Here is a 1,153,433-nt window from a genome sequence, read left to right as displayed (position 1 = left end):
CTGAAGACAAGACTGAATGGCCTGGTTAAATTATTATAGTAACCAGCAACATCAGGATGAAGAGAAGAAATAACCTTTCGTGAGGTTTGATACAGAACTACTTCTCAGGGTTACCCCAGGGGCATGAGCACCGTGACATAGCCAGCCTTCCGACTCACCCTGTAAAGCACACAGACTCTAAATGTTTTTTTAATGTCACATTTTTTCATACTCTGCACGTTCTGCATATACAAAATTAACCTCCTAAAGGTTGAACTTCACTTTTAGATTTTAGAGCTTTGCCTGCCCTGCGGACTGGATAAGTAGGTTAGCAGGTCAGCTCTTCAGTGTTGCATTAATTAAAAATGTGGAGCTAATTAAATGTAAAGGATAGCACCATGCCTCTTATTCCTAGGGTCTCTTGCACATGACTGCTGTGTCAGGTGACAGGTGAAGGAGCAAAAACCTCTGGGGCATTTGTTTATTCAGGAAGCATCAAGATGGTGTGGGTGTAAAACCACGTTGACAGCATTGGTTTTTTCTGAGTTTAGTGTTTGATCATAAGAAAGACAATACCAAATAGGCTTGTCTGAAGAGACTGGCCCCTTGGCTGAGGCTGAATCCTAGTTTCCTGGGAGTAAGACACAGGCACAAGGCCATGGACAGAGAGTGGACAGGGCATGTGAAGCCAGGCCTTTTAGGATATGGCACGAAGGGAGTAAGACTACGAAGAAAAGCAAGGAAATCATTAAAACTGAGGATCAAAGTGAACACCCGGGTGGGTCAGGGGGATATGGCCACATCCGGGGCCAATGGTTTGCCCCCCTGAGTTACAGACTCAGGCTTAGGCACACACAGAAGATGCCTGAACATGATGGTGTGTCTACTTCATCCACTGAGACATAGTAGTACACTGGCCCTACTTCCTAGTGCTCTTTATGCCCTGCCTTTATAACCTCTCATACACATAACGTGACATTTATTTTTTTAAGGTGCAAAACATGTTTACATACAAAAACTTGAATCCCCACAAAATCTATGCAAGCCTAAGACGCAGCCCTGACTCTCCCTGACACAAATGTCCTGCGCAAATCTGGTCTAGGAAAAACTCACCTTTAAGATGAGATGAGGAAAAGAATCTAGCAAAGGATCACTTTGGAGATCACTACATGAGAAAAGTCAAGGCAACACAAATGGTTGAGGAAGGACTGTTGCCACGAGGCCCATGAAAAGCATGACCAAACATCTTGTGTCAAGTGACACCAGATGATAGAGTCTCCTCTACAAACAGGAGACACATGTGGAGACACAGAGATAAGGGGAAGAGGGCAGGACCTCAGAGATGAACCGTGACCTGACAGAGCTCAGGGATGGAAAAGCCCTGCTCGGAAGTGATTTCCTCTGGGAGCAGGCGGTGGGGAAAAGAGGAGGGAGTCGCTACAAAGAGCCTCTTTCTCACCCTACTCAGTGTCTGAGCCCTCTGGACCGATTCCCTTGCAGGAGTGCTCAGGAGTCTGCTCACACATCTCCAGCGGCTGGAAGGCCTGTTCTAGGACTGCTCTACGATGGAGAAGGCCTTCCTTAGGACAAGCTGTTCTCTTTCCCACCTTGACTCCCCACTAGCTGGTCCTAGATCTCTTCTTTTTAGGGCTTCATGAACCTCTGGGCTCCCTCTCATGGGTCTCCCACCCATGTTCCCAAGTCTAAGCTCCTTAAATCCCAAATCCTTGATCTCTCAGATACTACAGCCTTGATCCATAGGCTCATGGTCCCTGACCTCAGAGCCCTCTGCCTCCTGTCAAAAGTACCCTGGCCACCCCTTCTCCAGGACCCTTGAAACCCCACTTCTTTGTGTTCTGCCTCATTGCATCTGGACATCTGAGCATTGAATTAGGGATGGGGTGTGGGGACCTGGAAGTGATGCAGAAACAAGAGTTTAGTGTTGTATGTCATCACCATGGAAACACCTGGTCCTGTGATCTGGGTGCAGCTTCAGGGAGGTGGGACCAGAGACAGACCAGCAGGGGCACCAGTCTCCACTCCACAAGTGATTCTGAGTGGCTGTTCTCCTGCTAGGCCTCTTCTCTCCCCTGATCTCCTCAGAGCATTGGGTCCTTGGGAAGCATCAGGTTCCTGGGGCTCATTGAGGAACTGGGGAGCTCCAGGATTGAGGGGCTGCTCCACTGAAGGCTCAATGTGTGGTGGACACAGAACAAGTATCAGATAAGGAGCCCATCACAGGTCACCCACAACTGACAAGGGCAGAATAAATGCCAGCTGAAGGAGACCATCAGGGGACCCTCAGAATTAAAGACAGGAGTGAGTGAGCTGAGGCCGTTCACTACTCATCAGAGAGGACCAGAGAGTGGAGAAGCAAGTCTTAGAATAGAAATGCAAGAAGAGGGCTGGGCATACCAGAAGACCCACGTGGCCTGAGAACTCAGCACCTCTGACTCTGGCTTAGAAGAGGCCTAAGGCTTCCAGCTGTGGCGAAGGCGGGGCTTTTAATGAAGTAACATCTGTTAAGAAGGACTGGGCGACTTAAAGGCTGTACTGCCTGAGATCCATGGCCTGGGCCAGTTTCTTGATGTGCGCAGGCAGCCAGTGCTTACTACCTTTTTTTATTTTCGGTACGCGGGCCTCTCACTTTTGCGGCCTCTCCCGTTGCGGAGCACAAGCTCTGGACGTGCAGGCTCTGCGGCCATGGCTCATGGGCCCAACCGCTCCGTGGCATGTGGGATCTTCCTGGACTGGGGCACGAACCCATGTCCCCTGCATCGGCAGGTGGACTCTCAACCACTGCGCCACCAGGGAAGCCCCTTACTACCATTTTATTCTTGGATCTCCACTCTCCTTAAGACACTGAGTGAATCAACAACGAACTGAGACAAAGTTTAAAAATATCCGTACAGAAATGCAACAAGTGCTGGGACTTCCCTGGTGGTCCAGTGACTAAGGCTTTGTGCTCCCAATGCAGGGGGCCCAGTTTCCATCCCTGGTCAGGGAACTAGATCCCACATGCCGCAACTAGAAGATCCTACCTGCCGCAACTAAGACCCAGTGCAGCCAAATAAATAAATAAATATTAAAAAGAAAAGAAATGCAACAGGTGTTTAGAAAATGGCCAGATTGTAAAGAGAGGGCCAGAGCAACAGAGTTGCCTTTTTTTTTTTTAAAATAAATGTATTTATTTATTTATTTTTGGCTGCATTGGGTCTTCATTGCTGTCCGCAGGCTTTCTCTAGTTGCGGCGAGCAGGGGCTACTCTTTGTTGCGGTGCGAAGGCTTCTCATTGTTGTGGCGCGCAGGCTTCTCATTGTTGTGGCTTCTCTTTGTTAAAGAGTATGGGCTCTAGGCGTGTGGGCTTCCGTAGTTGAGGCTCACGGGCTCTAGAGCTCAGGCTCAGTAGTTGTGGCTCACGGGCTTAGTTGCTCCGAAGCATGTGGGATCTTCCCGGACCAGGGCTCAAACCCGTGTCCCCTGCATTGGCAGGCGGATTCATAACCGCTGTGCCACCAGGGAAGCCCCAGAGTTGCCTTTTTAAAAACCCACAAGACATCCAAAAGCCAACTCCTGGAAGATATTCATAAAAATCTTTCCAGAAAAATCACATCTGAGTCAAGAAGGCTCTTTTGGCCCGCCTCCTGGAATTGGAGAGGTCCTTCACAACCTATCAGTGGTGTACCAAACTGGTTCTCTAGTTTCTGAATGTGCCGAGAACGGGCCTTTGCCTCAGCTAGGGAATCACCCACGAGGCCTCAAATGAAGTCAAGCCACGTGCAGAAGGCACAAGGCTGCACTCGCTGGGCCTGCAGAGGCGCACGGGGTAGGGGCAGCGGGAAGCATTGTGCTGGGATGTGCAGCAGCCAAGGCCTGAGATATGCAGAAAGGAAGAGGGAAATGAAAGGCATGAGAAAGTGCAGAGATAGAAAGGAACAAGCAAAAGCCATCTGAGCAGGTAAAAACATACAAGGAGAGCAGTCAAGAACTGCAGGAAAAATGACAGAAAACCATGGACCCACCTAGAACACAGGTAGGCGTCCTTGGTACCCAAGAGCCCCTGAACGCCTCACTTCCGCCCCCTAGTGGCTGCAGGGTAAGCTCTGGTCAAGGACAAGACCTAAATGCCAACTCCAGGTGACTTTGCACAGAAGCACATCTTAAACTGAAGAGTTTCAAAGACCAAGCAGTTTAAAATCATTTCCAGGTAGACCTGGGCAGTGGGGTCTCAAGGCAACACCTCCTCTTTTTTTCATGGAATAGAATTTGGGCTCAAAGAGGGGCTTCTCCCAGGCCTCCACTTAGGGATTGAGAACTTTAGTGTAAATGTAATTATTTTCAAGCAATTTTTTTCTAGAATTTATTATGAAGTGAAAGATTTTATGAATCTCTGCCAAATATATCTTATTTTTAAGGTTCTTCCTATTTGTGTATCTGTGGCTTCGTGCGAAAGAAAATTTTCAAAATTAAGGTTCATTAAAAAGTAAGAATAGGGAATTCCCTGGAGGTCTAGTGGTCAGGACTCTGTGCTTCCACTGCAGGAGGCACGATTTTGATTCCTGGTTGGGGAACTAAGATCCTGAAAGCTGCATGGCAAGGCTAAATAAATAAATGGCTGTTGTTAAAAAAAAAGAAGAATACTTTTGTTTTTTATTTATTTTTTAATTAACGTATAGTTGATTTACAATGTTGTGTTAGTTTCTGGTGTACAGCGGAATGATTCAGTTATATATATATGTATTACTTCACTTAATATGTATATATATGTATTCTTTTTCATGTTCTTTTCCATTATGGTTTATTATAGGGTATTGAATATAGTTCCCTGTGCTATACAGTAGGACTTTGTTGTTTATCTATTTTATACATAGTAGTTTGTATCTGCTAATCCCAAACTCCTAATTTACCCCTCCCCAACCCCTTTCCCCTTTGGTAACCTTAATGAGTTTGTTTTCTATGTTTGTGAGCCCGTTTCTGTTTTGTAAATAAGTTCATCTGTGTCATACTTTATTTTATTTGGCCTCACCTGGCAGCTTGTGGGATCTTATTTCCCCGACCAGGGATCAAACTCTTGCCCCCTGCAGTGGAAGCTCAACCACTGGACTGCCAGGGAAGTCCCTCAGTAAACACTTATAGTCAACACGCTGCCCGTAAACTTGTGGTGTCCTGTAGTAGAATTCAGTTAGCAATGTTCTCAGAGTGTGTGGGAAGAAAGGTGAGTGGAAGCTGATTCCATCAAGCTGAGTGGAGAAGCATGGGGCGGGGGTGAAAGGCTTGAGACCTGATTGCCCTCCCCAGGCAGCGGCCGGGGGTCACTTCCCCAGCGCCTTCCTCCGGTGCATGACCAGAAGCCTGTGGCGGCTGCCTAGACTCAGCCACCCAAGCCAGGTCCCATGTGCCACGGTGGTGCCCGATATCACCACCAGAGGGCAAGCGGGATTCAGCATTGTTTGGCCATGCTCTCTGGACAACAGAACAACCAACCTGGCTTCTGTTTCAGGACACCAATCTGTTTAGCTGAGCTGATTGCCGTGCGGGTGAACCCCCATTTACTAGAGTTTGGTTTTTAAGAAAATTCCCTCTGCTCTTCAGGGATATAATAAGGGGGTATTTCATCCCGGTGTGACTTTGCAGTGTGTGTTTGTGAGGAGGGCATGTGACCTCTCCCTGTACACCCCCCCTCACCCCAGCTTCCTGACCCTGAGCCTCTCTGGCACTCCTGATAGTGTAAGTGCAAGACCTGCACACTGACAACCACGATGCTGCCAAGGGAAACCGGCAAGGACCTGAGCAAATGGAGAGAGAGTTCATGTTCATGGGCTGGAAGATGCAATATGATTAAGATGGTAATTCTCTCCGAAGTATCTATAGAGTCACTGCAGTCTTCTCAAAAAATCCCAGAAGCTTTTTACAGAAATTGGCAAGCTTATCCCCGAGGGCAAAAACAGCCAGAAGAATTTTGAAAAAGAACAAAGTTGGAGGATTTATGTTTCCCGACTTCAAAACTTACTATAAAGCTTCAGTAAAAAACAAACAAACAAAAAACAGTATGGTGCTGGCATATGGATAGGCATATATATCAGTGGCACAGACTAGAGAGTCTGTTGCAGCAAAAATAGAAATGAGGTTTTCCCTTTCCTGAGAACAAGGAAAATAAAGGGAACAGTGCACAGGCTAGAGAAGAAACATAACCTGGCCTGAAAGAGTTAATCACTCCTAGTTTTTTTGGTTGTTGTTTTTTTTAACTGTTACTAATCTGTAGTGTTTGTAACTAGATTTTACTTCACAAACCTAACCTATTTAACACTATGTGAATTACATCCTGCCCTCCCTTGTAGCAAATCACCCCTTGTAGCGTTTGCATTTCAGAAAAGAGGTCGCAGGCCGATAACCCAGAGACAAACGGACCCAGTTACGGGGCTGCCTGATGCCAGCTGTGACTGTTTTGAAATAATGCAGGAAGAAGAAGAATGCAAGACCTTCACTACTTTATCATATACCCGGGACTGCGAGCCCCACATACAACATCTCCGATTCCCGAAGTGGGGGTGGGCGCAGTTCTTGAGGCGCTAGCCTGCTGTGTCTTTCCTTTTGCCTGGCAGAAAAATAAAGCCATCTCTCTCTTCCTCCAAAATCTCTGTCTCTGTATTTCTGTTCGGCCTCGGTGCACAGGGAAGCCGAGATTTCGGCAACAAAATGGGGGCTCGTCCGGGATCTGCTTGCGGGCAGGCGGCTCCGCAGGGCCCTTGGGCTTGATCGGAAGCTCGGGGATCTCTCTCCACGCCAGCCTCCTTCGGGAGAGCGGAGGGTTGGAGGATATCTCTGAGTCCAGGTCGCCAGGGACTCCCTGACGCAGAGCTGTGCCCGGATCGCACCCGGCCCGGCGACTCGGCTGCGGAACTCCGAGGCTGCGGCGGAGAACGGGGGAGAGGCTGACCTAGCAGCTGCCGAGGCTCCTTTTGCCTTGAGGACACCTTCTCTTCTCTTGCCCCAGCCAGCCTGGACTTCCACTCCGAGGAAACACTGAATATTGGAGGACCAGAAAGAGGGCGTAGGGAAGTCGCGACACACCCGTCAGCACCTACGTGAGTCTCCCCGAGTGCACTCCGTGACCTTTGACCGTCCGCATACGGGAACCTCAGTTCCAATTTGGGGACTTCCCTGCAAAGGGAAATCCTGATGTGGAATTCTCCCTGCAAAGGGAGATTCTCATGTAAGGCGCCGCTTTGGGGCAATGGTCCAGGTCGAGTGGGACTCGGAAGTCACGTTTGGGCAGGTTTCCGCCGTATGTTTCTCTTTCTTCTTTTTGAGCATCCCTTTGCTGTTTCCTTTTACGGTTTATGTTTTATGTGTGACATCCAGCTGATGAGGTGAAGGTTCATGTTTTGATTTGAGCGCGAACATCGAACGTCTGTTACTAACTGCAGGAGCCAAAATGGGAAGCGCTTTCTCTAAGGTTCCACCCGCACCTGGGAATCCTTAGGGAAAATTTTAAACGACTGGTCGACCTATAGCTATGATCCAGTGACAAAGAAAAATGGCCTCAAAATGGGTCTCCTACAATTAGATCTTTATTGCCACAGGATGGGAAGAATGGACTGAGGTTCCCTTATGTTCCGGACTTCATGCTCCTTTTATTATAACCCTGCTCTAGGTGGCTCCATAATCGTAAGCCTGAGGAATCAGAAAAATAAACAAACAGCTCTCCAGACATTCTAAATGATCCTCTTCTAACTTCTCCCAACTCTGGAGGCGTGGAGGGGGGGCGGGAACCAAGCTTCCTCCACTCCTGCAAGTTCTCTTACACCTTCAGATTCTTCTGGTCAAACTAAGACCCCACCTCCCCAGAGGGACAATCCCTGCTGGGACAACATTTTATCAGCCAGTCTGCCCCTGTTATCAGAGCCAATTTGAGCACTATCTGGTTTAAATTTTAGCTATGAAACCATTACCATAGAAAGAGAAAGATGATTTTTGACAGTATGGCCACAATATTCTTTAGACTCCGGAGAAAATTGGTTAAAATAAAACTTTTCTTAAAATTGCAAAACGAGTTCTTTTTGCATGTGCAATTAGAAAAAGCTAGCTTATTAAAATAGTTTTCTTCAAAATTCTGCCCCTGAGAGAACAAAAATATGCCTAGGACAAAGCCTGAAGTTAAGTCTTATCATGTCCTTGAGCTACAAACACAGCTCACCTTGCCTGAGACTTCAGCGTTGGGTTAATTAGTAGAACTTCAAACTAAGAGAAAAAAAAAAAAAAGAGGCAAAGAGACATTTTAAATCTCAAGTGGAAACTATGAGATCTCTGTCTGTCTGAGTATATGTGTATGTCTCAGTATGTGTTTTTGTCTTTGGATAATATTGCTGAGGTTAATTTGTAGATGAGCTCTATTTAATTGGCTTAAAAGAAAAGCAAGTGCTTACAAATCAAACAATTCTAAACCCAAGAAAAATTTAGCTAAATAAATTTCAGGTTCATGTGAACTGGGAAATATTCAATATTAACTTAATACCTGGTATTAATGTTTAAGTTTGTTGATCTAATTAATATAGACATGTCTTTAGACTCATCAGCATTAAGTATAATACTTCTATTGTGCCTAGGTTTAATATAAACTAAATAAGATCTTATATCTATTACAAATTTGTCAGCAATGAAAATAACTTGATGTGAAGAAACTTTTAAGAAAAAAAAATTGCAAATGAGATAAGAGCTTTGAGTGAACTTTTAAGAATAATTATGTTGGGCTTCCCTGGTGGCGCAGTGGTTGAGAGTCCGCCTCTCGATGCTAGGGGACGAGGGTTCGTGCCCCGGTCCGGGAGGATCCCACATTCCGCGGAGCAGCTAGGCCCGTGAGCCATGGCCGCTGAGCCTGCGTGTCGGGAGCCTGTGCTCCGGAACAGGAGAGGCCACAGCAGTGAGAGGCCCGCGTACCGAAAAAAAAAAAAAAAAAAAAAAGAATAATTATGTTTTAGGAATATTTACTTAAGAATGATCTCTCCAGATATTCAACAACTCGAAAATTTGGAGTTGTGCTAAATTAAGTTAAAGGTTAGAAGTTTATTAAATAACTAGGCCATTTCCAAATAAAATAAGATACTGAAACATTAATTACTGAACAGTGGCTTCCTTTTACAGAGAAACAAACGGTTTAGAACTATTAAAAAATGTGTTTGGTGCCACACTGAGATATTTTCTATAAGAAAGCACATTCTAGGGAGGGTGGGAAGGAGGCTCAAGAGGGAGGGGATATGGGGATATATGTATACATATAGCTGACTCACTTTGTTATACAGCAAAAACTAACACACCATTGTAAAGCAATTATACTCCAATAAAGATGTTAAAAAAAAAAAGCAAGCACATTCTTCAAAAATTATTATTTGGATGTATGTTTACTAATCTACAGAATGCTGATATAAAGGACAGTTCATGGTTGCTTAAGGAAAGTAGGATGTGTGTTTTTAGTAAAGAAACTATGAGGAATGGAATTGCATTTTATTAAGGGAAAAGGAAGTAGGTCTGACTTACAGGTGGCTGTTTCTGAATGGGAAAATAAAGTGATGGATACAGAAAGTGATAAAAAAAGGTTTGTGGAAAGTGGACCCTGAGGAAAAGAGGTTTATTATGCATGGTACAAGGTTTCTTAAGATGTTGAACTGCCTTGGATGACAGATTTTAAGCTTCTTTACCTTTTAAGTGATCAGTTCGATATTTGCCTTTAAAATCTTTTATTGTTACTTCGCTTAAGTGAATAACTATTGTTTCACAGTGACATATGATCTTATCTGAGTGTTCTAAACCTTTTTGATTTTTTTTTTTTAAAGAAAAGCTTGTCTGTATTGGCTAACATTTTTAGAGGATGTTTTTTTTTCTTTTTCTTTTTTTTTAAAGAAGATGTTGTGGGTAGGCGTTTATTAATTTACTTATTTATTTTTGCTGTGTTGGGTCTTCGTTTCTGTGCGAGGGCTTTCTCTAGTTGTGGCAAGTGGGGGCCACTCTTCATCGCGGTGCGTGGGCCTCTCACTATCGTGGCCTCTCTTGTTGCGGAGCACAGGCCCCAGACGCACAGGCTCAGTAGTTGTGACTTACGGGCCTAGTTGCTCCATGGCATGTGGGATCCTCCCAGACCAGGGCTCGAACCCGTGTCCCTGCATTAGCAGGCAGATCCTCAACCACTGAGCCACCAGGGAAGCCCCCCTTTTGATATTTTTGATCAAACTTCCCAAATCAAATTGTAATGAAGTTTCTTTGACCTCTAGCTAACTTTGGGGTGCTTCAAAGGGGCCCTGAAACAGCCCAAAGAGAGATATTACACTAATTAGGTTCATTTGGTATGTTAAAAGTACATGGGAAGTATTTTCAAATGTGTAATAAATCTTCTTAGGTTATATTGTATGGTAATTGTTACTAATATAGATATTCTAGAAATTATACGGAGTTTCAAAAAATTCTGATATGTTCTGGTAAAATGTTATCAGTCGTATTTCTAGTTATTATCTTAAGTGTTGTATGTCACAACAGTAAGTTACCTTGTTAATTACATTGTAATCAGACTTTAAACTTGCCGTAAGTCTTTTGTCATTATAGACACTTACAGTTTCACTCTGATGCCTTTGCAAAAATGCTTCCTCTTACAGATTTATAAAAAGGACTTTTGGATAAATACAAGTTTCTGACTTTCAGACCATAATGCTAAACTGGATATAAAGAAGCTCTTCTCCTCAAGCTACTTAGGGTTTACAACAATTTGGTAATTTACACCTATGGGTAAAATTAAACCATTTATCTTTTCTATCTGCTCCCTCCAGAGATTGGAAGCTCTTAGGTCCCCAGCAGCTTTATCAGGTAAATTAGGAAGGCTACCTCACTAACAAGTACAGAAATCTCAAGGTATTTTGGGGACCTTGAAAAGGAGGAATTCACCTAGATCTGGTAAGCGAAATTTGTGACAAGCCCTTGGTGTGACTTTCCTGAGAGGTCTTTTAAAAGTTTAGTGTGAGACTCCATATAAAATTTCAGCAAGCAAAAAGCCTAATATGATCAATTACCGTTATATAAATCATCAGGCCAAGTTTATCGAGACCAGACTGAAATTTGGTTCTCTCTCTCTGTTAAGAGAACAAAGTTTTCTTGGAATGCTGCTTTTTTAATAAAATTAATTAATGGCTGCGTTGGGTCTTCCTTGCTGCACGCGGGCTTTATTTAGTTGCGGTGAGCAGAGCTACTCTTCATTGCGGTGCAACGGGCTTCTCATTGCAGTGGCTTCTCTTATTGCGGAGCATGGGCTCTAGGCGCATGGGCTTCAGTCATTGTGGCGTGCCGGCTCAGTAGTTGTGGCTTGTGGGCTCTAAAGCGCAGGCTCAGTAGTTGTGGTGCACAGGCTTAGTTGCTCCGCAGCATGTGGGATCTTCCCGGGCCAGAGCTCGAACCTGTAACCCCTGCATGGGTGGGCGGATTCTTAACCACTGCGCCACCAGGGAAGCCCTGGAATGCTGCTTCAATAACTGACTATGTAGATTTCTTTGCCTTTAAGTTATTTACATTTGCTTTTAAAATCTTTTGTTACTTTGGTAAAATAAATATTATTTCACAATGATGTATGAAGATGAAGGCACGTGTAGATAAAGCTCATTCTGTTTCTACAAAAATTAACCCCTCAGTGTCAGACTTTTGTCATCCTGATGTCCTTAAAACATGACAACAGTCTACTCCTAAAACAGGAAATTTAAAATGGGTAAACAATAGCTGTCAATCAAACAGTAAGGGCTATGGGAAATCCAAGACGGCTTCTTGGCTTTTTCTGGCTCCCTGACAAACCTCATTTTTTATTTGATGGGCTTTATAGCCTTCCCTGGCTGCAGGGTTAATGCCCTCACAATGAAGGAAAAAAAATATGTTTTACTGAAAATTAAATTCTAGTTTTGTTAATTAATGTCTGTGTTTACCAAGACTCACTTCCCAGATAGTTCCTTGCTGTTATGTTATATAGCTAAAAAGTTTAATTGAATTATTATAGGACACTCTAAGTTTGTTTCTAAAGTTTATCTCAGTAATCTATTTTTGGATGAAGATCAGATGCCCCATGACCTACAACCAAGGGATTATACATACGTAAAAGACATAATTTGAAGGACTATCTCCAAACTGGATGGAAGGACCCTTATCAGGTTCTCTTAACTAGCTCATACAGTAAAACTAAAGGGAATTAACTCTTGGGTTAATTTCCACTCACAAAGGGCTCCTGCACTGGTCTGGCCTATAGAGAGGACGGCTGACCTCAAAATTACCTTAAAACAACGCTGAAACAGAGGAGAAACTACACTCACGCCAGGATGAGAAAAAGACATCAAAAGTAGACAGCTTACCCAACCAAGATCCTGGACCTGACTCATATGCTCATTTATAATGTTTTCTTGACTTCTTGGACTTTTGCATATGAATCAAATGTTTTTCTTTCATAGGCACGATCCTATGCTAGTTTTAAAAATCAATCCAGTTGTTGGGTTTGTGGCCAATTACCTATGTCTAGTACTTCTGGGTTACCTGAGTGGATTTCTCCTCTCCAAGGCTGTAATTGGTTGACTCTTAGGAAATTTATCTTAAAAGGAAAATTATAGTCATGTTCAGGCCACTATTGATATTACTAGATGAGATCCCCTCACCTGACCAATTAATAATACGTGCTCTGACCCTGACCATAAATATGAATTTTCCTCTATTACTCAAAGTTCAGTCAGAGCAACAAGCAAAATTTCAGCCAAGGAATAAAACCTCCACAATTATGGGATGGATTTATGTAATTAACACCAGGCTATGGTAATTTTAGGTTAAAGGTTCCTGTATGCTGGGAACAATTAAATCATACTAAGGATAATAAGTCTAGTAACACTAGGAAACTGGGCTGAGTACTTTATGGACAATGCCAGTATATAATTTCCCTGAAGAATAGGGACTGGTACAGAACAGGCGACCTGGGATATACTGGGCTGCACCTAATGGAAGTTCTTGGCTTAATTCTTACTTATGTCTTTATTAATACTGCCAGCTATGTTATTTGTATTTTGCCTATTTCAAAAAAAATTATTGTTTCTTACAATACCAAATGTGTGACTGAGCTTCTGATAAAAAGGTGATATATAGTTCCAAATGAGATCAGTGATTGCAATAGTCTAACTAGATATGAGAAGAAGCAAGAGGGAATATTTTCCTGGACCATAAGAGACTAGGAAGACAGGTGGTTCAGAGACTTTTGGATACTAGTAAAGGCTAGTCCAGTAATAGCACATGGAGTGGCCTATCAGCAAAATCTTTGCCAGACCTGGGAATGAGCATTCCTAGCACCGTGGGACAAAATGGTCACGAAGTGCCCCAAACCATGGTTGAAATTATGACCATAAAGGGGCCCTGCCGACTGAAAACTGACACTTGCCATCTACTTCTACAAGGATTAAATCATGAGCTGCTGCTGTAGTTGGTGACCTTCAACACCCCATACAAGGAGTTCAGGGTGGCAATCTGAAATGAGACCCTCTATGCTCTGGGAAAAACTGACAGGACAGGCCTTCAGATAGTTATATACTTTCAGGAGATTTTATGAGCCCCAATTCTTACATCTTCTCATACCTAGAGAAACACTAATATCATTAATGGTGACACTATGGTGTGATTTTAGGCAAGTCCTTTTATTGCTAAGAACTTGAGGTTTCTGAGCTGTGTTAGATTTGGGATGCCACCAGCCATTCTCAAAACAATGTCTGCTGGCAGCTGGTAACTGCAGCCTTACTTCTTAAAGGTCTCCCCTTGTAATTACTACACTTTTAGATGATAAAATTGCTTTAGATTATATGTTAACAAAAAGAGAAGACATGTAGTGACCAATAGCTCCTGTTATTTATATGTTAATACCACATCAAAGGTTAAAACCTACTTACATGAAACTAGATAACCGGCTTCCTGGCTACAAGTCTCCTCAAAGTGCCAGGTCTAGAATGGGTTTCAGGCTTACTGTCCTAAAAAGAAATGAGATCTATTTTGTCTATTAACGTTTAGGTTGTCACTCCTCCACATACTTCTAACAGGGTCTGTTACACGTACATCAATCACACTGGGCTAATAAAATTATATATATGACCACACCAAATGGCTCCATTCCTTTAGACAGGGTAACCCAAGCGCTGACTCTTATCTGGACCAGGATCAAAATTGCTACCAAACGTAACATGGCTCTTAATCCTGCTTGGGCCTCCGGCTAATGGCTCTTAATCCTGCTTGGGCCTCTGGCTACAATAATTCTTTTACTAATCCTTGGCCTCTGTTTTTTTAAACTACTTCTTAAGTTCTGTCTCTTCCAGATTACAATAGGTTCACATCAAGATAATGATGATGCAAAGATTCCAGCCATTTCTCAGAACAGATCCTGCCAAAACAATAACAGAAGTCACCCTGGGGCCCTTAATAAGACAGGGCGAGAGCTCCATGACCCCAACTAGGTAGGGTCTATGAATCCCTTGCCAGCCTGAAGAAGCTACAGAAGACAGACCGTCATCCCTCATCCTCCCAATGAAGATTTCTTGGGGTTCACGCCTTGAAGGGGGCATTTGAAATAAGAGATAGATGGGCCCCTGGGCTGGACAGCTGGTGTTTGTCAAGTGGAGCAAAACTGAAGTTTTGTCCTCAAGGAGACAAGGACTACGCCCATTTCCCTTCCTCCATTGATATGGAGGGAATGAATTAGCAGTGGGGAATTTGTTGCAGCAAAAATAGAAAAGAAGTTTTCCCTCTCCTGAGAACAAGGAAAATAAAGGGAACAGGCTAGAGAAGAGACATAACCTGGCCTGAAAGAGTTAATCACCCCTAGTTTTTTTTTTTTTTTTTTAACTGTTACTAATCTGTAGTGTCTGTAACTAGATTTTACTTCACAAAACTAATCTATTACTCTTTAACACTATGCAAATTACATCCTGCACTCCTTGTAGCATTTGCATTTCAGAAAAAAATTGCAGGCTGATAACCCAGAGACAAACCGACCCAATAACAGGGCTGCCTGACGCCAGCACTGAGTGTTTTGAAATAATGCAGGAAGAAGAAGAATGCAGGACCTTCACTACTTTGATCCTTATCATATACCCTGGACTGCGGGCCCCACATATAAAATCTTCTCCCATTCCCGAAGGGGGGGTGGGTACAGTTCTTGAGGCGCTAGCCTGCTGTGTCTTTCCTTTTGCCTGGCAGAAAAATAAAGGCATCTATCTCTTCCTCCAAAATCTCTGTCTCCGTATTTCTGTCCGGCATCGGTGCACAGGGAAGCCAATATTTCGGCAACAAGTCTAGAAATAAACCCTTACATTTATGGTTCATTGACTTTCAACAGAAATGTCAGTGCAATTCAATGGAGTGAAAGGATAGTCATTTCAGCAAATGGTGCTGGGACAAAGGAATTAATGGTTGCCTGGGGGTGGGGTAGGAATGGGGAAAGACTGCCCATGGGGTGATAGAAATGCCCTAAAACTGAATTGTGGTGATAGTTGCTCAACAAAACAAATTAACTAAAAATCATTGAATTTACACCTGAAATGGGTAAATTCTAGGGGGGAGGGAGAGGTAGACACCTCAGCCTGGAAGCAGGTCAGGCACTGGTGTGGTGAGGTGGGAGGGTCTGCAGTGGACTGGCTGGGTCTCCACCTTCTTCCCCAGCCCCTTGCTGAGCCTCCCGGAGCCTCTGCCCCTTCATTTTCGTAAACTAGGATAAAGACACTTGCAGGCGGGTGGAGAGGGTGGAAGGAAGGCACCATGTAAGGCCCTTGGCATAGGGCCAGCTGTGCCCTCCCTGGTGGGGTCCCACTCAGCTCCCAGAGCTGGGGGCAGCAATCCCTGACCGGGAGCCTCCCACTCTGGCTTCAGAGCACGCAGGGGCTGGGAGGGTCTGGCCAGCACCGTCCTGAAGGAGTAGCATGCTGCCCCCATGTACACTTTTCTAGCGGCTGCATTTAAAAAGTAAAAAGAAACAGGTGCAATTCATTTAAATAGTACATCTTATTTAACCTAATTCACCCTACATATTATCACTCTGACATGTGATCATTTTATTAATTATCAATAATACATTTTACATTCTGTTTTTCTTACAAAGTCTTCCAAATGTGATGTGTATTTTTCACTCATAGCGCATTTCAGTTTGGACCAGATGTCCAGATAGCCTCCGCTCATTTTTTGATTGGGTTAGTTTTTTTGTGGTTGTTGTTGAGTTGTATGAGCTGTTTGTATATTATGGAAATTAAGCCCTTGTCGGTTGCATCATTTGCAAGTATTTTCTCCCAAACAATTAGCACAGGTGCTAAGAACACCGGATACCCACATGCAAAAGAATGAAGTTGGATTCTTACCTCACCCCATATACAAAATTAACTCAAAATGGATCAAAGGCCTACATATAAGAACCAAGATTATAAAACCTGGAGAAGAAAACATGAAAGTAAACCTTCATGATCTTGGATTTGGCAAAGATTTCTTAGATCTGATACCAAAAGCACAAGCAAGAAAAGACAAAAGAGATGAATTGGACTTCCTTACAACGAAAAACTGTTGTGCATAAAAGGAGAAAAGGAAAAAGATAATCCACCCTCCAAAATGGCACAAGATGTTTGCAAATCATGTATCTGATAAAGGTCTGTAGCCTAGCAGCCAAGCCTCCTGCTGCCTAGTAGAATGTTTGTGTGACCACTCCTGTCCCAGGTAATAAGGGGAATTCAGGCCCAACAGCACTGGAGGGGTGGACACCGGTCATCCTCAGCATCCTCGAGGAGTGAGTGCTGGATTATTTTGAGCCCAGATTCCTTCCCAGTACTGCACTCAAAGGCCGGGGGCTTCAGCATGCCTCCGGAAGAACACACAGTATTTGCAAGTCTTTGAGAACCAAGAGAACAGTCTTCACTTTTCTGAAAAGTGCATCTCATTATTTCATAGCAGTCACCGTTTTTTCCAACTGGCTCCCAGGGGTGTGCCCCCACTCTTCTTTATTTCTCTGCAAGTGGAGTTGCCATGAGGGTTGGCTGTCCTCCATCCCCACACCAGTGACAAGGCCAGTGGTGCCACCTCTGGGTGGTCCTTACCTTCGCTGGAGATGAACCCAGACTCTCAGCCTGAGACTGAATGTGATGCCCCTACTATTCCCCCTCACCACTTCTCATCTCCCTCCCCGTCTCTTTTCCTCCAGCTTTTCAGTCTCAGAGGTACCTGACTGTCACCAGTCGAAGTCCCTGCAGAGCCCAGAGATTTCTCCTTGGAGGAGAGGTTCTGGAGAAATCAGAGGGATAAAGAGTGCAGCCAATTCTTGCCTTGTGCTGATGCCCAAGAGGGTGAAGAGAGTGAGTGTTTTCTCCTTAGAATTGTAAAATCCTCCAAGTAATAGATCATTCGGGAGCATCCTGTGTCTTCCAGCTCATTCTAATAACATGTCATTCCTGAATTTTAATGGGGGAATTTCTTTATCTGGTAAATATGCTGAGTGGGAGATCCATTTAAAAATGTTATCGAGGTAACTCCAAGGGTTGCAAAGAATGAGGATGCAGCGCTCTGTGTTCAGACACTGGCTGAGAGTTTCCCACCTGGAGCCTGGGCCCCTTGGAGGGCAGGGCGGCCACGACCCTCCTCCCGCAGGTGGGCCTCATCAGGCGCATCCCGCACTCGGACCCACCTCATGGCAGAATCCTAGATCGGCCAATGTCAGGCAGCTGGCTAGAGATGCAGACAAGAGAAAAACCACTCAGCATCCAGGGACCACCAGGCACGTGGCCTCAGGAACCTGGTCCAATCCAACTGAATTGAGCCACATGCTGCACCAGGAGCTCTTCTGGTCTGGGACATGGCAGGCAACCTTGTGAGCTGAAAGGAGAGGTGTTGGCTGGGGGAAACTTTCCACTGATCTGCTCCCACCCTTGCCACCGGCTTGGTGTTTGGTCTCCAACAAGCCCCTGCCCTCCCTCCTTGGCCTGGGTTTCCTCACCTATGGAGAAATGAGTTGGATGCTGGCTTCTTGAGTTTCCTCTGAGTTTGAGGTGCCTCTGCGAGACTCCAGCCCCATGGGCCCCTCCCTCCCCCTCGGGCACCTAGTGGTTTGGGCTCCTAAGTTCATGCGCTTTTAATAGGTTTCCATCATTTCCAGAGGGAAAAATGGGGAGGAGGGTCGTTTGTGGCAGAGACGGACCTCACTGCATCTGGGCTGGCAGGACACTCATTTCCCTGTTACTTCAGCTGATAACCCTCCACTTGCATCAGCAGGTGAGTGAGTGTGGCTTATTCTTCCCAATAATGGTGCAAAATATACAATTTCTCCTAATGAAATGTGATTTTAATAAGTGACTAGAGCACAGGAGAGAGTAATTATTTAGATGGTATGCACGTGCTGGGTTAATTAATTAATTAATTTGGGGAGCTGCATTGGGTGTTCGTTGCTGTGAGTGGGCTTTCTCTAGTTGCGGTGAGCGGGGGCTACTCTTCACTGCGGTGCACAGGCTTCTCATTGTGGTGGCTTCTCTTGTGCAGCACGGGCTCTAGGTATGAGGGCTTCAGTAGTTGTGGCATGCAGGCTCAGTAGTTGTGGCTGGTGAGCTACAACTTTTTTGATTGGGTTGGTTTTTTTGTGGTTGTTGTTTATTGAGTTGTATGAGCTGTTTATATATTACGGAAATTAAACCCTTGTTGGTCACATCATTTTCAAATATTTTCTCCCAAACAATTAGCACAGGTGCTAAGACCACCGGATACCCACATGCAAAAGAATGAAGTTGGGGCTTCCCTGGTGGCGCAGTGGTTGAGAGTCCGCCTGCCGATGCAGGGGACGTGGGTTCATGCCCCGGTCCAGGAGGATCCCACGTGACGCGGAGCGTCACGTGGGATCCCCGTGGCCGCTGAGCCTGCGCGTCCGGAGCCTGTGCTCCTCAATGGGAGAGGCCACAACAGTGAGAGGCCCACGTACCGGAAAAAAAAAAAATCCAGTTGGGAAAACTGATTGGCTTTTACTTATAAACTTAATACTTTATTGGGAGTTCCCTGGTGGTCCAGCACTTAGGACTCGGCGCTTTCACTGCCAAGGGCACGGGTTCAGTCCCCCGTCAGGGAACTAAGATCCTGCAAACCAGGCAGCGTGGCCAACAAACAAACAAAAACCTTTATCTACGCTATTAGAAAAAAGAGTAAAAGTAAATACAAAACAATGAAAACTCTCTGAAGTTCTTTTTCTTAAGTTTTTTTTAAAAATTATTATTTTTTTAATATTTATTTATTTGGCTGAGCCAGGTTTTAGTTATGGCACGCAGGATCTTTAGTTGCGGCCTGCAAACTCTTGGTTGTGGCATGTGGGATCTAGTTCCCTGACCATGGATCAAACCCGGGCCCCCTACATTGGGAGCACAGAGTCTTAGCTACTGGACCACCAGGGAAGTCTCTCTCTGAAGTTCTAAGACACTCTTACTTTCTGTATTCCTCCAGCCATCTATAATCAGCTTCTATTTTGTGCAAAGTTTTAAAAAAAAAATCAAGAGTAGGGAAACAGAGACAAAGTTGAGTCCCAGTATCTATATCCTCATGGTTATTATGGGACTCCTAATGCCAAAATCCCAGGGTATTATGAAGATTAACTCCAATAATATCCATGAGATTTCCAAAACAGTGCCCTGTAACCTACTTGTAAACACATAATAGATGTGTTATGTTCAGTAACACATGTTCAGTGATTGTTGCACTAATGACTATAAATATGTTGTTTTCCAAATAGAGACATACTCAGATGTTACAGCCTTTATTAGCCTTCTGTAAACTTTGACGTGCCAGCCAAACATGTGATCCTTCAAGATTGTGATGGTGGTCTTTAATAGTTGTTTTGAGATAAAGTGGTTGATGTCAGGGGCTGAGGTGTAGTGTGCCTACTTTCTCTAGTGCTACTAATAACGGGTCTGGGGGAGCAGCATCGGCACAAGGAAGAAAGTTGTTAAAGATGCCAGTTCATGGGCCCTGTTCCAAACCTGCAGAATCGCAATTTCTTCCATGGGTGCTGGAATGCTTTGTGTGCATATTAAAGTTTGAGAGGCAAGATTTACATAAGTGCTTACAATAAAGTTGACATGGCTAGTTTTAATAACTACTATCACCTATGACCTTCTTTGCAGATTCTGCCTGAGAGCACATTTTAATTTTTTTTTTTTTGGCTGTGCTGCACAGCATGTGGGATCTTCATTCCCCGACTAGGTTCCCCGACGCAGGTTCGACAACCTGCGTCTCACATATCGAAGGCTGATTCTTAACCACTAGACCACCAGGGAAGTCCCACATTTTAAAAAATATGAAATGTAGTTAACTTCAATATTATATTTGATTCAAGTGTACAACATAGTTTCAGGTGAGCAACATAATTTATATAGATGACAAATAAATTTGCTTTAATTATGTTCTCCAGGCAATTCCAGGGAGAAACCAGGGTTATGCAACAGGCCTCGCACGTATTTTTGTGGTGTGAGAGTTGAGTCCAGCCTTTGGTTCAAGGAAAGGTAATAATAGAGTCTGTGTGAGTGGGTCCGGTCAGTGCATTCCACATTCCCCATTCCTGTAGCACCATTAGTAGCTGAGTGTGAGACAGAAGGGCCTATGTAAACAGGGAAGGAGAATATCACGTTTTGGTCTCCGTGTAGGAGCTCATTTTCTTCTGAATCTGTCACGTGACAAAGGATAGGGGAGCGTGGCCTTTCTGCATTTGAAGGGCCTTCTGCCTGAGTGTGTGGGTAGCAGGTGAAAGTGCTGTGCCAATGTCTTCAAGGATGTACAGGTGTGATTTCTTTACACAATATCGCCTGCGAAAGAAACCTGGAAATGGAAGAGGAAGAGGAAGAAATGGCAGGTTCTCAGGTAAAATTTGTGATCCAGATCAGCAGCCGTGTCACCTTTTCTTGCTGAAACCCCATGTATTTAGAACTTGCAAACATTTACTTCTGTACCTCTGGTAGTCCTGCCTAAAAAATTTGTTTTCAGTACTTTTCTTTTTTCCCTAATGATAGCCAAGGTTAGATCTCTAGGCTATTCCTCTCTTATATCCCATTGCCTTCTCTCCATTTTCTCCATCCAGGTTCCTTTTACAGCATAAAGAATTTCTGCCATGAATTACTGATGTGCAAATGTTGAAAATGTTCCCTTTTTGTCATATCAACTTGAGGAGGTGTTGATATACAGGATTCTCACTGAATATGAGGTTGGGTCCTGGGATATCAGTGAAGACAGAGAATATGTAATATTTAGGTCCTGTCTAGATGCAGGATCAGTCTACATAGACAAGGATAATGAAAATGTACCAATTAAGCTGATTGCTATAGGGCCTAGAATAACCCAGAGTTCTGAAAAAGAGAGCTCTCAATTGCCTCAAGAAAAGACTTCCTATTTAAAATACACAAGAGTACAAGACATGAGAGTTATATGTGGTTTTAAATGTGCTTAACAATGTTCTCATGATTAGATTAATGTTTTTTGGTTTGCTTTTTTCTTTGCTTGCTTGCAAAACTGTTCCAGCAATGATGAGGCCTGTGTGCATGGGTCAGCTGATATCAATTTGTCCCATTACAGCTGATGGTAATTTTGTTCACTTGATTCAGGGGCTATCTGCCAGATTCCTCAACTGAAAAGCTAGTAATTTTCCAATTATTGTTAATAGGGTCTTGGAGGGATTTACTAAGAGATGTGTATGAACCATCACATTTCATGTGGCTACTACCTGTCTTCTTCATTTCTCTTTACTTGTAGATTGCTTTGGAAAATGAAGGCTCTCACCTTTGTTCAGGTTTTGTTAGTAAGAGTTCTGTAAATGTTCTTTTTAATTCCATTGTCATTTCAGTTATTCTCTTGTTTATTACTTTTTGTATCTCCAGGAAAAGAAAACAAGAGTCCTATAGTATATGTTCAAGTATCTTAAAATGCTATAATATAATCAGCACAAATGAGAAATGAAATAATTTCATGGAAATAGGGATTTGTTGATGCAAAGAAAATCTTCACGATATTTCATCTTGTTCTACTCATTTCTTGAGTTGATCTGCATCTTTCACTCTAGATCAGCGATAATTCTAGATATTTATAAAATGAAATAAGATATTGTTGCTCACATCTTAAAATCAGATATCCATCCTTATTTTTTTTTTTGGCCACACAGCACGGCTTGTGGAATCTTAGTTGCCCCACCAGGGATCAAACCTGTGCCTTTGGCAATGAAAGCATGGAGTCTTAACTAGGGAATTCCCTCCATTCCTTTTTTTTTTTTTTTTTCGGTACGCGGGCCTCTCACTGTTGAGGCCTCTCCCGTTGCGGAGCACAGGCTCTGGACATGCAGGCTCAGCGGCCATGGCTCACGGGACCAGCCGCTCCGCGGCATGTGGGATCTTCCTGGACCGGGGCACGAACCCATGTCCCCTGCATCAGCAGGCGGACTCTCAACCACTGCGCCACCAGGGAAGCCCCCGTTCCTTATTTTTGATTGAGTAGTACTTGGAAGTAGAGTTATGGATCTGCAAATTAGAAATACTTCCTAAGTGTTTTAAAGGGTCTGTGAGGAAGTACTATTTGGTAAAGTAATTTTCTATAACTTACAGTATCCTCTCTTCTCGACTGAACATAGTACTGGATTGGAAATTATAGAATCCCCAGGATGAGTCACCTCCCTTTGTTTAAATAAACAGGTCTTTCTGTCTCTAAGCTGAACCTGTCACCCTTTTAGAGCAAAGGAAGGAACCCTGGGATGTGAAGAAAAGGAGACAACAGTCATACACCCAGACAGGTGGGAATGAATAAAGCAGATAGCACAGGTGCGATGTCCAAAGGTGAAGGGGGAAGCTAGGCTTTAAAATGTTGTTTGGGAAGCTCTGCTTCAATGGAAATTATGTTGAGAAGCCTAGGTTTGTCTCTTGCTCTCACAGAGACACATGTCCTGCTCCACTCATATCATGCTCCTAAATTCTCTAAGGATTTTCCTTTTGCTCCAGTGATCTTCCCTGGCAATCAGAGTGAGAGCCAAAGTCTTCCCAATGGCCAGTGGGGGTCTGTATGTTCTGACTCTTCTTCCATTGCTTATGGGGGCCTGGGAAAATCTGTGCACATACAGAGTTCTTTCATGGAGTTTATGTGAGTTTCTCCTCCCTTATCTTTGGGGGCACTTGTCTCCTAGAGACACCTACACATTCCACTACAACACTGGGAACGTGAGATAGACTGACTGTCCCCCATTCCAGTGTACATAGAGCATGCTTCCCCATGAACCAGACCCTGTACTGGGTCCTCAGAAATGAACCTGGGAGCCTCACAGTGTTTACCCTGGCCTCACGATAGAATAACCTGGGCCACTTCGTTAAGATATCATTGATCCTGGGCCCTGCCAAAGACTAACTGACAGAATCTTTCGGGGTGGGATACAGGGGATGGTTGTTCTGAAAGACACACAAATGATCCCAATGGGGAGTCAAGGCTGAAAATGACTTTGGTGAATGTTGCTCATCAGAATTTCATGGCTATACAAATCACTTATGGATCCCTTTAAAAACAGATACTGGGGCCCCATACTCTGATGTTATGACTCTCCAAGTCTGGGATGAAGGTCATTAATCTGTACTTTGAGCAACCACTGCTTCCCCCAGACCTCATTTCCAGCAGCATTAATCTAGAGAAATCAAGAACAGCACCTGAGTGCCTTACATACAACCACCCTATCTGAACACAAATACTGCTTATTCCCAGGGAAGACCACTAACAACTTCTGAAAAGATGACATTCTCTGCTCACCACTTTCAAATTGAGTGGGGACGAGAGAAAGCAGTGGGGTCTGAGCAAGACTGTTATGGAGAAACAACATTTATTCATTCATGAAAGGAATGTTTCATGAGGATCTACAGCATGCTCACAGGTATGTGAGGATGCACTATGGTTAAGACACTGTGCTAAGAGCCTCACATTATGAGAGTTAATTATCGTAATCTGCTGGGAACTGGGTATTCTATGTTCATCTTTCCCAAGAGGATTTAGATGTTGGGCTTACCTTCCTGAGAGTAGAGATTATCTTTGTCTCTTTCATTATCTCTGATGATAGAAATAAAACCCATCCACCAAATTTCAAGTCCTTTGCTCTCCTTTATCTGAGTCTGAGCATCAAAAATTGTGAATGCCAGGTCCATTCACAAAGGTGACAGAGTTTCCAGAAACTCTGGTCTTTGAGCTGCTCAGAAAAGGGTGACCAAGGAATGGGGGCAGAGCCATGGCAGGACATTTTTTTTTTGGTTGTTTAAGTGGTCATTTTAAATAGAATCTGACCTGATGTTCACTTTTAAGCTCTGCAAGTCTGATTTTGGAAGAGAGGCTATATTCTGGGTGGAAATTCTGGAGCAGCAGAGCTGTGCCCGCAATGTTAAGCCTGAAGTATGAAACAGGAATCTGTGGCATTAGATGGGCTGCCCTAGAGGTGGGACTGATGGGTGCCTTATGTGTTTATATTACTCAGGGTAATTCTGGGTGGCCAGTCCCTGATTCTGATCTCGGGGAGAGAGCAGTGAATGGTGACTTGAAGCGGGATCTTAGTTCCCTGCCCAGGAATTGAACCTGAGTAGCCTGGGTGCAAAAACCAGGAATCCTAACGGCTAGGGGCTAGAGGCTAGAGGCAAAGTTGCCCTGGCTCTTGCCCTGTTTGATAAATGAATTTCTCAAGGAGGCAAAAACAGGTATTAAGTTTATTATCAGAGACACAGCACAACATGTGGGAGAGCACACAGAGAAACAGTTTAAGACAGAAGCAAATATTTATAAATAAATAAATTAATTAATTAATTTAAAAAAAAGGTGGTTAGGAGCACTTTATCTGCAGGAAATAGGGGAGAGGTTTTTCTAGAGAAGACACCAAATCAAAGCAAGGATAATATTTGATTTTATCTTAGCCAGTCACCTTGATTTTGGAAAGCCTAGTTGGCTGTGTATGATTGGTTTTTTTTTTAATAGTTAACTTTTATAAATTTATTTATTTATTTTTGGCTGCGTTGGGTCTTTGTTGCTGCGCGCGGACTTTTCTCTAGTTGTGGCAAGCAGGGGCTACTCTTCGTTGCAGTGCGCGGGATTCTCATTGCGGTGGCTTCTCTTGCTGCGGAGCACGGGCTCTAGGTGCATGGGCTTCAGTCGTTGTGGCTCGTGGGCTCAAGAGTACAGGCTCAGTAGTTGTGGCGCACGGGCTTAGTTGCTCCGTGGCATGTGGGATCTTCCTTGACCAGGGCCTGAACCCATGTCCCCTCCATTGGCAGGCGGATTCTCAACCACTGCGCCAACATGGAAGCCCCTGATTGGTTGTTCTTAATTTATTTTCTTAGATTAAGGTGCCTTGACTCTGTATTAAATTTTGTTTGCTTAAATAGGCTACCAAAGCATTAGAGTCACCTCAGCCTAATGGCCTCCTTGTTTAATTTCTTTAACACTGGATATGCAGTAGGTGAGAAATTATACTTTTCATCCATTTGCAAGGTAATTTAGCAATTGTCTACCTAATGTAGGAATGCACAGTCATGTTGGTGCAACAATTTCATGTCCCAGAACCACCCAGATAAGCCACATGTGTAGAAATCGAAGATCCACATTCTGTGATAACAGGAGAAAAACACATGCAGCTATGTAAATGCGTAATTAGGGGAGTGTTTTAGTAAAGTCATTTTATTCATAATTACCATGGAATAGGATGTTGTGTCTCTGGGAATGCAGGAAATCCATTTCTACTGGTGTGAAAATATCACCTTCATATATGATTGAAAGCAATTTGATTGACAGAAAGTTTGATTTGACAATATCTATGTAAATATTGAACTATGTGCATAATATTTTAGCATTTGTCTATGTGTGGATGTATATTATACATATTCAAATGTAGTTTGTTACACATGGAAATTGTATATTAAGGAGGATATACTTGGAACTGATGATATTACCTCTGGAGATAAAACTCATTGCTTCTGGGGGTGCTTAATTATTGGGCATTTTTACTTGATTTTATTGTTTAAAGATTTTATAATTTCATATTTTATAATGTTTATTATTTTATAATTAAATTTGTCCCTGTGCGAAGTAGTTTTCTATCACTGCCATAACATATGACCACACATTTAGCAGTTTAAAAAACATTCTATAGGGACTTCCCTGGTGGTCCAGTGGTTAAGACTCTGCGCTCCCAATGCGGGGGGCCCAGTTTCCATCCCTCGTCAGGTAACTAGATCCCGCATGCTGCAACTAAGATCCCGCATGCTGCAACTAAGATCCTGCATGCTGCAACTAAGACCCGGTGCAGCCAAATAAATAAATAAATAAATATTTAAAAAAATAAAAAAAATAGAAAACATCCTACAGTGCATAAGTTAGAAATCCAGTAGTCTTAGCTGGGCTTTCTGTTTAGGGTCTTACAAGGTCAGAAATCAGGGTTTCATGAGGCATACGTTCTTATCTGCAGCTTCCAGGGCAGAATCCACTTTCAGGACCATTCAGGTGCTAGGCGGAATCCATTTCATTCTGGTAGTTTCCATAGTCATACTTTGTATCTGGTGTCCCTAAAGGAGAGAAGAAGTAATGTGTTATTGTTTACTTATTTTTTTCTCTAATCCTTTACTGTGTATTCAGTTGAAGGACGCATCACAAATATTTTATGTAAGTAAGGTTATTACCGCAAGGTCCCAAATTAGAAACTATTCACGATTAGGTTATGATTTGAATGCAAATCATGGAATTAGTGAATAGGAGAAAAAATTAGTGACCCTCAATCCACCCGCTGCAACTACCATCAGCCCACCTCCATCCCTCTACTCCATCATTCTCTATTCCTCACTGTGACCTCAGTCTCTCCACCTCTGTGACCTTTAGATATCTCTAGAACTAATTCTTTGCCTTCTAGGCTTCTTTATTTCTCTCCCATGTCCATCCTGTGCATTTTAGACCTCCATCCCCATGAAACCTCTATTCCCCAGATTCCAGAGCTCTCAGCCCAACTCTCCTCCCCTTCTGTTGTTCCCAAGCCTTTTATCCTTTGTATCCTCCTTCTCCCTTGCCCTTTATGCTCCCCTCATTCCAATGACTTCAGCCCATTTCTCGTGTCCTGTATGTCTAATGCCCTCAAATGTTCCAGTCATCAGTTATCAAGTATCCTTAATGTCCTCATGACCCTGCACCCATTTTCCCCAACCCTGTAATTCCTGACTCTGCAATTTTTTTGGAATAGTTTGAGAAGAATAGGTGTTAACTCTTCTCTGAAGTTTGGTAGAATTCACTTGTGAAGCCATTTGCTCCTGGACTTTCAGTGGTTGGAAGTTTTTGTTTTTGTTTTATAACTGATTCAATTTCACTACTGGTAATTTGTCTGATTATATATTCTATTTCTTCCTCATTCAGTCTTGAGAGTTTGTACATTTCTAAGAATTTGTCCATTTCTTCTAGGTTGTCCATTTTATTAGCATATTATTGTTCATAGTAGTCTCAGGCTCTTTGGTATTTCTGTGGTGTCAGTTGTACCTTCCCCTTTTTCATATCTGATTTTGTTGACTTGGGCCTTCCCTCTCTCTTTTTTTTTTCTTTATGAGTCTTTTCAAAGAACCAGCTGTTAGTTTCACTGATCTTTTCTATTGATTTTTAGTCTCTATTTCTTCTCTAATCTTTATGATTTTTTTTTATTTTACTAACTTTGAGCTTTGTTCTGTTTCTAGCTCCTTTGGGTGTAAGGTTAGGTTGTTCATTTGAGATTTTTCTTGTTTCCTATGGTAAGCTTGTATCACTGTAAACTTCCCTTTTAGAACTGCTTTTGCTGTGTCCGATAGATTTGGATTGTTGTGTTTTCATTTTCATTTGTCTCTAGGTGTTTTTAAATTTCCTCTTTGATTTCTTCAGTGATCCATTGGTTGTTTAGCAGCATATTGTTTAGCCTCCACGTGTTTGTGTTTTTTGCAGTTATTTTCTTGTAGTTGATTTGTAGTCTTCTAGCATTGTGTATAGATACTTGATATGATTTCAATTTACTTAAATTTACTGAGGGTTGTTTTGAGGCCTAGCATGTGATCTATCCTGGAGAAATTTCCATGTGCACTTGAAAAGGAAGTGTATGGGTGTATTCTGTTGCTTTTGGATGGAATGTGCCATATATATATTTATATATATATATATATATATATATAATCTCCATCTAGTCTAATGTGTTACTTAAGGCCAGTCTGGATGACCTGTCCATTGTTATAAGTGGGTTTTTAAAATTCCCTACTTTTATTGTGTTACTGTCAATTTCTCCCTTTATGTCAATTAACATTTGCTTTATGTATTTAGGTGCTCCTATGTTAAGTGCATAAATACTTACAATTGTTATAACTTCTTCTTGGATTGATCCCTTAATCATTATGTAGTGTCCTTCTTTGTTTCTTTTAACAATCTTTATTTTAAAGGATAATTTGTCTGATATAAGTATTGCTACTGTGGCTTTCTTTTGATTTCCATTTGTATGGAATATCTTTTTCATCCCTCCACTTTCAGTCAGTGTTATGTCTTTAGATCTGAAGTGTCTCTTGCAGCCAGCATATACACAGGTATTGTTTTTGTATCCATTCAGCCACTCTATGTCTTTTGATTGGAACATTTAGTCCATCAATGGACTATGTATGTTCTTATTGCCATTTTGTTAATTGTTTGGTGATTGTTTTCTAGGTCTTTTTTGTTCCTTCTTTTTGTTCTCTTCTCTTGTGATTTAATGGCTATCTTTAGTGTTATGTTTGGATTCCTTTTACTTTTTTGTGTGTGTGTTAATCTATTATAGATTTTTGGTTTGTGGTTATCATCAGGCTTATATATAGCAATCTATGTATCTATGATTATTTTACATTGCTGATCTCGTAATTTCAAATGCATTTTCACAAGCCTGCATTTGTACAAGCCTCCCCTCATGATTACTGTCTTGATACTACATTTTACATCTAATTGTTTGTTGTATCCCTTAACTGTTTATTGTCAATATAGATGATTTTACTACATTTGTAAATGTAACTTTCCTACTAGATTTGTGCATGGATGATTTTCTACCTTTACTATATGTTTTCCTTTAACAATGAGCTTTTTTCTTTTCATAATTTTCATGTTTCTAGTTGTGGCCTTTTCTTTTTTGCTTAGAGAATTTCCTTTAACATTTCTTATAAAGGAAGTTTGGTGGTTCTGAACTTTTTTAGTTTCTGCTTGTCTGTGAAGCTTTTGATCTATCAATTTGATCAAGAACCTTGCTGGTTAAAGTATACTTGGTTGTAGTTCTTTTTTTCCCCTTTCATCACTTTGAATATGTTGTGCCACTCCCTTCTTTTTTTTTTCCTTTTCTTTTTATTTATTTATTTATTTTTGGCTGCGCTGGGTCTTCATTGCTGCATGAGGGCTTTCTCTAGTGTGACGAGCAGGGGCTACTCTTCATTGCAGTGCATGGGCTTCTCATTGCTGTGGCTTCTCTTGTTGCAGAGCACAGGCTCTAGGCACATCTTCAGTAGTTGTGCACATGTGCTTCAGTAGTTGTGGCTCGTGGGCTCTAGAGCACAGGCTCAGTAGTTGTGGTGCACAGGCTTAGTTGCTCCTCGGCATGTGGGATCTTCCCGGACCAGGGCTTGAACCCGTGTCCCCTGCACTGGCAGGCGGATTCTTAATCACTGTGCCACCAGGGAAGCCCATGCCACTCCCTTCTGACCTGCAGAGTTTATGCTGAAAAGTCAGCTATTAGCCTTAATGGGAGTTCCCTTGTAAGTACTGTGTTACTTTTCCCTTGCTACTTTTAACATTCTCTCTTTAATTTTTGCCATTTTTATATACAATGTGGGGACTTCCCTGGTGGTCCAGTGGTTAAGAATCCACCTTCCAATGCAAGGGACGGGGGTTTGATCCCTGGTCGGTGAACTAAGATCCCACATGCCACAGGGCAACTAAGCCTGCGCATCACAACTACTGAGCCTGTGCGCTCTGGAGCCTGTGTGCCACAACTAGAGAGAAGCCCACGCACTGCAATGAAGACCCTGTGGGCCTCAACTAAGACCTGATGCAGCCAAATAAATAAATATTAAAAAATAATAATATACAATGTGTCTTCATGTCTTCCTCTGTGGGTAATCCTGTATGGGACATTCTGCGCTTCCTGAACTTGGATGTCTGTTTCCTATCCCAGGTTAGGGAAGTCTTCATGTATTATGTCTTCAGTTATGTTCTCAGCCTCCTTTTCTCTCTCTTCTTCTGGGTCCCCTATAATGCAAATATTAGTGTGCTTGATGTTCTTACAGAGGTCTCTTAAATGTTCTCATTTCTTTTCCTTCCTTTTTTCTTTTCAGTGTGAGTGGTTTCAACTACTCTGTCTTTCAGCTCACTGATACATTCCTTTGTATCATTTAGTCTACAGTTGATTCCTTCTAGGGTGTTTTTCATTTCAGTTATCTTATTCTTCACCTCTGATTGTTCTTTATATTTTCTAAATTTTTGTTAAAAATTTCTGACTCATCTCTGCATCCATTCCTCCCCTGAGTTCTTTGGTCATCTTTATCATCACTACCCTGAACTCTTTCTTGGGTAGATTACCTATTTCCACTTTACTTAGTTCTCCTTTTGGGGTTTTATTTTGTTCCTTTGTTTGGAACAGGTTCCTCTGTCACCTCATTTTGCCTAATTTGCTGTTTATATTTTTATGTATCTTATAGATTGGTTATGTTTGTTTCCTAACATTGGAGAAGTGGCCTTTTGCAGGAGACATCCCATGTGTCCCAGTAGTGCACTCCCCTCTCATCACCAGAGCTTTATGCTCTAGAGGATTCCCCTGTGAGGGCTGCGTGGGTCTTCCTGTCATGGTAGGCTCATTATATGGGTGGTCTGGTAGGCTTGGTTTGCCCCTGAACTTGTTGGTTGCTGGGTCCTGCCTTGTGCAGAGGCTTCTGGCTAGCTATGGGTTGTTAACTGTGTCAGGCGGTGGCTTACTGCAGAAACCCGGGGTGGGGGGACTAGTGCTGCATTACTTGTGGGTGGAGTCAGCATCCAGGAAATCTCAGGGCTGTTGCCCAACCACTGTGGGTGAAGCCAGGTCCTGGAGTCTGGTTGCAGGTCCCAGGGGTCCCAGAACTTGTGTTTTATCATTGGTGGGTGAGGCTGCTTTCTCACACAGTTGGCTGCAGGGCCCAGGGTGTCCTGAATCTTCTGTTGGACTGCTGATGGTTGGGGCCAGGGCCCAGCTGGTCTCCAGGGAAGGATCTGGCCTGCTAGTGGGTGGGCTGTGTCTGTAGGCTATGGGGCTATAGTTTTCTTGCGGCTGGTGTCTGCCCACTGGTGGGTGAAGCTGGGCCTGAGGCTACAGCAGGCTTGCTGGTGGCTGGCGCTGGGGCCCAGCCAATCCCAGGGCATGATCTGGCCTCCTGGTGGGTGGGCCAGATCCACAGACTGCAGGGCTGTGGTTTTCTTATGGCTGGTGTCTACCCACTAGGGAAGCTGGTCCTGAGGCTAGAGCAGGTTCCCTAGAGGGTGTGGCTCAAGCCCATGGGATTCTGGGGATGGTGCCTGCCCACTGTTGGTTGGAGCTGGATCCCAGGTTCTCTGGCTAGAGGGCCCCGAGGGTCTCGGGTTGGATTTAGTGCCTGTGCACTGGAGCATGGGGCCGGGTCCTGGGCCTTCTGTTGGACAGGATCATGTCCAGGGGTGGTTGTGGACTCCCAGGGTCATAAGCAGTCTTCCTGCCAGTGCATGAGGCTGTGTTCATGCCGTGTTAGTTGCTTGTCCTGAGGTATCCCAGCACTGGCACCTATATGCTGTTTGGTCTGGGCAAGGCTGGGTATTGGGGCTATAAGCTAGAAGGAGGATTCCAAAATGGCATTTGTCAGCACCAGTGTCCATGTGGTAGAACAAGCTCCCCAAAATTGCTGCAGTTAGTGTCTGTGTCCCCAGGGTGAGCTGTAGTTGCCTCCTGCCTCTCTGGGAGACTCTCCAAGATCAGCAAGTAGGTCTGACCCAGGCTCCTATCATATTACTGCTTCTTCCCTCCATCCCAGAGCCTGTGAGATTTTTGTGTGTGCCCATTTAGAGGGAAGTCTATTTCCCCCAACCCTCTGGGACTCCTGAAATTAAGCCTTGCTGGCCTTCAAAGCCAAATTCTCTGGGAGCTCATTTTCTGGGTTGTCACCCCTTTTTCCACAAGTCTGTGAAATGGACATTGACAGTGGGGAATTGTAACAGGGAAGAGCCAAATCGGACTACATGTTGGATCTGTTTCTTTTACTTTAACCTTTGCTTTGCCGCTGCTTTTGTTCACTAAAAGGATACTGTCTACACATAATGGCCTGCCTTGGGGAACCCTGCCCCTCTGCCTGAATGTTAAACCAAAGTACCTTTGTTCAGGGAAACATCCCGACCCTGTTCCACCTGTGGCTGGCTGCAAGGAACAAGAAATTAACACATCACCTCCCCCAGGCTGGCCATTCCAGGTGATATTTGCAAAACTTATGGCCTTTTTACTTTACTTTCTCATCTCCTCCGCCTCTCTGTGCTATAAAAGAAACTGGCATCCAAACCCGGAGAAGATGGTTATTTTGAGACTTTAGTCTGTCATCTAGTAGGCCTGCTGGCTTTCCGAATAAAGTCTTCGATTTATTGGCCTGATTTATTGGCCTGTCATGTGGCGAGCAGGGGAGCTTGGACTCGGTAACAGTTACAAAATGATGACACTCTGACTTATCATTTAGCCTTCATTTATGAGCTGAAATATTTCCATAAAGGGAGTATTTAGTTATATTACAGTTCATATAGGTAATGTAGACTAAATGCTGGATTTTTGCCTTCATTTACTGGTATTCAAAATAATGTGTTGTTAGTTACCTAGCATCTTCCAAAGTTAAACATTTCTTTTTTTTTTCAGTGAACTCATAGAATTAAATATCCTTGATGTATTTTAAGTCATTACAGGAAATTCTGATTGATGTTAATTAAAATCATCCTTCTTTGGCCCTGGGGGTTTTGGAACAGCCTTCTGTCTCCAGTAGTTTATTTGTTTCTGATGTGACAATATGTTCCAGGCTCCTCTTATCCCTTTCCAGCCCTGGAATCAACCATTTCTCCAGGAACCTAGTTTTCTCTTAAAGGAAAATGGTATAGAGTGATGACAATCTGGTGGCAGAGGTTGGTCCTTGTTTGGGGACTTTTTCAGTGGACAGAGCTAGGACCTATATCTGTATTTTTAAAAGATAATGTCGTCAAGTGTTTATAGTGATACTTCTAATTCAAATGCAGAACTATATAGGATTTTAATTCAACCTCATCAGTCTTAGATCTGCTTCTTTTCACACACTGAAATTTTCAGGGTCCAAAACAGCAAGATAATTACTTACCTGCATCATCCCACATGTGTAGAACATTTCAATAACAGAGCATGCAGTGTCTAATTTTATCTGAAAGGTCAGGGTGAAAAGAACAGTTGTTGACAAGATGAGGATGCATATTCCGGTTAGAGCAAAGAGCATGTACAAAGATCCAGAGGCTGGAGAGCACATAATTCATTTAGGAAGGAGCAGGTCCTGTTCTACGGGAGGGGTGAGGGGTTCCAGAGTCGGGAAAGCACTGCAACACAATGGGCCTCACATTCAATGCTGTGGATGTTAGAGCATCCACCAGATCTTGTGTTTGTTTTTAATAAACAATATGACTTTTCTACTTTGTCTATATAAGCAGAACTTCGGTGTGAGAAAACGGTAGGGGTTACTTGAAGAGTTACTGTCCTTAACTGTTCTACAGCAGTTCAGGGAAAACACCAGTGAAAGTGTAGCTCACTTATTTTCTGACATTTGAAGATGCAGTTGCATACTAATGACCCATCGTCACGGCATTTTTCTCCCCACAGAGGACAAAGTATGGACCATCGTGTCTCACAATTTGCAGACACAGACGGCGGTGGTGCGCTACAACCCAGAAGAATACTCAGCTCATTTTCAGCACCTCCATGTGGGCAGGATGTCAGCTGTTTCTGCAAGATGTGGAGGTTGTGGAACCCCCCAGGTAGGCTGAGCACAGGAGGGTTACTGTTCATTGCTATCTCAGCTGGTGGTTGGAATGACGGAAACAATCCAGCAGGTGTGGCTTATTCTCTTAATAGGCCAGTCTTCAAAGTGCCGGTAGCTGTGAAAGTGAAATACAACCCCTTGGTCTGTTTTCTGGGGAAGGAAGCTAAGAATGTACCATTTGAAAAAAAAAATTTTCCATTGCTTTTATAGATTTTTTTCAATTTTCTATGCATATATGTGTGTGTGAGTGCTTCTGGTGTTTAATTATCAGTAGTAGCTTTGGGCAAAAGTTTATCAGAGCTCCTTGTGAGCTTTCAAGTAATTCCCTTTGAGTTCTTCAGTTGTCTTCAATGTAAAGATGAAAGAATTCCAAAGTCTGTCCCCCGGTAAATAGCATATAGAATAGCGATGGAATTTAGAGCTCTTTGTTGTCTGTAGTCATTTAACAGTATCTGTTGGTCAAGAAGTCCTCCCCCAATTTTTTTTCATGATGGCTTACTTTTAGCAGTGCTTCAGGATGTGTGTTTGTGTGTGTGTACGCTACGGATGTAGAAAATAGAGAGTTTACAAAGGGTATCCTGGAATTATCTTTAATGCAAGACCTATACCCTCTGGGGTTCTTGGAATTAAATTCAACACAATGACAGAAAACTAAATCTCTCTGTCTTTAGTATAACACAGTGGAAATAACGCATATGCTCTGAGTCAGAGAAACATAGGTTCACATTTTTCAGCCTTACTGCTCCTTGGGTATGTGACTTTGGGGGAGTTTCTTGAACTCTCTGCCTCAGTTTCCAGTGTCTTTTTCAGTCAAATAAGGATCATAATGCCTATTTCAGGGTGATTGTGAGAATTGAATGAGGTAATGTACTAAGTGCTTATTATAGGGCTTGATGCACTTAAGGACTTAATAAATAGCAAATAATATATTGATTACCTTTTAATATTAAGCAACTTTGGAAGTAGCATTATGTCAGAGACCAATGGGCTGTTTGATGCCCCAAATCAGTGTTGTATTGGAGCCAGTGTTGTAGGGAGTCGCTTACAGAGAAGAGTTGTAAGCAGGACAGTCTATAATATTTTGAAGATTTAAGTACTTTTTTTTTTTTTTTGCGGTACGCGGGCCTCTCACTGTTGCGGCCTCTTCCGTTGCGGAGCACAGGCTCCGGACGCACAGGCTCAGCGGCCATGGCTTACGGGCCCAGCCACTGCGCGGCATGTGGGATCCTCCCGGACCGGGGCACGAACCCGTGTCCCCTGCATCGGCAGGCGGACTCTCAACCGCTGTGACACCAGGGAAGCCCTTAAGTACTTTTTATGTGCAAAGCCTTGTGCTAAAATTACAAACAAGTGTAACCTATGTACTCTAAGAAAGTAAAATCTGTAAAATAGGAAAATGATTGGTTCAGACAAGTAGTGCTTATGCTGTCTGGAGAAAGAAGACATGATGGTGGTTGGGATGTTAAAGAGATGCTTCATTAAGGAGGTCGAAAGACAATTCAAGGTCATGGAAAGATAGGAAACAAAAGTCTGAAAGGCAGAATACGAATGATCCTTCGGGCCACAGTGAGAAGGATTTTAACAGAAGCGGAGTTCATGTCAAAGAGCAGTAAGAAATAAGGTTGGAAAGTAACAATGGGAAAAACTGTGGAGGAAACTAAATGAGATGCTGGGAATTTTCCCTGAAGGCCCGTGCTTCTCAGGCTTTAGTGTGCATGCGAATAACCTGGAGAGATTAATAAGACACAAATTGCAGGGCTCCATTTCCTGAATTTCTGATTCAGTAGGTCTGAGGCAGGGCTCCAGAGTTTTCATGTTACAAATGCTATGGACTGAATTCTGGCCCCACAATTCATACGTTGAAGTTCTCATCCCCAATGTGACCCTATTTGAAATAGGGCTTTTAGGAGCTAATGAAGGTTAAATGAGGTCATAAGGCTGGATTCCTAATCTGATTGGATGGGTGGCTTATAAAAAGAGGAAGAGCCAGGAAGAGAGCTCTCACCAGAAACCAAACTGGCCAGCACCTTGATCTTGGACTTCCAGCCTCCAGCTCTGTAAGGAAACAAACATGTTGTTTTATCCACCTAACCAGTGGTCTTTTGTAATAGCTGCCAGAGCAGACTAGTACAATGAGTCCCCAGGTAGTGATGAAATAGCTGGTCTAGAGACCACTCTGAGAACCATGGCTATGGGCAATGGACATCCGTTAAGGTCCCTGCAACCATTTTTCTGTCCACCTTCACTTATCACAATTTTTTTAAATTGGATCCTGTTTTCACTGCCAGGAAAAGTCAAACAAGGATTATAGAAAATCTAGGCATAATTAATGAATCCCATCAGCTTGTCTGCACTCAGTTTCATGAGTGAGTGCTTCCTGTCCAAGTTCACTCTAAAGATTTCAGTCAGTCAGTCTCCACTCCTGGAGGGGATGGGGTGAGGAAAAATTGCTGACCAGAAAAATAACTTGGCACCATCAGCTTTATTTTCTTCCATTCTCCTATTAAACTTCAAAATCAACTTTTACTGTTTGAATTTTGCTCTGGTGGTTAAAAAAATACATTGCAACTTCCAAATATTGATAAGTTGAACTCACGGTTCAAGCACCAGGAGAGTTAGGTTGGAGGTAAGAGAAACCGTTTGCCTTTAGTGCTTCTGGTCTTGCAGTTCATTGTTTCCCTTCCCTCACTGGTACCCTCTGTCTCTTCCCCCAGCCACCAAGAAACCTCACACACTTATTACCCTCCTCTTGAAAACACAGGATGTCCAAACCCTGAGAAAACATAGGGTAAATTTGTTTTTAACCAATACTGCAGTTACATTTTCTAATAATAAGCTAAACACACTTCTCTTCAACCTCCAGACACCTTTTCAGAGGATGAACTACTAGACTGAAATCAAGAGTGAACTGTTAGGGCTTCCCTGGTGGCACAGTCATTAAGAATCCTCCTGCCAATGCAGGGGACACTGGTTCGAGCCCTGGTCCGGGAAGATCCCACATGCCACGGAGCAACTAAGCCCACGCGCCACAACTACTGAGCCTGCGCTCTAGAGCCCGCAAGCCACAACTACTGAGCCCGCGAGCCACAATTACTGAGCCCATGTGCCACAACTACTGAGCCCGCGAGCCACAATTACTGAGCCCATGTTCCACAACTACAGAAGCCCGTGCGCCTAGAGCCCGTGCTCCACAACAAGAGAAGCCACTGCAATGAGAAGCCCGCGCACCTCAATGAAGAGTAGCCCCCGCTCGCCGCAACTGTAGAAAGACGGCACGCAGCAACCAAGACCCCACACAGCCAAAAATAAATAAATAAAATAAATTTAAAAAAGAAAAGAGTGAACTGTTAACCTGCACAATAAGCACACTTTTTTGTGTTTCCAGACATTTGCAGATTATCATTGTACTTAATAAACTGTACCTTGAAAATAAGTTTATCATATGCTTCTTGCCTTTTGGAACACCCTCCATGTATCAAATTTTCACTCACCCAGGATCCTTACTTAATAAATGTTTGCTGACTGAAATGAAGTGAAAAATATATAGCTTTAAATATTACCTCATCCAAACTTCAGGCAGTTGTTGTTTTTAATTTATTTATTTGGCTGCACCGGGTCTTAGTTGCAACACACAAGATCTTTGTTGCGGCATGCAGGATCTAGTTCCCTGACCAAGATGGAACCCAGGCCCCCTGCATTGGGAGTGTGGAGTCTTAACCACTGGATTACCAGGCAAGTCCCAGGCAGTTTTTTTTTTTTTTTTTTTTTTTTTGCGGTATGTGGGCCTCTCATTGTTGTGGCCTCTCCCGTTGCGAAGCACAGGCTCCGGACGCGCAGGCTCAGCAGCCATGGCTCACGGGCCCAGCCGCTCTGCGGCATGTGGGATCTTCCCAGACCGGGGCACGAACCCGTGTCCCCTGCATCGGCAGGCGGACTCTCAACCACTGCGCCACCAGGGAAGCCCCCAGGCAGTTGTTTTTAAACAAGTGTGTATGTCAGAATTTTCAGGTTGCTCATCACAATGCTGATTCCCGTGATTTTGACTTGGTAGAACTTGGTTGAGGCACAGAAATGTTTGCTTTTTTTTTTTTTTTTGCGATGCTGCGTAGCTTGTGGGATCTTATTTCTCCAACCAGGGATTGAACCCGGGCCCTCGGCAGTGAGAGTGCAGAGTCCTAACCACTGGACCTCCAGGGAATTCCCAGGAATGTTTGCTTTTAACAAACATCCAGGTGTCATTCTGTGACCCATACATTGAAAAATACCATCTTGAATTTATGGCATGAGGTCTCTCATGTTGGATTTTCAGGTGTCAGTCCTCCATGTGGGAGATGATTAAAACATTAGAACTTGTCTGACCAATTGCCATAAAATGGCATATATAACCACCTGTTCCTTCAGCTAAACTATATTGGCGTGGTGGTATTTTAAAAATCCTTTTCATAGACTAAATATTGTAAAGTGAATTTCAGCCTCCCCTTCTGAGTCATTTTTCGCATCCCAATTTCTATTTTCTAGGCTAATTAATCAGTAGAACAGCTGAGGCAAGGAAAAGGAGTGGTTGATATAGCAAGTTTTCCTATATTATTGTATTCTGTACATGTCCGAGTGAGAAAACATGATTTAATATAAATCTTTAATTTGCTGTTTCAAGGAGCTGATGTTTGCTCTAATTAGTTTTTTCCCTCCTTCCTGGTAAAATTAATTTTTTTCTTTTCTTTTCTTTTTATTTTTAAATTTTTGGTCGTGTTGGGTCTTTCTTGCTGCGCGTGGGCTTTTCTCTGCTTGCGGCGAATGGGGGTTATTCCTCGCTGCAGCACGCAGGCTTCTCATTGCGGTGGCCTCTCCCATTGCGGAGCACTGGCTCCAGGCACATGGGCTTCAGTAGTGGTGGCTCGTGGGCTCCAGAGCACAGGCCCAGCAGTTGTGGTGCATGGACCTAGCTGCTCTGCAGCATGTGGGATTCCCCCAGACCAGGGATCAAACCCGTGTCCCCTACATTGGCACGTGGACTCCCAACCACTGCGCCACCAGGGAAGCCCTGCAATCTTAATACTCGCTCTTAACTAAGGCTGAATTATATTGGAACTGCTGTAGTAGAACTTGAGACATCAGTTTGAATACAGAGCATATTCATTAGCGTCATGGCAATTAAAATGAGTACCAAATGGGTTTGTAATAGCTATGCACTTAAAATGTTTTAAGAGCCTTACTACCCTCAAGAGTTCATGTGGGGCTCTATATTTTCTAGTGATACTTATGATAAAGAGTTGATTTTGTATGTATATGGACCTCATTTTTATTTTGATAAGTGGTTGTACCATACCATTAGCTAATAAATGTAGAATTACTCATTCATGGTTTCTCACAACTTTTACAAGGATAGTAATACATGACTTGCAACGTTATCTCTTCTTTTTTATCACTACAAAATTCTTAAAAAGAATTTAATTTTAATTTTATTATTATTTTAATAAATTTATTTATTTATTTTTGGCTGCATTGTGTCTTCGCTGCTTCGCACAGGATTTCTCTAGTTGCAGCGAGCAGGGGCTACTCTTTGTTGCGGTGCGCGGGCTTCTCATTGCGGTGACTTCTCTTGTCGCAGAGCACAGGCTCTAGGCACGCGGGCTTCAGTAGTTGTGGCATGTGGACTCAGTAGTTGTGGCTCATGGGCTCTAGAACGCAGGCTCAGTAGTTGTGGCGCACAGGCTTAGTTGCTCTGCGGCATGTGGGATCTTCCTGGAATGGGGCTCGAACCCGTGTCCCCTGCATTGGCAGGTGGATGCTTAACCACTGTGCCATCAGCGAAGTCCAAAAGAATCAATTTTAAAGTAATGCTTTTGCCGTTCTTTATGGTCATATATATTCTTACAATTTAACTATTAATTCAATTGTCCTTAATCAACTTTATAAAAGACATAGAAACAAGACAGTTATTTGATTTCATGCCAAGTTGAAAATAAACAAATTAATTCTACCCAAACAGAAAAAACATTAATAGCTATCCAAAACCACAGGGATGTCAACGTGTTTTATATTTATATCCCTGAGACTGCAAGTAGACTGATATCTGAAGTTAATGAAGGGCAGAAATCTTTGAAGTAGAATGAAATCTACTTCTGAAATAAATACCTTAAGAACTTGAATTTGATAAACTAGACACCAGGAGAAAGTTTCACTTAGATCCCACTTGAGTCAAGTCTTAGGCAACAATCCTAATGCTTTTAGATGTCAAAAATATTTCTCTATATTTGGACAAGACTTACTAGCCTGATTTAAAATGCTTATTTGTGTATCTAAGATGAACCATCATCACGTATTTATTTTACAAAACATTGTGCTTTCTAATTAAGAATTTTCTGCTGAAGTGTTTATTCCCTACTATATAAATATTTATTTAATTATAGAGGTATAAAGTTGATATTTTTTAAAATTTTTCTGACTATATTTAGTGTTGTTTTCATTGGTTCCCAGTGTTTCATTTCTTTTAATTTCTCAATGTAGTCTTGTTCTCATAAGTCATAGTTTTATTGTTTCTTTTGTTGAAAGAAGTAATATAAATTATCCATCCTTTTGGGTAGTTTACTATTAGATTTTGTATCCATTGAAAAGGAGTTAAGTTCACAATTTTTGCCTGTAAAGTAAGTTGTGTAAAATTCAATATACCTTTTTTTTTAAGCATCTTTATTGGAGTATAATTGCTTTACAATGGTGTGTTAGTTTCTGCTTTATAACAAAGTGAATCAGCTATACATAAACCTATATCCCCACATCTCCTCCCTCTTGCGTCTCCCTCCCACCCTCCCTATTCCACCCCCCTAGGTGGTCACAAAGCACCGAGCTGATCTCCCTGTGCTATGCGGCTGCTTCCCACTAGCTGTCTATTTTACATTTGGTAGTGTATATATGTCCATGCCACTCTCTCACTTCGTCCCACAGTTTAATGACACTAAACTGTGATTTGGTCGCATCCAGAAGACAAGAAAACATCACTCTGATGTTGTAACTTATAACCTACTTTTAGCAAAAAATTCGAAACTTTGGTGAAGCTATCAAGAAAGTGAATTTTCCAAGTTTGTGATATGCATTATAAGAAACTATGATGTTTAACTATTGAAACAATATCTTGATAAAACACTGCTCAACTGCAACTAAAGATTGGCATTTTCAGTAAATGAGAACTATGGTGATTAGTCAGTATATTAATCAAAAGATTAATGATTTATCTTATTAATTATTGTGTTAAATAATTGTGCTGAAATCAGAGGATACAATTAAATGGGACAAGAAAGGAAGAGAGTAATAACTAAAAGGTAAAATTAGAAAATTAAATCTAGTAACGTTCCACACCCAGGCAACTAGCATCTTCATAGAGGACACTGTAGTTAAAAGGTACAGAGTGGTACAGAGGAGAGTAGAGGCTATTTCAGCAATGTGGATAGGAGCTGATGAAAGTCTCAGCTGGAATAATGGATGAGAGAATCAATACATAAATATTTATTGTTTTTTGTATGATGTCTAGGCTGAGATGTGAAGGATTCATGCAATTCAACTAAGAAAAAAATGGCAGGGACACTTCTAGGTCTGAGATGTCAGAATGGGTAGTATTCTGAGATGCAGGTCAAGGAACACAGAACTTTGAAGGAAATGAGAGAGGTTAGAGTGGCTGCAGCAGAGAACTTGAGTGTGAGAGAGAGGAAAGCAGACTGAGGGGATCAGTCCAGAGTCTCTGCGTGATATTAAGGATTTCACTCGAAGGGCAAAAGGAATGGTTTTAAGTATGGGAATTCTGGCTGTGATGTGGAGAATAGAATCCAGGAAGGGCACAGTTTATATAAAGAGACCATCTGGCACAGTGTCACAGGAGTACAGATGAGACAAGATGACTGGGACGTTCACTGGGAAGTCAAAGGAAAAAAATTTTTTTAGGTTTAAATAGTAGAATATACAGGATGTGTGATTGCTTCTATGTGGAGTAACTTTAAGGGCAGTGAAAATGCAATCCTCCCATGTACCCAGGGGTAAGGATAAAATGAATGACTACGAACAGTTGTACAGCCTTCATAAGATGACGCAAAAAGGTCACGGGAGGAGCAAGAAAAGAACAGGGCCTCCCTGGTGGCGCAGTGGTTGAGAGTTCGCCTGCCGATGCAGGGGACACGGGTTCGTGTCCCGGTCCGGGAAGATCCCACATGCCACGGAGTGGCTGGGCCCGTGAGCCATGACCGCTGAGCCTGTGCGTCCAGAGCCTGTGCTCTGCAACGGGAGAGGCCACAGCAGTGAGAGGCCTACATACCGCAAAAAAAAAAAAGAAAAAAAGAAAAGAACAGAAGGAAGAAGGGACTTCTCTGGTTGTCTAGTGGCTAAGACTCCATGCTCTCAACGCAGGGGGCCCAGGTTCTATCCCTGGTCAGGGAACTAGGTCCCACATGCTGCAACTAAGAATTCCCATGCCGCAACTGATCCCGTGTGCTGCAACTGAGACCCGGCGCCACCAAATAAATAAATATTAAAAAAAAAAGAGAGAGAAGCAAGAAAACACTAGTTTGAAAAAAATGATTTAAGGAGAGGATACTGCTTATTAAAGGGACTCAAAAGTAATGATCAGGGCTTCCCAGGATACTGCTTATTAAAGGGACTCAAAAGTAATGATCAGGGCTTCCCTGGTGGTGCAGTGGTTAAGAATCCGCCTGCCAATGCCGGGGACACGGGTTCGAGCCCTGGTCCAGGAAGATCCCACATGCTGCTGAGCAACTAAGCCCGTGTGCCACAACTACTGAGCCCACGCGCCTAGAGCCTGTGCTCCGCAACTAGAGAAGCCACTGCAATGAGAAGCCCACGCAGTGCAACGAAGAGTAACCCCTGTTTGCAGCAACTAGAGAAAAGCCCATGCGCAGCAACGAAGACCCAAGGCAGCCATAAATAAATAAATAAATAAATTTATTAAAAACAAAAAAGGAATGATTAGAGCAGCAGGAGAATCAAATTAGATTTGATGCCTTACGGTGGGGAAGCTAAGGAAAATGAGTGTTTAACAATCAACAAGTAAAAAATACACAAAATCAGGAAAACTGAGATGTAGTCATTCTCAATACTTCAAAGAAGGAAGCCAGCCCCTGGCTTTGGGTGTTGGGAGGACACTGGAGTTTCTTGTCCGTGGAGTCTGGTGGGTAGAGTCACTGAAGAATGAATGGGAAAAGGAAACAACAAGTAAAGTTTTTCAAAACGTTCCATGAAAAAGGGATGGCTAAATACAGAATTGCTGCTTAATCAGAAGGGAGAGCCAAAGCAAGGGTTTTGGATTTTTAAAATAATTCATAAAAATTTAAAATAATTAATAAAAATTTTAAATAATGATATTTAAACATCAAATCAAATATTAATTTATAAATATTAATTAATAAATATTATTTAATATTATCTGTTAAATATGAAATTAAATATCAAATATATAAATATTAAATATATAAATATTAATATTTATTGAAATGGAATATTTGGGGTTTTTTTTTGCGGTACGCGGGCCTCTCACTGTTGTGGCCTCTCCCGTTGTGGAGCACAGGATCCGGATGCGCAGGCTCAGCGGCCATTGCTCACGGGCCTAGCCGTTCCGCTGCATGTGGGATCTTCCCGGACCGGGGCACGAACCCACCCGTGTGCCCTGCATCGGCAGGCGGACTCTCACCACTGCGCCACCAGGGAAGCCCGAAATTGAAATATAAAATATTAATTTATTAGATATTAATCAATTAATTAATATTATTTCTTAAATATCAAATTTAAATAAATATTAAATATTAAATAAATTATTTAATATTAAATAATATTTCAAAATAATATTTTAAAATAATAATAAAATTAAAAAACTTTTTAAGGATGAGAGAATTATGAGTAAGTTTATAAATGTAGATGATTGTGCAAGTGATGAGGCTAAAGATATTTCTACAGCTTTTAACCTTTAGGTCTCTGTGGATGTTGGCATCTGGAAAACGCGGTTGGTCTTCCTGAACCTGGAGTCTGTAAAAGCCTGGATATTTGCTGGGCGGGCTTTGCTCATCCCTGTGCCCTTTCTTTCTCTGGAGACTTCTCCCCAAACGTTTTTCTTCCCTTTCTATCTGATCCTGTTCCTTCTGTTTCCACAACCCTGCCTTGGGAAAACTGACCTAAAGCCAGGTCACCTGAATTAAAAGGGAGGTGATTGAGTTCAAGCCCGGTACATCAGTGACCTTAGGGGGCTATTTATTTATTTATTCTTTTTTGGCCACACCGTGTGGCATGTAGGATCTTAGTTCCATGACCAGGGATGAAACTCGTGCCACCTGCAGTGGAAGCGGCGAGTCTAGCCACTTGACCTCCTGGGAAGTCCCGGGCTATTTAATTTAAAGTAGTGTGGTGCGGTAGGGTGGGATAGGACCCTGGGAAACTTGGAGAGAGAAAATATCCCCATCGGTAGGGCACTTCATTGTGCTAAGAGGGAGAGGGGGAAGGAAATCAGGCTGGCAGGAGCCCAAGGCCAGTGCAGCCCCCGGGGCTCCACAGGGAAGGGCTGAGAGTTGTCATTAGAGCCGACGGCCACAAGAGGGCGCAGGAGCACCAGCGGTACCCCCGTGTGCATCCCTGGGCAAACCTCCAGGTTCGGAGATGGGGTTTGCAGAACCTCAAGGACGTGCCCAGAGGAAAGGGGTTGTTACTGGGCACCTCTGATTCACTTGCTCAAATTGCCTCCTCTTACAGAGCGGGCTGAATTCAGCCTTCATCTTGCCATGGGGCACTTTAAGCCAGGTCGGGTGGCCCAGTGATCCGACAGCAAGAGAGGCTGTCTGCAGACTGACTGCCCATTGTTTCTCCAGAGTCAGGACTCCGGACCCAGAAACACCTGGCTTGATTCGGGCTTCCAGCTTTTAAGCTGCTGGTGTCTGTGTGTGTTGGCATCTGGAAAACGGGGCTGTCGTCCTGAACCTGGAGCCTGTAAAAGCCCTGTTGTTTGCTGGGCGGGCTGCGCTCATCCCTGTGCCTTTTCTTTTTCTCGAGAGTTCTCTCCAAAAGTTTGTCTTCCCTTTCTATCTGATCCTCTTCTTTCTGTTTCCACAACTCTGCCTGGGGTAACCTGACCTAAAGCCAGGTCACCTGAAGTATGTAGGAGATTATTGATTTAAAGCCAGCTACATCAGTAAATGCAGTGGGCCTATTTATTTATTTATTTATTCATATTTGACCATGCCGCGTGGCATGTAGGATCTTAGTTCCCCGACCAAGGATCAAACCCATGCGCCCTGCAGTGGAAGAAGGGAGTCTAAACCACTGGAGGCCCAGGCAAGTTCTGGGCTGATTAATTTAAAGTAGTAGGATGTGGTCAGGAGGGATGAGTACCCTGGGAGACTTGGAGAGAGAAAATATCGCCATCTCTAGCGCACTTCATTGTGCTAAGAGGGAGAGGGGGAAGGAAGTCAGGCGGGCAGGCGCCCTGGGCCAGTGCAGCCCCCAGAACTGGCAAGGGAGGCAGGAGGAAGGGCTATAAGTTGCTATTAGAGAGGACGGCCACAAGAGGGCGACGGAGCACCAGCAGAGCCCACCTGTGGATCCCTGGCCAAAATTCCAGGTTTTGAGATGGGGTTGGAGATGGGATTTTCAGAACCTCAAGGACGTGCCCAGAGGAAAGGGGTTGGTTACGGGCCCCTCTGATTCACCGGCTCAAATTGCCACACCTCACAGCGGGGCAGTGGTCTGCCTTCAGCTTCAGATGGGGTCACTTCCAGCCAAGTTGTGGCCCAGTGGTCGGACGGCCAGACAGGTTGCCTGTAGACTGACTGCTCTTTGTTTCTCCAGAGTCAGGACTCTGGACCCAGAAATACCTGCCTTGACTCGGGATTGCACCTTTTTAAGCTGTAGGCCTCTGTGGGTGTTGGCATCTGGAAAACAGGGCTGGTTTTCCTGAAGCTGGAGCCTGTAAAAGCCTGGATATTTGCTGGGCGGGCTGTGCTCATCCGTGTGCCCTTTCATTCTCTGGAGACTTCTCCCCAAACGTTTGTCTTCCCTTTCTATCTGATCCTCTTCTTTCTGTTTCCACAACCCTGTCTGGGGAAAAGTGACCTAAAGCCAGGTCACCTGAATTAAAAGGGAGGTGATTGAGTTCAAGCCCGGTACATCAGTGACTTTTGGCGGCTACTTATTTATTTATTCTTTTTTGGCCACACCGTGTGGCATGTAGGATCTTAATTCTATGACCAGGGATGAAACCCGTGCCACCTGCAGTGGAAGCGGGGAGTCTTAACCGCTCGACGTCCTGGGAAGTCCCGGGCTTATTTAATTTTAAGCAGCGGGGTGGTGTACGGAAGGATGAGTATCCTGGGAGTGTTGGAGAGAGAAAATATCCCCATTCTTAGGACAGTTTATTGTGCTTAGAGGGAGAGGGGGAAGGAAATTAGGCTTGCAGTTGGCTTTGGTCTTTGCAGCCCATTGAGCTGGCGAGGGAGGCCGGAGGAAAGGCTATGAGTTGCTATTAGAGCCGACGACCACAAGAGTGCGCCGGAGCACCAGCATAGCCCACGTGTGGATCTCTGGCCAAACCTCCAGGCTGTGAGATGGGGTTGGAGTTGGGGTTGGCAGAATCTCAAGGACGTGCCCAGAGCAAAGGGGTTGGTTACGGGCCCCTCTGATTCAGTCACTCAAATGCCTCGCCTCACAGAGGGGGACAGAGGTCTGCCTTCAGCTTGCGATGGGGGCATTTCCAGCCTGGTTGGGTTTCCCAGTGGCTGGTCGGCCAAACAGGCTCTCTGCAGAGTACTGTCCTTTGTTTCTTCAGAGGCAGGAACCTGGACCCGGAAATACCTGGCTTGACTCGGGATTGAAGCTTTTAAGCTGTAGGCCTCTCTGTGTGTGTTAGCACCTGGAAAACGGGGCTAGTTGTCCTGAACCGGGAGCCTGTAAAAGCCCTGGTATTGTTGGGTGAGCTGTGCTCATCCCTGTCCCCTTTGTTTCTCTTGAGCTCTCCCCAAACTTCCTTCTTCCCTTTCCACCTGATCCACTTCCTCCTGTCCCCCCACGTTTGCCTGGATGTCCTGACTTCAATGCAGGTGAAGTCAGTTATGGGTGTTGTTTGATTTAAAGCCACCTGACCTGATGTTGATGGCCGGGCCGCTGGCTGATTTAAAGTAGTGGGGTGGGGTAGGGAGGTGAGAGTGCCCTGGGAGACTTTGAGAGAGAAATACCCTCCTCTGTAGAGCACTTCATGGCCCTTAGAGGGAGAGAAGGAAGGCAATCATGATGGCACGTTTCCAAGCCAGTGCAGCCTCTGGAGCTGCGGCTGGAAGCAGCAGGAAGTGTCGAGAGTTGGCATTACAGCAGACGGCCTCTAGGGGGCTTCGGAGCACCCGTGCAGCCCGCCTGAGACTCCCCAGCTGGACCTCTAGGTTTGGAATTGGGGTTGGCTCTGGCGTTGACAGAACCCCAAGGATGTGCCAGTTTGGTTTTCACAGCAGCTGTACCATTTTACATTCCTGTCAATAGTTCATAAGGATTCCGATTTCTCCACATTCTCACCAACACTTGTTATTTTCCATTTTTAAAAATTATAGCCCTTGTAGTAGGTGTGATGTGGTATCTCATTTTGGTTTTTATTTGCATTTCTCATGATTAATGATGTTGAGCATCTTTTATGTGCTTCTTGACCATTTGTGATTTTCTTTGGAGAAATGTCTTTTCAATTTCTTTGCCCATTTTTAATTGAGTTATTTGTCTTTTGTTCTTGAGTTGTAGGAATTATTCTCCTGCAATTAAGGAGAAGAAAATTCTGATTTGTAGGAAAACAAAGACTGTCACATGTAGGGATAACTGGGCTTCACATCAGCATAGTGAGTATCTGTAAGAACCCAACTCAAATCCCACTAGTGAGCAAATATAGATAGCCCTGATAATGACATGCAAAAATAATAATGATGCAGTTGTTCAAAGAAGAGTACCACCCTAGAGAACCATAGCAAATTCTTTCAGCAATACTTATTGAACACCTCCTATATCCAGGCACTATTCTAGACGCGTGGAAGACAGCAGTGAACCAAATAAAAAATCCCTGCCCTGGTAGCACCTACATTCTGGTGTGTGTGTGTGTGTGTGTGTGTGTGTGTGTGTGTCGATGCAATAAATAAAATGGTAAATGTACACATACATTTAAAAAAAGGATTATGGGGGCTTCCCTGGTGGTGCAGTGGTTAAGAATCCTCCTGCCAATGCAGGGGACATGGGTTTGAGCCCTGGTCCAGGAAGGTCCCACATGCCGTGGAGCAACTAAGCCCGAGCACCACAACTACTGAGCCTGCATGCCACAACTACTAAAGCCCACGTGCCTAGAGCCCGTGCTCTGCAACAAGAGAAGTCACCGCAATGAGAAGCCCATGCACTGCAATGAAGAGAAGCCTCTGCTCGCCGCAACTAGAGAAAGCCTGCGCACAGCAATGAAGACCCAACACAGCCAAAAAAAAAAAAAGAAGCTGGTCCAAGAAGTCTTCACTTAGAGCTGACACCTGGGCTTCCCTGGTGGCGCAGTGGTTGAGAGTCTGCCTGCTAGTGCAGGGGACACAGGTTCGAGCCCTGGTCTGGGAGGATCCCACATGCCGTGGAGCAACTAGGCCTGTGTGCCACAACTACTGAGCCTGCGCGTCTGGAGACTGTGCTCCACAACAAGAGAGGCCGCGATAGTGAGAGGCCCATGCACTGCGATGAAGAGTGGCCCCCGCTTGCCACAACTAGAGAAAGCCCTCGCACAGAAACGAAGACCCAACACAGCCAAAAATAAATAAATAAACAAATGTGGCGTTTAAAAAAAAATGAAAAAAAGAGCTGACACCTGAGCAAGGTTTTTTTTTTTTTAGTAAATTTATTTATTTATTTGTTTTTATTTTTGGCTGCGTTGGGTCTTTGTTGCTGTGTGAGGGCCTCCTCTAGCCGCAGCGAGCGGGGGCCACTCTTCGTTGTGGTGCGCGGGCTTCTCATTGTCGTGGCCTCTCCTGTTGCGGAGCACGGGCTCCAGGCATGCGGGTTCAGTAGTTGTGGCTCGCGGGCTCCGGAGCGCAGGCCCAGCAGTTGTGGCGCACGGACCCAGTTGCTCCGTGGTATGTGGGATCTTCCTGGACCAGGGCTCGAACCTGTGTCCCCTGCATTGGCAGGCAGACTTTTAAACACTGCGCCACCAGGGAAGCCCATGAGCACAGTTTTAAAGCAAGTGTGGGACAAGCCATTGTGACACCTGGGGGAAAGATGTTCCAGATGGAGAGCACACATGCACCCCAAGGTGGGATCACAGCTGCAGTGTTTGAGGAACAGCTGGGAGGCCATGCGGATGGTGCAAAGTGAGCTTGGGGCAGGAGAGGCCTGGGGTCAGAGGGCCATCGCATGGGTGTGGCAAGCACTCCTAGTGAGGTAGGGCCCAGCTGACCTTTTAGTAGGGTCACTCTAATGCTTTTTGAAGCATAGATGGTAGAACTCCAGAAGGCAGACCAGAGACACCCTGTAGGAGTCTGCTCTAATAATCCTTTGATAGATGCTGGGGGTTTGGACCAGGGTGGTGGCCATGGAGGGGAGGCAGCGTATATTTGCACAGTCAAGCCAAAAGGATTTGCTGATGCACTGGGAGTTGGGTTTGAGAAAAATAGAACAGTCCAGGTTAACTCCACAATTTTTGGCCAAAGGATCCAGAAGGATGGTGTGGCCTTTAATTGAGCAACTGAGGAGGAGCACTTTGGGGGGAGAAGATCAGAAATTTGGATGTGAGCTTGTAAAGTTTGAGATGTCTCTTAGACTTCATGTAAAGTGATCAAGCAGGCTGTTAGCCATAGGAGGCTGGGATTCTGATTCCAGATAGCAATGCCCAGGCTGGACAGGTGGGTTCGAGACCTGTCAGCACCCATGTGGTGTTTGTAATGCCAGAAGAGAGAGGAGAGATTGGAGCCCAGGCACTGAGCCACGGGCTTATCAGTGCAGAAGTTGGAGGGATGAGAGGGGACCAGAAAAGGAGGCTGAGGAGAAGGGGAAACCAGGGGGTATGTCCTGGGACAGGTGAAGCAGGCGGGTCCAGAAGGAGGGCAACAGCCCATGCAAATGCCAATGACAGTTTAACTCCTCTGGGAACTAAGGGTTAGTCCTTGGATCTGGCCATTGGGGGACAGGCACAGTCACTGAGACCTTACAAGACCAGTTTTTCTGGATGAAACTAATTGGAATGGGTTCAAGAGTGATAGGATGGGAGTGAGTATAGAATGTGAACATAGACGCACTTCTGAGAATGTTTTGCTAAAAATGGGAGCAAAAAAGAGACACGAGAAATAATAGAGTCAAGAGAGGTTTTTTTTTTTTTTGCAGTACACGGGCCTCTCACTGTTGTGGCCTCTCCCATTGTGGAGCACAGGCTCTGCAGCCATGGCTCACGGGCCCAGCTGCTCTGTGGCATGTGTGATCTTCCTGGACCGGGGCACGAACCCATGTCGCCTGCGTTGGCAGGAGGACTCTCAACCACTGCGCCACCAGGGAAGCCCAAGAGAGTATTTTTTTTAAGGGTATGGTTAATAAAAATGTGTTTGAGGTAGATATTAATGATCCATTTGAGATGGAAAGTGATGCTGTAGGGGTGAGAAGGCATCCTTGCTGAAGCAGTGGCCCCGAGGCAGTGGGCTTACCCATTGTGTCAGAGGGGCAAAGTAGCGCAGTATCATTGCAGACAGGTAGGGGGGTGCAGTGCCAAACCCAGTGGCCCAGGGGTCCCACTGAGTCTGGGACTTTTCAGACAGCAGCACTAGTGGGCAGAGCATAGCAGGACATGAAGAGCTGCACCATCCACACCCCCTTTTCCTGCTTCCAGGCCACCACTTCCACTGAGAGCATGAGAACACACAACAATGTTTATATGGCTCACAAAGCTGCAATTTGGGCAGGTTTGGTGGAGACTTCTCATCTCTCTCCACTCTGCATCAGCTGGGGTAGCTTAAAGGCCAAGGCTGGACTCACCTGCTGGTTTCATCCCTCCCTCACATCTATGTCTGGCAGTTGATGGTGGGGAGAGGCAAACAGCCGGGGGTTGCGACACTGGGCATTCTCGGGCATCTCTGTCTCATGATGGCTTCTCCATGTGGCCTCCCCAGCATGGGGGACAAGACTTCTCACCTGTCAGCTCAGATATCCAAGGCTCATGTCCCAAGAGAGGTCCAGGACAAGGCTGTGTTCATGTGTATGACTGAGCTTGGAAATCACATGCTTTTGGTTGAGGCAGTTATTGAGGTCTACCCAGGTTCAGGGGAGGGGACTCGAGCCCCATCTTTTGATAGAGGCAAGTCCATGTAACACTGTAAAAAGAGCATATGTGGCCACCTTTGGAAAATACTGCTGCAAGAGTTCCCACATTAATGTGCAACCTAGATCACAATCCATTAAAAATATGTAGTCCATCCTGTTGATAAGTTCCTCCTGTATCTTTCTAAAATGGCTTTTCTCTAACACCACTCCTGTGTCTATCGTGACCATTGAGAAGAGGCTGAATGGTCCATACCCACCGAAGGCAGATTGAAACCTTTTGGGTCCCAGAGATCTGAGTTCCAGTTCTGCCACCTACGAGCCTTGTGGGTTTGGGCAAGTCTCTTAATCTCCTCAGCCTCCGTTATGTTATTTTTATTTATTTATTTATTTTTGGCTGGTTGGGCCTTCATTGCTGCGCAGGGTCTTTCTCTAGTTGTGGCGAGCGGGGGCTACTCTTCATTGCGGTGCATGGGCTTCTCATTGCAGTGGCTTCTCTTGTTGTGGAGCTTGGGCTCTAGGCACGTGAGCTTCAGTAGTTGTGGCACATGGGCTCAGTAGTTGTGGCTCACAGGCTCAGCAGTTGTGGTGCACGGGCTTAGTTGCTCCGCGGCATGTGGGATCTTCCCAGACCAGGGATCGAACCTGTGTCCCCTGCACTGGCAGGCGGATTCTTAACCACTGTGCCACCAGGGAAGTCCCCGTTATGTTATTTTAAAGATGTGGATGATAATGATATCCCTTTTTAAAAAACCAAATATTTATTGAGCTCCTACTATGTGCCAGACCTGCTTTAGATGATTGGATGCAGTGATAAAACAAGCCCCATGGGGCTCATACTCCAATGGCCATGCTGCGTTGTGAGCTGTTGAGAAAATTCAAAGAAACGATGCATGGGACACAGGCACGCAGCCCAGCCTGGCCATAAGAACTGCTTGGGAATGCAGGTCCTCATCGTCTTCATCCTCCTCCTCCTCTCTTCAGTGTTCTTCCTCCTATGAGAGGCAAAATAAATATGTTCCCACAAACAATGGTGCCCAGGAAACCTTATGACAATGAATTTGCGCTTCAAATCGAGAGTCTGAATCTTTTTGGGACAAAGAGAGAGAACTGGCTGGGAAAAAAAAAGTAAAAGCATTTCAAGCCCATCATCACCAGCGCTATAATCGCTTAAGAACAGTTAAGTCAACCATGAAATTAACAAGGAGCAGAAATCTGTGCTCCTTCCACTGAGATCTCTGTGGCTGGGCTTCTTATTTACCGAGATAAACGTCTCCCGCGATCATCCCGCGCCTCCAAGGAGAGCGACCCTTCTTGGAGATAGTATTCTCATTAATGCTAGACAAACAGAAGCAGGCTTTGGCAGCAGTCCCAGTCCTGACAATCTCTGACCATGTGACAGTCTCCCTCGTGCGGAGAGCCCTGGGCTGCGGACAAGGACAGAGGTCGTCTACATATGGCTCTGCCCTATATCCAGGCGACCCCACGCACCCCAACCAGTGCACCCGCGCTCTGCCTCCAGTCTCTGATCTCCTGGGTCTCTGCCATCCCGCCTACGCTACCTGGCCCGGAGACCTGCCTTAAGCCTTCGGCCTGTGCTAACACCCTGGGACACCTGGCTTGGCTTCTACCCAAATATCTAAAACGGATATGTGACACCCTATCCCAAATAAGGCACTCACGAAATTTCATTATTACTGAAAGACTTGGAAGATAAGTAATAATACTATTTTTGGCATTGAGCCACAGCAAAGGTTGCAACATCACCTGGTCCCTCTAGGTCTTCAACCCATAACATACAAGGGCCTCCACCTGCCCATCCCCTTCCCCTACTCCATCACGCCTAGCAGGGCCACTCCCAGCCACTGTCCTTACCCCCCTGCTATGCCTCTGAAACTTGGAGCATTGTTCTTCCTAATTCATTATACTAAGCATGATGGATGCCTCATCCTTAAAGGGGAGATGGTAAGGAACCAACCTATACCACTGGTCCTCTCTGCTTATATCAGTCAGCGTGGGCTAAGAGGTGTTGGTGAAACAAATGATCCCAAATCTCAGTGCTGTCTGACAGCAAATGATTATTTCTTGCCCACCTCTATAGTCCAATGGAAGCTGGCCTCAGCTCTGCTCAGTTAGGGCCTCAGGATTCAGAAGCAGCCGGTACCTGGGACCTACTAGTCTCCCAGACGAGAGAAAAGAGCAATGGGAGAACAACACGGTGGCCCCTTATGTTCCGTTTGGAAGAGGCACATGGTACTTCCGCTCAGATTTCTTGGGCCAAAACATGTCAGTTGCCAAGCCTGCCAGTCAATGGATGGGAAGCGTGATCTTAACAGGGAGGGGCTGTACGAGGGACATCAGACATTTAGAACAAATCATGCTAAACACAACGGACCCACCCACTGGGCCGATGCTTCACTGATGATAACGCCTTTAGTTCCCTCCATGGAACCCTGTGAAGAAGGTAGAAGTGACTTGTTTTACAGATAGAAATGGAGGCTCTGGGGCCAGGTGAGCAGCGACTCAGGGGAGGTCTGGAATTCTCTGTGGTGAGCCCTGGGGTGCTGTGTTCCAGCACCAGTTTGGAGCCAGAGTGACCTGGGGAATTCCATAGGGAATCCCAACTCTAACCCAGGTGGGTGGAGGGACACACAGTATTTAGGGAGAGGCAGGTGGAGTTCTCTTAGAGTCCAGTCAGACTGGTCGGGAGGGGGCAGGGTTGCCCTTAGGAGTTGGGCAGGACTGCCTCTAGGTGGGAATGGGTGGGGACTGGGGTGCCCCACAGGTAGATCAGCCTCGCCCGCTGGGAGCAGCCCCTCTGCTCAGCAGAATTCCATCCGAATTTCCCTTCTGTGACTTTCTCCAGAATCAAGGGAGGACTTGCCGGTCCTGGTTGACAAGGACCCTGCTTTCCCCATTCCTAGTTTTTCCCTCCATGATCCTGGGCTCTCAGAAGTTTGGCTTAGCAATCTATGGCCAAAGGCTTTTGCTCACAGGTATTCCCTGGACCCAGAGGACTGTGGAACCCCTTTCCCTGATAGGCGGAGTCCAGTTCAATAAACTTGGGCAACGCAGTCTTTCACTGCCCACCAAGTCTGAGTCCTCGGGCAGGACGAGGCCCAGAGTCCTTGGTCCAGATGCTACCGCTAGGCTCCTTGAGCCCATCTGCAAAGAAAAGAGGCTTCACAGTCTCACAGTTTTCTTTCTGGAGATCACCCAGTTGTAGAGCTCCAGAGCTAGGAGGGCTTTCGGAGACCCTAGAGTCCAACATGTTCTTTCCAGAACTCTCACCCAAGGAGAGGAAGGTCAAGAGCAAGGTCACCAGCTGTTCAGTGCTGAAACAGAAACCAAGCATATCATGGCCAACCCCCTCCTGGCGCCAACAGTGTCTCGTCCTATGAACAACGAGAGCCGTGCTGGACCTCCTCAGGTGTTCACAGGGGCCAGAACATGCTGCATGGTCAAGGACCAGCCCCAAACCAAGCCCCCTCCTCCAGAAGGCTCCCGTGGACATGTAGCAGAATAGAGTAAGCAGTGGATTCAGAGCCACAGGCAATGAGTTCAAGTCCTGACTGCCATTTATTGACTATGTGACCCCGAAGAATTGACTTAAACTCTCTGAGCATCTGTGAACTTGGACTGGAGCTGCATCGACCTTATCTGATGGGTGTTGGACGACAAGAAGACTGCCCTGCCCTTTCCCGCCTCCCCTAGATTTCCTACAGACTAATGACTTCACTGGGTGTATGGAGTTGATGGGAGCGAAATAGTGCATTTAATCAGTTCAGAAATGTATACTTGTACACCTCAACTTTTCAGAAATCAGGTCATATCTCTCCATCAAGAGTTTTAACCTTCTGTTAACTAGGTGGCAGCCCTGAGCTTAATATCACTTCCTGCACATGTCCCTCCTGGTAGCTTGACTGGATGACCTCACCCCCTCAATGTTTCTGTCAACAAATCATTGAAGCACCCTTGGGTGGAAGGAACGAGAGTCCTGGATGGTGTCTGAAATGTTCTGCTGATGCCTTCTGGTAAGATCTAGAAAGTGCCAGCACCAAACCTTGTAAAATAGTGATCAGTGGCGTATCCAGAAAATGCTAATGGGGTGTTGTGTTCAGAAATGCACATGATGCAGGCTCCTGCTGGCACAGAGGACAGCATCGTGTGGAAAAACCTGGACATTGATGTCGCAGAGTCAGAACGTGACCATCAACAGCTCTCTCTCTCACACACACACTCACTCATCCTCTACCTCGGGGACAAGGTATCTCCCACGACTGGGCAGAGACTTGAGTTCTTTTCTCTTCTTTCTGCTCCCGGGAGGCTTTGTGACTGGGAAAGCAGCCCAGGAGTCCCTGTTATGCCTCACCAAGACCTGGCAGGTGCTTTCACATGTTCTTTGCCTCCAACCAAAACAAATCTTTTATGTTTATATTTCATTATATTCTAGTTGCACAAATAATACATGTACATGTTATGTTATTTAGAAAAATGAAACTTACAGATGCATCAGAAATCCTCCCACATGGCCACCTGCTCCCTGCCACCATGCCAAAGGCCCTCCCCAAAGATGACATCATAACTGTTGTAGGGACTTCCCCGCCTGTCCAGTGCTTAAGACTCTGCGCTTCCACTGCAAGGGGCATGGGTTAGATCCCTGGTTGGGGGAACTAGGATCACGCATGCTGCGCGGCACGGCCAAAAAAAAAAAATTAATTTGCTTAATCTGCTTTTGCATAATTTGGGTTTCATCAGTGAGTTAATACAAATAGTTAACATAAACGATATTCCATGTATTCATGCTTTTTCAGCATGCTGTCTCCACTTACCAAGAAATCTTGTGAGAACTTCCCATATTAAATGAATATAGGGTGACCTCATCTATAAACTGCTGAATAGTGATAATTTATTTACCCTTTTCCATGTTGATAGACATTTGGTTGTTTATTTTATATATTTGTGTTGCTGCTATAAACAAGGCTAAACAAACATCCTTGTTTAGCCAGCTTATGCATATGTGTAGGAAGTGAAATTGTTTTGGTCTAAGGGATTGCACCCTTTAATTTTAGTAGATGTGGTTAAATTGTCCCCAAAAATGCTGTTCCTATTTACACTCCCATCAGTTCTAAATAGTATCCAGTTTTCCAAACTGTTGAGTGAAAAATGTATCTCGTATCTTGAGGTTGCACAGTATACTATTATTAATGTAAATTTATTTTATAGATATTGTAATTTGTGTCTTAAGAATGACTTTCCTAACTCAATATATATTCTTTCATATTTTCTTCACTTATAAATATATTTTAAAATATTTTCTTCAAATGATTTTTATAATTTTGTTGGGATAAATCATCTGTATTTGTTTTAGTATTGTGAGGTAGCTGTCTACCTTCATTATATTATAAATGTATAGTTAGTCAATCCAGTACCATTTTTTGAATAATCTACTATTCAAAATCTATATTTTACACTCTTCTAGTTTATATAGTAAATTCCTCAACGTGTAGGCCAGTTTCAGGAAACTATCCTCATTCAAAGTGAATATCTGATATTCTATATGTTTATTCTTACATATTCCTTCAATTATAATGGTTTATTATATATTTTTATGTGTCACAGAGAATTTCTACTTCACTACTTTCCTTTTTCCTAACAGTCTTGACTATTCTTACACATTTTCTCCAGTTTATCTCTTTATTCATGCAAATTTTAATTTAAAAATTATAGACATGACACTTTATCATTTTCTCATATGGGTCCTGCACGTTTTTTTTTTTTTTGGTTTACCCCTGGCTGTGTTGTAACAGTGTTGCTATTATGAACGACATTTTTCTTTATATGTTATAATTCATTGCTGGTAGATAGGGGGACTTGGTGTAGACAGGCAGTTCTCGCCATCTAATGGAATTTGTCCTAATTATTCTTATAGTTTGTTAGCTCAGTTTTCTAGGTAGAAAATCACATTGTCTGAAAAAAATGACACTGCAATTTAGGGTAAACCTTGTACTTTTTTGTCCATTTCTTCCCTTGCAGTTATTAGTTTATTAGCATGTTCGCACCCATTGTGATGATTCATATTTCCTGTAAATTTCTCCATGATGTCTCTGATTTCAAACCCTTTATCGTAGATATTGGCCTACTATGATTTATTTAATTTCCTTGATCTTCCTTCTTTTTTCCTGATCTTGTCTGTGTTTTCTACTCGTCGGTGTCATCAGGTTGCAGTACCCATGTTGTAAACATGCACGTGACGGCACTGAGCCTCCCAGCATTTGTGCAAATTCAGCATTGCTAATTCTGAGAGCCCGCTTTGGGTTTTATGGATTAACAGTGTGAATTTTTTCCTACTGTAGGTTTGATTTCTATTTTATTATCTTCATCTTCTTTATCAATCACAATTCAACTTTCTTGGGTTTGTTTTAATGCTGGCATTCCTGCTTTTGAACTAAGATAGTAGTTCCTTTATTTATAATCTTCCTTTTCTCTAATTAATGCATTTAAGGTTCTAAATTTTCTCAGGATACTGCTTTGAAAAATATTCACAAGTTTAAAAAGTGGAGTATTCCGTCATCCATTTCTTGGTTGTCATCAATTTCTGTTGTGATGTTGGGAATTTCTGTCATGGTGTTCTTTTAAATCCAAGAGTAACTTTAAGTGTGTTATGTAATTTGGGGGAATCACTAGTTTCTAACCTAATTACTTTGAAGTCAGTGAATATGGCTATATGAATTATACTTTTTAGACTCAATTTAGAGCTACTTAGGAGTTTACATCTCAGGAAAATTTTGTCCCTTTTTAAAGATTAATTCTCTTTTTTTTTAATTAAAAAATTTTTTTTTACAATTTTAATTTTGGCTGCATTGGGTCTTCGTTGCTGCGCGCGGGCTTTTTATCTGGTTGTGGAGAGTGAGGGCCACTCTTCATTGCAGTGCGCAAGCTTCTCATTGCGGTGGCTTCTCTTGTTGTGGAGCATGGGCTCTAGGCACGCGGGCTTCAGTAGGTGTGGCATGTGGGCTCAGTAGTTGTGGCTCATGGGGTCTAGAGCGCAGGCTCAGTAGTTGTGGTGCACTGGCTTAGTTGCTCCGCGGCATGTGGGATCTTCCCAGACCAGGGCTCAAACCCATGTCCCCTCCATTGGCAGGTGGATTCCCAACCACTGCACCACCAGGGAAGCCCCAATTCTATTGTTGATAGAAGGATTTTAATGAAATTGTAAAAATTGATCTATCATTTTCCATTTTATTTATTTACTTCTTACTTTATTTCTTAGGAGATATATGTATATCTCCTACTATAAGAGAGCTATTTTAATACCTTCTGATGTTTCCATCAGTTAAAAAAAATAGCTTTATTGGGAGTTGCCTGGCCGTCCAGTGCTTAGGACTTGGTGCTTTCACTGCCATGGCCCAGGTTCAGTCCTTGGTTGGGGAACTAAGATCCTGCAAGCCATGTGGGGATGCCAAAAAATAATAATAATAAAAATTTAAATTAAAATAAATTAAAAATAAAAAATAGCTTTATTGAGATATAATTCACATTCCACAGAGTTCACACATTTAAAGTGTACAATTCACTGGTTTTTAATCTATTACATTATGAATTTTTTAAAAACTGTGGTAAAAATATATAACAAAATTTGCCATTTTAACCATTTTAAAGTATACAGTTCAGTGGCATTAATGGCATTCACAATGCTGTACAACATTCACCACTATCTATTCCCAAGATATTTTCATCAACCCAAACAGAAACTCTGTATCTGTTAAACAGAAACTCCCCATCTTCTCCCCAGCCCCTGGTAATCTTTAATCTATTTTCAGTCTCTAAGAATTTGCTTATTCTGGACACCTCATATGGTGGAATCATACAATATTTGCACTTTTGTGTCTCATTTATTTCACCTTATTTTCAAGGTTCATCCATGTTGCAGTATGTATCAGAACTTCATTTCTTTGTATGAATGCTATTTCATGTATGTATGTAATACACTTTGTTTATCCATTCATTTAGTGGATGCTTGGGTTATTTTCACCTCTTGGCTACTGTGAATAATGCTATGAACACTGGGATATAAATATCTGTTCCCGTCCTTGCTTTTCAGTTCCTTTGGGGTATATAACTAGGAGTAGAAGTGTTGAGTCATAGTAATTCCATATTTAGCTTTTTGAGGAACTGCCAAACTGTTTTCCACAGCAGCTGCACCATTTTAACATTCCCACCAGCAATCTATGAGCGTTCCAATATCTGTGCTTTTGGTGTCTAATCTAAAAAATAATTGCCAAATCCAATGCAATGAAGATTTCACTTATGTTTTCTTCTAAGAGTTTTATAGTTTCAGCTCTTATTTTTGGGTCTCTGATCCACGTTGAGTTATTTTTTTTTAATATGGCTTAGGGAAACTCCAACTTTATTTGTTAACATGTAAATATCCAGTTTTTCTAGCACCTTTTGTTGAAAAGATTATCCTCTCCCCATTGAATGATCTTGGCACCTTGTCAAAAATCATTTGATCATATGTGAGGGTTTATTTCTAGGCTCTCTATTCTATTACATTTGTCTAAATGTCTGTCTTTAGGCCAACACTGTACTGTTTTGATCACTGTAGCTTTGTAATATATCTTGAAATCAGAAACTGTGAGACCTCTAGCTTTATTCTTCTTTTTCAAGATTGTTCTGGGGTCCCTTGATATTCCATATAAATTTTAGGATTTTTTTTTCTGTAAAAAATACCATTGGGATTTGATAGAGATTGCACTCATCTGTAGATTGTTTTGGATATTATTGTCATCTTAACAATATTAAGTCTTCCGATCAATGAGCATGTGTTACCTTTTCATTTATTTATGTCTTCTTTATTTCAGCAATGTTTTGCAGTTTTTAGTGTATAAATCTTTAGGCTCCTTGGTTAAAATTATTCCAACGAGGACCTACTGTAGAGCACAGGGAACTATACTCAATATTTTGTAAAAACCCATAAGGGAAAAGAATCTGACAAAAAAATTATAGCTGAATCACTGTGCTGTACACTGAAACTAACATGACATTGTATCAGTAAATCAATTACACTTCAATAAAATAAAATAATAAATAAAAATTATTCCTAAGAATTTTACTCTTTTTGATGCTATCACAAATCAATTAAATTTTATCTTTCAGTGTGTTTATTGTGAACATACAGAAATAGAACTGATTTTTGTGTACTGATTTTATATCCTATAACTTTGCTGAATCATTTATTTTCTCTAACAATTTGTGTGTGTGTGTGTGTGTGTGGTTAAGAGCTTTACTGAGTTATAATTTATGTACCATAAAATTCACTCATTTTGTGTGAATGATTTTTTAGTAAATTTACAGAGTTGTATAGCTATTATGACAATCCAATTCTGAACATTTCCATCACCCCAAGAAGATCCTTTATATCCATCTGCAGTAAATCCCTATTTCTACTCCCAGCCCTAGGCAATCACTGATATACTTTCTGTCTATAGATTTGCCTTTTCTGAGCATTTAATACGAACTGAGTCATACAATATGTGGTCTTTTTCTTTTGGTTTCTTTCACTTAGCATAATGTTTTCAAGCTTCATCTTTGTTGTAGCTTGTATCTGTACTTCATTACTTTTTATTGCCAAATAGTATTTCTTTGTATGGATACACTAGTTTTGTTTACCAGTTCACCAGTTGATGGACGTTTTGGCTCTTATGAATAATGCTACTATAAACATGTGCATACACATCTTTGTGTGGAGATAAATTTTCATTTATCTTAGGTGCATACATAGGAGTGGAATTGCTTGGATCATATGGTAAATTTATGTTTACCTTTTTTAGAAAATAAGTGTTTTTCCAAAGTAGTTGTATCATTTACGTTTCATTAGCAATGATGTATAAGTGTTCCAGTTTCCCCACATTCTCACCAAAAGCTTGTAAGGACGGTCTTTTTTATTATTGCTATGCTGGTGGCTGGCAAATGATGTCTCATTGTGGTTTTGATTTGCATACCCCTAAATGACTAATGATGTCAAACATCTTTTCATTCACTTACTAACGATTCCTACACATTCTTTGGTGAAGTATGTCTTCAGATCCTTCGCCTATTTAAAAATTAGTTAAAAAAATTTTTTTTGCTACTTTGTATGAGATCTTTACGTATTCTGGATACAAGTCTTTTAACAGATATTTACACTACAAATATTTTCTCCCAGTTTCTGGCTTGACTTTTAATTTTCTTAATCATGTCTTTTGAAATATAAAAGTTTTTAATGTTGACAGAGTCTAATTTATCTATTTATCTTTGGTTGCTTGTGCTTTAGGTGTCATATCTAAGAAACCATTGTTTAATCCAAAGTCATGATGATTTATACCCGTTTGCTTCTAAGAGCTATATAAATATCGCTCTTACATTGAAGTTTTAGATCTATTTTCAGTTAATTTTGATACATGGTGTGAGGTAGGGTCTAACTCCATTCTCTTGCATGTAAATGTTCAGTTGTCCCAATACCATTTGTTGAAAAGATGATTCTTTCCTCCATTGAATTGTCTTGGCAACCTTTTCAAAATCAATTGCTCATAAATGTGAAAGTTTAGTTTTGGGCTCTCAATTCTATTTCGTTGATCTCTCTGCATATATCCTTATGCTAGTAACACAGTCTTGTTTATAGTAGCTTGGTGGTAAGTTTTGAAACCAGGAAGTGTAAGTCCTCCAACTCTTGTTCTTTTTTAAGGTTGTTTTAGCTATGCTGGTTTCCTTGAATTTGCATGTGAATTTTGGGGTCAGCTTGTGAATTTCTTCACAGAATACACCTGGGATTTTGGTAAGGATTGCTTTGAATCTGTAGATTTATTTGGGGAGTATTGCCATCTTAACAATATTATGTCTTCCCATCATGAACATGGGATGCCTTTCCATTTATTTGTCTTCTTTAATTTCTTCCAATTATGTTTATAATTTTCAGTATATAAGTCTTTGTTAAATTTATTCATAAATATTTTTTTTGATGCAATTGTAAATGGAATTTGTTATGGGTTGAATTATATCCCTTCAAAATCCATATGTTGAAGGTCTAACCCCCCAGTAGCTCAGAATGTGACCTTATTTGGAATTAGGGTATTTACAGAGGTAATCAAGTTAAACTGAAGTCTTTAGGGTGGGCCCCTAATCCAGTATGTCTGTGTCCTTATAAGAAGGGGAAATTCGGACATAGACATGCACATAGAGAGGATGCCATGTAAAGACTGGAGCTATGCTGTGACAAGCCGAGAAACTACCAGAAGCTAGGAGAGAGGCCTGGAAGAGACCCTTCCCTCACAGCCCTCAAAAGAAACCAAACTTGCCAACACCTTTGTCTTAGACTTCTAGCCTCCAGAACTGTGAGACAAAAATATTTCCATTTAAGCCACCTATTTTGTGGCATGTTGTTATGGCAGCTCTAGCAAACTAACACAAAATTGTTTTGTTTTGTTTTTTTAAATAAATTTATTTATTTTTGGCCGTATTGGGTCCTCATTGCTGCACGTGGGCCTTCTCTATTTGCACCGGGTGGGGGCTATTCTACGTTGTGGTATGCAGGCTTCTCACTGCAGTGGCTTCTCTTGTTGTGGAGCATGGGCTCTAGGCTTGTGGGCTTCAGTAGTTGTGGCACATGGGCTCAGTAGTTGTGGCTCACGGGCTTAGTCACTCCACGGCATGTGGGATCTTCCCAGAACAGGGGTTGAACCCGTGTCCTCTGCATTGGCAGGCGGATTCTTAACCACTACACCACCAGGGAAGCCCCAAGAATTGTTTCCTTAATTCTATCTTCTGATTGTTCACTGCTGTTATATAAAGATACGAGTGATTGTTTACTGATCTTGTATACCCTGCAACCTTGCTGAACTCATTTATTAGCCCTAACAGCTGTGTGCATGTGTGTTCGTGTGTGTGTGTGTAAGTGTGTATTCCTTCAAAGTTTTCTACATCCTAGAGTGTGTTATCTGCAAATAGAAATAGTTTTACTTCTTCCTTTCCAATCTGGATGCCTTCAAATTTGTCACTGAATATTTTTCTGGCTTCCTATTCAGTCATATCTCTCTGTGGATATTAATTATACTTTTTCTAAAGTCTTCTCTCTTTACTCAATTAACTCTAAGTCCTTGAATGTTGATTTCCACGGGATGCATTGGTTTCCTCTTTTTTTTTTAATTCAAAAATTAAAAAAATATTTTTGGTTTCGTTGGGTCTTTGTTGCTGTGCGTGGGCTTTCTCTAGTTGCGGAGAACGGGGGCTACTCTTCATTGTGGTGTGTGGGCTTCTCGGTGCATTAGCTTCTCTTGCTGCAGAGCACAGGCTCTAGGTGCACAGGCTTCAGTAGTTGTTGCACTCAGGCTCAGTAGTTGTGGCTTGCGGGCTCCAGAGCACAGCCTCAGTAGCTGTGGCACACGGGCTTAGTTGCTCTGCGGCATGTGGGATCTTCCTGGGCCAGGGGATGAACCCGTGTCCTCTGCATTGGCAGGTGGATTCTTAACCACTGCGCCACCAGGGAAGTCCCTGGTTTCCTCTTTTGTGGTGTTTGTTTTCCTTTGGTGTGTGTTAAATCACAGGAACATATGACTGCACATCCTTGCCTTGCTATTTCCTTTTTACCCCTGTATGAATGTTCTAGTTCTTCCTACAGCCTCTTGCCCAAGGAACACGAGTGGAAGGGACAAGCCTTGTGGTCAGTCATGAGTCCCAGTGATGGAGGTTTCTAGACTGGGGCTACTTGTCCTCCTGGGAGTTGCCCCAAGCTCTGTCTGTCCTCTGAAGCCCAAGTGCCCACACCTACTGGCCCTGTCCTGGAGCAAGTGAAAGAGGACACCTCACCCCCTACTTACTGCCCCCAGTGTCCCAAATCTTCACCCTTCAGGAGCCCAGGCCCCCTCTGCTCTGTGTCTCTTTCCTCTCAGAACCTCCAACACAACCCGCCTTTCACAGTGGTCCTCTCCTGATGTGTTTTTTAAAAATTTTTTATTGGGGTATAGTTGATTTACAATGTTGTGTTAGTTTCAGGTGTACAGCAAAGTGAATCAGTTATACATGTACATATATCCACTCTTTTTAGAGTCTTTACCCATATAGGCCATTTCAGAGTACTGAGTAGAGTCCCCTGTGCTATACAGTAGGTCCTTATTAGTTATCTATTTTATATATAGTAGTGTGTATATGTCAATCCCAATCTTCTAATTTATCCCCCCCTTACCACCCCCCATAACCATAAGTTTATTTTCTACATCTGTAACTCTGTTTCTGTTTTGTAGATAAGTTCATTTGTAGCCTTTTTTTAGATTCCACATATAAGTGATATCATATGATATTTGTCTTTGTCTGACTTACTTCATTCAGTATGACGGTCTCTAGGTCCATCCACTGATGTGGTTTTTTAACAAAGATTTTTTTTATTCCATAAATTTGTGGCCACAAGGGACTAAAAGACTGACCTCATAGGTTTCATCCTCTCACCTGTAAAATTGGTATACTATTCCTTTCTCAAAATGTCAACATGGAAATGAACATGGGGCAAATTACAGACAGCACCTGTGCATTAAAGTGCATTTAGATGTCCAAGACTGTCCCCATTGCCTCACTGCAAGCAAGTTTGGAAAGTGCCTGTACCACACTGGCTTGTCTGTAGCCCCCAGACCCTGACAAGTGGGTGGCTGGAGTCTATGGGAACTCAGGGGAGCAGAAAAGGCCAAGCAGCATCCCACCCTGGCTCCAACCCCTCGAAATTTCTAGAGATTTCAACAAGCTTCACTGCCTTACTGGCAGTGCCCACGTGATGGATGCCCAAGCCCATGATGGCGGCCATTTGACTGATGCTCCCCTGCAGCGGCAAGGCTTAGGGCTGCATCTGTGAATGTGCACTATTCCCACACATGCCCCCTACCCCTGGCTCTTGTGTGTGCACCAGCAGACACGCACGCACACCACACATGGACACACACATGCTCACACACACAGGCACATGCTGTCCTCTTCAGGAGTCAGTTTTATTCTTTCTTTCCCCATGTTTATAGCTGTTTATTCTTTTTTTTTTTCCTTTTCAGCCGTGCTGCGAGGAGTGTGGGATCTTAGTTCCCCAACCAGGGATCGAACCTGTGCCCCTTGCAATGGAAGCGCAGGGTCCCAACCACTGGACCACCAGGGAAGTCCCCTATCTCTGTTTGTTCTCTATCTTTTCCTGTCCCTTTCCCTCTCGTTCTCAAGGAATCATCTCTTCCTCCATCTGTCTGTCTCCCTTTCTGTTCTCTCTGCCTCAGTTTTGGTTTTCTGTGTTTTGTTTTTACCAGCCATCAGCTGTGCTGCATGCAGAGCAGGAGTGGTCAATTCAACGCCAGTCACAATGGCCCCCGAGCATAGGAGGCAAGGCTGAAGCTGCCCCACTGCCCTGACTGAGGAGGGCTGGTCGCGGTGTGAAAATCAGGACCAGGGACCCGCTGCAGTGAGTCCATGGAGCGCAGACCCTGCTGCCCTGGGATGAGGCCCAGGGCGTCTCCCAGAATACCTCATCTCTCAGCCCTCATCTGCTGGGCAGGGGTTCGTGGGCCACCCCTACAGGGACAGCTGTGGGTCCAGTCCTGAGGTCACCAGAGGAGGCCCTGCTGGTCCAACCTGGAAGAATGGCTGGGGGTCTGGCTGTGAGCAACTCAAGCCCAGGTAAGCGGCTGCGTGAGGGGCGGGGGTGGGCCTGTTGCTGGGGGGTCTGGGCTGTGCCCAGTCCCTCCCATTTTCTCGGAGCAAGCCCCCCAGCCCCTCAGCCCCTCCGCTCAGTCTCCTCTTCTGTAAGACAGCTGCCTGTTTTCCCTGTGGGATGTGAGCATTAGGGGACCTGAGTGGCCATCTTACCCAGCTAAGAAAACACAAATTCTTTCCTGAATTTCCCACTTCTGCGCCTGTTTTCTCCATCCATTCATTCACTCATTCATTCATTCAGCCTGCCATGTGCTGGACATGGCTCAGTGCTTTGGGGGTGCAGAGACATGATGAAGCCCTGGCCCTTTGAAAACCCTCTGTTTCCTCTTTCACGTAGCCCCCCTCTGCTTCTCTTCTTTAGCTTATGGGCCCCCCAACCTGGAGCCCATTGTCTGCTTCCTTGAAGCTGGCATGTAAAAGCAGATAAATCAGAAGAATGGAGAAAATTTTCTAACCGGTTAAGATCTGTTTAGATTAAAGACAAATACTGTTCACAGAAACACCCATGTAGGAACTTTTAATCTAAATTAGAGCTTTTTATCCAAATGAGAAATGAGTCATTTAATCTGTGAGGAGGGGAGAAGTTGGATTTTGACAAACACATCAACCTTCAGAAAGACAAGAGTACTCAACTCTCTCTCCCTCAGTTAGCAGAACACAACACTTCCGTGTGTGGCTCTCCGTTTTCTAGTGGAGAGCGGAGTGGGGAAGGGGGAAGGGGGAAGAGGAAGGGGCATCCACAGACCACCAGTGTCCTGACTGGTGCCAGGTCAGGAGGCTGGCAGGTGAGGGAAGTAGAGGTGCGGCCCACAGGCTCCATGTGTTTCCTCTTCAAGGACCAGCCACACACTCTCCCAGGGGGCACCCAACACACCACTGGGGCAGGGCACCAACTACACTTCCTGAGAAATACTGTTGGCCTCCAGGCATTTATCACTCTCAAAATGTTTTCATTATTCAAAACCCAGTCTTGGGGCCTCCCTGGTGGCGCAGTGGTTGAGAGTCCGCCTGCCGATGCAGGGGATACGGGTTCGTGCCCCGGTCTGGGAGGATCCCATATGCCGCGGAGCGTCTGGGCCCGTGAGCCATGGCCGCTGGGCCTGCGCGTCCGGAGCCTGTGCTCCGCAACGGGAGAGGCCACAGCAGTGAGAGGCCCGCATACCGCAAAAAGAAAAAAAAAAAAAAAAAAAAAAAAAAAAAAAAACCCAGTCTTGGAGAGCTTGCCCCGAATGACTAGTTAAGCAGGCTTTGGGAGGGGTGTGTGTGTGTGTGTGTGTGCGCACACTGTCAACCTCTGTTGATCAGTGCCACTGTGGGGAACTGTTCTGGTGTCTTCCACATGTTACCTCTTCTTTTATCTGGAGAGGGAGCTTCAGTTTACTTACTTGACTGATGTAGAAACTGCTGCTTGCGGGTACCAAGTCCAAACAGCCAGTACATGGCAGAGCTGGAACAGAAATCAGCTGTGACGACCCTCAAGCCCTCTGGGGCCACAGCTCTCTCCATGTCTAGTGCAGGTGCACCTAGTGGGTTCCCTCACCTGTAAGTTTGGGACACAGCCCCTCCCTCCAAACTCCCATGCTCTGCGGGTTCAAGCAATCTCCTTTCTGAGAAGCACCTTGGCTTCCAAAGAAGATAATTATGTGGCCAGGGAGGCCCCCATGCTGACCTTCAGCAGCATAAGAGTGAAGGAAAGGGAAGTGACCAGGAAGTGGTCACAGAGAAGATCCCAGCCTCCACCCCCAGGACAGCAGATCCACCATGATGCAGGGGCTGCTCAACCTTCACGACCCCTGGCGGGAGACCTGCTGTCAGTGACTCAGTGTCCAGGAGGAACAGGCTCAGTTCACAGGTCCCCCACGTGCAGCTCAGAAGGAAGTCATGTCTATTGAACCTGTACCCTGGACCAGACACCTTTTAGTGCAATTTCTTCCTGGGCAGTGTGTGAGAGAGACATGATTGTCATGTCTCTCATTGAACAGGCAAATAGTGGAGGCTGGGAGGTTAACACTGTATGACTATTTGTGCATTAAGGCTGGCCTTCCTGTTGGACTCTTGGCTTCAGAAGCAGAGACCTTGTAAGCCCAGCACAGAGCAATGCCATTTGTTGTCTGACCCCCAAATCTAAATGGCTTCTGACTACCTAGAGAAGGAAGGTTATAGGGCTTGGCTGTGGTGTGTCCTTTACCCCAGAATACTTGCCCCAGCAGTCCTCTGCCCTTGGAGTCATACACTACAGAGCAGGGACACTGGTTGGAGGCAGATCTGAGTGACAGTTCTGGCTACAGTTACTGGCTATGATTTAGCCTCTCTGAGTCTCAGTTTCTTGTCTGCAGAATGGGAGAAGCAGCAATACCCACCCACAGCATTGCTGTGATGATCAGAAGAGAGGACATAGGTAAAGAGATTAGTGTTTGCAGGACATAGGAAGTAGTCAGTAGAAGGTAGCTCCTTGGAAGGCAAAGAAGGAACAGTGTTGTACCGCTCAGTGATCTGGGAACGGAGCTCCGCCCCAACCCAGCAGCCACGTTGGAACCTGCATCAGGAACGTGGGGCAGCCTCATCCCGTTGAGACCTTCTCCCGCATGCAGGGGTTCCTACTGCTCCCAGGATTTCTCCAAGTAACAGTGGATCTATAAATGCATATCCTTTCCCACGTCGAGGGCCTTTGGAAAGCTCAGCATCCCAGGTCAACAGCATGAGCACTAGAGAGAAAGTGTGCTCTGAGCCAGGAGGGAGCCATGAGGCCAGTCTGTGTTGGTCAGGCAAAGCTTGACATTTTGGGGGACACATCGCATACCTCTCTCCAAGGAAGTTGTCCAGCCCCCAGTCTTCTCGTGGCATCCACTTGCGCCAAATGTTTGGCCTCCCAGCCCCTGAGTCAGCGACCCCTACTTTAGAAGGTGTAACTAGATGACTGGCTGTGATGACAAGAAGGGGAATGTCAACTGCTTGTGGCATTTGCAGGGCACCTGAGCACACCCCTACCCTCAGTCTGACCCTTCCTGGTATCTGTAAGGAGGGCCTTCTTTCCCAGACTCGACAGCCAGTAATTCTATTAAGCGCTGTCCTTGGTGCTGACCAACATCACACCTCCTTATGGCCAGATTCCAAGGATCCCTACCACAGCGAGTGGGCTTTTAAATTAAAAAAAAAAAAAATTATTTACTTATTTTTGGCTGTGTTGGGTCTTCGTTGTTGCACGCGGGCTTTCTCTAGTTGTGGCGAGTGGGGGCTACTCTTAGTAGCGGTGCGCAGGCTTGTCCTTGCGGTGGCTGGCTTCTCTTGTTGCGGAGCACAGGCTCTAGGCATGCAGGTTCAGTAGTTGTGGCTCATGGGCTTAGTTGCTCCGCGGCATGTGGGATCTTCCCGGACCAGGGCTCGAACCTGTGTCCCCTGCATCGGCAGGCGGACTCTCAACCACTGCACCACCAGGGAAGCCCCTGTTCTAATTTTTAAATTACTTTTCTTCTGCTTACTTTGGATTTAACTTGTGCTTCTTTTTCTAGTTTCCCAAGGGGGAAGCTTAGATGGTTAGTTTTAGGTCTTTCTTCTTTTCAAATATAGGTATTCAATGCTATAAAATTCCTTTTAAGCATTGCTTTTGTTGCATTTCACAAATTTTGATAAGTTGTATTTTCATTTCATTTACTTAAAAATACTTCTTAATTTATTTTGAGATTTCTTCTTTGAACCATGTCTCACTTAGAAGTGTGTTGTTTAATCTCCAAGTATTTTGGGATTTCCTAGCTATTTGTCTATTATTTATTTCTAGTTTATTTATTTATTTATTTATTTATTTATTTACTTATTTATTTTGCAGTACGTGGGCCTCTCACTGTTGTGGCCTCTCCCATTGTGGAGCACAGGCTCCGGACGCGCAGGCTCAGCAGCCATGGCTCACAGGCCTAGCCGCTTCGCGGCATGTGGGATCTTCCCAGACCGGGGCACGAACCCGTGTCCCCTGCATCGGCAGGTGGACTCTCAACCACTGTGCCACCAGGGAAGCCCTATTTCTAGTTTAATTCCATTGTGATCTGAGAGCAGATATTGTTTTTTATATTTTTAAAAATTTGTTAATATGTGTTTTATGGCCCAGAATGTGGTCTATCTTGGTAAATGTTCCACATGAGTTTAAGAATGTATATTTTGCTGTTGTTGAATGAAGTAGTTGATATATGTCAATTATACCCAGTTGATTGATGGTGCTGTTGAGTTTGCTATATCCTTACTGATTTTCTGTCTGCTGGGTTTGTCCATTTCTGACAGAGGAGAGTTTATGTCTCCAATTATAATAGTGGATTCATCTATTTCTCCTTACAATTTTATCAATTTTTGTGTCATGTACTTTGATGCTCTGTTGTTAGGTCCATACATGTTAATGTTTATTATGTGTTCCTGGAGAACTGACCCTTTTATCATCATGTAATCCCTCTCTTTATCACTGATACTTTTCCTTGCTCTGAAGTTGGTTCTGTCTGAAATTAATACAGCTACCCTGCTTTCTTTTGACAAGTGTTAGCACAGTATATCTTTCTTCATCCTATTACTTTTAATTTATATAGGTCTCTATTTAAAGTGGGTTTATGTAGACAACATATAGTTGGGGTCTTGTTTTTTGATCCACACTGACAACCTCTATTTTTAAATTGGTATATTTAGATAATTGACATTTAAAGTGATTATTGATATAATTGGATTAATATCTACCATATTTGTTACTCTTTTCTATTTGTTGCCCTTGTTTATTGTTTCTATTTTTCTTTTTACATTTTCTTCTGCCTTTTGTAGTTTTTTTTAAAGGTTTTAAATTTTTTATTTTTATACACTTTTAAAAGGTTACATTCTATTTACAGTTATTGCAAATATTGGCTATATTCTCCATGTTGTACAGTACATCCTTAAGACTATCTTATACCCAATAGTTTGTACCTCCCACTCCCCAATCCCTATATTGCCCCTCCCCCTCCCCTCCCTCTCCCCTCCCCCTCCCCTCCCCCCTCCCCTCCCCCTCCTCTCCCCCCACTGGTAACCACTAGTTTGTTCTTTATATCTGTGAGTCTGTTTCTTTTTTGTTATCTTCACTAGTTTGATGTATTTTTTAGATTCCACAGATAAGTGATATCCTACAGTATTTGTCTTCCTCTGTGTTACTTATTTCACTTAGCATAAAGGCCTCAAAGTCCATACATGTTGCTGCAAATGGCAAAATTTCATCCTTTTTTATGGCTGAGTAATATTCAATTGTGTGTGTATGTATATATATATATATATACCACAACTTCATTTATCTGTTGATGGACACTTAGGTTGTTTCCATGTCTTGACAATTGTAAATAATGCTGCTGTGAACATTGAGGTGCATGTATCTTTTTTTTTAAAACATCTTTATTGGAGTATAATTGCTTTACAGTATTGTGTTACTTTTTGCTGTATAACAAACTGAATCAGCTATATGCATACATATATACCCATATCCCCATATTTGCTCCCTTTTGCATCTCCCTCCCACCCACCTCTAGGTGGTCGCAAAGCACTGAACTGATCTCCCTGTGCTATGCAGCTGCTTCCCACTAGCTATCTATTTTACATTTGGTAGTGTATGTGTGTCAATGCTACTCTCTCACTTCGTCCCAGCTTACCCTTCCCCCTCCCCACGTCCTCAAGTCCATTCTCTACATCTGCATCTTTATTCCTGTCCTGCCCCTAGGTTCATGAGAACGATTTTTTTTTTAGGTTCCATATATATGTGTTAGCATATAGTATTTGTTTTTCTCTTTCTGACTTACTTCACTCTGTATGACAGACTCTAGGTCCATCCACCTCACTACAAATAACTCAATTTCGTTTCTTTTTATGGTTGAGTAATATTCCATTGTATATATGTGCCACATCTTTATCCATTCATCTGTTGAGGGACACTTAGGTTACTTCCATGTCCTGGCTATTGTAAATAGAGCTGCAGTGAACATTTTGGTACATGACTCCTTTTGAATTATGGTTTTCTCAGGGTATATGCCCAGTAGTGGGATTGCTGGGTTGTTGGTAATTCTATTTTTAGTTTTTTAAGGAACCTCCCCTCATTGTAGTTTTGATTTGCATTTCTCTAATGATTAGTGATGTTGAGTATCTTTTCATGTGTTTGTTAGCAATCTGTATATCTTCTTTGGGGAAATGTCTATTTAGGTCTTCTGCCCATTTTTGGATTGGGTTTTTTTGGGGGTGTTTTTTTTTTTGCAGTACATGGGCCTCTCACTGCTGTGGCCTCTCCTGCTGCAGGGCACAGGCTCCGGATGCGCAGACCCAGTAGCCATGGCTCATGGGCCCAGCCGCTCCGCGGCATGCAGGATCCTCCCGGACCAGGGCACGAACCCGTGTCCCCTGCATCGGCAGGCAGACTCCCAACCACTGTGCCACCAGGGAAGCCCAGGTTGTTTGTTTTTTGATACTGAGCTGCATGAGCTGCTTGTATATTTTGGAGATTAATCCTTTGTCAGTTGTTTCGTTTGCAAATATTTTCTCCCATTCTGAGGTATGTCTTTTTGTCTTTTTATGGTTTCCTTTGCTGTGCAAAAGCTTTTAAGTTTCATTAGGTCCCATTTATTTATTTTTGTTTTTATTTCCATTTCTCTAGGAGATGGGTCAAAAAGGATCTTACTGTGATTTAGGTCATAAAGTGTTCTGCCTATGTTTTCCTCTGAGAGTTTTATAGTTTTATCTGGCCTTACATTTAGGTCTTTAATCCATTTTGAGTTTATTTTTGTGTATGGTGTTAGGAAGTGTTCTAATTTCATTCTTTTACATGTAGCTGTCCACTTTTCCCTGCACCACTTATTGAAGAGGCTGTCTTTTCTCCATTGTATATTGTAGTTTTAATTGAGCATTTTATGATTCCATTTTCTCTCCTTGTTTAGCATATTTGTTGTACTATTTTTAAACTTTTTTTTTGTACTAGAATTTTTACTATACATTTACAACTAATCCAAAATCACTTTCAAGTAACACTATGGAGCTTCCCTGGTGGAGCAGTGTTTAAGAGCCCGCCTGCCAATGCAAGGGACACAGGTTCGAGCCCTGGTCTGGGAAGATCCCACATACTGTGGATCAACTAAGCCTGTGAGCCACAACTACTGAGCCTGTGCTCTAGAGCCCATGAGCCACAACTACTGAGCTCCAGGGCCACAACTACTGAAGCCTGAGCACCTAGAGCCCGTGCTCTACAACAAGAGAAACCACCGCAATGAGAAGCCCGTGCACCGCAATGAAGAGAAGCCCCCACTCGCCACAACTAGAGAAAGCCCGTGCACAGTAACAAAGACCCAAAAATAAAAAAAATAAATAAAATTAATAAATTTAAAAAAAGTAACACTATGGATTCATGAGTAGTGAAAGTACCTTATAATAATAAAATATTTCTAATTCCTCCCTCCCATCCATTGTATCATCACTGTCATTAATTTCACTTACATATAAGTATATATATACTTATATATGTAATTATTTTGAACAGTTATCTGTTAGATCAATTAAGAATAAGAAACTAAAAGTTTTTATTTTACCTTCACTTATTCATTTTCCAGTGTTTTTCCTTTCTTTATAGATCAGACTTTCTGACCTATATCATTTTCCTTCTCTCTGAAGAATTTCTTTTAACATTTCTTGCAAGCCCAGCCTACTGGAAAAAAATTCTCTCAGTTTTTGTTTGTCTGAGAAAGTCTTTTTCCTCCTTCTCTTTTGAAGGAGATTTTCACAGGGTACAGAGTCTAGATTAGTTCTAGACACTTTAAATATTTCCCTCCATTCTCATCTTGCTTGCATGGTTTCTGAGGAGAAGTCAAATGTTGGTCTTATGTTTGCTTCTCTATAGGTAAGTTTTTTTTTTTTTCCTTCTGGCTTCTCTCAAGATTTTTTCTTCATCTTTAATTTTCTGAAGTTTGAACATGATATGCCTAATTATAGGTTGTTATTATTGTTGTTTTGGTGTTTATCTTCCTTTGTATTCTCTGAGCTTCCCAGATCTGTGGTTTAGTGTCTGACATTAATTTGGGGGAAATTATCAGTCATTATTCCTTCAAATATTGCTTCTGTTTTTTTTTCTCTCTTCTTCTGGTAATCTCATTATACATATGTTACACTTTTTGTAGTTGTCCCACAGTTTTTGGATGTTCTGTTCTGTGTTTTTTTTTTTTTCTCTCTTTGATTTTCAGTTTTGGAAGTTTCTATTGTCATATTGTCAAGCTCAGAGATTTTTTTCCTCAGTCATGTTCTGTTGACTAATGAGCCCATAAAAGGCACTCTTCATTTTTGTTATAGTGTTTGTGATCTTGTGATCTCTAGCATTTCTTTTTGATTCTTTCTTAGAATTTCTATCTATCTGCTTCCATTACTGATGTGTTCTTGCATGTTGTCTACTTTTTCCATTAGACCACGCACTTAGCACATTAATTATACTTGTTTTAAATTTCCAGTCTGATAATTCCAACATCCCTGCCATATCTGACTCTTATTCTCATACTTTTTCAGTCTCTTCAAACCATGTCTTTTGCCTTTTAGTATGCCTTGTAATTTTTTGTTGAAATCTGCAGATGATGTACTGAGTGAAAGGAACTCTGGTAAATAGGCCTTTAGTAATGTGGTGGTAAGGTGTGGGGGAAGGGGAAGCATTCTATAATCCTACGATTAGACCTCAGCCTTTTGATGAATGTGTACCTTGGTCCTTGGTCTGTGAACTTCACCAGTACTTCTCAGTTGTTTTCCCCCCTTAGGTGGGACAGGATGGCTAGAAGGGACTGGAGTTGAGTATTTTCCTTTCCCTGGGTAGGTTAGGCTCTGATAAAATCCCAGTAGGTTTTGGTAAAACAGTTTTTCATGAAGGCAGGCATTGTCAAGAAGAACAGAATGCGTTGGTATATTTCAAAATGGCTCCTTTCCCCCTTTCTCTGCCAGAAGCTTGAGGGGATTTTTCTCTGATATTCACTGTGAGGACTTGGTAGAGCTCTTAGAAGTAAAACCCAAAAGGTGTGGGGTCCCCCTGATGACTAGGTCCCCCGGGATAATGGGCCTCCAGAAATTAATCAGTTACAGTTTACGTTGCCCTGGCACTGGTTCCTGTGGAGGTTTCTGCTCCATTGACTTGTGATTCTCCACATCTGCCTATCTCTCTGATTTGGGGAATAGCAGTTTGTCCTGTGATTTCACTTCTCTGAAGAATCTAAGAAGTGGTGGTGATTTTTCAGCTTGTTCAGTTTTTTACTTGTTAGGACAGAGTGGCAACTTCTAAACTCCTTACATGTTGGACTAGAATACCAAATAGTTGAATCTTAATGTGCTCTATGAGGAGACAGAGAACAACCATGAAAGTCCTCTGTATCATAGAGAGGTGTGCTGGTTACCACATGCAAATCACTAAAAGGAGTTACTAGAATTTATGATGTTACACATTTTTCTTAGACAAAAATACAAGTGTTCTAAATTGTTAACATTAATGACTCTGTCCTAAATGTGATGGAAAATGAGCGTTACCTCTGAAGGAAGGGAGAGACCTGGTCAGATTTGAGTGTTTGAAAGATCACTCTGGCTGCATCAGGCAAAATAGGTCTCAGGCAACTTCAGCAAGAATGTTTTTTTAAAAAAAGACTCAGTCCCTTAAGACTGCCCTCACTTCAGACACCAGTCACAAATGTCAGGTTCCCAGGTTACCCACACTACTGTCTAACTTGGATTCCCATGACCCTCCCAAGTTTCAGTTCACAGAACTCAGGAAAACAGTTTACTTACACTTACTGGTTTATTATAGAGGCTATAGCTCAGGAACACCCAAATGGAAGAGACATGTAGGGCATGAAAGGAGGGCATGACTTCTCCAGGCTCACCATCCTCCCAGTACCTCAATGTGTTCACCAACCTGGAAAACTCTCTGAACTACATTGTGTAGGGGTTTTTATGGAGGTTTAATCATGTCAGCATGATCGATTATTAAATCAATCTTCAGTCCCTCCATCTTCTGGAGCTTGGGGAATGGGGCTGAAAGTTCCAGGATTCTAATCAAGGTTTTGTCTTTCTGGTAACTAGCCCCCATCCTGAAGCTAGGGCATTTGCCAAGAGTCATCTTATTAGAAGAGAAGACACTCCTCTCACACAGGAAATTCCAAGACATTTAGGAGCTCCATGTCAGGAACTGGGAACAAAGACCAAATAGGTATTTCTTTTTTTTTTTTTAATTTTTTAAATTAGTTTCTGCTTTATAACAAAGTGAATCAGTCATACATATACATCTGTTCCCACATCCCTTCCCTCATGCATCTCCCTCCCTCCCACCCTCCCCATCCCACCCCTCCAGGCGGTCACAGAGCACCGAGCTGATCTCCCTGTGCTCTGTGGCTGCTTCCCACTATCTATCTACCTTACGTTTGGTAGTGTATATATGTCCATGCCTCTCTTTCGCTTTGTCACAGCTTACCCTTCCCCCTCCCCATATCCTCAAGTCCATTCTCAAGTAGGTCTGTGTCTTTATTCCCGTTTTGCCCCTAGGTCCTTCATGACTTTTTTTTTTTTTAAATACCGTATATATGTGTTAGCATACGGTATTTGTCTTTCTCTTTCTGACTTACTTCACTCTGTATGACAGACTCTAGGTCTATCCACCTCATTACAAATAGCTCAGTTTCGTTTCTTTTTATGGCTGAGTAATATTCCATTGTATATATGTGCCACATCTTCTTTATCCATTCATCCGATGATGGACACTTAGGTTGTTTCCAGCTCCGGGCTATTGTGAATAGAGCTGCAATGAACATTTTGGTACATGTCTCTTTTGGAATTATGGTTTTCTCAGGGTATATGCCTAGTAGTGGGATTGCTGGGTCATATGGTAGTTCTATTTGTAGTTTTTTAAGGAACCTCCATACTGTTCTCCATAGTGGCTGTACCAATTCACATTCCCACCAGCAGTGCAAGAGTGTTCCCTTTTTTCCACACCCTCTCCAGCATTTATTGTTTCTAGATTTCTTGATGATGGCCATTCTGACTGGTGTGAGATGATATCTCATTGTAGTTTTGATTTGCATTTCTCTAATGATTAATGATGTTGAGCATTCTTTCATGTGTTTGTTGGCAGTCTGTATATCTTCTTTGGAGAAATGCCTATTTAAGTCTTCTGCCCATTTTTGGATTGGGTTGTCTGTTTTTTTGCTATTGAGCTGCATGAGCTGTTTATAAATTTTGGAGATTAATCCTTTGTCAGTTGCTTCATTTGCAAATATTTTCTCCCACTCTGAGGGTTGTCTTTTGGTCTTCTTTATGGTTTCCTTTGCTGTGCAAAAGCTTTGAAGTTTCATTAGGTCCCATTTGTTTATCTTTGTTTTTATTTCCATTTCTCTAGGAGGTGGGTCCAAAAGGATCTTGCTGTGATTTATGTCATAGAGTGTTCTACCTATGTTTTCCTCTAAGAGTTTGATAGTTTCTGGCCTTACATTTAAGTCTTTAATCCATTTTGAGCTTATTTTTGTGTATGGTGTTAGGGAATGATCTAATCTCAAACTTTTACATGTCCCTGTCCAGTTTTCCCAGCACCACTTATTGAAGAGGCTGTCTTTTCTCCACTGTACATTCCTGCCTCCTTTATCAAAGATAAGTTGGCCATATGTGCGTGGGTTTATCTCTGGGCTTTCTATCCTGATCCACTGATCTATCTTTCTGTTTTTATGCCAGTACCACACTGTCTTGATTACTGTAGCTTTGTAGTATAGTCTGAAGTCAGGGAGCCTGATTCCTCCAGCTCCGTTTTTCGTTCTCAAGATTGCTTTGGCTATTCGGGGTCTTTTGTTTTTCCAAACAAATTTTGAAATTTTTTGTTCTAGTTCTGTGAAAAATGCCAGTGGTAGTTTGATAGGGATTGCATTGAATCTGTAGATTGCTTTGGGTAGTAGAGTCATTTTCACAATATTGATTCTTCCAATCCAGGAGCATGGTATATCTCTCCATCTATTTGTATCATCTTTAATTTCTTTCATCAGTGTCTTATAATTTTCTGCATACAGGTCTTTTGTCTCCTTAGGTAGGTTTATTCCTAGATATTTTATTCTTTTTGTTGCAATGGTAAATGGGAGTGTTTTCTTGACTTCATTTTCAAATTTTTCATCATTAGTGTACAGGAATGCCAGAGATTTCTGTACATTAATTTTGTATCCTGCTACTTTACCAAATTCATTGATTAGTTCTAGTAGTTTTTCGGTAGCATCTTTAGGATTCTCTATGTATAGTATCATGTCATCTGCAAACAGTGACAACTTTACTTCTTCTTTTCCAATTTGGATTCCTTTTATTTCCTTTTCTTCTCTGATTGCTGTGGCTAAAACTTCCAAAACTATGTTGAATAAGAGTGGTGAGAGTGGGCATCCTTGTCTTGTTCCTGATCTTAGTGGAAATGGTTTCAGTTTTTCAGCATTGAGGACAATGTTGGCTGTGGGTTTGTCATATATGGCCTTTATGATGTTGAGGAAAGTTCCCTCTATGCCTACTTTCTGCAGGGTTTTTATCATAAATGGGTGTTGAATTTTGTCGAAAGCCTTCTCTGCATCTATTGAGATGATCATATGGTTTTTCTCCTTCAACTTGTTAATATGGTGTATCACATTGATTGATTTGCGTATATTGAAGAATCCTTGCATTCCTGGAATAAACCCCACTTGATCATGGTTTATGATGGTTTTAATGTGCTGTTGGATTCTGTTTGCTAGGATTTTGTTGAGGATTTTTGCATCTATGTTCATCAGTGATATTGGCCTGTAGTTTTCTTTCTTTGTGACATCCTTGCCTGGTTTTGGTATCAAGGTGATGGTGGCCTCGTAGAATGAGTTTGGGAGTGTTCCTTCCTCTGATATTGTTTGGAAGAGTTTGAGAAGGATGGGTGTTAGCTCTTCTCTAAATGTTTGATAGAATTCGCCTGTGAAGCCATCTGGTCCTGGGCTTTTGTTTGATGGAAGATTTTTAATCACAGTTTCAATTTCAGTGCTTGTGATTGGTCTATTCATATTTTCTATTTCTTCCTGAGTCAGTCTTGGCAGGTTGTGCATTTCTAAGAATTTGTCCATCTCTTCCAGGTTGTCCATTTTATGGGCATAGAGTTGCTTGTAGTAATCTCTCATGATCTTTTGTATTTCTGCAGTGTCAGTTGTTACTTCTCCTTTTTCATTTCTAATTCTATTGATTTGAGTCTTCTCCCTTCTTTTCTTGATGAGTCTGGCTAATGGTTTATCAATTTTGTTTATCCTCTCAAAGAAGCAGCTTTTAGTTTTATTGATCTTTGCTATCGTTTCCTTCATTTCTTTTTCATTTATTTCTGATCTGATTTTTATGAATTCTTTCCTTCTGCTAACTTTGGGGTGTTTTTGTTCTTCTTTCTCTAATTGCTTTAGGTGCAAGGTTAGGTTGTTTATTCGAGATGTTTCCTGTTTCTTAAGGTGGGATTGTATTGCTATAAACTTCCCTCTTAGAACTGCTTTTGCTGCATCCCATAGGTTTTGGGTCGTCGTGTCTCCATTGTCATTTGTTTCTAGGTATTTTTTAATTTCCTCTTTGATTTCTTCAGTGATCACTTCGTTATTAAGTAGTGTATTGTTTAGCCTCCATGTGTTTGTATTTTTTACAGCTCTTTTCCTGTAATTGATATCTAGTCTCATAGCATTGTGGTCAGAAAAGACACTTGATACAATTTCAGTTTTCTTAAATTTACCAAGGCTTGATTTGTGACCCAAGATATGATCTATCCTGGAGAATGTTCCATGAGCACTTGAGAAAAATGTGTATTCTGTTGTTTTTGGATGGAATGTCCTATAAATATCAATTAAGTGCATCTTGTTTAATGTATCATTTAAAGCTTGTGTTTCCTTATTTATTTTCATTTTGGAAGATCTGTCCATTGGTGAAAGTGGGGTGTTAAAGTCCCCTACTATGATTGTGTTACTGTCAATTTCTCCTTTTATGGCTGTTAGTATTTGCCTTATGTATTGAGGTGCTCCTATGTTGGGTGCATAAATATTTACAATTGTTATATCTTCTTCTTGGATCGATCCCTTGATCATTATGTAGTGTCCTTCTTTGTCTCTTCTAGTAGTCTTTATTTTAAAGTCTATTTTGTCTGATATGAGAATTGCTACTCCAGCTTTCTTTTGGTTTCCATTTGCATGGAATATCTTTTTCCATCCCCTTACTTTCAGTCTGTATGTGTCTCTAGGTCTGAAGTGGGTCTCTTGTAGACAGCATATATATGGGTCTTGTTTTTGTATCCATTCAGCCAATCTGTGTCTTTTGGTGGGAGCATTTAGTCCATTTACATTTAAGGTAATTATCGATATGTATGTTCCTGTTCCCATTTTCTTAATTGTTTTGGGTTCGTTATTGTAGGTCTTTTCCTTCTGTTGTGTTTCTTGCCTAGAGAAGTTCCTTTAGCATTTGTTGTAAAGCTCGTTTGGTGGTGCTGAACTCTCTCAGCTTTTGCTTGTCTGTAAACGTTTTAATTTCTCCATCAAATCTGAATGAGATCCTTGCTGGGTAGAGTAATCTTGGTTGCAGGTTTTTCTCCTTCATCACTTTAATTATGTCCTTCCACTCCCTTCTGGCTTGTAGAGTTTCTGCTGATAGATCAGCTGTTATCCTGATGGGGATTCCCTTGTGTGTTATTTGTTGTTTTTGCCTTGCTGCTTTTAATATGATTTCTTTGTGTTTAATTTTTGACAGTTTGATTAATATGTGTCTTGGCGTATTTCTCCTTGGATTTATTCTGTATGGGACTCTCTGTGCTTCCTGGACTTGATTAACTATTTCCTTTCCCATATTAGGGAAGTTTTCAACTATAATCTCTTCAAATATTTTCTCAGTCCCTTTCTTTTTCTCTTCTTCTTCTGGAACCCCTATAATTCGAATGTTGGTGCGTTTAATGTTGTCCCAGAGGTCTCTGAGACTGTCCTCTGTTCTTTTCATTCTTTTTTCTTTATTTTGCTCTGCAGCAGTTATTTCCACTATTTTATCTTCCACCTCACTTATCCGTTCTTCTGCCTCAGTTATTCTGCTATTGATCCCATCTAGAGTATTTTTTATTTCATGTATTGTGTTTTTAATCGATGCTTGATTCATCTTTAGTTCTTCTAGGTCCTTGTTAACTGTTTCTTGCATTTTGTCTATTCTATTTCCAAGATTTTGGATCTGGGAAATAGAATCTTGGATCATCTTTACCATCATTATTCTAAATTCTTTTTCAGGTAGACTGCCTATTACGTCTTCATTTGTTAGGTCTGGTGGGTTTTTATCTTGTTCCTTCTGCTGCTGTGTGTTTTTCTGTCTTCTCATTTTGCTTATGTTACTGTGTTTGGGGTCTCCTTTTTGCAGGCTGCAGGTTCGTAGTTCCCGTTGTTTTTGGTGTCTGTCCCCAGTGGCTAAGGTTGGTTTAGTGGGTTGTGTAGGCTTCCTGGTGGAAGGTACTAGTACCTGTGTTCTGGTGAATGAGGCTGGATCTTGTCTTTCTGGTGGGCAGGTCCACGTCTGGTGGTGTGTTTTGGGGTGTCTGCAGACTTTTTATGATTTTAGGCCACCTCTCTGCTAATGGGTGGCGTTGTGTTCCTGTCTTGCTAGTTGTTTGGCATAGGGTGTCCAGCACTGTAGCTTGCTGGTCGTTGAGTGAAGCTGGGTGCTGGTGTTGAGATGGAGATCTCTGGAAGATTTTTGCCGTTTGATATTATGTGGAGCTGGGAGGTCTCTTGTGGACCAGTGTCCTGAAGTTGGCTCTCCCACCTCAGAGGCACAGCACTGACTCCTGGCTCCTCAATTTGGGATGATTTGTTGTCTATTCATGTATTCCACAGATGCAGGGTACATCAAGTTGATTGTGGAGCTTTTATCCGCTGCTTCTGAGGCTGCTGGGAGAGGTTTCCCTTTCTCTTCTTTGTTCTCACAGCTCCTGGGTCTCAGCTTTGGATTTGGCCCCGCCTCTGCGTGTAGGTCGCCGGAGGGCGTCTGTTCTTCGCTCAGACAGGACAGGGTTAAAGGAGCAGCCTCTTCGGGGACTCTGGCTCACTCAGGCCGGGCGGGAGGGAGGGGCACGGAGTGCGGGGCGAGCCTGCAGCGGCAGAGTTCGGCGTGACGTTGCACCAGCCCGAGGCGCGCCGTGCGTTCTCCCAGGGAAGCCGCCCCTGGATCCCGGGACCCCGGCAGTGGCGGGCTGCACAGGCTCCCGGAAGGGCGGTGTGGACAGTGACCTGCGCTCGCACACAGGCTTCTTGGCGGCGGCAGCAGCAGCCTCAGCGTCCCACGCCCGTCACTGGGCTCCGCGCTTTCAGTCATGACTCGCGCCCGTCTGTGGAGCCCCTTTAAGCAGCGCTCTTAATCCCCTCTCCTGGCGCACCAGGAAACCAAGCGGGAAGAAAAAGTCTCTTGCCTCTTCGGCAGCTCCAGAGTTTTCCCGGACTCCCTGCCGGCTAGCTGTGGCACATTAGCCCCCTTCAGGCTGAGTTCTCGCCGCCAGCCCCAGTCCTTTCCCTGCGCTCTGACCGAAGCCCGAGCCTCAGCTTCCAGCGCCGCCCGCCCTGGCGGGCGAGCAGACAAGCCTCTCGGGCGGGTGAGTGCCGCTCGGCACCGATCCTCTGTGCGGGAATCTCTCCGCTTTGCCCTACCCAGGTATGTGGGGAGTTTCTTGCCTTTTGGGAGGTCTGGGGTCTTCTGCCAGCATTCAGTAGGTGTTCTGTAGGAGTTGTTCCACGTGTAGCTGTATTTCTGGTGTATCCGTGGGGAGGAAGGTGATCTCTGCGTCTTCCCAAATAGGTATTTCTTATGCCACAGAGGTTCAGGCAGATTGGAGGGAGACCATTAATTCTTTTAAGAAGCATGGCTCTGGGGCTTCCCTGGTGGCGCAGTGGTTGAGAGTCCGCCTGCCGATGCAGGGGTCACGGGTTCGTGCCCCCGTATGGGAAGATCCCACATGCCGCGGAGCGGCTGGGCCCGTGAGCCATGGCCGCTGAGCCTGCGCGTCTGGAGCCTGTGCTCCGCAACGGGAGAGGCCACAACAGTGAGAAGCCCGCGTACCGAAAAAAAAAAAAAAAAAAGAAGAAGCATGGCTTTGAATGGGAAAAGAAGGCAGGATGGAATCTACAAGGCTTGGGTGTTCCAGGTAGTTTTTGAAAATGAGAAAGGTTAGATGTTTAAATGGAAGACATTAAAGAGAGAGAAGAGAGAGGGTATATTTAAATGCACAATATTGAAGAGGAGGTATGTGGAATGGCATCCAGGGCAGAGGAGGAGAGAATGACCTGTGAGAGAAAACGGATGGTGTCCTCCATTATGACAGGAGGGAAGGATGCAGACAAATGTGTAAGTTTGGGGGTAAGAGTTGAGACAGTTCCTGATGATGGTTTTGAATTTCCCTATGAGGTAAAAGAGGGAGGGTCACCATCTGACAGGGGGAGAAAGAGAGGGCAGCTTGGGGTTTGGTAAAGGCCCAGAGGATTTGAAATTCTTGGGAATGTTTGGGGAATTTAGAGAGGAGTACAGTGAAAAACTCAAACCATGAAAAAAGAAAGCCATACAAGGATATACAATGGAGAAAAGACAGTCTCTTCAATAAGTGGTGCTGGGAAAACTGGACAGCTACATGTAAAAGAATGAAATTAGAACACTCCCTAACACCATACACAAAAATAAACTCAAAATGGGTTAGAGACCTAAATGTAAGACCAGACACTGTAAAACTCTTAGAGGAAAACATTGGAAGAACACTCTTTGACATAAATCATAGCAAGATCTTTTTTGATCCACCTCCTAGAGTAATGGAAATAAAAACAAAAATAAACAAATGGGACCTAATTAAACTTAAAAGCTTTTGCAAAGCAAAGGAAACTACAAACAAGACAAAAAGACAACCCTCAGAATGGGAGAAAATATTTGCAAACGAATCAACCGACAAAAGATTAATCTCCAAAATATATAAACAGCTCATGCAGCTCAATATTAAAAAAAAAAAACCCAATCCAAAAATGGGCAGAAGACCTAAATAGACATTTCTCCAAAGAAGACATACAGATGGCCAAGAAACAAATGAAAATCTGCTCAACATCACTAATTATTAGAGAAATGCAAATCAAAACTACAATGAGGTATTACCTCACACCAGTTAGAATGGGCATCATCAGAAAATCTAGAAACAACAAATGCTGGAGAGGGTGTGGAGAAAAGGGAACCCTCTTGCACTGTTGGTGGGAATGTAAATTGACACAGCCACTATGGAGAACAGTATGGAGATTCCTTAAAAATCTAAAAATAGAATTACCATATGATCCAGCAATCCCACTTCTGGGCATATACCCAGAGAAAACCATAATTCAAAGAGACACATGCACCCCAATGTTCACTGCAGCACTATTTACAATAGCCAGGTCATGGAAGCAACCTAAATGCCCATCGACAGACGAATGGATAAAGATGTGTACATATATAAAATGGAATATTACTCAGCCATAAAAAGGAATGAAATTGAGTCATTTGTAGAGATGTGGATGGATCTAGAGACTGTCATACAGAGTGAAGTAAGTCAGAAAGAGAAAAACAAATATTGTATGTTAACGCATGTATGTGGAACCTAGAAAAATGGTACAGTTGAACCGGTTTGCAGGGCAGAAATTGAGACACAGAGGTACAGAACAAATATATGGACACCAAGGGGGGAAAGTGGCAGGGGTGGTGGTGGTGGTGTGATGAATTGGGAGATTGGGATTGAAATGTATACACTAATATGTACAAAATGGATAACTAATAAGAACCTGCTGTGTAAAAAGAAAAGTATAATTCAAAAAAAAAAGAAAAAAGAAAGCCATAAATGGAACTCTGTTATACAGATTAAAACATTGTCTCCATCAAAAGATAACACAGGGACTTCCCTGGTGGCACAGTGGTTAAGAATCTGCCTGCCAATGCAGGGGACACGGGTTCGAGCCCTCACCCAGGAAGATTCCACATGCCCCCGAGCAACTAAGCCCATGCGCCACAACTACTGAGCCTGCGCTCCACAACTACTGAAGCCTTCGTGCCTAGAGCCCATGCTCTGCAACAAGAGAAGCCACCGCAATGAGAAACCCATGCACCGCAACAAAGAGTAGCCCCCTCTCGCCGCAACTAGACAAAGCCCACATGCAGCAACAAAGACCCAATGCAGCCAAAAATAAATTTATATTAAAAAAAAACACAAAGGGGGTGATAATACAAGCTATGACAATCTTGGGAGAAGATTGTCCAAACAATTGGACATTTACCAATTTGTAACACATTTAACTCTCATTGCACCAATTTCTAGAGTATACAGAAAGCTTCTATATCAATAAGAAAAAAGAATAATCAATAGAAAACTGAGCAAAAATGTTGAACAGGCATTTTACTAAAGAGTAAACTCAAATGACAAATAGATGAAAAGATATTTGATATTATTCGTCATCAGGAAAATAACAATTAAATCTACAATGAGACGATACTGTACCACAAACAGATTGGCAAAAATTGAGAAATCAACACTTAGAAAATATTGGCAAGGATTACATATTAGTTTCCGAATGCTGCTGGAATAAATTACCACAATCTCAGTGGCTTAAAACAACACAGTTTCTGGAGGTCATTCTCATTGGGATAAATTCAAGATGTTGGCAAGACTAGTTCCTTCTGGAGGCTGTAGGAGAGAATCTGTTTTCCAGACTTTTACAGCTTCTACAAGCTATCTATCAGTACTTTCCTTGGCTTGTAGTCCTGAAACTGTACACCTCAGGTTGGGACTTGAACCCACAACCTGGGACACGAACCCAGCCAAAACCCAGATTGGAACTTGAACTCATGGTCTTTTAATCAGAATCATTCACCTGGTGCCAGGACTTACTGAGGCTCAGGTTCTTTGTGTCTCAGCATAGAAGGAATTCAGCGAGAAGCAAAGCAATAGGCAAGAAGTAGATTTATTAATATACTTGTGAGGGAGACAAATGGGCAGGCAAGGGGGCTCTGCCCTGAGAATTAAGTGGGCTACATTTTTTTATACAGCAGGTTCTTATTAGTCATCCATTTTATACATTATTAGTGTATATATGTCAATCCCAATCTCCCAATTCATCCCACCACCATCACCCCTCACCTGCTACATTTTTATAATCAAAAGAAAGTGGGGAGGAGGAAAAGACCGCCTTCTTCCTCATTCTTTGAGTAGACATCAGGCTTACATCACTAGCTTCTCCTTCACATTGGGCAGGAGAGTGTTTGACACTATAAGGTCAGACTAGGACTGTCGTGGTGCTTATTCAAATCAGCAGAAGGGTGGTAACATATACTAGAAAAAAATTTTTTTAGAGTGGCTTTTTATTTATTTATTTTTTGGCCACTCTGCATGGCTTGCCGGATCTTAGTTCCCTGACCAGGGACTGAACCCGCACCCTCGGCAGTGAAAGTGCTGAGTCCTAACCACTGGACCGCCAGGGAATTCCTTATACTAAAACATTTTAAATCATCTCAGGTTTCAGTATAATGAGGGTCTCCTGCTTTGGAATGTCACCTTTCCCTTATATTCCTGTCCTTGGTTCTAAGGATCATTATCTTGCTGGACTTGACCAGCAGGATGAAGGTCTCATTTTTTCATTTAATGGCCTGGGGCATATCTCCTGCTTTTTCTGATGGCTTTATAGTTAAGCAAGCCTGCTTTGTTCCATGATGTTCCGATAGCTTTCTCGAGCGATCGTTAACTTACAGTGGTCTCCCCAAATTCCCTAAGTTTCCCTCTCTATCTGTAATCCCCTAGTGGGATTTCTAAAACTACTTGTGTAACTATCCTACTGTGTCCCTATCAGTCCCTTCTTCCATCTTCAAAGCCAGTAATGTAGCATCTTCAAATCTCTCTCACTCCTTCTGACCTCTGCTTTTCTCATCATGAAACAGGAGGGAAGGGGGCAGGGCACAACCTTTAAAAGAATGACATAGCCATAGGACATGACAAAAACTGGTTAGAACCGACTAGGTCCAAGATGACAGAATATTTGACTTCCAGTGGACCTTGAGCGCAATCATATGCCCATTGTAATACATTAGCATAAGCTAAGTGACACGCCTGCCAGCGCCATGACAGTCCTGAGGCTAACCATAAAAGGCCAAAGAGTGGGTGGTGGCCCAAGTCCTGGAAATATCCGCCCCTTCCCCGAAATAACTGGAATAATCCTCCCACTCATTAGCCTATGAAATTACCCAGCTCATAAAAACTAACCACGCCATATTTTGGAGCTTCTAGCCTTCTGAGATGGCCCACACTCTGTCTGTGGAGTGTGTTTCTCTCTAAATAAATCCACTTCTTACCTATCACTTTGTCTCTCACTGAATTCTTCTGTGATGAGGCAAGAACCTTAAATTCATCAGGAACAATCACATCTCCTTCTGTGACTCTGAACCTTAGCCTCCCTCTTATGTGTCCTTGTGATTACAGTGCCCACGCTCTCAATCTCCCCAAGTCAAGATACTTAACTAATCACATCTGCAAAGTTTTTTTATAATGTAAGGAAAGGAAACATATTAACAGCTTCTGGGGATTAGGACATGGACTTCTTGGGGGCCATTACTCTGCCTACCACAGACTGAAACAATGGGAACGCCATACGCTGCTGGTAAGCGTGTATATTGGTATAACTGTTTTAGAAAACAATTGGATATTTCCCAACAGAGTTGAACACATCCATTTCCTATGACCCAGAAGTTACACTTCCAGTCTACACTTGAGAAAACCCTTCCACCCAGGCACAAGGAAACAGGCACTAGAATAACCGAAGGGATTCCTAGTATCTCTCTGATCTCATCTCCTTTTTCTTTTTTTAAATTTATTTATTTTTGGCTGTGTTGGGTCTTTGTTGCTGTGCGTGGGCTTTCTCTAGTTGTGGCGAGGGGGGCTACTCTTTGTTGCAGTGCGCAGACTTCTCACTGTGGTGGCTTCTTTTGTTGTGGAGCACAGGCTCTAGCTGCGTGGGCTTCAGTAGTTGTGGCTCGCAGGCTCAGTAATTGTGGCTCGCAGGCTCAGTAGTTGTGGCGCATGGGCTTATTTGCTCCGTGGCATGTGGGATCTTTCCGGACCAGGGATTGAAGCTGCATCCCCTGCATTGGCAGGTGGATTCTTAACCACTGCACCACCAGGGAAGTCCTTCATCTCCTTTTATTTTTGGCCATGCTTACTCTTCTCCAGACACATGGGATGTTGTATGATGAAACTGGCTGGACTTTGTCCCCTGCTTCCTGGGAGGGAGCTCCTAAATCCTTGGAATTTCCTGAGTGAGAGAAACGTCTTTGTTGTTCCTGGTGGGCCCTTAGACCACACCTGAGTTTATGCTAATGAGGTGACTCAGGATGGGGGTTGGTCATGCCTGAAAGACCATGTGATAAGAGGGGTGGGGCTTTGAGTCATGTGACATCAGCCCATCTTCTGGGGGAAGGGGAAGGGGCTAGAGATTGAACTACATGGGCAATGGATGATTTAATCATGCCTACATAATGAAACCCTAGACACAGAAATAAAACTCTGGACACAAAAGCTCAGGGTAACTTCCCTGGTTAACAATTCTCTATGCCAGGAGGGTGATGCATCCTGACTGTGGGGAAGAGACATGGAAGCTTTGTGTTCGGGATCCTCCCAAATCTTGCCCTATGAGACTCTTTTTCCTGATTTGAATCCTTTTTGTTATGGTAAGATTGTAACCCTAAGTACAGTGCTTACCTGAGTTCTGTGAGTTCTTTTAGAGAATTCTGGAACTTGAGGAAGTAGGGGGAGCCTCCATACGTGTAACCAGTTGGTCAGAAGCGTGGGTGGCCTGGGGACCCCTGAGCTTGGTGTGGGTGTCTGAAGTGAGGGCAGTCTTGTGGGGCATATGCCCTTAACTTGTGAAGTTTGGCCTAACTCAAGGCAGTTAGTGACAGAGCTGCATTGCACAGACCCTCCTGGATGGTCCTGCCTTGAGACCGCTGTGCTGCCCCTCCCTCTGCTGGAACACCTCACCTTAGATGGCCACGTGTCTTGGCTTAGATGTCAACTCAGTGGCGAATACCGTACAAGCTCCATTGCAACCTCCCACCCTGGTACTTTCCATCTCTTTCCCTGCTTTTGTTCCTAATTAGGACCTCTCAGCTTTTAACATACAACATAACTTACCTATGTTTTTCTATTTATTGTAGTTTTCCACGCCTAGAGTACCCACGGGGGAAGGGATTTTATCAGTTTTGATCACTGTTCTATCCCAATGCCTAAAGTAGTACCCGGCACATAGTAGGTGCTCAAGAAATATTTGTCCAGTGAACGAGTGAATAATAGCAAAAATGTCAGCTCCCCAAATATCTACTAATAGTAGACCACATAAGTATAACAGAATACCAAACAACAGTAAACATGAATAAACTATACTCATCAACATGGGTGAATCTCCCAAACATAATAATGATGATACAAGCAAGTAACAGTAGAAAATATACAGTATGATTCCATTCACAAAAGTTCAAAGACAGGCATACATATCTAGGGGTGAAAGTTTAAATGAAGGCATGGGAATAAATATCAGGATAACAGTTACCTCTGGGAGGGAGGTGGTAGGGAGAGGGGATGAGGGAAAACTGGGGAGGACACAAAGGCGACGGCTTCTCATGTATGGGCAATGTCCTATTTCTTAGCCTAAGTCCTGATTCCATGGGTATTCTTTTTTTTTTTTTTTTTTTAAGAAGGACTTGCAACAGATTAAGAGAAGCAATCAGAAAAGTAGGCAGAACAGCAGTCAGGTGTGGTGTCGTAGAAGCTCAGAAGTGTTTGAAAGAAGATATAGTGATTGATTGCCAAATGCTGATAGATCAAGTGATTCACGGACTGAAATACGACTATAGGAATGTGGTGGTCACTTATGACCTTGTGTCTTAGTGGAATTATGAGGGTTAATCGGAATGGGTTTAAGAGAGAATGAGAGAAATGAGAGATAGCACATATACACAACTCTTCTTTTATTTATCTATCTATTTACTTATTTTTGTACTTTTGTATTTTGGCTGCACTGCGTGGCATGCAGGATGGTTCCCCAACCAGTTATTGAACCGGGGCCTCTGCAGTGAAATTGCCGAATCCTAACCACTAGGCCACCAGGGAACTCTACCCTGTGGGTTTTCTCATTGTGATTATTCTCGAAACTATACATTTACATTTCATACTCTCTTCTGTATGTCTGACATATTTCACAGTTAAGAAGAGGAGAAAAAGTACCATAGGAGGATGACTGAGTCGTCTTGAGTCCTCAGTTCCACTGATGAACTTATTGTGAATTTAGAGTGATAGCAGGGCTGTATGATTGCGTCTGGCAGCACTTAGATACTTGAGGGTACATCTGGAGAAGGCAGATTTGGATTCATCTCTCAACGGAGTTTTGCCAGGTGGGAGACATGAAGGTAAAACGAGCAAGGAAATCTATCATTTTGGCAAGGGAACAATTGAAAACCTGTTCTATGGAAACGAGGCTGAAACGGGAGGCAAGTGAAGTCAGGAGGGAGAGAGCGGAAATCCTGGGAAGATCTGGTTTGGGTGGGGAATGACAGATCCAGGGCACCCCGTGTAGTCAATGAACTGGACTCCATGGAAGTAAAAAGCTGTAAGCCAGTGCAGTCATGGCGATGAGAGGTATTAAAGGGCACGTTTGAGGCAAGACCATGTCTGGGTGCAACAGTGGCTGAATTGTCATAGACATATATCTTTTAGTTCCCACAACCTGCAGAAATCCCTCTATCCCAAAGCCAGCCCAAATAAAGCAACATTCAAAGCACTACCAGTGTCCCGCTATGCAGAGGCACCTCAGTACATGCTCCCCAGCATGGGCAAGGGGCGCAGCAGGAGTGACTGGGGCAAAAGGATATCTGGCTCCTCCCTTTTCTCCGACCCAGGCACTTTGGGCTCCATCTGCAGTACATGTCCAGTTGCAAACGCTTAGCACTGTTAGCTCTATTAGCTTCATTAGACTCTCCTGGTCTGTCCATCATCCATCATCTAACTATTGCAACAGCCTTTTAACCTCTCCCTCTACTTCTCCTGTGCATCCTGCAGACTTCATCTTTGTGGCAACAGTGGCAATGCTATGTTCAGTAATGGATCATCCTGATTCCCCCCATAATAATGGATATAGCAAAAAGGAAGGGAAAATCAGAAACTTGTGGACAACACCGCAACAAAAAGAGATGACAAGGTAGTCACAGAAGCCTGTAATTATATTGGAGATTGAAAATTATTTTTAAATTTACATATAGTAAAATTCACTCTTTTTGGTGTGCAGTTACTTTAAGTCTTGACAAATGCATAGAATCATGTGATCACCACCACAAATCAAGATACAGGTACACTTCATGGCTCCTAAAATTTTCCCCATGCTGTAGTCAACCCTCCCCTCCCCTCCACCCCACCAACCCCTGGGGACCACTGATCTGTTCTCCATCTCTGCAGTTTTGCCTTTTCTAGAATGTCATATAAATGTCATATACATGGAATCATGCAGTTTGGATCCCTTTGAGCATGTTGTTGCTGAGTAGTATCCCACTACATGGACGTATCACAGTTTATCTGTTCACTCACTGAAGAACTTTTGGGTTGTCTCCAGTTTGCCTCAGGAACTGACAGAATACAAGATACAATTCAGTAGCAATATAGATTTGGACTTGACTAACCAACCTGACCTAACTGATACATACAGAATTTTCATTCTTTTCAAGGGCATATGGGACATTTACCAAAACAGAACATATTCTGGGTCATAAGGAATGTATAGCAGATTTTACATAATTGAAATAATTCAGAGTATATCCTTTTGTGTAATTAAATTGGAACTCAGTAACAGGAAGATAACTAGAACATCCCCTAATATTTGGAAGTAACACCTTCTACATAACTTATGGGCCAAAAGTTAAATCAAAATGGAAATTTAAATATCGTGAGCTAAATGATAATTAAAAAAACACTAAAAACTTGTGAGAGACGGTAAAGCAGTGCTTAAAAGGAAATTTATAGCTTTAAATGAATATAGTCAAAAATCAATAAGCCTAGCTTCCAACTTAAGAAACAAACGAAAGGGACAATAAATATCCCTCCAAAAGTAGAAATATAGACACAATAAAACTAAGAACAGAGATCAATGAAATACAGGGCACAATAGAGAAAACTCAACAAAGCTGAAAGTTGCTTCTTTGGAAAAAATTTATAAAATTGACAAAACTCCAGCAAGACTGATCAAGGGAAGAGAAAACACAAAGAGCCCCAATATCAGAATGAAAAGTGGGACATCACTACAGATTCTACAGACATCTGAGGGATAATATGAGGATGTTATGAATAACATGTCAATAAATCTGAAAATTTAGACAAAATGGAAAAATATTTCAAAAACACAATTTACCAAAGTGACATAGGAAGAAGTGGATAATCTGCATGGTCCTCTATCTATTAAAGAAAATGATTCTGTAATTTAAAACCTTCCCACAATAAAAATCAAGGTACAGATGGTTATTAGTATTCTCATTGAAAATCTATCAAGCACAAATTTATGATTTGTGTACTATCATCTATGTATAAATATATGTGTTATATAAAAAGCTGTCAGTGTTCACTTAAATTATATAGGGAGTGGTGGGTGAGGGTACAGGTGCAACAAAGTTGGCCATGTATTGATAATTGTTGAAGCCCAACATTGGGTTTATTATACCTTCTTAGGGCCTACTTTTGTAAATATTTGCAATTTTCCATAATGAAATGTTTTTGTAAAAATAAGAAGTCAGACCATAACATTACTGTGCAAAAGCCTCCACAAGCTTTTGTTGCTCCCTTTTTTTTTTTTTTTTTTTTTTTTTTTTTGCGGTAGGCGGGCCTCTCACTGTTGTGGCCTCTCCCCTTGCAGAGCACAGGCTCCGGATGCGCAGGCTCAGCAGCCATGGCTCACAGGCCTAGCCGCTCTGCGGCATGTGGGATCTTCCCAGACCGGGGCACGAACCCGTGTCCCCTGCATCGGCAGGCGGACTCTCAACCACTGCGCCACCAGGGAAGCCCTGTTGCTCCCTTTGAGTCAGAGTCACAGTGGGCCGATGGCCAACCCGGCTCTTCCTGATCTGGTCGCCCTGGCACCCCCTGGAATCTCACTCTCCACCACACTCTCACTCATTTTCATACCACTCTGACCTCCTTCTTATTGCTTGCCCATGACCAAGGCATACTCCCATTTCAGGGCCTTTGCGCTCCCTGTTCCCTTTGCATCAAATGTTCACCTTTCAGATTCAGCACGGCTTGCGTCAGGTCTTTGCTCAAATGTCACCCTTTCACGGAAGACTTCCCTGACCAAAGTCAAAATAAAAAACTCCATAAATTGCACTCTTGTGCCCTCTCCCTGCCATGCTTTTCTCCAGAGCATCTGCATCATCTGACATATGAAATATTTACTTGTGTTTTTTTTTTTTTTGCGGTACGCGGGCCTCTCACTGTTGTGGCCTCTCCCGTTGCGGAGCACAGGCTCCGGACGCGCAGGCTCAGCGGCCATGGCTCACGGGCCCAGCCGCTCTGCGGCATGTGGGATCTTCCTGGACCGGGGCACAAACCCGTGTCCCTGCATCGGCAGGCGGACTCTCAACCACTGCGCCACCAGGGAAGCCCTTGTGTTTTTATTTACTGCCTGCTTCCCTCAAAAATGCAAACTTCAGGGGACTTCCCTGGTGGTCCAGTGGGTAAAACTCTGTGCTCCCCATGCAGGGGGCCCGGGTTCTATCCCTGGTCAGGGAACTAGATCCTGCATGCATGCCACAACTAAGAGCCTGCATGCCGCAACGAAGATCCCCCGTGCCCCAACTAAGACCTGGAAAAGACAAAATAAATAAATAAATATTAAAAAAAAACACCCGCCAACCCTGCCCCCATGTTTTGACTGCATGAACATGTACCCCCCAAAAATGCAAATTTCAACCAGACACGGACATTCACACCTGTACCCCAGTGCCCAGAATGGCACAGTAGGTGCTCAATAAACAGGTACTGAATGAATGAATACAAAAGGTCCTCAGCTTCTCCACGCTGTGTTAAGGGGCACATTCCCGTTCCTTCACCCAGACCCCTCCACCCCTTCCTGGCCCCAGATCTCTTCCATATTCACCTGAGTCTGAGTCCCTCCTGACCCCCCTCCTCCCCCACACCCTGGTTGTTGCCAGAGAACAGGGATATCCCTTCAGAGAGACAGGAGGCTTCTCAGGGAGCCAGAAGACCTGGATCATCATCCTCTCAGTGGTTTTGGAAAAATGGGGACTATGGAATCTCTCAAGATGGTTTTGGACTCTTGCTCTGCCACTTACCATCTCTTGAGATCCTGCAGGGTCACTTCGCTTCCCTGACCATGTATATGTTTACTCATCTGCCCAGTGGCGACAAAACCAACACCAACCATATATCGTGGTTGTGACAGTTGAAGGGAATAGCCGAAGAGACCAGGTTTGCCCACGGAAGCGCTTTCACTGTCAGATGCGGATGATAAAAATTTGGGCAGCTCTCTGAGAATCCCCAAACGGTCTTTCACACAGGAGGCCACGTAACCTTTTGGGGTGTTTGTTGCCTTATCCTTTTTAAAATGAAAGGCTGGCCCCGTCTCTCCCCGCGTCCTCCCTCTTCGCCCCCAACCCCTGCCCCCGCCCGGCGCCCTGCGCCCTGGACACGCGTTCTACCTGTCCTTGCACCTTGGTCCTGCACTTTCGCTCTCCACGAGCCCGCCCTGCGCCTTTCCTCACCCCGCGTCCTCCCTCTCCCGGCGCCCGCCCCGCACCCTCGCCCCGCGCCCGCCCGCTCCACGCGCTCTCGCGCCCGCCCGCTTCGTGCCCGATCCGTGCCCGTTCCGTGCTCGCTCCGCGTTCGCTCGCTCGCGCTCCCCGGCGCCGGCTGCGGAGGGAGCCGCTCTGCCCGCAGCTGGCGCAGCGCGGGGGCGGCCGCGGGTGGGCGGGTGCCGCGAGCCCGGGTGCAGAGCATGAGCCGCCGCCGGCGCCGGCCGCGCGCTGCTGTGGGCCAGACTGCGGCGCGAGGGCTGCGCGGGAGCTACGCTGGCCCGGACCGAGGTAGGCAGTGGCCGCCGGTCCTCAGTCCCTCTGCCCGTCCCTCCCTCCCTCTTGCGGGCCGTCCCCTCCGCTCGCCGGCGCGGGCAGGGCGGGGCGTACGCGGGCCCAGGGTCCCGCCTGGCGCGGCCGTCGTGGGGCCGGGGCGCGGGCTCCCGGCGCGGGTCGCGGGGCGCGCGTGTAAGAGGGCGTGTGGGAGCCCAGTGCGGAGTTGTCCAGAACTCCGCCTCGGGCTGGACAGTGTCAGGACCTTCCAGTCCCCAGGCCCTGCGGGGCAGCGGGTGGTCTCAGCCTAGGCGTGGCGGGAGCGCACTTGGCAGGCTGGCGTGGACACCCGCCGGCGGGTCTCCTGCCCCGGGTCTGGTGTGGAGGAGGGGGGCTGGGAAATCTGAGGCGCTAGGGCTGCGCAGTTGGAAGTTTCCGTTTGCTTGTCTGCATTCTGGGCCCCGCGGTCGCATCTCACGCCCTTGCTGTGTGGCGAGGAATTGGGGCGTGAGCTCAGCATTTGAGGGGAGCCGGCCAGGGCCAGGGCGAGATGCCCCTGTCTGCACCGTGGGCAAGGGTCATTTGAAGGACCGTGCTCTCTCTGCCCAGGGCCTTCCCTGCTGGAAACAGAGCCTGGGGCAGGTGTAGCTAGTTCTGGTCTGCGCATGTGAGGGGGGAGACAGACGAGCAGCAGGCCCTTTGCGCCCTGCATCTCTAGCTGCTTCTGAGCGCTGGAACTGGTGGATATTTACAGGGAGGCCGCCTGCCTCTTGGGAGCCGCCTGGGGCTGAGATGTGGTAGTGGACGGAGCACCCTTCTTCCCTGCTTTGAAACGGGAGCCCCGTCAGGTTCACCCTCCCCACTGCTGTCATGCTTCTCCCACCCTCCTGAGCAATGGAAGGGCCCAGATGGCCACCTGCCCTGGGAGCCCAGGACGTGCAGAGTCCGGCTGGCATGCAGGGGTAACTCGCAGAGGCAGTGGTCTGGTCTGCCCCTCAGGGGTCTCCCACCTCCCTCTGAACACAGCCTGGCCCAGCCCAACCTAGCCTGGGTCCAGGCCCTTCCCTGCCCAGATAGGAGGGCAGAGAGCAAAGCAACAGCTCCTGTTGTGAGCAGAAAACTAGGGAGTAGGGAGGCTACAGGTCTTGACTTTTGAGCTGTGGGCAGGCTGCAGGCTCCTCCGAGACTCGGTTTCCCTATCTGTAGAATGACACCATGGTTTCAGTGACTTACGAGGGCATTTCTGCTGACATCCAGGGACACTTTGCAATGGAACCTCAGGACCCCAACCCAGAATAGGAGGAGGGGATTCAGAGTGGGGGGAAATGGAGGGCTTGGCTTGGGGCACAGGGGTAGGTTTTCTGCCCCTCCAGCCTTTCTTTGTTCTTAAGGACATGTGTCAGAGTGACCAGCAGCCCTCTGGGGTCATGGACCTAGGTGGCATTAGCAGCAGAATCTGCAAGCCCTACCCCTGAGAAGCGCGAGCAGTGTGGGCCCATATGCTGACACCCTCCCAGGGCGGCTGTGTGCTCCAGTACATGGCTCCCATGTTTGGGAGCACAGCAGGTGTCCCTGTCCCCAGGTATGCCATGGGGGCCAGAGAGCCAGCCAACAAGTTTGTTTTTCTCTGGGAGGCATCCTTGAACTGCCAGCCTGATGGCTTCCTTCCACCTGGCAAAACGTGGAAATGGAACAGTTCACACAGAGCAGAGGGGTTTTTTGGTGTAACTTAGCAACCGCAGGGGGAGGAGGAGGGGGGAGGGGAGGGGGAGGAGGGAGAAATACCGGCACCACCAGCGTTTGTGCTGGGTCGACCCGAGTGAGGCCAGGGGCTGGTGGGCCCAGGCTGAGGGGGAAGGGCATCCCCAGCACAAGTGGCCCCCCTGCAGCTGGCCAGACGAGGGACAGAGCCATTAGTCCGTCTCCTGGGTCCTCCAGAGGAGAGCAGTTAGAGGCTGGGATGCTCAGGTGTAGCCTGAGGGCCCCTGAGCCCACCTGTTTCCTAATCTGTGAATAATGGGCCAAACGGGCAGGATGGCAATAGCTTTAGTTGATAATTGGTTTTTAACCACAGAACCCTGTTCTCAAGCCGCATGTTTCAAAGCCAGATTTGTCAAATAGGCCAAGTGAAGGTGCAGGGCTAGAAGCGGGGGCTGTGGGGTCCACAGGCTGCCGTCAGGAGCTGGGGCTGGGGCTGGGGTAGGTGGGTGTCGGCTGCACCTTGCTGCATGGCCCTACCCCAGAAGAGGGCCCCCCGGGCGTCCCCACAGGACCTGCTGGGGGTGGGTGCCGGGGCCACAGTGGAGGAGAGGGACAGAGGTGCCGGGCAGGGCCTGTCCAGGTGGTCTTGACTCAGTGCCAGCCGGCCCTCCTACTGCCCCCTGCTGGGACGTCTCCTCCCTCCCTCTTCCCTCCCAAGGCCACCTGCTTCAGCCCTGGTCCGCTCTGGCTGTTTTTACTCTCAGAGCTTCCAAATACTGAGCAGAGATCTGCTTCCTGTAGCTCCCACCCACTGCAGGCTGCCTCTCGTCCCTTTGCCCTCGCCTGCCCACCTCCCTCCTGAGATGAGTGTTTACTTAGCAACACGTCTTCCAGGCGGAATCTGAGGAGGGAAGCAGGGAGGACGGGAGGGAGGCCTGGCATCACAGGGTGGCATCGGTGGGGAAGCTGCCAGGCCCTTGGCCGTGGGAGACGAGGTGGACCTCTGACACCCACTGGCCACATGTCAGGGCACCCTGATCTGTTGGGGTCTGGGGAGGACACTCTGCCCTCTTTTAAGACTATGTGCCTTTCTCACCTCTTTCTGGGCACAGAGCCTGGGGCTGTGTGTGTGTGAGAGAGAGAGTGAACACAAGGGTGCCCTGGGCTGGCACAGAGTGAGCTGGCTGCTACTGATCCATTCAGAATGTCCCTGCAGTGGGGACACCGGGAAGTCCCGGTCTAACAACTCAGGAGTGGGGTTTGGGAAAGTCAGCAGACATCAGCATGGTTGTGGCATGGCGGGAACCGTGGAAGGGAAACTTGAAAGCCTCGCCGTGTCCAGGCCTGTGCCGAGTATGGGAGGGACAGAGGCCAGGTGCTGGAGGCAGGGAGGGCCTTGGGGATTCGCCTTTTGGGACGGGTCTCAGGCCCTGGAAGGAGGCTGGTGAGAGGTGTCTGGTCAAGAGTATGAAATCATCAGGGTCCACACCGATGCCTACCAGGGCCGGGGAGGGGCAGGGGTGTGGGTGCTGCCTGTCGCTGACCCTGCCTTAGGGTGGACAGTCAGATGGCTTCAGGTGTCTGAATGCTTTTGTTTGCAAAAGCATGTCCTTAGAGCCCCACAGGTGCCTTGAGTAGGATTCAGGGCAACACCCAGTGGTCCTGCCCTGGAAGCTTCTCCCATCTCACTTATGTAACAGGGAAGCTCTTCAGGGTCAGTGCACTGGTGCCGGGATGAGGACATAGCACGGGAGAGAAGAGCCTCTTGTCCCTGTGGCCACCACGAGTCCCTGCACTGGGTGGGGAGGGTTGGGGGCAGGCTGCGGCCCGTGCCACCCAGGGTAGTGGCAGGAGCTCGGGCCATGCCGTGGTCCTTCTGAGCGGGCTCTGGGGTCCTCCGTGGAGGGGGGTGAGTTTGGGGAGCGATGGGCGAGCACCAGCTCAGGAAGGAGGGGCCTGGGCCTTGGTGAGGGTCCCAGCTCTTCAGAGGAGAGCACCCCATTTCTCCTGGGGGACACACGCGCTGAGCCCCCAGGCAGGGAGTCTGTGCCGTAGGTGCAGCGTCGAGAACTCAGGGCCTCGTTCCCACTCCTCCAGCCCCTCCCAGGTGCGGTGCTGCCACCCTAGTTGACAGCTGATGGCCTCAGAGGTGAAGTCACTTGCCTGCAGCTTCTCCCAGCTCGAACACAACAACAGACCTTCCTCAGCTGTCTCCCCCTCCAGCTCTTTTGCACCCTGCTCTCCTCCCCTGCGCGGGCTGACTGTGAAGGGTGTTCTCTGCTTGCCCACTGCATACCAGCACTTCCCACTCAGCCCAGCCCACTCCCATCTGTACGCCCCTCACTCCAGGCAAACAGGCTTCAGAGGCCCTCGGGTGTCTCTGGCACTGCTCCCCGGCCGTGGTCCCCCGGGCTCTGCGGGCCACCCCTGTGCCTCCGTGTCCTCCGGCCCCCCCCTGCAGACCTTGCTGCGGGCGCCCCCTCCTCTCCTGGGGCACTCAGTGTTCCCCTTCCTTTCCTTAAGACCTGGGCCTCCATCCTCTCCTCCCCAGACGTGGCTGCCGTTCCCTCCTTGGTGCTGATTCCACCCCAATGTCCCAGCAGCATTTGAGCCCAGGCCTGCTGGCTGCCTCCCAGGTGACCACGGGCAGCCTGTCCACTGTCATCGAACCCCTGAGCCTCTGCCGCCCAGCACCCCCCTGAGCAGGTGGGCCAGCCAGGGCCTTCTTCGTACCTCTGCCAGGTCAGCCCTTGATTGATTGAGCCTTCGGCTGGTCTGACCCCACCCCCCTGCCCACTACCACCTCTGCAGGCCGGGCTGCCCTCCCCTGGCCTGGACGCCGCAGCGGCCTGCTTCCCCTGCAGTGCCTGCCCCACAGCGCAGCCCAGTGACCTTTAACCTTCTCTTTGTAAAAATGCTCGGAGCCTCCTGCTCCCAAGCAGGACGGCCTCTCCCCTCCTGGTCGGCTCCCAGCCTTCCTTAGGGTGCCTTCCTGCACAGGTGTGCTCTGCGGGTGCCCTGGGCATACTGTGTAATTGTCTGTCTGTGATCCCTCGGGGTCAGGTCTATACCTGGCCTGTCGACCCCAGATGGACTGCCAGCTCTGCGATGCCGGCTGTGCTGGGGGACTCAGCAACGTTCGTGGGATGTGTGTGAAAGTCTGTGTGCAGCGGGCGGAGAGCACAGGTCTGTGTCTGGGAACCTGCGTGTGAGTGGGTGGGAGGCTCCTGGCCTCAGCCACGTTGCTGTCCCCTTTCGGGGAGAGGAGAGGGGAGCAGACACACAAGCTCTGGGACAGGCAAGGTGGGGTGGGGCCAGGAGGACAGGCCCTTGCCTGTTGTCACCACCATTTCCGTTTCTCCAAGTGTCACCCTCAGACTCTACCTTGAAGAGAGAGTTCTCCCTGGATCTGGTTGTCATGGCAACACTGTTAACAAAGAGTAGCTTTCGTGGAGGAGGCTGGCTCACCCAGAAACCGAGGGGGCTGGGCGAGGGCGTGCGCTCTGACGGGTTTATGAGCAGAGCCTGTTTCCACACCAGCACCGAGGCTGCCCAGGTTGAGTGGACCCCTCTGCCCCCGGGGCTCTCTGGGCCTCCGGTACCCAGACCCTCACCATGTGAGTGTCATGGAGCCTCGATTCCATCTGCGTGTGGCCTGGATCCCAGCCGCAGCTGGCTCACGGGGGTGTGCCCAGCCCTGGCACCAGGCCCTTCCCAGGGTGAGGAGCCCCGTTTTGTCACTGCGGAAATCCCGGCTCAGAGGCCCAGGCTTCTCTTGCCTAGGACTTCCCCGGAGACTGGTTCGGTGCCCAAGCCCGTTTCGGTTGTGGACTCTGAACAAGCCCTGTCTGGGTTCCGTTCCTCCTCTGAGGTTAGGGCTTCGATTAAATGTGGTAATGACACGCAGCCCAGGCCGTGACGACTGGGGACCGGCGGTTGGCCCTGGGATCCAGGTCTCTGCCCTCAGAGCTGGGGGAGAGTGAAGGAGGGCGAGAGCTGGCCGTGTGCACCAGCTCGGGGATGAGGCTGGAGGGATTAGGGTTGGATGGGGTTAGAGCCTCATAGAGAAGGAGCTGGTGGACTTCTGAGGGGAGCCTCTGCAGCTTTCCTGAGTCGATCACTTGGAACAGGCAGGAGGCTGCGTCAGTTATTGGTTTTATTGTGGTTATTAGCGGTGGATGGCCCCTGCTGGGTGGATGAGGCCAGGAACAGGAGAGCATCAAGGCTGCCCCTGGAAGAGCCCACGTCCTGTCCACACCGCCCATGGCAGGCCAGGGCCCTTCTTGCTCAGCCGTACCGTGGGAAGAGTCCTCCATGCCCTGTGCCCCTCCGTCCTCGGGACTGGGAGGGTAGCCCACCCCCACCAGCGTGAGCAGTCTGCTAGTCTCTGGGGTGACCTGTGAGCCCCTGGGCCCTGGTCCCTCGCTGCTGGGTCAGGGGGCTCTCCAGGACTACGGAGGGAGGCTTGATGGTGAGCAGGGCTCCGAGCTATTCCTCTGGGAAAGGCCAGAGTCGCTTCCAAGAGTGGGTGTCTCACGTGGGGCAGAGCCTCCCGTGGTACCTGGTCCGCCCCAGGATGGAGGGCTCGTGAGCTCCAGGGTGCTTAAAGAACCATGCCGTTAATGATGGGAACATTCATGAAAATTGCCTGCAAACTGGCCGTCAAAACGCCTCAAGGAATATCAAAGGCACCGTGTGATTCAGACCGTGTTTTCTGCCTACAACGCAGTTCTGACAGAAATTAATAACAAAACATAACTCTAAAAATTCCAGTATTTGGAAAATCTAAAACACGTGTATAAATACTTAGTGAATCCAACAAGAAATCATAATGGAAATGAGATGATACTGAAATGAAATGATAGAAACATAATGAGGGACACTTGTGGGACACAGCCTTCGTGCGCACAGCACCGCAGATGTGTCACCAGCTGACCTTGTCTGGATATTCCACATTCTTTGAGGCGTCCGTGTCCAGGTACCACCTCCTCGGCCCCAGCTGGTGGGAAAGGGGCCAGGCAGTGGGTGCCTTGGAAGGGGGTTAGAGGCAGGGAGCAGTGGCCAGGCCTCCCGTGACTGCAGGGGTGCCTGGGGGAGATGCAGGATCCCCTGGCTTTTCCTTGCAGTCAGGCCAGGCTGGGTCTGGGGGAGCTGCCCTGCCCCCAGTGCAGAGACCAGGACTGTTTTTTTTTTTTTTGGTATAAATCTAATTAATTTATTTATTTTTGGTTGCGTTGGGTCTTCGTTGCTGCGCGCGGCCTTTCTCTAGTTGCAGCAAGCGGGGGGTTCTCTTGGTTGTGGTGCGTGGGCTTCTCATTGCGGTGGCTTCTCTTGCTGCAGAGCATGGGCTCTAGGCACGCAGGCTCAGTAGTTGTGGCTTGTGGGCTGTAGAGCGCAAGCTCAGTAATTGTGGCGCACGGGCTCAGTTGCTCCGTGGCATGTGGGGTCTTCAGGGATCAGGGCCTGAATCCATGTCCCCTGCATTGGCAGGCGGATTCTTAACCACTGCGCCACCGGGGAAGTCCTGAGACCAGGACTTTTAAAGCACACTCTCTGGTCACAGCCACCATTCACAGGTGATAGCCATTCCCAGCCCTGGAGGGGAGGACACCAGGGGTGTCTGAGTTTGGGCTGAGACTTTGAAGAGCTGTTGTTCTATGAGGTTATTGGGGTGCTGTTAGGGGAAAAAAAGGAAGGGCCAGAGCAGGGAAAGGCCCAAGGTTGCAGAGCGGAGAGAGGATGGAACAGCGGGCAGCGTGGCGGAGGCCAGAGCCCTGGACCACCCTGTCCATGCTCAGGATCTTGGCACGCTGCGTGTGCATGTGGACTCCGTATGTGTGTGTGTGTGTGTGTGCACGCGCACATTCACATGCAGGCACCAGGGAGGGAGCCCTGAGCAGCCCTCTGTCCCAAGGACTCTGCCGTGCCTTTCACTAACACCTGACTTAATTTAACGCCGTAAACTTTTTTTTTGTTTTTGGATGCTGGCATCATTATACCCATTTTGCTCATGAGCCTCTTGGGTCTGGAGAGAGAGGCGAAGGCAGAACTTGAACCCAGGTCTTTCCTCTGTGCCAAGGAGCACTTTGGAGAGAAGGTGACGTGCTGCTTTTGTGCCTCCCTTCATCTTCCCGTGCCCTTCCTGCTGCCCTCTCCCTGTGTGCAGCCCTGAGCTGGCTCTCGCTCCCTTTCCTGACTTTGACTGTGACCTCCCCTCATCCCCTGTGCTTCCCTGATCTCACACTCACACCTCAGGTCTCAGCTTGGACAGGGCTCCCAGCAGGAGCTTCTCCACCTCCTGGGCGGTTGAGATGCCTCTTCCTCTGGGCTGTAGAACTCCAGGGACTTGTAGTGGGCGTAACGAGCTCCCCGTGTGCCAGCCGCTCTTCTAAGTACTTTGCTCAAGTCCACTCATCTCACATACACTTAAAAAAATATATATATATATTTATTTAGGCTGTGCCGGGTCTTAGTTGCGGCACTCGGGATCTTCGTTGCAGCGTGTGGGATCTAGTTCCCCAACCTGGGATCGAACCCAGGCCCCCGGCATTGGGAGCATGGAGCCTTACCCACTGGACCACCAGGGAAGTCCCTCACACACACTTTTTTTTGGTTAATAGATCTTTACTGGAGTATAATTGCTTCACAATACCGTGTTAGTTTCTGTTGCACAGCAAAGCGAATCAGCCATATGCGTACACATGTCCCCACATCCTCTCCCTCTTGAGCCTTCATCCCATCCTCCCTATCCCACCCCTCTAGGTCATCGCACACATGCTTTTGAAAGACGTGGCTTAGGTCAGGTTCCCCAAATGCAGAGCCTGATGCATGGGATTCTGATGCATGGGGTGTCGAGGATGTGCTCTCAGGAGTGTAAGGAGGTGAACAAGCAGGTAGGAAAGGGGAGAGGCAGTTTCACCACAGTGCAGTTTCTTTTTTTTTATTTTAATTTTTAAAAATTATTATTTTTTATATTTTAATTTTATTGGAGTACAGTTGATTTACAATGTTGTGTTAGTTTCAGGTGTACAGCAAAGTGATTCAGTTATACATGTACATATATTCATTCTTTTTTAGATTCTTTTCTCATGTAGGTTATTAGAGAGTATCGAGTAGAGTTCCCTGTGCTATACAGTAGGTCCTTGTTGGTTATCTATCTTATATATAGTGGTGTGTATATGTTCATCCCAAGCTCCTGATTTATCCCTCCCTGCCACGTTTCCCCTTTGGTAACCACAAGTTTGTTTTCGATATCTGTAAGTCTGTTTCTGTTTTGTAAATAAGTTCATTTGTATTTTTAAAAAATTAGATTCCACATATGTGTGATATCATAGGATATTTGTCTTTGACTTACTTCACTTAGTATGGTAATCTCTAGGTCCATCCATGTTGCTGCAAATGGCATTATTTTTTTTTATGCCTGAGTAATATTCTATTGTATATATGTACCACATCTTCTTTATCCATTCATCTGTCGATGGACACTTAGGTTGCTTCCATGTCTTGGCTCTTGTAAATAGTGCTGCAATGAACAGTGGGGTGCGTGTATCTTTTTGAATTATGATTTTCTCCACATATATGCTGGATCACATGGTAGTTTTATTTTCAGTTTTTTTAAGGAAGCTCCATACTGTTCTCCATAGTGGCTGTACCAGTTTACATTCCCACCAGCAGTGCAAGAGGGTTCCCTTTTCTCCACACCCTCTCCAGCATTTATTGTTTGTAGACTTTTTGATGATGGCCGTTCTGACCAGTATGACAGAAGTGTAATTTCAAGCAGTCTCACCTCAGCCTAACCACATGGGGGACTCTGGAGTGTAGACTGCACCACAGGCTTGTCTCACTGGGAGGCAGGGAGTGGGCTCTGCCCTTGACCCCTCCAGTGCCCTGGAGAAGGATGCAGGTGTGAACGGCCCAGTGCTGGCCGCCCTAGGGGAAGGTGCCCCAGGCTGGTAGGAGGTCCTAGCAGTCTGGGTGGGCCCAGCAGCAGCCCCCTCCTCAGTGCCACTGTTGCTTCCCACAGGCAAGAAGCTGCCTGCTTCTCCCAGGCTCTCCCAGTAGTCCTTGGGAGGCTTGGGATACAGCCTCAGGTCCAGCCTGCTTCTGCCCACACGTCCTGTGGCCTGGCTCACGGATCACTGGCCTCCTTGCCGCGGTGCCTCATCTTCCTGGGGTGCATCTGCCTGCGTCCGAGTCTGCTGCCCTGTGCTGCTCACCGCGGGGCCCAGGACTGAGGGCTGTGCTGGCGCGTGGAGGGTCTCTGTCAGCTTGTCCAGAGAAGAACTGAGAATCATGGTTGTCAGCCTGGGCTCAATGGCAGGACGCTGGGCAGGCCAGGGGTGGGAGAACCCTAGACCGAGGGCTGTCCAGAGCCCACCAGCCTCGAGACAGGGTCCTGGTGCCAGGCCAGTGGGGGCAGTGTGGGGTGAAGAGCCCTGGCCTGGGGTCTGGGGCCTGCGCTCCAGCCCCATCCATTGTCTCATCACCTACCCGCAGCTGTCCACCCCGGGCTGGTTGGCTCCCTGGGGTCTGCCCTCGGGTATGGCCTGCAGCAGGAGGGCCCATGAGCTCCTCCTGGCTTCCTACAGCCCAGCTCAGGGTTGGCAGCACACGGGACTGACCTGAGGAAGCGAGAGACGCTGAGCCGAGTGGGCACACGTGAGGGTCGAGTGGGGGTGTGGCTGGCACACAGATGGGCTGTGGGCCTGGCCTCTGCCTGGTAGCCCGCCCACCCCTGCTGGGCCCCTCCGTGGCTCCCTGCCGCCTGCCCCGCTGGCCTGCCCAAACCGTGCCGTCCTCCTCTTCCCTGAACTTTTCTGAACTTTCCTTCCCGTGTGCTCCGAACGGTGCTCCTTGCTCTCAGGAATGGCCCAGGGAGGGCCCTAAACCCCCTCAGGGGCTGCCTGCCTCGGTTTGCTTGGCTGCAGTAAACCATGCATCTAACAGTGCCCCAGCACTGGGCCGGGAACAGCCTTGGGGAAGGCCCTCCTGGCAGCACCCAGCCACCTGGCCTGGGAGGGTGGGACGCCTGAGCACAGCCTGACGGTGAGTGGACCTGGGTGCGCTAACTAGGCTCCAAAGCACTCCCCGTGATGCCTGGAAAGGCCGCTCCAGTTTTCACAGACTGGCAGCGTCAGCAGCATTTTGCATAGAAGGGTCCAGGGCGTGTGATGCCACGTCAGTCTCCAAGGTTCTAGATGGTGGAGGAGCCAGGACCCCCTCTGAGGGCAGTGGGCAGGGCCGGGAGGACAGAGACGGATCCATTGGGGGTGACAGACAGGGTCACTTCTTTTTTATTCAAGGTCACTGGCTAAGAGGTTGCAGATGGAGATTTGGAGCCCAGGCCTGTCTAGAGCCCAGGCCCAAGGCTCTGCCTCTCAACACAGCACATAATTAGATCGAGGGCGGGGGCTCCGAGCCCCTTCCCACCGAAGCATCTGTGGCCCCGTGAGGTGGAGGCGGAGCGGGGTTGCAGGGACGTGGTGGCGGTGGCCCGCGTGCCCAAAGTGGCCCGTGCTCACTCCCCCGGCCGCCTTCTCCAGCCTGGACTCAGCCCAGGCCTCTGCAGCCTGCCTCTGGCACCTGGTGTGGCCAGAGCCTCGCCCCAGGACATGCACACGCACCTGTGGCATCAGACACGGTGTGGCAGGTGGCATCCTGGGTGGGCTGTCCCCCCATGGAGCTGAGGGTAACGGTCACCAGGCTGGCCGTGAGTATGAGGGCAGGGCGAGGGCAGGGAGAGCCCCGACTGAGCCTGACCTCAGCCCTCAGGCTGCCCTGGCAGGAGGGTGTCCTTTTTTTAAAATTAATTTTTACTGGAGTCGAGTTGATTTACAATGTTGTGTTAGTTTCTGCTGTACAGCAAAGTGAGTCACTTACACATATACATATATCCACTCTTTTTAGATTCCTTTTCCATAGAGGTCATTACAGAGTATTGAGCAGAGTTCCCTGTGCTATACAGTAGGTCCTTATTAGTTATCTATTTTATACATAGTAGTGTGTACATGTCAATCCCAGTCTCCCAATCTATGCCTCCCCGCCATGTCCCCCTTGTTAACCGTAAGTTTCTTCTCTACATCTGTGACTCGATTTCTGTTTTGTAAATAGGTTCACTTGTACCATTTTTTAGATTCCACATATAAGCGATATCATATGATATTTGTCTCTGACTTACTTCGCTCAGTATGACAGTCTCTAGGTCCATCCATGTTGCTGCAGGTGGCATGATTTCGTCCTTTTTAGGAGGGAGTCTCTACCTGCCCCTGCCCTTCACCTCGGGCCTCCTGACAGGGCAGGCTCGTTTGGCAGTGCCAGCAGTGGGCACCTCCCCCCATGAGTCGCCCCCTCAGAGTTAGACACCACCACCTACTCAGATGATCCTGAGTTGAACTGAGCTAAACTGCTGCTCTGTTTCCCCATCTTTCAGTAACGGGTTGACTGGAGCAGGGTGTCCAGAACTCAGGTCCCTAGGTGGCTCAGGGACAGACAGGCCTCTGTGCGCCAGGCCTGGCCCAGGTTTGGGGAGTGCAGAAAAATCTGAAAATAGATAGAGAAAGGCAGAACAGGGAATTAGAGGTCGACTGGGGGAGGCGGAAGAAGCGCCGGGGTCTTCCATTCAGAGTAGAGTGACTAGGGCAGCCTAACCGGGAAGGCCCCGAAGGGAGGAGGGAGGAGGAAGCCGCGTGGACGTCTGGAGGCCGGGGGCTCCCTGCAGAGGGAACAGCTAGTCCCAGACCCTGAGATGGACACGCACCAGCATGCCCGGGAATGCCAAGAAAGCAGGGGGTTCGGGGGGCACAGTCCAGGGCAGACAGTGACTGTGGGCCACTGATGACATGTCACCCTGGGGTGAGCCAGGGGACTTGTGGCTTTGACTGGGGCCTCATGCCACCTCCGTGGCTCACGCGTGTCCACATGTGGATGGCTCCGGCAGAGGGGCAGCTGACCCGCCACACCAGCCGTGTCCCAGCCCCAGTGTGACAGCCCTGTGCCACCTCCAGGAGAGAGCCTGGCTTGGGGGCTTGCTGGGGGCGCCTGCCTGGGGGAAGGAGCTGAGATCGGTGGCGTCCTGTTGAGTGTGGATGCTCTGGGAAGCCAAGAGAGGCATGGCCTGTGCGTGGCCATGTCGGTGGGGACTCTCCCGGCTCTTCTTTCCCTAGGATTCCCTTCTCCCTTCTCAATTTACAAATGCTGGTATTGTAATAGCGTTCAAAAAGTAAAACCGTTGGGGGAGGGATTGGGGTGGGTGTGTGGGTGTGTAGGGGGGACTTCCCTGGCCGCCCAGTGGTTAGGACTCTGCGCTTCCCCTGCAGGGGGCGCGGCTTCGATCCCTGCTCAGGGAACTAAGATCCCGCATGTCTCACGGCAAAAAAAAAAAAAAAAGGAAAAAGGGTCCATGTGGAGCGTGTCTCCTCCCAACCCTGGCCAGCTCTTGGCTGCTCCCAGCTGAGGTCCTGTTGTTATCTGTTTCCTCAGTATCCGCCCACATTTCTGGTCCCTACACACCAGCAGTGCATTAGTTCTTGTCATACACTTGGCAGCCACGGGCCTGTGCCTAGCTTGGCTTCTCTTCCCGGTGCATCTTGGAGCTCCTGTCTCAGTGTGTGTAGAGTGACCTTGCTGCTTTTAATGCCTGTGCGGTCTTCCCACAATGGATGTGTGTATGATAACTCATTCATCCAGGTACTGCAAGGTGGCCGTTCAGATTGTGTCCACTCTCCTTTTCTACGCAGTGTTGCTGTGAGGACCCTCTCACACATATCCTTTTGCTCAAGTGTGAGCATATTTGTAAGATAAATCTCTAGAAATAAAATAGGGTGAAATGGAGGTACATTTATAATTTTGATAGATTTTGCCAAACTGTCCTCCACAGCCATACCTATTTATACTTCTGTTGGCAATGTATGTGAGCACCTGTTTTTTCACCCCCTTAACTTTGCCGATCTGATAGGTGAGAAATGGTATCTCGTTGCAATTTTAGTTAGCATTTCTCTTACTATGAATGAGATTGAGCATATTTTCGTATATATAAGAGCCACCTGTATTCTCTTTTTTGGCGAACTGGTGTTTGAATTATTAACATAGTATATCTGTTGGGTTGATGGCATTTTTCTTACTGATTCATAGAAGTTATATATTGAGGAGACTGTTACTTTGGAGTATGAGTTGCAAATCTTTTCCCCAATTTATTGTGTTTTCATTTTGTTTGTTACGATTTTGCCATGCAAAATTTAAAAAATGTATGCAGTCAGAGCCATCATTTAAAAAATGGTTTTGGGGTTTTGTAACATACATGAAATTATGTGAAATTACTATTTCTGTAGGCAAAAATGGTTGCCTACTGGTATTTTCATGAGATTCAAAGTAAAAGAAAGGCCTTCTCTTCTGTGAAAGTATAAAGAAATTCTCATATGTTCTCATAGGCTTACGGTTTCATTTTTTTCAAATGTGAATATTTGATCCATCTGCTGGACTCCAACTTAATTTTTTTCCAGATGGCCACCCATTTGTCCAAAGCCACTTATAATTACCTTTTTTTCACTGATTTGAAATATCACCTTTATCATATACTGAGTTGCCATATGTGTTTGGGGTTATTTCTAGACTTTCTTGTTGGCTTCATTGCTCTGACTGTATATTCATGTGATGATACCATGTTTTAAATTTAACTGTTATTATGCAAATTTTCAAACGCACTAGAAGGTAAAGAGAATAGAATCATGAACCCCCGTATTCTCATTACCCAGATTCGGCAGTTAAGATTTTACCAGCTTGCTTCACTTACTCATTTTTCTTTCTTCCTCCCTCCCTCCCTCTTTCTTTTCTTTTCTTTTTTTTCCTGTTATTCTTTTTCCTTTTGACTGAAGTATTTACATCAAATCCCTGACCTCAGTAATTTGCTCCTATGTACTCCAGTATGGATTTCTAAAACAAACATGGCCATTTTCAAACAAAACCATATGGTTATTAGCACACTTAACAAGATAACAGCAATTCCTTGCTATCATTTAACACCCAGTACACATGTCGTTTTCCTTAATTGCCTTGAAAATGCCTTTTTGCAGTTGGTTTGTAAAATTAGTAACCAAATTAAATCCACATGTGGCATTTAGTTTGCATTGTTCTTAAAGCCTCTTTAATCTAAAGCAGAGCCTCTTCCCCACCCCCACCTTTTTAAAAAGCCATTGGCTTGTTGCAGAATCTTGGTGAGCTGTCTGTAGAATGCCTTATTTTCAAGACTTGCCTGTTTGCTTCCTCTTGGTGTCATTTAACTAGTTCCTCAACTCCTAGTATTTCCTCTAAACTGGAATTTAGCTCAGACAACTTCATGGGAGTTCATGTTACCTGGGCAAGAATGCTACATGGTGTTGCCCTTTGCATGGCATTGTGGCAGGAGTCTATCATGTCAAGTCTCGTTGCAGTGGGCATGAATGTGGGGGAGATAGACTCTCATGCCCTGGCATCCATTTGTCCATCCTTCTGACCATTTGAACCATTGATGACCACTGTCTGAATCAAGTATGACATCCAGAGTTGTAACATGGTACCTTTCTAATTGTTCCTTCTGAATGCATTTGTGGAATTCTTCGATAAAAAACGTTCCCTCACCAACCAGGGCCATTTGGGTACCCTGAAATCATTTCATTAAAAAAAAAGGCAGAGGGCTTCCCTGGTGGCACAGTGGTTGAGAGTCCGCCTGCCAATGCAGGGGACACGGGTTCGTGCCCCGGTCCGGGAAGATCCCACATGCCGTGGAGTGGCTGGGCCTGTGAGCCATGGCCGCTGAGCCTGTGTGTCCGGAGCCTGTGCTCTGCAATGGGAGAGGCCACAACAGTGAGAGGCCCGCGTACCGCAAAAAAAAAAAAAAAGGCAGATAAGTACTAAATTCTTTCTTTGCCCACACACGGTTCCTCTGATCTTTGCAGTTTGCTCTGGTTTCCAAAACTCAGCAGCTTCACCTGACCACATTCCTTTTCAAGCTGCCTTTACCTTTTTTTTTTGCAGGTATAGCCCTATGTTTACTCCAGTATTCCTTTATCTGGTAGGACTTAGCCTTGTTACCTGTGCTGGCATTTACCCTGGTTGTCACTGTGACTGACTGTTCCCTGGTGTGACATCAGACCCATGGGGTGTTTGGCCCGACCTGGTTCTCCCATCAGTCCTGATATGTTGAGGGGCAGTCTTACAGCAGGTGAGGTTTGTTTGTTTGTTTTTTTCTCCCTGAATGTTAGATCTCGTTGGAGCAGAAATGCTTGCACATGTGGGAGGCTGGTGAAGAGGATGCGTGGAGGGAGACCTGCCTGGGATGTGGGGAGAAATGCATCCCAGCTGTCTTGTCTTCTCTCGGTCTGTGGATGTGAGCCATCTATGCATTAGGAAAGAGGGTGGGAGGGGGAAGCTGAAGGCCCCAGCGGGCCCAGCATCTATCGAAACCAAAGAGCCTCCTTTGCATGGTAGAGAACACTAGGGAACGTCAGACAGTGGCAGCCTCATGACATGGCAGGGTTCCCAGCTGGGAGAACCTGGAGCACTGGGGGAGGTGGGGCACACAGGTGGTACCTACAGAAATGCGGTTTTCCCAGTGAAGGGCTTAAGGAGGTGGGGACCTGTGATGAGGAAGGGCCCCTGGAGGCACAGACCTGGGTCTTATGGGAAGGCAGGGTCTGCGGGGGCAGGGCCTGTGGGAGGGGCCCACACAGTGGGTCCCTGGGTTCCAGACCCCAGCTCAATGCCCTGCTCCACCCATGCTGACTTGTGGGGATCTGAGCTCTGCCTTTGTCCTGCTATGCCTGAGCTCTGCTGGGGCCCCATATGGATGGGTTGATGCTGGTGTGGATCATGGGCAGTGAGCAGGGGGTCTCTGACATCATTGGTCAGAAGAACCCACCAGGAGCAGAATCCACACCTAGGAGCCCTCTTATTTCTTTCTTGCCAGGAGGCCTTTCACAGCCTGGCCTTGCTCCAGCACCTGCCTGGCTCGGAGTGCGGACTCCGACAGTGAGGGTTCATGGTGCCTGAACAAAGGGTCTCGAGGGTTTAGGCGGCCTCCTCTCCCCTCCCTGCCCAACCCCCCAGGCACCCAGCCCCCGATGTCTGTTGAATGAGTGAACAGGCAGAAGCTGCCTCCCCGCCAACGCAGTGCTGGGGCCACAAGGGCAGCCACACCTGTGGGCCACCTGGCCTGCTATACATCGGGTTCTACACTGTGTTGGGGCATCCAGGGGTGTGTGACCAATCACAGGGCTCTGCTTGGTTGGGGTTCAAGAGCCTCCCCCGAGGTGAAGTGTTGAGGGGGGTTGGTGGGCAATGGACAAGGGCCCAGAGGCAGGAACAAGCACAATGGGAGGAAGCAGGTTTCTTGAAGCTCCCAGGACCACCTGTCCGGTGAGGGGGGTGGGCAGTGCTGGGCAAGGGTGCTGAAGCCCGGGGCTTCTTTCCTCACAGGCTGGGGTGTTCTTCCCACCCGGTGTGGCCTTCATCTCGAGCCACCTGTGTCCTAGCCCTGCCCAGCCTGGCCTGGGCCCCCGCTGACCCAAGGCTGCCTCTGGCCGGGCTCTGAGCACAGTGCCTCCTTCCTTCTGCTTCCCAGGCCCTCTCCCAACTATGATTTTAGATCAGCAGTTCTCAAAGAGGGATCCCAGCAACCTCAGCCTCCCCTGGGACCATGTTAGAACTGCAGATTCTCAGGCCAGTCCCCAGACCTCCTGAATCATACTCTGGGGGAAGGGGCTGCCCTCCAGGGGATTCTGACACCTTCTAAAGTCTGAGAACCACTTCTCAAGGGCAAACAGACCAGCCCAGGGGTTCAGGCCTGGACAAGAGTAAGGCTCTTCCTCTTGGTTCTGGAATCTTCCCATACCACAGTCTGCAGTTCTGAGCCCACCAGACCCTACTGAGTGCCAAGCCTGCTCCCAGATGCTGAACCACCAGGGTCAGCCCAGAATGTCAAGTTGAGTTGGGACCTGGATGCCTACCACACTGCGGGGGCTAAAGGCCTCAGGGCAGGGAACTTTGAGTTCACAGAAAACGGGGAACTTTCCTTTCCATTGTATTTGCTTTGGTCTCTGGCGAGCTGCCCAGTGGCATTCGGCCAACTCTTGGCATCAGTCACAGAATCATGGGGCAGATCAGGTTGACTGCACCCTTGGGAGGGCCCTCAGGGGCTGTGGTCCATGCCTTTACCTAAAACCTCTGGGAGAGGTTAGTGGCTGGCCCAGGCCAGGACGCGGGGGCACTCACTTCCCAGGCCACCCCTGCCTGTCACTCCCCAACACACTCAACTCAGACAATCACTCGGGTGTCACTGGACCCAGCTACGCAGAGCACAGATGAATCAGACTTCCCGTAATTGGCATTCAGAAGCTTGGAAGGGTTTCCGGGACACTCAGGGGCCTGATGTCTCTTGTTGGCATTTCTCTCCCTGCCTGGGGCAAAACAACATCTGGGTCAAGGAGCCGCTGCATTAGTGGGAGATTGTGCCTGGCAGAGACCTTCTCTAAGTCGACCATTTGACAAAGGATCCCTGACTTTGAGTAAGGGAGGGGGTGGGACGAGAGGAAGGGGGCTCTTGGGCTCTTTCAGGTGAGATCTTTTCATTCTCACAGATCCCCTAGGATAGCGGCCTTCTCCAGTCCCACAGAAGCACAAAGTAGGCTCAGAGAGGCTGGGAAACCCAGTAAAAGTCACTCAGCAGTATGGGTCCGAACCGGGACTCAGACCCTGTCTGGCTGTCCCCAGAGACCCAGACCCTCTCATCAGGCAAAAGACAAGCCTCAGCCTCTAGGAGCAAGTGCATAACCTGGGGGTTCCTCCCCTCCCCCAGAAATATGGGGAGGACTATTTAGTCGTTAAATGACAAGTTAAATTGACGTCTTTATCATGGGATTTGCTGGGGCCATAGTGTCTACATTTGGGAACAGAGTAAAGAGAATCTCCACAGGCTCTGGGGAGGAGGGACTGGTGGCCCCAGACCCTGGGTGAGGGGCCCGTGGGCTGGGAGGCTGCACAGGCAGCTGTGGCCCGAGGCCCTGAGCGCCCTGTCAGCGAGGCTGCAGCCGCACCCGAAGCATGTCCTCCTGGTCTGACTGCCGGCCAGGCAGCCCAGGGCACGTGGTGCTGGATGTGCATCGGTGAGAAAGGCAGGTTCCACGGTGTGGCCACGCAGACCTCAGCCTGGCTGTCCACCTTCCGCCAGGCGGCAGGCCAAGGCTGGGGCAGACCTGGCGGGTGGGCGGGTCTTTGTCGGGAGTAGGCAGAGAGACTGCACATCCGGAGCCTCTGTCCACCCAGGGGGCCCAGGCTGCAGCCCCTGCCCTTCCAGCTCCAGGCCTGGGGAGAGCAGGGGGCCCTTCATTAAGTACAAGGGGCAAGTGAGTGGAAGAAATGTCCCCAGGACAGGCGTTCCCTGAGAGCTCAGAGGTGGATCTCACCCGCCTGGTGGGTCTTCCAAGCTCTCATCCTCCCCAGGTCCTGGGCAGATGTGGGCAGAGACTCAGCCCAGGGAGAGTGGGGGACAGGAGCCCCTGACCCTTCATGGCCCAGGGGAAGCCCCAGGTCGGGGAGGTACATCTGATGCTGTGAGACCGCACTTCGTTCACTCACCCCCTGTGGCTGTGCTCACTGTCCAGGGAGCCCCCCGCCGCCTGCCCACCAAGACTTTCCTCTTCACCCCTCCCTCCTGTCACCCACGGTGCCCCCTCCAGGAGTTTCTACTTCACCAAGGATGCTGTCCCCCCTCCCTGCCCCGCCCCCAGCGAGACCACCGCCCTCACCCGGCCCTCTGTTCCGCTCCCCAGGCCTGATCCCTGGGAGCCTGTGGACCGCTTCAGGTCCCACAGGAGCTGAAGTCTGGAGCTGAAGTCCTGGTCAGGCCCCATGGCCCTGGGCGGAGGCCTACTTGGATCCTTTTTTTTTTTTAATTTTTTTTAACATCTTTTAAAAATTAATTTTTATTGGAGTATAGTTGCTTTACAATGTGTGAGTTTCTGCTGTACAGCAAAGTGAATCAGTTATACGTATACATATATCCCCTCCTTTTTGGATTTCCTTCCCATGTAGTCACCACAGAACACTGAGTAGAGTTCCCAGTGCCCTGCAGTGGGCTCTCATTTCTTATTTATTTTATACATAGTAGTGTATATGTGCCAATCCCAATCTCCCAGTTCATCCCACCCCTGCCCGGCTCTTAATGAGCCCTGGCTCAGGCTGTGTCCTAAGACCAGTCCCTGTCCCTGCACTGCCTGCCGCCCACCACCAGTCCCCACGTCCAGCCGGTTACCACATCCTGGACTGCACCCCTCCTGACTTCCACCTTCCTCCCCGCAGCCAAGCTCCCTGCCCCTACTGAGGGGGAGCCGGATGCCACAGAGCTGAAATCTGAGGAAGCCCGACCCCAGACCAGTGACCTCTGGAGCCTTTTCCATGGAAAAGAAGTGTCTGTCCACAGGGCCCCTGCAGCCCTCCTCCTTCCCTCAGCCCTGTCTGTGGCGCGGGGACCTCAGAGACAAGCCTGCCTCTCCGCTCCAGAGGTGCAGACCTGGGCTGTGGGCACGGGGGCCTCAGTGCCAGAGCACCGGGTATGCTCCGTGGGGTCCTGGTGTGGGCGTGTGGGCAGAGGACGTTACAGTGATGATGCCTGTGTTGACGTGGGATGCTTTGTGCACATCTCACACGTGATAACTCATCTAGTCCTAAGACACAGGGCTGTTCCCATGCCCATCTTATAGGTGAGGGAACTAAGAGGTTAAGGACTGGCCAGGAGGTGCAGGCTGGTTCCAGGCTGCGCTGTTGACCACAGAGGAGAAAGGGATGCTGCAGGGGTACCGCTGGCAAAGGCCTGGGCTCTGTGGGAACCCTGCTGGGGCTCAGAGGCCCCACAGCTACGCACCTGGAAGGTCTGGCTTCTGAGTTTGCCTGCAGCACCCTGATAGAGCTGGCCCATGAAGCAGTACCCTAGGCAGTTTCTCTGGCTGCCTTTGCTGGGCAGGGTAAGGTGGCCAGACTCGCCTTCCCTCTTGTTGCTCCCCAACAAAATGCAGTGGGAGCCATGCTCTGTGCCACCAGGGTCAGCCCAGAACCAAGGCCCATCACCTGGCCGGGCCCAGGATAAGCAGTGTGGCACACTAGCCTCAGTTTCCCCATGTGTGAGGCAGACAGCCAGGCCGAGGCTGCCCCAGTGCTCCCCAGGGTCAGCACACACTGGCCTGTTGGCCCCGTACCCCAGTCCCCCAGGCCAGTTGATGGGCCTACTCTCCTTGCTGTGCTTCTCATGTGAGGCCAGGTGGCATCCATCACCCCCTTGCGAGGCCTGAGTCCCTGTCGCCTCTTGCTGACAAGGGGCCCTCCGCAGGGCAGGAGTGGTGGGAAGTGCCAGGGATGCCAGGTGGGGGCACTGGTCATCAGAGATGCCCCAAAGTGTCACGCCTGGGGCTGCCGGACTGAAGCTCTGGTCCCTGCTTCACGTCTCCCCCAGAGGCCTGCAACCCTAGACCCTGACTCCCCGGCACTGAGTGCTTGCTCAGGCCTGGGCCTCTTCCCTCTCCCTTATGTCGGAAGCCGGCGGGGGGAGCACGTTCCCACATGACCCCCTCCAGCAGAGAGCCTAGAAGGCACACGGCTGCCAGGGTGCAGCCCTGCGTGGGAAGGCGGCTCTGCCCCCTCCTGCCTGGCACAAGTGGCTGCCCCCTCTGGGTTTCAGACGCCTCTTCTGTAGAAGGAGGTGATCTGTGAGCTGTGCTCCGGCGCGATGTGGCTGCACATCCCTGGGGCCCTGGGCCGGCTCTGCCCCGCCCCCTCCCCAGCTCTCCCACCTGACACAGGGCTCCCAGCGTTCCCGGCCCCAGGCCCACGTGGGCTCCACCCAGCTCGGTCCGGTCTCTCAGGGCCCAGGTCCCGACCCTGCTGGGTGAGCCCTGGCCCACCCGGCTGAGCACTGGAGAGGCTGCACAGCAGGCGCAGCTCGGTGTGACCTGGGTGTCAGCGGGCGCGGGCTCCCTGCGGTCAGGTCGGGGGGGCCTTTTCCCCCAGAGGCTTCCCCAAGGCAGGGGACACAGTGCACAGCCTCTCCTGTAAACAGTCTGACTGAGGTGGCAGGGGGTGAGGAAGGGGAGGGGTGGGGAAGGCTGGAAGCGCCTTCCGAATTCACACGCATGCTGTAGCTTTTAGTGTCGCTTGGCAACCAGAAGAGCAAGGAGGGTGTCCGAGAGGAGTACTGATGCCTCAGCCCCACGCTGGGTAAGCATCCTTGGGGAGGGGGTGTCAGTGGGCAGACAGAGCTAGGAACCAGTTCCCTGGTGGCCTCAGGCTCTCTCTCCAGAGCTGTCTTCCCAGAGGAGCCAAGGGTGATGGGGCTCCCAGGAATGGCCACACACCTACCACCTGGTGGTCCTGAGGCTGAGCGCCCCCCTCTGCCCTCCAGCACCAGCATCCAGGGTGCCCCTGATATGGAGTCTGGGCTTTGGTTTAGACTTTGAACCTGACCAGTACCCTGTGTCCTTGGACGGAGTGCTTCACATCTCTGACCTCAGTTTGCACTCCTGTAAAGTGGGCCAGTAGCACTCCTCGGAGGAGTTACTGTGAGGCGTAAATGACAAAGCTGTGATGTTTCAATCCTGGGGCCAGTCCGTCCTCAAGGGCACGCTGAGCACCTACAAGTGAGGCTGTGGGACACAGGAGGCTTCGTGAGGAGTGGCCCCTGCCCTCAGGAGTTGACAGTCTAAGAGAAGATGAGGGTGACAGACTGTCCAGGGCCTCTGGACAGACTGGTCGAAGGCCCAGCCCTGAGGCTGGATCAGGACTGGGGTCAACTCTGTACACCCCCGCCTGCATGACTGTCCAGGTCATCCCTGGAGGGGTCCAGACTCAGAGTGGTGAGTGAGGCAAGGGTGGTGGCAGTGGGTGGAGCCGGAAGGAGTGACACTGAGCAGGTGACCAGAGAGGGAGTGAGGATGGCACCGTCAGCCAAAGCTGGGGGTGGGGAGGGTGCCTGGGTGTTGGCTCCTGGGAGGGCCTGTCGCAGGACAGTGACAATTGGGAGGGTTTTCCTGTGTCCCCACGTGGCATTTCCACCTCAGCCAACCAGAGGGCCTGGACTCTGCCGGGCAGTGACCAGGTGATGGCTGAGGGGGCTTCCCAGGAGGGTGCTGGAAACCCCAGTGCTGCCCGTTTTCCTCTCCAAGTTCCTGGGAATGCCGTGGCCTCTGTCCAGGAGGAAAGTCCCCAACTTTCCCTGCTGTGCACTGTGGCCAGGGCTGCGGTCCAGGAGCTTCCAGTGGGTGTGGCTACCAGCCATACCAGGGGCACCTGTGTGGTCAGACCCACCATGGGGACATACAAACCAAGTGTCACTCTTGTCGTCGCTCACATGCCATGCAGAGGCTGCCTCCTTTGACTTTTTTTGGGGGGGGCCACACCTTGAGTCATGTGAGATCTTAGTTCTGTGACTAGGGGTCAAACCCGCACCCCCTGCACTGGAACATTAGAAGCACGGAGTCTTAACTACTGACCACCAGGGAAGTTCTGAGGCTGCCTCCTTTGTTCCCTCCCTTTAGCTACAGTTTCGGGGACTCCAGGGAGAACTCCTGCTTGAAGCTCATCCTGCAGTGACCTTGAGCCAGAGCCATGGTTCCAGTCTTGGTTTAGCAGTAGACAGTCTGCTCAGGAAACACAGCCTTAAGGAGGGCACCACCTGAGTGACCGCCGAGCGGCGTGCCCTACCATCCCCTCAGCCCTTCCTGCAGCACAGGGCCCGGGAGGCCTGGTGTTGCAGGGCTGTGACCTGGGTGTGATGGTGTCAGTTCCAGGCCCTCCAAGAAGCAGACACGGGTGGGATTAGACTAGAAGTACGAGAGAGGGCGGGAGCTGGAGGGGGCGGCCGGCAGTGCCTCTGTGAGGCCCGAATGGAGAGATTAGGGTAGGAAAGACCAGGCAGGAAGAGCTGCAGACCACAAAGCACGGCCCGGTCTGGGTCAGGCCGAGGGAGCCTGCAGGAAACGTGCCCGTCAGTGGAGGCCTGCCCTGAGCAGAAGTGGTTTGGGGGTAGGGACAGCCCCAGTGCCCCGTGGTGGCAGCAGCCCGGGGAAGTGTGGCCTCAGTGGGCACCAGGACAGATGCGAAGAGGCTATCCTGGGGCTGTCAGAATGCGGGGGTGGCAGTCGACGGCCCCTCATAGCTATCTCTGTGCCACTGTCGCAGTGCAGGTGCCTGAGGGGGCCCTGAGGGCCACCCACCTGCCCTCTTTGCATCCCCTGGGACTCCTGGGCTTCCCACCTTGGGTATTTTTGTCCAGCTCACTTCTTCCTTGGACAGCTGGGCTCACGGGACGCATTTCTGGAGGCACTAGCTCCGGGTACCGATGCCGACACGTGCTCGGGCCTGGCACGCGGGTCCTGCTCAGCGCTCACGGCAGCCTTGCGGGGTGCGGAGGCTGCTGGTTGTGGGCGGCCTCCGGAGCCCACGTCCACATGGCCTTGTGCCACGGAGCCCAGGAGGGGTGTGAGGCCCCTTTCCTGGTGCCCACGAGGCCACACCCTGGTGCCTCGAAGCAGAGCTTGTTGCCATGGCCCCGGGGATGTGCACAGGGTGGCTGCCCGAACTGCCACAAAATGATCAATAACACACTCTTATCACTTTATGGTGCTGGGTCTCAGAGGCCAGCGAAGTCTCAGTGGGCTAAGACCAAGGTGTCGGCTGGCCTTCCTCTCTGCAGGTTCTGGGGTAGAGTCTTTTCCTGCTCATCCAGGTGTTCATTCCATGTGCTGTGGGACTGAGATCCCCATTCTCTGCTGGCTGTAGGCTGGGACCCCTCACCCCCCAGGCCTCTCGCATGGCTCCCTACCCCTCAGAGCCTGCAGCAGGGGCCCAGATCCATCTCTCTGACCCTGTCATCACATCTCTTTCTCTGGTCACATTCACAGTCATTGGATCAGGGTTTGGGCATCTCTGGGGCCCATACCCGCTGCTGAGAGTCTAGTCCCTTCTCTGGGGCATCAGAGGGGCCTCTGTCAGAGGGCCTTGGGCAATCACAGCCCAGGGCAGGCCAGATTGGGGCTCCCCTACAGCCTAGCCTCCCTGGTATGGGGGTGCCTCACACCCTAGCATTTTCGCTGTGCCACACCATCCACTGTGGGGGTCTGTGGGAGCAGCCACGCCCCACAATGGGCCTTTCCAGGGCTGGGTGTGCAGCCCCCCTGTTTGGAGGATGGACACCAGAGGGGACACGGTGGTCTCTCCATGACCTGGCTCCCTGTGAGCTCGGCTGGTCCTGCAGGGAGGGGGCAAGCACGTGCTCTGAGAGGAGAGTTTGGGGAAAGGGAGGGGCGTTTGCGGCACGTGGAGTTCTGGTGGGGCCGGGGCACAGGGGGAGCATCTGCGCAGAGCAGGGAGCCTGTGACGGGGGCGTGGAGGGTCCCCAGGGCTGCTCTCAGGATGCTGGCAGCCAGAGAACCCCAACCCCGTCCCGCCCGCCGCGGGGCAGGAAGGGCGGAGTTCCTGCCTCCGCTGTCGTGGCCAGCCCTTCCTGCAGGAGGTTTTCCGTCCGTGCAGCAAACACACTGCATAGTTGCTCGCTCAGCTATCTGCTCCAGTCAGGCAGTGCTTGTAGCCCAGGCCCAGAATGCACCTCCTCTAGGGCTGCCAAAAGGCCTGAAGTTTGGTGTCGGAGAGGGGAGTACGGAGGGCTGTGGACGCTTAGCGTGTGCCGTGTGGGATCTGCGTTCAGCACCGTACCCAGGTCAAGCCACTGTATCTGACACAGGATTTGAAACCCTGCCAGGGGGTCTGACCACGGCCTCCCTCCATCCGTTCGTCCACCTGTCCCTCCATCCTCGTGCACACATGGATGTGCTATCGAGCCCAGCGTCCCCGCCTGGCGGCCCTCTAGCCACAGCGCACATACCTCTCTCTCCCTCCCCTCCTAGAAAGGGCTGCCGGATGTTGAGCCTTGGCCCGTCTTGAGACCACCCACTCTCCACTCCACTCCACCCCATGCCACCGTCAGAGCCCTCAGCTCATGGCTCATGGATCAGATCCCTCTGCCTTCGCCAGGCTGGGCCTGGGGAGAGTTGCGTCTGCTCCGCCTGCTGACAGCTTTTGACCCGGAGGCGTGTCCCCTGACGTGCAGAGTGTGTGTATTTGGTTGGGACACCAAACACGCATGGGAGAGATGCCCTGTTCAGCCCACCAGGGCCTCCAAGCCCCGTCTGCTTCTGGGGGCCTGACCTGGGCAAGTCTCCATCCTGGGTCCCTCCAGCATCACTGGGGACAGGTAACCCCCATGTCCTCATCCAGAATCTGACACCACGCATCAGGGCCAGGGCCGGGCAGGAGCTTGATGACACCCCCATGCGTCCTTGTGGTTGCCGCCACCACCCAGCCAGGGACTCCTAACCCCCGCCGCCTGTTCCCACGTTGTCAGCGATCAGGCTGTCCTGGGGACCCGGGGGGTACCTTCACCCATTTTCCTCTGAACCCAAGGAGAACAAGAGGAAACTGATACTCCTGGGGGTTGGGGGGCCAGTGCAGGCCACCCGCAGGCCACCCCACTGGAGGCAGAGCTGGGCCGGAGCACGGCTTCTGTCCTTGTCGGGCAGCACCCATCCCCCCTCGTGGTCCAGGCCTGGAGGAACAGGCTGTGGTCAGGGGCAGAAGCACAGGTGCCCGTCAGCGGAGCCGGGAGTGCAGAGGCAACGACCCAGATTTCTGACAGTCCTGATGGGCCTGAGGCTCTGCAGCCACCGCATCGAGGGCATTTCACAGTGCTGCGGGTTCGCACAGTGAACGGGACTGTGCTGCGCGTCCCCGGCCGCATCTGGAGGTGAGGGGACGCGGCTGGGGGCTCGGGGCTGACATCTCAATTTTCACAGCTGCCTGCGCCTGTCACACACCCGGACGCCTCCTGCCCCGCTGCACATGAGGAACAGCAAATCAATCTGTGTGGCTTTTTGTTTTCTTTCCAGTACGTGTGTGCGTGCATTCCTGCTCCTGGGTTTGTGCCTCCTGGGGAGCGCTGGATAAAGCCGCAAATCTCAGGATGGAGAGGGGGCGGCCCACCCCGGGCAGACAGGGGGACCTGCTGCCGAGCCCACAGGGACACTGCTCTTCAGGGCTCCAGGTGGCTGCCACCGGCTCATCAGCACCGCATGCCAGGACTGGGGCGGGAAGGGAAACCGAGTCTCGGAAGTGGGGTCACAGTGCAACTGGAGCCAGGCCCCAACCTCAGAGCTGCCTCTTCCCACAGCCTTTCCTGTTGGATTTCTGGTGCCTCCCTAGGTTTCCCTCATGGCCTGGCTCCATCAGAGGGACGACCGGTGCCTTCCATGCCCTCCAGCTATGGAGGTGCCCCCAGAATGCCTGGGTTGGCAGTGCAGTTTGCACTGCCCTGTGTGACGCCCGGGCCGCACTGACTCTTAGTTTGCTCCTTGGGGCAGAGGCCCCTGCTGACACCCATCCTTCTAGACATTCAGCGGGCTGCAGGAGCCTCTGCCTGGCCCGGGGCAGGTCCTGCCTGCAGGGCCCCCCGTAGTGGTCGAGCCTTGTCTCTTGAGGACTGCCCAGCCCAGCCACTGGCCCTCTTTCTCCCTTGCCCTACGGGAAGCTGCCCTTGGCCAGGTGGCAGGTGGGGAAACAGCTGAGCCATGATGCCCCTCGGGTACCTTTGACGTTTTTTAGCCTGACCTTGGGGCTGGGTAAGGGGCTCCACCTGGGGTACCTGGCCCACCTTCCCCTGCTGCGTGCATACCCCACACCCAGGGGCTATCAGGCCTGACTGCGCATTAGAAGTCCCCTCAAGCTGGTGGGAAGTGTAAATTCCCGAGCCACATCTCCGGAGACTCTGGTTTAATTGGTCTGGGGGGTGGAGCCCAGAAATCTATTTTTAGCACCTTGTTGGGTTGGGGGAACAGTTTCTGAGAGTGAATTATGCCAGACAGCAGGCAGAAGCTGGACTGTCCTCCATCCGCCGGGACGGCTGTCTCCCTATGGGTGGTGGCAGGTGCTCGCCGAACTGGGAGCTCGTCTCAGCGTCACCCCAGCTGGGGATCGTCAAAGCTGCCCAGCGCATCCCGCGGTGGGAACGCCCTCCCACCTTCCCTCCCTCCAGGGTCACTCTCCTAGGCCTGAGGCCTCAGCCTCATCTTTGGGGGGCAATGCTGGGAGGAGGTGAGCTGCCTCACCCTTCTGGGTGTACGTGACACGCTGTGTTTTCTAGAAGAGGAAACTGAGGTTCAGAGAGGTCAAAGGCTTGTGCCAACTCCCTCAGGGGGACGCAGAGGTGGCGACCTCGCCAGGCTGCCGTGCACTGCTGCTTGCACAGTGCTGCCTTACTCAGGGGGCTTTACCTGAAGAGGACGTGGAACAGTCCTGCTTTAAAAAGAAACTGTAAACACCTGAATTGGAACACATGCCGGAGTATTTTCTCTGAATAAGGAACTGTCAGAGCCTGGAGCCAGATGCCTCAGCACCACCTGACTCAGACAAGGCCCCCCGCCGTCTCGGAACGTGGTCTCCGGCCCCGAAAACCTCCACCCCAAGACCCTGGCCTCAGACCCTTGGGGCAGCGGTGCTCACTGAGCCCTGATTCCTGAGCGTGAATTGTTAACGTGCCTTCTGTCTCATTCTAAAGAAGGGTCCTCCCAGAGTTCTGGGAGTGTCTGAAGGAAGGCTGAGTCCGTCCTAAGAGCCTGATGGCAGAGAAGATAGAGCTCCATGCACCTCTGTGACCTCTTCTCAGGTCCCGGGTCTCCTTCCCCATCCCCCTGCTCAGCAAGACAGCAAGACACCGAGAATGGGACTCAGGCCAGACTGCAAGGGGCACAGCACGCAAGCCTGGTACCCCGAGTGCCTCTTCCAAATCGGAGGCAACATGGTGTGTGGCAGGCGTTCTCAAACTTTCTGTAGCAGTGAAGGGAAAGAAACCCAGGGCAACACGAAATTCATGAAAGGGAATCAGCTCGGTTTGAAAGGAGGGGGAGAAGGCGGCTGAGAGTCTTGTAGGGGAGACAGACAGTCACAGGATGATCCCGGGAATAGCGCGGCTGCGATGCGGGAAGCGCTGTAGAGAAGGCTCCTGGTCCCCGGCAGGGAGGTGAGGCCAGGGGAGGTCGGGCAGGAAGAGCATTCTGAGCAGAGGGAACAGCCCGTGCACGGCCCAATGTGGGTGCAGGAGCAGAGCCACCTGACAGCAATGGGTGTGGGGTCAAGGTGAGTCTGGGCCTAGCCAGCCAGGTCACCAGGTTTTGTCCTCTTTGGGGCTGGGGGAGGGGCAGGTGCTGTTGAAGTGTTTTAAGTTGGGGCACGCAGAAGCCACACACATGAGCCCATCTGTAGAGGGAATAGCAGGTGGGGACGGGCTGGGATGGGACGGTAGTGAAGCAGCCGCTGGGAGGTCAGTGCCGTTCCGAGGGGGAGGGAGATGACTGCCTGGACTAGGGTGTGCCAGTGGCGTGGACGGACACATGCGGTCAGATGTGAGAAATACAGAGCAGGCAAACTGCCAGCATCGGGCGATGCGTTGCCCACGGGACAGGGGCCAGGGAGAGATCTGAGCCGTTCTTGGTCCTCGCTGTCGCGTCCTACTCACTATAGGGATGCAGCTTCTCAAGTCTTTCTCTCTTTTGCAATTGTTTCTTCCGTTAAGATTTCTTTTGTTGCTTAAAGTATCTGTTTTCTCTGGGGTCAGTTCTTCCCTTGGCCATTTGGCCTTTTGCTTTCATGCCGTCCATTCTTCTCTCCTACCTCCTGAACTTGGGGGCCGTCTGCCCATTTTGAGGAGGGGGTCTGGGGATCGGCTGAGCGCTCCCCCTCTGTTGTATTGGGGTCTGCCTACCCCACAGCATCTTTCCCCTGCGTGGAGTTCCCAGGCAGACACGGTGAGGTGAGGTGGCATGTGCCAGCTCTCAGAGGGCTTCCCACTGGGCTCCTGGCTCCACACTGGAAGCCCGCTTAGGTGACAGCTCTCCACGTGGGGTCTGCCCCTGCCTGCCAGCTCGGTAATGACCTGTGTCCTGTGTCTGGAGGGCGGGAGTGACGCTCCCCCGCCCCTGGGCAGCCCTCTGCCTGGTCTTTGTCTGTGTGCCCACCTGGAAGGTGGGGTTTCCTGCTTGGGCTCCTCTGTGGCTTCTTCCTTCCACCCGCCCCTTCTGCCTTCCGTTTTCCAGAAGCATGAGTCACTCTTGTCCACCAGCGACCCACCCTCTTCCATCACTGTTCCTCTGTTCTCTTTTATCTCATGGAGGTTGGGAAGGGTGTAAAGCAAACGCATGTGCTCGGTTGTCCATCTTGAGCCAGAAGTCGGAAGTGCTACATAAAGTGCTCTTACAAATCCATAGATTCTGTTACCTCTTCTCAGGCTTAAAGCTACAGTGGCAGCCTTGATTTCTCTTTCTCTCAAAACCTACATCTGATCAGTGAGCAAATCCTATGACTCTGCAATAAAGTCCATTGCTCACTCCCTGCGCACCCTCCTGAGAAGGTAGATTTTTTTTTTTTTTTTTTTTTTTTTGCGGTACGCGGGCCTCTCACCGCTGCGGCCTCTCCCACTGCGGAGCACAGGCTCCGGACGCACAGGCCCAGCGGCCATGGCTCACGGGCCCAGCCGCTCCGCGGCACGCGGGATCCTCCCAGACCGGGGCACGAACCCGCGTCCCCTGCATCGGCAGGCGGACTCCCAACCACTGCGCCACCAGGGAAGCCCGAGAACGTAGATTTTTGCAGGAGCTTCTAACTGGTCTCCTGCTTCGACTTTGCCTCCTGTGGTTTTGGCTCCATAAATGAGCCAGAGTGGTTTAAATTTGACTGTGTCAAACTCTACTCAAACCCTCCAGTAGGAAGTAGAGAGAGTGTGTGGAGGCGTGAAAGAGGCAGGGAACACCACACACAGACGTAGACTCCGAGGATCTGAAGAGGAGCCCTGTACTGGGGTGAGTGGTGTCTCCCCAAATTTATGTCCACTTGGAAACAGTGATGTGACCTTATTTGGAAATAGGGTCTTTGTAATCAAGTGAAAATGAGGCCATACTGGATTGAGGTGGTCCTTAAATCCAATGACTGGTGTCCTTATTAGGACAGGGAATGTAGAGACCTGGAGGGAGGAAGACCACGTGACCATGAAGGCAGACATTGAAGCAACACATGTACAAGCTGAGGAGTGCTGAGCATTGCTCGCAGCCCCTGGAAGCTGGCAAGAGGCAAGGAAGGACTCTTCCCTAGGACTTCAGAGGGAACATGGCCCTGCTGACACCTTGATTCCAGACTTCTAACTCCCCAAACTCTGAGAGAATACATTTCTGTTGTTTCAAGACACCTGTTTTGTGGTAATTTGTAGAGCAACCCTAAGAAACAAGCCCTTATCTGGGTCTACAAGGCCTAGCAGGGTCTGTTCTCACCTCTTTCCACCCTCACTTTGCCTCAGCACTACTGGCCTTGAGCAGGCCTGTTCTTTGGACAGGCCACGTATGCTCCTGCCCCAGGACCTTTGCACTTGCTTTTCCCTCAGATCCACATGGATTACTTTATTCAGGGCTTGCTAGGTCACCTCATCAGAAGGGCCTTCCCTGACTGCCTGATTTAAATGACAAAGCCCCCGCCTCCCCTATCCATTCCTGGTCGACCCTGCCTGCTTTGGTACTCTGCACAGCACTTCCTGACAGCTGGGATCCATTCACCTGTGTAGTATTTGTGTCTTCCCTCTACCACATGAGCCTCATGGGGGCCTGGACTTTGTTGATTGTATTTATGGTCGTATCGCTAGTGCCTGGAGCAGTGCAAGTCACATGCTCAGTATGTGATCACTGAATGAATGAATAAGAAAAATCCACAAGCCAGTTGAATATAGGGGGAAAACCCCAAAGCAGGCAATTCCAGGGGAAAAAATGCCTTTTTTACCTCAGTCTCACTATTAGATTGTAGTGAATGTGAGGGGAATTGGGTCCTGTCCTGGGAGTATAACGTGGGCTATCTCTTTTTTAAAAAAAAAAAAAATTGGAATGTATAATTCATATAATATAAAATCTACCTTTTTAAAGTGACTAATTCAGTTGTTTGTAGTATATTCATGGGGTTGTTAAAGCATCATCACTGTCTAATTCCAGTACATTTTCATTACCCCAAAAAGAAACCCCCATACCCATTAATACCCACTTCCCCTTCCCCCACTCACCAGCCCTGGCAACCACTATCTATTTCGTGACTCTATGGATTTGCCTATTCTGGACATTTTATGTAAAGGAGTCATACAATATGCAACCTTTTGTGTCTGGTGTCTTTCACTTGGCATGATATTCTCAAGGTTCATCCATGTTGTAGTATGTGCTTCATTCCTTTTTATTGCCATGTAATATTCCATTGTATGGATATCCCACATTTTGTTTATCCATTTATCAGTTGATAAATATTGGGGTATTTCCACTTTGTGGCTAAAATGAATAATGCTGCTATGAACATTTGTGTACAATTTTTATGTGAGTATAAGCTCCCAAATATCTTGACTATGTTCCTAGGACTGTAAATGTTGGTAACTCTATGTTTAAAACCTTAAGGAACTGACAGACTGTTGTCCAAAGTGACTGAACAATCTCTCTCTCTCTTTTTTTTTTTTGGCAATGACTTCTTTATTACTGAAGTATAGTTGATTTACAGTGTTGTGTTAGTTTCTGGTGTATAGCAAAGTGCATCAGTTATATATATGTGTGTGTGTGTGTGTGTGTGTGTGTATACATTCTTTTTCATATTCTTCTCCATTATGGTTTATTACAGGATATTGAATATAGTTCCCTGTGCTATACAGTAGGACCTTGTTGTTTATCTGTTTTATTTATAGTGTTTTTTATTTGCTAATCCCAAACTCCTAATTTATCCCTCCCCACCCGCTTTCCCCTTTGGCAACCATAAGTTTGTTTTCTATGTCTGTGAGTCTGTTTCTGTTTTGTAAATAAGTTCATTTGTGTAATATTTTAGATTCCACATATAAGTGATATCATATGGTATTTGTCTTTCTCTTTCTGACTTATTTCACTTATTTCCTGGCTATTGTAATTAGTGCTGCAGTGAACATTGGGGTGCATGTATCTTTTCGAATTATGGTTTTTTCTGGGTATATGCCCAGGAGTGGGATTGCTGGATCATATGGTAGTTCTATTTTTAGCTTTTTAAGGAACCTCCATACTGTTCTCCATAATGGCTGTATCAATTTACAGTCCCACCAATAGTGTAGGAGGGTTCCCTTTTCTCCACACCCTTTACAGCATTTATTGTTCGTAGATTTTTTTTTTCAGCTTCCTATCTGACTATTCGTGAAAGGGAACCTTACTTCGGGAATAAGGACTGAGCTTTCATTTTTGTCTTAAGCTGAATTTTCCAGGATCCAATTCCATTGTCAGTGACCAAATGACCTATTATGTCTAGAGCCAGAGTCATCCAAGGTGTGACATTTATAGAGAAGTCATACTATTTTCTCAAATTTTAGGGTCTGCCTGGCTTCCCATCCCAGTCTCACCTAATGTACTGAAGCATGGGTACTCACACCTACCTGTGCTTTCTGTCCTTATTTTATTTCATATTTAACATCTTTATTGCAGTATTTACAATGGTGTGTATTTACAAGCTTTTATTTACAAGTATTTACAAGCTTTATTGGAGCTTTACAATGGTGTGTTAGTTTCTGCTTTATAACAAAGTGAATCAGTTATACATATACATATGTCCCCATATCCCACCCCTCTTGCATCTCCCTCCCTCCCACCCTCCCTATCCCACCGCTCTACGTGGTCACAAAGCACAGAGCTCTTCCATTCATCTTTATTTCTGTTTTTATGCCAGTACCATACTGTCTTGATTACTGTAGCTTTGTAGTATAGTCTGAAGTCAGGGAGCCTGATTCCTCCAGCTCCGTTTCTCGTTCTCAAGATTTCTTTGCCTATTCGGGGTCTTTTGTGTTTCCATACAAATTGTGAAATTTTTTGTTCTAGTTCTGTGAAAAATGCCAGTGGTAGTTTGATAGGGATTGCATTGAATCTGTGCTTTGGGTAGTTGAGTCATTTTCACAATGTTGATTCTTCCAATCCAAGAACATGGTATACCTCTCCATCTATTTGTATCATCTTTAATTTCTTTCATCAGTGTCTTATAATTTTCTGCATACAGGTCTTTTGTCTCCTTAGGTAGGTTTATTCCGAGCTATTTTATTCTTTTTGTTGCAGCGGTAAATGGGAGTGTTTTCTTAATTTTACTTTCAGGTTTTTCATCATTAGTGTATAGGAATGCAAGAGATTTCTGTGCATTAATTTTGTATCCTGCTACTTTACCAGATTCATTGATTAGCTCTAGTAGTTTTCTGGTAGTATCTTTAGGATTCTCTATGTATAGTATCATGTCATCTGCAAACAGTGACAGCTTTACTTCTTCTTTTCCAATTTGGATTCCTTTTATTTCTTTTTCTTCTCTGCTTGCTGTGACTATAACTTCCAAAACTATGTGGAATAATAGTGGTGAGAGTGGGCAACCTTGTCTTGTTCCTGATCTTAGTGGAAATGGTTTCAGTTTTTCAGCACTGAGGACGATGTTGGCTGTGGGTTTGTCATATATGGCCTTTATTATGTTGAGGAAAGTACCCTCTATGCCTACTTTCTGGAGGGTTTTTATCATAAAGGGGTGTTGAATTTTGTCGAAAGCTTTCTTTGCATCTACTGAGATAATCATATGGTTTTTATCCTTCAATTTGTTAATATGGTGTATCACGTTGATTGATTTGCCTATATTGAAGAATCCTTGCATTCCTGGGATAAATCCCACTTGATCATGGTGTATGATCCTTTTAATGTGCTGTTGGCTTCTGTTTGCTAGTATTTTGTTGAGGATTTCTGCATCTATGTTCATCAGAGATATTGGCCTGTAGTTTTCTTTCTTTGTGACATCTTTGTCGGGTTTTGGTATCAGAGTGATGGTGGCCTTGTAGAATGAATTTGGGAGTGTTCCTCCCTCTGTTATATTTTGGAAGAGTTTGAGAAGGGTAGGTGTTAGCTCTTCTATAAATGTTTGAGAGAATTCGCCTGTGAAGCCATCTGGTCCTGGGCTTTTGTTTGTTGGAAGATTTTTAATCACAGTTTCAATTTCATTGCTTGTGATTGGTCTGTTCATATTTTCTATTTCTCCATGGTTCAGTCTTGGAAGATTGTGCATTTCTAAGAATTTGTCCATTTCTTCCAGGTTGTCCATTTTATTGGCATAGAGTTGCTTGTAGTAATCTCTCATGATCCTTTGTATTTCTGCAGGGTCAGTTGTTACTTCTCCTTTTTCATTTCTAATTCTATTGATTTGAGTCTTCTCCCTTTTTTTCTTGATAAGTCTGGTTAATTGTTTGTCAATTTTGTTTATCTTCTCAAAGAAGCAGCTTTTAGTTTTATTGATCTTTGTTATCATTTCCTTCATTTCTTTTTCATTTATTTCTGATCTGATCTTTATGATTTCTTTCCTTCTGCTAACTTTGGAGTTTTTTGTTCTTCTTTCTCTAATTGCTTTAGGTATAAGGTTAGGTTGTTTATTTGAGATGTTTCTTGTGTCTTAAGGTAGGATTGTATTGCCATAAACTTCCCTCTTAGAACTGCTTTTGCTGCATCCCATAGGTTTTGGGTTGTTGCGTTTTCATTGTCATTTGTTTCTAGGTATTTTTTGATTTTCTCTTTGATTTCTTCAGTGATCTCTTGGTTATTAAGTCGTGCGTTGTTTAGCCTCCATGTGTTTGTATTTCTTACAGATTTTTCCTGTAATTGATATCTAGTCTCATCGTGTTGTGGTCAGAAAAGATACTTGATATGATTTCAATTTTCTTAAATTTACCAAGGCTTGATTTGTGATGTAAGATATGATCTATCCTGGAGAATGTGCCATGAACACTTGAGAAGAATGTGTATTCTGTTGTTTTTGGATGGAATGTCCTATAAATATCAGTTAAGTCCGTCTTGTTTAATGTATCATTTAAAGCTTGTGTTTCCTTATTTATTTTCATTTTGGATGATCTGTCCATTGGTGAAAGTGGGGTGTTAAAGTCCCCTACTATGATGTGTTACTGTAGATTTCCCCTTTTATGGCTGTTAGTATTTGCCTTATGTATTGTGGTGCTGCTATGTTGGGTGCATAAATATTTACAATTGTTATATCTTCTTCTTGGATTGATCCCTTGATTATTATGTAGTGTCCTTCTTTGTCTCTTGTAATAGTCTTTATTTTAAAGTCTAATTTGTCTGTTACGAGAATTGCTACTCCAGCTTTCTTTTGATTTCCATTTGCATGGAATATCTTTTTCCATCCCCTCACTTTCAGTCTGTATGTGTCCCTAGGTCTGAAGTGGGTCTCTTGTAGACAGCATATATACGGGTCTTGTTTTTGTATCCATTCAGCCAGTCTGTGTCTTTTGGTTGGAGCATTTAATCCATTTACATTTAAGGTAATTATGGATATGTATGTTCCTATTACCATTTTCTTAATTGTTTTGGGTTTATTATTGTAGGTCTTTTCCTTCTCTGGTGTTTCCTGCCTAGAGAAGTTCCTTTAGCATTTGTTGTAAAGCTGGATTGGTGGTGCTGAATTCTCTTAGCTTTTGCTTGTCTGTAAAGCTTTTAATTTCTCCATCAAATCTGAATGAGATCCTTGCTGGGTAGAGTAATCTTGGTTGTAGGTTTTTCTCCTTCATCACTTAATATGTCCTGCCACTCCCTTCTGGCTTGCAGAGTTTCTGCTGAAAGATCAGCTGTTAACCTTATGGGGATTCCCGTATGTGTTATTTGTTGTTTTTTACCTTGCTGCTTTTAATATTTGTTCTTTGTATTTAATTTTTGATAGTTTGATTAGTATGTGTTTTGGCATGTTTCTCCTTGGATTTATCCTGTATGGGGCTCTCTGTGCTTCCTGGCATTGATTAACTATTTCCTTTCCCATATTAGGGAAGCTTTTAACTATAATCTCTTCAAATATTTTCTCAGTCCCTTTCTTTTTCTCTTCTCCTTCTGGGACCCCTATAATTCGAATGTTGGTGCATTTAATGTTGTCCCAGATGTCTCTGAGACTGTCCTCAATTCTTTTCATTCTTTTTTCTTTATTCTGCTCTGCAGTAGTTCGTAGATTTTTTTGATAATGGCCATTCCAACTGGTGTGAGGTGATACCTCATTGTAGTTTTGATTTGCATTTCTCTAATAATTAGTGATGCTGAGCATCTTTTCATGTGCTTTTTGCCCATCTGTATGTCTTCTTTGGAGAAATGTCTATTTAGATCTTCTGCCCATTTTTTGATTGGGTTGTTTGTCTTTTTGTTATTGAGCTGCATGAGCTCTTTGTATATTTATTTATTAGTTCTAATTGTGTGTGTTTGTGTGTGTGTGTGTGTGTGTGTGTGTATTTTTTAGGATTTTCCATATACAAGATCATGTCACCTGCACGAGATTGTTTTACCTCTTCCTTCCAGTATGGATGTCTTTTATGGCTTATATCTTTCCTAATTGTCCTGGTTAGGACCTCTAGTACAATATCGAATAGAAGTTGAGATCTTTGTTCTTTTTAAATACATACGTTTACATCTATAAATTTCATTCTAAGCACTGTTTTAGCTGCATTCCATAAGTTTTGGTATGTTGTATTTTTATTTCCATTTATCTCAAGTCATTTTAAAATTTCCCTTGTAATTTCTTCTTTTCCTTGTGGTTATTTAGGAGTGGGTTGTATAATTTCCACATATTTGTGAATTTCCTAGATTTCTTTCTGTTGTTGATTTCTGCTATTCCTTTGTGGCCACAGAACACACTTTGTATGATGTTAGTTCTTTTAAATTTATTAAAATGTGTTTTATGGCCTAACTCATGTATCTTGGAGAATGTTACATGTGCACTAGAGGAGAATATGTATTCTGTTATTGTTAAGTGTTCTATACATGTCTGTTAGGTCTAGTTGGTTTATTGTATTGTTCAAGTCTTCTATTTCCTTACTGATCTACTCTCTAGTCGTTTTATCCATTATTGAGAGTAGGGTATTGAAGTCTCAAACTATTTCTGTTGAATTGTCTATTTCACCCCTCAATTCTATCAGTTCTTGCTCTTAAACTTGGGGGCTCTGTTGTTAGGTGCCTATGTTTATAATTGTTTTATCCTCTTGGTGGATTGACTCTTTTATCATTGTAAAATGTCCTTCTTTGTCTCTAGTACCGTTTTTTTCTGAAAGTCTTTTTTGTCTGATAAAGTCTATGTCATCTGATATTAACGTCTGTTTTGACTGATCTAGCCATTCTAGCTCTTTTTTGGTTACTGTTTACATGCGATATATTTTCCATCCTTTCACTTTCAACCTATTTGTCTTTGAATCTAAAGTGTGTCTCTTGTAGAAAGCATATAGTTGGATCATGTTTTTTCTTTTCTTAAAATTTATTTTATTTATTTTTGGCTGTGTTGTTGCTGCATGCGGACTTTCTCTAGTTGCGGCGAGTGGGGGCTACTCTTCATCGTGGTGCACAGGCTTCTCATTGCAGTGGCTTCTCTTGTTGTGGAACACAGGCTCTAGACATGCAAGCTTCAGTAGTTGTGGCGTGCGGACTCAGTAGTTGTGGCTCGCAGGCTCAGTAGTTGTGGTGCACAGGCTTAGTTGCTCCGCAGCATGTGGGATCTTCCCAGACCAGGGCTTGAACCCATATCCCCTGCATTGCCAGGTGGATTCTTAACCACTGTGCCACCAGGGAAGCCCTGGATCATGTTTTTAAATTCATTTTGCCAATCTCTGACTTTTAATTGGAGTGTTTAATTTATTTACATTTAATGCAGTTATTGGTAAGATAGGGCTTGCTATTTGTTTTTCAATTGTTATGTCATTTTTGTTCCTCTATTCCTCCATTATTGCCTTCTTTTGTGTTGAATAGATATTTGGTAGTACCATTTTAATTTCCTTGTAATTTCTTTTACTATATATTTTTAAGTTATTTCCTTAGTTTTTGCTTGTCAGATTAACATTAACATCTTAATTTATAACAATATAGTTCAGATTAATACCAACTTAATTTCAGTAGTGTACAAAAACTTTGCTCCTCTGTTGTTCTGTTACCTCCCCTCTCCTTTGTGCTTTTATTGTCATAAAATATTCATTTTTATACATTGTGTACTCATCAACACACACTTATAATTATTGCTTTATGCAGTTGTCTTTTAATTCAGATAGGAGAAAAAAAGAGTTACAAGCATAAAATACATTTGTACTGTCTCTTGTAGTTACCTATATCGTTACTTTTACTGATAATTTTTATTTTTTCATCTGGATTTGAGGTCCTGGCTTATGTCCTTTTTATTTATTTGTTTGTTTGTTTGTTTGTTTTTGGCCTTGCCATGCAGCTTGCAGGATTTCAGTTCCTTGAGCAGGGATTGAACCTGGGCCACAGCAGTGAAAGCCCGGAATCCATACCACTAGACCACCAGGGAACACCCTGGCTAATGTCCTTTAATTTCAGCCTGAAGGACTCTATTTAGTAGTTATTGTAGGGTAAATCTCCTAATGATGAGTTCTGTTTTTATTTGCTGGGAAATTTCTCCTTCATTTTTGAAGGACAGTTTTGCTGCATAAAGAATTGTTTGTTGACATCTTTTTTCTTTCAGTACTTTGTATATGTTATCCCACTGCTTTCTGCCCTTCCCTTCTCTGGTTTCTGATGGGGAATCTACTTGGAGTTTGTTGATCTTTTTGGATGTGTAGATGAATGTTTTTCATCAAATTTGGGACATTTCAGCCATTACTGCTTCCAATATTCTTGTTGCTCCTTTCTCTCTTTTCTTTCTGGGACTTCCATTATAAATATGTTGGTATGCATGGTAGTACCTGAGGCTCTGTTTATTTTCCTTCATTCTTTTTAGTTTCTATTCCTCAGACTGGATGACAGTAATTGACCTCCCTTCAAGTTTACTGATTCTTTTTTTCTGCCTGTGCAAATCTGCTGTTGAGTCCCTCCAGTTAAATTTTCATTGCAGTTATTGTAGTTTTCAACACTGGAATTTCTATTTTTTCAAATAATTTATACCCCTTTATTGCTACTCTTTATTTTGTGAAACATTGTTTCCATGCTTTAATTGTTCTGATGTAGTTTCCTTAATTTCTTTTTCTTTAATTCTTTTTTTCCAGTTTTATTGATATATAATTCATATATAACATTGTGTAAGTTTAAGGTATAAAACATAATGGTTTGATATACGTATATTTTGCAAAATGATTAGCACAATAAGTTTAGTTAACATCCATCAACCCACATAGTTACAAATTTAGTTTCTTTATGATGATAACTGAAGATTTACTCTCTTAGCCACTCTTAAACATACTGTATGTATTGTTAACTATAGTTATCATGCTGTACATTACATTCTCAGAACTTATTTATCTTTCTGTGAGTTTTTACCTTTTGAGCACTTTCACCTTATTCCCTCACCTCCACCTCCTACCTCTGGCAACCCCAAATCTTATCTCTGTTTCTATGAGTTTGGTTTTTTGAGATTCCCCATATAAGTGAGATCATATAGTATTTGTCTTTCTTTGCCTGACTTATTTCACTTAGCATAACACCCTCAGGATCCATCCATGTTGTCACAAATGGTAGGATTTCCTTCTTCATGGCTGAATAGTATTGTGTGTGTGTGTGTGTGTGTGTGTGTGTGTGTGACATTGTCTGCACTCATTCATCCCATGATGGATATTTAAGTTGTTTCCATGTCTTGGCTATTGTAAATAATGCTGCAGTGAACATGGGAGTGCAGATATCGCTTTGGGATAGTGATTTTGTATTTTGTTGGAATACATGTCCAGAAGTGGGATTGCTAGATCACATAATAGTTCTATTTTTAATTTCTTGAGGAGCCTCCATACTGTTTTCCATAGTGGCTGCACCAGTTTACATTCTCACCTTTTCTCCACATCCTTGCCAGTGTTTGTTATCTGTTGTCTTTTTGATGACAGCAATTAGAACAGGTGTGAGGTAATGTCTCATTGTGGATTTGATTTGCATTTCCCTGATGATTAGAGATGTTGAGTTACTTTTCATATACCTGTTGGCCATTTGAATATCTTCTTTGGAAAAATGTCTATTCAGGTCCTTTGCTCATTAAAAAATGGGATTGTTTGGGTTTTTATTTTTGCTCTTGAGTTGTGTGAGTTCCTTATATATTTTGGACATTAACCCCTTATCAGATGTGTGCTTTGCAAATATTTTCACCCAACCTGTAAGTTACCTTACTTATTTTCTTTTAATATATTTAAAATAACTGATTTAAAATTTTTGTTTAAAACAAAGTCAAATGTCTGGACTTCCTCAGGGACAGGTGGTGATTGCTTTTTTGCTTGTGGAACATATATATTTTTTCCCTGCATGTCTTGTAATTTTTTTGTTGAAAACTGGACATTTTAAATAATTTAATGTGACAGCTCTGGAAGTCAGATGCTCACTCCTCTTCAGGGTTTGTTGCTGTTGCTGTTTGTTGAAGTCACTGTGATTTGTTTGTTTAGTGACTTTTCTGAGTTAATGCTGCAAAGTCTATTCTTTCGTTGTGTATGGCCACTGTACTTTCTGTTTGGTTATCTTAGTTGCCATTTAATGATTGGACAGAGGTTTCCTTAAGTGCCTGGAACCAGTCTCCAAGTCTCGGCCCACGGGCTCTGTATACATGTTGGGGCGCATCTTCAACTCTCAGCCAGGCAGTTAACAACTCTGCCTTAGCCTTCACTTCCTGTTTGCACAGAGCTTCAAAGTCAGCCAGAGTGAGAGCTGAGGGCCTTCCCAAGGCTTACCTAAGCATGTGCACATGCCTGGGCATGCATGTGGCCTTCTGGATTCCCAGGAATACACTGCAACTTTTAAAAGCCCCTATGGACATCTCATTGCTGAGCTTTGTCTTTTTAAGCTTTTTGGTTCGTCAGATGTTTGCTCCAAATGTTATCCACTGCCTCAGGCAGCTGTGAAGTTAAATGCCTGTAATTATCTCTGACAATCAACCCTCGGGAATAGGCTTTTTGTACGGGGTGAGCTCTGAGTCAGAGAGACATCCTTGCAAATGGGTCTTCCGGGAAACCACCAGACAGGCTGAACAATGACAATTTTCTGGAAATGAGCCCTTGAAAGAGTTTCAGCCCTGTTCGGCTTCCCCCCAGTGGCTCCCAGGCTACTGGTTTCCATGGCAAGGGTCTTGTTTTTCAAGGCACTGGGGATGAGACTGAGGCAAGTTAGCACACCACAAAGCTTACAGTTCTTAGTTGTACTCAGCTGCTTTTTGTGAATAAATGCTCCCTGCTTTGCTCCACATCTCTGATTAATTTTCGAAGCTCTAAAAAAGTTGATTCTAATCATTTTTGCCAGTTTTCTTGTTGCTTTTATGAGGAAAGGCTTTTCAGAGGTCCTTACTATACCATTTTGCTGACATCTGTCCATCCTCTTTTGAGAGCGGGCCTGTGATGTCTCTTTAAACTTATAATGCATATAATCTTTGATCTAACACATCTAATTTTAGAAGTTTATTCTTCATATCTGGTCACACATTTGAGTAAAGACACTTGGTCAAGATGGTCATTGAGGTATGTTTGTGGTCACCACATCATGCCACACCTGAGTGCCTTGTGCTAGGGGGCAGCCCAGCCACCCAGCAGAATGCCCTGCAGCGGGTACAGAGAACATGAGGAGTTGCCCAGAGAAAAGAGCAAGTTGAAAATAATGTGTGAAGTGTGAGCCCTTTAGTTCAGAAAAAGAACCCCGCATGCACATGTAAATCATCTCATGAACACAGAAAGTTCTGGGTGGTTGCACACAAGATTAATTAATTGTGGGTGTCTTTGTGGAGGGGCTGGGGCCTAGGACAGCAAGGCATTTACGTTTTCTTGTATGATCTTTTGTACTGTTGAGCGTTTTCTCATGAGCATATATTGCATTTTCAATTTTAAATTGGGTAAAATAAACAAGCAGACTAGGCAAACAAACATGTGACTGCACGGGAAGGCCCTGTCCAGGTAAGCTCTGATCTCCTCCCCTCCCCCGGGGCCCTGGTTCTGGCTGGGAGGCTGGGAGAATGAAGAATACTGCTCTGCAGGCCGTGCCTACAACTCTCCCTCCTACAGGGTCCAGGACAGGGCTGGGACCCTGAAGGGGAAGGGCACATGCTCTGCTCTCAGCTCTGTGCCTTTACTGTGTGTCCTCAGGACAGCCGCAGCTCTCTGGGGTGAGAGGAGAGGGTACGGTGGTGGCATCCCTCAAGAGCCCGTGATTCTGGGACTGATTGTGAAAGACCCCTCCTGGGAACATTTGTGTCTGCTCTAGGGACAGGCATGTACACAGAAGCACACACAGGTCACCTCGTGTCCATTTGGCATCAGGTCCCTTCCTACCAGCCTGGAGCATCGTTCTCTCTGGCTCAAGACAGGCTGGGGCTGAGCGGATTCTCATGGGCAGGCAGCTGCAGTCCATCCTCAGGAAGGAGGGCAGAACTCCCAGGGGGCCACCACCTGCTCACTCCCCAGTCAGCCCCACCAGCCTCCCCTCTGGATGCTTGTCACGGTCCCCCAGTGCCCCTCCCCTGCTCAGATGCCTCTCTGTCCACCACAGACAGCCTCTTCCTGCCACAGGAGAGAGGGCTGGGGGAGAGCCCAGGGACCCTCGCAATGGCCCTGGTGCCTTGTCCGGGTTGCAGGATCTCGGCAGGACTATATGTGGGTATGAGAATGGGACAATGATCAAGGAAATCGGAGGAGGAACCCAAACTCTCCTTCAAAATATAAGTAAACTGTCAAAAAGTGTAATGTGACTCTCCAAAATATTGAAGTCAGCCAAGCAAATAGAGAAGCTCAAGTGTAGGAGACCATATGTTCTGCTCCGGTTAAAACCTTTTCCCGAAGGTGGAATTCAAACATACTTGTGTCAGGCCCGGCATATCTCCACCTGCACAGCTGGCCGCCGCTCCCCCGCCGGGGTCAGGGCCTCACGGGACCTAGGTCGCTGTCCAAGGTGTGCAAGGGGTGGGTCCCCTGCTGCCAGTGCCCAAGAGATCGCAGGACAAGCTTCTGCTCTCAACCATGAAGAGGGAGGCTTGTGGTGGTCCCGGGACATTTGTCTTGGTGGCTGTGGGCCTGGCTGTGCGTGTGAGCGGGTCCCTGGGGACTCCTGCCGGCCGGTGGGGCTGGGCCCCGCGGAGGAGCAGCTCAGGAGGAGGGAAGCCCAGGCCAGCCCAGCATCCTGCATGGAGCCCCTGTGGACCTCCCTGGCATCGGGTGCCTGGGCTTGGCACCAGGCTGAGGCTCGGCTGTGAGCAGTTATGTCTCGTTGAAATCCAGGGCCTGGGTCAGCCAGGTGCCCCAGGATTGGTCAGGCAGCCACAGGGAGGGAAGAGGCGGGAAGACTGTTCCAGAAGCCAAGGAAGGGGAGGAGGCCTGGGCTGGGGAGTGTGCGTGGAACCAGGAGAAATAAAAGTGGCAGATGCCGTCTGCTTTTTCTAGAAATGTGGATGAAAGAAGAAATTGGAAGGCAGCTAAAAGGGGTGGGAGGTCAGGGAGACTGTGGGTCTGGAGAAGTGCAGAGCTGAGATGAAGGGGAGGCAGAGAGACAGGCTGAAGGGGAGAAGGGGGTGGTAGGGAGGACAGGCCCCCGGGGGGCTCCAAGGACTGGCCCACCTGCTGGCTGGGGCTCCATCCCAAGGGGAGGATGAAGTGGGAGAGCAGACGGGGAGCCCCCAGGGACCGGGCAGGGGGAGGGGCAGAAGAAGCTCCAGAAGCATGAGGGGGGTTGGGAGGGAGTTTGGGAGCTGGGCACGGGTAAGGGGAACCCAGTGAGACAGAAGAAGTCCCTCCCCTCACTTTCTGGCAGCTCCAAATTCCAACACCCTTGCTCCACCAAACCAGGCTGGTACTGACTCTCTGCCCCCGTTCCCTACCCGCAGCAGCAGGCCCAAAGCATCCATCCCCGCCTCCCAACACACACATGCTCAACAGGGGGCCTCAGGTGTGAGTCCTCTGGCAGAGTCTCCTCTGAGAACTGAAGCCAGATGACCCTGTGGGTGGTGGTCACTGACCCAGCCCCACCACACCTTCTCTGAGCATCCCTAGGAGCTCGCTGCTGGGTCAGCCCCCAAGGGCTTAAAGCTGGTGCCCAAATGCGCTGGGACTGCTCAGGGCCTCGAGAGGGGTGTCAAACCCTGCACCTTCTGTTTCACACCTTCTGCTGGGGAAATCCTCCCAGGTAGCTTGGGTCTCTCTTCCTCCCTGCCCCCTCCCAACTTGGCCACTCAGTTGAGCTTCTGGAGAATTCCCAGGACAGCTATAGTGTCCAGGTGTCTCTCACTACAGGTCCCCACATTGGTCTTTCTGTGCCTTGAATGCACCAAGCTCCTTCCATTCTTGGGGACCTTTGCACTTACTGTGCCCTCTGCCTGGCACACCTTTCCTGGTACCTTTACCAGGACACTCCCACCCAGCAGCCCAGCCTCCGCTCCAGGCTCACCTCCCCAGGGAGGCGGCCTCTGACCCACAGACGCTGGGCCATCGCCCTTCTCATCACCAGCTGTATTGTGTTTACCATCCTCCCCTCCCACAGCCCTGAGAGTAAACCCTGAGAGCAGGGACTGTGTCTCTGAGAACTTAGCACGTAGTAAATGTTCATTAACTTTTAAAAAACGAATAAGTGAATAGTCTAGTTAGGAATGCAAAATGCCACCCAGTGGTTGAGGAGCCCACCAATGAGGAGCTGGAGGAGGGATGCAGATCCAAGGCCCTGGTACCCTCTTCCTCCATGGCCTCACCTGAGGCAGACATCACTAATACAACACAGCACATTGGATTTATGGAGCCCAGACAGGATCTCTGATCCTCGGGGAGCCCTCTAAGGAGCCACTAGCTCTCCTTAAGAGGTGGCGGGAAGAAGACTAGGGTATAAGGTGCACCTCGTGAATGGGCTGGTAGTCCAAGGGCAAGGCCCTCAAGCATGTTCTAAGAGTCAGGAAGGCTTCCTGGAGGAGGGGACAGGGTGGACCTGAAAGGCATTGGGACAGAGGGGGAAGGAGAAGGACAGTGTGGAGTGTGGGTGATAACATAAGTCTTGGAGGTAAGAATCAAGTGGACACATCCCCGAGACGGTGAAAACCAGCCTGTGTGGAGAGGAGGGCGCCTGTCAGGCTGACTCCCACAGCTTGCCCTGCCCAGTACCAAGCAGAGCCTTCTGGCCTGCCAGCTGGAGGGAGAAGCTAGCGGGACGTAAGGAGAGAAGCGATGAGCGCTGCTGAGCACACGCACCAGATCATGCTCTCGGTGGGTGAGACGGAACAGGGCCCCGTCCCTTGTCTGGAGGGTGCTGCTCCCATGCAGCCATGCTGCCTGATGCAGCCTTTCCTGACACCCAACCATCAGGGTCCTCAGGCTCCGCTGACTCTCCATACCACCTGTCTGCCCTGGGCACCCTTCCTCCCTTGGTTATACCCCGGCTGGCGGGAACGGGTCTCCCTTCTCTAGGAGCCGGTGAGGGTGCTCAAGGGCCGGCCCCCCCACCCTGTGGGCTACTGCCAAACCAGCCCCGCCTCCCGCCCGGCATCCTCCAGAGGAGCGCTGTAGCCTCATGTCCTGGTTTTAGCGAAAGAACATGCACTGCGTTATGCCAGTGACAGCCCTTCACGTTCATTGGAGAAAACTTGGAAAGCATTCAGTGAGGACAAATGGAGAGAAGGGAGCAAAAGAGGCCATCGGAGAGATGGCCAAGACGGGCAGGCACCCCGATTAACCTTCCAGAGGGTGTAGGCTGGTCTGTGTTATAGGCACATACACACATGTGCACATGGAGAGCACAGGCACGTGCATGCACACACACACACGTACTCGCACCATACACATGCACATTCACACACAAAGCACACACGTGCAAACACATGCACACACATATACGTGCACATGCACCAGATCACATGTGTGTGCATGGACAAGTTATGCTTTCAGCCAGGTCTGCTGCCAAGGAGGGGCTGTTCTCCCGTGAGGTGCCTTGAGGGAACCCATCTCGGCAACCCATTTCTCCCCTTTTTCCCACCAGTGACCCTGACACTTGCACAAACACCCTGTGTTACGTTTAAAGTTATTTTTGCAGATTGCACAGGTGAAAATTGATGACTCGGGCTTTTGGTTGCCATGAAGCAGCTTGCTCCTTGTGGATGGGCCTTTCCTGCTTCTTCATTTGCATGCCCTCCGCCTCTTTCTGGCTCTGAGGTTGAAGCTCTGCAGGGTTCCACAAGGAAATTCATACCTTTTTCCTGTCCCACTTGCTGGCCTGTTCCCCAGGAAGTCCTCCGCTTGGGTGGGAGCTTTGTGCGGGGAAGGGTCTCCCTCCGTCTTCCCCTTTATATCTCCTGCCTTCACTGCCGCTGCAGATACTCTCATCAGGCTCTTTATGGGCGCCTGGCTTACATCGTGACCTGCTTCATCTCAAGTAGTGAGTCCTGGTTTTGGGTGGGGGACTGAGGCTCACAGAAGCTGTGACCTCGTCCAGGACTGTCTGCTGATGACATCACAGTTCAGGGGGCAGCTCGCTGAGAGTCCCGTGTGTGTCCTAGTTCACCGCCACCCAGAGACCAACCACTGTCCTGGACAGAGTGGCCTGAGGGGCTCCAAGGCCACAGGGCTGCCCAGCCTGAGGTCATGGGCCTTCCAAAGAACCCAGCCTCAGGATCTTCGTCCTCCCAGCTTTGGGACCCTGCAAGACCCAGAAGTCTCACCTCAGCCCTGACCTCCATGTGACCCCTCCAGGGTCCGCTTCCCTGCGGCAGGGCCTCCAAATGGGGAGGTCATGTCCTCTTGGCAAGAGGAATGTTCTCTGACGATGACCAGCACTGGAAAGGACCAGGCCCTTCAATGTCAGGGTTGTCTATCGGCCAAACGTTGGAGTCAGAGGAATGGAAACTTTCGGGGTGCAGTGGCAGGCGGGGCCTTGCCACTCCAGTCCAGGGGGAATCTGCCCAGGTGAGCAGGCAGCTTCCTCTGCAGCTCCCACCGCTGGCACCGTCCAGGGAGGCAGGTCTGGGCTTCCTTGGGGGAAGGAGGGGTTTCCTCTTCCCACCTTTCCCCGGGAGAACATTCTCTCCCCTCCTCTGCTCTCAGGAGATAAATGCTGGTGGCTGGTCCCACACACAGACAAGAAAACAGCTTCACTCCGGAAGCTGGACTGGCTAGGGGGTGTCGCCTGAAAGGAAACCTTGCTTAGGAGAAATTAATTTATTTCTCTGAGAGCAGGAACCTGAGTGTGGCCTCTCTGAGGCCTCGGGGTGGGCTGTGGAAAGGGCTGCAGTGTGGCCTTGGGCAGCCCTCCTGGTGCTGGCACGTCCCCGCCCCCCATCCTGGCCCACTCCCCACATAGGCACCAGGGCACCAGCCCAGGGGCTCCTGCAGGCTGCCCTGGGCAGGTCGCTCCACCTCTGCCTGGTGATCTCCGTGCAGTGGGCTCGGGTCCGTGCTCTTCCCACCACTGCCAGCCGGGATCGGTGGGCACTCAGTGTGAAGGGTCAGTGGGACTCGGGAGTGTGGTCAGGGAGGGGCGCTGCTAGGAACTGCCCCCTTCACTGGGCGGACAGGACCCAGACGTGCTCATTCCCAGGCCCCCCACTTCCCTCCCTCCGTCCACCGAGGGACCCCACCTGCCTGAGGGAAGACCCTCCTCCCACCTGTGTTTCCTCCTCCTCTGGAAGCGGAGGTCAGGCCTCTGGCACCCAGTAGGGAGGGACTACTCTCCCGATGCGCCCAATTCCCCTTCCAAAGGGCTGCTTCTCTAACATCCGGCACCTCCCGGCGCCCTCTGTGGGAGCACGGCCCTCCCCTGCCCCCGCACCAAATCTCTGCATCCTCCCAGCCCTGTTCGCCAGGGCCACCCAGGCCCTTCCCTAGCCCCCAGGACCCTCTGGGTCTGGCCAGGCCCCTGGGGAACTGTCCCCGCCCAGCCCACCTGGCTCCGCGGTACCCCTACCTCACCCACTGGTCCCTGCGCCTGGTGGGGGAGGCGTGAGAGCTGGGACAGTGGAGAGGGCTGTGCTGCAGGGACCACACAGCCCTGTGGCCAGCTGAAGTCCCATCTCCACCTGCTCCTTTCCCAGCTTGTTGACGGGAGAGTGATGACAGGGCCCGGGTGCAGCAAGTGGCCGCTGGCCCAAGCAGTCCGTGCTGTTAGTCACGGTTAGCTACACGCCCGGTTACACGCATGCAGCAAGTGACACACCCGGGGTGAGCGGGCAGTTCTACCTACAGTGGGGGACAAGCAGAGGCTATGGGGAGAGGCTCGTGGAGGATGCTGCCCTGCTGGGGGCTGTTTCTTAAGGCAGAGCAGTAACCTCTGTGGTAGGAGAGGTGCATCAGAACGGTCAGCTGTCCCCCCATTTGCCCTCCTCCATATCTTGTGCTTCAGTGGTACCTAAAACCGTAATGATTTGTTTGCTTCCAACATTATTCTCCAAAAGGGAGTATTAATCAGACAGGGTTAGGGAAATGCAGAGACCTGTTTGTGTTCCTCAACTGCTCCAGGTCACCCGGGGACAGGGTCAGCAGCTGAGTAGAATGGGCACTTCGCCCTTCCCCAGGGTGTCGGCCATGCGTGCCCTGAAGCTCATGGGTTTGCACGGGTGTGATTGCCGCAGGGCGACCCTGACCACCCAGAGTGCTGACTGGCCCTCAGGCCACACCGTGTCCCAGCCGGGTCCTGTTGAGCACTCTTGGTGGGGCGTGGAGGCAACAGGAGAGGGCCTCTCAGTGGACAGTTGCTGAGTGCAGGTGGCCCAGGCTGTTTCTCAGGGCAGGCGTAGAGCCTCTGGACAGCTCAAGCCCTTGGAACTAGAAACTGAGAAGTCTCTAGGGCTCACCAAGTGCTTGATTCATTTGGCTTCATGTTTTGCCAGCCATCCTGTGAGTTGGGTGTCATGAACCCTGCTTTATACCCAGGAAATGATAACTCAGAGAGGCGCCCACCTCATCCATCGCACTCAGAGTTGGAGCCGAAGCTCTGCCTGCACGGCTGCCCTAGGTGATAAGTGGCTGGTGGGGTTGGAGAAGGGTGGACCCAGCTGGGCAGCGTGGGGAGGGGAGTCCGTGCAGGAAGCAGAGGCTGCATGTAACCTGCTCCCTCGCCCTTGGTGCTCACCCCTGCGTGGTCCCGCAGATACCATCAAACTTTCACCTGCGCCTTCTGGCAGCCTGCCCCCCACCCCCCCGCCCTGGAACCCTAGCTTCCGAGGTTTTAGCCTCTGCAGGGTCTTCGTCGTGATGCTGTTGTGGGCGCCACCTGTGTGGGCACTTGGGTTCCTGCTTCCTCTGTTCTTCAAAGTTGGTCACCCCACATTAGGCCACCTTCCATCTTCCAAAACTAAAACCTTGCAGGCTGTACCTTTTTAAAGGAAGGAGCTGGCGTTTTTTTTTTTTTTTTTTTTTTTTTTTAATTTTACCAGAGGGGCCTTTGGTCTTGAGGGGAATGAGGAGAGGGAGGCAGAGACCACCAGTGTCATTTAGATGCTCCTTCCCGCAGTTTGGCTTCTCTGAGTTGTGGCTCACAGCAGACTTGGAAGGGCCTTGGGGCTCAGACAGCTTTGCCTGCTCTGCTTGGGAAGTTATTTCTTTTTTTAAAACATAAACTGTTTTGAAGTGCAATGTACATACAGCTAAGTGCATGAGTCATAAATATTGCAGCTCAGTGACTTTTCACGGGGTGAGCACGTGGGTGACCAGCACCCAGCCACATCCCCAGCAGCCCCGTAGGATCCTGATTAGATGTTCTTTTGCGCCTGGTTTCTTTCTTTTTTTTTTTTTTTTTTTTTTGCGGTACGCGGGCCTCTCACTGTTGCGGCCTCTCCCGTTGCGGAGCACAGGCTCCGGATGCGCAGGCTCAGCGGCCATGGCTCACAGGCCTAGCTGCTCTGCGGCATGTGGGATCTTCCCAGAACGGGGCACGAACCCGTGTCTTCTGCATCGGCAGGCGGACTCTCAACCACTGCGCCACCAGGGAAGCCCACACCTGATTTCTTTGGCTCCACATGATGGTGGTGGAGACTGCTCCTTGTGTGTGGCTGTCTTCGTTCATTCTCATTGCTGTGGGGTGCTCCCTGAGTGACTACACCTCCTGGCTGTGGAGGGCAGCTGGGTGGTTCCCAGTTTAGAACCATTGTGAAGAGTGCTGCTATAAACACTCGTGGATGGGTCTTTGGGTGTGAGTATGTAAGCATTTCTGGTGGGTCTACACCCAGGGAGGAGTTTCTGGGCCTGTATATGCTCGACTTTTGTAGGCACTATCGGTCCATCTTCTCACGTGGCTTTACCAGTTCAGCTCCCACCACCAGCGGCTGGGAGTTTCTGTTGTGCCACATCCTTGTCAGCACTTGGATATTTCTGCCTTTTCATTTTAGCCATCCTGGTGGGTGTACAGTGGTATCACACTGTGGTGTTAATTTTCCTCCTGCTGATGACTAATGAATGCTTTTTCTTATGTGTATCACCCTTTTGGATATCCTTTTTGGTAAAGTACCTCTTCAAGTCTTTCACCTATTTTAAAAAAGTTGGGTCTCCTGACTTCTTTGATTTTTATGAGTTCTTTATATATTCTGGATATGAAGCCTATACTAGATACATACACCTATATCTATATCTGCACAGTTATACACAGACATACATACACACATATTCATTCAACAGATAGGTGTCAAGTGCCGCCGTATGCAAACATGTCACAGTCACTGGGGCACAGCAGTGAACAAAACAGACAAAGGCCCTGCACTCATGGAGCTCGAATTCTCTGTAGAGGAGACTAACAAATAAGGAAGTAGAAAGAATATGTCAGACTGAAGTAGCCATGAGAAGGAAAGTTCAGTGGGAGAGGAAGTGTGGGAGTGGAGGTTAACACTGTAAATATGTCACCGAGAAGGTGACACATCAGTAAAGACCCAAGCAGGAGAGCCATGCAGACATGCAGGGCCGGTGGGGGCAGGGGTGAGTGGAAGGTGGGAGGTTTCAAATGGGGGCAGGCCAATGGGGCCTGCAGGGCCACTGGGACCCTGGCTTTCATTTCACTGAGGGTCTGGGCAGAGGAGGGGCAGGACCTGACTCAGGTTTTAACAGGGCCAGTCCAGCTGCCGTGTTGAGGCAGGACAGGTGGAAGCAAGGACACTAATTAGGAGCTTGTAGCAGTGAGTCCAGCCTCCTGTCCCAGTTTCCCGTCTGTCCCAGGTGTCCGTACTTGTGAGGATGTCCAGGGTCACTGTCATTCTGGAACCAGGCTTCCTTGCTCTATGCTCAGAACACCCTTTCATGGTCATGGGATGGATGCACTGTTCCTGGCCTCATGGCCAGCCCACATCATCTGGGTGCCTCATCTTTCCAGAAGCCCCCAGCACATGTCTGCTGGCCGCACCACAGCTGGTTCCTTCTCCACTTTCTAAAGCCAGCTCTGGCAAGGTCATTGTGTTCCTGTGCCGGTCCCCACAAGTCCTCCCTGCAGCACCTTGCTCTCTACGCCCAGCCCCACCCACAGGTTCAAGCAGGGGAGCACCCTGGCAGGGGACAGCCCTGGCACGCCCATCTCCCTGCTGCCTTGGGATGCGGATGTAGTCCATGTACACACATGAATGCTGAGGTCACACCTGTGAGCAAAGGCGAGAGAGCACCACCTGTGTCTGCGAGGACATTCCCATTGCAGAGACCACTGGCAGAGGGTGCTCCTTCCTCCTGGGGAAGCATCTACCTTATCAAGGTTCTTAGAGATGCTTGTGAATCTGTGAGTGGGCATGTACAGAAAGGTGCAGTGGTGCTGCATATTGGCCTAGCCACCTCCTCTGGGACATAACATGTAGAGAAGCAGAGGGGAGGGCTTGCTCGGGGTGCAGAGGGTGTTAACTGCTCACATGGACTTCCTGAGGAAATACTGTGGCTGCCTGAGGGCCCAGATGTCCTGCAGGGCTGTGGGGTAGGGCTGAGGACCGCAGGGGTAGGTGCCTGGCAGGCTCCCTCAGGGCAAAACCCCTCACCCCTCTTGGCACTGTGGAGCTGTCTGAAGGCGTAGAGTGGCCAGGCGGGCTCAGGACCAAGGGCCCAGGCTGGTCCTGGTCCCACAAGTCCCCTGCAGAGGCCAGTGTTAGCTTTGCATCCTCTGACTGGCCTGAAATGAGATGCAGAAGCAGCAGGGGGAGAAGGACAGTGTGAAAGCTTGGGGGGCTGATGTACCAGCAGCCTGCAGCCCTGGCCATTTCTGCTGATGTTGCCCCCCTCTTCCCGACTGCCCACCCACAGGAGCAGGTGCTGGAGCAGTGAGACCTGGGTTCCAGTCTTAGTAGAGAAAGTGGGGTGGGGCACACCTCCAAGAGAAGGACAGCTGTCTCCAAACTCCTGCATTCTCTTGGAGGAGGCTGGGGAATGGACTCAGCACAGCCCCTAATTCCTCAAGACGGAAATAGCTGTCCAGCAGGACTCAGCCTCAGGGCCAGTCTTGCTACTGGTGAGAAAACAGGCAGAGGAGAACGGGTAGCTGGGAAGAGAGATGGCTGTCTCACGGGCTGCAGGGGGCCGGCGTCCTGGGACTTGCCTGGACACTGACAACATCACCTCTCCCCATCCTAGCCCCAGGGCTTGTTCCTGAGCTCTCCCAGATCCCACCCGGCTCCCTCTCCCTACTCAGCCTCTAGGCCCTCCGGTTCTAGATCTCCCAGAGAGGGCGCTCTTCCCTCAGTCCACCTTTTCCTTTCAGATTCTCAGAGCCCGGGTTGGGGGCAACGCAGGAACGCGCGGGAGGGAAAGATCCGTCACCGGACAGGATTCTTTCTGAGCGCTGGGGCTTCTGGGGGCGGGAGGACGCCTCGCTGTGCCATGTGCCAGGTCCGACCCACGCCGTGTCTTAGAGTAGTCCTCCCACAAAAGCAGCTGCCGTGTCCCCTGTGTTCACTCAAGGAAACGTAAGGACAGAGAGTTCCGTGGGACGCTCGAGGCCAGGGCTGTGTGGAGTGAGAGCCCCGTGAGGGGAGGCATTCAAGCCAGACGCTGGCCAAGCACCTGCCGTAGCTCTGTAGTGGACCTCTACGATGAGGTGAGGTCGGGGAGGGGGAAGAGAGGCTCGAGGGAGGATAGGGGGACGCAGGGGGCTCTCCGTTAGCTGGATCTCACCAGCACGATCGCTCCTACCGCGCGCTAAGCACCGACCCACACGGCGCCCCTTCGCAAGCCCACCCGACGCACCCAGCACCGATACCCTGCCATGGCCTCCGTCCTGACGCCACGGCCCGCTCCGCCTGCACTCCCAGCGCCCCCAAATCCAGCTCCAGGCCTGTGCGCCCTGCCCACGCCGCGCCCCTCCCGGCGCCCCAACCCCTGCACCTTCGCCACCGCCCTCCAAGCAGCGCCCCGCCCCTCCGGTCCTTGTCACGCCCCCTCGAACTCCACGATACCCCGGCCCCGCCCCTGGCCCTGCCTCCAGGTACCTCGGCTCCACCCAGTCCCTCGCTACCCCTGGGCCCCTCACCTCCGCCCCATCCAGAACCCTAGCGTTCCCGGCCCTGGCCCGGCCCCGCCTCCCGGGAGGAGGCGGGCATGGGGTAGTCCGCGGGCGGGGCGGAGGGTTGGAGCTGCCGTGGCGCGCGGGGAGAGAAGCGGCCGCACGCGGGACGCCCGGGGTGCCGTGAGACAGCGCTGGGAGCAGGCAGCCAGGATGTTTCTGGACCCCCAGGTAGGGCTGTGGCGTGTGGCAGGTGCGGGGCGGCGGGTCGCGGAGGCGGTGACGTAGACGAGCTCGCCGGGCAACCCCTTGGTTGCAGTCGGACTGCGGGGTCAGGGGTTCCTGCGCCGCCGAGTTCGGGAAGCGGTCCTGACCTCCGGACAAGGAGTGTGGCCATCCCCAGAACATCTTTGGCCAGGCCCGGAGGAAGCCTGCTCTGTGGGTCCCCACTGGGGCACCAGCTGTCAGGTGGGCTGCGCCCAGGGCTCAGAACGGATGGGCAGCCCAGGCTGCCACTGCCTTTCCTGGCACGGCCTGCGGACGCCGGTGATAGTCTATGGCCGCGCGGCACCTGCACACCTGGTGGAGGGACCCATGTGGGGTGGACAGGGCCGGAGAGGCAGGAGACAGCAGCCCCAGTGACAGGGTCGGCAGGAGGGTGGCTGCCCTGGGACTGGCACAGGCAGGCTTTTAAGCGCCAAGACAACAGTGGATCCTTTTCTGGACTTGAACACAGAACCACCTGTTTGCCCTGGAGGAGGTGTGGAGAGAGGAGGTCTGTGATGAGGTGGGCACGTGGGAGGTGTGTATGTGCGATGTGTGGGCGAGAGTGAGAGTATGTGAAAATGTGGGCATGTTTATATATGGAGTGTGTGTGAGAGAGAGAGGGAGAGGCAGGGCGGGCAGGAATGTGCCTGTGTGGGCCCACAGACACCTGTGTATTTAAGGAGAGTGAGGCCCAGCCTGGGGCTTCCAAGGGTGTGGACCCCAAGGTGAGGGGCAGCTTCCTTTCTACAGGAAGGGAGGCTGAGGACCTGTCCTGGAATTAATCCCGAGCATGAGGCAGTGTCGCATTTCCATGGCTCAAACCCTTCCTTTGAGGCAATCAGGCAATGTGATTCAGGTGCCACTGTTCTAAGGCCTCAGCCTGGAGCTGACCGGCGTAGACCCGAGACCTCAGGCTCAGTGCAGGTGGGGCACAGAAGGGGGCCACACCTGGGCTGACTGGGCCTGGCTGTGCCCAAGAAGCAGGACTCATTTATTCCTTCGCTCTTTCGCTTATTCAGTGCACATTTACTGAGCACTTGCTGTGTGCAGGCACCATGGATTCAGCAGGGAACCAGACACACCCCAGTCCCTGTCCTCATGGCTCACCTTTTAGCAAGAGAGACAGGGAAAAGAAAAGCACAATCAAGAAATGGAATATGGAATGTTACGTGGTGATAAGTGCTAAAGAGAAAAAGTAAAGCAGGAAAGAGGAATAGAACATATCAAGGGTGCATATCAAGGGCAGGGTAGTTTAGGTTATCAGCAGTAACCAAACAACCCCCAAAGCCAGGAGCTTATAACAACACGTTGTAATTTTCACTTATCGGCAAGTTCTTCATGGTTTGGCGGGGCCCTGCTCCAAGCCTTCCTCACTCAAGGACCTGGGCTGACAGGTCCCGTGGCAGAGGGGGAGAGAGGCCCTTGCACTAACCTTTCAGTGCCCCAGTTCAGAGTGCCACACGTCACTTCTACTCACTGCTCTTGAGCCAGATGAGTCACAGGGCCCCACTCAATCTCACTGGGACCAGTAATGACAATTCTGCTCAGCCTGGCGAGCAGGGGTCCAACACGTTTGGTGCCCAGCGCACTGACCACCAGTGTGGGGCAGCTGTTTGTGCCTTGGGTGGGGCAGTCAGGGGAAGCCTCAGCCTGAGGACCTGCTGGAGGAGGGAGGGAGATACGTGACAGCGGGAGCACAGGAGCACAGCAGGAAGAGGGCAGGCGAGGCTTCGGAGGGGACCAGGCCGGAGGCCGGTGTCAGGAGCAGAGCTGGTGAGCGTGGGCGCAGGGGCCCAGGGGCTCAGCCCAGGGAGGTAGCAGCGGAGGAGAAGGGCCGATTTACTCTGAAGGTAAAGCAGGTGGCCTTGCTGACGGTGGAGCCTTGCTGTGGTGTAGAGATGGAGAGGAGACAGCCGACTCCAGGAAGGAGAGACGAGAAAGGATGCAGGTGGAGCAGGGGGGGTTGGGGAGGAGGTGGGACAGGTTGACACCCCGGGGCACTGTCACCTGGCACTGGCTGGGCATATGGACTTAGGGGAGGATCTGGCCTGGGGTGCTAATTTGGAGCCCCAGCTTGCTCCATCCTGCAAGCCCTTGCTGCCTCCTGGCCACGCCGCCTACACCTGTACCTGCTGGCGCGGGACCGTCTGGTCCAGGCACCACGCCCTCATCTTGCTGGGCCTGCCTGCTGCTGGGGTTGGAGGAGCTTCGTGTGAGCTCCACCGGGGGAGGCAAGGTGAGGTGGGGGGCCACAGCATCTTGTGTCGATCTGGCTGCCGTCCCCCTCCGAGGTTCAGGAGCACTGGGGGCAGTACCACTTGTAGGTCACGCACCCACCAAGCACAGGGACCACAGTGGTGCAGGGGCTTTGCGGGCAAGGCCATCTGGGAAAGCTGCTTGGGGGTGGGGAGTCACACACTGGCTTTGGGATGGGTAGGGTTTGACTTGAGAGACGGAGCTGAGGTACCCGTGGAAGCTGCCTGCACCCTCCACAGCGCTGGGCTCCTTGGCCCTCACCCTCTGGGGAGCTGCTGTTGAGTGACCAGAAGAGGGCTGGTCTGTCAGGACTCTGGTGTCACAGTCCTGACAAACAGTCCTGATAAGAACAGGTCAGCCAGGAGACCTGTTTTATCTCCCTGCTCTTCCTTCTCCTAACCCACTGGAAACCCCCTGCTCATCCTTGGAAGCCCACCTCCAAATCACCTCCTCCAGGATGCCCTCCTTGACTTCTCCCTACAGCGATAGTCCCTCCACCCTATGCCCCCTCAACACCCAGCCAGCACAGACCTCTAATCCCGAGCCTCTCATACTGCACTGCGGTGTTACTTCTACCCCTAGTGGCTCACACTGAGCTCCATGGGTTCTTCCATTTCCAAGTGTGCAGCACAGATCAGTAGGACCTCAGGGATGTTTGTTGACTGAATAAGTGAGGGAAGGAAGAAACAGACACGAGGGCTGGAATGGCCCACGGAGACTGCCTAGTTCTGCTTCCATGGGTTACACGTGGGGAAGCTGAGGCCCACAGGTGCTGCGGCTTGCCTGAGTTCAGCCAGGGTGTCAGGGGTCACAGCTGGCCCCTTGCCCAGGATGTCCACTATGCCAGGTTCTGGGCTGGCTGGAGCCCTGTGGGTTCCAGGACAAGGGGAGCCCAGAGGCAGACAGATTGGAGGGCCCTAGGTTATCAGTCAGGTGGGAGCATGTGGACAGTGGCCCCGGGGTCTCCAGAGGAAAGCAGCCAGGGACTTCCACCGTGGTTCTTCGCTTCTCACTCCCTGGAGACCTGCAGCCCCCCCCCCCCAAGAGCTCTGGCCCTGTGGCCTCATGGTCGCTGGCCAGCTGGTGGGGTTTCTCTGGCAAACCCACTGCCCTGTGTCTCAGCCTCCAGTGGAAGAACCCCACCCTCACTGTCCCGCTCACACCGGCCTGCCTGGCTGGGGCCAAGCCCACGGCATTTCCCAAAGGTCAGTGTGGCTGCTGCACGAGCCGCCCCCTGCCTGTGGCGAGTGTGAGTCAGAGGACTTGGAGCCAGCTCTCGCGTCTCCTTTAACCCTCACGAGGTCGCTGCTCCAGTGACACGAGAGGAAGCTGAGGCTCTGAGGTGTAAGGCAGCCCCATAAGCAGAGCAGGAAGAGGCGACATTCATTCTGGGGCTGGCCGACCCCAGAGCCTGGCCACCCTGCACACAGCAGGGCCCCGTGCAACATCCTTAGAAGAGGGGTGGCAGGCCCCTAGAGGTGCCCCGCCCAGAGGGCGGAAAGCTGTGGTGTCAAGGGTGTGTGGCCAGTAAGGGGGCTGTGGGCCGGGTGGCTGACCTGGGTGGCAGGCAGAGCAGGCCCAGTGGGAGCAACATGTCCCTGCCCAGAGGCTGGGAGACCTGCAGAGCTGGGAGGCCCCAGGGCACGCACGCACGCACGCACACAGGCACTGGCTCACACACACCCTCCTCCCTTCTGCCGCTGGGGTGAAAGCACATGCTCCACATGGACTGAGTCGGGATGTCTTTGGGGATGGGAATACCTGTCTCCAGGCGAGGTTGATAGGTAAGACAGAGATCTTTAAAAAATGTATGTTAGGTAATTGGTAATTAAACTCTCAGTATTTTGAACAGATTTTTCAGTTGGGCTCCCTGGAAAATCCAGAAATGAATTTAATTCATTTCTAATGTATCTTGTTAACATTTTCTTATCTTAGTGTGTTTTCTGAAAGGTACAAAGCAACTTTATTTTTTTAATTTATTTTTTAACATCTTTTTTGGAGTATAATTGCTTTACAATGGTGTGTTAGTTCCTGCTTTACACCAAATTCAATCAGCTATACATATACATGTATCCCCATATCTCTAGCAGTTGTCCTTGGCTTGATCTTCATTTTAATGAGGAGGCCTCTACATTAAGTCTGAAATTGGCCCTAAATTTCAAATACATAATCTTCATCATGAAGTACATTTCATTCCTACATTAATTGCCGAGAGTGTACACCAAGAATGGATATCATATGAGGCTTTCCTGTATATAGCAGAGTCATCAAATTCCTTTCCTCCTTGGACCTATTAATGTGTTGACTTATTAGCTTTTCTGAGCTGAATCATCCTGTTTCTGGAATAAATCCCACTGGGTCAGGCTCGATTGTGCTTTGAAATGCTGCTTGGTTCATTCTGCCGATATGTTGCTTGGGGTATTTTTCATCTATATTCATAGGTAAGAATTTATACCTACTTCTCTATTAGGGGAGATATTTGTCACATTTATAAATCATGGTTATGTTAGCTTCATAAAATGAATAGGAAAGGTTTTCAATATGAATTGTGTAGTTGAAATAGTTTAAATATCATATAAAATTATCTTATTCTTCAGGGGTTGAAATAATTCATTTTGGAAACTGGCTCAGCCGGGGCTTGCTTTTATTTCTCTCTGAGGTTTAGTTGGCTGTCAGCTTACTTAATTTGTACTATGGTTATTGGTCTTCTTGCGTTCTAAACATTTTTAGTCTATTTCGGTTATTCATATTTTCTAGGTAATATCCTAGTTCAAAATGCTTTCAGACCTTTTAGCACAGATTTACATCATCTATTCTTTTAAAGTTTCTTCTCCACATCTGTGGTTAGAGTCTCTTTTTCATTCCTCTGTTTTTGCATTTCTCCCTCTCTTCATTCCTTCCCTTCCTCTTTCCCTCTCTGCCAGCTTCCTTCCTTTCTTCCATCCTTTTGATGATTAGAATTGCCAGAGGTTTATCTTTTTAATTTGTGTTTCCAAAAGAAAATCAGCTCTTGAATGTAATCAGCAAGTTCTACTGTCTTTCTTTCCTTAAATCCACTAATTTACCTTTTAGTAATTCCTTCCTCTAGTTTGCTTTGCTGTATGTCTGTTTTGTTTAGAAGCTCTTTTTAGCCTTTTAAGTCAAGTGCTTAGTTTGTTTTCATTGCCTCCTGTTTATTTAAAATATATTGAAGTCCATGAATCTTTCTCTGAGTACAGCTTTGGCCATGTCGAACTTCATGAGATTTCTTATAAGGGTTATTTTTCCGATGTGTCTGTAATTGGAGTTTTGATTGCTACTTGAACACAAACATGATTTAGGGAAGTTTTTTTAATCAAATGGGTGAATTTTTTTGGTTCATCGTTTGTTTATTAATATCCAGACACATCATTCTGTCACCTGTACATTTCTGTTTGGGTACTCCATCAGGGTTTCATTGGTGATATGATGTATGAACAATGTGGATGAGTACTCTCGGAAAGAAGAATATGCCGTGCTGTCGTTAGGCCGTGGGATTTCATGCATTTTTCTCTTTATGTTTCCATTCCCACATTTTGAGAGAATGCCCTGCAGTATTTTCATTCCTTTCTACCACTCGTCTCTTTGGGTCTGAACCACGTGTCAGGAATTGTAGAAAGTTCTAGTTGTCATCCTGCCTGTCTCTGGTCCACGAAGAGGAGCTCCCTGCTCTGTGCTTGGGCACCGGCCCCATTTCCTGGGCACAGCGGGGCAGGCGTATTCTTGGCAGTTTGCCTTTCACTTTCAACTCTTGGCAGAAAGAACCAGCCTGCAGGCAGGAGCCGTGGACCGTTCCTGGCTCTGCCCAGCCAGACAGTGTGGCCTTAGGCTGTCCTTTGCCTCCTGGGCTGCACCTCATCTGGACAATGGTCAATAATGCCTTGGAGGGCACTGTGGAGATGTGTAGGACAGCCCAGTAGGTGGAAACCCCCTGTGAGTGTCACTCATTGGCAGTGAGGCTGCTGAGCTGTTTCAGGGGAGGGTTTGGATCGGGCTGTCCAGCAAGGGGCCCCGTGCGGGCACGTGCACAGCTGGCCTTTGGACCCTGCCCTGCTCCCCACAATGCTGTTCTCACTGGCCTCACCTTGCACGCTGCAAGCAGGTGGCTCCTTCTGGGCCAGGCCTTGCCCATCTCGTGGGGACCCTGGCCGGCTCCACCTGCCTTCGCCTCGCACCTTCCCTTCCTTCTCCTGAGCCTGCGCTGATGGTCCTGGGTTTCCTATCAGATCGTGGTGGTTACACACACCAGGGTTCAAATCTCAGCTCCCCGACTTTGGAGCTGTAAGGCCTAAGGCTAATGACTTAAACCCTTGGGGCTTTGTTCCTTGTCTGGAAAATGGGGTGACAGCTGCCTTGCCGGCAGTGTGTGCAGGGCGGTGTGCGGGGAAGTGCACTGCCCTGGGGAGGGATGCAGGCAGCTGTGCTGCTGGCATTCCTGGGGGCTGGGCTAGACACTTGGTTACCAGCCCCCAGGGCCAGGGGACATAGGGCATGTGGCAGGAAAGCTGCTTGTGTACAGAGAACATGCACAGGGAGCGGGACATGTTTCTGCTGGAGGGTCAAGACGCACGTCCTGGTCCTGTTTCTGAGAGGCTGTGGCCGCCAGACAGGCTGTGACTGTCCAGGCCCAGCAGGGAGCTGGGCGCCTGCTGCTCTCCACCCGCAGGTTAGCGTACAGAAGTCTCCAGCTCCTGCAGTGCAGCGGGATCCCAGAGTGGGCTGCCACTCTGGGTGTCTGCCAGGAGGATGACAATTCAAGCGAAGGAAATTGATTTTTATTTGTTTTTAAACACAAAGGAAAATCGTTGCTCAGCCTAATTAGATGTCATTTAAAAATAAAAGGACCATACGTTCTTTTTTCTGTACCCTGGCAGCCCCTCGACACAGCCTGGCGGGTGGAGTAGAGGCTGCTACTCACTCCTGGAAAAGCTTGAGCGTGGCTCGGACCCCGCCCCCCTCCCTCCCTAGGAGCCCAGCCTCCCTGCCTCCGAAGGACCCTGAGCTCTGACACGGTCCCCTGTTATCCTGCTCATTCACAGCCACGCCCTGCTGCTCCTTGGGGTCCTGCCTGGCTCCTGTGGCCGGAGCAGGGGGAACCTGGGTCAGATGCTCCTGCCTGGAACCTGGGGTTCTGGTGGGTGGGAGCTCTGGCTGCCCCAGATTCTGCTTAGCACACTTATGAGCAGCAGCCTTAAGTGGATGCCCCATACAGGAAGGGGATCCCAGAGGTGCAGTTCCAGTTGAGGTGGGGGTCTGCGCCCTGCCTTCCAGCCCGCCCTCCTCCGTGGCATCTTGCCGGAACCCCCAGAAATGACAGGAGTGCTTTCCAAGGTTATGTCAGTTTCCACACGGAGTCTGAGCGTCACCCGTCCACATGCAGGAGCGCAGGGTGACCCCTGTGGAATCTGAGGCCAGGGGGGAAGGGGAGGCCCCGGGCACCCTCCCCCTGCCCTGAGGGCCCTGAGTGGGAGGCCGGCTTGCCAGCAGCCCGCCCTGTGGGGAGAGGGCAGGGATTCTCTGAAATCCTACCTGCTCCTCCCCGGGCCTCTCAAGGCTTAATAATGGGATGGTTATTGGCGGACAATGACATTTTGTCCCTTGAGCAGCCACCAGAAGAAGCTGACTGGACAGAAAGGCAGAACAGAGGGAGGAGAAAACCCCGACGCGGCAGAATCTGTATTTAGGAGTGTGAAGAGGGGATGGCAAGATTCCTGTAGTCAATTCAAATAGGATTTGGTAATAGGAGGGAATTCAGAAGGAAAAAAGAAAATGAATCATGCATCTGTAACAAAGCTTTAATTGTCGGCATCTCTTGGAGGCCGGGCCTTTGTGGAGAAGGCGCCAAAGTGCTGCGTGGCTCTGGCTCCCATGCCAGCCACCTCCTGGCTGGAGTCCGGCCTGTAGCCCTCCACCGGGCCCGGGCCTGCCCTGGCCGGCCCCGAGGGTACAAGAAGGTAAATGCTCTTCCTCTCGGCATGTGCGAGTACGATTTCTTGAAGCTTGGTTTATGTGAAAAACGTCACCCCTCGCCCCTCCTGCCCCCGAGGCCCATCAGGCTGGGAGGATGGCAGCTGCAGGGTGCTCCCGCGGCCCCGCCTGCAAGGATGGGGCCGGCCGTGCCCTCCGTAGGACTTCTTCCCTGCTGGCAAGGCCACAGGAGCACAGGGGTGAGGACTAAAGAGGGCATGTCACCCCTACCACTCCCCACCCCGGGCAGAGCAGCCACCTCTAAGGCAGAGCCAGTTTTTCTATTTAAAAAAATTTTTTAGAAAACTTTTGGCCACGCTGCAAGGCTTGCGGCATCTTAGTTCCCCAGCCAGGGATCGAACCTGCGCCCTCAGCAGTGAAAGCGGAGTCCTAACCACCGGACTGCCAGGGAAGTCCCCAGAGCCAGTTCTGAGCGCCACCTGCCAGGACAGGGCAGTGCAGCCAGGCCAGTGGATCTGTATGCCTGGACAGAGGAGGCAGCTTCTCCCCACTTTCTTCCTGGCCGCACCAGGGCCCCGTGGCTGCCCGGGCTGTGGAGAGGGGAGAGGGCCTCAGAGGCGGGATCAGGAGAGGGGCAGCACCAGCTGCCATAACTGTGTCTAGGAAGGCGGTGGGTAACCTGGAGGACAGGTATCCCAAGCGCCTGTCAGTGTCCTGCAGTTCTGACTCCACCGAAACCAGCAGGTACTAAGCATGTCTGGAGCATGGTGGCCTCCGGCCGTGCTCACTACTGCCTGTGAAGTTGCTGCCGCAGGTGCCATTTTACAGAGAGGGCTCTGGCTCCCAGCTCATGGGGTGGCCGGGCCTCCCCCAAGCCCGTGTACAGCCAGATCTGCAGCATGTGGTCCCAGCAGATAGGACCAGGGCTTCTGGAGCTTAAGAGACACACATTTCAGCTCAAAGTTAGGAAGCTCTGAAAGCTGGAGTTTGGGGAGGGGAAGAAGAGCCCCCAGGAGGGAGCTTTCCGCCTTAGGAGTGTCTGAGTTCAGGCTGGCAGCTGCTCTCCTGACCCCCTTCTCCTCTTCTTCTTCCCGAGCACTGCTCTCCTTCTAACCCCTAATATCACATCCTCATCTGTGTGGTCATCATGCGTGACAGCCACAGCCGGCTCCGGGGGTCTCAGTGGGGACAGAGACCCTGTTTCCTTCACTGGTAGGTCTCCAGTGTGTAGGCAGGTCCTTGGTGCCATTTGTGAATGAATGAAGGAATGATTGGTTAGTCTGTCGGTCAAAGAGTAAGGGCCCCACCTCCTACCCCACCCCAGTGCAAATGACATCAGAGAACCAGACAGTCAGCCCTAGAAGGGTGGTTAGGTCCATTGTGCAGACGGGGCAGGAGGCCTGGCCTCAGCTGCCCAAGGTCCCCAGCCGAGCTGGGTTCCAGTGTTACTGGCCCTGGTTCAAGCAGCCAGCATGGGTCTCTCCCTAACTGTGGCCTCTGAGTGCTGATGGAGCTCCTGCCTGGCTCCTACCCGCTCTAGATTTTTCTGGAACTGGGATGAAACCAGAGACAGCCCCCTGAACGCACTCATTCTGAAATCTCGGCCAAAGGCTGCCCTCCTGGTTAAGTGGCCCACCAGGGTATGGGCCAGAGATGGCACCCAGCTCACCCCAGGAGCACTTTCTCTCTCTCTCCTCCAGCCAACAGAGGGGAGACTGGCAAGATGTGTAATTTTCAGTTGCTAATTGTGATGCCCTGCAGCTTGCTGAGCTAAAAATAGTCTCCATTTTGTTGAGTAGGTTAAAAAATAGAAGTCCATGTGCTGCCTCCGAAAGAAGCACCACTTGCAAAGGCTGGCAGAGGCAGGGGGGCTGATTCGTGCCCTTCCTCCACCTCCCAGAAGATCCCTGGGGGCTCATGCAAGATGGGCCCTCAGGGCCATTTTTGTCCCAGTTTTCCAGAAAGCTGGGTTGCTTAACTTGACATCCATGGATGAGCTTCTGGGAGCCCGTCAATCCCTAAAATCATATGCAGAATGCCGTGGGAATGTGCACTAATCCATGTGCCCAGGGCGAGGGCCTCAGCCTTCATCTGATGCTCCGAAGGTTATACCCCGGCCAGGCACAATGATGAGGAGAAATGACAGTCCCCAGAAGGAGCAGGGCAGTGGGGCAGGCAGGCCTGGACAGACCTACTCACCACTGCCTGCCTAAGCAACCTAGTGCAAGTCGTGGGCGCTTGGCATCCTCATCTAAGAAATGGGCATCTCCACACCGCCCCCCGTGGGTTGGAGGGATTGCGTTGAGATGAGAGATGTAAAGCCCAGCACACGGCTGGGCTCCCAACTCCTGATGATAAACATTGAGAGTACAAAGGTTAGTCAAAGAAAGCTTCTCCCTGCTTCTCCATTTCTTAGAAATTTCCGGAATTGCAGACTCCAGGATTGGAAGGGGTCCTGAATTCTGACTGTGCCCTGGGAACCTGCCCCAGACAGCTCCTCCCTTTCAGAGTTGAGTGAGGGCCTGACACTGCTCCCGTCCAGCTGTGCAGCAGGCTGTCCCCTCCCTGGGCTGCTGTCCCCATTCTCAGCTGGGGCAGAGCTGGCTGTGTCTGAGGCTGCCCCGGGGGGTGGGGCACAGTGAATGCTTGTTGAGCACTGCCACCCCTTTCCCAGGATGTGCCCCGAGGGCAGAGGTAGTGTTGGGAGCAGGTAGCTGAGCATCAGAGGCCAGGATGCCTGTGGACCCCGGAGAGCCCACGGGTGGGGAGCCTCCCAAGTGGCTCCTGAAGGATGAGGTCCCTGCCCCACCTGTAGCCCCAAGTCCCTTCCTGCCGTCCCCTCCCAGCCCACCTTCCTGCCCAGAGCTGGGGCATTGAACCGGAGGCTCCTGGGCCCTGCTCCTGGGCAGAGACCCTCCCCTTCAAGGGCCAGGAGGCAAGAGATGAGGCAGGAGCAGCCCCGGGCATGCGAACATCTCCAGGAAGCTGTGCAGTGCTGCCCCGGACAGTTGTGAGCACGGACAACCCTGCACGCGGATGCTGCAGTAATTGGATGTTTGTCTAGAGTCAGTGTCACATGCATTCCTTACCCAAGTATGTTTAAGTAAACTGTTTGTGACAGCGTCAGCTGTGGGAACCTTTTACGAGACCATTGGGCAGTGTCAGGCCTCCCCAGGCCTTGTTGAGCCTCTCAGTACAGGAAGCAGAAAAAGCACTTGGGAAAGGCCTGTACCCAGGCCTGGATGAGTGTGTGAGTGGAGGACATGAAGATACATGACGGTGTAGCCATGGATGCATCCGGGTGCACACGGTGGGCTCTGGCTGTCGTAGTGAGGCCAGCAGCCCTTGCTCAGCACCATCTGGACCACTGTCATAGCTGTGGCTCCCAGGGGTCCAGGGGGCTCCTGTGTGATGGGAGTGGAGTGCAGGGTCTCTGAAGGCCGTCTTGGGCACAGCTGGAGTTTGTGAGCCGAAGGACTGTGCCCCAGGTCACAAAAGCCATACACACATGCCTGTGTGGCCGCCCCTCCCGGCGGGTGTCCAGCTTTTGCACGCGTGTGGCCAGGAACAGATACTCTCCTCCCGATTTTGCTGCCTGCAGGCTCCCCTTCGCTAGGGCCACATTAGAAAGCACTGCAGCAGTGAGCGGCACCCAGATCTCTAGCCAAAGTCTCTTGAAGAGGGACTTCCCTGGCGGTCTAGTGATTAAGGCTCCGCGCTTCCACTGCAGGGGGGTGCGGGTTCGATCCCTGATGGGGAACTAAGATCCCACAAGCTGTGTGGCGTGGCAGAGTCTCTTGAAGAGACTGCAGAAGGGAATTTCATTCATAATCTTCTGTGTGTGAAAACCCTCTTTTCCCATCTTTGCCGGCATCTCTCACAGCAGTGGGGCTGCCTAAGATCTCCTCTTACTTCCCCACTGTGCTTCCCTCTCCTCCTGGGCCCTCAGTCCAGCAGCTTCCATGTCCTTGATGCTTTGGAGCAGTGTGTTCCTTAGAAGGTGTGCACTGTGTGTGCAGGGCAGCTGCACGTACTTAGAAGCTAAAGGTTTTCACCGAGTGCCTCAACGGGGCCTCCAGCCTGAGTTGTGTGGACGCAGAGCTCTGGGCTGTACCCGCAGGAAGGAATCCCATGTTCATGCAGGCCTTGGCCGGGCTGAGCGGAACCCAGAGGACGCTGTTTACTTTCTGAACTACGACACGCCAGGTGTGTGAGCACTTGTTTTGGGCTGAAGCCACCCTCCTTGCCTTCTCCCCTCCTGTATCCCCACACCCAGGCTGGGAAGTCTGGGGACCAGTGTCTTGTCTGACAAACAGCTGGGGCTCACACGGATGGAGTAACTTGCCCCAAACCAACAGCTGGAGAGGGCCTGGGCCCGGGACTGGGAGTGTGGGCTCCTAAGCTCTGGCGCTCGGGGCGCTTGGGAGCCTTCAGCTGTGCCTCATCGCGACATGGGAGGGGCTGTGGAAGCAAGAAGAATGGCTGCCCTTCTCTGAGCCCAGCCTCCCTAGAGATCGAGGCAAAGCTAACGTGCCACCACTTTACGGGGGAGCTGGTCCTGGGGAAGCAGGAGGGAGGGAGGGAGAGCAAATAGATAGTGGGGATGGGAAGCTTTTGTGCCTCATTGACCCGAGTTTACCCCAGGGTATTACCCGACCTCCCCGCCCCCGCCACGCCTGGGTTGTACGCATGCGCACGCACGCACGCACGGGCTGGGGTGGAGCCACAGGGTCTCGCACCTGAGCAGAACCCACAGCCCGCACAGCAGGACGGTGGCCTGCGGATGGCTGTGAGGCCCGAGGTCAGAGGCCGTGCTGGGCCACTAGGGTGCCATCGAGGCAAGGCACAGAGGCGGGTGGCCCAGAACAGCGCTGCTCCCTCTCCCAGGGGCATGTTTTCTCGTCGAACCCTCATCGCAACCCTGCGAGGGAGGAGGGGCAAGAACCTCTACGCCCACTTTACAGCGGAGAAAATGGAGGCTCAGAGCAGCTCAGAGGCTTCCCCATTGTCGTCGAGACAGTGTCTCCTGACTCCAGCCTGGACTCTGTCGCCAGGTCCCAGACCCAGGCCTGAAACCACCAGAAAGGACTCGGCAGGTGTGCACGTGAGGGTCATGGGCGAGGGTGCAGACAGGGAGCGCTGAAGGAATGGTGTTTCAGGAGCCTGGGGGCTGGGCTGGACCGTGGTGTAGGGGTAGCTGCAGCCGTGTCACGCTCAGGGCGGCAGCAGGAGTTAGTCGGATGGAGCGCCTCGGCCGAGCCTGGGGGTGCCGGGACAGCCTGTGTCATGCAGAGTGGTAGCGGAGCCCCGGGAGGGGCGGCAAGAGGGAGAGGGCGACAGTGCAGCCACAGGAAACTCGTACGCCTCCTTGCTTCGCCCACCTGGCCCGCCTGACCCACGGCCAGCCCGCTGGACACCGCTGGTGGCGGCTCATCCAGACAGGCAGCAAAGGGTCCCTCGGGCTCAGCTTTTGCCCGGCCAGTCTTCCCTGCCCACCCCCTGCCGCCACCGTGCCACTCCGCCTGTGCAGGGGCAGTGGCTGTAGCCTTCTCACCTGGCACCCCGGCACCCTTCGAGGCTTGGCCATGGGGACCCTGGGCCCAGATGCAGGGAGGACCCTCTTCCTCCATGGTGCCCCCAGAAAGCCAAGTAAACCCAGGGAAGAGACGGGCAAGCGCTGACACTGAATTCAGAGCTAGCTCTCTCCCGAGCTGGCAGGAGCGCCCCTTTCCCCCCTGCGCCTGGGATGCCCTCACGCCCACCAGGGCCTGCGCGTGAGGTGGGAAAGGTGGGAAACTCGCAGGGCCTGGCTTCTAGGAGCCGGTGAATCACTTTCACCCGCCTGGCTGTGAGTCAATTTCATCTATAATTATAAGGTGCTGGCCTTCCTCCTGTGGGAACAGAGGCGCAGCTGTAAGAAATCAGAGGGGGCAGGCTGGGTGCAAGTCCGCCCCCCACCGCCCCCAAAAGGGCTGCTGCCTTGTCCAGGCCAGCGCCAGCTGACCTCGGACAGTGGTGTGGGTCCTTGGGGGCTCCATCCTCGGGCTCACCCCAGCCGCATCTTACCCCTCCCTCGGGCTGGCTTCTGGAGGCTTCCAGAGCTCTCCACCGATGTCTGAAACTCCCCAGGTGATTCTGTTGTGCAGCCACAGCCAGAGGCACTGACCTAGGTGAAGCTGCTCTCGTCACCTGGAGGATGAAACTCTCCAAGGGATAAGCACGTCCAGGAAAGGTGAGGACGTGACCCAGCAGGCCTGGGCTCGGACTCGAGGTCCTGCGTTTCAGTGATCGACCAGGTGATGGCACTGCTGGTTGGGCCACAGAGGGGCCAGCGAAGCTCTATATAGGAGAGGGTCTGAAACTCCAGAGCAGGCTGAGTTCTGACTCAGGGGAAGGTGCGCTGGCGCTGCCGACAAGTTCCTGGTGATGCTGATGCTGCGGCTCCAGCACTGCATTTGCTTTAGGGCGTCCCCGCAGGGTCTGACTCCCTAGGAACCTTGGGGACCTGTGTGTCTGGAATGGCCTGTGTGGGGCTCTGAGCAGGCACACCTGTGAGAGTCAGCACCTCAGTTGGGAGGTGCTACCATGTCTAGTGTGCAGTGCTTTACCCAAGTGAGTGCATTCATTCCTGCCAGCAAACCTCTGAATTAGTGCTCCCTGTGCCCATTTTACAGATGAGGAAATTATGGCTCCAAGAGGTTGAGGATCCTGATAAAGCCACAAGTGGCTGAGCCAGGGTCGAACTCAGGCCTGCCTGACTGCCTTTGTTTCCGTCCTGGCCCTGCTGCAATCTCCGCGATCTTGAACTTTCTTCTGTGTCTTCTTCCAGCGTCTCTAAGCCTTCATCGTCACCTACTGAAGGTTTATCGTAAAACTTGTCAGTGGCAGCTCTGAAGCCCTCATTGCATCCCCTTCCTCTGATGATCTGCTTTGTGACCTGGGGCAGTTACTTGGCCTCTCTGTGCCTTGTCATCATCTGCAGCATGCAGAGAGTAAGGGTTTCTCTCGTGGGGTTATTGTGAGGATTAATGAGATGATTCAGCTCTAGCATTACTGTCACTGCTGGCACGTGAAGTACTTAGAGTCTTAGCTCCTGTATTTCATTTTTTAAAACAATTTTTATTGGAGTATAGTTGATTTACCATGTTGTGTTAGTTTCAGGTGCACAACAAAGTGAATCAGTTATACATATATGCACTCTTTTTTAGATTGTTTTCACATATAGGTCATTACAGAGTAGTGATAGAGTTCCCTGTGCCATACAGTAAGTCCTTACTAGTTATCTATTTTATATATAGCAGTCTGTATGTGTCAATCCCAGTCTCCCAGTTTATCCCTCCCCCGTCCCCCACCGATAACCATAAGTTTGTTTTCTACATCTGAGACTCAATTTCTGTTTTGTAAGTAAGTTCATTTGTACCATTTTTTAAGATTCCACATGTTAGCAATATATTTGTCTTTCTCTGTCTGACTTACTTTACTCAGTATGCCAATCTCTAGGTCCATCCATGTTGCTGCAAATGGCATTATTTTGTTCTTTTTTATGGCTGAGTAATATTCCATTGTGTATATGTACCACATCTTCTTTATCCACTCCTCTGTTGATGGACTTCCATGTCTTGGCTCTTGTAAGTAGTGCTGCAATGAACATTGGGGTACATGTATCTTTTTGAATTATGGTTTTCTCCAGATATATGCCCAGGAGTGGGATTGCTAGATTATATGGCAGTTCTACATTTAGTTTTGTTTTGTTTTTTTTTTTTTTTTGCGGTATGTGGGCCTCTCACTGTTGTGGCCTCTCCCATTGCGGAGCACAGGCTCCAGACACGCAGGCCCAGCAGCCATGGCTCACAGGCCCAGCCACTCCGCAGCATGTGGGATCCTCCCAGACCGGGGCACGAACCCGTGTCCCCTGCATCGGCAGGCGGACTCTCAACCACTGCGCCACCAGGGAAGCCCTACATTTAGTTTTTTAAGGAACCTCCATACTGTTCTCCATAGTGGCTGTACCAATTTACATTCCCACCAACAGTGCAGGAGGGTTCCCTTTTCTCCACACCCTATCAAGCATTTATTGTTTGTAGATTTTTTGATGATGGCCATTCTGACCAGTAAGAAGCAATACTTCATTGTTGATTTCTATTTCTCTAATAATTAGTGATATTGAGCATCTTTTCATGTGCTTTTTGGCCATCTGTGTGTCTTCTTTGGAGAAATGTCTATTTAGATCTTCCGCCCATTTTTTGATTGGGTTGTTTGATATTGAGCTGCATGAGCTGTTTGTATACTTTGGAGATTAATCCCTTGTTGGTTGCTTTGTTTGCAGATATTTTCTCCCGTTCTGTGGGTTGTCTTTTCATTTTGTTTATGGTTTCCTTTGCTGTGCAAAAGCTTTTAAGTTTAATTAGGTCCCATTATTTATTTTTGTTTTTATTTTCATTACTCTAGGAGGTAGATCCAAAAAGGTCTTGCTGCGATTTATGTCAGAGAGTCTTACATTTTAGGTGTTTGATCCATTTTGAGTTTGTTTTTGTGTTTTGTGTTAGAGAATGTTATAATTTCATTTGTTTACACGTACTATACAGTTCTCCCAGCACCACTTACTGAAGAGACTGTCTTTTCTCCATTGTATATTCTTGCTTCCTTTGTCATAGATTAGTTGACCATAGGTGTGTGGGTTTATCTCTGGACTTTCTATCCTGTTCCATTGATCTGTATTTCTGTTTTTGTTTTGATTACTGTAGCTTTGTAGTATAGTTGGAAGTCAGGGAGCCTAATTCGTCCAGCTCCATTTTTCTTTCTCAGGATTGCTTTGGCTATTCGGGGTCTTTTGTGTTTTCATACAAATTGTGAAATTTTTTGTTCTAATTCTGTGAAAAATGCCATTGGTAATTTGATAGGGATGGCATTGCATCTGTAAATTGCTTTGGGTAGTATAGTCATTTTCACAATATTGATTCTTCCAATCCAAGAACATGGTATATCTCTCCATCTGTTTGTGTCATCTTTGATTTCTTTCATCAGCGTCTTATAGTTTTCTGAGTACAAGTCTTTTGCCTCCTTAGGTAGGTTTATTCCTAGATATTTTATTCTTTTTGATGTGATGGTAAATGGGATTGTTTCCTTAATATCTCTTTCTGATCTTTCATTGTTAGTGTATAGGAATTCAAGAGATTTCTGTGTATTAATTTTGTATCTTGCAACTTTACCAAATTCATTAATGAGCTCTAGTAGTTTTCTGGTAGCGTCTTTAGGATTTTCTATGTATAGTATCATGTCATCTGCAAACAGTGACAGCTTTACTTCTTTTCCAATTTGGATTCCTTTTATTTCTTTTTTTTCTCTGATTGCCATAGCTAGAACTTCCAAAACTATGTTGAATAAAAGTGCTGGGAGTGGACATCCTTGTCTTGTTCCTGATCTTAGAGGAGATGCTTTCAGTTTTTCACTGTTGAGAATGATGTTGGCTGTGGGTTTGTCATATATGGCATTTATTATGTTGAGGTAGGTTCCCTCTGTGCCCACTTTCTGGAGAGCTTTTATGATAAGTGGGGGTTGAATTTTGTCAAAAGCTTTCTCTGCATCTATTGAGATGATCAGATGGTTTTTATCCTTCAATTTGTTAATATGGTGTATCACATTGATTGATTTGCATATATTGAAGAATCCTTGCGTTCCTGGGATAAATCCCACTTGATCATGGTGTATCATCCTTTTAATGTGCTGTTGGATTCTGTTTGCTAGTATTTTGTTGAGGATTTTTGCGTCTATGTTCATCAGTGATACTGGCCTGTAATTTTCTTTTCTTGTCCTATCTTTGTCTGGTTTTGGTATCAGGGTGATAGTAGCCTCGTAGAATGAGCATGGGAGTGTTCCTTCCTCTGCAGTTTTTTGGAAGAGTTTCAGAAGGATAGGTGTTAACTCTTCTGTAAATGTTTGATAGAATTCACCTTTGAAGCCATCTGGTCCTGGGCTTTGATGGAAGTTTTTAAATCACTTTTTCAATTTTAGTACTTGTGATTGGTCTGTTCATATTTTCTGTTTCTTCCTGGTTCAGTCTTGGAAGGTTGTACCTTTCTAAAAATTTGTCCATATTTTCTAGGTTGTCCATTTTATTGGTGTAGAGTTGCTCATAGTAGTCTCTTATGATCCTTTGTATTTCTGTCGTGTCCATTGTAACTTCTCTTTTTCATTTCTAATTTTATTGATTTGATCCCTCTCCCTTCTTTTCTTGATGAGTCTGGATAAAGGTTTATCCATTTGTTTACCTTTTCACAGAACCAGCTTTTAGTTTCATTGATATTTTCTGTTGTATTCTTCGTCTCTGTTTCATTTATTTCTGCTCAGATCTTTATGATTTCTTTCCTTCTACTAACTTTGGGTTTTGTTTGTTCTTCTTTCTCTAGTTGCTTTAGGTATAAGTTTAGGTTGTTTATTTGAGATTTTTCTTATTTCCTGAGGTAAGATTGTATTGCTATAAACTTCCCTCTTAGAACTGCTTTTGGCGTGTCCCATAGGTTTTGGATCGTTGTGTTTTTGTTGTCATTTGTCTCTAGGTATTATTTGATTTCCTCTTTGATTTCTTCAGTGATCCATTGGTTGTTCAGTAACATATTATTTAGCCTCCATGTGTTTGTTTTTTCCCTGTAATTTATTTCTAATCTCATAGTGTTGTGGTCAGAAAATATACTTGATATGATTTTAGTTTTCTTAGATTTACCAAGGCTTGATTTGTGGCCCAAGATGTAATCTATCCTGGAGGATGTTCCATGTACACTTGAGAAGAAAGTTTATTCTGCTGCTTTTGGATGGAATGCCCTATAAATATCAGTTAAATCCATCTGGTCTAATATGTCATTTAAGGCTTATATTTCCTTATCATTTTCTGTTTGGATGATCTGTCAGTTGGTGTAAGCAGGGTGTGAACGTCCCTCACTATTACTGTGTTACTGTTGATTTCCCCTTTTATGGCTGTTAGCATTTGCCTTATGTATTGAGGTGCTCCTGTGTTGGGTGCATATATATTTACAGTTGTTATATCATCTTCTTGGATTGATCCCTTGATCAATGTGTAGTGTCCTTCCTTGTCTCTTGTAACAGTCTTTATTTTAAAGTCTATTTTGTCTGATAATGTGTATTTTTACTCCAGCTTTCTTTTGACTTCCAGTTGCATGGAATATCTTTTTCCATCCCCTCACTTTCAGTCTGTTATGTGTCCCTAGGTCTGAAGTGGGTCTCTTGTAGACAGCATATATATGGGTCTTGTTTTTGTATCCATTCACCCAGTGGGTTTTTTTTTTTTTTTTTTTTTGCAGTATGTGGGCCTCTCACTGTTGTGGCCCCTCTCGTTGTGGTGCACAGTCTCCGGACGTGCAGGCTCAGTGGCCATGGCTCACTGGCCTAGCCGCTCCGCGGCATGTGGGATCTTCCTGGACCGGGGCACGAACTCGTGTCCCCTACATCGGCAGGCGGACTCTCAACCACTGCACCACCAGGGAAGCCCCACCCAGTGTTTTTTGATTGGAGCATTTAATCCATTTACATTTAGGTGATTATTGATATGTATGTTCCTATTGCCATTTTCTTGTTTTGGATTTGTTTTTGTAGGTCTTTTTTCTACCCTTCCTCTTTTTTTCTCTTCTCTTGTGATTTGATGACTATCTTTAGTGTTGTGTTTGGTTGCTTTTTCTTTTTTGTGTGTGTATCTATTGTAGTTTTTTGGTTTGCATTTCCTGCCTAGAGAACTTCCTTTACCGTTTGTTGTAAAGCTGTTTGGTGGCACCGAATTCTCTTAGATTTTGCTTGTCTGTAAAGCTTTTTATTTCTCTGTCACATCTGAATGAGAGCCCTCCTGGATAGAGTATTCTTGGTTGTAGGTTTTTCCCCTTTCATCACTTTAAATATATCGTGCCATTCCCTCTGGCCTGCAGAGTTTCTGCTGAAAAATCAGCTGATAACCTTATGGGGATTCCCTTGTATGTTGTTTGTTGCTTTTCCCTTGTTGCTTTTAATATTTTTTCTTTGTATTTAATTTTTGTCAGTTTGATTAATATGTGTTTCGGCCTCCTCTTTGATTGTATCCTGGATGGGACTCTCTGAACCTCCTGGGCTTGGGTGACTTCTTTCCTTTCCCATGTTAGGGAAGTTTTGGGGTATAATCTCTTCAAATAGAAGAGATTTCTATTTGAAATCTTCTCAGGCCCTTTCTCTTTCTCTTCTTCTTCTGGGATCCATCTAATGCAAATGTTGGTGTGCTTAATGTTGTCCCAGAGGTCTCTGAGACTGTTCTCATTTCTTTTTTCTTTTTTTAATATTCATTTATTTATTTGGCTGCACCAGGTCTTAGTTGTGGCATGTGGGGTTTTTTAGTTGTGTCATGTGGGATCTTTAGTTGTGGCATGTGAGATCTTTTTTTTTAAAATGAGTTAATTATTTATTTGGCTGTGTTGGGTCTTCGTTGCTGTACACGGGCTTTCTCTAGTTTCAGCGAGCAGGGGTTACTCTTCGTTGCGGTACGTGGGCTCTCATTGTGGTGGCTTCTCTAGTTGCAGAGCACGGGCTCTACGCGCATGGGCTTCAGTAGTTGTGGCACACAGCCTCAGTAGTTGTGGCTCATGGGCTATAGAGCACAGCCTCAGTAGTTGTGGCACACGGGCTTAGTTGTTCTGCAGCATGTGGGGTCTTCCTGGACGAGGGCTCGAACCCGTGTCCCCTGCATTGGCAGGTGGATTCTTAACCACTGTGCCACCAGGGAAGTCCTGCATGTGGGGTCTTCAGTTGCGGCATTTGGGATCTTTAGTTGCAGCATGCGGTATCTTTTTTAGTTGCGGCATGTGAGATCTTTATTTTTTTTTATTTTTATTTTTTGCTATACGCGGGCCTCTCACTGCTGTGGCCTCTCCCATTGCGGAGCACAGGCTCTGGACGCGCAGGCCCAGCGGCCATGGCTCACGGGCCTAGCCGCTCCGTGGCATGTGGGATCTTCCTGGACCGGGGCACGAACCCGTGTCCCCTGCATCGGCAGGCAGACTCTCAGCCACTGCACCACCAGGGGAGCCCGTGAGGTCTTTAGTTGCAGCATGTGGGCTCTTAGTTGTGGCATGCATGTGGGATCTAGTTCCCTGACTAGGGATTGAACCCAGGCCCCCACATTGGGAGCGTGGAGTCTTAACCACTGGACCACGAGGGAAGTCCCTGACTGTCCTGATTTCTTTTCCTTCTTTTTTCTTTTCCATGGCAGTGATTTCCACCACTCTGTCTTCCAACTCACTTATCCATTCTTCTGCCTCTGTTATTCTGCTATTGATTCCTTCTTGTGTATTTTTCACTTCAGTTATTGTGGTGTTTATCTCTCTCTTTTTTAAATTGTTGTTCTTTTTTTTTTTTTTTTTTTTTTGCGGTATGCGGGCCCCTCACTGCTATGGTCTCTCCCGTTGCAGAGCACAGGCTCCGGACATGCAGGATCAGCGTCTATGGCTCACGGGCCCAGCCGCTCCGCGGCATGTGGGATCTTCCCAGACTGGGGCATGAACCCGTGTCCCTTGCATCGGCAGGCGGACTCTCAACCACTGCACCACCAGGGAGCCCTATTGTTGTTCTTTAAATCTTCTCTTTGTTAAACATTTCTTGTATCTTCTCGGTTTGTGCCTCCATTCTTTTTCCAAGGTTTTGGATCATTTTTACTATTATTATTTTGAATTATTTTTCAGGTAGATTGCCTGTCTCCTCTTCATTTAGTTGTCCTTGTGGGTTTTCTGTCTTGTTCCTTCATCTGCATCATATTTCTCTGTTGTCTCATTTTGTCTAACTTTCTGTGTTTGTGGTCTCCTTTCCACAGGCTGCAGGATCACAGTTCCTCTTGCTTCTGGTGTCTGCACCCTGGTGGGTGAGGTTGGTCCAGGGGCTTATGCAGGCTTCCTGGTGGGAGGGACTGGTGCCTACCCTCTGGTGGGTGGAGCTGGGTCTTGTCCCTCTGGTGGGCAGGGCTGTGCCAAGTGGTGTGTTTTGAGGTGGCTGTGAGCTCAGTAGGACTTTAGGCAGCCTGTCTGCTGATGGGTGGGGTGTGTTCCTATGTGCTGGTTGTTTGGCCTGAGGCTTCCCAGCACTGGATCCTGCAGGCTGTTGGGTGGGGCCGGGTCTTGGTGCCAAAAGGGGGGCCTCCAGGAGAGCCCACGCTGATCAGTATTCCTTGGGGAATATTGATCCTTCCCCCCACAAGTGTCCTTGTCCCCCACAGTGATCTACAGCCAACCCCTGCCTCCCCAGGAGACCCTCCAAGATCCCTAGGTAGGTCTAGCCCAGGTTCCTGTGGAGGTACTGTTTTGTGCTGGGTCCCAGTGCACTCTTGTATGCAAACACTCCAAGAGTGTTTCCCCCAGCCCTATGGAGCTCCTGCTCTCAAGCCCCGCTGACCTTCAGGGCTGAGAGCTCTGGGGGTTCTTCCTCCCAATGCCAGACCCTCAGACTGTCTTGGAGGGCTATTTTTATGTCCCTATATAGCCTGTGTGATTTTAATATTTTTTAGTGCAAGGGCTGTTTTCAGTATGGGTGTCTGCCACCTCTTTCCTCAGTGTATGCTGGCCGTTATCCCCTTTATAGGAGGTTTGACTGGTGTTGTGACCAGAGCCTGCACTGGGTATTGAGCGGGGCCTCCCCTTTGGTCTGTGGTTGTCACCGCCATGTCAGGGGCGGAGTCTGCTCCCTGGTTGTTGTTGTAGAGGCCCCCAGATCTGTTTCTTAGCTGTGTTTCTGATCTGCAGTGCAAGGTAGGCAGGATTGGAGCACTCCCACTGGGAGAGAAGCCACTGAGTATTCCTTCTCTGGAGATGTTCACCTGTGAGTGTGCTCTGTTGTGTCACCTTTCACCTGTTGTGCGGGCTCACAAATTACACTGTTGTTGGTACTGCTTTCAGCCCCACGTTAACCGTGGATATTCCTGCAGTTGGCCCTGGTGTCTCTCAGGTACTGTTTTCACCAGGCCACCAGCGTAGATCCACTGAAGACATGTCCCAGGACTGCAGTAATCATGCATCTGACCCCTCTGTGGGCGCTATGGGGGCAGCTCAGACTCTGGCCTGGCCCAACCCCTGTGTGTATGTGCCCACAAAGTCCACAGCTGCTAAAACTAGACCCATCTCAGCGGTGGGAGCACTCACTGTTTGGATGTTCTGCAGCTCTGAGTTTACAAAGCCGGTCACAGGGGTATAAATCTGTGCTTCACACAGCCGCGAGGAGAGATTTCAGCTCTTCTTCCTTCGTTGCATGGCCCCTGGGGCTCAGCTGTGACTTCAGCCCCACCTCTGCGTGTGGGTCACCCACCAGTGTCTGCTTCTGAGGCTGCCCCGGAGCACAGGTGCCCGCCCAGGCGGGAGGGGGCAGAGGCGGTGAGTGACCGGGACACACGGGCCTGCTCTAGCGGAAGCCCCTCCTAGTAGCTACTGCACTTCTGACTCTGATTGCTCTGGCCATGTGCTCCCTCCCAGGACAGGAGCCCGGATTTCCTGGGTCCTCTGCTCTGAGTGGCCCTTCCTTGAGAAAGGGTCCAGCTGGGGGTGATGGACACACAGGTGTGTGGCCAGAAGCCTCAGTCCCTGCTCTTGCTGGGACAGGAGAGGAGGACCCCACGTGCAAGAGCAGAAGGGACCACAGAGTGGGGTGGGGTGGCCAGCAGAGACGCCAAGCAGAGGTCTTAATGGGTAGTCCTGCCATCATCCCCACTTGACCGCTGAGGAAATCGAGGTTGGTTGGACTTGTCTAGGAACAAGGAGTTGGCCCGTTGCAGGGCTGGGATTCGAACCCAAGGGGGCTCTAAATTCCTGTCCAGGAAGACCCACCTGGGGAACCTGTCTCCTACCACTTGGCACTGAGCCTGGAAACCCTCCCCAAGGTGCTCATGGCCTGGTGGGGGTGGGCTCTGCTAGGGACTGGGTGGGAAGGGAAGGGCCTCTGTGGGGGGGGGGTCCCTAGGATCCACAGGGCTCAGTGTACAGAGGAGCAGGGAGAGACGTGGTCAGAGAGACCTGGCCCCAGGCAGAGTCCCAGGGTAGGGGAGAGGCTGGGTGGTTCTGCACAGCCCCTGGGGACTCCGTCCATTCCCCGAGGGGGTTTTGGGCCTCCGCCTCAAAGCCCAGCCTCACGTTACGACCCGCTAGGTGGTGGCCATACCTCTGTGTGCAGACCCAGCTCTGGGGTTGCAGCCTCTTTATTACGCCTTTATAAAAAGAGCTGATTTCAAAACTCAGCTTCTTTGCACTAAAAAACAAAGTTATTTAGAATATGACAAAACAGATCCGCCGTTTAGAAAAGTTACCAAATAGCTGACAAATGTGTAGAACGGAAAGCGAAAGTCTCTTCCCGCCTCTGCTTCCTTGCAGTAAAGTCTGTAATGAGTGTGGCCACGGGTGGCCAGATGTTTTCTGTGCCTTTATTTACATGTCATGTACACATCTGTTTATGTCATTTAAAAGTGACTGGTGCGGGATCTTGTGCAGCTGGGGAGTCCAGGGGTGGGGTCCTTGGCCCAGCTGCTGGTAGAGGGGTCACTGCCCCAAGCTGAAAGGATGGGCCTCACGTGGCTGCCCCTTCCTTCCCGTGGCCTCCTGGGTGGTGCACGGGCATGGTGTAGGCGGGACGCAGTCTCTGGAGGACCGAGACCCCCCACGAGTGGGGAGCCCTGGGGGAGGAGCAGCGTGATGAGGGACGTGCCGCCCAGTGGCTGTGCAGGACACATGGACTGGGGCCCCACCCCCGGGGTAGGTGACTACCCTGAGCGCACGCCCCTCCCCTGTCGAGGGGGACAGTGAGTGCCGTCTGAGGCTCCCTAGGGAGCTGTGGGCCGGTGCCCAGTGTAGAGCTCAGCCCCCTGGCTTCCTGCTAGGCTCACCTGTTCCCCCACAGGGGGCTGCAGAGCTGGGGGGCTGAGTCCCCAGGCTGGCTCCCCACTGGCTAGCCCTGGGGCAGGTGTCCCTGCAGGCGGCCTTGCCCTGTGGAGGATCTGGTAGGGGCTCTGTGAGTTAGTGGGGGGTCAGTGTGCTCCCCCCGTAGCACCCTCCAACCAGAGCAGCCCGCTCTCTCCACGGGGGGAGAGGCCAGAGGCTCTGAAAATGCCATTTCTGATGACCAAGAAGCTTGGGGTCAGGATGTCCAACTGGCCAAGGTTACCACTCTTGGGTCACCTTTTGAACCCAGAACTGTGTGATCTCAGGAAAGTCGCCCCACAGCGCATGGCCCTCAGCTGAAGTGCTGGGGGTCGGGTCCCCTCGGGTCCCAGTGATGTCACAGTAGAGCAGCTGCCAGTGCTGAGGTGCCCAGGGAGCCCACCTTCCTTATTTCCTCCCACAAAAGGCTACTGAGCACGGCCATGGGGCGGGTTCCAGCCAGACAGGAAGACGTGAAGGCAGGTAATCAGCCACTTCTGGCCTCGTGGGTTAGCAGTCTAGCGATTAACCCAGGGGGCTTCCTAGGGGTGGTGACACCCGGGCTGGACTTGGAAATCCTAGGATTTCCTCGGTTGAGTTCCTTCTTGCTGAGTCTGTTGCACTATGTGAAAAGTGAAGGGTTTGCTCAAGTCAGTGGTTCTTTGACTTGAGCGACAAAGAGGACCCACCCCAGGGTTCTGACACGGTGGGGCCTGAGACTGTGCATTCTAACGTGGGTTGAGGGGAGTGTTCTGTGAGTCTGAACCCAACTTGACACGAGGGCAGCACAGAGCCTGGGGGCCACAGATGTTGCAATCCAGGCCTGTCCCCGGGGACTTCCCTTGAGCGCTTGCTCTCCTTGCAGAGGATTTTCTGAGAATCCAAAGGTGACCTCCAGGCGTTTGGCAGAGAAACCAGTGTCTTGGGCCGGGCCCCTTTTGCCCTGGTGTGAGGCTCAGCTGATGTGCTGGGGTGGGAGTTGGCTCTCCTTGTAAAGCCCTTGGAGGGGCCCCTCATGGCAGTAAAATGCTCATGGCTGCTGTTTGCTCCGCCCAGTGGGGATACTGAGGCCAGAAGGGCTCAGAGGCCAACACTGGTCCGGGCAAGAGAGCAGGCCAGGGCTGGTTGGAGGTGTCATCAATGGCAAGCTCAGAGCTGGGGGCTCTTTCTGCCCCCTGAGGCGTGGGGAGCAGCCCCGGCCCGGAGAGGGAGGCCAGCGCGGCGGCCTGGGGAGCTAGGGGTGGGGCAGCGGCGCCTGCCTGCCAGCGACCAGAGAGGGTGACACCTGGCCACGGTCCCCACCAAGGCAGGAAGGGCCAGCTCCTCCCCCCGGACTTCAGCCTCCCTGCCCTCCAAGGGTGGGACTAGCCCAGCAGGTGGTGCAGGCCACCCCTGGCCAGCAGGAGGGGCAGTGCGCCCACAGTACTAGCTTCCGAGGCCTCGGGCTGGCAGGTGTGCGTCAAGCTGATGCCACAGAGCCTTCTCCAGACGCGGCCAGCTGCCCCAGGCAGTGAGGAAACTGAGGCCCAGAGGGCTGCAGACCCTCCCGGGCCTCATGAGAGCCTGCAGCAAAGCCTGGCTGCAGTGTGAGGTGGGGACCCTCAGCCCCCGTCACACTGAGCCCCCAGACTGCTGCCCAGCATCTGTGTCTAATAGGCATTTCAAATCCACGTGTGCAAAAGCAAGTTCCAGGTCTTTCCCCAAACCCCACCCTCAAAGCCCTTCCCTGTGCTGGTCAGTCGCTCAGGCGGAAGACTGTTCTCCACAGCGTCCAGAGTTGACCCTCCTCCCCTCCTCTGCCATCACCTGACCTGAGCAATGTCTCCCAGGGTTTTGTCATGGCAAAACCCACTGATTGGTTTTTAGATCTCTCCCTTGCTGGGTCTCCACACGGCGGCCACGGTGACCTTCACCCTGAGTCAGGTCACTCCTTTGTCCGGCACCCTGGGCCCCCAGGTGTGCATGGTCTGGCCAGACCACTCCCCTGCTGATCACCTTCCCCTACACTGGCCTCAGGACCTTGGCACCTGCTGTCCTTTTTGCCTCAAACCTCCCTCTCTTATCCCGGGAAGCTGCACAGCTAACAGCATCAGTCTGTCTCAGGGCCCCTCCCTGAGGCCGCCTTGATCACCCCCCGCACACTCAGTATTCTCCTGGTGCTGTTTTTCTCCATAGTTTCTCTTTTCCCACTGGGATGGAACCCCAGGAGGCAGGGCCTTCTGTGTCCAGATGCCTGGAATGAGGCCTGGTATGCACAGAGCAGGTGCTGAAGAAACATTTATCAGACACATTGATCAGCGGCTTCGGGGCCACTGAGGAGCCTGCCCGCCCACCTGTGCTGACATCTAATGACCCCCCTCCCGGCCCTGCCGGGGCTCAGGCTCTGCACCCGCACGCAGGCTGCAGGCGGCTTGGGAGGAGGGCCTGGTGGAGGTGCCTTTGATGCCTCACGGCCTCATTCTTTTCTCCCAGGAAACTATGCCCCAGACGTCCGTGGTCTTCTCCAGCATCCTCGGGCCCAGCTGTAGTGGACAGGTGCAGCCCGGCATGGGGGAGCGAGGAGGTGGGGCCGGCAGCTCCGGGGACCTTGTCTTCCAAGACGGACGTCTCATCTCCGGGTCCCTGGAGGCCCTGATGGAGCACTTGGTCCCCACAGTGGACTATTACCCCGATGTGAGTGCCTGGTGACTGGTGGGATCGACCTGGGTTCCCAGGGAGGCTGCTGCTGGGATGGAGAGGGAGGTCCCCCATTAGTCAGAGCTGGACGGAGCAGCAGGGGAGGCGCAGGGCAGCAGGGAGCCCCGGCCCTACCTCCTGTGCTTTCCTGCTCCCTCCCACCCTGGCCCCCAGCCTAGGAGAGGGGAACCGGCAGTGACGTCCCTGCTGTCCCCAGGCAGGTAGGAGGTGGCCCTGGAGGAGCAAGAGGGGTCTAAGGGGCAAGGCCAGGGCTTCAGAGTCCTGGTGACGGTCCACCCATCAGTGTCCCGTCTCTGAGCTGGGAAGTTTGTTTTGTGCATGAACTGCAGTGGCTCAGAATGAAGAAGGTCGGCCCCTCCGCGCCCTCCTGGGCACATGCGTGTGCGGGCAGGACGGGCCTTTGCCAACCTGAATCCTGCCTCTTCATCTCAAGGTGACATTGGCGCGTTCTCGGAAGAGTGAGAAAGAGTTCCCTTGTCACGTGTGTCTTCCCTTCCGCCTCCAGTAGATGACGTCTCGTAGTGGCAGTGGGGCTGTTACCTGCTCCCTTTCGAGAGCCAAGCTGCCCCTCTGGGTGCCCCCTCCCTCCTGAGGGCAGGGCCCTGCGCATGGCCTCTGGGCGACAGACAGGGCTGCAAGGGAGGGTGGGGAGGAATTGCCCCCTCTGCCCTCCAGCTGGGTTTCCGGGGCTCCAGGCTGCCCCCCCGACATGTCAGGCCTCCTCCCTCCCTCCTGGGGCTCTGTCCACTCCCCTGTCTGTCCTTCCGTCCACCCCGGAAGTCCTCTCAGGGCCTGGCTGGGGCTGGTGGTGCCGATGTGGCAGCCAAGGGCCAGGCGGCAGAGCCGGGGAGAGGGGACCCCAGGCCCTGAAGATGTCCGGAGCAGGGCCGCGGCCCCCCAGGGGCTGGGACCTCCAACCCCAGTGCTGGTCTGTGCAACAGTGGCCTTGTGTGGCGGGGGGAGGGGCCTCCCCTCCTTCAGGCCTGTCCCCGGGGAGCCTCAGCCAGCTCACCCAGTGTTGTCCCCAGAATACTGTGCCCTGGGGTCCCAGCCTGCTTCCCAGGAGAGAGCCAAGGGGTGGCGGAGGTCGAACGGGGGTCCAGCTAGGCATCAGCCTGGCTGCCGAGCACCCGGGCTCCCCGCCTTTCCCTCACGGCCCGTGCCCTGCAGACGTGGGTGGCTGGGGACACGGCGCTCCGTCTGTCTCCCTGCTCCTCCCGGGAGCCGCACAGCTCCTGCCTTGGGCTCTCCTCTGCCCCTGGCTGAGAGCTCCGAGGTGTAATAGCTGCGGCCTTCCTTCACGCTCTGAGCCTTCTGCTCAGGAGGGGCCCTGGAGGTCCCACCACTGACAGGCCGGGCCCCTGGAGCACCCGTGCTGCACAGCCCAGGGACACCCTGCTGCTCCAGGGAGAGCCTCCCCAGCGGCCTCTGAGGGCTGCATCGGGGCAGGGAGGGCCTGAGGGCCGAGTCCCGATCTGGGAGGCTGCGTTAGGCTGGAGCACGGAAGACCTGCTCCTTTGGACCTGGAGTGGAGGCCGAGGGTCCGAGGGTCCTGGGCCCCCTGCCTGCAGCAAGCCGTGTGGCAGTAGATCACTGAGTTGAGTCCCCGGGAGACCCCAAGCAGCCTCCCCACCCCAAAGTCCGCCCTGTCTGCAGGCAGGGGCCTGCTAAACCCCATGTCAGCCAAAAGCTTCCGAGAGCCCTGGGCTCTGCTCCCTGCCGCCGTTCAGCCCGGACCAGGTGCACCCCTCAGCCTGCACCGCCACCGGGGGACGAGGACATGCGGCCTTGGGACTGGGGGGCCCTGGTGTGGCAGGTGGGGACGGGGCCCACAGCTGGCTGGTGACCGCACAGCGGCCTGCAGCAGCTTCTGATGTGGGGTCCTGGGGCCAAGGAGGCCCCCACCGCCCCCAGCCAGGCCCTGCCCCACTGAGCAGTGAGGATCTGGCACAGAGCAGGCTGGGCGCCTGGCCAGGGGAGCACCGTGGGCCAGGCCACAGGCCCACACAGGCCCGGAGATACCGCCAACATCCAGGTCCGGGTTTAGCTCCCGGCGTGGGGTAGGGGAGCATCCCAGCCGAGTAAGACCACTGGAACCGAGCTTGTCAGGGACGCCTCTGAGGGCTGCTGCGAAGTGAGGTTTGATCTGTGCCTTGCACGGTGGGCAGGATTTGGGAGCAGCGAGAGTGGAGGAAGGGCATTCGAGGTGAGGTAAACCACGCAGGAGGTGACGCTGGGCCCGGGAGGCAGGGACCAGGTGGAGGCGCAGGCCGCGGCTATACCTGGGGGCCACGCCGGGCCCGACTCACTCTTCACCCTCTGTCTCTTCCCCTCAGAGGACGTATATCTTCACGTTTCTCCTGAGCTCCCGGGTCTTCATCCCCCCTCATGACCTGCTGGCCCGCGTGGGGCAGATCTGCCTGGAGCAGAGGCAGCAGCTGGAGGCCGGATCTGATAAGGTAAAGACGAGCCCCCGGGCTGCTGCCCGTCTCTGTGCCCCTGGCTTCCCCGCTCGCTCACGCTTGGGAGAGAATGCTGCTCAGGACAGGGCCCGGCCGAGCCCGGCCTGGGCCCCTCCCTGCTGGGGGCAGGTCTGCTTGTCTGGCCTCCTGACGTTCCTGAAGCAGGCCTCCCGGGGGGGTCTGCAGGGGCGCCCACCTCCCAGGGCGCTGGATGGAACTGCCGCTGGCGGGTGCTCACACCCACTCCCGGGGAAGGGCCACAGCAGACAGCCCTGCCGGCTCTCGTGCTCAGGGCCAGGGACTCCGGAAGGGAGAGTCCGGCTCCAGCTGGTGGAGACGCAGTCTGGGTCACTGCTCCCTCCAAAGGGGGGTGGTGGGCAGCACCCTCAGGCTAGAGTTTTCAGAGACTCAGATAGGGCTGTTTTTCACTGTCATGTCTTCTGATTGAGTCAGGCTTCGGGCAGTCAAGATGGGTAAGAAACCCCAGCTCATCCCTGAGGCCCTGGGGCAGGCCTGGGGTCTGGTGTGGAAGCAGGGGTGGTGGGCGTGCTGTCAAGGTACTGGCAGGGCCTGTTCCTGATGACCTTCCCCTCTACCAGGCTGGGCCTCCTGTCTCTGCAGCAAAGGCCTGTGACACCTGTGCCCTCTTCAGTATCCTCTCCAGAGGGGCGTGTCCCCGGGTGTGCTGGGCAGGGACAGAGACAGGCACCCATTGCAGCCCGGGGATCAGGAAAGGCTCCTGAAGGTGTGGGTGGGGAAAAGCCAGAACAGGGTGAGTGGGAGATGAAATTCTCGGCTGAGGGTCAGCAGGGGACAGTAGAAGCCTGAGAGGAGCCTGGGGTGAGCCCTCCCGCCTTCGTCTGTGATGACAGGCAGGGCGGGGCCTCTGAGAAGGGAATGCAGGGCTGTAGTTCCTGCCGAGTGCGGGGTGCAGCGGGCACCTGGGGGGAATGTCAGCTGGGTGGAGGCAGCGGAGCAGAGGTGGGTGGAGGGGGGCAGGTAGGTGTAGGTGTGGGGAGTTGGGTCATGAAGGAGCTGGGCCCTGAGGGCAGTCAGGGCCGGAATGGTCCAGGGTGGCCAGGTGGGCACGGGGAGCTGGTCAGGGCCAGGCAGGAGCCAAGGCGGGCATAGGAATGGTTTAGCGTACGTGAGCCAGTGCGGGGCTGGGCACAGAGGACTGGCTGGGAGAGCACGGCTGGGCATCCCACACCCCCTCCTTGGGCTGTATGTGCGTGTGGACCTGGGCCAGTGGGAACTGGGGAGACGATGCCTGGTGTGTCTGCGGCCCTTCCCAGCACTTGCCGACCTGCTTTTTACTGAGAGAAGGTGGCTAGGGTCTCTTGCTTAACGTTAATGATTTTGCTTGGTTTTCATCGTGTCCTTTTTTATGGGTAACTTCTAATGACAGCAAATGAAACTAATTTTCTGTGTCATGGTAGCGATAGGACAGGTTCTTTGAAAATGAATTTAAGTGAAAAAGAGAGCTGGCTTAAGGGGAATGTGAAGCAAAGCAGGAATGACAAAACCGCAGGTGGACAGGGTGGAGGATGTCCCTACCCAGCAGCCCTCCCCCCAGCGTCGGGGCAGGGGACACAGGTCCCGTGGGGGAACGGGTCAGAGGGTGTTGCAGAACTGGGGCTGCTTGTATCGCTTGTCATCTTGTCGCCCACTCTGGAGGGTCAGACCTTGCTTTATCCCCCGACCCCCGCCCCCTGCCCCAGGCCAGGCTGAAGTCCTTCTCAGCCAAGATCGTGCAGCTACTGAAGGAGTGGACAGAGGCCTTCCCCTACGACTTCCAGGATGAGAAGGCCATGGCCGAACTGAAAGCCATCACCCACCGGGTCACACAGTGTGACGAGGTGAGTTCCTCCTCGGAGCCTGGCAGAGTTCCTTGTCTGAGGGAGGGGTGGGTCTTCAGGGACAGCTCTGTATGTGGTCCCCTTTGCTGTCACTCTCCGAAGAGGACTGCTGGGTGGCTCCATTTGCCCCTCAGCCCCGTGAGGGCCGCTCAGCTGGCCAGCAACTGGCCAGACTTGCCCTCGGCATCCTGCGCATGCGGGAGACCCTGTGGCCCGAGTGGGGTGATCCCAGGCCCCAGCTTCTCCCTCTCTTTGGGTGGGTGGAGTGGGGGCCTAGCGAGGGCCTTGTCCGCCTTTCCCAGCTCCCGCTTGGTCTGCAGCGTTGAGACGGGCCCTCCAGACAACTTGGTCCTGCCGGCGGCCCCCATCGTGGGAGCCTGGGCTCCGTGTGCTCAGCGCCTCTGCCTTCCTGAGGGCCCAAAGCCCAGGGAGAGTGGGGCAGGGCCAGGGCTGCTCCCACCCAGGGAAGGAAGGCTCCTAGCCCTGGAGGAAGCCCTTCTGGAGTCCCTTGTCCCTACCGTGGGCCCGTCCTACGGTGGAAAGGCCATGAGAAGTAGCTCAGCCGGCCGCCACCCAGAAAGCCATGCTTTTCAGACCCAGAAGCCTAGCCCTGGCCTTCAGCTCCCTTCTCCTCGGGACGGCTGTGGACTCACCCTCCCCTGCAGCCCTCAGCGGAGCCCACACTGTGCCCCACCCTGCTGTCAGAGGCCCAAGTGCTCATGGCAGGTCTGGCTAGGGGACGTGGGCTCAAAGTTAGACACACCCCTGGAGACGAGATGGGTTCCTCCGGCGTGGTGCAGGTCTTGCTGCCAGCCCAGGCCAGCACCTTCTCTGCCCCCGCCCCTCCCAGGAGAATGGCACGGTGAAGAAGGCCATCGCCCAAATGACGCAGAGCCTGCTGCTGTCCCTGGCTGCCCGGAGCCAGCTTCAGGAGCTGCGTGAGAAGCTCCGCTCACCGGCCATGGACAAAGGGCCCATCCTCAAGGCCAAGCCGCCAGCCGCGCAGAAGGACATCCTGGGCGTGTGCTGTGACCCCCTGGTGTTGGCCCAGCAGCTGACTCACATCGAGCTGGTCAGTGCTGCAGTGCGCCCTTCCCAGGACGGGCTGGGGTGTGTTCACTGACGCTTACGCCGGCACCTTCCCAACATGGCGCCACAGGGCCTTCCCCTGCCCGTCGGACCGGGGTGTTAGGGGAAGCCTGCTTGGTAGCCCCAAGCGCTGCCTCTGGCGGCTGTGTGTCCACCTGAGCAGAGGGTTTCTTGGTACCTGGGTCCCCAGGATCACGGCAGCCCCATGTTAACGGGAGGGGCTGGGGTGATGGGGACTGCAGTGGCCTCAGGATGGAGGAGTGGCTCGGGAAGAGGTGAAGGGTTTCAAGGGGGGACGGCTCTCCCTGCTCCGTCCCCTCATCCTGCCTGTGCCCAGGCTGGGCAGGGGCCCTGCACATAGCAGCTACTGCTGAGGCTGTCGCCTCCCAGGGGAGGGCCTTCCAGACACTGGGGTACACCTGGGGGGCCTGCCCACTGTCTGGGTGCTCTGATCGAGGAACCCATGGCTGAGGAGCATGCCTGCAGGGAGGTCGTGACTGCTGCTCTCGACACGCCCTCCACGCTGCGTGTGGGGCCTGCCTGAGGGTGGCAGGCTTGTCACTCCTCCTCGGCTGTCTCCCCGTTCCACCCAGGAGAGGGTCAGCAGCATCCACCCTGAGGACCTGATGCAGATTGTCAGCCACATGGACTCTCGGGACAAGCATAGGGTGAGGGGCTGCGGCGTGCTCCAGGGTGGCTGGGGGAGGGTGTGGGGGCCTCGCCCAGACGCCTGAGCGCCTCCGGAGTGTCGGGCCTCACAACCTGACGTACGTAGGTCTGGCCTCCCAGCGCCTGCCCCAGGCCTCGGTGGACAGCCACGCAGGGTGCTGCATGCTGCTGGGGAGCCCTGCAGGGCCGGGTGGGGGCATCCTGGGAGACCCGGGCGGGCCCAGGGGGCCAGTCCAGCAGCTGTCCCCCCTCCTCCTCTGGCCACAGCTCCTTCTGAGGGTTCTGAGGGTGGGGCTGGGGCGGCAGCCACGGGCAGGGTCCTCGGGCTCCCTGTGACCTGCTGTGTCCCCACAGTGCCGAGGGGACCTGATTAAGACCTACAGCCTGGAGGCCTACGACAACTGGTTCAACTGCCTCAGCATGCTGGTGGCCACCGAGGTGTGCCGGGTAAGTGCCGTGCAGCGCACACAGCAGCAGGGCCGGCCCTGCCTCCTCCCGACCCCACCGTGCCGCCTGGGGCTCTGACCCCCGTACCCCGCAGGGGACGGGACGTTGCAGGTGGAGACAGGAAGCTTTTATTGCCAGGGCCTTGGAAGCGCCAACCCCCAACAGTGATGCCTTAAATTAAAACAGAGACCCATCCGGGGAGGCATCCTGTGCCCAGCATGGCCTGCCAGCTCATCTGGGTCTCCCTTGGTCCTCTCAGCCTGCTCTCCCGCCCCTCTGCCCAGCATCGAAAATGCCACGGCTGCATTTCCTGCCTCTGCAGCCTGCGAGAATCCCTCCACCCCCGGCCTGACAGCTCTGAGGGCCCAGGGCAGCTCACTGCTGGGGAGGCCCCTCCCTGGGCCCAGGGCAATGCCCTTTGGGGGCTGGTGCGGGAAGGGGATGACCTCCAGTGGGGGCCGCGCTGAGCAGTCTGGCCGCCCTCCAGGTGGTGAAGAAGAAGCATCGGACTCGCATGCTGGAGTTCTTCATCGACGTGGCCCGAGAGTGCTTCAACATCGGGAACTTCAACTCCATGATGGCCATCATCTGTGAGTGTGCGGGGCTCCCCCTCCAGCACGGTGTGGCCCACCTGCCCCCGTCCTGACCCTAGCTGTCGCCCCCTGCAGCTGGCATGAACCTCAGTCCTGTGGCGAGGCTGAAGAAAACCTGGTCCAAAGTCAAGACGGCCAAGTTCGACGTCTTAGAGGTAGGCGCCCCGTCTTGTCCCGAGTCGGCCCGGGGAGGGCTGGGCGTCCCACCACGCTCTGGCCCCTTGCTGAGGACCTGCCGCCTCGAGTGCTGTCTGATGTTGGGCGTGCTCGCTGACCTGGCCGCGGTGCCCCCAGAAGGCAGGTAGCCTATGCTCTCCTCGGCCCTTGGGACCTGAGTCACAACTGGCATCGCCTAAAGCAAAGCTCGGGGGAAAGATCAGCAAGGAGTTTGTTGGCAAAAGCAGGCCGACAGCCCCAGGTTGGGCAGTGCCGACCAAGCAGAGACTGGCTTTTTCCTCGTTCGACTTCCATGGTCCCGGACCGTCTGGGGGGGCCCAGGGGCTGACAGGCGAGTCTACAGCCTTGACTAGATGTGTTTGATCAGAGAATCCGGTTTTTGCAAGTGTGTGTCTTGTGGAGCTGGTTAGGTTTGGGAGGTGTCCATGAAAGCACAAGGGCAAAGGAAGGTTTTGAAAGGAAGGTGAGACCCAGACTTAGCAGGGCAGGGAGGTGTGTGTGAGCTTCAAGATTTCTGAACAGCTTTCCCCGTGACGCCTGGACCCAAACCCAGAAAGCCCCAGCCCAGTGCTCAGATACGTGCCTCTGGGCTTCCTTCCCCTGTGCTCACTCCTGGAGAGGAGGCCTCTTCTGGTGACGGTACAGGGCCACCCCGAGCTGTTTCCTGCAAAGGGGCCTCCTGAGCAGCTCTGAGGGGGAGCAGTGCCCACCACATCCTCCTGTCTGCCCACAGCACCACATGGACCCATCCAGCAACTTCTGCAACTACCGCACAGCCCTGCAGGGGGCCACACAGAGATCCCAGATGGCCAACAGCAGCCGGGAGAAGATCGTCATCCCTGTGTTCAACCTCTTCGTTAAGGACATCTACTTCCTGCACAAAATCCACACCAACCACCTGCCCAATGGACACATTAACTTCAAGGTCAGCTCAGCCCCCTTGTGGTCTGAGGTGAGGGGGCCAGGCTGTCCCAGCACAGGGTAGGGCAGACTTCCTGGCCTTGCTCTAGGACAGGCAGAATCCATCTGTGCCATGAGAGCTGCCAGGCTGTAGCCCTGTGGCAGAAGGGCCTTTTAGGACTGAAGGCTCCAGGGTGGGTCATGGGTGCCCTGTGACCTCAAGGTGTGAGGGTGGCCCCAGTTCTGGGTGGATGATCTGGTTACAGTGCTAGGAGCCACAGGGCCCCAGAGTGAGATCCTGGGGTGTTCTGGTTGGTGGTGCTGTGCTGGGTGTGGCTGGGACACCTGCCTCAGCCTAGAGTCACAAATGAGGGGCTTCTTGGGGTTCCTGCACAGCAGAAGCACAGGCCTGGCTGCAGCCCGATGGCTGAGGTGGAGGGCAGGACTGAATGGCCTTGGAGACACCGGCTGGCTCTGTTGTTGTACAGAGTGCTTCCATGGCTACGAAGTCAGCTTTGTAGGGCTACCGTCCACTCTCTCTGGGACCAGGGAAATGATGAGCCGACCAAAGCCAGAGCCTACATCCCCTGTCCTAACCAGGGTTTCCAAGCTTCAGGTGACAAATGAACATCCAGTTGGTCTTCTGCCCCTTCAGAAATTTTGGGACATCTCCAGACAGATCCATGAGTTCATGACATGGACACAGGTGGAGTGTCCCTTCGAGAAGGACAAGAAGATTCAGAGTTACCTGCTGACGGCTCCCATCTACAGCGAGGAAGGTGAGGTCCACCTCTGCAAACTGTAGGGGTCACCCTGACTCGTGCAGGGTGCCCTCCCAGGGTTGTTATTCCCATGCTACACTGGGGAAGCTCAGCTCGCAGGGGTGAGTGCATGAGGGTGGGCCGTGGGTGGATGGCAGGTCAAGGATAAGGACAAGAAAAGATCAGGCTCCCGAGGCCACTTGAGAGAGCCAGTACGTGGTCGGGCCAGCATTGCAGAACCAGGAAACGTCTCAGAGTCCCCAGGCAGGTTGCCAGGAACCCCACGCAGCAGAGGCCTGTGGACCAGCCGAGGCCCAAAGTCGCTGCCCCCTTGGTTTAGGAGTTCGTTCCCGGGCCTCGCTCCACCCTGGGAGGGAGAGTTTGAGAAGGGATAACTGAGGTGGGAGGCAGACTGACCGGGTGTGGACATGGCTTCTGCGGGGCTTCTCGTCTCTCAGCTCTCTTCATCGCCTCCTTCGAAAGTGAAGGTCCTGAGAACCACATGGAAAAGGACAGCTGGAAGACCCTCAGGTAGGAGAACTCCAGCAGCAGTCCGGTGAGCCCCCAAGACCAGCCCCATACCAGAGTCTACAGGGAACGGAAAGGACGGGGTGGGGGGAGGCATGATGTGTCTGCTCTTTTGAAAGGCGGCCGAGGGCACCTCTCTACAGACCCGGGAGAGGAAGGCATCCCCAGTGCAGGCTGAGGGCTTGGGGTTTGAACGTCCCTGACCCCTCCCTCAATGGGCGGTTCTAGGCAGCTGGGCCTTCCCCTAGTAGCACAAGCCTGCCCTCTGCTTGCTCAGGGGAAGGGCCTGTGGCCGCCTGACCACTTCCTCGTTCCCTGCTCACCTTTAGGACCACTCTCCTTAACAGAGCCTGAAGGCACGGATGCAGCCTGCAGACGCTGGGATTAAGCACACCTACGTACCGAGTTTTAATCTTGAGTGATAATGGGTTGAGATGAGGCCTCACTGGTTGGGGTCCATTTTGTACATAACTTTTATGAAAAAAAAAAAAGAAGTAATTATTTCATGCATCAACCTTTGGCACTTAAAGCTTTTTGTTTATGACAGGGCAGGGCCCTGCTTTGGGGAGGGGTGGGGAAAGAGTATCATGGGAGATGGCATCCATGATAACATCTTATTCTAATGAAATGTAGATTTTTATTTTCTACTTTTGATTATTAACAAACATCTTACAAAAAAATATTTTAAAAAACCCAACCAAAACCAACGTGAGCCCTGCCTCCTTTCCAGCCAGTGTCTCTGATGTCGGGGTGAGTGCCTTAGAGGGTACTGGCGGGCCCGTTCTCACCTGCAGCCAGTGCCGCTGGAGGCGCCGGGGAAGCTCTGCCCTCAAAGCGCAGGCACACAAGGTTCTGGCAAGAAGGGCTCGGGTGGCCCGGAGGTCTCATTTGCGTACTTCCAGAAGTGAACCTTGAATACGGGCTTTCCGAAGTTTACATTTTCATTTTCCTTTATCAGGGATTTATGGGGGTTGGGGGGAGGGCAGGGGGACACCTGGCAGCATATTTTCTGTTGGAAGATGTCTGGCAAATTGTTCTTCACCTACATTTTAGGAAAAGAGAAAATCTAAAATAACATAAGGAGGGAGTCATGGAATTGTCCGTTTTCCAGCCTGTAACTTTGACACACTTAGCTGTAATGAAGCGAATACAAAGTACAATTAAGGATGGGGACGTATAAAGCCATCTTGAAACCCAAGTACAAAGTCAAAAGAAGCAACTTACAAATCAGTATCCTCCTTCCCTCTGGGTGGGGGATTGGGCTCCCCTAATGGAATGTGAAACATGGAAGGTTAGCCAGGCCAGTACCTGCTGGGGCCCACTCACGTAAAGCTGCCCAACATTTGGAGGTATTTTCCACACCCGAACTCGAGGAGTACTCTCCATTTTCCGACGTCCCAGCCGTGGGACAGTGACAGCCCTGCTCCCTCCAAGGCCAGAAATGGGCAATTCATGCTGACTGTATTGTATATCCCTCATGGCAGGGCTGTCATTCCACCCAAGCAGATTTGGAACTGCTCACCCTGTTTCTCTCCACATGGCTGGCTTCCGCCGGAGCCTCCAGCTGGCAGGCCTGGGTAAGGACAGTTAGTTGCTAATTCCCCAAACTCCTAGGAGAGCCTGGAGATGTGAAGGCGAGGCCTCAGGGGGAGGTGGTTCCATGATCCGATGCTGATGTCGCCCTCAGCCCAGGGTGGAGCAAGGATGTTTACACTGTATTGTCACAGTGTTTTTGCACTTTTCAGACGTTCTAGATACAGTACATATTGTATATTGACAGTACATACTGCTTTGTTTATGTATCTGAGAGAAAGGTTTAAAACCTGGGAATATATATTTGGATACAATGTTAGAACCTTTTCTGTCCGTGTAGTAAGGAGCTTTCACATCAGTGTGCGCTTCACTTGGTCATCAGTTCTAGTACCGACCTGACACAGTGCTGCATTGGCTACTTTATTTTCCCAGTTTGATACATACCCTATGATGTTTTGGTATTTTGAGATGAACTCTGCGTATAAAGCTGTACTTTATAATAATAAAGGATGTCAACTGTTGGTGTGACTGGACGTACTTGCATCAATAAAAGAACATGTTGCTCCCCTCGTGTGCCTGTTCTCTATGCGCGGTTCTGTGTTGGCAGGAGGCATGGGGATGCCCAGGCCAGGGGGGAGGACGAGACTGCCAGGGCCTTTCAGAGATGGAGCAAGCAGCTCTCACCTCCACGTTCTGAAAGAGGGCTTTTCAAATATTGCAAAACAAAACAAAGCTGTACAAGAGGCATGTTCTATGCTGCTTTCCTCAAAGAAAGATCCAGAAGGATATCACTAGCAGCTTGAATTACATGGTCATGTCAGTTCAGGAACCCTACCTTAAACGACTGTCAAGGTTCCTTTACTGCAGGACTAACAAGAACCTTCAGTGTCCATGGGTGCTGTGGGTCTCTCTGGGGGTTGGGGACATTGGGGAGTGCCTGCCGACGTCTTTCTGCTGCGCGGTTCTCCTTCTGTTTCAATGGGTCACGCTCGGGAGCACTAAATACAAGGGATTTGTTGAGGGGCACACGAGAGCTTGTGGCACTGAAGGAAAAGAACTGAGACACTGCTCTTCTCTGGCCTGTCTCCCACTGCCACCCTGTCAGCAGTGCCCAGGCTGGATGAGGTCTGCCCGCGACAGCTCGCCAGACCTGACCCTGCTCCTTCAGGGCCAACTCAGCCCGTTCGAGCAGCAGCGCCCAGCAGAACACTTCCTGTGCTGAGGGGGTATTCTGTACTGCATCACCCAGTACAGTGCTGCTAGATAAACAGAGGGACTGAGCCCTGAAATGTGGCCAGTACGACTGAAGAACAGAACTTCTAACCTTACGTACGTTTAAATAGCTAGTGGACGGAAGGTGAGGCCAGCGGGGCCTCATCACCTGCTGCCGCTCCACGTGCCTCGCGGAGTAACAGCACACAGTAGGTGCTCAGGTGTTTGTGGAGCAAACGAGGACCCCTGTGAGGATGCCTAAGTGACTTTTGGGTAAGTGACAACACTTTTTAGGTCCTTCCATTTAAGGGCATCCTTACTTTCTTGGTAAAGTTACTTTTGGAAGTTTCTACCTACCTCAGCTGAAGAAGGAGCAGCACATCTAGCCTGCATCTTGGATACGGAGCTGGGAGCAGGACGCGAGCTGGCTTGGCTCGGCACGGCCCTGTCCTTCACCCATGGGTGGTCCCTCCAGGCAGTGCTGCTCAAGGTGTGGGTCCCAGCCTGGCAGCAGCAGCAACACTGGGAACTTGTCTGAGATGTTCTCAGGGCCCCTGCGCAGACCTGCTGAATGGGAAACATGGGAGCGGGGAGCCCAGGCAAGTTGGAGAAGCTCTCCTGGTGGGCAGGGTTCTGCGGGACCTGGCTCCTGCCCACCTCTCCCAGGGGCACGCTGCTGCTCGGGCACTAGACTCACATGCTGTGCACGTGCACCTCTCCAGTACACTTGCCACCCCGTTCTCCCACACACGTTCTCTGAGCCTCCTTACGTCTTCCTGGTGAGTAGCGCTCGTGCTCCTCCGGCCTTGCCCCACCATCCACACCACACTGTTGGCATCCGTCTCATGCACTAGAGCCTCAGCTCTTTCTGTGTAGAAGCCTCTTGGCGTGTAGCTGTGTGGCCAGCGACCAGCGCAGTGTGCAGCTCCTAACTCCATGGGATGACCGAGGGTTACCACCTTTCACTTTACACACACGTTTCAGGGACAAACCTGTTAACAGCATCAGATGTGACAGGAAGATAAGCCAAGAATCTCTACTAAGGCCACAGAGACTTCTGTGACAAAACTAAGATTTTTATACACCTATCACACCTACACATTTGTAAAACGTGGGTCATGTTCCTCAGGGAGGCAAGACAGGGTAAGTGGAAGAGCAAGGAATCGAGATCGAAACTCTTTGGATTTGAGTCCTAGTTTCCAGTTCCCAGCTGGGTACCCTTGGACAAGTTGTCTGCCTTTTTAAGCCTCCATTTCCCCATGATTAAAGTGGAATTACAATACTCTTGATCTCATGGGTTGTTGTAATGTTATATGGCAGAAAGTGCAATGCCTGCTGCATTAGAAGTGGTCAGTGTTAGCTGTGTACCAGCAGTGGCACCCCTGATGAAACTGAATGCCACTTCTCCCACAGAGAGAGGAATCTTCTGGGAAAAGTGAAGCAAAGGATTATTAAGTGCCCTTCTCAAAGGAACAACTCAAGTCCTGGTCAATACAAATATATTCTAACATTACCAAAGAATCACTTAAGTGTCAAATATAACCAAGATATAAACATATATGAGAAGAGGGCTTCCCTGGTGGCACAGTGGTTGAGAATCTGCCTGCCAATGCAGGGGACATGGATTCAAGGCCTGGTCCAGGAAGATCCCACATGCCGCAGAGCAACTAAGCCCGTTATGCCACAACTATTGAGCCTGAGCTCTAGAGCCTGCAAGCCCCAACTACTGAGCCTCCGTGCCACAGCTACTGAAGCCCGCGCACCTAGAGCCCGTGCTCCACAACAAGAGAAGCCACCGCAATGAGAAGCCCGTGCACCGCAACAAAGAGTAGCCCCTGCTCACCACAACTAGAGAGAAAGCCCGTGCACAGCAGTGAAGACCCAACACAGCCAAAAATAAAAATAAATAAATTAAAAAAAAAACAAAACTAAAAATCTTAAAAAAAAATAGGAGAAGAAATGCATGCGAAGTTGGGATTCAAAACTACTTTCTAAATGAAAAACTTACTATCCACCTATAGGCTGGTAACTTTAGATCATGCCAACATAATTTCTATCTTTAGTCTCAAAAAGGCATTCATGATACTAGGAGGAAGGTGAAGGGTTGCTGCCCAAACCCCACACGCTTCTATCTCAGCATACCCAGGACTCTCAGATATGGATCTTCAGCAACAATGTTAAGGGAACAGTGTTGTCAAGAATATAAGAACGTTTAAGTTAAGCACCTGTTCATTTCTGGCAGCATGAAAGACTAAGTGCTTGCCTACTGAAACTGACTAATAAACTTATGCAAAACTTTAACATCCAAGTGAAGGCAGAAACCCAGAGCTTCATTCTCCAATCCACAAGGGGGATAGAGAAGGAAGTCCTGAGCTTGCTCAAGAAGAAGGGTCAAATAGGAGACCCTAGCCCATAAAGCTGACATCCCAAAGAGACACCCCTCAGTGTAACAGTGAACTTGAAATAAAGCACTCCTACTCCAACCCCACCAAGGGGGGTTAAGGAAGATTGCCTGTTTTGAACCTTGGCACTGAATGGAGATGGGGAAAATTTGCCCCTGATAATTTATAACCACAAGTCAGTGAGTTTTACAAAGTTTTGCAGCACAAATCACACTGGTCAAAAAACCTTAAAGCTGAGAATTTAGTTTAACATGGCCCTGAACTGGTACTGTCCCTAAGTTACTCAGCAGAAGCAAACATTCTAACCTATATTCTAGTTTTAAAAGCCTCTCCTTAGCTGTGTCTAATATTCTGTTAAACCCACCTATTGGATTTCAAAAATTCATTTTCATTTCTAGATGCTCTATTTGGTTCTTTTCCAAATCCATCTGGACAAAATTCTGTATAAATTACCAGAATGTAACACAGAGAGACAAAGATTGGAAAATATGAAACAGGTTTAACGTATGTTATCAGAGTTACAGAAGGAAAGAGAGAAGAAGGCAGAGACAATGAAAATGAAATAGCTGAGAATCTTCCAGAATTGACAAAAGACAATCCAAGAAGCCCAAAGATTCTCAAGCAGGATAAAAAACAAAAAACAAAAACAAAATCTGCACACAGACATATCATGGTGATACAGAACAGAGATAAAGAAGAGATTTTAAAGACAGCTGGAGAAAAAGAAGGTTGATTACCTTCAAAGGCATATCAACTGTTAAGCTGAGAGCTTACTTCACAACAGAAATAACTGAAGGCAGAAGACAGTGGAATAATAACATCGATGTGCTGTGGAATTAAAGAAACCTCAGCTAGAGTTAGAGTTGGACAGGCCTGGAGGGGGAGTTCTCATACCTAGCTACACATCACCAATTACTCCAAACAGGAAGAGAGAGAGCAAACATCTCCATCACAGAAAAGTGTTGCCCGCTTTACCACCAACCAGGAAGAAAAAAACTTCTCTCCCCTGAGCACAGGCCAGCCAGTCAGAGACTACAGAAGCCCACCAATGAGAAGCCTCCATACTGTGAACTCCCAGCTTCCTCCAATGGACCCTTGGGTTAATACAGTCCCTCCCAATTCCCCCTTTTACCTTAGAGAACGAAGTTTCCTTTCCTTGCTCTCTGATTTGCCTATGGTCCACCGTAGTTCACATGCCCAGAATTGCAATTCCTCTGGCTATTCCCGAATAAACTCGCTTTTCCTGGTAAAATAACTGATTGTATTATTAAAGTTGACAGTGCTAAAAGATTTCTCAACCTAGAATTCTCAACACTTCAAAAAATATTTCTTAAATGAGATAAAGATATTTATACACTAAAATGGAGTTTGCTATCAGACCTTCACTAAAAGAAATGCTAAAGGATGAATCTTGACTCCTACTGCATACTATATAAAAATTATTTCCATATGAATCATAGATCTAAATACGAAAGGCAATACAATAAAGCATTTAAAAGAAAACATGAATGTTTCTTCTTTACTTTGGAGTAGGCAAAGGTTTTTAAAACTGGACACCAAAACCACTAGCCATAAAAGAAAGAAAACAGATCAACTGGACTTTATTAAAACTAAGAACTTTTGCTTATTAACAGATAACATTAAGAGAATGAAGAACAGTCCCCTGCCTGGGAGAAGATATTTGTAATATATAAATCTGACAAAAGACTCATATCCAGAATATATAAGTAACTCCTACACATCAATTTTAAAAAAAAAGCCAATTAAAGAAAAAGGGCAAAAAATGGAATAGGCATTTCACAAACAAGATATCCAAATGGCCTTGATAAGCATATGAAAAGATACTCAACATTATTTCCCTGATGATAAACTACACTAAACTCAAAAGGAGATAACTGTACACACCCAACAGAAATTAAAGAGTCTGAATTAAAAACACTGAAAATACTGTGCTGGGGAGGATGTGAAGCAACTGAGTCTCTCATATGTGGCTGGCAGGGGGTCAGTTATTTGGAAGGACTGAGAAAAATTTGCCAACACCTGGCAAGACTATTCAAGAAAAAAGAAAAGCACAAACAAACAGTATCAGGAATGAGAAACAAGCTATCACTATAGATCGCATACATATTACACAGGTAACAAGAGGAAATGGCAAACAACTTTGTACATTTCATCTAAAATTTCAAATGTATCAGGATAAATTCCTAGGAAACAGCACCTTACCTAAAACAACTCAATCGAAAATGACTCTAGAAGAAACAGAAAATCTGAACAGTTCTACAATCATTAAATAAACTGAACCAGTGATCAGCGATCTTACTATCTAGAAAAGTTCACGCCCAGGTGGCTTTCAGGAAGTTTTGTCAAATATTCAAGGAAGAAATAATTACAGTCTTACAAAACTTTTCTAGAAACAGAGTACAAAGGAACACCTGTAACTTATTTTATAAGCTAGTAAAACCTTAATAGAAAAGCCCAAGGGTGAGAAAGGAAGTATAATATATACAGGCAATCTTACTCATGAACACAGATGAAAAACACCTGAAAAAGTACATATATAATATACACACCCATACACACACAAATATATACAAATATGTAAATAAATATGTGTTTGTGTATGCATTCAAACCGAATCCAGCAATGTATAAGGATAATATAAGACATCATGACAGCTTGGCATTGACCCCAGGAATGCAAGGGTACTTCAGACAATTAACCTAATTCATCAATTTAACATATTAAAGATGGGAAAAAATCATATAATTATCTCAAAAGATATAGTAAAAATATTTGATAAATGCTCTCAAGCATGATAAAAACTTGCCAAGTAATAATAGAAAGTAACTTTATTAACTTAATAAAGGGTATTTATAAAAACACCTAGAGCAAATACCATACTTACTGATGAAACACTGAGAATGTCTCCCTTGAAATAAGAAATATGGGCAGGAAGTTCTCTACTATCACTCCAGTCAACACTGCACAACAAATCCTAACAAGCACAGTAAGACAAGAAAAATAAAGATATAAAAATTGATAAGAAACAAAACTTCTACTACTCATAGATAACAGAAAAATGTGAAAGAAACTAGAAATACATTATTAGAATTGTGCTCAGCAAGGCTACTGAACACAAAAATTAACACACAAAAACCAGTCTGATTTCTAAATACCAGCAATAGACAATAAAAATAAATAAAAGATAGTTACAATGGCATAAAAAATGCAAACTACCTAGGAAAAAAAATCTAAAAAAATAATACACGAAAATCCACTGTGTGAAAAAGTATAAAACTTAATTGAAAGACAATAAAGACCAAAACAGATAATGTCATGTTCAAGGATCAGAGGGCTCTGTATGATAAAGATGTACATTTTCCCCAAAGTGACCTTATAGATTCAATGAGATTCTAATAAAAATTCACAAGTTTTCATTAAACTTAACAAGCTTATTCTAAAACTTATATGAAAGTACAAAGGCTGCAAACAGCCATGACAATCTTTAAGAACAAGGTGAGCCGATTAATTCTCAGAAATTATCAACTCCTATAATGTTACAGTAATATTAGACTGTGATGTGATGTCGTGGTGAGAGACAGCCTAATCTGCTGAACAGATGAGAGCTCAGGAGCAGACCTGTGTGTGTATGACATCTGATGGATGAGAGTGGTTTTGCAGATCTGTGGGTAAAATATGGACTTCATAGTAAGGCAACGCTGGAAAAAAGTGAAATGCAATTCTTACGTCACATAATACACAAAACTTCTTCCACTTTTATGACTGGGATAAAGCAAAGCTATGTATGAGGTATTCAGAAGATAATACAGGACAATAGCTTTAAGATACCCTTCTCTATTATGAGGTCATAAATCAGTAATAAAAAGAAAACATAAAGGAAAAAGATTAATTGAACACATTAAAGTTAATTTTTATTCATCAAAAAGTACCATCAAGAATGGGAAAGACAAGCCACATCCTGGGAGAAGTTACTTGTAAACATTTAACCAACAAGAATTGGTACCCAGAATATGTGAAGAATTCCTATAAACTTATAATAATGGGCAAAAAGACTGGAAATGAAAATTATAATTACAATTCATGCCTAAAGCCCACTAGATTAGCAAGAATTAATAAGCCTGACAAAATTAAGTATTGCCACGGATGCAAAGTGAATCTCTTACAGTGCTGGAGGCGGTCCACTTTGGAAAGTAAGTTGAGCGTACACACAACCGATGACTTAGCATCATTACTCCCAGAGAAAGTCTCGCACACTCCTAAGAGACACGCACAGCAGTATTCATGACAACATTGTTTGTGATAGCAAAAGCAAATAAGTAAACAAAAAAAAACTATGAATGATCCAAATATCTATAAACAGTAGAATACTACTACAGTCTTTTCATTCAGTGGAATACTAATCAGTAATGAAAATGAATTAATTTTGAGATTAACATGAGTTAACCTTCAAAACAAAATACTGAAAGTTAGAGTATAATGAAATAATATGCATACAAATTCAAAACAGGCAAAATAGTCATTGGGTAGAGATACATACATAGTTGGGAAAACTGTGAAGAAAAATGAGTGAAAAACTATCACAAAAATCAGGATAGTGACTACTATGGAGAGAGTGAGGGTATGTAATCGAGAAAGGGCACACAGAGGCCTTCCACTGGTAATGTTCTATATCCTAAGCTGAATAGCTGGTGCACTAGCGTTGGCTTTATTATTCTTTAAAGTACACATTTACATGTCATACACTTTTCTGTATTTATGACATTTTACAACAGAAAGAAATTAACTTATCACATTTTCATTTAACTTTCAGTAATAAAATACTTTATTGGTACCTTTTACTGTCAAAAACAGAGTAATGTTTCCATTGCTTAGCTTCCATCTTTATATGAAAAGCTTTTTTTTAAAAAAAAAAAAGGAGAAAAAAAATCATTTGATTCTGTTAAAAAACCAGCTACAACTCACTTTTGCAAATAATTAGGTTCTCTCACTTTACATACTTTAATTCACTGGTCTTCACAATAAATAACTGTATATAATAGGAGACAATGGCCTGAGCAATTTTGCAGAGAACATTTTACACATCTTAAAAAACTAAGCCTAAATGCTACCCCAACTAAAAACTTGTAAGAATATTTAGTAAGAGTTATTATAAAATTGAATTCATGTAGCACCAAGAAATTTGGGATTTATAATATTTCAGATGATATGATTTACTGAGCAAAAAGAGTAATGATTTGTCTTCTATGAATTTTCAGGGGTTTCTATACAAATAAAAAGAATTCAATATAGGTCCCTTTTAAAAGCCAAGGGTTCAAAAATCTATGCATGCCTTTCACCATATCTCCAATTTGTGGGTCTAGCAATTGACCATATGGTAAAAGATCCATGTGTGATAAATAACATAGTACAGTCATATCTGAATATAATTTCTTATTCATCTTGTCTCCTTAATATAATTTACACCTCAATTAAAACATCATTCTATCTGCAAGTTATATATTTTTCTAAAATATTCTGTAATTCAGATTTCCATTTAGACAACCTTCCCCTCCTCCCCTTTTCTCGAATCAGTATGATCTTATGGTATACCTCATTAAATTGTTTGGTTTTTCTTCCTTCAGTGAAACTCCTCCTCAACTCAAAGTATTATAATAACACAGATGTAGCTTAATTAACATATTAGAAAAAAAGGATAATACACACATATGGATCCATGCTAAATAAGACAATACAAAGCAAAAAACACATGACACCATGTTATGTCCATCTATTCTGAACCACCACAAGAAGGTCCTGGCTCATGTAAACTGACGTCCCAGACACCCCTAGTGTCCTATACTCCAGCATAATTAACTGTTCTGTTAAAGACGTTTCCATGTTTATTTCTGTTTGTTCAAAACAGTCTACAGCAACTTTGACTCCTAATCCTGAACATGATGCTAAATTAGAAATACATTATATTTTTAATCAAGCCACAGATTATAACCTTAGTATTTTCTACTATTACCCATTTGTTTAAAAACAGACATTGAGGGGGCTAGGCAACAACACAAAGTTGAGGGATTTTTGCCTCTGCCTTCTCTTGATTAGTTGGGGATTTTAGATGTGTCATTTAATTATTCTCTGCTTCAGTGAAAAAGGATCCTTTAAGCAACTGCCCAAAGATCTTAATTTAAAACCAAGTAGGGTGACTCAGTGGTCGGTAGGTGAAGAGCCCTTATCCACACACTCCATCCATAACACTCCGTCCTCTCTTTGGGAACAGGATGCTCCCGACCCACCTTCAGCACAACACATTCCATCCCTCAGCCCAGACGCAACCAGGATACACATCAGAACATGAAGCTGGGTAAAATTAACTCAAAGCTACTCTTAGAACAAATACCAGATTTTGATTTGTCAATGATTCCATAGTGAAGTATACTCATAAAACAGAGACTTTGCATTGCAAAACTTGCTTTTTCTTCTCACACTAAGTTAAATTGCTAAAGTAATGTCAGCAAGAACACAAAAGATAAGCACGTCTTCTCTGAAAGAGGCACTGCATCTGGAATTGGAATTAAGGCTAAATAAATAGTGCTGGTTTGTGGTTCAGACTAACGTGTCACTGATTACATTAACCAACAGATTCACTATTTGTCCTGTATGCCTGTTTGTGAAGATGCGTCTCTATCTCCTCCCTGAAGACCAGCATTCCCAGGTGTGAGTGAGAGGCCTCGTTCATGGCTTTGGACTGGATGCACATGCGGTACTGCTCAGGGGTCAACTCATCAGCACAGCGTTTCTCGTGCCAGAGGTGGAAAAGACCAGGAACCGGAGTCCGAATCACAATCAGGTCACCATGTAAGTATTTTCGATAAAGATGAACATCTTCTCCACCCCAACCTTTTACTTCCATATCAAATCCACCTGCAGGATCAAAACTCACACTGTTAAATAATTGCCTGGCAGCCGGAGCACAGTCAAACCTGATAAACATTTAAACATTCTGCTTCAAATGAGATGGCACGGTATAATCCAAAGACACCTGAAGTAGAGGACTGACTTCCTGGTTTAGAAATCCAGTTACCAGCTGATGTCTAGAAGCTCACAATCTGTTGTTGAGAGTATCAAAATGAGATTAAACATTTGAGAATACTTTGTAAGCTTCAGAGTTCTACAGAAAACCTCTAGAAAGTCAAAGAAAGGAGAAGGAAATATAAATCACCCACAATATCACCACTATTAATATTTTATTATGTTTTCTTTCTATCCTTTGAGATCCAAGTTATTCTGGGTCACAGAAAACTTTCCAGAGGGGAAAACAGAAGACATGGCCAAGGTGGACACATAAAGTTCAGAATGGGCACACAGATGATTTAAAGCCATGGAAGTGGGTGAAATTACTAGAGTTTACAGGGAAAACAGGGCCCAGGTCTAAATGCTAAGAAATGTCAATATCTAGAGGGTAAACAGGCAGAGAAAGACAAGTCAGCAAAAGAGACTGAGAGGCGGCCCCAGAAGAAGGAGAAAATACTGGAGAATGTGCTATCATAGTAGTGAAGTGAGGAAAGCATCTTGAGAAAGGAATGGTCAAGTGTGTGCTGCTCAATTAAGAACTTAAAGAGAATCAAGTAGACCTGGCAATGTAAATGTCACTTAGAGCCTTACTTAGAGCAAGGGAGATAGAGTTCACACTATTTTCAAATTGGTTTAAGCTGAACTAACTTTAAAGAAGCATGGAGAATACAAACTATTTTGAGTTTTTTGAAAAGCTAGAAAAGATTCTTAAAAATGGAGAAAAAAATTAATTCTTTAATTAAAAGCTAGGTTTCCAAATTATGTGTTTTGTCAAATAATTCTATGTCACTTAATTTCACTCTCATAGGATGACAATAATCCTGAGATCTCTGAAAAATATTACTTTAAATAGTCACAGCTTTACTAAATGCTATGTCTGATTATATCTTGGCTTTTCTTCCTTGTAGATACGAATAAGCTCCTCAAATATTGGAGACGGTATAGATAGTGAAAATAAACAGAGGACTTCCGGTTTCTGGTCCAGCATGTACAGACCTTAGAAGTCATCACTCCATCCCGATAACAAGTAAAAAGTTGAACAAACTGAAAACTCAACAACTCTTTTCAGATCCCTCGGAGAAATAAAGTCACAAGGCAAACTGTGAAGAGACAGATAGGTGGGTAAGACAGAGTCACAACTATTAGGGAAGAAATGGACTAGTAGAAATCTCCAGGGGAACCAGTACTGGGGTAGGAAAATCTGAACTGTAATTGATGAATTGCTAGAGGCTCAGTGGAAAAGTCTAAGAGTTGAAAATTCCAGAGAGGGCTGCACACTTTTGTGAGTTTTACCTCTAGGTCTACCAGGTTCTCACAGTGAAGACTGGAGAAAAATCCCCTAGTGCTTTCATAAGGAGGGGGAAAGTAACCATTCTGAAATATGCCAGGGCATTTTGTTCTTCTTAATAAGGCCTGTGCTCAGGAAAAACTATTTTACCAGAGTCTAACCTATCTGGGGGAAGGGATATACCCAACTCCAGCCCACTCTAGCCATCCTGTCCCACCTAAGATTGGGGGCTGTGTCTGTGAAACAATTGTGAAGTTCATGGTCCAGCCTCACAGGCTCACTAAAGATGGACTGAGACCTTACCATAGGACTATAGAATTCTTCCTCTTCTCCCACACCTTACCATCACTAAAGGCCTATTTACTGCAGTTTCCTTTACCCAGTACATCATGTTCAGCTATGAAGAAAAAAATTAGGCAAACTAAAAGTCAAAAAACAGTTTGAAGTGAGACAGGCTGGGACCCGGGACCCTTTGCTGCAGTGCTGCAGTGCTGCAGGGCTTACACCTGGACACACCTCTCCTCGAGCAACAAAATACAAAGAAACCATATGGGACGAAAAATAACTGCATGAATGCGCAGTTGGGGCAAATTATGGATAGAAAGATACAAAAAGATCAAAAAACCCAACTGCCACTTCTAAAGAGCCTGGAGCAAAAACTGGGTGTCAGGAGCAAAAGCAGGGAACTGCACACGCCCCCTGCACTCAACCCCACCAATGGGTGGGCAGACCACCTAAGCCACCCCTCTGGCCCGACCCCTGGACACACGCCTACCCCCACCCCGTATAAGGAACAAGCTCGCTCTGCCACAGCGAATGAGCAAGCAAGGGAACTTGTCGTTTGTTCTCACTCCCCGGCTGCTGCAGCAGGGGCCCCAATAAAGCCTTTCATGAATTTCTTGTCTGGCCTCTAGTCAATTTCTATTGATTGGGGAAGGCTAAGAACCCTGGTCAGTATCAGAAGAGAAAGAGCAAACATCAGAACCAGACTCAGATATGGCAGGGATGTTGGAACTAAAGGACTGTGAATTTAAAACGATTATAATTAATATGCTAAGTGCTCTAATGGAAAAAGCAGACAACATGCAAGAACAGGTGGTTAATGTAAGCAGAGAAATAGAGATCCTAGGAAAGAATCACAAAGAAATGCTAAAGATAAAAAGCAATGTAACAGAAATGAAGAATACCTTTGAGGGGCTCACTAGTAGATTGGACTTGGCTGAGGAAAGAATCTCTGAACTTGAGAACAGGTGAATAGAGACTTCCAAGACCGAAAAGCAAAGAGAAAGAAGACTGGGGGCGGGGGGTGGGGAGGGGAAGAAAAGAAAAAACAGAACAGAATATCCAAGAACTATGGGACAACTACAAAAGGTGTAACATATGTATAATGGGAATACCAGGAGGACAGGAAAGAGGGACAAGAACAGAGGCTCCAAATGAAAGAGGCTAAACTGCAAACAAGTGCTGCTGAGAGGGCAGGGGCTCCCTTTCTCACCCAGCCCACAGTCATAGGGTAGAGGCTCTCTAAGAGGGAGGAGGCCCTTCTGCTCCCACCTAATGTCCTGCTCATAAAGCAGGGGTGTCCCTCTGAAAGAAGTGTGCCACTATCTCCACCCCCAGGTCTGGAGCAGAGGCTCAGAGCCTTTTCTCAGGAGAAGCAGCAGTCCATGAGAACAAATGCTCCAGAGCTTTTCCCAAAGGAACTGACTTTATTTAAAAGAGAATGTGTAGAAATTCAGGCCTAAGGGGGCTCTTGAAAATACTGGAGATTTGGTGGTAAACAATTAAGAGGAGGCTGGTAGACCCATTAGAACAAGCTAAAATGTAGGCCAGCCAGTTTACCAGAGCAAGGCAGGCAAAGAGACGGTTAAGATGAGCCCTCCTGGGGTCCAAGCAAACCTCAAAAACTTGCCTCAAAAACTACCCTGCAAAAGGGTTCGATTTAATTGGTTCAGACTATGGAGCAATTTATGTCCCAGAGCACTGTCAAATCAGCAAGCAAATTAGTGCAGCCTAACAGCCTAATAGGTAGGAGTGACATCAACAGGCATGGAAAGAGACAGTCAAAGAAAGCCCCGCTAAATCCAACGTCATCCCAGGATGGCTGTGCACATGCCCTGATGAGTGACATGAGAAGCTTCATATTGTTGGGAGGCAGAGGGTAGGGAGACAGAATTCACTAAAATAGTAAAGCCAAGTCAATTAATAAATGAATAAGCAAAGTCAAAACAAAATACAAGCCCTGGAGGCAGGGGGAGTCAATATCCAGAATCAACACAAAATATTACCTAAAATGTCCAGTTTTCAAAAAAGTATTGAAAGAATACTGAAAAGTGTGACCCATATACCAAAAGAAAAGCAAGCAACAGAAACTGCCTGTGAGAGCGCCCAGATGTCAGTTTTAGCAGATTTCAAAATAACCATTATAAATATGTTCAAAGAATTAAAAGAAATCATGCTTAAAGAAGTAACAAAGTAAGATGACAATGTCTCATCAAGAAGGGAATATTAATAAAGAGATAGAAATGAGATTCTGGAGTTAAAAAGCACAATAACTCAAATGAAAAATTCACTAGAGCAGCTCAACAGTAGATCTGAACTAACAAAAGGAGAATCAGTGAACCTGAAGATAGATCAGTTGAGATTATGCAATACAAAGAAAAGAGGAAAAGAATGAAGAAAAATGAACAGTCTCAGAGAAATGTGGGACACCATTAACTGCCCCAACATGTATCTAATAGAAATACAAGGAAAAAACAATGAGAAAGGAGCAGTGAGAAATAACAGAGGTCAGAAGGCAGTGATGTATCCTTACTATTTTATTAAGCAAGAAATCAGGGAAAAAGGCATTAGTTTCATGTAATAGTCTTTTTTATTACTATTTGCTGATTTTCCATCATTTGTTACAGAGATAAAAAGACAAGGTGGAGGACTTCCCTGCTGGCACAGTGGTTAAGAATCCGCCTGCCAATGCAGGGGACATGGGTTCGAGCCCTGGTCAAGATCCCACATGCCGCGGAGCAACTAAACCCGTGTGCCACAACTACTGAGCCTGTGTGCTGCAAATACTGAAGCCTGCGCGTCTAGGGCCCGTGCTCTGCAACAAGAGAAGCCACCACAATGAGAAGCCTGCGCACCGCAACGAAGAGCAGCCCCTCCTCGCTGCAACTAGAGAAAGCCCGTGAACAGCAACGAGGACCCAACGTGGCCAAAAAAAAAAAAAAAAAAGACAAGGTGTAGGAATCTCCAAAACAAATGGCTGATTATAAAAATGAAGGTAAGATGGACCTAAAAATACACAAAATATATTCTATTAAAAATATATATATACCATATATTCTAATATGCTGTGGAAAGGTAGCCCCTGAACGAATCAGGAGACATGGAATGAATGAATCAGGTTTCAGCCTGCTTCCTTAAATTAGGCTCTGATACTTTAATTTTTGCTGGTTGAGACTAAAGGTACAGTGGGGCAGGTAGCTTAGATGAGATTCTTCATGGTTAGCTTTGGTTTAGGGGAGTGGATGACTAAGCCAGTGATTCCAAGCTCCCCACTCCAACTTCAACCAGAGCTAGAAAGAGTAGGCATTTTTCCATTTGTTTTAAATACTGGGATTTTGCATTATGTTCAAGAAAACGGTGGTTTCCTCTCCAAGTAAAAAATATGGAAGCCCTTGGACTAGATAACCCAACATTATTTCTAGCTGTAACAATTCATGAGTACACCACCAAAGCTAGGTACAGATCTTTTGTAAGAGCACTCGAAACAACTGCAAATATGGGTATTTTATTTTATCATTATGACCTCATTTTTCTATTCAAAGACACTAATTATAAGCTCACTTTGCCTTTCATATTTCCAGACTCTCCAGTCAATCTCAGACATTCAAAATTTAATAGGAAAACATTTAGATCTGAGACCTTTTAGAAAAATGCCATATTACAGTATATACCTAATGTCCTATCCTTAAATGTAAGGTATACTTACCAATGGTCAGGAAATCTGATCGATACTGACAAGTCATTCCAAAGCCAAAATCTCGCCAAAAGCCAGAATCCTTTTTGTGAACCTTAAGTTTAAAAAACAAAATTCAATTTAATCCCTCAAAAACTAGAAGTAGTTTCAATCAACAATGAAACAAATTAAAATATTTTCCAAATAATACTTTCTCCTGTCATTTATGTGATTGATAATGGATCAGATGCCTTTATATTATTAAATCCTTACAAAACCAACAAAAATACAGTAATCCCCATGAGCATAGGATTCTTGCTACTTCTTTTTTGTTGTTTTGTTTTGTTTTATGAATTTTGTTTTATTTTACTTTTTTTATACAGCAGGTTCTTATTAGTTATCTATTTTATACAAATTAGTATGTGTATGTCAATCCTAATCTCCCAATTTATCCCACCACCACTGCCCCACCCCCTACCCCGCTGTCCCCCCTTGGTGTCCATACTTTTGTTCTCTACTTTCAATTTAATTTGTTCAAGCCTTGTACAAGGTGCAAGCTGAGGTTACTAATAATCAAAGAATTTGATGCCTGACCTCAGGGGGCTTACATTCTGTTTAAGGAGGAGACCAGTTGCACAAGCACATACACTGATCACTTCTACACAGTAGACCTTATTTGGTGCCTGGCCAGCATCCATTCCCCTACTGCTTTCCTAACTGTGTACAGTTTTGCTCTGGTAATTACCTGGCCCCATGCAGCCCGTGAGCTTCAGGGACGCTCCTTCCACCGGCAGCGTCAGACTGGGCCGTGAGCACGCTACACCAGTGAGACGGTCTCACCCTACTCACTTAGGAACTGATTAGGCATTAGACAAAGTTCAGGTCAACATGCTAAAACAGGAGGGCTACTGGGAACTCTGGAAAACAAAGCCCCCTCATTCTTTTGAGAGCTACTAGAAAAGACACTTGCTCTCTTTGGATGGTGTAAGGCAGGAGTAAGCAACTACCACCTGGCTTTGTAAATAACTGTATTGGAACAAAGCCACACTCATTTGTTTACAAATTGTCTATGGGTATTTTTGTGGTACAATGGCAGAGTTATTAAATAGTTGGAACAGGGACTGTATGGTCTGCAAAACCTAAAATATTTTCTATGTGGCTCTTTACAGAATAAGTTTGTCAACCCCTGGTGTAGGGTATAGATGTGAAGTTTGGAACTGCTGCAGTCCTTTCCCACCATGAGGGAAACCAGCTTTAAAATGGAGCAGTCACCACTGAATTCCAAGCAGAGAAAGAAAAAGAAAACCAGGGCTTTGATGACACTGAGCCTGCAGAATGAAGTAAAAGTTGAAGCTTGATAAACCTCCTTTTAAAATTCATACATTCAACAAGTGTTTAATCTGTTGGACTTGGTTTTGGGAGCTGGGACCCAGCAGGGAACAGAGGTGACAAAACCCCTGCTACCACAGAGCCTCCGTTTTGATGGGAAAATAACCAATAAATAAATATAGGTCTCAGGTGTTGACATGCTAGAAAGAAAGATGCCATAGGCTAAACAGAGATCAAGACAGAAAGCCTATTTTAGATATAATGGCCACAAAAGGCCTCTATGATGAGGTAACGTTTGAGCAGAGACCCTACTGAAATCAGGGAGTGGGCTATGGAAATATGTGGAGATCATTCCAGAAGCATGTACAATGGCTCTGAGGGGGGAGCTCACTTGGAGTGTTTGACAAACAGTAAAGAAACAACTGTGGCAAGAGCTCAGAAAACAAGGGCAAGAAGAATGAGGCCCCAGGTCAAGAAACAGCTATTACATTTTCCAAACATAAGTGGTATTACAGTATTTTGGTAGGCTTATGGCAATGATCTAGAAGAGGCAAAATGTTAGGATAGGAGAGAGTGAAGAACGGCTGAGGGGCGCCCTTGTTTAGGCATGAGGGATGAACCCCACGCAGTTCACTACAAAAGGACGAGCTGACTTTGTGAAGGAATGTGGCAGTTCCTCCACTGGGACTGGAGAGGCTGAGAATGTGATACAGAGCCAGTGAGGCCGATGGATCTCATGACAGGAGAATAAGGAAGTGAACATCCAACTGCTTCTCTTTTCTAAATGAAACAGATACGTGGAGAGTGAGGAGTGGTGAGGGTTGCTGGGAGGCGTGAGAAGGATAGTGTGGTGGGCTTGGAGGACAAAGAGTGGGTGGACTAGGGTAAGGCACAGGATTTCAGGGAAGTCTGGGACTCCTGAGGCCTGTGGTCATGTTTAAAGCTATGCAGTGTAGTGGGACTGTGTGTCTCTCACTCTCCACATTCTGCTGCTCTGGGGCCTGGTTGACAGAGTTGCCCTTAACCAGGTTAGGGTTCTAAGAGAAAACACTGGAAGGAGTGAGGGATGAAGGAGGTGAGTGTATGGCAAAAAAGAGGCTGTGGGTAACAGCTGACCATGGAGTCTGAGTTGGGTAAGGAGGGAAATGAGGATATGGATGTGAGGAGGGTGACAGAGAGGAGAGAGACAGGCACCTCACCCAAGCTGCAGCATTCTGAGACAGCTTCCTTCAAGAAATGAAGTTAGAGCTGGGATCTGAGAGATAAGTAGGAGTTAGTCAAGTGAAAGATGTGCTGGGAGAAAGCTCCAGGCAAAGGAACAGTTTACGCAAAGGCCTGTGATGGAAGAGAGCACTGTGGGTGAAAGATGGTGGGACTAAACACTGGGGTCAGAAGTAGAGGTGCCCACAAATATGAAGCAGGGCTCAGGAAACTTTTATAGAGAACTGAACAGTAAATATTTTAGGCTCTGCAGAACATAGAATCTCCGTCTCAACTACTCAACTCTGTCACTGTAGTGTGAAAGCAGTCCTTAACAATTAAATAATCAAATGAACGCGTTGTGTTCCAAAAAACTTTAAGGCCACTGAAATTTGAATTTCATATAATTTTCATGTGCCATGAAATATTATCCTTTTAAAAATATTTTTCAACCATTCTTAACTCATGGGCCATTCAAAACTAGGCAGCAGGCCGGATCTCGCCTGCAGGCCACAGACTGCTGACCCCTGGCCTAGAGGGATCAGCAGGGCCACATCAGAGAGAACTACGTGTGCCTCGTCACATGGTTTGGGCTTTATCCTAATGGTAATGGGGGTTCTCTGAAGAGTAGGAGCGAAAGGAGTAATGTGATCAGATGATGTTTTTGGAAGGTCATTCTGGATGATAAGGGAGAAGAGATAAGGGGAGAGAAGAGGTAAGAAGGCAAGAATGGAGGCAGTGAGTCTGGTTAAGAGGCAACAGTTATAATCTGGGGATAAGAGGCTGGTGGTATAGACTGTCGTGGTTATGTACAGAAAGAAAAAAATTTGATGGATGTAGAAAAGATTTAGGACACAGAATTGACAGAAGTCAGCAAGTGACTCAATGGGCAGGAGCAGGGGATGAGACAGAAGGATCGTCCAAGGATGACAGCAGACTGTTGTCCTGACAATGGGTATATGACGGTACCTCCCCCACAAGAGCAGGAGCACGGGGCTGGGGGCGGGGAGGACCAGCCCAGAGATGGATGATGTGGAGCTAGGTTCTGCACACAATGAATTTCAGTGATCTGTAGGGCAACCACAGACTGGAAATTCTTGCAGATAGCAGGAATATAGGAATATACAGGTCTGTAGAGGAGGCAGCTTTTGAGAAGAGTGGGACAGTCTGAAAAAGCTGCTGTGCAGAATGGGAGAACCACTCCGGACAACAGAATGAACCAGGCAGTACTGAGGACTTGGTTCGAGTAGGAGCTAATAAATGAAATACAAATTTTCCTTTAACATTTGGTAGGGGGTGGAAGGCTTCTTCCTGAGGGCAGGACTTTTTGTTAATTTTGCTCGCTATTAATTTTGCTCACTGCTATATCCCTAGTACCTAGAACAATGCAAGGCACAGGATAGGCTTTCAATAAATACTTGTTAAATGAATAAATAAATTTATAGAGGCATAAGTTTTGTGGCAAAACCAAGACTGGGCTCTAATATTCTTATCTCCTTTGTCAAAAAATATATAATATATATAATCCTGGTGCAAAGTATTAAAACATCCACTCTGACATTTCCACCCCAGGCCAATTCTGATTTTATAAATATTATGACTTCATTTATAACTTTAGTTTCTTTAAAAATTCTTCAAATATTATCAGACTTGGGGAAAAGAGTCATTGGTTTTGATTTTTAAATCAGCACATTTTCACTGAGGAAAGTAGAAGAAAACTCATATTGTCTACAATCCCTGATTGTTGATATTTTATTGCATTTTACTCTTTCTCCTAAGCATGTGGGAGATGCAGCCATCCACACATAACCTACACCTCCAGCCCTCAGCTGCTCACAGACGGCAGGTTCACAAATTCCCTTGGCAACTTGGCACTTTCCCTTGGACGTCTGATAACCCACACACACCTACCATGCTCAAACTGAAGTCCTGATCTCTCCTCTTGCCACTCCTGTTTTTCCCTCACTCCCCACATCGAATCAATCTACCAGCAAGCTCTGTCAGTTCTGTCTCTAAATCATAGCCAAACCTTTCTCCACAATCACCATCCTCACCCAAGCCACAGCACCGCCCCTGGTCTACTGCAAAAGCCTAACTGGCTACTTGCAGCTAGAGCCACACACAATCCATTCTCCAAAGAACCAAAACTCCCAAGGCTTTCTATCACACTTACATAAAATTCAAACCCCTTACAGGGGTATAGCAAGCTCTACATGACCTGGCCCAGCTCTGTGCCCGCTCGCCCCCTGTGCTCCAGCCACCTTAGGAAATCCACTAGCTGTCTTTCTGCCTGGCACTGCCTTCCCCAGTCACTGTGTAGCAGGTTCCTTCCTTTCATTTGGAAGCCCCTCCAACAGCCCCATCTCAGAGAGGCCTTTCTGACCCAATGCAACACAGATACCACCTAATCACTCTTCACAACGCAGTCTGTTTTAATGATCTGCATGGTACTTGTTAATTGATTTTATTTTCTGTCTTTTCCTACCAGACTAAAGATTCTTGTGAACAACAATCGCGTCTGTACGGTTCTATGTGCTGGGGTTACAGCGGTGAATAATGGCTGGCATAGAATGGACGCTCACTATTTGATGAATTAATATAACAGAGTGGAGACTATGGAGCCACACTGCCCAGGCTCCTGGCCCCATCCTGGCCAGCTGTGCATTAGGGGAGGGGGCACTCATCCACGCACAGCTGTCTCCTCATCTGTAAAATAGGGGTAATAATAGCATCCACCTCAGAGGTTGTTACAGGATTAAATGAGTTAACGTGTATAAAAAGCAGCACAGTACCTTGCACAAACAAAAGGGTACATAAAAACACTAGCTATTATAGCATTAAAATATCTAAAATATATATACACCATTTACCATTTCTTAACTTCACATTTACCTCTACGTTTACGCTGTTGTATTTATTTCCATTTCATGAACATTTTCCTCTTGACACACAACATTCACCACAGTATATACTATAATTCAATTTATCATTTTATTATTAGAGTTTTGCTTGTTTTCAATCTTGTCAATATTATGTATATTGCTACTCTACACCTCTGATTATTTCCTCAGGAGAGACTCCTGGGAGCGGAAATTATTGGATCAGAGGGATGAACCTGTTTGAAAACTCCTGACCCAGAAAGCTCACCTGCATTCCCACACCACTGGCAGGGACGGAGGAGCCCCTACAGCACCAGCCTCACTCACGTGGCTGTTTTTAAAAACAGCGATTTCACAGCAGAAGAAAAGTACCGCACCGCTGTTTTAATGCATTCTTAGTAAGAATGACTATTTAAATATGTTTACTGTGAATTATTATCAAATGCCTTTTAACTATTTTTTTTCCTATTTGGTGTATTTCCTATTTACTTCTAATACAACTTTAAACATTATGGAGAGCAAACTTTTGTCTTACGCTTTTTAAGTGAGAAGAATGAAGCTTAGAAAGGTTAAATAACTTGCAATGGTTACAAACTGGTGAAACTACAATTTGAAATGGAAGTAGTTAAACTTATTTTTCTATACAACATCTTAGAATGAATCCACTTTCAAATCATTCTTCGCCCACATCCTCCCAAACCAGACAAGAATATTAACTCTTCACCCTCATAGGTTGAGTCCATTTTGCACTTCTTCTGGTTTGTTTTTCCAAGTAAAATTTTTTATAAATAAACTTTTAATTTTGAAATAATTTCAGATTTACAGAAAAGTTGCCACATAGTAAAGAGTTCCCATATATTTCTCTTGTAGCTTTAGCTTCCCCTAAATGTTATTATCTTACACCGTTTGGTACATTTGTCAAAACTAAGAAACCAACAATGGTATATTACTATTAACTAACTGCAGATTTTATTTGGATTCCACCAGTTTTTCCTTTAATGGCCTTTTTTCTGTTCTAGGATCCAGTCCAGGTGACCACATTGCATTTGGTGTTATGTCTCCTTAGTCTCCTGAGAAACTGTGACATTTTCTCAGTCTTGTTTTTGATGATCTTGACAGTTTTGAGGAGTAATGGTCAGGTATTTTATAGAATGTCCCTCAATTTGGGTTTGTCTGAAGTTTTTCTCATAATTAGGCTGGGGTTATAGGTTTTTGGAAGAAAGACCACAGGGGTGGAGTGCCTTTCTTGTTACATCATATGAGGGGGTACATGACAACACTAGTAACGTTAACCTTCATTACTTGGTTTAAGGTGGTGTCTGCCAGGTTTCTCTGTTGAAACCTACTAGTTTTTCTTTTTTCATACTTGTTTCTTTGGAAGTGAGTCACCTAGCTCCACCTTATGGAAAAGGGAGTATATACAAGTTATTTAGAATTCGGTAGGGAAGATCTGTCTCTTTTCCCCCTATCTAATCTAATCAACCTATCAATCTATCCAGTTCATTCATTATTATTACTTATTTACTCACTCACAAATTTATTTATATCAGTATGGACTCATGGATATTTATTTTATGCTGGTGTTATAATCCAGTACTAGGTTATTTATTTTGTTGCTCAAATTGTTCCAGCTTTGCCACTGAGAGCCCTTTCAGGCTCTTGTGTCCCTCTGACATACCCTCATCCTTTTGTTGTTTGAATATTTCCTTACTTTCTAGAGCTACAAGATGCTCCAGGCTCCTCTATTTCCTGTCCCAGCACTAAGATCTGGGAGCTGGGTATGCCTTTTACTCTAAAGATGTCACTGCTTCTGGGTCTCTTGGGACAGAGTTAGGTCATATATGTATGTATACCATTTATATACCCTTTGATTTTTAATCCTAAATTGCTATTAACTTTTTTTATTATGTGTTTCATCAACAACTATTTAAAGAAACTAAAGTTTTACTAGGTTCTTGCTGTTGTTGACCACTTTTTAAAAATAATTTATTTTATTTTAAATAAAAATTTTTTTGGCTGCGTTTAAATAAAATTTTTTGGCTGCACTGGGTCTTTGTGGCTGCGCAGAGGCTTTTCTCTAGTTGTGGCAAGCAGGGGCTACCCTTCGTTGTGGTGCGCAGGCTTCTCCATTGCAGTGGCTTCTCTTGTTGGGGAGCATGGGCTCTAGGCGCACGGGCTTCAGTAGTTGTGGCACTCGGGCTCAGTAGTTGTGGCTCACAGGCTCTAGAGCACAGGCTCAGTAGTTGTGGCACAGGGGCTTGCTCTGCGGCATGTGGGATCTTCTTGGACCAGGGCTCGAACCCGTGTCCTCTGCATTGGCAGGTGAATTCTTAACCACTGCGCCACCAGGGAAGCCCCTGACCACTGTTTTATTCTCAGGTCTTCCTCTTTCAATGTGCTCATTCTCATTCTGCTGAATTGGAAAAGGTCTGTGAGAAATAAACTCTGAGTTCTTCAGTGTTCAAAAATGTCTATTTTAGACTTTAAAATAAAGACTATTAGAAGAGACAAAGAAGGACACTACATAATGATCAAGGGATCGATCCAAGAGAAAGATATAACAATTGTAAATATTTATGCACCCAACATAGGAGCACCTCAATACATAAGGCAAATACTAATAGCCATAAAAGGGGAAATCGACAGTAACACCCTCATAGTAGGGGACTTCAACACTCCACTTTCACCAATGGACAGATCATCCAAAATGAAAATAAATAAGGAAACACAAGCTTTAAATGATACATTAAACAAGATGGACTTAATTGATATTTATAAGACATTCCATCCAAAAACAACAGAATACACATTTTTCTCAAGTGCTCATGGAACATTCTCCAGGATAGATCATATCTTGGGTCACAAATCAAGCCTTGGTAAATTTAAGAAAACTGAAATTGTATCAAGTATCTTTACCGACCACAATGCTATGAGACTAGATATCAATTACAGGAAAAGATCTGTAAAAAATACAAACACATGGAGGCTAAACAATACACTACTTAATAACGAAGTGATCACTGAAGAAATCAAAGAGGAAATAAAAAAATACCTAGAAACAAATGACAATGGAGACACGACGACCCAAAACCTATGGGATGCAGCAAAAGCAGTTCTAAGGGGGAAGTTTATAGCAATACAATCCAACCTTAAGAAACAGGAAACATCTCGAATAAACAACCTGACCCTGCACCTAAAGCAATTAGAGAAAGAAGAACAAAAACCCCCCAAAGTTAGCAGAAGGAAAGAAATCATAAAGATCAGATCAGAAATAAATGAAAAAGAAATGAAGGAAACGATAGCAAAGATCAATAAAACTAAAAGCTGGTTCTTTGAGAAGATAAACAAAATTGATAAACTATTAGCCAGACTCATCAAGAAAAAAAGGGAGAAGACTCAAATCAATAGAATTAGAAATGAAAAAGGAGACATAACAACTGACACTGCAGAAATACAAAAGATCATGAGAGATTACTACAAGCAACTCTATGCCAATAAAATGGAAAACCTGGAAGAAATGGATAAATTCTTAGAAATGCACAACCTGCCAAGACTGAATCAGGAAGAAATAGAAAATATGAACAGACCAATCACAAGCAATGAAATTGAAACTGTGATTAAAAATCTTCCAACAAACAAAAGCCCAGGACCAGATGGCTTCACAGGTGAATTCTATCAAACATTTAGAGAAGAGCTAACACCTATCCTTCTCAAACTCTTCCAAAATATAGCAGAGGGAGGAACACTCCCAAACTCATTCTATGAGGCCACCATCACCTTGATACCAAAACCAGACAAGGATGTCACAAAGAAACAAAACTACAGGCCAATATCACTGATGAACATAGATGCAAAAATCCTCAACAAAATACTAGCAAACAGAATCCAACAGCACATTAAAAGGATCATACACCATGATCAAGTGGGGTTTATTCCAGGAATGCAAGGATTCTTCAATATATGCAAATCAATCAACGTGATACACCATATTAACAAATTGAAGGAGAAAAACCATATGATCATCTCAATAGATGCAGAGAAAGCTTTCGACAAAATTCAACACCCATTTATGATAAAAACCCTCCAGAAAGTAGGCATAGAGGGAACTTTCCTCAACATAATAAAGGCCATATATGACAAACCCACAGCCAACATCGTCCTCAATGCTGAAAAACTGAAACCATTTCCACTAAGATCAGGAACAAGACAAGGCTGCCCACTCTTACCACTCTTATTCAACCTAGTTTTGGAAGTTTTAGCCACAGCAATCAGAGAAGAAAAGGAAATAAAAGGAATCCAAATTGGAAAAGAAGAAGTAAAGCTGTCACTGTTTGCAGATGACATACTATACACAGAGAATCCTAAAGATGCTACCAGAAAACTACTAGAGCTAATCAATGAATCTGGTAAAGTAGCAGGATACAAAATTAATTCACAGAAATCTCTGGCATTCCTGTACACTAATGATGAAAAATCTGAAAGTGAAATCAAGAAAACACTCCCATTTACCATTGCAACAGAAAGAATAAAGTATCTAGGAATAAACCTACCTAAGGAGACAAAAGACCTGTATGCAGAAAATTATAAGACACTGATGAAAGAAATTAAAGATGATACAAATAGATGGAGAGATATACCATGTTCCTGGATTGGAAGAATCAATATTGTGAAAATGACTCTACTACCCAAAGCAATCTACAGATTCAATGCAATCCCTATCAAACTACCACTGGCATTTTTCACAGAACTAGAACAAAAAATTTCAAAATTTGTTTGGAAAAACAAAAGACCCCGAATAGCCAAAGCAATCTTGAGAACGAAAAACGCAGCTGGAGGAATCAGGCTCCCTGACTTCAGACTATACTACAAAGCTACAGTCATCAAGACAGTATGGTACTGGCACAAAAACAGAAAGATAGATCAATGGAACAGGATGGAAAGCCCAGAGATAAACCTACGCACATATGGTCACCTTATCTTTGATAAAGGAGGCAGGAATGTACAGTGGAGAAAGGACAGCCTCTTCAATAAGTGGTGCTGGGAAAACTGGACAGGGACATGTAAAAACATGAGATTAGATCACTCCCTAACACCATACACAAAAATAAGCTCAAAATGGATTAAAGACCTAAATGTAAGGCCAGAAACTATCAAACCCTTAGCGGAAAACATAGGCAGAACATTCTATGACATAAATCACAGCAAGATCCTTTTGGACCCACCTCCTAGAGAAATGGAAATCAAAACAAAAATAAACAAATGAGACCTAATGAAACTTAAAAGCTTTTGCACAGCAAAGGAAACCATAAACAAGACCAAAAGACAACCCTCAGAATGGGAGAAGATATTTGCAAATGAAGCAACTGACAAAGGATTAATCTCCAAAATTTATAAGCAGCTCATGCAGCTCAATAGTAAAAAAACAAACAACCCAATCCAAAAATGGGCAGAAAACCTAAATAGACATTTCTCCAAAGAAGATATACAGACTGCCAACAAACACATGAAAGAATGCTCAACATCATTAATCATTAGAGAAATGCAAATCAAAACTACAATGAGAAATCATCTCACACCGGTCAGAATGGCCATCATCAAAAAATCTAGAAACAATAAATGCTGGAGAGGGTGCGGAGAAAAGGGAACACTCTTGCACTGCTGGTGGGAATGTGAATTGGTACAGCCACTATGGAGAACAGTATGGAGGTTCCTTAAAAAACTACAAATAGAACTACCATATGACCCAGCAATCCCACTACTGGGCATATACCCTGAGAAAACCATAATTCAAAAACAGTCATGTACCAAAATGTTCACTGCAGCTCTATTTACAATAGCCCAGAGATGGAAACAACCTAAATGTCCATCATCCGATGAATGGATAAAGAAGAGGTGGCACATATATACAATGGAATATTACTCAGCCATAAAAAGAAACGAAATTGAGCTATTTGTAATGAGGTGGATAGACCTAGAGTCTGTCATACAGAGTGAAGTAAGTCAGAAAGAGAAAGACAAATACCGTATGCTAACACATATATATATGGAATTTAAGGAAAAAAATGTCATGAGGAACCTAGGGGTGGGGCAGGAATGGAGACACAGACCTACTTGGGAGTGGACTTGAGGATATGGGGAGGGGGAAGGGTGGGCTGTGACAAAGCAAGAGAGAGGCATGGACATATGTACACTACCAAGCGTAAGGTAGATAGCTGGTGGGAAGCAGCCGCATAGCACAGGGAGATCAGCTCGGTGCTTTGTGACCGCCTGGAGGGGTGGGACAGGGAGGGTGGGAGGGAGGGAGATGCAAGAGGGAAGGGATATGGGAAGAGATGTATATGTATAACTGATTCACTTTGTTATAAAGCAGAAACTAATAAAAAATGTCTATTTTGCCCTCAAGTAAGTCAAATATGGATTCTATAATCAAAGTTATTTTTCTTCAGAATTTTCAAGGTGTCATTTTATTATCTTCTAATACCAATATTATCACGAAGGCCACGAGTGCCAACCTATTATTCCTTTGTAGACAAGCTAGGTTTTGCTATTTTTGGCGTTTCTGGAAACTATTAGGATTGTCCCTTAACTTCTGTTCTCAAATGCCTGAAGACTTATCTTTTCTTAGTTCTTTGAAGTTTTCTTCTATTTCCTCCCCTCTCTATTCTCTTTTCTTTCCCTTCTGGAACTCCTATTAAACAATCTGGGAGCTTCTGAATTGATTTTCCACATCTCAATATTTCTCTCACATTGTCTCTTGGCCTGTCTGCCAGTTTATAAACTATTTCAACTGTGACCATCTGCTATTCAGCCCATTTACTGAGTTTTATATTTTCACAATTTCCAAGTTCTGACTGTATTTTTAGGAACAAATAGTTTTACGAAATTAACATTTTCTCTAATTTCCTTAAAGATATATTTAAAGTTGTTTTCTACCTGTATTCATATTCTCATGTGTTAATTTTTCTATTTATTAAAATTTGATGCCTCTTTCATTGTGTTAGCTTCCCTCAAATGTTTGGCTAGCTGTGGTTAGCTGCTACTCATTTTTGTTTCAAAAATCACTGTTCAAAAACCCCCGGTTGTTAGCTATGATTACAGGGCTCTATCTCCAGCAATAGTGAAGGAGGGGCTAAACGTGGTCTTGGGCAAAATGTGCCAACAACAGCTCACCTCTGGAGTCTGGGGCTCCCTATCCACCCTACAACTCAGTATTCCTAGGACCCTACCCTGCCTTTCTAGCTCCAGGGACCACACACACTGCCTCAGCCTGTAGGTCAGTGCCTGTGATGCCTGCTGTTCAGCACACCTCCCAGAGAAGCACAGATACTCTACCACTCCCTGTCTTCTATGAGCTCAGAGGATGCAAGGCAGCCCCATCTTCGGTGTTGTCCTGAATATGTTCCAGACTGTTCTCTCCTCCATTAATCAATCCTATGACAACTATTGTCATCTTACAGAAATTTCTCAAAATTTAGATCTCCTAATGGCACTTCTCTCACTCTCCAGTACGAATATGCCTTTTTATTTTTAATAATTCACTTCTACAAAGGATTTAGGGTGTCAGATAAGGCAGATGTAGATGCTCAGTTTGCCACTTTGACCCCATTTGTATCTATATTCCTAAGTAATACTGGCCTACAGATAAGGTAGAAGTGTGTGTGTGTGTGTGTGTGTGTGTGTGTGTGTGTGTGTTTATGTATACATGCTTTGCCAGGGGTTGGTATGAAGATAATGCTGGCCTCTTAAAATATATTAAGTAGATCATATGGCACTAATATTACCTGTTCTTTGAAAGTTTGGAAAAACTCACCAGTGAAACATATCTACATATCTGCAAGTTAAATGTTTGATAATTATTCTAATATTTTAAATTGCTCTTCGTCTCTTCAGAGCTTCCATCTCTTTTATTTATAAAATACTAACATGAGCTTTTATAAAATATTAACATGAGGGACTTCCCTGGTGGCCCAGTGGTTAAGACTCCATGCTTCCAATGGAGGGGGCGTGGGTTTAATCCCTGGTCAGGGAACTAAGATCCCGCATGCTGTGCGGTGCAGCCAAAAATAAAATAAAATAAAAGTACAAAAAACAATTTTACATGAATTTAGTTCATGCTAATATTTTATAAACTCTAAAATCTTTCCTTTTATTTAGAATTTTTTAAACTTACTATATGAAATAGATTTAATGTTTTCTTATTCTAATTTCGTATGTTGTTGTTTTCTATTTTACCCTGAATCTGCCCACTTTATGATTACATTTTTTCTGCACATAAAGAATAAGCTCCTATATTTGTCAATCTATTATTTTTGGTTCATTAATTTCCACCTTTATCTTTCTTTCTCTCCTGGAGTTACTTTTCACTTTTTAAACATGTTAAATTGTCTTCTTAGTTCATTTGTTTCCTTTTTGTTCTTAATGTTAACAATAAAAGATTAGGCTAAATGCAATATAGTATCCTGGACTGGATCCTGGAACAGAAGGAGGAGGTGTAGTAGAAAAACTGGTGAAATCCTAATAAAATCTACAGTGTAGTTAGCAGTAACTTACCAATGTTAATTTCTTAATTTTGACAAATGAACCATGGCTATGTAAGATGTAAACAACAGGGAAAACTGGGTGAAGTACAGGAACTCTCTATACTATCTTTCCAACTTTTCTGTAAATCTAAATTATTTCACATAAGTTTATTTAAATTTTTTTCAAAAGTTTTATAACTTTGTCAATAACTGTAAGTTCTGATATATGGCATTCTCATTCCAAGACTTTCTAAGTAATTTCCCATAGTATATTATTCCTTCTTATTTATTTAGTAGTTTTAATTTCCAGTTAGTAAGGTTTCTAAAATTAAAATTTATTTTTAGTATTACTAAATATAAGTTGGTAGGAATGACCGTACAATTTTCACAATCTAGAACCTGAATTTTTCTCTGTAGCCTAAACTTTTCTGCCCACCCCCCAACCCCCTGCCAGAATCACACTTTATGGAGGGGGTACACTATGAAAATGTGTTCACAGTAACTACAGTTTTTAATTGAAACTATGTTTTCTGTTTGTGAAACAAACATAAAGGAACCAGGCAAAGATCTCTGAGACTTTTCATAACCAATAGTAAGAGTCTTACCAGCTGCTGTTCCACAGGCGGGGGCACATCCAGATTGGCATAAACAATGGCAGGGTTGTAAAGGCTAAACACCACAGGGTAAAACACCTTCTTACCTATAAATTAAAATATGTTTACATCACAAAAAGAAGTAATAAAATAAAGCATTGATCTTTATTGCAATATCTACTACGACTTTGTTAAAGTGTTTCTTTGTTACATATGATGATTTTATTTGATTAATATTGTATTTTATCAGTGTTCAGGTTACTGAAACCTCATGTTGATGAACATGATGATGATTTTAAAACATATCAGTAAGTTTGGCTATGAAACTATAACCTTGCAAAAGAACAGAAAAAAAGACTAAAGGGTGCTTTATTCCCTTTTGACATGTTTATTCCTGTTGACTCTGGGGCGATGCACGAAAGCATTCTCTCAGCTGTTCCTGAGGTGAACCATTTATTAATCATTGTTTCATCGAGTTAGCAGTAACAGATGTAGGTTAATCTCTGACAGTCACCAAGAAACTTAGAAACTTCTGTTAAACTCACCCTTCAAAATGAATCATAGAAACAGTGAATCCAAAGGATATTGTATAATGGATACATAAAGAATAATTAGAATATAGAACTGTAGACAGACCTAAACAAGATTTGGAAAACTTGGGAAGATTGAGTTAAAAATACCTGATGTAATAGCCCCCTCAAAAGGCCTTGTCATTAGCATTCAAATTGTTAGCACTGAAGGGACCCTTTAAGGCTAACTAACTAGCCCATCTCCTCTCAATAGAGAACCCCTTGCTGAGACTGGCCTCAATCAGACGTGATAATATGTAGCACTCAGAAATTGTCAAGGACCCTGTAAGTAATGTGGCAGCCTTTTTATTACAAGATCCCCAGCAGATGTTCATCTCATCTTCATTAAAACCCACTCAGGGAAGGGGAGCTCAATTTCCCACAGGCAAATCTATTTCTTTTACATTAAAGAAATAATATAAAAATATATAAAATATATATTTTTGCCTGGTGCAAAAAAGGTAAATCTAACCCTCATTTACCCACTTGACTCTCAGAGAGTTCCTGACAACCATCCCTAACCAAATTGATTAATAAGAAGATAATAATTTGTACAATATGAGTAGTTCTATATAAAAAAAATTTACTATGAGATTTAATATAGAAAACTTCCTTTTCACATTTAAAATAATATTTGATATATAAAAATGTCATTTGCTCTTAACATTTTCAAAAAATATGTACAACATAAAACAAAGTATAGTAATCATCCCAAAATGCAGTCTGGAGACCAAGCACCATCTGTATCTAGACCTCTGCCTGAGTGCATGCCTGCATGTGTGTTGGCACCACCTGCCTGAGGTAGAGTGCTTCTGAATCTCACACATCACACTATCGCTTTGCTCTTTTTTGATGGGTGCTACTTCCTCCTTGTCAATTTCAAGACTTTTTATTTCTTTGCATTTGTTTATTATTATTTTTTTTTTGTGGTATGCAGGCCTCTCACTGTTGTGGCCTCTCCCGTTGCGGAGTACAGGCTCTGGACGCACAGGCTCAGTGGCCATGGCTCACGGGCCCAGCCGCTCTGCGGCATGTGGGATCTTCCCGGACCGGGGCACGAACCCCTGTCTCCTGCATCGGCAGGCAGACTCTCAACCACTGCACCACCAGGGAAGCCCTGCATTTGTTTATTTGAATCCAAATGTATACATTGGAATCTGGCCATAAAAGAACAAGGGGTATGAACTTCAGAGGGGCAAATTTTCACTTTCCTACTTAATATTCCAGCTAAATTACACCAAATATAACCTTTAAAAAACATAATTACCTTGATTCAAAATATGGGATGTGCCGACATTGTTCTAAATTCTACACTCAACTCACCTACTAACATCTTACCCACCTGGCTCAGCATTTAACCGGCAGCTGTTTAGGAATTCGGCTGAGAAATATATATCAACATCGCAGAAAAACATCAAGACCTCTCCCTTGTCCCAAGCTCGGGCACCCACATTTAGTCCTCGTCCACGATTAAATTCTTCATTCAATGAGACCAAGGTGTAATTGTGAAAATTAGACTCACTATAAGGAAAGCACATACAACAAATGGTAAGTTCCACTTAAAGCTGACTCTCTTAACACAACTTACAAAATATATTTTACCTTCAGGTATTTATTATGTTGGGTCTACATTCATATAAGGAAAGGCAATGATCAGTTTCATGTGTATGATCATCATCAGGGACAGAGAGTCAACTAAATGCCCACATTTGAGGCAACATGCTAGTGGTGTGAAGTTAGTAAGTGTTGAGGAGCCACTACCCTTCAGGATCTTAAAAACCCATTGGGGAGGTAAGAAATATACACATGGAAAAGTAGCATAATATTTGGTAATAAATAATGCAATCCACATGAATGATACATACAAAGAGTGCTCTTCTCTCTAGTTCTTCAGATCTTTGCTCAAATGTCCCCTTATCAGAGGGATCCCCTCAGGCTACATGTGAAGTAGCCCTGACCTCCCTTTTCTTTAATCTCTATCCCCTTGCCCAGCTTTGTTTTCCTCAGTACCACCAGACATGTTTGTTTGAGTGTCTCCCACTAGAATGTAAGCTCCATGAGAGCAGGGATTTTGTTTTGTTCATTACTATGGACACAACGCCCCTCAAAGGGTAGGAGTTCAATAAATATTTTCTGAATGAATGAATGAACAGCAGTTCTGAGGAAAAAAGATTGCTTTTGTCTGAAGTAGTTAGAGAAGATGTTAGAAACAGAATTTAAGTTATGCCTTAGTTAAAATCCTGAATTCAGTGGTGAGTGTAAAGGTCATTCCAATTAATTATTCTCAAAGGCAAGGAGGTAAGAAAGTAGAAAGTTTTTTTAAAGAACAGGAATAAGACAACACAGGGATTCTAAAATGGAACAATGAGAGAAGACCAGCAAAGGGTCAGACTAAGGAGTACCTTCCACGAGAAGCTGAAGAACTTGGTCAGTGTTCTAAAGTCAAGGAGGAGTCAGGGTCTTTCCACCAGGGCAGTGGTTTTTCACAGCCAAGTCCATGCACCCACAGCATCAGAATTCCCCGGGAACAGGTCAGAAATACATATTCTCAGGCCCCACCCCAGGCCCCTGAATCAGATACTAGGGGAGGAGCTAAGCATCTGCGTCTCTCCTGGGACAAGTCACTCCAGGTTACTGATGTTAAAGTTGGAGAACTGCTGCACTAGGGGACAGCTGGATCAAAAAAGGAACATTTTTAAAAGATTACTCTTAAAATAGTATAGAATGGGAAATGGAGAGACGGAAGCAAAGACTCAAACAGTGCATGGAGTGGACTCCAAGTGCTAAGAGTGCCCATGCCTCCCCCGCCCCCTTTATAGGTTGTAAATCTCTCCCTTCTTTTGGGGAAAGTGCTGATCACCACCTCACACTCCCAGCACCAAGTGGAGGAACTAATCACAGAATACCCCAACCACAGTAATTTCCTAGGGGTGAGGACCAGACTCAAGCTGGGCTAATCAAAATACCCCCACCCCACCTGGCCATAGTGACTGGCTCAAGAGTGGGCAAAAGTCCTTCCCTGGGATTGTCTCAACTGGATCTGGGAGAAAGCTCTTTCCTCTCTGATGGCAAAGCTGAGAAGATGTGAGCCCAGAGCCGCCAACAGCCATATACCTCACATGTGGAAGAAGCCAATCTGCAACAGGAGAATGAAGTCAACATGCAAAGAAAAACAGACAAGAAGACAAGAGAATTCTGATGGTATTCAAGTCTCTGGTCCGAGTCCCTAAGATACCAAAGCTGTTTTGGTTTTCTTCTCATTAAATTTGGTTATAATAACCCCTTTAGTTTTGGGAGTTATCCAAGATTCTTCAATAATGCTCCCATTTTCCTCAACCAAATTCAAGATAAGTTTCTGTCGTTTGCCACAGAGGAGTCTTGATTAGTGCAGGGACAACTTCAGTAATACCAACATGAGTCACTGGTACTTAGTAGGTGATCTGAAAATGGTGAGGGAAGAGACAAAGGGAAGAAATGGAGGGAGGGGAGCGTGAGTTAGAGCGGTGGCAGCAGCAAGGAAAGGACAGAACAGAGGTCCTGTGCGGTAAGCAGCAACCGATTAATCAGAGGTCGAGAATGAGTGAAAGACGCTGGCCCTCAGACATTAAGCCCAGGGAATCATGAGAACCTTCATCTGAACTGAAAGAGGGCCAGCAGGAGGAGGAGCCAGTGAAGGCGGAGGGGAAGACAGTGTTTGTTTTTCCTACTCCAATGCTGTGAGAGTCCCTTTGGGGTAGGGACTGCAACTCCCTCCTCTGTGCCCAGTCCTATCCCAACCACCCCAGTTAGACTCCCGAGCAGTGTACCTGGAACATAGTCGGTGGGACTCAATGAATGTTAGTTGAACGATTCAAGAAGAATGGCCGGCCAAAGCTGGACTCTTAGGGAATGGCCACAACTAGCAGAAAGGTAAAGAAGCAAGTAAAGGATACAGAGTTGATGTGGTCAGAAAAGTCAATCAACCTATATCTTACATTACAACATATCTACATTTACAAAATATTTACATTTTACAAACATCAGAGGAGAGGTTCAAGAAGGTACTGGTTAGGTATCAAATGTAAGAAAGCAAAGAGGATGACAGAGAAAAGGCTGAATTTGGCAGTTAGGTCATAACTCTGGGCCCATAACTTAGAGATGAAAAGGCTGAGAAGCTACAGAATTAATAATGGAGTATTAAGGAATTACTAATTCATTCATTCAAACCTCTGAGTACCTACTGTGTGCCAGGTACTATATGAGTTGCTTGGTTAGATAGCTACTGTTTTGTGAGGTTCAGATGTTAAAGGACAGAAACCTAATAGCAGTTACTGGGTACTGTAGAGTCAGGTGGGGGTCTCTTAAGGATAGGGGAGACCTAAGCATCATTTGCAGGGTGAGAAGGAACTTAGGAAAATGGAAGGAAAGAAAAGTGGCAAGCAAGAGAGACAAGCTCAGGAGATGATACCAAAGCGAAGGGATTAAATTTAGAAAAAGGGAAAGAGTTCAAAAAGAAGGAAATGGAAGAATAAATGGAGGCAAATATATACAAGGTGAGTGGGCCGCAGAGTGAGAGCACCCTAATCATGCCACACTGTCTAAGAGGTTAAGGGAAGATGAGTCATTTAGAGTGAACTTAGGGGTGAAATGAGGAACTTACTAGCACCACCACTCACATGCTCAGCCAACTTTTAACAGCAGTTATTCAAAATTATTCATTCATTAAGTATCTGAAATTCTCATTCTTCTATTATTATATATAAAGGACTTCAATGTGGACATGGCTCACCAACCTTGTGACAGATTCTAGGATAGACTTGACTTTAGATAGTCCTTCTTTACCAAAATACACCACTGTGAGATGAATTCTCTTGTCCTGATGAATACATACATCCCTAACAGAATTGAAAAATAAAGTTCATTCAGGAAAATATATGAGGCACTACTCATTCAGAAAGCAATCACATGAAGCTTTAACAAGAAAACAAATGAAGCATTACTCATTTAGAATGAAATCACACAAAGGTTTAAGTAAATATAAAACTGGCAATATTGCTGAATTTTGCCATATTTCAAAACATTTTTGGAACTTTTGCTTTGCTATTGCCTTCAGAAGCAAATTATAAGCTACTCAAGGAAATAAGTTCAGTCAGTTCAAAACCAAATAAATAAATAACTCAAGTTTGGGGTCAAGAGTTACTTTGTCTTCAGATTGGCTAATTAGAGAAATTATACTTATCGTCAAGGAGTAAATATTTGTCATGATTGAGATCAGTAACTGTAAAGAATAATGTAGCATCTGAAGGTAATTCCAAGAAAGGCAATTAAAAAATGCTTTAGGAAATCAGATCTCAAGCGAGCAATTTCAAAAACGTAAAACTCATTCGGAAGCATGACTTCTAGATATTCTGCAACAGAACTGTGTTAACTAACTTTTACATCAACAACTTCAATGAGAACAAAGATTGGGACTACAAAGAATTAAAACTATCATATTAAAGTATTAAAAAATGACAATTGTTCAATTAAAACAAAAAAGTAAAACTTTCCTCAAATCATTACCCTAATATGTAGTTGTTAATTTTTTAACACTTCAGCATTTAAAAATATCCAAATTTAATGATTAAAAAAAAGAAAAAAATTCTTTTAAAAACTGCTACAGTCTCTGCTTCCCAAGACGGAATAACATTCTCCCACGTTTACTTGAATATTTGTATTTCTAAAATTTCTTTCAATTTTGAAATTCAAATTGTTCTCGAGGAATTTTCTGGGGAGATAGTAATGCTTTATATCTTAACTGGAGAGGCAGTTACATGGGTGTATACATTTGTCAAAAGTCATGAAACCTCTATCTTTGGAATATGTCGATTTTATTGTATGTAAGTTACATGTCAGTAACTTTATTTTTAAAAATTCAACTTGTCCTAAAATGAATTCAAACACAATTATAAAGGTAATCAAATTTAGTTTCTAATAGTTGTCACCCTCAATTTACTTCACAGTTCAAGTTGTCAGTAACGCAATATACTATACATGCCTTAAGAAAAAAGGGAATATCAAAACATAAAGTTCCCTAAAGCCTAAAAAATTGTTCTGTAATCCTAAGTAATCATACTCAGTGAAGGTAAATTAAATAAAATGGCATGAAATGTGCTTTTTTTTTTTTTTTAGGAGAGCTCAGTCAAATCACTAAGCCCCGGGAGTTACCTGAAGTTCTGCATAAACTGTGCAAATGCTTCAGTTCTTTCAGCAAGCGGCACAACGATATTAATAATTGATCTAGTAATGTCAATCATCTCGCTCTTCACTTTCATAAGAGGTCCAAAAGGGCGGAAGAGAGTCACATGTCTATATTCCGTAAGGTCTGCTTTCTTAAAAAAGAGTTCATACAGTGTGCCCTTATCTCTCTCAGTGCGATAATAACCTAAAGGAAAGAGTTAGGAACAAAGATGTCTCCATGTCAAAGTTTACAAGTTCAATATGACTATTGATTTTACTCAAAGATCAAAAGTGTGATACCAGGGCTTCCCTGGTGGCACAGTGGTTGAGAGTCCGCCTGCCGATGCAGGGGACACGGGTTCGTGCCCCAGTCTGGGAGGATCCCGCATGCCGCGGAGCGGCTGGGCCCGTGAGCCATGGCCGCTGAGCCTGTGCGTCCGGAGCCTGTGCTCCACAACGGAAGAGGCCACAGCAGTGAGAGGCCTGCGTACCGCAAAAAAAAAAAAAAAAAAAAAAAAAGTGTGATACCAGACTTGTAGGGGTTTATATATTTGTGAAAATTTTATCCCCACAGTATAGTCAACAACAACTGTTTCTTTAAAAGGAGAGGTTAAAAAAATGTTCACCACTCTGCTATATTATTCAACCCATAAAATATGCTCCAAATGACAATGATTCCTTTTCATATATGACTTTAATAGCAGAGCCTATCAACACAGAAACCAAATGACGAAAATAAAGAAATTACTTCTAGCAATATTAAATTCTAGACCTGAGAGTCAAATCATCTACTACTTGGTTCAGCTTAACAAAAATGAATTGAGTGCATTTGTGTCAGGCACTGATGGTATAAAGAAGGCTATATGGTCCCAGTTTTTTGGAAGGGTCAGTCTAGTGAGAAAGACAGAAAAATAAAGAAATAACAATATAGTGATATACACATGCAAACACACAAGACTCTGGATAGAATGAAGTCAGACAAAGAAAAATCAGTATAAATTTAAACATGGTGATATGAGACACCTTTGGGAATAAAGTATGGAAGTCTATTGGGCAATCTGGTTTTTAAGTGTGACACTCAGGAGAGAGGTTAGACCTACAGATGTGTGAGTCAGTCAATATCTGGAAATAAAATGGTGAACAAGATTGACTGGTCCCACTCCTCCTGAGGCTTACAGTGTATCAGGAACTACAAATCAGGAAATGGGAAATGCCATATACTATGACAAGTGCTATGAGATGGGACACAGGGAAGAAGTTAAGAAGTACTGCTATCTTAAACTTGCAGGTTGGAGATCACCTCCCAGAAGAAGTGACATCAAAGCTGAAGTCTGGTAGAGAAACAGGAGTTACTAAATCATTGTCAGTAATTATTTTTTTTTTGATGAGGGAAGCAGCACAATGGAGGAAAAGCAAGGGACAAAATGTGTTCCATGCAGAGAAAAATCCTGTAAGTGACAGAATCCGAGGAGAGTTATAAGAAAAGCAGAAGCTGCAGAATATAAAACTGGCATAGGTTCCTTCCTTTTTAGGCAGACATGAAGACATTTTACATATCTTAGTTATCTTATTTCCTCTGCAGCTTTCAATTCTGCCATAAGCTACAAACATATACAGTGAAAAGACAAAAAGCTGAGCTTCCAGAAAAATTACAAGCGTTTCGAAAGAAACAACCCATCAAACATTGCAGGAAGTGACAGGGGAAAAAAGAGGTAGCTATAGGGAGAAGACAGCTAAAATGCCACAGAAAAGCACAAGCCCCTCCCTGATGGCCTCCAAAGGCTCAAGGTATTATATTATATTATAGCAAGTGATACCCATGATGATTTAGGGTCAAAAAAAAAAAAAACTACACGTGGTATACTGTTTACAGAATCGAGCAAAGAGAACTTTCAAGACATATTTGTATCCAAGACGGTTTTAAGTCTACAATTAAATACCTAGCAGGGGGTATTAAGATGGAGATGGGTTGGGATTTATAATTATTCTTGTTTATATTAATCAACAAATATCTTAAATTTATACAAATGTTCCTCAACTTCTGAGTCACGTCCCATTTTGACATATAAAAATCCTATGCCCTTTCTGCAGTCTGTATTAGGAAAATAGGTTTATTTCTTTACTTTTCCAAATGCCAAATATGCTTTTCAAAACTATGTATGCCTCTTGATGTTCTGACATGTGTTTCTCCTCCACTCAAAATACAGAACAATCACTAATCTAAATTAGGTTCTTTTTCTTTCCTTTAGCAAATGGTTTTCAAATCTTGAGCCTTAGTTCATATATTTTAAAAAATATAAAAAACGGACATCAAGACCAGTTAAGAGATGAATGCAAATACATATACGTGCAAATACATATACAACCCTAAGAGCCCTTCGACCTGGGGAGTATTTTGCTATATAAACTTAGATTTATTCTATTTCCCTGGTCCTTATTTTCTATTTTATCATGATAACATTATAATTTTTTCTAAAAAGCCACTTTAAATTCTTGGTGGAATTTAGTGGGTAAAAATTTAAATGTTTTAATACTGTGGATAATGACTGACATAATACTAGCATACAATAACAGAATTTTGTCATACTAACGTAACTATGGACCAACGCTGTTTTCACATTACCTTCTATGAAGTCATTTTCATTAAATACCAGTTTTTCTCCAAGGGGACCATCCTCATCTTCCTGTTCATCGTCTTCATCAGGATTATTAATGACCTCCAAGCCAGCTTCAATAACTTCTACCAATTCATCTCGCTTATCTTTTCTAACTGGTTTTTCCTCAGGATGGCGAGTGAGACCCATTTCCAACTGGAATACTTTCATTAAGGTAAAACTTTCAAAGGGAATGACTCCATACTCACTAGGTAGTTTGGCTCCTATGCTAACTTCAGCTTTGTCAATTTGTGAATGAAGAAACTCTAAAAGATCACTAGGTGCTTGCTCTTTGTTGCCTTGATAGCCTATGCCATTAGCCCCTACATTCTTTTTCTCTTGCAGTGATCTCATCTTTTCACTCATTTCTTGCAATTCTTGTTTTAATTGGGCAATTTGGCGTTTCAGACTGGTTGCTCTGGTTTGATAATGTTCTTCTTGCTCCTGTAGGAGGGCTTGATAATACTCTTTACCATAATTTTCCCCAACGATACCGGGAAGAGATGCATTTCCGTCAGTCTGGGGGGCACATTCCAGAAGGTACAAAAATAATATTAAACTGCAGAGTAAAGCGAGACCCAACAGTAGCCAGTGGGTCCGGGTCTGAAGAATCAATCCTCTTCTAGGCATTCTTATTAATGTGGACTTGCCTAATGAGATGTGCTCTTTGCTTGTTCATACCTTTTGCGAAAGGTTATAAAAGAGTAAAAACAAAATCAGGATTTCCATAAAAGGTACCAAAATGAATTTGGCTGTAGCTTAAAAAATTTCTTCCTTCAGCAGTGAATTCTACTTGAAGAAATGAGAAATAATGCATATTTCCTATATTGTTACCATGATATCCAGAATAAGGAAATCTGATCTACACCATCAGATAAAATCCATGACATGGGTGGTGATTTTTCTGTAAGAAACAGATCAGAATCAATCAGAATTTTGTTTCTTTAAGTATATCACAGTGTTGACAGCTTCAGTAAACTTAGCTATGTGACTACCATAGGCAGAGCACCAGGAGAGGCACTAATATAGAATATTCAGTAAATGCTGGGAGAAGGTATTAAGAAAAATACCTTATGAAACACTAAAATATCACATGTAATACTTTCAACCAGAATGTCTACACATCCATAACCTGAATAAATCAAAGAAACATTAAACTTATGTTTAGCATAGCTTGTGTTACAATAGATAGATTCTATTGGTCCCTAACTATTTGAAAATTACATCACGTATAACTCTTTATTGACATAATATTTCAATTAACTCGCCATTTCCCACCTATAACATATCACCATTTGGGAGGTGAGTTTCTATAAAATGTTTTTGTTATGTTGATAATGGCTTTCTAGAGAGAGAGATTTTCTTCCAGTTTATTCAGTTCAAGCATTCCACTTCATTAATTTCTATAGCTCAACTCAGTCAATATAAGAGCCTTAAAATTAAGTTGGGAGGAAAAACAATTTCAAAAGGTCACAGACATCTGGAAAACACATTAAGAAACAGTTTTATATCCAAAGTCCTCCAGTAGATTATTTGAGCATTAGATCACATAATTCTTTCCACTGTATTACACAGCAACAGATTTCCTACAACTCTGGAAAGTTTGGAGTCTATATAAAGAAAAACAGGAACATATTTATCTACAGGGAAAGAAAATCCAAGAACCGTTTATAAATTTACAAAATTACATGCTATCCCTCATACCACAACCAGCTATGTGAGCTCTTCCATGTTTCTTTCTAAACTAAGGATCCTTAATTCTAGAAATAGAGACGGCTAAACCTAGGAGATAGGAAGCAGGGAAGGCCTCCACTGCAGAGAGAACTTATATTCTAATGAAGGGTTTGTCAAGAAGAACATGTGATACTACACCCTGCTTTTAACAGAGTTGGTTTCTACCAGTGCAGCAGAACCTATGGAGGAAGGTCACTAGAGAACATCAGCCCTCGTCAGTTTCTTGTTGATTAGGAAAGCCTGGATGCCTTCTGTGAAAAATGCTGCAATGTGTGTTTTTTGTGGCACATATTTATACAAAATGTAGGATAGATTCAAACTTCTTTTGGCTAGTGGATCACAAACAATGGACTTAACTACCCTTAGCCATTTATTACTTTAGTTAACCAAAAGATAACCAAGTATCCTTAAAATTTTAATTCACAAGTTTTACTATGATGGCATCTGTTTTACTGCTTATAAATCTTATTTAAGTGATATAGAAAAAATTGGAAAAAAATTGGTACTGTATCAAGAAAACTAAGTAAAAAACAAAGCCAGTATTAGTTCTAGGACTTTAACATGTCTCAGAACTGTAATTCTTAGCATAAGAAACCACTTAAATTTCATTGTTTAAAAGTTAAAACTCAGAGGTATCTCTTAACTATAAGTTATTACTAGCCCGTTTATAGGGAAAAGAAAGATTAAAACTAAAAATGTGGGAACATAATCTTGAATAAGTTAATAAAGTTATATATATTTAACTATACTATATTCGAACTTGATAACTAACAGCATATAAGCTAAGCATGTCAACCTTATATTAATATGGTACCTCATAGTTTTTTTCTTTGTATAGACAATGTATTTTAAACTGTGAGATATCACCCATTAATGGGTCACTACCAAAGGTTTACTTTTCAGTGAAATAGAACAGGAAATACTGGTGCATATCACATATAGTAGTAAATTTTGTGTTGCAAATACACACACATACATATGCATGAGCTACCCACATAAAATGTATTTATAAGTGGGTTGTGATCCAAAAATCTTGAAAAATACTGACTTATAAGGTATTTTTATACATTTCCCATGTCATCCTTTCAGAATAGTGTTGCTAGTATTTCTTTTGTATAGGAAAAATAGGTTCAGAAATGAAAAGATTTAAATAAGGTTATATAACTATTAAGTGGCAACATTAAAGCCAAGGTCTTCTTTCTCCCTCCTTTAAGCAAAATACAGGTCTGAGATATCTTACATGCTTATCTTACAGCTGAATATCTTATGGTTAAATATTATCCACTGAAATGAAAGAAAAGTTGCTGTAATTAAAGATATTTTTGATGTGGACCATTTTTAAACTCTTTATTGAATTTGTTACAGTATTGCTTCTGTTTTATGTTTTTTGGTTTTTTGGCCATGAGGCATGTGGGATCTTAGCTTCCCGACCAGGGATCAAACCCGCACCCCCTGCATTGGAAGGTGAAGTTTTAACCACTGGACCTCCAGGGAAGTCCCTGTAATTATTTTAGACTATAAATGTTAGTTGCATAGCTCTGTGGTTGTTAAACATAAAAGATTCCAATTAAAGTCATATTTGCCTTTATGTTCCCTGAAGGGAACTCTTTAACAACATCCTAAAAAACTAGATTATGACAACTCTAAATATGTTAAGAATAATATTAGAGAACACACCCATCTTCTGCTGTTACACCTTGACTGCCATCATTCTATGTAGTCTGTTTGTATGATAAACCAAGTTCATTCATAACCCAGAGTTAATCCCAAGCAACCTTCCAAGCACCAACAGCAGATAGTTAAGTGTTCTGAGGAGAGAATGGGATACTGTGGAAATGGAAAACTGAGCTGTCAAAGATATGTAAAACAAAATCAAAGAGCTCAGAGTAGAAAGAAATGTGAGGAGCCATCAATTCTTACACTCTAAAACAGACTAAAGAGACTTCCTCTTATAGCCAAGATCAAGTAACATGGACCAGATTTACTCTCACACTGGAAACAACTAAAAACAAACAAAATCAATTTTTAAAAAAACTCAATATATGAAACAATGATTTTCAAGATACTGAACATTAGGTAATAAAGTACACTGATCCTTGGAGAAACAAAAAACAAGTGGCTGCACAGCTTTCTGCCGTAGTTTCCAGGCCATAGCACAGGGAGTCCCCTCCTAAGTAGAGCCCAGGTAACTCCCTGAGTTGATGAGGTGGAGCTGACAGTCTGAGGAGACCAAGGTAGCTAGGTTCAAAGGATATAGTACCAGAGGAGAGAGCTGGACAGGGAGAGAACTCCAGAGATCTCAAGAGGACACCCTTTGGGTGTGCAGCAGAGCACTAATAAGGGCAGGCATATGAAGAAACTAACTGAGGCTAAGGACAGAAGCACACAAAAAATTAGAAGACACAGAACTCAGCATTCAAACAGGGCCAAGAATAGTGACTGTTCCCACCAGACAAACTGGAAAACCTCAAAATTCATGGGGCATTGGGTAGAGTACTCAAAAAGGTCTTGCCTCAGTAGTGGGAAATAATTAGCTCTAGACTAAACACGGGCCTGATCCTGCCAACAAACCTTAAAAGCAAGACCTGAAAGGATCAAATTGTTTCCATATAACTGTACAACAAGCCTCACAAATATTTATAGGAATATAAAAATATCCAGCATCCAGTAAAATAAAATTCAAAATGTTTGCCCTCCAAACAAAAATGATCAGGCATACAAAGAAAAAGAAAAACACAACCCATAATGAAAAAATTAATGATTGAAACTGACCTAGAAATGACAGAGGTGCTGGAATTCACAGAAAAGGACATTAAAACAGTTATTATAACTGTATTTAAAAAGATATTCATGTTCAAAAAAATAGGGAGACACACAGATGACATTAAAAAAAGATCCAAATTGAACTAAGGAGATGAAAACATCAATTTCTGAGATGAAAAATATACTGAATGGGATTAACAGCAGATATTTCAGAACAAAATATTAATGAATTGAACACATAGCAACAGAAATTATTCAAAATATAGAAGGAAAAAATAATGAAAAACATGAATAGAGCACCTGATAAGCTGCGTGACAACTTCAAGCAGCCTAATATATATGTAACTAGAGTCTCCAAACGAGGGGGAGGGGGCTACGGGAAATATTTAAAGAAATAAGGCTGAAATTTTTCCAAATTTGATGAACTATCAACACATATATCCAAGAAGCTCAACGAATACCAAATACAAAAGCCACAAAGAAAACTAAAGCAAAGCTCATGATAATCAAACTGCACAAATCCTACGATAAACAGAAAATCTTAAAAGTGGCCAAAGGAAAAAAACACATCATACAAAAACAAAAAACAAAGAGAATGGAGCAATGTCTTTAAAGAACTGAAAGGAAAAATACATCTACCTAGAATTCTACATTCAGAAAAAGTATTCAAGAACAAAGACAAAAACCTTTTTTTTAGATATTAAAAAGCTAAAAGAATTCATCACCATCAGACCTTCACTACAAGTCCTTTAGGCAGAAGGAAAATGTTAGCAGATGGAAATATGGATCTACACAAAGCAATGAAGAAACCAGAAATGTTAACTACATGGATAATTACAAGATGTCTTTCTTTTTTTTTTGGCGACACTGCGCAGCTTGTGGGATGTTAGTTCCCGGACCAGGGATTGAACCCGGGCCACAGCAGTGAAAGTGCTGAGTCCTAACCACTGGACCGCCAGGGAATTCCCCAAGATTTCTGTTATTACTTAAATTGCTTTCAAATATAACTGAATGAAATGGACAAATTCCTAGAAAGAGACAAACTACTGTAACTGACTCAAGGAGAAATAGTAAATACGAATAGACTTATAATGAGATTCAATTAGTAATCAAAAAGCTACCCACAAAGAAAAGTCCAGAATCAGATGGTTTTACCAGTGAACTCAACCAAGAATTAATAAGAATTATTACCAATGCTTCACAAACTCTTCCAAAAAACAGAGGAATACCTCCCAACTCATTCTATAAGGCCAGTATTGCTGTGCTACTAAAACCAGATAAAGATATCAAAAGAAAACTACAGATCAATATTCCTTATGAATATAGACACAAAAATCCTTAACAAAACGTTAGCACACTAAATCTATCAACACAAAACACCATGACCAAGTGTGATTTATCCCAAAAATGCAAGGTGAATTTACCATCTGAAAATCAATTGATGCAATACACCACATCAATAGAATAAAGGAAAAAACCCGTATGATTCTATCAATAGACACAGAAAAAACATTTCACAAAATCCAGCACCACTTCATGATAAAACCACCCAACAAACAAGGAATAGAAGGCAACTTCCTCAACCTGATAAAGGGCATATATAAAAAACCCACAGCTAACTTCATATTTAACGGTGAAAGACTGCATGCTTTCCCCCTAAGATCATGAATAAGAAAAGGATGTCTGCTCTCATCACTTCTATTAAACATTGTATTGAAGGATGTTCTAGTCAGGGCAATTAGGCAAGAAAACAAAATAAAAGACATCTGAATTGAAAAAAAAGAGGACTATCTCTATTTGCAGATGATGTGATCTTGCATAAAGAAAATCCTAAGAAATTAGGAACTCAGGATACAAGATCAATAAACAAAAATCAACTGCATTTCTATATACCAGCAATGAACAATCTGAAAATAAAATTATGAGAACAATTTGTTTACACCAAAAAAAATAAAAGTGCTTAGGAATAATTTTAACAAAAGATTGGGGCTTCCCTGGTGGTGCAGTGGTTGAGAGTCCACCTGCCGATGCAGGGGACACGGGTTCGTGCCCCGGTCCGGGAAGATCCCACATGCCACAGAGCGGCTGGGCCCATGAGCCATGGCCGCTGGGCCTGCGTGTCTGGAGCCTGTGCTCCACAACGTGAGAGGCTACAACAGTGAGAGGCCCGCGTACCGCAAAAAAAAAAAAAAGAAGTACAAAGATAGGCTCAAGATGGCGGAGGAGTAGGATGTGGAGCTCACCTCCTCCCACAAATACATCAAAAATACATCTACATGTGGAACAATTCACACAGAACATCTACTGAACACTGACAGAAGACCTCAAACTTCCAAAAGGGCAAGAAAATCTCCACATAACTGTGTGGGACATAAGAAAAAAGAAAAAAAAAGAGAGAGAAAGGAATCAGGATGGGACCTGTGCCCCTGGGAGGGAGCTGTGAAAGAGGAAAAGTTTCTGCACACTGCAAAGTCCCCTTACTGGTGGGGAAATCATCCGGCACAGAGGGGGAGCTTCAGAGCCTGGGAGGAGAGCGTAGCAAACTGTTTGCAGAAGGCAAAGTGGAGAGAGACCTGCAGAGATGGTCGGGGCCACCGCCAAGCACTCCCCAGGCTGAGAGGCTTGTCATTCGTCCGCTGGGGTGGGTGGGTGCTGGGTGCTGAGGCTTGGGCTTTGGAGGTCAGACCTGGGGAGAATACTGGGGCTGGCTGCATGGAGACAGCCTGAAGGGGCTAGGGTGTTGTGTGCCACAACTCAAAGAGTAAGGGAAGAAGCCTGGTCCTGCCAGAGAGGCAAGGTGCCATTGTTGGGGCGCACGAGGAGGGGGTGCCATGGCCGTAGGAGCTTCTTTCTCCACACGTGCTCTCTATTGGCAGGGCACCTCCTACACGAGCTCCAGGGCTGGGCATGAGCCACCGCTGCCATCTCTGACTCCAGAAGTGGGAGCAGACCATTGCCACTGGCAAGGGTCCTGCAAGTGGACGCTGGTTACTGCCCCCACCTCCCTGGGAGCATGTGCGGGCTATGCACCTGCACACCCCCTATCAAGGGGATAATGGGCAGCACATGCTAAGCAAAGAGACAGCAAGCACCCAAACCAAAAACAGCCCTCAAGCCAAAAAAATATTAAACACAAGCTACACAGGGACACACCTGCATATAAAGAGCCCTCCAAGACTACAGTAGATAATTGTTTCACAGCGTAAGAAAAATATAAGCAAAATGAAGAAGCAGAGGAATAGCTCCCAGTTAAAAGACCCAGAGAATTCCCCTGAAGGAACAAACAATGAAACAGACCTCTTTAGTCTAACAGACACCAAGTTCAAAAAGGAGGTAATGAAAGTACTGAAGAAATTAAGAAAGGGTATCAACAGAAATGAAGATTATTGTAAAAAGGAACTAGAAACTATAAGGAGGAGCCAAGAAAAATTGGAAAATTCATTTGCTGAGATGAAAGTTGAGCTAAAGGCAACAAACAGCAGAATGAATAATGCAGAAGAAAGAATATGTGATCTGGAAGATAGAATAATGGAAATAACCCAATCAAAACAACAGACAGAAAGCCAAATGAAAAAAAAATGAAAGTAATATAAGAGACCTGTGGAATAATACAAAGTGTGCCAATCTACACATAGTAGGGATTCCAGAAGGAGAACAAAGAAAAAAGGGAATTGAAAATGTATTTGAAGAAATTATGGCTGAAAACTTCCCAAACCTAAAGAAGGAAACAGATATGCAGATACAGGAAGCACAGAGGCTCCCAAACAAGGTGAACCTGAACAGACCTACACCAAGACATATTATAATAAAAATGGCAAAAGTTAAAGATAAAAAGGATTCTAAAGGCAGCAAGAGAAAAACAGAGTTAATTACAAGGGAACCCCCATAAGGCTATCAGCTGATTTCTCTAAAGAAACAGTGCAGCCAGAAGGGAGTGGCAAAATACATTCAAAGTCTTGAAAGGGAAAAATCTGCAACCTAGAATACTCTACCCAGCAAGGTCATCATTTAGAATAGAGTAGAAATAAAGAATTTCTCAAATAAGCAAAAACTAAAAGAATACAACAATACTAAACCTATCCTAAAAGAAATATTGAAAGGTCTTCTCTAAACAGAAAAGCAGCAGGAAGATACAGGAGGGAGGAAATCACAACTGGAAAGTAAATCACTTAAATTAGCTGGTATACAGAGCAAAAAGGAAAAAAAAAGAGAAAAAACCTATTTGTGAAAGCAATGATAAACACAAGGAACAGCAAAAGGATGGGAAGGAGAGTAAGAAAATGTAGATTCTTTTTTTTGAGTGTGTTAGAGGCTATATGACTATGAATCTAAAGCAAGCAGATATAGGAAGGGGTTAACATACTTGAAAAACAGGGCAACCACAAATCAAAAACATACAACAGATTCACAAAAACCAAAAAGAACACAAGCATAAAATAAAAGGAAATCATCAAACCACAAAAAGAAAAAGGAACAAAGAAAAAACAGAATCAACTGGAAAACAAGGTTTAAAATGGCAATAAATATATATGTATCAATAATTCCTTAAATGTCAATGGACTGAATGCTCCAATCAAAAGACAGAGTGGCAAACTGGGTAAAAAAACAAAAGCCTACAATATGCTGCTGCCTACAAGAGACCCATCTTAGGGAAAAGGACACACACAGACTGAAAGTGACAAGATGGAAAAAGATATTTCATGCAAATGGAAATGACAAGAAAGCCACAGTTGCAATACTCGTATCAGACAAAATACTTCAAAACAAGGCCATAAAGAAAGATAAAGAAGGAAACTATATAATGATAAAAGGATCAATACAAGAAGATGATTTTACACTGGTCAACATATATGCACCTAATATAAGAGCATCCAAATACATAAAACAAACACTAACAGACATAAAGGGAGAAACTGATGGGAATACAATAATATTAGGAGACTTTAACACCCCACTCACATCAATGACGGATCTTCTAAACAGAAAATCAGCAAGGCAACAGAGATCCTAAATGATACAACAGAACAGTTAGACTTAATTGATATTTTCAGGACATTACATCCGAAAAAAAAACCCAGAACACATTCTTTCCAAGTGCACATGGAACATTCTCTAGGACTGACCACATACTAGGGCACAAAACTAACCTCAACAAATTTAAGAGTACAGAAATTATTTCAAGCTTCCTCTCTGACCACAACAGCATGAAACTAGAAATCAAACACAAGAAAATAAATGAGGAAAAAAATGATTACATGGAGACTAAGCAACATGCTACTAAAAAACCAATGGGTCAACAAAGAAATCAGAAAGGAAATTAGAAAATGCCTTGAGACAAACAACAATAAAAACACAACCATACAAAATCTATGGGATGCAGGAAAAGCAGTTCTTAGAGGGAAGTGACAGTGATTCAGGCCTTCCTCAAAAAACAAGAAAAATCTCAAGTAAACAACCTAACCTACCACCTAAAAGAATTAGAAAAAGAACAACAAATGAAACCTGAAGTCAGCAGAAGGAAGGAAATAATAAAGTTCAGGGAGGAAATAAATAAAATAGAGATTAAAAAAAAAGAAAGGGCTTCCCTGGTGGCGCAGTGGTTGAGAGTCCGCCTGTCGATGCAGGGGAAACGGGTTTGTGCCCCGGTCTGGGAAGATCCCACATGCCGCGGAGCAGCTGGGCCCGTGAGCCATGGCTGCTGGGCCTGTGCGTCCAGAGCCTGTGCTCCGCAACGGGAGAGGCCACAACAGTGAGAGGCCCACATACCGCAAAAAAAAAAAAAAAAAAAAAAAAAAAAAAGAAAATATCACTAAAACCAAGAGCTGGTTCTTTGAAAGGATAAATAAAATTGACAAACCTCTGGCCAGGACCACCAAGAAGAAAAGAGGGAGAACCCAAATAAACAAAATAAGAAATGAAAAAGGAGAAATCTCAACCAACACCACAGAAATATAAAAAGCCATAAGAAAATACTATGAACAATTATATGTCAACAAATTTGACAGCCTACAAGAAATGGACAACTTTCTAGAAACATACAGCCCACCAAAACTGAATCAAGAAGAAACAGATAATTTGAACGGTCCAATCACTAGCAGTGAAATAGAATCTGTAATAGTAATTTTAAAAAAAACCTCCCTACAAACAAAAGTCCAGGAACAGATGGCTTCACAGGTGAATTACACCAAACATACAAAGAACATATATCGATCCTTCTCAAACTCTTCCACAAGACTGAAGAGGAGGGAACACTCCCAAAGACATTCTATGAAGCCACCATCACCCTGATATCAAAACCAGACAAAGATACCACCAAAAAAGAAAGTTACAAGCCAATATCTTTGATAAATATAGATGCAAAAATTCTCAACAAAATATTAGCAAACTGAATCCAACAACACATAAAAAAGATCATATACCACCACCAAGTGGGATTCATCCCAAGTTCACAAGAATGGGTCAACACACGCAAATCAATCAATGTAATACACCACATTACAAAAGAAAAGTCAAAAACCACATAATCATCTCAACAGATGCAGAAAAAGCATTTGACAAAATTCAATATCCATTCACAATAAATCTCTTACCAAAGCGGGTACAGAGGGAACATATCTCCACATAATAAAAGCCATTTATGACAAACCCACAGCCAATATAATACTTAATGTTGAAATGCTGAAGGTCTTCCCACTAAAATCTGGGAACAAGACAAGGATGCCCACTCTCACCACTTCTATTCAACATAGTATTGGCAGGCCTATCCACAGCAATCAGACAAGAAAAAGAAATACAGTAAGTCCACTATATACGAAAGAGTTCCATTATGAGAGCATGCTCATAAGTCCAACTTGTTCATAAGTCCAACAAAGTTAGCCTAGGTACCCAACTAACACAATCATCTATATAGTACTGTACTGTAATTGGTTTATAATACTTTTCACACAAATAATACATAACAAACACAAAAAATAAAACATTTTTAATCTTACAGTACAGTACCTGGAAAAGTACAGTAGTACAACAGCTGGCATATAGGGGTTGGCATCAAGTGAACAGGCAAGAAGAGTTACTGACTGGAGGAGGGAGAGGAGGTGGGAGATGGTAGAGCTGAAGGATCATCAGCAATAGGAGATGGAGGGCAAGCTGCAATTTCACTCATGCCTGACGTTGGTGGCACAGGTTCTGGTTCCTTGCTGGATTCAATTCTATCTAACCTCTTGAAAAAATGATCCAGTGATATCTGGGTAGTAGCTCTTTTTTTCTTGTCATAGAAGACACAGTAGTACTGGATTGTATTCTGAATGGCTGCTGCAACCTTTGTGTACCGTTCTACGTCCAGGTCCTCTGCCTCTAAAACTAACAGTTAGTTCTCCTCAAACAGAACTAACTTACGTGATTAGACATGTGAACGCACATTCGAATCTTTGGAAGCTCACAACTTGAAGGTTCGTATGTAGGGTACTTACTGTAAAAGGTACCCACATTGGAAGGGAAGAGGCAAAATTGTCACTATATGCAGATAACATGATACTATATATAGAAAGCCCTAAGGACTCCACACAAAAATTACTATATCTAATAAATGAATTCAGCAAAGTACCAGGATACAAAATTAACATTCAGAAATCGGTTGCATTTCTTTACACTAACAATGAGATACCAGAAAGGGAATGTAAAAAAAAACAAAAAAACAAAAAACTTTTAAAATCACACCAAAAAAAAAAAATACCTAGGAATAAACCTGATCAAGGAGGTGAAAAACTTATACTCTGAGAAGTATAAAACATTAGTAAAGGAAATTAAAGATGATTCAAAGAAATGGAAAAATTTCCCATGATCAAAAATTTATATGGAACCATAAAAGAAAATTTCCCATGCTCAAAAATTTATATGGAACCATAAAAGACCCAGAATTGCCAAAGCAATCCTGAGGAAAAAAACAAAGCAGGAGGCATAACTCTCCCAGACTTCAGACATTACTACAAAGCTACAATAATCAAAACAGTGTGGTATTCGTACAAAAACACAACATATGGAGCAATGGAACAGAAAAGAGAGTCCAGAAATAAACCCACACACCTACAGTCAATTAATCTTCAACAAAGGTGGCAAGAACATAAAATGGGAAAAAGTCTCTTCAGCAAGTGGTACTAGGAAAGTTGGACAGCTGCATGTAAACCAATGAAGTTAAAACACACCCTCATACCATGCACAAAAATAAACTCAAAATGGCTTAAAGACATAAACATAAGACATTACACCATAAAACTCCTAGAAGAGAGCACGGGCAAAACATTCTCTGACATAAATCGTACCAATGTTTTCTTAAGTCAGTCTCCCAAGGCAATGGAAATAAAAACAAAAACAAACAAACAGGACCTAATTAAACTTACAAGCTTTTGCACAGCAAAGGAAACCATAAAAAAAAAAAAGACAACCTACAGAGGACTGGGAGAGAATATTTGCAAATGATGCGACTGACAAGGGCTTAATCTCCAAAATATACAAATAGCTCATACAATTCAACAACAAAAAAACAAACAACCCAATTGAAAAATGGGCAGAAGACCTTAGCAGACATTTCTCCAAAGGAGATATACAAATGGCCAGTAGGCACATGAAAAGATGCTCAACATCGCTAATTATTAGAGAAACGTAAATCAAAACTACAATGAGGTACCACCTCACACCAGTCAGAATGGCCATCGTTAAAAAGTCTACGAATAACAAATGTTGGAGAGGGTGTGGAGAAAAGGGAACTCTCCTACACTGTTGGTGGGAATGTAAGTTGGTGCAGCCACTGTGGAAAACAGTATGGAGGTTCCTCAGAAAACTAAAAACAGAATTACCATATGACCCAGCAATCACACTCCTGGGCATACAGCCAGATAAAACTACAATTCAAAAAGATACATGCACCCCTATGTTCATAGCAGCACTATTCACAATAGCCAAGACATGGAAACAACCTCAATGTCCATCGACAGATGAATGGATAAAGTAGATGTGGTACATATATACAATGGAATACTACTACTCAGCCATAAGAAAGAATGAAATAATGTCATTTGCAGCAACATGAATGCAACTAGAGATTATCATACTAAGTGAAGTCAAAAAGAGACAAATACCATAGGATATCACTTATATGTGGAATCTAAAACACGGCACAACTGAACCTACCTACAAAACAGAAAGAGACTCACAGACATAGAGAACAGACTTGTGGTTGCCACGGGAGAGGGGGGAGGGAGAGGGATGAACTGGGATTTTGAGGTTAGTAGATGAAAACTATTACATGTAGAATGGATAAACAACAAGGTCCTATTGAATAACACAGGGAACTATATCCAATCTCCTGGGATAAACCACAATGGAAAAGAATATAAAAAAAGAATGTATATGTTTGTATAACTGAGTCACTTTGTTGTACAGCAGAAATTAGCACAACATTGTAAACCCACTATACTTCAACTAAAAAAAAAAGAAGTACAAGGCTTGTATTCTGAAAACTACAATACACTGTTAAAAGAAATTAAAGATTTAAATAAGTGGAAAGATACCGATGCTCATTGACTGGAAGACTTGATATTATTAAGATGGCAATACTCTCAAAATTGATTTACAGATTCAACACAATCCTCTTCAGATTCCCAGCTTTACGGAAATTGACAAGCTTATCCTAAATTCATGGAAATTCAAGGAACCCAGAAGAGCCAAAACAGTACTGAGAAAGAACAAAATTGGAGGACTCAACTTTCCCATTTCAAAACTTACTTCAAAGCTACAGTAATCAAGATAGCATGGAACTAGCATAAGACTAGACATATGGATCAATGGGATAGAATTTAGGATCCAGAAATAAAACTTCACATTAAGTCAAGTGATTTTCAACAAGGGTGGCAAGGTAACTCAATGGGAAAAGAACAGTCTTTTCAATAAATGGTGCTAGGATACCTAGATACTCACAAGCAAAAGAACGAAACTGAATCTCTACCTCACCCTATAGTCAAAAGTTAACTCAAAATGGGTCAAACATCTAAATGTAAGAGTTAAAACTATAAAGCTATACACTTATAAACAAAACATAAATGTAAATCTTTGTGACCTTGGATTAGGCAATGGTTTCTTAGATCTATGACATCAAAATACCAAAGACCAAATACATAAATTAGACTTCATTAAAATTAAAAAGTTTTGTGCTGTAAAGGGTATCATCAAGAAAGTGAAAAGGATGGGAGAAAATATTTGTAAACCATATATCTACTAGGAAATATAATAGAATATATAAATATATATATCTAGAATATATAAGATGCATCTAGAATATATAAAGAACTCTTACAACTCAATATTAAAAAAATAAATAACCCAATGAACAAAAGGTATGAATAGACATTTTTCTAAAGATTAAGCCGATAAGCATATGAAAATATGGTCAACATCATAAACCAATAGGGAAATGCAAATGAAAACTACAATGAGATACCGCTTCATATGCACTAGGATATAATTTAAAATGAATTACAGGGGAGAAGGGCATAATAGGGGAAGGGGGTTAAGAGGTACGAACTACTAGGTTTAAAGTAAATAAGATACAAGGATGTAATGCACAGCACAGGGAACTTAGTTAATATTTTATAACTTTAAATGGAGTATAACCTATAAAAGTATTGAATCATTATGTCATACACCTGAAACTAATACTTTAAGTCAACTGTACTTCAATTTTAAAAAAATCACAAAATGAATCACAGATTTAAATGAAAACCTTAAAATATAAAACTAGAAGCATAAGAGAAAATCTCTGTGACCTTGAATTAGGCAAAGATTTCTTTGATATGACACTAACAGCATAACTGATAAACTGGACTTCAACAAAATTTGTGCTCTTTGAAGAACACTATAAAGGGAATGGAAAAACAAGTGACAGGCCGGGAGAAAATATGGGCAAAGCAATATATATGATAAAAGACATGTATTCAGAATCTATTTTTAAAAGTATCAAAATGCAATAACAAAACAAACACAATAAAAAATTGGCAAAAGATTTGAAGAAACACTTCAAATAAGCACATGAAAAAAAAATACTCAACACTGTTAGCCATCAGGGAAATGCAAATTCAAACCAAAATGAGACACCACAATGGCTAATCTTAGACTGGCTAAAATTAAAAAGATTGATATGTTGGTGACAATGTGGAGGAACTAGAACTTTAATACACTGCTGGTGGTAATGTGAGATGGTTTCACAGTTTCTTAACAAGTTAAATATAAGCCTATCGCTTGATTGAGCCATTCCATTCCTAGATATTTAACCAAGAGAAATGAAAGCATATGTCCATACAAAGACTTGTACACACATGTTCATAACAGCTTTATATGAAACAGCCAAAAACTAGAAATAACTCAAATGTCCATTAACAAGTGAATGGATAAACAAACTAATACAGCCATACAATGGAACACAGCTCAGCAATAAAAAGGAATAAACTACTGATACATGTTTCAATATGGGTGAATCTCAATAATAGAAGCCCAACAAGAAAGGAGTACAATGAAAGAGTATGATTCCATTTATATAAATTCTAGAAAACGTAAGGTAATTTGTAGTGGCAGAAAGCAGAGGAGTCAGTGGTTGCCTGGGATGGGGCGAGGGTAGGGAAGGTCGTACCAGGAAGGAATTATAAAAGGGCACAAAGAAACTTTTGGGAGTGATGGATTTGTCCATCATTTTGATTGTGGTGATGATTTCAGGTATATACAGTATATTCAAATTATCAAATTTTATACTTTAAACATGTGTAGTTTATTGTAAGTCAATTATACCTCAATGAAGCTGTTTAGTAGTGCCAAAGAGGCATTTGTAAGTAAACTCCATTTTGTTCATTAAGACAAATATGAAGATTTGTTGACTACAAATCTGGATTTAAAAAGACAAAACGAAGCATACACCAGGTCCCGGCCCCCACAAAAGTAGTAGTTAGATTACTCTGAAAGTCTTGTTACATCTTTTCTATTTGCCTTGTGCTTCTGAGAAAACAAGAGAGTATTAAAGATAGTTCATTCTACAGTAATGATCCCTAAATAATATGACCTTTAACCAGTTTCTACTCAAACATTTGATTCTATAATTTTATGAAACTACCAATAAACATTTCATAATCACTTCCAGGATGCTTACACTGCAATGTGCCAAACTAACTTCTGCAATAAGAGTAGCCTACTGCTTTCTGCAAAATACAAGCAACCCATTTGAATCTGAATCTATTTATTTTCAACGTTCTAGTCTGTATAATCTTCCTAAATTTTCTGAACAATTTCTAAAGTTTTCAAATACTAAATGTATAATTTTGAGTTCATTCTTTAAACAACAAAAAGTCACAAAAATTATTAGGAAAACAAAACCTCTGTCAGCAGACTAAACTAAAACATTATGAAGTACAAACACATGTAAGGGAGAGGATTAGAACTTTTTACTTCTTGAGCAACTGATGAGTATTACAATGATACATGGATTCTGTAAGGTCATTGGACAAATACTTTGTAAATATTCAGAAATAGCAATCACCAAAAGGCAGCGTGCATTCAACAAATATTTGAGTACCTACTGTATGTCAGGCACTGCAATGAATGGAATATTCCCCCCCTCACCGACAAATTCATATGTTGAAATCCTAACCCCCAATATGGCAGTATTAGGAGTAGGGCCTTTGGGAGATAATCAGTTCATGAGGGTGGAGCCCTCCTGAATGGGATTAGTGTCCTTATGAGAGAAACCCCAGAGAATTAAGTAGCCCTCTTTCTGCCTTGTGAAGATACAAGAAGTTGACTGTCTACAACCTGGAAGAGGATCCTCACCAGAACCCAACTATGCTGGCACCCTGATCTCAGACTTGAGAAATATATTTGCTGTTTATAAGCCACTCAGTCTATGGTACTTTGTTATAACTGCCCAAACTGACTAAGACAGCCACTGTGTTGGATGCCAAGAACAAGTAACATCAGATGGATCATTTTGACAAGTGTTTCCAGGGAAAATTAAATTTATGGTACGTGGATTTCAGCAAAACAAATGGGAGTAATACACATATCTTTATAAATAAAGCAGAAAATTGTGCCAAAGGCAGCCTGTGGCACAGTAAAAACTGAGTCAAGTGTCATAGCTACTTAATAGTTATGTGATCTTGAGCATAATACTTAACCTTTCTGGGCTTCCTCTGTAAAAAGAAATCACTTGCTTGGATGGCCAAGGTTCTTTCCAAGGTGTTACAATTCCTTTGATGAACGATAAACTAAAAATACACACACACACACACACACATTCTTATTTTTTGGAGGACAAATCTGATTTAAATGCACATGCCCTTTAGTGCAACAATTTGCAATTCCACTTTTAAGATTCTAAACTACAGAAATATTCATACTAGTATATAAAGTCACATGCATAAGATGTTTACTAGTGTTATATGTAACAGCTAAATAAAAATAAAAGCAACTTTATCCATCAGTAGGGGAAAGGTTCAGTAAACTGCAGACATTTATACAATAGAATGTCTATCTAAAAGGAATGAGGTAGATCCAGATGTGCTGACATAGATAGTATCTATACAATGGTGTTAACAAATTACAAATAATTCTTTCAGTTTTTGTCTGTATAAAAGTCTTGGGAGCCAGATAGCCTAAGTTCACATATCTGCTCGACCACTTTCTAACTCATCAACACAGACAAGTTCCTTAATCTCTATAAGTTTCAGTTTTCTCACCCGTTAAGTGGGTACAGTTATAGCATCTACCTTGGAGTATTATTGTAACAATTAACCAAGTAAAACATGACAAGCATTAAGTGTTCAGTAAGTTTTAGGTATTATTCCCCATTACTCAAAGTTTTGTTTTGTTGTTGTTAATGGTTAAACCTATCAAGCTTTTCCTGTATTACTTCTCAATTTTGGCTTCCCTACCAGAAATAATCCTACTATAAAATGTATTTCCTCAAATAGATAGTCAATTCTTACCACTTATTAAACAATCCATGCTCTTGACACTAATTTGAAATGCCACTTTAATCATAAGCAAAATTCCTATATATATGGAAGTCTATTTCTGGCCTCTAAATCGGGGGTTAGCAAACATTTTAGGTAAAGAGTCAAGTAGCAAAGATCACAACCAATTAACTCTGCCTTGTAGCACAAAATGCGTAAATGAATGGCACAGGTCTGTTCCAATGGACACTGAAATTTGAACTTCATATAATTTTCATGTTACAAACTATTATTTTTTTTCCCAAGCACTTAAAAATATAAAAGCCACTCTTAGGTCACAGATCATACTAAAACAGGTGGTCAGCCAGATTTGGCAATCCATGCTCTAAACGCTTACAATTTTTACACTCCTAAAAATTTCTTATATTTATAAAATTCCACAAAATAAATACACGTGATAAAAAGGTTAAACACTATATAAGGGCATAGAGTGACATCTCTCCCTTCTATCCCAGAGGCCCAGTTCCCCTCTCCAGTTTTTCTGTATCCTTTTATTTATTTATTATTATTATTTTTTTTGGCGGTGTTGGATCTTCGTTGCTGCGGCGGGCTTTCTCTAGGTGCGGTGAGTGGGGGTTACTCTTTGTTGCAGTGCACAGGCTTCTCATTGCGGTGGCTTCTCTTGTTGCGGTGCACGGGCTTCAGTAGTTTTGGCATGTGGGCTCAGTAGTTGTGGCTCCCAGGCTCTAGAGCGCAGGCTCAGTAGTTGTGGCGCACGGGCTTAGTTGCTCCACGGCATGTGGGATCTTCCGGGACCAGGGATTGAAGTCACATCCCCTGCACTGGCAGGCGGATTCTTAACCACTGCGCCACCAGGGAAGTCCCTTGTGTATCCTTTTAAATCTACTGGCACTATTAACATCTCAGCAGACATAGTCTTATATGTATATACATGACTTTCCACATGTTAATTCATCTATAGAATAAATCCCTGTTAATGGAATTGCTGGGACAAATTTCCTTAAAGCATTCATTCCAACATGTAACTGGTCAGTATCTATAGCGTAGATACTCAGGATAAGCCTTCCAACATGCCTTTACTTATTACCCACCTTCCCAATCAACTTTAAAATCACGTTAAATATTTCTTCCAGATTACAGACTTGAAAACTACCTACTCTGGTTTATGAATCCTTCCTTTGCATTGCATTACATTTCTTAGCTATAGTTATCAATGCCTTGGAGTAAAGAAATAAGTTTTACTGTTTTCTTTGACCACTGTTTCTTGAATTCCACATCTATTTTTCTTGGATTACTTTTTCATTTGATATAGTACATCCTGAGGTATTCCTAGTGGTTCTGGGTGAAAATGACCTTATTTTGCCCCCACTTTGAATGACAGTTCGGTTAGGGATAAGATTTTGAATTCGAAATATGTCCAATGGAAAAAAAAATGTCCAACAAGCACTTTTAAAACTCTGCTCCACTGTCATCCAGCATTCCATGTCTCAGATTAGAAGTCTAATCAAGTTGCCCAAGATTCTGCCTGGATACTCCTACCTTCATGATCTGTTACCTCTGTGGTTATTTCTCCTCTTCTAATTTCTATTCCCTCCTGGAATTCCTATTAGATGTACACTGGCCCTCTCCTGGATCCATTTTCCACGTTAGCTATTTTTCCCTACTTTCTATGTTTTAATATTCAAGAACTGATTGTGTGTTTTCAGGGCAGCCTGTATATGTTCAGTAGGCATGATACCCTCCAAAATCTATGCATATTAACATTTACCTTAAAGTTTTCTTCTTTTTCTTACATGAACTACATTGCTTCAGGTCCAGTCCTTGTATCTGTTCAGTCTGGGCCATCTCTTACATGCTACTAATTTCCCACAAATGTTTAGTGATTTTTGTTGTCTGTTCCCATTATAAACATATCAGTATCTCAGTACAGGTGGAAATCACTGTACTCCTATAGTAAATTCACAGTTGTAACTAACCTTATAATTCAATTTTACATTTATCCTAGGACTTTGTGCAGTATGACAACAACAATGTAAGTTTTTTGACTTGCAATCCTATGATTCTTCAATCCATTTTTAGGCACATCCTTTTGGTGTTTCATTTCCCCTAGCAACCACTAACTTGAGTAACACAGTTCTTACCTAAGTGTTATACAACAAGCTTCAGGGACAGAATATCACCAGCTCTATCTAACAGACTTGTCTAACAGACAGTTAAACAAATAATGACAGTCTGGTAGAAGACTGTCATAGATGTGCAATCCAAGGAGTAAATAATAATAATATGGTAATGAATCACTTAAGTCTTGAAATCATAATAGTTATGCTTTTTACCAATCTTTAATGTTATAGAAGCTAAAATAACAAATTGTATTTTTTAAAAAGGAAGACTCAGGCTTCCCTGGTGGCGCAGTGGTTGAGAGTCCGCCTGCCAATACAGGGGACACGGGGTCGTGCCCCAGTTCGGGAAGATCCCACATGCCGCGGAGTGGCTGGGCCCATGAGCCATGGCCGCTGAGCCTGCGCGTCCAGAGCCTGTGCTCCGCAACGGGAGAGGCCACAACAGTGAGAGGCCCGCGTACCGCAAAAAAAAAAAAAAAAAAAAAAAAGGAAGACTCCATGATATTTAAAACGTAATTTTCCACCTACCTTATGATTTAGCCATTCCACAGCTGACAGAAATGCACAGATGTTCACCAAGACATTTATAAGAATGTTCATAGCATTCTTCAAAATACATAATATACAAAAACTGGAAACATAAATATCCACCAACAGAGGAGTGTCATATAATGATGCAATGGATTACTACACAGCAATAAAAAAGAATTAACTACTGATACATGAAACATTATGGATGAATCTCATAATCAATATGCTGAGTATACTGTAGGTTTCCATTAATATCAAGCCCCAAATAGACAAAACTAAGAGATGATGAAATCAGAATACTGATGGGGGGTGGGCAGGGGTGTAACTGACTTGGAAGAAGCAGGGGGAAACTCCTGGAATGATGGAAATGTTCTACAGGTATAATATGAAAGCTGGTGGTTGCACAAGTTAATAAAAACATAAAAATTCACTGAGGTGTACAACTAAGATTTATGCGCTTGATGACTTCATAGATATTTTATATCTCAATCAAAAAGTTAAGGAAGAAAAAATGTAATTTCCAAACTGAGGGAACTAAAACTGTGTTTACTTATCTCAAAATTCTCTGAGCCATAAATACTGGATATCCAACATCCTTTTTACATTAAGTAATAAGACAACTTTAGACAAATGGTATCAGAATAATAATACAAAATGAACGTTAACATCCTCAGTCATAAAATACTACTTGGATTCCTACTTCCACGTTCGAAGTCCTGTTTTAATACAACATTAACTCCAGCAAAAATCAAGGCCCAGCTCCTGAGAACCTTCAATGATAGTTAAATGTCCAGACATCGCATATACATCTCAAAAGTAGTCTGACGGATAAAAGCTTCAGGTTTATAATCAAATTTTCATTCTTTCATTCTGCCAATAACATCATAAATAAAAGCTTCACTATGGCGTTTACAAATTATTCCTCGGCAAGTTGCTCAGGAATAGTGTAATTTTCAAGAAGTCTAAAAATGCAAGAGGCTTCCCGTCCTGTGGTCTCCTCGGGGCCACTAATTCTTACACAAATATGCATCTTTTAAAGGTGCCTAGCGTCTGGCAGGCATAGAAAGGCTGCCGCCAGAGAATACTAATTTAACGCAATAAAGCGGTAACAGCTGACTACAAAGTTTACCCACTGAGGGGAGCAGAGATGGCGGTGAGTTGGTTTAAAAAAAAAAAAAGTGATAAAAATAAAACACACGCAAACCAACGGTCTCCGGCAGCACAGTTCTGAAAAGCCAAGTCAAACGGCTCCGAAAAACCGCGGCTTTTCCTGACACCGGAGCAGACTCCGGAGGGCTTGCGGCGAACCCACGGGGACACGACCCCCAGGAGAGCTCGTCCGTGAGGTGACCCGACAGCGACGGGAACCCACAGTCCAGGGCCCGCACCCCAGAGCCCGCACGGGCCGGGCCCGAGCCCTGGGAGCCGCGGGCAAGCGAGGCCGGGTGGCCCGGATACTCACCGACTTCACCCGCCTGCGCACGGCGACCGCCGCCCCTCCGCCACCTCCCCAGCCGCGGGCACACCTGGGCGGCGCCCGACACGCCGGGGCCGCCACCAACTCCACGCCCACCCTCCGGGCGCGCCGCCGCGCCGACAACCTCCACTTCCGGCGCGCGTGAGGAAATGAGGCCGCCGCCGCGGCGCGCGCCCGCCCCGGCCCCGCCCACGCCCGTCCCGCGCCCAGTGCTTGGCATAGAAAAGCTCAGTAATTGGCGTCGAGTACTGATTAACCCTGTATCTGTTACAAATGTGTCTAACCCTGTATCTGTTACAAATGTGTCTGTATGTGTGTGCGCGCGCGTGTAGCCCAAAAAACGATTTGTGGAGGTTAGGAGAGTGAGGGAGGAAGGAAACCGCTCTTGCCCGAGCTAGCGTCTGCAGGGATGGGAGTACCAGCTCCGGCCGGACGGCTGGCTTTGCAGGAGGGAGGGACTCAGCGGGGGATGGCAGCGCTTTCCTGCCCGGGAGCCTTTGCCCTGGGAGCTGGAGGGGGCGATGAGTGCCTGCGTGGGCACTTAGCTAAGGACTGACAGGTCGCCAAAAGTGCCCGAGCATCCTCAGGAGGGCTGGGCTGCGCGTGAGGCCCCAGCGAGGAAACCTTGGGCTGCCAGTCACTCCATTTCTTTGGATCTGAATTTCCGTATATGTGAAAGGAGGGGGTTGAGGTAGACTTTCTGGAAAATGGCTTCGAGGTCTCACACTGTATGACTTTAGTGGGTGGCCCTGACATCCCCTACACTCAGATGCTTATTCCAGGGACATCCCCAAGGCACTCTGTCCGGCCCTGAGCTGAGCAGGTGAGGGGATACCGGGCAGCACCAGACCCTGCCTGTGTCTGGGCAGGACATGGCTGTGCTAAGAGGGGATCTGCCTTCCATCTGGGCTCTGCTCTCCTTAGCGGGTTACCTTGGCAGGCTATGTGGGCTTAAGCCCACAGGCTCTAAGCCTCAGTTTCCTCAGCTGTGTTATGGGGACAATAATAGTACGTGCTTCCTAAGATTGTTGTGAGGATTAAACGCAATTTTGCATTTGAAGTGGTTGGCACTGTGCTTGGTAGGTAGGTGGCAGGCAGTCAGAGCTCATTGTTATCATTAAGTGCATTAGTTAGAGCAGAAGTCTGGGGCGACTGTGGTGGTACATCCTGTAGGAGTGGCAGCATTGCAGGGGGAATCTGTTCCTAATCACAGCTGTCTTCATTGGATGATGGTTGTAGGGATATCTTTAACTTGGATGGTCTCCTTGGATATGTCCTGTGGGGAATTCCATGGGTAGGAGAGTCTGGACAGCCTACTTCTAAACCAGGCTTGCTGAATGTCCAGTCTCTACCCAACTTCAGGATCTCACTCCTCACTCATGTCACTTCTGAGCAAATGAAAACATTTATGGTTCTAACACCCCTTCCTCCTCAACCTGGCCCAAGAGTAAAGAATTCATCTAGTCATAGACTCCATGGGTCTGTAAGCTCCTGAAAGTAAGGACCATGTCTTTTTCATCTCCCAGTACTTTGCACATAGTAAGTGTTCAACAAATATGAATTGAATTGGTTAAAATAAGAACATGCAACAATCCCTCTCTTGTTCAGAATCTCTACCACTTGACCAGCTCCTCGAGCAGACGGCATGCCTGATTACATTTTCTGCCTGCCGTAATTAAGGTTTTGGTCTGGTTGGCTGGTTATGTTCTAGCATGAGTTTCCTGACATCCCTGTGGAGTAGGTTATGGTCCTTAGTTTACAATGGAGAAAATGGAAACTCAGAGAGGAAACTGCATAAGCTCTCCCAGGACAGGACCTGGCATGAACTCATAGCATAGGGTCATTTCTTTAAAACTGTTCTTTGAATCCTCCATTAGAATTGTTTTTAAAGTAACTGAGGTTCTGCCATCAATGGATTTAAATTGTAAGCTTATTATTAACTGCCAAGTCAAATACTAAATGTATGTAATTTGAATTTGGAGAGAAGATAATGCTTAATTCAAATTCTATGGCAGATAATGGATAATATACTGGGGCTTATAAAATAAGTAGTTCACTTGGGAGAAATACTAAAGCACAACTGTGGTATGATTAGTATCAGAAGAATGTAGTTTTAAAAAAAAATTTCCCACCAATCTCTAATCTGAGGCTTTTTTTTTAAACTATGAGGCTTTCCCATTCCCCTAGCCTGCCTTTGAGTCTCTGCCAAAAGTAAGTGACGGGTCTCATGCCCTGGCTACCACAAGCTCTGAATAAATAGCCTTTGCCTGTTTCATGTGGGCAATCTTCATTTGCTTCCAGTTTTCCTGGTAGCCCTGCCAAGATATGGTCTGCATCATAGTCTGCTTGTTACCTCAGACTACAGCCTTCAATCAGGTGTGGCAGCCACAGTGGCCTACTTGTGCCTTGCAGTTCTTGGTTTTGGGTCTTACCTCTGCTCTCTTTGTGTTGAGTTCCTTGGCTATTTATTCTCAGTTTGGTACTCAGCTTTTGTTATTGGTTTGGCATCTTTGATAGAATCAGTTCATTCTTTTGCATCCTTTTTGCTGTCTTTTGTGTTACTGTTTTGTGTTGTACTGTCTAAAAGTGTTGTCATAAGAAGGAGAATCATGGTGTAGAACACAGGCATAGTAGGCCCTACAACCTGTTGCTCCAGCCAGCCTCACTGACCTGTGAGTTTGGGGTTCTCACCAGACTGGCATCCACTAGGACCAACGTTATTGCAGTTGCCAGTAAAACTGGATGGGGTTCTTCGATCTCGATTTTGTGTCCAGAGAGACATGAGGTGCACAAGCATTACATTCCTACCCACTGTTGCCAGCTCTCATGGTGTTGCCTAAGTTTAAATCCTCTCCTCCTCCAGGAAAACTCTGCTTCTTTTATGTGGTCTCTTTGCAATCCCAGTTCTTGGGTCTATCTCTCTAAACGGCAAAACTTCACCAAGGATGCTTTGGGCCTTCAGTGGCCACTCTGAACATTCCATGTGAACAAGTTTGTTCGTTTGAGAGATGCATTAGAAAAGAAAGGGAACAAGATTTCTCAGGCCCAGTGGTAGCATTTTTTGATTGGTACTCAGAGGTCACCAAATAGAATCCTGATTCAAAAATTGTTTCCCTAAACGATTCTTTGGCCAAAGCTAATGAGAAATTTGACAAATTTAAGCAACAACGAACTAGACTCATTTTCCTAGAAAAACCTTCCTCTGCTTGTCCCCCAGTTGCCTTCCTGCATACACTCTCCCTCCTTCCCCCCATCCTTCTGATCTCTCTAACTACCAGCCTCCATCCACTCCTTCTTCTTTCCCTTGTCCAGACCCCCTTCCCTCTCCCCAACAACTCTCCTAAGACCCCCCAATTCCATTTGCCTCTGAAGGTCCATTCCTCTCATGAACTAGGTATGAAGCCAGCAACTGTAGAATTTAAACTTTGGATCCAAGCTGAATTAAGAGCTATAATTAAGGACTTTCTCAAATCCAGACAAGACCAGCAACTACTCATAGAATAATTTAGAATATTTGGGGGAGTATGTGATCCAAGGTTACCTGACCTCTATCAACTTGTACACGTGTTGCTCAGAACATCAGGTGCTAAATCCTGAATGGAAAAGCTGAGTGGACTCACCTGGAAAGGAGTCTACAGGCTCCTTCTTTCCATAATAAACCTGAGAATCCACAGAAAGACTCAAAAGGTAGGGTGAAGTCTCCTAAAATCCCTACCTAAAACATTTCCAATAAAAACAGATTGAGCCATAATTCCATCATGCAAACAGAAAAGATGAATCTATAAGAGATCTTTGGGATAGGCTAGAAAACACATTGTAGCAACATTGGGAGTTTAAAAAGTTGCCCTTTCATCATTCATTCTGTTAATGTAGTTAAACCTGAAATTGGAGACCCAGTTCAAAAACAGAAATTAAAATGGGAAATAGCCTCTTGACCTGAACAACAATACCCAGCAAATATTTCTAAAGGACTTTAGAACAAAAACAAGACAGGACCCCAGATAAACTTGTGGCCCTGCAGATCAGTCAGGTAGCTTACTCCTCAACCAACCACCTATTGACAAGGACTCTTGCAGATATCATAAACAGAAAAGACACTGGGAAGAAGATTGTCTCATCTTATGAGAGAAACACCAAGACCAAGAACAATCTCTCAGTTCAGGTTAACGACCATGCTCCAAGGAAGGAAAAGCACACAATACCTACTGTACCCTTAAACACTCAGGTGAATTAACTATAAATATAGAAAGTGTGTTGGCTTCCCAGGGCTGTTGTAACAAATTACCACAAACTGGGTAGAATAAAACTACAGAAATGTATTCTCTCACAATTCTGGAAGCTAGAAGTCCAAAATCAAGGTGTCGGCAGGGCCATGCTCCCTCCAGAGTCTCCAGGGGAGGATCCTTCCTTGCCTCTTCTAGCTTCTCGTGGTTGCCAGCAACCCTTGGCTTGTAGCTGCATCACTCCAATATCTGCCTCCATCTTCACATGGTATTCTCCCCGTGTCTTCTCTGTGTCCCAATTACCCTCCAATCATTGAATTAGGGCCCACTCTAATCCAGTATGCCCGCATCTCAATTTGCATCTACAAAGGCCCTATTTTCAAATAAGGTCAAATGTACAGGTTCTGGAGGTGAAGATGTATCTTGTGGGGAACACAGTGCCACTATAGATGGTAACCTCATCAGTTTCGGGTAGCTACTGGTGCTAATCTTTCTACATTAAACCTTGCCACCTTTGCTCAAACTGTGCCTGGCAGTAAACAAACATACGTCATAGGTGGTAAGCATTTCAGATAATCCACAGCTGTTCTCTATCTCCCGGCCCTTAACTGTAAGCCTTGAGCCCTTGATTGCAAACATTCCTTGCTGCTCTGTGATACCACCTCTGCAAATTTAATAGGGAGAGACTTACTTTGCAATATTAAATATACACCAGAGTATTTGGGACTATTTGTGAGACTCCAGAGGACTCCTCTACTCATAAGCAAGTTGATTCTGTTTTGGATATACCTTTGCCTTCTCCCTTATATTTAGTGCATACCCCAGACAAGTATTGAAACAGAACCTGACACTCTATGGGCTCAAAGTTCCACTGATACGGAAAAATAATTGGAGCAGAACCTACTAAAGTTCATATAGATCTTACCAAACCACTACCTAAGCTTCCCCAATACCCCTTGAAGCCATAAGCATAGTAAGGGATCAAACAGATAGTTGAAAGCCTTAGCTCCAAAGGTTTTCTCAAACCCCACCCTTGTAACGCCCATCCTGGCAGTAAAGAAACCAGTGGACAGGTTTAAGACCGCAGGCCCATCAACGAAATTGTTATTCCTCATTTCCTAACTCAAATACCATCCTGCAAGCCACTTGCTGTAGTGAATCTTTGCTCAGCTTTTTCAGTGTGCTTCTAGAACAAGGCAATCAATAGTTTTCTTTGTGTGTGTATGGTAAAATACACATAATATAAGATTTACAACTTTATTCATTTTTAAGTATACAGTTCAGTGGCATTAAGTACATTCCCATCGTTACACAACCATCACCACTATCTCTGGAACTTTCTCATCACCCCAAACTGAAACTCTGTACCAATTAAACATTAAATTCCCACTTTCCCTTCCCCCAGCACCTGGCAACGACCATTTGACTTTCTGTCTCTATGAATTTGACTTTTCTAAGTACTTCATATAAGTGGAATAATCTAGTGCTTATCTCTTTGTGTCTGTCTTATGTCACTTAGCATGATGTTTTCAAGCTTCATCCATGTCCAGCACATGTCAGAATTTCATTCCTTTTTAAGGCTGAATAATGACAGTCAATACCTTTTTGCCTTCACCTGGGGAGGGAATATGTTACAGCAGTGAAACTTCAGGGCGTCAATCCTTGGGTTCACCTTTCACAACTAGGAAGCAATCTGGAATTCCACACAATTGGAGGGCTATTCCAATAGGGGACCTCAAACTGAGGATTCTGAGACCCTCTAAAAGCAGCTGATCTTCAGAACCAGAGAGCTGACTCAAGACCTTTAGAACAACAGATGACCTAGGACAGTGGACAACTTCTGCCCAAGATGTCGGATCAAGACCCTAATTCTTGTTTTTTTTTTAATTTGCTTGCTTATTCTTCTTGTCATTTTCTATAGATCCCTGGTTGTCATTCACCAATAATGGACCTTTTCCTCTCTTGTTTTTTCTCTTTATTACAATGGTTAGGTCAGAGCATACTAATTCTAAATGCCATTGTTAGATTATCCCAAGCAGTAACCACTGCCCTAGATCTTAAACTGACTGCTGAATCTACTCTCCATCCCCAGAACCCCATGATGAAAACCACAAAGAAGTTATCATCTCATCAAGGGAGGCAATAAGGAATTACAGCTGTTGGCAGCTCCATTTGCAGCAACATGGAAAACAACCTTAAACAAGTTAACCTGTGACTTTTCTGCTTTCCCAGAAAAAGAACCAATTATTACAACCTATCGACCAGACCTTAGGTAATTCTAAATTGGAATTCAATAACTTTCATAGGGTGATGAGTCAAATATTTGCCACCTGTAAGAGACCAACAGAGATCTAAACATGTAACACAACTCATGTAAGCCCTGGTTCCAGCCTTCTGTCACGAACAACTTCTTTCCTAGATCTCCACGTATCCCTACCAGATATTACATCTTTTGTGGTCAGGATGCCTGGTCCTGTTTGCTTCAGACTAACATCTCATGCACGTTAAGAATAATATTCCAAGACTTGTCTGTACAAGTCTTGTCTGTATAAGTCTGTAAATTACCAAGGCTGAAAATTCCAAGCTCCAAAACAGTCACCCTTGATTATTTAGCACTCTACCTGGGGGAATTACTTACTATTTATGTGAACAATTAGAGCAGTGTTCCCATCGGTAGGAACCATGCATATAGGATTGTAAGAAACTTATCACTAACTCTGGCAGAAGTCATTAGCAGTACCACTTCTTCCCTAGATGTAACACAGATCAGTCCCATCTTGTTGGCACAAGTAGGGATGGACAGGTGCATTGCTCTAGATTTCTTGTTGGTTAGTTATGATCTGTGCCATTCCTAATACCACACTTGGATCAATGAAACAGGGAAGCTGAGACAGACTATACAATGCCTTAAGGCAAAGCTACTTGGGCTCTCTAAATTTGATCCTCATGGTCTATATGGGATTTGTTCTTGGCTTGGATTGGGGTTCTTGGTTCAAAGCATCTTACAGGGGTTATTAACTGTTCTTGTTTTTGTCCTAGTGGTCATAATGCTGATCCACTGCATTCTATCCAGGTCTCAAATGCTTCTGCACAGCCACTTTCTCGTCAGATGATCACCATGATGATACAACAACAGAAAGGTCAAGAATACCTCACAGTACAGTTAACCACAGAGATGACTGAACAATCAGTCTCTAAGTGGTGAAGATCTGGACTTCTAAACTTACCTGAATTCATCAACCTTCAAGCAAGAAAATTAGCGAAAGGGGGGAACTGAGGACTGAATATGCGAACAGACAATGGCCAGACCACATATAGCCGAAGATCTCTGACCCAAGAACTCTGACCCACACCCTCTGCAGTAACTAGCCCAGAACGGTCAGAGTTTAGTCAATGACTGCCAGATTCCCTATTTTTTTGGCCCCAATTTCCAACTTGAAACCAACTAGAGAAAACCAAATATATTCTCCAAGTGATCACAAGACGCTCTGTTCCTAGTTACTGCCTCCAGTCTCCCTATGTAAACAGCCTCCAATCACAGTACACTGGAAGCCTCCCCACTATTTTTTTTTCCTGTAAAGCTTTCCCACTCCCCTGCCTGCCTTTGAGTCTCTGCCAAAAGCAAGTGATGGTGGCCTCTTCCCTTGCTATAGTTAAGTTCAAAATAAATAGCCCCTGCTCCTTCTCCTTTAGGTGGTCTTACTTATTTCTGCAAAGCTAAAGATTATTAGGTAATTTACCTCTCTTAAAAAATACAACTTTTGGGGACTTCCCCGGCAGGCCAGGGCTTAGGACTCCAAGCTTACACCGCAGGGGGCACAGGTTCGATCCCTGGTTGGGGAACCAACATCCCACAAGCTGCAGCGGTGCAGCCAAACAAAACAAAAGAATTTTCTGCCACAACACTTCTTTTAACTTCTTCCAATGACTGTCCTGTGAGGCACCGGAATCCTTCCTGCTTCTGTGTCCTTCCGGTCCTTACACATTGTTTCCTATTATCTTACCTTTTCTTTCTATATATTCATGAAGTCCCTCAACCCCTTCACCCTGGAGTTTTGAGCAATCCAAGAGCTATGGCCACTCAAGCCCTGTGGCCACAGAGCCTCAAGGAAGATTTTCAAGTTCTTTAAAACTCCCAGAAAAAAGGTAGAAAATATGGAGCAAGGCACATGCTCTTGTTGAGAGGAAACTCCGAGGACAGAGGCTGTGACACAGGCATGTGTGGGCTACCTGCAGTCCTCCGAACAAAGTTCCCTGCCTCAGGTAGCAAAAGGCAGCCTTACGTTCTTCTTTCTTCCCAACCCACAGGAATGACTTTCCTCTGTGGAGAAATGACAAGTGCAGAAAAGGACTGGACTACAGGTGAGAAACAAGTGCAGCCAAAAAGAGTACCGTTGACAAAACTGACATCAATAAATAGGGACACAAAAAATGAACTTCGAACTTTTATTCAAGAAACTGACAGTCTGCGTGGTAAATACGGTCTGTGTATGAAATATCAAAATGGTTTCTTTCTCGAAAAATGATTTTTTTCCCCTTAGTTTTAGAATGTACTTTCCTTACCTTGCCTGCCTATACCAATTTTGAACTTGAGTTGCTCAGTGTCATCTGAGAGGATGCAGGATTATGGTGTCTCCCGATGTGGAACCCAAGTCCTGAAGTCACAGTGATTGGCGTGGTCTCTGGTCATGGCTCCCTCCACACTGCCTAGCCCAGTTCCCTGTGACACTGATGTCCCTGAAGCTGCCACAGCAAGACGGCCTCCCTGTCACAGCTCCCATGAGAGATCTCCGTTGGCCAGGCCCTGTGATTTAGCACATACCAGAAACATCTGCAAAAATATCTTGCCATTTGACACAGCAATAAAAGCCTGAGTTGCACAGATTAATCAGGATTTCTTTCAAGTGTTCACACACGTGCCTCTAACTCTGGGTGTGAAGCTTATGCTCCCAGCTGTCACCCAGCCACCCATCCAGCCTCAGCTACAGGAACAGCAATGTGCCCCACATTGAAAAACTTTCTACATACAGGTTCTGGTTTTTCATGATCTCAGCCAAGAATCGTTCATGTGAATCCCAATTCCCTAAAGAGGTGGGAGACTCTACAAAGTTCTTTTTTTGGCTGCGCGGCACGGCGCGGCGTGTTGGATCTTAAGTCCCCAACCAGGGATCAAATCCGTGCCCCTTGCAGTGGAAGCGCCACGTTCTAACCACTGGACAGCCAGGGAAGTCCCTACAATGTTCGGAATGAGGCTACCAAGGTTGCTGCCATGGAGAAGGGGCGGGGTGGGGCAGGCAGCATCAGTGGACGGCGTTTTCTGGATGTACAGGCCCACCCAGAGGGTAAGCACCACGTGCAAGTTCACGCTAAAGGGAAGGTGTGCCCTAACCGCTGCATGTGCCCTTCGGGCCCACTCTTACTACATCTTTTCCAGGGCCACGGAGATAAGGATTTCTTAGGCACTTTCTAGAACCACCCTAAATACCACCATCCAAATATCCTACATGTTAACATGCTCGAAGGAGGAGAGGAAACCATTTGCTCCTCTGCCTGGGAAAATGCTCTATTTATAGTGGGGGAAATTATGCTTTCCTTTTGAATTTTCTCTTATATGTTAAGTATTTGTCCAAGACCTGTTCTCAGACATTATATTCAAACTACATTTCCACCCAAATAAGCCGGCCTCATGCCATCCTTTGTGGAGGTTGGTGGAGAATGTGCTTTTTCAGAAAAATAAACCACACACACACACTCACTCACTCTCTCTCTCTCTCTCTCTCTCTCTCTCTCTCTCTCTCTCTCCCTCCCCGCTAATGGAAGTTCTCTGCTCTTGAAAAAGGGGTTTTTAGTATTTTAGTATAAGCTTTTCTCAGCATGGGTTTCTAAACATTCAGAGGCAAAGGCTGTAGCAAATAACTGACCCCAGAAATTACGTTTATTTCCTGTCCCTGTGGTCCAGATTGAAGGAGGAAGCTGAGAACAGATGCAGGTGTTGAGGGCAGGAGCTGTGGCACCGTGGGCCTGGGGCAGCCCCTGGGTGATGTGGGCACGTGACTGTGTGTGCACACGTGCACCCAGGACAGGACACAGGCCCTCAGCATCCAATGCACAAGGCAACCACAAATCAGATTCATGTTGGTAACAACTCCCATTTCCCTATTGACCCACCTGCTCCTTGCCAGGTTTTTGAGGAGGAGCTCATACCATTCCTACACAGCCCGACAGGAAGACATAAACAGAAGCATTTAGTATTTTAAGTTTCATAGTGGTTCGGGTCAAAATTTTTCCTCTAATGGACCTTCAGTCATGTCTATGCATTTTACATTCTCTCCCACAACTGTCCAACTCCAGCTTCAAGAAATAAGCAGTCAGCAAATTGCTGGAGAATACCTGAACTCAACACTGGCTGCTGCTCTATTTTAGGGAAGGAAACCTAAAGGAAGGAATTCCTTGAATGGCAGGATGAGCTGAGTTTTAACAATGACTATAAATGTGGCTGTTCGTGTACATATTATGCAAGACAAGTCAATAGTATCACCAAGAGCCTCCTAGTCCTTCAGTCAGTTTCACTTCCCCGGTGGTCACCACAACAGATTCCCTTGTGCCATGTTACTCCTTACATTGAAACTTCAAAATCAGAAACCTGATGTTTCCAACCAGGAAGTTAAAAAGCGAAAAGAAGTTTACACATTTTAAGATACACGATTTTATTTACATAACTGAGATTATTTTCTTAGTCACCTTGATTACAAAAGCTAATTAACATGGTATGGTTTAATAACCTTTCATAAATAGATTTAACAAATTTTAATAACGGACAGATTGCTACTTAATACTCAGTAATGCTTAATAGTTAGTCATTTCTGCATATATGCATATGAAAACTCTGTCTGATAGGGCTAATAAGTATGAGTACCTTTATAATTTAGGAATAGACAATTAGATGATGAGTCAAGGGTTAATTCCCCATCACTGGGTCAACCAGTTAGACCTGGAGTTCTCACCCTGCCGAGGACAAACCTGCTGCATCCACTCATACTGAGTAGGCATTCTCAATAACTTGAGGAAGTTTATCCCCACTTCTGCATTTAACAAGGTTATCATTAAGCACATCTGAAACCCAAAAGTTTACCACAACTAGATATTTGTAAAAGAACGTATCACACAGCGTGTCTGAACAATGGCCCAAACTAAAGCCACAATGCATCTGCAGTAAGTGTTTCTCCAGCGCTCTTCCTGGGTGTGTGTGCACACACATGGGCATGCACGCACGTGCACACACACCACACACACACACACGGCTCCTCCACATACTCATCCAAGCCTTCTTGGCCACAAAAATGCCATAATTTTACTGCTTTTGTGAAATGGTTATAAACTCCAGTATTTTAATGAGAAGACATTAAGTCCTTTCACAGTGGTTTAAGTATGAAGCCCAGGCAGTGTTTTGGTAACTGACCCTCTCCTGCAAAGTGACAGCGCTGGGACAGAAAGAAGAGCCGCCAGGACTTCCCGAAAGCCACCCCGGCAGGATGGGAGGAGTGCTGAGTGTCTGTGACCACAAACAAGCAGTGAAGAATGACAAGAAACTTATGAGTCATGGTCAGAACCTAAAAAACAAAAATGTCTTGCCATAGCAGCATTACGTTACAAACACAGGAAGAGTGTACCTTTTCACACAAGCTCTATAAGAGCCAAAACACTGTGTTTTCCATCAGAATCGTAATCAGAGGTGTCACTGTCGATGCAACTTCTAACCTAACTAGCTGAACTGTCCCTTTGAAACTGAGCACAAGTCCCACCCCACTAATGTGCGAGATGAGCCTCCACAACCTTTCAGCGCTGGACGGCGGGACGCTGAAGGCTGTGGGGTGCAGGGATTCACAGCAGCCAAGTCTCTGCGGTCAGCAGTCCTTGGACACGAGGGCACTCCACTCAACGGCCCCACTCCTCCACACGCTTCTCGTCAGGGGGTTAGTGATTACTCAGTGATGGGAACAACCGTGTCCTGGGAGCCCTCTCCCCTCACACCACCTACCTACACAGCAAATGCAGCATCATGTCTCTCCACTGTGCTAAATCTAAGAATCATTTTAATCATGATAAAAATCAAATGTCTCCCTAAGAAAAAGTTACATGATTTAAAACAAAACAAAACAAAACAAAACAAAACATTCTCAGGATCTCGAAGGCTGAGCTGAGGCCTGTCCCGAGGTCCCCTCTCCCTCTCCAGCCCTGGCTGGGCTTTGACAACCCTATGAGGCCTGGCCGGGCTCTCGTTCTGAACAAGGACAGGTTGTCTGGGCCAGTTTTTTTTTTTTCCTGCTGCCTTTTTGGTGTGTGTGCTTCATGTTTAAATCGTGTGGCCTCGTTTGGCGGCAGCCGGAAAAATCAAACAGTTCGGATAGTGCGTGAGGGACCCACACGTGTGAGCACGGAGTATGTGGTGCTCACTGCTGAACCCAGACCAGCGCTGGGTGCTGCCGTGGACTGAAGAGGAAGGGACACCTACATGCTGGACTCAGAACGCTCGTCCAGAGCGCTACGTCTGCTGGGAGGGAAAATCACCAGCCAGTGTGAAATGTGCAAGGAGGGGCCAGCAGACTTTCTGTTCTCGGTATGTTTCTTCCCCTGTGAGTCCATTACCTTTCACAAAGAACTGTTAACTATCAAACGTGTCCATTAATTGTGCCGCGGAGGGTGAAACCATCCAGTTAGCATATACACTATCATTTGCATATCTCGGACACCCAGTGTTGGTGCCATCGGCTCTCGTGAGTGGTACAGGACTCTCTTCAGGCCAGTTCGGGTCTGACATGCCTAAAAATGAAAACAGATCATTTGTTCTGCACTGAAGAACCCAAACTTCATGTGCAGACAGTAAGGCCTTGGCAAAACTCCCTTTGAGGTTCAAACCAAACTTCTGGCTTCTGGGCCAACTGCCTGCAGAGTTTCGTGCTCCAGGTTTCCAAAACATGGGTACCATTTGGGGGGAAACATCACGTGCTCTCTGGTAACTGCAGCTTACCAGAAACTACCAATTTGGACTTGTATAAGCTTCAGACTCTCAAATTTGATAAATACTTGTTGACCTGTTTAACTCTTTTTCGAAGGCAGCATAAAGCATCAGCACCTTGCTGTACTACATGGCTTACTGCAGCAGGAGACTTTCTATAAAAAGTTCTCTAACGTAAAGGAGGCTATTTGTCTTCCATCCCAGCCTACCACGGAGGAGAGGATCTTCCAAACCAAGGGTGCACGCAGGCGAGCCCCACAGCGTCGACGGGACAAATGGCAGGTAGCACTAGCCAGTAAGGAATCAGTGACCCAGGAGGCATGCAAAAGGAACAATCTCGGCAGAAAAATGCTTGAAACTCCAAGATTTCAAAACAATCCAGGATGAAGTTAGGAAACAGGAAAAAATTTCAAGTACTGAATCGAAGACAAAAGAAGGAGTTTTGGCAAGAACCATATTTACTGTCCATTGCAAGACCACAGCACCACAGACTACGTTCTTTCAAAAAGCATTTTGCTCCAGCTTTTTGTACTGACTTCATAAGTGACAAGTGTCATGACAGTTTGTAACGCAAAGGACGTGAAAACAGCAGTCTGCGTGTGTCCCCCCCTTCCCCTCCCCCCGCCACGGTGGTCCCCAGCACCAGGTGGCCTCCAAGAGCTGCCTTCCACCCAGGCAGGGTCTGGGGGAGTGGCCACTGGCTGTGCTCTAGTGCAGGCAGAGTGGCGCTGGCTCCTCCTTTCTAAATTAAATGCCTCCCCAGATCAGGTAAATTTATCCCAGTAGTTAAATCAGAAGTACTATGACTTGATACCCACGCAAGAAATGACTTAGTCATCATTTTCTCAATATCCCCTGAGAGTTCTGCCCTGCTCTCTTTCTTCTTTATCGTCCTAAGTTGCTGGGCAGTGTGGTAATTACACATATTTTCACATCCTTTAAAAAAAACATAATAGTAAAAAAATGCCTGAATGTAAACGGATGCAAAGTCAGACATTTACAAACAAAAAGGTTCAGAGCAGACTTTGGCTTCACTCAGACCAGAAACACTCTTAAAAAGCATTACAGAGAAAAAGGACAGTGCAGAGAGGAACAACGTGGCTAGAATCTAGTAAATGCATGTGAAATTCTACCATAGAGTTTGTTTTCAATCCACGTGGAGGGGAGGGTTCGAGGGAGGGGAGCGTTATTACAGTCCACCAGGGGCATCTCCTCCTCCGACAGGCCGTCGTCGTACAGCAGGGAATCAGATGGGGTGGACGCGGCCAGGTCCAAGTAGTCCTGCAAGGGAGAGAGGGCTGGTCACCCCTGGTGCAGGCCACTACTGGACACGCTCGCCACTCCCTGCCCAAGAGCAGAAGCCCCGGCAGAGTCGCACCCCATGCCTACTGGCCTCTTTTGAGACCTGAGCCCCTCCCTCGCCAGGGTGCCAGCACTGAGCTCCTCCAGCCCCTGCCTCGCCTGGCCCTGCTCCGTGGTCCTCATCGCTCCTCCTTAGAAAATCACCTCCTTGGGGGCACAAATGTGCTCCCTCACTGTCCTAGTTCTCTCTCTGCAGCACTGGGGGCACCAGGCCCAGCACTGGAGAATTGGCCTGTTTACAAAACCCAGGGCTCTGGGAGAGCTCGCTGCAGCCCCGTGACTCGTTGCAGGAATGCCAAGAAGCACTCTCTGCTTCCCTCCAAGCATCTCGAACATCATGTCAGGATTCAGAAATCGGAGGCACTGATGTGGGTTTTGCAGAGGACACTGCTATAGATAGGCTTCAGCTCCCAAGCATGACGATTCTTGAATACCTGCCATTTCCACTTCCCTGGTTCAATGTGTAAAGAATGGTTCCAGCGTTTTGCTGGCTGGTTCTAGGCACTGTTCTAGGAAGGCCATCTCTTGCCATCAGCTATCGCCTTTGTTTAGGACAACCCTGCACTCACAGGGTTCACCCAAACGGGACACTGATGCTCTGATGCTGAGTTTTATTACAAGTGGCCGAGTCCATGCATCTTGCTCTGAAGAAATAACTTTTAGTAAATGTGTCAATGGAAGGACAAAACCACGACGGCAAGGTCTGTGCCTGTTTTGTTTACTTGCATGCCCAGCATCTAACACAGAACATGGGAGTCAGCGATTGCTTAATCAATATTAGTGGAAACTTTGTTGACTTCCTCAGTCACCTGGAGTTGGAAATTTGGAGGCACACGGATACGACTGTTTGGCCCACACAGAGGTTTTGGAAATTTAAATGACTTGCTATTAAAAACTGGGAAACAACATAAATATCCCTTAAAATTCAGAAGACCCGGCATGCCGGCACTCATGTTCCTACAGGTGACAAGTGTCCACAGTGAGGGGCCTTTCAGGGGCAGCTGGTGGGCTCCTGTCTGTCGCAGTCTCCGCTGGTCTCTAGTCACTTCCCACCCCCAGCCGGGCCCCTGACAGCATATGAATTTAGGACACAGTCATTTCAACTCTACTTCCTCATGTTCTGTTATTGAAAATGATTCTGTTTGGCTTTGGAATATTTTCCCCCCACCCCTATCTGTGGAGGGCTCTTCCTAAGGGTCAAGGTAAAAATCTTGGTTTCTTTCTGATTTAAAACGCAAGAGGGAAGGGATATGGGAACAAATGTATATGTATAACTGATTCACTTTGTTATAAAGCAGAAACTAACACACCATTGTGAAGCAATTATACTCCAATAAAGTTGTAAAAAAAATGATACGTTTGTGACTTCATTAAGTAAAATACTTTTATATCTTTCAAATAAATAAATAAATAAAAGAAGCCCAAAAGGCCTGGATTAAGGACAAGGGTTCAGTCGCTGGCTCCCCCTGGGGGCAGCATGACCAACTCCCTCCAGGCAGCCTTGCTCTGCGTGCCACGCTGGGAACTCCGCGGACGGGCGGGAGGCCCGCGGGAAGCCGGCACCAGGAATCGGCTCCGGGTACTCACTCTGCTCTTAACCATCATCTTATCCAGGTCTTTGCTGATGTCGGCAAACACTGGCCTCTTGTCTGGCTCCTCCTTCCAGCACTGCAGCATCAGACTGTACCTGATGGGACACACAGGTGGGCGGTGACAATCCAGCAAGGACTGCCCGGTCATAGCCACCAAACTCAGTATAGTGCCCTGGGCCCCAGGGGCTCTGTTCCCGAACCTCAAAGCTGTTTTTGTGTCACTGACCTTCTCTGAGGTGGGTCAGAGTTTGAGGGGTCAGCAGGGGCTCACAGCGTCTGGCGCTATGATGGCTAAGGCAGAAATGCTGGTCATTAAAACTCTTATGAAGGACGAACTGGGTATGAACACAAACACCTGCCAATCACACTCTGACTTGTACCTTCCTCCCTCCCCTGGGGCCCTGGCATGGTCGCAGGGCTTCCGGACCTACCATGTGGGTGTGCACTGGGCCCCTGCCTGCCACCCCAGGCCATCCAGGGAGGTGGCACCTACTCAGCCTTGCACTCCCCCATCTAGCCTCAAGCCAAGCACGTGGCAGGCGCACGACAGACTTCATAGAATGAATGGACCGGTGTCTCTCTGCCTGCGGATGACCCCTTCTCATGTGTTCTCAACCTGTCCTCTGAGAATGGTCTGATGGAACCACCATCAGATGAGAAGATTCTGGTGCCCTAGGGCTAAAGTCCAGGCTCCCCCTGCCCACTCCTTGCCTGCTTTTGTGCCTCCACTTGTGTACTCCCCTATATGCACCCTTGGGGCCATTCTGAATTACCCACCCCTCCCCAAGCATCCTGGGACAGGTCTCTGGCCTTTGGCTCAAGCTGCTCCCTCGGTCTAAAGCACCCTCTCATCCTTCCACCACCTTTCCCCACGTCCTGCTCCACCCCCCTCACCCCTGAAGGCCTCCAGGAGGCCAACCCAGCCCCCAGTGGAGTCAAGGGTCCCCAGCATCTGCCGTCACACCCAAGGGTGGTTCTCTGACTTCTGCCCCATCATGCCCTGCCTGTCACTACCCGCCACCAAGCTCGCCCTGGGCTGGCACCCAGGGCTGCCCAGGCCGGGAAAGAATGAGTGCACGTGTCTCATCCCCGTCAAAGTCCAGTGTGTCTGTGTCTGAGGAAGCCTGGGCCAGAGCAAAGCCTGCTCACATCTCCTCGCTGCAGTTGTCCGGCCTCTCCATCCGGTAGCCTGTCTTCAGAAGGTTGAAGAGCCGCTCTGGAGGAATCCCAGGGTAGGGGTTGCCCCCCAGGGTCACAATCTCCCACAGCAGGACACCGAAGGACCACCTGCAGGGAACAAGAGGACCAGTGAGTGGTTGCACTGGGTCTGCAGTGCCCTCTGTGCACCAGACACTCATCCCCCCAGCAGCGTCTGACCCCGAGTCCCCAGTACAGAGAGTGGCCCAAGTGCTCACAGCTTCAGCCTGTGCTGACCTAACAGATGGGGTGGGGAATAGAGGTGGGGATGAACCATCTGCCTGCCCTGCCCCTACCCCTGCCAAGCCGCTGCCCAAGCTCAGCCCCCTCACCCAAAAGGGCACACGGCTGGCCCCTGAGGTGATGCTCTGAAGCATCAGAGATGGCACAGGGCAGCCAAGCAAGCACATCAAAACGTAGGCGGGACCTAGGCCACAGGGCAGAGGGCTCCCTGCACAGTTCCTTCACCTTTTCTGCGTGCTTGCAAATTTTCGTAAGATCTTAGAAGAAAAAAAAGCACTGCTATAGAAAACATACTTAATTGTGAGAGAAAATTTACTGTGAAGTGGGGACAAAATCATACCACAAAACAGTATTAACACACGAGTCCACTTACAGTAACAAAAAGCATATACCTGCACGCCACAGAAAACTCTAGGCCATGCCTGCAAGGGCCAGCAGTAGTTACTTAGGGGTGGTGGGATCCTAGTGGCTTTTAGTCTCTTCATTTTGCTTTCCCCTTCATTTCCAATTTTCTTACGGTCAACTTTGTAATCAGAACACAGTTGTTAAAACTGTCTAAGAACTGCCTTTTCACAGCCCACATTGTTCAAAATATGCAAGCCTGTTCAGAGGAGAACACTTGGAAACAAGTCCGTTGTATTTTTGAAAACTATCAAAAATGTAATTGGACCTGGAAGACTGAGTTTTGGTCCCCAACTTGGAGTAGTTTGGGGCACCTGCCTAGAAACTCACTCAAGACCACCCCTGCCTATGGGCGGGGACCAGTCCTCAGGGACCTGCTTGAGCCCAGCCTGTGCTCAGGCCCACAGGAGGGGAACTGTTTGGCTGAGCCTGTGTGTCAGAGACACCCAGAGAGGAGAGGGGAGGGAGAGGGAGGGAGGTGAGGGGGTCTGTAGCCATGGCTCACACCCTTACACTCTGAAAGTAGTAGCTTTCAGAATTACTGCCTGGGCCCTCGCCAATTGCTGAGTGAATACACAAAGCCCCGACAGCTTGGAGGGTTCACTGTGGATGGTTGGCATGAGCTGACAGGCACTCAGGGCCAGCACTGTTCCCCAGTGGAGCTGCTGAGACAGGTGGCATGGCCCTATACACATGTAACCTCCCCCCCCTCCCCGGGAAGGCAATACCCACTCACACGTCACTCTGGGTGGTGTAGATGTGATCAAAGAGGGACTCAATGGCCATCCACTTGACTGGGATCCGACCCTAAAGAGGGTGTGAAAGAAAGACATTAACGTAGCTCTGACATCCTGGGAACTGGCGGGGGGGGGGGGGGTGGGAAGGAGGGTGCCACGTTCCAGGCTCTTCCAGCTCTGAGGGGATGCTGAGTAATGACACCAGAGTGTTCCTGGGTACAGGACTGGTGCCTCGCAGGGGCCGGAGCCCCAGCCTGGCCCTCCCAGGCTTGGCTGAGACATCAGAGGGAGTCAGCTGGCCTGCTCACATCTACGCAACGTGTGCCTGTCACGCACCACAGCCCTGTTGAGAAGAAACCCAAGAAATTGATATCGAGCACAAGCCAGGTCCTCCTACGGCCGCTTCCCTGGCTGCTGCTGCCCAGTGGGTGGCCCAGGAACACCATGCAGCGAGGTCTCCCTTGATTTCTGAGGGTGAACGAGTTTGGGAAACTGACATCCAGCATTTTCCATCTTGGGGACTTCGGATGCAAACAAGCAAACTAAAGGCTCTTCTGAGAAGCTCTGAGGGAAGAAATCAGTGTGTGTGCCTTCGGGCTGGTTTTTACCTCTTATCTTATCCCAGGGCCCTTTCGCATCCTCTGAAAGAGTGCCCCCTACCACAGAGGTGCTGGGGTCAGACCTAACAAATCCTTTCTAATGCAACTCGAGAAATAGCTTTTCAGTACAAATAGGTCAGCCTTAAGGCAAAAATCAATTTTTTTAAAAAAAAGGCATGCATTAGACTTCAATGCAACGTTTACTATAATTCCTTTTTAAAAAAGTATTCTTGGGCTTCCCTGGTGGCGCAGTGGTTAGGAATCCGCCTGCCAATGCAGGGGACATTGAGCCTGGTCCGGGAAGATCCCACAGGCCGCGGAGCGATGAAGCCCGTGCGCCACAACTACTGAGCCTCCGCTCTAGAGCCCGCGAGCCACAACTACTGAGCCCACGCACCTAGAGCCCATGCTCTAGAAGCCACCGCAATGAGAAGCCCACGGGCCGCGACGAAGAGTAGTCCTCACTCACCGCAAATAGAGAAAGCCCGCACACAGCAATGAAAACCCAGCACAGCCAAAAGTAAATAAATTAAAAAAAATCTTTTTCTTTAGGATTTACATCCTTAATGAAGTGTGACTGTTTCGGGGGGGGGGGTGTTCCTAACAACGCTGCCTACAGCCTGTGCTCTTGGGGGACGTGCTTGGCCACACTGTGCTTCTTGCTTCATGACACGGGGCTTGCCTGAGGACCTCTGTGTCAACAGGAAAGCTCTGTCCACCGCCCTCCACAGGGCAGGGAGCAGCCCCTCTCCACTTCCCCTTCAGCACTTCTGAGACGTGCTGTCACAACGGACACCCCAGAAGAAATGAAACATCACCCTCACAGCCCCTGGCAACACCAGGTCTTCTCCTGACCCTCAGAGCAAAGCTGAAGTATATATGCCGTCACTTTTTGTGTTTTTCTTTTTGAGCAGCATATGTTCTGAATGCCAGGTTAGCTGTGTGTCTTGAAGGTACCCACCCATGAGCTGGCCCTGTCCAGTCTGTCACAGAGAGGCTGCAGCAGGAGAGGGGCTGAGAGGGCAACAGAACTAAGAGGGTCAAGACCAATGCCACAGAGAACTGGACCACGCCAGGGAACCAGATTTCCCGAGAAGGGCCCCTGACCACCTGTTTCAGTGACTCGGAAAAAGCTTCTGAAATCCCTACATTGCAACTCCAGACCCTGTCTCCAGGGCCTCCTGGTGCATCTTCCAAACTCTCTTAGGCAGGGGTTCCCAGGCCCTCGTCCCAGGAGAATCCCCACCTGTAAAGCGATTCATTCCCTTCTACAAGGAATGAATAGCAAGCTCGGGTTTATTTCGTTTCTCTCCTCTAAGCAGAGGACTAAAGGAAATAGTGACCTTCGCTCTGTAGAATCAAGAGGAACAACTGCAGAGAAGAAGGTTGCTCTTTCTGCAGTGTTAGGTGACCTTCAAAAAAGATAGTGATCAAAAGCGAGAGAAGCTGCAGGGTCCCCACTACCCAGCGGGCAGCTCGGCAAGACCACGTGTGGCTCTGCGGAAGAGAAGGGACAGACTTGGGGCTGAGTCCTGAGCTGGGTCTCTGGGGGCCCAGGACTGGGGAAGGGTTTGGGGATGAGGGCTGGAAATTTATACTCTAAAAATCTGCTCTTTATCTTCTCCAGATAAAAATCTTGCCCCTACCCTGTGGGTACCCTGATGGTTGCCCACACCCAGCCCGGGAGCCCCAGGCTGGCACGCCCCAGGCCTGGTACCTTGCTCCTCTTCACGTAGGAATCCTCTTCATAAACATCTCGGGACAGACCAAAATCCGAGATCTTCATCCTGCGCCCCTCGGCTACTAGGACGTTTCTGGCTGCCAAGTCCCGATGGACGAGCTGCAAGGAAGACAACGGCAGGGACCCCTGAAACCCGGGCCCATGGCAGGCGGAGGGGAGGGCAGGGCTGGGACGGCACACACCTTCATCTCGGCCAGGTACTGCATCCCCCGCGAGATCTGCCAGGCGAAGGAGATGAGGTCGCCCATGGTCAGGGCCCGCTCCTCCGGGTTGTCCAGGTAGCTGGAGTTGCGGCTGTCTCTGCTGCCCACGTAGCCGGGCCCCGCCTTGCGGCTCTCTCGGAGGAAGCCCCGCAGGGAGCCGTACTTGGCATACTCCACGATGAGGAGCAGCGGCCCTGGGGGCAGAGGGGGCTGTGGGCTGGCTGCCTGCGGGGCCCCGGGCAGGCGGAAGTCAGGCCAGCTCTGGGCAACTGCTTCCCAGAGCACGGGCCAGGCCGCAGGGCCCCTGGGCAGGCTCTGCACCTGGGCAGACAGACCTAGCCCTGCTCTGGGGGGCAAATGCCTGTGTTCTGGCAGCCTGAGGACTTAAGCCCCAGCTCACTCTCACATCACTGGCTCTCCGCCTTGCGGGGGCCACGCCAAAGTCAGCTGCGTGGGTGGTTGAGCATGACCTCTTGCCTGGGTGCCCCAGGCAGGCGGTCACTGCATTCAGGACCGTCCTGGGAGGCACCACCTGCTGCTAGGATGTCAGGCCCTTCTGCATCTTCGGTCCTGCCACAGCACGGCCTGGGGACGGCTGACAGAGGCAGGGTCTGGATCTGCGTGGGGCCACCTGCTCCCTGCTCTGGTCTGCTCTCAGCAGCTCTGGGCTGCAGTCCTGGCTGAGGCCCAGTCCTGAGTTCTGCTGGCGCTGACCAGTGTCCCTGCTGCCCTCTCCCTGCCAGCCCCGTCTCCCTCACACACCAAACACACACACACACACACACACACGCGCGTGCACACACACAGTGGGAGGTCCCTTGGGTGGCACAGCAGGTTTGGAATACCAGCAGAGCAGGATGCTTTTATGTGAGAGATGGTGACAATGCCTTTGCCATGCAGGGCTGGGGTTGGGGTCACCCGGAGATTATGGCATGTCTGGTTCCCCATGCCCAGGAGGCAGTGCTCGTTTCTGGAGCTCCCTGCCTTGGGGGCTCTGCCTGGAGCAGGGTGCTGACAACCAGGATGTACCCAGAGACCTCATGGCAGCCCTGGCAGGCCCAGGGAACACACTGCGGGGAAGGCCTCACACAAGCACTCCTGCTGCACCCCTTCCGGCCCTCTCACTGACACGCAAGCTCCAGGCAGGAGCCAGAGCCAGAGATCCTGCTTCCAGGAGGAGAGAGAACAGGCACCCAAGGAGGAAAGGATGGGGAAGGGGAAGGAGGAAGAATGGAGTGGCCCAGAGCCCCCTGGTCTGCGCCTGGCAGCTGCTCGTCCCTGGCTGGCCTTACCGTCCTGGCTGCAGGCCCCGTATAGCTTGATGACTTGCGGGTGGCTGACCTGCGTCAGGAGGTTGAACTCTGACAGCAGGTCCCGCAGCTCGCTCGCCGAGGCATTCTCTGAAATGCACGTAAACACAGCAGGTTGCAAAGCGGTCCCTTCTGTTAGCCCCTTCTGCAGCCCTGCTGGGTCACGGCACCCACACCAGGGTGGGGGAGGGTGGTCTGCACAGACCCATTATCCCCTTCAGAGACATCCTACCCAGGTTCAGACGAGGCCTGCAAGGATCCCACTGCTTGGGGCTACTCTCAGCCCATGGGAGGGTCAACAGCAGCCTCGTGTGCCTCCGGGGAGTAAGAACCCGAGAAGCACACTTCCACGTGAGCGGATCTTTCCATGGAAAGCCTCCCAGGGTTGGGCTGTGCACACAAATGGCATTATTTCCTTGCAATCACCATCTCTCAAAGACAGTGGTGCACAGAGACCCCCCTCAGTAACCCTTCTGGGAAGGTAAAGGGACTCCCTGTTGTCCCCAAACACCTGCTGACCAAGCACTCAACAGTGGCGGGTGAGGCCCTGCAGAAAGGCGAAGACTGCCAGACATCACAGAAGTCCTCCAGCCATGCTGAGCACGCATGTCCCAAGGGTGGACAGCGTGCTCGGGCTCCCACCAGAAGCTTGGGTGTGGAGGTATTCTGAGACAAAAGCTGTGGCTACACAGTCCTCCTGGGTCAGTGGTCCCACAGCCCAGGGCCCAGCTGTGTCACCTCCTCTGGGTGCAGACTTATCTGGAGATGGGCACTGGGACTCACTGGACCACATGTGGGTGACCCAGGGCCAGTCTCACTGTGCCCCTTAGGGCCTGGGGTCTAATGGGCAAGGGGCGACCCCAGTCTGAGGGCCTGGGCAAGTATCCAGAAGCACTCTGCACTGCATGGCCCCGACTGCTGAACCCACGTGTGCATCGGCCGACTGTGTCCACTGCACGGCCACTGGGCCCTCAGTTGGTCCACTTGGGCCAGAGCCTGGCTGTGGCAGAGGGCCATCTACCCAGTCTCTGCTGAGAAACACCAGTGAGGATGCCTAGCTTGCAGCAAGACTGGGGCGGGGCAGACCCACTGAGGACCAGTGGGGATTGGGCAAGGCAGGGCCCTAGGGGGCAGGGACTGGTCCTTACAGGTGGTCTCTTCACCAGGACTCTGGTGGATGCTTGGCTGAGAGAAATGAATGGAGCAGACTGGGTTGGGGAGAGCTGTCAGTCCAAAACCAAAAGGGCTTTTAATTTAAACTCGGATCTTTACCCAACGCTGGTACAGAAGTAGCACCACTCCAGAGCCTTCCAAGGGAGGAACGTCCTCACCCTGCTTCTCTAGGGACCACACCAGCCCACATCATCCATGGTGGGGATCCCCAGACGGCAGCCACTCAGGAAGAGCAACGGGAGGGCCTCTTCAGGAGGCAGCAGGCCAGCTGCCAGAACCCTGGCTGCCGCGTGGCTTCATCCACCCCTTGGGGCTCCCGCAGGTGTGCGTGGCAGAACCATCATCGTGTACTGCCTGGACAGATACCTTTCAGCATCTTTACAGCCACAGTCGTGTACCCCGCTTTGCCTTTCAGCCGGAAGGCCGTTGCCTTGACCACTTTTCCAAATTCTCCTTCTCCCAGAGTTTTTCCAAGGACCAAGTTCTTCCGAGGGAATTCCCACTTTGGATCCTCCTAGGTTGGGTATGAAGGAAGGGAGACAAGAAGAGAGGGAAGAAAGATGGTGAGAAAAGGAAGAAGGCAAGACCTGGTGGACAAGCTCCAGTGTGCAGACAACTGACTGTCACCATGTACAAGGGCAGGACCCCACAGTCAGGCCCTGAGGTGCCGTGACATGATGTGTCTCCCCCACAGGAAGGCAGGTCTTGCCACAGACCAGCCTGGACTTCGTATGTCCGTACCCTCGCTGGCCCCTGTCTACTGAAGATGCCCTGTGCCACCCCAGGCCCGTGTCCTTGTCTGTCCAATGAGGGATTCAGGGCTTACTCAGCACCCATAGGTGCTCACAGGGGAGCATGGCCTCTTCCCTGGGAGTCAGGCCCAAGCTGCTCAGCACCGTCTCCGCTTTGGACATCAGGGCACAAGGCACTGACTGGCCAGCAGCCCAGATCTTCAGGCACCCTTTCCAGGGACCCCCCCAGAACTCCTAAGAGAACCGAACTGGCAACAGTGGCCCAAGTTGCCTACCAGCCCAGGACCCCTGGCTACTGTTGGGAGTGTCAAGGACACCCTCCCTGTGTGGCAGCCCCTGGAAAGGTGCCACTATGCTCCTTGGGAACCTCCACCCCAACGCGTGGAAGAGCCTGCTCCTGCCCTAGGCCCAGTCATTACCCTGAACCTGCACCCCCCTGCCTTCCCACCTAAGTCCCATCCACATACCATGCCCACTCAAGACCACACCAGGGCAGCTTCCCAGACCCCCAGCCTGGCTCATGTACTTGAATTCTGGGGATGCTGAATCCAGTCTGGAACCTGACTTCCTGTGCCAGCACTGGGCATCCTTTACCCCAAGCCTCGCTGCAATTGGGTGGCGAGTGGGTGTGGCTTCAGGTGCTGTTTACGCTGTGCCCTGCCAGGCTCGCCTAACACACGGAGATGACACTACTGGGGACGCAATGCCCCCCAGTGAACAGAGCCTTGTGTTCTGACATCTGGGAGCAAGGCAGCCTCCTCTCAGCACCATGGCCAGGGGCGCCTTCCAGCCAGTTCCCGGGCGTCCTGGCATCTCAGGTTCCCCAAGAACCCATAGTCAGGGTCAATGTTGACAACACGGTCACCACCGCCCTGGTGTCCACACTGCACTGGATAACAGTTTACTGCTCACAGAGACTGCGCTAAGGTGGGTATCACTGATTTGATCCTCTTAAAAATGTTAAAAACCATTCCCCCCACTTTACATAAGACAAAAGAAAGGCCAAAAGATTGCATAGCGCATCGAAGACCTCGGAGCTGGTCAGCGGGGCCCCCGGACCTTGGGCCCAGCTCTGAGTTGCTCTGGGCTCTGGGCTGGAGGCAACGTGGGCCGAGGGTGGTTTTTGCAGAGGAGTACCCCCTGCGCACGCACCTACCAGCACCACTCTCACCGTGCACCTCAGCCCCAAACCGCCAGGGCATTTAAAGGAATCAAACGGCTCGTCCCACGTGCCTGCTGTGGAGGCTGAGATGCTGCTGGGGCTGGAAAACCCCGGCTGTGGAGCGATGGGAACTAGGGAAGTCAGGAGGGAGGCCTCTGTGGCCACCACGTCGGGGAATAGCCCTCATGGCCCAGACCCTCACTGAGGGGCCAGCACCCCTTGGGTGGCACCTCCTATGAGCCCTGGCTACCTCCTACCTTGGGCTGCGGACTGAGGCCCCCAGGTGCCGAGCTTCCTGCACACGGCGCAACGCTCCCTACTCAGCCTCGGCTCTGGCCACCTCCCTCAGCCCCTCCCAGCACCAGGCTGCCAGCAACTTGGGCACTCCCAGCAAGCACGCTGAAGGGCACGGCAGGCAGAGGAGTGGCCTGGCCAGGTCGGGGTGGTGTCTGATGCGCACACGCTGACTGCAGGCCCAGGCCCTGCCATGCAGGAGGGGCTCGGGAAGACTGCTGGCTCTGGATGGCACTCTTCATCAGCCGGCCGGCCACAGGCCCGGGCCTGGCTCCTCCGCAGGTGCCCTAGAGGCCCCTCAGTGCCCCCTCCCTCGGGGCCAGAGACAGACTCCCCTCTCTGCTGCTGCCACCCTGACCAAGCCCCCGCCTGCCAGCCTCTCTCGCCGGGATGGGGACAGTGCCTCATCACGGGGCTCCCACCCCACAGACCCCTAAGAGAGCGGCCTGCGGAAATCAAGGCAGAACATGGGCCCCACCCCCAGAGGGCCCACCCTCTGAGAATAAAATCCACAGTCCTCCTCAGCGCCTCCCCCAAGCCTTCCTCCTCCCAGCGCTTGGGGCATCTGCAGGATAGCTCCCGGTCAGCTTCAGCACGGCCCACCCTCCCTGTATCCTAACGGCCCAGATCTCAGTCCATGTAAATCAGCACCCATCATTCTCCACCCTGCTCCACGCTCTCCGCCCCTCCCTGGAAGGCCGCTCAGTGAAGGCAGGGGGCTGCTGGAATGCTCAGGGTGTCCTCCCGGTGGGTGAGAACGCATTAGCCCCAGGTGACCCGTCCCCTCCTCCCCTCCCAGCTGCCCGAGACCAGAGGCTGGCGCCACCTGCAGGCCCCCTCCCCCCGGGGGGGCTGCCTCCCCAGCCCCGAGGCCACACGGGGAACCTCACCGGGATCTTGAAGGCGTCCACAGAGACCTGGTTCTCCACGGAGTCCAGCGAGGGCCGGCGGGCACCGGATGAGGAGTAGCTGACCGGAAAGGCCTGGGCAGGCCGGCGGAAGGTCATCTCAGCTGAGGCGATGGGCGGCTTGTGGGCGTTCTTGTGGTAGCGGTGGATGCAGAAGGTGGACAGCAGCACGGACACGATGAAGGAGAAGAGCACGGCTGCCGCGATCACTGTGCGGCAAAGCTCATCACACAGCGGGTCTGCAGGCAGCGGGGGTGGGCCGTGAGAGATGACACCCCGGGAGGGGGACCCCGAATACCCTCAGAAGCTGGTACAGAGCAGCTCTCCAGCCCGCCACGCCCAGGACAGCCGGGAAGTGTCTGCTGTGACCAGCTTCGAGCATCCTGGAGAGCATTGCTGGTGTGAAGGTCCGAGAGTAATTGCCAACCCTCCAAGAGAAGCGGCCCACAGCAGGAACTGTTCTGTACATTTTCGCTATTGGAGACTGTTACCACCCTTTTCCAGAAGGAATGAGAGTTTATAAGCAGCCTGCCTAAGGTCACACAACGGACGTCATGCACACCTGCATCCACCCACCCTAGAATGCTGCACTGAAGCCAGAGGCCCAGGGGCGCTGGTGGGGAAGTGCAGCTCTTCCCCTGTGTTCCTGATGTCTTTTGTATTTTCTTTTTAGTCAGTATAAAGGAGGGAGGAAAGAAAAGTGGCCCAGGACCTAGGGCTGTGCAATAACAACCCAAATACCAGAAAAGCATCCCTGGGCTCAGCACATCCACATGTGCTCAGTGGGGCACCTGCTGTCCCAGAAGAAGCACCTAGAGGCTCTGGCTAGGAGGATGGGGACCCATTTGGCCAATGCCATGGGCCCAGCAAAGGCCCTGCACAGGGACAGTCTGAGCAGACACTGAGTTACCTGGTGAAAGAAATAATTTTCCAGCCCAATCCTTACCACAGAACTTCGGGCCAGGGAGTTCCCTGGTGATTCAGTGGTTAGGGATCTGTGCTTTCACTGCCAAGGGCACGGGTTCAATAATCCCTGGCTGGAAATGGAAGCAACCTAAGTGTCCATCGACAGATGAATAGATAAAGACGATGTGGCACATATATACAATGGAATATTACTCAGACATACAAAGAAACGAAATTGAGTTACTTGTAGTGAGGTGGACGGACCTGGAGTCTGCCATGCAGAGTGAAGTAAGTCAGAAAGACACAAACAAATACCATATGCTAACACATATACATGGAATCTAAAAAAACAAAATAAAAAAGGTTCTGAAGAACCTAGGAGCAGGAGAGGAATAAAGACATAGACGTAGAGAATGGATTTGAGGACGTGGGGAGGGGGAAGGGTAAGCTGGGAAGAAGTGAGAGAGTGGCATGGACATATATACACTACCAAATGTAAAATAGATAGCTAGTGGGAAGCAGCCGCATAGCACAGAGAGATCAGCTCGGTGCTTTGTGACCACCTAGAGGGGTGGGATAGGGAGGGTAGAAGGGAGACGCAAGAGGGAGGGGATATGGGGATATGTGTATATGTATAGCTGATTCACTTTGTTATAAAGCAGAAATTAACACACCATTGTAAAGCAATTATACTCCAATAAAGATGTGGAAAAAAAAAAATCCCTGGCTGGGGAACTAAGATCCTGCAAGCTGCATGGCACGCCAAAAAAACCCCAAAAACAACACCAAACTTCAGGCCAGAAGGCAGTCTTAGAGGCCCTGACCCAGCTCCCTGTCTGCACAGATGGGGGAACCAAGACCCGGAGGGAAGGAAAAACGTCTCCTGGGTTTCCGCGCCTTCCCGCAATTTCCTCCCTGGCTCCCTGGGGCTCAGGGAGGTGTGGGGATTCCTGCCCGCGTGGCCCCAGCCAGCTCACCTTGGCTGTCTTCCGGCTCGCAGAAGCACTTCTTCTCCTCCGGGAAGCAGTTGCAGATACCGAAGCCGGCTTTAATCCCCCGGCGCTCCCCAGGCTCGTGCCCACCAATGATGCTGCCGCCCCCTGATGATGGACACAACTCACTCAGCAGCCCACTCAGCCTCGGGGGACCTGACCAGCCAGACCACCCAGACAGGAGCGTGAGAGGCCCCTCCCCACCCGATGTCACCACTCTCAGGCCCAGGGAGTGCAGTGAGCTCAGAAGTCTGCGTCACCCAGGCAGGAGTCCCAGCACGACAGGCTCCCAAACCAGTCCCCTGGCCACAGCGGGCGAGAGGAGGAACCCACAGGCTGCCCAGGGCCCTTACTGAGGTCCACACACGGTTACTTTTCAGAAGCAAAGCCCGGGCAGCAGGGGCAGCCTGGAGCCAGCGGAATGGGGGACAGGGAGCTGCACGCCCATGAGCCGGCCAGGGCAACACTGGAGAGGGTGGGTCAGGCCAGCAGGCGCTAGTCTTGGGGGAGGAGAGCCCTTTGTTCAAATGAAATGTTAGAAAAAGGCTCAGCACACACAACCCAGGAAGTTGGCTGGCCTGGCTGAGTGCAGGTGGGAGTCCAAGCCCCTTCAGCTTGCTACCTACACCCCCTTCCCAGGCCCTGCCCTTGCTCAGGTACACGCGCAGGCTCGGTGCTTACGGAGGCAGTCCTGGGGGCAGATGTTGGCGTCTCTGCTTTCCACGGCGTCACAGTGGCCGTCGGGGCAGGTCTTGATGCTGGGGGAGCAGGTGGAGAAGTTCCTGGTGATCCCTATGGCACACAGCAGGCAGTTACTACCATGAGGGGGCACCCGTCCTGGTCAGACTGCCAGAGCCGGGAGGGCCACACCCCAGGGCCTCCCAGGCCAAGCCTGCACCGCCCCCCACAAGGAGAAGCAAAGCGAGGCCTGAGCCAAGAAAAACCACACGTGGAGCCCATCCCTGGGGAGAGCTTGGGGGTCCGGGGTGTACAGGGCAGCCCAGGCAGTGAGGGCTGGAGGAGCTGGGCAGTCCCAGGGCTGTGCCCGGGCTCACATCAAGGAGGCCAGAAGAGACCAGACAAGGCTGGGACCCTCTCTAGGCTGTACCATGAGCGGGACCCTCACACTGGTGGGCGAGGCTTGGAGCCAGCAGTAGGCTAAGCCCAAGGCTGTGCAGGCCCCTCCTGCTTGGGGCCATGCTCCCTGGGCTGGGATCTCCCAGGTAGAGCTTCTCTGAAGATCGTCTTGGATATTTTGAATTTTTTTTAAGGTTTGTGTTTTTATGAACTAAAGCCAACTATGAATGATGTGCACAGTGTAAGCTACCTTATACTCATCCACCTTTTGGTTGCATAGTAATACCTACCTTATACTCATCCACCTTTTGAATCTTTGAAAAGGGTCTGTGAACTATGTGTCTAAAAGCAGTGGGTGAGGGCTTCCCTGGTGGCGCAGTGGTTAAGAATCCGCCTGCCAGTGCAGGGGACATGGGTTCGAGCCCCGGTCCAGGAAGATCCCACATACTGCAGAACAACTAAGCCCGTGCGCCGTAACTACTGAGCCTGCGCTCTAGAGCCCACGAGCCACAACTACTGAGCCCACGTGCCACAACTACTGATGCCTGTGCACCTAGAGCCCATGCTCTGCAACAAGAGAAGCCACTGCAGTGAGAAGCCTGCATACCACAACGAAGAGTAGCCCCTGCTCGCCACAACTAGAGAAAAGCCCGTGAGCAGCAACGAAGACCCAATGCAGCCAAAAATAAATAAATAAAATAAAATAAATTTATAAGAAATAAAAAAAAATAAAAGCAGTGGGTGAATGGGGGAAGGTTAGGGGGAGGGATAGTTAGGGACTTTGGGATTGACGTGTACAATCTGCTATATTTTAAATGGATAACCAACAAGGACCTACTGTAGAGCACAGGGAACTCTGCTCAATATTACATACAACCTAATCGGGAAAAGAATTTGGAAAAGAATAGATACGTGTATGTGTATAACTGACTCACTATGCTGTGCACCTGAAACTAACACAACATTGTTAATCGACTATGCTCTAATATAAAATAAAAAGTTAAAAAAAATAAAAGCATTGGGTGAATATATTCACAAATGTACATGTAATTTATGTGTATATGGGTGGAGAAATGGAGACACAGATGCCAATTCACATCTAGTTTAGGGACAAATGTATGTACAGAAATTTAGAATAAAATAAAAAGAAGCACATCCCAACTTTGGCCCAGACCCTCTCAAGCCCAGAGCGAGTCCAGCCTCAGGCACCTGTGATCCCACGGTGATAAACAGCCCCAATGTCCTCATGCCACCCTGCACTCATGTCCACCCTCTCCTGGCATCAGGAGTCGCAGCAGGGGACAAGGCGCTGGGGGAGAGACTCAGAGTGGGCAGGGGTGGAGGGCATTGCAGAGGCTGGCAGGGCCCACACAGACGCCCTTTCCACTCAGTCGTCGTCACCCTCCCGAACACCCGGCTCTGCACGGGGCCTACCTTTGCCGTCTCCCTGTCTCCACTCGCACCTGCCCGTCAGAGAGCCCAGACCGCCGCATTCCTCACACTCGGGCCGCCTCTTGCTGACCGCGCAGGACAGGGGGCAGCCTGGCTCCTCTGCCACATCTGGGGGTGGCAGAAAGCAAGTCACAGGGGGCCAGCCTGGGCCCTGTGTCCAGCTGCTAGCACCCATGGGTGAGGGCAGCATTGGCTGAGCTGTCGCCACGGGTTGAGCCCAGAGGGGAGGTAGTAACTAAGCACCGGGGCGCAGGGCAGTGAGGGGGCTGCTGAGGAAGGGGTGGTACCACAGTCACACAGCGGGGATAGCTACTGGGCTGAGGTAAGTATGGAGGGAGGGTGTGAGGTGGCCAGACTCGGCCAGTGACACACAGGACACCCAGTTAAACCTGACCTTCAGATAACGGTGAACACCTGCTTTGTGTAAATACGTCCCTAATATCACGGTGACACACTTGGAAGTTTGTCTTCTAAGAGACACTGCAAAAGTTGCAGTAGACGTACTTACACCAAAAAAATTGCTTGTTGTTTACCTGAAATTCACATTTAACCTGGGTCCTCTATTGTATCTGGCAGCCCTAAAGCAAGTGCACAGGAAGGACGTGTTGACAGAGGTGACGGGCAGCAGTGACCGTCCACAATGCTGTCACTCTGGGCTAAACTGTTTCACACTTTCCCCCATCATCCTTCCAGCTTGGCTGTGCAGCATGCACCGTTTTCTCATCTTACAGGGAAGAAGGCTCAGGGAAGCCACCAGGTAGTGAGGGGGAGCAGGACCGGGGCCCTTCTGTGGGAGAAGCCCGAGGCTCTACTACGCCCGTCCATCCCGACCCTCGCCGCAGCCCTGGCACTCACATGTCCCCTCCAGTGTGACGAGCAGTGGGGCCTGGGCTTGCTGGCGGGTTGGCCGTTCGATGGCCACTACCGTGTACTGGAGTTGGGCACACTCGGGCCGCTGCAGGGCCTCCGTGTCATTCACGAACAGGGTCCCCGTGGTGTCCTCGGCCGAGGTGACCATCCCCAGGGCGCTGCAGTTGGCGCTGGAGAGCTGCAGCTTGTACTGCACGTGGATGCCACTGAACTCCTGGCAGTTTTCCACACAGACTTTCCCAATCTAGGCATGGGACACAGGGAATCCTTAGCTGGGTGGCTGGACCACCTGTGATGGTGGCTGGAGGGGCTCCCTGGCAGCCTGAGTCCCAGGTCAGTTTCCTACTCAGCCCAGGACGGTAGCTCCCCATGTCCCCATCCTGCATGCCCCCGGAACCTGCAGACCATCCGCCTGCCTGGTCCTGCCCTGTCCAGACCATGGAACCACCATCCATACCTGCCCCTCAGAGCCGGAGGTGAAAGAACACGGGGCACTGGGGTTTGGTTTTGGGGCTGGCCCTCCAGGGAGGTGCTGCCGGCTTGCCCAGCTCATCCCTCACTTGCTCACTCATTCAGGCACAAAGGCAGCCTGTATGCCTCCTACACACCTCCCTCTCTTCTGGCCAGGCCAATTTTGCTCTGGGGATCACCAGTTCCCACCTGGGGAGGTACACGCCCAAGCTAGGTCACTCGCCTGGTTAGTCAGAGCACGACACCCAGGCCATGATTCATGCAGCATCGTTGTCTGTCCCACACGGGACCCAGGGGGCCTTCCTGAGACTTGGGATGGAACTCCTGGGAGAGAAGAGGTGCTTCTCCCAGGGATGCTAGGCTGGCAGCTGTGGTCACTGGGGCCTGGAGCTGGTCAGTTGAACTCTCCTTTTTACCCCCTCAGCCACTTCAGTTACCGTAAGGGTTGCGGTGGCTTGAGATCAGAAGCTCTGACTAGTCAAGGCTGAGGGCTGGGGGCCTGGTGGGGGGAGCGGGGATAGGGCCCTGCCTGCAGCCACGCACCATGCCCTTGCTCAACCCGACTCAGGCCCAGGGCAGGGCCAGGCTCCTCCAAGCCCACGCTTGACGCCACAACAAAAATACCTGCTGGGCTCCGAGCACTTCCCTGTACAAACCGGGCTCACTTCCACTCTCTCCAGTGACCCTCAACATTGCCCAAGGTCATCATCCTCAATTTACAATCATAAAAACTGGGGAGCCGGTGAGAGACCACAGTGAGTCTGGGGCTGGACTGGGACCCGGGTCCCTGTGCCCTCCTGAGTCTGCTGGAGCACAGGTGACCCACCTCCAGCAATGCCTACTCCCGCTCAACCCCGCAGACACCCCTCAGGCCCCTCTGCTTTGTCACCTCCCACCACCCTTGACCCCTGCCTCTAGGAAAGGCCCGAGGTTGGGTGGCAGGTTGGGGAGCCTGGATGTGTCCAAGGGTGGGGTTCTTCGTTTGCTGGCCCCAGGTGGCTGCCAAGAGGTAAGGGAACCAACCACAGAAACTGGCAAAACCACAGGAAAATAGAAGATGGCCCTAAACGGGACGTTCTAAAGAGGATGTGGCCACAGCTGCCCCACTAGGAGAATGCAGTACGTTAAGTCATATGCTTGCTGTAACCACAAGTGAACTTTAAAAAGCGTTTAAGAGAAACATTCTCGGAAGAACTGCACCAAAATGTTACACACTGGCTAATGTGAGAAAAAGAGATCACTCCTGTCTATCCCTTATCTCCTTTGACGAATACTTATAACTTTAATTTTTTTCCACTTCTAATCGTTATTTTCCAATGACAAATGCAAAATAAGCTCTAGTAAACATACTCGCAGATTAGTGGAAAGTAGAAGCGCTCCCTGTCTTTCCCTGCAGAGGGCGCCAACTTTCACTGCTGCCTGCATTTGCACACTTGCAAATTCCCAGCAATGAGGACTTTGTTTTGAACCTAGGGAGCCACCTGAGACCAACACTTACGCAAACCACTTTTTCACTTAATTCACCAGGAACGTCTTTCCAAGTCTGCATGCATAGATTTACCTGGCGCTGCTCTTTCATGAGTACAAAATGTTTTAAAGATGCCAAGGAAGGAGACGGCAAAGAAGAGGGGCCCACAAAGCCCACGAGCCCTGCTCATGACCGTCCCAGTCTTCCATGGCCCCAGCCTTCCTGGCCCCGTGCCTGCAGCTTCCTGGGGCCACTCCGTGTACTACTTAGCTCAGGGAGGGGGTGTCACCCACCCCCCAGCCCTGCTTGAAATCTGCTCAACGGAGCACCCCACCTTGGGGGTCTCCTGCCCCTCCACACCCCTCCCCAGGCAGGCAGCAGGCTGGGGGCTCACCTGGGCGAAGCGGCGGGCCCGCCTGCTCGCAGCAAAGGAGTAGGTGCTGGGCAGGCGCAGGCTGACAGGCAGCACGGTCACGTTGAAGTGGAGGAGGACGACGCCCTCCCCCGGGCCCTGGAAGTCCGAGTCGTTGACCAGCACGGCCAGCTGCATGGCCCGGCTCTCGGAGATGGGGAGGCTCCGGTTGAGAACCAGCCCTGCGGGGGGTGGGGGAGGGGGTGTGTCTGTGTGGACGGCACACGGTGATGATGGGCGGGGGCCCTGCGGGTTGGGACCACTGTCCCACGCCGCTGCACGCCTCCTCCCCGCACACATGTGGAAACAGGCACCTCCTCCCACACGGACACAGATAACAGACCTGGCGGGACGCATTAAGGTAGAACTACTATTTAAAAGTAGTGAGTCGCTGTGCTGAGCTGGGAGCCCAGAAGACCCTTCTCAGCTTGGAGGTAACCTTGGGGATGTGTGTGTGTGTGTGTGTGTGTGTGTGTGTGTGTGTGTGTGTGTGTGTGTGATGTGAGTGCGGGATAGGCCACACAAGGTAAAGAACCACCACCACCTAGGCCCTGGGAAGACTGTGCTAGTCCCTGAGAACCCTCAACAGCAGCAGCCTCCTGTGGACCCTTGGATTCCACAGGCCTCCAGCACCCGGGAGCTTCCACGCTTCTGAGCACCTGCCGTGTGCCAAGGCTAAGGTTTTAGTTTAGTGGAGACAGAAAGGGGGATGGGGGGCTCTGGTGCACATGGCACCAGAGTGAGTATGCAGGGGCAAGGATGACGTTTTCCCTCACACAGGACAGAAGGCTTCAGAGACCTGGTGGGGGAGGGGAGGATGAGAAACAAATAGGATCAGGCCAGCCAGAAAGGGGTAAAGACGCCAGTGATCCTGGGTTCCCCAGAAGCAGACCCCCAAACAAGGACCCAAGTGCAAGTGGGGTATTTGAAAGGTGATCCTAGAAAACACGGGCAGGAGGGCAGGGGAGGGAGGCAGGGAAGCTTGAGGATGAGTATGCCCCGTTCTGCAGGTGAGCACTGCGGGCCCCTGGAGCTCAGCCCTGAGGGTGGGTGCATTCCAGGAGCCAGACAGGACAATCATCGGGGAACCCTCTGACTCTAAGACACTGAGCTGCTATTGTATGGATACATGAGCCCCTTGTGAGTAGAGACTTGCTGGTGGGGGGAGGGGGCAATAACCCCTGGGCACTTGGGCACCTGGGAGGTGGCAAAGCAGGTGCCAGGGGCCAGAGGGAGGCCTCGGTGATGACATACGTGTTGCAGTGAGTCCTGGCGTGGCCAGCACGGGGTGTCCTGCCAGGGTCGGCCTCAGGACAGTTCATGGAGAGGACAGCCTGCAAACACCCACCAAGGTGGACCAGGCAAGCCCAGCAGAGACAAAGGCCGGGAGGAGGAGTGGAAGGGGCGGCTGCCTGGTGCTCAGAGGGCCAGGACAGGCGTCTGTGTGTGCTGGGTGCTGCCCCGTCCAAGGAGAGTGGGCCGCCAGTTCCCCAGGGGGCCCAGCCAGGCCACATGTGGCCTCTCTTACTGTAGTCGTGCACGGTTGCCCGCACAGAGCTGCCGTTGGCCTGGGTCAAGGTCTCGTTGGGCGAGTGCTCTAGTCGGAAGGTCTGGAGGGCCCAGGCATCCCCGGAGAGCAGCGTGCTTGTGTACCGTCTCAGGAGCTCCCCGGATGCCGGCACCACATCTGCATCGAAGACACGTAGTGTGGCCACAACAGTGCCCTGCAGAGAACAGGGGGTGCCAGTTAGGGCCCTTAAAGCCAGAGACCGTGGAAAGGCACGTGCCCCACGAGTGGACCAGGTGTGTGCAGTCAGAGCTGGCTCTAGGGACAGACTGACCTGGGTTCAAGTTCCCTGGGGCCCCTAGTCAGCCTGTCCTGGTCACCCTTCCTGGGCCACTGCAGCTCACCTGTGCAGCAGGTGTGACAGGCATCTACAGATGCCCCATAAGGATGGATGAGAGCACATGCCCTGGTACTCTGCTGAAGACCTCATCTAGGTCCCCATAGAGCACAGCAAGCACTCCTACTCTTCTCTGAGGAAACCAGGCCCCACAAGGCGGAGGAGTTAGCTCAGTGTCATAGAGTGACAGATGGCAGACCTGGGATCCAAGCCCAGGTATCCACCAGAATGCTCTCCTCCAAGTCTCTTCTGTACACCAGGCTGGAGAGAGTCACGAGGAAGGTTCTGAGCAAAGTCACAGGGCATCTCTGCTCTCACTGCTAACCAGGCTCCCCAGTGTCACCACCAGGGGGTCCTGCCAGGCTCATGAGACACTCCCCTGTGTCATGTGCTTTCCTCTCACCGGCTCATCCGCCAAACCTGCTCTTGGGGTGCCCAGAGAAGCAGGCAGTGACAACATACTACGCTCCCACCCTTCCATTGCTCCTGCGGCCTGCCAGCTGCAGGACAGTCCGAGGCCCAGCAGGTGGCAGTCACGCTCCACCTGCGTGGACCAGAAAAGGGTGGGGCTGGGATTGGGCGCAGGGAAATCCCTGCCAATGTGAGCCCTGGGGCCCCACCCGCGGCGTCAGACACAGACTGGGCACTCAGGTCCCCCGGCCTCCCAAGGCAGTGGTCAGCTGGGTGCCGGTGGGGCTGGCCTCCTCTCTCCTCCTCAGCTGTCCTGGACACCGACAGAAAACCCCGACACACAGACTGATGGACAAATGAAAGACGAATAGTTAGATGGATGGTCAGCCACGTGTCTGGATGGCTAGACGAACCGCTGAACAGACCGAGGAATAAATGGCAGATAGAGGAATCCAGACACGGAACAGAGAGACACCAGACAAGCACCAGACAAACGGACAGGCACCTCCTTCCGCTTGAACTCCACCACGGCGCTGGCGGTGTCGACGCCCCCGAGGAAGCTGGGCGCAGAGTCGTCTTCGTCGTAAACGGTCACGGGGAAGGGCACCATCACCTCCTCCTCTCGCACGCCGACGCGCACCGTGCACAAAGCCACCAGCTCATACTTCTCCCGCTTCTCGCGGTCCAGGGCCCAGCGCGTGCTCACCTCCAGGCTGTCCACAGCGCAGCGGAAGGGCAGACTCTCACCTGCGCACCAAGCAGACCAGGAACCCCGGGCTGAACCCCGGGCTGGGGAAAGGGTGAGCTGCCTTCCGTGGCACGGGCGGGGGCCCTGTGGATGGAGCCGGGGTGCATGCTGGCCCCAGGCCCTGGCCCCTCCTCGGCTCCACAGTGAGGCACGGTGCTCCAAGCACAGTTTGCAGTGAAGACTGTGCCCTGAGCTTCACTGTGGCTGCAGCCTGCACTGGTGCTGATGGGGAACAGAGGGACCAGGAGGCCTACATCAGGTCTTCATCCTGATCACCTGGGCGGGCTAGGCATACCCCTTCACACACCTTGCCTCTGCTGTGGGGAGGGCTGGCACCAGCTCAGCCCAGAGATTCAGCTCCCAGCATTTGCTGGTTTCTGAAAAAAAAAGATTTAGGAATTTTTTTCTTTAATTATGGAAGTGGTATGTGCTTATTTTAGAGAATGTGAGAAATAAAGCTATTCCACCACTTGGAAACAAACATGGTGGACATTTGGTGTGATTTTATATTAACACACAAGTATTTCTGACTGCCTGGTTTGAATCGCTGTCCTATACACCTTCTGGCTGTGTGGCCCAAGGCTGGTGGTTCTGTCTCTCTGTGCCTCAGTTTCCTCACCAGAAGAGGAGATGATGAAGGCAAAAGTGTCTGTTCCCTGCCAGACACTGCTGTACGTTCAGTGACTCACGTGTCTTTCCACAACCCAGTGAGGGAGGACCGGTAACAACAATACACTCTTCAAGCCAAGCCTGTCCTGGAATTCATCCTCCAGAAATGACCCAAAAAAGGGAAAAGGCTGAAGGCTTGAAGGTCAACACTGACCACCCCAGAGCCAAGCACGGGAGGGCTGCCAACTCCACTCAGTGGGAAATCACATCAGAGCCACACATTACATGTGAACTACACATGTGGGAAATGCTTATCATGCAAACATGTCCCTCTGTTGTTTACGGTTACAAAAAACCCTTTTTTTGGCGAAAAAGGCAGCACGCTAAATCATACACTTTGCCGGCAATTCTGCACAAAGACTTCTATCCCTGCTGCAGGATAAATGAAAAGATGCTGGGAGAGTGTGAGTGACTGCTTTCCTTACGCTACTGAGATCTTCTTCAACATTATTACCGTGTGTATGCCATCAACCTGGTGTGAATCCAGGTTCTACTTACTAATAAGTCCAGCTTGTAAGTGTCCCTTTTGAGTCCCAGTTCCTTGCCTTTAAATGGTTTAATGGCACCTCAGCTGCCTTCTCTCATCTCCACTGGGATCCAATTCCCTTCCCCTCCCCACATCCATGCTCTTGGCCTCCCCAGGGCAATCTTGTGGCAGGACCATCTTGTGGCAAGGTCCACTGTCCTTGCAGCTGCTCAGGCGGAATCCTGGAACCATGCTTGGTCCCTTCTTTCTTTCAACACCCCGCATCCAACTCACCAGGATATCCTGCAGGATCCTTCTTGTTGCCCAAAGGTTTCCACCCTCACCCCAGACCTCCTCCTCTCTCAAGGATTTCTCCTGCCTCCTAATTTGTTTCTCTGCTTCCCCCTAAACCACCCACCCCCAATCATTTCTAACACAGCAGCCAGACTAAGCTCTTAAAGGTAAGGTATGTCCTGTCAATGACCCCCTCTCCCAAACACCTTCCATGGCTCCCCAGTCCCTCGGCAGGAAGCCTGCCGCCTACTTGGAACTGCTCTGCCCTCAGCGGCCTCCACCCTGCCCTGCGGTTCACTGCACTCCAGCTACATGGGGCTCCCACCTTGGTGCTCTTGAAGGGGCTCACTCTGCTTGCCTGGCACCCCCCCTTTGCTCCAGTGTCCCCTTTTCCCAGCAATCTGATTTGAGACAGTGGTCTCCACCACTCCACACCCTCTCAGCTTTACATCCCACCTAGTCCCTTCAGAGGCCACCCAATTTCCTTAGCACGTGTGTGGTCTCCATCTCCCACGGGATGGAAGCTCCAGGAAGGTGGGATTTTGGCCTGATGTGTTCACTCTCTCATCCTTCCTCCCCAGAACAGTGCCTGGCCCATGGCAGGCATACATGAGATACTTGTGGACTTCTGAATGAACGGATGATGGGGTGGTGCAGAGTAAACACGACGGCCTGTGTAGAGGGACCGCAGCGCCGTGCCTGGCACTCAGCGGGCACCGAGGAAGGCTCCACGCGGTGGGCACTCACCTCCCAGAAGCCTGTAGGCCGCGCTGACGTTGGGGCAGAGGAACTGCACAGGCAGCAGGCGGAATTGGTGGAAGGTGCCGGGAGGCCTGTTCTCCCTAATGCGGAAGGACAGGCCCGTCTCGGGGAAGCAGAGGTCCCGGGGTTTGAGGGCACCGCAAGCCGGGAAGGAGGCGTTGATGATGGAGAAGTACACTCGGGCACAGCCCGGCCACTGGCACTCGCCCTCACGAAGGGACGTGGGCGATAGGAAGACCTGGAGGTAGATGGTGAGCAGCGGGAAGCCACCGTCTGCAGAGAGAGAAGTCATCAGGCCCACCGGGGTGTCAGCCACACCTGCCCAGCGGTGGGGAACGGAACAGGGAGGGGGCAGGAGCTCGGGGCTGGGGCAAAGCCCAGTCCTCACCAGGGTCCACACAGGGCTCCTCTGGGCTTTCTGGCCCAGCCACCACCTCCTGGGGGTTGCCTCACCGGCCCACCTCTCTTGTTTTTTAGGTCTCAGCTCAAAAACCCTTCCTCAGGGAGGTGCCCTGAGCCCCGGGTCTAACACCAAGTGGAGAGCTTCCCCAGGGAGCGCTCTTGCCCTGCCCCTTTCCCCAAGGCAGTTCTTTTTTTTTTTTTTTTTTTTAAAAAACACTTTCATTTATTCTATTCTAGTCTATTCTATTCTATTTTTCTATCTCTGGCTACGCCGCCTCCGGGATCTTAGTTCCCCAACCAGGGATTGAACCTGGGCCCTCGGGAGTGAAAGCACAGAGCCCTAAGCACTGGACTGTCAGGGAATCCATGTCCCCACCCCAGCCCCCCAGGCAGTTTCACTGTCTTCGGAGACACAGACTTCCCCAGCACCTAGACAGGGGATTTCTGGCAAGTTCCAGCATGGAGGCACCACAGCAGCTCCCCCTCCAACTGGTCTGGATCTCAGCTGGGGTCGGGGGCTCTTCCCGGGCCCTCTATCTCAGCCCTGGGGAAGTGGCTGCCCCTCACATCTGCTCCTCCCGCATTCATTCGTTCTCTGTGCTTCTTACTAGCCTGTCTTCCATTGCTCCAATCTCCTGCTGTGGTTAGTAATTCTCTATACAAACTTTCCCTGTTCAAATTACTGATTTCTCTCCTGACTGGACCCGACAGGTACCCGAGGTCACTCTCCAATCACGAACAGAACAGGCCTCCTACAAAACTCAGACCCTCAGCAGATTCCACTCTGGCCTCCACCCCAGTGGTCCTGGTTCTTCAAGTTCCCCACTGGGGGCTGGAGATGCAGACGGCGGCAACTAAGTGTGTGCGGAACCAAGACCTATGTCAGGTGCTACCTCCTCCAGGAGCCGCCTGGGGTGCCCTGACGGGGGGCAGCTTTACTTGGGGACCCTGGCTTCACTTGGCAGATGGGTGTGGCCACTCTGCCCCTGCTGGGCGGTGCCACCCACTCCGTGTTCCCAGGCATGCCGCCTGTCTCTCAGCGCACACGGGGGCTCAGGGCTGGCGTGAGGGTCCAGGGAGGCCATGTCTACGGTGGAGGGGCTCAGAGGGGGGCACTACTGGGTGTGTGATCACCATTTGGTGCCACGAGGCACAACTCTGCTCCACGACCCCTGCTCCCCGCAAGTCTCAGGGTCCCACGTGGCCTACACTCCAGCTGAGACCTCTGCTCTGAGGAGTTGGTCAGGCCTTCCTCCCTGCTCCACTTCCATCTCTGGCACCAGGCCCAAGTCCCTGCCAGGTGTCAAGGGCAGCTTGCTGCTGACTTCCCTGGTGGCGCAGTCGCAGTGGTTAAGACTCTGTGCTCCCAAAGCAGGGGGCCCGGGTTTGCTCCCTGGTCAGGGAGCTAGATCCCACATGCATGCTGCAACTAAGAGTCTGCATCCCACAACTAAGGAGCCCGCCTGCTACAACTAAGGAGCCGGTGAGCGGCAACTAAGGAGAACTGCGAGCCACCCTTTCCGTGGGAACTGCTGTTTCTCCAGCAGGTTGCAGACCATTTGCTAAAGCGAGATCTTGGGATTTTTCTCCTCTTAACTCCTCTCTCACAACCCCAAATCCTTGTTAACCCAACTGGAAAAGGCATCTGGCTCCTGCATGGACAGAGCACCCAAAGCCTTCACGTGGGTTCTCCAAAATCCAAACAGCCTCCGAAGGCCTAAGGGTCATCAGTGGTCCCCAAGCTCACCCTGGCTCCCTCACTGGCTGCGCACAGAGGCAGGCCAGCCTCATCTCACTCTCTCCACTCTCACACAGCAGGAGCCACAGGGGAAGCCACCCTCGGTGTGATGTGTGCTGTGTGAGGCTAAGGCGAGGGTAGGCGGTGGGGGCAATGAGGTGCGTAGGGGTCAGGGCTGCTCCCTTACTGCGGATGCTGAGCTTCTCCCAGGAGCTGTGGTCCAGGCTCCGGTTAAGGTAGAGAAGCCCCGTGTCCTCCTGGATACGGACCCAGTCGTTCTCGTGCAGCCGTGTGCGGTAGGCGCCGTAGAGGTGCTGGCCCAGGCGGAAGCTGGGCACCTCCTCGGGGAGGTCTTGCAGGGCGTGGACGTAGAGCAGGGGCATGCCAGCTGGCTGGTCCACGTACAGCCTCTCCCAGTAAGCATCCCTTGAGAAGTAGAGTCCCAGTGGGGCTGCAGGAAGCAGGGAAGCACATGAGGGAGGGAGGGAGGGAGGGGTGATGACGGAACCCAGAGCAGGCCTCCTAGGCAGACCAGTGTTCCCCAGTGGCTTTATTTCACATTTTTAAAAATTGGAGTATAGTTGCTTTACAATGTTGCATTAGTTGCTGCTGTACAGCAAAGTGAATCAGCTATATGTATACCTATATCCCCTCCTTTTTGAATTTCCTTCCCATTTAGGTCACCACAGAGCACTGAGTAGAGTTCCCTGAGCTATAGAATAGGTTCTCATTAGTTATCTATTTTATACATAGTATGCAAAGTGTATATATGTCAATCCCAACCTCCCAATTCATCTCATCATCCCCCATTTTACATTTTAATAATAGATTCTTTGTGGACTAGAAAATTTCACTAATTTGAAATTCTGATCTTAGTAGGTCTTTCTCATCTGTAGTCCTAAGTACATCAACACACAATTATCTATATAGCTAAACACTAGCTGAGGGACCTCCCTGGTGGCACAGTGGTTAAGACTCTGCGCTCCCAAAGCAGGGGGCCCGGGTTTGCTCCCTGGTCAGGGAACTAGATCCCACATGCATGCTACAACTAAGAGTTCGCATCCCACAACTAAGGAGCCCGCCTGCTGCAACTAAGGAGCTGGTGAGCCGCAACTAAGGAGAACTGCGAGCCACAAATAAGGAGCCTGGAAGCTGCAACTAAGACCCAGTGCAGCTAAATAAGTAACAAACAAACAAACTAACTAACTAAACATTAAATTAAAAACACTAGCTGAAAGTACACCACTTTAAAACAGAAAAAGGAGGAAGTGAGGCAGCTTTAAAACCGTTGCAAAATCGTTCTCGATTACCCAAGTTTAATAAGCAGGTGAACCACTCAGCTGGGAGTTCACCCAGGCTTCTGAGCAAATCACCTGGAGCCAGAGTTTTCAAGTGTACAAGATGCTGCCAGACAAGCAGGGCAGGCAGGAGTCACCAAAGATGAACAGAGCACTAATAAATCTTTAGCTAAAGTCAATCACACTCCTACCATATGACCCAGAAATTCCACTCCACTTATCCAAGAGAAATGAAAACGTATGTCCATCAAATGACTTATTCACAAATGCTGGGGTTATTCACAGAGCCAAGATCTAGAAAGAGTCCAGATGTGCTCCAGCGGGTGAACAGATAAGCAAACGGTGGTCCATCAGGGCCACTGATACACATGACAGTCTGGACGGATCTCACAGACATCCTGCCAAGTAGAAGGAGCAGCATGAGAGAATCACATGGCACGGTTCCAGACTGATTTTAAGCGACAGATATCAGACTGGCTACCTGTTGGTGGCGGGGGAGGCAACAGACCAGGAAGGGCAGGAGGCATGTTCTGGGGAACATAAAGGCTTTGTATCCCGATACGGGCGTGGCTCACACAGGCACATCCACTGGTTAACAGTGTACAGCCAAGATTTATGCACTTCAACCTATGTAGATTCTGCCGAAATTGATCGCCAAGGGACTGTGGGTAGAGCTGTAAATGCCACAAGGAAGGCAGATGCTGACCATGGCTGAGCTGGGTGAGCCCACAGGAGCCCTCATCCTACTAACTCTGCTGACTTTGTATATGTTCAGCATTTTTCATCACAAGAAGTTTTAAAAAATATTAAGAATTTTTAAAAAGGTGGATAAATGGGCAAGCAATGCTTTAAAAACCTGCAAATGCTTAAAAACCTACTCTATGAAACACAAAAAAGTACCAATGCACAAAGCAAACATGAGAAACACTGTACTTTTGTGTAACCGTTTTCTCCTTTCAATCAGTTTGTTTCCACCTACATCCCGCTTCCCTTGCAGCCATGGGGGTGAGTGGCCGGTCCAGTCCGCACAAGCAGAGGAACCCTGGGTCTGCCTGGGCCCTTGAGGACTCCCTTGGGTGTGGGAAACAATCAAGTGCCAGGTGAAGTCAGGTGAAGAGAACAGGCAAGACCTTTTGGATCCCAAAGTGGTAAAACAGTAAGAAAACTAGAAGGCTGCTTGCACTGTGGAAGGTTTCCCAAGGATGACCTCAAAGGCAGCCAGGCTGGGAATGCCAACTTGGAGGGAAGTGTGCATTCGGTCCTGCCAGCCCAGTGCCCAGTGTGGGTGCTGCCCTGCAAGACAGGCCTGGACCACAGAGCAAGGGTGAGAGGGAGAGAGCAGGAGAGAAACAGAGGGAGAGAGAGGGAAGGAGCGGAAAGAGAAAGGGGATCAGGTGAAAGGGGGAGAGGAAGGGGGGGAAAGAGAGCGATGCTCTGGCTAGAGCCAAAGGCCTGGCCCTGCACACCCCACACTAAAGACAGAGATGGAGGGAAGGGGGCTGCACGCCTAGCGCTGACCTACTAGACCTTCAGAAATCTGCTCCGTAGGAGCGCTGTCCCTGCAGTGGGACCCAGAGTTACCGGGCCTCTGCAGGTGCGGTACAGGGAAGGGCAGGCTAGGACCTCCAGGACCCAGCCCTGTGCCTTGAGAGAGGCTCTGTGCGGTGGCCTTCCTGCCCTGCAGTCTCTTGGGGGAGGATCCACCCCAGAGCATCACACTGCCTGCCATCCAAGGGGGAGGTCGCTCAAGGAGCCGCAGGAAGAAGTCACGCTGGGGAACTCTGGGGAGGGAGAGCTGAGACACTGCTTCCCCCACTCTGGGGTCTCGTTGGCAGAGACCACCGGCAGGAGCTGCCCACACGTGGCTGAATGCCACCCTCCTGTCCCCACACCCTCCCTACTGGCCCAAGAAGACACAGGCTGCCCCGCAGATGCACTCAGGGCTGACTTCTTTGGGATTTAGTAGCTGATGCTGACAGACAGGCAGGCAGCTCAGAGGTCTGTGTCAGCCCCAAACGTCCACAAGACTGGACTCTTCCCTGATCCTGTTAAAGGGCAGCCAATGGCACCGGCTTGGAGCAGGCCTTTTGCCAGCTGGGCCGAGTGATGGGCCACGGCTGACAGGTCCTCCCACACAGCTAGGATTCACTCCACAGGCTCGAGCTTCCCGGGAGCAGCTCATAGTTTGGGGCCCCAAAGAGGATCCTACAACACTGCTCACCACTGCTCTTTTTTCCTTTTTTCTTCATTTGAAAATATCTTCTTCCAATTTATGACTTACATATTGATTTTTTTTTAACATCTTCATCACTGCTCTTGAGACAAAGGCAGGAGTACTTCCTGTGGTGTCTCTTCACCCAACAGGAGAGGACCGTCACCCAACGGGAGGGGAGGGACAGCCCCAGAGCGGTCCCTGATGGGGCTCGTCCCCCGCTAGGAGCGTGCCAGAGCCCCACCGCGCCGCCTGGCAGAGTAACCTCGGGTCTGTGCTCCTCACAGAAATCAGATGGGCTCCCAGCCTATGGCAGCACCCTGCCCGGGAAGGCCGAGTCTGGGAAGGAAGGCTCGGAAGGGGGATCAGAACCAGGCACAGCTCTGCTGCCCCAAGACAAGGGCCTGAATCACGAGCAGCAACCAGGCTTCCTTTCCCTCCAACCAACAGTCCACGAAGGCTGCGAGTCAGAGGGTCTAGTGGGAGCTCTGGGGTGGGGGGTGGCCGGGCAGGGGGAAGGACGTTGCTGCTCACTGCCCCGTGGACATGAGAAGGAAAGGTCTCCCGTCCCTCTACCGCCGCCTTCTCCAGAGGACCTGGCCCGCCGCCTCGCGGCGGTGTGGTGTGCAGTGAGCGCAGCCGGCTGGACCGACAAAGCCCAAGGCCAAGCCCTCCCCCCCACAACGACCCTCTACTTTCTTCGCAATCCCAGACGGGGGTGCAAACGGGACCACTGCTTTGCAAACAGACACTGAGGCGGGAACAAAAGAAAGCAGTCTGCCCGCTCAAGGGCACACACACAGCCAGCCAGAGAACTGGGATTCAGACGGCAGTCACTCCAGCAGCACACCCCTCTCCGGCCTGCTCAACCCCACTTCACAGCGGGCCGGGCCCTGCCGCCACCGTGCCCGCTGCCCCACTGAGCCCTGCGTGGTGACCGCAAGTCAGCAACACCAGCCTGCAGTGGAAGGCGGTCCCCGAGGACTCACCTTCTCTTGGGAAGCTTGCATTCCTGGCCACAAAGAGGATGAGAGACTGTAATTCCCAGTGGTTGACAGGGTGGTGGCCTGGTGGCAGCCCAGGCTCATGACACCACGCTGGGTGGGAAGGGGGCTCAGCCAGGGCCAGGGCCGCCGGCGTCCTCCTCACCCTGGCAGAAAGGCGCGCACCGACTGCTAGTGATCTGGGATGCTGCCAGCGGGTCCCGTCTCACAGAGCTGCAGGCAACTCTGCCGGTGGGGAGCCCAGGGTGGATGTTGGTCCACAGGACAGCATACTGCCAAGGGCAGCCTGCGTCTGCCAGCCTGCTAGGCCACCAGCTCTCCGTGGTCTGCCAGACCCCTCTGTGGAGAGGTGAGGTCTGCGTTCTGGCCCCCGGAGTACCAGCGAGAGTATGCTGTGTGACGACTGAGCCTACAGGAGAGGAACACAGCTTCTGCCGGCTCATCCTTTGGGGACACACACACACACACACACACACACACACACACCAGGCCCCCAACCCGTCCCCGGTCAGCTGTGCAAGAACCAGCTGCCCTTGGAGCCACCAGCAGGGGGTCCTTACACATGGGTCTTCTGTGGCGGGGGGAGAGGCCTGCCCCACCTGCCAGGTAGGGAGGAACAGATCCAGAACGGGGCTCCTCCTCCGGGGCCCCCTGGAGTGCATGCACTTTCAGTGGTCCGGGGTCTGGGAGGTAGGAGGGGCCCGAGCTCCCAGGAGCCCCTACCTCTAAGCTGGTCCAGTCCCCACCATACAGACCACATGTGCAGGAGAGAATGGGCCTTGCCCGCTCTCATCTCACAGAGCCAGGCCCTACGGGATCTGTGTGGGGCTCAGTCTGTTGCTGCCTAAAGGGATTTGTGGACTGGGCAATGCTTGTGAGCAGAAACAGACTTAAATGCACTTAAAATGCCTCCCAGGTGGTCCCTGCTCAGGGCATGGCTGCCTTAATGTTCCTCCTTGTCACAAACACTTTTAGATGGAAAAACACATGCTCCGAGGTGGGGAATGAGGACGTGGGTGCAGGGCTGGCCTCAGGGGGTGTAGTCTGGGGAGACCACAGGGCCCCGTTTTTGGTTTAAGGCTCTGCTGTCACTGTCCTGAAATCCTTCAAAATTCTAGAACAAGGGGCCCACATCTTCATTCCACGCTGGGCCCCACAAATGATGCGGCCAATCCCAGTGGGTGAATGAGGAGAGCCTGGGACGGGCCGTCGCAGGTGTCCAGTTTCGTGGGGCTGTGCAGCCTCTGGGGAGTGGTGGCCTCCTCTGGACCTCGTTTTCTTCAACTGTGAACAAGAGAAGGGCAGGCTGGGGAGAGGAGGAGCAGCCGGAGCAGGTGCAGACAGGCCTCACCTTTGCCCAGGTACATATCGCACAAAGCTCTCACTTTGGATTCACAATCACCATGCGCAAATCCCTTCACTGCCCCATTTCACAGGTAAGAACACTGAGGCTGGGAGGTGAGCAGCTTTCCCGAGGTCAAACAGCTGGAGATTCTGCATCTCAGGGTTTGGTACAACGGCTAACAAAGTGGTGGTGGAAGTCAGGAACAGGGCAGACGCTGGTCCTGCTGGGAAGCCCAGGGCCCTGCCAGCTGACCACCCCTCCCTGCCAGCATTGTTTTGCCAGGAAGGGCTTCCCGGCCTGTGAGCTCAGACCTGCCTCTGGTGAGAGCCTCCCGTGGAACTTCGGGCAGGTCAACACAGCAGGGCTTGCAAGGCCTGTCCCACCCATGCCTTCCATCCCTGAATGTCACCGGGTGACAGAATTCTCCCCCCACACAGTTTCACGTTTCTGCCTGGACAGGCATGGTCAGCATCACCTCGAGGCTCTGGTTCCTCAGGCTGCCCCGGCACCACAGCAAGGGGTGAGGAGCTGGGTTTTGCTCACACAGGAGGGGCGGGTCCCGCACTGCTGAGAGACCCCAAGAACCTTCACGGTGCGCACGCGCGCGCGCGCGTGCGTGCGTGCGTGTGTGTGTGTATGCCCGGGCATGTAGGAGGTGGCAGAGGTGCATGGGTCCAAGACCCCACCTGCTCCCGCCCTGCCCCACCCCTGCAGGGAGAAGATGTGGAACTAAGGTTCAGTGGGGGTGAGGTGCTGCACTGCTCCGAGCAGGGCCTCCTTCAACATCTTTACAAGTAGAGCGACCCGGGCACTGACGGTCTCATTCGGTGCGTGCAGTCACCAGCCTTCTTCTACCCCGGAAACGCAGCTTTCAATGTTCCATACCTGGTTGGGATGTGTCATTTACTTGTATTTGACACATCCCAACCAGGTACAAATACGGTATTTGTTTTTCTCTTTCTGACTTACTTCACTCTGTATGACAGTCTCTAGATGCATCCACATCTCTACAAATGACCCAATTTCGTGTCATTTAATTGTATTTGGATGCAGACAGAACTAGGCCCAAGCCCCCACGTCACTCTCATTCATTTAACTCTCCACAAGCTCAGACGTGCGTGCACACTCACACAGGCACTCTTACCCACACTGGTCACAGGGGCATACGTTCTCAGACACGCATGGGATGCTCTGAGCACCCTCCTTTGCGGTGGAGGACGCCACAGGTGGACAAGAGTTTCTGGTTGTCATCCCTTGCTTCTGCGGCACAGGGTGTGGGGACATCCTCTGGGCTCAGTCACATGCCAGATGTACACTGTCCCTCGGTGCCAGAGCAGCCCATGCCCTTACCCCGCGATCACCTTCCCACAGCTTCCCACAGCTTCCCAGACCAGACGCCTCTGTATGCCTGCTGAGAGCCTCAATTCCCCCGTGCCTGGAGGGTCGCCTCCTGCTAGCCTGCACAACCTAGCCAACTTCTCCACGTGCAGTGGGCTGTGACCCCAGCCTGGGGAGGGGGCCCCTTTCCTGGGTATCTGCCCTTAGCCTGAGGGTGGCCCACAGAGCTCTCCTACACTCACCACTGCTGACCAACTCTTATGTTAACCTCTCCTGGTTCCTTTGCTGTGTGGGTACTGTCTCCTGACTGGACGTAGACTGATACACACACATCTCCCTCTTACATATACACTTATCTCACACGCACGTGGTTACACACTCTCACTGTTGCACACTCAACCCCCCTTCCCCATTCTCTCGTTCATTTAGTGAGTCACACTGAGCCTGCCCAGCCCTGACCGTAGGCTCACCTCATCAGCTCTCCTGATCAGCTCTGGCCATCAGGGGCCACACACAGCTCCCCTGAGGTTCCCTCGACCTCCTCACCACCCTCAGTGGAGGATGTGCTGCCATCTGACCATGCCAGGCCAGAGCCAGGCAGTCACTTCCTAACCGGGTGCTCTTGGCTAATCAGAGTGAGTCACACTCACCGTGGTCATGGACACACCCAGGGCCCCAGACAACTAGAAATGTCCTAGGACTACACCTTGAAAGCCAGAATTTGGGGCTCTCAAGAAAGAAAAAACACTGTGAGATGGTATGATCTGAGAACCGTGTGGGGTTACAGCAGCACCTGAATCTGTGTGCAAGGCAGGCCCTTCCTTCAGAATCCACTCACCGGGCAGCCCCGCTCCTGCCCTTGATGAGCGCCATATCATGCAGATGACAGCTTTATTATGGCCAGCAGAACCTCCTTAACAGACGGTTTCCTAATGCCATCATCTTCACTGGGAATGGGAACCAGATCTCGTGGACTCCTCCCCGGGGGTGGCCCCTCCCCATGTGGGCCAGCTGTCCCCGTGGGGGGTCCCTCCAGCCCCAAGGCCCAGACAAGGGTGCTTGGCACCATCACCCTCTCCCCGCCCACCTCATGCCCCTCCTCCCATATCCCATTCACGTTTTCTCTTTATTCCAGTTCAATATTTGATATGTACAGAGTATATTTTGCAGAACATTTATGCCGAAAGTATATTCTGTGACAAACATCCATGAACCCATGGCTGACGTAACTGGACACTTGGCAACACTGCTGCCCCTCCCACGCCCTCACCTTCCACCTCATCCACTCACAGCAAACGTGAATCTGTGTCTGTGTTTTTCTTATCCCCCTCCATTTTTTTTTTTTTTTTTGCAGTACGCGGGCCTCTCACTGTTGTGGCCTCTCCCGTTGCGGAGCACAGGCTCCGGACACGCAGGCTCAGCGGCCATGGCTCACAGGCCCAGCCCCTCCGCGGCATGTGGGATCTTCCCGGACCAGGGCACGAACCCGTATCCCCTGCATCGGCAGGTGGACTCTCAACCACTGCGCCACCAGGGAAGTCCGCCACCTCCATTTAAAAACACTTTTACCTCATTCTTTTTTTGTTGTTGAATTTTTGAATTTTATTTTATTTATTTTTTTATATAGCAGGTTCTTATTAGTTATCCATTTTACATGTATTACATGTATTAGTCTATATACGTCAATCCCAATCACCCAATTCATCACACCCCAGCCACTTTCCCGCCTTGGTGTCCACATATTTGTTCTCTACATCTGTGTCTCTATTTCTGCCCTGCAAACTGGTTCATCTGTACCATTTTTCTAGGTTCCACATATATGCATTAATATACAATATTTGTTTTTTCTTTCTGACTTACTTCACTCTGTATGATAGTCTCTAGGTGCATCCACATCTCTACAAATGACCCAATTTCGTACCTTTTAATGGCTGAGTAATATTCCATTGCATATATGTGCCACATCTTCTTTATGCATTCATCTGTCGATGGGCATTTAGGTTGCTTCCATGACCTGGCTATTGTAAATAGTGCTGCAATGAACACTGGGGTCCATGTGTCTTTTTTTTTTTTTTTGCCTTGCTTTCTTTTTTTTTAACATCTTTATTGGAGTATAATTGCTTTACAATGGTGTGTTAGTTTCTGTTTTATAACAAAGTGAATCAGTTACACATATACATATTTTCCCATATCTCTTCCCTCTTGCGGTTTTCTCTGGGTATATGCCCAGTAGTGAGATTGCTGGGTCGTATGGTAATTCTATTTTTAGTTTTTTAAGGAACCTGCATACTGTTCTCCATAGTGGCTGTATCAGTTTACATTCCCACCAACAGTGCAAGAGGGTTCCCTTTTCTCCACACCCTCTCCAGCATTTGTTGTTTGCAGATTTTCTGATGATGCCCATTCTAACTGGTGTGAGGTGACACCTCACTGTAGTTTTGATTTGCATTCTCTAATAATTAGTGATGTTGAGCAGCTTTTCATATGCTTCTTGGCCATCTGTATGTCTTCTTTGGAGGAATGTCTATTTAGGTCTTCTGCCCATTTCTGGATTTGGATTGCCTGTTTGTTTTTTTAATATTGAGCTGCATGAGCTGTTTATATATTTTGGAGATTAATCCTTTGTCCGTTGATTCATTTGCAAATACTTTCTCCCATTCTGAGGGTTGTCTTTTCGTCTTATTTGTAGTTTCCTTTGCTTTGGAAAAACTTTTAAGTTTCATTAGATCCCATTTATTTTTGTTTTTATTTCCATTTCTCTAGGAGGTGGATCAAAAAGATCTTGCTGTGATTTATGTCCAAGAGTGTTCTTCCTATGTTTTCCTCTAAGAGTTTTATAGGGTCCGGTCTTACATTTAGGTCTCTAATCCATTTTGAGTTTATTTTTGTGTATGGTGTTAGGGAGTGTTCTGATTTCATTCTTTTACATGTAGCTGTCCAGTTTTCCCAGCACCACTTATTGAAGAGACTGTCTTTTCTCCATTGTATATCCTTGTCTCCTCTGTCATAGATTAGTTGACCACAGGTGCGTGGGTTTGTCTCTGGGCTTTCTATCCTGCTCCGTTAATCTATATTTCTGTTTTTCTGCCAGTACCATATTGTCTTGATTAGCTTTGTAGTATAGTCTGAAGTCAGGGAGTCTGATTCTTCCAGCTCTGTTTCTTTCCCTCAAGACTGCTTTGGCTATTCAGGGTCTTTTGTGTTTCCATAAAAATTTTAAGATTTTTTGTTCTACTTCTGTAAAAAAAATGCCATTCATAGTTTGATAGGGATTGCATTGATTCTGTAGATTGCTTTGGGTAGTACAGTCATTTTCACAATATTGATTCTTCCAATCCAAGAACATTGTATATCTCTCTCCATCGTTTGTGTCATCTTTAATTTCTCTCATCAGTGTCTTATACTTTTCTGAATACAGGTCTTTTGTCTCCCTACGTAGGTTTATTCCTAGGTATTTTATTCTTTTTGTTGCAATGGTAAATGGGAGTGTTTCCTTAATTTCTCTTTCAGATTTTTCATCATTAGTGTATAGGAATGCAAGAGATTTCTGTGCATTAATTTTGTATCCTGCAACTTTACCAAATTCATTGATCAGCTCTAGTAGTTTTCTGGTGGCATCTCTAGGATTCTCTATGTATAGTATCACGTCATCTGCAAACAGTGACAGTTTTACTTCTTCTTTTCCGATTTGGATTCCTTTCATTTCTTTTTCTTCTCTGACTGCCGTGGCTAGGACTTCCAAAACTATGTTGAATAACAGTGGCAAGAGTGGGTATCCTTGTCTTGTTCCTGATCTTAGAGGAAATGGTTTCAGTTCTTCATCACTGAGAATGATGTTTGCTGTGGGTTTGTCATATATGGTCTTTATTATGTTGAGGTAGGTTTCCTCTGTGCCCACCTTCTGGAGAGTTTTTGTCATAAATGGGTATTGAATTTTGTCAAAAGCTTTCTCTGCATCTATTGAGATGATCATATGGTTTTTATTCTTCAATTTGTTAATATGGTGTATCACATTGATTGATTTGTGTATATTGAAGAATCCTTGCATCCCTGGGATAAATCCCACTTGATCATGGCATATGATCCTTTTAATGTGTTGTTGGATTCTGTCTGCTAGTATTTTGTTGAGGATTTTTGCATCTATATTCATCAGTGATATTGGTCTGTAATTTTCTTTTTTTGTAGTATCTTTTTCTGGTTTTGGTATCAGGGTGATGGTGGCCTCACAGAATGAGTTTGGGAGTGTTCCTTCCTCTGCAATTTTTTGGAAGAGTTTGAGAAGGATGGGTGTTAGCTCTTCTCTAAATGTTTGATAGAATTCACCTGTGAAGCCATCTGGTCCTGGATTTTTGTTTGTTGGAAGGTTTTTAATCACAGTTTCAATTTCATTGCTTTTGATTGGTCTGTTCATATTTTCTATTTCTTCCTGGTTCAGCCTTGGATGGCCTTTCTAAGAATTTGTCCATTTCTTCCAGGTTGTCCATTTTACTGGCATAGAGTTGCTTGCAGTAGTCTCTTAGGATGCTTTGTATTTCTGTGGTGTTTGTTTTAACTTACCCTTTTTTATTTCTAATTTTATTGATTTGAGTCCTCTCCCTCTTTTTCTTGATGAGTCTGGCTAATGGTTTATCAATGTTCTTTGTCTTCTCAAAGAACCAGCTTTTAGTTTCATTGATCTTTGCTATTGTTTTCTTTGTTTCTGTTTCATTTGTTTCTGCTCTGATCTTTACGATTTCTTTCCTTCAACTAACTTTGGGTTTTCTTTGTTCTTCTTTCTCTAGTTCCTTTAGGTATAAGGTTAGACTGAGATTTTTCTTGTTTCTTGAGGTAGGCTTGTATAGCTATAAACTTCCCTCTTAGAACTGCTTTTGCTGCATCCCATAGGCTTTGGACCCTCGTGTTTTCGTTGTCTGTAGGTATTTTTTGATTTCCTCTTTGATTTCTTCAGTTATCTCTTGGTTATTTAGTAATGTATTGTTTAGCCTCCATGTGTTTGTGTTTTTTACGTTTTTTTCCCTGTAACTGATTTCCAATCTCATAGCGTTGTGGTCAGAAAAGATGCTTGATATGATTTCAATTTTCTTAAATTTACTGAGGCTTGACTTGTAACCCAAGATGTGATCTATCCTGGAGAATGTTCTGTGCGCACTTGAGAAGAAAGTACAATCTGCTGTTTTTGGATAGAATGTCCTATAAATATCAATTAAATCTATCTGGTCTATTGTGTCATTGAAAGCTTGTGTTTCCCTATTAATTTTCTGTTTGGATGATCAGTCCATTGGTGTAAGTGAGGTGTTAAAGTCCCCCACTATTATTGTGTTACTGTCGATTTCCTCTTTTAGAGCTGTTAACCATTGCCTTATGTATTGAGGTGCTCCTATGTTGGGTGCGTATATATTTATAATTGTTATATCTTCTTCTTGGATTGATCCCTTGATCATTATGTAGTGTCCTTCCTTGTCTCTTGTAACAGTCTTTATTTTGAAGTCTATTTTATCTGATATGAGTATTGCTACTCCAGCTTTCTTTTGATTTCCATTTGCATGGAATATCTTTTTCCATCCCCTCACTTTCAGTCTGTATGTGTCCCTAGGTCTCAAGTGGGTCTCTTGTAGACAGCATATATATGGGTCTTGTTTTTGTATTCACTCAGCGAGCCTGTGTCTTTTGGTTGGAGCATTTAATCCATTCACGTTTAAGGTAATTTTCGATATGTATGTTACTACTACCATTTTCTTAATTGTTATGGGTTTGTTTATGTAGGTCCTTTTCTTCTCTTGTGTTTCCCACTTAGAGAAGTTCCTTTAGCATTTGTTGTAGAGCTGGTTTGGTGGTGTTGAATTCTCTTAGCTTTTGCTTGTCTGTAAAGCTTTTGATTTCTCCGTTGAATCTGAATGAGATCCTTGCCGGGTAGAGTAATCTTGGTTGTAGGTTCTTCCCTTTCATCACTTAAAATATACTTGCCACTCCCTTCTGGCTTGTAGAGTTTCTGCTGAGAAATCAGCTGTTAACCTTATGTGAGTTCCCTTGTATATTATTTGTCATTTTTCCCTTGTTGCTTTCAATAATTTTTCTTAGTCTTTAATTTTTGCCAATTTGATTACTATGTGTCTTGGTGTGTTTCTTCTTGGGTTTATCCTGCCTGGGACTCTCTGTGCTTCCTCAACTTGGGTGGCTTTCCTTTCCCATGTTAGGGACGTTTTCGACTATAATCTTTTCAAATATTTTCTCGGGTCCTTTCCCTCTCTCTTCTTCTGGGACCCCTATAATGTGAATGTTGTTGCATTTAATGTTGTCCCAGAGGTCTCTTCATTTCTTTTCATTCTTTTTTCTTTATTCTGTTCCGTGGTAGTGAATTCCACCAGTCTGTCTTCCAGGTCACTTATCCGTTCTTCTGCCTCAGTTATTCTGCTATTGATTCCTTCTAGTGTATTTTTCATTTCAGTTATTGTATTGTTCATCTCTGTTTGTTTGTTGTTTAATTCTTCTAGGTGTTTGTTAAACATTTCTTGCTTCTTCTTGATCTTTGCCTCCATTCTTTTTCCAAGGTCCTGAATCATCTTCACTATCATTATTCTGAATTCTTTTTCTGGAATGTTGCCTATCTCCTTTTACCTCATTCTTGGAAGGCACTTTTGCTGGGTAGAGAATTCTGCAGGACTGTTATTCTGTCCTTCAAAGGCATGTTTCCGCTGCCCTGCTTCTTAAAGCTCTGTGCTTGTTCTAATTGTCCCTCCTTGGTGTTCTCTCTTCTCTCTGGTTGCTTCTAGGACCTCTTGTGTTTGGTGCTCTCTAGTTTCACTCCGATTAGCCAGCCTGCTCACCCCCATGCGGCTTTCCTCCTTCTCGGCTTATCATCTGGGTGCTCTCTCTCCAGATTTTCCTCTAGCAAACGGCAGCCAGTCCCACGGCTCGAATGACTGCCTCTGGGCTGAGGACTGCCACGTTCACCAGCCCTGACCTCCTCCCGAGTGCTAGACGCACCTCTACCAACCTGCTCCATCCTCTCCCTTGTCTCAGTCCAGCTTAGAGACCCACACAGCCTCCCCACCCCAGTCTAGGCACCATGCACCTCAGACTCGCTCTGAGACCTTGCCTCTTCCATCCCTTACACCAGCCCACAGACTGCCCTCTGCCACCCCCCGCCCAAGCTGCTGTGAACCTTCACCTCATTCACCTGGACAACACCATGGTGCCAACCAGTCTCCCTGAGCCCACTCTTGACCCCATAGGCCACTTGCCCCAGAGCAGTCAGGGTTAGTCAAATCACATCACCCTCTGCCTGAAAGAACTGTCTGATAGAACAAACTAATAAGTGAACCAATGAATGAATCAAGGAAGGAACAAACTGATACATAAGTGGTTTCATGAACACATGTGGGTAACAGTTGGGCACATTTGGGAAATGGCCAGAATTGGGGATAGGAAAGGGGGTGGGGCCAGGGAGGTGGTTCAGATCAGATCAGACTTAGCTATGACACTCTGGCTTGGTCTGGGAGCCACAGGTGGATGGTCAGCAGCAGGATGAGCTGGATGGAGCCTCGTGGATGCCCCTCCTGTGCTCACAAGGCTCTCGTGGGGCACACAGCACCCTTTAGCGCACTAGCCGCCTTAGTGAGGCCAGCAGTTGATGTTGAGCAAACAGCCATGAGAAGAGCTGAGCACAAAATCACTGACCCTGGCTCAGGAAATGACATACTGGTAACTGAGGAACACTGTCACTGGGAGACGTTAGGCAGAACATGTGTGCTCATTCACACATGTGCACGTGCACACACACACACACACGTGTGCACTCTCAGGCAGGGTCACCCTGCAGTATGTTCACACACCCTGTAATCTTGATGCTTTGTCCCAGCTGGAGGCTGGCTTTGCAAGGGATTGTAATGTACTTTTGCTCTTAGGAAAAAAGCACAGATCGGGGAAGGCTCTACTGAAAATAATGAATTTGGGGGTAAAGAGGATCCTAGTTTTTAAAATTCATTGTGGTAAAATACACATAACATAACTTACCATCTTAACCATTAAGTGTACATTTCAGTGTCATTAAAATAAATTCACATTGTTTTTCAACCATCACCACCATCCATCTCCAGAACTCTTTCATCTTGCAAAACTGAAACTCTACACCCATTAAACACTAACTCCCATTCCCCACCTTCCTCCAGCCCCTGGCAACCAACATGTGACATTTTGTCTCTGAATCTGACTATTCCAGGTACCTCATATGAGTGGAATCATACAGCATTTGGCTTTTTGTCACTGGCTTAATTTCATTTACCATAATGTCCTCAAGGTTTTTCTATGTTGTAGCATGTATCAGAATTTCCTTCCTTTCTTAAGGTTGAATAGTATTCTGTTGTATGGATATACCACATTTGGTTTATCCACTCATCCACTGATTGACAGTTGGGTTGCTTCCACCTTTTAGCTATTGCGAATAATTCTGCTATGTACAGGGGCATACAAATATCACTTTGAGACCTTGATTTTCAGTGTATACTCAGAAGTGGAATTGCTGGATCATATGGTAATCTTATTTTTAATTTTTTGAAGAACTTTCACGCTGTTTTTCACAGTGGCTGCACCATTATACATTGCCACCAACAGTGAATAAGGGTTCTAATTTCTCCACATCCTTGCCAACACTTGTGATTTGCCATTTTTTTAACAGCTTTTTTGGAGTATAATTGCTTTACAATGGTGTGTTAGTTTCTTCTTTATAACAAAGTGAATTAGCTATACATATACATATATCCCCATATCTCTTCCTTCTTGTGTCTCCCTCCCACCCTCCCTATCCCACCCCTCTAGGTGGTCACAAAGCACCGAGCTGATCTCCCTGTGCTATGTGGCTGCTTCCCACTAGCTATCTATTTTACTTCTGGCAGTATATATAAGTCCATGCCACTCTCTCACTTCGTCCCAGTTTATCCTTCCCCCTCCCCATGTCCTCAAGTCCATTCTCTACGTCTGTGTCTTTATTCCTGTCCTGCCCCTAGGTTCTTCATAACCTTTTTTTTTTCTTTAGATTCCATATGTATGTGTTAGCATATGGTATTTGTTTTTCTCTTTCTGACTTATTACTTCACTCTGTATGACAGACTTTAGGTCCATCCGCCTCATTACAAATAACTCAATTTCATTGCCATTTTTTTGGACAGTAGCTAACCTAATGGGTGTGTGGTTATATCACACTGTGGGTTTGATTTTCATTTCCCTAATGATCAGTAATGTTGAGCATCTTTTCATGTGCTTATTGGCTACTTCTTCTCTGGAGAAATGTCTGTTCAAGTGTTTTGCCCAATTTTTTTTAAAGTCTTTATTGAATTTGTTACAATATTCCTTCTGTTTTGTGTTTTGGTTTTTTGGCAGCGAGGCATGTGGGATCTTAGCTCCCCAACCAGGGATGGAACCTGCACCCCCTGCATTGGAAGGTGAAGTCTTAACCAGTGGACTGCCAGGGAAGTCCCGTTTTGCCCATTTTTGAATTGGGCTTGGTTGTTGTTGTTGAGTTGTAGTTCTTTATATGTTCTGGATAGTAACCTTTTATCAGATAGCTGATTTACAAATATTTTCTCCCAATTCACAGGCTGCCTTCACTTTGTTGACTGTGTCCTTTGATGTTTTAAATTTTGATGCAACACAATTTATCTTTTTTTTTCTTTTGTTGCCTGTGCTTTGGTGTCATGTATGTTTTAAAGATGCGCCCCCAACTCTTCCTTTAGAACCGAGTAAGAAGAGAACCAGTAAATTCTTGGCTCCATCTGGCATCCCACCCACGCTGCCCTGGCTGCCTGCCACCAGCCAGGTAAATGCCTGTGCCCTGCAGGTTTCTGCTGTGGTTCCTGCCTTGGCTCACAGCACCACAGTACCCAGGTACAGGAGAGACCTGAATGGCTGAGGGGCTCACCATCTACTGGGAGAGGGCACACACAAGCCTGGCCATGTGGGCCCACCCTTAGTGCCAGAGTCCCAGGGGTCCTCCATTTCCAATAGGCACTGACACTGCAGATGCTGGGGCATGCGCCCCCGACTCTAACTGCCTCAGCGCACACAGTGGGCACAGTGCCCAGGGGCCCACACAAATGTTATAGTTTATGTTAAAGTCAGAAGGAAGAAAAAATGTAATAATAAGGACTGTGTAATAATAAAGCAGCCTGGATTATATTTGTCTTTATATTAATAGTCATGAAATATAATCCTACTTTTTCATGGGGAAAGGGGCCCACAGAGGTCACAGGGCCTGAACCCACAGTCAGTAGTCATGACGTGGCCCTGGCCCTGGCTCTCCCCACAGAGAAGGTGGAGCCCAGTCCCAGACCAGCTGAGTTTGGCTCAGAGCCCTTCCCTCTGCCTGTGTGGCCACACCTCCTCCCCACACGTGCCAAGGTGCCAACCCCAGAAGTCCTGTGTGGCCACTCAGTGCACCCTGCCCAACAACTCAATTTCCTCCTGCCTTCTCTGCACCCGGGGTTCAGAGGGCTCCCGGCCTCCCACCTGCCCCGGGCAGCCACCACACACACCTGTTCCCAGGTGTCTTTCCGAGCCCTTTGCTGGGCTTCCTGTGCCCGGCCCGATGCCCACAGCCTTGGCCTGCAGGTCCCGCTGTGGTACCCTGGCTCTGGGCCTCGTGCTCACTCTTCCCAGCCTTGCCCACAACCCCCGGGTACGTGGTCCCCCACCCCGTCTTCTCTCCTGGGCAAGCCCTTGCCCAGCTCAGCCCTCTCCCCGCATTCCCCCAGCCATGCTGGCTTTTCTCCCCTTCACTCCCAGAGCACCGACCTGATGCTAAAAGAAGCAGAGACTGTAAAGACTCACAGGGCCAGCACTGGGCCTGTCTTGCTCACCGCTGCATCCCCACAACCTTGCCTGATGCCTGGCACAGAGGAGGTGTGAAGGGAAGGCCTGGGTGGGCTCTAGTAAGTTGACAGTCCACAGGAAGCTCACCTTTTTTTAAAAAAAAATAAATAAATTTATTTATTTATTTTTGGCTGCACTGGGTCTTTTGTTGCTGCTCACAGGCTTTCTCTAGTTGCGGCGAGCAGGGGCTACTCTTTGTTGTGGTGCGCGGTCTTCTCATTGCGGTGGCCTCTCTTGTTGCGGAGCACGGGCTCCAGGCATGCGGGCTTCAGTAGTTGTGGCTTGCGGACTCTAGAGCACAGGCTCAGTAGCTGTGGCCTGTGGGCTTAGTTGCTCCACGGCATGTGGGATCTTCCCGGACCAGGGCTCGAACCCGTGTCCCCTGCATTGGTAGGCGGATGCTCAACCACTGTGCCACCAGAGAAGCCCAGGCAGCTCACTTTGAGAGCCAGCTGCCTCTGTCCATGGGTGCCTGGCTCAGCTCAGCTGTACTCAGTCACAAGCCAATGCCTCCTGAGGGGGGAATCTGACAGCTTGTCCCAGTCCTGATGCTACGAATTGAAGCCTTTGTCTACAAAATCATCGAGAAAACTCTGGCCTCTGCAGGCATACCCAACAGATGGCCAGCTTAGTGCATACACTGGGTGCTCAGTAAATGCCAGGGCTATCTTCTGCCCTGATGCCCAATGACGACACCAGTCACCACTAGTGCAGCCTTGATTCCAGTCGTAAATTTCTTCTCCCCCAAATGCTGCCAGCAGCCCTCAGTGGGCAGCATGTGCCAGAGTGGCCACAAGTCTGAGTGGCCTTCCTGGTCTGGCCTGGGCACCCAGCAAGGGCCAGCTGCTTGGGCCCATACACAAGGAGGAACAAGCAGCCATCCTGGCACACACTGGGTGCCCAGGGCCCTCCACGTTCCTGAGAGCTCTGCCTGGTACAGAGCCCGCGCTCCTGCCTGCCTGTCTGGTTTGCGGCTTCACACACAGCACAGCTCTCCGGGCCCTTCCCACCATCATCCCTCCAGCCTGAGCCCTCTCTGTGTGGTCCGTGGTGGGGAGGGCAGGGGACCCCATGCGGGGGTGCAGTGTCTCCCCGGACACCCGTCTTCCTGGGCCCTGGCTGGACAGGGTGGCTGATGGCCTGTGAGAGCAGCTGGACGGAGGAGGAGAGACCTGAGGGCCAGCCCGTGCCTCAGAGGCACCACCAGCCGTGCACGCACAGGCACCCTCCTCCACACGTGCGAAAAGCTCTGCCTTGCACACCTTGCTTGAGCTCTCGCTGTAGACCTCACGTTCCCCATCCAACGCTGGGAAACACAATTCACCTCTTGCCCTCAGAGTGGAACCGCAACCAGGCCCCGGTCCCCTGACACCCCACCACGCCATGCACGCAGCCCTCTGCTGAGAGTGGGGAAGGTGTCAGGGCGAGGCTGGAGTTTGGGGGAGTGAGGCGTGTAGCCGAGGTCTGCAGCCCGGCCGCCAGCAGCCCAGACTCATCCCCAGCACACAAGCCCCAGCCTTCTGCTCCCAGAGGCCTGGAGCCCAGGCTGCACCCAGCACGTACCCGGGGCCACCACCCATGCTTCCCCACCCGCCCAGGCCAGATGCAGAGGCCTCGCTCAGATGATGGACACTCCGCCCAAATGTGATTTCCCAGCTGATGCCGAGTTAATCACCAGCCTCACTGGCAGTTCTTTCCGGCTTCTGTGCAAAGGAAACTGCCAATTAGGTTACAATTAATTTCTTACCCAGGGCAAGGCCTGGCTGGAAAAAGACTGGCCACCCAAGTGGCCTGCTGATGACTGTGTGCGGGTCACCAGGCTCTCTCGGCTCCAGGGCTCTTGTGCCCTGCAGCCCCAGCCAAGGGCGGGTGTGCCAGCCCCGGCTTGGGGCTGACGGGTCAGGACATCCCCAGCTTGGGCCCTGGTGCCACTGCTTGGGCAACCATCCCCCCTCACACCCAGCAGGGCACTGCAATTCAGACTTAAATCTGTCACCCCACCTATCTAGAGCTCCTCAAACAGAGGTGGTCCTGCCCATCTCTGCCCCTCCCCCAGCACCCTTCTCGCCCTTATTCAACATTAACCAGGGAGACTTCTACATTCTTCCCGAGAGGCCCTGTTCTAAGTGCTTCACGAACGTTGTCCCACTTAATCAACACATCTGCCAGAGCTAACGACGACAGCTGGAGGTAACAATGACAACTTTGTTTCCTGTCTTACAGAAGGGGAAACCAAGGCAGAGAAAGGCTACCTTGCCCGAGGCCACACAGAGAGTGCGCCAGGACTTAAGCCGAGGGTCCCGCCCAGCCCACAGTGTACGTGGCCACCAGGCTCCTCTGCTCGGTGACGGCCGTGCACACGTGTGCGGAAAAGCCAGGGCACCGTGACCTGGGACTCCGGGCCACCCACCCACCTGCTTGCTAACCAGGCGGAAAATGCAACCATAAATAACCATCCACAGCCTCCTCGAAAAGGCAGGAGTCCCTAAAAGCCCCTCATGTAAATTTGCTCTTTCACGTCTCAGTGAAAGAGGACGAAGGCCCCGGAAGGCATGACCAGGTGGCACTCAGCCAGCGCCCGCCTGACAGGGACAGACACAGACATGGCTGCTGTGTGCATGGGCGCCCACGGATGCTGGGGGCCTGACGTGCCCTTGCCCGCTGGACACAGAAGAGAGCCTTGAGGGTCCTTCACTCTGCCCCTGTCATATCCTAGTACCACCTTGAGAAGTGAGTCTAGATACAAAGGAGAGGTTTCAGTAGGACTTGCGGAAGCAGAGAGACAAGGGCAGAGGCAGGCCAGAGCCGGGCTCCTTCACTGCCTTGCTGTATGGCCAGCTCGTCATTCAGCCTCTCTGGGTCTGTTCCCAGCTGTGAACTGGGACAGGAACCCCTCCCTGGAAGCACTGCTGGGACTGAGCACCTGCTGGTAGAAGCCAGAGCCAGTTCTCCTTTCTCCCTCCCTGACTGTTGAATCAGACCTGCCTGGGCCCACAAAGGCTTCCTGCTAACCCTGGTCGAGGCCTTCCCACCCTGTGCTGGGCCCCAGCACTCATGCAGCTTCTGGGTGCAAGCTTCTGGGTGGCGGGCAGACGGCACTGCCTTGGTACGTTCTGCTGTCCTGGGAAAACGGCCTCAAGGGACTGGCAGCATGACATCACACAGTTGCAATTACGGTAATCAACTTACACCAGATCTGCCTGGTTATTTTTAGAGTCTGGACTGAGAGTTTAGCAAGACAGGGCAGCCCTGGGTTCCCCTGCTGCTGAGTCCCACCTTGTCAGGTGGGCAGGATGGGTCACTGGTTCCCAGAACCCCTCCCTTCCTCCCCACCCCCTGGGTCCTTCACAGGATGGTCTTTGGGCATTGGCACCTCACATACAAGATGTGACACCATTGCTTCTGGGACATTTGAGCTCAATGTGGCTTTAGGGTCTGGGTCTTCTGAGAATGTCCTCAGGGTCCCAGTGGGGTCATGGTGACTCAGCCCCCACAGAAGGACACTGGAGGAGGAACCCATGTCCTCTTCAAAAGGGACCTCCGGCTCAGACACTGAAATGTCTCTGGACAAAAACTGCTCTGCAACACTTGGTGGAAATTTGATAGAGGAAACTCAACAACAAAAAGACACACCCACCCAATTAAAACATGGGCAAAGGACCTGAATAGATACTTCTCCAAAGAAGATACAAACGGCCAAGAAGCACACAAAAGATGCTCAACATCACCAATAATTAAGGAAATGCAAATCAAAACCACATGAGACACCACTTTGTACCCAGTAGGATGGATACAATTTAAAAATATAAATAGAAAATAACAAGGATTGGTGAGGATGTGGTGAAATTGGAACCCTCACATACTGCTGGTGGGATTGTAAAATGTTTCAGTTGTTGTGGAAAACAGTTTGCTAGTTCCTCAAAAAATGAGACTTGGCATTACCATATGACTCAGCAATTCTACTCCAAAGTATACACCTAAGAGAACTGAAAACAGGGACTCAAACAGATATTTGCACATAAATGCTCACAGCAGCACTATTCACAAGAGCCCAAAGGTGTAAACAACCCAAACGCCCACCAAGAGATGAATGAATAAATAAATGTGATACATGCACGCGATGGGATATTGCTCAGCCTTAAAAGGAATGAAGTGCTGATACATACTACAATGTGGATGCACCTTGAAAACGTCAAACTAAGTAAAAGGAGTCTAACACAAAGGTCAATTTATAGCAAATATCCAAAATGGACAAGTCCATAGAGACAGACGCAGAGTGGCAGTTGCCAGGGGCTGGGGTGGGGAGACTAGGCAACACTGCCTAATGGGTATGGGGTTTCCTTTTGGGGGTGATGAAAATGTTCTGGAACTACACAGGGGTGATGCCTATGCAACACTGTGAATGTACTAAATGTCACCGAATTATTCACTTGAGGACAGTTAATTTTATGTTATGTTCTGGGCGTCAGCCTCCCTTGCAGAGAGAAGGACCCTGTGACAGACCAGCCCGTGGACATGGGCAAAGTGCCCCAGGCCCCTCCAGGCCTGGCTCCTCGGGGCTCTGTGTCCCTCCCCGTGCACACGGCCAGGTGTGGAGTGGCTGACAGGGGCAGGGGGGTGGGACACCACAAACAGGAGACAAACAGACTATGTTGAGATGCTGAGAGTGGGGGTTTCTGTCACCCCCAAGTACACAGTCACTCCTGCTCACAGATACAGGTGGGTGGGAGGCTGCAGAAGCAAAGATTCGAGAGGGTCCACAGTGGAGACTTTACAAGGCCCTGTGGAGTCACATGTGTGGTCCTGCTGGATGAGTCTCCTACAGAGACCACCCGCAGGTGCCCGTCTGACAAGGCTCAACCCCTCCCAGTGGCAAAGCTAGTGCCCACAGAGCTAAGTGCGTGTTAACCCTGCTTCCACAGCCGAGGAGACAGCGGGTGCTGCACCCACTTCATGGCTAAGTGGCGGCTGGAACGGAGCCCTGCTTCTCAACTCCATCCTTTCTCCTTCCCAGAAAGAAGAGAACAGACACCAGTGGACGGCCCACAGGCAATGCTGGAAGGGCAGGATGGGGGAGCAGGCAAGGAGAAAGCCCACCCAGGAGCTGCTCCCAGCTTCTGGGTCTTCCACCACTTCACTTTGTCTGTGTCTTTGGCTGTTTCAGAGGCAGGAAAGTTTGAGTAAGAAACTGAGTAAACTCCTTCCCTCCACTCGGACTCCCACCATCACTCTGTGTGCCCCAGGTCACCCCCCATTCACCCCGCTCTCAGGTCCTGGCACACAGAGTGCACGTCTTCCCAAGCATTTTCCAGGCTGTTAGTTAAAGTTTAGGAACTTACATTGTTCCTTTCCCCCTTTGTTAAGAGTGAGAACCCTCGGAATTTTCTGGCAATCTCATAGCCACATGGAAAGGGGGGGACTGCAACCAGTTTTCACGTCCACTGTCTTGCCAGGGGCTTTCTGATTGTTTTAGCAGCAGAACCCTTTCTCCAACCAGAGCGCAGGTCAGGGCCAGTGCTCAGGGCAGAGCTGGGAGCTTTGCCTCCCTCTCCCGGCCACCCTGCCCCTCAGGCACTTCTCTGGAGCCCAGGGCCCTGCGGAACCCAGACAGCAGCAGCTCATGTCAGAAGAGCGAAGGCTTAAGACTGCGATAAGGTGCGACCGCTGGTACCCGAATCTGGGAGGGGGGCTGGGGCCCCACGGGCATCTCCCCTGAGCAGGTCCCAGAACTGGTCCCTGCCTGCCAGAGCCCACCAGGCATCGCTGATGTCATGGAGAGCCTGCACCAGCTGGACCACCAGGTGGGCACACACCTGTGCAGGTGCACAGGTGACCTTTCTGCAGAGGTGCCCTGGCTGCTACACTCTGTGGAGCCACTCACAAGGCGAAAGCAAACAGAGGTGTTTGCTCGGGGCTGGCCACCTGCTCTCCTTGAGGGCCCAGGTGGCACCTGAACTGCCTCCCCCAAGGTCCCATTGGCGTCAATGCACCCACAACCATGCTTTCTTGGGGGTGCCAGCTCCAGTGGGGGAGGAGCTAAGGGAACAGTGGCACCTCGCTGCTGCTCTCACCGCCCCCCACCTTGCCCAGTGGACGGCTCAGAGGGCCACTGGCTTTACATCCTCCAGCCTCAGGGACAGAAGCGGGTCCCAGGGGCTCCCACAATTATATAGCTGTGAGGCCAGAGCTTGATGGAAGCCCAGGCGTCACCTGGCCCCAGAGCTCAGGGAAGGTGGACTGTGGGAGGGCCAGGCCGGGGGAGAAGGGCAGGATGAGGGTCCCGTCCATAGGGGCCCCCAGGTGTCCTGGAGCTGCAGCCCGAAGAGGGCCCCATCCTCTAAGGTCCTCTGAGGTGCAATGGAGCCCTGTCTCAGGAGTTACAGCCTCCCCTGAACCCCTAAACACGCCGCCACTCTCTGCTGCTCTGAGGCAGGGAGAGGAGAGCCGTGTGGGTTCTGGAGGCCTGAGGCTTCCCACCCCTTCAAGCCCCCCAGGAGCACCTTCCCCAGGCCACCCAGGTCACGGCCCTCAGAGGGACATCCTGGGCCTAGTCTCTCTGAGCCATACCAATGCCCCAGCCTTCCAGGGGCTAAGGACCCCCCACCCAGAAAGCATGGAAGATGGGCCCTTGAAAACCCAGGGGAGGCAAATGGGGGGGAGGGCGAAAGATGACCCCTGCTGCCATCACACCCCTGTGGCCCAGGGCCAGGAGGGCCACTTCCCTGCCTGGCTGCCCACCATCCCCTCCCACCCTACCCCTCAGCCGGCCTCCTGCCGTGTACCTCAGTCTGAAATCACACCCATACATTTGGGATAAGTGGCTGCTTAGGGCTTCCTTTACTGCCCATCTCTCCCTACAGGGAGACAGCTCTGAGGTCAAAGGGACCTTCCGTTGTCTCCCGGAGTGCATCCCTAGCCCCGAGAAGCTCCCCAGGCAGCAGGTGGTCCCTCGGGGCGTGTTTGTGGGCCCATCACTATTACTGTTATTGTTACTGTTGAGTCACTCAGAAAAACAACTGCAGAAACAAGAAGGAAGAAGAAGAAACGAGGAGGAGGAGAGGACGCCGGGGCTGGAGCCTGAACACTACGCCCACACAAGGAAGCGTCCTCTCCCACACCCATGGGAAGGGGGAGGGGTTCCACAGCCGAAATGTAGCCACTTCTGTAGGACAGAAGGCATCACTACTGTTTGGGGGGGGCACTTCTCCAGCTCTGCCTTTTTCCCAGTTGGGCACTTTCTTCTCCCAGTCTGTCCTGGAGCCCCGGGCAGGAGAGCCCTTTCTTGGACAAGGAGGCACAGTTGTACCCATGTGCCCTGAAGTCCAGCCCCTCCTCAGCACTGTAGCGTCTGTCAGGTTCTGGGTCCCCAGGTAGAGAGGGTGGGTGCAGGGACCACACACGCAGCCTACACCACCAGCACAGAGGCCTCTCTTCCTGCCACGCCAGAGGACACACGCCCCTCCCCTGGGGCTGGCTATGACCAGACCCCAGCTGGTGGCAGTTCCCGGACCTGCAGGACTCCCAGACATCAGCTAAAGCAGCGGTCCCGAGGGGCTCCTGATTCAGGTGCTGAAGCACAGTGGCACACTTCCCTCCCAGACCCGGGCCAGGCTGTCCCTAGGGCCCCTGGAGCCCCGAGCAGGACAGTCACCAGTGGGTGAGTGGGCTCAGGGCCACGTTCCTCTCCCAGGACCCCTCCTCAGCCCCACTCCTGGTCCCTACCACCACTGGCTCAGAGAAGGGGCTTGCTGAAAGCCAGAGGACTGGAGTGGGGAGACACAAAGTCCTCTCTATGGATTCAAGTTCACAGGCTGTGGGAGCCTCAGTTTCCTTACCTGTGAAATAGGAAAACAAGGCTACATCCCTCAGGGTTCCGGGAGGATACAGTGAGCTCGCAGACAGGCAGTGCTCAGCACAGGACCGGCAGGCCATGAGCCCCCTGGGGGTGGCTACTGCTGGCATCGGCCTTATCCAGTGAAGACCAGGGCATGGAGGAGTCCTCTCTCAGGTCACAGAGGTGGGAAGGCCTCAGGGGAAGCAGCAGCTTCCTGGCCCTCCCTTCCCCTTGGCACCCCATGCTCCAGTTTAAGAGATACCATAATTTTAAATTAGTTTTCTCCTCCCCTGGCTGAAAGGCCATTAGCTCCCCATTAGGTGAATGCATCCCATTTTCTTCACACCACCAAGGAAACAGTGATTTACTTAGCTGTCCCTAAAGCAATTCTGCAGAATAAAGGCAATTTTGCAATGGTCTTAATAAACTTCCCCATTTGCTTTCTGCTCACAGACCCCACCCTGAGGAGCCCACCAGCTGACCCAGCCCCTTGGTCCCTGAGTAGGTTGGACTCTGCTAGAGCCCAGGACAGCCAGTGTGGGACACAGGCAGCTCCCAGAGGCCAGAGGGGCTTAGTGGTCTGGGGCGGAGGAGAAAGAAGGTTGGGCCCAGGCAAGCCTGGTGAAGCAGGACACCACTCATCTCTGGCCAAAGAGGGAAGGGGCTGAAAGAGAGAGAAAGAAGTCAGCAGAGCAGCCTTCCTGGCTGAGGGGCTGCTCTGGCACTTGCTGGTCCAGGCAAAAGTGGCAAACGCAGGTCCAACAGCACAGGGGTGGGCCCAGCAGCCTGGAGAGGGGGCTGCTAAGTCATGGCCAGCTTTCCTTTCTTCAGTACCTGGGAGTGAGAGGCCCAGAGAGCGTGCACGCAGAGAGGGCAGGTCTTTCCTTGTGGCTAGAGGTGCTGAGCAAAAAGGGACCCAAGAAGCCAGGCCAGAAAGATGAGAGATGTGAGGCCTGGTGAGCAGCAGGAGGTCAGGGAGATGGTGATGGGCGAGGGGCCAGCCTGAGACATGCAGGGGGATCCCCAGAAGCCGGGGCTCAGTTTCTTCATCCATGCCACAGGGATGCCTGTACCTGCGCGGGAGCAGCAAAAGACCAGAAACTCTTCTAAGAACAACTTTTAGATGGAAGTTCTTTAGCTCTGGTTCCAGGATACCCAGGGTGGATGGTCTGTGCTCCTGAGTATGAGGGGGGAGGAGCAGGTGTCCCTGTGGGGGGACATATGTGGGGGTCCCAGCGTGTGTGAGTGGCAGAGAGAGGGGCTGGGTTCCCTGGGGGAGGGTGGAGTGTGAAGGGCCAAGCCACGCTGCGTGAGTGTGTGTGTGTCCACAGGACTCATGATCACATATCCTTGAGAAAGGGCAGGAGCGTGTCTTAGTGATGACCAAGAGTGAGTGTGAGTGTGTGAGCGTGGATTCAAGGGTGTGTGTGTGTGTGTGTGCGCCCGTGCGTGCACTCACACGGATACCAGCATGTGGGTGAGGAGTCCTGCCTTGCTCTGGGAGTCTGTGTCTGGGTTGGCACCTTTTTCTGAAGGTGTGTGCATTCACACACAATGAGAGTGTGTACACGTGGAGGGGGGCACACCGTGAGGGTCTGTTTATGCCCCGGGACCTTGCTCTGAGCATCCCTAGGCCCTCGAGCCCACCCCTGCCAGCCCTGGGGCAGTGCTGTTCCTTCCCCGGCCACTGCCTCTTCATCTGGTTGCCTCCCTACACCCCTATTGTCAGTCCCCCCCGGCACAGAAGAGAGCTTCCCGTCTGGGGAGGTGTCTGGGCCAGCACGGGAAGGCTTTCCTCCTCTGGAGACCCGGCCCATCCCCCAGGCAACAGGCCTGGCCACAGGAGGGCTGCGTCCACGAGAGGGCGCCCCGGAGCCGAGCTGCTCCCAGCCTGGTCGAGTCTGGGTGGGAGCGGCGGCCCAGCTCACTGCGAGCCAGGCTCAACCCAGCACTGCTGCTCCGGGTACAGGGTGCCCGCAGGCCTCTCCACGGGCCCCGCTGCCTCCTCTTGGGTGTCGCGGGGCCACCTCTCAACTCCCAGTGCCACCAATCGTGCTTTCTTGCTCATCCCATGGGAGGGTGGGTGAGGCAGGGGACTTGCTTTCCCTGGATTGGAGAGCCTTTCTCTGACCACCCAGCTCCGTGCGTCCAGGCTGTGGAGAAGCCACCTGCATTCCCGCCAAGTGTCACAGGCCGCCGTCGCACCCCTACCCCCCAACTCCAGCCCCCCACGGCCTCAGCTGGGCCCCCTGGCTAAGCGTGGGACAGGCACGGGAAATCCTCCACAAGCTTCTGCGGCTGCCCAGCGCGCCCTGGCTTCCGGCTCACACCTGATCACCCGCCCACAGCTACAAAGTTGCAACCCCGAGTTACAAGAGGTCTTCTGAACACCTTGTTTGTGTTTACTTCTGCCCTGCCTGCAGCCTCCTCCTGCCTGTTTTCCCCTCACAGCACCGGGACCCCCAGACTCCCGATGCTTTCCCCCATTCTTCCCCAGGTCAAAGAAAGGGTTTCTCCCCTGCCTTCCCTATGATGGGCTGGGGGCCCGTTCTTCAGTATCTGCCTCTTGGGCTCAAGATCCAGTCACACAAATGAAGCCTTGGGCAGGCCTGTGAACCCAGAGTCTGTGCAGGACCCAGGGCCAGACGCAGAGGACCACCATCTCTCCTGTTCCCAAAGGCCACAGGGAGAGAAAGCCCTTTGTAAGCAGTGGGGGAGGGTGGCCGGAGCTCCTCTCTCAGAGGGAAACTTGGTGCATACTGAGTACTGAAGAAGAGGAAGTCAAGGACAGTTCGAGGGAAACTAAAATTCGTGGTGTGTGGGCAGGGGGCGGGCAAAGATTCGACAGCCTCGGGGCTCACTCATCCCGTCAGGGTTTTGGGGGTGGAGGCAGTGACCAGCCTTTGCAAGGCCACATCTAATCCTCCCAGCACCGATGTTGGCGGCACACACCCCTACTCCACTCCAGGATGGTCAAAAGCGCTTGGTACAGGTCAGCCCAGGGCCGTCAAATGGTCCCAAAGGCCGCACCTTCAGGTGTCCCCCGCCTGGCATCAGCGCGGGACTCGGAAGCCGCGCGTGGGACTGGAGCCACGGCGGGCCCTCAGCCGGTTGCGCTGGGCCAGTTCGAGCGGGCCCTCGAGGGCAGCCTCCCTAGAAACCACAGCCTTTTGGGTTTTTTAAGGACTAGAGCGGCAAAAACGCACAAGGGAAAAGCAACCATTTTTCAAAACAGCAGATCCCCTCCGCATCCCGCGGCTAGCCAGGGTATCAGAGCTGGAGGAAGAATGCACCGACGTGTAGAGAGACAAGGAAACGAGGACGGAGCAATCTTTTACAGAAACACAACTCCTCCCCGCCCAAGTCGCTGACTTTCTAGGGCTACCTCACCCGCCCTCCCCCACCAGCACCGAAACGGCTACAATCTCCGTTCGGTTCGCTGCAAGACGCTGCTGTGGCGCGAGGCGCCACCAGGCTGGGGAGCGCGGCTGCGACAAGGGCCCTGGGCACCGACCCCGGCCGCCCGGCCCGCGTGCCGCTCCGACCCGAGTCCGGCTCCAGCCCGAGACCCGCCCAGCGCGCGGGGCCCGAGGCGCCCTGCCCACCACACCACCCAGCTCGCAGCCAAGCCGGGGCGGCCGGCAACTGCGCAGCCCGCTGCCCGCCGCAAACAGAAAGGCGTTTCCGAACGCGTCCACTCAGCCGCTCGGCGCGCGGTGCCAACTTCGCCTCGGCCGCTGCGGGCACCAGCCCCCGGCAGGACTCACCTTCGCCGAGCAGCGGCAGCAGCAGCAGCAACCGCAGCCCCACGGTGCCGGCCGTCGCCTTCGCCATCGCCGGTGCACGCTGGGGCCGCGGCGAGAGGGACGGTGGCTTGGGCTGGGGGTCTCGGCGGCGGGGTGCGGCGCTCAGCCGGGCTGCCCCATGCCCGGCCGGGACGCGACGGACGCGACGAACACTGCGAGCGCAAAGCGTCGGGGCGCGGGCTCCAGGGTCCTCGCCGCAGCTGCGCGCCGGGCTTCGGTCGCGGGACTGAGGCGAGGCGGCGCGGGGCGGGGCGGTGAGGGGGCGGGGCCCGGGTGCGGGCGGGGCCCCGGTGCGGGCGGGGTGCGGGAGTAAGGGCGGGGCACTGAGTACCCGCCCAGGCGATGCCTGGTGCGGTTCCCGCGGGGCGCGGTTTAGGAGACCAGTGCAGGACGCGGGGTGCGGGCCGGGCGGGGCGCGAGTAGGGGCGAGGTGCGGGACCTGGGGTACCGGCCCGCCAGCCGCAGCCCCAATCCTCGCACCTCCGCACGCACAGCCACTCTTCCTCACTCTATGCGCCCGTTCTCGGTCTGTGCGCTTCGACCTTCCCCGCCGCCCAGAGAGGGCAGGGAAACCACGGGGATGCGGGGGTGCGCCCGAGTGGACGTGGAGACGAGGCAGGCGCCCCGCCTCCAGGCTCCGGGCGCGGTGCGCATCCTCAGCCATTCCTCGGAGGGGGGAGGCGCGGTGGGAGCGCGGCCTCTCTTGGGGCCGGAGGAGGGAGGAGGGGAAGAGCCCGGGTGGGGGAAGGGGAACCTGGGCGCTTTCTGCGTGCGCCAGGGGTGAGCCTGGCCTGTGGCTTCCCATGTCCGCGGTCGCTCTAGGGGTGTCCTAGGGTTAGTTTGTGAACCCGCCTCTTTAGGACTGGTCCAACCAATGAAACCAGGAAACTGACTCTGGAGCTGGCTTTAATGGGGTGCTTGGAGGGTAGGTACTCCCTCTCCCCAACCAAACAGAAGAATTCTTAGGAGAGGGGGCTGACTGGGTAGCAGAGCAAGTAGCGAAGAGGAACTGGAGCCCCAAAGAATTTAATTTTTGCCCCAAGAAATGATGCTCATCCAGTCTCAAAAGGGAAGACTCTGGGTCCCCAACATGGGGGGTCCTGGAGGTTGGAGGTGAGCTCTAGGCCTCTGTGGGAAAAGTCCACTGTTCTACTCCCACCTGCTAGCTGCCTTTTGTGGTCTGGCCCTCACCTAGGCACAGAGGAATGCAAGCCCAAGGGGCCTTGGGGTGGGAGGGTCCAGGGTACCTAGGCCTGGGGTGCCCCTACTTCAGTGTCTCTTCTTCTGGCTGTGCACAGAGCCCCGCCCTCTTGCCTGGCTGAGCTCAGGGCTGGATAAGAGCTCTGCACATCACTCTGCAGATATGAAGTCAAAGTGAAGTCACCCTTGCAGGCGTGAGGAGGAGCTGCCAAGACAGGCTGGCTGGGGACTCTGCCAGCCGAGATGTCCAAGCCGGCCTGCTGGCTGGAGGCCAGGGCACAGTGCTGCCAGCTCGGGAGAGCCACCCTGCGGCCACCAGACCTTGTGTTGCCTGCCTCATGCTCCCCGAGCCTGAAGCCCTTGGATTTATGGGGCCGGAGTTGGCTATGGCGGACTCCCCTGGGTGTAGACAGGCCCTACCTCTGGTGCTAGTAACAACTACCAAGGCTGCACATTCAGGCCTGTGCACAGGGAAGGGACCTGAGTGGGAAGGGAGGGCCTGAGGAGAACTTTTTTGTTACCAACAGGCTCCTGTGGCAGAAGAATGAGGGGTGGCCTGGCCCATTCTTCCAACCAGCCCCACCCCTGTGCCCCCCCCCCAGGGACCACCCTGGCCAAGCCTTGGCTGACACTGGTCAGGCTGGATGTCTGGTTGTGCTCCGTGTGACCACCTCAAGGGCCCATTTGAGGCTGTGTTCCTTCCTCAGTCCTCAGGCCCTTCCACTCTCCTCCACCACCCTTGGGGGGTCTTGAGAGGACATCTGACACTATGGTGGGGACATTGCCCTCTTCTTAGAAAAAGGTCTGGGGAGCCTCATATGTGTACCCCTGTACCCACATGTGCACACACCTGTGTTCATGTACAGGGATATGGGTGCATACCCTCACCCGCGTGCATGCCCAGATATCTGACCAGAGGAGGATCCAGGAGAGCGCAGAGGTGAAGCGCTTGGCTTGCTGACCTCGGGTCCTGCATATCCATAAGAGACCCCCCTGTGAGACTCAGACAAGGCCGACCTCAACTCTTTGCCCTACTCACCCTTCCATGGGCCCCCCAATGGGGTTGTTTTTCTCCTCCGAATTTCCTGCCCCACCTTCCTTTCCTCCCTTCCTTCTTCTGCTCTCCCCTTCTCCTCATTCCCTTCCTTCCCTCCCATTCTCTGCAAGAATCTCGTCTCCATTCCTTTGCCCCAGCACAAGAACCAGGCTAGCTGCCTCACTGGGGCCTCAGCGTCTTCATCTGTAACATGGAAATAACGATATAGTAACTGCCTTGCAGTGTTGTGAGGCTGAACCCAAATGAAGCATTGACAGAATCAGCACAGTTTCTGGCTCCCCAGAAAAAGAGCTTTTTTTTTTTTTTTTCTCTCTCTTCTTCCAGGGCCCTCTGAAGTCCAAGGAGCTGTCTGGGTGGTAGGCTTGGGGCAGTGGCATTGTGTGAAGGTTGAAGGTGTGCTCTGAGTTGTATCCTAGCTGGGTCTCTGGTCTGTGTGACCTCGGCACGTTTGCAACGTCTCTGGGCCTCAGGAAGGCAGAGCTCCATCCCCCCAGGTGCCTGAAGACTGGTGAGTCCCCAGCAATCAGCATGAGCTGTCACTGTCACCATTGATTCCCATCAGCTGTGACGCTGAGGCCGAGGCCAAAGCGGTCAGTGGACATTGCTAAGGTAACACGGAAAGCAGGTGGTCCCTAAATCAAGCTGTCTGCTGCCCTCGGCTCTGGCTCCCCACTTGTATAGGTAACGAATCACACCTGTATGGGGATGGCAGCCAGTGAGGCCGGCCTGCAGGAGCCAACACCTGTCTCTGGCCCTCCCCATAGGACCTGCAGCTTTCTCAGTGAGAGGAGGGAGAACCCTGGAGCCCCAGAGTCCTCTCTGCCACAGCAGCACTTATCTGGGTGTATACTTACACATTCGGGAGCAGTGGGTTGATTCACGCTGACGCCTCACTGAGGCTTTGGGGGCTTGCTCACACAGAGTCCCCAGCCCGAGGGTACCACTGGAACCTGATGGGGCCTCAGGCCTGGCAGTGCCCGCCTCTTGCCTCAAGGACACCAAGGAGAAGGCCCATCCTGGCTCACAAGTGAGCGTGGTAATAACAGGGAGCTTGAATGGGCGAGTCTGGCAGATATGGCCTGAATGCTTTTTAGAAAAAACATCTCCCAAGGCAGTTTCATAATCTGCCTTGTAATGCAGATTTAGACAAGTTTTTACGAATGCACTTTTTAAAATAGGTCTTAATGGATCCTTTGCAGTAGTTACAGTCCATTGTGTAAATGCAAACAGAAGGCTTTTTGAAAACATGTATTATTGATCAGAAAGGCAGCAGCAATTAGAAGCCAGTGTGTCATATCATTCAATACACACTTCCTATACAGCCCTGCTTGTGCTCTCTCATAACTTTCTGACAAATTATCCCGTCCCTGGGAAGCCCTTTCTTTTCCCTTTTGCTTCTGGGAGCAAAGGAGGACCTCCCCATCAGTTACTAGCTAGAGGTGAATGAAAAATTAAGCTTCCCTTTACCATCGCAAAACCTATTTACGACTTCTCCCGGTTTCAAGGCTGAAATGGCAAAACCTTCAGGTAAGATGGATGATGCTTCTCGATTTGGTCTATGGGCCACAGTGAAAACAAAACAAAACAAAACTGGTGACAGATAGCATTTGCTGTGGGAGGGCAGAGTCACAAAGCTGGGGAGGTCTGAGCCAGAAGCCCTGCAGGGGAGCCTGATTTGTGGGAGGGGCGTTCAACCAGGGTCCACAGGGAGGAGCTCTGGATGCCCCTTCCCAGTCACGGAACCTTAAATGATCAACTAGCATAAAGCTGGGACTTGTTTTTGCTTAAAAATCCATATTTGGGTCTGTATTTCACCCAGTCTGCACATTTCCCATTTGCCCTTCTTCTTGAAAAGTTCATTTATTTAACAGACATTTGCTGGGCACTCACTGTATTCCAGGCACCCTTTCCAAAGTACAGTGAACTAAACAAAGACCCTCCCTTCTGGGTGCTTCTTAAGGACAATCACCAACACGTAACGCATACATGCAGCACAGTCGGAAGTGACCCCAGATGGGGTGAGACACGGGGCGGGGTGTTTATCAGGGCTGGATGTCCTGGAGAGCTGACTTTGGGCAAAGACAGAGCTGTGGGGACAGCGCTGCCCGCAGGGAGCAGGGAGTTGACAGGACGTGCCCTGGAGTTCCCTGCGTTGCCCCAGCAGGGACAAGAGGCCGTCCTTTGTCTCCCCACGACAGCATCTTCTCAGCAGCCCCGTCCTTTGTCTCCCCACGACAGCGTCTTCTCAGCAGCCTCACCTCACCCCTCTGGAAGATGCAGCTCTGGTCTCTGAGAGGTTACAGCCTGCAGGATCTGCAGAGTGAAGACTCTGGCCTGGGCAGTCTTTTGGAGCCAAAAAATCCTGCTGTGCTCTTGGTGTGCTGACAAATAGGAAGTCCGATGACTTAACGCCCTACGATGTCTTCCAAAGCCTCCTTGCCCAGGATGGTGTGGGCTGCAGCTCCAGGCACAGTGTGCAACTTCCACATCCATCTCAGGCCTGCGGGTGATGAGGCGGTGCACTGTGAGCTGGAGGGGAGGGGGAGAGGGGGGCCAGCCACCTGCCCTTGGGGGGGGCACAGGGTGCGAGGGCACAGCCTGGGTGGCTCCCCCAGCCCCCTGTGCTTGCAGACAGGCCCAGGAGAAGCAGGGCACTTACTTGCCCCCTTCTCCCCACCCCCACCTGGGAAGTGCCCTGGAGACCTCGCTCAGCTGTTGCATCAGCCCCAGGTGGGAGGGGGCGCTGTTCTCAGGTAGATCTAGGGTGCCCTCCTTGCTTCCTCTCCAGCACCTCCCTAGGGTTGCTACCTGAGCTTAGGCGCACTGGAGGCTCCCAGCCCTGCTGAAGACCCCCTACCCAGCCCGAATTGGGCCCCTCCCTGCTTGCTGAGAAGCTGGCCAGCCAGGCCTTCATCCCCTAGCGCTGTCCAGTGGAACGTTCTGCAGTGGTGGTAACTTGCTGCTCTGTGCTCTCCAACGCGATGGCCACTGGCCAAGTGTGGCTGTGGAGCACTTGAAATGTGGCTGGTGTGACTGAGGAACTGAATTTATAATAATGTAAAATTAAATAGTCCTATGTGGCTAGTGTACTTGCTGGGCGTTGATGCTCTAAGAAACACCTTCCCAGCCTCTGTCGGAGGCTTCTGGGGGCTGGGCAGGCTCCTAGCCCAAACCTCCCCCACAGGAGGGAGAGCGGAGAAATCAGAGCCTGCCGGTTCGCCAGCCCCAGTGGGCTCTCTGATCCAGCAGCTGCCGCTCTGTTTCCTGGTGGTTTGAAGATGCCACAGTCACCCCCCTGCCCAGAACGACAGTGGCATTGCTGGGCTTCACGCTGGGCACGCTCTCTCACTTGCCCTGGGGAATCTTCTGTTCCCCTCCAGGCTCGCCCCCAAGCCTGACCATGCCTCCTGAAATCCCTGCTTCCTGTAGGCAGAGTGAGCACTGCAGGGCCCTGCTCTCAGGGGCCTCTTTGGAAAGGGGCTGATGAGCTCGTGCATATTAAGATGCGGTGATGAAGGGCTGTCAGGGGACTCTGTGCAGCAGCCTGAGACCCAAGGGCCTGCTCACTAGTGCTGGGAGCTCAGCATCCGGCCCCTCTCCAGGGCCCTTGTCCCTCTGCTCCGCTCCCAAGCGCCCCTCCGTGGTCGCAGACTCCCCACGTGTTCTCTGGCCACTGACCTCCACTGACTGTTCCTTCTGCCTGGGAAGCTCTTCCTGCCTCCTCCTGGCCCCTTCTGTTGTTCAACTCCTATTCAACACTCAGAAGTCTCGGCTCCAAAGTACCCCTCTCCCCAGTCCGTGCTCAAATGCTCCGTCTAGACAATCTGAAGGGGGCCCAGTGTGCGTCCTGGTTTTTGTTTTTGTTTTTTTGGCCGCAAGGCATGTGGGATCTTAGTTCCTCAACCAGGGATGGAACCCATGCCCCCTGCATTGGAAGCGCAGAGTCTTAACCACTGGACCGCCAGGGAAGTCCCGCTTCCTGGTTTAACTGTGCTGTATTTATCCTTAGCCCTCTGCGTGGGGACCTGCTGAGGACTCAGAGTGCCGGTCGGGTGGCCTGCCGTGAGAAATGACCCTCGTGGCCAAGAGGACAACCTGGGCAAAGGCACAAGGTATGCTCAGGAGGCAGGAGGGAAGGGCGTGGCCGTCTGCCCTTGTGCTTGCCACCCGTGTGCACACTCACACCCCTTTGTGCCCCTTCTTCCTCTGGGCTGCCCTCTCAGTGTGAGTGGGAGCCCGTCTAGTCTATAAACACCAGCAGAAGGGGCGACAGGAGCAGGGGCTGGAGCCGGAAGACGACTCACAAGGAGGGAACACGGCACCCCAAATAAATCATTTGGGGCCTGACATTTGGAGCGTTTGAGTTTGAGACCAAACAGAGATGCCCTTTAGATAAATACATTTTTGAGACGTGTTCTGCAGGAGAAGTTTATGACTTTAATAGGTTTTTAGTGTCAGACGAGCATCAGGAAGCGTTTTGTTGAGAGACTTTCTCTTAAAAGCTCAGAATCCTTCTTTTCCCTCCGGCCCTTTAAACATAAGGATACAGAGATCCTCAGCAAGGGAAGCTTCTCTTTCTCCCAGTTCCCTGGGGGTTGGCTCTGGGCTGGGATAGCTCAACTGAGGAATGTTCTGGGAGGTTCTGAAGACCTCAGTGCTCCAGGCCATGGGGGGTGGAGGATGGGGGGCCTCTCGGGAAGCTGATTCAGAAGCTTAGAAGCATCCTCCTCCCTCAGAGCAACTCCTCATCTCCTCCCCAATCCCCCCACCCAGAGGAGGCTGATGGCTGGTCCTCAGGGATGAGAAGGGCTCTGTATGGAGGACGGGGGTCCCCCTGAGGCCTCCGGAGGTTGGCAATTTTCTGTGGATTGGAAACTTTACAAAGATCCCTCACGCCGAAGCCCAGGAGTATGAAGGAGCTGAGCTCACCACAGGCCCTATGCCAGAGAGGAGACACAAGGAGAAGGTCAGATGCAATCATGTCTGGAAGCTTCTCCCTTCCGTCTTAGAGACAGGCCCCCACCTGCCCATCCTGGGCTCTGTCCCAGGACCTCCAGGGAGCCCCGGGTCCTGCAGCCGCCCCTTGCCCAGCTCTTGCCTGAGCACCAAGTGGCCACATGTGGGGCTGCTTCTAGTACCCCATGCGTGCTGCTCAGCCCTCTCCCTGCCCCCCAAGACAGGGGCTGCGTTGTGAGGGGGTGGATGCCATCTCTCCCATCCTTGAATGAGGCCAGCGTGGAAGAACTCACCCCAGGTCGTCTGTGCTGTGGCTCTGGGCCACGTGGGGAGGACCCGTGGCCGAGCTGGACTGACCTTGGGCTTGTCCTCCCAGCACAGTGGGTGTGGGTGGGTCGGGGGCACACGGCACCCAGGCGGGAAGAGGAGGGGCCCACTGAGACCCAGAACCTGGCTTGCAGAGAACACACAGATGGAACTGAGAGGAAGCCCAAGTGAACTTAGTGGTGGCGCGGGCTTCAAGGGCACAGGCAGGCCACTTCCTAGCACAGCTGTGAGATGAGCACTGGGGTAGTGGGGGATGGGAGAGAAGGGACAGTCGTGTCTGTGCTGTTCTCCAGACAGGACATCTTCCGGGGGCAGGAGAAATGTTCTCATCAACCAGTACACCGAGACTCCACATTGATTGCAAGGAGGTCCCCTCGTTCCCCTTAGGTGACACCTAAGGGAGACCTTCTGAGGACACCTGGAACCACATTTTCAACAGCTCCAGCTGCTGTAACTGAGAAACCTGACCTCAGTTTTTCCATTTCTGTGGATAATTCCACCCTCCCGCCCTTCTCCTCCATCTCCCGCCCCTTAGCCCTGGCCCTCAGGGGCCTGTCTCAGACCCTCTCCTCACCCCAGACCCCTCTCCTGGTCATGGTCATTTTATCCCAGGCTGTGTCAGGAATGAACGAACAAGGAGATGGATGCAGAGAGGCTGGGATTGAGCAGGGACCTGGGTGCCGACCCTCCCTATCCCCCGCCCAGCCCCCCACCCCAAGCCACTAAGTCACCTCCTCAGCCCCTGGGACTTGCCAAGACCCCCATCAGGAGTCCGCCTAAGGGATGGATGAGAAGAGTTTGGGTGAAGCACCTATGATCTTCTAAAGCTTCGCTTCTGCCTCATAATTATCTCCTTACAGGATCCAGACGCTTGGATACGGCCGATTTCTTAACCCCAATCACAACAACCTTTTTTTGTTTTTTTCACGGTTGTCTTGGAAGCAGCTGCCCACAAACTGAAAGCAGCGCATAAACTACATATCATTGTTGGGGTCTCTCATGACCTTGCCTGTGTGTGGGGGCAGGAGGGAATGACCTCCGTTTTATTTCCCGGGTGGTTACCCTGGCTGGGGCAGGCGGTGGGGAGGTTGATTGGTTACCCATCTGCATCTGTAATTTATCAGCATTCTCAAAATCCTAAAGGTTTGGGGCTTAATGATTCATGTCTGACCCCTAGAAGAAAGGCTCAGTGAAGTCGCCCTGGATGGCAAAACTGTGGGGTCTGAATCATCTCTCCTAGAAAGGGAGGGAGGTCCTGGGTGGGCGCAAGTGAGAACAGGTCATGGCTATGGACATCTCACCTGGGGGCAGCCCTGGACTGGAGCTTCTAACTCATTCAGGGTCACAGCACCTGCCCGGGTGGTAGAAGCATCCCATTTTACAGGTGAGGTGCAAGCCCAGGGGTTCTTTGTCTGGGCTCCTTTCCCTCACTCCACACTGCTCCCGGTTCTCAAACACTAGGGCAGGGCTGGTCAAACACAAGTGAGCCCGCCCCACAGGTTCTAAGGCTGCCCTCGGGACCAGTTCCCAGGGGTTCCCGATGCTGCTGGTCCTGGGTCCACACTGTGGGATCCACTGCCCCAGAGCATGATGGGATGGGAGAGACACGGGTAAGGGTCTCAAGGTGGACGGTACCCGCTTCACCCTCCTATCAGCAGCCCTGTCCCCAGGGAGCCTCTCCTCCTCTGTGTCTCCTCCCTACTCCCCGCCTCCTTCTGCCCCTGGCTTACACCCATGGTCCTGGCGTTGCTAGGAGCCCACCCAGAACACCTCTTCTTCACTCCCCTGCAGGGACTCACCTGTGTTTGCATACAGCTGTCTCCTCCTAACACCCATTTCTTTAGCTGGGTCCCTCATGTGAGACTCAGGCCTGTTGAAGTCCACTGGGGGACCCAGCACCCTCACTGTGCAGGTAAAGGGGGGGTCATTTCTGTGACTGGGCTGGATCCTACTGTGACCTGTGACCCAACCCTTGCATGGTACTGAGCTTCAGGGAGGCTACAGCAAACGCATTTCCCCCGTCTGCAGAGCAAGAGGGCTATCGCCATTGCCATCACCCAGAACACGCCTGCTTTGCTCCCCTGCAGGGGACCTATTTCTTCAACTGGGTCCCTCAGAGCAAGACGGCTATTGCCATCTTCCTGATGACCATATGCACAGCTGTAGGGGACTTGGTCTCTGCCAAGGCATGGTCACTTGGTAGAGCCTGACTCAGGACCTGTGTATGGCCAAGGGGGGGGACTGGGGAAGCTGAGGGAAGAGGGGAGGCCAGGGGACCCTGCACCCTTAGTCAGGGTCTCATAGACCCCTCCAGACAGCACACATAGGTGGCGGTGGTGGCGATGGTGGCCGTGGCAGTGACTCTGGCTGGCCTGTGCATTGTTATTTCCAAAGACTGAGTCTTTGGAGCCAAGGAATTTTCATTCCTTTTTCATTAATGAAAACCTTGCAGCCAGAGGAAGCACCCCACTAAATGACTGATACTCCACGAGATATGCACTGCTCAGAAATGTCTCCTAGTCAATGAAGAAGAGATAACAGTCAGTGGAATAAAAATTAATCTGGCCACTATAGGAATTAATATAAAAACATCAGATGCGGGACTTATAAGGGATGCCACCTCCAACTAACCCTCCCTGGGTTAAATACCCCAGGGACGATGATTTACATTCTGTGCTACAGGCCTCTGCCGGCATAATCGATAGGGATGAGAAATGGGGCCACCCAGCCGTGCCTACCCATGGGGCTGGGGAAGGGAGCCGGGGTGGGGGTGGGGGGCTAGGGCTGCCCTGGAGGCTGCTGGGAGCAGGGGCACATCTGAGCCATCCGCTCTTTCTCCCCCTTCCTCTACCTCCCTGGTGAGCCCCAGGCCTGCAGCTGATGGGTTTCTGGAAGTCTGGGTCATGGCACCATCTCATGGGGCCTCACCCCAGTGCCTGACTCCTCTGGGGGTACAGGAGGCGGCCAGGGGAGAAGAGGGCAGGGCAGACTGGGCCAGATGCTTCCGGAGACCAGAGCAGTGGGACCCCCACTGGGAGCTGGGCTTAGGTGAACCTCCTGACGGTTAATCAATCACTCACCCATCTTTGCAAGAATTACCGCTCCAAACTTGGTTGAGAGTGGAACTTGCCTAAGCGACTGTTTATTGTCACCATCCCAAACTTAGGATCTGCTGTTTCAGTCGAGGAGCTTTAAGTCTAAGCCCTTGCCGGTCAGTCCCCGGGCTGCTTCTCTGCAGGGAGCTTCAAGCTGGGGCTCATGCCCAGAAGCAGATGGGCTTCACCGCAGCTGCAGGGCTGGCCTTCCTGCTGTGCCAGGTGAGCAGTGAGTTATCCTCGCTCCTCCATGGTGAGGGCCGTGCTTGCTCAGATTTGCACCACTGTGCACCAGCCACACCCGGGTTGGGGGTGGGCAAACCAGTGTCAGGGCCAGCCAGGCTGCCCCCAGCTGGGTCCTCCTTGGACCTGCTCCTGGGGGGCGAGGCAGAGGAATACCCTGTCATGACCCTCGACGTGGAGACCCCAGAGGAGGCTGATGCAAGGAGGACAAAGTGTTGATCCCACAGCCCCACCCTGCCAAGCCCCGACTGTCCCTCAGCCACACTTTCTACTCTGGAGTTCCGGCAGCTGTCCGGGCGGGGGGCACCAGCTCCCCCACTGTGCCAGCCTCTCATCACGTCCTGCCCTGCCCTCTGCTCTTACGTTAAACCCTAGTCCTTGCTCTTCAGCTGTGTCGTCGTCTGCTGCTGGACTCTGACCATACAGTCCCCAAGGAAAACTGTAGAGCTAGTAGTGAGGAAACTTTGCGGGGAAGGGAAATTTTGGTCCCTTGTTCTTGATGACACAAGAGCCTGGCCCTTCCCAGGGAGGCCTACTGGTGTCTCCTTTGCATGCCTCACCCTGAGCGGCCTGGCAGGGTGCCCTGGGTGATCCCCACACTTCTGTTCACCCTCACAGTGGGTGGCCCCGGGGCAGGCCTCCATGCCTTATGTGGTGTAAAGCCAGGGACTAGTGACCTTGAGCAACCTCGGGGATAGAAAGGCCCAAAGGGACCACTCAATCTAAGCCTCATCATATAGATGGAGAAACTGAGGCCCCAGAGAGATGGGCCAAGGCCACAGAGTAAAGCAGGCCTCCTGGCCCCAGGGCAGTGCCCTCTGCCCACCGAACCGCCCATGATGCTGGTCTGGGCTACCGTGCAGTCACCCTGAATCCTACTGAGACAAACATAAACCCTAATATTATTCTTTTCATTGTAATTGGAGTTGAATTGCATCCGCCCAAATCCATATGTTGGAGTCCTTAACTCCCTGTACCTCAGAATGTCAGCTGATTTGGACATGGGGTCTTTACAGATGTAATCAAGTTACAATGAGGTCACTGCGGTGGGCCTCAATCAAATATAACTGGTGTCCTTATAAACAGGGAAAATTTGGACAGAAACATGCACAGAGGGAAGTTGAGGTGAAGAGGCACAAGCTGAGGAGAGAGGCCTCGGACAGATCCTTCTATCACGGTCCTCAGAGGAACCAACCCTCATTTCAGACTTCTGGCCTCCAGAACTGTGAGATAATAAACTTCTATTGTTCAAGCCGCGCAGTCATGGGAAACTGATAGACCGTAAGGAAGGTTCTGGTAATGAACTTACAGCACTAGTAGTCTTATTTGTTTTTTAATTTTTTTGGCGGGGGGGGGGGGGCGTTGGTATTTCCAATTTTTTGTGTGCTTTTAATCTTTTAGTTTGTTTTGTTTTTATGGATCCACAAATTAGAATGTATTTATTACCAATCAGAGGTTCAGGAGGAGATGCTGAAGGAAAAGCCTGCCTGGTGCATTCTAGGGGCCGAGGCCCTTTTGGGATGTTGGCTCTGATGTTGCTGGGATAGAGGTCAGAGAATTGCTGGATGTGTGGGCTTTTGGAGGCATGGAGTGGACAAGAGAGCCATAGCCCACATCTCCTGCTGTCTTGGTGATGTTTTCCGTACCCACTGATGGCAGAGACCTTGGATCCAAAACCCCATGGTGACCCATCTAGGGCACCTCCATCCAGCCAAAGAGATGGAAGGAATGGGCTACTGAGTGATTGCTTGTCCTTTCGCGTAGTAACAGGTCAGTGTTGCTCTAATGAAAAGGACTTCACGGGCATTACTGGTGTAGGCGTAATCACACAATATGTATTTTAAACAAAATCACAGACCCCCACTTGGTGAAACTTATTCCAGAGAATTTCAGCATGTTGTTTGATGCCCCGCTGGCCCACCCTGCTCAGTGTGCTTTTGCTCTCACAGCAGGCCTGCCACTGGTGGTTTTCAGTGGAGGCTTTAAAAAAAGCAATTTCTCTGCAGGCCAGAGCTCAGCTTGCTGTAAGATCACAGGAGGGATTCAGGGACCTCACAACCTTTGAGAAAATGACCACATATCTCATTCTGAAGGCTAATACTTAACATTTTGCTACCATGAAAACATTTCCCATTGAATAGAAACCCCCAGGCAAAGCTTCCAGGCATGATTCACTTCCCCTCCCATGCATGGCAGACCCCCTTGAGTGGCTCTCACAGACCCAAACCAATTAGAGCTTCCCAGGATGAGGAGCCCTGGGTCCACACATGTCCTCAGTAGGTCATCCACAGAGCGAGTGCCGCATCCCTGGGACAGAGAAATTCAGGGAAGGCGAGGGATCACCTAGGGCACTGTTCTCACATCTATTGCTCAGTCTATTGCTGAATAACAAACCATCCCCAAACTGTCTTAAAACAACACCGTTATTTCTTTTGCTTATGAGTCTGTAACGTGGGTAGCGCTCAGCTGGGGTAGCTTGTCTCTGCTCCACTCCGCTTAGCTTAGGGTGGCTTGCAGGCAGGGCTGGAATCACCCAAGGTTCTCCCTCATGCGACTGTGGTTGGTGCTGGCTGCCAGCCCAGACCCTCTGCCTTCACTGGAACTGTCCACCAGGACACAGACATGCAGCCCTGTAGGAGCTGGGCTTCCTTACAACATGGTGGTCAAAGCCATATCACCTTCTGCGTCCTAGCCTCAGAAGTCACCCTGCATCCCTCTGCCATGTTCTCTTCATCGCGGCAGCCGTGAAGGCCTGTGCAGTTTCAAGGAGAGGGGAAATAGAATCTGAATGGGGGCGGTGGGGCAGATGGCAAGATTCTGGAACAGCATATAGGGCAGAAATATTGCTGTGGTCATTTGGGGAAAATGTAGGCTGCCACATCATGGCCCAGAGGTCACACCAGGGAGTCTGGGTCAAGGCGGCAGGTGCCCAATATGATTCACCGTCCGCCGTTAGGGACACTGCAAAAAAATGCCTCCCTACTGCCGCTGAGGTGAGCCTGGGTCCATACTCCACAGGCCACACCTGTGTTCCCCTTTGGCCCCGTGGGCCCATCAGCACAAAGACCAGCCGTAATCCTCTCTCAAGGCTCCTCAGCTTTGGCCATCTGTCATGCCAGGACTCTCCAATCTATGGAATGAGTCATCGGTGGAATCTCCTTCAGCAAATGACCAACTCAAAGGGAGGATGTGTCATGCCTGGGGCGTTTTATGAATCTTGTTGCTTCGTCTGGCAAGCTGTGATTCCATCAGTAACGACACAGCCAGCACGAGGTGATGCTGCCAGGGCAGATGCTCTGATCAAGGGCACACGGGAGGGACGTGTGACCCACGCCCGGGGCTGCCTCTTCCCACCTGCCTCAGGGCACCCTGGGTGGTCGGCTCCTCCCAGCCAGGGTATTTGGGTGGGGTAGCGCTACAGCCTCACCAAGCTTGCACTCTATACCTGTGACACTTTTGTGAGTGACAGAACGCCCTGAGCCAGGCTCCCGTGGACCCCAACACGAGGGGGCAGCTGGCCGGGTGCAGGGACAGCTGTTTGCACACAAGGACCCAGGCCCACTCCCTGCTCTTCCACTGCCTGGTGTGGGCCGGTGTTCACCGGCTCACCTGAGGCCTCCTTCCTCACCTGGCACACAGGTGACACCCACCTCGCAATAATATATGTCAAAGGGCTCAGCCGGAACCACTGACTCCAGTCTTGTCTAAGCCTGAAGGCTGAAGGCCTCCACCCCACTGGGCCTGCGGTGACTCCTCCGCTGTCCACATGCACTCAGCGCCCGGCAGCCCTGGATGTGTCCATCTGCCTGCTGGCTGCCCCACACCCACCCCGGACCTCTCCTCGCTCGGCTTCCCAGACACAGCCCCTCCTCTTCCTCATCTGTGTGCCTTCCTCGGCTCCATTTCTAAACATGGATGTGTTCGCAAAGGATGCCCACCCTGGGCCATCAGCTTACCCCACACTCACTCCTGGATGAGCGACCTCATCCAGGCCTGGCTTTGAACCCAGCCCACCCCGCCCCCAACGCTCCCCTCCAACCCGCCTCTGCTCCCTCAGCCTCTCCTCCCCCTTGAAGTCCACTTACTGAGCTGCCTGCCCTCCATGGCCTCCAGTGGGCAACTCAGGTTTAATGCATCAAAAACAAACTTTTTTTTTTTTTTGGCCACACTGTGCAGCTGGCGGAATCTTAGTTCCCCGACCAGGGACTGAACCTGGGTCCTCGTCAGTGAAAACGTGGAGTCCTAACCACTGGACCACCAGGGAACTCCCCAAAACAAACTCTTAATTTCCGCTTTTCCCACCCCCAAATGTTGCTTCTCTTTCAGTTTTTCCCATCTTAGTAAAAGGTGCCATATTCACTCAGTTTCTCAGGACAGAGACCAAAGAGTTAACGAGAGATTCCCTTCTGGCTTATATACCTTGAATCTGACCCAGTAACATGTTCTGCTGGTTCTCCATAGCATATTCAGAATCTCACCCACCTGTGTTGGTCATGGCCACCTTGGTCCAAGCTGCTGTCCTCCCCAGGCCGTTGCAGTGGCCTCCTGTGGGGCTCCCACCTTTGTCCTCAAGCTCTTCTGTCCTCCTCACAGCCCCAGAGCGATGCTGGGAAAAAAAACAAGGCCCATCACACGGAGGAGGCAGCTGAGGCCCCAACCCAGCTGGGCCGATATCTCAGCAGCTGCACCAGTTTGCCTGCTCCTGAGTCTGCAGCCTACAAGATGAGTGGTCCAGAGCCTGATCAGATGGGTGGGTGCTTCCCCCACTCAGCTCACCCCATCTCCCTGGCCTCAGCGTCCTCCCCCTCCCGCTCTCCCTCCTCCTCACTCCACTTGGCCTCCTCCAGCCTGCTGTGCTTGTCCTTAAATACAGCATGCCTGTTGGTACTCGGGCCTCTGCACTGGCTGTCTGCTCTACCTGGGAGGTGCTAGTCCCACATGCCCTTGACCTCTCCCTACTTTGCCCAGATGTCTGCTCAGATGTTCCTCAGTGGCTACGCGCTATGAAGCAGTACTCCCATGCTCCCCCCGCTCCACTTTGCTTTCCTTAGAACCCTGTTATATTTGCGTTGTTGTATTTCTTTGCATGCTCATTTGCACGTGTGTGTGTGTGTGTGTGTGGGTGGGTGGGTGTGGTTTTACACTATAATGTAAGCTTCCAAGAACAGGGAGTTTGCTCTTCTGTGTCCCTGGTGCCTAGAACAATGCTTGGAACATAGTAGAGGCTAAAGAAATAGCTGTTGATTAAATAAATGAGATGATGATGCACCCACATCAGGACATGTGGCCTCCCTGGGTCTTCCCAATAGCTGCGTGCTATTCCATTATGTGGATGCGCCCAAGTTTAATTAACTGGCCCCCTACTTGAGGACATTGAGTGTTTTTATTCTTTTGCTCTAATAAACAAAGTTGCATTGCACATCTTTGTATACCTATCTTTACATTCATGTGTGAATATAGTGAAAAATCCATAATTCCAGGCTCTGGACTTGCTGGGTCAAGGAGTATGTGTGTTTAAAGCTTTGGGAGATAGTGCTAACCTTTCCCCCAAGAGTATTTTTAACAAATTATGATTTTAAAAATATGTGAAAACACATATTTAAAAGAATGAAATTAGCACCACTACCCTATAGAGCCCTTGAGACTCTGAGATCAGGCTCAGGGACCGAGTGTCATTTCACAAGGGTGAGGCTGAGTCTCAGAGAAGGTGGGAGGTCTATGATTTCTTGACTGTGGGCATGGTAACCAGGATGGCTCCAGCACTGGGGTCTCACATCCCAGCCTCTTTCACTCTTACAGAAATCAACCTGCAGTGCCTGTCACTGGACCACTTTGTAACACAGGAAAATAAAAGGACAGTCGCTGAGGGTGGCTGTTTTCCTGCATCATAAAGAACTTCTTGAAGTTCACCGGCACCAACCCAACAAGCATCTATTCAGTGCCGGCTATATGTTGTGACGCTGTAGGTGGTGAGGATACAGCCTGCAACAACATAGAAAAGCCCTGCCCTCAAAGAGCTTGCATTTTCACTTGAGGAAACAGACAATGAACAGAATGGTAAGTTGGATGGGAAGAAATACTATGAGAAAACCAGCAGGAACAGTGTGGTCGCCAGTTTCAGAAGTGGCTTCAGGCATTCACACCTCCAGGTGCTCACACTCTTGTGCGATCCCCTCCCTCTGAGTGTGGGCTGGACATGGAACTTGCTTTTAATGAATAGGAAAGGCAGAGTGATGGGCTGACACTTCCAAGTCTAGGTTACAAATGACCGTGAGTCTGTCTTATTGGCATGCCATCCCATTACTCCTTGCTCACTTTGATGTTTCGAGCAGCACCAGGTGGGCCCATGTGCAAGGGACTGAGGGCAGCCCAAGAGGAGCTTATTTCTGCCCACAGCCTCATGAGACAGCCTGATGCAGATCCAGCCTTGAGAGGACCACAGCCTAGCCAACACTTTGACCAAAGTTATGAGAGACCCAGAGGAACAGCTAAGCCACACCCAGATTCCTGACCCATAGAACCTGCGAGATAAATGTACAAATGTTGTCTTAAGCCTCTGCATTTTGGGCTAATTTGTCACTCAGCAGTAGCTAACTCATACAAAGAGGAGTAGAGAGTGCCAGGGTAGGGAGTGCAGTTTAAAATAGAGTGGGAGGGGAGGAGTTATTTGAGAAGACTTGAAGAAGGGAGAGACTGAGCCCCAGGATCCCAGGGGCAGAGTTAGATTCGGAACAGGAGTTGGTGGGAGCTCAGGAGACAAAGGTGGCTGGAATAGAGCAAGAGGGGCAAGAGGCAGGGGCAGGGCAGGGAGGGTGGAGGGATGTCACGCTAGCATTTGACCTTCAACTCTGAACTTGGGGAAAGGGAGCCTTTAAGACTTTGAGCAGATGCACATTTTAACAGGGTCCAGGCAGGTGATAAGTGTTAGGGAAGGTGGGGGGCAGCAGCAGGGAGATGGCCAGAGGTGTCAGATCCTGGGTTTACTTGAAAGGTGACCGCAGGATTAGACGTGGGGTGTGAGGGAGGCGTTCCTGCGTCTAAAGGCAGGTGGTGGCGGGCAGGTTTGGGGAGACCTGGAGGTCGGGGTTCACAGGCCCCAGACGCCTGTCCGACCTTGAGGTGGAGCGTTGAGGAGGCGGTTAGGCCAGGCAGCGTGTAGAGTGTTTGTAGCCATGGGGCAGGCGTGAGTGTGGGGAGAGGTGAGGAGAGGACCGAGGGGTGGGGAGGCCAGGGCTGGGAGCCTGCAACACAGCTGAGGACAGGGTGGGGCAGCGGGACCGGAGCGCTGAGTGACCACAAGGTGAGGCTGAGTGCTGACTTAGCAACCTGACGGTCTGTGTCCAACAGAGGGATGTCTGAAAGATGGGCAAATAACAGTACATTCGGACCTGATGGGAATGATCGAGCTGGAGAGGAAAACACCCAGGACGCAGCAGGGAGGGAGGCGGCTGGAACCAGGCCCGAGAGGGGGAGAGAGAAACGTCCCTGGGAGCCAGTCGGGAAATCAGAGCGTCTGGTCCTCAGGAAGTTCCGGAGGACGCAGGTGCCCCTGCAGCACGCGCCCGGCCCCTGACTTCCCGCGGCGGACAAGTGACCCTGGGGGTGACGGAGCGAGCTGGAGCCGAGCTGGGCGACTGCCCTCGGAATTTCCTGACCTGGATGAGGTTCAGCCTTTAATCTCATATTGCATCTACAGCCTTGTCTCATGTGGCGTGTGAGAAACTGGGGGGAAAAAAGGGCTCCTAAGCTTTGAAGCCAACCCAAGACACATTTGACTGAGCTCTAAGGTGCTGGGGACAGGACAGACACTCTGGGGCCCTGAGCTGAGGGTGCAGTCAGGGGTCCGAGCGTGCTGGGCTGCAAGACCAGGCCCAGGCCCAGGTCCAGGTGCCCGCGGTGGGGCTGGCCTTCTTAAGCCTCGGTTTCTTCATCTGGCAAATGGAGTGACTGAGAACACCACCTCACAGGCTGTGTGAGCAGGAGCCCTTGGGGGGCAGTGACTCTGTGTAGTTCTGGGAGAGTGACCAAGGTGGCACCAGGAGGTGGGGGGAGTGCCCTGGAGAGTCAAAGTATTGCTCTGCCTGGGGGCCAAAATCACTCTGAAAGTATAAACTTGCCACTGAATTGAGGAAAAACCCCTTGTTTGATACAGCATCTGTTGCCCTTCCTCTTCATCTGGGCCTAGGAGGATTTGGTGCCTCTCCATGGCCAAGAAAGCAGGTAGTAAGATCAGGACCCGAGGGCTGGATGTCTTGACAAATGGAATTTTCCTTCTTTTCTGGTCTCTTGGGAGAGATATCATTTCCTCCATTGATGCAAATGTGTTCAAAGTGCACTTCCCACAAACTCAGAAATATCGAACTGCCTTTCCGCTGAGGCCTGGGACTGTGGCCACGGTCCTCCTGCTGAAGGTGGCCCATGCCTGGCCACAGAGCCAGCACCTGGCACTGGGGCAGAGCCCAGGTGCCATGATGTGTGAGCCAGGGGAACCTGCAGAAGGTGTGCAGAGGAGAGCAACCCCAGGAAGCATCTGATGCACCCCCTTTGCTTTGCAGAACTGGGGCCCAGAGAAGGCATTGAGTTGCCTGGGGCACGCAGGGAGTCCTGGGCGCCCAGCCTGCTTCTCCTCCCCCTGCCATCGCAGACCAGGCTTTTTCTGGGAAGCAGCATGGAGGTCTCAGCCAGGAGTTGGTCTTCAGCCAGGAGTTTGGGTTTCAGCCAGGAGTTGATATTTGTTAAAAGAGTTGGAAAAGGTGAAGCTGTTATCAAGAAACAGTATCTGGGGTCTGAGTTCACTGCAGGGTCTCAGGAACTAGATACCATCAGCCTGGCCTGCCCAGCGGACATGAAGGGAAGCTGTGGCGGTCACACATGGGAGCCGCCTCCTCCCTGGCTGGCCTGCCCAGCGCTCCCAATAGCCCAGAAGATGAAAAGCAGGTTAACAGTCCAGGAGAAAAGGAGTAGAGATGCCCTTGCTGCCAAGGGCTGGGTCTAGAAAGCCTGACTGCTTCTGGCTCCCTCACTGTCCTGGAGCTAGCAGCAATGGCCATTTCTGGCAGAGAGGTGCCTGGGTTTGGAAGTTGGAACTGGGGGCTTTGGAAGCCCTGGCTCCTGCTCTGCAAGGCTCTCAGCCCCCAAGAAGATTCTAAGTCCCCAAGAAAATGTGAGCTCTCAGCTGGTCCCCATAGCTGGACATTTGCCTCTTGTTTCACAGCGGGTGGGCCTCTATTTAGGTGGACCCCAAGAGCAGGAGAAAATGTTTGGTGAACCTCACTACCCACTTCCGATTCACTAAACATGGTCACACAGATTTTTCTTTCATGGGATAAAGAAAATAGTGGCAGGCTCTGCAAGGTCATTCCCAACCTCCTCTCCCTTGTGATCTGTGTTGTTGAGGCTGAAAAGCTAACTATATTCCCAGCTAAGTGTGAATTGAACTAAGTGTGGTCAAACATCACAGTTCTGGTAAATGAGATATGATTGGCAGTCAGCTGGGGGATTCTGGGAAGGCTTGTTTTCTTGATAAAAGAGCCATATGTGGCTAGTATTTCCAGTTTTCTCTCCATTTCCTTATTTCCTGCTTTGCAGGTGATGTGATGTCAGGAGTTGAGGCAGCCATAATGTAACACTGAGGCAGAATGCATGAAAAAGAGGCAAAGCACTTGCAGAGACAGGCCCTGATATGGCTGAGCTGCTGAACCCAGGCCAGCAGCTGTCAACTTGCAGGACTCTTGTACACCGAGGTAAAATGAAACCTTATTAGTTTAAGCTGTTGTGTTTGGAATTTCTGCAGCTGCAAGCATTGCTGGCTAATGCACACCACTGTAACTATCAGCCAGCATCACATGTGACAGTGAAACCCTAGCTGCATTCCCATGGCATTTTGAGACAAGGGTGTGTCCACTGTAACCACTAGGAGTGATAATACAAATAACACTTTTGAGTGTTCATTACATGCCAACAACTATCCAAAGCACTTGGCATATTGGCTCATCTGATCTTCCAATAATCCCAGGGGGAACATTTTACAGGTGTCAAAACTAAGGCACAGAGAGGTTGAGGGAACTTGCCCAAGTTGGTAAGCAGTGAGCCAAGATGTGAATGCAGGAAGTCTGGCCCTAGGATCCATCCTCACAGTCACAGATGGTACTCACCATGTATCTCTATGATCAGGAGGCAGGGAAGAACAGCACAGCCCTGATGAGGCTTCTTGTCCTGAGCTTCACGGCCACCTCATTCCCTCCTTCCACACACTGCTCTGGGGAAGCCAGCTACCTGCCAAAGGAGGGTGGAGAGCCAGGATCAGAGCTGGGGAGGTGCCATCTAAAATGTTTGAGAGAGACTTCCCTGGTGGCGCAGTGGTTAAGAATCCACCTGCCAATGCAGGGGACACGGGTTCGAGCCCTGGTCCAGGAAGATCCCACATGCTGCGGAGCAACTAAGCCCGTGCGCCACAACTACTGAGCCTGCGTTCTAGAGCCCACGAGCCACAACTACTGAGCCTGTGTGCCACAACTATTGAAGCCCGCGTGCCTAGAGCCTGTGCTCTGCAACAAGAGAAGCCACTGCAATGAGAAGCCCGCGCACCGCAACGAAGAGTGGTCCCCTCTCACTGCAACTTGAGAAAGCCCGCGCACAGCAACCGAGACCCAACGCAGCCCAAAAATAAATAAATAAATAAATTTATTTATTTAAAAAAAGGTTTTTAAAAATTTTTTAAATAAAATGTTTGAGAGCCTCAGCCTGTGGGAGCCTGTGGGGCTACTTCACAGAGAACCGAGACCTTGGGCTAAGGCCCCTCCTCTGCTGCAGGGCATGTATGAGCGAACACTGCCAAGATTTCTCTTCCTTCTTCTTCCGTTTCCAAATGACCTCACTTCTGATGAACATCATTTTCTTTATTTAAAAATTTTTTTAAAATAAATTTATTTATCTATTTTTGGCTGTGTTGGGTCTTTGTTGCTGCGCGTGGGCTTTCTCTAGCTGCCGCGAGCGGGGGCTACTCTTCGTTGCGGTGTGCAGGCTTCTCATTGCGGTGGCTTCTTTTGTTGTGGAGCACGGGCTCTAGGCGCTGGGGCTTCAGTAGTTGTGGCACATGGGCTCCGTAATTGTGGCTCGTGGGCTCTAGAGCGCAGGCTCAGTAGTTGTGGCACACGAGCTTAGTTGCTCTGCAGCATATGGGATCTTCCCGGACCAGGGCTCGAACCCGTGTCCCCTGCACTGGCAGGCGGATTCTTAACCACTGCGCCACCAGGGAAGCCCCTTCTTTATTTTTAAAGCTACTTGAGTATTCAGTAATGCTGTAGAGTCTTATAGCTGGGGAGCTGGCTGTCTCTTCTTCACCTATTATCACTTAAAGCTTTTTTCTTTTTATTGTGAAAGTAATACGTGGCTGCTATAAAACCTTCAGATAGTTCACAAGTGTGTGAAATGAAAAGTATAATTTTCTGCTCCCATGTTTTCAACTTCCACAACCTTCCCCCACAACTCAGAGGGATAACATCACCTAGGAGATTAAAGGGTGTCCTTTCAGTTTTCCCTACACAAACAGACTCATCTATGTAAGATGCACACATCTGATCTTAACTTTTTTTAAAAATCAGTCTATACATGGCATTCTGTAAGTTGCTTCTTCTCTGAAAATGATTCATCATCTTAAATTTTGTTCATTGATTTCAATGTATGCTGGGTGTTCTTTAGGAAGGAGTACTGCAATTTCCTTAGTTAACTTTGTGTCCATGGACACTGGTTGTTTCTGATGTGTTGCCTTTGTGTACTTGTGTTCTAGTTTGGGTTGAAGAGACTCCTACAAGTGGCACGGCTGTGTCCATGTGCACGCCTATCACCTGACAGGTATGACAGGTAGGGCCAAATGCCTTTCCTCACTGCTTCTCTAGTCACTCTCTCACTGACTGAGGACAAGTGTGTTCCTCAGCCATGCCTCACTAATCCTGGATACTTTCAGTCTTTAAAAATGTTGCAAACACCCCAGTCACAACATCCAGGACCCAAACCTTGGTTTCTAAATACAGTCTCCACTAAAAGGAGCCAGGGACCAAGCCTCCTCGGAGAAATGACTGATTCCAGGGCTGGGACAGGGAACTTAAAAATGGGCTTAGGATAGCTTGCTGTGACAGAAAGTAAGGAAGTAATCAAACTATGTTGGGGACGTGTCAAAGGGACACAGGAGACAACTTGAAGGGGCTCCCATTGACCCAATCAGGACATATTGAGCATTAAAATAAGTATCAATAATTACACTAATGAATTATAACCACTAGAATTAAAACTCCATGCGTCTATAACAGGATTAAATAAGTAAATAGAAAAGCAAAAGCTAGTCTCTGTAGTAGAATGTCAGCTAATAAATGTAGATGGAATTTAGAAAAATTATCATTTGGCAACAATTGTAATAATAATTGATTCAGATAAGGGTCATCAGCAGATGCTAAATTTGTGGGTGAACGTTTGAGCAGCAAGAGTGGAATCACTGTTCTTGTTTATTACAAAAGGAAAAGTAGTAACTTGGGGCCTTCCCAAGGCAGACCGGAGTCTGGGGAGATAAAGTCATGGCAGCCCTTATGCAGTGGGGTGTGGGTGTGGGAGTGGGGGGTGGTCAGTGTTCCAGCTGCACATCCTCCCCGTGGATGATCCTGAAAGCTTCTCAGGGGGAGCCCAGCAGCCCCCACTGATGGCCACCCCTCTCCTCTCTCTCACTCCTGCCTCCTGCCCTCGCCTTCCAAACCAACTACTCACCGATGTCCCTGTCTCAGGCTGGGCTTTGGGGGACTGAGGCAACATGCTTGGTGGGCTCCAGGGCCCCCAGGGAGGCCATGCATCTTGGGAGACCAGTCAGGAGCGATTGCTGTGGTCTAGTTGAGGGCCAGTATGGGTGGGACCCCTGGGTGGGGTGGAAGGGTTTGCTGATGGAGGGTGGGGGACAACAGCAGAGTCACGGTGGCTTCGCCGCCAGGCTTTTGAATGGAGCACTGGGAAGGGCGAGGTTGCCAGCCGCTGCCCTGGAGGAGAGGCCTGGGCCGAGCGGTGTGAGTGCCAGGGATGGAGCAGGAGTTGCTACAAGTCACCCTGGAGGTGCCTTTCAGAGGATCAGAGCGATCTTCGTGGGTGGCATCAGTGCACAGATGCACGGAAGCCGGAAGCCACGGCCTGGATGAGCTCACCGAGGAGGGAGTAGGGAGAGAGAAGACGACCAAGAACGGAGGCTCCCGGGACATTCCGAAGTCCACACGTCAGGATGAGAGGGCGGAGCCGGCCAGGGGACCAGCGGGGGTGGGTGGCAGGTGAGGTGAGACAACAGGGTCATCTGTGTGGGCCGGGATTCTGCTTTGGCCACCCGCTGCTGCTCCGTGGGTCCCGGCCAGGGAGGAAAGCGCTTCCAGGAGAGAGTGACTCACTGCATCAAGGGCCGCCAGCAACGTGGAGGTCGCAACGGGCCTGGATGTGAGCACGTCCCTGAGACGTCCTGAGATCCAGAGATGGGTGGCCAGCTCCCTCATGGGCCACTGCATCTCTGAAATGTCATTAGCACTCAGGGCAGGAGGACAACTGACCTGTTTTCTTTATGTTTTTTTAATTTCTCAATTCTCCACTTTGAATAGTTGCTATTTTTTTGTAAGGAAAAAAAATGAATTTTACTTTTTTTAAATGTACGTTAGGTTCCAGAGATGTTCTGGATCCCATAGGCATGGTGGTGGGCTGGTGAGAGCCTCACGGCTCCCGCATGGGTCTGGGGACTTCACACCCAGGTGAGAGCAGGTCACCTGGGCTTTGGTTCAGTGGGGCTGGACTTCTGGGTGATCCTGAGAAGCGTCCCCTGCAGAGAACCAGGCCCCCGTTTCAGACCGACTATGGGGCCTTGGGGAGTCCCTTGGCCCCTCTCTGGCTCTTCCTGCCTCTGTCCACGAGGGCGGAAGAGTGGCCTCTGCACACCGGGCTGGCACGAGGCAGAGGCGTGTTGTCGCCTGTCATTCTGTTCACCTGCCGTGACCTTCCTAAGAGGGCAGGCGTGGAGGTCATCATCTCCCAGCTCCAAAGCTGGCTCAGAAGGACCGTTTGGCAGCCATCACGAGTGTTCATGGTTAACGTGGATTTATTCAGCATTCACCTGTCACACAGTCACTGAGCGCCCACTGTGTGCCATCCACTGTTCTGGTTGCTGGGTGTGTAGGAGTTAACAGGAGATGCGGGCAGAGTGAGATCAGGGACAGTGGGATGGCCGTGACAGTGGACATGACAGGCAGAGGCAGGCCTGGGGCCCAGAGCTGAGCTGGTGCGGCAGTCCGATCTGTTGATAACTGGGAGCGGCCAGGCCCGAGAGCCCCCTTGCAGAAGCATCGTCACACCGGGTGAGGCGTCTGAGGACTGGAGAGGGAAGGGCTGCCCAGGCCCATGGGTGGTGCCCTTCTCCCAGGGCCTAGGCCCACTCTCTGTTCCCTGCCCCTCCTTCACCAAACTCTCCACTCTCCCTCACCCTAACTGCCTATTCCATGCCCCTGGCCCCATCAACGCCTGGCACCCCCCAGGAAAGGTGACCTTGGTGTGTACCACAGGGACAGGTCACAGGCAATAGCTCCTCCACAGGACAGGCCACACCGAGTCATTTACAAACACAGTTTTAAAGCTCAGTGAAAGTCATAGGACATCACCAAACCCATCAAAAACCAATGTGGTAAAGCAGAAAACCAAAACCAAAAGCCCGCTGACGTAGTAACCGTGAGTAGCTTTCTCTGGACACTGGGACCTGGGTGATTTCTATGGTGATGCTTCTTTGGGGCTTTGGACCCCTGGAAAATTGGGAGTCAGCCCTGCAGTTCTTCTCACAGCATCTCCATCAACTGCCCTTTCAGGCCAAGTCTCGAGGCTGAGAACCCTCTCATTGCTTTGTCGTTTTGTTGGTTTTGCCTGTCTTTTCCAAACTGTGCACACAGAGTGAGTTACTTTTAGAACTGAAAAGCCAATACTTTCATTAAAATGTAAAAGAAAGTTTACAGTTTACTTTTAAAAACAATGGAAGCAGCTCTGGCTAAGCCTGGGTTGGGTAAAGTGTGTGCCCGAGGGTCCTTCTGGCCAGCGCCTGACCCGCTGCTGGTGCCTCTGGGTATTTGGCAGGACAAATAGGTGAGTGGCTGCGGATCAACTGATCACAGGGTCTCTTGGTTTGGGCTTGTAATCTTCTTGGCCTCTGGGTCTCCTCCTGTTCCTGGCCCCTCCCATTTTTCTTCTTCTAAAATGACCAAAAGAAATACAACCTCCCACTTCAATGGGGAAAAAAATTCATCTAAGTAACCTTTTAATAAAAACAGAGGCTCTCGCTTGATCACAAAATCAATTGGTCGGTGGAGAATTTTATTAGTCAATCATGTAAGTAATTAAAAATATTGATTGATGGGAGCGCCTGTGGCTGAGAGCTGCTGCTTCACCCCAGCAATATGGGGCAGCGGCTGGCACAGGGGCACTGGGAAGTGATCTAGAGTGGGGGCTTTTACATCATTTTCTAGTGCGCCTCTTCCAAGGTCAACTCGGGACACATTAGACAAGGGACTCAGCTGATCTTGGAGCCTCCAATTTCTCACATGAAAAATAACAGGGCTGACCGCATGGGATTCTCTTGTGGATTAAATGGGACAGAGTTTGAATGGTGAGTGGCCCAGCCTCTGGCTCATGACAGGTGGGGTTGTATTCCTGAGGATCAAGGAATTCTGGGCTCCAAGTCTAGCCTGGTCCTGGGGCCGTGGGCTAAGAGGGACAGAACGGTCACTGGGGCCCTGTCTCCTGAGTCAGGCTGCACCAGGCAAGGGCTCTCCCAGGTTCATCTGACCAGAGGTGGACCAGGTGATGTGGGCACTCAGCCTTCCATGCTCAGCACCCACCTCGAGCTCAGGGGGAGAGGAAACAGGCTCCCTCTCGGTGGAAAGTGGCAACGTTCTGAGAGAGTGTGTGGAACTAGAAATACTTTTGTGGACATTTTTTGGAAAATTTCACCTGCTGCACAGGACCGCCTCTTCCAGAGGCCCAAGGATGGTGTCCTCTGTCATGAGAAGCGCCTGCCTTGGCACCCACTTCAGAGGCCTCATGAGAGGGGAACGAACCTCCACTGACTGAGTGCCCTGCCCTGTGCCTGGCACCAAGCAAATTATCCTACTGTCTCCTCTTCATAGCACGTGTGGTGCAAATTACTTCCCCACTCCACAGGTGAGGAATGGGGATCTGGGAGCCTCCGTGACTCACTGGTCCAAGGTCCCCCTGCCGGCACGCAGGAGCAGAGCTGGGATTCTAGCCCGGCCCACAGGGCTCTAGAGTCTGCACCCCTCTCCCCGTGCCTCCGGCCCAGAGGCCTTGCCTTGGCCGGGGGGCTGACCATTGGCTTTGGTCCTGGCTCCCTGCCCACCTGCTCAGTCTTGGCAGCCTTGCCTGTGGTGGGCTCAACCTCCCTGAGCAGTGCCAGGAGGTGTGAGTCTCGGCAATGAGGCCACAGGGCCAGGTGGCCCACCTTCACTGCCCTGAAAATGACCTCCTGGCCCTCTGAGCAGCTCCAGCCTTCCCACCAGAGGCCGGCCTCACACTCCGGAGCCATTGCCGACTTGCTGGCTCTCCGTGCACGTGGCTCTTGCCTGGACACAATGCACAGGGGTCATGGGAACCCACAGGGGCCCAGCACCCCGACAACCTTCCTTGACTGTGGTGACAGCCTGGGCCCAGTCCGTCCCCGCCCTGTGAGTGGCTGCAGCTGGACCTGCCCCTCAAGGAGTGTGGGCACCTAGGGCCTGCTGTGTGCAGAAGGGTCTCGGGGATCCCCCAGCCCCTAATGGATCCAGCTCCCTGGATGCTGTGTGCGCTGAGGCACTAGCTGCTCCCCCAGCACCCCAACAAGGAGAAGGCCCCAGTATGTTCAGGCTCTGGTGTTAAGTGTCCTCCCCCATTCTGGGCCTTCCTGTCCCCCTGTCCAGTGGATGCAGTGAGGCCCAGCTCACCTTGGGAGGTCCCTGAGGATCAGACCCCCGGGTGCCTTCCCTAACACAGAGATGGACGGAGGGAAGATGGGGCTCCAGGAAGTGGACCCCTGTAGGCGGAGGGGAGGAAGGGAGAGACCCTGAGCCTGAGTCGTCTGCTGTCAGCCCCTCCCCCATCCCTTTGCCCGCAGGGCACAGGCCAGCCCTGCCTGAGGGTCCTCAGGAGGGAGCCCCATCTGATGGGAGCCCAGTTCCTCAGGGCCACCTGAGACAGTCACCCCACACCAGGCCCAGGGTCCACCCACCCCTTCCTCCCCAGGAACCCTGTAAGCCTTACCTCTCTGGGCCCTAAATGCTTGCCCCACCAGGAAGGATTCCGAGCTTCCTTCCTGGCACACAATTTTTCAAAGCCACCTCAAAAAGCGGGCCCTGGAGGTGCTTGTACACAGGCTGCTCATCCTCTGTAAAACCTGGCTATTTGTTTAGACTAGCTGACATTTCCACGGTCTTTTATTACAGAAAATATCCTGGGGAGAAGGCAGGATGTTTGCACAGAGCTTACACCCTCCGCCTCTGGTCCCCAGCGCCCCGGAGTGGCTGGGCCTGCACACCTTGAGTGGGCAGGCAAGGCAGCAGGGGTGCCGGCCTCTCCCCCGCCCTTCTTTCCCGAGAAGGAGGGGTGGTAGGCAGCCCCCCCGGGCCCCAGGCACAGGGACCCTCCAGGTCTCTGCCTGGCCCTGTGCTGTGCTCTGAGGGGCAGGACAGACAGGCCACGTAAGACCACGGCTTCCTCCTCCGTGGAGCAGTGGTTCAGTGACTGTCAACCAGCTCCATCGGCTGTGCCCTGCCATAGCCTGTCCTGGGCTTCGGTGTGCTGTACCCTTTCCTCTCCTTTGTGTCTGTTGTCAGCATCTGCCAGGGGCCCTGGTAGCCAAAGGGGTGGGTTGGCAGCTAGTGAACTCCATTTTGAGCTAACAGTCCTAATTATTCTCCAGGATCCATCTCAAGGACTATCTCCTTCCCGAGGCCTCCCCAGCCTGGCGCACCTGTGGCCTGAGCAATAGTCTTCTCCCTCAGCCTTCACCCAGCCACTTCGGACGGACTGCACTCGGGTCCTGCATCCTCCCCAGCACTAGGCCACGGTGTCAGTCACACTGACCAGGGTGTGGGTCCCAGCCCTGCCCCTGACTGGCTGTGCCCTCTTGCGCAGTTGCCGTGTGGAAAGCCCTAGGGTGCTTACCGTACATACATGCTTGACCCTCCCCAGGGCAGCATCCTAGAGGTCCCCGCCTTCCCCGCTTTGCCTGGAATGCAGCCTAGGTACGAGGTCCTGGAACCCGAGCTGGTAAGCAGTGGGAACATGGGCACTTCCCGAGGCTGTGTTCCTACCTTCGTGTCCTGGAGAGGAGGAAAGAAGGGCCGGCTCAGCACCGTCATCCCGCAACGCCCGGCAGGGAGGGCCAAAGCCCAGGGCTGTTTGGCCTTCATTAAATCACCCACGGACCCAACTCATCAAGATAAATTGCTTTCACTCCTGTGGACCCATTTCGGTCAGTATCCTTCCACGTCTGTGTAAACATCCCCACGCTCTCCACTCCAGCTCCCACCTGCAAATCATGGGAGGCGTTTCTGTTTTAATTGAGATCAGCTGCTGACAATTAGGGTTCCTCTCTGTCTCAGTCACCAGGAAAGGGCTACACATTTGCGATTAGGAGACTGAGCTGGGCCTGGGGCGGCCCAGGGGGCCATGCAGGCTGAGTAGGTGGGGTGGGGTGGGGATGCCTCCCTGCTGCAGCCCAGAGCCCACCTGCCCGAGGTGGGGATGAGCCCAACTGCCAGGAAGCTCCCCTGTGGACAAAGTTTTAGTCTTGTCAGCATATGGGGGTGGGGGGCGGAGTCCCAGGTGCTGAGAGCCTGCCTGAGGGGTCAGGCCTGGGCAACTCTGGCATCCTCACAGGAGGGGGGCGGGCGAAGAAGGGGAGGGGACAGCACCACCACCTCTGTCTGAAAGCAGAGCAGAAGCCTCTCCCTGGCCTCCCTGCTCCCCTCTGGGCGCCCCCAGCACCTCCCCCACTCACGCACACATTAGCCAGAGCGAGCTTTCCCAGACAACCATCCGACCCTGACGCACCTTCATGCACGCCTCTTAGTAGCTTCCTGTCGCAGGTAGAATAAATTCCGCATTCCTTCCAATGGCCCCCAGGGCCCTTCGCGGCCTCCTGGCCCCTCTCCTTCTTCAGCCACTTCCTTCCCTGGGACTACGCTGCTGCCCGTCCTTCTGGCCTCTGGCCCCTGTCCTCTCCTTTCTGTCGGGCCCCCTTTCTCCTCACCTGTCTGGCTTTATCGCTCTCTTCAGCTTGAGCTCAGCTGTCGCTTCTCCAGAGAGGCCCTCCCCGAGCACTCCCGGCCATTCTGTGTGAATCACACCTCCCAGCAACCTGTGTCCCCTTAGCCTGTCTGCCCCCTTCTCTGCGCCTGCCCCTCGGCGTCGGCCGGAATCTTCCTTATTGACTTGTTCGCCTTCTCTCTGCTAAGAGAGGTGGGGGCTCACCGGTCTGGCCCGGGCACTGAGTGGTCGCCGCTTCAGGCACGTCAGTTTCGCTCCCCTCCGCAGGCTGTCAGCTCACTGAGGGCAGAGGCCGAGTTCCCCGTTGTCACAGACATCGTTTTTTGCGCCTCCAAGCCGGGCACCGTGAGGCCCTTACCTGCGTGGGCTCTGTTCACTGAAGGTCGTGGTGCTGATCTTCTCCCCATCGTACAGGTGAGGAAACACTGCCTTGAAGCCCCCGTGCCCTGGAGAGGCACTCCCGAGTGGAGAAGCAACAGGGCCCATGCTGGCTGGAAGGCCTGTGCAGCTATGGCTCTGTGGACCCTCGGCCGAGGCCCTGCCCCTGACGAGACGCACAGGGCCCGGCGCCTGGTGGCCCTCCAGCTGTGGCAGACGTCTGCAGCAGCTGGGCCTGGCCCGCCACTCTGCCACATGTGTTCTGTCTCAAACCTTCCACTGGGGACGTCCTTCACACTGCGATTTCCTGTGATGTAATTTGCCCCCCGGAGCCTGAGGAATGGCCGCCTGCGGGTGGGCGGAGGGTGGGCTCCCCAGCAGGTGTGCATGTGCACGTGCACGTGCATGTGCGTGTGAGGAGCTGCTCCTCGGGGACCGAGGGGTCTGGGGTGGAGAGGCAGCACAGTTTGGACTTCTTGTTAAAGAGAATGTGTCACAGGCTGTCTAAGCATTTTGGAAACTCAGAGGCCCCGCTCCCTGGTGCCCAACCTTGACAAGTGGCTCAGCCTCTCAAGGTTCTCAGAATATTCCTCCATAAAACAGGGTAACAACTCTACCTCGTTCTCAGGCTCTCTGTGAGGATGAAAATGCATGACAAGTGCATTTTCCCTGGCCACACCCGCCCGGAGAAGGTGCTGGGAAATGTCACTGAGCGGACTTGGGTGGGGCAGGAGGGAGACCTCGGGGCTCAGCCCACTTAGTGGATGGACCTCAGGGAAGCGGTGACCTCAGAGGTGACCTCCTCCCCAACTACTCAGGAAGCAGCTGTGAAGGTCTGTGAGGAGGCGGGCCCAAGAAGCCCAGCCCGGTGCCAGGAGTTAGAGAGACAGTCACTCTCGTGGTTGAAATCTGAGCTCTGTTCAGGCCTCAGCTGCTGGGTGTGGGCATATCTGGGGGAACTGCCTTTTTCCCTGGAACCTCCTGAGATTTTCCAGCCTGGGAAGATGGAGAGCACCAGCCCTCAGGGATGCTGAGGGGATCCCTGGGAGCTGGAGAGGAGCAGGAAGCTTCAGAACCTGCCCTCCACTGCAGCGGGAGTGTGCACCAGCCCCTCCATCCAGGCCAAGGGGTTTGCTGGGGCTGCCGAGGCAGGGGCAGGGGGGTAGCTGAGATCACCCCGACCCCTTGGTCTCCGCAGGGCAGGCCTCGGGAGGCTGTATGCAGGTCCGCAGGGCACGTCCGCTGGAGGCTCAGGGTCCATGTCGCTCTCCAAGGTGCTCTTCTCCTGCTTCAGCAGCCGGACTTGGCATGTGGGAAGGATGGAAAACAAGAGCCGTCAATCCCAATCTGCTATATATAAAATAGACAATAGGGACCTGCTGTATAGCACAGGGAATTCTACTCAAGGCTCTGTAATGGCCTATACGGGAAAAGAATCCAAAAAAGGAGTGGATATATGTGTATGTATAACTGATTCACTTTGCTGTACACCTGAAACTAACAAAACATTGTAAATCAACTGTGCTCCAATAAAAAAAAAAAAAAAAAGAAGCAGCAGTAGCGGGAAAGGCTCTCTAGCCACCCAGGGTGGAGGGAGGTCCCTGCACCTCCCAGACCTCAGCTGTTTCATGGGAGTATGGCCTGCCCTGCCTGCTCCCAGGGCCACCGGAGGTCCAAGTGACAGTGTTGTGTGCAAGGATGGAGGTAATAAAAACGATGAAAACAAGCCAGCACAGGTTATGATTTTGTCCTCCATGTCCTTGTTCCACTGACTCCACTGGCTCTGGGCTGAGCTGAATGCCTCCTGTGTAATGAAATGATGGACAGTTTATTCCTTTGTGTGCAGCCGACCAGAAACGCAGCTTAGGGTGCCACAGTCTGTGCCTGGAGGACAGTCCCCAAGCCTCTGTGTGTGGGTCTGCGGATGAGCCTCGCCCTCTCTAGCTCGGTTCTCCTCCTGTGATTTGGGGCACTGGCATGGGGTTGCCTCAGAGCTTTCTTCCTTTCTGAATTGGGCTGTGTTTTTCCTGTGTTCCCTGGGGTCTTTCCAAGCTGGCTTTCCCTGAGGCATGGCATGGATTGTTCTAGCTCTCCAGGTATACATGCCATCTCAGGGTATGGGAGCTGGAGAACACTAAACCCCTGAACCCCATGTTTCCCATGGCCTAGGCACATACCCCAGAGCATAAGACAGCCCAGCTGCCAAACTGAGGCTACCTGGCTATGCCCTCTGCTTGGTGGGACTCCTTGAAGGCAGGCCTGGACCATAGACCAGGCACCAGCCTCTGAGCCCTTCCTCCCCCAGCACCGCAGGGCACTGGGCAGAGGCCTTGTGCTTCCCACCATAGCTCTGAGGCCCAGAGGTTCTGCACAGAGGGCCTGTCATCACACAGGCAGGGTGCAGACACTGGAGAGGTCACCCCAGCTCCCTCTGAGGTGGGGATCAGCACCCCATCATGCCACACACAGCCTCCACCTGGTGGCCAGCCATGGCCCTGGTCCCTCCCACTGCAATCCTGGGGCACCCCATTCTCTCAGCCTCGTGTGTGTCCTGACTTTAGGCATTGTCTGCACTGTCCCTTCTGTATCCCCACATGTGCCTCTTCTGTGAGGCCTCCTGTGACTGCAGGGCTGGGGAGAGGGCCAGCTCCCTACCTCTCTGTGTCTCCAGGCTGTTCTGCTCCAGGGAAGGGCAGCAGGTCACCTGCCCCACCTCCAGGCCCATGCTGGCAGGTTAAATGAATGAGTGCCCAGTGGCCAGGCCTCCATCTTCCCCAAAGCCCTGCTGGGCTGGGCCAGTGGGTCACAGACCTGGTGATGAAGTCAGAATCACAGACTCCATCCAACAGGCCAAGCTCCTGGTCCCTGCCTGGGGATGGGTTGGTTCACGAGCCCATGGGCAGGAGGCATGTGTCACTCTCTTCTCTCAGACAGTCCCAGGTCCCTGAGCTCCCAGCCTGACCTGCCCCGGGCTGCAGGCTTCGGCTGATGGGATGAATCCTTCACTCTGTGCCCAGGGTTAGACAGGCATTTCTTTGCTACTTTTTGCTATCCCTAACACAGCTTCCAGGATTAATTACAAAGTCATATTTGAAAAATAGTTATTACAGAGCCAGCCCATCATGAACACCATAACTCGATAAACAGCAAAAAATGGAGATCACCAGACCACTGACCACTCTCCTCTATGAAGACAGATGCAAAAACCTTAAATAAATTATTAGCAAATGGAATAATATGCCACAACCAGGAGGCCATCCCTCTGTTGAGTAAGGCTGTACACTGTAAGGAAGGCTATTAACAGAGTCCACTCATTAATGGGTCAGACGGCAGACAGCGATTGGAAGGGTGCGGAGGGGCTTCAGGACCTGACAGTGCTCTGACCTGGGTGGGTGACACAGACATATGCAGTTTGGAGAATTTGTGGAGCTACATATTTGGAGTTATGCAGTCTCTGTGTGGTGCTACACTTCAAAAACAATTCAATGAGAAAAGCAACCAACAGGGAGAAGGTGTTTGCTGTACATACAGCAAACTGAAGATTAGCAACTTAAAAATCAATACGAAAAAATACAAATAACCTATAGGAAAAGAGGGCAAAGGATAAAAGAAGAGCAATTTGCCAAAGAGGAAACATGAATGGCCAATAAAAAATATGAAATCAGATGTTCAACATCACTAACCATTGAGGAAATACAAATTAACAAAAATGGAATACCATTTCGTATGCAACAGTTTGGGTAAAAATGGTGTCTGATAATCCCAGGAGGGGATGAAATGATGAACAGTAAGAAATTTCACACCCACAGACAGGGGTGCAAATTAATCCAACCACGTGGAGGATTGGACAGAAATGTGTGAATTCGAAAAAGTGCATGTCTCAAGATGTGGAAATTCCACTCTGGGTACACATCCTTGGGTACCACTGGGAGGCTGAATAAGAATGTTCATTATGGTATAGTTTGTTATAGAAAAAAAAATGGAAATAACTTAAATCATTAAGGAAGTAGACAAACAAATTGTGAGATATTTATGAGACAGAATCCTCATGGAGAAGTTAAAATGAGTGAATTAGATCTGTATATATCAATGTGGATGAACTCGAATTTAGATTGTAGTTTTTTTTTGAAATTAGAACCATTTTTAATTAAATGGCATGGAAAATACAATGTGTCAAGCTTTATAGGATGCCGTTAAACATGTTTAGAAGAAAATTCATAGCTTGACACTCTTTTTGAAGCACTTATGGCTTCACCATCCACATGTGCTTATCGGCCCTGTGTGCATGTGTGTGTCTATATGTCTCAAAATTATGGAAAGCACCTTGAGTCAGGAGGGAAGGTATTCTGCAATATTTTGTTGCTTTTACATGAATTTAAAACTTCTGCAGTAAACATGACCAGGTCTCAACATTTATAAGTTCCAACACTGGTGTCTGCTATAGTCTGTACTTTTCTATAGTTTTAAAACTTTCTAAACAGAAAAACAAAACAAGACAAAACCCAGGGACTTCCCTGGTGGCACAGTTGTTAAGAATTTGCCTGCCAATGCAGGGGACACAGGTTTCAGCCCTGGTCCGGGAAGATACCACATGCCGCGGAGCAACTAAGCCCGTGCGCCACAGATACTGAGCCTGCGCTCTAGAGCCTGTGAGCCACAACTACTGAGCCCATGTGCCACAACTACTGAGCCCGCACACCTAGAGCCTGTGCTCCACAACAAAAAGAAGCGACCGCAATAAGAAGCCCACGCACCGCAACGAAGAGTAGCCCCCGCTTACAACAACTAGAGAAAGCCCGCGCACAGCAGCGAAGACCCAATGCAGCCATAAATAAATAAATAAACAGATAAATAAATAACCAGAAAGGAAAACCAAGGGAATTAACTAGAAAAAAAAAAAAAACAACTATTAAAAAAAGTGGGTGGATTTGGAGAAAGTGGCAGCTGCTGCTACTCCAGAACAGTGCAGGCCCCTGGCCAGGCTGGATCTCAGGGCTTCACACTCATGAACTCGCCCAGCCCATGACTGGGTCTGCGTTTGCAGAGGCTCCTGGCCGACCTAAGAGGACGGCGCCCACGGGTGCCCTGGATTATAGAACTAGTCACTGCTCACTCAGGCCACGCAGGCCCTCAGTTTGGGTCCAGCTCTGGCCTCTGGGCAGCTCCTGTGGTCTCTAGCTCACCCTCCTCCAGGAAGCTGCTTGGGGATCTGGTGGCTGTGGCCCCAGCCTGAGGTCAGCCCTGTCCACTCCCAGCCACCCCCAGACTCCAGAGCTCAGATCAGCTCAGAGCTCCAGGCAGCCCTCCACACGCCCCTCCTGGTCTGGGCCGGAGGAGAAGCCGGGTTTACAACAGAGCTATAAAGATAACAGCCCACATTTATCTTGTGCTTAGAATCCACTGTTATCACTGGTCTACCCCTCACAACCACCAGGAGACCAGGACCCCTCACAAGGGAAATCCATGTTCCTTTCAGCCCAATCAAGACCCAGGAACAAGGAAAGGACCCAGAATAGACAGGGAGAGGGGAAAAGGCTGGGAGAACTATTATTTTGACATTTTTTGTTTTTGTTCCTGACACACAGAAGTCAGGGTGAGCTCATATCTGAGTGGTGATAAGAATGAGTGGTCCCCCAGTGCTGGCTGCCCTTCCAGGCTTGGGAGCTCCCTCCTGCCTTGGGAGGAAGGGTTGGGGGAGAGAAAGAGTTGCCCTACGGTCAGGAGAGGTAGGGTCCAGGCCAGCACTGTTGAGTGAGGTAGGCACTGCACTGTGTCCTGGGGTGTCACCTGTTGGGCCCCTTGCCCTCCAGCTCTGGTCCCTCCTCACAGCCCCATGGCGTGGGCACCCAGAGGCTTCACCTGACGCTTGTCCCTGGATGGCCTACTCAGGTCTCAGGGGCAGGGGCCAGGGGTGCGCCACCCCTAGAGTGGGCAGGAGCTGGTCTCTTGACTTCTAACCAGCACTTGGCATGAATGGAAATACGTTCCAGGGACCCGGCATCATGCCATGCTCTCCACAGCCCACGACACTCTTTAGATTCAAAGAATTCTGTGGTCACGTCTGTTTTTTCCTGCTGGAGCCCATCCATGTTTGCACAGCAGAGTGCAGTGGTGATGGAGCTGGGCTTGCCTTTCTGGGCACTGTACCCCCTATCTCCCCCCTGAGAAGCTGGCCATGGTGTCTGCTCACAGTGACCCCCAGGGAGGGAGGCTCAGAGCTGGGAGAGTCTGAAAGGATAGTAATGCAATCACCACCCTGAGACCCTGTGCAGAGAGCTTTCGTCGCAGTATCATGTTCGTGCCTCGTGACCCCAGCACACGTTTGGACGGGGAGCCCTGGTGGTGGCCAAGGCCCTTCTGGGGCTGGCACCCTCCCTCTGTCCAGCATTAGCTCCTGCCGTGCCCCCGACAAACATTTCTTGGACCACCTGTGCTCATTCCCACCTTCACACTGTGCTTGTGCAAGTCCCCCTTCCCAGGATGGCTGTCTTCTGAGCCAGAGGCCCTGCTCAGAGGCCACATCCCCCCAGACATCCGCTTGTCTGACTACCCCTGCAAGAAGCCAACTCTCCTATCTCAGATGGCATCTCATTTACATGCCCAGTGTCTCAGAGGAAAGTTGTGAGAAGTAAATCTGACAAATTCACATTAGTATGCTCAAGTTCATTAGAAATAGTCATCGTCATCTTTGGGAAAACAAGGTTGAGCTAAAAAGAAAAATTATACAAACAGGAAAAACAGGGCGGCTGAACACCAGCAGGTGTTCTATCAGGAAACGCAAATCGTTTTGCAAAATCCGGGTGAAGACCCATGTTTGGTCTTGCACGGGCTTGGAAGCTCTGCAGTGGAAAGTGGAAGGTGGAGCAGGTCGGCGTTAAGTCAGGGAGGTCTCCTTCCGGACACCAACGCAGTAGCCCAGGGCAGCGGGGGAGGCCTGGGTGAGGTGGGTGCTGGGCCAGGGGCCCGTCCAGCCCTCCTCATTCTCAGACTCCTGTGGGTCTGCATCCTGAGGTCCAGGGGCCGAAAGGGCAGCCGTCACATGGCCTGGCTCTGCTCCTGGCAACCAGGCTTGCATTATACATCAGCAAGATGGCTCAACCCTGCGGACCCCACTCACCTCACAGAGCCGCAAGTTAGAAGCCATCCAAGTGGGAATAAGGGTGGGAGGTCCTGGGGGCAGAAGCTGTTGCGTTGTCTCTATCTCTGGGCCCTGGAGGTGCCCATCCCATCCTAGGTGCTCGACAAATACTCAGTGAGTGGTTGATGCATTTATTCAGCAAATAGTTATTTAGCACAGGTGCCAGGCGTGGGACTGGGGCCAGTGGCCGATAGGACAGACACAGCCCTGCTCCTGGAAGCTCATGTTCTAGTGGGCGAGCCAGACCCATAAACGGAGCAGCCTGGGCAGCAGGAGGGATCCCTGAGAGGAGAGGCCCCGGGGCACGGGAGGACCCCTGCCCTGTGAAGTCCCAATTACGTGCACACGGAATCAGCCAAGGCAGAGAGCAGGGGACAGGAGGCATGGCCAATCTCGGCTATGGCCATCTTGAAATTCTTAAAATTTTACCTTTGTGTTCTCTGAGTGAGGTTCTGGAACAATGGAGCATGCGTGATCTGGGGAGACATGTGGATACGTGTGCAGCTCCATCCTCATTATCTTCACGAAGCCTCATGAGCACAGGGTGCTGGTGGATGGTGTGTTACTCAGCGAGGACAAGGAAAGCTTGTCACGTCGATGACTGAGTAAGGGTGGCAGTGAGACCAAAGGGGCCATGCGTTCTGGTAGAATCCAGATGCTCTCGGCACTGGCAGGGTTTCCTAAAACCCAAACAAGGGGCCCATCATGTCCTTTCTCTCTGGCGTCACTTCCTATATCAGCCAACCACGTGGATGAAAATGATGACAGAAGGAGAGGGACTTCCTTCCTCTCCAGTAAGCTGAGGTTGAGGGTGTTGGTAGAATGTGCCCTGGTGTCAAGAAGTGAAATTAAAACAGTTGAGTTAGTTGTGTGAAGCGTTTGCACTGTTCTGATGAGAAAAAAAATACACATGCACGTACGAGCTATAGAAATTTTGGTGATTCCACGCATCAGTTAAATGCTCTTATATTTGCATTTAAAACTGGCATTGAACAATAGAAAGGTGAATGGTAAAATTCATGCTACTAATTAAAATTAAAATTTTTTCTTTACTTAGAATGACATTAAATAGCAAATTAAAACACTGCAAAAGAAAGGAAGATGGAGAAAGAAAGGAGGAAGCTTCACATTTCAGTACCTTGGACCACACGTGTTCCTTGCCTTTTGAATGCGGGGCCCACACCTCACTCTGCACTAAGCCTGGGTGAGCGTCGTATCGGAGCCACAGTGCCAGCAAAGGGCAGGTGGGAGGATGTGGGCGAGAAGGGGGTGTTCAGAGAGGAGGCTGTGAGAAGGGGCCCAGTGTGGCCTCGGGGGATGGTGGCTGCCCACCGGGTGTGGTCAGTGCAGGGAGGCATAGCAAGGTAGAAGAGGACCCCTCAAGTGTGCCATTTAGTGCCCTCTTAGGGACAGCCTGGGGGTCGGGGTGCAGGGCAGAAAGGGAGCAGCCCCCCGCCTGGTGTCAACTAGAGCAGCTTTTACGCCTCGGGCCTCCATGTAACATTTCACCTGAACATGGTCTGAGGCTAAGAGGTGTGTAGAGGCCGGTGGAGAAGGCAACCCCTGGGCCTCATTCAGGTCTGGGCTTGACCCTTGCCAGCCTGGCGCCCAGAGCTATCTGGGGGCACAGGACACCCCTTCCCCACTGGGGTCCCTGGGAGCTGTGGTTATGGGAAGCAATTTGATTTCAACACCTCGCCCCACCCCCAGCCTGGAGGCAATCTTGGCCCCGAGTGGGCTCTGCCTGCCAGGAAGGTCCAGCATCTCTCCTTTCATTCATCAGTCCTGTTCTGCACCCCGAGTTGCAAGATGATGGCCTGTCTGGTGTCTGGGGAGTACTGCCTTCCACTAGAAAGTGTGGATGATTAAAGCCGAGGTCAGTGGTGATGGAAGCGGCTCCATGAGCTCTGGGGGAAAGTGGCACATGGTTTTTCCCTTGTGCTCTTGCTCTAGGCCCTCCTCAGAGGTCTCTCACTCACACACACACACACACCACCCCAGGACCTTGTGTGATACCAACAGCCACTCTGTGAGGTCAGCAAGAATGCATTACCTCATTTATTTAATCCTCACATGGGTTCTCATATCTATTATCAGAGCAAGTGCTGTTTCCAGAGCACCGACTCTGTGTCAGGGATTTTCAATGTTTCATCTCAGATCTTCATGTGAGTTTAACTGACCAAGGGGCAGTAGGGATGCCTTTCCATTTATTTAGATCCTCTTTCAGGTCATTCAGGAATGTTTTGTAGTTTTCAGTGAACAAATCTTGCACATCTTTTATCAAAATGTTTTCTTAGTATTTAATTATTTTTGATTCTATTAAATGGAATTTTTCTTCATCTCATTTGCAAATTGTTGTTTGCAAGTATATAGAAGTACATGGATTTTTGTCTGTTGATTGCTGAACTCATGTATTAGTTTTAATAGTTTTCTTAAGGATTCCTTAGAATTTTTTATGCATAAGATTACAAATAGTGATGGTTTTACTTCTGCCTTTCCAAGCTATATGGCTTTTCTTTCTTCCTCCCACTCTTCCTCCCTCCCTCCCTCCCTTCCTTCCTTCCTTTTTTTCTTGTCTAATTGCCCTGGTTCGAACCTCCAGTACAGTGTTGAATAGAAGTGGCGAAAGCAGGCATCTTTGTCTTCTTTCTTATCTTCGTGGGAAAGTACTCAGTCTTTTACCATTAAGTATGATTTTGTGGGCTTTTCATGGATGCCCTTCTGAAGATTAAGGATGTTCCCTTCTATTCCTAGTTTGTGGATTGTTTTTCACACGAAAATATGTTGTATTTTGTCTAACGCTTATTCTACATCTACTGATATAATCATATGAATCTTTTCCCTTCATTCTCTTTAATATGGTATTTTACATTGATTCTTTTCTGTATGTTATACCAACTTTGCATTCCTGGATAAATCTCACTTGATTACAGTATGTAATCCTTTTTTAAAAAACATGTTGCTGGATTTGATTTACTAGTATGTTTGTGTCTATATTTATAATGGATATTGGTCTGTAGTATTCTTTTATTATGGTATCTTTGTCGAGTTTTGGATTCAAGGTATTATTAGCCTCATGGAGTGAGTTGGGAAGTGATCCCTTCCATTTTTTAGAAGAGTGTGTGAAGAATTGGTAGCAACTCATCTTTAATTGTTTAGTATAATTCACCAGTGAAGCTATCAGGGCCTTGGTTTTTCTTTGTGAGTAATAATTTGATTATTAATTCAACTTCTGTACTTATTATAAGTCTATTCAGAAGTTCTATTTATTCTTGAGTCCATTTCAGTAGTCTGTGAAATAGATACTCTATCTAGGTACCTAATTTGTTGGCACACAATTATTCATAGTATTCCTTTATAATCCTTTTTGTTTCTGTAAGGTTGGTAGTAATGTTACCTATTTATTCCATTTCTGATTTTAGTAATTTGAGTCTTCTCTTTCTCTAGTCAGTCTACCTAAGGTTTGTTCCTCTATTTCTCCATTACTTCCTTCTTTTGTGTTATATTTTCTAGCATACTGTTTTAGTGTCCTTGTTGTTTCTTTTACTGTATTTTTAAAGTTATTTTCTTAATGGGTTCCTGCAGATAACAATGAACATATTAATGATCAGCTAATGATTGGGAAGAGATTTCCTTAAATGCTTTTAACAAATAAATCCTCTAGCCTTTGCTGAGGGACTGTGTGTGTGTGTGTGTGTGTGTGTGTGTGTGTGTGTGTGTCAGAGCTCACCTTCAATGCTCAGGCATGCAGTTTACAAGTCTGCCTTAACTTTCACTTTCTGCTTGCAGAGAGCCTCAAGTTACACCAGAAGTGAGAGATTAGGTCCTTAACAGGTTTTTCCTAAGCATGTGCATAGCCCTGCACTTGCATATGACCTTTTAGATTCCCAGGAATATGTCAGAGCTTTTTAAAGCCCCCTATAGACATCACATTCCCTAGGTTTTCTTTTGCAGTTTTTTTGTTCTGCCTCTTATTGGCCCCAACTACTATTGCTACTTCAAACAGCTACAGTGTAGAACACCTGCTGCTCATTTCTGTCAACAAACACCTTAGGCGTAGAGCTATTCATATGCAGTGAGCCCTGATTTTTTAAAGAATCATTTACGGAGGATCCTAGAATGGAATGCAGAATGTGACAAAAGAATCTAACGGCACTAAAAATGTCAGACATTATTTCACTGAAGAGGATGGGGAAAAAAGGTGCTGACCTAAGTAACTTCAGAAATGAGTGGAGTTTATAAGACTAAAGACAAAAGGAACTGTACATAAGCACTGTATTCTAGTTGATATAGTTGTTCCTCACAAAAGTATGGGTTAACAGTTCTGAAGCCATTCTACATGTATACTGAAACTGAAAAATTAAATATAAGGATGGTTGATGGTGGGAGCCTGGTTTCTCACTGTCGGAGTGGGAGATTACAGATGAACAAGGGGGGAAAGCTAGAATGATCCATAGCCAAGCCAAGTTGACACAGAAAATTAACCATCACATGTAGTATGGGCACTAATTTCTTTGCTTTGTCAGCTAAGAGACCCTAGAAGCAACAACACCACAGTAGCAATGAGCACACTCCGCTCCCAGATCTGGATTTCTAAAATCATTCTCCAGTAAAAGGAACCAGAGCACCTTGGAGAACGGCTGAATCTAGGCTGGGGTTGGAAACATACAAGATGAGCCTGGAGCATCTTGTAGTACCAGAAAGTAAGAAAGTGGTAAAAAAAACCCACAACATAATGATGGGGCTAAGAGGGACACAGGAGTCAACTGAAAGAGCTCTCAATGGCCAAAGTTGGAACAATTTGAGTGACAAAATAAACTAGTATTGGATTATAACCCAAAGTATAAAATAAATATTGATGTAAATAAAATTACTAAATAAATAAACAAATGGGCAGAATAGACAAATACGCTGTGCAGAAGAATTCCAAACAATTGTTGTAGATACTCCGCACTTAGAGGTAGAGTATAACTCCCACTCCTTAAATGTGGGCTGTTCTCAGTTATTTTCTTTTATAGAATACATTCTACTTTGTAAAAAAAATAATAATAATAAAAAGAAAAAGAAAAGAAAGAAAAAAAAGAGTAACTTTATATAGTAGAGAAACCTCACAAATACTATCTCAGCCAAGTGACCAAGGTCAATATTGACAATCCTAAGCCATATTAACAACAAAGACACTTAATGTCATATGATGAGAAGGGCATTTTTTCTCTGTGGTCTTCCTCTCCAAAACATATTACCCCAGTCTAATCATGATGTACCATCAGGCATATCCCAACTGATGGATGCCCTACAAAATACCTGACCAGTACTCCTTGAAACTATCAAGGTCATCAAAAACAAGGAAATTCTAAGAAACAGTCACGGCCAAGTGGAGCTGAAGGAGACATGATGATTACATGTAATGTGGTATCCTGGATGGGGTCCTGGAACAGAAAAAGGACATCAGGTAAAACCATGAAAATCCAAATAAGATGTACTGTTTAATTAATGATAATGTATTAATATCGGTACCTTAGTTGTGACAAGTGTACCATATTGACGTAAGATGCTAATAATAGGGGAAACTGGGTGTGGGGTATATGAGAACTCTCTGTCCTATCTTCACAATCATTCTGTAAATCTAAAGCTCTTCTAAAATAAAATTTTTATTTTAAAAGATGGATTGGAAGTTTTGTATAGAGAGATGTGATCGATGTACCAGCATTTTAAGTAAAGGATCTTTCCCCAAATGCCTTTTCTCTGGGATGATTTCATTTCCCTGGAGAAAAGTCCTCTAATTTCTGGCCTGGGGGCTACAGGACTGGCTGCTGGTGCTTGGGCTGCTGCTTCGTGGCAGAAGGGGGTGGGGAGCCTATGTCATTGCTCAGGAGGCAGATGTTCACTCACCTGTCCCTCATTTCCAACATGATGTCTCCCCTTCTCAGTAGGTTCTTGATGTTCCCAATACAGGACCTCTCTGGCTCACCTGGGAACACACCTCCTACCTCCTGCAGGCATGTGGTGGGGGTCTTGAAGCCTGACACTGGGGCTCCGTCACTGCTTCTCATCCATTTCCCTCCATGGGACTTAGGGCTGTTTCCACCAAATCACCTGCCTTCCATGTTCCCACAGTGTGTTGGTAGCAGTTGTTCGGTTGTCTCTTCCCCTGTGTTTTGATTGACTTGTTGTTTATTTGTCTTTGTAGGTTTCAAACTTCTCATTTTATTTATGGTCACTTTGGTAGGATTTGGGGAGAGAGCGAAAATAAATGAGATGCTCAATCAGCCAAGTTTAACTGAAAGTTTTATGGTTACTTCCCCATGATCAAATATTCTATAGGAAAATTGGGGCATGACATTTCCTACCCTAAGATCCTGGGACTGAGTGCTGGCCCTGAGGCTCCTGTCAGACAAAAACCAATCAGAAAATGGGCAGATAAAATATCTGAGCTGAAAGATCAAAGTCAGAATCCCCATCTCCCTAAAACCCCAGATTCCCTTGGAAACCCACAATCCCATTACCTCGAAGGAAATATGGCCATACAGGTGAGCTTCTCCGAGCATCAGCTTGTCTGGGTAGGTGGCAGCTTCTGCCTTGTGGCTTGGGAATTCCGTGGCAGCTCTGATCTCACGGGGGCCCACAGGAGCCTCTCAACAGAGCCTGAGTCACCATCATGAAGTCAGCCAGCACCCTGTTCCATCCCCAAGTAGGCCAGCAGAGCTCGGGCATGCTCCCACTGCCCTGATGGACAACTCAGAGAAGGGGTCACCCAGCAAGTCCCCTGACCCCCTGTTATCCTGACATACCCACATTTAAGGTGTAGGCTGCAGCCCCAGTGGAAATATAAAAAGGAAGTCAATTCCATGGGGTTTTCCTCACAAAAAGAAAGCTAAATACCGTCACTCAGGCCAAAGTAGCCTGAACGTGAGGTGTGAAGCTTCAGGAAAGAACTTAAGAGGCTGCCTCTAGAAGTCTGCTACTCAGGGCTCAGTCTTTCCCTGGAGCCAGGAGGGTGCTGTGTGGGATTCTGCTCCCAGTTGCCCACCAGCCTTGGTGTCACCTCGTTTTACTCAGGGTGACAACCAGGCCAGGAGATGCTGGCCTGAGACTTGCCCCTGCCATACAGGGAGCCTGTCTGAGGCGGTGTCCCTTCCCTGCTGGGCTGAATGTCCCTCTGAAAGGCCTTCCCCTCCCAGCAATCTCACAGCATGGAAAATGCCACAACCCCGTGGCGCTCTCACCTCCTGGCAGCTGGACTTCATCATTTCTCCTCCAGCCCGCACGGAAGTGGGCATGATCCGCACTGCTCTCCACTGGCTCTGCGGACCTGGGAGCCCTGCTGGGAGGCTGAGGCAGACCTTGGCGTACCCAGGACGTTCCCTCCTGCACAGTCTAACTCAGTCCCTAGAGTCCAGCAAAGCCTCCTCCGGCCAACCTGGTCAGGTCCATTTACCTGAGGATGGGTGGGGATCTCAGCCCCCTCCTAGGGGTGAGTAGCCATGTCTCCACCAAGGCTTGGCTCCTGTGGTGGTGGGGAGCTCCCCCGAGCATCCACCCCTCACCCTGCCCTCCTGGGACTGACCTCAGCATCCCCTCTGCTGCGTGCCCTCTCCTGCCAGGGCCCTGGCACCACTGCCTAAACGCAGCCCTCCTCACTGCATTCCAGCCCTGACATCATCTCTAGACCCATCACCTCTGCCAGGTGCTGCCCGCACGGGGAAGGAGATCCCTGAGGGCAGAGCTCAGAGCAGCAGACCTGGGGGGCCTCACAGGGAGGCAGGTGAGGCCACCCGAGGAGGTCACCACCAAATGTCAGGGGCCCCAGTGCCTCTCACCACCTCTCCCCAGGCAGGAGCCAGATCCAGGCAGTCAGGCAGCAGTCAGGTGCATCTCAGGGCAAGTCTGACAGCCCCACTCCCTCCAGAACACAGTCTCTGCTCCATCTTCATGTATTTATAATAGCCCTTTCTTGTTTTTTGTCAAGCTGTGTTTTCTGTGTATCAATAAAATCAATGATACGAATCCCACACCAGGGCCTGATTTGAGATCTCTGCTGGGAAACGCTCTTACTAAAGCCCTCCCTCTTCAAAGAGCTCTTTCTAAAAGGAAGTAATGGTCTCTGCCCATGCGGGAGCCTTGGGGGGCACAGAGGGCCATGGCTCTGCAACCTGGCCTTCCAAGGGGCTCTCTCATCTGCACCCCCATAAGTGGATCAATCAGGGATGCCCAGCTGAGGAGAGCACAGTATGGGTGTCCTCCCCCAAAGGGACCCTGGGGTGCAGAGCACCAGCAGGGTGAGTACTGTGACTGTACTGGGAGATCGGGCCTAAAGGGAGGTAATTAAGGTTAAATGGGGTCATGAGGGTGGGGCCCTAATCTGATAGGACTGGTGTCCTTATTTTTTTTTTAAGATTTTTTTTAATGTGGACCATTTTTAAAGTCTTTATTGAGTTTGTTACAATATTGCTTCAGTTTTATGTTTTGGTTTTTTGGCCGCAAGGCATGTGGGATCTTAGCTCCCCGACCTGGGATCAAACCCGTACCCGCTGCATTGGAAGGTGAAGTCTTAACCACTGGACTGCCAGGGAAGTCCCAGGACTGGTGTCCTTATAAGAAGAGGAAGAGACCTCAGAGAGTTCTCCACCTCTCTCTCCCTCTTTCCACATGCATGGAGGACAGGCCATGTAAGGACACGGGAGAAGGTGGCTGCCTACAATCTGGGAAGAGAGGCCCCACCAGAAACCAACCCTGCCTTCAGAACTGTGAGAAATAAATTTCTGTTGTTTAGCTCCCCAGTCTGTGGTGTTTTGTATAGCAGCCTTAGCTGACTGATACAATGGCCCCAGTAGGAATGTTGTACATAGAAAGATGCTCTGGGCTGTGAGTCTGGGGCAGCAGGGGTATGATCAGCAAGAGGCACAGATAGCACAGGTGCCTGGAAGTGGGGCATACATGGACTGGGGCTTGCAGGACCCCACCCCTGGAGAACCCCTCTGAAGCCAGGGACATACTGGGCCCATTGTGGAGCTGGATCATGGTGTTGAGCAGTCCTCAAAGGTGTCTGAGACCACTGATGACAAGCTGATGACAAGATTGGCATTGAGGGTTGAAAGTGCAAGGTGACCAACACATCCCTGGAAGTTAGCTCTTGGGCCAGATGTCATGGGACAGGCATACTGAGGGTGTTACTCTTGGCTGGGGACCTGAGGTTTCCATGAGGTCCAACCTCCAGGGTATGACCCATGGCACAGATGCAGGCCCTGGATGCCTCCCAGTGGGGAGTATGGGCTTACCCTACTGGGCACTCCAGAGGTGCTGGGCACACAAACTGCAGAGGAACAAGGGTTTCAAGGTCGGTGTCCCAGAGGCTGCACCTTCTGTCTCCCCTGGGGCTCCCACTCCCAGTAGACGCATCTGATGGACAGTTGCAGGTGTCCTGGGCCAGGTGCCTCTTGGCATGCAGTCCTGGGCTCTTCAGCAATGGGGCTCAACCCTCTGTCCATGGCTAGATATGGGACAAGTCTGGCCCTTTTATGGGGGTCAGCTGTGTGCGTTCCAGGTTTTCTGCCACCAGCTAATACTTACCCAGTGTCAGCTGTGTGACAAGCACTACACTGGGTATTTATAACCCTGTGAGGCAAGAGCTCTCACATCCCTGTTTCACAGAGAGGTAACTGCGGGCAGGTAGCTTGCCCCAGGCCACAGCTGGTTGAGGGTCTGAGTCAGGTTCACAACTCGACCCGCTGAACTCCACAGCCCAGGCTGCCTCTCTTCACAGCAGCACTGACCTTGGGGGTGGTTCCCTCAGCCCATGGCTGCTGACCTCACAGACCCCAGAAGTGCTGGCTGAGGCACTGTGGTCCCGCCCTACCTGAGGGACCCTTCCTGGAAGCACAGAAGAGTGGATCCTTTCTGGGTACAGTGGGCCCAGGGTCATCCCCCACTCTTGGGCTCTGTATTAGGGTTCTCCAGAGAAACAGAACCAGTAAGATACCCTTTCTATCTATCTATCTATCTATCTATCTATCTATCTATCTATCTATCTATCATCTATCTACCTATCTATTTATCTATCACTATCTATCTATCGATTATCTATCTATCTATCTATCTACCTATGTATTTATCTATCTATCATCAATCTATCTATGCATCTATCTAGGGAGATTTATTATAAAGAATTGGCTCACCTGATTGTGGAGGCTGAGAAGCCCCAAGATTTGCAGTTGGCAGCTGGAGACCCAGGAATGCTGATGGGATAAGTTCTAGTCTGACAGGCTTGAGACCCAGTATTTCAGTTCAAGTCTGAAGGTCAGAAAAGATCGATGTCCCAGTTCAACAGTCAGGCAGGAGGAGCTCCCTTTTGTTCTGGGGAGGCTCAGCCTTTTGTACTATTCAGGTTTTCAACTGACTGGATGAGGCCCACCCGCATCAGGGAGGGAAATCTGCTTTATATCGTCTTCTGATTCAATGCTAATGTCACTAACACAACACTGTAACTCAAGTATACTTCAATTTAAAAAATGCTAATGTCATCCAGAAACACCCTCACAGAAACACTCAGAATACTGCTTGAGCAAATGTCCCGGAACCCCACTGACCTAGTCATGCTGACACATAGAATTCACTCTCACAGGTTCTGAGACTCCAGGCCCAGGAGCCCCGAGTGCACACCAGCTCCCACCCATACACCTTGCTCTGGGACAGGCTTTGGCTTTATGGCCTGGATGTGGATGAGATCACTTAACAGCATGTCCCCTGGGCATGCCCTTCACACTCTGAGCCTCCTTTCTCCTCCGTATGTGGGTGTACTGTCCATGACCAGTGACCCATGCAGTGTAGACCAGGGCACTCGGATTCGGAGAGGTCCCACAGTCAGTCAGAGGTGCTGCTCGGATCTGAACCCACGTGATCTGGCTCCCAGCTCCCAGCCCTGCCTGCCTCCCACTAGGGGATGGTGTGCTTTCCCCACTCTCACTGAGCTCACGGCTGTTTCTGAAGTTGGGCGGCCTGCCAGCCTGGGGTCCCTGGAACAGTTTGGGATGTGAAGAGGAAGCTGATGCAGAGTGGGGGACCCTGAGGGTGAAGAGGCCGACTCTCTCCTGCCGAGAGAGGACCATGTCTCTCCCTTGAACCCACCAGGGGCTGGCCTCGCAGGGGATTGTCCAGAAGAGGCAGTCAGAGGGAGGCAGGATGTCCTCGAAGGGGGCAAGTCTCCCAATGCCGTGGTGAGATGACCTCCACGTGGCAACCCCTAGACTTGCCATAAGATTCCAGACAGAATGATCTTCCCATGCAGTTTAAGAACGGCTCCTTCTAAAAATCAGTACCGGCCATTACATACTGAAGTAATTCTGGTACATGCTGAGATTTGTATAACTGGGTCCAAAGTCCTGGTGCGTGTGTGTGTGTGTGTGTGTGTGTGACGGGGGTGAGTGTGGCCCTAAGCAGGCTTCCAACCACAGAGGATGGGCTTCGAGGTCCTGGAGGGTGGATCCAGGGTTCTGCTTAAGGCTGGCACACTTTTTTTTTTTTTTTTTTTTTTTTTTTTTGCGGTACGCGGGCCTCTCACCGCTGTGGCCTCTCCCATTGCGGAGCACAGGCTCCGGACACGCAGGCTCAGCGGCCATGGCTCACGGGACCAACCACTCCGCGGCACGCGGGATCCTCCTGGACCGGGGCACGAACCCACGTCCCCCACATCCGCAGGCGGACTCCCAACCACTGCGCCACCAGGGAAGCCCAAGGCTGGCACACTTTTGACAGGGTCCTTGAGGGCTCAGGACCCAGAGATGGAGGCTGTTGAGAAAAACAACAAGCATCCCTGGCAGGGAAAGCTCTGGCCTACGGCTGCTCACAGCGAGACCCAGGTCCACACAGTTCACGCCCTCCAGGCCTCAGAGACCTGCACACCCCTCCTCTGTCTTCCAGATGAGGCCCTGAGGGAAAGGAGCAGGTTCCTGCCAGGCCCCGCATGCCAAGACCAGCCAGGTGCTTGGTCACTGACCCACACTGGACCCCAGGGGTCAGCCCCTCCTTCTCCCTTTGTGCCTTGTCCACATATCACTTTAGCTTTGTTATCACTTCCTGTAAATCAACTCGCTTTTTAACCTAGTCTCATCCTAAGCAATGTCAGCCTTCGAACAGTCTTTCAACGTACTTGGGTTTCTTTTCCCTCCACACACTGTCTCGATGAAGATGACTCATAGAGATGAAGATGGTTCAGGCAGTTCCTGACTTAAGGAGTCAAGCTTTGCTCTGCAGCCTCTCATGGGGCGGCCCCGTCCCCAGAAGGACGGGGTTGGTCGGGCTGTTCTTTGGGAGCCAGGCTGTCCTGAGCTGATCTTGACCATGACACCACAACCTTCAAGGAAATGCCTTTTTCTTTGCAAAGCCAGGCCACATGCCATGACTGACTTGACCTCGTAGGTGTGAGGGTTCAGTAGAGGAAAGCGAGCTTCACTTTCTCCCTTGTCTTCTCCGAGTGGCCATATTTATCCCCATGACACTTGGTATCGGAAAGTCCATATTGTTTGGGGATGAACACACTCACATTTAGTGTTCATGTGACAGGATTCCCCTAACCTCTTGCCTTCTACCTTTTTATGCTTCAGTGTGACACTTGTCAGCAACAGAAGGCTAGATTTTGCTTTTGTGTCCAATCTGACAGTCTCTGTGGAGTACATTTGTGGTTATTGTTTTTATTGACCTATGAGAACTTCATTCCAGCTCTTAATTTTTGTCCTGGATTTTTCTAGACTTCTATCTTCCCTCTCCTTCCTAACTCCTATCAGAGTGACTAAATTTTCTGTCTTCCCTTTTCCTCTTCCTAATGGTTTGGAAGTTGTGGATGGCTGATAATAGTTCCCAAAGACACAACCGTGCACTAATTCCCAGAACCTGAGAATATTACCTTATATGCAAAAGATGTCCTTAAATTAATGATCCCGAGAGCAGGAGTTTATCCTGGGTTCTCTGGGTGGGCCCTAAATGCAATCACATATATCCTTATAAGAGAGAAGCAGCGGGAGATTTTACACAGACCTACACAGACGAGAAGGCTTTGTAAGGACTGGCAGAAACTGCAGTGATGTGGCCACAAGCCCAGGAAAGCTAGGGCAGCCACCAGAAGCTGGAAGAGGCAAGGCAAGATTCTCCCATAAATCCTCAGGAGGGAGCACTACGCTGCCTTCTTGACACTTGGTTTCTGTCTTCTGGCCACCAGAACTGTAGAAGTTTCTGTTGCTGTCAACCACCAAGTTTGTGGTAACTTGTTATAGCAGTCACAGGAAACTAACACAAAGGTCATATTTTCTACTTCTACTACCTTAATAAGTTGCCCTGAAATTCCTTCCCTGTCTACTAGAACATGCAGACTCTTCTTAGACAGAGTCAGCATCTCTGCCCTGCTCCGCGCGAGTGTGCTGGACTTGGCTGCTCAGCATATCCATTCCCACCTTCTCTCACAGGCCCAAGCTCTTGACTCCTCTCCTGTGAGGACCTTTAAAACTGGAAGCAGGCCAAGACGCTACATTCACCAAAGGGCTAATTCATGGAAAGTCAATGTGCTGAAAGTCGATTTTTCAAAAAACCAATTTGCTGAAGACAGGCTTTGCCAGCTGACCAATATGGCAAACTTACCAATTTAAGAAACATTTGTTTCCTTGATGAAAATGAAGTGTGCAGCTATTGGGTGACAGAGTTGTTAACGGTTTCTAAAGCTTTCTGTGAAGGTTTAGCTGGCAGTTGTTTAGCCTGCTGGCAGCCCTCTAAAGCAGGTCCAGCTAGCTGGATGCTGAGATCGTGGGGTGCAGTCGGTCTTTTGTGTGTATCTTCAAGCCCCAGTCCTGGGCTAGGCAGCCGTCCCCCCGCCCTGCTCTCATTGGCACAGCATCAGATCAGTGCCTGGGTTCACATGCTGTGCTTTCTCGCTTTTCATCTCTGTCCTTGGAAATGTCCCTCGCTGCCTTGAAAGCTCAGTCGTGAATTTAAATGTTGTTTGTTATATGTTGCCCAGTTTTTCTCAGCCCTGTGTGGAGGGGGTGGGGTAAGGGGAGAGGATGTCCAAGGTCTCGGGGATTGCTGGAACGGAGCTTGCTGTGCCCGTTTTGGGGACAGGGAAGCTGAGGCCCGCAGCAGGAGACCTGCCCTACAACAGTCGCACGGAGACGGGGGTGGAGTTGAGATTTGATCCTGACTCTGCCTTCTGCTGCCTCTTCAACGGACGGTGAAGGATCTTGCATTGAATATTCAAGTCCTCAGTCAAGGTTCACAGAGTGTCTTTGAGGAGGAGGGGCTGTGAGCCCCCCTAAGGCCCCCAGGGCTCCCAGTTGAGAAAGATCCTGAGGACTCATCTGGGCTCAGAAGGGAGGGGGGTGGAAGTGACCCCCAGTGCTGGTGCTGGTGCCAGCTTTGCTGCCCACCTCGACTGCAGGCCTGGCAGCGATGGGAGGGCAGCGAGAAGGAGAGGCCCACAGGCTCCGCCGTGGGGCGCAGACCTCTCGTCCCCAGCCTGGCGCACCGGGGAACCACCTAGGCCTGCTCTTGTGCCTCTTCGGGCTCCGTCCTGGGAGTGCGCGTTAATAAGCTGCTACATATTGCATGAGGCAGCCTGCTGATGAAGCACGCGGGATTCTTGCTTACAGGCAACCCGCCCCTGAGCTCAACGCCCAGAGGGTCCCAGTAGCTTGGTCGTCGGGTCGATCGCACCTTGGAAAGGCCGGGCCGGGCCTGAGTTCCTCCCTGACCACTTTGCTTTGGGAGGAGCAGGTTCTCCTCCCACCCTCGGCCACAGCTGTGCCCGGCTGGCAGGCCAGAGCCCGGTGAATGTGGGGGGCTGGCTCTGAGTCCCCGCACCCCCGACTGGCGGCCACAGGCCGCCATGACCTTCTCTGACCTGCCTCACCTCACCCTCCCCTGCCTGGGACTGCACCCCCCATCTGTGCCACCCCCCAGCCTCAGGCTTGGCTGTTGCAATCGGCTGATCTTTTAGCCACTGAAGCTCACCTTCACCCTGAGCGAGCTCAGGTGACACGTGTCACAGACTGTCCTCATGGGTGGTTGACACGCCAGGCAGATCCCACCTGTGTAAGGGGAGCTCTCATGGGAGTGCTGGCCTGCAGGCTTCGTCCCGTCCAGAGCTGTCCACCGTTGGTCTCTGTGGCCTGCAGGACCATGCAGGCTCTCTCTTGCCTCCTGACCAGCCACATTTCCCATGACGGAAACTGCCTTTACCTGGACCTGTTTGGATGAAGAGACAAGATGGGGTTTGCTTCCTGGTGGTGACACGGGCAGTTCTGGGGGTCCCTGGACACCTGCTGCCCGCCCCTCAGGCCTGCCCTCCAGTCATCTCTGTGGAGCAGCCCCCAGCATAGGTGCTGGACACGGGTGGCCCTGGGTGCATGTCCCACGCAGGCCGGAGAGCAATCTGCAGGGCTGCAGGGCGGGCCCCGAGGGGAACACCTCACCACGAGCTGGTCTGGGTTGGCTGACCACTGGGTGTGATGGGCCTGCTATCGAGCAGGAGTTCCTTCCTCCCTGTGGATCTGCATCTGCCCCCCACAGTGAGCCCCTCTGGGCCTGTCCTTGCCTAGAGGTGACAAGGGGTCCTCACGACATTCTCAGTTCCACCCCAGAGTGTTCACGTCCCCCTGAGCTGAAAGTTTGGGGGTTAAGCTCTCGAGCTGGTGTCTCTGAGCTGGTGTTTCAGAGGAAGTGACGTTGGCCTCTGAATCACGCGGGGTTCGCCCTGCGGCCCAGAGCAGGTAGTGGTGCAAGCTGGGGATGCGGGAAGTAGGTCCACAGCTAAGGTACCCGCTCATGTGGCTGAGATGTGGGCTCCTCCTCCAAGGGGCAGATCGGCCCCCCCGGGCGCCCCCTCCCCCCTACAGCGAAGCCCTGACAGCGGCTGCCTCACGACCTTGCACAAGCCCTCTGGCTCCTTGGCCTGGTCTGGCCCTGGGTGCCAGGGTGCAGCCTACCCATGGCCCCTTGGCCTGAGCCTCCAGCCTGGCCAGTGCAGGGACCCAGACTTTCTGTAATCAGGAGTCCCAGAGGCCAGCCACTGCCCCTGTGCCACCCCCACCCCCAGGGAATGAAAGGAGGTCACACGCAAAAACCACATGGGCTTCTATCAACACCTTGTCTTTGGAGTTACCACATCCCGTCTGTGAAAACGGGATGCCAGCCCCTGGCCAGGCAACATGGAGGAAGGTGCAGCTGGTCAGCACCCTCCCCCGTCTCTCTCCCGATAGGCGTGTTGTCAGTAAAAGTGTCTCCATATATCACTGCACTGAATTACAGAGGGGTCCTGGCTAGAGGCAGCTAAATGCTAGAAGCTGACAGACACAAACCTTCCGGCCTGGCAAGCGGGAGGCCTCCAAGGCCCAGACAACGGACCCAGCCTGGGAGGGATGAGGGACAAAGGGCCCCTGGCCCCAGTGAGCCCACAGTGTGTCTGAAGGATGGGGTTGTGCCGTGACCTTCAGGCCCTGACTGCGAGGGAGGGGCCTGCCCAAGGCCGCACAGCCAGCTGGGCCTGGCCAGGCTGCAGATCCCTGAGTCGTGAGCCGGCTATCCGTCTGCTGCCCGGCCTGGGCTCCACTCCCTGGTCAGGCTCAACGTCCAGGTGCTTGTGTGTCTCACGGGCCTTCTAGTGCCCTGAGCCAGCCTGGCAGCCCTCTAGCTTCACAGGCTGGAGCCAGCGGTGTGCTGGTTGTGGTGGTGCCATGAGGGCGGGCTTATCGCACAAGCCCTGCACTGGCCACAAGGCAACAAGTTCTCCTCTGGATGCTGTTGCAGGTGCTTCTGTGGGAATAATGACAGCATCCTGCTGGAGGCCCAGTTAGGAGAGTCAAGCAAGGGCTGAGGAGAAGTGCTGCGCGGCCGTCCCTCACCTCCAAGACCACTGAGGACACTTCGTCTCAGAGTGGGCATGCAGGGCCCTTCCGGGCCTGGCCAGAGACCCTCCTTACCAGCCTTCGTCCCTCCTGTCCTTTATCTTACGCACCACTGGCCCTGAGGCCTTTGGAGTGGAGCAGAAATGTCAGGGGTCCTCACTTCTCCCCGTGGCCACCTGCCAGGTCTTCACAGCCCTCCTGCGAGCTGTCCCTGAGTGCCCTGCCTAGGACACGGCCCAGATCGTACTCTGCCAGGGATGCGGGTGTGGGCCCCCAAAACGCTTTTCCGGGCAGGGCCTTGACCGCTGTCTGTGACACGCTGTCCCTGCCTGAGCACGGGGCTCACAGAAGGACAAGGGCAAAGACAGCCATGAGACCCATCCTTGCTACACCCATGGGGAGATGGGTTAAGGAAGGTGGGACCTCAGGCCTCGGGCCGCAGAGAGGACTCAGGCCCGGGCCCAGGCTGTTGCCCCACCCATGCTCTTTGCACACTCATGAGGGTCGTTGTGGGGAATGGCCACCCTTTTGAGATTTTGAAAAGCAGAGGCAGGATATACCTGTCCCCTACCCCGTCACCCCACGTCCCCTCCACGTAGGCAGCTCTGAGACACCAGGGGCCCAGGGCAGTCCCGCCTGCAGACTGTGTTCTGGAAAGGCCCAGGGCGTGAGCACTCTTAAATCTTGTGCTGGACCTGGGCGGGCGGAGGGGGTTGAGCCTTCCCCTTCGCTCCTTCCCAGGCCAGGGCCCAGCTCTGAGGCTCGCACTTCCCTCCTGGCTGCCTCTCGTCCCGGCCCATGTGCTAATAGGGAGAGCTTCCATTAAGGCCGATGACAGAAACTGCCACCCAGGAGACACCCTTTGATCTCAGGCGGCAGGATGCAGAGTAGTCAAGAAGGGGGGCTGTCCTTCCTGACACACACCACTGTTGACCTGCTCTCTGAGTTTCCTGGACCTGGGGGTGGCAGGTGAGGGGACGGGAGGCCAGGGCTCTGGGGGGGCAGGCCCCTGACCTGGATGGAACTGTCCACAGAAGAAGGGCCCAGCCTAGGGAGGTCCGGGGAGGGTGCTCCAGAGCAAGCTCAGCAGGCCCCAGTATGCCTTGACCAACCACGAGGGCTGGCAGCTCCGAGAGGGTGGGGCCGACCCTTTTCCAGAGCCCCTCTTGGAACTCTCCCTGCCCTTGCAGCAGTTACAACCTCCAGGAGACAGGCTGAAGTGAACAAGCTGCACTGCGGCTCTTCAAAATGCTTCCTGCATGGCCCCTCTGGGCCACCTGTCCCCGCCAGCAGGGACCCCTCAGCTGCCCACACCTCAGCTTCTTTCTTGAGAAATCTGAGGACCTGATGCTACCCCGATCCTCTGTGCCGAGGTCTGAACACCCTCCTAATGCAGCCTGAATTTAAGGAAGACCCTAAAGGTGGCCTGACGAAGCTTGGGGTCCCAGCCTCCGAGCTGGCAGGGTGCTCTGAGGCATGGCACCCCTTCTCCGGCAACTGCGGACATGTATGGAGCCTGGCACCCAGGCCGCCACTGCCTGGCTCACCCGTTTTCCCACACGGGTGCAGGCCACTAAGGCCTGAGCACCCAGCCCATGGCCCCGTAGGGCCCCCTTCCCAGTGGGGTGCAGTACCCACATGTCAAGGGCCTCTAAATGTTCTCTCACCAGAGCTTATGCCTTTGGGAACCGGCGTTCTACAGAAGCTGTCTGAGCCTGAGGACAGCCCCTCACCCAGCCTGGCCCGCGGTTGGCAGTGACCCTCAGCCCCTGATGGTCTAGACAGGGGCAGAGTCCTGGTCATCCCTCAAATCTGACCTTGCCTCTCCCTGCCGGCAGCAGCCAGGAGTGGAGGTGGGTGAGGAAGGGATGCTGTGAAACATGGTATCCACTGAATGCTGGGGAGATTCTCCAGAATCCAGACCCATGCCTCCCGGCTGTTCAGGCCTGTAAGGTGCAGCAAACGTGGGTGGGAACAGTGAGGCCTGCAGGGGCAGGGAGGGCACCATGTGAGCTCACCTCAGGAGAGCACACCCAGCGCGGTTCCCTCTGAGGCCACAGCAGGGCAGGAGCCTCCCGGCAGGAGGAGGCTTCTCCGAGCCACTGGGGCAGAGGCCCCTGTGCAGGGCAGCCCATCACCCGTTCCAGACTCAGGCATCCCAGCACCGAGGGCCTTCCCGCGACCTGGCCATGAACATCACCAATCCTGGTCCAGGGAAAACTGGACATGGGCCATCGTGGGGATGGGTTGGACAGACAGACAGGATGTCAGAAGGAGAAGCAGAGAAAAATAAGAAAGAGACTAAGAGAAAGGAAAAAGAATGACAGACAGGGAGGCAAAGACAGAAGAAAGAGAGACAGAGAGGACGGTGTGAAGGAGACCAGAGAAGGAAGAGAGGCACTGAGGCTGAAGCCAGGACAAGGGCAGGAGGGAGCTGGTGTCTCATGGAGAGGAGGGGGTGGACGATCCTGCGGCCAGTTCCCAGGGCAGCACACTTAGGCGCTGAGCATTTCTGAGGGACTGGGCCAGTGACTTGGGGTCTTAGTGTGGGGCTCTCTGGGGCCCTGCTCTGCTGCCGTGTGGAGTGCCAAGGCTGGAGGGGTCTTAGAGACCACAGCCTGAGCCCCTTTCACTGAGGCAGCCACTGTGGCCAGAGAAGCATGGGTTTTGGACCCCCCGGAAGTCAGCCCTGAGCTGGGCCAGACCCAGAGACCCTGACTCTTCACCCAGGCTCCCGCTGGCACCCGCTCCCCCAAATCAAAGCCTAAGCTAAGAGGGTGGACATGAAAAGGCCAAGAGGCACAGGTGGCCTGGCTCCCGGGGCTGGGCAGACGAGGGGCTCAGAGCACTGCCATGGAGGGTAGGACTGACCCTCCCCACAGGTGGCCCCTGCCACTCCCCAGTTAGACAGGACGGGGCCCCCTGGCCATGAATATGCAGTGATAGGCACATGGGTGGGCTGATAGGCTGGGTCCAGGGTGGCAAGGAAAGTGTCCAGGGTGGACAGGAAAGTGTCAAGGGTCAAAGTCATCCTGCTGGAATCCCACCCCTGGGCATACACCTGGACAAAACTATAATTCAAAAAGATACATGCACCCCTATGTTCACAGCAGCGCTCTTCACAATACACAAGACATGGAAGCAACCTAAATGGCCATCGACAGAGGAATGGATAAAGAAAATGTGGTACATATATACAGTGGAATACTACTCAGCCATAAAAAAGAACAAAATAATGCCATCTGCAGCAACATGGATGCAACTAGAGATGATCATATTTAGTGAAGTACATCAGAAAGAGAAAGACAAATACCATATGATGTCACTTATACGTGGAATCTAACATATGATACAAATGAACCTATCTGTGAAACAGAAACAGACTCATGGACATACAAAACAGACTGGTGGTTGCCAAGGGGGAGGGGGTTGGAGGAGGGATGGAGTGGGGGATTGGTGTTAGCAGATGTAAGCTTTTACATATAGAATGGATAAACAACAAGGTCCTACCGTATAGCACAGAGAACTATATTCAATATCCTATGATAAACCATGATGGAAAAGAATACAGTTAAAAAAAAAAAGAAGGTATATATATATGTATAACTGAATCACTTTGCTGTACAGCAGTTATTAATATAACATTGTAAAACAACTATACTTCAATAAAAAAAAGAAAATATTGAAAAAAAATTAAGCAATCTGTGAGAGAACAATTTAAGATGATAAAAACATCCTGATCCTTATCAAAATTTCTTCTAGATTTAGCATCAATTAAAAATTGTTCCCTGAACCAAAAAGAAAAAAAAGTCATCTTGTTGGAGGCAGGTTCAGCAGGTGCCCAGGCTGAGCCCTGCTGAACTCCTCGGCCTCCTTGGGGAGGGACACGTCTGCCCTACAGCCCGTGGTATCATGGACAGTTGGCCCAATTTGCTCTACTGTGGGCAGTGCTAACCCTGGACTCCCGTTTCCGAGAAGGAAGTTGCTCAGGCTACTGGCTTGAATTCCTGCTCCCGGCCCTCACCATCTGTTTAATCCTGGGAGCGTGGGGACACCTCGAGCCTTGGTTTTCTGCTCTGCAAGGTGGAGACCGGAATGCCTGGGTTTGATGGGACGCTGAGTGAGAAGAGGGGCTCAGGTGCCCCAGCTGTGGGGTGGGAGGGGCGGGGGTGAGCCTCTGGGTGCGGAGCCAGCACGAGCCTGCAGTACTCCCGGCCTGAGAGCACCTGCCTGGCACTCCTGAGTCGATAGCCCGGACTCCAGGAAAAAGGAGGGTCAGCAAAACAGGGCAGCGCAGCCCTCGCTGAGAGGCAGCAGAAACGTCCCGGGAGGCAAGCGCCAGGCCATAAACATAAAAAGGAGTCCAGCAGGACAAACTAATGGCCCTTCAGTGGGAGAGGCAGATAGCTGGGATTCACAGGCCGGCTTCCAGATCAATACTTGTGCGCTGATTTGCTGAAGAGGCTCTTATGAAGTTTAAGCAGAGTTCATTGTTAAATACTCTTCTGTACAAAGGATGTGGGCGGCCGTATTAATTCCTTTTCTCTTACGGATCAATAATTACATTGCTGATTTGCTTAAAAGGCTCAGGTCAAGGCAGGGGTGAGGGAAGCGGGCCTCACGGCTCCAGAGAGCATGGCTGCAGGTCCAGGAAGACCACGCTGTGGTCGATGGAAACCACCAGGGTCCAGAAGGGGCTGGTGACAAAGGGACATGTAGCAAGCTGGCAGCCAGTTCAGGGTCGCCTCCATTCCCCAAATTCCCTCTAACTCCGTCCTCCCCTCTTCTTCTTGAAGCCCTTCTCTCGGAGCCGGGCTGACAGTGAGGTCCTGGCTTCCTTTGGAGGCAACTCTTCACCCCACTCGCAGGCCCCCGTCCTGGCCTCCTCTGCTCTTCCCAACAGCCCGTCCCTCGGGCCCAGCTGAGAAGAGCTGGGAGAGGAGGCCGTGCCCTGTGAGCCAGGACAGAAGGGAGGGAGCGGGCAGGCCCAAGTGGGCCAAGGCCAGCAGAGGGGCCAGTGCTGACACGGTTCTCAAACAACCAGGGAGCTGGTGGGGAATCTGTGCCCCAACCCGCTGTCACACTCAGGCTGAGAGCAACCCCTCCTCGCAGGGAAGAAGGCAGGACAGGTGGCCATAGGCTTTCCTCAGCTTTGACTGTCGGCCTTGATGTTCACTCTTCAATATCATAAAACCAACGGAGCACGGCTTGTTTGCTGGTGACTGCCAATAATCCCCGCCTTGTCTAGCAAGGATCTGGGGTGGTCTATACAACAGCCCTGTAGGATGGGAGGTAGGCAGGCTTGGGGCTGCTCTTTCCTGACCCTGGAACCGTCCTGGGCTGGGCCCACTTTAACAGCCTGGAGGAAGTTCAGCTGGAGGAACCCAGTCACCTAATGTTATCTATGCTCAGAAGTCATAATGAAGGGAGGGAGGAAGGAAGGAAGGAAGGGGGGAGGGAGGGAGGAAGGAAGGGTGGTACGAGCCATTAATTAACTTCTCTTGTCTAGATGGTCAAGAGGTTTCCTTGTCCACGCTCACTAATATCATCTGTTGATGGCTGTGTAGGGGAGCCATGTCTGAACTCTGGGGTGAAGAGTGCCTATAATTGATTAATAATGTCTGCCGTGGGCATGGAATAGGCAGTGGTGGAACATAAAAATATATGTCATATATTTTTAGTTTCAGTGAACCACAGAATCTGTTTGGTACCAAGAATACCACATGGCTTGAGACCTGGTTTGAAGCATCTCTTGAAAAAGGCTGTATCCTGGCTGAGGGGCCTCCTAGGGTCCTGCCTGACCCTGCACATGTACACAGGTGCACAGATGCTGTCAGGAGGCTATTATGAATTCTAATTCATCTAATAGCCTGGTCAGGAAATAGAAAGGTATATTACAGATCATTAAGTGGGTAAAGGAATTTGACAACCTTTGATCTGAGTCGGGAAAATAGATGGTATGAATTAATTTGCCCGCTTGTGAAGAGAAGAAAAGTCATCCCTCAATAGTGACAGGCAAGGAGTTCAACCTCCAGGGGCCTGGTCCCAGGGAAGGCAGGCAGCAGCAATCCTGGGAGTGGAGGGCTTGGATGCACAGGGGCCAGCAGGTGTCTGAGGGCCATGGCTTCCAGGCTACCCTCCCCCTGCTCCAGTCCAAGACCTGTCCCTCACCTCACCACCATCAGGGCACTGGCTCTCAGAGAATGTCCACTAAGGCAGGGACAGCCCTCAGGGACAATACAGGCACTAGGCACCCCTGCGTGTCAGGCCCATGTGTGGTACCCAGGTCCCATCACATCTGCCAGGGTCCCTAGGGGATTTGCTGCATTGGTGCTGTGCTGACCCTGTGGGAGGCCAGGGACAAGGCCCCAGAGCGGGGATGTCACGGCGGGCTCACAGATCCAATGTCCAGTCACACATACTTCCACTGGGGTGTCCAGTAGGTTTTCAAAAGGCACCTGCCTGGTCTCCCTCCCCAGCAAGCCTCCCCCTCCCCCCATCCCAGCTTATGGCAGCTCCGACCTTCCAGTTTCTTAAGTAACAAGTCCTGGTGTCTCCCAGCGCCTTTTCCTCCCATCCCCCATGGTGCATCTTCCAGCAGATCCTGTGGCCTGTATCTTCCAAATACACCAGAATCTGACTTCTGCTCACCTCCCTGCCCACCCCACCGAAGCCTTACCGTCTCTTACTCAGTTCCTACACTAGCCAATGCCTGTTCTTCTGTGCCTCCCTGCCCTACAGTCTGTCCTCTCCCAGAAGCCACAGTAGCCCTTCTGAGGCTTAAGTCAGAACCCAGCAGTGGCCGCCCTCATCCCCACAGCAACTTCTTTGACCTTGCCCTGCTCATCCTCCAGGTCCTGCGCTCCGCTGGCCCTGTGCTCATCTCTAATCCTCCAGGCCACTCCGGGCCAGGGCTCTAGCTCCGGTGCTTCTCCTGCTTGGTGCCTCAATGCGGGCTGTCCTTGGTGAACACTGCAGCCCTTTGGGCAGGTTTCTTGTTTGTTTTGTCACTGCAGTGTCTGAGTGCCCAGAGCCGGGCCTGACACACAGTGGGCCCTCAATCAATGACGGTTGAATGAAAGTGTCCAGGCCTGAATAGAACGCTGCCTGGGGTGCAGTGTGGCCAGAGAGGGCTGGCAAATGTGAGCTCAAGACAGGAAGGGACTAGTCGCAGGGGTGCAAGCACAGCATTGTGGAGCTCCAACACCTCTTGAATTGCAGGGAAGAATTTTAACAGGGAGAGTGAGTGGGCATATATCCCGACAAAACTATAATTCAAAAAGATACATGCCTACGTATGTTCATAGCAGCGCTATTCACAATAGACTAGACATGGAAGCAACCTAAATGGCCATCGACGGAGGAATGGATAAAGAAGATGTGGTACATATGTACAATGGAATACTACTCAGCCACAAAAAAGAATGAAATAATGCCATTTGCAGCATCATGGATGAAACTAGAGATGATCATACGAAGTGAAGTAAGTCAGACAGACAAAGACAAATACCATATGATATCACTTATATGCGGAATCTAAACTATGACACAAATGAACCTATCTCTGAAACAGAAACAGAATCACGGACGTAAAAAACAGACTAGTGGTTGCCAAGGGGGAGGGGGTTGGGGGAGGGATGGAGGGGGAGGTTGAGATTAGCGGATGTAAGCTTTTATAAATATTGTAGAATGGATAAACAACAAGGTCCTAGTGTATAGCACAGAGAGCTATATTCAATATCCTATGATAAACCATAATGGAAAAGAATATATATTAAGAAAAAAGAATGTGTATGTATGGTTAACTGAATCACTTTGCTGTACAGCAGTACTTAACACTGTAAATCAACTATACGTCAATAAAAATAAATAAATTTTAAAAAGACACCAAAAAAGAAGGGAGTGAGAACATTTTGCATTTAGAGGTTTAAGCTGGTGGTGGGCAGGACAGATTGGAGGGGAGAGAAAATGCAGGGAGAACAGTGAGGGGGCAGTACCATGAGCCAGGCAGGAAGGGGGAAACTGAGTCGGCCAAAGGAGAGTGGGAGTGGGGCGGGGGTGGTGGTGGCATGTGAGCAATTTTCTAGAGGGTTCGCAGCTTCCTCGTTCACCAGCTGCGTGGACTTGGGTATGTTCCTTTATTTTCCCATCCTCAATGTCCTCACCTGTAAAATGGGCTAACAGTGGGAATCTCTCAAGGGCAGACTGAAGTTAGATGAGGTAGCTGTGCAGAGCACCTGCCCACAGCCCAGGCCCCTGCAGGCTGAGCTGCTGCCCCTGGCTGCCCGGGACCCTGGTAGGGGCTGAGTGCACACAGCCCCTCTGAGCCCCCGCCTCCCATTGACGCTCCTGTTCTCAGCCTGCCTGCTGATAGCTCAGAGGGCAGAGCCTTGATGGATAATGAGACCTTTCTCTCAAAGAACACCCTGTGCTCAGTGGAAACATGTCCTTAGTATGCAAGGACGCTGGATCCATTAGCTTTGAGTACACCGTCATATTGCTGGAGTGATTGTTCCTCAAATAGAATTACTTCCTACAATTATCCTCTAAAAAGACAGGCCCTGGGCTACGGGCGAGAGGTGCTGGGAGGCCAGAGCCAAATCAAATCAGGGACCTGGCTCTTTGGAGATGAGTCTGGCACTGGGGTCTGCGTGGCACATATGTACGTGGGGACCGTCGGGACCCTCAATTGTGCCACCCGTGTTATTCCCTCAGCCCCAAACCCAAGAGATCGGAGCCCCAGCCGGTAGAGGTGGGGTGGGGTAGGCTGACCAAGGACACTGCTGAGCGAGGGAGGAAATGGCAGGCAGACACAAGAAACACGAAAAAGAGGGACTCTGTTTAAGGTGTATTCTGCTCTGAGTGAAGCCAAGTCTACGGTGGCCTCATGGCCCTGTGCTCTCTGCTCTCCCTCTGCTCCCTGACTGCACTGCCCCAAACAGATTAAGCGGCTCAACGTTAATGGCATTAATAGTAATCAGACCAAACACTGGCCTAAAGCCCTAGATGCATCCTTCATTTAATCCCCACGACTATAATTGCCCCCATTTTACAGATGAGGAAACAGAGGCACAGGAGGCCATTCAGTCAGCATATCTGGGGCACTGAGCACCTTCAAGGCCCTGCTCTGGGCATCATGGCGAATGAGATGAAGAGTCAAACAGCTGACACGTCAGGGTGAAAGGGGAGACTCCCCTTCGGTGTGTAAACAAATACACGAGCCAGCTCGGCTCAGGGGGTGGTAAGAGTGTGTAGAGGGGGCCCCAGGGAGGGGTTCTGGCTGGGCTGGAGAGAAAGCTCCCGAGGGGACACCTGAGTGGAGGGAAGGAGCTGGCCTGCAGAGATACGAGATAAAGCGTTCCAAACAGAAGGTACAGCCAAGCAAATCCCAGAGGCTGGACGGTCGTGGTGAGGTTGACAAGGGCAGCAGTGGCTGGAGCATCTGATGCAGGTGCAGAGGTGGGAGAGGAGATGGAATTGGAAGGTGAGCGAGAGCTGGTAGAGGACTGTGTAGGAGCGAGGTGGGTGGGTTTGTCTTGGCTGCATTGGCAGCTACTGATGGGGTTAAGCCCAGAAGCAACGGGACCAACATGCACTTGGGAAGATCCTGGTGCTGCAGGTGTTGGGGGTGGGAGGAGGGTATGCAGAGTCTGGCTGGACTAGGGTAGCCGCCGAGGTGACAGGGTAGACGAGTCCACGTGAGAGAGGGGTTCAAGTGAGGTGCGTCCAGGTGAGGGTGGCTGTGATCAGGCATTCTGGAGGTTGGCAACAGAGCTTCCTTGGATTGGATGTAGGGGTGAGGGAACAGTGGTGAGGGGACTCAAAGGGGTTTTGACCTGAGTAGCAGGGATGGGTCAATTCAGGCAGGGAGATCTGGGGTGGACCTTAGTCTGGTTCTGGGCCCTGGGTACCAGATGCTGTAGGGGATGCAAAGCGTGCAGCTGGCAGGCGAGTCTCCAGCTGAAGAGAGGCGGGGCCCAGGGAGAGGAGGACCCAGGGCACGAGTCCGAGTAGCCAGCACAAGGTGGCAATGGAGTGGAGGTGCTGAATGAGACCATAGCAGGGCAAGGGGACAGGGATGGAATCGAAGTGCCCGACTTATGTGATGTGAGCGATGGGGAGAAAGGCGAAGTCTGCAGCCAGCTCTGGCTCACCCGCCTGACTCCACCTGGGACCTGCCAGTTCACACAGCTGCACACAGCTCTCCCCCCCCCTGCACACACGCTGCGTTTCCTACCCCTGCCTTGAGTCTGGACCCCAGGGGGGCCCCAGAGCATATGTCACCCTGCCTCCTCTGACTCCCACCAGGATGGGGCCCTGTGCCTGCCTGTCAGGACAGAAAAAGCTGGACTTTATCTCATTTGTCTCTGTACCCCCATAGCACTTAGCAAAGAGTAGACCCTCTGAATGCTATTCCATTAAATTGAATAAACCAGGGCATTTTCTTATCTCGTTCCTGCTCAGAAGGGGGCTTGCCTCTGCTTGCATCTGGGCCCGTCATTCAACGCGCTCTATTCTGTGGGGCGCACGCCTGCCAGATTAGGATCGTGGTCAATATCTGTTTTATTGTCCTTCCACACCAGCGCGGCGGAGCGTGATCGATCGCCCTCCTGGCTGCTGATAAGGAAGGCTCCCTGCTCGGTCAGACGAGGCTTCAGGCGCCGGAGCTGAGGACCCCGGCCTCCTCGCCTCCCCACCTCCCCAGCTCCAGAAAGCCCAGCCCTCTGCCAGCCTGCCCTCGTCTGGGGTGACTCAGAAGGGAGTGGAGGTGAATGTCCAGGAGCACCTATGGTGGGCAACACAGGGTGGGGACACAGCAGTCCCTGGCACCTGATTTGGGGCTGCGAATGAATTGGCCCTGGTCAGGATGGAGGACGCTGGGGTGCCTGACAACCGTAGGCCACCTGAGTGAGAGCCACGTGCTCTCACGTGGCGCCCACCACCGTTGGGGCCCACATCTAAGCTCACCATGCAGAAACGGCCCAGCCTCTGCCCACGGGTCACCCCCCCAGTGCGCAAGATCGCGACCTCACCATGCTCACGGCCGCCCCTTGGCCAGTGTTGCCTGGCCTGGACCCGTCAGAATCAGCCCCACCCCCACCCCGCCCTGGCAGGGTAGGGGGAGGTGTGGCACAGCGCGAACTCAGGGTGCCTGGAACAGAGCAGTGCCTGCTCCCCTCTCAGCTGTGGCTCAAGGCATCGAGGGCCAGCCCTTTCTGTTTTCTATCTCACCTGTGTACCCTTCACTTCCCCCACCCTCTTTGCTCCTCATGGACAGGTCGTGAGCCCCTCTCCTGGTGCTCAAGCCAAGACTTCCAACGGTTTGCATCTGCTGTCTCAGAGCCCCCCACTTTTCCCTGTGGCCCTCGATGCAGACCGGAGCTGAGTGGAGGACAGGGACCTTAGAGTGTGACTGGCAGGGCCCCTGGTCCCTCCCCCCACCCCCATGCATGCACCAGCAGAGCTGTAGAACTCAACGTGGGGTCTTGGTCAATCCTTAGAGTGATGCTGAGAGATACATTTATTCCCATTTCACAGATGAGGAATTAAGACCCAGACCCTCCTGGTCCCTTTCCATGAGGCCTCTCCTCCTTTGCTCCCACAAGGGGCTTTGCCCCCATAGTTAGACGCTGAGCGTCTCCTGTCCAGTCCTCCAAGCATCTGAGGGAGACCTGCAGTATGTTGGCTTCCTGTGTCTGCGCCCCGGCTGTCCCGGCTGCCATTCAGCAACTGAGGCCAGGTACCAGTACCAGTGTCCCTTTACGTGGCCGTGACTTTCCCCTGTGTGGGAGAGGGGTGTGGGAGGGGTCAGCACACAGTGCCTTCACCCGAAACTGCCATTGCCCCTCTGTGTATTTGCCCAGCTTGGAGGCAGGGAGGCTTCCCCAGCTTGTTCCAAGGTGAGCTGCTTCAGGTCTCACCCTCCACTCTGGGCTAGACTGTCCAGCCCGGATGGCACTGGTCAATGACAGCATTAGCCAAGGTACCTAGAGACTCTGCTGAGTCGCCCAGCCAGGGGCATGGACTCTCCAAGCCAAATGGGATGGCAGCAAAGATAGCAGAAGGCATTTCTGAGTAAAAAGACTCCCTTGGAGCTCACGGAGAGGCCGGGCCTTCTCACCTTGCGGCTCTGTCCCCCTCAGAAGGCCCTCTTCCCACTCCCTGTCCCCACCGCACCCTGCTGCTTCTCACACCGGAACGATCACGTCCATTAGTTGTCATAGCAACCCAGACAGGACGAAGTCATTTTCTAGAGGGCCCTCTGCAAATTATGGCATTACACCAACTTATTGCCAATCTTTTTAATTAAAACATTTTGCTTTCAACTCTACTAATGGCAGAGATCAGTAAACAGGGAAGATTGAATTACTGATATTGAAGCTCCCACATCTCTTAAAAGGCTTAATTACTGGTGGGGCCACAGTGAGGCCAGAGAGAGGCTGCTAACAAGCAGGTGGGCCTCACCCATGAAGGCCAGTCCCTGTGAAGGGAACCAAACAAAGCCCAGAGCACCGAAAAGATACACATTAAAAAAAATTTTTTTTAGAACACTTAAAGGACATAAAAAGTTGCTAGAGTTATGGCTACAATTTCAGTGTCCAGGAACCATGATGTCACATTGCTGGCTGCTCAATTTCTGTTTAATTAAATTGCCTGGTCTGACACCTGGAGGCAGAACCCTGTGTCCATGCGTGCACAGTGTGTGTGTGACTGACTGATAAGGGGGCCACAGACGTCACTGGCCACTTGCTCCAAAGTCCCTCCCACCCCTCCTCCCACAGTTAACATCCTTCTAACCAAAGCCCCCAGGGAGCACTTCCCCTCCCAGCAGGCCCCAGCAGGGTGGCTAGAAGCAGCTCAGCAGGAAATGCCCTCCGATGGGCCTCATTTAGTGAAGGGAAAACAAAGGCCCCAGAGAGAAGGGTCACACCAAAGCTCCTTCTGTGTATAATGAATTATGCTAATTACAGTTATCTCCTTCATCTCCTCCAGGGTCTATAATGCCCAGGTAGGAAGGAGTAGCTATTTTTAAATGGAAATTTTCTGTTAATTAAAACTGCTTCGAGTGTGTGTGTGTGTGTGTGTGTGTGTGTTGTATAAGAGTGTAGATGTGTGAGAGGCGTGTATGTGCAGGAGTGTGCGTGTAGCACAAACTGAAGCACAGACACTTCTAGGCTCTTTATTCCTGAGGGTTCAGGACCAGTTAAGGTCCCTACATCAGAGCAGAACTTGGTTCCCATGAATGCACCTAAAATCAGATCATAGAAAAAGGTAAAGGGATAAAATATATACCCTGAAAGTCCTAGAGCAAAATGTCAAAAAAAGTTCACATGGCAATAGTAATTTCAGACACAACAGAATGCAAGGCAGAAAGCATTAATGAGGATAAAGAAAGACACTACAATTATGTCCACCAATATGACTCACTGACCATGAACTTGTGTGCACTTAGTAATACAATCTTGCAAATTTGCAAGATTTGCATAAAACTAACAAATTCACCCCTCAGTGGAAGCTTTAAAATATTTCAAAATCAGAAATGGATAGCTCAAGGAGACAAAATATTAGTAAGTAAAAGGAAAGAAAGTCTCATGAGCGTTCAAAGAATGATATCATACAGCCACACTCTGACCACAGTGCAGTAAGTTGGAAATCAAAAACTAAGAAGTACTTACATAAAAGTGTTCTTGGAAATTTAGAAATGTACTCCTAAATGACTGAATTCAAGATGAAATTTCAAACGATTTAGCATAGTAGGGCAGGATATAATATATAAACTACTATATATTAAAACTTGTGGAATGTGGCTGAATTGGTATTTAGAGGAAAATGTATAGCCTTGAATACATTAATTGAACAGCAAGAAAGATTTTAAAGTTTTTAAATTAAAAAAACAGAAAAGGCAAGTAAAGCAGTGCTAAAAGGCAGAGATTAATTTTAAAAATTAAGAAGAAACTAGCACAAATAAGGCTGAATGCTATTTCTGTTTTTTAAAATACTAATGAAATTGATGAGGAAGGAAGAAACCCTGTTTCAAGAACCCAGGCACCTGGGTGCCCCCCACCACCCCTGTCCCTCCAGGTCTGATCTCTGGCCCTGATGGAGTTATCTCCTCTAGTTCTCAGGGCACCTAGGTACTCTCTACGGCCTTGTGGTTTGGACAGCCTGTGTTCTGTAAAACAGTGGCAAGTAATTTTGCCTGTCTCTGCCCTGTCTTCTTCCCAGCGTAAGCAAGCAAAGGGGAGTTGAGGATGACCAAGCTCTTGGTCAACCATAAAACTCTATGTAACGTATGAGAATCAACATGAAGTAGCATGTAAGAAGTTTAATGCAAGTGAGCACTTGCCCAGCTCTTTATTCACTCAACTTGTTCTAAAGTTTTAAAATTAAAAACAGAGGGAAGTGGAACCTGGAGCTTGCACTCCCACCTCCCCAAATGTGAAGAAGAGCCCCAGTGGAGAGTGTGCTTCCCCACAAGATAGAGGGCTCAGAGGACAGGATGATGTCCTGCTGGGGCCTTCAGCCCTGTCTAATGTCCATCTAGGTGCTCTGATTCCAGGGGTCTGCAGGAAGCAGAAGTTCCCACCAAAGGATCTGAATCAGGGAGGCGCTAACCCCAAGCTCCACTGCCTGCCCTCGTGGGGTCTTCTCAGGAACAGAGCCAAATGCCCTGGTCTTTCCTCAGGCCTCCTAATAACAAGCGCTTCCACAAAACATCACCCTGCGGCTAGCAGGGCGTGCTAGCGCCCATCCCCATGAGATACTATCAGCATCACCACCCTCACTTCATGGATGAGAGAACTGAGGCTCAGAGAGGAAAAATGACCTGTCCAGGAGCCCAGTGCAGGAAGATGGAGCGCGGATCTGAATGGGGCTCCCTGCGTCCCAGCCTCCACGCTCACACGCCGGCCCCAGCCTGCCCCTGGCCCTCCCTCCAGACAGTGAGGCAGCCCCTGCCGGGGGCCCAGCCTCTGTCCCCTTCAGAGCTACCCCCACAAGCTCTGCTTCTCAGGGGCACAGCCTCACTCTATCAGTCTTATCTGCCAGCCGGAGGGAGAGCTGGCAGCTGAATCACAGAAAAGCGTCTTCTCCCAGTGGAGCTGGAGATAAGGAGGGCTGCATTAACCCCAGATCCTGCCTGAAATGCTCCCTGTGCTCAGGAAGCGGCTGCAGTCATAGTCACAGACCCCATCAATCGCCCTCAGCAGGGGCTGATACACTGTCAGCTGTCGATACACAGGCCTTGGGTGGGCGGGTGGTTGGTGGGGGAATCCATCTCCCTCCCTTTGATATACGGGGGCACAGGGACCCTGACCATCAAGCCGTCGGGAATTTCTCATCTGCCCGTGATGTGTCCCCAAAGCGAGTGTTTATCAGTAGGTCCAATCTGTGACCCCATCCATAACGCACAGCCTGGTAAAACGGTCTTCTTATACTCATTGGAGGTGTCGTGTTCCTTGTCCTGGAAGACGGGATATTTGGGCCGTGGACTGTACCTCTGCCCAGGAACCCTGCATCCCGCACGCCTGAGCTCCCTCTTGGGCAGTTACCAGCTCACATCTGGTCAGCGCCTCTGCTCTGCTCCCGCTGGGACTGAGGGCGCTGATGTGGTCAATGGTGGCCCTGTGCATGTCCCCAGGGATGGATCAGCCCATGCTCACTGGCACGGGGGCGGGGGTGGGGGGCGTCCTGGCTTTAAATCCTGCTCCTGACTCTGTGGTCTCTTCTCTAACTTCGGAGGGACGAGGGCTGCCAGTCTGTCTCTCGCTGGCCCTGATGCTTCCAGTTCCCTCCCGGGGTTACTGGCGTGGGGAAGTAGATCGTGTGGCTGGCTCACTGGGCCCAGGGCGGGTGGGAAACACCTTTGACTCCCACTGCAGGTCAGGGCACTTCCCTACCTTTGCCTCCCTCTGCCCTCAGCCCCCAGGACCGTCCCTCTCCCTGTTTGCCCCACGCCTGTCCCCTCCAGAGTGGCTCTGAGCTGGTGTTGGAGGTTCTGGGAGGTGCAGAGCCTCAGGGAGGAGACGTGGGGATGTCTGGGGCTCTGCAGGGTCGGGCCGCCTGCAGGGGAGGTTCCAGGCTCCTGAGAATGACGGCCTGTTTGATTACTCTGGGCTGTGCTCAGCTCCAGGGCACATGCTGGCGGGAAATCTCAGGGGTCCTTTCAAATCGCTCAGGGTCAGCTCAGGGCAGCTTGGAGGAAGGCCGGCATCGCTGCTGGAGAAGCAGCCTCCCCCCATCCCACACAGCCTCTCAGGCCTGGCCTCACCATGGGGGGAGGTCCAACAGCCATTGCAGGCTGCCCACCGTCGTAGGTGCGCCAGGGCCGAGCCCCCTCCTCCCGGGGTGTCTGCCTCACCCCCAGGCACTCAGAGCCCAGAGAGGATGGGGGACCCGGCCCTCAGCGTTCAGCTTTTTCTTTCGCTTGTTCAGGAGTGCGTGCTGAGCCCCAGCGTCCTGGCCTTGGGCAAGGTTTCTGGAAAGGCCTGAGGGAGGCCGAGGGGAAGGCCATGGGTTTTGGAATTCGGAGTTGGCACAGCGTGGAGGCAGAGCCACGAGGAGGCTCCTTCCCTGAACCTCGGGCTCTTCTGTAAAGTGGGACTAGAGCTGTCCTGGAGGGGCAATTCTAAAGAGCAAAGACCCTCAGAATGGGCTGTCTTGAGGAACCGACCCCTTCGATGACGTGCTCTGAGCCTCTCCACAGGGCTCCGCAGTCATGTCTGGGGCCCCAGCAGGCCCAGCCTGAAGCTGCAGGGCCTCATTTTCTCCCAGTCCACCAGCTGCTGCCTCTAGCCCCCTCTCTCCAGGGGCCCCAGGGAGACCCTCTCTCCCTCTCGCCACCTGCTCTGCGCCCCCAACCCCCGCCAAGAAACACCCACCTTCCCAGTGATGAAAGTCCCCGTGAACATGGGTGTATTGTTTGTGTGTGTTTGTGTGTGTCAAGGACAGAGACAGATATACAGAGAGTCATGGTCTTGGTGGCCAACTCCCGCTCTTACACGGGTTGGGGAGAGTGTAGAAACAAGAAGGAGAAGACCCCGCGCAAACTGCAGCCTCCACCCACCTCTCCTTTTCTCTGGGTGTCCCAGCCTAGGGCCTGTTTCCTCGATTTCCCCTGCTGCTCCCACCCAGCCCACCCTTTGTTCACCCTGCCCAGCTCTGCGTGCATCCGTGCAGGAGCCTCCAGGAAATTAGGGGGCGATTTGGAGCAGTAATAAGTGCTGACTCCCTGCTGCCTGCCCCTCCACTCCACCCCAGAGGAAGGCATCTACCTTTTGAGCATGGACTCAGGGTGGTAGTGGGTCGACTGGATGGTGTAAGAGACCTGGCAAGTGGGAGTGGGGACTCAGGACACCACTCTCCTGACCCCAAGGTGTCAGAGCCAGTGGTATGGCCCACAGTTGACAGGACATTCCCTCCTGACTCGGCCCTACCTAGATCAAGCCAGTCTTCAGCCAGGCGCCCACTTGGAGAGCGGCACCTGGCTGGATTTCAGCCTCTACTTGTCCCTTGGCAGGGTATCTTGGGCAGTTGTAAATGGAGGCCCTGACTCTCTGGTCCAGGCAGGAATGCTGGTGTCCCAAGTTGGAAGCTCCTAGGGGGCCCCAGCTCTGTCGATCCAAGAGATGTGTCAGAAAATGTCCCTTCAAGGAAACTGAGCCCTTACAGTGAGGCGGCCTGGCAGTCAGCACCTCACCATGCAATGGGACCGGCGGTGGGTGACCTCACTGGGAACCCCTCGTCCACACCAAGGAAGCCCTGCCTGCAGGACAGTCTCCCTCACATGGGCTAAGAAGTATCTAATCAAGCTACCAGGCCTAACTTCTAGTTTACAGGCAATATAAGGGACAGAGGAACAAGTTCAATGACACCACGAGGAAACAGGCAGACCCTGGACGCGGGTCTTCCATGAGACAATGGGCCCTGGATTCTTTGGAAAGACAACATCATAAACAGGGCTCTTCTCAACTAGAAAGACCACAGGGGCAAAACCAAATGGCAGCGTGGTCCCAGATTGATTTGGACTTTTTAAAAAGGACATAAAACAGATTCTTAGATCAGTTTGGGAAATCTGAGCATAGAGTGGAGGTTGCATGATATTTTGGAGTCATTCTTAATTTTCTAAGGTATCATAATGGAATATAAGGAAATGTCCTCACTTTTGTGTGATCCAGGCTGAAATATCAATATCTAGGCGTGAAGTGTCGTGATATTTGCAACTTAATTTCAAATCATTTAGTAAAATTATCTGTGCATCTGTTTGTACAGGTGTGTATGTGTATGTGTGTGTGTGCAAGGAGAGAGAGGGAGGGAGAGAGGAGAGAAAAAGCCAACATGGTAAATGTTAACAGTATTCACAGCTGCTCAGTCCAGGTGGGCTTGTGCTACTCTTTCAACTCTTCCAACATCTGTGTTTGATATTTTTCATAATAAAATGTGGGGTACAAAAGTGCCATGTGGGCCAGCCCCGCCAGACACAAAGCTCTCTCTCCAAGGACATGTGCCTCTGGCCACCGTTCCTGGGTGGCATTCTTCTTCCAGCCGAAGCCAGGTGGCCCTGCTGGTCTGCTCTCTTCTCACTTCCCCACCCGCCATGCCGGGCCCGTCAGTCCTGTGCTAGGCAGAAGGGGCCTTTGGCCTTGGAGTCCCATCCCTGCTCTTCCCTGCCTGGAGCCCTCCTCCCTCACCCCCACTCCACCCGTCATGCTTGTAAGCATCCCTTCACCAGGGAGCCTTTCCCGGCTGCTAGGCACTGTGGGCACGGCCCCGTGACATGGTCCTGTCCTTTCTCATTTGATGTCACCTTTATCAAGCCAGAATGACTGGGTTGCTCTCTGCCAGGCCAGGATCTGATGACTGGGGACCACTGATGGCGGCGATGAGGTCCGAGGGAGACTGGGGACGCTGGGGGGGGGGCAGCCAACACCAGCCACGGGGCCATTCCCTCTCGCTAGCTTCGGTCCTTTCCCCAAACCGATGTGGCTGCACTGACCTGGGTCAGGCTTGGTCCGGGCAGCCCCAGCACACCGTGGGCATCACTCATTCCCACCCTGGGTCATATGCTTCCCATGTTGCTCTAAAGACCAAGCCCCAGCCTGCTTGGGTCACACCTCAGTGAAGCTTCCCTTGGTGTGTCCTGGAGCCAGCAAAGCCCAGTTCCTCTAGGCTCTGGACAGGCCCACCTAGGCTGTCCCCTCCTCCCTTGCCAGGGTGGGGCTCCTTGTGGCCAAGGAGGTGAAAGGTGGGCGCCCTGGGGCTGCGGCTCCTTTCCCTGCAAAGCACCTGGGAGGGCCCAAGAGCAGCTCCACATGACACAGCACCCTATTCAAGGATATTTTTCATTTGGCACAAATTAAATATGTTCTGAAAAGAAGTCAATAGAACTAAATTTGATAATGTCCAGTCCTTCCTAATAGGGAACGTGGCAATTTTCTGATAAAGGAATGAGAGTTCCAGATCCTGGCGCTGAACTGCCCGACCAGCTCCTCAGCCTGTGTGTGGTCTGCTGCAGGGCCCATGCAACCTGGCCCAGCCCTCCCCAGTCGCATCCAGCCTGAGACCCGAGGATGCCGAGCCCTGGGCCCTCACACCTCTCCAGGGTCAGCATTCACCCTGATTCACAGGCACATTTGCAGCTCATCGGCCTCCCTGGGCTTCCCCTTGGCCAAGAGGAAAGTCTGGCTTCCAGGCAGCACAGAAAGTCAGAGGTGCTGCGTTTCCTGGCAGGGACACAGACCACCAAGCACAGGCTTCCTGGTTTCCTGGTGAGCCAGAAAGATGCCCTTGACCCCTCCCCTCCTCGAGGTCAGGGTGAGGAAACCCCAGTTTACGATCACCCTAAGAGACCTCCCTGAGCCTCTGTCTCCCGTCTATTGCTTCTGTGGGTTTTCAGGAGGGTTGGCTGAAGAGGGCTGCACCCAGCACCTGGCACAGCACACCCCAGGTGAGAAAGTGACCCACCAGGGCTCACGTGGGACACAGGAGCCCCCGAAAGACCCACCCAGAACTGTGGGCCCTGCCAGAGAGAAGGGTGTGAGCTGCTGGGGGCACTGGGGGACCCACCTTGCCATCCATATCTCAGCAGAGCAGACCCTGGTGTGGCAGCCTGTGGTCTGGGTCTCCTGACTGCCCACCCAGCTGTCCCTGGAGGGGACCCCGGGCCTGAGCCACACAGGGCCACCTCCTCCCGTTGGGCATGCGTGGAGCTGAGCCCCAACCTTGGACCTGCAGAAACACGGCAAAATTGCCGTATGATGGACTCTGACCCCCGAGTCTGGAACTCTCCCCACACAGGTTGCCATTAGGCCCAGCAGTGACAGTGGGGTCAAGGCCACTTAAATCCAGACCTCTGACAAAAGGGAAGAGGCTCACACCATGTTGGGCCTTGCCTTGGGGCCAGTCCCCCTCTCTGGAGAAGCACTTCCCTCCTGTGTTGAAGGCTGAGTGGCACAGGCTCATCCAGGATGAGGGCCTCTCATTCCCAGGTACATCCTGGAAGCGGGGTGGGTATGCATGGTAGGAAGTGTCACCATGCACACTTCCACTCTACTCACCCTCATGACGGCTTTGGGGCAAAGACAGACACTCTCCAGTTCACAGGTGAAGGAACTGAGGTTGGGAGAGGTAAAAGACTCAGGTCTGACACATGGATCAATGGAACAGAATAGAGAGCCCAGAAATAAACCCACACACCTATGGTCAATTAATCTTTGACAAAGGAGGCAAGAATATACAATGGGGAAAAGAGAGTCCCTTCAGCAAGTGGTGTTGGGAAAGTTGGAGAGCTGCATATAAATCAATGAAGTTAGAACACTCCCTCACACCATATACAAAAATAAACTCAAAGTGGCTTAAAGACTTAAATATAAGACATGACACCATAAAACTCCTAGAGGAGAACATAGGCAAAACATTCTCTGACATAAATCATAGCAATGTTTTCTTAGGTCAGTTTTATTTCTTAGAAATAAAAGCAAAAATAACAAATGGGATCAATCAAACTTATAAGCTTTTGCACAGCAAAGGAAACCATAAACAAAATGAAAAGGCAACCTACGGACTGGGAGAAAATATTTGCAAATGATGCAACCAACAAGGGCTTAATTTCCAAAATATACAAACAGCTCATAAAATTCAATAATAAAAAACAAACAACTGAATCAAAAAATGGGCAGGATACCTATATAGACATTTCTCCAAAGAAGATATATGGATGGCCAATAGGCACATGAAAAGATGCTCATCATCACTAATTATTAGAGAAATGCAAATCAAAACTACAGTGAGGTACCACCTCACACTGGTCAGAATGGTCATTAAAAAGTCTACAAATAGACTGGAGAGAGTGTGGAGAACAGGGAACCCTCCTACACTGTTGGTGGGAATGTAAATTGGTGCAGCCACTATGGAGAACAGCATGGATGTTCCTTAATAAACTAAAAATACAGTTACCATACAGTAGAGCAATCCCACTCCTGGGCATGTATCCAGACAAAACTATAATTCGAAAAGATAAACACACCCCTATGTTCATAGCAGTACTATTTACAATAACCAGGACATGGATGCAACCTAAATGTCCATCAACAGATGAATGAATAAAGAAGATGTGCTATATATAGAAAATGGAATATTACTCAGCCATAAAAAAGAATGAAATAATGCCATTTGCAGCAACATGGATGGACCTAGAGATTATCATACTAAGCAAAGTAAGTTAGAAAGAGAAAGACAAATATCTATGATATCACTTATATGTGGAATCTAAAATATGACACGAGTGAACCTATCTCTGAAACAGAAACAGAATCATGGATATAGAGAACAGACTGGTGGTTGCCAAGGGGGAGGGAAGGACTGGGAGTTTGGGGTTAGCAGATGTAAAATAGTATACATGGGATGGATAAACAACAAGGTCCTACTATATAGCACAGGGAAATATATTCAATATCCTGTAATAAACCATAATGGAAAAGAGTACGAAAAAGAATATATATATATATATATATATATAGATAGATAGATAGATAGATAGATATAGATAGATAGATATAGATATGTAAATAACTGAGTCACTTTGCTGTACAGCAAAAATTAACACAACAATTGTAAATCAACTATACTTCAATACAATTTTTACAAAAAGACTCAGGTCTGAGATGTGAGGCATCACCGCAGGCACTCTGACCCCAGGACTCCTGTTGCTCGGCCTGGCCTATTCTCATGAGGGACCATAGTGCTGGGATGTCCTGACTTCCCTCTCAGGGTGTGCATGTGTGTGTGGTATGTGGTAGGTATATGTATGGGGTGTGTGTATGTATGTGTATTTTTTGGTGTGTGTGTGTGGTGTGCATGTGTGTGTGGTATGTGTATGTATGTGGTATGTACATAGATGTGTGTATGTGATGTGTGTTCTGTGTGCATGTAGTATGTGTATATGTATGTATGTATGTATGGGGTGTCTGTATACATAAGTGTATGGTGTGTGTAATTTCTGTGTATATGTGGTAGGTGTGGTGTATGTATGTGTGTGGCATGTGTAGTGTGTGGTACATGCGTTGTGCATTGTGTGGTGTGTACATGTCTGTATGTGGCATGTGCAGTGTGTATGGCACATGTGATATATGTATAAGTGTACGGTATGTGTGTGTAGTATGTATATATGTGTGTATGTGCCATAATATAAGTATTTAGTAGGTGTATACGTGTGTGTGTGATGTGTGGTATGTGTATGTATATGGTTACATATGTGTATGCAGTGTGTGTGGTGTGTGTGGATGTGTGGATGTGTATATGGCACCTGACTGTGATACCATCCACGTCCTCCGAGAACAGGGTTCAGGATTCCCAGGCCTTCACAAGTGAAGTTCAAAGCCTCTACCTGCGCACCGAGCTGTCTGAGATGGGACGTCTAGAGGACATTTGCCAGCCCCAGGTGAGTGGGGTTCCTGGGGCCCCCCTGGCCTCTGAGTTGCTCCCCTTGGTCCACTCCATAGCCCTGGGTGCCAGCAAAGAGGGGCCAGGGCTCCCTAGAAGCCAGCTCTGCCTCGCTCACCTTGGGACCCCAGAGGATGCAGGGGTACAGGGCGTGGACGAGTACATGGGTTGGCCTTGCCCATCCAGCACCTCTGCAACTGGCTTCTCTGTGGATGCCTGCCCACCATGTGTCCACCTGGACCCTGCTGGTCCTTGTCAACCTCTGCACCTGGACAGGTCCACCCCAGGAACACCCTGGGGCCTGCCAAGGTCAGCTCACTGGAAGCGTCACCGTGGCCTCTCTGGGACTCTCCTTGGGCCTCTCGGAGCAGCTAGACCTCCCCAGTGCCCACGCTGACAGCAGGGGTCCAGGTTGCAGAGGAAGGAGAGGTGGGCTCTCTGGGCGGCCTGTCAGCTGGTGGAGGGGGCGGAGCCTAAAAGACAAGTGGTAGGAAAGCAGGACCCCATACCGAGAAGGATACCTGGAGAGGTCCCACTAAGCCAGCAGAGGAGCTGCTTACCACTGCCCCAAAGAAGCAGCACCCCAAGCATCCCTGGGGTATGCTGCCTCGGCCTGGGCACCTGGGACTGGCAGGATGGCCCTGGGAAGGCCAGGGCTGTAGTAGTGATTGTGTGGCAGCTGGAGGCAGGTGACAAGGCCAGGGAATCTCTCTCTTGTTCCCGTCACCATCGCCAGCTCGCTCAAGAGAGAGCCCCTTGCCCAGGCCATTAGCTTTGCCCTTGGAATGTATTCAGAGAAAGAAGTCTTTTTTTCCTGGGGATCCTTCTAGCAGGCAGACCTCAGATTCATGTAAGAAATGGGAAGCACTGTAAGGGTTCCACTTGCCCTCTGTGCCGCCCTCGTGTCCTCCTACTGGGTGTCATTCCCAGTAGGCGTGGGCCCACATCGGGCAGAGTCAAGGGGGCTTTTCCTGCTGTTGTGATCCATGGTCAAGGGCCAGCAAACTGCAACCCATGGGGCTTGTCCAGGGGACTACCGGTCTATATAACTAAGTTCTTATTTGTTTGTACATTGTCTGTGGCTGCTTTCACTTGAGTAGTTGTAACAGAGACCCCATGGTGCACAAAGCTGAAAATATTTACTGCCTGTCCCTTCAAGGAAAAGTTCACCAGCCCCACGAATTAGAAGCACACACTGTGATAGGTGTAAAAGTCCTGTGGCCCGTGGATCCAACAGCCAATCTGAAGAAAATACCCAGGTCAGGGTAAGAGGTCATGCACCACCATGCACGTGCAACCAGCCAAATGCAGATGCGGGCAGGGGGATGGGCTCTACAGGCAAACATTTCTTCAACGAATATTACAGAGAATAAAGGATGGGGTGGGACAGCAGTGATAGATTAAAAGAGTGGACCTTTCTTGGATCTGGTTCAAATAAACTGTAAAAAGAACTTTTGGGGAACAACTGGAAATTTGAACACTGATTGGATATCTGATGAAAATAAGAAATTATGGTTAATTTTTCAGATGTGATAACAGTATTGTGGTTATATTTTAAAAGTGTCTATTTTTTTGAGGTAAGATATGTACCGCAATGTTTACGGATGAAATGATATGATATCTTGGATTCACTTCAAAATAACAAAAAGGGGAATTAGTTGGGGTGTGGAGAGGGTAGGAAGGACTGTAGGTCGACGTACCAGATGATGGTACATAGGGGTGCATTATAAAATTCCGTCTACTTTTATGTATGTTTGGGATTCTCCGTAATAAAGAGTTAATAAAATAAAATGAAACAAGGCACAAAGACGAGAGAAATTTAAAAGAGCCTCCTTCGCAAATTGCTATGCAAATAAAATTGAATACCTAGATAAAAAGAATGATTTTCTAAAAATATGTAAATGATCAAAATTAACCCCTGAGACTAGAAAACATAAGCCTTAATAAATGCTACAAAGGCATAGAATATAATTCAACAGCCATCACTCTGAGAGGATGAGAATAGATAGGGATACAGCAAACAAGCACCAACCCAAAAGGCAACAGAATCATAGGTTTACGACCACTGAATGGGGTGAGGCCAGGACACAGCCAATCAAGAGGGAGAAATGGGACATAGGTGAAGGGAGGAGGCAGAATGATCATTAATGCAGATATGACTGGTTGCCCAATAAACCCAAAAGAATCAGCTAAAAGTAGAATTCTGTACAGTTGCAACTAACAAAAAATAATATACACATAACAGGGGCTATCCAATACATAAATGGCAAAAAAAGATATAATGGAAAAAAATATTCCATACACAAAAGCAATTCATTAAAGAAAAATATTTAGAAATAATCTTAACCATAGATGTACAGGACCTACATAAAGAAAACTTTGACCTGCTATTGAAAGACACAAAAAGGCTTGTACTAGAACAGAAAAGTCCTTTCTACAGCTGCAGCAATTAGGATAGATTGATCTGGTATAAGAAATTTACAGAACAGGGTCCAAAATTAAGTCAAAATGTATGGAAATTTAGTAGGAGATAGGGTGGCATTGTAGCAATGGGGGCAACAATGGACCATTCAACAAATAATGCTGTGACAACAGATTAGCCATTTGGGAAAAATAAAGCTATATTTTTGATAGAATAAAGTTATTTTACTCTAACTCGATACCAGATATAAAAGAAATTTAAATATAAAACCAAAAAATTTCTAGAAGTAAACATGATTTTAAAAAAATAATAAAGGCCTTTCTAAGCAATGCCAAGCAAAATTGATTTTAAAATGATTGATACATTTGTTTAAATTAAAATAATTTTAAACTTTGGTACGATAAAGTTAACAAACAAATGGGGGAAAATATTTGCAATACATGGGACAGTCTAATCTCCTAAGTTGACCAAGAGCACTCACACACCAACTGGAAAAAGACAACCTATAGAACCATGGGCAAAAATATTAAAAAGCACTCAACATCACTCATAACTAAATAAATGCAAAATAGAATGAGATTCTCTTTTCATTCAAAAGCCCTGATAATCTGCATTGTTGAAAGATGGGTAAATTGATGTGGTCTTTTTCAAAAGAAATTTGGCAAGATTCCTGACTTCCCTGTGGTCCAGTGGGTAAGACTCTGCACTCCCAATGCAGGGGGCCCAGGTTTGATCCCTGGTTGGGGAACTAGATCCCATATGCTGCAACTGAGAAGCCCGCACGCGGCAACTAAAAAGTCCACATGGGCTTCCCTGGTGGCACAGTGGTTGAGAGTCCGCCTGCCGATGCAGGGGACACAGGTTCGTGCCCCGGTCCGGGAAGATCCCACATGCCGCGGATCGGCTAGGCCTGTGAGCCATGGCCGCTGAGCCTGCGCGTCCAGAGCCTGTGCTCCGCAACAGGAGAGGCCACAACAGTGAGAGGCCCGTGTACCGCAAACAAACAAACAAACAAAACCCAACAACTTATTTCCACGTATGCTTTGGCCCAGATGGATTTTGGCGGGGGTGTGTTGTAATACCAGGAAATGATCCTAAGAACATATACTTGCAAAATTCACCAAGTAAAATTTCCTGTTAAATGTCCTGGAGTGTTGTCTGCAGGGTCCAATGGCTGGAAACAGCTTCAAAGTCCACCAGTGGGAAACTGCTTAGCCATGGTACCATGATCAATCTACCAGAAAACTTTAAAAAAGGAGTTGCTTTTGCATCATGATTCAGAGGAGTGTATAGTATGAAGCTCATTGTATGGATGCTGAGTATGCATAAACGTTTTTTTCTGAAAGTATACACAGTAAATGGTTAATAGCAGTTACTGTGGAAGAGAGAGACTGTTGGGAGGTGGACTTTTAATTTTACATATTTCACCAATTCAGTATTGTTTGAAATCGATCATGTGCAGGTATTACTTTTAATACAAACCAAATCGAAACAACAACAAAAGCACACAGACAAAGCAAAACAAAACAATAAAAAATCCATTATCTCAACTGAGGGTGCCAAAGGTACGGACCTATTTATCCTAAAACGTCTATGAATAATAAATCATTTCAAGAGCTTCCGGGCAGTCATGCTGGTCCAGAGATGGAGTGAGTGCGCTCAAGCAGCGAGCACCGGCCCCAGAGGTGCTAGTGGTACCCTGAGGGTGCTGGACCCTGACCCCACTGTGAGAGGGAAGGATGGCTCATCTTTGCATCAGGCTGCCCCCTAGGAGGCGTTATACCACACCTTTCTCTGCAGAAAGTGCCTCGGAAGTTCAGTGGGATTGAATGAGTCACAGGAAAACACTCTAATTCTGATGACTGATAAAACACATATTAAGAAGTTAACAAACATCACAATGCCTCATCCTTAACAAGTCATACATGTCTCACGTCTCCATGTCTCCTGAACCTCAGCTGGACTTAATACTGCTGGTCACCCCTTGGTGAGACCTTGCTCTTAACGGCATCCCAGGTGAGGTAGGTAGGAGTTGAACTTGATGGTCTCTCTAATCTCGAGTCCCGAGATGCCAGGTCTCTGGGTCTAAGATTTGAGCTCAGTGAAGGAACCCATCTAGGCTGGGTGTTGAAGGACACAGAGGGCATTTGGGACACAGCCTTGGGCTCGAGCCCCATAAGGGAAGCCACAGGGCCTAACTGGCCTGAGCAACACTCAGAGCACGGCACTCTGCGGAGAAAGGAACGCTGTCACAGAAGGATGTCAGCTGCGAACAGGCCTGCGTGGGGACTGCGGTGTTTCCTGTGCCCTGTGGATAACATTACAAGTCCCCTTCCTTCCTGAGCCCCTGCCTGTGGGGAGGAGGCCGGGGTAGTGGCAGCAGGACCCTGGTACCTCTTGAGGCAGGGATGGCCCCGGCCTGACTCCTGAGCGGAAGCTGACATGTTAATGCTGGCGGGCCGGGCTGCAGAAGTGAGGCCTTCATTCGATTTGGGAGTGCCTCTCCCGGCCCAGGCCTCTGGTTTTGCTCCTATTGAATTAGTCAGCTAAGCAGAGCAGGAAGGAGCTGTTCACCTAATTGCACTTGATGGATCTCTTCGTCTTGTTCAGATGCCAGATGCAAGATAGATGCCCCCTCTTTGCATCTGAGCCCCAAGCTGGTGCTTTGGGGTCAGCAAGTGGCCGCTCCACACACCACCTCCCCCAGCTTCAGCTGAGGGGCTGGGCCCCCCATAAGGAGCGCCCTGGGCAGGGGCTGCCAGGGGCAGGAGGGAAGCTCGGTCCCAGCAGCGACTGAGGCTGGGGAGGTGACAACAAAGGCGGACCCGCGGGCGTGCCATTCACTCTCACTCCGCGGGGTTAAGGGCTCCTTGTCTGGGTAATTGTCTCCCCTTTAATTACAGTGACTGAAAGTGCCTCCTAATTTACTTTAGGACCCTCAGATGACATCTTAAGAAGGATCACATCCGCTCCCCAGCACGGGCCCCGGGAAGACAGTGCTGGCCTCTGCGGCCATTCAAAGACTGCAGCTTCTGCTCTGGGTCTCTGTTCTGCATCTGCTCCCCGCTCATTCTCTCGGCCTGCCCCGCCCAACACAATTTTGGTGAAGACGCAAGTGGGAAACAGAGAACAGAGAACAAGGGGGGTGACAATCTCCCTATCTTAGGAGACCCCAGCCCCTGACACAGCCAGGAGCTGAGGGGCCTGATCTCAGGAGTCCCGGCCCCAGTTGCTATAGGGCCATCACCCAACAGCTTCTATCATGCCCTAGGTCACAAGTTCTCTTTGTTTGGAATAAATTCTGTTGAGCCCTGGGAACACTGGCCAGGCCTGGGAGAAAGGGAAACCACTTCAGAGGGCCTTACGCACCCAGCAGAGGAGGGGGTCAGCCACGTGGCTCCCGACGTCAGGAGGAAGTGGAGGAGCCCCTCATGCCTCTGATTCTCAGGAAGGAAGGAGTGAGGTCTCCTCACAGCTCAGGGTGTCTGTGAGCGCTGGGCCTCAGCCACTGCAAGGCGATGCCACCATGAGGGCCTGTGGGGTTCTCGGCTTCTGCACCACTGCCTTCCTTGCCCTCAGGAGACCCAGGGCCTTGCACTCAGCTCAGCAAATGCCAAGCGTGGGCGGAAGGTGTTTCATAGCAGGCACTGGTGCACCCAATACCCAGTGAGAAAATGGGAGCACCCCACCCTATAATACCCTGAAATGCATCCCAGAACAATTTAAGTTCCAAAATTAACAAAGAAATCATAAAAAGCGAATGGTGAGCATGGGGAAGGCCTTTCCAATCATTAAAAACACAGCGAAAACTGTTTAAAAAAATGAAGGTTTCAAGTCACTTCAGAAGTTAAAAGGAAAACAAAATGAACACACAAAGCTCCCAGCAGAGTTCAAAGGCAAATAACACCGCCCTCGGGGGAAATGTCGTCACTTGAACGATGACCAAAGGATTGTTGTCTTATTGTATAAAGATCTCATAATTCAATAAGGAGGTGGTGAACAAGACCTGGGAACAAAAGTGGTCACATTGTTGAGGAGGCAGGCAGGCTGGCAATCCGTGGAGGCTGGCTCGCGTAGCAAGGTGATTTTTTTGTGAGCTACTAAATTGTATGTTGTTTTCTGTTCTGCCTTCTCAGGAACTGGTGAGAGCCCAGTGGGTAGCCACTACCTTAAGAGCCTAAAGATGCTGGGTGTGGTGGGAGGGGTAGGCAGAGAGAGCATTTGAGAAGCAGAAAGGGGCCAGGGGCTTTGCAGAGCCAGGAAGGGGTGGGTGCTGCATTAGCAGAAGGATCCAGAGCCCTGCTCCTGCCTGAGGGTAAGGGGGGTCTTATGGCCAAGGTGGGGAAGGAGCAGCAAAGGCTGCGAAACTGAAGGGTTTGCGCATACTAGGACCTCAGGGGTCTCAGTGGTAACCAGTGCAGAAGGGTCACTGAGGCTACTGCCCCACAGGCAAGCTTGGAGTAAAAGCAGGTTGATTTTAAGAAAGACGAAGATGAGATCTTTCTTTATACCTGTGAATTAAGCATTGAGAGTTACCCGTGACTTACTACGAGGAATGCAAATTAAAACAACAAAGTATAAGATTTCACCCAAACTAAGGGCAAATGTAGTCTTTTTAAGATAATCAAACCTTCCACATAGGAGAATGTAGGGTATACTGTGTGGGAGTGGATCTGGGAATAAATTTTCTAGAGGGCGATCTTAAAAACAACCATATCCTTTGACACCAAAGTTCCGTTTCTAGGAATTTATCTTAAAGAAACAATCAGAGACAGACCCAAAGATTGATGCATGAATTTGTTCACAAAATTCAACTTACAATGGCAAAAATTAGAAACACTTAAATATACACTAACTGGGGACTTATGGTGTATATCTACATATGTTAAAACTGTATTTCAGAAAAATATTTAATAACACAAAGATAGGCTTGAGATATCGCTAAGTGAAAGAGAAAGTGTTCAAAATACACATGGATTTTATTTTAAAAAAAGGTCATATCAGAAATGCCTGGAAGGTGTCCCCTAGGTGAGCAGTGGTCAAGGAGTGGTGGAAGATAAACATAGATGCAAAAATCCTCAACAAAATACTAGCAAATAGAATCCAACAGCACATTAAAAGGATCATACACCATGATCAAGTGGGGTTTATTCCAGGAATGCAAGGATTCTTCAATATACGCAAATCAATCAATGTGATACACCATATTAACAAATTGAAGGAGAAAAACCATATGATCATCTCAATAGATGCAGAGAAAGCTTTTGACAAAATTCAACACCCATTTATGATAAAAACCCTGCAGAAAGTAGGCATAGAGGGAACTTTCCTCAACATAATAAAGGCCATATATGACAAACCCACAGCCAGCATCGTCCTCAATGGTGAAAAACTGAAACCATTTCCAATAAGATCAGGAACAAGACAAGGTTGCCCACTCTCACCACTCTTATTCAACATAGTTTTGGAAGTTTTAGCCACAGCAATCAGGGAAGAAAAGGAAATAAAAGGAATCCAAATCGGAAAAGAAGAAGTAAAGCTGTCACTGTTTGCAGATGACATGATACTATACATAGAGAATCCTAGAGATGCTACCAGAAAACTAATAGAGCTAATCAATGAATTTGGTAAAGTTGCAGGATACAAAATTAATGCACAGAAATCTCTGGCATTCCTATATACTAATGATGAAAAATCTGAAAGTGAAATCAAGAAAACACTCCCATTTACCATTGCAACAAAAAGAATAAAATATCTAGGAATAAACCTACCTAAGGAGACAAAAGACCTGTATGCAGAAAATTATAAGACACTGATCAAAGAAATTAAAGATGATACAAATAGATGGAGAGATGTACCATGTTCTTGGATTGGAAGAATCAACATTGTGAAAATGACTCTACTACCCAAAGCAATCTACAGATTCAATGCAATCCCTATCAAACTACCACTGGCATTTTTCACAGAACTAGAGCAAAAAATTTCACAATTTGTATGGAAACACAAAAGACCCCGAATAGCCAAAGCAATCTTGAGAACGAAAAATGGAGCTGGAGGAATCAGGCTCCCTGACTTCAGACTATACTACAAAGCTACAGTCATCAAGACAGTATGGTACTGGCACAAAAACAGAAAGATAGATCAATGGAACAGGATAGAAAGCCCAGAGATAAACCCACGGACATATGGTCACCTTATCTTTGATAAAGGAGGCAGGAATGTACAGTGGAGAAAGGACAGTCCCTTCAATAAGTGGTGCTGGGAAAACTGGATAGGGACATGTAAAAGTATGAGATTAGATCACTCCCTAACACCATACACAAAAATAAGCTCAAAATGGATTAAAGACCTAAATGTAAGGCCAGACACTATCAAACTCTTAGAGGAAAACATAGGCAGAACACTCTATGACATAAATCACAGCAAGATCCTTTTTGACCCACCTCCTAGAGAAATAGAAATAAAGACAAAAATAAACACATGGGACCTCATGAAACTTCAAAGCTTTTGCACAGCAAAGGAAACCATAAACAAGACCAAAAGACAACCCTCAGAATGGGAGAAAATATTTGTAAATGAAGCAACTGACAAAGGATTAATCTCCAAAATTTATAAGCAGCTCATGCAGCTCAATAACAAAAAAACAAACAACCCAATCCAAAAATGGGCAGACGACCTAAATAGACATTTCTCCACAGAAGATATACAGACTGCCAACAAACACATGAAAGGATGCTCAACATCTTTGCTCATTAGAGAAATGCAAATCAAAACTACAATGAGATATCATCTCACACCAGTCAGAATGGCCATCATCAAAAAATCTAGAAACAATAAATGCTGGAGAGGGTGTGGAAAAAAAGGAACACTCTTGCACTGCTGGTGGGAATGTGAATTGGTACAGCCACTATGGAGAACGGTATGGAGGTTCCTTAAAAAACTACAAATAGAACTACCATATGACCCAGCAATCCCACTACTGGGCATATACCCTGAGAAAACCATAATTCAAAAAGAGACATGTACCAAAATGTTCATAGCAGCCCTATTTACAATAGCCCAGAGATGGAAACAACCTAAGTGTCCATCATCAGATGAATGGGTAAAGAAGATGTGGCACATATATACAATGGAATATTACTCAGCCATAAAAAGAAATGAAACTGAGCTATTTGTAATGAGGTGGATGGACCTAGAGTCTGTCATACAGAGTGAAGTAAGTCAGAAAGAGAAAGACAAATACTGTATGATGACACATATATATGGAATTTAAGAAAAAAAATGTCATGAAGAACCTAGGGGTAAGACAGGAATAAAGACACAGACCTACTAGAGAATGGACTTGAGGATATGGGGAGGGGGAAGGGTAAGCTGTGACAAAGTGAAAGAGCGGCATGGACATATATACACTACCAAACGTAAGGTAGATAGCTAGTGGGAAGCAGCCGCATAGCACAGGGAGATCAGCTCGGTGCTTTGTGACCGCCTGGAGGGGTGGGATAGGGAGGGTGGGAGGGAGACGCAAAAGGGAGGGGATATGGGAACATATGTATATGTATAACTGATTAAATTTGTTATAAAGCAAAAAAAAAAAAAGGAGTGGTGGAAGGGGCAAAGTTTTTAAATACATTGTTTTTTTGCAGTCTTTGATATTTTCCAAACTTTCTCCAATGAGAATGTAATTATTTCATAATGGAAAATAAATGTTATTTTTAAGTTAATCACAGAATCAAACTGTTAGAAGTTTGCTGAAGATCTGCTGGGTGGGGGAACCATGCTCTGAGACAAGAAGCCTCGTCTTCCCAGAAGTCCATTACAGTGGGTACATTGTATCCATTACAATGGGCATATGATCTCTACTTTCTGATGAGGAATCTCAGAGCTGAAATAACCAAGCCAAGAACCAGGCTGAGAGGGGACAGAGCTGGTCCTTCCTTGACCAGTTTCCTAGGTCTTTTCTATACACATGCCTCAGTTAATCTTTCATTTGCAAATGAGAACACCTGAAGCTCACAAATGTATAGCACTAAATGCTTACATTAGAAAAGAAAGTCAAAAGGAAGAAGGAAAGAAAGACAAAAGAAAGAGAAAGAAAGGAAGAAAGAAAACAAAAGAGGCAAAGTCTCAAACTGACAATCTGAATAACTGTGCCAAGAAACATAAAAAAAGAGGAGCGAAATAACCCAGAGCAAGCAGAGTGAAGGAAACAAAGATGGGGCAGAAGTCAACGAAACTGACAACAGGAAAACAATAGAGAAAAACAATGAAACAAAACTCTGGTTCCTTGAAAAAAATAAACCTCTGGCAAGCTTGTTGAAGGTAAAATAGAGAAGACACAAATCACTATAGAAATCACTAACATCCAGAGTGAAACAGAGATATCATTACAGATCCTGCAGCCATTTAAAGGGAACACTACAAACAATTTACACTCATGAACTTGACAACATAGAACAAATGGACCAATTCCTCAAAACCCACAAACTACCAAAACTCAACCAGTATGAAATACACATCCTGAATAGTCCTATAACAACTTTAAAAAATGAATTTGAAATTTTAAAGAACCCTCCAGGCCTAGATGGATTATTGGAAAAGTCTTCCATACATTTATGAAGAATTAATGTCAATTTTATACAATCTTTTCCAGAAAATAGAAGCAGAGTGTATACTTCTCAACTCATTTTATGAGGCTAGTATTAGCCTGATACCAAAACCAGACAAAGATAGCATGCAAAAGGAAAACCAAAGACCAATATCTCTCATGAATTTCAACACAAAAATCCTCAACAAAATATTAGCAAATCAAATTCAGCAACCTATCAAAGGAATTATACACCATGACCAGTTGGGACTTATTCCAGGTATGCAAGGCTGGTTCCACATTTACAAAATCAGTGTGATACACCCTACCAAGAGGCTAAAGAAGAAAAATCACATCATCATATCAACTGATGCAGAAAAAGCTTTCAAGAAAATCCAATATTTACTCATGATAACAACTCTCAGCAAACAAGGAATAGAGGGTAATTTCCTCAACCTCATAAAGATCATCTACAAAAAACTCTATAGCTAACAACATACTTAAGGATAAAAAACAGGTTGCTTTTCTTCTCAGATTGAGAACAAGGCAAGGATGTCTGTTCTCACCTCACTTATTCAATATAGTACTAGAAGTTCTACCCACTACAATAAAGGAAAGAAAAGAAAAAGGGAAAGAGAAAGAAAAGAAAAGAAAAGAAAAAAGAAAAGAAAAGGCATACAGATTGGAAAAGAAGAAATTAACTGTCCTTATTTGCATATGTCTGATAGTCTACATAGAAAATTCCAAGGAATCTACATAAAACTCCTAGAATTAATAAGTGTGTTCAGCAAAGTTGTGGTATACATGATCAGCACTCAAAAAATCAATCTCGTTTCTGTGCACTAATGATGAACCAACTAAAAACAAGATCATTTACAATCACCCCAAAAGTAATGAAATATTTCAGTGTAAACTTAACGAAACGTGTACAGGACTCAACATAGTAACCAGGTCAATTCTTCCCAAATTGATGTACAGGTTGATCAAAATTCTAGGAAGATTCCTTTGTAGATATAGAAAAGCTTTTTCTAAAAAAGGCACAGGCCCTAGGACAGCAAAAACAATCTTAAAAAGGAAGAATAAAGTGGAAGGAATCACTCTGCCTGATATTAAAGCTTATTAATCAAGATAATGTGGTATCAGCAGAGGGAGAGACACATCATAGATTAATAGCATCCCGAAATAGACCCACACAAATATGCCCAACTGATCTTTGACGAAGGTACAAAAGCAGTTCAGTGGAGGAAAGATGGCCTTTTCACAAATGGTGCTAGAGCAGTTGACATAAAGGCAAAAATAAGGAATCTTGAGCTAGCTCCTACACCTCATACAAAAATTAACTCAAAGTGGATGATGGATGTAAATGTAAAACTATAAAACTTTTAGAAAAATATAGGATAAAAATTTTAGAATTTAGGACTAACCAGATTTCTTAGATTTGACACCAAAACACTTGAATTTCCTTAAAATGAAAAACTTTTGCAGACTTCCCTGGTGGCGCAGTGCTTAAGAATCTGTCTGCCAGTGCAGGGGACATGGGTTCGATCCCTGGTCCGGGAAGATCCCACATGCCATGGAGCAACTAAGCCCATGAGCCACAACTACTGAATCCCGTGTGCCTCAAGCCCGTGCTCTGCAACAATAGAAGCCACCGCAATGAGAAGCACGCGCACTGCAATGAAGAGTAGCCCTGCTCGTCACAACTAGAGAAAGCCCGCACACAGCAATGAAGACCCAATGCAGCCCAAAATAAATAAATAAAATAAATTTATAAAAAAATAAAAATAAGTAAAAACTTTTGCTCTGTGAAAGACCCTGCTAAGTGGTGAAAAAAACAACAGACCAGGAGATTTTTGTAAAACACGTATCTGACACAGACTTTTAGTATCTAGAATAAATAAAGAACTCTCAAGACTCAATAGTTTTTTTAAAAACTCAAATAATCCAATTAGACAATGGGCAAAAGACATGAGCAGACATATCATACAGAAGTCTATATACAGATGGCAAATAAATCCATGAAAACATGTTCATCATTATTAGCCATTAGAGAAATGAAAATTAAAACCACTGTGAGATATCGTTATATACCTATTGAAATGGCTAAAATAAAAAACAGTGACATCAAATGCTGGTGAGGATGTGGAGAAACTGGATCACGTTTGTGTTGCTGGTGGGAATAGAAAACGGTACAGTCACTCTGGAAAACAGTTTGTCAGTTTTTTATATATAAACATGCAATTACCATATAATCCAGCAATTGCACTTCTGGGCATTTATCTCAGAGAAATTAAGACTTATATTCACATAAAAACTGGTACATAGCACCGAGCTGATCTCCCTGTGCTATGCGGCTGCTTCCCACTAGCTATCCATTTCACGCTTGGTCGGTGCTTTGTGACCACCTGGAGGGGTGGGATAGGGAGGGTGGGAGGGAGGGAGATGCAAGAGGGAAGAGATATGGGAACATATGCATATGTATAACTGATTCACTGTGTTATAAAGCAGAAACTAACACACCATTGTAAAGCAATTATACTCCAATAAAGATGTTAAAAAATAAATAAATAAATAAATAAATAAATAAAATAAAAATAAAAACTGGTACATAAAAGTTCATAGCAGCTTTTTCATAATAACCAAAAATTGGGAACAACTCAGATGCCTTTCAGTAGGTGAAAGGTTAAACAAACTGCAGTACCATGGAGTACTTTCAGTACTTTCCATTTCTATTAAAAAGGAATCAACTGTTGATACACACAATAACTTGGATGGCTCTCCGGGGGACAAGTGAAAAAACCAATGCTAGAAGGTTCATAATGTAATGATTCCATTCATATAACATTTGTGAAATCACAAACTTATTAAAATGGACAACAGATTAGTGGTTTCCAGGCGTTAAGGAAGGATAGGGATGGGAGGGAAGTGGGGCGATTATAAAAGACAGCAGGAGGGATCCTGGTGGGGATGGAAATGTTCTGTCTCAATGTCAGTATCCTGGTTTTGATATTGTGCTACAGTTTTGCAAGATGTTACCACTGTGGGAAACAGCACAGGGGACAGGGGATCTCAACCACTGCACCACCAGGAAAGCCCTACTCTTATTTTTAGTACAACATCTTGTTGAATCTTCCTGACAACCCCACTGAAGAGGCCTGTGGCCCCTTTTGCAGCTAAGGAAAGTGGAAAACACAGATGTCCTGTCATCCTCCACAGGCATTGGGCGGAGGCCATCTGGGCTCAGGGCCTCGAGTCTCTCCACTGTGGCCGATGGCTTGGTATCCCCAGGGTGAAAGCTCACAGAAAGGCTGCCACAGAAAGCATGGCCTGGCCAGGCGGGTGGCCTCTGGGTTGGGCGTGGCAGTGGAGCAGCCCTCCTGTAAGCCCCACACGGACTTGGACCATTTTCTTCTACACCCATCCATGGCTAACGCAGTACCAAAACCCGAGGATCCCACCCAGCGGTGTCCTGAGCCCCTCTGTCCTTCTGACCGGACGACTGTCCCAGCTGGGAGGTGCTGCTCCAGGCCAGGTCGACTGGTCCCCCTGGGTCCCATGGCTCCTGACGCATCCCGCCACTTTGGCCAGCTCTCCAGGCCAGCCTTCAACCCGCCCTGCTGCTCTGTGTCCGGGAGCTCTTCAGGTGGACAGGCAAGAGCCAGTGTGGGCTGAGGCCTCCTCCAGGCTGGGGCAGCCGGCTGCCACGCAAGCCTCACAGGCCCCGTGGGAATCTGACTTGTCCTCTGGACAGAGGAGGGCTCTGAACTGGCTTTCATCCTACAGGACACTCTGGCTGTGAACTGATGATGCCCACGACCTCTGGCAGGCAGAGCGCTCAGAAAGGGTTGCCATGGTGATCACTGGCGCTTCGTGTGAGAAGGCCGAGGTGAGCCCTGGTGGCCTCAGGCCCAGGAGCGGCCAGGAAGGGTGCCCAGAGGGAGAAGAGCCCTTTCCTCCCAGTGTCTCTGGGCTAAGAGAGGGTCTGGCCGTCGATGGAGCCCAGAGCAGGCACCTCCCCAGGAGGACCTCTGGGCAGGAGGCCGGAGCCCACGATGTCATCGCTCTCAGTCTCCAAGCCTGTGAGCCAGCACAGCCAGCACACCCGGCCACCTGCTCTCCCCAGGAAACCCCTGCTCGAGGACGACGCATCTGCCCAGTGCCCCCTCAGCACTCCTCCCCGCCTCTCAGACCTCCCCGTCGGGGACTTCTGGTCCCCATCCTGATGCAGCAGCTGGAGTTGCCGCCCCCTCAGCCCATGTCCCTCCTGCCCTCCCAGGCCCAGCCTGTCCCAGGACAAAAGACACAGAGGCCCCGACACATGAGCTCCCCATGAGGAGTGGGAAGGGGATGGCAGACAAGGCAGGGGACCCAGCTGGGAGGAGGGATCCCCAGCATTAGACTGGGGGCTCACGGGGAGCCACCAAGCCCACATCGGGCCACTGTCCACGAATGAGCACCGCGCGGGGCTGGGAGCACAGGAGGCCTGGGCTGTGGGAGGCCCTTACTCGGGCCCTGGGCACACCCGCTCGGGCTGGTGGGGTGGCAGCCGGCTCTCCACCCAGCGCAGAGTAGGCTCTGGTTTCAGGCTCCTGGGCTGGTTCAGTGCTGATCAATAAGTCAGGTCAGGGACTTCCCTGGTGGCGCAGTGGTTAAGAATCTGCTTGCCAATGCAGGGGACACGGGTTCGAGCCCTGGCCCGGGAAGATCCCACATGCCGCGGAGCAACTAAGCCCGTGCACCACGACTGCTGAGCCTGCGCTCTAGAGCCTGTGAGCCACAACTACTGAGCCCACGTGCCACAAGTACTGAAGCCCACACGCCTACGGCCCGTGCTCCGCAACAAAGAGAAGCCACTGCAATGAGAAGCCCACACACTGCAACGAAGAGTAGCCCCCACTGGCCGCAACTCGAGAAAGCCCGCGTGCAGCAACGAAGACCCAAGGTAGCCAAAAATAAATTAAAAAAAAAATTCAGGTCAACAGACACTGGGTTCAGGCACAGAGAAATGGCCTGAACTGGCCTCCTTCTCGCCCAGCTCCTGCTGGCTGGGCTAGGACCTGTGTCCAGGCTGACACTGGAGGCCGAGCCAGGGGGGGACTAGGCGGGGGACACAGGTGGTGCCGTTCACAGGTGCCTGAGGAGCAGACAGAGCTGGAGAACACTCTCCCAGCCCTCTGTCCCCAGGAGTGGCAGCGCTGGCCCCTCGGAGGAGTAATGCCCAGCAGAGGGGCCTGCGGAAACCAGGCAGCACGTGGGTGTGGGTGTGGGACAGGCTTGCTGGGAGTCGGGAAGAGCCAGTCTGTGGGCTGCCTCAGACCTGGCTGTTCAGGGACATCTTAGAAACAGTGATGATATGGCATAAGCAGGATCATTGTTGTTGTGAGTGCTTGTACTATGTCGGGCACTCCACTAAGCCATCGTAGCACAGTGAGCTAGGCAAGGGTGGTTTCCTCCCACGACAGATAAGAAGATGGAGGCCCAGAGAGGGTCAGTGTCTCACCCAAGGTCACACAGGCAGCAAGAACAGGGCAGGACTTGGGTAGAGCCCTCTGAGGCTCCAGATTCAGGGTTCTGAGCTGACCTGTCTTCCTCTGAGAGGGGGATGGCTCTGTCAGGGGCGAGGGGCTGAGTCAGGGTCTGCTCTGCGGCACCCAGGCAGCAGCTCTGGAAATGTCACCCTTGGAGCACAGACCACTTCTGAGAGAGTCTAAATTTGGAAAACAACATGTGGGGGTTTCTTAAAATAATTTTTTTTATTTATCTATATTTTATTTTTGGCTGTGTTGGGTCTTCGTTGCTGCGCGGGGGCTTCCTCTAGTTTTGGTGAGCAGGGGCTACTCCTCATTGCGGTGCATGGGCTCTAGGCGCGCAGGCTTCAGTAGTTGTGGCTCGCGGGCTCCAGAGCCCAGGCTCAGTAGCTGTGGCGCACGGGCTTAGTTGCTCCGCGGTATGTGGGATCTTCCCGGACCAGGGCTCAAACCTGTGTCCCCTGCATCAGCAGTCAGATTCTTAACCACTGCACCACCAGGGAAGTCCAATATGTGGTTTTAATATATCGTCGGGACAATCTTAGTAAACAATCACAAAGCGAATATGCATAAACAGAAAGACATTCTAAAAAGAGTCTTGGGAGGCCCCGGAGATGGAAGCCTTGAGTTGTGTGGCTGAGTTTCTGTCTCTGTGGGCCTTGTCCCTCCTGTGTGTAGGGCTGGCTGAGCCCCAAGGACAGCTGAGTGTACTTTGGAGACAGCCAACAACTATTAGCCCTGAGAAAATTCTAACAGTTGCTTCTTGGAGTATCTTCTGCAGGAGGGGCCAGTGGGCAGGTGGTCAGGGGTGGCTGTTTTCCCAGTAAGTGAGGCGCAGAGGGGGCTGGGGTGAAGGGGTTACGGAAGCTGCACTGGCCATTCCTGGGCTGGCTCTGCAAGGCCCTCCCTGTCACCTGAGCCCATCTGCTCCTCTGGGGACTGCGGGCGCTCATGCCACCCGAAGCACGTATGTCTGCTTTTGCTCCCAGTTCTCTGTCCTAGAGCCCCATAGATGGTGGCACCACGCCCCTAGTATGATCTCATCAAGGCTGAGAGGGCTGCCCAGGGCAGGGAGAAGGCTCCCACTCTGACAGCTGGACAGACGCCTCTAGCAGGGTGCTTGGTGCCAGGAACAGCTGCCTGCATGTGTGAGCAAGGTCCTGACCTGAGAAGCTCCCATCCCAACAAAAAGCCTATGTGAGCTCGGAAGCACCCAGTCGCTGACCTGACCATCTTGCCCCTGCCAAGGACAATGCTCTGGATGGCTCACAAGCCCAGACGTCTGCCAGAGACCTCACTCCTTGGCCAGAGTCTCTGCTGAGGCTCAGAGGAGCCCAGGAGGAGGTGGGCCACCTCTGACTCTGCATTAGCAGCCCTTAATCACGGGCTTGGCATGCGACCCAGGCGCAGCTGGTTCACAGCAGAACACCCACAGCTGAGCCCCTGCTGCCCCCTGTCCTTCCAGCAGCAAACCCACAGACGTGCCTCAGAGGGGTGAGGGCAGTCCTCGTCCCGGAATCAGGGGATCCCACTGCACAGGATCCACAGGCCTCCTGAAGTTGTGTTCAACAGAAACTGCCCGCTATGCTTTGGTCTGTGTGTTCTCGTCTAGCTTTCATCAATTCTTAAAGAAGCCCATGGCCCAAAGAAGGTCAGAACTGGAGTCTAGGACACAGAGGGCTCCAGGACTCCCTAGCCCTGCACAGGCTGCAAGCACAGGTTATGGGCGGAGTCGAGTAGGGGGAGTCGGGGTAGGAAGGAAAAGATGTCAGTTTCCTCTGTGGATAAGACACATCTCTCAAATCTTGCAAAATCTTAGAGACAAAATGCATTGCATAATTTGAAATTATATAATTTGGAAACTTGGAACATTCTGGACACTTTTTGATCATACGGTTGGCTGGATACCTAGATCAGGTCTTCCACGAAAAAGCTGGACAAAATATAAAAATAATCTTCTAAAATGCATGAAAGAGCCAGAAAAGCAAGAACTTCTCAAGTCAAAACATTTAGACAATATGGAAATCCAGAAAGACAAGCCAAGATCCACTGCCAGTATTTGGCCTGAGGGAATTTGCCAAACAAGGTGAACTTGAACTTTGAGTTTTATGACTTCCTGGTAAGCAGTGGATGTAAGTCAAAGCCCACAACTAGCTCAGATTTCTACAGGAGATCATCATAAAGATGAGATCCTAATTGGCTATACTCTCAAGTCAGGAATGTGTGAACGTAAAAGCAAACTGGCTCATCGATGAAGAACTGTCCTCCAAATAGAGTCACTGACAGGCTTAATACAACCATCTGGATGCTCAGATATCTTTTTTTTTTTTTTTTTAGGAAACAGCTTTCTTGAGGTAAAATTGACATACGATAAACTGCATATATTTAAAGTGTACAATTTGATGTTTTGACACATCTGTATACACTCATGAAACTATTACCACAATCAAGATAATGAACTCATCCACTGTCTCCCGTCCAGTTAAGTAAGTTCCCTTTGTAACCTCTCCTTCCAACATCTGCCTCATACTGTGTGTAAGAAATCATTGCCTAATCCAAAAACATGAAAAATCACACCCATATTTCCTAAGATTTTAATAGTTTTAGCTTTTACATTTCAATCTTTGATCCCCTTTGAGTTCATTTTTATACATGGTGTGAGGTAGCGTTCTACCTTCATTGGTCTGCATGTGGATAGCCAGTTGTACCAGCATCATTGCTGAAGTCTAATCTTTCCCTATTGAACTGACTTAGCACCTTTGTCTAAAATCAATTGATCAGGACTTCCCTGGTGGCACAGTGGTTAAGAATCTGCCTTCCAATGCAGGGGACACGGGTTCAAGCCCTGGTCCGGGAAGATCCCACATGTCGTGGAGCAACTAACCCCGTGCACCACAACTACTGAGCCTGTGCTCTAGAGCCCGCGAGCCACAACTACTGAGCCCATGCATCACAACTACTGAAGACCGTGCACCTAGAGCCCGTGCTCCACAACAAGAGAAGCCACTGCAATGAGAAGCCCATGCACTGCAACAAGGAGTAGCCCCCACTCGCTGCAACTAGAGAAAGTCCGCGCACAGCAACGAAGACCCAACGCAGCCAAAAATAAATAAATTAATTAATTTTTTAAAATGCTTAAAAATAAATAAATAAAATCAATTGATCATAAATGTGAGAGTTTATTTCTGGATTCTCAGTTCTATTCCACTGGTCTGTAAAGTCTGGTCTTATGCCAGTACCACACTGTCTTGATTATTGTAGCTTTGTAGAAAGTTTTGAAATAGAAAAGGATGAGCCTTCCAATTTTGTTCTTTTTCAAGATTATTTTCACTATTCTGGGTCCCTTGTACTTCCATATGAATTTTATGATCAGCTTGTCAACTTCTTCAAAGAAACAAGCTGGAATTTTGATAGGGATTTTTACAACTGTAGATCAATTTGGGGAGTATTGCCAACTTAATGATACTATCTTCCACTCCATGAATATGGATGTGCTTCCATTTAGTTAGGTTTTCTTTCATTTCTTTCAACAATATTTTATAGTTTTCAGTATCTAATTCTTGTACTTTTGTTAAATTATTCCTAAATATTTTATTCTTTTGATGCTATTGTAAATGGAGTTTTTAAAAATTTCACATTGGGATGTTCATTTCAAGTGCTCACAGCTACAATTGACTTCTGTCTATTGATTTTGTATCTTTCAACCTTGCTGAACTTGTTTATTAGTTCTAATAATTTTTTAGTGGATTCATTAGGATTTTTCATGTGAAAGATCATGCCATGTGCAAATAGAGAATTTTTCTTCTTCCTTTCCAATCTGGATGTCTTCTATTTCCTTTTCTTGCCAGATTTCCAGGGTATAACTTCTAGCACAATGTTAAATAGAAGTGGCAAGAGCAGACATGCTTGTCTTGGTTTTGATTTTAGGGGGAACATCCTCAGTCTTTCACCATTAAGTATGATGTTAGCTATGGGCTTTTGGTGGATGCTATTTAGATGGATGAGGAAGGGCCCTTTTATTCCCAATTTGATGACTGTTGTTATTAAAGTATTGAATTTTGTCAAGTGATTTTTCTGCATCAATTGAGATGACCATGAGTTTTGTCCTTTATAAATATGCTATATTACATTAATTGTTTTGGGATGTTAAACTAACCCTGAATTCCTTGGATAAACCCCATTTAGTTATTTTATATAGTCCTTTTTATATATTACTAAATTCAGCTTCCTAGTATTCTGTTGAGTAATTTGTGTCTACATTCATAAGAGTTATTGGTCTATAGTTTTACTCTCTTGTGATGTTTTTGTCTGGCTTTGGAATCACAGTAATATTAGCCTCATAGAATGAGTTGGAAGGTGTTTCCTAGTATTCTATTTTTTGAAGAGTATGTGAAGTTTTGGTAGTAATTCATCTTTAAATATTTGGTTTAACTTACCAGTAAAGATATCTGAACCTAGACTTTTCTTTGAGGGTAATATTTTGATTACTATTTAATTTCTTCACTTGTCATAGTTCTGTTCAGCTGTTCTATTTCTTCTTTTTATATATATAAATTTATTTATTTTATTTATTTATTTTTGGCTGTGTTGTGTCTTCGTTGCTGCGCACAGGCTTTCTCTAATTGCGTCAAGCAGGGGCTGCCCTTCATCCCAGTGCACAGGCTTCTCACTGCGGTGGCTTCTCTGATTGTGGAGCATGGGCTCTAGCCCCGCAGGCTTCAGTAGTTGTGGCTCGTGGGCTCTAGAGCACAGGCTCAGTAGTTGTGGTACACGGGCTTAGTTGTTCCGCAGCATGTGGGATCTTCCTGGACCAAGGCTCGAACCCGTGTCCCCTGCATTGGCAGGTGGATTCTTAACCCCTGCACCACCAGAGAGGCCCCTCTATTTCTTCATGAGTCAGTTTCAGTAGTTTGTGTCTTTCTAGGAATTTAATCTAAATTATCTAATTTGCTGCATTCAACTGTTCATAATATTCTTTATAATTATTTTTATAAGGTTAACTCCAGAAATTCCATTGGGTTTTTTTTATAACTTCTATTTTTTTTGATATTTTATTTTTGATGAGACATTGTCATCATAGCTTCTTTCCTCTTAAGCATATCTTCTTTGAAGATATTTTAATAGCTGTTTTGAAGTCTTTGCTTGTTAAATCCAACATCTGAGCCCTCTCACAGGAACTTTCTGTTGCCTGCTTTTTTCCTGGTGTATGAGTCACACTTTCATGTTTCTCTGCATGTCTTATGATTTTCTGTTAAAGACTGAAGATTTTAGGCAATAGATTGCAGAAACTCGGGATACTGATTCCCTTTTTCCCCCTCTTCAGGGCTTGTTTTTGTTATTGTGATCTTCTTTATTTTTTCAGTGACCTGGCAAAATTCTTCTAGTGAAGCATTCTGTTTCTCGGAGGGTGCAGCGTTGGATGTGTGCACAGCCACCCTGGGATAACAGTGGTTTTAGGAGAGCTCTCTCTGACTGTCTCTTTCCCTGATCTCTATGATCATCTCTCTACCTCATTTGGCATCACATCCAGCTGTCAGTCTCCACTACTTGATGGTAGATAGTCTATTGTTTTTAATAATGTCCTTCAGTATAAATTGCTCCACAGTCCAATCCAATTAATTTGTGCAGGGGTAATTTTTGGATTTTTTTCTGACCCTAGGAGGGTTTTTCTTAGCTATCTCTTTCTTTGGTTCTTTCTGGTAAACTAGCTGACCTACAATTTAGCTTGCTGCTCATCGAGTTATCAACCTCTTATTTGCCTTCTCCCAAAATCGCCATTCTTTCTTAGATAATTCTTAGGCTTGAATTTGCCCACACTCTGTTTCAAACAAAATCTTCCTCTGGAGAGAGCTTTGGAGCTCTGTGTTCTCATGGGTGACCTCTCCCCCAGGGAAAAATCTCTTGAACACTCCTCTAGGTCACTGGGTGGGAGTGGTAGCCTCTGATCTTCTCAGTTTGCTTTTCCTGGTGTGGAACCACTGCCTAATAAGTGAGCTGGAGTGAGAGTGATTAGGGACTCAATATTCTTGGCCTGCTGTGCCTGAGTCAGGAAATGTAAGAATGGATTCCCCAACTTCTCATTAGCACTTGACTGTAATTTAGCTTCTGTAACTCAGAGTTCACTAGAAGGTCCAACAGCAAGTTTGAGCAGGCAGATGATTGAATCAGTGAACTTGAAGGTAGGCCCATTGTGATCCCCAATTTGAGGATCATAAAGAAAAGACAATAAAGAAGAATGAACAAATCCTAAGAGACCTGTGGGACACCATCAAACATACCAACATATGGATTATGGGAGTGTCAGAAGGAGACATGAGAGAGATAAGGGCAGAAAGAATATTTTTTAAATTAATGACCAAAACCTCCCATGTTTGAAGAAAGAAATGAATACATATTTTTAAAAGCTCAACAAATCCCAAGTAAGATAAACTCAAAGATATCCATACTGATGGGCTTCCCTGGTGGTGCAGTGGTTGGGAGTCCACCTGCCGATGCAGGGGACATGGGTTCATGTCCCGGTCCGGGAAGATCCCACATGCTGCGGAGCAGCTGGGCCCGTGAGCCATGGCCGCTGAGCCTGCGCATCCAGAGCCTGTGCTCCGCAATGGGAGAGGCCACAACAGTGAGAGGCCTGCATACCGCAAAAAAAATAAAAAAAGATATCCATACTGAGACACTTTATAATCAAACTGTTGAAAGACAAAGACAAGAAGAGAATCCCGAAAGCAAGCATAGAGATCCCTTGTAATATACAAGGGGTTATCAATAATATTAAACAGAAACCATAGAGGCCAGAAGGCAGTGGGATGAAATATCCAAAGTGCTGAGAGAATAAAATTGAATAAGAATAAAACCCCCAAATTCCACATCTAGAAAAACTATCCTCCAAAAATTAAAGAGGAATTATGACATTCCCAGATATAAAAAAACAAAAGTGACAGGGTGCATCACTAACACACCTGCTCTACAAAATATGCTAAAAGGGAGTCCTTCAGGCTGAAATGAAAGGACACTAGACCATAACTCAAATCCATATGAAGAAATAAAGTACACTGGTGAGGGAAACTACATAGATAAATATAAAAGTCAACATTAACATATCTTATTTAGCAATTCCCCCTTTTATTCTATATGGTTTTAAAGACAACTACATAAAACAATAATTATAAATCTATGGCAATGAGTACTCAATTTACAAACATTTAATTTGTGATAATAACACAAAGGAGGTGGCACTACATAAGAGTTTTATATACTAACGAAACTAACTTGGTATGAATCTGAGCTAGATTTTTATAAATTAAGGTGTTAATTATAATCTGCAAGGCAACTGTTAAGAAAATAACTAAAAATATATAGGGAAAGAAATGAGAAGGGAATCAAAATTGTATACCAGAAAATATCTACCTATCACAAAAGAAGGCAGTAATGAAGGAAATGGGGGGGGAATATATATGATGTATAGAAAACAAAAAGTAAAATGGCAGACATAAATCCAACTATATCTATAATAACATTAAATGTGAATGAACTACTCCTCAGCAAGTGGTGCTGGGAAAATTGAACAGTTGAGTGTAAATCAATGAAGTTAGAACACACCCTCATACCATGTGCAAAAATAAATTCAGAATGGCTTAAAGACTTTAATATAAGACAAGACACCATAAAACTCCTAGTAAAGGTCATAGGCAAAACATTCTCTGACATAAATTGTACCAATGTTTCCTTAGGTCAGTCTCCCAGGCAATAGAAATTTAAAAAATAAACAAATGCGACCTAATCAAACTTACAAACTTTTGCACAGCAAAGGAAACCATCAACAAAACAAAAGGACAACATACAAAATGGGAGAAAATGTTTGCAAATGATACAACTGACAAGGGCTCAATTTCCAAAATATACAAACAGCTCATACAACTCAACAAAAAAACCAAACAACCCAATCGAAAAATGGGCAGAACACCTAAATAGACATTTCTCCAAAGAAGAAATACAGATGTCCAATAGGCACACAAAAAGATGCTCAACATGGCTAATTATTAGAGAAATGCAAATCAAAACTACAATGGGGTACCACTCACACTGGTCAGAATGGCCATTATTTAAAAGAGTACAAATAACAAATGCTGGAGAGGGTGTGGAGAAAAAGGAACCCTTCTACACAGTTGGTAGGAATTAAGTTGGTGTAGCCACTAGGGAAAACAGTGTGGATGTTCCTCAGAAAGATAAAAATAGAATTATAATATGATCAGCAATCCCACTCCTGGTAATATATCCAGACAAAACTATAAATCAAAAAGATACATGCACCCCTATGTTCATATCAGCACAATTCATAACAGCCAAAACAAGGAAACAACCTAAATGTCCATCGACAGAGGAATGGATAAAGAAGATATGGTACATATATACAATGGAATACTACTCAGCCATCAAAAAGAACAAAACAATGCCATTTGCAGCAACATGAATGTAACTAGAGATGATCATACTAAGTGAAGTAAGTCAGAAAGAGAAAGACAAATATCATATGATATGACTTATATGTAGAATCTAAAATATGGCACAAATAGACCTACCTACGAAACAGAAAGGCTCACAGACATAGAGAACAGACTGGTGGTTCCCAAGGGGGAGGGAAGGGGGAGGAAAGGACTAGGATTTTGGGATTAGCAGATGCAAATTTATATATAGGATGGATAAACCACAAGGTCCTACTGTATAGCACAGGGAACTATATTCAATATCCTGTGATAAACCATAATGGAAAAGAATATGAAAAAGAATGCATATATGTGTATAACTGAATCACTTTGCTGTACAGCAGAAATTAACACATTATAAATTGACTATACTTCAATAAAAATAGAATGCAAAACTTTCTTTAAAAATGTGAATGAATTAAATAATCAAATTTAAAGGCAGAGATTTTCAGATTAGATTTAAGAAAACATGATCCAACTATACACTGTCTTCCTCAATAAGTTAGACATAGAATTATCACATGACCCAGCAATTCCACCCCCGGTATGTACCCAGGCAAATTGAAAACTTATGTCCATACAAAAATTTTTACACCAATGCTCACAGCAGCATTATTCATAATAACCAAAAAGTGGAAACAACTCAAATGTCCATCAAGTGATGAGTAGATAAACAAATGTGGTATATCCACATAATGGAATAATATTCAGCCACAAAAAGGAACAAAATATTGATGCATGCTTCAGAATGAATGAACTTTGAAAACATGCTAAGCAAAATAAGCCAGATACACAAAGCCACATATTGTATGATTCCATTTATATGAAATATCCAGAATAGACAGATCCATTGAGACAGTAACAGATTAGTGGCTGCCAGGGGCTTGGGGGAAGGGTGGGAATGGGAAGCAACTGTTTAACAAGTACAGAGTTTCTTTTGGAGATAAAAATGTTCTGAAACTAGATAGTGGCGATGGCTTCACAACACTGTGAATGTAGTGTAAGCTACCGAATTGTACTCTTTGGAATGGTAATTTTCGGGACTTCCCTGGCTGTCCAGTGGTTAGGACTCTGCACTTCCACTGCAGGGGGCACAGATTTGATCCCTGGTCGGGGACCTAACATCCCACATGCCATGTAGCATAGCCAAAAAAAAAAGGTAACTTTCATGTCATGTGAATTTTACCTCATTAAAAAAAGAATATTTGATAGGGAAATTCAGGGAGAAAGTCAAGGGAATGGGAGAGAAAAAGATACTGAGAAAAAAAATGTGTGAAGGCTAAATTCTATGTCCTATACATTACAAAGGTTGAGCAGAACTCTAATAATAAATTGAAATGCATGATACATGGTAAATCATATTCCAAGAATGACATACATAAGAGACAAATAGAGAGGGGGGCAAAATAGATGACAAGCCCTCCAGAGAGGAACTAGACTCTGATCTAGAATGTAGAGGCCTCTGAGGTATCACTCAGCATGTAAAAGTAACTCAAGTTCACACAGAACGGCTCAGGTCAAAGGTTATTTTTCCTCTGGCTCCACCCTCAACCACTTACAGGTGGAAACTTGAGCACCACCTCCAATACTTCTACCCTGGTTCTGGGAATGCAGTTCTGGAAATTCTTATATCTAGTCCCTGCACTCAAAAAAGGAGTGTTGTTCAGCCACACCCTTGGCCTTCCCTCCACAGCACGCTTCCTAACAGCAAAAATTCCCTGATTTTAGCAGCTTTTACAAACTGGATAGTCTGAGAATTTTCCAACTCATCAAGTGCTGGTTCTTTTTTGCCTATCAGTTCTTTCCTCGGTTTATTTCTCTCCTTTCACATTTTATTATAAGCAGCAAGAATAAAAAACAGCTGCACCTTTCACACTTTGCTTGCAAATCTCCTCAGCTAAATATCCAGGATCATTGCTTACAAATTCTGCTTTCCATACACTCTGAAACACACAACTCAGCTAAGTTTCCTGACACTAAATAGCAAGGATTGCCTTTCCTCCAGTTTCCAAATGTTCCTCATTTCCTTCTGAGCCTTCACCAGAAGTTCCTTTAATGCTCATATTTCTACCAACGTTCTGTTTATGATGATACGTGGATTCTCTAAGACAATGCAGGCTTTCCGCACCTGAGCCCTCACAGGCAGAATCTTTAACAGCAGTATTTTTACCAACTGTCTGTTCAAAGCAATCTTGGATTTTTCTACCATGCTCCTCACAATTCTTCTGGCCCTACCTACTATCCAATTCCAAAGCCACTTGCCTATTTTTAGGTATTTGTTATAGCAGCGCCTCACTTCCCAGTGCCAAAATATTTATTAGCTTGTCGTGGCTGCTTTAACAAAATACCACAAACGCAGTGGCTTAAAACAATACAAATTTACTTTTCATGAAAGTCCTCATGGTGGTACTGCAGAAGTGGAACACTATCTGTTTTTGTTCCCCTTTTCCTCTTTTCCTGTTTTTCTTTTGCATACATCAAGTATTTGTTACGATTCCTTTTTATTTCCTTTTTAGGCTCATTAGCTATAACTCTGCTGTGTTATCTTATTGTTTGTTTTAAGGTTTATAGTATATATCTTTATCTGATCACAGTCTACCCCTTCAAGTGATATTGGCCCAGCCATCTGTATTTAACATTTCCTCCAGGGATGTTACGGTTTGTGATACCCTGCCCTAGAGAAGGCCGAATCTCCAGCTGCATCGCTGGAGAGCTGACTCAGGTAATGACTAGACAGCCACCGTTTATAAAAACCTACCAGATCCCAGGTGTTTTACATACACTGCTGTTTTACCTACACACACCCTGAGCAGTGGGGGGTGTCACCCCTTTTCATAGATGAAGAAGCCGAGGCTCAGTGGCTATAAGTGACCTGCCCAAGGTCCCACGCTGGCCAAGGGCAGTGTCCACAGTCAAGCCCAGGTGGATGTGACTCCCGTCTTGCCCCACCACCCATGAGAGAGACTCAGGACTGTTGGGGTTCAGGGAGCTCCCACTTGCTCTGTTCACGCAGGAACTCCCAGAGCACCCACCGACTGGCCTAGGAGAAGGCAGTGCCCACCATGGCTGTGCCCTCACCTCTCTGTGTGATCCAGAGAAGCCTGGAACCAGAGAGAAGGGCCCGGAAGTGCGCTCAGATGCTCCACTTGGCCAGAGGAGGGGGTGAAGGCACGGAGGGCTGGCCACCTACCCAGGGATCAGATGGAGGGCATGCAGAGTCTGGACAGGCCCCAGCAGCAGGAGGCGGTGGCCCACATTTAAGGAAACTATAAGGGAGGAAGACTGAGTTTCTGACCACCCCCCTTGATTAACCCACCCAGGGAGACATGTGTGCCAGAGTAGGGGTGTGGTTTTGTGCACTGAAGCCTGGAAAACACACGTGGTCAAAGTGTGCCTGATCTTGCCTGTTCCCACACACCACTGGACATGCAGCCAGTTGTCCGAGTCCCATGCTGGCATAGGGCCAGGCACCTGGACACCTCAGTCTAGAGGATCTAGGGCTGAGCCCAGTCCTCCTGTGCCAGCCCCATCCTCTCTCCAGCCCTGCTTGATCCCATGCACAGTTCGGCAGGGACTTCTGCCCAGGAGCTTTGCCGCAGCTGTTCCTTTCACCTGTCCTGCTGCCCACACCTGTGTCTCCGGCCTGCAAAGGCACACCCAGCTCAGCTTTGGTCCTTTGTGGGTCTTCTCTGATGTCTCAGACAGGGTCAGGAGGGCCTTTCACGGGATCCCATATCACATGGCCTGTGCTCCCTGTGGGACCATCATGGCTTCCCTGAAGTCAGGCCATCTGCAGGTTCTGTCTGCAAATGCGAGCCTCCCAAGCAGCCCTGGCAGGCTTCTGGCCCGCTGTGGGAAGCTTCAGGGGGGCGGTCTGTGGGCCCTGGCAGTGCCAGGACAGGTTGGATAATTCCTGGCTCACCTGCCCTGGAGGGAAACTGCGCCTGGCCAGCCTGCTGCCTCTGGATTCCACACTCTCCACAAAACTGAGTCACAGCTTGGGGTGGCCCAAGCAGGAGGTGTCCCTGGGCAACTGCAGAGGGGACACTTTTAGGTTCTGTTGTGTTTTTCAGAAGAAAATATTTTTTGACCAAATTCATCCTGGGTGGCAACATGTCGCTTCCAGCTAATTATGCAATTAATTAGCTAGAACCTGCATATTGGGCAAGAGACTGAGGAGCATGCAATGGCACTGCACCAGCTGGGATACATGTAGTAAGGCCACGGCCACTGAGAGCAGAGACCACACCAAGGCCGAGACACCTGCCACCTCCCTCCCTCAGACCAGCCTGGCCCTGACTCCTGCAGGGGACCTGAGCACCCTCACCAGGGGCTGGAGCTGCTTCCCCACAGCTGCAGCTCCCCCGAGAGAAGGAGAAACATCCCCTGGGGTGGAGAGGGCTGCCCTGCTCCTGGGAGCTAAGATGCCAGCCAAGACTGGGCCCTGAAGAAGTCACAAGTCTGGGAGCCGGCTTGCTCAGGAACCCCACGGGGCCTGCCATACAGGGGCACAGCACGCAGCTATGGGGGCCATGCCCTGAGTCAGCGTACCTGCTGGGAGATCGGGGCCAAGAGCCCCCCCACCCCGGTCCACAGCCCACTCTGACTCCAGGCTCCTTCCTCTTCTGAATTCACACAAAGCCTCCCCAAGAGTCAGGGCAGTTCAGTGTCGTTCTCTGCCAGCCCTGCTTAGTGAATGTGTGGTATGAGTTGCAGGGGTTGTGCCTTTCCCCTGCTGGATTCCAGGAGAAGCCCAGCCCCTGGCAGGAACGGCAGCAGGTTCCGTCCCAGCGACCATGGCGAGGGAGGGCCCTCCGACTGGCTGTGGCTGTCACACCCCCGGCTGCTGTCTCTCTGCTGTGGGCACCACATGGCCTCTGCACTCAGACCCCAAGTTTCTGCCATGGGACTGGAGACCGCAGTGGGTAATCGTGTCTTTTCTATTTTTCCCTTTGGCTGCCTACACCCAAGAAGGGGCATTTTGACTTTTCAAAAGGTTGATATTGATAGCGCTTCACCCAGTCATCAGGGTAGTGGTTTCTGGGACAGAGAGGGTGAAACTGGCCAGGAGACATAACCCACCTCCTCAGATGGAGGGAAGGCCACATCCCAGGTGGCAGTAAGGGTTGCCTGGTGCCGAGGAAAGCTGCTGCTTCCACTGCGATGGCCCTGATGGAAGCCCCCTGAGCCCTGGCCCTACCACATGGCTGCGCATCCCCAGGAGAGGCTCCAGCCTCCACAGAGTCCCAGAGTCTCCTTCCTTGCCTTTTGCTCTTTGCCCAGCACCGCTCAGCCTGACAAACTCCTTAGCTTTTGCCCCAGTCAACTGCTGGCTTGTACTGAAGCCTGTCCCCAGACCCCTGCCCACCCCGAGGACACTGCCTATGGCCTGCGGCATGCTGTGCACCCGGCCTGGCAGGTGTCTGCTTGGACACCTGTCCCCTCCCTAGACTGAGTGCCTCGGAGGCATGTGTTGACAGGGATCTGATTTCCCCGGCTCCAAGGGCTCCCCTCGGCTCTCCTCCAGGGGTGCTGACCCCTCGCCCAGCCTGAGCTCGGACCAGCCTGGCCCTGTCCCCAGCCAGCTGGAGGAGATAGGCGAGCCTGCCTCTCACCACCCATGACGCTACTGCAGCAGGTCCCTGCAGCCTGACCCAAAATAGCCCCAGCTGGGGAAGCAGAGCGTGACAAGGACAACATGGCCCAGCTGTTGGGAACGCGGCATCCTCACCTCCTCCGCACTTGCTCCCGTTCAGCTCGAGCTCCACGTCCCTGGAGACGCCTCTACCGACAGCCTCAGGCCTCCAGGTGGGCTCGCTAGCATTCGCTGTCCCTGCCCCTCCCTCAGGCAGGGAGCTTGTACCTCTGGGAGGTCAGCACCAGGACGGAGCTCTGTGGGGAGAAGACAGGACAGCAGGTGAGAGGTGTCGTAGAATTTGGGGAAATGGGAATTTGGAGGGTAAGCAGTAGTACCTGACTTCACAGAGTGGAAAAAGCTGTACCTTAGCTATAGCCAAGGGGCGGGGCGGGGCATCAGTGAGAAGCGAGCCTGGCTTCCCAGGAGTTGGGGGCCTGGGTGGCAAGGGTGGACCGAGAGCTGGCCTCCCCCTGACCCCCGTCTGCTGTCATTTCCTCTGGTTTTCTCCTCGCTTGCAGCGCCCCAACGCACTGGCCTGGGGACACACCAAGCTTACTTCCACCCAGGGCCTTGGCACTTTCTGTTCCTTCTGCCTTGATAAGCTCTCCCTCTAGAAACCTGCACGGCTCGCCCACCCTCGTCAGTCCCCTAGTGTCTCCTCCTCCACCAGCCCTCCCTTTAGCTGGCCGCTGCTAGTGGTCAGTAAGGCTCTGCAGACAGATCCAGAGAGCATTTAAAAATTGCTGGGATGAATAAGACCCAGAGTCAGAAGCATTTTATGTAAACTGTTACTTCATCCCTGGCACCGATTTACTTCTGCATCTCAGCTTTTAATATTACCTAAACGAAATAACCGCGCAGATATTAAATTCTACTTCAATTTTTAAGTACTGTGTTCTGCATCCTTATGTTTGTTTAAAAGCTAAGTGCAAACACTCTTCCCTTTTTAGCACCTGTACCATTTGATATTTCACCATCTCTTTCATACACACACACACATGCTGCAAGGATCTGAGGGTTGGCAATTCTCAGTAATCCTGTTTCCTAAATTCTTTGAGAAGGGCTGTTACAAGGTGAACGTTGTGTCTTCAATACTTGCTCAAAGCAACAGTAAAAGAAAAGCCCAAATACTTGAGCACTAGGTCTAGGTTTGTTTGTTTGTTTGTTTGTTTGCAGTACGCGGGCCTCTCTCTGTTGTGGCCTCTCCCGTTGCGGAGCACAGGCTCCGGACGCACAGGCTCAGCGGCCATGGCTCACGGGCCCAGCCGCTCCGCGGCATGTGGGATCTTCCCGGACTGGGGCACGAACCCGTGTCTCCTGCATCGGCAGGTGGACTCTCAACCACTGCGCCACCAGGGAAGCCCTGTTTGTTTTTTAATGGTAGAAGTTAGCTAAACCTTTAGATCAAACCATATGCTGTATTTCAACACATAGACACTATCACATCTCTAATACACAAGCCCATGGCATTAAAAACCGTGCAAATGCTGAAGATCTCCAAATCAAACTGACTAGGAAGAGAAGTAGCTGACATCAAGGTAGGCTGCTTCCTCACAAGATGTCAGACCAAGAATGTTTCTTTTCATTCCTCCTTCCCTCTCTGACCATCCTTTTCCTAATTCTAATACCATAAATGCCTTTATCATTCTTTTGTACACCTTTTGATTTGCCCTGGCCTGGAAAGATAATGTTATCGTTCACATATCTCAGGCCACTACAAAGAAAGGTAATCCAACCAACTGTTGGATTTGCGATGACGCTAGAGATCCTATAGTTCTGTCTGTCACAAGCTTCTCCTTGATTTCCAATGCCTCTGTTTCTCTGAAACAAGAGACAAACACTTCTGGGGAAGTGGAGACACAGTTACATGAAATACATAAATAGGTCAAATGGCTTAAAGAAGTATCCCCAAGGTATCAATCGAGGTCAGCAGTTTATATACCTATGAGACTTAGCTTCCTCCATTGCATTTTTAAAAAAACTTGAGATGCTTCCTATGTACCTTTATGTTAGAATTGTTATTCTCTTTCCTTCCTTGTTCCTACACCTTGTCACCTTTAAAAAAAATACTGTTCTCGGGCTTCCCTGGTGGCGCAGTGGTTGAGAGTCCGCCTGCCGATGCAGGGGACACGGATTCGTGCCCCGGTCTAGGAAGATCCCACATGCCACGAAGCAGCTGGGCCCGTGAGCCATGGCCACTGAGCCTGCGCGTCCGGAGCCTGTGCTCCACAACAGGAGAGGCCACAACAGTGAGAGGCCCGCATACCGCAAAAAAAAAAAAAAAAAAAAAAATACTGTTCTCTTTTTAAATTTTAAATTCAAGTTTTTCTTATTCATTATTCTCAATATTTTAGGAAAACTACAATATAAATTAGAAAATAAAATATTTATCTCTGTTATAATATCAAAGAAGCATTTTAATCAAAGCTCCACTAAAAATCTTAACAAGAAGAGACAGTGCAGCCAGCTATGGAAAACAGTATGGAGCTTCCTCAAAAAACTAAAAACAGAGTTGCCATATGGTCCAGAAATCCCACTCCTGGGCATATATCCAGACAAAACTGTAATTCGAAAAGATACACACTCCCCTGTGTTCACAGCAGCACTATTCACAATAGTCAAGACACAGAAAGAAACTAAATGTCCATCGACAGAGGAATGGATAAAGGAGATGTGGTACATATATACAATGGAATACTACTCAGCCATCAAAAAGAACGTAATAATGCCATTTGCAGCAACATGAATGCAACTAGAGATGGTCATACTAAGTGAAGTAAGTCAGAAAGAGAAAGACAAATATCATATGATATCACTTATATGTGGAATCTAAAATATGACACAAATGAACCTATCTATGAAACAGAAACAGACGCACAGACATAGAGAACAGACTGTGGTTGCCAAGGCGGGGGGGTGGGGGAGGGATGGATTGGGAGTTTGGGATGAGCAGATGAAAACCAGTATATTTAGGATGGATAAACAACAAGGTCCTACTGTATAGCACAGGGAACTATATTCAATATCCTGTGATAAACCATAATGGAAAAGAATATGAAAAAGAATGTATAGATATGTATAACTGAATCACTTTGCTGTAAAGCAGAAATTAACACAGCATTGTAAATCAACTATACTTCAATAAAAAAGAGGCATTGCATGATTATAGAAAAATTAAAAAATGAAAGTTAATAGAAAAAAAATCATGAGTGTCAAATTATCACCAAAAGGAGGTGTTGCTGCTGGTACTTCTTGACCTAAACATGGAAGTTACAACATGATTGACAGCATTCAACCCTCAACGAAATACCTGACACAGAGAATTACTTCTATATTGTGGGCTTCTGTAGGCAAGGACTAGTACTCATTTTTTTTTTTTTTTTTTTTTTTTTTTTTTTTTTTTGCTGTACGCGGGCCTCTCACTGCTGTGGCCTCTCCCGTTGCGGAGCACAGGCTCCGGACACACAGGCCCCGCGGCCATGGCTCGCGGGCCCAGCCGCTCCACGGCATGTGGGATCTTCCGGGATAGGGGCACGAACCCGTGTCCCCCGCATCGGCAGGCGGACTCTCAACCACTGCGCCACCAGGGAAGCCCAACTAGTACTCATTTTGAACACTCAGATTCTAACACAACACTAGGAATAACAGTAGATACTCAATAAGTATTCGTTGTATTGACGTGTTCCTTTTACAATTAATGTAGTAAGTTCTTGGCAGTTCATCTGTTATACAGTATTTTGTGGTTAGCTTATTGTTCAAGAGCATTTTGCGCCCCATCCCCTGATCCTCTGTAATGCTTAAGAGTAGAAAAATATGCACATATTTGTTTCTTATTCAGCTCCTTGATCCTCAATGCAAGGCATTTCATTTGCTTTGTTCAGTGCTGTGTCCTCAGTACCTGGAACAGTGCCTTACACATAGTAAGTGCCAATAAACATTCATTTCATGACTGGATGAATGAATAGAAAAGGATCTGACTCAGCTGTAAAAGATATTAAAAAGAAAACATTACTTTACGAAGATATTGTGAGATAACTCCATTGGAAGTGTGGGGCTGGGGAAGGGGATGTAAGCAGAACCAAACTCTCAGTTTCCTTGGAAGGAGATTCATCATTTAGTTAACATCTAAATGGAAAAATCTAGAAACGGCAATGTGAACATTTTTCTTAGAATCTGAAAGTAAATGACAGATGGAAGAGCCAAAAAGCCTAAATGAGATGCTTCTGGGGGTGGAGAGTGTTAGCGCAGGGGACTGCCATTTTTCTTTATAAACCTTGTAATAGGTTTAAATGTTTTGGACAATGTATACAGATTGCTTGGATAAAGTTTAAAAATTAAGTAATCAAAGATAACCTTGTTTTGATGCTTTATAAGATGGCATTAAATTCACAGATTGGTTTGATTTTGTTAAATCTAGGCAACTCTTTTTAGTACTTTCTTTTTTATTAAACTTTTTATTTTGAAATATAGATTCACATGCAATTCTAATGAATAATACAGAGAAATTTAGTAGTACATTTATTATGTACTTTTTACCTGGTTTCCTCCAATGATAGCATCTCGTAAAACTATACTACAATGTCACAACCAGGATATTGACAGATACAGTGGAGAGATGGAACATTTCCATCACCACAAGGATGCTTCATGTTGCTATTTTATTGCCACATACTTCCCTCCCAGCTCCCCTGAGGAGAGGAGTTCCCTGGCCCTTAACCCCACTCCATCCTTAACCCCTGGGAAACACTAATCTATTCTCCATTTCTATAGTTTTATCATTTCAAGAATGTTGTGCAAATGGAATCATAAAGTAGGTAACTTTGGCTTTGGTTTTTTTCACTTGGCATAATTCTCTGGAGATTCCTTCAGGCTGATGCATGAACCAATAGTTTGTTCCTTGTTAATGCTGAGTAATATTCCATGGTATGGATCTGCCATAGTTTGTTTAACCATTCACTCATTGAAAGACATCTGGGGGCTCCCAATTTTCAGCTACTACCAAAAAAGTTGTTATGTGTCTTCTTGTACAGATTTTTGCGCAAACATAAGTTTTCATTTCTCAGATATAAATGCCCAGGAATACAGTTGCTGGGTCACAGTGTACTTGCATATTTAGGGGGGCCTTTTTGTTTTGTTTTGTTTTGAAAGAACTGCCAAACTGTTTACCAGAGTGGCTTTACCATTTTACATTTTCACGAGCAATGTATGAGTGATCCAGTTTCCCTGCACCCTTACCAGTATTTGGTGTTCTCACTGTTTTTATTTGAGATATTCTGATAGATGTGTAGTGGTTTTAATTTATATCTCTCTGATGGTCAGTGATGTTGAATATCTTTTCACATGCTTATTTGCCATCTCTTTGGTGAGATGTCCCTTCATGTCCTTTGTCCATTTTCTAATTCGATTATTTTTTTCATTGCTGCCTTTTGAGAGTTCTTAGTATATTTTAGACTTTTCCTTTGTCAGATATGTGGTTTACAAATATATTTTCCAGTCTATTGCTTGTCTTTTCATGATCTTTTCTTCCCCCATTACATAAAGTTTTTGTTGTTGTTGTTTTGTTTTTTCTTTTCATCCTTTTAACAGAATCTTCTGCAGAGCAAAAGTTTTTAATTTTGAAGAAGTCCAGTTTATTGATTTTTTTTAATGGATTGTGCTTTTGGTGTCAAGTCTAAGAACACTTTGCCTAATCCTAGATCCTGAAATTTTTCTCCTATTTTTTTTCAAAAGCTTTACAGTGTTAAGTTTTACATTTAAGTCTATCATCTATTTTAAGTTAATTTTTTAATCAGATGTGAGGTTTAGGTTGAGGTTCAGTTTTTTGAGCCAATGAATGTCTGATTTCTCCAACACTATTTGTTGAACAAGCTATCTTTCCTCCACTGAATTACTTTTGCACCTTTGTCAAAAATTAGTTGGGCTTTTTTGTGAGGGTTTATTTCTGGGTTCTATATTCTGTTCCATTCCTCTATGTAACTAACCTCTACCAGTACCACAGTCTTGATTCCTGTAGCTGTATAATAAGTCTTAAAATCAAGTGGACTAATTCCTCCTACTCTATACTTCTTTTTCAAAACTGTTTTGGTTATTCTAGTTCCATTGAATTTCCATATAAGTTTTAGAATGATCTCAGTTTGGGAAGAATTGATGGGTATCTTTACAATGTTGAGTCTTCCAATCCACGAACACAGTATGTATCTCCCTTTATTTATCCAAATTTTTTTTGTTTTTTTGGCCACAACACATGGCTTGTGGGATCTTAGTTCCCCAACCAGGGATCAAACTCAGGCCCCCAGCAGTGAAAGTGCGGAGTCTTAACCACTGGACAGCCAGGGAATTCCCATATCTCCCTTTATTTAAACCTTCTTTGGTTTCTATCATCAGTGTTTGGTACTTTTCAGCATTCAAATACTGCACATGTTTTGTTTGATTTACACAAATTTATTTTAGTGATTATAAATAGTATTGTACTTTTTCCAATTTTATTAAGGTATAATTGACAAAACTGTCTGTATTTAAAGTATACAGTATGATTATTTGATATATATATATACATTGTGAAATAATTACAATTAATTAATAAACCCATCACCTCAAACAGTTAGCTTTTTTGTGTGTATGTGGTAAGAAAGCTTAAAAAAATCTAATCTCAGCAAATTTAAAGTATACAATACAGTATTATTAACTATAGTCACTATGCTGTACATTAGATCCCCAGAACTTATTCATCTTATAACTGAAAGTTTCTATGCTTTGACCAACATCTATCTACTTCCTCCTCCCACCCCCACCCAAGCCCTTGGAAACCACTATTCCACTCTTTTCTTCGCTGAGTTTGATTTTTTTTTAATTCCACATATTGGTGAGATCATACAGTATTTGTCTTTCTCTGTTTGGCTTATTTCACTTAGCATAATGTCCTCCAGATTCATCCATGTTGTTGCAAATGGAGGATTTCCTTCTTTTTTATGGATAATTACATATAACATTTTCTTTATCTATTTTCAACGCTTAGGTAGTTTCTTTATCTTGGCTATTGTGAGTAATGCTGCCATGAACATGGGAATGGAGATATCTCTTCAAGATATTTATTTCATTCCCTTCACATATATACCTAGAAGTGGGACTGATGAATCATACAGTAGGTCTGTTTTAAAGTTAATTTCAGTATTCCTGTTTTCATGCTAGTATATAGAAATATACTGATTTTGTTTATCTTTCATCCTGTGACCTCATTGAACTTATTCATTAGTTCTAAGAGGGTTTGGTGGGGTTTTGCATATTTTTAGAATTTTCTATGTAGACAGTCATGTCACCAGCAAAGAGGGACGATGTTATTTCTTCCTTCTCACACTGAATGACTTTTATTTCCTTTTCTAATCTTTTTTTTTTTCCTTTTCTTATCTTATTGCACTGTCTAGAACCATCAGTACAATGGTGTGGCAAGAGTGGGCATTCTTGCCTTTTTCCTGATCTTAGGGAGAAAAGCATCTAGTCTTTCATCATTAAGTATAATGTTAACTGTACTTAAATTTTGGTTCTTACAGAAACAAAATACATTTTAAATTTTATAAGTGAATAGTTTACAGTCTTCTCTCACCCTATGAGGGTAATTCCTTTCTATTAAAAGAAAATCTAGGGCACATTTTCAATTTTAAAATGTACTTGTGAGTAAAATTAATGGTACACACTATTTAAATTATTAATAAACAATATATATAATGAAGAATGTTTATTCAATTGATGTGTTAATGCAAAAATCCCAGAGAGGTAGAGACAAAAGAAATCAATAAGAACGATGGAAACAATGCACAAGATTATTGCTACTGTTAATTAGCAAATTACTTTAAGAACTTAATGCAGCTTGTGCTGACTGTGGATCTGGATGAACGCTCTCTTTCAGCTAGGAATAGTGCTAGTAAACGTGAAGAAATACCTAGTAAGTAAAGGATAGTACCCAAAAAAGTATAAGGTTAACTGTAGGTTTTTTGTAAATGCTCTTCATCAAGTTCAGGAAGTTCCCCTTTGTTGTTCTTTTTTCTGAAAATTTTATCATGAATGGGTGTTGAATTTTGATAAAATTTCGGTCATAAAATACACATAACCTAAAATTTACCATTTTAAACTTTTTAAAGTATACATTCAGTGTCAGATAGTGTACATTCACTATACTGTTTTGAAGAGAAAGAAATGGAGAACTGCAGAAGGAGACCTTGTCTCAGGGAGGAGTGGAGCTCTGCTGTTGGCAACACCTAGTGCTCGCACAGGTACATGAGCTCCCCGAGGACGGGCCAGTTCCCAAGTCTGCCAGGTGCTAGGCCTGCAGGGATTTGCACTTGGGCAGGCCAAGGGGCCAAAGACAAGCAAGAACCATCTGTCAGTTCCCTATTGAAAAGCCCCTTCCTTTCTCCTCCAGGAGAAAGTCTTACCTCCTCAGTCTGGTATCCAGGGTCCCTCCGACTGACTCTTCCAAAAGTATCAACCAGGGCAACTCTTGCTCCAAACCCTAATGTCCTGCACTTAGAATGGAACCCAAGCCCTGCCTGCATCCTCAATAACTAACGGTGCCCAGTAGCTAAATGGGGCACAATTTGGATGCATTAACATATATCAAATGTCATGGATAGACAGAGGGACAGATAGGCACAGGTATTCTGGTGAAGGGCTTATGGTTATCCTTTAAAGGTTTATTGATTATTATTTCAAAGTTTATGATTATTATTTGAAGTTTCATGTCTGTTACTATCTTGCCATCTATCAAACGCACACTTAGGGTAGATCCAACATGAAACCTTGTACATTGAGAAGTGAAGGAGATAATGCTGATTGTGTGTGTGTGTGTGTGTGAGAGAGAGAGAGAGAGAGAGAGAGAGAGAGAGAGAGAGTTGATCAGGGCTGGGGGTACAGGCCTACTCAGGTTGTACAACTGGCCCCCCAGGACCTGCTCCTGGATGCACTCAGCCTGTTGCTGTCCACATCCAGCACTTCCAACTCAGCCAAGGGGAAGGCGGGGTGGGAAAGTGTCATTTCTCATTTCCTTTGACCAGCTCAAGAAGAAACAGAGCTCAGTTTTCTGAGAGCCTCATAATTAAATGAATTAAAATGTTTTCCTTCACGGTGACTTTGCCAACTCCCGTCCACCTCTCCCTGGCCCCATTCCCAGTGAGGGGATAGAGCCTGGGAGGACGCAGAATGACATGTTGTGTGCTTCCAGAGCAATTAGCTTGTGCATCGTCATGTTGAGGAGAGATTTATGGCTGGCTCTTGGAGCATTCCAGCCCAGACCTCTGTAGCCTGGATTTGTCTTCTGGGGAAGTTCCTGGAAGCGGAGCCTCAATATTAATTTCAATTACAGTCAGATGAGAACCCATTCATAAGGATCGCCTTCGACAGGCTCCTCTTCTGCTGCTCTGGCCTGACATTGAGCCACCACTGCTGTCACCAGCCTCAGAGAGGGAGGAAACAGTCCTGGGCTCAGCCCTGGGCACTCCGGCAAGTGGGGGAGGCAGGCCATGGTGTGCTGGGCTTTGAGGGGGAGGGCTGAGGGAGGACGAGCAGGAAAAATGTGAAGGACATGATGTCTCAGAACCTTTAGTTGGGGGACCATCCTCAGTACCCTCCCCAGTTTCTTCTGGAAGGGTGGCAATGCAGGGGGCACTGTCTGGGGTCTGACCTTTCCCAGGCCCTGGGACCACACCCTTTGACTTGGTTTCTGAGATAGACCCTCTAGTCCCAGAGTAGGAACCCAAGTCCTTGATGGACCCAGGATTCACTGGAGCCACACCCTCCAAAGGGTCCCAGGTGTACGCTGGGGACAAAGCCTACTCTCTGTCCATCAGTGTCTGCTCGCCGAGCTGTCCCTTGAGGAGTCCTGGGTGAGCAGGCCGTCGGTGACTGACACACACTCATTATCACATCTGAAGATGGATGTTCCTCATGGCACCAAGACCCCAAGGACCAAATATAAACCCAAGGAAGCAATTACCCGAGTATTGATTATGGATTAGGCTAACAACATTACTAATTACATCTAAAGATGTGTATCCACTGCACCAGCCTGTTAATGGCTTTCATGAGGTATTAAGGCTGCTAATCTGGAAAAACAGTAGGTTTATCACCAGCTGTAATTACAGGGTCCCTGGAGAAAGAAGATGGCCAAGGCATGCAGCCTTCCTTTCCATGACCCCAGCTTTCCAAGGACCCCCCCCAGTGGAGACCTCGAGGGCCACGTCTGTCACCCAAGACTAGAGTGAGTGCCCTGGTCAGCCAGTGAGTGGTGAAGTATGGCACAGGGCCTCCCTTGCAAGGGTGGTGGCTCACAAAGGTCAGGGACTGGGCCCTTTCCTCCAGGACAGGAAAGTGGGGGAAGCTTGGGGTCCCTCCACCTATGGGATTATTTCATACTTCTCTCTTTGCTGGTACCACTTCTCCCCTTTCCCATCCCCACCTCCACCTATGCCTTACTTGCCTTCTGGTTTCTGCTTAAAGTCACCCCTGGAAACCCCGCTGTGTTCCCCTGACTGGGCGAGCCCCTCTCTCAGCTCTCAGAGGGCCAGTCCCTCCTGGGATAGAAGGTTGAGTCCATTTTCCTCTCCCCAGACCATCAGGTCAGTAAACAGTGACTAAATAGATCTGATTGGATAAGATTTACTAGACCATGTGGTAGTCCTAGTTATTTATGTGTTTAGTTTTTAACAATTTCTGAGCATTCTATATACTTTTAATATTATAGGGATCCTATTTCTGAATATTTTCCTCATTATATTTTCTTTTAAATTATTACCTTTTAATTACTCAAGGAATACATGAATACATTTTTCGTTAAAAACTCAGACCTTAGAGTCAGTCTCCCAAGGCAATAGAAGTAAAAGCAAAAATGAAGAAATGGGACCTAATCAAATTTATAAGCTTTTGCACAGCAAAGGAAACCATCAACAAAACAAAAGACAACCTATGGACTGAGAGAAGATATTTGGAAACAATGCAACTGACAAGGGCTTATTTCCAAAATATACAAACAGCTCGTACAACTCAACAACAACAACAACAAAACAATCAAAAAGTGGGCAGAAGACCTAAATAGATATTTCTCCAAAGAAGACATACATATGGCCAATAGGCACATGAAAAGATGCTCAACATTGCTAATTATTAGAGAAACACAAATCAAAACTACAGTGAGGTACCACCTCACACCGGTCAGAATGACCATCATTAAAAAAGTCTACAAATAACACATGCTGGAGAGGGTGTGAGAAAGAGAACCCTCCTACATTGTTGGTGGGAATGTAAATTTGTGCAGCCGCTATGGAAAACAGTAAGAAGGTTCCTCATAAAACTAAAAATAGAGTTGCCATATGATCCAGCAATCCCACTCCTAGACATATATCAAAATATGCCAAGGACAAAATTATAATTTGGAAAGATACATACATTCCTATGTTCACAGCAGCACTATTCACAATAGCCAAGACATGGAAACAACCTAAATGTCCATCAACAGAGGAATGGATAAAGAAGATGTGGTATACATACACACACACACACACACACACACACACACAATGGAATACTACTCAGCAATCAAAAAGAATGAAATAATGCCATTTGCAGCAACATGGATGGACTCAGAGATTATCATACTAAGTGAAGTAAGTCATTAAGACAAAGACAAATATCATATGATATCACTTATATGTGGAATTTAAAACATGACACAAATGAACTTAGGAAACGGAAACAGAAACAGACTCACAGACACAGAAAACAAACTTACAGTTACCAAAAAGGAAAAAGGGTGAGGGAGGGATAAATTAGGAGTTTGGGATTAGCAGATACAAACTACTATATATAAAATAAACAACAAGGTCCTACTGTATAGCACGGGGACTATATTCAACATCTTGTAATAAACCATAATGGAAAAGATTATGAAAAAGAATATATATATATATATATATATATATATACACACACACATATATCTGAATCACTTTGCTGTATACCAGCAACTAACACAACATTGTAAATCAACTATACTTCAATGAAATGAAATTAAAAAACCAATCCAGAAACATGTACTGATTTACAAAAAAAAAAAATACCAACCTCCCCACAAAAAAAACCCTCAGACCTTATAGGTAAAATTAAATCCCCTCTTTGCCACTATCTACAACCCCAGAGGGGGCACAGGTGTAATTTGGTGTGGATGCTTCTAGACCATTTGTACGTCTGTGTACACACATTTGTACCTACAGAAATAAAGAATGTTGTTTTGCATGCTGGTGTGCATGTGTGCCCATGTTGCATGAGTCTCTTGTCCCACGTGCAAAACCAGAGCATGACAAAAATGATGGGAGGACAATCTATCCTCGTCATAGATGGGTTTTTGACCATCCTGATAAAAAATGAGAAATGACAGTGCTGGACTGTCATTAAAAATAATTGGATGAAAAAAAAAATAAATAAAATAATAATTGGATGGTGACTTATGTTCTCAGTTGATGCAGCTGATTTAGGGACTACCACACAACACTGCCAACAGGTCCTATTTTTCCCCTCCTGGGACATGCATTGGGATATGGGGAAGCACACTGGGGGAATTGGGATCACAGGCCCCTGACTCTCCCTCCCATCTCCTCCCGCACTGTGGCTCAGCCTACCATAGGCCAGGACCCAAGTCTTACTCTTCCCTGTAGTGGCACCTATACAGGCCTGGTGTACACAGGAGGTACTCAGTGAATGTCTGTCAAAGGCATGGAATAAATCCAAGGAGAGCTATGGGAGAACAAGCAGCCTCCAACCAGTGGCACCAGTCAGGACCCCGGCACACCCGAACAGGGACATCTGATAATAGAGAGTCTATTTATAAAGGTGGGGGAGGGCAGAGAGCAGTGAGCTCTTCAGGTGTGAAGGGACAAGGGCAGGCTGTGGCCATTGCCCCAGAGACGGGGCTTGACAGAAGCTGGGCATTTGGTAGAGGGTACCGCCATCCATGGCAACCTGATGGTGGAGGAATCGGGAGAAGAAATGCTTCCAGGTCACTCTCTGCTACCTGCTGGTGCCTCTTGACATCTGAGCCCAGTGGGAGTCAAAGGCCAGGGAACCTGCAGCCGGACAGAGATACGTGGACAACATGTGGCCTATCCACCTCCTTGGAGCCATCCACGGTGTGGGAGGAGGGGGAGGGCAGGCTCTATCCCTGTCCACCCAGCTGGCCCGCAGCAGCTGGAGCATGCCCTTCCTGAGGCCTGGCTCAGAGCTTCCACCTGCAGCCTGAGCTGGAGTGACATCAGGATCTCAGGGGTACCCTACCTGCCACCTCAGGCTGCCCACCAGCCCCACTGCACTCCAGCAGCAGGGGGGATGGAGTGCATACCTGGGCATTTGGCCAGGTGCACGAGGGCAGGGAAACTGAAGCGTACTCCTGTTCCTCTGCAGACGGCGATATCAGTCGGTGATATCAGTCGGTGACATCACCAGGCTTGTCCTGCAGGTGGAGGGCGTCAGAAGTTCAAATAACTCATCGGGGAGGTGAGGTGAGGGATGGCGTCAACAGCAGGGCTGTGCCAGGAACGCTCCTGCTGGCTGTTGAAGGGGCCGCGGCTGGAGGACAAAGCCTTGCGCAGCTGTCTGAAGTTGTGACCCCAGCTCCAAGCTCAGGAAGGGTCTGTACACAGCTGGCTGCTTCTGAGTGTGTGTGACTGTGTGGCCAGGTGGGCGCCAGGCCCCAGCATGTGGGAGCACGTGGGAACTGCAGGTAAAGGGCATCCAGCTCTCCACAGGTGCATCCTTTCCACAGAAAGGCTGTGAAGACACTTTCCCTTTTCAGAGTCCTATTTGGGCTGGAGGTCAGCCCCTACCTGTCCTCTGCAGCCCAGGCGCCTCCCCTCCACCTGCAGGCCATTCTCCTCCTCTGCTGCCTCCAGCCTCTCCCCTCTAATCCCCCCTCCCACACAGGGGTCTCCAGAACAGAAGTCCAGACCCCACTCAGAGCCGCCCTTGCCTCCTCTGCCTCAGAACAAAGCACAGAGCAGGTGTAAGGGAGGGGAGGAGACAGCTGGCTGCACCCGTGAAGCTCAAAGTATGCAGTGTGTCCTTCAACGTCCCCTTAAGACCAGGCGTGGGGGAGAGGGCTGAGGTCTGGGAAGTTGGGGGTGGTGGCCTCACAGCTCCCAGGCACCACACGCGCTTTCGCACCTCCCGTCACTGCACACCTGGGCCTTCACTGCCTCTTCCTGCCCACGGGCAGCCCACAGCATCCTGCTGTTCAGTAAAATTCAGCCCCACGGCCCCATCTCCCCCTTGCAGTCGCGGCTTCCCGGGCTTTCCCAGGACCCCTCCTGAGCCATCAACTTGGCCCTCACTTCCCTTTGCCTCAGGGATCTGACTGGTCACCTCTATGCTTCCTGCAGAGAGAGGCCAGGTCACCGCCCAGGATGGCACTGCTCCCTAAGGAGGGTTCCCGCATCGGAGGCAGCAGGGACTGACGGCGGAGGGCGCCCAGCTGCGCGCTGAGGCCCAGAGAGCCCTGCCCGGAGCGCGCGGCGCTGAGCAGAAACCCACAGCTACAGGCAACTGCGCCCGGATGAGCAAGCACCGCGGGCATCACTCTGCTGGGTGGAGACCGAACATGAAGACCTGGCTACACGGGGGCACGAAGGCCCCAGGGCAGCGTGTGGACATGGGTGGCAACTGTGCCGAATATATTGCGGACAGCAACAAGGGATCAGGGCGGAGCATTCATCCAGGGGGCTCGGGTGAGCGGTTACGCGCTACAGGAGGCCTGGAGTACCTGCTTTCCTCTCAGCGGCCCCTGGAGGACCCGCCCCTCTCTGCAGGACCCGCCCCTCCATGCAGGACCCGCCCCTCCACGCAGGACCCACGCCTCTCTGCAGGACCGTCCAGCTGGCCCAGCCCTCCCACCCCACAGGCCCCCCGCACTCCCCATACTCCCCACCTCACTAACCTAGCTTCCTGCCTTTGGTGATGGAGCACTGGCAGACTATGGACAGAGTGGGAAAGACCAAATCCTGGATGCTGAGAAGCACTGAGAGGGGAAGATGAAGGGCTTGGGGCCAGAGGTGAGTCGGGGGTTGGAGTGGAGGACAGGAGATCAGAGAATGAAAGCAGGGCCTGTGCCAGGAGCCCTTTTATCCATTTAGAGAGAAATGGTCAAGATTAGGATCCCACTGGGGAGGTCTTTCTTCTTTGAGCACAGCGGTTTGCCAAGGTGACAGGGCCTGGGGACTGAGGGGAGCCAACCCCAAAAAAGCTGTTCAGAGTCCTATGGGTTAAGGCCCCCGGAAGGAAGGAACACTGATATGGCCCTGGCAGGACAACCTTCTGTTTCTCCCTCCTGGAAAAGGCGAGCTGTGACCAGAAAGAAAGGAAACGGCAGGGGACTTCCCTGGTGGCACAGTGGTTAAGAATTTGCCTGCCAATGCAGGGGACATGGGTTCGAGCCCTGGGCCAGGAAGATCCCACATGCCGTGGAGCAACTAAGCCCGTGTGCCACAACTACTGAGCCTGTGCTCTAGAGCCTGGGAGCCACAACTACTGAGTCCACGTGCCACAACTACTGAAGCCCACAGGCCAAGAGCCTGTGCTCTGCAACAAGAGAAGCCACTGCAATGAGAAGCCTGCACACTGCAACCAAGAGTAGCCCCCCCTTGCTGCAACTAGAGGAAGCCTGCGCACAGCAACGAAGACCCACTGCAGCCAAAAATAAATAAATAAATAAATTTTAAAAAAAGAAAGGAAACGGCAGGGATGGGGCCTCAGCCAGGGTCTGCCTGGTTGGTGCTCTGCAGGAACCTAAGGAACCTGAGTCCCACTCTGGTTTGCAGCCTCTAGGCCTCCTGTGTCCGACTGTCTTCCTCTGAGGTACCCTGACCCACCAAGGGGAGGAACCACACAGTGACCAGCTTTTTCACCCCAGGGAGGATCCCACCCTGACCACTAGCCACTCACCTTCCCAGCATCCCCAGGAACAGGCTCTGAGCTCTCCCCATGGCCACATCTCCCCTCCCACCCTCCAACAGGCCTGGAATGACCGCCCCCTGGGAGCGGTCTGAAGGGCAATTCACAGGAGTGCGTTCCCACAGATCAGTAACCCACAAAGCCTTTTGTCGTGTACATTCGAAAAGCTGTGCCCCACCTCCCCTCTGCTCGCTGCCAATCTTTCTTCTCAGTTTCTAATGCAGGTTCACCAGATAAAAGGCTCTGAGAGGTTTGCAGCAAATAAACATTTAACTGGGCATCATGCAGCATTTCCTATATCTATTTGATCATGAAGTCCTTTCTCATCTGACAAATTTTGAGAAGAGCTAACCAAAGTACAGGTCCCAGGGAATTCCCTGGTGGTCCAGTGGTTGGGACTCCACAATTCCACTGCAGGGGGCATGGGTTCAGATCCCTGGTCGGGAAACTAAGATCCTGCCCAGCCAAAAATAAAATAAAGTACAGGTCCGATCATTTCTTCCTTCAACACTCGAGTGCCTCCTTGGACCTGTCCTTTCAGCCCCAGACAGGCACCCTGTTGGCCTTCATCATTCCTGCTTGCCTCCAGGACACAGGTCCTTTGCTTCACCTGCCCTCCGGGTCATCCCGAGCCCGGTCCTGACCGGGCTCATCTCTCTCTGCACCCTCCACACAGCCCAGTGTTCACACACTCTCTAAACACAGCACATCTTGTAGGCCTCTTTGCCTTGTTCCAGCCCTTCTCCAGCACAGAGTGCCCTCTCCCATCTCTTCATCAATCCCTTCAGTTCTAACTCATCAATGAAGACTCAAATGCTGCCTCTTCCATGAAGCCTTTCTTGATCTCCGTCAGGATGACTCATTCCAGATGGCTATCATTTCTTTATTATTCCCTTCATGTTTCAGCCAAGTACTCTCCCCCAAAGATTAGTCCTTGCAGGAGAGTGCCAGATCTGATTTAACTCTGTATCCCTCCCCAACCCCATCCGCCAGGACCTTGCACAAGACTGTTCTAATATTTCTATCAAGCAATCAGTAGATGCTGTCGGAATCACTTCTCCCACCTCTCCCCTTTGCCTCTGGGAAGAGCAAGAGGCCCAGGGCTTCCTTTCACAGGAGTTCTGGGATTATGGCGAGCCATGAGGAGTCGTAGATATAAGAATAATGAATGTTGCTGATTGAGTCTGGGGGCTCCTTAGAACCATGCATGTAGTGAAGTATGGAGTCAGCCCTAAAATGAGCCAGCATCTAAGGCATCCATGAGGCTATACCAGGGGAGGCCTGGGACCCTGAGGTGCTCCTTACTGGGTGGTGAGAAATGGGCATGGGAAGGAAGTAAAAGACAATAAAATAAAGAAGCCCGAAGAGGAAGAGAGAGGAAGAGTTGCCAAGGAACCCTGATGTGTCCCCTAGTTTTGTCAGCCACTCTGGGGACATCCAGGAGAGTGTTGGAACAACATAGCACGCCCTTCCCCATGTCTCCCTGATGGTGCTGCTCTAGCAAAGGTCACTGGGGTAACATGTGCCGCCTTGAGAAGGACCGTGGTGCAGGGCCAGGTCCATGGAGTGAGTGGCGAGGACAAGCCGGGTTAATGCCGAAAGTGGGGGCAGGTCCCCTACAACCCCCTGGGCTGACACGGGCCACCTGGGAGCATTTGCCATCGGCAGGGTGCTGCGTTTGAGAAGTGATGGAGGCGGAGAGGGCAGGAGAGGGCAGGGGAGAAGGCTCTGCCTCTGCCCCCTCCCCACTCTGAGCCCTGGTCATGGGCCCCAGCTGGTCCTCCCAGCATAGCGGCGTGCACAGAACCTCCCCTTTCCTGGATGCACCTTCCTGAAAATGAGCCTCTGAGCGCTGAGGTCGTTCCAGGCCCTGCTTCTCAGCGTGTGTCCTTGAAGCAGCCAGCCATCGGCACCGTGAGCTTGGCCTGGCCCAGCCCCCCAGACCAGGATCTGCATTTGCCCAGGAGCCCTGGGGGATTTGTGGGCAGAGGTGTGGGAAGGGCCAATCTCAGGTGCTGTTCAGCCAACTTGACCTCCTCAGTCACATGACAGGCTTCTTGAGGTGCAATCCCATCTTAGGTATCTTGGTTCTCTCTGCCCTCCCCTCACACCCAGCCGTATAAGTTGGCCCTAAAACTGAAGGGAGGCCACTGCTCAGCAAGGAATGAATAAAGCAAATGAAATCAGGTAACTGGGCTCAGCACTCTCTTGGGATTTTAAAGATCCCAATCATGGGAAACCAGGGTCAAATATTTGCACTGGTATCTCCACTTCAGGTCACCTACCCTTAGAACCGGAGTTGGACAGGAACCCAAGACCCTCCTCACTCAACTAGAAGGAACAGCAGGGCTTGGTTTACCCCTCTGCCAAGGAGGTGAAAATCTTGGTTGTTTCAGAGGCTTTGGAGAACATCGCCCGCTCCCGTGAATGCACGCGGAGAGCTGCCAGCTACTGTCATGGTCCCATTATGCATACTGGGATTCTGATCAGAAGAGTCACACTCCAGAGAGGCAGCTGTTCTCGTCCGCAGGTGGAGTATCTGCCTGACATCACTGGAGCTGAAGGCACACAGTCCCCTGGACAGCCGGGGACAAGGGCGGTGGCCTTCCAGCAGAGCCACCTGCCTCAGCCTGACAGATTGATACAAGGAAGGTGGAAACGGTCTGTTCCTGGCCTTGTCTGACCAGCGGAGGAGGATTGAGAAATGTGTCTGGCATTGGTGCTGCAAGGAGAATATATAAGTAGCCAAGTCACTTACTGGAAAAGAAATGAGCTAATCTGCCAAGCCAGCCTGAATCTTAATGGGAGGACAAGGCAGTGGGGTGGGAAGGCGGGCAAGAGGGCCTGGTCTGCACCCGGGTTTTCAGGTGCCGAGTGCCTTCCACCTCATGCCCTGTCCTGGGAGCAGCAGAGCCCCTTGGAAAGCAGTGATGGTTCTGAACATGACACTCTTCTTTTTTTTTTCCCCCCACAACTTTTTTTGTTGTTATTTTTTATTTTTATTTTTCTTATTAGTCATCCATTTTATACACATCAGTATATACATGTCAATCCCAATCTCCCAATTCATCCCACCACCACCACCACCACCCCCTGCCGTTTTCCCCCCTTGGTGTCCATACGTTTTATCTCTACTTCTGTGACTCAATTTCTGCTTGGCAAACTGGTTCATCTGTACCATTTTCTAGCTTCCCCATATATGCGTTAATATACGATACTTGTTTTTCTCTTTCTGACTTACTTCACTCTGTATGACAGTCTCTACAAATGACCCAATTTCGTTCCTTTTTATGGCTGAGTAAAATTCCATTGTATATATGTACCATATCTTCTTTTATTTATTTATTTATTTATTGCGTTACACGGGCCTCTCACTGTTGTGGCCTCTCCCGTTGCGGAGCACAGGCTCCGGACACGCAGGCTCAGCGGCCATGGCTCACGGGCCCAGCCGCTCCGCGGCATGTGGGATCCTCCCAGACCGGGGCACGAACCCGCGTCCCCTGCATCGGCAGGCGGACTCTCAACCACTGCGCCACCAGGGAGGCCCTGTACCATATCTTCTTTATCCATTCATCTGTTGATGGGCATTTAGGTTGCTTCCATGACCTGGCTATTGTAAACAGAGCTGCCATGAACATTGGGGTGCATGTGTCTTTTTGAATTATGGTTTTCTCTGGGTATATGCCCAGTAGTGGGATTGCTGGGTCATATGGTAATTCTATTTTTAGTACTTTAAGGAACCTCCATACTGTTCTCCATAGTGGCTGTATCAATTTACATTCGCACCAACAGTGCAAGAGGGTTCCCTTTCTCCACACCCTCTCCAGCATTTGTTGTTTGTAGATTTTCTGATGATGCCCATTCTAACTGGTGTGATGTGATACCTCATTGTAGTTTTGACTTGCATTTCTCTAATAATCAGTGATGTTGAGCAGCTTTTCATGTGCTTCTTGGCCATCTGTATGTCTTCTTTGGAGAAAGGTCTATTGAGGTCTTCTGCTCATTTTTGGATTAGGTTTTTTTTTTGTTTTTTGGGGTTTTTTTTTTGCGGTACGCGGGCCTCTCACCGTTGCGGCCTCTACCCGTTGTGGCCTCTCCTGCTGCGGAGCACAGGCTCCGGACGCGCAGGCTGAGTGGCCATGGCTCACAGGCCCAGCCGCTCCGCGGCATGTGGGATCTTTCCAGACCGGGGCACGAACCCGTGTCCCCTGCGTTGGCAGGTGGACTCTCAACCACTGTGCCACCAGCGAAGCCCAGCTTATTTGTTTTTTTAATATTGAGCTGCATGAGCTGTTTATATATTTTGGAGATTAATCCTTTGTCCACTGATTCATTTGCAAATATTTTCTCCAATTCTGAGGGTTGTCTTTTCTTCTTGTTTGTAGTTTCCTTTGCTTTGCAAAACCTTTAAGTTTCATTAGGTCCCATTTGTTTATTCTTGTTTTTATTTCCATTACTCTAGGAGGTGGATCAAAAAATATCTTGCTGTGATTTATGTCAAAGAGTGTTTTTCCTGTGTTTTCCTCGAAGGGTTTTATAGTACCCGGTCTTACATTTAGGTCTCTAATCCATTTTGAGTTTATTTTTGTGTATGGTGTTAGGGAGTGTTCTAATTTCATTCCTTTACATGTAGCTGTCCAGTTTTCCCAGCACAATTTATTGAAGATACTGTCCCTTCTTCATTGTATATCCTTGCCTCCTTTGTCGTAGATTAGTTGACCATAGGTGCATGGGTTTATCTCTGGGCTCTCTATCTTGTTCCATTGATCTATATTTCTGTTTTTGTGCCAGTACCATATTGTCTTGATTACTCTAGCTTTGAAGTATAGTCTGAAGTCAGGGAGTCTGATTCTTCCATGTCCATTTTTTTCCCTCAACACTGCTTTGGCTATTTGGGGTCTTTTGTGTCTCCATAAAAATTTTAAGACTTTTGTTCTAGTTCTGTAAAAAATGCCATTGGTAATTTGATAGGAATTGCACTGAATCTATAGACTGCTTTGGGTAGTATAGTCATTTTCACAATATTGATTCTTCCAGTCCAAGAACATGGTATATCTCTCCATCTGTTTCTATCATCTTTAATTTCTTTCATTAGTGTCTTATAGTTTTCTGCTACAGGTCTTTTGTCTCCCTAGGTAGGTGTATTCCTAGGTATTTTATTCTTTTTGTTGCAATGGTAAATGGGAGTGTTTCCTTAATTTCAATTTCAGATTTTTCATCATCAGTGTATAGGAATGCAGGAGATTTCTATGCATTAATTTTGTATCCTGCAACTTTACCAAATTCATTGATTAGCTTTAGTAGTTTTCTGGTGGCATCTTAGGATTCTCTATGTATAGTATCATATCATCTGCAAACAGTGACAGCTTTACTTCTTCTTTTCCAATTTGAATTCTTTTATTTCTTTTTCTTCTCTGATTGTGGTGGCTAGGACTTCCAAAACTATGTTGAATAATAGTGGTGAGAGTGGACATCCTTGTCTTGTTCCTGATCTTAGAGGAAATGTTTTCAGTTTTTCACCATTGAGAATGATGTTTGCTGTGGGTTTGTCATATATGGCCTTTATCATGTTGAGGTAGGTTCCCTCTATGCCCACTCTCTGGAGAGTTTTTATCATAAATGGATGTTGAATTTTGTCAAAAGCTTTTTCTGCATCTGTTGAGATGATCAGATGGTTTTTATTCTTCAATTTGTTAATATGGTGTATCACATTGATTGATTTGTGTATATTGAAGAATCCTTGCATCTCTGGGATAAATCCCACTTGATCATGGTGTATGATCCTTTTAATGTGTTGGTGGATTTTGTTTGCTAGTATTTTGTTGAGGACATTTGCATCTATATTCACCAGTGATATTGGTCTCTAATTTTCTTTTTTTGTAGTATCCTTGTCTGGTTTTGGTATCAGGGTGATGGTGGCCTCATAGAATGGATTTGGGAGTTTTCCTTCCTCTGCAATTTTTTGGAAGAGTTTGAAAAGGATGTGTGTTAGCTCTTCTCTAAATGTTTGATAGAATTCACCTGTGAAGCCATCTGGTCCTGGACTTTTGCTTGTTGGAAGATTTTAAATCACAGTTTCAACTTCATTACTTGTGATGGGTCTGTTCATATTTTCTATTTCTTCCTGGGTCAGTCTTGGAAGGTTATACCTTTCTAAGAATTTGTCCATTTCTTCCAGGTTGTCCAATTTATTGGCATAGAGTTGCTTGTAGTAGTCACTTAGGATGCTTTGTATTTCTGCGGTGTCTGTTGTAACTTCTTCTTCATTTCTAATTTTATTGATTTGAGTCCTCTCCCTCTTTTTCTTGATGAGTCTGGCTAATGGTTTATCAATTTTGTTTATCTTCTCAAAGAACCAGCTTTTAGTTGTAGTGACCTTTGCTATTGTTTTCTTTGTTTCTATTTCATTTAATTCTGCTCTGATCTTTTTTTTTTTTTTTTTTTTTTTTTTTTTTTTTTGCGGTACGCGGGCCTCTCACTGTTGTGGCCTCTCCCGTTGTGGAGCACAGGCTCCGGATGCGCAGGCTCAGCGGCCATGGCTCACAGGCCGAGCCACTCTGCGGCATGTGGGATCCTCCCAGACTGGGGCACGAACCCGTGTCCCCTGCATCAGCAGGCAGACTCTCAACCACTGCGTCACCAGGGAAGCCCTGCTCTGAGCTTTATGATTTCTTTCCTTCTGCTAACTTTGGGTTTTGTTTGTTTTCCTTTCTCTAGTTCCTTTAGGTGTAATGTTAGATTGTTTATTTGAGACTTTTCTTGTTTCTTGAGGTAGACTTGTATAGCTATAAACTTCCCTCTCAGCACTGCTTTTGTTGCATCCCATAGGTTTTGGATCGTCGTGTTTTCATTGTCATTTGTCTCTAGGTATTTTTGATTTCCTCTTTGATTTCTTCATTGATCTCTTGGTTATTTAGTAACGTATTGTTTAGCCTCCAGGTGTTTGTGTTTTTTACATTTTTTTCCCTGCACTTGATTTCTAATTTCATAGTGTGGTGGTCAGAAAAGATGCTTGATATGATTTCAATTTTCGTAAGTTTACTGAGGCTTGATTTGTGATCCAAGATGTGATCTATCCTGGAGAATATTCAATGCGCACTTGAGAAGAAAGTATAATCTGCTGTTTTTGGATGGAATGTCCTATAAATATCCATTAAATCTATCTGGTCTCTTGTGTCATTTAAAGCTTGTATTTCCTTATTAATTTTCTGTTTGGATGTCTGTCCATTGGTGTAAGTGAGGTGTTAAAGTCCCCCGGTATTACTGTGTTACTGTCAATTTCCTCTTTTAGAGCTGTTAGCAGTTGCCTTATGTATTGAGGTGCTCCTATGTTGGGTGCATATATATTTATAATTGTTATATCTTCTTCTTGGATTGATCCCTTGATCATTACATAGTGTCCTTCCTTGTTTCTTGTAACATTCTTTATTTTAAAGTCTATTTTATCTGATATGAGTATTGCTACTGCACCTTTCTTTTGCTTTCCACTTGCATGGAGTATCTTTTTCCATCCCCTCACTTTCAGTCTGTATGTGTCCCTAGGTCTGAAGTGGGTCTCTTGTAGACAGCATATATATGGGTCTTGTTTTTGTCTCCATTCAGAGAGCCTGTGTCTTTTGGTTGGAGCATTTAATCCATTCACGTTTAAGGTAATTATCGATATATATGTTCCTATGACCATTTTCTTAATTGTTTTGTTTTTGTTTTTGTAGGTCCTTTTCTTCTCTTGTGTTTCCCACTTAGAGAAGTTCCTTTAGCATTTGTTGTAGAGCTGATTTGTGGTCCTGAATTTTCTTAGCTTTTGCTTGTTGGTAAAGCTTTTGATTTCTCCATCGAATCTGAATGAGATCCTTACTGGGTAGAGTAATCTTGCTTGTAGGTTCTTCCCTTTCATCACTTTTAATATGTCATGCCACTCCCTTCTGGCTTGTAGAGTTCCTGCTGAGAAATCAGCTGTTAACCTTATGGGAGTTCCCTTGTATGTTATTTGTCATTTTTCCCTTGCTGCTTTCAATAATTTTTCTTTGTCTTTAATTTTTGCCAATTTGATTACTATGTGTCTCGGCATGTTTCTCCTTGGGTTTATCCTGTATGGGACTCTCTGTGCTTCCTGGACTTGGGTGGCTGTTTCCTTTCCCATGTTCAGGAATTTTTCTACTATAATATCTTTAAATATTTTCTTGGGTCCTTTCTCTCTCTCTTCTCCTTCTGGGACCCCCATAATGTAAATGTTGTTGCATTTAATGTTGTCCCAGAGGTCTCTTAGGCTCTCTTCATTTCTTTTCATTCTGTTTTCTTTGTTCTGTTCCACAGCAGTGAATTCCACCATTCTGTCTTCCAGGTCACTTATCTGTTCTTCTGCCTCAGTTATTCTCCTACTGATTCCTTCTAGTATATTTTTTATTTCAATTATTGTATTGTTCATCTCTGTTTCTTTGTTCTTTAATCCTTCTAGGTGTTTGTTCTTTAATTCTTCTAGGACTTTGTTAAACAATTCTTGCATCTTCTCGATCTTTGCCTCCATTCTTTTTCCAAGGTCCTGGATCATCTTCACTATCATTATTCTGAATTCTTTTTCTGGAAGATTGCCTATCTCCATTTCATTTAGTTGTTTTTCTGAGGTTTTATCTTGTTCCTTCACCTGGTACATAGCCCTCTGCCTTTTCATCTTGTCTATCTTTCTGTGAATGTGGTTTTTGTTCCACAGGCTGCAGGACTGTAGTTCTTCTTGCTTCTGCTGTCTGCCCTCTGGGGGGTGAGGCTATCTAAGAGGCTTGTGGAAGTTTCCTGCTGGGAGGGACTTGTGGTGGGTAGAGCTGGTTCTTGCCCTGGTGGGCAGAGCTCAGTAAAACTTTAATCCGCTTGTCTGCTGATGGGTGTGGCTGGGTTCTCTCCCTGTTAGTTGTTTGGCCTGAGGGAACCCAACACTGGAGCCTACCCTGCTCTTTGGTGGGGCTAATGGTGGACTCTGGGAGGGCTCACACCAAGGAGTACTTCCCAGAACTTCTGCTGCCAGTGTCCTTGTCCCTTGGTGAGACACAGCTGCCCCCTGCCTCTGCAGGAGACCCTCCAACACTAGCAGGTAGGTCTGGTTCAGTCTCCTATGGAGTCACTGCCCCTTCCCCTGGGTCCCGATGCGCACACTACTTTGTGTGTGCCCTCCAAGAGTGGAGTCTCTGTTTCCCCCAGTCCTGCCGAAGTCCTGCAATCAAATCTCGCTAGCCTTCAAAGTCTGATTCTCTAGGAATTCCTCCTCCTGTTGCCAGACCCCCAGGCTGGGAAGCCTGACGTGTGGCTCAGAACCTTCACTCCAGTGGGTGGACTTCTGTGGTATAAGTGTTCTCCATTTTGTGAGTCACCCACCCAGCAGTTATGGGATTTGATTTTATAGCACCTCTCTTGCCATCTCATTACAGCTTCTCCTTTGTCTTTGGATGTGGGGTATCTTTTTTGGTGAGTTTCAGTGTCTTCCTGTCGATAATTGTTCAGCAGTTAGCTGTGATTCTGGTGTTTTTGAAAGAGGGAGTGAGAGCATGTCCTTCTACTCCGCCATCTTGAACCCATCTCACATGACGCTCTTTAAGCTAAGAGCCAGCCTGGAGGACTGAAATGCACCCATGAAAAAATGAGGCTTAAAATGAGAGTGGTCAGCAAGAACCCAGACCATGCTGACCTGGCCCACCTGCCACCCTTTCAGATGGGAAAGAGCCAAGAAATGTTTGAGGACAATGAAGCCCACCCATGTGCTTTGTGGAGAATGCCCATCACTCTTTTTTTCCTGTTTATACCAATAATATCCATTAGTCAAAAATAAATAAGCAGGGGATGGGAGAGGGATGGATTGGGAGTCTGGGGTTAGCAGATGCAAACTATTATATATAGGATGGATAAACAACAAGGTCCTACTGTATAGCACAGGGAACTATATTCAATATCCTGTAATAAACTATAATGGAAAAGAATATATATATGTATAACTGAATCACTTTGCTGTAGAGCAGAAATTAACACATTGTAAATCAACTATACTTCAGTAAAATTAATTTTTTTTAATCTCAAATAAATAAATAAGCCAAAAAAAAAAGAGATGGAAACCCCTCATCATCCTACGCACAGACGTAGAGAGTGAGTGAATGCTGCATTGCACCCACTCAGGTCTCTGTGTTTCTGACAAGCTCCTGGGTCATGCAGAGGCTGCTGGTCCAGGGACCACACTTTGAGTATCATAGCCCTGCCAGATGTTTTAAAATATGCATGTATATACGTTTTTGTTCTGAAAATTTTCCATAGAGTACATACTATAATATTTTATAACATGACTCAATTTAATAACTTATTGTGACTCCCTTTCTGCATCAAAATTATACTTCAATAATAAATTTTAATTTTAATCAGATACACAGAATCTGATTGGATATAAGTTCCAGAATTTATTTAACCAAATCTTCTATTGTTGGACACATGGGTTGTTTTCAATTTTTCTTCTATTATAAATAGCATTGCAACGATGAGTTTTGTGAATAAACCTTGTCATACATACTAAATTATTTTTTTAGAATTTCAGTAAGTAAAGTTAAAGACATGCATACTTTGGGGGCCTTCCATAAAGATTACTAAACTGCCCACCCTCCAAAAAAGTTTACCAACAAGCACAACCACCGGCAGTATACCAATCACTCCCATTTAAAACAATTCTCCAGGACTTCCCTGGTGGTGCAGTGGTTAAGAATCTGCCTGCCAATGCAGGGGACACGGGTTTGAGCCCTGGTCTGGGAAGGTCCCACATGCCACAGAGCAACTAAGCCCGTGTGCCACAACTAGCGAGTCTGTGCTCTAGAGCCCATGAGCCACAACTACTGAGCCCGCAAGCCACAACTACTGAAGCCCATTCGCCTAGAGCCCGTGCTCCGCAACAAGAGAAGCCACTGCAATAAGCCCACGCACCGCAACAAAGAGTAGCCCCTGTTTGCTGCAACGAAGACCCCATGCAGCCAAAAATAAAATGTAAATAAATAGATTTGTTTTAAAAAAAGAATTATTAAAAAGAATTAAACAATTCTCCAGCGAAGTAAAAGCAAACGATACCCTCACGTTCCTATCTCAGCTTCTGTTACATCAGGAAAGTCATACAATTTCCTAATGGGAAAGCCCAGGCTCTCACTCCCTCTTTCATTACACATCTACTCACCACCTAACTATGTCGTGAGGCATTGGATAGTCACCATCCAGAAAAGAACAACGACCCCATAAAAATGGTCTGTTTTCCCTACTGTTCTGCAAATACTCTAAGATCTCAAGAAATTACTTTCTTAGAAGGGTCTACTGAGACGCTGTATCTGTTGCCTTAGATTTGCCGATGAGGCACTTGAAGCCAAGCAGTGCAGTGACCTGCCCAGTCTCAGATCTCTAGGAAACCAGCCTGGTGGCTTGCCCTCCATCCTTTTCCTCTCCTGCCAAACCTAGCTGGTGCCCCTCACAAAAATGCATCTCAGTCCTCTCCTGGCTCCACCACAGAGATGTTCTGTTCCTCTGATTTCCTATGCACTCGGTCGACACATGTCACTGAGGTACCATGCTGCGCTGTGGGCTGTGCGAGGTGAGAGGTGGCTGCCAGGGAGGGGGCTGTAGTGGCTGAGCCATGTCCATCAGCTCAAGGGGACCCGGTGAGTGTGGTGCTGGTCCCACGTCCTCAGGATCCAAGATGCACTTGGGATGAATGGCCCGCGTCAGCCTGTGCTGCCTCTGATGCCCATGCCGTGCCAACCGTTACTTGTCCCCCTGCCCTGAGAGCCCTCGGGGCTGTGTGAGTGGGGGGAGGACTCCTGCTGAGCCCTCCCATGACTGTGGGGAGGAGGAACTATACTGCCAGGAGAGGCGGCAAGCCGGTTACAGGCCATGAATCCAGGCCTGGACTAGGACAGACACAAAGAGACACCCAGGAGTCAGCCTGAGAAATGCATCAGAGGCCCGGCCGAGAGGACGGGGACGGCGAGCAAGGTGTCTAATGTGATGGGACACTTTCCCTTGGGTATTACAGGGAATAGAAAGAGCAAGTTTGGGGGCAGAGGTTAAGAGAATAATTGGGACACGGTGAATCTGAAGTGTCTCTGGGACAGCCCAGTGGAAACGTCTGGTAGAAACTTGGACAAGAGGGTCTGGAAAACTGGGTCACGTGATGGTTACTTTTATGTGTCAACTAGACTGGGCTAGGGGATGTCCAGAGAGCTGGTAAAACATTATTTCTAGGTGTGTCTGTCAGGGTGCTTCCAGAAGAGATTAGCATTTGAATTGGTGAACTGAGCAAAGCAGAGGGCCCTCCCCAATGTGGGTGAGCTTTACCCAATCCCCTGAGCACTCAAATAGAACAAAAAGGCAGAGGGAGGGTGAATTCACTCTCTGCTTGAGTTGAGACATCTGTCTTCTCCTGCCCTAGTGCTCCTGGGTCTCAGGCTTTCAGAATCAGATCGGAACTTGCACCACCAGCCCCACCTGATTCTCAGGCCTTCAGGCTCGGACTGAATTACACCACTGGCTTTCCTGGTACTGCAGCTTGCAGGTGGCAGGTCGTGGGACTTCTCTGCCTCCATAACTACATAAGCCAATTCGTATAATAAACCTCCTCTTATATACATATCCACCTATATCCTATTGGTTCTGTTTCTCTGGAGAACCCTGACTAGTACAGTCACTTACCCTCTCTGAGTCCCAGTGGGGACCCGAGCTGGTCTAGGAGTCCTTGGTCTCAATGCCTGGTGAAGCAGGAAGGGTGGATGGACATAGACCAAGGAAAGAGCAGAACCAGCGTGAAGAGGGCTGAGCAGAAATCTCTGGCCTCCTGAGAGTTTCTGGGCATTTACTGGGCAGGTGGGCAAGTGCCCAGGAGGACAGGTTGCAAAGGAGGGTCAGAAAAAGCGAAGTAGATACACAGGGAGGAGCTGAAGGAGGAACATTTCCTAAAAAAAGACCCATTGAAACTGTAAATGCAGTTTTCTGTTGACCTACAAATCCACCTCCAAGAATCTGTCCATCAAAACCACTTATACAAATGCTTGAATACGCTTACAAAAATATTTATAGTTTTTGTAACAGAGAAAAATTGGAGGCAACCCCAGTGCTTAAGCCAGCGCCTGGCACACAGTAGCACTTCATAAGCCATTCATTTAATGAATGAATGAACTCAGTTTCATTAATAGGACTACTGCTCACCTAAATTATGGAAGATCAATTCCAAGTACAACTCTACTGTCATAAAAAATTAAGTAGACTTATATTCAGGGATGTTTATGGTGTCCTGTAAACTGACAAAGTCACCAAATGTTTCAGATAAACATGGACTCCTTTCCGAAAATACCTATGTGTATATTTGCATACATATGTATTATACATTATATACTGACATTAATTTGCAGGAGATTTGTTGAGCAAGTGCTCTCAGGTGAAACTTTTACGGGACTGAGGGAAGCAGGAAAGGGCAGAGGAGGAAGCCAGGGAAGGCTGTGGGCCCATCAGAAGCGTCACCTGATCTCAATGGGAGCTCTGGAGCATGAATGGCACCACGGAGCTGCCCCACCTCAAAGCAAGGGGACCAGGCTTTCATTTCTGCATTATTCAGTCACTGGTTGGGGGCTGCCCCTATGGGACACGCATTGACCTCCCAGACACTGCTGGACAAGGCAGATGATTTCTGCCGAGGTGATTCTCCAGAAAAGGGTGCAACACTGACCCATTAGCAGCTGGGATGGGTGTATTGGTTAGATGAAGAAAATCTAGGTCGCACCAACAGTATCTAATATAGATGTACAAATGTGTATGTGTGTGTTTGCAGGTGTGCAGAAAAAATCTCGAAGAATATCCCCCAAGATATCAATAGCAAATACCTCCAAAGATGGAGATGGGGGTGGAGAAGGCCAATGGAAGAAGAAAATTTTATATTTCACTTAATATATTTCCATTTTGTAATAAAAAACAAAAGGAGGTTGGCCAGCAGAGCTAAAAGCTGCAGATAGGCCAAGCCATCTAAAAATGGAGAAAAGCCCCTGTGGGCTGATGAGAAGAACCTTCTGACTGCAGGGTGTTTGGGTATCAGGCCTAGGAACACTTTGTTGGGGGGGGGGGCATGAAATAGGGCCAGCATTCTGGCAGAGGGTGTTGGAGAACATGGTGGGTGGCCAGGAGCCATACCTCTGGGCCATGCAGGGACCCTTAGCCAAATCAGCCTTTCTGGGGCTGAGACTCCCCATCTCACTTCACTCTCAGTGCTCACTCTGTAATGAATGATTTTTCCTTTCTCTTGAAATGAATGAACAAATGGGAATCTTAAGGAAGTTATGCCAAAAGCCAGGATGTTCCTTCCCAGAAGATAAATCGTACACATTGTCATGAGGGAGAACAGTAACTTGTCAGGAATTATGCATCTTTGCTATTTGAGCTTCCTCTTAGAAATTAGAGTGCCAGAGCACCTGGCCCACTGAGAGGTGGGAGGGTGGGGAGGGGATGGTGACCAGACAGGCCCAGAGGACACTAGCCCCATGGGCAGGAGAGTCCTTGCATCCAATCCCCTGCCACAGCCAAGCTTCTCCTGGGCCCTCCAGCCCAGCAACCTCCTGGTCCTCGTCACGGGATGGGAGCCAGGTTGAGAGCCTGACCACCAAGGACAGGGCCACAGACAATGTAGCAGGCAGTGGAAGCCCAGGAGACTCAATCAGTGTCTGCTGGCTCAAAGCAGGGGCAATCACCCATTGGTGTCTATCTCAGTGAGCCTGGGCTGCCATAGACCGGGTGGCTTAAACAACAAACATTTATTCCTCACAGTTGTAGAGGCTGGAAGTCCAAGATTCAGGATGCCAGCGTGGTCAGGTCCTGCTGAGGCCTCCTTTCTGGTTTACAATCAGCCACCTTCTCATTGTATGCTCACATGGTGGAGAAAGAGAGAGGGCTAGCTTTCTTCCTCTTCTTATAAGGGCACTAATCGCATCATGGGGCTCTACCCTCATGACCTAATTTCCTGCCAAAGGCCCTGCATCCTATGGGGTTAGAATTTCAACATATGAATTTTGGAAGGTCACAAACATGCAGTCCATAACTGCAGTGGTGTTCCAAGATGGTAAATCTTCAGGAGAAGACAACCTTGTGAAGGTTGCTTAGTGAATTTAGAACAACATGATATGATAACGTATGATGACGATGACACTTAAGCAGCTGGTTCTGGCAGGATCTGAAAACATGCATAGTGCTCAAAAAAGGTGTTATGTTGGAGCAAACGAGCCTGTAAATGTGACCGGGCAAAAGAGTCACTCTCCAGGAAACATTGATGATCCCAGAAGGTGTGGCCCAGTCCCTGCATTAGCTCCTCAGAAGCCCCCTATGGAATGTTTCTGTACCATGGCAAGCCTGTTGGAAAAGCATGAAGTCAAGAGAATGGAAAGGAGATATTAATGATAGATGAATTAACACAGCAAAGCAAGTATGTACGATAGGTGTTACACCCTAAATTCTGAATATGTACAGCCAACTTTTCTATCTGTTGTTAGGAATGGCAAAAGTTAGGGCTACACAGAATGATGCTTGGACATATGAGACAGGTGGTTAGGGTGTTAGAAACAAACCACCGTGGGTGATGATGGATCTCAGTTTAGAAATGATGGTGTGGGTCACACAGACCACTAATACCTTGACCAAATCATTTCAGCGTGGGATGTGGAGACTTGGGGTGCAAACATGGGAGTGGCATGTGACAGTAATTTTTTCCCCAGATAGACTACAAAAGTTACAGGGTAATGGAAAAAAGGTGTAGACTCCACCTTCAACAAAAGTAGGACACAGTAATGATCTATAGACTCAAATTTTGTGTAAGCACTATCAAAATAAACTGAAATCTGCTCAGAATTCATATGGGGAGAAGCTGAGCTGGAGAGGAGTCCTTGTGAGCAGGAGATCTCAGGAGACAATCACAAAAACTGCCTTTCCTATAGGTCAGGGGCACATTCCAGAGTATAGACCTATATCGGTGACCTGCAGCAATGGCTGTGGGATGGCGGGAGCAGTAAGCAGGAGGCAATAGACCCAACAAAGGAGGAAGTACTATGAAAACATCCAGCGTGAGGCTGCAATTCTCAGAAATTGCCAGTAAAAACATTCCCTAAAATAACCTCCTACCGATATCAAAGCAAGGAAAATCCAACCCATTACACGATGAGCTAAAAGGCCGCTGGCATGGCATCAGTATAAAGACAAAATCAGGAAAAAAAAAAGTGAGTAAGATCAGCAAAACTTACCAGGCAAAGAATACCCATCTGAAAAATGTTGCCATAAATTTGTTAATAACAAAACATCTTTCTACGAATTGAAAAAAAACTTTATAAAGCAACAACATATTTAAAGGAAGATCACAAAGTAGAAACACAGGATGATGAGAAAACCAAAGTGAATAAAAAAGAGTGTAGACATGAGGAAAAGGTATTAAGGGACACAGAGGATAGAAATGAGACAGGCAACCAAAATGAAACACGCAAGAAAGAACTAAAACAATCTGAGAGGAAAAAAAGGATTTGAGACAGAGATCAGAGCTAGCATATTTGGTCTATAAATAATTGTAAATGAGGGCTCCTCATGTGTTTTTTGGAAAAGGATTTTCAGATTACATCACAAAATAAAAACCCAACTCTATGCTGAATACAAGAGAAGCACTGAAAGATGGACAAATATACTATGCAAATGTAAATAAATAAGATCATTGCCTCATGCACTTCTCTCTGTTAAGCACATTCTTTAAACAAGTCTCACAGGAGCATGAACTACAAGAACCACACACTTCTAAACACAGGGCTTTACAAAGACAACTATGTTCATCTTCTCATGCAGTGTTTAAATATGTCTCAGAGTGTCACTCTGTAAAATGCTGTGTTTAGAAGTGTTTGGTTCCTGTAGTTCATCATGGGAATGCAAAATGGTACAGCCACTTAGAAAACAGTTGAGCATTTTCTAAAAAAGTTATAGATACCCTTACTAAATGACCCAGTAATCCTACTCTTGGGGATTTATCCCAGAGAAAAGGAGACTTACATTCCCACAAATACCTGTACACAAATGCACCTAGAAGCTCTATTCATAACTGCCAAAAATAACCCAAATGGTCTCCAGTGGACGAATGTGGTATATCCATACAATAGAATACTACTCAGCAATGAAAAAGGAAGAAAATCTTGATACCCAAAACTATCTGGATGAATTTCAAAGGTATTGTACTTAGTGAAAGTAGCCAGTCTCAAAAGGTTATAGACCATATGATTCTACTCCTAGGTAATTTTCTAAAAGAGAAAATTATAGTGATGGAGAACAGATCAGTTGTTTAGAGAGGCTAGAAATAGGGAGATGGTGTGAAGAGCATGAGAGTTTTGTGTTTTTAGGTCATAGAACAGTTTTGCATCCTGATTATGGTGGTAGCTATGTAAATATACTATATATATACACAACAATTCATCGAGCTATACACCAAAAGGATTTTTAAAAGTCAATTTTGCTGTATAATTATTTTTTAAATAAATTCATTTAGTCATTTAAAGAAAAATAAACTGAGAGAAAACATAAAGAAGTCATTAACAAAGATAAAAACAGAAATGAGTGATTTGGAAAAAAGAAAAATAGCATGGGACTTTCCTGGTGGTCCAGTGGTAAATAATCCACCTTCCAATACAGGGGATGCAGGTTCAATCCCTGGTCAGGCAACTAAGATCCCACAAGTCACGGGGCAACTAAGCCCATGCACCACAACTACTGAGCTCCCGTGTCTCAACTAGAGAGCTCACATGCCACAAACTACAGAGCCCACACCCTCTGGAGCCCACGTCACAACTAGAGAGATGCCCGCGCACCACAATGAAGAACCTGCTTGCCACAGCAAAAGATCTGCAGTGAAGACCTGACGCAGCCAAATAAATAAATATTTTTTAACAAGCAAAATAGCATAATTGACAAATAAATTCAAAATCTTGTTATTGGGGGGATGGTGGTGGGTTGGAATCTATAAGCCACTAACATGAGGGGAAAAAATGTTTTTAATACCACAAAGAAATAATGAGGGAGAAATAACCAGAAACAGAAAATTAAAAGAATTATAAAGATTTACTTGGTCAATTCTATTCAAATATATTTGAAAATATTTAATAAATCAGTAATTTACTAGAAAAATATAACTTATTGGAACGAACTTCAAAAGAGTTAGAAAATAGGGGCTTCCCTGGTGGCACAGTGGTTGAGGGTCCGCCTGCCGATGCAGGGGACATGGGTTCATGCCCTGGTCCGGGAGGATTCCACATGCCACGGAGCGGCTAGGCCCGTGAGCCATTGTTGCTGAGCCTGCGTGTCTGGAGCCTGTGCTCCGCAACGGGAGAGGCCACAACAGTGAGAGGCCCACGTACTGCAAAATAAATAAATAAATAAATAAAATAAACAAAAAACTTGTTTAAAAGAGTTAGAAAATATGAATAGAGTGATTTGCAAGAGGTAGATAAGATTGCTGTTACAGGTTGAATTGTGTCCTCCAAATTTTATAAATTGAAGTTCTAACCCCCAGCAGTTCTAAAGGTACCCTTATTTAGGGATACAGTCATTGCAGATGTAATTAGTTAAGTTAGGATGAAGTCACAGTGGAGCAGGTTGAGCCCTAATACAATATGACTGGTGTCCTTATAAAAAGGGGAAATGTGGACACAAACACAGGTACACAGGGAGATGTCATAAGAAGATTGGAAGTTTGTTGCCACAAACCAAGGGATTACCAGAAGTTAGGAGAGAGGGCTGGAACACATCCTTCCCCAGAGCCTGCAGAGGAGCATGGCCCTGTCAACACCTTGATATCAGAGTTCTGGACTCCAGAACTGTGAGACAATAAATTTCTGTTGTTGAAGCCACTCAGTTTGAGGTAACTTGTTATGGCAGCCCCGTAAAACTAACATAGTTTTCAATGAATTATTCTCCAGAATAGCCTTAGATAATTTTATAAGGTAATTTACATAGCTTTTAATAAATAACAATACTTTCAGTGCTTTTTAAACTGCTACAAAGTGGTGAAAATGAGAAAAACTTCCAATATTTTTCTATGAAGTAAATATAACATTGAGACCTGATGAGGAGTGCACCCACAAAAAGGGAGACGATATAGACCAATCTTAATTATTAATTCTGATTTTAAAATCCTAAATTAAATATTCAAAAACAAAATTTATCAATGCACTAAGATAAATATACATCATTATGACTAAGCAGAATTTATTCCAAGAATAAGACAATGACTAAATATTAGGGAATTAATATAATTCATGAACTCAATGGCTCTAAAGAGAAAAATTATATGATCACCTCCGTAGACCACAAAAGTTTTATATCCAGTCTTAGTTTAAATATTTTAAATGAAACAAGAATAGATTAATACTTCATAACATGATAAATGTATATCTATCTCAAAAATTCATATCCCTAGAAGAATTCCTAACAGTGTCAGAAACAAAACAAGAATATCCTCTATTACCATTATGATATAATATTGCACTGGAGGAACCAGCCAATACAATTAGACAAGAGAAATAAATTAGTAGAAATACTGGAAAGAGAAACTATGGTATGATTGTATACCTGGAAAATCCAAGATAATCAATGAAAAAGTATAACAATAAGAAAATTTATTAAATTAGCAGAGAACAAAATTAATATAACAAAATCCATAGCTTTTCACATATAAAAGCAACAATCAAGTAGAAAATATGAATTATCAACCCAATAACAAAAAGACAAATAGCCTAATTTTTAAACGGGGCAAAGGACTTGAGTACACACCTTTAAAGAAGACACACAAATAGTCAATAAACATATGAAAAGATGTTCAGCAGAATTAGTCATTAGGGAAACATAAATCAAAACCATAGTGAGATACCACTTCATACTCTCTAGAATGGTTATGAAAAAAAAGATGGAATGGTTGTGAAAAAAAAGATGGACAATAACAAGTACTGATGAGGTTGCATAGAAATTTAAACCCTCACAAACTATTGATGGGAATATAAAATGGTGCAGCCACTTTAGAAAATAGTTTGGCAGTTCCTTAAAACGCTAAAAATAGAGTTACCATATGACCCAGTAATTCCACCCTTAGGTATATACCTGAAGTACTGTGGTTTATAAGAAATATGTATTTGGCCATTCAGATGACCAAAATTATTTTTCTCATATACATTTGGTCTTTGTTTATAGTTCCTGGCTCACAGCTCCCCAAACCCTTGGTATCTCCTGAGTGATAAGAACAATGGGAGCATCTTCTTTCACAATATTTGGTGTCCTGCTCTCAGTTCCTGAAATGGCTTCAGAGCCGTAAAGGTGAAATGGGTGTATTGTTATTTGTATCAAGCCCCCTTCCACCACACTGTGTTTATATTAACAAGGTGACTTTTGGAAAGCACCTAAACATGGGGGCTGGTTGCCAAGGGAACTGACCATAAATAGTGGGTTGGAACTTCCAGTCCCACTCTCTGATTTCCGGGAATGGGGGTAGGGCTAGAGGTTGAATCAATCACCAATGACCAATGATTTAATCAACAACGCCTATGTATGGAAGCCTCCATAGAACCCAAAAGGATTGGGCTCAGAGAGCTTCCAGGTTGGTGAATACGTGGAGATTTGGGGAGAGGGGCACCCTCAGCGAGAGAGCATGGATGCTCTGCACCCATTCCACATGCCTTGCCCCAGAGGTCCCCAGCCTGTTAGGAACCGGGCCACACAGCAGGAGGTGAGTGGCGGGTGAGCTAGAAAACCTCCATCTGCCGCTCCCCATTGCTCCCCATCACTCCCATTGCCACCTGTACCATTCCCCCGCCACCACCCCATCCATAGAAAAACTGTCTTCCACAAAACCAGTCCCTGGTGCCAAAAAGGTGGGGGACCGCTGCCTTGCCCTATGCATCTCTTCCATCTGACTGTTCCGGAGTTATATCTTTTTATACTAACCTGGTGATCTAGTAAGTAAAATGTTTCTTTGAGTTCTGTGAGCCACTCTAGCAAATTAATCAAACCAAGGAGGAGGTTACTGGAACTTCCAATCTATAGCCAGTTGGGCAGAAGCCCCAGTGACACCCTGGACTTTTGATTGGCATCTGAAGTGGTGGGGGTGGGGAGGGAAGTCTTGTGGGACTGCGCCCTTAACCTGTGGAATCTGATGCCACCTCCAGGTAAACAGTGTCAGAATTGAGTTGAGCTGTAGGACACTTAGCTGATGTCCAAGAATTGCATGGTGGTGTGAGAAACCACCCTCCACACACGTTGGAATTGATTCCAGAACCTCTTAATACCCAAGAGAATTAAAAGCATGTCCACACAAAAACTTGTACACGAATGTTCATAGTAGCATTATTCATAGCAGCCCAAAAGTGGAAATGACCTAAATGACTATCAGCTAATGAATGGATACACAAAATGTGGTATGGTCACACAGTGGAATATTATTTGGCAATAAAAAACAAAGTACTGATACATGCTACAACACGAATGAACTTTGAAAACATTATTCTATGCAAAAAAACTAGTCACAAAAGACCACATATTGTATGATTCCATTTATGTAAACTGTCCAGAATAAGCAAGTAGTGACAGAAAGTAGATTAGTGGTTGCTTGGGGCTGGAGCAGTTTGGGGCAGGGGGAGGAACAGGAATTGGAGTGACTGCTAATGTGAACCTGGTTTCTTTTTTGGGTCAAAAAATGTTCTAAGGGGCTTCCCTCGTGGCGCAGTGGTTAAGAATCTGCCTGCCAATGCAGGGGACATGGGTTTGAGCCCTGGTCTGGGAAGATCCCACATGCCATGGAACAACTAAGCCCATGTGCCACAATTACTGAGCCTGCATTCTACAGCCTGCAAGCCACAACTACTGAGTCCACGTGCCACAACTACTGAAGCTGGTGCACCTAGAGCCTGTGTTCTGCAACAAGAAAAGCCACCGCAATGAGAAGCCCACACACTGCAACAAAGAGTAGGCCCCGCTCACTGAAACTAGAGAAAGCCTGCATGCAGCAACAAAGACCCAACACAGCTGAAAAAAAAATAAATTAATTAATTGAAAAAAAAGATGTTCTAAAATTAGTGTGTAGTGGTGTTGCCCAACTCTGTGATTATGCTAAAAAACCACTTTAAATAAGTGAATTTTATGGCACATGAAATATATTTCAATAAAGCTCTAAAAAAGAAAAAATCAATTAAGAAAAGACTTCAATTTTGATACAGCATTATTAACTCAAAATACCTAGGAGTAAACTCAAGAAATATGTAAGACCTATATGTTAAATTTAAAATGAAAAAAACCTGAAAATATTAAAAATACCAGTGGAGAAACAAAAATGAATTCTTCAACAAATGGAAGTGGAGATGAAGAGACAATAATATAAAAAGGAGAATTCTCCCTGACTTACTTCATAAATTTAATGTGAATTCAATGAAAATATCAATGGACTTTTTTTTTTAGCTAGACAAACTGGTCCTTAGGTATACATTGGAAAGTAAAAAAAAACAAAGACTGTCTAGTAAAACTCTGAGGAAGAAAAGTAATGATGGAGTAACAGTCCTACTAGTTATTAAAATTTTTATAAAGCCTCAGTAACTAAAACAGTATGGTACTGATTTCATGGATAGTCAGATGGACCTATGGAATAGATTTTAAAATCTAGTAATAGATTCAGGTAGAGCAAATTAGTGTGCAATATAGTTGGAATCTCAAATAATGGAGGAAGATGAATTTTTTGATAAATAATTTGGTGACATCTTCATAGTTATTATGAAATAAAATTAGTATATCTGTACTTGCCCCATGAAGCCAAGATAAATTCCAAATAGATTAAAGATTACAATATTAAAAACTGAACAAAAAGTTCTGAAGAAAGCACTTTTGGAAGATTTTTAAAAAACTTTGAAGGAGGGAAAGCCTTTCTTACCATAACTCAAAATCTAAAGTCCATGAAAGAAAAGATTGATAAATGTGTCTATAAGAGAATTTTTAAAAATTTGTATTGTAAAAACAAAACAAAACAAAACAAACACTATAAGCAATATCAAAAAACAAATGATAATCTGGAGGAAACGCTGTATCTCATATCAGACAGAGAGCTAATCTCCCTAATATACAAAGAGCTCCAAAGAATTATCATGAATAAGACCAATAATTCAATTTTAAATGCATAAAGGCACTGGATAGAAAGTCCATTAAAAAAAATACAAAGAGGGCTTCCCTGGTGGCGCAGTGGTTGAGAGTCTGCCTGCTGGTGCAGGGGACACGGGTTCGGGCCCTGGTCTGGGAGGATCCCACGTGCCGCAGAGTGACTAGGCCCGTGAGCCACAAGTACTGAGCCTGCGCGTCTGGAGCCTGCGCTCCGCAAAAAGAGAGGCCGCGATAGTGAGAGGCCTGCGCACCGCGATGAAGAGTGGCCCCCGCTTGCCACAACTAGAGAAAGCCCTCGCACGGAAACGAAGACCCAGCACAGCAAAAATAAATAAATAAATAAATAAATAAACTCCTACCCCCAACATCTTAAAAGAAAAAAAAAAAAAATACAAAGAACTCTGGAAAGATGCTTAACCTTACTCATATTGAGAGAAATGCAAATTAAAGTTACACTAAAAACTATTTTTCACCTATCAGATTGGCAAAATCTTTTTAAAATCTGAGATGTTCTGTCTGAGGCTGGGGCTGTTACACATTACTGGCTGGAGTATAAATTGGTCCACTACTATGGAGAGCAATTTAACTATCAGAAATCACAAAATCAGATGGCCCTTGACTCAGCATTTCCAATTTGGGGGGGATTTATCCTATAGACATCCTTTCACATATGTGAAATGGTGTGGGGTATTCACTGCAGCACTAGTTTTTCATAGTAAACATTGTTTGGAAACTACCTAAATATTTATCAGCCTGGGCCTTAAGCATGCTGGAGAGAGCTAAGGAGCAGGTCAGGGGACTGAAAGAAAAAGTTGAGAACATTTCAGAAGGCAGAAAAGAATAAAGTGTTTAAAACTATAAAAGCAAGCTAAAAGACACAGAGGATAGATGTGGAAGTGCCAACATCTAGAAGGGAAGGAGGTAATGGAATCCTACACACACACACACAAATGGAAAAGAGAGAGAGAGACAGATTTGAATAAAGGCAAAGATAAATTTCCCAGAAATAAAGACTTCGAATTGAAGGGGCTCATAAAGTGCTAAACAGAAAAGATAAAGACACAACCAGTCTCATCACAGTGAAACTTAAGAAAATAAGAGACAAAGAGAACATTCTAAAAGCCTCCAGAGAAACTTACACAGGAGTAAGAATCACATTGGCCTCAAACTTTTAAAAAGCAACACTGGAAGCAATAGAGCAATTGAAAAATATTTTTAAAGTATTGAAGAAAAAGAACTTTGAAACTAGAATTTTAATCTCCAGCCAATTTTCCACAAAAACCTAAGAGAATATTAAAAATATACTCAGGCATATATAGGGCCTCAGGCTTGTCACTCAAAGACTCACAAAAATCCACAATGAGAAGAGTTCTAGAGAAACAAAAAAAAATAAGGAGAGAAGCAAATTCAGAAGTATGATATAGAAGATGTGGGCAATAAGGGTCCTGAAATACATCAGCAAATATTGTCTTTGTTTTAGAAAGAAATGAGGGATGAAAAAAAGAAAGAAAGGAAGATAGGGGAAAATTAAGGCAAGAAGAAAGGAAAGATGGAAGGAAGAGAGGGAAGAGGTAAGGAGGAAAGAAATATAAAAACAAAGAAAAGAAAAGAATAAAACATAATTATGGCAATTAAAAATTAAGATTCTACACAAGGTGTATGAGTCCATTTACTTAAAATGTCCAGAATAGGCAGCTCTGTAGAGACAAAGTATATTAGTGGTTGCCTAGGGCTGTAGGGAAGGGGAGGTAAAAATGGGAATAATTGCTAATGGGTATGAGAGTTTTTCCAGGGTGATGAAATGTTCTAAAATTGATTGTAGTGTTATTTTCCTGGATTTTGTGAACTTATAGCATTTGACATCTTTTTAAAATTTATAATTTGTTGTGATTTGTTCTCATTCTAAATAAATAGTCTCTTCTCTGAAAATAAATAAATAAATAAGTTTCATCTACATAATCAGAAAAAATAAAATAATTTTTTTAAAAAAGGGCTTCCCAGGGCTTCCCTGGTGGCGCAGTGGTTGAAAGTCCACCTGCCGATGCAGGGAACATGGGTTCATGCCCCAGTCCGGGAAGATCCCACATGCCGTGGAGGGGCTGGGCCCGTGAGCCGTGGCCGCTGAGCCTGCACGTCCGGAGCCTGTGCTCCTCAATAGGAGACGCCACGGCAGTGAGAGGCCCACGTACCTCAAAAAAAAAAAAGGGGGGGGCTTCCCATGTGGCACAGTAGTTAAGAATCCGCCTGGAGTTAGCCTCATCCACCAGAGGGCAGACAGCAGAAGCAAGAAGAACTACAGTCCTGCAGACATGGAACAAAAACCACATTCACAGAAAGATAGACAAGATGAAAAGGCAGAGGGCTATGTACCAAATGAAGGAACAAGATAAAAACCCAGAAAAACAAAGTAAATGAAGTGGAGATAGGCAACCTTCCAGAAAAAGAATTCAGAATAATGATAGTGAGGATGATCCAGGACCTTGGAAAAAGAATGGAGGCAAAGATCGAGAAGATGCAAGAATTGTTTAACAAAGTCCTAGAAGAATTAAAGAACAAACACCTAGAAGGATTAAAGAACAAAGAAACAGAGATGAACAATACAATAATTGAAATAAAAAATATACTAGAAGGAATCAGTAGCAGAATAACTGAGGCAGAAGAACAGATAAGTGACCTGGAAGACAGAATGGTGGAATTCACTGCTGTGGAACAGAATAAAGAAAAAAGAATGAAAAGAAATGAAGAGAGCCTAAGAGACCTCTGGGACAACATTAAACACAACAACATTTACATTATGGGTGTTCCAGAAGGAGAAGAGAGAGAGAAAGGACCCAAGAAAATATTTGAAGAGATTATAGTAGAAAACTTCCTGAAATTGGGAAAGGAAACAGCCACCCAAGTCCAGGAAGCACAGAGTCTCATACAGGATAAACCCAGGAGAAACACACCGAGACACATAGTAATCAAATTGGCAAAAATTAAAGACAAAGAAAAATTATTGAAAGCAGCAAGGGAAAAATGACACCATACAAGGGAACTCCCATAAGGTTAACAGCTGATTGCTCAGCAGGAACTCTACAAGCCAGAAGGGAGTGGCATGACATATTAAAAGTGATGAAAGGGAAGAACCTACAAGCAAGATTACTCTACCCAGTAAGGATCTCATTCAGATTCGATGGAGAAATCAAAAGCTTTACCAACAAGCAAAAGCTAAGAAAATTCAGGACCACAAATCAGCTCTACAACAAATGCTAAAGGAACTTCTCTAAGTGGGAAACACAAGAGAAGAAAAGGACCTACAAAAATAAAACCAAAACAATTAAGAAAATGGTAACAGGAACATACATATCGATAATTACCTTAAATGTGAATGGCTTAAATGCTCCAACCAAAAGACACAGGCTCACTGAATGGCTACAAAAACAAGACCCATATATATGCTGTCTACAAGAGACCCACTTCAGACCTAGGGACACATACAGACTGAAAGTGAGGGGATGGAAAAAGATATTCCATGCAAACGGAAATCAAAAGAAAGGTGCAGTAGCAATACTCATATCAGATAAAATAGACTTTAAAATAAAGAATGCTATAAGAGACAAGGAAGGACACTATATAATGATGAAGGGATCAACCCAAGAGGAAGATATAACAATTATAAACATATATGCTCCCAACATAGGAGCACCTCAACACATAAGGCAACTGCTAACAGCTCTAAAAGAGGAAATTGACAGTAATGCAATAATAGCGGGGGACTTTAACGACTCACTAACACCAATGGACAGATCATCCAAACAGAAAATTAATAAGGAAACACAAGCTTTAAATAACACAATAGACCAGACAGATTTAATGGATAGGACATTCCATCCAAAAACAGCAGATTACACTTTCTTTTCAAGTGCACACAGAACATTCTCCAGCATAGATCACATCTTGGGTCACAAATCAAGCCTCAGTAAATTTAAGAAAATTGAAATCATATCAAGCATCTTTTCGGACCACAATGCTATGAGATTAGAAATCCATTACAGGGAAAAAAATGTAAAAAACACAAACACATGGAAGCTTAACAATACGTTACTAAATAACCAAGAGATCATTGAAGAAATCAAAGAGGAAATCAAAAAATACGTAGAGACAAATGACAATGAAAACACGATGATCCAAAACCTATGGGATGCAACAAAAGCAGTTCTAAGAGGGAAGTTTATAGCAATACAAGCCTACCTCAAGAAACAAGAAAAATCTCAAATAAACAATCTAACATCACACCTAAGGGAACTAGAGAAAGAAGAACAAACAAAACCCAAAGTTAGCAGATGGAAAGAAATCATAAAGATCAGAGCTGAAATAAATGTAATAGAAACAAAGAAAACAATAGCAAAGATCAATAAAACTAAAAGCTGGTTCTTTCAGAAGATAAATAAAATTGATAAACCATTAGTCAGACTCATCAAGAAAAAGAGGGAGAGGACTCAAATCAATAGAATTAGAAATGAAAAAGGAGAAGTTACAACAGACACTGAAGCAATACAAAGCATCCTAATAGACTACTACAAGGAACTCTATGCCAATAAAATGAACAACCTGGAAGAAATGGACAAATTCTTAGAAAGGTATAACCTTCCAAGACTGACCCAGGAAGAAATAGAAAATATGAACAGACCCATCACAAGTAATGAAATTGAAACTGTGATTTAAAATCTTCCAACAAGCAAAAGTCCAGGACCAGATGGTTTCACAGGTGAATTCTATCAAACATTTAGAGAAGAGCTAACACCTATCCATCTCAAGTCTTCCAAAACAGAGCAGAGGGAGAAACACTCCCAAACTCATTCTATAAGGCCACCATGACCCTGATACCAAAACCAGACAAAGATACTACAAAAAAAGAAAATTACAGACCAATATCACTGATGAAGATAGATGCAAAAATCCTCAACAAAGTACTAGCAAACAGAATCCAACATCACATTAAAAGGATCATACACCATGATCAACTGGGATTTATCCCAGGGATGCAAGGATTCTTCAATATGCACAAATCAATCAATGTGATACAACATATTAACAAACTGAAGAATAAATCCATATGATCATCTAAACAGATACAGAAAAAGCTTTTGACAAAATTCAATACCAATTTATGATAAAAACTCTCCAGAAAGTGGGCATAGAGGGAACCCACCTCAACATAATAAAGGCCATATATGACATCATTCTCAATGGTGAAAAACTGAAAGCATTTCCTCTAAGATCAGGAAGAAGACAAGGATGTCCACTCTCACCACTATTATTCAACATAGCTTTGGAAGTCCTCACCACTGCAATCAGAGAAGAAAAAGAAATGAAAGAATCCAAATTGGAAAAGAAGAAGTAAAGCTGTCACTGTTTGCAGATGATATGATACTATACATAGAGAATCCTAAGATGCCACCAGAAAACTACTAGAGCTAATCAATGAATTTGGTAAAGTTGCAGGATACAAAATTAATGCACAGAAATCTCTTGCATTCCTATAAACTGATGATGAAAAATCTGAAAGAGAAATTAAGGAAACACTCCCTTTTACCACTGCAACAAAAAGAATAAAATACCTAGGAATAAACCTACCTAGGGAGACAAAAGACCTGTATGCAAAAATCTATAAGACACTGCTGAAAGAAATTAAAGATGAAGGAAACAGATGGAGAGATACACCATGTTCTTGGATTGGAAGAATCAATATTGTGAAAATGACTATACTACCTAAAGCAATCTACAGAGTCAATGCAATCCCTATCCAATTACCAATGCCATTTTTTACAGAACTAGAACAAAAAGTCTTAAAATTTGTATGGAGACACAAAAGACCCCGAATAGCCAAAGAAGTCTTGAGGAAAAAAAACGGAGCTGGAGGAATCAGACTCCCTGACTTCAGACTATACTACAAAGCTACAGTAATCAAGACAATATGGTACTGGCACAAAAACAGAGATATAGATCAATGGAACAGGATAGAAAGCCCAGAGATAAACCCACACACCTATGGTCAACTAATCTATGACAAAGGAGGCAAGGATATACAATGGAGAAAAGACAGTCTCTTCAATAAATGGTGCTGGGAAAACTTGACAGCTACATGGAAAAGAATGTAATCAGAACACTCTCTAACACCATACACAAAAATAAACTCAAAATGGATTAGAGCCCTAAATGTAAGACTGGACACTATGAAACTCTTAGAGGAAAACGTAGGAAGAACACTCTTTGACATAAATCACAGCAAGATATTTTTTGATCCACCTCCTAGAGTAATGGAAATAAAAACAAAAACAAACGAATGGGACCTAATGAAACTTAAAAGCTTTTGCAAAGCAAAGGAAACTACAAACAAGATGAAAAGACAACCCTCAGAATGGGAGAAAATATTTGCAAATGAATCAATGGACAAAGGATTAATCTCCGAAATATATAAACAGCTCATGCAGCTCAATATTAAAAAAACAAACAACCCAATCCAAAAATGGGCAAAAGACCTAAGTAGACATTTCTCCAAAGAAGACATACAGATGGACAAGAAGCACATGAAAAGCTGCTCAACATCACTAATTATTAGAAAATACAAATCAAAACTACAATGTGGTATCACCTCACACCAGTTAGAATGGGCATCATCAGAAAATCTAAAGCAACAAATGCTGGAGAGGGTGAGGAGAAAAGGGAACCCTCTTGCACTGTCGGTGGGATTGTAAATTGATACAGCCACTATGGAGAACAATATGGAGGTTCCTTAAAAAACTAAAAATAGAATTACCATATGACCCAGCAATCCCACTACTGGGCATATACCCAGAGAAAACCATAATTCAAAAAGACACATGCACCCCAATGTTCATTGCAGCACTATTTACAATAGCCAGGTCATGGAAGCAACCTAAATGTCCGACGACAGACGAATGGATAAAGAAGATGTGGTACATATATACAATGGAATATTACTCGGCCATAAAAAGGAACAAAATTGAGTCATTTGTAGAGATGTGGATGGATCTAGAGACTGTCATACAGAGTGAAGTAAGTCAGAAAGAGAAAAACAAATATCGTATATTAACGCATATATGTGGAACCTAGAAAAATGGTACAGATGTACCGGTTTGCAGGGCAGAAACTGAGACACACACGTAGAGAAAAAACGTATGGACACCAAGGGGGGAAAGCAGTGGGAGGGGGGTTTGATGAATTGGGAGATTGGGATTGACATGTATACATTGATGTGTATAAAATGGATGACTAATAAGACCCTGCTGTATAAAAAAATAAATTAAATTAAATTAAAAAAAATAGAAGAATCTGCCTGCCAATGCAGGGGACACGGGTTCAAGCCCTGGTCCAGGAAGATCCCACATGCCGTGGAGCAACTAAGCTCGTGCACCACAACTACTGAGCCTGCGCTCTAGAGCCTGCGAGCCATGACTACTGAGCCCACGTGCCACAACTACTGATGCTTGCATGCCTAGAGCCCACACACCGCAACAAAGAGTAGACCCCGCTGGCCGCAACTAGAGTAAGCCTGCACACAGCAACGAAGATCCAACACAGCCCAAAATAAATAAATCAAATAAATAAATTCAATAAAAAAAAAAGAATTAAGATTCTAAACAATATCAAGATGACAGGGACTGGGGGATCAGGAAGAAGAGATTGAAAGTATTGTGGGGCTTCCCTGGTGGCGCAGAGGTTGAGAGTCTGCCTGCCGATGCAAGGGACACGGGTTCATGCCCCGGTCCGGGAGGATCCCATATGCCACGGAGCGGCTGGGCCCGTGAGCCATGGCCGCTGAGCCTGTGCGTCCGGAGCCTGTGCTCCGCGACGGGAGAGGCCACAGCAGTGAGAGGCCCGCGTACAGCAAAAAAAAAAAGAAACTATTGTGAACATCTTTAATGTACTTACATCGTTAGGGGAAAGATGTACATATTAATATGCTTAGGAAAATAAAAGAGGTAAATAAACACGTATTTGGATTTTAAGGCAATTGCTGTATGAGTAAAAATAACAGTTGTGACTTATAAGTCAATGAAAGAAAACAACATATTCAATGGAAGATAGTAAATGGAAATATGAAATAAGTACTCAGAAATAATCACAATAATTACAAAAATATAAAAGGGTTATATCCAACAGTTAAAAGGCTGAGGGTAAAATAACAGCAAGAAAACAGTATCCAACAATATGTGGTCTCCAGAAGAAACTTTTAAACCAAAGAGACACAGAGAGTTGAAAATAAAAGGTGCAAATAGCCATTCCATGGAAATATAAACAAACAAAAAGCTTGTGGAATAATTGTAATACCTATACTGCATCGTATCTGAGGTTTCATCAGTTATATTATTTTATGTATAATTAAGAAAAAAAAATCCCTACTGATTAAATCATAACACAATGCTTTCTTATCACTTAGATTTTTATTTTATATGCATTAAAATAACTCTTTTTAATTTTTTTGTTGTTGTTGTCGTACGCGGGCCTCTCACGGTTGCGGCCTCTCCCGTTGCAGAGCACAGGCTCCGGACGCACAGGCTCAGCGGCCATGGCTCACGGGCCTAGCCGCTCCGCGGCATGTGGGATCTTCCTGGACCGGGGCACGAACCCGTGTCCCCTGCATTGGCAGGCAGACTCTCAACCACTGCGCCACCAGGGAAACCCCTAAAATAACTCTTTTAGACCTACTTAGATGTAGATTTTTATCATATATCACCCTTGTTAATACATAAAAAGGAAAAATTAAAACTTCTTCACATCAGAGTATAACTCTTCTGAATTAATGTTTCACTCAGTTACCCAAGTTTTTAAGTACACTAAAATGTCCTCCAGGATAATAATAGATTTTGTGATGAAGCATTGTTTAAGAGTGCTCCACTCTTCTCTTTGGCACTATTCTCTCTTTTCTTCTGAGACCCTGACACCAATCTGTAAGTTGATGCTAGTGCTTTTACAATCTTACCAGAACTTGCCAGTGGAAGGTTTTCAGACAACAAACAGAAATCATTTTCCTTCTTCAAATAGTTCTTAAATAGCTTGTTGATGGAATCATCAAGGGGTCATACTCTGGTCTTGCCTCATGGAAATAACAACCAACTCAATTCACTCTTTAATGAGTTTATTCTTTAGTTAATCAGATACATCAAAACAGATGTACTTGGTTAGTTGCTTAGGTTGCCTGGACACCTATTCAGATTCAGATTAAATCTGAATTCAGATTAAATCTGAATTCACTTCAGATTTAAGTTAGTCTGCTGTCAGTTTACCTAATGTCCTACTTTTCTTTTTAGTGCAAGCACAGTAGCATATTTGGGGAAATATCTCACTCAGTTATTGCTCTGTAGTTTAAAATTAAATATGGTGGCAACTTTTCATTTTGGTAGTTATTCATAGCAACATAGTGATGCATTACTTGTTATAACCTGTGCTCATAATAAAGCAACGTTAGCAGTGGCTCCATAAAAGCATCAGGGTTTTATTAGCATTTCTTATTTGATGTAATTCATAGCTTCATGTTTTGAAGCTACACGTGTTACTGGAAGTTAAATAGCTTCAGATCAAGTCAGCAGGAAGTTTCTGACAAATTGATATTTGACACCATGACTCTAGTCTTGCATGACATATCAATAGGCCACACTAGCCACTTGTTTTTAATTTTCTTCGTCCATTCCAAGGAATTTGACAAAGTAGCTTCCCTCTGATTGGAGCACTTGGTGTGATAGGGAGCCCTTCTGTATGAATCTTAGTAATAAAAGAAACACACCTCCATCTTACTTGTATCTTCAATTCTTGGGTTCCATGAAGCATTTGATTATTGCTTTGCATAATAATTTAGAATTCATTTTTCCAATGAAAAATATTTATTTTCTTAATATTAAATGTATTTAATATTAAGAGCTCTAATATGCTCTATTTCCATGTCTTTGTGCGTATATTATAACTTTTCATTTCAGTACCAAATGCAACACATATAGTACCAATGATGCACATAATTCAACTGAAGTAATGACAAAAAGAACAGCTATCATTATATGCACATAAATACAGGCAATGACAACTAGGTCACACCTGCTGCCTCCCTGAGAGCAAGTGTAAGAAGCAACTCAATTTAGACATGTTAAAATGTGGAAAAATGCTTGACTTAGAAAGAAAGAAATATGGTATCTCACAAAATAGAATTTAGGATAACATGTTAGGGAAAACTGAGGATACTGTAAACTACTCAAAGGAAAAATAAAATATACATATCACACTCATGAAAATATGTGTAACTACCACTATAGTATCAAAATATATAAAGCCACAGTGGACAAAATTGCAGCTTACATAGATGAAACAATATTTTAACATACCATTTCTGAACTGATACATCAAGCAGACAAAGAAAAGAAGCACCCATACCAAATCTGAACACTATACTAAATAGATATATAAAGAACTCTAAACCCAACGGATATTTGATACACATTGAATTAGAGCACACATGGAACATGCACAGAACTTGACCATGCACTAGGACATAAAGAAAGCCCTAATAAATTTCAAGGGATGAATTTCACACAGAACATGTTTCCTAAGCATAATACAATACAATTAAAAACAGCATAAGAGAGTTTTTTTTAATCCCACAATTTTTGGAAATAAATATAGCCCTTGGGTTAAAAAAGATATTGAGGAATACTTAAAACTAAAAGATAAAAACACAATTTGTCAAAGAGCTGTATTCAGAGGGAAATTTATAGCTTTAAATGCATCTTTGAGAAAGTAAGATTAAGAACAAACAAGCCAAGCATTCAATTTAAAAAGTTGGAAAAAGAGCAACAAAGTAAAGTCAAAGAAAGAAACAAGATAGGGGCTTCCCTGGTGGCACAGTGGTTAAGAATCCGCCTGCCAATGCAGGGGACATGGGTTCAAACCCTGGTCTGGGAAGATCCCACATGTTGCAGAGCAACTAAGCCCATGTGCCACAACTACTGAGCCCACGTGCCTAGAGTCTGTGCCCACACAAAGAGAAGCCACCGTAATGAGAAGCCCGCACACCTCAACAAAGAGTAGCCCCCGCTCGCCGCAACTAGAGAAAGCCCACACACAGCAACGAAGATCAAACGCAGCCAATACATTTATAAAAACAACAAAAAAAGAAAGAAACAAGATAGAAGGTAATGATAACTATCAGGGCAGAGATCAAGCAAATAAAACAATGGAGAAGATTAACAAAAGCAAAACTGAAGTCACTGTAAAAGTTAATAAGATAGACACACATCTCGCAATACTCCTCAATGAAAAAAGACAAGTATAAAAGCAAACATGAGAGAAAATACAGAACAAAAAGGGTAATAACTGCAAATACAGTGGATATATTTTTTAACATCTTTATTGGAGTATAATTGCTTTACAATGGTGTGTTAGTTTCTGCTTTATAACAAAGTGAATCAACTATACATATACATATATCCCCATATCTCCTCCCTCTTTCGTCTCCCTCCCACCCTCCCTATCCCACCCCTCTAGGTGGTCACAAAGCACAGAGCTGATCTCCCTGTGCTATGCGGCTATTTCCCACTAGCTATCTATTTTACATTTGGTAGTATATATAAGTCCATGCCACTCTTTCGCTTCATCCCAGCTTACCCTTCCCCCTCCCCACGTCTTCAAGTCCATCCTCTACATCTGCATCTTTATTTCTGTCCTGCCCCGAGGTTCTTCGAACCATTTTTTTAAAGATTCCATATATATGTGTTGGCATACAGTATTTGTTTTTCTCTTTCTGACTTACTTCACTCTGTATGACAGACTCTAGGTCCATCCACCTCACTACAAATACAGTGGATTTTTTAAAAATAATAGAGGAGTATTTTATTATATGTGAAAAAATTTGAAACCCTAAATGAAATGAATAAAATCCTATAAAAATAGAGAAAGCCAGAAGTTCATAAGAAGAATGTGAATAGGTAAACCCAGAAAACTTAAAATTAAATTGATAGTCAAAGCTCTCCCTTCTACCCTCATCCCCTCTCCAAAAAAATCAAACAAACAAACCCTGGCCAAAATGGCTAAATCCAAGACTGAGGCAGGAAAAGTATACTGTGGCACATTTTCTTGTGCCAGAAAGTAAGAAAGTGCTTGAAAACTCATTAGGCATGATGAAGGACACAGCATCAAGAGTGAAGAGGCTCCCACTGGCAAAATCTGAGATAATCTGAGCATGAAAATGAAAAATGACAGTAATACATTATAAGACAGCAAATAAAAATAGAATACATGGTTTCATACTATTAGCGTTAAGTTATAAAATGAATTAATGAACACCTTTCTTTACAAGGAATGATCTAGAGTTAGAAACCACCATTTTGCAGCCACCATTGCAATAACTGATTCAGGCAAAAAAAATCAAGGGATGCTAAAACCATTAGACAGAAGTTAATTGATGAATAGATTATTTATGCAAATTACATATTCATTTTAAAGGTGAAAAAAGATACCCTTACAATGGAAAAATATGTCAGACACTACCTTGATATTAACTCAAGATTAATATCACAAGTAATAGGACAAACCAGCATCATGATGAATGCCCTAAGAAAAATACAACATTCCTGCAATGTTTCTGCCAAATATGCATAACCTGAATTTATCATGAAAGAACATCAAACTTAAATAAAACATATTCTACTGTTCAAAAATGTAAAAGAAAAATTATCAATGTTAAATTAGATAATTGTATTATGGTTATATAAAAGAATGTCCTTGTTTTAGGAGACAGGTTGAAATACTTAGGCATGGTTGTGATAACTGCAACTTATTCTCAAATGGTATAGCAAACGTATATACCTGGAGAGAGAGAAAGACAGGGAGAGAGAGAGATAAAGCAAGTAGGACAAAGGGTTGGATGGTGACACTAGGCTAGGTGAAGGACATACAGAGATGGATGGTGGGTTGCAGATAAATTCCTCTGTGTTAATCCTAAAACCAACTGAATCATGCCAGCTCAGGGGTTCTGGGCTGTTTGGATGTCTGAAGCCAACTCTCACATATATCACTGGGCTGTAAATAGTGCAGGTGATGTCTGAACATAGCTTACTATTGTCTTGGTTAAGAACTCAGACTCTCCGGGACTTCCTGGTGGTCCAGTGGTTGGGACTTTGCCTTCCAGTGGGGGGGTGTGGGTTTGATCCCTGGTTGGGGAGCTGGGATCCCACATGCCTTGGGGCCAAGAAAAGCCAAGGCATGGAGCAGAGGCAGTGTTGTAGCAAATTCAGTGAAGACTTTGAAGATTGTCTACATCAAAAAATCTTTAAAAAAAAAAAAAAGAACACAGACTCTGGAACTGGATTACTGAATTCCTGTTAGACTCAAAAGCTGTGCTGTGGGATTTTGGTCAAGTTCATTAACTGCTTTAGGCTGCAGTTACCTCATCTGTAAAATGGGTTTAAGAGTAGTAGCTGTCTTCTAGGATTGTTTTGAAGATTAACATGAGGCAGTCAGTATATCTATAATGCTTACAAGAGTACCTGGCACACAGTAAGTACACATGAATAGTAATTATTATACTTATTATGATTAATTAGAGGAGCATCAAAAATGAATCCTTTAACTGCCTCTGTCTCTTAGTGACCTAAAACTTCCACGCTATATGATTTTTAAAAATTGGGTAAGTTCTAGTCCAGAAAGTGAGTACTCCTTAATTTTGGAAAGATTCTAAAATGCTGAGTTCTAATCCTGCCAGGATCTTCTACACATCCTTACTGGAGAGGAACTAAGCCAGGTAGGTGAGTGGTACAGAGATAAAAAGAGAGAGCAAGTAAGTGATTATACCTGAATAGGAAAGAGGACAAGGAAACCCAAATGGGAGGCAGAACCTGGCACCATTTTTCTTCAACTACTATTAGATAGCCAGATTGAATGAGGATCCCTCATAAATAATTTTTGCAACAAAGAGTAAATCTGGAATAAAATAACAGATGATAAAAACAAAATATGTCAGAACCAAAGGAAGAATACCAAAGTTATTCTCAGTAGTAAATTCATAGTGTGAAATGGCTTTAAAATTTTAAAGGACTTTTCATTAACCATTACTATTACATTTTGTTTCTTCCAAAGTGCTGCTAAAACTCATAGCATGCTGAAATGACAGAGTACTTAGGCAAGTATGTGAAATTTTACACCTTATAGGAGATAACAAAAACATAATCATAATAAGAACAACTTGATTTACCTACTAAAACAAAGGGTAAAATTTGACCAAAACTTTTAAAGGAGTATTCTTAAGGAATCATGCATAGAAGTTACCCAATAAATATTATAGCCTAAATAAATCAAACAATGCCACTGAAAACTTTAAGGATCTGGACTTCTCTTAAATAGCTGATGTATCAGTTAGATATTGCTGTGTAACAAACGATGCCAAAACTTATTAGCTTAAAACAGTAACCACTGATTATTTCTCATGACTACACAGGTCAGTGGGACAGTTTCGTGCTCTGGGCTGGAGCTGGCTGATCATAGCTAGGCTCCTCAGTGACCAGCTGATGGGTTGGCTGGGGACTGGCTGACTTAGGATGGCTTCAGCTGGAATGACTCAGCTCTCCTCCACATCTTCCTTCCTTCCTTCCAGTAGGCTAAGTTAGACTCATTCGCCTGGCAGTAGCAGAAGCACAAGATAAGAGTTCTTTCCCAAGTCTCTGCTACTGCCCCGTTGGCCAAAGCAAGTCATGGCACCAAGCCCAGCATCAGTTTGGGAGGGTTCTCCCTGAGTGAATGTCTACAGGCATGCATGAAAAACTGGGCCTATTTCTACAATTAATCTACCACAATTGGGCACCATGCAGATATGTGTCTTAGAATAATTCATCCAAATGACAGACATAAAATAATGAAATGTATGGGTGTCTTACTACTACAGCTGATTCTAAGCCAGTTATTAGATTATTTGCCTAATCTCACCAAATTCAGCACAGCTATCACTATAATACATCCTTCTATGTCTATAAAGAAATATAAGAGAACTAAGCTTTAAAAAAAAAAAGAAATCTCACAACCCACACAAATCAATTTCAGGTATATTATAGACTCATATGTAAAATGCAAAATTCCAAAACTTTCAAAAGAAAATATGAGAGAATCTCTTAATATCGTCAGAGTAGGAATGATTTCTTAAATAAGACACAAAACATACTACACATATAGGGAAATTTTTAAAGATATAACCACATTGAAATGAACTTCTGTTAATCAGGGTACCTTAAATGGAACATTTTTAAAAGCTGCAATATGGTATAAAATATTTGTAGCACATGTAATCAACAAATGACTAGAGCCTGGAAACATAAAAAACTCCTATAAGAAGTGATGTGCTAGAAAATGTCTAACGACAAACTCTCCAAACCAAAAAAGGTTCTGATTTGTAGCATTTGCTGATTTCCATGATATAAATACTCCCACATAGCCGATTTCAATCCACCAACATGAGGTCTCTGAGTGCAGAGGGAAGAGATGGGCACAGTCGGTTCTCATGAGCCTGGTATGAGTGGCTCCATCACAAAAGTCAATAAGAAAAGAAAACTCGGGCTTCCCTGGTGGCGCAGTGGTTGGGAGTCCGCCTGCCGATGCAGGGAACGCGGGTTCGTTCCCCGGTCCGGGAGGATCCCACATTCCGCGGAGCGGCTGGGCCCGTGAGCCATGGCCGCTGAGCCTGCGTGTCCAGAGCCTGTGCTCCGCAACGGGAGAGGCCACAACAGTGAGAGGCCCGCGTACCGCAAAAAAAAAAGAAAAGAAAAGAAAAGAAAACTCGATGGGAAAATGTGCAAAAAACTTGAGAAGACTTTTATGAAGTCATAAAAGAGAAAGCCTGAATGGACAATAAAATATGAAAAGATGCTCCACCATGTTACTGATGAAAGAAATGCAAATCAAAACCACAATTGGATACTATTTTACATCCAGATCGACAAACATTTAAAAGTTTGGCAATACAGTGTTTGTAATGTTGATCAATGGGAACTTGATCAACGGGAACTCTGACTCACTACTGGCGGCACAGCTTGGCATTTCCTAGAAGAGGTGAACTGTGCACACCCTGCAACCCAGCACTTTCTCTCCTGTAAATATATATACAAATATAAATAAATATTTCCTGCAAATAACACACACATACCCTAGAGAAATTCTTGCCCATGCATCTCATACACTTCCTGGGAGCATGGTGAACAACAGGAAAAAAGTGAAAACAACCCATATGCACATTAGCACAGAAGAAAATAAATAGATTATAGTATATACATATGATGGAATAAAATTGCATAACAGTGAAAATGAATGAATTGTAGATAGCTACATGCATTAACATAGCTAAATTCCAAAAATTTCATGGAGAGTGAGCATCACAAAAGAATGCATGCAATAAAATTGCAATAATATAAAGTTCATTATATATACTAATAAAGAAGAGCAAGGCTGTTTATCACCAAAGTCAGAAGAGTGGTTGTCTCTGGCAGGGGAGTGAGAAAGGAAGGGGGAGGGTATATTCCAAGCAACTGAAAATATCCTACTCTTAAACCAGGTGCAAGTACACAGATGTTCACTGTATTATTATTATGTAAACAATATAATTGCATCTCATAAGTTTCTTCTATATGTATATTCACATTTTGTTTCATCAAAAGGTGTGTGTGTGAGAGAGTGATCACAGGACAGCGTGTGCAACGTGACACCTAGGGAAAGGCCAGGATGCATGGCAGCAGGGGAGTACCTGTCTTAACCCGGAGGTGGGAGTAGGTGTGGGAGAAGGCTTCCTAACTGCAAACTGAGAAGTGAATTGTGGATAGGAGTTAGCCAGGCCAGGAGCGGTGGGGGGAGTCTCCCAGGCAGAAAGAATATCATGTGCAAAGGCCCAGAGGTCACCTAGCTGACAGGTGGAACTCCAGTCTATCTGGTTTCACTTTCTTTTACCCCTTGCTTCCTGACCTAAAACAGGCACATGTATGTACACACACGCATAAGAGTCTACATATATATGGCCAAGCTAACTCATAGAGGTCAATAAAAAAGAAGCACGAATTTAACCTGTCAATCTTCCTGCTTCCTTCCTCATCTCCTTTCTTCCTACCACACACACAGACACACAGACACCATGCACAAAGTATGCATAAGCCTTTCCTCTAGTTGTGCCTTTTTATTCAACTTGTGACTTTCATATTCCATCATTACAACAGTCTTCATAATCCAGCTGTCATCTCCTCTGTCTGGCTTTCAAAGGTGGATCCTTGTGTTCACGTAGCTACTGGGCTCTAGTATTGTTTTGCTTGACCTTCTGTGAGTTGGTGAAGCCCTTCTCCTTTCAGAGTGCCGCGAACACCGCCTTTGTAAGCTGCAATGCTCCGTGTCTTTATTCCTGACAGCACAGCTCAGGGGGACCCAGGCCACTGTGGCCAACAATAGGGAGCCAGGTGGGGTCTTGCCCTGTGTCCCCGTGAAAGGTGTCACCAAAGGAGACAGAGCACAGCCTGCCTCTGGAGCCGGTGCTCCAGAGCGACCCTCTTCTCAGTGCTCAGCAGAAGTGGCCCCTGCAGAATGGCAGGGCAGTGAGGGGAAGGAGGGGGCACAACAGGGGTTCAGATCCCCTGGCCCAAGCTCCTTTCTGCCCTGCCCAGGGCATCTCTAAAAAGCCCCTACCCAGCGCCCGAGGCCTCGGACTGTGATGCACACACCTTGGCTTTGCCTTCTGTTGTGGCTGAGCCAGCACCCACTGCTGAAGGAAAAACTTTGCCACCTTCTGCTACCTTCTCTTCTCTGCCCAAGAACATCCTCCCTGCTCAGCCAAAGCCACTTTCCTAGTTCAAAGAGGCAAGCAGGGCTCCTTACTTTGCGGGGATGGATTGGGGGGTGGGGCGGCAGACCTGGGTCAGGGTCTGTTTGTAACAACTTGCGCTTCTGCCAGGCCTAGTTCTGTTCCTTTTCCAAGAAATGAGGGGAAATTCATTTCCTTTTCCAAGGTCAGCATTTAAAGGTTTCTCCTCACTTTATTACAGAAAAAAGGAGAAAAGAGACAGAACGATCCAAGACACAGACTAATGCCTTCTTTGACCTAAAAAGCATCCCCAGCCCCCAGAACTATAAATGATCCTGATTCCCAAAGAGTTCTAGGAGTTATCTCCACCCCAGACGCAGAGTGAGCAATCGGCACCGCAGGTCCTGAGCCAGCGTTTCTGACGCCCACTTCGTGGAGAAGCCCCATTTCAAGGAGAGTCATCACCCTGATGAGAAAATGGATTTATGTGTTTATAGAAGGAGTTATGGGAGGGGGTTGCTTGGGGGTTGGGAAGCAGAAGATTGAAGGAACTTGCCCTCTAGCTGCTGTGACAGGCTGGGCTTCCAGCTCTCACTGGGTCTCTTGCTGGGTGATCTAGCAGTTATGTCCTCTCACTTTTTATCCCTGGCAAACATAGGTGGCCAAGACCACATGAAACATGGAGCTTTTTCCCTTTTTAAAAATATTTATTTATTTATTCATTTGGCTGGGCCAGGTCTTAGTTGCGGCACATGGGATCTTCATGGCCATGTGTGGGATCTTCACTGTGGCACTCGGGATCTTCAGTTGGCATGCAAACTCTCAGTTGTGGCACGTGGGATCTAGTTCCCTGACCAGAGATTGAACCCAGGCCCCCTGCATTAGGAGCTTGGAGTCTTAGCCACTGGACCACGAGGAAAGTCCCCACAGGTTTTTTTTCCTGTGAGCTATCACTGCTTTTGAGCAGTCCTGAACCCTAACCCTAAACTTCCACCAAATGCTGGCTCATAAGAGAGACAAATGAAATACACCTTACAAGGGGATTTTTTCTTAAAGTTTTTTTTAATATGCTATCTGTGTTAACATGTAATGGGCTTACTATATTTCTTTTTATTTATTTATTTATTTATTTATTTTTATGTTTGGCTGTATTGGGTCTTCGTTTCTGTACGAGGGCTTTCTCTAGTTGCGGTGAGCGGGGGCCACTCTTCATCGCGGTGCGTGGGCCTCTCACTATTGCAGCCCCTCTTGTTGCGGAGCACAGGTTCCAGATGCACAGGCTCAGTAGTTATGGCTCACGGGCCCAGTTGCTCCACGGCATGTGGGATCTTCCCAGACCAGGGCTCGAAGCTGTGTCCCCTGCATTGGCAGGCAGACTCTCAACCACTGAGCCATCAGGGAAGCCAGATTTTTTCTTTATTCTAGCTAAGAACATACTCATCAACTATCTGCCATGCCTACATCTCTCCAAACTAAGATGAAATAGATTCACACCTTAGTCCCCTTCTTAGGGTCCATGAATTTCAAATTCAGTCCTCTGTTTCACTGAAATAGGTAGAGACTGTGATGGGGATAAAGGGAGAAAGTATCTTAAATAAATGCCCTCACAAATTTAAATATATCATTCATTCCATCTCCTCTCCAACATACACATATTCCTCCTGGAACTCTACACTTTCCAAGGTCAAGGCAAAAGAAGTTAGCCCTTCTGTAACATGGAGGGACACACACCCTCTGTTAGCATAAACAGCTAGAAACAGGCGAGGAGGTGATTCATCTTCATAGTGTGAACAGTATAACAGATTCTCTACTTCACTTATAAGAAACTATACATGGAGTGGTTGTCACACAGAAATGAGTAGCTAAAATACCAGGTTTGCTCTCAACTTATAGCGAGCCCCTATAGGACTAGCCAAGTGAGCGTCCCATGGGAGACAAATGTTTGTATTCCTTTATTGTGTTATTAAGGCAACATCCAATTGTAGCCTCCTTTTTACCTTATTTGAGACACTAATGGGCAGTTTTCACCATGGTGTTTTATGGATCTATAAAAAGCAAGCATGACTTCAAACAACAAAGGATTCCTAATAGGGGCCTGGCAAATGGACAACCCATCTAGAATAGGTCATGAAGACCTTGGGGTACCTTGTTTAACAGGATCCAAAAACAGTAGTCACTGTTAATCCAATCAACTTGCCATGGAAAGGAAAAATTAGTACATGTGGTATAAGAAGGCCTCAGGCAAGGTCCCAGAGGACAGTCTCCTCCCTACTAAGACACAGTGTCCTCCCCACCCCCATCCAGGAAGAAGCTCTGATGGAACAGATAACACCTGAGGAGCATAGGCAGGAGTCTGTGTGCCAGGGAAGGTGGGCTTAGGAGATAGAAAGGAAGCCAAGAGGGCCCTGAACACAGAGGAACTGTGAGGGGTGTGGTAGAGAGCCTGTGAGGTGGATGCTCTCTGCCCTCTGAGGGGATGGTTGCAGGGGTTCTGAGACAGGGAGGGCATCCAGGACACACTGAAGGTAACAGAGAAGGCCTCTTGGCTGTCCCCCGCCATGTAGACTCTTTTTGTTTCAAGGTCTGGAACTAATCCTCTGTGGCTCAAGGCTTAGCCCTTTGAGCTAGTGGTTCTGCCCGCAGAGTCATCCTTCTTTTTCCTTAAAGGGTAGCACATGAGTAGTGTTATGGGCTGCCATTTCTTGCCTGTAGAAATTTGGGGGTCCCACAGCCTTCTTCTGTTTTGTATTCATTTCATTTTGCATTCTCTCTATACTCTTCAGTCCACTCTGGCAGTGTTTCTGCTGGTGTAACACCACCAAGAACCATATGAGTTTCCACGTATGTCACAGGGATTCATACCATTAGACAAGAGGGTTCTCCCTAGACATTCCCTATGAAAAGCTCAGTACCACCTGCAAGGGGGGCAGATTTGGAGTCCACTATCAATAAATGGCCAGGAGAAGTGCTCACCTTCTCTGCAGGCCTGAGATTTGCCTCCCTAACCAGATATAGCAGGGCAGGGGAGAGGGCACTGGCAGAGGGAATCCCACCACAACAAACACTTAACCTGGGAGGCACTCTCTGTCCCCCACAAGCAGGAGAGATCCTGCCACAACAGGGGCCCAGACAGGAAGACATCTTTGCCCTTGTGGGCCTGAGGCTCCCTTCCCCCACTGAGTGACAATAGGCTGACAAGCCGAGAGAAACCCCTCAGCCCTCCAGGTAGCAAGAGCAGGGACCAATGGGAGCCTGGCAGCATAAGTAAAACCAAGAAAATAAAAATAACACCACAAATTGCCTGAAAATTAAATTGCCATTGGAACCACAGCCCACAAAACTAAGCTAGGACCTCGTACTAAACCTAAACAAGGTGATCGTCTGTTAAAATAGAAAATTTAAATAAGAATCAGAGTCTTCACACAGATAGCCAAAGAGCACATGAAAAGATGCTCAACATTGCTAACTATTAGAGAAATGCAAATCAAAACTACAATAAGGTACCACCTCACACTGGTCAGAATGGCCATTATTAAAAACTCTACAAATAACAAATGCTAGAGAGGGTGTGGAGAAAAGTTGGTCCTACACTGTTGGTGGGAAGGTAAATTAGTACAACCACTATGGAGAACAGTATGGAGGTTCCTTAAAAAACTAAAAATAGAACTACCACATGATCCAGCAATCCCACTTCTGGGCATATATCTGGACAAAACCATAATTTGAAAATATTCACGCACCCCAGTGGTCACTGCAGCATTATTTACAATAGCCAAGACATGGAAGCAACTTAAATGTCCATCGACTGATGAATGGATAAAGAAGATGTGGTACATATACACAATGGAATATTATTTGGCTATAAAAAGAAACGAAATTGAGTTATTTGTAGTAAGGCAGATGGACCAAGAGTCTGTCATTATAGAGTGAAGGAAGTCAGAAGGAGAAAAACAAATACTGTGTGCTAACACATATTTATGGAATCTAAAAAAAAATGGTACTGATGAACCTAGTGGCCAGATAGGAATAAAGACGTAGACATAGAGAATGGCCTTCAGGACATGCTGGGGGGAGGGGGAAGGGGGGCGAAGTGAGAGTAACACTGACACACATACACTACCAAATGTAAAATAGATAGCTAGTGGGAAGCAGCAGCATAGCACAGGGAGATCAGCTCAGTGTTTGCGATGACCTAGAGGTATGGGATAGGGAGGGTGGGAGGGAGGCTCAAGAGGGAGGGGATATAGGGATATATGTATGTATATGGCTGATTCACTTTCTTGTACAACAGAAACTAACACAGTATTGTGAAGCAATTATACTCAAATAAAGATCTACTTAAAAAATTAAGGGGAAAGAAAGACATTCTCAGATAAAGGAAAACAAATAATTTGTCACATCCAGATATATCCTTAAAACTTGGCTAAAGGATGATCTTCAAACAGGAAAGAAATTATGAAAGAAGGAATCATGGAACATCAGAAAGGAAGAAAGAAAAACAGAATAATCAGAAATATACAAAAATAGACTACCCTTTTTCTCATGAGTTTTATAAAGCATATTTAAAGATTGAAATAAAAATTATAGCATTATCTGATGCTGAAGAGTACAGTACAGTATAAGGAAGGTAAATGGACCTGAATGGAAGAAAGGTTTCCACATTTCACTTTAAGTGGTAAAACAATGATACTAGTACTTAGTACTAGTACATTGTACTAGTACTTAGTACATTGATACTTTACTAAGTCACACATGTACATTGTAATATGTAGAACAACCAAAATGAAAACTATATTATACAAAATTATACAAAGAAATAATTCAAAAGCACTATAGACAAATAAAAATGAAATACTAAAAATTATGGAAGTAACCAACAGAAGACAATAAAAGAGAAACAGGAATGAGAACCAGAGGAAACAAACAGAAAACAAATAATAAAATGGCAAGCTTAAGCTCTAACATATCAATGATTACTTTAAATGTAAATGGTCTAAATATATAAACACAGAAACAGAGAGGAGGAGTAGATTAAACACATAAAAACCCATAGTTCAACTACCTACTATTTACCGAAACAAAACAAAACAGAAACCACACTTCAAATTCAATGACATAGGTAGGTTAAAAGTAAAATGATAGAAAAAAAAAATTAGGGCTTCCCTGGTGGCACAGTGGTAATGAATCCACCTGCCAATGCAGGGGACATGGGTTTGAGCCCTGGTCCAGGAAGATCCCACATGCCTTGGAGCAACAAAGGCCATGCATCACAACTACTGAGCCTGCGCTCTAAAGCCTGTGAGCCACAACTACTGAGCCCACATGCCACAACTACAGAAGCCCGCGCACCTAGAGCCCATGCTCTGCAACAAGAGAAGCCACGACAATGAAAAGGCCATGTGCCGCAACAAAGAGTAGCCCCCACTTGCTGCAACTAGAGAAAACTTGCATGCAGCAACGAAGACCCAATGCAGTGAAAAATAAATAAAATAAAGTAAAATAATTTTAAAAATATTTATCCTATGAACATTAGTTTTAAAAAAGCAGGAATGGCTATATTATCCAATTACATAAACTTCAGAGCAAAGGTAATTACTAGAAACAAAAAGTAACGTTACATAATGATAAAAGAATCAATCCACCAGGAAGTCATAAAAATTCTGAGTGTATATGCACCGAAAACAGTGCCTCGAAATACATGAAGCAAAAACTGATAATGTTAAAAAAAACTGATAGAGCTGAAAGGAAGAATAGAAAATCAACAATTATAGTTGAGGATTTCAATACCTCCGTCTCAGCAACTGTTAGAACTACTAGACAGAAAATTGGCAAGGATATAGATCTGAAGAACACAGTCAACTAACAAGATCCGACAGATAGCAATAGAACACTCCACCCAACAACAGCAGAATATACCTTGTTTTCAAGTGTCCATTGAGTAGTCACCAAAACATACCATATCCAGGGCCAGAAAACAAACCACAACAAATCTACAATAATAAGTATCATACAGATGGTTTTCTCTGACCATAATATAATCAAACTAGAAATCAATAACATAAAGACAACAAGGAAATCTCTAAACACATGCAAGATAAGTAACCCAATTCTAAATAACATGTGGTCAAAGTGGAAGTCCCAAAGGAAAATTTTTAAAATACCAAGAAGTGAATGAAAGTAAAAATACAATATATCAAAAATGTGAGATGCGGCTAAAGCAGTCTGAAAGGGAAACTAATAGCAAAATGGTCTCAAAATCAATAATCTAAGAAACTAGAAAAGGAAGAGCAAGATAAACCCAAAGCAAAGCAAAGAAATAATAAAGAGCAGAAATCAATAAAATTGAACACAGAAAAGCAGTAGAGAAATTAATAAAATGACAATCTGATACTTCAAAAAACATCAATATAATTGATAAACCTCTAGCAAGACTTACACAGATAAAAAGAGAGAATACACACATCACCAATATCAGAAATGAAACAGGGAATTCATAAAAGATCCTGCAGCCATTAAAAGGATATTACAGGACTTCCCTGGTGGTCCAGTGGTTAAGACTCTGTGCTTCCACTGCAGGGGGCGTGGGTTTGATTCCTGGTTGGGGAGTTATCCTGCATGCCGTGAGGCATCAGCCAAAAAAAAAAAAAAAAAGGATATTACAAGGGCTTCCCTGGTGGCAGTGGTTGAGAGTCCGCCTGCCGATGCAGGGGACACAGGTTTGTGCCCAGGTCCGGGAAGATCCCACATGCTGCGGAGTGGCTAGGCCCGTGAGCCATGGCTGCTGAGCCTGTGCGTCTGGAGCCTGTGCTCCACAACAGGAGAGGCCACAACAGTGAGAGGCCCGTGTACCCCCCCCCAAAAAAAAAAAAAAAGGATATTACAAGAATACTATGACCAACTTTATACTCATATATTCAACAATTTAGAAGAAATAGGTCAAAGAAGCCTCAAAGTAAAATTACAAAAATACATAGAACTGTATGAATTGAAAATACCACATTTCAAAATATGTGGGATGCACCTAAAGCAGTGCTAAAGGGAAACTTATAGCAATAAATGCTTATATTAAAATGGGGGGGGATGTCTCATTTCTCAAATGAATGAAAAGTAAAATTACCAAAACTCAACAAAGATGAAATACATAATTTTATAATCCTACAACCATTAACAAAATTGAACTTTAAATCTGTAATTTGAAATCTTCTGAAGAAGAAATCTCCAGGCCCTGATAATCTCACTTGAGAATTCTCCCAAATATTTCAAATAGGAATGACACCAATTTTATACATTATCTTCCCCCAAAATAGAAGAAGAAACACTTCTCATTTTATGAGGCTGGTCTTATCACATAAAATCAGATAAAACGAGTATACAAAAAGAAAACTGCAGACCAATATCATTCATCAACTTAGACACAAAATTCCTCAACTAACTGTTAGCAAACCAATTCCAACAACATTAGCAAGTGGGATTTATTCCAAGTATGCAATGTCATCAATTATACCAACAGACTAAAGAAGAAAAATCATGTGATCATATCGGGTGATGCAGGAAAAGCATTGACAAAACCCAACACCCATTTTTGATAAAAACAAAACCCCAGAAACTCTCATCATGTTAGGAATAGAAGGGAATTATCAATACTTTAACTTGATAAAGAGCATCTTTATCACATACAACTAAGATCACACTTAATGATGAAAGATAAGATTCTTTCCTTTAATATGTCCACTCTCACCATCCTTATTTAACATAGCACTGGAAGTTCTAGCTGTTGCAATGAGGAAAGAAAAATAAATAAAATCATACTGATTGGAAAGAAAGAAATAAACTGTCCCTATTTGCAGATGACATGATTGTTTATGTAGAAAATCCTAAGGAACCTACACAAAAAATAAAAAAGAAATAAGAAGGGAGTTCAACAATGTCTCGGGAACTAAGATCAATGCATAAAAATTAACCATATTTCTATATACTAACAATGAACAAGTGAAAACTGAAATTTAAAATGCAGTACCAACTATAATCACTCTGAAGAAAATTAAACACTTAAGTGTAGACTTAACAAAACATGTACAGGGTCTGTATGCTAAAAATTACAAAATACTGATGGAAAAAAATCAAAGAACACCTAAATAAATGTAGAGACATACTGTATTCATGGATTGAAATACTCACTGTTATCAAGATGTCAATTCTCCTCAAATTGATTTATAGGTTTAATGCAATTCCTATCAAATTCTCAGGAAGGATCTTGTAGGCATAAGCAAGCTTATTCTAAAATTTACATGGAAAAACACAGGGCCTAGAATAACTAAAATAATCTTGACAAATAAAAATAAAGCACCTGATATTAAATAAAATAAAGTACTCTACCCAATATTAAGGCTTACTATATATGCAGTAATCAAAGCTGTGTGGTATTGGTGGATGGACAGAGACATAAATCAGTAGAACAGATTCAAGAACTCAGAAACAGACTGACATAAATATTCTCAACTTATTTTTGACAAACGTGAAAGAGTAATTCAAGAAGGAAGGATTAAAAAATTTTTTTAAAAAAAGAAGGATGGGGCCTCCCTGGTGGCGCAGTGGTTGAGAGTCCGCCTGCCGATGCAGGGGATACGGGTTCGTGCCCCGGTCTGGGAGGATCCCATATGCCGCGGAGCGGCTGGGCCCGTGAGCCGTGGCCGCTGGGCCTGCGCGTCCGGAGCCTGTGCTCCGCAACGGGAGAGGCCACAACAGTGAGAGGCCCGCATACCACAAAAAGAAAAAAAAAAAAAAAAGAAGGATGGATGGCTTTTTCAACAAATGGTGCTGGAGCAACTGGATATCCTTAGTAAAAAATAAATCTCCACCAACACCTCATGCCTTATACAAAAATTAACTCAAAATGGATCATAGACTCAAATTTAAAAGGTAGACCTATAAAATTTTTAGAAAAAAAATATAGGAGAAAAATCCCTGGGGTCTAGAGTCAGGCAAAGAGATCTTAGACTTGACACAAAAAGCATAATTGGTAAGTTGGACCTTACCAAAATTTTAAAACTCTTGCTCTACAAAACAAGTGGGAACTAAAATATTAGAGAAGAGTAAGAGTAAAATGGGACACAAGACAGTAATCTGAGGTATTTCTTGAGAGGAGTTTATTGATATTCATTAACTTTGGCCTTTGTCAAGCAAACAAATTAAAATATGAAGACAAAGTAATAAAACTGCTTCCATTTGTAGATGTTATAATGGTATACACAGAAAACCCAAAAGAATCCACAGATAAAATTTTAAATGAATAAATAATTTTAGCAAACTTGCTAGCTAGATAAAAGATCAATATAGAAACAATAATTGCACTGTTGGAACACTACACAGCCATAAAAAAGTGTGCCATTTTCAGCAACATAGATGGATTTAGAAATTATCATACTAAGTGAAGTAAGTCAGAAAGAGAAAGACAAATACCATATGATATCACTTATATGTGGAATCTAAAAGATGACACAAATGAACATTTCCATGAAACAGAAACAGACTCACAGACATAGAGAGCAGACTTGCGGTTGCCAAGGGGGAGGGGGGTGGGGGACGGATAGACTGGAGGTTTGGGATTAGCAGATGCAAACTATTATATATAGAATGGATAAACAACAAGGTCCTACTGTATAGCACAGGGAACGATATTCAATATCCTGTGGTAAACCATAATGGAAAAGAATATTAAAAAGAACGTATATATATGTATAACTGAATCACTTTGCTATACAGAAGAAATTAACACAACACTGTATATCAACTATACTTCAATAAGTAAATAAACAATTGCATTGCTATATATCTGCAACAAATATGAATTTTAAATTTTTAAGTGATATAATATAAAAAACCATCAAAAAAGAAATCAAATACACAGGAATAAATCTAATAAAGTGTGTGCTGGAGCACTACACAGAAACACAACATCTAAATAACTAGAGGGATCTATCATGTTCTTAGATTGGAGGACTTAACAAAGTAAAGATGTTAATCATCCCCAAAATGATAAATAGATTCAAGGCAATCAATCAATCACAGCCAAAATCCCACCAGGGTTTTTAGGGGGATTTGACAAACTAATTCTAAAAATGTTTAGAATAAAAATGAAATGGCCCCCAAATAGCTAAGACATGCTTTAAGAAGACAAACAAGGTGACAGGACTTGTTCTACCAGATATCAATAAAAATTATTTTAAGCTGTCTGACAGAGTGGTCTTGGCGCAAGAATAGACAAACAGATTAGTGGAACAGAACAGAAAGGCCAGAAACAGACTCATGCATCCACGGGCACTTGATTTTAGTTGTCATTGTAGGCCGGAGAACAAAGGATGGAGTTTTCAATAAATGGTGCCAGAACAACCAGATATCCATTTGGGGAAAAAATAAAGCTTAACTCCTACTTCACATCATGCATAAATATCAATTTTAGGAGTACTAAAGATAATATAGGAGAGTGATTTGGGAGGTAGGGCAAGACCTCTTAAACAGGATACAAAAAGCACTAACTATAAAGAAAGATTGTTAAGTTGGACTACTAAATTAAAGTTAAGAATATCTGTTCATCAAAAGATACCACTAAGAAAGTGAAAAAGCAACCCATGTACTGGAAGAATATATTTACAATACATATATAAAAACCAAATTATTTAATTCTCTCTATATAGCCTACTGATCAATAAGGAAAAGACAGGCAAATCAAAAGAAAAACAGCCTAGAAAACTGAACACGGAATTCATACAAAAGATATGCCAGTGGGTAATATACTTGCAAAATTGTTCAATCTCATTAGTAGTCAAGGATATGCAAATTCACACCTCTTTGAGACACAATTACACATCCACCAGAATGTCTAAAATTTAAAAGACTGAAAATATCAAGTGTTATCAAGACTGGAGAACGGGGTGGGTACTCACACACTGCTGACAAGAGTTTATATTGTACCAATATTTTGGAAACAGATGGCATCATTGACTAACGTTTCATATAAGCATATCCTATGACCCATAAATTTCACTCTTAGATATATACCCAATCTAAATGTCTGGTCATGTATCTCAAGAGTCACGTACAAGAATGGTCACAGCAGCATCATTCATAATAACCAAAGATCGGAAACAAGCCAAATATTCACCAATATTAGGATGGACAGATCATGACATAATCATTCAATGAAATATTATGTAACAGAGAAAATGAATAAATTACAGCAACAGGCACCAATGTGGATGAATCTCACAAACAAAATACTGAGTGCAAAAAGTGAGGCATATAACAGGGCTTCCCTGGTGGCACAGTGGTTGACAGTCCGCCTGCCGATGCAGGGGACATGGGTTCGTGCCCTGGTCCGGGAAGATCCCACATGCTGCGGAGCGGCTGGGCCTGTGAGCCATGGCCGCTGAGCCTGCGTGTCCGGAGCCTGTGCTCTACAACGGGAGAGGCCACAACAGTGAGAGGCCTGCGTACCGCAAAAAAAAAAAAAAAAAAAAAAGTGAGGCATATAACAATTCATACTGTATGAATGTTTATAACACATCATCGGTGAAAGTAATACATATCCAAACTTGAGGGATGCCACTGAAAGGTACTTTTAGGGGACTTTTTGATGTTATCTATTAGGAAAGAATACTTAAAGTCCAAATGAAGAAGTTAATAAAAATAAAATAATAAATCTCTAGATAAAAAGAAGGAAATCATCAAGATCAGAGCAAACATTAATGAAATAGACAATAAAGATAAAATAGAAAGGATCAACAAACTCAAAAAGGTAGTTCTTTGAAAATACTAATAAAAATAAACAAACCACTAGAACAAATGATGAAGAGAATGAAAAGAGAAAAATATTAGCATATAATATAAGGACTCAAGACGATATAATTTTTAAAAGAACAGAAAATTTAAAGGTAACTATAGATCATTATAATGCCAATGCATTTGAAAACATTTAGAAAATGGACAATAACTTGAAGAAACAAAACTTTTTACAGAGTCTCACAAAGAAAGAGAAAACCTGAATATGCCTTGAACATTAAGAATTTAAAATCAGGGGGTGCCTTCAAGATGGTGGAGGAGTAAGATGTGGGGATCACCTTCTTCCCCACAAATACATTAAAACTACATCTACATGTGGAACAACTCCTACAGAACACCTACTGAACACCGGCAGAAGACCTCAGACTTCCCAAAAGGCAAGAAACTCCCCACGTACCTGGGTAGGGCAAAAGAAAAAAGAAAAAACAGAGACAAAAGAATAGGGATGGGACCTGCACCAGTGGGAGGGAGCTGTGAAGGAGGAAAAGTTTCCACACACTAGGAAGCCCCTTCACTGGTGGAGACGTGGGGGTGGGCGGGGGGGCGGGAAGCTTTGGAGCCATGGAGGAGAGCTCAGCAACAGGGGTGCGGAGGGCAAAGCAGAGAGATGCCCGCACAGAGGATCCGTGCAGACCAGCACTCACCAGGCCAAGAGGCTTGTCTGCTCACCCACTGGGGTGGGTAGGGGCTGGGAGCTGAGGCTCAGGCTTTGGAGGTCAGATCCCAGGGAGAGGACTGGGGTTGGCTGCGTGAACACAGCCTGAAGGGGGCTAGTGTGCCACAGCTAGCTGGGAGGGAGTCCGGGAAAAGGTCTGGACCTGCCTAAGAGGCAAGAGACCATTGTTTTGGGGTACGCAAGGAGAGGAGATTCAGAGCACCACCTAAACGAGCTCCAGGGACAGGCGCAAGCCATGGCTATCAGTGTGGACACCAGACACAGGCATGAAATGCTAAGGCTGCTGCTGCAGCCACCAGGAAGCCTGTGTGCAAGCACAAGACACTATGCACAACTTCCCTTCCAGGAGCATGTGCAGCCTGCCACTGCCAGGGTCCCGAGATCCAGTGACAACTTCCCCGGGAGAACACACGGCATGCCTCAGGCTGGTGCAACATCACGCCGGCCTCTGCCACTACAGGCTCGCCCCGCATTCTGTACCCCTCCTTCCCCCCGGCCTGAGTGAGCCAGACCCCCCTAATCAGCTGCTCCTTTAACCCCGTCCTTTCTGGTCAGGGAAAAGACACCCTCAGTCGACATACATGCAGAGGCGGGGCCAAATCCAGAGCTGAAACCCAGGAGCTGTGCGAACAAAGAAGAGAAAGGGAAATCTCTCCCAGCAGCCTCAGGAGCAGCAGATTAAATCTCCACAGTCAACTTGATGTGCCCTGCATCTGTGGAATACCTGAATAGACAACAAATCATCCCAAAATTGAGGCGGTGGACTTTGGGAGCAACTGTAGACTTGGGGTTTACTTTCTGCCTGTAATTTGTTTCTGGTTTTATGTTTATCTTAGTTTAGTATTCAGAGCTTATTATCATTGGTAGATTTCTTTATTGATTTAGTTGCTCTCTTCCTTTTATATATATTTTTTTCCTTTTTCTCTTTTTGTGAGTGTTTATGTATATGCTTCTTTGTGTGATTTTGTCTGTATAGCTTTGCTTTTGCCATTTGTCCTAGGGTTCTGACTGTCCACTTTTTTGTTGTTGTTGGTGGTGTTGTTTAAGTATAGTTTTTAGCACTTGTTATCATTGGTGGATTTGTTTTTTGGTTTGGTTGCTCTCTTCTTTCTTTCTCTATTTCTTTTCTTTTTATTACCTTTTAATTTTTAATATTTTTTTCTATTTTAATAACTTTATTCTTTCTTTCTTTCTTTCTTTCTTTCTTTCTTTCTTTCTTTCTTTCTTTTCTTTTCTTTTCTTTTATTTCTTTCTTTTCTCCCTTTTCTTCTGAGCCATGTAGCTGACAGGAGCTTGGCACTCTGGCTGGGTGTCAGGCCTGAGCCTCTGGGGTGGGAGAGCTGCATTCAGGACATTGGTCCACCAGAGAACTCCCAGCCCCATGTAATAACAAACAGCAAAAGTTCTCCCAGAGATCTCCATCTCAACACTAAGAACCATCTCCACTCAATGACCAGCAAGCTACAGTGCTAGACACCCTATGCCAAACAACTAGCAAGATAGGAACAAAACCCCACCCATTAGCAGAGAGGCTGCCTAAAATCATAATAAGGTCACAGACACCCCAAAACACACCAGCAGACGTGGTCCTGCCCATCAGAAAGACAAGGTCCAGCCTCATCCACCAGAACACAGACACCAGTTCCCTCCACCAGGAAGCCTACACAACCCACTGAACCAAACTTACCCACTGGGAGCAGACACCAAAAACAATGGGAACTACGAACCTGCAGCCTGCGAAAAGGAGACCCCCAAACACAGTAAGTTAAGCAAAATGAGAAGACAGAGAAATACACAGCAGATGAAGGAGAAAGGTAAAAGCTCACCAGACCAAACAAATGAAGAGGAAATAGCCCGTCTACCTGAAAAGTAATTCAGAGAAATGATACTAAAGATGATCCAAAATCTTGGAAATAGAATGGAGAAAACGTTTAACAAGGACCTAGAAGAACTAAAGAGCAAACAAACAGTGATGAACAACACAATAAATGAAATTAAAAATTCTCTAGAAGGAATCAATAGCAGAATAACTGAGGCAGAAGAACGGATAAGTGACCTGGAAGATAAAATAATGGAAATAACTACCACAGAGCAGAATAAAGAAAAAAGAATGAAAAGAATTGAGGACACTCTCAGAGACCTCTGGGAGAACATTCGAATTATAGGGGTCCCAGAAGAAAAAGAAAAAAAAAGGGACTGAGAAAATATTTGAAGAGATTATAATTGAAAACTTCCCTAATATGGTAAGAAAATAGTCAGTCAAATCCAGGAAGCACAGAGAGTCCCATACAGGATAAATCCAAGGAGAAACACACAAAGACACATATTAATCAAACTATCAAAAATTAAATACAAAGAAAAAATATTAAAAGCAGCAAGGGAAAAGCAACAACTAACATACAAGGGAATCCCCATAAGGTTAACAGCTGATCTTTCAGCAGAAACTCTACAAGCCAGAAAGGAGAGGCAGGACATATTTAAAGTGATGAAAGGGAAAAACCTACAACCAAGATTACACTACGCAGCAAGGATCTCATTCAGATTCGACAGAGAAATTAAAACCTTAACAGATAAGCAAAAACTAAGAGAATTCAGCACCACCAAACCAGCTCTACAACAAAGGCTAAAGGAACTTCTCTAGGCAGAAAACACAAGAGAAGGGAAAGACTTATAATAACAAACCCAAAACAATTAAGAAAATGGTAATAGGAACATACATATTGATAACTACCTTAAATGTAAATGGATTAAATGCTCCAACCAAAAGACATAGACTGGCTGAATGGCTACAAAAACAAGACCCGTACATATGCTGTCTACAAGAGACACACTTCAGACTTAGGGACACATACAGACTGAAAGTGAGGGGATGGAAAAAGATATCCCATGCAAATGGAAATCAAAAGAAAGCTGGAGTAGCAATTCTCATATGAGACAAAATAGACTTTAAAATAAAGACTATTACAAGAGACAAAGAAGGACACTACATAATGATCAAGGGATCAATCCAAGAAGAAGATATAACAATTGTAAATATTTATGAACCCAATATAGGAGCACCTCAATACATAAGGCAAATGCTAACAGCCATAAAAGGGGAAACTGACAGTAACACAATCATAGTAGGGGACTTTAACACCCCACTTTCACCAATGGACAGATCATCCAAAATGAAAATAAATAAGGAAACACAAGCTTTAAATGATACATTAAACAAGATGGACTTAATTGATATTTATAGGACATTCCATTCCAAAACAGCAGATTACACTTTCTTCTCGAGTGCTCATGGAACATTCTCCAGTATAGATCATATCTTGGGTCACAAATCAACCCTTGGTAAATTTAAGAAAATTGACATCGCATCAAGTATCTTTTCTGACCACAATTATATGAGATTAGATATCAATTATAGGAAAAACTCTGCAAAAAATACAAACACATGGAGGCTAAACAATACAGTACTAAATAACCAAGAGATCACTGAAGAAATCAAAGAGGAAATTAAAAAATACCTAGAAACAAATGACAATGAAAACACGACGACCCAAAACCTATGGGATGCAGCAAAAGAAGTTGTAAGATGGAAGCTTATAGCAGTACAATCCAACCTCAAGAAACAAGAAAAATCTCAAACAAACAACCTAACTTTACACCTAAAGCAATTAGAGAAAGAAGAACAAAACAACTGCAAAGTTAGCAGAAGGAACGAAATCATAAAGATCAGATCAGAAATAAATGAAAAAGTAATGAAGGAAATGATAGCAAAGATCAATAAAACTAAAACTTGGTTCTTTGAGAAGATAAACAAAATTGATAAACCATTAGACAGACTCATCAAGAAAAAGAGGGAGAAGACTCAAATCAATAGAATTAGAAATGAAAAAGGAGAAGTAACAATTGACACTGCAGAAATACAAAGGATCATGAGAGATTACTATAAGCAACCAAATGCTAATAAAATGGACAACCTGGAAGAAATGGACAAATTCTTAGAAAAGCACAACCTTCCGAAACTGAACCAGGAAGAAATAGAAAATATAAACAGACCAATCACAAGCACTGAAATTGAAACTGTGATGAAAATTCTTCCAACAAACAAAAGCCCAGGACCAGTTGGCTTCACAGGCAAATTCTATCAAACATTTAGAGAAGAGCTCACACCAATCCTTCTCAAACCTTCCAAAATATAGAAGAGGGAGGAACACTCCCAAACTCATTCTACAAGGCCACCATCACCCTGATACCAAAACCGGACAAAGATGCCACAAAAAAAGAAAACTACAGGCCAATATCACTGATGAACAAAGATGCAAAAATCCTCAACAAAATACTAGCAAACAGAATCCAACACATCCAGCACATTAAAAGGATCATACACCATGATCAAGTGGGGTTTATCCCAGGAATGCAAGGATTCCTCAATATACACAAATCAATCAGTGTGATAAACCATATTAACAGATTGAAGGCGAAAATCCATATGATCATTTCAATAGATGCCGAAAAAGCTTTTGACAAAATTCAACACCAATTTATGATAAAAACCCTCCAGAAAGTAGGCATAGAGGGAACTTTCCTCCACATAATAAAGGCCATATATGACAAACCCACAGCCAACATTGTTCTCAATGGTGAAATACTGAAACCATTTCCACTAAGATCAGGAAGAAGACAGTGTTGCCCACTCTCACCACTATTATTCAACGTAGTCTGCACAGCAATCAGAGAAGAAAAAGAAATAAAAGGAATCCAAATTGGAAAAGAAGAAGTAAAACTGTCACTGTTTGCAGATGGCATGATACTATACATAGAGAATCCTAAAGATGCTACCAGAAAACTACCAGAGCTCATCAATGAATTTGGTAAAGTAGCAGGATACAAAATTAATGCACAGAAATCTCTTGCATTCCCATGCACTAATGATGAAAAATCTGAAAGAGAAATTAAGGAAACACTCACATTTACCACTGTAACAAAAAGAATAAAATACCTAGTATTAAACCTACCTAAGGAGAAAAAAGACCTGTATGCAGAAAACTATAAGACTCTGATTAAATAAATTAAAGATGATACAAACCAATGGAGAGATATACCATGTTCTTGGATTTGAAGAATCAACATTGTGAAAATGACTATACTACCCAAAGCAATCTACAGATTCAATGCAATCCCTATCACGCTACCACTGGCATTTTTCACAGAACTAGAACAAAAAATTTCACAAGTTGTATGGAAACACAAAAGATCCCGAATAGCCAAAGCAATCTTGAGAAAGAAAAATGGAGCTGGAGGAATCAGGCTCCTGGACTTCAGACTATACTACAAAGCTACAGTCATCAAGACAATATGGTACTGGCACAAAAAACAGAAATATAGATCAATGGAACAAGATAGAAAGCCCAGAGATAAACCCACACACATATGGTCACCTTATCTTTGATAATGAAGGCAAGCATATACAATGGAGAAAAGACAGCCTCTTCAATAAGTGGTGCTAGGAAAACTGGATAGCTACATGTAAAAGAATGAAATTAGAACATTCCCTGACACCATACACAAAAATAAACTCAAAATGGATTCAAGACCTAAATGTAAGACCAGACACTATAAAACTCTTAGAAGAAAACATAGGCAGAACACTCCATGACATAAATCACAGCAAGATCCTTTTGACCTACCTCCTAGAGAAATGCAAATAAAAGCAAAAATAAACAAATGGGACCTAATGAAACTTAAAAGCTTTGGCACAGCAAAGGAAACCATAAACAAGACAAAAAGACATTCCTCAGAATGGGAGAAAATATTTGCAAACGAAGCAACTGAGAAAGGAGTAATCTCCAAAATACACAAGCAGCTCATGCAGCTCAATATCAAAAAAACAAACAACCCAATCCAAAAATGGGCAGAAGACCTAAATAGACAGTTGTCCAAAAAAGATATACAGATTGCCAACAAACACATGAAAGGATGCTCAACATCACTAATCATTAGAGAAATGCAAGTCAAAAGTACAATGGGGTATCACCTCACACTGGTCAGAATGGCCATCATCAAAACATCTAGAAACAATAAATGCTGGAAAAGTAGGCATAGAGGGAACTTTCCTCAACATAATAAAGGCCATATATGACAAACACATAGCCAACATCGTCCTCAATGGTGAAAAACTGAAACCATTTCCACAAAGATCAGGAACAAGACAAGGCTGCCCACTCTCACCACTCTTATTCAACTTAGTTTTGGAAGTTTTAGCCACAGCAATCAGAGAAGAAAAGGAAATAAAAGGAATCCAAATTGGAAAAGAAGAAGTAAAGCTGTCACTGTTTGCAGATGACATGATACTATACATAGAGAATCCTAAAGATGCTACCAGAAAACTACTAGAGCTAATCAATGAATTTGGTAAAGTAGCAGGATACAAAATTAATGCACAGAAATCTCTGGCATTCCTGCACACTAATGATGAAAAATCTGAAAGTGAAATCAAGGAAACACTCCCATTTACCATTGCAACAAAAAGAATAAAATATCTAGGAATAAACCTACCTAAGGAGACAAAAGACCTGTATGCAGAAAACTATAAGACACTGATGAAAGAAATTAAAGATGATACAAATAGATGGAGAGATATACCATGTTCCTGGATTGGAAGAATCAATATTGTGAAAATGACTCTACTACTCAAAGCAATCTACAGATTCAATGCAATCCCTATCAAACTACCACTGGCATTTTTCACAGAACTAGAACAAAAAATTTCAAAATTTGTTTGGAAAAAAAAGACCCCAAATAGCCAAAGCAATCTTGAGAACGAAAAACGCAGCTGGAGGAATCAGGCTCCCTGACTTCAGACTATACTACAAAGCTACAGTAATCAAGACAGTGTGGTACTGACACAAAAACAGAAAGATAGATCAATGGAACAGGATAGAAAGCCCAGAGATAAACCCACGCACATATGGTCAACTTATCTTTGATAAAGGAGGCAGGAATGTACAGTGGAGAAAGGACAGCCTCTTCAATAAGTGGTGCTGGGAAAACTGGACAGGGACATGTAAAAGTATGAGATTAGATCATTCCCTAACACCATACACAAAAATAAGCTCAAAATGGATTAAAGACCTAAATGTAAGGCCAGAAACTATGAAACTCTTAGAGGAAAACATAGGCAGAACACTCCATGACATAAATCACAGCAAGATCCTTTTTGACCCACCTCCTAGAGAAATGGAAATAAAAACAAAGATAAACAAATGGGACCTAATGAAACTTCAAAGCTTTTGCACAGCAAAGGAAACCATAAACAAGACCAAAAGACAACCCTCAGAATGGGAGAAAATATTTGTAAATGAAGCAACGGACAAAGAATTAATCTCCAAAATTTATAAGCAGCTCATGCAGCTCAGTAGCAAAAAAACAAACAACCCAATCCAAAAATGGGCAGAGGACTTGAATAGGCATTTCTCCAAAGAAGATATACAGACTGCCAACAAACACATGAGGGAATGCTCAACATCATTAATCATTAGAGAAATGCAAATCAAAACTACAATGAGATATCATCTCCCACCAGTCAGAATGGCCATCATCAAGAAATCTACAAACAATAAATGCTGGAGAGGGCGTGGAGAAAATGGAACACTCTTGCACTGCTGGTGGGAATGTGAATTGGTACAGCCACTATGGAGAACAGTATGGAGGTTCCTTAAAAAACTAAAAATAGAACTATCATATGACCCAGCAATCCCAGTACTAGGCATATACTCTGAGAAAACCATAATTCAAAAAGAGACATGTACCAAAATGTTCATTGCAGCTCTATTCACAATAGCCCGGAGATGGAAACAACCTAAGTGTCCATCATCGGATGAATGGATAAAGAAGATGTGGCACATATATACAATGGAATATTACTCAGCCATAAAAAGAAACGAAACTGAGCTATTTGTAATGAGGTGGATAGACCTAGAGTCTGTCATACAGAGTGAAGTAAGTCAGAAAGAGAAAGACAAATACTGTATGATGACACATACATATGGAATTTAAGGGAAAAAAATGTCATGAAGAACCTAGGGGTAAAACAGGAATAAAGACACAGACCTACTTGAAAATGGACTTGAGGATATGGGGAGGGGGAAGGGTAAGCTGTGACAAAGTGAAAGAGAGGCATGGACATATATACACTACCAAACGTAAGGTAGATAGATATGGGAAGCAGCCGCATAGCACAGGGAGATCAGCTCGGTGCTTTGTGACCGCCTGGAGGGGTGGGATAGGGAGGGTGGGAGGGAGGGAGATGCAAGAGGGAAGGGATGTGGGAACAGATGTATATGTATAACTGATTCATTTTGTTATAAAGCAGAAACTAATAAAAAATTAAAATAAATAAATAAATAAATAAATAAAATTTCTTCTTATCAAAAAAAAAATGCTGGAGAGGGTGTGGAGAAAAGGGGACCCTGTTGCACTGTTGGTGGGAATGTAAATTGATACAACCACTATGGAGAACAGTATGGAGGTTCCTCAAAAAACTAAAAATAGAACTACCATACGACCCAGCCATTCCACTACTGGGCATATCCCCTGAGAAAACCATAATTCAAAAAGAGTCATGTACCACAATGCTCATTGCAGCTCTATTTACAATAGCCAGGACATGGAAGCAACCTAAGTGTCCATCAACAGATGAAGGGATAAAGAAGATGTGACACATATATATAATGGAATATTACTCAGCCATAAAAAGAAACGAAATTGAGTTATTTGTAGTGAGGTGGATGGACCTAGAGACTGTCATACAGAGTGAAGTAAGTCAAAAAGAGAAAAACAGATACCGTATGCTACCACATATACATGGAATCTAAAAAAAAAAAAAACTGCTTCTGAAGAACCTAGGGGCAGGACAGGAATAAATATGCAGGCATAGAGAATGGACTTGAGGACATGGGGAGGGGGAAGGGTAAGTTGTGACAAAGCAAGAGAGAGGCATGGACATATATACACTACCAAATGTAAAATAGATAGCTAGTGGGAAGCAGCCACATAGCACAGGGAGATCAGCTCAGTGCTTTGTGACCACCTAGAGGGGTGGGAGAGGGAGGGTGGGAGGGAGATGCAAGAGGGAGGATATATGGGGATATATGTATACGTATAGCTGACTCACTTTGTTATAAAGCAGAAACTAACACACCCTTGTAAAGGAATTATACTCCAATAAAGATATTTTAAAAAATGAAAAAAAAAAGAATTTAAAATCTACTCACAGAACCAACAACAACGAAGTCAGGTTCAGAGATCCACACAGCTGTGTTCATGAAATGTTTTCAGACATAATCTCTTCTCAGACAAGCTCTGCCAGTTTTTGGACAAGGGGACCTGCCACTCCACTCACACAAGGAGACTGAGGGAGCAGTGACGCCTGGGCGGGGTCCGCGTGGTTGGCCCTCCTCCTCCAGCACCCTTGGCTTTGTCTCTCATTCTTGCACACTCACGCCACCAAGGAAGGTAATTAGGCAGCTGTTCACCCACTAGGGGAACCAGTGGCCACACCACTGTCTCCACTGGTTCATGCTGGTCTCCCCATGAAGCAGTGAACTGGCAAACCTGAAGGACCCCCTTCCGTCTGTTGTCCCCTCCCTGGCCCTGATGGCCACCTCTCCCCTCTGCTGTCCATGCCCCATGCCCCCCTCCATGGGGCCCCCTTGCTCTCCCCACCCCCGCCTGCCCGCCAGCTGCCCTCAGTCTGCACACTCCCAGGGGCCTCTGGACCTTCAGTGACCAGCTCACTGGGAACACTGCGATCACGGTGACTCCAGCTTGGGTCCCCCGCACTTCTGTCTCACCCAGTCAAGGACACCTCCTGTTCCATGGGTCCAACACAGAGCCAGCCAGCTCCCCTGGAGGACCGGATCCCCTCGACCGAGCCATGGACACCCGAGCCGCACCCTGGGCAGGCCCTTGCCTCACCTCAACGCCCATTGGGTCCCCGAGTCCTTGATCTCGCCTCCTGCCTGCCTCCCCTTCCCCCACTGTGGCTGACTCAAGGGACTTTGACACCTGGCCTTGATCATCAGAAGCCTCCTGGCCGACCTCTGCCTCCCCCTGCCTGTCGTCCTTGAGTGCAGCCTCAGGACCTTTCAGAAGCACAGTCTGACCCCGTGGGCTCCCTGGATCAAACCTATTGGTGGCTCCACACCACACAAGGGCCCAGTTGAAGCTCCTGGGCATGTCTGTCACCCTCTGAGCTGGGCCTGCTTTCCTGGCCTCTTGTCTTATACTCATACCCTGCCTCCCGGCAGGGGGACCAACCATCCCAGTCGGGCTTGGTTTTCTGGCCCGTGGGATTTTTATTGCTAAAACTAGGGAAGTCCTGGTCAGAGGGACGAGCTTTTCACTCTGCCCACCGTGTCCCTCACCCCCAGTCTTGTGCTGGCTGTCGCCTCAGCCTGGATCACCCTCTCCCCGTCGAGGTCAGTTCCTCCCTCTCTAGGGCTTACTCGGGGAGCCTGTCGCCCCCTGCCCCCCACCCTGTGTGCTCCTGCAGTCCCCCAAGAACTTAATGCCTTAACCCCGTAGGCTTTGGCTCCTGGAGAGAAGGGGCCACAGTGTTTAACTCTGCGTCCCCCATCCAGTTAGTGCCTGCAAGCATGGGGACGTATTCATTTACAGCTTGTTTAATAAGCATGAAAGATGGATTTGGTGTGTCTCTGACCTCAGCCCTCAGTCTCTCTTGGGGGAAGCAGAACCATGAAGAACATGGTAAGGCTCAGTGCCTGATTCTCATGACTCACATCCACCTACAGGGAGAGGGGGACATGGCGGGAGGGACAACAGGGATGCCCCCGGAGGCACCTCTTAGGCTGGGCTGTGAACGTGACGGCGATCCCTTAGAGTCCAGAAAGGGGCGAGGCTCCAGGGAGGGGCCCCAAATGCCTTAAGGGTCAGCCCTGGGTCCCTGGGTGTGGGGTGGACACATGGAGAGCCCTTGGTGACTAAGAGCTCCAGGAGGGAAGTGTAGGTGGCACAGGAGGGCCAGGCCAACTCCAGATCTCACTGTCCTCTGACATGAGGACGCCTCTGGCCTTCTGTCTCTGGCATAGCCCCACCCACCCATTTCCAGCTGCCCAAGGGGCACTTCCAGCTGTCGCCACTTACGTAGTAACAGGGGTCGGGGCAGTGAGCAAGAGCTGCCCCACGAACCTGCCAGGAGTGACTGTGGGTGAGGGGTGGGCCAGTTCCCACACGATGCCCACCAAGGTAGTGGAAGGGGCTCATGTCCAGGTACCACACCGGCACCAGGGACTCTCAGCTCCCCGTTGGCTGAGGCCATTGATCGCTTACCAGGCCCTGTGCCATACTCCCGACTCCTGCTAGGGGCCAGGCAGACTGCAGGTAACACTGTGGGAGGACCAGGTGAAGGAGCATGACGGGCCCTCTGAGCCTGGGCAGGAAGCATGACACTGTCACAAGGAGAGGAAAATAGAAGATGCTCCAGGGAGGGAGGCTGGAGCGGGATGCTCCAGGCCCTCAGAGGCCGGCAAGGGCTGCGGCTCACGCCTCCCCTGCCCTGGGCAGTCTCTGCCTCAGTGCCTCCTGTAGGATGTAATGAAGACTGAAGATGCAGCCTGTCAGCCTGGCCAAGTGCCAGCTGCCTTGCCTGGGGCAGCTCCTGTGGGGGCTGGCAGCTCCCCAAGCCCCGTGCTGCTCCACAGACCTGCTGAGCTTCTCCCACCTTCCCACCCGCACCCGCCCGCCATGAGGCGGGTGGTGCCCACAGTGCTCCGTCCTCTACAGAGGCTGGCCATCCTCACGCATCCCCCCCACCATTGCCATGGCCCTGCCGCTGCCGGCACAGAGCCCGCCCTCTGCACCTCTCTACTCATTCGTCAAGAACCCAAGCCCCATGAGGACAGACAGGCAGCTTGTCCATCCCTGGTTCCCTAGACCAGGGCCCAGTGCAGGGAGGCACTCCGTGAGTGTTTTTTGGATGAAGAAAAGGGAGCAATTCGTGCTTGGAATGTTCTCCTACTTAATTCCAACAGGGATATTTCATCTGTTTTGTTTTGTTTTTCATGACTGGCTGGGCTGTTTTGATCACCTTCATATCTATTAGTCAGGGTTCTTCAGAAAAAAACAGAACTAATAGGAAATGATAGATAGATAGATAGATTATATAGATAGATGATAGACAGATGATAGATAGAGATAGATAGATGATATAGATAGATAGATAGATAGATAGATGATAGAGAGAGAGAGAGATGATAGATAGATAGATGATAGATAGATAGATAAGTGACTGACTTATTATGAGGAATTGGCTCCTGTGGCTGTGGAGGCTAAGAAGCCCCAGGATCTGCAAGCTGGAGACTCAAGAGAGCCAGTGCTGTAATTCCAGACTGAGTCCAAAGGCCTGAGAACTGGGGAGCTGATGATGTTAGCCCGAGTCCAAGGACAGGAGAAGACTGGTGTCCCAGCTCAGTCAGACAGGCAGGAAGGGAACAAATCCCCCCTCCACTTTTTGTTCTATTCAGGCCTTCAACTGATTATATGAGGCCCACCCACATGGGAGGGCAATCTGCTTTACTCAGTCTAATCTCATCCATAAACACCCTCACAGACACACCCAGGAATCATGTTTAATCTGGGTGTCCCATCATCCAGTCAAGTTGACACATAAAATTAGCCACAATATCTTAGTTATCCATACCTCATGCCTCATGGCTAGTGGAGTGTCCTGGTGCCCTGTTTGTCCTGTTGACAGAGGCTGCCAGAACTTCAGGGACACTGTCAAGCAAAAGGACCCTCATCCATCAATGTAAATGCCAGTCACAGCACCTTGTGTTCCAGGCTCACGTGGCCCAGGGAGGACAGTGTTGAGAGGGTAGGCCACACAACTCACTAGTGCAGAGCTGCAATATGAACGCCGGTCCAGCAGGCCTCAAAGCCAAAGCTCCCAACCATTGGTCCACTGACTATCAAGGGTCCTGCAACTCTGTGCTTCCACTGCAGGGGGCACAGGTTCAATCCCTGGTTGGGGAACTAAGATTCCCCTATGCTGCGATGCAGCCAAAAAAAGAAAAAAAATTGAACATCACAGCTAGACGATGGTTGTGTGTGTGTGTTTATGGAACTGTATCATACAAATACTGATTTGTTGGCTCATGCAGGCACACGTGTGTGTATCATCCACAAGCCCACGTGCACGCAGGTCTGCCTATTCTTCTAGAAATGGAGCAGGCACAGCCTTCTGACCATCAGCAGCTGACTCGCCCTGCATTTGGAAAATGTATTTGATGGGAAAGCCCAGGAAAAGAAAATGGCAGTGTGAGGCTGCAATGATTTCTTAAGGACATGTTGCTAAATGATTTAATCCCTTCCTGAGACACTGCCCATGAATTGATGACCTCTGCTTTTCCTTTCTCCAGTCTGATGAGCGATGGCTTTTCTGACAGGCCAGTAAATTTCTCCCATTGCTTCTGTTAAGAAAAAATTTTTAAAAGATGATGAGGGGGAAGTGCTTTATTGCAAAGCACTCTGCACCCTGCCCCCATTTTTCACAGAAGCGTAAAGCTATAGTAGAAGGAAGGACAAACCAGTGGCCGTGCTCCCAGAATGAGCCGAGTCCCGTTAAATTAAAACAAATGAGGGCGACTTCCAGATGGTGACTCATACACAAAGGAGGCCAGAGACAGGGGGAAGTCTGGCTGCCTTCCGGAACTGCACCCAGACTCTGCAGTGAGGCAGAAAAGGAGAACCTCCCAGCCTCCCACTCCACCCAGAGCACCCTGAACTCCACACTCCCATCTGAAGGGGCTGAGGGGATCCCACAGGGAACTGAAGGTAACCTCACTTGCCTGCCAGAACCTACCATCCAACAAACACATTAGTCTAACAAACACCTACTGCGCCTAGCTGTGGGCCGTGTACACAGCCAGCCTGTGCCTGCAGGGACACCTCTACCAGGAAGTCCTCCGGGATGCCGCACCAAGGAAGTGCTGCACAGAGGCCTGGGGATTGACTGCAGCAGCCGGCAAGGGAAGGGTCATGGGGAGAGGACAGTACGTGATCAGCGGGACTGACTGTCTGCCAAGGAACCCCAAGGGGAGGGCGAGGTGGGCAGGAGGCTGAGGAGATGCTGGATCTGCAGAACGAGAAGATCTAGGAGGGGTCTTGCTCAGTGCCTGTGACTCAGCCCCTCCCTGTTTCTGACTCTGCCAAACAAAACCCTCCACTGGGGGTGCTCCCCACCTCACCCCTACGGTGTCCTCCAGGGCTCATCCAGCACAGATCAGCATGGAGGGCCATGTGGCCCCTGAGGGTCATGGGACCTCCCTTCTCAGGTCGGGGTGGAGAGCCACACGGTGCAGGTAAGAATTCCTTTTCAGGGGCTTCCCTGGCGGTGCAGTGGTTAAGCATCTGCCTGCCAATGCAGGGGACGCAGGTTCGAGCCCTGGTCTGGGAAGATCCCCCATGCTGCAGAGCAACTAAGCCCATGCACCACAACTACTGAGCCTGAGCTCTAGATCCTGCGAGCCACAACTACTGAGCCCGCATATCACAACTACTGAAGCCTGCGTGCCTAGAGCCCATGCTCTGCAACAAGAGAAGCCACCGCGCTGAGAAGCCTGTGCACCGCAACGAAGAGTAGCCCCCACTCGCCGCAACTAGAGAAAGCCCGCGCACGGAAACGAAGACCCAATGCAGCCAAAAATAAATAAATTAATTAATTTAAAAAAAAAGAATTCCTTTGCAACCACCCTCCCGGGGCTGAGTGGGGAGCTCACCCACCCTGGTCCCTCAGGAGGCACCGTGTACCCCCAATCCCTGTCCAGGTGTCCACCTTGTCCCAGGTCCCAGGCCTCTGGGGTCTGAGTAGGAATAAAGCACGATGTGTCCAGGCCACAGGATGTGCCCCCCAAGACCCCTCCCAGCCAGGCTCAGTTAGTTCCCAGACTCGGGGTGGGGAATTGCATCGGGACAGGGACGGTCCCCTCTCACCAGCAAAAGCAGGGCCTTGACTTGAGTAGAAAACAATCTGAATTTCTAAGAAAAAAACTAAAATTAGAAGGAAACCAGCCTAGAAACTGTCTCTATCAAATATGACTGACCTATAGCTAGTTTTATAAAATACTCACTCAAACTTTAATGAATTCAGCAAGTCCTTGATTAATAAAGGTGTGATGGGTCTGAACAGGTAGTTTATGAGAATGAAACACAAATAGAAAAAGAAAAATTCCACAAGAACAAAAACTAGAGCAGGGCTTCCCTGGTGGCACAGTGGTTGAAAGTCCGCCTGCTGATGCAGGGGACACGGGTTCGTGCCCTGGTCCGGGAAGATCCCACATGCTACAGAGCGGCTGGGCCCGTGAGCCATGGCCTCTGAGCCTGCGCGTCCGGAGCCTGTGCTCCGCAACGGGAGAGGCCTCAACAGTGAGAGGCCCGCGTTCAGCAAAAAAAAAAAAAAAAAAAAAAAACTAGAGCAAACTGTCCAACCACATAGCAGTCAAAGAAGTTCAGATTCAGTGCTACACCAAATTAGTGTCTTAATGCCAAACCCAGCAGTGACAAGTCTCGGGTACAAGAGCAAGCATCTGGGGGGGTGTGGCCCGGGAACTGGCCCCGTCCTTCAGGCTGGTCCCACACATTGCCTGCATTCAAATGCTCCTCCTCGGGCACACTGATTCCACATTTGGGCGATTACCCCCAGAAATGACTGAAGAGAAGGGAAATGCTCTAGGCTCCAACAGGTTCACTGTAGCACTATCTCCATCAGGGAAAAAAATAGGGAAAATCTGGGTCTCAGCAAGACGTAAGAAGGCCACTGTCAGACACGAGCTGCTGTAAAGCCTGAGGCTTCTCTTTCTGCCACAAGGTTAGTGAGCAAAGCACAACACAGACACATGCAATGTCACCACAAGTACGAGCCGAGACAGTCAAGAAATAGGAAAGTAGTGACCACTGTGACCTGGTTTTCCCTCTTGTGCTCAGTGAGGTTCAGTCATGCTCATTTGGAAGACTTCTGTGCATCTCTAGTGTCCACGTCACACGACATGCCACAATGCCCCTGTAGGTGTGTGCTCCTTGACACTTGTTCCCGGGTTACCACCCCTGAGGCCTTCGGTCCCACTCCTTCCCAGCCCACAAGCCATAACCCATCTTGGGCAGAGAGCCCTTCAAGGACAAAGTCACCTCCTGTCATTTCTTACTCACTTTTTATACCTGACCTCCTTCCAGAAAAGATGTCCCACAATCTGCAATAATAGGGAAAAACGTACGAAAATTGAGCAACAGCCTCATTCGATAGAGAGAGACCAGGGGCTGTACCAGAGAACCAGGCCAAGGAAAGTAGGTCTGGAGCTGAGCATAAAACTTGGCGCTGAGCTTCCAAGAAGCCAAGGTAAAAAGGAAAACAGGATATATTATAATTCTCATTACCCAGGACAAGCAGCCATAGTCATTTGTTCGGAAAGATCAGTATTTTCCCAACCCACTGCAGGAGGCCTGTTACTGCGTGTTTGCTCATACAAAGGCCTGAAGACATCGGAGGGTCCCCAGTGGTTTCCTGACTAATACAGGGACGTTCTTCGTGTGACCAGATCTCACTCCAACCTCCTCAGAATGCCATGTTAAGTTCTGGTTCTGGACACATTTCTGTGGGAACTCAGTAATGTAATCAATGTAGGTCACCTTCCGAATTAATCCAAAAGTGAGTACTGTCAGAAACCGGTGGCAGGCAGAAAGACAAGCCATGGGGCTTTCCAGAGGAGAAAAAAAAAAAAAAAGAAATGGGTGGCAGTCTTGGCCACTGTCCCTGGTTCCCTGACACAGCCTTGCTTTTTTTGTTCTGTGATAGGTACAAACATAAAGGAGGAATAAATGGCAGAGCAGCAAGTAGTGCTCGGGCTCCTGGGCCAGGAGATGGGAGGACGTCCGCCTCTCAGGGGTCCTGGTCCCCTCGGGGGCACAGAAAAGCTCGCCGCCATGTGGCCCGAAGGCACCCAGAGGACTCAGGCAGAAAGTAGGAAGGAGGGAGTGCCCACCCTCCAAGCTCTCCCGGGGAGCCCAGCATGCAGTGGCTGGCAGGTCGTGGGGACCCAGCTCTCCCAAGGGAGCCAAGCCCACCATCCACTGACACCCTTTCCTCTCACAGTGCTGCCTGTGGAGGGAGGGCCAGGGACCTGGACAAACCTGCCTCCAATCCCAGCCTCACTTCCGCGTCGGCACTGTCATCTGGGCCAGGTTACCTGGACCGTCAGGGGAGGGTCACTGAGCCTCCAGGAGCCCCATTTCCTCCTGTGTCACCAGGAGGGTGATGGAGCATAACCTGCAAGATTGTTTTAGGGAATCTTAAAGCTCCTGGCACGTAGTAGGGTCTCAACACGTGGTAACGGTACTTTTTTCTAACTTCCTGGGTTCCATCCTGACCCACAGAAAGAGCAACCATCCCAGCTCTCACTTCAGGCCTGGAGCTGTCAGAAATGTTAAGCAGGAAAGGGAGAGAAGTCACAAGTGGGACTGGATCAGGTTGGTGTGGAAATCAATGACGACATGGCCGTGTCATCATCACCATCCTGTCCATGATTGCCCCCAGGTCCAAGGCCCCATCTGTTCTCTGTCCAACCGGCAGCTACTCTGCGTGGTCAGAAAGCGGGGCTATGGAGTGGGCTCGTGGGGACCTCTGCTGAAGCCAGCGGGATCTGTCGGGGGACCCTCAGCCCATGTGCAGATCCGGGCCCAGAGCCCAGGGCTAAGAAACCCCCAGGGGACAGCTAACATCGCACCTCCTTCCTGACAGCTCCACTCTCAGAAGCCACAGCGCGCTATAGAGGGTGCAAGGAGTGAGAAGGCCAGGCTAGAGGGAATTCCACTTGGACGACATGGAGAGGGCACATGGGACAGGCAGCATGTGCCCCTGGAGCCGGGCCCCGGCCGCCCGATGCACTTGGAGAAGTGGCTCTTCCGGCCCCCTCTTGGGAAACCTCCGCTCATCCTGCATCATCCTCACCTTCAATCTCTAGTTCCTGCCGGGCTGGGAAAACCCAGACCCTCAACTAAGCCCCAGGTCCTGACCACCAGCTACCCTGCACTGCCCCCAAGGCCCCCGTTTGCCCAGCTGCAGCACATACTCATCCCTGGAGGCCCTGTCCCCGCGTTTCCAGATGGCACGACACCGAGTTGCCTCTGAGGTCAGTCCTGGGTGCAGACTGGAGTGAGGAGGTGGAGGCACAGGGAAACCAAGAGCAAGGTGTGCCCCAGCCCTCCCTGCATCTGCTTCCTGGAATGTTTCACCCCATCAGTGCCCTCTCACCCCGACTCCCTATGTCTGTTGACGCCACACTCTGGGCAATCCCAGGAGGAGAACCCACGGGAATTAACACATCTCTTTGGTTCTGATTACAGATTATACTGGAGAGAATTTCTGGACTCTCCCTAATTTTCCTCTCTTCTTAAAATCTTCAATTAAGAACCTAACCTTGGGGCTTCCCTGGTGGCGCAGTGGTTGGAGTCCGCCTGCCGATGCAGGGGACACGGGTTCGTGCCCCAGTCCGGGAAGATCCCACATGCTGCGGAGCGGCTGGGCCCGTGAGCCATGGCCACTGAGCCTGCGTGTCTGGAGCCTGTGCTCCGCAACAGGAGAGGCCACACAACAGTGAGAGGCCAGCGTACTGAAAAAAAAAAAAAAAAAAAAAAAAAAAAAGAGCCTCACCTTGATGGAAAATGGCCATTGTCTGGAAGGTCTAAAGTACTGATTCCTCATTGCTGAGTGCTTTCTCTAAACAGATAAAGACTCTCCATGATTCTGAATAAAACCAGAGCCAAGGACCTCAAAGGGAGGGAGGAGAGAGGAAAGCAACAACAAGACACTCTGGCGAGGCCGTGCCCCAGAGCCGGCCCCTCCCTGTGGGCACTGGCGTGGATGGTGGAGGGTCTCTGAGGCCCGTCCAGCCTGGAGAGAAGCCGTGAGCCAAGGAGCAGCATGGTCATCCAGGGAGCCAGGCCTGGCTGCCAGCAAAGCAGCTGAAGTCTTGAGGAAACTTCCTGATTGCATTAGCGAGGTGGCACCACCAGGACATAATCAAATCTCCCTGGAGGACGTGGTTTCTAGAAGGGCTACTGCTCACACGGGGCCGATTTAGGGCAACCAGTGCCAGAGAGAGCAGAAGGAGGGAAGGCTGGGGCTTGGGACCCAGGGCAGGAGGTTGGAGGGGCCGCCCCACCTGGGATCAGGGCCATCACAGGGCCAGCGAGTAGCGCTGGTTGCCAAGCCCCAGGCACCCTCCACAGCAATCACATGTGCAGACACCTGTCGGGCGAAGGCCCAGTTACCTGCCCAGCAGGCCCACATCCTAGGCCCTCCTAGTTTTACAGGTAAGGAGGGCTGCCTGGAAAACCTGCGTGCAGCAGGTAGGCGTGGATCTGAGTCCACCCCCTCACACCAGGGCCCCCTGCTCAGGGGAATGAGCTCTGGACTCTCTTTCCAGCTCCACCATCCTCGCTCTAGCCTGCCTGCGCCTCAGTGGGGCAGGACCAATCACATCTGCTTGTCAAGACTGCTGTGAAGAGCCTGGCACAGAGATAATAGGATGCGGCTTTGTGGGTATAAGCCCCGGAGTTCCAGGGGTGAAGCCAACTGTGGTGCTGCCACCTACTGGCTAAGAGACCTTGGGGGAATCTACTTAACCTCACTGGGGCTCAATATCCTCATCTGTGAAATGGGGATAAGTATAGGGTTGTTTTGAGGTTCAAAATAACAGAACATACATAAAGCACTAAACACAGAGCCTGGCCCAGAGAGAGCATTCAGTAGATGATAGCGGCTGTCTTTAGTTGATTGTTATTAGAAAGAGAAGACAGGACCATCCCCCCTGGAGTTAGTGGCTGGGGTGGGATGGGGTGGGGGTGAGGGGATGATCTCAAAGTTTGCTTCTTCATTTTTGCAGTTCAGTACCCTGGGGACACAACTCCTATTAACCCAACCACAGAAGACTAAGGGATACACCCAAGGCCAACGTCCTATAACGCCTCCTCCTGGTTTCTTCCCTAAGAATACTTTATGTTAGCTGCCCAGAGTAGCTAACTCTATAGTCCTATGTCCTGACCATGGTGAGAAAGTACATATGAGAGTTTCTCAACATCAATTTGTTGAACAAATGTACAAATGCAGGCATGAAGGAACACACCTAGAGACTAGGACACAGACCTGATGATGCACACAGGGGCAGCCCACTGTGGGACTCCCAGAGGAGCCTGGGCTCGGCACACAGATTGCACTTGGAAGCTGCACCTGACACAGGAGGGCCCGGCATTCACTAAGCACCTAATGAACGTTTGGTGACAGAGGAGAGCATCACTTCTTCTATGAGGAAGGGAAGAAAAGAGAACCAGAGATGGCTGAGATGGGGTTTTGAGGATGGTCCTGAAGGATGGGTAAGAATGGGCAGGGGAGGGTATAATTCAAGGTTCAGAGACAAGAGGGCATGGGGGTGCGTGTGTACATACGTGTGTGCATGTGTGTGTGCACACGTGCAGGGTGGGGGGCTCATAGAACAAAATCTCTCCAGGACCCCATGCCAGGCCCTGTGGAGACCCTGATGGCACGACACGCACCTTCCCAGAGCTGGGAGAGACCAGTCAGCTACGTACCTCAGGGAAGCCCAGGGACTGAGGGGCTGATGGAGCCCCCAGAGCCCCCTGGCTGGACCCAGCAAGGCTCCTGATGGTGTCTCTGTTAAGGTGGGAAGGGACATGGACACAGGGAGAAGGGCTGGGCTGGTGGCAAACCAGATGGAAACAGTGATGCCCTTGGTCTTATTACGTAACCTCTGCAAGCTCCAGCGCCTCATCAGTAAAGGGAGTGACAACCGTGCCTCTGCTTCTAGCATAAGGACTGAGAGAAAATTCCTGTAAAGCACCTGAAACTGGGCTTGGTGCATGGAAAGTTGTCCACCAGTGCAGGCAGTGATGGTGAGGATGGAGGTAGCAAGGCAGTGCAGAGCGTGGTCCACCCTGGAAAGTCCACGCCAGCCGGCCTCAGGGAAGCCCCGTGGCGGAAGAGCAGAATGCTGGAAGAGCATTACAGGAAGAGCAATAGGAAGAGCAGAATGCTGATGACAACCAGAGTGCCCAGCCACAGGGAGGTCTCAGCAACAGCAACAGCCGGACTAAGCAGTATCATAAGAGAGAGATCCAAGTCTTAAAATTAAGCGGACTGGGACTTCCCTGGCGGTCCAGTGGTTGGGACTCTGCACTCTCACTTCAGGGGGCCTGGGTTCAATCCCTGGTTGGGGAACTAGAATCCCACAAGCTGCGTGGCCAAAAAATAAAAACTAAAAATCATAAAATAAAGTGGATAAGTCAAGACTACTTAGCAGCGTACCTTTCCATGATTGCAACCATGGAAAAATATGCGGACCTAAAAAAAGTGTGGAAGGGTCTAAGCAAGTTCAAATAGGTCCTCAAGCCGCAGTCTCCAGGGTCAGGACTTTTCTCTCCTTCCCAAACCTACGGCAGCGGGTGCCCAGGACACTCTCCGCAGCCCTTGACTTCAGATGCTGCATCTCACCTAACGTTTCTCTTACCTGACTCAGGGAGACTGTGTGTGCGAGGCGTCCAGACCTCAGAGGAACTTCTGGGGGGAGCATTGGCAGGAGGAACCCCTGATGCAGCTGTCAGCCTCAAAGTCCCACAGTCAGCATCTGACCCACCTCTGCCCATCTCCACTCACTCACTCCTGCTTCCTGGGATAATCCCCCAATTAACCACCTTCTCACAAGTCTCTTCTTTTCAGTTTTCCTCTTTTTTTTACATTTAAAGTTTTAATCTATCTGGAATTTATGTTAACCACAGTGTAAGGAGTGACTTTATGTTTTTTCAGTGGATTAACTAGTTGTCCCAACCACGCTTGTGGAATAACCCATCTCTCTCCTGCTTGTGGCACCATCACTGCCTTATGCCCACTCGGCCATACTTCATGGGCCTCCTTCTAGGGCTTCTGTTCCAACCAGCGAGCACAGTCCCTACGGCAGCCTCCTTCCCAAGGGACAGCGTCAGCCCAGGTGCTGAGATGCCCTCCCGGCAGCCTGTGCATTTCTCGATGCCCCCTATTTCCACTCCCTTCTCTGACCACTCTCTCCACCTTCTCAGGCATGCTCTCCACCTCCCCTGAAGCACAGGACTCCCCTGTCCAGCCCCCAGTGCCCCTCTTTCCTTACTGTAAGCAGGCTCTGAGCCTCTCTCCCCAGAACACCACCCGCAGGATGCATGGGGATCGCTGCTTCTCTTCTGGGCACCAAATGCCTCGTGTCAACTGCCTTCCTGGCATGTCCTCTAGACTCCTCCAACTCCAACTCCAGGGTCTTTAATGTACACGTGCAAACACACACACACAGACACGTCCATGAAAACACATGTGTGCATGCACACACACACACTTGCACACACCTGTGTGTATGTACACACACACAGTTAGGCTAAAAAAAATCTATTTTATGTAGAAGAATCTCAGGCTCAAAGACGTGTCCAAAGCCACACAACTACTGAGTGGCAGAACTCGGGTCTCTATACTTTTAGCTCAACTCTGGGAGCTTTTTAGTAACAGATTTACAAAAATACAGGGTTCCATATATTGGCGAAATAATGCACGTTATGCAGTCAGCCCAGTTCTTGGGAGCATAAGCGCTAAATAAGCAATAACTGTCGTAATTAATAATTATTATTATTCCCATTGTCAGCGGTAGGCAAGGATCCGAGTCGTGCGCTACCCCCTCCCTGGCAATCAGGCGGAGGCCCACCTGCCGTCGCTCTGCATTTGCTTGTCTGGGGCGCCCCCTCCCGGCCTCTGCGTGTAGCTCCCCGGGATGAGCGCGGGGAGCGGAGCCCAAGCCGAGCGAGCGGCGAGCTTACTCACCTAAGACTTCGGAAACGGCCCTCCTCCTCTACGCTCCACGGTCTGGAGAGGAAGGAAGCCTCCCGCTCTGCTGGGAGCTGGGGCCGTCCTCCGTCTGAACACACAAACAGGCACATTTGCCCGCACGTACACGCGGCGCACTCGCACCCGCGCAACGCACGCACACGTGTGCACGCACAATCTCTCTCACCTGGGTGGCCCCTCTAAGCTTAAACGGGCTTGACAGCGCTCCCTGTCAGAAAGTCACACGGTATCAGAGCTACGATGACCTCGTTGGTTTATATCACCGACGGGGAAAATGAGGCCCCCAGAAGAGGACCAGTCCAGCCCCACAGCATTTGCTGACGGGCAGCAGGGCCGGGTGTTAGGGCAGCAAAGAACGCGATATCTTGGTCAGTTCCCGGGAGGGGGCCGCACTGCCGAGCCCGGCAGGCAAGCAGGCTGCAGTAGCGGAGGACCCAGGAGGACCCCGCGGCCTCGGTCAGTCACAGCCGAGCACCTTGTCCAGGACGTTAACAGCCAGTGGGGGAAGCAGGTGTCTCAACAAACAGATGCAATAAAGTGTTAGGAGAAATCAGATGGACGCCTGCGCCGAGCCCACGGGGAACCGAGACGCCAGTGGTCAGGGGCTGGTGCCTGCCACTCTAGAGCTGAGCATGAACGAGATGTTATTAGAGGTCAATGAACAAGTAGGGCACGATGGGCAGGAGTGCTGAGGCTTGGGTGGGAGGAGAAGCATGGCTAAGCCCTCCTGGAAGAAGGCTGGGGATAAACAAGATGGTAAAAAGAGCTCCTGTCTCGCAATCCCAGCCCCATGGAGGCACCCCAGGGAAGGTGGCTGCAGTTGTCCCTAACACTGGGCCAGGCCGCTTTAACAACTCTGCCAGTGTTACCCACCAGAGCCATGCTTTAAACACTAGGATTCCCATTTTACAGATGAGGAATGAGGAACATGGAGGTTTAGTAACCTGCTGAATGCCCAGCGACTTAATGGCCAAGGCAGGATTTGATACAGGCAGACTGGCTCCAAAATCCATGCGTTTTTTTTTAATTGTGATAAAATATGCATAAAACTTACATTTTAACGATTTTTAAGTATCCAGTTCAGTGGTATTGAGTACATTCACAACGTTGTGCAAACGTCCCCACCATCCATCTCCAGAAAAATTTCACCTTCCCAACCTGAAACTCCAAACCCATGAAACAATTCCCCATTCTCCCTCCCCCCAGCCCCTGGCAACCACTGTTCTATTTTCTATCCCTTCGAATTTGTCTTTTCTGGGTACCAATATAAGTGGCATCACATAGTATTTGCCCTTTTGTGTCTGGCTTATTTTACTAAGCATAATATCTTCAAGGTTCATCCACCTCGTAGCATATGTTGGAATTTCCTTCCCTTTTTAAGGCTGAATAACAGTCCACTGTGTGGATACACCACATTTTGTTTATCCATTCATCCACTGACGGACAATTAGGTTGCTTCTAAGTTTTGGCTATTGGGAATAATGCTGCTGGGAACATGGGTGTACAAAGATCCGTTTGAGTCCCTGCTTTCAGAAATTCCACACTCTTAGCACCCTGCTAGAGCACCATGCTAGAGCTGCTTCTCATAAACCTCAGGGAAGATGTGAGTCAGTTTGGGAGAGCAGAGGATAAGGAGGTGATGGAGTGGGGTAAGACAGAGTGCAAGGCAGACAGAGCTGCAGGCTGAGGGGGGCACCCTGAGAATCACCACAGGAGGAGGACCGCCTGCAGGGGAAGACATGTGGGGCTTCCCAGACACCCTGGTATCAGAGCAGCAGTGGCCCTGCGAGGCCCTGGTACTCTCCCGGGAGCCTGTATTCCTCTCCATCCCTGCGGGGACCATCTCCACACAGTGGGCCAGCCAGGAGCCAGCTGACCAACAATATCTGTCACAAGGCAGGGAAGTGGGCAGTGTCTCTGCTACAACAGCAGAGATGGCACACACACACCCAACCCAGGAGAAATGCACCCCACCCTGCAACTCCTGCCTCTTGTGCTCACTACGTTCTGAGACAGGGGAGCACTTACCTGGCAAGATGCAAGGAGAGCAAGAGAAAAGGTGCCAGTCCTGGACAACAGGTATCTGGCCTCTCTCCACTCTACCCCTTCAGCCTAAGCAGAGAAACATCCTGGATATGTTCAAAGATTCACTAGCGCCAGAGATTTCAGCAAACAAAACAAATGAGGCTATTACAAAACAGGAAAATAGATCAGAATATCTCTAATTCGCTTTTTACAGAAAGATTTGAACCCAACAGAGAACATATGTTCTTGTCAGGCTCCCGTAGAGCATGTGGAAACATTGATGCTGTACTGGGTGAGCAAGGAGCCCTCAGCATCTTTCACAGATCACATTCTGTCCCCAGGTTGCAATACAATTAGGGACAATAAGAATGTTAAAAATGGGGGCTTCCCTGGTGGCGCGGTGGTTGAGTCTGCCTGCTAATGCAGGGGACACAGGTTCGAGCCCTGGTCTGGGAGGATCCCACATGCCGCGGAGCAACTTGGCCCGTGGGCCGCAACTATTGAGCCTGTGTGTCTGGAGCCTGTGCTCCGCAGCAAGAGAAGCCGCGAAAGTGAGAGGCCCGCGCACCGTGATGACGAGTGGCCCCCGCTTGCCACAACTAGAGAGGGCCCTCACACAGAAACGAAGACCCAACACAGCAAAAATAAATATAAAATAAATTAATAAAACTCCTACACCCAACATCTTCTTTAAAAAAAAAAAAGAATGTTAAAAATGCATTTTGGAAACAAAATTAATTTCCACAATGGGAATTATAAAATGTTTGGATCTCAATAGCAGTAAGGTATTCATATAAAAATATGGAATTCAATAAAACTGGCATTTAGAGGGAAATCTATATCCTCAAATGAATTTGTAATAAACAGAATAAAAGGGGAAAAAAGAGAAAGGCAACTTATGTTAAAGAGAAAATAAAAACTGAAATGAAAAACTCTTTAGAAACAGGCTACAGATGGTCCCTGACTTAAAATGTTTTGACTTAACGATTTTTCAACTTCACAATAGTGTGAAAGCAATGTGCATTCAGTAGAACTGTACTTCAGATTTTGAATTTTGGTCTTTTCCTGGGCTAGTGAAATGCAATATGGTACCCTCTTGTGATGCTGGGCCACAGCCACATGATCAAAAGGATAAGCAACTGATAACTTTCAACCATTCTGTACCCAGACAACTGTTCTGTTTTTTACTTTCAGTACAGTACTCAATAAATTACATGAGTTATTCAACACTTTATTATAAAATAGGTTTTGTGTTAATGTGATTTTGCCCAACTATAGGCTAATGTTAGTGTTCTAAGCATGTTTAAGGTAGGCCAGGCTAAGCTATGACGTTTGGTAGATTAGGTATACTAAATACATTTTCAACTTACGATATTTTTTACTTACAATGGGTTTATCAGGATGTAACCCCATTGTAAGTTGAGGAAGAGATGTACAATAAGAGCATGACCTATCAAAACCTATGGCATATGTCCAAAGAAAGGGACATTTTATAGCCTTGAGTATACATAAGTATACTTAAATATAAGAAAGACATAACTAAGCTTTTTTTAAAAGGATGAAATAAGAAATAAGTTAATTTAATTTGAAAATAACAGTAATAAAAGTAGATTTGATAAATAAAACCAAAAACCAGTTCTTTGAGAAGACCATTAAAATAAGCAAACCTCTGGAAAGTCAAGCAAAAGAAAAAAGGTTAAAGGTTCGAAACTGAAAATGTGAGGTTAAAAAAAGGGACACGACTGCAGATACAAAGGAGATGATTTAAACCGCAAGAAGATGGTAGGCACAGCTTCACTCTGGTTGGTTTTGTTGTATCTGGATGAAATGGAAGATTTTCCTGCAATATATAAATCACCAAAATAGGCTTAACAAGAGGCAGAAAACCTGAAAAGAACAATAAACATAGAACTAAAAAGGTAAAAAGGGATTAAAGGGGCTCCATCAGCCTCCAGGGACAGGGGATGCTGTTATGGATGTTACCAAAACACAGCAGAAAATGCGAAGCCCCCAGTTCTCTACAGGATTAACAAACTGAACAAGGATCTCACACACACACACACACACACACACACAGCAATGATACAGAAAGATCCTCTGAGACACATACAGTAGTTAAAAATAGAAAGCTTCCAAAAGGAATAAAATTGGGTCATTTGTAGACACGTGGATGGACCTAGAGACTGTCATACAGAGTGAAGTTAAGTCAGAAAGAGAAAAACAAATATTGTATATTAATGCATATATGTGGAATCTAGAAAAATGGTACAGATGAACCAGTTTGCAAGGCAGAGATAGAGACACAGATGTAGAGAACAAACGTATGGACACCAAGGGGGGAAGGGGGCATGGGATGAACTGAGAGATTGGGATTGACATATATACACTAATATATATAAAACAGATAACTAATGAGAATCTGCTGTATAGCACAGGGAACTCCACTTCGCTGTACAGTAGAAACTAACACAACATTGTAAAACAACTCTACCCCAATTAAAAAAAAAAGTAGAAAGCTTCCAAACAAGACAATCTTATTTGTGTTTTTTTTAAAAGACAACACATGGAGGAAAATAAATATACATGAATATAAGTGTCCAAAAAAGATCTGGAATATACACATCAGTCAGATCACTGTGGCTAGCTGTGAAGCAGAGAGTTTGGAAGGAAGTTAAAGAGAAAAGCATTCTTTTTACACTATTCCTGTAACGTTGGAATGTTTACAAACTAAATATGTTCATATATTACTTCAAAATAAACTAAATGAAAAACAAATCAATAAAAGTAATTAAACCAATAATTAATAGCTTGATAATATTAATTTGAAGAGAAAAGTAATACTTTAATAATTACAAGTTAAATATTTTAAGCTAAAAATAAAAATTAAAAATTTAGAAAACAAATGGAAAGATTTTTTTTTTTTACAATAGGAGGATATTTAAAATAGAGGGTCATTTTTGTAATTAAATAGGTAGGAATGACTCACCCTGACAAGACACAAAACCTCAAAGCCATAAAGGAAAATACCAGATTTGATTGTTATGGACATTTAAAACCTCTATACAAAGAAAGGCATCATGGACTTGTCAAAAGACAAGTGTCAGGGCTTCCCTGGTGGCATAGTGGTTAAGAATCCGCCTGCCAATGCAGGGGACACGGGTTTGAGCCCTGGCCCGGGAAGATCCCACATGCTGTGGAGCAAATAAGTGTGTGCACCACAACTACTGAGCCTGCGCTCTAGAGCCCACGAGCCACAACTACTGAGCCCATGAGCCACAGCTACTGAGCCCGTGCGCCTAGACCCCATGCTCTGCAACAGGAGAAGCCACCACAATGAGAAGCCTGCACATCACAACAAAGACCCAACACAACCAAAAATAAATAAATAATATATATATGTGTATAAAAATCTTTAAAAAAACCCCAAAAGACAAGTGGCATATTAGGGAAAAAATATTTATAAGGTTTGTAAACAGCCACAGGGTTTACATCCAGAATATATAAGGAGCTTTTACAAAGTCACTAATGGCCAAGAACCCAACAGAAAAATGAGCAAAGGAGATGCACAAATTACAGAAGATATGAGAATGGGCGATAAACACTTGAAGAGATGCTAAAGCCCTCTAGTTATCTGATAAAAATGCAAATTTAAACAATAATGAAATATTTCTTGTACCCAGCAGACTGGCAAAAATTAAAAGCATTGAGCACATGCATCACTGGCAGGAATCAGAAATGGGAAAATTCTCAGTTACTTTACAAATATTTCCTCTTATCTGTTGATCTTTTCCTCCCCCTCTGGCACTCATATGAGATGAATGTGAACTCTTTCCCTTCTCACCTCCAGCCCTCCTTAACTCTCCATCTCGTTGGCCTCCTCCTTTTCCAGAAGAGCCCTGAACCTGATCCCCGTTCATTCATTTGTTCTTCTGCCCTTTAACCTTCCCATTGAGTTACCTCATTTCAGCACTTCCATTGTTCACACCCATTTAAGCTCAGCTGGTTCTTCTTCATAACTGCATCATCTAGCCTCATATTTCCAATATCCTCCTGAGGATATTTATCATGCACACGTAAATGCTTTTCCTGTCTTGTTTATCTGTTCCCTCTGGTGTTCAGTTTGTGTCTTTGTCTCTTGGAGTTTACTCTTCTCACGTGTCTCGTTTTTCCCTACAGCTGCTCACTTTCCCTGAGGAAGGTGAGCCACCTTAGCTGGTCACTTGGGAGGAGGAGCCGGCAGCCTTAGCCCCAGGCAGCACCTTCCAGGGATGGTTAGGAAAGGCGGGCAGGTTGCTCCTCAGGGCAGAGAGTAGGGTGAGATTACCTGGCTCAACCTCCCCTTTTTTGCTCATTCCCAGGGGGCTAGTCTGGGCCTCAGGGAACTTCCCTGTCTTCCAGCCTGGGTTCTGTCTTTGTCCAGGGGCTGTCAATCTGCATTGTAATTGACTATCCGCTCAGATGGGGAGGTGCCATGGGGCAGCCCGCTAACCTGCCGAGGTGGTGTGGCACTCACTCCAGGTAGGTTCCGGGCTACTCTGGCATTGCCTGGATGCCTGTGTCTGGCATAGGATCTCCTCCTCACAAGAGCAGTGTTGGGCAGGCAGAGACCCCAGGGTGCGGGTAGGAAAGAAGTTGTCCCAACCTGGCCCTGGGTAGCTGAGCAGCAGCTTCCAAACTGGAATGTGCCTCCCCTCCCCTCCCTCACCCCACTGGGCTCTGCCTCCACGGGATTTCTCATGGGTTTTCATCTTCATTCTGGGCTCTATCAATTAATTATCCCTCTTGTGGCATCTCCAAGGTTTGGATTCATAGACTAGAGCCAGCAGCCCATATTAATTAATCATCTTATTAGAAACAAGAAGCAAAATTTAAAAACAAAATCACAGCATCAGATGTTTTTTCACGGAAGAAGAAAACGGATGCACGCAGACATTGCCAGGGGGAGTATGAATTGTTACACCTTTCCCAAGGGACATTGTGACAATACGTTCCATACACTTGAAAGATTGACTGGGAATTCCATGACAAGATGGTGTACACTCACATGTCCCTGCTCCTTCCCTCTAAATATGACTAAATGTGCTGGAAATAATCTAAGAGACAATCGTAAAGGGAATCTGTAAGGTGGAAAGAGAAACTAACACAACCTTGTAAAGCAACTATACTCCAATAAAAATTAATAGATTAAAAAAAATTAATAAATAAATAAAAAATATATAAGGTGGAAAGAGGAAAGCAGACTGGCTGGGAAGCAGAGGACTTGAGGGATGACACTGTCCTGAACTCCTGGGTTTTCTTTTTATCTCCCATTGTCTTAGTCCATTTGGGCTCCTAGACCAAAAACACCATTCAGCTGGGTGGCTTAAACAACCAAAGTTTCTCTCTTACAGTTCTGGAGGCTGAGAAGTCCAAGATCAAGGCACTGGCAGAAGGGGAGGGGAAAGGAGAGACTAGGCAAAGAGTTCTTAGACTTGACACCAAAAGTACAATCCATAAAAGAAAAAGTTGATAAATTGGACCACACTCCATCAAAATTAAAATTGTTTTTGCTCTGCAAAAGATCCTAAGATGATGAAAAGAGAAATTACAGATGGGATAAAATACTTGCAAATCACATACCTAACAAAGAACTTATGTCTAGAATTTATAAAGAACTCTCAGAAGTCAACATTAAACAAAATTGAAAATGTACAGAAGATTTGAACATATACTTGGCCAAAGAGGCTATACAGATGGCATATAAGCACATGAAAGGATGGCCAACCTAATTCGTCATTAAGGAAGTTCAAACTAGAACCACAATGAATTATGACTACACACCTATTAGAATGGCTTTAAAAAAGCAATTAACACTAAATGTTTGCAAGGATGCAGAGAGCTAGAGCATTCATACATTGCTAGTGAGAATGTAAAATGGTACAGCCACTCTGGAAAATTGTTTGGAAGTTCCTTTATTTTCTTTTTAATTTTTGGCCACACTGCACAACATGAGGGATCTTAGTTCCCTGACCAGGGATCAAACCTGTGCCCCTGGCAACGGAGGCAGTCTTAACCACTGGACCGCCAGGGAAGTCCCTGGAAGTACCTTTTAAATTAAAAAATGGACTTACCATTTGACTCAGAAAATGCAATCTTGGGCGTTTTTACAGAAGAAATGGAAACATTTTTACACAGAATCTTATACATGTATATTCATTCATAGCAGCTTTGTTTGTAATAGCCAAAAACTGGAAACTACTCAAATGTCCTTCAATGGTGAATGCTGAACAAACTGCAGAACATAATAGACATTATGGAATACTATCTAGCATTAAACAGGAAGAGACTATTAATACTAGCAACAACTTGGATGAACTCAAGGAAATTATGCTTGGTGAAATAAGCCAAGGACACAGGGCTTCCCTGGTGGCACAGTGGTTGAGAGTCCGCCTGCTGATGCAGGGGACACGGGTTCGTGCCCCAGTCCAGGAAGATCCCACATGCCACGGAGTGGCTGGGCCCATGACCCATGGCCGCTGAGCCTGCACGTCAGGAGCCTGTGCTCCGCAATGGGAGAGGCCACAGCAGTGAGAGGCCCGCATACCGCTAAAAAAAAAAAAAAAAAAAAAATGATCCAAATAAAAAGTAGGCAAAAGACTTGAACATAAACTTCACCAAAGAGGACACAGTATATGAAAGGCAAGTAAACATATGAAAAGATGCTCAATATTATTGGTGATTAGGGAAATGCAAATTAAAACCACAGTGAGATGGAATGCAAAATGGTACAGCCCCTCCAGAAGACAGTCTGACAGTTCTTTTAAACCATATGACCCAGAAGTGCTACTCCTGGGTATTTCTACCCTGGAGTAATGAAAACTTATGTTCACACAGAAACCTCTCCACAGATATTTACAGCAGCCACATTCATAACTGCCCCAAACTAGAAACCACCACAATGCTCTTCCACTGGAGAATGGATAACCAACTGTGGCCTGTCTGTACAGCTGGTAACTATTTAGTAATCAAAAGGAACACACCATTGATACCCAGGACAATTGGGATGAATCTCAAAGATATGATGCCAATTTCAAAAGATTACATACCATATTGTTCCACTTACATGATATTCTTGAAATGACAAAGCTGTAGTGATGAAAAGCACATCAGTTTTTTTGGTAGTGGGGAGTGGGGAAGTGGGGAAGGCTTGGGCTGCATAGCATGAGGAAGTGCTTTGGAGAGATGGGACTGTTTGGTATCTTGGTAGTGGTGTTGATTACATGAATATATAGGTATGTTTTAAAACCTATATAAGTGTTCAAATTCACAGACCTATACAACTCTTTAAAATGGGACCAGAAGGAGAAACAAAAAATTTAAAAATCTGTTCTGTACCAGTCACTTTGCATTTTGTCTCATTAAATCCTCACAGACTGCAAGATTCGTTTATCATCCCCATATTACAGATAAGAAACTTGAAACTCCAAGATACTCAGGAACTTACCCAGAGTCACACCATGAAGAGTGGCAGAGGCTGGAGCCCTACCCAGACCCTCCCTGCACCTAGCACTGGGATGGTCAAGTCTGCGTGTAGTAGTCTAAGACACTGGGAAAGACAGGCTGCCCTCTTTGTTCATGTCAGTTACGTGTCTGGCTTCTGTGCACAGCCTTGCTAAGCTGGACGTGCTCAGTTTTTAGTCAAATGGACATCTAAGCAGGATCATTTGGGCTTCTTGGGCGCTGGCCTGCATATGCGGGTTGGACTTGGTGATGTTCTTTGAGGTATGTGAAGATACTGAACTAATGGAGAGAACGCTGGACTGAGACCTGACTGCTTCATCTTGATCCCTTCCTACTCCTAGATGATTCTACCCACTCCGAGCTAGGTGTTGATGTCTCTCAGGCATGCATTTTAGACCCAGAGGGTATATCAACATGAACTTCAGAGAGAATGCCTAACTACCTCCACAGATGTCATCCCTAGTCTAAAAGCATTAAAACAGTATTTACTGTTAACTAGCTACTATACTAACTTGAAAAACATGTGAAATAATATGTAAAACATCCATTAGGGTCAATAATCAAAGAATATAACATATGACAGACAAAAAAATAAAAATAACTATATATCCCTTCTCTAAAATTTTACCTTAATGCTGAGGATTCAAGTTAATATTTTCTCCCTTCTGGAAGACTCATCATGAAGGTGGTAGAGTAAGCAATTATCAAGCATTTATCCCTAATGAAAACTACTAAGCCAAAATTAACAAGAAAATATTTTAATGATACTTTTGTAGCACAAAATTAAACTGAGACAGGTAAGAGGAATGTGAGGGAATCTAGAAAACCATGAACTATATCGCTTTATTTTGACATAACCCAGATGTTGAGAACGAACAGGTGTCCTATCAGCAGTCTCCATTTCTCCTCTCAAAGGCACAGTCTAGGCAATATATCCAACAAAGAGGTTGTGCTTAGGCTCCAGTCCCCTGACTTGTTATTTAAAAGTACTACAATATATGAAACCATTCGTCACTGCAGATTCAAATGACTGTCTGTCTGTCTATCTGGAGATCACTTCAATTGCCCCTCAGGCCCCTTCAGGCTGGACTTCTGATTTCTTCTTTCTTTCTGACCCTGAATTCGGTAGAGCTTCTTCCTGAGGTCCTTCTGTCGCTTCAGTTTCTCTTCTTCCTCCTTCTGCTTCACTTTGAAGTGTTCTTTGTTGTGTAGATGCCGTTGCTCCTTGGCTTTCTTCACCTTCTCACTGTGCACAGTGCTCAGAGCATCCAGCAGCGCAAGGATCTGACAAGGGCAAAACCCAGTGAGATCAGAATATTCTTACAGCTACAGCACGCTTTCCTTCTAAGTCTCAGGAGGCCTAAACACCACGGCTGATGGCATCAAAGTTACAATCAATTCATGATCCAAATGAATATTAACCTAGTGAAAATTTATCCTGAACTAGGCAATTATAATTTGCATGGAAATATAAGTAGGAGCATATTTACTTAGCAAAATACTTAAATAATGGCCTTGACCACAAAACCACCTTTGTTAAATCACTCTGTGGATACTCTGTACAACTAAGAGTGAGTTACCAGCTGTGTGCCTATTATTCCCCATTAAAATGCATAAGGCAGAGCATGACTAAACAAAAGAAGCGAAATGGACTCCGGCCTTTGTTCTAACTTCCAGATCTAGTGCCTTGAATAAGTCTGGCCCTTATCCTTTCCTAATGAAAAGTGAGAATGTAGTAAAAATGCCAAGTGTGTTACTGAAAGCATTATTTTCACATCTAAATGCAACATGCTGGAAGCCGTCCATCAACAGTACCTTCCTTTCATGAGGCTCCCGTATGACAGCTGGTCTCAGTCTGTCCTTCGGAATCTTGCCTGCCTTTGCTTGGGTCTTGGGCTTGCTCTTAAATGGCAGGGCCTTCTGCAAGGCTTTTGGAATGTGCAGTGAATTAAAATGTTTCTTCTGCCTCACAACTGGCTGAAAAAGAAAACAAAGACTGTGACATATTTATATTATGATCTATGTGCATTTAAAACTTGCATAAAATCTTCTCAATGGGTTGATTTTTCCACAAGATCAGTAACACCACAGTTTGCTGACCATCAGAAATGAGGACTCAATCATCCATCAAATATATATTGCCTCAATGGGCATGCACAGCTGCAGGCAAAACAAAGGAATATATAGAATATACATATTTACAATTCTTCCAAGAAATCAACTGTGCCCATATCTACAGTATGGATGATAGGATCTCAACAGAGCAGATGAAAAGATCCAAAGTTTCTGTTAATGGAAAACTCTGGCCTTATCTTTGGGGCACTGAGATGGTTTTTTCTAGTCTAACAAGAATAACTAGCTTTTCATCTTGACTATAAACCTCTCTGGATTTAAGGACATAGATCTTCCCCAATGAGCAGCTGAAATGCCCCCATCCCTGATTCTCATTAAGAAGTTTAACTTTATTCTGTTTCTAATAGAAGGCTGGTTGAGAAAAGTGACATTTAAATGACAAATGAAGGCAAAACTCCTTCTACATTCAGTTTTCAAGCTAACCAAATTCTATGCTTAAATTGAGATGACCAAAATTCTTAACTGCCTCAGTAGTTAATAAGTTGAAAGCTTTGCCCTAGACCTTTACCAAGGTCGACAACTATATAGAGAATATGTCTGCTGTATCTTTATAAATTTACTTGTTAAATGTTAGGTGTTAAAGACATCACCTAAGTGATGTTAAATATTATTGTAGGTGATGTTAAAGACATCATCTACAATAATATTCAATATTCTCTGTTTAGGAAACAAAAATATTTTAGAATGAAAGAAATCAGAGAAATCTCCTTCTCAAAAACAAGTAAGCACCACAGACTGGACAACAGGTACTATGTCCTGAAGTATATTTTAAGAGAAATTCATGGCAATGTGATTCAAATTTTATTAACTATTTTACAGAAAAACTAATGTCTGGAAAACTTCTGTTTCTAGCAGAAATGCAGACTGACACCCTGAATTACCCTCTTATTACAAAACAATTAAATATCCTGCATTCACACAAACAAATCTTTTCAAATGCATTGTTAACCTGTGAACAAAATAATGGACGTTCTCAGAGACAAAAACTTGAATGAAAATGGGAATCCAGACAGGCACTGAGAACTTAATACTGATGAGGCCAACTACTGGAAAGGATGTGGAATAACTAGAACTCTGATAAGCTGTTCAAGTCTAACCTGGTATTTCAGTATACTACAGGGCTCACACGCTGATGTTGAACACATGTACCCTGTAACCTGGCAATCCCACCCATGGGGATCTATGCAACGGAACTGTGTGCATATGCACACCAAACAAGTTGCATATACGTGTTCAGGGCAGCATTTATAATAGCCAAAAATTGGAAACACTGTCCATCAATGAATAAAACCAACATTCTCATACAATGAAATTCTACTCAACAATAAAAACAAAAAAATGTCTGCTATATACAAGAACATGGATGAATCTCATAATACTGAAGGAAAGAAACCAGGCAAAACAGTACACGGTATATTTTATAAAACTCAAAAAAAGGCAGAAGGAATTTCCATGTCAGGAGTTGGGATAGCGGCTATCTCTGAGATGGAGGTGGGTTAGTGACTGGGAGAGGTATTGTGCTGGTAATTCCAATGCTTGATCCAGGCGACGGCAACTTAGATATGCTAAAATTCAATGAGCTGTATACACTTATTATTTGTGTACTTTTCTGTGTGTATGTTAACACTTCAATAAAAAGTTTATTAAAACTCTCAAAAAGCACCCCCCCTTGCTTCAATAAGAATCAGTACATTAATGTTTTTCAAATTAATACATGTATATATACAAAAAAAAAAGTTCAAAAGAGGTATATACAGTGAAAAGTTTGTCTCCTTTCCAATCCACAGAAAACCACTATTACCACTTGTCCTGTGTTCCTTCCAAAATAGTCTATGAATATACAACATGTTCATTCAAATTTCATGTTAGACTTTCTACTTGAAAATTCAAACCACAAAAAAAACATTACATATGAAGCTTCTGGGTGACACCCATCTACACAGCACAAGGGTGATTGTACCTTATACAGAGAATCCTTGCTGGCCTTTAGTTTGATGCCATGGGAGAGCCGGAGTTGACCAGTTGTCCGCATTCCTGACCAGGTGTCTTTCTCACCAGCTGGTTTCAACAAAGATGTTACTGGGTTATAGAAGGCTGGAACAGAGACAGGATACCAAGTTCTCATGAAGACAATGTCTGGAAAGAGAGGAAATTTACATTAACATTTTCAAAAGAAGATTCATATCCATCTCGGTAAACAAAAGAACAAAATATTCACTCCAAACTTCTCTAGCTGGTTGCACAGTATTTGAAGAGAGACTTCACCAAGTGAACTACTTTTGAATAACACAAAGCTTTTACTGGGTGTGGCTGGGCGCGCTACACAAGATGCTCCAACTGGGGAGAGCTACAGCTGACTCCTGTTTCTAAAGACCTAAACTACCACCTATAGTTCACACTGGCTAGAAATCAATAGTGAATGGTGCGTAACATGCTGTTAAGAACATACCACAAAGGATATTTACCGCTCATCAGCAGTTTATCCTCAAAGGTGGCCCGGAAAACTCCTTCTGGAGCCCGGAGTGCCTTCTTGATCTGTCCCCTTATTCCACTGACAGTTCGAATCACAGCACCTTCAAATTTGGCCACTTCCAAAGCAGAATTAAACATTCCCTACAGGTATATATACACATATGTATATTAAAAAAATACATACACACAAAGTCAGATATTTTACTTCTTAGTTCATAAACATATCGTTGGTTAAAAAACAAAAAATAATTCATTGAAAGGTGATAAAAAAATCAACTATATTTTTCCCCCTAAAGGTGGAATTACTAGGTCAAAAGGAATACAACTCTATCTTCCCTGAAATAACACTAATTAAGACTCTATTGTGGGCTCATTAACATGTTCACCACTGTTATCTTTGTAGAAGAGAAGAGCAAAAAGATATTTATTGGTCTGAACTGGCCTAGATGGATGGCCTTTGCTGTCATCTCACAGGGCTTGACTACAGTTCATATCCTATTACTTAGGTGCACACACTCAGAAAATAAAGAGACAGCAAGATAAATGCTGATGGTAGTATTACCTTATATTATAAGAACACTTTATGATCATCTTAACTCTGTGTTTTTAATGGAAACACCCTCTACTGATGAAATTTTCAATAAATGTTTCTCAAACTACCCTCCCATGTTATATTGCTCCGTGTTAAATATGCTCAGAAGTCTAAAGAAGTAAACTAAGTATAAAGAATATAAAATATAAAGAAGTAAACTAAAAATATCAAAGACCAAGTTTACAAAAGATTTCAAATACTTTTCTGAAAACATTAGAACTATATCTTAAATCTATATTAGAATATTTCATTCCTCCTTTAACAATATACACATTTATAAGCATATGAATATACAGATATATAGATATATATATATATACCTTAATGAATGAAGTGTTCTTGAAAATTTTATATGGAAAACCAGTTAGCTTTAATTTCTTCACAATTTTTATAGATTTATCCAGATCAAGGACAACTCCTGTGGCAGCTATCCGGAAATCAGCCTAAAAAGGAATCCCCAAAATGTGAATACAGGAATAATGTCAGCAAGAGAAGAACTACATTTCTCTGTAAGACAACAAATTAGCAAAGTGCAATTCACTTACAATCACCTAAGAAAAAGTAAGAAAGAATATATGAACATGCAAAACAGTATTTTAACAAAAGATATCTGAAACTATAATACATGTATGCCAAAATTAATGATGATATCTTGAGCATTTTCCTGAGGGTGATTTCATAGTAACACATAGTTTCACAACGATGAATGAATGAAAGGGAATATGAAAATTTGGCTACAATGTTTGAGAAATTAAATTTTGGACATTCAGGATGGATTCCATTTGCCCATTATTCTGTTTTCTTTTCTGTTAAATAAGGCCAATAAAACCTGCTCTGATTGGTCAAATGAAGACTGTGTGAACATACCTTGCTAAACCAGATTACTAGGGGGTAGTCTTATGTCTAGCTGGTATCCAATGTATGTCATAACCTAGTTGAGTGGTTAGCTCATGGTGAGCACTGCTTAAATATTTTTAGAAAAATATTAAAAAGCATAAAATATAAAAGCATAAAAGCATAAACATGTAAAATGTCATCAGTACCATTACAATTCTTCTATTTCCCTCTTCTCTACTCCCCCACCTTACTTAAAAAGATGCAGGAAAATTAAAAGCAAAGAGAAGTTTACTATAAATACTTAAAATGAATAATTTTCAACTTAAAGTTTCAGGTACATATTCCATAATCAAGACATTATTTCTCAAACACAATCTATAAAATAAACCATCAAAGATAGTTACCATTATGCCACTGACAGACTGTATTGCCAAGAACCCAGTACCCTGCGGAGTGATAGGACCTTAAAGGAAACAGGAAAAAAAAAAAAATACAGTGAACCACACATTCTGGATTTTGCTTTATATATATACTCCTCCAAAAAGAGGAAAATCTTATGAATTGGGATTTCATGAAAGGAAAAAAGCAAAACTATAATGATAAAGCCTAAAAGATTTAAATTAACCTACAAGCAAGTTTATTCTAATCCCTTTTTACCCCAAAAGGTTGCTCCACAATGCATGTGCTGTGGGGTGTATTTCAGAAGCCTTTGTCTTCCATTGTGGTCTTCAATATAATAAAGTGGGATGGTCTGAAACCTCCTCCACCCTACAGAAAAAATGACTGGATCTCGGGACTTGAGGATTTTCTTATACCAACGATGTTTCTTCAGACGCATCTGAAAGGAGAAGAGATTTCAGTAAGATTACTGGTATAAGTATGACCACAGAACCTCAATCATTAAGCATACAGTGAAGGGTACCTACCTGTACATATCCAACATTGCCCTCACTATTGCCCAAACCACCCAAAATAACTGGGTAATGTGGGTCAAAGTTAAGCACGAATTCACAGGGGACGTTTTCTATCTCAATTCGGACATACATCCCAGGTCGAAAACCCTCATACTGAACTCTGGCTTCATCATCTTGATCTTCGAATTCTGCCCGGTTAAGCTACACATGAGAGGGGAAAAATAAAACAATTAAAAACCCATAATCCTGTTACTTTTAATAAATGTAAGATTAACATTTTAAAAAAAGAGCAATTTCTAAATAAAGGAACCATGTACAGAATTATTTAGGCTTTATCCTAATTATCCTAATTAAAAATAATATGCTTTATCTTTGTTCAGGATATGCCCCAACTGTTTTCTTCTCTGTTGCTCCAAGCTATACTATAGTAAATACAAACAACTCTGAAAGCAGCCCTTGATATTGGTCGACACTCTGAACTTCCCCATCCACACTTTCTTTTCTTATTCTCCCAATTATTTCACACTTTTTCTCTTTTCATCAAACACCCAGTTATCTCCTCCCTCATCCTCACTCTCAGCTGCTGACTGTTTCTTAATTCACTCAAAATTAAAGCAACCTAAAAGAACTTCCACAGTCAGCCCCTCTACCAGGGTTTACACCCATATTCAGCCTTTTATTACAGCTCTGCACTGTTCAATATAGTAGCTAGCCACACACGGCTATTTAAGTTGAAATTAAATACAATTTTTAAATTGTCATTTAATCACATTAACTGTATTTCAAGTGGTCAGTATCAACATGTGGCTAGGTCGCTACAATATAAAACAGTAAGATATACATTTCCTTAATCACAGGACGCTCTACTAGGCAGCTGTTAGAGATTATCCATGCCTCTATTTAATGCCAACCTTTACTTGCACCCTAGATCATCCACTCTTGTTGGACTTTATTCCAACAAATCTTTCCTGTTATTTCTCTCATCTTAAAACCTTTTGACTCCACTTCCTCTCACTATTGCCCCATTTCTCTGCTTATCTTTGAAGCAAAATGCCACAGAAGTTTTCTAAAGTCTGGTTCCAGTTACGCTGCTCATATTCTCATAAATCCCCTAAAATTGGACTTGAACCAATATTCCATTGAAATGCTTGCCAAAGTCACTAAAGGCCTCCATGTTCTTAATCCAGTGGTCAATTGTCTTCACTGTAGTTAACATCAGCAGGATTTGAAACAATTTATCACTTCCTTCTACAGTGGTTTCCAGCATACTTCATGTCCTCTTACATTTCTTCTATCTCCTGAGAGCTGCGCAGTATCCACTGCTGCTTCCTTGTCTGTGCCCAGTCTCTTGAGGTACCCAGTCCTGGTCTTCTCCTCTCCTGACTCCATGCCTACTCCCCAGGTCATTCCACCTATCTCATAGTTTTAAAAAGCACCAGATCCTGAGTACATCACATTTAAGTCCCTGGCCTCAACAGCTCTCCAGAACTGACCACCTGACACTCCTCTTGTCTGAAAGGTATCTCAAACCTAACAGATCCAAACTTCATCTTCCCAGGCAGACTGACATCAATGAAAGGCTTTCCTATCCTACTGATGACAACCCAATCCCTCCAGTAAGTCATCCTTATCTCCCCTCTCACACATCTCACGTTCAATCCACCAGGAAATCCTATTGAACTACCTTTCAAAAAAAGTACAGCCAGAATTTGCCTCTTTCTTTCCTCTCATCACTGCAAGCCCCCACCCCCTCCCCAGTGTAAGTCATGTTAATCTTACTGAACTTGTGCCAGGGTAATCCTTTCAAGGGGTAAGCAGATCATGCATGTCTCCTCTACTCAAAACCCCCAATGGACCCCCATTTCATTCAGAGTAAAAAATTCGAAGTTCTTTACAATGAGCCACAAGGTTTTAGGTGATTTTATTTTATTATTATTATTTTTGGGTTGCATTGGGTCTTCGTTGCTGTGCACACACGGGCTTTCTCTAGTTGTGGCGAGCGGGGGCTACTCTTCATTACAGTGCGTGGGCTTCTCATTGCAGTGGCTTCTCTTGTTGCAGAGCATGGGCTCTAGGCACGCAGGCTTCAGTAGTTGTGGCTCGTGGGCTATAGAGCACAGGCTCAGTAGTTGTGGTACACGGGCTTAGTTGCTCTGCAGCATGTGGGATCTTCCCGGATCAGGGATCAAACCCGTGTCCCCTGCACCAGCAGGTGGATTCTTAACCACTGTGCCACCAGAGAAGCCCCTAGGTGATTTTAAATTATAAATGGCCTAAAGCAAAGACTTCAGAACCAGACTTACATTTCCTAGTCAGTACACACTTTGAATCACTATGTTAATGACTAACCAGGACATACTTCTTTGACTAGATGAAGACCTAGGTTGAGCAAACCCTGTCAGCTGCATTTTCACAAATCATATACTTAATCTGCAGAAGACATATTAAGGTATGCTCCCGTTTACAGGGATTCTTGGTGGCCCCACTTTTCAAAGCACATCTCAAAAACTTGGCATCAACTGTACACATCTTTGTGTCTCCTTCAGAGTCAGTTCATCAACTCAAACAGCTTGCTCAGCATCCCCGGACAGCAGGGCCACACTATCTCCCTTTCAGCATTCCACAGGCTCCCTTTATCTTTGCATCTGACCTTACATTCGAAGTATCCTCTGAACTCTGACCAAGGTGGGTTTTCAGAAAACCATCCCCAGAGAGCACTGGTATATGCATAAGCCACACAGGCCAAGAATCACGTACACATTCAAATTATTCAATTATGGTTCCAGGGAGTAGTAATCAGAATACTAAGGCAAAGCTTGCATGTAAATAAACACACTGTCTCAAATCACTACTCTGTAAGATCCTCAAAAATGGTGGCCGTGTCTCAGACATTTCTGCCTCCGCAACATTTAATGCTTGGTACAAAATAGACATTGGTATTTTTCTGGTGAATGTCTGACTGAAGAAACAATTAGGTAACTGCATGAATAAACACACCTATTTGCATCTTGACCTAGAAGCCCAAACAGGAGTCCCAGAAGCAGGCAGGGAGCAAAGACCTACAAAGTTACCTAGTCACAGCACTATTACAGCTCTGAAATGAGGCTGATAGGAACTGAGTTTTCTCACCTGTGCTTGTTTCTGCATTTCTCCTTTAAGATCATCAAAGTATGTGTTTTCTCCTTCATCATATTCTGCATCAAACATCTCTTTCAATTTTCTCTTTTTATCCAAATGCTTTTTCTTGGCACTTTCCTCTGCATTGGGGTCAATTTCTTCTTTAACTTCTTCCTCCACATCTTCAACCTTAAATTTCCAGAAGAGAAAATTTTGTAAAAATTTGTGGAGACCTCTTCTTTAAACATTAAGGCAGATTTTAAAAGTTCTATTTGAGCTGCGAAAATCTTAGTTATGATCATCATGAAAACAAAATAAAACAGCCTTTGTCTCTAAATAACATGTACTGCAACAAGAGACACTTAGACATCTGCATTACAATTAGCCGCCATTCCTTAATATGGCTGGGAATGCCAAACATGAATAAAAATAATAGCAACTGTTCCCAACCCAGATGTTCCCAGATACTGTTCTAAAGAAATATTAGGGAGAACAGGGAATTATTTTTTTTTAAAACGGCACTTAAAATTAAGTGGAGGAGAATGATGGCAAGACAGTGACCCAGGAGCTAAAACTTTCAATGATTGAAGAATCATAACAAGAAGAAGAGGTAATAGGTATCACTCAAGAAAATTAACAATAACAAATAAACCAACAACTTTTGGTCCGTTCCCACCCTCTTCACTTTTAGGAAGGAATCCATCCATCTCATATGGGGCCTCTTGCAGAACATACTGACCACAGATCAAGAACCAGTGGCTGATGGCTGGCCATGGCCAAGTCATACCTGAGTATCCGAGCCTGATTTTCCCTTGTGCACGTCCCCTGTTTCCAGGTCTTCAAAGTCACCATAGAGCTCCTCTGGGAAAAGAACATCCAAATGACTCCCCTGTAAGTAGGGCCTGCATGTGACACTCTAGCACCACCCAGCACCAGTGGACTATGTGCCCGGCATCTCAAACTTCATTTTTACTGTGCTTATTGCTACACACCCCTAAAGAATCCCGCACTTACACAGCCTTCTTTTTCTTGTTAAATTTTGTCAGTATTTCATCACCTGTTTAGGTTAAGTAAATGGGCCCAATCCACTTTTCCATATTCCACTTCAAAATGCCACTTAGCCACAAGCTATTTTTCCAGGATAGGTGATGAACATTCTGTAGCAGAGATGCATACAGAGGTGGCATGTGTGGCCCTGCATGTCAGTCCCCAAACCAACAGTTCAAGGAGTGACTTGAAAAGTCATGGCATGATAACAGCACATATGAAAAAGAGTCTCAACAATAAGATCAACACAGCACAACCATGTGACATACCTAGGGAAGATCTGAGATTACATAAAATACAGCATTTAGAGTAACAGTAGTATCCAAAACAATGTCAAGCCCATAAGAAGAGCTCATTTATTTGTTTTTGGAGCTCTAAGTTTAGTTATGGATCCTACCCTTAAAAGAAACAGGCAAGTTAAAACTCTGGGAGGCAACATTTAGAAAGGTATCAAAACATTTTCATACAAGAAAGAGCCAAAGGACACATAAAAGATGGGAAGATTTCATTTGTAATAAAAAACAAAAAAAGATAAAGTACTTAGGAATAATCCTAACAAGAAATGTACTAGAACTTTAGTTTAAAAAATTTTTAAGTTTTAATATGCTTTTTAAAGGACACATGGAGACACAACTAGGGTGCCAGTGGGACACTGGTGGGGGCCCTCGACACCCAAGGTGACGGGAGGAACCCCCAAGCGACTGGGTAGGACATGGGGGAGTGAGGGGGGAGGAGAAGTGGAGGTCGGACAGGAATGGCACCCCTGAGGGGTGGCTGCGATGGGGGAGGGGTTCCCATGCCTAGAGGGACCCTCAGGGGCTCGGAGGATCAGGCATTTCCCCTGTCCAATTGGGCCCCGGGAGGACTGTGGGGCTCCTGGGCCAGGTCCTCCTCCCTCCAAGGCCCCCCCCAGTCCGTGTTGATCTCAGGGGCATAGGAGGGAGGTGCGGGGAGGAGAGGTGGGATGTTGGGGCCCTCCAAGACCAGAGGATCAGGGGAGGTGCCGTGGGCGTTTCCCCCACCCACTCGGCCCTGGGAAGTCTGCTGGGCTCTCAGCCTAGTCATCCGTGCTCGTTCTCCAGGGTCCCCTCTGGCCTCATGGGTCCTAGGGGTGTGGGAGGGAGGGAGGAGGGGGTAAGAGGAAAAGAGGCAGACAGTGGTGGGGGGAACCCTCTAAGACCAGGTCAGAGGAGGTGCCACTGGCATTTCCCCAGCCCACTCGGGCCAGGAGGCCTGCTGGGCTTCCAGGCTGGGTCCCCAGACCTCTGAGGCCCCCTCCGGGCTGCATTGGTCCTAGGGGCGTAGGAGGGAGGGAGGAGGGGGAAAGAGGGGAAGAGGAGGACAGACGGACAGGGGGGACCCTCTGGGGCCGGGGGATCAGGGGAAGCACCATGGGCATTTCCCCCGCCCACTCGGCTCCAGGAAGCCTGCTGGGGTCTGGTCCCCTGCCTTCCGGAGCCCTCTCCTGCTGCGTGGGTCCTAGGGGCATGGGGAGGGGTGGGGGTGGGGGGGACAAGAGAGGCCAATGGGGAGGGGTCCTCTGGGATCAGGGAGGGGGAAGGCGCCTAGCATTTCCCCTGCCCACTCAGGCCCAGTGAGCCTGCCAGGGTCCTGGACCTGGTACTCCGCCCTCCAGGGACAGAGGCACTCCTGGCACCTCCTGCTGCGTTGAGCCTAAGCCCCAACCCCCACCACCCCGCAGGGCCTGTTCCAGCCCTGTGGGTTCTAAGCATAGGCCCCACCCACCAGCTAAACCCCACCCCTGCATAAGCCCCACCCCCATAGCCAAGGCCTTGTCTGGCTTTTTTTTTTAACTCCTCTTTTTTACTACTGTGGTTTTCTTTTACCTTCTGGTTGTTGTTTGATCTATATTTTTATTTTTTTATTCTTTCTAACATATCTATTAGTTTTCTAATCTTATTTTATTTTCTCTTTGTTATTGTTCGGCTCCTTTTTTCTTTTTCCTTTTTCTTTTTTTTTTTTTTGCCACCCCACGTGGCTTGCAAGATCTTGGTTCACAAGCCGGGGGTTGGGCCAGAGCTCCTGTGGTGGGAACTCTGAGTCTGAACCACTGGAGTAACAGAAAACCTCATACCCCAAGGAATATTCATCAGAGTAAGGTCTCCCAGAGGTTCTCATCTCGGCACAAAGACCGAGCTCTACCCAACAGCCTACAAACTCCAGTGCTGGAAGCCTTAGGCCAAACAACCAGTAAAACAGGAATACAATCCGACCCATTAAAAAAAAAGAGAGACGACAAAAAAATATGTCAAGTGTCAAGATAAAGGAACAAGGTAAAAACCTACAAAACCAAGTAAATGAAGAGGAAATAGGGAACCTACTTGAAAAAGAATTCAGAGTAATGATAGTAAAGATGATCCAGAACCTTGGAAATAGAATGGAGGCACAGAGTGAGAAAATTCAAGAAATGTTTAACAAAGAGCTAGAAGAGCTAAAGAACAAACAGAGATGAACAACACAATAACTGAAATGAAACATACACAAGAAGGAATCAAAAACAGAATAACTGAGGCAGAAGAACGAATAAGTGAGCTGGAAGACAAAATGGTGGAAATAACTGCCAAGGAGCAGAATAAAGAGAAAAGAATGAAAAGAATTGAAGACAATCTCAGAGACCTCTCGGACAACGCTAAATGCACCAACACTTGAATTATAGGGGCCCCAGAAGAAGAAGAGAAAAAGAAAGGGCCTAAGAAAATATTTGAAGAGATTATAATGGAAAACTTCCTTAACATGGGAAAGGAAATAGTCACCCAAGTCCAGGAAGCACAGAGAGTCCCATAAAGGATAAACCCTAGGAGAAACACACCAAAACACATAGTAATCAAACTAACAAAAATTAAATTCAAAGAAAAAATATTAAAAGCAGCAAGGGAAAAACAAAAAATAACATACAAAGGAATCCCCATAAGGTTATCAGCTGATTTTTCAGCAGAAACTCTGCAGGCCAGAAGGGAGTGGCAGGATATACTTAAAGTGATGAAAGAGAAAAACCTACAACCAAGATTACTCTACCCAGCAAGGATCTCATTCAGATTTGACAGAGAAATCAAAAGCTTTTCAGACAAACAAAAGCTAAGAATTTAGCACCACCAAACCAACTTTACAACAAGTGCTAAAGGAACTTCTCTAGGCGGGAAACACAAGAGAAGAAAAAGACCCACAAAACCAAACCCAAAACAATTAAGAAAATGGTAATAGGAACATACATATCGATAATAACCTTGAATGTAAATGGATTAAATACTCCAAACAAAAGACACAGGCTGGCTGAATGGATACAAAAACAAGACCCATATATATGCTGTCTACAAGAGACCCAATTCAGACCTAGGGACACATACAGACTGAAAGTGAAGGGATGGAAAAAGATATTCCATGCAAGTGGAAATCAAAAGAAAGCTAGAGTAGCAATACTTGTATCAGATAAAATAGACTTTAAAATAAAGACTGTTACAAGAGATAAGGAAGGACACTACATAATGATCAAGGGATCAATCCAAGAAGAATATATAACAATTATAAATATTTATGCACCCAAAACAGAAGCACCTCAATATATAAGGCAAATGCTATCAACCATAAAAGGGGAAATCGACAGTAACACAATAATAGTAGGGGACTTTAACACCCCACTTACACTAATGGACAGTTCATCAAAAAAGAAAATAAGTAAGGAAACACAAGCTTTAAATGACAAAATACACTAGATAGATTTAATTGATATCTATAGGACAGTACACCCGAAATTGGCAGAATAGACTTTTTTCTCAAGTGCACATGGAACATTTTCCAGGATAGATCACACCTTGGGTCACAAATCAAGGCTCAGAAAATTTAAGAAAATTGAAATCGTACCAAGCATCATTTCTGACCGGAGTGCTATGAGATTGGAAATCAATTAAAGGAAAAAACCTGTAAAAAACAAATACATGGAAACTAAACAGTGTGCTACTATATGACCAAGAGATCGCTGAAGAAATCAAAGAAATAGAAAAAATACACAGAAACAAATGACAACAAAAACACGATGACCCAAAACCTATGGGATACAGCAAGAGTAGTTCTAAGATGGAAGTTTATAGCAATACAATCCTATCTCAAGAAACAAGAAAAATCTCAAATAAACTATCTAACCTTACATCTAAAGCAATTAGAGAAAGAACAAAGAAAACCCAAAGTCAGTAGAAGGAAAGAAATCATAAAGATCATAGCAGAAATAAATGAAATAGAAATGGAGAAAACAATAGCAAAGATCAATAAAACTAAAAGTTAGCTCTTTGAGAAGATAAACAAAATTGATAAACCTTTAGCCAGACTCATCAAGAAAAAAAGGGAGAGGACACAAATCAACAAAATTAGAAATGAAAAAGAAGAAATCACAACTGACAATGCAGAAATACAAAGGATTTTAAGAGACTACTACAAACAACTATAACCCAACAAAATGGACAACCACAAAGAAATGTACAAATTCTTGGAAAGGTACAATTTACCAAGACTGAACCAGGAAGAATTAGAAAACATAAACAGACCTATCACAAGTAATGAAATTGAAACTGTAATTAAAAATCTTCTAACAAAAAAAAAGTCCAGGACCAGATGGCTTCACAGACGAATTCTATCAAACATTTAGAGAAAAGCTAACACCCATCCTTCTCAAACTCTTACAAAAAATTGCAGAGGGAGGAATACTCCCAAATTCGTTTTACAAAACCACCATCACCCTGATACCAAAACCAGACAAAGATATCACAAAAAAAGAAAATTACAGACCAATATCACTGATGAAGATAGATGCAAAAATCCTCAACAAAATACTAGCAAACAGAATCCAACAATACATTAAAAGGATCATACACCATGATCAAGTGGGATTTATCCCAGGGATGCAAGGATTCTTCAATATACGCAAATCAATCAATGTGATACACCATATTAACAAATTAAGGAATAAAAACCATATGATCATCTCAATAGACGCAGAAAACGCTTTTGACAAAATTCAACACCATTTATGATAAAAACTCTCCAGAAAATGGGCATAGAGGGAACCTACCTCAACATAATAAAGGCCATAAATGACAAACCCATAGAAAACATCATACTCAATGGTGAAAAACTGAAAGCATTTCCACTAAGATCAGGAACAAGGCAAGGGTGTCCACTCTCGCCTCTCTTATTTTGGAAGTCCTAGCCACAGCAATCAGAAGAAAAAGAAATAAAAGGAATACACATTGGAAAAGAGGAAGTAAAACTGTCACTGTTTGCAGATGACATGATACTATACACAGAAAATCCTAAAAATGCCACCAGAAAACTACTAGAACTAATGAATGAATTTAGTAAGGTTGCAGGATACAAAATTAAGGCACAGAAATCTCTGGCATTCCAATACAACTAACAGTGAAAAATCAGAAAGAGAAATTAAGGAAACACTCCCATTTACCAGTGCAACAAAAAGAATAAAATACCTAGGAATAAACCTACCTAAAGAGGTGAAAGACTTGTACTCAGAAAACTATAAAACACTGATGAAAGAAATCAAAGATGACATAAACAGATGGAGAAATATACCATGTTCTTGGATTGGAAGAATCAACATTGTGAAAATGACTATACTGCCCAAAGCAATCTACAGATTCAATGCAATCCCTACCAAACTACCAATGGCATTCTTCACAGAATTAGAACAAAAAATTTTACAATTCGTATGGAAACACAAAAGACTCCAAATAGCCACAGCAACCTTGAGAAAGAAAAACGGAGCTGGAGGAATCAGGCTCCCTGACTTCAAACTATACTACAAAGCTACAGTCATCAAAACAGTATGGTACTGGCACAAAAAGAGAAATATAGATCAATGGTACAGGATAGAAAGCACAGAGATAAACCCACAAACAATAGTCACCTAATTTACGACAAAGTAGGCAAGAACATACAATGGAGAAAAGACAGCCTCTTTAATAAGTGATGCTGGGAAAAGTGGACAGCTACATGTAAAAGAATGAACTTAGAACACTACCTAACACCATACACAAAAATAAACTCCAAATGGATTAAAGACCTAAATGTAAGACCAGACACTATAAAACTCCTACAGGAAAACAGGAAAAACACTCTTTGACATAAACCACAGCAAGTTCTTTTTTGACCCACCTCCTAAAGTAATGAAAATAAAAATAAAAGTAAACAAATGGGACCTAATGAAACTTAAAAGCTTTTGCACAGCAAAGGAAACTGTAAACAAGATGAAAAGACACCCTCAGAATTGGAGAAAATATTTGCAAGTGAAGCAACAAAGGATTAATCTCCAAAATATACAAACAGCTCATGGAGCTCAATATCAAAAAAACCTCAAACAACCCAATTAAAAATGGGCAGAAGACCTAAATAGACATTTCACCAAAGAAGACATACAGATGGCCTAGAGGCACATGAAAAGCTGCTCCGCATCACTAATTATTAGAGAAATGCAAATCAAAACTAAAATGAGGTATATCACCTCACACCAGTCAGAATGGCCATGATCAAAAAGTCTACAAACAATAAATGCTGGAGAGGGTGTGGAGAAAAGGGGACCCTGTTGCACTGTTTGTGGGAATGTAAATTGATACAGCTGCTATGGAGAACAGTATGGAGGTTCCTTAAAAAACTAAAAACAGAACTACCATATGACCCAGCAATCCCACTACTGGGCATATAGCCTGAAAAAACCATAATTAAGAAGGACATATGTATCCCAATGTTCACTGCAGCACTACTTCCAATAGCCAGGACATGGAGACAACCTAATGTCCAACAATAGATGAATAAAGAAGATGTGGTACATATATACAATGGAATATTACTCAGCCATAAAAAGGAATGAAATTGGGTCATTTGTAGAGATGTGGATGGACCTAGAGTCTGTCATACAGAGTGAAGTAAGCCAGAAAGAGAAAAACAAATATCATATATTAATACATATATGTGGAATCTAGAAAAAGGGTACAGATGGACCTATTTGTAGGGCAGGAATAGAGACACAGACATAGAGAACAGACATGTGGACACATTGGGAGAAGGGGAGGGTGGGACGAATTGGGAGATTAGGTTTGACATAACTACACTACCATGTGTAAAACAGATAGCTACTGGGAACCTGCTGTATAACACAGGGAGCTCAGCTTGGTGTTCCGTGACAACCTAGATGGGTGGGATGGGGGAGGGTGGGAGGCCAAGAGGGAGGGCATATAGGTATACATATAGCTGATTCACTTCACTGTACAGCAGAAGATAACACAACATTGTAAAGCAATTTTACTCCAATAAAAAAATAAAATAAAATAAAGGACACATGGAATAACCTTAGCTAATGCTTTTAAGTGCTTCAAATACCAGGCACTGCTCTAAGTGTTTTACATGCCTTAACTATATTCTTCAACATGACTCAATGAAGGAGGTATTATTAATGTTATGTACTGAACAAGTAAAACCGCCATGTGTTTGGAAAGGAAGACTCAATATCATGAAGACTCTAATTTTCTCTTTTACATAGTTACAATGAAAATAACCACCAAGGATTTCCAGTCTGGAAAAGATGGTGTAGACATATCTCCTCTGTTCCTTCTGACTGTGTATAACCATCAACTCCAGAAATGATGCAAGAGCACAAGAGACAACCAAAGGAGAACTCTGAAAGGTGGAAAGACAAAGATGGGCTGGTGAGCGTCCCCAGGACCAGAGGAATGACATAGTGGCCTATATCTCACTATACCACAACCCACAGAACGGCAACTTAGGGCCACCATTTCCCAATCCACAAGTGGCAACAGAAGGCAGCCGCAGAATGAGATAGGCTCATTCTTCCTTCAGATTGAACCAGATCTCACCAGCATTCCAGGTAAACTGGGTATCCCACTGACAGCAAGTGATGAAGGAAAGTGCTAGCCTTCCCAAAGAGCTTGAATCTCCTTTCCCCCACCAAGATGTACCAGGTGCCCAAGGGTTATCAGCAAGGAGGGATTCCACCAGGCATGAGACTCTCCTCTTCCACCTTAAAAACAATGTGTGTCCAGGTAGGACCAAGCAAAGGAGATGCCCCCAGAACAAGCAAACTGGCCCCAGAGGCCAAAACAACTTTCCCCAACCTAGTCACACTAGGTGGCCCAGCCTAGGGAAGCTCCTCTGTTCCCCCCAGGTAGCACCAGCAGGAACCAGTAGCACCAGCAGGAACCAGTAGCACCAGATAAACCAAGTACAGCAAAACAGTACCACAAAGGCTCTGAAATTAAATTGTCATTGGAACCACAGCCCATGGGGTTGTGCAGACCAGGGCCTGCACATTAAACCTAAACAGGATGATCGCCTGCTAAGATTTAAAAATTACATAGGACCCAGGGTCTCCAAACAAAATGTGTGGCTACAATAGAAAATCACCTGTCATACCCAGAACCAAGAAAATCATCATTTGAATGTGAAAAGACAACTGAAAACAACACTGAAATGAATCAGATGTTGGAACTATCTGACTTGAACCTTGAAGCAGCCATTATAAATAAAATTATAAAAGCAAAAAAAAAAAAAAACTTCAACAAGCAACTATAAATCTTACAGCAACAACCAAAAAACTGAAAACCTCAACAAGAAATTGAAGAACAAAATGGAAATTATAGAACTGAAAAATACAGTAACAGAAATTAAAAAACTGGCTACATGGGCTCAATAGTAAGAATAGAGATGAAAGAGGATGGACTTAGAGACCTTGAGGCCGCATGATAGAATTCATTCAGTCTGAACAACATAGAGAAAGCCTAAAAACAAATGAAGAGCACCTCAAAGACCTGTGGGACAGAAACAAAAAAATCCCAACATCTGTATCATCAGAGTCTCACAGGGAGTCTGGAGCTGAAATAATGACTGCAGATTCCTAAATCTGTTGAAAGACACAAACTTACAGATTCAAGAAGATGAGTTAATCTCAAACAGAGTAAATCCAACAAAATTCACACCAATCAAACTTCTGAAAACTAAAAACAAATTAAAAATATCTGAAAGCAGCCAGAAAGAAATGACAGATTACCTGTAGGGGCACACCAAGTAAAATGACAGCCTATGTATCTATTCTTTAGAAATGAAGAAGGAAACAGACATTCTCAGATGAAGGAAAGCTACAGGAATTTGTAGCTACCATACTTACCCTTAAAAAATGGCTAAAGGAAGTTCTTAAGCAGAAAGGAAATTATAAAAGGAGAAATCTGAGACCATCAGAAAAAAAAGAAAAGAAAAAAAGAACAGAAATATGGATACACAGAACAGACTATCCATCTTCTTATGAATTTGTAAAATCATATTTCATAGTCAAAAAAATTATACCACTATCTAATATTCAAGCCAATATTTAAAAGTGGGGAAACTACAACTACTAAATATAACAAAAAAAAAGCAAACTCACAGATACAGAGAACAAACTAGTGGTTACCAGTGGGAAGAGGGAAGTGGGGAGGGTTAATAGAGGGGTAGGGAATTAAGAAGTACCAACTATTAGGTATAAAATAAGCTACAAGGATATATTCCCCATACAACACAGGGAATATAGCCAATATTTTATAATAACTATAAATGGAGTACAATCTGTAAAAAGTGTGGATCACTATATTGTACATCTGTAACTTACATAATAATAAAAAAAATCTTTTTAAGTGGGGAAGATAAAAGGGCCTAAATGGAAGAAAAGTTTCCACATGTTACTCAAAGTGGTAAAATGTTGGTTAATAGTCGGTGTAATATTACAATATGTATATAGTCTATTTTGACCACTTCTAATCAACATTGTACTGGAAGTTTAAGCCAGTGTACTAAGACAAGAAAAATAAGTCATCCAGATAGCACAGAAAGAAGTATAACTGTCTTTATTCACAGATCATATATGATGGTCTTTGCTACACAATGGGCAAAAATTGCAAATTCCATGTGATAAAGCATTGTATCAAAAGTAATTAAGGGACTTCCCTGGTGGCGCAGTGGTTGAGAGTCTGCCTGCCAATGCAGGGGACACGGGTTCGTGCCCCAGTCCGGGAAGATCCCACATGCCGCGGAGCGGCTGGGTCCGTGAGCCATGGCTGCTAAGCCTGCACGTCCAGAGCCTGTGCTCCGCAACAGGAGAGGCCACAACAGTGAGAGGCCCGCGTACCGCAAAAAAAAAAAAAAGTAATTAAGAATTAAACTTCAATAATAACACACAACCAAAGTAAAATAATGGGCAAAAGATTTGACAGACACTTCTCTGAAGAAACACAGATGGCAAATACGCATGTGAAAAAAGGCTCATTATCATTAATCATTAGGAAAAAAAAATGAGATACTACTCTAAACCTTAAAAAGTGTCTAAAATTAAAAAGACCAACATATTAAGCACTGGCAAGGATGTGGAGCAACTGGAAGTCTCATAAAGTGCTAGTGGCAATGCAAAATGGTACAACCACTAAAGAAAACAATTTAGCTATTTCTTAAAAAAAATTAGAACTACATCTACCATATGATTCATTTAGTCCACTCTGAGGTATGTACCCAAGAGAAATGAAAGCAGTTGTTCATACAAAGACTTGTAGAAGAATGTTCACAGTAGCTTTATTTGCAATAGCCCCAAACTGGAAATAACATAAATGTCCATCAAAAGGTGAACAGATAAACAAACTGTATTGCATTATACAATGGAATACTACTCACCAATAAAAAGAAATTAACTACACAGCAATTAAAAGGAATGAAGATGCAACAGCATGGATGAATCTCAAAATGATTATGCTGAGTACAATAAGTTAGAAAAGACTGCATACACCGTATGATTCCATTTATATCAAATTACAGAGGATATAAACTCTTGTATAGTGACAGAAAGCAGAAGAGTGGTTACCTGGTAACAGGGAAAGGACAGAAGGGAGGGATAACAAGTGGCATGAGGAAACTTTTGGGGTGACAAATATGTTCATTATCTTGATTGTGGTGATTGTATACTCATGTCAAAGCTTATCAAACTGTACACTTTAAATATGTGCAGCTTACTGTATATCCATTAAACCTCAATACAGCTACTAAAAAAGACACAAATCCACCACACTTTCTTTTGGAAACAGAAAAGATGATTCTTAAGTTTCCATGGAAAAATAAGTAAGAGAATAGTCAGAAGAATTCTAAAAAACCTAGCAGAGACAGGGAGAGATAGGAACCAGTCATACCATTTTTAATAGTTGGTGTTTTAATTGCATACTATAAAGCTATATAAGGGTTTTAAACATAGCAATGATGAATGAACCAACAGAAATCAATGACATAAACTAGAGAAGTCCAAAAACTTTTTTCTATATCTATCAATTAAGAATATGACAAAAAGAGCATTTTAATCAGTTGGGAAAAGAACAAATAGTATTGGAAAGAACCTGGTGGCCACCTGGGAAAAACGCTATCTATGCCTCTCAACTCACACTAAAATAAGTAGCAGATGAGTCAGTGATTTAAATGTTAAAAAAAAAAAAAAAAAAGGAAATCAGGAAGCACTAGAAAAAAACAATGGAAGATTTTTCTTCTCCTTTTTTTTTTTTTTTTTTTTTACAAAAGACCTTTTTAAGTATAAGACAAATCCCAAAAGTCATTTAAGGCAAAACTGATAAATCTAACTTCATTAAAAAAAAAAATTCCACATGAAAGAATCATAAAGTTAAAATACAAATGTTAAAATAAGGGGGTTAAATGTGGCACCTCATATCACAAAAGACTTATTTCTCTAATATATAAAAAATTCTTATAAATAAGTATGAAAAAATATCAACAATAACCAATAGAAAATGGGCAAAGCATATTCAAAGACAGTCATGGAAGGAAATACAAATGGCCCCCTAACACACAGAAAGGTGCTCAAACTGGCAGAGACCCAAGATTTTGTTAGTGCTCTGTTCATTAGTTGTGACAAATGTACCATCCATATGTAAGATGATAATAATTGGGCAAACTGGGTGTGAGGTATGTGGGAACTCTGTACTATATTCACAATTTTTCTCTAAATCTAAACTATTATAAACTTAAAAAAAATAATCAAAAGACCTAAGTGGATACCTCACAAAGGAAGATATTAAATTGGCCAATACACACATGAAAAGATACGCAACGTCCTTAGTCATCAGGGAATTACAAATTAAAACCACGAGATACTATTTCACACCCACTAGGATGTGAATTGAAATTGTCATCCACTGCTGGAGTTCTCTTTGAAGAACTGTGGGGCAGTTTACTTTGTGATCAACCCACAGAGACAGGATGAACCTCCCACCCAAAATATGGTTTGCATAGTGAGACAGATAACACACACATGAATCAAGAAGATATGGAAAGATTTATAATTCACATAATGATAATTTTGGGGGACAGTAGGGCAGACTTCCCAAGCTAGTTCAAATACAGCTTGGGAGAGCAGGCGGGAAAGGAGAATAGCTTGAGCTATCGGTGGTTAGGAGGTGGTGGGGCTTTGCTGACAGCTGGAGTGTATATGGTTTGAACTCCCTCCTGATGCCAAAAGAGAAGCACCTTGCCTTTTTTATCAGCTTGCCCAGATGTAGGCCAGAAAGGGGGACAGAACAGGTGGGGCTTAAGAGCTGTCATCAGTCTAACATTAAAAATGGAGTCAAACTCTATTAGTTTCTTATCAAGTTGGGTGTCCATCTACCCACCCCATAGCTCTGCCATTCTACTCCTAGGTATTACCAAGGAAAAATGAAAACCAATTTCCACAAAAAAAGACCTATATGTGAATGTTCAGAGCAGCCTTAATTGTAATAGTCAACTACTGCAAACAACCTAAATGGCCATCAAGAGAAAAATGGATAAACAACTGGCATATCCATGCAACAGAATACTTATTCAGCAATAAGAAGAAACAAATTATAATATGAATGAACCTCAAAAACAGTATGCTAAGTAAAAGAATCTACAGACAAAAGAGAGTATTTTTATTATGCAATTCTAGAAAAGGCAAAACTAATTCATAGTGAGAGAAAGCAGATTATTGGTTGCCTTGGGACTGCTGTGATGGTGGGAGTAGGGACTGACTGCAAAGGGGCATGAGGGTTCTTTCTGTGGTGATGGAAATACTTTATTTCTTGATTGTAATGGTAGTACATGAACATATACAATTGTCCAAACTAGCCAAACAAGAATATTCTTAAAACAGGTATACTTAATTGTATGTAAAACATATCTCAACAAAGTTGATTTATCAAGAAGTAAAACATTGTGTTGAGGGAAAGAACCCAGACACTAAAAAATACATACTGTCTGACTACATCTGTATGAAGTCCAAGATCAGGCAAAACAAATCTATGGTGACAGAAATCCAAAAGTGGCTGCCTGGGGTAGGGGGTGAGTGCTGACTGCAAAGGACACAGACAAACATTTAGGGTGTGACAGAAATGTTCTTATTCTCGTTTTGGGTGATGGATATAAGTGTATATAATTGTCAAAATATATTAGGTTGAACATTAAGCTATACCTTAATTTTTAAAAGTGCTTTCCTTAAAAACAAAACCAAAAAATTCATTTTCTAATCCCACAACTAACAAATACAAGAAAAAGAAAAAAATCAAACCTTGTTAATTTTTTAATCATGAGAAAAATAAATCCAAAAGTTATGGATCTAACAAAATAAAGAAAGTGCAAATCTAACTAAAAAACAAAAAAGAAAAAGAAAAAAAGGAACAATGTTAGAAATGAGAAAGTGCAAGTAACAGATGAGCACTTTATTCTATTATAAATTCAAAATTTCACTGAAAGTCTTGTCAGAAAATATTATGAAGAATATCTCATGAAAATGTCAAAATATAAACACAAAAACCACAACCACCACTACAAGAAAACCAAATTTGACCAGTGATCATAGAAGAAACTGAAAATGTTTCTTAGGAAGCCTTTACATACCTATGCATGCCTGCCAAAAATGCTTAAACTGAATCTAATCACAGCACATAAACAAGAATGACTATTTTTAACAATGCATGATAAAATTTATGGAAAGCTTCCCACTCTTCTTCAATGTCCATATCTAATAAGTCAACTAACCAGAGGGAAAAAAATAAGACCATCATGAAAGGAGGAACTAGAATGTTACTCCTGTCAGAACTCTTGTCAGAGTTCCCCAAGCCATTTCACAATTGACTAGTATTTTCAACTTGACTATTAAAGATATGGAAGAAAATAATATAGAGAGAAGGCAGTCTTCTCTGAAGAATACAGCCGTTTACTTACCATCTTCTGCTAAGATCTTGGCTGCATCTTTATCCTCTTCCCACTTCCCAGTCACGAAGCAATCTCTGATACTGTTCATAACCTTATACAGAAAAGTCAGCTTAGTTGACAGGCTCCAATCATTCAGTAAATAACTGCTTTGAGAAACAGTAGGTGACAATTTGCCTTTAAATACTTTTCAAGACACTTCTATGGATATTTTCATTCCAAGTGGGCCTATGAAATAACTGATGTAGATAGTATAACAACAGATATAAAAACATAAATATTATAGCATTAACCAGTGGATAGGGAAAATAACGTCAGCCCAGTGACTTCATAAGTAAACAAACAGATATTTACTAATTCGTTAATCCAGACTTATCATGGCTGTTTGAAAACGTAATTCCTCTGCCAAAGACAAAGTGTCTTGTATGAGCCCAACAGTACAGATGAGGCTCCCAGTCTCAGATCTGCCAGATCATCCAGTACACACATGTAGTGGATGCTGGGTGCACCTCTCAAATACAGGCTAAAACTTGTACACAACTCTCTGTTTCAGACTGCTTCCTGGGGAACCTGACTTAAGACAGTACATGTCACTCACTGCCAAGGGCTCAAAAGCACATATAAAGAAATCTTCACATAGGTCCTGGCTTTCAATCACATTTTGATCATGATTCACATTTTTCAGATACAACCTCACTCTCAAAGAGTAGCCTTGAAGCTAGCATGATTACAATGGATGCAAAAGCAAATCTGCTCATTTATTCATTCCTTCATGCCTACAATCACTCAGTAAATAACTTACTGAACATCTACTCTGTGCCAAGAAGCTTTGCAGGCACTGAATGGCAAACTGTTCCAAAAGATCCTTGCTTTCATGAAGCTTAACAATTGACTTAGGGGAACAAGGGACCAAATAAATTTTAAAAAATAGACCCTCCATGATAAAAACCCTCAACAAACTTAGAAGGGAACTTCTTAAATCTGATAAAAGGCATCCATAAAAAACCCACAGTTAACATCACACTTAATGGTGAAAGACTGAGAGCTTTCCCCTTAAGATCAGGAGTAAGACAAGGATGTCTCCTCTCCTCACTTGTATTCAACATTGTACTAGGCGTTCTAGGTCAGGGCCATTAGGCAAGAAATTAAAATAAAAGGCATCCAGTTTAGAAAGAAAAACTATCTCTATTCACAGGTGGTATGATCTTGTGTATAGAAAACCCTAAGGAATCTACTGAAAAACTATCAGAATAAATGACTTCAGCAAGATTGCAAGATACTAGATCAATATACAACAGTAAACTTTATTTCTATACACTAGGAATGAATATCCAAAAATGAAATTCAGAAAACAGTTCCTTTTACAATCACATCAAAAAGAATACTAGGAATAAATCCAACAAAAGACTTGCAAAGCTTATACTCTGATAACTACAAAACATTCTTGAAAGATCTAAATAAATGGAAAGGCATCCCATGTTAACAGATTAGAAGACTTGGTATTGTTAAGGTCTCAATACTACCCAAGTCAGTGCAATCCCTATCAGAATCCCAGTTGGTTTCTTTGCAGAAGAAGATTCTGCAAAGAATTCTTTGATTCTAAAATATAGAAAACCCAAGGGATCCAGAAAAGACAAAACAATCTTGAAAAAGAACAAAGTTGGGGGATTCACACTTCGTGATTTCAAAACTTACTACAAAACAATAGTAATCAAAATAGTATGGTACTGGGCTTCCCTGGTGGCGCAGTGGTTGGGGGTCCGCCTGCCGATGTGGGGGACACGGGTTCGTGCCCCGGTCCGGGAGGATACCGCATGCTGCGGAGCAGCTGGGCCCATGGGCCATGGCCGCTGGGCCTGCGCGTCCGGAGCCTGTGCCCCACGGCGGGAGAGGCCACGGCAGTGAGAGGCCCGTGTACCGCAAAAAAAAAAAAAAAAAAAAAAAGTATGGTACTAGCATGAGGACGGATGTATAGATCAATGGAATATAATTAAGAGTCCATAAATAAACCCATGTAACTACGGTCAAGTGATTTTCACCCAGGGTGCCAAGACAAGGCAATAGGGGAAAGAACAGACTTTTCAACAGGTGCTAGGACAACTAGATATCCACATGCGAAAGAATGAAGTTGGACTCATCTCACACCAAATACAAAAATTAACTCAAAGTGTATCAAAGACCTAAATGTAAGAGCTAAACTATAAAACCCTTACACAAACCATAGGAGTAAATCTTCATGATTTTGGATTTGGCAATGGTTTCTTAGATATGATACCACCAATAACAAAAATACAGAGAAATTGGACTTCATCAAAATTTAAAACTTCATGCTTCAAAGGGCACAGAAAAGATAACCTACAGAATAGAAGAAAATATTTGCAAATCATATATCTGATAAGGGACTTGGATCCTGAATACATACTCAATGATAAAAAGACAAATAACCCAATTTTTTAAATGGGAAAATAGTATGAATAGATATTTCTTCAAATAATATATACAAATGGAAAACAAGCACATGAAAAGATGTCTAACATCATTAGCCATCAGGAAAGGCAAATCAAAACTGCAATGAGATATTACATCACACCTCCTAGAATGGTTATAACAATAAAAAACAAGAAAAACAACAACAGGTAATAACAAGTGTTGGTGATGTTATTCCAATGTGGAGGACCCAAAAGCTATATATACTGCTGGTGGGAATGCAAAATGGTATAGCCACTTTTGAAAAAACAAAAGGGAGAACATATAAGAAAAAAACTTCAGGGGACTTCCCTGGTGGTCCAGCAGTTAAGACTCTGTGCTCCCAATGCAGGGGGCCCGGGTTTGATCCCTGGTCAGGGAACTAGATCCCGCATGCTGCAACTAAAAGATACTGCACACAGCAATGAAGATCCCGCGTGCCGCAACTAAGACCCCGCACAGCCAAATAAACAAATAAATACATTTTTTTAAAATAAAGGAAAAAACTTTAACTGTTTTTAGTAACCATATTAATAGAAACATGTGTAATGTTATTCTGACACTTCTATGTACAACTGGGATAAAGCAAATAATTACACAATTTTCTAATTTAATCATCTTCAAGTTCAAACAGGGACTAATTCTACAGTGGAAAAACAAGAGATATAAACATAAGATAAAAGAGATTAAGTAAGAACCCTGTAGTCCTGAATCTGAATTGAAAATGTAGGTATGAATTTTCCTAGCTCTGGTCACTGAAAAGGCCTAGAAACAATGACCGACCCATAGCAATGAGTATACATAGACCTAGACTGTGATGTTGAAATACCATTTTGTACTAAGAAAAATCAGGACTTCTTATGGCTGTTTCCAAGTCTGGCATCAGAAATGTACAAGATGATACTGGAAGACCTTATCATATCAGACAGCAATGAAGCAATCTAAGGACTACTAGGATCATGTCAAAAGGACTCAGGAGTCAATTTGAAGAGACTCTCACTGGTCACAGATGCGATAAATATGATCATCAGTAAGGATAACAAGTGCAGTGGAAGGAAACACGTCAACTATATTTAAATTCATGAGTTAAAAAAAAACTTTAAAAAAAAAGAGTCACCTTTGGAGAATCGTTCTGAAAACTGATAAAAATAATCAAGCATTTATACCGCTTATATGGAACTGGGTAACCAAATAATAGATGAGAAGTTTCTCTTTACAGAAGTATTCCAGCTAACAAGAGAAATTTGAACAGAATATCACCATTTTACATCCTTAACAAGTTAATGGATCTAGGCATTGAGCATCAATAGCTAATATCACAAGATGATTTTATGTGCCTCCTAATGAAAAAACACCACGACCTAGGAAGCAGTCTTGCCAAAAAATCTGAAAACAAAAAACAAAAACCTCAAACCTAAATCTAATCAAACTTCTAGATGCACTGTCCAGAGGGTAGCTACAACATGTGGTTATTTAAGTTCTAATTAAAATTAAACAAAACTTAAATAAAATTAAAATTTTAGTTCTTCTGTCTCACTAGCCACATTTAAAGTGCTCAATAGCCACAAGTAGCCACATAAGACAATTCTTTACCCATCACCATAGACAATTCTATTGGTATTGCTCTGTACCAATTTATAGGAAATACAGAGAAGAGTGAAGTCTGACAGACTGCACATAGGGATGCAATGCGTCCAGGAAATCCAGAATATGAGAAACTCTACATATCAAATACTTGGTTTCTTAAACAACTGAAAAGGTAAGGAAAAAAGAGATGGGTGGAGGGGAATATTGTAGATTGAGAGATTTAAAAGGCATAGAGAAAAATAAACAAAAATAACCTGGTAAAACTAAACTTTGGTGTTTACTGATACATACTTGAAGGATGAAATTATAAAGAAAAGAAGGAAATGATTACCGTAAGAGTCATGATTCCTTCTGCAGGGAGGAGAGGACTATGACTAGGATGGACACATGGTGGTTACAGAGGTACTCATGTAGTAATCCATTAAGTTAAACAATTACTTTTATGTGGTTTTCTATAATCTGTATTAAATTTTACCCAAAAAAATGCTTACATAAAAATCTCGTAAAGTGCACAAGTGCTACCCAGTGAATTAAAATACATAATATGATAGTCATTGGGCCTCCCTGAGGAGTGACATTTCAGCTAAACCGAATGACCAAAAGAAGTCAGCCTTGGGAAGATCAGAAGAACATTCCAGAAAAGAAAACAAGAGGTCTAAGATGGGATTAAACCTGGCAAGTTTAAGAACTGAATGAATTCTCTAGTGGGACTAGAGAGTGATGAGTGGGGGAAGAAAATGTACCAGTGTCATGGATTCCTGTTTGCTTACAAATAGTAGAAATTATAAATGTTAACTCAGGGACACTACGTATCTCCTAGTTATAAAACACAAAGTATCTCAAATGTATGAAAACCTACATGCAATGCTTCAAAATAAAGATTAACAATACTATTCACACTAAGAGTTGAAAACTAACACACCACTTTAAAGCAATTATACTCCAATGAAGATGTTAAAAAAAAAAAAGCAAATAACAGGTAGGCAATACTGAAATCACATAATCTTTTAAAAAAATTCCCTTATTTTCTCATAAGTCAAACACACTATTTACATTCAGCCTCACCTCCTCTAAATCCCAATCATGGGGCACCTCCACATGAAATCTGGAGCAGTCCAAAGAGTCAGCCTTGTGCTTACACTCGCTGGCAGACTGGCTGACACGAAACAACCCTCCGAGCTCTTCCTTGGTATCACCATCTTCTTCTTCATTATCCTCTGTCACTAAAGAGACCACCATGATAGAAAAGTGAGAATAAATCCACCCGCTAGAGGACTAGGGACTGAGGGTCTCTGTTTGCAGTAGGTATGGTGTGTGTCCCTGAGCGCATCAGCCACAGACACAGAAAGGCCACGGAATACTACTGCTGAGCAGGTCTGGAGGACATCTGCCCTCCTGCAAGGCAACAGCAAAGTGTCCATTGAGGAGGGAAAATACTGGGGGATGGGGTAGGGAGGGGACATTTAAAGACAGAGTTTTCAATTATCATAAAGAGTATCTCTTAAAGAGTGCTGAGTCTCTAATCCCTAAGAGTACTTAGACAAAACCTGAATGGAAGTCAGTAAATACCAACCCCCGATTCCATGCTCCTACCTCACATATACTCCATGGCCTTGTTCTAACCATACAGTAAATAGGGACCACAATATCAGGTTCACCACTTTATTTTTTGCATTACTGAGTCAAGCTCTTTCCAAAAAGAACATATAGACAAATTTAATAAAATATAAAATCAGAGGAGAAAGGCAAAAGGAAAAAACAGAATGAGTAAATACAGAGCACCCATTCTCAGAGAGGAGAAAACACCTTTTCAGGCAGAATTATTTTTCTGGTACTAAATTCTACAAAAAAAATTCATGACGGATTTTCTACAGGGGGTACAAAATGACATAATGAAGACTATTCTTACCAAAAGTTTTATGGCAAACCCATAAATCTACTTCGTACGACTGATTTACGGTCCTCATGAGCTGATGATTAAAAACATCTGCCAAATATAAACTATGACGGCCAGGAATATCTTATGGATACCCAAAGTACCTCCCAAATCCTCTAACCAATTTCTTCATCTCCTTTTCAGAAAATAGTCTAAGAAACTAAAATGTTTCTAGATCTGAACCAGAGCTCCTTTACCTGTCCCATAAATGAGCTTTCGAAGGTTTGGAGTTGTTTGTTGCTGCCTCAGAAAGGCCTCAGCTGCCTTCCTGGAAAGGTCTTCCTTCCACTTGAGGGCACCTGAAAGGACGAACACAGACATCAGTTAAGTCTGTCTGTCTGTCCTCTCTGCTTCAAGCTCATCACTCATCCATCCTGAAATCCTTTAATGAGGTGTAATACTTGAACAGTTAACAAAGTCTCCAAAACAGCAGACCCCAAATGGTAGACATTCTATTTGTAGAACATTTTCAGTGCCAAGTTTGTAACGGCAGTTAAATTAAATTTAAGCATACCTGAAGTTTCTGTGGAATAGTTATTTTCTTCCTTATAATCTTCTTCCTCTCTGAGTAAGTCTTCTATATCACTGGTCTCATCAATTAACTTCTCTGACCCCAGTTTCTGACTACTGACCACTTGAGAAGGCTTTGGAAACTTTTTCCTAATAACCTCTTCATTTTCTGAATTCTCCTCCTCTGTACTGAGAGAGTTTTCTTCAGATTCATCTTCAGATGCAAATGCCTCTTCAGCTGTGCAATGACCTGAATCTGAAGTGGTGAGGGTTGGTTTTTTCATTGTCAAAGACTTCTCCAGATTCAAACTATCACTCAGATCATTAGTTTGTAACAGTCCTGGCTTACCACCTTCTCTAACAGTTTTAGATTCTAAAATATCCCTCTCTTTCTCTGCAGTGGAATCCTCTTCTTCAATGCTTTCATCAGCTTCCTCTGTTGCTTCCTCTACTGAGCTTCTCTCAAGGTCATCATCACTGTCAGCAAACGCTGGCAAATCCACCTCAACGTCTTCTTCCATCTCAAGTTTTTGCCGTTTGATACCTTTACCAGACATATACTGTTTACCAGTCATTTCAGCATCTTCCTCCTCTTCTGTTTCATCATCACTAGAGCTATTTTCCAACCTGTCACCTTCAGACATTTCTTTATCATCTTCATCATCACTATCTCCAGATTCATCTTCTTCATCTCCAAAAATGGCTTTCCGACGCACTCGACCAGTTTTTAAATCCACCTGCTTTTCCTCTTTTGGCATCCACAGCCTATATTAAAGAGAAAATGCAAAATAATTCTGTTTGTACAATAACCAGTTAATCTGCAAGTCAATAAATATGCAAAGAAATAGAAAATAATGTCAAGGAATGGTTTTAAATGACATAGCATATAAAGGAATGATGTGATAAATACTGGAATAGTTAATAAGCAAACTCATGCATATTTCCATAATACCATTCTACAAAAGAACTTATAGAGAAAATAAAGAGATAACCTTTATAAAAAAAGTCTAATTTTAGAAAGAAACTGCTCAAAAGGGAAGTGAGTGCTTAATAGATCTTTTAGAAGACCCATTAGTTCCAAGCTTGAAACAGATGATCCTTAGAGAAATGGCTGACTGCAGGTCCAAGGCAGGGAAAGTACAAAATAAGCTGGAACATCCTGCTGTCAGAAAGCAAAAAGTGCTCAAGCACTAACAGGGACACACCAAAAGGACACAGAAGACAGACTGAAGGGACAATATAAGCATCACAAAGACTAATGATAGTAGTGGGATAATAACAAATATTTTTTTTAAACTCCATTAGTCAACAGTGATACTAAAATAAAGGGGTGAAAGCTCTTCGTTAAAGAATGCCAGCTAACGAATAGAGAAGGAATAACTAAGAATATTCCCATTTTGAAATCACCAATGCAATGCTTGATAAAGAAGAATCATCAAGATGCCAAAAATATGGGATGAAATAAAAAACTATCGAGTTATTTAATGTAACAGTATTATATAAAAGTGTAAAAAAAAAACAATTAGAAAAATACTAAAAATTGTACTAAACGAGAATGGATAAGTTTGAATACATCAATAATAACAAAATGATGACTATATATAAGAAACTATATAGAAAATGGAAATGTTCACAATATAAATATAAAAATTTTACCTGTATTATAACGGTAACTATATTAGAGTATCCATGTACACAAGGATAATTACAGGAATGCTCAAAAATGAAAAGGGCTAATAATAATGATCGTAATAACAGGGATCTTTTAGTGATACTTCTGTCAGGCACCATGATAAGTAGTTTATGTGCACTATTGTGTTTAATCATCACAACTCCTGTGAGATATTAGGAAATTAATTGATTTCCTCAAACTAGTAGGCCCACTGCACTTAATTACTATGCTATACCATCTGCTAGTTAGAGGGCAGCAGATGATTTTTTCCAAAAAATTTTTCCTGCTTTTGTATATACTTATAATAAATGATAAATTAGATGATCTCAGTCATTTTCAGACTAATTTTTATTGGCAGTCATAAATCACTACAATAAAACCAAAATACCCACTATGTATAAACATACAAATTCCCAACCCAGACTGATAATAATTCACATAAACCTATATTAGTGGAAATTAAGCCACAGGAGATATTACAACACAATCTAAGTACAAATTTTAGAGACAAGGTATGTGGCTTCTGGACAGCAGCCTGAAAAAGCTCCCTGACTCTGCTTGTAATTTTGGCCATTAAAATAAAGCCAAGTGGCCTCAGGACTCCTAAGAAACAAAAGTAACCTATGGAAAAGGTTTTGTGAAATTTAAGGAATATTCTGAGTCTGTTAAAAAACTGAATCCTTCGTATGATTTCAAGAAAATACTTCCATGTAATGTCACATAAGTAAAGAGCCCTCAGAAACACAAGCATGTACAAAGCAAAAAGCAAAACCAAACAACCTGGAATGAATCCCACCAAAACGTTGTATGATGGCAGAATGATGTATGATATAAACTTATGTAATATAATTTTTTTTTAAGAACACAAAAACAGCACACTTACCCTTGATTATCTATATCCTCTGACACCAGTGGTTTGGAATCAGAAAACAGTGTCACTCTACTTGAAGCCATCTTGGCATCAATAGTGGAATGGGTGGAAATGAGACTCTGGACCAGTTCATGGGTGGGCCTCACCTCCTCCTGTCAAGGCGACCAAGAAAGGGAAAGTGAGGAATGCACAAGGATTCTGAAGAAAAACACACTGGTTTCAATCAGTTTCTCAAAATTACCTTAAACACAGTTTCTGAGAACCTTTCTCACTGCCTCAAAAAAAAAAAAAAAAAAAAGAAGAGGAAGAAAAAGAAGAATTCTTACAACAAGGCCTAAAATTTATGTCCTCATTAAACTTTTCCAAAGTGCATGGAGTATACAGTCTGATAACCTAAATACTGTGTTGCTAATGCTACAGAAAGCATTTACAGAAAAATCCCATTTCAGAACAGTCAAAGAAATAAAAATCTGGAGTCTATTTTTTTAAAATCTGTCACCTTTGATACAAAAATTGCACTTCAAGGAATTTACTGCATAAAAAGACCCCTCCCAGTGGGCAAAGCTGCATGTGCGAAGGCACTCACTATAGTACTGCTCAAACCAGGGGAAACGGGGACTGAGCCCCATAGCCCTCCAAGGATTGGTTCAGTAAACAAAGTTTATCTATACGATGAAATACTACACAGCTATGAAAAAACTGAAGCAGTTCTATGAATACTAACAGGGGAAAAACAGATTCACATATTCTTAGGTGCCCTCAAAAAGTTGCAAAAGCATTTACAGTTGGACCCCATATAACAAATACTATTGCTCTCTAACACACACACAAATACCATATATATGGTATCTGCAAATAATATATAATAATTTAGATATATAATCTAAATAAATATGTATATGTTTAGAGAAAAACAGAAAAAAAAGAGAATGATCAAAGAGAGCTAGAAAACGTATCGATTTTATATGATGAGAAATGGGAAGTACAGGCACCAAACTGCTTCCAAAGCTCACACTGGGGACACGGGATCCCCTGTGTGTCAGCAGGGAGGTATGGAGGATGTGACTTTTACTCTCTGCTTGGTGCAATTTAAGTATTTTGAACATTTACAATATGCACTGTGGCCTTTATCATAAATATTGACTAAAGATAAAAAGCTTCAGTAAATAAAAGGTGACTACATAACTTCCCGTGACTTCCCTCTCACCGATTCCTGGAAGCCATGGCTGCCCCCAAGGTCGACATAGACCGCATCTTTGTCATACAGCACACCACCAACTCCAGAGAAAGGTGCATACACCAACTTCTCCTTCTCATTTAAACAGCGCTTCTTTTGTTGCTCAGGAAGCGCACAGGGGTCTGGGAGGAAACTGACGTCACTCACAGCAAAATCTCCTACACCTGGAAGACAGACACAGGAAGATGGCTTCAGCTGACAAGTGACTGGCAGCAGAAATGGCCCACAGTCCGAAGGCTTCAACCACAACAAGGGCACGGTTTGACACTAGCACTGTATCTCTTTAGCTAAACACCATCAGAGCAGAGGAAATGTGGTCAACTCCACCTTGGGTGGCCAATGCAGAGCTGAGTTAACTCTTAAAACCTCCAGGAAGGGCTTCCCTGGTGGCGCAGTGGTTGAGAGTCCGCCTGCCGATGCAGGGGACACGGGTTCGTGCCCCAGTCCGGGAAGATCCCACATGCCACAGAGCGGCTGGGCCCGTGAGCCATGGCCGCTGAGCCTGCGCGTCTGGAGCCTGTGCTCCGCAACGTGGGGAGAGGCCACAACAGTGAGAGGCCCGCGTACCGCAAAAAAAAAAAAAAGAAAGAAAAAAAAAAAACCTCCAGGAAGATGGCTCTATCCTGTCTGGCCATTTTTCAGTTTTCCTGAGAAATGAAGTCATCCCAAGAGTTTTACAAATATAGCAGATTTTACAACAAAAGGATACCTGGTATGTGAATTTGGCTTTTATTTTTCAAGTGTCCTCCTCTTAGATAACCATAAAGAGACACCTTTCGGTCACACTTGATATTTGTTCGAATATCTTCTGGGTTTGTCAAATCTTCCATCCTAGAAAAATAAAACCCAATTATATGGCAGAAATAAATGTCAGAGTTCTTGTACCTCTCTTCACATTTCAGTGATTCATCACATTCAGTAATCCACTGCACATATTGTTTAGAAAAGTATAGAAAATACAGAAATAAGGGAGCAGGCTTCACCATCTACCAGGGGCAAAGGGGCAAACACATGACTGCATCTCTCTCAGGCTCTACAGGATACACATTCCACAAGCAAGACACCAAAAATGGGAAACGACATGGCCCTGGAGTTGAGGAAAAGTAGAGAACATACCCAGAAAAACCATTTATGGAAGAAGATTAAGCTGTGACCTGGATTTTTTTAGTGTGGCTTGGATTTTGGCAGGTGGAGAAAGGGCATTCCAGGCTGACAAAATATATGAAAAAAGCATAAAGGAAGGAAAGCACAGGGCACATCTGAGTGACTGGAGCACCACGGTCCAAAGGCAGCATCACTGAAAATTAAGGATAAAAAAGCAGGATGGGGCCCACATCCTGTAGCCTTAAATGCTTCAGAATCCTCACATTTTTTTAAACGTTTCATACTTTACTTCTGAAGCCACAGCATCTTTAAGTAATGATACAAAAAAAGTAGATATTTTCCATCAAGTACATTTCTCTCACCACTATTCAATAATAAGACAAAATAAGCTCTATTATTGTTCTTTTCCTAACTTTTTAGCTTTGAAACATATGGGTCAGGAAGAAAAAGTTTGCATTCACTTTTTACCTGTCTGCCAGGATATAAGGGTGAGAAGTCTGCCATGTAAGAGGCCTAAACTTCATAACTGTAATAAAACGGCCCAGATTGTGAATTTCTTGGTTTTGATATTCTCCGTGTACCATTCCAGAAAGGTAAAATAGCTTGGCACCCTAAATATTAAGAAAAACAAAAAATTAAATTTCAATGAAATTCTTGTCAACACTGCACCAAAATAAAGGCCTTTAAATAAGAAGCAATCCTAAGAAAGGGAGACTTCTAGTGACCCACTGTGCCAATGCTTCCAGAACTTCTCTGGCTTCTTTCAGGACTCATCTTTTTAGGGCTTTGTACGGACAGAACTGCAAATATATTTAGTTTCAAGTCAAGCAGTGGCATCTATCTGGAGTATGGATACATAAGGAACAGTGAGGCTCCTGGGCACAGAAAAAATTTTATGACCGATGGGACACAACACAGTAGTATGGGGGAGAGGAAGGAGTGGCAGTATGTGTGCGCTGTAGTTCCTGGTCCTGTAACAAGGAAAAGCTTTGGACAAATTCTATTAAATCACAAATCCAAAATACTTAAGAGCCAGACACTGCCTGGTGCTGGGGGATGCAGAGACAAATGAGACACACCAAGAGGTCCGGAATAAAGACTATCTCAAGAAAATATTCTAGGGACTATGAACAGATATATTAAGGAAACGAAGGAGGTGATCCTGTAAAGATGTTTGTTAATCTCTCCCACTCATTCTATTTTTAAAGGATTAGAGTGTTAGTATTCAATGATTAATTCTCTTCCTACCGGGTAGACTTCTGTCCAGAACCTGTGTTTTAGTCGCTTCTTTGTCTTCTTCAGTTGCTTATTATACTTAAAGGAATCTAGGTGAGTGAGAACGCCCATAATTTTAGGAAAGCCATGTACTTGACAGATGTTTAGGAACTCAAATGTTTCCATTTCAAACCCAAAACTGGCATCTATAAGCATCAGAACCTAAAAACAGAAGACACAATTTCTCAAGGAGGCTACCCAAAATAGACCATCACCAAACTATGGCTCATGAGCCAAATCTGGCCCATCACTTGTTTTATAACTAAAGTTCTATTGGAACGCAGCCATGTTGACTTGTTTACATATTGTCTACACCTACATTTGTGCTACAACTGCAGTTCAGTGATTGCAATAGAAACTAGGACCTACAAAGCCTAAAATATCTACTATCTGGCCCTTTATAGAAAAAGTTCACCAACTCCTGCTCTAGACTAAAGCAAATGATTATTTAGGGAATCACCATGACAGAGAAAACACTATCCTTTGACTTGCTCTAAAAGGCAACCTTGACACAGTCTCAACCACATTTCAAGAATGTGCATATATGAGAAATAACTCAGAAAGGGCTGGATCTAATTTGGCCCTTACCTGAAAAGTCCTCACTTCAAGAAATAAAGTTTTTTGTAAGGTGTTCTTAAGCCAAATAACAGATCTCTAACAAGGAAACCAAATAACAGATCTCTGATATCCAAAAAAATGGGAGGACGTGGTAATCAATGAAAAACATCAAAAACATGAAGAAAGCCGAACATTTTTGTTTCAATCTCCTCAGGGGGGAAAAAGTTTTCCACTGGGAAGTATGTAGTAAGAAAGCTCTACCTTAGAAGTTAATTGGTAACATGCAATTGCTCAGAAACCAAAAAAGTCTACCAGTTCAGAACTGAGTCAAAGGATAGTCATGGATGGTAATCTGTAAGAAAATATAAGTACATAAGACCAATTTTTAAAATTTACACTCTTCAAACATGCAAAACAAACAATTTCATAGTTGATTCCTAGAGACTTAAGACATCTCTGTCCTCATCTTTCTGTAGCTAACTAAAAATAATTAAAAAAAAAAACCGAAAAACTTAATCTTTGATTAAACTAGGGAACATTCATAATCCTAAACCACAAAATACATGAAGGTGGACCACTGAGCATTGTGAGGAAGCACAGCTGTGTGGGCTGGCTGTGGAGTATTCCTACACCCAATTTGATACCATGGCTGACAAGTTGCAAGCAATCAGTTGTAGAGTCAGAAGAACAGGTGGGTGGCAAACAGTCCGTGAGCTGACAATCTCTGTCAACTAAAGATAAGTAAAGCCTCTATTACTCCTCCAATGTTCATACATGTGCACACGCGCACACACACAGGCGCGAATCCATGTACTGTGTGCCTTCCCTGTTACTTAGGAAGCTTTATGACCCAGAACAGAGCAATCAACATTAAGCTAGGCTGGGCTTCCCTGGTGGTGCAGTGGTTAAGAATCTGCCTGCCAACGCAGGGGACACAGGTTCGAGCCCTGGTCCGGGAAGACCCCACATGCTGTGGAGCAACTGGGCCTGTGCGCCACAACTACTGAGCCTGCACTCTAGAGCCCATGTGCCTAGAGCCCACGCACCTAGAGCCCACGCACCTGGAGCCCATGCTCCGCAACAGGAGAAGCCACCACAATGAGAGGCCCGCTCACCGCAACCAAGAGCAGCACCCGCTCACCACAACTAGAGAAAGCCCGCACACAGCAACAAAGACCCATGCAGCCAAAAATAAATAAAACAAAAATAAAAACAAAAACAAACATTAAGCTAGGCTAAATAAATAATGGTACATACAACAGAATACTTAAAAATAATGAGGTTGAACTTAGTGCTTATTTTACACCTCCAAGACGTACTAAGTGAAAAAAAGCAAAGCACAAAACACTGTGTATGATAAACAGTGTGTACTTTAAAAGGGTTGTATGTGTATTTATACATGTATCTGGAAAATACTGCTGAGGGGGACTGAGAGACTAGGGGTCAGAGCAAGGAAAGCAAAATCATGCATCGTGCACACCATGTAGCACAGTTTGAATATCTTACCAAATGCATGTGTTCCTTTTTAAATCTTAAAAAGACGTATATGAAAGGCATCTTTCTTAATATGTGTATGCTTTTAAGATTAGTATACAATATATGTTACATAAAACAGAAACTAATGACATGCTGAACTATTTCAATCATTTCAAGTACACAAGATTTAATAAGTTTATACTGTTTTGTGTTGGCAATAACATACTTATTTTTATTAAATGGCAGCATTACATATTCAAAATTTGAATGGTACTTATTTTCTGATATTAAGATGGCACAACTGTAACATCTATATTAAATTACTTTTTATTTTATGTTTTAGGAGACTTCCTGAGCCAAAGGGTAAAATCTGTAGCTCTTTGTCCCAAACAGCTCTTCAGAAGGTGTTAAATAAAAAAAAAAAAAAAAACCAATGAGGTATCTGTTACCCCACACTTCCTAATCAATACGGTTAAATTATTTTTTCCTTTTTGGCTTATTTTTGCTAGGTTTTTTTTTTTTTTTTTTTTGCGGTACGCAGGCCTCTCACTGTTGGGGCCTCTCCCGTTGCGGAGCACAGGCTCTGGACGCTCAGGCTCAGAAGCCATGGCTCACGGGCCTAGCCGCTCCGTGGCATGTGGGATCTTCCCAGACTGGGGCACGAACCCATGTCCCCTGCACTGGCAGGTGGACTCTCAACCACTGCGCCACCAGGGAAGCCCTATTTTTGCTAGTTTTAAAGGTAATTAACAGACATTAACATTTCTGTAAATGCAATCAAGGCTGCACAATTTCCAGATGCTGAGTACAATATAGATTTTCTATTATAAATTCTGACAACTTCTCAAGGGTAATCCATGAGATTTTTTACCCAATATGGTAAAAAGATCCATATTTTATCATAATCATTAAGAACAGACTTTCTGGCACCATTAAGAGCAGAATTCTCATCCTCAGAAAAATTGCTTAACTTCTGGGAGCCTCGATTTCATCATACATAAACTAGAGATAATACCTACTTACCTCTAAGGCATACTGGGGGGATTAGATGAGCTAAATTTGTAGAAAGCTGTTAGCACAGTGCCTAGTAAGGGTCCAGGAAATGGTACTATTATAAACTTGTATGTATGTATGCATATCTTAATGAGCTTTTATTAGCTACATTCATTAAAGGTTTTCTCTGACCTATGGTCTACTTTTAGAGTTCAGAATACATTTCATTATGCACAATCTATTTTTACTATAACAATTATTATCATCATCAATTCAAACACATCTTTTGTATCCCTGATGATACTCATCATTTTTTAAATAATCTTAAATCTTTCTTCCCTTCAACATGGGATAAATAACCTATCACATTGCTGTAAATCCCCATCAGAAACCCATGCTGCCCCCAATGACTTACCAAATCCGCTACTTTAGCCAGATCAATCATCATGTTAATGTCACATCCACATTCAATAATGGTGAGTCTGCGCTTTTTACCTATAAGTGAAAAGATGAAAATTTTACTTTTAAAAAGCCTTGGAAAAAAATCTGTTAACTCTAATTATTATTTTTAATTGCATCTAGTAAAGCACCTTGTACATTCACAAGAGTATGCCAGAAGTTCATTTTTATAGGAGAAAACTGATCAAATAAAGTAAATATCAAATAAAGTAAATTAGTTTTCTTGTTATGTTTTCTAATTTTAAAATAATATCAAAAGCCTACCCATAGGAATCAAGTGCTCAAATAGGTAAAATTCCAACTGGAATGGGCAGACAGGTAGGCTTCATGATGGCTGTGATCCTGCTGTTCAGCAGTGGGCCAAAGCTTCTATCTCTATCAAAGCTTCCCCTGTTCTCACTACAGCGAAAAAACCCTCAAACCTAATGCAACAGAATGTTCATGGAGCAATCATTATTTCTAAATTAAGCTAAAAGAAATCAGTCAAAATGATGGGAATGCCTTAAAGAAAAAGAAAAGCCTCAATCCAACTATATTATTACTATGAGAAGAGATTTCAGATTCTACCACTGCCAGCTGGGAATTTGTTTCATCCTCCCTCAGACTTTAGAAACATCACCATTTCCCAGAGCAGACAAGTTCTCACAGGAAAAAGAAAGGAAAAACTCCCTCACTTCCACAAGAACGTGGCTTCAGGAGGGCAAACAGGTGCACCTGGTACATAGCAGGTACTCACTATCTGTTAAATGAAGGTGCTCACCATAACCAAGCCAGCCTGCCAGGGCCTGCCAAGCCTTTCAGAGGAGCACAGCTGGTAAATCCATACAACAGTTACAATAAGGTATACATCTACATCATTATTATCTCTGGGAATCTATCCTTTTCTGAAGCTACAGCCACCTTAATAAAAGCACAAGAGCAGTAACACGGAGTGACAATATTACTTTACCATTTACCAGTGAAAAAAATGTTAAACAAAGACATGCATGTCCCACAGATGACAACATCTGCCATGTCAGTCTGTGACAGCACCTCCTACCTGACACGATTGTTACAGGGCCTCTGATCTCTGTCAGCTTCTGCCTGGTAAAGTTCCGAATGAGGCACTGGATCAAAGTGCTCTTTCCAACTTTTGGAGGCCCCATCACCACTACCACTATTGGTGGGGGTTCTAGTGGAGTTCGGTCAACCACTGGAATGTGATGCTTTTTTGTCTTCAAATCCTGAGTCCTATTTGTTTAAAAGAAAAAAAAAAGTAAATTCACTTTCAAAATATAAAAGGCATCATCCCTAGAAGCACAAACTTTAAAGAGAGCAGAACAGACAATATGTGAATACAATTAACTTGTTAACTTCTGGTGCCAATCCAAATAACCACTTCAGTAAATATATACAACACAATAGCAGAGCTGAAAACTATACACACCTTAAATCTGATTGCCTTATTAGTTGACTTTAATAGTTTAAAAAGAAAACAAGAGGCAAACATGGAGGCAGTGTACCATAATAAAAGCAGAGGCTATTGGGTTAAATTTGGCTCTTCTACTAGGAGAAGTTAATTCAATAATGTTTAAAGTACATATAATAAGGACCCATTAAATAAAGCTGTTTAATACTACATACTCCAATTATATGAAACATACCCAGAAAATAAGACAAGCACACCTGTTACCATAGAGATTGTTTAAAGTTTACAAACAAAACAAATTCTATAAAGAAAAACTCTTTTTCTCTTGGACAAAAGAAGCCAATCAGTGTGCAGATGCTGGAGGCAAAGTGACGTCCACAGCAAAGACTTCTCACATTTCAGTAAAAGAAATATGACTTGCATCTCCATGTCCTTCAGAGTTGGAACAGACTCGTGAATCCAAACCTCTGGAGAGGCTCCTACTATTTAAAAAGAATAACTGGAAGAACCACTAGACTCCAGCTAAACATACCTGTGAAAGGATCTCGCCATCCGCACAGCAGACTGGACTGCAAATGCTTTGGGGTTTCGCTTCCGGGCATCTTCCTCATCTCCAAGTTGGAGATCCTGCAGATGACGTTTCTTCTTCTTTTCAGCTTTGGGCCCACTGTTTTTCTTTCTATGTTTCTTCTGGTCCTTAGTCTCCATAGTAGCTTTTTACCAATCCACAACTAACTCAAACCTACACTGAGTGGGGTGGGGGCAGGGGAAGCATTTTACAATCCAGAAAACACCCAGAGAAAAACAGTAAATTTCATTTACGTCTTTACGAAGAGAAATATATTTGTTTACCCAACAGGCGTGGAAACTGCTTATTATCCCGACTTTTGGCACTTCCCTGGTGGCACAGTGGTTAAGAATCCGGTTAAGAATCCGCCTGCCAATGCAGGGAACACGGGTTCGAACCCTGATCTGGGAAGATCCCACGCGCCGCGGAGCAGCTAAGCCCGTGCGCCACAACTACTGAGCCTGAGCTCTAGAGCTCGCGAGCCACTACTGAGCCCTCGTGCCGCAACTACTGAAGCCGGCATGCCTAGAGCCCTGCTCCGCAACAAGAGGAGCCACCGCAACGAGAAGCCCGTGCACTGCAACGAAGAGCAGACCTCGCTCACTGCAACTAGAGAAAGCCCGGGCGCAGCGACGAAGACCCAACGCAGCCAAAGATAAATAAATTAATTAATTATCCCCAATCTCACTTATCTCTATTATGCTATAAAGTAGTTACCTCTGCTTAAGTTACTTTTTATTTGTCTTAAATGTCTACATCAGCACTGTCCATTTCTGCAATGATGAAAATATTCTATATTTTTCAGCACAGTAGCCACGAGCCACATGTAGCTACTGAGAACTTAAAATGTACCTAGTGAAACTGAGAAACTGAACTTTACATTTATTTAATTTTAATTAATTCAACTCTAAATTTAAATAGCCATATGTGACTAGTGGTTACCATACTAACTCAGCCCTAAATATCAACTGGACTAATGAAATGGCCTCCAAACTTACACTATTTTTAAGATATTTTATTCTGAAAAACTAAATCATTTTAACAACCTCCAACATAATGGCAGTATTATTTTTAAAACTGTTGAATATGTAAAATTTTCAAGTTCTAATACTCATCTATATACCTTTAAAAAACAGCAGTATCTCCGTGCGTGAGATCTGACTGACTCTGGATGATGCCTGGACACCATATGGATTTGTAGAAACCCTTACAATGATTTCTGAGAGGCCCAGGAATTTATGGCCCATAAGCTGGAAACCACTGGATTAGAGAGTTCTTTAGGAAACTGGGTCGCATACAATCTGCTGCGCTTGCTTGAAAAAAAAAGGGGTGGGGGGGTCACTTCATTCAATTAAGGTACTGAATTCACTTCAGTTCGATATATATTTGCATCGGCCTATAATGCACTAGGCATTGTGCATGGAGACGGCTTCAGCTGCGATTTGAACTAGTGGAAGAAATACAAACCCATGTCTTCTGTACCATGCTATAAGGGCCGCATCAGAAGTCTGCACAACCGCTGGAGGCCAGCCTGAGGTTTCCCACGGACACACACCAGAGGAAACAGAAAGTCCACATATACCAGCATAATGTCAAAAAACCCTAGCCGGGAGTCAGGAGAGCTGGGTTCTAGGAACGCTTTCACTAAACTGCTGTAGAATTCCAGAGACATTATTTTTCTTCACTACATTTGGGTTCTGAACTTGTACTAATGCCTTCCTCCTTTTTTCGGGGTATAGGGGTGGGAAAAGCACAATTTGGAGTCCACAGATCTGGCTCCGGTTTAAGTCACCTGCTAGGATTAGCCCGGTAGGAAACGACCTCTCACCTCTCCCTGTCACCTCCCCTCCCGGTCCCGGCTCTCTGCGTGAATTCATTCAGCACTTCTCCGGCAGGTACCAAATATGTCTGCCCGGGCCACGAGGCGCTGCCCGGGAGCAGACTGCCCGGGAGAACCGAGCGAGGACCTTGCCACATGCGCGACTCGCGACCCTCCCGGAGCCCCAGCCCCGAAGACCCCACCGCCGCCCCCTCCCCCAGCCCGCGACCGTACCGGGATCACAACTGCTGCCCCTCCTCACGCCCGCAAGGACAGCGCCGGAAACGGAAATGCAACGTACCCGAGGACTCTACACGCCGGCGGGAAACAAGGAAGCCAAAGAAAGAGAACTGCTGAGGGACGACTTTCAGGGGAAAGCCGAAGGAAGGCTCGTGATTGGCTGAGGGCGGACGCAAGCAAAGTCTGCGCGGTGCTCTCCACCTGGAGCCCCGCCCTGCCCCGCTGCCGCGCCGAGGGGTGCCGCTTCGCAGCGCAGCAGCCGAGCTGCCCTGGTGATACCCTGGGTCTCCGAGCCACGGGTGCAGCGCACGCTCGAGTTCACCCGGAGGCCGTGCTGACGGTGCGGCATGGTACCCGCTCCCTGGTTCTGGACGAAAGCCAGAAATAACACATTTATCCTGGTCACCCCGTAGTCACTGCGCCGGCCCACTCCTAAAGCCCCAGGCACTGCGTCCTCCGACTGGCCCAATGGAATAGCACTCGGCTGGGAGTCGCAATGGTTGGTCCGCTTGCTCATCCTTAAAGATGACAGACCTGGAGATTTCTCGGACGTCTTTAGTGCTAGGACCCTCTTTTGCTAGGACCGACAGACTCTGGCCCAGCACGAAATGCTTTGGCCTTTCTCTGTTGCAGGAAAAAGAGCTTTCCCTGGGGATGCACTTCTTGCCGTTTTCTTGAAGCACAACTTTGCCTTCCCAGGGCTCTGCCCATTCCCACCTCTCGGGTGAGCTGGAATGCCCTAGTGCCTACAAAGCTAGGTACATTTTCAGAGTTTGAATCTCCCTCTTGTCTTGGAGGCTTTCTTTTCAATATGATCCCACCAAAGCACCCAAGTCTCAGGTCTTCTACCTCACAGAACTAGGCTCATCTATGCTTCATGCCTTTTCACAGCGGACCTGTTCTCTCCCTCAGCATCCCACAGGTATTCACTCTGCCTACACTACACATTCCGTGCTGTGCTTGGGAGGCTACTGTATAGGGCACACACTTCTCTCATCTGTGAAGAGCTTATAATTTTGTGACACCCTGCAACACTTCCCCTCACTTCTTGGAGATTTCAGCGTACAGGTACGTAATCCTAACAACCTCTTGGCTCCATGAATCCCACTCTTATCCTCTTTCTTACCTCAGACTCTCACTCTCCCTGTGATCACACCCTAGACTTTGTCCCGTTCAAGGAATGGAACCCTGGAAGCATCCCACTATACCCACCACCTGCTTTCTTTACAGGTTACTCCCTCTAATGCCCTGAAATCAAGACTTCGTAACCCTACACACACCTCCAACCCACATTGTACTACCTTATTCCCTTATGACTTCTCCCTCCCTAGTAACCTAGCTTAAACTCCATGGTCAATCATTATCATCAGTGTCTTGCATCCTCAACTCCCTCACCTCCCTGTCGCCTCATCACACCTGCTTGGTAAATTGAGAGCCCTGGATAAAGCCAGTTGCCCATCTACTCCATACTACAGCAGTGCATGGCTGGAGGAAAACCTAGAACCATGCTGACTACCCTTACTTTAATAATTCTAACTTTGCCTGGTCTATGCCATTCTTCTACGTGTGTATTTCACACCTCCTCTTCCCTCTTCACTCCTTCTCACCACCTCCCCCTTCCTTGCTTTCTACTTCACTGAGAAAATGGAAGTGGAGACTCCCGCCACCACAGACTTCTACCACATCCAGCTGTGTCCCTCTCTGCTGCCTGCCTGTTACTGTAGATGAACTACCACTGTGTCCACCTAAAAGGAATTCTGTACTTGAGTGCTGGATCCCATCATCCCTTACTACTCCAGGGCGTCACTCCAGCCCATCTATTCTCTCCCCAGCATCATCAGTCTTTATTGGACTATTCCCATTACGCAGCATGTAGTTATTTCTCTCATCTTCAAAACAAACGAACTCCTCTTGACCCCATTTCCCCTGTTACTGCATCTTTCCCCTGCTCCCCTTTGAGGAAAAATTTCACAAAAGAACTGTCAATATGTTTTCTGGTTCCTCTCCTCCTATTCTTTGATTCACTTTGCTCCCAGAATACCACCTACCACCCTGGCCGCTCCTCCACGGTGGCCTTTGCTGGTTCTCCCACTCCTGCCTGACCTAGTAAAGTGATAGCCCACAGGACTCAGCCTTTGGTCTTCTTCTGTGTCTATACTTATTCCCTTGGTGATTTCATTCTGTCTTTTAGTTTTATATGCCATCGTATCAGTCACTGATTGACTGTAACTGTGCTACAAATTCATCCTTCATTACCTATTCTGCAAAAATGGAGTTAGGCCCTTTATATTTACTTTGACACTGGTATGATGTTAGGTTTTGTCAATAGAGGGTGACGGAGAGACCTTGCAGGAGGAAGCAGTCTTTATTCCTGGTTCTGCTGTGCTTCCTGCTGGGCTTCTGAAGGTGGGAACTTCTCCAGGGCCAGCTTCTCCGGTATGTGGTGGCCAGCAGGCCCCCATTCCCCCATCCCAACTTCCCAGCAGTTTTGTCATGGCATGACTCTCCCAAGACACCGCCCCTTTCCCCAGCACCTAAAGAGGGATTTCCAACAAGTTCCAGTGGTGCAGCACCACAGGGACTCCCCTGACACTGGTAGGCCGTGGCCACACCCCTCCAATGAGGTCTGGATCTCAGCTGTTGGGGGGCAAGTATGGGGCTGGGGGAGGGACCTCTTCCTGGGCCCTCCACCTCCACCCTAGGGTAGCGGCTGCTCCTCACATCTGCTGTTCTTATACACTTTAGAGTTCTCTTTACTTCTTACTAAGTCCATACCTCATTGCTCCAATTCGCTGTTGTAGTTAATAATTCTTGGGGGTTTTTTTGCACAGTTAATTCAGTAATTTTATATTCTCCTTTTATCATTTGTTATAAGTTTCTTAAATAAGAGAATTTCATAGGCTATGTCACCAATGACATGTACAAAATAAGTTATAGGAAGAGATTATGTTTACACACACTTCAGCAATAGTGATATGGATGATTTATTCTGGAACACACTACAAGCCTTAAAATTCAGTAATTGGGAAATTAAAGGCTAAAAATACGCAGTTTGTAGCAAAACACACTGCAGAATAAATCAAATATCTCTCAGCAATGGAAAATAATAACAAACACTATTTAATTGTTAAACAGTAAAAAATAGCTAACATTTATTTAGCATGTGAAAGACACCTTAGTAAGCACTTTACATTTCATCTCATTTATTCCTCACAAAACCACTATCAGTAAGGTATATTTTTATTGTCAATTTATTACTAAGGAAAATGAGGCAAAGAGAGCTTTAGTAGCTGGTGATTTCTTAACAGTGTCAGGATCAAGACTTAAACCAGGTAGTTTGACACCAAGGCTAATACAGGAGAAATGAGAAACTAATATTTCTCAAGAAAATACTGCAAACACACTGAAAACTAAGCATCTGTATTATAACCCTTCCTGTAGTATTAGAAAATAGAATCCAAACTGGATTGGGCAAATGGAGAATGTATTGGTTCATGGAGCTGACAAGCCCAAGAGTATAAATTACCAAGGGCACACATAATGGCACATCTCTCCATTTGCGGTTATGTTTTCCTTTATCATGGATTCTGTATTTAGGCTTCATTTGGTATCAAGATGGCTCTCAGCAGCAATAAGTCCACATCCACCAGGTTAAATTTCAAAGAGGAAAGGAAAGGAGAGGGTTGAGGAAGAAGGGAAATGGGAAGGAGATACTTCCACAGAAGTCCTAGCCTGTAACTGTTAAGTTGTTGTAAAATACCATCCTGTAATAATTCTTAACATAAACTTTGCCTGTTCAAATTACCGTGTGGTTTCTTTTTCCCGATTGGACCCTGATCAATATAATTTGCCAACAACTCCCAAATTTGTATCAATGACTCAGACCTCTCTCCTGAACTCCAGCCACCTCCCTGACAATCCAGCTGGATGTCAAATAGACATAATGATCTTCTCTCTAACTGGTTGCCCAGCTTTTATTTCAGTTGATGACAGTTCTGTCCATAAAGATGATTAGGCCAAACACCGTGGACACATCCTGGCCTCCTCTCTTTTTCTATCCTCCATATCCAACCTGTCAGGAAATTCCTGTTGATCCTACCTTTAAAATATAACCAGTATCCAACCACGTATCACCATCTCCAATACTCCTGCTCTGGGCTGAGCCCCATCTTACCACACATGGGTTACTGCATGACCTCTTAGTTAGTCGTCCTCCAACCACCCTTACCCTTGCACAGTCACTTCACAATGCAGCAGCCAGAGTGATCCTGTAAAAACGTAAGGCATCGGGCTTCCCTGGTGGCGCAGTGGTTGAGAGTCTGCTTGCCGATGCAGGGGACACGGGTTCGTGCCCAGGTCCGGGAAGATCCCACATGCCACGGAGCAGCTGGGACCGTGAGCCATGGCCGCTGAGCCTGCATGTCCGGAGCCTGTGCTCCGCAACGGGAGAGGCCACAACAGTGAGAGGCCCACGTACCGCAAAAACAAAAAAAACAAAAAAACAAAAACAACAAGGCATCTATCGCAATTTAAATTGGTATAAACACCTTGGAAGATGGTTTGGCATATCTATTATTACTGAGCATACACCTACTCTACAAGCCAGCGACAGAAATATATACTGAAAGACATTTACAAGAATGTTCATAGCATTATCCAAACTAGGAAAACCCCAAAAGTCCATCAATAGAAGCATGAATAAACTATAGTATATTCATACAATGGAATAATACGTAACGATGAAAATAAGCTGCCTTGAGCAACAACATAGATGATATTTAGCAAAAGAAGCGAGACACAAGAGAATATGTTGTATGACTCCATTTATATAAAATTTGAAACTAGGCAAAAGAAGTCAAGATAATTTACTTTTGTAGAGGAGGGGATGTATGACTAGGTTGGGCCCTGGGGACAACTTCTTGAATGCCAGTGATGTTCTCTTTCCTCATCTGGTGCTAACTGATGGGTATGTTTACTTTGTAAATATTTATTGGGCTGTACACTTGTGCTTTGTGTGCTTTCTGAGTGTATATTATATTTAATTTTCAAGTTTATAAAACAAAAACAAGTAAGATCATGTCATTCATCGCTCAAAGCCCTTCAATGGCATCCATTTCACTTCAGGAAAAAGTCAAAATCCTTACAATAACCTCCCAGCTCTGCAGACTTCAGTCCCATCTTCTCAGACCTCATTTCCTATTACACTCTCCTTTGCTCACTGGACTTCAGTGCCACTGGCCTCCTTGCTCTTCCTTGAAGATGCAGGCATGTTCCTGCCTTTGAGTCTCTGCACTGGTTTCTCTTCCTCCAGATATTCATGTAGCCAGTTCCTTCACCTCCTTTAAGCTTTTGCTCAACTGTCCCCTCTCTGAAGCCTTTTCTGACTTCCCACCCACACCCCCAGTACTCTTATCCTTACCTAATTTTTATAGCATTTATCACCTTGAAACATACAAACATGTAATTAACTCTCTCTCTCTCTGCTAAAGGCAGGGAATTTTGTATGTTTTATTCACTGGTACAAGTGGCTAGAACAGTGCCTGGCATATATAATACCTGTTTGTTGAATAATGAATGGATTTAAATGAAAATGTGGTAGGCATCTTCTGACATGATCCCAATGACCCTCACCCGCTGGTATTCACACCTTTGAATTCACCCTGGAGTTTGAAGCCAGACCTACTGACTCGCTTCTAATGGATGGAATCTAACAAAAGTGATGGGATGTCACTTCCGTGGTTAAGTTATAAATGACTGTGACTTCCTTCCTGTGGGTATACTCTCTCCTGCCATCGCAGATTGCACACTTTCATGAAGCAAGCTGAGGATAGCCTCCAAGTGTTCCTCTCAGTGAGGGACTGAGGCCCTCAGGCTAAGAGCCTGCACAGACCTGAATCCTGCCAACAACCATGGTGAGTGAGCCTTGAAGCTTATCTTTCCCCAGTCGACCTTTGAGATGATAACAGCCAAGACTGTGGTCTGTCAGAGACCCTAGGCCAGAGGCACCCATCTAAGCTGTGCCCAGATCCTGACCCACAGAAACTGTGAGATAAAAGTGTTGCTGTAAGCCACTAAGTTTTGGGGTACATTGTTACACAGCAATAAACAACTAATACAGGAAAACAAAACATGAACCTGTTAAACAATACAGATAGAAAGCAGAAGTCAGAGAAAAAACATGAATGCTTATAAGTACCTACAATTTGACAGGCACTTCCAGATGCTTTTAATAGGTTATCTCAAAAATGGATATACAGTAAGTGACAGGTTAGAGTTCTCCAGAGAAACAGAACAAATAGGGGTGTGTGTGTATGTAGAGAGAGAGAGAGAGAGACAGAGAGATCTATTTTCAGGTACTGGCACACATGATTGTGGGAATGGCAAGTCTGAAATGTGCAGGGTAAGCCACCAGTCTGAGACCTAGGGAAGAATTAATGTTGCAGCCTGAGTCTCTAGAGACAGAATTCCCTCTCTTAAGCCTTCAACTGATTGGATGAGGCCCACCCACATTATGGAACGTAATCTGGTTAACAAAGTCTACTTATTTAAATGTTCATCTCATCTCAAACAAACAAACAAACAAACAAAAACCCTGCAGAGCAACATCAGAACTGGTGTTTGATGAATTATATGGGTACTGTGACCTACTCAAATTGACACATAAAATTGACTATCACAAATGGCAAAGCTATCAGATTTCAGGTAAGGGAAAGAACAGCATGGGCTAGAGTTCTCAGGCCATTTTTCAGAAGATTCATCAAAAATGGGTTAACAGGGACCTCCCTGGAGGCGCAGTGGTTAAGAATCCATCTTCCAACGCAGAGGACACGGGTTCAAGCCCTGGTCTGGGAAGATCCCACATGCCGTGAAGCAACTAAGCCCATGCTCCACAACTACTGAGCCTGCGCTCTAGAGCCTGCGAGCCACAACTTCTGAGCCCATGTGCCACAACTACTGAAGCCTACGTGCTTAGAGCCCATGCTCCATAACAAGAGAAGCCACCACAATGAGAAGCCCGTGCGCGCACCGCAACAAAGAGTAGTCCCTGCTCTCCACACCTAGAGAAAAGCCCACACGCAGCAACGAAGACCCAACGCAGCCAAAAATAAACTAATTAAAATATATATATTGTGTTAAAATATAAAAGACTGCAGTGACATTTACAATGATAATTATGTCATAATGGTCATTAAATTAAGGATCTTGATGTTTTAGTTTGATTCTATTGGGTTCCAGTGAAAATGTTAAACATGGAAAATATTATACAATACACTCACATATAAAAGTCTCCCACAGCTCAAGGACTTTTCACACATACATAACGCTGTATACATGATTCATTCAAAATATTTGTGATGTTTTACAAAAACACATGTACTACAGCAGCTACATACATAGAAAATATTTTATTATATTTAGCAAACATTTTGTTACCAAAACATTTTTCTAAAAAAAATGTTTTCTAAATTGTTTCCCTCAGTAAAAATTCTCTGAAATAAAGTATGTTTTACTGAAAATTTTCAGAAAGCCAAACATTTATAAAGTTTTACTGTACTCTGATTTACCTGAGGTTCAGTGAAATATCAATCACCTTTTAGTAAAACCTTTCTACATTTGTTGTAACCAATAGATTTCTTGACTCTGATTTTTCCCATTACAGTGAGTTTGATTTATGGATGAGGCTTCTAAACATTCAGGATTTTGACAGGAGTCTCCACTCTTGTGTGAGTTCACCAACATACAGTGCATACAGACCTCTCAATGGAAGGCAACTACATTCCTACCCCACAGAGAACAGAGAACACAAAGGACTGCCATGGAGCCCATTATGTCTCAGACCTAGAAGTGAATGACATCATTACACTCACATCCCATTGGCCAGTTCTCATTCACATTGTCCCACGTGGTTGCAAGAGAAACTCAGAAATACAGACTAGCAATGTGCTCAGTAGCAAAAGGAAATGTATATTGATAAAAACACTGCCAGGGTTTCTTCCATGTGAGTTCTCTGGCTGACTTCTGGCAGAAGGACTTCCCACATTCATTACATGCATAGAGTTTCTTCCCCAGATATAGTTTCTGTCATACCAAAGGCTCTGAATTATGGGAGGAGTGTTTTGTACAAATGTCTTTACATTGTTTCTCTTCTGTGTGTATTCCTTGATGTGTGGCAAGAGTGGGTTTGTGGCTGAAGGTCTTCCCACACTCATTACAATTATAGGGTTTCTCCCCTGAGTGAATTCTCTTATGTTTAACAAGGGCTGAACTATTACAGAAAGATTTTCCACATTCGTTACAATCATAGGGCTTCTCTCCTGTGTGTGTTCTCTGATGTACGTTGAAGGAGGCCTTCTGGCAAAACGTTCTCCCACGTTCGTTACATTCATAGGGTCTCTCCCCTGGATGAATTCTCTGATGTTGAATGAGTTGTGACTTTTGGCAGAAAGCTTTCCTGCATTTGTTACATTCAAAGGGTTTCTCCCCAGGTACGAATCCTCTGATGTTTACTGAGGGTTGACTTCTCAGAAAAGGTTTTCCTACATTCAACACATTCCTACGGTTTCTCCCCTGTATGAGTTCTCTGGTGTTTAAGGAGAACTGACTTCCCACAGAAGGTCTTCCTACATTCACTGCATTCATGTATTTTCTCCCCTGTGTGAAGTCTTTGATGTTTATTGAGGGTTGACTTCATATAATACATCTTCCCACATTCACTACATTCGTAGTGCTCTCACCTGAGCGTATAGTAAGTTTTGACTTTATACTGAAGGATTTCTCAAACTTATAACATTTATAAGGTTCTTCTCCTGTGTGAGACCTCTGATGCACAGTCCAGTCTGACTTTTGGGAGAAAGATTTTCCACACTCACTACATTTATAAGGTCTCCCCTGTGTGTGTTCTTTGATGTTGACGACAGAGAGCTGACTACTGATAGAAGGTTTTCTCACACTTAGTACATTCATAGGGTCTCTCTCCTGTATGAATTCTTTGATATACAATGAGGGCTGGCTCATGGTAAAAATATTTCCCACATTCATTACATTGATAGGGTTTTTCTCCTGTGTGTGTTTTCTGGTGTATTGTGAGGTTTGACTTCTGGAAGAAGGCTTTTCCACATATGTTACGCTCATGGTATTTCTCACCATGTGAAGTCTATGACATTTCTTCCAGAGGATTGAGTTATCACAGGTTTCCCCACATTCATTAAGTTTATAGTGATTCTTCCTTGAGTAAATTACCTGATGTAACATGAGGTTTGACTCATCCTTGACGGTTTTCTCGCATTCACCATAATCACAGAGTTTCTCTCGTGTGAGTTCCTTCTTGAGTAATGAAGAGGGCATTACTGTGGAACGCTTTAATGTGTTCATTATATTCAAATAGTTACTCCACACTGTGACTCTCCTGTTGCTGAATAAAGTCCTCATTATGATAGCAAGTGCTCTCATTTTTATTAAAATCATTAAGTTTCTCTCCAATACGAGTTTTCTCGTGATTAATTTCAGGAATCAATTTCTCACACCCATTGGTATCATCAGATTTCTTTCCTGAATAGTTTCTATTATTATTGGTTAACTCTGATATATTTTCTAAACTGATTCCATCTAGGTTATATTTACTGGGCATTTTTCTGGAAGGAATAGAGTCTATGCAAAAATTAAATGGTTTTCTTAATACATTCTCTTTCACAGTAACTACTTTTTTGTTATTGATAAATGCAGCCTGCCATAAATGTCTGTCTTGGTTTTCTTTGCTCTTTACCATGCCATCAACTTTCAATTCATCTAAAAATAAGAAAAATTAAACATACATTATGAATTAAACTACTTATAAAATTGGGCTAATACACAAATACTATTTATCTGACTCTGGTTTCAGAATCATTCTTTTGAGATAAAAGTTCCAAATAAATTTTTCCATTTCCTCCACTTTTCCGAGGAGCTGAGGGGACGGGGTGACAGTGAACAAACTAATCAAAGCTACTGGGGTAGAAAAGGGGAGAGTAAAGTTGGCAATGAATGTACATATATTTATGTGGCCCTTCATGAATATACCTTCCAAAATGGATAGAAGGGGTGAAAGAAACATCAAGAATAGAGAATTAAAGGTTCAATAAGAATGGATGAATTACAAAGAGTGGAATTCACAGTAAAATATGCCCAATCAGAGAATTATGCAGTAAATGTGACAGGGAGCACAAGTAGACAAAGATGTTGTTCTACGAAATTACCAGAGGAATGAAGTATTTAGAGGAGGTAGATTAGAGTCTATGTGCCAATTTTGTTAACCCCACTGTCAACATACACCCAGAACTTCATTACTTTATACACTCTGTCCCCCTAAACCTAGTCAATGGCATTATCTCTTTTCCTGACTGGTCTCCTTGCTTCTACTCTTGCCACCCCTCCACATCATTTTCTCACAGGGCAGTCAGGTTCCTGTGTCTGTTTCCTGCTAATAAGTAAATTCCCTGAGAGCAAGGGACTTATTTCACCCACTGCTGTATCTCTTTCATTTAGAGTATGATTGGCATGGACCAAGTGCTCAAGCAGTACTGGTTAAGTTAATTAATAATTAACTCCTGAAAACAAAAGGAGTCCTTGATAGAAGGGAATGTGGGCAACTGAGAATGCTTAGAGGAAAGGGGACTAACTAAGATAAAATATTTATTATGAGGTAGGAATGAAATTCAAGGTACAGGTAGTAGGGATTAAACTCTTAAAAAGCCAAGTGAAAAAGAAAACATTTATGTGTGAGACTCTATCTGGTGGTGAATTTAGGTATCTGAGGCATGTAGGTTAAATATCCTTAGTCAATTCCAAACAGATGGAGCCTCTTAAATAGACTTGTTCAAAATGCTCCAAAGATGCTTATATCTAAAACAACCACCTGGGATCTAATTTCCCCTGGATTACTCACCTGGGTAACAATGGCTTGCAAATTCTTCCTCTAATATCCATGGTGCTTCTTGCTCTAACTTGAAGATCTCCTCTGGTTTGGTAATGCAATGCCCTGATAGTGGAAAGTGATACACGATATAGAGAACACAGCCTGGCTTCAGGAACTCAGAAGAAAAACCAAGGACCAGCTTCAGGAACTGCACAATGAAGGGGCCCACTGGAATCTTTCAAAGGGGACGTGAAAACACAAACAATACTCCTGGTGTCCAAACCTAAATATCATTAAACTCTACAAAAGATCCATATGCTTTGGTAACAAAGGATAGGTCTGATGTTACTTAGAGAAGCTCTGCTTACCCAGTGAGATGAGGATTCTGTAGTTCTCCAGCGTCACATCCTTGCACAAGGTCCTCTGATCAGGGTCCAGCTGACCCCACTCCTCCTGGGTGAAGTTCACAGTCATATCCTCAAATGAAATTGGTCCCTGTAAGAGCATATATCTGATCAATTTGAAATATTCACACTGTATGACAGAGAAAAGATATTTAGGAACTAATTCTTCACCATGTTCACTGTTAAGTTTATTAGAAAAAGTTTATATGTTTACCATATTCCTTGTTTTGTGTATATGTGGTGGGACAAAGAGAAACATAGTGAAAATACCCAATTAATCTATTAATTCATGCGTAATGTTGTCAGAGAGGAAGAAATTTTCCTCCAGCCTTCTGGGTTCTACTGGCTGCTCTAAGAATTAAATTGACATGAGAGTTTTACCTCTTCAGTTCCAATTTGGATACCACAGAGATACAAAAAAAATCGTAAGAGAGGACTATGACACAGTTATATGCCAATGAATTGGACAACCTAGAAGAAATGGACAAATTTCTAGAAACACAGAGCCTGCCAAGACTGAGTCAAGAGGAAACAGACAATTGAACAGAACAATCACTAGAAGTGAAATTGAACCTGTAATTTAAAAACGCCCTTCAGGGCTTCCCTGGTGGCGCAGTGGTTGAGAATCCGCCTGCCAATGCAGGGGACATGTGTTCGTGCCCCGGTCCGGGAAGATCCCACATGCCGCGGAGTGGCTGGGCCCGTGAGCCATGGCCGCTGAGCCTGCGCGTCCGGAGCCTGTGCTCCGCAACAGGAGAAGCCACAACAGTGTGAGGCCCGTGTAAAGCAAAAAAAAAAAAAAAAAAAAACGCCCTTCAGAAATTCCCTGGCAGACCAGTGGTTAGGACTCAGTGCTTCCACTGTAGGGTGCATGGGTTTGATCCCTGGTCAGGGGATCACAGAGGAATTCTACCAGATACCTATCTCAAACTATTCCAAAAAACTGAAGAGGACGGAACACTGCCAAATTTATTCTATGAGGCCACCATTACCTTGATACCAAAACAAGACAAAGACACTACAAAAAAAGGAAATTACAGGCCAATATCTTTGATGAATACAGATGCAAAAATCCTCAACAAAATATTAGCAAACTGAATCCAACAATATGTAAAAAGGATCATACAACATGACCAAGTTGGATTTATTCCAGGGTCACAAGAATAGTTCCACATTTGCAAATCAATCAATGTGATACACCACATGGATAAAAGGAAGGATGATATTCTCTAGGTCAAGCTTGTTTTCTGTATCTGTGAGTCTGTTTCAGTTTTGCATACGCATTCATTTGTATTATTTTTTAGATTCTGCATATAAGCAACGTCCTACAGTACTTGTCTTTCTCTGCCTGACTTATTTCACTAAGCAAATATTCTCTAGGCCCATCCACATTGCTGCAAATGGCAGAACTTCATTCTTTTTTATGGCTGAGTAACACACAGCTTCTTAATCCAATCATCTGTTGGTGGGCTCATGGGTTGCCTCCATGTCTTGGCTATTACATATAAAGTTGCTATAAACATTGGGGTGCATGTACCTTTTTTTTTTTTTACGATTTTTATGATGTGGACCATTTTTAAAGTCCTTATTGAATTTGTTACAACATTGCTTGTGTTTTTCATGCTTTGGTTTTTTCCCCACGAGGCATGCGGGACAACTCCCCGACCAGGGATCAAACCCATTGGAAGGCGAAATCTTAACCACTGGACCACCAGGGAAGCCCTGCATGTACCTTTTTAAATTAGTGTTTTCATTTTTTTCTGGGTATACACCCAGGTGTGGAATTCCTTGGATAGTATGGCAATTCTATTTTAAGGTTTTTGAAGAACTTCTATACTGTTTTCCATAGTGGCTGCACCAATTTACATTTCTACCAAGGGGAGAGGGAAAGGAGGAGGGGTATGGGATTAACATATACAAATTACTATGTATAAAATAGATAAGTAACAAGGATATACTGTATAGCACAGGAAATCATAGCCATTATCTTGTAATAATCTATAATGGAGTATAACCTGCAAAAATACTGAATCACTATGCTATATAACTGAAACTAATATAATATTGTAAATTAACTATACTTCCATAAAAAAAACTGACATGACAGAGATTAACAAAAGAAAATCAAACAAAAGTTTAATAAAATGTATACAGCAGAGAGACCCAGGAAAGCTAAGTAACTTGCCGAAATGGCTGAAACCCTCATTTTAAATACCATCTTAAGCAAAAGATAAAAAAGGATGTTAGTGGTAGTGATTTGGTAGTGATTTTCAAAGGGGAGGAAGGCAATTTACATGGAAATGGAAAAGCAAAAGTTTGGTGAACAAAGGTTTACTGGGCCTGCAGAGACACTGGGACACAGAATAGACTCTGATCTCTAGGCCCTGTAGAGCAGAGGTCCCCAAACCCCGGGCCTTGGACCGGCACAGCAGGAGGTGAGCAGTGGGCAAGGAAGCGAAGCTTTATCTGCCGCTCCCCATCGCTCACATTACCGCCTGAACCATCCCCGAACACCGCCCCCATCCCATGGAAAAACTGTCTTCCACAAAACTGGTCCCTGGTGCCAAAAAGGCTGGGGACCGCTGCTGTAGAGTTTCTCCCACCACACGTAGCCTTCATTCTTTGCAGCTTCTCTGGTGACAGCTCTACTCCAGGAACAGGTCCTATATCTAAATTCTTTACGTAGAAAGAAAGACTTCCTGAGTCTTCTGTTTCTTAAAAATAATCAGCCTAACGTATATACAGTGGAATATTACTCAGCCATAGAATGGAATGAAATTGAGTTGTTGGTCATGAGGTGGATGGACCTAGAGTCTGTCATACAGAGTGAAGTAAGTTAGAAAGAGAAAAATAAATACCGTACACTAACACATATATATGGAATCTAAAATAAATAAAAAAAAAACGGTACTGATGAACCCCGTGGCAGGGCAAGAATAAAGATGCAGATGTACAGAATGGACTTGAGGACACGGGGAGTGGGAAGGGTAAGCTGGGAAGAAGTGAGAGAGAGGCATGGACATATACACACTACCAAATGTAAAATAGATAGCTAGTGGGAAGCAGCCGCATAGCACGGGGAGATCAGTTCGGTGCTTTGTGACCACCTAGAGGGGTGGCATAGGGAGGGTGGGAGGGAGACTCAAGAGGGAGGAGATATGAGGATATATGTATACAAAGTCGATTCACTTTGTTATACAGCAGAAACTAACACAACACTGTAAAGCAATTATACTCCAATAAAGATGTAAAAAACTAATAATCAGCCTGAATTAATCCTCATGCCAAAGAGACACATTTTGGTGTGGCAAATTTTCCTCCCTTACAGTGTATATACATACGTAGATGTCCACACAAGCATAAAATACATTATGTGTATGCAAGTGTCCTAGTTTCTGTGGATATATAAAGTACATAAAACACTGTTTCTACCCTCAGAAAGCTTAGAAACTGGTATGGATGCAAACTGGATTAACAAATAGCATAAAATCAGGAGAGAATTGAGTTTGGGGCTTCAGTGATATAAAATGCCCTGGTCTAGGGACTTCCCTGGTGGTCCAGTGGTTAAGACACCACGCTTCCACTTCAGTGGGCATGGATTCGATCCCTGGGTGGGGAAGTAAGATCCTGCATGCCGCATGGCATGGCCAAAAAATAAATAAATTTTAAAAATGCCCTGGTCTGTTCAGGGAATAGATGATGTGTAATCTTGGGATTATTCCTTTACACAAGAGTTCTCCTAAGTCTCTGATAACCTACACTGCCAGGAAAAACTTTTAAGCATCTACAAATCTGTGTTAATAGATAGGTATGTATGAATGTTTATGTCTATACAGATAGTCCAACTTTGTATGGTTCGAATTTCAGTCACCACAATTTGGTTAAATAACACCAGCCCGACAACACAGGTCAGATTTTTAGTTACTAGGATAACTGTAATTGCACAAAGTAGAAACTTCATTGCTTGTTTTTCAGTCCACAAATCACTACAAAATAACAGACACACATCATGAACAATGATCAATCATGTCGTTTTTTCCAAAGTCTGCCAGTGACTGGTTGCTGTGCATTCACCACACACAGCAAAGCATGTAGTTGTGTTGCCTCCTTGTCTCTCAGCAATAAGACATTTGCAAAAACAGTTAACTGCAATAGGGAACTGGCCAACAAAGATGAAAGAGCAATAAAGAAATGAAAAGGGGTTTTTTAGAAATGAAATTCAAATTGAATATAAATGATGTTTTAGAAGAAATAGCTGTGGCACTGCTGACATTGCTGCCACTGGAGACATTCTAGACCTGCAGCCAGAGGAACTCAGGGAAGAGGAACTCGGTACTAACTATTAGCTGTATTATTTTTCAACTTCCATATATATCAATTTCCATATATATTTATAACTGACAATTTCCAGCCAACCAATTTGCCCTACAAATTTTAGACTTGCCAGCCTCCACAATCACATGAGCCAATTCCTTAAAATGGATGAATATATACATATATGAATATATATGGGTGTGTGTACATGTGTGTTATATGCATATATGCGTACACACACACACACACACACACTATTGGTTCTGTTTCTCTGGAAAACCCTGACTGATACAGGGTTTAAGGAATATTTTTCTTCATCTTGGATTTCTTTCCATTCCATCTTCTCCCTCTCTCCCAACAGCCACCAGAAGCCAAAAGGGATGGGGAACAGAGTCTTCTCTAGAACCTTAGGCAGGAGTGCAGCCCTGACAACAGCTTGATTTCAGACTTCTGGCCTCCAGAACTGCGAGGCAGTTTGTTCTACGCCGCCAAATTTGCAGTAACTTGTTACAGCAGCCATAGGAAACTAATATACTAACTCTTTGCAAAAACCCTATAGGAAATCAACAGTTTGCTTTGAAAATACGTCTGGCCAGTGATAGGTCTTACTTACTTAACGAGGCACAAAATTCAGCTTCTGAATTTCAGATTTGGAATGGCTGTCTCATCCTCGGATATAGTTAAAAATCTACATGGTATGAAATTAGTCAAGAATAACAGTAAGGTATGAATTATAATGGACCGAGGAATGCGTGGGGATAAGCTTTGCTAAAAGGCAACAGGAAGAAGACCATACCAAGAAGCAGACAGAAGAAATCATCAACTTACATCAACTGAGTCATGCTTTGGCTCTCTGCCTCCTGTGCCCACTAAAAAACAATCAGAGAAGAAAAACAGAGGTAGCATTCACTTCAGGCTTGTTAAGTGAGGTTGTCAACTACCACACTTTCATTAAGACAAAGAAATTTTTTTCAGACTTCAGGCCAGGAACTCTTTATGTTCCATGAAGAGTTACTTTTGTTTATTCTTAGAGTCAAAGCAAAGCATTTTCCTTTTGTACAAAGTATCAGAGATAAATCCGCACATAATTATTACTGTAAAAATGAGTTATACAATATGTGTAATATACATACTAACAAAGCAACTATGATTATCTCCATATAATTAAATGTTGACTTTTCCTGGTTTTAGATTTAGATTTATATATTCCTTAATAATTTTTATCATTTTAATCTTTAAGCATTTTTGCAATGGAAGACAACGTGAGAAATGAATAAACAAACAACTCACCGGGGACTTGTTCTTCTTCTGTTCCTTTTGGGAAAGTACAGAGAAGGCTGTATGTACAGCTATGGGAAAAGAAAACAGGAGTCGGTCATGTGAGATCTGGCTGCTAGGAATCTTTGAGCTTCCTAAGAACTTCTGCCTACCAGCTGGTTAAATGCCCCTCTGTGGGAAAATGTTTCTCTGGCCTCTGAGGAGTCAGCAAGAACTATGTGGAGGAAGAATTCACATGTGCAACTCTGACAGCCAAGTTATAGAGCTTGGCTGAGCAATTTAACCCTGGATTTACTTCCTAATGATTTATTAATTTCATTTTTCTTTTAGAACCAACTCAGGACTAATTGAACAAATAATATTACATCAGAAGACAAACCATTATTTTCATCATCAATGTTGTAGGAAAAGTACTCAAGGTATGTTTGCTTATATCCTACTGAGTTGCCTACCCTTCGAGTCAGAGAAATCACCCTGCAGAAAGGGATGGGGGAGTTCCTTCAGGAAAAGGTCTATTTAAAAATTTGTTTGTTTCTAACTGAGTTATAATAAAACTTGGTGGGTGACTTACCCGTTATAACACGGACAGCCTTTTTCTACTCCTGGCTCCACCACTAACAAACTGGGTGTCTATGGGCAGGTTACTTGTACAGTCACAGTCAGGGTTTCTCAGCTTTGAAATGAAGCAGACACAGATGACCCTATTCTATGAAGTCAGGGTAGATGGAGCAGCCAGCATCCCTCTAGAGGGCACACATCATGACAGCCGTCATAGGAGAGCAGCTTAGAATTTGGAGAAAGTGAGTGGAGGCTGAAGGCATGGTATGCTTATTAAAAGCTGGGCCTAGTGATCTCTCTCTGCAGACCATGCCCACGTGAACCCTCCAAAGAATGAACACTTCCTTGCCCACCACTCTCAGGGCCCCACTCACCTATCTTTCCTGAAACTTGGTCCAGACCTTTCACCATCATGGTGAGGTCTTCTGGATGTAGTGATATTAGCAAAGCATTGCTCATTCTGAGCAGGATAAAGATTGCTCCTTGCAAAGGAACAGGAACCTAGGCTTAAAGGACAAAATCATACTATTTAGAAGTTTCATTCAGGGCTCCAAATGTCACAGAACTTACTTGTTTAAACTCCAAGGCCACTGAGGATGCTGAAGATTGGACAGTGTAGCAGACCACATTATGTAGTCTGCCCCAAGGGTTCTGAGATGCCAAGAAATCCCAGAATACCTGACCACAAGGTGAGATCCACTCCACACACTTTGGGACTGTTTCCCTGTGCCCCGCGGGAGCTGCTGTGAGGAATACAATGCTGGTTTTAGGCTGGATAAAACCTGTGTTTTATCCACGTAGCTGTGTGACCTGGTGTATTTCAGTTGAACCCTCTGAGCCTCAGCTTTCCTTTTTTGTCAAAGTAGAAAACAGTTACATAAAGGCTGTTGTGAAGATTAAACAAAACAGCTAATGAAAACAGCAAAGTATCTTCCAAACACCTTATCAGCTAATATCAACTATAAGTTCTGTGCTATATGTAAAAACTTTACGTCCGTATTTTCAAAACGTATGTAAAAACTTAATCCTCAGAACAACCCCGTGTGGTACATATCAATACTCTCGTTTTACAGATGAGAAAACCTCGTCTCAGGTAGATCAATTATCTTGCCAGCAGTAATTAATTTACACCTGGCTCCGCCTGGATACAAAACTCACGCCCCCCCCCCCGCAGTCGCGTGGACTCAGCAGCCTCTCGGGGCTCCGTATGTCCGCATCCCCACGACCGAGGCCGCCCCTTCCCCTGACAGAGGCGCCCCGACCCCGCCACCCCTCCTCGCAGCCGAGGCCGCCCCCATCCTTCCTCGCAGGCTCTCTCACCGGGGGTCACACAGCGGGGTTCCTCCCCACTGCCACCTCCCACCAGTCCTCAAGCCGCACCGGCACCCCTCGGCCCTCACCCAACTCGGGCTCACCCGCAGCTCTCACTCAGGCAGCACCCACTCCCTGAGCGCGCGCAGAGCTGGACGCTCCAGGATTTTCTCCGCAAGACACGGAAAAGCGAGACAGCGGGGCTACTGAACTGCACGTGCGCAGGACAAGCCGCAGCAGAGGGGCTTAGGACTACATTTCCCATAAGCCCTGGTGTACACCCTCCCGGAGGATTTAAAGGGTTATGCATGAAAGAGGAGGCTTCTCTACCCCGCGTGGCTTGGCTCTGGAGCTCCCTGAGGCTGGTCCTACAGGTCTGCAAGAGACTGCAAAACACCGCAGTGGGATGCGGGGTCGTTGAGTGAATCTGTTTAAAAGAATAACCTATAGGGCTTCCCTGGTGGCGCAGTGGTTGAGAGTCCGCCTGCTGATGCAGGGGACGCGGGTTCGTGCCCCGGTCCAGGAGGATCCCGCATGCCGCGGAGCGGCTGGGCCCGTGAGCCATGGCCGCTGAGCCTGCGCGTCCGGAGCCTGTGCTCCACAACGGGAGAGGCCACAACAGTGAGAGGCCTGCGTACCGCAAAAAAAAAAAGAATAACCTATAAAGGAATTTTAGGGACCATTGGGGAAATGTGAACTACACAGTTATAAGCAGGTTGATTTTGTGCTTTGTGTTGAGTAGTACAGTGCCCCCTCACCTCCAAATTCATGTCTGTCCACAACATCAGAAGGTGACCATACTTGAAGAGTCTTGGTAGATGTAATTAGGTTAAAATGATGTCATACTGGATTAGAGTGGGCCCTAATCCGAAAACTGGTGTCCTTATAAGAGGAGACAGACACAATATGGAGATTATGGTGATGTGTCTAAAGCCAAGGGATGTCAAAGATTGCCAGAAGCCGCCATGAGCTAGGAGAGAAGCATGAAATAGATTCTCCCTTAGAACCTGCTATTGCAGGAACCAACCATGCTGACACCTAATTTCAGACCTCTAGTCTCCAGGACTGTGAGAGAATATATTTCTGACTCCTGTTGTTTTAAGCCACCCAGCTTGTGGTGCTTTATTATGACAGCCCTAGGAAACTAATAACACCATTCAACTGTGTAGCTGGCAATCTAGGCACATTTGTCAGGCTTCCCTGGCCTCACGGGCTAAATCACTAAGCTTAGATTTTGCTCTCAGTCCTGGAATATAGATGGACATACTGTGTGATGCAATACCCAGATGTCTGTGTTCCTTATCTGGGTGTCTCAAGGCTGATCAACCTGAACTAACATCTGTTGGTCCACTGATGTTCACTGTTGAAGGGTCCTTTCCTATGGGAGTCCACGTGGGTGACAACAGGTACAAGGAATCCTGCACAATCTGCTTTATAATGTTCAACCCCACAAGGGCTAGGACTAGATCTTGCTGCCAGGCATTGAATGACCCTGCCATCCTGTATTGCCTGAGGAAAAAAAAAAAACTCCCTTATACATTCTTCCTAGACCATAGATACAGCTCTGAAATTGATTGCTGGATTGGTCATCCTGTCTGTGCTGATAAAAATTTAAAAGCTGTTCCTTGTACACTCAGCAGGTAGTGTTCCTCCTACAGGTCCTTTCTGGCACTTAAGATCCCTCACATTATAATCCCAACTTTTAGACTTGTAAGAATTGGATCCTGATCCCAAGACAGCAAAAGGTACTGCAGAGACTGCTACAACCAAGAATAAACTTTAGAGCATGAGTGGTAATGGACAATCACATCACCCAGAATTTCCTGCCAGCTGTATAAGGCAGAGTACGTGTAATTGCCAAAACCTCTTTCTTCAGTTGGACTACTGAACCATGGAAAGTGAATAAGTCAATCTCTCACCTTAGAGAGAATGGCTCTTTAATCTCAACGATACCTGCAACATATTTACCTGGAGTGGCTCTGGATGGGGAGCCTGGTTGCAGTCTTCCCTCCAAGTGGGATTGACTATCCTGCTGGTGCTCATAGTTGTGATCATGCTCATCTAATGTTGTCTAAGACAATAGAAAGGATGGGTACAATTAATTAGGGTATATGATGGAATAGCCTATGCTTCAAAAAATTAACTGTTTATGTAAAAGATTGGGGGTAGAGTTGTAAGAAAATATCTCTGCCATGACACAGTGGTGGGCTGGTACATCTCCTGAGTCTTGGTTGGATGCAGTTCCTTTAAATTAAAAGGAGATAAGCCTGGCAAGGAGTTGCCATGAGAGAGTTTTTCATGCCTGTCTTGTACGAGACTGCTACAAGTCAGTTTCTCATCCATCACCTTAGTCTCAGTTGAAGGAATTTCTACCTTCCCCTCTTCTCATTTTCTTTTTCTTTTTTTGGCTGCACCGCGTGGCTTGTGGAATCTAAGTTTCCCAACCAGGGATTGAACCCAGGCCCTCAGCAGTGAAAGCACCAAGTCCTTAACCACTGGACCGCCAGGGAATTCCCTCTCATCTTTTAAGAATAAAATATCTAAGAATAAATTTAACCAAGGAAGTGAAAGCCTTGTACAATGAAAACTAGAAAACTTTGCTGAAAGAAATTTAAGAAGACTTAAATAAATGTAAAGACAGCCTGTGTTCATGGACTGGAAGATTTAATATTGTTAAGATATCAGTACTTCCCCAAAGCAATCTGCAGATTTAATGCAATTTCTGTCAAAATTCCAATGGCTTTTTTTTTTCCAGAAAAGGAGAAGCCAATCCTCAAATTAATATGGAATTGCAATCTTGAAACAGAGGAACAAGTTTGGAGATTCACATTTCCTTGATTTCAAAACTTATTGCAAAGTTGCAGTAATCAAAAACAGTGTGGTACTACCATAAGGATAGACCATATAGATCAGTGGAATAGAAATGAGAGTCCAAAAATAAACCCATGCCAGTCCACTCCATCACAACATTTACAAAAATTAACTCAAAGTGGATATATGGCCTAAGCATGAGATAAAACCATAAAACTTTTAGAAGAAAACATAGGGGTGAATCTTCATGACTTTGGATATGGCAATGCATTCTTAGATATGACACTGAAAGCCCCACCAGACAAAGGAAACAAATATTTAAATTGGACTTTATCAAACTTAAAATCTTTTGTACATCAAATGACAATATCAAGAATGTGAAAAGACAACTCACAGTTGACTTCCCCAAGCACTTAGCTTACATAATCAAAAATAGATCAAAAATGAATGAGCTGATTTCAGCTGGTGTAATGGAAAAATAATCACAATCTCTCACCCAGTGTCCTCCGTGGCCACTACAACTCAACTCCACTCTGAAAGACAGTGGTGAGGGAGAAATCCTCCAAGTGAGTAGGGCTTTAAATTGTACATCATCATCTTTGTGGCAGGAAAAGCGATCTGAGGTAAGGATATACCCATACTCTCGAAGACTGGCAAATAGTTTGGCTGGTTGGAGCAAGACTGGATGACTGGTGCTGAGGAAGTCTGGGAAAGAAGCACATGGTAGCAGGCACAAATTGTACAGATCTTTGAGCCTTCTGTCAGGGTCCATCAAAGAGCAGCTACCACAGGAGAGGCAAGGGGCATTCAGGTGGACAGAACCATTCATTCAGTGTATATCAGCCTTGGCCTCACAAGCCTAAGAATGGAGCAGCCATTGTGGTTGGGATGGAGATTATTCATGTTCCTGACAGCATGGGTTCTCTCTCACCAAGGCTGAGCAAACTACTGCTAAATATCTGATCTTTCAGAAGTAGAGATCAATGCAGAGCACTCAGTATAGTACCTTTTTTTTTTTTTTTCTGAGATTAACTAGATTCCTTTGGCAGGTTGATTTCACTTTCCATCCTGAAAAGGCAGTGAATTGTCCTATTTGTGATTCAAATGTTTTCTGATTATGGGTTTGTCTTTCATGTCCTAGGTGCCTAGGTGTGTCTAGTGTCATTCCCAAAGCCTGAGAGTGGGGAAATAATGTGGGATGACTTGTAGACAACCAACAATGTCAGCTCCAATGTCCTAGTATTAGTTCCAAGGCAACCCAGTAAAAATTAGGAAAACAAGAGAAAAGGTATTATATGCCTTATATAATACTACATAAAATAAAGATGCACATGATTTGGCGATCGTAGAGTTTTAATGTTATTCATGTTTATACATAATAAGTCATCCCATCGAAAAATAAGAGTAGTATGAAAGATCAGTTTAGTTGTTTTAACAATACTACTTTTTATTTTATAAACTTCAAGATATAATACAGGTTACAGCTGCTTTCTTTCACAAACGTCATTTTGTAGTGTTAACAATTGTATCGTACCGTTGTATATGTTATGTAAATTTGGATTTACATGAACTGAATAAATGAATAGACCTTCCATGTTCACAGATTAAAAGACTGAATATTGTTATAATGGAAATTCTCCCCCAATTGACCTACAGATTAAACACAATCCCTATCAAAATCTCCACAGGCTTCCTGTGGAAACTGACAAGCTGATTCTAAACTTATATGCAAATGCAAAGGACCTAGAATAGCCAAAACGATCTTGAAAAAGAACAAATTTGAATGATACACACTACTTGATTTCAGAATGTACTGTAAAGCTACAGTAATCAATACAGTGTGGTACTGGCATAAGTACAGGCAAACAGATAAATGCAACTTAATTGAGTCAACAAACTCTTATTGCACAAGATGCTGTGTATCAATGGTCAACTGATTTTTGACAAAGGTGCTAAGACAATTCAAGGGGAAATTAAGTTTTGTGCTAAAACAAATTGGATGTCCACAATGAGTGCTGGGAAAATTGTATACTCACAAGCAAAAAAAGTGACCTTAGACTCTTACTTAACACGATAAACAAAAATTAGAGCAAATGGATCAAAGACGTAAATATAAGAGCTTAAACTATAAAACATACAGAAGAAAAATCTTTATGACCTTTGTAAAGAGTTCTTAGACCAGACACCGAAGGCACGATCTATACAAGAAAAAATTGAAAAAACGGATTTCATTAAAATTAAAACCTACTACACTTCAAAAGATAGCATTAAGACAATGAAAAGACAAATCACGTGATTAGGAGAAAAGAGCTGCACAACATATTTCTGATAAAAGACTTGTAACCAGAATATGTAGACTTACAACTCAATAATAAGACAACCTAATTCAAAAAATGTGCAAAAGACTTGAATGAGACATGTCACCAAAGAAGATATACAAATGGCTAACCAGCATATGCAAAGGTACCAAACATCATTAGTCACTGGGGAAATGCAAATTAAAACTATGAGATACCACTTCACACTCACTAGAATGACTATTATAAAGACAGATAATATCAAATGGTAGTAAGGACAGAGAGAAACTGGAATGCCATAACATGAATGAACCTAAAAAAAAGTTTTGTTAAATAAAATAAATTAGACATAAAGGACTATATATTTATATGAAACATCCAGAAAAGACATGTATTTATAGAGGGAAAAAGCAGGTCAAGTGGTTGGCTGAGGGTGGATAATGACAGCAAATTTACTCAAGGGAATATTTCTGGGTGACAGAAATGTCCTAAACTTGGATTAAGTGATGTTTGCACAACTCTGAAAATTTACTAAAAATCATTGAATTGTACACGTAGGGTCATTGTTATGGTATGCAAATTATACCTCAATAAAGCTGTTTTTAAAAGCCAACGGAAGCTACTTCTAGGAACAGTGCCTTCTCTACAGATTAATTTTTCAGATTCTATAAGCTTACTATTAGGTGGAGAGAGCAAACATTTCAGAGAGGATTCAAAGATAAAGTGTCTACTAAATAATGATATCAGTTAAAATGACGTTTTATGGTAATCCAAAAAGACAAACCACTTTGAGAAGCGTGTCCTTTTTTGTTTTTTATAATCTATAGTCTCTTCTTCCTTTCCTTTAAATCAGATATAAGGAAAACTTTTTCATTTTTCTCTAGTCAGTTCTAGAATGAGGGTCCAACATCATAACATCTTTATGTGTTTTTCCCTATATAGAAAGAAAATTCATTAGCAGGGGAGAATCTCATGTGATTTTGAAAACACTGGACTTTACTTAAATATTTTATGATAAAATGAAGATGGTGAAAGAGATTTGTTTTTATTGTCGGGTTTTAAAAACTATTTTAAAATATTTCTAATTGAACATCCACTGCATGAAATGAAAAGATATGGAAAAAAGCAATGTGTGTGTGTGGTATATACACTACATTTACAGCGCAGAACTGCAATGAGTCTGGTATTACTAATATTCTCGTTTTGCAGAAGACGAAACTGAACCTCCTGCAGTTAACTGTCATTCCCAGGGTTGCTCAGTGACAGCGCTGGGACTTGAACCTCGCTCCGTTTGCTCCAGCCAGCGCCCCCCTCCCGGGGCCGCACGTTCACGCACGTACTCTGCAGCCTGCTCGGGGCCCGGGTGCCCGCGTCCGTATTGCAGAGGCCGGCCCCTTCCACTGACAGAGGAGCCCCCGCCCAGCCGTCCCTCCTCCCGGCCAAGGCCGCCCCACCCGCCCCCTGGAGCTCACATGCCAGAGGTCCCGCCGCTGGGTCCGCAGGGCTCCTCCGCACCGCCGCCTCCGCCCGCCCCTCAGCCGCGCGGGCACCCCTCGGCCCTCGCCCAACCCTCCCAGGCTCACCCTCAGCTCCCTGTCGGGCTGCACAGGCCCCTGAATAGCGCAGAGACTCGACAGCGCCGGAACCGCCTCCCGAGCGAGGATGTAGCCTGAGGAAAGACAATTTACAGCTACAAGCGGAAGTAGGCATGTGCTAAAGGAGCCCCGAAGTCCAATTCCAGGGTAAAAACTGCACTTCCCATAATTCCTTGCTCCCGCACCTTTGGGCAATATGGGAGTTTCTCTTTCAAAGGCTCTTGTTACCTGGCGCCCAGGTTTTCTAAGCACCGCCAGGTTATAGACTAGAACGTGACTTTACTGACATAACACCCAGGTGCAGTGCATGGTTCTTGATTGGATCTGGCTTAAATTGGATCTGGCTTAAGTCAGCTGCAAGAGACATTTTGGGAACAAATAAGGGTAATTTTTACTTATTAAAATTGAACTGTTTATCAGTGATACTAAGGAATTATTGTTATTTTTAGATATTTTAGATAGTCTAATAGTATGCACTGTAGTTCTGTAGGAAATGTAGTTAATTTTTAGAGATGTAATACTTAAGTATTTAAACTATTGTGTGTAAAAAGTTATAAAGAGCAAATATAGCAAAATCCTCAGTGCTTAATATAGGTAATGAATCTAGATATTCATTTTACTATTCATACTACTTTAACAAAAAACAAAAAACAAAACTGGGTTCTACCTACAACCAGTGTATGTGTGTGAATAACCACATATTTTAGAACTAGTTTTTCCCATAAAAAGAATTATACATTTGACTGGATGTATTCTTAACATAAATCTACAACCATTGTAGCATATTTATTCTTTAATGCTGATTTTTTGGTTCTTGCATTAACTTGTATATTTTAAATTCACTGTACATGCCGTGATGGTGGTGGTATTATTATCTATCTTGTTACATCAGACTTTTTTTCCTAAGTTATGGATTCTCTGCTTTTAATTTCATTGATTTCTGCTTTTATCTTTCTTTTTTAATTTGTTTATTTTATTTTTGGCTGCATTGGGTCTTCGTTGCTGCGCGCGGGCTTTTCTCTGGTTGCGGTGAGCGGGGGCTACTCTTCCTTGCGGTGCGCAGGCTTCTCATTGTGGTGGCTTCTCTTGTTGCAGAGCACGGGCTCTAGGTGTGCACTCCAGTAGTTGTGGTACAGGGGCTCAGTAGTTTTGGCTTGCAGGTTCCAGAGAGCAGGCTCAGTAGCTCAGTAGTTGTGGCGCACGGGCTTAGTTGCTCCGCAGCATGTGGGATCTTCCCGGACCAGGGCTCGAACCCATGTCCCCTGCATTAGCAGGCAGATTTTTAACCACTGTGCCACCAGGGAAGCCCTCTGCTCTTATCTTTATTTTCTTTTTTCTACATGCTTAGGTTTTATTTTGTTGTTCTTTTTCTAGTTTAAGATGGAAACTTTATTTTCTAATATGAATATTTACTGTTGTAAAATTCCTAAGTGCTCTTTACCTATATACCACAAATGTTGCCACGTTATATTTTCATTTTTGTTCTACTCAAAATATTTTCTGATTTCTTCTGATAGTTCTCTTTGAGCTGTGGATTATTAAGAAGTATTTGTTTAATTTCCAAGTGCTTGGAGATTTACCTGTTATCTTTTTATCATTAACTTCTGGTTTAATCCCATAATGGTCTGAGAACATACTTTGTGTGACTTCAGTTCTTTTAAATGTAATATGTTTTATATTGGTGATTATTCTGTGCAGACTTGGAAAAATGTTTATTCAATTGTTTAGTGTTCTGTAAATCATATCTAGTTTGTTGATGGTGTTATACAGTGCTTCTATGTCCTTGCTGATTTTTTTGTCTACTATTAATAAAGAAACATTCATGGTGTGAGCCAGCTCTGTTCCCTCCATGTGTGCATACTGTCATTGGCAACAGTAGCCTCCACCTTAGGCTGGGAAGCAGCACCAGAGCAAGAGTGGCTGGAGCAAGAGCCTGGTGTAGGCTGGGAGGTGCCCTGGGGTGGTCCTGGCAAGCAGGCCATAGCCCCAGGCAGTTTTCAATCTACTGTCTCTGTGTTGTGACCAGGAGTAAGCAAGACTGTGTGCACACTCCTCAAACCAGCTAAGGAGGCTCATCTTTTCTGGTGTTAGATGCCAGGTCTGAGGTGCCTAATGTGTAGCTTAAACCCCTCACTCCTCAGGGAAGATCCCCGAGCCTGTAATATCCCACTCCTCTTCTGTGTCACCCACTACGGGTGTGGGTCCCAACCAGGTTGCACCTTCTCCCTTCCTACCAGACTCTGCGGATCTTTCATTACAACCTTAGCTGTAGAAGAGCTGTTCTGCTAGTCCCCAGGTCGATTTGAGCAAGAGTCGCTCTATATGTAGTTGTAGGGTTTTTTTGTTTTTTGCTTTTTCGGTACGCGGGCCTCTCACTGTTGTGGCCTCTCCCGTTGCGGAGCACAGGCTCCAGACGCGCAGGCTCAGCGGCCATGGCTCACGGGCCTAGCCGCTCCGCAGCATGTGGGATCTTCCCGGACCGGGGCACGAACCCGTGTCCCCCGCATCGGCAGGCAGACCCCCAACCACTGCGCCACCAGGGAAGCCCCAGTAAATATATTTTAAGAATATAAAGTGTCCCCCTTCTGTCCATGATGATAATATAGTCAAGAGGTATACAAGTTCAAAGAAAATAATATCTAGATATAAATAAAAAATATGCAGAGTCTATATGAAGGAAACGAACTTTACTGAACAATAGTTTAAAAGATTTTAGTAGTAAGAGGTACAAATCATTTTCCTGACTACAAAATGAAGTGTGTTACGGCACAACATTCCAAACAAAATCTCAACGAAGTTATGTATCTTCACATTTTTTTTGTTCCATTGCTAGAACAAATGTAAATCTTATGTGAAATAATGGGAAGAGCCAAACATTTTGTGAAAATAAAGACAAATGCTTATCTAAAGATGTGTCATTAATGGCTATAATAATCTAAATATTTTAGTTTTGAGTCGGGTAAAAAAACATGTGAAGTCCTAAGATTGTCATAAGAATTCAGTATATGATATTGGTAGTGTTTTTTAAAAAGTGAAGAGAAATGGGCCTATTTAATAAATGGTGTTGGGGTGGCAGAAGATTAAGTGAAAATAACAGGGATTCAACAGGATAAGCCTTCCCCAGAAAAACACAGATAAAGGGGTAGGTTCAGGGCAACTACAGCTGCAGTCTCCAACTGGGGGCAATAAACAGGGGTAGTGGCTGAGGACATCTAGGATACCCATGAATTAAACCCTCCCAGAGGCCAAGGCTCCACCTTTCCCTGCCAAGCATAGGCATGATGATAGCTCATACCAAGCAAGGGGAGGTCAAGTTCAAGACAGAAAATGGACCCAATTTAAAAAAAACAAAAACAAAAACAGGTTACACATGTGTATGTATTACACACATATACACACAACTTCCTCCAGATATCCAGTGGCTCTTTTCCTCCACTTTGGCCTCCCCAATGAGGTCTTTCCCTCTCCACACTACGTAAAATCAAACCATCTTTCTGACAACTTTTCCCATTTTATTTTTATAACACTTGTCACCATCATCTTCTCCCTTGCAGATATATTTTCTTGATATGGCTGCTGGTAGCAAGAAGGACACAAACTATCTGGTCACGATGACTTCTCAATAAAAATATTCTAGGATGGGTTCTCATTGGCCTATTTTAACAAAGGATCATTCCTGGATGAATACAGACGTGGAGCCAGGAATAGATGGTGCCATCTGGAGTAAATGCCAACTCCATGCTCACAAGAACAGGTTACATTACTAGAACAATGTAGAAAAGTTGCAATAGCCACTACATAATCTTGAGGAATAGACGTCTACTCTTAGACACCACTGTTTGAGAGCATGTTCCCCTCAGATGCTTGAGGAGGTAGTGAAGTGATGCTTAATATCTTGCATGCCCCACCCTGAGCATGTCTGGAGTCCACAGGATGGAATGGTTGATGCTCTCTGGGCTCAGTATCCTCATCTACAAAATAGGGGTAGTTATCCCTATGTGAAAAAGCAGATCTTACCCTGAACTTACTTCCAATAACACACAGCCAAGAATTCTCAGCTGTCTAACCCCCCACAAAGAAGCCCAAGTCCTTAAAGAATAAGACGGGGTTCAGAATTCCTTGAAGCCCCTTGTGAAGACATGCTCTGCTCTTGTCAGTCTTTAATCACATTCCTTAAAATAGAAGAGGAACTTGGAGAAGCATGGTGGCCATGACTGGTGCCCAAGGAGGTAGCGAAATTTCCTAAGCTTTCCTAGGACTGTGCTGATTAACCAGGGCCCATATTGAGAGAAGAGGGCATAAATACTCTTTGGAGTATAACAGATGACTATTCTTCAGACTCTACCCCAACAGTTACCTCCCCTGAAGTAACTATTGGCTTTTAGTTCAGCAGATATCCTGGGCCTTTTGCCATGTATTTTATTCCATATATATCTACCTATAGAGAATTTATAATACACTGGAGTCTTATTTTATGGGCATTTGAATTTTGCCAATCAGAAATACTGTCAAAATATATTTCAATTAAAAATCCACACGAAAATGTACTCATTATAATATGTGAGGTAAACACCTAGTCTGATTATGCTCTCGAGGGGGGTAACCAGTTATCCCAACTGGTCATATCAAGCCAACAAGAAAAAGGATGAATTAATCAAACAGTGCAGAGAGGACTGGCTATTTGGAAGAACAGAGAGCTGCTAACCTCACACCATATACGACAAGAAATACCATGTAGGGCTATATGAATAATCAATTTAACACGTCTGCTTCACATATGCCAAAAGAAAGAGAAACCTGCCACAGTGCTCAGTTCCAAAAGGAATTTACTTTATGACAACGTAACAGCACAATGAGGCAGAAACAGTTAACTTTCAACTAGTAGAATAACTTTATTTCTAATACTGAGCCTTTATATAGGAATTTACAGGAATAAAAAACATTGTGCCGCTTATTCTCCAATAGCTCCATCCAGACCTTCCCTTCTACATTCTCTGTGCCCACTTGTGCTCACCTGCAGGTGGCATCTGAGGGTTCTGGGGATTTCATGCCAAAATTTTGGTAGTGACAATATCTCCTATGAGGAGGCCCCTCCTCCATAAGAGCATCTCTTATTGGGCTCTGGTAACACTTGCTTCCATCCTTTGCCCCTTAAGTACTTAGAATGGTAATGGCTTCCTGATGACACTAGTCTCTAGGTGCATCAATATCCCTTGTTTTTGGCACAAACTACTGTACTATAATAAGTCTGCCATTGAAGTCTTCTTAGTTGAAGCAGAATTCTGTTTTTCACCAGAACCATGGCTGATACTAACAGCCATCCCTATACCAACTTGTCAAAAGTAATTCTTCCCTAAAATTGCTGTATAGAACATTAACACTTAGACAAGAATTCATTTGTATCAGGGGACTGCCTTCAGGTCTAAGTAACAGACATCCCTGAGAATAAATAAGAAGCCACTATTGCCACAGTAATACAAACTCCTTAGCAGAGAGCAGGTCCAAAAAGAGTTGTGCAGCTTAGTGATGTCATCTCTGAGCCAGGCTTTTCCCATCTTGTGTACTGTTATCTTCAGGCTATTGTCCTTCAGGGTCACAACTATAATCTAGTGTAACATACAGACATGAAAATGTCCAGCAGAAGAGAGACAATCTCTTCCCATGCCATGACAATATTTTATCACTGAGATCTTTCCCCAAAGCACTGCAGAATATTTTCCAAATATCTCACTGCTCACATGTCCATCCCAACAAAATCATTAGAATAGAATCTTCATGATTAACTTAGACTAATGTGGATTTATCCCTAAATCATCTGGGGGAAGGATGGACAAAGAGACAAAACAGCCCAGCAACTAAGAAGCAGGGATTGGCTGTTGGGTGGGCAGTATCTCTTGGAACTGCTTTCAATGTGTTCCAAGGAAGCAAAGGAAACAGTAGGACAAAGGAGAGAGAGACAGTATATTACAGTCTATTAAATTAAATACAAATACATAGTTCCTTTGTTACATACAACTCGGTTTACACACATCATGCCTAAATAGATACAGCAATGAAGCACCAAGAATATGACAGAGGCACTTCATTATACACCACTACTTTTTATTTGTAGAATGCAGTGAGCATTACTGTTCATAACTTATGTTAACCTTTGCGAAATTTATGTAAATATCATTGTTATTAATAGCATTTACATTATTGACTGACCCAAGGCAGCTGAGTAACCTCAGAAAAATATTGTTTGGCTCTTTTATGGAAGTGGAAGCTCAGTAAAAACGGCCATACTCATTCACATATGCCAGCAAAGTCAGAAGAAAGGTAAGCAATATGGTTGTAAAATAGCATATACTGGCCATACTACAGAGAGACTCTGGTAGAATTTAGAATAGGATTGATGCAGAGGTAGTTAAAAACCTCACAAAAACATATTTTGGCTTCTTTATTGAAGAGGCCATTCAGCAATAATGGCCATAGCCATTTATTTATATCAGGAAATGGAAAAAGGGGTATGTGGCTTGTACTTTAAATTTTCCAAATGTATTTTCATAAATACACAGTGATGTGCTACTGTAAATACGTGACTACAGGTTCTCTGAGAAAACAAAACCCTGATTTGTAGAGTTTGCCAATTATCACGGTGTAAATATTCCCACTAAAGCCAAGCTACCAACATGATGGCACTGAATGTAGAGCTGGGAAGAGATGTCCAGTAGCACATACAGTATTCACCATGCAGATTCAACAATACAAATAACCTAAAGAACAAAGATAGCAGCAAAATACTGTAAAATAATTAGGAAGTGGTGAGTGTTGAGTACTTATTACCCTTGCTTTTTTAACATTTAACTGTAAGTTTATACAGTTTAATTTTTAAATAATGACTCTGTTTAACAACTGGCTCACAAAATTCCTGAAAATTTAACAATCAGCAGTACTTGCAAGCCAGTATAAGCTTACTGCAGTACACCACTGTGTGTTGGTATGTGTGTATAAACATATTTACATATACATATGTACATAATTGTGTCAACCTATAAAGACACTGATGGTATCTAGTGTGGGAAATATTAATATAGACCATAATAGTTATTTAACTAAGGGTTCAGAGTTTCTCTTCACAAGTATATTGGGCTCTAATATACATATCAAGAATACCTCAAATTTCTATGATATTAGCATACTCATGTAAGGCCTGCAAACATCAAGGACTCTTCACATAAATGTTTAATGGTGTTGTCATTTAACTTTTTTAAACTTGAGATTCTCTGAATATGACTGTAAATGAGTATCATCCATTATATTTACAATAAAATTTCGGCATCACATCCAGAATATGGCACTACACAACATAAATTCGAGATGAAGGTTTTTGCCATATTATTTAAATGAACTTCCCCTCAATATAAATTTTCTGATGCAAAGTTTTAATTTTTCTTGAAAGCTTTCACATATTCAAAACATTATAAGGTTTTATTCTAGTACTAATTATCTGAAGTACAACAAAACCTCACTTTCTAATAATTTGTGGCATTCTTTGGGTTTCATTAATCTCATTTTAAAAACCTGTATAACGAATTTGAAAGAGTGGATAAAGGCTTCAGAACGTTCAGGATGCTGAAAGAGCTTTCACCCTTGTGTGAATTCTCTGATGTTTAGTGAGTACTGACCTCTGACTAAAGGTTTTCCCACATCCATTACACTCATAGGGTTTCTCCCCTGTGTGAGTCCTCTGATGTTTAGTGAGAGCTGATTTCTCACAGAAGGTTTTCCCACATTCGTTACATTTATAAGGTTTCTCTCCTGTGTGAGTTCTTTGATGTACAATGAGGTTTGATTTCACACAGAAGGATTTCCCACATTCATTACATATAAAGGGTTTCTCTCCTGTGTGTGTTCTCTGATGCACAGTTAGGGCTGACCTGTGGCAGAAGGATTTTCCACATGCATTACATTCATAGGGTTTCTCCCCTGTGTGTGTTCTCTGATGTTCAGTGAGGTTTGACTTCACACAGAACGTTTTTCCACATTGCTTACATTCATAGGGTTTTTCTCCTGTATGTGTTCGCTGATGGTTGGTAAGATGTGGTTTCTGACAAAAGGACTTCCCACATTCAGTACATTCATAGGGTTTCTCTCCTGTGTGTGTTCTCTGATGTTGAGTGAGGTTTGACTTCTCCCAGAATGTTTTCCCACATTCACCACATTCGAAGGTTTTTTCTCCTGAGTGAGCTCTTCGAAGTTGGGTGAGATGTGACTTCTTCTTGAAAGTATTTCCATTTTCTTTGTGCTCATAAGGTTTTTCCCTCATGTGTACTATCTGATGTCTAAAGAGGGTTGACTTATCCCACATTTTGTGACTTACTTTATATTCATGGGGGATCTTTCTTGTGTAATTTCCCTGATGGATAATGAAAGCTGAACTGTCACAGAAAATCTGCCCATATTCATTATAAGGATTTTCCCCTGTAAGAGCTCTCTGATGCCCCAATCTTAAATCCATATAGAAGGACTTCCCACAAATACTGCATTCATATGGCTCCATTTCCAAATGAGTTCTCTGAGATAAATTAAGCTTTAAACTTTGGATGAAAGTTCTTCCACATTCATTATATTTACAGTGTGTCTCTCCTATCTGAGCTTTCTTGTTTGTGAAAGAGTCTGCCTCCCCATGGCAGCCTTGTCCATTTTCATTATACTCAAAAGGTGGGTCAAAAATTGGCTGAGTGAGATCCTGGCTATGATTGAGGACATTCTTTTTTTGATTATATTTATAAGATTTCCCTCCAGTAGGAGTTTTCTCATGCCGAATATCAAGAAGCAATTTCTCATATACATTAAACTCATCAGGCTTCTTTCCAGAATAGTTCTTTCTATTAATAATTAAGCCTGAAATATTTTTCAAACTCATTTCACATGTGTCACATATCTTATACAGAAAATTTCTTGAAAGAACAGAGTCTGTACCTAGATTTAAAGTTTTCCTTACTCTGTCACCACTATCTGTACTTAACGTTTGGTTGGTGAAAGCAAGTTGCCAGAAATGTTCATCTTCATTTTCCTGGCTGCTCTCTATCAGGTCATCAACTTTCCAGTCTTCTAGAAATGAGAAAAATAACCACATCTTATAAATCCTAGTACATTTCTAATGGAATTGGACTTTTACCCTAATGCCCTATTACACAGTCAATTCTTTTGTTTTAGGCTCAGTTTTCTGGTGTAAATTAAATCCAAGTATACATTTCCTTTACCCTTCTGGTTTGAGTGGAAAATAAATACATGCTGCAGTGGAATACTTTATTAATATAACCTTTAAAACTGGACAGAAAAAGGTGAAATAAATTCAAAGCACAGGGAACTGGTGAGTGGCTGATTCAGAAATCAGGAAGCTCAAGAGAATGGAGTGAGCCCAACAGAGACATTTAACACTGAATCAAGTGACATTGAAGATTAGTAGACAAGGGCTTTCAGGGGTTGAACTATGTTTGGTGGAGACAGAAGCGTCTAGTCCTAATCCCCTCAGACACTGACTGCTGGGTGGGATACCTACTAGAGTACTTGCTTCTACTCTACACATCAACACCAGCCTAAAGTTCTGAAAACACCAACCTCCTCAGGTTCAGAAGAATTGTCCGCTAGCCCAGGATCTAGTTTTTCCTTTAATTCACATGGAATAATTATTTTTTTAAATGCTGTAAGAGCAGCAGGCTAGAGAAGGTGAAATGAACTCAAGACATGGTGAGCAAGGGATGGAGATTTTCTGAGCATTGTTCATGTAGGGAGCAGGAAACTCCGAGAACTGGATGAGTTCAACAAAGGAGGTTTTTTGTTTTTGTTTTTGTTTTTGTTTTAAAGGAAAATAGGCTGTCTGAGAAACATATTAGAGGAAGTACTCAGTTTGACAGAGGCAGATTATGGTTTCTTGTCCTTATCTTCCCACAGCTTGATTACTGTGGTAGGATCCTCACTAATATGCATGTTGCCATTCCTCTTTTTCCCATTTGATATAGCAACATCAAAATAAATTTCTGAAAGCACCTATTTCCTCATGTTTTAAGGGACAGTGCTTTAACCCAGACTCTAACTCTCTATCTAGCTGTGATTCACAACAACACAAATGCCCAACAGGAAATACAAAATAGAGGAGGGGCAGACCATTCTGCAAAACGACCAGGTTCATTTGGTTTTCTCATAGCCGTTAATGAAGTTGTCCCAACCATCAAGTCATATGTTTCTTTACTTCAGTCTGCTGGTCTACTTTTCCCCAAAACAATTTTGTTTCTGAAGCAATACTGATTTTTAAGTCTGCTTTTATATCTAGGTTTATCTTTACAGTGAGGTTTTCTGCTTTCATATCTAGCCTCATCTGTGGCTTTTACTTACTGGTGAGACCCATAATGATCACATTTTTCTATATGGTTCTGAGACCTTCAACAAACTTTATCATAAAAATTCTTGTCTATACTTTACTGTTGGTACTCAATGCAACAATGTTAATAACGTGTTAAAAAAAAATCTAGAACAGTCCTGAGCCCACTGCTCCAAAGACTAACTGATAATAGTTTTTATCCTGGCAAACACAAATCAAAACAAAAACTAGATTCACAGTAAGAGTTCAAATCACAATTCCACAAATCCATTAAAAACTATCTGTGGGGCTTCCCTGGTGGCGCAGTGGTTGAGAGTCCACCTGCCGATGCCGGGGACATGGGTTCATGCCCCGGTCCGGGAAGATCCCACATGCCGCGGATCGGCTAGGCCCGTGAGCCATGGCTGCTGAGCCTGCGTGTCCGGAGCCTGTGCTCCGCAATGGGAGAGGCCACAATAGTGAGAGGCCCGCGTACCGCAAAAAAACAAAACAAAAACAAAAACAAAAACTAAAACAAAAACTATCTGTGTAACTCTAGCTGGAGCGCTCATAAACTGTTCATTCCCAACAACACACATTTCACTTAATTAGCTACACTCCAGCCCTGGCTCTCCTTGGGACCTGGACATCCTTCAGGAAATGATACTTACTTTAATTTAAAACAACAAACCACAAAAATACTAATAAAAGAACAAAAGCCGGCCTTTCCTGGTGGCTCATTGGTTGAGAGTCCGCCTGCCGATGCAGGGGACACAGGTTTGTGCCCCGGTCTGGGAAGATCCCACATGCCGTGGAGCGGCTGGGCCCGTGAGCCATGGCCGCTGGGCCTGCGCGTCCGGAGCCTGTGCTCCGCCACGGGAGAGGCCGCAACAGTGAGAGGCCCGCGTACCGCAAAAAAAAAAAAAAAAAAAAAGAATAAAAGCCAACAAACTCTACAACATCCCTACCATGTTTAGCTTCCACTTGCTGCCTTAGAAGAAGTTACTGTCTGTTTAATTCACTGTAAAATAAAACAAATCCAGTGCTCAATGCTAAATCCTTTGTCATGACCACAGTCTAGCTCTTGACAGGTGTTACCAAAATCCTGTTTCCTCTGACTTCATTGAGGACACAGTACATTAATCATTCTTAGAAAGTAATGTGCATATGAATTATTTCCAACCTGTACATGAGAATAAAATAAGGAAATGTGCATTTAGGAAGAGTACTATAGAATGCTTTCTGAATGGATGAAAAAGAGTGATGTCTTCTAAACTTGGCTCAACAAAGTAATTATTAAAATATCAGAATCAGGAAAAATATGAGAGGGCCTTCTCTTTGGGAAAACAAAATCTCAACAATGATAGAAACCCCAAGCATCAGTCATATGATCAGGTCTGAGTTTTTGGGATACAGATACTAGTGGGTTAGGGTTACAAAATATGGACTATTTAAGTTGCAGCAAAAAATTGATCTCTAACTTAAAATAAGTGAAATAATGACAAGCCATTACTATATACCATGCAATGTTTAAACACTTTACATTTACAATTTTAACTAAGTTTCTGAAAAGGCAAAATAAAAGTAAAAGTTATAGAAAAAGGATAAAATATTTATAAGTGAAATTTAAGACATAAGATAGTATGAGGTTTAGTATAAACTCTGAAGAGCAGAAAGAAAGACTCTGAGATATATAGAACAGGACCACATTGTGACAGTCAATGGAAGGAGACTGTAAATTCATTTATTAATAAGGAGCAAATTTGTTAGGCTAGTGAAAGTTAAACTGGATGCTTTAGGTAAAAAAATAAAAACCAATTAGGAATTAGATCAAGTCAGGAATGACAGAACAGAGACACAGTTATGGTTTTGAGTGTTTTCAGTGAAAAGTGAGAAAATGAAGAGATGAAGAAGATGGAGAGGAAAACAATATCAGGAGTATTTGAAAAAACCCTGATCCCATGGTTACCATTTAAGGCAGTAATGGATGGTTGAATGTTCCTTATTTGACCCCTGGGAAACCAGGCTCTCTAATTTTCTTGTACCTCAGACTGTTCCTCTCAGTCTCCTCTAATGATGAGATTTAATGGATTTACACACCTTGTAAAAGTGGTACCATCCCAGGACTACCTCTCTCATTTACAATCACTCTCTAGAAAAGAAGACAGCAAACTATGACTGTAAGGCAGTGGTCCTAGAACTAAGGAGGTTTTTTATGTTTTCAGAGGGAAAACAACAGAAGAGGCAGCAGAGGGGAGTGAGGAGGAAGAGGAAGAGGTAAGAGGAGGAGGAAGAGCAGCAGCAGCAACTGAGACCATGTGTGGCCCACGAAGCCTAAAATATCTACTCTCCGGTTTTTTACAAAAAAGTTTGCCAATCTCTAATCTAAAAGTCTTCATCTAGCCCCAACCTTTAACACCACTTAAAGCTGATGCCTTTCAAATGGATACTTCTAGGTCTGGCCTCATTATGTACTTCAAAAGATGTATGTATGAAATTGCCTTTTCAATCCCAGATTCTAACAGTTACCTCAGCTTCTTGTGTCCAAATGTAAAATTTGTAGTAACTCCCCTATAATCTCTCCTCCAAATTTTCTCTATCTCAGTAAATGGTACGCTAAGTTATCAGATGCTTGAGACAAATCACTGGAATCATGCTCAACTCCTCTCTCTCTCTCACTCTGTATCCAACCCAATAGCAAATCCTCTTGGCCTCATCTCCAAGATATATATACAAATCCACCATTTCTCAGCACTTCCAACATAGCCTTAGCCACTAGCCTCTCTCCTCCCGAGTACATAGTGTCCTGTTATTCCTTCCTTGCTCATGCCTAAACATCATCTACCCACCACATATTCACCACACAGAAGTCAGAGAGATCCTTTTAAATTGTAAATCCAATCTTATAGCTTAATCTGATTTATGTTTACTCAAAAAAGCCTGAGGATTTCCCACATCACTCAAAATAAAATTAATGGGTCTCCCATGGTACATACTACTTATGACATCATCTACTACCAATCTCCCCCAGGCCTTCTCACCTCCAGCCACACTGACATCCTTGCCATTCCTCAAACACCCTAAGAGCACACCTGTCTGAGAAGTTCAGCACCTGATGTTCCCTCTGTCTGGAATACTCAGAATCCACAGAGCTCACATTTTAATTTATTAGAGACTTGTCTATTGTGGACCTCATCAAACAGGTTTTCTCTTGACTTCCATACCAAATAGCACATGCCATCATTCTCCAACCCCCTTTTCACTGCTTTAACTCTCTACAGTACTTATCACCATCCAACACCATGTGTGTTGTATACAAGCATGTATAACTCCATACACATACACACACCTACACCTATACACACACGTATGCTTTTCTGTCCCTCACTGTAATAGACACTCTGTGATTATAGGGACATTCTTTTAATTACCTATAAACATAGTTGGGTCATATTGGGTGCTCAGCATATATTTGTTAAGTGAATATATGGAAGTATTGCATGAATACATACTACCTAACAAGAGATGCCCAAAGACAATACAGAGAAGGTGAACAATTTTAAAAGATAAAGTAACCAAGAAAAATTATCTCAGATGAAGCCAAATGAGTTTGGATTATGGATATAGGTAAATCACTCTAAAATGTCAAATAACAAAGGGAAGCATTTATGAGTGAAAGTGACATATGGAGGAATGTGATTAAGGTAACAAAGGGATGTCGGCCAACTGTCCTTAATCACTTCCAAAGGTCTGGGGCTAAAAAATGTTTTTTTTGGAAAAACAGTTCAACGTTAATAAACCATAAACCAGTGCCCTAAGATCTCATTTCCTCTGGCTTCCATCTGCCTGTGAACTCACTAACTCACCTGAACGGCACTGTTTTGGGAATCTTTCCTCTAATATCCAAGGTTCTTCTCCTTGCTCGATCTTGAAGATCACTTCTGGCTTAGTAATGCAATTCCCTGTAAAGAAAATAACACAGGTCTATGGCTGAACAGCCTGGCTTGGGGACTCTGAAAAAATGATGGGGAAGAAATGTATAGCTTCAGGAGCTACCTAAAAGAGGTGCCTAAATGAACCAATCCTTAAAGAGGTAAGAATATAGCATTCCTTATAGTGGCCAAAAGGGATCAGTCATCTGATCCCTTGAATCTCCGTCAGAAAATTCCACAGGGAGTTCTTATGTTTCATCAACTAAGAAATGCATGCTACTCGTTCACATGGAGAAAAAATTCTTACCTACTGAGACAAGATGGCTGTAATTTTCCAGGATCACGTCTCTGTATAGTATCTTCTGAGCAGGATCCAGCAGGTACCACTCTTCCTGGGTGAAGTCCACACACACATCTTTGAATGACACTTGTTCCTGTAACAGTATATTCCTTTTCTATATGAAATTGTCAGAGCTCTATGAGTGGTAAATATTTAAAAGAACTAATCTCTTTAGAGTTTACTAAAAATTGGTATATAGAATTGCCTTCTTTTATGCTATCCTATGTAGGAAAAAAGTAATATCTTGTACAAATTGAGTTTCCACTAAGGGGGTGGAACTAGTTGCTACAAATGTTATTCCTGATAAGGAGACATACACAATAACATTTATTAAATTAGACATTGTAGGAGCTAGCATTATGCACAAAGTAGACTGGGGTTACCAAGAAAATGTTCTTTCATATTATCTTTTATATTATAAAGTTAACTGTCACTAAAGAAGTAAAACTTTCAGTTGTTAAAATGAACAGAGGGATTAAAATTAATACGGTACAGGCCCTAATCGAGCTCAACCCGTGACTGGTTAAAGTGACCCATCCTGTACTCTACCTGCCCAACAGAGAAACGGATGAATCCTCTCTGCTAAAAGAGATCATTTTCTGGAGCCTCTACCAATATTTGTGTTGTTAAATACAATGTTTGGCATCCAATAAAAAATTTCATGTTATATGAAGAGACAAAGACCAAGGAAAAAAAGAAAATAAAAGCGTACCCATAGGACACTCAGATATTGGAACAAACAAGAACTTCAAAATGAGTTATGATTAATATGTTCAATAAAATAGAGGAAAATATGAACAAAATAAATGAAAGGATGGGAGAAGTTCAACAGATATGTGGTATGTGTGTTGTGGAGAAAGAATTAACAGAGCAGGCCTGAGACTGCTATCCTCTGAAAGATCTGCTACAAGGGTGTTCCTTGGCTGGCATCTGGGAACTTGGATTTCAGGAGGGTTCTTACCAGTCCTTAATAAGAATGGTTCACTGAGCCTAAACTGTTTGTGTAAACAATATGGTTTTTGCTGCACACATACATTCCTTCTGGAGTCTGGAATTCTGTTATATGCTAAGCAGAAAGCACCTATGTGACTAGCCCCTGATAAACATGCTGAACACTGAGTGTCTGTTGAGCTTCCCTGGCAGACATTTCAAATCTGTTGCCACATCTCACTGCTAGAGGACTTAAGTGTGTCCTGGGAGAAGACTCTTAGAAGCTTGTGCCTGGTGTCCTCTGGACTATGCCCCATGTGCCTTTTCCCTTTGCTGATTGTGCTTTGTATCCTTTCACTTCAATAAGTGATAGCAGTAAGTACAACTACATACTGAGTCATCTTAGCAAATCACTGAACCTGGTGATGGTCTTGGGGACCTCTGATACATGTGTATACAAACACACACAGATACATACATACTTGCATAAAATGGGCATTCCAAAGTTGAAAATTACAATATCTGAAATTAAGAACCATTAGATGGGTTCAAATCATATTAGAGAAAGAAGACACAATGTGAAACATATTCATCTAACAAAAGAGTATCAAAATACATACAGCAAAAACTGATAGAAATGAAAGGAGAAATAGACAAATCTAAAACCATAGTTGGAGTCTGCTATCTTGAGCGACTGAGCAGGCAGAAAATCAGTAAGTATACAGATGACCTGCACAGCACTATCAATCAACATGATCTAACTGGCATCTGTAGAATATTCCATCCAAAAAAATAAAACACACATTCTAACATTCTATTCTAGCTCATATGATCCATTCACCTAGATAGACCATAATCCTGGCCACAAAACACACCTTAACAAATTTAAAACAATAGCTATCACACAAAATATGTTCTCAGACCACAATGGAATTAAATAGAAATCAATAAGCAAGAGATAACTGAAAAACCCCAAAGAGTTGAAAATTAAACAACATACTTATAAATAACCTATAAGTCTAACCTATAAGTTTTAAATAACCTATAAGTCAAAGAAGTCTCAAAAGAAATTTTAAAATATTTTAAATGAAATGGAATAAAAATGAAAATACCATGTATCAAAATTTGTGCGGTGCAGTGAAAGCAGTGCACAGAGGGACATTTATAGCATCAAATGTATATATTAGAAAAGATTTAAAATAAAAAACCTAAGCTTCTATCTTAGTAAACTAGAGAAAAAAGGCAAATTAAGCCTAAACCAAGCAAAGTAAAGGAAATAATAAAAATCAGAATAAATCAATTAAATTGAAAATGTGAAAAAAATACAAAAAGCCAATGAAACCCAAAGTTGCTTCTTTGAAAAGATCAACAAAATTAATAAACCTTCAATCTAACCAAGAAAAAAAGAAAAAAGAGGCAAATTGGAAATCTCAGAAATGAAAGATAGGTTGACAGTACTAAGCCTAATGACATTAAAAAAATAATAAGAGAATACTACAAATAATTCTATTCCTGAAAAATTGGTAACAGATGAAATTGACAAATTCCTTAAAAGACACAGCTACCAAATTCACACAAGGAGATACAGATAACCTGCATAGACTCATTTCTGTTAAAAAAAAAAAAACTGAATCAATAATTAAAACACTTCCAAAATAGAAAGAACCAAACCCAGATGGCGTCACTGGTGAATTCTACTATACATTTAAGGAAAAAATAATAACAATTCTCCATAATCTCCTCTGGTAAATAACACCTCCAAACTCATTACATGAGGCCAACATTACCCTAATACCAAAACTAGATAAAGACATTATGAGAAAAATAAAGACTAATGTCTCTCAATAACATAGATGCAAAAATTCTCAAATATTGGCAAATCAAATCTGACAATGTATAAAAAGAAATACAAACCACAACCAAGTGGAATTTATTGCAGGTATGGAAGGCTGGGTCAGCATTAAAAAAAATCAATCAATATAATCCAACATATCAATAAGCCAAAGAAGAAAAGTTACATGATCATATCAATTAATGAAGAAAAAGCATTTGACAGAATCCTACAGTCATTCATGATAAAAACTCTCAGCAAACTAGGAATAGAGGGGAACTTTCCCAACTTAATGAAGAAGCTAACATCATACTTAATGTTACAAGACTGAACACTTTTCCCCTAAGTGCAGGAATAGGGCAAGGATGTCCTGTCTTAATGCTCCTATTCAAGTCCTAGCTAGTACAGAAAGACCTACAACAAGACAAAAAACAAAAAAACTGAAATAAAATAAAAAACTGAAATATGATTAGAAAGAAAAAATAAAACTGTCTTTATTTGAAGTCAACGCTGTCTATGTAGAAAGTCCCAAAGAATCTACAAAAAGAAAAAGAAAAAAAATCCTGGAAGTAATAAGCGAATATAGCAACATCATAGGATATAAGGTCAATAATAAAACGTCAACTGTTGGGCTTCCCTGGTGGTGCAGTGGTTGAGAGTCCGCCTGCTGATGCAGGGGACACGGGTTCGTGCCCTGGTCCGGGAAGATCCCACATGCCACGGAGCGGCTAGGCCCGTGAGCCATGGCCGCTGAGCCTGCGTGTCCAGAGCCTGTGCTCCGCAACGGGAGAGGCCACAACAGTGAGAGGCCCGCGTACCGCAAAAAAAAAGAAAAAAAAAAACCCATTTACAATACGACTACCAAAAAAAAGTATTCAAATATAAATCTAACACAATATATTTCAGGGATATGCAGAAAAACAAAAACTGATGGGAAAAATCAAAGATCTAAATAAATGGAGAGATATTCCACATTCATCAATCAGAAGATTCAGTACTGAGCAAAAAAAAAAAAAAAAAAGCAAAACTATTAAATTTCTAGAAGACAATATAGAACATAGGAAATCTATGTGACCTTGGATTTGGTGATGCGTTTTTAAATACAACAGAAAAAAGCACATTCCATTAAAAAAATACATGGGTTGGGTTTCATTTAAAATAAAATATTTTGGCTTCCCTGGTGGCACAGTGGTTGAGAATCTGCTTGCTAATGCAGGGGATGCAGGTTCGAGCCCTGGTCCGGGAGGATCCCACATGCCGCGGAGCAACTAGGCCCGTGAGCCACAACTACTGAGACTGCGCATCTGGAGCCTGTGCTCCGCAACAAGAGAGGCCGCGATACTGAGAGGCCCGTGCACCGCGATGAAGAGTGGCCCCCGCTCGCCGCAAGTAGAGAAAGCCCACACACAGAAACGAAGACCCAACACAGCCAAAAATTAATAAATAAATAAATAAACACCTATCCCCAACAAAAATAAATAAATAAATAAATAAAATAAAATAAAATAAAATATTTTGCCCTGCAAAAGCTATTTGTAAGAAAATGAAAGGACAAGCCACAGACTGGAAGAAAATATTTGCAACATATATATCTAATAAAGAAGTTACATTCAAAATACGCAAAAGAACTCTGAAAACTCAATGGTAAGAAAACAAATCACCTAATAGAAAAATGGACCAAAGATATGAATAAACATGTCAAGCAAAGACATATGGATAGCAGATAAATTTATGAACAAATGCTCAATATCATCTGTCATTAGGGAAATATAAATTAAAACAAAAATGAGATACCATAACACATCTGCTGGAACAGTTAAATCCAAAACAATGACAACATCAGTTTCAGTTCCAGATGCAGAACAAGAGGAATTCTGATTCACAGTTGGTAGGAATGTAAAATGATACAGCACTTTTGTAAAATTGGCTGGCAGTTTCTTACAAAGCTAAACAGTCTTAACATATGATCAAGCAGTTTCACACCCTAGCTATTTAAAAATGTATGTCTATGTAAAAACCCACATGTTTCTAGCAGCTTAATTCATAGTGACCAAAAACTGGAAGAAACCAAGAGTTCATGGGTTAATGACTCAGAAATCACTTATACATGGGCTTCCCTGGTGGCGCAGTGGTTGAGAGTCCGCCTGCCGATGCAAGGGACATGGGTTCGTGCCCCGGTCCGGGAAGATCCCACATGCCATGGAGTGGCTGGGCTCATGAGCCATGACTGCTGAGCCTGGGCGTCCGGAGCCTGTGCTCCACAATGGGAGAGGCCACAACAGTGAGAGGCCCGCGTACCACAAAAATAAAAAAAAAAAAAGAAATCACTTATACATGTATGCTGGAATTGAACAATTAAGTAAATGATGGTGGTAGCCAGATTGCTAGAATGGGAGTTCCAGACAAGTAAGGAGAGAAGGCTAGAATGTTCCATGTGATAATGATTACAGCAGGGGACATCAGTGTGAAATAATACTTAGCTTAATGCAAACACAGACGGTTACATACTGAAATATTTATAGATATGTGTATATATGTGAGTTAGTATACATATATATTTTCTTGTTCAGTCAGCTGAGAGGATCTCTTAAGGGATTAGAAACCAGTAGCAATCCAGCCCCCCAATCTTGGTTTCTAATACCATGCTCCAATAAAAGGAACCAGATCTCTTCAGGGAAAAATGGCTAATTCTAGGGCAGGAAATATAAGATGAGCCTGGAATATCTTCTACTACCAGAAAGTGTAGAAGAAGTACTCAGACAAAAACACAATAATGGGGTACATCAGAAGGACACAGGAACCAGTTGAAAGTGCTCTATTTAATAACCAAGCTGAAACAATTTGAGCAACAAAATGAACAAGGTAGTACTGGACTATAAACAAGGTAAAAAATAACTAGCCGTGAGTTCATATTGATATTAAACACTGACTGAGTTAGTAAATACACAAGTCTCCTGTGCAGAGCTCCTAATAATTTATGTGGATACTCCACCATGAAGGAGGTGTAGCATAACTCCCCACTTTCTTCCAAAGGGTACAGTATGAAAACAAAGGAAAAAAGAATAACTTTGCAGTGGAGAAAGTTGACCACATGACCTCAGCCACGTGATCAAAAGTGATTCATCATCTGTTGAAAAGTGAAAAGTCATGTGGAGAGCATTTACCCTGATAAGATGTTACCAAATGGCACTCTACCTCTGTGGTCTTTCTCTAAGAAAACAATTTCCCCAATATAATCACGAGAAAAACAGCAGACAATTCCCAAGTGAGGGACATTCTACAAAACACCTGTCTTGTACTCCTCAAAACCGACAAGGTCATCAAAAACAAGGAAAGTCTGAGAAACTGTCACAGCCAAGGGGAGCCTAAGGAAACATGATGACTAAGTGAAATGTGGTGTCCTGAAGCAGAATACCTGCATGGGGGAAAAAAACCATGAACAATCATCAAAAGACAAATGATATACTAGAAAACAACTCATATAAAAGACAAGCATTAGTATCCCTAATATACAAAGATCTAACCAGACATTGAAAAAAAGAAAAACGCCAGAAACCTAAGAGCAAAATGGGCAAAAGATATGAACAGATAGTTCACAGAAATATAAAAATAAGACACCTTTAGATGCATGAAAAAAATCTTCAACCTCTCTCATAGTTAAGATAATTATAGATGTAAAGTACATAAAATACTAATTTTTACCTATCAGTTGCCAAAATCCAAAAGTGAACCACGTATTTCTATGGGAGAAGTTACAGAGAAAAAGCACTATCATGCAGTACCAATGGAAATACAAAATGATACTATCTATAATCCCACCAAAAGGATCAAGTTTATCAATTGTATTCAACCCTTTGACCTGGCAATCTCACTTCTGGGAATTTATCTGATAGAATAAACCTACATGTACAAGGCTATTCATTAAAACATGGTTTGTAGTAGCAAAAGGTTGGAAATAGTTAATAACTAGTTTAATAAACTATGGAACATTCACAATTGAATTACCATGTGATTGTTAACAAAGAAAGATGTTCTGTTACAGAAAGATCCCTGGCAACAGGCTGAAAAAAGAAGTGAAAAAAGGGGGAAGAAAAAAAAAAGAAGAAGAAGAAGAAGAATGGGAAATAGTGTATACACTCGCTACTCAGTGTGGTTCCCTGAGCAGCAGAATCAACTCCATCTGGGAGCTGATTAGAAATGCAGACTCCAGGTCCCCACCCAGATATACTAAATCAAAATTTGCATTTTAACACGTTGCCAGGGATGTACAGGTGCATCTAAATTTAAGAAGCTCTAATAATAGATTCCCTTTTAAATAAAGGCCGGGAGCACATATTTTCTTTCAACTGAATAAAGAAACACTGAGAGGACAAACAAGAAATAGAAATAATGTATACCTATAGTAGGGTGACAATACACTGCAGTTCGTCTGGGAGTGTCCCAATATATGCCAGCTGTCTCAGCATAATTGTTAATAAAACCTCTTTCACTCTCAGTGAAAGTGTCACAGTTTAGGTGAGAAATAAATGTCATCCTACCTGGAGGAAGCGTCAGCTACAGAGAGGATGGGGTGTGAATTTTTACTTACTTTTTTTTTTTTTTCATGTTTTAGTTGCGCCAAGCAGCATGCGGGATCTCAGCTCCCCGACCAGGGATCGAACCCACATCCCCCCGCAGTAGAAGCACGGAGTCTTAACCACTGGACCACCAGGGAAGTCCCTTTACTTACTTTTTTTGTATCACTTACTTTTTTTTTTAACCATGTTAATATACTAACAATTTTTAATTATTTCATTTTTTTTAAAAAGACAAAAACAGTCAGGAAAAACAGGTATACTGGGAAGGGCAGTTGGCTAAGGATAGATAAGCAGGGGATAAGCAATAAACCCAGGGATAAGCAATGCTGGGGCAAAAGGCAAAGCCAACTTCATGAGGGACAGAAGTTAGGAAAAGGAGAGCTAGGAGGGTAGTGTCATAGACAACAACAGGGGAGACTTTCAAAAGAAAGAGACTATGGATAATAGTACCAAATGCTGCAAAAGCATCAAGTAAGACTAAGACAAAGACAAAAACTGGATTTGATTACAATTTGGTGGTCTTTTCCAGAACTGATTCAGGTGAGTGGTGGTGAAGAAGCAAGACTGCATGTATTAGGTTGAAATGGAAATGGAAATGCAGAAACAAAAGCCAGGACTACCTGCTACTCAAGCTAGAAATACAAATGAGCTGACACGAGGTTTTATAAACCTTCAGAAACTTCAGAAAACGCATTTTAAGACAAAATGGCAATAAACAAACAAAAAAAACTCACCTGGGATTTGTTCATTTTTCACTCTTAGTGGAGGAGGGAGAGCTGAGGGAGAAGGAAGAAGGAAGTAAGAACTTGGCCTGCCTTGCAGTTCCTGGATTCACCTGCCTACACAGCTCCACACACAAGATACTTACTTGTCCATGTGTGGCTCCGATTTATGTTGAGCTTAGACATGATACTTTTCACTGAGTGAATGTAAACATTTGTTTCTTATTGATTTATTACCAATTTAGGTTCTGTGACACAGAAAAATTAAAAACATGAGATGAGTTTAACATTGAACAGTAATCTAAAGGAGGGAACACTATGGATCTGCCAAAACTGATGTTGTAGGGGGAGAAAAACACCTCAGGCCATATTGTTCACCTGGTTATCTGCTAACATCATTAATCCTATGAGGTCAGATAATACAAGAAACCTCTGAAAAAAGCGATGGGAGTGTTTAAGGCAATATTCTTTTTTTTTTTTTAATGTTCTCACCTGCTTACAATTTTCAGAACGATCTTTTAATAAAAAACTAACTTTGACCTAACAGTCACAAAATGGGCAGTGGCCCACGAATCTGCAGACCTGACTTTCAACCTCGATTCAACCACTAACAAATTGCATGACCTGAGCCACTCACCTTCTCAGGCTCAATTTTTTTTTTTTTTTCATTTTTCAAGTAAGCAACAGATAACCCAAAAAGGACCTGCCTGCACTACCATCCTGGGCGTCTATCCGGGCGGGGGAGCAGGAACCTCAGCATTTCTCTAGATGCCATGAAAAATGGGACATTGAGGGCAGCTCACCTCAGGAAACAGTGACCGGAGAATGAGGGGAGGAGGAGGTGTTAGGGACAGACAATGACAGAATTTCCTTAGCTATGGCTGGTGAGCCTTTCAACCCCGACCATGACTTCACAAACTCTCCAAACAGGTAACATTTCCTGTGCAGTCTGCATGCCCACCCATCTCAGCTCCAGCTCACCTCTCTCTTCTTAAATTTGTCTCAGACCTTCCACCGTCACACAGCCTTCGATGGCTTCAGGATACCGTGTCATGATTATACACAACAAATAACAAATGAATACATAATAAATAATAACTTGGGATCTGGGTGATGTTAGAGCCAGGAAAAGGCCTTGGTGGCTAGCTGGTCCAGCCCCCTCCAATCCCATTTCACAAACTAATTAACTGAGGAATGGAGGCCCTAGAGGCTTATCCAAGCTCCAGCCGCCTGTATTACATACAAAACAATTAAATACAACAGCAGCTAACAAAACGTGAGCGCTCAAAACAACACAGTGCGGCAAGCACTCTAGATATCCGCATTTTACAGCTAAGCAAGACAAATCTCCCAGCGGCTATTTGGTCCAGGAAATTCAAGTATTTCCGAGCCCCCTCCTGGGGCAGTCGTTCTCTCCCACATCCTCCCTGTGCCCCGTAATCCCAGCGCACAAGCGACGCACACGCACACGTCACTACGTGAAGCGCGCGCGCGCACACACACACACACGTGCGCACACACGCGCACGCGCACGCGCTCTTCCCCGCATTCCTCGCCCCTCCCCGCAGGCCCAGATCACACGTCACGCACGCGCTCTCCCCTTGACAACCCCGCTCCCTCCCCGCGGGCCTAGCGCACACGTCACGCAGGCGCACTCCCCACCCGCGGCCACACGACGGCGCCGCCTGCTCAACTCCAGGGCTGAACAGCTGAGGACTGAGCGAGCCCGAGAGTTCGCGTTCCCGCGCGGGACTCCGGCCTCTCCAGGCAGAGGCGCCGCCGCTTGCAGTCCCTTCAATTCTGCAGGCGCCGCAGACTCCTGGGGTCCTGCCGATGTCCGCGGGGCTCCAACCTACCACCCGGCACTGCTGCCCCCGCCGGCTCCCCGAGCCGCGCGGGGTCCCCTCGGCCCTCGCCCCCACCCTCTGGGGCTCACCCGCAGCTCCCTCGCCGCGTGGACCTGGAGGCCAGGGACTGCTTCCCACGAGGGGCTGGAGGCCGGGGAAGGACGAGCCGGGAGGAGAAGGCGGGGATGCACATGCGCAGAGGGAGGGAGCGGCGTGGCGCGGTGGCGGCGAGCTAGAAGTTGGCTCCTGGCAGCTTGGGTTGGAAAAGTGGCTCTACCTTAGGATGGCGTCTGGCACATAAATTGTTCAGTACGTTTCTTAAGATTACCCTGCCCAGTATACACCATGCCCACTCGTTTAGAAATCAGCTGGAGAGTTTCTGCCTTGGTGACTGAATTGAGATATCACTATCTGATATAGTCAGTCCTGCTACTTGGACCCTGGATTCTGTCCGTGTCCCGGAGATGTATGTCAAAGCAGTGTGCGTTTTCGACTAGACACAAACCAAGAGAAGCAAAGTGGTACATGAATTTCATTTATGAACGTGGACAGATGTTTTGATAAATTTATCTTCTATAGTTTAGACAATAAATCTATGTAAACTAAAATAATATCTGTGAGCAGCCTAGTTATTCTCCGGAATGAGGAAAAAAGCAACCTAGCAATTCAGTATTAATAATAAAAACTGTTCCTATGTAAGAAACTGTTCACACACCAAACTTAAGAAGAAAGCACTTTATCATCTCTCAGAAATGCTTTACCTGGGAACCAAATATACATTCTTTTATGTGGGCATGCTCATGACATTTTTAGCACAGTATGAGCATATGGGTGTATTATTTTATGATGAACTTTTCATAAAAGAATATGTAGTTAACTCTTTTTGATCAATGTCATTTAACTTTTTTTTTTCCTAACTTCAGATTTACAGAAGAGTTGCAAAGATAGTTCCCATATACTCTTCACCCAGTTTCACCTAATTGTTAACATTTATTTATTTATTTTTATTCGGCTGCATCAGGTCGTAGTTGCGGCACATGGGACCTTCGTTGCAGCGTGAGGATTTCTCTAGTTGCGCGCACATGCGGGCTCAGTTGCCTTGTGGCATGTAGGATCTCAGTTCCCCCACCAGGGATCAAACCCAAGTCCCCTACACTGGAAGACGTATTCTTAACCACTGGACCACCAGGGAAGTCCCTCTAATTGTTAACATTTTACATAACCATGGTACATTTACCAAAACTAAGAAAGTGATACGGGTACAATTGTATCAACTAAACTACAGAGTTTATTCAGAGTTCATCAGTTTTTCCATTAACGCGCTTTTACTGATACAGGATTCAACCCAGGATACCACAGTACGCTTAACCATCAAGTCTGTTTGGTCTCGTCCCATCTGCAATAGTTTCGTGGTCTTTCCTTGTCTTTCATTACCTTCAGATGTTTGAAGAATAGTGGTCAGATATTATGAAGAATGTCCCTGACTTTGAGTTTGCCTGATGTTTTCTCCTGATTGGACTGAGGTTATAAATTTTTAGAAAGAATACCACAGAGAGGATGTGTCCTACTTATATTTGAGGGGACACATGATATCAACACAACTTATATTAACCTTGGTTACTTGGTGAAGGAGGTGTCTGACAGGTTTCTCCACTATATCTTTAGGATTTTTCCCTTTCCAATCTATGCTTAGAGGTGGGTTACTAAGTCCAGTGCACTCAGTGGGAGCGGAATAAGCTCCATCTCAAATTTAGGAACATATTTTAAAATCACCACATTTAGTAGTAAATTTGGGGCGAGAACCTTTAAGGCTATGCAAATATACTATTCCTACTTAGAGTTTTGGCTACTAATTTTAGCTTTCACTGGTGGATCTTGCCTGCAACAGTTATTACTGTGGTGTTCCAATTGGTGATTTTATATTTCACCTCTTTCTTCTATATTTATTAATTGGGAACCCCCTGTAAGGGAAAACTTTCATTTCCAGCATTTATTTATTACATCATTTATTTATATCTGTATGGATATTTCTTTTGTTCCCAACCGTGGTTATTCAACCCACCTTCTCACTCAACCACTGGCACTCTCTGATCTGTCTTCTGTTCTACAATTTTACCCTTTTCAGAATGTCAAATGGAATTATATGTAGCTCCTGGGTTTGGCTTAGCAAAATTCATTTAAGATTCACTCATGTTGTTGCTCCCCTTTTTTTTTTAGGTCAGTTCCTTTTCCCTCACTCTTTTAATTTCATCCAATACTATTATGTTATTATGTTGCTCAAATTGTTCTGTGTTTGGGCATTGAGAGCTATCGTAGGTTAGCTTTTGGATCCTCTTAAAGTATTCCTATCATTTTTAAGAAATAACAGTTTTATTGATATATAATTCATATAACATACAACTCACTCATCTAAAGTGTACAATTCAGTCGTTTTTAGTGTATGGACAGATAAGAGTGATCATCACCGCAGTCAGTTTTAGAGCACTTTCATCAACTCAAAAGAAACCCCCATAAGCTTTAGCTATCATCCCCCTATACCTTCATCTCCCCAATGCCATGCAACTACTAATCTATTGTTGTCTCCATATAAATGGAATCAAACAATATGTGGCCTCTTGTGACTGATTTCTTTCACTTTACATAATGTTTTTCAAAGTTCTTCCATGGGCTTCCCTGGTGGCACAGTGGTTAAGAGTCCATCTGCCGTGCAGGGGACACAGGTTCGAGGCTTGGTCCAGGAAGATCCCACATGCTGCGGAGCAACTAAGCCTGTGCACCACGACTACTGCACCTGTGCTCTAGAGCCCACGAGCCACAACTACTGAAGCCGGCATGCCCAGAGCCTGTGTTCCACAACAAGAAAAGCCACCGCAATGAGAAGCCCACACACCGCAACGAAGAGTAGCCCCCGCTCGCTGCAACTAGAGAAAGCCCGTGCGCAGCAACGAAGACCCAACGCAGCCAAATATAAGTAAATGAAATAAATTTATTTAAAAAGTTTCTACCATGTTCTAGCACGTATTAATACTTCATTCTTTTTTATGACTGAATAATATTCCCTTGTATGGAATATTTTTGTTTTGTATCAATTTTCTTTATCCCTTCATCAGGTGATGGACATTTGGATTGTTTCCACCTTTTAGATATTGTGAATAACGTTGCTATAAACATTCATGTATAACTTTTGCTTGGACATGTTTTCTTGGACATGTTACTCTTGGGTATTTACCTAGGAATTAAATTTGTGATTCACATGGTAACTCTATGTTTAATATTTTGAAGAACTGCCAGACTTTTTTCCACAGTGGCTTCACAATTTTTCATCCTCACCAGAAGTGTATGATAGTTCCTATTTTTCCACATCCTTACACACATTTTTTTTTTTTTTTTTGGCCATGCCACGTGGCTTACAGGAGCTCAGTATTTTTAGATTTGTTAGTCTGGCTAGAGGTTTACCAGTTCTATGGATTTTTTTTTTTTTTTTTGAGGAACCAACTTTTTCTTTCGTTGATTTTCTCTATTGTTTTCCAGTTTTCAATTTCATTGATTTCTGCCCTGTCTATAGTATTTCCTTTGTCTGCTTGCTTTGGGCCTATTTTGCTCTCTCTCTCTCTTTTTTATAAGTTTCTTGGAGTAGAAACTTAGATAATTGATTTCAGATCTTGCCTTGTTTCTGATATAAGCATTTAATGCTATAAACTTTTCTCAGTCCTGCTTTAACTGTCTCACATGTTTTGGTAGGCTGTATTTTCATTTTCATTCAGTTCTATATATTTTTAAAATTTCCTTTGAGACTACCCTTTTTATCAACTGATTATTTAGATATGTTGTTACATTTTCAAGTGTTCAGAGATTTTCCTATTGTCTTTCTGTCACTGATTTCAAGTTTTATTACATTATGATCAGAGAAGATATCTGTATAATTTCAGTCATTTTAAATTTGATGAGGCTTATTTTATGACTCAGTATGGTCTCTCATAGTGAATGTTTCGTTGGTACTTGAAAAAATATATATATTTTGTTGATTTTGGGTGGAGTGTTCTATATATGTCACTTAGGTCCTGTTAGTTGATTGTATCATTCAGTTCTGTATTCTTACTGATTTACTGTTTAGTAGTTCTAAGAGTGAGTCTAAGAGTTGAAGTCTTGAGCTATAATTGTGGATTTGTCTGTTTCTCCTTTCATCTCTATTATTTGTGGGGAATATCAATTCAAATGACAGTAAATTTCCCAGTATCTTTTCTCTCTGCTTTCAAGATTTTTTTCTTTGTCTTTAGAAGTTTAATTGTGATGTAACTTGGTATTGATTTCTTTGGGCTTATTTTATCTGGGATTTGCTCAGCTTCTTTTATGTTTATGGTTTAAAATTTTTCTTTGCCAAATCTGTGAAAGTTTCAGCCATTATTTCTTCAAGTACTTTTTCAGTTCCTCTCTCTCCTCTCCTTCAGGGATGTTAGCTCTTTTATTGTTATCTCACAGATCCCTGAGACTGTTCATTTTTTTAAAAGTCAATTTCCTCTCTGTTGTTTGAATTGAGTAAATTTTATTGATCTGCTCTCGAATTCACTGATTCTGTCCTTTTTCATTTCCACTCTACTATTGATCCTACCCAGCCATTTGAAAAATATAGTTATTGAGTTTTTTCAGTTCTCTACTTTCCATTTTGTTCCTGCCCTCTCTCTCTCTCTCTCTCCCTCCCTCCCCTCTCTCTAACATATCTGTTTGCTGAGCTTTTTCTATTTTTTCATTGGGTTTCAGGCATATTTGTAATTTTGATGATAGTTGCTTTAAAATCCCAATCAGACCATTCCAACATTTAATTCATCTCAATGTTGGTTTCTGTCTTTTTTCGTTCAAGTTGTTATTGTCCTAGATTTTGTTATGATGAGTGTTTTGTAATTGTATCCTGGAAAATCTGGATATTATATTTCAGGACTCTGGAACCTATTTAATTTTCTTTTTTAACAGGCAGTCCCCTTGTTTAGTTGTAGCATGAAAGGTGGGTTGGGGGTGTCTGTTGTACTTCTTGCTGGGCTTTGCTGATACTACCCTAGAAAAAGTGGAGTTCTGATAACCATTGCCTTGTTGTAGATAGGTGGGGTACATGGTCAGCCCCTGCCTCAGTCTCATTGACATCCTCCTTGTAAAAGTGGGGCACTGGCTCACACAATCTCATTGTCTCCAGTTGAGCATGTAAGCTCAGCTCCCTGCTGGGCCTTGCTGATACCAGGGGAGCAAGGAAGCTCAGTACCTGCCTTCCACACATGGTTCTGCTTCTCTGATGCTGAGCTGTGGAGGCTCAGCTTCTACTGTGCCACCTGACACTGAAGAGGTGGGAAGTGGAGTGTTGACTAGCTCTGCCTTGCATAACCTTGCTCTGCCTCATTGTCGCCCATGGGGGTCGAACCTTAGCTGCTCACTGAGCTCCCCTGACATTAGGCGGTTGGAGGCACCAAATTGCTGACCAGCCCTTCTTTATATTGCCTTATTTAATCTCATTGCTGCCAGGTAGCTAAGTAGGTTCAGCTACCCACTGGGCCTCACTGACACCAACGATGGAAAGAAAGTGGAGTTCTGAGTTGAATTGCCTTGCTCAGTCTCATGGATGGCAGTTACAGGTGGAGGCCTAGCTCACCAATGGACTCGTCTGTCATTACCCTGGCAGGGGAATCAAAACACCACTTGCTTTCACTAGGTGAGAGATGAAAAAATCAGCTCCTATCTCAGTCCCATTGACACTACTGTGGTAGGTTAATCAGAACACCTTCTGCTTTTTGTTGAGGGGGGATGGAAGATCAACTCCCTGCTTGTGTTGTCAATATCACTGAGCAGGGGAATTTGAAACACTGCCTGCTTGCACCAGGAAGGGAATGGGGGATTAGTGGGGAATCAGAACACCACCATCTGCTACCACACAGCAGGGGGTGGGTGAGTGGATTCTGTTAGACCACTCTTTTCTTGGTCCTTTGGCTAGAGGGAAAAGGCTCGGTTTTTGTTTTGTTTTGTTTATGGTCTTTTGTGGGCTTCTGCAGTACCGTGTCTGAGATATATGAGAGGTAATAAAACCAATGGAAATCACCACCATTGCTCTAGCGGTACTAGATGCCTTGGTAGGCCCATAGGCAGTTTGCCTTCTTTCCACCTTTCAGAGTCTTTCTATGGTTGTTTGGCGTGTTATGTCCAGGGTATTTTCGTTGTGAGAGAGAATAATTGTAAGGGATGGGACTACTCCACTTTGGTCAGAGCCAGAAGTCCCACACAATTAAATTTTGTGTTTGAATTTCAGCAATGTCAGGCGTAACAGCAACAGAATAAGAGCTTCTCTTAGGGCCGCCATGGAAGTTGTCTGGTTCTCACACCATGATTTTTGCTGAGAAATGACAGACCTGGAGTTTGTCGTTTTCTCTTTGTAAGTGCTCAAGGGTACTCAGAAGAATTTCTCCCACAGCTCAATCCTTATAGTCATGATCACTGCTGTAATAGTCAAGTGCAGTAGCCTCTTGGGCCCACAAGGCACATGTTTCAGTTAGTGCTTCATACATGATAGTTTGATTAATTGTGATGTTTCTGCATTTCATGGATTACAAACGTCCCATTTACCACTGGCAAGGAGAGCAGCATTGCACTCAAACAGAAAGGCACAGCCAAACCGATACTAAAATGCCATCTTTGTGTGAGTATCTCCTGAGATCACTCCTGGTACCAATTCTGTATTAATCAGAGCCAAATCACAGTACGTAGTAATTAGTAATTTGAGCTGGGAAATTTTAATATAAGGAATTATTAATTATAAGGACAGATTGCAGTATTGAAGGATTCACTAGTAAGAAATAATGAGAACTCTAAAGAATAGGATTTGCCTGTAATAATTGTAAAAAATACTGGGTCTTAGTTGCGGCAGGTGGGCTCCCTAGTTGCGGCATGCATGTGGGATCTAGTTCCCTGACCAGGGATCAAACCCCGGGCCCCCTGAATTGGGAGCTTGTAGTCCTAGCCACTGCACCACCAGGGAATTCCCTACATATTCTTGTGAACTACAATTTTTATTAAAAAACATGCCATGTAAACCACTCCCACTTGTGAGTTAGTATATATACATTATTACTTTCATTTACGACCTGCTGTTCCTCATTATGCATTACCACAGTTTATTTTTAAGTTGCTCTCAACTGTTTATTGTGAACTAATTTGCAAAGCACAAGTGATGGCTAATTTTATGTGATAGCAGCTCTTTTTGTATGTTAAACCACTCTCACATTCCTGGAATAAATCCCACTTGGTCATGGTGTATAATCTTTTTTTAAAATATGCTGTTTAATTTAGGTTGCTAGTATTTTGTTGAGGATTTTTTGATCTATAGTGATAAGGAATTTACATCCGAAGTTTTTTTGTGACGTTGTCTTTTTTTTTTAAACAAGGATAATGCTAGCATCATAGAATGAGTTTAGTAGTGATCTCTCCTTTGCTATTTTATGAAAGTTTGGGAAATTCTTTAAATATTTGGTAGAATCCACCGATGAAGCCATCTGATTCTAGACTTTTCTTTGTTGGGGGTAGGGGTTTGATTACTAATTCAATCTCTTGTTATGGATCTGTTCAGATTTCTATTTCTTCTTGAGTCAGTTTTGGTAATTTGTGTGATTCTTAGAATTAACATTGTCTCATGATTACTGTTGGTGCATTTGTCTTTTAAATTACACGAGAAACAAAAAGAGGAGTTACTTTTTTTTTTTCCCTCCTCTTTTTTACTATTGAGGTACTACTGTTGCACCTTCTGGTTGTTGATTCATCTATATTTTTATTTTTACAGTCTTTCTAACATATCTGTTAGTTTTCTAGTCTAATTTTATTTTTTACTTCTTTATTGTTCTCTCTTTTTTTTTTTTCTTGCCACCCCATGCAGCTTGCAGAATCTTGGTTCACGAGCCGGGTCAGGCTGAAGCTCCTGCGTTGGGAGCTCCGAGTCCGAACCACTGGACTAACAACAGAGAACCTCAGACCCCAGGGAATATTCATCAGAGTGAGGTGTCATGGAGGTCCTCATCTCAGCACCAAGACCCAGCTCTACCCAACAGCCTACAATCTCCAGTGTTGGAAGCCTCAGGCCAAACAACCAGGGAGACGGGAACACAATCCCACTCATAAAAAAAAAAAAAAAGAAGGAGTTACTAACAAAGAAACACAACAGTGCTTGTTTTTATATTTGCCTATGTAGTTATCTTTACTGGTATTCTTTATTTGTTAATATGGCTTTAAGTTACTGTCTATTGTTGAGTATTCTTCCTTTTCAGGCTAACAGATGTAGTTTAGAATTTCTTGTAGGGTAGGTCTACACTGACTTAGCTTGGACCAAACTTTAATCAGGCTTCTCTCACCCTCACAAGCCCCGAACTTTGGCTGTCCCCCAGTGTGACCAAGCACAGAAATACAGAATATATCCTCCCATCCCTTAACAGCTCATTCCAAAAAGGGCTTAACAGAGTCAGACAAATTTCCAGTCAGACTACCCCATCACGCTGTTTGTTCACCTCCTCCACTCACTCAATTTCCTCTCGAGTTCCCGCTAATCCTTCTTATTCCTCCCTAGAAAAGAAAAGCCTTTTTCTACTTAATTTTGAGACGCTTTCCGATCCTTAAGTCAGGGCATTATTTCTATTGCAATAGTCTTTTTTAGAGGCTTCTCTTTACCCGAAGCCTGGATTTATTTTTGATATCCAACGCGCCATCTTGCTTATCTTTTTCACTGCTGAGAGAAATGCTACCATTTACTGCTTACTTTTAAACAGTATCATCTTATTGCTAGTATTTCCTAGTATTTAATTCATTTAATTTCTTAGTATTTAAAGTAACTTTCCTGTTCATATTCATAATTCACATTGATTTACAACTTTGCTTCCTTGGGTAGCCTGTTGTTTAAAAGGCACACTGGCTGTGAGACTGTTTTTCTGAGGTACTAAAAGAACTCAGGGCTGCATACAGTAGAAGTGAGAACCCTAGCCCACAATCTCTGAATTGCTAAGGAACAAAAATGTTACCGAAATTCTTTCAAGGTACTGGGCGAGCAGGCTTCTGGGAAATGGAGTCTGGAAGTTCGTGAGCTCACCGCGCATGGTCACGGGAACCGGACTCTTTTTTGCGGCTCCTTCTGCGCATGTGTAATAGCCTGGAGGCTCTGCCTCTAGAAAGCCTCGGGGCGATTGTGGCAAACGGTCACGGAGTGTCCGGGTCTGCGCGCCTCTCAGGGGGCTGGTGCGGCCCTAGTGGGAGTGGCGGGCGAGGCAGAAGGGTTGGACGAGGGCCGGGGGGAGGGTGGGCGGCCCTGCGCGGCTTCAGGGAGTAGGCAGGGGGCCGCGGTGCCCTACGGTGGGGAGGGGCAGGACCCGTGGCGTAAGAACCTGAGAGGGCAGGTGGTGGCGGCCTTGGCGGAGTTTCCGGCTGGAGAAGTCGCCGGCGTCGGGCGTGGGGACGCCATACCTCGGTGAGGCTGCAGATTCCGCGACGCAGGCCGCCTGGTCTCTGCGTGATGGGTGCGCCCTGCCCGCGAGTGGGGGGCGGGTTTGAGGGGAACTTGGGTGCAGGGCAGAACTAGGTATAAAGGAATTACCTGGGATAGTTACCTACGTGAGACTTCATTTTCTCGTCTGTGAAACTCAAGATATTAATAACGTGCCACCTGGGGTAGTTCAGAGGATTAAATACCATAGCACAGTGCCTGGCAGTAAATGTTAGCTACCGTGGTTCATAGAAATAATTCTTCTTCTTACTCGTTACTTTATGGCTCACAACCTGTCACTTAGGTCAGTATAACTCTCCCCACTGTAGCAGATTAGAACACTGAGACTGAGAGGACAGTTATATAGACAAAGCCACAAAACTATCAGATAACAAACTAGAAGACAAACTCAGATTTTCTCCGAATGTGATGGTCTTTCGCATTTACTGTCTTGGTTATAAAAGCCAGCACTGCATCCTCCCCAGAACTTAGCAAAAATAATTTGACGTGTGAAGAAATAATTTGAACGGTTGAGTATTACCACGTAACAGCTGTTTCTGGGATTTCTAGATGTCTTCGGAGTCCTTGGGACAGACAGCATAATTGCTTCTGAGTTAGTTCTGTAACAGTCTAGTTTTGTGTTCTGAGCAGCCTTGAGTGTGAGATTATTGAAGGTCTGATCTGAGATTCTATGGAATAATGGATACTAAGAGTTGAACTGCGGGCCTGGGTGAAGGTTCCAATTAAATGAATTTGTTCCTTAGGTGCATTTCTCATCTACCTTGGAATAAAGTACCTCTTGTGAAGTAAGGAGGAGTCTCTAGGAACAGAATCCGACGTGGGAGAGAACCACTCCACCATCTGAGCGAGTGTCTTAGCAGAGGCAGTAGTTCCTAGAAGGGAGCAGATCCCAGGTTTACACCGTCTGCTCAGAATGAGTGAGATTTGGATGATGTTGCCACATTCAGAAGTCGTCACGGGCTGCCTGATGGAGGAAAGTCTGGACCAGTTTTCAGAAGGCAGGGGAACTGGGCTGAGAGGAATGAAGGAGGGTTAGGCTACTCAGGAAATATAAGTTCATGGGAGAGCTTTTGAGGACATGGTGTGAGGAAAGGAGCTTTACAGCTAGATTGGAATGAATTCTGTTTTCGCATTCCCGGTTTAACCCGCACTCTCTATTTTTCACTCACTCATCCCAGAGTCTGAGCTCTTAGCACAGTGAACCTGGCATCTAAAAATACGCTGATGATTTTCTTATACACAACAGTATAAGAAGAACTTTCTATTTGTCTTGTTAAAAGTTGGGAAAAATTGGTCCTGAGGGTGTAAATGAATTTCCCTGGCTTTGTGTTAGTGGCAGAGCCAAGAGTAGATGTTGAGTCTCCTGATACCCAGGCCGGTTGCTGCTGCATCATCATTGGTAAAACGTTTCTTAAAAGGCAGTCTTTTGAGGATCTATATTTACTTTTTTGTGTTTTTTTTTTTTTTACTTTTATCCATATTAAAAAGTTTTTTTTAATTAGTTGATTTTTAAAATTGAAGTATCATTGATTTACAGTGTTTCAGGTGTACAGCAAAGTGATTCAGTTACACATATATATTCTTTTTCAGATTCTTTTCCATTATAGATTATTACAAGATACTGAATAGCTTTATATATACATAACTATATTTTATAGTTCCCTGTGCTATACAGTAGGTCCTTGTTGTTTATCTATACACATACTTTAGAAAAACAGTTAAAAAGTAGCCTTGAAGTGCCTCCTTCCCTTTTTCCGTAGCTTTGGGTGAATCCTCTACCTCAAGCAGTAAATAAGAAAATATATGTGTACATTACAACATTTGCTGTATAACTTAATGAAAGCTTAGTGTCCCTTCATTTAGGGTATTGGTATTTGACCAATTTCCTTGTAATTTTTAAATTTCTTTGAAATAAAGGGGTACATATATTGTTTTTTAAAAAGTAGGAAATAATTACATTCACCCAGTGAAAAATTGCATACCCAAGCTCTGCATGACCATATCACAGTCACACATGGACATGTGAGTACTTTTTTTCATATGTCCTTTCCTGCCCCTTCTCCAGGATGAAAAGGATATTCTCCCACAAAGAAGCATTTTACCCAGGCTATTTTTATAGCCATTTAAATAGGCAAATCCAGGAGGTGCAGACAGTCTGTATCTCTAATGACTTTGTTCCTCTCTTTCTATCCCAGCTATACCTTCAGAGATTTCAACATTTTTCCAAGACCAGCAAAATATGAAGAAATCTTATGTGAGTTGTTAAAGTTTTTCTACACTGTTTAACAATGTATTTTATGAGGTTAATGACTCCTATACTTGAAATGGAAAAGTAGAAATAGATAAAATGAAACTGAGGGAAACAGCATAGCATAATGGTTCTCAAACTTTAATGTGCATTAAAATCACCTGGAAAGTTTGCAAAACATGGAATGGGGCCTGAGATTGCAGGTGATGGTGATATTGAGGTCTACAGGCCAGTAGCATTGGAATAGAAGGTCACTAGAGCAGAGTTGGCAAGGAGACACATACACACAGAGCATAAGAAACTATGTGGTTACCAAATTCAAGCTGCAAATATTTATTTATTTATTTAAAATATAATTTTTATTGGAGTAGCTTTATGATGTGTTCATTTCTACAGTACAGCAAAGTGAATCAGCTATATGTATACCTATATCCCCTCTTTATTTTTGGATTTCCTTCCCATTTAGGTCACCACAGAGCATTGAGTAGAGTTCCCTGAGCTATAGAGTAGGTTCTCATTAGAGCTGCAAATATTTCTGACCATTCTGGTAGTCATGGCCAAAAAAAAGACTATGTTACATGGCTTTTATTGATCATCTGAATAAAGCTGCCTGATTCCTTTTGGAGCCAAAAGATATTCTGACATTGAAAGCTGAAAGAAGAAAAAAAAAACCTTTTGTTTCTTTTCCTGTAAATGATGAACAACCTTTTGGTGGCAACCATGAAATAAATGCCTGTAATTATTCTTCAGTGGATGCAAAAGATGGTACCAAGCAAAACCCAGTTAATGAGATTTTTCAGGAGGCCATATTACTGATGCTCATGTAGACAGCTTTCTGATGGTCTTGGTTTTTTTTTTGGTCCCTCCCCTGGATAAAACTAGAACATCTACAGAATAAATTGACTGCATGTCCTTAAAATAAATTTCTAAAATTCTTTGTCTTACTCAGTATGTAGAGTGTTCAGTTAAGAGAAGATTTTCTGGCAGATGTTTCTGCACCTAATCAAATTTCAATCTGCTTCATGCAGAATGGATTCTGCCTCATCATTTGCTGGAATTTGGTCAGTGAAAGTCACCAATAACATGTATTGTTTAAGTACACATAAACAATTAACCATTTTAAAGTGTACATTTCAGTGGCGTTTAATACATTCACAGTATTGTGCAATCATCATCACTATCTAGTTCCAGAACATTTCCATCCTCCCAAAATAAAACCTAATACCCTTTAAAGTCATTCTCTATTCCCCTTTTACCCCAGTCCCTGGCAACTACTAATTTACTTTCTGACTCTAAGAACTTGCCTCTTGTAGATATTTTACATAAATGTAATTATACAGTATGTGTTTTTTGCGTCTTTCATTTAATATGTTTTCAAATTTCATCCATATTGCAGCATGTATCAGACTTCATTCCTTCCCCACCCCCCAGCTTTATTAAGGTATAATTGACAAAATTGTAAGATTTTTAAAGTACATATCATGACAATTTGATATACATATATGTTATGAAAGGATTCCTCCCATCTAGTAAATTAACACATCCACCACCTCACATATTTTTCTCTTTTTTTGTGAGACATTTAAGTTCTCTGCAGATTTCAATTATACAATCAATACAATGTTATCAGTGTAGTCACCATGTTATACATTAGATCATCAGACCTTTTTCATTTTATAGCTGAAAGTTTGTACTCTTTTACCAAGTTTTCATTTCTTTTCATGACTCAATGTTCCACTGTATGGATGTACCACATTTTGTTTATGCAGGTGTCAGTTGATGGACATCTTTGTTGTTTCCACCTTACAGCTATTGCGAATAGTGCCACCGTCAACATTTATGCACATTTTTGTTTGAAAACCTGTTTTCTGCCTGTATCACTGCATCTTTTCCAGTCTTGAATAGTCTCATTAAATAATTGTATTTCATTAAAAAAAACCTGTTTTCAATTATGGGTATATACCTAGAAGTGGAAATGCTGTGTCCTATGTTAATTATTTTTAACTTAATGAGGAACCACCAAACTTTTTCACAATGGCTGCACAATTTTCCATTTTCACCAGCAATATATGAGAGTTCTGGTTTTTCCTCATCCTCAGCAACACTTGTTAACGTCTGTATTTTTTTATTACAGCCATCCTAGTGTGTGCGAAGTCATATCTCATTGTGGTTTTGATTTGCTTTTCCGTAATGACAAATGAGCACCATTTTGTATGCTTCTTGGACATTTCTATAACTACTTTGCAGACATATCTATTCATGTCCTTTGTCCATTTTAAAATTGGGTTGTTTATTATAAGAGTATGTCGGGTACTAGGCTTCTATCAGTTATATGATTTTCAAATATTTCCTCCCATTCTTTGAGTTGTCTTTTCATTATTTTGATAGTATATACTTCGAATCAAAAAGGGTTTTAATTTTTTAAAATAAATTCGTTTAGTGGTGCTTGATTCTTTTTTTGATAAATTTATTTTATTTATTTTTTATTTGGCTGCGTTGGGTCTTTGTTGCTGCGTGCGGGCTTTCTCTAGTTGCAGCGAGTGGGGGCTACTCTTCGTTGTGGTGTGTGGGCTTCTCATTGCGGTGGCTTCTCTTGTTGTGGAGCACAGGCTCTAGGTGCACGGGCTTCAGTAGTTGTGGCTCGCGGGCTCAGTAGTTGCAGCTCGTGGGATCTAGAACGCAGGCTCAGTAGTTGTGGCTCACGGGCTTAGTTGCTCTGTGGCATGTGGGATCTTCCCAGACCAGGGCTCAAACCCGTGTCCCCTGTATTGGCAGGAGGATTCTTAACCACTGCACCCCAGGGAAGCCCAAGGGTTTTAATTTTGATGAAGTTTGGTTTATCTATTTTTCTTCTGTTGTATGTGCTTTTGATGTCATATCTAAGAACTCATTGGCACACCAAGATCATGAAGATTTACTATGTTTTCTCCTAAGAGTGTTACAGTTTTAGCTCTTACATTTAGGTCTTTGATCTATTTTGAGTTAATTTTTGCATATATAACATGAGGAAGGGGTCCAGTTTCATATATTTGTATGTAGATATCCAGTTGTCCCAACACCGTTTGTTGAAGAGACTGTTTTTTTTACATTAAGTGGTCTTGGTACTTTTGATGAGAAATAGTTCACCAGAGATGTGTAGGTTTATTTCCAGACTTTCAGTTCTGTTCACTTGATCTATATGTGTATCCTTATGCCAGTTCCATACTGTTTTGATTCTCTAGCTTTGTGGCAAGTTTTGAAGTCAGAACACGTGAGTCCTCTGATTTGTTCTTCTTTGTCAAGGTTGTTTTGGCTATCGAGGTTCCTTGCAATTCCATGTGAATTTAAAGATCATGTCCATTTCTGCAAAAAAGGTTGTTGGGTTTGTCATCGAATTTGTGGAACACTGGGGAGTATTCTTATCTTGACTATATTAAGTATTTTATCCCATGAACAAGGAGTGTCCTTCCATTATTTAGGTCTTTAATTTCTTTCAGCAAAGTTTTGTAGTTTTCAGTGTATACAAGTCTTGGACCTCCTTGGTTAACTCCGTTCCAAAGTATTTTATTCTTTTTGATGGTATTGTAAGTACAGTTGTTTTCTTAATTTACTTTTGGATTGTTCATTAAACTGATATTTTGTGTGTTAATCTTGTGTTCTACAATTTTATTGAATTTATTAGCTCTAATACTTTTTTGATGGATATTTTAGGATTTTCTGTATGTAAGATCATGTCATCTAAAGACAGAGATAGTTTTACTTCACTGTTTCTAATTTGGATGGCTTTATTTCTTTTTATTGCCTGGGTTCTCTGGCTGGGACTTCTTTTACAGTGTTGAATAGAATTGACCAAGGTGGGTATTCTTGTCTTGTTCCGCATTTAAGTGGGAAAGCTTTCAGTCTTTTACCATTAAATATGTTAGCTGTGGGTTTTTCGTAAAAGCCTTTTTATCAGGTTGGGCAGTTCACTTCTGTTCCTAGTTTATTGAGTGATTTTATCCTGAAAAGGTTTTGGATGTAGTCAAGTGCTTTTTCTGCTTCACTTGAGCATCATGTGGGGATTTTTCATCTTCATTTGGTATATTAAATTGATTTTCTCATGTTGAACTGCTCTTGCATTCCTGGTATAAATTCTACTTCGTCATGATTCATGATCTGTTTATTTGTTTGTTTGTTTATTCATTCATTCATTCATGCTGCACCACGCAGCTTGCGGGATCTTAGTTCCCCAACCAGGGATGGAACCCTTGCCCCCAGCAGTGGAAGTGTGGAGTCCTAATCACTGGATCTCCAGGGAATTACCCATGATCCTTTTAATATGTTGTTTGGACTCAATTTTGTAGTATTTTGTTGAGGATATTACATTTACATTCATAAGGCATTTTGGCCTGTAATTTCATTTTATTGTGATGCCTTTATCTACCTTAGATATTAGGGTAATTAATGCTGGCCTCATTGAATTAGTTAAGAGGTACAGTTTACCCTTGAACTACACAGGTTTAAACTGCATGGGTCCTCTTATATGCAGAGTTTTTTCAATACTAGATATTACAGTACTACACAATCCATGGATGGTTGAATCTGCAGGTGCAGAACTGCAGATAAGGAGGGATAGCTCTGAAGTTATACTCGGATTTTCAACCGCACTGAGGTCATCAACCTTAACCCCTGCGTTTTTCAGGGGTCTGAAAAACGTTTTTCAGGGTTTTTCTTCCTCTTTTGGGGAAGAGTTTGGGAAGGATTAGTGTTAATTCTTCTTTAAACGTTTGTTAAAATTCACCAGTGAAGTCATCTGGTTCTGGACTTATCTTTGTTGAGAAGTTTTTGATTACTGATTTGATCTCTTTGCTTGCTATTCACATTTTGTATTTCTTCCTGAGTCAGTTGGTTATTTGTGTGTTTCTAGGAATTTATCCATTTAATCTAAGTTTCTAATTTTTTGATGTAAATTGTTTTTTAGTATTGTCTTATAACCCTCTTTATTTCTGTTAGGTTGGTAGTAATGTCTCCATTTCTGATTTTAATATTTTGAGTCTTTTTTACTTTGTCAGTCTAGCTAGAGGTTTGTCAGTTTTGTTGATTGTTTTTTAGAGAAGCACTTTTGGTTTTGTTCATTCTGTTTTTTTATTCCACTTATTTGTCTCTCCTCTAATCTTTATTATTTCCTTCCTCCTGTCAGAGACAAAGACCAAAATATATATATATATTCCTTACTGTATCACAGTATCAGAAGGATAGAGATAAACAGGGAGAACACCATATGATGACAGAAGCAGAGATTGGAGTAATGCAGCTTCAATCCAGAGAATGTCAAGTATTGCTGGCCACCATCGGAAATGAGGGGGAGGCAAGGAAAGTTTCTGTCTCGAGTCGCAGAGAGAGCATGCCCTTGCTAACACCTTGCTTTTGGACATCTAGACTCTAGAACTATGAGAGGATAAATTTCTCATTATAAACCACCAGTTTGTGGGAATTTGTCATAGCAGCCCTAGGAATCTAATCCATGTGCCATAGATTTATAATTATTGTTTTATGCTTTTGTCTTTTAAGTCAGATAGGGGAAAAAAGGAGTTATTAACCAAAAATATAATAATATTGGCTTTCATGTATACCTTTATAGTTTTAAAAATTATTTGTTTGTTTATTTATTTATTTTGGCTGTGCCGGGTCTTAGTTGCAGCATGTGGGCATGTGGGACCTTTAGTGGTGGCATGTGGACTTCTTAGTTGTGGCATGCAGGCTTCTTAGTTGCGGCATGTGGACTCTTAGTTTCAGCATGTATATGGGATCTAGTTCCCCGACCAAGGATCAAGCCTGGGCCCCCTGCATTGGGAGCGCAGAGTCTTACCCACTGGACCACCAGGGAAGTCCCTACCTTTGTAGTTTAATGGTGTTCTTTATTTCTTTAACTAGCTTTGAGTTAGTGTCTTCCATTCATTTTAGCTTGAAGGACTCTTTAGGTTTTCTTGAAGGACAAGTCTATTAGCAACAAACTCCCTCGGCTTTTGTTTATCTGAGAATGGCTTAATATTTCTTTGTTTGGAAGAACAGTATTTTTGAATACAGAATTCTTCATTGAAAGTTTTTTCTTTCAGCACTTTAATATGTCATGCCACTGCCTCTTGTCCTCCATGGTTTCTGATGAGAAATTGGATATTCCTTTTCAGGATCTCCTGTACATGATGAGTCACTTCTCTCTTATTTCTTTTCAAGATTCTCTTTATCTTTGACAATTGATTATACTGTGTTTTAGTGGGTCTCTTTGTGCGTATCTTACTTGAAGTTCCTTGAGCTTTTTGGATGTGTAGGTTCATGTCTCTCATCAAATTTGGGAGGTTTTCGGCTTTTATTTTTTCAAATATTTTTTCTGTCTTTTACTTTCCTTCTGGTACTCCCAATATGCAAATATTTGTGTGCTTGATGGTGTCCCACAGATCTCTTAGGCTCTGTTTATCCTTCTTTATTCTTTTTTCTTTCTGCCTCTCAAACTGTATAATTTCAGTTTACCTGTCTTCTAGTTTGCTGATTCTTTTTTCCATCTGTTCACATCTGCTGTTGAACCCTCTACTGAAGTTTTTATTTCAATTTTTGTACCTTTCAACTTTAGGATTTCTATTTGTTGATATTCTCTTTGGTGGAACATCATTCTTCTGGTTTCCTTTAATTTCCACCCCCCCATGGTTTCCTTTACTTCTTTAACCTTATTTAAGACAATTGATTTATAATCTTTGTCTAGTAAATCCAAAGATTAGGCCTCCTCAGGGAAGGTGTCTGAATTTTTTTCTTGTGAAAGGGCTATACTTTCTCATTTAAATGCCTTATAATTTTTTGGTGAAACTGGACATTTTGAATATTACAATGTGTTAATTCAGAGATCAGATCTCCTCCCCAACCCTCAGAGTGGTTACTGTTGTGTGAGGCATAGTTTTTTGTTTGTTTGGTAAATTTCTAAACTATTTTTGTAAAGACTGTCTTCTTTGTTGCATGTCATTACTGAAATCTCTGTCCCATTTACATAGTGCTCAACTAGTGATTTAACAGAGATTTCCTTAAGTGCCTGGAGTCAACAAAACCAAAAATCTCCCCAGTCCTTACTGTGGGGTTTGTGTGTTTTGGAGCATATCCTCAACACCACACTGGGCAGTTTACAACTCTTCCCTCACCCTCACTTCTTATTTGTACAGAGCTTGATAGTCACCTAGAGTTGAGAGCTTAGGATCTTGTCAGGTCTTTTTTGGACATGTGCCTCATCCTAGATATGTGTGGGTCTTCTAGATTTCCAGGACTATATGGAAACTTTTCAAAGCCCCAAAGCATCTCACTCCTCAGCTTTTCTTCACAGACTTTTTTGACATATCTTTTGTTTGCTGCAGCTGACGTCCTTTGCCCCAGTGGCAGCAGCTGGTTCATTTGCCTTTAAATGTTTTCAGTAAATGCCCTTCGTGTAGTCGTTTCTCTGATGTGAGAGGTTCTGAGCATTCTGCTGTAGTCTTTTCAGGTATCCACCAGACGGATCAAAACAAACAACCCCAATTGTTGAGAAACAGCTCCATTCTGCTTTCTCTGGCACCAGGAATCTACACCAAGAATATTGGAGTCCATCTTCAAGACCAAATGTTACTGGTTGAATTGTCTCCTGAAAATTTATATGTTAAAGTCCTAATCATTGATATCTCAGAATATGACCTTATTGGGAGAAAGGGTCTTTACAGAGGTAATCAGGTTAAAGTGAGTTCATTAGAGTGGGCCCTAATCCAATACTAGTGTCCTTATAAAAGGGAAATTTGGACACAGAACTACATATAGCAGGAAGACGTTGTAGAGTTACAGGGAGAAGACAGCCATCTGAAAGCCAAGGAGAAAGGCTTTGAATAGCTTCTTATCTCACAGCCCTCAGAAGGAACCAGCCCTGCTGACACCTTAATCTTGGACTTCTAGCCTCCAGATCTGTGAGATAATAAATTTATGTTGTTTAAGCCACGCAGTCTGTATACTTTGTTATGGCAACCATAGCAATCTAATACAGCCTGAGAGGGTGAGATGGAGCAAGGGTAAGTTAAAACAACACAAGATCCCTCCGACCAGGTTTCAGGTGCATTTTTCTTGACTAATCATTCTCTTGATTGTTGTAACCACTGTCCATTTTCCAGAGTTCTGCTAAAGTTGATTCTCATCGTTTTTGCCAGGTTTTTAGGTGTTCCTTTGGAGGGATGTGGCCCTGAGAGTTCTGTGCTCTGCTGTTTTCCCTGGTCAGAGTCTGGTACCAGTGATCTGTTGCAGTTTTGGAGTTACTTGACCTCTCTGCATCATTTGACCCCACTGCCTGCTCTTCTGTAAAGCCTCTACTAGCAGCTCCTATAACTTCATACAACCCTCTTTCTACCCTTCTAGTGATGTCTCCTTCAGAACAATTAAGGACTTTGACTCCTGGCAATTAATGTATCCCTGTATATTAGTTTCCTGTTACAGCTGTAACAAATTGCCACAGATTTAATGGTTTAAACCAACACAAAGTTAGAGGGAAGTCCAAATTAATCTTACACGGTGATGACAGGACTTGTACCTTCTGGGCTCTGATGGGAGAATCTGTTGCCTCGCTTTTTTCAGCTGTTGTGGCACCTTCCTCCATTTTCAAGGCATATCACATCAGTCTAAACTCTTTCTTTAAACTGCCTTCTCCTCTTCTGTAGTCACATCTCTTTCTGGCTCCTTCTTATTTATTAGGACACTTTTGATTATCCTTAGGGTCCACCTGGATAATCCAGGATGCTCTCTTTTCAGGATTCTTAGCTAATCACATCTACAAAGGCCCTCTTGCCATATACAGTAATATTCACATGTTCTAGGGATTAGGACATGAATATCCTTAGGCCATTATTCAGCCTACCATAGCTGGGTTTTCATTCTTGACTCACTGTTCATATACATGTTTATATATTTATATATATACATTAATTTCTCATTCTATTTGTGTAAGTAGACAGAAATGTATGTATCATGGAAGGATATATATTTTGTTTTATATGCTTCTTAGAATTATGTCAGTTATCTCATTTGATATGTAGGTTACTGTACCTCTGTTTAAAAAATTTTAATATTGTACTTAAGATTGGTCCAAATTGATTAATACTTTATTCTTTTTAATGTCATATAATATTTTATTATGAGACCATACCACATTTTAGTTTTCCATTTCTTTACTGAAAGACGCTTGCCATTTCCATTTTTCATTGTCATGTATAATACAGGCGTACCTTGTTTTATTGTGCTTTGCTTTACTGCACTTCACAGATACTGTATTTTTTTTTACAAATTGAAGGTTTGTGGTAACTCTGCATCGAGTCTTTTGGCACATTGTTCCAAAAGCATTTGCTCACTTCATGTCTGTTGTCATATTTTGGTAATTTTCACAATATTTCAAACTTTTTCATTATTATTATATTTGTTATGGTGATCTGTGATCAGTGATCTTTGATGTTACTATTGTAATTGTTTGGGGGCACCACAAACCACACCCATATAAGACAGTGAACTTAAATGTTGTATGTGTTCTGACTGCTCCACCAACCAGCTGTTACCCAGTCTCTTTCCCTCTCCTTGGGCCTCTGTATTCCCTGAGACACAACAGTATTGAAATTAGACAAACTAATAACTCTACAGTAGCCTTTAAGTGTTCAAGTGAAAGGAAGAATCACACATTTCTCACTTTAAATCAAAAGCTAGATTAAACTTAGTGAGGAAAGCATGCTGAAAGCCTAGATAGACCAAAAGCTAGGCCTCTTGCACCAAACTGTTAGTCAAGTTGTGAATCAAAGGAAAAGTTCTTGAAGGAAATTAAAAGTGCTACTCCAGTAAACACACAAATGATAAGAAGGTGAAACAGCCTTATTGCTGATATGGAGAAAGTTTTAGTGGTCTGGATAGAAGATGAAAGCAGCTACAACATTCCCTTAACCAAAGCCTAATCCAGAGCAAGGACCTAATTATCTCTTCTTCAATTCCATTTAAGGCTGAGAGAGGTGAGGAAAGCTGCAGAAGAAACATCTGAAACTAGCAGAGTCTGGTTCATGAGGTTTAAGGAAAGAAGACGTCTCCATAATATCAAAGTGCAAGGTGAAGCAGCAAGTGCTGATGTAGAAACTATAGCAAGTTATTTAGAAGATCTAGCTAAGATAATTAGTGAAGGTGGCTACACTAAACAACAGATTTTCAATGTAGACAAAACAGCCTTAAATTGGAAGAAGATGCCATCTAGGACTTGCATGGCTAGAGAGAAGTCAGTGCCTGGCTTCAAAGGACAGGCTGATTCTCTTCTTAGGGGCTAATGCAGCTGTTGACTTTAAGTTGAAGCTGATGCTCATTTACCATTTGCAAAGTCCTAGGACCCTTAAGAATTATGCTATATCTACTCTGCCTGTGTTCTATAAATGGAACAACAGAGCCTGGATGACAGCACATCAGCTTTTAACATGGTTTGATGAATATTCTAAGCCTACTATTGAGACTTACTGCTCAGAAAAAAAGATTCCTTTCAAAATACTACTGTTCATTGAGAGTGCACCTGGTCACCCAAGAGCTCTGATGGAGATGTACAATGAGATTAATATTGTTTTCATGCCTGATAACACAGCATCTGCAGCCCATGGGTCAAGGAGTGATTTTGATGTTCAAGTCTTGTTATTTAAAAAATACGTTTCATAACACTATAGCTGTCATAGACAGTGATTTCTCTGATGAATCTGGCAAAGTAAAAACCTTCTGGAAAGGATTCATCATTCTAGAAGCCATTAGGAGTGTTTGTGATTCATTGGAAGAGGTCTAAGTATCAACATTAACAGGCATTTGGAAGAAGCTGATTTCAGCCCTCATGGATGACTGAGGAGTTTGAGACTTCAGTGGAGGAAGTAAGTGCAAGTATGGTAGAATAGCAAGAGAACTAGAAATAGAAGTGGAACCTGAAGATATTACTGAATTACTCCAATCTCTTGATAAAACTTTAACAGTTGAGGAGTTGCTCGTTCTAGATGAGCAAAGAAAGTGGTTTCTTGAGATAAAATCGACTCTTGGTGAAGATTGTATGAGACTGTTGAGTTATGGGAAGAAAATACTCAGGTGCCTACCTACATTTTTTTTAATCTAAAAAAATAAGAATGAAATTTTATATATAGATTGACAATATAAGTTTACAATTTATAAATAAATAAAAAGGTTTCCCAGAAGGAAGAGTAAGCAGATATTTTGGACACCCCTATTCCACAGGAGTTATATCCAAAATTATTCAATAACTCACTCCCTGAATAACTCCATAGCTCTTTATCTTATCATAGTCCCAAATGGTATTCTCTTACATGCTAATTGCTTTTCCTTTAACTACTTTTTTTAGAGGTATCCATGGTTATGCTGTTGCCCCAGGTTCATGAATGTTACTTTAATGTTGTTTAACCACTCAGAATTTTACCTCCTCAGTGAAACCCACCCTAATAGCAGGAATAGAACTTTTGTCCCCTTTGAAACTGCAATCAACTTTGCTCATCTTTTCACAATAGTAACATCTTATTGTAGTTATATGCTTGTATGTTTGTCTGTTTTTCAGATTATATGCTTCTTGATAACAGTAACATTGCTTTGTCTTCAGATTCCCCCAAAGTAGGATAGTTTTTATGGCATGCAGGCATCAATAGCTTATACCAGTAGTAGGGAATATCTGTTATGATTTCTCCCTCTCCAACCAAGTACAGTGCAGAAGTAGACATCCCAAAACATATTTTGATTGACTCTGAATAGTGAACAGTATAACCATTCTCATGTAGCTTCTCCATGTCTTTCAATTCTGATTACTTAAATTTAAGCACAAATGTGCTATTTCAGGAATCCTTATCATTTGAGGATGTGACTTTGGGCTTCACCAAGGAGGAGTGGCAGCAGCTGGACCATGCTCAGAGGACACTGTACAGGGATGTGATGCTGGAGAACTATAGTCATCTCGTCTCAGTGGGTAGGGATTGTTTTCCGTGTAGATTCCTAGTATGCATGTCCTTTCTTGGTTGCTGACACCTGTGGAAATTTTTTGAGTTTGAAGATACTTAGACTTGAGACCCAGGGTGATAAGAAGAAGGACTGTTGAAACACCATAAAGAATTTTTCTTTTCCCAATAATAGATTGAAATTGGTCCCTGAAGCTTCATTTTCTGTTTTCTTCAGGAGCCCTAAAGCCCATGAGCCTAGCGCAATTCCCATGTCATTTCCCATTCACAGGGTATTGCATCCCTAAACCAGAACTGATCTTCAGGTTGGAACAAGGAGAGCAACCATGGGTATTAGAGGAAGAGTCCCCAAGCCAGAGCTACCCAGGTGAGTTAGGCTGTATTAAACAGAAGGACACCTAGTGATAGGTACAAATTCTTATTAATCTTAAGTATTGCTCATGTGTTCATTTTTTCTTTTAACATCTTTATTGGAGTATAATTGCTTTACAGTGTTGTGTTAGTTTCTGCTGTGTGACAAAGTGAATCAGCTATATATATGCATATGTATATCCCCATATTCCCTCCCTCTTGCATCTCCCTCCCACCTTCCTTATCCCACCCCTCTAGGTGGTTACAAAGCACCAAGCTGATCTCCCTGTGCCATGCAACTGCTTCCCACTAGCTATCTGTTTTACATTTGGTAGTGTATATATGTCAGTGCTACTCTCTTGCTTCATTCCAGCTTACCCTTCACCCTCCCTGGGTCCTCAACTCCATTCTCTATGGCTGTGTCTTTATTCCTGTCCTGCCTCTAGGTTCATCAGAACCTTTTTTTTTCCTTTTAGATTCCATATATATGTGTTAGTACATGGTATTTATTTTTCTCTTTCTGACTTACTTCACCCTGTATGACAGACTGTAGGTCCATCCACCTCACTACAAATAACTCAATTTTGCTTCTTTTTTATGGCTGAGTAATACTCCATTGTATATATGTACCACATCTTCTTTATCCATTCGTCTGTCGATGGGCATTTAGGTTGCTTCCATGTCCTGGCTATAGTAAGTAGAGCTGAAATGAACATTGTGGTACATGACTCTTTTAGAATTATGGTTTTCTCAGGGTATATGCCCAGTAGTAGGATTACTGGGTCATATGGTAGTTCTATTTTTAATTTTTTAAGGAGCCTCCATACTGTTCTCCATAGTGGCTGTACCAATTTACATTCCCACCAACAATGCAAGCGGGTTCCCTTTTCTCCACACTCTCTCCAGCATTTATTGTTTGTAGATTTTTTGATGATGGCCATTCTGACCGGTGTGAGGTGATACCTCATTGTAGTTTGCATTTGCATTTCTCTAATGATTAGTGATGTTGAGCATTCTTTCATCTGTTTGTTGGCAATCTGTATATCTTCATTGGAGAAATGTCTGTTTAGGTCTTCTGCCCATTTTTGGATTCAGTTTTTTTGTTTTTTTGATACTGAGCTGCATGAGCTGCTTGTATATTTTGGAGACTAATCCTTTGTCAGTTGCTTCGTTTGCAAATATTTTCTCCCATTCTGAGGGTTGTCTTTTCGTCTTGTTTCCTTTGCTGTGCCAAAGCTTTGAAATTTCATTAGGTCCCATTTGTTTATTTTTGTTTTTATTTCCATTTCTCTAGGAGGTGGGTCAAAAAGGATCTTGCTGTGATTTATGTCATAGACTGTTCTGTCTATGTTTTCCTCTAAGAGTTTTATAGTGTCTGGCCTTATATTTAGGTCTTTAATCCATTTTGAGTGTATTTTTGTGTATAGTGTTAGGAAGTGTTCTAATTTCATTCTTTTACATGTAGCTGTCCATTTTTCCCAGCACCACTTATTGAACAGGCTGTCTTTTCTCCATTGTATACTCTGGCCTTTTATCAAAGATAAGGTGACCATATGTGCATGGTTTATCTCTGGGCTTTCTATCCTGTTCCATTGATCTATATTTCTGTTTTTGTGCCAGTACCATACTGTCTTGATTACTGTAACTTTGTAGTATAGTCTGAAGTCCAGGAGCCTGATTCCTCCAGCTCCATTTTTCTTCTCAAGATTGTTTTGGCTACTCGGGATATTTTCTGTTTCCATACAAATTGTGAAAATCTTTGTTCTAGTTCTGTGAAAAATGCCATTGGTAGTTTGATAGGGATTGCATTGAATCTGTAGTTTGCTTTGGGTAGTAGAGTCATTTTCACAATGTTGATTCTTCCAATCCAAGAACATGGTACATCTCTCCATCTGTTTGTATCATCTTTAATTTCTTTCATCAGTATCTTACACTTTTCTGCATACAGGTCTTTTGTCTCCTTAGGTAGGTTTATTCCTAGGTATTTTATTCTTTTTTTTGCAATGGTAAATGGGAATGTTTCCTTAATTTCACTTTCAGATTTTTCATAATTAGTGTATAGGAATGCAAGAGATTTCTGTGCATTAATTTTATATCCTGCTACTTTACCAAATTCATTGATTAGCTCTAGTAGTTTTCTGGTAGCATCTTTAGGATTCTTTATGTGTAGTATCATGTCATCTGCAAACAGTGACAGTTTTATTTCTTCTTTTCCGATTTTGATTCCTTTTATTTCTTTTTCTTCTCTGATTGTTGTGGCTATAACTTCCAAAACTATGTTGCATAATAGTGGTGAGAGTGCGCAACCTTGTCTTTTTCCTGATCTTAGCAGAAATTATTTCAGTTTTTCACCATTGAGAATGATGTTGGCTGTGGGTTTGTCATATATGGCCTTTATTATGTTGAGATAGGTTCCCTCTATGCCTACTTTCTGGAGGGTTTTTCTCATAAATGAGTGTTGAATTTTGTCAAAAGCTTTTTCTGCATCTATTGAGATGATCGTATGGTTTTTCTCCTTCAATTTGTTAATATGGTGTATCACATTGATTGATTTGTGTATATTGAAAAATCCTTGCATTCCTGGGATAAACCCCACTTGATCATGGTGTATGATCCTTTTAATGTGTTGTTGGATTCTGTTTGCTAGTATTTTGTTGAGGATTTTTGCATCTGTGTTCATCAGTGATATTGGCCTGTTGTTTTCTTTTTTGTTACATCCTTGTCTGGTGTGGTGTCAGGGTGATGGTGGCCTCTTAAAATGAGTTTGGGAGTGTATATTTTGGAAGAGTTTGAGAAGGATAGGTGTTAGCTCTTCTCTAAATATTTGATAGAATTCTCCTGTGAAGCCATCTGGTCCTGGGCTTTTGTTTGTTGGAAGATTTTTAATAAAAGTTTCAATTTCAGTGCTTGTGATTGGTGTATATTTTCTATTTCTTCCTGGTTCAGTCTCGGAAGATTGTGCTTTTCTAAGAATTTGTCCATTTCTTCCGGGTTGTCCATTTTATTGGCATATAGTTGCTTGTACTAATGTCTCATGATTCTTTGTATTTCTGCAGTGTCAGTTGTTACTTTTCCTTTTTCATTTCTAATTCTGTTGATTTGAGTCTTCTCCCTTTTTTTCTTGATAAGTCTGGCTAATGATTTATCAATTTTGTTTATCTTAAAGAACCACTTTTAGTTTTATTTATCTTTGCTATCGTTTCCTTCATTTCTTTTTCATTTATTTCTGGTCTTATCTTTATGATTACTTTCCTTCTGCTAACTTCAGGGTTTTTTTTTTCTTCTTTCTCTAATTGCTTTAGATGTAAGGTTAGGTTGTTTATTTGAGATTTTTCTTTTTTCTTGGGGTAGGATTGTATTGCTATGAACTTCCCTCATAGAACTGCTTTTGCTGCATCCCATAGGTTTTCGGTTGTCATGTTTTCATTGTCGTTTGTTTTTAGGTATTTTTTGATTTCCTCTTTGGTTTCTTCAGTGATCTCTTGGTTATTTAGTAGCATATTGTTCAGCCATGTGTTTGTATTTTTTAATTAATTAATTAATCTATTTATTTATTTATTTTTGGCTGCATTGGGTCTTCGTTGCTGAGCGGGCTTTCTCTTGTTGCAGCGAGAGGGGGCTAGTCTTTGTTGAGGTTCACAGGCTTCTCATTGCGGTGGCTTCTCTTGCTGCAGAGCAGAGGCTCTAGGCGCGCAGGCTTCAGTAGTTTTGGCTTGTGGATTGTAGAGCGCCAGCTCAGTAGTTGTGGTGCACCGGCTTAGGTGTTCTGTGGCATGTGGGATCTTCCCGGGCCAGGGCTCGAACCCGTGTCCCCTACATTGGCAGGCAGATTCTTAACCACTGCACCACCTTGGAACCCCACATGTTTGTATTTTTATAGTTCTTTTCCTCTAATTGATATTTAGTCTCACAGCACTGTGGTCGGAAAAGATACTTGTTGTGATTTCAATTTTCTTAAATTTACCAAGGCTTGATTTGTGACCCAAGATATCATCTATCCTGGAGAATATTCCATGAGCACTTGAGAAGAAAGTGTATTCTGTTGTTTTTGGATGGAATGTCCTATAAGTATCAATTAAGTCCATCTTTTTATGTGTCATTTAAAGCTTGTGTTTCCTTATTTATTTTCATTTTAGATGATCTGTCCATTGGTGAAAGTGGGGTGTTAAAGTCCCCTACTATGATTGTGTTACTGTCCATTTCCCCTTTTATGGCTGTTAGCATTTGCTTTATGTATTGAGGTGCTCCTATGTTGGGTGCATAAATATTTACAATTGTTATATCTTCTTCTTGGATTGATCCCTTGATCATTATGTAGTGTCCTTGTCTCTTGTAATAGTCTTTATTTTAAAGTCTATTTTGTCTGATATGAGAATTGCTACTCCAGCTTTCTTTTGATTTCCATTTGCATGGAATGTCTTTTTCCATCCCCTCACTTTCAGTCTGTATGTGTCCCTAGGTCTGAAATGGGTCTCTTCTAGACAGCATATATACCGCTCTTCTTTTTGTATCCATTCAGCTAGTCTGTGTCTTTTGGTTGGAGCATTTAATCCATTTATAGTTAAGGTAATTATCGATATGCATGTTCCTATTACCATTTTCTTAATTGTTTTGGGTTTATTATTGTAGGTCTTTTCCTTCTCTTGTGTTTCCTGCCTAGAGAAGTTTCTTTAGCATTTGCTGTAAAGCTGTTTTTGTGGTACTGAATTCTCTTAACGTTTGCTCATCTGTAAAGGTTTTAATTTCTCCATCGAATCTGAATGAGATCCTTGCTGGGTAGAGTAACCTTGGTTGTTGGTTTTTCTCTTTCATCACTTTAAATATGTTCTGCCACTCCCTTCTGGCTTGCAGAGTTTCTGCTGAAAAATCAGATGTTAACCTTATTGAGATTCCCTTGTATGTTATTTGTTGCTTTTCACTTGCTGCTTTAATATTTTTTCTTTGTATTTAATTTTTGATAGTTTGATTAATGTGTGTCTCGGCGTGTTTCTCTTTGCGTTTATCCTATATGGGACTCTCTGTGCTTCCTGGACTTGATGGACTATTTCCTTTTCCATGCTAAGGAAGTTTTCGACTATAATCTCTTCAAATATTTTCTCCGACCCTTTCTTCTTCTCTTCTTCTGGGACCCGTAAAATTCGAATGTTGGTGCGTTTTGTGTTGTCCCAGAGGTCTCTGAGACTGTCCTCAATTCTTTTCATTCTTTTTTCTTTATTCTGCTCCCTGGGAGTTATTTCCACCATTTTATCTTCCAGCTCACTTATCCATTCTTCTGCCTCAGGTATTCTGTTATTGATTCCTTCTAGAGTATTTTTAACTTCAGTGATTGTGTTGTTCATTACTGTTTGTTTGCTCTTTAGTTCTTCTAGATCCTTGTGAAATGTTTCTTGTATTTTCTCCATTCTGTTTCTGAGATTCTGCATCATCTTTACTATCATTACTCTGAATTCTTTTTCAGGTAGGTTGCCTATTTCACATTCATTTATTTGGTCTTGTAGGTTTTTACTTTGCTCCTTCGTCTGTAACACATTTTTTTGTTTTTTGATTTTTCTTTTTTTTTTTGATGGGTGGTGCTCTATTCCTGTCTTACTGGTTGTTTGGCCTGAGATGCCCAGCAATGGAATTTGCAGGCAGTTGGATAGAGCTTGGTCTTGATGCTGAGATGATGACCTCCGGGAGGCCTCACTCTGATTGATATTCCCTGGGGTCTGAGGTTCGCTGTTAGTCCAGCAGTTTGGACTTGGAGCTCCCACCACAGGAGCTCGGGCCCGACCTCTGGACTGGGAACCAAGATCCCACAAGCTTCATGGTGTGGTTAAAAAAAAAAAAAAAGGAAAAAAGAAAGAAAAAAAGGAGCAGCATAATATCAAAGAATAAAAAACAAAATAAAATTAGAAAGGTAAAAAATATATTAGGAAAAATAAAACTGTAATTGAAACAACTGCAACAAGGTAAAATAAAACCACGACAGAAAAAAGCAAAAAAGGGGGGTTGGGAAGCAAGCCAAAAGGAGAGATCACTAACAAAGTATAAAAAATAAAATAAAATTAGAAAAATAAAAGTTTTATTAGGAAAAATAAAAATATAAAAGAATCAACAAGATAAAATAGAACCCCAGTCTAAAAGAGGAAAAAAGAAAAGAAAAAGAAAAGCCTTGGCTCTGGGGGCAGAGTTTAGGCAGGGGTTGTAACTTAGGCAGGGGCGGGATTTTGGGTGGCCCAGGACCGAGGCGGGTGGGGGGGTGACGTTTGAGTATGGGGTGGGGCCTTGGCGGGGTGATGTTCAAGTGTGGGGTGGGGCATAGGTGGGGTGACGTTTGATTGTGGGGCGGGGCCTCTGCTTAGGACCTGCGCAGAAGGGGAGAGGCAGCACGTGGAAAGGAGGGCCTCCGGAATGTAGAGTTCTGGAGTTTGGAGGCAGGGCCCTGAGTGAGGGTGTGTGGGTGGGGTTTAGGCCCAGCCCCGTTGGAGGGGGTCTCAGAGGGGGTCTCCGAGTGCAGAGGTGGGGCCCCAGGTGGGGGTGCAGGGGTGGGGCTCGGGCTCTGCACGGCAGGAGGGAGGCTCCGAGGGCAGAGGATTAGGCCCTGGAGCCCAAGAGGCTCTCCCATGCCTAAGTGGGCAGGGAAAGCACTGGACCCATTCCCCTCCGTTCCTTCGTGCCCCTCCCCCACCATCTTCCCTGTAGCCACTGTACCCCTAACCGTGGGTGGGTTCTGCTGGGTGTAGGAACTCCTTCCCTCCCCCAGCCACCCTTCAGGGGTGCTGGTCCCGGAGGTCCAGCCTTTACTTTTGCTCCCCCTTCCCCCCCCACTCCCTCAGGATCTGGGCAACTAGAGGAGGCCTGGGTGTGCAGAGGATCAGGCCCGGGATCTCAGCAGGTTCCTGGGGGTCCAAGTGGGCAGGGGAAACCTGGCCACGCTCCCTTTTGATCCTCTGCCCTCTCATTGGTTCCCCAAATTTCCCCTTTTGGCGTGGTATCACTTCCCCTCCCCCAGCCACCCCTCAGGAGCGCCAGTTCCCTGCTGCCTCCACTTCTCCTCCCCCTTTACTCCCCCCAAGCCCCATGTCCTACCCAGTCGCTGGGGTTTACTCCTGGCCCTTGAGGTGTCTGCGGTCCCCCACTGGTGCCTGGTAGGTGCCCTATTTGTGAGGAGACGTGAATTCCACATTCTCCTAGTATGCCATCTTGACTCCCCTGCCCCGCCCCCGTTTTTTCATTCAACAGATATTGAGTACATACGTTCGTTACCCTGGTTTTAGGTGTTAGAAATATATCAATGAACTAAATTTTGCCCCTGACCTCATGGAGCTTGCATTCTGATAGGGAGAGAAGGATAAGAAACAAACAATTACACATATATACACTTAAAATATGCCAGTAAATAGCTAGGAAATTAGAGAAGGTTAAGAATGATGGAGTGTTTTATTTTAGACAGGAGGTCAAGAAGGCCTTTCTAATATTATCAACTTGAATAAAATGAAGATGAGAATCATGGGGAGTCTTGGTGGCAGAGGTGACATCAAATGTCAGTCCACCAAGGCAGGGATGTACTTGGTGTTTTTGAGGACACATAAATATGACCGTGGATTGGGGGAAATGAGTGAGCGAAGAGTAGAATGAGTTGGCATTTTAGAGGTAATGGGAGCTGAAATTATGTGGTGCCATTTGGACCATGATAAGGACTTTGATTTTATTCTGAGTGAGATGAGAAGCCATTGGTATAATTTAACCCAGTAAGCAACATATGCTAATATGTTTTTTTAAATTGATTTCTCTGGCTGCTGAGCAAAGAAAATACTATTGAGGGTAGAGGGCTGAAAGTAGGAACATCAGTCAGAATAGTATTTTAATCTCTGTAAATGTGATGGTAGGTTACCCTTGGTTGGAAGTAGTGAGGAAGAATAAAAGTGATTGACTTCTGGATTTATTTTGAAGGTGGGACCTACAAGATTTGCTCTTGAATTGGGCAAGGAATGTGAGAGAAAGAGAGGAGTCAAGAAAAACTCCAGGGGTTTCATCCAGAAAAATTGGATGAATGGCCACCAATTGCCAAGATTGGGAAAATTGGAGAGAAACAACTTGGGAGGAGTTATTAGGAGTTTAAATTGCACATACCAAATTTCAGGTGATTATAAAATATCCACGTTTACTTGTGAATAAACATATGGGTATATAAGCAGAGGTAGATTAGGGGAGAGTCCAGGTTGGAGATACTTATTTGGAAATTATCAGCCATGGCAATATTTAAAGTTTTAAAATGCAGTATTTAAAGCTAAGGGGTTAGATAACATCTCTCCTTAGGAGAAGGAATGCACAGATTTGAGAGGTCTGAAGGCTGTACCCTGGGACACTACCTTTCAGAAGCCATGAGAATGAGATGACTCAGCAGAAGAAAGAGAAGCAGCAGTTTGGAGATTAGGGGGAAACAGAATGTGGTGTCCTGTAGCCAAGAGAAGACAGTGTTTAAAGGACAGAGTGAACTTCTTCAAAGAAGGATGTGTGAAGTCAGCATTGTCTCTATCCCTGCCTGCAAATCATCCAGAAATATTAAAGTAAATAAGCAATATAAACTCCATTTAATAACACTAGAGGACATCTAAAGTCCCAAATCAGTACAAATATAGAAGCTGCAAAATCACTGAAAAAATCAAGCAGGAGTGTATGTATCAGCAGATGGATAAAAAACAAAAGCATTTCTGACACTAAAAGGAATTGGCAAATTACTTATCAGGGACAAAGTAAATGCTCTGAGGTGTGAAACCTAAATGTTTAGATTAACTACAATGTTGGGCACAGGATAGCTGGAGCCTTTTTGGATACAATTTGGTTCTGCAAATCAGACATAGTAGGGCTACGTGTGGAAACAGACACATAAGCCATGTTTTTCAGTAGCACTATTGTTTCTCTGACAAGAGAGACTTTCCATCTGTGGAAAAAAACCCCTCACAGATGCCTATATGTGGGGAAATAAACATACATGTTATTTTAGTGGGTGATCCTAGAACACAGGATTTAAAGCAAAAACTTACTTGATAACAATTAGTTAGGATGTGCAGACCTTAACAGTTACAAATCTGAGGAACACAGAAAGGCTGTATCTCTTGATAAGGGGAGGCTAAAAACATGGAAAGGAATATAGTAGTACAGTGAATTCTGTTAAAACAGGATGTGTGCATTCCTAAAAAATTATTGTTTTATGCAAAATACTACATTAAAAATCACATGGCAATGGGAAAATGGGGTTGGGGTATAACACTTAAAAGCTCTGTCAGTGACACATTGAGAGAGCAGTATTGAAGTCTCTAGCTATAATTTTGCATTTGTTTATTTCTCCTTTTCAGTTCTATTGGTTTTTGCTTTATGAATTTTGAAGAATTATTAGATGCATACATATTAGGATCTTTACATCCTCTTGATGGATTGATCCCTTTATGATTATGTAATGTCTCTCTATCCCTGAGAGAACTCTCTGTTTTAAAGTTACTTTGATATTATTATAGCTACTCCAGCTTTCTTTTAGTTAATGTTTCCATGGTATACCTTTTCCCATTCTTTTATATTTAAAGTGGATTTCTTACAGATAGCATATGTTTGGGTCTTTTTTATCTAATGTGAAAACCTCTACGTTTTAATTTTAATATTTTGACCACTTAAATTTAACGTAATTTTTGTATGTTTGGATTCAAATTTATTTCACGTTTTTTTTTTTTTTTTTTTTTTTGCGGTAGGCGGGCCTCTCACTGTTGTGGCCTCTCCCCCTGCAGAGCACAGGCTCCGGACGCGCAGGCTCAGCAGCCATGGCTCACGGGCCCAGCCGCTCCGCGGCATGTGGGATCTTCCCAGACCGGGGCACGAACCCGCGTCCCCTGCATCGGCAGGCGGACTCTCAACCACTGCGCCACCAGGGAAGCCCTCACGTTTTTTTCCTATTTGTCTCATCTATCCTTTTCTCCCCCTTTTTTCCTTTTTAAAATCTCTTTTGGGGAATTCCTTGGCAGTCCAGTGGTTAGGATTCTGCGCTTTCACTGCTGAGGGTCCAGGTTTGATCCCTGGTCGGGGAGCTAAGATTCTGTGAGCCGCCTGGTGCAGCGAAAAAAAAAAAAAAATCTCTTTTAGATTGAGTTTTTTGTTTGTTTTATCTCTACTATTTACTTATTAGTAATACCTCTGTCTTAATTTATCTTTTAAGTGGTTGCCCTGTGGTACACTGTATACATCTTCAGTTTATCACAGTCTAAGTATACTATTCTACATGTGGTCTTACAGTCTTATAACAATATACTCCTGTCACCTTCTCCCACTTTATGTGATGTGGTAGCCATACATTTTTACTTAGAAACCCCACAATGTATAATTAATATTTTTGCTTGAGACAGCCCATCATCTTTGAAAGTGATTAAAAAGTCTTTTATTTACCTTTTTAAAAACCATGTTCAGCACTCTATTTCTTTGTTTATCTTACTCTCTCCAGTACTTTCTTTAGTACTACGTGTAACACAGGTCTGTTGGCAGTTAATTTTTTTTGTGTAAATTTATTTATTTTATTTATTTTATTTTTGGCTGTGTTGGGTCTTCGTTGCTGCGCGCGGGCTTTCTCTAGTTGCGGCAAGTGGGGGCTACTCTTCACTGTGGTGCGCAGGCTTCTCACTGTGGTGGCTTCTCTTGTTGTGGAGCATGGGCTATAGGCACGCGGGCTTCAGCAGTTGTGACATGCGGGCTCAGTAGTTGTGGCTCACGGGCTCTGGAGTGCAGGCTCAGTAGTTGTGGCGCATGGGCTTAGTTGCTCCGTGGCATGTGGGACCCGTGTTCGAACCTGTGTCCCCTGCATTGGCAGGCAGATTCTTAACCACTGCACCACCAGGGAATCCCTGTTGGCAGTTAATTTTCTCAGCTTTTATTTGTCTAAAAAGGCCTTTATTTAATCTTCAGTTGTGAAGTATAGAATTTCTCTGAGTGCAGATTTCTGGATTGGCACTTTTTTTTTCTGTCCTTACTTTAAAGAGCTGATCCACTGTCTTCTGGCTTACACTCTTACTTCCTCCTTTGTTCTTCTGTATTTAATGTTCTGTTTTTTCTAGCTGAGTCCAAGACTTTTTTTATCTTTGGTTTTCAACTGTTTGGCTGTGATGTTTCTAGGTTTAGCTTTGTTTTGTTTTGTCTGTATTTTTTTTGTTTTGTTTTCTCAGCTCAAATACATGGTTTGATGTCTTTCATCTTTTCTATCGTTTTTTCTGTGACTCCAGTTACTTATATGTGGCTGTGTTTGATATTATTCCATGGTTCTTGGATCTTTCATGTCAGGAGAATTTTCTCAGTATTTGTGCTCCATTTTCAGCTTTTAGCTGTCCTCCCAAAGCTGTATTACAGAGGTTTATCTTTCTGCTCTTGCTCTTCCTCCAGCAGTGGGCTGCTACTACTTGTTACTTCATGCTGTACTTCTGGTGGGGGCAAGGGTGTTCTTTGTTGTTCTGATCCAGCTTCAGTTTTAGGTGTGAGCCTGGGCCTCGGCAGTGGGGTTTCCTCAGCGTACCTCCCTTTTCTTCAGTGGTAAGAGACTTCTACTTTTGTATCAGTTACGGATTTTGGGCCCAAGATGGGTTCTCTGCTCCTTCTCTGGGGATAGAGTATTTATCTTCTACTCCTGTCCCCCTATACGCCCATAGTAGGGGATCCAGATTGTTGGCTAAATTCATCTCAGGTTGGTAGCTTGCTTTAAGCAAAAGAAAATGAGTTCTCTCTTAAGGAAAAGCACCCTCAATGCAGGACATTAGGATTCTCACTTATTAAATAGGAGCTTAAAAAAAAAAACTTAAAGAAATATATTGTTCGTGAGATTAAGCAGGAATAACATATTTTCCAACACCTGTTAATTAAGATAATGGCTTTTTTAGATAGTTAAGTGTAAAGCATCCATTCAAAGAAATAAAAGATGAAATAAAATCAGTAAGGAAGAAAGAATGTCTAAATGGCTAGGCAGATTGTTGAATAACCCATTAGAATTTTTATATTATTTATTTATTTTTTCCATTAGAATTTTTAGAACTAAAAATAAGTTGTTTAAATTCTAAAAAATGGATTAAGTACCAGATTAGATGCAGCTGAAGAGACTTTACTAGAAAATACCACTAAATAAATGACACAGTCCAAGTATAGGGTGACAAGAGAAGGAAAATAGGTCAGTACGTTCAAAGATGTATAGGACAGGGATGAGAAGACAGATATAACATGAATCATTGGATCACAAGAAGCAGAAAGAAGAATGGAGAAGCAATATTTGAAGCAATAATAGCTTAGAATTTTCCAGAAATCATTCAGTAAGACCACATATGTGGACACAAAAAGCACACCAAGCAGGATAAATAAAAAGTAATATATACTTAAGTACTATTAGTATAACTGGAGAACACTGGATCTTAATAGCAGCCAGAGATTAAATCAGGTTACCGCCTAAGGAATGAGACATTTCCAGAGACATCTAAATTGAAGCAAAAAATATTTGTCAATCTAGAATAATGAACTCAGGAAGCTATTTTTTTTTTTTTTCGGTATGCGGGCCTCTCACTGTTGTGGCCTCTCCCGTTGCAGAGCACAGGCTCCGGACGCGCAGGCTCAGTGGCCATGGCTCATGGGCCCAGCCGCTCCACGGCATGTGGGATCTTCCCAGACCGGGGCACAAACCCGTGTCCCCTGCATCGGCAGGTGGACTTTCAACCACTGCACCACCAGGGAAGCCCCTGGGAAGCTATTTTTTAAAGGATGAGAGTTGTCAAAGAGAAATAAAGCCAGATATTAGTTAAAGGCAATATAGATTTTATTCAGTAACTATTGCAATAGAGGGATAAAGTTTCAGTAAAACTGAGCTCAACTCCAAATACAGCAGAGGCAGCTGGGGATTTGTAGCCAACAAGCAGAGTGAAGGGGTAAGTGAATAGAAAATTACTAAGAGGAGACATCAGGGGTAGGGAGATTCTTGCTAAACTGGTGTAACAGAATTCTTGCTAAATGCAGGCCGAGGGTTTATAAATCATGGTTGGAGCATGAGGAACTTATGGGTGAGGAGATATCAAGGGTGAGGAGATTGTCGCTAGACTGACAAGGATTCTTGCTAAAACTGCTCAGCAGAGACAGACATGAAAGGCCAAGGTCAAGACCTAGTCAAGAATAAGTCTCAGAGGAGCTTAACTAAAATTTAGTCAAGGAGAGAGTCTTTGTCAGAGTGTATGATTAAATTTGGATTGGTCCTGAAATAAATTATAGGAACAGTATCTTTTGTATAATTTTGTTAGTAAAATTAAAATAGAAATACTACAGGAAGAGAGAAAATGAAACCCAGAAGAGTGCTTGAGATGAGAGGAGTGGTAAATCATAAGAAATTAGGAAACTTATAGCTAAAGCTAAACAACATGTGGATAGAATCATTATGGTATCTCATTTGTAAGGCTAAAAAAGACACTATGATAAACTAAAAAATAGTTGCATAATTGGGTTGGGAGGTGATCAAATGGCATTTGACTCTTCGCTTATTCAGAAAAAGAGGTTCAGCTTATAGAATCATCTTAGATTTTAAGTTAAGTATTAATGACAGAATTTAATGGACAGCCACCTAAAGTGGAGAAACAGGTATGTATAACCTCCAAAGTTGTAAAGAGAAAAAAGTGGAAAAGATTAAAAAAAAATCAGTTTAAGACAAAGGAAGAAAGGTACAATAAAAGTAGTAGTAAAACTGTGACAAATACAAAGTGTCAAGTAAAATGGAGATGTGACATATTTAATAATCACCATAATTGTATACAAAAAGACTAAATTTACCAGTCAAATTGTCAAATTGGATCTTCAAATAATAAAATAACCTATATCTAAGACATCAGGTTTTAGTAACTTCATATCTTCAGCATCTTTTGCTCACTCAGCATTCTGTGTTTTATGTGTCTGCAGAACATCTCTAACAGGATACTCCAATTCCTCTAATGTGGCCAGAGCTACTATTAAAATCATCATTCACAAATTACAATCTTCCCTCTTATCTTCATTTATTAGGTTCTGTGAACCTTCTACTCTTAAAACTGACATAGCAGCATTTTATTTTTCTATCATCCTTTCTTACTGATATTAGATCACTATTATTGGTTTTTTAAAAAATATTTATTTGGATGCATCAGGTCTTAGTTGCAGCACACAGGATTGAGGCACGTGGGATTGCAACATGTGGGGTCTTTCGTTGTGGCGCACGGGCTCTTTGTTGCCATGCATGGGGTCTTTGTTGTGGCTTGGGCCTCTCTAGTTGTGGTGCATGGGCTCCAGAGCACGTGGGCTCAATAGTTGCAGCATGTGGGTTTAGTTGCCCTGTGGTATGTGGGGTCTTAGTTCCCAGAGCAGGGATTGAACCTGCGTCCCATGCACTGGAAGGTGAATTCCTAACCACTGGACCACCAGGGAAGTCCCTAGATCACTATTATTGTTATACTTTTGTAAAAGTATTTAAAAAATATTTTTATTTTCTCATTTTCCACTGACACCACCCAGAATACTAACCATATTGTTTTAGTTTGTTCTAGTTTCTAAATGAAATTATACTTTTCCCCCCAAAGCATCTAATTTATCATGTTAGTAGCCTGAGTTACATTTTTCCCAATGTGTAATATACGAAATTTAATTTTTTCTCTTTTAATGATGTTTTTTAAAATATTTATTTATTTATTTATTTATTTAGGCTGTGCCGAGTCTTAGTTGAGACATGCGGGATCTTTTTTTTTTTAGTTGCGGCATGCAGGCTCATAATTGCAGCATGTGGACTTCTTAGTTGCAGCATGCAGACTCTTAGTTGCGGCATGCAGACTCTTAGTGGCGGCATGCATGCAGGATCTAGTTCCCCAACCAGGAATCAAACCTGGGCCCTTTGCATTGGGAGCATGGAGTCTTACCCACTGGACCACCAGGGAAGTCCCTTAATAATGCTGGCACAAAACTGGGGGTGCTAAACTCCCATTTAATCCTTCCTGAGTATCACCCATATATATGCTTTCCTTCCCTACAGCTCTATGTTTGATTCCTATGTACTCAGTGATTCTCATGAATTAATATGTGAAAGGTACATGGAACAGAGCCTGGCTCATGGAGATGGTTTGTTATTTTTCTTGTTGTTATTATCATTATTAATATTTTTAAGCATTTTTCTTGTTTTTTGTTTTTTACTCTTCTTTTTAGATTATTTCTTGACTTTGTCGAACATCTGAGCCAAAAGAGAAAAATAATATATTTCCATAAATAATTTTTTGAGCAAAAAAGAGCACTCTGGGGCCTCCCTGGTGGCACAGTGGTTGAGAGTCCACCTGCCGATGCAGGGGATACGGGTTCGTGCCCCGGTCTGGGAGGATCCCACATGCCGTGGAGTGGCTGGGCCCGTGAGCCATGGCCGCTGAGCCTGCGCATCCGGAGCCTGTGCTCCACAACGGGAGAGGCCACAACAGTGAGAGGCCCGCGTACCGCAAAAAAAAAAAAAAAAAAAAAAAGAGCACTCTGCTTAAAATTATATTTTCACAAAACAAGTAATATTTATAAGCTGAAAAATACCCAAAGTCATATTTAGAATTCGGAAATTATCCCCTCTACAGATTAATGACTAAATTAGTCATAGTTCAGTATTTGTACAGCAGATTCATATAATGCTTCATTTACCATGATAAAAATTATTAATATTCAGAAGGAGCTATACATTTTGCCATTGTTTGATTTTCTTATTCATTTCAAAATAGAGTACTAAAAAATATCTGTTTCATAATTTTTATATCCTTTGTAAGTCCAGAACAAAACAAAACAAAACAAATCTCTACCCTTTCCTCTAAAAAGCCTTCATAGATCCCCTCAAAAAAAAATATTTCTACCTGTTCCCACTCTCATAATCCTTCATTTCTCTTTTATGTGTTTATTACATTCTGCAATATAGTATAGCTGTATTTGTGCATCCACTTACCACATTTCCTCTACTGTGTACTAAGGTCCTGAGGTCAGGATTAAGGTTTATTCATGGACGTGCAGTGAATTTGGTCTAATAGCTGGTATAAACTCAGTACTAGCATATTTGTTTTTAAATAATTAAGCCCTTTTTGGTTAGTGATCCAAAAAGGGATGTTATTCCACTATATAGAATGCTATATTTATTAATTAGTTTCTTTTTTATACTCAGTGCTTGCCTTAAGGTGACCATCCACTGATTTTTATTTAAATACTTGTGGTTTTCTTTTTCCTTTGTCTTTGTGCTTCAAATCCTGGCTTTACCATTCATGAAACAGAATAGAAACTATATCCATTAAAAATCAGTTTAGAATTTATTGATATAAAAGAGAAAGCTTGAGAGTCTCTGTATTTATGTGCTTTTTAACAGTGCTTTGAAATGAATTATTTGTTTTAAATATTGATGATACCCATTAATGAGATATTTGTACATTATTTTCATAATAAAAATTATAGATTTAATAAGCAGTTATTTTTAAGAGATATTTCCAGCAAATCTTGGTATTTCCCATTAGCTTATAATATATGTGTATACATGTTGAAACATGTATTCACTTTAGTTTATTTTTATTTTTTATTTTTATCCTTTGAAGTAAAAATATTTTGATAAATTTTAAAATTTAAGCTCAAGGTTCCCCAGCTTTCATGAAATGTTTCTTGCTTGTTTTGATATACATTATCTGCTGTAGATTCTAATTCTTGATAGTGTATGGATATTGAATGAGGCTGTTTTCTTATGTATATTATGCTTTCTCAAAAGAGAGCGTATCTTATTCTGTTATATAACTTATAATGGATATTGGATCATTACTTAATTGTTACTCTTGATGAGTGAGAGGGCCTTTATACTGATTCATTCAGAAGACACTACAAAAGAATTAACTTCTCAATGCATATATTGAGTTTTAAACCTTTAGATCCTTGTTCAAAAATTACAGGTTTGAATAAAATTTGTGATCTGTGTTTTGAAAAGCACACTGCTTGTTAAGGCCCATTAATTCCATATCCACTCAAGGTATTCAAAGGAAATCAGAAGTAAACACTTGTAAGACCATGGGTTATAGTTGGGAAAAGAAGGGGGAAAAAAAAGACAACTGAGTATTTTAAATTTCAGCAGTTAATAGAGGATGTTTATGTTACAAAGGAGTATTGTCCAGTGTTGTGATAGAATGAGATGTACAGAATGTAATGAATTTTAAATTTCAGTGTAAATAGAACTTGAAATTGTAGAGATGTTTGTAAAGACATATTGGGAAGCAGATATGAGACAGTGTCATTTCCCTGATGTTTAATGTTTAAGTTCTAAGCAAAGCCAAAATGGGAATGTAAACCAGCTTAGTGAAAGTCTTGGTTGAACTTGAACAATTTCTGGAAAATTAATAGTCTGTCATTTCTAGAAAGAATACATTTATTATGGCCTTGTGGAGTGACAGTGTGGGTACCCAATATGAATATAGTTGGAAAAAGTATTTTTTCCCCCCAGAATGGTAACTGCAGTCTATTTTGTCTAATGATGCTTGGAGACAGTGGGCTCTGGACAGGTTTTTGAACAGGGTCATCATTGTTATATTGCAAATACTGAACAGGAAGATAACAAGATGAAGTCTAGCTGAGAATTCTTAGGATAAATAAATGTAAGTATCAGTGAATATTTTAGGTCAGGTCCTCCATGGTTTTAAATATAAATAAAACCCAGAAATGTAGAGATCTGGGTTTAAAAGCAAAAAAATACATTAACATATTAAATTTGTCACAGAAAATTTAAGATGAGGAAAAGTTAGCATTTGATGGTTGGATAGGTTAACTTTTGCAGAAACTCTTAGAAGAGAATAACCTGAATATACTAAAACTAAAAACAGGTTCCCCTGGTGGCTCAGTGGTTGAGAGTCTGCCTGCCGATGCAGGGGACACAGGTTCGTGCCCCAGTCTGGGAAGATCCCACATGCCGCGGAGCGGCTGGGCCCGTGAGCCATGGCCGCTGAGCCTGTGCATCCGGAGCCTGTGCTCTGCAACGGGAGAGGCCACAACAGTGAGAGGCCTACATACCACAAAACAAACAAACAAACAAACAAAAAATGGATTTGGCCCTCTGGCAGTCTTCCTTGTCTCTTTGATTTTACATTTCCTGGTAGACATTTGTATTCTTTGTAATTCACATGAGTAGAGAATGAATAAGAAAGTAGGCTACAGGTCTCCTTAAGCAGGAACAAGTTGGTACTTTTCCATAAATTTAATTTGGTATTAACAGTATAATAAGTTAGCAATATATAAGAGAAAATAAAAATAATTTTAAAAAGAGGAGAATTGAATGAGAAACATGTAAACCATAGAGATTTAGCCACAGTATTTTAAGTATAAGGAAATCATGTAAAGTCTAATCTGTATCCTTCAAAAGATCAAATCAGTCCTCTGATATTTCTCCAGGGTATTCTTACCTAGCAATCATCGCCTCTCTGTTTCTCTGCATTTCCCACACCTGGATCAGTCTTTTTTTTTTCAAAGTCTGTCTTCCTTTATTCACTGTGATTTGTATTTATTTTAAACCTCTGTATTAAGTCTTGAAGTACATGTTTATAAATTATCAAATGTAGATGGGTGCATTCTAAGTTTTTATCCCCAATTTCTGCTCTGTCAGGTTTTGTTTATTTCTTCTAAGCCAAAAGGATGAGGGACACGAACATCTTGGATTACTCTTATTTCAAGAAACTGAGTCAATCATATAAAAGGGCATTTGTATGTAAGTGTAAGTTTATCATAATTGTAATAAAATTAATAACTTATAGTGTTTTTTTTCTCTTTTCCAGAAGTCTGCAAAGTTGATAACCAGCTAGAGCAGAGTCAGGAAATCCAGGACAGACATTTCAGGCAAGCTCCGTTTATCAGCAACAAAACACTGACTATAGAGAGAGGTAATGTATTAGGAAAAATGTTTAATTTCAGCACATACCCAGTTTCTTCTGTAAAAATACCTTGTAAATGTGACACAAGTGGTATGAGTTTGAAATATATTTCAGAATTAATTATTGAGAAAAACTATTTAAGAAAGAAGTCTGATGATCTCAGCGCATATGGAAAATTATTCCTTCGTATTAACCATGAAAAAACTCATGTGGGAGAGATACCTTATGAATTCATTCAAAATGGAAAGTACCTCAGTCATAATGAAGACTTCATTCCCTATGAGAAAATTAAAAATGTAGAGCAGTCTTTTGACTACAAAGAACGTGGGAAAGATTTCTGTGAGAAGACACTTTTCATCACATATAAACAAGCTCACAAGGGACAGAGTCCTTGTGAACATAGGGAATGTGATAAAACATTCTGTAATTATTCAACCCCCCCAAAAAGAGAAAGTCTTTATGAGTTTAATGAACATGGTAAAACCTCTGAGAAATTATCTCTCTTGAAACATAGAGTTCATTTGAAGGTGAAAGATTATGAACATATTGAAAAAGTGGGTAATTTCAGCAGATCAAACCTTCCTGACACAGGAGAGAGAACATTTGAATGTAACAACCTGGGGGAACCTTTCTGGGAGAAGTCAGTTCTTAATGTAACTCAGAGAACAACTATAGGAGACAATGTCTATGAATGTAATGAATGTGAAAAAGCATTCTGTGAAAAATCAAAACTCACCAAACATCAGAGACTACATACAGGAGAGAAACCCTATGAATGTAACGAATGTGGGAAATGCTTCTCTAGGAAGTCACTTCTCACTTTACATCAGAGAATCCACACTGGAGAGAAGCCCTATAAATGTCATGAATGTGGGAAATCCTTCTCTAGGAATTCACACCTCATAATTCATCAGAGAACTCACACAGGAGAGAAACCCTATGAATGTAAGGAATGTAGAAAAAGCTTCTACCATAAGTCATATCTCACAGTACACCAGAGAATTCACACAGGGGAGAAACCCTATGAATGTAATCAATGTGGGAAAACCTTCATAAGCAACTCAGTTCTCACAGTACATCAGAAAACACACACAGGTGAGAAACCCTATGAGTGTAGTCAATGTGGGAAATTTTTCTCCAGGAATTCATACCTTACAGTACATCAGAGAACCCACTCAGGTGAGAAACCATATGAATGTAAGGTATGTGGGAAAACCTTCTGTCATAAGTCAGATGTCACTAAACACCAGAAAACTCACATAGGGAGGAAACCCTACAAATGTAACGAATGCGAGAAAACCTTCAGTCGCAATTCAGGCCTAAAAGTACACCAGAGAACACACACTAAGGAGAAACCCTATGAATGTAATGAGTGTGGGAAATCCTTCTCTGAGAAATCAGTCCTCACGGTACATCAGAGAATACACACAGGGGAAAAACCTTATAAGTGTAATGAATGTGGAAAAACCTTTTACAATAAGTCAGATCTCACTAAACACCAGAGAACTCACACAGGTGAGAAACCCTATGAATGTAAGGAATGTGGGAAATTCTTCTCTAGAAATTCATACCTTACAGTACACCAGAGAGCTCACACAGGGGAAAAACCCTATGTGTGTAAAAAATGTGGGAAAACCTTCTTCTATAAGTCAGACTATACAGTACATAAGAGAACACACAGAGGGGAGAAGTCTTCTCACTGTGATCAGTGTGGGAAAACCTTCACTTGCAATTCAGTCCTCAGATCACATCAGAGAACTCACACAGGGGAGAAGCCCTATGAATGTAAGGAGTGTGGGAAATCTTTCTCTGAGAAATCAGTCCTCACTGTACATCAGAGGATACACACAGGGGAAAAACCTTATAAGTGTAATGAATGCGGGAAGCCTTTCTATCATAAGTCAGATCTCACTAAACATCAGAGGACACACACAGGGGAGAAACCCTATGAATGCAGTCATTGTGGGAAAACCTTCAGTTGCAACTCAGGTTTCAAAGTACATCAGAGAAGACACATAAGGGAGAAACCCTATGAATGTATTGAGTGTGGGAAAACCTCTAAGAAATCAGCTCTCACAGTACATTCAAAATTACATACAGGGGAAAAAATCTTTTAAATTTAGCAATTAGAGAAATCTTAGTATCTAGCGTTTCATACCTTGAAATACTATGGAGAATTCACACAGAACATGACCCCTATGAATGTAAAGTGGCAAATTTTTTACCCTAAGTCATATTCCAAAGTAAATGAAAGAGTAACCATAGGGGAAATTACTATGAATGTAATGAATATCTATTAATAAGACAACTAAAAAATGAATACATGTAGAAGAAACCCTACTAATGTATATAGGGAATGTGGGGAAATATTATAAGTTAGGGCTTGTTAAACAAATAACTTACGTAGGAGATAATCCTGTGAATCAAATGTATGTAGGAAAATGTTCTTCCAGAACTTGGCCATTACTAACAGTCAGATAAACCACACCTGCCTGGGGAAAGCTGTCAACATCTTGTATTTTTTTGAAAGCTTCATACACAAGTTGTACTTACTGTATGTCAGGGAAATAATAGGGAAAAGACCTGAAGAATACAGCAAATATAGTTGAGCCTATATCAAGAAATGCCATTTTACTGAACAAGGCGATGTTGAGATGACGTCTTAAAGATGTTTTGAATGTGAAAGCTTTAACAGAATTCAGACTTTATTATATCTGAAGATTGTTTTGAAGGAAGTCTGTCAACTTAGGAAATATGGACAGAAATGTTCCTTTAGATATGATGTTATTCTAAAAGTTATATTTTGCACTTATTTCAAATCTTTTAGTAGAAATAAAACTGAAAATAGGCATTTATAAAAATATTAACTGGAATATGAAGCTTTTTTAAAAGCACAAGTAAATTGAATAATCTTCTCAGTCTCTGATACTACTTTTGGAGAAACACGTATCAGCCCATGGCCTTCCACATCATGAGCCATCACATGTTTTTGAAGAGTCTGCACCCCAACTGTGCTATTACCCATGCAAATACAGTTGGTCCTTCATGTCTGTGTTTTCCTATCTGCGGTTCTGTGGTTGGTTGAATCCACATATGCAGAACCCAAGAGTATGGAGGGCCTACTGTAAAGAACTTGAGCATCAGCTGATTTTGGTATTTGAAGAGGTGTCCTGGAACCAGTCCCCAGCAGATACTGAGGGATGACTGTACTGCCTAATTGTCTGGTTCATCCAGGGGTGTACCTCTAGGGGATCTCAGAATGGACTAGATCCCCAGAACAATTGTCAGGATCAGCCAGGGGCAGCATTGAGACTGCTTCTGCTTCCTCTTCTTAGGTTCAGTAACCGGAAACATTGAGTGTGAATGAAGCTAGAGTACTGGCTAGAATACTCTAGGACATAAGACCTCAGTGCTCCCATTTAAATTTACAGGAAGCTTTTCATAGCCCATTCTACATCCTATAACTGTTACCACCTTCCACAGTATTCTAAATTTGGTTAATACTGATCCCACGTCTCATTACTTTTACAATAATACACATATATTATTGTGTATATGTGTGTGATATAACATTGTTTTACAGGTATATCACTGGGAACGTGTTCTGCAACTTTTGTCTTCAAATGCGTGGTTTTGGTATTTATACATGTTGATATATTTTGCTTTAGTTGATTCATTTTAATAAAACGTAATATATGGGGTCTTCCGTGGCAGTCCAGTGGTTAAGACTTCACTTTCCAATGCAGGGGGTGTGGGTTCGATCCCTGGTCGGGGAGCTAAGATCCCACATGCCTTGTGGCCAAAAAACCAAAACATAAAGCGGAAGCAATATTGTAACAAATTCAATAAAGACTTTAAAAGTGGTCCATATCAAGAAAACTTAAAAAAACCCATAATATATGACTGTGTAACTATAACAATATTGTCCATTTTTCTGTTTATGATTTAAAATTTTTTCAGTTTCAATATAAAGTAATAAGGTTTGAGGGTTTTTTAATCAACTTTGAAGTATAATTTAAATGTGGTAAAATATACCCTATTTAAGTAGCTGATTTAATGAGTTTTAATAAGAGTATAACCATATGTAATCATTCCTGCAATTAAGAAAGACAGCATACCCTTTATGCAGAAGGGTTCCTCATTCCCCTTCCCAGTCCCTCCTGGGATGTCCCTCTCCCTTCTGGCCCCTGGCAAACCAATGATCTGCTTTCTAGCACTAGGTTAGATTGATTTTTTTAATTGCATTTCACATAAATGGAATTATACAAGATGTCCTCTTGTTTGTCTTCTTTCATTCAGCATGATTTTGAGATTCATAACATGTTTTAGCATGTATCAATAAATACCTTCATTTTTATTGCTGAGTGGTATTCCACTGTATGCATATATTACAGTTTTTTAATCCATTCACCTGTTGTTTGCAGTTTTTGATTGTTAAGAACATAGCTGTAATGAACTTAATGTGCATTTTTGTGTAGACTGGTGTTTTTATATCTCTCGGTTAAAAACTTAAGAGTAAAATTTCTGGGTTGGTAGGGTTATTATGTGCAATATCAAACTTTTTTGAAGTAGTTGTTCCATCTTACATTTCCATCAGCAGTGTGCAAGAGTTGCAGTTGTTCCACATTTTTGTCAATGCTTGGTATTGTCACTTTTTGATGTAGCCATTCTAAGGAGTGTATAGGTTTTTCATTGTGGTTTTCATTTATATCCCTGATGAATAATGAGGTTAGGCATTTTTCACTTACTTATTGGCCATTTGTGTATCTTATTTTGTGAAGCATCTGTTCATATCATTTGCCTCTTCTTAGTTTGGGTTGTTTGTCTTCTTATTATTGAGTTATAAGAGTTCTTTGTTAATTGTGAATATTTCCCCCAGTCTGTGGTTTTTCACAAAAAGCTTTTCATTTTGATGAAGTTCAGCTTATCAGTTTTTTCTTTTCTAAGAAATCTTTGCAGATCCAATGGCATCAAAGATTTTTTCCCGTGTTTTCTAAATGTTTTAACTCTGTTTAGGTGTATGATCTATTTTGAGTACATTTTGTATGTGGTCTATGGTAAGGGTCTAGATTTTTATTACTTCATTTGAATATTCAACTGTTTCAGCTCCATTTGTTGAAAAGACTACCCTTTCTCCACTGAATTAACTTGGCATCTTTTAAAAAATCATTTGATTATTTGTTTATGTGTGTGTGGGGTCTATCTATGGACCCTTTATTTTGTTCCTCTGACCTTTATATCTTCTTTACACTGTCTGTTCCCTTATCTTTATAGTAAATCTTTTTGGAAATAGTATAAGTTCTCTAACTTTGTTCTCCTGTTTCAAAATTGTTTTGGTTATTCGAAGTCCTTTGCATTTTCACATACATTTTAGAATGAACTTGTCAATTTCTTTTTGAAAGAAAAGACTGCTTTAATATTGTTTTATGATTTCACTGACTCTATAAGTCAGTTTGGGGAAAATTGACCTCTTAATAATATTGACTCTTCTGATCCATGAATATGATATATCTCACCATTCAGCTGGTGTCTCAGTGAAAAGAGAAATCTTAGCCTGTGGAGGCAAAGAGGCTTCCTTGACAAGGTGCTTGTGCTGGTTGGGTCTCTCTTGTCATTTCGGCCCACCTACTTCTGTTTCTTGGTAGGGGAGGGGAGTGCCTCCCCAGTCTGCCTGTTGTTGGATGGGATCTTCTAGATCAGTCCCCTTTGCCAGCAGTTCTGGCTTGCCTGGAGCTGTCAAAAGGACTGCCTTTTAATCTGGGGAGAAGAATGAAACTACCTACTTCCTGTTGCTAGGTTGAGGGTTGGGAAACAATGAGTCTGGATGGCCTTCTTCTGTTGAGTGGAGGGACCTGCTACAGTTGTTCCTCCAGTCCTGGGGTCATAAACCAGTTTGCCTTTTTCTTAACACTTTTCACAGTTCACTGTTGATTGTCTCATATTGTTTCATAGGAAGAGCTTTACAGAGAGGAGCAGGGAGAAATGGCTCTACACCATATTGTATAAACCAATAGTTTGCTTTTGTTTTTTATTTATCTCATCTATACTTTTGTCCTCCTTTCCTCTCACCTTTTTTAATTTGAATGTATATTTTCCATATTCCATTTTATCAGCGCTATTGGCTTATTTACTATACCTCTTTTAAAATTATCATGTAGATGTTTCTTTTAAATTTACAGTAGGCTTCTTTAATTTGTCAAGTCTACTTTTAAGTACTAGATCATTTAACATTTAAAATACATGAGTGTACTTAAATTTCTCCTATTTTGCACTGTTTTTATCATATTTTCCATTTCTTTGTTCATTATCAATCTCACGATATACTATTGTGCTTACTTTAAAATTTCTTATAAAATAAATTTGAGTGAAAAGTATTTTATATTTGTCTCCTTATTTTACCATTTTTGATGTTTCCTATTACTTTGTGTGTATTCACATTTTCATCTGATATCATTTTGCTTTAGCCTAAGAGAATTTCATTTAACATTTCTTGTAATGCAGTACTTCTGGTAATGAATTTTCACAGGTTTTCGTTTCTTTATTTGGAGGGGAGTTATTTTGCCTTTTTGTGAAGGTTATTTTAGCTGGGTATAGAATTGTCTGTTGGTAGTTTGTTTTCTTCTGAGGCTTTAAAGATGTCATTTCATTGTCTTTTGCCTTAGATAGTTTGTGATGAGAAGTCTGAGGAAATTTTTATCTTTTTTCCTCTGTACATGTTTTTTTTTTTCCCCCTCAGACTCATTTAAACTTATTTTTTAACTTTTTTGTTCATATCTTTTTCAGGAAATTGATTATGATCAACCCAAATTGATTGGTTTTTTTGTTGGTTTTTTTTGGTTTGTTTGTTTTCATTTATCATGCTTCGGGTTCTTTGATCTTAGGGTTGTAGTTTTTGTCAGTATTGGAACCCACTTGCCTATTTATTTAAAAAATATTTTCCTGTCTCTCTTTTCTTGTCTTCTAATACATTAGTTACATATATTTTAGACCAGTAGGTATTGTGTCATGGACACTAAGCCTTTTATTTTATTTTATTTCATTTTATTTTGTTTTGTTTCTTCTGTTGCTATATACCCCACAGCTATTTTCCATTATTAATATCTTAATATGGTACATTTGTTATAATAGTGAACCAATATTGACACCTTATTGTTAACTGAAGTTCATATTAGTACTTTAATATCTAGATATCCTTAACTTTTCCCTAATGTCCTTTTCTTTTCCAGAATCCCATACCTATCAGCACTTAGTCCCAATTATACCCTCATCTTCATCCCTAACAACCACTAAATCCTCTTTCTGTCTCTATGGAGTTGCCTATTCTGAACTTTTTATATATAAATTGAGTCATATACTATGTGGCCTTTTTTTGTCTGGTTTCTTTTACTTAGCATGATATTTTCAAAGGTCATCTTTGTTATAGCATTTAAGAATACTTCATTCCTTTTTATGACTGGATAATATTACATTGTAAAGTTACCATATTTTGTTTATCCATCCCTCAGTTCATGGACATTTGGATTGTTTCTGCTTTTTGACTACTATAAATAATGCTGCTATGAACACGTATATTACATGTTTTTGTGTGAATTTTTTTATAACTAGGAGTGGAATTACTAGGAACTTGCCAAACTTTTCCACAGCAGCTGCACCATTTTACATTCCCACCAGCAATGTATGAGGGTTCCAGTTTCGCTAATACTTACCAGCACTTGATATTTTGTATTTAAAAAATTTTAGGTATCCTAATGGGTGTGAGTGGTATCTTATTGTGGTTTTGATTTGCATTTTCCTAATAACTAATGATATTGAGCATTTTTCATGAACTTGTTGGCCACTAGCATATCTTCTTTGGTGAAATGTCTGTTCAGTAGATTATTTTCCCATTTTTTAATTGGATTTTTTGTTTGATTTTGAGATATAAGTGTTTTATATATATTCTGGGTTGTATACCTTTATCGGGTATATAATATGCAAATATTTTCTCTCATACTGAAGGTTGTCTTTTTACTCTTGATAATGTCCTTCCTTTGATGCAGAAATGTTTAAATTTCAGTCAACTCCAATTTATCTTTTGTTGTTTGATTGTGTGTTTGGTTTCATATATAAGAAATTGTCTAATTCAAGATTATGATTTTTACTGTTTCCTTCTAATAGTTTCATATTTTTAGCTCTCACACTTAGGCCTTTGTCTATTTTGAGTTAATTTTTGTATATATTCTGAAGTAAATGTCTAACTGCATTCTTTTGCATGTCAATAACCAGTTGTCCCAGGACCACTTGCTGAAGAGACTATTGTTTTTCTATTGAAAGATTTGGTACCCCTACCCCCATTGAACATTAATTGAGCATAGATGTATGGATTTATTTCTGGACTCTAAATTCTATTTTATTGGTCTATATGTCTATCCTTCTGTGAGTACCACACTGTTTCGTTTTATTTTGTTTTTGTGGCCACATCACGTGGCATGTGGGATCTTAGTTCCCCAACCAGGGATCGAACCCATGCCCCCTGAATTGGAAGCACAGGGTCTTATCCACTGGACCACCAGGGAAGTCCCAGTACTACACTGTTTTGATTACTGTAGCTTTGTAATGAGTTTTGACATCAGAATACATGAATCTTGCAACTTTGTTCTTCTTTTTCATTATTGTTTCTGCTGTTTGGGGTCCCTTGCAATTCCTTATAAATTTGAGGATCACCTCTTCTATTTCTGCAAAAAAAAAAAAGCTGTTTGGATTTTGATAGGGATTACATTAAATCTGTAGATTGCCTTGGATAATATTGTCATCTGAACCATATTAAGTCTTCCAGTCCAGGAACATGAGATGTCATTTCATTTATTTAGGTCTTTCATTCTTTCTGTGATGTTTTGTAGTTTCAGTGATTTTTGTAGGTTAATCTTGTATAGTGCCACTTGATGAATTGTTTTGGATTTAATCCCTTTTTGTGTGAATTTATTGGGATTTTCTATTTGTAGCTTCACCTCAAATGCCATCCATCACCTTAGGCAACATCAGTCTGTAAATATTTTTGACAGATGCCCCCCAGGAAGCAACTTTAGCACTGGGCCAGTTTTGAATTAGCTGAAAGAAATACAAGGCCTTTGAGCTGTGCTATCAGACAGATCAGATAAATAAATTATAAGTGTTTGTGAGTGGGGTCTGTTGTGATTCTTCTAATATTGGAAATGTGGGCTATTATTTTGACATTTTATTCCTAAGCTGGAGAGTGAGGACTGTGATGGGGGCAAGTTAGAATGTACCACAGTTTCACTGTTCTTACCCCAAATCAGCCATGTTCCTTGAATTTGCACTCTGACTTGGATGCAAGGCTTTAATTAAATTCCAGATTTCATAACGTTGATTCTGACAGTTTTTGCCCATATTTTTGTTGCTTTTATGGAGTTGCATAATTTTGAGTTCCTTATTCCACCATTTTTGCTGACACCACTGTGATCTATTTTGAGTTAACTTTTTGTTAAACTTGTACATCTGTGTCTGTGGTCATTTTTTTGGATATGGATTTCCAGTTGTTCACTCCCATTTGTTGAAAAGACTATCCTTTCTCCACTGAATTCTGATAAGAATGACCTGGGTTCCTAGAGATGACTCTCTAAAGGCACAGAGAAAGAATGTAAGTTCTGGGACTTCCCTGGTGGTGCAGAGGTTAAGACTCTGTGCTCCCAATGCAGGTAGCCCGAGTTCAATCCCTGGTCAGGGAACTAGATCCCACATGCATGCCGCAACTAAGGAGCCCACAAGCTGCAACTAAGTAGCTGATGAGCTGCAACTAAGAAGCCCACAAGCCACAACTAAGGAGTCCGCCTGCTTCAACTAAGACCCAGTGCAACCAAATAAATAATAAATAAATACATATTTTATAAAAAAGAGGGCAAACTCTTAAAATATATATATATATATAAAAGAATACAAATTCTACCAAGAAGGACTTTTGTTCCCTGAGTCCAGATTTTTTACAATATCTATAACACTTTTGAGATGAATAGGGAAGTTTTTGGGATTGGTAAAAAGGTTAGGTGGGCTTTGAATTGCTTCTACAGCTGCATTTTTGTTCTTGCTAAGACTAAATTTGTAAGACAAGGACCGTTGTTCTTATTTCCTTAGAGAGTTGGGTTGCAACCTGAATGACATCAAGAAGCTAACCCACTCATCAGACAGTATTATCTTTAGCTTGCTCCCTTATGTTAGAGAGGAGATCGTCAACCAAGATGGAAATCAAAAGATTCCATTGGTCTTGATTTAAAGCTGTTTCCCTTTGGAATGCTTTTCTTTTCTCTGGGTACACAGTTTCATTTTAGCTTAGAGGAGAAGGCCTTTAAAAAGTTCCTATGGGGCTCTGAATATCAGCTTCCAGTTTGGCCAACTTTTGATCATAGTGCCCCTTAAAAAAAATTTTTTTCCCCATATCTTGTCAGGTTTCAGCTGAGACAAACAGTAAATATACCTGTCAGTATTGAATAACCTCTTGGACACAAGAGGCCTCCCAAAAAGTGGGTGCAAAAGATACTGCCCTCCCAAGATGCAGAACCAGTCCCAAAGATAGCCAAAAGAAAGTAAGACAGTCCCTCTGGGAGCTAGCAGTTGTTGATAGGATCCTAGCCACAAATGGGGTGCAACCCACCGTTTCTGTCAGGCCACATTTTTTGGCCTCCTGGCCTGACTGTTGAGCTGCCTGCATATGTAAGAACCAACAATTTCCATGTCCCAAGCAGGCAGAAAACCAAGCCAGGTTCTCAGAACACAATATAAGACAAACAGGAAGGCAGTAGTTGTCCTTGGGAGAGAAAGGATGACAACAAATGGGTATCTCAAAACCAAATTCACAAGAATCTGAATTTGGAAAGAAAGGGACAATATGAAATTTTATCTTCCTCTCAACCAGGCACTACATAGATCTAGGACAGTTGACTCTGGTAAGAATTCTCACCCTTTGCTGGCTCTGCCAGTTTTCCTAGGATCCCATCTACAGACTGTGGAGCAAGTTGGGTAGAGAGAGAGTTGCCCCAGAACCTACCATACTTTGGCAGAGTTTTCCACTAATTTTTAGTTTTGTTGCAGGAGAGAGAAATGTTATGTCCTGGGACATGTGAGTGAATCCCTGGGATGGACCACCAAGTGAGGGTCCTTGGCTTCAAGCAGGAAAGAATTCAAGAGTGAGCCAAAGTAAAGTGAAAGCAAGTTTATTTAGAGAGATACATATTCCATAGGCAGAATGCAGATGGGCTCAGAGAGTGGCCCCGGGGTATAGGGTTGTTAGTTTTTATGAGCTGGGTAATTTAATATGCTAATGAGTGGGAGAAATGTTTTAACTATTTTGGGGAAAGGATGGAAATTTCCAGGAATTGGGCCACTGCCCACTTTTTGGCTTTTTATGGTCAGCCTCGGAACTGTCATGGTGCCTGTTGTGGCACTGGTGGGTGTGTCATTTAGCATGCTTATGTATTAGAGTGAGCGTACAATGAGGCATAAGGTCTACTGGAAGTCAGATCTTCTGCCATCTTGGGCCTAGTTGGTTCTAATAAGTTTCTGTCATATTCTGTTTTTCTTAAAGTCTATGTCCCCCTTCTCATTCTTTTAGTGGTTGTGCCCTGCCCCCCTTCGTTCCTGTCTCAGTTTCTCTTAGCTGTTTAAGGGAATAATTGCTAGAAGTTTGCTGGAGGATTCCTCGGCGTCCTGTTAGCCCTGGGAGGGCCCCATATGGTGTCTACTTCGGGGGTGAAAATGGGGACATTCAAGTTTTTATGGAAGGATTTGAAAAAGGACAATCTTTTTTCCATTATCCGAGTTTATTACAAATGAGACACTAGTTTCTGGGCCAGTGTTTTGGTGATGGACCCCTAGGAGGGTGCAACAGGGGAGGCTCAGGTGTTCTAGGTTTCTGGCCTTGGAGCTGTTGCAGCTATAAGGTGACTAACTTGTTAGTCTTTTGTTTATAGCCTTACAATGTCTTCAGAGTGGAAAGGCAATTAATATAGAGAGTTAGTAGACTGAGTACTCAGGTAAATGAGGGTAGAAGGGGAGTGGTCGGAGACACATCAGTCATTTAGTCTTTTGTTTTAGGTACCTTTTGTGTCTTTAATTTTTCATTAGCCTTTGTAATGAGTCTTTCAGTGATGCTATTTTGGAATCTTGAAGTCTTTTGGAGGCTTCTGCATATAAAATAAGTATCCCATTCTGTTTGTTTGATTTGGGAGCCCTTGCTTTCAAGTGTACTTCTCAAATGAATGATCATATCTAATTGGAACATTCCCCATAATGGCCATTGTAATTCTAGGTTATCTTAGTAAAATTGTGCCATTTTGGTAACCACAGCTTTTAGGGAGCACAGTTCTTGAGGTGTACTGGAAGGTGGCACACTCAGTTCTTTGAAAATTGAAGATCCCATTTCTTTAACTAATCTTGGATCTCTCAGAACCATATTAATACCTAAGAGGGATGTGCCATTGGGTTGGGGATTTTGCGGTGCTTTATGGTGTACCTCATTGCAAGGAAATTTTCTCAAGGTTGACAGCTGACCTAGTGTCAATCTAACCCATTCCATGACTAGCTTATTGTAGCACAGGAGTCTTAAGAGTTAGGTGGTGAACACACCATTTAAGCGTTCAACCCATGCTCACCAATTTTGCAGGTTTGGTTTCTGAGTGAGATTCCCATTAATAACAGATCTGTTATTCCTTTACGTCATGTGTACATTAGCAGAAACCAACAGTAATTGAAGAAACAGAACTGTGGACACCAGCAGTAATCAAAGAAATGGTCCTTTGGAGTAGCCAAGAGAAGGCCTTAGGTGTACACCAACAAAACCAGCAGTTCTCAAAGTGGAACTATGGACTGATCCAGTAGAACCCAACAAAGCAGAATTGTGGACTAACCACATTGAGGGTTAAATGTAAAACTGGGAAAAAATAATCTAAAAGAATTCATAAAAGAAGAGAAAAAGGAAGGAAATGGATAGGATAGGTAAAGTTAATAGAAGGTACAGAGTAGATGGAATTTTAAATATATCAATATTAATTACAATAATTGTAAATTGACTAGAGTACAGAATTTGACAGACCCCATTTAAAAATAGTATCTACATTTTATTTACAATAGATATAAAACTGATATAGAATGAGTGAAAACAAAAGTATGGAAAACGTTCTACAAACACACCAATAGAAAATTAAAGTAAAATTATCTCTATTCACAGGTGACATGATCTAATATAGATAATCTTAGTTCACTAAAAAACAATTAGAACTAATAAACCAGTTCAGCAAGTTGGCAGGATACATCAGTATACGAAAACTCAATTGTATTTTTACACATTTGCAAATAACTCAGAAATGAAATTTAACAAGTCATTCTATTTACATAGCATCAAAAAAGAATAAAATACTTAGGAGTAAATTTGACAAAAGAACTGCAAAACTTATAATCTGAAAAATGCAAAACATTGTTGAAAGAAACTTTGAAATGACCTTTAAGTACCTGGGAAAAACATCTCACATTCATAGATCAGAAGGATACAATAAAGATTATAGCTGAGATAAATAAAATAGAAAAACAAGACAAAATGTAAAAAAGTTCTTTGAAAAGATCAACAAAATTGGAGACCTTTATTTAGCTAGATTGACTTTTTAAAAAGAATTCATATTACTAATATCAGGAATGAAAGTGGGGATATTACTAATGATTTTACAGAAATGAAAGGATTATACAAGAATAGTATGAGCAGTTGCATGACAACAATCTAGATGACCTAGATCAAATGGACAAACTGAAGAATTTGTCCATTTCTTCGTGGTTGTCCATTTTATTGGCATATAGTTGTTTGTAGTAGTCTCTTATAATCCTTTGTATTTCTACAGTGTCAGTTGTGATTTCTCCTTTTTCATTTCTGATTTTGTTGATTTGTGTCCTCTTCCTTTTTTTCTTGATGAGTCTGGCTAAGGGTTTATCAATTTTGTTTATCTTCTCAAAGAACCAGCTTTTAGTTTTATTGATCTTTGCTATTGTTTTCTTTATTTCTCTTTCATTTATTTCTGCTCTGATCTTTATGATTTCTTTCCTTCTACTGACTTTGGGTTTTCTTTGTTCTTCTTTCTCTAGTTGCTTTAGGTGTAAGGTTAGATTGTTTATTTGAGATTTTTGTTTCTTGAGGTGAGATTGAATTGCTATAGACTTCCCTCTTAGAATTGCTTTTGCTGCATCCCGTTGGTTTTGGGTCATCGTGTTTTTGTTGTCATTTGTTTTTATGTATTTTTTAATTCTTTGATTTCTTCAGTGATCTCTTGGTTATTTAGTAGCACACTGTTTAGCCTTCATGTATTTGTGTGTTTTACAGTTTTTTCCTGTAATTGATTTCCAATCTCATAGCGTTGTGGTCAGAAAAGATGCTTGATACGATTTCAATTTTCTTAAATTTTCAAAGGCTTGATTTGTGACCCAAGATGTGATCTATCCTGGAGAATGTTCAGTGTGCAGTTGAGAAGAAAGTGTATTCTGCCACCTTCGGGTGGAATGTTCTATAAATATCAATTAAATCTATGTGGTTTATTGTGTTATTTAATGCTTGTGTTTCCTTATTTATTTTCTGTTTGGATGATCTGTCCATTGGGTAAGTGGGGTGTTAAAGTCCCCTACTATTATTGTGTTACTGTTGATTTCCCCTTTTATGGTTGTTAGCATTTGCCTTATTCATTAAGGTGCTCCTGTGTTGGGTGCATAAACATTTATAATTGTTATATCTTCTTCTTGGATTGATCCCTTGATCATTATGTAGTGTCCTTCCTTATCTCTTGTAACAGTCTTTATTTTAAAGTCTATTTTATCTAATGTGAGTATTGCTACTCTAGCTTTCTTTTGATTTCCGTTTGCATGGAATATCTTTTTCCATCCCTCCTCTTTCATTCTGTATGTGTCCCTAGATCTGAAGTGGGTCTCTTGTAGACAGCATATATATGGGTCTTGTTTTTGTATCCATTCAGCCAGCCTGTGTCTTTTGGTTGGGACATTTAATCCAGTTACACTCAAGGTTATTATCAATATGTATGTTCCTATTACCATTTTCTTAATTGTTCTGGGTTTGTTTTTGTGGGTCTTTTTCTTCTCTTGTGTTTCCCGCCGAGAGAAGTTTCTTTAGCATTTGTTGTAAAGCTGGTTTGGTGGTGCTGAATTCTCTTAGCTTTTGTTTGTCTGAAAAGCTTTTGATTTCTCTGTCAAATCTGAAGGAGATCCTTGCTGGGTAGAGTAATCTTGGTTGTAGGTTTTTCTCTTTCATCAGTTTAAGTTTATCCTGCTACTCCCTTCTGACCTGCAGAGTTTCTGCTGAAAATTCAGCTGATAACCTTATGGGGATTCCTTTTTATGTTATTTTTTGTTTTTCCCTTGCTGCTTTTAATATTTTTTCTTTGAATTTAATACTTGTTAGTTTGATTATTATGTGTCTTGGTGTGTTTCTCCTAGGGTTTATCCTGTATTGGACTCTCTGCACTTCCTGGACTTGGGTGACTATTTCCTTTCCCATGTTAGGGAAGTTTTCCACTATAATCTCTTCAAATATTTTCTCAGACCCTTTCTTTTTCTCTTCTTCTTCTGGTAGCCCTATAATTCAAATGTTGGTGTGTATAGTGTTGTCCGAGAGGTCTCTGAGATTGTCTTCAATTCTTTTCATTCTTTTTTTTTTATTCTGCTCCTTGGCAGTTATTTCCACCATTTTGTCTTCCAGCTTACTTGTTCATTCTTCTGCTTCAGTTACTCTGTTATTGATTCCTTCTGGTGTATTTTTCATTTCAGTTATTGTATTGTTCATCTCTGTTTGTTGTTCTTTAGTTCTTCTAGATCTTTGTTAAACATTTTTTGTATTTTCTCAATCTGTGCCTCCATTCTATTTCCAAGATTCTGGATCATCTTTAGTATCATCACTCTGAATTTTTTTCAGGTAGATTGCCCAGTTCCTCTTCATTTATTTGGTGTTGTAGGTTTTTACCTTGCTTCTTCATCTGTGACATATTTTTTTGCCATGTCTTTTTTTTTTTTCTTTTGGTGTGTGGGATTGTGCTCCTGTCTTACTGGTTGTTTGACCTGAGGCTTCTAACAGAGTTTGTAGGCTGTTGGGTAGAGCTGGGTCTTGATGCTGAGATGAGGACCTCCAGGAGACGTCACTCCAATGAATATCCCCTGGAGTCTGAGGTTCTCTCTTTGGAGTTGGAGCTCCCACTGCAGGAGCTTGGCCCGACCACCAGCTTGTGAACCAAGATCCCACAAGCCACATGGGGCAGCCAAAAAAAAAAAAAAAAAAAGAACAGTAACAGAGTAAAAAATAAAATTAGACTGGGAAACTAACAAAAATGGTTAGAATATAAAAATAGAAATATAGATGAAACAACAACCGGAAGGTAAAACCACAATAGTAAAAAAGACGAGAACAACAACAACAACAAAAAAGGTGGAAAAGGCCTTGGTTGTGGAGGGCCTGGCCTAATCAGGGGCGGGGTTTGTGTGGTGGGCGGGGTTTATGCTTAGGAGACACAGGGCTAGAAAAGGCCCTGGGGGTGTGGGAATTAAGCTCAGCGGAACAGAAGGGGCCCAGGCGTGCCCCTACTCTCAGAGGGTGGGGGACCCTGCCTGGGAGTCCAGCAGGCTTCCTGGGCCCAAGTGTGCAGGACAGACGTCCTCCGCTCTTTCTCCCACTCCTCCAGTCCTGGAGGGCCCCACCTGCCTGTGTCTCCTGTTCTCATCTGGCTTCCTTCTTATGTCCCCAAGGCAGAGTCAAGATGGTGGTGTGGGAAGACTCAGAGTTAGTGTCTCCCCACAACACTGGTGCCTGCCAGATGCTGGTGGGGGACCTCAACGCCCAAGGAGATGTGAGGAATCCCAAGTGAACCAGTAGGACGTGCGGGGACTGAGGGGTGTGGAGAAGTGGAGGCCTGACAGGACTGGCACCCCTGAGGGGTGGCTGAGAAGGGGGAGGGGTTCCCACGCCTGGAGGGACCCTCTGGGGCTCAGATCAGGGTGGAGCACACTGAGCATTTCCCCTGCCCAGTCGGCCGGGGAAGTCTGCCCTGCTCTCAGGCCTGGTCCTGTGCCCCCAGAGGTCCCCTCTGGGCCGTGTTAGTCCTGGGGGCATAGTAAGGAGGCCAGGGGAGAACAGGAGAGGTAGGCAGGAGGGGCCCTCCAGGACCGGAGGAGCAGGAGAGGAGCAGCAGAAAGCGTTTGCCCTGCCCATTCAGGCCTAGGAAGCCTGCTGGGCTCCCAGGGTGGGTCCCCTGCCCTCCAAGGCCCCCACCACAGGCTGCATTGGTCCAAGATGGCAGGATTTAGATTGGAGCAGCATTTAACAATTCTATGAAGCGTGGGCAATAAAATAATTTTACTACTAATGTAGCTGGTGGAGTTGGGTATTCTATTTTGCTTTTTTTTTGTTATTGGGTTGTATTAGTTAAGTATGACATAAAGATGTAGTTTATTATGATAGTGAGAAAATTAAAAAATGATACAGGGCGACTTCCCTGGTGGTCCAGTAGGTAAGACTCTGCACTCCCAATGCAGGGGGCCCGGGTTCGATCCCTGGTCGGGGAACTAGATCCCGCATGCCACAACTAAGAGTCCGCATGCTGCGACTAAGAAGTCTGGGTGCCACAACTAAGAAGTCCACATGCCACAACTAAGACCTGGCTCAGCCTAAATAAATAAATAAATATATTTTTAAAATGATACAGGGAAAACTGGCCACTGACATGGAAGAAAATACAGGAATACTGTGAGTAGGGATCCATTAATTTAGACAATGTTTATTTCATAATTTACTGCTACATTCCATCAGGAAATTTGCTTCGATGTTACGACAGTCCAGCAGGTAAAACACACTTATTTGAAAAAAAAATTCTAATGCTTAGCCTTGTAACATATAAATATAATGCACACAATAAATATATTGGAAAAACCCCCACCTACCCACAGATTGCTATATGCATCATTTTTGAAACACATACCATATATAAAAGTATACCTTTACATTGGCTGTGATGTTTTCAGTTCTAAGAAAACTTAAATTTGTAAAGCACCAGATAGTAGCTATCTTAGGCTCATCTTAGGCATGTGAGGGATAACACTCACCTCTGCTACTGTAATGTGAAGGCAGCCACAGGCAAAACAGGTACGAATGTTTTTTGCTTTGTTTCTGTATTAGTGTTGTAATAAAATTTGTATTTATAGACACTTAAGTTTGAATATCATATAATTTTCACATGTCACAAGATATTTAATTTTTCTACCATTCAGAAATGTAAAACCATTCTTAGCTTGCAGGCAGTGGGCCAGATCTGAATCACTTGTGGAAAAATGTACAACCAAACCAAGGCACTACAGCAATAAAGTGAGGGATGAATGCTGGTAGTCAACCTTTTATTTATTTTGCAACATAATTCGAGAAATACAAATTTTAATGATGATAGTATTAACATATAGCTCTTCCTGTGTCTGAGACACTATTCTAAGTGCTTTAAAAATATTAACTCATTTACACCTCACAGCAATCCTAACATATTGTTATTATCACTTCTTTTTTATAGAAAAGGAAACTGAGGCACAGAGAGGTTAAGTGCATGCTTCATGCTGGAAACTGAGCCTGGGCAGTAGGAGTCCAGAGTCCACACTCTTAACCTCTATGTCACGTCGCTTCTACCAGGAAGAAAAAGGTAGTGAAGAACATTTAGGACTCTCATACAAAATACAAATTCAGACAGCTCTGCAGTCTGCTAAAACAAGACTAAGTCGTTTCTTTACATAGCATTATTTTTTTTATTGTGTAGGGTGTTTTCAGCTGTTTTTTAAAATGAACTTAGGTTTTTCCTATAAATAAATGTATCCCTAGTGTAAAATTTGGCTGACCATGAGAGAGTTGAAAAATTTACAAAAACATTTTTAGCTTCTTTCTAAAGGATTAGTTCAGTAAAATCCATATCCATTCAGAAATAGGAGGAAAAGATACATTATAATTTTAAAAGAGTATTACACTTAAATACACATTCTATTAACAGGAGTCACTGCTGAGACTTAGTGAGATATCTTCATATACATAAAAGTTATTGAACTAAGGGCTTCCCTGGTGGCGCAGTGGTTGAGAGTCTGCCTGCCGATGCAGGGGACACGGGTTCGTGCCCCGGTCCCAGAAGATCCCACATGCTGCGGAGCAGCTAGGCCCGTGAGCCATGGCCGCTGAGCCTGCGCATCCAGAGCCTGTGCTCCGCAACGGGAGAGGCCACAACAGTGAGAGGCCCACGTACCGCAAAAAAAAAAAAAAAGTTACTGAACTAAATAAGGCTACATATTTCCCTATGTACAGTTATGGATGGGTCCACATGCACATCAAACATCCACAATCTGTTCTGTAGCACACTGACATTCACACATAAGTCCTACATACTAAAGGACTCTTCACATGTGTTTAATGATGTCACCTGGTTATTCAATTTATTTGTGCTTTTTAAAAGCTCCATATATCTAGATATTTGCAGGTTTCTTTAAAAGAAAAACCACAACCTTGTAATCAGATTTCTGCAACATGACTTCTAGTAGAAGTGTTACCCTCAGTACAGATTCTCTTAGAATTTTTGTTAAAAAGCTTTCACATATTTAAAATACTTACAAAGGTTCTATACATTATCACTGATCTGACATTCACCAAAATATCGCTTTTTTTTATTTTATAAGGGTTTAATCAATAATTACCCTGAGAGTAGTAATAATATGGACAATTAGGGCATTGGGAGATCTCTAGGGTCTTTTAGTTTATTCCATTAAGTGTGTATTTTATTGTAACAAAACATCACTTCTTGATAAAGCCTTCCATATGTGTTTCAGTCTTTGTGATTATCCCCTTTTACAGTGTTCTGAGTCCAACTGATATAAAAAGATTTCTGAATGGTCAGGATACTGATAGGAATCTCTCACTCATGTGAGCTTTTGGATGTCTAAATGATGGCTACCCTGACAGAAATTTCCTTACAGTCATTTACTTACAGGATTTCTCTCGTATGGTTTCTATGCTGTACAATAAAGTATGACTTCTGAAAGAGAGGTTTCCCTCATGTTTTACAGTTTGTAGTGTTTCTACCATCTAAGTTGTCTGATACTTAGTAGAAGTCTGACATATGGTAAAAATTTCTCCCTAAAATGTTTACAGACTTTCTCTCCATGATGAAAGACTGTGGCTGAAATTTTCCCATACTGATATTTCATAAGGTTTTTGTCTCATGTAAATTATCTGATTATTCTGAAGGATAAATTCAGACAGAAGAACTTCCCAATTTATACTCTTTATAAGCTTTTTCCCTTTGTGTGTGTCTTCTGATGTGCAGTGAGTTTTGATTTCTGGAAAAAAGTTTCCTTACACTCCTGACATTCATAGGGTTTCTCTCCTGTGTGTTTTCTCTGATGTATGACAAAATGTGATTTCTGAGAGAAGGATTTCCCACATTCTTTACATTCATAGGGTTTCTCTCCTGTGTGAGTCCTTTGATGTAATCTGAGGACTGAATTCACAGAGAAAGATTTACCACATTCATTACATTCATAGGGCTTCTCCCCTGTGTGTTTTCTCTGATGTTTAGTGAGGTCTGATTTATAGTAAAAGTTTTTTCCACATTTATTACATTCAAAGGGTTTCTCCCCTGTGTGAGTTCGCTGATGTACTGTTAGGGCTGACTTCTGGTAGAAGCATTTCCCACATTCCCTACATTCATAGGGTTTCTCTCCCGTGTGAGTTCTCTGATGAGTTTTGAGGTGTGAATTTCTAGAGAAGAATTTCCCACATTCCTTACATTTATAGGGTTTCTCCCCTGTATGTGTTCTCTGATGTACTGTGAGGTGTGATTTCTGGGAAAAGGATTTCCTACATTCCTTACATTCATATGGTTTCTCCCCTGTGTGTGTTTTCTGATGTACCATGAGGTATGCCTTAACGTAGAAGAACTTTCCACATTCAGTACATTCATAGGGTTTCTCTCCTGTGTGTGTTTTCTGATGTTCCATGAGGTGTGGCTTCTGGTAGAAGGATTTCTCACACTGATTACATTCGTAGGGTTTCTCTCCTGCATGAGTTCTCAAATGTCTACTGAGAGATGACAGGTGGTAGAAAGTTTTCTTACATTCTTTACATTCATAGGTCTTCTCTCTGGTAGGAGTTTTCTGTTGTCTTGTGAGGTCTCCATTCCGAGAGACAGATTTCCCACATTCACTGGGTTTGTCCTTTGAATGAGTATGCTCATGTATTATGAAGACAGACTTCTGGCAGAAGGACTTTCCACATTCATTGCATTTATAGGCTTTCTCATTGGTATGAGTTTTCTGATGTATTGTGAGTTCTCCATTCCTAGAGAGAAATTTCCACATTCATTAATGTATAAGGCTTTTTTTTTTTGGCCTGCTATGTATATTTTCCAAGTAACTCTGAGAACCAATTTCTAGAGATTTTTCCAATATTTATTAGATTCATAGGGCTTCTCCATTGTGAATATTCTATGTTGAAATACATTATGGCTTAACATTTGGTAGAAGGAATTTCACTTGCATTATTATAGGTCTCTCAACTGCCTGAACTCCACTTTGTGTAATAAAGCCTCCCTTACCGTGTAAGTAAAAAGAATCAAAAGACTGTTTCAAAGTTGTAATCTCCTGACCTTGAATTATAAAAAAGGTCTCTATTATGAAACAAGGCTTTCCCATTTGGATTATGTTCTTTGGAATTTGCTCCAGTGTTAGTTTATTCACATTTATTATTAACTAGTGCTGTCTCACTTCTAGTACCCCCATCAAGACCCTTTCTTATGAAGCTTCTAATCTCAAAATTGAATTCTTGAACTTGCCTTGAATTTTTAGCTTGGCTTTCCTGGTATCTTGCTCCTTGGTCACGAGTATTCCATAGGTCTTCTACAAAGGAATCCAAAATTTAATACCGTTTAAATCTGAACACATTATTATGGTCATAGGGTGGATTCTTAGGCTTCAGGCCAATATCCTCAAATGAAGGAACTCTCAAGTGCAAACTTCCTCTATCTCAGTGGTTTAGAAGAAACATAAATAACACTAAAAACTGCTATAGCAGAGGGGAAGGGACCTGGTTATAAACCCAAGTACCTTTGACCCTACAAATATGATCTTAAAAACCTGGAGGTTAAGCCAAAAAAAAAAAACAAAGAACAGGGAGCAGAGAACAAAAGATATTCAAAGTGCTGCTGAACAGGAATGTGAGACACAGAGAATGCTGTGAGCCCATTAAGGACAATGAATAGTAAGTAGGGTGAAAATAAAAATTAGTAGACAACTGTGTTCACTGGAAATATCAGAGGAAAGATTAAACTGGATGAAGGAGCTAAAGTATAGGTCTCAAACCTAGTTTACTGTGTTAGGATTCCTAGTAATCGGTAGACTATAAACTTCCACTTTATTCCTCTTTACCCACATACAACAATCTCGATGTCAACACTAAAGTGACTTTCTCAGAACATCCATTTCCTAATGTTTAGAGGAAAATTCCTATCTAGTTGGCTTAATTTTTGCTGGTTCAGAAGACCCAGAAACACATACATCCAAAAGGAAAGATTAAAGAAAAGCAGAGTGCAAGCCATCCTTACAACAGAACTAATTCCCAGTTGTAGCACCAGAGATTTTCAATGCTGGCCACCAAATACTGCATCTCCAAAACAGTTACCTATGACTCAACACTAGTCTTATTCTGCTTTCATATCTTAACTCCCACATCTCTGTTTCAATTTGCTACATGAGCTTTAAAGAGTAATTATTCAACATTGTTCTAGAATCTTCATGGACCTTCATATTTATTCATCTTTAAATGCTTGAAAGAAAGTGAAAGATTATGAGCAGAGGCTTGGGGTTAGAATTTCATGGCATTTGTGGGGAAAACATTAAAAAAGTTATTTGATAAGGACATGTGCAAGGTTAACTTGCATACTCATGAAATAAGATCTTATGTATGAAAGACATTTAAGAGAGCAGATAAAATGAAAATTAGCATGTGTTTTGGGGCCACAAGGAAAAATAAGAAGCAGGGCTTCCCTGGTGGCCCAGTGGTTAAGAAGCCGCCTGCCAATGCAGGGAACACGGGTTCGAGCCCTGGTCCAGGAAGATCCCACATGCCGCGGAGCAACTAAGCCTGTGCGCCACAACTACCGAGCCTGCGCTCTAGAGCCCGCGAACCACAACTACTGAAGCCTGCGCGCCTAGAAGCCCATGCTCCGCAACAAGTGAAGCCACCACAATGAGAAGCCCACGCGCTGCAACGAAGAGTAGCCCCCGCTCACCGCAACTAGAGAAAGGCTGCGTGCAGCAACCAAGACCCAACGCAGCCAGAAGTAAATACATAAATAAATAATAATAAGATGCAGTAGGCAATAAAGCGCCAGACTAATTCTTCACAGAAAATTAGGTGTATTTTATATCAACTCCAAAATAATATAACCGATGAAAGGCATAATGATTTGTAAACTGATTTCAGAGTTTAAAGAGAGAATAGGAAATTAAAATGGGTGCTGAAAACACTAAGGCATTTTGTTGTTAATGAAAGGAGGAAAATGGCATTTGAAAAAATTTATAAGACAGATTTTAAGATTATAGTTGCATACTTTAATGGCAAGGAGTAACTGGGAATTCTAGAAAAAAGACAAAATGAAAGTTTAAGTCAAAGTTAGTATATAGGGAAGAGAAGTGAATCTATTTTAAAAATGTCAAGCAAAAGAGGGAATTTAGATGGAGAACGAAAACTGGAATTGTGATTTATGTTGCTTACATATGCAGATCAAGTATCCTCAATCATTTCCAAAAGTATAGGGCATTTAAAAAAGAGATTCCTGCAAAAAAAATTTCAAAAGTCAAAGGCACCAACCTACTCACAGGTTATAATGTCTAACTTACCAGGGTAGTTCCGACATGGAAATTCTACTTCTAATATCCATGGCTGTTTTCCTTGCTTCAACTTGAAGACTGCATTTGGCTTATTCACACAATAACCTATTAATAGAAAGATGAAGAAAATAATACAAATTGCTTGGAATACAGCAACTCTGAAGGATAAGGAAGTGCAGTATAGGAGCAGAACAAGGAAGGTCCCACACAGGCTTGGCAAATTTAGATTGTATCAGTGGAGTGCATGGGGACAGAAATATTCTTCTGGTACCCAAAATGGATTCATCAACTTTGACCCCTAAAACAAAGCTAATATTCAACCCTATAGGGGACTTAACAAATTCCAGTAACTGAGAAAGGAAATGCAAACTACTGGGAGTTACAGATAGGGAAGATTTCCTCACCCACTGAGATGAGGTGACGATAGTTCTCCTGCATCACTTCCCTATACAGGGTCCTCTGAGCAGCATCCAGCAACTGCCACTCCTCCTGCGTGAATTCCACAGTAACATCCTTGAATGTTACTGGTCCCTGAAACAACATATTTCAGTTAAAACTGAAGTGATCAAAATACAGTACCATCAAAAAGACATGTGAACTGTTAATGTGCTAACTATAGTATTTATTCTGGAGAGTTAGATATACTGCCACCCTGCTTTATACATATATAAAATATTTGTTCAGTATATATTTACGCAGATATCACTCCATGCCTGGAACTCTGCCAGAGATACAGAGATGAATGAAAGCAACTATTCTTTTTTTTTTTTTTTTTTTTGCGGTACGTGGGCCTCTCACTGCTGTGGCCTCTCCCGTTGCAGAGCACAGGCTCTGGACACACAGGCTCAGCGGCCATGGCTCACAGGCCCAGCCGCTCCGCGGCATGTAGGATGTTCCCGGACCGGGGCAGGAACCCGTGTCCCCTGCATTGGCAGGCGGACTCCCAACCACTGCGCCACCAGGGAAGCCCCGAAAGCAACTATTCTTGTCATCAAGGAGCTTACATGCTGACAGGGAGGCAAAGATTAAATTCTTAAATGCAACATGCATAGCAGGTACTATGACAGAAGTATGTACAAGATGACAGATGGTCACAAAGGATGGCCACGATGGTGGAGAAGGAAGACTCTGAGCTCACCTCCTCCCACAGGCACACTGAAATTACAACTATTCACAGAGCAACGATCTCTGAAAATTATCTGAAGAGTAGCAGAAAATATTCCCCACAAGTAAAGATACAAAGAAGGAACCACAATGACATGGGTAGGAGGGGCAGAGACACAGTATAGTCAAGACCCAAAAGCCCGACTAGGTGACCCACAGATGGGAAGATAATCAAAATTGTAGAGGTTCTCCCCAAGGAGTAAGGGGTCCGAGCCCCACATTGGGCTCCCCTGCCTGGGGGGTCCTGCACCAGGAAGACGAACCCCCAGAACGTCTGGCTTTGAAGGCCAGTGCAGCTTGAGAGCCAGAGGGCTATAGAAAACAGAGACTCCACCCTTAAAGGGTGCATGCAAAAATCTGACACGTTCCAAGTCACAGTGCAGAGGGAGTAATTTGAAAGGAGCCTACCTCAGACCCACTTGCTTATCTTGGAGAGCCTCGTGGAGAGGCAGGAGGCAACTGGAACTCCCCCTGGAGACACAGACACTGGCAGCAGCCATTTTGGGAGCTTGTTCTACCATGAGGACACTGGTGCTAATAGGAACCATTCTGAAAGCCTCCCTCTAGCCTATTAGTGCTGGAGGCTTCCATGCCCACCAATGGGCCATCACCAATCCCAGGACACTTCAGGCCATGCAGCCAGCCACGTTGGGTCCCATTCCAGGCACCCCACAGGCCATGCAGCTAGCCAGGCAGGGACCCAGCCCCTCCCAACAGTGGGCCGGGAGCCACTGGATGAGGCAGGGCCTGGCTTCCAACAGGGCTGAGGGTCAGCCCTGCCTACCAGTGTGCCCACAATAGTCAGCCCGCAACAAGGAAGGATTCATGTAGCCCACATATAGGGAACCCATAGAGCTTATAGCTCTGGTGATCAGAGGGGAGTATACTGCTGGGCCTCAGAGGACATCTCCTACATACGATTACTTCTCTAAGATTGGGAAATGTAACCAACCTACCAAATGCATGGAAACAAAAACAGAGGATTAGGCAAAATGAGGAGACAGAGGAATATGTTCCAAACAAAAGAACAAGACAAAACCTCAGAAAAAGAATTAAATGAAGTGGAGATAAGCATTCTACCCTATAAAGACTTAAAATATCTTTTATGAATATAAAGATGAAAACCTTTAACATATTACTAGTAAATCAAATCCAACAAAATAAAAAAATAGATTATAATCTACACCAAGACCCTGTGTGATTTATCCCAGGAATGCAAGAGTGGTTCAACATAAAAAAGTCAATCTATTACAGTAATAGAGCAAAGGGGAAAAAGTAGAAGATCATTTTAATTGATGCACAAAAAGTGTTTGACAGACTTCAACACTCTTTCATGATAAAAACACTCAGTAAACTAGAAATAGAAGGAAATTCCTCAAAATGATAAACAACATTTTTAATCCACCTCTACCCCAAGTAATAGCATACTCAGTAGTAAAAGACTGAAAACTTTCTCCTTATTACCAGGAACAAGACAAGGATGCCTGCTTCTGCCACTTCTAATCCACACTGTACTGGAAGTTCTAGCCAGAGCAGTTTTACAAGAAAAGGATATAAAGGCACCCAAAGTGGAAAGGAAAAAAAAAAAAAAAACTATCTCTATTTGCAGATGACATTGATCTACATATAGAATATCCCAAAGAATCCACAAAAACGAAAACTAATAGAGCTTATAAACAAAGTCGGCACGTTGCAGAATTATAAGATCAACCCACAAAAATTGGTTGTGTTTCTATATACCAGTAATGAAAATTCAAAAGAGAAATTAAGACAATTCCATTTAATGTAGCACCAAAAAGAATAAAATACCTAGGGATAAATTTACTCAAGGAGGTGTAAGACTTATACACTGAAAACTGCAAAACATTGCTGGAAGTATTAAAGAAGATATAAATAAAAGAAATGACATTCTGTGTTCATAGACTATAAGATTTAATATAGTTCAAGTGACAGTACTACTCAAAGGAATCTACAAGTTCAGTGCAATCCCTAATAAAATCCCAATGACTTCTGCACAGAAATGGAAAAGCCAATCCGCAAATTCATATGGAATTCCAAGAAGTCCCTAATAGTCCAAACAAAATTGGGAAAGAAAGAAAGTTGGAGGACTCACACTTATTTCAAATCTTACTATAGAGCTACAGTATAAAAACAGTGTGATTGGCATAAAGATAGACATACTGTGCAATGGGATAGAAATGAGAGTCTAGAAATAAAGCCATACACCTATGGCCACCTGATTTTCAACAAGGAAGACAAAACCATTCAATGGAGAAAGAATAGTTTCTTCAACAAATGGCACTGTGACAACCAAATGTCCACATGCATAAGAACGAAACCTGACCTCTACCTCACCCCATATAAAAAAAATTAACTCAAAATAGATCACTGACCTAAATATTAAGAGCTAAAACTATAAAACTCAGAAGAAAACATAGGAATAAATTTCCTTACCTTGAATTTGGCAATGGATTCTAGATATGACACCAAAAGTACAAGCAGTAAAAGAAAAATAAACTAACTTTATTTAAAATATAAAACTTTTAAAAATTTAAAAATTTAGAACTTTAAAACTTTTATGGGGACTTCCCTGGCGGTCCAGCGGTTAAGACTCCATGCTTCCAATGCAAGGGGCGCAGGTTTGATCCCTGGTCAGGGACCTAAGATCCCACATGCCATGTGGCGTGGCAGCCAAGGAAATATATATATATGTATATGTTTCTTTTTCATAGTGTATTCTTTGAAAGCAAATCACTAAGTCTAGCTCATAATCGAGAAAAGAGGGAATAAGCCCCACCTCTAAGAGGGAGCAGAATCTAGATATATTACTTGGAATTACTTGGAATCCTTCAAAGGGCTCTCTTTTCCCCATTTATTTATTTATTCAGTCACTTACTTACATCAGTATGGTCTCAAATATTTAATGCTTTGGGTTAGAATCCAATACCATCTTATTTATTTTTTTGCTCAAATTGTTCTAGCTTTGCCATGAGAAGCTCTTTCGGGTTGGTGCCCACGTCCATTTGACGTGTCTCCATCACCCTGTTTTTGAGCACTTCCTTAATTTCTGACAGTACAAAATGCTCTGGACTTATTTTGTACTACCCTCGCCTCTGCCCCAAAATCAATCAATTTCTCCATGGAATTCTGGTTCCTTTTATTGTAGAATGATATTTAGAAAGCAAGATCTGTGTGCTGGCTTTGCTCATGGCTACTGAGGTGTCATTACTTATAGGCCCTCTCAGCAGACAGTTAGTAAATATATGTTTGCATATTAACTCATGTATATACACATATCTTTAATTATTTCTGTATCTATTGTATACGTGCTAAGTTAATATGTATTAAGATAACATATATACATTTGCTTTTCAGTAAATGGCACTGGAAATAATGGGCATCTATATATAAAAATGAACCTTAGCCAATAACTTATACTTTATACAAAAATCAACTCAAAACGAATTATAGACCTAAATATGAAATGTTAAACTCCAAAATTTTTTAGAAGAAAAGTCTTTGTGACTTCAAAATAAGCAAAGACTTTTTAGACATGATACCAAAAGAAACTAAAAAGAAAAATATGGAATTCATCACATGTTTGTGAGAGACACTGTTAGGTGAATGCAAAGAGTAGCCAGAGATAGTGAGGAAAATACTTGAAAATCACAAATTAACAAAGCATTGTACTTGTATCCAGAACATATAAAGAACTCTCAACATTCATTAAGAAAACAACCCAATTTTAAAATGAACAGAAGATTTGAAGAGACACTCACAAAAGATGATATATGGATAACAAACAAGCACATCAAAAGATTCAGTATCATTAGTCATTAGAAAAATAAAAATTAAAACCATAATAGGATAGCAATACACACCTATCAAAACGACTTAAAGAAAAAAAAACTGAAATACCAAGTGCTGACAAGAATGGGAAGCAAGGGACTTCCCTGGTGGCTCAGTGGTTAAGAATCTGCCTGCCACTGCAGGGGACACAGGTTTGAGCCCTGGTCTGGGAAGATCCCACATGCCGCGGAGCAATTAAGCCCGTGCACCACAACTACTGAGCACCTGTGCCACAACTACTGAAGCCCGTGAGCCTAGAGCCTGTGCTCCGCAACAAGAGAAGCCACGGCAATGAGAAGCCTACGCACCACGAGGAAGAGTAGCCCCCGCTCGCCTCAACTAGGGAAAGCCCGCATGCAGCAACAAAGACCCAGTGCAGCCAAAAATAAAGAAATAAAGAAGAAAAAAAAAAGAATGGGAAGCAAGTGGAACTCTGATACATTGTGGTAAGAATACAAGCTACTCAGGAAAACAGTTTGGCAGTTTCTTATAAAGTTAATTATAACAGGACCATATGACATGGTAAGCACATGCCTAGGTATTTACCCAAGAGAAATTAAAATCTGTGTACACACAGACATCTGAATGCAAATGTTTATAACAGCTCTTTTCATAATTGCCAAAACCCCCCAGAAACAACCCAAATATTTTTCAGCTGGTGTGTGAGGTATACACATACAACTGAATATTATTTAGCAGTAAAAAAAAGTACTGATATATGCAACAGCATGATCGAATCTCAAATGCATCATGCTAAATGAAAGTAGGTAGTCTCAAAAAACTACATACTATGTGATTCAATTTACATGACATTCATGAAAAGGCAAAACTATACAGATGAAGAATAAATTGGTGATTGCTAGGAATTAGTGATGGGGAGACTACATAGAGGGAACCAAGGAAATTCTGAGGTGATTAAACTGTTCTGTATCTTGACTGTGGTGATGATTACATGTCTTTATGCATGTGTCAAAAGTCATTGAATGTACATCCAAAAAAAGTGAATTTTGCTGTAAGTTAGAGAGTAAAATAAAAACAAAGCACAAAACTAAAACAACTTCACACCCATGACACACCCATTACTACTCTCAAAAAAAAGAAGACCCAAAAAACAAAGAAAATCAGAAAATATCAAATATTGGCAAGGATGTGGAGAAGCTGGAGCCCTTGTGCATTGCTGGTGGGAATGTTAAATGGTCCAGCCACTATGGAATATAGTATGGCAGTTCCTCAAAAAAAATTAAACATAGAATTACCATATGATGCAGCAATTCCACTCCTAGTTATGTATCCAAAAGAATTCAAAGCAGGGACACAAACATATTTGTACACCAATGTTCATAATAACAATATTATTCACAATAGCTACAAGGTATAAGCAACCCAGGTGTCCATCAACAAATGTAAACAAAATTATGTACATTACATAAGCAAAATGGAATATTATTCAGCCTCTAAAAGGAAGGACATTCTGTGACATGCTACAACATGGATGAACCTTGAAGACACTGTTCTGAGTGAAATAAGCCAGGACAAATACTATGTGATTCTACTCATATAAGGCACCTAGAGTAGTCAAATTCATAGAGACAGAAAGTAGAATGGTGGTTCCCAACGTATGCGGGGAGTGGGGAGTTAGTGTTTAATTTGTGTGGAGTTTCAGTGTGGGATGATGAAAAGAGTTCTGGAGATGGATGGTGGTGACGGTTGCACAACAATGTAAATGTACTTAATGCCACAGAGCTATACATTTAAAATTGGTTATGATGGTAAATTTTGTTATGTGTATTTTACTACAATTAAAAATAAGTCAACTATACTTTAATTTTAAAAAAGAAAAATAAAAGAAAAAAACAAAACCCCCAAAACACACTAAAAATAGCTATACAAAAGCATCAAATATTAACTTAAGCACTAGAATTTGAGAGGTAAAGATCCAAGAAAAAAGTGAAATTAATTATGATGAGTCTTATACCTCTGGTTAGCATTTTCAGGGCATTTTCCAATTTCATAGCCAGGGCAAAAATGTAGAGCAGAAAGCAGCTCAGAGCCAGCATCTCTAAAATAAGCATAAAGAAACAAATTCTGAATGGAAACAAATTCTGAGATGCAAAGGAGAAGCTGATCTTAACTTTAACGAGAACAAGCCCCTAACCTAGTGTTTTCTAAAATCAGAGATCTGAGAATCCAAAGGTGAACAAGAGATAAAATTCAGAAGAGACAAATATTTCAAAGGACAACAGAAAACCACAACTTATTTCATTCTTGGGGGCAAGTAGGGAAGAGAGGAAACTGGTTCAACTTTTAACAAACTTTTAATGTTTGCTTATGGTCTTGTGTGATGTATTAGCATCCCTAAGAACCCTGGTCACAAAGCAAGTCAACACCAACTTGCCTTTTGATACTACCTGGTGACTGAGTGGGAGTTTCATATTCAGGAGGTCCCCAAACATAAGCTTAGTATCTGTAGAACTTTTTGCGGGCCTCTCACTGCTGTGGCCTCTCCTATTGCGGAGCACAGCCTCAGCAGCCATGGCTCACGGGCCTAGCCGCTCCGCGGCATGTGGGATCCTCCCGGACTGGGGCACGAACCTGTGTCCCCTGCATTGGCAGGCGGACTCTCAACCACTGCGCCACCAGGGAAGCCCCCTCTGTAGAACTTTTTTACTTCCTCTCAAATGTCTCAAAGTGGTCAGTTTATTTTAAGTTGGGGAAGCAGTTTCTGGAACCAAAGGAAAGCTCCATAATTTATATGGATGCTCTGAAGTACAAACACTCACCCTTTTCCCCCCACAGACCTTTACTGAGTGCATGGCCACAACCCTCCAAAGGCTGGGAGCAGAGCACCAGGGCAGGAAGAGATGTCTCAGGTGCTAAAAGCTCTACAGGGCAGCAACTCCTCAGTCACCCCAAAGAAAAGCTGGTGGCTGAGCTAAAAGCTCATCAGTGGAGCTTTGGTGGTGTTCACAACCCAAGCCCCGCTGAAGGGAAAGCCTTGATACTGCCCTCCATCGTGTGAAGCTTGGTGGTGAACAGTACCTCACTAAAGCCCAGGGCCATCTCAGCTACATATTTGACTTAGCGAGAAGACAGAGGAAGGGATGTGACATTTTCTGGAGGTATTATTTACTTCAATCCCTATTGTACTTTTATACATAATGTCTAGCACATAATAAAGAAATAGGAGACATGCAAAGAAGTAGAAAATTTTGATTCATACTGAAGAAAGGAGCCTATTGAAACAGACCTACAGATTAACCTAGATGTTGGGATTAGCAGATAAGGATTTTAAAGTAATTACACTAAAACTAAATGACCTAGTGAAAAAAAATTGAGAATATAAATGAAATGATGCAGAATCTTAGCAGAGAAAGAAAAGCAAAAGAAAAAACAGGAATTTTTAGAACTGAATGATACAATATCAGAAGTGGATTCTACAGGCTTATGAATGAAGAGAATTAACAGAGCAAAAGAAGGATGCCATGAACTTGAAAACAGTCAGCTCAATAGAAATATCCAAACTAAAGGACACACACACGCACAAAAAAAAAACCCAAACTGAACAGAGCATCTGAACATTTAGGACAATATGTACATATTTCAACACTGTGTAATTGGGATTTTAGAAAGAAAAAAAGAATGATGCAAAGAAACTATCTGAAGAATGAGTTCCAAGAATTTTAAAAAATGATGAAAGGCAATAACCTACTGGGCATATACCCTGAGAAAACCATAATTCAAAAAGAGTCATGTACCAAAATGTTCATTGCAGCTCTATTTACAATAGCCAGGACATGGAAGCAACCTAAGTGTCCACTGACAGATGAATGGATAAAGAAGATGTGGCACATATATACAATGGAATATTACTCAGCCATAAAAAGGAACAAAACTGAGTTATTTGTAGTGAGGTGGATGGACCTAGAGACTGTCACACAGAGTGAAGTAAGTCAGAAAGAGAAAAACAAATACCGTATGCTAACACATATATATGGAATCTAAAAAAAAAAAATGGTCAGAAGAACCTAGGAGCAAGATGGGAATAAAGATGCAGACCAACTAGATAATGGACTTGAGGATACGGGGAGGGGGAAGGGTAAGCTGGGACAAAGTGAGAGAGTGGCATGGACATATATACACTACCAAACATAAAATAGATAGCTAGTGGGAAGCAGCCGCATAGCACAGGGAGATCAGCTTGGTGCTCTGTGACCACCTAGAGGGGTGGGATAGGAAGGGCGGGAGGGAGGGAGACGCAAGAGGGAAGAGATATGGAGATATATGTTTATGTATAGCTGATTCACTTTGTTGTACAACAGAAACTAATACACCATTGTAAAGCAATTATACTCCAATAAAGATGTTAAAAAAAAAGGCAACAACCCACAAATCTTTGTCATCCTTCAAAAGGGATAAATGCAAAACAAATCATGCCTGTGTGCATCACGGTCTAACTATTAAAAACTAAAGATAAAATGAAAATCTTAAGCACAGAGGAAAAGAACACATTATATTCAGGTGGATAACAGTAAGATGAAGACTAGCTTCTCATGAGAAACAACAGAAGCCAGAAGACAAAGACATCCTAAAAATGCAGATACAAAGAAAACTCTTGACAAAGTTCTATATCCGGCAAAATATCCTTCAAAAACCAAGGTGAGATAAAGACATTTTCAGAAAGACCACCCAAGTAAATTTGTCACCATCAGTGCTGAAATAATACATGAAATAATAAAATGAGTTGCTTAGGCTGAAGGGAAAAGATATCAGAGAGAACCCCAGACCTGTAGGAAGGAATAAAGAGCTCCCAAAGCACATATGAACAAAAACACAAGAGTTTTATTTACACACACACACACACACACACACACACACACGTTTCTTTAAAAGATGAATACTGTTTAAAGCAAAAATAACAAGTATTTGAGGTTAAAGATATATGTATAAGTGAGATACAAGACAAGGACCACAGGGTGAGGAGGCTGTAAAGAGAATTATACTGATAAAAGTTTATTACACTGTTCATGAATACAGTATTTGAAGACACCATTATTTTAATGGTGCATGTTGTAACCTCCAGATTCAGCAATAAGCAAAATAACACACAAAAATAAAGCTTCAAAGTCAATAAAGGAGATACAATGTAATACACAAAATACTCAAATACTCAATCCAAGGGAAGTACAGTAAATCTAATAAGGATAAAAAGAAATATAGATATAAACATACTAGGATAAAAGATATCTTAAAAAGCAGCTAGCCCCAAACAGACAAATTTATTTCAAAGGTGTGACAGGTGTAACAGGTGAATTTTCAATAGTACCAGTAGTAGAAGACAATGAATGCTTTTCAGTGTTTTAAAAGGTAAGAACTGTCAACCAGTATTTCTATACACAGTGAAAAAGCTCTTCGTGGATATTTCATATAAAGAAAACTGAGAATTTTCCACCAGCAGACCCTCACTAAAACAAGCAAGCAAGCAGAATAGAAACAATAACTATAAAGAATGTTTTCAAACAGCAGAAATTGATGGCAGCAGAACTTGAGAGATGCAAGAAGGAATAAAAAAGACTTTCTAATCTGGCCAAAATGCCTAAAAAAATCCAATTATCTGCACAAAATAAATTTTTCCAAGAGTAGGTAGTGATGACTGTACTTAAAACTACTTCAAAAAACAAAGGGGCTCACTAGTTATTTCTTTTGTTCCAGACTGACCATTCAGCAATTAATTACAGAGCATAAGGTAAGAAAAACATCATGTGCCACACCTGAACAAATGCTGGATAAGGAAATTTTCATATATAAGGTATAAATGTGTTCAAGACTGACCAAAGCAGAACCGTAGAATAGGTTAAATTTTTCTAGAGTCTCTTTTTTTCCACCATCAGGCCTAAAGGCTATGATGTCTAATTAATAATAGATAATGTCCACACTGGAAATTTATGTTATAGTAATAATAACAACACTTCAAAAGTTGGCTGTGAGGATTATGTTAAGATAAACTATGTCAAGGGCTTTCCAAAGGGCTGGGCATTTAATTAATTGCTAAATATGCTGGGGTTTTTTTTGTTTGTTTGTTTGTTTGTTGTTTTTTTTTTTTTGCGGTACGCGGGCCTCTCACTGCCGTGGCCTCTCCCGTCGCAGAGCACAGGCTCCGGACGCACAGGCTCAGCGGCCATGGCTCACGGGCCCAGCCGCTCCGCAGCACGTGGGATCCTCCCAGACCGGGGCACGAACCCGCGTCCCCTGCATGGGCAGGCGGACTCTCAACCACTGCGCCACCAGGGAAGCCCTGTTTTGTTTTTAAAAATTAAAAAGCAAAGAAATGGTTACCACAGAATTCAGGATTCCTTTTCTCTGGGTAATGGTGGGATGAGATTAAGGAAGGGCATACAGGGGCTTCAATTTTCAATTAGTAATTTTCATTGCTTAAGCCAGATATGGGATACAGTGGTGTTACTTAATCAGTATTCCCTAAATTATACATATACATGTATGTACATTACTTGCATAAAGTATGATTTTTTTAATATTTAATGAACCAATAAAATCAAAATTCATGTCTTCTACAGCCTACAAAGTCATATATATTCTACTCCCTTCTACCTCTTAGATCTTACCTCTTACTGTTCTCCCCAAAGTTCACTTTTCTCTAGTTTCAGTATCCTAAATACTGTTTCTGGAACATGCCTCAGGGTGTATGCATTTGCTATTCCTATATGTAGTACGCTCTTCCTCCAGATTTCTACCTGGCTCTCTCTCGTTTAATTCAAGAGATTCCTCAAATATTACCTTTTAGAGTGGCATTCCCTAACCAACTTATTACCTGTTCCTCATTTCTAACACTCTGTCCTCTTAAACTGCTTGAGTTTGCCTCTGAGCGGATACATCAGAAATATTACTCAAATGTTGACACATTTTATTATTTAATATTAAAGAATCACATTTGTTAATATCCTTACCAATCTCATCAGAAAAGTCTCTAAGTATCAGCATTTGTCAACTTCACAAGTTTTCCAACATTCTAATTTTCACTTGAAAGCTCAACTTTTAATATTAGCAACAAATACTAAGTTATTTTCCTTGAAATGACAGGCTCACATCACTCATTGTTGAGAAAATGTTTGAATACCATGTGAATACCGTAGTTTGTCTGCCAGTTGCTCTTTCACATAAAAATGATATTCCATGAAAAAAAGTGGCTAGGTGAGCTCACAAATCAATCACACAAGTGCTTTTCCTCAAGACAACCAACCATCATACTTCAGTATGCCGCAAAAGTACTTTAGGTGAACTTGCCATTTCATCCCACTGAATATTAAAAAGATTTGTACTCAAGGGTCAAGATTTAATAACATTAGTAACTTTTACTGTTTCATCAAGGATATCCTTAAGTAAAGGTGGCAGTTTTTTTACTACTGCAGAGGAAGACAATGTCATTGGTGTCATCACCCTGATGTATGCCAGATAGGCAGCAATCTATTGCTTTTACACCATCATTGCTAATGTCGTCAGTGTAAAAGGCAATTTGCATCTTGGTATTATGTTTTGACTTCACAAACCCTCTGAAAGGGTCTTGGGGCTCCCAGACCACACCTTGGAACTGCTGTTGTATTCAAACAGTATTTTCCCTGAAGGTGATTTTTAACAATTTCCACTTTTCTAATTTAATATATGGGCTCTCTTTCATAAAATTCACTGAAAAGACACACACACAGAGTGAAATAAAGTTAAGAGGTAAATAAATGACTCACCCGGAACTTGTTCATTTTCTGCTGCTATTGGAAAGTATAGAAACTATGAAGTCAGCACAGGGAAAGTTGGAAGACAGAAGTCATAAGAGACCTTATCTTGCAGTCAGGAATCACCTGTGAGAAATTTACATACAACATTTTAGTAAAAGATAAACCTCTGGGAAAATGTCTCTTTGAGCCATGAGAAGGAATAGGAAGGACCATGATAAAGGAGTACCCACCTGACCACTGGTGACTCTCATATAATCTTGATGAATCTGGGACATTTTTGAACCTAAACATTTCTTTCATATTGGCTGTTTTGAAAATTATATGTCCATTACTAAATAACACAAAAGAATATAAAACTTAAATGTCCAATAATAGCAGATTAGTTAAGGAAGGTATATAATATATATCCAAAGTATGGAACCCTATGCTGACATTAAAAATGATGTTGAAGAGAAACGTCTATTGATATGGAAAATCTTTTAAGTTACATGTCATAACAATTTTTCCTATTGATACTATAAACCCCACAAGGTTAGAAAGTCTTCAGAGCTCTCGAAAATAAGATGTTTCATCTCTCTAAATTTCAGTTTCTCCAAAATCACTTCTCCAAAAACCCTATTTTGACTAAAGTATGGGACAGTGACAGGGAGGCTTCAGTTCTATGCTAAGCTCTGCTATTAACAAACCTAGTGACTATCTTAGTTTCTATGTTATTATCTTTATTTTTTAACATCTTTATTGGAGTATAATTGCTTTACAATGGTGTGTTGTGTTAGTTTCTATTGTACAACAAAGTGAATCAGCTATACATATACATATATGTCCATTATCTCTTCCCTCTTGTGTCTCCCTCCCACCCCCCCATCCCACCCCTCTAGGTGGTCACAAAGCACCAAGCTGATCTCCCTGTGCTATGTGGCTGCTTCCCACTTATGCTATTATCTTTAACATGAGAAGGAATTAGGTAATTTTAAACAATCATGTACTATTCTGATTCTGTAAGTCTTCATTCAGTACCACAAATCCAACAGAACCCCAGAATTCACTGTCCCCTCTAACCCTGGGCTGGGGCCTAGAGTAAAATGTAATTAGGTCTTGATGAATTCTGACATGGCCATCTAAACTGTTGACACTAACACAAATATAACTTCTAAAACAACAATTTGGCATCATAATCCCAAAATAGGCACTTCACATGGGGAGCAAAAGGTAACTAGATGCCAAAATGCCGAGGAAGAAGAAACCAGAAGAAACCACTTCCAGCTGCCCTGGTACTTACACGATGCCTACTTACTAAAGCCTAGATACACCATCCAATCAGAGGCATTATGATATCACCTTCATAATATGGAGCATGGATGAAATCACAGTTTTCATCCTTAAAAAAGTCTGTCCCATTTCCCCTCTGGCCTGGATAGGATTCTCAGCTTCTCCAGTAAAACTTAAAATTCAGGGTTTCAACTATGGTTTAAATTCACATGTGTAACAGTCGTCTGGGTATAGAGACAGGTTAGAGAATGCAGGAAAGGCCTTAACCTTTTACACAGGAGTTCTAAGGAAGCCTCAAGAATTTTTGAAAATAGAATACTACATTGTACGATTAGGTCCACTAAACTCTAATCTGCTCAGGGACAATCACTGGATTAAATACAACCCAAGGCTGTGGATTTTAGGGTGGGAAGCAGCATGAAATACGAGTAAAACAAATCCCTGCTAATGATGGCTAAGCCAGTTATCTCTCTGAACCTTCGGTACTTGTATTTATTAAAATGGAGGTGGTAAATACGGATTCAAAGGATGGTTATGATGATTAAGATGATTAAATGAGCCAATAATGAAAAGAACAGCATACCTTTTAATGAGAAAAGCAGCTCACCTTTATTGAATCCTTATCGTACTTTATATACACTACCCTATTCAATACAAGAAACCGCCCTAAAGGCTATTATAATTTTACAGATGAGTATCCGAGTCGTACCCAGATGAACCTGCCCATTTACCGGCGGGCGCTGGCCTTGAGCCAGGGCCCCTCAGGCTTTACAACCCACGTCTCCAGCAGCCAGCGCCGCCCACGCGCCAGAGCCGACGTGACGGGTTTGGCATCTACGTCACAAACGGCTGTTCTCGCGCGCGTACATCCCGCTATGCCCGGCGCCCCAGGCCTCCTCCAGCCGCCCCTTTCACGCAGGTCGAGAAACACGGCTTCTGGGGAGGAACCGCACTGCGGACAGCCAGCCTCCGCGCCAGGCCCCCTGCCTGGCCTCCTCCCCAGTCCTCCTCGGAGGCCAGTCCGGCGCTCAGAGAAGGGGGGCGGCTGCCAGGGTCTCCGACTCGGCGCGGCCGCGGAGACCGGCTTCCCCCCGCCCCCGGCCTAGCGCCCGCACCGAAGCCTCCGACACACCTGCAGGGGCTCGGCCTCAGCTCCCGGCCCGCGCAGGTTCCAGGCCCCGCCCTCCGCGGCGCCGAGCGGACTGGAGGCGCCTGAGTCCTCTCCCAGCCGGGGAGCGAGACGGAGAATGGCGGCTGCTGAGGGGAGGTGGAATTGCTCATGCGCGAAACACTCCCGCGCCCCACGCAGGCACTGCGCGTCCCGGGAGCCTCCCGGCGCCTCCACTTCGGATGACGTCAAGAGGGTAGGCTTCTTCCCGCGGTCCGAGTGTTTTTTGCCGGCCCGGTCATTTCCTTACTCGCAGTGGTAACGGATTAGAACTGGCCACCCGCTTGAAAGCAGGAAGCTACCTTGAGGTAGTGCGATGCATTATCGATAGTAATCGAAAGATAGTACTCGGAACTAAGTACAGTAGTACATTCAAAGAATAACACCCTGTAACAGCTGACTTTATTTTAGGAGTATTAGCTTTCAGAATTATGGAAATGATACATGAAACGTGATGAAAACATGAATAAGCTAAAACAGAAGACGAGTCGTACACATCCCACTTTACAAAAGGAATAAACCTCGCTTAATGTTAGGTGCACACTCTTCTGAGATTTTTACTCAAATTTTACGCTAATGGTATAATATATTTTGACTATTACTTCACTAAGGAATACATACTGAATGTATGCTGATTTTCTGATCTAACTTTATGACATCAGTTTACTCTGGGCCAACAATAGAAATGTTTCCTCTCAATTACAAAAATACTAAATTTTTATAATAAAATTAACTTAAAAAACATGTGGAATCCATATAGAGAAAATATATATACATATCTGAATAATGTGTGCCCATGTGTGCATATCTGTATACACACACACACACACACCAATATCCTGGGTGGGAGGTGTTGGGGAAATGATTAAAAATAGTCTCTTGCCAACCCAGAAAATCCTCTCCACAAATGGAGAAAGAAAAAATTATTAATTATTTTATTAATGAACTAAGCATTAAACTAGACTGCAATGCGCATTCCAGGCAATCTGCTAATGAGTTTGCAGACAGAAATATCACACTTTTATGTAGCTAGGCAGATACAACCCTTTCTATGTACTAAGATAAGAGAACTTGACAACACCATTTACTACACATTGTTCATCCTAAATTCACACGGTAATTGGGGTGGCCATTTCTATTATTTAATTGCCTTTATCCAAATGAAAAGTAAAGTTTCTTACATCTCTGTGACAAGCAAGTAGCTACAACTTGTAGCCAAAAGCCTAGGAGTTTACCACAGACACAGGGAGATGGGGTGCTATCTTCCTTAATGTTTATTTACATTTCAAAGACATAGCTCCAAGGCCTTTAACAAAGATATTCCTGGGTTGTAAAACTAACAAGAGGTTTATTTACTTTTTTAAAAGATTTGCATGCATCTCAAAGGGACAGAAAAAAGGATTTCAGTTACAAGTTTTCTCAAGGAAATGCTCTAAGAAAAGAGGGGAGGAAAATCTTTTCCCCTTTTTGAACCAGGGAAAATACAATTTTTTAATATTTGTATTTACTCTTACAGGAAACTATAAAACTTAACAAGTTAAATCAAAATGACAATTTTTTTCTGAGAGTTTGGTTTTGTTTTCCTTGACAAATAATTTTAAACTTCATCAGGAAATATATAACCTCAGAGAATAGGGAGGAAATTTTATTGGAAATGCATATTATTATAAACAATTTAAAAGTTTGGTGCTGACTTCAAAGAAGAACGGAAACAGATCCAAATACATAAGAATTGAGTATATGTTAAAATAGTTATTTCAGGGCTTCCCTGGTGGAGCAGTGGTTGAGAATCTGCCTGCCAATGCAGGGGACACAGTTTCGAGCCCTGGTCCGGGAAGATCCCACATGCCGCGGAGCAACTAAGCCTGTGCGCCACAACTACTGAGCCTGCGCTCTAGAGCCTGCGAGCTACAACTACTGAAGCCCGCGTGCCTAGAGCCTGTGCTCTGCAACAAGAGAAGCCACCGCAGTGAGACGCCCGTGCACCACAATGAAGAGTAGCCCCCGCTGGCCGCAACTAGAGAAAAGCCTGCGTGCAGCAACGAAGACCCAATGCAGCCAAAAATAAATGAATGCATAAATTTATTTTTTAAAATTGTTATTTCAAACAATGGAGATAGTTTGGAATGTTCAGTTAATGATTTGAGAAAATAAGGTTAATGGTACATGAATTCAGCATGTAAATTTAAAAAGTAAACCATCAATTACCTAGAATATAAATAAAATATTTTAAAGAACATAATTTGATATAGCATGAAACAAAAGGCAGAAACCAGAAAGGATATAACAGAAAGTTAAAACACAAGCTGAGAAAATATATTTAATAATTACAAGACAGATTTCACACTCTTGATAAACTGCTCTTACAAATCAGTTGAAAGATGTACATCTAACATGCAATAAAAATAGAAAAAGAATATCCTGCTGCAGCTTTTCATTCAATCTACAATGCAGTGGACTGCCAGATGCCTCAATATTCTATTTACTATTGCAAAAGAAAATATATGGACAATTAAACTATGACATACCATTTACTTTAAGATGCATTACAAGATCCAATTTCAAAGCTGTTAGAATACGAGAAAAGGGCTTCCCTGGTGGCGCAGTGGTTGAGAGTCCGCCTGCCGATGCAGGGGACACGGGTTCGTGCCCTGGTCCGGGAAGATCCCACATGCTGTGGAGCGGCTGGGCCCGTGAGCCGTGGCTGCTGGACCTGCGTGTCCGGAGTCTGTGCTCCGCAACGGGAGAGGCCACAGCAGTGAGAGGCCCGCGTGCCGCAAAAAAAAAAAAACAAAAAAAAAAAACGAGAAAAAATTCCTGTCTTAGAAATATTGGAATGTAATTATAAAAGAGAAAGTACAGGGACTTCCCTGGGGGGTCCAGTGGTTATGAATCCACCTTCCAATGCAGGGGACACGGGTTCAATCCCGGGTCGGGGAACTATGATCTCACATGCCGCAGGGCAACTAAGCCCAGGTGCCATAACTACTGAGCCCGTGCATCACAACTAGAGAACCCGTGTGCCGCAACTACAGAACCCATGCACTCTGGAACCCGTGTTCCACAACTAGAGAGAAGTCCACACTGCAATGAAAGATCCCACCTACCACAACTAAGACCTGTTGCAGCTCCCCCCCAGTGTTTTTTTTTTTTTTTTTTGCAGTACGCGGGACTCTCACTGTTGTGGCCTCTCCTGTTGCTGAGCACAGGCTCCGGACGTGCAGGCTCAGCGGCCATGGCTCACGGGCCCAGCCACTCCGCGGCACATGGGATCTTCCCAGACTGGGGCACGAACCCGTGTCCCCTGCATCGGCAGGCGGACTCTCAACCACTGTGCCAACGGGGAAGCCCCCCCAAAAAATTTTAAGTAAATACTAAAAAAGAAAGTACAATTAGTCACTAAGTATATGAAAAATATGTAACATCACTAGAAATCAAAGAAATATTAAAACAAACATGAAACACTATTTTGTCTACAGTATTTCAAATTTCATTTCCTTTCAAATGTACTGCATTAACTAAAACCCCACATAGAATTTTCCCCAATTTTATTTTCTTCATACCACTTGTCCAAGTGATTTCTATTTGACTGGTCCCAGGGAATGACAGTAGAATAAATTTGTAGAATGATGCTATTCATGTGGCCATTTCTTTTTTTTTTTTTTTTTTGCCGTACGCGGGCCTCTTACTGTTGTGGCCTCTCCTGTTGCTGAGCACAGGCTCTGGACGTGCAGGCTCAGCGTCCATGGCTCACAGGCCCAGCCGCTCCGCAGCATGTGGGATCCTCCCAGACCGGGGCACAAAGCCGTGTCCCCTGCATTGGCAGGCGGACTCTCAACCACTGCGCCACCTGGGAAGCCCATGTGGCCATTTTATTATCAGGGATTTGGGGTGTCTCTTCAGAGCATTTGAGTTTGACTGCATTTCTCCACCTTCTAGATCTTCTTGAACTATGTTTTCTGCCTATCCAGTGGGATTGGCCCAAATTTACTGAAAGTTTAGCTTCAGTTTCTAGAAGTCAGTAAATCCCAAGAGAAGTGGCAGTTTGGGGCCATTGGTGAAGACGTCAGATAAAGTGAATTTTTACTTTGGGCTCAGGTACCAGCTGTACACTACAGGACTGAAACTACTCTTTTGAAATAAGGAGGAGGACCACCTAGGAGGCATCACGCTGATCTGACACCTTTCACCAAAGATTCAGGAAAGAAGACAGAGAAATCCTAAAGTTTTATACCTGAACGGATTTTTTTTTAGCCTTAAAAAATTTTACTTGAAAAATAAAAAACTATAGGAAAGTGTACATGGTATAATTGTACAGATAAATGAATTACCAAGAAATAAAAATAAGGTGAATATAACCATATAAACACCAAGAATTCAAACAAAATATTAGGAACACCTGAAATCCCCCTTAAAGGCCCATTCTCTATTATTACTCCCCTCCTCAAAAGTAGCCCCATCCTGACTTCTTTTTATTTTTTTGTTTTAAAATTTTTATTATAGTTGATTTACAATGTTGTGTTAATTTTCTTCTGCACAGCAAAGTGACTCAGTTACCTATCTATTCTTTTTTATATTCTTTTCCGTTATGATTTGTCACAGGATATTGAATACACTTCCCTGTGCTCTACAGTAGGACCTTGTTGTTTATCCATCCTATATATAATACTTTGCCTCTGCTAATCCCAAACTCCCAATCCTTCCCTCCCCTACCCGCCCCAGCTTGGCAACCACAAGTCTGTTCTCTATATCTGTGAGTTTCTCTTTGTTTCATAGTTATGTTAATTTGCATCATATTTTATTTATTTATTTGTTTTTAATTAATTAATTTATTTATTTTTGGCTGCGTTTGGTCTTTCTCGCTGCATGCGGGCTTTCTCTACTTGCGGCAAGTGGGGGCTACTGTTTGTTGCGGTGCACGGGCTTCTCATTCTGGTGGCTTCTCTTGTTGCGGAGCACAGGTTCTAGGCATGCGGGGTTCACTGGTTGTGACTCACTGGCTCTAGAGCACAGGCTCAGTAGTTGTGGCGCATGGGGTTCGTTGCTCTGTGGCATGTGGGATCTTCCTGGACCAGGGCTTGAACCTGTGTCCCCTGCATTGGAAGGGGGATTCTTAACCACTGTGCCACCAGGGAAGTCCCTGTATCATATTTTAGATTCCACATATAAGCGATATTTTATGATATTTGTCTTTCTTTTTCTGACTTACTTCACCTAGTATGATAATCTCTAGGTCCATCCAGGTTGCTGCAAATGGCACTATTTCATCCTTTTTGATGGCTGAGTAATATTCCATTATATATATATAATATTTTCTTTATCTATTAATCTGTTGATGGACATTTACATTGTTTCCATGTCTTGGCTATTGTAAATAGTGCTGCTATGAACATAGACGTGCATGTATCTTTTCTTTTTTTTTTTTTTTTTGTGGTACGCGGGCCTCTCACTGTTGTGGCCTCTCCCGTTGTGGAGCACAGCCTCCGGACGCGCAGGCTCAGCGGCCATGGCTCACAGGCCCAGCCGCTCCGCGGCATGTGGGATCTTCCTGGACCGGGGCACAAACCCGTGTCCCCTGCACCGGCAGGCGGACTCTCAACCACCACACCACCTGGGAAGCCCCAGCATGATTTTTTTTTTTTTTTTTTTTTTTTGCAGTACATGGGCCTCTCCCTGCCGTGGCCTCTCCCATTGCGGAGCACAGGCTCCGGACACGCAGGCTCAGCGGCCATGGCTCACGGGCCCAGCCGCTCCGTGGCATGTGGGATCTTCCCGGACTGGGGCACGAACCCATGTGCCCTGCATTGGCAGGCGGACTCTCAACCACTGCGCCACCAGGGAAGCCCCTATCTTTTCAAGTTATAGTTTTGTCCAGATATATGCCCAGAAGTGGGATTGCTGGGTCATATGGCAACTCTATTTTTAGTTTTTCTGAGGAACCTCCATACTGTTTTCCATAGTGGCTGTACCAATTTGCATTCCCACCAACAGTGTAAGAGGGTTCCCTTTTTTCCACACCCTCTTCAGCATTTTTTATTTGTAGACTTTTTACAGGGTTCTGACCAGTGTGAGATGATACCTTATTGTAGTTTTGATTTGCATTTCTCTGATAATTAGCAATGTTGAGCATCTTTTCATGTGCTTATTGGCCATCTGTATGTCTTCTTTGGATAAATGTCTATTAAGGTCTTCTGCCCATTTTTCGATTGGGTTGTTTGGTTTTTTGTTGTCGAGTTGTGTGAGCTGTTTGTATATTTGGATATTAAGCCCTTGTCTGTTGCATCATTTGCAAATATTTTCTCCCATTCCATATGTTGTCTTTTTGTCTTGTTTATGGTTTCCTTTGCTGTGCAAAAGCTTATAAATTTGACTAGGTCCCATTTGTTTATTTTTGTTTTTATTTCTATTGTCTTGGGAGACCAACCAAAAGAAACATTGGTACAATTTATGTCAGAGTATATTTTGCCTAACAGTTTTATTGTGTCGTATCTTATGTTTAAATCTTTATGCCATTTTGAGTTTATTTTTGTGCATGGTGTGAGGGTATGTTCCAACTTCATTGATTTACATGCAGCTGTCCAACTTTCCCAACACCACTTGCTGAAGAGACTGTCTTTTTCCCATTTTATATTCTTGCCTCCTTTGTTGAAGATTAATTGACTGTAGATGTGTGGTTTTTGGGGGGCTTTCTGTTCTGTTCCATTGATCTGTATGTGTGTTTTGGTGCCAATACCACACTGTTCTGATTCCTGTAGCTTTGTAGTGTTGTCTGAAGTCTGGGAGGGTTATTCTTCCTGCTTTGCTCTTTTTCCTCAGGATTGCTTTGGCAATTTGGGGTCTTTTATGGTTCCATATACATTTTAGGATTATTTGTTCTAGTTCTGTGAAAAATGTCATGGGCAATTTGATAGGGATCGCACTAAATCTGTGGATTGCTTTGGGCCCTGTCCTGACTTCTAACACCAAAGACAAGTTTTGCCATTATTACTGTAATTCATTTTATCCATTTACTTAGAAATAATTTTAACATTAAAAAAACTTTCAAAAATAAGACAAAGAACTGTCTCCTTCACTCAGATTCTTCAGTCATGAACATTTTGCTGCATTTGCTTCATCATTATTTTCCCTATATATGTGTATGTTATGCATAGAAATTTCTTAATCACTCGAGAGTAAGTTATAGGACTCATTCCCCTTTACTCCTAAATTCTTAAGTGTAGGTTTCCTATGAGCAAGGATACATTTCTTACATAACCACAGTACAATACTCAAAATCAGAAAATTTAACATAGGTAGTGTAATAATATATAAAGTATACTCCATGTTCAAAATTCCACCAATTGTCTCAATTAAGTCTTTTATATCTAATGTTTTGTTTCTGATTCAGCATCCAATCCAGGGCCTTCTGTTTCTGGTCAAGGTAAAGTAGCAGGACTGAATTTACCTGAAAGAAAGAATCAAAAAAATGAATAACACCAGAAATGCTAAATACATGAGTAAATATAAAAGTGTTTTTCATAACTTAAATATCCTTGAAAGATAACTGACTGCTTAAACATAAAGAGTAACAGTATATTATAGGGTTTATAACATATGTATAAAGTAAAATGTATAATACTAGCATAAAAGCCAGGAGGGGAGAAATGAAAGCAGACCACTGTCAGGCTCTTATACTATATGTAAATGGTATAATATTACTTGAAGGTAGCCTATGATAAATTAAAGTTGTGTATTACAAATGCTAAAGCAACCAAAGTTAGAAATGTATATTTTAAATGCTAAAGAAACCAAAAATAAGGAAACATTTATAACCAATAAGCCAACAAAGGAGATTTTTTTAATTATAAAAAAGTACTCAATACAGGGCTTCCCTGGTGGCGCAGTGGTTGAGAGTCCGCCTGCCGATGCAGGGGACACGGGTTCGTGCCCCGATCTGGGAAGATCCCACATGCCGCGGAGCATCTGGGCCCGTGAGCCATGGCCGCTGAGCCTGTGCGTCCAGAGCCTGTGCTCTGCAAAGGGAGAGGCCACAACAGTGAGGGGCCCGCGTACCGCAAAAAAAAAAAAAAAAAAAAAAGTACTCAATACAAATGAAGGAAGAAAAATATAATTTTAAAAAGGAGGAACCAAGAACAAATGAGACAGAGAACAGAAGTAGCACAATGAAGATGATAGACGTAATCTTAGTCACATCAATTATCACATTAAGTGTAAGTAGACTAAACACTCTGTTTTAAAGGTATAGATTGTAAGATTGAATTTTAAAAAAAAAAACCCAACTATATGTCGCTGATAAGAAATGCATTTTAAATATAAGGACAAAAATAGGTTAAAAATGCAAGGATGAAAAAATATACTATGCTTAAATAAATCAAAAGAAAGCTGGAATGGATATGTTAATATGGGATAAAATGGATTTCAGAAGAAAGAATATTATCAGGTAAAAAAGATTTCATAACAGATAAAGGAGTCATTTCACCAAGAGGACATAAAATCCTAAGTATTTATGCATCAAGTAAGAGAGCTGCAAAATACATAGGAGAAATAAGCAAATCCACAATTATAGTTTGAGATCTTACACCCTCTCTCAATAGTGGTAGAACAAATAGAAAATGAGCAAGGATATGAAACACTTAAACAACAGTTATCAACCAACTCGACCTAATGTTTATAAAACACTCTACCCATCCAATAGCAAAATACACATTTTTTCAAGTGCATATGGAACATTTATCAAAATAGGCCATGTTTGGGGCAATAAAAGAAGTCTTATACATTTAAAAACATTCAAGTCATTAAAAATATGCTCTCCTACCATATTGGAGTTAAATTATAGATTAATAACTGAATATATCTGGAAAATATAAAAATATTTGGAAACTAACACATTTCTGAATAATCCATGGGTCAAATATTTAGAAATCAAATGGGGAAATTAGGAGGTAATTTGAACTGAAAGAAAATGGAAACACAACACATCAACACTTGTGGTATGCCACTACAACTGCACTTAAATGGAAATTTATACATTATTTTTTTTTAGAAAAGAAGAAAGTTCCCTAATGATGACCTCAGCTTCCACTTTAAGAAACTGGAAACATAAGAGCAAATGTAACCAAAAGTAAGTACAAGAAAGGAAATAATACAGATCAGAATGTAAATCAATGAAGTAGAAAACGGGAAAATAGAGAAAAATCAGTGGACTCAAAAGCTGGTTCTTTGATAAGATAAATAAAATTGATAAACCTGTAGCCAGAGTGGTTAGGAAAAAAGAACAAACAAATGACCAGTATCAGAAATGAAAGAGCTTACATCACTATAGAGTCTATAGATATTAAAAGAAAAATAAAGGAATATTATGAACATGTTTTGGGCAGTAAGAGTGGGCCAAAATAGAGACATTTTATTGACGCACAAGATTGTGGGAGCTGGCAAGTCTGAAATTTGCAGGGCAGGCCAACAGGCTGGAAATTACAGTCTTGAGTCTGAAAGCAGTCTGGAGACAGAATTCCTTCCTCTTTGAGGGACCTCAGTCTTTTCTCGTAAGGCCTTCAACTAATTGGAAGAGGCCCACACACGTTATGAAGAATATTATGAAGAATTATGAAGAATCTGTTTTACTCAAAGTCTACTGACTTTGTAAATCACATTATATATATACTAATACTAATCATATATGCATTATATACATATGATTTATTATAAAGAATTGAATCACATGATTATAGAGGCTGAGAAGTCCCAAGTCAGCAAGCTGAAGACCAGGAGATCTGATATGTAGTTCCCATCCTAGTCTGAAAGCCTGAAAACCAGGAGAGCCAATGGTGTGAGTTCCAGTATGAGAGCAGAAGAAGACTGATACCATAGCTCAACCAGTCAAGCAGAAGTTCTCTCTTACTCAGCCTTTTTGTTCTATTCAAGTCCTCAGTTGATTCGATGAGGCCCATTCACATTAGAGAGGGCCATCTGCTTTATTCAATCTACTGATTCAAAGGTTAATCTTGTCCAAAAATATCTCACAGACACACTCAGCATAATGTTTGACAGGAACTTCCCTGGTGGTCCAGTGGTTAAGGTTTCTCGCTCCCAATGCAGGGGGCCTGTGTTCGATCCCCGATCAGGGAACTAGAGCCTGCATGCTGCAACAAAGATCCCACAGGTGGCAACGAAGATCCCACATGCTGCAACTAAGACCCAGTGAAGCCAAATAAATAAATATTTTTTAAAAAAACTGTTTGACAAAATGTCTGGGCAGCCTGTGGCCCAGTCAAGTTGACACAGAAAATTAACCATCATGCACATCTAAAAAAATATCTTCACAGCAACTTCTAGACTGGTATTTGACTAAGCAATTGTACTCCATAGCCTAGCCAAGTTGACACATAATACTAAGCATCATAGTCCACTCCTTGTCAATGTGGCACCTATATGTATCTCCTTAAGCCATACTTAATCTCCAAATAAAGTCACTAATAAGGTCATATTTCCCGCTAACATGATACAACTATCCCATGTACAATAAAAAACATACTAACTTTTTCCTCAGAAGAGAATGCAAAGTCCTTGGATGATGTTGACTCTTCCTGATATCTTGTAATTTAAATGCTGTGATGTTGAGTTAATATTTTTTGCATTATATGATAATGGGATAAAGAGGGAGGAAAACAATATACTGTACATGTGATATATATGATATGTGTTTTATATACACACACACACACACACACACACACACACACAAAAGTACATTTGACCCTTGAACAATGCGGGGTCTAGGGGCACTGATCCCCCGCATGCAGTTGTAAGTCCGAATATAACTTTTTTTAAAATTGTATTCATTTTATTTTTATTTTTGGCTGCGTTGGGTCTTCATTGCTGCACACGGGCTTTCACTAGTTGTGGAGAGCGGTGGCTATTCTTTGTTGTGGTGCGCGGGTTTCTCATTGCAGTGGCTTCTCTTGTTGCAAAGCACGGTCTCTAGGCATGCAGGCTTCAGTAGTTGTGGCTCACGGGCTCTAGAGCGCAGGCTCAGTAGTTGTGGTGCACAGGCTTAGTTGCTCCGTGGCATGTGGGATCTTCCCGGACCAGGGCTCGAACCCGTGTCCCCTGCATTGGTAGGCAGATTCTTAACCACTGCGCCACCAGGGAAGTCCCTATCCCTAACTTTAGAAGGGATATCTCAACACGCCCATACCACTGGACCCCTAGAAATTTCACTGAGGTAGAAGTCCCCTGAATTTGTGTCAGATTTATTTATCTCCCTCTGACAGGCAAATGACACACCAATGAGTCTAGAATGGTTCTACCATTTTGCTCTCAGCAGAAACCGAATTAGCTTACACCTTTATCTTGGACTTGCCAGGCTCCAGAACTGTGAGAAATGCATTTCTGTTGTTTAAACCATTCGGTTTATGGTATTTTGCTATGGCAGTTTAAGCTAAGACAAGTGGTAAACTGAGTCAAACTAAAGTTGCAGTAAAGCCCAGACCAGTTCAAATGCAGATCAAATTTACTCACCCTCAGGACTTCCCTGGTGGTCCAGTGGCTAAGACTCCGAGCTCCCAGTGCAGGGCACCTGGGTTTGATCCCTGGTCAGGGAACTAGATACCACATGCTGCAACTAAGAGTTCACATGCCGCAACAAAGATCCTGCATGCCACAACTAACACCCGGTGCCGCCAAATAAATAAATAAATAAATTTTTTTAAAAAGCAAACAAATTTACTCAGCCTCCCACTCTAGCAGCCTGACACAAGGGGCATAAACTTTCCTGGGGGGTAAATATTATTTGTTCCATCTCCACTCTTCTTTTTATTCAGATGTCTATGATATAATTTTGAAATGACAACATGTAAACAAGCAATAAAATGTTACCCATTGTTGAGGGGAAGCAGTCAATACAAGCCCACCCAGAGATGCCCCAGATATTGGTATTATCAGGCACCTTAAAATACCTATGAAAAAAATCTAAAGAAACTTGGCAAGTTTTTCAAGATGATTGTACCCTCCTAACAGCTCTGCGTAAGAGTTCTAGATGCTCCACATCTTCATGAACATTTAATGTGTCAATCCTTTCAATATTAGCCATTCTTTTTAATATTAAGTGTTATCTCATTGTGGCTTTTTTTTTAATTTAATTTTTTTATTTATTTATGGCTGCGCTGGATTTCTGTTGCTCTGCCCGGGCTTTCTCTAGTTGCGGCGAGCGGGGGATACTCTTCCTTGAGGTGCATGGGCTTCTCATTGCCGTGGCTTCTCTTTGCTGCAGAGCATGGGCTCTAGGCATGCGGGCTTCAGTAGTTGTGGCTTGCAGGCTCTAGAGCGCAAGCTCAATAGTTGTGGCGCGCGTGCTTAGTTGCTCTGAGGCATGTGGGATCTTCCCGGACCAGGGCTCGAATCCATGTCCCCTGCATTGGCAGGTGGATTCTTAACCACTGCACCACCAGGGAAGTCCCCTCATTGTGGTTTTAATTTGAACTCATTCTCATGTACTTATTATGTATTCATTCTAAGTTTGCATATCTTCAGTGAAATGTCTGAGTATTTCACCCATTGTTTACCAGGTTGTCTTTTTATTATAGATTTGAAGGCATTCTTTACATATTTTGTATATGTTCTTTTTCAGATGCATGTAGTGTGAATATTTTCTCTCACTCTGTGGCGTGCTACTTTTTAAAATTATTTATTTTGCAGGAAAGTTTCAAACACACAGTAAAACTCCTGTATTCCTTTGACTCAGATTCCCCAAGTGGCAACAGTCCAAGGAATCCCTTTTATCACATCCATCTATATGCAAATGCATTAACATTAGTCTTTTTCTGAACTATTTGAAAGCAAGCTGTTGACTTGATACCCTAAACATTTCAGGGTTTATCTCCCCAAACAAAGGCATACACCTAAATAAGCATTAGAGAGACTTCCAACTCAGGAAGTCAATATTGATTCAATCCACAGACGCAATTCAAATCTCATTCACCATCACAAAAATGTTGCTTTTTTCTTGCTGGGTTAAGTTCCTTTGCAGGAACACTTTTTCAGTCATTTTTAATGAGTCTTTAGTATTCCTCAATCCAGAATAATAGCAGTCCTTCCCTGTCCCTCATGTCCTCAATAAGCACTGACCAATAAAAATATAATGCAAGCTGCATGTATAATTTAAAGTATTCTAGTAGCCACATTAAAGGAAGAAGAAACAGAGAAAAAAAGATAATTTCAATGATACCTTATCCTGGTACAAGTACCTACCCCCCTGCTTTTCAAAAGTTCACTTTATGCCACTTTGCTTTTGTGAAAGACCTACATTAGTACCCATTTTTGCTAGCCAAAAGAAATCCGAAGAGGATTTTTGCTTTACAAAGAAAGGCAAAAAGCAAGAATAGCATTCAGTGTTTGTTTTGCCTGGAGCCATTATAGATCCAGCTCATACCCCAAGCAGTGAGAGTGGCAACACCAAGCTCCTTCTCTGGGAACTACACTCAGCATCAAGCTGCCATAGCTTTGAACTGTGTCTGTGAGCATCTGTGTTTTATCTTGATTTATTTTGTGCATCCATTAGCAAAATGTATCCTCAGGTAAATTACTTCTTCACTTTATGCCATTTCAGCTTACCAAAGGTTTCAGCGGAACACTTCTTTGGAGAGTGGGGGGTACCCATATATCAAAATATTATCATTTCAACATATAACCAATATAAAAAATTGTTGAAATATTTCACAATCTTTTTTTCTCATACAAAGGCTTTGAAATATGATGTACGTTTAAACTTAAAGCACATCTCAGTTCATACTATCCACATTTCAATTGATCAGTAATTACGCGTCTACTGCCCATATTGAGCAGTGCAGTCTTAGACAGTTTTTTCTTTGTTTCATTTTGTTTCTGTTTTGTTTTAGAGTACAGGCTTCTTACTCTGTAGCCTGACTATCTATATCTGGCTGATATTTCCTCATGACCAGTATCAGGTTATGGATTCCTGGCAGGAACACCACAAAAATGATGCATTGCCCTGCTGAGTTAGATGTTGACCTGTCCCACCACTCATGACATTAACTCTGATAACCTGTTTTCTGAAAGAGATTGTGGAGAATTGGTATCATTTCTTCCATAAATGTTTGGTAGAATTCACTAGTGAACCCACAGGGCCTGGTGTTTTCTGTTTTGGAAGGTTATTAATTACTGATTCAATTTCTTTAATATACATAGTCCTATTCAGATGATCTCTTTCTCCTCTTTCTGGTAGATTGTGCCTGCCAGTGAATTGGTCAGTTTATTTAGGTTATCAAGTTTGTGGGCAAAGAGTTGTTCTCATTATTCCTTTATACCCTTTTAATGTCCATGGGGTTATTAATGATTTCCCCTCTTTCATTTCTGATATAAGTAATTTGTGTTTTCTCTTTTTTTCTTATTTAGCCTAGATAGAGACTTAGCAATTTTATTGATCTTTCAAAGAGCCAGCTTTTGGTTTCATTGATTTTTCTCTCCTGATATCCTGATTTCTGCTCTAATTATTATTATTTCTTTTCTTCTACTTACTGAGGATTTAATTTGCTGTTCTTTTTCTAGTTTCCTATCATGGAGGCTTAGATAACTGATTTAATATTATTATTCTTTTCTAATATATACGTTCAATGCTATACATTTTCCCCTAAGATCATTTTTGTGGCATCCCACAGATTTTAATAAGTTGTATTTTCATTTTAATTTAGTTCAAAGTATTCTAAAATTTCTCTTGATATTTCTTCTTTGACCCATGTATCGGTTAGAAGTATGTTGTTTAATCTCCAAGTGTTTGGCAATTCTCCAGCTTTCTTTCTGTTATTGATTTCTAGTTTAATTCCATGGTGTTCTGTGAGCATACACTGTATGATTTCTGTTCTTTTAAATGTGTTAAGGTGTGTTTTATGGCCCAGAATGTGGTTTATCTTGGTGAATGTTCCATGTGAACTTGAGAAGAATGTATACTCTTTTGATTTTGGATGAAGTAGTCTCTAGATGATGCAGTTAAGATCAGCTCTATTTTTATTGATTTTCTGCTTGCTGATCTGGTCATTTCTGATGGGGAATGTTGAAGTCTCCAACTATAATAGTCAATTTGTCCATTTCTCCTTGCAGTTCTATCAGTTTTAGCCTCATGTAGTTTGATGTTCCATTGTTAGGTACATATAATGTTATGTCTTCTTAGAGAATTAACTACTTTATTATTATATAATGCCCTTTTTTTAATATTTATTTATTTATTTGGCTGTGCCATGTCTTAGTTGCAGCACATGGGCTCTTGGTTGTGGCATGTGGGATCTTAAGTTGTGGCACACAAGCTCTTCGTTGAGGCACACGGGCTCTTAGTTGCAGCATGCAGGATCTAGTTCCCTGACTAGGGATCGAACCCGGGCCCCCTGAATTGGGAGCATAGAGTCTTAGCCACTGGACCACCAGGGAAGTCCAGTATAATGCTCCTCTTTATCCCTGAAAATCTTCCTTGCTCTTCCTTGAAGTCTGGTCTGTCTGAAATTAATATAGCTACTCCTGCTTTTTTAAAATTAGTTTTGGCATGGTATATATTTCTCCTTCCATTTACTTTTTTTTTTTTTTTTTTTTTTTTTTTGTTACGTGGGCCTCTCACTGTTGTGGCCTCTCCCCTTGCGGAGCACAGGCTCCGGACGCATAGGCTCAGCGGCCATGGCTCACGGGCCCAGCCGCTCCGCGGCATGTGGGATCTTCCCAGACCGGGGCACGAACCCGTGTCCCCTGCATCGGCAGGCGGACTCTCAACCACTGCGCCACCAGGGAAGCCCCCTTCCATTTACTTTTAATCTGTATGTGTCTTTATACTTAAAATGAGTTTCTTGTAAACAATATATAGTTGGGTCTTGTTTTTTGGTCCACTCTGAAAGTCTCTGTCTTTTAATTGGTGTAATTAGGCCATTGACAAAGTGATTACTGACATAGATAGAGTAATATATAACAGTTGTTACTGTTTTATGTTTGTTCTCCTTATTCTATGTTCCTTTTTGTCTTCCACTCTTTTCCTACACTTTTGTGGTTTCAATTGAGCATTTTATATGATGCCCTTTTTTCACCTTTCTTAGCATATCAATTCTTCTTTTTTTTCTTTTCTTAGTGGTTGCCATAGAGTTTACAATTTACATTTACAACTGATCCAAATATACTTTTAAGCAACACTGTATTGCTTCATGGGTAGAGCAAGTACATTATAATAATAAAGTATTTCTAATTCCTCCCTCCCTTCCACTGTATCACTGCTGTCATTAATTTCACTTACACATAAGGTATAATCATCTAGTACATTATTTTGAATAAACTATCATCTATTAGATCAATTAAGATTAAGAAAAATAGAAGTTTTTATTTTACTTTCACTTATTTCTTCTCTAACATTCTTCCATTCTTTATGTTGATCTGAGTTTCTGATCTGTATACTTTTCTTCTCTCTGAAGAACTTTTAATATTTCATGCAAAGGCAGGTCTACTGGCAACAAATTCTCTCAATTTTTGTTTGTCTGAAAATGTCTTTACTTCACCTTTACTTTGAAGTAAAGTATATTTCAAAGAATATAGACTTATTGGTGGATTTTTCCTCTTAACACTTTAAATATTTTATTCTACTTTCTTTTTTCTTGCATAGTTTTCAAGAAGTTATATACAATATAATTTTTGGGGGGGAGTAGTCTTTTTTCTCTTTGCTTTTCAGCTTTGGAAGTTTCTCTTGACATATCCTCAAGGTCAGATTCTTTCCTCAGCTCTACCCAGTCTACTAATGAGCCTGTCAAAGGGATTCTTCATTTCTATTACACTATTTTTGATTGCTATAATTTATTTTGATTTTTCCTAAGAATTTTCAACATTCTGCTTATGTTACCTATCTGTTCTTGCATGTTGTATTCCTTTTCTGATAGACCCCTTAGCATGTTAATCACAGCAATTTAAAATCTGTAGTCAGATAATTCCAACATTTATGTCATATCTGAGTCTGGTTCCGATGCCTTCAATCTCTACACACTGCATTTTGACTTTTAGCATGCCTCATAATGTTTTTTTGAAAGCCAGACATGATGTACTGGGTGAAAGGAACTCCAGCAAACAGGCCTTTAGTGATGTGATGATAAGGAATGTGGGGAGAGGAAGTGTTCTGTAGTCCTATGATGAGGTCTCAGTTTTTTGATGAACATATACCCCTGGACTGTGAACTTCACCAGTGCTTCTCAGTTATTTTCTACTCTCTTAGGTGGGACAGGATAGCTAGAGTGGGCTGGAGTTGGGTATTCCCCTTCCCCCCGCATCAGTTAGGCTCTGATAAAACCCCGATAGTTTAGGCTCTGGTAAAATGGTTTCTTTTGAGGGAAGGTCTTGTTCAGAAGACTGGCATGCTCGGGCATATTTCAAAATGTTTACTTTTCTCCTTCCTTTGCTAGAAGCATGGGAATTTTTCTCCAATATTCACTGTGAGAATCTGGTAGAGTTTCTGGAGATCTCCCAAAACCGGGCGCCCTCTGGAATTTCTAACTCCAAGACTTGTCCACATTGAGCCTCCAGCAATTTCTCAATTACAGCTTAAGTTTTCCTCCTCTGGTACTGGTTTCCTTGGAGGTTTGTGCCCCAATAAGTTGTGATTCTCTATATCTACTTGTCTATCTCTCTAATTTTTGGACAGTGGTTTGTACTGTGACCTCACTTCTGTCTTTTTGATTTTTCAGTTTGTTCAGCTTTTTACTTATCGCTAGAACTTAGTGACAACTTCCAAGCTCCTTTCAAGGTGATTTTTCTTTCTTTTTTAAATTTTTGCATCCTCAAATGCTTTTCAAAGTATATTTAATTCTGTTTGGAGTAGACTTAGAGTTGTTTTTATGATTTGTGTTTTGTTTGTGGGAGGAACTTTCCTCATTTAGTTGTGTGAAAATTCATATGCTCATTTTCTGCAATATTTTATTTTCTACTTGTTCATTTTGTGAAATTAAGGAGTTTTACATAATTCTTAGTTTAATGATATGCTTTTCTGTCAGGCCAGAACTGTCTAGGCAGTTTAGTGGGTTTATTATTTGCTCGTTTTGCTGGGTAAGGAAGGGTCATTCTCTGATTTTATGGCTCTCTTTTGTTTTATAAGACCCTAAAATTTCCTCTTTACTTTTTCTTGTTTTTTTTTATTTTGTCTGTGCCGTACGGCTTGTGGGATCTTAGTTCCCCAACCAGGGATTGAAGCCAGGCCCTTCATAGTGAAAGCACAGAGTCCTAACTACTGGATTCCCAGGGAATTTCCCCTCTTTTCTTTTGTTCTTCTTCACCACCCAGTTACCAAACAACCCTTCTTCCTTACTTTTTGCTTTTCTTTTTTCTCCCCCAGAAGCTGGGATTTGGAAGACTGTCCTTTTAAGTCATCCTTTTTCCTTTAAACAGAGTCTGTCTCTTTAAACCAAATGCCCGGACCTTAGTCTGCCTCTTCCTTAAATGACAAATACTTTGAAATCCCTTACCTGCAGTCATGCTCTGACAAACCTGTTTTTTTTTATTGAAATATATTTGGCATATAATATTATAAGTTTAAGGTATACAGTATGTTGATTTGATACATTTATATATTACAATATGATTAGCATTCATGTTGGAATATAAACTGGTATAATCATTTTGGATAACTGTTGGGCAGTTTCTTAAAAAGTTAAACATATACCTACATGTGACCCAGTCCTTCCCTTCCTAGGTATTTACCCAAGAGTAGTGAAAACATATGTTCATACAAAGACATATACATGAAGTTTGTAGCAGCTTTATTTTTAATAACCCAAAGTTGGAAACAATCCAAATGTCCTTCAGCAGATGAATGGATATACAAATTATGGTAACCATAAAATGGAATACTATGTAAGAGTAGAAAAGAAACAAGCTACTGATACACATAACAACATAAATGAATCTCAGACTAATTATGCTGAGTGAATGAAGCCAGTCAAAAAAGAATGCACACTGTATGACTCTACCTACGTAAGATTATAGAAATGCAAACCATAGACTGGGTGGCTTAAGCAACAGAAAATTATTTTCTCAGATTTCTGAGGGCTGGAAGTCCAAGGTCAAGGTGCCAGCTAGGTTGGTATCTGGTGAGAATTTCCTCCTTGGGTTGCAGATGGCTACTTTTTCCTCATATGTCCTTTTGTCTGAGTGCATGGGGAGAGAGAGGGATTGATTTATCTTTCTTCCTCTTCTTATAAGGCTACCAGTTCTATCAGATTAGGGCCCCACTCTTATGACCTCACTTAACCTTTATCACCTCCTAAAGACTCTGTCTCCAAATATAGTTGCATTGGGGGTTAAGTCTTCAACAAACGAATTTTGAGGGGACACAATTCAGTCCATAGCGGGGACCTAGAAGGAAGGAGGCTTAAATCATAATGTGTGTTTTCTATGCTGCCTAACACATTGCCACAAAATCAGTGCCTTAAAACAACACACAATTATTATAGTTTCCCTGTGCCAACAGTCCAGGTATGGGCTAGCTAAGTCCTCTGCTCAGAGTCTCACAAGGCTGCAATCAAGGTGTCATCTGAGGTTAGGATCTCACCTGAGGTTTGGAGTCCTCTTCCAGATTAACATGGTTGTTAGCAAGTTCATTTTCTTGCAGCTGTAGAACTCAAGGTGGCTTGCAACTTCGATGCCAGGATGAATGTCTCTTCATTCTTGTCTCTGATGTTTAGACTCTCTTTTAAAGGGATCACCTAATTAGGAAAGGACCAGAAAGAATAAATCTCCCTTTTGATTAATTTAAATTCAATAATTAAAGACCTTAATTACACCTGCAAAATCCCTTCATTTCTACCATAATATCCTATCACCTTTGCCATACTTTAGAAGCAAATTACAGGTCTTTAAGGATCATCTTATAATTCTCCCCGAACAAATCATGTCAGATTTTGGCCTGGGGAACCATGGATGTAGTTTCTTATTGGGTTGGCCAAAATGTTCATTCAGTTTTTTCTGTAAAATGGCTCTAGTAGCGCTTAGTTGTCTTTAACTTCATTCGAAACAATTTTGTTAGATTGTATTGTGACAGCTATCTTATCAGCGTGCATTAAAAAAAAACCCATCAAAATTGGTGACTTTTTGTGTAGCCATTTTAATATTGAAGATGGAAGGAAAAAGCAACATTTTCGGCATATTATGCTTTATTATTTATTTCAAGAAAGGTAAAAACGCAATTGAAACGCAAAAAAAGATTTGTATGGTGTCTGGAGAAGGTGCTGTGACTGATCGAATGTGTCAAAAGTGGTTTGTGAAGTTTCATGCTGTAGATTTCTCGCTGATTGATGCTCCACGGTCGGGTAGACCAGTTGAAGTTGATAGCGATCAAATTGAGACATTAATTGAAAACAATCAACGTTATACCACGTGGGAGATAGTCGACATACTCAAAATATCCATATCAAGCATTGAAAATCATTTGTACCAGCTTGGTTATGTGAATCGCTTTGATGTTCATGTTCCACATAAGTTAAGCGAAGAAAACCTTCTTGACCATATTTCTGCATGTGATTCTCTACTTAAACGTAACGAAAACGTCCCGTTTTTAAAACAAATTGTGATGGGCGATGAAAAGTGGATACTGTACAATAATGTGGAATGGAAGAGATTGTGGGGCAAGTGAAATGAACCACCAACAACCACACCAAAGGCTGGTCTTCATCCAAAGAATGTGATTTTGTGTATATGGTGGGATTGGAAGGGAGTCCTCTATTATGAGCTCCTTCCAGAAAACCAAACGATTAATTCCATCAAGTACAGCTCCTAATTAGAATAACTGAAAGCAGCACCCGTTGAAAAGCGTCAGGAATTCGTCAACAGAAAATGCATTATCTTCCATCAGGATAGCGCAAGACCACATGTTTCTTTGATGATGAGGCAAAAACTGTTACAGCTTGGCTGGGAAGTTCTGATTCATCCATCGTATTCACCAGACATTGCACCTTCAGATTTCCATTTACTTCGGTCTTCACAAAATTCTCTTAATCTAAAAAAATTTCAATTCCCTGGAAGACTGTAAAAGGCACCTGGAACAGTTCTTTGCTCAAAAAGATAAAAAGTTTTGGGAAGATGGAATTATGAAGTTGCCTGAAAAGTGGCAGAAGGTAGTGGAACAAAACGGTGAATACGTTGTTCAATACAGTTCTTGGTGAAAATGAAAAATGTGTCTTATTTTTACTTAAAAACCGAACTCCAATAAAGATGTTTAAAAAAAAAACCGAAGGAACTTTTTGGCCAACCCAGTACTTACTGATGAACGATAATTCACACATATAGACATGCAAGTATTTTTACATAATAAATGTATCCTTTTATTTATTGTTATATTTGTTTAGTACCTGCCTTATTCTCAAGATAGCTTTTGGTGGTAACTCCTACAATTGATGGATGGACAAACACAAAATATACAAGTCATATACAGAAGTAACTTCTTTCACAAAAATATGCATACACACCAAGTTCACTGACACAATAAATTCTTAAAACATTCACATAACCTAACTAGAAAGGACAGGCACCACTATTTGAGCGCTTTCCTTATGACAGACACTGTCGTATCTCCATGAATACATACTTTACATAGACTGCTCTGTTTTGTTACTGGAGTGTGTCTTTAAAAAAAAAAATTCAGAATATATTTTGAATATCCCTTGTATGATTTAGTATACTTCTTCTACTTTATCGTATTTAAAGGCTGCTGCTTATTACTGTACTTTGTACAGTAATGATGATCATAATTAACTTTACCAATAAAATCTTTTGAATGTTTGTATTGACTCAACTAAACTGTGAAGGACATTCTTTATATAAGTCTTGAACAATTATTAGATCAGTATACACCCCAAGAAGTGGAATTACTTGAGTAAAACACTTACTCATTTAAAACTTGGATACAGACTAGCCTCTGGAGTCTTTGAAGAATTATACTGACAGTAGAAATGAATGAGAATGAGCAATTTCTCAAACTCACGTAAATCCTGGATATCTTAAAATTCTGTTCCAATTTTTTGTGCCAGATATTCTTCTTCTTTAACATAGAATTTAATTTTCTCTTGATGACTTTTCTCTTTGTTCTTATTATTCATTTGCATTTTCTTTTTTGTTAAAAGCCTGCTTGTGTTTAGCCTATCTTTACTTCAGTGTTGATCCCTTTATTGATTTGTAAAACCTGCTTATTAATTAAAACAAATTACTTGTCTCTCATATCTGTAACAAATATGTTTTCCTGGTTTATTAGGTTTTAAATCTTGTTCATCCCCTCCCCCCAAGATTGAAATGTTTAATATTTCTCTAATAAAACTTTTTGGTTATTAAACTTTGTGGTTTGTCTTTGGTATCATGCTTTCCTAATCCAAGGATTTAGTATTTTTTTAAAAAAAGCACATATGGTCTCTAAATATTCTTGAATCCATGAGAAATTTGTTTGTTGTAATATATGAGGTATGTATAAATTTTTATTCCAGATTACTGACTAGTAGCCCTAACATGATTTATTAAATCTTCCATTCTTTCCTCACTGCTTTAAATATTATTTTTATTATATAGTAATTCTTAAAAACCTGTTCCTAAATTCACTTATTCCTGGAATTAGTTACAATAAAGAGAACAATCAAAGAGAGTGTCCCCCAAGCATGGGGATCAAGAAAGGTTTTATAGCAGAAAGAACTCTGGACAATTTTGGTAGACTTTTGTCAAGTAGGTGTTTTGATCCTGCAGAAAGGAGTTGTTTTCTTTGTAATTTAGCCTGTCTCAGTCCATTTTGTCCTGTTCTTGGAAGTGGTGACTCCAAGAAGGAATTAAGAGAAAGAGGGTCAGTCTTGGTACCTAGAGAAAAGAGGTCAGTGTAAGTGCAGGGCAGAAAATTTCACAGTTCTCCAACATGGAATCAAGACTGAATGATTTCATTTATCACAGTAGTATCATATTGGTTATAATTTGATAAGTATTATTATATTTTTTCCAACTGTTTTCTGGCCATTATCAAATTTTTCTTTCTTCTGGATAAAACTTTATTGTTCTGTAAGGTAAATATAAATAAAAAGGTAAGTAAAGTATACAAATAACAAAAAAAATATTTTAAAATTTGCTCAGATTCTGAGTTCTAGCAAAAGTATTTACATTTTCCACCTATGCATGCCTATTCAAGTCTTTTTCAACATCAAAATGCAAGGTTTATAAGCTTCTCCATATAAGTTATCTCTTAAAATTTTAGTTACTTGCTATTGTGAAATGAAAGTGTCTTCTGTTTATCATCAATAATTGATGTTATATTTTCCAAGAAAAATATTCAGTATATATTATGTAGTGAAAGGATCATCATTAATTTTTACATCCACAAGATTTGATTCTGTGCACCTAGTAGTTAAGCACAGTCACCTCTGGGAGATTTTGTGATATTCACTTTTTCTTTTCTTTCTGTGCATATATTTTCCGGTTTATTTACAAATTTTTGTATTGCTTCCTTAATTTTGAAAAGTTAGTTTCTTTTTCTTCAATTTCGAGGCAAACTCTGCTTGATAGAGATGCTGTTTTCTTACTTTATTACTACATTCCATTTTTTTAAAGATTTTAAACTAAATTTCCTATTTACAAGAACTGATAATTGACATACGCCTTCCCTTCCATTAGTTTTGTGCCTAAAAGACAGAGTGTTTTAAATACACCCCAGTCCTTTTACTTTTTCCTTCTTTTATTGAAGTTTCTATCTTCAATCATACAGAACAGAGTAAAAGTGATCACCCATACACCATTGTCTATACTGAACACATTTAATTTTGCTGTATTTGTTTTTTCTCATATTTTGCTGAAACATTTTAAAATAAATTAAATATAGTCCATTCCTTAATATGTAGGTATGTATCTCTAAAACTAAGTACATTCATTATTAGCACAACCATAGTTAAGCTTTAACAGTTGTCCGCAAATGTCTTTTAAACAGATTGTTTTCTCCCCAAATTAAATTTAGTTGTTATTGATATTATAGGTAGAGCCTAACCTCCTGGGGTGAGGGGAGGGCACTGAAAACTCCAGAACTACAGGCCTTCCAGAGCAATCTTCCAGCCCTTTAAACAAGATAGATCTACTTCAACAGTTATACTATACTAAGAAGTGGCCGCGAAGGATTACGGTAAACGTAGTTTTTGATTTGCGTGCCCAGCAGAACTCCAGCCCGGGCATGCGCCACTTCGCCATTTTTGTTGGTCACCCTCCTGGGCCTGGAAATTTCGTGAAGTCCGAAATCCCGAAGTTTCCAGATTTCTCAACAACTTTTTTTTTTTGCGGTACGCGGGCCTCTCACTGCTGTGGCCTCTCCCGTTGCAGAGCACAGGCTCCGGACGCGCAGGCTCAGCGGCCATGGCTCATGGGCCCAGCCGCTCCACGGCATGTGGGAATCTTCCCGGACCGGGGCACAAACCCGTGTCCCCTGCATCGGCAGGCGGACTCCCAACCACTGCGCCACCTGGGAAGCCCCCTCAACAACTCTTAAGATCCCGGTTTCCCACCTTCCAGGAAGCAGAGGTTAGAGCGTGGTCTGGGCAGGAGGTGGCGGTGCCTCGCGGTGGTAAGGAGGGCCACGGACGCTGCAGCAGGACCCCGAGATGGCAGGCAGCAGCATCTCGAGCAGGACAAGGGGCGGTTGGGCAACAGTAGGGCCTCAGCTCTGATGCAGTGACGCCAGGCCCTATGCCCGCGTGAGCGGGGCATATGCGCATGCGTGCAGGTGCTCTCAGCCCCTGGGAGTGGGCGGGGCCGCGTGAATTTGCAGCCCGGCAGGGCCCGTTTTGGTTTCCAGCTCTGCAACGGGGTGACTCAGGCATCCTCTAGTTTGTCTTTGTCTTCAATGGTTCTGATTTCTAGGGGGCCAGTATTCCAGGGGACAGAGTTCTGGGTGAAGGTTCCAAATATGAATATTTCCTTTAGTTTTAAATCCTCGATTCTAGGGAACATATCAGCTCCTCTGAGTTTAAAGAGCTGGAACACCAGGAATAAAATCTCACCCAGAAGAGAACCCTTGCTGCATTTGATCTCTCTCCACAGTTTCGGGATGGAGACACAGTCCCAGAAAGGGGTAGATCCCAGAACTGCAGGGTACAGCAATTTTTTTTTGCCTTGAAAAATTTTTTTGTTTTAAATTTAAGTATAGTTGATTTAGAATGTTGTGTTAATTTCTGCTCTACAGCAAAGTGATTCAACTATACATATGTGTACATTCTTTTTTATATTCTGTCCCATTATGGTTTAACACAGGATGTTGAATATAGTTCCCTGTGCTATACAGTAGGACCTTGTTGTTTATCCATTATATATATAATAATTGGCATCTGCTAACCCCAAACTCCCAATCCATCCCTCCCCCAACTGTTTCCACCTTAGCAACCTCAAGTCTGTTCTCTGTGAATCTGTTTCTGTTTCATAGATAAAGTTCATTGGTGTCATATTTTAGATTCCACATATAAGAGCTATCATATGGTATTTATCTCTTTATGACTTACTTCACTTAGTATGATAATCTCTAGGTCCATCCATGTTGCTGCAAATGGCATTATTTCATTCTTTTTTTACGGCTGAGTAGTATTCCATTGTATATATGTACCACATCTTCTTTATCCATTCATCTGTCAATGGACATTTAGGTTGTTTCCAGTGTCTTGGCTGTTGTGAATAGCGCTACTAGGAATATAGGGGCACATGTATCTTTTCAGCAGTTCGTCATCTTGCTGAGTAAGGTGTTGTCACCACATCCACTAAATCAAATACTGGGACATTGAATATATGGGGGCAAATTTTAGAAACCAGAAATGAGCTAGTCCCTGGATGGCAGAGGGCAGGTTGCGAAGGAAATGTCATTTCCCTGGGGAATTAAAACAGCATGGTCCAGAGAAAGAGGTCACTAGTCATAGTCAAGGAAGTTCTACTTACAGCCTTCCCTAAAAAGTCTCACCTTCCTTGGTTTACTCTCATTATTTCCAGATTCTGAACTGAATTTACACTATGTCCATCAGCACATATGGCATTTAAGAATATGCTTAGGGCTTCCCTGGTGGCACAGTGATTGAGAGTCCACCTGCTGACTCAGGGGACATGGGTTCGTGCCCCGGTCCGGGAAGATCCCACATGCCACCGAGCGGCTGGGCCCATGAGCCATGGCCACTGAGCCTGTGCATCCAGAGCCTGTGCTCTGCAACGGGAGAGGCCAGAGCAGTGAGAGGCCCGCGTACTGCGAAAAAAAAAAAGTGCTTAAAAGATTCTTATGAGAAACTGTGTACAGATTTGGAAAATAGTTTAAAAGTAGACCTTACCTCAAAGCACTTCACTTTTTTTTTTTTGAGAGCTTTCTGTGGATTATTTCCCTCAGTGTATAAACAATATTAGTGAGAACCTGCTAAAACAATACAGCATGAGTATTTTTCTGGTTTCAGTGGTGGGTAGGGGGTAAGACCAGGAAGAGTTGCTGAGTAAGCAACCTGGGCCTTCTGTGGCAAGGGAGGCTCTCTATCAGCTTGTCTCGATATGGGACTGAATGGGAAGGGAGATGTGGGGTTAGAAAGCTGTCAGTGCCAAACAACAAAAAAGGAGCCACAATCTTTTTTTTTTTTTTTTTTGCGGTATGCGGGCCTCTCACTCTTGTGGCCTCTCCCGTTGCGGAGCACAGGCTATGGACGCGCAGGCTTAGCGGCCATGGCTCACGGGTCCAGCCGCTCTGCGGCATGTGGGATCCTCCCGCACCGCGGCACGAACCTGCGTCCCCTGCATCGGCAGGCGGACTCTCAACCACTGCGCCACCAGGGAAGCCCTATAAAATGTATAAACTCCATTGCTGTTCAGTTAGTTGATCTCAAGCAGCTCCCCAAGTAGCCATGGAGTCTGCAGAGGGTTCACTCTCCCTTGGATTCTGGCAAGGGACTCAGAACAGGAGACGTCACCTCCTCCATGAGATCATGCTTGCAATTTGTGCATGATGGCAGGGCTCTTAAGGTACAGCATGCATAGCCAGGTAAAGATGTGTCCCTTCAAAGGTAAAGTCAAATGGTGGCTGAGAGTCTGTTAAAATAGGCACTGAACAGAATATGTTGACCAAATCTGTGACTGCAAAAGTGTTTACCTATTGCTCACTGGGTGAAGTCAGTAATTTCAGTAATACTGGGTGTGAGGGTCTTAATGGGTGGGACCATGGCATTAAGAAACAGAAATCCACCATGAGGCACCATTTATTCTTTCTAGGTTTAAGAACAAGCCGAATTGGGCTTGTAGATGGAGAAGCAGTGGGGATGATCACGCCTCTTTTAGGTAGGTCTTATTTAATGGATTTTAGTCCTTAAAAGCCCTGTTTTAATTTATGATCATCTGTATTAACTACTTTAACTAGAGAGGAAGCTCTGTGAGATCCTGTTTTGTCAAGCTCAATGTAAGTGCCAAAGATTTAATTTAATTTTAACTTATTACTTGTTGGGTCAGATTGAGTCAGAGTGCCCACTATGGGATATTTTAGAGCATTGGGCACCTGTAACAATGGGGAATTTAAGCAAGACAGTAGTTCTGAGGGTTAAGGTAAGGTGTCCTCTATTTTATGATTGGTAATTCTCCTAAAGAGAATAGGGGTTACTTTGGTACAGGGTAGCCTGTTTAAAATTTAGCAAGTATAACTGTTAACTATAGCTTCAGGATTGATTAAGGCCATGAAAGTTTGCCAATTGGTGCATCTCAGCAGATGTAAAAGTTAATTTAACTTATGTTGTAGAGGTGCAAAAGTCAGTCAACACCCTTTTTATTATTCTGCTGAATAAATTTTTTCTTTAGTAAATTTTAGGTTTTGAATTGGATCAAATTGTGAGACCTGTTTCATCTTTTTCTTTCTTCCCTCATGTCCAGGTTTGTTGCTTTTGTTGTCATTGCTGGGTATACTTTGCGGGTCCTTTCTATCCTTCTCGTAAGCATAAACTTCCTCCAAAAAGTCTCAAAGCAGAATTTTCAGGGTTAAGGGCTTCCTCCATGGCATTTGTAGGGGTCTAGTGAGCCATCTGCTTTTAGGAGCAACTTTTAGGAGTGACATGGTAATTGCTGTTACTCCACATGACTGACCACAAAAGGCCCATATATTGCACAGGATAGTAGTCTTTCTCCTGAGCACTCTATACAATGCAGACCAATGCCTGGTTGACATACAGCCAATGGCCACAAGGTTAAGTCCAGGATCCTAGTGTCTGTTACAGTTCCTGCTGGAGTGGAGACACACAGTTCAATTTTAGGCACACATGTAGGTCTGGGCCGAAACACATGATCCAAACACATGACCCAAAGAAGGACCCTAGTTCCACACTCTTGTCCCTCAACACCAGTTATACACAATTCAAACTGAGTGCAGTTTCCAACTTTGGTCAGTAAAATCTATGGGGGAGGCAGAGGCTCAGGATGGACCCAGCAAGTGCAGCATAAAACAACAGAGCTCAAAACACATTCTTCCCATCAGGTAACAAAACCTGTTAGCTAGCCAAAAACCAGAGAAAAAAGACCCCTAGATGCTCATTGTCTAGATTATTCCGCTGCCAGGATATAAGTGGCCCCACGGAGTGCAGATTAAAACCACTCAACCCCAAATTTGGTTTGGATGTCAAGACACACGTGCACCAAGAGGGTGTAAAAAAGATTTTTTAGTCACATCACGTGACTTTCTGGGCAGAGCAGGGTAGCCCCCAAGCTGATCCAGAACTTGCTTGAATGCCTTGAGAGAGAGTGGGAAGGAGTGGCCTGGCTTTTATTGCAGTTAGGGGCTAGGGTTGGGAAAGAGAACACACATGTGGGCCAGAGGATACATGGGTTTCCTTGTCAGTTGGCCTGGATGTGGGGCAGAAGGGAAAGGGAGAAGTAGGCTTGAAGCCTACAACAGTCAGAATTTAAAATGGAGTCAAACTCTACCGCAGTGCTGATATACCACCTTTTGTTTATTCATTCCCCAGGTGATGGGCATTTGGGTTGTTTCTACTTTTTGGCTATAATGAATAATGCTGCTCTGAAAGATTGTATACAGCTTGTTAAAAGGAAACGGACACCGAACTTGAAAATTCCCCAGCAGACAAAACCAGTTAGGCCAGGGCTTCCCTGGTGGCGCAGTGGTTGAGAGTCCGCCTGCCGATGCAGGGGACACGGGTTCGTGCCCCGGTCCGGGAAGATCCCACATGCCGTGGAGTGGCTGGGCCTGTGAGCCATGGCCGCTGAGCCTGCGCGTCTGGAGCCTGTGCTCTGCAACAGGAGAGGCCACAACAGTGAGAGGCCCACATACCGAAAAAAAAAAAAAAAACCAAAACAGTTAGGCCACATAAGCAAAACTTAACATAGGTTATTTCTTGAAATGCCTCTGATAATCATAAACAAAACTTAAGTCATCTTCCTAAAATGGTGTTAGATAGTCACTTTTAGCTAATCTCCTGCTGTCTGGAAAACATCATTATAATAACTAATCATTGTAAAGGTTAGATACCTTCTCATTCTCACTTTGTAAACCATTCTGTAAGGACATGCCTCTGAGCTTCCTGACATGTTCAGTTTGAAGTCTCCCTGGTTCACAGTCTGTTCTTCTGTATGCAAAATAAATTCTTAAAATTTTAACTTGATCTGGTTTTATATTTGGCAGACTCTTTGTGTGGATATATGTTTTCCTTTCACTTGGGTTGATTCTATGATCCTTTCTAGGATTCTGCATTGCATTTAGTAGTCATGTCTGCTTAGGCTGCTCTTGGCTGTGATTATATTCAAAACTCATCACTTTCTAATTAAGTTCCTTCATTTTACTCATATCTGTGCTCTTGAGGCTATTTATTTATCTACTTTATCAATATGGTGGAAATACTATTGAACATCTCTTCCCAACTCTCTTCAACGACATCATATTAGTAATTTGAAATTGATCATAACAGAAGTATTTATTTTTATGACAGGGATATTTATGCCTTAGAAATTGGCAACCACAACTCAAGGCTTTTTTTTGAGAGCCTGTTATTAAATATTTTATTCTGTTGATTCTACATTCCTTTTCTTTTAAGGAACCAAGAGGTCATTGTCTCATAGGAAGGCATTTTAGCCAGTAGTGTGCAGATTTTACAGGAAGGTAAATCAAGGAGCTATGGGGGAGGTCAGATCTCTTATGACTCATTTCTCTTTCCTTGTGTCTCAGTTATATCTTCACAGGTCTCTATATTTTTTAAAGAAAGGAGAAAATGAACAAATCCCAGGTGAGTTTTTATAAATGTAGAAACAGATAAATGTCAGCTTAGCAGGAAATAAGCAGATTAGTAGCAGGGCAAAGGTGGTGTGTCACTGACCTTCAAGTCCTTAATATTTAAGTTATAGATGCTAAGCTGTACATTTGTCTCTGATAGCAATAGCAGATATTATTTCAGGAAGTACATTGAAAATAAGGATGAACCAAACTGATTCTTCATGGGACATGAAGACTTTCCTGACACTGGAGTCTGAGAACAGCCTTTTTGTTATTGGCCATCAAAATGTTGATCTTGGAAAAAAAAAAATGTTGATCTTGGGACTTCCCTGGTGGCACAGTGGTTGAGAATCCACCTACCAACGCAGGGGACATGGGTTCGATCCCTGGTCCGGGAAGATCCCACATGCTGCAGAGCAACTAAGCCCGTGCACCACAACTGCTCAGCCTGCGCACCACAACTACTGAAGCCCAAGCACCCTAGAGCCTGTGTGTCACAACTACTGAGCTACGCACCGCAACTACTGAAGCCCTCATGCTCTATGGCCTGCGTGCTGCAACTACTGAGCCTGCGTGCTGCAACTACTGAAGCCCATGTGCCTAGAGCCCGTGCTCTGCAACAAGAGAAGGCCCCACTCACTGCAACTAGAGAAAGCCCGTGCACAGCAACAAAGACCCAACACAGCCAAGAATAATACATTTTTTTAAAAAAAGTTGAGCTTGTGAGCAATATTCTAAAACAACCTTGAAATAAATGAAGGTTGTTGCCACTTATGGAAGAGGGCATGGTAGAAACAGAGGGCATATTGCCAAAGCATAACTGGTATAAATTATCAAGAGACCATAATACCAGGGACTAACTAGATAGCTGTTCTGTGGTCCAGCTTAAATCTGTGATAAAACCTAGTATTTTGAGGAGTAATTAAATGGGCAGTCCAAAATAATTTACTGTAACTTCTTCATAAGAAGTTTTTTGGGTTTTGTTTGGGTTTTCATATGCTGGTTTTCAGCAGAAATTTCAAATTTTGTTTTCTGGAAAATATTTCTGCACATCAGGTTTCCATTGCATGCAAGTTTGGTTCTTTCCCAACACCTGCCTGAATTTGTTCTGGTGAAGGTCACCAATGAGTTTGATCTTACTGACTGCCAACATTTCATCTTTTCCAATAAAGCATTTAGTATTTTGTGTCCATCTAAGCACTACTTTAGATGCATCCCATAAATTTGTAGTTCTGTTTTCATTTTTGCTCTGTAAAGTATTTTCCATTTTTTCTTGAAACTTCTGTTCAACTGATGGGTTATGTAGAAGTATGTTGTTTAATTTCTAAGTAGCTGGAGATTTCCACAGACCTTCCTGTTATTGATTTCTTGTTTGGCTAGAGCACATAATGTATATGATTTCTTTTCTTGTAAATTTGTTGAGATTTGTTTTATGGCCCAGAATACATTCTATTTTGGTGAATATTCTGTGTACATTTAAAAAGAAAGTGTATTCTAAAGTTGTGGGGTGGAATGTTCTATAAATGTCACTTAGGTTTAGTTCAGTGATAATGTTGTCTGGGTATTCTATATTTCTCCAATTTTATTTTTACTTCTATCAATTACTTAGATAAATATTGAAGTCTCCAACTGTATTATTTTTTTGTCTGCCTATTTTTCCTTTCAGTCCTATCAGTTTTTACCTCATATATTTTGAAACTCTTTTGTTAGGTGCATACACATTTACTTTTGCCTTGGAGAATTGACCCTTTATCATTATGTAATGTGCCTCTTTATTTTTTATAATATCCCATATTATGCAATCTATTTTGTCTGACATTACTGTAGCTGCTCCAGCTTTCTTTGGATTATTATTTGTATGGTATTTCTTTCTTTATCCTTTTACCTTTAATTTTTCATGTTTTTATAGTTAAGGTACACTTCTTATAGCCAGTCCTGTTTTTTTTACCTAATCCAACAATCTGGTTTGATTAGAGCATTCACATTTAATTTGATTATCGGTATGGTGAATTGAGATCTTCCCCTTCCTAGCTGTTTTCTATTTGTTCTATTCTTTGTTTCTCCTTGTCTTTTTCTTCTCTTGGATTAGTTGCATATTTTTTATTACTCCATTTTATCTTTCCCATTGACACTATTTATATCTCTTAAGTTTTTAAATAGTTGCCCTAGGGTTTATAATATACATTTTTAGTTAATCAGAGTCTCCTTTCAAATATTAAACTACTTGGTGTTTAATATAATGACCTTACAACAGTATATTCCCAATTCTTCCCTCCTGTCCTTTGTGCTATTATTACATCATACATTTTACTTTAACATATGCTATATACATACAATACAATGCTACTCTATTTGCTTTAGACAGTCAGTTGTCCTTAAGAAAAAGGATCAGGCTTCCCTGGTGGCGCAGTGGTTGAGAGTCCGCCTGCCGATGCAGGGGACACGGGTTTGTGCCCCAGTCCGGGAAGATCCCACATGCCGCGGAGTGGCTAGGCCCGTGAGCCATGGCCACTGAGCCTGCGTGTCCGGAGCCTGTGCTCTGCAACGGGAGAGGCCACAACAGTGAGAGGCCCATGTACCGCCAAAAAAAAAAAAAAAAAAAAAAAAAAAAAGAGCAAGGATCACAGTCTACAGCCCATAGGTAAAATTCAGCTTGCTACCTGCTTTTGTAAATAAGTTTCTTGGGAACAGACACACACATTCTTTTATGTCTCATCTGTGACTACTTTCACACTACAGTGATAGAGTTGAACAATTGCAATATTTAATGTATGACCCACAAAACCTAAAATATTTACTGTCTAGCTCTTTAAAGAAAAAATTTTCCAACCTCTGCTTTAGAGCAATTAAAAACCAGGGCAGGAAGGATTAATTTAACTTCCCTTTATTTATTCCATTTCTATCACTCTTTGTTTTGTGTGTGTAGATCCAAGTTTCACTCTGATTTCATACTCCTTTCACATTGCTTAGAGAGTAGTTCTGCTGGTGAAGAATTATTTAAATTTTTGTTTTTCTGGGAAAGTTTATTTCAATCATTTTTGAAGATATTTTTGATAAATATAGAATACTTGGTTGACAGTTATTTTCTTACAGCACTTTAGGAATTTCACGCCATTGTATTCTAGTTTGCATGGCTTCTGGTGAAAAGCCTGCTTTAATTGTTATCTTTATTCCTCTTTTGTAATATTTCTTTGTTTACTGGCTACCTTCAAGATTTTCTCTCTCTTTAAGCGGTTTTAATATGTTTTGCTTAACTACTTTTAGGGGGACTTTATGCTGCTTGGTATTCTTGAGATTCTTGGATCTTTGGTTTGCTTTCTGTCATTAATTGGGATAAATTTTTTTAAATAAATTTATTTATTTATTTTTGGCTGTGTTGGGTCTTAGTTGTGGTGCGCAGGCTTCTCATTGCGGTGGCTTCTCTTGTTGCGGAGCACAGGCTCTAGGCGCATGGGCTTCAGTAGCTGTGGCACGTGGGCTTAGTAGTTGTGGCTCACGGGCTCTAGAGTGCAGGCTCAGTAGTTGTGCATGGGATTAGTTGCTTCACGGCATGTGGGATCTTCCCAGACCAGGGCTTGAACCCATGTCCCCTGCATTGGCAGGCAGCTTCTTAACCACTGAGCCACCAGGGAAGCCCTAATTGGGATAAATTTTAAGCCACCGTTTCTAAAAATATTTCTTCTATCTCATTCTTTCTTTTTATTCTGGATCCCAATTATGCATATGTCAGAAAATTTGATTGTATTTCACGGCTTTTCCGTGTTCTGTATTCTCTCACCCTCTTCACTTTTTCTTCTCTTTGAGTTTCAGTTTGGGTAGTTTCTGTTGACCTGTCCTCAAGTTCCTTTATTCTTTCCTTGCTTTCCTTGCTGCTGAGCCTGTTGAAGACATTCTTCATGTCTGTGTTTTTCTGTTACTGTGTTTTCATATCTAGCATTTCTATTTCCAGCATTTCTCTCTGCTGAAATTACCCATCTGATTTTGTATGTCCACCATTTTTGTTAGAGTCTTTAATGTATTAGTTATAATTAATTAAAATTCTGTCAGATGGTTTCAAAATCCATGTCATACCTGAATCTAGTTCTGATGATTACTTTGTGTCTTGGTAGTATCTTGTTGGTTTCTTTCTTTTCATATACCTCATAGTTTTTGGTTGAAACCCACATATCTTGTGTTGGACTCTAGACCAAGGTAAATAGATTTTATTCCTGGAAATGGGCATGACTTTCCTGGTAGGCTTTTTTTTTTAATTTCTTTATTTATTTTTGGCTGTGTTGGGTCTTCGTTTCTGTGCAAGGCCTTTCTCCAGTTGCGGCAAGCAGGGTCCACTCTTCATCGCGGTGCGCGGGCCTCTCACCATTGCGACCTCTCCCGTTGGACCACAGGCTCCAGACGCACAGGCTCAGTAGCTGTGGCTCACAGGCCCAGCTGCTCCACGGCATGCGGGATCCTCCCAGACCAGGGCTCGAACCCATGTCCCCTGCATTGGCAGGCAGGTTCTCAACCACTGCGCCACCAGGGAAGCCCCTCCTGGTAGGCTTTTAGTCCAGGGCTTTGAGTTAATCTAGTTCAGTGTTGGCAGGATTTGAGATTTGTTGTTTGTGTTACTAAACTCAGTGCACCACAGGCTTCAAATTTCTGTAGAGATACTTCATGTTGTAGAGATACTTTGTGTTTTAGGATAGGGTTAGTTTACCAAAAGTTACATCTGTTCCTTTCTGAGTTTTTAGGTTTTCTCTTTGTGCCTCAGAGAGAGTCTTTCTGCGTGCTTTTTATTTATCTCTAGTCCATCTGTCAGCAATACTCTATAGGTACTTGTAATTCCAAGCTTGTTAGCTTCTTGGTGGGAAGCAGTGGGCAGAGTGTACCTTATTCTAATACAGCCTCAGTCTCGGGGATGCTCTGAGTTCCTAGGTCTTCGGGACGTGGCCTGCTTGGTTTTCTTGCCCCTTCCCCAGCTGTAGTTGTAGGCTCAGTGCATAATCCTTCCCTTCTCCCAGGAATACAGTAAGTGCCCAGTGGGGTTTGTGGAGAAAAGTCCTTTAAGAAGGTGCAAGCCCCCTCAGTGTCTGTGGCCCACAGGGGTTTCACACTATTGAGCCAGCCCATACCCAGTCTTCATCAACTAATATGTCACCTATTCTGGTGGGATTCTTTCCTGTGGTCCCACTCAGGTAGGCAAGAACATACATTTCCCCTCTCCCTTCAGGTACTGTCTGTTCCGAGTTTTGGGGCACTTCGAGTGCTTTGCGAATGTTGGATCTCTGATAAATTAGAAGGAAGTGAATTCGAAGTTACTAGGCCCATTTCATTCTAGGAATGAGAGTGATTCTTTTTCTTGCTTTCTATATCCTGAGGCAGAAGCTAAAGTCAACCCATGAGTTTTTAATGCCTCCAATATTTTGTTTGTGCTATGTTGCCTCATAAAGAACATCCAGCCAGCATGTTGAAGGCCTTAAAGCTTTTTCTCTCCAATTAAACACAAGCTATTGACAAAAAAATAGAGTTAACTTTTCTTTCCTGACCCCAGTATACTTTTTACATATTCTAATATATACTAGTAACACCTTATTTTTGGAGTTTTTGAGTGTATTGTGTTTGTATAGTGTTTAACTTTTTGGAGAACAAGAAGAATGTTTTATTCTTCTTACTATTCACAACAGCCAGTACATTTCAAGGCATAGTGCATTAGATTAAAACAGAAGCAGGATTTTAAAAAATTATTTCCCTTTTATAAAATCTAGTATGAAATAATGTACGTGTCATAACATATAAACTCTCAGCAGTGAACCTGGTAAGAATTAGTTTCCATACATCTTTTCTGTGCCACCCCAATTCTGACCACTTCAGACTGAGCAGAAATGTACTGTTCCAGGGGTCAGTGTCATTCAGGGATGTGACTGTGGGCTTCACCCAGGAGGAATGGCAGCACCTGGACCCTGCTCAGAGGATGCTGTACAGGGATGTGATGCTGGAGAACTATCACAACCTTGTCTCGGTGGATAAGCAAAGTTTCCATATCAAAGTGTGAATAGCATGCATTTTATTTCTTAGACACCAAAACTTGTGATCTTTTGTGGTTAATATTGTTGAGGCTCTTGATTCAGGAATCTGAGATTTTTCATTTCTTTTGAGTACCAGGAAGAACGTATTTTCACATCCCATGGAAGGTTTAAATGAGCCCATCAAGGTGCTGCTCTAGAAACCCTACCTTCTCCCTCCTTCAGAGTTGCTATAGCCCATTCAGCGTGACCCAAATTCTGTCATTTTTCCTTCTACAGGGTATTTCATTACCAAGCCAAAGGTGATTTTCAAATTGGAGCAAGGAGTGGAGCCATGGATATTAGAGGAAGAATTTCTATACCAGAGCTTCCCAGGTGAGTTAGTGAGTACCAGGCAAGATGAAGCCTTGGGAAATTATATTCTAGGTGGTTGGTTTAGGAGTTCATCATTTAAAATGTTTTTTAAGACTCTCTTTCTAATGGCATCTCCTTTGGAAGTGTAGAAAGGATACCTGTATGATAAAATTGAAAGAGGGAAGGGTAATGGCTGAGAAAGAATGTAAGCTGATTTTCTGATTGTTGAAAGCTAGGGGTCCAAAGATATCATTTACGCAGACAAGTCAAGTAATACAGGCATTTGTATGTTTAATAGTACAAAGATAAAGACTAAGATAGGTAATAAAATCTACTAAAATTTGGTTTGTGAGGAGAAGAGAGGAAACACTGCCTTCATTGTTAAATGTTGTAGAGTATTACTCGATACTATCTAAACAAATAGGTAATTAATGGAATTACAAGTTCATACTTATAAGATTGACTACTATAACAATATTACAGCCTTCCTAATTTCAGGATTGTATTTTTGTTTGTACCTAAAAACAATGAAAAAACACCTTTAATGTGCCTAAAGAATATTCGCAAACAAGTGAAAGGATATCATGCAAAAAGAAAACCCTCATACATCCTACAAAGCAGAAATATGACATTGCCTAGTCACAGTCTGATAAAACCAGAAACTGGTAACAAAATTGTCAAGCTCACAAGACAAGTTATTTCTTTTATTTTTCCTTTGTATTCTTGAGTATTTTTTCTTAGTGAACTTCTAATATTTCTCATATTCTAACTTTCTACTGACATCAAGAACCATATTTCCTCATACTTTTACTTTTTTCCATTTCCTGTTTTAGTTGATGAAGTTTTGCTGTTGGTGGTGGTGGTGTTTTTGTGTTTGTTTCACCTTGAACATCTTTTTTTTCAGTAGCCTGACAGGATAAAACTGTGCTCCCCCTATTATTTATTTCATAATATTTAATTACTTGCCTGACATTGATTATCACATTACGGTCTAATTTGGCTTCCTTAATTTTATTTTACTATTGCCCATACTCATGCTAAACATCATTTGATCCCCTCTCCTCAAATGCCATTTAGGCATATGAGATATTTTTCTATGTCACACCTTTCTTCATTGTTTGCTTTCCTTAACTAGATACTAAATAAATTAATAAATGAAAAGTGCTCAGAGCATTACTTAGTATATTATAAAAGGTTATTTTTACTGTTACTACATTGCATATCCTTAAAGTGTGGGTTAAGTTTGTCATCTTCCAAGAAACAGCTCCTGGTGTTCAGGCCCATATCTTCTCTTTCTTCTCTCAACACTCAGCATGTAGTGGGTCTTGTACACAAAACTAAAACTAAGCCAAAGTCATATAATCTGTTACCTAATAATATCTAGCTTTTTTTCACACCTGGTTTATGATCTAACAAAGAAAATGGCCACTGGGTTACTCTTTCTTACTTTGGTTATATATATATAACCTGACATAGACTTCCGATAAACACATGTTGATTGGAACCAGATAGAGGAAGAACTTCATATTCTGAAAACACCATGAGGGAATTCTTTCAGAGTACATGCTCAGGTCATATTGGGACCTGATTGCACATGCCTTGCGATGCCTTACCATGAATCTTGGAATTTTTTTACTAATTGGAGTGATGAATCATAGATTTCTGATTTTTATGTAGAATTCTGCTCAGCTCATTAAAGCCATCACCTTTCAAAAACAAATTGCAGTGCCTTGCAATAATTCTGGTTCATCAAATATAAAATGGCATAGCGTCTAAACGTTTGTGTTTGAAAAAGCTTTCCAGGTAATGATGATACACGTAGCATGTTGGGGTGTATTGATTTAAAATCACTCAAGTTCAAAGGAAATAAGAGAGCTAACAACAGCTGCTGTGCACATTGGTCGTTGTTAGATCGGAGCAAACTATGGCCTGTAGACCTACCACGTTTTTGTGAATAAATTTTTTTTTTCAGGACAACCATGCTCATTTGTCTGTTTTTGCAACACAACCATGCTCATATGGTCTTTGGCTGATTTCATGCTCTAATAGCAGAGTTCAATATTGTGACAGATGGTGGCCTGTAAACCCTGAAATATGTACTATTTTGCCCTTTAAGGAAAAGTTTACCATCCCCTGGTTATAAGAATGAGAATAAAATTGCATGAAGCACTTTAAATTCAGCAGTTAATTAAGAAAAACTTGTCATATTTTTTCAAATCTAAGAGATCATAGTTTGTAACTAGACCATTATTTGATGAACAATTAAGGAAAAAGTATTCTGCGCATTATACTGTGACCTGCTGATCACAGGTCTATGATCAATTGTAAGACACACCCTGGTTTTAGAATGTTCAATATATGTGTCTTACTGTACGTGAAGTACAGCACGTTACAAAGCAGTGCTATCTAAGGTTGTGTTAAAACAACAGGTCTAGACAAGAAGTACTTTTATTTTAAGTGCTTTTTTTTTTTTTTTTCGTACGCGGGCCTCTCACTGTTCTGGCCTCTCCTGTTGCGGAGCACAGGCTCCGGACGCACAGGCCCATCAGCCATGGCTCACAGGCCCAGCTGCTCCACGGCATGTAGGATCCTCCCAGACCAGGGCACGAACCCGTGTTCCCGGCATCGGCAGGCGGACTCTCAACCACTGCGCCACCAGGGAAGCCCGGAACTACTTTTAGATTTAGAGTAAATGTAACTTTTGAAAGTTTAGAAAGTAGGAAGATTTGAGAAGGCATTCGTGGAGATTTGGAGTAATAGTATAATTATGACATTTTTTTTTCTAGATACTAAATAGAACCAAGGCTGAGTGAGAGAACACATTTTCAGCTTGTTGTGAAGAGTGGGTAGTTCAATGAGACAAAGAACTGACTAGAGTAGGGCAGGGGTTATTGATTATGGAGCTGTAGATTGGTAGCTTGAAAATCTGATGGGGATTTAGTTGGTGTAAATTTTGTTTGCTAGAATGATGACTTGTAATAGTTTTCTATGTGGTACTTGGTCAGTGATTTTTCAGCTTGATAGACTTTGTTGTACTGGATAACAAATGTGAACAAGACTTTCTAAATGGTAAATAAACATGATTGTTACTCATTTTCTAGGACTGGATTGAAAAATATGTCCCTTAAATTCTAATAGTATGTAGAAGCCTGAAATGTAGAAATGTGAGATGGGAAATATAAAGGAAAATTAAGTGTTAGTATTGTGGCATGGGCAAGGTTTTAAGGAAAAGTAAGTGAAAGTAAATGTGATTATCATGGTAGTTTACTTGTCGAACAACTATGATAGATCAATATTGAGGTATCACAGCCAAAACAGAGCAATGCGTCGGATCTACATTGCCACAGGTGACTTAGTCTGCCATTGTTTTGTACGTTCTTTTGTACATTCCTGTGAATCATGGCTAGAAGGGAAATTAGAGTGCAATCTAATAACTCTTCCCTCAAACATGAGGCAGTTGGTGCATTCAGAAATTTACTTTGCCGTTATGTGTAGAATGGAAATAAGGTAAGTTCAACTGGAGCATGAAAACTTGTCACAATGTTATTAAAAACAATGTAGATTTGAGGGTATTAGACCTACTCTGTAGGCCATCTCTTTATTTTCCCCATTAACACCCTTATCTACTGGTTTTCCTTGTCACTGAAATTACTCTTCATTAGCTCAGTTGTACCCATCCCAGTCTCTGTGATTTTCCTCCTACCCGAAGCTACCACTTCTGTAAAATCTTCCATCCTCTATTTTCTGTTTCTTGAGTGTACATTTTCATTTCTACCCACTTTGAAAGTTCTGTTTGTAAAATGCTGAATAATTACGTCTTCCTATTATTAGCTTTTCTCCCTTTTCTCCACATTTGTTTTCCCAAACAAACTAGATGGGGAAGAGTCACTTTGATCTTGAGAGACTCCTGAAACCAAAAGTCAAATATATAGTATGACATTTGTATCTTAGTCCAATTCTATTAGAAATCTGTTCAAATTCTTATGGTATGTTCAGTATTTTAATTTCTAGAAGACTGCAAAACTCATGACCTAACAGAGAGAATCCAGGACAACCAAGACAAATATTTGCCACAAGTTGCATTCAACAACAAAACATTGACTTCAGAGAAAGTTAATGCTTTAGGAAAATCATCTAATATGAGCACAAACTTTGTTTCTTCAAGAATAATGCCTTATAAATATGACTAATATGGAACGCGTTTGAAAAATACTTCAATATCAATTAGTAGTAATAGAAACTTTTCAAGAAAGAAGCCTGATGTGCTAAATATACATGAGAAATTACTTGTTATTAAGGAGGAAAAATCTCATACTCAAGGGGATTCTTATGAAAATAATCAAAATGAGAAAGCCCTTGATTGTAATAATGGTATTATTCAGCATCTAAATATCCAAACTTCAGAGAAGACATTTAAATATAATAATAGTGGGAAAGCCTTGGAGAAAAAGACTGTGATAATCCCACATAGGCAAATTCATACAGGAGAGAAACTCTGTGAATATATTGGACATGAGGAAACTTTCTGTGAGAAGTCCTTTCTTTTGAAATGTCATGGAATCTACATGGAAATGAAGCAACATGAAAGCAGTCAAATTGAAAATAATTGCAGCAGAATGTCACACTTCACTCAACTTCAGAAAAATCAGAGAGGAGAGAGGCTATTCAGATGTAATGAATGTGGGAAAACATTCAATCACAAGTCAAACCTCACAGTGCATCAGAGAACGCATACAGGGGAGAAGCCCTATGAATGTACTAAATGTGGGAAGTCCTTCCAACAGAAGTCAACGCACATGGTCCATCAGAGAGTTCACACAGGAGAGAAACCCTATGAATGTAATTTATGTGGGAAGACCTTCAGTCACAAATCAGCCCTCACAGACCATCAGAGAACACACACAGGAGAGAAACCCTACCAATGCAGTGAATGTGGGAAGTCCTTTTACCGAAAGTCATCCCTCACTCAACATGGGAGGACTCACACAGGGGGAAAACCCTATGAATGTAATGAATGTGGGAAAACTTTCTGTCAGAAGTCAGCCATTGATATACATCAGAAAACTCACTCAGGAGAGAAACCCTTCCAGTGCAATGAATGTGGGAAATCTTTTCATATGAAGTCAACTCTTACTAAACATCAGAGAACTCACACAGGGGAAAAACCCTATGAATGTAATGCATGTGGGAAGAATTTCTGTCAGAAATCTACCCTCACTAATCATTTGAGAACTCACTCGGGGGAGAAACCTTATAAATGTGGAGAATGTGGGAAAACTTTCTGTCAGAAATCAAACCTTACTAATCATCAGGGAATTCACATAGGGCAGAAGCCCCATGTGGCACAAACTGGCTATGTTTTTCCCAATACTCGTTTCCTTTTTTTGTGGGTACACAACTAGTTAAGATTTTCTAGCTTCCCCTTGATCCACATGGGGTTATGCGATCAAGCTCTGGATCAGAATGTGGGCGTAAGTGATGTACATTATTTCCAAGCCTGTGAAAGACCTCATTTGGAATCCTTCCTATTCCCACTCTTTCCCTGTCAAAGATCATCCTCAGGACAGCTTGGGAGTGAGGCATTAGAGATTACAGATTCACAAGTTGGAAGAAACCAGGGTCTCTGAATGACTTCCTGAGCAGAGCCCTCCCTTCTCTACCATGACCCTTAAGTCTTTTCAGGAACAAGAAATAAACTTGCATTGTGTTGAGCCATCACATGTTCAGGTCTATTTGTTGTCATAGCTTATCTTAGCCATCCTGTATTTCATATACCCTGTGAATCTAATGATGGAGTGAGAAACACTGTATGTCAGAGAATTCAGTAAGAGAGAAACCCCTGTCAATATCCTGGAATTTTAATAATCCTTCATCAGCAAGTCAAGCATTTTGTAAATCAGATATTTACCATGGAAAAACCCAAAGATGAAATGGATGTAGGAAGATTTTCACAAAGACACAGATTTTACTGAACATCAGATAATTGAGAGTAGAATAAAACCTTATAATCTCAAAACACATTTCAAAATTTGTATATCAGAGAATATGTGACAGAAGAAAATTGTCAGCTTTAGAAATGTTGGGGGTGGCTTCCCTGGTGGTGCACTGGTTAAGAATCCGCCTGCCAATGCAGGGGGCGTGGGTTCGAGCCCCAGTCCAGGAAGATCCCACATGCCGCGAAGCAACTAAGCCCATGTGCCACAACTACTGAGCCTGAGCTGTAGAGCCCGCAAGCCACAACTACTGAGCCCATGTGCCACAACTACTGAAGCCTGCGCACCTAGAGCCTGTGCTCCGCAACAAGAGAAGCCACGACAATGAGAAGCCTGCGCACTGCAACGAAGAGTAGCCCCCGCTCACCGCAACTAGAGAAAGCCCACGCACAGCAACAAAGACCCAACATAGCCAAAAATAAATAAATAAATTCATAAAAAAATGTTGGGGGAATCTTCATCTGGAAATAATCTAATTCTAGAAGCAAGGTTTTGGATGCAGTACCAAATATCTTATTAGAAATATAATGCAATATGTTTACTTAGTCATGCTCACCATGGAATATGTAGCTTTAAAAAAGGCACAAATGAATTGAAGCATCAGAGTAGCAGCTTTCAATGTGTATGTGAATAGCCTCTGAGCTATGTCAGGCTGATATGCATAAGTATGCTCTTTAACACCTATTTCATGTATGTTTGATTTTTGTTTTAGACCCCAAAATAATCATAGTGGAATGATGATGCTTACCTAAATAACTTTATTTATATCAGGGTTTCCTACACTAAATACTATTGTTGTTTCATTATATATTTACACAACATATATTTTAGAAGACACATTGAGTGCATAAAATGCCACTGTGTTCTCTACTCTTTGGTGACATAAATAAATGGGTATAAACATTGTTACCAAACTGTCCTTTCAGTAAATGACCCAAACAATGTTTAATAGAATCAAGGTTTACTTAAAGTATGCAACGAACCAGCACACAATTGTTTATAACACACATCTGAGTTAATGTTCAAAAGTAGCCTTGAACATTAGTACTTCTACTTTACAGATTAAAAACAGCACTTTTTGAAGAAGTTACCCCCATTTTATATTTTTTATATGTCTAAGTGATATGCTTATATAAATTTAGGTGTGAAGCCCAGATTTTATGTGAGCTAAGAACTATCTGTGTTTGTATTTAGTGTGGTAGAATGCCACAGTTTTCTTCCTTGAATTATGTGACATGGTATTGTTTTCTCAGACAATCTGTTCTATTTCTGCCACTTATCACTTGTGTGACCTATGTAGTGATTTAATCTCTCTGTGCCTCAGTTTCCTCATTTGCAAAATGGAGATACTATTACCTACTTCACAGATACTGAATAGTTTGACTTGGAGTGTTCTGTTATAGCCAAAGGCATTTATGTTCAGAACTTGAACTTTAGAAATAAAATAGTCTATCATTCCATTGTTTGAAAGGAATTCCTATTTGTTAAGTTGATACAAGATTCTTTTTAGAACTTTCCATTTTGTCAGGTGTCTTCTCTTTAAAACATATGAAACAGATGTGTTTTTTTTGTTTTTTTTTTTTTTGGTACGTGGGCCTCTCACTGTTGTGGCCTCTCCCGTTGCGGAGCACAGGCTCTGGACACGCTGGCTCAGGGGCCATGGCTCACAGGCCCAGCTGCTCCAACGGCATGTGGGATCTTCCCGGACTGGGGCACAAACCCGTGTCCCCTGCATCGGCAGGCGGACTCTCAACCACTGCGCCACCAGGGAAGCCCCACAAATGTGTTTTAAGTTAAATTAAATGATCAATTGACCCCCTTCTGTTACTGCTTGATTAAATATGGTGCAAGGTAAAGACCCAACTTTGTTTTTATCCAGATGAATAGCCAGTTGATCTCTCACCATTTGATTTATTCACCCTATTTCACTGATTTGGAACCCCTTTTTAAATTGTATGCAGGACTTCCCTGGTGGCGCAGTGGTTGAGAGTCTGCCTGCCGATGCAGGGGACACGGGTTCGAGCCCTGGTCTGGGAGGATCCCACATGCCGCGGAGCAACTAAGCCCGTGCGCCACAACGACTGAGCCTGCACGTCTGGAGCCTGTGCTCAGCAACAAGAGAGGCCATGATAGTGAGAGGCCCACGCACCGCGACGAAGAGTGGCCCCTGCTCGCCACGACTGGAGAAAGCCCTCGCACAGAGATGAAGACCCAACACAGCCAAAAATAAATAAATAAATAAAAATGTTAAAAAAATTGTATGCAGAATTACCCTTGGAAGTGGCTATTGTATTTTTAGGCTCTGCATTCCTGTCCACATTATTCTGCTGGTGCATAACTCAGATGGGCCAATTATAGGACACTGCCTGCCTTGAAAGGAGTCCTTCAAGCTGAAATGAAAAGATGCTAATCAGCAACGTGAAAACATATGAAAATACACAGGACACTGGTAAAGGTGAAAATAGACTTAGAAAACTGTAACTCTGTATTAGGATTATCTGTTACCCCCTAAAATATATAGAAGTTAAAGGAAAGGAGTAGTACAAATAGCTACTGTAACTGTATTCTGAGTGGATTTGGTGTGTGTGTGTGTATGTATGTATTCCATATTTGAAAAAAACATGCAGTGTGGAAATGTGCAGCATTTTATGTGAGTATGTAGGCATATATTATCTGACAGGACACGTGAAGTCCTTAATCAGGTAAGACATTATCAATAAGGAGATGATTTTATGAGAGAATATTTATAAATTTGAGCATGTGATTTTTCCCCATCTCAGTGACTACCTCTGGGTGCCTGAGTCCTAATGAAGTCACTGGGAAAACTGCTTATCCGGGGATTTCCAGCGAGGCTGAGGATCTTTTTACTCCAGCTGACTAAAAAATCCTCTTGATCCTGGTGAAGTTGACTCAGTTTATACTGGAGTTGCGCCTGGGTAAAAGGTGTCAGCCACCCTCAGTATTGAGGAGAGGTATCTAAGGACAGGAACATGAAGGCAGAAGCAAATAAGATTGTCAAGTCTGTCTGGTGACAGCAGCCCATCATTTTCCAGTCTGACCCTGGGGCCACTATGTGTCCAGCCAGAGAAGCCAAGCCTGCCAGGATGGGTGCCTGCTGAAGGCGGCTGTCTTGCTGCACCCAGCACTGTGGTTACCGGTGTGGACAGTGGAGCCAGTGTCTGAGTCTGTTATCCCAACTCCAGCTCCTGCTACCTGTATGGCCTTGGGTCAGTGTGTCCTGATCTCCTAGGCCAAGGATTGGACACCTCTCATTGGGATTGCTTTGGAAATTAGAAACCATAAGATTTTAGGAAGCTCTTGCACATCCCTCCCTATGTGGGGGCAGTTTTCTTCTGGCCACCCAGAGAGTGCTCATTGGCATGTACACACACACGCACGCCTGCAGAGTGACGTTAAATAAGGACTATGGGGTGGGATCAGAAGAGGACATGCCTGAGGCCATCCCTAGAAATACATGCTAGAATCATCCCCACTGGGCAGGTGGGGGGAGAGAGACAGGCCTTGAGAGACCCAAGTGTTACCGAAACGCAAGTCCATGTGCCCAACGCACAGTGAGGCCAAACGATACCAAAACGCCGGAGTTAGGAACAGAGAGGTTTCTTGCAGGGCCATGCAAGGAGACGGGTGGCTCATGCCTTAAAAAAAAACCCGAACTCCCTGAAAGCTTTCAGCAAAGCCCTTTTACAGGAAAGGTGAGGAAGGGGCGTGGTTAGTTGTTGCAGACTTCTGACACCAGTCAGGTCCTTTGTTCCTGAGGTCAGGTCATAGGTCCCGATGTTCCTTTAAACCTCCACCAAAACAAATGTTACTATCTGTTCTACAAGAAAGGGGAAGGTCCCAAGGCACAGTTTTCACCCTTCGAGGTCCAGGCCTGGCTGAGAGAAGGGGGCCCCTGCGCGGGGGGGCGGGGGGCGGGTTACCCAGCCCCAGAGCGTTCGTCCAGCACCCAGTCTGGGTCCTTCCGCCAGTGCCCAGGCCCGGCTGAAGAGGCAGATCTCAGATGGTGGCTCCCTCAGGGCCGGGTCCCCAGACCCTGCCCAGCCGTCATCTCTAAGGGAGCCAGGCGCCCAGGACCCAACTGGCCCTCAGGCTCCTCAGGCCGCCCAAATCGTGGGGGCCAGGTCCCTCAGACTGTGTCCCATGCAGCCTGCTGCTGCCATTAGGTCGCAGAGGCAGGGATGGGGGAGAGGTTGGTTCACCGCCGTCTCAGCGCCTGGGCCCGGCCAGTGGGCGTCCTGGCGAGGGCTCTGGAGCCCTGCAGGACACACCCCCAGCCTGTTCCCTGGGCCCCCAGCTCACCCGCCAGCCCGAGGCCGGGGAGCTGGAGGGCCCCAGGGAGAAAGAAGGCCGGGATCTGCCGCTTAGCTCACTCTCCACCTGGCGACCACCACTCCCCCACCATTGGCTCAATGCTGCCCATAAGGGTCGCTCATTGACAGTTGCTCACTTGGGGGCGGGGCCCACTGTAGCGCCGACCAATGGCTGAGCAGGACCTCTAACGCGGCTCTAACCGTCCCGCATTAACGGTCTCCCGGTAACTGTTGCCTGGTAACAGCGTGGGGGAGGTGGGTAACGCTCGCGGCAATGGCCGAGTGCTAAGGGATGCACACTGCAGCACGCTATTACACTAGGAATTATCCAGGATGGAGAACAGGTAAAATGGGGAATTGAGTCTGGAACCCAGGTCTGCCTCCTCAAAGCTGCGCACAGACCCTCCCCGGGAGCGGTGGAGAGGGCTGTGAGGTGTGACTGTGTGAGATATGGGGTTGCGTGGAGAAGGGGTGAGCCGTCGGCAGCCCAGAGGGCTGTGTGTGGCGGTGTTGTCTGAGGAGGGGATTCAAGTAAGGGGCCCCCAGGAAGTGAAGTCACCTCCTTGGCAACAGACCCCAACAGAACTCGGAGCCCCGGGAGCCAGGCACACACGTCCTAGCGACAGCCCCACAGCCCGCTCACTTGGCTGGAGACGCTTCACAGAGACGGATGTTCTCCTGCTGTATCCTGACTTCCCAGGGCTTCTGCTTCAGGAAACCCCTGAGTGGGAGGTTTCTCAGATGCGTTAGACGGTTCAATACTTAACCTGGATGACTTTGGTCCTTCACCAGGAGGTCCCTAAGGGAACACGAGGTGGCCTAGAGCAGGCCAGTCCAGGCCCGGCCGCGTCTGGGAGCCCTCCCTGGGCAGCCTCACATCCCCGCATCTCCGTGTGGGGGGGAGGGGGACTTGAGGGGAGGTTTCCCCTCTGGGCAGGAACGGGTGGATGGGAACTTGGTCAGCTGGTGGTCCTGTCATGGTCACACTCAAGCACAAGGGTGAGAGAGGATTCCTGAGGTGCCTCTTATCTGTGCCAACGTGGATCCAAGGCCCTCAGGTTGCCATCTTTTTCCCCTCCTTGGAGGGGGTCTGTGCAGAGAGTGGTGTGCGTGTGTCTGCAGTGGAGATGGCTGGTGGGGCTGAGGGGCAGCGCAGGCGGCAAGCAGGGCTCTGAGGCTTCCTGCCTGGCTGCCGGGCACTGTGTTCACAGGGCTCCACACAGGAGATCGCACAGGAGCCGGTCCATGGCGCCCCCTGCTCCATCTCCCTGCAGGAGGGGCAGGAGCCCCACACCAGCAACAGAGCCCAGGGCAGGCTCAGGGTGAGTGCCAGCGAGGAGGAGACTGCACACCCAGGAAGCCCCAGAGCCGCCCTGCCCCTCCCCTGGGTCCCTCTTGGCCTCCTGCTCCCAAAGGAATCTGGGCCCCCATCTCCTCTCCTGCCCGCCCTCACGGCCCAGGCCCTGCCCAGTCCAGATGCAAAGTCACCAGCCACATATACATGGGAATCTCAGAAAGAGACTTTCATAGGATTCCACTTCATTTTTTAAAAAATTTATTTATTTTTGGCTGCGGTGGGTCTTTGTTGCTGCGCGCGGGCTTTCTCTAGTTGCGGAGAGCAAGGGCTACTCTTCGTTGCAGTGCTCACGGGCTCTAAAGCACAGGCTCAGTAGTTGTAGCGCACGGGCTTATTTGCTCCGCGGCATGTGGGATCTTCACAGACCAGGGCTTGAACCCGTGTCCCCTGCATTGGCAGGATTGGCAGGCAGATTCTTTTTTTTTTTTTTTTTTTGATTCAATTTCTTTAATACTGTTGGGAAGTCAAGCTTTCTTTTTTTTTTTCCTTTTTTAAAATTAGTTTCTGCTTTATAACAAAGTGAATCAGTCATACATATACATCTGTTCCCACATCCCTTCCCTCATGCATCTCCCTCCCTCCCACCCTCCCCATCCCACCCCTCCAGGCGGTCACAAAGCACCGAGCTGATCTCCCTGTGCTCTGTGGCTGCTTCCCACTATCTATCTACCTTACGTTTGGTAGTGTATATATGTCCATGCCTCTCTTTCGCTTTGTCACAGCTTACCCTTCCCCCTCCCCATATCCTCAAGTCCATTCTCAAGTATGTCTGTGTCTTTATTCCCGTTTTACCCCTAGGTTCTTCATGACATTTTTTTTTAATTCCATATATATGTGTTAGCCTACGGTATTTGTCTTTCTCTTTCTGACTTACTTCACTCTGTATGACAGACTCTAGGTCTATCCACCTCATTACAAATAGCTCAGTTTCATTTCTTTTTATGGCTGAGTAATATTCCATTGTATATATGTGCCACATCTTCTTTTTTTTTTTTTTTTTTTTTTAGTTTATTTATTTATTTTTTTAATTAGTTTCTGCTTTATAACAAAGTGAATCAGTCATACATATACATCTGTTCCCACATCCCTTCCCTCATGCATCTCCCTCCCTCCCACCCTCCCCATCCCACCCCTCCAGGCGGTCACAAAGCACCGAGCTGATCTCCCTGTGCTCTGCGGCTGCTTCCCACTATCTATCTACCTTACGTTTGGTAGTGTATACACGTCCATGCCTCTCTTTCGCCTTGTCACAGCCCACCCTTCCCCCTCCCCATATCCTCAAGTCCATTCTCAAGTAGGTCTGCGTCTTCATTCCCGTTTTGCCCCTAGGTTCTTCATGACATTTTTTTTTTAAATTCCGTATATATGTGTTAGCATACGGTATTTGTCTTTCTCTTTCTGACTAACTTCACTCTGTATGACAGACTCTAGGTCTATCCACCTCATTACAAATAGCTCAGTTTCGTTTCTTTTTATGGCTGAGTAATATTCCATTGTATATATGTGCCACATCTTCTTTATCCATTCATCCGATGATGGACACCTAGGTTGTTTCCAGCTCCGGGCCATTGCGACTAGAGCTGCAATGAACATTTTGGTACATGTCTCTTTCTGAATTATGGTTTTCTCAGGGTATATGCCTAGTAGTGGGATTGCTGGGTCATATGGTAGTTCTATTTTTAGTTTTTTAAGGAACCTCCATACTGTTCTCCATAGCGGCTGTACCAATTCACATTCCCACCAGCAGTGCAAGAGTGTTCCCTTTTCTCCACACCCTCTCCAGCATTTATTGTTTCTAGATTTCTTAATGATGGCCATTCTGACTGGTGGGAGATGATATCTCATTGTAGTTTTGATTTTCATTTCTCTAATGATTAATGATGTTGAGCATTCTTTCATGTGTTTGTTGGCAGTCTGTATATCTTCTTTGGAGAAATGCCTATTTAAGTCTTCCACCCATTTTTGGATTGGGTTGTTTGTTTTTTTGCTATTGAGCTGCATGAGCTGTTTATAAATTTTGGAGATTAATCCTTTGTCAGTTGCTTCATTTGCAAATATTTTCTCCCATTCTGAGGGTTGTCTTTTGGTCTTGTTTATGGTTTCCTTTGCTGTGCAAAAGCTTTGAAGTTTCATTAGGTCCCATTTGTTTATCTTTGTTTTTATTTCCATTTCTCTAGGAGGTGGGTCCAAAAGGATCTTGCTGTGATTTATGTCATAGAGTGTTCTGCCTATGTTTTCCTCTAAGAGTTTGATAGTTTCTGGCCTTACATTTAGGTCTTTAATCCATTTTGAGCTTATTTTTGTGTATGGTGTTAGGGAATGATCTAATCTCATACTTTTACATGTCCCTGTCCAGTTTTCCCAGCACCACTTATTGAACAGGCTGTCCTTTCTCCACTGTACATTCCTGCCTCCTTTATCAAAGATAAGGTAACCATATGTGTGTGGGTTTATCTCTGGGCTTTCTATCCTGTTCCATTGATCTATCTTTCTGTTTTTGTGCCAGTACCATACTGTCTTGATTACTGTAGCTTTGTAGTATAGTCTGAAGTCAGGGAGCCTGATTCTTCCAGCTCCGTTTTTCGTTCTCAAGATTGCTTTGGCTATTTGGGGTCTTTTGTGTTTCCATACAAATTGTGAAATTTTTTGTTCTAGTTCTGTGAAAAATGCCAGTGGTAGTTTGATAGGGATTGCATTGAATCTGTAGATTGCTTTGGGTAGTAGAGTCATTTTCACAATATTGATTCTTCCAATCCAGGAACATGGTATATCTCTCCATCTATTTGTATCATCTTTAATTTCTTTCATTAGTGTCTTATAATTTTCTGCATACAGGTCTTTTGTCTCCTTAGGTAGGTTTATTCCTAGATATTTTATTCTTTTTGTTGCAATGGTAAATGGGAGTGTTTTCTTGATTTCATTTTCAGATTTTTCATCATTAGTGTACAGGAATGCCAGAGATTTCTGTGCATTAATTTTGTAACCTGCTACTTTACCAAATTCATTGATTAGCTCTAGTAGTTTTCTGGTAGCATCTTTAGGATTCTCTATGTATAGTATCATGTCATCTGCAAACAGTGACAGCTTTCCTTCTTCTTTTCCAATTTGGATTCCTTTTATTTCCTTTTCTTCTCTGATTGCTGTGGCTAAAACTTCCAAAACTAAGTTGAATAAGAGTGGTGAGAGTGGGCAGCCTTGTCTTGTTCCTGATCTTAGTGGAAATGGTTTCAGTTTTTCACCATTGAGGACAATGTTGGCTGTGTGTTTGCCATATATGGCCTTTATTATGTTGAGGAAAGTTCCCTCTATGCCTACTTTCTGCAGGGTTTTTATCATAAATGGGTGTTGAATTTTGTTGAAAGCTTTCTCTGCATCTATTGAGATGATCATATGGTTTTTCTCCTTCAATTTGTTAATATGGTGTATCACGTTGATTGATTTGCGTATATTGAAGAATCCTTGCATTCCTGGAATAAACCCCACTTGATCATGGTGTATGATCCTTTTAATGTGCTGTTGGATTCTGTTTGCTAGTATTTTGTTGAGGATTTTTGCATCTATGTTCATCAGTGATATTGGCCTATAGTTTTCTTTCTTTGTGACATCCTTGCTTGGTTTTGGTATCAAGGTGATGGTGGCCTCGTAGAATGAGTTTGGGAGTGCTCCTCCCTCTGCTATATTTTGGAAGAGTTTGAGAAGGATAGGTGTTAACTCTTCTCTAAATGTTTGATAGAATTCGCCTGTGAAGCCATCTGGTCCTGGGCTTTTGTTTGTTGGAAGATTTTTAATCACAGTTTCAATTTCAGTGCTTGTGATTGGTCTATTCATATTTTCTATTTCTTCCTGATTCAGTCTTGGGAGGTTGTGCATTTCTAAGAATTTGTCCATTTCTTCCAGGTTGTCCATTTTATTGGCATATATTTGCTTGTAGTAATCTCTCATGATCTTCTGTATTTCTGCAGTGTCAGTTGTTACTTCTCCTTTTTCATTTCTAATTCTATTGATTTGAGTCTTCTCCCTTTATTTCTTGATGAGTCTGGCTAATGGTTTGTCAATTTTGTTTATCTTCTCAAAGAACCAGCTTTTAGTTTTATTGATCTTTGCTATCATTTCCTTCATTTCTTTTTCATTTATTTCTGATCTGATCTTTATGATTTCTTTCCTTCCGCTAACTTTGGGGGTTCTTTGTTCTTTCTCTAATTGCTTTAGGTGCAGGGTCAGGTTGTTTACTCGAGATGTTTCCTGTTTCTTAAGGTGGGATTGTCTTGCTATAAACTTCCCCCTTAGAACTGCTTTTGCTGCGTCCCATAGGTTTTGGGTCATGGTGTCTCCATTGTCATTTGTTTCTAGGTATTTTTTAATTTCCTCTTTGATTTCTTCAGTGATCACTTCGTTATTGAGTAGTGTATTGTTTAGCCTCCATGTGTTTGTATTTTTTACAGATCTTTTCCTGTAATTGATATCTAGTCTCATAGCATTGTGGTCGGAAAAGATACTTGATACAATTTCAATTTTCTTAAATTTACCAAGGCTTGATTTGTGACCCAAGATATGATCTATCCTGGAGAATGTTCCATGAGCACTTGAGAAAAATGTGTTTTCTGTTGTTTTTGGATGGAATGTCCTATAAATATCAGTTAAGTCCATCTTGTTTAATGTATCATTTAAAGCTTGTTTTTCCTTATTTATTTTCATTTTGGATGATCTGTCCATTGGTGAAAGTGGGGTGTTAAAGTCCCCTACTATGAGTGTGTTACTGTCGATTTCCCCTTTTATGGCTGTTAGTATTTGCCTTATGTATTGAGGTGCTCCTATGTTGGGTGCATAAATATTTACAATTGTTATATCCTCTTCTTGGATCGATCCCTTTATCATTAGGTAGTGTCCTTCTTTGTCTCTTCTAATAGTCTTTATTTTAAAGTCTATTTTGTCTGATATGAGAATTGCTACTCCAGCTTTCTTTTGATTTCCATTTGCATGGAATATCTTTTTCCATCCCATTACTTTCAATCTGTATGTGTCTCTAGGTCTGAAGTGGGTCTCTTGTAGACAGCATATATATGGGTCTTGTTTTTGTATCCATTCAGCCAATCTGTGTCTTTTGGTGGGAGCATTTAGTCCATTTACATTTAAGGTAATTATTGATATGTATGTTCCTATTCCCATTTCCTTAATTGCTTTGGGTTCGTTATTGTAGGTATATTCCTTCTGTTGTGTTTCTTGCCTAGAGAAGTTCCTTTAGCATTTGTTGTAAAGCTGGTTTGGTGGTGCTGAACTCTCTCAGCTTTTGCTTGTCTGTAAAGGTTTTAATTTCTCCATCAAATCTGAATGAGATCCTTGCTGGGTAGAGTAATCTTGGTTGCAGGTTTCTCTCCTTCATCACTTTAATTATGTCCTGCCACTCCCTTCTGGCTTGTAGAGTTTCTGCTGAGAGATCAGCTGTTAACCTGATGGGGATTCCCTTGTGTGTTATTTGTTGTTTTTCCCTTGCTGCTTTTAATATGATTTCTTTGTGTTTAATTTTTGACAGTTTGATTAATATGTGTCTTGGCGTATTTCTCCTTGGATTTATTCTGTATGGGACTCTCTGTGCCTCCTGGACTTGATTAACTATTTCCTTTCCCATATTAGGGAAGTTTTCAACTATAATCTCTTCAAATATTTTCTCAGTCCCTTTCTTTTTCTCTTCTTCTTCTGGAACCCCTATAATTCGAATGTTGGTGCATTTAATGTTGTCCCAGAGGTCTCTGAGACTGTTCTCTGTTCATTTTTTTTCCTTTATTTTGCTCTGCATCAGTTATTTCCACTATTTTATCTTCCACCTCACTTATCTGTTCTTCTGCCTCAGTTATTCTGCTATTGATCCCATCTAGAGTATTTTTCATTTCACTTATTGTGTTTTTAATCGATGCTTGATTCATCTTTAGTTCTTCTAGGTCCTTGTTAACTGTTTCTTGCATTTTGTCTATTCTATTTCCAAGATTTTGGATCTTGGAAATAGAATCTTGGATCATCTTTACTATCATTATTCTGAATTCTTTTTCAGGTAGACTGCCTATTACCTCTTCATTTGTTAGGTCTTGTAGGTTTTTATCTTGCTCCTTCACCTGCTGTGTGTTTTTCTGTCTTCTCATTTTGCTTATGTTACTGTGTTTGGGGTCTCCTTTTTGCAGGCTGCAGGTTCGTAGTTCCCGTTGTTTTCGGTGTCTGTCCCCAGTGGCTAAGGTTGTTTCAGTAGGTCGTGTAGGCTTCCTGGTCGGGGGGACTAGTGCCTGTGTTCTGGTGGTTGAGGCTCGATCTTGTCTTTCTGGTGGACAGGTCGTCTGGTGGTGTGTTTTGGGGTGCCTGTGGCCTTATTATGTTTTTAGGCAGCCTCTCTGCTAATGGGTGGGGTTGTGTCCCTGCCCTGCTAGTTGCTTGGCATAGGGTGACCAGCACTGTAGCTTGCTGGTCGTTGACTGAAGCTGGGTGCTGGTGTTGAGATGGAGATCTCTGGGAGATTTTCGCCACTTGATATTATGTGGAGCTGGGAGGTCTCTTGTGGACCCGTGTCCTGAAGTTGGCTCTCCCACCTCAGAGGCACAGCACTGACTCCTGGCTGCAGCATCAAGAGCCTTTCATCTACCCGGCTCAGAATAAAAGGGAGAAAAAGTAGAAAGAAAGAATTAGTAGAAGAAAGAGAGAGAGAAAGAAAGGAAGAAGGAAAGAAAGGAAGGGAGGAAGGAAGGAAGAAAGAAAGAAAGGAGGGAGGGAGGGAGGAAGGATGGAAAGAAAGAAAGAAAGAAAGGAGGGAGGGAGGAAGGAAAGAAACATAAAGAGTGAACGGAAGAAGGGAGGGAGGGAGGGAGGAAGGAAAGAAAGAAAGAAAGAGAAAGAAAGACAGGAGGGAGGGAGGGAGGAAGGAAAGAAAAAGAGTGAAAGGAAGAAGCATGGGAGGGAGGGAGGAAGGAAAGAAAGACAGGAGGGAGGGAGGGAGGGAGGAAGGAAAGAAAAAGAAAGAGTGAAAGGAAGAAGGGAGGGAGGGAGGGAGGAAGGAAAGAAAGAAAGAAGGAAAGGAGGGGCAGAGAGAGGGAGGGAGGAAGGGAAGGTAGGAAAAAAAAGAGCAGGTAAAGTAAAATAGAATAAAGTATAAAATACAGTAGCGTTATTAAAATTAAAAAGTAATTATTGAAAAAAAAACGGACAGATAGAACCCTGGGACATATGGTGGAAGCAAAGCTATACAGAGAAAATCTCACACAGAAGCATACACATACACATTCACAAAAAGAGAGCAGGGGGAAAAACCGAAAATCTTGCTCTCAAAGTCCACCTCCTCAATTTGGGATAATTCGTTGTAAAAAGAGGAAACGGGGGAAAAGCCTGAAATCTTGCTCTCAAAGTCCACCTCCTTAATTTGGGATAATTCGTTGTAAAAAGAGGAAAAGGGGGAAAAGTCTTAAATCTTGTCCTCAAAGTCCACTTCCTCAATTTGGGATGATTCGCTGTCCATTCATGCACTCCACAGTCGCAGGGCACATCAAGTGGACCGTGGAGCTTTAATCCGCTGCCTCCGAGGCTGCACAGAGAGATTTCCCTGTCTCTGCTCTCACAGCTCCCGGGTCTCAGCCTCGGACCTGGCCCCGCCTCTGCGCGTAGGTCGCCGGAGGGCGTCCGTTCTTCGCTCAGACAGGACGGGTTTAAAGGAGCCGCTGATTCGGGGGCTCTGGCTCACTCAGGCAGAGGGGAGGGAGGGGCGCGCAGTGTGGGGCGGGCCTGCGGCGGCAGAGGCCGGCGTGACGTTGCACCAGCCCGAGGCGCTCCGTGCGCTTTCCCGGGAAAGCCATTCCTGGGTCCCGGGACCCCGGCAGTGGCGGGCTGCATAGGCTCCCCGGAAGGCGGGGTGGACAGTGACCTGCGCTCGCACACAGGCCTTGTGGCGGCGGCGGCCCCAGCGTCCCACACCCGTCTCCGGGGTCCGCGCCTTTAGCCGCGGCTCGCGCCCGTCTCTGGTGCTTCTTTAAGCAGCGCTCTTAATGCCCTCTCCTCGCGCACCAGGAAACAAAAGGGAAGAGAAAGTCTCTTGCCTCTTCGGCAGCTCCAGACTTTTTCCCTGGACTCCCTCCGGGATAGCCGTGGTGCACTAACACCTTCAGGCTCTCTTCCTGCCGCCAGCCCCAGTCCTCTCCCTGCGCTCCGACCGAAACCCGATACCGGAGCCTCAGCTCCCAGCCCCGCCCGCCCCGGCGGCCGAGCAGACAAGCCTCTCGGGCTGGTGTGTGCCTGAGAGCACCGATCCTCTGTGCCGGAATCTTTCCGCTTTGCCCTCCACACCCCTGTTGCTGTGCTCTCCTCCGCTACTCCGAAGCTTTCCCCTTCCGCCACCTGCAGTCTCCGCCCGCGAAGGGGCTTCTAGTGTGTGGAAACCTTTCCTCCTTCACGGCTCCCTCCCACTGGTGCAGGTCCCGTCCCTATCCTTTTGTCTCTGTTTATTCTTTTTTCTTTTGTCCTACCCAGGTATGTGGGGAGTTTCTTGCCTTTTGGGGGGTCTGAGGTCTTCTGTCAGCGTTCAGTAGGTGTTCTGTAGGAGTTGTTCCACGTGTAGATGAATTTCTGATGTATCTGTGGGGAGGAAGGTGATCTCCGCGTCTTACTCTTCTGCCATCTTCCTCCGGGGCCCGGCAGGCGGATTCTTAACCACTGCACCACCAGGGAAGCCCCCACTTAATGTTAAGTCAACTTTGTTTCTGCATTTTTCTACAGATTTTCCTCTTTTAACTCCATCCTCAGGTGTCCATGTTGGCCTGACTAACCTGATCCCTCCTGCCCCAGGGAGACTCTGTGTTCTCATCCCCAGAAAGGGATGTTTTGATAACATTCACAGGGATGATGCACTTAATACAGGGGGAGCTATCAGTACTGTGCTACAAACTGCCCTGAGATAGTAACACATGTAACCATCGCCCACCGCCAGTTCTACTCGTGAAGCCAGAACCTTTATTCTGCTGAGGGCACTCCTGTCCCACCTTTTGCCACAAGTCTCTGAGGCTTGGGGATTCGGTCTCAGCTCCAGCCCCAGCCCTCCTGGTGTCCTTGGTGCTGCCTCTGACTCATGTCCCTGCTCTGTTCCACCCCAGGGGGAAAATGTGTCCACAGGGGACAGGAACAAGACCTGCATCCAGGCAGGCAGGCTGGAGAAGCTGGTGGGAAACCTGGTGCCTGCCTTCCTGCGTGGGGCTCCCTCCGACCTCCCCACATTCCTGGTCTCCTACAGGGCTTTCCCTACCACCCAGCAGATGCTGGAGCTTCTCTTCACAAGGTGAGCACTCTGCCCCTTATGGGACATTGGTGACTCGGCCACCTATTAGCTGTGACATGTGGGAATGTCCCTCCACCTCTCTGAGCCTCAGTTGGCCCCTCTGCACACTAGGGTAAAGAGAGGACCAGCCCCCTACGGTGACTGTAGGGACCAGCGGGTCCTTCACGGAAAGTGCTTTCTGGGGACCCGGCCTGTGGAAAGGTCTGCTGGAGGTGCCGTGTTTGTGCTAATTCATCATGTCCCTCCTCCCCATGAGGAAGCCTCCGCCTCAGTTGTCCCTGTGCCTCTGACCTTAGGATGAACTCTTTTCCCAGTTGAATGGTGATGGGTGATTCCATTAGGGGTGCCCTGTCCTGGGTGGGTGAGAGCAAGCGTTCCTGGGAGTGGGCATTGGGGCCCTAGGCCACTCAGATATGTGCGATGGGGCTGGTGGGGCTCATTCATTCTCACATATAGAGGAAGGCCACTAGGTGCAGGCACTTTTCTAGGTACAACCATCACTTAACGCATCGAGCAGACAGCAGTCCTGCCCTCCAGGGCTTCCACTCTACCGGGGGTCACACCGTCACACTAGGCATCACATCCAGGTGTGTCCTCAGGACAGTCCATGTGACGCCTTCCTGGCCTCCTCTAGATATGGATGCATCCTCCCTTACTCTGATGAGGACGGTGGACCCCTGCACCAGCTGAAAATGTGAGTGGGCTTTGATTCAAGAGGGAGGGACTCCCTTCCCCAAAGAATTGCATGGAGATGTGGGGTCTGTAGATGGGCAGGGCTGGCAGAACCCTGGATCCCACACATCTGATGGTTCATGCTGAGGGCAGAGGTCCGAAGCCTTCTCCTGGAAAAGAGGAAAGGAGTCCAAGAGAGCTGCGGACGGGGCTGGGGTGCCGCGAGGAGCATCCGGGAGGTCAGAGGTCAGAGTCAGCCCCTAAGAGAGGCCACACCCGTCCCCTCTCCATCCCAGCCCTGCCTCCACCCCCCATTCTGGGACCCAGAACACAAGGTGTGGAGAGCATCGTGCTCATTGTCTGGTGGATCATTAGCAGTGGTGCTCAGCAGTGGTGCAAGTCCATTTTTAATATTTTTATTACATATACTAAATTGTTTATTCTATGATATAAAGTTCACTTAAAATAAAGTTTGTTTGATTATTTTAAATTGTACATGTAAATGGCAGTAAGTACATCCACAATGTTACATAACCCCCTCTAACATCTATTCTAGAACATTTGTACCCTTTTGGTCGCTGAATAATTTTCATTCCAGGAACACAGCACATTTGGTTTTCCTCACATCTGTTGATGGACATTAGGATTGTTTTACCTTTGGGCTCTTGTGAATAGTGGTGCTCTGAATACTTGTGTACCAGCATTTGAATGTCTGTATTCACTTCTTTTGGGTATTGATTGATCTAGGAGTGGAATTTTGGGGTTGACTGAAAACTGTATGCCTGTCCTTTTGAGGATCTGCTCAAGTCTTGTATACAGTGGTTTTTTACCATTTGACAATCCCCCAGAATTTAGGTGTACTATTCACTTCTTCATCTATGTTGCAATTTCCTCTCTCTCTCTCTCTCTCTCTCTCTGTCTTTCTCTCTCTCCCAGGTCCCTTACTCTGGGGAAGAAGCCTGTACATTATGAGTTGCTAACTGAAGAGGCCCCCGTGGCCTGGCACCGAGGGAGACCAGTAGACAGAGGAGCACTCGGGTCCTGACTCAGTTGAGTCCACAGCCCCAAACCCCTGGGAGACATTGGCAGAGGCCTCTAGCTGAGTCCTGTTCAATTCCTGGCCTACAGATAGTGTGAGATAATGTTTGTTGCTTAAACCACTAAGAGTGGCTAATGCACACAGCGGATCACTCACACGGCCATCAAGCACCAGACCCTGGCCCTGCCCTCCCTACTGTCCCCTACTGTCCTCCCAAGCTCCCACCAGCCACACTGGCCCCCTTCTGACTTCCTCTCTGGCCAAACACATTCAGCTTCTATGTTTCACACACTTGTGCCTTCTTCTAGGCTAATTCTCCCCAGATGTGTGCAGGGCTGGCTCCTTCTTGTCTCACTGCTGGGAACAGACATGTCACCTCAATGCAGCCTTTCCAGACCCCCTCACCTAGTGGACCCCAGGACCCCGTTGTGGCACCCTGCTGCTTTTTGATATAGAGCTTGCTGTTTTCTTTCTTTTGTTTCTGTATTCGTGGTTTTGTCTATTTTCCCTTCCAGACTGTGAGCTGCTAGAGGGCAGGGACCCTCGTGGTTCTTTTCATCATGGCCCCCATTTGAGGGCTCAGGGCACAGCTGGTGAATGAATAGATAAGAGGCTCCATCCCGCCACTGACAAGCTCAGATGTTAGAGATGGATGCTAATAAGAGGTCAGGGGCTGGGGAATGTTTGGGAGCCCAGGGGACACTCTCCTGGCCCCAGTTGCTCCAGTAAAGCACACTGGACACATCATTCCCCCTGATGGGAACCACTCATACTACACACCAAGCAGGGAAGCCACAGCACAAAACATACCTTTGTTTGAGGGACTTCAGGGCATCAACTTTCCTTGGGCCTCAGTGGGGCAATGTGACAAGATCCATAGGAACCAGGGGCTTTGAGAGTGACCTTGGAAGCTTCCCTCAACCTTCTCTTGTCCACGTTGGCCCTGGGGTGTCCAGTTCCCTTACAAGGGCTCCTCAGTGCAGCCAGTGCTGTGGTTCTTGCCTCAATTTCAAATGAGGACCGTGATGGTCTAACAAGGGGGAATTTCTTTTACTCCAAGGAAGAATGATCCAGGTTTCAGTTATTGTCTTTCTTCTTTTACATTTTTCACCATCCAAAGGTCCACTCCTTCCCTGACCCCATGCCCCATGGTCCCTTCTCTGATGTGTTAGTGTCAGTGTATACTTGTGTGGACATGCAGAGGAATCTACTCCACACGTTCTGGGGTCCTAGGAGCTCTAATTCCAAAGCAAGCCCTGTGGGAGGGGGGCAGCCCTAGCCTAGGAGGTCCAAACTCTCCCTTATTCTCAAGACTCTGCCCCTGCCCAGTGCCCTGGGTTTTCCCTGCCCCTTTCTGGCCCTCAGTTTTCCAATTGTACAATGATGGGTTAAAAAAAAAGACGTTCTAAAGCCTGCACACAGTCTGACCAGCCTTCCACATCCCTGGGCTGGGTATGTCTTGGTGATACGAGCACCCTCAGGCATTCCTTACAGGTTGGAGTCACCCCAGTGGGTCTTGGGTCCCTCTGACCTGCAGCCAGGAAGGGGTTTCAGCCTCAATTAACTTTGTGCACTGAGGGACAAGGGACAGTTCCCTAAGATGTGCTGAGGCACTGTAAGTAATAGAAGATGACATGGATGCAGACCAGGCAAAAGAATGGGATCTGCAGAATAGATGAGCCACCTTCAACCTTGCGACTGCTGTGGTACCTACAAGGAGGTTTCTGAGATGGGGACTGTCACGTCAAAGTTCACACCGTGTTTCAGTGCAAAACCAATAGTTCCCTCAATATTAGATTTCTGTAATATAACAGAAAACCCAGAACAATACAGGCTTAGGCAAGAGGCAGAGTTTTTCCTTTCTCATGTAAAAAGATCTATGAACTTGGACAGTCCTTGCTGACCCTGAAATGCACATGACTATAGTCAGCCATCATCTGTCTTTCTGTTCCAGCAGCTTTTAGGTAATGTCAATCCTCAAGTCAGTCTCCTACCCCAAAATGGCTGCTGGAGCACCAGCCTAGACCAGCCACCATGTCTTCATTTCTGAGGCAGGATGGAGCAAAGATGAAGGGCCATAGCGCCCACACAGCTGTGTCTGCACTGTCGAAGCAGTCCCCAAAGTTCCAGGCAATCTTTCTATTCACAACTGATTTGCCTGAAGTTTGGCCACTCTGAGCTGCTAGAGAGGTTAGAAATTAGAGCCTTGAATTTGGTGAACTGCTGTCCTCAGTAAAAGAATGAAAACCAAGTGTGGATGACTAGTGCTCTTTTCCTACACCTGAAGAGTTAAAGATGGAATACTCTTCAGATGAGTTGTTCATTCATTTCCCCACAACAGTCTCTCCTTGTTGTTTCTTCATTCCCAGAGAAATTAGAGATGTGGTTTCTAACCAGGATATTCGAGTATTAAAGATTCTTTCAATTCCTGCTGGTGACTGGAAACTTTTGGTAGCTTTCATTTGCCTGTACCTTGAAAGCAGCTCAGAGAAATTCCTCTTCTGTTCTCTAATGAGGTGGAGAGACATGGAGGGCGGTGTCTTTGGGGGAAGCAGCAAGTTCAAAAAGCTGGATCAAAATTCAGTATCTGTCAAAAAAAAATCTCTTTGATCAAGGAAGTAGAACTATCAGACATCGCCATTTTGACACTAGGAACCCATGGACCATCGTTTTGATTATTAGTAAAAATAATCCCCCACCCAATAAAACAACACATGGTAAAACTTATTAGTGACTGAAAACCGATGGAAGGAAAATATGATTTAAAATTTTTTTGATACCCGTTATTTGACTCAAGGTCATTTGACCGAGAACCAGTTAGGATCCCCTAAATATCTTACAAAGGCAGACTCTATAGGCAGTAAATTATGATTTGGACAAGAAAACGTGTCATTTATTTTTTTTATATTGATTTCAAGTAAAACACTTTCAGGAAATTAAAAATAAACATGGGTATGAAGACCGGGGGTCCTGAGGCCAGGAGGCGCCGCGCCGCGCCGCGCCCCACCCCACCCCACCCCACCCCACCCCACCCACTCCCTCCGGAGGAGAGAGTGCGCAGGCCTGAGCGGAGGCAGGTGAGAGGGCTGCGCCGCTGGGATGCTGGGGCTCCTGAAGACACACGTCCTGAGGAAAGGGATGTTGGAGACCGAGTCGGTCCCCACACTGTGACGGTCCCGGCGGGGGAGCAGCGCAGAGACGAGTAAGTGTAGCTCTACCCGCAGCCCCTCACCGCGCGCCCCCCGGCCGCCGCCCCCCGGTTGCCCAACAGCCAGGGGCCCGACCCCTCCAGCCCCGAGGAGCGCGAGCCTCTCTCGCTCCTCGGCTCCGGGGCCGCCGCCACCCTCCGCAGGGTGAGGACGCCGGGCCGGGGCCACGAAGGCGGCCGTTGAGCGGTGGGCGCCCCGCGCGCTCGCAGCCCTCCCTCCTCGGCGCCCCTGGGGCCTCCTCGCGGCGGGGCTGTCCCCACGCGCCCGCGGGGTGCCGGCCTCTGGGTCTGCGGACGCTGGACTCGGCCCCGTCGCCGCGGGCTCGCGGGGCCTGGACGGGGAGGCGCCGCAGAGTAGCCCGAAGACGGGGCCGCGGGGCGGGCGTCTCGGGCGCGGTGGGTCCGGAGGGGTGCAGGGGCCTCTGCTCTCGGGATGCGCGCGGGTTATGGGCGCGCGCACAGCTCGGGGATCCTGGACCCCCGGCCGCCAAGAGCGGTGTTCAGCCGGGGGCCTCTGTGCCCTTTCCTGAAGCCCTCAGGAGGGTCAGCTCCAAAGGCTGAAGCTTCGCTTTCAGCGTTTTCACCTTTGATTAACTGAAATGACTCGTAACTGACTCGCAGAGCGCTCTCTGGAGGGTAACGTGTGACATAGTAACATGTAACCAAAGTTTGAAATAAGGAAATTCTGGGCTTTTTATATTTTTGCACATGGAGGGCTTTTTGACCAGTATGTTTCTCTGGTTTGTGTTACTCTTTTCCAGCAACAGGCCCTTGCGAAGCAGCATTAATCTAAGTTAAATGAACATTTAAAATTTCATTTTTGAGTAGTTATCATAGATGCTCAAATATTTGAAAATTCTAGCTACTAAAGGGCTTGGTTGTTTTGGGGGGCTTTTTGGTAAATGTTGCATGAGGAAGGGAAGATTTCTGAATCATGAGAAATGTTTATTTCATGATATGGTGCCATGCAGCACTATTGCAATTTTGAGTATCTAACAGTGGGTGAATCTCGATTGTCCCCAGCAAATGCATATTTTGTTTGAGAACAGTTTGTTTTCTGTTCTGTGGAGTTTTTTTGTAGTATTTTGTTGGTACCAATCTACCTAATTAGCTAGCTTCAAATCATAATAGAATGTAGTCAGAAGTAGTGGTTGATGTAAGGTACAGTGCTTTGTAAGAGAGATAGGTTGCCTTTCTCTATTGAAATTTTTTCTTGACTTAGCACATTTTCCACACAAAACACTCAGGAATGACTTGTTAAAACACTTCAGTTCCGTCTCTGGTAATGAGGAAGCAAGCACATGGTTTCACTGTTGAAAATAAGGACACACATTTCAAAGATGGGGATCTGGTAACAAGAGGAATTCGAGCATTGAATTTGGTGAATTGGCGGCCTCAATAAAACTGAGCTTCTGGGAGACTGTAGGTGGCGGAGGGGGAAAGCTTCGGAGTAGCGGAGGAGAGCACAGCAACAGGGGTGCGGAGGGCAAAGCGGAGAGATTCTGGCACAGAGGACCGGTGCCCTCAGGCACACACCAGCCCGAGAGGCTTGTCTGCTCGGCCGCCGGGGCGGGCGTGGCTGGGAGCTGAGGCTCGGGTATCGGCTTTCAGTCGGAGCGCAGGGAGAGGACTGGGGCTGGCGGCAGGAAGAGAGCCTGAAGGGGTTAGTGCACCACGGCTAGCCCGGAGGGAGTCCGGGGAAAGGGTCTGGAGCTGCTGAAGAGGCAAGAGACTTTTTTCCCTTTTGTTTCCTGGTGCGCGAGGAGAGGGCATTAAGAGGGCTGCTTGGGGAAGCGCCGGAGACAGGCACGAGCCGCGGGTAAGGCACGGACCTCGGAGACGGGCGTGGGCCGCCGCCGCCGCCGCCGCCCGCCGCCGCGGCCCGCCGCCGCCGCCGCCGCCGCCGCCACCGCCGCCCGCCGCGGCCCGCCGCCGCCGCTGCCGCCGCCGCCGCGGGGCCTGTGTGCGAGCGCGGGTCACTGTCCGCCCCGCCTTCCGGGGGGCCTGTGCACCCCGCCACTGCCGGGGTCCCCGAGACCCGGGGACGGCTTTCCCGGGAAAGCGCACGGAGCGCCACGGGCTGCTGCAACGTCATGCCGGCCTCTGCCGCCGCAGGCCCGCCCCACACTGCGCGCCCCTCCCTCCCCTCTGCCTGAGTGAGCCAGAGCCCCCGCATCAGCGGCTCCTTTAAACCCGTCCTGTCTGAGCGAAGAACGGACACCCTCCGGCGACCTACGCGCAGAGGCGGGGCCAGGTCCAAGGCTGAGACCCGGGAGCTGTGAGAGCAGAGGCAGGGAAATCTCTCTGTGCAGCCTCGGAGGCAGCGGATTAAAGCTCCACGGTCCATTTGATGTGCCCTGCGTCTGTGGAGTGCATGAATGGACAGCGAATCATCCCAAATTGAGGAAGTGGACTTTGAGGACAAGATTTAAGACTTTCCCCCCTTTTCCTCTTTTTACAACGAATTATTCCAAATTAAGGAGGTGGACTTAGAGAGCAAGATTTCAGACTTCTCGCCCTTTTCCTCTTTTTACAACGAATTATCCCAAATTGAGGAGGTGGACTTGGAGAGCAAGATTTTTGATTTTTCCCCCTGCTCTCTTTTTGTGAATGTGTATGTGTAATCTTCTGTGTAAGATTCTCTCTGTATAGCTTTGCTTCCACCATATGTCTCAGGGTTCTATCGGTCCGGTTTTTTTTTTTTTTTTTCAATAATTACTTTCTAATTTTAATAACGCTACTATATTTCATACTTTATTCTATTTTACTTTACCTGCTCTTTCTTTTTTTCCTACTCTCCCTTCCTCCCTCCCTCCCTCCGCTCCTCCTTTCCTTCTTTCTTTTTCTTTCCTCCCTCCCACCCTTCTTCTTTCCACTTTCTTTTTCTTTCCTTCCTCCCTCCCTCCTGTCTTTCTTCCTTTCCTTCCTCCCTCCCTCCCTCCTTTCTTTCCTTCTTTCTTTCCATCCTTCCTCCCTCCCTCCTTTCTTTCTTCCTTCCTTCCTTCCTTCCTTTCTTCCCTTCTTCCTTTCTTTCCCTCTCTCTTTCTTTCTTCTACTAATTCTTTCTTTCTACTTTTTCTCTCTGTTATTCTGAGCCGGGTGGATGAAAGGCTCTTGGTGCTGCAGCCAGGAGCCAGTGCTGTGCCTCTGAAGTGGGAGAGCCAACTTCAGGACACGGGTCCACAAGAGACCTCCCAGCTCCACATAATATCAAGCAGCGAAAATCTCCCAGAGATCTCCATCCCAACACCAGCACCCAGCTTCAGTCAACGACCAGCAAGCTACAGTGCGGGTCACCCTATGCCAAGCAACTAGCAAGGCAGGAACACAACCCCACCCATTAGCAGAGAGGCTACCTAAAAACATAATAAGGCCATAGGCACCCCAAAACACACCACCAGACGTGGACCTGTCCACCAGAAAGACAAGATCGAGCCTCAACCACCAGAGCACAGGAATTAGTCCCCCCCACCAGGAAGCCTACACAACCTACTGAAACAACCTTAGCCACTGGGGTCAGACGCCAAAAACAACGGGAACTACGAATCTCCAGCCGGCAAAAAGGAGACCCCAAACACAGTAACATAAGCAAAATGAGAAGGCAGAAAAACACACAGCAGGTGAAGGAGCAAGATAAACACCTACCAGACCTAACAAATGAAGAGGTAATAGGCAGTCTACCTGAAAAAGAATTCAGAATAATGATAGTAAAGCTGATCCAAGATTCTATTTCCATGATCCATAATCTTGGAAATAGAATAGACAACATGCAAGAAACAGTTAACAAGGACCTAGAAGAACTAAAGATGAATCAAGCATCGATTAAAAACACAATAAATGAAATGAAAAATACTCTAGATGGGATCAATAGCAGAATAACTGAGGCAGAAGAACGGATAAGTGAGGTGGAAGATAAAATAGTGGAAATAACTGATGCAGAGCAAAATAAAGAAAAAAGAATGAAAAGAACAGAGGAGAGTCTCAGAGATCTCTGGGACAACATTAAACGCACCAACATTCGAATTATAGGGGTTCCAGAAGAAGAAGAGAAAAAGAAAGGGACTGAGAAAATATTTGAAGAGATTATAGTTGAAAACTTCCCCAATATGGGAAAGGAAATAGTTAATCAAGTCCAGGAGGCACAGAGAGTCCCATACAGAATAAATCCAAGGAGAAATACACCAAGACACATATTAATCAAACTGTCAAAAATTAAACACAAAGAAATCATATTAAAAGCAGCAAGGCAAAAACAACAAATAACACACAAGGGAATCCCCATCAGGTTAACAGCTGATCTCTCAGCAGAAACCCTACAAGCCAGAAGGGAGTGGCAGGACATAATTAAAGTGATGAAGGAGAGAAACCTGCAACCTAGATTACTCTACCCAGCAAGGATCTCATTCAGATTTGATGGAGAAATTAAAACCTTTACAGACAAGCAAAAGCTGAGAGAGTTCAGCACCACCAAACCAGCTTTACAACAAATGCTAAAGGAACTTCTCTAGGCAAGAAACACAACAGAAGGAATATACCTACAATAACGAACCCAAAGCAATTAAGGAAATGGGAATAGGAACATACATATCAATAATTACCTTAAATGTAAATGGACTAAATGCTCCCACCAAAAGACACAGAGTGGCTGAATGGATACAAAAACAAGACCCATATATATGCTGTCTACAAGAGACCCACTTCAGACCTAGAGACACATACAGATTGAAAGTAAAGGGATGGAAAAAGATATTCCATGCAAATGGAAATCAAAAGAAAGCTGGAGTAGCAATTCTTATATCAGACAAAATAGACTTTAAAATAAAGACTATTAGAAGAGACAAGGAAGGACACTACATAATGATAAAGGGATCGATCCAAGAAGAAGATATAACAATTGTAAATATTTATGCACCCAACATAGGAGCACCTCAATACATAAGGCAAATACTAACAGCCATAAAAGGGGAAATCGACAGTAACACAATCATAGTAGGGGACTTTAACACCCCACTTTCACCAATGGACAGATCATCCAAAATGAAAATAAATAAGGAAACACAAGCTTTAAATGATACATTAAACGAGATGGACTTAGTTGATATTTATAGGACATTCCATCCAAAAACAACAGAATACACATTTTTCTCAAGTGCTCATGGAACATTCTCCAGGATAGATCATATCTTGGGTCACAAATCAAGCCTCGGTAATTTTAAGAAAATTGAAATTGTATCAAGTATCTTCTCCGACCACAATGCTATGAGACTAGACATCAATTACAGGAAAAGATGTGTAAAAAATACAAACACATGGAGGCTAAACAATACACTACTCAATAACGAAGTGATCACTGAAGAAATCAAAGAGGAAATTAAAAAATACCTAGAAACAAATGACAATGGAGACACGACGACCCAAAACCTATGGGACGCAGCAAAAGCAGTTCTAAGGGGGAAGTTTATAGCAATACAATCCCACCTTAAGAAACAGGAAGCATTTCGCGTAAACAACCTGACCCTGCACCTAAAGCAATTAGAGAAAGAAGAACAAAAATACCCCAAAGCTAGCAGAAGGAAAGAAATCATAAAGATCAGATCAGAAATAAATGAAAAAGAAATGAAGGAAACGATAGCAAAGATCAACCAAACTAAAAGCTGGTTCTTTGAGAAGATAAACAAAATTGACAAACCATTAGCCAGACTCATCAAGAAAAAAAGGGAGAAGACTCAAATCAATAGAATTAGAAATGAAAAAGGAGAAGTAACAACTGACACTGCAGAAATACAAAAGATTATGAGAGATTACTATAAGCAACTCTATTCCAATAAAATGGACAACCTGGAAGAAATGGACACATTCTTAGAAATGCACAACCTGCCAAGACTGACTCAGGAAGAAATAGAAAATATGAATAGACCAATCACAAGCACTGAAATTGAAACTGTGATTAAAAATCTTCCATCAAACAAAAGCCCAGGACCAGATGGCTTCACAGGTGAATTCTATCAAACATTTAGAGAAGAGCTAACACCTATCCTTCTCAAACTCTTCCAAAATATAGCAGAGGGAGGAACACTCCCAAACTCATTCTACGAGGCCGACATCACCTTGATACCAAAACCAGGCAAGGATGTCACAAAGAAAGAAAACTACAGGCCAATATCACTGATGAACATAGATGCAAAAATCCTCAACAAAATACTAGCAAACAGAATCCAACAGCACATTAAAAGGATCATACACCATGATCAAGTGGGGTTTATCCCAGGAATGCAAGGATTCTTCAATATACGCAAATCAATCAATGTAATACACCATATTAACAAGTTGAAGGAGAAAAACCATATGATCATCTCAATAGATGCAGAGAAAGCTTTCGACAAAATTCAACACCCATTTATGATAAAAACCCTGCAGAAAGTAGGTATAGAGGGATCTTTCCTCAACATAATAAAGGCCATATATGACAAACCCACAGCCAACATTGTCCTCAATGGTGAAAAACTGAAACCATTTCCACTAAGATCAGGAACAAGACAAGGCTGCCCACTCTCACCACTCTTATTCAACATAGTTTTGGAAGTTTTAGCCACAGCAATCAGAGAAGAAAAGGAAATAAAAGGAATCCAAATTGGAAAAGAAGAAGTAAAGCTGTCACTGTTTGCAGATGACATGATACTATACATAGAGAATCCTAAAGATGCTACCGAAAAACTACTAGAGCTAATCAATGAATTTGGTAAAGTAGCAGGATATAAAATTAATGTACAGAAATCTCTGGCATTCCTGTACACTAATGATGAAAAATCTGAAAATGAAATCAAGAAAACACTCCCATTTACCATCGCAACAAAAAGAATAAAATATCTAGGAATAAACCTACCTAAGGAGACAAAAGACCTGTATGCAGAAAACTATAAGACACTGATGAAAGAAATTAAAGATGATACAAATAGATGGAGAGATATACCATGCTCCTGGATTGGAAGAATCAATATTGTGAAAATGACTCTACTACCCAAAGCAATCTACAGATTCAATGCAATCCCTATCAAACTACCACTGGCATTTTTCACAGAACTAGAACAAAAAATTTCAAAATTTGTTTGGAAAAACAAAAGGCCCCGAATAGCTAAAGCAATCTTGAGAACGAAAAACGGAGCTGGAGGAATCAGGCTCCCTGACTTCAGACTATACTACAAAGCTACAGTAATTAAGACAGTCTGGTACTGGCATAAAAACAGAAAGATAGATCAGTGGATCAGGATAGAAAGCCCAGAGATAAACCCACGCACATATGGCCAACTTATCTTTGATAAAGGAGGCAGGAATGTACAGTGGAGAAAGGACAGCCTCTTCAATAAGTGGTGCTGGGAAAACTGGACAGGGACATGTAAAAGTTTGAGATTAGATCATTCCCTAGCACCATACACAAAAATAAGCTCAAAATGGATTAAAGACTTAAATGTAAGGCCAGAAACTATCAAACTCTTAGAGGAAAACATAGGTAGAACACTCTATGACATAAATCACAGCAAGATCCTTTTGGACCCACCTCCCAGAGAAATGGAAATAAAAACAAAGATAAACACATGGGACCTAATGAAACTTCAAAGCTTTTGCACAGCAAAGGAAACCATAAAGAAGACCAAAAGACAACCCTCAGAATGGGAGAAAATATTTGCAAATGAAGCAACTGACAAAGGATTAATCTCCAAAATTTATAAACAGCTCATGCAGCTCAATAGCAAAAAAACAGACAACCCAATCCAAAAATGGGCAGAAGACTTAAATAGGCATTTCTCCAAAGAAGATATACAGACTGCCAACAAACACATGAAAGAATGCTCAACATCATTAATCATTAGAGAAATGCAAATCAAAACTACAATGAGATATCATCTCACACCAGTCAGAATGGCCATCATCAAGAAATCTAGAAACAATAAATGCTGGAGAGGGTGTGGAGAAAAGGGAACACTCTTGCACTGCTGGTGGGAATGTGAATTGGTACAGCCACTATGGAGAACGGTATGGAGGTTCCTTAAAAAACTACAAATAGAACTACCATATGACCCAGCAATCCCACTACTGGGCATATACCCTGAGAAAACCATAATTCAAAAAGAGACATGTACCAAAATGTTCATTGCAGCTCTATTCACAATAGCCCGGAGCTGGAAACAACCTAAGTGTCCATCATCGGATGAATGGATAAAGAAGATGTGGCACATATATACAATGGAATATTACTCAGCCATAAAAAGAAACGAAACTGAGCTATTTGTAATGAGGTGGATAGACCTAGAGTCTGTCATACAGAGTGAAGTTAGTCAGAAAGAGAAAGACAAATACCGTATGCTAACACATATATACGGAATTAAAAAAAAAAATGTCATGAAGAACCTAGGGGCAAAACGGGAATGAAGACGCAGACCTACTTGAGAATGGACTTGAGGATATGGGGAGGGGGAAGGGTGGGCTGTGACAAGGCGAAAGAGAGGCATGGACGTGTATACACTACGAAACGTAAGGTAGATAGATAGTGGGAAGCAGCCGCAGAGCACAGGGAGATCAGCTCGGTGCTTTGTGACCGCCTGGAGGGGTGGGATGGGGAGGGTGGGAGGGAGGGAGATGCATGAGGGAAGGGATGTGGGAACAGATGTATATGTATGACTGATTCACTTTGTTATAAAGCAGAAACTAATTTAAAAAATAAATAAATAAACTTAAAAAAAAAAAAAAAAAAAACTGAGCTTCTCTTCTAAGGGAAAAAGAACAAGAACCACCTGGTGATGACCAGGGCTCTTTCCCTACACTAAACAACAAGAAGAAGGGGAGGAGATGGAGTGATTTTCAGATGAAATGGACATTCATTTACCAACCACATACTTTCTTTTTGGTGTTTCTTGATTCCCAGGGAAATTAGAAACATGGTTTCCTCACCAGGATATTTGAGTGGGAAGATTCTTTCAATTCCTAGACAGGTGACAGAATCTGTTGTGTAGCTTTCATCTGCCTGTCCTTCGGAGTAGCTCTGAGAAAATGCTCTTCTCTAATGAGGTGGGCAGAATGGGAGGGTGGTGGACCCTTTTGGGGCAAGTGTTTTAAAAGCTGGACCAAAAGTGAATGGCTGTCTTCAAAGAAATAGACTGACTAGACCCCAGCATTTCGACCTTAAGGTCACTTGCAATGTCATGGAGAAATAATCCACACCATATAAAAATCCACCTCATCAAATGAATTATTGACTGAATATTGATGAAAGAAAAAGAACATTTTGAAGAATTTTGATATCTGATATTTGACCTAGGCCAATCGACTGAGTACAAATAATGATTAGTAGACAGAACTTCCAAAGAGAGAATTTATAGTCATTCAGCTGTGATGTGGACGAGAAACCTGTCGTTTATTTGTTAAAAATAGATCCCAACCAAAATACTTTCAGTTTATTAAAAATAAACATGGATAAACTATAAATAATTTACTGTGCTATGTTTTCAAAGCAGGATCAAGGAATTAAAATGTCTTTCTGAATACTATTTTTCAAATATTATTATAATTCTGATTGCAGTGTTTGTTAAACTCAGTAAAAATTGTTGAGGAATTTAAGTTCTCTTAGGTCAGATCACTGGGTCAGAAGAGCAGGGTTAAATTGGAGGGCAAAACTATTAAAAATACAAAATTGACTTTTGTCAATTTAAATGTACTAGATTGATGGCTATTTAAGTTGATTCTATGATTAAATTTTTTGTGGGTATAGTAGTTTATGCTGAATTACCAAATAACTCAAAATTTCAGCAGCATATCACTCTATATTTCCCACATCACAGTGCTGGGTAGGTGTTCACTTTGAGGAGGCTGCACTCCTTCACATGGTTGTTCAGGATCCCAGAGTCTCCCATCTTGTGCCTCTACCATCCCTAGGACCTCATCCCCATCTACCTTCATGAGCAGAAGGGGCAAGAACGAGGAGAAATTAATGTGGGAGGTTAAAATGAGCCAGGTCTGGAAGGACACACATCAGTTCCTCTCCTGCTCCATTTACAACGAAGTGGTCCTGTGGCCACAAAGGAGGCTGGGAAATCTTCCAGCTATGTGCCCCAAGAAGGGGAGCATGGATTTCCATAGACAATTAAAGTTGTCAGCAACAGGAGTAATTCATTAGATTTACTGTGTTTTCAAATCTATATTGAGTATTTATCATACACCAAGCACTGTGTGGAGAGTAGAATGAGATTTGATTTTTCTTTAAGTATAATACTTTTATTGCGCCTAGGTTTATTTTTTTAATTTAATTTCATTAAAAAATTTTTAAATTCTTTTTTCAAATTCGTTTCCCATTTAGGTTACTACAGAATATTGAGCAGAGTTCCCTGTTCTATACAGTAGGTCCTTGTTGGTTATCTGTTTTAAATATTGCAGATGTACATGTCAATCCCAAACTCCCAGTCTGTCCCTCCCCGCCCTTCCCCTCTGGTAACCATAAGTTCATTCTCTAAGTCTGTGAGTCTGTTTCTGTTTCGTAGATAAGTTCATTTGTATCATTTTTTTTTTTAGATTCCCCATGTAAGTGATATCATATGATATATTTGTCTTTCTCTGTCTGACTTCCCTCAGTATGATAATCTCCAGGTCCATCTATGTTGCTGCAAATGGCATTATTTCAGGGGCTTCCCTGGTGGCACAGTGGTTAAGAATCCGCCTGCCAATGCATGGGACATGGGTTCCAGCCTGTGTCCGGGAAGATCCCACATGCCACGGAGCAACTAAACCCGTGTGCCACAACTACTGAGCCTGCGCTCTAGAGCCCGCGAGTCACAGCTACTGAAGCCTGTCCACCTAGAGCCCATGCTCCGCAACAAGAGAAGCCACCACGATGAGGAGCCCGTGCAGTGAAACGAAGAGTAGCCCCGGCTCACCACAACTAGAGAAAGCCCGCGCACAGCAACGAAGACCCAACGCATACAAAAATAAATAAATTTAATAAATTTTTAGAAAATGGCATTATTTCATTCTCTTTTTATGGCCGAGTAATATTCCATTGTATACATGTACCACGTATTCTTTATCCATTCATTTGTCGATGGACATTTAGGTTGCTTCCATGTCTTGGCTATTGTAAAGAGGGCTGCAGTGGGCATTGGGGTGTATGTATACTTTTGAGCCAAGTTTTTCTCTGGATATATGCTCAAGAGTGGGATTGCTGGATCATATGGTAGCTCTATTTTTAGTTTTTTAAGGAACCTTCATACTGTTCTCCATAGTGGCGATACCAATTTACATTCCCACGAACAGTGTAGGAGAGTCCCCTTTTCTCCACATCCTCACCAACATTTGTTATTTGTAGATTTTTAAAAATTTATTTTTTAGCTCTGCCATGTGGCATGTGGGATCTTAGTTCCCCAACCAGGGATGGAACCCGTGCCCCCTGCAACGAAAGCGTGGAGTCTTAACCACTGGACCACCAGGGAAGTCCCCATGTTTGTAGATTTTTTGATGATGGCCATTCTGGTGTGAGGTGACTGGTGTGAGGTGATATCTCATTGTAGCTTTGATTTGAATGTCTCTAATAATTAGCGATGTTGAACGTCTTTTCATGTGCCTCTTGGCCATCTGTGTCTTCTTTGGAGAAATGTCTATTTAGGTCTTCTGCCCATTTTTGGATTGGGTTATTTGTTTTTATGGTATTGAGCTGCATGAGCTGTTTGTAAATTTTGGAGACTAATTCTTTGTCAGTTGCATCATTTTCAAATATTTTCTCCCATTCTGTGGGTTTAAACTGAGAATTGATTGAGCAGCATCTTGTTCTGGGAGAAGCTCTGAATCCATAGAAGCAGAGAGGACATGGTATAAAGTGCCTGCCATCCTGGGAGAAAAGGATAAAGACAACCTGATCTGGAAGTTCAGGGGATGATTTTAGATTTGGAAGCTGCCTGGAGATGATAGGATTTGGACTCCACTTTCAGAGATGAGCAAGATACAGGTGTGGAGGAAGATGCAGCAGGAGCTGTAGAAGCAGGTCCTTTAAGTCCAAGGTATCATAAGGAATATAATGCAGCCATTAAATTCATATTTTCTAAAATTTTAAATGGATGGAATAATTACTAATGTTAAATGAAAAAGTTACCAGTAAATAAGCTAATCTCATTTTTTAACTATATAAATTTGGATGAAATTATATAGATATGTTGAGTGATAGTCTTCTAAAATTTTTTATGGTTAATTTAAACAGAAAAGTGCCATAAATTACATTGGTTGGATAGACTAATTCCTTCAAACCAGACACACACAGCTGGGATGTAGACAAGTGAACGCCAGCACTTTCTCACCCTTTCCCTGCAGGTCCTCTCCCTGTGAGGCATCGACCTCATCTCTATTCTCTGCTGTGGACCCAGGGCCTGACTCAGGGGCTCATTGGCTGTTGTGTCATAGTCCAGACAAGGACTTGCACTAGAAGGAACCCCTCAGAAACACTGAATCTACAGAATTTAGTTTGCTCTGACAGCAGGACTGTGAAGGTGGGTAAGTGTGATTGACTTCTGCTGACAGAACTATAGAGCCCTGCAGCACTCTTCCCATGTCTCACAAGGCCACCAGAGGGCGGTGTGTAGCTGCTTCTGACAAACACACTGCCCGCTTCAAAAGTGGTCATTTCCAAGTTAGCCTTCATCAGAATGTGTTTTATAAACTTAGAGGAATTCTTTAAGGTATATTTGCTTGCTTTTCTTCTCCAATCTCATTTGGAAACTAGTGAAAATCCACTAAAAGTAACAAATATAAGGTGAGCTACTGAGTGGATGTTGTCCCTTGTGATCTTTACAGGCTTTTAAAAGTATGTGTCCATATATATGGAATCTAAAAAAAAAAAAAAAAAGTTCTGGAGAGCCTAGGAGCAGGACAGGAATAAAGACGCAGACGTAGAGAATGGACTTGAGGACACCGGGAGGAGGAAGCGTAAGCTGGGACGAAGTGAGAGAGTGGCATGGACTTATATATACTACCAAATGTAAAATAGATAGCTAGTGGGAAACAGCTGCATAGCACAGGGAGATCAGCTCTGTGCTTTGTGACCACCTAGAGGGGTGGGGTAGGGACGGTGGGAGGGAGACGCAAGAGGGAGGAGATATGAGGATATATGTATATGTATAGCTGATTCACTTTGTTATAAAGCAGAAACTAACACACCATTGTAAAACAATTATACTCCAATAAGGATGTTTAAAAAAAATAATGCCAAAGGGAGTTCCCTGGTGGCCTAGTAAAAAAAAAAAAAAAAGTATGTGTCCAACTCCTCCCCATGTCTGTCCACCTCTGGCCCTTCCTCTCTCCCTTCAACCATCTATAAACATCTGTTTATGTAAAATATCTTATCAACTATGTAACATATTAGAGATTTTTTCAATCACATTGCCCCTTCTTTGTGCTGTGAATCTTTGGGTGGCACGTTGTCTGCTTATAAGACAGTGAGAATGCCCTTGATGCCCTAGGAAACAATTGAATGTGGGCAGTAGGTCTCAGTGGAGTCGGTCAGAAGTGGAGATCTCCTGCTCAGCACAGCCAAGATCGGGTCCACATGTCTACTATCCCCAAAGCACTGTCTGCTTTCCCCCTGGGGAACTTTGCTAAAATCCTGTCTATCCTAAAGGAGCATCAGGGTTATTATTATAATGGTTATAATAATTATGGGAGAGAGGGACTTCCCTGGTGGTGCAGTGGTTAAGAATCCGCCTGCCAGTGCAGGGGACATGGGTTCGAGCCCTGGTCCGGGAAGATCCCACATGCCGTGGAGCAACTAAGCCCGTGTGCCACTGAACCTGCACTCTAGAGCCCGCAAGGCACAACTATTGAGCCCACACACCACAACTACTGAGCCTGCACGCCTAGAGCCCATACTCTGCAGCAAGAGAAGCCACCGCAACGAGAAGCCCGTGCACCGCAACAAAGAGTAGCCCCTGCTCGCTTCAACTAGAGAAAGCCTGCGCACAACAACGCGGACCCAACGCAGCCAAAAAAAAAAAATTAATTAATTAATTAAAAAAAATAATTATGGGAGAGAGATGGGTTATGATTTTAATTACCTGGTACTGTGCCTACAACAGCCTTCACTGTATTACATTACAACTGATGCTCAACCTTCTGGCAGCAGAGTCTACACCTAGGTTTCAATATATTACAGACCATCAGCCCTGCACTTGGCAAAGAAGACAGGCCAATACTGCTGAATGAATACATTTGGGAAGCAAGATCTGACAGGTTTGAGAATGTATTTGAAATCAGGACTCTCCCAGAGCTATCATGACAGGAGGTCATCGTAAATCGTCTGCCACCTCACCTGCCAGGCCCTTTACACCTGCTGGCCTTCTCATAGCACCCCTCAGCCAGGACCCAGCTGATCCCAGGTATCTCCTAGATCAAATCTCACCATCTGCTGACTTCTCTTGCTCACTTTGGCCTCCTTGATTGTCCTACTGTGTGGCTGTCCACTCCAGGGCTCAGGGGATGCCTCTGATTCCCTTGGGGATCATGTTAGTGTACAGAAATGCACATGATTTTTAACGTTGACTTTGTATCCTGTTACTTTGCTGAATTCATGTATTAGTTCTAACATGATTTTTGTGGCATCCTTAAACTTACTCCATATGAAATCATGTCATGTGTGAACAGAGATAATTCTGCTTCCTCCTTTCAAATGTGGATGTCAGTGATTTATTCATTTATTAATTAATTAATGTATTTATCTATCTTTCTTAACTGCTGTGGCTAAAAATACTAGTGCAATGTTGAATAGAGTTGGTAAAACCCAGCATTCTTACATGCTTCCTGATCTCAAAGGAAAAGTTTTCAGTCTTTCACCATTGAGTGTGATGTTGGCTGTGCGTTTTACATATATGGCTTGAATTATGTTGTGGTAATTTCCTTCAAATGTAGTTTTAGAGCGTTTTTTATCATGAAAGTGTGTTGAATTTTTTTCAGTTGCTTTTTCTGCAATAACTGAGATGCTCATGTTTTTTTGCTTCATTCTGTTAATGTAGTGCATTACACTGGTACATTTTCTTAGGTTGAAGCATTCTTGTATTCCAGGAATAAATCCCACTTGTTCATGGTATATATTCTTATTACAAAGTAGTTATAAATGATTATTATATAAATCAATGTATATGTGCTCCCAACCTCAGCTCAGGCTTCCCGAGTCCTGGTAGAGTGGCAGGTGATGGCCAGGACACAGCACTGAACCACAGAGGTTTATGCCTCTAATTAGTCATGATAATTGTTATTACTAATCCATGACTGTTGTTTCACACAGTCAATGACTGTCTGCCTAAGACCTGCTTCCCCCCATCTCCTGCCTCCGTCTCTCAGACTCCACTCCTTCCTTCTGGGATTCACTCACTTCTTCCTTAAGTACATCTTTCCTCACACTCAGTGAGAGCCTGAGAGAGGCAAACTCTTAGTCTTTTTTATCTGAAGATGTTCTTATTTTGCTTTTATTCTTGAGTGATAGTTTAGAATGAAAAGTACATGGACCTCACTTATCACCCCAGTCAAACGAAATGTCCCACACTCCCCACCTCCACCCTGTTCCTCCGTTTACTTATGTTCAGACGCTGGTCTTATAATCAGACACTGGCTGCCTGAATCACGGGCTGTCTTATTCTGTTTGGGCTGCTATAATAAATACAAAGAGACTGGGTGGCATATAAACAACAGAAATTTATTTCTTGCAGTTTTAGATGTTGGAATGTCCAAGATCAAGGTGTCTGCCGATTTAGTGTCTGGTGAGTGACCATCCTCTGGTTTATAGGTGGCCCTCTTTTTGCTGTATTGTCACACGTGAGAAGGAGCCAGGGGGCTCTCTCAGGCCTTTTTTACAAGGGCACTCATCCCACTCATCGGGGCTCTGCCTTCTGATCTCATCACCTCCCAAAGGCCCTGCCTCCTAATGTCATCAGCTTAGAGGTTAAGTTTTCAGCATATGTACTTGGGGGGACATAAATATTCAGTCCATAGCAAAGACCTAGTAGCTTTCCCCTCAGGGGGGTCTCTTTCTTGCTCACCCAGAGCCCAGACAGTAAAGCTTCCTCAGTGAGTAGAATGTTTTCTAGTCACCCTTCTGTTAGGGGCACAGTCCACCAGCAGACCTGGCTTTCTGTGTGTGTCCATCCCTGCTCCCTGCCTCCTCTCCCATCAAAAGGCAGTGAAACTCAGTCCCTCACCTGGTTCTGTGGACCAGTAGCAGGAACTTCACCCTGACAGGTGAAACATCAGATCACAAACTTCCACCCAGCTTTCCTTTCTCTCTTCACTCCCAGAGCCTCTCCCTTTCTCTCTTCTGAGCTTGGCCAGGCCATCACACGACTGGGTGTGTGTAGCACGTAGGTGTTTGGACTGTCTGGTCTGCATCTTTCCTGTACCAGGGGCTGTCACGTCCTTGGCAGTTGCAGTCTCCCTTGTTAACAATAAGAACATGTGTAGGCCTTTAGCTAACAATACTCTTTTGTGGATTTTTTTATGTAGTTTTTTTTTTAAGCTTTCTGTGTGTAGAAAATAATTCTGGTTCTCCGTTGCTTTCTTTTAAAGTATCCTTTTAAAAATAAAATAAATTTAAGAATTCTGGGAAGATGGCAATTGTCGTGGAAGCATAGTCTTTGTCTTCCAGAATCCCCACATAAACACAGAGCGGTATTAAAAACAAAACCCATGGGCAATATTTACAAGACTAGATGACAAGGTATCCCCCTGTTACCATAAAATACAAGTGAACAACAGCCATGAGACCTGCCCAATATCACCATGAGTGTTGGGAAAGGAGAAGGAAGCAAAAGCGTAACTGGACGCCTGAGGGCCCTGCGCATGCTCAGTACAGGAGCAGGTGCCCCCGCGTCCGCCCCCTTCCCAGGAGAGCCCCACGCATGCGCGGTGCAGGAGCCAAATGAGGACCCGCCGCAGAGCCTTGAGCTTGTGCGGAGCAGGAACCAGGCCGGGAGCCGCAGCTGAGACTGGGAGGACTAGGTTCACTCCACCAGTGAGTGAGGCAGAGGTCTAAGGTAAGGCATGAAAGTCCTTGACTTCTCCCACTGAGCCCCCAGGGCTCCACTGGGACTGCACCCCACAATTGACATCCACTATAAGGTGTGTAATCAAAATAAGTTCGATGGAAACAGTAAAGAGGAAGCACAGAGAAGCTCAACTCAATGCTTGAGCCAGGGTGAGGTGAGAAAGGCACTGGCATTGGGCACAAAGTTTCAGGGGCACCAAACAACTCAGTAATCAAGATAACTGAAATTTTAATGCAATAATTTTTTGAAAACCAAATTCAATGCCAAAAAGTCCTTGGTGAACAAAATATCAAACTTTGAAATAAAGATAGAATCATTAAAAGTCCCGTATTGAGCCATATTGGAGCCGAGGGCAAAAGGAAAAGCCAGTAATACCCTGTCTTCATTACAGTGTTTCAGGAGAGTGTTCCAGGAGCCCTCCTTGAGGAACCTACTGAAGAACCAGCTTCAGAAACCACAATAACTAAAGAGACATTGCAATAAAGATTAGTGTGAGCAGTAAATATATAGTTACTTCTAAAATTTAGATTAAATGCGGGTTAAAACGAGGTTATACTATGTAATTGATACAGATTCGGGTCCTTGGACTCTTCAATCAACAGGAATTGATAAGAGGCCACACAAGGAATTCAGGCAAGCCTTTATTGGGACTCATGCTGAAGCACAAGGGATAAAAACAAGTAACAGGTGCCCTTGCTAGCTCTCCAATGGGGGACCGATTCCTTAAATGGGATGAGGGTGGGGGAGGATTGGAAAGTCGGGCTGAGGTGTGGATTTAGGTATCCTGTCCACCCCCTTTGTGGTGCTGTGTACAGGGATCATGTGCAGTACCCTGCCTTTGCTCCTGGCACCTCAGAAGTGGCAGTTGGTTTGTGGCCTTTAGTATCTTATTGTTCCTAATTGCCTCTACCTGGCTGGCATGAAGCTATTTTTAGTCCCTTATAGTGGCCTTCTGTTCTGTTGCTGGAGGAGACGTTTGTCCAGGTGCAGGTACAAACGCTCAGGTAGAGGGTCCCACGTCCCAACCCATCTCATAATGGCTTTATGTTCTAAGAATATAGATATGGTACAAACAAAGAAATGGGGAAGGGAAGGAGAGAATTTCATGCAAAAAAAGTTCTAACTGTTTTCAGAAGTCACAACTAGTTCTGATATTTTATTGTTCCAAGGATATCATAGTTTATTTTTTTTCAGGTATAGGTGGCAAATATTTAACATTATGGTACTTTCAGCTGTACAGCATAAGGATTCAGTATTTGTATATATTGTGAAACAATCACCACCATAAGTCTAGACGAGATCTGTCACCATATATAAGTACATTTTTTTTCTTTCATGAGAATTTTTAAGGTCGACTCTCTTAGCAACTTTTACGTATTCGATATATTATTATCTATGGTCAGCATGCTGTTTCTTACATCTCATGACTTATTTATAGCTGGAAGTTTGTACCTTTTCACCCTCAGTCATTTCACCCCACCCACCTCCTGCCTCTGGCATCCACCAGTCTGTTCTATCTATGAGCTAGGATTTTTCTTTTTTTTTGTTAAAGATTCCACGTTTAAGGGAGATCATGCAGTATTTGTCTTTCTCTGTCTGAGTTATTTCACTTAGCATAAAGAGCACATCAATACCTAGAGTATCATCAAAAATATTTATCCGAGTCTGGTCAAGCCTCTGAATACAGTTGAAAATTTGCAGGAAATAGAGAACAGAGGGATGTGTTGAACTGCATCCTGAGAACACAGTCTGCAAAATTCTTACTGGAAAATCCCATGGGGGAAGGGCTCGAGTTCTTCCATGGATACAGTGTAAGAAAGAGAAAGGGATGGAGAAGGAACTTAGTGGCTAAGAGAGGATTAAAAGACATCAACAACGTGAGCAAGACTAAACTGTAGGTTTTAGAGAGCACACTTGGGTGATAAAAACTATAAAGAAACTCAAGGAGAGTAATGACTATAAAAATCAGGACAGGGCTTCCCTGGTGGTGCAGTGGTTGAGAGTCCGCCTGCCGATGCAGGGGACACGGGTTCGTGCCCCGGTCCGGGAAGATCCCTCATGCCACAGAGTGGCTGGGCCTGTGAGCCACGGACGCTGAGCCTGCGCGTCCGCAACGGGAGAGGCCACAACAGTGAGAGGCCCGCGTACCGCAAAAAAAAAAAAAAATCAGGACAGCGAGTCCTTTTGGAAGTAGGGAGTTGGTTGAGATTGGGATGGGACACAGGGAGGGTATTCTGCTGTGGATGGGAAAGTAAAATTTTCACCTGGATGGTGGTCACAATGGTGTTCTTTTTTTTTTTTTGGTGTTTTTTTTTATTAAGGTATAATTGATTTACAATATTATCCTAGTTTCAGGTGTACAACATAGTGACTCAAAATTTTATAGATTATGCTGCATTAAAAGTTATTAGGACTTTTCTGCTGGTGCAGTGGTTTAAGACTCCTCACTTCCACTGCAGGGGGCATGGGTTCAATCCATGGTCAGGGAACTAAGATCCCGCATGCCATGTGGTTCAGCCAAAAAAGAAAAAAAAAAAGAAAGAAAAAGTTATTTAGATTACTGGCTGTATTCCCTGTGTTGTACAGTGTATCCTTGTAGCTATTTATTTATTTCCTTATAAATCTTAAAATATTTATGCTACGTGAAAGCAGCCAGATACAGAAAGATGTCATTCATATAAAATACAGTGCTATCTCTAGTGGAAGAAAGCAGATTAGTGGTTTCTGGGGATGGGAGGGAGGGAAGTGTGTATTACAAAGGGACATGAGGAAACTTTTGGGGGCAATGGGTATGTTTTTTATCTTAATTAGGCTGATGCTTTACTGTGTATATACATATGACAAAACTCATTGAAGTGTATACTTTAAAAATGTACAGTTTTTTGTACCTCATTGGTACACCCATGAAGCTGTGAATAAAGCAGCACAGAGTAAATGATTTGAAGAGTGTTTCCCCAGTCTTTGTTGATGTTAAGAAGCCCCTCGTGCTGTGAAAAGTCCATACTCCTGGTCCTGCTGCTGAGTCTTCCGTGAAGCACCAGGTGAACTCTGCTTCCAGCAAGGCTCCCAGGAATTCTCATGCTCAGGGAAATTGGGAACCACTGGTATGAAGTGGGTGGTAGCTGAGAAGGGGCCTTCCCTCCTGACAAAAACTCCACCATCAACAGCCAGGGGAACACAAGTCTTCGATTTCCTAGTGTTTCACACCAGTACATGATGGTTAACTAACATATAATGAAGGTTTGGCACCAGTCTCTCCTTGAAGGAGTCTTCTCAGCCCCCCAGCATCTTAGATCATTTGATTAATTAGGAAAAAGATAAGCTGATGGATGAAATGGCTCCTCCATAGAATCCGTGCTATTGCAGTTATCCAATCAAGACCCTATATCCTATGAAAGAAGCACAAAGAGGTGTGCTTAGCCTTTCATCTTGAAGGGTATTTGCTTGTTTCCATTGTGAAAGAGGTGCCTTTCGTGCCAGGTAAAGCATGCTACAATTTTTAAAAATTTGTATAAAAGTAGTGATTGGAAATCATTTAAAATGCTCTTTTCTTATGGCTAGCTAAGATCAGGGATAAATTTGAAATTCACTGACAATTGCAATTCCTTAGATGTGAGTTTTTGTTATGCCCTTTGTCAGGTTGTCTATTCTTTTTTCTTAATTTGTGGTAACTTTATATGTAATTGATTTTAACTCTTTGTCTTATCTATGAGGAAAATACATTCTTCCATCTATCACTTACTATAACTTCATTTCTTGTGTCTTTTTTCACTTTATCACTTACTATAACTTCATTTCTTGTGTCTTTTTTCACTTATGGCAGCTGTGCTTTATTTTTTCAGTAAATCTTGAAGTTTTAAATTACAAGTATTAATTACAAAAAACATACATTGAACCTAGGAATGGAAGACAAAATTTTAAACAATGGAAATGGAGGACGAATTTAAAATGAAAAACCTAAAATAACCAATTGGAGAGCAAACACTATGCTTGATAGATACAATTAAAGGCTGGTTTTGGGAAAAGGACAGTCTTGTTTTTCGATTTGGAAATAGACCCTGTCAAACAAACAAACAAAAATTAGAAAAAATTAAAATTAAAAAAATAAAAAATAATGAAGAATTTCATACCTAAATACTTCACATTAGGCTACTTTAACTTTATTTTTACAATGGAGTATACCAGATTTACAATGTTGTGATTGTCATATCCTCTGTAGCTCTATTTTTTAGATTTTTAAGGAAACTGTTCTGGAAATTTCCACTCAAATTACAACCCCAAAGCAGGACTTCTACTCAGGCTCCAGGAGACGGAGTAACCAGAGTTCGGCACAAAGAAATCCTGCCGTCTTGTTGACATTTCCGGCCACAGCAATCTGAAAACTATTGCTTATGGGCGCTTAATATTCACAAGGACTGCTGGGCTCTAAATTATACCTGCCCTCAAAAAGTTCCAGTCACAAGTAATCGAAAATAATTAAAAACAGGGCAAACTATCAAGAAGAAAATATCAACAACTATGTACAACTCACACCATTTTTTAAAAAGCAAATGAAATGATGCTCATCATGGCAAATTACTAGAGACTCGCCAATCAAAACTACCAAGAGACATGGCCACGCACCAGTGAAAATGGTCATTATCTAAAAGACTACAGACAATAAGTGCTAAAGTAGGGGTTAAGAAAAGGGGACCCTCCTATGGTGCTAGTGGCATGTAATTGGTAACAGCCACTATAGAGAACACTATGGACATGCCTTTAAAAGGTGGAAAGAGAGCTACCATATGATCTGGCAGTCCCAGGTTTAAGAGTATATGCATTGAAAAGTGGAATTCGAAAAGGTACGTGCACCCAAGCGTGCACTTCAGCACTATTTACAATAGCCAAGGCATGGAAGCAGACAACATGTCCATCGACAGATGAATGGATAAAGAAGTGAGACATGTATACATGGAATATGACTCAGCCATGAAAAAAATGAAATAATGCCTTTTGCAGTCACCTATGGACCTAGAGATAATCATAGTAGGTTTAGTAAGTCAGAAAGAAAAAGACAAATATCCTAAGATGTCACTTACAGGTGGAATCTATAAATTCCTACAAATGAACTACTTTACAGAACAGATACAGACTCACAGACTTAGAAAACCAACTTCTGATGATCAAAAAGGAAAGGTAGGGAGAGGGATAAACTAGGAGGTTGGGATTAACAGATGCACACTAACATATATCAAACAGGTAATCAAAAAGGACCTATAGAATAGCACAAGGAACTCTACTGAAAACACTGTAATATCCTATATGGGAAAAGAACCTGAAAAAAATACATATATGTCTATGTATAACTGAATCAAGGTTCTGGACACCTAAGATGAACACAACATCAGAAATCAACTCTACTCCAATATAAAATAAAAATGAAATTACTAAAGAAAAAAAAATGTTGGGCCTGAAGTAATGCTTCTGCCTTGTGGCCGTTATCCCGTAACACCAACTTTAAAACCTGTGCTGATGGGTGCTTAATATTCACAAGGCCTGCGGGGCTGTAAGTTAAAAAAGCACCTGCCCTCAAGAAACATCCTGGGGTAGGTCATCAAAAAAGAATTCAAAACAGGGCAGATGTTCAAGAAGCCAATTGAAAGAGGTAACTTTTACTCACACTCTTTAAAAAAAAAAATCACATGAAAAGATTTCAACATCACTAAAGATTAGAGAAGTGGAAATCAAAACTGCAAAGAGGTTATCACCTCACACCGCTCAGAATGGCCATTGTCAAAAAGTCTACAAACAAGAAATGCTGGAGAGGGTGTGGAGAAAAGGGAACCCTTCTACACTGATGCTTGGAATATAAATTGGTAAAAGCCACTGTGGCAGACAGTGTGGAGGTTCCTTAATCAATTAAAAAGAGAATGAAATTAGAATACTCCCTAACCCCACACACAAAAATAAACTCCAAATAGATTACAGATCTAAAAGTAAGGATGGATACTATAAAACTCTTGAGGAAAATATAGGCAGAATACTCTTTGACAGAAATCGCAGCAAATTCTTTTATGATACACCTCCTAGAATAATGAAAAATAAAACAAAAATAAACAAATGGGACCTAATTAAACTTCAAAGTGGCTGCACAGCGAAGGAAATCATAAACAAACAAAAAAGACAACCCTCAGAATGGGAAAAATTATTTGCAAAGGAAGGTACCCACAAGGAATTCATCTCTGAAATGTACAAACAGTTCAAGCAGCTCAATATCAAAAAAACAAACAACTGAATAAAAAAATGGGCCAAGGATCTAAATGGACATTTCTCCAAAGAAGGCATACAGATGGCCAGAAAGCACATGAAAAAATGCTCAGCATCACTAATTATTAGAGAAATGCAAATCAGAAGTCCAGTGAGGTATCACCTCACACCGGTCAAAATGGCTATCATAAAAAAATCTACAATAGATGCTGGAGAGGGTGTGGAGAGAAGGGAACCCTCCTTCACTGTTGGTGGGAATGTAAACTGGTACAGCCACTATGGAGAACAATATGGAGGTTCCTTAAGAAACTAAACATAGAAGTACTATGTGACCCATCAAAACCACAGCTGAGCATAGATTCGGAGAAAACCAAAATTTTAAGACACCTGCACCACCATGATCATGGCAGCACTAGGTACAATAGACAAGACAAGAAAGCAACCTAAGGGTAGAAGGACAAATGAATGGATAAAGAAGATGTGGTACGTAAACAGAATGGAATATTACTCAGCCATAAAAAAGCATGAAATAATGCCATTTCCAGCCACAGGGAAGGAAGTAGAGATGATCATACTAAATGAAGTAAGTGAGACAGGGAAAGACAAGTATCATATGATATCACTTCTAGGTGGAACGTAAAAATGAATACAAGTGAACTTCACAAAACAGAGACAACCTCACAGACTTAGAAAGAAAACTTATGGTTACCAAGTGGAAAGGTGCGAGGCGGGGAGAAATTAGCAGGTTGAGATGAACATATGCACACTATTTATAAAATAATCAGTGAGACCCACTGTATAGCACAGGGAACCCTACTCAACACTCTGTAATAAGCAATATGAGAAAAGAACCCGAAAAGAAACACATATATGTCTAAGTGAATCAAGTGGCTGTACACCTTAAAAAAACCCACAACATTGTAAATCACCTATATACTCCAATTCAAAATAAACGTTAAAAAAAAGAAAGAAAAGAAAGAAATGCTGACCCTATTCCCCTCAGTCCTTGGTGATCTGGGCTGGTGTCACATCCCTGGAGCCTGAGCAGGCTTGTGTCCCAAAGCTGGATAGCCGTGGGGCTGAGGGAGCTGGGGAAGATGTGCCAGTGAGCCAGTGAGGATGCCAATGAGCCAGCCAGTGAGACCCTGGAGTTCCTGTTCCCCTCTGTGTGAGCCCACAGTCTCCAGATCCAGGTGGGCCCTCCTACAGCGAAAGCAAGCCTAGTGCACCCAAAGGATGATGGAGCCTTTGGGCTAGAAGAGCTTTGAAAGGTTTCCTGGGCTCCATGTCTCCTGGTGGTGGGGTTCCCACCTCCAGCCTCCTTCCTTAGGGTCGCCCCATCTATGGATGACAGCACCCTCTGCAGAGTGGTGTTTCAGGAGTTGGGATTTGTCCCGGGGATAAAAGGTAAGGGGGAAGAAACAATGAGACACTAGCCTCGGGTGTTTCTTCAGGCACGTTCCACCCTAATTGACAATCCTGGAAGAGGACTTGCCCTCAGTCTCTGGTTGCCCGAGTAACCAGAGTTGGGCATGATAAATGCTGCCGCCTTGTGGCCATTTCCCATAAAAACAACTTTAAAACCGGTGCTGATGGGCACTTAATCTTCACAAGGCCTGCAGGGCTCTAAATGTCACCTGCCCTCAAGAAATGCCCTGGGGTAAATCATCGGAAAAGAATTCAAAACAGGACAGACTTACAAAAAGCCAATTACAAGAGGAAAATTTTATTCACACTGTATAAAAAATAAGCACATGGAAAGACATCCAACATCACTAATTATTAAAGAAATGAAAATCAAAACTACAATGAGGTATCACCTCACACTGGTCAGAAGGGCCATCGCCAACAAAAATCTACGAAGAATAAATGGTGGACCGGGCATACGGAAAAGGGAACCCTCCTACACTGTTGGTGGGGATCCAAATTGGTGCAGCTACTGTAGAGAACAGTATGGAGTTTCCTTAAAAACCAAAACATAGAGTTCCCATTGGATCCGGCAGTCCCACTCCTGGGCTTAGATCCAGAGAAAATCATAATTGGAAAGGACAAGTGTACCCCTGTTTTCAGGGCAGCACTATTTACAAGCCAAGACAGAGAATCCACCAAATTGTCCACTGACAGAAGAATGAAGATGTTGTACAGATACGCAGTGGAATACTACTCAGTCCTGGGGGTGGGGTGGAGCCAGGATGTGGGTTCCTGGGCCTCTGACCGCAGGTGAGAGCAAGGAGGAAGACCAGTCCTGAGGGCAGAGGTTCCCTGAAGTCTGTGAGCCCTGGTGCCCTGATGGGATTCATTCCCAGTGAGGACATGAGCAGGGCCTGCAGTGGTTCTGTTTTCCACTCGGGCCGCTTTGATGGAGCCATGGCAGCACTGGGCCCAGAAGTCTACTGGTGGTGTTTCAAAGTGTCATAGCAGTTTTACAAAGGAACAAGAGAATGAAGCTGAACCCCTGATGGCCACTCCTTTCTGGCTCTGAGTTGCTTCTATCAGGACCACAGTCACCTGCACATAGTCTGCTGTGTGACCCACCTGCTTCCGCCTGGCCTTTCCTCTTTCTCCCTGCGATGATTCCAGTGACGTTTCCAGCCTGGACCCCTCTTCCAGGCCAGATGCCACTGTCCAGCCATTGCATCCCCATCTCACCTTGGGGGCTAACAGGCCCCTCAGAGGACTGTGATCCTGCAGCTCCCCAACCCACGAGGTAGCCCCACCTCCCCTGGCTGCTGAGCCCAGACACCTGCTGTAACCAGGCAGGACCCTATGGGGCCTTCCTGGGAGAGATCCCTCCTTCATATCCTTTGTTGTAACTCCTCTATGAAGTACCTAGGTAATAGTATCTGATGCACACTTCCAGAGTTTCACAGATACTAAAACCACCACCAAATGGAAGAAATTAACTACTTGCTGATCATGAACACGTAGCCCCAGAGCTACTGGTGCCTAAGACTTTATAATGTTAACTGCCTTGTTACCTCACCATCAGCCAGAGAATTGTGCACCAGATGATCACTTACCCTGCGACTCCCTTCCCTCACCTGGCCTTTAAAATTGCTTTGCTGAAACCCTTCAGGGAGTTCGGTTTTTAGAGCAAGCTGCCCGTCCTCCGTGTATTGGCGCTTTTACAATTAACATTGCACTTCCCTTCACCACAACCTGGTGTCAGTAGACTGGCTTTACCACACATGGGTGCGCGGTACCAAGTTTGGTATGGTAACACTGGCGCCTCCCTGGCTCCCACTCTCTTTGTGCCCCAGTGACTGTCAGCTCGTCCTCCAGAGTCTGTGGCCAGTCCCCAGGCTAATCCTCCTCTACACCCGCAGCCCTGGCCCAAGCCCGATCTTGTGCCTGGTTCCTCCATCAGGCCCTGACAAAGCTCCCCACCTCTGTAACAGGGAAGAGCTAAATCAGACTCCAAGTCTGATCTGTTTCTTTGACTTTAACCTTTGCTTTTCATTGCTTTTGTTATTATAATCATACAGAATGGTCTGCCTCAGGGAACCCTGCCCCTCTGCCTGAATGTTAAACCAAAGTGCCTTTGTGCATCCTGACCCTGTCCACCTGTGGCTGGCTGCAAGAAAGAAGAAATTAACACATCCCCTCCCGAGGCTGGCCATTCCAGGGGACATTTGCAAATCTTATGGCCTTTTTACTTTACTTCCTCATCTCCTCCCCTTCTCTGTTCCATAAAAGAAACTGGCATCCAAACCCCGAGAAGGTGGTTTTTCAGAGACCGTAGTCTGCCATCTTCTCGGTCTGCCAGCTTTCCGAACAGTCTTCTTCCCTGCCTCAACACCTCGTCTCCTTTTCATTGGCCTGTTGTGTGGCGAGCAGAGCAAGCTTGGACTCAGTAACGCACTTGGCTTAGCCAGCGGGAGGCTTGCTGCTCTTGGCTAGCCGGCCCCCGTCAGGGAATTTTGGGGCAAGGCCCTAGCAGCTGCCAGGACAGTTTGTCCTGAGGATCTTCCCTTCAGAGTTCCCTGAAGCGGCACCAGCTACCCCAGCGCTTGGTGGTTGAGGCCAGGAACCGACCAACTTCCATTTGGGGCTATGAGTGGACGGACTCGATTTGATTCTGGAGGGTAAGTCACTCCGGCGTGCACGCCGGGAACATATTCCCCCCTCAATCTGGGCTTTTCCTTTACGGGACGAGCCAGTCTGGTTGGGTACTCTGCTGCAGGGGAGAATCGTTGTTAGACTCTACCTGATTCTGGGAACCGGTTCGCTGGGAACTAGTTCGTTGGTTCTGTAGGGTAAGTCTACCTGATCTGGAAACTAGTTCTTTGGTTTTGTCTTGGTTTTTTGTGCATCAGTGCTAGAGTTTGTTTGTGCCTTTTGTGTTGGAATTTGTGCCTTTTGTGTCTTGGTGTTATCAAACTTTTGAAAGTGGAAACTACTCCATCTATCCTGAAGGAGAGCCTTTTGGGGAATATATTAGATAAATGGGCAAAACATAGCCGTGAGCCTATGACTAAGAAAGACATGATATACTATTGTAATAGGGTGTGGACCCAATATATGTTAGGATCAGAAGAACGATGGCCCCTGAATGGCTCATTCAACTATTATACAATCTTGCAGTTAGAAATGTTCTGCAGAAGAGAACGTTCCCATGTGTAGGAGTATTTATGCTGTTGTATCAGGGGGAAAAGGAGTCAGAGGGCTGCCCCCTTATGGTGCAGCAGTCTGAAAGGAAACACGGAGGAAAACCTGTTCTACAAGGGAAGAGGGAGAAAATGAGAGTGGGGACATGTCATTTCAAAACTTCACCCCCGCCTCCAGCCTATCCATCTCCCCCAGTGGCTGAGCAGGCTGCACCGGCAGTTGTTCCACACACTGCCAACATATTCCCCGCCTTCCGTTTCCCCTACCCATGGGGATCAAATAGAAGTTTCTATGGTAACCCTTGGGTCACAGGGACCTGGTTTAGTATCACCACGTAAGACCTGGCAGGGCACCCAGTTTGGACTGGGAGCCACTTCTGCAGCAGGGCAATTTCCCTTGCCCCGATACCCTGTAAGAGGCCAGGGGACTTCCGTGGACTTGAGGCATCTGATTCTGATTTCCCCACAGGAGCCCAGGTAACATTGACAGTGGGGAACAAGTTGATTGATTTTCTAATAGATACAGGTGATCTTAAGAGGCTTGTAAATATTAAACAAAGGGGAAACAAAGTCATCCGAGGAAAAACTTGCCTGTATATTTGAGATACAAATGTCCTATCTGATCTTCTCAGAAACCCTTACCTCTGCCATCTTTTTAAAATACAAATTTTAAAAAAGGTAGTTATTTTTTTAATTAAATTAAATTAATTTATTTTTATACAGCAGGTTCTTATTAGTTATCCATTTTATACACATCAGTGTATACATGTCAATGCCAATTGCCCAATTCATCACACCACCATCCCCACCCCACCGCGGTTTTCCCCCCTTGGTGTCCATATGTTTGTTCTCTACATCTGTGTCTCAACTTCTGCCCTGCAAACCGGTTCATCTGTACCATTTGTCTAGGTTCCACATACATGTGTTAATATACGATATTTGTTTTTCTCTTTCTGACTTACTTCACTCTGTATGACAGTCTCTAGATCCATCCACGTCTCTACAAAAGACCCAATTTCATTCCTTTTTATGGCTGGAAGTCTGGGAGGCTGGAATCAGGCCACTTCTTGTCTGTCCTTGCAGGAGACAGGGCTGCACTACAAGAAGTTCCTGGCTCACCCCTGGTTCCTGACCATCACGTGGCCAGAGAAATTGGTAACATTTTTGTTTTGCCTGTTGAAATGTTTAATGACAAAAATTTTGTTCAGTTTCCTGTTGTGGGTGAAGGGTGGAGCCTGATGTGATTTATTCTCCAAGAAATGTACATCCTAGTTCCCACATGGGGGTGAGCACCCTGTCCAAAGATGAGAGACCCCATGTCTGTGACCGGTACCTCCTAGGAGATCAGCCCTAAGCTCGTTTAAACCTGATCAAGTTCTGTCTACACAGTAGATTTAGACCTCTCCATGTCCTGTCTACTGATTATGTTTAGAGCTGACCATGTGCTATCTGTAATAAGAACGTTTAGACCTGACCATGTTCTGTGTACGCTAGGACTATGGGGACCTGGATAGAGACCTGGCCTGGCCTCAGTACTGGGAGATTCATGGGGGATGTGGAGACTTGGGTAGAGCTCCGGCCTGGTCTCAGTACTGGAAGGCTCCATGCCTGCATCTGAATGTCAGTGCTTAGGTATCTGGGGTCTGGAGCTGAGGTGGGCTTGTCTAGGTAACAGCCTCTGTTCTGAGTGTGGTTACCCAGCCCTCCCAGGGGTCAGTGCTGAGGTCGGGGCCTTAGTCTTTATCCCTGCGAGGTTCACCTTCCCTGGGGCTCATGGAGAATCTGCAGGAGGGCTACCTGGAAATTATTCCAATTTACCAGCACATGCTTGGTGAACAGGGAGGCAGGTTTACTTGGTGAATTGATTGCAGGTTACACGGATCAGGCAAAAGGCTGATGGGCAACAGGTGAGGCAGCTGCTGTGCTCTCCTTCTGGTCAACCGTCCCTACTCAGCAGAGACCAGAGCTGCCCCTCGTTTTTCAGCCTTGCTGTCCTGTGAGCTTTCTCCACACATCAGTGAGACAAGAAAGGACTGAGTCTGTCAGAACCAAGGTAGTGTGTTCAACTGTAGCATGAAAGCTTTAAAAGCAGTTAAAATCACACAGAACCAAAGTGAAAAGAGGAGGACTTGTCTGGGACAAGTATGGGGAGAGGAGACCAACCCTACATTTCTTTCTGCCATCCCAGGAGTTCCCAGGAGCCCAGCTTGTTTCCACATTAGGGGGCCAACCAGCAGAGCCATGGTGTCCTGACCAAGGGGACGTATGACCCAAGGTGCAGGGTCTGGGGAGGTGGGGCCACCTGGTGAGTGTGGACCTGTGACCCCAGGTGTTGGGGGTCTGGGGAGGTGGAGTCACCCTGGAGACTGTGGATGTGTGACCCCAGATGCAGGGTCTGGGGAGGTGGGGTCACCGTAGTGAGTGTGGATGTGTGACCCCAGGTGTATGGTGTGGGGATTGTGCCGGTCGCACCCCATCTGCATGGGTCAGGATCACGTGTATGGGGAGACCCCATATCTGCTTTTTTCCTGCAGTGTTTCTTGTCCCCTCTGAGATTTCCAACATCTGAACTGAGGGTGTTGCCCTGATTAACTTGTGGTTCCTTTTCTTCTCTTAATCTTGTCACACATGAGGTCAGGCATGTTTGAGTGTGTTGCTGCTCTGTGTTCTGGTGAGTGACAATGCTTGGTGGTATCATATTAATATCATAACATATCATATATCTAATCCATGGGGGACACCACTGTCTGGGTTTCCCTGACAGAGGTCAGGTGAGCATAGACTAGCCCCCCTAAGAATGGTCTCTCACGTGCCATGGGAGGGTACCATGATGCCCCCTGAGGTGGGGGACTGTGCTTGGGTCTCCCACATTTGTGATGAAGGGGAGTCGAAATGGAATCTCAATTAACAAGACATTATTTTAAGAATTTATTTTAAGTGAAATAAAACACACGTCACATACCCTTTACCATCATCACCATTTTAAGTGCACGTTTCTGAGGCATCAGATCTATTCACTTTCTCGTGGAGCCATCACCACCATTCCTAGAACTTGTCATCTTGTAAAACCAAAATTCCACAACCATGGAAGTCTCACTCCCCATTCACTCCCACTGCCCCTGGCACTGATATCTTCAGTCCCTGAGTTGTGGACTCCAGGGCGCCCACTGGAGTGGAATCCTGCAGTGTTTGCTGACGGGTCAGGAAGAGCTGACTTTCAGTCTGAAGCTCTGCCTGTTTGCATCTGAAGAATCTGCATTTAAGGAGAGGGTGTATGAGGAAGGGGGTGTACGAGGGACAAGGGTGTCTGGGGTGCAGATGAGCCAGGACCTGACCAGCTGCCTGTTGGGCCCTCTGGTTCCATCTCTTGGTCTGTGCCTCATCTGCATCATCACTGTCCCCGCTGGCACCCCTGGGGTGTTGTTGTCTGAGTGAGATTCCCCTGGTGCCCCTGCTCTCCTCCCCTCTTCCTCCTGCTGATTGGGGAGGGGGCTGCTTGCTGGGTAGTCTCTACTTCTGCGACAGGAAGGACCCTGCAGCGTGGACCTGCAGAGTGTGGGGTGTGGTCCCAAGAGCATGGGACCCACATAGGACACAGCATTGGGGCATGACAAGTGCTAGGGCTGCCTCATCACTGACAGGGAATGTTGACAAGATGTTGCTTGGGAGGGCGTGGTGGGTGGCCTGGGACCCCAGAGACCCCATTCCTATCCTGGAGCTTGGAGAGTGCATCCCCCATGGGCTCCAGATTCAACCCATGTCTCAGCCATATCCCTCTGTCCTGTCTCTGAGCTCAGGAAAATGACCTCTACTGATCATTGTCCACAGCACAGGCCTGGTCCTGCTGGTATAAGGATTCTTTAATTTAGGCGTCCTGGGATAGCAGCTCTTTTTAGGCCTAAAGAAGGAAAAGCTCAGTAGTGTAAAACATTTTCAGATGAAACTAATATTCAATGACGTATCTCTATAGTACTCGGTTATTGACTTCTATTAGTCATAATTCTCCTGGTTTTAGATCTGATGTGGGGATTACAGAGGAGCCAACATTTAAATTTTCATAATCTGTGTATTCGTAGCTTCAGTATCAATACTGACCCATAGTTTTTATGGTTCGGGAGGAGTTATTGATTTCATGTATCATGTAAAGGATTCATAATGATGATAGGGCAATTAAGATTATAATAATGGCCAGTAAATTCAAATTTTCTCTACCTGTGCATCTATTTTATGTATATGAGTCAGTTTAGTTGTCAATAGTAGTGAAGTAATATAGAGGACTAGAGAACTTATTATAAAAATGATTATGAATGTATGATTATGAAAAAGTAAAAGCTCTTCCATAATCGGTGATGTTGCATCTTGAGAGCCTAGATGAAATGGATATGCCTTAGTGATATACAGGATTTTAGCCTGTGATTTAACTTTGACAAAGTTACATCACTTTTTACTTTTATCTCGTTTATTGAGAAAGACATAATGGTTATGGTGTTGGCTTGAAACTGGTTGAAAAGGACTTGAGTCCTTCCTTCCTTATTTTACATTTACATAGGTAGGATCTTCAAATATATGATATGGTGGAGGGCATCCGTGTAACCATTCTGGGTTAGGAGTAGCAGTTCCCACTGCTGAGACTTCTTGTTTGGAAGCAAATGCTTTTCAAAATATGAAGATGATTAGCATTACTGCTCTTACTGAGATGCATGAGCCTAAAGACAAAATATTTCATGTTGTGTGTACATCAGGATACTCAGAGTAACATAGTGACATTCCTGAGAGGCCAAGAAAGTGCTGCAGGAAGTCATATTTACTACTACGAATATACTTGTGAAGTGAATTTTTGCTCATGTTGAGTTAAGTGTATAACCTGAGAATAGTGGAAATCAGTGTAGGAAGCCTCCTATAACAGTGAAGACTGCTCCCATGGACATTACGTAATTGAAGTGTGCTACTACATAGTATGTATTGTGGAGGAAACCACCTACTGTAAAAAAAGAAAAATAAAGCCTAAACTCATAATATAGTGGAAGGTCATATAATATTACCTCCGTGAAGAGTTGCTAATCATCTAAATACTGTTATTCCTGTAGAGATAGAAATAATTATGGAAGCTGATGCGAAGTATGCTTATGAGTCGACAGCTGTTCTTCTGGTAAACAAATGATGGGTCCACAAGATAAATCCTAAGAAGCCAGTGGACATAACTCATACTATTCCCAAAGAGCTGAAAGGCACTTTTGTCCTACATAGTATGTAATGATATGTGAGGTTATAACAAACCCTGGTAGGCTATGAATACAGACTTCAGGGTGACTAAAGAATCAAAATAAGTGTTGGTATAGGACTGGATCTCCTCCTGCAGGGTCAAAGAAAGTAATGTTTAGATTTCTATCTCTTAACAGTATGGCAATTCTGGCTGCTTGGACTGAGAATGATAATTATAGTAATATGGCTATAGTTGGGACAGATTAAACAAATAATGGTGTTTTGGTATTGGGATATAACTGCTGGTTTTATATGAAAGGCTATAGTAATAAAAATAATAGCACCAAGAATTGAAGAGACACCTGCTACATGTAAGAAGAAAATGGTTAGGTCGACAGAGGCTGCTGCGTGGGCCAGATTGCAGGCTAGAGCTGAATATGTGGTTCCACTGGTACCAGAACCAGCTTCAACTACTGGTGATACGAGCAGGAGTAAGAATGATGGGGGAAGTAGTCAAAAGTTTATGATTTATTCAGGGAAATGCTCTATCAGGTGCCCTAGTTATTTGTGGGACAAGTCAGTTTTCAAACCCTGCAATCATAATGGGTACAACTATAAAGAAAATTATTACAAGTGCAGGGACTGTTATGACTACGTTACAGATCTGAGCATCTCCAAGTAGCGCTCCAGGTTAGCATAGCTCAGCCTGGATTAATAGACTTGAGGTGCTGCCTGCTACTCCAGCTCAAGCACCAAATAGTAAATATAAAATGCCGATATCTTTGTGATTTGTTGAAGATAATCAGCAGTTTATGAACAGAGGTAAAATGACTGAGCTAGCATTAGACTGTAAATCTAAAGACAAGAGATTGACCCTCTTTTTAGCAAACCCTGTGGTGAATCAACAAATTAAATTGTAACTTCAGAGAGAAGCAACTTCAATTCTGCCGGTGATTTTCCTGCTTCTTTTTTTCTTCTTCTTCTTCCTTGAAGGTGGGAGAAGTAGATTGAAGCCAGTTGACTAGAGGATTTACCTGTTAAATAAAAATAAGTCGGGTAGGGAATGTCCCTGTAAATCTCCATGAAACAAATGTTACTATCTGTTCTACAAGAAAGGGGAAGGTCCCAAGGCACAGTTTTCACCCTTCGAGGTCCAGGCCTGGCTGAAGAAGGGGGTCCCGGCCCGGGGGGCGGGGGGCGGGTTACCCTGCCCCAGAGCGTTCGTCCAGCACCCAGTCTGGGTCCTTCCGCCAGTGCCCAGGCCCGGCTGAAGAGGCAGATCTCAGATGGTGGCTCCCTCAGGGCCGGGTCCCCAGACCCTGCCCAGCCGTCATCGCTGAGGGAGCCAGGCGCCCAGCACTCAAATGGCCCTCAGGCTCCTCAGGTCCCCCAGACTGTGTCCCATGCAGCCTGCTGCTGCCATTAGGTCGCAGAGGCAGGGATGGGGGAGAGGTTGGTTCACCGCCGCCTCAGCGCCTGGGCCCGGCCAGTGGGCGTCGTGGCGAGGGCTCTGGAGCCCTGCAGGGCACACCCCCAGCCTGTTCCCTGGGCCCCCAGCTCACCCGCCAGCCCGAGGCCGGGAGCTGGAGGGCCCCAGGGAGAAAGAAGGCCGGGATCTGCCTCTTAGCTCACTCTCCACCTGGCGACCACCACTCCCCAGACCATTGGCTCAATGCTGCCCCTAAGGGTCGCTCATTGACAGTTGCTCACTTGGGGGCGGGGCCCACTGTAGCGCCGACCAATGGCTGAATGGGGCCCTCTGTGGTGCTGACCAATGGCTGAGCAGGACCTCTAATGCAGCTCTAACCCTCTGCATTAATGGTCTCCTGGTAACCGTTGCCTGTTAAGGGAGTGTGGTGTAAGGGCGCACAGCAATGGCCCAGTGCTAAGGGCTGTGCCCTGCAGCGCTCTATTATACCTGCACCAGCTGAAAATGTGAGTGGGCTTTGATTCAAGAGGGAGGGACTCCCTTCTCCAAAGAATTGCATGGAGATGTGGGGTCTGTGGATGGGCAGGGCTGGCAGAACCCTGGATCCCACACATCTGATGGTTCGTGCTGAGGGCGGAGGTCTGAGGGCTTCTCCTGGAAAAGAGGAAAGGAGTCCAAGAGAGCTGCGGACGGGGCTGGGGTGCCATGAGGAGCATCCGGGAGGTCAGAGGTCAGAGTCAGCCCCCAAGAGGGTCCACACCCGTCCCCTCTCCATCCCAGCCCTGCCTCCACCCCCCATTCTGGGACCCAGAACACAAGGTGTGGAGAGCATTGTGCTCACTGTCTGGTGGATCCTCACCAGTGGGTGCTCAGCTGGTGCTCAGGGGACCCAGTGACACTCAGGGGACAGCTGACCCCGCCCTGTGCTGTGGGAGATGAGTGTCAGTGGGGAGCGCAGTGGGGAAGGAAGGCCAGGCCTCTGACTCTGCTGTCCACCTGACTCTCCCCTAGGATGTCCTCCATCCTAGGCACCTGGCTGCACCATTACCCTGAGCATTTCTACCAGCCCCCAGAATATCCCTGCCTGAAGATGCTCCTGGCTTACATAGAGCTCAGCATGCCTGGCTCAGACCTGGAGCAGCGAACCCACCTTCTCCTGGCACAGCTGGAGCACCTAGAGCCCCCTGAGGCAGAGGGTGATGGTGAGGGGGTCTCAGGGTGGGTGATGGGGGTGAGTGGGGAGGGGAAGGGGTGGAGCCACACAGAGAGAAGAGCCTCCAGAGGCTGGAACTGGGCCAGGAGCAATGAGGAGACTCAGATCACTGTTCCCCTGGACTGCAGTCTGGGAAGACTTCCTGGGGGTGGCATCTTGGACTGAGACTTCATTGCTTGGCAGTGAGAAGTTTCCTGTCTTTGGAGGCACTGGAAAAGCAGTCCTGTTGATGATATTTTCTCTTCTTGGAGCTATAGCACCAGCTCCAGAACAAGCTCTTGAAATACCTCAAGGCCTAGAGCCAGCTACACCTCTACTGCTCACTACAGCTCCAGAGCCAAAGCAAGCTCAAGCCACAGCTCCTATTCAAGTTCAAGGGCTAGATCATGGAAATATGCTAGCTCCAATTCCAGAGACAGAGAATGCTCATGCCGTAGCTTTCATTTAGGCTCAAAGTGATGAAAAGCACCTACAGAGGCTCCAAATGGAGTCCAGAGAAGGTACAAGAAACAGTTCTCCTTCCATAGTCAAAGGCTGAATCATCACGGAAACCTGTCGTAGCACTTCCTCTACAACCTCAGCCAGTTTCCTCAACAGCCTCAGTTCCAGAACTTAAGCCACCCTCAACCAGGGAGCTACCCCTGGTTTTGGAGTGCCATCGTGCTTTGGAACCAGCTGTGGCCCCGGAGTGTTATCCAGCTCCAGTTCTAGATCTAGAGACCACAGCAGACCTAGTTCTTCTAGCAACTCAGGCGCTGCTCCCAGATTAGCAAGAAGCACCAGCACTAGCAGTGCCTTCAGGGCCAGATGAGGAGTTGCCCCACTGCCAGCAGCAAAACTGGAGCCTTTCTTCTCCTCCCCCATAATTCCATTTTTAATGTATGTTTTTGAATTACATATACTAACTTGTTTATTCTATGATATAAATTTCACTTAAAATAAAATTTAATTCTTTCATTATTTTAAATTGTATATGTGAGTGGCATTAAGAACATTCGCAATGTTACATAACCCCCTCTAATGTCTATTTCAGAACATTTGCATCCTTTTTGTCACTGAATAATATTCCATTCCATGAACACACCACATTTGGCTTTCCTTTCATCTGTTGATGGACATTAGGATTTTTTTCACCTTTGGGGTCTTGTGAATAGTGGTGCTATGAATACTTGTGTACAGGCATTTGAATGTCTGTGTTCACTTCTTTTTGATATTGATCTAGGAGTGGAATTTGTGCTTTGACTGAAAACTACATGTTTGTCTTTTTGAGGACCTGTTGAAGTGTTGTATACAGTGGTTGGACCATTTGATAATCTCCTAGAATTTAGGTGTACAATTTCCACTTCTTCATCTATGTTGCAATTTTCTCTCTCCTTCTCTTCCCTCTCTCTCCCCTTGGTCCCTCACTCTAGGGAAGAAGCCTCTGAAGATACTCTTGTGGCCTACCACTGAATGAAGCAGATCCTGACTCAGGTGAGTCCACAGCCTCAAACCCCTGGGAGACACTGGCAGAGGCCTCTGGCTCAATTATGTTCAATTCCTGGCCCACAGATAGTGTGAGATAATAAATGTTGTCATTATCGTTCTTCTTTTCCATTTGTCACCACCCCAAGGTCCACCACTTCCCTGACCCTAGGCCCTATGGTCCCTTCCTCTGATGTTAGTGTGTGTGTCAGTGTATACTTGTGTGGACACACAGAGGAATCTACTCCACATGGGTGGGGATGTTCTGGAGTCCTAGGAGCTCTAATTTCCAAAGTAAACCCTGTGGGAGGGGGGCAGCCCTAGTCTAGGAGGTCCAAACTCTCCCTTCATCTCAAGACTCTGCCCCTGTTCAGTGCCCTGTGTTTTCCCTTAGCCTCTCTGGGCCTCAGTTTTCCAATTGTACAATGATGGGTTAAACAAAGAGCTTCCAAAGTCTGCACACAGGCTATCCAGGCTTTCACATCCCTAGGTAGGGTATGTCTGGGTGACATGAGCAACCTCGGGCCTCCCTCACAGTTTGGAGGCACCCCAGTGGCTCTGTGGTCCTCTCTGTCTTGCAGCCAGGAAGGGGTTTCAGCCTCACTTAACCTTGTGCACTGAGGGACAAGGGACATTTTCCCAAGAGCAACTGAGGCACTGTAAGTAATAGAAGATGACATGGATGTGGACCAGGCAAAAGAATGGGATCTTCAGAATATACGGGCCATCTTCACCCCTGCTCCCACCATGGTACACATGAGGAAGTTTCCCAGAGATGGGGATTGTCATGTCAAAGTTCACAGTGTTTCAATGCAAAACTAATACTTCCCTTAATAGTAGGTAGCCATAATATAGCAGAAAACCAAGAACAAAACATGCACAGACAAGAGGGAGATTTTTTTCCTTTCTCATGAAAAAGGACTATGGACTTGGATAGTCCTTGCTGACCTTCAACTGCACAGCACTGTAGTCAGCCTCATCTGTCTTTCTCCCCATCATCATTAGCTGGTATCCAACCTCAAGGCTGTCTCCTGGCCCAAAATGGCTGCTGGAGCGCCAGCCTTGACCGGCAACCATGTCTTCATTTCTGAGGCCAGAGGGGACAAAGATGAAGGGCAAAGGAGCCCATACAGCTGTCTCTGCTCTAAGCAATCCCGTAAGTTACACATAATCCTTCCATTCACATCTGATTTGAAGTTTGGCCACTCTGAGGTACAAGAGAGGTTAGGCTTTAGAGCATTTAATCTGGTGAATTGCTGTCCTCAATAAAACTGTTTCTTCTCTTAAGGAAAACTTAATGAAAACCAATTGGTGTTGACCAGTGGTGTTTTCCTACTCTAAACACTGGGATGAGGGAGAGGAAATGAAGTAGTTTTCAGATGAATTGTTCATTTCCCACAGACTCTCCTTGGTGTTTATTCACGACCAGAGAAAGTAGAGATGTGGTTTCTAACCAGGATATTTGAGTGGAATAGATTCTTTTAATTCCTAGGCAGGCGATTGGGAACCATTTTGTAGCTGTTGTCTGCCTGTACGTTGGAAGAAGCTCAGAGGAAATCCCGTTCTATTATTTAATGAGGTGGACATACGTGGTGGGGTCTTTGGGGGAAGCAACATGTTCAAAAAGGTGGATCAAAATTCAGTATCTCTCAAACAGAAAAAGGATCTCTGTGATTATTGAAGTAGACCTGTTGGAAACCCACATTTTGACTCTAGGGACCCAATGATGGTGATTATTAGTAAATATAATCCACACCCAATAAAACTCCACATGGTAAAACTTATTAGTGACTGAAAACTGATGGAAGGAAAATATGATTTAAAAATTTTTTGATACCCGTTATTTGACTCAGGTCATTTGACCGAGAACCAGTTAGGATCCCCTAAAGAAATCTTACAAAGGCAGACTCTGTAGTCAGTAAATTATGATTTGGACAAGAAAACGTGTCATTTATTTTTTTTTAAATTGATTTCAAGTAAAACACTTTCAGGAAATTAAAAATAAACACGGGTATGCAGACCGGGGGTCCTGAGGCCAGGAGGCGCCGCGCCGCGCCGCGCCCTACCCACTTCCTCCCGAGGAGCGAGTGCGCAGGCGTAAGCGGAGGCAGGTGAGAGGGCTCTGCCGCTGGGATGCTGGGGCTCCTGAAGACCCGCGTCCCGAGGAAAGGGAAGTTGGAGACCGAGTCGGTCCCCACACTGTGACGGTCCTGGCGGGGGAGCAGCGCAGAGACGAGTAAGTGCAGCTCTACCCGCAGCCCCTCACCGCGCGCCCCCCGGCCGCAGCCCACCGCCTGCCCAACAGCCAGGGGCCCGACCCCTCCAGCCCCGAGGAGCGCGAGCCTCCCTCGCTCCTCGGCTCCGGGGCCGCCGCCACCGGCCGCAGGGTGAGGACGCCGTGCCGGGGCCACGAAGGCGGCCGTTGAGCGGTGGGCGCCCCGCGCGCTCGCAGCCCTCCCTCCTCGGCGCCCCTCGGGCCTCCTCGCGGCGGGGCTGTCCCCACGCGCCCGGGGTGGGGGGGTGCTGGCCTCTGGGTCTGCGGACGCCGGACTCGGCCCCGTCGCCGCGGGCTCGCGGGGCCTGGACGGGGAGGCGCCGCAGAGTAGCCCGAAGACGGGGCCGCGGGGCGGGCGTCTCGGGCGCGGTGGGTCCGGAGGGGTGCAGGGGCCTCTGCTCTCGGGATGCGCGCGGGTGATGGGCGCGCGCACAGCTCGGGGATCCTGGACCCCCGGCCGCCAAGAGCGGTGTTCAGCCGGGGCCCTCTGTGCCCTTTCCTGAAGCTCTCAGTAGGGTCAGCTCCAAAAGGCTGAAGCTTCGCTTTCAGCGTTTTCACCTTTGATTAACTGAAATGACTCGTAACTGACTCGCAGAGCGCTCTCTGGAGGGTAACGTGTGACATAGTAACATCTAACCTAAGTTGAAATAAGGAAATTCTGGGCTTTTTATGTTTTTGCTTATGGAGGGCTTTGTGAACGGTTTATGTTTTTCTTGTTTGTGGAACTCTGTTCCAGCAACAGTCCATCTTTTCGCGAGGCAGTGTTCCTCTAAGTTAAATGATCATTTAAAAATTCGTTTCTGAGCAATTATCATAGACGCTCAAGTATTTGCACATTCTAGTTACTTAGGTGCTAGGTTGTTTTTTGTTTGTTTTGAGGCTTTTTTGTGTTAAATTTTGCACGAGAAAGGGAAGACTTAGGAATCAGGATAAGTGTTTATTTCATGACACTGTGCTATGCACTATTGCAGTTTTGTATTTATTTATTTATTTATTTATTTAATTTATTATCTAATTTATGTTTTTGTCTGTGTTGGATCTTAGTTGCGGCCCGCAGGATCTTCGTTGAGATGTGCGGGCTCTTTGTTGCGGTGCGCGAGCTTCCCTCTAGTTGTGGCGTGCGTGTTTTCTCTCTCTAGTTGTGGCACACAGGCTCCAGGGCGCGTGGGCTCTCTAGCTGAGGTGCAAGAGCTCAGTAGTTGTGGCGCGTGGGCTTAGTTGCCCCACGGCATGTGGGATCTTAGTTCCCCAACCAGGGATCAACCGCGGGTCCCCTGCATTGGAAGGTGGATTCTTTACCACTGGACCACAGGGGAAGTCCCAAACTCTTGCAGTTTTGAATGTCTAATTGCAGGTAAATCTCGGATTGTCTCCAGCAAATGCATATTTTGTTTGAGAATTTGTTTTTTGTTCTGTGGGTTTTTATGTATTATTTGTTGGTACCAAACAGCCTAGTTATCAGGCTTCAAATCATAATAGAATGTAGTCAAAACTAGTGATTGGTGCAAGGTACAGTATTTGGTAGGACAGGAGTAGGTTGTTTTTCTCTATTGAAATTTTTTCTTGAGTTAGCAAATTTTCCACACAAAACACTCAGGAATGACTTTTAAAAACACTGCAGTTAGGTCTCTGTTAATGAGGAAGCAACACATCATTTCGTTTTGAAGACAAAGGAATATGCATTTCGAAGATGGGGATCAGGTATGTAAGAGTCTCCTGACGTAGAAGTGACTGTGGCCTGTATCCACTAAGAGGCAACTGTTAATGGGTATTTCCCAGACAGCGTGGGTTTTTAATGATTGCCATCGTGGTTTAGTGAATTTTTGATAAGGGCACTTGCCAATGATTGTGTTTTATGAAACAGTACTGCCTGTGGGGACATAAGGGGGGCAGAGAAACATTAATTAGGCATCGACCACAGCAAAGATGAGGCAAAAAGAGCAAAAAAGAGCAAGTGAGAGAAAGAGAAGAGAGACTGAGACAGAGACTGAGGGAGAAAAACAGAGATGGGCAAAGGCAGGTGGACGGAGAGAATCAGAGACAGACAAAAAGATGGACAAAGAAACTGTCAGGGTTGAAGGGGAGAGGAAGATGGAGAGAGAGGGTGTGTTAGCGAGCTCATTCTGGCATTGGGAAAGCAAGCACTGTCTCCTCAATCATGGATCTTTGGTTACTAGGAAGATGACTAAAGGAGAAATGATTATTTTCATGGATTGCAGATTGTGTATTTTGTGGAATTCTGTGCTCTTATTCAGAGATAAAAGCATTATTCTTTGTATAGTCTAGAGCCACCCATCAGAGAATACCTTGAGTCTGCCCCAAACTGGTGCTTAGTAGCAGCACGGGCCCTTTGAGCTCCACCTGCTTATCAGTGTTCCTAGGTTCTTTGGTGAGTTCTCCTGGTAGCTGGACAGCATTGCTTTAAGTGATATTCTGAATTTTACTCGAGCTATTTTTCTTGGGACTTGGAGTGCTAAGAGCGTACTGGTTCATTCCCTAGGCAGGGATTCAGGGGGAAATTACTAGGCAAGCACCCGGGGTAAATTTAGAGTGAACTGAGTTGGAGAGAAATGAAATTTGGCTTAAATTGGAAAGATTAGGTATATATGTCTGAACACACTGCTTGCTAGTGAAATGAGAGACTGAGCCTGCTCAGCTCTGAAGAAAAGAGGGGTTTGCTCCTTCTGGCCACAAGGTGTTCTCACTCAAGCAACTGAGAACGTAGTGGAAGTATCTGACAATCAGTCCTCTTGATGATTAGTGGTCCTACAGCGGATTTCACTATAACCATTAAGTAAATTCTGCTCACCTGAGGGCACAATAAGACTGATCACCTCGTGCTCTGAGCATCCACAGCAGTTTTTCTGCCATATGGGGAAACTGAGACAAGTGAAAGAGTGGAACAGACTCAAGGGTAACTCCTTAGGGAGCTAGACTCAGAAGCAGCACAAATTTGATCCATCGCTCTGCCCTCAGAAGGTTGTTCAGATCATGTCTGAATTAGGTACCAGATTAATAATGAGAAACCATGCCTCGAAAGCCAAACAGCTCCATTGACAGACAGCTACCCATTGAAAATCAGGCTGACTTCATGTAGAATTGGAACAAAGGCAATGCTTGCAAGCACTTAACTCTTAAATGGCCAGGATGGAGCTCTTTTGACATTCTAAAACTGTAGAGAAAGCCGGCTTGAGAAAATATCATTTCAAAATTCTGAGCCTGAGAGAAAAAGTATTCCTAAGAGAAAGCTTGAAGTTATAGCTCTTATTATGTCCTGAAATGTAAACACAACCTACATCACATGAGACTATAGCCTTGGCTCAATTAGTAGAACTTAAAACTGAAAGGGAAAAAAAAGGAGGTTTTTTAAAACTCAGGCAAGGAAACTGAAATCTCTGTCTGTGTCTGTATGGATGTATGTATGTCTTTGTGTCCAACGTAGTGAAATTTTGTCCCATATTTGCTTCTAAGAGTTTCATAGTTTTAGTTCTTACCCTTATGTCTCTGATTGATTTGTGAGTTAACTTTTATAAACAGTGTTTGCAGTGTCCAGCTTCTTTCCTCTGCACGTTCATATCCTGTTCTTCCAGCACCCTTTGTGGACAAGACTGTCTTTCCTGCTTGAATGATTTTGCTACTCTTGTCAAAAGTCATTTGACCATATATGTGAGGGTTTGTTTCTGGGCTCTGAATTCTGTTCCGTTGATCTTTAATTCTGTCTTTATGCCAGTACCACATTGTTATGATTCTTCTAATTTTGCAGTAAGATTTGAAATCAGAAAGTGTGCATCCTCCCACATTGCTTTTCTTCCTCAAAACTGTTGGCTATTTGGGGGTCTATTGAGTGTAAGGCGAATTTTAGGATGGGGTTTTCCATTTAGGATGGGGTTTTGATAGGGATTGCATTGGAATTGTAAATTTCAGTGGGCAGTATTGAGGTCTTAGCACTGATAAGTCTTCCAGTCCATGAAAATGGGATATGTGTCATTTATTCTCTTCGCAAAGTTTAGCAGTTTTCCTTGAACAAGGCTTCACCTCCTTGGTTAAGTTAATTACTAAGTAGTTTATTCTTTCTGATGCAGTTGTAAATAAAATTGTTTTCTTAGTTTTCTTTTCAGATTGATCATGTTAGTGTACAGAAATGCACATGATTTTTAATGTTGACTTTGTATCCTGATACTGTGCTGAACTTATTTATTAGTTTGGACATTATTTTTGTGACATCCTTAGGATTTGTACACATGAGGTCATGTCGTGTGTGAACAGAGATAATTTTACATCTTCCTTTCAAATCACTGGATGTCAGTGATTTATTCATTAATTTTAAAATTTATCTGTCTTTCCTAACAGCTATGGCTAAAACTACCAGTGCTATGTTGCATAGAAGTGGTAAAACCCAGTATTCTTACATACTTCCTGATCTCAAAGGAAAAGTTTTCAGTCTTTCACCATTGAGTGTGATATTGATAATGGGCTTTACATATATGGCTTGAATTCTGTCATGGTAATTTCCTTCAAACCTAGTTTGTTGAGTGTTTTTTTTTATCATGAAAGGGTATTGAATTTTTTCAGGTACTTTTTCTGCATTATTGAGATGATCATGGGTTTTTTCCCCCTGTATTCCATGAATGTGATGCATTACACCAATGTATAATATTTTCTTGGGTTGAAGCATTCTTGCATTCCAGGAAAATTCCCACTTGTTCATGGTGTATAATTCTTATTATATAGGTAGATATAAATAATTATTATATAAATAGGTATATATGCGCTCCCAACCTCAGCTCAGGCTTCCCAAGTCCTGGTAGGGTGGCAGGTGATGGCCAGGACACAGCACTGAACCACAGAAGTTTATGCCTCTAATTAGTCATGATTATTGTTATTACTAATCCATGACTGTTGTTTCACACAGTCGATGACTGTCTGACTGAGACCTGCTTCCCCCCATCTCCTGCCTCCGTCTCTCACATTCCACTCCTTCCTTCTGGGATTCACTCACTTCCTTAAATGCATCCTTACTCACTCTCAGTGACAGCCTGAGAGAGGCAAACTCTCTCAGTATGTTTAATCTGGAAATGTTCTTATTTTGCTTTTATTCTTGAGTGATAGTTTAGAATGAAAAATACACGAACTGTTTTTGTGATGTTTCATCCTTTGTGTCCTCAGAAGGAAGGGGACTGTCTCAGGCCTTTTTTTATAAGGTGTTCATTGAATTCGTGGGATGACCTAATGACCTAGTCACCTCCCAAAGGCCCCACCCCCCAATAACATCACCTTAGGGGTTAGGATTTCAGCGTATGAATTTGGGGGAAACATACTTATTCAGTCTGCAGCACAGGCCTACAGTTCCCCCGCCTTAGGGTAGTGTCTTCCTTGCTCACCCAGAGCCCAGACAGTAAAGCTTCCTCAGTGAGTAGAATGTTTTCTAGTCACCCTTCTGTTAGGGGCACAGTCCACCAGCAGACCTGGCTTTCTGTGTGTGTCCATCCCTGCTCCCTGCCTCCTCTCCCATCAAAAGGCAGTGAAACTCAGTCCCTCACCTGGTTCTGTGGACCAGTAGCAGGAACTTCACCCTGACAGGTGAAACATCAGATCACAAACTTCCACCCAGCTTTCCTTTCTCTCTTCACTCCCAGAGCCTTTCCTGTTCTTCCTTTTGGGCTGGGCCAGGCCATCACAGGTCTGGGTGTGTGTAGCACGTAGGTGTTTGGACTGTCTGGTCTATGTCTTTCCTGGACCAGGGGCTGTCATGTCTCTAGCAGTTGCAATCTGCCTTGTTAACAATGAGAACATACATATGCCTTGAGCAGACGGTAGAGTCTGGTTTTGTTTTTTATGTAGTTTTTTTTTTGTTAATGCTGTCTGTACGTGACAAAATAATTCTGGCTCTCCACTGTTTTTTTTTTTTTTTTTTTTTTAAGTATCCTTTAAAAATAAATTAAGGAGTTCTGGGAAGATGGCAGTGGTGGTGGAAGCGTGGTCTTATGTCTTCCAGAATCCCTATATAAACACAGGGCGCTACGATATTAAACCCAAAACCTATGGAGAATTTTTACTAGATTAGGTGACAGGGTATTGGTCAGTGCACAATACAAGTGGGAGCACAACAGCCACGAGACCTGCCCAACATCACCATGAGTGTGGGGAGAGTCGAAGGAAGCAACAGCGCAACTCGATTCCTGAGGGCCCTGCGCATGCTCTTTATAAGGAGCAGACGAGCCCGCACCAGCCCCTTTCCCAGCAGAGCCCCACGCATGCGCGGTGTAGGGGCCAACTGAGGACCCACAGGAGGGCCTTGAGCTTGTGCGGTGCAGGAGCCTGGCCAGGACTTGCAGCTGAGACTGGGAGGGACTCGGTTCACTCCACAGTTAGTGAGGCAGAGGTCTGAGGTAAGGCATGAATGTCTGTGAATTCTCACACTGAACCCCCACAGCTCCATGGGACTGGAGCCCATAGAGAACAGCAACTGTTGGGGGTGAAATGAGCATTAAATAGGATGGGAACAGTAAAGACAAAGGACAGAGAAGCTCTAACTCAGGGCTAGAACCAGGTGAGGCAAGAAAGGCACTGGCCTCAGGCACAAAATTTCAGGGGCCAACAAAAAAAGTCAGAAATCAAGATAAATGAGGTTTAAAGCAATTTTTCAAAAAGCAAATTTTAATGCCAACAAGTCCTTGATGAGCAAAACATCAAATTTTAAAATATAGACTCATTAACAGTTCTGTGCTGAGTCATACTGACTAAAAGGAAAAATCAGTAATACTGATGCTGTCTTTATTGTAGTGTTTCAGTAGAGTGTTCCAGAAGCCCTCCCTGAGGAATGTACTAAAAAATCAGCTTCAGAAACCAAAATAACTAAAGAGACATTGCAGTAAGAAATACTGTGTGCAGTAAATATATAGTTATTGTAGAATTAAGATCAAATGAGGGATGAAAAGAGATTGTAGTACATAATGGCTTTATGTTCTGAGAATGTAGATATGGTACAAACATTAATAAATGGGGGTAGAGGAGGAGGGAACTGAAATCTGTAAAAATTTTTTTATCATTTTCAGAAGGTCATAACTAGTTCTGGCATTATTTTTTTCCTAGGATACAGTAGTTACCTTATTTTTTATTGAGTTACAACTGACATAATATTATGTTAGTTTCAGATATTCAACATGAAGTTTTGATACTTATAGATATTGGGAAATGATCACTACAATAAGTCTCTCTAACATCTGTCTCCATACATAGTTATACATTTTATTCTGTAATGAGAACTTTTAAGATCTGTTTTCTTAGCAACTTTCAAATATGCAATACAGTATTATTACTATAGTGTTGCCATTCTGTACATTACATCCCCATGACTTATTTACTTTGTAACTGGAAGTTTGTATCTTTTTACCTTAACCCATTCCACCAATCCTCAAGCTCCTTCCTCTGCAACCACCAATCTGTTCTCTATATTTATGAATGTCGGGTGTTGGAGTTTTTTTCAATTTAAAAAAAAATATTTATTTATTTTTGGCTGCATTGGGTCTTCGTTGCTGCACGCGGGCTTTCTCTAGTTGTGGTGAGCGGAGGCTACTCTTCATTGCGGTGCGTGGGCTTCTCATTGCAGTGGCTTCTCTTGTTGTGGAGCACGGGCCCTAGGCACATGGGCTGCAGTAGTTGTGGCGCACGGGCTGCAGTAGTTGTGGCACGCGGGCTCTAGAGCGCAGGCTCAGTAGTTGTGGCGCACGGGCTTAGTTGCTCTGCGGCATGTGGGATCTTCCCGGACCAGGGCTCGAACCCGTGTCCCCTGAATTGGCAGGTGGATTCTTAACCACTGTGCCACCAGGGAAGCCCTTATTTTTGTTTTTAAGATTCCATATATATAAGTAAAATCATGCAGTATTTGTCTTCTCTGGCTTATTTCACTTAGCATAATGCAAGATTTCATTCCTTTTTAAGGGTGAATAACATATATATGTGTGTGTATATATATATACACACACATATATATATACACTCACACATAGGTATATATTTCTTTATCTGTTCATCCATGGATTGGCACTTAGGTTGTTTCCATATCTTGTCTGTTGCAAATAATGAACATGGAGGTGCATATATCTTTTCCAGTTAGTGTGTTCCTTTTCTTCAAATCCCCCGAAGTAGAATTTTTGAATCATATGGTAGTTCTATTTTTAATTTTTAAATTTATTTATTTATTTATTTGGCTATGCTGGGTTTTAGTTGCAGCATGTGGGATCTTTAGTTGCAGCACGTGGGAATCTTTAGTTGCAGCATGCAGGCTCTTAGTTGCGGCATGCGGGAATCTAGTTCCCTGACCAGGGATCGAACCCGGGCCCCCTGCATTGGGAGCGCGGAGTCTTAGCCACTGGATCACCAGGGAAGTCCCTATTTTTCAATTTTTGAGGAAACTCCATACTGTTTTCAGTTGTGGCTGTACCAGTTTACATTTCCACCAAAGGTGAACAAGGGAACCCTTTCCTCCACTTTCTCACCAACATTTGTTATTTCTTGACTTTTTGATAATAGTCATTTTAGCAGGTGTGAGGTGGTATCTCATTGTGTTTATCTGTATTTCCCTGATGCTTTGTGATGCTGAGCATCTTTTCATGGGTCTGTTGACCACCTGTATGTGTTCTTTGTGAAAATGTCTATTCATATCTTCTACCCATTTTAAAATCAGATTGTTTGGGGTTTTTTGTTTTGTTTGCTATTGAGTTGAATGAGTTCTTTATATATTTTGGATATTAACCCCTCATCATATATAGGATTTGCAAATATTTTCTCCCACTGGGTAGGTTGACTTCATTTTGTTGATGGTTTCCTTTGCTGTGCAAAAGGTTTTTAGTTTGATCTAGTCCCACTTGTTTGTTTTTGCTTTCATTTCCTTGGCTTTCAGAATCCCAAAAAACCATCACCAAGACTGATATCAAAGAGCTTACTGCCTATGTTTTTTTCTAGGGGATTTCATGGTTTCAGGTCTTACATTCAAGTCTTTAATGAGTTTTGAGTTCTTTTTTTTTTTTTTTAGAGGGTAAGGAATTTATTTGACAATTTAATTTGACCACCTGAGCAGGAAAACTCATGTCTGCAAACTATACTTATGAATCCCAGAAGCTTTTTGAAATTGAGTAATTTCAGATTTAGTAGCTGCATATACTGCTGTATACAATTAGTGACCTCTAAGGGAATTTATTTTTCCCCCTAGGAATTTATTTGTTTATATCTCTGGGTCCATAAAAAGAAAAGACTGTTTCTTGTGGTCCTTTAAAAAAAAATCAGTCTCATTACTTCTGAACCACTGAGCCATATGATCATCAGGGGCAGGTCACACTCACCCTGTAAGATGAGCACAACATCACATATATATAGAATCAGATCGATCGGGAATCATTTCTCAGCTTTGTTCCTTATTAGCTGTGTGACCTTGGGCAAGTAACTTTACCTCTCTGAGGGCAACGTTTTTGTTTTTAATTAGTCAATGCAAATATTTTCTCCCACCTTGCAGGATTTTGTGAGATGAAGCACTAATGTATGTAAACCTCCACCAGGTCAGTAGGCTACATAAAGTATGCAGACATTGAGACTTCCCTGGTGGTCCATTGGTTAAGAATCCGCCTTCCAATGCAGGGGAGAGTGGTTCGATACCTGTTCAGAGAACTAGATCCCACATGCATGCTGCAGCTAGGAGTTTGCATGCTGCAGCTAAGGAGCTGGAGAGCCATGACCAGGGAGCCTGCCTGTTGCAACTAATGCCCAGTGCAACCAAAAAAAAGTACGCAGACATTGTTATAGTCCTGTGAAGCCTTCTGGAGACTAGGAGGATAGAACACGTTTCGTAACAGTATAACATTTCATAGTGTCGTGAACCACATACCTAAGCTTTAGGTAGCACTCAGGGCAGTTTGCTCTTGAGTTATAAATTGAGTGTTTTCTTTGAATTCTACTTGAATTCGTCTTGGTTGGTGAAGTTCTTGCCTACCACCATCGACTATGGGAATGTTTAGGACACACATAAGGATTGTTAACTGCTCAAATCCACAGCGCTCTGTGCATCTCAAACTTTCCGGCACTTGGGTGAAAATGCAGATTCTGATTTGGCAGCTGTGGGGTGGGGACCTGAGCTCTGCACTGCAAAGCAGCTCCCAGGTGATGTCCATGCTTGGAGTCACTACTGCCAGCCAGACCGCTTAGCAGGGCTCCTCAACCACCTCTGCACCACAGATACTTGGGTCTGGAGCATTGCAGTGGCACGGGGTGGCCCTGTGCATTGTGGGAGGTTCAGCAGCATCCCTGGCTGCTTTTCACTGGATGCCAGTAACTCCCACCCTCCAGCTGGGTTATTCCAAACACCTCCAGACATTGGCAGATGCCCCCAAATTGGTGGGTGGAGGACCACACCCTGTAGGATGCTGTGAGCAAGGTGCATGCACCTCGGGGCAAGCCAGTAGGGATCCTGGAGGTCAGGGTGCAGTTGGGGAAACTGAGGCTAGGCTGTACCGGCATTGCCTGTGGCCCCCTGAGGCTGGATGGAAACCTCCCGGAGCACCACGCCCTCATGTGCTGCCCCCCATGCACTGCGTCCTCACTTGCAGCACGGCTGCCAGAAGTGCCCCTGGTGCCCTCAACGCTCGAGTGCTGTGTGGCTAGTCTGATGTAGCCCTGGGGTCCCTGCCGCCTGCCTGGGGGTCCCGCATGCTGCACCCAGCTCTGAGAGCCTGCGGCCTACTCGCCCCCCAACCTGACAGCTTTTGTCTGAGGTGGCCGCAGGCTACCCACCAGAAGGAGGCCGTCCATGTCAAGGAGCAGTTGGCGGCCGTCAGAGCTGGGTGGGGGTGGGGACTTGAGTTCATTTGTGTGTGTGGTGTAGGATTGTGGAACATATTGCTTCTTTTGCATGTAGCTGCCTGGTTTTCCAAACACCATTTATTGAACAGACTGTTCTTTCCTCATTGAATATTCTTGGCTAGTTTGTCATAAATTAATTGTCCATACACGTATGGGTTTATTTCTGGGCTCTCTATTCTGTGTCTGTTTTTATGCCAGTACTATACTGTTTTGGTTACTGTAGCTTGGCAGTATACTTTGAAATTACAGAATGGGAGAAGATATTTGCAAACAATGCAACTGACAAGGGGTTAATATCCAAAATATACAAATAGCTCATACACTCAATATAGAAAAAACAGACAACCCAATAGAAAAGTGTGAAGAAGACATAAACAGACATTTTTCTAAAGGAGACATCCAGATGGCCAATAGGCACATGAAAAGATGCTCAACCTTGCTAATAATTAGAGAAATGCAAATCAAAACTGCAATGAGGTACCACCTCACACTGGTCAGAGTGACCATCATTAAAAAGTCTACAAATAACAAATGCTGGAGAGGGTGTGGAGAAAAGGTAACCCTCCTACATGGTTGGTGGGAATGTAAATTGGTGAAGCCACTATGGAAAACAGTATGGAGGGTCCTTCAAAAATTAAAAATAGAGTTACAATATGATCCAGCAATTTCATTCCTGGGTGTATATCCAGAAAAAAATGAAAACTCTAATTTGAAAAGATACATGCATCCTAATGTTCACCACAGTACTCTTTACAATAGCCAAGATGTGGAAACAACCCAAGCGCCCATAAACAGATGACTGGCTTGATATATATTTTATACACACACACATACACACACAGACACACACACACACATAATGGAATATTAGCCATAAAAAAGATTGAAATATTGCCATTTGCCCCAACATGCATGGACCTCGAGAATATTATACTGAGTGAAGTAAGTCAGAGAATGACAGATACTATCTGATATCACTTATGTTTGGAATCTAAAATAATACAAATGAATCTGTTATTCACAGACATAGAAAACATGGTTACTGAAGGGAAGATGGAGGGAGGGACAAATTGGGAGTATGGGATTAACAGATACAAACTACATAAAATAGATAAGCAACAAGGATTTCTTAGTACAATACAGTACCTTTGAATCATAAATAATTCCACAGGGGGCAGACAGCCAATTCTGGGTGTTCAGTTGTTTGTTTGTTCTGAAACAGATTAAACTGCTTTTGCCTCCTTAGATTTTTTTTTTTTTTTTTTTTTTTTTTTTTTTTTTTTTTTTTGCGGTACGCGGGCCTCTCACTGTTGTGGCCTCTCCCGTTGCGGAACACAGGCTCCGGACGCGCAGGCTCAGCGGCCATGGCTCACGGGCCCAGCCGCTCCACGGCATGTGGGATCTTCCCGGACCGGAGCACGAACCTGTGTCCCCTGCATCGGCAGGCGGACTCTCAACCACTGCGCCACCAGGGAAGGCCTCCTTAGATTTTTGATCAATCAAATTGAAACAGCACCAGCTTAAACTGGTTTTGTCTCCTTTAAATAGGTTGTTGATTATTCAAACCTTGAGGCATTTTACAGAAACAACACTGCGCATGTGCAAACTGGGAACTCTTATCTCCAGGATGACCCTGGAACCAAGAATCTCGGTCTGCAGAACTCAAGGAATAGAAATGTTGCCACCTGAGCCCCTTAATTGAGAAGCCATTCAATAAGGAAAATCTGGCTTCCAGCAGCACGAGTAGCTTATATGGACTGACTCAAGACTAGCCAATGAGCTTCCAACTTTGAAATTCCCCTAACCCTTTACAAATTGCCCCGGACTCGGGATCAGGGAGACAAATTTGAGAGCCTTGCAGGTTAACCTCGCAGTAAAGCTCTTCTTTTCCAAAAGCCAGTGCCATAGTGTTGGCTTCTATGTGTGTCCAGTAGGGAGCCCTTGCTAGGTAACAATTTGGGTAACACAAGAGTTTTCTTGGTCTTGTGACCACCTGCCTGAGGCACTGTAGCTCCTGGTAGAGCATGTACGCGCTCTTGTCACCATCCTTGAGCGGCCATCTAGACCAAATTTGTCTAGAGGGTCAGCTGTGGGGTTCCTGATTCCCAGCCATGGCTCTTCAGGCTCCTCAGCAGTACTTTCATTTTTTAGAAAAGAAGCGGCTCCTAGACCAGGCGCCTTTTGGGTGAGTAACGTCGTTAAAATGCTCCTGTGCCTAAATTGTCTAATAACCTCATCAGGATTGTGGGTTAGAGTCTTACCCTGGGGAGATTTTTGTCAGGTTAGAGTTCTGAGACTAGGGTTAGAGTCCCAAGGCTAGGACTGGGGGTGGAGTCCCACCGTAGGGAGACAAGATAAAAGGTTACAGCCAGTGAGGTTCTCAAAAGATTGGGTTCGGGCATCCCTGGTGGCGCAGTGGTTGAGAGTCCGCCTGCCGATGCAGGGGACACGGGTTCGTGCCCCGGTCTGGGAAGATCCCACATGCCGCGGAGCAGCTGGGCCCGTGAGCCATGGCCGCTGAGCCTGCGCGTCCGGAGCCTGTGCTCCGAAACGGGAGAGGCCACAACAGTGAGAGGCCCGCGTACCGCAAGGAAGAAAAAAAAAAAAAAAGATTGGGTTAGAGTCTTGAACCCTGGGTTGAAGTCCTAGCATCTTGGATTTCTTTGTCCATGTTTTTCTATGTCTAACTGTTTTATTTGTTAGGATTAGTTCATAGGGGTTTGTTCTTGGATGATTGTAGCAAAACTTTATTAAACCTGATACCAGTGAGGGTCTTCTGACTCAGGAGATTAATTACATTGCTCCCTGACTAGAAATGTTGCCTGAAGGAAGTGTCAGGGTGTTTCACCTGGGCCTAATGTAATTTCCTGGCGGTATTGATACAGGTGTGCATTCTTAACAGAACCAACCCTGATTACCTCGTTGGGGTGAGAGGATAAAGGAGAAAGGAAGGAGTGTAAAGCAGGAAAATTCTCCACCCCAGAAGAACATACCCCATGCCTGGGTTAAAGGAATTTTATACATTTTTGGTTTTTCCTCACTGAGAATTTTAATCTTCTTTTGTATGAGCCAAACTAACAGGGAGTTAGCATTGAACTGCTCTTAAGTGTGTGTGTGTGTGTGTGTAACTAATTTACCAGGAGGAAGAAATTGGTGGTGGTGCTAGAGGCCATGGGCCATATGGAGGCCTTGGGATGAATAGTTCTACATGGAAGTTGCCCAGACATCTAGATTAACTTGTCTGTGATCTCTGCTGGGGAGATAAAATGTTTTAGTCATCTACCAGGAAGATTATACCTGTACATGCTCAGAAAGGAAGTGAGGGCTTCAGTATGTCACCCTGTATATTCTTGAATTCCTCCCCAAATTCAGCTCAGATGTGTCTAAAACAGTCTCTTCACTTGCATTTCTTCAAGGTGGTACAGTCACCTCTTCTACCCTCCTCCTCATCCAGTAAATTTTTCAAGGTGGTGAGCGACACAGAGCCTGGACTTTCATAGACTTCTCTGTAATAGGCAAGCCTGCCTTCAGCACATGGGGTGGGGGGAATTCTTAGGAACCTCTGACCAGATTGGCTACAGCCTTGGACAGATTCCTTGGTTTGCTGGGTAGCATGTGTGACTTTCAGGCTACAGTGCTTGACAATCATCTCTAATGGAAAGCTGCTCAGTGTTCCCTAAGTGAACCCTCACATCCAAACTGGTCATCATTGAGACTGTCCATCTTCTGCAGTGGCTTCTCCAGGGAATTCTTACAGCCAAATCGTGGATAGTTGCTACTGCATTTGTTTGCTCCTTTCCAGAAACCAAACTAGGAGGTGGAATTGGTTCCTAAATCCCAAGACTCTTGCTTTCTCACGCCTCTTGAGGTTGTATGATTTCTCTACGCTTTTTTTTTTTTTTGGTGGGGGGGAGTTGAGGGAAAGATATTTTCTAGAAATTAGCAATCCATAGACAGTTTTCAGTTCTTGGGTTTTAAACCTGGGATACTAACTAAGCCTTTGACTCAGGAGTTGCTTGCATGTTTTCTCTCCCCCATCTCTCTCCCCATTCTCAGAGGGGCAGGCTGACCCCTCAGAACCAGCACTAAGGTGGAGAGTAGTTGAGGAGGGCAAGCTTCTAGTGTGCCCAGGTGCTTCCTATAAAGGAAAGTGTGTTCTGAGCCAACAATTGACAAACCATGGTTCTTTCATTTTTCATGAACGCAGGGATTTTCCAGGTGCAGCCAACATTGCTGCATCACACAGCCCTGAGCTTCTGATGAGACTGCTATTGACATTGGGCCCAATCCATGAAGCCTGGGAAGAGGTGGCAGGCATTTGCTAAAGGCACTTGTTCCAGGCTCTTCCGTGTTCTTGTTGGTTGAGAAGTAAACTATTGTGAGCGCTCACTGGAGGAAATCCAGTCAGCCAACTGCAGAGTGTAATGTCACTAAGGGCTTGTTTTTCTTCAGAGGATAGACTCCCAGATGGAGAACTCTTGGCTGTCCTCCCATCACACTGCCTTGCACTGTGATTATCAGCTTTCCTCAGATCAGAAGTAGTCAGGAACAAGGAGTGGCTCACAACGTTTGACCCTGATTTGGCTTTTCTAGGTTATTTCGTACCCTGTTCAGCAGCTACAGGGGAGGCCTTCAGAAAAAGCCTGTCTTGCCTGCATCAGAGCCTCATGATCGCCACAATACTTGGCTCCTCCTTTGGTGCCTCCTGCGGTTCCCCTGCTGTATGAAGGGGGGATCTCTGCGAGCCCTGCGAAGGCTTCCGCCAACAGTGCTCCTAGAGCCACAGGTTTAGCCCTAACCCCTTCCTTACCAGCTAATCCGAAGGGATTGGTCTCTTCTCCCCATACCTGCCAGGGTACTCAGTTCAGGCCAGGGGGTACTCTGCTTCAGGCAGGGCAGTATCTGCTGAGACAGGTTCCCGAAGGTCTAGATGACCAAAGTCCCCCCAGGGGATTTATATGTGTGAACTCCCCATTTTCTATCCCTGATCTATATAAGTGAGAAAAAAACATATTTAAAGTACAGCTTTCTGTATGTGCCTGAATGTCCTATTCTCTTCTTGGGGCAAGATCTACTAACAAAATTAAATGAATTTTATCAGAAGAAGTAGACATTAAAATATTCCCAGATCAAGCCTATTCCCTCCAAGTTGCGCTTTTACAATTGGGAGGCAAGCCTCAACCAGAAGTCCCTGAAGAAATTCTACAAAAGGTAAGAGTGGATATTTGCACTGATGTAGGCCAGGAAGAGCCAAGACAGCTAACCCAATAGTAGAACTCCATCTATGCACCAAGGCTCCCAATTTAAAGCGATACCCTTTAAAGAGGCATGTGAAGGAAGGTATAAAGCCACTGATAACTTTCTCAAGTGCCAATTAATCAGACCTTGCCAGTCCCCATATAACACTCCAGTCCTGCTGGTACAAATACTGGGGACCAGAGATTATTGTTCTGTACAGGATTGGAGAGCCATTAACCAAATTGTAGAGGATATACATGCAGTGGTGTATACTTACACTTTGCTTATAACTTTATTTAGAGACTTTTGCTGGTTTACAGTTATGGACTTAAGATGCTGTTTACTACCTACTCCTAAGTCCTGAGTCCCAGGAATTGTTTGCCTTTAAATGACACTACTGAAACACTAATATAAAATAACAATATTGTTGGATGGTACTTCCACAAGGATTTAAGAGTGTCCCCACCATCTTCGGGGAACCCTTAGCCAAGGACTTAAGGGATTTCCAGTTAAATGAGGGAGTCTTACTATGATACACTAATTGCTTGTAAAACTAAGGAAGCTGTAGGAAAGAATACAATCCTCACATTAAGCTTTCTGGCAGACCAGGGATATAAAATCTCCAAGGGAGAAGTGTAAATTTCTCAACCAATTGTAAAATATCTAGGGCTTGAGTTAGCAAAAGGACGAAGAAACATATTGCTGGATCAAAGGGAAGTATTAGCTTGGGTTACTGTACACACCACCAGAAGGCAATTGAGAGGATTCTTAGGAATGGCTGGGTTTTGTCATATTTTGATTCCTAACTTTGGACTCGTGGCCAGACATCTATATGAGGCTCTTAAAGGAAATGACATTGAGCCATTAAGCTGGGCTGCGGCTTGCCATAAGGTGTTCCATACCATACAGATAATTGAAGAAGTGTATTCTCATACATCTGACCTGACTGACCAGCCTTCAGAATATACAGTTAAGGACACGTTTATGGATGGGAGCAGCTTCATGGACCACAGACTTTGGAAGGCTGGGTATGCAATAGCAACTCATTAGGAAGTCCTGGAAGCAGAAGTACATCTGCCCAGAAGATGTACTCTTATAGCCCTTATAAGATCCCTGCATCTTAGAGCTAAGAAAAAGGCAACTGTTTACACTGATTCTACGTACGCCTTCTCTGTCGTATATGCACATGGGGCCATATGGAAAGAGAGGTCTACTGACATCAGGAAGGAAAGAAAGTAAACACACTGGTGATACTGACCTTACTAGATTCTGTTATGTGCCAGAAGAAATAGTCATGGTACATTGCCTGGGACACCAAAAGACTGGTATATATAGCTAACAGAAGTAATTTAGCTGATCAGCCATAAAACAGACAGCCAGAACCAAAACCCCAGATTCCCAAGACCCTACATTCAATTCTGAGTGTGGATCAATACCTGTTTAAGCCCTAGTATTCTGAAATAGATCTAGGGAGAGCAGACAAATGGGGATTTCATGCTGACACTTGAGACTTTGATGGTGATCAGTACCAAATGATCAAAGAAGGCTGGATTTATAATGAACAGAGACTAGTGCTTACACCCAAGCATTTAGTGGAAAAAATAATTACTCACCTACATCAAGGAACCCATTAATGGGAGGAATGCAACCTGCCACTGGCTACAAATGTTTATAGTTGGTTCACAAATGCAAAGGACCATCGAAAAGGTACCACAAAACTGATCTGTTCCAGAAACAATCCTAAAACCGGGTCACCCCCAATAATAAAAGGGGTGCAAACCTTAGGGACAAAACCAGGAGATGATTAGTAAATAGCATTTACTGTTATGCTAAGAGCTGTGGGGAATTACAGATATTTGCTGGTAATTGTGGACAACTTCAAAGGATGGGTCGAAGCCTTCCCGCGCTGAACAGGGTAACAGAGTCCGTACTAAAAGAAATTATCCCTCATTTTGGGTTGCCTCCTTCAGTTCAAAGTGACAGCCGGGGAGCTTTCATAGCCAAGGTAACTTGGTGTCTGGGGCCCTCGGAATACAATGGAAGTTATAGGCTTCATGGAGACCTTGGGCTGTGGGAAAGACTGAAAAGATGAATTATACCGTAAAGACAGCACCAAAATATGTCAAGAAACCAATTAACTAGGGATGTCTTACTAGTTGCCCTGCTTAGATTAAGAGTAACCCCTAGAAGCAAGCTCCAATTGAGCCCTTATGGAATGTTATATAGGAGACCCTTCCTTAAGACTAAGTATTATTGCCAATTGAATCACTGAAAATGTTTACAATAAAATGTTTTCATGGATTCCCAAAGTAATAGGGCCTGTTTTGGAAGGACAGTTAAAATTAGGAGTCATAGTTCTAAGTATATTAGCGTTAATCTTTTCATTCACCAAATTTTGTACTTACTGTTTATCTCCTTTAAAAAGCCCTCCCCCACTGGCAAGATGATTGTCTGAGACTTAAGCGTTTAAGGTAGGAATCACGAATGTTTACAATTCAATGAGAAGCAATGTCATTTATCTTATTAAAAAATCCACGCACCTAATCAGAAGGAAGAAGCTAGAACGGTCCTTGCCCTATTTCCCTTGATTTAGGAATGTACCAAAAAAAAAAAAAAAAAAAGAGTTGAAGTAGCACATAAAACATTCACCAGCTTTAACTGGATTTGCCTCCATAAATAGGGTTTTGAATAATCAAACCTTGAATTATATTAGAGACAGCACTGCACATGTGCATGACAGGAACCCATGTCTACAGGATGACCCCAGAACCATGAATTCTATGCAATTTAGTCTATGGACTGAAAGAATAAAAGTGTTGCCATGGGAGCGTTAAGATGTGCAAAGGCCTTCAATAAGGAAAGTCTATGTTCCAGCAGCGTGAGTAGCTTATATGGACTGATTTGAGAATAGCCAGTCAGCTTCCAAGTTTGAAATTCCCCTAACCCTTAGAAGTTCTCCACGAACCCTGGATCAGAGAGACAGATTTGGGAGGCTTGCCTCCTGTCTCCTTACCAGTTGACCTCACATTAAACTTTTCATTTTTCAAAAAATTTAACTATACTTGATTTACAGTATTGTGTTAGTTTCAGGTGTACAGCTTCAGATTCTTTTCCATTATGGTTTATTACAAGATATTGAGTATAGTTCCCTATGCTATACAGTAACTTCTTGTTGTTTATTTTATATATAATAGTGTGCATCTTTAATTCCATACTCCTAATTTATCCCTCTCCCCCCCTGCCCCCCCCTCCCGCTTTCTCCTTTAGTAACCATACGTTTTCTATGCTGTGAGTCTGTTTCTGTTTTGTAAATAAGTTCATTTGTTGTATTTTTTTAGTTTCTACATGTAAATGATATCATATGATACTGGTCTTCCTGTGTGACTTATTTCACTTAATATAATAATCTCTGGGTCCATCCATGTTGCTGCAAATGGCAATATTTCATTCTTTTTATGGCTGAGTAATATTTCATTATATATTTATATATACCCCATATTTATCTATTCATCTGTCAATGGACATTTAGGTTGCTTCCAATGTCTTGGTTATTGTGAACACTGCTGCTGTGAACATAGCGTGCATGTATCTTTTCTAATTAGAGTTTTCATCTTTTCCAGATATATGCCCAGCATTGGGATTGCTGGATCGTATGGTAACTCTATTTTTAGTTTTTTAAGGAACATTAGACTATTCTCTGTAGTGGCTGCACCAATTTACATTCCCACCAACAGTGCAAGAGGGTTCCATTTTCTCCACACCCTCTCCAGCATTTATTATTTGTAGACTTTTTGAGGATGGCCCTTCTGTCCAGTGTGAGGTGATACCTTATTGTAGTTTTGATTTGCATTTCTCTGATAATTAGCACTGTGGAGCATCTTTTCATGTGCCTCTTGACCATCTGGATGTCTTCTTTGGAGAAATTTCTATTTAGGTCTTCTTCCCATTTTTTGATGGGATTTTTTTTTTTTTTGATACTGAGCTGTATGAGCTTTCTGTATACTATGGAAATTAATCGCTTGCTGGTCACAAGTTTGCAAGTATTTTCTCCCATTCCATACATTGTTTCATTTTGTTTATGGTTTCCTTTGCTGTGCAAAAGCATTTAAGTATGATTAGGTTCCATTTGTTTTTATTTCCATTACTCTAGGAAATGGATCCAAAGAAATATTGCTGTGATTTATGTCAGAGTGTTCTATGTTTTCCTCTAAGAGATTTTTAAAAAAAAACCTTTATTGGAGTATAATTGCTTTACAATGGTGTGTTAGTTTCTGCTTTAAAACAGAGTGTATCAGTTATACATATACATATGTCCCCATATCTCTTCGCTCTTGCATCTCCCTCCCTCCCACCCTTCCTATCCCACCCCTCTAGGGGGTCACAAAGCACCGAGCTGATCTCCCTGTGCTATGCAGCTGCTTCCCACTAGCTATCTATTTTACGTTTGGTAGTGTATGTATGTCCATGCCACTCTCTCACTTTGTCCCAGCTTACCCTTCCCTCTCCCCATATCCTCAAGTCCATTCTCTAGTAGGTCTGCATCTTTATTCCCGTCTTGCCCCTGGGTTCTTCATGACCATTTTTTTTTTAGATTCCATATATATGTGTTAGCATATGGTGTTTGTTTTTCTCTTTGTGACTTCCTCTGTATGACAGACTCTAGGTCCATCCACCTCACTACAAATAACTCACTTCCATTCCTTTTTATGGCTGAGTAATATTCCATTGTATATATGTGCCACATCTTCTTCATCCATTCATCTGTTGATGGACACTTAGGTTGCTTCCATGTCCGGGCTATTGTAAATAGAGCTGCAGTGAACATTTTGGTACATGACTCTTTTTGAATTATGGTTTTCTCAGAGTATATGCCCAGTAGTGGGATTGCTGGGTCATATAGTAGTTCTAATTTTAGTTTTTTAAGGAACCTCCATACTGTTCTCCATAGTGGTTGTATCAATTTACATTCGCACCAACAGTGCAAGGGGGTTCCCTTTTCTCCACACCTTCTCCAGCATTTATTGTTTGTAGATTTTTTGATGATGGCCATTCTGACTGGTGTGAGATGATATCTCATTGTAGTTTTGAGTTGCATTTCTCTAATGATTAATGATGTTGAGCATTCTTTCATCTGTTTGTTGGCAATCTGTATATCTTCTTTGGAGAAATGTTTGTTTAGGTCTTCTGCCCATTTTTGGATTGAGTTGTTTGTTTTTTTGATGTTGAGCTGCATGAGTTCCTTGTATGTTTTGGAGATTAATCCTTTGTCAGTTGCTTCCTTTGCAAATATTTTCTCCCATTCTGAGGGTTGTCTTTTGGTCTTGTTTATGGTTTCCTTTGCTGTGCAAAAGCTTTGAAGTTTCATTAGGTCCCATTTGTTTATCTTTGTTTTTATTTCCATTTCTCTAGGAGGTGGGTCAAAAAGGATCTTGCTGTGACTTATGTCATACAGTGTTCTGCCTATGTTTTCCTCTAAGAGTTTGATGGTGTCTGGCCTGACATTTAGGTCTGTAATCCATTTTGAGTTTATTTTTGTGTATGGTGTCAGGGAGTGTTCTAATTTCATTCTTCTACATGCAGTTGTCCAGTTTTCCCAGCACCACTTATTGAAGAGGCTGTCTTTTCTCCATTGTATATTCTTGCCTCCTTTATCAAAGATAAGGTGACCATATGTGCGTGGGTTTATCTCTGGGCTTTCTATCCTGTTCCAGTGATCTATATTTCTGTTTTTGTGCCAGTACCATAACTGTCTTGATTACTGTAGCTTTGTAGTATAGTCTGAAGTCAGGGAGCCTGATTCCTACAGCTCCATTTTTCTTTCTCAAGATTGCTTTGGGGCTTCCCTGGTGGCGCAGTGGTTGAGAGTCCGCCTGCCGATGCAGGGGACACGGGTTCGTGCCCCAGTCCGGGAAGATCCCACATGCCGCGGAGCGGCTAGGCCCGTGAGCCATGGCCGCTGAGCCTACGCATCCGGAAACTGTGCTCCTCAACGGGAGAGGCCACAGCAGTGAGAGGCCCGCGTACCACAAAAAAAAAAAAAAAAAAGATTGCTTTGGCTATTCGGGGTCTTTTGTGTTTCCATACAAATTGTAAAATTTTTTGTTCTAGTTCTGTGAAAAATGCCAGTGGTAGTTTGATAGGGATTGCATTGATTCTGTATATTGCTTTGGGTAGTAGAGTCATCTTCACAATGTTGATTCTTCCAATCCAAGAACATGATATATCTCTCCATCTATTTGTATCATCTTTAATTTCTTTCATCAGTGTCTTATAATTTTCTGCATACAGCTCTTTTGTCTCTTTAGGTAGGTTTATTCCTAGATATTTTATTATTTTTGTTGCAGTGGTAAATGAGAGTGTTTTCTTAATTTCACTTTCAGATTTTTCATCATTAGTGTAGAGGAATGCAAGAGATTTCTGTGCATTAATTTTGTGTCCTGCTACTTTACCAAATTCATTGATTAGCTCTAGTAGTTTTCTAGTAGCATCTTTAGGATTCTCTATGTATAGTATCATGTCATCTGCAAACAGTGAGAGTTTTACTTCTTCTTTTCCGATTTAGATTCCTTTTCTTTCTTTTTCTTCTCTGATTGCTGTGGCTAAACTTCCAAAACCATGTTGAATAATAGTGGTGAGAGTGGGCAACCTTGTCTTGTTCCTGATCTTAGTGGAAATGGTTTCAGTTTTTCACCATTGAGGACAGTTTTGGCTGTGGGATTGTCATATATGGCCTTTATTATGTTGAGGAAAGTTCCCTCTATGCCTACTTTCTGGAGGGTTTTTATCATAAATGGCTGTTGAATGTTGTCGAAAGCTTTTTCTGCATCTACTGAGATATCATATGGTTTTTCTCCTTCAATTTGTTAATATGGTGTATCACGTTGATTGATTTGTGTATACTGAAGAATCCTTGCATTCCTGGGATAAACCCCACTTGATCATAGTGTATGATCCTTTTAATGTGCTGTTGGATTCTGTTTGCTAGTATTTTGTTGAGGATTTCTGCATCTATGTTCATCAGTGATATTGGCCTGTAGTTTTCTTTCTTTGTGACATCCTTGTCTGGTTTTGGTATCAGGGTGATGGTGGCCTCGTAGAATGAGTTTGGGAGTGCTCCTCCCTCTGCTATATTTTGGAAGAGTTTGAGAAGGATAGGTGTTAGCTCTTCTCTAAATGTTTGATAGAATTTGCCTGTTAAGCCATCTGATCTTGGGCTTTTGTTTGTTGGAAGATACTTAATCACAGTTTCAATTTCAGTGCTGGTGATTGGTCTGTTCATATTTTCTATTTCTTCCTGGTTCAGTCTCGGAAGGTTGTGCATTTCTAAGAATTTGTCCATTTCTTCCAGGTTGTCCATTTTATTGGCATAGAGTTTCTTGTAGTAATCTCTCATGATCTTTTGTATTTCTGCAGTGTCAGTTGTTACTTCTCCTTTTTCATTTCTAATTTTATTGATTTGAGTCTTCTCCCTTTTTTTCTTGATGAGTCTGGCTAATGGTTTATCAATTTTGTTTATCTTCTCACAGAACTAGCTTTTAGTTTTATTGATCTTTGCTATCGTTTCCTTCATTTCTTTTTCATTTATTTCTGATCTGATCTTTATGATTTCTTTCCCTCTGCTAACTTTAGGGGGTTTTTGTTCTTCTTTCTCTAATTGCTTTAGGTGTAAGGTTAGGTTGTTTATTTGATATGTTTCTTGTTTCTTAAGGTAGGATTGTATTGCTATAAACTTCCCTCTTAGAACTGCTTTTGCTGCATCCCATAGGTTTTGGGTCATTGTGTTTTCATTGTTATTTGTTTCTAGGTATTTTTTTATTTCCTCTTTGATTTTTTCAGTGATCTGTTGGTTATTAAGTAGTGTGTTTTTTAGCCTCCATGTGTTTGTATTTATTACAGATTTTTTCCTGTAATTGATATCTAGTCTCATAGCGTTGTGGTCGGAAAAGATACTTGATACGCTTTCAATTTTTTAAAATTTACCAAGGCTTGATTTGTGACTCAAGATATGATCTGTCCTGGAGAATGTTCCATGAGCACTTGAGAAGAATGTGCATTCTGTTGTTTTTGGATGGAATGTCCTATAAGTATCAATTAAGTCCATCTTTTTAAATTTTGGATGATCTGTCCATTGGTGAAAGTGGGGTGTTAAAGTCCCCTACTATGATTGTGTTTCTGTCGATTTCCCCTTTTATGGCTGTTAGTATTTGCCTTATGTATTGAGTTGCTCCTATGTTGGGTGCATAAATATATACAATTGTTATATCTTCTTGGATTGATCCCTTGATCATTATGTAGTGTCCTTCTTTGTCTCTTGTAATAGTCTTTATTTTAAAGTCTATTTTGTCTCATATGAGTATTGCTACTCCAGCTTTCTTTTGATTTCCATTTGCATGGAATATCTTTTTCCATCTCCTCACTTTCAGTCTGTATGTGTCTCTAGGTCTGAAGTGGGTCTCTTGTAGACAGCATATATACAGGTCTTGTTTTTGTATCCATTCAGCCAGTCTTTGTCTTTTGGTTAGAGCATTTAATGCATTTACATTTAAGGTGATTATTGATATGTATGTTCGTATTACCATTTTCTTAATTGTTTTGGGTTTATTATTGTAGGTCTTTTCCCTCTCTTGTGTTTCCTGCCTAGAGAAGTTCCTTTAGCATTTGTTGTAAAGCTGGTTTGGTGGTGCTGAATTCTCTTAGCTTTTGCTTGTCTGTAAAGCTTTTAATTTCTCTGTCAAATCTGAATGAGATCCTTGCTGGGTAGAGTAATCTTGGTTGTAGGCTTTTCTCCTTCATCACTTTAAATATGTTCTGCCACTCCCTTCTGTCTTGCAGAGTTTCTGCTGAAAGATCAGTTGTTAACCTTATAGGGATTCCCTTATGTGTTATTTGTTGCTTTTCCCTTGCTGCTTTTAGTATTTGTTCTTTATGTTTAATTTTTGATAGTTTCATTAATATGTGTCTTGGCATGTTTCTTCTTGGATTTATCCTGTATGGGACTCTCTGTGTTTCCTGGACTTGATTAACTATTTCCTTTCCCATAGTAGGGAAGTTTTCAAGTATAATCTCTTCAAATGTTTTCTCAGTCCCTTTCTTTTTCTCTTCTTCTTCTGGGACCTGTATAATTTGTATGTTGGTGCGTTTAATGTTTTCCCAGAGGTCTCTGTGACTGTCCTCAATTCTTTTCATTCTTTTTTCTTTATTCTGCTCTGCAGTAGTTGTTTACATTATTTTATTTTCTAGGTCACTTATCTATTCTTCTGCCTCAGTTATTCTGCTGTTGATCCCTTCTAGAGTATTTTTAATTTCATTTATTGTGTTGTTCATCACTGTTTGTTTGCTCTTTAGTTCTTCTAGGTCCTTGTTAAATGTTTCTTGTATTTTATCCATTCTATTTCCAAGAAGTTGGATCATCTTTACTATCGTTATTCTAAATTCTTTTTCAGGTAGACTGCCTAGTTCTTCATTTGTTACGTCTGGTGGGTTTTTGTATTGCTCTTCATCTGCTGTGTGTTTCTCTGTCTTCTCATTTTGTTTAACTTACTGTGTTTGGGGTCTGCTTTTCGCAGGCTGCATGTTTGTAGTTTCCATTGTTTTTGGTGTCTGTCCCCAGTTGCTAAGGTTGGTTCAGTGGGTTGTGTAGGCTTCCTGGTGGAGGGGACTAGTGCCTTAGTTCTGGTGGATGAGGCTGGATCTTGTCTTTCTGGTGGGCAGGTCCACGTCTGGTGGTGTGTTTTGGGGTGTCTGTGGCCTTATTATGATTTGAGGCAGCCTCTCTGCTAATGGATGGGGCTGTGTTCCGGTCTTGCTAGTTGTTTGTCATAGGGTGTCCAGAACTGTAGCTTGCTGGTCATTGCGTGGAGCTGGATCTTGGCGTTGAGATGGAGATCTCTGGGAGATTTTTGCCGTTTGATATTACATGGAGCTGGGAGGTCTCTGGTGGACCAGTGTCCTGAAGTTGGCTCTCCCACCTCAGGCACAGCCCTGACGCCTGGCTGGAGCACCAGTAGCCTGTCGTCCACATGGCTCAGAATAAAAGGGAGAAAAAAAAGAATTAAAGAAGAAGATAAAATAAATAAAGTAAAATAAAACAAATTTATTAAAGAATTATGAAGAAAAAAAATTTTTAAGTAATAAAAAAAGAAAAACAAAACAAAAAAAACCAGACAGACAGAACCCTAGGACAAATGGTAAAAGCAAAGCTATACAGACAAAATCACACACAGAAGCATACACATACACACTCACAAAAAGAGAAAAAGGGAAAAAAATATATATATTGTTGCTCCCAAAGTCCACCTCCTCAATTTGGGATGATTCGTTGTCTATTCAGGTATTCCACAGATGCAGGGTACATGAAGTTGATTGTGGAGATTTAATCCGCTGCTCCTGAGGCTGCTGGGAGAAATTTCCTTTTCTCTTCTTTGTTCGCAGAGCTCCAGGTGTTCAGCTTTGGATTTGGCCCCGCCTCTGCGTGTAGGTCGCCTGTGGGCGTCTGTTCTTTGCTCAGACAGGACAGGGTTAAAGGAGCAGCTGCTTCAGGGGCTCTGGCTCACTCAGGCCGGGGGGAGGGAGGGGTACGGATGCAGGGCGAACCTGCTGCGGCAGAGGCCAGCGTGACTTTGCACCAGCCTGAGGCATGTAGGGCGTTCTCCTGGGGAAGTTGTCCCTGGATCATGGGACCCTGGCAGTCACGGGCTGCACAGGCTCTCGGGAGGGGGCGTGTGGATAGTGACCTGTGCTTGCACACAGGCTTCTTGGTGGCTTCAGCAGCATTCTTAGCATCTCATGCCTGTCTCTGGGGTCCGCGCTGTTAGCCGTGGCTCGTGCCCGTCTCTGGAGCTCCTTTAAGCAGCGCTCTTAATCCCCTCTCCTTGCACACCAGGAAACAAAGAGGAAAGAAAAAGTCTCTTGCCTCTTCGGCAGCTCCCGATCTTTTCCCGGACTCCCTCCCGGCTAGTTGTGGCGCACTAGTTCCTTCAGGCTGTGTTCACGCAGCCAACCCCAGTCCTCTCCCTTGGATCTGACCTCCGAAGTCCGAGCCTCAGTTCCCAACCCCCACCCGTCCTGGCAGGTGAGCAGAGAAGCCTCTCGGGCTGGTGAGTGCTGGTTGGCACTGACCCTCCGTGTGGGAATCTCTCTGCTTTGCCCTCCACACCCCTGTTGCTGCGCTCTCCTCCGTGGCTCCCAAAGCTTCCCCCCTCCACTCCCCGCAGTCTCCGCCCGCGAATGGGCTTCCTAATGTGTGGAAACCTTTCCTCTTTCACAGCTCCCTGCCACTGGTGCAGGTCCCATCTCTATTCTTTTGTCTCTGTTTTTTCTTTTTTTTGCCCTACCCAGGTACGTGGGGAGTTTCTTGCCTTTTGGGAGGTCTGAGGTCTTCTGCCAGCGTTCAGTAGGTGTTCTGTAGGAGTTGTTCCACATGTAGAGGTATTTCTGATGTTTTTGTGGGGAAGAAGGTGATCTCCGTGTCTTACTCTTCCACCATCTTGAAGCTCCTCTAAGAGTTTTATAGTATCTGGTCTTACGTTTAGGTCTTTAATCCATTTTGAGTTTATTTTTGTATATGGTGTTAGAGAATGTTCTAATTTCATCCTTTTACATGTAGCTGTCCAGTTTTCTCAGCACCACTTATTGAAGAGACTGTCTTTTCTCCACTGTATATTCTTGCCTCCTTTGTCACAGATAATTGACCATAGTGTGTGGGTTTATTTCCGGGCATTCTCTCCTGTTCCATTGATCTGTGTGTCTGTTTTTGTGCCAGTACCATACTGTTTTGATTACTGTAGCACTGTACTATAGACTGAAGTCAGGGAGCATGATTCTTCCAACTCTGTTCTTTCTCAAGATTGTTTTGGCTATTCAGGATCTTCCATACAAATTTTAAAAATGTTTTGTTCTAGTTCTGTGAAAAATGCCGTTGGTATTTTGATAAGGATTGCACTGAATCTGTAGATTGCCTTGAGTAGTATGGTCATTGTAATATTGATTCTTCCAATACAAGAATACGGTATATCTTTCCATCGGTTTGTGTCATATTCAGTTACTTGCATCAGCATATTAGGGTTCTCAGAGTTCAGGTCTTTTGCCTCCTTAGGTAGGTTTATGGCTAGGTATTTTATTCTTTTTGATGTGATGGTAAATGGGATTGTTTCCTTAATTTCTGTTTCTTATATTTCATTGTTACTGTCTAGAAATGCAACAGATTTCTCTGCATTAGTTTTGTATCCTGCAACTTTACTGAATTCATCGAGCTCTAGTAGTTTATTGGTGGTGTCTTTAGGATTTTCTTTGTATAGTATGTCATCTGCAGATGGTGACAGTTTTACTTCTTCCTTTCCAATTTGGAATCCTTTTATTTCTATTTCTTCTGATTGCTGTGGCTAGGACTTACAAGACTGTGTTGAATAAATGAGGTGAGAATGGGCTTTCTTTTCTTTTTCCTGATCTTAGAGGGAAAGTTTTCAGCTTTTCACTGTTGAGTATGATGTTAGCTGTGTGCTGTTGTATAGGGCCTTTGTTATGTTGAGGTATGTTCCCTCTGTGTTTACTTTCTGCAGAATTTTTATCATAAATGGATGTTGATTTTTGTCAAAAGCTTTTTCTGCATCTACTGAAATGATCATATGGTTCTTATTCTTCAGTTTGTTTATGTGGTGTATCACATTGATTGATTTGTGGATACTGAAAAAAATCCTTGTATCCCTGAGATAAATCCCACTTGATCATGGTGTATGATCCTTTTAATGTATTGTTGGATTCAATTTTCTAGTATTTCATTGAGGATTTTTGCATTTGTGTTCATCAGTGATATTGGTCTGTAATTTTCTTTTTTTTTTGATATCTTTGGTTTTGGTATCAGGGTGATGGTGGCTTCATAGAATGAGTTCGGAAATGTTCCTTCCTCTGCTGTTTTTTGGAATAGTTTCAGAATGATAGGTGTTAACTCTTCTCTAAATATTTAGTAGAATTCACCTGTGTAGCCATCTGGTCCTGGACTTTTGTTTGTTGGGAGTTTTAAAATTACTGATTCAGTTTCAGTACTGGTATTTCGTCTGTCCATATTTTCTGTTTCTTCCTGGTTCAGACCTGGGGGATTGTATCCTCGTAAGAAATTGTCAATTTTTTCTAGGTTGTCCATTTTATTAGCTGTAGTTGTTTATAGTAGTCTCTTATGATTCTTTGTATATCTGTGGTGGTAACTTCTTTTTCATTTCTGATTTTATTGATTTGGGCTTTCTCCCTTCTTTTTTCTTGATGAGTCTGGCTAAAGGTTTATCAATTTTGTTTATCTTTTCAGAGAACCAGCTTTTAGTTTCAGTGATTTTTTTCTATTGTTTTAGGCTTTATTTTGTTTATTTCTGCTCTGATCTTTATGATTTCTTTCGTTCTGTTAACTTCGGGTTTTGTTTCTTCTTCTTTCTCTAGTTCCCTCAGGTGTAGTGTTAGGGCACTTGAGATTTTTCTTGTTTCCTGAGGTAAGATTGTATTGCTGTAAACTTCCCTCTTAGAACTGCTTTTGCTGCATCCCACAGGTTTTGGTTTATCATGTTTTTGTCTTCATTGGTGTCTAGGTATTTTATTTCCTCTTTGATTTATTAATTGATCCATTGGTTGTTTAGTAGCATATTTTTTAGCCTCCATGTGTTTGTTTTTTGCAGTTTTTTCCTTGTAGTTGATTTTTAGTCTCATAGCATTTTGGTTGGAGAAGATGCTTGATATAATTTCAGTTTCCTTAAATTTACCAAGGCTTGTTTTGTGGCCTAGTATGTAATCTATCCTGGAGACTGTTTCATGTGCACTTGAAAAGAATGTATTCTGCTTTCAAATGGAATGCTCTCTCTCTCTGTATATATAAATTAAGTCCATTTGGTCTAATTTGTTAAGACCTGTGTTTCCGTATTGATTTTCTTTTTGGATCTGTCCATTGACATAAGTGGGGTGATAAAGACACCTACTGTTAATTGTGTTACTGTCGATTTCTCCTTTTATGTCTGTTAATATTTGCCTTATATATTGAGGTGTTGCTATGTTGGGTGCATATATATTTACAATTGTTATATGTACTTGGATTGTTCCCTTCATCATTATGTAGTGTCTCTTTGTCTCTTGTCTTTAAAGTCTATTTTGTCTGATACAAGTATTGCTATTTGTTTACTTTTGATTTCTATTGCATGGAATACCTTTTTCCATCCCCTCACTTTCAGTCAGTATGTGTCTCTAGAGCTGAAGTGAGCCTTTTGTAGGCAGAATATTTATAGGTCATGTTTTTGTATCCATTCAGCCACTCTGTTTTTTGGTTGGAGCATTTTGTCCATTTACATTTAAGGTAATTACCAATATATGTATTTATTGCTACTTTGTTAAATTGTTTTGGATTTGTTTTTGTAGGTCTTTTTTCCTCTTTTGTTCTTTTCTCTTGTGATTTGATGACTCTTTAATATTTTGGTTGGATTCCTTTTTCTTTCTTGTGTGTATATCTATTATAGATTTTTGGCTGTGGTTACTGTGAGGTGTTTGTAGAGCAGTTTGTATATATATACAGACACACATATATATGTATGTACATGTATATGTATAAATATATCTGTGATTTTTTTAAGTTGCTGATCTCTTCATTTCAAATGCATTTTTAAAAAATAAGTAAATTTATTTATTTATTTATGGCTGTGTTGGGTCTTTTTGCTGCACACGGGCTTTCTCTAGTTGTGGTGAGCAGGGGTTACTCTTCATTGTGGTGTGTGGGCTTCTCATTGTGGTGGCTTCTCTTGTTGCAGAGCATGGGCTCTAGGGGCATGGGCTTTGGTAGTTGTGGCACACAGGCTTCAGTAGTTGTGGTGCATGGGCTTAGTTGCTCCACAGCATGTGGGATCTTCCCGGACCAGGGCTCGAACATGTGTCCTCTGCATTAGCAGGCGGATTCTTAACCACTGTGCCACCAGGGAAGCCCCCAAATGCATTTTAAAAATCCTGCATTTGTATTCTTCTCCACTCATGATTATAGTTTTCATATCATAGTTTACATTTGTTTTGTGTATCCCTTAACTGCTTACTGTGGATACAGGTGATTTTACTACTTTTGTCTTTTAACCTCCCTATTAGCTTTGTGTGTGGATGATTCCATACCATTACTGTATGTTTGCATTTACCAGTGAGCTTTTTAGTTCATAATTTTCTTGTTTCTAGCTATGCCCTTTTCTTTTTCACTTAGAGAAGTTCCTTTAACATTTTTTGTGAAGCTGGTTTGGTGGTGGTGCTTCTTTTCAGCTTTTGCTTATCTGTAAAGCTTTTGATTTCTCATTCAAATCTGAATGAGAGCCTTGCTAAGTAGAGCAATCTTGGTTGTAGGTTTTCCCCTTTCATCACTTTAAATATATCATGCCACTCCCTGAGTTTCTGCTGAAAGATCAGCTGATAGCCTTATGGGGGTTCCCTTGTATGTTATTTGTTGCTTTTCCCTTGCTGCTTTTAATATTCTCTCTTTATCTTTAATTTTTGTCATTTTGATTACAATGTACCTTGGTGTGTTCTTTGGATTTATCCTGCCTGGGACTCTCTGCTCTTCTTGGAGTTGGGTGACTGTTTCCTTTCTCAGGTTGGGGAAATTTTCAGCCACTGTCTCTTCAAATATTTTCTCATGACCTTTCTCTCTCTCTCTTCTCCTCCTGGGACCCCTATAATGCAAATAATAGAGCACTTGATGTTGTCCCAGAGGTCTCTTAAACTGTCCTTATTTCTTTTAATTCTATTTTCTGTTCGGTGGCAGTGATTTCCACTACTCTGTCTTCCAGCCTACTGATCTGTTCATCTGTATCATTTAGTGTACTATTTATTCCTTCTAGTGTATTTTTCATTTCACTTATTGTATTCTTCATTTCTGTTTGATTGTTCTTTATATTTTCTAACTCTTTGTTAACAACTTCTAACTTCTCACTCTGTGCATCCATTCTTCTCCTGAGTTCTTTGATCATTTTTACAATCATTACTGTGATCTCTTTTTCAGGGTGATTGCCTATCTCCACTTCACTTAGTTGTTCTTCTGGGGTTTCGTCTTGTTTCTTAGCCTGAAACATATTCCTCTGCCACCTCATTTTGTCTAAGTTACTTTTTTAATGTATTATGTGAGAGGTTAGTTATATTTCTCCATCTTGGAGAAGTGGCCTTCTGTAGGAGATGTCCTGTATGTCACAAAAGTGCACTCCTCTCTTGTCACCCAAGCTGTATGCACTAAGTGTTCCCCCCAGAGGGCTGTGTGGGACCTTCTGTTGTGGCGAGCTGACTCTGTGGGTGGTCTGATAGGCTTGGTTGTCCCCTAGTCTGGTTGGTTGCCAGACCCTGCCTTGTGTGGATGCTGCTGGCTGCTGTTTAGTGGGACCTGGTCACAAGGCAGCTGGCTGCAGAACCCTAGGTGGCCTTGGGGCTAGTGCTGGCTCAATGGTAGGCAGAGTCAGGGTCCCAAAGACTCTGGGGCCATTGCTTACCTACTGGCAGGTGAAGCCAGATCCTGGGATTAGTGCCAGACTGTTGGCAGGCAGAGCTGGTTCTTGAAGTTAGGCTGCAGGGCCCAGGGATCCCAGATCTGGTTTCAGATCATTGGTTGGGGGGAAGGGGCATTTCCTGTCACAGTTGGGTATGGGGTCCAGGGTGTACTGAAGGTTGCTGTGACCTGCTAGTGGGCAGGGCCAGGGCCCCGCTGGACCCAGGGTAGGGTCTAGCTTGCTGTTGGCAGGCTCGGTCCGTAGGCTGCAGGATTCTAGTTTTCTGCTTCTGATGTCTGCTCCCCAGTGGGTGAGGCTGGTCTAGAGGCCAGTACAAGCTTCTTAGTGGGAAGGGTCATTGCCTGCCCACTGGTGGGTACAGTCCAATATTTTTGGTGCAAGGGCTGTATTTGATATGGATACCTGCCACATCTTTCTCCAGGGTGTGCTTGTATTTGTCCCCTTGATAGGGAGTGTGTTTGGTGTTGTGGTGACCAGAGCATGCACTGGATGTTGGGTGGGGCCTCCTTTTTGTTCTGTGGTTGTCACAGCCCTGTTGGGAGCAGGGTCTGCTCCCTATTTGTTGGAGTAGAAACCCACAGGTCTTGTTCTAAACTGCACTGTGTTGTGGTGACCAGAGCATGCACTGGATGTTGGGTGGGGCCTCCTTTTTGTTCTGTGGTTGTCACAGCCCTGTTGGGGGCAGGATCTGCTCCCTATTTGTTGGAGTAGAAACCCACAGGTCTTGTTCTAAACTGCACTGTGAGGTATGTGGGACTGGAACGCTCCCTCTGGGAAAGGATCTCCTCCTCAGGAGCTGTCCGCTGGAACGTGTGACTCTGTGACACTACCCGCAACCCACTGTGCACGCCCACAAAGTCAGACCCATCTCTGCTGTGGGAGCACCGATAATTGGCTCATGCACCAGCCCCTCCTGCTTTCAGCGTGTGCATGCTTGCAAAGCCCAAGTTCCCAAAGTCTGCCAAGGCCACGAGCTTTCAAAGCCCACTGAAGCTGTCCCCCGATTTAGGAGCACCAACAGCTGGCTCGGATGTCAACCCCAGTGTGTGCACGCTCATAAGGTCTGCCACGGCCGGAGCCATGCCCCACTGTGAGCACGGTGACAGTGAGGCTTCTACAGCTGACCTATGCCCTGCCCTTCACATTGATAATGGGGCTTCTGTGGCGGACCAGGGCTCCATCCCACGCGCACCCCCAGTTGCAGCCTGGTCCACACTCCAGGCCCTTTGGGCTGTCTCCGCAAGCCAAACCAAGTCCTCTCCCCTTGTCTGTCCACGAAGCCTGAGTTTCAGCACCCAACCGCTGTGCACAGCAGCAGGCGTGTGTCTGGGGCTGGGAAGTGCAGCGAGGTGGCAGCCGTCAGCACTGGTACCTCTCTGTCCTGCTTGGCAGCCAGCCAGCCCGCCCGTGCACATTCCTCTCAGGCAAACTTCAGGCCCCTGCAGCTCCATCCCGGCTGGCAGAGGAGTTTCCCAGGGTGAGGGAAACTTTCCTCTTTCACAGCTCCCTCCCAAGGGTGCAGGTCCTATCTCAATTCCCTTTTTTTTCCTTTAGTCCTGCCTGGTTAATGTGGGGATCTTTCTTGCAGCTTTGGTTGTATGAGATCTTCTGCCAGCTTTCAGCTGGTATTCTGTGAGAACTGTTGCACATGTAGTTGTATTTTTGATGTGTTTGTTGAGGGGAGGTGAGCTCCATGTCCTTCTATTCCACCATCTCGATGTCCTCCTAAAGCTCTTTCTTAAAAGCTGGTGCCAGAGTATTGAATTTTATGCTTATAGGGCAGTGAGTCTTTATTTGGTAACAGTTCAATTGTGAATCACTAGCTAACCTTTGCAAGTATGTTGACAAGGATTAAGTGACAGTCAGTTACTTGTGTGCTCAAGACAACATTGACTCAAATCCTGGCAATGATGGTGCATCCTTTGGGAAAATGTGGTCAGAGTTATTTGAGTGGCTATAGGCTCATTCCAGTGGATGCTCAGAAAGGAAAGTTCATGAAACAGTGAAGCATGAGGCTGGTTGTACCGTGGGTTTGTTCCTTTATAGCTTTTCTCCAAGGAACTACCTGTGCCGAACACTTCATCTCTGGTCAGGTCTGAAAGGAGTAATTAAAGAAAGGGCGCTAGCATTTGACCACAGTGCCTGGGATGTTACCTCAAGTCCACAGAAACTGGTTGTGTTTCTCTATTGAAGGTTTTTCTAGATTTATTAGAATTTCCACACAAAACATTCAGAAATGACCCCAAAAAAACGCACTGCACTTCAGTCTCTGGTAACAGGGAAGCAAGACTGTCATTTCGCTGTTGAAGACAATAGCACACGTTTCGAAGATGGGGATCAGGTACATAACAGTCTCCTGACCTAGAAGTGACTGTGACATGTATCCACTGAGGTAACTGTAAATGAGTATTTCCCAGGCAGCGTGGGATTTTAATTACTGTTGTCCGGGTTTAGTGAATTTTTGACAGGGGCACTTACCAATGCATTGTGTGTTACAAAACAGTACTGCTTATGGGGACATAAGAGAGGCAGAGAGGGACTTCCCTGGTGGTCCAGTGGTAAAGAATCCACTGTACAATGCAGGGGACACGGGTTCGATCCCTGGTCAGGGAACTAAGATCCCACATGCTGCAGGGCAACTAAGCCCGCAAGCCACAACTACTGAGCTCGTGCACCTCAGCTGAGCCCCTGTGCCACAAACTGCAGAGCCCATGCTCCCTGGAGCCTGTGTGCCACAACTAGAGAAGAGAAAAACCTGCATGCCACAACTAGACAGCAGCCTGCATGCCGCAACGAACGATCCCACATGACGCAATTAAGACCCGATGCAGCCAAAAATAAATAAAATAAATATAAAAAAGAAATATTCTTGAAATAGTAATTTAAAATTTAAAAAAAAAAGAGGCAGAGAAACATTACTCAGGCATCAACCACAGGAAAGATGAGGCAAAAAGAGCAAAAGAGAGCAATTGAAAGAAAGAGGAGAGAAAGAAACAGAGACAGAGGCTGGGAGGGAGAAAAACAGAGATAGACAAAAACTGGTAGAAGGAGACAGTCAGAGACAAAAGCCAACAGAGAAACTGGCAATATTGACCCGAAGAGGATGATGGTGAGAGAGGGTATGTTAACGAGCTCATTCTGGCTTTGGGAAAGCAAGCATTTTCTCCTATCATGAGTCTTTACTTTGGATACCATGAAGATGACTAAAGGAGAAATGATTACTTTTATTGATAGCAGATTATGTATTTTCTGAAATTCTGTGCACTTATTCAGAGATAGAAGCATTATTCTTTATGTAGACTGCTACCTTTGAATCAAATATTTCCACTGGTGACAGATGGCCATTCTGGGTCTTCATTAGTTTGCTTGCTTATTTGTTTGTCCTGTTGTAAATCACTGCAAAAGATCTTTGGAAATATGTTCATAAGCACTGAGTGACAGTGGATTCCCTATTTGTGCTTAGGATTGGTTTCAGAACCAGTGAAGAAGAAATCTAAGGCAGAGCCAGTTGGTGTCCATGAAAACCTTAAGAGAAGGGGGCAATTAAATCATCATCAACAGCCTCAGCCTTGGATTCAAAGTAAGTACCCAGCATTTCCAAATGCATTTCCTCAGAGGGTCTCCCGGAGACAGGATCGCCTCTGAATGTGAATGATAAATGTGTGGCAAAGAATGCTTAGGAGAGGGCTTCCCTGCTGGCGCAGTGGTTGAGAGTCCGCCTGCCGATGCAGGGGACACGGGTTCGTGCCCCGGTCTGGGAGGATCCCACATGCCGCAGAGCGGCTGGGCCCGTGAGCCATGGCCACTGAGCCTGCGCGTCCGGAGCCCGTGCTCCGCAATGGGAGAGGCCACAACAGTGAGAGGCCCGCGTACCGAAAAAAAAAAAAAAAAAAATTAAAAAAAAGAATGCTTAGGAGAGAAACCAATGGTAATTTGGTTCTTGCCCCATTAGTGTTGCAGATATGAGCATCATGTCCCTGGTTATAGGGTGTGATGATGCATGGCCAGGAAGTCTTTGAATCTTCTGGTCCTGAAACTGCGAAGAAGTCAGAGTTCCCCTCTTCCACCACCTCAGCAATTTTATCCTAGGGCTGCTGAGCTAGGGTTGTTGAGTGAGTACTTCTGAGCACTTAGTGGGGAGAAAGGTGGTGAGAAAAAATATATATGTATATACCTACATATATGTGTATAAGATAAATTATATATGAATGATATTATATTTCATGCATATCACACATTGTATCTGCACTGAATGTGCAATTGGCCTAAATCTCTTCTTTATTTATTCTTCAGAATGCTTCCCAAAAGGGGCCAGGAGAAAGTGGACATTCATCTCTCCATCTCAAACAAGTATCCTTGTGCAAGCCTTCAAGAAGAACTGATTTCCTGGCATTGCAACCAGAGAAGAATTGGCTTGTCAAACAGGAATTCCAGAATCTCAAATCCAGGTAAGTTCTCAGTGGGTGGAACATGATTTATCCCGTGTGGAAGGGTTGTTAACCCCTGAGATGCTGCTGGATACACGTAGGCTCTAGGAGTGGTTATCCCGCTGATTGAGGGCAAAGCTGTGGGTTGGAAAGGCCTGGAGTTGCAAGTGAGAGTCCTTCCAAGGTAAGAGTTTCAAAATCAAATTGGCAGCAGTGCATATGTATGTAGAAAGAGTGGCAGGACAAAAGTGGGAGAAGTGAGCATTGCTTCTCTTTGTAGGAAATAGCGTCACTGCTGTTGAGGCTTAGCAGTGCTGTTACATTGCCCGAGAGACGTCTTGGTTATAAAAGTGGAGGCGCTGAACTGTGTGGCAGCATGTTTGTCCATATCGCATCTTGGGCCTCAGGGCCCTTGGACCTGTGCAGAGCCTGCCCTCAACCCACCCAACCTCCCTCCCCTCTTGGAAGGATACCTTAATGATGTAGGGTCTTTGACATTATCCTCAAGTGGGGGGAAGGACTGTTGCCCGGGTGAGAATTGTTGTTCTCCATATGTTATTGACACAGTGTTTTTGAATATAGGAGTCAGGAAGCAGATCCATAGGTATATGGAGACAGAGTCTCTGAAAGACTCACATTTGAATCGAGAACCTATGGCTGTGCTTCAAGTGGCTTGCATCTGTTCACCATGGATTGGGAGGAACCTCAACCTGATCAGGGGAGCCCCTTTCTTGATCCAGCCCAGGAAGTTGGGAGTTGAATCTACACCCAGGTGATTTTCATCTGGACTCAGTACCTACCTGGCCCTGGATCCCTGTCCATAAGAGATGGGCTGGTAGACATATTCAGTGGACATAGGGACTGGAGCCATGTATGTCAACTCACGCCTGATCCAGGAAAAGCATGCCATCCAGGAAAGGTGACTTTTCATTTGGATCCCAGGCACTGACAAATATGGGAAAGATTTGGAGCAATGCCTGTATAGCTGAGGACTTAGAGCCTAGTGCATAAGGAAGTGCAGGCGAATCTCTAACTATTCCCCACTGGACTCCTAGGGGGCTGATCTGAAGGTGTCCATTTCCAGAAGAGAAGAGAGCAATAGAGGTGCTGGGCGGTGTGTGAAGGGCCTGACATTCTAGCCAATCAATAAGGGATCTGCTGGAAGCCAGGGGTCCAGTGTTGACCTGACGTACCCCTCATTTCCAAGGACCAGGTTGCAGGTCTAGATCAAATTCCCCTGAGATTAGGCCTAACCGAAATTGCCCTCTGCCAGACAGATCGGGGCGAATCGATCTGGAATGTCTTGCTTCTGATGTGCCTGCCTCCCTTCTTCCCTAGATGTGGTTTCAGAACCAAAGAGCTCGGCACCCAGAGCAGAGCAGAGGTGGGCCTGTGAAGGTACTGGCAGAAGGCCCCAGTGCCGGACTAGCTCTGACTGTTTCGTGGGACCAAAGCCACCTGTCCACTGCCCACAGTAGCTCTCATCATTTTCCTCCCTCCAGTCTGCTTGAGAGCATCCAGTCCTTGGCCACAGCAGCTCCTTTTCTCTCCCCCACGTTCTTGGTTCCTCGTGTTCCCTCTGGGGGCATGAGGGGTCGTCATTGAGGTCCATGGTGGTGCAGCCCACTCCACTGTGCAGGGAAGAGAGAATCTGAACCTCTGGGAGCAGTTGCAAGTCACTCCTAAGCAGGACCAAATCCGGGACTGGGTCTTCACCTGTTCACACAGCTCTCTGGCCTCCATCCCAGGGAACATGCCAGGAGAACAACCTGCACACTGGCCTGGCCGCACTCCCCCTCCAAGACTCCCCTCAGCCTGACCTTGGCAATCCTCAGCCGCACTTGCAGGATCTGGCTTGGCCATGCACATCCCAAGCCATGCAGTGGTGGCGCTAGGGGACCCAAGTTGTCATCTCCAGATGGGAGCCTCAGGAATGGAAGATTCTGCAGCCTGCACAGGCTGGGACACACGTCTGGCAACAGCAGGCACTCAGGTGAAGAGACATCTCCGCTGGCCCAGCACCAGCACTCAGCACTTGGAAGTTCATCAAGCCTCTTAGATGAACTCTTGTCAGCCACAGACATTCAGGAAAAGGTACAGCCTTTCCTGAATGCGAATGCACGGGAAGAGGAACCACTGGGAATTCCGGAAGCAGCCCTCAGCAAGGAAGAATTTCAGGCTCTTCTCGACATGCTCCCAAGCTCACCAGGGCCTCAGACTTAGGAGGAGGAAGGAAACCTTCTCCAGAGCCCCTTCCAGGCCTTCTTTCCTGGGATACAGGGCCATAATGATAAAAAGAAGGAACAAGCAACACTTAGTGTTCGGGAGCAACACCGAGGCAGAAAGACCCATCCTTCACTTGAAAGCCTGAAGGACGTGTCTCCCCTCTGTCCTATTGGCGGCACTTCGTTGCCTCAGTGAGTGTTGTCCAGCTCCACACAAACTCTTAGGAAGCATGGACACCAGGAGGGGCACCCTTCCTGAAGCCTTAAGGAAATCTAGCATTGTAATGACCAATGTGACCCAACTCTTCTGTCTGCACCATCCCTGAATTGGAATCAAAACAAGTCAAGGAGATTAGATAGAAGAAGGACTCATTCACACACGTTACCTTCCTGGCAAGATCGGAAGGTATATCTGAAGTGTGCTTGGTGTATAGAAGAGGAGGGGATGTGACATGGCTCAAACATGTGGGTCCAGGAACGTGAGCTCTTATCATGGCTGTGAATGTCGGCTCTGGCAACTGGAAGCAACTTAAGCCTCTAACTAGCGATGATTGCTTCAGAGCTTCAGTCCTTTGTACAGTGGAGACTTTGCATATTATTTGCCCCGGGACCATTTGCAGTATAAAAAATGGCAGGGAAAGGTCCAATAGCATCTCTAACCCATCACTCAGGAAAGGATAGGAACTTTGCTCTTTCCATCATTTTAGCATGTTTATATGTATGGGCCTGTATATGTACCTGTACTTTTTCCTTGTGGATTTTGAAAAAAGTCTACGTTCTGAGGCTCTTGGTGGTCTTCCATCAACAGGACCTGCTGCCTTCCTTTGAAAAGTGTGCCTTGGATTTTCAGGTTGTATGTGACATTCCACTGATTCAACAGGTATATCTTTGAACTCAGTGTGACTTCTTGGTTGTGGTTTGGTCCATTCTTACTTGTCCCATCTTTCCGGTTCCCCTTATCTATATGTACAGATCTATCTCTATTTTCATTTGACAGGAAGACTGTTACAATGGCCACACATAGTGGGATAGCGCTTCTGGAAAAAGAGCCTGAACACAGTAGCCTCAGGACAAATGGGGCTTGAGATTTGGAAAGGGACTCCTTGTGGAAAGGATTGTGTTTTTCAATATAGTGAGAGGAAGACTGCATCAGGGTGGCTGGAAACACTCAGATCCTTTGTTGGCAGGACTTCTGCAGACTGTAGACAGAGCTAAGGGCTGTGGCTTAGCCCCTTGTGTGTCCAGTGCTGCCCGCTGTAGAGGAGCCCAGGGATGGGCATTGGAGCCCACACCATCATCTGATGGCCTGTGTGGAAGTACATCTGCGTTCTCTCGGGATGCCCTGGATGCTATGCATATCAAAGCCTCTGCTCTAGGACTTCCCTGGTGGTCCAGTGGTTGGGACTCCATGCTGCCACTGCAGGGAGCCTGGGTTTGATCTTTGGTCGGGGAACTAAGGTCCCGCAAGCCACGTGGCACTGCCAGAAAAAAGGCCTCCGCTCTCACAAGCAGCCTACCACCTGAGTTGTCCAGTTGGGAGCTGGTAGAGGTCTGGCAGCCAGTGCTTTGGCGAGAGCAGCTATCTAATCAGAAGCTTCAGGGAATTTTATCCGCAAAAACTTCCACCTTCTCGAGAAAGACTGTCCTGATCCAACAAGATGGTCCCATCACCCTCCAATCTCTGGCACCTGAGAACAAGGGACCAGAATCTGGGTGTCTTCGAGACGTTCTCCTGAGACTTTTGAAGACAGCTCTGGTCCCGGTGGCAGCCATCCATGGTACCACCTGATGACCATCTTTAGAGTGGACAGAAAAACAAACAAAAACATGTAGCAGCCAGAATGGCCATTTGGCCTCAGGAGCCATAACTAAGACACAGATCCTGGACCAGGTTGGGGGTTTTATGCTTTCACAGATGCTACAGTTGAGGCCCTCCTTCTGAAAATCACTGGGCCCACACTGGAGGCCTCCTCCTCAGGCAACCGCTTGTGCTGTAAGGCAGTTCTCAAACAAGCCCTAGCTGCATCTGAGGGTGGAGAGCAAACTCCTATTTGGGAGGAATCCCGTGCTTCCACCAAACAGTATGCTGAGTTAAAATAATGATGTTTTGGTTATGTGGAGCCAGTGGCCATTCTCCCAAATGTACATAAACACAAACACACATGTCAACACACTCACATCAGCATTATTTTAACCTAATTGATTTTAATGAATTGCTGGTATAGTTATTCTCATTCCCAATTCTAAATAGGCTTAATTATCTTCATCTTAGTCCACATTTCTGAGTTTCATAAACCTGGGTGGGAAAAGAATGCAGTAAAGTTGGTAATCTGTGTATTTTTTTTAATCTTTGAATTGTCATGAGACCAAACTAAACTGAAATGTTGGCATGGTAGTATTTTTCATCCAAATCATTCCTTTCAAACCCAGCTGTGTCATCCATCATCTAAGTTGCTGCCTTCTTTTTTCTTTTTTTTTAAACACACCATTTTTTAAATGTAAGTCGGTACTTCGGGTCTGTGTTTTGTTTTCATATTATGTATAGCAATGTCTGTCTTGGATGCTGTGGGGCTATCATTGTACTTCCCACCTTATTTGAATTGTCTTTTTCTTCTCACAGGTTGTGTCATGCCCTTCCTTTTCTGCACTTCTATATTTTCTGACATTCCCAGACCAGAGAAGGAGTAACCAGCTAAAGATGGTTAGTTTCCCTTCCCTTAAACCATTAAACAGTTATGTCTCATTTCCCTTATGGGGATTTTGTCAGGGAACATTGCTTTAGAATACATTGTATTTGTATGAGATGGGCTACCCTCAGCCAAGCATTCAGTGATGTTGGGCATGTGTTGTTGGAATTCATGGTGAGAACATAACCTAGATTGACCTGGGAGATGGACCCGGGTAATGGAACCACCTCAAACCACCCCCCGAGCCTTGTCCTTGGAATGTGCATTCTGCTTGGCTTCCCCAAGAAGTAAGCTTAACAAGGACACAACTTTGAGATAGCAGGGTGTTGTTGACACCTTTGGACAGTATAGCTGACTGAACCCTTAATGCCTCTTTTTAACCTTTTTTAAGGTTCTGGCATACAGGTGGGAAACCTAATTGTTTTGTGGCTGCCCAAGACAAGCTTCAGAAGTAAGTTCCCTTGCTTGTTAAACATGCTATCTACCCTAGTGTGGTCTACCCCTTTCTTCAGACTCTCTGTTGCATGTGAGTAATGGGGTGAGTTTCAGATTACACCCAGGAAGCTGCCAAGAAGTTGGGACTCAAGACAGTGATGTGTGGGTAGACCCTGGACTTATCCATTCACCTTAGTATTCAAAGTATCATGATCTCACCCTCAAATGAAGGAAATGATTTAGGCATGGAATGAAGTGGGTTTCTGGAGATGCTGAGGGATATGTGCAGTGTACACAAGGAAGCTAGGCTCTTCATTTTGGAAAGAACACACCCAAACCTAACCTGAGGAACCCAAGTCATGGACTGCAACTGAAAGCAAACTGTTTGAGTATGTGAAAACTAGAGAGCCCTGAAACAAAATTGTGCTGGCAAAAGGATGATGGCAGCTTCAGAAGTACCTGGTAGCCTCTGAACTTGCCTTTCATTTAATTTCCACTTGCTTCGTGGGATTCCTTCAAGGTCATAAATTTTGAATGAGGGTTTACTGTAGGAAGCTGTTGAAATAAATAGGGTCAGTGAGGCATCCCTGTACTTTTATAAGTCCTGTGCTTCCAGGAACTGAACAATTGGCCAGCAGTTTCTGTGCAGTCCAGGTGGCTCTCCCAACATGGATTCATCAGCACATCAAGCGGTAAGTATACATCAGCATCTGGACTTTGTTGTTGGATCATCCAGATGCCTTGATGCCCTTCCAGGGTTAACGAAGGTATAAGTGACCATTAAGATTGCAGTGACGGATTTTATTGGGCTGTGTTTCAGGAATAAATTGGGGGAAAAGATTGAGAGTGGCTTGGGCATGTTCTTGAAATGGAAAAGGAAGTTGGTAGCCCTGTTGCCCATCAGTGGCTTCTCTATCAAAAGTCTTAAAGTTGGTACTGTAATTGGACAGAATGCTACATAAATTTTCAAATGTTTTCAATTCAGTTGATAAAAATATATGTTTATTTTCCAGTAGACCAAGTTTGGGATTTTGAGTTGGTTTGGTTCTTTTTTGTTGTTTGTTTTATTGTTTTCGATTTTAAGTGGTTAATTTCTATTGTGTTGATCGAAATAATCAACAAACTGTAGTAAGAATAGAAGAGAGTTTATTTTTGCCAAACTGAAAACTAGACCCCAGAAGACAGATTCCAGAAGCACTTGAATTGTCTTCTCCTGGAGTACAAAATGGAGGCGGCTTATAAAGGCAAAATCTGCAATGTTGCACTTAGTTCCATGTGTTATTTCTAAAGAATTATAATTGGAGCTGGCAAGAAGTAAGGGTGTCGTTAAGTAAGTATTTGTTGGGGTCTGAAACCCTTGCCTACTCACAGGGGAAGACCTTGAGGCCATAAGTTTGCAGCTGGCAGCTTTTAGCAGTTTTTTTTCTTTTTTTTTTTCCTTTAGAAGGGCTGGTGATGTCCTGGAGTTTGATACAGTTCAGGAAATCCAAGATCTCTGGTGCAGGAACGTGTCTGAAACCACATCCACCATGGCCATCTGGCTCCAGTTGGAATGCCTGAAACACAGTTTTATATCTTTTCATAACAAGGAACAAACGTCAGGTATGGAGTACGTCACTTCAAGGTTTCAAAAGAGAAAGTTTAGTATGTACACAGCTAGGCAGCATGACCTCACTGTCTGGAAAGAGAAACTCATCCTCCAAGGAGAACCAGCCTGGGCATCATCAGAAGGGGGACATTTGCCCTTATCTTGAAAGTAGGTATTGAAAACAATCTGATAAAGGCATTCTGTGTTTTTTTAATAGTTCAAGCAGATGTGCAATGTACGTACGACAGGCCATAAGACAGGCTTTTCTAGTTAGCATAAGCCATAATGACTCTCCCGTGAATCAATATGTGAAAAATTCTTCCGTCAATTGAATGAAATCCTGTTTTTCTGTAGCTTTGCATTTCATTTGCATGTAATTTTATGGATTATTTGTTAGTGGTTGGTAGATCCCGATAACATTGACTGTCTTCTTTTCTGATAGGCGTATGTTGAACTCCCAGTGTCCCATTCAGTTAAAAATGGAGTATAATCTCTGGACTCAGAAGTTTTACACATGGCATAAAGACAACAGCTGGGCTGGCACCATTGTTTTGCATTTATATGGAATCCCTCCTAAGGCTTTTCCCCTTTGCTCTTCAACAGGCGACTCCCAAGAGGACTGTGAGGAAGGGGACTTGTTTTGAAGCCATGTCAAAAGGAGGCTGTGCAAGCACTGCTTCAAGAGAACCCTTTACCCTGGTATAACTACCAGAGAACAACTGGCCTGAGAACGTGGCATTCTAGAAAGCAGAATTCAGGTAAACTTGAATGTCTTTATTCATTCTCTCTCAGGGTCCACATCCAGAAGCAGTCAGGGCTAAGCAATCTGGAGTCAATCTTTAAGGTCTGGAAATTTGCTTATAAACATTAGCCAGATGGTGTCATGCAATGTGAAGAACGAAATAAAAAAAACCCAACAAGTGAAAGTGACGTACTAGAGAAGGGGTATGAGATGAGGGTTTTCTCGTGGGTTGTACGCCCAATATGCTGTCTGCTACAGGAACTTCAGTTTTGAGGGCACGCTAGGGAGGGGACATACTTCTTTCTCTCGGTGCTTCTCTTCTGGGTGCTTGAGACAACAGTGACTCAAATCCTGGCAGTGATTGTGCATCCCTTGGGAACATATGGCCAGAGTGAGACGAGTGGCTATAGGCCCATTCCAATGGATGGTGAGAAAGAAAAGTCCATGAAACAGTGAAGCATGAGGCTTGTTCTGCCATGGAGTCTGTTCCTTTATTGCTTGCCTCCAAAGAACTACCTGTGAAGGCTTCCTCTCTGGTCAGGTTTGAGAGGAGTAATTAAAGGAAGAGAGTTAGCATTTGAGCACAAGGCCTGGGACATCACAACACGTCAACAAAGGTGGGCTGTCTTTCCCTATTGAAATGTTTTCTTGGTTTATCTAATTATCCACACACAACATTCAGAAATGACTGAAAAATGAACACACGGTGCTCTTTGGTCTTCAGTAATGAGGAAGCAAGCGCGTCATTTCACTGTTGAAGTCAGTGGCACACATTTCAAAGATGGGGATCGGGTACATCCGTGTGTCCTGACCTAGAAATGACTGTGGCCTGTATCCACTAAGAGGTAAATAACTGTAAATGAGTACTTCCCAGGCAGCACGGGATTTTAATTATTGTCATCTGGGTTTAGTGAGTTTTTGACAGGGGCACTTAGCAATGTACTGTATGTTATGAAACAGTACTGCCTAAGGTGACTTAAGAGAGACAGAGAAACATTACTCAGGCATCCATGAGGCAAAAAAACCAAAAGAGAGCAAGTGAGAGTAAGAGGAGAGAGACAGAAATAGAGAGGGAGGAAAACAGACAGACAAAGACAGCTAGAAGGAGGGAATCAGAGACAGAGACAGAAAGACTGACATAGAAACTGACTGGTTTGATGGTAAGAGTAATCGAGAAGAGGGGGTGTGCTACCGAGCTCAGTCTGACTCTGGGAGAGCAAACATTGTCTCCTCCATCACGGGTCTTGACCTTGGATACCAGGAAGGTGACTAAAGGAGGAATGTTTATTTTCTTTGATGCACATTGTGTATTTTCTGAAATTCTGTGCTCTTATTCAGAGATAAAAGTATTACTCTTTGGATAGTTATATATAACTATATATTGTAATATCTATAGATATAATATAGAGCTTATACCTTTGAATCATTAATATTTCCATGAGGGGCAGATGGGCCATACTGGGTTTTCATTAGTTTGCTTGCTTGTTTGTTCTGTTGTAAATCACTGCAATAGATCTTGGAAATAAGTTGATAACTTGTGGCTTAAATGAGAGCTAGGGCATGACCATTCTCTAGTTCTGGCTGAGGAACTGGCAGTAATGCATATTCTGGCTCTTGAGCTTGAACAATAGCTGTGGCTTGAGCTTGCTCTGGCTCTGGAGCTGTAGTGGGCAGTAGAGGTGTAGCTGGCTCTAGGTCTTGATATGTTTCCAGAGCTTGTTCTGGAGCTTGTGCTGTAGCTCCAAGAAGAGAAAATATCAACAGGACTGCTTTTCCAGTGCCTCCAAAGACAGGAAACTTCTCACTGCCGATCAGTGAAGTCTCAATCCAAGATGCCACCCCCAGGAAGTCTTCCCAGACTGCAGTCTGGGGAACCAGTGATCTGAGTCTCCTCAGAGGCCCAGTTCCAGCCTCGGGAAGCTCTGTTCTGTGTGGCTTCGCCCCTTTCCCTCCCCACTCGACCCCCATCACCCACCCTGAGTCTTCCTCACTATCACCCTCTGTCTCAGGGGGCTCCAGGTGCTCCAGCTGTGCCAGGAGAAGGTGGGCTTGCTGCTTCAGGTCTGAGCCAGGCATGCTGAGCTCTGTGTAAGCCAGAAGCATATTCAGGCGGGGAAATTCTGGGGGCTGGTGGAAATGCTCAGGGTAATGGTGCAGCCAGGTGCCCAGCACGGAGGACACGGCCCTGGGGGGGAGTCAGTTGGGCAGCCAAGTCAGAGACCGGGCATTTCCTTCCACACTGTGCTCCCAGGGTAGCCCTGGTTGTGAGGTCTAGTGTGACTGTCTGACTCCAAACTAGAATGGAAGCCCTGGAGGGCAGGACTGTTGTGTGCTTGGTGCATTAAATGATGGGTGTTCCTAGAAAAGTGCCTGTACCTAGTGGGCCTTCCTCTATATGTGAAGAATGAATGAGCCCCACCAGCCCCATCGCACACATCTGAGCAGCCTGGGGCCCCACTGCTCGCCGCCAAGGATCCCTGCTCTCACTCATCCAGGACAGGGCACCCCTAATAGAATCACTCATCACCTTGCACATGGGAAAAACGTTCATCCCAAGGTCAGAGGCACAGTGACAACTGAGGCAGAGGCTTCCTCATGGGGAGGAGGGACATGATGAATTAGCACAAACACGGCCCCTACAGCAGACCTTTCCACAGGCCAGGTCCCCAGAAAGCACTTTCCGTGAAGGACCCGCTGGTCCCTACAGTCACTGTAGGGGGCTGGTCCTCTCTTTACCCTAGTGTGCAGAGGGGCCAACTGAGGCTCAGAGAGGTGGAGGGACATTCCCACATGTCACAGCTAGTAGGTGGCCGAGTCACCAATGTCCCATAAGGGGCAGAGTGCTCACCTTGTGAAGAGAAGCTCCAGCATCTGCTGGGTGGTAGGGAAAGCCCTGTAGGTGCCCAGGAATGTGGAGGGGTTGGAGGGGGCCCCGCCCAGGAAGGCAGGCACCAGGATTCCCACCAGCTTCTCAAGCCTGCCTGCCTGGACGCTCCACACCATGCAGGTCTCGTTCCTGCCCACTGTGAACACATTTTTCCCTTGGGGTGGAACAGAGAAGACATCTGGAATGGCCTACCATACAGTATTTCAAAGAGGCTTAATTTAGGCCTGCTTCTGGGAGCCACTCTGATCCGTAGCGTGGCAACTGGCAAAGCCTTATCCCAAGTTAAATTAGTCTCGGCATATTTTAGCAATGCTCCTTTTTAATGTATAATTCATTTTCTTGGTTTTTCCTGTTGATTGTGGTCTCCATGGTGAATGTAGCTTCCAATTTGCAGTGCTTTAGACACATGTTGGGTTATGCTAGAGACAGAAGCAGGCCCATTATCACTTTGAAGGGTATTAGGCAGGAGATACTTTCCTTAAGGAGGGCTTTAACTAATCTGAGCCTCCTGGCATTTTGACAAGTCAATCTGCAGGAGAAGTGACCCTGTTACTGCTTGATAATTGCCTTCCTTTGCTGCCTTCTTTGCAGCTTGGTCAGCTAACCAGTTGCCTTTTATTATATGAGCTTCACCCTTTCGGTGGCCTGGACAGTGCATTATGGCCAATTGTGAGGGCTTGTGGGCTGCTTCTAATAGTGACAGGATTTAAGAAGCATGCTTTATGTCTTTACTGTTTGAAGTGAGGAGCCCCCTTTCTTTCCAGATTGCCCCGTGAGCATGCACCACGGAGACTGCATAGTGAGAGTCTATGTATATATTTACTCACTTTCCTTCAGTGAGTAGTAGGGCTCTTGTCAGAGCAATGATTTCTGCGTTCTGGGCTGAGCTGCCTGGGGACAGGGCTTTTGCTTCAACAATCTTTCTAAGGGTTACCACCGCATACCCAGCACGTCACCTACCTTGGTCCATGAAGCTGCTTCCATTGGTAAACAGTTCCATATCTGGCTCAGCCGAGGGTTAGTCGCTTAAGTCCTGTCTGCTAGAGTATACTAGCTCGATGACGGTTAGGCATTTGTGCTCTGGGGCTTGTGCAGCATTAATTGGGAGCATTGTGGCTCGATTGGGGCTGAAGTGACCTGAAGTCTTACATTGAAATTGTCTAAGAGAATGGCTTGGTACTTTCCCATTCTTCCAGAAGTCAGCCAATAGCCCCCTTTTTGTTCCAGTAAAGAAAGAACATGGTGAGGGACATACACAGTGGTGGGTTGCCTCAGGGTAAACTTCTGAGTTTCCTGAAGTATGTCATAAGTAGCTGCTACAACTTGAAGGCAGAGAGGCCATCCCTTAAGTCTGTTCTGGTTGTTTTGAGAAGTAGGAAACAGGTAGAGGGATATTCCCCAGAGTTTGAATTAACACCCCGAGACTTATGCCTTGTCTCTCATGTACACACAATTTGAAAGGTTTCTTTAAGTCTGGTAGTCCCAAAGCCAGGGCTGAAACTGACTTTGTTTTTATTGTTTCAAAGGCTGTTTGAAACTTACTTTAGTCCAAGTAAGGGACTCAAGATCATGTCCCTTTAAAGTCTCACAGAGGGGCTTTCTATGGGCCCACAGTTCGGGATCCATATCCAACAGAACCCTGTCATTCCCAGAAACCCCTTCAGCTGTCTGCGAGTCTTGGGTGTTCCCAAGCCTGCAGTTACCTGTTTTCTATCAGGCAAAAGATCCTGCTGTCCTTGGGAAAGGACAAAATCCAGATACATGACTTGTTGCTTACATATTTGGGCCTTTTTCTGGGAAACTTTATATCCGTTGTTGGCCAAATAGTTCAGTGTTCTGATGGTATTTTGTAGACACTTACACATGTAGGGCTCGCTATGAGCAAATTGTCCACATTTTGGAGTAAGAGTCCTTCATCCAATATTAAGTTTCTAAGGTCCCTAGCTAACATTTCCCCAAACAAGGTAGGGGAATTCTTAAATCCTTGGGGCAGGACTGTCCAACAATACTGTTGGACTGCCTGTGTTTCTGGGTCCTGCCATTCAAAAGCAAATAGCTGCTGTGATTCTTCTGCAATAGGAATGCAGAAAAAAAGTATCTTTCAAGTCCAAAAACTGAGCACCACCTGTATTCTCCCAGAATAGTTGTGAACAGAGTGTATGGCTTAGGTACCACAGGGAGCAAATCTTGGACTGTTTCATTAATAGCCCTCAAGTCTTAGACAAAGTGATTCTCTGCTGAGTTTGGCTTTTTGACTGGGAGAATAGGGGTCTTATACGGGGACCTGCAAGGTTTAATTAGTCCTTTTCCCGAAAACTTTTTTAGAATTGTCTCAATTCCCTTTTGGGCCTCTTGCCTCAGAGGATATTGTTTTAGATTAGGTGCCCCAGGGGCCCTTTTTAACGGGATTTGTATTGGACAGGCGTGCTATCAGCCCACACTTCTGGCCTCGCCTTTCCATAGACTTCGGGGGGACAGAGCTCCGTCTCCTTTTCTGGGGTGTCCATGAGTGCCCTCTGTAGGCTTAAAATGTGCTTCGATGGGACCCTGATGTCAGGCTGTTCCGGTGAAAAAGTTACTTGAACATTTAATTTCCAAAGGAGATCTTGACCCAAAAGAGGGATCGACACGCTGGCATATATAAGCAACTGTGTTTCAGGGTGAGGTCCCCTAATTGGCATTCTAGAGGCTGTAAGAGAGAACGATTTTGTACTTGCCCAGAAACTCCCATGACCTGGATGGATTGAGATGTTTTCTGTGCCACCTTGGTGTTTACCACAGCATATGTTGCACTGTATCTATCAGAAAGTCAATCAACTTGTCCCCCACTGTCAAAGTTACTTGGGGCTCCTGTGGGGAAACTGGAATTGGACACCTGAAGTCCAAGGGAGCAGGGAGCCCCTGGTTCTCTTCATTCATCATCAGAGTGTTCCTCTCTTTCTACCATATGAAATGTTCCCGTCTTTCTTTTATTGTTTTCCTTCTTATTTTTTAGCCTAGGGCAATCTTTTTCCCAATGCCCTTCCTCCTTATAGTAAGCACATTGTTCCCTCCCCAGTGGTGGCTTACCTCTGTTTGGGTTACTCACCTTCCGGGAGTCTAATGCTCCTGCCAGGAAAGTGGAATTCCATTTTGCATCATCTTCCTTCCGTCATTGTTCCCTGTTGTTGAACACTTTAAAAGCAACATCTACCAATTGAGAAGGGTTCATTCCAAATGCACCATCTAATTCTTGTAATTTTCTTCTTATATCTGGGGCACTTTGCCCAATGAAGATCATATTTACCATTCTCATATTTTCGGGGCCTCAGGGTCTGCATCAGTTAGGCATCTATAAGTTTGATAAATTCTTTCTAGAAAGTCTTATGGATCTTCATTGGATTTTTGGTGTATCTCCTGAATTTTGTTTAAGCTCTTTTGCCTAGGTATCCCTTTTGGAGACCCACTAAGATACACTTCCTATAATGCTCTAGATGTGGTATATCTCCATTATTAGGATCCCAGTCAGGCTCAGCAGTAGGAACTGCCAGATTTGCTTCTGGAGTTCCATTTGGATCTGCTGGATGAAGCTGGTGTGCTTCCTTGCTAGCCAGTGACCATCCTCCTTTCATCCCCAGTAAGAATCATATTCATAACCGTGTGAATGTCCACCCAGGGGGGATGGTGAGTGGCAAAGATAGAAGTGAAAAGTTCAGTCATGTGGAGGGGGTCCTCTCAGTAAGCAGGGTTATGGTTTTTCCAATTAAACAAATCTGAAGTTGAAAGTGGATTGTGCATCCATAGAAACCCAGCTGGCTGGCCATTTGCATTAAGGCCTCCTGTGGGATATTGGCGCAAGGGAAATTGCCCCAATCCAGAAGTGGCTCCCGGTCCAAATTGGGTGCCCTGTCGGGTCTTAGATGGTGACACCAAAGCAGGCCCCTGTGCCCCAGGGGTTAACATAGAAACTTCTAACTGATCCCCATAAGTAGGGGAAACAGGAATTGGTAAAAGGAGTGCATATATTGGTGGCATGGGGGTGATCAGAACAACCGCTGGTGCAGCTTGCTGGGCCAGTGGGGGAGCTGGCTTGGTCAGAGAGGGTTTAAGTTTTGAAATAACAAGTCCTCAGTCTCATTTTCTCACTCTCCCTCTTGTAGAACAGATTTTCCCTTGGTTTTCCTTTTAGACTGCTGCATCATAGGGTGGCAGCCATCTGGCTTTTTTCCTCCTGATGAATAGCATAAATGCTTCTACCTATGGAATCTCGTCATTTTTACCTGCTCTTTCACAAGACAGTTCTAAATGCAAGATCGTATAATAATTGAGCCATTCAAGGGCCATTGCTCTCCTGATCCTAACATATATTGGGGCCACATGCTATTATAATAGAATATTATCTCTTTCTTAGTCATAGGCCCACAGCTATATTTTGCCCATTTATTTGAGATACGCTCCAAAGAGCTTTCCTTAGGGACAGATGGAGTGTTTCCTATATTTACAAGTTCAAGAGCAACAAAACACAAAAGGCATAAATTCCAATACCACAACCACAAACAAATTCCATCCTGAATGAACACAAAACAAAAGCAAATGAACAGGTTCACAGATGGGATAGAGTCCCACATTAATTCTCCTCTCCAACAGGGTACCCCAATCAAATGCAAAACAAACTGGCCTTTACCTTACAGAAAAAGCCCTAATTGAGTGGGGAAGAATGTTCTCGGCTGTACACACTGGAGTGACTTACCCTACTGTACAGAGCCCATCAGCTCCCAAATTCAATCACTTGCTCCAGCTGCCAAGCACCGGGGCAGCCAGTGCCACTGCAGGGAATTTTGAAGGGAAGATCCTCAGGATAAGTGGTCCCAGCAGCTGGTAGCTAGGGCCTTACCCCAAAATTTCCCAACCCGGGCTGTCTGGCCACAAGCAGCAAGGCTACTGGCTGGCTCACCAGAATTGATAGCAAGTCCGAGCTTGTCCTGCTCGCTGCATGACGGGCCAATAAATCGGGAGACAAAGTGTTAGGGCAAGGAATAATGGCTTTATTCAGAAAGCCAGCAGACCAAGAAGATGGCAGACTAGTGTCTCAAAGAACCATATTTCCCCAGTGAGAATTCAGACTTCTTTTATACCAGAAAGGCGGCGGGTGTTTGGTTGGTGAGAACTTCTTGGTGCAGAAATCTTTTTTTCTTTTAGCTGTCTACGTAGGTTAAGTCACGGTCAGGTCACGATGTTCCTGCAAACCTCCAACAAAACAGATACTATTCTCTGTTCTGCAACTTTTGAATCTGAAAGTGTAATACTCTTAAAGGTAACAGTCAGAGAAGGGGCTCAAGGAGCCTCCCACGATGTCAGACCAGGCTCATGTGGCGCCTGCCGGGCAGCTGGTGTGAGCCTGGGCCAGAGGTTGCCTCTGCCGTCGTCGCTCCTCAAGGTAGCAGGTGGGCCGTCGCTGCCGGCCAAGGGTGCAGCTGTCCTGGAGCTTTCACGAGCCATGGTGGCTACCTCATGGGTGGCTGCCCCGCATGGCTGGAACAGAGGCGGTCATGGCCCCGGCATGGGCTTGCCCGCTCAGATGTGTGGAGGCCCAGTGTGGCTGCAGTGGGGTCACCACTGGGAGCAATGGGAGGCCATGAAGCATGGGCGTTCGCCCTTCTGAGGTTGGGGAGGGGACTAAACGGCCCCACAGGCGATGATGCAGCTGCCTGCACGTCTGGCCTGCTGGCTCCTACCAAGCCCTCTCCAAGGCACGGCTGCACATGCCTGGACAGGTGGGCTGGCCGGGGCTGCCCCACTAGGACCCAGGATTTGACCCCCAAGATGGCCCTCCACCCCAGTACAGGGGCCGTTCGGTGCGCGGGCCTGGGGCCTGAGGTGCTTGTGCCCACCCACATGCCTAGCATCTGCTGTTGGACAGTGTGAACCCTCCAGCTCGGCTGCTGTCCAGGCTCCTGCAGCGCCCTCGCAGGATGTAACAGGGATGGAGCGGGCATGCAGCTGTTAGCGCAAGACTGTTAGCTTGGTGGTTAGAGGTCCTACTCCACGCACAGTCAGCCTCGCAGTGGTCCTCGCGGCAGGGTGCCATGAGAGACAGATCCCAGCCTTCTCCCCAGGGCCCTCTGGGGCCTTTGGCCTTGGGCTAGTGGGCGAGCTGGGGACCTGGGGACAGGCTGAGGGCTGTGTCCTGCAGAGCTCCAGAGCCCTCGCCACAGCTGCCCACTGGCCAGGCCCAGGCCTTGAAGCAGCAGTGCACCTCTCCGCCATTCCCATTTCTACCACCTAATGGCGGTGGTAGTCTCCATGGGTCACAGTCCATGAGTACGTGGACACTGCCTAAAGGTACCAGCTTCAACCAGCTTCAGTCTCTCCAAGTTTCAAAAATTGGTACAGCTTAGATCAGTTGTCTACCGCTAGGAAGTGGCCAGAGGTCAGGGTTAAGTTGCAAGGACATGGCCCATCTTTACTTAAGGTCCACCTCTGTGGTTCGGGTTATTCTCAAAAAGGACAATTGCTGTGAGCTGGGAAGGACAATTGTTAATAACCTGATTGGTATTTGCTATTGATCCTATACAGATGATTCTCTCCAGTTTAAATGAAAAGCCAAAGGGCAGGCTGGGTGCTGGGTGTCTGGCTCCCTCAGTGATGACGACTGGGCAGGGTCTGGGGACTCAGCCCTAAGGGCGCCGCCAGCTGAGATCTGCCTCTTCATCCGGACCTGGGCACTGACGGGAGGACCCAGACTGGGTGCTGGACGAACGGTCTGGGGCAGGGTTAAGCGGCCCATGCAGGGACCCCCTCCTCTTAGCCAGGGCCTGGACCTTGGAGGGCGAAAGCTGAGCCTTGGGACCTTCCCCTTTCTTGTCAGAACAGAGAATAACATTTGTTTTGGTGGAGGTTTAAAGGAACATCGTGTCCTGACCATGACCTGACCCCAAGAACAAAGTATCTGACACCAAGAAGTCTGCAACAGCTAACCACGCCCCTTCCTCACCTTTCCTCTAAAAGGGCTTTGCTGAAAGCTTTTGGGGAGTTCGGGGTTTTTAAGGCATGAGCCACCCATCTCCTTGCATGGCCCTGCAATACACCTTTCTCTGCTCCAAACTCTGACGTTTTGGTATCGTTTGGCCTCACCGTGCATTGGGCACATGGACTTGGCGTTCAGTAACATGGTGACTGCGCCGGTGAAGGGGGTGAGTGTGCAAATGGGGGCCAGGTCCCGTGGCCTGCGACCCAGGGAGACTGCGGCTGTGGGGACCACTGTGATGCTGACCGGTGGTGGAGCAGGACGGCTACTGGCTAACGGCCCCAAGCTCATCCCTCCCCCATTACAGCCCTCCCCTCAAGTCCCCCCTCCCCCGACATGGAGATGCGGGGTTGTGAGGCTGCCCCGGGGGGCTCCCAGACGCGGCTGGGCCTGGATTGGCCTGCTCTAGGCCACCTCGTGTTCCCTTAGGGACCTCCTGGTAGAGGACCAGAGTCGTCCAGGTTAAGTATTGAACCGTCTAACGCATCTGAGAAACCTCCCACTCAGGGGTTTCCTGAAGAGAAGCCCTGGGAAGTCAGGACACGGCAGGAGAACAACCGTCTCTGTGAAGCGTCTCCAGCCAAGTGAACGGGCTGTGGGGCTGTCGCTAGGACGTGTGTGCCTGGCTCCCGGGGCTCCGAGTTCTGTTGGGGTCTGTTGCCAAGGAGGTGACTTCACTTCCTGGGGGCCCCTTACTCGAATCCCCTCCTCAGACAACACCGCCACACACAGCCCTCTGGGCTGCCGATGGCTCACCCCTTCTCCACGCAACCCCATATCTCACACAGTCACACCTCACAGCCCTCTCCACCGCTCCCGGGGAGGGTCTGTGTGCAGCTTGGAGGAGGCAGACCTGGGTTCCAGACTCAATTCCCCATTTTACCTGTTCTCCATCCTGGATAAGTCACTGTGTCTCTCAGGACCTTTCTGTTTCCCTGTCTGTGCAATGGAGACTGTTGTGGCCTGTACTTCTAGGGGTGTCCTCAGGCATATGTGGAATAATATCTGTAAAAGTGGAGGAGTGGTCTCACATGTTGGAAGTGCCTCCAAACCCTTTTTTCTTTCTCTTGTCACCTCCCTGCGTCTGTTTCTCTTCTGACACCACAGTCTATATGTCTAACGTCACTGTGTGTGTGTGTGTGTTTGCCAGTGTTCACTCCCTGAATGCCCAGTAGAAAATGCCCACCCCCCCATAGGGAGAAAATGGACAAGAACTTACCAAGATCTTAGGGTTTCTCATTACCAAAGCAATCCCTATGGAAGGGGTCTGAGCCTGGACTAGAGGGTCATAACACACCCTTACTCTTGCACGCTGCCTGTCGTGGGCCCTGCGGTAGTCCCTGTGTGTCTATGGACCTCAGTTTTCAACTGTCCAGTGAGAGATAGATTCAGATGTACAAGAACTAAACTCAGCATAGAGCTGTCCCTAGATCCCTCTTCCCTGGTTGTGGTGTGGACAGGGGTTCACTCAGGGTTCCCATGACATAGGCACCTCCTAGGAGAAGAAGTTGCCAGATACCTATCTGGGCTGCAAAATGCTGTCCCTCTTCCCCATGCCATCTCCTTATCTGCTCTAACTACACCAGCACAGCCTTTTCCAGAGCCCCTGAGAGAACCTGGGTGCAGCCAGGCCCCAGCTTTGAGGACACAGAGTTGGGTTCATACCTGGCTCTGCCTATTGGCAGTATGTGGTTCTGGGCAAGGCAGTAAGGCTCTCAGGACCTCCCCCTTCTCCACTCATGGAGGGACCCCCGTGGTCCCCACGTCCTGGTGAACACATCCTTGTGTCATCTCTTACTTTTGAGCGTGGACTGGACTTAGTGTCTCATTCTATTCCATGGACGGTGGCGAAGTGATTCAAGGTCACTTCCAAGATTTGGTTGTTGACAGTCAGTGTCTAACCTCCTTCCCTCCCTGTCTCTCTCTCTGTTTCCCTCTCTGTCTCCCCTTCTGTGTCTCCCTCCTGCCCTCTGTCTGGTCCCTTGCTATCTGGAGAGGCCCACATGGCCCAGAACTGAGGAAAGCAACAGACAGGAGAAATCAGAACTTCAGTCCAAACTGCATCTTTATACTACTCCTTCAGTGAGGTCAGATCCTGACTCAGTTTTGTTCACAGCCCCAAACTTGCTAGGAGACACTGGCAGAAGCATCCAGCTGAGCCACGCTCGATTCCTGGTCCCAGAAACCTGTGATAATAAATGTTTGTTGCTCAAGCCACCAGCATTGGGAAATGTCCCATAGCAACAGATTGCTAATTCAGTCATTACATACCAGGCCATGCCCTCCCCATACTCTTCTCCCCTATTCTCCGCCCACGCCCCCTTCCAGCCACACTGGCCTGCTTACTAAATTCATCTCTGGCCAGATACATTCTGCTTCCGTGTCTCTACACAGCTGTGCATTCTTCTGTGCTGAATATTTCCAGACCTGTGACTGGCCGGCTCCTTCTTGTCATACTTACTGCTAGAGATAGAAACGTCACTTTTGTCAAAGTATCTTGCACAGAACGCTCATATAACCATTTTTAATCCATAACAAGCAAAGGAAGCAAGCAGAGGAGATTATCAAAGGGCATTAAACACTTCTCTAAATGCATTAAAGAATGTTTATATCATCCATTCCCTGGTATAACACTCATGTCAAAGTAGCTTGTACATAGCAATCTTTTAAACATTTTCCTACATAGGTTTTTAAACAATTCTCTAAATGCATTACAGAATGTCTTTCAAATCTAATTCCTTAAACAACTCTCTTCTCTGTGTAGCAAGCAGGTTTCACTGTTTTAACCATTTTTCCATGTGTTTTTAAACATTTCTCTCAATGCGTTATAGAATGTCTATCGTATGCATTCTCTGAAATAACACTCTTTTCAGTGAAGCTGATATGTAGCACTCTAATAACCATCTTTATTACATGTCTTTCTAAACACTGCTCTAAATTCATTACAGAGTGGATATTACAAGCATTCCCTTAAATAACACAGCTTTTTAATGTAGCAAATGGGTTGCACTCTTATAGCTATCATTATTCCATGTGTTTTTAAATATTTCTCAAAATGCATTACTAGAAGGCTATCACATGCATTCCTCGAAATAACACTCCTCTCAAAGCAACATGCACATAGTACTATAACCACTTTTATTGTGTTTCTAAAAACTTCTCTTAATGCATTGGAGAACAGCTATCACACCTGTTGCCTTAAATAACACTTTTGTCAAGTAGCTTGCATGCACACTCATATAACCATTCTTATTACATGTGTTTTAATTACTTTCTAAATGCATTGCGGAATTCTGTCACATCCATTTTTTAAAAATTTTTTTTGGGGTACAGTTGATTTACAATATTGTGTTAGTTTCTGCTGTACAGCAAAGTGAATCAGTTATATATCCACTCTTTTTTTTTAAACAACTTTATTGGAGTATAATTGCTTTACAGTGTCGTGTTAGTTTCTGCTGTATAACAAAGTGAGTCAGCTATACGTATACGTATGTCCCCATATCCCCTCCCTCTTGCGCCTCCTTCCCACCCTCCCTATCCCACCCCTCTAGGTGGACACAAAGCACCGAGCTGATCTCCCTGTGCTATGCGGGTGCTTCCCACTAGCTAGCTATTTTACGTTTGGTAGTGTATATATGTCCGTGCCACTCTCTCAGTTTGTCACAGCTTACCCTTCACCCTCCCCGTGTCCTGAAGTCCATTCTCTAGTAGGTCTGTGTCTTTATTCCCATCTTGCCCCTAGGTTCTTCATGACCTGTTTTTTTCTTAGATTCAATATATATGTGTTAGCATACGGTATTTGTTTTTCTGACTTACTTCACTCTGTATTGACAGACTCTAGGTCCATCTTCCTCACTACAAATAACTCAATTTCGTTTCCTTTTATGGCTGAGTAATATTTCATTGTATATATGGGCTACATCTTCTTTATCCAGTCATCTGTCAGTGGACACTTAGGTTGCTTCCATGTCCTGGCTATTGTAAATAGTGTGGCAGTGAACACTGTGGTACATGACTCTTCTTGAATTATGTTTTTTTCAGGGTATATGCCCAGCAGTGGGATTGCTGGGTCATATGGTAGTTCTATTTTTAGTTTTTTAAGGAACCTCCATACTGTTCTCCATAGTGGCTCTATCAATTTACATTCCCACCAGCAGTGCAAGAGGGTTCCCTTTTCTCCACACCCTCTCCAGCATTTATTGTTTGTAGATTTTTTGATGATGGTCATTCTGACCCGTGTGAGGTGATACCTCATTGTGGTTTTGATTTGCAGTTCTCTAATGATTAGTGATTTGAGCATCCTTTTATGTGTTTGTAGGTAATCTGCATATCTTCTTTGGAGAAATGTCTATTTAGGTCTTCCACCCATTTTTGGATTGGGTTCTTTGTTTTTTTGATATTGAGCTGCATGAGCTGCTTGTATATTTTGGAGATTAATCCTTTGTTAGTTGCTTCATTTGCAAATATTTTCTCCCATTCTGAAGGTTGGCTTTTCATCTTGTTTGTGGTTTCCTTCGCTGTGCAAAAGCTTTTAAGTTTCATTAGGTCCCATTTGTTTGTTTTTATTTCCATTTCTCTAGGAGGTGGGTCTAAAGGGGTCTTGCTATGATTTATGTCATATGTTTTCCTCTAAGAGTTTTATAGTGTCTGGCCTTACATTTAGGTCTTTAATCCATTTTGAGTTTATTTTTGTGTATGGTATTAGGAAGTCTTCTAATTTCATTCTTTTCCATGTACCTGTCCAGTTTTCCGAGCACCACTTATTGAAGAGGTGGTCTTTTCTCCATTGTACATTCTTGCCTCCTTTATCAAAGATAAGGTGACCATATGTGTGTGGGTCTATCTCTGGGCTTTCTATCCTGTTCCATTGATCTATATTTCTGTTTTTGTGGCAGTACCATACTGTCTTGATGACTGTAGCTTTGTAGTATAGTCTGAAGCCAGGGAGCCTGATTCTTCCAGCTCCATTTTTCTTTCTCAAGATTGCTTTGGCTATTCGGAGTCTTTTGTGTTTCCATACAAATTGTAAAATTTTTTGTTCTAGTTCTGTGAAAAAATGCCATTGGTAGTTTGATAGGGATTGCATTGAATATGTAGATTGCTTTGGGTAGTATAGTCATTTTCACAGTGTTGATTCTTCCAGTCCAAGAACATGGTATATCTTTCCATCTGTATCATCTTTAATTTCTTTCATCAGTGTCTTATAGTTTTCTGAGTTCAGGTCATTTGTCTCCTTAGGTAGGTTTATTCCTAGGTATTTTATTCTTTTTGTTGCAGTGGTAAATGGGAGTGTTTCCTTAATTTCTCTTTCAGATTTTTCATTGTTAGTGTTTAGGAATGCAAGAGATTTCTGTGCATTAATATTGTATCCTGCTACTTTACAAATTCATTGATTAGCTCTAGTGGTTTTCTGGTAGCATCTTTAGGGTTCTCTATGTATAGTATCGTGTCATCTGCAAACAGTGAGGGTTTTACTTCTTCTTTTCCAGTTTGGATTCCTTTTCTTTCTTTTTCTTCTCTGATTGCTGTGGCTAAAACTTCCAAAACTATGTTGAATAATAGTGGTGAGAGTGGGCAACCTTGTTTTGTTCCTGATCTTAGAGGAAATGGTTTCAGTTTTTCACCATTGAGAATGATGTTGGCTGTGGGTTTGTCATATATGCCCTTTATTATGTTGAGCTGGGTTCCCTCTATGCCAACTTTCTGGGGAGTTTTTATCATAAATGGGTGTTGAATTTTGTTGAAAGCTTTTTCTTCATCTATGGAGTAGATCATATGGTTTTTATCCTTCAATTTGTTAATATGGTGTTTCACATTGATTGATCTGCGTATATTGAAGAATCTTTGCATTCCTGGGATAAACCCCAGTTGATCATGGTGTATGATCCTTTTAATGTGCTGTTGGATTCTGTTTGCTAGTTTTTTGTTTTTTTTTCAGTAGGCGGGCCTCTCACTGTTGTGGCCTCTCCCGTTGTGGAGCACAGGCTCCGGACGCGCAGGCTCAGCAGCCATGGCTCACGGGCCCAGCCGGTCCGTGGCATGTGGGATCTTCCTGGACTGGGGCACGAACCTGCATCCTCTGCATCGGTAGGCGGACTCTCAACCACTGCGCCACCAGGGAAGCCCTGATTTGCTAGTATTTTGTTGAGGATTTTTGCATCTATGTTCATCAGTGATATTGGTCTGTAGTTTTCTTTTTTTGTGACATCTTTGTCTCGTTTTGGTATCAGGGTGATGGTGGCCTCATAGAATGAGCTTGGGAGTGTTCCTCCCTCTGCTATATTTTGGAAGAGTTTGAGAAGGATAGGTGTTAGCTCTTCTGTAATTGTTTGATAGAATTCACCTGTGAAGCCATCTGGTCCTGGGCTTTTGTTTGTTGGAAGATTTTAAATCACAGTTTCAATTTCAGTGCCGGTGATTGGTGTGTTCATATTTTCTATTTCTTTCTGGTTCAGTCTTGGAAGGTTGTACTTTCCTAAGAAATTGTCCGTTTCTTCTAGGTTGTCCATTGTATTGACATACAGTTGCTTGTAGTAGTCTTTCTTGATCCTTTGTATTTCTGCAGTGTCAGTTGTTACTTCTCCTTTTTCATTTCCAATTCTGTTGATTTGAGTCTTCTCTTTTTTTTTTCTTAATGAGTCTGGCTAATGGTTTATTATTTTTTTTTATCTTCTCAAAGAACCAGCTTTTAGTTTTATCCACTCTTTTTAAAATTCTTTTCCCATGTAGGTCATTACAGAGTATTGAGAAGACTTCCCTATGCTATACAGTAGGTCCTTATTAGTTATCTGTTTTATATATAGTAGTGTGTATATGTGGATCCCCATCTCCCAATTTATCCCTCCCCCACCTTTCACCCCTGGTAACCATAAGTTTGTTTTCTACATCTGTGACTCTTATTTCTGTTTTATAAACAGGTTGACTTGTAATATTTTTTAGATTCCACATATAAGCAATATCATATGGTATTTGTTTTTCTCTGTCTGACTGACTTCACTTAGTATGACCGTCTCTAGGTCCCTCCATGTTGCTGCAGATGAGATTATTTCATTCTTTTTTATGGCTGAGTAATATTCCATTATGTATATATACCACATCTTCTTTATCCATTCCTCCGTCGATGGACATTTAGGTTGCTTCCATGTCCCGGGTATTGTAAATAGTGCTGCAGAGGACATTGGGGTGCATGTACTTTTTCAAATTATGGATTTCTCTGGGTATATGCTGAGGAGTGGGATTGCAGGATCATATGGTAGTTCTAATTTTAGTTTTTTAAAGAAACTCAATACTGTTCTCCATAATGGTTGTACCAATTTACATTCCTACCAACAGTGTACGAGGGTTCCCTTTTCTCCACACCCTGTCCAGAATTTACTATTTGTAGATTTTTTTGATGATGGCCATTCTCACTGATGTGAGGTGATACCTCACTGTGGTTTTGATTTGTATTTCTCTAATAATTAGTGATGTTGAGCATCTTTTCATGTGCTTTTTGGCCATCTGTATGTCCTCTTTGGAGAAATGTCTATTTAGATCTCCCACCCATTTTTTGATTGGGTAGTTTGTATTTTTGATATTGAGCTGCATGAGGTTTTTGTGTATTTTGGAGATTAATCCCTTGTTGGTTGCTTCATTTGCAAATACTTTCTCCCATTCTGAGGGTTGTCTTTTCGTTTTGTTTATGGTTTCCTTTGTTGTGCAAAAGTAAGTTTCATTAGGTCCCATTTGTTTATTCTTGTTTTTATTTTCATTACTCTAGGAGGTGGATCAAAAAAGATCATGCTGCGACTTATGTAAGAGAATGTTCTGCTGATGTTTTCTTCTAAGATTTTTATTGTATCCAGCCTTACATTTAGGTCTTTAATCCATTTTGAGTTTATTTTTGTATATGGTGTTAGGGAGTGTTCTAATTTCATTCTTTTACATGTAGCTGTCCAGTTTTCCCAGCACCGTTTATTGAAGAGACTGTCTTTTCTCCATTGTATAGTTTTGCCTCCTATGTTATAGATTAGGTGACCACAGGTGCTTGGGTTTATCTCTGGACTTTCTGTCCTGTTCCATTGATCTATATTTCTGTTTTTGGCCAGTACCATACTGTTTTGATTCCTGCGGCTTTGCAGTGTAGTCTGAAACCAGGGAGCCTGATTCCTCCAGCTCCGTTTTTCTTTCTCAAGATTGCTTTGGCCATTCGGGGTCTTCTGTGTTTCCATCCATATTGTAAAATTTTTTGCTCTAGTTCTGTGAAAAATGCCATTGGTAATTTGACAGGGATTGCACTGAATCTGTAGATTGCTTTGGGTAGTATAGTCATTTTCACAATATTGATTCTTCCAATCCAAGAACATGGTATCTCTCTCCATCTGTTTGTGTCATCTTTGATTTCTTTCATCAGTATCTTATAGTTTTCTAAGTTCAGGTCATTTGTCTCCTTAGGCAGGCTTATTCCTAGGTATTTTATTCTTTTTGATGTGATGGTACATGGGATTGTTTCCTTTATTTCTCTTTCTCATCTTTTGTTGTTAGTGTATAGAAATGAAACAGATTTCTGTGTATTAATTTTGTATCCTGCAACTTTACCAAATTCGTTGAGGAGTGCTAGTAATTTTCTGGTAGCTTGTTCAGGATTCTCTATGTATAGTATCATGTCATCTCCAAACAGTGACAGTTTTACTTCATCTTTTCCAATTTGGATTCCTTTTATTTCTTTTTCTTCTCTGATTGACATGGCTAGGACTTCCAAAACTATGTTGAATAATAGTGGTGAGAGTGGACACCCTTGTCTTGTTCCTGATCTTAGAGGAAATGGTTTCAGCTTTTCACCATTGAGAATGATGTTTGCTGTGGGTTTGTTGTATATGGCCTTTATTATGTTGAAGTAGGTTCCTTCTATGCCCACTTTCTGGAGAGATATTAAAATAAATCAGTGTTGAATTTTGTCAAAAGCTTTTTCTGCATCTATTGAGGTGATCATATGGTTTTTATTCTTCAGTTTGTTAATATGGTGTATCACATTGATTGATTTGCGTATATTGAAGAATCCTTGCATCCCTGAGATAAACCCCACTTGATCATCGTGTATGATCCTTTTAATGTGTTGTTGGATTCACTTTGCTAGTATTTTGTTGAGTGTCTTTGTGTCAGTGTTCATCAGTGATATTGGCCTGTAATTTTCTTTTTTTTCTGTGTGATATCTTTGTCTGGTTTTGGTATCAGGGTGATGGTGGCCTTGTAGAATAAGTTTGGGAGTGTTCCTTCCTTTCCAATTTTTTGGAAGAGTTTCAGAAGGATAGGTGTTAACTGTTCTCAGAATGTTTGATAGAATTTGCCTGTGAAGCCATCTGGTCCTCGACTTTTGTTTGTTGGAAGTTTTTTAATCCCAGTTTCAATTTCAGTACTTGTTATTGGTCTGTTCATATTTTCTCTTTCTTCCAAGTTCAGTCTTGGAAGGTTGTACCTTTCTATGAATTTGTCCATTTCTTCTAGTTTGTCCATTTTATTGGCATATAATTGCTTGTTGTGGTCTCTTATCCTTTATATTTCTGTGGTGTCAGTTGTAACTTCTCCTTTTTCATTTCTAATATTATTGATTTGAGTCCTCTCCCTTTTTTTCTTGATGAGTCTGGCTAAAGTTTTATCAATTTGAGATCTTTGCAATTGTTTTCTTTGTTTCTGTTTCATTTATCTCTGCTCTGATCTTTATGATTTCTTTCCTTCTACTAGCTTTGGGTTTTCTTTGTTCTTCTTTCTCTAGTTCCTTTAGGTGTAAGGTTAGATTGTTTATTTGAGATTTTTCTTGCTTTTTGAGGTAGGATTGTATTACTATAAACTTCCCTCTTAGAACTGCTTTTCGTGCATCCCATAGGTTTTGGATCATCCTGTTTTCGTTGTTATTTGTCTCTAGGTATTTTTTGATTTCCTCTTTGATTTCTTCAGTGGTCCACTGGTTGTATAGTAACATATTGCTTAGCCTCCATGTGTTTGTACAGTTTTTTCCCTGTAATTGATTTCTGATCTCATAGTGTTGTGGTCAGAGAAGATGCTTGATATGATTTCAGTTTTCTTAAACCTACTGAGGTTTGATTTGTGACCCAAGATATGATCTATCCTGGAGAATGTTCCATGTGCATTTGAGAAGAAAGTGTATTTTTCTGCTTTTGGATAGAATGTCCTATAGATATCAATTAAGTCTGTCTGGTCTAATGTGTCATTTAAGGCTTGTGTTTCCTTATTAATTTTCTGTCTGGATGATCTGTCCATTGGTGTAAGTGGGATGTTAAAGTCCTCCACTATTATTATGCTACTGTCAATTTCCCCTTACACGCCTGTTAGCATTTGGCTTATATGTTGAGGTGCTCTATTTTGGGTGCACATATATTTACAATTGTTATATCTTATTCTTGGATTGATCCCTTGATCTTTATGTAGTGTCCTTCCTTGTCTCTTGTTAAGAGGCTTTATTATAAAGTCTGTTTTGTCTGATATGAGTATTGCTACTCCAGCTTTCTTTTGATTTCCATTTGAATGGAATATCTTTTTCCATCCCTTCACTTTCACTGTGTATGTGTCCTTAGGTCTGAAGTGGGTCTCTTGTAGAGAGCGTATATATGGGTCTTATTTTTGTATCCATTCAGCCAGTCTGTGTCTTTTGTTTGGAGCATTTAATCCATTCACATTTAAGGTAATTATCGATATGTATGTTCCTATTGCCATTTTCTGAATATTTTTGGATTTGTTTTTGTAGGTCTTTTTTCTTCCTTCCTCTTTTGTTCTCTTGTGGTTTGACAACCATCTTTGGTGTTGTGTTTGGGTTGCTTTTTCTTTTTTTTGTGTGTATTGTAGTTTTTGGGTTTGCTGTTCCTATGAGTTTTTGATATAGTAGTCTATATATGTACAAGGTTGTTTTAGTTGCTGGTCTCTTTCCCACCTAGAGGAGTTCCTTTAGCATTTGTTGCAAAGCTGGTCTGTTGGTGATGAATTCTCTTAGCTTTTGCTTGTCTGTGAAGCTTTTGATTTCTCCATTGAATCTGAATGAGAGCCTTGCTGGGTAGAGTATTGTTGGTTGTAAGTTTTTCCCTTTCATCAGTTTAAATATATCATGCCACTCCCTTCTGGCCTGCAGAGTTTCTGCTGAAAAATCAGGTAATAACCTTATGGGGATTCCCTTGTATGTTATTTGTTGCTTTTCCCTTGTTGCTTTTAATATTTTTTCTTTGTATTTAATTTTTGTTAGTTTGATTAATATGTAATATGCTCCTGATGGGTGGGGCTGTGTTCCCATCTTGCTTATTGTTTGGCCTGAGACATTCCTGCACTGGAGTTTGCAGGCTGTTTTGTGGGATTGGGTCTTGGTGCCAAAATGTGGACCTCCTGCTGAGCTCATGCTGATTAATATTCCCTGGGGCCTCTGCTACCAGTGTGATTGCCCCCACAGTGATCTACAGCCTATACCTGCTTCCCCAGGAGACCCTCCAAGACCCCTAGGTAGTCTAGCTCAGGTTTCTGTAGAGGTGCTGTTTCATGCTGGGTCCCAGTGTACATGAGACCTTGTGTGTACCCTCCAAGAGTGGAGTCTATTTCTCCCCACACTCTGGGGTTCCTGCCCTCAAGCCCCACTGGCCTTCAAGGCTAAATGCTCTGGGGGTTCTTCGTCCCAATGCCAGACCCTCAGACTGTCTTGGAGGGTTATTTTTATGTGGGAACGTCCCTGTGTAGCCTGCGTTTTTTGTTTGTTGTTGTTGTTGTTGTTACGAGGGTTGTTTTCAGTATGGGTGTCTGCTACATCTTTTCCTCAGTGTATGCTGGCCCTTATCCCCTTGATAGGAGGTTTGGCTGGTGTTGTGACCAGATCCTGCACTGGGTATTGAGTGGGGCCTCCCCTTTGGTCTGTGGTTGTCACCGCCCTGTCAGGGGCGGTGTCTGCTCCCTGGTTGTTGTTGTGGAGTCCCCCAGATCTGTTTCTTAGCTGTGTTTCTGATCTGCGATGCAAGATAGATGGGATTGGAGCACTCACACTGGGAGGGAAGCCACTGAGTATTCCTCCTCTGGAGATGTTCACCTGTGAGCGTGCTCTTTTGTGTCACCTTTCACCCGTTGTGTGGGCTCAGAAGTTACTCTGTGGTCGGTACTGCTCTCAGTCCCACCTTAACCATGGGTATGTTGGCAGTTGGCCCTGGTGTCTCTCAGGTGTTGTTTTCACCAGGCCACCAGTGTAGATCCACTGAAGTCAGGTCCCAGGATTGCAGTAATCATGGATCTGGACCCACTGTGGGCGCTATGGGGGCAGCCCATCCCCTGCATGTACTTGCCCACAAACCCCACAGCTGCTAAAGCTAGACTCGTCTCAGCTGCGGGAGCACTCGTCGACCATTCAGATATTCTGCTGGTGCTGAGTTTACAATGCTGGTCATTGGGGGTGTGTGTGATTCCACAGTTTGTGCAGTTGTGAGGAGAGATTTCAGCTTCTTCCTTCATTGCATGGCCCCTGGGACACAGCTGTGGTTTCAGCTCCACCTCTGCATGTGGGCCACCCACAGGTATCTGCTCCTGAGGCTGCCCCAGAACACATGAGTCCACTCTGGTAGGGACGGGTCAGGCAGTGTATCCAGAGGCCTCGGGTACAAGACAGCCAGCCCCAGCAGGGATGGTTGCGTTGCGTGGAGAGCTGGCGGCAGCGTGCGTGAGAGAGCTGGCCTGGAGGGGTGGGGCACGTGGGGGCGCGAGAGAGCCAGCGCTGGCGGGAGCCCTTCCTAGTACCTTGGGAGGCAGGTGCCAGCGGGTGGGGAGAGAGGCTGCAGTGGTGGCCACACCATTTGTGCGTCACTCAACAACTGGTGCCTTGCTCCTATGGTGGTCCAGGTTTCCTTCACGAGCATTCCCGGTTGTGGATTTCCTCACTCCCATCCTCTCAGGCTGTCCCCTTCTCACGGCCAACAGCAGTTCCCTCCCCAGGTCTGTTCTCCAAACCCCACATTCCAGCACCCAGTCGCCGTCCGCACCGGGGACACACTTCTCAGGCTGGGACACCCAGGGCTGTGGCTCAGACCCTCTGTTCAGGTCTCACTCTGTCCTGCCTGCCACAGTCTGGTTGTGCACTCGCCTCATAGCCCCCTTCTGTCCCAGCTGATCTCCTGTCAGTGAGGGGGCTTCCCCAGATGCGGGAACCTCTCCTCTCCTCTCCTTCAGCTCCCCCCAGGGGCGCAGGTCCTGTCCCGTGTCCTCTCCTCTTCCTTTTTTCCTTATTCTTTCTTTTGCCCTACCCGGTTACATGGGGATCTTGTCCTTTTAGGTGTCTGACGTCCTCTGCTAGTGTTCAGCAGGTGCTTTGTGAGAATTGTTCCATTGGCAGATGTGTTCCTGATGCCCTTGAGGGGAGAGAGGAGCTCCACGTCCTCCTCCTCCTCCGCCATCTTGTCCCCCCTTTCACATTCTTTTCTTAAATAACACTCTTTTGTAGGTATTGTAAAATACAGGTTCCACTTTTATAAACATATTCACTCCATGACACAGTGCTGTGTGTGAATTACAAGTTTAAGGTGTACAGCGTAGTAACTTGCCTTACATATATTGGGAAATGGTTCCCACAGTAAATTCAGTTAATATCCATTATCTCATGGATACAGAAAAAAGAAGAAACCTATTTTCCTTGTGATGAGGATTCTTAGGATCTGCTCTGAACAACTTTCAAATATACCATACAGCAGAGTTAATTATAGCCATTGTGTTTTACATTATATACCCAGGACTTATTTATCTTGGAACTGAACGTTTATACAGTTTGACCACTTTCATCCAACTGCCCACCCCCACCTACCACCTCTGGTAACCACAAATCTCAGCTCTTTTTCTATGAGTTTGGTCTTTCTGTTTGTTTGCTTGTTAGATTACATGTATAAGTGAGCTCCTACAGTATTTGTCTGTCTCTGTCTGACTTATTTCACTTAGAATAAATCATCAGGGTCTTTCCATGTTGTCACAGATGGCAGGATTTCCTTCTTTTATGGCTGACTCTTTCACTGCATATAAATACAATTTTTTCCCTTCATCCATCAGTGGGTACTTTTTTTTTAAACATTTTTATTGGAGTATAATTGCTTTACAATGGTGTGTTAGTTTCTGCTTTATAACAAAGTGAATCAGCTACACATATACATATTTCCCCATATCTCCTCCCTCTTGCAGTGGACACTTTCATTGTTTCCATGTCTTAGTTAATGTAGATAATGCTGCTGGGAACATGGGGGTGCAGCTATCTCTTTGACATAGTGTTTTTGTTTCCTTCATATATATTTCCACTAGTGGAATTACCAAATCAAATGGTAGTTCTAACTACCATTTAGTGTGGAGGGAACTCCACACTGTCTTCCATAGTGGCTGTTCCAAGTTACAGTCCCACCAACAGTGCACAATAGTTCCCTTTTCTCCATATCCTTGCCAGCATTCATTTCTTGATAGATATTCTAACAGGTGTGAAAGAATTTCAATCTAAAGTGGAACCAGGGACTTCCCTCGTGGCACAGTTGTTGACAATCCACCTGCCAGTGCAGGGAGCACGGGTTCGAGCCCTGGTCTGGGAAGATCCCACATGCCATGGAGCAACTAAGCCCGTGTGCCACAACTACTGGGCCTGCATGCCACAACTACTGAAGCCCACGTACCTAGAGCCCATGCTCTGCAACAAGAGAAGGCATCACAATGAAGAGTAGCCCCTCTCGCTGCAACTAGAGAAAGCCCGGGCGCAGCAACAAAAGACCTAGTGCAGCCAAAAATAAATAATTTATTTAAAAAAATAAAGTGGAACCAAAGGATATAAAATGGAAAATCTTATACATGTGCCCTCAGAAAAACAAAAGTTAAGGACTGATTTCCTGTATGTGCCTGATTTACAGAAAACTGTTAATATTCGAATTTTCTTAAACAATAGGGAGTTGGTCAGGGGAAATCAACCTTGGGAAATTTTGCTTATGGATTCCAGAGTCATGAACAAGAAATGACCCAGGTCGAATTAGTCCCCCAAAAATAAGCTGAATTGAGCTTTGTTTGTATGACTAGACTGGTTTTGTCTGTACAGGAAAATTTCAAAGCTGACCTCTGGGTGTGTGTGTGTGTGTGTGTTTTGTTTTTTTTAACAGACTCTAGCTGAACTCTCTTTACATTCCCTGCCCATAAATACAGCCTACCCCAGACCCTCAGTGGACTCATCTGTAGCTTGCTTCAGTTTGCATGTCCTGATTTGTATTTCTCTGCTATTCCTGAATAAAGTCATCTTTTTGACAATTTGAGCTTGCCTCATTTTCCTTTTTTATTTAGGTCGATACAGGCTAGAGATATTATGGTTTTGATTTGCATTTCTCTAATTATTGAGAACCTTTTTGTGTACCTATTGTCCATTTGAATGTCATCTTTGGAAAAACATCTGTTCAGATCCTTTGCCCATTGTTTAATTGGATGATGATGATGATAATGATTTGACATTGAGTTACATGAATTCTTTTTATCTTTTGTATGTTAACCGTTTTCAGATATATGGGTTACAAAAAATTTTTTTCCCATTCAATAGGTTGCCATTTCATTTTGTTGTTTCATTTTGTTTGCTCTGCAGAGCTTTTTACTTTGATGTAATCATGTTTATTTTGTTGCTTGTGCTTTAGGTGTTAACATGCAAAAAATCATTGCCAAGCCCCATGTCAAGGAGTTATTTTCCTGTTTTCCAAGTCTTATATTTAGTCTTTAAGCCATTTTGAGTTAAGTTTTGTGAGTTATGTAAGATAGGCATCTAGTATAATTCTTTTACCTATGAATATCCAATTTTCCTAGCACTGTTTATTGAAGAAACTGTCTTTTCTTCCTTAAGTATTCTTGGCTCCCTTGTCAAATATTAGTTGACCATATATGCATGGGTTTGTTTCTGGGCTTTCAATTCTTTTCCATTGGTTTATGTGTCTGTTTTATGCCGGTACCATACTGTTTTGAATACCTTAGCTTTATAATATAGCTTGAAATCAGAAAGAATGAACCTCTGCTTTGTTCTTTCTCAGGGTGCTTTGGCTATTCAGGGTCTTTGGCTGTTCCACATAAATTTTAGGATTTTTTTTTCTTCTATAAAAGAAAATGCCGTTGGAATCTTGACAGGGATTGCACTAAATCTGTAGATGACTTTGGTTGGTATGGACATTTAAATATTACTAATTCTCCCAACCCATGAGCATGGGATGCCTTTCCATTTATTTGTGGTATCTTCAGTTTCTTTCATCTGTTTCTTGTAGTTTTCAGTGTAGAGATCTTTAACCACCTTGGTTAATTTTATTCGTGGGTATTTTACTGTTTTTGATGCTATTGTGAATGGAAGAGTTTTCTTTATTTCTTTTTCAAAAATTCATTGTTAGTGTATAGAAGTGCTGATTTTTTAATGTTATTTTTGTATCCTGTAATTTTCCTGAATTTGTTGCTTAGAAAGAACAGGGTGGGTTTGTGTGTGTGTGTGTGTGTGTGTGTGTGTGTGTGTGTGTGTATGGAGTCTTTAGGATTTTCTCTCTATAAAAGTCAATGCCATCTGCAAATAGAGACAGTTTTACTTACTCTTTTCCAATTCTGATGCCTTTTTTTCTTTCATGAATGCTCTGGCTGGGACTTACACTATTGTGTTGAATAGGAGTGATGAGGGTGGGCATCCTTGTCCAGATCTTAGTGGGAAAAGCTTTCAGCCTTTCACCACTGAGTATGATGATGTGGGCTTGTCATATACAGCCTTTATTATGTTGAGGTATATTCTTTCTAGACCTAATTTATTATGAGTTATTATCCTGAACAGATGTTGAGTTTTGTCAAATGCTTTTTCTATATCTATCGAATGATCATATGATTTTTTTCTTTCATTCTATTAGAATGATGTATCATGTTTATTGATTTGTGCATGTTGAAGCAATCTTGCATCCCAGGGATAAATCCCTCTTGAATCATGGTGAATGATCATTTTAATGTGCTGCTGAATTTGATTTGCCAATATTTTACTGAGAATTTTTCCAACTATATTCTCGGGGATATTACCTTTTTAAATTTTTTTTTTATATTGGAGTATAGTTGATTAACAATGTGTTAGTTTCAGGTGTACAGCAAAGTGATTCACTTATACATATATCTATTCTTTTTCAAATTCTTTTCCCATTCAGGTTATTACAGAATACTGAGCAGAGTTCCCTGTGCTATACAGTAGGTCCTTGTTGGTTATCTATTTTAAATACAGCAGTGTGTACATGTCAATCCCAAACTCCCAGTCTGTCCTTCCCCACACCCCCATCCTTCCCCCCTGGTAAGCATGAGTTAATTCTGAGTCTGTGAGTCTGTTTCTGTTTTGTAAGTAAGTTCACTTGTATCATTTTTTTTTTAGATTCCGCATATAAGCACTATCATATGAAATTTGTCTTTCTCTGTGTGACTGACTTCACTTAGTATGATAATCTCCAGGTCCATCCATGTTGCTGCAAATGACTATACTACCCGAGGCAGTCATTAAGGATATTGACCCATAGTTTTCTTTTCCTGTGGTGTCCTTTCCTGGCTTTGGTATTAGAGTAATGCTGGCCTCATAAAATGAGTTTCAGAGTTTCACACCTCTTTGATTTTCTTTTTAAGAATTTGATGATTGATTAATTCTTCTTCAAATGTTTGGTGAAATTCCCCTGTGAAGCCATCTGGTCCCGGGGTATTCGATGTTGAGAGATTTCTTTCTTTCTTTCTTTTTTTGCGGTATGTGGGCCTCTCACTGTTGTGGCCTCTCCCGTTGTGGAGCACAGGCTCCAGACACGCAGGCTCAGCGGCCATGGCTCACGGGCCTAGCTGATCGGCAGCATGTGGGATCTTCCCGGACTGAGGCACGAACCCGTGTCCCCTGCATCGGCAGGCAGACTCTCAACCACTGCGCCACCAGAGAAGCCCAGATTTCTTTTTTTTTTTTTTTTATCACTGGTCCACTCTCATTATTTGTTATTGATATGCTCAGATTTTCTATTTCTCCCCGATTCAGTCTGTAGGTTGTATGTTTCTAAGGATTTCTCCATTTCTTCTAGGTCATCCAGTTTGTTGGTGTATACTTTTTCAGATAGCTTATGATCCTTTGTTTTTCTGTAGTATCAGTTGTAATGGCTCCTCTTTCATTTATAATGTTGTTGATTTGGGTCCTCTCTCTTTTTTATTGGTTAGTCTACCTAAAGGTTTGTCAATTTAGTTTATCTTTTCAATGAGCCAACTCTGTTTTATTAATTTTTTTCTGTTGTTTTCCTGTTCTCTCTTTTATTTATTTGTGCCCTAATCTTTATTACTTCCTTCCTTCTACTTTGGGCTCAGTTTGTTCTTTTCCTACTACTTTGAGGCATAGAGTGAGGAATCTTTCTTGTTTTGTTACCAAACCAAGTTTGTTTGCCTGATGTGCAACAAGCTAAAATGCTGAGGCACTGAGGTTTGCAGCAAAGAAAGGGGGGAGATGGGAGAACAAGTCTCAAATCTGCCTCCTTAATGGTGGGGGGCTTGGGATATTTATGGGATAAAGAAGCAGGTGTGGGGAAAGATGATCGGATGTAGGGAAGAGGTGAGGTAATCTGTGTTCTGTGCAGGCGTATCTGAATTACATTTTTCTTCATGGGATATATGTTCGAAAATGGAGGCATGCTACTGGGCATGTACCCTGAGAAAACCATAATTCAAAAAGAGTCATGTACCACAATGTTCACTGCAGCTCTGTTTACAATAGCCAGGACATGGAAGCAATCTAAATGTCCATCGACAGATGAATGGATAAAGAAGATGTGGCACACATATACAATGGAATATTACTCAGCCATAAAAAGAAATGAAATTGAGTTATTTGTAGTGAGGTGGATGGACCTAGACTGTCATACAGAGTGAAGTAAGTCAGAAAGAGAAAAACAACATATGCTAACACACATATATGGAATCTGAAAAAAAAAAGGTTCTGAAGAACCTAGGGGCAGGACAGGAATAAAGACGCAGATATAGAGAATGGACTAGAGGACACGGGGAGGAGGAAGGGTAAGCTCGGATAAAGTGAGAGAGTGGCATGTACATATATACACTACCAAGTGTAAAATAGATAGCTAGTGGGAAGCATCCGCATAGCACAGGGAGATCAGCTCGGTGCTTTGTGTCCACCTAGAGGGGTGAGATAGGGAGGGTGGGAGGGAGATGCAAGAGGGAGGAGATATGGGTATGTATGTATATGTATATCTGATTCACTTTGTTATAAAGGAGAAACTAACACACCATTGTAAAGCAGTTATACTCCAATAAGCATGTTAAAAAGAAAAGAAAGATATGTAATCAGAAAAAAACAAATGGAGGTGTGTAGCGTGATATGAGGGTCTAGTTTTGGGCACTCTGACATCAAAAAGCCATTCATCAAACACTTGCATAGGCCCAGTTTTAGGATTAGGGTCCCAACGAGTCTTAATTGGCTCAGCTTGAACTAGACTCAGCTGACTGCAAGTTCCTGGAAAACAACTCAGGCAACCATTTTATTGTTTAAGCTACATGAAGCTTGAAGAGCATGTAATCTGCAATAAAATAATAAGGCAAGTTTGCTCAGTGAAGGCAGGCTACAAGCAGAGGGGTTTTTAGCAAGCTGTAATACAAACTCAATTTCTGTAAATCACCAGTTTCTATTAACCCTATGGGGCATGGTTTTAAGATTTTTTTTTAACCCTGTGGGGCATGGTTTCAGTTTCTTAACACACTATTTGACCAGGGGGTTTTTGCAGAAACTAATGCCTGTGGCTGGCAATTTGTTATGTAAGTGAACATTGAAACACCCGTGTTTGAGTAAATATCAACTTTTTTTGCACTTAATGTATTTATTTGAAACATTGTACATGTCTTACTAAAGCATTCTAATATTTTGTTGGAGTGTGATAGGCAGTATAGCAGGCACCTCTGTGCAGGGGAACAGAACATCTATTACAAATATACTCTGTTTCACTGTAGTTTCCCCTGGAAGAGCAGACTCTACACTTTATGGCAGCATTTAAAAATTTTTTTTTTTAGTCCTGTGGGTATTATTTCCCCTAGAATATGCTTTTTTTAAATTAGTTTCTGCTTTATAACAAACTGAATCAGTCATACATATACATCTGTTCCCACATCCCTTCCCTCTTGCGTCTCCCTCCCTCCCACCCTCCCTATCCCACCCCTCCAGGCGGTCACAAAGTACCGAGCTGATCTCCCTGTGCTATGCAGCTGCTTCCCACTATCTATCTACCTTATGTTTGGTACTGTATATATCTCCATGCCGCTCTTTCACTTTGTCACAGCTTACCCTTCCCCCTCCCCATATCCTCAAGTCCATTCTCTAGTAGGTCTGTGTCTTTATTCCTGTCTTACCCCTATGTTCTTCATGACATTTTTTCCCTTAAATTCCATATATATATGTGTCAGCATACAGTATTTGTCTTTCTCTTTCTGACTTACTTCACTCTGTATGACAGACTCTAGGTCTATCCACCTCATTACAAATAGCTCAGTTTCGTTTCTTTTTATGGCTGAGTCATATTCCATTGTATATATGTGGCACATCTTTATCCATTCATCTGTTGATGGACACTTAGGTTGTTTCCATCTCCGGGATATTGTGAATAGAGCTGCAATGAACATTTTGGTACATGTCTCTTTTTGAATTATGGTTTTCTCAGGGTATATGCCTAGTAGTGGGATTGCTGGGTCATATGGTAGTTCTATTTTTAGTTTTTTAAGGAACCTCCACACTGTTCTCCATAGCGGCTGTACCAATTCACATTCCCACCAGCAGTGCAAGAGTGTTCCCTTTTCTCCACACCCTCTCCAGCATTTATTGTTTCTAGATTTCTTAATGATGGCCATTCTGACTGGTGGGAGATGATATCTCATTGTAATTTTGATTTGCATTTCTCTAATGATTAATGATATTGAGCATTCTTTCATGTGTTTGTTGGCAGTCTGTATATCTTCTTTGGAGAAATGCCTATTTAAGTCTTCCACCCATTTTTGGATTGGGTTGTTTGTTTTTTTGCTATTGAGCTGCATGAGCTGTTTATAGATTTTGGAGATTAATCCTTTGTCAGTTGCTTCATTTGCAAATATTTTCTCCCATTCTGAGGGTTGTCTTTTGGTCTTGTTTATGGTTTCCTTTGCTGTGCAAAAGCTTTGAAGTTTCATTAGGTCCCATTTGTTTATCTTTGTTTTTATTTCCATTTCTCTAGGAGGTGGGTCCAAAAGGATCTTGCTGTGATTTATGTCATAGAGTGTTCTGCCTATGTTTTCCTCTAAGAGTTTGATAGCTTCTGGCCTTACATTTAGGTCTTTAATCCATTTTGAGCTTATTTTTGTGTATGGTGTTAGGGAATGATCTAATCTCATACTTCCACATGTCCCTATCCAGTTTTCCCAGCACCACTTATTGAAGAGGCTGTCCTTTCTCCACTGTACATTCCTGCCTCCTTTATCAAAGATAAGTTGAGGGGGATTCCCTGGTGGCACAGTGGTTGAGAATCCACCTGCTGGTGCAGGGGACACGGGTTCGTGCCCCGGTCCAGGAATATCCCACATGCCGCGGAGCAGCTGGGCCTGTAAGCCATGGCCGCTGAGCCTGCGCATCCGGAGCCTGTGCTCTGCAACGGACCGGCCACAACAGTGAGAGGCCCGCGTACCGCAAAAAAAAAAAAAAAACAAAAAAACACACACACACAAAAAAAACAAAGATAAGTTGACCATATGTGCGTGGGTTTATCTCTGGGCTTTCTATCCTGTTCCATTGATCTATCTTTCTGTTTTTGTGCCAGTACCACACTGTCTTGATTACTGTAGCTTTGTAGTATAGTCTGAAGTCAGGGAGCCCGATTCCTCCAGCTCCGTTTTTCATTCTCAAGATTGCTTTAGCTATTCAGGGTCTTTTGTTTTTCCAAACAAATTTTGAAATTTTTTGTTCTAGTTCTGTGAAAAATGCCAGTGGTAGTTTGATAGGGATGGCATTGAATCTGTAGATTGCTTTGGGTAGTAGAGTCATTTTCACAATATTGATTCTTCCAATCCAGGAGCATGGTATATCTCTCCATCTACTTGAATCATGTTTAATTTCTTTCATCAGTGTCTTATAATTTTCTGCATACAGGTCTTTTGTCTCCTTAGGTAGGTTTATTCCTAGATATTTTATTCTTTTTGTTGCAATGGTAAATGGGAGTGTTTTCTTGATTTCACTTTCAGATTTTTCATCATTAGTGTACAGGAATGCCAGAGATTTCTGTGCATTAATTTTATATCCTGCTACTTTACCAAATTCATTGATTAGCTCTAGTGGTTTTCTGGTAGCATGTTTAGGATTCTCTATGTATAGTATCATGTCATCTGCAAACAGTGACAGCTTTACTTCTTCTTTTCCAATTTGGATTCCTTTTATTTCCTTTTCTTCTCTGATTGCTGTGGCTAAAACTTCCAAAACTAGGTTGAATAAGAGTGGTGAGAGTGGGCAACCTTGTCTTGTTCCTGATCTTAGTGGAAATGGTTTCAGTTTTTCACCATTGAGGACAGTGTTGGCTGTGGGTTTGTCATATATGGCCTTTATTATGTTGAGGAAAGTTCCCTCTATGCCTACTTTCTGCAGGGTTTTTATCATAAATGGGTGTTGAATTTTGTCGAAAGCTTTCTCTGCATCTATTGATCATATGGTTTTTCTCCTTCAATTTGTTAATATGGTGTATCACATTGATTGATTTGTGTATACTGAAGAATCCTTGCATTCCTGGAATAAACCCCACTTGATCATGGTGTATGATCCTTTTAATGTGCTGTTGGATTCTGTTTGCTAGTATTTTGTTGAGGATTTCTGCATCTATGTTCATCAGTGATATTGGCCTGTAGTTTTCTTTCTTTGTGACATCCTTGCCTGGTTTTGGTATCAAGGTGATGGTGGCCTCGTAGAATGAGTTTGGGAGTGTTCCTTCCTCTGATATTGTTTGGAAGAGTTTGAGAAGGATGGGTGTTAGCTCTTCTCTAAATGTTTGAGAGAATTCGCCTGTGAAGCCATCTGGTCCTGGGCTTTTGTTTGTTGGAAAATTTTTTTATCACAGTTTCAATTTCATTGCTTGTGATTGGTCTATTCATATTTTCTATTTCTTCCTGATTCAGTCTTGGCAGGTTGTACATTTCTAAGAATTTGTCCATTTCTTCCAGGTTGTCCATTTTGTTGGCATAGAGTTGCTTGTAGTAATCTCTCATGATCTTTTGTATTTCTGCAGTGTCAGTTGTTACTTCTCCTTTTTCATTTCTAATTCTATTGATTTGAGTCTTCTCCCTTTTTTTCTTGATGAGTCTGGCTAATGGTTTGTCAATTTTGTTTATCTTCTCAAAGAACCAGCTTTTAGTTTTATTGATCTTTGCTATCATTTCCTTCATTTCTTTTTCATTTATTTCTGATCTGATCTTTATGATTTCTTTCCTTCTGCTAACTTTGGGGGCTTTTTGTTCTTCTTTCTCTAATTGCTTTAGGTGCAGGGTCAGGTTGTTTACTCGAGATGTTTCCTGTTTCTTAAGGTGGGATTGTATTGCTATAAATTTCCCTCTTAGAACTGCTTTTGCTGCGTCCCATAGGTTTTGGGTCGTTGTGTCTCCATTGTCATTTGTTTCTAGGTATTTTTAAATTTCCTCTTTGATTTCTTCAGTGATCACTTCGTTACTGAGTAGTGTACTGTTTAGCCTCCATGTGTTTGTATTTTTTACAGATCTTTTCCTGTAATTGATATCTAGTCTCATAGCATTGTGGTCGGAAAAGATACTTGATACAATTTCAATTTTCTTAAATTTACCAAGGCTTGATTTGTGACCCAGGATATGATCTATCCTGGAGAATGTTCCATGAGCACTTGAGAAAAATGTGTATTCTGTTGTTTTTGGATGGAATGTCCTGTTAATACAACTAAGTCCATCTTGTTTAATGTATCATTTAAAGCTTGTGTTTCCTTATTTATTTTCATTTTGGATGATCTGTCCATTGGTGAAAGTGGGGTGTTAAAGTCCCCTACTATGAATGTGTTACTGTCAATTTCCCCTTTTATGGCTGTTAGTATTTGCCTTATGTATTGAGGTGCTCCTATGTTGGGTGCATAAATATTTACAATTGTTATATTTTCTTCTTGGATCGATTCCTTTATCATTATGTAGTGTCCTTCTTTGTCTCTTGTAATAGTCTTTATTTTAAAGTCTATTTTGTCTGATATGTGAATTGCTACTCCAGGTTTCTTTTGATTTCCATTTGCATGGAATATCTTTTTCCATCCCCTTACTTTCAATCTGTATGTGTCTCTAGGTCTGAAGTGGGTCTCTTGTAGACAGCATATATATGGGTCTTGTTTTTGTATCCATTCAGCCAATCTGTGTCTTTTGGTGGGAGCATTTAGTCCATTTACATTTAAGGTAATTATTGATATGTATGTTCCTATTCCTATTTCCTTAATTGTTTTGGGTTCATTATTGTAGGTATTTTCCTTCTGTGTGTTTCTTGCCTAGAGAAGTTTCTTTAGCATTTGTTGTAAAGCTGGTTTGGTGGTGCTGAACTCTCTCAGCTTTTGCTTGTCTGTAAAGGTTTTAATTTCTCCATCAAATCTGAATGAGATCCTTGCTGGGTAGAGTAATCTTGGTTGCAGGTTTCTCTCCTTCATCACGTTAATTGTGTCCTGACACTCCCTTCTGGCTTGTAGAGTTTCTGCTGAGAGATCAGCTGTTAACCTGATGGGGATTCCCTTGTGTGTTATTTGTTGTTTTTCCCTTGCTGCTTTTAATATGATTTCTTTGTGTTTAATTTTTGACAGTTTGATTAATATGTGTCTTGGCGTATTTCTCCTTGGATTTATTCTGTATGGGACTCTCTGTGCCTCCTGGACTTGATTAACTATTTCCTTTCCCATATTAAGGAAGTTTTCAACTATAATCTCTTCAAATATTTTCTCAGTCCCTTTCTTTTTCTCTTCTTCTTCTGGAACCCCTATAATTCGAATGTTGGTGCATTTAATGTTGTCCCAGAGGTCTCTGAGACTGTTCTCTGTTCATTTTTTTTCTTTATTTTGCTCTGCATCAGTTATTTCCACTATTTTATCTTCCACCTCACTTATCTGTTCTTCTGCCTCAGTTATTCTGCTATTGATCCCATCTAGAGTATTTTTCATTTCATTTATTGTGTTTTTAATCGATGCTTGATTCATCTTTAGTTCTTCTAGGTCCTTGTTAACTGTTTCTTGCATTTTGTCTATTCTATTTCCAAGATTTTGGATCTTGGAAATAGAATCTTGGATCATCTTTACTATCATTATTCTGAATTCTTTTTCAGGTGGACTGCCTATTACCTCTTCATTTGTTAGGTCTTGTAGGTTTTTATCTTGCTCCTTCACCTGTTTTTCTGTCTTCTCATTTTGCTTATGTTACTGTGTTTGGGGTCTCCTTTTTGCAGGCTGCAGGTTCGTAGTTCCCGTTGTTTTCGGTGTCTGTCCCCAGTGGCTAAGGTTGTTTCAGTAGGTTGTGTAGGCTTCCTGGTGGGGGGGACTAGTGCCTGTGTTCTGGTGGTTGAGGCTCGATCTTGTCTTTCTGGTGGACAGGTCCACGTCTGGTGGTGTGTTTTGGGGTGCCTGTGGTCTTATTATGTTTTTAGGCAGCCTCTCTGCTAATGGGTGGGGTTGTTTTCCTGTCTTGCTAGTTGCTTGGCATAGGGTGACCAGCACTGTAGGTTGCTGGTCGTTGACTGAAGCTGGGTGCTGGTGTTGAGATGGAGATCTCTGGGAGATTTTCTCCACTTGATATTATGTGGAGCTGGGAGGTCTGTTGTGGACCCGTGTCCTGAAGTTGGCTCTCCCACTTCAGAGGCACAGCACTGACTCCTGGCTGCAGCACCAAGAACCTTTCATCTACCCGGCTCAGAGTAAAAGGGAGAAAAAGTAGAAAGAAAGAATTAGTAGAAGAAAGAAAGAAGGAAAGAGAGGAAGGAAGGAAGAAAGGAGGGAGGAAGGAAAGAAAAAGAGAAAGAAAGGGAGGGAGGAAGGGAAGGTAGGAAAAAAAGAGAGAAGATAAAGTAAAATTGAATAAAGTATAAAATATAGTAGTGTTATTAAAATAAAAAAGTGATTATTGAAAAAAAACGGATGGATAGAACCCTGGGACATATGGTGGAAGCAAAGCTATACAGAGAAAATCTCACACAGTAGCATACACATACACATTCACAAAAAGAGAACGGGGGGAAAAAATCGAAAATCTTGCTTTCAAAGTCCACCTCCTTAATTGGGGATAATTCGTTGTAAAAAGAGGAAAAGGGGAAAAAATCTTAAATCTTGTCCTCAAAGCCCCCCTCCTCAATTTGGGATGATTTGTTGTCCATTCATGCACTCCACAGACACAGGGCACATCAAGCGGACCATGGAGCTTTAATCCGCTGCTTCCGAGGCTGCACAGAGAGATTTCCCTGTCTCTTCTCTGCTCTCACAGCTCCCGGGTCTCAGCCTTGGACCTGGCCCCGCCTGTGCGCATAGGTCGCCGGAGGGCATCCGTTCTTCGCTCAGACAGGACGGGTTTAAAGGAGCCGCTGATTCGGGGGCTCTGGCTCACTCAGGCAGAGGGGAGGGGGGGCATGCAGCGCGGGGCGGGCCTGTGGCGGCAGAGGCTGGCGCGACACCGCACCAGCCCGAGGCGCTCTGTGCGCCCCCCCGGGGAAGCCGTCCCTGGGTCCCGGCACCCCGGCAGTGGCGGGCTGCATAGGCTCCCCGGAAGGGGGAGTGGACAGTGACCTGCGCTCGCACACAGGCCTTGTGGTGGCGGCAGCAGCAGCCCCAGCGTCCCACACCCGTCTCCGGGGTCTGCGCCTTTAGTCGCGGCTTGCGCCCGTCTCTGGAGCTTCTTTAAGCAGCGCTCTTAATGCCCTCTCCTCGCGCACCAGGAAACAAAAGGGAAGAGAAAGTCTCTTGCCTCTTCGGCAGCTCCAGACCTTTTCCCCGGACTCCCTCCGGGCTAGCCGTGTTGCAGTAACCCCTTCAGGCTCTCTTCCTGCCGCCAGCCCCAGTCCTCTCCCTGCGCTCCGACCGAAACCTGATACTGGAGCCTCAGCTCCCAGCCCCGCCCGCCCCGGCGGCCGAGCAGACAAGCCTCTCGGGCTGGTGTGTGCCTGAGGGCACCGATCCTCTGTGCCGGAATCTCTCAGCTTTGCCCTCCGCACCCCTGTTGCTGCGCTGTCCTCCGCGGCTCCGAAGCTTCCCCCTCCGCCACCCGCAGTCTCCGCCTGCGAAGGCGCTTCTAGTGTGTGGAAACCTTTCCTCCTTCACGGCTCCCTCCCACTGGTGCAGGTCCCGTCCCTATCCTTTTGTCTCTGTTTATTCTTTTTTCTTTTCCCCTACCCAGGTATGTGGGAAGTTTCTTGCCTTTTGGGGGGTCTGAGGTCTTCTGTCAGCGTTCAGTAGGTGTTCTGTAGGAGTTGTTCCACGTATAGATGAATTTCTGATGTATCTGTGGGGAGGAAGGTGATCTCCGCGTCTTACTCTTCCGCCATCTTCCTCTGTCTCAATATGTTGTTTTATTTTACCTGATAGTCAACAAGGTGGATCGACTTGTGGGGGGGTCTTTTAGAAACGCCACAAGAAGGACCAGGTGTGGGACTACCACTACATTCACCAGAATGGTCAGTTATCCATTCTCTAGCTACTGCTAACAAAAATTACTTGTGAGTCATTTTATTCTGTGCATTAAGGCTACAATAAATTTTATTTGTTTATTTAGGCTGTGCTGGGTCTTAGTTGTGGCCTGCAGGATCTTTTTTTAGTGTGGCATGAGGACTCTTAGTTGCAGCATGCAGGATTCTTAGTTGCAGCATGTGGGCTCTTAGTTGTGACATGCAAAATCTTAGTTGTGGCATGCATGCGGGATCTAGTTCCCCAACCAGGGATCGAACCCTGGCCCCCTGCATTACTCAAATAGAAACCCACTTTCTTATACCATTTTCGAGTTTTCTGGAAGATATTGAAGTTTGCCAGTTACTGATTGGATCAATCAACTCCCTTCATATATTTATTATACTCTGATACATAAGTGGGCTTAGTTGTCTAATGGCCAATCCTTCTGTCTTCCTTTCCTGTAGATGCTGTGGAGGCGTCATGAATAGTTGCCACCATGAGGACTAGCCTCTTGTCTTTCCATATAAGAAGAATTACTTCTCCCTTTCATAAGAATGTCATTTCCCTCCCCCCCCATAGATTTTTAGATTTCTCCTTTAATTGGTTTGGTAGATGATGATTCTCTCTTATATTCCCACAAACTGGTTTTATTTTTCAACAATGTTTCAGATGTGGACACACCGTTGTAATAACTGTCTTGGTAAATAGAGTGCCATGAACCAAGATAAGGTTGTAGGACTGATAATATTGTTTCTTTCAGTTTCTTTCCTTCACCTGTGTAAATCTCAAGGTTGCATATATATCCAGTTTCACTTTTGCTAACCATCCTGTCCAAAATTCCATATTTTGTGAGTTTTCCCAGATTATAGGTTTTGAATCTGAGTCATCCTCTCCACTTTATCATTGCCTCATCAAGTGATAACTCTTGTTTGGGTATATAGATTGATTGAAATTTTGGTAGAAAATAATCCAAAAGAGGTTTAACTTTTGAAATTCTGTCTGCAGGAAGTGGAGTTTCCAAGTTATCGTTAAAGTGAAGAAATGTCATTATTTGTTTGAACCTTCTTCTCGTTATAATCTTTGGAAAGATAGGTGTTTCAAGTAAGGGATCAGTTGACCAATATCCTTTCCAGTGTGACTTTATTTGTGCCATCAAAATTATTAATCCAAGAAACTTCTTCATGTCACTGTTGGTTACAGCAGTCCATTTTAAAGCCTTATCATACTTTTTATGATTTTTCATTCTGTTGGTGATACAAGTTTCAGAAGTGACCAACTCAAACAAGTTACCAAAAATTAATTCTGTTATTTCACTAACACTTTGCTGGTTATTACATTCAGTAGTTACACCTGACACACCTGTAAAGTCTTCTAATTTTCCTGAAATGTTGTCTTCAATCCACTCTTCTGTAGAAGCAAAGGAGCATTCTCCAGCACTTTAAGTTTCATTTTCACTTTCTGTATCAGAATCAGTCACTAAGATTTTTTGTCTTTTTGGTCTAATATTTACATTGTCTGAATCAGAACTATATTCTGAAGAACTATCATTTTCTGATACACTAGTATATATGCCTCTCGGACAGTCAGAGAACGTATGTGCATAAAATTCACTGAAAAATTCTTCTTCACTCAGAATTTTGCAATGCATCATTTTTGAAAACCTTATGGTAATAAACTATGCACAAGGTTGGAACAAAAACCTAATGGAGCAAAATGTGAATGATAACAGCAATCATAAGTTGTATAATGAACACTTGATCAATTCTAAGCTGTAACAACTTCGCATGGTGATGTAAATTGTGTCACTTTCTAAAAACATATTGATATGTCTCTGGTCAGTAACGTTTGGGTAACAAAAGATGTATTAATACATCTCTGGTCAATAATGTGTTAATGTAGGCATTTATTGTTATGAACTTTCCTCTCAGAACTGCTTTTGTTGTATCCTATAAGTTTTGGTATATTGTCTTTCCATTTTTGTTTGTCTCGATACTTTTTTATTCCCCTTTTAATTGCTTTAAGACATTGGTTGTTCAGGGTGTGCTGTTATTTTCTGTGTATTCATGAATTTTTCAGTTATCCTCCTGTTGATTTTTAGTTCCTTGTAATTGTGGTCTGAGGAGATACTTGGTATGATTTCAATTTTCTTCAATTTGCTAAGATTTGCTTTGTGGCCTGAGATATGGTCTGTCCTAGAAAATGTTCCATGTACACTTGATGAGAATGCATATTCTGCTGTTGTCGGATAGAATGTTCTGTATGTCTATCAGGTCTATTTGGTATGTAGTTCTGTTTAAAACCACTGGGTCCTTATTGATTCTCTCTCTGGATGATCTATCCTTTTTGAAAGTGCAGTATTAAAATCCCCCACTCTTACTGTATTGCTGTTTATTTCTCCTTTTAGCCCTTGTAGTTTTACTTTATGTGTTGATATTTAGTTGCTTCAATGTTGGTGCATAAATATATACAAACATTATATACCTTTTTAATGGAATGATCCCTTTACATGCGTGTGTGTGTATAAAACTTTTCTCTTTCTACCAGTGTCAGTTTAAAGTCTATTTTGTCTGATATATGTATAGTTACCTCTGCTATTTTTGGTTACCATTTGCAGGAAATATTTTTTTCCATTCCCTCACTTTTAGTCTATGTATGTCTTTGAGGCTAAAGTGAGTCTCTTGTAGGCAGCATGTCATTGGATCTTATTGTTTTATCCAATTAGCCATCTTTGTCTTTTGACTGGAGACTTTAATCTACTTATGTTTAAAGCAGTTATTGATAGGTAAGAACTTATATTGCCATTTTGTTAATTGTTTTCTGATTGTTTTGTAGATCCATTGTTCCTTGATTCTTACCCTGCTGTGTTTGTGTTTGATGTCTTTGGGAATTAGTATACTTTGACTTCATTGTCATGTTTTTTGTGTGTATGAATACTACAGGTTTTTTCCTTGTGGTTACCATGAGGCTTACATAAAATGTCTTAAAATTATAACACCGTGTTTTAAACTGATAACAAGACTTCAATAGCATTCCTAAGCTTTACACTTTTACTTCTCCCCCTCACATTTTAGGTTATTGATGTTACAGTTTACATATTTTTCATATTGTGAATATAATAGATTTTTTTTACTTATGCTAATTTTTACTGTTTGTTTTTTTAAGTTTTAAACTGGAGTTAGGGAACTATGTACCACCATTACTATATTACAGAATCTAACTTTGACTATATATTTACCATTACCAATGAGTTTTGTCCTACCTTCTTATGTTTTTATGATTATATAATTAGTGTCCTTTTCTTCCAGAGAGCTTCTTTAGCATTTCTTATAGGCAGATCTAATGGTGATGAGTTCTCTCAGCTTTTATTTGCTTAGGAAGGTCTTTATCTCTCCTTCATTTCTGAAGGACAGCTTGGCTGGATATAGAATCCTTGGTTGACAGGGTTTTTTTTCCTTTAGCATTTTCTAATTTATCATTCCTTTTTCTCCTGGCCTGGAAAGTTTCTGTTGAGAAATCCACCATGTCTTATGGAGGTTCCCTAGCATGTACCTTGTCTCCATTCTCTTCCTGCTTTGCAAATTCTTTGTCTTTGATTGTTGACAATTTAATTATAATGTGTCTCAGTGTAGCCTATTCAGATTCAACATATTTGGGGTCCTTTGGGTCTCATGGATCTGGATGTCCATTTCTCTCCCTTAGTTTGGGAAGACTGACATTATTGCTTTAAATATGCCATCTGTCCTTTTTTTCCTTCTGGAATTCCTATAATGAGGATATTGTTGCTTTTGATGGTGCCCCACACATCGTGTAGTCTTTCTTCACTCTTCTGCAATCTTTATTCTTTTTGTTCCTCTGACTGGATAACTTCTAGGTCTCTGATCCTTTCTTCTGCATGGTTGAGCCTGCTGTTGAAACACTACAGAATTCTTCAGTGCAGTTTCTTTTTTTTTCAGCTCTTAATTTTTTTTGGTTTCTTTGTTGAACTTCTCATTTTGTTCATGCATTGTTTTCCTAATATCCTTTAATTATCTGTGTTCTTGTAGTTTAGTAATCTTATATATATATTTATTTATTTATTTTTGCTGTATGCAGGCTTCTCACTGTTGTGGCCTCTCCCGTCGTGGAGCACAGGCTCCGGACACGCAGGCTCAGCAGCCATGGCTCATGGGCCCAGCCGCTCCGCAGCATGTGGGATCTTCCTGGACCGGGGCACAAACTCGTGTCCCCTGCATTGGCAGGCGGACTCTCAACCACTACACCACCAGGGAAGCCCTTTACTAATCTTATTTAAGAGGATTATTCTGAATTCTTTGTGTGACTGTTCCCAGATGTCCATTTCTTTAGGATGTTACTGGAGCTTTATTAGTTTCCTTTCGTGGTGTCACGTTTACTTAATTTTTCATGATCCTTGAATCCATATGTTGGTTTCTACATTTGAGCAAACGGTCTCCTCTTCCAGACTTCACAGGTTAACTTTGGTAAAGTCAGTTCTTCACCAGTCAGCTCAATTTCAGTTTCTTTAGCATTTTCTAAAGCATGTCAACTGGTAGCATACTTTGGGCAATTGGGGCTTGCTCTCCATCTCTTTTGGGGCAAGGCCTCTGCCCAAGCTCTGAGGTCAGGAGGGGCTGCCTCTGGCTGAAAACATTTGAATAGAAATTGCTGACTTTGTTTCCTGCTCAAGTGAGGCCATAGGATGGGCTCTGCTATTGCCTGGGCTCTCTGGTCATGCTTCCTGGACAGTCAGGACTAGGTATCAATACTATACTCAGCAGTTAGATGGAGCTATGAATGAGCTTCTCTTCCCTGGTGGGGTGAAGAACAGGTCCCAGGGCCAGCACAGCTCATTGTTTGGGAACCCAAATAAGGCAAGTCTGTACATCAAATTCCCTGGCTAGATGGGGCCACCAGATTTTCCCTGCAGATGAGGAAAGCCAAGGGCTTTGCTCTCTGTTCAAGTGCCATTGTAAGCAGGGGTGTTGGATGGGCTAGGCAGCTCCTCTTGTGCTCTGGTTAGGCTCCCTAATTGGATGGACTTAAGGCTCTATTCAGCAGTGGAAGGGGCTACAAATTAGTTTTCCTATCAGGGTGGGCCCCTGTACAGGCCCTAAGCATGGCAAGTCTCTTGTTTGAGGATCAAATTAGGCAGAAATATGTACCAAGTTCCGTGACCTGACAGACCACTGTCCTAGCTCTGTCAAATGGGTAGGGCCACTGGATGGGCTCTCTACTCAAGTGCTGCTGTAATCAGAGTTGCAGGATGGGCTACAGATTCCCAGGAGATCTGGCTAGGTTTCTTAGTCAAGCCAGGCTGGAAGCTGTATTCACTTTGGGTGTGGCTATAAACGAGCATCCTTGCCCAGTTGGGGCTGCAGATCAGCCCCCAAGGTCGGCAGGGCTCTTTGTTTGGGGATCAAATTAGATGGAATTGTGCACTAAGCTCCCTGGACAAATGGGGCCACTGTCTTTGTTCTGCAGATGCAGAGCTGCTGGCCAAACTCTCTGCTCAAGTGCCACTGTAATCAGGGCTGCAGGGTGAGCTACTGAGATTCCCAGGAGTTCTGGTTAGGTTTCCTGATTGGTAGTGTTGGAGGTTGTATTCAGCAATGGGTAGAGCTATGGAGTAGCTTCCCTGCCCAGGCAGGACCACAGAACTGGATTGAGTTAAGACCACAAAAAAAATATATATATATAGCCTTGCAAGGCTTGGTGGAGCTGTTCCCCCCACTCCAGCCAGGCAGGGGAGCTAATACATAGCCCCACCCTACGAGGAAGCCTGACCTGAGCGCCTGGAAAGCTGCTTAACCCAACAGCATTTCCGCAGAGAGCATGGCCAGCAGCACTGCACATCTGCAGAACCAGGACACTGGGCCATGTCTGGCCAAGGAACTTGGGGCACAGTTCTCCCTGATTAACTCTCCAAACAAGAGTCTTGCCAGCCTTGGGGGCTGTTCTGTGGCTCTGCCTGGGCAGGGAAGCTACTCTGAGTTCTGCCCACTGCTGAGTACAGCCTCCAATTATCCTCACTGCAGAACAGTTAAAGAGCTGAATGACATCCTCATGAATCCAAATCTGTTCACTCTCTGCTCTACCACCCTCAGTCTTCACCTACTGCTCAGAGATGCAGGATATAACTAAGGGTCATGTCCAGACATGAAAGATTTCAGCTGCACAAGAAAGAAGCCTTTCCAGAAGTTTTCAGAACACCTATGCAAACAGCTCTGGCCAGAATGAGGACATGTGCCAATCCCAAACAAATCCCTGAGGAGAAACTTTTCCATGACTGGCTTAATCTAATCAAGGTTTACTCTGAGCATTCTAAGACTAAGGTAAAAAAATACAAATCAAGGCTATGCTACCAAGGGAAAAAAATGAGTATAGGGGAATAAAGAGTTTGTAAGAATCTATCAATTGTTTGAAAGCTAATTCAAGAAATAACAGCTAATGCATGCATAACTCATAGTTCATAAATTATTCTGAGCACTGCTATGAAGTAGGCACTACTCATGTCCCCGTTTTATAGATGAGGGTCTGAGTACAGATAGTTAATTTGTCACAAATCTTTTAAGAGACAAAGCCAGAGAGCATATAAACTCAAGCAATCTGGTATCTAACTCTACATCCTCCCGTTTATTGGGAAGAAAGGAATAGGAAAAAATATATACACAACATCATAATACAGATGTAAGTATTTCCTGTTTAGCTTAGATTATACAACACATACCTAGATGTCTCATCTGAACATTTTAACAGGATATTTTCTTCATATAATGGAAAGCAATACTGTGTTGAATTGAAGTAGCTCAAATCTGCTTTCTTTAATTAACATGATAATGCTTATTTTGTTTAATTAGTATTTTCATTATACCCACTGGTAGATGCTGAGGCACATGAAAACTTAATAAACACAATGTTTAAATTCTTTATTAGAGTTAATAGAAAACACTGGCCATATCCACTTATATATGCCAGGAAACCATAAGAGAACATATACTAGGTATGGTAAACTTGACAACTGTAAAATATTATTTGCCTTAAAATGTATATTAAGAGAAATTGGTTAGCATTTAATGTGAAAAATCTTTGTCACATAGCTAAGGGGACAAAATATGTTATGTAATATATTCACATACCTTTAGCACATCACACAGGGATTCTTCACTTACATGCTTAACTGCTGTTATCCTAATGAATCATCTTATTTGTGTTGTTTGTTTTTTAAGAACTGAGAAACTATTGGAGGGATTTCAGGGAGCCAACATGTTCAGACTTTCTGTTTTTTATTAAGGAACAGTTATACTAAACTATGAGTGTATATAAATATTCACAATAACTTTTGCCAAGTGAATACACCTACAATCAATATGCAGATAAAAAACCAGAACACTGCTAACACCAGATGAGCTCCCTCAAGTCAATCCTTGCAACTTGTCACCATCCAGGCAACTACCATCCCAACTTCCAACACCACATATTAAATTTGCCTTTTTGAGTGAAATACAGTATGTACCCCTTTGTGCTGTTTCTTTTGTATGCGTGCAGTTGTGGTTGGTTCACTCTCACTGCTGTAGAGTGTATCACTGAGTGAATAGAGCACATTTATATATCCATTCTAGTGTTGGTGGACATTTGTGCTGTTGTCTGTATCCAGGCTATTGAGAATAGTACTACTGTGAATACTCTTTCAGTAAAAATATTTGTATTTATCTGTTGGATATATGCCTAGAAGTACAATTACACATCCAAAATTTAGGGGAATTCCCTGGCAGTCCAGTGGTTAGGACTCCATGCTTAAGATCCCGGGTGCTGTGCAGCACGGCCAAAAACGACAACAAAAAACTATCAAAACAAACAAAAAACAAAAAAACCTCAAAATTAACATGCATGCTCAGCTTTAGTAGAAAAAGCCTGTTTCCAAAAGTGTACAATTTAGATTTCCACCAAACTTGTATGAGTCCCAGTTGCTTCATATCTTCATCAGTTTTTAAAAAATCATTTTAGCCATTCTGGTGTGTAGTGGTATTAAATTTTTGTTATAATTTACCTTTCCTTGATGGCTACTGAAGCTGATCAAGTTTTCACATGTTTACTTGCCAGTTAAATATACTCTTTGTAAATTATGTTCAATTTACATTTTTCTGCTAATTTTTCTGACTTTTCTTGATTTATAGGAGCTGTTTACATATTTTGTGTAAGAGTCCTTGGTTAGAAACATGCACTGCAGTTGTCTCCTCCCAGTATGCCACTGGCTTTTAACTTGTGTTTTTTGAACAAACAACATTTAATTCCAATGCAAATTTTTCTATATTGTTTTTGTTTAACGTCTCTTACCCAAGGTCATGATGTTCACCCGTTTTCTACCAGTGTTATTGTATTGCCTTTCACATTTAGATGTACAATCTATATGAAACTGACTTACGTGCATGGTAGGTGGTTACAGCCAAGATGTTTCTTTTTTGCATATAGCGGGCCAATTATCCCAGTACCACTTATGATGAAAACCATCTTTTCACCACAGTACTACATGTGACCTTTGTCATTTATCAGTATGCTTGGACCTGTTTCTTAACATTGTTCATTGCTGTGACTATACAGACATACTTCATTTTATTGTGCTTCACTTAGTTGCACTTGACAGATAATGCATGTTTTACAGAGTGAAGGTTTTGCGGCAACCCTGCATCAAGCAAGTCTATCAGTGCCATTTTTTTTCCAATAGCATTTGCTCACTTCATGTCTCTGTGTCACACTTTGGTAATTCTCACTGTATTTCAAACTTTTCATTTTTAAACTTGTTAAGGCAATCTGTGATCAGTGATCTTTGATGTTACTATTCAAAAAGATTACAACTTGCTGAAGGCTCTAATGGTGGTTAGCATTTTTTATCAACAGATATAACACTGTTGCACACTTAATAGACTACAGTATAAACATAACTTTTATATGCACTGAGGAACCAGTGTGACTCGCTTTATTACAATATTTACTTTATTGCTGTGGTCCAGAACCAAGCCAATAACTCTGAGGTCTGCCTGTAACAATCTAGTTATGTAGCAGTCTGAGTCCTGGAGCTTTATTTTGCTATTTGCAGACTGTGTCAGCTATTGTTGGTCAGTGCATCTGCAAATACATTTTAAATTCATAATTTCCAACAACAAAACCTGCTGTTGGATGGCAGTTAGGGTTGCATTGAATTAATCATTCAATTTAGGGAGAAATCAGTCTTCAAAGTCATCAACACTAAGTAAATCCTTTCATTTATTTTTGTTAACTGTTTTGGATTTTTGTAGGTGTTTTTTCTTCCCTTCCTTTTTTTGTTCTCTTGTGATCTGATGACTAACTTTAGTGTTGTGTTTGGATTCCTTTTTCTTTTTTGTGTGTGTATCTATTGTAGATTTTCAGTTGCAGTTACCATGAGGTTTTGATATAGCAGTCTATATCAAAAAAATAAGATTGTATTAAGTTGCTGATCTTTAATTTCAAATGCATTTCCAATATCCTGCACTTGTGCTCTCCTCACAATTGCTGGTTTTGATATCATATTTGTGTGCAGATAATTTCCTATCTTTACTGTATGTTTGCCTTTACTGGTGAGCTCTTCCATTCATAATTTTCTTGTTTCTAGTTGTGGTCTTTTCTTTCCCACCTAGAGAAGTTCCTTTAACATTTGCTGCAAAGCTGGTCTGGTGGTGCTGAATTCTCTTAGCTTCTGCTTATCAGAAAAGCTTTTGATTTCTCTGTTGAATCTGAATGGGAAGCTTGCTGTTCATTCTTGGTTGTAGGTTCTTCCCTTTCATAACTTTAAATACATTGTGCCACCCCCTTCTGGCCTGCAGAGTTTTTGCTGAGAAATCAGCTGATAACCTTATGGGAGTTTCCTTGTACGTTATCTGTTGCCTTTCCCTCGTTGCTTTTAATATTTTTTCTTTATCTTTAACTTTTGTCAATTTGATTACTGTGTGTCTTGGCGTGTTTCCCCTTGGGTTTATCCTGCCTGGGACTCTCTGCCCTTCCTGGACTTGGGTGACTATTTTCTTAACCATGGTAGGGAAGTTTCCAGCTATTATCTCTTCATGTATTTTCTCAGGTCCTTTCTCTTACTCTTCTCCTTCTGGGACCCCTATAATACAAATGTTTGTGTGTTTAATGTTGTCCCAGATGTCTCTTAGACTGTCCTCATTTCTTTTCATTCTTTTTTCTTTATTCTGTTCCATGGTAGTGATTTCCACCATTCTGTCTTCCAGCTCACTTATCTATTCTTCTGCCTCAGTTATTCTATTGATTCCTTCTAGTGTATTTTTCATTTCAATTATTGTATTGTTCATCTGTTTGTATGTTCTTTAGTTCTTCTAGGTTTTTGTTAAACATTTCTTGTATCCTGTGTCTCCATCTGTGTCTCCATTTTTTTCCCCACGATCTTGGATCATCTTTACTATCATTACTCTGAATTCTTTTTCGGGTAGATTGCCTATCTCTACTTCACTTAGATGGTGTTCTGGGGTTTTATCTTGTTCCTTCATCTGGGACATATTCCTCCGCTGTCTCATTTTGTCTAATTTTCTGTGATTGCAGTTTCCATTTTGCAGGCTGCAGGGTTGTAGTTCCTTCTGGCTTCTGCTACCTACCCCCTGGTGGATGAGGCTGGCTAAGAGACTTATGCAGGCTTCCTGGTGGGAAGGACTGGTACCTGTGCACTGGTGGGTGGAACTGGGTCTTGTCGTTCTGGTAGGCAGGGCCATATCAGGGTGTGTTTATCAGGCAGCAGTTTATTCAGGAGGACTTTAAGCAGCCAGTCTGCTGTTAGTGGGGCTGTGTTCCTGCCCTCTTGGTTTTTTGGTCTGAGGTGTCCCAGTACTGAGCCTGTAGGCTGTTGGGTGGGGCCAGGTCTTGGTGAGAAAATGGCAGCCTCCAAGAGGGCTTAGGCCAGTGAGTACTCGCCAGAACTGCTGCCACCAGTGTCCTTGTCCCCGCAGTGAGTCACAGCCAACCCTGCCTCCGCAGGAGACCCTCCAACACTAGCAGGTAAGTCTAGCCCAGTCTCTTACGAGGTCACCACTTTTTTTCCCTGGGTCCTGGTACACACAAGACCCTTTGTGCATCCTCCAAGAGTGGAGTTTCTGTTTACCCCAGTCCTGGGGAATTCCTGTGATCAAACCCTGCTGGCCTTCAAAGCCAGACTCTCTGGGGGCTCCTCCTTCTGTTGCCAGACCCCCAGGCTGGGAGCTCAGAACTTTCACTCCTGTGCGAGAACTGTGGTATAACTGTTTTCGAGTTTGTGAGTCGCTCACCCGGCATATATGAGATATGATTTTATTGTGATTGTGCTCCTCCTACTGTCTCTTTGTTGCTTCTTCTTCGTCTTTGGATGTAGGGTATCTTTTTTGGTAGGTTCCCGCATTTTTTTTTTTTTTTTTGTCAGTGGTTGTTCAGTTCATTGTGATTTTGATGGTTCCATAAGGAGTGAGTTCACTTCCTTCTACTCTGCCATCTTCTCCCCACAAGTCATTCTTAACACCCTTTCATTTATTTTTGTCTTTGAACTTCTCTTAATTTTGTGATGCACTTTTTGGATTTCTGGAACTGTTTTAGGGCTGTTGTATGTCCAGAGACTCGAACATAATTATTTCCTTTATTTTTCTGTTTCCCCTTTCCCCAATTATGTCAGGCAGGAGAATAAATCTGGTCTTTGCCACCCTATCCAGGAAGGATGCAATTCTCCTGGCATCATTTAATTTTTCTATTGGTTGTTTATACATAAAAATATAATTTTTATATAGCCAGTTTGCTAAATTCACATATTTCTAATAATTTTTCCATAGACTTTTAAATGTAAACAATGGTATTACCTGCAAATAACGTTTTACTTCAGTCTTCCCAGTTTTTATGTCTTATTTTTATTTTTATTTCGCCTTCCTGACCTGACCTAGCTAAAACCTTCAGTCCACTGTTAGATAGTAGTGGTGGTAGTAACAAGCATTCTTGTCTCATTATTATGTTTTAAAATTTATTTATTTTTGGCTGCGTTGGGCCTTCATCGCTGCGTGTGGGCTTTCTCTAGTTGTGGCAAGTGGGGGCTACTCTTTGTTGTGATGCGCAGGCTTCTCATTGCAGTGGCTTCTCGTTGCGGAGCACGAGCTCTAGGCATGCAAGCTTCAGTAGTTGTGGCACGCAGGCTTAGTTGCTCAGTGGCATGTGGGAATCTTCCTGGACCAGGGTTCGAACCCGTGTCCCCTGCACTGGCAGGTGGATTCTTAACCACTGCACCACCAGGGAGGTCCTTGTCTCATTATTAATATCAGGAAGAAATATTCTAGTATTTGTCTACTTAGTTTGATATTTGTTGTATGTTAGCTTTTTATTTGTTTTTAATGAAGTTTCCTTCTATTCCTAGTGTATTTTAATCATGAATGTGTGTAAAGTTCTATCAAATGTTTTGCACATCTACTGAGACACTAATATGGTTTAACTTATTTTTTTCTAATGTGGTAGGCTACATCAATTAACTTAAACTTTTAAGTATTTGCTTGGATATGATTTCAAATTTACTAAAGTCACTAGTAGAAAAAACTCACTCTGATTTCCCCCTGTGCACTGCATTTCCTCCATCTGTCCCTTGAGCACATACTTGAACTCTGTCTCTACACACACACACTCATTACTCTTTTTCTAAAGTGTTTGAAAATAACCTGCAGACACGAGACTTCGTTTCCCCTATGTACTTGAGCATGTATTTTCCTGAAACAAAACACTTACCTATGGACCCAAGTCTGGAAATAAACACTACCATCGAATTTACACTCTTCATTGTCCCAACTATTTTATTTTTCCTTTTTGTTTTTATTTTAAAACATCTTCAGTCTATTCCAACCTGGAACAGTCTCCCAGTCTTTTCCTTTTATGTCCTTGACAATTTAAATACAGGCTTTACATTCTATAATATAACCTTTCAAGGGGGTTCATCTGATATTTCCGCATTAGCATACTCTGGCTATGCTTTCTTGGTAAGAATACAGCACAAATGCGTTGGCTCTTCTCAGAGCATCTCACCAGGGAGTACATTACGTTGACCTGTCCTACCATTGGTGAAGTGAACTTTGATCACTTGATTATGTTGGTGTCTGCCAGGTTTATCATAAAAATCACCATTTTCACATTTGTAGTTGATTAGTATTTTGTGGCAAAATATTTGAGATAATGCCAATACCTGTTCTTCATTAAACTTCTACCCACAAACTCTAGCCTATGTTGGCAACTATTTACTGAATCAACCACCAGTATGATGGTTGCCAAATAGTGTTTTTTCTATTGCCATTATTCCTCCTACATTTATTAGTTGGCTTATAAAGAAAGCTTTCCCTCCTCTATGTATTTATCCACTTATTTATATCTGTACAAATTATTGGATTCCCATTTTTAAGTCACTTATATTATGATGCTATTGTTATTTGTTTTGATGTTCAAACTGTCTCAGATTTGGCCACTGCAACCTGTCCAAGGTGCTTCTTTTGACATGTTTCCATAATTCTTAGAACATTTTCTTATTGTCTGATAGCTTATTCCAAGTCAGAGATGGGGAGAAATATCTATCACTCCAGAGACCTGCTCCATTTTTGGTGGGAGGATAGTATTTAGTAATTAATAACCTGGTAATTGGCGTGCTCAGTGCTACTGAGGTGTCAGTAGACAGGTCCGTAAAATACACACACACACAACTGCTATAATTATTTCTGTGTAGTTAAAATAAGTATCATTACAGTCCAACACTCCAGGTGGTTTTCTAGCTTCCCCCCTTTCCATTTTTATAGATACCTTTTCCAACAGTGAGGAACCTGGCTCTCATCATCTTCAATACATTTACTTATCAGCTCAATGTTACCAGTATCTCAGCCATGCTAACCATCTCTTCCATTTGCCCCCAGCACTCTTGATGCAGGTTGGCACATCACCACCACACCTTTCTCATCCCTCATGGCAGGCTTATTCTGCCTTTTCAACTCTAGGAAGGGACAGCAGAAGAGAAATTTACAAAGTGCAAGGGAGAAAGGAGAATCAGAGAGAGGAGTAGAAGGCCAAATGGATTGAATTTGCAATACTAAATCTATGCTTTGATTCCTCTAGTAAACATCATTTAGTCAAGATACATTATCCTTTGATATGGCTGGAATTTTTTTAATTTTAGGATTTTGTATCTAAATTCATAAGATAGTGGTCTATAACTTTACTTTACTGAAGTGTCTTGAAGGTTTTGGTATCAAAGTTGTACTGGCCTCATAAAGTGAACAGGAAAATTCCTATATTCCTATCTCTGGAAGTTTATAAAAGTTTGGTATTATGTCTTTTTTTAATATTTAGAATAACTGCAGTGAAGCCATCTGTTCCTATGAGTTTTCTTTCTGGTAGATTTGAAAATATGACTCAGATTGTTTGCAGTTTTGACCTCTGGTATGACCTTGTGCTTTTATTGATAGCATGCTGTGTTTGCTAGGGGCCCATCCTACTGGCAGTTCCTGAATTCTATTCATTTTTTCTCAGTACTGAAAAAATCTACTTGTGTTTTTGAGCTTAGATTTTCAAGTTCCTGCCCTGTGTCAGTATTCTCAAAATTTTGAGAAACTGGCTATGTGTTTGAAGCCTCTTATGTTTCAGAATTTTTCACTCCAGCCTTGACTGGCAGAGTTCACCGTTCACCTGGTTTCTGGTCTCCCTGCGCCCTAACCCCCCTTTCCCCATCAAGCTATAGCCCTCTGCCTGAGCCACGCTCAATATTCAGGTTCCTCCCTGTAGCCAGAATTGGCAAGTGCTCCCAGGAAAAACAGCTATATTTTCCCATATACTTTCTGTCATTCACTCCTCTCCTGAATATTACCATTCTAGCCCTCTTTGCTTCTGCAATAGGTTGCAAGTAAATAGATGATTTTTGTGAACTGCTTTTCTAGTTGTTCTTAGTGAGTGCAGTGGTCTGCTTCAAACTACTATATCTTACTCAGTAGTAAAATCTATTTGTGCTTTTAAAAGCTCCATACTTAACAGTGTATATGTTTGTACATGAATGTTCTGCTTTTTAAAGAAACATGTTAAGTATGTGGATAAATAAAGTTGGTTGCAGTAAGTCACTTCACAGCAGGATGGCATCTGCCAAACTGTTAAACACTGGTAAGGCAGAAACTACCTATATTTCATACCACTTCCGCTACACCAGGTAGCTGCATTCAAGGAACCTACATTGCCCCTTTGATCCACCATTTCAGGACAGGCCACTCAAAATTAGTCAGCCTCACAATCAGAAATCCTGCTGGCAAGTTCCTGTGCTATGTATATCACCAAGACCAGGATATCTCTCTCTACCTGGACATCAGAAAATCTTCTTGCAGGTGGGTCCCCTTGCTAAAAATGTTCCCTTGTTTTCCATATGCCTGAGCAATAAACATGTGAGTTGCTTACAACCCCTGGTTCCAGTTGATGTCCAGTACCTTAAATTGGAAGGAATAGCACACCCAGCAATAGGCCAAATTGTATAAATGCTATGTCTAAATGCAAACATTCTCCACATTTCCTAAATGCTAGACACTTCAGTTCAAAATTGCTGATGTATGATAAGCTTAGGTTTAACTTAAAGCTTCTATCCACTTAAATTACTATCTGATGTCCACTGAAATGCTACTTCAAACATTTCACACAAGTCCAATAAAACACCAACTCATAGTAAATGCTTTCCTATAACTTGCTATAGTTTGTGCATTTTCTCTGGCCTGTGGATGAAGTCTTCTCTATGAATACTGATAGAGGTTTCTACCCTGTGTGATTTCTCTGATGTTTAGTGAGGTGTGGCTTTGGGCAGAAGGTTCCCTGTATTCATTCACCAATAGGTTTTCTGTACTCTGAGCTTTCTGATACACTGTATGGTCCAAATTCCAGTAGAAAATTTTCCTATGTCCAGAATATCTTCATATTATTTTCTTCCCTCTCTAAGTTCTCTGCTGTATTATGAGAACTGACTTTAGACCAAAGATGTTCTCAAAATCTTAATAGATTTTTCTCTCTGCTTTGTGTTCTTTGTTCTAAAAACTCTTGACTTCACCCAGAGTGATTTCCCTCGTTTATTATATTTATAGGGTTTCTTCCCAAATGTGTTCTCTGATGTACAGTAAGTTTTGACTTCACATAGAATGATTTCCTGCAAACATTACATTCATAGGGTTTCTCCCCTGTGTGTGTTCTATGATGTGCAGTGAGTTTTGACTTCACACAGAATGACTTTCCACATTCATTACATTCATAGGGTTTCTGTCTTACGTGAGTTCTCTGATGAACAATTAGGGCTGATTTCTGACGGAAGTTTTTCCCACATTCATTACATCCAAAAGGTTTCTCTCCTGTATGTCTCCTCTGATGTTCTGTGAAACCCGAGTAGTAGCAGAAAAATTTTCCACATTCAGTACATTCATAGGGCTTCTCGCCTGTATGAGTTCTCAAATGTTTAGTGAGAGTTGACTTCTCAGAGAAAGATTTCCCACATTCATTACATTCATAAGGTTTTTCCCCTGTGTGAGTTCTTTGATGTTTAATGAGGTCTGATTTTCTGAGAAAAGCCTTCCCACATTCATAGCATTCATAGGGCTTCTCCCCTGTGTGTGTTTTCTGATGTACAGTAAGGACTGACTTAAATGAGAAGGATTTCCCACATTCATGACATTCATATGGTTTCTCCCCTGTGTGTGTTCTATGATGTTGGGTGAGGGTTGACTTTTCACTGAAGGATTTCCCACATTCTTGACATTCATAAGGTTTCTCCCCTGTATGAATTCTCTGATGTTTAATGAGGTCTGAATTCTTGCAGAAAGTTTTCCCACATTCATGACATTCACAGGATTTTTCCCCAGTGTGGGTTCTCTGATGTCTTGTGTGTGCTGACTTCTTGTTGAAGGTTTTTCCACATTCATGACATTCATAGGGTTTTTCTCCTGTTTCTATGCTCTGTTGTATGCCAAAGACTAATTTTTCATTGAAAAAGTTTCCGCATTCATTATATTCAATAATATTGTCAATTGAGTGGCTTCTCTGAATTGGAATGAGATCTGACTTCTGGCTCAAAGGGTGAACATTATGTTTAAAGAGAATGGATTCCTCAAAGAAATTTTCTCCACATTCATTAAATTCATAGTGATTCTCTTTTGGATGTGTTCTCTGATGAGCAAAGAGAGATGACATATCACAGAAGGTTTTTCTGTATTCTGTGTATTCACAGGTGTTCTGTCCCGTGTAAGGATTCTTATGTATAACAAAGAGTAAATTCTCATGGAAAGCTTTCCTACAGTCACTGTATTCAAAAGGTTGCTCCAAAATTTGAATTTTTTGATGCTGAACAGAGTCTTCATTAAGACAGAAGCCATTCCCATTTTTATTATATTCATAAGATTTCTCTTCAGAGTGAATTCCTTCATGCTTGTCATCATGGAACCATTTTGTACCTTTGTTAAACTCATCAAACTTCTTTCTTGAATAGTTTCTACTGCTATTAATTAATTCTGAAATAGAGGGACAAGAAAGATTAGTTCACAAGGATATTCAGAGGAAATAGTTAGCATTAGGTTTCGGGGAGTTGATCAGTTTAGGTCCTTATCTCTTCATGCCTAGAATATGACAACAGTGTATACGTCCAGTCTTCTCTCTCTTTTCCATTCTACCCAGCAGCAACAAATCAATATTCTAAGAGCCCTAACTCATAAAGGAACAGTACTAAAACCCAAGGTCTAATTCTTTTCTAGCTCTGATTCATGAGGAATAAAAATAAGCAACAAAAGAGCAAATCAATGAGTGGACAAGCCATTCTTGCCACAGATTCAGACTTACAGCTCTATTGTAGGTATGGTATGTTCCCTTCATTACATCAGAGTTGGTCAGCAGTGGACCTCTTCTGACCATCAAACCCTGTTTCAGTCCCTTCTGGCTTTCCCCCAGATTTCACCTGAGTCAGTATCAGTTTTCAATCCTGCTTTCATATCCATGTTTCAACATCTCTGTATACCATGAAAACTGTAAGGAATAAAATTCTAAACCTGGTCCTAGAAATTTCTTTTACCTTTACCTTATGATTTTTTTGTTTATGTGTGGTTGTTTTTACTCCTCTACTATCTACAATATTCTATATCCTTGAGTTTAATGTCCAAAAACTTACAATATATATTTAAAAATTTATTGAAGTATAGTTGATTTACAATGTTGTTAGTTTCTGGTATACAGAAGAGCTTCTCAGTTATATATATATATATACATTTTCATATTCATTTCCATTATACTTAATTACAGGATATTAAATCTAGTTCCCTGTGCTGTACACAGAGGAGGACCTTGTTGTTTGTCCACTCATATATCCTAGTTTACATCTGCTAATCCCAAACTCCCACTCCATCCCTCCCCCTTGGCAACCACCAGTCTGTACTCTATATCTGTGAGTCTATTTCTGTTTCATATATAAATTCGTTTGTGTCATATTTTATATTCCACATATAAGTGATCATGTGGTATATGTCTTTCTGAATTATTTCACTTAGTATGATAATCTCTAGGTCCATCCATGTTGTTGCAAATGGTATTATTTCATTCTTTTTTATAGCTGAGTAATATTCCATTGTATATATGTACCACATCTTCTTTATCCATTCCTCTGTCAATGGACATTTAGGTTGTTTCCATGTCTTGGCTATTGTAAATAGTGCTGCTATGAACATTGGGGTGCATGTATCTTAGAGTTTTGTCTGGATATATGCCTACGAGTGGGATTGTGGGATCATATGGCAATTCTATTTTTAGTTTTTTGAGGAACCTCCATAGTGGCTGTATCAATTTACATTCCCACCAACAGTGGAGGAGTGTTCCCTTTCTCCACACTCTCTCCACCATTTGTTGTTTGTGGATTTTTTAATGATGGCCATTTCACAGCTGTGAGGTGATATCCTGTTGTAGTTTTGGTTTGCATTTCTCTAATAATTAGTGATGTTGAGCATCTTTTCATGTGCCTATTGGCCATCATCATCTGTGTGTTCTTTGGAGCAATGTCTATTTAGGTCTTCTGCCCATTTTTTGATTGGGTTATCTTGTTGAGTTGTATGAGCTGTTTGTATACTTGGGAAATTAAGCCCTTGAGAACTGACAATATATTGTTTTAAAGTATCACTGAGACAAACATATTTTTTAGCCATCATTTTACAAATCTAGAATGAATATATTTTTCTTTGGGTAAGCCCAGCTGTTTATCCCCTATAAATTGCTCATTTTCATCTACTGTCATCTACTCCTTGCTGTTGCCCTGGTTCTGTCTCCTCTGTGTGTTCATCCACCCACCTGTAGATGTATTGATGTATGGAACTCTTTCTTTGTTGTCCTGGTGTGTTGGGCAGAGGATTTCTTGAGTTACAGATGTTTTACTGTTTGTAGGTTGAAGGGGAGTGACAAAATGAATATCTCAAACTGCCATGATGCTGACATCACTCAAAAGGGTAATTTTTAAAAAACAGCTTTGTGTTATTTTGTGGCTACTACATCAGAATATGTGTGTGATTTTCACCTGGGGATAGTTATCAGAAATGTTCAAGTATTTGTGCAAACACCTGGTAGTGTAAGAAAGAGAAGACCTCAGACATGCAGTCTGTGAGGAGTTTTACCTATAGTGCTGTTATTCCACTAGAAAGAGGTGTGGAATTTGTTCCTAAATTTAGCTGAAATGATGCATGATCCTGCCTCAGCCTGGAAGGCATTTAAATCAGCTTCAGCTGACTGGCCAGAGTTGTATGGATGGCAAAATGTGCCACAGACTTCTTCCTTGCAGACCAAGGCAAAGTGTAGGCAAAATATTAGTATACCTTGCTGCACCTGGGTACAGCTGGGCCAGGCAAAAGGGCTAAGAGAAGAATTTGAAGAGGAAACTATCCAGCTTTCTACCACAGACCTTCGTTGTTAAAAGGCTAAAACAAAATGAGGAACAGCACATACGTAGAAAAACCGGCCAGAAGTCACCTATGGAGAAGTAAAATGAGTAGCACTGTGGGACTCTATGGAAAATAATGTTACTTTTCTGCAGTTAGGACTTCGTGAGCAAATGTTAATGAAACTTGGAACCTAAGGTCAAAGAATGAGATTGGGAGAGTAATTATTAAGGGTAGAATGCTAGAGAGATTTACATTTCAGTGGGGGTGCTGAAACCTGGGAGCCCTGATGACATCCTAGGTATGAAGCTGGAGACAGTGGTCTTTTCTTCCCCCCGAAGAAATTTATATACCAAAAGGTTAAAAGAAAGAATTCAGGATCCTCCCCAAGGCAGCAAAGGTTTTTCTTTCTCCTTTTAAAAGAGGAGTGGGACAGCTACCTCTCCCTTCTACAGGAGCAAGCCCAGATTCATTTTATCAGTGTTCTTCACCTGCAATACCAACTTTGTGTGTATGTGTAGGACACCTAGCTTCTGTCTCACTGCACCAAGGGTAAGATATTAAGGTACGTTGGAACTACACAGTTGTTATTTGGTTTTAAGTAAATAATATTTCACCATCTGTTCTGTTCCAGAAACTACATGTACTGTATTTATGATATTAACCAAGTTAAAAAATTTAACACTCTGAAATTTTAAATCGCCACAGAAATAACTTCAGACTGAAGTGGCTTTTTGAATTTTCCAAACAATAAAGAAGAAATAACACAATCTTGAAAAATCATCATCAAACAATGCTCAACTCATCTTACGAAAATAGGACAGTCTTCAACCCCAAACCTGGAAAGATTACAACAAAGGACAGCTACAGAACACACACAGAAAAACTCAGTGATTATAACAACTGAATACATTATGATCAAGGAGGATGTATTTCAGAAATATCAGATTGGTTTAATCAAGACAACTCAACAGAATAAGTAGGAAAAGCCATATGATTTATCTCATACAGAGATAGATAGCATTTGACGGAATTGAATATAATTCATGTTTTTTTTAAAAACTCAAGGAATAGAAGAGAACTTCCTTAAAATGATAAAGGGCATTTACAGAAGTCCTTAACATCAAAATTAATGGTAACATACTGAACAATATCTCCCTGAGGTCAGAACTTCTGTACAACACTTTACTGGCTAGGAATGCCAGTACAAAAGGCAAAGAAGTCTGTATTCATACATGACAGAATTGTTTACATAGAAAATTTTTACAAATCTACAAAACAACTACCAGAAACAGTGAATTCATCAGCAAGGTTGCAGGATACAAGGTAAATGTGAAAACATAAACTTGTTTTCTATATACTACTTGTACTGTTTTTTTCTATAATTGTTTAATGCTAGTATAAAGACAAAAATAATATAAAATATTTAGGAATATATTTAAAGAAAAATCAGCAAAACTGCTCAACTGAGAATTTAAAGACCTAAGTAGAGGTATACCATGGTCAAGATGTCAGTTCTCCCCCAAATGAGTGATGCAATCCCAAATAATATCCTAACAGGTGTGTCTGTGGAAATTAACAAGGTGATTCTAAAATTTAATGAAAATACAAAAGACCTATAACAGTATAGAATTGTCCAGAATGTCTAAAAAACATATTTTAATACATTCTGTAGATTAAAGATGTTCTTGGCAACATTCTGTATTCATGCTGTAGAATACCCAAGAATCTTGAAGAAAACAGCAAACCTAGAAGGCTAACACTGCCAGATGTCAAGACTTATAATATTATAATAAAAGACTGTGGTATTTTCATAAAGATGGATAAATCAGTCAGTGGAACAGTAAAGAAAGCCCAGAAACATACATATATGATCACCTGACAAATGACAAAGATAAAACCGCAATTCACATGTAAGGCTGCATACTATAAAACTCTTAGAGGAAAACATAGGCAGAACATGCTCTGACATAAATCACAGCAAGATCTTCTTTGATACATGTCCTAGAGTAATGAAAATAATAACAAAAATAAACAGGACCTAATGAAACTTAAGAGCTTTTGCACAGCAAAGGAAACCATAAACAAGACGAAAAGACAACCCTCAGAATGGGAGAAAGTATTAACAAGATGAAAAGACAACCCTCAGAATGGGAGAAAGTATTTGCAAATGAAGCAACTGACAAAGGATTAATCTCCAAAATTTACAAGCAGCTCATGCAGCTCAATATCAAAAAAACAAACAACCCAATCCAAAAATGGGCAGAAGACCTAGACATCTCTCCAAAGAAGATATACAGATTGCCAATAAACACATGAAAGCATGCTCAACATCACTAATCATTAGAGAAATGCAAATCAAAAACCACAATGAGGTATCACCTCACACTGGTCAGAGTGGCCATCATCAAAAAAACCTACAAACAATAAATGCTGGAGAGGGTGTGGAGAAAAGGGAACCCTCTTGCACTGTTGGTGGGAATGTAAACTGATACAGCTACTATGGAGAACAGTATGGAGGTTCCTTAAAAAACTAAAAGTAGAATTACCCTATGATCCAGCAGTCCACTCCAGGGCACATACTCAGAGAAAACCATACTTCAAAAAGATATACACACACACCCCCTCCCGGCCATGTTCATAGCAGTACTATTTACAATACCCGACAGATGGAAGCAGCCTAAACATCCATCAACAGAGGAATGGATAAAGAAGATGTGGTACATATATATACCATGGAATATTAGCCATAAAAAGGAATGAAATAATGCCATTTGCAGCAACATGGATGGACCTAGAGGTTATCATATACTAAGCCAAGTAAGTCAGAAGGAGAAAGACAAATATCATATGATATCACTTATATGTGGAATCTAATTTAAAAATGAAATGGATGAACTTATTTGCAGAACAGAAAGAGATTCACAGATCTTGACATCAAACCTATGGTTACCAAAGGGGAAATACGGGGGCAAGTGATAAATTAGGAGATTGGGATTGACATATACAGACTACTATGTATAAAATAGATAATAAGGCCCTACCTTATAGCACAAGGAACTCTACTCAATATTCTGTAATAAGCTATATGGGAAAAGAATCTGAAAAAGGATGGATACATATATATATTTATAACTGATTCACTTTGCTGTACACCTGAAACTAACACATTATTAATCAACTATACTTCAATAAAAATTAAAAAGAAAAAAAACTTAGCTATTGGCTTCTAGCCCACCTGATATGAAATCATTCCTCTTCATACTCCGTGCCTGGCCCCAGTTCCCCTCTGTTCCACAATTTATATGTGGATGAAAAGACGATGGTATTTTAGAGTAGGAAATATCTCTGCAGTGAAGTAGAAAATGCAATACGTTCTTCAGCTCAAAAGGAACAGTTCTTACTTCCTGTGGAATTCTGGAAATCATTCTTTGTATTTTTAAAAGCTGGAGAAACATTTTTAAACAGTTTCACTTAGCTCCACCATGTGAAAAAAGGTAATAAGTAATTGGGGCCCATGCCCACCTCACCATCCTATATGATTATCATACAAGCACTCTTAGGCTGCCCAAATAGAAACATCAACTGTTTAAAACTGCCCAGCTCTACAGCAAACCCCTGAGAATCACTCCAACATTGGGGAACAGAGTGTGTTAACTCTGGATGTCTGACTGAACTCCCTTCATTCTCTAAGGGTCCTGTCTGTCATGGTTGTCTCTTCATCCACAAACTTGGGTTCTAGTTACATAGTCGTAAAAAAAAGGGAATAAAGGGTGAATTGCAAAAAACAAAAACAAAAAACACCACAGTTCAGTGGAAGGAAGGACAGTCTTTTTAATAAGCTTCTGTTTATCAGAAGGTATCATTAAGAAAGTGATAAGCTGTAACTGGGAAGATACTTTTCAATACATGAAATGTGACAAAAGATTCATACCCAGAATATATTGTGAAACATCTCTAAATCAGTAAGAGACTAACAACCTAGTAATATAAAAAAAGGAAATGACCTGAATAATCACTTCACTAAAGGAAATAGATATCCAAATAAGCAACAAACATATGAAAAGATGCTCAACATCATTAGTCATCAGAGAAATGGAAATTAAAACTTAGTAACACACCACAATGACTAGAATGGATAAAATTAATTAGACTGACAATATCAAGTTCTCAGAAGGATGTAATGTAACTGGAACTCATACATAGCTGGTGGCAATATAATTCAGTACAACCACTTTGGAAAACAGTTTAAATATTACTAAAGCTAAGTATATTTATGGCTCTACACCTAACAAAAATAAGAGTTTAGGTCCTACAAAAGACATACACAAGCATACTTACAGAAGAGGAAATCAAGATGGCAGCCGTAGAGGACACTTAGCTCACCTCCCCCGAGGAACACATCAAAAATACATCTATTTTGGAGCAGGTCTCACTGAAAACAATCTGGAGATTGGCAGAAAGACTCTTCTTACACAACTAAGGCTATAAAAAAGATCCATAGAGTTGGGAAGGAAGGGAAGAGAAACAGTTCAGGACCTGTGTCCCTAGGAGGGGACACAGAAGAGGAGGGTCAAAGATCCTCCCTGGGGGTGGGAAGCAGTTCCAACCCCTTATTGGGCACCCTAGCCCTCTTGGCTGGTATGAAGACCAGTGGGACCCACGGTGTGGGGAGCTGTGAGAAACTTGGACTCTGCTCTTGAAGTGCACACACATGCTTGCTTGCTCAGGGAACAGGCAGAGGAAGCAGACTGAGACTGCAGGAATTGGGCTGGTTTCCTGCAACTGACCCAGCACATGCCCCAGCCCACACAAAGCACCCACTCCAGCCCCTCTTGCTCCACAGCACAGCTCCCCACTAGGGCAAAGGCTGTTGCTACTGAGGACCCTACGCAGTTCGGGGCATGGAGCTAGGTTAGACCTGACACTACATCTGAATGGTATGGGGGGGGGCCACTACCAGTGCAGGGAGGGGCAGCAGATCAGGAGTGTCCTAGAACACTGACTTGTGTGCCAGGAGAAGCACAGAGTGCACCCTGGCCTGCACTGGGCACACACGCCAGTCCCTCTTGCTCCAACCACTGCTTCCTTCTGGAGAATGGAACCAGCTCCGACCCAACCCTCCAGGCTTCTGCTCCACTAACTTAAGACCTGACACCAGCCCTGGCCCTGGTAGATGGTGTCCATCACTGAGCATAGGAGGAGCCCTGGCTGACACCTGGCTTCTAGCCCCTCCATCTCCAGCCCTAGCCCTCAGCAAGGTGTAGGTGCCAGAATACCCTGGGGGGAGATACTCCCACCAAAGCCACTGGGCACACACAGACTATACAGGGACCCACCCAAAGACACCACTCCAAGACCAGGATAGGTAACTGTTTCCCCTAATTTCACAAAGACAAAGTTAAGAAAAATGAGAAGACAAAGGAATTTGTTTCAAACAAAAGAACAAGAAAAAAACCCTAACAAAATCAACTAATGAAACAGATATAATTTACTAAAGATTGTAAAGCATTAGTAATAAGCATGATAACTGAACTAGTGAAAAGAATATATGAACACAGTAAGAATTTTAACAAGGAACTAGAAAGAAAAAAAACCACTTGGAGGTGAAAAACAGTGAAATGAAAAATACACTAGAAAGAATTAAGAGCAGAATATGTGATATAGAAGGATGCAGAAGTGATCTGGAAGATAGAATAATGGAAATCTCCTAATCATATTAGCAAAAAGAAAAACAAACTTGAAAAAAAAGGATAGTTTATAAAGGACCACTAGGATAACATCAAGCATACTAATGCTCTCATTATAGGGGTACCAGAAGGAGAAGAAAGAAAAAACAGGTAGAAAACATATTTGATGAAATTATGGCTCAAAACCCTGAACCTAAAGAATAGATATTCAGGTACAGGAAGCACAGAGGGTCCCAAACAAGAAAAACCCAAAGAGACTTACACCAAGACATATCATAATTAAAATGGCAAACATTAAAGATAAAGAGAATTCTAAAGGCAGGAAGAAAGAGTCACGTATAAGAAACCCCAATAAGGCTATCAGCTGATTTGTCTGCAGAAAATTTTCAGGCCAGAAGGGAGTGGCATGAGATATTTAAAGTGTTAAAAGGGAAAAACTTCCAACACAGGATACTCCACCCAGCAAGATGATCATTCAGAATTGAAGAAGAGATAAAGAACTTCTCAGACAAGCAAAAATTAAAACAGTCATCAATACTAAACTGACCTTATAAGAAGTGTTAAAGGATCTTCCTTAAGTGAAAAAAGGTGGGAGGAAGGTACAACAAGAAATAAGAAACTATGGCTTCCCTGGTGGCGCAGTGGTTGGGAGTCCGCCTGCCGATGCAGGGGATGCGGGTTCGTGCCCCGGTCTGGGAGGATCCCACATGCCACGGAGCGGCTGGGCCCGTGAGCCATGGCCGGTGAGCCTGTGCATCCGGAGCCTGTGCTCCGCGACGGGAGAGGCCACAGCAGTGGAAGGCCCAAGTAACGCCAAAAAAAAAAAAAAAAAAAAGAAATAAGAAACTATAGGATGGAGAAAATCCCACCAGAAAAGGCAAAAATATAGGAAAGGCTGTGGATCAACCATTAAAATAAGCTATTGTGAAAGTTAAAAGACAACATTTGTAAAATAAACTGTAACTACAATAAACAGTTAAGAGAGAGACATGAAGATGTAAAATATGTTAAAAACCAAAACGTGGGGGAATGTAGATCTTCTAGAATGTGTCTGAATTTAAACGACTATAAGTTTAAAATACAGTTCTAGGTCAACATACATGAACCACATGGTAACTACAAATCAAAAACCCGCAATAGTTTGTTTTTCTAATAAAACTCCCAGCCAAACAAAGGTCCAGGACTGGGTGGCTCATGGGGGAATTCTACCAAACACATAACAAACTACTAATACCTACCCTTCTCAAACTATTTGAAAAAACTGAAGAGAATGGAACACTCCCAAATTCAGTCTACAAGGTGACAATTACCCTGATAACCGAAACCAGAGACAAGTACAGACCAATATCTCTGAGGAAAATAGATACAGAAAACCTCAATAAAACATTAGCAAACCAAATTCAACATTATATAAAAAGGATCATATGCCATGATCAAGTGGGTAGATTAATTCAAGGGATGCAAGGATGGATCAATATCTGCAAATCAATGTGATACACCACATTAATGAAAGGAAGGATAAAAATCACATGATTATCTCAGTAGACACAGAAAAAGCATTTGACCAAATTCAACATTCATTCACGATAAAAACTCTCATCACAGTGGGTATAGAGGGAGCATATCTCAACATAATAAAGGCCATTTATGACAAGCCCATAGCCAACATCATACTCAATGGTGAAAAGCTGAAAGCCTTCCTGTTATTTCCAGGAACAGGACAAAGATGCAGACTATCACCACTTCTATTTAAACACGGTATTGGAAGTCCTATCCACAGCAATCACAGACACAAAGAAACAATAAAAGGTATCCAAATTGGAAGGGAAGAGGTATAACTGTCACTATTTGCAGATAATGCTCCTGGGTATATATCTGGAGAAAACAAAAACACTAATTTTAAAGGATACATGCACCCCAATGTTCACAGCAGCATTTACAATAGCCAAGACACAGAAGCAACACAGATGCCCACCGACAGACAACTGGATAAAGAAAATTATATATACACACACGCACACACATATATACACACACACAACAGAACAGTACTCAGTCATAAAGAAAAAAAATAAATTCTGTCATTTGCAGGAATGTGGATGGACCTAGAGGATATCATGCTTTGTGAAATAAGCCAGAAAGAGAAAGACAAATACTGTATGATATCAATTACATATGGAATCTAAAAAGATAATGCAAATGAATGTATATGCAAAACAGAAACAGACTCACAGATACAGAAAACAAACATGGTTACTGAAGGGCAGTCTGAAGGGTGGAGGGACAAATTAGGTGTTTGGTTTAACAGATACAAACTACTATGTATAAAATAGATATGCAACAAGGATATCTTGTACAGCACAGGGAATTACAGCCATTATCTTGTAATAACTTATAATGGAGTATAATCTGCAAAAATATTGAATCACTATGTTGTATACCTGAAACTAATGTAATATTGTAAATCAACTATACTTCAATTAAAAAATATAACACCATTTTTCAAATACCCCCAAATTCAAAATAAATATATTTTAAAACAAGTATGTTTCAAATGTGTACCCTAATTATGTTTCAATAATAGAATGGACAGATAAATTCTGGGATAGTCAGGATGGAACGCTGCACAGCAATATAAAGCAATAAACAAACGACTAATGTATATGGCATATATATCTCACAGACATAGTGCTGATCCAAAGGCGGCAAACACACACACACACACACAGTATATATACACATTTACATACTGTGTGTATGTATACACATAGTGCACATATATACATAGTACCTACTGTATGACTACAGTTATCTGAAGTGAAAAACAGGCAAACTTGATCTATGATAATAGAAGGGGGAGATGTTATTTACTGGGAGGAGGACACCAGGGAGCATTCTGGGGTGCTAAAAAAATGTTCCATATGTTCATCTTGACAATGGCTATATGTGTGTATGCATATACAAAACTTTATTTACTTGAACACTTAAACATCTGTGTATTTAACTCTATGTAATTTACACCTTAAAAAAAGGATACCATTTTTGTATAAGAGTGACACTGGGGAGATAGTGCATGATTCAATGACACTGGATATTTGAGTCATGTTAACATGCTACTTCCAAAGGTCCAGAGCCACTAAAACATGATTTCTGAAGACGATTTCAATGGCCTTAATCTCTGAACTACCCCTTTGTGATCTGATTTCCTCCTAAACTCTGTCTGGCTCATACTCCCAGACTCACCTGGGACACTCTGGCTTGGGGACTCTTCCTCCAATATCCATGGCTCCTCTCCTTGCTCCAACTTGAGGATGACATCTGGTTTAGGGATGCAAAACCCTGTGAATGAGAATTATATGACATGAGACAAATTGGATGAGCGTCGGGGTCTTTGATACACTGTTCTCGAAGAGTATACAATAAAAAAAAAGCTCATCTCATCCTGTTGTGGGGCAGAGGATAACACATTCTTTCTGGTACCCAAAAGGGATAAATTGTCCTTGGCCTGTAAATCCCAAAACTAAATATTATTATATTCTACAAAAATTCCACAGGTTTCTGTAAATAAGAAAGGACATGTATACTGGGGGTCTACATGGGAAATAAGCACTACCTACCTACTGAGATGAGGTGGCTGTAGTTCTCCAGCATCACTTCCCTGTACAGCGTCCTCTGAGCAGGGTCCAGGTGCTGCCACTCCTCCTGGGTGAAGCCTACAGTCACATCCCTGAATGACAGTGATCCCTAGAAAAACACACTTCTGTTCAATCTGCAGTGGTCAGAGTCAGGTGATGTGGAAAAAGAAGTTTAAAACTAATTCTTACCATTTTTCCTGCTGAAAATTGACCACAACATGTTACAAAGGACCTCTACTATATAGCATGTTTTGTGTTACACTTTGTGATTAAACAAGAAACCATGGTAGAAATACCATTGGTGGATTAATTTATTACTTAATGGAAAAATATCTGCATGCTTTTATGTGCCTGAAAGTGTCCTAGTTTTTGAGAATTCCAAGTTGAAAAATATACTCTTCCTGGTCTCAGAGAGTTTATTCTCATAAGGAAAGATACAAAGATATACACCTACCATAGGACTTAAAGGACCCATATCACAAATATGTACAATGCAGACAGATCATAAAGGGGTTCTGTGCAAGTTCATGTGAGAGTGTCAGCACCCTGGATTTCACTGAGCAGATAAAACTTTCAGTGCTTAAATATAAATAGTAGTTTCTTTGCAAATATGCGGCAAAACTGCAAGAAACGTTAAGAAGACCTGAAACAACATGTGGCAAGTCAATGGACTGTACAGCAGGACAGGAGAACAGGTCTGAACCTGTGATGAGATAAAGGCTGCAGAGGCAGGGGCAAAAGGTTCAGGGGAGGAAACTAGGGAATATATTTGGCTTAAATTCTGTTGGTGATCTCCAAATATTTCATCACTCATCTAATCCATAAAATTCTTGAGGAACCACCAGTTTTATTAATATTTATCTATAAATTAAATACTGTCAATTCACATATGAGGAGAGCGTAATTCTGTTCTTACTTTTCAGATAGAAATGTAAATAAACAAGCTAATATTTTCTTCCCATGCCCTAAAGGACTGACAGTATATGATGTATGCAGAATTATCTTGCACACTCCCTTAGGGCACAGCCTCTCTCTCTTCCCCCATCTCCACTCACCCCAGGTCATTGCTGTGAATACCATGAAGCCAATAGTGAAATGGAAATACATACTTCTGTCCTAGTTATATAAACTAATTGTTGCCGAGGAAGCAATGATCCCAAAGTTGGTTTTTTTTTTCAAGTGAATCATTTAATGTGTGAGGCTCAGTTTGATATTACCGTAAGTATTAACAGAAGAAAATGGGAAAGTATAAACATTTCCCCTTCTATCAAAAACGGGTTTGATACCAGGATAAACTAGCCTGTTGATTTAACATAGCTGATTAAAAAGGCTAGAGAATCTGGAAGTAAAAAAATGTACTTGGAAGCAATGTCCTCTGAGGCTTCATTCTCCTGAGGGCAGCAAAATGCTGAAAAATTTAACTGGCTCAAAAATTATATTGAGAGATCAAAAAGAAGAGCTAGTCACAGCTTGGGGAAAAATTTGGAGAACAGGTGACACTAAATGTAGTTAGATGAATAATTCCAAAGTTTCCCTAGAGTTATAATAGCACTCTGAGCTAACCAAAGGGGCTATAAACTCATGCTCCTTTGAACAGAGTGGTTCTAAATGATAGATTCTCCAGTGCACCCAGCTGTATTTTCAAGTATAATTCTAGTATTTGTACCTAGCAATACAGAAGAAAAAGCAGCAGGGAGGAAGTGTCAAGTATATAGGACATGAAAGGATTTGGCAGCCCTAGCATTTCCCAGTTTGAATCTTTATCATCAGGAAAATCCCATTCCAGCTCAGTCCAAGGTGAGGCTGGAGGTGGTGCTATGGATGGCCTGTGACAAGCAGGAGGCAACAGTGTAAGTGCTAAACTCTGGCTTTCTTCCTTCATCTGCTACAGAAACTCAAAATAAGGCTGTATGAAGAAAACGTGGGATAATACACTGCTTGCTGATGGCCTTTTCTCAGGATCTTGTTGCAGACAGAGCTGTACCAAGATAAGGAAGGCAGGAGAGAATATTTTTGAGGGCAGTGTTTGCAATCTGTCACTATTTACTGTGCGAGTTCCCCTGGAGACGTGTACACTTTCTCCAATCCCAGAGTCTACACCTGATGGGGAACTTTTCATTCTGGATTCTGATTGAGGGAAAATACTGATATCCAGTGGGCTCTAAGGAGGACCTTTCAGTTTCTGTAACAACATCTGAGTCCTGTGCATGTCCTGGAAAGGTACCTGCCCACTGGCCAATTCACATGCTGTAATCCCAACGCTGTAAATATCTGTGCTGGATCGCCTGTATTAAGAGAGGAGTCGCCTATATTATTAGCAGAGATGCTAAACAGGGAACTTGCTGAGCAAAGGGAGAGAGGAAGAGTTACTCCCAGAGGGTCTGCATGATCTGCCTTGGAGGCTCTGGAAACCTCTTGTCAAGTCTGGGGAAACGGGAGGAAGAGCAGGGTAGACGCATAGTGACAATGAAACAGATGCTAGACATACAGTATGCCAGATATCTTCAGAACATGGAAGTAGAAATATCAACTGGAAGTTTGGATAGATGAATCTGGAATTTAGAAGTGTAGTATGAAAATAAGGATTTGGGTGAAAATCGCAACTCTGTCACTGGAGTCACCAGAGTGAATCAGATGGTCACAGAGGAGAGAAATTCAGCAAAGAAAAAATAACAGCACAGAATCTGAGGGATCACCAATATTTGAGAGGCTGGCAGAAAAAAGAAAAATAGGCTATGAAGGCTGAGAAGAAATTTTCTGAAATGTAAGAACAGAACCAGATGACAAGAGAATAGTGGGAAATAATAACACAGTTTCACAAATAACTGACACTTCCAATTAAAGATGGTGGACTTAAAACACACATCTATCTCTGATGCCTCCAACAATATAAGTGGAAGAAACAAAAGTAAAACAAACAAATGTGCCAATAACAGAATACACCAGAAAGACAATTTTATGCAACTTCTGGGTGATATAAGTGGATAGTATCAGACAAAAGAAACTAGAAGCATGGTACCTACAATTTATACAAGCACAGAAGTGGGCAGAAGCAGCAGCTTCCAACCACAGCCAGAGACTACCAATCTCTAAGCCCTCCAACCAGGGCCAGGGGTCAGCATAGGTGCTAAGATGAATGACTGGCAAAGTAACTCACTGACAAAGTAACTGACTCCTAGGGCACCTTGGTGGACCTCCACTCTGCAGTTCATGAAGACCAAAGCTGAAGTGCAGCCATTCTATAAAGTCAGGACACTTTTTTTTTTTTAACATATCAATATACAGTTGGCCCTCCATATGCACAGGTTCCACCTCCACAGATTCAACCAACCACAGAATGAAAATATTTGGGGGAAGAAAAACTCCAGAAAGTTCCAAAAAGCAAAACTGAATTTGCCACATACCAGCAATTATTTATATAGAATTTACATTTTACTTACAACTATTTACATGGCATTTACATTGTATTAGGTATTATAAGTAATCTAGAGACAATTTAAAGTGTATGAGACGATCTACCACAAAGGAGGTGAGAATATACAATGGGGAAAAGACAGCTTCTTGCTGGGAAAACTGGACTACTTTCTCACACCATAAAAAATAAACTCAAAATGAATTAAAGACTTAAATGTAAGACCTGAAACCATAAAACTTCTATAAGAAAACATACGCAGGGGGACTTGCCGGTACAAGCCCTAGTCCGGGAAGATCCCACATGCCTCAGAGCAACGAGGCCCACGTGCCACAACTACTGAGACTGTGCTCTACAGCCTGCGAGCCACAACTACTGAAGCCTGTGCACCTAGAGCCCATGCTCCACAACAAGAGAAGCCACCGCAATGAGAAGCCCGCACACCGCAACAAAGAGTAGCCCCTGCTCAACGCAACTAGAGAAAGCCCGCACACAGCAATGAAGACCCAACCAGCCAAAAATGAATAAATAAAATTAATTAAAAAAAAAAAAGAAAGAAAACATACACAGGGGACTTCCCTGGCAGTACAGTGGTTAGGACTCTGCATTTCCATTGCAGGGGGCATGAGTTCAGTCCCTGGTCAGGGAACTAACATCCTGTAAGCTGTGCTGTGTGGCAAAAACAAACAAAAAATAGGCTCTCTGAACAAACGTGTGGACACCAAGGGGGGAAAGTGGCAGGGGGTGGTGGTGGTGTGATGAATTGGGAGATTGGGATTGACATGTATACATTAATATGTATAAAATGGATAACTATTAAGAACCTGCTGTATAAATAAATAAAATTCAAAAATAAATAGGCTGTCTGACATCAATCTTAGCAATGGTTTGGATATTCTGCTCAGGCAAGGGAAACAAAAGCAAAAACTACCCAGTGGGACTACGTCAGACTAAAAAGCTTTGTACAATGAAGGAAACTATCAACAAAATGAAAAGGCCACCTAATGAATGGGAGAAGATATTTGCAAATAGTTATCTCCAACAAGGGGTTAACATCCAAAATATACAAAGAACTCATACAATTTGACATCAGAAAAACAATCCAATTAAACCCAGGCAAGGAACTGAACAGACATTTATCTAAAGAAGATATACAGATGGCCAATAGACACATAAAAAGATGCTCAACATCACTGATCATCAGGGAAATGCAAATCCAAACCACAATGAGATAGCACCTCACATCTGTCAGAATGCCCATTACCAAAAAGAAAACAAATAACAAGTGTTGGTGAGGATATGAAGAAAAGGGAACCCTTACACGCTGTTGGTGGGAATGTAAACTGGTAAAGCCACTATGGAAAACAGTATGGAGAGTCCTCAAAAAACTAAAAACAACTACCATACAACCCAGCAACTCCATTTCTGGCTATTACTGGCTATTTATCTGAAGAAAATTAAAATGCTAATTTGAAAAGATATTCGCTCATCCCCCCCCACATGTTCACTGAAGCATCATTTACAACAGCCAAGATATGGAAGCTACCTAAGTGTTCATCAAAAGATGAATGTATAATGAAAATATGGTATGTATGTGTGTGTATACATACACACAAACACATACACATGTACACAATGGAATATTACTCAGCCATAAAAAGAATGAAATCTTGCCATTTGTTACAACATGGGTGTACCTAGAGGGTACTGTGCTAAGTGAAATAAGTCAGACAGAGAAAGACAAATACTGCATGATTTCACTTATATCTGGAATCCAAAAAACGAAACAAATGAACAAATATAACCAAACAGAAACAGAGTCATAGGTGAAGAGAACAAATAGGTGGTTGCCAGAGGTGAGGTTGGTAGGGGAAGGAGAGAAATAGGTGAGGGAGACTAAGAGGTGCAAACTTCCAGTTAACAAAATAAAAGAGTCACAGGTATAAAATGTAGAGTGTGGGGAACATAATTATATGATATCTTCATATAGTAACAAATGACATATTACTGGTGATCATTTTGAAACGTATAGAAATGTAGAATCACTATGTTGTATACAAGGAACTAAAATAGTGCTGTAAGTCAATTATACTTCAAAAACAAACAGACCAACTCATAGAAAAAGAGATCAGATTTGTGGCTACTAGAGGTGGGGAGGAGGGGGAAGGGGAATTAGATGAAGGTAGACGAAACATACAAACTTTCAGTTATAAGGTAAGTACTAGGGATGTAATGTACAACATGATAAAGATAAGTAACACTGCTGTATGTTATAAATGAAAGTTAAGAGAGTAGTAAATCCTAAGCATTCTCATCACAAGGACAAAAATTTTTTTTCTATTTCTTTAGTGTCGTACCTATATGAGATGATGGATGTTCAAAACACTAACTGAACACAAGCTAAAGGAACAGAGAATTCAGTGACCACAGATAAGAAATACAGATTTTGCAAACAAACAAAAGCAGTTTGGAAAAGTCATTTGGATAACTGTAGTCTTCAACAATCAAGAAGAGCAAAATTTGGAGAAGAGCAAGAAAGTAATTTCTAAAATTACAACATTATGATACACAAATGTCCAGTTTCAACAACAAAATCAAAAAGCACACAAAGAAACAAAAAAAACAAAGAAAAAAGTATGGCCCAATCAAAGGAACAATATAAATTGACAGAAATGTCCCTGAGAAGACCAGACATTGAACTTCCTAAACAAAGGCTTTAAATCAACTGTATTAAATATGCTCTAAAAAATAAAAGAGAGGTAGGAGTCAAGATGATGGAGTAGGAGGACGTGGAGTTCACCTCCCCCCACAAATGCATCAAGAACACATCTACCAATGGAACAATTCTCACAGAGCACCTGCTGAACACTAGCAGAGGTCCTCAGACACCTAAAAGGACAAGAAAGAACCCCGTGTAACCACGTAGGACAAAAGGAAAAAAAAAAGCCCAGAAACAGGATGGACTGCACCCCTGTTGCGGAGCTAAAGGAGAGGAGAGGTTGCCACACCCGAGAGCCCCCTAACCAGTGGCGAGATCAAGTGGGACAAAAGGGGAGCTTCAGGGGCTTGCAGGAGAGAGCAGCAATCTGTCTGTGGCAGGCAGGACAGAGTGAGACCTATAAAGGTGGTCTGTGCCACAGCCCTGTGCACCCCAGGCTGAGGTGTGTCCACCAGTACAACGGGGGCTGCGTGCTGGAACAGGGTGCTTGGAGAACAGATCCGAAAAGAGGACTGCTGTTGGCTGCAAGCAGACAACGTGAAGGGGTGGGAGTGAGGAGCTCCGTAACTGCGAATGCTCAGGGAAAAAGCCCAGGCTGCCATAGACACGAAGCATCATTGCTGAGTGACACACAGAGAGCAGGGCTGCTACTGTTGCCTCTTTCCCCATGTGCTGGCTACTTCTTCTGTGGGCACTAGGAGGGGCTCCTGCCAGAGCAGGCTTGTGTGCCCCCGGGGGCCCCTCCCGCCTGGGCAGGCACGCATGGCACAGTCAGTGGCTACCTCCTGCCTGGGCAGGCTCATGCGCCCCTGGTTGCTGCCTCAGCCCCCTCCCCCCTGGGAGGGCTTCGTGTGCTCCAGGGCAGCCCCAGGAGCAGATGCCTGTGGGTAGCCCATGTGCAGAGGTGAGGCTGAAACCACAGCAGAGCCCCAGGAGCCGTGCAACTAAGAAAGAAGAGCTGAAATCTCTCCTCCCACTGCATGAACCACGGAATTACACCCCCATGACTGGCTTTGTAAACTCAGCACCTCAGGAACATCTGAAGGGACAAAAAGTGTTCCTGCAGCTGAGATGGGTCTAGCTTTAGCAGCTGTGGACTTTGTGAGCAAGTACACGTGGGAGATTGGCCAGGCCAGAGTCTGCGTTGCCTCCACAGTGCCCACAGTGGTTCCAGATGCATGATTACTGCAGTCCTGGGAACTGACCTCAGTGGATCTATGCTGGTGGCCTGGTGAAAACAATGCCTTAGAGACACGAGGGCCAATTGCTGGCATACCCACGGTTAAGGTGGGGCTGAAAGCAGTGCCAATAAGATTGGAATTTGTGAGCTCGGACAACAGGTGAAAGGTGACACAGCAGAGCATGCTCAGAAGTAAACACATGCAGAGGAGGTGTACTCAGTGGCTTCTCTCCCAGTGGAAGTGGTCCAATACAGCCTACCTTGCACCACGGATCAGAAACACAGCTAAGAAACAGACTGGGGGGCCTCTTCAACAACAGCTAGGGAGCAGACCTCCCCCCACCCCCAACAGGGCAGTGACAACCACAGAGCAAAGACGAGGCCCCACTCAATACCCAGTGTAGGATCTGGTCACTAAAACATCAGTCACACCTCTTACCAAGGTGATAAGCATAAGCTGAAGAAAAAGATGGCAGACACCCATACTGAAAACAGCCCTTGGACCAAAAAATGTTAAACCCATGCAGGCTACACGGACTTTCCCACATAAAAATAGTCCTGCAGGGCTTCCCTGGTGGCATAGTGGTTAAGAAACCACCTGCTAATGCAGGGGACTCGGGTTTGAGCCCTGGTCTGGGAAGATCCCACATGCTGCCGAGAAACTAAGCCTGTGCGCTACAACTACTGAGCCTGCACTTTAGAGCCCATGAGCCACAACTATTGAGCCTGCGTGCAACAACTACTGAAGCCTGTGCGCCTAGAGCCCGTGCTCCGCAACAAGAAAAGCCACTGCATTGAGAAGCCCGCACACTGCAATGCAGAGTAGCCCCCACTCGCCAAAACTAGAGAAAGCCCGTGTGCAGCAACGAAGACCCAGTGCAGCCAAAAATAAATACATAAAATAATTAAATAAAAAAAATAGCCCTCCAAGACAGTCTGAGGGTTTGACACTGAGGAAAAACCCCTAGAGCATTTAGCCTTGAAGGCCAGCAGGGCTTGAGTGCAGGAGCTCCACAGGGCTGGGGGAAACAGACTCCACTCTTGGAGGGCGTGCACACTAGGCCTCATGTGCACTGGGACACAGCACAAAGCAGTACCTCCAAAGGAACCTGGCAGACCTATCTAGGGGTCTTGGAGGGCTCCTGGGGAGGCGGGGATCGACTGTAGCTCACTGTGGGGGCAAGGACACTGGCAGTGGAGGCCCCAGGGAATAGTGATCAGTGTGAGCACTCCCGAAGGTCCCCATTTCAGCACCAAGACCTGACCCCACCCAACAGCCTGAAGGCTCCAGTGCTAGAAAGCCTCAGGTCAAACAACCAGCAAGATAGGAGCACAGCCCCACTCCTCAGCAGACAGGCTGTCTAAAGTTGTACTGAGCTCACAACCATCTCAAAACCAACCCTTTGACATGGCCCTGCCCACCAGAAGAACCAGACCCAGCTCCACCCTCCAGAGAGCAGTCAACAGTCCCTCCAATGAGGAAGCCTGCACAAGCCCCTAGACCAACCTCACCCACCAGGGGTCAGACACCAGAAGCAAGAGGAACGACTATCCTGAAGCCTGCAGAAAGGAAACCACAAGCACAGAAATTTAGACAAAATGAGAGGACAGAGAAATATATTGCAGACAAAGGAACAACCTAAAAACCCAAAGAAGAACTAAACGAAAAGGAGATAGACAATCTACCTGAAAAAGAATTCAGAGTAATGATAGTAAAGATGATCCAAAGTCTCGGAAAAAGAATGGAGGTGCAGACTGAGAAGATACAAGAAATGTTTAACAAAGAACTACAATACTTAAAGAACAAACAAATAGAGATGAACAACACAATAACTGAAATGAAAACTATCCTAGAAGGAATCAATAGCAGAATAACTGAGGTGAAAGAATGAATAACTGAGCTGGAAAATAGAGTGGTGGAAATCACTTCCACAGAGCAGAATAAAGCGAAAAAGAATGAAAAGAATTGAGGACAGTCTCAGAGACCTCTGGGGCAATATTAAATGCACCAACAATTGCATTATGGGGTCCCAGAAGAAGAAGAGAAAGAGAAATGGCCTGAGAAAATATCTGAAGAGATAATAGCTGAAAACTTCCCTAACATGAGAAAGGAAACAGTCACCCAAGTCCAGGAAGTGCAGAGAGTCCCATCCGGGATAAACACAAGGAGGAACATGCTGAGACACATATTAATCAAACTAACAAAAATTAAATACAAAGAAAAAAACCTTAAAAGCAAAAAGGGAAAAGCATCAAATAACATAAAAGGGAATCCCCACAAGGTTATCAGCTGATTTCTTAGCAGAAACTCTGCAGGCCAGAAGGGAGTGACACAATATATTTGAAGTGATGAAAAAGAGAAACCTAAAGCCAAGAATTCTTGACCCACCAAGGCTCTCATTCAGACTTGATGGAGAAATCAAAAGCTTTACAGACAGGCAAAAGCTACGAGAATTTAGCATCACCAAACCAGTTTTACAACAAATTCTAAGAAACTTCTCTAGGCAGGGGGAAAAAAAAAAGAGGCCACAACTAGAAATAAGAAAATCACAAATGGGAAACCTCACCAGTAAAGGGAAGGATACAGTAAAAGTAGGAAATCATCCACACACAAATATGATATCAAAACCAGCAACCATTAGAAGAGGAGAGTACAAATGCAGGAAAAGGGGATTGCATTTGAAATTCAGAGACCAGTAACTTGAAACAATCTTATATAGACTACTATATCAAAACCACGTGGGAACTGCAAACCAAAAAACTACAATAGATACACACACACAAAAAGAAAAAGCAACCCAAACATAACACTAAAGATAGTCATCAAACCTCAAGAGAACGAAACAGAAAAAGAAAACAGACCTACAAAAACAAATCCAAAAATATTCAGAAAATGGCAATAGGAACAAACAAATCAATAACTACCTTAAATGCCAATGGATTAAATGCTCCAACCAAAAGATAGAGACTGGCTGAATGGATGCAAAAACAAGACCCATATATACACTGTCTACAAGAGACCCACTTCAGATCTAGGGACACATACAAACTGAAAGTGAGGGGATGCAAAAAGATATTCCATGCAAATGGAAATCACAAGAAAGCTGGAGTAGCAATAAGCATATCAGACAAAATAGACTTCAAAATAAAGACTGGGGCTTCCCTGGTGGTACAGTGGTTGAGAGGCCACCTGCCGATGCAGGGGACATGGGTTCGTGTCTAGTCTTTCTAGATGTTATAAAGGTTGCCAGAATATGACAAAAATAGAGTTAGTAAATAATACATTTTGTGTTAAAATTTCTAGGAAAGATTGTCCTCTGAAAACTTGGGCATTATAGCTCTCTGGGTTGGTGGAGATGGGAGAGAAGGGAAGGGGGTTGGTCTTAGGCTAGAATGCACATATGATGAAGACACTTTCAGATTATAACTGTCACATGTGTGCAGTTTATTCAAGACTGCTCTGTATATAGTGACAAATTAAGTCCTTATTTGAAACATCTAGTCCAGCTATATGTTTATAAGTGCCCAATGTATGGTAAATGTAGAGGTAGTAAAATATCGCTCTGTAAATATATTTTTGCTAAAATTCATAGGAAGTACTATCTTGGGGAATGTTAAGTGTTAAACCACCTCTGTGAGCAGTATACTACTGTCTAACTTGTTCAGTGGTTTGGAGGAGATGGGAGGGGAAGAATTGCAAAAGGTAATATGCTAGTGTGTTTGTACCTGGACATTTTCAGACAAAACCATTTTTTGTATGTTATGTGTATTTTGTTTTGCTGTGTATATAGTGTATATAATGGACAAATGAGTCCTAATTTTGCAACATCTAGTCTCTAGATGTTAAAGAGGTTGCTAGTGTATGACAAAGTAGTACAATTAGCACATTTTGTACAATTTGGGTTGAAATTCATAGGGAAGCTTGGGAAACTTATCTTCTGTAAATGACTTTTGGATATGAATTTGCTCAACCACCTCAGATTACACATGCCTGTACTTGTCCACTGGATTGGTGGTGGAGAGAAGGAAGTGAGGGAAGGAATAGTTCAGGCCAAAATGGTCATATTTAGAAGATACCTCAGATTATAACCATTGTTACATGCGTGCAATTTTATTTAACAGTGCTATGTACATAGTGCACAAGTAAGTTCTTATGTGAAATATCTAGTCTTTCTAGATATTTAGAAGTGCTTTATGTATTTAAAAGTAGAAGCAGTAGAATAATGCTTCTTGTAAATATCTTTTAAAAACTGATGGGAAATACTGTCTTTGGAAATGGAATTGTTAAACCTCCCCTCTGAACAGTGTACTCTGTGCTTGTTCATTGGGTTGAGGGAGGTGGGAGGGAAGATGGCAAAAGATGTTTTGCCAGTGTGTACTAGAACATTTCAACTTACCCATTGCTCTATATGTTATATGCATTTCATTTAACTTTACTGTATATATTATGTATATACTGGACAAATGGGTCCCAATTTTATAACATCTAGTCTCTAGATAGTAAAGAGATTGCCAATGTATGACAAAAGTAGAATTAGTAAACTAACAAACTTCTACACTTTGTGTTAAAATTCATTGAAAATGGCTTCCCTGGTGGCACAGTGGTTGAGAGTCCGCCTGCCGATGCAGGGGACATGGGTTCGTGCCCCGGTCCGGGAGGATCCCACGTGCCGTGGAGCGGCTAGGCCCATGAGCCATGGCCACTGAGCCTGCACGTCCGGAGCCTGTGCTCTGCAACGGGAGAGGCCACAACAGTGAGAGGCCCACGTACTGCAAAAAAATACAAAAACAAAACAAAACAAAATTCATTGAAAAGCCATCTTCTGAAAAGGACCTTTGGAAGTGAAATTGTAAATCACATCTAAGTGACACACAAAAAAATTAATATGCGACAAAGGAGCAAGACTATACAATGGAGAAAAGACAGTCTCTTCAAAAAATGGTGTGCTGGGAAAACTGGACAGCTACATGCAAAATAATGAAATTAGAACACTCTTTAACACCACATACAAAAATAAACTCAAAATGGATGAAAGACCTAAATGTAAGATCAGATACTGTAAAACTCTTAGAGGAAAACATAGGAAGAACACTCTTTGACATAAATCGCAGCAATATCTTGTTTGATCCATCTCCTAGAATAACGGAAATAAAAACAAACAAATGGGACCTAATGAAACTTAAAAGCTTCTGCACAGAAAAGAAACCATCAACAAAATGGAAAAACAACCCAAAGAATGGGAGAAAATATTTGCAAATGACGTGACTGACAAGGGATTAATCTCCAAAATATTCAAACAGCTCATGCAGCTCTACGTATGTAAAAAAAAAAAAAAAAAAAAAAAAGGCAGAAGATCTAAATAGACATTTCTCCAAAGAAGAAATAAAGATTGCCAAAAAGCATAAGAAAAGATGCTTAACATCACTAATTATCAGAGAAATGCAAATGAGAACTACAATGAGGTATCACCTCACACCAGTCAGAATGGCTATCACCAAAAAGTCTAAAAAACAATAAATGCTGGAGAGGGTGTGGAGAAAAGGAAACCCATCTATACTGTTGGTGGGAATGTAAATTGGTACAACCACTATGGAGAGCAGTATGGAGGTTCCTTAAAAAACTAAAAATAGAACTACCATATGATCCAGCAATCCCACTCCTGGGCATATACCCAGAGAAGACCATAATCCGAATAGATACGTGCATGCCTATGTTCATTGCAGCACTGTTTACAATAGCCAAGACATGGGAGCAACCTAAATGTCTATTGACAGAGGAATAGATAAATAAGATGTGGTACATATATACAATGCAGTATTACTCAACCATAAAAAAGAATGTAATAATGCCATTTGTAGCAACATGGATGGACCTAGAGATTATCATACTAAGCAAAGTTAAGACAGATAAAGACAAATATCATATGTCACTCATATGTGGAATCTATTTTTTTAAAAAAGGTACAAAGGAACTTATTTATATAACAGTGCAAAATCAACACACAACAATCAGGTTTTTTTTTTTTCTATACTAGCAATGAACAACCCAAAAAGTAAATTAAAAAAAATTCTATTTACAATATTATCCGGTAGAGTAAAATACCTAGTAATAAATTTAACCAGGGATATGCAAAACTACAAAAAACTGTGAAAAGAACTTGAAGAAGACCTAAATAAATGGAAGGATATTCCATGCCCATAGATTGGAAGACTTTGTATTGTTAAAATGGCAGTACTGGGACTTCCCTGGCAGTCCAGTGGCTAAGTCTCCGCACTCCCAATGCCAGGGGGCCAGGTTTGATCCTTGGTCAGGGAACTAGATCCCACGTGCATGCTGCAACTAAAGATCCAGCCAAATAAACAAATATTTAAAAAAAAGGCAGTACTACCAAGAGTGATCTGAAGATTCAATGCAATCCCTATTAAAATTCCAACAGCCTTTTCTGCACAAATGGAAAACCTGATACTAAAAATTATGGTATTGCAAGCAGTCCTAAATAGCACAAACAATCTTAAACAAACAAAAATAACAAATTGGGAACAGTCACACTTTCCTGATTTCAAAACTTAGTACAAAGCTATAGGTACTGGTGTAAGTATAAACATGAAGACCAGGGACTTCCCTGCTGGCGCAGTGGATAAGACTCCATGCTCCCAATGCAGGGGGCCCAGGTTTGATCCCTGGTCAGGGAAGTAGATCCCACATGCATGCTGCAACTAAGAGTTCGCATGCCACAACTAAGGAGCCCACGTGCCACAACTAATGAGCCCTGCAGCCTCAACTAAGGAGCCCACAAGCCACAACTAAGGAGCCCGCCTGCTGCAACTAAGACCCCATGCAACCAAATAAATAATATTAAAAAAAACAAATACAAAGACCACCAGAACAGTATAGAGAATCCAGAAATAAACACATAACTCTGGACCACTGATTTTCAACAAGGGGGCCAAGACCATTCAATGGGGAAAGAATAGTCTGGACCTGGGTCAACAGTATATCTCAAGGAAAGAATGATGTTAGACAACTATGTCAACACCATATTCAAAAATTAAATCCACATGGATCTAAATATAAGAGGTAAAGCCATAAAACTCTTAGAATAAAATATAAAATTTGGTAATGTATTTTGAGATATGACACTAACACATAAACAATAAAAGTAAAAACAGATAAATTGGACTTCATCAAAATTAAAATGAAAGTATCTTATCAAGAAAGAAAAAAGACAATCTCCAGAATGGATGAAAATATTTTCAAATCATGTATCTAATATCTGATTATCCAGAATATACATAGAACTCTTACAACTCAACAAAAAGGAAAAACAGCCCAAATAAAATACGTGTAAAGGACTTGAATGGATATTTCTCTGAAGATTTTTTTTAATGTGCAAATCATGAAAAAATGCTCAACATCATTAGTTATTTAGGAAATGCAAATCAAAACCACAATGAGGTACCACTTTACCCACACTAGGATAACTATAATCAAAAAACAGAAAACACTTTTTGGCCAGGATTAGAGAATCTGGAACCATCACACATTTCTGGTGGAAATGAAAAATGGTTCAAGATACTGTGGAAAACAGTTTAGCTGTTCCTCAAAAAGTTAAACATAAAATTGCCACATGAGCCAGAAATTCCATGTTTATACACACACACACACACAGAGGAAAGTATACAAAAAAGCAGGAAAGTATGGTCCATGAAAAAGAAAAATATAAATCAACAGAATCTGTCCCTGCAAAAGACTTAATGGCAGATATATTAGACAAAGACTTTAAAACCACCGTCTTACCAATGCTCAAAGAACTTGAAGAAGATGTGGAGAAAGTCAAGAACATGATGTGTGAGCAAAATGGAAATGTCAGTGATACAGAAAACCTAAAAATAAACCAGAAAGAAATTATGCAGCTGAAAAGTATAATAACTGAGATGAAAAATTCATACAGATATTCAAAGGCAGATTTGAGCTGGTAGAAAAAAAGAATCAGTGAACTTGAAGATAGGACAATGGAAATTATCAATGCTGAGGAACAGAAAGAACAAAGATTGAAGAAAAGTGAACACAGCATATAGGACCTGTGAAACACCATCAACTGGAGCAAAATACGCATCATGGGAGTCTCAGAAGAAGAAGGAGAGAGAGAGAAAGGGGCACAGAGAATCTTTGAAGAAATTCACAGAAATATACAAAAAATATTTGACAAACTAATATTTGAATGAAAAGTTCCCAAATTTAATGATACATGAATATAAACATCCAAGAAGCTCGACAAACTCCAAGTAAAATGAAATCAGAGACCCATATCAAGACGCTTTATAATCATACTTTCAAAAGACAGAGTTAATCTTGAAAGCAGCAAGAGAGAAGAGAGTCATCACATACAACAGATCCTCAATTAAGATTATCTTCAGACTTCTCATCAGAAACTTTGGCAGTCAGAAGACAGCAGATCTGTATATTCAAGGGCTAAATGAAAACACCTGTCAACTAAGAATACTATATCCTGCAAAACTGTCCTTCAAAAAGTCAGGAAGAAACCAAGATATTTCCAGATAAACAAAAGCTGAGCGAGTTCATGACCACTAGATGTGCCCTGCAAGAAATGCTCAAGGGAGTCCTGCAAAGTAAAATGAAAAGACACTAGACAGTAACTTGAAGCCGTACAAATAAAGATCCAATAAAGGCAAATACATAGGTAATTATAGAACTAGTATTACTATAGCAATCATTTTTAACTGTACTTGATCTTTTCTATGCGATTTAAGAGAGTTATACGTTTTTTTAAATTTAGAATAAAAGTTAGTATTAATGTAACTTTGGTTTGTAATTCGAAATCTTTTTTTTCCTACATAATTTGGAGACTAAGACATTTAAAAGAATTATTCATTTTCATTTTGGAGCACACATTATATAAAGATGTAATTTTGTGGTGGGAGGGAGGGAGATGCAAGAGGGAAGAGATATGGGGATATATGTATATGTATAGCTGATTCACTTTGTTATAAAGCAGAAACTAACACACCATTGTAAAGCAATTATACTGGAAGGAAGGAAGGAAGGAAGGAAGAAAGAAAGAAGGAAAAGAAAGAGAAAGATGTAATTTTGTGACATCAACAACCGAAAGGGGTGGGGACAGAGATATAAAGGAGCAGTTTTTTGCAGGTTATTGAAGTCAAGCTACTATAAATTCAAATAAGTAACCATAACGAAATGAAAACAGGTTAAATTCTCAATATAAAGGGCAGAGTACTTCATATTAGAATTAAAATGGCAGGATACATGTTCTTTACCAAAAAACATACTCATAAAGAATATGGAAAACCTTACTAAGGTGAAATATCCCCATGATGCAAAACCCTCAAGCACATCAAAGAAAGGAACAACTGACTGGTGAGTGAGAACTTACCATTTTACAAGTCAAGTGGTTTTCAGTTACAGTCACCCTCCATATGTAAGGATGCTGAACCCGCAGATACAGAGGGCCAACTAAGGGACTTAGGCCATCAGTCAATTTTGGTATCCTCAGAGGGGATCCTGGAACCAAACCCCTGTAAATACCAAGGGATGACTATACTTGCTTTCAGTTAAGATGAGAGAGAACCTAATCAGAGTTACCAGCTGACAGATCATTAAAAGTATATTTTTCTTTGTTAGATCTTTAGTGGCATATGATTTGTAAGGATTCAAAAAATTTAGAGGCATTACTATAATAAAACTCCATTCATTCATATCTACTTATTTATGCAAACAAATTTTCTCAATGCTTACATCCATGGAATTGAACTTGGAATAGAATTAATGCCGACTATTGCTCATTTTAGTAATTCTCATCCACTGATAAACTAGTTTGTAAAAAAAATCTAACTCCATCTCTGTAAGATGATTTTCCAGTAAAATTTTACTTTGTATTTAATACTTATTCATAAATATTTGAAATATATTCACTTTGATTAGTTGAAATAATAAGACTGAGAGTTTTATCATGATGGGAAACTTTTTCAAACAGCACTTAAATATCAACTTATTCATATTTTTTTACTACAGGGTAGTGTGATAAGGTGATCAATAAAACAGCTGCAATTTCTTAAAAAAGAATATGAAGCAGAATTTTGTGTGCACCTCAGTTACAAGGCTTTTCAAGTATCCTGTCAGTGCACCCGTCTCCCACTTGTGCCCCACTGAGAGCGGCTCTTTTGCAGGGGCCAGTATTTCATTTTTGTTAGAACCTACAGTACAGAGCAAAGGATACTTAGTAGGTTCTCATAAGTAGTTGCTGAATGAATACCTGAGTTAAATTAAATAAACTAATTACAAAGAGATTTATTTTTGTGATGAATAAAGTTGTGATAAATCAGTTGAAGGGTTCATTGATTTCTTATACTTTAAATATCAGTACAAGATATTTCTGAGAAAACTGGAGAATTTAAGGATGAAAAATAATTCTAACTTTCATATGAAAAATGATCCATCTTATCCTGAGCCCTTGAGGATTCTCTGGATTCAATAACTACTTCTTGGTGATTTGTTTTTATTATTCTTTGCTTTGTAACTTTGTAAAACCCTAGTATTATACACAAATCTCCTAGTTACTTTAAGAATGTCTCCAACTACATCTATATTATAGGTCTTTGTAAATAAGTGAGACCAGATTTAACTTAGTGGGCAAACTATTCACTTGACAGAGGAAGGAGATCAACATAGCACAGTATGATGTGGAGCTCACCTCTCCCCACAAACCAAACATACACCTAGATGTGGAACAATTCTCACTTAAAACTAACTGGAGACTGGCAGAAAGAATCCTGTACAACCAAGGCTGTAAGAAAGATCCACAAAGAATCAGGTAGGAAGTTCAGAGAAGTGATCAGGCTGGAACCTGTGCCCCTGAGAGAAGACATGGAAGAAAAGGGAGATCAGACAGATGGAAATCCTCTCTGGGGAGCGAATGGTCGAGCAACAAATTCAGGGACCCAACACAGGAAAGATGAGCCCCTCGGCTGGTTGGAGTGCCAGTAAGAGTAACAGGAGGGCTATGGGAAACCTGGACTTTGTCAGTGAGGAGCATGCACATGCTTGCTTGCTCCTGAAGCAAGGCAGATTGAAAACTGCATTCATGGCTGACCAATTTCCTGCGACTGACCCAGCAGGCACCCAAGCCTGAGCCCAGCAAACGCTCAAGCACCACTTGCTTCACAATGCACCTCCTCACTGGGTGAGGTCCCAGATGTGTGTAACAGAGGTAGCTCAAACCCAATATGGCATCTGAACAGAGCAGGGACAGCCATTACTGGTGCTTACACAGTTAGCACATCAGAAACAGCCATGATCTCCATCTGCAGTCAGAACACCACAGCCCATGCCCAGACCCACACTGAGAGCCCACACGGGCCCTACTTGTTCTACAGCACAACTCCACACCAGGTCAAGGGAAGCAGAGGCCAAGGGAAGAGCCCAGCTGTGAGGGAAAAAGGAGGCTCAGACCCAAAGCAGCATTGGAGAAAGGTGGGGGCAGACATTGCTGGCACTCACACAGGCAGTGCATCAGCAGTCCAGATCTCTGCCCGGGCAGGACTGCCATGGTCTGTGCACAGGACTCAAGCCAAGTACCCTACCTTGCTCCAGAGCTGCTTCCCTCTGGAGTAAGGGTGCCAGTGCTGGGAGTGGGAGAGCACATACTTAAAGAGAATGGAGCCAGCTTGGACCCAGCCCTCAGGGCTTCTAGACCAGCAACACAGAACCCACCCCCATCCCCAACAAGGCAGAGATAGCCACTGAGCAGAGGGGAAGCCTGAGCTGAAACCTGTATCCAGCCCTAGTCCCTACATCTCCAGCAACACCTACTACCAAGGTGATAATTGCCAGCACAACCTGAGAAAAGACATGACTTGTGTTCAAGTCAAATCCAGCTATACCACCAAAGCCACTGGGGCACATGCAGACAGTATGGGAATGCTCCCATGTAAGGACACCTCTTCAGGATTGCAGTAGATAACTGCTTCACCTATTTCATAGAGACAGAGTAAGTTAAGCAAAATGAGAAGACAGAAGAATTTGTCTCAATTGAAAGAGCAAGAGAAAATCCCTGAAAAAGCAAATACTGAAATAGAAATAAGCAATTTACTAAAGACCGTGAAGCATTAGTAATGAGAATAAAGCAAATAATAAAATGGCAATAAGTATGTACCTATGAATAATTACTTGAAAATCAATGGACTAAATTCTGCAATCAAAATACATGGTGTGGCTGACTGATTAAAAAACAAGACCAATCTATATGCTGCTTAGAAGAGACTCACTTCAGAGCTAAAGCCACATACAGACTGAAAGTGAGGGGATGGAAAAACGTATTTCATGCAAACAACAAGAAAGCAGGGGTGATACCCTTATCACACAAAGTACATTTTAGAACAAAGTATTTAACAAAAGACAAAGAAAGTTACATAATGAGGGATCAATACAAAAAGAGGAAACAACACTCGTTAACATATATGTACCCAATACAGGAGCACCTAAATACATAAAACAAATATTAAATATAAAGGGAGAAATCGACAGTAACACAATAATAGGGGGGACTTTAACACCTCACTTGAATCAATGGACAGTCCATACAGACAGAAAATTAGCAAGGAAACACTGGCCTTAAATGACACTTTAGACCAAATGGACTTAATTGATATTTATATAGCATTCCATCCAAAAGCAACAGAATACACATTCGTTTCACGTGCACATGGAACATTCTCCAGGATAGATCACATGCTAGGACACCAAAAAAAAAAAAAAAAGCCTCAGTAAATTTAAGAAAACAAATCATATCACGCATCTTTTCTGACCACAATGCCATGAAATTAGAAATCAACTACAAGAAGACACTGCAAAAAGCACAAACATGTGGAGTCTAGACAATATGGTACTAAACAACCAATGGATCACTGAAGAAATCAAAGGGAAATTAAAAAAATCCCTGTAGACAAATGAAAACTAAAACACAATGATCCAAAATATATAGGATGTAGAAAAAGCAGTTCTAAAAAGGAAGTTTATAGTGATGCAAGCTTACCTCAGGAAACAAGAAAAAATGGACACCCTAAGCTTACACCTAAAAGAACTAGAAAAAGAACAAAACCCAAAGGTAGAAGGAATGAAATCATAAAAATCAGAGCAATAAAAAATGAAATAGAGAATAAAAAAGTTCAAAGAAACTCAGAGCTGGTTCTTCAAAAAGATAAACAAAATTGATAAACTTTTAGCCAGACTCATCAAGGAAAAAAGAAAGGGCCCAAATCAATATCACAAATGAAACAGGAGAAGTTACAACTGACACCACAGAAATACAAAGCATCATAAGAGATTACTATGAACAACTATATGCCAATAAAATGAACAACCTAAAAGAAATGGACAAATTACAATAAATGAAAATCTCCCAAGACTGAACCAGGATGACAGAGAAAGTATGAACAGACCACTTACCAGCAACTGAATTGAATCTGCAATTAAAAACAAAGCAAAACAAACAAACAAACCTCCCAACAAACAACAGTCCAGGACCAGATGGCTTCACAGGTGAATTTTACCAAACATTTAGAAAAGAGTTAACACCTATTCTTCTCAACCTGTTCCCAAAAATTGCAGAGGAAGGAATGCTTCCAAACTCATTCTACAAGACCAGCATTACCCAGTTACTGGACACCACAAAAAATAAATTACAGGATAATATCACTGATGAACATTGATGTAAAAATCCTTGATAAAATATTGGCAAACCGAATTCAACAATATATTAAAAGGATCACACACCATAATCAAGTAGAATTTATCTCAGGGATGCAAGGATTTTTCAATATCTGCGAATCAACCAATGTGATAGACCACATTAATAACTTAAAGAATAAAATCCATATGATTATCTCAATAGATGCAGAAAAAGCTTTTGACAAAATTCAATATCCATTTATGATAAAACTCCTCAGAAAATAAATATAGAGAGAACATACCTCAACATAATAAAGGCCATATATGACAAACCTACAGCTAACATCATACTCAATGATAAAAAGCTGAAAGCATTTCCTCTAAGATCAGGAACAAGAGAAGGATGTCCCTCTTGCAACTTTTATTCAACATAGTTTTGGAAGTTCTAGCCATTGCAATCAGAGAAGAAAAAGAAATAAAAGGAATCTAAATTAGAAAAGAAGAAGTAGAACTCTGTTTGCAGGTGACATGATATTATACATAGAAAATCCTAATAGATGCTACCAGAAAACTACCAGAGCTCATCAACGAATTTGGCAAAGTTTCAGGATACAAAACTAATACACAGAAATCTGTTGCATTTCTATACACTAACAATGAGAGATCAGAAAGAGAAATTTAAAAACGATCCCATTTACCATCACCTCAAGAAGAATAAAATACCTAGGAATAAACCTACCTAAGGAGGCAAAAGACTGTACTCTGAAAACTACGATACTGATGAAAGAAACTGAAGCTGATACAAACAGATGGAAGGTTATACCATGTTCTTGTATTGGAAGACTCAATAGTGTAAAAATGACAATAATCACCCAAGGCAATCTACAGAGTCAATGCAATACCTATCAAATTACCAATGGCATTTTTCACAGAACTAGAAAAAAAGTCTTAAAATTTGTACAGAAACACAAAAGAACCCAAATAGCCAAAGCAATCCTAAGAAAAACGGAGCTGGAGGAATCAGGCTCCCAGACTTCAGACTACACTACAAAGCTACAGTCATCAAAAGAGCATTGTACTGGCACAAAAAGAGAAATATAGATCAATGGAACAGGATAGAAAGCCCAGAAATAAACCCATACATCTATGGTCAATTAATGTAAAACAAAGGAGGCAAGAATATACAATGGAAAAGAAACTGTCTAGTCAATAAGTGGTGCTGGGAAAACTGGACAGCTACATGTAAAAGAATGAAACTAGAACATTTTCTTACACCATACACAAAAATAAACTCAAAATGGATTAAAGACTTAAATCTAAGACTGGATACCAAAAGACTCTTAGAGGAAAACATAGAACACTCTGACATAAATCACAGCAATATATTTTTTGATCTGTCTCCTAGAGTAATGGAAATAAAAACAAAACTAAACAAATGGGAGCTAATTAAACTCAAAAGCTTTTGCACAAAGGAAACCATAAACAAAACGAAAAGACAACCCACAGAACGAGAAAGTATTTGCAAATGATGCAACCAACAACGGATTAATCTCCAAAATTTACAAACAGCTCATGCACTCAATATCAAGAAAACAAACAACCCAATCAAAAAGCAGGTGCAAGATCTAAATAGACATTTCTCTAAAGAAGACAGACACACGGCCAAGAGGCACATGAAAAGCTGCTCAACATCACTAATTATTAGAGAAATTCAAATCAAACTACACTGAGATAACACCTCACACCAGACAGTATGGCCATCATCAAAAAGTCTACAAACAATAAATGCTGGAGAGGGTGTGGAGAAAACGGAATCCGCCTACACTGTTGGTGGGAATGTAAACTGAAACAGCCACTATGGAGAACAGTATAGAGGTTCCTTAAAAAACTAAAAATAGAGCTACCACATGATCCAGCAATCCCATTCCTGGGCATATATCCAGTGAAAACCATGGTTCGAAAGGATCTATGCACCCCAGTGTTCACTGAAGTGCTGTTTACAATAGCCAAGACATGGAAGCAATGTAAATGTCCATTGACAGAGGAATGGATAAAGAAAATGTGGTACATACATACAGTGGAATATTACTCAGTCATTAGAAAGAATAAAATAATGCCATTAGCAGCAACATGGATGGACCTGGAAATTATCATACTGAGTGAAGTAAGTCAGACACAGAAAGACAAATGTCATATGATATCACTTATATGTGGAATCTAAAAACAAATAGCAAGTGTTGGTAAAGATACGTAGAAATTGGAACCCTTGTGCACTGTTTGTGGAATATAAAATGGTGCAGCTGCTGTGAAGAAGAGTATGGTGGTTCTTCAAAAAATAAAATTTAATTACCATGTGATCCAGCAATACCATTTCTTGGTATATATCCAAAAGAACTGAAAGCAGAGTCTCAAAGAGGTACCTGTACACCCATGCTCGTAGAAGCATTATGCACAACAGCCAAAAGGCAGAAGCAAACCAAATGTCCATCAACAGATGCATGAATAAACAAAAATGTGATACATACACACATGGACTATTATTCAACCTTAAAAGAGGAAATTCTAACACATACTGCAACATGGATGAACCGTGATGACATTAATGCTAAGTAAAGTAAGCCAGTCACAAAAAGACAAGTCCTGTCTGATTTCATTTATATGAAGTATCAAGAGTAGTCAAACTCATAGAAACAGAAAGTAGAATGGAGGATGCCACTGGCTAGGGGGCAGAGGGGAACAGGAAGTTTTTGTTTAATGAGTAGAGAGTTTCAGTTTTGCAAGATGAAAATGTTTTCGAGGTTGGTTATACAGCAGTGTGAATAAACTTAACACTACTGAACTGTACACTTAAGAACATTAAGATGGTAAGAAAACAAACAAGGATGCCTGCTTTGGTCACTTATATTCAACTTTGTACTGGAAATTCTAGCCAGAGCTATTAGGCAAAAAAATAAATAAATATCAATAAAAGGTATTCAAACTGGAAAGGAAGAAGTAAAACTATCTCTATTTGTAGACGACATGATAGCAAATATAGAAAATCCTAAAGAATCTACAAAGCAACTATTAGAACTAGAACAAATTCAGCCAAGCAGGGTATAAGATTAACACTCGAAAATCAGTTGTACTTCAACACACTCTCAGTAAGCAATCAAAAAAGAAATTAAGAAAACAATTCCATTTGCAATACCATCTAAAAGAACAAAATACAAGCCTACCTGGCTCTTTGGTGGGGCCAATGGCAGACTCTGGAAGGGCTCACGCCAAGGAGTACTTCCCAGAACTTCTGCTGCCAGTGTCCTTGTCCTCACAGTGAGCCACAGCCACCCCTGCCTCTGCAGGAGACCCTCGAACACTAGCGGGTCACCTCGCAGGACAGACCCCAACTTCAGTAGATGTCTGCAGTGACCCAAGCATGGGTAGGACATTCCGCAGGAGTTCTTAGATCCCAGCACGAGGCCATGTAGGGGTCAGAGGATCCATCCAGGCTCTGGTACGGTCATAACACAGGTCGTGTCCAGCTGGGCTCACCCACCTGCGCCCATGATACACCAGAGCATTGTCTCAGCTTTCCCAGGCTGTGTGCATGGAAGGCTCTTGGTGCTCCAGCCAGGCATCAGGGCTGTGCCTCTGAGGTGGGAGAGCCAATTTCAGGACACTGGTCCACAAGAGACCTCCCAGCTCCACATAATATCAAATGGCGAAAATCTCCCAGCGATCTCCATCTCAACGCCAAGACCCAGCTTCACTCAACGACCAGCAAGCTACAGTGCTGGACACCCTATGCCAAACAATTAGCAAGACAGGAACAAAACCCCACCCATTACCAGAGAGGCTGCCTAAAATCATAACAAGGCCACAGACACCCCAAAACACACCACCAGACGTGGACCTGCCCACCAGAAAGACAAGATCCAGCCTCATCCACCAGAACACAGGCACTAGTCCCCTCCACCAGGAAGCCTACACAACCCAATGAACCAACCTTAGCCACTGGGGACAGACACCAAAAACAACCGGAACTACGAACCTGCAGGCTGCGAAAAGGAGACCCCAAACACAGTAAGTTAAGCAAAATGAGAAGACAGAAAAACACACAGCAGATGAAGGAGCAAGGCAAAAACCCACCAGACCTAACAAATGAAGAGGAAATAGGCAGTCTACCCGAAAAAGAATTCAGAATAATGATAGTAAAGATGATCCAAAATCTTGGAAATAGAATTGAGAAAATACAAGAAACGTTTAACAAGGACCTAGAAGAACTAAAGAGCAAACAAACACTGATGAACAACACAATAAATGAAATTAAAACTTCTCTAGAAGCAATCAATAGCAGAATAACTGAGGCAGAAAAACGGATAAGTGACCTGGAAGATAAAATAGTGGAAATTAACTACTGCAGAGCAGAATAAAGAAAAAAGAATGAAAAGAATTGAGGAGAGTCTCAGAGACCTCTGGGACAACATTAAACACACCAACATTCGAATTAAAGGGGTCCCAGAAGAAGAAGAGAAAAAGAAAGGGACTGAGAAAATATTTGAAGAGACTATAGTCGAAAACTTCCCTAATATGGGAAAGGAAATAGTTAATCAACTCCAAGAAGCACAGAGAGTCCCATACAGGATAAATCCAAGGAGAAACACGCCAAGACAATATTAATCAAACTTTCAGAAATTAAATACAAAGAAAAAATACTAAAAGCAGCAAGGGTGGGGCTTCCCTGGTGGCGCAGTGGTTGAGAGTCCACCTGCCGATGCAGGGGACACGGGTTCATGCCCCGGTCTGGGAAGATCCCACATGCCACAGAGCGGCTGGGCCCATGAGCTGTGGCCTCCGAACCTGCGCATCGGAGCCTGTGCTCCGCAACGGGAGAGGCCACAACAGTGAGAGGCCCACGTACCGCAAAAAAAGAAAAAAAAGCAGCAAGGGAAAAACAAATAACACACAAGGGAATCCCCATAAGGTTAACAGCTGATCTTGCAGCAGAAACTCTGCAAGCCAGATGGGACTGGCAGGACATATTTAAAGTGATGAAGGAGAAAAGCCTACAACCAAGATTACTCTATCCAGCAAGGATCTCATTCAGATTTGACGGAGAAATTAAAACCATTAGAGACGAGCAAAAGCTAAGACAATTCAGCACCACCAAACCAGCTGTACAACAAATGTAAAGGAACTTCCCTAGGCAGGAAACACGAGAGAAGGAAAAGACCTACAATAACAAACCTAAAACAATTAAGAAAATGGTAATAGGAACATACATATTGATAATTACCTTAAATGTAAATGGATTAAATGCTCCAACCAAAAGATATAGACTGGCTGAATGGATACAAAAACAAGACCCATATATATGCTGTCTACAAGAGACCCACTTCAGACCTAGGGACATACACAGACTGAAAGTGAGGGGATGGAGAAAGATATTCCATGAAAATGGAAATGAAAAGAAAGCTGGAGTAGCAATTCTCATATCAGACAAAACAGACTTTAAAATACAGACTATTACAAGAGACAAAGAAGGACACTACATAATGATCAAGGGATCGATACTAGAAGAAGATATAACAACTGCATATATTTATTCACCAAACATAGGAGCACCTCAATACATAAGGCAAATACTAACAGCCATAAAAGGGGAAATCGACAGTAACGCAATCATAGTAGGGGACTTTAACACCCCACTTTCACCAATGGACAGATCATCCAAAATGAAAATAAATAAGGAAACACAAGCTTGAAATGATACATTAAACAAGATGGACTTAATTCATATTTATAGGACATTCCATCCAAAAACAACAGAATACACATTTCTCGCAAGTGCTCATGGAATGTTCTCCAGAATAGATCATATCTTGGGTCACAAATCAAGCCTTGGTAAATTTAAGAAATTTGAAATCATATCAAGTATCTATTCAAACCACAACGCTATGAGACTAGCTATCAATTACAGGAAAAAATCTGTAAAAAATACAAACACATGGATGCTAAATAATACACACCTTAATAACCAACAGATCGCTAATGAAATCAAAGAGGAAATCAAAAAATACCTAGAAACAAATGACAATGAAAACACGATGACCCAAAACCTATGGAATGTAGCAAAAGCAGTTCTAAGAGGGAAGTTTATAGCAATACAATCCTACCTTAAGAAACAAGAAACATCTCAAATAAACAACCTAACCCTACACCTAAAGCAATTAGAGAAAGAAGAACAAAAAACCCCCAAAGTTAGCGGAAGGAAAGAAATCATAAAGATCAGATCAGAAATAAATGAAAAAGAAATGAAGGAAACTATAGCAAAGATAAATAAAACTAAAAGCTGTTTCTTTGATAAGATAAACAAAATTGATAAACAATTAGCCAGACTCATCAAGAAAAAAGGGGAAAAGACTCAAATCAATAGAATTAGAAATGAAAAAGGAGAAGTTACAACTGACACCACATAAATACAAAGGATCATAAGAGAGTACTACAGGCAACTCTATGCCAATAAAATGGACAACCAGGAAGAGATGGACAAATTCTTAGAAATGCACAACCTTCCGAGACTGAACCAGGAAGAAATAGAAAAGATGAACAGACAATTACAAGCACTGCAATTGAAACTGTGATTAAAAATCTTCCAACAAAAGCCCAGGACCAGATGGCTTCACAGGCGAATTCCATCAAACAATTAGAGAAGAGCTCACAACTATCCTTCTCAAACTCTTCCAAAATATAGCAGAGGGAGGATCACTTCCAAACTCATTCTACAAGGGCACCATCACCCTGATACCAAAACCAGACAAAGATGTCACAAAGAAAGAAAACTACAGGCCAATATCACTGATGTACATAGATGCAAAAATCCTCAACAACATACTAGCAAACAGAATCCAACAGGACATTAAAAGGATCATACACCAGGATCAAGTGGGGTTTATCCCAGGAATGCAAGAATTCTTCAATATATGCACATCAATCAATGTGATACACCATATTAACAAATTGAAGGAGAAAAACCATACAATCATCTCAATAGATGCAGAGAAAGCTTTCGACAAAATTCAACATGCATTTATGATAAAAACCCTCCAGAAAGTAGGCATAGAGGGAACTTTCCTCAACATAATAAAGGCCATATATGACAAACCCACAGCCAACATCATCCTCAATGGTGAAAAACTGAAAGCATTTCCACTAAGATCAGGAACAAGACAAGGCAGCCCACTCTCACCACTATTATTCAACATAGTTTTGGAAGTTTAGCCACAGCAATCAGAGAAGAAAAAGAAACAAAAGGAATCCAAATTGGAAAAGAAGATGTAAAGCTGTCACTGTTTGCAGATGACATGATACTAAACATAGAGAATCCTAAAGATGCTACCAGAAAACTACTAGAGCTAATTAATGAATATGGTAAAGTAGCAGGATACAAAATTAATGCACAGAAATCTCTAGCATTCCTATACACTAACGGTAAAAAATCTGAAAGTGAAATTAAGAAAACACTCCCATTTACCATTGCAACAAAAAGTATAAAATATCTAGGAATAAACCTACCTAAGACAAAAGACCCATATGCAGAAAATTAAAAGACACTGATGAAAGAAATTAAAGATGATACAAATAGATGGAGAGATATATCATGTTCTTGGATTAGAAGAATCAACATTGTGAAAATGACTCTACTACCCAAAGCAATATACAGAATCAATGCAATCCCTATCAAACTACCACTGGCATTTTTCACAGAAGTAGAACAAAAAATTTCACAATTTGTATGGAAACACAAAAGACTCCAAATAGTCAAAGCAATCTTGAGAAAGAAAAACAGAGCTGGGGGAATCAGGCTCCCTGACTTCAGACTATACTACAAAGCTACAGTCATCAAGACAGTATGGTACTAGCACAAAAACAGAAATATAGATCAATGGAATAGGATAGAAAGCCCAGAGATAAACCCACACACATATGGTCACCTTATCTTTGATAAAGGAGGCAAGAATATACAGTGGAGAAAAGACAGCCTCTTCAATAAGTGGTGTTGGGAAAACTGGACAGGTACATGTAAAAGTATGAAATTAGAACACTCCGTAACACCCACAAAAATAAACTCAAAATGGATTAAAGACCTAAATGTAAGGCCAGACACTATCAAACTCTTAGAGGAAAACATAGGCAGAACACTCTATGAGATAAATCACAGCAAGATCCTTTTTGACCCACCTCCTAGAGAAATGGAAATAAAAACAAAAGTAGACAAATGGGACCTAATGAAATTTCAAAGCTTTTGCACAGCAAAGGAAACCATAAACAAGACCAAAAGACAACCCTCAGAATGGGAGAAAATATTTGCAAATGAAGCAACTGACAAAGGATTAATCTCCAAAATTTAGAAGCAGCTCATGCAGCTCAATATCAAAAAAACAAACACCCCAATCCAAAAATGGGCAGACGACCTAAACAGACATTTCTCCAAAGAAGATATACAGATTGCCAACAAACACATGAAAGAATGCTCAACATCATTAATCATTAGAGAAATGCAAATCAAAACTACAATGAGATATCATCTCACAGCGGTCAAAGGGCCATCATCAAAAAATCTACAAACAATAAATGCTGGAGAGGGTGTGCTGAAAAGGAAACCCTCTTGCACTGTTGGTGGGAATGTAAATTGATACAACCACCATGGAGAACAGTATGGAGGTTCCTTAAAAAACTAAAAATAGAACTACCATATGACCCAGCAATCCCACTACAGGGCATATACCCTGAGAAAACCATAATTCAAAAATAGTCATGTACCACAATGTTCACTGCAGCTCTATGTACTATATCCAGGACATGGAAGCAACCTAATTGTCCATGGACAGATGAATAGATAAAGAAGATGTGGCACATATATACAATGGAATATTACTCTGCCACAAAAAGAAACAAAATTGAGTTATTTATAGTGAGGTGGATGGACCTAGAGCCTGTCATACAGAGTGAAGTAAGTCAGAAAGAGAAAAACAAATACCATATGCTAACACATATATATGGAATCTAAGAAAAAAAAATGGTCATGAAGAACCTAGGGGCTCGGTGCTTTGTGACCGCCTGGAGGGGTGGGATGGGGAGGGTGGGAGGGAGGGAGATGCATGAGGGAAGGGATGTGGGAACAGATGTATATGTATGACTGATTCACTTTGTTATAAAGCAGAAACTAATTTAAAAAATAAATAAATAAACTTAAAAAAAAAAAAAAAAAAAAGAACCTAGGGGCAAGACGGGAATAAAGACAGAGATCTATTAGAGAATGGACTTGAGGATATGGGGAGGGGGAAGGGTATGCTGGGACAAAGTGAGAGAGTGGCATGGACATATATACACTACCAAACATAAAACAAGATAGCTAGTGGGAAGCAGCCGCATAGCACAGGGAGATCAACTCGGTGCTTTGTGACCACCTAGAGGGGTGGGATAGGGAGAGTGGGAGGGAGGGAGACCAAGAGGGAAGAGATATGGGAACATATGTATATGTATAACTCATTCACTTTGTTATAAAGCAGAAACTAACACACCACTGTAAAGCAATTATACTCCAATAAAGATGTTAAAAATAATTTAAACAAAAATTGAAAGAACGAAATGCTTAAGAATAAATTTAAGCAAGCATATGTAAGATGTGTACTCTGATAACTACAAAACATTGCTGAAAGTAATTAAAAACCTAAATTAATGGAAAAACATCTCATGTTCATGGATTCTAAGACTTAATATTCTTAAAGTGGCAAGATTCCCCAAAGTGGTCTACAGATTCAATGCAATCCTTATCAAAATCTCATCTTGGACCTTCCTGGTGGCGCAGTGGTTAGGAACCTGCCTGTCAATGCAGGGGACACGGGTTTGAGCCCTGGTTTGGGAAGATCCCACATGCTGTGGAGCAGCTAAGCTTGTGCACCACAACTACTGAGCCCGTGCACCACAACTACTGAAGCCCGCACGCCTAGTGCCTGTGCTCTGCAACAAAGAGAAGCCACCGCAATGAGAAGCCCGTACACCACAACAAAGAGTAGCCCCCACCTGCCGCAACTAGAGAAAGCCCGCGTGCAGCAACGAAGACCCAACTCAGCCAAAAAAATAAAACAAGTAATTAATTAGTTTAAAAAATTATAAAATCTCAACAGCCTTTTTGTGCGGAAATAGGAAAGCTAACATAAAATTCATAAAGCCTTGCAAGGGACTTGCTGCAGAACACAGTTTAGCAGTTTCAAAATAAGTTAAACACAGAATTATCACATGATCCATCAATTTCACTCCCAGGAAAGAACTGAAAATAGGTCTTCAAACAAAAACTTGTACATGAATGCTCACAGCAGCACTATTCTCAATAACCAAACATGGAGTCACCCCCAAATGCCCATCAAATGATGGATAAACAAAAGGTAATATATACATACAATGGAATATTTATTCAGTCATAAAAGGGATGAAGTAGTAATACAAGCTACAACATGGATGGGTCTTGAAAACATGATCAGTGAAAGAAGCCACCCACAAAAGGCTTCATGATTCCATTTATATGAGCTATCCAGAAAAGGCAAATCCATGAACAGAAAACAGATTAGCAGTTGCTAGGGGCTGAGGGGAATGGGGAGTAACTGTTTATTAAGCTATATAGCACTGCTTATTAAGGGTATGGGTTTTCCTTTTGGTGTGATGAATATATTCTGGAAGTAGGTGGTGTTTATGGTTGCATAACATCATGAATGTACAAAATGCCACTAATTTCTACACTTTTACATGGTTGAAATGTGAATTTCATGTTATATGTATTTTGCCACAATTAAAATAGAGGAATCCCTTGCCATATTCTACAAAGATTTATATTCTGCCCAGTCCTCAGTACTGTCACATAGCCTGCCTCATCCTACTAACCAACCTAGGCCGCCCTGGTCTACCCAGACTTGTCCCTTCTTTGAACAACCATGAATCCTAATGCTGCTCTAATTCACTTGAATTATTTATCACATATTTTCTTTTGACATCTCAACTTTTCCCCTGGATTAGACAAAAATCATTCATTTTATTCCTACCACTTCTTTACGCAACTGCAAGACAGTCACTAGAAGGTTAACAATGTCACTGGACATCCCTGGTGGCGTAGTGGTTAAGAATCTGCCTGCCAATGCAGGGGACATGGGTTTGAGCCCTGGTCCGGGAAGATCCCACATGCTGCGGAGCAACTAAGCCCGTGTGCCACAACTACTGAACCTGCATGCCACAACGAAGAGTAGCCCCCACTTGCTGCAACTAGAAAAAGCCCGCGTGCAGCAACGATGACCCAACGCAGCCAAAAATTAAGAAAAAAAAGGTTCACAATGTCACCTAATGAAGTCTATCAAAAAGCTTTTTTATAGCCCAGTTTCACAACTCAGTAAGATCACAGGATCTGCATTTACCTACATGGCACCTTGTCCTACTGTTGATCTGCTGTTCTATATCAGAAGTCAGCAAACCTTTTCAGTAAATGTCCACATAGTAAACATTTTAGTCCTGTGAGCCACAATCTCTGTCACAACCACTCAACTCTGCCCTTGTAATTTGACGGCAGCATAAATGAATGAGCATGGCTGTGTCCCAATAAAACTTTACAGGGCTCCCCTGGTGGCGCAGTGGTTGAGAGTCTGCCTGCCGATGCAGGGGACACGGGTTCGTGCCCCGGTCCGGGAAGATCCCACATGCTGTGGAGCGGCTGGGCCCGTGAGCCATGGCCGCTGAGCCTGCACGTCAGGAGCCTGTGCTTCGCAATGGGAGAGGCCACAACAGTGAGAGGCCCATGTACTGCAAAACCAAAACAAAAAACAAAAAAAAAAACCCCAAAAAACTTTACAGACACTGAGATTTGAATTTCATGCAATTTTCACATCACAGACTATTACTCTTGATTTGTTTCTCAATGATCTAAAAATTCTTAGTTTGTGGGCCATAAAAAAACAGGCAGCATGCTACATTTGGGCCATGGACTGCAATTTGCTGACTTCTGTTCTACATTTTTCCTGATGTTAACATATTTATTTCTACTATTTCATATGAATGCATAGATATTTTATAAACCTTAAATAATCAGTGTTAAGCAAAACTGTGCATAAATTAGACTCACCTGGGATGTGATCATTTTCTGCTGTTCCTGCAAGAATGTAGAGAACTGAGGGGGTACACCTGAAAAAGAAGGAAAGCTCATGAGTGACATCACCTGCCTAGAAAGCTCCACATAGCAGCTGGCAAAACACCTCAGAATGGGAGACACTTTGAGAAGGAGCAGAAAGGATAACAGTGAGAGAGGGAAGCACTCAGGTATCCATGCATGACTCTGGGATGACTATGTAATGTTTGGACAAGCCAGTTTTCAAATGTAGAAACATTTGTTTTCTGCTGATTTGTTAACAATGTATGCTCTAACACAGAAAAAATAAAAACAACACATTAAACTAATTAAGTCAATTAGGAAAAGCCAAGGAATAGAACACAATGCTTTCATTAAAACTGATGCTGAGCAAAAATATTCAGCACAAAAATTTGTAATGTTCATTGCAAACCAGAGAATCTCAACAAGGTTCTGAAAAAAAGGATGGGGTATTTTTGGAAGGAAAAAAGGGCTGGTCTTTTTTGGAAGGAAAAAAAGGGTTTACTCTTAAATTGGTTTCAGGTCTCAAAAGTATTTTTTAATTAAAAAACAACCAAACCAAACAAAACTGGTTTTGACTTTTCTGTTGTTAATGCAGAAAAGACCTGCCTAGACCATCAAGAGACTCCATGTCTCCTCTTGATTCTGCCATAACAAAATGTAGAATTGTAACCACTTAACATTTTTGACCCACTTCTTGCCCACCCCAACCCAACTCCATCTTTTAAGTAAAGCAGAAATAGACCTGTCTTAAGTCCAAGTCTTAACGACCTGTCTTGCAGTACCATCTGTGCTTCTGTAAGATCGGGATACAGGGGGCATCAGTATATCTCTAGTTGTGCCGAGTGTGGGAACAGCTCAGAGCTCAGAAAGAGTGGAGTAAAGAGTGAAGGGAGGAAGAAGGTAATTCCCGCCCCTGTGGCTGGTTAGCTCTTCCCTCCACACGATGCCTTCACAGCTCCCCAAGAAGCAGTATCTTCTGTTCCTTTTGTCTTGTCCTCCTATCCCAACCACAGCTTACATCTCTCTGGAGAGTTGGCCCAAAGTTTCCACCATCACCCAGTCTGTGACAGTCTGCATATGACAGTGGTTCCAGCAGGAGGACCCAAATTGCTTCCGGCTGAGCAACAAGCATCTTTGCACCTGGGCTCTGTATCTCTCCTGAGGTCTCAGGCGAACTGATTGTCCTACCGGGACAATTCCCGCTCCAGGGAATCCCCCTTGCTACCTCACAAAAGCCGCTTTGTTGCAAGAAAGGTGGAACCTAAGCCAGTTAGAATATCCATCCAAGATCGAAAGCTCCTGGATCTTAAGCAGGACCTCCTGTAAAAGCAAACGGGTGCTACTGAGGGCACAGGCAAAGCTGGAGGGGGTCAGAGGGGCCTGGACGCCTCCATTTATGTTCACAGGTTCTTTAGAAATAAGAAATCCCCCCCAAACCAATGCTGCATTCACTTCAAAACTATTTCCTTGAGAGGTTAGGGTACTCAAGCTGCTTACTGCTGCGACCGACTCATGCTCAGATTTTCTGCTGGGCAGAGAACGAGGCATGGGGTCTATCCTTGCTCCTGCCCCTGCTCCCCTCGCCACTTTGAATTCCTACCCCGTCTTGGAGCCTCACTGTTAGAAAGGGGACGCGACGCTGACCACAGGTGGTTAGGAGAGGAGGATTCAGCGATATCCTGAGTGGAAAAGAACAAGGGTCTCTGCTGAGAAGAAAAGCGCGCATCTACTGACAGCCAAAGACTAGTTTCCGCGCGGTCTTACCGAGGCCTCAAACGACAGGGCACCTTGGAGTTGAGAAAATTAAGCGCTGGGACGTGCAGGCTCTCATCAGGTGCATAAAAACGGGGCCAGACTTACACCGAATCTGGACACAAAGCCGTTTCCTCTTTCACCCCCCTCTGGCCTGGAGCTTCATGTTCCCCCGGTTCTCCGCAGCAGCGTCCTGCTCGCCAGCTGCCGGGCCCGCAGCCGCCGGAGGCTCCGCAACCTTCTCCTCGCGAGACAGCGGCCGCGGAACGGGAACACGCCCGGCATCCGGGGGGAGGGGGGAGGCAGTGCACATGCGCAGAAGGCCCATAGTGAAAGCCCCGTCCTGTGCCAGAAAGCTGCGCACGGTACATTTCCTGAAAGCCTTAGAGCCACCTCAATTAGAAAAGGCTCTGCGATGGAAATAAACTTATGGTTACTAAAGGGGAAGGGGGGAGGGATAAGTTAGGAGTTTGGGATTACTATATGTAAAATAAACAAGGACCTACTGTATAGCACAGGGGAATAATATTCAGTTTCTTGTAATAACCCATAATGGAAAAGAATCTGAGAGTATTTTTATGTGTATGTATATAGATTATATATAACTGAAGTTCTATATATATATAAACACACACATATATAACTGAATCACTTTGCTGTGCACCTGAAACTAATACAACACTAAATCAAGTATACTTCCTTCAATTAAAAAAAGAGAAGGGTCTGTGACTTTGGGCACATTGGGTAAAATTGCCAGATTTAGCAAATACAAGCCATGAGACATACTTTTATTCGTTGTTCATCTGAAATAAATTTTAAGTATCTAAATTACATATCTTTCATTAACTATCTTCCTGATATATTGGCTCTCCTTAACAGTTCCTTGCAGAATTGAGTTATAGAATTTCTTCCAGAGACTGTTACATTGCTCCATTTTCATTATAACATATCTTCTACAGTAGTCACATCTCACTTACTTCGTTCTTTGTCCACTGGACATTCATTAATGAGAAAAGACATTCAACTTTAGCGTTCTGAGCAGATATAATGGCATAAAGTTAACAACTCTAGGAATTGCTCTTCAGATTTGATTTGTTGAAACACATAATACCATTATTCATGGCAGAACTTGCCTGTTCCATTCTTCAGGATTACGATGGATCTCTTGATTAACAAGTTTTTAACATGCTGTCCACTGATAAAAGAAAACTTTTTGTCAATTTTTTCCTTTCCTTCTTAACACTACACATGACAATTCCACTTGTCCTCATGCTATAAGAGCAGTTAGTAACATCCATGTAAAAGAATCAAATTCTTCCAGAGATGAAACTCATTTCAAAATACAGTCATGGCAAGTACAATAATGATTATCCACAAGTCAAAATTTATTTTCCTATTCCGATTATTCCATAAGTAATGTTTTCCCTTTTAAGAACAGTCTGACATGAAGATTTCACTAAGTTTCATTGAACAGTGGAATATTTCACTAACACTTTTTGCTCTTCTTTCAATTTCCATAATCCTATTGCAAAAAAGATATTGAAATCTATGTACAAGAAATAAGCAAATTAGCTTCATTCAATGGAATATTTAAAGGTTAAACAAGAATTGGGAGCCTTTTCTTGAGAATTAAAATATTATTTCAGTGCTTTAAATAAACTGAGAACTCTTACAGCTGTGTTAAAGAGCGTCAATGAGTTTCTGAATGCAAGAGAAATGAAAAATACTGAATGCCAATAAAAAAAATCACAAAAATCCTTTAATCACTCAATTCAAATCGTATAAGTGCTGAAGTAAGAGAACAACTTCATGACAATTACTTCAACATCAATAGAAAGAACATCAGAAGCTATTTGAACAGCAAGCATTGTGCAGAATATGGGCAGCAGAGTCAACATCTTCCACAGAATCATTCATGCTTTGTTTAACCTTGGAATAAACATGTCTGCACCTTTATGCAAATATCCACCAAAATTTGTATTTTTATTACCTCAACCAAAAGCAATGTAGAAGCAAGGGGAAAATATGTATTTTCTGCACTGTAATTGCTTGCATCCACAGTGATGATGCTAAGAAAAAAAAAAGAAAAAAGATGAAGCATTTAGAACAGTGATAATCTCTGTAATCATAACTGAAGCTATTATTTTTGTTGTTGTTACAGTGGACTTTATCCTGGCACTTGCAATTTTTTTTAAAAGGTTTTTAATTTTTGGCTGCATTGGGTCTTCGTTGCTGTGCGTGGGCTTTCTCTAGTTGCAGTGGGTCTTTGTTGCTGTGCGTGGGCTTTCTCTAGTTGCGGTGAGTGGGGGCTGCTCTTCATTGCAGTGCGCCGGCTTCTCATTGCGGTGACTTCTCTTGTTGTGGAGCACGGGCTGTAGGCGCCTGGGCTTCAGGAGTTGTGGCTCCTGGGCTCTGGAGCACAGGTTCAGTAGTTGTGGCACACGGGCTTAGTTGCTCTGCAGCATGTGGGATCTTCCCCAACCAGGGCTCAAACCCGTGTCCCCTGCATTGACAGGCGGATTTTTAACCACTGCGCCACCAGGGAAGCCCTGGTACTTGAAATTTTGATTGCAACTCTGGAATTAGAAAATACTCCGGCAGCACTACATTCAGTCATTTGAGCTGAAAGACTGGTGATGATGTATGGCATGGAGGGTATTTACAGCTTCCGCTGCAATTACTATATCTCAATCTGAATTCCTATTAATCAAAAAATTTATTTTATCTCTTTCTATAGTACTAGCTGAAGAAATTATACATCTCTTATGCTTAGCTGTTAGTATATGCCGGTTTATATCTGACTCACTACATTTTTTTTTTTTTTATGCCTTTGGCCACACTGCGCAGCTTGTGGGATCTTAGTTCTCCAACCAGGGACTGAACCCATACCCTTGGCAGTGAAAGCATGGAGTCCTAACCACTGGACCACCAGGGAATTCCCACTACCATTTTTACATACTGTAAAAAATCTTCAAAGGGAATTTTTCCTTGCTTAATAAATTTCCACTTTTCAGAAAATTCATCGTAAAGTTTACACTTGCATTTTGGCATTTTAGGATTCAAATGTACACAAATAAAAACAGATAATACCAACCACTGCAAAAATTGAAATGATTGAACTTGATAATCCTATGACACATTAATGTGTCTGTCATTCACACGTCTGAACTCACAACTAACCACAAACAGGTTGAACCATTGAAAGCATTGTGAATTTGCAAGAGTGGCATCAGCCTTAGCTTTAAAATTTTTTGTTAAGAGTATAAGACCTTTTGTGTACTGATAATCAGCAGCACTTAGGAGATATAATTGATTAGTATTTTATAAGTTTTTATTAATTGGACCACATCCTTAGTTTGCGGGGGGAGTTCGAAACAGATATTCCTTTCCCCTTTTTCATTAAACACTGGGCCATTGGTCTCCAGGGATGGGCTCTCATATCTTATATCACTGGGTCTGGGATCAAACTGTGACAACAGCACGGTGGAGAACAGCAGAGGATTTTGCAATAACATAGCATTTGTGGGAGCCATGGTCTCTGTAGGGTGGGTGCCCTCCAACTGATCGTCACTAGGGCCTTCCAATTTAAGGAGGCCTAGCCAGGTAGCATCCTGCTACCTAATGAGACAGGCTAGTATGTCTTTTGCATACAAGGAAAATAAGGGAGAATATTGGAGCAGCCCCTACCTCAGATCAAGCTCGCCAGGTGAGGGTGGGAGGGTAACTGTTCCCATCCCTTTAGGGAACCTTTGCTCAGTATGATAGCCAATTACCCTAAGCACCCCTGGAGACTGCATCCAGACTAGGTGCATCACAACACATAAGGACCAAGTGGGGACCTCTTTGCTCAGACTACAGCACCCTAAGCTCAGGGTGGGCTCAGCTTTCTGAGCTCTGACACAATTGGACTGGATAACCAGAAAAACCCAACAGATACAACACTACGCGGTGGCTGCTAAAGCACAAGTATGTCAACAGCCAGCAGAGCCTTCCTAAGCATTATTTGCTGTCAGTTGGATCCAGTTAGTAAGCCAAAAGCCGTCTGGAGACATGTCATCCTCATCTGTCACTGAACCACCCTGCTCACTGCACCAATTGTTTTAAGACGTACCTGGGATTTGTTTTAATCAGGCATGATAAAATGATAGACATGGAGACAATTGCCTTTGAAAGAAGACTTCATTACTTACAATGTTCAAGAGGAGGGGAGGCACCACACCATGCAGGGCCACATGGGGAAACATCAGTCAAGAGACAGAAGACATGAAGAGAAATCATGAATGAAAGCCTTTCTTACTACAGTGGTGGTGATAAACTATAGTAACCTAACTATACTATGTTAGGTGGGGAAGTGCCCTATTGGGCAGGAAGCAAAACACAGATGGTGGGGTTTTTATGCACCTGTGGAAACACAGGGATGGTATGTATGCCAACATCTTTAGCCATTAACTTGGCCCATGATTTCAAGATGCTAAACCATCAATTACAGAATATCAAAAATGACTATTACATTAATACATCATACTAACAGAAAAAACTCATATTGTTATCTCATTTAATAATATATGATTATCTCAATAGATGCAAGAAAGCATTCAACAAAATCCAGCACCCTTTCATGATACAAGACAGAACTAGGAATAGAATGGAATTGCCTCAACCTAATAAAGGCCATTTTTGAAAAACCCACAGCTAACATCATATTTGATTATGGAAGACTGAACGCTTTCCTCCTAAGATCAGGAACAAGACAAAGACAAAATCAAGACAAAGATCAGGAACAAGACAAAACAAAATCTTCCAATTCAGAAAACCTCTCCACATAGGTAGAAGGAAAGAAAAATCATTTCCTAGGCCCAACATGATGCACTGATTCATTTCACTTGGTGTGCTTGCCCAGCATGGTGTGAAACTGCCACTCTCTGCCATACCCCTTTTCTTTCAAAAGGGCTCATCATGACCAAATCAGGTGTCTTTTCCCCAAGGAGCTCCACAGCTACTCCATCCAGAGTACAGAATATGATAGCCTTTTAGTTGCACAACAGGTCTCTCCCCAGTAGGTTTATAGAAGAATCAGGAGAAAGTAAGAACATGCATTCCCAAGTTAGAGGACCTATCTGCATGGGAACTGTGGAGGAAAAGGAACAAATAGGAGACTGATGCAAAATACCAACCATCTGTATCGATCTGCTGCCAGATGGAAAATGAGAAATTTCTGAGGAAATTGCAGAATAAGTAGCACCAGGCTTTATTAGAACAGGCAGAGATTAGCCTGAGGGAAAGTTACTGACACATGTGGTTCACCAGTTCCCACCTCTGAGATTCTCACAATCTGCCAATGTTGAGCCATTTGCCAAGTATTTCCTGGCTGAACTTTTTGTTCTAGGTCCTGCTGATTCTCTTGTCCCTGCAACCCCTGCCTCCTCCGGAGTCTCTCTCTATGGTCCCCTCTCACTGATCCCATCACAGGCTGACTAGAGTAGGGAGCATTCCCTTTAGCAAGGAGTTCTAACTGAGCAGCCAACACAGAAGTCTTTAATTTCTTTTTTTTCACTTTCTCTAGATTATCCCCAAAGTGAGTAGCTGCTGCTCAGATTTGACTAACAGTCTGTCCTTGCCATCCTCCCACTTTTCCTTAATTTGGATTTGAACAGTTGGCTAGAGTCAAAACAAAGGTTGCTAAAACCAGAGCATATTTTGACCTGACCCCAGGTTCACATCAGGGAATTTTGACAAAGCCTCAACAAACCACTGACGGAAATCAGTGGGGGACTCACATGTCTTCTGGGTACACTGTTGCAACATCTCCCAGTTCAACTTCAGTGGAAAGGCTTCAAGTACAGCTGTTAGCAACCCTTCTCAAAGAGTTCGTAACTTCCTTAGTTACTCCACAGTTATGAGGGGTGGCGTGGCAGATAGTCAGCTTCCCCTGGCCACCACACCCCTTTATGTAGTGATCTTCCAGACCCTAATGTGACTGCTCTATCAAAGGAGCAAAATCTGCTAATTACAGGATTCCATGCAGCTGCTGGTTGCTGAATTCTATGCAATAATCAGTATACATTCCCATGCGTGGGCTGTAAATTGAAAAGACACTGAGGTGTATGCAAAGTTCTGGGCATGGGGAAAAGAAGCCTTTAAGTGAGTAACATCAGCTGGTGAGAAAGGCACTTGAATTACCCAGGAGTCCTGGGTGGCTTCTCAATGGCATCAGCTGTGCTGGTGATCCAAATAGGATGGGCTGGTTTCCTGCATGTTGAGACAAGAAAAATATGAATCATGTGGGCACTTTGGTTTCCCTTCCTGTGCTTACATTAATTAGTTGAACACCTTGTTTGCCTTTTTCCAAGTGACTAGTACAGCTAGTCTCCATATGCTGCCTTCCTATGCAGACTCTTTTATCCAAGCTCCTAATCTTTCCATGATCTCCCTTTATCATTTGTGCCTTCCTAGCTATGTGTGGATAATAAGGGACTACTTAAGGGGTCATCTGGTTTAAGACATGAAATGGACCCAGTCTAGGCCACAAAGTACATAACTCTGTGTCCTCAAACCGAGCAGGTAATTTATTACCAGCTAAAGAAGTTGTGCCCTGGGCTTCCCTGGTGGCACAGTGGTTGAGAGTCCACCTGCCGATGCAGGGGACACGGGTTCGTGCCCCGGTCTGGGAAGATCCCACATGCCGCGGGAGCGGCTGGGCCCGTGAGCCATGGCCGCTGAGCCTGCACGTCCGGAGCCTGTGCTTCGCAACGGGAGAGGCCACAACAGTGAGAGATCCGCGAACAGCAAAAAAAAAAAAAAAAGGTGTGCCCTGAAGGGAACCACCCTTCTGAAAGATCATCACCTCACTTCCCCTGAGTCAGTTTGAGGCACGGAGGGGTAAAGACATTCAGGGAAAGCAGGAGGAGGGACAAGCAGAGCGAGGAGGAGTAGGGTTCTGTGAAAGAGAAAATGTATTTAATTCTCATATTTTTCTCTTGTTTATTCAATATTTCCTTCTGGCTATCCAAATAATTTTTAATAACTCTTAGGATAGTTAGAATGATATTCATCCCATAAATATCAGCAACTCATTTACTGGAATAAAGTCCTTCTAAGAACTTCTGCAAATCAAAAGAATTGTCCTCTGGCCACTGCAGGATTGGAGTCTCACGTGTAGGCCCATTCCCAATGTGACAGACAGATATTAACTGCTTTTAAAAAAGAGACCTGCAGGCAACATTCCTGGCTTCCCACATTTTCCAACCATATGGTGATCGTGATGAGATTTTAGAGCCCATTATTACCCATGTTCATTCAATAGTAAAATCTTGAATTTGAACAGGGAGGTTTGTTTAGCCAGTATTCCAAAAGAGCATAGAGCTAAAATAACTTAGGGTCTTTTACTGACTATTGTGAGGCCACAGACCTAAAGCTGATTTGCTCAAATCAGTAACTGCCAGCCTCATCCCATTCTTATTACCAAAATTGTTGGAGAAATATAATTAAAAATAAAAATTTCTCTCAACACAGAAAACCTACTTACAAAGGTAGAAGACAATGAATTTTATTATAGAATAAGCATAAAACCAGAATGTGATGTGCATTACAGGCAATCTGCTAAGAGACTGCAAAGACAGAGAGAAATCTCACCTTTTTATAAAGCCAAGCAAGTACAACTCATTACATACATGTTCTCAAGATAAACAATAACTAGTCCTTAAGTAAGAGGACTTGACAGTACCATTTATTGCACATAGTTCACCCAAAATTCGTCTGGTAATTGGGATGACCATCTGTTGTCTTTATAAAAGGAAAAACAAGCTTCTCATATCTTTATGACAGGCGGCAGTTTTGCAACTTGGAGCAAGGAACCCATTGAAGTTAGGCTCCCACCCTCCCCCAGAAACTGGGAAAAAGGAGTGCTATCTCCCTGGAAGTATTTCAAAGAGATGGCTCTGAGGCTCCTTGAGAAAGATACTGTAGGGGTGCAAAACTGCCAAGAGGCTTTTTAAAAGGTTCATATTCATCTCAAAGGGATAAAGAATTTACAAGTTTACAAAAGAAAATGCTCTACAAAAACGAAAGGGGGATGTCTCTTCCATTATTTTTAACAGAGAATAATAATCCTCTTATTTTTCATTTCTATTTGCCCTTATACCACTCTCACCACTTCTAGTTCATATTGTACTGAAGGCCTTACAGCAATTAGGAAAGAAGATGCAACAAAAGGCATACAGATGGGAAACAGAGGTAATGCTATTGCTATATGCAGATGGCATGATCTTGTATATAGAAAATGCTTAGAAACCCACTGAAAAATATTAGAATGAGTTCAGCAAAGTTACAGGACACAAGATCAATATATATATATCAATTGATCTTGTATACACTAGCAATGAGCAAGCCAAAAACAAAATTAAGAAAACAAACTCATTTGCAATAGCATCAAAAGAAAACAATTCTTAGGAGGGAATTTAATAAAAGGAGTGTAACATTTCTACAAAGAAAACTGAAAGACCTGTACAAGGCTTGCCTGATGAAAAGTTCACTGAAAGATTTTTAGAGATCTAAATAAATGGAAAATCGGCAAGATGGCAAAAATAAGGTTCCAGCCCTCTCTCTCCCTAGAAACACCACTTTAACAACAATCCATGGATGAAAACCAATATATGCAATACATTATGGAAGTCCCAGAAGGACAAGAGAAAGAGAGCAGAAATATATTTGCATGTCAAAAGGTGAAAAATAAATCTGAAAAAATTCAGGGGAATTTTACCTTAGTGAAATTTCTAGGGGTTCAGTGGTGTGGAGCATGTCAAGATATCCTTCTATACATGCTTAAAGTGTTAGTGGCAGATAGGGATGCTGTTTGGAGCCTTTGGTAAGCTCACTTCTTGTGAGCCAGTTCCTTAAAATCAATCAATCAATTAATCAATCTCTCTGGAGTTTATGCATATTTAATTTAATTATGCCTATTTTAAAAGAGGATGGGGTCATTTAATTTTCTTCTACGTTTATAGGCAATTATACCTCTATCATTAAATTACATGTCAATATCAGCTAGGGTCACTTTATTTGAAAGTAACAGTAACAGCCAAGAAACCATTAAATAAATGTGCATGCACTCATGTAATTCCATATATGTGATCTTATAAAATCCACTTGGAATGAAGATACCTCAGACTCCTCAGCTTCTGTTCTATAGATAGCAGAGACGGTGAAGTTACACTGAAGGGCTGCAGTTAATAGAGGGAGGCAGAATTGAAGAAAATGAAAAAACTTTTTTTGCTCTCAAGCATCAGACCGATAAGAAGTGTGGAAGGAAGATGAATAAAACAAAGTTCAGCACATACTCTCTGCCCTTTGGTTCCCCGTGGAAACTATTATTACATCCTACTCTTTTCAAAAGAATAAAAGTTCAAGTCTTCTCGATATAAGATACCTACTCCCTGATCTGTCTCTATCTCACACCAAACACCCAAATGTCTACTCAATCTTACTCATTATGCCTCTTGCCTTTCTCTCTTATTTAGAGCCCTTCCACACCACCATTTCCTCATACTAGGCATTCATCACTTCTCATCTAAACTATTGTAAAAGACTCCTTCCTGGTTTCCCTTCCTCACCTGAACTCCAATTCATCCTGTATATTCAATTTTTAAAAATCTTTTTTTGGGGCTTCCCTGGTGGCGCACTGGTTGAGAGTCCGCCTGCCGATGCAGGGGACACGGGTTCGTGCCCCGGTCCGGGAAGATCCCACATGCCGTGGAGTGGCTGGGCCCGTGAGCCATGGCCGCTGAGCCTGCGCATCCGGAGCCTGTGCTCCGCAACGGGAGAGGCCACAACAGTGAGAGGCCCACGTACCGCAAAAAAAAAAAAAAAAAATCTTTTTTTACTAAATAAAACACATATACAGAAAACCACACAAATATACAGCATAAATAAATGTTATTAGGCAAACATCCTAGTAATCACCACTAGGTCAAGAAATAGAACTTTACCAGCCACCCTAAAAACCTTTCCCTTGCCCAGTTTACCTCTCCCCATAGTAATACCATCTTGAAATTTAGAGTCATTCTTTTTTCGTTTCTTTACAGCATGTGTTATCTCTAAGTGTGCATCTCTAGAATTATGGTTTAGTCTTTCCCATTTAAAAAAGCAAAAAAATAAGAACTGATTATGGTTTTAAATTTTTTCTACAGATTTTCTTCTATATCTTTCTGTTCTTTTCAATTTGGCTTGAAAAACCTGGGGCATCTGACATGGTGCAGTCCAGATTTTGCTGCTTACACATTCATGGTGCAGTCACTGTGTTCCTTTGTCCTCTGTACTCCATGCAAACTGGCTGCTGGATTGACAGGCCTAATCATGCTGAGGGTGATCACTTTAGCAAGACCATATGCAGTGTGTGTCCTTTTACCATGAGGCATATAATTAACTAGTAGTCTCTCTTTGTGATGTAACAACTGATGATGCCATTAATTCACTGGATGAGGCAAAATAATGATGTCCTAATTCTATCATTACATGTTTATAAATAGACTTTAAGTTTAGAATAATTTTAGATTTATAGAAAAGAGAAGATAGTACAGCAAGTTCCCATATAACCCACACTATCTAGCTCCCAATATTATTAACATTTTATATCAGTATGGTACATTTGTTACAATTAGTGAACCAATATTGATCAATTACTATTAACTAACATCCACACTTTACTCAGATTTCCTTGGTTTTCATCTAATGTCGTCTTCTGTTCCAGGACCCCACCCAGAATATCACATTACATTTGGTTGTCGTATCAACTTAAGCATTTCTTGGCTATGATAGTTTCTCAGACTTTCCTTGTTTTATATGAACTTCACAGTTTTGAGATGTACTGGTCAGGTACGTTTCAGTATGCCTCTTAGCTGAAATTTGAATTTTTTCTTAAGATTAAACTGTGGTTGCGGGATCTGGGGAGGAAAAGCACATAAAATGCCACTTTCATCACATCAGACCAGAGGTACACACTATCAACATGACTTACCACTGCTGATACTGACTTTGATCACTTGTTTGTCCAGTTTCTCCATGGTTGTTATATTTTTATGTCCTTCTTTCCATACGGTACACTTTAGAAGTAACCATGCACAGCCACAGGAATGGGGAGTTATGCTCTTCTTCCTTGGTGGCAATCTACATAAATTATTTGGAATTTTACATAGGAGCTCTGTTCTCCCCCATTTATTCAATAATTTGTATCAGTATGATTGGCTCCTGTGGTCCTCTGACATATCCTCATCAAGGTGGTATTTTTTTTGTTTGAGTACTTCCTTACATTCTGGTACTATAAGATACTCCAGGCTTCTTCTATTTATTTCCTGCCCAAGTCCTACAATCAGCAACTTCTCCAAGAAGCTCTGGTTCCCTTTATGGGAATATGGTTTTAGGAACCAAGATCTGGGCACTGCATGTACATACTGCTATTAGGGTTTTGGTGTTTTTATAGTCTCAGATGACAGAGCAAGGTAATATTTTGTGTATACTAACGTGTATATAAGCCTATTTATATAATTCTCATATATAACCATATGTATCTATATTAAATTAAACATGAGTTCATACTGATGTTTCCAACTCTAATCCAGAGTATCTTGTGGATCATTCTAGCCTCCTCTTCTTGCTGATATGTAACCTTCCAATGCAATAGTGATAAACCTGGCTGCCTTATCTGCCATCCACTTACTTAACTGTTTCAATCCAGTATAAATCCGAATTGCTAACCTGTAACCCATGGAAAACAACTTTATCATCTAGAGTGCTTATGTGCAGTTTCTTTTGTCTTGAGGCTAACAGTCTCATTTCCAAAGTTACTTAGCACCTGCTCTGCCCACCTCCCTCAGGGAAGTTGTTACATAGATTCTCTTGTCATAGTCTGCAATACTTCCTGGTATTCTTTGAACTCCTCAATGATTTTTAAATTTGCCTACATTAAGGCTCCCTATTTGTGCTGTAAACTTCTGTGAGTTTGGACAAATGCATAATGTCATGTATCTATCATTATGGTATCACATAGAATAATAAACAGCTTCACCAATCAGGAAAAAATATTCTGTGCTTCATCTATCTAACCCTCCCAACGTCCCCCTAAAGGTCTTGCAAATACTTATCTTTTTACTATCTCTATAGTTTTGCCTCTTCCAAGGTCATATAATATGAATCATACATTGTACAGCCCTTTGAGACTGGCTTCTTTCACTAAGCAATATGCATTTAAGATTCCTCCATGACTTTTAGTGACTTAACACCTCACTTCTTATCAGTGAATAATATTCCATTGTATAGATGTACCACAGTTTGCTTAACCATTCACCTACTGAAGCATATCGTGGTTACTTCCAATTTTGGAAATAAACCTGCTATAAATATTCGTATGCAGGCTTCTGTGTGAAACTAAATTTTCAAATAAGTTGAGTAATTACCCAGGAGAGCAATGGCTGAATTGTATGATAAGACTAGGTTTACTTCTGTAAGACATTGCCAAAGTTTGCAAGTATCTTCAACCTCAATTTACAGTAAGAAATACATTTAAATTCATGATCCAATACAAACACTCAACATTTTTTTTTAAAGATTTGTTTTTGGCTGCGTAGGGTCTTACTTGCAGCACGTGGGATCTTCATTGAGGCACGCAGGATCTTAGGTTTCAGCGTGTGGGCTCTTCCTTGCGACGCGCAGGTTTTCTCTAGTTGTGGCGAGCAGGTTCCAGGGCGCATGGCCTCTGTAGTTGTGGTGCATGAGTTCCAGAGTGCGTGAGGTCTGCTGTTTGTGGCACGCAACCTCTCTAGTTGAGGCGTACGAGCTCAGTAGTTGCGGCATGCAGGCTTAGTTGCCCCACGGCATGTGGGATCTCAGTTCCCCGACCAGGGATTGAACCCGTGTCCCCTGCACTGGAAGGCAGATTCTTTACCACTGGACCACCAGGGAATCCCCCCACTCATTGAATATTAACAATGTGCCAGTTTTAGGCACTGGATTCACAGTAGTGTGTAAAATAGATAAAACTCCCAGTTCTGATGGAGTTTATATTCTAGTGAGGGACTATAAAATAATAAAGAGACTAAGTAAAATATTTTGTATACTAAATGATACCTTGGCAAAAAACTAAAGTATTAAAGTGGGATAAAGAGTTTACAGAAAACGAAAAACTATGGAGGCAATAAAAAAATCAGGAGTTGGGGGTGGAGATGGAAGGACGAAAAGGCAGAGTGCGGAGGAATTCTAGGGCAGTGAAAATACTCAGTATACCATAATGATGGATAAATGTCATCAATACATTTGTCCAAACCATAGGATGTACAATACCAAGAGTGAACTGCAATGTAAATGATGGACTTTTACGATGTGTCAATGTAGGCTCATCAATTATAACACACACCACTCTGGTGCAGGATGTTGGTAACACGGGAGGCTGTGCATGTGTGGGAAATGGGAACTCTCTGTACCTTCCCCTCAATTTTGCTATGAACCTGAAACCGCTCTAGAAAGATTATCTTCGTTTTTTTTAAAAAAGCTGCCAGAAGACTGATTCAATCTTTAGTACTCACACGTACTAGTCTGCTAAGGCTACTGTCTTAGTCATTCAGGCTGCTATAACAAAATAAATTTATTTTGCACAGTTCTGGAGGCTGGGAAGTCCAAGATTAATGCACAAGTATGGTTGCATTCTGGTGAGAACTGTCTTCCTGGTTAACAGACAGCAATTTCTCACTGTGTCCTCACATGGTGGAAAGGCTGGGGATCCCATTCATGAGGGCTCTACTCTCCAGACATAATCACTTCCCAACTGCCCCACCTTCTAATGCCATCACACTGGAGATTAGATTTCAACATATGAATTGGGGTGGTGGGACACAAACATTCAGCTGCCATAACAAAATATCACCACAGACTCGGTGACTTAACTGAAATTTATTTGGCTCAGTTTTGGAAGCTGAAGTCCAAGGTCAAGGTGTTGGTAGATTTGTTTTCTCCTGAGGCCTCTCTCCTTGGCTTGCAAATGGCTGCATTCTCACTGTGTCCTTGCATGGCCTTTTCTTTGTGCAATGATCGTCCCTGGGTCTCCTCCTCTTCTTATAAGGACTCCAATCATGTTGGATTAGGGCCCCACCCTTATGACCTCATTTAACTTTCTCTCTTTAAGGGCTCTACCTCCAAAACAGTCACATTAGGATGGATCTGGAGGAAAACCACTTCAGTCCAGGATAACATATAACTGACTTCAAATATTTTTCATAAAACAGTATTTACCTGTATCTATAATGAATTCTGATATTATGTTTTATTTCTTTAAAAATATTAGCTCTGATTCATTGAACTGATTTCACAGTTCCTTCATAGGCCAATGTGGTTGCTTTGTAATGTGTTACCTAGGCGAGGCTGAATTACATTTCCCAAAATTCCTTTTCCTATGTTTCCCATGGGGTGGACCATAAAAGAGATTCTTGTGCAAGACTTGGAGGGCATAAGTGATGTAACAGCCATTTTGTATCTCACACATGCTACTGCTGATCTCCTGACCACTTCATTGGCATGAGACACCTCTAGGACTGTGTTCTACATGGATCCTTCAGCTCCTCCGATGCACACACCACCTCAGTGACTAAGGGACCAAGCTTCTGTAGGACACCACACCATCAAGGTCAGAGGCAATGAGAACTGACTCCAGTTTTAACCCATCCTCGTCGGCGCTACTCATGGTTGTGAGTTCTCGTTTGTTTTTGCTCTTTTCCCATTACATCCACCTTCCTTTCCTTATTGTCTGCCTTGTGGACTTCAAGTGCCTTCATCAGACATGAAGACAACAACCTTATAGAGACTGCTCAACCAGTTCCCACAGCTGTAGAAAGCCAAAGCCCTGTAATAAATCCCTTTAGATATACACACTCTTCTTATGGTTCTATGTCTCTAATTAAATCCTTCCTGAATCATAAATTTGTACCAAATTGGATCTGGCTTTTCTGAACTGGGTCTGGTTTTTCTTAATTAGATTCTGTTATCTGACTAGAGTCAGATTTAAAGCTATTAAAGATCCTGTTTCAGTTGTAAAGGGGCAGTGATAGTCCATGACATGCAGTGGCAATACAGATACTCAAATTATTACCTTTAGATACCTGTAATCAAGTGCCTATAGAAACCAAGGCTCTGGGAAATCAAGTATTTTCTCCCCTAGATATTTTAGTGAACACAAGGAGTAAAATGGAACTGGTTGTTACTTCTAAATGTGCTGGAGAACTTTGGGGAAAGAAGATGAGAAGCTCGGGGATTTAAATTCCCAGCTCAAGATCCACACAGGGACCTTAAAGCTTCAATGATAATCTTGAAAGCACCTCATCCCCTAAAGCTGCAGGGCTGAGATTTATGAAAGGAAACCCAGTGACAAATCTGTTGGGTAGCTTAATTACTATGCAAACTGAATTTCCAACCTTGCACGGCCTCATTAAAAGTTAGGGCACTGACTGGTAGGGAACAGAATCCCAAAAACTGGGACGGGAAAATAAGAACAGATTTCAATGGGGCTGAGATCCTCAATGCCTACAAATGCTTTCAGTATATCTGTTAACCCCACGCCCCCCCACCCACCACCAAAATCCACAGCTATGGCCTCATGAGGAGTTCCCTATGACCAGATGACTGAGAAAGAAAAAAACTCAGGCTTGGGTTAGATGATTCTGCACAGTATGCAGCCCCACTCTGAGATGGTCCTGAAAGTCAGTGGTAAAAGGAAATCATCCAAAGGGGCAGAAATTTGAGCAGTGCACCTGGTTTATTTTGCCTGGAAGCAGAGATGGCCAAGTTATGGGTCTACACGTATTTATGTACAGTGGCTAATGGTTTAGCTAAATGGTCAAGGACTAAGAAGGGGTACACTGGAAAATTTTTGAAAAGGAGTTCTTGGGAAGAGGTGCATGCCCAGACCTTTCCAAATGGGCAGAGTGAAGGTATTTGTGTACCATGTGAATGCTCACCAAAGAGTAACTTCACTGGAGGAGTGAATAATTAAGGACACATTCTGTGGATGCCCATCTCCTTCTGTCAGTCAGACCTTTTTCCCAGACACTTCTGGCATTGCCCAGTGGGCTCATGAATGAAGTGGCCACAGCGGCAGTGAAGGAGATTATGCATGGGCTCAGCAAAACGGACTTACTGTCGTCAAGGCCGATCTGGCTAAAGTCACTGTTAAGTGCCTAATCTGCCAGCAGTAGAGACCACCAATTACCAACCAACTTGGCACCATTCCATGGATGGACTAGTTCAGCTACTTGTTATCAGGGTGACTGCATTAGATCATTCCCATCGCAAAACAGATAGTATTTTATACCTACCATCAAAAGATTTAGAGTACATGGATTTGCCTTCCCTGCCTGCAATACATCTGTCAAAACCAACATCAAGAGATTTACAAAATGCCTCATCCACCAGCATGGTATTCCTTGCAGCCTTGGTTTGGATTCCAGAAGGCATGAGAGGAGGCTGCTAAAGCCCCCACAGTGAAAGAGTCTCTGAGGGCATGAATGGGAGTACCTGTTGATTTCAATTTGGACTGATTCTTGAGCCTGCTTTTGGAGGAGGCCCTACACAAGTTGGGCCAATTTGAAAGTAACAGCATCAGTGAGATTAAAAAAAAATTTTAAGTGAGGAAATGTTGCCTACAGAACCCAAAAAGGACTAAAGGACATATGTGTATTAACACTGTGTGTGTTAAGAACACACAATGAAAAAAAAAACAGTCGATAGCTGTTTCCTGACGGTGTCAGGGATGGAGCGGCCCTTGGTTTACAAATAATTTTCAGGAACTTAACTGAGGGAGTAGATCTTTGTGTTATGTGTGGTGATATAACTTATGCCTCTTTTTGTGAGTTCTTTTGTGGGTATTTATATGTTCCAAATGGATTTGTGAAACGAATTTCCTCAGAGGAGGATGTCATCAATGTAATGTCATACCTGTGCTCCTGGAGAAAACTGGATGCAGTTAAGGTATTGCCCACGAAGACTGTGCAATGGCAGAGTTGCTGAGGTATCCCACCGGTAGCCTGGTAAAGGTGTCTGGTGTCCCTTCAGAGGTGAAGGCAAACTGTGGCTGAGAGGCTGTTGAAAAGAGCACTGAACAGAACATATTAGCCAAACCTAGAATAACAAAATATTTACTACTTGCTATTTGGATGGAAGCAGTAATTTTAATAAATTGGGTACTGGGTCCTTAACAGATGGGCCATAGCATTAAGGTTGTGATAATCCCTTGTGAAGCATCATCATTATTTCCAGACTAAGAATAAGCTAAACTGGACCATTAAACAGAGAAGCAGAGGTGATAACCACTTCTCTAGATAGGTCTTTATAATGGTTTCAGTTGGGGTATATGGTACACGGGGTCCCATTTTGTCAATCCAATTTGTAAGTGCCAAAAATATAATTTTATTATTATAAAATTATAATAATAATCAGAGCATCCATGCCTTCTATGGGATTATGTTAAAATTAAATCAATGGGTACTATGAATCTTAGGATGTTTCACCTTAACCAACAGAAATACTGTCTATTTGTCCTAAATGGCTAAGTCTGTTTGGGCTGCTATAATAAAATACAATGGACTGGGTGCCTTATAAACAAAAAAAAATTATTTCTCACAGTTCTAGAGGCTGAGAAGTCCAAGATCAAGGTGCCAGATGTCTGGTGAGGACCCATTTCCTGGTTCACAGATGGCTGTCTTTTCCTAAGTCCTCATATGACAGAAGCAGCAAGGGAATTCTCTGGAGTTTCTATTGTAAGGGCACTAACCCCATTCATGAGGGCTCTGTCCTCATAACCCAATCACCCCCAAAAGCCCAACCTCCAAATACTATCACACTGGCGATTAGATTTCAATATTACGAATTTGGAGCAATACACAATTGAGTCTATAGCATTATTTTATGTTCAGTAACTCCTCTAAGATTTTAGGGGGTAACGTGATTACATTTAGTGGGATGCCCAGGTATAACTATAAATTGAACCCTGTATTAAGGCTATGAAAGTTTGCCAATGGTACATTTCAGCAGATACTAGAGTTAACATTAAAGTTAATTTGGAAGGTATAAAAGCCAATCAGCAACCTTTTATCTTTTGTTGTATAAATTATTTTAGTAAATTCTGGATTTCCAATTGGGTCAAACTGTGGACCTAACTTACATAATATTGTACAGCAACTATACCTCAATTAAAAACAAAAACAAAAAACTGTGGACCTTTGTATCAGTTATTTTGTTGTTTCCTCTCCCTGTGTCTAAGTCTGCCTCCCTCCCTTCATTCTTTCTTTCCATTTCTTTTCTTTTTGTGGTTACTGGATATACTTCTGAGGAGGGGGTGTTTTTTTTACTCTAATCAAACTTACAAATTTCCGTCTCCAGAGAGCCTCCGATCAGGATCGTCAGGGTTAGGGGCCTGCTCCATGGCAATAGTTTCTGCATATGGCTTAAGGATCCCAGGCTTAAGTTGCATTTGAATTAACCTCTTTGCTGTGCCACAGGATGGGAGTTTTCCCCTCTAACTATGAGCACAGAACTTTTTTTCTTTTTTTTTTTTTTTTTTACAACATAGAAATAGGTAGCAGGTTGTGCAGCAAAAGCATGCTGGGCCCATAACCCAGTGGCTGATTGATTGAACATCCTCTGTGGCTGTGGTCTTTTTTTCTGCCACGCAGGTTTCGTTCTCCCTCAGTTTTCTCTGTGCAAATTTCCTCCGTTATTTTGGATTTCTAGCCACATAAAGTCTTGGCTTTCAGTTTTTGTCTCTATCCAATCACCCATGGCATGGACCTTCTGGGTGGTTACAAGGGAGAGTATCAAAGTCCAGGAGCCGGCCTCATAGGTAGCTCAGAGACCACCTGCCAAACAGACTGAACCCAATGGCAAGCCACACAGGGGCATAGCCAATTAATAATTCTCTCTTAGCGACAACAGCCTCTCAGAGTGGGAAGGGAGAGCGACACTCCAAAAAAAGAACACAGAGCAGAGCAGGCCAAAGTGCAAGCCTACCAGCAATTGGTGGTTCTATCCCAAGTGGCCTCTGCCACATCACAGAACCAGTTAGCCAAGAGCAATTAGCTAACACTGGCTAGGTGACCTGTCTTGGATGGATAATCCTGCTCATGATGCCAACTGTATTAACTGCCTTCTAGTCACTCTGTTGGTGGCGGGATTCCTGCCCTGGGGTAATGGAATAGCTGAACACATGACATCTCACACTGGACAGGTGAGATCTACATAAGTTTACTGGTTATGCATATTCACAGGCCAGGCAAGAGGGCACCACGTGCCATCCAAGGTCACACAGGTAGCGCACTTGGGAACAGAGGGAACAACTAGGGGTTGTGGGAAATGGCTCTGTACTATCAAGAGGGTGCAGCGACCCCTAGTTCCTGTGAGAGGATGGGACTGGCTTTTCTGAATAATCTTGCAGGCTGGTAGGGAAGTGAAACTTGCTACTCAGGGAAAAGCAAGAACCACAGGTACACCCGGTCGCCTTGGTAAGACAGGAGGATTGTCTGATTACAGGACCTTATCTGTGGGAGTAGAATGGGGAGGGAAATGTGCAGTTAGGACATTAGAGGCCCTTTTAGTTTCAGGTGTTAAGAGACTATTACACTGGGCCTTAAGTTGCTATAATTTAAAGTATTTTGGGGACTTCCCTGGTGGTCCAGTGGTTAAGACCCTGCACTCCCAAAGCAGGGGGTCCGGATGCTGCAACAAAGATCCTGCAGGCTGCAACCAAGACCCAGCACAGCCAAATAAATAATTAAATAAATATTAAAATAAAGTATTATGAAGACTATAAAAACAACCCAAATATTCATTAGTGGTGATTACAGCTGCAGTGCAAAAACATATGACTGACAAACAAAACCTTTAGTACAGAAACAAGATGTTATAATGAGAGGTAAGGAATTTAAGATAATTCAAAAAAAAGGTAATAAGCCTTAGAAAAGCAGAAAGCTGTAATTGAAGATATGCTTCAGTGGTTGTCAGTATATGATTTCTGAGAATGCATTCCCCTCCCCAGCCCAACCCCACATGGGAAAATTGGTACTGAGTGATGTGAGTTTTCAATTTTGTAAATATGTAAGAAAGCATCCTCACAGATTAATCTATACTGTTATATGCGGCAGTGTTGTTTATTTATTTAATACACTCCATTTTTTCGAGTAGTTTTAGGGTTACAGAAAAAATGAGCAGAAGGCACAGAATTCCTATATACCCCTTCACCTCCACCTCCCTCCACAGTGTTCCGTATTATTAATATATTAGTGTGGTACATTTTTACAACTGATGAGCCAATACTGATACAGTTTTACAACTGAAATCCATAGTTTACATTAGGATTGACCCTTTGTGTTTTACATTTTGTAGGTTTTGACAAATCAATAACATGTATCCACCATTACAGTATCCTACAGGATAGTTTAACCATCCTAAAAATCTCTGTAATCCACTTATTCATCCCTCCCACCTTCACCCTGGACCCCTGATCTTCTTGCTGTCTCCACAATTTTGCCTTTATGAGAATGCATTACAGTTGGAATTATACAGTATAAAGTCTTTTCAGATTGACTTCATTTAGCAATACGCATCTACGGTTCTTCTGTGTGTCTGTTACTTGATAGCTCATTTCTTTTTATCATCTGCTTGAGCATTATATCCTGTAACCTTGTGGTAATTGCTTACTAGTGTCAGGAGGTTTTGTTGTTGTTGATTCTCTGGAATTTTCTACAGACAATCATGTTATCTGTGAACGTAGATAGTTTTATCTCTTCCTTCCAAATCTGTACCTTTTATTTCCCTTACTTGTCTTACTGCATTAGCTAGGACTTCCTGAAGGATGCTGAAAAGGTGTAGTGAGAGGGAACCTCCTTGCATTGCTCCTTATCTTACTGGGAAAGCATCTAGTTTCTCACCATTAAGTTTGATGCTAGCTGTAGGATTTTTATAGATGTTCATTACCAAGTTAAGGAAATTCCTTAGGATGTATTTATAGTAAGCTAGTATTCCTAGCTTACTGAGAGTTTCTTATTTATCACGAATGGGTGTTAGGATTTTTTGAAATGTTTTTCTGCACCTATTGTTATGATCATATAATATTTCTTCTTTAGCCTGCTGACATGATGGGTTACATTAATTGATTATTAAATGTTGAACCAGTCTTGCATACCTGGATAAATCCCACTTGATCATGGCATGTAATTCTTTTTATACATTGTTGGATTCAATTTGCAGATATTTTGTTGAAAATTTCTATATCTATGTTCATGAGATATTGGTCTGTAGTTTTCCTTTCTTGTTATGTCTTTGCCTGGTTTTATAACTAGGGTAATGCTGGCCTCATACAATGAGTAAGAAGTATTCTCTCTGCTTTTACATTCTGTTAGAGATTGTAGAGAACTGATACCACTTCTTCCTTAATTTGGTAGAATTCACCAGTGAAGACATCTGGGCCTAATATTTTCTGATTTGGAAGATTAAAAATTGATTCAATTTCTTGAATAGATATATGCCTATTCCGATTTATCCTTCTGTGAGTTTTGGCAGATTGTGTCTTTCAAGGAATTGGCCCATTTCATCTAGGTTATCAAATTTGTGGGCTCAGAGTTGTCCATAACATTTCTTTATAATCCTTTTCATGCTCATGGGATCAGTAGTTATGGCTCTCTTTCATTCCTGATATTAGCAATTTGTGTCTTCTGTTTTTCTTAGTTAAACTGGCTAGAGGTTTATCAATTTTATTGACCTTCTCAAAGAACCAGCTTTTGGTTTTACTGATTTTCTCTATTGGTTTCCTGTTTTCAATTACTCTGATATCTGCCCTAATTCTCATTATTCTTTTGTTTTTTATCCCTTGGACTTAATTTGCTCTTCTTTGTCTAGTTTCCTAAAATGGAAGCTTAGACTCTGTGTGCAATCTAAGATCATTTGATTATGTAATCTTAGATTATTAGCTTAACCTAATTATTTACAAAATCTGATCATGTAATTTAGTATATCACCTTTGCCCCATCAATAAAAGCACCACTCTAGTTCTACTCTGGCCCTGCTCCAGGCTCAATCCTCCTTCTCACAGAATCAATAGTCATTAAGGACCCAGATCTCTGGGTACATCAGACCCTTGAATTTACAGTCTAATTTACAGCCCTGAGTGTCATCTAGTCTGAGGCTTCTTTCCTAGACCCTGTCTTGGAAAGCAGTTGCTTACACAGGGTTTGGATAAATTTAGGCTGAAGGCTAGAGTATTTACATATGTATACTCAAGGCACATACATCACAGTTTGCGATGCACCATGGGTGAAAAGAGAAAAGGGGTAATGGGAGTAGGGCCTAGATATCCCCATGCATAGAATACATTTTATTGAACATTCTGTTATTTTGATATATATTTTAAAATGTTAGACATTAGCTTTGTGGGCTTCCTTTTATTGAACTGTTCCTCCAGGCCCTACACACATGGGAGATGTGCCTAATATTGTTAACAACTGCTAAACTAGGAGTATCTATTTTCTATTCACAATTTCATTAAGTTCTGTTTTGTGTAGGAAACGTATATAGTTCATGTAACGTACATACCTAAGCCCTGTGAACTTAAGGAATACTTCACAGGTGTTTAATGCTGTTGCCCTAATTGCTCAATTTATCTCTGCTTTTAAAAAGCTTCATATTCAAATGGTTGCCAGAATCAGGGTGGCAGAAAGGCTGTGATTATTAATACAAGGGAACTTCTTACTGTGAAATCCTGATTCCTTTATAATCTTAATGTAATACAGATTTGATTCCTTTTTGATTTTGCAACCTGTGAAGGTTAACTCAAATATATAAACCACAAAATTTCATAGAAATACACACACAAACACACAGACTACATGGTGAAATATGAATAAGGTGTGTATCTGACTTAGTAGTAGAGTGCCATCAATTTCTTGTACTTGAGAATTGCTATGGTTATGTAACGTTACTATTAGAGGAAGCTTTGTAAAGGGCACATGAGAATTTTATGTACTATTACTGCAACTTCTTGTGAGTCTATTTTACTATTCTTTTCTTTTAGTTTTTAAAGCTTTACATTGTACAATATACATCTATAAATTACAATGTTTCCTAAAAATAATTATGACATCAAAACCAAAACACAACTTCTAACTTCTAATGTTAGATTACCTCTGAAGAAAATCTTCAAGCCATGTCTCAAATGGACAGACTTCTCCCCAACATAAATTATGACATAACCTAGTTTGTATTTTTGCTAAAATTTTTACAAAATCAAAATTATCTGTGAGGTTTTATGCCAGTATTAGTTATGAGACGTTCAGTGGAATGTTACCTCTTAACAAGACTGTCCTATACTTGTTGCAGTCTAGAGATTTGTCCCATGTCATTACTTTGGAGTAAAATAAGGCCAGTTTGTGGATGAAGGTTACTGAACATTCAAGATGTCAACAGAGCTTTCTCCATGGTGTGAATTCTCTGAAATGCTCAACATTTCTAATATTCGCTTCAATCATAAGATTTTTCTCCTGTGTGTGTTCTCTGATGTACAATGAGGTTTGACTTCTGAGAGAACGTTTTCCCACATGTGTTACATTTATAGGGCTTCTCCCCTGTGTGTGATCTCTGATGTTTAGCAAGGTCTGATTTACGGTAAAAAACTTTCCCACATTCATTACACTGACAAGACTTCTCCCCTGTGTGAGCCCTGTTATGCACCGTGAGGGATGATTTGTGACTGAAGGATTTCCCACATTCATTACATTCATAAGGCTTTTCCCCTGTGTGTTTTCTCTGATGCAAAATAAGTCCTGATTTCACACAAAAAGATTTTCCACATTCATTACATTTATAGGGCTTTTCTTCTGTATGTGTTCTCTGATGTACAATTAGAGCTGACTTATGGCAGAAAGCCTTTCCACATTCACTACATTCATAGGGTTTCTCCCCTATGTGAATTCTCTGGTGCTGAGTGAGCTGTGATTTCTGGCAGAAAGTTTTCCCACATTCACTGCACTCATAGGGTTTCTCCCCTGTATGTGTTCTGTTATGTTTAGTTAAGTATGATTTATTATAGAAGATTTTTCCACATTCATGACATTCATAGGGTTTCTCCCCTGTATGGGTTCTATAGTGTTGAGACAGGGTTGACTTATGGCTGAAAAATTTCCCACATTCAGGGCATGCAAAGGGTTTCTCCCCTGTGTGAGTTCTCTGATGTACTGTAAGGTCAGACTTCAAGCAGAAGGTTTTCCCACATTCGTAACATTCATAAGGTTTCAACCCTGTATGAATTATCTGATGCCTGGTGAGTACTGACTTGTGGTAGAAAGTTTTCCCACATGCACTGCATTCATAGGGTTTATCTCCTAAGTGAGTTCTCTGATGTTGTGTAAGATGTGACTTCTGACAGAAAGATTTCCCACACTCAGGACACTCAAAGGGTTTCTCACCTGTATGAGTTCTCTGATGTACTGTAAGGTGTGAATTCATACAGAAGGATTTCCCACATTCATAACATTCATAGGGTTTCAGTCCTGTGTGTGTTCTCTGATGTTTAGTGAGGTCTGACTTCTGGTAAAAAGTTTTCCCACATGCGTTACACTGATAGGGTTTCTCCCCCGTATGTGTTCTCTGGTGTAATGTGAGGGCTGACTTGTGGCTGAAGGCTTTCCCACATTCACTGCATTCATAGGGTTTCTCCCCTGTGTGTGATCTCTGATGTTTAGTGAGGTTTGACTTCTCCCAGAAAGTTTTTCCACATTCATTACATTGAAAGCGTTTCTCTCCTGTGTGTATCCTCTGATGTCGAGTGAGGTGTGACTTCTCCCAAAAAGCTTTCCCACATTCATTACATTCAAAGTGTTTCTCTCCTGTATGAATTTTCTGAAGCTGTGAGAGGTACAACTTCCTTCTGAAATTATTCCCACTTTCCTCACATTCATAGTATTTCAAATGTGCCCCATGATGTTTCAAAAGTGTGGACTTCACACATAAGGATTTCCCACAATTACTAAGTTCATAGTGATTTTCCTTTGGGGGAGTTATCTGATGGAACAAGAAGGATGAGTTACCACAGAACTTTCTCCCATATTCATCATATTCACAGTCATTCCCTTCAGTGATCTCTCTTTTGTGTGTATACAATACTGCCTTTTCAAGGAAGGTTTCTTGATATATGCTATATTCAAAATTTTGCTCTAAAGTTTGAATCTTCTCAAGCTGAACAGGATCCTCATTATGACTGACCGTTTTCCCATTTTTAAAAAATTCACTTTTTTCTCTAGTGTGAGTTTTCTCATGTTTAATATTGAGTAGCAATTTTCCACAGGCATTAAATTCATCAGTCTTTTCTCCTAAATAGTTTTTCTTATTGATAACGAATTCTGAAACATAGTTGAAGTTCATTCCACATGAGTCACACCCACAGAGTATTTTTCTGGAAGGAAAAGAATCTGTGTCCAAGTTAAGTGGTTTTCCTATTACATTACCTTGTTCTTTAGTCAGCATTTTGTTATTGATGAATACAACTTCCCACACATGTTTAGGCTGGTTTTCTTGGCTCCTTTCGTTCATGTGATCAGTCTTCCAGACTTTTAGAAACAAGAAAAATTAATCTCATCACATGAACATTAACACATTTCTTATGCAACGAGACCTATATACTATATACAAATGCCCTACATTGCTTGTAGCTGACTTTGCTTTCTTGTCTATTCTCCAGGGATGAAAATAACTGCAAGTATGTATTTTTTCTATTTCTAGGGTTTCATGTGAAAATACAAAAACAAGAAAGAAAAAGGCCAGTATAGTGGAAAAAGGGAGAGGAAACTGTTAGTAGAACACATACATTTGGTTTCCAACATCTGAGGAATAACAGAAACTCTTTAAATTTGAATCTCTCCATGAATCCTCCAAAAAACTAAGAAGATCGATATAAGGAGAACAAATAAAATTACCAACAACAATCCATGACTTTGGCACAACTAGGAGATACAGAATACTACTAACTTCATATCACCACTAAGTAAGGAAATAAATATTCAAATACAGAAGAAACTAAAATAGAGCTCATATCGATGAAAAGAGTCAGCTGGAGACTGTAGCAAACACATGTAAAAGAAGAGACAGAAAACTTAAGAGGTGATTAACCACAAATAAAAATCACTCCCAGCAAGAAAAAGTTCCACTGTGAGTGGGAAAATACTGAGATGATGTCACAGTTCTGATAGAGCTCAGACTACTGGGAAACCCAAATGAAGGGACTTGTAGTATGTGGGACTAAGGAGACAAGCACGGGCTGGTCAAAACTGTAAAAAAGACAAAGTGACTTTAGGACTTAAATTACAAAGAATCAGATACAGACTGAACTGTGTCCCCCTCCCAAATTCCTATGTTGAAGCCCTAATCCCCAATGTGGATGTGCTCGGAGACAGAGACTTTAAGGAGGTAATGAAGGTTAAATGAGGTCATAAGGGTGGAGCACTAAGCCGATGGGAATGGGATCCTTATAAGAAGAGGAAGGGACACCAGAGCTCACTTGCTCTCCATATGTACACAGAGAAAAGGCCATGTGAGGACACAGTGAAAAGGTGCTGTCTGCAAGCTGAGGAGAGAGGCCTCACCAGAAACCAAACCTGCTGGCACCTTGATCTTGAACATCTAGTCTCTGGAATGTGAAAAAATAAATTTGTTTTGTAAGCTACTCAGTCTGTGGTATTTTATTATAGCAGCCCAAGCAGACTAATAGCCCAAAGAGAAAACAGACTTGACTGAAATTTTAATAAACAGCAATGGAAAAAAAAAAGGCATAAAAGCAGCAAAAACGCAAGAAAAAACTAAAAAAAGGAGAAAACTGAATAAGAAAGTAAATTCTGGATTAAAAAAGGTAGTCTAACTGTTAGTGGGAATGTAAGTTGGTACAGCCACTATGGAAAACAGTATGAAGGTTCCTCAAAAAGCCAAAAAATAAAGTTACCACATGATCCAGCAATCCCACTCCTGGGCATATATCCAGACAAAACTATAATTGAAAAAGATACATGCACCCCTATGTTCATAGCAGCACTATTCACAATAGCTAAGACATGGAAACAACCTAAATGTCCATCAACACAGAAATGGATAAAGATGTAGTACATATATATGATGGAATACTACTCAGACATAAAAAAGAATGAAATAATGCCATTTGCAGCAATATGGATAGAACTAGAGAATATCATACTAAGTGAAGTAAGTCAAAAAGAGAAAAACAAATACCATATGATATCACTTATATGTGGAATATAAAATATAACACAAATGAACTTATCTACAAAACAGAAACGGACTCAAACAGAGAACAAACTTGTGGTTGCCAAGGGGGAGGGGGTTGGGGGAGGGATGAAGTGGGAGTTTGTTGTTAGCAGGTGCAAACTATTATACATAATATGAATAACAGCAAGGTCCTACTGTATAGCTCAGGAAACTATACTCAATATCCTGTGATAAACCATAATGGAAAAGAATATTAAAAAAAAGAATGTTCATATATGTATAACTGAATCACTTTGCTGTACAGCAGAAATTAACACATTGTAAATCATCTATACTTCCATAAAAAAATAAATTAAAAAAGAAAATACAGAGAAGCAAATGGAAAAAATAAACACCTATAATTTCACCATCCAGAAAAAAATGTAGTCTGTGAAAATGTAATAAATAAAAATTAAAACTGTATGTATGTGTGATTGTAGTCTCTAAAGACAAAAAATAGGGACTTCCCTGGTGGCGCAGTGGTTAAGAATCTGCCTGCCAATGCAGGGGACACGGGTTTGATCCCTGGTCTGGGAAGACCCCATATGCCACGGAGCAACTAAGCCCGTGTGCCACAACTATTGAATCTGCACTCTAAAGCCCGTGAGCCACAACTACTGAGCCCATGTGTCACAACTACGAAGCCCGTACGCCCTAGAGCCCGTGTGCCACAACACTGAAGCCCACACGCCACAATGAGAAGCCCACACACTGCAGTGAAGAGTAGCCCCCGCTCGCCACAACTAGAGAAAGCCCGTGCATGGCAACAAAGACCCAGCGCAGCCAAAAATAAAATAAAATTTAAAAAAATAAAGAGGAAAAAATAGAAAATAATGGAATAAATCTAAAATTAAAAACCATAATCTGAGAAAATTGTCCAGAGATAAAAGACCTAATCCACATACTCAAAAGGACCACCATGAACCTGGAAAAACTGAGCTGCAAGAGTCCTAAGACATACCTTAGTAAAACTACTAAAATGAAGAAAAATCCTCTGGACAAAAAGACTAAGTCTCAACAAAAACATAAATGTAGGTTTTGCAATAAACAAAACAAAACTCAGTGGAGCACCATTTTCAAGAAAAGGAAGTGGGAGTCAAGCGGTTTTATCCTTTATTTATAATCCTTTAAGTAAAAGGCTATGGAAAAAGGCAAACCAGTTTAGATATTCACGAAGTTAGGTAATAACTGTAATCATGAAACCTTCTAGAAGAGAATAAACTTCAAGCAACCGAGATGTGACAGGAGACACTGGCAGAAAAACTGAACACTGAATACATTTAACTGTAGCTTTACAACCAAAATAAGGATGAAAACAAGGACAGAATAATAACACATAAATGTTACATGTCCTGGTGAAGCAGAAATAATGTAATTTAAAAACTACAGGAAACAGAGAAAACACAGGAAATAAGAATAAGCTCAGAAATAGCCACACGAAAAATAGAGTCTAAAGGATGTCAATAAAACCTGAAAAATCAAATAGAGGGTTAAGTAAGGAAATGGGTAACTAATGCCATTATTATCAGTATAGAAGTAAAACAAATATTTCAGAATTTCCTAATTGCCTCCCCTCCAAAAACAACAAAGGAAAAAGAACAAATAGAAAAATTCAGTAAATGTGATACACTCATTAAATGTAACAAGACAAAATTGAGACCAAACATAGGAGTCATACCAATAAATATGAATGAGCTTAACTCACAAATAAAACCAAAACGCTTTTCAAAGTGAGTCACAGACAAAACCGAAATCTATACTGTATAGGGAAAACACCCTTAGGGAATATGACACAAGAGTAGGCTAACAACAAGGGGATGGACAGTATCATTCCAGACAAAGGGAAACAAGAGGGAAGCAGAGGTGCAATCTTGATATCAGGAAGGACAAAGAAACACTTTACAATGCTAAAATCTCTAACTTTGAGTGCAGAAATAACAGTTATGAGTACCTACACAGACCAAACAACTTTATGAAGCAGAACTCAGAGAAGCAAGGAAAAACAGAAAAATGCTAATACGAAAAGTATTTCAAGACGGATTAAAGCAAAAAGTGAGGGGTATAGAAAACTTAAGTATAATAATTACACACATATTACAAATTCATATCTAATTTTATAATATCAAAACTTATAACAGAAAATATACTTACATCTCAAGGGTACATGAAACATTCACAAAAACTGATATAGATAACATGCATGGGTAATAATACAGTAAAAATAGAAATTAATGGGGAAGAATGACCTTTCATCTGGACCTGAAAAACAACTCTGTAGTAAATTGCTCTTTGGTGAGAGGGGAAACACAAACCAAAGCTGAAGAAGTTCTAAAACGAAAAGCTAATGAAAATATTACTTATGAGGATGTATGGGATACATGTACTGGTCAGAAGGAATTTCACAGCATTAGATATTTCTACCAATGAAAAAAGAAAGAATGAAAACAACAATTCTTGACTCAAAAGAACTAGAAAAAGACAATAGTAGTGTAAAAGAAAGTAGAAAGTATGAAGAAGGAAATAATAATGGTAAAAACAGATAAATATAAAAATAAATTAAAAATAATAAAGATAAAAACATCTTCATTTTTAAGGTCTAGAAGTTTTATTACGGTATGTCTTAGGACTATTTAAGGTATGTTTCCCCAGATTTCTGGTGGTCTCTTTGAATATGTGCATCAGGTCTTTCATTTCTGCACAGTTTTCTTAGATTAGAAGTTAATAAAACAAACAGAAAAAAAGAACACATTAAGTCAAAAGCCTGGCTCTTTGAAAAAATTCACATAGGAGGCAAATCACTGCCTAACCTAATCAACAAAACAAGGGGGAGAAATCGCAACTATACAAAACAAGAAATGATAAGGAAGAAACAATCACTGAAACAAGGTATGAAGAAATCTTAAAAGACTATTTTTGTACAACTTGACACAAACCCATTTGAAAGAGAAGAAGTAAATAATTTCCTTGGAAAATACAACTTATCAAAATTTACCCTGGTAGAGACAGAAAATATAAACAGAAAAATTTCCACATAAGAAGCAGAAAATAGCAAGTTGGCCGAAGCAGTAGAGTAAGCACCTCTAAACCTTTCACCCAGATTCACAAATTGTTAAACTTTTGCCACATATGCTTTATCTTTCTCTATATAAACCCTTCTTAACCATTATCAATTTTAGTTAAATACTAACATCATGACCCATTACTCCAAATACGTCAGCATTCTATCTCTTAAGAATAAAGGCATAGTCACACTCAAGGAAATTGTACCCTGATAATGTATCATCCATTATACAGTCCATTCAAGAAGAGCAGTATCTCTGAAAATACCTATGTGGTTTTCAGCTATATAAATACCTTCCTTTCACTGAAAAATCCTCCAAAAACAGAGGTATTGCTATCATGAAACTGGATTTCATCAAAATTGTTTTATTTTAAAAATTTCCACATACATTCTGAAATTTATTGAAATATTATGCTATATTTCTTTGACTTATTTTTTTTCACTCTAAGTTTCCAAAATTCATCCACACTGTTGTACACAGATATATATACAAGACCACTGTGAGAATGTACTGTAATTTACATACTGATTCCCCTATTTGATGGATAGTCTGGTTGATCCTAGTTTTTCTGTTATTATGAACAATATAGAGACAGACATTCTTCTATACATCCCTGGTGAATATTTGGAAAAGTGTCCCTAAAGCAGTGCTACTCAAAAGTGGGGTTTGCATATTGCTGCCAGCCAATATATGTATATAACAAGATGTGATGACATAAATAAACTGAGAGCAACCATTTAGAAACTTTCACAGCAATCTCAAAATAGCTTCAGTGAGGCACAGCTGAAGAATCAACTGAATATGTTTAAACTATATAATTTGGTAAGTTCTGACATAATATATATGAATGGATTTATTTCTGGGCTCCATATTCTGATCGACTCCTCTATGTGTCTTTCTTGATGCTAACACCACACTGTCTTGTTTACCATAACTTTATAGCAAGTCTTGAAAACAGGCAGTGTTATTGCTACAACTTAGCTTTTATTTTAGGAAGTTATTTGTTATTCTAGCTCCTTGGCACTTCTATATGAAGTTAAGAATCAGCTATTCAATTACTGTAAGAAAACCTGCTGGGACTTAGATTGGGATTGTTCTGAATCTACAGTTCTTTTTAATGAGAAAAATGTTAAACTATATTGAGCACCTGGATACATGAACATGTATCATATATAAATGTATACATGTGCAGAACATGAAGGTATCTCTCTCCATTTATTTAGGTATTCAATTTCTCTCTGCAATGGTCTATAATATTCAGTGAGATCTTTCACATCTTTGCCAGATACATCAGCCAGAAAAATATTTTTCATGCTATTGCAAATAACACTTTTTAATTTTTCATTTTCCAATCAATCGCTAGTAGTATATAGAAATAAAACTGATTTTTGTATATTGATTTTCATCTTGCAACCTACACACACTTAAAAGTTTTAGCCTTTTTTTTTCTTGTAGATTCCATTCTACATAATCATTTTTTTGTGAATAAAAACAGTTCTACTTCTTTTCCACTCTGGCCTCCTTTTCTTTTTCTTCCCTGATTACACTAGCCAGGTTACATTATATTAATGAGTGTGAGTAGACTACTTGTCTCATTCCTGATATTGTTAAGAAAACTATTCAGTTTTTAAATATTAAGCACAACATTGGTCAGTTTTCTATAAGATGCCCTTTATCTTATTCTTCATTTGAGAGCTTTCATCAGGAATAAATGCTGGATTTTGTCAAATGTTTTTCCTGTATCTACTAAAATGATCATATAGGTTTTTCTTTTGTTTAGTTTTAAAATACGAGGTAATGATAACTGCTTAATTGATGGGGGACAGTGCAAAATGAAAATGTGGGGCCACTTGGTCAAATATCATAAACAAAATTATACTTAAAGCTATTAAAATTGTGCTTTAGTCTAAAAGTATTTCATTACTTGTAAGACTCAATAGATATAATAGTGATAGAGAACTATATAAACTTACAAACTGCACAACAGACAACATGGGCTAAATTTCTGATACATTATTTCAAAACATAAATTTTAGTATATCTAGAGATAAAGATTCTTGAGAAACAGTTTTCTAAAACCAACTCTCTAAATAATAGGTATATGTAAGAGTTTAATTTTATATATTTTTGAATTTTTTTCCTGTGATGAGAATACTTAGGATTTACTCTCTTAACAACTTTCATATATAACACACAGCAGTGTTAATTATACGTATCATGTTGTACATCACATCCCTAGTACTTATTTATCTTATAACTGGAAGTTTGTACCTTTTGATTGCCTTCATCCAATCCACCCCACCCCACCCCCACCTATGGTAACCACAAATCTCAGCTCTTTTTCTATGAGGTTCTTTGTCTGTTTTTGAAATATAATTGACCTATAATGTCATGCTAGTTCCTGTTATACAACGTAGTCATTCGATATTTTTATAAACGTCAAACTGAGCACAAAGTCTAGTTATATTATGTCACCATACAAAGATATATATAGTTATCAACTATTTTCACCACACTATACATTTCATAACTGTGACTCATTTATTTTGCAACTGGCAGTTTGTTCCTCTTAATCTCCCTCACCTATTTCTTTCCTCTCCTTACCTCCCTCCCCGCTGGCAAACACCTGCTCTCTGTTATCTGTAACTCCCTTTCTGTTTTGTTTGTTCATTTGCTTTGTTTTTTTAGATTCCATATATAAGTGAAATAATACGACTTCTTCTTTGTCTGACTTATTTCACTAGGCATAATACCCTCTAGGTCCATCCATGTTGTTGTTAGTGGCAGATTTCATTTTTTAGTGGCTGAGTAATATTTGTGTGTGTGTGTGTGTGTGTGTGTGTGTGCTACATCTTTATCCACTCATCTACTGATGCGTGCTTAGATTGCTTTCATATCTTGGCTATTGTAAATAATGATCCAATAAACGCAGGCACATATAGCTTTGCAAATTAGTGTTTTCATTTTCTTCAGATAAATACCCAGAAGTGGAACTGCTGGATTATATGGTAGTTCTATTTTTAAATTTTTGAGGAATTTTCATACTGTTTTCCCTAGTGGCTATACCAGCTCACAGTCCCACCAACAGTACACAAGGATTTCCTTTTCTCAACATCCTTGCTAACACTTGCTATTTGTTGTCTTTTTGATAAAAGCCATTCTGACAGGTGTGAGGTGATAACTCACTGTAGTTTTGAGTTGCATTTCCCTGAATGATTCATGATGTTGAGCATCTTTTCATGTGGCTGGAAGCCATCTGCATGTCTTCTTTGGGAAAATGTCTATTTAGATCCTCTGCCCATTTTTAAATCAGGCTGTTTGTTTTTTGATGTTGGGTTGTGTGAGTTCTTTGTATATTTTGGATATTAACCCCTTGTCAGATATGTGGTTTTCAAATACCTTCTCCCTTTCAGTAGGTGGCCTTTTCTTTTTGTTGACAGTTTTTTTCACTGTGCAAAACTCTTTAGTTTAATTAGTCCCGTTTATTTTTTTGTTTCCTTTTCCTCAGGAGACATATCCAAAAAAATATTACTAAGACTGATGCCAAAGAGAATACTGCTTATGTTGTCTTCTAGAAGTTTTATGGTTTCAGCTCTTACATTTAAGTCTTTAATCCAGTTTGAATTTATTTTTGTGCATGGTGCAAGAAAGAGGCAAGTTTGATTCTTTCAAATATAGCTGTCCAGTTTTTTCAAAACTGTTTATTGAAGAGGCTGTCTTTTCCCCATTGTATATTCTTGCTTACTTTGTCATAGATTAATTGACCATATAAATGTGGGTTCATTTCTGGGCTCTATTCTGTTCTACGGATGTATGTTTCTGTTTTTGTGCCAGTACTATACAGTTTTGATTACTGAAGTTCAGCAGTATTTCAGTTTGAAATCAGGAAGCATAATACCTCCAGCTTTTTTTCCCCTCAAGATGGTTTTGGCTATTTGGGGTCTTTTGTGCTTCTATACAAATTTTAGAATTATTTGTTCTAGTTCTATAACAAATGCCATTGGTATTTTGATAAGTATTGCACTGAATCTATAGATTGCCTTGGGTAGTATGGTCATTTTAACCACTAATTCTACCATGGGCATGGTATGTCTTTCCATCTGTGTAATCTTTAATTTCTTTCATCAGTGACTTTTAGTTTCCCAAGTACAGGTCTTTTACCTCCTTAGTTAGATTTATTCCTAGGTATTTATTCTTTTTGATGAAAATGTAATGAGAATTTTCTTAATTTATCTTTTTCATAGTCTGTTGTTAGTGTATAGAAATGCAACAGATTTCTATTGCAAAATTTGTATCGAATTTTGTATCCGGCAACTTTACCAAATTCATTGATGGGCTCTAGTAGTTTTTTGGGAGTGTCTTTAGAGTTTTCTATGTATAATATCATGTCACCTGCAAACAGTGATAGTTTTACTTCTTCCTTTCCAATTTATACTCCTTTTATTTCTCTTTCTTGTCTGACTGCTGTGGCAAGGACTACCAATACTATGCTGAATAAAAGTGGTGAGAATGAGCATCCTTGGCTTGTTTCTGATCATAGAGGAAATGCTTTTAGCTTTTCACTGCTGAATATGATGTTAGCTGTGGGCCACATCCCTCTACAAACACTTTGTTGAGAGTTTTATTGTAAATGGATGTAGAATTTTGTCAAAAGCTTTTTCTGCATCTAGTAAGATAATCATATTATTTTTATTCTCCAATTTATTACTGTGTTGTATCACAATGATTGATTTTTAGATACTGAATAATCCTTGCATTCCTGGGATAAATCCCACTGGATCATGGTGTATGATCCTTATAATATACTGCTGAATTCAGTTTGCTAATATTTTGTGGAGGAATTTTGTATATATATTCATCAGTGATACTGGTCTGTAATTTTTTGGGGGGGATATCACTGACTGGTTTTGGTATTAGGGTGATGCTGATCTCCTAGAATGCATTTTCTGAAAGCATTCCTTTCTCTGTAATGTTTTGGAATAGTTTGAGAAGGATAAGTGTTAACTCTTCTCTAAATGTTTGGTAGTATTCACCTGTGAAGGCATCTGGTCCTGGACTTTTGGTTTTTATGATTTTTTTTAAAAAATACTGATTCAATTTCATTACTTCTAATTGGTCTGTTCATATTTTCTATTTCTTCTTGGTTCAGTCTTGGGAGATTGTACATTTTTAGCAATTTGTCCATTTCTTCTAGGTTGTCCAGGACTAATTTTAAATGTAAATTTATACAATAGCATTTTAATGTTTCCTGTGACACTTCCTGTAATCTGTACAAGAAACCAAAAATGGCTTCAGGATTTGTATATAATTCAAAACACCTGTTTATGCAGTCTATTGCTGTATCTTCAAAAACAAGTTACAAGGGCTTCCCTGGTGGCGCAGTGGTTAAGAATCTGCCTGCCAATGCAGTGGACATGGGTTCGAGCCCTGGTCTGGGAAGATCCCACATGCCGCGGAGTAACTAGGCCCGTGAGCCACAACTACTGAGCCTGTGCATCTGGAGCCTGTGCTCTGCAACAAGAGAGGACGCAATAGTGAGAGGCCCCTGCACCGCGATGAAGTGGCCCCCACTTGCCGCAACTAGAGAAAAGCCCTTGCACAGAAACGAAGACCCAACACAGCCAAAAATAAATTTAAAAAAACAAAAATAAAGTTAAAAGTAATTTCAGGGCTTCCCTGGTGGCGCAGTGGTTGAGGGTCCGCCTGCTGATGCAGGGGACACAGGTTCATGCCCTGGTCTGGGAAGATCCCGCATGCCGCGCAGCGGCTGGACCCATGAGCCATGGCCACTGAGGTTGCGCGTCCGGAGCCTGTGCTCCGCAGTGGGAGAGGCCACAACAGTGAGAGGCCCGTGTACCGCAAAAAATAAATAAATAAATAAAGTAATTTCAAAACTGACTTCCTTGTTCATAGTTGGTTCATCCAAAATTACATATGAAAATAATATTCTTTTCCATCAAGTTTAATTTCTATTTCTAAACCTGTGATACCAGCTTTGCAATGTAGCAGTTGTTTTCAAGACCAGAGTCTACACTCTGAAGATTTCTAGTGACTACCTGGTACACCCTAATGCAACATCTATGAGTATGCTTTCACTTTGTAATACCTTATTGACTATGATTACTGCCTGAGTGCCAGAGTACAGTCCCACTACTTAGCCCAGAAAGTTAATATTTTATGCAGGTGCTAAAGGGATAGGCTCCAGGGAGAAGAAGCAAGCTAGCCTCCCGCTGTGGGTTCCCTCTTGGGCCTGCAATCATTGCACTACTGCTCTGGTTCTGCTGCTGCCGTCACCAATGAGGACGAGGGTCTTGGTCACCCACTCAGGAATACAGGACACCAGACTGCACCAAGCAGCCAGACCAAAAGCTTAGTGAGCACACTGCCATTCAATGTATCCTGTCTGTTCACACATAATGCTCCACTGTCCCATGAGACTTGCCATACAAATCACAAGTTCAAAGACAAAACTGTTAGGAATTTTGAAATGGCAACTGCAGGGCATTAAACCAAGTACAGGGCCCCTTCTGAGAGTGCAGTACTGTTACTAAACAGGTTGCATATCCATGAAGTTGGCCTTTATACAGAGAATTACACTGACTGCTTTCCAAATGTCAAAAAAGCCTTCCTAGGATTAATTCCACTTGGTCATGATGTTGATCCTTTTAATATATTTTTGGTTTCTAATTGCTAAAATCTTATTTAGAGTTTTTGCATTTATGTTCAAAACACACACTGGTCTGTAGCTTCTTTTCTTACAATGTCTTTGTCTAGTTTTGGTATTAGGGCAATGCTGGCCTCAAAGAATGAATTTCCAGTATAGCCTCCTCCTGAATTTTCTGGAAGCATTTAGGTAGAACTGGTATTATTTCATGTCTGGCAGAATTCACTAATAAAGCCATTTGGACCTGGGATCTTCTCTGTGGAATCATTATCTATTTCCTTTGGAGTAAGCTTTGGTAGTCATTTATTTGAAGGAAACTGCCCATTTCATCTAAATTGCTGAACTTATAAAGTTACAGGCACAATAGTCCCTTATTTTTCCTCATAATATCTGTACAATTTTTAGTGATATCACCACTCCCATTCTTGATATCAATAATGTTTCATCTAGAAGTTTATCAATTTTACTGGTCTTCTCAAAGAACCAGCTTTTGATTTCACTAATTTTCTCAACTATCTTCTCTATTACGTTGTTTTCCACTTTGTTTTTTATTACTTCATTTCTTCTGCTTACTATGGGTTTAACTTGTTCTTTTTTTCTGGATTTTTAAGGTAGAAGCAGCTGAAGAGACTGATTTGAGAATTTCCTTCTTATCCAACACAAATTTCACATGTGTATGTTGGATATATATTCCCATATGCATGAAATTTACATTATATATTAAATGTATTATATAAAATACACTACATGTATGCCACATACACAGACTTCCATATATATTTCTCTGAGATATACACACACAAAATTAATTTGGTTGCCTAAGAAGAAAGGTCCCAAATCAATTACCTTAGTGGCTTCCACTCTAAAAAACCTGAAAAGAGCAAATTAAATCCGAAAGTAAGAAGTAATAAAGATCTGGATGGAAAATAATGAAATCAATGAAATATTATATCAATTTTATGTTACCTATATAAAAAAATCTTATATGTAAATTTCCCACAAATTCTTTTTTCCTTTTTTTTTGGCCGTGCCATGCAGCTTGTAGGATCTCAGTCAGTTCCCTGACCAGAGACTGAACCTGGGCCGTGACAGTGAAAGCCCGGAATCCTAACCACTAGGCCACCAAGGAATTCCCACCCACAAATTCTATTTTCATTAAAAGTTCAATATACTTTCTAATTTCCCCTTTGAATTCTTCTTTGAACCATGGGTTATGTAGAAGTGCATTACTGAGTTTCTAACTGCAGTTGATTGACTCTTGAACAATGCAGGGGTTAGGGGCACTGACCCTTCACACAGTTGAAAATCCACAGGTAACTTTACCATCAGCCCTCCATGGCCAGGGTTCCACATCCATGGATTCAACCAACAATGGACCATGGAGTACTGTAGTATGTAGTGAAAAGAATGTGGTATAAGTAGACCTGTGTAGTTCAAACACATGTTATTCAATGTTCCACTGTACTTAGGGATTTTATAAATCTTTCTGTTACTGATTTTTAATTGAACTAGATTTAACTCTATTTTGGTAAGAGAAAATACTTTAAATGATTTGTATCCCTTTAAATTTATTCAGACTTGTTTTATGTCCAAAAATGTAGTAATCTACCTTGGTAAATATTTATGTGCCCTTAAAAAGAACGTGTATTCCACTGGTTTGGGGAGGGGAGGAATACTTTATAACTGTCAATTAAGTCAATTTGGTTATTTAGTGTTCAAGTCTACTATATATTTGTGCTCATTTGGCATTTCCTTCTTCTATTGGTTACTGGGAGAGAGAGGCTGAAACATCTGACTATAATTATGGATCTGTCTTCTTCAAGCTGTATCAGTTTTTCCTTCACACACTTTGAAAAACTTTAATAGTGGCATTAAAGTCTAGGATTGTTAAATTCTTTTGATAAATTTTATCTCATCATTATTTAAAAAATCGTTTCACTAGCAATATCCTTGGCTTTGAAATGTATTTCATCTGATACTGACACAGCACTGCAGCCTTTTAAATAAGTATTCATTCCAAGGTGCATTACTGCTCACTCTGAGGCAAGACTTTTCTAAGTATTCTACCTAACACTCTGTGAGTTACGACTTTTTCCACTCTGGCTGGTGAGAACAGTCCTTTTCCGGGCGCTCTGTGAGTGCTGTGCACTGTGTCTTCCAGTTATTTTCAAATTTTCTTTAATTTTTTCACTATATGAGCTGATCAATATTCTGCTGAATACTCAAGGACAATCCACTGTAGATATCCAGACTTTTCTCTCTGTGCAGTTACTGCCTATTTTGTCCTCTATCCTGTGAACCGTAAGCAGCCTTTAATCTCTTTGGACTGTCAACTCCAATTTCTAATATAGCGAGAGTGCAAGGCTCTATCAGGGTTCAGTGACCTGGTAGGGTTATCATAGACCTCAAGTCCTATGTTTTCTGGCTCTAAGTAATTTCTGCCTTTGGTTGGCTGATGACTACTGTCTTGAAATTCACTGTTTCATTTACTTTGTCTGATCGTTTTGGTTGTTTCAGATGGGACGGTAAATCTAGGCCCTATTATTCCATCTTGGCTGGGTGTGGAAAATTATTTTTTTTAACAGAAACTTTAAAGCATAATTTTACATTTGAATCTAATACAGGAATACCTCATTTTACTGTGCTTCACTTTATTGAGATTCACAGTTACTGCATTTTTTACAAATTTGTGGCAACAAATTGTAAAAGGAAGGTCTGTGGCAACCCTGCATCACTGTCATTTTTCCAACAGCATTTGCTCACTTCATGTCTCTGTGTCACATCTGGTAATTCTTACAATATTTCAAACCTGCCACCAGCAAAAAGATTATAACTCACTGAGGGCTCACATAATGGTTAGCATTTTTTAGCAATAAAATATTTTTAAATTAAGATACATATATTGGCTTTTTTTAGACATAATGCTATTGCACACTTAACAGTCTACAGTATAGTATAAATAAAACTTTTATATGCACTGGGAAACCAAAAGATTGTTACGACTCACTTTACTGGGATATATCGCTTTAGTGGAACCAAACCCACAATATATCCAAGGTATGCCTGTAATAAAAAAAGCAAAGCCTATATTTTGTATGTCTTGGCTCTGTATCTTTTGCTTATGTTTTATGAAAATATTTATCAATAATATATTTTAAATCTTTAAAGAAAACAGAAACACCAGTTCCTCATCACAGTTTGAGATATAAAAGTGTATCTCAAGGATATAAGTATAAAGCTAGATCAAAGGGAATGTGTATATTTAACTATAAAAGGTAATAACAAATTGTTTTCCGACGTGATCTGGCCATAGCACTGAATAAAAACATTCATTTCTCTGCACTATAAACAATATTTGGTATTGTTAGAATCTACAGTTCTTTTTATTTAAATAGATATAAAGTGGTATTTAATTTTAGTCTTAGTATGCATTTCTCTATTACCAATGAAGCTTTGCATCTTTGCCTTATGACCATTTTTTTTTTTTTTTTTTTTTTTTTTTTGCGGTACGCGGGCCTCTCACTGTTGTGGCCTCTCCCGTTGTGGAGCACAGGCTCCGGACGCACAGGCTCAGCGGCCATGGCTCACGGGCCCAGCCGCTCCGCAGCATGTGGGATCTTCCCAGACCGGGGCACAAACCTGCGTCCCCTGCATCGGCAGGCGGACTCTCAACCACTGCGCCACCAGGGAAGCCCCTTTATGACCATTTTTAAAAAATTGAGCTGTATTTTTTTTTTTTTGGCGGTACGCAGGCCTCTCACTGTTGTGGCCTCTCCCGTTGCGGAGCACAGGCTCCGGATGCACAGGCTCAGCGGCCATGGCTCACGGGCCCAGCCGCTCCGCAGCATGTGGGATCTTCCCGGACCGGGGCACGAACCCATGTCCCCTGCATCGGCAGGCGGACTCTCAACCACTGCACCACCAGGGAAGCCCGAGCTGTATTTTTATATTAACTTATAAGAGGCTAACATTCATCACATTTTTGAGTATTTACTATGTGCATTATTCTAGGGAGTGGAGACATAGCTGAAAAGAAAACAGGCAAAATCTCTGCTTTCATGGACCTTACATCCCAGTGGAGAGACACAGTAATGATACATGTAAGTAACATACTACATGCATTAACTGCAATTTAGAAAACTCTCCTATCTTTTGACAATGATTTGCAGTGCCAGATCTATCCAAAGATCAAGTTCTCATACATGGAGAGGTCATCTTCCAGGCTCTCCTTGAACCAAACCAACAAACCAAATTACCACAGGCTTATTATGTATCTCAATCATTTTCTGGGTTCTAACTTTTTAAGGGGTAACTTGACTTCTTGAAAACAAAAACAAACACAACAAAGTTCATAGGAACTCCAATTAGAATTAATTGAATAGATACATGAATTTAGAGAGGAATACATCTTTATGATGTTGGCCCTTCCAGTGATCAGCCAGATACATATATTCACATATATGAAGCTTCTTTAAGTTTTTCAGTAACATTTTATATTTTTTATATAAAGGTACTCCATGTATGTTTAAAACAAGCTATCAGAAACATACACACATTTCCTACTGATCGTAAAACACGCTGTGACTTTGAGAAAAGCAGGACACTGTTCCAGCTCTTGGCTCCAGAGCAATGGTGCAGTGCTTTCACTGAGAGATAGAGGCAGGCCATAAGAAGAGAGAACTCAGAAGCTCTTCTCAAGAAAATTCACTTTGTGTGGAACAGAGTGTAGGTAAGTTCAAGCCTAAGGTCACCACTGAAAACAATGAAATTTCAGTGATAAGTAATTAAGAGGCTAGTAGCTCCATGAGAGCAAAAAGCTAAGCCACAGACCAACTAAAAAATATACCAGAAGGAACAAGGGAGAGAGTCAAGTAAGAAGAGGCATCTAAAGCTATTGGATTTGTTCCTATCTACCAAAAAACACTCAGGTAAATACACTCATGCACCCAGATTTCCTACAGTAATAATTTTCTTATATTTTCTGGGGGGTGATTTCCTAAATGGTGACATGAAGGGCAACATCAAAGACTACCATCTGAAAGGGGCTCAAATTTAATTGGACCAATCTGTACAGCAATATATGACACAGGACATTGTTGGAAACAGCAGAGCAATCAGTTAATTAGTAGAGGCTAATAAAAATAAATGAAATTGGGTCATTTGTAGATATGTGGATGGACCTAGAGTCTGTCATACAGAGTGAAGTAAGTCAGAAAAACAAATATCGTATATTAACGTATATATGTGGAATCTAGAAAAATGGTACAGATGAACCTAGGTGCAGGGCAGGAATAGAAACGCAGAAGTAGAGAACGGACATGTGGACACGGGGGGAAGGGGAGGGTGGGATGAACTGGGAGATTAGGTTTGACAGAAATGCACCACCATGTGTAAAACAGATAGCTAGTGGGAACCTGCTGTATAGCACAGGGAGCTCAGCTTGGTGCTCTGTGACAACCTAGATGGGTGGGATTGGGGGTGGAGGGAGGGAGGTCCAAGAGGGAGGGGATATATGTATACATATAGCTGATTCACATCATTGTACAGCAGAAACTAACACAACATTGTAAAGCAATTATACTCCAATAAAAAAAGAAAAAAAGAAAGGGACAGGAAAAAAACCAAAACACAACAATTAGCAGAGGCTAAATGCAAGGTGTGATACCAACAGAGGCAGACAAGTTAACAAAGAGATCAGAGAAAGAGATTATATTAATCAGGATTCTGCAGAGAAAGAAAACCAATAGGAGATACATATACATATATACATATATGTATATATCTATCTACAGATAGATACAGAGAGAGAAAGAGAGGTTTATTAAAGAAATTAGTTTATGCAGTTAAGGCCAAGAATTCTCACATCTGCTGTCTGCAAGGTAGAGAATCAGGGAAGCCAGTGATAATTCCCTAGTCCAAAGGTCTGAGAACTAGGGGAGCCCATAGTATAACTCCCAGTTGAGGTCAAAGGCCTGAGAACTAAGGGACTGCTGGTATAACTCTCAAAGTCTGAAGACCAAGAACCAGGAGCTCTGATGTCTGAGAGCAGGAGAAGATGGACATCCCAGCTCAAAAAGGAACAATGTGCCCTTCATCTGTCTTTTTGTTCCATTTGGGCCCCAACAGACTGGATGATGCCCATGTTGGTGAGGGTGGATCTCTTTACTCACGTCTAGTGAATCAAATGCTAATGCTTCCAGAAACACCTTCCAAGATACATCTAGGAATAATGTTTTAGCAGCTACCTAGGCATCCTTTCAGCCACTCAAGTTGACATGTAAAATTAACCATCACAGAGACACTCAATGAGCACCCTGTTAACATCATTGTCATTCTAAGAACAGTGTATATGTCCAAGGCAGAGCTCTATGACTAGTGACATTAGAGACAGCACACTGTGGGAGAAAAAGATTTCACTCAAATAGTCCAGCCAAGTCACTAAACAAATATTGATAAGTAAGCAAAAATAACAAGCTCTGCAGAGAAAGAAGGAATCACCATGAGGGTAGGTACAAAATATTATCTAAAGTATTTTTTTTAATTACAAGACATACAAAGAAACAGGAAAATTCTACATATAGTGGGAAAATAGCAGAACTAGAAAGAATGGAAACCGCTTGCGAGAGGATGCAGATACTGGACTTAGCAGACCTCAAAACAGCTATTATAAATATGTTCAAAAAACCACTAAGCCTAAGGAAGTAAATATTGGTATGAAGACACCTTGTAACATAGAGAGTAAGAATAAAGAGAGAGAACAAAGTTAAAATTCTACATTTGAAATTTATAATAACTGCAACAGAAATTCACTGGAAGGGCTCTAAAGTAGATTGAAGCTTACAGGAAGAAGAATTAGTAAACCTGATGATAGATCGATCAACAAAATGCAATCTAAAGAACAGAGAGAGAAAAGAGAATGAACAAAGCCTCAAATAAATGAAGGACACAGTTAACTACATTAACATTCATAATGGGAGGACCAGAAGAAGAGGAAAAGAGCAAGGAGCAGAAAAAATATTCAATGAAATGATGGCGAAAATCTTGCAAATGTAAAGAAAAATATTGATCTGCAAATTCAACAAGATAAACTCAAAGTGGGTAAACACAGAGATCCACGCCAAGAAGCAGCAGGTAAAAATATTTAAAAAACAAATACAAAACTTCATAAGCATCAAGAGAAATTCAACTATTAACATACAAGGAACTCCAATAAGATTAACACCTGACTTCTCATCAGAAACAACAGAATCCAGGAAGTGGGATGACATATTCAATGTGCTGGGGTAAAAAAATCTGCCAACCAAAACAGCAGAAATATTGAAAACTGAAGATGAAATAAATCCACAGATTAAAAAACTAAAAGAAAGCAAAAACAAAAAAACAAACAAGAACCCACTGCTACTAGACCAGCCTTACAAGAAATAAATTCTTCAGACTGAAAGCAAGTGATCCTAATCACTAGCCTAGTCACTAGTTCAAATCCACAAAGACTGTAGGTAAAAGTAATTACGTAATTTTAAAGGACAGTATAAAGGCAAATTTCTTCCCCTAACAATTTTACCAAGGCAGTGAATAAGTCAGCACGCATGTAGTTGTATTGTAGTGCTGGGCCTGTAGCATATAAAAATGTAACATATTTGACAATAAAGCAAAATGAGGCAGAGGAACAAAGCCATGTTGGAGTAAGGAAATGACCCTGGATGGTAATGTGAATCCACAGGAACAAATGAAGCAGAAATGGTGAACAAGCAAGTTAATGTAACAGACCATAAATACATACTTGCTATCCATTCTTGTCTCAGTCCCTTTAAGAAACTTCAAATTATATAAAGTAATAAGTACAACAATGTATTGTTGGGATTTAAACATATTCAGATGTACTATGTACAAAAGTAGTAACACAAAAAGAGAAAAGAAAATATAGAGCTATATATATGAGTAATGTTTCTATACCTCACTGGAGGTAAGGTAGTATAAACCTGAAGTCATTCTGAAAAGGTAAAAATGTATTAAGTAAATCCTATAGCAACCACTAGGAAAATAATTTTTTAAGTAAAATTATCATTAAAGGAATCAACATGCTATACTAAAATATACCCACTTAATGAAAAAGAAGGCAGTAATAAAAAGAACACAGGCTCAAAAAGGCACACGTAAACACCAAAAAGTAAAACGGCAGGTGTAAATCCAACTATATGAATAATAACAGAAACTTGGAATGCACTGAAAAATCCAGTAAAAAGACAGCAATAGTCAGGTTGAATAAAATGTGAGAATCCAAACACATGCTGTCTACAAGAGATACTCTTTATATTCAAAGCTACAAATAGATCAAAAATTTGAAAAACAGAAAAACATATAACAAGTACACAACATCTATAAGGCTGGAGTGGCTATGCTAATATCAGACAAAATACACTTTAACATAAAAGATGTTACTAGAGATAAGGAGGAACATTATATAATGATAAAAGAGTTAACTGATAAAGGAGACATAAATCTAAGTGCATATATGCTGCTAACAACACAGTTTCAAAATGCATGAAGTGAATACAGAATTGAAAGGTGAAACACACACATCAACAATAATAATTAGAGAGTTTAATATCCCACTTTCAGTAATGCATAAAACAACTGGGCAGAATATGAAGAAAAAACAAACAAAAAAGAAGGCACGAATAGCACTATAAAGCAACCAGATCTAACATTCATAAATACAAAACTCCACTCCAAAATCGCAGAATATACATTCTTCAAAAGTACACATGAAACATTCCCCAGAATAGATGTAAAAAGATTCTGCCAGCATGATGGAAGGAAATTACAAATCAATAATACAAAGGAATTTTGAAAATTCACAAATAGGAGCAAATTAAATAACACATCCCTACATGAAAGAGTCAAAAAAGCAGTAAACAAGGGAAATTAGAAAAATACTTTGAGATGAGTAAAAATGAAGACAAAACATACCAAGATTATGAGACACACGTAAACCAGTACTTATAGGGCAATTTATACCTGCAAATAACACTATTGAAGGAGAACGATCTCAAATCAATAACCTAACCCTCTACCTTAGAAAAACAGGGGGGAAAAAAAGCAATACAAACTCAAGGCAAGCAGAAGGAGGGAAATGAGATTAGAGTAAAAATTAATGAAACAGAGAATAGAAAGAAAATAGATAATTCTTTGAAAGGATTAACAAAACTGACAAATCCCTAGTTAGATTGACAGAGAAGATTCAAATTACTAATTACAGATGAAAGATGGTATATACACTAGGGATATAATATACTAACATTACAAAATTGTAATATTTTATACATTACAAAAACAAAAATAATTGTAAAGAAATGTTATGAACAATTATATGCCAACAAATTAGATAACTTTAATGAAAGACAAACATTCCTGAAATTAGGAAAAAGATACAGAAAGTGACTCAAGAATAAACAGAAAAATTTGAAAAAACCTATAACAAGTAAAAACACTGAATTAGACATTTTAAAACTTCCCATAAAAGGGCTCAGGTTCAGATGGTTTCACTGGTGAATTTTACCAAACACTTAGAAAATAATTAATATTAATTATTCAAAAAAATGGAAAAGATCACTTCCTAACTCATTCTATCAGCCCAATATTATACCCTGGTACCAAAATCAAACATCAGAAGATACAACTACAGATCAGTATCCAAGAATACTAAGATCAACATCTTATGAGTATTGAAGACCCACAAATCCTCAACAAAACACTCTCAAATTTTATCCAGTAACATATAAAAAGGATTATAAAGGATGACCACGTGGAACTTACCCCTCTAAAGCAAGGTAGGTTTATCATTTGAAAACGGTAAATGAGTGGCAACTCTGTGCTCTCCTAACTCACTCCACCTGGAGCGTGACTTCTCTGCACTGTTCCTGTGCCTCACTCCAGCTCATGGGTATCTTCCAGAAAGGAACTTCCACAGTAGTCTGGTACCCTGACTGTTGCAACTGCTACAATCTTAGAGAGACACCTCTAAGATCACCTGGCTCTGGTGGCTAGCAGGGCTTATACCTGCGGTCCCACAGAATTATATATCCACACTCTTTAAAAGGTACTGCCTGAGGGTCTGGCCTCCAATCAGCCTGAATCTAGATTCTGAGTGAGATCCTCTGCTTTGGGACACTGATAGGTCTTGGAACACCCTCACATATTGGGAGCCACTAAAAATAAATTAGGCTGTTTAGACAATAGGAAAGTTTTAAAGGACAACCAAGAGCTAGGGCAGAGTTGAAGAGTAAAACATATCTCTTACATGAGACTACACCTTCAAGAGTGGAGAGAGGCTATTTTATCTAATGCATAGAAGCCAACACAGATCATAAGGATTCAACCCAAAAGAGGATATAACATTTGTAAATATTTATGCATGCAACACAGCAGCACCTAAATATAAAGCAAATATTAAGAGACCTAAAGAGAGAAACTGATGGCAATACAATAATAGTAGGGATGATAATATCCCACTTTTGTCAATGGATAATCCAGACAGAAAATCCATATGGAAACACTGGACTTAATCAACACATCAGACCAGATTAATTAACAGATATACACAAAACATTCCACCCAAAAGCAACAGAATACACATTCTTCTCAAATGTAAAAGGAACATTCTCCAGGATAGATCATGTGTTAGCCCACAAAATACGTCTTAACAAATTCAAGAAGACTGAAATCATATCAAGCATATTTTCCAACCACAATGATATAGAATGAAAAAAAAACAATTACAAGAAAACTGGAAAGTTCACATATATTTGGAGACTAAACAAAACATAATACAGGCCATGTATGACAGGACCACTGCTAAAATCATACTCAATGGTAAAAAGCTGAAAGATTTTTCTGTAAGATCAGGAACAAGACAAGGATGCCCATTCTTGACACTTCTATTCAACATGGTATTGGAAGTCCTAGTCAGAGGACGTAGGCAAGAAAATGTAATAAAAGCCATCCAGGGACTTCCCCACCAGAGAAGATAAGACTCCACGCTCCCAAGGCAGGCAGCCTGGGTTCAGTCCCTGGTCAGGGAACTACATCCCACATGCATGCCACAACTAAGAGTTTGCATGCCACAACTACAGAGCCCACATGCCGCAACTAAGGAGCTGGCAAGCTGCAATTAAGGAGTCTGCCTGCCACAACTAAGACCTGGTGCAACCAAATAAATAAATTAATTAATTTTAAAAAAAGCCATCCAAATCAGAAAGGAAGAAGTAAACTGTCATTATTTACAGATAACATGATATTACACATAGGAAACACCAAAGACTCCATCAAAAAACTTTTAGAACTAATAAATGAATTCAGTAAAGTTGGAAGATACAAAATCAACATACAAAAATCTGTTGTTTCTATAGATTAATACAAACTATCAGAAAAAGAAAATAAGAAAACAATCCCATTTAAAACTGCATCGAAGAGACTGAAATACCTAAAAATAAATTTAACCAAGTAGATAAAAGACCCACATATTGAAAACTATAAGACACTGATAAAAGAAACTGAAGAAGACACAAATAAACGGAAAGTTACTCCATGCTCATGGACTGAGAGAATTATATTATTAATATGTTCATATGACCCAATGCAATCTACAGAGTCAAAGCAATCCCTATCAAAATTACAACAGCATTTTTCAAAGAAGTAGAACAAACAATCCTAAAATTTGTATGGACCCACAAAAGACTCCAAATAGCCAAAGCAATCTTGAGAACAAAGAACAAAGCTGGAAGTATCACACTTCCTGATTTCAAACTATACTACAAAGCTATAATAATCAAACAGCATGATACTGGCATAAAAACAGACACACAGATCAATGGAACACAACAGAGAGCCCCAAAATAAATCCATGCATACATAATCAATTAATTTAAGACAAAGGATCCAAGAATATACAACATGGAGAGGAGAGTCTCTTCCATAAATGGTGTTGGGAAAACTGTATAGCCACACGCAAAACTAACTCAAAATGAACTAAGGATAGGAACATAAAATCTGAAACCATAAAACTCCTAGAAGAAAATATAGGCAGTAATAAGCTCCTTGATAGTGGTCTTGGCAATGATTTTTTTTTTTTTTGGATTTGAAAACAAAAGCAAAGTCAACAAAAGCACAATAAACACGTGGGACTACATCAAACTTCAAAGTTTTAGCACATAAAAGGAAACCATCAACAAAATGAAAAAAGCAACACACTAATAGGAGAAAATATTTACAACTATGTATCTGATAAAGGGTTAATATCTAAAATACATAGAGAACTCATACAATTCAACAGCAAAAGAAAAGAAATCTGATTTAAAAATGAGCAGAGGATATGAACAGACATTTTTCCAAAGAAGACATGCAGATGGCCACAGAGTACATGAAAAGGTGCTCTACATCATTAATCATCAGGGAAATGTAAATCAAAGCACTACTTTTTCTAAAATTAAAATATATTTGACATACAACTTTATAAATTTAAGGTGTACAACATGTTACCTTGACAAATTTATAAACTATACTGTGACTGCCACTGTAGCAATAATTAGCACAACTATCATGTTACATAATTATCATTTCTTTTTAGTAGTTAGAAGAATTAAGTTCTAGTCTCTTTAAGTTCTAGTCTCTTAGCAAATTTGATGATTATAATACCATACTGTTGCTTCTATTCACTATACTGTTCACTAGATCTCTAAGGCTTATCTATTGATTACAAGTTGGTACCCTTAAATAGCATGTCCTATTCCCTCATCGTTCATCCTCTGGTAACCACCACGTACGTCACTCTCTTGTTTTTAAGAGTTTGGGTTTTTCAGACTCCACATATAAGTGATATCATATAGTAACCTGTCTTTCTCTATCTGACTTATCTCACTTAGCATAATGTGTTCAAAGCCCATCCGTATTGCAAATGGCAGGATGACCTCCTTTTCTCGTGGCTAGATAATATTCCACTGTGTATACATACTGTACACATCACATCTTTTTTATCCATTCATCTGTTGATGGGCACTAAGATTGTTTCCATACCCTGGCTACTGTGAATAATGCTGCAATAAACATCAGAATGCATATATCTCTTCAATATCCTGTTTTCATTTTGGGGGCGAATACAACCCAGAAATATAATAATGGGTCATATTCTAGTTCTATTTCTAATTTTTTGAGGAAACTGCATACTGTTTTCCAAAGTGGCTGAACCAACTTACATCTTAACCAACGGTGTACAAGGGTTCGCTTTTCTCCATGTCCTTGCCAACACATCTTAACTCTTGTTTTCTTGACGCTAACCATTCTAACTGGTGTGATGTGATATGTCATTGTGGTTTTGATTTGCATTTCCCTAATGATTAGTGATGTTGAGCATCTTTTCACATGCCTGTGGCCATTAACAAAACTACTTCTATAAACTCATTAAGACACATTATTTTTTTCACACTACACTCTCAGCTCTTACAGTACAGCAGGTACTCAAAACTTATTTAAGTCAAAAAATGGCCAATAACAATAGGAATGCAGAGCAATGGAGGTAGTAAGGCAGGCAACTGAAATTGCTTTGAGAATCATAGAGTAACCAAGAAAAACAACAGTAAAGATGAGATGGGCAAAAACTGGACTACTGACAAATTTCAGAATATGAATATTCAAAAAGTGAATCAAAAGGAGAACATTTTTTGTAAGAGTGGTATCTGGAGGTTTGATTCAAAAAATCAGTATTTTAAGTCACTTATAAGGATTAGACTCTCTAATGTGATATTCTTCAAAAAACATTTTAAAGTTGTCAACCTCTGGGCTAATAAATTCCCTGATGTTCATTTGTTCAGTACACATTAACTCACCTGGGAAGCTCTGTCTTGGGAATTCTTCCTCCAGTATCCATGGCTCCTCTCCTTGCTCCAGCCTAAAGATCACCTCTGGTTTGGTAACACAATACCCTGTCAAAATGAAATAATTTAGGGCTTGGACCGGGTGGCCTAGACTTCAGGGCCTCTGAAAGAGGAGGAAGCTTCTAGAGCTGGTCAATGAAAGTGCCACTGAACATTTCCTTAGAGAAGTAAATACAAATGTCTTCCTGGTGCCCCAAAGTGACAAATAAACATTGACTCCTAACTTCCAATCTTAAATATCATTAAACTCTACAGAATGTCCATATGCTTCTTAACTAAAAGCATTTTTTTTCTTTATAAATTTGTGGCCAGGATGAGGGTCTGATTTAAGATTCTCATGCATTTATTATTACTTGATGCCTTAGTCAGTTCGGGCTGTTATAACAATACCACAGACCAGGAGGCTTAAACAACAAATATTTATTTCTCACAGTCTGGAGGCTGAAAAGTCTGAGATCAAGGTGCCAGCATGGTCAGAATCTGGTGAGGCCTCTCTTCCCGGTTTGCAGATAGCTATCTTTTTGCTGTGTCCTCACATGGTGGAGAACGCAGAAAGATCCCTTTTCTCCTCCTGTTTTTGTAAGTGCATTAATCCTACCATGAGGATCTAATAATTTAATCTAACCCTAATTGAGGATTAGGGTTTAAAAGAAAATTTTAAAATGCCATTTAGAATTACATAATAAACAGACCTTACCCACTGAGACAAGGTTACTGTAGTTCTCCAGCATCACATCTCTGTAAAGGGACTTCTGAGTTGGGTCCAGGTGCTGCCACTCCTCTTGGGTGAAGCCCACAGTCACATCCTTAAATGATACCGATCCCTGGAACTTCTGTTCAATCTGAAATGTTCAGAATTAAGGTGACATGGAAAAAGATGTATGGAAACAAATCCTTACCATGATTACTGTTTACAGATGGTCAAATTGGTTTGCAGAATGTTTCTTTTGCTTTATACTCTGGGAGAAGAAGAGAAATCATAGTAGAAATATTCTGCCATTGCATTAATTATTAATTATCAAGCCCCCACAATGGATCTGGAACTATGCTAGTTCTTGGAAATACTAAGATTACTAAAAATCATCCTGTATTCAAGAAGCATATAATCTGGTAAGAAAACTTGCAGTAATATGTTACAAGCACTATTGTTAAAGTACACACATAACAGATTAAATGAGAAGCAAAACTAGTTCCATTTTGAGCTTCACTGAGGAAGAACAGCTGTTGGATAAAGAGTAACACTGTGTTCTTCATGAACACAAGGCCAGGGCACAGGCAAAGGCAGTGGCCCTCTAACATCTTCAGGAAATGAGCAAAAAGGCAAACAGCAGAGGAGGAGTTGAGATAAGAAAAAGGGCCATGGACGTATTCAAGGAACAGATTACAGAGTAACTTCAGACCAATAGTCTCCAAAGTATGTGATAACTTTCCACGTTAAAGGATATTTTTGAACACTACAGAAGTTTATATTTATAAATTATAGAAATAAACTAACAATAAATTTATTATGAACTTTAGTTCTATTCTTAGACTTAAAATGTAATAAAAGTCTATTATTTTATTTCACTACAATACATATTCTAGGTTCCAATCCTTCAATTCAGAGACAATAATTAGGATGTGTAGAAAATGAGACAGGAAAGATTTTGGAACTACTGAACTTGAAATGTCTGTAGAACATATAAGAGAAGATATTCAATTGTATTGTTTTTGATATCATCCAGAGTTCATGCCTCTACTTGAGGGATCACTGCTGCAGAGAAAGAGGAGCCAAAGAAGAGATTCAAGGATATACTGAAAGTATGTGACCAGGTTTTTATATCAGAACCAATTCTCTTTTTTAAAAAAGGGAAGGGAAAGCTAAAGGACAAAACAACACCATTTACATAAACTACTAAGGTAGAAACTGGGATGCAAGTAGAGCACTGATAAAAGGAGATAGAGGGCTTCCCTGGTGGTGCAGTGGTTGAGAGTCCGCCTGCTGATGCAGGGGACACAGGTTCATGCCCCGGTCCGGGAGGATCCCACATGCCACGGAGCGGCTGGGCCCGTGAGCCATGGCCACTGAGCCTGTGTGTCCAGAGCCTGTGCTCTGCAACGGGAGAGGCCACAACAGTGAGAGGCCTGCGTACTGCAAAAAAAAAAAAAAAAAAAGTAGACAGACAGCAACAGAATGTGATCAGCAGTTCAAGGGCAGAAAAGGAAATGTTTTCTCAGGGTATATGCATGAACAGCTGTACAGATACTAGAGTCACAAAGCAAGCCAGCAACATTAGAAGAAAATAGATTGGGCACTGTACTTTAGCAAGATATGTCTTAACTATAATAAATCTGAAGCATAATACTGGAGGTGTAGAATGAAAATAAGGACTTGGTAGACATTAATAGTTTAGTAGTGTTTGAAGTCATCAAGAATGAATCAGAAGGCTCTCAGAAAATTAAGAATGAAAATAAAAAAGACTGGAAGCTGAGGGAAAATCACTTTTTAACTAGCTTACAGAAAAAGAACAGGTCATGAAGGCCACGACGGAATTTTCTGAAAGGTAGAATTACAAGAAAGAATAGTTTTTAAACCTAAGAGATGATGATATGACCAACTCAGTAAATACAGAAAAGCAGGATTAAAAAAAAAAAACCTCTTGGCAAACTAGAAATAGAAAGGAATTTTCTCAATGTGATAAAGGATTTTTACAAATACCTCCAGCAAATATCACACTTAATGGTAAAATATGGAAAGTGTCCCACTTAAAATTAGGAGCAAGATAAAGACACCTACTATCTCCAATTTTATTCAACATTTTTCTGAAGTTCTTAGAGTAATATAGTACAACAGTCAAGTACACAGAAAATCCAAATAAAAGTATCCAAAATAAAAGTTTTAGAAATTAGATACAAGTTCAGTATAGCAAATTTCAGAAAATTAAATATTTTAAAGGTACAACTCACAATAGCAAGAAAAATACGAAAATCTTTTCAAAAAATAAAATGAAGGAAAATAAGAAGACCCAAATAAATGGAGGGATGTAACAAATTCCTGGACAGACAGGCTCAATATTATAAAATATTATAATATTATAAAAATATTAATTCTCTCCATGTTGATGTACAAATTCATAGCAATTTCAAACAAAATCCCAGACAAGCTAATTCTGAAATATGTGAAAATCGACAATCTTGAAAAAAAATTAAGCCAGAAAGAGTATCATTTATCACGTATAATTATCAATATACCATAATTAAAACAGTGTGATACCAGCATAAGAATTTTCATATAAACAGAATGGAAGAAGAGTCCAAAAACAGACCCACACATATATATCACTTGATTTATGACAAGGGTAATGGAAGGACAATCATTTGAATAAATGATGCTAGTTTAATTACTGATATAATGAACATTTATTGCTACCTTAAGTGTAAAGAGAAATATATTTTAGACGGTATATAGATCTAAACTTGAAAAGTAAAAGAATAAAAATTTTAGAAAATGCCATAAGAAATACCTTCATGACCTCAGGATAGGCAAAGATTTCTTAAACGGGACACAAATTATATAATAATACTATAATATTAAGAACCTACCCTTATCAAAAGACAGAAAGAGAATAAATACTCAACACACAGAGTGGGAGAAGGCATTTGGAATACATATACCTGACAAAGAAGTCCTATCCCTAATAAAGAAAGACATTTTATAAATTAACGAGGAAAAAAAAGGGCAAGTCATCTTGGTAACTAAACTGACAGCAAACCCTTCAACAGAAACTATGAAAATGAGAAGACACTGGGTAAAAATCTGAATAGGCCATTTGCAAATAAGAAAACAAAAATGGAATGTCATTTTAAGCAGCTAGGAAAAACGCCATGAGAAAATTCCAAATCCAGCAAAAGTATTCTTCTGAAATGAATTTATTTTCCACATAAGGGTTGAAAAAGTTATCAACAGTACACACAGACGAGAAATACTACAGTTATGGAAAATGATACCTGATGGAAGCACAAAACTTCAGGAAGTAATCAATAAAACTGAAAATGGACTTTAAAGCAACAAGTAACGTCTTCTGGAATCTGTGACAAACACAAAAGTAAAATACAGCAAAACACTAGTAAAAGGATACTTAAACTGTTTTAAGATTCTTGTATTGTCTGTCAAGTGGTAAAGCACTATTAAAGTAGGCAAAAAATAAGAAAACTGTAGAGGAAAAGCTCAATTCCTCTGTTTTACTCTACTCAGGTCACCAAATTTGTGGGAGTTTTTCCCACTCCAAGGAATTAACTCAACTCTGACACTATAGCGTCAGAGCCCAGGCTCAGTCCCACAACACCACTCCCACTTCAGACACGAACTGAAAATGCAGATTGTCACCTGTACATCTCACCAATGGATATAAATCAAGGTTGCCACACCCTCCTCTTTTGGGTCAATAATTTGATAGAGTGGCTCACAGAACACAGAAAAATGATTTACTTACTAGATTAATGGTTTACTATAAAAGGATACAACTCAGGAACACCCAGAAGGAAGAGATACACAAAGCAAGAATGGGTAAAAGGATACAGAACTTCCATGCCCTCTCAGAGCTCGCCACCCTCCCAGTACCTCCACATGTTCAACAACCTGGAAGCTCTCTGAATCCCATAAATTCAAGGATTTTTATGGAGGTTTCATTATATAGTCATGATTGATTAAAGCACAGGTCATTAGCAACTAATTCAGCCTCCAGCCCCTCACCCCTCCTCAGAGAGTTCCAACCCTCTAATCACATGGTTAGTGTTCCTGGTACCCATACCTCATTCTTAGAGGCATTCCAAAAGTCACCTCATTAACACAAACTCAGGTGTGGTTGAAAGCAGCTTGTTATGAACAGCAAAAGACACCAATTCCACCTTAATTTCTCTGGAGCTACTTCAGGAACTGGGAACAAAAACTAAGTATTATAACAACAGATGCCCCTACAGCTCTTAGGGATATTATTAGAGTTTTAGGAGCTAAGTTAAGGAATCCTGGAGGAACACCCAAATAAATATTCATTACATATAACAACATCACAAATACAAACTGTAATATCTAGAGTAAAAACTAAAAAAATACAAAATTGTATAACTAAAAAGCTACTAGATATAAAAAGAAAAATGCCTTTCAAAAGGAGAATGGGTAAGTAAATTATAGTATTTTCATGTAGTAGAACACTATGCAGTAATACAAGGAATAAACTACTGGTACAGGCAGCAACATGGGTGAATCTAACATATATTGAATGAAAAAAGCCTCATATAAAAGTGTACACACTAATTCTATACATCTAAGTTTCAATAACAGGCAAAATTAACAAATAATGATAGAACAGTGCCACATAAGGGAAGGGAAGTTGTTAAAGATTGGAAAGGTCATAAAGGAACCTGAAGGGGTGGTGGAAATATTAAATATCTTGACCTAGTTGGTAGTTACTAGGACATATATGTGTTTTTTTTTTAAAAGCAGTATACAGTTATGATGAATACACCTTACACACTTTACTAAATCATGACATAGCAAAAAACAAAACCAAAAAAAACAGAATGCAAACAAGGAGGAAAATGGCATATATGAAATGGTGAATGAATTCATAAAAGCAGCAATAACAAGATGCTAGTAAAGTGACAGCCAGCAGCTGTAGGAATTTGCAACAGGATAATTAGTACCTTCTGAAACAAAAGATATGAAGCTGTGACAATTTCTTATGCTGCTAATAAAGAACATGTAAATAAAAATTTTTTATCTGTTGATGCAGATACATATCATGAGTAACAAGGCTGAGATTCCTTAAATATCTGAAGAGGGAGAGTACACTGAAGGAGAAGTAAAGTAACATAAGTTTACGAAGAGGTAAGGTGGAGAGAGATGATAAAATTTAGGCATCTTATGTTAAAACAGAATATTGCATTGTAAGCTCAGTGTTGAAAAAACAAAACAGAATAAAATAAAACATGTAATGAACAACCAACAAGAAAAAGTACAAATAAATATACCGTGGATGGAAGGACTAAAACCAAACAACAATAAATGAAAATAGGTTAAATCACTCAATGTAAAAAAGTTATCTTAAGCTTGAAAGTCCCACTTTTTCTTTTTTTTTTTTTTTGACCAGAAAAATATCCTAAGGAAAACAAAACAGGATTTTGTTTACATCTCTACTGTAGGACTTGTAATAATACAAAAATTATGTGTTTGTTTTAATGCCCTACATAATTCTAAGAGTTTCTCCTTATAAGGAGTTATAAATATATATCTCATTCTTCTTAAAATCCTCAGCCTCTGGCACACAATAGGACATATAATAAATATTCATAAATGGTTTCTGGAAGAATGAATAAAGAACCAATTAAGTTACATTAAGTGAATATTAATTTCAGGGAAAGGGAGACTTATCTGTGATAAAAATAGCTGTGGTCAAGTGGAACAATGAGCCCAGACATAAACCCACACTTATGTAGTCAACTGATTTTTGACAGGGTGCCAATAATACACAATGGGGGAAAGGACAGTCTCTGCAGTAACTGGTGTTGGGGAAACTGGATATCCACGTGCAAAAGAATAAAACTGGACCCTGATCTTACACCACTCACAATAATAATTAACTTGAAATAGATAAAAGACTTATACATAAAAGACCTGATACCATAAAACCCCTGAAGAAAACACAGGGAAGAAGCTCCTTGACATGGTTCTTGGCAATGATTCTTGGATAAGACACCAAAAGCACAGGCAACAAAAGCTAAAATAAACTAGGAGAACTACATCAAACGTAAGAGCCTCTGCACAGCAAAGGTAACAATCAAGAAACTGAAAAGGCAACCTACAGAAAGGGAGAAAATATCAAAACATGTTTCTGATAATGGGTTAATATCCAAAATCTATAAAGAACTCATACAACTCAAAAGCAAAAAAGCAAATAATCCAATTGAAAAATGGTTAAAGGACCTCAATAAGCATTTTTCCAAAGACATATGAATGGCTAACAGGTACATGAACAGGTGTTCAACATCACTAATCATCAAATGCGAACAAAATCACAAGGAGATATCACCTCACACCTTAAAATGGCTATTATCAGAAAGACAAGAAATAACAAATGCTGGCAAGGATGTAGAGAAAAGGGAAGCCTTGTGCACTGCTGGTAGGAATGTAAACTGGTGCAGCCACTATGGAGGACACTATAGTGGCTCCTCAAAAAATTTAAAATAGAACTACTATATGATCCAGCAATTCCACCTCTGGGTATAAACCCAAAAGAAACAAAATCACTATCCCAAAGAGATAGCTGCACCCTCATGTCCATTGCAGCATTATTTACAATAGCCAAAACATGGAAACAGCCTAAGTGGTCCATCAACATATGAATGAATAATGAAAATGTAATGGATATATACAATGGAATATTATTCAGCGACAAAAAGAAGGAAATTCTGCCACTGGAAACAATGTGGCTGGACTTATGCTAAGTGAAGTAAGTCAGACAATGAAAGAAAAATACTACTGGTGGCACTTATATGTGGAATCTAAAAATAACAACAAAAACAACAATAAAAGCCAATTTCATAGAAAGAGAATGAAATGGGGGTTGCTGGGGGTTGCCAAGGGCTAGGGGAATGGGGAAATGGAATGATGTAAGTCAAAAGGTATAAAATTTCAGTTATGATAACTTCAGAGGATCTAATGTACAGTATGGTGACTATAATTAATTATACAGTGTTGTATACTTGAAATTTGCTGACAGTATATCTCAAGCATTCTCACCGTCAAAAAAAAAGGGTTAACTATGTGAGATGATCAATGTGTCAATTATCTTGATCCTGGTTATCATCCCACAATATATATGCATATCATATCATCACATTGTACACTTGAAATATGTACAATTACATTTCTTGATATTGTTATATTTATTGGTATAATTATATTTGTTGATACAATTATATTTGTTGACCTAATCCCCATGTATAAAATAAGTAATCTTATTCTGACTCCTGGTTTTAGCTTAATGTTATTCTTCAGACTTCTTTAGATAACTTAATTTGTCATTGTCACCTCTTTCTTTGTGATTTTTGTAATTTTTATTGAAGTATAATATATATACAAAAACAATGCACAAGTGTACTTAAGTGTACAAATGGCTCAATGAATTTTCACAGTGAACACACCCACTTAACCAGAATCCAGGTCAAGAAACAAAACTTTACCTTAAATCCAGAAGTTCCCTCATGCCCCTATCTACTGCCTACACCCTATCTTACTCTCACATGATAACCACAATGACATACCACTATACACACTTAGATGTCTAAAATGAAAAAGTCAGAAAACACCAAATGGAGATTATTGGCAAGAACATGAAGTAACTGAAACCTTCATACCTTGCTAGTGGGAGTATAAGTAAACATATACACGTTGGAAAAACATTTGGGAATTTCTTCTCAAGCTATATATAGTAATTCCTCCCCTAGTTACACACCCAACATGTGTGTTTTTCTTAACCAAAGGCCTGTAGAAAATGTTCACAGCAGTTTTGTTTATAATAGCCAAAACCTAGAGAGAGCCCAAATGCCCACCAATACAATGGAGAAATAAACGGTAGCACAGTCATATAGTGGAATACTATACAGCAATAAAAAGAAATAGATATACTTAGCAAAAGGAATGAATCTCACAGAAACTATATCGAGTGAAAGCCAGACATAGAAGCAAAAGAAATCAACAATAACAGAAGTCAGAATAATGAGGAACTTGGAGCACCAGGGAATCTCATGTGATACTTAAGTTTGACACTTAAGTTATGTACACTTTACTTCAATGAACTGAGGAAAAAAATACAAATATTTTTTGGAATTTATAACATCCGTTTGACTGAAAGTCTCTGAAATAAAACTGATATACTGTTCGTGAAATGAATAGCCTGAAACAAAAAAGTATGAAATATCAAAACAAAATCAAGGCACTTTTTTAGGAGTGACGTGGAAATAAAAAATTTTTCTGAAGTTCTTCTCTAGCTTGGATGAAAGACGAGCAATGGACAATCAAAAAATCTTGATGAGAAAGTATTATTTAATATACATATGTTAATAAAGAAATACAGATTCAATTACAACAGTTACTAATGTGTTGGTAATCAGAACCAAAAAGCAGCAATCTACCAAATTAGAAAAAAAAAGAAAATAAATGTGACTAGCAGTGCATAAAGAACCAGAAAGTATGACAAAAAATATAATATGAAGAACATAAAAAATATCAATGATGTCATACTAAGATATATATTAAACTAAATAGCAAAAACAGCAACTAAGCTATAAGATGGCATATGAATGTGCTAAATTTCTTATCGGTGACAGACATACCTGACTTGAAAAACAAAACCTGCCACAGGTTATTTGTAAGAAAAGAACATGAAAATTTGAAAATAAAATGATGGGCAAAAAAATCAAACATGCTGCAGAAAATATAAGTAAAATAAAAGTAGGTTTGGCTATATTTACATGAGATAAGGTAACACTGAGGGCCAAAAGAATTAAATGAGCAAAAATGATTCTCCAAGGAGAGAAATACACTAAGTCCCCTACATATGAACGAGTTCTGTTCTGAGAGCACATTCGTAAGTCCAATTTGTTTGTAAGTCCAACAAAGATAGCCCAGGTACCCAACTAACACAATCGGCTATATAGTACTGTACTGTAATAGGCTTATAATACTTTTCACACAAATAATACATAAAAAAACAAACACAAAAAATAAAGAAAACATTTTTCATCTTACAGTACAGTCCCTTGAAAAGTACAGTAGTACAGTACAACAGCTGCCATCCAGGGGCTGGCACTGAGTGAACAGGCAAGAAGAGTTACTGACTGGAGGAGGGAGAGGAGGTGGGAAATAGTAGAGCTGAAGGATAGTCAGCAATAGGAGATGGAGGGCAAGCTACATGTGACAATGTAAGCTAGACATGTGAACTAACTTACATGACTGGACATGAGAACACACATTTGCATCTTTGAAAGTTCTCAACTTCAAGGTTCGTATGTAGGGGACCTACTGTAATTTGGGTAATTTTCTTTTTGGCACCAGATATCATAAAAGCCAATAACATAAGGAAAAAACTACTGTTAAGTATAAAGATACTATGATTAAGACACACTCACATATCCATGAAAATACAGGAGGTAGGAAAACAAAAGAAAATGTTATATGAAATCCCAGAGGAAATAGATGTTTTCTTTAGAAACTTTAATAAACTACCAAAATTGATTTAGAAATAGATGGAAAATTAGTCTAAAGATCAAAAGCCAAAAATATGATTTAATAATCAATTGAAGGGCTTCCCTGGTGGCGCAGTAGTTAAGAATCCGCCTGCCAATTCAAGGGACATGGGTTTGAGCCCTGGCCTGGGAAAATCCCACATGCCGTGGAGCAACTAAGCCCGTGTGCCACAACTACTGAGCCTGAGCTCTAGAGCCCACAAGCCACAACTACTGAGCCCACGTGCCACAACTACTGAGGCCTGCGCGCCTAGAGCCCATGCTCTGCAATAAGAGAGACCATGACAATGAGAAGCCCGCACACCACAACGAAGAGTAGCCCCCGCTCACCGCAACTAGAGAAAGCCCGCGCATAGCAACGAAGACCCAACACAGCCAAAAATAAAATAAAAAAATATAAATCAATAAATTTATTTTTAAAAAAATCAACTAAAGATCTTAAAGATCTACCATAAAAAACCCACCAGTGCCAGATGTTTTTAGAATTAAAAGTCTAGCCAGCAATAAATAAAATGACAACCCATGTCGCAATTTAAACAGCCCATACCACAGGAAAATACATAACTATCACATACTTAATACCAAAACAAAATATTTGTCAAGAACAGGTCATATTTAATTCTGATACAAAATTGTAAATAAAACTTCGCCAATCTCAATTCACACCAGTCTATTAAGAGAGTAATTCAGCATGTCCAACCAGAACACTCCAGATTCCAACTAGGTTTCAGTAAAGCAGATTATTTTGTTCCCACTATGTTTTCCAAACACTTAAAAACAGTCTATAATTTTGAACTAAAGTTCAAAAAATATTTGCTGAATGAATAACTTAGTATATTTTTTCCAAAAACTCAAGCTTAATTTAGATACATGGGAGTTTCAGGTGTTGGAATTACCTGACACAGATTTAACAATTGTTTAATCTGTGGTTAAAATAATGAAGGAAAAAAAGATGGCAAGATGGATCATGGATGAAAACTATGAGAAAGACTGAAGATAAATGGAAAATCTTAAAAGCAGCTAAAGATAAATGAAAAAATGCACCCTAAATTGCAGAATATATATACTTTTCAAGTTTACACAGACCTTTTGTACCCAAATTGACCACAGTCTGGGATACAAAGCAGATTTCAACAAACTTCAAAGATCTGACATCACACAGAGAATTTTCTTTTTACACAGTTTTTAAGATACAAAACAGTGGGTTAAACCATTTTTCAAAAATGATTATAGATAAATTGCATGGGGAAAAAAGTAACCTGATCTCTTCCACATACAAAAGTGAACATCAATTCCACTAAAACAGGCATAAATGTGAAAGCCAAAACAATAAATATTTTTAAAATAACAAAGGAGATTAACCTCACGACTTTGGAGTAGGAAAATTAATTTTAAACAGGATACAAATAACACCTACACTAACAAACTTAATAAACTAATCTAGAAATTGGCAAACTTTTCTTTGTAAACAGTCAGATAGTAAATATTTTAGGCTTTGAGGGCCCACTGGTCTCTGTCACTTCACTACTGAACTTCTCCACTAAAGCCACAGATTATATGTAAATGAATCACCAGGGAGGTATTGGGATGGTGAGAGGGGCACAAGGGAAGCTTCAGGAGTGCTAGTAATATCTGTTTTGACCTATGTGTTAGTTACATGGGCAATGGATTTGTAATAATTCATTGAGTTCTATAGTTAAGATCTGTGACTTTTCTATAAACCTGCTATACATATACAAATAAGATTTATTAAAAACTAAGATACACTTTAATTTATTGATCAAAGAAGGCATGAGAATAGAAACAGAAGCCTGCATATAAAAAAAAAGCACTACATATTGATACTTGGATTTTGAAGTTAAAGTGGTACACAGAGGGTAATTACATCTTTAAATGCATACACTTAAAAGCTTTAAAATAAACTAATCTTCAACAAAAAGTTGGAAAAAAATAGCCTATAACCTAAGACAGTTGAAGCAAGGAATAAAGGTAAAAGTAGAAGTTAATGAAAATTATAGATCAATGAAGCCAAAAGCTGGTTCCTTGAAAGACTAATACATACATATCTGTAATAAAAATTAGTCACAAATGAAAAACTGTTAGAAATAAAAAGCAACATATTAAACATTTTAAAAATAATAATACTATAGACAAGTTTATGGAAAAAATACTGATGAACAGAATTATGCACATCATTAAAAGAATAATGTTTCTTGACCTAGTGGGCCTTGTTTCAGAACACAAAGATTAGTTATTAAGAAATGTGGAAATATCCCCCATAAAATGTTAAGAAAGCATTTGGAAAAACTCAACTCTCATTCTTTATAAGACTCAGTGAATACTTTGTGAACATGACAAAATCTACCCAGTCCAAGCCAGCAGCATGCATAATGAAGAAATATGGCAGGCACTCCCACTCAAATCTGTTTTGTTGGTGCTTGGTCAAGAAGTGTTATCCTTTTATTGTGCTTATTCTTCACAGACAGACAAAATAAAATTAGGTCCTTTAATCACATTACATATATATATATATATATATATACACACACACAAACACATATATATTTTTTAAACTCCAGATGGATTAAGATACTATATATTTTTTTTAAAAACATGCTTGGTATTTTTAGACAAAATAAAGAAAAATTTCATTAGGCCCTTGGGGTAAGGAAAACAGAATGAAAAATAGAAAGCAGGGACTTCCCTGGTGGCACAGGGCTTAAGAATCCGCCTGCCAAAGCAGGGGACATGGGTTCGAGTCCTGGTCCAGGAAGATCCCACATGTCACGGAGCAACTAAGCCCGTGTGCTACAACTACTGAGGCTGTGCTCTAGAGCCTGCGAGCCACAACTACTGAGTCCGTGTGCCACAGCTACTGAAACACGTGCACCTAGGGCCCGTGCTCCACAGGAGAAGCCACCGCAATGAGAAGCCCGCGCACCACAACGAAGAGTAGCCCCCGCTCGCTGCAACTAGAGAAAACCCTCGTGCAGCAACGAAGACCCAATGCAGACAATAATTAATTAATTAATTAATTAATTTTTTAAAAAAAAGAGTCCGCCTGCCAATGCAGGGGACACAGGTTCGGGCCCTGGTCCTGGAAGATCTCACACGGCGCGGAGCAGCTAAGCCCATGAGCCACAGCTACAGAGCCTGAACTCTAGAGCTTGCAAGCCACAACTACTGAAGTCCGTGTGCCTAGAATCCCTGCTCTTCAACAAGAGAAGCCACCACTGAGAGAAGCCTGCACACCTCAACAAAGAGTTGCCCCTGCTTGCTGCAACTAGAGAAAGACCGCGCGTTGCAACAGAGACCCAATGCAGCCAAAAATAAATAGAAAGCACAGGAGGATTGTATCACAACATAAAAGTTATAGGAAATATACCATTAAATTAAAAGACAAAAATCATACTGAGAAAAGATAATTAGTAACAATTATAACGAAAGATTATATTTAGAATACATACGGAAAGCTTACAAAACTCAGTGGAAGAAAACAACCTGAAAAGCCATAAATTTATGAAAACTGCACAACCTCAGTAATCAGTCACAAAATTAAACAGTGAAGTTTTTCACCCATTACTGAGGAAATAACTTTTATATCTGGTGAGGAGGGAAGAAAAGTAGTCTGCTAAAGAATAACAAGGTACATAGAAAAATTAGAAATCCTCATATCCTATAACTCAAAAATATTAATCACAGAACACTAGAGCAGTGATTCTTAAACTCAGCAGGTATCAGCATCACATGAACACCTTGTTAAAACAGACTGCTGAGCCCCACCCCTGAATTCCTTTTCCACTACGTTTGAGATAGGGCATGAGAATCTGCATTTCAAACAAGTTTCCAGGTGCTGCTGCTGCTTCTGGCCAAGAGTCTCACTTTGAGAAGCACTGCTCTAGAGTCTAGAGATACACTTGTATTTGTGCGGAGAGAATGACACGGATATTCATAGCAGCACTGTTCATATTACTGAAAAATGGAAATCATCTAAATGTCTACCAATAAAATACCTAGAATGGGAAAATATAACTTTAAAAGGAATAAAATAAACTACATATGGATAGATCTCAAATTATTAGTGAATTGGGAGAAAAATGTGTATCATACATACGTTAAAATAATTTACATATTTTTTTAAAGCACCCAGAACAATATACAGTATTGTTCAGCTAACTATATATTTTTCCAATGTACATACAGGGGTAAAATAAGAAGACTAGTAAAACTTGGAACTAGACTCGGAACTGAACTATGGAGCATAATGAGGAAGACTCCAGGAAAAAGCCATCAGAAGAGTGGTATCAGAAGTAGACAAAGGAGACTTTCCAGGAGAGAGCAGTCAGTAGGGTAATGTAGCAGTTGTTCAAGGAAGGCAACTACAATTAAGTCACTGGTGACCTGAATAGATTCTGAAGTGGAGAAGAACCAAGACAGAATGCTATGGGATGAAATCTGACTGAGAGGCTCAGAAACATTTACCAGAGAATTTAACTTTGAACCATCTGCTGCAGAACTTGTACACACAGCTGGGCTAAGATAAAGTAATTTTGTAATAGGTGTGCAGGCCATTTATTCATCTAAACACACTAAGTTGCATACCAAAATTAGTAAGACTATCATAAAATTGATTATTTGAACCCTCTCTTGGACCCTTTTACTCCCAGTAAGGAATGGTTTGAGGCACTCATTTCAGGGAAGGTTACTCACTATGTGTCCCTACGTTAACACCAAGAAGGATATCTTCCAGTAATAAAATATGTCTTTATGTCTTGAAAGGAAACTGTCTGTATCCAAGATACAGTGTCTCCCTTTCTGCCATGGTCATCAGAAACGTATCTGCAGGTCAGCTTAGAAATTAACTTAGAAACTATACATTATATAATGATCAGTATATATCTGTAAGCCAATTTGGTCCTGCAGAACTGTGAACTTTATATTTTCTATTAAGTTTGATTTTTATCTATAACTAATTTTCCATCTTAACATATGGACTCTTACAAATCTCACAAAATCCACTGTTAAATAAAGGAATGAATGAACAAACTTACCTGGGATTTATTCATTTTCTGCTGTTCTTGGAAAAATGTAGACAACTCTCAAGATACGCTGGGTTAGAAGAAGAGGACTGGGGTCATGAAAGATCTGGCCTGTGTGGCAGCTCCTGAATTCTCCTTCCCTATAAAGCTAAACACACCACTAGATAAGGAAAAACCTTAATGTCCCTTTGACCTTTAGAAGAGTCAGAGAGACAGATGGTGGAAGACCACCTACCTAATATGACTCTAATATAGTCAGGTAGCTCTTGGGTATAAAATTGTTCAGAGTTAGGTATTTACCTTCTAAGGATATTTTAACAGTTTAAATCTCCCCTGGTGTTCACAAAAAAAGTTTAAATGATAAAATTGGTTAAAACGAATTAAAAAACACATTATGAAGTAAAATTAACTCTTCACCAAAGCTGTTGTTAAAAAAAAAAACACTCAAGAGTAAAGAAAAATAATAAAACTCAAAACTAAGCTGTTTATCAATTTCCCCACTAATATTACTAAACCTATGGTTACTGACTCCACAGAAAGCTATAAAAATCAGTGCTTTAAGGAAAGACCCGTGTTTTAATTTATCTTTGTTGCTGTTTCTCAAAAGGATCTTTCATAAAAAACTTGCTTTTAGTTATATGGAAAAGTAAACAGTACTGGCTTAGGAGTCGGATCTTTTAGTCTTCGCCACTAACTGATCTGAACAAGGCACTAATCTTCAGAAACAAACAAAAAAAAAGAAATTCTATAACATGATACAAAAACCGGAAAATTCTTGAAGATCCTTCCTGAACGCTAGGGCAGGCAGAACAGCGAGACAACGTATATCAAGATGAAGTGATGGGCATGACTGAAGAGCAGTTCGGAATCCAAAAAGCATAAATGGAGAACCACGGGCATGGGTATGTGTACAAAGCTAACTATTGTATTACTCAGCCTCGCGCGCTCTCCCCGCAGCACCGCCCACCTACCCCGGGGGCTCGCTGCACCCGTCACGCATGCGTATTAAACCCTCCTCCTGCGCCCTCAAAAAGGGGGCCTCTCAGACAGCCGCGCCCGCTCAGTGCTGGGGCTAGTCAAGGAGGGGCTTTGGCTCCTTTCCCTGACTGAGACGCCAGCTTCCCGCCGTCCCGGGGGTCCGCGGAGCTCCTCTCCACCACCGGGCACCGACCTTCTCCCTCCCGCCCTCCAAACCGAGGGCTCCCGTCGGCCCTCACCCAACCCTCCCGGGCTCACCCGCCTCTCCCTCGTCGTGTAGCACTGGCCCTAGAAGAGCGCACAGACTCGCCAGCCCCGGAACCGCTTCCCACGCAAGGCCTGAGGAAAACAGAAGTAAAGGCTGCAGTGCACAGAGGCGGAAGTGCACAAAGGTGGCTCTAGGCATGCGCAGATGGCCCGCACGCAGGGCCCGACAGTCTGCGCCGAATGTCAGAACTTGAGCCTGTTTCCCTTGAGCCTCCGCGACTGGCGGTTCGGGATTGGCTGAGAGTGCAGCCTTACCTGGCAGTGGGAAGTTTGGAGCTTTAAGTTCCCTAAACTTTAAGCCGGTCAGGGACTCCCCCAAAAGTTACGGATTACAGTTGAGTTCTCTGTGCAGCCAGAATGCTAATTTACACACAGAGCTGTAAAGGAAACGGAACCTGTATGTCAATTTCACTTTTTTTTAATACTGGGAAATAGACCCCATTAATAAAAGAATAATATGCGCCATCATCAGCGATTTGTTCAGGAATTAAAAACCGGAGGAGGGGCGGACAAGAAAGCCAGTGTAAAATCATGAAAGCAATAAATGAAAATTGTAGATAAATAAGACACAATCCAAAAGAAAACAGTCATTTATATAAACATTCTTTCATTTGTGACATTAAAATTACTTGAATAAAGGGAGATATACCCTTTCATAAAAGATTCAAAAATTTTGGACAAAATTCGAATAAGAATCTCAACAAATTTTTGCATGTACTTTTTTCTCCTTGACTTTTTAAAGTATTGTGTTCTTTACAAAAGCATTCTCAACTTCATCTGGAATAAAAATAAATCTAAATTAACAGCCAGAAAGCATTTCAAAAAGGAGAAAATTGCCTAAGAAATATCAATACGTATAATAGTTGCTCAATTATTAAAATAGTTTGGCACCTGCTTCATGATAATACAACGTCCATGATTAAGAATGTTTTTTAAATGTAGTATAATAAACGTAGCATTTCAAAACAATGAGGGAAAGAATGAAGTATTCCAAGCATCAAGTCATTCCCAACAATTGGGAATAAAGTTTATATCCACAGATCACATGTGATTCAGTTCACATGGATTCAAGGTTTGAAATGTTTAAAGTAAACCACTAAGTTAGTAAAAGAAAATAAATTGAGATGAGAAGTTGTGACACAAAGAAACCCATAAATTTAATGTGGTACATTTTATTATAAAAAATAGCAAACAACTCAGTTCTAGTTTTTAAAAGATGTTAAAAGCAAAGAAGCCAGGAAATTATATTTTTACTATATAAAAGAAAAGATGTATTACTTAATAAGATCTTTAAATCAATAGAAAGAAAAAACTTAAAATGGGCTACAGAGCTAAGCAGCAATATAATAAAAAAAGAAAATTCAAATGAATAATACGTGTTTGAAAAAGTTGATTATGAGAATTGAAAGAAATGTAAATGTTTATGTAAAAACGTAAGATATCATTTACTGAGATTTAAATTTTTTAATTTAAAATTTATATATATACACAGAAGTTCATTTTAGCTGGTACAGTTTTATGAGTTCTGACACGTGCATAGATCTGTGTAACCACCACTTCAGTCAAAATACAGAACTGTTGGGCTTCCCTGGTGGCGCAGTGGTTGAGAATCTGCCTGCCAACGCAGGGGACACGGGTTCGAGCCCTGGTCTGGGAAGATCCCACATGCCGTGGAGCAACTAGCCCCGTGAGCCACAAATACTGAGCCTGCGCGCCTGGAGCCTGTGCTCCGCAATGAGAGGCCGCGATAGTGAGAGGCCCGCGCACCGCGATGAGGAGTGGCCCCCACTTGCCGCAACTAGAGAAAGCCCTCACACAGAAACGAAGACCCAACACAGCCATAAATAAATGAATAAATAAATAAATTAATTAATTAAAAAAAATACAGAACTGTTTCATTACTGCCCCCCTAAACTGCTTCATACCTTTTTGAAATAAAAACCTCTCAGCACTCTTAACTTCTGCCAACTACTATGTATTCTTCATGCCTATATGTTTGCCTTTTTGAAAAAGTATTTTTACAAATACCTACAACAAATATTACAGTTAATATGGACAGTGTTCAACTTAAAAGTAGGACAAAAATAAGGATGCCTGCTATCTCCAACTTTATTCAGCATTTTTCTAAAGTTCTTAGAGTAATATAGTAAAACAATCATATACACAGAAAATTCAAATAAAAGTATCCAAAATAAGAGTTTTAGAAATTCGATACAAGTTCAATATAAAAAATTTCAGAAAATTAAATTATTTTAAAGGTATACCTAATAAAACATGAAAAATACAAAAATCTTTACAAAAACTATAAAGTATAATGAGGGGTATAACAAATTCCTGGATAGGAAGTCTCAATGTCATAAAAATATCAGTTCTCTCCATGCTGATGTACAAATTCATAGCAATCTCAAATAAAATCCCAGTAGGAACTCCATGACTGGGGGAAGGGATTATATCAGGAAAGAGCCAAATAAGAATATCAAAGGGCATTAATGGATGTGGTTCCTGTGACTGTGCTCAAGATTTCAGCAGGGGCTTCCCTGGTGGCGCAGTGGTTGAGAGTCCGCCTGCCGATGCAGAGGACATGGGTTCGTGCCCCGGTCTGGGAAGATCCCACATGCCGCGGAGCGGCTGGGCCCGTGAGCCATGGCCACTGAGCCTGCGCATCTGGAGCCTGTGCTCCGCAATGGGAGAGGCCACAACAGTGAGAGGCCCGCGCACCACAAAAAAAAAAAAAAGATTTCAGCAGGAAGTCCACCCGTGAGCTTGTGGGTGTAGCTCAGTGAGGATCTCCCCACTGGGTCCACAGGCACCACCAATGCCTCAAGTGCTAAAACACACTTCCCACCACTCTGCAGCCAGCTCCTTGTGCGTGCTCCCAAGAACAATGGCAAAAGTAAGTCCAGTAAACAGAGTGCTATCAGGAAAACAGACCAGGATCTTTTATTTTTTTTTTAAATTTTTTGGCTGAGTTGGGTCTTCATTGCTGTGCATGGGCTTTCTCTAGTTGTGGAGAGCAGGGGCTACTCTTTGTTGCGGTGCGTGGGCTTCTTATTGCAGTGGCTTCTCTTGTTGCAGAACACGGGCTCTAGGCACATGGGCTTCAGTAATTGCGGCATGCGGGCTCAGGAGTTGTGGCTCACAGGCTCTAGAGTGCAGGCTCAGCAGTTGTGGCACACAGGCTTAGCTGCTCTGTGGCATGTGGGATCTTCCCAGATCGAACCCATGTCCCCTGCACTGGCAAGCAGATTCTTAATCACTGCGCCACCAGGGAAGTCCCAAGACCAGGATCTTTGAGCAAGGAAAAAACCACAAACTTGACGTATAGTGCCATCTTCTAGAAAAAAGAGGTTTGTAGTAGCCAGCTTGGTGACTGATAAAATTCAGAAGAGACATAAAAACTTAAGAATCCTTCCACAAGAGGGTAAAAGAGTGGAGAAGATGTAACCATACAAAGGCAGGGGAAAAAAAATCCCTGATATATAAAAAAACTCTGAGCTCAAAGGTACAGTATAACTCACCTGAAGACAAATAGTAAAGAATTTAGAAGGTGTCTGCTACTTCAAATGTGAAAGCAGCAATGCAAAACTACAAGGAACATGAAAAATCAAGGAAACATGTCATCACCAAAAGATAGCAATAATTCTCCAAACACCAGGCTCAAAAGCAAAGAATTTTGTGATTGAGCTGACAAAGAACTCAAAAGAGCTGTTTTGAATAAACTCAAAAAGCTACAAGAAAACTCAGAAAGCCAATCCAATGATATCAGAAAAAAAATCATAACCAAATGAAATATTTACCACAGAGATAGAAATCTTTAAGAAAACAAAACAGAAATTCTGGAGCTGAAGAAGTTAATGAATAAAATGAAAATGCAATAGAGAGTATCTACATCAGAGTAGATCAAATGTAAGATAGCCTAAGTGAGCTACATAATAGGAACTTTGAAATAACCCAATCACAAGAGAAAAAAGGAAAAAAATGAAGTAAGCCTACATTATTGATGGGACTCTACAAATGTACAAGTATCAGAATAACTTGGGTTCCAGAAGGAAAAGAGAGGGAAAAGGGGAATGAAAGTTTAAAGAAATAATAGCTGAGAACTTCCCAAACCTGGGGAGAGATATGGACATACAAGATCATGAGCTAATAGTTCACACTATTCTCTCAATTCAGAAAGATCTTCTCCAAGACACATTATAATGAAACTGTCAAATTCAAAGATAAAGAGAGAATGCAAATAGCAGCCAGAGGAAAAAAAAAGATTCAAACCTATCCAGGAACCCCCATTAGGCTACCAGCAAATTTCTCAGTAGAAATTCTATAGACCAGGAGAGAATGGAATGTTGTATTCACAGGATTGAAAGAAAAAATACTCCAGCCAAGAATTCTAACCAGCAAAGTTATGCTTCAGATATGAAGGAGAAATACTTTCCCAGACAAACGAAAGCTGAGGGGATTCATCACCACTAGACATGCCTAGAAGAATTGCTGAAAGAAGTTCTTCAAGATGAAATGAAAAGACACTAACCAGAAACATGAAAACGTAAAGTATACACACATTGGTGAAAATAAATATACAATTAGACTTAGAAAACTCTAATTCTATAAAAGAATGGTGTGTTAACCACTTACCTAAAGTATAAAGCTTAAAAGAAAGGAGTATGAAAAATAATTATAGCTATTATGTGCTAATGAATATATAATATAAAGAGGTAAAAAGTGATATCAAAAATATAAAAGGGGGAGTAAAAGCATGAAGCTTTTGTAGGCAAAGTTAAGTTACTATCAGCTATAAATGGACTTTATTATCTATGAGATATTTCATGTGAGCCTCATGTTAACCACAATGTAAAAACCTAGAATAAATTCACAAAAGAAAAGAAGAAATGGGAAACAGAGGATACCACCACAGAAAATCACAAATTTACAAAGGTAGGCAAGAATAGGGGAAAAGAATATGTGGAAATACAAAACAAGCAGAAAGCAATTAATAAGATGATTTCAGTAATTCCTTACATACCAATAATAGCTCTAAATGTAGATGAATTGATTTCACCAATCAAAAGGCAGAGTGGCTGGATTGATAAGAAAAACAAGACCCAATTATATGCAGCCTACAAAAGACTCACATCAGCTTTAAGGACATATGGTCTCAAAGTGAAGGAATGGAAAGATAAATTCTGTGCAGGTTGAGAGCAAAAGAAAGCAGGGATAGCCATACAAGCCAAAAATGGTAACAAGGCAAAGAAGGTAATTACATAATGATAAAGGGGTCAATTCACCAAGAAGATACAATTGCAAATATATATGCACCCAACATCAGAACACCTAAATATATTAAGCAAATACTAACAGATCTGAAGGAAGAAATACATAACAATGCAATAATAGTAGGGGACTTCAATACCCTGTTTTCAACAAGGCTAGTTCATCTAGACAGATAATAAAGATGAAAAGTTGGACTTGAACCATACATTAGACCAAATGAACTTAACAGATATTTATAGAACATTCCATTCAACAGCAGAATACATATTCTTCTCAAGTGCACACAGATTTTCTCCAAAGAGATCATATGAAAGGCCACATAACAAGTCTTAACACATTTAAGAATACTGAAATCGTATCAAGTATTTTTTTTTACCACAGTGGTATGAAGCTAGGAATCAACAACAAGAAGAAAGCTGCAAAATCTAAAAATAAATTGAATTAAACAGCACACTCTGAACAACCAATGGATTAAAAAAAGCAAACAGAAATCAAAAAATATATTGAAACAAATGAAATGGAAACACAACAAACCAAAACCTCTGGGATGCTTCAAAACCAGTTCTGAGAGGGAATTTTACAGCAATAAATGCATATATTATGAATTTAGAAAGAGTTCAAGCAAACCACCTAACTTTACATCTCAAGGAACTAGAAAAAGAGGAAGACACTAAGCCCAAAGTTAGCAGAAGGAAAGAAATAACAGAAGTCAGAGCTGAAACAAATGAGAGACCACAAAAAATAGAAGAAAACAAATCTTAGATTTCAAAAATCTAAGTTTATTTTGAAAACATAAACAAAACTGACAAACCTTTAGCTAGACTCACTAAGAAAAAAAGAGAGAGGACTCATAAATGAAATCAAAAATGAAGTAACTGACATTACAGAAATACAGAGAATCGTAAGAGACTACTATGAACAATTATATGCCAGTGTGTTGGATAACCTAGAAGAAATGGATAAAGTCCTAGACACGTAATTACATATATGAAAAAATATTCTCATAGTTTATGCAGATACATCCAATTCAAACTGAGAACTGTAAGGTTTTACTTAACCTCTTCTGGGACATCTGTATCTCCTTTCTTCCACACTGGAAAATCTCATTCTCAAGGACATGGGAAATAATTGAATTAGAATATCCAATTAGTTATTTGTTTCACCTCAAATGATGCACACATCAGTTCAGATTAACAATATCCATAATACCATATAAGACATTAATGAAAGAATTTGAAAAAGGCAGAACTAAGCGGCAAGACATTGCATCATCATGGATTGGAGAATCAATATTGTTAAACGTCCATGCTACCCAAAGCAATCTACAGATTTAATGCAATCCTTATCAAAATTCCAATGGCATTTTCACAGAAATAGAACAAAAAAATCCTAAAATTTACATGGAACCATAAAACACACCCAATAGCCAAAGAAATCTTGAGAAAAAACAAAGTTGGGGGCATCACACTCCCTAATTTCAAACTATATTACAAAGCTATAGTTATCAAAACTGTCTGGTATTGGCATAAAAACACACACACATAGATGAGTGGAACAAAATAGAGAACACAGAAATCAACCCATGCATATATGTTGAGCTAGTTTATGACAAATGACTAAAAATATACAATGGGGAAAGGACCACCTCTTCAGTAAATGGTGATGGGAAAACTGGATAGCTACATGTAATGGACTGAAACTGGACCACTATCTTTAAACATACACAAAAATTAACTCAGAATGAATGAAAGCCTTTAATGTAAGATCTGAAACCACAAAGCTCCCAGAAAAAAATAGGCAGTAAGCTCCTTGAACTCAGTCTTGGTGATGATTTTTTTGGATCTGACTCCAAAAGCAAAGGAAACAAAAGCAAAAATAAACAAGTAGGACTACATCAAACTAAAAAGCTTCTGCATGACAAAGAAAACCATCAACAAAATGAAAAGGCCTATCCCAACTGGGAGAAAATATATGCAATTCATGTATCTGATAAGTGGTTAATATCCAAAATATATAAAGAACTCATACCACTCAATAACAAACAAACAAGCACTCTGATTTAAAAAATGGACCGAAGAACTGAATAAACATTTTTCCAAAAAAGATAATACAGGTGGCCAATAGGTATGAAAAATGCTGAGCATCACTAATTACCAGGGAAATGCTAATCAAAACCACAATGAAATGTCACCTTACACCTATTAGAATGACTATTATCAAAACAGACAAGAAATTACAGGTGCTGGAGAGGATTTTGAGACAAGGCAACCCTTCTGCACTATTGCTGGGAATGTAAACTGGTGCAGTCACTGTGGAAAAAAGTATGGAGTTTCCTCAAAAAACTAAAAGTGGAACTACCATTTGACCCAGCAATCCCTCTTCTGATACAAGGAAAACAGTAATTTGAAAAGATATATGCATCTCTATGCTCACTGCAGCATTATTTACAATAGGCAAGATATGAAACAACACAAGTGTCCAATGATGGATGAATGGATAAAGAAACTGTTGTACAGATATACAATGGAATATTATTCAGCCAAATAAAAGAATGAAATCTTGCCATGTGACAACATGGAAGAATCTTGAGGGCACTATCCTAAGTGAAATAACACAGAGAAAAAGAAATACTGCATGATCTCATTTATATGTGGAATCTTTAAAACAAAAATCTTAGATACAGAGAACAGACTGGTGTTGCAGAGACAAGAGGTGGGTGGGGTGAAATGGGTGAAGGTGAAAAGGTACTAACTTTCAGCTATAATATAACATAAATAAGTCATGGAGATGTAAGAAACAGCATGGTGACCATAGTTAATAATATTATATTGCATATGTGAAAATTGCTAAGAAAGTAAACCTTAAAAATTCTCATAAAAGAAAAAAAATTTTTGTACCTATGTATCTTGACAGATCTCAACTAGATCTACCATGGTGATTATTTCACAATATATACAAATAATGAATCCTTACGTTGTACAGCTGAAACTAACATAACATTATATGTCAACTATACCTCAAAAAAAAAAAACCTTTGATATCCTAGGAACAATACAATATCAGAACAAGCTGTGACTTCTGAAAAGAGTTAAAATTTTTTTTGCATGAAATTCTCTCCTTCCCTTCGCCATTTTCTGTTTGTACCATATCTATATTCTCAGAACATAAAGCCATTGAGATAGTCTGGGACCTGGGATCCTCTACCTGTAGGCGTGTACTTGTACCTGGGCAAACGTCTCCTCCAGCAACTGAATAGTATGCAACTATAAGGGACTGAAAATAGCTGCATGCATGCCAGTTGGGGGCAATTAGGAACAGTAAGATACTAAGGGCCACAAACCAACTGCTGCTTCTGAGGTGCCAGGAACAAAAGCAGGGCACTGCACATGATCCCTGCACACAGCACCACCAAGGGGGTGGGCAGGCCACCTAAGCCACACCTCAGTCCGACCCACCAGTCCTGCCCCCACCCTCACTCCATTTAAGGAAGTAGCCTGCCCCTCTAGAAGAGTGAACAAGGGCACCTGTTACTTGTTTTCACTCCCTTGTGCTGCAGCACTAGTCCCAATAAAGGCTTGCCTGGATTCCTCCTCCGGCCTCATCAATTTCTGTGAGTAGAGTCCAAGGACTCAAACCTGTATCAATTACATAGTATAACCTCTTCTCTTTAACCCGCATTTAATCTTAATTCTAGAAGTAACTATACATTTACTGTTCACACTAATCCTTATTGCAATGTCTCTTTAGTTATTGTGGTTTCTGAAGCTGGTTCTTCAGTAGATTCGTCAAGGAGGGCTCCTGGAACACTCTCCTGAAACGCTGTAATGAAGACAGGGTCAGTATTACTGACTTTTCTTTTTGCCTCCAGCTCCAAAATGATTCAGTATGGGACTTTTAATGATTCTGTCTTTATTTCAAAGTTTGATATTTTGTTCATCAAGGACTTTTTGACACTGAATTTAGTTTTTGAATAATTATTGCATTAAAGTCTTATTTATCTTGATTACTGAGTTGTTGGTGCCCCTGAAATTTTGTGCCCAAGGCCAGTGCCTTTCTCACCTCACTCTGGTCCAAGCACGGAGCTGGAGCTTCTCCGCCCTTTGTCTTTACTGTTCCCATCCTACTTACTTTGATAGCGCTCCCAACAGTTGCTGTGCATGCATAATCCAGTCCCAAAGGAGCCCTGGAGGCTCAGTGTGAGAATTCAAAGACATTCATGCCATACCTTAGACCTCTGCCTCACTAACTGGTGGAGTAAACCAAGTTTCTCCCAGTCTCAGCTGCAGCTCCTGGCCAGGCTCTTGCGTAGCGCAAGCTCAAAGCTCTGCTGTGGTTCCTCCTTTGGTCCCTGCACCGCGCATGCGTGGGGCTCTCCTGGGAACGGGCGCGGGCAGGTTCGCTCTGCCTCTGTACTGAGCATGCGCAGGGCCCTCATGTGTCCAGCTACACGGTTGCTTCTTTCTGCTTTCCCCACACTTAGGGTGATGTTGAGCAGGTCTAATGGCTGTTGTCCACCCAGTTGTATTTTGCAGTAACAGGGGGATACCTTGTCATCTAGTCTCGTTGTAAATCTTGCCCATGGGTTTCGGTTTTAATGTCTTATGCTCTGTGTTTATATGCAGATTCTGGAACATAAAAACTATGCTTCCATGATCACACCAACTTCCCAGAATTCCTAAATATATTTTATTTTCAAAACGGTACTTCAAGAGAAAACAATGGAGAATGGAATTAATTTTTTACATACAGAAAAAAACTACATTACATTTTTTAAAACTACATTACAAAAAAACCCCACAAAAGGCTATTTTCTGCTCAAGGCCTAGACATGTTCCCACTGTTAACAAGGTCGATTGCAACTGATAGGGATGTGGCAGTTCCTGGTCCAGGCAAGATGTAGAGCAAACACAAGGGATGGCCTGGCCCAGCTCATAAGAGAGAAAGGGAAAGGCCCTGGGGGTGAAGAGAGAAGGGAAAACCGGGTAAAAGTTTGTAACCCAACGTTTCAGCTGTCAGGGTGAAGTTCCTGCTACTGGTCCACGGAGATAGGTGAGGGGCTGAGTTTCACTCCCTTTTGGTGGGAGAGGAGGCAGGGATCAGGGATGGACACACACAGAAAGCCAGGTCTGTTGGTGGACTGTGCCCCTAACAGAAGGGTGACTAGAAAACATTCTACTCACTGAGGAAGCTTTACTGTCTGGGCTCTAGGTGAGCAAGAAACAGATCCTCCTGAGGGGAAAATCACTAGGCCTGTGCTGTGGACCGAATATTTATGTCCCCCACATTCATATGTTGGAACCTTAGCCTCAGAAGGTGATGATGTTAGGAGGTGGGGCTTGTGGGAAGTGATGAGATCAGAAGGCAGCGCCCACATGAATGGGATGAGTGCCCTCGTAAAAGAGGCCAGAAAGAGTCCCCTTTCCACTTCTGATATGTGAGGACCCAGCAAAAAAAGGACCACCTATGAACCAGAAAGTGGGCCCTCAGCAGACACAGAATCTGTAGGTGACTTGATCTTGGATTTCTCAGCATCTAAAACTCTGAGAAATAAATTTCTGTTGTTTATATGCCACCCAATCTGTGGTATTTGTTACAGCAGCCCAAAAGGAATAAGACAGCCTGTGATTCAAGCAGCCAGTGTCTGATTTTAAGTGCTATGGATATAAGTAAACAGAGGAAGAGGCTGGAGGTGGGGAGTGGGGGACGTTTTGTTTTAACTAGGGTGGTAAGTGAAGTCTTTGTGTCAGGGGGAACATGAAAGAATTGATATTTAAGAAGAATTCTACATGTTCACCTCTACAGGGCCTGAAAATGCACTTAAGAAAATTCAATATCCTTTTCTAATTAAAAACCAAAATAACACAACAAAAATGGCAATAGTTAGAAATGTCCTTAACATGAAAAAGAAACATGTATACGTCAAAACCCCAAAGCCAGAAAGAATCGCTATCACCAAAACATGCCCTGATCTCACCATGAACAACAGTAAGCAGACACTAAAAATGGGAGGATTAGAACTTCAACACCTTCATGAAATAGGTAATTTGATAAAACTATAAAAGAAATTACTGTAAATTGGTTAAAGACCCAGAAGTTTGCATTGGAATCGTAAGTGAATAACACACCATGAAAAAAATTACCAGGAAAATTAGAAAAACAAAACAAGATAAAAAAAATTCTAAAACTAAAAAAACACTGCCATGGAAATAAGAACACTACTGGGTGGATTAGACAGCAAGTTAACCGGGATTGAAGAGAGAATTAGTGAACCCGAATGTTGCAGAGAGATAAACTAATGGAAAATAAAAAAAGGGCAAATACAGTGAGACAGATGAAGTGTAGAAAGAAAGAGTTTAATATTCCCTGGGATTTTACGATGAGAAATGGGAGGAGTGTTAAAGACACAGGATTTGAAGACTTTTAGAATTACTGTAAAACATGGATTTTCAGATTCCAGTCCTGAGCAGGAAAAATAAAAACAAACTTGAACCTCACCCTACAGTAATGGACTGTAGAATACTAAAGATAATTGAAGACTTTATCACAGAGCAGGGAAGGCAGACCACAGTGAGACCAAACAGCAGCCCAGTCAGCAGTCACAATTCAGGGAGGAACACAAAGCAAAGACATCTTCATGTCAAGGGAAGCATCACAGAAACATCTGTATATTTTTCTCCCTAAACTATCGCTCAAGAATAGAAGCAAAATATGAACATTTTCAGATAAAAAGGACTAAGAGAGTTTGCCTCACTCAGGCTCTCACTGAAAGTGAGGAACGATGTATTTAAGGAAGAAGTGAGTGAATCCCAGAAGGAAGGAGCGGAGTGTGAGAGACACGGAAGCAGGAGATGGGGGAAAGCAGGTCTCAGTCAGACAGTCCTCGACTGTGTGAAACAACAGTCATGGATTAATAATAACGATAATCGGGCTTCCCTGGTGGTGCAGTGGTTGAGAATCTGCCTGCTAATGCAGGGGACACGGGTTCGAGCCCTGGTCTGGGAAGATCCCACATGCCACGGAGCAACTAGGCCTGTGAGCCACAACTACTGAGCCTGCGCGTCTGGAGCCTGTGCTCCGCAACAAGAGAGGCCGCGATAGTGAGAGGCCCGCGCACCGCGATGAAGAGTGGCCCCCGCTTGCCACAACTAGAGAAAGCCCTCACACAGAAACGAAGACCCAACACAACAAAAGTAAATAAATAAATTAATAAACTCCTACCCCCAACATAAAAAATAATAATAATAATAATAATAACGATAATCATGACTAACTGGAGGCATAAACTTACGTGGTTCAGTGCTGTGTCCTGGCCATCACCTGCCACCCTACCAGGGCTCGGGAAGCCTGAGCTGAGGTTGGGAGCACATATATATTTATTTATATAATAATTATTTATATCTATCTACATAATAAGAATTCTATACCATAAACAAGTGGGATTTATTCCCGAAATGCAAGAATGTTTCAACCTAGGAAAATGCATTGGTGTAATGGAATGAAGGGGAAAAAACATGACCATCTCAAGGTAGAAAAAGCAATTGAAAAAATTAAACACCTCTGCATGATGAAAACTACTCAACAAACTAGGTTTGAAGAAAATTACCATGACAGAATTCAAGCCGTATATGTAAAACCACAGCCAACATCACACTCAATGGTGAAAGACTGAAAACTTTCCCTCTGAGATCAGGAAGCATGTAAGAATGCTGGGTTTTACCACTTCTATGCAACATAGTACTGGTAGTTTTAGCCATAGCAGTTAGGAAAGACAGATCAATAAATAAGTTAATGAATAAATCACTGACATCCAGTGATTTGAAAGGAGGAAGCAGAATTATCTCTGTTCTCACATGACATGATCTCATGCATACAAATCCTAAGGACGTCACAAAAATAATGTCCAAACTAATAAATAAATTCAGCACAGTATCAGGATACAAAGTCAACATTAAAAATCATTTATTTCTATACACTAACATGATCAATCTGAAAAGGAAACTAAGAAAACAATTTTATTTACAATTGCATCAGAAAGAGTAAACGACTTAGTAATTAACGTAACCAAGGAGGTAAAGATTTACACAAGGAAAATTGCCAAACTTTGTGAAAGAGACTAAATGACACAAATCCCATTTTCACGGACTGGAAGACTTATGACTGCTAACATCTCAAAAGTACCCATTGTAATTTACAATTCCAATGCAATCTCTATCAAAACCCCATCCTAAATGGAAAACCCCATCCTAAACTTCACTTTACACTGAATAGACCCCCAAAGAGCCAAACACTTCTGAGCAAGAAAAACAATGTGGGAGGATGCATACTCCCTGATTTCAAAACTTACTGCAAAGCTACAAGAATCAAAACAGTTTCATACTGGCATAAAGACAGAATTATACATCAATGGAAAAGAATTCAGAGCCCAGAAAGAAACCCTCACATATATGGTCAAATGATTTTTGACAAGAACAGCAAGATTATTCAGGGGGAAAAGACAGTCTTTTCCACAAAAGGTGCAGGGAGAATGTGATACAAACGTGCAGAGGAACAAGGCTGGACCCTACCAACACCATTTATAAAAGTCAACTCACAAATAGGGACTTCCCTGGTGGTCCAGTGGTTAAGACCCTGTGCTCCCAATGCAGGGGGCTTGGGTTCGATCCCTGGTCAAGGAACTAGATCCCACATGCCTCAACTAAAAGATCCCGCAAGCCGTAACGAAGACCCGTTGCAGTCAAATAAATAAACATTAAAAAAAAGGGACAAAATTTCATATCTTGGACACACAGACATACATACATCCAGATAGACACGGAGATCTCACAGTGTGTCTGCTTGAGTTTAAAAAAGCCTCATTCCGTGGGGCTTCCCTGGTGGCGCAGTGGTTGAGAGTCCGCCCGCCGATGCAGGGGACACGGGTTTGTGCCCCGGTCCGGGACGATCCCACATGCCGCGGAGCGGCTGGGCCCGTGAGCCATGGCTGCTGAGCCTGCGCGTCCGGAACGGAGAGGCCACAACAGTGAGAGACCCGCGTACCGCAAAAAAAAAAAAAAAAAAAAAAGCCTCATTCCTTTCTTTTTTTTCCCCTCTCTCTTAAAGTTTTAATTTCTACTAATTGAGCCAAGGCTGTAGTCTCAGGTGATGTGGCCTATGTTTACATTGAGGGGACGTGATAAGAGTTATAATTTCAAACTTTATCCTAGGAATACTCTTGCACCAATCACTAGTTTTAAGTACATTCTGTGATGATTTGAGGCCTGCTAACTAGGCAGATTTGTACCAAGAAAATAGCACACAAAACCCCACAGAACAAAACAACAAACTATTCTCAAACAAAATACACATTTGCTGGAGACAATCTGAGATTCACCTGCGATTAGACATTCAAAATTGCAATAGTGCACAGCAGAATGTCACGAAATAAACATTTCCCCTGATTCGGAAGTCTTCCTTTCTTCATGCAAAATTTACCAAAACCCCCCCAGAAAAACCAAAAAAAAAAAAAAAAAACCCAACCAAGCCCGAAAGTAGCTAGAATTTTCAAATATTTGAGCGCCTATGATAACTACTGAAAAATGAAAATTTAAACGCTCATTTAACTTAGAGTAACGCTGCTTCGCAACAACCTGTTGCTGGAAAAGAGTAACACAAACAAGAAAAACATAAACTATTCAAAAAGTCCTCCATACGCAAAAATATAAAAAGCACAGAATTTCCTTATTTCAAACTTTGGTTAGATGTTACTATGTCACACACCCTCCAGAGAGCGCTCTGCGAGTCAGTTACGAGTCATTTCAGTTAATCAAGGGTGAAAACGCTGAACGCGAAGCTTCAGCCTTTTGGAGCTGACCCTCCTGAGGGCTTCAGGAAAGGGCACAGAGGCCCCCGTCTGAACACCGCTCCTGGCAACCTGGGGTCCAGGATCCCCGAGCTGTGCGCGCGCCCATCACCCGCGCGCATCCCGAGGGCAGAGGCCCTTGCACCCCTCCGGACCCACCGTGCCCGAGACGCCCGCCCCGCGGCCCCGTCTTCGGGTTCCTCTGCGGCACCTCCCCGTCCAGGCCCCGCGAGCCCGCGGCGACGGGGCCGAGTCCGGCGTCCGCAGACCCAGAGGCCAGCCCCCTCGGGCGCGTGGGGACAGCCCCGCCGCGAGGAGGCCCGAGGGGCGCCGAGGAGGGAGGGCTGCGAGCGCCCGGGGCGCCCACCGCTCAACGGCCGCCTTCGTGGCCCCGGCCCGGCGTCCTCACCCTGCGGCCGGTGGCGGCAGCCCCGGAGCGGAGGAGCGAGGGAGACTCGCGCTCCTCGGGGCTGGAGGGGTCGGGCCCCTGGCTTTGGGCAGGCGGGGGGCGGCGGCCGGGGGGCGCGCGGTGAGGGGCTGCGGGTGGGGCTGCACTTACTCGTCTCTGCTCTGCTCCTCTGCCGGGAGCGTCCCAGTGTGGGGACCGACTCAGTCTCCAACTTCCCTTTCCTCAGGACGTGGGTCTGCAGGAGCCCCCGCGTCCCAGAGGCGAAGCCCTCTCACCTGCTTCCGCTCACGCCTGCGCACTCGCTCCTCGGGAGGGAGGGGGCGGGGCGGGGCGGGGCGCCTCCCGACCTCAGGACCCCCGGTCTGCATACCCGTGTCTATTTTTAATTTCCTGAAAGTGTTTTACTTGAAATCAATTTAAGAAAAATAAATGACACGTTTTCTTGTCCAAATCATAATTTGCAGACTATAGATGCTGCCTTTGTAAGATTTCTTCAGTGATCATAATTTATCCGCTGTCAACCGACCTGAGTCAAGTTACAGGAATCAAATTTTTTCAAAATTCTATTTTCCTTCCATCAGTTTTCAGTCAATAATACATTGTGCCACGTGGAGTTTTATTTAGCGTGCATCACGTTTACTAATAATCACCATGAGGCCCATGGTCCCTAGGGTGAAAATGTAGGGGTGCATTAGGTCTACTACCTTGATCACAGAGATTCTTTTTCCTTTTTTTTTAAGACAGATACTCAATTTTCATCTTTTTGAACATGCTGCTTCCCCCAAAGACCCCACCCTTCTCGTCTGTCCTCATCATTCGAGAATAGAAAAGGAGTTTCTCTCAGCTGATTCCAAGGTACAGGCAGATGAAAGCTAACAAACTCTTCCCAGTTGCTTGCCTAGGAATTGAAAGAACCTTTCCCACTTGAATATCCTAGTTACAAACCACATCTCCAATTCCTCTAGGAATGAAAAAACACCAAGGAGAGACTGTGCTGGGGAAATTAACGAACAATTCATTTGACAAACATTCAATCTTGAATTCTTCATCCTGGTGATTAGCGTGGGAAAAGAGCACGGGTCATCACCATGCAGTTTTCGTTCTTTTTTTTCCTGAGGAAGACAAACGTAGTTTTATTGAGGACAGTAGTTCACCAATTTTTTTAAAAGATATTTTTGATGTGGACCATTTTTTTAAAGTCTTTATTGAATTCGTTACAATATTGCTTCTGTTTTATGTTTTGGTTTTTTGGCTGCAAGGCATTTGGGATCTTAGCTCCCCAACCAGGGATCGAACTCCCACCCTCTGCATTAGGAAGGCAAAGTCTTAACCACTGGACCGCCAGGGAAGCCCCAGTAGTTCACCAATTTTAATGCTCTAATTCCTAACCTCTCTTGCAGCACAGAGTGACCAGGCAAACTTTAAGCAAATCACACGGGAACAGAACGATTATGTGGAACTTACGGGATTGCTTAGATAGGCAGAGATAGCTGTGTGGACCCTTTGGTCCTTCATCTTTGCTCCCTCCTGCCTCAAAAATGAAGACATGATGTCTGGCTGGTGCTCCAGCAGCCATTTTGGGCCAGGAGACAGCCTTCAGGATTGACACTAGCTAAAAGATGATGGGACAGAAGGACAAGTGATGGCTGACTACAGTGCTGTGCAGTTGAGGGTCAGGAAGGACTGTCCAAGTTCATAAATCTTTTTACATGAGAGAGGAAAAAGTCTCCCTCTTCTCTGAGCCTGTATTGTTTGGGTTTTGTGCTGTATTATGGAAATCTAATATTGAGGGAACTATTGGTTTTGCACTGAAACACTGTGTGAACTTTGACACCACAGTCCCCATCTCAGAGAAACCTCCTCGTATGTACCATGGAAGATGCAGGGTTGAAGATGGCCCATATATTCTGAAGATCCCATTCTTTGGCCTGGTCCACATCCACATCATCTTCTACTACTTAAAAGGCCTCATCAGTTCTTGGGGAACTGTCCCTTGTCCCTCAGTGCACAAGGTTAGTTGAGGCTGAAACCCCTTCCTAGCTGTAGGGCAGAGGGGCCCACAGAGCCACTGGGGTGCCTAAAACCTGTGAGGGAGGCCTGAGGGTGCTCATGTCTCCCAGACATACCATATCCAGGGATGTGGAAGGCTGGGTAGACTGTGTGCAGGGTTTGGAAGCTACTTGTTTAAGCCATCATTGTACAATTGGAAAACTGAGGTCCAGAGAGGGGCAGGGAAAACCCAGGGCACTGGGCAGGGGCAGAGTCTTGAGATGAAGGGAGAGTTTGGACCTCCTAGGCTAGGGCTGCCCCCTCCCACAGGGCTTGCTTTGGAATTAGAGCTCCTAGGACCCCAGTACACCCCCACCATGTGGAGTAGATTTCTGTGGAAGTCCACACAAGTGTACACTGACACTCACACTAACATCAGAGAAAGGGACAATAGGACATGGGGTCAGGGGAAGGGTGGACACTGAGGCAGTGACAAATGTAAAAGAAGAAAGACAATGACAGAAACCTGGATCATTCTTCCTTGGACTGAAGCAAAGACCACCTTGTTGGACCATCAGGGGCCTCATTTGGAATCGGGGTCAGATCCATTGCACTGGCTGTGGTGAGGAGTCCTTGTAAGGGAACTGGACACCCCAGGGCCAGTGTGGACAAGAGAAGGTTGAGGGAAGCTTCCAAGGTCACTCTCAAAGCCCCTGGTTCCTATGGATCCTGTCACATTGCCCCCCTGGGGCCCAAGGAAAGTTGATGCCCTGAAGTCTCTCAAACAAAGGTATGTTTTGTGCTGTGGTTTCCCTGCTTGGTGTGTAGTATGAGTGGTTCCCATCAGGGGGAATGATGTGTCCAGTGTGCTCTACTGGAGCAACTGGGGCCAGGAGAGTGTCCCCTGGGCTCCTGAACATTCCCCTGCCCCTGACCTGGCCTGTACCTCCTCTTATTAGCATCCATCTCTAACATCTGAGCTTGTCAGTGGCGGGATGGAGCCTCTTATCTATTCATTCACCAGCTGTGCCCTGAGCCCTCAAATGGGGGCCATGATGAAAAGAACCACCAGGGTCCCTGCCCTCTAGCAGCTCACATTCTGGAAGGGAAAATAGACAAAACCAAGAATACAGAAACAAAAGAAAACAGCAAGTTCTATCTCGAAAAACAGCAGGGTGCAACAACGGGGGTCCTGGAGTCCACTAGGTGAGGGGGTCTGGAAAGGCTGCATTGAGGTGACATGTCTGTTCCCAGCAGTGAGACGAGAAGGAGCCAGCCCTGCACACATCTGGGGAGAATTAGCCTAGAAGAAGGCACGAGTGTGTGAAACATAGAAGCTGAATGTGTTTGGCCAGAGAGGAAGTCAGAAGGGGGCCAGTGTGGCTGTTGGGAGCTTGGGAGGACAGTAGGGGACAGTAGGGAGGGCAGGGCCAGGGTCTGGTGCTTGATGGCCATGTGAGTGATCCACTGTGTGTGACAAAATAGCCACTCTTAGTGGCTTAAGCAAGAAACATTATCTCACACTATCTGTAGGCCAGGAATTGAACAGGGCTCAGCTGAAGGGTTCTGCCAGTGTCTCCCAGGGGTTTGGGGCTGTGGACTCAATTGAGTCAGCACCCAGGTGCTCCTCTGTCTACTGGTCTCCCTCAGTGCCAGGCCACGGGGACCTCTTCAGATAGCATCTCATAACATATAGGCTTGTTCCCCAAGGTGAGGGACCAGGTGGAGGGGAGAGGGGGGCGGGGAGAGGGGGAGAGAGAGAGAGAGGAAATTGCAACATAAATGAAGCATGGAAATTGTACACCTAAATAATTCTGGGGGATTGTCAAATGGTACAATCACCATATGTAACACTTCAGCAGGTCTTCAAAGGACAAGCATACAGTTTTCAGTCAACCCCAAAATTCCACTCTTACATCAATACCCAAAAGAAGTGAATACAGACATTCAAATGCTGGTACACAAGTATTCAGAGCACCACTGTTCACAAGAGCCTAAAGGTGAAAACATTCATAATGTCCGTCAACAGATGAAAGGAGAACCCAATGCGGTGTGTTCCCAGAATGGAATATTATTCAGTGACAAAAAGGATGCAAATGTTCTGGAATAGACGTTAGAGGGGGTTATGTAACATTGTGAATGTACTTACTGCCATTTACATGTACAAGTTAAAATAATCAAACTATTAAATTTTATTTTAAGTGAACTTTATATCTAGATTAAACAATTTAGTAAATGTCATAAAAAATACTAAAAATGGACTTGCTCTGGCTCTGGAGCTGTAGCAGGCAGTAGAGATGTAGCTGGCTCTAGGTCTGCAGAAGTTTCCAGAGCTTCTTCTGGAGCTGGTGCTATAGACCCAAGAAGAGAAAATATCATCAATAGGACTGCTTTTCCAGTGCCTCCTAAAGACAGGAAACGTCTCACTGCCAAGCAACGAAGTCTCAGTCCAAGATGCCACCCCCAGGAAGTCTTCCCAGACTGCAGTCCAGGGGAACAGTGATCTGAGTCTCCTCATTGCTCCTGGCCCAGTTCCAGCCTCGGGAAGCTCTGTTCTGTGTGGCTCCGCCCCTTCCCCTCCCCACTCACCCCCCCATCACCCACCCTGAGTACCCCTCACCATCACCGTCTGCCTCAGGGGGCTCCAGGTGCTCCAGCTGTGCCAGGAGAAGGTGGGCTTGCTGCCCCAGGTCTGAGCCAGGCATGCTGAGCTCTGTGTAAGCCAGAAGCATCTTCAGGCGGGGAAATTCTGGGGGCTGGTGGAAATGCTCAGGGTAATGGTGCAGCCAGGTGCCTAGGATGGAGGACATCCTAGGGGAGAGTCAGGTGGACAGCAGAGTCAGAGGCCTGGCCTTCCTTCCCCACTGCGGCCCCAGGACAGCCCTGCGGGGACCTGAGCCTCTGTGCCTTCTGCTTCTGCCCATCCAGAGGCCAGTTCTACTCCACGTCCCATCTAACCTGGCAGACTTGGCAAAGGGGGCCTGGACACAGAGGAGGGGCTGGCAACGAGCCTGCTGAAGTGACAGCCCTTGATCCACCTCCACTTCTTCAGGGAAGCCTGACACACTGCTCTGTCCTTCTTCCGGCCCCTCCCCACTGGATGTCACCTCTGTGAGGACAGGCAGGGTGTCTGCTCTGGTCCTGCCCTCTCAGGAACACAGTAGGTGCTCCATGAATATCTGACCCAGGAGGGAACACACAGGCTCTATCTTCCCGGCCAGGCTTCCTGTGGGCCTCCTAACACCTCGGATTTACCTCCTGCACCCACATGCTGCCTCATCCTCTCGGGGCCCTGCCTGGCTCTCCTTCTGCTGCTGACACTCATCTCCCACAGCACAGGGCGGGGTCAGCTGCCCCTTGCGTGTCACTGGGTCCCCGAGCACCAGCTGAGCACCACTGCTAACGATTCACCAGACAGTGAGCACGATGCTCTCCACACCTTGTGTTCTGGGTCCCAGAATGGGGGGTGGAGGCAGGGCTGGGATGGAGAGGGGACGGGTGTGGCCTCTCTTAGGGGCTGACTCTGACCTCTGACCTCCCGGATGCTCCTCGCGGCACCCCAGCCCCGTCCGCAGCTCTCTTGGACTCCTTTCCTCTTTTCCAGGAGAAGCCTTCGGACCTCTGCCCTCAGCACGAACCATCAGATGTGTGGGATCCAGGGTTCTGCCAGCCCTGCCCATCCACAGACCCCACATCTCCATGCAATTCTTTGGGGAAGGGAGTCCCTCCCTCTTGAATCAAAGCCCACTCACATTTTCAGCTGGTGCAGGGGTCCACCGTCCTCATCAGAGTAAGGGAGGATGCATCCATATCTAGAGGAGGCCAGGAAGGCGTCACATGGACTGTCCTGAGGACACACCTGGATGTGATGCCTAGTGTGACGGTGTGACCCCCGGTAGAGTGGAAGCCCTGGAGGGCAGGACTGCTGTCTGCTCGATGCGTTAAATGATGGTTGTACCTAGAAAAGTGCCTGCACCTAGTGGCCTTCCTCTATATGTGAGAATGAATGAGCCCCACCAGCCCCATCGCACATATCTGAGTGGCCTAGGGCCCCAATGCCCACTCCCAGGAACGCTTGCTCTCACCCACCCAGGACAGGGCACCCCTAATGGAATCACCCATCACCATTCAACTGGGAAAAGAGTTCATCCTAAGGTCAGAGGCACAGGGACAACTGAGGCGGAGGCTTCCTCATGGGGAGGAGGGACATGATGAATTAGCACAAACACGGCACCTCCAGCAGACCTTTCCACAGGCCGGGTCCCCAGAAAGCACTTTCCGTGAAGGACCCGCTGGTCCCTACAGTCACCGTAGGGGGCTGGTCCTCTCTTTACCCTAGTGTGCAGAGGGGCCAACTGAGGCTCAGAGAGGTGGAGGGACATTCCCACATGTCACAGCTAATAGGTGGCCGAGTCACCAATGTCCCATAAGGGGCAGAGTGCTCACCTTGTGAAGAGAAGCTCCAGCATCTGCTGGGTGGTACGGAAAGCCCTGTAGGAGACCAGGAATGTGGGGAGGTTGGAGGGAGCCCCACGCAGGAAGGCAGGCACCAGGTTTCCCACCAGCTTCTCCAGCCTGCCTGCCTGGAGGCTCCACAGCATGCAGGTCTCATTCCTGTCCCCTGTGGACACATTTTCCCCCTGGGGTGGAACAGAGCAGGGACATGAGTCAGAGGCAGCGCCAAGGACACCAGGAGGGCTGGGGCTGGAGCTGAGACCGAATCCCCAAGCCTCAGAGACTTGTGGCAAGAGGTGGGACAGGAGTGCCCTCAGCAGGATAAAGGTTCTGGCTTCACAAGTGAATTGGTGGTGGGCGATGGTTACATGTGTTACTATCTCAGGGCAGTTTGTAGCACAGTACTGATAGCCCCCCCTGTATTGACTGCATCATCCCTCTGATTGTTATCAAAACATCCCTTTCTGGGGATGAGAACACAGAGTCTCCCTGGGGCGGGAGGGATCAGGTTAGTCAGGCCAACATGGACACCTGAGGATGGAGTTAAAAGAGGAAAATCTGTAGAAAAATGCAGAAACAAAGTTGACTTAACATTAAGTGGGGGCTTCCCTGGTGGTGCAGTGGTTAAGAATCCGCCTGCCAATGCAGGGGATATAGGTTCGAGCCCTGGTCCGGGAAGATCCCGCATGTCAAGGAGCAACTAAGCCCGTGTGCCACAACTACTCAGCCTGTGCTCTAGAGCCTGCGAGCACTGCAAAGAAAAGTAGTCCCTGCTCTCTGCAACTAGAGAAAGCCCGTGTGCAGCAATGAAAACCCACTGCAGCCAAAAATAAATAAATTTTAAAAAAATGAAGTGGAATCCTATGAAAGTCTCTTTCTGAGATTCCCACGTATATGTGGATAGTGACTTTGCATCTGGACAAGGCAGGGCCTGGGCCGTGAGGGCCGGTGGGAGAGGAGATGGGGGCCCAGATTCCTTTGGGAGCAGAAGGCCAGGAGGGACCCAGGGGAGGGGCAGGGTGGCTCTGGGGCTTCCTGGGTGTGCAGTCTCCTCCTCGCTGGCACTCACCCTGAGCCTGCCCTGGGCTCTGTTGCTGCTGTGGGGCTCCTGCCCCTCCTGCAGGGAGATGGAGCAGGGGGCGCCATGGACCGGCTCCTGTGCGATCTCCTGTGTGGAGGAGCCCTGTGAACACAGTGCCCGGCAGCCAGGCAGGAAGCCTCAGAGCCCTGCCTGCCACCTGTGCTGCCCCTCAGACCCACCAGCCATCTCCACTGCAGACACACGCACACCACTCTCTGCACAGACCTCCTCCAAGGAGGGAAAAAAGATGGCAACCTGAGGGCCTTGGATCCACGTTGGCACAGATAAGAGGCACCTCAGGAATCTCTCTCACCCTTGTGCTTGAGTGTGACCATGACAGGACCACCAGCTGGCCAAGTTCCCATCCACCCGTTCCTGCCCAGAGGGGAAACCTCCCCTCAAGTCCCCCTCCCCCCCACACGGAGATGCAGGGATGTGAGGCTGCCCAGGGAAGGCTCCCAGACGCGGCCGGGCCTGGACTGGCCTGCTCTAGGCCACCTCATGTGCGCTTAGGGACCTCCTGCTAAAGGACCAGAGTCGTCCAGGTTAAGTATTGAACCGTCTAACGCATCTGAGAAACCTCCCACTCAGGGGTTTCCTGAAGCAGAAGCCCTGGGAAGTCAGGACACAGCAGGAGAACATCCGTCTCTGTGAAGTGTCTCCAGCCAAGTGAGCGGGCTGTGGGGCTGTCGCTAGGACGTGTGTGCCTGGCTCCTGGGGCTCCGAGTTCTGTTGGGGTCTGTTGCCAAGGAGGTGACTTCACTTCCTGGGGGCCCCTTACTTGAATCCCCTCCTCAGACAACACTGCTACACACAGCCCTCTGGGCTGCCGACGGCTCACCCCTTCTCCACGCAACCCCATATCTCACACAGTCACACCTCACAGCCCTCTCCACCGCTCCCAGGGAGGGTCTGTGCACAGCTTTGAGGAGGCAGACCTGGGTTCCAGACTCAATTCCCCATTTTACCTGTTCTCCATCCTGGATAAGTCACTGTGTCTCTCAAGGCCTGTCTCCCCACCTGCACAGTAGGAATTATTCTAGCATGTATTTCGAGGGATGTCCTTAGGCATAGCTGGGATAAGATCTAAAAAATATGGGAGTCATGTCACATGTAGGTCCTGCATCCAACCTTTTTTTCCTTTCTCGCATTACCTCCCCCATGTCTGTTCGTCTTCTGATCCCATTCTGTAGTCCTTATTTAATGTCACTGTGCACATGTATGTGTTTGTGAGTGTTCGTGTGTGTGTATGATGCCAGTGCTCACTCTGGGAGGCCAGAAGAAAACAGCCCCCATAGGGAGGGATGGGCAAGAGTTTCCTAAGATCTTAGGGCTTCTAATTTCCAAAGCAAATCTGACGAGAAGTGTTCCAGCCTTGACCCAGGAGGTTAGGACACAGTGACACAAGGCTATACAGGTAGCAGGAGCTGGGATGACAGACTCACACAGTCCGGCTCCACTGTCCACACTCATAACCACTGTGCTGGCTGCAGTGAGACCGCTGCCTTCACGGGGCTCATAGCCTGACAAGCTCAGCTTCTCTGGCTGGACTCACAGTGGCCCAGGGACAGACTGGCAGATGACGGGCTGCCATCAGTACACAGACATGACAGTCTCATTTGCTTCTGCCTTTATGTTCCTGTCCTTAAATGCCTCTCCTGAATACTAAGGCTGGCTGGAACATTTTATACAGGCCCAAGCCCAGTATAAACAGAGTCAACTTTACCAGGAACAACATGATGTTTAATCATAAGAGTATCCTCATCCTCACTTGAAATCTGCTGGTAAGCAGTTTTTCCCAGTGACTTCATTGGAAAGTAGATCAGAGTTGATCTAACCTCAGAAGTGTCTAAATTTTAATTGGCCCCAAACTGCCTTCTGGACCTCTCTTCCCATCCCTCCCCCAACGTCCATGTAGCTCCATTTCTCCACTTGCTCAAACCAGAACCTTGGGGTCTGTCTGCTCCCTCTTTCTTCCTCACCCCCACATGCAATCAACCCATCCCCTTCCCTGGATCCCAACTTCAGAATGCATCCCTCACCTCTCTGCATCTCCCTCCCCTCTTAGTCCAGGCCACCACTGACACTGTCCCTGATTCGTGCTCTTTGCTTCTGTTACTCACTCCCTCTGATCCAAGACAGGGATGTTTAAAAGACAGATCTTCTCCCGTCTCTCTGCTAACAAACAGGAACTCAGCAGCACTTTGTGGAAAGCCCCAGTCCTTAGCCAGACCTCAAGCCCCTCGTCCTGCCAGCAGCCCACCTGCCCTGCTCCCTTCAGTCCAGCCACACTGGCTTCTGTCTGTTCTTTCAATGGTGCCCCCTCCCCAGCCTTCAAAAGCCCCAGGCTTGGATACCATTGAGCTCTTCACGTGGATGCCTCCTCCTTCAGGTTTTGCTGTAGGTTGCTCTGCCCGGGGCCCTCCGTTCCTCCCTCAGGGCTCTTTCCATGGTCCTGGGAGTTGTCATTATGGCCTGCTGGGCCCCAGGACTTGCCAGAGGAAATGGCAGGAGCCTGGGACCCTAGGCAACCTCAGGTGGCCAGCCCTGGGACTCCTTCAGCCACTGGTGGGCAGGTGAGCACAGCGGGCTCTGTCGTCACCTGGCGACCCGGGGAGGAAAGGTCTCGCAGCGCTCTCTGAGCCTTGCCACCTGCTTGGTTTCCCAGGTGGAATTTAGAGAAGAAGAAAGCAAGCCAGAGTCGGGGGCAGGGCTTCCAGATCCTGACCCGCCCCTCACAGGCCCCGGCCCTTTCAGTTTCCTAGGTTGGTGTCTAAAGATCAGTGGTCAGGGACACCTGGGTGCAAATCCTCACTTCTGCTGTTCCACTGTGTGCTGGTACAAGTCACCTTTTTTCTTTTATTAAACGTGCTAGGGACTATTCTAGGCCTGGAATACTGCAGTGAAGAAAACCTACAAAAACCCTGCCGGCTTGGAGTTTACAGTCTATTGTGGGGAGACCGATGGTCAACATGTTTACATCACTTAGATCTGGACCCTCCCATCTCTCTCCAGCTACTACCCCATCTCTCCTTCTCCTTAAAACAAACACTGTCAGATGCTTGTCTAGACTCCGCTCCCACTGCTCTGATGGAAATATCTGTCTGGGAGAAGAGCATTCTGGGTGGAGCAAACAGCAAGTGCACAGGTGTGTTCAAGGGATTCAAATAGGCCAAGGTGCTGGGATGGGTGGGGAGGGCAGAGTGGGATGAGGCCTGGGAGGAAACCGTAGTGGGTGGTGTGCTTTTCCTCCAAGGGAGGAGAAGGCAGGAGGGCTCCTGGCCTGGGAGTGGCAGGATGGACACCCAATAACTGAATCTTTTTGGCTGCTGCAGCTGAGAAAAGACAGCAGGGCACAAGAGAGGAGTCACGGGACCAGGTAAGGGCTATTGTGATATCAGGAGACCAGGGCGCTGGTGGTGAGAAGAGGCTGGATTCTGGTTCTAAGTTGAAGCCAGGGCGGATAGGATTTACTCACAAGTTTCTGACCATCAGAAAGGTTGGAATTGTCAGGTTGGGGAAGGCTGTTGGAGAAGCACATTTGGGGAGGGGGAGATGAGCTCACCTTGGGACATGTCCAGTTAGAGCTGAACAGATGACCTCTAGTGGTGTTGCTTGTTAGATGCTGAGGATAAAAGAGACAAGAATTCACAGGAGGTCTAGGCTGGAAATCAAGGTGGGGAATCATGGAGAGATGGCATTTAAAGCCTTGGAACTAGATGAGACCATCCAGAGAGTGAAGGTGAAAACAGCAAAACATGTGGGTGTGTTGGGATTGAGGTAGGGAGTAGACCAAGCCAGAGAAGCTAGGAGGTAAGAGGAAAACCTGGAAGTGGGAGGGTGGTAAAGCCAAGGGAAGGGAGTGTTTCATGGAGAAGGGGATGATCGGCTGTACCAAATGCTGATGGGACAAGATGAGGACTTGGTGTGGGGGGGTGTCCCTAGATTCAGCACCATGGAGGCCACGAGTGACCTTGACTGAGCAGCTGGGTGAATGGTGGGGGTGAAGCCTGATTGGAGTGGGTTCTAGAGAGAACTGGAGGAGCAGTGCAGGGGAGTTTAGACGAGCCTCTGACAGTGTTTTAAAGGGAAGGAGAGATGGGGTAGCAGCTGGAGGGAGGAGGGAGGTGACCAGGCCTAATAGTGAGGTGAACATACTGATCCAGGACAGTGGAGAGTGGCTGGAGCGATGTCCTAGGGTGGAGAGCTTGACTTTGCAGCAGCCAGAGCACCTCATGCACAGAAACAAGAGAACAGACTGTGTGCACAGATGCAGCTGGAGGGAGGGTTGCTTGTCAAAGCCCTCTCTATCTCTTTTTGTTTAACTTGTGAAATATATTTACCAAAAAGCACATAAAACACATATATACTACTTTATGAACGATGTAGGTACCTGTGTAACCATCACCTGGGGGTAAAAAAAAGACATTATTAACACCTTAAAAAAATCTTCCTAGTGTTCCTCTCCAATCGGAATCTTTTCCTTCTGCCCTAGATATATACACCATTCTGCCTTTGCTGATGCTATTTTTAAAATAATTTTGCCAGCTAAATGTACTCTTGAACCATCTTGGCTGTTATTTAACTTAATTTGTTTTTGTTTAAGTTAATTTTTATTTTTGCCAGCTTTCTTGAGGTATAATTGATGAATAAAATGTAAGATATTTAAAGTGTACAGTGTGGGGACTTCACTAGTGATGCAGTGATTAAGAATCTGCCTGCCAAATGCAGGGGACACGGGTTCGGGCCCTGGTCTTGGAAGATCCCACATGCTGCAGAGCAACTAAGTCTGTGAGCAACAACTACTGAGCTCGTGTGCCACAACTACTGAATCCCGCCCACCTAGAGCCTGTGCTCCGCAACAAGAGAAGCCACCGCGATGAGAAGCCCGCGCACTGCAACGAAGAGTAGCCCCTGCTCGCCGCAACTAGAGAAAGCCTGCGTGCAGCAACAAAGACCCAATGCAGCCAAAAATAAATAAATAAAAATTTTAAAAAAGTGTACAGTGTGATATTTGATATGAGTATACATAGTGAAATAATTCTCCTCATTTTAATTAATATATCCATTACCTCACATATTTACTTTTTTTTTCCTTTGGGTAAGAACATATAAGTTCTACCTTCTTAGCAAACTTTAATTATATAATGCAGTGCTATCACCTATAGTCACCATGTTATACATTAGATCCTGAGGCCTTATTCATCTTATAACTGAATGTTTGTACCCTTTTACCAACTTCTCCCTATTTCTACTACCCAAGCCTCTGGAAACCACTGTTCAAATCTTTCGTCTTTTTTTTTTTTAATTGGGTTGCTATTTTAGTTCTTTACTGCTGCATAAAAAACACCCTAAAACTTAGTGGCTTAATATCAACAATAAGGTACTTTGCTCATGAATCTTCAATATGAGCAGGGCTTGGCCTCAGCTGGGATGATTCAAGGCTGTTTGGACTTCCTGGAGAAGGGCTTCCTCACAGCATGGTGGTCTCAGTGTTGTTAGACTTCTTACATAGCAGCTGGTTTCCCCCAGTGCAAGCACTGCAAGACATCCGGGTGGGAGTTGCGAGGCTTCTTCTGATCTAGTCTTGCATGTCCCAGATGTGTTCTATTAATCAAGCAAGTCACTAAGGCCAGCCTGATTCAAGGGAAGGGAAATTAGATGCCACCTTTCAATGTGAGGAATAGCAAGGAATTTTTATCTCCTGCAGTTGCATAGTTTTTTCTTACTGATTTACAGAAATTCTTCATATATTCTGTATTTGCTCAGTGTTATATGTTTTGGAATGATCTCTTCCATCAGGGCTTTCTTTTCACTTTCTTTATGTCTTGTCCTCCTTTGTGGCTAATGCTTTTTGAATCTTGTTTAAGAAGTTTTTCTCTCCTTCAGGGTGATGAAAATATTCTCTTAAAAACTTTCCAACTTTTACCTTCTAAAAGCTTTCTAACTTTGACTTCTTAATTTGGGTCTTTAATCCACCCGTAATTTACTTTAGTATGTGGTGAAGTAGAAATATTTTTCCCATGTAGATATTTAAGTACCACTTATTAAGAAGAATATCATTTTCCCACTGCCCTGCTGTGCCACTTATGCTAGATATCAACTGTTTGTGTATGTAAATATCTTTTCTAGTAGTCTGAATGCTTCCTTGATATCTACTTTGGCAAGATGTTTCAAGCCCATCTTGTACATTGCCTGCCCAAGACTAGAATCAGCTATTTCTTCAGGAAGGCTTGGTCTCCTTTATTAAACACTACAGTTGGGATGTTAGGAATCCTCCTTGCTACTGAGTTGATCATTGTCTCTAGTTCTTTTCTGTGGGAAGAGCTAGAAATTACATATATGGTAGAATACTCTGGGAGTTTATATTGATACATCCAACTCATACAGAGAACTGTACAGTCTTTACTCAATTTCTTCTGTTACATTTGTATCTCCTTTCCTCCACACTGGCAAGTCTGGTTCTCTAATTGAATTTGAATATCTAATTAGTCACTTGTTTTATCTCAACTTATGCACGCTGATTCAGAATAACAATATCCATAATACCACATAGGTGATGGAAATTGGAGAAGATACAAATAAATGGAAAGATCGTTCACCATCATGGATTGGAAGAATTAATATTGTTAATATCTCCATACTACCCAAAGGAATCTACAGGAGTCAGTACAATTCCTATAAAAATTCCAATGCATTTTTTATAGATAAAAGGAAAAACAATCCTCAAATTTGTATAGAAACAAAAAAGACCCTGAATAGCCTAAGCAATCTTGAGAAAGAAGAACAAAGTTGTAGGCAACACACTCCCTACTTTCAAATTCTATTACAAAGCTGTAGTAATCAAAGCAGTATGGTATTGGCATAAAAACAGACACATAGATCAGTGCAACAGAATAGAGAGCCTGGAAATAAACCCACATATTTATGGTCAAGTAATTTACAACAAACAAGCCAAGAATATACAACAGGGGAAAGCATAGTCTCTGCAATCAATGCTGCTGGGAAAAGTGGACAGCTGCATGCAAAAGAATCAAACTGGACCACTATCTTACATCGTACACAAAAATGAATTCAAAATGGATTAGAGTCTTGAATAGAAGACCTGGAACCATAAAACTCCTAGAAAAAAAATAGGTAGTAAGCTCCTTAACATCAGTCTTGGTAATGATTTTTTGGATCTGACACCAAAAGCAAAAGAAATGAAAGCAGGGACTTCCCTGGTGGCGCAGTGGATAAGACCCTGCATTCCCAATGCAGGGGGTCCGGGTTCGATCCCTGGTTAGGGAACTAGTTCCCGCATGCATGCCGCAACTGAGAGTTCACATGCCGCAACTAAGGAGCCCGCCTGCCGCAACCAAATAAATGAATATTTTAAAAATATATAAAAAATTAAAAAAAATTTTAAAAAGAAATGAGAGCAAACATTAACAAGTGGGATTACATCAAACTAAAAAGCTTCTGCACAGCAAAGGAAACAGCAAAGGGGGAAGGGAAAATAATAAGCATTTCTTTTAAAAAGAGGAAAATAAAACCCACTTCAAAGTATTATAAAAAATTAATAAACAGAAACCTCAAAGGGAGTTGGAAAACAAGAAGGGGGAGCTCTCAAGTCCTGTGAGGACAGCAGAGCCCAACAGGGAGAAGAAAAACTCTTCTCCTGGCAAGGACTCAGCCCATGAAAAGCCATGGACTCTGTTTACTAGAGCCCTCCCAAATCCCACTCCCCCATCCCTGCAGCCCGCTGTAAAAGTGTTCTTTCCTCACTGTCTGGGGACTTGCATGAGGCTTGCCAGGATGCAGACCCCAAATAAACCCATCTTTGCTGGAGAAGTAACTAGTAATCTATTTGTGTTAGGTCCGTAGTATATATCTAGAGAGAAATATTTTTCTTCACTTGCAGTCTTAAAATTAGGATTATGTGTGCAGATATAGTTAATACATGCTTAACTCATAGTCCAAACACGGAGTATTATTTTGAGTTATGACAGCAGCAATGTTCATTGTTGAAGAAACTTCTAGTGCATGTAAAAAACAGAGAAGTCAATGCAAATAAAGGTCTGTTTCAGCATTATCCCTTCAATGTACTCCACCCTTTTATACAATAAAAAAGCTGTTGCTGTATTATAGACCTCGGATTAAAAAGAAAGTCAACCACATTCTTTGTTTATTTATAGTTTTATTTCCTTATTTCACTATTAAACTTAGGGGATAATATCACCACAAAGTTGCAGGCATCATTTTATAGTACAGACAATTGAATTATTTTTAGAAGAAGGAATAAAAATGGCATATGACATACCTAAAATGACTACTGAGGAAGTGCTGGACACTAGGAAATAAAAACAAGTAAAATTCAGTGCCTTTGATAAAGATGGGGACACTATTTTAGATGCAACTATGATACATGCCTTTTGCTTACAAAGCAAATATATAGCCATCTCTTTGGACAGTGATTTCTACACCCTCCTAAATTAGAAGGATGTGAGTATCACTGAACATTTCATAGACATTTCCCAGAACGCTTTCTGCCAAGAAAAATCAATGTGCTGATTCACCAACTTGAAGCCTATTTTAATTATTATTCCTCAAACCTGCACCAAACTTAGAGACAGTTTCCATGTGTTTGAAAAAGGTGGGGGGGGGGGCATTCCTGAAAATGTTGCCTTGCCATAGCTCTAAGCACAAGCCCCAAAGAAATTTCTCTGGAGTGTTGTACATAGGAGGCTGAAAATATCCACATGTTACATGAGGAACAAACAGAGGATATGAAGAGAGGGCTTTGTTTAATGCTTGCAGAACAGTATGGATTCTCTCCTAACCTTCATGCCAAGCAAAACTACATGCAAGGATGTTTTAAGCCAAACTACAGAACTTCACCTGTACAAACAGAAGACTTATATATATAGACTCTCCAGGCTCTCTCAGTATTTCCCTTACTAGGATCAAGTAGAGTTGACCAACCTGGTAAAACGTTTCCAAATTCTAGGGATAGAGTTGATTTTCTTTCCTTCCTGTCCTCTTAATTATATTTACTACTTCAAATCTATTAAAATATTTCTCCTTGTTGCTTAGTAATACTTTATTAGGAAACCATCATATCAATGAACCATTTTTCCCTTAATTTACTTTCCCAGCTCAATGCCCTCCAGCTACAGTCGAAGTGTGGGGCATTGACGTGCCCATAATTCTGATAAATATTTGCTATATTAATTATAAGGAGTTTATTAAACATTCAACAGCATTTATTGAATGTCTACTGTTTGACAGATAATGTGCCAGCCACAGGATGAGGAGATCTACTTTCTATCATCAAGGAAATCACAGAATCCAGGATAAAAATAGTTCGGGGTTTGGTACGTAAATTGCAGAATGAATAAGTAGTTTGGACTTCAAGAAAGAACAAAAAGAAAGATTTATATTCTGAGGATAATCTTTTAAGCTTAAGATAAGATTATTTGGGTGAGGGAAGTGTTATTAATACTTCTTTGCAACTGAGAGTATGGCCTCCTTTTCCATTTCCCGTTCGTATAGAATGTCTTGTGCAACTCAGATGAGAGCCGCCCTGGATCTGGGAGATTATTTGGGGAGTTCCCAGCCCAGGCCAAGAACTGTAGGGTCTGAACTCTGTGCTGAGTCTTCCTGGTTCTACCAGAGTGACCACAGTCCTAACATTGTGCATGGGTGTCCGCTTCCACATGTCCGAGTGCACTGTCTATCTCTGTGTGTGAAGCTGTGAATGTAATGTGTGTCCAGTTAACAACAAGACTAACCCTTGCCCATCTTGGAGCCTGGTGACAAAATATTACGCAGTTCCAAACTTATGTTGAACACAATCACTTTGGGAACTTGTTTTTCTTTACTCATCTTTATTATCTCAACACGAGCCTTCTTTCTCAGGCAGTGACACTAAAGCCAGAAAAAGAAAACGGAATATTCCTAGTTCTCAAGAGCCCTGGGCTTCTGTCCCTGGAGCCAACCTCTTAGGGCTGGAATATTTATTCTCACAGCATGAGTCCTGGCAGAGGCGGAATTCCTACAAAACAGAGGCATGAAAACACCAGGAGAGACAGCATAACCTAGGTCCGTAAAGGCAAGTAGTAAAATTGACCTGCATCCTAGTATGGGGTGGTGTTTGCACTGCTGTGCCAAGCTTGTCACGCATGACATATGAGAAAAAATATGGTTTTAGAGGAGGTGGTACAAGTAGGGCTGTCATGTTGAAGAAAGGACCAGCGTTTTGGGTGCTGTATTCTATACAGTTTCAGTCCATTTCGAGAAATACCACTGAGAAACCAAACACCCCCTCCCCAGCAGCTCTACTTGTAAGGTTGTCAGGCCTTAGGTGATCATCCTGGAATAAAGTGGTATTTGAAATAAAATTCCAGGTTTACCAACAAATTGTGAGAGTTCCTTAGAGTTCACTGTACTGAAATATAAATAAATAACTCTGAGGGATACATAAAATCAGAATTTTTCAAGTGTTCTTCAGTTAGAGCATTTACATTCATCATGGTAGTTATTTACCTAACGCCCTGACTCTATTTCACCTGTTTGCTATTAGAAGGCAAATTGAGATGCTTTCATGTTGTTAATGAGTAAGAGCGTATGGAGACAACCCAGTGAGTTTAAGGGTAAATGACACGCATGGCAGAGGCTATGTAATTACCTGGTGACAGAACTGGGCCAAAAGCTCAGGGCTCCTCATGCTAAGTTAGAGCTTCTTTGTGATACCTTCACTTGTCCTCTGAAGCTGCTGGGATGTACTGTCCAGTTTCTCAGCCATACATCCCCATCTGGGAATCGTCTCTACTCAGATAAGTATGGGGCACCCAGAATGGTCCAGAGGCTCTGCCTCTGTCTCGTGTTGTCTCCTTCAGGCTTCTCCACTGTCCCTGAGCCTTGGCATCCTTTTCCTTCCTGAGATTGACCTGAAGCAGCTAACTCTGCATCAGAGCTGTGCCCTCCCGCTTCTCACAAGTGATGCACAAAGGGCTCTCATCCTTCTCCAGAGCAATGAACTTGCCCATTTGCACACAGGGGGGTTGACAGAGAAAGCTGCTATGCCTTCTAGATCTTTAGCCCCTGCAGCTTCTTATGCTTATGCTTTCTTTTTTTTTTTTTTTTTTCTGTGAGAGTCTAGAACTATTATATGTGAAAGAGTAAATAGAAATGGAACTTATCTGGAGGCTCAAGGCTAGATTTGAAGTCAAGGATGATTCAGGATAAAACAGAGCAGAGCCAAGGGGAATACGGGACCAGAAAGCTCACTTCTCTTATCCATCTGGTAGACCCTGGAGAATAGAGAATGGGAGAACAGGGTCGGGGTGAGCGCGTGCGCGCGCGCGCGCGCGTGTGTGTGTGTGTGTGTGTATGTTTGGGGTGCTTTCTTCACGTGTAGTTTATTTAGGTTTGATTATTTTACTCTCAATTAAAGTGGATAATCATGAAAGCTCTGTAAACCTCATTCATATGGATTGAAAACAATTTGATTCCCACCTGGGGGGATGATCTTATGTAAATGCTGAATACCTTTTCTAGTGACAAGTCCTTTGAGAAATGCATGTGTAGCTATGTCTGGTTTTAAACACTTCACTACATCTTTGATTACACTTCTAAATTTTCCAAACTCAAAAGAATCTGTTCTTCTTATTTTCTTTTTCTGAAAATGACCGAAGAGTTGGACATACATTTCTATAAACAGTGTCAGTAGACAGTATTTAAAAGCAGTTTTCATTCACGAGAGACTTAAAAATAATTTGATAATTAAACCAGTAACAGAAGAGCTGACGTCTTGGACGTCTTTCTTTTCTCCCATTCTCAGCATCATAAAAGGACAAGGATGAGGAGATAATCATGTTTAAGTAGAGTTGTTATTAACCTTCACAGTTCTGCTAAAGCTTACATTTCTTCATTTCTTAAATTTAATTCTATTTTTTTTAAATACAGGAAACAATCTTTAGAGAGGGAGGCAAGATAGGAGATTCAAAGAGAATGGGAATTACTGTTGTACAGGGAGACTTGAATCAGCATTCACAAATTTATTAGTGCCAGGCCAACGTGAGTAATAAAATATAGATGCACTTGCTCACTAGACATTTCACAGGTTAATAACATAACATTCTGTAGTTTGCTATACATGTTAGAAAATAGTCTCTGTTTTTTCTTATTCTTTGGTCGAATGTGGGCCAAAAAAATAATTCTTTCAATTATGCCAATTTGCCTTTTTTTGCCCTTGTCATGTGATTTCAAATACACTGGTGGAGGGTTGCTTTGACGGGTTCCCATCAGGTTTAACTAGAATGGTATTAAACCATTATGTTGAAGTTAAAGTTGACTTTTTATTACCTAGAAAGAGTTAGGTACCTCCTGGCGCCAACAGGATGACTTTTTCCTCTTCTTAGCCACAAGAAAGCTCGATATACCCTACCCATTGCTCAAGTGGACCTTAAAGAATCACTTTCAAGGGACACCACCTGCTGAAGACTGAAGAGTAATATTTATCAACATTAAATAGAACTCGGTGAAATATGCATAAATACATCTTCATATAAACATAACACAAAATTAAATAGTTCAGAAACACAGACACCACTGAGTACACTTCCACTGTTGTCAAAATCTGCTGTAAACACCAGCTCACACTGAACACAAAAGCAGCTTCTACCCTGGCTCCGGGTTCACACCACGGAGACCCTGTACAGAGGGAAGATTTCTCCTCAGCCCCCCGCCTCCCGCCCCTCCCACTCCCCACACAGCCCACAAAAGGAAAAAAAAAGAACTCTAACACCTACAGCAGCAACACAGACGACGGCTACAGCAGCAGCCCTCCCCTCCCCCAAATAGAACAGTTAGCGTTTGGGCCAATTCAGAAGAGAATACAAAATCAGTTTTTAGAAATGTACTAAGGAAATCAACTTGAAGCAATACTTTTCAAAGTGTAATACTTTCTTTAGAGGACTTAAGACTTCACGAACCCCACCCATTCCTGGGTAAAGGTTGCACAATGAACACCAGAAAGCACTGGCCCCAGCTAAGTGACAAAAGGTGTAAGCCCTTTTTCATTTAAAGATGTCAAGTAGCAAGAAATCGAATCCCGTGTTCTTCTTTGCCCCTCAGAAGGTCTCTTCTGCTTTGCCCCATGTAATGCTGTGTATGCCATTCAAACGTGACACTATTACTGAGTTTCAAGCAGGTAAGATAGCAAAGGTTTTGTTTGGAAACATTCAGATTTGGACCATTAAATTCAGACATGTGGATGTGGTTCATTCTTAGAGCTCAGAGGGGCCCCCATTTGATTTAACTCTGTTGAGGGTGTCCACAAAGGTAACAGCTTACTCAGAGTCTGGTGGAACCTTGGTGCTCATCTGACTCACCAGGCTGACCGCTCCACACAGACCAGCCCAGAGGGCCTGGCTCTTCTCTGCTGCACAGTCTCCGGGAAAACAGCCCTGGTCTCCAAAACACTACACGGGGTTTAAGTTCACTTTTACATTGTGTTAGGATCCTAGAGAAACGTCAGTCACCAAAGTACTGAAAGAATATATTGCCGGAATAATTTGCCAGTTCAGTGATTCCCATTATATTATATACACTATGTGTGTGTGTGTGGAATTCACACACATACACACACACACACATATATATACATATATACTTATGTATCTTTTATTTGTATGAAACTTGAACTGCACAAAACAGTACTTTGCAAGAATCAAGAATCAAGTCCACAAATAGAGTTCAATGACACACCAATGAGAAGACAGGGGAGCTCTATAGGGACGAGAAGGTGAGGCTTTGCAACGTACAAAAGAATTTCAGAACCACGGATTCACTAGCCTGACGTGTTCCACATGGGATCTGGATCGACACTTTGGGGACCTTTGGAAAGAACAGGGCAACTGGGCCAGCTAGTTATGCTCACCGAGATTCCAGAGCTAATGGGAATGAAAAGGCCCAGGCAGACCAATTTGGGTATATAATTGCTATGAAACAATTATTTCTTTCTCTTCAAGAAAAAACAAAGTCTATTTCAGAATAAATTTCTTCATATTCAGTAATATGCTTATTTATTTATTTTTGGCTGAATTGGTATTTGACTTTTGATATTAAAATGGATTTATTTAATGGATCAGTAAACAGGCAGCTTCTTTCACATCTGGGTGATAAAGACATTTTTTATCAGCGCCAGAAATCACCCCCACCCTCGCCTCACTCCCTCCTAAGGTCTGTGGGTTGATGTGTGCGTTCGGTGACTGCTATTGACAACACACCTCATTCTACAAGGCCTGCTCGGGCACCCGCTTGTGGAAAATGACTGACTGTCTTTGCTGGTACTGCTGCTTGCGCCTCTTCCTTTTGTCACACTGGCACAACAGCAGCATCTTGAAAGTGGTTCTGAATGTTTTGTTGCACAGGGCATAGCACACGGGGTTCACGGTGCTGTTGATGTAGCACAGCCAATAGCCCAGATTCCAATAGGTTTTGGGGATGCAGCTGTCACAAAAGGTATTCACCAGAACCATAATATTGTAGGGGGTCCAGGTGATGATGAAGGCAAGCAAGATGGCGCTGAGGGTCTGGGCCGCCTTCTTCTCCTTGATGAGGGACATCCGTTTCCGCTTAGTGATCTGGCTTCTGGTCTTCAGAGCAAACCTCTTGGCTAGAGTAGCTTCCTTAAAGGACAGAGGCAGAGTGGCCGTGGTCTTGCCCACTGAGGAGTTGACATCAGAGGCCTTGGCTGTGTCCACGGCTGACTCTAACTGGATGGGAAGCTTGGAGAAGCTTTTCTGAAAACTGCCTCCGTCGTCCATGCTCTTTTGGGCCTGCAGTTTGCTGGCTTTCGTCTCTAAGTCCACTGCCCCCAGCTCCTCCTCCGGCACCTGCAGGTTGTCTGACGAGGGTAATTTGGTGGAGCTGAGGATGGTGCTGTGACCTGGAAGCTTGAGCACGATAGAGTAGATGGCTCTTGTCTCCGAGCCAATGTCCTCCTCATCGGAGGAAGCGGAATTTTCCAGGGAGGCAGCAGCGTCATTGTTATTCCAGCTGTCACTGCTGCTGTGGTCTTGGTCCATCTGCTCGGCGCTGGGCTTCCAGCTCTTGGTTGTGAACCAGAAGTGGCAGCGTCCGTACTTCCTCCTGGCTGAGCGTTTCATGCTTTGCTGTTGAAGCTCATAGCTGCTGCAGCTTCGAGAACTACCTGTGGGATGGACAAAGTTCTCTGCCTCTGCCTCTGTCCCAGAGGCCTGCAGCCCAGCAAGCTCTTTGGTACGTTTTTCAGTTTCCTTATAGATCCTCCAGTATAAAATAGTCATAATGGTGACAGGCATATAAAAGGCAGCGATGGCCGTGCCGAAGGTGATGGTGGGCTCGCTGAGGAACTGGATGAAACACTCCCCTGGAGGCACAGTTCTCTTCCCAACAAAGTATTGCCAGAACAAGATGGCGGGAGCCCAAAGGATGAAGGAGATGACCCAAGCCAGACCTATCATCACACCAGCTCGCTTTGTTGTTCGTTTGGCTCGGTACGTGAGCGGCCTCGTGATGGAAAAGTACCTGTCAAAGCTAATGACCAGAAGATTCATGACGGAGGCATTGCTAGCCACGTAGTCAATGGAAAGCCAGAGGTCACAGGCCAAGTTCCCTAAAGCCCATCGGTTCATGATGATGTAGGTAGTAAACAGATTCATTGAAATGACCCCAATAATCAGGTCAGCACAGGCCAGACTTAAGAGGAAGTAGTTGTTGACAGTCTTCAGTTGCTTGTTGACCTTGAATGCCACTATCACCAGGATGTTGCCAATGATGGTCACCAAGGCCAGGACGCCCGTTAAGAATGCAATGAAGACCACTTGCCAGATGGTATGACCTCCCAGGGGGTCACTGGTGGTGCCATTTGGAGAGGAGGAATTCCCAGCTGCCCGAGAAATGTTGTAGCTGCCAAAATGAGTAACCGTTCCTGGGGGCAGCCCTGCATCGGAAGGGCCGTGAATCCAGGAAGAGCTGATGTTCGGAAACAAAGGTGAGGTTGTATTGTTATTGTGCAAGGTCATGGTGACTCTCTGACATAGTCTGGGGAGAAAAGAGAAAAGATGGAGTCAGGACCATTTCTGCCTTCATTTGATTTGTTCTTTGCATTGCATCCTTTAAAAGTAGCACTCCTCCTATTATTGGATTATAGGACCTATATTATAGGTGAACCTGGGAGAGTCCAGCACATCAGTTCATCCCCTTATTTTTTTATTTTTATTTTTTTGCAGTTTGCGGGCCTCTCACTGTCGCAGCCTCTCCTGTTGCGGAGCACAGGCTCCGGACGCGCAGGCTCAGCAGCCACGGCTCACGGGCCCAGCCGCTCCGTGGCATGTGGGATCTTCCCAGACCGGGACACAAACCCGTGTCCCCTGCATCGGCAGGCGGACTCTCACCCACTGCGCCACCAGGGAAGCCCCATCCCCTCATTTTAAAGTTGAGGAGTTGTCAACTTTATTTCGATAAAAATAGATAAATTAAATAAAGGTGAGGAGCACAGGGCAGGCGGAGATCGATTTGTTCAAGGTGGGTAGCACGATTAGCTGGTGACATGCATGGAACATTGTGCTTTTTCTCCACAATTTCCACCTTTCTAAATACACACCACATATACTTCCACGTGATGTTATTATCAAACAAAATCTTCCTTCCTTCTCTTTCTTTGAAAACTAGGGGGAAAATAGTAGCTGCATATATGATACTCATCCAGCATAGCTTTATCATCACACTACATGAGAAATTGATCCTATTCATTTGCATTTTATCCACCTGAGCATTTACCTAACCCAGGCTTCAAACATAAGCAACTTTAAGGCAATTCCAGCCATGTAAGCCTCACTGGAATAAGCAACAGCAACCTGGAGCAAGGGGGGAAATACGCATAAATCACTTTACATTATATTATCTCTTTAACACACAGTTAGAAAAAGTAATGTACTGGTTCCTTGTAATGGCTGGGAACAGTATACGAGGCAGCTATCTTTTGCTTGATAATATGCAGAACCTTGACCAGACTGTTCTGAACTGACCGAACCAGTTTTGAATATTTCTAGTATTTAGATATGTTATTTCTAGCTATGAAAAAGCATGTGAGCACCACACACATTTGCATATAAATAGTTGCAAAACTGCAATTAGTTCTTTTTTTAATTTAATTTTTAATTTTATATAGCAGTATAGTTGATTTACAATGTTGTGTTAGTTTCAGGTATACAGCAAAGTGATTCAGTTGCACATATACATATATTCATTCTTTTTCAGATTCTTTTCCCATAGAAGTTATTACAGAGTATTGAGCAGAGTTCCCTGTGCTCTACAGTAGGTCCTTACTAGTTATCTATTTTATACATAGTAGTGAGTATATGTCAGTCCCAGTCTCCTAACTTATCCCCATCCCGCTCCCCCTGACCTTTCCCCTTTGGTAACCATAACTTTGCTTTTGAAGTCTGTGAGTCTGTTTCTGTTTTGTAAGTAAGTTCATTTGCATCACTTCTTTTCTTTGGCAATTAGTTCTTTCAAACACGTGTTACCAAAATAAATAAGTAACCAAGAATTGTTACAAGGAATGCATCTCTAGAAAGACCCTCTATGCTGTCACGGAAAGCCTTGGTTGAGACCAGCTCCAACCTCTCAGAACCTCCAGAGTTTTACTTCCAGGACGCAACTGACTCGGGGATTCTCACACCACCAATCTCTGTGGACTTTATTCAGTAAATCATTTCTCAACGAGTGTCATTCTAAGAATTCAATGATTGAGAATCACAGCAAAAATCTACTGAGAACACTTCTGCTCTGTTTTGGCTCTTGGTTAAAATGCTCAGCTGTAAATTCTTACAGTGCAAATCTGTGTACACATGCACATGCTTAAGAGTCCTAAATCAAGCCTTTAGGTATTGCAGGTCAGGGTATCTCTCAAAGGAGTGTAGTCAGATTCACACACTGCCTTTTGGAAAGAGCTTAGGGTGTAGCAGGAAGATTTTGGAGTCCCAAAGGCATAGGTTCAAATCTTGGTTCAACCACTTCCTGAGGGTGAGATCTTGGGTATTATTTAACCTCTTTGAGTCCCAGTTTCCTCACTGAAAAATGGGAATGAAACATTCTGTACAATGGAATAAATTCAACCTAGAATTCAATAGTAAGTGGTGAAAGAAACTTTGTCTCTCATCAAAATGTTTTAATACATGTAAAGTACTTAGACCAGAGTCTGCAGGTAGTACTAGCTACATAAGTGTAGTGTCTGCTGTTTTATTATTATGATTATTTTGCTGAACAGTGAACTCACTTTGCTTTGGTGGCCAAGATGCTCAGAGGTCAATTTAGCACAATTATAAATGACAGAAGAGACTATGTATTAGACACTTCCTATGTGGTACACATTTTGTAAGCCATCATATGCACTGTCTCATTTAATCTTTAAAATAACATCATTTCAACAGGAAATCGAGACCCAGAGAGTTAAATAATTTGTCCAAAGATTCAAGCTAACAAGTGAAGATAAAGGGGCAGAGATTCACAACCAGATAATCTGAGCCTACGACCTCCTTGTTTAACTGTGGTATTACTCTTTCTCACCACCAGGTCATCCATACAACTAGTCGCTTCTAACTGGTTATAACTCATTATACACCTCTTTAAAGTATAATTGAAGAATACTGAAAAGTGTGTATATGCAGTATATATGTACCGTGTGCGTGCACATACATTCACGGTTGGACATATGAAGGCACACACACTTTTACATATATAAAATACAGTTACATATATTCACTTCAGCACTATTTGCAACAGTAAAATATTGGAAATAGTCTAAATATTATAATCTATTATTCTGTTACAGAGAAGAATAGTTTAAGGACTGTATAATTCATCACTGTTTTCCCATAGATGAAATCTACATTGCACTAATTTCCAGTTATAGGTAATTGATGCATTTTTTTCTTCTTTACTCCTTTTTACTTCTCTGGGTTTTATTAGGTGTTGTCAGCTCATCTATATTTCCAACTCCCTCTCAGTGAGGGGATGTCCATATCTGGGAAGTGCTACATGCTGTTTGGGGTACTCACATTTATGGTGTTTTCCAAGATACATGTATGGAAAGTCTATCTGCTGTCTCCTCTCCACCCAGATCCCAGTTCACCTTAGTTGTAAAGGTGTTTGCCTTGGAATCCCCCCCATCACACCTGCAACTACATATATGAATGAGATCAGCCTTGTCTTTAATGAGACACCTCTGCCCAATGTGCCGTCTCCGAGGTTAGTAACCACTTTTCTACTAGGAGGTCTAGGATCCCTCTCCAATGTCCTCTACTACATACGTTCAGATAAGGAATACTTTTTTCTTTTTTGCATTTTCACCCTTATTCATGCATTTCTCTTTTTCCTGCACCATACCCTTGCTAAGTTTTTATATACAGACAGTCTCCAGCTTAATGATGTTTAGACTTGATTTTTCAACTTTACGATGATACAAAAGTGACATGCATTCCAGTGGAAACCATACTTTGAATTTTGATCTCTTCTCCAGGTGAGTGATACAAGTTACAATAGTCTCTAGTGATGCTGGGCAGTGGCAGAGAGCCACAGCTCTCAATCAGCCATACGATCATGAGGGTAAACAACCGATACACTTACAACCACTCTGTACCCAGACCACCATTCTGGTTTTCACTTTCAGTACAGTATTCAGTAAGTAACATGAGCTATTCAACACTTCGTTATAAAATAGGCTTTGTGGGAGATGTTTTTACCCAACTGTAGGCTAATGTGAGTGTCCTGAGCATGTTTAAGGCAGGGTAGGCTCAGTTATGATGTTCGGTAGCTTTAGGTGTATTAAATGTATTTTCAACTTACAACATTTTCAGCTTACAATGGGTTTATCAGGAGCAACCCTATCATAAGTCAAGGAAGGTTTGCGCTCTCTGAACAGCTTTTATCTTCCCACCACCTTTCACTCCAAAGCTTCCTGGACACAGCAGCTAAGTCTCCTTGTCCACTGCTTGGCTTGGGTTAGGGCCCATTTTACATTCCTTGCTTCCTCCAACTCCCTCCCCACCCCAGTCACTGGTGTGCTCTGAATCTCACGTAACCTTCTCTAGCACCTTTTAAGACACTTAAACTACTTTCTAGGTCTCTGCTTTCATGTCATATGGAATTGATCACGTTCTATAGACCTATATTTTTTATCACTTATGCCATGCTGATTTTATTATAAATAAATACAATGGCTAATAATCCCACAGCTTTATATTTGTGCTGATAATACATCAGTCTTCTTTCATCTTTCTTTTTTTTTTTCTTTTTATCAATGCCATGCAGTGGATGGCTGTTATTTGTCTTTCCTTCAGCCATTCTTTTGGAAATGGCCTGTCATCTACAGTATGCATTTCTGGATGGGCATCAATCACATGGTCTGCCTCCTCTGCCTCAGTAATGGGCCTGAAGAACATGCAAAGAGGAGCAGTAAGAGTAAATATGGGGAATTGACATGGATGTTGGAAAGAGAGAGGGTAATTCTCTGTTCCTTGGGATTCCTGGGTGCTGGTGATTCTATTTATACCCACATGGAAAATCTGTGAAGCAAGCAAACACAGAGGAGAGATATGGGGGAAGGAGAGAGATGGGAGGGAATGTGGGGGAATAGAGACAGTATGATCATCATGGCCTCTCAAACCTGGATCTAGCCATTCCTGAAGTCAACTCTGCCTCTTTGAACTTGCCAGTTATGTAAGCCAACCATTTCCTTTGCTGCCTGGGCTACCTGAGAAAGGTTACTGTCATCTGCACCTGAAAGGGTCCTTATTAACATAACTGTCATCAGCTACATCAGCACTTCTCACTGAACCACTACTAGCTTTAGGTCATTAAGATTGGTGCCACTGAATTCAATAAGTCAAGACTCTGCCTTCCAAGGATTTACACCTTAGATGAGATACAGGACATGGATAACATAATTTTAAAAAGCACGTAGTTTTTAAGGAAATGTCACATTGTTCATTGCAAATAACACATTATGTTTGTAGAAATTATTATCAATTTATTTTGCTCAGTTGACCGATAATAGTGAAGAATATAAGTAGGAATTTTGGGAATAAGCCGGAGATCAATTCTCTCTTTCAGTTCATTTCTGTGAATCGTGAGGGCAATATACGTTATACAATATTCCAGTCCAATTATGCTTTGTTGGAATACAGAATATAAAAGAAACCAGAATTGAGGAAAGACACCTACACTTAGAGGACCAGCTTTCTATAATGGGTTGATTAAATACCTGTCCTGGTGTTTCTAGGGGTATCTTGACTCATCACCAGAAAACCTGTGAACCACAAATCGTTAGGTGATCTTTGACCTGAAATCTTTGGCATACTTACCAGTAGCCATTGTTCTTTTTATAATTCAACATTAATTCACTATCTAATATCACTTAAAAGTTTCAGATACTGTGTGCATTAGCACTATGCCTGAAAAAACAATGTACATACTTTAATTAAAAAATAATGCTGTTGGAAAAATGGCACTGATAGACTTGCTTGATGCAGGGTTGCTACAAACTTTCAATTTGTTAAAAATGCAATTATCTGTGAAGAGCAGTAAAGCTAAGTGCAATAAAACAAGATATGTCTTTACTGGCCTAAATAGAGACTAATGTAACCAGAAATAAATCCATGCATATACAGTCAATTGGTTTTTAAATACTCTAGTAGAGACAGAGCTTTGAGATAAGGTCTTTTGAGCTGCAAACACATTGATCTTTGAGCATTAAGGGATGGTGTAGTGGCCTAAACATTAGGCAAATAAGAAAGATCTCCCTCCCCCAACCTTCACTCAGGTCCCTGTACCTGAGACATTTTCCATCACCTTTTCTCTGGGCTCCATGCCACTGTGCCATATTCATCTCATAAAAAGGATCTTCCTATTCTGGAGGCTTGACAATTGATGTCTTGTTAGTACACAGTATGACATCAGAAGAACCTGATCAAAAGTTCATAAGGACTTCAACACAGACTATCTAAAAGTTCTTATTAGACAAGATGGTCACCCAACGCCTTTCTTCCTGTACAGCTATCCTTTCATAAGTAATATGTGACTTCCTAAGAATCAGGGGTTCTAGTGGAGTCCGAGATGAAACAACGATAAACCTGGACTAAATGTATTCTGTTTAAGTTACTTTTTCCGAGAAAGGGATGTCACGTCTATGCTCCATGCTCTTTTCCTCATCCTGACTCAACAGCCTATATGCTGTACAGTTAGTATATTTTGAGTCAAGGGAGTTCATGGTTAGTGCTCACTGAATTGACTTATGTTGGTGAGGAGACCTAAGGGAAACACTGCTTTTCAATGCTCAGGAAGAAACAGGTGGTGGGTACAGAGAGGCCTGTAAGCCTGCTGACCTTAGTACTTTGTAAGTGGTCCCAGGCAGGAGTTCTAGGAATGCAGCCTGCATAAGGGCAAACGGGGTTATCACATAGGAGCAGAAGGGGGCGGGGGGTGGCTCTAGATCCGCTCTGGGATTTACAGCAGGTTCCTGCCCAGGGTGGGAGCTGGGGGCTGTGGGGTCCCTGGGACATTCAGGGCGTTGCTACTGAAGTGGTGCAGGCCCAGCCCCCAGGCAAGGAGCTCAAAACTGAACATGATGCTGCCGGTGGGCGAGACTAGCACCTTCCAGAGCCCTCCTGGATTCTGGGAGGAGGGTCATCCTTCCATGTGGGCTAGTTACAACTCTGTACATACAGGATGGTCCTTGATTTCATCTCTGAGTATATATAGATTTCCAGACCGTTTTCACTTCATTCCATCTAGGAGCACAAACAGAATTGATTCACTTAGGTTTTCAAAATGTAAGTCAGGAGCCAATTAGTGGGCCAGCATGAGAATAAAAAAGAAAAGGAAATAAACAGAATTGAATGGGACATAGCAGAACACGAACCACACAATGATAACAGTACTGTTTCATAAAAGTTCTGATTAGCGCATGTGCACACACACACCCACACATTCAATATACAGTCATGATGTAAAGTGTATTTTGTACTGTGGGTCACATTCAACAATGTTCGAAAACCACTGCAGTTGACAGTTTGACATCTTTTTAAAATTTAAAAGGAGAAAATATGAAAGAACAATTTGAGAGTACTAAGTTTAGAGGAAAGCGAAGGACACTCATGAGAAATTAACTCCCTTCCCCCTAGTTATGGAATAAAAATTTTCTGGGATTATAAATCTGTAAAATATATAGATAACTTTAAAAAATGTTTAAATATCTGATATGAAAATACATGTGAAAGTTCTTAGAGAGTCCTAAAAGGCCAATATAAATCTGAAGCCTTTGTCTAAATGAATTCTACCTCTATTATTATTATTTTAATCATGAAGTCTCAGAGAAAAAAAGGAAAAATATCTTGCAATTCACAATCATGCTTTTTTCTAAGACCAATTATTTAGTGCTTCTTCCATATTCGAAATCTGGTATGCATCATGTTGCAGGGCTTGTTTCGGGTCTCTCTTGGACTGCGTTCTTTGCTAAGAGTGTCTCTGTTTTCTGTCATAATTCATCACAGTGTTCAACAGCTAAAATGACTTTTCCCGAAACTAGCTTGGTCGGGCACAGGAAATGCCACCGCCCACCACTAGGTGGCAGAGCTGACTCGGAGAACAACCTCTCCAGCAGGCGCCAAAGCGCCGCCCGTTTCCCCAGGCTGGTGATGGGGAAACTTCAGCTTAGTTCAGTCATGCAGTCCGTGAAGGATATCAAACAGGGTCAACACACGCTCGGCAATCAAACATGTCTTTAAAGGGCATCCAACCTCTTCAGACGCGCACAGTCAGAATCAAACTTTGTGAACTCAGCTTGTGTTATTCATTTCAAGCCGCAGGGAGGACAGATGTGCCCTAATATGGTGCAGTCACTCCTGGTGCAAAACAGAACATCCCAGAAGCCAAAACTGGAACAGAATTCCATTTAAAAAGGACAAAGCTTGTTTTCAAAAAGTGGATGCATCGTGCTGCCTCCCTTGGTTGCCGCCTTTCACATGTTTTATTCAGTTTGACAACAAAAATGAAGGCTGCTTGGAAAAGCACTTGCATCAGCACTGCCTAGGCATAGCAGTTGCTACTGAAATAACATGGTTTTTACCTTAAAAACAAAAGCCTAAGTGGGACTAATGATTATCTGCCTCAGCATTCTCAAGCCTTTGTTATTAGAATTTCTAGAGAAATGACAAGAAATGAAAAACAGAGGTGAAGCAGTTCTTTTTAAATATGTGGGGGCTTCCCTGGTGGCGCAGTGGTTAAGAATCCACCTGCCAATGCAGGGGACACGGGTTCGAGCCCTGGTCCGAGAAGATCCCAAATGCCACGGAGCAACTAAGCACGGGTGCTACAACTACTGAGCTTGCGCTCTAGAGCCTGCAAGCCACAGCTACTGAGCCCACGTGCCACAACTACTGAGCCCATACGCCTAGAGCTTGTGCTCCGCAACAAGAAAAGCCACCGCAATGAGAAGCCCGTGCACCGCAACAGAGAGTAGCCCCCGCTCGCCGCAACTAGAGAAAGCCCACCGTAGCAACGAAGACCCAACACAGCCAAAAATAAAAATAAATAAATTTAAAAATAAATAAATAAATATCTGTAAGCCCACTTTGCCCACAGGAGTCCGTGCATTCCCCCTGCAGTCCTTTTCTGAGGGAAAAAGAGGGACAGTGTGCAGCTGGATTCTGTTCTACTGCAAACCTTTATGACCTAAGGTACGTTCAGTATGGTTTCAACATTCTGCAAATTCATTGTTATTTATTAATATTTTGAAGACCGTGCTTTTGTAATGTTATTAGAGCTAACATAATTGTAGAAATAATTCTGATTGGAAATCTTTTTAGTGAAAACAGTCATTTGGGCTAAATATTTCTTACATCTCCATTTACATACTGAAAGGACACCTGGGAAGAAAGTTCTTCTGGCTTGATTTTGACTTCTTGTGATTACTTTAAGTTAGAGTAGCTATGATATTTTTCAAGGTCCATATTTATCAGAGTATTTATTTTTGTATCTGGACATAGTCCATACATGTGATTTCCTTTTAAACTTCAGCCTACATGTGGCCTGCCCATTTCACACAGGTACAGAAGACTGCTTGCAAAGAAAGTAGAAGTAAGCAGGAGACATGTAGAAAACAGTGTAACAAGCCCTGCCACGATGCATTAGGGTCAGAAACATACTGATTCTGCCACGTGGACACATTATCTGAGTCCTCTGATCCTGCTTCCTCATCTATAAAATGAGGATTATCATACTTGAGGATTGGATAGAATGTGTAGAAAACACTCAGTATAGTCTGACGGGTCCATGGCAGTTTCTCAAAAATGGTAAGACTAATTGAATAATTTTCTATGACTGTTTGATTTTATAGATTGGTGCTTTTCAAGGCTAACAAGAGCTGATATTTGTTGAGTATAAAACACTTGTTGGGTTGAGGTCTCAACCCAGGGTGACTCTGTCTTCATTTGGCAATGTCTGCGGACATTTCTTGTCACAATTTGGGGAGAATGTGCTACTGGCATATAGTGTGTAGACGCCAGGGATGCTGATAAACGCACCAGACAAGCCCCTACAATAGAGAATTATCCAGCCCCAAGAGGTCAATAGTGCTGAAGTTGAGAAACTCTACTTTAAAGAAAGAGAGTAGAGATTCAGAAAATGTTGCAACATTCCATTTGCCAGGAGAATCTGGAAAATGTCCTGGCACTCACATACCTGGCATACTCTAAGTCTCTTCCAGAATCAGCTCACATTTAATTTCTCTGGAAATCACACTCTCCCCACTCCCCCTGAGGATGAATCTCACATTCATTTATTTGGCTCTTAAATCATTATTTCAGACAGTCAAGGTGTCTGAGTGCTTACTGCAGGCCTTATGTGGAAGAGAGTTCTTGCTGTCTAGGAACCACCTGGAGACACCATCAACTAAACAAAATCACTGCAATAGAAGGAGAAAGGCGAAGGAGAAAGGCAAGGCTATTTTGTGAGTTTGAGGAATATAACTCCAGGCTGCCATGCAGTAAAAGGAGAACACAGCATTCTGAAGGGAGGACACAGACTATTCAAAGTCCACCGCCCAGTGGTCCTGCACTCCCTGCACGTCCTCCCATCTGAGCCCACAGCATTTCAACTTGTCTCCCTCACTACACCGAAGATTCCATCTTCAGCTACTCAACTCTTTCCTCCGACATCTAGCACAATTTCCTTCCCAGAGTAGACCCAGAACTATTGTCTCCAGCCCAGCATTACTGAGATTAACACTGTTATACTTTGGACAGGAGAACTGAAAGGGCTCAAGGAGATAAGCTTGGAGAAGGTAAAGGCGGCAGGAGGAAGAAACACATTGTATTTGCAACAGGCTGGGGGCTCCAGCTGTAGGGAAGGCTGACAAACTTCTCTGGGGTTCTCAAAGCGACCTCAGATATGGTGGCACTTGGCTGGGAATGACCCAAGAAAAGAAAGAGTTCGGTGGAATACATCTTTCAGGACTGGAAGAACGTGAGAAAGGAGTCTTCCCTTGATCACCAGGCCATTGCCCAGGGGCGGCTTCAGCCTCTTCCACCTAAGAGAAAGAGAGATGGGTTCTCAAATAACTACACCCTCTCTTCGAAGGTTCATCTGGTAGTTGGCACAATACAAACACAAGAGTTTTCTGGAAAAACAAGCATCACATAATACACAAATTTTGTAATCACTGTTTGCTGCCCTTGAATGTACTCTGGACCTCATACCCTTAACACTGTCACACACCCTGATGGCACTAGGAGTCCTGCAAGGTGGTACCCTGGGTTTGAGTCCTAGCTCACTGTTCACCCAGCTGTGGCATCTCTGGTTAGTTATGAAAGCTCGGAAACTCTCAGTCTCCACACACACCAGAAAATTAAGAATAGTAATAGCAGTAATACCGTATGGTTGTTAAGCAGATTCAGTGAGGTAACAGGTGAAGCATCTGATACAACTGCCATCACTCAATAGATGTTTTATAAGTGGGAAACCCCTCCTTTCCCACTTCATCCTCACACCCGGAACTGGGGTCCCTGGTGTCCCCAGTGAATTTGAGGTTCTTGATGTCTCATCGCAGAAAGAATTCAGTGAGAAACAAAATGATAGGTAAGAAGTGGATTTTTTTTTAAAGAGAAACACAATACACAGAGTGTGGGCCATCTCAGAAGGCAAGAGGCCTTGGGAGCAACATGGTGTGGTTAGTTTTTATAGGCTGGGTAATTTCATAGGCTAATGAGTGGGAGGATTATTCCAGTTATTTCGGGGAAGGGGTGGAGATTTCCAGGAATTGGGCCACTGCCCATTTTTTGGCCTTTGGTGGTTAGCCTCAGAACTGTCATGATGCTGGTGGGTGTGTCATTTAGCTAATGTATTACAATGAACATATAATGAGGCTCAAGGTCCACTGGAAGTTGAATATTCCACCATCTTGGACCTAGTTGGTTCTACCCAGTTTTTGTCATGTCCTATGGCTATGTCATTCTTTTAAAGGTTGTGCCCTGCCCCCTTCCCTCCTGTTTCAGTAGGTGGGCCTCAGGGAATTACCAAAGTCTACACCCCTTTTTCCTTGTCTGACCTTAACCAATGCTGCACCTGTTTAGGCAGATTCTCGGAGGACCCTAACCAGTACAATGAAGAATTGCAGGCCCTGACTCTTTCCTTGGACTTACCTGGAAGATGTAAATATTGTCCTTTCCCACTGCTGCACCAGTGAGGAAAAGGCCCGAATTTGGGCACAGGCTACATGTTGCCCAACCACATAGAAACCCTGTGACACCAGTACCTCTAATGGATCCCAATTGGGACTATCAACCAGGCCAGCCTGGTATCACTAGTAGGGATCATGTGATCCTTTGCCTCATTGAAGGGATGAAACGGTGCATAATTAAACCTATTAACTATGATAACGTTAAAGAGATCACCCAAGGCCAAGATGAAAATCCAGCCCTATTTCAGGCCCAATTGGTAGATGCCCTCAGAAAGTATATGAATGTAGCCCCAAATACTTTCGAGGGACACACTGTATTTGCAGCCCACTTCATTAGCCAATCAGCCCCTGACATCCGTTGGAAGCTTCAAAAGCTTGTCATGGGGTCCCAAACCCCTCTCAACCTTCTTATTGACATAGCCTTCAGTATTTTTAACAATAGAGACCAGGGTGAGGAGGAAAAGAAGGAACAGCGTGACTTAAGGAAGGAATGACAGGAAGCCAGGCTTTTGGCAACCATCATGACAAGACCTAACCTACCACCTGATCACCCCAAAAGTACTCCCAGAAGACGTCCGCCAAGGAAGGGAGCCTTACTCAGCAGTGGGAGTCCTGAACACTGGAGAAAGGAATGCACAGGAAACAGGTCCCAGCCTACACCCAAAATGCCATGCCCACTCTGCAAGAAGATGGGCCACCGGAAAAGCGAATGCCCCCAGCACTGAAGGGAGTGAGGAAATTCCCCCACGCCAGTCATGACAGTGGTTGACTGATGGGACCTGGGACCTCCCAAGGCTCCTGAGGAGACTGTCATCATCACACGGGAGGAACCATGGGTGACCACTGATGTGGCAGATAAGCTTGTCCAATTTCTAGTGGACACGAGAGCCACTTACTCTGTCCTGACGTCTCATGCTAGGTCCCTTGCCCCTAAACCTGCTCTATCATTGGGGTCAGAGGAAAGCCAAAAATAAATATTTCGCCACCCCTCTACCTTGCACCTGGGGAAAGACTCTTATAACTCACAAGTTTCTTGTCATGCCTGAATGCCCCAGCCCATTATTGGGGAGGAATTTTCTCTCAGCCTTGGGGGCAACTCTTACTCTCTCTGAAGACCAAAGCCAAGGAGTGTTTTTGGCTGGACCATGTATTATACAAGACACAGGCAGTCCAACCCAAAATATTTCCCCAGAAATTGAAAAACTTATAGATCCACCGGCCTGGGATCAGGGAATCCCAAGGAAGACAAAGTTCCTCACTCCTATAAAAATCACCTTAAAGGAAACTAATAACTTCCCTTCCAGGCACCAACACCCCATAAAACCAGAGGTTTGACAAGGCCTCCAACCCCTAATCTCAAATTAAATATGAGCTCTCATTAAGTATGAGCTTTTGGTGCCATGCCAATCTCTCTGTAATATTCCAATCCTACCTGGTCTTCTCAGGAACCCTCATCTCTGCCATCCTTATAAAATGCCAATTTTGCAAAAGGGAGTAAAGTAATTTAGAACTAGACTTGTCAAGTATAAGTAGAAATCCTAAGTGTCTTTTCTGTAAACATTAGTAAAAAGGGTTTAGCCATCTAGACAGGTGATCTTGATTTGTTCCATCTGCCAGAAGCCCAATTTGAATCCAACCCTTTGTAATTGATGGGTTTTATGTTGTACCTGACTCAGGGCTGAAATTTTGAAATGAGAACTATGAGGTCTCTCTGTTTGTTTGTGTGTTCATATGTATCTATATGTGTGTTTTGTTTTGTTTTGTTTTGTTTTGCGGTACGTGGGCCTCTCACTGTTGTGGTCTCTCCCATTGCGGAGCACAGGCTCCGGACGCACAGGCTCAGCGGCCATGGCTCACGGACCCAGCCGCTCTGAGGCATGTGGGATCTTCCCGGACCGGGGCACGAACCCATGTCCCCTGCATCGGCAGGCGGACTCTCAACCACTGAGCCACCAGGGAAGCCCTCTATATGTGTTTTAAATGTATGGTATTACCAAAATTAATTAGTAAAAGAGCTCTACTTAATTGACTTAATTAAGTGCTTATATAAATACTCAGAAATATAAAAATGAATTTCAGGTTCATGTCATCTGGGAAATATTCAATACTAAACTGATATCTGGTTTTAAAGGTGGCTTAAGCTTGTGGTCTGATTAATACAGACACGTCTTTACACTCATCAGTGTTAAGTATAGTACTTCTATTGTACCTAGGTTTACTAGAGGTCAAATAAAACCTTTTTACTGTATATCTGGCAAATCTGTTAGCAAGAAAAGTAACTCAAAATGGAAAAAAAAAACTTTTAAGAAAAGTAGGATGTGTGTTTTCAGTAAAGAAAGTATGAGGAATGGAATTGCATTTTATTAAGCAAAAAGGAAGTAGGTCTGACTTAGAGCTGGCTGTTTCTGGATGGAAAAATAAAGTGATGGATACAGAAAGTGATGAAAGGTTTGTGGAAAGTGGACCCTGAGAAAAGAGTTGTGCATGATCAGGATTTTCTAAGACTGAATTACATCTAGGCAGGTAAATGGATTTTGTTGGGAATGGGCTAGGACAAGACTGCATTTGGTTTCTCCCTCCAAAGTATTCTTGAAATACTGCCTTTGACAACAGATTGTGTGAGTTTCTTTGCCTTTAGGTGATTTGTATTTGCTTTTGAGATCTCTTGTAACTTTCGTTGAGAAATAAGTGTTGTCTCACAGTGCCCTATAATCTTATTTGACCAAGTGTTTTAAAACTTCTTGACAAACTTCCCAAATATCAAATTTTAATTAAAGTTCTTTTGATTTCCAGCTAACTTTGGGATGCTTTAGGGGGGGCCCTGAGGTATCCCAAAGGAAAATATTTAATTAGGATTATTTGGTATGTTAAGTTAAATGTAATCATTTGTAATTCTGGTTACTGTAACCAAGGTTGTTTATCAATAACACTGTAATCAGATGTTTAACCATGCCTTTTAAGTCTTTTGACATTTTTAGATATTTCGTACTATGATGCTGTTACAAAAAGTACTTCATCATCAAGAAGATCCACAGAAAGGCTATGGAAACAGTTATAACAGTTCCACATCAAGAAGGTGGCTATGTGAGGATTCCAGCCCATACCGACTTAAAACAAGGAGTTGTCCTGCCCCTGGGGCCCCTAGATCAGGCATACAGAGATTTTTACTCCCTGACAGGCAGGGTCGATGCCCCTACTCAGCACTGAAGCAGTTAAAGAAGATGGACTGTCGCCCCTCTGCTTCCCGTAAGAATATGGGAGTAAAATCTCTGGGGGAGGGAATGAAACAGGAGGGAAGGGGGCAGGGCACAACCTTTAAAAGAATGACATAGCCATAGGACATGACAAAAACTGGTTAGAACCAACTAGGTCCAAGATGGCAGAATATTCGACTTCCAGTGGACCTTGAGCCTCATCACACGTTCCTTGTAATACGTTAGCTAAATGACACACCCACCAGCATCATGACAGTTCTGAGGCTAACCACAAAAGGCCAAAAAGTGGGCGGTGGCCCAATTCCTGGAAATCTCCACCCCTTCCCCAAAATAATTGGAATAATCCTCCCACTCATTAGCCTATGAAATTACCCAGCCCATAAAAACTAACCACGCCATGTTTCTCCCCAGGCCTCTTGCCTTCTGAGATGGCCCACACTCTGTCTGTGGAGTGTGTTTCTCTCTAAGTAAATCCACTTCTTACCTATCACTTTGTCTCTCGCTGAATTCTGTCCACAACGAGACATCAAGAACCTCAAATTCACTGGGAACACTACTACTTCCTGAAGGGGGCAAAGAGGCTCTGGCTGCATTTCTGGTATGGAAGCGTAAAGAGGCTTATAGGGCAGTAGGGCAGGGGAGAGACTGAAGATGGTGGAAGAGCATTGGGGCTTGGGTCCTCTGTCTGGGGCTCCTGTTCTTCCAGGTGCCACTAGAGAGGGCTTTTGTGTAGCCCAAATGGGTCCTAGCTGGCGAGGTTCCCTAATGTAGGACCTGCATAGCTCCAGGTTTTCTCTTAGGGCCATAAAAGCCTGTACATAAGGAACTTCTGTCCATTTCCCCTGCCTTTTGCAAAAGATGTCTAGCTGTAGGATGGTACTATAGTTAAGGTTCACATTTTCTGGCCAGGCCTCATCGTCCTCAAGTCTATATTGGGGCCAGACTTCATCACAAAAGAAAATGAGCTTTTTTTGTTTTAAAGAATCTAGAGAAAATTTGTCCCAGTGACTCAAAATGCACCCAAGGGGTGAGTCCTTGGGGATGGAGGAGGTGTTCCCCATCATTCCTTCAGGGAGAGAATGCTCCTGTACCAGAGAGGAGACTAGCATTAAGAGGTCCCATAGAGGCTAAGACAGGACTGGTTCCAGGTGTCCCCATTCCCCTAGTCATGTCAACTTTATCCACAATGTGGGTTAGCTACTTCCCCATGTGGCAGTCTTTTTGGCCCCAGCATTCTGGGGCACGTGTCCTATCCTGGCATCTTCAGTACCCAGGATAAGTGACCTCCCTGAAGGTTTCTCTATAGATTCTATAGATTAATCCCTGTATTCTGGGATATGTTCCCCTGGAATGGACATCCTCATGGTTTTAGGACCTATTTAAGTCCCAGCCTTTTTCTCTACAAAGGTGGTAAGTTTCAGAAAACAGGCACTGGCCATCAAGGGAGATGGTTTGTGAAAAAGGAAAAAAACCCTCTCTTTTCCATTTCTTTTTGTGGGCGGCACCCCTGGGGCCTTGGTGCCATCCTCACCCTCCCCTCTTCCCACATGTGCTCTGGCCAGTGGGCAGTGGGGCTGGGTGCAGGGGGGGATATGGCAGCTGAAGTGGAGGCACTGTGACTGTAGTTAGGGGGATGGAAGGCCCCATGACCCTGGAAGGACACTCCCAATCTCGCGACCCTGGGGAGGCAAGCACAGCAAATTTGGGTCATTTCCCAAGCATGTATCCCCGGGCGCGGTCATGTGTGTGACCCACCAAGCTTGACTTGCCTGCCCCGCCCTAACAGGGTGGGGTCAGGGCAGACCCTGGAGGGGCCAGCCAAACACTAGGAGGTGGGGGGGTGGGGTAGGGGGTGGGGGGTGGGGGTGGGGAGGTGAAAGATGGTCCCACTACCCTGAGTCCCAACCATGTGGTTCAGGACCATCCTCCTCCTGATACCTGGGGGTTATGCGCACAGCCTGCCTACTGCATGAGGGAGCTCCCGAAGGGATCACAGCTGCTGTAACCATGTCACAAACTCTAAGTAAGGTTGTATTTCATATTTTTACACAACTGGACCTGTTAACAGTTAATCAAATGGTGGATAAGGCAAACCCAGAGGGCAAAGATCCTACGGCTCAGGTCCCTGGTTGCCTGTGACAATGGCTGGAAACTTTCCCTGACGTGCCCTGCCCACATGTAACATTAGGAAGTGAAAGGCCTACCAGCAAGGTTGGAGAGTACCTGGCAGATTTCCTTTTCCCCATTTGAGGCAGAGTAAGGCACGAGATAGGAGTGGAAAGAGTGAGGTAGGGATGCAGAGTTGAGACAAGGATAATTAGGTGTAGCTGGACCAATAATAAGCCTATGACAGTAGCCACGGGGAGGGGGCAGTGTTATGCTTTTAACTGTGAGCCTGAAATCATTGCGTGGCAATTGCCTTGAGGTGGGCAGACAGACCTAGCGTCTCTGTAGTCTGTTCCACGATCCACTTATCGTCTCACAGAGACTTCTTTTCCACACCAAGCACCCTGGTGGCTTTTAACTGCTCGTCCTGCGTCCACATTTTTGTGGCAATAGGTCTGAAAATGAGACAGACTATAAGAAAGAGAGGGAGAGAGAGATGGAGATGGCTGGAAGTAAGGCAGCACCTCTCAAGCAAAAGGGAGGCAAGAGGCTGAGGCTTACCGAATTCTCCTGGCTATCTCGCCAATATGGTCCCGGTGAATTTGAGGTTCTTTTTTTTTCTTTTTGCGGTATGCGGGCCTCTCACTGTTGTGGCCTCTCCCGTTGCGGAGCACAGGCTCCGGATGCGCAGGCCCAGCGGCCATGGCTCACGGGCCCAGCCGCTCCGTGGCATAGGGGATCCTCCCAGACCGGGGCACGAACCCGTATCCCCTGCATCGGCAGGCGGACTCTCAACCACTGCGCCACCAGGGAGGCCCGAATTTGAGGTTCTTGATGTCTCATTGCAGAAAGAATTCAGTGAGAGACAAAGTGATAGGTAAGAAGTGGATTTATTTAGAGAGAAACACACTCCACAGACAGAGTGTGGGCCATCTCAGAAGGCAAGAGGCCTGGGGAGAAACATGGCGTGGTTAGTTTTTATGGGCTGGGTAATTTCATAGGCTAATGAGTGGGAGGATTATTCCAATTATTTTGGGGAAGGGGTGGAGATTTCCAGGAATTGGGCCACCGCCCACTTTTTGGCCTTTTGTGGTTAGCCTCAGAACTGTCATGATGCTGGTGGGTGTGTCATTTAGCTAACGTATTACAAGGAACGTGTGATGAGGCTCAAGGTCCACTGGAAGTCGAATATTCTGCCATCTTGGACCTAGTTGGTTCTAGCTGGTTTTTGTCACGTCCCAGGGCTATTTCATTCTTTTAAAGCTTGTGTCCTGACCCCTTCCTTCCTGTTTCACTGGGATATGCCAAGGTGGCCATGGTGAGGTGACTACTTACACTTGCAGCCACCTGTGCCATTCCTTGTTTTTAAATGTTTGAAATATTACTTTGTGTATATATGAATTTTCATTTTACTATTAGGTTATGAACCTCCGGGGACAGTAACAAAGGTTTACTTTTTCTTTTCGTTTCTTTTCTTCCTCCCTTTCTTTAAGTTTCCATGTCTTTTTTTTGTGATAAAATAAAGTGGTTTCCTCATAGGTAACATGTTTAATGTATAGATATTTGATACATATGATTAATAAATGTTCATCTTTTTTTATAAAAGCAAATTAGGCAAGAAAAAGACATAGTAATCATCGTTTCTCTCAACAACTTGAAAATAAAAAGTCCTGAAGATCAAAATGAATTCTACTGAAGAAGAAGAAGCATTGAAGGATGGGGAGAAGGAGACAGGATACAAAATGAAAAAACCCCACCAGTCATGGGGAAAAAAAAACCTAGCAAGATGGCTTTAGATACTCAGCGAAGAATTTTATGCATGGCTAAGAGATTTAAAAGCATTGTGGGAAACTGACACAACATTGTAAATCAACTATACTTCAAATTAAAAACAAGCATTGTGGGAAGGATAGGAAACTAGGTAAATGAAAACAAGACACCACAATTATATTTTGATTTCTTTTGTCCTTCCAGGGACATGCTTTCCAAGTTCTTTTTTTTTTTTTTTTTTTTTTTGCGGTACACGGGACTCTCACTGTTGTGGCCTCTCCCGTTGCGGAGCACAGGCTACGGACGCGCAGGCTCAGTGGCCATGGCTCACAGGCCCAGCCGCTCCGCGGCATGTGGGATCTTCCCGGACCGGGGCACGAACCCGTGTGCCCTGCATCGGCAGGCGGACTCTCAACCACTGCGCCACCAGGGAAGCCCCCAAGTTCTTTTTATATGACTTTGAGGACAAACATCATGATGACCTCAGGACACTGCAGGTTTTGCTCTCGGTGTTTCCTTTCTGCTATTGTGATAGCATCTGTTCTTCAGGGAGCCAGGTGCTTTTCTAAGTTATGTGCATGTGTTAACTCATTTAATCCTCATCATAATCATGTGAGGAGGAGGCTATTAGGCTTTCTACTTGAAGCTAAAGAAACTGGTACAGCAAGTGGTTAAAAGACCTGCCTGGAGTCCACATACAACTAATTGTAAGACACAGGTGTGCTGGCTCTGAGTCTATTCCTAACCTCTACCCTAGTAGTGGATTTGTCATGAACAAGCAAAATTTCCAAACAATACGTAAGTGTATAAAGCAGAAATTCAGTCCTCTTGCCCTTGCCTCTCTCATTCCCATGCCCTAGAGGTAACCACTGGCAACAGTTCACTTAGTAAATATTTGTTAGATGAATGGATATGTCCTTCCCAAACGTGTTCTTGTAATTACAAAATACATATGTGTGTTTTTAAGCACTCACTATGTGCCAGGCACTGTTCTCTTTGTTTACACACATTAAGTCTTTTAATCTGCATAACAACCCTGTGAGTTAAGTCTTTTACTTAATGTCCAGATGAGAAAATGGAGGCACAGAGAGGTTAAGTGACTGAGCCAGATCACACAGCTCCTCAGTTGCAGAGTTAAGATGTGAAGCAAGGCAATCTGACCCAAAATTTTGCTCCCAAACAAACAATGGTATATTATGTTCCCTAGTTTTCTTTTTTTCACTTCACAATGTATCATGGGCATCTTTCTCATTCAGTGCAGATAAACCTATGTCACACATACTTTAAAATGAACTCAAAAACATAGAGAGGGACTGTTGAGGATTCATCTATTGGCAGATTGTGTTCTTGACTCAAATAGAATTTTCAGGGCAGGTAAGTGCATGTTGCTGTGTTTGCTGAGGATTCTTTCTTTGAAGTGAAATAATGAAGAGCATGAATGCAGCCAATACAAATCCCTAAGACACTCCAAGAATGAGTCTGGTGGGTATCCAAACTCATTTCCCCCCACAAGTTCTACTGTAATTTCAGGAGTTAAAGGCCAGCCTCAGTTTATCAGTGTTTAAAAGAGCTATCCATTGACTACCTAGCTCACATCACAAAATTGTGTAGAAAATCAAACAAATGAATAGATATGAAAGCACTCTGATGAAGTATAAGATGCATCAGGAGCTTAAACAACTCTTAAAACACTAAACTTCAAGGGTATTTGCAGTTTTTGATTAAAAAATAAAATGGAAATTAAATTCTTTAAATATGATATACAAGTATAAATAAGAGACTATTTTATTGAAAGTACTACCTATCTCTTAAAATGAAACAATGAGAACAGAAACTGTGAGAATTGAAATAAAATAATAAAAAAATGTATATTTTGGCACAGCCTGTATAATTAAATATTGGAAAACAATGATCTCTTGTTTTAAATTTCCTGAACCCAAATGGAAACTAAAACTCACATCACTATTAATTCTGGCTCCATGGGATGAAAAACAAAGAGGCCAAGGAAGAAAGTTGAGCTAGTCCAAAGAAACAGTGAGAATCCTCATTGTAAAATGCGAGAGGAATGTGAATTAAAAATTAAACCCTGAAAGTGTGAAATCAATAAAATGAAAAGATTTATCCAGGCAGAAAAGAAGAAATTATACTGGGGTTTATGAATAAAAACAAACAAAAAATAACTTCAGGTTGACTGTTGTGGTTTGGTGCCTGGAATTACTTTTAGAAGGAATCTGCACTTCCTCTGAGCGATATACTGGCTGCCTGGGCCTCGCCTGGGCATCTTAGCATGAGAGTACTTTGCGCTGATGAGTTCAGAAGTATCATGTCTTACCACCTGCCCCTAAGCTCCCCAAGGTCAAGGAACTGGGCTCATACGTACATACAACCCAGCCGGTGGACGATCTGGAGCCAGACACACCTGACAGCAAACTGTCCATGTACACCTAAGTTATCTGGGTAGATGACTTCACCCTCTGTGGTGAGGCTTGTGTTTATCTTCCCTGGGATAATATTTGAAAAGCATATAATTCAGTGGCTGAGATATGAAGTCTCTATCTGCAGTAAGTATTATTATTAGCTGTATCTTACTGTTGATTACATGCATGAAACGCTTCATAGAATTAATATACCACAATGGGGCAGCCATAATTCACCAAAGGAATTCTTTTAGCAATTGCCAACCCCCAGATTCAAATGATTTTATTTTATTTTAATTTTTTTAACATCTTTATTGGAGTATAATTGCTTTACAATGGTGTGTTAGTTTCTGCTTTATAAGTGAATCAGCTATACATATACATATATCCCCATATCTCCTCCTTCTTGTGCCTCCCTCCCACCCTCCCTATCCCACCCCTCTAGGTGGTCACAAAGCACGGAGCTGATCTCCCTGTGCTATGCAGCTGCTTCCCACTAGCTATCTATTTTACATTTGGTAGTGTATGTATGTCCATGCCACTCTCTCACTTCATCCCAGCTTACACTTTCCCCTCCCTGTGTCCTCAAGTCCATTCTCTACGTCTGCGTCTTTATTCCTGTCCTGGCCCTAGGTTCTTCAGAACCACTTTTTTTTTAGATTCCATATATATGTGTTAGCATACGGTATTTTTTTTTCTCTTTCTGACTTACTTCACTCTGTATGACAGACTCTAGGTCCATCCACCTCACTACAAATAACTCAATTTCATTTCTTTTTATGGCTGAGTAATATTCCATTGTATATATGTGCCACATCTTCTTTATCTATCAAATGATTTTAAAGTCTTCATGATCTAAGTGATTCAGCGTGGAACACAACATTCGCAGTGGAGATTGCACTGCATGTTGCAAAGTGCTGTGCATGTTGCTGAACTGATATATTTCAGGGTCTACAACATGGTTTATGACACAACCAATTCTATAATAACTGATGATAATACCTGTCATCCATTGAGTGCTTACTATGTCCCGTTCCATATATGGCATATATAGAATATGACTTCATAAATGCCATATAATGTGCCACTCCATATAAGGTGTGTGTGTGTGTGCATATATATATATATATATATATATATATATATACACACACACACACGTGTACATAATATGCCTCCATAAGTGCCACATATATATATGTAATGTGCCACTCGCTATATGGCATATATATATTAATTATATATATTCAAAATATATATATACATATTCATTAGGGTAAATCCTTATCATAACTCTATAAGTTGGATATTCTTAGTATTTTATGTTTGAGGAAACTGAGGCTCACAGGAGTTAAGAACCTGCCCCAGGGACACTGGACTAGTTAAGTACCAGTGCTGGGATTACTGTGCGTATCTGACACTGAAACACACTCTCTGTTTAGCTTACCCTACAGTGGGCTCCTCTTGTAATTGGCATTAATCACGTGATTATTGTTGTGTTCATACATTGCTAGTTTAAGAATCAACACATTTGATTCTTCTTTCTCTGTGACAGATGAACCTGGAAATGGTTCGTAAGAGGGTGCAAGACTAAATAGGGTGAGGGTCTTCCAGGATTTAAAGTTATACTCTTTGATTGTCTTTTTCTTTTTTTTAATTTTTATTTTATATTGGAGTATAGTTGATTAACAATGTTGTATTAGTTTCAGGTGTACAGCAAAGTGATTCACTTATACGTGTTATCTTTTTTTTCAAATTCTTTTCTAATGTAGGTTATTACAGAATATTGAGCAGAGTTCCCTGTGCTATACAGTAGGTCTTTGTTGGTTATCTATTTTAAATATAGCAGAGTGTACATGTCACTCCCTAAGTCCCAATGATTGTCTTTTTCATACTTAACCTCCCTCATTATGCTTGATGTCCTCTGGAAGGCCTGTCATTTAGAATTGGTTAAATTTTTGACACAGTCTCAGCGTATCTCAGCCCAGGACTGAAGGTTGAAACACTGCCCCATGAACACCTGCTAAAGTGAATGGACTGGTTCCTGGTCACCAGCTGCCGTGGAGATGATGAGGTACTTTGTTGTTCTCCATCACTGGTGTAGCCTGGTTGAACCAGCCTGCATAAGCCAAAAGTGATGGAGATGTACAGATCTTCCTCGACTTATGATGGGATTAAGCCCTGATAAACCCATTGTAAAATTAAAATATCCTAAAACAAAAATGCATTTAATACACCTAACCTATGAAACATCATAGCTTAGCCTAGCCTTAAAACGTGCTCAGAACACTTACATTAGCCTACAGTTGGGCAAAATCATCGAACACAAAGGCTATTTTATGATAAAGTGTTGAATATCTCATGCAATTTACTGAATGTTGTACTGAAAGTGAACAACAGAATGGCTGTCTGGGTACAGAATGGTTTTAAGTGTATCAGGTGTTGACCCTTGTGATCACGTGGCTGGCTGGGAGATGGAGCTGCCACTGCCCAGCATCACAGGAGAGTATTTTGACCATATATCACAAGCCAAGGAAAAGATCAAAATTCAAAATTTGAAGTACGGTTTCTACCGTGTGTTGTTTTTCACACCATTGTAAAGTTGAAAAATCCTAAGTCGAACCATCATAAGTCAGGGCCCGTCTGTACACTTTATCTTTAGCTCTAACCCTTGTGCTCTGTTGCCTGTGCTTTGTCATGCAGTCTCTGTCCCTTTTGTAAAAGAATGTTGCCTATAGCCTGAAATATACAGGAGAGCCCATTCTGGCTCTGACCTTTAAAAGTGTAACACTTTTCCATTCATATAGAGATAAAAAGTTGCAGAACAGAAAACAACGATGGCCTTGTTGGAGGTTTATAGAAACATCCTAGCTTGACCTACAAGGACAGCTGCAAGAACAAAAGATTCCTGCACCAAGAAGTTGAAACAACCAACCATACCCAGTCCACTTTTGGTATAAAAAAAGCCTGAATTTTAATTTAGAAAGATCGTTCTTTGGGAAACTAGTCCACCATCCTCTTGGTCTGCTGGCTTTCCGAATAAAGTCTCTGTTCCTTGCCCCAATACCTCATGTCTCAATTTACTGGCCTGTCGTTCAGGGAGTAGTACGAGCTTGGACTCAGTAATACACTGAGGTGACCTGAGACCTCTGGGCAGGTGTCACACTCCAGAGGAAGCAGCACTAAGATCACTGCCTTGCTCCTCTGGCCCTAGCACATTAGGAAACCTGGATGTGGGAAGTTACTGATGAAAATTAATTGTTTGGGGAAGCTGATTAACACACTGCTTGGTTTCCCCGTGAAGGTATGGACATGCATCAGAATAGACAGCTTTATCCAGTTTATTTTTCATTGCCATTCTTAATGACATATGAGTGTTGGTGTCAGAATGCATCTGTCTCCAGAGAAAAACACCACAATGACCATCAACACCACCACTTCAACAAGAAAACCTTTCAATTCTAAAAAGAGACTGCAAAAGAAAAGGCTTTTTATAAAATTCATATTTCAATATATTCCAACCAGGGGCAGATACAGATTTTGTGGAGACTGGAGCTTCTCTAAAGCTATTGCCCTCCTTTAACGAAATGAACACAAGATTATGACTACAAAATGCCACCACTCCTCTCTCCCTCAGGGGTTCCTATGTAAGTGACAGAACTTGAAGGTTTTGATTTATTAGATTCACAGTAAATTTTCCCCTGATTCCAATAAAAATTGAGATGATCTGGTTATGACTGAGATACTGAAAGTTTAAAAAATCTCTGCACATAGCTAAGTAACTCAATATGTGTATTCATATATTTAGAGGTAATGAAAGTCTCTCCAAAAGCATCTCAACAAACGTATACAAATAGAACGGCTGGAAATCCTGATGCTGTAAGGAAGGAAATTCAACTTGCCCAGGTATAAAGCATTTCAGGGAATTAGATGACTGAAGGTGTAATCAGCTTTTAAAATTGTTTGAGAACCCACAAGTTCCCACTGTACACTATGATCCCATCAAAAAAGGGGGAAATAGGGAAAAAGGAAGGGCAAATTCCCTCCGTTGGTGAGCTGGTGTCAATGCAGAGCCAGAAGTAAGGGGGCCCATCCCTGAACACAGGGAACACAAGGCATTGTGAGTCACATAAGCAAGTTCTTCAAGAAGGACAAAGGGACAAATCGGGACATGCAAACATCACAGTTGGGGGATTTAGTGTTTCTGAGAATAATAAAGAATAATAAATAGGAGGTCACTTTTATAATACCACATGCCAAAGCAACATTTATGGGACAATTTTCTCCCTGTATTTGGTACAATGTCATGCACAGAGGCCCAGTAAGGCTTACTGGAGCCCAGCTGGAATAAACAGCATATCTGTGACAAACGGTACTATATCCAGCTGCAGGCAGGCGTCTACTGTAGTTCCTGAAGGAATGTGAGGTTCAGCCAACTTAAAATTCTCAATTACAGATCTGGAAATGAATGTTAATGCAATTTTCACATGATATTAGATTTGCAACTATTGTAAGAAGACCTATGGAAATCGAAGGAACTACCCACTATTATGCAATTTATTTAAAGAAAACCTCTGACCAGATGTTAGGCTATTCAAGGCCACTGAAGATAGAAGACATACAGAAGGATTAAGTTAGAACTGTTTCCAGGAAATATTTAAATAAGATATGATAATGAGACAAGAGCTGGCCCTGAAAAAATGTTTCCATGGGAACGTCTATTTTCTCCTCCCTGTGATATTTTAAATTAGAATACATATCCATCAGTGTTGGAAACCCTCAGCACATACCCAAAGGACTATCATTGGTCTTTAGCACATCTCCCTTCCTGTGGGAGACTCCTCTGCTGGCCATCCAGGGCTCAAGATCAGTTTTGGAATGCTTACAATTGCAACCCAAGACTTCCCTCTCTCACCAAAGTTTGGGTATGAGAGAAGATTCAATTCAAGGCTTAGACTCTACTTCAACAAGGATTGAAGAAGAACCATTCTTATCCTACTTGCTTACTTAAACAATCACTGCCACATGACGCACTCTGGCTTGAAATAACAAAACGCACCTAAGGAGAAATCAGGGGAGCAGCCTATATGGTACTAAATTTCTTAGCAAAACTCTTAGAAATAGTCACAAGATCATTTAGAAACAGCTTCAGAAGCATTTTAATTAGCCTTCCCCTCAATAGTCCAGCTGAAGAGAATGAAACAGAACCACTGAAGTTAAAAACAGGCTTCTGTTTTGCTGTTCCCTCCACAACGCCAAATAAAGTGATGGGCAGAACTTAAACAAAGACCTGCGGAATGACTACCTAGGAAGAGTAATATTTAAAACTTACTAGTAAGCACCGTAGGACTGCTGGATTTAATCTGCATGTACAGGTATGCTCAGCAAAGCCAGAGTTACTAAAAGAAAAAAGATATTTCAAGATGCCTGTGGTGAGCTATTTTTCTTACCCCTTATCCATTTACACAAAAGGGATGAACCAAATCAGCCTCAAAAAGCTTCATTAAGGAAACTAAGAAGCATTTAATATAATCATCATGTATCAGTGTATTAGCTTCCCGTGGCTGCCATAACAAATTACCCCAATTTAGGTGGCTTAAAAACAAGAGAAATTTATTCTCTCACAGTCCTAGTGATTAGAAGTCCAACAAGGTGTTGCAGGGCTGCAGTTTCTCCAAAATCCCTTCCAGGCTTCTTCCAGCTTCTAGTGGCTCCAGTCATCCCTTGGTTTGTGGCAATAATCTGCCTCTATGGTCACTTTGCCAACTCCTCTTTGTATTCTTCTCTGGATGTCTTCTATAAGGCCACTTGTCATTAGATTTGGGGCCCTCATAGATAATCAGGATGATCTTGGTATCTCAAGCCCTTAATTTCATCTCTAATGACTCTTTTTCCAAATAAGGTAACATTCATAAGTTCCACGAGGTTAGGGTGTGGGCATATCTTTTGGTGGCTAAAGTTAGCATAGTATAAAGCCGGCAAATTTAGCTCTCCTCTTGAGAACAGAACTTTTATCAAACAGAGACTGATGTTTGTGTTTGTTGATGGGGTTCTCTTTTCATTAGATGAATATATTTCCTTTGGAATGCTAGCTTCATCAGTGGTTTTTTTTTTTTTTTTGTGGTATGCGGGCCTCTCACTGTTGTGGCCTCTCCCACTGTGGAGCACAGGCTCTGGACGCTCAGGCTCAGCGGCCATGGCTCACGGGCCTAGCCGCTCCTCAGCATGCGGGATCTTCCCAGACCGGGGCACGAACCTGCGTCCCCTGCATTGGCAGGCGGACTCTCAACCACTGTGCCACCAGGGAAGCCCCATCAGTGTGTTTTTTATTTGCATTAGAAAAATTTTAAGAGAAGAGAAACACTTTCAATAATACTTCAAAAAAAGAAAAAAAAAAGACCCCAAAATTAGAGATGTGGATAAAGGTACATACAGATGTAGGAAGTGAAGTGGTAGGAAAGCAGTCACAGTAGGTAGGGGGACATTTCATTCTCAGCTGCTTTACTTACATTTCAATTTCATTTATTCATATGCTTATAACCGGGAAGAACATACCTGACTCCATATTAGATCTGTTTCTTTTACTTAACCTTTATGCTTTGTTGCCTGTGCTTAGTCATGCTGGCTCTGTACCTTTTGTGAAAGGTCACAGATAGCCCGAAATATACAGGATAGCCCATTCTCAGCGTTCTGACCTTTAAGAGTGCATTCATATAGAAATAAAAAGTTACATAAATAACATTTGTCTTGTTGGAGGTTTAAAGGAACATCTGTGACCTGACCTACCTGCACAGCTGCAAAAACAAAGGATGTGGACACCAAGAAGTGTGCAACAGCTAACCATGCTCCTCCCTCACCTGGTCTTTAAAAAGCCTTGCTGAAATCCTTTGGGGAGTTTGGGGATTTTGGGGGACGAGCCACCCATCTCCTTGCATGGCCCTGCAATAAATCTTTCTCTGCTCCAAACTATGATGTTTTGGTTTGTTTGGCTTTACTGTGCATTGGGCACACGAACTTGCATTCAGTAACATGCTCATATGTTCAACAAATAAGAATTCATGGCTTCCCTGGTGGCGCAGTGGTTAAGAATCCGCCTGCCAATGCGGGGGTCGTGGGTTTGAGCACTGGTCCGGGAAGATCCCACATACCACGGAGCAACTAAGCCCGTGCGCCACAATTACTGAGCCTGTGCTCTAGAGCCCATGAGCCACAACTACCGAGCCCATGTGCCACAACTACTGAAGCCCGTGCACCTAGAGACTGTGGTCCTCAACAAGAGAAGCCACTGCAAGAAGAAGCCCCCACACTACAGCGAAGAGTAGCCCCCACTCACCACAACTAGAGGAAATCCCGCGCGCAGCAATGAAGACCCAACACATCCAAAAATAAATAAACTAATTAAAAAAAATTCAGTCTGCATGGGTTGGTTAAAAGTAATGGCTGAACACAAACCCAGAGTTAGTGTGAGTTCAAACCCTTATCCCAGTTTTGTGCCTTTAGGCAAGTTACTTAATCTCTCTGTGCCTCAGCTTCCTCATCTGTAAAATGTGGAACGAGTGCCTGAGTGTGGGGATTAAATAAATTAAGCACTTCAGGGCTGCTCTGGTGGCGAGTGGTTAAGAATCCGCCTGCCAATGCAGGGGACACGGGTTCGAGCCCTGGTCCAGGAAGATCCCACATGCCACGGAGCAACTAAGCCCGTGCACCACAACTACTGAGCCTGTGCTCTAAAGCCCGCGAGCCACAACTACTGAGCCTGCATGCCACAACTACTGAAGCCCACATGCCTAGAGTCTGTGTTCTGCAACAAGAGAAGCTACTGCAATGAAAATCCCATGTGCCACAATGAAGAGTAGCCCCCGCTCACTGCAATTAGAGAAAGCCCGCACGCAGCAACAAGACCCAACACAGCCAAAAATTTTTTTTAAAAAATAAATAAATAAATTAAGCACTTCAAATGCAAAGCACATATAGAATAGGTCGTGTTTGCTAAAGACATAAAAGTGCCCGATTCTGTGCTTTTGGGATGAACAAGACAAATGAAAGGTTACATTCTAACAGAAAGGAGAATCCTTCAAAAAATGGACACAATTGTGGTGCTGCAAAGAAATAAAGCTCTGAGCTGGAGTTAAAGGGTACCTGGGGACCCAATTTTAGAAAGTGAGGGGAGGGGTCAGCTCTTTAATGAGGTGCCATTTAACCTGAGAACTAAAGCGTAAAAAAGTGAAGCCATGCAAAATGTGGGTGGGGGAGCATCATGGGCTGAGAGATGTTGGTTCTTGATAAGACAAACTTTTATATTTTACAATGATGAGTCAAAGGGGGGGGCACTTATTCTATTAATTGGTTAAATGTCATTTGATGTTTCAACAGAACCTAGACTACAGGGGGTGGACACAGGTAGGAAATTCTCCAGAGCCACAAAGAAAACATCCCATGCAGAGGGAATGTATGGATATATATTTTTTCCTAAGCTACTACAGCAAGATGATCATCAAATCACCTTGTAGAGAATCCTTCCTATTGTAAAAAGTAGCCTCAAAACTGTGGTGTACCCTGGAATAGAAATCCCACCCATCGGTAAATTTCAACTCACTATAGGTTTATCTGACACATGTGGTGCAGCCAGTTTGCCCTATATGAGGGTCTGCAAGGGACCCTGCTATGGCTGCTAGGACATATGGCCTTGTTGTAGCAGACATACATGGTAGTATAAAGATATGTACATTTTAGGTTAAAATTTAGCATAGATTAGATTTTCCTTCAAATTTGTCTTATTGCTCCCATGCAAGTTAACAATTGACTACTCTCAGTGTTTCTTAAATATGCATGAATATGTGAAAGACTAAATATGTGAATGGCTTTAGGAGGTTACTATAGCTCTCTGTACCTCAGTTTCCTAAATGGTCAAGTGGAGATAACAGCACCATCCTAGGATTGTGCTGGAATTAAGTAAGTTACTCTATGTAGTTTGAACAGTGTCTGCACATAGTAAGGACCCAGTAAGTGTTGAATGATTACAGTTATCCTTTACTAGTATCACTGGGAAACCTCTTTAAAGATTATTTATTTATTTACTTATGGCTGTGTTGGATCTTCGTTGCTGCGCAACGGGCTTTCCTCTAGTTGCAGCAAGTGGGGGCTACTCTTCGTTGCGGTGTGTGGGCTTCTCATTGCAGTGGCTTCTCTTGTTGCGGAGCACGGGCTCTAGGCACGTGGGCTTCAGTAGTTGTGGCAGGTGGGCTCAGTAGTTGTGGCTCACGGGCTCTAGAGCGCAGGCTCAGTAGTTGTGGCATGTGTGCTTAGCTGCTCCTCTGCATGTGGGATCTTCCCGGACCAGGGCTTGAACCCGTGTCCCCTGCATTGGCAGGCGGATTCTTATCCACTGCGCCACCAGGGAAGCCCCATCACCGGGAAACCTCTTAATTAGTAAAAACAAGCCAAACGAACAACTAATGATCACCATCATTTGGAGCAGGTCTGTGCTAATTAGCAGATGATTTGGGGCAAGTCATTTTTCCCTGAAGGCTTCAATTTTCTCCTGGGTAAAATGAGGACAGTGGAGGAAATCATTGTTCTCCAGCTGTAACTTTGTAGAACTCTTGTGTTTCTAACCCCCTCAGTGCTTCTGTTGTTTCTGTAGGTTCTGTTGTTTCACTAATGGTCCATCAAGAGAGAGACCTACTGCCTTGCAGGGAAAACAACCATAGAAAGGTTTTCTTCCATTGGTGAAACTGGCACGCAAACAACTTCCTTTAAATAGTTATTCAAAGGGCACAGGAAGCAGATGGTTGAGGGTGAGTTCCAACTCAGTAGCTTAGGAAAGAACCCTGGGAAAATTAAGGTAAAATCTGGAGATGTGGATTTTTCTGTTTGATTTAGGACATGGGAAGCTTTGGGGAAAATGCAATTGTGGGCAGCGTGAGGCAACTGATAATTATCCAAATGAGAACCCAGGTATATTTGTGGATGGGGCCCCAATCAGTCTGCACTCTTGATTTATTCCTTCTCTATTGCTTTCATTTTTTTACCTTTCATTTTTACCCCCTTCTCCCACTTTCCTGTTAGGTCAGTTAGTGGCAGCTTTAGCAACCCGCACTGCCTTCTGGTTCACAGTTCTTTTATGGGGCACCTGCTTGCTGCCTTCATTACTAAGTATCTTACTCTCTGCTTCCTCAGCTGAAAACTGGGATTGTTGCTGTTTCCTCTTCTGAACTCAGAGGAGTATCATACAAATTAACAGCAACAAGAGATGTTTGAAACTCTCCATTGCATCTTCATGGCCGTCAGAAGCAGATATAATTGAAGTATGTTCAGTGCTCTTGTCATGACTGGGGAGGGGAGATTTTTCTTGAGGCAGAGGGACCAGACACGAAGCTGTGTGTGAGCCTGGAGGGGTGTGTGATTGACTGGCTCTGCTTTGGACCAGCGAGTACTTCTCTAAGGGGGTTGGAGGGGTGAGAAGGAAGGAGGGCAGTTCTCTCTCCTCCCTCTGGCTTTCAACACTCTGGCTTCTGCTCACCAGGAACTGCCAGCATGTAGCCCGGTGCTTGGACCAACCAGTTCACTGGGGAGCCCGATTTTCAATTTGACGATTCATGGCTCCCTTGCTGGGGGAGTTTTCAGATGGAACGAAGAAAGCCTGACAGGTTTACAGATGCTTTAGTAAACGTTTAGTGACACAAAATTGGTTTCTGAGGTAACATGTGGCTATAAACACCAAATTGATAAAACCTGGAAAGCAAAGCCCAGTTTGAATGGCCTACTGAGGCTTGGGATGTTTAAAGCAGTGCTTCTCAAGCGGGGGCGGGGGGTGTCCAGTAGCAGCAGAGTCACTGGGGAACTTGCTCGAAGTGCACAGTTCTTGGACCCCATGCCAGACCCGCTGAGTCAGAAGCTCTGGGGGTGACACCCAGCAATCAGGGTTGTTTTAACCAGCTCTCCAGGGGATTCTGAGGCTCATTCAAGTTCAAGGACTACCTCTTTTCTTTCTGCTGTGTCTCTGCACTTGCCACCCTCTGGACCTGGAAAGTCTTGCCTCACCTTCCAGGGTCACCTGGTCAAGACCAGAAGATGCTGATGGAAAATCCTCCCCCGACCCCGCACGTCCTCAGGCTGGGTTAGGTGCCTCAGCTGGGCAGTCACAGAGCACCCAGCACGTGTTCTCACACGGCAATGATGAAACCAACTGTGCTTCAACTGTCCATCTGATTGCTCACCTCCCTTAGCACCTGTGGTCAGCTTAGGGTAGATTTTGTTTTTTAAAATCTAACAATTTAAAAACACCGAGAAGATGGTCATCACATAACATTTTCTGTTAGAAAAAAATTCTGGATTTTCTTTGCACAGGAAGAGCATGCCAACTGACCCCTGGGTTTGAATCCTCTCACAAAAATAAGCCTCAGTCTCTTCATCTGTAAAATGGAGCAATTATCTTTCTGTAGCAGTTTTGAAAGTTAGAAATCACCTACAGCCGTATCTAGCACATAATAGGCACTAAATAAATGACAACTGGTGTTATTATTCACCAGGTAGAATTTATTTACCATGTAGTTGAAAATTTGATTCTTAAAAAGAAAATAGGACTGTGGTTTCCCTAAAGTCCCCAACTTCCTACAGGATTTTAATGAAAAGTGCCTGTACGTTTCAAAATACACATATTTCAGTTAGGTTCTGAAGGAATGATTATGATAGAATCTTAAGTGGAACCTAAATTACCTGTGAGTGCCTTTTATAGATTAAAATTGCAAACAAACACAAAGACTCTATGTAGGCCTGTGTTTATGAGAGAGAGAGAGAGGGAGAAATTCTAACATAAACTTGCTTCGTGTTCTGTAAGCCACTTCTCGCGCAGCAATTTTCCAGACATTTTGTACTTGCTCTCTCTGTTGAAGATATCAATGATGATGACTTGTGGAAAGTGAAAACAAAATGATGTTTGTCTCTTCCTGAGAGCTGTTCAATAAGCAAACGACTTTTTGCAAATCTGCCTGGTTTGAAACACTTTGGTGACCCCAAAAGTGAAGCTAAAAAAGGGTCATGAGCATAGAGAAGAGACTTGTGGTTGTCAATGGGGAGGGGGGTGGGGGAGGGATGGATGGGGGGTTTGGGATGAGCAGATGCAAACTAGTATATATAGGATGGATAAACAACAAGGTCCCAGTGTATAGCACAGGGAACTATATTCAATATCCTATCATAAACCATAATGGAAAAGAATATGAAAAAGAGTATATATATGTATAACTGAATCACTTTGCTGAACATCAGAAACTAAAACAACAGTGTAAATCAACTATACTTCAATAAAATAAATTTTTAAAAAAAGGTTATGGAGTGTTGAATAACCACTGTAGAAACTGATTGTTGGCATAACCAAAATTAAAAAAAAAAGAAAAAAATATATAGTATACCCAAATGTAGAGTAACTTCAGCAGAAATCCTTCTGGTTTCCTAGTTTCTGCTATTTAACCCTGACATGCTGGCACAGATGGTTGGCCAGGGTGAGCTGACCAGAGCAGGTCGGATGACATTCTTTCTCCCAAGAATGTGCATTTGGGACTGAATGGCAGGCAGTGGGTAGGTGGAGGCTAGTTTCCTGTACAGTGGAGATGTACCCTCAGGCTACGGACGTGTAGAGAAGTTTGGAGAGAGTTGGTCTGCCAATGAGACTAGGGCACAGCAGAAGACACAGTTCTGCTTGGGGTCCTCATGGCTTTCCAGGTCCTAGTTAGGGCCTCATGTAAGCCTCGCCCTTTGCCCGGCCTCAGGTTCCCTGTGATACCTGTTATCATCTCACTGCCTCTCTGTTTTGCTTCCACTATCTCCAGCTGCTTTGAAGCTGATAAACCACAGGAGCCGTAATCATAAATGTGTGTCAACCATAAATGCGTACCGATATTTTAACAGTTAGAAATCAGATCAATTTTAAGGATGTGGGGCTCTTTATCTCTGTGTATAACTATCAGTTATGTGCGAAGACCCCGTAAATTGAAGCTGGTTATTCAAATAATTCCTATCCATTGGGCTAATATCACTAACAGCCAGAGGAGAGCTGGAACTGGAAACAAGGGCTGGACTGCCATTCTTTGATTTTGAATAATCTGCAAAAGTGGAGTTATACAGCATGTTACCAGTGGGAAAGGTACGGAAATCAGCTTTTTGATGCCCCCATCTTCACAAATTAAGGATGAAGATGCAGTCAAGTATAGGGGATGCTATTTACTTCTACAGCAATGTATAAAACTACCTTCAAGGGGGACAGTTTGGGAAAGAGGCTGGGGTGGCAGTAAGTGTCCTGATTGGAGGATGGAGGGAGCAATTAAATATAAATTTCTGTCCTTTAATTCCTTTGAAATTGTCTTGGAAGAAACAACAGGAGAGATTATAAGAAGCATTATATAGAAAATACTAACTTCCAGTTAATTTTGACCAATTGCTACTCATTTCCCCCAACATATTAAATCAAACACCAAGATTAGATCAACAATCTGAGGCAGACTGAACATAAAACAACAATGTCTACACAACACTGTCTGAAGATACAGCCCCTAACATCACTATTGTCAATAAAAAACACGACTCAGTTACGTCCTAATTGTCACACTGTTCCATAGATCAGGGGCTGACTGTGGACCAGATCTGGCAAGCCCTCTTATTTTGTAAGGTCTGTTGAGCTAAGAAAGGTTTTTACATTTTTTAGTGGTTCAGAATAAAATCAAAAGAATGACATTTTGCAATGCATGGAAAGTATATGGAATTCCATCTTTAGTCTCTATAAATAAAGTTTATTGGAAAAAGCCAGGCCCATTTGTTTATGCTTTCATGCTACAACAGAGCTGAACAGTTGCAACCAAGACCATAGGACAGTGAAACCTAAAGTATTTATCTGGCCCTTCACAGAAAAAGTCTGTGGCCCCCTGCCATGGAAGCACATCTAGCCTTCTTTGTAACACGCATCTACTCTCGAGCCGTGTGGTCCTGAAGGGCAGGGATCTTGTCTGTCTTATTACTACTGTTTACCTAGCAAGTGGCCCAGGCTTCCCAGGTAGTTGGCATTTCAGTATATTTGCCAAATGATTGAACAATGAACAACGACTTCTTGGGCATTTTTCTAGTCCGACAAATACAAAGACATATAATATACTGACCCTGCCTTTAGGTTTAAATTTAACCAGGGACATTGAACATATACATGTGTGTATGTTCTAAATGAATACGTATATGTGTGTATGTGCACATACATACACATATTTACATGTATATTTATTTAGAATATATATATACATATATCCTAAAACTAAAGTTGCAAGGCAACTATGTGAAGGAAACCTACACACAGGGAAGTTCAAATTGAGTTCACACTGAGTTCAAAACCAGTTCCAAAGACGAATGCTGGCAACTTTGGCAAGTCATTTGTCCTCCTGAGCCTCGGTTTCCTCAACTATAAAGTGGGGATACTCTCTCTGGGTTCCTGTGAAGCTAAAATAAAATGATGTGTGTAAAATTCCTAGTCAAGTGGTGGGCATGAGATAAATGACAGTCCTCATGTATTAAGAAGAACCAGATCCTGGATCTAAGAGGGCAGGTCAGCAGCAGGAAGTATGTGGCACACGCAGAGGAAAATGAAACGCGGTGGCAGTACTGGAGGGTTCACGTACAGGGAAATGTGAGAAAGACACACAGGGAGAGAAACAGTAAATTATGCATGGCCTGCTTCCGGGGTTCTGACTCTTACGTGAAAAGAATTGAGGTCTGCTACAGGAAGTGATAGCTGTAAAAAGTAGTTTTTAGAAAATTTCCCTCCACATGATCATGTTACCAGTGTAGGCTTTTAGCTCTTTCATAGTTCTAGCTTCAAAGACCCCAGAGGTGTTTGGATGCATACATCCCAGTGTCCTTGCTGAGCCCAGTCGTGATTTTAAAGCCATTTGAGTATCCCAGGAAGAGTCGTGCTTCCCTAACAATTCCTGGGGCCATCAATATACTGGGACCATTTCAAAGGTGCTTTCTGGAGACAACAATCTTCTGGTCCTAGATTCTGCATGTAGTTCCAGAAGGAAAAAAATATGAACTGAAGGGTTGTTCTGCAAATCTTTCAAGCTGAACAAGAGAAACTTTGACAAAAGCACTGTTTTGGGCAGGTGGCTTATGTTCTGAGGAATTCGGAGACTGCTGATTCCTGAGGTCTGTTCGTGACATCGATCACAGCATGTATACGACTTGAAAAAACAGACTCATGAGGCCAAAAATACTGCACAGTCTAGCCTGACTGCAGGCTGTCAGAATGTTATATTCTGATTTTGATACTTCCTGCTGATATTTGGACATTTTCACAAGTATAATGTTTCCTTTTTTTTTTTTTTTTTTTTTGGTTTTTCTTTATAAAAGTAGACCGTGTGGACGCAGGCTTAAAGAGGGCTGCTTCAGGAGAGGATGTGTGTCGTAGTCCGCCATTTCTCAGTTCTTCTGGATAAATCATTTAGCCCCAGTTGCTTGTTGTAGAGATGATTTTGAGTGTGGGCCCCTCTCACACATAGGTAGTGAGCTAGTTCTCTTCAGGAAGGTTCTCGCCATAGGTACTCCTCTTCCTGGCCTAGCCATGCCTGAAGGTCTGTTGGGTATAACTGGAGCTTTGATTTGTCACAGAGTGTCGGAGTTGGAAGGTATCATCAGCTCACCAACCTCAAGTGACATGCCAGCTTCTTACGCCATTTTACAGACATGAAAACTGAGGCCTTTAGGGTTTCAGTCTAAAATTGAGAAGTGGTAATGACAAAGGTTCAGGTCTTCTGACTCACAGGAAATTGTATTTTGACCACACTATGTACCACTTTTCTAAACACTCAAGCCTCCCCTTGACCCAGTGTTTAATCAGTAGCTCCAGGTCAGAGTGGGCTGGAAACCCAGGCCTCATCTGTGTAGTAAACACCAGCAATTCCCAAAGTGGCCAGGGGCTAGGGTGGGGGTGAGGTATGTTGGCCACCTCACGAAGTTTATCAGAACAACCAGGGACTAATTGTTTTGTGTTTCTATTTTCAGAATTCAATCAACACAATTGTCCAAATTAATTAGCAAGATGTAAAAAGGCTGCATATAAACATGGGCATATTTGTGGCCCAAGAACTTTTTTTACTCTTGGCCCCAATTAAAATTTTCAGTGTACCCCTCCTATTTGGCCAGTCTTTGGGAATGCTGCCTTTTACTGAGGAGAAAAGGAGAACCTATTCTAGGTTAATGCACTTATATTAAGTCTAAGGCAGTAAGCATTAGAGCCCCAGAATCCCTTTTAGGCTGGGTAGCTCATGGAACTGCAAGTATCTACTGAAAATACAATGACAGGGACATATTACAAATTAACAGACCAAGACAAAGCAAAGAGAAGAAGAAACAAACCACTAATCATATATTCTGATTCAGGCTTACTACACTACTTATTTCCACCCATACTGTACATAAAACACAGAAAATAATAATACCATAGTCTACTCTGTAGTACCTCTCAGACATCCTCTGTATAAGTAATAATATGTGTTTAACTAAATGCCATAATAATTTTAACTTTTCACTTTTCTTGATCATCTTCTCTCACTAGCAGTTCTGGAGCAATTCCACAATCCTCACTTTGCAGAACTCACTGGGAACATCTCACTGCTGGGGTAGGTCAGAGATGGTACCTTAGATCAGAAGGGCAGCACATTAGCTGTGAGTCTGGGAGATACAAGGAGGAGGAAAGCACAAAATTGCTTCTGTCATTGTTATCATTTTCATCCCTGCTCACTTGAAGTGCAGCTAGCTTTCAGCTATGCCAGAGGCGAAAACGAATGAATGTCATTTTAGTCTAAAAGAGGACAAACATACCCGGCACCTGTGATTAGTCACCTATTTAATGCACCAGTGAGAATGGATGGAAAGCAGGATCTCCTTAGAGCAATTCTGCTTTAGACCGATTTTAATATTAAGAAAGGTGGCTAACGAGGTTGACAGCTATTCTGGAAGCATAACCGCAGAGCGATTGCCAACACAAAACACATAGGAGGCACTTTACTTCTTTCCAGAATGCCAGGTGAAAATTTTGGAGAAAATATCTAAAGAACAAACAACAAAACCAGTCCCTGGAACCCTGAAACAGCTCACCTCTGAGATGGAGCCATCTCGTCAGCTGATCCATTTTGTGTTTGAATTGTTCGTCTGTCTAGCACTCCAGGAAGGGATGGTGTCAGATGTCTGGCACCTTGCTGACACTCAACAAACAATATTAATCCTTATCATATGACTTAATTGGAGGCCTGCACAGGAAACTAACAGACAAGGTTTCATCTGTCCTCCCTGCCCGGAAGGGGTAATTCCACTTATTTGGACAACTGTAAGGTGCCTGGGAAATGGAAACGTTCAGCTCTTTGCTTCTCACCTCTCCTAATGTCCCTAGGTCTAAACCTGTGACTGTATAGCATATGTGACTTGTAGGTCTACTTCCTTCTGTCAGCCTTGTATGCAAACACCTTTTCTTTCCTTCTTTAGATAAAAAACTCCTCGTGTGCAAAGACTGTGCGATTTACGCATTGAGAATCTTCCCAGGAGAGCCTCATAGAATGTTCCCTAATCCTATTCGGCTTTGAGAACCAAGGAATAACTGGCCAAGAAGAATGCCAGAATGGCTCTCAAATGTAAAGGATACATGGCAGTGGAAACAATAAGCCCAAACAGCCCATTCTGAATAGAAGACAACACACCTGAAACCAAGAAACGAGTTGAACGTGACTGCAAGGGCTCCTCCCCTTCACAGACTCTCCCCTCCTTTCCAGATGCTTGAAACCTCTGGCACCCCAATAATTAAGGAATTTATGTCCTATCAATGAATAGTTACCAAACATCCAGGTAGAACAAGGCATATAAAAATTTTAGATACAGCCCTTTCCTACAGGAATTCACAATTTGGGCAAATGACGACATACGCACAGGAAGAGAGAATACCTACCAAGAGGCCATAAATACTGTAATAAGTATAAATTTAGGGCTCTGGGGGTCAGAGGGAGGAAGCAGGCCTTGGGTGTGGATGGGATGAGCCAGGCCTCCTCAAAGGAAGCTGCAGGCCTCCGGGTCAGGTGAATTCTCTGTTCCACCTAATTGCCTAATTATCATGTTCCAGGCTGCAAGACTGTTTTTGACTGCGTGTTCTTTTCAGATGGAGAGGTTAGAGCTGGAAGTGGGGAAGAATTGTTGGCTCATTCCTGGGGCTTGAAAAAGCATCCCTCTGACTTGCCTCCCACCATTGTTTCAGGACCAATTCTCAACTCCTTCATCTTCCTCCAAGCCCAGCTTTCAGTCTGCATCACACTGCCTTGCACGCGGCTGACAATCTGTAGTATCACGTTCCATGGCTCCTCTCGGTGCGCGGTGCTGGGACCCCGCACAGACCCCACTTGCACGCACCCTCTTCATGTTCCAGGGCTACACAGCGTCCCTCCCTACTGCCCTGCTGTGTTAGGGCTGATAACTCACAGTGGTTCACCTGGGGCCCTGCCTCGGTGTGGGACCAACTCTGCAGTGCAGGTGGGCTCCAGGGCTCTCCTGGAATTGGGTGGAAACAGGCTCCATCCAAGAAGCATCCCTGCTCAGCTCCTGAGAGCACTGCCCCAACCATTGCAGGCACAGGAATACTCACCACAGGCTCTGTTTCCCGGAAACTTGACCTAAGATTTACAAAGCGATTTCACAGGTATTTTTATTTCATGAGAAGCAGGTTATTGTCCACATTTTCTCAATCTTGAAATTGAAGCTCAAAGACATGAAGTTGTAGCATCAATGATAACAACAGGGCTTATTAAGCAGCAAAGGCTCCTGTCTCAGCACCATACTTTCGTTAATTCACCTACCCTTTCCCCAAGGCTGAGATGGGGTTCCAGGCTCTGGGGTCTTTCCCCTGGTGCATGGCTGGAAGTATTGGATCTTCTTTTATTCAGTTGAGCAGGGAGGCAGGGAAGAGGGTGGTAAAGGAGGATTTTGAGTATTGGATGGTGGTTGAGAATGAACTTGAGGACTTCCTAGGATAGGGTCACAGACTTGGCTTGAAGGTGTGGGTGAGGCAAAACAGCAGGGTAGCATTCACAGTAAAGTGAGCTTTGTTTGGGTGTTCCTGTTGAAATATCTTTTATCTAATTTATCATTTAAGGTCAGGAGCTGCCACTTACAGAGAGAGAGAGAGAGAGACAGAGACAGAGAAAAAATAAGGAGAACAGCCCCTCCACATGGGCTCTGGGTGGCAGTCCAGCTACACCACATGAATAAATATTCGTGGTATTTGGCTACAGATGTAAAATAAACATGCCCAATGGAAGTTTGTACTAGGGTACCCTGATGCAACATTATCATTTTTAAGGTCACCGGAGACCACTTACAGCAACATGCTGTAGTAGTTCCCGAATATTCTTCTCTGAAAGCATCCAAGGCTATTGCTGAGCAGTTTAATTTCTTGCCCACACACTAGTACTTTCCTGCAAACTCCTTCAGAGGCCCATATTTCATATTTGCTTACAGTGCATGCAGGACGGGAGAGGGAAAGATAAGGAAGCGCTTGGAGGAGGGGTGCCATGGGCACATCGTCGGTGGGCTTCTGCCTCATTTTCCTCCTTGGCTCACCCACGTCTAGCTGAATACAAGACAGGTGACAGCAGGTGCCTCCAGAGTGCTCATGAAATGACACTGATTACCAGGAGAGACCTGGCACCCCCATCACTTCTGGGGCCTGGAGGTATTGCCAGTTCTACAGTGCATCTAAGGCTACCTTTGGAGGGGAGATGGAAGATAACATAGGAGGTCGTGTGTTGTTTGGGGCCCCAGTGGGCGTGGCTACAGACACAGCTATAAAACCATGCCATATTTCTCCGGGTACACTCTTAAGTTCTTTTATCATGAAAGAAAGACAGCCGTACACTGTATGTGACTTTCAGTGTCACAGAAAATGCCCTACCCCTAGTGGGTATATTCCTATTTCTTACGATATGATTCACTTTTCAAATACGCAGAACATGATCATATAACCATTGATTTTGTATGTTCAGGCTTTGCTGTCCTCAGCACAATCTTCATTTAAAAACAGTCCTCTCCAGGAAAAAAGGCGCAGACAGAGAGAATGGACTTGAGGACACGGGGAGGGGGAAGGGTAAGCTGGGACGAAGTGAGAGAGTGGCATGGACATATATACACTACCAGATGTAAAACAGATAGCTAGTGGGAAGCAGCCGCATAGCACAGGGAGATCAGCTCAGTGTTTTGTGACCACCTAGAGGGGTGGGGATAGGGAGGGTGGGAGGGAGATGCAAGAGGGAGGAGATATGGGGATAAAGGTATATGTAGAGCTGATTCACTTTGTTATAAAGCAGAAACTAACACACCATTGTAAAGCAATTATACTCCAATAAAGATGTTTAAAAAATTTACAATATATCTGAATATCAGATAAGGAAACCACCAAGTACAACTTAAATAAACTTTCTATATCAGTGTAAAACAGGAAAAAAAAAGTCCTCTCCTGGGTTGGTGTCAGGGAAAAGGTATTTTGTTATATTTATTTGTTTTATAATTTTATTTCAATTTGAGCAATGTCCCCTCATTCTGCGGGTGCCTGATTGAGGTTTTGGGTTGGAGCTCTGGGCTAGAAAGGAGCTCTGTGCAAGCAGTCCTACTCTGAGTTTGGCAGGGAAGGGGAGGCCGCAGGGGCCAGCCTGGGGCTTCAGCCGAGGGGTCCAGAGTCAGACACAGAGATTTCCCTGTGGACCCTTGGCAGAGCAGTTTTCATGGATGAGTACCCATCCTTCCTATGTAAAATGGGGGCAGTGGTATCTATTTTACCCCATGATCACTGGATCCAATAGCATGATGCAGGCAAAACCCCAGTTAAAGGTTTATTAATCCTAGCTGCATAATAATAAATGATATTTATTATTTTTCATAGACAATTCTTAAAAGTGGGGTTAGTATTTATTATTCATCCTATATCCAGTCAAATGAATTTCCTTGCACAAAATGACTAATAATATTTGTTGAATGAAGGAAGGAATATGCTGTATTATCATTTCTTTTTCCTTAAACAACTTTCACATTCATTACCTAATTTAATGGCAAACGTAAGGATGTCACCCTAATTTTGCCGGGCTCAGTGTGTGCTGTTGTATTTCTTTTTTTCTGAATCCGTGCCTTCCTCTTCAGGTACACTGTGACCATCCTAGTTTACAGAGGTATTTCAAACAGAGTTCAATGTACTTCAAGAACACAGACTCTACAGCCAGAATGTTTGGTGAATCCAGGTTCCACCTTTCCTGGCTGTGACTTTGGGCAAGTATTTTTAAACCCTCCCAACCTCAATTTCTTCCATCTATAAAATGAGGACAACAGCAGAAGCCCCCTCATATGTTTGTTGCCAGGATTAAATCAGGCCTTTCATGGAACATTCTAGAACAGTGTCTAGCACGTGGTAATGCCTTAGCTAGTCCTGCCTGCATGTTTCCCTACTCTGCACCAGGCACTACTCTGGGCACAGGGGCTGCGGGGCTGAACCAGCGTGAGTTTCTGTGCTCAAGGAACTGACATGCAATGTCTTTTCTTTTAAATTTATCATCTCCATTGGTAACAGGTTAAGCTTTTAACAGAACAGTTTTGATCACGTTGCCTCTCTAATGAAAAGCCTCTGATGGTTTCCCATTGTCTACCAAGTAAAAGGCAGCCCCTTCAAGCCTGCTGCCAAATGCCCTACGCAATGCTGCCCCAATATTTCTACCTTTGATTATTTTTATTCTCTTAATATTTATTTATTTATTTGCATGCACCGGGTCTTAGCTGTGGCAGGTGGGATCCTTAGTTGTGGCATGCGAACTCTTAGTTGCGACATGCACGTGGGATCTCGTTCCCTGACCAAGGATCGAACCTGGGCTCCCTGCACTGGGAGTGCGGAGTCTTCACTGCGCCACCGGGGAAGTCCTCTACCTTTGATTCTTGCTCTGTTCTTTCTGGTCAAACTTGAGTCGCTGTTGCCCTTTGAACATTCTCCCTCCTGCACTTTCGCAGCCCTACCCCTCGGCTCCAGCCTTCCCACCACATGGAACGCCCACACTGTTCCTCTCTGCCCTTACTCTTTCTCCAGGTGATATGTCCTTCTAGCTACTTGGACCAGACCAGCCACTCATCTCTAAATTCCTGCCATACTCCCCCGCTCTTCCTCTGCCTTCCCCTTCCTTCTTTAATTTACATTTTATTCATTTATTTCTGAGAAGGTAATATATTCGTATAGTTCACAATTTAAGAACTCCAAATGGAAATGTTCCCCTGCCATCCTTAACTCCCAGACACCCAGTGTTCTACCCGCCAGGCAACCAATGTTTTCAGTGTCTAGTGATTCTTTTAGAGATATTTTATGCATATGTAAGTCTATAGATTCTGTTTTCGTCTTTTCATCCAAACGGGGGCATGCTGTACACATATAAGCGTTTCTACTATAGATATTGTTCTCCATCTTGCTTTTTCTCATTTAAAATACCACAGAGGAGAATAATTCCATGTCCTTTCACAAGGAGATTCCTCATTCTCTTTATGACTGCACTGACTCCACTTCATGGGTGGATCATGATTTAATCAACTAGTGGCCATTTAGGTGTTTTCTGTGTTTTTACTATTACACACAATGCTGCAGTGTACATTCTTCATTCTGTACTTATGTAACATGCACAAGTATTCCTAGAAATGAACTTGTAATTGTGATAGATGTTGTCACATTCTCAATCTTAGAAGATGTATCAATTTACCCTCCCATCAGCAACACATGAGAGTGCCAGATTCTTCTCACTCTTGACAACATAATGTGTCACCATGCTTGTTAATCTTCTCTAGTCCGATAGATAAAAAATGAGATCTTGGATAGTTTAATTTGCATATCATTCTATACTTAGAGAATCCAAGAGAATCCAGTAAAAAAACTTTCAGATCTAGTTTCTTTTTTGATTGCAGTAACTTTAGAACAATGTTAGTAGCAATGGGGATAGTGACTCCATGCTTTCCATGTTCCCATTTTTAGGAACCAGCCATCAGTTGTTCTTTTTGCTACCCTGATTAGACAAGAATGCTTCTACTGGGTGATGTCAACTGGCTGGGCTAAGGCCCTTCAGAGCAAGGTTCTGGCCAGTGAGATCATTCATACTGCAAGGTTCTGACCAGTGAGGTCATTCATACTGCAAAGTGACTCAGGACCTGATGTGTTCTGCTCTTGGGGATTCTGAGTCTGAGCTGCCCACACAGAATGAACAGACAGAAAGTGGCCCTGGCTTCTGAGGGTCTCATAAGATGATGGCTGGGTCACTGCAGGTGCTGCAATTATAGCCAGAATAAAGACCAGCCACTGTCTCCATCCTCTCAGAGGATGGCCGAGCATGTCATTCTGTTTTCAGAGCAGCAGGGTCCAAGCTTATATACAAAGTGTCTCTGCCTTGCAATTTACGAACCTACATAACGTGACATGCTATAGTTTAGCCATTAGGAGTACACCGTTTGGAGCCGAACAAGCCCAGGTTTCGCTCCATCCTCTTCCAGCCTCCTACCACCCACTCCAAGACTCATCAACTGACTGCAAGTTCCCTCCAGGTAAAAACACCTCCTGACATCCATCCTGAGGCTCAAAAACATTTATGTAAATATGGATTCTGTAACCTAACATCCACCTTAATGATCCAAACGTTAGGGACATTTTTCTGTGAATCTTTTTTTTTTCCACAAGCATTTCATTTAGAATTATAGGAGTGAAAATAAATTAGAAAACTGCTGTGATAATTTTCCTAAAAGTGTCAGTTAATTTCATGGGAATCTATGCTGTGATGTATACAGCCTAATGGAAAGAAGGTTCTGTGAGTGTGGGCTGCACTTATGTGATTCAGAGCCTATGAGCTCCTCGTTTTTCTTTCTGCTTTATGAAACAGTGTGTGAGTCTTTGTTATATTTTCACAACATGTTACTAAGTAATAGGCCACTTATAGAAATCAAATGAATAACTATCAAAACATTAAATGTAATTATTTGTCTACATGTTCAAACACACTCTACCTGAAAATCTCTACCTCCAAGTACTATGTTTAAATTTCAATTCTTATTTTTTTGTGTGTTCTACCATCCTCTTGGGACTTAGCAAAGAAAAAAAGTAAAAATAAGCATGTCATTGGAATTGTCACCTAATGACTTCCAAAGTACAGTCATCACTGCATTCATTATTTTGATAAACCTGTAATTATGAATGTTTTTCTTCGATTTATGGGTAAATAAAGTCAAAGGGATGACGACTGTCCAAGCAGTTATGCTGCAGGGACATTTCAATTTTCTGATACAGCTTCCTTTTTAATACCCTAGATTTCTCAGATAAGAGGAAAATAAACAAGCATAAAAGTTGTTTTTTTTTTTCCCTAAAAGTCTGCACAGTTATTGAGAAACTTAGCAAACTTCCTCTAGGGTTTACATAGTAGGTAATATTCACAAAATCATGAGAGAATTCCACAGACTTCAGAAGGCTTTGCAATCTTTTCCTTTATTTTGCAGTCTTCATTGAAACAAGCACTCCTGTCTAAACTGAGAGGCTGGGGTCTGGATAGCGTCATGCCATTTCCCTACTGCAAACCAGAAAACCAGGGCTTCCCTGGTGGCGCAGTGGTTGAGAGTCCGCCTGCCGATGCAGGGGACATGGGTTCGTGCCCTGGTCTGGGAAGATCCCACATGCCGTGGAGCGGCTGGGCCCGTGAGCCATGGCCGTTAAGCCTGTGCGTCCGGAGCCTATGCTCCACAACGGGAGAGGCCACAACAGTGAGAGGCCCACATACCGCAAAAAAACCCCCAAAAAACCCAGAAAACCAGAGAGGAAGGCTGATTTACTGTTTAAGCTGTTCTATTGGAATTTCCTGATGGCTCTGGGCTCCACAGTCTCAAAAAAGAGGTCTATTATATCACACAAGGGAATCCTCATAAGGTTAACAGCTGATCTTTCAGCAGAAACTCTGCAAGCCAGAAGGGACTGGCAGGACATATTTAAAGTGATGAAGGAGAAAAACCTGCAAGCAAGATTACTCTACCCAGCAAGGATCTCATTCAGATTTGATGGAGAAATTAAAACGTTTACAGACAAGCAAAAGCTGAGAGAGTTCAGCACTACCAAACCAGCCTTACAACAAATGCTAAAGGAACTTCTCTAGGCAAGAAACACAACAGAAGGAAAAGACCTACAATAACGAACCCAAAACAATTAAGCAAATGGGAATAGGAACATACATATCGATAATTACCTTAAATGTAAATGGACTAAATGCTCCCACCAAAAGACACAGATTGGCTGAATGGATACAAAAATAAGACCCATATATATGCTGTCTACAAGAGACCCACTTCAGACCTAGAGACACATACAGATTGAAAGTAAGGGGATGGAAAAAGATATTCCATGCAAATGGAAATCAAAAGAAAGCTGGAGTAGCAATTCCCATATCAGACAAAATAGACTTTAAAATAAAGACTACTAGAAGAGACAAAGAAGGACACTACATAATGATCAAGGGATCGATCCAAGAAGAAGATATAACAATTGTAAATATTTATGCACCCAACATAGGAGCACCTCAATACATAAGGCAAATACTAACAGCCATAAAAGAGGAAATTGACAGTAACACATTCATAGTAGGGGACTTTAACACCCCACTTTCACCAATGGACAGATGATCCCAAATGAAAATAAATAAAGAAACACAAGCTTTAAAGGATACATTAAACAAGATGGACTTAATTGATATTTATAGGACATTTCATCCAAAAACAACAGAATACACATTTTTCTCAAGTTCTCATGGAACATCTTCCAGGATAGATCATATCTTGGGTCACAAATCAAGCCTTGGTAAATTTAAGAAAATTGAAATTGTATCAAGTATCTTTTCCGACCACAATGCTATGAAACTAGATATCAATTACAGGAAAAGATCTGTAAAAAATACAAACACATGGAGGCTAAACAAAACACTACTTAATAACGAAGTGATCACTGAAGAAATCAAAGAGGAAATAAAAAAATACCTAGAAACAAGTGACAATGGAGACACGACGACCCAAAACCTATGGGATGCGGCAAAAGCAGTTCTAAGAGGGAAGTTTATAGCAATACAATCCCACCTTAAGAAACAGGAAACATCTCGAATAAACAACCTAACCTTGCACCAAAAGCAATTAGACGAAGAAGAACAAAAACACCCCAAAGTTAGCAGAAGGAAAGAAATCATAAAAATCAGATCAGAAATAAATGAAAAAGAAATAAAGGAAATGATAGCAAAGATCAATAAAACTAAAAGCTGCTTCTTTGAGAAGATAAACAAAATTGATAAACCATTAGCCAGACTCATCAAGAAAAAAAGGGAGAAGACTCACATCAATAGAATTAGAAATGAAAAAGGAGAAGTAACAACTGACACTGCAGAAATACAAAAGATCATGAGAGATTACTACAAGCAACGCTATGCTAATAAAATGGACAACATGGAAGATATGGACAAATTCTTAGAAATGCACAACTTGCCAAGACTGAATCAGGAAGAAATAGAAAATATGAACAGACCAATCACAAGCACCGAAATTGAAACTCAAAAGCCCAGGACCAGATGGCTTCACAGGCGAATTCTATCAAACATTTAGAGAAGAGATAACACTTATCCTTCTCAAACTCTTCCAAAATATAGCAGAGGGAGGAACACTCCCAAACTCATTCTACGAGGCCACCATCACTTTGATACCAAAATCAGACAAGGATGTCACAAAGAAAGAAAACTACAGGCCAATATCACTGATGAACATAGATGCAAAAATCCTCAACAAAATACTAGCAAACAGAATCCAACAGCACATTAAAAGGATCATACACCATGATCAAGTGGGGTTTATTCCAGGAATGCAAGGATTCTTCAATATACGCAAATCAATCAATGTGATACACCATATTAACAAATTGAAGAAGAAAAAACATATGATCATCTCAATAGATGCAGAGAAAGCTTTCAACAAAATTCAACACCCATTTATGATAAAAACCCTGCAGAAAGTAGGCATAGAGGGAACTTTCCTCAACATCATAAAGGCCATATATGACAAACCCACAGCCAACATCGTCCTCAATGGTGAAAAAGTGAAAGCATTTCTACTAAGATCAGGAACAAGACAAGGTTGCCCACTGTCACCACTCTTATTCAACATAGTTCTGGAAGTTTTAGCCACAGCAATCAGAGAAAAAAAGGAAACAAAAGGACTCCGAATCTGAAAAGAAGTAAAGCTGTCACTGTTTGCAGATGACATGATACTATACATAGAGAATCCTAAAGATGCTACCAGAAAACTACTAGAGCTAATCAATGAATTTGGTAAAGTAGCAGGATACAAAATTAATGCACAGAAACCTCTTGCATTCTTATACACTAATGATGAAAAATCTGAAAGAGAAATTAAGGAAACATTCCCATTTACCATTGCAACAAAAAGAATAAAATATCTAGGAATAAACCTACCTAAGGAGACAAATGACCTGAACTCAGAAAATTATAAGACACTGATGAAAGAAATTAAAAGATGAAACAAATAGATCGAGAGATATGTCATGTTCTTGGATTGGAAGAATCAACATTGTGAAAATGACTCTACTACCCAAAGCAATCTACAGATTCAATGCAATCCCTATCAAACTACCACTGGCATTTTTCACAGAACTAGAACAAAAAATTTCACAATTTGTATGGAAACACAAAAGAACCTGAATAGCCAAAGCAACCTGGAGAACGAAAAATGGAGCTGGAGGAATCAGGCTCCCTGACTTCAGACTATACTACAAAGCTACAGTAATCAAGACAGTATGGTACTGGCACAAAAACAGAAAGATAGATCAATGGAACAGGATAGAAAGCCCAGAGGTAAACCCATGTACATATGGTCACCTTATCTTTGATAAAGGAGGCAGGAATGTACAGTGGAGAAAGGACAGCCTCTTCAATAAGTGGTGCTGGGAAAACTGGATAGGGACATGTAAAAGTATGAGATTAGATCACTCTCTAACACCATACACAAAAATAAGCTCAAAATGGATTAAATACCTAAATGTAAGGCCAGAAACTATCAAACTCTTAGAGGAAAACATAGGCAGAACACTCAATGACATAAATCATAGCAAGATCCTTTTTTTTTTTTTTTTTTGCAGTATGTGGGCCTCTCACTGTTGTGGCCTCTCCCGTTATGGAGCACAGGCTCTGGATGTGCAGGCTCAGTGGCCGTGGCTCACGGGCCTAGCCACTCCGCGGCATGTGGGATCTTCCCGGACCGGGGCACGAATCCGAGTCCCCTGCATCGGCAGGCGGACTCTCAACCACTGCGCCACTAGGGAAGCCCTGCAAGATCCTTTTTGACCCACCTCCTAGAGAAATGGAAATAAAGGCAAAAATAAACACATGGGATGTAATGAAACTTAAAAGCTTTTGCACAGCAAAGGAAAACATAAACAATACCAAAAGACAACCCTCAGAATGGGAGAAAATGTTTGCAAATGAAGCAACTGACAAAGGATTAATCTCCAAAATTTATATGCAGCTCATGCAGCTCAATAACAAAAAAACAAACAACCCAATCCAAAAATGGGCAGAAGACCTAAATAGACATTTCTCCACAGAAGATATTCAGACTGCCAACAAACACATGAAAGAATGCTCAACATCTTTAATCATTAGAGAAATGCAAATCAAAACTACAATGAGATATCATCTCACACCAGTCAGAATGGCCATCATCAAAAAATCTAGAAACAATAAATGCTGGAGAGGGTGTGGAAAAAACGGAACACTCTTGCAGTGCTGGTGGGAATGTGAATTGGTACAGTCACTATGGAGAACATTATGGAGGTTCCTTAAAAAACTACAAATAGAACTACCATATGACCCAGCAATCCCACTACTGGGCATATACCCTGAGAAAACCATAATTCAAAAAGAGTCATGTACCAAAATGTTCATTGCAGCCCTATTTACAATAGCCCGGAGATGGAAACAACCTAAATGTCCATCATCAGATGAATGGATAAAGAAGATGTGGCACATATATACAATGGAATATTACTCAGCCGTAAAAAGAAACGAAATTGAGCTATTTGTAATGAGGTGGATGGACCTAGAGTCTGTCATACAGAGTGAAGTAAGTCAGAAAGAGAAAGACAAATACCGTATGCTAACACATATATATGGAATTTAAGAAGAAAAATCAATGTTATGAAGAACCTAGGGGTAAGACAGGAATAAAGACACAGACCTACTAGATAATGGACTTGAGGATATGGGGAGGGGGAAGGGTAAGCTGTGACAAAGCGGAAGAGAGGCATGGATATATATACACTACCAAAGGTAAGGTAGATAGCTAGTGGGAAGCAGCCGCATAGCACAGGGAGATCAGCTAGGTGCTTTGTGACCACCTGGAGGGTTGGGATAGGGACGGTGGGAGGGAGACGCAAGAAGGAGGGGATATGGGAACATATGTATATGTATAACTGATTCACTTTGTTATAAAGCAGAAACTAACACACCATTGTGAAGCAATTATACTCCAATAAAGATGTAAAAAAAATTATATATTCATACTTTTGCCAAATGAGGCTTGATTAAAATTAGAAAAGCATTGTATTGAGAAAATAATCCTCCTTCTTTGCCAGCTGAGCGTTTTCCCCCTATGTTGACGAATTCCCCAACCTTTTATCACATATGAACTTCTCATTTGCCATGCTTGTCTTTTAGAGCCCCCCAAATACTCTCCTGTCTCAGATTTCTCCACTGCTGAACCCCAAAGCCCATTTTCCTCTCAGAGACTGAAACATTTTCTTATATTTTCTAAGCTTTATTGAGGCATGATTGGCAAATAAAATATGTATATATTTTTTTTAAAAAAAGAGAGGTCTATTTCAGAGAATTCAATGTCCTATCTACAAAATTGTTCATCTCTCCTAAAACCATTTTTGTTCTTTCTACTAAAACATTTATTCACTTTTTAATGATTTGATCAGCTTAATCCTTACTAAAATTACGTGAACTAAGAAGGCCCAGAAGAAGAATACAATATGAAACACTGGACTGGAAGATCTGAATTTCTCAGGGACATTTCCAAGGGCTTTAGAGATGTGCTTTTGGCTCTCAAGAGCTCTGCTATGTCTTTATGGAGAGGGGACAAAGAAGTTCATGTGACCTTAGAAACATCACTACTCAGCACTGTCTTACCCCTGCCTTGTCCCACTTGGTCACATGAACAATTACAAGCCCTGTGTGACCCTGGGCAAGCTGACCCTTGTACCTCTCCAGCCTCATCTTGGACCTTTCTCTGCACCATTCTTGCACTTCAGTGCCTCAGTCCTCTTTCACCCTCTAACACTGGACTTGTTTCTTTTCAACACATGCTGTTCATACTGTTTCTTCTGTCTGGAATTAGCTTTTTGTTTGGTCTTGCTGAATCAATATAAAATTATCCTTTAGATCTCAACTCCATCATCACTTCCTTGGGAAATCTTTCCTGATTCCCCATCTACATCAGTCTCCCACTGCAGGCTCTCAAAATACCAAAACACTTGCTTTCAAAGACACCTCTCCAATTGTGATTTTATGTTTAATTGTGTGGTTACTGGACTAACAGTTCCTTCTCCTTCATAAGCTCCACAGCTTCTTTTTCTTCACATTGAATTCCTACGGTCTAGCAGAGGGCCTGACTCATACAATATACTAATGGACATGAACTGAATGTTATTTATAATAGATATTAATTATAGAAAGAAAAATACCTCTAAATTTTAGTCATAATTACTCCACTAAGTGACTTCTGAGATACTGGAGACTACACTTTTTTGGTCTTTAATTTTCTTAACCTCTGAATATGAATAATAACAACAGTGCTCAAAGGATATTATAAGAACAAAATAATAGATGTGAATGAAACTTCTAGGCATTAATTTAAAAGATATTTGAAATGCTTCAAATTTCTTAGATAAATGTTACCACCTACATATTTGATGCTAAGAATTTGAGCTGCACACTATTTACAATAGGCAAGACATGGAAACAACCTAAATGTCCACTGATGGATGGATAAAGAAGATGTGGTACATACATATACAATGGAATACTCCTCAGCCATAAAAAGAATGAAATAATGCCATTTGCAGCAACATGGATGGACCTAGAGATTATCATACTAAGCGAAGTTAGTCAGAAAGAGAAAGACAAACGTGATAACACTTATATGTGGAATCTGAAATATGACAGAAATGAACTTATTTACAAAATAGAAACAGACTCACAGACATAGAGAACAGACTTGTGGTTGTCAAGGGGGAGGAGAGGTGGGGGAGGGTTGGATTGGGAGTTTGGGATTAGCAAATGCAAACTACTATATATAGTATGGATAAACGACAAGGTCTATTGTATAGCACAGAGAACTATATTCAATATCCTGTGATACAGGGAGATCAACTCGGTGTTTTGTGACCACCTAGATGGGTGGGATAGGGAGGGTGGGAGGGAGGGAGATGCAAGAGGGAAGAGATATGGGAACATATGTATATGTATAACTGATTCACTTTGTTATTAAGCAGAAACTAACACACCATTGTAAAGCAATTATACTCCAATAAAGATGTAAAAAAAAATCCTGTGATAAACTATAATGGAAAAGAATATGAAAAAGAATATATATATGTATGTGCGTATATATATATATACACTTATATACATAGATATACACACACATATATACACACACACACATATATATATTTAAACTGAATCATTCTGCTGTACAACAGAAACTAACACATCATTGTAAATCAACTATACTTCAATAATTAAAAAAAAAAAGAATTTGAGCTGCACAGACTAATTTCTCAATTCTACCCTATCAGTTGCTATCTGTATGTTTAGGAATAATTGATGGACAAGCATTTTATAATAATTTACAGTTTTAGAAGGCTTACTTTCTTAAAATTATTTTTTTCTTCCTGTTTTATTGAGATATAATTGACATACAGCTCTGTATAAGTTTAGGGTATACAACATAATGATTTGACTTATATACATCATGAAATTATTATCACAATAAGTTTAGTGAACATCTATCATCTCATATAGATACAAAATTAAAGAAATAGAAAAATTTTTTTCCTTGTGATGAGAACTCAGGAATTACTCTTAACTTTCATATATAACATACAAAATGTTAATTATATTTATCATGTTGTACATTACATCCCTAGTACTTATTTATCTTAAAACTGGAAACTTGTATGTTTTGACCACCTTCCTCCAATTCCTCCTCTCCCCACGGTCCTCCCACTTCTGGTAACCACAAATATGATCTCATTTTCTACGAGTTTGTTTGTTTTTGAGGCATAACTGACCTACAACACTATGTTAGTTCCTGTTACGAAATGAAGTGATTTTATATTTCTATACATTTCAAAATGATTACCAAGGTAAGTCTAGTTACAATGTCACCATACAAAGATATTACATAATTACTGACTACATTCCTCACTGTACATTTCACACCATGACCCATTTATTTTGCATCTGGAAGTTTATACCTCAATGTCCCTCACCTATTTCTTTCCTCTCCCCACCCCCTTACCCTCTGGCAACCATCTTTCTGTTCTCTGAACCTATTAACTCTGTTTCTGTTTTGTTATGTCTGTTCATTTGTTTTGTTTTTCAGGTTCCACATATAAGTGAAATCATACAGTATTTGTCTTTCTCTGTCTGACTTATTTCACTAGGCATAATACCCTCTAGGTCCACCCATGTTGTTGCAAATGGCAAGATTGCATTCTTTCTTATAAGTGAGTAATATTCCAATATATATATATACCTCCTTTATCCATTCATCTACTAATCTACTGATGGGCACTTAGATTGCTTCCATATCTTGGCTATTATAAATAATGTTGTTATGAACATAGTGGTAAATGTATCTTTTTAAATTAGTGGTTTCATTTTCTTTGGATAAATACCCAGGAGTGGAGTTGCTGGATTGTATGGCAGTTCTATTTTTAATTTTTAAAGGAATCTCTGTATTCTTTTGATACTGTGCTTATTGTTAAAGGCAGAAATGTAGGTATTCATACATTTAATAACAATAATGTTTTTGTATAATACCTTGTAGTTTACAATGAACTTTCATAGGCATTATTACGGTTCCATTTTATAACTGAAAGAACAGGCTTCTGTTTATGTTAAATGATTGAGTTGCCCAAGTCACAGACCTAGTGAATGAAGAGCTGAAACTTGGCCAGAGATTCTCTGATTTAAGTTTAGTGCTCAGCTCCAACTCCCTGAGCAATTTCCACCACCAACCAATTCCTTAGCAGCTTTCTCCTCATTGTGGCCACATATGAGTTAGAGATAGATTTCCTTTCCAACTGCTGTCAAATTATTTGGGCTGCACATTTCAGTCTTTGCATTGTTTGAGGCTGGGTTTTAGAGTCTTTCTGAAGCTCTTTTAATGCCCACTTGAGGTCAGAGTGATTTTGGCCAGATATAAATCACAGTAACCACAGGGACAATTACTACCGTTGTAATGTTTTGAGTACCTACTCTGTTTCAGATGCCATCCTGGGTTCTTTTTATCTACTCCATGTAGTTTTTACAACGATCTTGCAAAACAGTTATTATTATATCCATTTTACAGTAAACAAATGGCCTTGCCACAGGCCAGACTGCTTGATGCCAGAAGTATGAATCAAAACCAAGTCTGGGGGCTTCCCTGGTGGCACAGTGGTTAAGAATCTGCCTGCCAATGCAGGGGACACGGGTTCGAGCCCTGTCTGGGAAGATCCCACATGCCGCGGAGCAACTAAGCCTGTGAGCCACAACTACTGAGCCTGCACGTCTGGAGCCTGTGTTCCGCAACAGGAGAGGCCATGACAGTGAGAGGCCTGTGCACCGCGATGAAGAGTGGCCCCCGCTCGCCACAACTGGAGAAAGCCCTCGCACAGAAATGAAGACCCAACACAGCCAAAAATAAATAAATAAATAAACAAATAAATTTATTTAAAAAAAACAAACAAAAAAACAAGTCTGTCTGGCTCTAGTACTCCCCAATATACCCCTGCCTCTTTAATTCATAAAAGAGGATCTAAGTACGGAAGAGAAAGAGTGATATTACATAAGCATGCATCTGGCTGACACACACTGTCATGGCCATGCCACTGTTCAAGGCCAGAATCTTTTTGGATTGGTTAGTAATAACCAAGCCATGTCTGTTGCTAAATACTTTTAGACTAACCTTTGACTTTAGGTACATACTTGGCACCTTATTGTTTGCTCATAGCTGAATTAGACATTTCTGAAAAATTAGGTTGTGTTGGTTTGTTGAAATGTCCCTGCTAATGGCAAAGGTTATATTTCTAGCAACTATCAATGGACTGTGATAGATGGAGCCACCAAATCTTCGAGTCATATGAAAATGCTAAAGAAAGAATATAATAGTCATGTTCTTACTCCTTCTCAAAATTATGATTGGGTATGAGAAATAAAGGTGCACATTTTCCCCGGAGCAGTTTAAAGGAGTTTAATTTAAAGTGAGTGAAGTTCATCTCTGAATCCCGACTGGCTAAAAATATCAATGCCACTAGAATACAGAACCTTAAAAACACTCTGCTCCACCCTAAGAACAAAATCCTCACTGCTGATGAACCAAAAGCAATGAAGTAGTTGTCCTACTTCTGGTGAACTCCTGTATGACAGAGAGAAGAGGAGAAACAATTTTGATATCTTTGGGTAGTCAGTCATAAACGTTAATCAACGGTGTAGTAAGAAAAGGAAGATACGGTGTTCTTTCCTATGCTTGTTCTCTCTGGCATTCCCTTCTAACTCACATTTACTATCTGCAAAGTACTGTTCTAAATACCTTATATATAAAAATACTATACCTATTTTGAGATTCAGTGATTATATGTATGTATTTTATATATACACACACACTTTTATATATATATAACTTAGTTATATATATAACTTAGTACAATGTCTGACATGTAGTATGCACTGTATAAGTATTAAGTATTATTTGCTCATTCAATTCTTATTTAAAAATGGTACAAGATCAACAAGCATGTGAAAAGCATGCTCAACCTCATTCATCATTAGGGAAATGCATATCAAAACCACAATGAGGTACTACTTCCTGGACATTAGGATAGCTATAGTAAAAAAAAAAAAAATCAAAATAAAATGGAAATAACAAGTGTTAGTAAGGATATGAAGAAATTAGAATCTTCATACATTGCTGGTGGGAGTGTAAAATGGTGCAGCCACTTTGGAAAACAGTCCTGCAGTTTTTCAAATGGTTAAACATAGAGTTGCCATATGATCCAGTAACTCTACTCCAAGAGAAATGAAAACATATGTCCACACAAAAACTTGTACACAAATGTTCTTAGCAGCATTATTTATAACAGTCAAAAGAGAGAACCAACCCAAATGTCCAGCAACTGTTGAATGGGTAAACAAATGTGGTATTTCCATATAATGGATTATTATTCAGCCATAAAAAGTAATGAAGTACTGATATATGGTACCATGCGGACAAACCTCGAAAATATGCTAAGTGAAAGAAGCATGACAAAAAGGTCACTTGTTTCATTTATATGAAATATCCAGAATAAATCCATAGAGACAGAAAGCAGACTGGTGGTTGCCAGTGGCTGGGGGTAAGGGAATCAGGAGTGACTGCTTAATTTGTACAAGGTTTCTTTATGGGGTGATGAAAAGAACTTGAAACTAGACAGAGGTGATCATTACTAATACTGTGAACATACTAAATGTCACTGAACTGTACACTTTAAAAGGGTTAGTGGTTAATTTTATGCTCTATAAATTTTATCTTAATTAAAAAAAATCCCGCAAACTGTATGAAGCAAGTACAATTATCTTTTTTCCAAATGAAAATACTCAGACACAGAAAGATTAAGTAACTTGCTGCAAGTTTCATAGCTAGTTAGTGGAAGAACAAAAACAAGAGTCTAGGCAGTCTGATTCTAGAACACATACTCAACTACTTACGAATGTTCCTCTTACTATTCCTTTTGGATGTTCTTTGATTGATTCAAGTGGCAATAAAAAGTAAGAGCCAGCTCTAAAAGGGGATGTATGGAGAAGGAAAGGGATGATCTAATATATACTTAGAGTGAATGCATTCATATGTATGATTAAAGAACACCACCATTTGGCTGTGCAATATTGTGAAATCACAACAAGGATGCCAGTTTGTGAGAGCTCTTGAAAACCAGTCAATGAATTTAACTGTTGATGCTTTCTGGCTGTCTAATAAAATGACAAGTGCATCACTGAGTGAATTAATTTGAAGTCATCTTGCTCTTAGGCAACCAATAAGAGAGATGGATACGGTGAGAACTATGTAACCTCTACCTTGTACACATATTTATAGCCATATTTCTATAGCATATAAATTGTTTAAACATAAACATTTTAACACCTAGATCATTTAACTGACTAGGGACCACATTAGGTAATGTCCAAAGCAAGTTCAGATCATGTTAAAACATCTAAGATTTCAGATAGATAGTAATAGGGGTAAAACATGATTAAAGACTTCTGGATAATTAAACTTTGTCATCTGATAAATTATTTTAATTTTTGTGTCCCATTGAACTAGAAAGTCTGACTGTACTGTCACTCATTATGCTTATCTAGCTGCCCTCAAGGTCTCTTCATGGACCTAGACAAGGTTAAAAAAAAGGCACTTCAAGTGATAGCCCAAATTATTCATAGAGAGCCTCTGGCATCACTAACTAATAAGAGTAATTTTTAAATGATATAAATAAATAAAAACAAGTGGTACATATTAGTTCAGTTTCCTTAGACCTAGCTTGTAACTTCAAAACCTTCTGGAATTATATGATAAATTTTAGAAGGATGTTTTATTTTTATCTTGATGTTATATATATATAATTTTAAATTATATACACATGCAAGTTTTTGGATTATTTAATATTTTCCATCTTGAAAGCAATATATCTCATCTTCTCATCTTTAGGAAACAGACTAGTATTTTTGCCTGTTTGTCAGAGTATCATTGTAAATCAATTTGGGAAAGGCGCCTTAGTTTTCATATACTAAATGTAAGGAGATTCTTGTTCCAAATAAAAATGGTTCTTTCCCTTTGGGAAGTGTGTTGAGATACTACCATTAAAAATAAATAAATACTGCGATCAGTGGCTGAAAGTTATCCATCTTGCTTTAGCAACTTTCTGTTTGCCCCAAACTTGCCACTCACTCATTTCTACCCTGTGGCTTCTATCTGATTTTCAAGTCCTTTAAGCAGACGCCTACAAAATCATCTAAGTTTTAAAGACACCCCTGAATGCTACTTGTCTTCAGGAAGATTTCTCCAATCAACTTGCTGCCACAAAGAACACACTGGCCAGCTTTACTTTTAATTTAGCAAGGGATTCATTTTTTTTTGCGGTACGCGGGCCTCTCACTGCTGTGGCCTCTCCCGCCGTGGAGCACAGGCTCCAGATGCACAGGCCCAGCGGTCATGGCTCATGGGCCCAGCCACTCCGCGGCATGTGGGATCTTCCCGGACTGGGGCACGAACCCGTGTCCCCTGCATCGGTAGGTGGACTCTCAACCACTGCGCCACTAGGGAAGCCCTCATTTCTTTTAATGTGCTATAGATATTATGTTCAGCTGAGAGTTTGCTTAATGTTTTCTACTGAGATGAGCCTTGCCTATTCTCTTTATGAAATCTCATTCAAATAAATGTCAGCTCTTCCAAGAAGCCTTCACTTACTGTTTCAGCTTGTGGTTTCCCTTCCTCCCTCTCTCCTTTCCTCTCTGCTTCCAACCTCCCACCCATAAACGTTGATCAAGCACCATCTAGGTGTCACAGACACTGCGTCAGACACTTTGTCAACCATCCCTGCCTTTCATGGTCTGCAATATTTTATGACTGCCAATCGTCTTGCTGGTAGTGATCTCATACAACCTACGCAGCTACGAGCACCTTGGTTCAAGAACTCTAACTGATTCATGGCTGCATAAAAAAATCAGTGTGGTGAAGCAGAAGGAACAGAGATGGAAACACAGAGTTAGGACAATTAGCATCAGTCTCAAGGGAGCAGTGGATGTAGCCAAAAAGAGAATGGAGAATACTGGATCTTTGCAGAAGCTAAAACAACTAGACTAAATTTTTCAGTAGTTTATAATACTTAAGATCTCCTGAAATGATCCCCTCTTGGAAACTATTAAAAAAGAAAACCACAACAACATAAAAATGAGTTACAATGATATGTTTGCTGAAATATTTAGGGGAACAAGTACTGACGTCTGCAGCTAACTTTGAGATCTACCAAATAAACATGACAAATTGTTGGATGGACATGTGGGCAGATATGTGCCATAGCAAATACAGCACAACCCTAATTATCAACTCTTAAGAGGTGGGTTTAGGGATATTCACTGTAAAATTTCTTACAGCTTTTCAGTATGTTTGAAAATTTTTATAATCAATGATGGGAGAGAAAGCTAGTTATAATGTAAAAAAGGTGATATAAAGAGATGATCTCTTATTTTACCCACTGGTCAATCTATAAACAGATAAGTTTATCTGTGAATAAAGCCTGTGTGTGTGTGTGTGTGTGTGTGCACGTGCGTGTGTGTTGTGAATCTGAAAAAAGGCTCATTTGCTACCAAAAACCCACTAATGTTGACTAGGTTTCATAGGACACGTTGATATATTAGACTAATGTGCGTTTATCTCGCTTATAGTCTGCTTTGTCCACATGTAGTGAAGGAAATTCTTGTCTACCGTGTTTTGACAATAGTAATTCATCTGAAGCTTAAACAAAAATATTTGACGTAAAACTGAGTTATGTAATTTCTGAATGCATTTCACAATGAAGCTGCAAATCAAAAAAGGTCCACTTCAAACCTAAAAATCCCTCTGTATTTTTTTACTCAAGTGCTAAAAAATATTTTGGGAATGTATGATGACTCATGATCATTTTGACCATTTTAAAGCCATTATTGGAAGGCAAGGGTTTAATCAAGGGACAGTCATCATTTATGTTCAAGTAGGCATTCCTAAAGTAGCTGCGAGCAAGGTGGAATATGCTGAAGAGTGTCTGAAACACTTAATGCATCTGGATCAATACAACATATTTCAATTTGCAAAGTCAAGAGTGAAGGGCATTACCAGAAACAACTGCATAATAAGGCTGTTCAATCTTTGCAGACTTTAAGAATGAAGTTGACATCTGATACACAGTGAAAGAAGTACCTGACAAAAACTAGGAAATGGCTTTTATTCTTGAATCTGAGCAACGCAATTTGTAAAATGGAGCAATTAACTTTAAAATGCCTTCCCCTTATCTGAATTCTTTTGAGTCATTCAGTATTAAGCTTTAAAAGAGTGAAGAGAACATGCTAGAGCTTAAATTTTTCATATTTTCCACACAGTAAAATATTTCTGAAATCCCTACCAGCCAAAGTGATTTAGAATGAACAGATTGGTAAAACTTTTGGACTTATCATTTCTTCCCTGCAAACAGTAACGACAGAGAGCCCATGTTTCATGGTGGATGTGATTCCTTAGGTACAAAGGCAAGGCGACAGGCAGTTTGGAAAGGATTTCTTTTTTTTTCCATTATGAACCCAGGTGGCATATGAGTCATGTCTTCTGTCAATCACCTTCAGGCTAAATAGGGCCCATAAAAGTTGAGTACTTTGGCATTTGTCTCTTTTTAAAACAGGCCCATTTTTTTTTGCACATTGGACAAAGAATGAATGCAAGCCTAAACGCCTATGGATTGAATATATCTTGCTAAATTCCTTCATTCTAGGGACACAGCCACCATGACAGAGAGTGTTGTTTAATGCTCCTAAACCGTAGAGACGTAAGCAATTGTTTAATAAGAGACCAGATGATTTTACCAGACATCTTCAAATGAAATTACTATTTTTATAGCTTCTTTATATTTGGACCTATAGGTTATGACCAAGAATTTTCCAGGTGTTATCAACAAAGAGGTTCATACATAGAATAAAATGTGTTCTCAAGAATAACCCAGAAACAATCCACTTAAGCCTTCATAAATCACTGACTGCTCAGTTCCCACACCGCATGCATTTCAAACAGTCAATCAAGTGGGCATTAGGGCCAACTCTCTTCCCTATGGTGAAACTGCAAGAGCTTGCAATGTGGTTGGAAACCATTAGTGAATGACAAAAGATCAAATACGAAGGAGTTTTAATGAGGGTAGCATAGGTTACAGAAGTTTATTACTGGTGAGACACAGAAAGTGTAAAGAAGTGATATATTTGCTTTAAACTCTCCTAACAGTTATCAGGGCATTGCTGGCCTTTGTAAAGTTAGATCTTTACAGTATTGGGAGAGTTTGAAAGCTCATGGAAGAAGATTCAACTGGGCCAATTAAATTCAATATACTTATTAAAAATCCTACCCAGGAATTGCGTTGTCATGTTTCCCTTTTGAGGAATATCTCTAGTCTTACATAAATGACAGTAAAAGCAGGAATCATGGGACTTAATTTTCAAACCATCTTTGTAGATCTGTCATTGTTTTGGATTTACCCTTGGGGTTAATTGGAAAGGAATGGCACATGGATGATTTTATATTTGTTAATTCACTCCTATTTAACTACATTTCAAAATATTCACAATACATAGCTAGCTCTCAATGCATATCTGTCCTATAGTCCTTCTAATAATTACCTGCAAATCTGATAACCTTATAAAATGACTTCTAAAGTAGCACATCATGACATGAAGTAACTTCCATTATAAAATCTTTTGAACTGTATTTTAGCATAAAAAGTTCACTCTTTCATTAGATCCTTATTAAAAAATAAAATAGCAAAAAACCAAGCAATCCAATTAAAAAATGGGCTAAGGATCTGAATAGACATTTTTCCAAAGAAGACATATCAATGGCCAACAGGTACATGAAAATATGCTCAACATCACTAATCATCAGGGAAATGCAAATCAAAACCACAATGAGATATCACCTCACACATGTTAAGAGTGGCTATTATCAAAAAGACAACAAATAACAAGCGTTTGTGAGGATGTGAAGAAAAGGGAACACTTACACACCTTTGGTGGGAATGTAAATTGGTGCATCCAATCTGGAAAACTGTATGGAGGTTCTTCAAAAAACTAAAAATAGAGCTACCATACAGCCCAGCAATTCCACTTCTGGGTATTTATCCAAAGGAAACAACAACAGTAACTGGACAAGATTTATGCACTCCCATGTTCATTGCAGCATTAAGTACAATAGCAAAGACATGGAAACTACCAAAGTGTCCATCAGTGGATGAATATATAAAGAATACACACACATACACATAATGGAATATGTATAAAATGGAACATTATTCAGCCACAAAAAAGAAGGAAATCTTGTCATTCGTGGCAACATGGATGAACCTTGGACCTCGAGGGCATTATGTTAAGTGAAATAAGTCATACAGAGAAAGACAAATGCTTTATGGTTTCACTTACCTGTGGAATTTTAAAAAAGCAACAAAAAATGAGCTTATAGAATCAGAGAAGAGATTGGTGGTCGTCAGAGCTAGGGGGTGAGGGGTGGGTGAAATGCGTGAAGGTGGTCAAAAGGTATAAACTTCCAGTTATACAGTAAATAAGTCCTGGGGATGTTAAGTACAGCATGGTGACTATAGTTAACAACACTACTGAATATCTGAAAGTTGCTAAGAGAGTACATCTTAAAAGTTCTCATCATAGGAAAAAAATATTGTAACTATGTGTGGTGATGAATGTTAACCAGACTTCTTGTGGTGATCATTTTTCAACATATACAAATACTGAATCATCATGTTGTACACCTGAAACTAATATAATATTATATGTCAATTATATCTAAAAAATTGTAAAAAAACCTCAATTAAAAAATAAATAATTCAACTCCTTTCCCACATCCTTTCCTTATTCATTCTATATGTATACTGATTCATGTATCATGGTGTGAATTTACCAGCCTAAAAACACAAAGCTATATATTCACTGAATTTATTTATGTCTTGACCTAATATTTATTCATTAAATAATCATCTTGAAAGTATTCTTTTTTTTTTTTTTTTTTTGCGGTACGCGGGCCTCTCACTGTTGTGGCATCTCCCGTTGCGGAGCACAGGCTCCGGACACGCAGGCTCAGCGGCCATGGCTCACGGGCCCAGCCGCTCTGCGGCATGTGGGATCTTCCCGGACTGGGGCATGAACCCGTGTCCCCTGCATCGGCAGGTGGACTCTCAACCACTGTGCCACCAGGGAAGCCCAAGTATTCTATTTTATATAGAACTAAATCTATTTGTGTCTCAAAAGTTTTAAATTGCCCTTTATCATAAACTGCATTGATATTTTAAATGATTCTTTCTCACCAGATGTGTATATCTATATATGTATATGTGTATCTTTATCTATATCTCTATATTGGTCATTTTATTGAATATTCTCAACCTTTCACCTGAAACATCCTTCTCTTCAAAACATATGAAGAACATCCTTAGTTTGTCTTCTATACCATATTTTAACAGCTCACATCTTGTTCTCCAGCATTCAGTTAAATACTCTAAACTTTATCCATTTTAGGATTTAGGGAACAACAATAATTTACGTTGATATTAAGAGCTTCCAAAACCGACACTGAATGAAAGCCTATGAAAATAAGAAACAATTCGTTTTCATTTTCTTACATTTCCAACTGTTTCCTTCTTTGCTGTACTCTGATCTTACTGATCTTCTCTTCTCAGAACTCTGTTTTCTGGGAAACATTTATTACTAGCTTATCATACTGTTGCTAGTGACTGGCATTTCTTCTTGCTCTCATACTGTTTTTTCTCACCTGTACTTTCATGGGTGAGACACATGATGCTGTGCTTTCATGCTCCTTGTCATTCCTTTCAGATCAGGATACCACCTGTAAGCCTCATGAGGGAAGGGATTTTGTTGTAGTTGATCAGTGCTGCATCCCCTACTGAGAAGAGTGCCTGGCACACAGTAGGAGCTCAGCAAGTATTTAGTGAATGAATGACTAAATGAATGAATGAATATTTAAAGTAAATTCTGAATGATTCCATTTTCAGAGGGAGTGAAGAGTAAAATCAATTCTAAAACCATGGATATTGCTTCTGATAGAATCCTGGACAGTCTCTTCATCTATGTTGCCTATTACAGCTGATGTCTTTATGTAAAATTCAAAATTAAAGAAGAATGAATTTACCTTAATCAGGTATTTTTTTAGATTTCACATGACTCATATCTTAAATAAAATATCACATACATCCCTGTCCCCCTAGAAGCTACATACACAAAAATCTTTAAAATTCTTGAAAACAGAGAGTAATGTATTTCTTAATTTCTCCACCAAGGTGGGGCTTTATCAAAACTTTGAGAAAATCAGACCAGATCCTTTCCTTTGTATTTTTTTTCAACTCTTTCTTTCAATTTAGCTCTAGTCCTTTATAATATGAAAATGATGGAAAGATAAATAAGATCACTTTTACACTTAAGTTTTTTTATGTGTTTGGAGGTGATGTGATTTCATCCATTATCTTTTCTCCTTTCAACTTAATCTAATTTCAAAAATATCGATTTTCTATTGAGCTTTGCATAAAGGAGAGGAAAAAGAACACAAAGGTGAATCACACATGTTCTCTGAAGATAAAGAATCTGCTATGTTGACAGGGAGACACACACTGATGAAGTTTTTACACAAATAAACAGTGGAGGTACAAAGAGTATTCACTTTTTCAACTTAAAAAAGCAATTAAATTCTACAGAAAAGGCAATTCTTTATAATGTTGGAACTTAGAAATATATTTCATTTTCCAAGTCACATATTTTTTGGCACTGAACTTTAAAAAATGTTTCAAAATGCTACATTTACTTTTACTTTGTACAATTTAGAAGTGTCAAATTACATTTCACAACAGAATCTGCCTTTAAATTTAGTCTAATAAAACAAGAACTTTACAATAAAAAGAACTTAATATTTCCAACTTTTTAGATATTTAAAACCACTTCCCCAAACATTTATTTGGTTGTGAAGGAGATGCTGAGATTTAAAAATAAAAGTAAAAAGAGGATGAGACCAAACCTTTATGAGATTACTTTTTAGTCATAAATGATTTCACTATATTAATAGAAGCAAGGAAAATAAACACCCTAGCATTCCATTTAAGAAGTTATAGAAAGAACAAAGACAAAAAACTCAAGGAGTAAGAAGAAAAAAATATGAAAATAAATTGATAAATTTAGCGGAACACACAAAAGCAAAATCCAAGTAAAATAATGGCCTAAAAAAACCAACAGGAGCATTCAGAGAACTTCCAGGAGAGTGAACATAGGCAGGTGCTGCAAGAGTGATGCCCGTATAGAGAGACAGAAGCTTCCAGCCCCTTCCCCATGTGCCTTGCCTTGTGCGTCTCTCCCATCTGGCTGTCCCTGAGTTATATCTGTTGTAAGAAACAGAGACCTTCAAGATGGCGGAGGAGTAAGACATGGAGATCACCTTCCTCCCCACAAACACATCAGAAATACATCTACATGTGGAACAACTCCTACAGAACACCTACTGAACGCTGGCAGAAGACCTCAGAGTTCCCAAAAGATACATTTTTTTTTCCTTTTTCTCTTTTTGTGAGTGTGTATGTGTATGCTTCTTTGTGTGATTTTGTCTGTATGGCTTTGCTTTTACCATCTGTCCCAGGGTTCTGGCTGTCTGTTTTTTGTTTTTGTTTTTTAGTATAGTTTTTAGCAGTTCTTATCACTGGTGGATTTGTTTTTGGTTTGGTTGCTCTCTTCTTTCTTTCTTTCTTGTTCTTTTTCTTTTTTTATAATTACTTTTTAATTTTTGATAATTTTTTCATATATTTTATTTTAATAACTTTTTAATTTTTTCTTTCTTTCTTTCTTTCTGTTTTTCTCCATTTTCTTCTGAGCCGTGAGGCTGACAGGGTCTTGGTGCTTGGGCTGGGTGTCAGACCTGTGCCTCTGAGGTAGGAGAGCCGAGTTCAGGACACTGGTCCACCAGAGACCTCCCAGCTCCATGTAATATCAAAGGGCAAAAGCTCTCCCAGACATCTCCATCTCAACGGTAAGACCCAGTTCCACCCAACGATCACCAAGCTACAGTGCTAGACACCCTATGCCAAACAACTAGCAAGACAGGAACACACCCCACCCATTAGCAGAGAGGCTGCCTAAAATCATAATAAGTTCAGAGACACCCCAAAACACACCACCAGATGTGGTCCTGCTCACCAGAAAAACAAGATCCAGCCTCATCCACAAGAACACAGGCACCAGTCCCCTCCAGCAGGAAGCCTACACAACCCACTGAACCCACCTTAGCCACTGGGGGCAGACACCAAAAACAACGGGAACTGCAAACCTGCAGCCTGTGAAAAGGAGACCCCAAACACAGTAAGTTAAGAAAATGAGAAGACAGAGAAACACAGAGCAGATGAAGGAGCTAGGTAAAAACCCACCCAACCAAACAAATGAAGAGGGACTAGGCAGTCTACCTGAAAAAGAATCCAGAGTAATGATAGTAAAGATGATCCAAAATCTTGGAAACTGAATGGAGAAAATACAAGATACATTTAACAAGGACCTAGAAGAACTAAAGAGCAAACAAACAATGATGAACAACACAATAAATGAAATTAAAAATTCTCTACAAGGAATCAATAGCAGAATAACTGAGGCAGAAGAACGGATAAGTGACCTGGAAGATAAAATGGTGTGAATAACTGCCAGGCAGCAGAATAAAGAAAAAATGAAAATAATTGAGGACAGTCTCAGAGACCTCTGGGACAACATTAAAGGCACCAATATTTGAATTACAGGGGTCCTAGAAGAAGAAGAGAAAAAGAAAGGGCCTGAGAAAATATTTGAAGAGATTATAGTTGAAAATTTCCCAATTATGGGAAAGGAAATAGTCAGTCAAGTCCAGGAAGTGCAGAGAGTCCCATACAGGGTAAATCCAAGGAGAAACACGTCAAGACACATATTAATTAAACTATCCAAAGGTAAATACAAAGAAAAAATATCAAAAGCAACAAGGGAAAAACAACAAATAACATAAAAAGGAATCCCCATAAGGTTATCAGCTGATCTTTCAGCAGAAACTCTGCAAGCCAGAAGGGAGTGGCAGGACATATTTAAAGTGATGAAAGGGAAAAAACTACAACCAAGATTACCCAGCAAGGATCTCATTCAGATTCGATGGAGAGATTAAAACCTTTAGAGAGAAGCAAAAGCTAAGAGAATTCAGTATCACCAAACCAGCTTTACAACAAATGCTAAAGGAACTTCGCTAGGCAGGAAACACAAGAGAAGGAAATGACCTACAATAACAAACCCCAAACAATTAAGAAAATGGTAATAGAAACATACATATCGATAACTACCTTAAATGTAAATGGATTAAATGCTCCATCCAAAAGACATAGACTGGCTGAATGGTTACAAAAACAAGACCCATACATATGCTGTGTACAAGAGAACCACTTCAGACCTAGGGACATATACAGACTGAAAGTGAGGGAAAAAGATATTCCATGCAAATGGAAATCAAAACAAAGCTGGAGAAGCAATTCTCATATCAGACAAAATAGACTTTAAAATAAAGACTATTAGAAGAGACAAAGAAGGACACTACATAATGATCAAGGGATCAATCCAGGAAGAAGATATAACAACTGTAAATATTTATGCACCCAAAATAGGAGCACTTCAATACATAACGCAAATACTAACAGCCATAAAAGGAGAAATCGACAGTAACACAATCATAGTAGGGGACTTAAACACCCACTTTCACCAATGGACAGATGATCCAAAATGAAAATAAATAAGGAAACACAAGTTTTAAATGATACATTAAACAACATGGACTTAATTGATATTTATAGGACATTCCATCCAAAAACAACAGAATTACACTTTCTTCTTAAGTGATCATGGAACATTCTCCAGGATAGATCATATCTGGGGTGACAAATCAAGCCTTGGTAAATTTAAGAAAACTGAAATCGTATCAAGTATCTTTTCCGACCCCACCGTTATGAGACTTGATATCAAGTACAGGAAAATATCTGTAAAAAATACAAACACATGGAAGCTAAACAATACACTATTAAATAACCAAGAGATCATTGAAGAAATCAAAGAGGAAATCAAAAAATACCTAGAAACAAATGACAATGAAAACACGACAACCCAAAACTTATGGGATGCAGCAAAAGCAGTTCTAAGAGGAAAGTTTATAGCAATACAAGCCTACCTCAAGAAGCAAGAAATATCTGAAATAAACAACCTGACCTTAGACCTAAAGAAATTACAGAAAGAAGAACAAAAACCCCCCAAAGTTAGCAGAAGGAAAGAAATCACAAAGATCAGATCAGAAATAAATGAAAAAGAAATGAAGGAAACAATAGCAAAGATCAATAAAAATAAAAGCTGGTTCCTTGAGAAGATAAACAAAATTGATAAACCATTAGCCAGACTCATGAAGAAAAAAAGGGAGAAGACTGAAATGAACAGATCCAGAAATGAAAAAGGAGAAGTAACAACTGACACTGAAGAAATACAAAGGATCATGAGACATTACTACAAGCAACTATATGCCAATAAAATGGACAACCTGGAAGAAATGGACAAGTTCTTAGAAATGCACAACCTTCCAAGACTGAACCAGGAAGAAATAGAAAATACAAACAGACCAATCACAAGCACTGAATTTGAGACTGTGATTAAAAATCTTCCAACAAACTAAAGCCCAGTACTAGATGGCTTCACAGGCGAATTCTCTCAAACATTTAGAGAAGAGCTAACACCTATCCTTCTCAAACTCTTTCAAAATATAGCAGAGGAAGGAACACTCCCAAATACATTCTATGAGGCCGCCATCACCCTGATACAAAACCAGACAAAGACATCACTAAGAAAGAAAACTACAGGCCTATATCACTGATGAACATAGATGCAAAAATCCTCAACAAAATACTAGCAAACAGAATCCAATAGCACATTAAAAGGATCATACACCATGATCAAGTGGGGTTTATCCCAGGAATGCAAGGATTCTTCAATATATGCAAATCAATCAAAGTGATAAACCATATTAACAGACTGAAGGAGAAAAACCATATGATCATCTCAATAGATGCAGAAAAAGCTTTTGACAACATTCAACACCCATTTATGATAAAAAGCCTCCAGAAAGTAGGCATAGAGGGAACTTACCTCAACATAATAAAGGCCGTGTATGACAAACCCACAGCCAACATTGTTCTAAATGGCGAAAAACTGAAACTATTTCTTCTAAAATCAGGAACAAGACAAGGTTGCCCACTCTCACCACTATTATTCAACACAGTTTTGGAAGTTTTAGCCACAGCAATCAGAGAAGAAAAAGAAATAAAAGGAGTCCAAATTGGAAAACAAGTAAAGCTGTCACTGTTTGCAGATGACATGGTACTATATATAGAGAATCCTAAGGATGCTACCAGAGAACTACTAGGGCTAATCAATGAATTTGGTAAAGTAGCAGGACACAAAATTAATGCACAGAAATCTCTTGCATTCCTAGACACTAATGATGAAAAAACTGAAAGAGAATTAAGGAAACACTCTCACTTACCAATGCAACAAACAGAATAAAATACGTAGGAATAAACCTACCTAAGGAGACAAAAGACCTGTATGCAGAAAACTATAAGACACTGATGAAATAAACTGAGGATGATATAAACAGATGGAGAGATTTCCCATGTTCTTGGATTGGAAGAATCAACACTGTGAAAATGACTATACTACCTGAAGCAATCTACAGATTCAATGCAATCCCTATCAAACTACCAATGGCATTTTTCACAGAACTAGAACAAAAAATTTCACAGTTTTTTATGGAAACACAAAAGACCCTGAATAGCCAAAGCAATCTTGAGAAAGAAAAACGGAGTTGGAAGAATCAGGCTCCCGGACTTCAGACTATACTACAAAGCTACAGTCATCAAGACAGTATGGTACTGGTACAAAAACAGAGATATAGATGAAAGGAACAGGATAGAATGCCCAGAGATAAACCCACGTACATATGGTCACCTTATTTTTGATAAAGGATGCCAGAATATACAGTGGAGAAAAGACAGTCTCTTCTATAAGTGGTGCTGGGAAAACTGGACAGCTACATGTAAAAGAATGAAATTAGAACACCCCCTAACACCATACACAAAAATAAACTCAAGATGGATTAAAGACCTAAATGTAAGGCCAGACACTATCAAACTCTTAGCAGAAAACATAGGAAGAACACTCTTTGACATAAATCACAGCAAGATCCTTTCTGACCCACCTCCTAGAGAAAGGGAAGTACAACAAAAGTAAACAAATGGGACCTAATCAAACTTAAAAGCTTTGGCACAGCAAAGCAATCCATAAACAAGACGAAAAGACAACCCTCAGAATGGGAGAACATATTTGCAAATGAAGCAACTGACAAAGGATTAATCTCCAAAATATACAAGCAGCTCATGCAGTTCAATATAAAAAAAACAAACAACCCAATCCAAAAATGGACAGAAAACCTAAATAGACATTTCTCCACAGAAGATATACAGATTGCCAACAAACACACGAAAGGATGCTCAACATCACTAATCATTAGAGAAATGAAAATCAAAACTACAATGAGGTATCACCTCACACCAGTCAGAATGGACATCATCAAAAAAATCTACAAATAATAAATGCTAGAGGGGGTGTGGAGAAAAGGGAACCCTCTTGCACTGTTGGTGGGAATGCAAATTGATAGAGCCACTACGGAGAACAGTATGGAGGGTCTTTAAAAAACTAAAAATAGGGCTTCCTTGGTGGCGCAGTGGTTGAGAGTCCGCCTGCCAATGCAGGGGACGCAGGTTTGTGCCCCGGTCCGGGAAGATCCCACATGCTGCGGAGTGGCTGGGCCCGTGAGCCATGGCCGCTGAGCCTGCGAATCCGGAGCCTGTGCTCCGCAATGGGAGAGGCCACAACAGTGAGAGTCCTGCATACCGCAAAAACAACAACAACAACAACAACAAAAACTAAAAATAGAACTACCATATGACCCAGCAATCCCACTAGTGGGCATATACCCTGAGAAAACCATAATTCAAAAAGAGTCATGTACCACAATGTTCATTGCAGTTCTATTTACAATATCCAGGACATGGAAGCAACCTAAGTGTCCATTGACAGATGAATGGATAAAGAAGATGTGGCACATATATAGAGTGGAATATTACTCAGTCATAAAAAGAAACGAAATTGAGTTATTTGTAGTGAGGTGGATGGACCCAGAGTCTGTCATACAGAGTGAAGTAAGTCAGAAAGAGAAAAACAAATACTGCATGTTAACACATACATATGGAATCTAAAGAAAAAAAAATGTTCTGAAGAATCTAGGGGCAGGACAGGAATAAAGACGCAGAGATAGAGAATGGACGTGAAGACACAGGGAGAGGAAGTGTAAGCTGGGACGAAGTGAGAGAGTGGCATGGACATATATACACTACCAAATGTAAAATAGATAGCTAGTGGGAAGCAGCCTCATAGCACAGGGAGATCAGCTCAGTGCTTTGTGACCACCTAGAGGGGTGGGATAGGGAGGGTGGGAGGGAGATGCAAGAGGGAGGAGATATGGTGATATTTGTATGTATATAGCTGATTCACTTTGTAAGAAAGCAGAAGCTAACACACCATTGTAAAGCAATTATACTCCAATAAAGATGTTAAAAAAAATCCAACAACAGAACATACTAATTTCTTACAGATTAAGAGAAAACAAAGTAAAAATTACCATGTAATTCTTGTGAATACATAAATTAGAATGTTCACAATGATGCAAGAAATTTTTTAGTAAAACTACCAAGTACAAACTTTTTTCATTTTCATTTAATTTCTTGAAAATATTTTTGAGTATGTTGTTTTTTTAATTTCTTGTTTATCCATCACTGTTCATTTTCTCGAGTTTTATTGAGATGTAATCATTACACAGCACTGTATAAATTTAAGTGTCTAGCATAATGATTTGACTTACATACATTGAGAAATGATTACCATACCACCATAAGTTTAGTTAACATCCATCATCTCATATAGGTTAAAAAAAAATTTTTCCTTATGATGAGAACTCTTAGGATCTACTTTCTTATGAACTTTAGAATATATTACATACCAGCACTGGTAATTTCTTGAAAATACTTCATGTCATGAATTCAAAGTATTTGCTGACTAATTCTAGAGTATATGAAAAATTGATAAAATATGGGCAACTGAAACCTTTTAGATTGGTTGCTCATAAACCAAGAGTATGGGTACCTTTTTCATTTACACATAATTTCCTGAAGAATTTATTGAAAATGTAGGTCTGAATGCTGAATCAAGAGACCTGGATTTCAGTTTTAGCCACTATCCATGACTTCATGATCTTTGCTACAAATGAAAAACTCCCTCTCTGGAAGGACGTATTAGTGCTTGTATCTGAAATCCTATACAAAGAATATAATTGAAGCCTTGAAAAATATGCCTGTTGTTATACTTGTGCAAGTGCACGAGCATTATATTGAAAGGGAATTGAGAAATTTTCAGAGGCGGAAACGGGCTCAGAGTTATAATGACTAGACCAAGCTCACATTACAGTTAATGTATGATGGGAAGTGTCTAATTAATTGCTTTTTCAGTTTTGTCAGACTGTCCCATTTTCCTCCATGTCTCTTTTATGAAACAAACATAGCTTTTTTTTTGTTTTTTTTGCGGTACACGGGCCTCTCACTGCTGTGGCTTCTCCCGTTGTGGAGCACAGGCTCTGGACGCGCAGGCTCAGCGGCCATGGCTCACAGGCCCAGCCGCTCCGTGGCACGTGGGATCTTCCTGGACCAGGGCACGAACCTGTGTCCCCTGCATCGGCAGGCGGACTCTCAACCACTGCGCCACCAGGGAAGCCCCAAATATAGCTCTTTAAAATAAGCCTTTTCCAGGGCTTCCCTGGTGGCGCAGTGGTTGAGAATCCACCCGCCAATGCAGGGGACACGGGTTTGAGCCCTGGTCCGGGAAGATCCCACATGCCGCGGAGCAACCAAGCCCGTGTGCTACAACTACTGAGCCTGCATTCTAGAGCCTGTGAGCCACAACTGCTGAGCCTGCATGCTGCAACTACTGAAGCCTGCATGCCTAGAGCCCGTGTTCCCCAACAAGAGAAGCCACCACAATCAGAAGCCCACACACCACAAGGAAGAGTAAGCCTGCTCACCCCAACTAGAGGAAGCCCACACACAGCAACGAATACCCAATGCAGCCAAAAAAAAAAAAAAAAAAAAAGCCTTTTCCAAAATACCCTAGCGTGATTCCTTGACTTGGTGAGGGAGAAACTTCCTTCACAGACCTTCAACAAACTCACTGTAAGTAAGAATGGAGCCAGTTAATTGGAGTTGAATTAGAGTTGTTGTCTTATGTTTCTGCTAAGTTAAGGGTGATAATGAACCAGATTATCTAAATCAGCATTTCTCAAAACTTCAGTGTGCCTACAGGGATTTTGTCAAATACAGACCGTTTCCATGAGGTTGGGGCTGAACTTGAGATTCCTCAGTTCTACCAAGTTCCCAAGTGATGCCGATGTTGCTGGTCACTTTCAATGTCTACTAGATGGTAGGAAAGTCATTTGGAGAAAGCCTTTCATTTCGCAACTAATTTTATATAGACTCATCCCTAGAGGTAAGGCAACTGTACCTTTACTAGGCTAGCTTTATGGAAACAAGCAAATAGTCAATAGGTAAGCAGATGACAGCAAGGGTTCCTATAAAGTAAGTCCTAGGCCACTGCTGAGAGCAGCACATGCTTCTTCCATATCTATATTATGACAATCCTGGGTTCCGAAGAAGGTGTCAAATTTTGCTATTTATTTCCTATCTGAAAAGGGCTGTGGGTCTTTAATATGTTTCAGGAAAGTTTTTTTCTAATCAAATGTGGTTGAAATCAAATTTGGATTCTTTTATACCTAAATTTCATGTTAGACAACTGCATTATATGAAATAGCTTCTTCTCAACGAGTGAGGGGTAAGAGGCTTAAAAACGTGCCTTTCTGTGGTTCTGCCTGATCTTGCTACATAATATTGGAAGATAAAAATGCTTTGCTTGTATTTGCAATAATTTAGCAAAGATATATGGTTCTTCTGAAATAAAAAAGATGGAAATTATTTTTTCTTCGAATTTCCTTGATATTTCAGAGTGATACACATTCCAACTAAAGTAGCAAATTGTTTCTTAATGAAGGATTAAAGGCTCCAGATTGTGTTCTTCAAATTTTAGTTAATTTCTGAGATCAATGATTAAATTTGCTAGGTAACCATTACTCTTCAAAATGAATTACACTTTTTCATTCATTCAGTTCATTTTATGTTTTTCACTAGAAAGTAATAACAGTGAGTTTTCCTCATCAACATTGTTTTTTCCTGAGCCAGACCAGCCTTGGTTTTACTCACTTTTCCCAGAACTTGACTATTTTCTTTGGGATACAGGAGCTGAATCTTAGGGTCTGTAACAGATCCAAGAATGCCACATGTGTCATGGAAGCCCATAGTTTGGGAAAGGGAGAAGTCATTTTTCTTCTGCTTGACATAAATATGTGGGATGATAGGACCACTTACTCTCCTATATTGGGTAGATACCATTTTATCTCTTACCAATGAGAACACACAGCAAAAAGAAGCCGGCATGTCCCATAATTGGAAACTTACTGTCCATAGATGGCTAGTTATAACGTATTTCCCAGCAAATGATGTCAAAGTTTTGAAAAGATTATATGTTTCTTAAGTATTTTCCCAGGAATTTGGACATATTTATATTAAAAGTGTATGTCAAGTGTCAAAAAGGGAGCAGATACATTTCAGTAAGAAAACCAGGATTCATGAGCTGAAGATACCAATTACACCCATTACTAATATTAACAAGAATAGCTAACATTTACTGGTCACTTTCAAAGAACTTTACCTATGTTAACTCTCTTATTTCTTAGAAAAACCCCATGAGGCAAGTATCATTATCATCTCATTTTATAGATGAAGAAACTGAGGAAACAAGAGGTTAATCAACAAAGTCACAGAGCTAGTGAAAGAATGGTGCTTCTTTGAACAAATCAAGATCAACCTACATGGAAAGTTTGTGTTTTCTATTTACAATAGTCAGGACATGGAAGCAACCTAAATGTCCATTGACAGAAGAATGGATAAAGAAGATGTGGTACATACATACAATGGAATATTACTCAGCCATAAAAAAGAATGAAATAATGCCATTTACAGCGACATGGATGGACCTAGAGATTATCATACTAAGTGAATTAAGTCAGACAGAGAAAGACTAATATCATATGATATAGCTTATATGCAGAATCTAAAAAAATTGGTACAAATGAACCTATTTACAAAACAGAAATAGAGTCACAGATGTAGAAAACAAACTTATGGTTACCAAGGGGGAAAGGTGGGGGGAGGGATAAATTGGGAGATTGGGATTGACACATACATCCTATATATATAAAATAGATAACTAATAAGAACCTACTGTATAGCACAGGAACTCTATTCAATACTCTGTAATGACCTATATGGGAATAGAATCTAACAAAGAGTGGCTGTATATATAGGTATAACTGATTCACTCTTCTGTACAGCAGAAACTAATACAACACTGTAAATCAACTATACTCCAATAAAAATTAATTTTAAAAAAAGTTTCTGCTTTTAACTACTACCTTAGAATATGGGAAGAATGTAAAACTATTTTATTAGGGTCTCTTTGTATTTTGCTGCACAATAAATATCTGTGTTTTGTTTCTTGTAAATTTTATCATTTCATATGACAGTTTTTCTAGTATTTAAAGAGATTAAGTGAACAACTCCTATATAGACAGGATTTTAGGCCTGTTTTAAACTCAACCCCCAGGCGTGCACTGTACGTATAATGGGAAATGTCTGTAGATGGAAGAATGTAGCTGTTGGTCTTATCTTTGTGCTGCAATGATACTTGAATCATCATCAGTAATAAAGACTCCTGGGACAGGGAAGTAAATATGCAAAATCAGAATGGTATTCAGCGCCTTCCTCCATTGATGTGTTGGCTTTGCTAAAAACAGCCCAGATTTTGCCTGAAGTGTAAACTAAGCAAATATGACTAGAAGATACATAGGGAACAGATGTTGATTTTTAAAAGACTACTTACCCATCATCACTTTTTTATATAATCAGCTGAAACTAGCATTCTGTCCCTTTTCTTAAAATGCTTTAAAGTTTATCCGTAAGGACTAAGTCTCAAAGACTCCATGGTGAAAATGGAATCATTTATTTTGAAAATTCTATACTGTAATGATGGTTTGGTGAAATTTATTTGCAGATGATCAAATTATTTTCAATCTAATAGGACCAAGAGTGTTCAGAACTGTATTCCTGTGCATGCTGTGTAAACACCATGGCACATTAATACCACAGTTTAATGAGTTAAGGTTTATTATTCTTGATAATAAACAATAGGCATGCGTTGTTCTATTATACATGAACATGGTATATTGAGATGCCATTGCAGAAATAAATTCAAATAGATATAATAAACAGTTCTGAAAGGATTTTAATAGTCTCTTTCCAAGTTGGAGAAATATAGCATAGGGTTTAGAAACTAAGACCAAAAAGCTTGCACCTGCTGCTTCCTAAATGTGGACATTAGGTTATTTAACCTCCATGCGCCTCAGTTTCCATTTGAAAAATGGAGATAAGATATTATGAGGATAAAGTGACAATGCATATAGACCACTTAACACAATACCTAGCAGTCAGTAAACTGCAACAATTTTCTCTAATTTTTTGAGAGAATCATTAAAATCATATAAAATCAACTGCAACAACGGATGTTTGGAAACTACTGATAAATAAAGCATAGTGTGATTTGATATGGGTTTGAACCTAGCAGAACAAATGACTGAGCCAACTAGGATAATTTTGAGAATAACTTTGAATGACAGAAACATTGACCACAACTCTTCCTACTCCTTTTTAAAGCGTTTGTAATAGTGATTTATTGCTGAGCTGAGTCAGAGCTAATTTTATTGGATGGTATGAAAAAATTCTGAATTTAGACAATGTCTCCCTTGCCATGGATGGGTGGATATATCTATTATAATCAGGCAAACTTATGCATAAAAATCTTAACAAAAAGATATTTTAATATGAGGGTGAAGACTGGGTTAAATGGTGGTTATCTCCTATATATTTCAAATAATGAGATCAGCTTCCCACTATCATGAATCCATGTAGTTATTTTTCATTTACTTATTTTTCCCATGTAGTTCAACATTACATCTATTTCTTTTTCTTTATTTCTTTTTGGTTATGGGCTTAAAAAATTCATACTGGTAAAAACATTAAAGCCTTTGTAAATAATCCTTAAATGTATCTAAATCAAAGATAAATATTTATGTTATATATTATTTTATCTATTTTGGTGATTTCTGAGGCATGGCATATTCTAATAGCCTATGCTATACCCATCCTCCTCTCCTCTCTGAACTAAACAGATTCTCTACTTTTAGTCATGCATATAACCACTTAGCTAAAAGACTACATTTCCAATCTCCCTGGCAGTCAGGACTAAGTCTTGTTCATTGAGAAATAAAAGAAAATGTTGGCTGCACTTCCAGAAAATCTCCTTAAAAGAGAGGTGGGATATCACCCTCACTTTCATCTTATTTTTGAAATATGCATGTGATGGGTGGAGCTACAGCAGCCATCTTTGATCATAAAAATGTAGATAGAACAGAACACTGGAGGGAGTTTGAGGACTCTATAAACATGGAGCCCTGTGAGTCCTGTCCTGGCTCCTAAAGTTCTTTTACATGTAAGAGAAACAAGTCACTATTACTGAAGCTTAGTATCCTGCCTCCTGCAGCTGGACTTATTCCTAATCAATATAAAAGGTATAGTATAGTATATGGAGTTCTCATCCAAAGAGATGTTCTATCCAAACTGGATTTCTTTTAAGAATTACTGTATGCCACATCTTTCCTGGGAAATCACCATTCATATTAACACAATAACTATAAGAACTCAGAGAATTCTGTAATAAAAGAAAACGCTTGACTTCATTAACTCACTGTTTCCCAAACTTATATGACCATAGCTTTTTTAATTGTTGGAATAATACCTATTAATATCCTGGGTTATTAGTATCCCTTCCACACAGTACACTTTGGGAAATGCTGTTCTGCGTTGTTGTTCCTCTGAATTAGTATTCGTCATGAGTTGTCCATATCACTCAGCCTTTTGCTAACTTGCTGCTTGGGAAGACCTGTCTCTCAGTTTTTTCTCAGACCTTGGCCAAGCTGGCATGTCTGGAGTATATTTCATTGTGTTGTCCATTGGTGCACTAGACTGAGACTCCTTTCCTTATGTGAAATGGAGGCAATTAGTTTTACTGAATTTAGATACAGTCTGTTGGATTTTTCTTGTGTTATAACAAAAAAAATCACTAGGTATCTACTACGAGTAATAATGTTTCCTTTATGTCTAGATAAATGTTCAAGTCTCAAATAGCCAATAACTATAGAAGTCCCAACAATATAATTTTTGTTATAGGCCTTTCAAGAGAAAGCATTTTCTGATATTTACTTTAAAAATGACATTGACACTGCTGTCTCTGTCAGAAAGAAAATTTACAAGGAAACAAAGCACAGATTTATTACAACAGCAGGAGCCCTGTCCTCGAAAACATCTATTAAATCACAGCTTTTTAAAAAAAGTTGTAAGATTAATTTCAAAATCGCTGAACCTGAGATAAGTGTGTTGATACATTTTCTTTTTTAGCAGTTAAAATTTTATTAGTATGCATTTAAAAAATGTTCCCACCTATCCCTCTGTTGACAAATCACTCTCTACCAAACCTTCATTCTGTAAAATCAATACAAATTAAAAATCCATTTTCATAAAGGCAATGCTTAAAAGTGATCTTTCTTTGGAAAAGCAAAAATAAAGGAAGATTAACCAGAGTAAGCAAGGGCCCATTTGACTGTATACGGTTTACAGTGATATATGTGTCCACTCTTGACATGTGTTTAGCATGTACCTGTAACATAGGTCAGAAGCTATAATTTGACATTCAAAGCCTAAGCTTTGAACTGTTTTGTTGTTGTTGTTCTTTAGATTTACTGAAGGTTTTTTTTTCTTTAATGCCTCTTTACGCAAAACTGTTTCAGAAACAAAATGATGCTTTAGTCACTTAGTGAACTCCAGCAACTTAAAAAGTATTCTTAAAGTTGGAATAAATGGTGGGACCATGCTGAAATGACTACAAGAGCTGAGCAGACCATATACTGAGTGAAGCAGACAAAGTCTAAGACCATAGTGTATGGTAGGAACCTTCTGGAAGCAAGGACTCAGGTCCAGCAATGTCAGGTTTGACTTTTCAAGAAAAGCATGTATGTAAACATTCTGATTTAAAAATATTGGCAACTAATTATTTGAAAAGCAAACACAAACAGACCTAAAACACACCCCTCCCTCCCCCAAATTAGCAGAGTAAAAATCAACTAAAAAAAAATATATATATATATATATAACTGTGGGTCTAATTCCTTTTTTGGCCCAGGGGCTGCCAGTTTGCTACATCTTGTTTATACCATCTCTTTTCCTCACTCATCCATCCCCACATTGAGGAAGCACTTCCTACAGTTTTCTAGTATCTCCTTATTCATTGGCTCTTTCATAGGCATTATGTAGCTTCTTTATACTATGACTAAGTGGAGCTTAAGGGAAAACTCATTGTGAACTGGCTATAAGCTCTTTTCTGCTGATACCATGCCATTTAGCCCATCTGTGACCTTCTACCTTTCAAAGAGCATATCCTTTGGAGGCAGATTAAATCTCCCCTGAATCTGGGGGTTGGTAACAATTTTTATGACATCTACTACAAGCCCTTTGTTTGCATTGCATTCCATCTACAACTTTCTCAGGCCATCTTTATCCCACCCCTCTCCCTCCTCTACCTTCAATTACCAAAAGGGTATCAGTGTCTTGGTTAAGAACCTGGGCTTTAAAGTCAAATGCATGGGGGTAAACTACCTGCTCTGCCACTTACTCATCAAGTAACCCAGGATAAATTACTTAGTCTCTTCATATCTAAATATTCTTATTGGTAAAGTGGTCTTGATAATAATAGAATCTACTGGTGGGAAGGACTGAATGGAATAACAAATCAGAGTCTGCTCTATCCTTAACTGCAAATATTAGCAAGAGCTACTCATTTCATCATCATATGGTTCTTATTCCCAGGGAATTTTCCCTGAATTTGAGTTAAAATGTCATCTACTGGCCCCAGTGCTACTTCCTAGGGTTGAAGCAATAATGTTTGATCTTAAATGTAATTTCAAAGTGAACAGGTGTGGTTGGATCCATCTGGAGAGGGGATATACTAACACCTCCTTTATTCTAGATACTGACTGCATTTCTTTTCCTATAGTCTGGGATCACATTTGCCATAGAAAATAATAGTGCCTGACATCAATGACTCATACTGAGCTCACTGATACATCAAATCTCCTAAACTTTGATTTTTGATTCTAAGTGTAGAAACTTACATTTTTTCCTCCTGAAGCCTTAGTGAAAAAAATATAATATCAGAAAAAAAAGTCGGCAAATAATCTCCTCTAGACATAAATTACCTGTCCATTATTGGTTGAAAGGGAAACTAAAACTAGCATCTTTAGGTCCTTGTTTTTAAAAATTTATCCATTTCTTTCCCATTTTTTTTTTTGGAGGGGGGAAAGGGACCCAGTACTTTTATGTAGAAAATTAGTTTTTTTTAGCTGGTAACATGTGGAAATGCTAAGGGTACTGGGTTAACCTAAATTTTAGTATGGGAAACTCTTGCTCTTTTATTAATAACTAAATCTTCTGCTGGATTTCTGCCTTTGTCTATATACCACCATTGCTGAATCATTCATGCCTCCAGCTAATCTGCTATATCAAGGCAAATGATAAGGCCTCAGAGGAATGCCAAGAAAAATGAGAATGCAACAGAATTTCTAATAGAGTAGGTAAGAAATATCTATCAGTAACTGTAACATAAGTCAGCATGGGTCCCTGGGTGCTACAAAGGCACTGTTATAGAATGATTAAAGGGAGTGAATATCACATTCCACAGTTGTGCTAAGTTTTGAAGGATGGGCAAAAGTTTGGTAAATGGAGGTAAAGAGTACAATGATGATGTGTTTATGGGTAGAAGGATTAATATGAGCAAAGCCACCAAGTCATCAAAGCATAGTCCTTGTTTGGGGCCACAAATTTATATTACCTGGAAAGTAAGAAGTAAAAGGGGTAAAAGGCAACAAAAGCAACTTGGGACAAGAAAGCCACGTAAGAGGTTTTGTCCTTATTCAGTAAGTGGTGGGATCTTATCTACTGAAGTTTCTGGAAGAGAGGAATGAGATGATCACCACAAAACTTTAGGCTCTGACTTAAAGGATGGTCAAAACAATGGAGGTTCTAGAGGCAGGAAGACCATCTAGGAGTGTGATGAGATAGTCTGGGTGAGGGATGACAAAGATCTGAATCCCTCATGGTGGCCATGGGAATGGAAACCCAAGAGTTTTGAGATATGGTGATAATATTCTCACATCTTTCAAATCTTCTGCTATACTCTATGTTTAAAGTGTGTGTGTGTGTGTTGGGGTAGCCTAGATGATCCATGTAACTTTGGGATTTTATGAAGACGCCTGGATTCCTAATACCTCAAAGTGATACAACATCTGGGGCAAAAAAGATGCCTATATAGTTCTGTACTATATAGTTCTGTATAGTTCTGAAGATGCCTGGATTCCTAATACCTCAAAGTGATACAACATCTGGGGCAAAAAAGATGCCTATATAGTTCTGTACTTTTCTCCTGTGTTTATCATTCCTCCCTCCCCTTCCCTTCCTTTCTCCTTCCAGCTCTCCCCACCCATCATCAATAAGGAAGAAGAAAATGGGATTTAAAGGTAAAATATTATAATTCTATGATATGCAATAATCATAGGGCTTGGAGATGGATGGCATGGATTGAAATTTTAGTTCTGTTATAAGTTGGATAACCTTAAATAAATCTTTCAATATCTTTGAGTCTCACTAGTAAAATTAGGGGAAGCCCATTTCACCCTCACCTGAAGGAGATTTTCAAACTACACAGGACCAACAGCTAAGAATCCTCTGGGATAAATGAACACCAAGTTTCCTTCCAGATGCAAAGTATTATTGTTCTATAATTCTATTTTGCACAATTTCTTGCCTCATCCTACCCTGTTTACTTCCAGTTTTCAGCCACTGGAGATAGAGATAACTTTCTGTGGCTTTAGAGGTTATCCTTTGGGGCCATCTTCCCATTGGAGACATAAATAAAAAGCCAGTTATGCCAGGAGTCACACACTACTCATGACTCCAACTGGAAAACAAAGTAAGTCTAGTCGGCTCCCGGGGCCTTGGCCGTCTGACTCTTGGGATTCATTTTCTACCTTAATTGTCAATGGATTCAGAATACCAAGTCCCATAGCCTTTCACGTTTCTAACCACATGGAAAATCTCTTGTGGTGAAAAAATATGGGGCCCTGTGAGCCCTAATAAAAAAATAGCAATTCAACAAATAATAGAGTTTTACTTCCTATTTTCCCCCTTTGAGACAGCTGGGAGTTTGTGAATCTGCACACAATAAAATTCTACAGTGAATCCCAATAGAAGATCGGAAATGAACCTAATTCTGTTTTACCAAAATGCAACATCAGGTTCAGACATGTCCCGCCAAATCCCACATTTCTTCTAAATTCATCTCTAGAGCATAGTAGCTCAAGGCTCATGTTCAAGCAAATTGCCCCCCAAGGGCCAATATCTAACAAATACTACACTGTCATCATTCAACAAGAGGCTGATTCCATAAGAAAATTCAGAGTTAAGTGTACAGAGCTTTATCATATCTGAAGTCATTTCTCAATCTTTAAGGATCAGTGAAAGGCAATACTAGATGTTCTCACTTAATCTTTGCTCATTACTGAAGAAGACGTCTCTGGTCAGTTTCACAGCAGACAGAGAGGCAGGGTGTCTTGAAGTACAATGTAGGTGGATGACCTCTGAGCAATATGTTCTGATAGCTGGGCCTTTGTAAATGGCCTAAAATTATGATGCTTTCTCCATGTCTGCTGCTGCCCACACGTGCACCATGAATCAAAGGACAATCACTTCATATGCCAGTGACAGCAATGAATGTTAATCACAAAGAAATGGAACAAACAGTGACTGTGCTCAATTTCTGAACAGCATACTACAAATGGAAATAATCCTGAAAGTTATGAAGAGAAAACACCATGGTAACTCTTTTTCTTATTCTAACTGATGTCATTTGAATTATGGGAGGAACATACAAATGCAAAAATGAGATTTCTATTGTCCGAATAGATTTTGTTTGGTGTGACTTTTAAAATCGGATCTTTAAAATGTTTTCTCTTTACCCCCGGATAATGGTCTGTACTTGATGAGTAATAATTCAAAATCTAACATCCTGACATAGATGAATGGTGTCCACTTCTGCTGCCCACGCCTTTTTCTCCAGGCCAGAAGACTACATTTTGATACTGCTATTTGCTTCTTCACAGAATATTCTTTTGTGTATTATCTTTCACTTTCCTCCAAATATCAGTTTGTCAGGAGTTCAGCTGGAACTGCAGACCAGATTGTTTATTTGAACATGATTAAGAATAGGAAATTCAATGCCCTGTCAAGTGTCCAAGGGCTGCCAGACAGTGATGGTCTCTTGAATGAGTTATGAGGCATAGAGAACAGGTGAATGGGGTGAACTCTTTAATTTACACAGTGTCCTAAGGTAACTGACTTCTTAATATCTTTAACGCAATGCCAAAAAGAAAAAAAAAAGACCACAAGCAAAACAAACCCATGTATTTCTGAATGCATATGTGAAGGTAAATTTATAGACAAGTGGATAGATACACCCAAAATTGAAGAGTGTGGTTACATCTGGGGAGGAGGGTGAAACTGAGTGCTGGTCAAGGGAGATATTAGTTCCCTCTTTCCTGTGTGAGGTTTTTGGAGTAAGAATGTATTCCTGCACTATTGTCAAAATTAAAAATAAATAAAACATGTAACAATTTCATTAATGACTTAAAAACTGAGGCCAAAGCTGGATTGCACTCTGCACCAAGAACTGACATTCTTCCTTGAGTGCTGGGAGGAGAGACCATGTCACCTCCTTTTGTCTCTTTTTACTTCTCCTCCTCCAGTTCTGGTGTGCTGTGCAGAAGGACTGCTCACACCCCCCACTGAATTTAATATCGAACCTCTCAAGACATTCATGGCACTTGCTAACCCCCTTGTGAGCCACTTCACCCATGCCTCTCTGTTCAGAGGATACATATGAATAACTGGACCCTCAGGAGGCTCTGATTACTGACCCTGAATGTTTTTATTTTTTAAATTAATTAATTAATTAATTATTTTTGGCTGTGTTGGGTCTTCGTTTCTGTGCGAGGGCTTTCTCTAGTTGCGGCAACCAGGGGCCACTCTTCATCGCGGTGCACGGGCCTCTCACTGTCGCGGCCTCTCTTGTTGCGGAGCACAAGCTCCAGACACGCAGGCTCAGTCGTTGTGGCTCATGGGCCTAGCTGCTCCGCGGCATGTGGGATCTTCCCAGACCAGGGCTCGAACCCGTGTCCCCTGCATTGGCAGGCATATTCTCAACCACTGTGCCACCAGTCCCTGAATGCTTTAAAGCATTTAAATAGCTAGGAAAAAAATGGTGATGTTGCTCCCAAGCATTCTGTTCTGACTTGGACAGCACTTCCCAAAGGCCAAACAAAGAACTGTCCCAGAAAACCCTAAAAGATGTAGTTGATCAGCATGCGGAACCACTGGAATAAATGATATTTCCCAAACAATGTACAGCTGATAGCACTTTATTATTTAATCATCTCAAAACATCTTTAAGACTTCCCTGGTGGTGAAATGGTTAAGAATCCGCCTGCCAGTGCAGGGGACACGAGTTCGATCCCTGGTCCGGGAAGATCCCACATCCCGCGGAGCAGCTGAGGCTGTGCACCACAACTACTGAGCCTGCGCTCTAGAGTCCGCGAGCCACAACTACTTAGCCTGCACGCCGCAACTACTGAGCCCACGCGCCTCAACTACTGAAGCCTGTGCACTCTAGGGCCTGTGTGCTGCAACTACTGAAGCCCGCGCGTCTAGAGCCTGTGCTCCACAACAAGAGAAGCCACCGCAATGAGAAGCCTGCCCTTTGCAACGAAGAGTAGACCCCGCTCGCCACAACTAGAGAAAGCCTGCGTGCAACAACGAAGACCCAATGCAGCCAAAAATAAATTAAAAAAAGCAAACACAAAAAAACAAACAAATCTTCACTCGTGTGTCAGACCTAAGGGCAGAGAAAGTGGCTTTGAATCAAGAGTCACACGATCTATAAGAACAATTATTCCTAGCATGATCTGGGGCAAATTAATTAGCGTTGATGTTCTTATTTACCAAACGGGGCATAATAACATCTACCATGCCTTTCTTACGGGGTTATTTGGAGGATCAGGTGTTTTGCAAATGGCCTGAAGGGTGATCAGAGGGAAGGGATATTTATTTTGCATTCTATATTTTCAAGGATGAATATAACGCTCCCTTCTTTTTACTCCTCCTCTTAGAAAATAGGTCCTCATCCAAGCTTTAATTTTCTAGATATGACACTTTGCTTGACATCTTCCTTAGTCTAATTTGAATCTTCTTGGTTCTTCTCTGAATATATAAAAAAAACTAGCTGCATTTTTTAGAAATGTCAGTTTCCCAGAAAATCCTTTCAAATGTCTGCAATAATAGCTCTCTTTATTTATTACAATGTTTTACACATAAAAGGACCCATAGTATTTTACAGGGCTTGTGGTTAACAGTACATAAGAACTATGTAGGGGGCAGCCCATCACACAATGAGAAGTTCCCTGGATCTGAAGGAAGAAGATTCTAGTGTTCACTTAGTTACTAACTAGCTATGTGCCCAGATGACAAATCACCCAACCTCCTTGAGTGTGCTTCTCTTCATCTATACAATGGGATAAAACTTCATAGGCTCGTGGTAAGGAACAAATAAGATCAGTTTCATACAAAATGGACGTGGCAATTTTAAAGAGTTTACAATTTTTATTTATTTATATATTTTTTTGTGGTACTCGGGCCTCTCACTGCTGTGGCCTCTCCCGTTGTGGAGCACAGGCTCCAGACGCGCAGGCTCAGCGGCCATGGCTCACAGGCCCAGCCGCTCCGCGGCATGTGGGATCCTCCTGGACCGGGGCACAAACCCGCGTCCCCTGCATCGGCAGGCGGACTCTCAACCACTCCGCCACCAGGGAAGCCCAAGAGTTTACAAATTTTAAGAGGAACAGTGAAAAAAGGAATGTGTTTACCATGTTTTCTGTTCCAGTGACAGCCAACACGATCCCTATATGTTGCAGTGTTATCCCACACTGCATGAAAACAGACGGTATTTGTGTAGCTTGGAATCTTTAACCACAAACATCTGTTTCTGATCAAATCTATTCCTTCTGCCTAACCACCTTCCCTGGTTCCCACAATCTAGAATCAAGCTGAAGCTCTGTTGCCTACTGTTGTCTGACTTTAAACTACCCTTCCATTAATAGACCCCATCTTTTAGTCAAAAGAAACTGCTTCTCGTGTACCTAATACTCCTTGAAATTTCCTACCTCATTGTTTATCCACCTCTTAGCACACTCTGTCCCATTTTTACATGTGAGTTTACAGGTCCTGGTCTTTAGGACTCAATCCAAATGCCACTTGCTTAACGATCCTTATTTGAGTCCTGTATTCTGAAGTATTCTCTCTGTTTAATTCCACAGAATGTTGCCATTTTATCATTTCTACCTTTTTTTTTTTTTTTTTTTTTTTTTTTTTTGCGATACGCGGGCCTCTCACTGTTGTGGCCTCTCCCGTTGCGGAGCACAGGCTCCGGATGCGCAGGCTCAGCGGCCATGGCTCACGGGCCTAGCCGCTCCGCAGCATGTGGGATCTTCCCAGACCGGGGCACGAACCCATGTCCCCTGCATCGGCAGGCGGATTCTCAACCACTGCGCTACCAGGGAAGCCCCATTTCTACCTTTTAGTATTGTTATCGCTGCATGCAATGTATCTTCTCGATGACACTTGAAACCTGATAGTAGAACCCAGTCTGTTTCAGCCTCATAGTAACTACACAGTGTGGGCTAAGGCACCACTTAACAGAGACTCAGCAGATGAGAGAGAGAGAGAGAGAGAGAGAGAGAGAGAGCGAGAGAGCTGCATTGAGTGGATACAGATAAGAGATTATCAAAAGGAGACCCCAACTCCGTCTTTAGGAGATTGGGGACTTGAGATAAACAAGTAAAATCAGCAAATCGGTGAAACTGCAAAGGAGAAATGTCTAGTAATCGTTATGTAGTTGTGTACTTAAGTGCAAAAACATTTTGCAGAAATTCAAATTCACTACACTCATAC

General features: G+C 43.7%; 11 protein-coding genes across 48 annotated transcripts; 2 read left to right on the top strand and 9 right to left on the bottom strand.

The window, feature by feature from the left end:
• The first annotated feature begins 149,497 nt into the window (after nucleotides 1–149,497).
• RASGEF1A (RasGEF domain family member 1A) lies at nucleotides 149,498–187,257 on the top strand. The gene is made up of 13 exons (XM_081234376.1): nucleotides 149,498–149,548; nucleotides 177,175–177,375; nucleotides 179,736–179,858; nucleotides 181,583–181,720; nucleotides 182,571–182,792; nucleotides 183,403–183,477; nucleotides 183,833–183,925; nucleotides 184,413–184,515; nucleotides 184,594–184,673; nucleotides 185,429–185,620; nucleotides 186,251–186,374; nucleotides 186,815–186,887; nucleotides 187,214–187,257. The coding sequence occupies exons 1-13, from the start codon at nucleotides 149,531–149,533 to the stop codon at nucleotides 187,236–187,238; spliced, it is 1,467 nt and encodes a 488-aa protein (XP_081090502.1). The 5' UTR covers nucleotides 149,498–149,530; the 3' UTR covers nucleotides 187,239–187,257.
• An 8,689-nt stretch (nucleotides 187,258–195,946) lies between these two features.
• CSGALNACT2 (chondroitin sulfate N-acetylgalactosaminyltransferase 2) lies at nucleotides 195,947–251,033 on the bottom strand. 2 transcript variants are annotated; one of them, XM_081233118.1, is made up of 8 exons: nucleotides 250,912–251,033; nucleotides 228,265–229,199; nucleotides 225,630–225,846; nucleotides 224,216–224,317; nucleotides 220,786–220,964; nucleotides 218,887–218,981; nucleotides 204,388–204,469; nucleotides 195,947–198,961 (listed from the first exon to the last, which is right to left on the bottom strand). In XM_081233118.1, the coding sequence occupies exons 2-8, from the start codon at nucleotides 228,923–228,925 to the stop codon at nucleotides 198,669–198,671; spliced, it is 1,629 nt and encodes a 542-aa protein (XP_081089244.1). In that variant the 5' UTR covers nucleotides 228,926–229,199; nucleotides 250,912–251,033; the 3' UTR covers nucleotides 195,947–198,668. The 2 variants fall into 2 exon arrangements, with proteins under 2 accessions (XP_081089244.1, XP_081089245.1); XM_081233119.1 differs by lacking the exons at nucleotides 195,947–198,961; nucleotides 204,388–204,469; nucleotides 218,887–218,981 and adding an exon at nucleotides 223,250–223,341 and having other exon boundaries at nucleotides 220,876–220,964.
• A 12,778-nt stretch (nucleotides 251,034–263,811) lies between these two features.
• RET (ret proto-oncogene) lies at nucleotides 263,812–322,610 on the bottom strand (the record flags this gene model as incomplete). 16 transcript variants are annotated; one of them, XM_081231028.1, is made up of 20 exons in its annotated part: nucleotides 263,812–263,969; nucleotides 265,299–265,446; nucleotides 267,115–267,214; nucleotides 268,269–268,406; nucleotides 269,698–269,768; nucleotides 272,015–272,137; nucleotides 272,221–272,435; nucleotides 273,534–273,641; nucleotides 275,091–275,238; nucleotides 277,823–278,079; nucleotides 279,724–279,836; nucleotides 280,401–280,530; nucleotides 282,250–282,375; nucleotides 283,123–283,381; nucleotides 285,471–285,670; nucleotides 287,017–287,212; nucleotides 288,309–288,550; nucleotides 290,728–291,015; nucleotides 293,070–293,333; nucleotides 322,544–322,610. In XM_081231028.1, 20 exons carry the CDS (start codon nucleotides 322,608–322,610, stop codon nucleotides 263,812–263,814), a joined length of 3,351 nt encoding a protein of 1,116 aa, XP_081087154.1. The 16 variants fall into 16 exon arrangements, with proteins under 16 accessions (XP_081087154.1, XP_081087162.1, XP_081087163.1 ...); XM_081231036.1 differs by having other exon boundaries at nucleotides 265,359–265,446; nucleotides 279,724–279,846; nucleotides 280,420–280,530; XM_081231037.1 differs by having other exon boundaries at nucleotides 277,823–277,944; nucleotides 279,724–279,846; nucleotides 280,420–280,530.
• Nucleotides 292,573–710,588, bottom strand: ZNF25 (zinc finger protein 25). Of its 3 annotated transcripts, none has more exons than XR_014015762.1 (7): nucleotides 710,362–710,588; nucleotides 707,970–708,083; nucleotides 695,607–695,733; nucleotides 695,212–695,307; nucleotides 693,147–693,210; nucleotides 688,903–692,653; nucleotides 292,573–292,594 (listed from the first exon to the last, which is right to left on the bottom strand). XR_014015762.1 is itself a non-coding variant. In XM_081233315.1 (7 exons), the coding sequence occupies exons 4-7, from the start codon at nucleotides 695,638–695,640 to the stop codon at nucleotides 691,600–691,602; spliced, it is 1,248 nt and encodes a 415-aa protein (XP_081089441.1). In that variant the 5' UTR covers nucleotides 695,641–695,733; nucleotides 702,191–702,274; nucleotides 707,970–708,083; nucleotides 710,362–710,588; the 3' UTR covers nucleotides 688,871–691,599. The 3 variants fall into 3 exon arrangements, 2 of the variants coding, with proteins under 2 accessions (XP_081089441.1, XP_081089440.1); XM_081233315.1 differs by lacking the exon at nucleotides 292,573–292,594 and adding an exon at nucleotides 702,191–702,274 and having other exon boundaries at nucleotides 688,871–692,653; XM_081233314.1 differs by lacking the exon at nucleotides 292,573–292,594 and having other exon boundaries at nucleotides 688,871–692,653.
• On the bottom strand, nucleotides 533,470–578,377 carry BMS1 (BMS1 ribosome biogenesis factor). Of its 4 annotated transcripts, none has more exons than XM_081234507.1 (23): nucleotides 578,296–578,377; nucleotides 576,207–576,421; nucleotides 575,306–575,496; nucleotides 574,223–574,302; nucleotides 570,754–570,942; nucleotides 569,974–570,116; nucleotides 569,111–569,232; nucleotides 568,372–568,565; nucleotides 567,177–567,316; nucleotides 564,626–565,386; nucleotides 564,309–564,410; nucleotides 563,241–563,398; nucleotides 558,135–558,216; nucleotides 543,580–543,653; nucleotides 542,805–542,981; nucleotides 539,688–539,876; nucleotides 539,419–539,599; nucleotides 539,166–539,224; nucleotides 538,245–538,367; nucleotides 537,326–537,473; nucleotides 536,821–536,996; nucleotides 534,543–534,704; nucleotides 533,470–534,011 (listed from the first exon to the last, which is right to left on the bottom strand). In XM_081234507.1, the coding sequence occupies exons 2-23, from the start codon at nucleotides 576,380–576,382 to the stop codon at nucleotides 533,781–533,783; spliced, it is 3,858 nt and encodes a 1,285-aa protein (XP_081090633.1). In that variant the 5' UTR covers nucleotides 576,383–576,421; nucleotides 578,296–578,377; the 3' UTR covers nucleotides 533,470–533,780. The 4 variants fall into 4 exon arrangements, with proteins under 4 accessions (XP_081090633.1, XP_081090635.1, XP_081090634.1 ...); XM_081234509.1 differs by having other exon boundaries at nucleotides 576,207–576,416; nucleotides 578,296–578,349; XM_081234508.1 differs by lacking the exon at nucleotides 578,296–578,377 and adding an exon at nucleotides 576,527–576,615.
• Nucleotides 585,779–599,058, bottom strand: LOC308617415 (zinc finger protein 33B-like). The gene is made up of 7 exons (XM_081234551.1): nucleotides 599,026–599,058; nucleotides 596,121–596,252; nucleotides 595,201–595,259; nucleotides 594,739–594,779; nucleotides 589,561–589,687; nucleotides 589,223–589,315; nucleotides 585,779–588,087 (listed from the first exon to the last, which is right to left on the bottom strand). Exons 5-7 carry the CDS (start codon nucleotides 589,664–589,666, stop codon nucleotides 587,687–587,689), a joined length of 600 nt encoding a protein of 199 aa, XP_081090677.1. The 5' UTR covers nucleotides 589,667–589,687; nucleotides 594,739–594,779; nucleotides 595,201–595,259; nucleotides 596,121–596,252; nucleotides 599,026–599,058; the 3' UTR covers nucleotides 585,779–587,686.
• Nucleotides 606,433–628,457, bottom strand: ZNF248 (zinc finger protein 248). Of its 5 annotated transcripts, XM_081244614.1 has the most exons (7): nucleotides 628,374–628,448; nucleotides 627,419–627,472; nucleotides 626,584–626,685; nucleotides 626,450–626,491; nucleotides 618,345–618,471; nucleotides 617,972–618,067; nucleotides 606,433–612,856 (listed from the first exon to the last, which is right to left on the bottom strand). In XM_081244614.1, exons 4-7 carry the CDS (start codon nucleotides 626,462–626,464, stop codon nucleotides 611,367–611,369), a joined length of 1,728 nt encoding a protein of 575 aa, XP_081100740.1. In that variant the 5' UTR covers nucleotides 626,465–626,491; nucleotides 626,584–626,685; nucleotides 627,419–627,472; nucleotides 628,374–628,448; the 3' UTR covers nucleotides 606,433–611,366. The 5 variants fall into 5 exon arrangements, with proteins under 5 accessions (XP_081100740.1, XP_081100741.1, XP_081100743.1 ...); XM_081244615.1 differs by lacking the exon at nucleotides 627,419–627,472 and having other exon boundaries at nucleotides 628,374–628,457; XM_081244617.1 differs by lacking the exon at nucleotides 628,374–628,448 and having other exon boundaries at nucleotides 606,433–612,853; nucleotides 627,419–627,967.
• Nucleotides 637,467–758,592, top strand: LOC308616200 (putative zinc finger protein 487). 11 transcript variants are annotated; one of them, XR_014015707.1, is made up of 8 exons: nucleotides 637,467–637,762; nucleotides 639,994–640,052; nucleotides 651,894–652,020; nucleotides 652,281–652,376; nucleotides 671,176–671,280; nucleotides 746,920–747,015; nucleotides 755,287–755,436; nucleotides 758,530–758,592. XR_014015707.1 is itself a non-coding variant. In XM_081232375.1 (7 exons), exons 2-7 carry the CDS (start codon nucleotides 640,038–640,040, stop codon nucleotides 755,343–755,345), a joined length of 498 nt encoding a protein of 165 aa, XP_081088501.1. In that variant the 5' UTR covers nucleotides 637,467–637,762; nucleotides 639,994–640,037; the 3' UTR covers nucleotides 755,346–755,490. The 11 variants fall into 11 exon arrangements, 9 of the variants coding, with proteins under 9 accessions (XP_081088501.1, XP_081088502.1, XP_081088500.1 ...); XR_014015708.1 differs by lacking the exons at nucleotides 755,287–755,436; nucleotides 758,530–758,592 and adding exons at nucleotides 705,925–705,958; nucleotides 740,594–740,651 and having other exon boundaries at nucleotides 746,920–746,998; XM_081232375.1 differs by lacking the exon at nucleotides 758,530–758,592 and having other exon boundaries at nucleotides 755,287–755,490.
• Nucleotides 758,593–901,258: 142,666 nt separating this feature from the next.
• Nucleotides 901,259–959,073, bottom strand: ZNF37A (zinc finger protein 37A). Of its 2 annotated transcripts, none has more exons than XM_081250311.1 (5): nucleotides 958,847–959,073; nucleotides 957,056–957,114; nucleotides 923,877–924,003; nucleotides 923,503–923,598; nucleotides 901,259–912,172 (listed from the first exon to the last, which is right to left on the bottom strand). In XM_081250311.1, the coding sequence occupies exons 2-5, from the start codon at nucleotides 957,068–957,070 to the stop codon at nucleotides 910,722–910,724; spliced, it is 1,689 nt and encodes a 562-aa protein (XP_081106437.1). In that variant the 5' UTR covers nucleotides 957,071–957,114; nucleotides 958,847–959,073; the 3' UTR covers nucleotides 901,259–910,721. The 2 variants fall into 2 exon arrangements, with proteins under 2 accessions (XP_081106437.1, XP_081106438.1); XM_081250312.1 differs by having other exon boundaries at nucleotides 958,943–959,073.
• Nucleotides 959,074–978,974: 19,901 nt separating this feature from the next.
• Nucleotides 978,975–1,026,487, bottom strand: LOC308627711 (uncharacterized protein). 2 transcript variants are annotated; one of them, XM_081254061.1, is made up of 5 exons: nucleotides 1,026,375–1,026,487; nucleotides 1,025,151–1,025,286; nucleotides 1,010,513–1,010,657; nucleotides 1,009,768–1,009,863; nucleotides 978,975–984,459 (listed from the first exon to the last, which is right to left on the bottom strand). In XM_081254061.1, exons 2-5 carry the CDS (start codon nucleotides 1,025,163–1,025,165, stop codon nucleotides 982,373–982,375), a joined length of 2,343 nt encoding a protein of 780 aa, XP_081110187.1. In that variant the 5' UTR covers nucleotides 1,025,166–1,025,286; nucleotides 1,026,375–1,026,487; the 3' UTR covers nucleotides 978,975–982,372. The 2 variants fall into 2 exon arrangements, with proteins under 2 accessions (XP_081110187.1, XP_081110188.1); XM_081254062.1 differs by having other exon boundaries at nucleotides 978,975–984,456.
• A 36,884-nt stretch (nucleotides 1,026,488–1,063,371) lies between these two features.
• Nucleotides 1,063,372–1,065,490, bottom strand: CHRM3 (cholinergic receptor muscarinic 3). The gene has a single exon (XM_081233881.1). It carries the CDS (start codon nucleotides 1,065,473–1,065,475, stop codon nucleotides 1,063,703–1,063,705), a length of 1,773 nt encoding a protein of 590 aa, XP_081090007.1. The 5' UTR covers nucleotides 1,065,476–1,065,490; the 3' UTR covers nucleotides 1,063,372–1,063,702.
• Nucleotides 1,065,491–1,153,433: the final 87,943 nt, after the last annotated feature.

Source organism: Mesoplodon bidens, assembly GCF_964165515.1.
Source record: "Mesoplodon bidens genome assembly, chromosome: 1".
Taxonomy (NCBI): Eukaryota; Metazoa; Chordata; class Mammalia; order Artiodactyla; family Ziphiidae; genus Mesoplodon; species Mesoplodon bidens.
The sequence above is the reverse complement of the archived record's forward strand: the minus strand, read 5'-3'. Positions and strand labels throughout refer to the sequence as shown.

What these genes read in the sequence shown, in the direction of transcription:
- RASGEF1A (XM_081234376.1), top strand. An exon ending in CAGTGGACTATTACCCCGAT is followed by an intron (nt 177,376 to 179,735) that starts GTGAGTGCCTGG and finishes TCTTCCCCTCAG; the next exon opens with AGGACGTATATCTTCACGTT. An exon ending in ATGGACACATTAACTTCAAG is followed by an intron (nt 185,621 to 186,250) that starts GTCAGCTCAGCC and finishes CTGCCCCTTCAG; the next exon opens with AAATTTTGGGACATCTCCAG.
- CSGALNACT2 (XM_081233118.1), bottom strand. Translation starts at nt 228,925, where the DNA reads ATGCCTAGAAGAGGATTGATTCTTCAGACCCGGACCCACTGGCTACTG. An exon ending in TGAAAATGACTTCATAGAAG is followed by an intron (nt 225,847 to 228,264) that starts GTAATGTGAAAA and finishes TCTTTCCTTTAG; the next exon opens with GTTATTATCGCACTGAGAGA. An exon ending in ATCAGATTTCCTGACCATTG is followed by an intron (nt 198,962 to 204,387) that starts GTAAGTATACCT and finishes TTGATCCTGCAG; the next exon opens with GTGGATTTGATATGGAAGTA.
- BMS1 (XM_081234507.1), bottom strand. Translation starts at nt 576,382, where the DNA reads ATGGAGACTAAGGACCAGAAGAAACATAGAAAGAAAAACAGTGGGCCC. An exon ending in AAATGCAGAAACAAGCACAG is followed by an intron (nt 539,877 to 542,804) that starts GTGAGAAAACTC and finishes TCTCATGTGTAG; the next exon opens with CTTAACCGGGCAGAATTCGA. An exon ending in TTGTGGAGCAACCTTTTGGG is followed by an intron (nt 539,225 to 539,418) that starts GTAAAAAGGGAT and finishes GTTTCCTTTAAG; the next exon opens with GTCCTATCACTCCGCAGGGT.
- LOC308617415 (XM_081234551.1), bottom strand. Translation starts at nt 589,666, where the DNA reads ATGACTGTGAACTTCACCCAGGAGGAGTGGGGTCAGCTGGACCCTGAT. An exon ending in CAGAATCCTCATCTCACTGG is followed by an intron (nt 589,316 to 589,560) that starts GTAAGCAGAGCT and finishes TTCCACTATCAG; the next exon opens with GGCATTGCATTACCAAACCA. An exon ending in TGCAAGCCATTGTTACCCAG is followed by an intron (nt 588,088 to 589,222) that starts GTGAGTAATCCA and finishes TCTTATTTTTAG; the next exon opens with ATGAATTGAAAGTTGATGGC.
- ZNF248 (XM_081244615.1), bottom strand. An exon ending in CAGCCATCTTGTCTCAGTAG is followed by an intron (nt 618,068 to 618,344) that starts GTAAGAATTTTT and finishes TTTTCTTTACAG; the next exon opens with GGAATTGCATTACTAAGCCA. An exon ending in CCCAAAACAGTGCCGTTCAG is followed by an intron (nt 612,857 to 617,971) that starts GTGAGTTAGTGA and finishes TCTCATTTCTAG; the next exon opens with AAGACTGGAAAGTTGATGAC.
- LOC308616200 (XM_081232368.1), top strand. An exon ending in TAGTCATCTCGTCTCAGTGG is followed by an intron (nt 652,021 to 652,280) that starts GTAGGGATTGTT and finishes TCCCATTCACAG; the next exon opens with GGTATTGCATCCCTAAACCA. An exon ending in CCCAAGCCAGAGCTACCCAG is followed by an intron (nt 652,377 to 671,175) that starts GTGAGTTAGGCT and finishes TCTCTTTTCCAG; the next exon opens with AAGTCTGCAAAGTTGATAAC.
- ZNF25 (XM_081233314.1), bottom strand. An exon ending in TCCATGTCGGAACTACCCTG is followed by an intron (nt 693,211 to 695,211) that starts GTAAGTTAGACA and finishes ATTCCTTTGTAG; the next exon opens with AAGACCTATGGAATACTCGT. An exon ending in AGCCAAGCTAAAAATTCAAG is followed by an intron (nt 692,654 to 693,146) that starts GCAAGTTCAAGA and finishes ATTTCTCTCTAG; the next exon opens with GAATGGAGAACTCACAATAC.
- ZNF37A (XM_081250311.1), bottom strand. An exon ending in CAGCCACCTCATCTCAGTAG is followed by an intron (nt 923,599 to 923,876) that starts GTAGGTAGTGCT and finishes TCTCATTCACAG; the next exon opens with GGTTTTGCATCCCTAAACCA. An exon ending in CCCAAGCCAGAGTGTCCCAG is followed by an intron (nt 912,173 to 923,502) that starts GTGAGTCTGGGA and finishes CCTCTATTTCAG; the next exon opens with AATTAATTAATAGCAGTAGA.
- LOC308627711 (XM_081254061.1), bottom strand. An exon ending in CAGTAACCTTGTCTCAGTGG is followed by an intron (nt 1,009,864 to 1,010,512) that starts GTAAGGTCTGTT and finishes TCATTTTGACAG; the next exon opens with GGTATTGTGTTACCAAACCA. An exon ending in CCCAAGACAGAGCTTCCCAG is followed by an intron (nt 984,460 to 1,009,767) that starts GTGAGTTAATGT and finishes TCTTGTTTCTAA; the next exon opens with AAGTCTGGAAGACTGATCAC.
- CHRM3 (XM_081233881.1), bottom strand. Translation starts at nt 1,065,475, where the DNA reads ATGACCTTGCACAATAACAATACAACCTCACCTTTGTTTCCGAACATC.